At 44.1% G+C, this 840,718-nt stretch overlaps 2 protein-coding genes across 5 annotated transcripts; one reads left to right on the top strand and one right to left on the bottom strand.

Annotated features, from left to right (window-relative positions):
• Positions 1–25,869: 25,869 nt before the first annotated feature.
• Positions 25,870–49,541, bottom strand: LOC140476822 (transmembrane and ubiquitin-like domain-containing protein 1). 3 transcript variants are annotated; one of them, XM_072569617.1, is made up of 4 exons: positions 49,434–49,541; positions 47,742–47,816; positions 31,334–32,101; positions 25,870–26,321 (listed from the first exon to the last, which is right to left on the bottom strand). In XM_072569617.1, the coding sequence occupies exons 2-4, from the start codon at positions 47,750–47,752 to the stop codon at positions 25,970–25,972; spliced, it is 1,131 nt and encodes a 376-aa protein (XP_072425718.1). In that variant the 5' UTR covers positions 47,753–47,816; positions 49,434–49,541; the 3' UTR covers positions 25,870–25,969. The 3 variants fall into 3 exon arrangements, with proteins under 3 accessions (XP_072425718.1, XP_072425719.1, XP_072425720.1); XM_072569618.1 differs by lacking the exon at positions 47,742–47,816; XM_072569619.1 differs by lacking the exons at positions 47,742–47,816; positions 49,434–49,541 and adding an exon at positions 49,206–49,407.
• Positions 49,542–87,794: 38,253 nt separating this feature from the next.
• Positions 87,795–743,598, top strand: agap3 (ArfGAP with GTPase domain, ankyrin repeat and PH domain 3). Of its 2 annotated transcripts, none has more exons than XM_072569615.1 (16): positions 87,795–88,524; positions 434,036–434,094; positions 444,774–444,861; positions 451,854–451,939; positions 465,853–465,994; positions 470,498–470,632; positions 475,508–475,635; positions 476,528–476,680; positions 478,589–478,681; positions 553,957–554,061; positions 578,749–578,917; positions 700,940–701,094; positions 706,834–706,924; positions 712,627–712,849; positions 741,454–741,709; positions 742,684–743,592. In XM_072569615.1, the coding sequence occupies exons 1-16, from the start codon at positions 88,164–88,166 to the stop codon at positions 742,897–742,899; spliced, it is 2,460 nt and encodes an 819-aa protein (XP_072425716.1). In that variant the 5' UTR covers positions 87,795–88,163; the 3' UTR covers positions 742,900–743,592. The 2 variants fall into 2 exon arrangements, with proteins under 2 accessions (XP_072425716.1, XP_072425715.1); XM_072569614.1 differs by lacking the exon at positions 87,795–88,524 and adding an exon at positions 391,257–393,132 and having other exon boundaries at positions 742,684–743,598.
• The last annotated feature ends 97,120 nt before the right edge of the window (positions 743,599–840,718 follow it).

The following is an 840,718-nucleotide window of genomic DNA, read 5'->3' as shown; positions in this document are numbered from 1 at the left end:
TTCTAAGCGTAAAAAGACCCTCTTGGGAGTTATCTACAGGCCCCCAAACAGTAGTCTGGATGTCGGATGTAAATTGAATCAGGAGCTGAAATTGGCCTGTCGCAAAGATGTTACTACAGTTGTTATGGGGGATTTTAACATGCAGGTAGACTGGGAGAATCAGGATGGTATTGGACCTTAAGAAAGAGACTTTGTGGAGTGCCTCTGAGATGGATTCTTAGAACAGCTGGTGCTGGAGCCTACCAGGGAGAAGGCAATTCTGGATCTGGTTTTGTGCAACGAACCAGAACCAGGCACCTCGAAGTGAAGGAGCCATTGGGAAGTAGTGACCATAATACAATAAGCTTCAATCTGCAATTTGAGAGGGAGAGGGTACAATCAGAAGTGACAATATTTCTGTTGAATAAAGGGAACTATGGAGCTATGAGGGAAGAGCTGGCCAAAGTTCCTTAGCAGGGATGACAGTGGAGGAACAATGGCGGATATTTCTGTGTATAATGCAGAAGATGCAGGATCAGTTCATTTCAAAAAGGAAGAAAGATCCTAGGACGAGGCATAGGTGGCCGTGGCTGACGAGGGAAGTTAAGAAACATATAAAGTTAAAAGAGAAAAAGCACAACATAGCAAAGATAAGTGGGAAAATGGAGGACGAGGAAGCTTTTAAAGAACAACAGAGGATTATGAAGAAGGAAATATGCAGAGAAAAAATGAGGTACGAAGGTAAACTGGCCAAAAATATAAAGGAGGATAGGAAAAGCCTTTTTAGGTCTGTGAAAGGCAAAAAAATGGTTAAGACTAAAATTGGGCCCTTGAAGACAGAAACAGGGGAATATATTATGGGAAACAAAGAAATGGCAGAAGAATTAAATTGGTACTTCAGATCTGTGTTCACTGGGGAAGACACAAGCAATCTCCCTGAGGTAACAGTGGCTGAAGGACTTGAACTGAAGGGAATTTATATTTGCCAGGAATAGGTGTTGGAGAGACTGTTAGGTCTGAAGGTTGATAAGTCCCCGGGGCATGATGGTCTACATCCCAGGGTACTGAAGGAGGTGGCTTGAGAAATCATGGATGCGTTGGTGATTATTTTCCAGAGTTCGATAGATTCGGGGTCGGTTCCTGAGGATTGGAGGCTGGCTAATGTTGTGCCACTTTTTAAGAAGGGTGGGCAGGAGAAAGCAGGAAATTATAGACCAGTTAGTCTGACCTCAGTGGTGGGAAAGATGCTGGAGTCTATTATAAAGGATGAAATTATGACACATCTGGATAGTAGTAACAGGATAGGTCAGAGTCAGCATGGATGAAGGGGAAATCATGCTTGATTAATCTTCTGGAATTTTTTGAGGATGTAACTCTGAAGATGGACGAGGGAGATCCAGTAGATGTCGTGTACCTGGACTTTCAGAAAGCTTTTGATAAAGTCCCACATAGGAGGGTAGTCAGCAAAATTAGGGCGCATGGTATTGGGGGCAAAGTACTAACTTGGATTGAAAGTTGGTTGGCTGATATGAAATAAAGAGTAGTGATATACAGCTCCATTTCGGAATGGCAGGCAGTGACCAGTGGGGTACCACAGGGATCAGTGCTGGGACCACAGCTTTTTACAATATATGTTAATGATATAGAAGATGGTATTAGCAAATTTGCTGATGATACCAAGCTGGGTGGCAGGGTGAAATGTGAGGAGGATGTTAGGAGATTACAGGGTGACCTGGACAGGTTAGGTGAGTGGTCAGATGCAGTTTAATGTGGATAAATGTATGGTGATCCACTTTGGTGGCAAGAACAGGAAGGCAGATTACTACCTAAATGGAATCAATTTAGGTAAAGAGGCAGTACAAAGAGATCTGGGTGTTCTTGTACACCAGTCAATGAAGGTAAGCATGCAGATACAGCAGGTAGTGAGAAGGCTAATAGCATGTTGGCCTTCATAACAAGAGGGATTGAGTATAGAAGCAAAGAGGTCATTTCTCCCTCCAACTCTATTTTGATTTAGTCCCTACCCTCCCCTTCACTGTTTTGCTCACACAGCATTGCCCTGTGGTTTGAAGGGCAGTGCTTGTCACTGGCCACTCGGGCGTCTTTCCTATCTTCCTGGTGGTGGAAATTGAATAAAGATTCGTGCACTTTGTGTCTTTTCACTGTGTCTCACAAAAAAAAAGAGAAAAAAAAAAAGAAGAGAAAAAAAAAGAACAGTAGTGTCTGGGTGTCCTTGGAGAAGGAGCACGCGGTGTGCACCAACACCCTGGAGTTGTGACTGGCCACTTGAGTGTTTCCTTCCCTTCTGGAGAGATTGGACCATTTCTGTGACTGTGCGAGGACTCTCCCTGTTGCTGCTTGGAGCCTGCCTCCCTGCTGCTGCCTGGGACTTGCCTTGGGGCCCCTCCCCAGGACTTCCACAAAAAAAAATAGAAGCAAAGAGGTTCTTCTGCAGCTGTACAGGGCCCTGGTGAGACCACACCTGGAGTACTGTGTGCAGTTCTGGTCTCCAAATTTGAGGAAAGACATTCTGGCTATTGAGGGAGTGCAGTGTACGTTCACGAGGTCAATTCCTGGGATGGCAGGATTACCTTACGCTCAAAGACTGGGGCAACTGGGCTTGTCTACCCTTGAGTTTAGAAGTCTGAGAGGGGATCTGATTGAAACATATAAGATTATTAAAGGATTGGAGACTCTGGAGGCAGGAAACATGTTTCAGCTGATGGGTGAGTGCTGAACCAGAGGACACAGCTTAAAAATACGGGGTAGACCATTTAGGACAGAGATGAGGAGAAACTTCTTCACCCAGAGAGTGGTGGCTGTGTGGAATGCTCTGCCCCAGAGGGCAGTGGAGGCCCAGTCTTTGGATTCATTTAAGAAAGAGTTGGATAGAGCTCTCAAGGATAGTGGAATCAAGGGTTATGGAGATAAGGCAGGAACAGGATACTGATTAAGAATGATCAGCCATGATCATATTGAATGGTGGTGCAGGCTCGAAGGGCAGAATGGCCTACTCCTGCACCTATTGTCTATTGTCTTCTCTTGGCCGCCAACTCCCATCCTCAGTGCACACCCAGTGTGGCAGCCTCTTAGCCCGATGTGGTGATCTCTCAGTGGTCCAGCGTGGCACACTTTTGTCCTGGCATGGCCTCAGTATGGACTTCCAGTCTGAGGTGATTCTTCAAACTTTGGTCCCACTGTGGGTAAGCCCTTAAGAAAGACTGTAATGTTTGAACTTTCAGCTTCATTTCTCTGTTTCTCTACTTAAAACTAAGAAGGTCTGCAATGTGTAACTTTTACCCTTATTTTGTATGCTTTACACTGTACTATAACCACTTAAACAACCAACTTTTTACTTTGATTCTACCTTGTTCTTAAGATCCTGTACATAAGTACTTGTAGCTAAGATGGTGCCTTGTGTGGTGACATTATACACTTTTCACTGCACTGCTGTAGTTTTTGTACTTGAGTACATGTGACAATAAAGTCAAAATCAAATCAAACTTGTTGCATGGCACTGTGTCAAACACCTTCTGGTAATGCATGTATACCATATAAACAGCTTAACCCCTTCAATTCTTTGTGATGCCTTTTCAAACAAATTCCAGCAAGTTAGTTAAATTTGACTTCCCCTTTGAAATCAAGGCTGACTCTTCCTAATCAATCCACTTTTTTTCCGTGTGGTCACTGATTCTATCCTGATTAATTGTTTCTGGAAGCTTCCGAACTACTGAAGTTAAACTAACAGGTTTATAATTGCTGGGGTTATCCTTACAAGCTTTCTTGAACAAGGCCATAGTTTGCAATTCTCTAGTCTTCTGGCACCTCCCCAGAATCCAAGGTAGGCTGAAAGATTATGGCCAGTGCCCACAATTTCTATCCTCACTTCCTTCTAAATTCCTTGGATATACCCATTAAATGTGTAGAAGGGCTTATGCCTGAAACGTCGATTCTCCTGCTCCTTGGATGCTGCCTGACCTGCTGCGCTTTTCCAGCAACACATTTTTCAGCTCTGATCTCCAGCATCTGCAGTCCTCACTTTCTCCTATACCCATTAAATTTTGCTGAGAAATGTAAAAATTGAAAAGTGATAATCTTCTCATGGAGTTTATTGATTCAATCATTCAATGTGGATTGTTCACAATACTAGGGAGCATAATGTAATAACCAATGCATGATCAAGATTGTGGTTGTGGTTCGACATAGAGCAATGCCAAAGACATTTTGCAAACTGCAAAACTCAAGTGAGTTTTGGAAAATTAAAACCAATTCATCAATTATCTCATTAGCCACTTCTTTTAAGACCCTAGGCTGAAGCCCATCATCCTTGTCAGCTCACAGTTCCAACAATTTGTTTAATCCCATTTCTTTGATGATTATATTTTCCTGAGTTCCTCCCTTCCTTCAATTTCATGATTTATCACTTCTTCAGGGATATTACTTGCATCCTTTTTAATTAAGAGTCATGCTAAATATGTGTTCAATTCAACAGCCTTTTTCTTACTTTCCATTGTCAATTCTCCAGACTCATTTTCTAATGGGTCAATTTTTTCTTTAAACATTTGTTGAAACTCTTACTATTTATTTCAATAATTCTGGCAAGTTTTCTCTCATTCTCAAAATGTTTCCTCATTATTCTTTTGGTGACTCTGCTTTTTTTATATATATTTCATCCACTCTTCTGTCTTTGCAAAATGATTTACTTTTTCTTTGAGTTTGATACTATCTTTAACATTTCTAATTAACTGCAGATGGTAGGTCTGTCCCTTGCAAATTTTCTTGCTCATTGACATGTATTTCTCTATTCCATTGTTATAAATATCCTGGTGTGGCCCACATTTGACTCCAGACACACAGCAGTATGATTGACTCTTAACTGCCCTCTGAAATAATGTAGTAAACCAGCAAGTCTCTCATTCCACGAAAGAGTAAAGGTTCAAAAAGGGTGTAAAAATTAGTCAAATGTATGTCGATGTTGCGCCAACCTGCGAAATTCATCTGATGCCCGTTTGACCTACACCGTTCCATTATTATCCTATGTGTGTCCAATGCCCATTCAAATGCCCTTAACGTCTACTACTGTTGCAGGCAGGCTGTTCCATGCCCCTATTATTCTGAGTAAAGAAACTACCTCTGATATCTGTCCTAAATCTATCACCCCTCAATTTAAAGCTATGTCCCCTTGTGTTAGCTTTCACCATCCGAGGAAAAAGGCTCTCACTGTCCACCCTACCTAACCCTCTGATTATCTTAGACAGCTCGATTAAGTCACCTCTTAACCTTCTTCTCTCTAATGAAAACAGCCTCAGTTCCCTCAGCCTTTCCTCATAAGACCTTCCTTCCATACCTGGCAACATCCAAGTTAATCGAGCTGTCTAAGATAATCAGAGGGGACATAGCTTTAAATTGAGGGGTGAATTTCGCAGGTTGGCGTAACATCGAGGGCCAATGTGCATGTCCTGTACTATAACGTTCTATGTTCTATACACCTATCACCCCTCAATTTAAAGCTATGTCCCCCTATGTTAGCCTTCACCATCCGAGGAAATCCTCTTGTGGGTCAGTCAAGATCCACAACACACCATATGCCTTCTTAACAACCCTATCAACCTGAGTGGCAACTTTCAGGGATTTATGCACCTGGACACCGAGATCTCTCTCTTCATCTACACTGCCAAGAATTTTACCATTAGCACAGTACTCTGTATTCCTGTTATTTCTTTCAAAGAGGACTACCTCACACTTTTCCAAATTAAACTCCATTTGCCACTTCTCCGTCCAGCTCTGCATCTTATCTATGTCCCTCTTTAACCCACAACATCCGTCAGCACTACCCACAGCTCTGCCTACCTTAGTGTCATCTGCAAATTTACTAACCCATCCTTCTATGCCCACTACCAGATCATTTATAAAAATGACAAACAGCAGTGGCCCCAAAACAGATCCTTGTGGTACACCACTGGTAACTGAGCTCCAGAATGAACACTTCCAATCAACCACCACCCTCTGTCTTCTTTCAGCTAGCCAATTTCTGATCCAAACCGCTAAATCACATTCAATCCTGAAACTCCGTATTTTGTGCAATAGCCTTACTGAAGTCCATATACATCACACCAACTGCTTTACCCTCATCCACCTGTTTAGTCACCTCAAAGAACTCAGTAAGGTTAGTTAGTTAGGCATGACCTACCCTTCACAAAACAATGTTGACTATCTCTAATCAAATTATTCCTTTCCAGATGGTTATAAATCCTGTCTCTTATAAGCTTTTCCAACAGCTTACCCACAACCGAAGTAAGGCTCACTGACCTATAATTACAAGGGTTGTCCCAACTCTCCTCCTTAAACAAGGGAACAACATTTGCTATCCTCCAGACTTCTGGCACTATTCCTGTTGACAACGATGAGATTGAAGCCAAATGCTCTGCAATTTGCTCCCTTGCTTCCCAGAGAACATAGAACATTACAACACAGTACAGGCCCTTCGGCCCTCGATGTTGCGCCGCCCTGTCATACTAATCTGAAGGCCATCCTACCTACACTATTCCATGTACGTCCATATGCCTGTCCAATGACAACTTAAATGCACTTAAACTTGATTCGAAGATAAATCCCATCCAGCACTAGGGTCTTATCTATTTTCAGATCTTCCAAAATTGCTAACACCTCGTCTTGGTCAACCTCAATCCCATCTAATCTTGAAGCCTGTATCTCCATATTCTCACTAGCATTGCCCTTTTCCAATGTGAATACTGATGAAGTATTCAAGTATTCTTTCAATGCTTCCCCTATGTCCTCAGATTCCACACACAATTTCCACTACTATCTTTGATTGGCCCTAATCTTACTCTAGTCATTCTTTTATTCCTGATATACCTATAGAAGGCCTTAGGGTTTTCCTTGATCCTATCTGCCAACAACTTCTCATGTCCCTTCTGGCTCTTCTTAGACCTCTCTTTAGATCTTTTATGGCTAACTTATAACCCTCAAGCCCCCTAACTGAGCCTTCACGCCTCATCCTCACATAAGCCTTCCTCTCCTCTTGACAAGAGCTTCAACTTCTTTAGTAAATCCTGGCTCCCTGCCTGATAGGTATAAACTTACCAAGAACCCGCAGTAGCTGTTCCTTGAATAAGCTCCACATTTCAAGTGTATCGATCCTCTGCAATTTCTGTCCCCATCCTATGTATCCTATATCTTGCCTAATCGCATCATAATTGCCCTACTCCCAGTTATATCTCTTTCCCTGTGGTGTATATCTATCCCTGCCTATTGCTGCTGTAAACATAACAGGGCAGATATCGGGTAGTTTCTTTAGTCAGAGAGTAGTAAGGGCGTGAAAGGGCCTGCCTGCAACAGTAGTAGACTAGCCAACGTTAAGGGCATTTAAATGGGCATTGGACGTACATATGGATAATAATGGAACGATGTAGGTTAGATGGGCATTAGATTAATTTTGCAGGTCGGCACAACATCATGGGCCGAAAGGCTTGTACTGCACTGTAATGTTCTATGAAACGTCCTTTCCAGCTCCACTTTGTAAACTTCATTAAGGATCTTATACATGTCAGTTTTCACACTTCAAAACGCCAATGGAACCAAACTCAGCTTGTCTTATCCTCTTAAGACAACCTCTTCGTTCCAGATATAAATCTCATAAATCTTTTGCAACAACTCCAAAGTATTTACATTCTTCTTTAAATTTGAGATGAAGTGTCACCAATACTCTGTCCATCCTTCCTTTTATGTTCAATTCCTCGTGTAATGAGAATATAATTCCATTAATGTTCTTAATCACTTGCTGAACCTGCACTTAGTTATTTGTGACTCATGCAATAGAACACCTGCACCAGTCTACACCTTGGAATTCTAAAATTGTTCACTGTTTAAGTAATGCTATGCTTTATTCTACCTGCCAAGGTGAAATACTCCATGTTTTCCCACCATGTACTCGGTGGCACTAAGTGAGATGCTTATTGGGTGGAACCAGTGCAGATGGGATGAGTTGAATTACATCCTTCTGCCTACCATAGTTCTATACTTTTGTGAAATGACAAATAGTTTGGTGATTGCGGAATTTATCAACAACTTCTAGTGTTGTAATGTCAATGCTGACAGGTCTCAGTCTGGCAACATCTTTGATATTTTTCTTCTTGACATTTTGGTTAATCAAAACTTTCCAGGTATGAGGATGTCTGTGCATTTGCCATTGAAGAGGTTCCTTGGTGTGAAACGTTAGTGCAGGATCAGCTTTGATTAAGACTTGGCCTGGGTCTCAGTAAGCAAATTTAAACCCAGTCTGGTCAATCAGCGAACATGCTGGGCAGTTGATCTTAACTTGACCACAGAAAACTGAAAAATATGCTAAATTGTCCATATCACAAGGCAACTCCATTTGACCCCACTGAAGATCTTAATGGGTACTGATGTTGCTGTAATAACTAACTTTACCCATTCTGTTGTCAGACAGAGAAGGAGTTACATTGAACAGCTTTTATGACCAGTCAGTTTTCTCCAATAGCTTCAATAGATCATCTCTTCTCCCATAAGAAATTAGAACAGGAATAGGTCATTCAGCCCTTCGGGCCTACTCTGTCATTCAATACGATCATGACTGGTCTCATCTCGGCCTCAATTCCACTCACCTGCCTGCGCTCCATAACCCTTTGACCCATGACTAATTAAAAGTTTTGTCGATGTTTACTCAATTTCTTGGCATCTGCTACAATCTGGGGGAGTGAATTTCATAGGTTCACCACCCTTTGAGAGAAACAATTTTTCCTCATCTCTGATTTAAATCTACTATCCCTTATTCTAAACCTATGACCCCTCTTTGCCGCAATGAACAGTTATCTTGTTAAGTTTAGAAATCTCGTGAATTTCTCACTCAGGTAAATTGGGAACTTTTGATATTTGACTAAGTATTTTTCTCATTTGTGACAACTCTAGGTATAGTGGGGTTTGATTTCCAACGCAGTACCCCAATGGGTTGTGACCAAGTTTGAGGGTTAGTGGCTGAACTATTTTGAAACAAAGACAACTCAAGATTGAGCTTGGAGCTAGGATGTGACAAAAGGATAAAAGAAAACACAGCTTTTAACCTGTAAAAAGTAAAATGGCAATAATTTTGAAATTTAAAATTGGACAAACACACTGAATTTGAAACAGTTAAGCAAAGTAGTTTTGACAGGTGGTATTGAAAATGTGAAGTTCTCAGAGAGATCATTGGGAAAAAAATGGGTTATATTTACTTTTGACAAAAACCCTTTATATTTCTCATCTACGCTATTCACCTCTTGTGCACTCAGTTTTTATCTTTGGTTTGCTGAATGTAATTAAACCACCATTTCATTCATGGTATTTTTGAGTTACCTTTTCGGATTCATTCATAAGAACCCCAATAGGGGTTCAAACCAGCACCTTTGATACCTACACCAGGTTTTGAAGAACAGTCGAGTGTTTGTAGATTGTAAAGGACTATTACCTGAAATGACAGCAGGACTTCAACATATTCTTACAAATTATGGGTATGACAACCCAAGTTCCAGAAGCAATTATTTTAAGGACACATACGTGTCAGGTAGTGGATTTTTCTCATATTGGCTGTGGTCTACAAATTGAAATGCAATCTGACCAAATATATAAACTTTAACAGAACATAATCAGTATTTTGGTTATCAAACAATTGAAGTCAACAGCAGATCATCAGAAATAAGAGGAAGTTTTGGAGAGGTACCATCAGACTGTTCAAACTACACATAAAACCTGTTGTCATGAATACGCACAGGATTAGAAAAAAGGGTTAGATTTCTCATTATTTGCGACCAGAGGTTCCTGAAATGAATCTGTTGGATTTAGTTCATTTGAATTAATCTATGGCTATGAGATAACAGGTTTATCAAAATTGATTAGACTTTTTAAAGCAGAAAGATGAATCTTCAATGTTGGGTTGTGTGTCCATAGTTCCAGAGAGACTTGCAGGAGCATGTAAGGTAGCAAAGAGCATTTAAAACTTCACAAACAAAAATAAAAGAATTGGCAGACAAGTTGAACATTCCACACAGGAAGTGAACTAAGGGCAACTGCTTTGATCTCTTCAGATGTTGATTAGTCATTGCAAGCGAGCCTGCAGGTATAATAATCAGTAAGGAAAACACACGAGGATCTGACTAAAGGAATAAATATATTTTGTTACAGTCAGGAAGAAGTTGCCCTGGGAGTCCTCAACATTGGCTCTGGACCCCATGAAGTCTCATGGCTTCAGGTTAAACATAGGCAAATAAACCTACTTCTGATTACCATGGACCGTCCTCCCTCAGTTGATGAAATGGTACTTGTCCATGTTGGACAACACTTGGAGGAAGCACTGAGGGTCGTGAGAGCACAAAATGGACTCTGGGTGGGCGATTTCAATATCCACCATCAAGAATTGTTCAGAAGCAGCAGTACTACTAATCAAGCTGGTCTGGTCCTAAAGGACACAGCTACTAGACTGGGTCTGCGGCAGGCGGTGAGGGAACCAACAAGAGAGAAAATGATACTTGACCTCATCCTTACCAATCTGCTAGCTGCAGATGCATCTGTCCATGACAGTATCAGTAAGACTTGTGGAGACAAAGTCCCACCTTCACTTTGAGAATCCATCCATTATGTTGAATGGAATTATCACCGTGCTAAATGGGACAGACATCGAACAGATCTAACAACTCAAGACTGGGAATCAATGAGGCACTATGGGTCATCAACAACAGAGTTCTACTCCAACATATTCTGCAACTTCATGGCTTGGCATATCCCCCACTCAACCATTACCATCAAGCCAGGGGATCAGCCCTGGTTTAATGGACAGTGTAGGAGGGCAAGCCAGGAGCAGTACCAGGCATACCTGAAAAGAAAGGGTTAACCTGGTGAAGCTATCAAACAGGACTACTTGCTCACCAAATAGCATCAGCAGCAAGTGATACACAGACCTAAGTGATCTCAATCTGATCAATGGATTAGATTTGAACTTTGTAGTCCAGCCACATCCAGTTGTGAATGGTGATGGACAATTAAACAATTCACTCGAGGAGGAGGCTCCACAAATATCCCCATCCTCAATGATTGAAGAGCCCTGCACATCAGTGTAAAAGATAAGACTGAAGCTTTCACAGAAATCTTCAGTAATAAGTGCCAAGTAGATGATCCAATCAGCCATCTCCAGTGGTTCCCTAGCATTACAGATACTAGTCTTCAGTCAGTTTGCTCACTCCATGTGATATCAAGAAATGGTTGGAGGCACTAGATACTACAAAGGCTATGGGCCCTGAGAACATGAAATAGTACTAAAGACTTATGCTCCAGGACTTTCTGGTCACCTAGCTAAGTTGTTCCACTAAAGTTACAACATTGGCATCTACCTGGCAAGGAATAGAAAATTGCCCAGCTATGTCCTGTATGCAAAAAGCAGTACAAATCCAACCCAACCAGTTACTACCCCATCAGTCTACTCTTGATCACCAGGAAAATAATGGAAGGTATCATCAACAGTGCTATCAAACATCACCTGCTCAGCAATAACCTGCTCAGTGATGCCCAGTTTGGGATCCACCAAGTCCATACAGCTCCTGACCTCATTACAGCCTTGGTTCAAACACGGACAAGAGAGCTGAATTCCAGAGGTGAGGTAAGATTGACAGGCTGCATTTGACTGTGTGTTATCAAGGTACCCCAGCAAAACTGGGATCAGTGGATATCAGGCGGCAAACTATCCACTGGTTGGAGCCATACCTGGTACATAGGAAGGTGATTGTGTTTGTTGGAGGTCAGTCATCTCAGCTCTAGGACATCCCGGCAGGAGTTCCTCAGGGTGAAATCCTAGGCCCAATCATCTTAGCTGCTTCATCAATGATCTTCCCTCCAACAACAATATTCAGCACCACTTGCGACTCTGAAGATACTGAAATAGTCCATGTTTAAATGCAACAAGATCTGGAAAGTATCCAGTTTTGGGCTGACAAGTGGCAAGTGACATTTATGTTACCCAAATACCAGGCAAAGACCATCAATAATCGGAGACAATATTGTGCCCTTTGACATTCAATATTGCCAATGTTGCCAGCAGAGGTAGTAGAGGCAGGCACAATCATGTCATTTAAGATATATCTAGATAGATAGATGAATGGGCAGGGAGGAGATTGTAGAGTCTTTGGCTTTGAGCTATATGTTGTCATTGTCTACAAGAATAGTGCCAGAAGACTGGAGGAAAGCAGATGTTGTTCCTTGTTCAACCCTGGCAATTATAGACCAGTGAACTTCCTTCGGTTGTGAGTAAATTGTTGGAAAAGGTTATAAGAGATGGGATTCATAATCATCTAGAGAGGAATAAGTTGATTAGAGATAGTCAACATGGTTTTGTGAAAGATAGATCGTGTCTCACAAACCTTATTGAATTCTTTGAGATGGTGACCAAACAGGTGGATGAGGGTAAAGCAGTTGATGTGGTGTATATGGATTTCAGTAAAGCATTTGGTAATTTGCCATCCCTGCAGTAGGCTATTGCACAAAATATGGAGGCATGGGATTGAGGGTGATTTAGCAGTTCGGATCAGAAATTGACAAGACAGAGGGTGGTGCTTGATGGGAAATGTTTATCCAGGTGTTCAGTGATTAGCTATGTACTGCAACAATCTGTTTTGGGGCCATTGCTGTTTGTCATTTTAATAAATGACCTAGATGAGGGCGTAGAAAGATGGGTTAGTAAATTTGTGGATGACACTAAGGTCGGTGGAGTTGTGGATAGTGCTGAAAGATGTTGCAAGTTACAGAAGCACATAGATAAGCTGCAGAGCTGGGCTGAGAGGTAGCAAATGGAGTTTAATATGGAAAAGTGTGAGGTGATTCACTTTGGAAAGTGTAACAGGAATGCAGAGTACTGGGCTAATGGTAAGATTCTTGGCAGTTTCGATGAGCAGAGAGATCTCGGTGTCCATGTATAGAGCCCTGAAAGTTGCTACCCAGATTAATAGGGTTGTTAAGAAGGCATAGAGTGTGTTAGCTTTTATTGGTAGAGGGATTGGGTTTCGGAGCCACGAGGTCATGCTGCAGCTGTACAAAATTCTGGTGCAGCCGCACTTGAAGTATTGTGTACAGTTCTGGTCACTGCATTATAGGGAAGGATGTGGAAGCTTTGGAGAGGGTTCAGAGGACATTTACTAGGATGTCGCCTATTATGGAGAGAAGGTCTTATGAGGAAAGGCCAAGGGATTTGAGGCTGTTTTCGTTAGAGAGAAGTTTTAATGGTGACTTAATTGAGACATACAAGATAATCAGAGGGTTAAATGCGGAGGACAGTGAGAGCCTTTTTCCTCAGATGGTGATGGCTAGCATGAGGGGACTTAGCTTTAAATTGAGGGATGATATATATAGGACAGGTGTCAGAGGTAGTTTCTTTACCCAGAGTGTAATGGGGGCATGTAATGCACTGCCTGCAACAGTAGTAGTCTCGCCAACTTTAAGGGCATTTAAATGGTCATTAGATAGACATATGGATGAAAATGGAATAGTGTAGATTAGATAGACTTCAGATTGGTTCCACAGGTTTGTGCAACATCGAGGGCTAAAGGGCCTGTACTGCGCTGTAATGTTCTATGTTCTGTGTTAAACCTTGATTTTTGGGGTCAATATTCATTTACACCCTTGCTTAATTGGCTAGGAAGCATTTTATAACTTTCTGTAATATTTTAGAACAAGTTATTGTATGAGCCACCTCCCACTGTATGCTGTTACTCTCCACATCCCCACACTGATCCATCTCATCCCTCAGCACAGGAGATGATTTGTTCCATTGAGTCAATGTTGGCCCTTTCTCTAGAGCAATCCAGTAGGTCTCACTCTTCCATTTTATACCTGTTGACTTTCATTACAATCAAAGGTCTATCCAGTTTCCTTTTGCAGTCATTGATAATCATGGTCAGCTTCATAGTCACCCAATACCATCATTGTGTTATAAGGTTTTCCTCACATCGTCCTTGCAGCTCTTGTCTAAAGCCTTAAATCCAAGTTCTCTAGTCCATTAAATGTCAGCTACAGGCTATTATTTAAACTGCAGCTCTGAAAGCTAGATATTTATCCCTTTGGAAGATATGGGCATCCCTCCGAGAACTGAGTAAGTACACAATGAAGAGGCCATTCATGGTCTGATTCCAGAGCATGGAATAAGTTTGAATTGTGCACCCACAGGACCCAAACTCATTTAAATGTTTTAAGATTCACACCACAACCTTCCTCCAACTCCCACTTCCAGATCTCCCTGTCTTCAGGATACAAACCTGCCTGTTTCACTAGTGAGATAGAGTAGGGATTCTCTCTCCAAGAATCTACAGTCCAAGACTTATGAACCATCAAGTCGGAGTGATGGAGCTAGATGATGTCCTGTGCACTGAATAATAATATAATGAAATGTACTTGAGCTAATTTGGTAACATTTATAAAGAACTCTTCTGTAGTTGGAGTTGGCGCCATTAATTCCACCAAACCAAAAACTGGGAGGTTTGTTTTCACTAAATCCCAGTGACTGAATCACAGGAGTGAGGTTGAGATTCCATTTAGCATTAGAGAGTTCTGTCAATTCCAGTTCAAGTCTCAATCCTACATCCCTTTATACATTTGTTTTACTGACCCTCCAATCTAATGCCAGGTTCCTTGCTCCCAAGGTTGCTAGATTTTGATTTTTCATTAACAGAATGTGGATATCACCAGTTACACCAACATTTATCACCCATCCTCAGTTTCTCTTGAGAAGGTGGCGGTGAGCTACATTCTTGAATTGCTATACTGTATTCATGTCCTGTAGGCTGATCCACAGTGCCCTTAGAAAAGGAATTCCAGGATTTTGACCCAGTAACAGTGAAAAAAATAGCTATTTATTTCTATGTCAGTATGCTAAGTGGTTTGGACAGGATCTTGCAGAGGTGGTGTTCTCACATATCTGCTGCCATTGTTCTTCTAGATGGAAGTGGTCATGGGTTTGGAAGGTGCTGTCTATGGAGCCTTGATGCATTTCTACAGTACATCACATAGTTGGTACACAGTGCTGCTACCAAGAATCAGTTGTAGAGGGAGTGAATATTTATGGATGTGGTTTTCAGCTGATTTCTTGAACTGTTGCTGTCTATATGGTGAAAATAGACTCACGATACTGTTAAAGAGGTGTAGTTATTGAAACAAGGTCAGCCTTTTTCCCGATTGGAGCTGTAAATCTGGTCTGAACAGAGAGCCCTGGCTGACAGATATAAACAGGAGGGTCAGAGGTTCTGTTCACTCCGAGAGCTGGTTCTGAGGGAGCTGGATGAGTGTCAAGGAATTGCCACCTGTAAATAAAGGGTGGCCTGGTGATGGGATACCAGCATCTGTGGAGTTATTTCAGTGGTGATGAGAGTGAGATTAATGATGCAATCACACAAAAGCACCTACTAGCTGAAGTTCAGCATGACTTTAAACATGCACTACAACTGACTTTAACATTGGAAAGTGCAGCAAGTGGAGCATGAGAGTGGCAAGGTATTCTGATGGAAGAGGACACCCTCACCAGTCCAATTGAGCTTGGGGAACACTGAGTGATGGCAATTGCATAGCCTCACTCAGGACCTTTCCTGAACAGAGGGTCTCTAGGTCAGGCCACAACAAAACACCAAAACAAAGCCAAGATTTAGCCAAATGGTTAAAAGTTTCTTCAGGATCTGCACTGGCAAGCCATTGTAGTTGCTGCTGGTATGTGGACTCAAATCAGCAAGAGTTCCACTATGCCTGAACTGAGTAAGAGAACTTATAGCCTGGTATCCAGGAGAGTGCACACCCTGGATGGAAGATATAGAATGTAGGGAAATAGATGGTGACACCTCGCAAAATGTCCGTATTACAGAGGAAGAACTGATGGATGTTTTGAAACGCATAAATGTGGATAAATCCCCAGGACCTGATCAGGTGTACCCTAGAACTCTGTGGGAAGCTAGAGAAGTGATTGCTGGGCCTCTTGCTGAGATATTTGTATCATCCATAGTCACAGGTGAGGTGCCGGAAGACTGGAGGTTGGCAAACGTGGTGCCACTGTTTAAGAAGGGTGGTAAGGACAAGCCAGGGAACTATAGACCAGTGAGCCTGACATCTGTGGTGGGCAAGTTGTTGGAGGGAATCCAGAGGGACAGGATTAACATGTATTTGGAAACACAAGGATTGATTAGGGATAGTCAACATGGCTTTGTGCGTGGGAAATCATGTCTCACAAACTTGGTTGAGTTTGTAGTAGTAGTAACCAAGAGGATTGATGAAGGCGGAGCAGTAGATGTGATCTATATGGACTTCAGAAAGGCGTTCGACAAGGTTCCCCACGGGAGACTGGTTAGCAAGGTTAGATCTTAAGGAATACAGGTAGAACTAGCCATTTGGATACAGAACTGGCTCAAAGGTAGAAGACAGAGGGTGGTGGTGGAGGGTTGTTTCTCAGACTGGTGGCCTGTGACCAGTGGAGTGCCACAAGGATCGGTGCTGGGTCCACTACTTTTTGACATTTACATAAATGATTTGGATGTGAGCATAAGAGGTACAGTTAGTAAGTTTGCAGATGACACCAAAATTGGAGATGTAGTGGACAGCGAAGAGGATTACCTCAGATTACAACAGGATCTTGACCAGATGGGCCAATGGGCTGAGAAGTGGCAGATGGAGTTTAATCCAGATAAATGCGAGGTGCTGCATTTTGGGAAAGCAAATCTTAGCAGGACTTATACACTTAATGGTAAGGTCCTAGGGAGTATTGCTGAACAAAGAGACCTTGGAGTGCAAGTTCATAGCTCCTTGAAAGTGGAGTTGCAGATGGATAGGATAGTGAAGAAGGCATTTGGTATGCTTTCTTTTATTGGTCAGAGTACTGAGTACAGGAGCTGGGAGGTCATGTTGCGGCTGTACAGCACATTGGTTAGGTCACTGTTGGAATGTTGCGTGCAATTCTGTTCTCCTTCCTATCAGAAAGATGTGAAACTTCAAATAGTTCAGAAAAGATTTACAAGGATGTGGCCAGGGTTGGAGGATTTGAGCTATAAGCAAAGGCTGAACAGGCTGGGGCTGTTTTCCCTGGAGCGTCGGAGGCTGAGGTAATAGAGGTTTACAATATTATGAGGGGCGTGGATAGGATAAATAGACAAAGTCTTTTCCCTGGGGTCGGGGAGTCCAGAACTAGAGGGCATAGGTTTAGGGTGAGAGGGGAAAGATATTAAAGAGACCTAAGGGGCAACTTTTTCACACAGAGGGTAGTACGTGTATGGAATGAGCTGCCAGACGAAATGGTGGAGGCTGGTACAATTGCAACATTTAAAAGGCATTTGGATGGGTATATGAATAAGAAGGGTTTGGAGGGATATGGGCCAGGTGCTGGAAGGTGGGACTAGATTGGGTTGGGATAACTGGTCAGCATTGTCAGGTTGGACCAAAGGGTCTGTTTCCATGCTGTACATCTCTATGACTCTACATCTGGCATGGAACAGTTAAATTGCTTCGCAATGGGGGATTCAAAATGACGGTGATCTGCCTTGCTATGCTTTGCACCATAATCCAAGCAAAGTGATGCTTTCACCCTCCTCTTACTAGCCATTTATAAAAAAAAATTAAAATTGGCAGAATAAAGCCCCCAGAACCTTTAAATACTAATTTTAACATTTAGGGAAGAAAAAGAATTCAAAAGGAAAGGGATTGCAAGGATCATAATATCCATGGCACTCCCCTACATCAATGGACGCGCCCAAAGCTGCTGCGCCAACTCCAGGGATGGCGTCTTTGAACTTATCAGAGCAGCAGAACGTAATCTCGGAGGATCATTAAACTCCGAGAGAGGATTGAATTGGCGCTGGAGGAGTCCCGTACTAAACTAGAACTGATCTCTGCCATGCTACAAAAGCATGAGCAGGAGATCCAACGTCTTGATCAACATGTGGAGGAGGTCAAACAGAGAGCCGTGGTATCGGAGACCTTGGCGGGGTGTATCCAGGTGCTGGAAAGTCCAGAGCAAGTCAACACCTTGATAATCAAGGTCGAAGAAAGAACATGCGTACAGTTGGGTGGCCAGAATGAGAAGAAGGCGAGCAACTAGTCACCTTCCTGGAGCAATGTCTCCCACAGCTCCTGGGACTGGGAGTTGAGTTGGGCTGGGTGTGAGTATAGCAGGTCCACCAAGATCGCAGTGTGCAGGCCTGGATCAGATCAGCATCCCCGCCCGGTCCTAGCGCAACTCCATTGTTAAAATGAGAAACAAATGGTTAGGGAAGCCTCCAGAATGCTGAGGAAAGACTCACAGGCCCTAATGTACAAGGGGTAAAAAAAAAATCATGTTTTATCAAGATTTTTCTGGGGCTGTGATCCGAATGAGGAAATTCTATGATGAAGTAAAGAAGAGGCTGAGAGACTTGAACCTTTAATATTCTGTGAGGTACTGGGCAGTATTGCACTTCAGTCATGAAGGGTCCACTTATAACGTTAACTCAGCAGAGAAGGCAAAGGGTTTCCTAAAATAGACTGACTGGGTCAAATATTACAGACAACAGTGTATTCTTTGCTCTCTCGGCTGTTTATTTTATATGCCTGTCTTTGTTCTGATAATATGTGGGTTTTTTTTTCTTTCCCTTGTGATTTTTGCTAATTCCTGTTATTCCCTTAATTCTGTCTTGGCTTGGGGTGGTCATTTCTTTTGATAACAAGCGGGGTTGACATATCGGTGTGGGGGGTGGGAGTGGGTTGGATGCCCACTCTGAATTTCCATGTGATTAAGATATATGTTATCTTTGTATTTGTATTGTTTGGGTTTGGGGCACGGCTCTGGCCGGAAGGGGTCATGGTGGTATAAGCGAGCTGGGTGAGTGCCCCCTATGGGCAAGGGGAGAAGTCTCCAGCTATTTGTCTTTTGGTTAGTTTATGAGTAGTTTATTAGAATTCTTGTTTTGGTAGTGTCTGTAGTGTTAGCTTCTAGATTTTACAAATCCTGTTTTGTCTCCACTCGCTGCTGTATGAGTGGGCTACTTCCTCACAGGGTCCATGGGCCACCTTAGACGGTTATTGCTAGTTGTTCATTTAGATGGTGCATCTGGAACATAAAGAGGAGTCACTACCAGTCAAAAGAAAGAAAGTGCTCTCGAATCTCAGAAAGGAGAGGGTTGACTTTGCTTTGCTACAAGAAACACACTTGAATGATAAGGAACATTTAAAATTACAGCAGGGAGGGTTTGACAGGGTGTTCTTTTTGTCTTTTAAATCTAGAAGTAGAGGAGTGGCTATATTAATACAAAAGAACCTTCCATTCCAGGTAATAGATCAAATTAAGAATGAACATGGGTGGTTTGTTATCCTCAAAGCCTTAATATGTGGGGAGGAGTATGGCATCTTGAATGTTTACTGCCCCCTCGGCACACCCTCTTAAATTTTTAATTGATGCACTCTCTAGATTGATAGTTCTTGGGGTGCGCTGCATGATTAAAGAGGGAAACTTTAACTGTCTCATGGATCCCAAGGTGGATAGGATGCCAAGTGGTCTCTCGGGTATCTCCCTGCAACCCAAACAATTGGTGGACTTGTGTGGGGAGTTGGGGCTGGTGAATGTGTGGAGGTGTCTTCACCCTAAGGGTAGAACTTTTACTTTTTGCTCCAACTCGCACAAGTGTCACACAAGGACTAATATGTTCTTTTTCTCATCTATCTGTCTGGATTCGGTACTACCCTGTAGGATTGGGAATATAGCCATTTCGGACTATGCCGCAGTGTACTCGGAGATTAAGATCGGGGTAATAGAACAGATATGTTGTATTGGTACATGGATCAGTTTCTTTTGAAAATCAGCAAGTTTACTGAGTACTTTACAAGGGAATTTAAGACATTAACTCGGATACGGCCAGTAACCCATTGGTGCTGTGGGACACTATGAAGGCTTATTTAAGGGTTTAATTATTTCATACTCAGCGACAAGGAACAGACAGAGGAGAGAGCAGCACCATATACTTGAGGCCCGGCTAAAGGCAGCCGAGTTGGCATACTATAACAGACTGTCTGTGACTAAGTTATAGCGGATTACGGCTCTCTGGGCTGCTCTGAACTCCATATTCACCCAGCAGCAGAGGGAAGTCTCCTTCACGAAGCAAAGACTATTTGAGTATGATGATCTGGCCAGGAAGAAGAACGCCCTGCAATCTATTATGTTCTATAGAGAAGGTATTGGTATTTTTGCCCGTGAGTTGAAAAGGATCAACGCAATAATTAGAAAATTCTATGCAGAATTATACCAGTCGGAGAGTTGAGAGGATGGGTTGGCAAGGATGGAATTTTTTTTGAGAATCTGAATCTCCCAGGTATGATTGCAGAGCAGGCCTCTTTTTTGAATGCCCCTTGAACAGGACAAAAGGTACAAGAAGCGGTTAGGTAGCTCCAAAGTGGCAAAGCACCCGGTCCAGATGGTTTCCCGAGTGAGTTCGATGAGTTTATAAATAGGTTGGCTGAGCCAATGTTGGGCATGTATAACCATTCAGTCAGAATTGCCTTCTGCCCTCTCTCAAGGAAGCTGATATCTCTCTTATTCTTAAGAGAGGGAAAGATCCTGAGGATTGTACCTTGTACAGACCTATTTCACTGCTGAATGTAGACTTTAAAATCTTGTCTAAAATGCTAGCATTGCACTTGTAGAAGGTACTGCCCTTTATTGCAAAGGACGAGCAGACAGGTTTCATTAAGGGTTGCAGTTCTTCTCACAATATCAAGAGAGTGTTGAATATGGTGTAGGTGAAGCCAGCAGAGGTCACTCCCGGGTTTGGTGGTCTCCTTAGATGCAGAAAAGGAGTTTGACTAGATTGAGTAGCCGTATCTCTTTAATGCAAGGTTTGTGAAGGTTTGTAGCTCAGGTTGAGGTTTAGGGTGTAGGTTTGCTCGCTGAGCTGCAGGTTTGATATCCAGACGTTTCATTACCTGGCTAGGTAACATCATCAGTGGCAACCTCCAAGTGAAGCGAAGCTGTCGTCTCCTGCTCTCTATTTAAATGTTTGTACTGGATGGGGTTCCTGGGGTTTATGGTGATGTCATTTCCTGTATGTTTTCTGAGGGGTTGATAGATGGTATCTCGAACCCCTTCAGAAAATGAACAAGAAATGACATCACCACAAACCCCAGGAACCCCATCCAGGACAAACATTTAAATAGAAAGCAGGAGACAACAGCTTCACTTGGAGGTCGCCACTGATGATGTTACCTAACCAGGTAATGAAACGTCTGGATATCAAACCTACACCCTGTATGTCTTTAATGTCTTGGAACATTTTGGTCTTGGTGGGGCCTTCACCAGGTGGGTGACAGCATTGTATAGCAATGCCATGGCGGCAGTCCTTACAAATGGCATAAAATCAGATAACGTTAGGATTGGGAGAGGCAACTGACAAAGTAGCCCTCTTGTGTCGCTATTATTCATTTTAATGATTGAACGGCTGGCAGAGGCTATTCGGAAGGACTTTAAAATAGCTGCCCCAGAAGTGGGAAAAGGAGAGCACAAAATCACCCTCTATGCTGACGACGACAAAGTCAATGCCCTGGCTAATACAAAAGATTAATTTATTTGGTACTTCTTTGGGGTATAAAATTAATTTTATGAAATCAGAAGCTATGCCTGTGGGGGGCTGGTGGGAGTACCTGACGTGGAAGATGGAACACGATTTCCTTTGAGGTCGTCACAGACAGATTTCCTGTATTTGGGTATTTTCATGACCACTGCTTTTCACCAATTGTACAGAGCTAATTTTGTACAAGTGTTTGAGAAAATCAAACAAGACCTTCAGCTTTGGGAGAGGTTACCAATATCATGGCTAGGTCTAATAGCTCTGATTAAAATGAATGTTCTTCCTCGCCTACTATACCCCATGAGGATGCTCCCATTGTTACTGCCTAGACAAGTGCTGCAGAGGTTTAATGACTGGCTTGGATCTTTTATTTGGCGCCACAGGTGTTTTCTTATTAAATTTGCTAAGCTGCAACCTCCACAGAGAATGGGAGGGGTAGATCGCCCAGACTTTAAGCGATACCAAATAAGCTCCTTATTGTCTTATGCGAGTGATTGGACATGCAAGGATCCGAAGACAATGTGGCTCAACATTGAGGCTCCCAGGCAAACTGTCTCCTTAATTTGTTATTCATGGATAGGATGAAAGCTGTTGCTGAGCACTGTAAAAGATTGTTATAAACACAGTCAAAGCGTGGAGAATGATGCAGCAGAGTGCGGGTAATCTACATAAGACCTCCCCCGTTGGAACACCAGCATTCAGGCCAGGATCATTGGATTCTGACTTTAGAGTATGGGAGGTGAGGGGAGTTTCCTGTTTGGGAGACCTATTTGAGGGAGAGGTCTCAAAGTCTTTTGACTAGTTCAGTTATGCCCCTAGTATGTCATTTTCATGGCTCATTGGGAAGAAAATTCCAACTACCCAACCTATCCATACCTCTCACAACTTTCTATACTTCTATTAGGTTGCCCCTCAGTTTCCAACTGTCCAGTGAAAACAATCCAAACATTCCAATCCAGGCAACATCCTGATAAACCTCTTTTGCACCATCTCCAAAACCTCCACATCTTTCCTAATGTGTGGCAATCAGAACTGCACACAATATTCCAAACATAACTAATGTTTTATACAGATGCAACATGATTTGCCAATTTTTTACTCCATGTCCCAACTGATGAACACAAACCTTTGCTACCTGACTTGCAACTCAAGATCCCTGTCTGTCAATGCTCCTCAGGGCCCTGCCATTTACTACATACTTTGCTCTTGCATTTGATCTCCCAAAATGCATCACCTCACACTTGTCTGGATGAAACTCAATCTGCAATTTCTCTGCCCAACTTTCCAACTGATTTTGACAAATGCTCGAGATCACAGCGGGTCAGACAGCATCCATGGAAAGAGGGCAAGCTAACATTTCGAGTCTAAATAACTCTTCACCAGAGTTACTTTCTCTCTCCATGGATGGTACCTGACCCAATGTGAACTCAAGCATTTATCATGTTCAGTACAGATTACTGCATCTGCAGTTCCATCTGATCTTTATTGTTCTCTATCCTTCAATGAACTTCCTCACCATCTGCATCTCCACCAACTTAAGAGGTGCCAGCACTGATCCTTGCAGAACATCACTGGTCACAGACCACCAGTCAGAAAAACACACCCCCCCTACCCCCCCCCCCCCCCAAACTATCCTTTGTCTTCTCTGACAGAGCCACTTTTGTATCCAACTTACCAACTCACTATAGATCTCATCTATAGTGACTTAATCTTATGGAAAAGCCTACCAGAAGGTTTCAGTAAAGTCCACATAGTCAACATTCACTAGCCTATTCTCAACCATCCTCGTCACTTCCTCAAAAAACTCAAATTTGTGTGACAAGACCTACCCCACACTGCTGACTATCCCTAATGTAAGTCCATTCTTTTTCCAAGTGTGAGTAAATCCTGCCCCTAAGAATCCTCTCCAACAATTTCCCTACCACTGATGTAAGGCTCACCTGCCTAATTTTCTAGATTATCCCTGTTGCTCTTCTTCAACAAAGGAACTACATTGGCTACTCTCCATTCTTCTGGAACTTTGCCTGTAGCTAAAGAGGATACAAAGATCTATGTTACAACCCCAGCAATCTCCTTCCTTTCCCTCCCTCTGAATCCTGGGATTCCATTAGGCCCTGGGGACTTATCTACCTTAAGGTTTTTCAAGACACGCACCACCAACTCCTTAATGTCAATATGAGCTGAATGTCTCAGCCAAGAGAGCTCTAGAAAACTATTTCACCTCCTCCTGTCATCTCAATTTAAAGATCTGATAGAGGTTTAGAAAAATGCCAGAAGATATCCAAAGGAAACAATGAACAGCTGATGTCTTCTGGCACCCATTGTGCATGAAGCTAAATCACCTTCATATTGGGACCATGTTAAAGTGTCAAATAGGTACTATGTCTACAAGAGCAGGTCCAGAGGCTAGAAATCCTACAGTAATTCCCCAAACAATTCACTAGTCTGGAGCTTGATGAAACTGAAACAACATGCAAGCTTGACAGCTATGTTTCCTCACATTTTTCCTGTCACCTCACAGACCTTCCAAGACCTGAAGTCAACATGCCTGCACTTCAACTGGCACATTTAACTCTGAGCATTTGTGGGGTCACATCCAAAACAGCCCACCTGAGTGGTAAGACATCCACTCCCTCCAGCATCACTATGCACCATCTACAGGATGCACTGCAGAAATTCACCAAGACTCCTTAAGCAGCACTTTCCAAATCTATAATCTCTTCCACGTATAAAAACAAAGGCATCAAATACATGGGAACATCACAACTTGCAAGTTTCCGTCTACACCACACAGCAATGACTAGGAAATATATCACCATTCCATCACTTTCACTGAAGTCAAAATCCTGGAATTCCCTTCCTAAGAAACGTGGATCAACCTACAGCTCACGGACTGCAATAGTTTAAGAATGCAGCTCACCAGTACATTCAAGGGAACCAAGAAGGACAATAAATGCTGACCCATCCAGTGATGCCCACATGTCATGAATGAACTAAAAAATGGTTGACTGTTAACTGTCTTCTGAAATAGCAGAACAAGCTAGTCAGTTCATGGGCAAATTAGAAATGGAGGACAAATTCTGGCTTTGCTAGCAACATCCAATCATGTGAAAGAATAAAAAAATCTTGACCTTGTTGGGAAATGGACTGAAAATCTGCACTCAGAGAATGGGAATAATAGGCAGGTAATCCTAGCAGCAACATAATTCACGTGTTCCACAAGAATCTATCAGGGCCTCACTATATACAAGGTTTATTCACAACTTGACAATGGGGTGTAAAGCCAGGTTTCCAAGTTCACCGATGACACAAATACAGGTGGCAGCTTAAGCAACATAGATAAAAGAGCAAAACTCAAATACTATGGGATTGTGAATGGGAAAGTGGAGTTCATTTTTGCCCAAAAAGAGTAGAACAGAATATTTGTCCATGGTGAAAAAAACTGTAAATGGTGAAAGACACACTTGGGGACCAGGCAGATGTACAGATCAAAAAAAGTGAACAGCTGCAGAAATCAATAAACCTCATGGATGCTGACCCTTATATACATAGGGCAAGAATACAAGGGAGTAGAAGTCAAGCTTCAGCTGTGTGAAGTCCTGTTTAGACCTCAACCTGGAGCATTTTGTGCCAAACAGGCACGACACATTAGCAAGGATGTACTAGCCTTCACAAGAGGGCCATGTAGATTTACCAAATTTATACCTAAATTTAATTTACACTGATGTTACATGGGGTTAGTCCAATTTGAGTTGATATTTCCTGGCATTTACGTTACATATTTGATGGAAGGATGAAGATATCAAGAGGAACAAAGAATTTTCATTAGTTATGGAGTTTAGAACAAGGGAGGAAATTGAGAAACCACTGCCAGACACTCTGGTCCATTGGGAAATTAATTTGGGATTGACCTAAAGAGCTAGCAGGGCTATGATGGGCTTAAGGGCTTCACATTTGCTGTAAAACTTTATAGTTCCAAATGGTCAGTATGATGGAAAAGCCAAGTCCTCTAGCAACAAGTCCGTTTAATAAGGACAGGAGCTACTGCACAGTCTCCACTTCCTTTTGAATGGGTCTGCCTCCAGATGGCCTCCAGGATAAAAGTTCCACTGTTCGCTCTGTGAAAATGATGGGAGGGGGGAATATGGAAAATCCAGAAAATGCCTGGACTCCAGCCTCGAGCTACAAAGAGCTTTATGGATGAAAATAACATGGTCAATCATTGCGCTGTCAGAAAAAAGGTTAAATCACACTGCAATAATATAATCATCAGACCTTCTAAATCATTTTGAATTTAATAGATAAAAAGAAGAACTTGTCAGTCCCAAGTCTGGTGTCCCTGGTAACTGGTTCCAGGATTGGCTGTGGTCAGAATCTCACCGCCTGTAAGCTCCAAAGGCCACAAAGCTGAACAGAATGGTGATGCCAACAAGCGAGATGGTAGCAGGTGCAGTGAAAAACTGCCGGTAGTTGATCTGGTAATACCACAGCACCGAAAGCATGAGGAAGAAGATTGGCAACATAAGGCCCCCAATGTTGAGAGTGGTCTCAGTGTGCTCAGCTGCGTGACTCCCTGCAGGTGACTGAGGTGTGGCATTCTGCGAGATGTGGCAATGAATGACACAATTATTGACAATGTGAAGCGAGGAGAGCGTCCGTGTGTCGTCTCCAAGTAGCTGCCCCTGGTAGATCAGCCGGATCTGATGTTCCTGTTGAGGGAAGTGAATCCTGGTGGAAAGGTTTAAAGAGAGGGGAAACAAACAGATTAACAAGCAGCCAAAACGTAGAGGCTGGGAGACAGCACCAATACTCCTGACACAAACCACACAACTGCTTCAGCCACAGATTACATTTATGTAAGTACAAACACTTCAGTTGCTGCTCTCCTGAAGATTCTAACACGCACTAGCTTTTAACACCAGAACAGGACATCCTCGATAGCTTTCTTGCCTAATCACCATGCTCCAACTCTGAGCTGGGACATACTGTGCTGGCAACATGCATGATATCAACATTGATTCAAGTTTGTCTTCACTGGGGATTGAGAGGTGGTGGTGGTTTGGAGGATGGTGGCAGGGGCGGAGGGGAATACACAGACACCGCGCAAAGGAGACACAAACATGTGTCTCAGACTTCATGGGCTAACTTCTTTTCTAGGTTACATGGTTTTGTGGCATGCACACAAAAACCAGTTGTGTACAATGCGGAAACACTAAGCAGCATCTGACTGCGATACAATACAAAAAGCACAGAATATGTGGCACTCACCTGGAGTATCCCGCTCACCCTTGACCCACACCTGCTCTCACCCCCGACCCCTATTCACCCCTGATACGTGAGGGTACCAGCCCTCACCCCTTACTTACAGGAGCATCTGCACTCACTTCTGACCCGCCCACACTCTTGACCTGATCTGGCAGGACCCTCAACCTGCCCGACCTCCTGACCTGGCAGGGGTACCTACACTTACCCACAAACTATAAGGGGCACCTAGCCTATAAATGGCTGCAATAGAAATACCACAGACATAAACTGAGTTTACAGAATGACAATTATTATGGTGCAGAAGGAGGTTGTTCTGTTGAAACAGCATACAGCAGTTCAGGAACAGTGGAGGACTTTCAAAGTGAACAGCAAGAATATATGCCAGTGAAAAGGAAGACTGTAGGAAAAGGAGTAATCAGCCATGGATGACCAAGGAAATAAGGGAGGCTATCAAAGATAAGACATACAAAGTGGCAAGAGACAAGGGGAAACTAGAAGACTGACCTTTAAGGTTTTCCCAACAGAAAGCCAGAAAAAAGCTATAAAGAAAAGTAATATAGATTGAGAGTAAACTAGCTCAGAATATAAAGATAGCTGAAGTTTCTCCAAGTATACAAAATTAAAAAGAGTGGCGAAGGTCTCTTACATGATAAGAAGAGGAATTTAGTAATGGGAAATGAGAAAATAGCTGAAGCATTGAACAGGTATTTTGTGTCAGTCGTCACAATGGAGGACACGATCATGCCAGTAATTCACAAAGAGACGAAGATAAGTGAGGATCTAGAAACAATCATTATCGTGAAAGAGGTATTGTTGGGCAAGTTAATGGAGCTAAAGGCAGACAAGTCTCCTGGCCCTGATGGGATGCATCCCAGGGTCCTAAAATAGATGGCGGGAGAAACAGCAAATGTGCTTGTGTCAATTTTCCAATATTTGCTGGACTCTGGGGCAGTTTGAGCAGATTGGAAAACAGCAAATGTCACACAACTGTTTAAAAAGGATAGCAGACAAAAAAATGGGGAATTATAGGCTGGTTAGCTTAACTTCTGTAGTGGGGAAAATGGTTGAATTTATCATCAACAAAGAAATAGCAAGGCATCTCAATAGAAGTTGTCCCATTGGGCAGAACCAGCATGGGTTCACGAAAGGCAGGCCACGTTTAACTAATCTACAGGAATTCTATGAAGACATTATAAACACGGTGAACAACAGTGACCCAGCAGATGTGGTCTATCTGGATTTCCAAAAGGCGGCTGCGTAAAGATGCATGGCGTTACGGGCAATGTATTAGCATGGATAGAGGATTGGTTTTTCTGATTTGACGATTGGTGACTAGTGGTGTGAGTCAGGGATCAGTGTCGAGACCACAATTGTTTACAATTTACATAGATGATTTGAAGGTTGGATTGCAGGTGCAATATGTAATTAAGATGATAAATGCAATTTTGCCCTTCACTGCTAAAGGAATGAGTTTAAAAGCAGGGAGGTTATGCTGCAGCTGTATAGGGTGCTGGTGAGCCCAAACCTGCAGTACTGCATGCAGTTTTGGTCTCCTTAATTAAGAAAGGATGTATTGGCACCGGGGGCGGGGGGCGGGGGGAGGGGGGGGTGCAGAGGAGGTTCACTAGGTTGATTCTGGAGTTGAAAGGTTTGGTTTATGAGGACAGACTGAGTAAACAGGGATTGTATTCATTCAAATTTAGAAGAATGAGGGCGGAGCTTTAGAAACATACAAAATTACAAAGGGAATAGATAAGAAGGAAGGAGGTTTCCACTGGCAGGTGAAACTAAAACAAGAGGGTATACCTCTAACTTAGGGGGAGCAAACTTAGGTGGAACTTCTTCACCCAAAGGGTTGTGAATCTGCGGAATTCCTTGCCCAGTGAAGCAGTTGAGGCATCCTCATTGATTGTTTTTAAAGCAAAGATAATTTTTTTTGAACTGTAAAGGAATTCAAGGTTATGGTCGGAGAGCAGGTAAGTGGAGCAGAGGCCACGAAAACATCAGCCATGATCTTACTGAATGGCAGAGTGGACTCGAAGGGCCAAATGGGCTACTCCTGCTCCTGGTTCTTATTTTCATGACAGCAACCTCTAAATAGAGAAGTGCCACAGGGATCAGTGCTAGGCCCTCAATTATTTACAATATATAATAATGACTTAGAATAGAATAGAATCCCTACAGTGTGGAAACAGGACCTTCAGCCCAACAAGTCTACACCGTCCTTCCGAAGAGTAACCCGTCCTATTACTCCACATTTACCATGACTAATGCATCTAACCTACACATTCTTGAACACTATGGGCAATTTAGCTTGGCCAGTTCACCTAACATCTTGGACTGTGGGAGGAAACCGGAGCACCCAGAGGAAATCCACGCACACACAGGGAGACTGCACAAACTCCACACAGACAGTGGAGGCCCGAGGCTAGAATCGAACCCGGGTCCCTAGCGTTATGAGACAGCAGTGCTAACCATTGAGCCACCATCTTGCCTTGGATGAGGAAAGTGAATTTACTATCGCCAAGTTGTGGCTGACACAAAAATAGGTGGGAAGGCAAGTAGTGGGGATGACACTATGAATCTTAAAGGGAGCTGAGTATTATTTAAATGAGGAAAGACTCCAAAAAAGATACAGAATGGTGTTTCTGAGCCTTTGTGCCTAAATCACAAAAATCCAGGCTCATCAGTATTGTGGGAGATAAATGGAATGGCCTTTATTTCCAAGCGAATTAGGTATAAATATTTTGTATCAGTATATAGGTTTGCTAAAACTATACTGTCAGAAAGGTCACACACAGTTGGATGACTGTGAACAATTTTCATCCCCTAATCTAAGGGAAGGATCTGTACTCCGAGTTTAGAAGGATGACAGGGGATTTGATTGAAACTTAGAGAATACTAAGAGGTCTAGATAGAATGGTCATGGAAAAGATAGGACCTGAGGGCACAGCTTCATATTGAAGGGAGACCCTTTAAAACTAAGATAAGAAAGAATTTCTTCAGCAAGAGGGTGGTTAATCTGTGGAGCTCATTGTGGCTAAGGGCGGTGGAGGCCAAATCATTGCATTTCAGACAGAGACAGATAGGTTCTTGACTGGCAAGAGGATCAGGATTACGGGGAGAAGGCAGGAGAATGAGATTAAGAAACATATCAGCCAACATTGAATGGTACAGCAGATTTGATGAGCTGAATGTCTGATTCTGCTCCTATATCTTATGGTCTTTAGATATACTAGCTTTGGATACAGTGTAGAGAAGTACCTTATTCATTGACGTGGCCATTACTGGCTAGGCCTATTCTTAATGTCCAGAGGGCAGTTCAGAGTGAACCACATTGATGTGGATCTGGAGTCACAAGTAGGCCAGGAACAGGTAAGGAAGGACTAAAGGACATTAGTGAATCTGATGGGTTTTTCTGACAATCAACAGTGGTTTCATGGTCATCATTAGACTCTTAATTCCATAGTTTTATTGAATTCTAATATTACCATCTGCCGTGGTGGGACTTGAACCCAGATTCCCCAGACCATTCCGTGTATCTATGGATTAATCGTTCAACAAAATACTACCAAGACATTATCTCCGTAGTGAAGTTCAGAGTGGCTTTCTTATGAGGACAGGTTGAGTAGATTGTACCCACTGGAGTTGAAGTGAATGAGGAGACTTTATTGAAATATAGAAGACTTTTAGTGGGCCTGATACTGTAAATGCAGAAAGGCCATTTCCCCTTGTGGAAGAGTCTAAGATCAATGAGTATAATCAGAGATTAAGGGGTTATCCATTTAAGACAAAGATGAAGAATTTTTTTTTCTCTGGGAGTTCTGAATCTGAAATTCTTTACTGCAAAGGCTTGTAGAAGCTGGGTCATTAATTATATTTAAGGCTGAGAGAGACAGATTTTTAGTCAGAAGGGAATCAAGGATTATATGGTAAAAGCAGGAAAGTGGAGTTCAGGATTATCAGATCGAGTCATGATCTCATTGAATGGCAGAGCAGGCTCAATGGGCTGAATGGCCTACTTCTGCTCTTATGGTCACAATAGATACCGAAAGCAAGGGGGTGTGTGGAGGAAGAGAGACGGCATTCGAAAGCAATGTGCACCAAGAGAGGAACGGTGCAGAAATGATTTACAAGGATGTTGCCAGGATTGGAGAATTGGAGCTTAGGAAGAGGCTGAATAGACTGGTGCTGTTTTCCCTGAAACTTTGGAGGTGAGGGGTGACCTTATATAGGTTTATAACATCATTAGGGGCATGAATAGGGCCAAATGCTGGCAAATGGAACTAGACTAGGTTGGGATATCTGGTCAGCATGGACGAGCTGGACCAAAATGTCTGTTTCTGTGCTGTACATCGCTATGACACAATAAGAGACACATGATAATGAGTCATGCTATAAATTGCCTGCCTGATGGAATAACTCCATGAATTGATGCGTCACAGAATCGAAGCAGTGCTGAGTAGGGTTTTTACCTCTTTATCTCTCCAATTGTGTCTTCAGGTCTAACCCGAGCTATTCTCTCAGTGTCATTCAAAAACTTTAGCCTCAGCATTATGAAGCTGTCCTCAGTACAGTCACTGTCTGAGCTTTGGTCACCAATGTTTAGAGTTTCAAGTCCCTCCCCATCAACAGCAGAGGTCAGACGCTGACGTAACTGCGCAGTATCAAATGGTGAGGTGAACAATTCAGACACATCATCTGTATCCAGCCCCTCAGCTCCTTTTTCAGTGGGAGATGTTTCATGTTTGGCTAAAGTCTCTTCCTCCACCTCATTCCCTTTTGCTTTTTCCTGAGCCTCCACCTCCTCATAATGATTCGATCTCTCTTCCTCCTCGCTCCTTTTCTCACTCTCCTCTTCCTCTGCTTCCTCCTCCTCGCTCTGCTTCTTCCTCTCCACTTCCTCCTCCTCGCTCGGCTCTTCCTCCTCCTCTTCGCTCTGCTTGTACTCCTCAGCAATGCATTCAGACTCTGCTGCGTTGGATGTAGTTTCTCCTTGGTGTGGTAAGTGGTTGGGCGGAGAGGTGCAATGGGTCTGCTGCTCCTGTGGGACAGCTACAGGGGGATCCTCAGCTGGTTGTAGCTCCTGATCAGCTCGTTCCACAGTGCGAGTGGAAGCCCAGGCCAGGACTAACACCAACACCATGAGAAACAAGCTGAAAAGTATGGTCACCTCATCACCGACTCCTTCGATCACTGCCATGACACAGATTACCGCCTGCCAGAAACATTCAACTGGGAAACTGAAAAGCAAAAAGGAAGACCATGAGCTGCAATATACTCAAAGATGATTTCAGGAAACAATCTGAGTGAAAACAAAATGATTAGGAAACCTGGTGAATTAACATGAACATCATTCAGAAAGTATCTTTTTCATGTTCGCAGTAAATGACCATGGCTATCTGGATCAGCATTTACTGACCATTCTAAATTGATGAGAGTCATCCACATTGCTATGGGTCTAGAGTCACACACAGGCCAGACCAGGTAAGGACAGCAGTTTCTTTCCTTAAAAGGACATGACTAAACCTGATGAGTTTTTACTGACAATAGAGTGGTTTCATGGTCATCATGAGTCTCAATTCCAGATTTTTATTGAATTCTAATCCCATCACCTGCCATTGAGAGATTCGAACCCAGGTGTGGAGAATATTACAAGGGTCTGTGGGTTAATAGTCTAGGCCAGCAACTCCCTTTCTAGCACTGGTTATTCGAATCGAATTACTGACTGTGACAATAGATGCTCTGTCAAAGACAGCCAGCTCACATTTGAAAAGGGGAATTCAGATTAGGGTATATTGAATTTTTTTTGAGGTAACTTGAAACTTATAATCTTAAAAATTCCTTTATATCTGACATTTAAGAGAATACAAGACAACATGTGCAATCAACCCACGCAGTCGAACTGTTTTAGCTGTTACCCAGTGAATCTACAATGTATGGTACATGCTTCAAGGTCAATCTCTCCTCCTTGAGATGCAGGGCCCATAACTGACCCCTCATTCAAGATACAGTCTGACCCCACAGCTCAGTCTGATTGCAGCTTTGCTTCAGCCCTCACTTTTCAATTTACATAACCCCTAGCTTTATTGTTATTCTACATTTTACCTCTGCATCTCTGTAACACTCAAGACTTCCAGGGTTGCACCACTAAGAAATTTCTCTGCTCTTCTTTCAGTCAAAAACAGATGACCCTACATTACCCCACATGGAATTCCAGTTCGAGTTTTATTCTCTCCATGAATCTATCAATGTCCCTGTGCAACTTATTGCTGTGCACGAGTCACCTGACTTGATGGAAACAGATAGAAACTATTTCCTCTGTTGGGCAAGCCCAAACAAAAAATTAACTAAAAAACTGTGACAGGCCATTGAAGAGGGGATGTGAGGAATCATTTTGACACACAAAGGGGAATATGGATGTGTAGAGCTCTCTCTTTGTGTTGATACATGTGTCTGATAGATCTTTGTTGGGTAAGGGTTACAGTATGAAGTCCAATGAGTTAGACATAGATCAGCCATAATAGTGTTGATTGATGAACAGGCTCGAAAGTCAAGAGTGTGGTGTGGGAAAAGCACAGCCTGTCAGGTAGCATCTGAGGAGCAGGAGAACCGATGTTATGAGCATAAGCTCTTCATCAGGAATCATAGGGCTAAGTCACATTCTCCTGCTCCCTACCTCACCTAGACCCACATGTGACTCTATAATTCTTACAACTCCAAGTTTTGCCAAAGCAAGAAACGTAGAAGGGTCTGCAGAGTAGAACAAAGATGGAAAAGCTATTCAAAAATTAGAATGTGTAGGAAGACATCACTTGATAAATGTTAAAACAAAGGAAACACTTTTAGGAATCATGACACATTGGCCCTATTACAGCCTCTGAAACAGACGAGCAGTTACCAAGGGTTTCTTGTGATGCAATGGTAGCATCCCTACCTTTGAGCCAGGAGGCTCAGGTTCAATTCCCACTTGTTCCAGAAGTGTGTACTAACATCTCCGAACAGGTTGATTAGAATATACATTTTTTACAACCATATCAGGACAACCAGGGAAGGGCCTGCGTCACCAACTTAAGAACAAATAATGGTCAACATTTTAAAAAGATTACTGTATATTGATACCCAGCACATTAGGATAACAACAGTATACCACGTAGTACACTCTGGCTAATTGCCAGAGAGTTGTTGATGTTCTGCAGATATGGTTCACTGAATTCCCCAACAAAGTACTGTGCACCTGCCTGGCATAGGCCAGCATCCACACATCTTGTTGATGCTGAACTGAATACAATTGTATGCGTCATAACCGGAATCCTCTGCTCAACACCTCTCTCTGGAATCAGCTGATTGGGCCATGTTCGAACAGTCCGCAGGTACCTTGGACGACTACGCCACCACTATCACAGACTTTATCAGCAAGACTGCATACCGAGGAAGTCAATCCGGTATTCCCCAACAGGAAACCCTGGATGAAGCAGGACATACAGAACCTGCTAATAACCAGGGGTGAGGCCTTCAGATCAGGAGACTCACTCAAATTTTAGGAATCCAAGTATAACCTTCGCAGAGCCATTAAGACAGCCAAGGACCAATACTGATCCAGACTAGAGACCCAGACACCCAGCGACTATGCTAAGGACTGAATGACATCACAGGTTCTAAAAACAGACAGTGCAAGATAGCAGAAGATGACATATCCCTCCCACATTGTCTCAATGCCTTCTGTGCTCACTTTGAGCAGAATTTCTGTGGATACTAACACCTATTCTGACACGTCCTGACAAACCTATGCCAACAGTCACTGCATCAGAGGTCAGATCTGATTTCCTTTATGTGAATCCAAGGAAAGCGATGGGACCAGACTGAGTACCAGGCCGTGCACTCACAGCATGCGTAGATCAACTGGCAGAAGTCTTCTCGGACACCTTCAACCTCTCCCTGCAGCACCTGCCTGTTTCAAGAGGGCAAACATCATCCCTGTGTCTAAGAAGGCTCATGCAGCATGTCTCAATGACTACTGCCCAGTCGCCCTAACTTCAGTGGTCATGAAGTGCTTTGAAAGGCTGGTCATGGCATTAAACAACTCCAGTCTCCCCACTACTCTTGACCCACTGCAATTTGCCTATCGGACCAACAGATCCACGTCAGATGCCAGATCACTCCTCTGATATCTTGACACCAAGAACAGCTACGTAAGATTCCTACTCATTGACCACGGTTCAGCCTTCAACACTATTATCCCCTCGAGACTGATCACTAAACTTAGTGATCTCAGACTAAGCCCCACTCCCTGCAACTGGATCCTCAGTTTCCTGACCCACACGCCACAATCAGTGAAGATTGAGGACAATATTTCATCCTCACTAACACTCAACACTGGAGCCCCCCCCCCAGGGGTGTGTACTCACTGTATATACCCATGACTGTGTCACCAAATACCAGACTAATGCCATTTACAAGTTTGCTGATGACACCACCATAGTCAGTGGAATCTCAAGTGGCGGCGAAACAGACTACAGACGGGAGGTGGAAGACCTGGAAAAATGGTGCACTGAGAACAACCTAGCTCTCGATGCCAGCAAAACTAAGGAACTCATTACTGACTTTTGCTGGGATGTTACTCATGCCCCCCTACACATTAACAGCACAGAGGTGGAACTAGTGGAGATCATCAAGCTCCTGGGAGTGGTCATCCACAACAAACTTTCTTGGACTCTTCATGTGGACGCACTGGTTACAAAGGCCCAACGTCTCTTCTTCCTCAGGCAGCTGAAGAAATTTGGCATGACAGCAAATACCTTTACCAACTTTTATAGGTGCGTCATCGATAGCATTCTGTCTGGATGTATCACTACCTGGTATGGCAACTGTACCATTCAAGATCGGAGATGGTTACAGAGAGTGGTGAACTCGACCCAGACGATGACAAAGGCCAACCTCTCAACTATAGAATCTATCTACCAGGCCCGCTGTCAAAGAAAGGCCACCAGCATTCTCAAAGATCCATCACACCATGGCAATGTTTTTTTACAACCTCCACCGGGGAGAAGGTACAGAAGCTTGAACACACACACACACACAAGCAAGTTTCGTAACAGTTTCTACCCTACTGTTGTTAGGATACTGAATGGACTCTCAAACTCTTAGAATTTGCCTGTACCTGTGTTTTTGTTTTTGCTGTTTACCTATTATTTACTATCTATGCTACTTAACTATGTGATCTGCCTGTATTGGGATGTTAGGAGATTACAGGGTGACCTGGACAAGTTAGATGAGTGGGCAGATGCATGGCAGATGCAGTTTAATGTGGATAAATGTATGCTTATCCACTTTGGTGGCAAGGACAGGAAGGCAGATTACTACCTCAATGGAATCAATTTAGGTAAAGGGGTAGTACAAAGAGATCTGGGTGTTCTTGTACACCAGTCAATGAAGGCAAGCATGCAGGTACAGCAGGGAGTGAAGAAGGCTAATAGCATGCTGGCCTTCATAACAAGAGGGATTGAGTATAGAAGCAAAGAGGTGCTTCTGCAGCTGTACAGGGCCCTGGTGAGACCACACCTGGAGTACTGTGTGCAGTTCTGGTCTCCAAATTTGAGGAAAGACATTCTGGCTATTGAGGGAGTGCAGCGTAGGTTCACGAGGTCAATTCCTGGAACGGCAGGATTACCTTACACTGAAAGACTGAAGCGACTGGGCTTGTATACCCTTGAGTTTAGAAGACTGAGAGGGGATCTGATTGAGACATACAAGATTATGAAAGGATTGGACACTCTGACAGCAGGAAACATGTTTCCGCTGATGGGTGAGTGCCGAACCAGAGGACACAGCTTAAAAATACGGGGTAGACCATTTAGGACAGAGATGAGGAGAAACTTCTTCACCCAGAGAGTGGTGGCTGTGTGGAATGCTCTGCCCCAGAGGGCAGTGGAGGCCCAGTCTCTGGATTCATTTAAGAAAGAGTTGGATAGAGCCCTCAAAGATAGTGGAATCAAGGGTTATGGAGATAAGGCAGGAAGAGGATACTGATTAGGAATGATCAGCCATGATCATATTGAATGGCGGTGCAGGCTCGAAGGGCAGAATGGCCTACTCCTGCACCTATTGTCTATTGCTCGCAAGACAAAGCTTTTCACTGTGCCTCAGTATACGTGACAATAAATTCAATTCTCCTGGCTTCCTGTCCTCACAATATCACTCCCTCACACATCCAGCGACTTACCAAAAACCACCAGCTAGTTCAAACCATCTATGCTGCACCTCTCTCACTCACAATGACATGACCAACCCACCTTCTTCCCTGATTTCATCTCAGCACTCTTAAGGACCACACATCCTGAGCAAGCAGGACTCCTGCAAACACCCTCTGCATCAAGGAATGGGAGACACAGGAAGTCACTAACAACTTTCTTGTGAAAAACTCCATCAATTGAATGACTTTTTTTGAACAGCCACAGCGACAGGGTCAGGTCAAGCCAGGGCCCCTGTGCAGTCATCCTACTCTGCTGGGAGCTCAGTGCAAATCCAAAATGAATTTGTGGAGAGAGACAATCAATGCTCCACATTGCTAAAGAATGAGCCATCTACAGAGATGATAACTTGATTCCAATGATTTGCAATCACTAAATAATAAATTTGTCCCCTAGACCAGTGTGGAGAATTGAGACAGAATGCAGCAATGAGCTATGGCACTGTGTGCAAGCTTAGAGTGAATGAATCTCAGGACAGATAAGGTGCATGGAGGTTGTGAAGAAAATAAAGGAAATTGCAGGAACTCAATTGCACAAATGGCCGAGAACTCAGTAAATACTAGAGTGGAAAAGGCAGAAGTTTGCCCAGGTGTGTTCTGCACACAAAGTACAGCACAGTTCAACACGGCTGAAGGGAATTTTTTTTCTTTTGCTGGATGTGGGTATCACACTGGGTCAGCAATTATTGTCCATCACTAGTTGTCTTCAATAAGGTGGTGGTGAACTGATTCTTAAACCTCTGCTATCCTTAGGATGTACCAACACATACAATGCAGTTAGGCAGGAAGGAATGGTGATATTTCCATGTCATGATGATGACTGGCTAGGATGGGAACTCCCATGTATTTGCTGTCCTTGTCCTTCTGCAGGGTTTAAGCCACAAATTTGGAAGGTACTGTTAGAGGAACCTTGGTAAATTGCTTCAGTGTGAATGGTAAATATTGCTGTGACTGAACATCAGGGTGGAGGGAATGAATGAAGGTTATGATGCCAATCTTTGAGTATTGTTGGAGATACATATATCCGGGCAATGTGAAAGTATTCCAGCACCCTCCTGACCATGCCCTGTAGACTGGCTTTGAAAAGGTGAGTTGCTCACTGCAGGATTCCTAGCCTCTAGCCTGCTCTTGAAACCACAATAATTATGTGGATCATCCAGTTCAATTTCTGGTTAATGGAAATCCCCAGGATGTTCAGTGAAGATTCAGTGATGGTAAGACCACTAAATGCCAAAGGCAATGGTTAGAGTTGGTAATTTTGTTATGTAAGCATTTCTCGCCACTCGTCAGCCCAAGCTTGGATATCGTCCAGAACTGGCTGCACTTGGATATGAGTGGATAAAGAGTGGAGCTGGAAGAAACACAGCAGTCAAGCAGCACATTCTACTGACTGAGATATTGTTCCAAGGTGAAATGGAATGGAAACTGAATATTGAAGGAGATTTAACAAGGGCAGAATCCAAGAAGATAGAGAGGTGGCTCTCTTAGTTAATATTACGTCCAAGTTTACAAAACCAGTAAGAGAAGGGCTTTGGGTCGAGATGAGAAATTAAAAAGTCAAGTCAGTCGCGGGAGTGTGCATAGACATCCAAACAATAACCAAGCAGTAGGATGAAATATAAAGTCCTTAAAATATTTTAAGGACAGTTTCTTAAATCAGCACATTCTTGGATGACCCAGAGGTCAGGCTATTCTAGAACAGGCACTGCATAACAAAATAATATCAATCAATAAAGTCATACTGAAGTAGGGGGCCTGTATTTAAGGAGAGAAGACAAAGTTCAAAGGAGATGTGAGGAGCAAGTTTTTTTTTTGCAGAGAGCAGTAGGTGTGTGGAGTGTGCTGCGAGGGGCAGATACAATAGGAACATTTAAGGGACTTTTAGTTAAGCAGATGAATGTGAAGGATATGGACCAAGAGATTACTGCAGTGGAATTTGGCATCATGTTCAACACAACATTGGCAAAGATGGCTAGGTCAGAAAATAGGACAAAACATAAAAGGATGCAAAAAGTGATCAAAAGCAATGATGTAAAAATGACAGTATGTGAATAGGCTAGCTAGAAACATAAAATAATAAGGGTCTCCACACCTACTTAGAAAGGAGGAGTTAGCAATTGGTCCTATAGATCATGACTCTGGATGATTAATCCTAGAAAATAAGCAAATGGCAGGTGAACCGAGCAGACATTTTGCATCAGCCTTCACAGTGGAGGATACAAGTAACAGCCCAGAAACACAAGAACAAAGACTAACATTTATACTTCATGCTGATTGGTAGGTAAATGGAGTCACTGGTGCACAGGACCTTGTTCTTTGCAGATAGAATGCATTGAATCTGTATCAACAAAGCAGGTGACAGCCATTCTCTGGTTCATTCCAATACCATGATTAATCCGGGTCAAACTGTATGGTTCAAAACAAAGCCTGTCAATCAGCACTGACGGTGCTTTCTCCAAGGCAACATTGCTACAAATCCAAGAGTCCACTTGCTAATGAAACAGCCCTCTCCACTCAAAGTATGAATGTTGGCTTTTTCCTTAAAATGGTATTCTTGTGAATTGTCCTAATAAGTGCACGACAAAAAGCTTCACCAAAATGTATTTTAGGACTTGGGTTTTGGCAAAAATGGCTACATGACATAGTTGATGTGTACAGTTGAGTACAGTTCTCCAAAATTAAATATAATGAGATGTTTCTATCAGAATGAAAAACAGCAAATGTTATGCCTGAAATCAAGCATACAGGTCCAGCAGGCAGTGTGTTGGCCATCACTGTGAGAGAATTCAAGCACAGGAATGGGGATGCCTTGCTGCAATTGCACAGGGCTATGAAGGGAGTGCAAGAAGCATTTACCAAACTGATTACTGGAATGGTAGGAGTGACGAATGAACAGACACTGGATTAGTTATAAAGTCATAGAGTCATAGAAATGTACAGCTCGGAAACAGACCCTTCAGTCCAACTTGTCCATGCTGACCAGATATCCCAACCCAATCTAGTCCCACTTGCCAGCACTTGCCCATATTCCTCCAAACCGGTTCTATTCATATACCCATCCAGATGCCTTTTAAATGTTGCAATTGTATCAGCTTCCACCACTTCCTCTGGCAGCTCATTTCCCTCTGCGTGAAAAAGTTGCCCCTTAGGTCTCTTTTATATCTTTCCCCTCTCACCCTAAACCTATGCCCTCTAGTTCTGGACTCTCCCACCCCAGGGAAGAGACTTTGTCTGTTTATCCTATCCATGCCCCTCAATTTTATAAACCTCTATAACGTCACCCCTCAGCCTCTGATGCTCCAGGGAAAACAGCCCCAGTCTATTCAATCTCTCCCTACAGCACAAATCGTCCAACCCTGGCAACATTTTTACAAATCTTTTCTGAACCCTTTCAAGTTTCACAACATCCTTCCAATAGGAAGGAGAACAGAATTGCACACAATATTCCAAAAGTGGCCTAACCCATGTCCTGTACAGCCGCAACATGACCTCCCAACTCCTGTACTCAATCCTCTGACTGCTAAAGCAAAGCACACCGAATGTCTTCATTATCCTATCTACCTGCGACACTACTTTCAAGGAGCTATGAACCTGCACTCCAAGGTCCTTTTGTTCAGCAACACTCAATACGACCTTACTATTAAGTGTATAATTCCTGCTCTAATTTGCTTTCCCAAAATGCAGCATCTCACATAATCTAAATTAAACTCCATCTGCCACTTCTCAGCCATTGGCCCATTTGATCAAGATCCTGTGTAATCTGAGGTAACCTTCTTTGCTGACCACTACACCTCCAATTTTGGTGTCATCTGCAAACTTACTAACTGTACCTCTTATGCTCATATCCAAATCATTTATATAAGTGACGAAAAGTAGTGGACCCAGCACTGATCCTTGTGGCACTCCACTGGTCACAGGCCTCCAGTCTGAAAAACAACCCACCACCACCACCACCACCCTCTGTCTTCTACCTTCAAGCCAGTTCTATATCCAACCAGCTAGTTCTCCCTGCATTCCATGAGATCTAACCTTGCTAACCAGTCTCCCATGGGGAATCTTGTCGAACGCCTTACTGAAGTCCATATAGATCACATCTACTGCTCTACCCTCATCAATTCTCTTTGTTACTTCTTCAAAAAACTCAATCAAGTTTGTGAGACATGATTTCCCATGCACAAAGCCATGTTGACTATCCCTAATCAGTTCTTGCCTTTCCAAATACATGCACATCCTTCCCTCAAACAACTTGCCCACCACAGATGTCAGGCTCACTGGTCTGTAGTTCCCTGGCTTGTCCTTACCACCCTTCTTAAACAGTGACACCACGCTGGCCAGCACCTCACCTGTGACAATCAATGATACAAATACCTCCACAATGGGCCCAGCAATCATTTCCCCAGCTTCCCACAGAATTCTTGGGTACACTTGATCAGGTCCTAGGGATTTATCCACTTTTATGTTTCAAGACATCCAGCACTTCCTCCTCTGCAAAATGGACGTTTTTCAAGATGTCACCATCTATTTCCCTACATTGTATATCTTCCATGTCCTTTTCCACAGTAAATACTAATGCAAAATACTCGTTTAGTATCTCCCCCCATCTCCTGCAGCTCCACACAAAGGCTGCCTTGCTGATCTTTAAGGGACCCTATTCTCTCCCTAGATACCCTTTTGTCCTTGTATTTGCAAGAACCCTTTGCTTCTCCTTAACTATTTGCCAAAGCTATCCCATGTCCCCTTTTTGCTGTCCTGATTCCCTCTTAAGCATTCCCTACTGCCTTTCTACTCTAAGGATTCACTCGATCTATCTTGTCTATACCTGACATGTTTCTTTCTTTTTCTTAACCAAAACCTCAATTTCTGTGGTCATCTAACAGGAATATACTGTCTCTGGACTCTCGTTATCTCATTTCTGAAAGGCTTCCCATTTTCCAGCCATCCCTTTACCTGCTAACATCTGCCCCCCAATCAGCATTTGAAAATTCTTGCCTAATACTGTCAGAATTAGCCTTCCTCCAATTAAGAACTTCAACTTTTAGATCTAGTCTATCCTTTTAAATCTGATAGAATTATGGTTACTGGCCCCAACGTGCTCCCCCACTAACACCTCAGTCACCTGCCCTGCCTTATTTCCCAAAAGGAGATCAAGTTTTGCACCTTCTTCAGTAGGTACATCCACATACTGAATCATAAAATTATCTTGAGTACACTTAACAAATTCCTCTCCATTTAAACCCTTAACACTATGGCAGTCCCAGTCTATGTTTGGAAAGTTAAAATCCTACTATTCTTACAGATAACTGAGATCTCCTTACAAATTTGTTTCTCAATTTCCTACTGACTTATTAGGGTGTCTATAATACAATCCCAATAAGGTGATCATCTCTTTCTTATTTCTCAGTTCAACCCAAATAAATTATCTGGATGTATTTCCTGAAATATCCTCCCTCAGTACAGCAGTAATGCTGTCCCTTGTCAAAAACGTTACTCCCAGTCCTCTCTCGCCTCCCTTTCTGTCCTTCCTGTAACATTTATATCGTGAAACATTAAGCTGCCAGTCCTGTCCATCCCTGAGCCACATTTCTGTAATTGGTATGATATCCCAGTCCCATGTTCCTAACCATGCTCTGAGTTCACCTGCCTTCCCTGTTAAGCCTCTGGCATTGAAATAAATAATTTATTTGATCTCTTGGAACAATTGATCTCTTGGAACCTGACGTACCCCTTATTGCATTAAAGCCAGATTCGATACCAGAAACTTGGTGTTCATATTACATTTCCCTGAGAATATATCACACTCTACATTTTCCAAAACAGTATACTTGTTTGAAATGGAGATAGCCACAGAAGACTCCTGCCCTACCTGCCTACCTCTCTTACCTTTCCTGGAGTTAACCCATTTATGTGACTGTATCTGCAACTTTTCTCCCTTCCTATGACAGCTATCCATCACATCCCCTTGCTCTTGTAAATTCCTCATTGGCTCTAACTGTCTCCAGTCGTGAATTTAATAGAATGACCAGTAAGTTTGCATCTTACACAAAAATTGGTGGTGTGGTAAATAGTGAGGATTAAAGCCTTAGAATTCTACAGGATGATATTGATGGACTGAACAAAGTAGATGGAATTTAAACTAAAAAGTGAAAGATGTTGCATTTCAGAAGACTGACAAGGTAAAGTAGTACACATTGAATAGTAGACCATAGGAAGTACAGAGGTTCAGATGAACCTTGGTGTACGTGTCCATAAATGCTTGAAGGCAGCAGAATAGGTAAATAAGAAGATGAAGAAAGCATACGGGATGTATATCTTTGTTGATTAAGGCACTGAATGCAAGAGCAGGGAAGACGCTGTTCTTAACTCTGTCTGAAACTTTCTTCCTGAAAAGGTAATGGAGTGGTAGAGTCCTTGAATATTTTTAAAACAAAGCTGAAGCAGCAAGATTTTTAATGAGTCAGGGAATCCAGGTTAGGAGGAAAAGGCATTCTTAATAATAGATCACAGCATAAGTCCTATTGCAGTTCAGTAATAGCTTGAATTCACATAGAATAACAAAGTATTGATAAGTAGGAGATATGAGAATGATTGTCTTTCATTAAGATATAAGTGACCAGATCCATCTAAGATACTGAGAGAAGTCAGATGGAAATTGCAGAGATACCGGCTATAGTTTGAGTCCTTCTTGGATACAGTTGTGTTGCCAAATTTGGAAAATTCAACATGCTATAGCTTTATTCAAAAAAGCATGCAAAATTAAATCCAACAACTCCAGGTTAGTCAGTTTAACCTCTGTAATGAGAACACTTTTATAAATGATTGAGTATTGGAGTTGGGAAGTCACGTTGAGGTTGTACAAGTTATTGGTGAGGCTTCTTCTGGAATACTGTGTCCAGTTCTGGTCACCCAGTTATAGGAAGGCTGTTATCAAGCTGGAGAGGGTTGAGAAGCAATTTACCAGGATGATGTTGGGTACAGAAGATTTGAGTTATGAAGAAAGATCGAATAGGCTGAGACATATTTCACTACAGTGTAAGGAGGTTGAGAGGCAACCTGATACAGGTTTATAAAATAATGAGGATTAATGGTAGTTGTCTTCATCCGAGGATGGGGGATTTCTAGACTAAGGGGCACATCTTTAAAGTGAGAGGAGAAAGATTTTGAAAAGACACAAGGCAATGTTTTTTACACAGAGTGTGGTTCAGGTGCAGCCTGAGCTTCCACACCTGAAGTGGTGGATGTGGGTACAATTACAATCTTTAATTTGGATAGATACATGAATAGGCGAAAGCTGACACCGCACGAGTCCCAGCTATGCCTGCGTCTTCATTGGGTACGTGGAACAGTCCATCTTCCACAGCTACATTGGCACCATTCCCCACCTTTTCCTCCGCTTCATCGATGACTATATCAGTGCCACCTTGTGCTCCCACAAAGTGGTTAAATAGTTCATCAACTTCACCCCGACCTCAAGTTCACCTGGACCATCTCTGACACCTCCCTCCCCTTCCTGGACCTCTCCATCTCCATTTCCAGCGACCGACTCAACACAAACATCTATTTCAAACCTACAGCTACCTGGACTGCACCCCCTTCCACCCTGCCTCCTGTAAAAACATTATCCCTTATTCCCAATTCCTCTGCTGCAACTGCTCCCAGGAGGAGCAATTCCACCAGATGGCCTCCTTCTTCAAAGACCACAATTCCCTCCCCCCCCCCCCCTATTTCCACCACCTACAAACAGACCCCACCACCAGGGATAGATTTCCCTCCCCACTCTTATCTCGTTCCAGAGAGACTATCCCCCTCAGTGACTCCCTTGTTAGGTCCACACACCCCACCAACCCAGCCTCCACTCCAACGTTCCCCTGCCACTACGAGTGCAAACCTGCGCCCACATCTCTTCCCCTCTCTACCATCCCCTCCCCACCAAAAGCCCCGAAGGATCCTTACACATTCGACAGAGATTTTCCTGTGCTTCCACACATGGCATCTGCTGAGTCCGTTGCTCCTTGAAAGTGGAGTTGCAGATAGATAGGATAGTGAAGAAGGTGTTTGGTATACTTTGCTTTATTGGTCAGAGTACTGAGTACAGGAGTTGGGAGGTCATGTTGCGGCTGTACAGGACGTTGGTTAGGCCACTGTTGGAATATTGCATGCAATTCTAGTCTCCTTCCTATCGGAAAGATGTTATGAAACTTGAAAGGGTTCAAAAAAAGATTTACAAGGATGTTGCCAGGATTGGAGGATTTGAGCTATAGAGAGAGGCTGAACAGGCTGGGGCTGTTTTCCCTGGAGCGTCAGAAGCTGAGGGGTAACCTTATAGAGGTTTACAAAATTATGAGAGTCATGGATAGGGTAAATAGGCAAAGTCTTTTCCCTGGGGTTGAGGAGTCCAGAACTAGAGGGCATAGGTTTAGGGTGAGAGGGGAAAGATATAAAAGAGACCTAAGGGGCAACTTTTTCACAGAGGGTGGTACATGTATGGAATGAGCTGCCAGAGGAAGTGGTGGAGGCTGGTACAATTGCAACATTTAATAGAACATAGAACATAGAACAATACAGCACAGAACAGGCCCTTCGGCCCACGATGTTGTGCCGAACTTCTAACCTAGATTAAGCACCCATCCATGTACCTATCCAAATGCCGCTTAAAGGTCGCCAATGATTCTGACTCTACCACTCCCACGGGCAGCGCATTCCATGCCCCCACCACTCTCTGGGTAAAGAACCCACCCCTGACATCTCCCCTATACCTTCCACCCTTCACCTTAAATTTATGTCCCCTTGTAACACTCTGTTGTACCCGGGGAAAAAGTTTCTGACTGTCTACTCTATCTATTCCTCTGATCATCTTATAAACCTCTATCAAGTCACCCCTCATCCTTCGCCGTTCCAAGGAGAAAAGGCCGAGAACCCTCAACCTATCCTCGTACGACCTACTCTCCATTCCAGGCAACATCCTGGTAAATCTTCTCTGCACCCTCTCCAAAGCTTCCACATCTTTCCTAAAGTGAGGCGACCAGAACTGCACACAGTACTCCAACTGTGGCCTAACCAAAGTCCTGTACAGCTGCAACATCACTTCACGACTCTTGAATTCAATCCCTCTGCTAATGAACGATAATACTCCATAGGCCTTCTTACAAACTCTATCCACCTGAGTGGCAACCTTCAAAGATCTATGTACATAGACCCCAAGATCCCTCTGTTCCTCCACCTGACTAAGAACCCTACCATTAACCCTGTATTCCGCATTCTTATTTGTTCTTCCAAAATGGACAACCTCACACTTGGTAGGGTTGAACTCCATCTGCCACTCCTCAGCCCAGCTCTGCATCATATCTAAGTCCCTCTGCAGCCGACAACAGCCCTCCTCACTGTCCACAACTCCACCTATCTTCGTATCATCTGCAAATTTACTGACCCACCCTTCGACTCCCTCATCTAAGTCATTAATAAAAATGACAAACAGCAGAGGACCCAGAACTGATCCCTGCGGAACTCCACTTGTAACTGGGCTCCAGGCTGAATATTTACCATCTACCACCACTCTCTGCCTTCGACCGGTTAGCCAGTTTTCTATCCAATTGGCCAAATTTCCCTCTATCCCATGCCTCCTGACTTTCCGCATAAGCCTACCATGGGGAACCTTATCAAATGCCTTACTAAAATCCATGTACACTACATCCACTGCTCTACCCTCATCCACATGCTTGGTCACCTCCTCGAAGAATTCAATAAGACTTGTAAGGCAAGACCTACCCTTCACAAATCCGTGCTGGCTGTCCCTAATCAAGCAGTGTCTTTCCAGATACTCATAAATCCTATCCCTCAGTACCCTTTCCATTACTTTGCCTACCACAGAAGTAAGACTAACTGGCCTGTAATTCCCGGGGTTATCCCTATTCCCTTTTTTGAACAGGGGCACAACATTCGCTACTCTCCAGTCCCCTGGTACCACCCCCGTTGCCAGTGAAGACGAGTTAAGAGGCATTTGGATGGGTAAATGAATAGAAAGGGTTTGGTGGGATATGGGCCGGGTGCTGGCAGGTGGGACTAAATTGGGATATCTGGTCGGCATGGACGGGTTGGACCGAAGGGTCTGTTTCAATGCTGTACATCTCGATGACTCTATGGTCTCCTCTACACTGGGGAGACAGGACGCCAACATGTGGATTGTTTCAAATAACATCTCAGACACCCGCACTAAACAAGCCCACCACCCCGTGGCTGAACGCTGTAACTTCCCTTCCCACTCCGCTAAGGACATGCAAGTTCTAGGCCTCCTTCACCGCCAAACTCTAGCCACTCGATGCCTGGAGGAAGAATGCCTCATCTTCCACCTTGGGACCCTCCAACTATCCAGGACCTTTGTGGATTTCACCACTTTCCTCATTTCCCCTCCCCCGATCTTATCCCAGATCCAACCTTCCAACTCTGCATCGCTTTCTTGAGCTGTCCCTACCTGTCCGTCTACCTTCCCACCTATCCGCTCCATCCTCCTCTCCGATCTATTACCTTCACCACCACCTTCATCGACCTATCGCATTCCTAGGTATCTTTCCAGCCACACACACTTCCCAATTATCTTTCAGCCCCCTTGGGCCACCCCCCATACCTGATGAAGAACTTACGCTTGAAACATTGACTCTCCAGCTCCTCGAATGCTGCCTGACTGGTTTTGCTTTTCCAGCACCACGCTCTTTGACCTAGATACACAAATAGGAAAGGTTTGGTGCTATATGGACCAGGAGCAAGCAGGTGGGACTAGTTCAGTTTGAGATTATGATTGGAATGGACTGGATGGACCGAAGACACTACTGTATGATTCTATGATTTGGACAAGTAATTCAGATATTGCTGAAATCAGAGGAAAGCCAGCACAGATTTGTGAAAGATGAAGTTTGGTTAAATAACTTGATTGGGATTTTTGATTAGGCTAACAGAGAAATGGATGAGGTTAATGCATTTAATGTGGCATGACAAATTCCCAGAAGGCTTTTGATGAAATGCCACATAACACACTTGCCAGTAAAGTTTGGATCATGGAATTAGAGGCGTATTGGCAATATGACAATTGAATGATTTGGTAAAGTGAACACTAGATCTATATTGATGACAACTTGGGTGCACAGGGTACGGCCGAATTACTCAGAATTATGAACTGAAGAGGACAGTGATAGAATTTGGAATGACACACAGATTGGTGGAACTGGCAGATGACACTTCATATAGTTAAAAATAAAACATTTTGGTGGGAAGAGGAGAGACAATATACAGAGGATGGAACTGTAAAAAAAAAAGACACATTTGCAGAGGGACCTGGAGATATATGTACACAAGTAGGTTAAGGAGAAAGTGAGGACTGCAGATGCTGGAGATCAGAGCTGAAAATGCGTTGCTGGAAAAGAGCAGCAGGTCAGGCAGCATCCATGGAGCAGGAGAAGGGCTCATGCCCGAAACGTCGATTCTCCTGCTCCTTGGATGCTGCCTGACCTGCTGCGCTTTTCCAGCACAAGTAGTTTAACACAGGTTGAGAGAGCAGTTAATAAAGCATTGAGTATTCTGGCATTTATCAATAGGGGCAGAGAGTACAAGACAAAGGAGGTTATGATGAACTTGTTTAAAATCGAGGATCAGCCTCACCTTGAGCAGTGTTTGGGTAAGGGCTATTCAATTTGGAGAGGAGACATCTGTGTAATGATCTTCTCAAGCTTACAGAAAAGAATCATCTTGATGCTTTCTGTATTAAGTAGAAGCTGCAATGGTGAAGTACATAGAGATAGCAGTGTGTACCTCTACAAGATGCACCGCAGAAATTCACCAGACACTTATCCAACACGTTGCAAACCCACGACCACTTCTATCCAGAAGGACAAGGGCAGTAGACAAATGGCCCGTGCAAGTTCCCCTCCAAGCCACTCACCATCCTGACCTGGAAATATGTTGCCGGGTCAGAGTTCTGGAAATCCCTCGCTAATGACATTGTGGGGCCTACCTACAGCAGGGGCTGCAGCAGGAACAAGGCGGCAGCTCACCCCCATCTTCTCAAGGGGCAACTAGGTACGTCCCAGCAAAGATCATTGTGTAGCACCTACTTCACGGGAAGATCCCACACCGGTTTGGACAGTGGTATCTGGGAGAAGACCCCGAATAAAGGCGGCGCCACCACCCGCGGCTCCGGCCAGGGGAGGGCGGATGCTGAGACCTGCTCCAGGCCTCGCCCACAGGCACCCGGCCCCGCGGACCGACTGGGTTCCCGGGGGGAGATCTGGGCCCCAGGCAGAGCAGTCTCCCCGGTTCTCCCGGCAACAGGCCGTACTCACGGTACGGGGTGGCGGCTCCATACTTCTCCTGGGGCTCAGGCTCGGCGTCGACCACAGGCCGCGGAACGGTGTCCCACCATGACGTCAGCGCCACGGACTCCCAGACTCACGTGGTGGCTCTGACGTCAATACGCACACAGGGGCAGGACGCTGGAATACGCATGCGCACCGTCCGAGGATCGTATACCGAGCTGGTGGACAGAGTGGTAGTAGCTTTTCAACCTTCTGTTACATTCTTCATTGAGGCGGGAAACATCCACTATTCTGCCCGTGGGCAATGGAATATGCGCAGCCTCTGTTCTGCTGAAATGTAATGGCGGACGCTATTCCCAGCGTACACCGCGAAGGAGAAAGTCATCTATTGAACCAATGGGCGCCTTGGATTTCATTGGGAGCCTACATCGGCGCGAGGCCCTCTGGGAGGCAAAAGCCGCCATTCCCTGTCCCAGTGAAGAGGTAAATTCTCCATTCAATAGCAATTTTTCTCACCTAAGTGCGCCCAATATGCCTTACACCCAATCGGCGGTGGTCACTTCATAAAATTCTGTAAATATTTGCGACTGCGGGAGGGAATTTAAGATGGCAACGGCCCAGTAGGTCCGAGTTTGCTGAGCTCTGGATTAGTGGTACTGGAAGAGCACAGCAGTTCAGGCAGCATCCAAGTAGCTTCGAAATTGACGTTTCGGGCAAAAGCCCTTCATCAGGAATAAAGCTTTATGAAGGGCTTTTGCCCGAAACGTCAATTTCGAAGCTACTTGGATGCTGCCTGAACTGCTGTGCTCTTCCAGCACCACTAATCCAGAATCTGGTTTCCAGCATCTGCAGTCATTGTTTTTACCCCTTTGCTGAGCTCTGCCCAGGGCCCAGATGGAGTTTGTTTTCTTATATCTTACTTCGTGTTTTGTTAGTTTGTAGAGTAGATTAGTAGTTTGTTTCCTTTATTTATATTGATGTTGCTATTATATTGTAAAGTGGTCACACTACTTTTTATTAGTTTGGTAATTTTGTAAAAAAAACAAAAACTTTCTTTCTTTCCAATAAAATAAAAGTATTTATTTAAAAAATTTGTGATGCAAGTCCTTTGTCCATCTGCAGCCTCCTGCGAACACCAAAGAATCTTTCAGGTCAAGAGCGATCATAGTTTGGTAGAAAGGCTTGAAAAGCTAGATAGTCCTCATCAGACAGAACACAGTAAGTTCAGTTGGCTGGACGGCAATGCAGAGCGATGCCAATCGCATAGTTTCATTTCATACAATGGTTGAGGTTACAGTGAAGGACTCTCTTTCTCAATCTCTCGCCTCACCTGTGGCGTGGTGACCTGCAGGGTAAACCACCACCAGTCAACTCTCTCTCACTCTCTCTAATGTGAGATTAGCCTATGATCTGGTCGGACTAAAGTGATTTACCTTTTGCTTTTACAAATTCAGCAGTGAAGGGAAATAGAATGGTTTTATTTCAAAATGAGATGGAATTTTAAAAAAGGAAGTCTTGCAAAAACTACATAAGGCAGTGGTCAGATCATAGAATACAATGAACAGATTTGTCCCCTTGTCTAAAAATAAATATACTGGCATTAGAGACAGTCCAGAGAAGGTTCACCTGTTAGCGAGTTTTGAGAAGGTTTGTAGCTTAGGTTGAGGTTCTGGATGTAGGTTTACTCACTGAGCTGGAAGGTTTGTTTTCAGATGTTTCGTCACCATACTAGATAACATCTTCAGTGAGTTTCTGGACGAAGCGCTGCTCGTATTTCCTGCTTTCTATTTATATGTTTGGGTTTCTTTGGGTTGGTGTTGTCATTTGCTGTGGTAATGTCATTTCCTGTTCTTTTTCTCAGGGGTCCAAGTAAATGGGGTCCAAGTCAATGTGCTGATTGATAGAGTTCTGGTTGGAATGCCATACTTCTAGTAATTCTCTCTTTGGCTCGACCTAGGTTGGATGTGTTGTCCCAGTTGAAGTAGTGTCCTTCCTTATCTGTATGAAAGGATACTAGTGAGAGAGGGTCATGTCTTTTTGTAGCTAGTTGATGTTCATGTATTCTAGTGGCTAGTTTTCTGCCTGTTCATTACAGTTCTTGCACGGTATTTTGTAAATGGCATTAGTTTTGCTTGTCTGTATAGGGTCTTTCAAGTTCATAAGCTGCAGTTTTAGTGTTGATGGGTTTGTAGGCTACCATGATGCCATGGGGTCTGAGTAGTCTAGCAGTCATTTCTGAGATGCCTTTGATGTAGGGGAGAGTGGCTAGGATGTCTGGACACACTTTGTCTGCTTGTTTGGATTTTTTGCTGAGAAATTGGCGGACTGTGTTCATTGGGTACCCAAGGTTCACCTGGTTGGTGCCAGGTATCGAGGGATTGTTTGAAAAGTAGTGGTTGAGTGGGTTGGGCCTGTAATCATTGTCATTTTAAGGAATGAGGGGAAACCTTATTGAAACATATCAGATTCTAAGGGATTGACAATGTAGATGTACAAAGATTGTTTCCCTTTGTAGGAGAATCTAGGACGAGAGGGCATAATCTCAGAATAAGGGGTCACATATCTATGAGACAGAAGAGGAGGATTTTTTTCTCTCAAAGAGTAGTGAATCTATGGCATTCTTTACCACAAAGGGCTGGCTCATTGAGTTCTTCAAGGCTCAGTTTGAAAGATTTTCAATCAGTCAAGGCATTATGGGGATAACACAGAAAGGTGAAGTTGAGGATTGTCAGATCAGCCATGATCTCATTGAGTGGCAGAACAAACTCAATGAGCTAGATGACCTACTTTTGCTCCAAAATTTTACAGTCTTATAAATCTATGAAACATTTAAATGGAGTAAATAATTAAAGGGAACAGTTTCTAATGCCTGATTAGTGGAATTTGAGGACCTGGATTTAAGGCAACTTGCAAACGAACCAGTGGGGAGATGAGGAAATTGGTTGGATTGTTAGATTGATTGTGTATTTCCAATGGTTTTATAGACAATTATTCAAACGGAAGAAACACAGAGATAATATCAGAAGTGCATGGGTAAATTTCAAGAAAGGACAGTAAAATGTTTATTAGGTCTTATTAGTAATATTCTGTTGGTTGAAGCGGAGTAACATTCAGTTAAATTAGTGGCTTTGAGAACAAATGCTGTAAATTCATACCTGAAATTTCAGTGTAAAAGTCCACTTACTGACAATATGCAGTACACCTCCATTACTTGAATGAAACAATTGGGCAGCAGATCCATAAGACTGTAAGATGGAGGAGCAGAACCAAACCATTTGACCCATCCAATTTACATTCAATGAGATCATGGCTGAACTCCAATTTCCTCTCTGTTACCCGTAGTCCTTGATAACCTTACTCATTGAAAACTATCTACTTCAGCCTTGAATATATTTCATGGCAAGCATTAACAGCCTTCTGAACTAAAGATTCCCACAGATTTGCTACCCTCTGAGAGAAGAAATTCTTCTTCATCAATGTCTTAAACAGCTGACACATTATTCAGAGATTATGCTATCTCATCCTGAACTCTCTTACAAGGAGAAACACCCTTTCTGCATTTACGCTGTCAAGTCCCATAAGAATCTTGAATGATTCAGTAAGTCTGCCTCGCATTCTTCTGTATTCCAACAGGCCCAATCTACTCAACCTTTCTCTATGACATTCCCTCCATACTTAGTATCAGTCTAGTGAACCCTCTATGGACAATGTCCACAGTCAATGCATCTTTCCCTAGATAGGGGGTCCAAAATTGTTCACAGTATTGCAACTATGGTCTGACTAGTGCCTTGTTTAGCAAAAGCAACATGTTACTAATTTTATAGTCCTTTCCGGTTGAAATAAAGGCCAGTAATCTATTTGCCTTCCCTATTACCCACCGAACTTGGATGGTAGCCTTTTGTCATTCATACAGAAGAACTCCCAAATTTCTCTATTCTGTAGCTTTCTGTAAGATTTCCTCCTTTAAATATTTTTCAGCTCCATTATTCTTCCTGCCAAAGTTTCCCCACATTATCATATCTGCCAAGTTTTTGTCCATGATCTTAAGCTGTATATATTCCTCTGCAGACTCTCTGCATCATCCTCACCACGTGCCTTCCCACCTATTTTAATATCATTCTGAAACTTGGTGATAGTATGCTCACTTCCCCATCCAAGGCATTAATATATATTGTAAAAATATGTGGTCCCAGCACTGATCCCTGTGGTACTCCACTAGTTACAGGTTGCCATCATGAAAGTGCTGCCCTTATCCCAATTCTCTGTTTTCTATTAGTTAACAGATCCTCTATCCATGTTAATATACCACCTACAATAGAACAGGCTCTTCTTATAAAGGAGGTTCATGTGTGGTCCTTCAGGAAGGACATACTGGCAGTGAAACATGTCCAGTGGATATTCACTGGAAGATCTCTGGAATGGTAGGCCTAACATATGATCAGCTGAGGACCCTGGGATTGTATTCATTAGAGTTTAGAAGGTTCAGCGGAGATCCAGTGGAAACTTACAGGATATTATATGGCTTAGAAAAGGTGGATGCTGAGAAGTTGTTTCCATTAGGTGGGGAGACTAGGACCCATGGGCACAGCCTTAAAATTATAGGATGGCAAATTAGAACAGAAGTGAGGAGACATTTCTTCAGTCAGAGAGTGGTGCACCTGCGGAATTCATTGCCACGGAGTGCAGTGGAGGCTGGGACGTTAAATGTCTTCAAGGCAGAGATTGATAAATTCTTGATCTCGCAAGGAATTAAGGGTGACAGCAGAGTATGGGTAAGTGGAATTGAAATGCCCAACAGCCATGGTTAAATGGTGGAGTGGATTCGATGGGCCGAATGACCTTGCTTCCACTGCTATATCTTATGGTCTTATGGTATCTTATCAAACAGCATCTGAAATTCCACTGCTTCCTCTTTTTCAATCCTACTTGTTACTCCTCAAATAATTCAATAATTTTTCCGGCATGGTTTTACATCTTATTGGGAAAAATGTTAGTTAACTGGCTTAGAATTACTTGATTTTGTCTTCTTAATTTTTGAATAAAAGTGTTAGATTAAAAGTTTTCTAATGGTACATGACTTTTCCAGAATGTAAGAATTGTTAGATAATTATACTTCCTTTAATATCTTAGAATGCATCCATCTGGTCCAGGAGACTTATTGGTCTTTAGCCCAATTTATTTCCCTCGCACTTTTCTATACTGATAGTTGTGGTATTTATTTCCTCTCCTCTTTTGCCCTTTGATTATTTAATTATTTTGGAATATTATTTATGCCTTCTACTGTGAAGACTGATGCAAAATGTGTATTCAACTCCTCTGCCATTTCTTGGATCCCCATTATTATTTCCACAGCCTCATTCTCTGAGGGACTTATATTCACTTTGGCTTATCTCTTCCTTTTAATATATTTTTATATAAACGCTAGCCTCCCAGCCTGCCTGGTTGACCTGCAATTTTCTTACCGATGTAACAGGTCCACTGTGGATGCCATTTCCCTAGCCCTGCACTCGTCCTTGGAACATCTGGACAATAAGGACACCCATGAGGTCATGCTGCAGCTGTACAAAACTCTGGTGCAGCCGCACTTGGAATATTGCATGCAGTTCTGATCAGATTATAGGAAGGACGTGGAAGCTTTGGAAAGAGTTCAGAGGAGATTTACTAGGATGTTGCCTGGTATGGAGGGAAGGTCTTACAAAGTAAGGTTAAGAGACTTGAGGCTGTTTTCGTTCGAGAGAAAAAAGTTGAGAGGTGACTTAATTATGACATATAAGATAGTCAGAGGGTTAGATAGGTTGGACAGTGAGAGCCTTTTTCCTCAGATGGTGATGGCTAGAACAAGGGGGCCATAGCTTCTAATTGAGGGGTGATAGATTCAGGACAGATGTCAGAGGAGGTTTCTTTACTCATAGAGTAGTAGGGGCATAGAATACATTGCCTGCAACAGTTGTAGACTCGCCAATTTTACAGGCATTTAAATGGTCATTGCATAGGCGTATGGATGAGAATGGAATAGTGTAGGTTAGAGGGGCTTCAGGTTGGTTCCACAGGATGGTGCAACATCGAGGGCCGAAGGGCCTGTACAGTGCTGTAATGTTCTATGTTCTATATTCATGTCAAACTCCTGCCCATCAACTACAGCTCCACCTCCAACACATTTATCTTCTCCGGACTGATCTCAAAACTCCAAGACCCAGATCTTGGCTCTGCCCTCTGCAACTGGATCCTCAGCTTCCTGACCCATAGACTGCAATCTGGGAAGATAGACAACAGCACCTCCTCCACTATAATCCTCAACACTGGAGCCCCCCCAAGCATGTGTTATTAGCCCCCTACAGTACTCCCTGTACACCAATGACTGTGTAGCCAAATGAATGCTATCTACAAGTTTGCTGACAACACCACCATGGTAGAATGAATATTAAACAATAATGAGTCAGTAAACAGAAATAAATGGATTGGTGATTTTGTGTTACGATAACAACCACTCTCTTGACATCAGCAAAACTAAAGAACTGATCATTGACTTCAGAAAGAAAGAAGGAGAACCCCCCCCACCCATCTCCACAACAGAGTGGAGGTTGAGAGAGTTGAGAATGTCAAGTTCGTAGGAGTGACAATAACTGATTACCTGTCCTGGACTTCCCATGTAGATGTGACAGTCAATAAGGCACAATAACATCTCTTTATCCTCAGGAGCTCAGGAAATTCTGCATGTCCATAAGGACCCTCACCGAGTTTTACAGATGCACCATAGAAAGCATACTTTCCAGGTGCATAATGACGGTATGGCAATTGCTTTGCCCAGGACTGTAAGAAACTACAGAAGGTTGTGTGCACAGACCAGACCATGTGAAGCCAACTTCCCATCCATGAACTCTAATTATGGGTCTTGTTGCTGCAGAAAGGCTGCCAGCATCATCAAAGACCCATTCCACTCAGGTAGTGCTCTCCTCTAACCTCTTCTGTCAGGCAGAAAGTACAGAAGTTTGAACACGTGCACTAGCAGGTTCAAGAACAGCTTCTTCCCGGATGTTATTAGACTGATGAATTGACTGTCTAACTTCAAATAATGCTACTCTTATTACTGTTGTTCTTACCTCGCACAAGTCCTGTGTGTTGTAACCTGTATGCCTCACTCTGTTCAAGATTTTTTTTATCCTGTAATCTGTATATCCTTGCTTCCAATGGTGTGCCTGTATGCTCACAGACAAAGCTTTTCACTGTACTTAGGTACATGTGACAATAAATCAAACCAATCAATCAATATATTTAAACAAGCTCTTGCTGACTTTCTTGATATTAATTGCAAGTTTATCCTTAAAGTTTATCTTTCCCACTTAATTTTTGTTTTGGTCATCTTTTGTTGATTTTTAAAACCTTTCCAATCCTTTGGATTATCACTAACCTTTGCCACATTGTATGTTTTCTTCTTTCAGTCCGATGCTATTCTTAACTTTGCTGATTAACCATGTTTGGCTTATCCTCTTCCTAAAATCCTCCTCCCTAAGTGGGATGTATCTTTGCTGTGAGCCATGAACTATTTTCTGCCATTGATCCTCAACTGTATTTGCGACTAAGGTCCCCTGGGTGGGTATGATTGAAGTTCGAGTCCTCTGTGCGGTACTGGGATTTGAGTCCCCTGGGTAGGTAACTGAGGTTCAAGTCCTCTGCATAGTACTGGGGTTTGAGTCTCCTGGGTGGGTAATTGAGGCTTGAGTCCTCTATACGGTACTGGGGTTCGAGTCCCCCAAATTGGTAACTGAGGTTCAAGTCCTCTGCGCGGTACTGGGTTTCGAGTACCCTGGGTGGGTTAATTTGAGGTTCAAGCTCTCTGTACCTCTGCTGAGGTTCAAGCTCTCTGTGTTTAAGTGAGTTTCAGGCTCTCTGTGTTTAATTAGGGTTTGAGTTTATCGGTGTTTAATTGGGGTTCGGGTTTTCTATTTTTAAGTGGGATTTGAGTTATCTGTGTTTAAGTGGGATTCAAGCCCCTGTGACGAATAAAGTAAGAAAATGGTTTGTCATGGAAATTAAATTGACTTGACTCAACTATTAGCAAGAGCAAAGAAAAAGAACTTTATTATTTTTTTAACCTCTGCATGCAGAGGGACCAAAAGCTTGGCAAAAATGCCTTGTGTAAGGGCACTTGAACATAATTCAGATACTCTTCTTATACTCATTCTTATCACACTATCACGGACAAAAACTGGGAAGACTTGAGTTGTTACTTTTTTCATTCCCTTGTTGTGGACATACTATTCTTATGTTTTCCTTTAGCTTGAATGTTTACAAAGTTCAAACAAAGACAAGCTATCTCCTCGACTGCAAAGTGTTTGCATAGTTCAGCACAGCATTAAATTTAGAAAAGCATTTGAGATTTCACAGTAAATGTTAAATTTGTTAATGTTCCATTACATTTTCCCCCTTTTTATCATTTTATGACAACAAGGATAACAAAAAATAGAGCCAGATTTCAAACAAATTAGAGAGCCAGATAGCTAAAAATCAGCAATCTTAACAGCTGTCTGTGTTGTGAAGAGCATTTGAAATGGTCCCAGCCACCTCTTCACCTTCCAGTTTTTCCTCCTGAAGTCTTTCACTACTATACAGTCTCCAAGTTCTAGATCATGCAGCTTCCCTTCTGCTGGTTGGGGTAGTGTTGCTTTCACTTGATTCTGTATTTCAGACAAAAGTGTAGAGAGTTTCATACAGTAACACAACATCTCATCCTCACAGTGGCCTGTTATCTGTCTTACCTTAGATTTTGGGTCAATTCCTGTATTGGGCGGCCTATCAAACAAAATTTCAAACGGGCTAAGATTAGCTCTCCCTCTCCTCCTAGATCTCATATACATTAACACAATCGGAAGTGCCTTTGTCCATGTCACCCCTAGTTCCTCACAACACTTTGTCAATTTATTTTTTAAGGTAGCATTTTCTCTTTCCACTGTCCCACTGCTTGCTGGGTGGTGGACACAGTGTTGTCTCATGTTTATTCCTAAATAATCACGGATCTGCTGTAGGGCATTATTGACAAATGGTGTCCCATTGTGACTACTAAGTCTTTCAGGAATGCCCCTGTATCTATCAAAAAAGGTAACTGGTGTATCTTCCACATATAACATAGAGGTAGGCATTGACTTATACACATCATTATTGTACTGAACATATGGTCCATGCTCTGTAATCTCAGCGCTCAATATGGGGGTGGGATTTGTTTCAGTGTCCATAAGGTTAGTAAAAGAGATTAGCATAAGCGAGTCTTCGTTGCCAAGCATAAGGGAAAGAGGCTCACCTGTACCATGTGGGCTACTCACCTCCACCTCAGCCTTTCCCTGTCAGTCACCCTGCTGTCCAGCCTCCAGGGCCAATTGAGGCTGTCTGTGCGGGCACTGCCTCACCCAGTGGTCCATTGCTCTGCAAACAAAACACTCGCCAGATCTACCTCTGCCAGCGCCTCTTCCGCGACCTCTTCCTCTTCCTCTTCCTCTTTTCCCGCAGCACCTCCCTCCAACGGCTGGGTGACCATTTGCATCATAGTGAGCTGAGCTTTATGTGCTTGCTGTTCCATTTTTAGTTTCCACTTATCCTTCTCTTGGGTAAGCAATATTTTAGCATGTATCGCATGTTGTTCTATCAAACTCAGCTTTCCCGTGTCCCAGGTAATACATGTATCTTTTACCTTTTTCGCTATTTCATCCTTGAACATAATTCAGATACTCTTCTCATACCATTCTTATCACGCTATCACGGACAAAGACTGGGAAGACTAGAGTTGTTATTTTTTTCATTCCCTTGTTGTGGACATACTGTTCTTGATGAAGCTGTTCCTCAGGTGTGCTTCATACAGTGTGATTTCTGCCGCCACTATGTCATCGGGTGGTCTCAATCCACTATGGGTGTTATGGACTTCAGTGAGGTGCGTACGGTACTGGGACACTGTCTCACCTTCCCGTTGTTTACACATTGCTATTTTGGTCATGTCCATTCACACTGGGAATGTCTCCCTACAGGTGGTTGCCAGCGCTGCAACAAAAGCATTAAAGTCTCCGTTCTGCTCCACTTGCAGGTTGGCTACTCTGGCATGGATGTTTGCGGCTTGCCAGTTATACTAGACTTTGGTGACATCAGCACCCAGTTTTCATCCAGGAGACATCTCATCTCATGTGACGTGGGATGGAACTCGGTACAAACTTTGTCACTTAGAGTCATAGAGATGTACAGCACGGGAACAGGCCCTTCACTCCAACCCGTCCATGCCGACCAGATATCCCAACCCAATCTAGTCCCACCTGCCAGCACCCAGACCATATCCCTCCAAACCCTTCCTATTCATATACCCTCCCAAATGCCTCTTAAATGTTGCAGTTGTACCAGCCTCCACTACATCCTCTGGCAGCTCATTCCATACCCATACCGCCTTCTGTGTGAAAAAGTTGCCCCTTAGGTCTCTCTTATATCATTCCCCTCTCACCCTAAATCTTTGCCCTCTAGTTCTGGACTCCCTGACCCCAGGGAAAAGACTTTACCTATTTACGCTATCCATGCTCCTCACAATTTTGTAAACCTCTATAAGGTCACCTCTCAGTCTCCGATGCTCCAGGGAAAACAGCCCCAGCCTGTTCAGCCTCTCCCTATAGCTCAAATCCTCCAACCTTTTCACCAAACTTATTACCTCCAACCTCACGTGGGTCAGGCAACTGCCCATAGGTGCTTTCCAGCTCCTTCATGGACCACGGTCGGTGGACCAACACTGGATACCCTTCTGGACCTGCAACTTCAACCATTGGGGCTTGCAGCACTACCTGGTTAGACGATCGTATGCCAGTACACTCACCGTCTGACTCATCATCCATTGGGGGGTGATCATGAACAGGCCCTGGATGCCTTTCTGTCTTGGAATGGCTGTCCTCCTTCTGGGCTTCTTGCTTCAATTGGTTGCGGGTACGAAGTGCTATCGGTGATTCAGCAGACCCTGAGGCCGAGGCCGCTGACTTGGAACCTTCGCCAAGCGGATCTCGCAGGGGGGCTGTAGGTCTTAGAGGGCAGTCATCAAGGTCAGGATCTGAAACAGACTTAAGACACTATACAGCTTCGTTACGTTGTTTTCCACGTGGGTCTGCATGTGCGCTAGTGTTTGTATGTGTATTCGATCTATCCCTGACTTGAGATTTCCTTTCTCTGATAGCAGCCTCAGCCTTCCACATGTTATAAGCACTCCAATTCACAGGTTCTGTTTTTCCCTTCCGTTTCTCCTTCTCTGTCTCCTCCAATCTCAACCTCAATATTTCCAACTGCCTTTTATTAAAACTTCCTCCCTCCAGAAAACCACATTCCTCAATCCACAATTCTAACTGCTTTAGATACTCTGGACCATAATTATTTAGCATATACTGTATTTTTGGTTGGCCATTTCAAGTCCTCTGTGGATCCTCTTTTTGTTTGCTCTTGCCGGAGTCCATTTTTTAGCGTAACTTCAGCTCCCTCTCTCTCTCGTGGTACCGTTATCTTTTCCCTTTGACTTGCCTTTACCTCCGGAGGTCTCCTCTTGCATTGGGTGCGTCCGCCTCAATGCCTTGGTTTTCGTAAACCAAGAAACCACGTGCCTGGTACGTCATTGGCGAGTCCAACTCAGCCAGTGGTGGCTACAAGTCTAAAACCAGCCTTAAACTTGCTGTCTCATAAGCACTGTAGAGACGGCAATCCCTTCCTTGGGTTTTGCTGAAATACCACACGAGAGTTTACTGAACCCTTTTCCTGCTTTATTTATTCTCTTAGAATGTGTCTCCATGTAGAATTACTTAAGCCACGACTCTTTGCTCGACCCTATTCGATTTGAACCCCGGCGCTGGGGCGATCCACAGATTCCCAGTCCTCTCACACAAAAGGGGCCATTTCAGCGCTCGAGATGAAGTGAGAGACCTTCAAGGCGCTGGTGACTGCGCCTCCTGGGAATCTTCAGAATCCCATCCAGTCATGGGGTCCCGAGACGAGCTCCCAAGTTTGACTCAACTCAACTATTAGAAAGGGCAAAGAAAAAGAACTTTATTATTTTTTTAACCTCTGCATGCAGAGGGACCAATACACTTGGCAAAAATGCCTTGTGTAAGGGCACTTGAACATAATTCAGGTACTCTTCTTATACCATTCTTATCGCGTTATCACAGACAAAGACTGGGAAGACTTGAGTTGTTATTTTTTTCATTCCCTTGTTGTGGACATACTATTCGTATGTTTTCCCTTAGCTTGAATGTTTACAAAGTTCAAACAAAGACAAGCTATCTCCTTGACTGGAAAGTGTTTGCAAAATTCAGCACAGTATTAAATTTGAAAAGCATTTCAGATTTCACAGTAAATGTTAAATTTGTTAATTTTCCATTACAGGGTTAAAGTCTCCTATTGGCGAAATTTGAGGCTCTGTGAGTCTTGGCTCTGGGGGAAGAGAGTGGCTTGGACTGCAGCACCATGTGGTCCACTGTGAGGGCTTTATCTTTTATAAATGTAATTTCAGTGAGAGGATGCAAAACAAAATGAGAAATGCTGAAATTAATACAATGATTGAAAAAGGAAAGTTTCAATGTAAATTGTGCCATGCTGAGAGGTTTGATGTTTAAAAATGTTGCTTTGTTAAAATACTGGATCAAAAAATCCTTTTGAGCAACTGTTTTGCCTTGTTTGAATTAGGATCTCAATTCAATGTGTTTTGTGGGCTATGTAATGGGGCAGATTTTGTTTTTACATTGAAATTGTACAACATTATGTCCTTTTTAAAATTATCAAACTTGTAACCTTTAAAGCAAATTATTTGAGTGTGTTGAGTCCCTGATTAGTTTCAAATTCTACAATGCCTGAACAGTTGGGTCAGTGGTCATACTTTAGTCAGATGAGAGTATTGTATTGTAATATCTTTGCTGCTGTGTTTTTAATGCAGAGTGTTCACAAAAAGAAGAGTGCATTTTTAGTTTGATGTTTTAAGATTTTAGAGAACATTAGAACTTGAGGCTGAGCTCAGTTCTGTTAATTATTGTTAAGTCTTTATTGCCCCCCTCCATATTGCAATTTTAAGAATGTTGATCTGTACCAAAGTTTCCACTGTAATTATTTGGGGAGTTTCATTTGGAGAACATATTTTAAAATAATCAGCATTTATTTCCCACAAATATCTGAGATTTAAATCTGAACTGAAACTGCCTCTTCAATTGCTAAAGGAAACATTTTGTTGCTTTCTTACTGTTCCAGGTTTTGGAAATACTTTTCCTGACAGCTTTCACATTAGCAAGTATTGATTTGTTAAAGGAATGTCATTTTTGAATAACCTGAAAGAGGTACCTGAGGGTTTGATTTTAGGACCATTGATTGTTGTTTATAAATGACTGAATTGTTTAGGCAGCACAACTTAGAAGTTTATGGATTTAATAAAACTTGATAATGTTGTAAATAGTGAACAGAGTAACAGACTGCAAGAATTCAAAGAATGTTGAAACAGGCAGGCACAATTTAGAGTAGTTAAATGTGTGACTATCTTCATACCTTGGCAAGGCAGGAATGAGAGGGAAAATGCAAAGATACTTTCAGCAGCTAACATTATCTCGAGAGTTTATCCATTCACAGGTAATGCATGCCTTCGGACCCCCACCCACCCCTCCACAACATGACCCAATGGATTCAATCAGCTCCTCAGTCATGAACACGAAAAGTGAAGAAACTAACAACAGTGAAGAGAAGGTCTGTACGCTTTTTGTCAGTGGCCTTGCTATGAACATTAAGCTACATGAGCTTTACCTTGTCTTTCAATCATTTAAGGGATATGAAGGTTCACTGATTAAAATAACACCTCAGCAGCCAGTTGGCTTTGTTACATTTAACAGCAGAGCGGGAGCAGATGCAGCAAAGGATGCTGCGTTCACTGAGCCTGCAGCTGCTGTACTGCACTCTCAGATGCTCTGGTATCCTCTGTCTGAAGCATCTCCGAAAGGATGGAAGTCTCGTCAGTTTTGTGAAGTATTTAACTGCCCTTATCCAAGAAATCAGATTTTTCCGTGGAGCGATGCACAAGGACAGACTGAATTTTATTTCCAGGTTGGACTTTACTGAAGGAGATTTTGGAGAACTGGCTCATTTCCACTCAACTTGGAGGGGATGGAGTGGTCATGAAGGGGATGGAGTGGATTTAAGAACTTTACTGGTGATTTTTTTCCACATGGGAGAATTCTTCGAATTCTATTTAGTGTAACGGAATAATAATTTTTGTTGTACCAAAGATGGTAGCTGCTTTCCCTCTGGCAGGGAGTTCCAGGACTTTCACCAAATGCCACTGAAGGACTGGCACTGTATTTCTAAATATGGATGATGCATGGTTGAAGGGGCACTTTCTGTGGTGGTAGTCCCATGTAGTTGCAACCCTAGTCAATTTTGATGATAGAAGTCTCAGCCTGGAGGGTGCTGTTGGAGGTGCCTTAGTGAGTTGCCTCAGTGCATATTGTGAACTGAATACACTATTGGTGCTGTGTGCCGTGGTGAAGGGAATGAGTATTAAAGGTGTGCATGAAGTGCCAGTCAAGTGATTTGATTTGTCCTGGATGACGTAAAGCTTCTTGAGTTTTGTTAGAGTTTTGTCCAGGCAAGCGGGAAACATTCTCACAAGTTCCTGAGTTGTGTCTTGTAGATGGAAGATCAAAGAGAGAAAGGAGGTCAGTTACTTGCTGCAGGATTGCTAGCCTCTGACCTGCTCTTAACACCACAGTATTTATATGACTAGCCCAGATCAGTTTCTTGTAAGCTTTTGTATCTTCTGGCTGCCAGAAGAGGTTGGAAGCGATTATAACCAGGGTGGGAGGTGTCTTTGATGTTGCCTGTCTTTCCAAGACAGTGAGAGTGTAGATGGAGTCAAGAGATGGAGGATTGGCTTGCATGATGGACTAGCGAGTGTTCACAACTCTCCATAGTCTCTTACAGTTCTGGGCAGAGCAGTTGCCATACCAATTTGTGATGCATCCAGATAGAATACTTTGGGTCTATAAAAATTGATCAGCGTCCTTATGGACATGCTGAATTTCCTTACCCACCGAGGAAGTAGAAGCATTGTTGTGTCTTCTTGACTGTGGGTAGTGTTATGGACTAGGCCAGACCACTCAAAACATTCTTAAGTAGACAGCCCTAGACCTAACTTTGCAATTTGTTTTGGTAAGGGAACAGTGAAGATTACCCGGAGGAAGATAGCTAGGTTGGTTACTAGATTTTAAAACAGACAAAAAATGTGTTCACAAAATTACAAAATGAAACACAAAAAACAGAATAAAGAACCCCTGCAGAACTCAACCTATCCAGCTAGTCTTAATTATGCTGTTGCATATACACACAACAATCCCAATAAGCAAACTCCCTTTAAAGCTCAGTATAAATGGAACACATGCTTACAGGTTGAAGTTGAAGGGAAGACAAGAGACAGTTTCCACACAGCTCCCTGTTGAACTTCCCAGTTCAGACTGAACTAAAAACTGCTCAACTCAGCTCATCTAGAGAGCTGACCACTCCCCTCTCTTTAGACAGGTTACTTCTAAAGCATGACCACTTTGGCCTGAAGTCTCATCTGTTTATATATAAACCAAAGACCTCTCAAAATCCTTTCCATCTCTGTACCAAATCAGACTTATTGGAGTCTGGCCCGGTTTATTGCTCCTCTGAAAAAAATCAAAGACAGAGTCTCCTTGAGCCCAGGAACAGCTTTTAGAAAAAGGGACTAGCTTTGCGACAGTAGACCAGGACAGATTGTCACTCCAAGGAACTTGATGCTCTCGACCATCTCCACCTCAACTCGTGGAGTTAAGCAAGACTTAGGATGCATAGAATGGGGTCACAAAATACAGGGGTTGGGGACAATCAAAATGTGGAGCTGGTTTAAGAAACACATATTGCGTGTCCTTGATAGGTATGTCTCTGTCAGGAAGGGTGGAAATGATAAGGTAAGGGAACAGTGGTTTGCTACAGAAATTACTTCTCTTGTTAAGTGGAAGAAGGAAGCTTATATGACAATGAGACGAGATGGTTCAGATGAGGCGGTGGAGAGTTACAGATTAGCGAGGAAGGATTTACAGAGAGAGTTAAGAAGAGCAAAGAGAGGACATGAGCAGTCTTTAACAGGTAGAATAAAGGAGAACCCTAAAACTTTCTATAGGATGTATGAGGAATAAAAGAATGACTATAGTAGGAATATGGCCAGTCAAAGACAGAAGTGAAAAGTTGTGTGTGGACCCTAGCGATCAGAGAGGTGCTAAGTGAATCTTTTTCCTTGGTCTTAACTCAGGAAAAGGAGAAGAATGAGATACGAGGTACTAGACTAGAAAAGATCGAGTTTCGTAAGGAAGGGGTGTTATCAATGTGAGAAGGAGTGAAAGTAGACAAGTCCCCTGGGCCGGATGGGATTTATCCAAGGATTCTCTGGGAAGCTAAGGGAGAGGTGTTGGAGCCTTTGGCTTTGATCTTTGAGTCATCATTGTCAACAGGTTTAGTAAAAGAGGACTGGAGGATTGCAAATGTTGTGCCATTGTTCAAGAAGGGCAGTAGAGGTGACCCAGGTAATTGTAGACCAGTGAGTTTTACGTCTGTTGAAGGAAATGTTTTGGAAAGGATTATGAGAGATAGGATTTATAATCATCTAGCAAGCAACAATTTGATTGTAGATAGTCAACATGGTTTCATCAAGGGCAGGTCATGTCTCACAAACCTCATTGGATTTTCTGAGAAGGTGACCAAGCATGTGGATGAGGGGAGGGAAGTTAACGTGGTGTACATGGACTTCAGTAAAGCCTTTGATATGGTTCCACATGGTAGGCTGTTGGAGAAAATGCAGAGGCATGGGATTGAGGGTGATTAAGCAGTTTGGATTAGAACCTGGCTTTCTGAAAGAAGGCAATGAGTGGTGGTTGAATATTAATTCAGCCTGGAGTCCGGTTACTAATGGTGTGCCACAAGAATCTGTTTTGGGACCACTGCTATTTGTCATTTTTATAAATGACTTAGACACAGACATAGGTGGATGGGTTAGTAAGTTTGCAGATGACACTAAAGTTGGTGGAGTAGTGAACAGTATGGAAGAATGTTGCAAATTGCAGGGGGACTTGGATAAACTGTAGAACTGGGCTGAGAAGTAGCAAATGGAGTTCAATGCAGATAAATGTGAGGTGATTCACTTTGGGAAGAATAACAGGAAGGCAGAATATGGTCAATGGAAAGTTTCTTGGTAGTGTGGATGTGCAGAGGGATCTTGGAGTCCATGAAAGTTGCCACCCAGGTTGATAGTGCTGTTAAGAAGGCATACGGTATGTTAGGTTTTATTGGTAGAGGGATTGAGTTTCGGAGTCATAATGTCATGCTGCAACGATACAAAATGCTAGTGTGGCCACACTTGGAATATTGTGTCCAGTGCTGGTCACCCTACTATAGGAAAGGTACAGAGGCTTTGGAGAGGGTGCAAAGAAGGTTTACCAGGATGCTGCCTGGACTGGAGGGCTTGTCTTATGAGGAGAGATTGAATAAGCTCGGACATTCCTCTCTGGAGAGAAGGAGGAAGAGAGGTGACCTGGTCGAGGTGTACAAGGTAATAAGAGGCATGGATAGAGTCAATAGCCAGAGACTTTTCCCCAGGGCAGGATTGACTGGGACGAGGGGTCATAGTTTTAAGATATTAGGAGGAAAGTATAGAGGGGACATCAGAGGTAGAGAGTTGTGTTACGCAGAAATTTGTGAATGCATGGAATGTGTTGCCAGTGGTGGTGGTGGAAGCAGAGTCATTAGGGACATTCAAGCGCCTGCTGGACATGCACATGGACAGCAGTGAATCGAGGGGTGCGTAGGTAAGGTTATTTTATTTCACATTAGGATTAATCCTCGGCACAACATCGTAGGCTGAAGGGCCTGTTCCGTGCTGTACTGTTCTATGTTCTAAACAGAGGAGATAGTCAGCTCATTGTCAATCTTGCAGAAAGAAAAGAATTGAGGACATTTTTACAATTAACAGGATGATTTAATGTATTTTACAGCCAATGAAATAGTTTTATGGTGCAGTCTCTGTTGTTACACTGGCAAATACTACACCCAATTTACCACTTCAGTTAGTTCAACTGACAACCAGAGAGGTGCATTCCTCCAGTAGGTGGGCAGATATGTGAGTATGGGTGAAGGTGCACAGGGTGGAAGAAAATGACAGGGGGCGCAGGAGCAAAAAAGGCACAGGATAGAAGGATAGGATGAGGTGGACGTGGAGAGGTAGGGCTTTGTTCAGTTGCCAAAAAGAAGGAGGTGTAAAAGAAAGGTTAATGAGAGGCTTATGGGAGTGTGGTATTAGGGCAAGATTGTGGGCTAACATGTACATTCTAAATAAAATAATAAATAAAGTGGTGACCAGGGGAGGAAGCAATAAGCATCGAGTGACTACAGCACAGAACATTCAAACTGACCCCACTTACAAGACAATGAAACCAGCTCAGTCTAGTATTATTTAGGAGAATTGTCTTGTACTTTAAATCCTCAGGGTCTAATAATCTACATCCCAGAGTACTTATGGGAGTTGCTCCAAAATAGTGAATACGTTGGTGGTCATCTTTTAAGATTCTATAGATGCTAGAATGGCTCCTACAGTTTAGACAGTAGCTAATGTAACCCCTCTGTTTAAAATGGGAGGCAGATAGAAACACAGGAATTATAGATAAATCAGCCTGACGTTGATAGTGGGGTAAATGCTCGAGTTCATGATACAAAATTTAATTGCAGATCACTTGGAAAACAGTGACAGGATTGGAAAAAGATAATATGGATTAACAAAGAGAAAATCATGTTTGATAAATCTTCTGGAATTTTTCATGGATGTAACTCATGGAGTTGACCGGAGAAATGATTGATATGGACTTTCAGAAACCTTTGACAAAGTTCCACATAAAAGATTAATGTGTAAAATTGAAGTGCACGGGATTGGGATAGCGCATTAAGATGGATAGAAAACTATTTGGCAGTTAGGAAACAAATAGTACATATAAAGGGTCTTGTTCCAATTGACAGGCAGTGACTGAATTGAATTAAATTGAATTCATTGTCACGTGTACCAAGGCACATTGAAAAGCTTTGTCTTGCGAGCAATACAAGCAGATCACACAGTTAAGTAAATAATAGGTAAACAGCGGCAAAACAAGAACACAGGTACAGGCGAACGCTAAGACTTTGAGGTTCCATTCAGTATTCTAACAACAGTAGGGTAGAAACTATTGCGAAACTGGCCAGTGTGTGTGTGTTCAGGCTTCTGTACCTTCTCCCCGATGGTAGAGGTTGTAGAAAAACATCGCCAGGGTGGGATGGATCTTTGAGAATGCTGGCAGCCTTTCCTTGATAGTGGGCCTGGTTGATGGATTCTATGGATGGGAGGTTAGCCTTTGTGATTGTCCGGGCTGAGTTCACCACTCTCTGTAACAGTCTCTGATCTTGAATGGTACATACCATGTAATGAGGTAAAAACAATGACTGCAGATGCTGAAAATCAAATACTGGATTAGTGGTACTGGAAGAGCACAGCAGTTCAGGCAGCATCCAACGAGCAGCGAAATCAACGTTTCGGGCAAAAGCCCACCATGTAATGATACATCCAGTCAGAATGCTCTTGATGGCACACCTATAAAAGTTGACTGGTGGGGTATCGCAGATGACACAAAGCTGGGTAGGAGGATGAACTGTGTGGAGGATGCAGAGATACTTCAGTGTGATTTGGAAAAATTGAATGAGTGGGCAAATGCATGACAGATATTGTATAATTTGCATATTTGTGAGATTATTCACTTTGGCAGTAAAAAAAACAGGAAGGTAGACTATTATCTGATAGATTATGGGGGAGAAAAGGTATGCAATGAGACCTGGGTGTCCTCATACACCAGTCACCTGAAGATAAGCAAGCAGTGAAGAAGGCAAATGAAATGTTGGCCTTCACTGGCGAGAGATTTTGAATTAAGGAGTGGGAATACCTTTCTGAAATCATACAGGCCTTGGTGAGACTGCTGCTGGAATATTGTGTGCAGCTTTGGTCTTATCTTATAGAAGGAGTGCAGCAAAATTTGCCAGACTGATTCCTGGGATGATGGGACAGATGCATGAGGAGATGTTAACTCAGTTTGGATGATATTCTTTGGAGTTCAGAAGAATGAAGGGGGAATCTCTTAGAAGTCTGACAATTTCTAACAGGACTGGATAGAGTAAATGCAGGAATAATTCTGATGACCAGGGAGTGCACAACTAGGGGTCACAGTCAAAGGAAATGAGGTAAAGTATTTAAGATTGAGATGAAGAAAACTTTCTTCAACCAAAGACTGGTGAGCCTGTGTAGTTTGTCACCACTGAAAATGGTTGAGGCCAAAATATGCATGATTCCAAGAAGGAGCTGGATGTAAGCAGTCTTTGGATTGTGAATGGGTTCCATTCTTGAGTATGCTTGTAAGTCAATTTGTATGCAGAGCAGAACAAATTAAATAGTTGTCCATAAGCACACTGAAACATTTCATTGTGTGATCTTTAAAATTAATATTAATACACTCCTGTATGAAATTACATTTGTAAGTACAAACACTCATAAGACAGATATCTGTAAATCTGGGATCCCTTAATAGCATTCAGGACTAAAGAGATCAAAGGATATAGGGAGAAGCAAGAACAGTGTATTGAGTTAATTTATTAGCCATGATCATATGAATTGCATTACAAGCATAAAGGGCTGAATGGCCTACTCCTGCTCCTGGCCTATCCTCGCTGTTGACCCACACCTTTTGCCCAAAACATTGATTTCGAAGCTCCTTGGATGCTGCCTGAACTGCTGTGCTCTTGCAGCACCACTAATTCAGAATCTGGTTTCCAGCATCTGAAGTCATTGTTTTTAACACACCTTCAGCAGCCCTACTATCAGCTTCGCATAGCCCTGGTCACTGCCTATGCATTTCATAGAACATAGAACAATACAGCACAGAACAGGCCCTTCGGCCCACGATGTTGTGCCGAACTTCTATCCTAGATTAAGCACCCATCTATGTACCTATCCAAATGCCGCTTAAAGGTCGCCAATGATTCTGACTCTACCACTCCCACGGGCAGCGCATTCCATGCCCCCACCACTCTCTGGGTAAAGAACCCACCCCTGACATCTCCCCTATACCTTCCACCCTTCACCTTAAATTTATGTCCCCTTGTAACACTCTGTTGTACCCGGGGAAAAAGTTTCTGACTGTCTACTCTATCTATTCCTCTGATCATCTTATAAACCTCTATCAAGTCACCCCTCATCCTTCGCCGTTCCAACGAGAAAAGGCCGAGAACTCTCAACCTATCCTCGTACGACCTACTCTCCATTCCAGGCAACATCCTGGTAAATCTTCTCTGCACCCTCTCCAAAGCTTCCACATCTTTCCTAAAGTGAGGCGACCAGAACTGCACACAGTACTCCAAATGTGGCCTAACCAAAGTCCTGTACAGCTGCAACATCACTTCACGACTCTTGAATTCAATCCCTCTGCTAATGAACGATAATACTCCATAGGCCTTCTTACAAACTCTATCCACCTGAGTGGCAACCTTCAAAGATCTATGTACATAGACCCCAAGATCCCTCTGTTCCTCCACCTGACTAAGAACCCTACCATTAACCCTGTATTCCGCATTCTTATTTGTTCTTCCAAAATGGACAACCTCACACTTGGCAGGGTTGAACTCCATCTGCCACTCCTCAGCCCAGCTCTGCATCATATCTAAGTCCGTCTGCAGCCGACAACAGCCCTCCTCACTGTCCACGACTCCACCTATCTTTGTATCATCTGCAAATTTACTGACCCACCCTTCAACTCCCTCATCTAAGTCATTAATAAAAAATTACAAACAGCAGAGGACCCAGAACTGATCCCTGCGGAACTCCACTTGTAACTGGACTCCATGCTGAATATTTACCATCTACCACCACTCTCTGACTTCGACCGGTTAGCCAGTTTACTATCCAATTGGCCAAATTTCCCTCTATCCCATGCCTCCTGACTTTCTGCATAAGCCTACCATGGGGAACCTTATCAAATGCCTTACTAAAATCCATGTACACTACATCCACTGCTCTACCCTCATCCACATGCTTGGTCACCTCCTCGAAGAATTCAATAAGACTTGTAAGGCAAGACCTACCCTTCACAAATCCGTGCTGGCTGTCCCTAATCAAGCAGTGTCTTTCCAGATACTCGTAAATCCTATCCTTCAGTACCCTTTCCATTACTTTGCCTACCACAGAAGTAAGACTAACTGGCCTGTAATTCCCGGGGTTATCCCTATTCCCTTTTTTGAACAGGGGCACAACATTCGCTACTCTCCAGTCCCCTGGTACCACCCCAGTTGCCAGTGAAGACGAGAAGATCATTGCCAACGGTACTGCAATTTCCTCTCTTGCTTCCCACATAATCCTAGGATATATCCCGTCAGGCCCGGGGGACTTGTCTATCCTCAAGTTGTTCAAAATGTCCAACACATCTTCCTTCCTAACAGGTATCTCTTCTAGCTTATCAGTCCGTTTCATACTCTCCCCTTCAACAATACGGTCCCTCTCGTTCGTAAATACTGAAGAGAAGTACTTGTTCAAGACCTCTCCTATCTCTTCCGACTCAATACACGGTCTCCCACTACTGTCCTTGATCGGACCTACCCTCGTTCTCGTCATTCTCAGGTTTCTCACATACGCATAGAATGCCTTGGGGTTATCCTTGATCCTATCCGCCAGGGATTTTTCATGCCCTCTCTTAGCTCTCCTAATCCCTTTCTTCAGGTCCCTTCTGGCTATCCTGTATGCCTCCACTGCTCTGTCTGAACCTTGTTTCCTCAACCTTATGTAAGCCTCCTTCTTCCTCTTTACTAGACATTCAACCTCCCTCGTAAACCAAGGCTCCCTCACACGACCATTTCTTTCCTGCCTGATAGGTACATACATATCAAGGACACGTCGTATCTGCTCCTTGAAAAAGTTCCACATTTCCACCACATCCTTCCCTGACAGCCTATGCTCCCAACGTATGCTCCTCAAATCCTGTCTTACAGCATCGTAATTTCCCTTCCCCCAATTGTAAAAACTTCCTTGTTGTGCGCACCTATCTCTCTCCATAACTAAGGTGAAAGTCACAGAATTGTGGTCACCATCACCAAAATGTTCACCCACTAACAAGCCCACCACTTGTCCCGGTTCATTACCAAGTACCAAATCCAATATGGCCTCCCCTCTGGTTGGACACTCTACATACTGCGTTAGAAAAGCTTCCTGGACACACTGCACAAACACCGCCCCATCCAATCTACTTGATCTAAAGAGCTTCCAATCAATATTTGGGAAGTTGAAGTCGCCCATGACTACGACCCTGTGGCTTCTGCACCTTTCCAAAATCTGTTTCCCAATCTGTTTCTCCACATCTCTGCTGCTATTGGGGGGCCTATAATAAACACCCAACAAGGTGACTGCACCTTTCCTATTTCTGACTTCAGCCCATACTACCTCCAGAGGCAGATCCCCCTCAAACTTCCTTTCTGCAGCCGTTATACCATTTCTAATTAGCAATGCCACCCCCCCTCCTTTTTTACCACCCTCCCTAATCTTACTGAAACATCTGTAACCAGGAACCTCCAACAGCCATTCCTGTCCCTCATCTATCCATGTTTCCGTGATGGCCACAACATCGTAGTCCCAGGTACCGATCCACGCCTTAAGTTCACCCACCTTATTTCTGATACTCCTTGCATTGAAGTATACGCACTTGAGCCCATCTCTGTGTCCGCAAGTAGTCCCTGTCAGTGTTACCTTCTCCACAGCCTCCCTACAGTCTTGAACATCCTGACACACAGCTAGCTTACTTGCTGGACTACAAGTCCGGATCCCATCCCCCTGCCAAATTAGTTTAAACCCCCCTGAAGAGTGCTAGCAAACCTACCCCCCAGGATATTGGTGCCCTTCTGGTTCAGGTGCAACCCGTCCTGTTTATACAGGTCCCACCTTCCCTAGAATGCAGTCCAATTGTCCAAATATCTGAAGCCCTCCCTCCTACACCATCCTTGCAGCCACGTGTTCAACTGCACTCTCTCCCTATTCTTTGCCTCACTGTCACGTGGCACCGGCAACAACCCAGAGATGACGACTCTGTCTGTCCTAGCTTTTAGCTTCCAGCCTAACTCCTTGAGCTCTTGAATGACCTCCCCACCCCTCTTCCTACCTATGTCGTTGGTGCCAATGTGTACCACGACTTCTGGCTGCACACCCTCCCCCTTAAGGATTCTGAAGACACGGTCCGAGACGTCTCGGACCCTAGCACCCGGGAGGCAACAAACCATCCGAGAGTCTCGCCCATGTCCACAGAACCACCTGTCCGTCCCTCTAACTAGAGAGTCCCCTATAACTAGCGCTCTCCTCTTCTCCCCCTTTCCCTTCTGAATCTCAGAGCCACAGACCCCTTCACTGCAGCTTACACCTGCAAGGCTGCCCCCCCCAACAGTTTCCAAAGCTGCATACTTATTTTTTAGGGGAACGACCACAGGGGAACCCTGCACTGCCTGCTTCTTCCCCTTCCCCTTGATGAAGATACTGCACTGGCTGAGTCACTAATGCATATATTCAAAAGATGATGTCTGCCGTACTCCAAACTCTTCCCATTCCAGATCCACATCAACTAGTTCTCTTTTTAGTGTGTTTAGTAGAGTCCAGTGTCATTCTCACATGGCATATGATGCAGCAATATTCCCCTCTTGCCACAGCATAAAAGGTTTGTAATTGAGGGGGTCGTCTTGGCCAACATTGACCTTCTTTATAATTCATTGTTACTAACTTCTACATCAACTGGCAAATTATGATTCTTTTATCTTCCTTTCTAAGTTATCCCTTAATTGTATCTGTTTGTTGGTTGGACTTTGAGCGGAGGTTTATGATGAAAGAAGATTGCGATTAGATTGTAGAAATTATTTGTTAATTTGTTAATCATTAAGCTACTAATTTAAAAAGAAGTTGATCGTTGTTAATTGTTCATTTTAATCTGAGATAGAAAATCTTTTGATAAGCAAAGGTATTATGGACCAAAGTTAGATCATAAATCAGACAAACTTATATTCTTAAGTTGTTAATTTTGTTTAAAGTTATAAACTTGTTTCAAGATCTGTTATTTGTAAAGTCTTGCTAGAAACAACTGAACAATTTTGACAGTTTAATTTTACCCTTTTTCAATTCCAGTGACAATAACACTAATTTGGTTTGGCTTGCTGTCCCTGTATCATAACAAGCATGATGTGGAGTAGTCAGTGTTGGACTGGGGTGGTAAACGTTAAAAGTCACACAACACTAGGCTATAGTCCAACAGGTTTATTTGGAAACACTAGCTTTCAGAGCACTGTTCCTTCAGCAGGTAGTTGTGGAGCAGGACTACAGGACACAGAATTTATAGCAAAAGATTACAGTGTCATGCAACTGAAATACTATTGAACAAAACTAGCTTGTTGTTAAGTCTTTCATCTTTTAGGATGAGTTGCAGGTTTCAGTTCCCAGAACAAGCATGGGACAGGAGAAATCAGATACAATGGCACTGAGGTATTTGTCCATAGCGAGATTCACCCAGCAACAAATTGCTGATTTGTTTGTGCAATTGTGACCAATGTGGAATTTGGAAACCTTCAGCTTGATGTTAACCCTCACTAGGGACAGCAGAACTGAAAATCTTAAATCTGTAACAAAAGTTCAGAGATCTTACCTAATTATGCAATATTCCACAATGTACCCGATCTTTAGACTGGTTGCCAGAAAACACAGACCAGGCTGTGCTTAACAAGAATGACTATTCAATACAAATAATTAGATTCTAGCTATACGGAAACAAATATATACTATTGACCTATAACTCTACTAATTAAAGCTCGAACAAACAAATACAGAAATTGCTGGAGAAACGCAGTGGGTCTGACAGCATCTGTGGAGAGAAAATACAGTTAACAATTCAAATCTGCTATGATTCTTCAGAAAATTCTGAATAAGGGTCACTGGACTCAAAACGTTAACTTGGGAGCCAATTACCTAGCTATAGATTCATAGAGTCATACGTATGGAAACAGACTCTCTGTTCCAACTCATCCATGCTGATCAGATATTCCAATCTGACCTTGTCCTATTTGCCTGCATTTGGCCCATATTCCTCCCAACCCTTCCTATTCATGTGCCTATCCAGATGCCTGTTTAAATATTGTAATTGTACCTGCCTTCACCACTTCTTCTGGCAGCCCATTCCATATATGCACCACCCTGAAGTCCTTTTTAAATCTTTCCCCTCTCACCCTAGTTTTAGACTCAACAGACGGGGGAAAAGTCCTTGGCTATTCACATTATCTATGCCCCTCATGAATTAATAAACCTCCAAAAGGTCACCCCCTCAGCCTCTGACATTCCAGGAAAAAAGCCCCAGCCTATTCAGCCTCTCCCTATAACTCAAACCGTCCAGTCCTGTCAATATCCTTGTAAATCTTTTCTGCATCCTCTCATGTTTAAGAACATCCTTTCTGTAGAAGTTATTGTCAGATGGAAGGCCTTTGTCACTGGTAACTGATCATTAGTCCACAGACTAATCAGCTACTTGTTTTTGGCTGTAACCCCATTTTGGACACAACTCCTGGTACCAGCTCATCTGTAACTTCCTACATGTGTCGAACAATCATTCTGCCAGTTTGCTTTTAAAAATTACAAAAATCCTTGGCTGTAACACAATCCTTTTCCCATTTCAATCCACAAACAAAATTACAGAAAAATAAAAAATATGTAGTGTTTTCACTGACAACAGCTCTCTGATTGGGTCTTGAACATATGAACTGCTTGGGTGTTCACAAACAGAGGGGGAGAAGTCTTAGAACTGCTGGAAAAGCAGGTTCTGTGTCTCCACATCAATGCAGTAGTAGCACCAATGGAGTTGAACTGTTAATTCTTGTGTTTCTCTCCACAGATCCTGCTGAGTTTCTGTAGTACTTCCTGTTTTTTTTATGTGTAGCCCTTCTATATACCTCCACTTTTCGAGACTTAAAATGCTATTTTAGAGCATAGTTCATCATGAATTAAATATGACATGTACAACAAATTACACAGAAATTAAGTTAGTTCACCCTCATTCATCCTTTAAACAGGATTTATATAACATTTTGTCATCACTTAGAACACAGGAACAGGATTAGTCCATCAAGCTTGCCCTACATTCAATACATTCTGGATTAGTGGTGCTGGAAGAGCACAGCAGTTCAGGCAGCATCCAAGTAGCTTCGAAATCGACGTTTCGGGCAAAAGCCCTTCATCAGGAATCTTTTTACCTCCATTCAATACAGTCATGACTGATTGAACTGTTCAATCCCTTTCATCCTCCCCTTCCCCATAACCCTGTACCACACTGGGAACCAGAAATCCATCAATCTCTCAACACACACTTAAGCACACTCAAATACAAAGCTTTCACAGCCCTCTATGGTGGAGAATTCCAAAGGTTCACAATCCTCTGAGTAAAATTATTTATTCACATCTTGAACCAAAGCGGCATTTCCTTATTTGTAAATTGTTTCATCTGGTTCTAGGCTCCCCAAACAGGGAAAACATCTGACCTATATCTAACCTGTGTAACTCTTTAATCATATTTTCTAAGGAGTAAAAGAAAGGAAAATTCTCTTTTGTAAGTTTCAATAAAAGCATCTCTCATTCTTTGAAATTTTAGAGAATACAGACCCATTTTGCTCAATTTCTCTTCAAAGGATAGTCCTACCATCCTGGGAACAAGTCTGATGAATTGTGATGCACTCCCTCAATTGGCTGTATTTTCAGAGTTGTGACAATCTCAGACTTGTCCTTCTTTTAATGAAAAGGGAGAGCTGCGAATATCTGACAGGAGGTTCTGATCAAGGCTACTTCGGAAATGCATAGCCATATGTCCAATCTGACAGTACTTTTGCAGGATAGAACAATAAGGGAAGGCAAATCACTCTGCTTTTGCAGAGGTCAGCTGCTGTGTTCTGAAATTCAAAGATCTTGATTCACAGGCAGCCACTTTGACCACCAGTTTCAAACAGTAAACCTTTAAGTTAAGGGTGATATTAGGGTGCTAACAGGTTGCTGGGTAGGTAGGGTGGCATGATGCAAGGTGGTAAGAGGGCCAGGTAAGTGATGATGTGTGTCATCGTGTGTGAAATTGAATGGGTATTGGGTCTTGGGGATTCAGGTCCAGGAGCAGGGTTGTTGAGTCCGGTCTGGAGCACAGTGAGAGAGGTACCACTGAGGCCTGGGGGTTAGGTCCAGTGGGTGGGAAGGATTGGTTGGGTTTGGTGTGGTCTAGCCGGTGAGGGGGTTTGTGATGGGAGGGGTATCAGGTCATATCTGGAGGTGTGGTGGGCGGATGCCTGTCCAAGTCTGGTCCATTGTCCGGGGGCAGGGAGAGGCAGTGGCGAGGGTAGGGCCCAGTGGGAAGTCTGGACTCTGCTATAGTTGGGATTCTGCAGAGTTCCCATGTGCGCCACCCAAATCTGTGTCAATATCTCTCCAATGAGAACAGACCGTAACAACGTTCACTTCTTACTTTCCAGTTGAGATGCGGTTCTCCAAATGATTAGGCCATTTAGATTCTCAAGCCACTTAGACTATATTTTAGATGTAAAAACAATGACTGCAGATGCTGGAAACCAGATTCTGGATTAGTGGTGCTAGAAGAGCACAGCAGTTCAGGCAGCATCCAAGGAGCAGCAAAATTGACGTTTCGGGCAACAGCCCTTCATCAGGAATAAAGGCAGAGAGCCTGAAGCATGGAGAGATAAGCTAGAGGAGGGTGGGGGTGGGGAGAAAGTAGCTTGGAGTACAATAGGTGAGTGGGGGAGGGGATGAAGGTAATAGGTCAGGGAGGAGAGGATGGAGTGGATAGGTGGAAAAGGAGATAGGCAGGTAGGACAAGTCCGGACAAGTCATGGGGACAATGCTGAGTTGGAAGTTTGGAACTAGGGTGAGGTGGGGGTATCTGTTGCTCCCGATGCGGTCTCCTCTACATTGGGGAGACTGGGCACCTCCTAGCAGAGCGCTTTAGGGAACATCTCCGGGACACCTGCACCAATCAACCACACCGCCCTGTGGCCCAACATTTCAACTCCCCCTCCCACTCTGCCGAGGACATGGAGGTCCTGGGCCTCCTTCACCGCCGCTCCCTCACCACCAGACGCCTGGAGGAAGAACACCTCATCTTCTGCCTCGGACCACTTCAACCCCGGGGCATCAATGTGGACTTCACCAGTTTCCTCACTTCCCCTTCCCCCACCTCACCCTAGTTCCAAACTTCCAGCTCAGCACTGTCCCCATGACTTGTCCTACCTGCCTATCTCCTTTTCCACCTATCCACTCCACCCTCTCCTCCCTGACCTATCACCTTCATCCCCTCCCCCACTCACCTATTGTACTCTCTGCTACTTTCTCCCCACCCCCACCCTCATCTAGCTTCTCTCTCCACGCTTCAGGCTCTCTGCCTTTATTCCTGATGAAGGGCTTTTGCCCGAAACGTCGATTTTGCTGCTCCTTGGATGCTGCCTGAACTGCTGTGCTCTTCTAGCACCACTAATCCAGTATATATTTTAGATGTGTCTGCCACAATCTTCTGTGTCAGGACCATATCGTCTTTATTTCTGAGCTTATTAAAATTACAGACTTAAATGAGAAATAAATATTTTGAAACTCAGGAATTTGCAAGGCTAGCTATATGTTTTGAAAGTGCGGGATTTTATACTGAATGTGAAACCTATTTGTTTAGTTATGAGTTTTAGAGATGTACAGAGAAACTGAGCCGAGGAATGTTTAGACATGAAGCCGATTTGTGGAACTAAAGACCAGCTATCAATGATAAAGCTCCTCTGCCTGACAACAACCATGTAATTGGCTGTCAACAAGCTGAACAGTTTGGGCTTTTAGTAAGACAGAAGCTAGTCAGAGCAGATGAGAAACTAGCAGGTCTGCAGCAGCCAAAAATGCTCTCTGTCAGATCCTGGCTAAAGCCACGTAAACCTGAAGAAAACCAATTTTTCCTTTCCTTCAGTCGACACTGAAGGTTGTGACTTTAAATTGGATAAAGCCAGTCTTTTATAAGTGAACCAGCCATCCTGTTGAAAACCACTTAAAGCATTTGGAAAAAGGAAGATCGTGGTGAAACCTTTAGATTGACAAGAACCACCCAACAGATCCTGTGAACATAAACTAAGTAAGTTTTTTCCCCAGTGTTCTCTCCATCCTTGCATTTTATAGCTGGTTATGTCTGCCTCTCTGTGTGTACATATGGTGGAGCTTTTAGAGGTTCATTAGTTAATTTGTAGAGTTTACTTTGTTCACTTATTGGTATAATCTACAATAAATAGTAATTCTTGTTAAGCAAAGAAATCTGGTTTATGTTTTCTATAAACCTGGATCTGAAAACCAGCTTGTTTGGAGATTTTTGCATATTTCCTTTAAAATATTTCACTCTTGTGATGACTCCAGTAATAGCAGGGTTTGATCTTTAGTGGGCTGCCCCAGTGAACCCTGATATTGTACTGCAACACGCTGTGTTACTGCATTTGTTTTCTTCATTCTCAGGATGCAGCCAATGCCAGTATGCCTTGAGGTGTTTATGATCCTTTTAAAACTGTTACGGTCCTTGTAGTTTAATGGTATTATCGCTAGACTATTAATCCAGAGACCCAGATATTATTCGGCCGATCCCATTTCAAATCCCGTCATGGCAGATGGTGGAATTGGATTTTTTAAAAAACACAAAATCTGGAATTAAGAATCTACTGATGACAATGAAATCATTGTCGATTGTCAGAAAAACCCACCTCGTTCACTAATGTCCTTCAGGGGAGGAGATTTGCCATCCTCACCTGGTCTAGTCAACATGTGACTTCAAACTAACAGCAATGTGGTTGACTCAATTGCCCACCGAATTGGCTGAGCAAGCTATTCAGTTGTACCAATCACTACAAAGCCTCAAAGAAATTAAACCAGACAGATCACCTGGCATCAACCTAGGCACTGGAAAAGACAACAGCAGAAACAGCCCTGTCAACCCTGCAATGTCCCCTTAACTAACATCTGGGGGCCAGTGCCAAAAGTGGGAGACCTGTCTGACAGACTAATAAAACAACAGCAGATAGATTTTGGTTCCAGTTCTGTGAAGGTAACTTTAAAAAAACACAAGGAATAAAAGAAATAAAATAAATGCAAACAGTGAAGATCTGAAACAAAAGCAGAAATTTCTTGTAAAGAAAAGAAGAAATTCAGCAGAGCTAGTGTAGAAGGGAGGGCTTCAGATATATGGATCATTGGGATACCTTCTGGAGAAGGTGGGACCTGTACAAGAACAATGGATTGCATCTAAACTGGAGGGGCACCAATATCCTGGATGGGAGGTTTGCTAGAGCTCTTTGGGAAGGTTTAAACTGGATTGGTGGTGGGGGTGAGGAAACCAGAGCTACAGATCAGATGATGGAGTGGTAGTGACAGCCCGGTACAGTGTGGTAAAGCCCGGTACAGTGTGGTAAAGCCCGGTACAGTGTGCAGAGAGTCTGAGAGGAGTGATAGACAGTTGATAGGGCAAAGGTGCAGTCAGTGTGATGGGTTGAAGTGTGCCTATTTCAACGCAAAAGTATCAGGAATAATGGTGACAAACTTAAAGCATGGATCAGGACTTGGAAATATGATGATGTGGCCATTACGGAGACTTGGATATCACAGGGCAGGAATAGTTGTTGGATGTTCCAGGGTTTCGATGTTTTAAAAGGAATGGGAGGTAAAAGAGATGGGGTAGTGGCATTGTTAATCAGGGATAGTAGTACAGTTGCAGACAGGAAGTTGTCAAGGAGGGTTTGTCTGCGCAGTCAGTATGGGTGGAAGTCAAAAACAGGAAATGAGCAGTCACTTTATTGGGAGTTATGTAGATAGCCTGACTGGACGGGAAGCCACAGTGGATTTGGTACTTGGCAACGAACTTTGCCAGGTGTCCAATCTTTTGGGAGAGCATTTTAGGGAGTTGTGATCACTATCACTGGCCTTTACTATAGTCATGGAGAGGGATAGGAGCAGACGGAATGGGAAAATATTTAATTGGGGGAGGGGAAATTACAATGCTATTAGGCAGGAGCTGGGGTGCCTAAATTGGGAACAGATGTTTTCAGGGAAATGCACAACAGAAATATGGAGGTTGTTTAGGGAGCATTTGCTGATGGTGCTGGATAGTTTTGTCCCACTGAGGCAAGGGAGCGAAGGTAGGTTGAGAGAACCTTGGGTGACAAAGGATGAGGAACATTTAGGTGGAAGTGAGTGCTGCAGATGCTGGAGCATCAGAGTCTAGATTAGAGTGGTGCTGGAAAAGCACAGCAGGTCAGGCAGCATCCGAGGATCAGGAAAATCGATGTTTCGGGCAAAAGCCCTTCATCAGGAATGAGGCTGGGAGCCTCCAGGGTGGAGAGATAAATGGGAGGGGGGTGAGGCTGGGGGGAAGATAGCTGAGAGGGCAAAAGTTGGATGGAGGTGGGAGTAATGGTGATAGGTCGGAGAGGAGGGTGGAGCGGGTAGGTTGGAAGGAAGATTGACAGGTGCGACAAGTCAGAGGATGGTGCTGAGCTGAAAGGTTGGAACTGGGGTAAGGTGGGGGGGGAGGGGAAATGAGAAAACTGATGAAGTCCACATTGATACCCTGGGGTTGAAGGGTCCCGAGGCGGAAGTTGAGGCGTTCTTCCTCCAGGCGTCGGGTGGTGAGGGAATGGCAATGGAGGAGGCCCAGAACCTGTATGTCCTCGGCAGAGTGGAAGGGGGAGTTGAAATGTTCAGCCAGGGAAGTGGGGTTGATTGGTGCAGGTATCCTGGAGATGTTCTCTGAAGCGCTCTGCAAGTAGGCATCCAGTCTCCCCAATGTAGGTAACCAGTGGTGCTCCACAGGGATCTGTTCTGACACCTCTTCTCTTTTGTGACTTTTATAAATGACTTTGAGGAAGCGGAATGGTGGCTTAGTAAGTTTGCGATGACAGGAAGGTTGGTTGAGTGTTAGATAGTGTGGAGGGCTGTTGTAGGTTGCAACAGGACATTGACAGGATGCAGAACTGGGCTGACAAATGGCAGATGGAGTTCAACCTGGCAAAGTGTGAAGTGTTTCAATTTGGATGGTCAAATTTGAAAGCAGAATACAGGGTTAAAGACAAGATTACTGGCAGTGTGGAGGGACAGAAGAGATCTTGTTGTGGATCAGTACTTGGGGCTACGATGTTGTGGCCATAACGGAGACGTGAGTTTCACAGGGGCAGGGATGGCGGATAAAGAGGAGGGGGTGTAGCATTGCTAATCAGAGAGTGCATCACAGCTACAGAAACGAAGATTGTTGAGGAAGGTTTGTCTACTGAGTCAGTATGGGTGGAAGTTAGGAACAACCACCGAATTAGGGGTTTTCTACAGATCACCTAATAGCAGTAGAGAGGTTGAAGATCTCTAGGCGGGCAGATTCTGAAAAAATGCAAAAGTAGCAAGGTTGCTGTTATGGGTGATTTCAACTTTCCCAATGTCGACTGGAACCTCGTTAGTGTGGATGGTTTGGTTGGAGTTGTTTTTGTCAGGTGTGTTCAGGAGGGTTTCCTTACTCAGTAAGTAGACAGGCTGACGAGGGGAGAGGCCATTTTGGATTTGGTGCTCAGCAATGAGCCAGGATAGGTGTCCGATCTCGGGGTGGGAGAGCATTCCTGAAGAAGGGCTTATACCTGAAACATCGATTCTCCTGCTCCTCGGATGCTGCCTGGCCTGCTGTGTTTTTCCAGGATCACATTTTTCAACTCTGGTCTCCAGCATCTGCAGTCCTCACTTACTTCACCTTTAGCATTGCCTTGGAGAGTGAAAGGTGTAGTTACTGAGGGAAGATATTTAATTGGGGAAAAGGAAATTATGACGCTATCAGACAGGAGTTGGGAAGTACAGACTGGGAACAATTGTTCCACAGAAAGGACACAGCAGACATGTGGAGATTATTGAAGAAGCAGTTGTGTTGAGTGATGCACAAATTTGTTCCTCTGAGACAGGTAAGAAGGGGTAAAATTAAGGAACCTTGGATGACAAGAACAGAGGAGCTTCTCGTCAAAAGGAAGAAGGCAGTTTACGTAAAGTGGAGGAAAAGGATCTAGCACAGCTTTAAAGGATTACAGGCTTGCTAGAAAGGAGCTCAGAAATGGACTGAGTAGAGGCAGTAGGGGGCACGAGAAAAGCTTAGCAAGAAGGATTAGGGAGAACCCAAAGGCGTTTTACTCATATGTGAAGAATAAGAGAATAATCAGGGAGAAGGTAGAGCCGATCATGGATAGCAGAGGGAATGTGTGCGTGAAGTCTGAGCAGATAGGGGAAGCCCTAAATGAGTTTTTTGCTTCGATTTTCACCAAGGAAAGGGAACTTGTTGTAAATGAAAACTTAGAGGAGCTGGGATACAGTCTTGACCAGATCAAGATTGATGAAGATGATGTGATAGAAATTTTGGAAAACATTAAGATTTATAAGTCCCCAGGGCCAGACCAGATTTATTTTAGGCTGCTCCGGGAAGCAAGAAAGGAGGTTGCGAAGCTGCTGGAGAGGATATTTGCCTCCTCACTCTCCACAGGAGTCGTACCGGAGGATTGAAAGGAGGCGAATGTTGTTCCATTTTTCAAGAAGGGTAATAGAGAAATCCTTGGAAATTACAGACCAGCCAGTCTCACATCTGTGGTCAGCAAAGTTGTGGAAAGAATTCTAAGGGATAGGATTTATGACTATTTGGCAAAGCATAGCATGATTAAAGGCAGTTGGCATGGCTTTGTGAGGGGCAGGTCATGTCTCACAAATCTTATTGAGTTCTTTGAGGGGGTGTCAAGACAGGTCAATGACAGTCGTGCAGTGGATGTGGTGTATATGGACTTCAGCAAGGCAGTTGATCGGGTTCCCCATGGTAGGTTCATTCATAAAGTCAGGAAGTATGGGATACAGGTAGATCTGGCTATCTGGGTTCAGACTTGACTGGCTGACAGTGGTTGTAGATGGAAAGTATTCTGCCTGGAAGACAGTATTGATTGGGGTCCTGCAGAGCTCTGTTCTTGGGCCTCTGTTCTTTGTAGTTTTTATAAATGAGGAGGTTGAAGGGTGGGTTAGTAACTTTGCAGGTGACACTAAGGTTGGAGTTGTCATTGATAGTAAAGAGGTCTACTGCAGCCTGCGGCGTGACATAAACAGGATGCAGAGCTGGGCTGAGAAATGGCTGATGGAGTTCAACCTGGATAAATGCGAAGTGATGCATTTTGGAAGGTCAAACTTGAATACTGAATATTGGATTAAAGACAGGATTCTTGGCAGTGTGGAGGACTGGACATGGATCCCTCAAAGTTGCCACCCAAGTGGATAGGGTTGTTAAGAAAACATATGGTGTTTTGGCTTTCATTAACAGTGGATCAAGTTTAGGAGCCGTGAGGTTTTACCACAGCTCTGCAAGTCCCTGGTGAGACCACCCTTGTAACAGTGTGTCTAGTTCTGGTCGCCCTACCATAGGAAAGATACAGAGGCTTTGGAGAGGGTGCAAAGAAGGTTAACCAGGATGCTGCCTGGACTGGAGGACTTGCCTTATGAAGAAATGTTGAATAAGCTCAGACTTTTCTCTCTGAAGAGAAAGAAGAAGGGAGGAGATCTGATCGAGGTTTACAAAATAATGAGAAGAATAGATAGAATCAATAGCCAGAGACTTTTCCCCAAGGCAGGATTGACTGGTACGAGAAGTCATAATTTGAAGATATTAGAAGGAAAGTATAAAGGAGACATCAGAGGTAGGTTCTTTATGCAGAGTTGTGAACGCATAGAATGTGTTGCCATCTGAGGTAGTGGAAGCGAAGTCATTGGGGACATTTAAGTGACTGCTGGACGTGCACATGGATAGCAGTGAGTTGAGGGGTGCATAGATTAAGTTACTATATTTTACATTAGGATTAAGTCTGGGCACAACATTGTGGGCCTAAGGGCCTGTTCTGTGCTGTACCTTTCTATGTTCTATGTTCATAGATCCCTCAAGGTTAACACCCAAGTTAATAGAGTAGTTAAGAAGGCGTATGGTGTGTTGGCTTTTATGAGCCGGGATTGAGTTTAAGAGCTGTGCAGTTATGCTGCAGCTCGATAGAGCCCTGGTTAGACCACACTTGAAATAGTGTTCAGTGCTGGTCGGCTCATTATAGGAAGGATGTGGAAGCTTTAGAGAGGGTGCAGAAGAGATTCACTAGGATGCTGCCTGGGCTGAGGACTTATCTAATGAAATAAGTTTGAGGGAGCTAAGACTTTTCTCATTGAGCGAAGAAGGATGAGAGGTGACTTGATAGAGGTGTACAAGGTGATGAAAGGCATAGATACAGTGGATAGCTGGAGACTTTTTCCCATGACAGAAATAGCTATCATGAGGGGACATAATTTTAAGGTGATTGGAGGAAGGTTTAGGGGAGATGTCAGAGGTCGATTCTTTAAATAGAGTGGTGGGTGTGTGGAATGAACAGCCAGCAGTGGTAGTAGACAGGCAGCAGGCTGGAAGAACACAGCAAGCCAGACAGCATCAAGAGGTGCAGAAGTCGATGGTTTGGGTGTAACCCTTCTTCAGGGCTGGGGATTGGTTTGAGGAGAGCTGCAGGTAAAGGGGGAGGCGGAGGCAGGGTGATGTCCAAGAGCTCAGGCGACTGACTGTGTGGAGTTTGCACTTTCTCCCCGTGTCTGCGTGGGTTTCCTCCGGGTGCTCCGGTTTCCTCCCACAGTCCAAAGATGTGCAGGCCAGGTGAATTGGCCATGCTAAATTGCCCATAGTGTTAGGTAAGGGGTAAATGTAGATGTAGGGGTATGGGTGGGTTACGCTTCGGCGGGGCGGTGTGGACTTGTTGGGCCGAAGGGCCTGTTTCCACACTGTAAGTAATCTAATCTAATCTAATCTATTCTAAAAAGCTGGAACGCTGAGGAGGTCATGGCGTTGTGGGTAGTAGAGTCAGTACATTAGGGACTTTAAGCGACTCTGGGGTAGGGTTATACCAAAAATGTTGACTTCTCCACTTTCTGATGCTGCCTGGCTTGCTGTGTTCTTTCAGCCTCTTGACAATCTACTTTGAGTTTACAACACATAGCAAGCAGACCAGGGGCCACAAGTTTAGTTTGATTTCAATTCAGAAGAGCCAACTTTTAAGTTCAGGAGATCAATTTTCATCCCAGTAGAAATGTTTAAGTTTGTGAAGTCTTGAAGCTGTCAGTTTGTCCAGAACAGCGGTTCAGGTCAGCAGAACTGGAAAGAAGTTTACTGGCAGTATGGTGGCTCAGTGGTTAGCACTGCTGCTTCACAGCACCAGGGTCCCAGCTTCGATTCCAGTCTTGGGCGACTGTGCAAACTCCACGCAGACATTCTCCCCATGTCTGCATGGGTTTCCTCCCACATTACAAAGATGTACAGGTCAAGTGAAAAACCATGCTGAATTGTCCATAGTTGTTAGGTGCATTAGTCGGGGGGTGGTGTGGGTTACTCTTTGGAGGGTCGGTGTGGACTTGTTGGGTTGAAGGGCCTGTTTCCACACTGTAGGGAGTCTAATCTAATCTAAAATTAAAATCATTTCAGCAGTTCAAGGGAGAAAACTAGAAGTTCTTGCTCTCCTGGACATCTGACACCTAGTTGCTACACCTTGTTCTTGTTCTTGTCCTTGGCCTCCTAGTCATCTGACCATTCCTTCCACTGTGCAGTCCTCTTTTTTTCACTTTCCAAATCAATTGTGAATTAAACAGTCACATCTCCATCCTGTTTAGAACCAAGGAACTTAAGGTGTTAATGAGATGATGGAAGACATCTCTTCACTACGAACTGGAGTTAACAGCCGCAGAAAGCACAACCAGCCAGAGGACCAATGACCAGAGATCACCCCCAGTGTTGAGGTCCCCTTGTGAAGGGGTTGGGTGGGAACTGGGCCACACCGAAAGGGTGGGGTCAGGTGGGAAAGGTGGAAAACAGAAGCCCCAGGGCGGGGCAAAGACGAGGGGCGGGGCCTGAATGACGTGGAAGGTGGAGCCACAGCTATGGGCCTGGGGCCATCCATCAAAAGGGTGGGGCACAGGAGGTTGAGGACCAGTGGGCGGGGCCACTAATGGGAGGAGCAAGGCACTCGTTGTTGGGCGAGTCCACGCTCGTTATTGGGCAGGACAAAGGGGCGGGACGGGCAGGCACGCGGTGCCCTCCAAATGGGAGAGGGGGAAATGGGCGGTGCCCGTGGAAAGGGGCGGGGCCAGGCTCAGGCTCCCGGCGTCCTGACGCTTTGCGTGCTGGTGCGTGCGTGCGTGCGCGCGCTGCCGGTGGTGGAGCGAGTGTTGCTCGAGCTTTCCGTGTGGAGGATTTGATGCGAAAAAATAACTCGCGGAGAAAGCGGCTCTGAGGAAAATAATCATCAATAATCACCCGAGCCTGAGTGTGAGGGGAGAGGAACGATGGAGCAGGCGAGCAGTGGGCTCCGGCTACAGGCTGGCAGCGGCCTCCTGGGCACCCGGCTGTGAACTAACGGACTGTCCTTTTGTGATCGGAGCTGAGGAGGGTCCGGGCCGGCCCGAGCTCCGCTGACCCCCACCCCCTGACCCCTTGACCTCCGACCCTTTCCCCCGGCCTCCGATCCCTCTACCCCCTAACCCCCGAACCCTAGCCCCAGCCCCTAGCCATGAATTTCCAGTCTCAGCCCTCTCTCCACGCTGGCTCCCCGGGCTCTGGCTCCGGGGGTTCGGGTGGCTCGGTGTCCGTGTCGGTGTTGGGACCACCCGGTGGGGCTCTGGGTCTGGGCTGCGGCTCAGGCTCGGGCTCCATGCCGGTGCTGTCTCACTCCGGCTCCAACTCGGCCGCCTCCGCCACCTCCCCGGCCCAGGCTCAGCAGCTGGTGCTGTCCAACTCGGCGGCCATCCGAGCAGAGATCCAGCGCTTCGAAAGCGTCCATCCCAACATCTACGCCATTTACGATTTAATCGAAAGGATCGAGGACATGGGGCTGCAAAACCAGATCCGGGAGCATGTTATCAGCATCGAAGGTAGGAACGCGATTATTGCAAATGTCAGCTCGATAGTGCATTCATCGCTTTATCAACATCGATTTCAGTTTATCGATCGTTGTATTGATCACTGGGCTTATCAATACCAATTATAGTTTATCGATGATTGGAAACATCAGATACTGGTCACGGGCGCATCAACACCGATTGCGATCTGATTTCAAATCAATGCGACATTAGATATCTGCGCTGCTATGGTTTTGAATGGTATTGTCACCATGTGACATGTATAAATCTCGACTGTTGGGAATAAATCTACTTTTTGTTCATATTGTGCAGATTTTTTTTGAAAAAACCCTAATTGTTCTGTTAGCTGCATTGTTTACAATATTATTATTATTGTAAATTGACAAGTTGATCTTTTGAGGTTGGTTCAAACAAATGCTGAATATTAAAATAAAAGCCAGGTTATTCGAAAACTGTTTTTAATTATGTTGAATATTGCTGGTTAATGTTGGAGACATCTGGGAAATGAAAGCAATGGGGACACAGATTAATAGATTTGTTTGTTAGAGACTAGGTGGAAATCATTTCCACTTTGTTTGTAGGTAGTTTAGATTAAAGTGTATATTGAATAATTCTCTTGTCACTAAATTTTATTTTTTAAATCTCACATCTGCGATACTGTAACTTGCACACTGAAGAATAAAGAGCAGCTTCATTCAAGGATTTTGCTGATCAGTTGTGATGGTTTATTTTTGACAGGGTCACTACCATTATCAGCATTGAGCACCTTGTCATGCGATGCAAAAATGGCCATGATCAGAGCGTTTCTAATAAACCATATATACAGGTGTATTGTGTGTTTTTATGGGTTGGGGGTATTGTGTAACATTTGCTTGAAGGTAGGACTCTTGTATATAGGTTGACTGTCTTGCTTATAGTCATTTTAAGTATTAGATCTTGACAAGTCTTCATTATTGAAATGAAGTGGCGGTGGAGCACTTACTACACCTTTTAGCAGAAGATACTGACAATATTGAAGTGAATTAAGCATTAGATTTGGAGACAGAAACCAGGTTGATGACTTAAGAGAACAGTTATGAAATACTAGTTTTTGTATGTATGGGGGAATATCTTATTAATGGTTAATATTTGTTTAGCCCAAAAATATTCACTTTTGGGGAATGAAATGAGAGTGTCTCAGGTATGGTTTCAGTTCTATGTTTTGTCTTTTAAATTCTGATTTTTTATTATCCTATTTGCTGAATTTTTTTATTCATTCATGGAATAAGAAGGATAGTACCTTTTGCTGTTACAAATAAACAAATTAACCTTTCTTTCATTCTGCACCTAGATGGTGTATTGTTTTAAAGTTATAATTGTGACCGATTTAGGGGGGGTGTTTGATCTTGGGTGATCAGGGACTTGGGTTATTTGGGATGCAGGTTGTCGATCAATTTATCTTTTTTGTTGAAGAATCAAGCAATTTTGCTGCATTGGATTTGAAAGAAGGTGTGTTGAAATTGGCTGTAGGTTGTATATCTTGTCTTGTTACGGAGCATAGTTAGGACTGGACATGGTAGGAAAATCAAAGTAAAATGTGCAATAAGCTCACTGGTGCTGTGTGACACTGTCGCAATCTGAATGAAGACCTCATTGAACTCTCAGCTCTGTTGCATTATTAGTTACCCAGCTGTTCAAACACTGCACTGTGGTAGGCAGCACTGTGATTATATCAAACAATCTATTTAAATAGGACTCAGTTCTTTTGAACTGTATCTTGAAATGTATATGAACCTAACATTATTTCTAATGTGGCATTGTAACAGATCGTGTGGGTGTCCCAGTAATTCTGAACTTGCAGTGAACACATGGCAGTTCCTGGTCAAGTAAATGCATGCCATTTCTTAACATATCAATGGAGCCTCATTTTACACATTCCAGTAAATGTTATTGGTGGGGGGGGGGGGGGGGAGTGAGTTAATAAAGAACATTATTCATGTTATTGCCTTGGGTTACTGTTATTTGCCATTGCACCTTTATATGTTAACTTTGAAACCTGTCTCTCATCAGCGCATTGCTTGACATTTGTACTTGAGAGTAAGATTAAAGTTTCCTTGGTGGTTGTGGCATAATCATCTCATTCAGTAACGGGGCTCTCATCTGGGGATGGAATTGGCAGGGATTTCTTTCTTGTTTTTGAATTTCATCATCATTGATTTGTGGGTCAGTTTCTTGATCAAAGACTTGGAAATGACACAAGTTAACACAGCTGAACATGATGGAAATTAAAAATCTATGGAATATATGATGTGAAAAGGTTTCAAGATGACAGGGTTTGAATGGGCAGACAAGTGGCAGAAACCATTTCATTTGGCAAATTGAAAAATAAAAGGTTTTGGGAGAAAATTGATGTTTGAGTACAATGGAGAGACATGAAGTTAAGAAGAATATTGATACCTTGGCTGTAAACATGCAGTTCCTCAAAAATGGTGTCTTAGAAATAGCTTGTAGCATTTTGAATGTGATCAGTGGAGGCATGAAGTATGTAGGTATTTGTAGTGAAGTCAGCATATAGTATAAAAGACAGATCATACTTGACCAATCTAATTGAATACTTATGAGGTTGATAGGAGGAATATGGTGGTGGTTGTCTGTATGATTTTATGAAAACACTAATTAAACAAAACTGAGTCTCATGCTTTACCATGTGTGCCCATCTCTGTTTAGCTAATGATCAGCACTCGATGTTGAGCATCACATGGGGTAAGCACTAAAGGTGTCAAGGATGAAAAATGTACTATTGTTTAGGGGCTTCAATGACCATCACCAAGAGTGGCTCAGCAGCACCTGATTGAGTTGGTTGAATCAGGTACTGAGGAAGCCAACAATAGGGAAAAAACATACTTAATCTCATCCTTACAATCTACCTCCTGTGGATGCATCTGTCCATGACTATTGAATAGTCCTTCACACGGTGGCTCAGTGGTTAGCACTGCAGCCTCCCAGTGCTAGGAACCCAGGTTTGATTCCAGCCTTGGGCAACTGTCTGTGTAAAGTTTGCATATTCTCCCTGCATCTGCGTGGGTTTCCTCCGGGTGCTCCGGTTTCCTCCCTCAGTCCAAAGATGTGCAGGTCAGGTGAATTGGCCATACTAAATTGCCTATTGTGTTAGGTGCATTAGTCAGACGGAACTGGGTCTGGGTGGGTTACTCTTCAGAGGGTCGGTGTGGACTTGTTGGGCCAAAGAGCCTGTTTGCACACTGTAGGGAATCTAATCAAATTAGAGTCACAATTGTAATCACACAGAGGAGCCTTTTACAATATATTAATAACATGGAAGAAGGAAGCAAATTAACTCGAGCCAAATTTGTAGATAACACAAAAATGGGTGGAAAGGCAGGTTGGGAGAGGGACACAAACAATTTACATGGAAATTGATAGGTTCAGGAGTGGGTGAAAAGTCGACAAATAGAGCATAATGTAGGAAAATGTGAAGTTCATTTTGCATGAGAGAACAAAAGCACTGTGCTACTTAAATGGAGAAAAAAATGCAGAAAGTTGCAACAGAGGTTCTTGGGGTACTTGTGCACAAAACGCAGAAAGCTAGCACACAGGTGCAGTAATTAGGAAGACTCATGCAATGTTGGGCCTTATTTCAAGGGGCTTGCTATATAAGAGTAGGGAAATCTTACTGCATCTGTACAAGATGCTGATAAGATCACAGTGGAATACAGTGAGCAGATTTTGTCCTCTTATTTAAAGAGGGGTGCTACTGTATTTCACTGGAAGCAGTTCAGAGAAGGTTCACTAGGATGATCCCTGGAATGGAGGGATTGCATTGTGAGCAAAGGTTAAACAGGTTGGGATCCCACTCATTGGAACTTAGAATGAGAGGTGATCTCATTAAAATATAGTGTACTCTGAAGGGACTTGATGCGGTAAATGCTGAGAAGCTGTTTCCCTTTGTGGGAAAGTCTAAGACCAGAAGACATAGTCTTAGCGTAAAGGAGTACCAATTTAAGACTGAAATGAGGAGCAATCTCCTCTCTGAGGGTTATATCTCAAACTCCTTTCCACAGGGAACTATAGAGGCAGAGTCTTTTTATATATTTAAGGGTGATATGAATAGATTCTTGATCAGTAAGGAATCCAAAATTGTGGGGAAAGGGCAGCAAAGTGCATGCATGGAGTGTCAGATCAGTCTTGACCCTTTTGAATGTTTGAACAGGCTTTAAGGGCCAAATGGCATTCTACTCTTTATAATTTTTTTGGTTTTATGAGAACAGTCTCAATTACTTCATCAATCCTCAAAACTAAAGTTTCTTATTCCTGGAACTATAATAAATACATTCTGCCCCCACAACTGAACCCATTACTGGTCTAATAAGTATTTTATTCAAGTACAACGCCAACTCCTTGCTCTTGTTAATGCCCCTGTTAATAAAGCTGAGGATACCTTATTCTTCACGAAATTCTCTTTCCACATCTGCCACTTTCAGAGATCTGTGCACATACATACCTAGGTCCCTGTGATCCTGCATCCCCTTCAGGATTTTTTTCTCCTATTTTGTCTTTCAACATCACCTCACTGTTCTCTCTGCATTGAACCTCATCTGCCACCTATTTGCCCACTCCACCAACTTGTCAGTGTCCTTTTGGAGTTCCACAATGTCTTCAGTTTATAATTTTTCCAAGTTTCATGTCAACTGTAAACTTTAAAACTGTGCCCGACACAGCAAAATCCAGATATTTGATACATGTCATGAAAAGCAAGTGTCCCAGTACTGGCACCTCTAGCCTGAGAAATATATATTGACCATTACTTTCTGTTTCCTGTCACTCAGCTAATGTTGTACCCATGTTACTACTGTCATTTTTAATACCATCCTCAAGTCTGTTGTGTTGGTACTGTGTGAAAAGCCTTCTGGAAATTCATGCATATTACATCAAAAGCATTACCCTCAAGATTTTCTATTACATCTTCGAACACCATTGTCCTTTAGAAATCCTAATCAACCCACTTTATCCATGTGACAACTAATTCTAAGCAGAATAATTGTTTCAGAAGCTTCCCCCACTACTGAAGATAAGCTGACAGGTCTGCATTTGCTGGGATTATCCTTACAACCTTTCATGAACAAGACTGCAATGTTTACAGTTAAAAATCACACAACACTTTGTACACCCCAGTCCGACACCGGCATCTCCCAAACAATGTTTACAATTCTCTTAGCAGTTCCAGTCAATCCTGCCCAGCTTTGTTCTTGTTCTATTGAAGTCAGCTCTCTTGCTCTGGATTGTTGCATCTCTTTCTCCATCACCATCCTGAACTTTATACCGTGATCACTGTCTCCTGAACGTTCTTCCACTGAAACGTGATTCACTTGACCCACTTCATTTCCAAGAACAAGGTCCAACAATGCATCCTCCCTGTTGAACCGGATGTGTAGTGCAAGAGGAAACTCTCCCGAACACAGTCCAGGAACACTTTTCTTCTTGCTGCCCCTTACACTACCAGTATCCTAGGCTCAGTTTGAGTAACTGAAATCCCCCTTTATAACTACTCCATAATATCGACATTTCTCTTGTATCGGAGATAGTGATGTCTGCAGCTGCTGGAAAGTCAGTGTTGATAAAATGTGGAGCTAGAAAAAAACACAGCAGGGCGAGCAGGAGGGTTGATATTTTGGGCAGGCCTCATGAGTCCTGATGAAGGGTCCTGACCGAAACATCGACTCTCCTGTTCCTCTGCTGCTTGACTTGCTGTGCTTTTACAAACTCCATGTCTTGTCAACTCATTTATCTCATGTTTTTCATAGAAAATTCAAACAGTCCGCACAGTCCAGGCCCTTCGGCCTCCTTGTTATGCCGGCCTTTTATCCTCCTCTAAGATCTGAGCAGATTTGTTCCTCTATGTCCTTTCCACCAGTTGGTAGTCTATAGTTTACACCACGCAATATAATCACACCCTTCTAATTCCTTTGCTCTAATCAACTCAACTCTGTCCTTGAACCCTCCTGAGGTATCCTCTTTTTCCATCCCTGAAATGACTGTCTTAACCAATACTGCTACCTCTTTACCTTTCCTTTCTTTCTTGAATAACTACTCATACCCTGGAATATTTAACACCCAGTCATTCCTTTCCTTGCGCCGCATCTTTGTTATGGCTGCGATATGATATTTCCACATGGCAATGTGGAACTCCCCAACTTTGCTGGAAGGATGCTTCTGGTGGTGGGGGAGTCTAGAACCAGGGGTCATAGTTGAAGGGTAAGGACTAAACCTTTTAGGACTGAGGTTAGGAGAAATTCTTCCCAGAGAGTAGTGTGCCTGTGGAATTCACTACCACAGAAAGTGATTGAGGCCAAAATATTATTAGTTTTCAAGAAAGACCAATATACATAGCTTTTGTGGCTAAAGGAATCAAAAGGATATGGAAGGAGGACGGAATTAGGATACTGAACTCGCTGATCAGCCGTGATCATATTGAATGGAGGAGCAGACTTGATTTAGCTCTATATTGGGAAACCAGCTCTTGCTGGAATAACTCAGTAGGTTTGGCAGCATCTGTGGAGAGAAAGCAGAGTTAATGTTTCAGGTCCAGTGACCCTTCTCCAGAATTGATTGTGGCTTGGAAAGTGTTTATATATATATATGCTGAAGATGAAGTAGTGGGATTGGGGAGGAGTAAACGATAGGTGGAGATGGAAGAGAAAAATACTCGGGCAGACAAAGTAATGGTCAATGTGGGAGAATTGCCCATATTGTTCAGGGATGTATAGCCTAGGTGCATTTGGGGAAATGTTGAATAATAGGAGTAGGGAGATGGGTCTGGTTGGGATACTCTTTGGAGGGTTCGTCTGGACTTGTTGGGCCAAATGGCCAGTTTCCACACTGTAGGGATTCTGTGATTCAACAAACATGGTGGTGTGTTGGTGTGGCAATCAATAAGAACCTGAGAGTCATTTTTGTGGACAGAACATAGGTGTTCTGTAAAGGGGTCGCCAGTCAGCATTTCACCTCCCTGGCATAGAGCAGACGTAGAATCCTATTTTGGACTTCATTTTTTTCTCTCTTGCTTCAACTTCACTTATTATCTTGGCTTCTTTCTATGCTAGCTGTACTCCCAAGTACTTTGTGAAACCTGGTATTCTCCATTACCATTTGCTGTTGGTTCCAACATCCTATCAAGTTAGTTCAGTCCTTGCAAGACAAAGTCTCATCTTCACATTGAGGATACCCTCAGTAGTGTTGTGTGGAACTACTATAGTGTGCATCCCTAATTGCTCTTGAGTAGGTTGTCATGAGCTTTTTTTTTAAGGGTACTGGTGGGATAAAAAGCATATTGCTGAAAAGTATGTTTTGTCAAAGCATTTCATCTTGCACTCATCAGGATATTTTGCAAACATATAATTCTAAGGGAAAAATCAAGGAGAGTTGTTCTCTGAGCTGGAAGACATGATTTGAATCCAGGTGAAGGAAAGTAATTTATAGTGTGTATAGTTGACTTTGAAATCAACTATAAAGGAAAAAAAAACCCATGTAAGGCCATTTCAAGTTTGCTTTGCCATTGCATCTAAAGGTCTGCAAAAAACAAAACACAGAATTGCGGATGCTGGAAATCAGAAACAGAATCAGAAATTGCTGGAAAAACTCAGCAAGTCTGGCAGCATCTGTGGAGATAAAGCAGAGTTAGTGCTTCTGGTCCAATGGGCCTTGATGTGCTATCCACTCAGAAGAGAGAAATAAAACTTATACATCTGCCCTCTCAAACTTAGGAAAACATTGTTGCCTCCACTCTCATTTCTGAACAAGTAGTATTATCATGGGGTATGCTCTTCAACTTGTGCTTGTCTTAGTTTAAATACTTTTTCTGGCTGTTTTTCCTGAAATTCCATCCTCATGTCTTCTTCCCTTTCTCAATTCTCACACTTGGTTTCTTTCTTCTTCAACTCTCTCTCCCTTTGTCTCTAACCTGCTGTTGTAACCATTGTATTTATATGGTGAGTCCAGCTGAATTTCTGGTCAATGGTAACCTCAAGGATGTTGATGATGGGGAATTCAGTGATGGTAACACCATTGAATGTAAGTGGCCATTAGTTAGATTATCTCTTATTGGAAGTAGTCATTGCCTGGTATTTGTGTGGTGCAAATGTTACTTGCCACTTGTCAGGCCAAACCTGGATGTTGTCCAGATTTTGTTGCATTTTGAACATGAACTGCTTCAGTATCTGAGGATCCTTGAAAGGTGGTGAACATGCAGTCATTGATGAACATCTCACTTCTGACCTTAAGATGGTCCATCTTAAACAGAAAGTGATTGGTCCTAGGATGCTTACCTGAGGAGCCCCTGCAGAGATGTCCTAGTGCTGAGATGGCTGACCTCCAATAAACACAACCATCTTCTCATTCGCCAGATATGACTCCAACCAGCAGAGATACCCATTGACTCTTGTTTTGCATGAGCTGTTTGATGCCACGCTCGCTTGTATATGACCATGATGTCAAGGGCTGTCACTATTACTTCAGCTATGGAATTCATTGCTTTTGTTCATGTTTGAACCAAGACTATAATGAGGTCAGGAGTTGTGGCCCTGGTGGAACTGAAACTGGGCATCAGGGAGCGGGGTGTTGCTAAGCAGGTACCTGATAGCACTTTTGATGACACCCTCCATCACTTTTACGATAACCGAGAATAGAATGATGGTGCAGTAATTGGCTGAGTTGGATTTGTCCTACTTTTTGTGCGTCGGACATACCTGGGCAATTTTTCACATTGTCAGGTAGATTCCTAGTGTTGTAACTGTACTGGAACTGCTTGACTGGGGAATGGCAAGTGTTGAAGCACAGTACATTTGTTAGAATATTATCATTGAGGTATCCAATGCATCAAACCAATTCTGATTGCTCGTCCCAACTGCCCAGGGGGCAGTTAAGAGTCAACCATGTTGCTGTGGATCTGGAGTCACATGTAGACTAGACCTGGTAAGGGTGGAAGTTTTCTTCCCCAAAGAGTATTAATGAATCAGATGGGTTTTTCCAACAATTGGCAATAGATTCATGGTCATCGTTAGACTCTTAATTCCAGATTTCTTTTTAAATAATTTAAATTCCACTGTCTGCCATGGTGGGATTCGAACCTGGGTCTCAGGGTTAACAATCCAGCGATAATACTGCTAAGCCATTGTCTCCTCCCTTGTAATGATTGAGTCAGAGATATGCTGAGCTATGAGGTTGTTTTGGAGTACAGTTCTGCTGCTGTTGATGGCCCACAGCGCCTCATGTATGCCAGGTCTTGAGTTATTAGATCTGTTTGAAGTCTTTTCCAGTTAGCACAGTGATAGTGCCATGCAACACAATGGAGGGTAATCTTCGTGTGAAGGTGGGACTTCATCGCCACAGAGACTATGTGGTGGTCACTCTTACCAATACTGTCACAGACAGATGCATTTGCATGAGGCAGATTACTAAGGATGAGGTGAAGTTTAATTTTCCCTCTTGGTTCTCTCACTCCTTGCTAACAGACTTCTGATCAGACCAGTCAGGTGCTGCTGACTTGGTGGTGAGCATTGAAATCCCCTACCCAGAGTACATTTTTGTACTTGCCACCCAGGTGCTTCCTCTGCATGTTGTTCAGCATTGAATACTGGTGCAGCAACCAAGGGAGGACTTTATGAGGTAATCCGTGGGAGGTTTCCTTGCCCATGACTTCATGGGATCTGGTGTTAATGTTGAGGACTCTGAGGACAACTCCCTGCTGACTGTGTTTTCCTGTGCTGACTCTGTCCTGCTGATGCGACAGGACATATCCAGCGATGTGGATGGTGGTAGCTAGGAAATTGTTTGTCAGGTATGATTCTGAGAGTACGACAATGTCAGGCTCTAGCCCCCAGATGTCAGTGAGAAGGATTGTGTCTCCTTGTGCATGATTACAGAAAACTAATAGAAAGCATCCCTGATGTGAGGGGCTTTTGCCTGAAATGCCGATTCTCCTGCTTCTCGAATGCTGCCTGACCTGCTGTGCTTTTCCAACACCACGCTAATCTTGACTCTAATCTCCAGCATCTGCAGTGCCCCTTCTGCCCTGCCGAAGGTTAATAAGCAGGTTCAGCAAGAAATCAGGAGGGTAAACAAATTATAGCATTTGTTACTAAAGGAATGGAGCATAACATCATGGAAGTGTTGTTGCAACTTCACGTTGTTAGTGAGACAGCATGTGGAGTACTGTGTATAGTCTTGGTCTCCTCACTTGGGGAGGGCTGTAATTGCATTGGAGGCAGTTCAGAGAAAGTTCACTAGATCATTTCCAGAGATGAAAGGCTTGCTGTTTGAAAAGGGATTCGGCAGTTTAGGCCTATACTCTCTTGGGTTCAGAAGAATGAGAGGAGATCTAATTGAGGTGTATAAGATGTAAAGAGGTTTGACAAAGTTAACGTAGAATGGATGTTTCCTTTAGTGTGGCAATCTAGAATGAGAGCTCGTAGTTTTAGGCTAAGGGCAGATTTAAAAAACAGATGGGGGCAAGTTACTTCTATCTAAGGGGACCTTCATGAACCACCACATTCTGGGTAGTGATTCCACAGGATGTTGGGACATGGAGTGAATTTAAGGAAGAGAAAGACAGCTTTTTCAATAGTAATGAGATGAAGAGTTAAGGAGAGCAGGATGAAAAGTGCAGTTGAGCTGAGCCATCATTATTAATCATGAGTCATGATTAGCCTCTGTATGAAATGGCAGAGTGAGCTGGAGTGGTTGAATTGCCTATTGCCAAGACTAGGAACAGCAATGTTGTTTCTTTTTCTGTTAATTCAAGAAAGCTTGATTAAATTGGCTTCTTTTAAAATACAGTATCATTTAGATCTAGGAGGAGGAGGACCCTTTTAAAATTAACGTTATTGTGAGCAAATGAGCATTCAATTGGACGACTGTATTGAGAGTATTTGACAAGCAAGGTTTGTTGGCAAGATTAGATAATAAAGGAATATTGGCAAATTCCATTGACCGTCATAGAAATATCAGCTTTTGTTACTGTGGAAAGACTTAATTGATATACAGTCATGCTGTTCAGAATATTAAATACACCAGCAAATATTGAACAACCAAATCATTGAAGAATTATGCAACTGTGTTGTATATGTTGTTGATTTGATTATGATTATCCAAATCTGGGAGGAAGAGTTAAAATACTTGAATGAATTATTTAGTCAGTTTAAAAAAGCCAGTTTGGTTGTAAACTTGAGGTGAATTGAATTTGCCAAAGTAGAAGAAAGTTATTCAGGCCATTCTGCTGGGACAATGCCAAGTAGCACCCAGAGGAGAAAAAAGGGTCTATCTTTGATTTTTCCATTGCCTGAGACAGAATGACAAATTTTACAAGATGCAGGTAAGAGTGATTTCTGATATTAGCATTATAGCGGCTCCCTTGGCAAGTTGGTAAAGAAATGTTAGAACTTTGAATGGACAAAGGAGTGTCAGATTGCCTTTGACAGCTTGAGAGCTGTACTGACTGCTGCACTGGTTTTAGCAGCATCAACTTAGTCAAAGACATTTACAATGCCTATTGATGCCAGCAATGTCTGTGTTGCTGCAGGACTGACACAGCATGTTGAAATGTGTAACAAATGGCTGGTCAATTACTTTTCTCATAAGTTGAATTCTTGCCAGCAGAAATACTCAACCGTGAAAAAAAAGAGTATTTGAGCTTTTCCTTGATTTGTGCATAGGATGTGGGTGCTGCTGGGTGGGCCAGCATTTGTTGCCCGGAACAAAATGCATTTAAAGGTTTGTTGTGAGTTTAGAGTCACATGAAGGCCAGACCAGATAAGAACGATAGTTTCCTTCCCTAAGGGACATCAGCAAACTAGATGGGGTTCTCTAACAATTGACAATCGTTTCATGGTCACAATTAGACTCGTCTGGATTTTTAATGATTTCAAATTCGATCACCTGCCATGATGGAATTCAGACTTGGGTCTCTGGATTAAAAGTCAAGGGATAATGCCACTTGATTGTCATCTCCCTGAGGCTTAGTGTTGGCTCAACAACATTTTGAGTCTGCATATTCAGTAACTCTGTTATTCATATGACCACAATTGTCTAGATTCCGAGTGAAGTTTCATACCAAAAATCTGAGAATGTTTGTTTTGTCAATTTGAGAATCATTCACATAGCAGGAAGAGGCAATGCAATGGTAGATTCTTTATTAAGGGCAAATACAGAAGAATACAAATGTAATGATTAAAATGGACGACTTTTATTTTATTTTATTTTAGAATTTTAATTTTATGGACATGGTATATTTGATGTAAATATATTATCACTGGTAGAGGGAAATCTGTATAAGTTAAATAGGAAGAGAAGATGGGATTGGAATAGAGGTGCACAAAGTATAATGGCTAATTTTGTGCTGAATTTATATTATGCATTTTGGAACGTAGAACGTAGAACATAGAACATAGAACAATGCAGCGCAGAATAGGCCCTTTGGCCCTCGATGTTGCGCCGACCTGTGAACTATTCTCAGCTCGTCCCACCACACTATCCCAAAATCATCCATGTGCTTATCTAAGGATTGTTTAAATCTCCCTAATGTGGCTGAGTTGACTACATTAGCAGGTAGTGCATTCCACACCCTTGCCACTCTTTGCGTAAAGAACCTGCCTCTGACATCTGTCTTAAATCTGTCACCTCTCCATTTGTAGTTATGCCTCCTCGTACACGCTGACGTCATCATCCCTAGGAAAAAGTTTTTCACTGTCTGTTAGTTTCATTTTTGAATATTCTTGAAGGTGGTGTGGAAAAGGCTTGAATCTGTTGTTTGCCTGAACCTTCCTGAGGTTTTAAACCATAAAGCCCATGTTTGCAGTGTGAAAAAGGAACTATTTATCCATTCTGATCTCATTCAACCTATCCATGCCCCTCATGATTTTATAAACTCTGTGACCTTACAGACATTTATAAAATCATGGTGGGACATGGATAAGATATTTAGCCAGATTTCTTTTCTGGGGTACAGGAGTCCAAAATCAGAGGGCTTTGCTTTACGGTGAGAGGAGCAAGATTTAAAATGGACCTGAGGAGCAACGTTTTCACGGGGAGGGTTGTGCGTGTATGGAACAAGCTCTCAGAGAAGGTGGTGGAGGCCGGCACGTAGTGTACATGTACGCGAATAGGAAGAGTTTAGTGGGAAATGGGCCAAATGCTGGCAAGTGGAACTAGATCAGTTTAAATCCGGTTGGTGTGAATGAGTTGGACCGAAGAGCCTGTTTCCATGTTGTATAACTGAGACACTATGACTTGTTTGGTGGCCTTGTAGGTTACAGCACTGAAGGTGTAAATCCAGGTACCTTTTCAGTGAGTTGTGTTTCTGCCTCCTTCACTAAACCAGGGTAAGTTCCAAATGCCTGTCCTAAAAGTATTTTCTTTGTATTCTTTTAATTTTAATTTCACCTTAAGTCGGTGCCCCTTGGGAGTTGACCTCTCTGCTGGGGAAAACCTGCCTTGTCAGACTTTCTATTTAAGCCTCAATCATGGTTCCTATATTTCAGTCCCAAATATCTACAGCAAACAGCAGGGACTCAACACGGAGCTCATTGGATACTAATCCTTAGGACATCTGTTATTTCCTTCCTGACTTCCTTTAACAGCATGGAATAGAATACATCCAGTCTTGGTGATTTGTCCACCATCGAGGATATCTGTCCCTCCAGTACTACATCTTGCATTATTATTATTGCAATGTATCTTGGCAGTTTAGATACAAAAGAGGCAGAGAAAAAACTACACTATTGTTTTGCGACAGGAGTCCAATGAATTTCAGAGAAAGATAGGCTAACCCAGAAAACGAGTCACTTTTTCTGTGGTGGTTCCCCTGTTTTTCACTGATTTCTCGGAAGCAAATGGGACTTGAACATGGGTCTCCTGGTTCAGATACAGGAGTACTATTACTGCACCACAAGAGTCCTTACTGGAATTCCCTTCCTGAGGGCATTGCGAGTCTACCTACAGCATATTGACTGCAGTGGTCCAATAGGGCAGCTCACCGCTATCTTCCCAAGGGCAACTAGGGATGGGCAATAAATGCTAGCTAACTAAGGACACCCACATTGTTGAGTGAATAAAAGGAAGCAGTTTTTCTAGGTGAAAGACAGCCTTGATGCCAAGGGCATTGACTCTTGCCTCCACCTTTGGAATTCAACTCTAGTTTTTCATGTTTGAACGAAGGTTGTAATGAGGTCAGGAGCTCAGTGGCCATGGCAGTACCCAAACTGTGCATCAGTGAGCAGATTATTGAGCAGATTATTGCTAAGCAAGTAGCACTGATAGTGCTGTTGATGACACCTTCCATCAATTTACTGATGATTGAGAATTGACTGATCGGTTAGTATTTGGCCAGGTTGGATTTGCCTTGTTTTCTTGTGTACAGTAGACAATTTTTCAACTTGTTGGTTGGATCCGGTATTGTCCCTGTACAGGAACAGCTTGAATGGTTGAAGATTTATGTCTGTGATGCTGGATACATTGGGGACAAGCTGTGATGGATTATCGACTCAACAGTTTTGGCTGAAGGTGATTGCAAATACTTCAGTCTAGCCTTTTGCACCCCCAAATATGAGGAGGGTGGTGGTGGAGGGTTGTTTGTCAGACTGGAGGCCTGTGACCAGTGGAGTGCCACAAGGATCGGTGTTGGGCCCTCTAATATTTGTCATTTACATAAATGATTTGGATGTGAGCATAAGAAGTACAGTTAATATGTTTTCAGATGACACCAAAATTGGAGGTGTAGTGGACAGTGAAGAGGGTTACCTCAGATTACAACAGGACCTGGACCAGATGGGCCAATGGGCTGAGAAGTGGCAGATGGAGTTTAATTCAGATAAATGCGTGGTGCTGCATTTTGGGAAAGCAAATCTTATACACTTAATGGTAAGGTCCTAGGGAGTGTTGCTGAACAAAGAGACCTTGCATGCAGGTTCATAGGTCCTTGTAAGTGGAGTTGCAGGTAGATAGAATAGTGAAGAAGGCGTTTGGTATGCTTTCCTTTATTGGTCAGATTATTGAATACAGGAGTTGGGAGGTCATGTTGCGGCTGTACAGGACATTGGTTAGGCCACTGTTGGAATATTGTGTGCAATTCTGGTCTCCTTCCTATCAGAAAGATGTTGTGAAACTTGAAAGGGGTGACCTTTATAGAGGTTTACAAAATTATGAGGGGCATGGATAGGATAAATAGACCCTGGGGTCGGGGAGTCCAGAACTAGAGGGCATAGGTCTAGGGTGAGACGGGAAAGATATAAAAGAGACCTAAGGGGCAATGTTTTCACGCGAGGGTGGTACGTGTATGGAATGAGCTGCCAGAGGATGTGGTGGAGGCTGGTACAATTGCAACATTTAAGAGGCATTTGGATGGGTATATGAATAAGGGTTTGGAAGGATATGGGCTGGGTGCTGGCAGGTGGGACTAGATTGGGTTGGGATATCTGGTTGGTATGGACGGGTTGGACTGAAGGGCCTGTATCCATGCTGTACATCTCTATGACTCTATGATTGGGGATTTGTGGAGCATCCACCTCCTATTTGTCTAATTGTCCATCACCATTTATGACTGGCTGTGGCAGGACTGCAGAGCTTAGATCTGATCTTGGTTAAAGGATTGTTTAACTATTGCGTAAGTCTTTTGTTTAGCACTGGAGTTGTTCTGTGCTGTAGCTTTTTGTCTCACTTATGAGTATGTCTAGTGCTGCTCCTACCATGTGCTTCTGCACTCTTTATTGAACCACGGCTGATCTGGTCCTAGACTTCCGAAGCAGAGTTGTACTGGACTCTATTAATTCTGTTACCCTCTCTATAGATGTTGCCAGACCTGCTGAGTTTCCAGTGTTAGGTTCTTTTGTCAAGTTTGCACGTGAGATGTAATTCGCACACACCAACTTGTTCTAACAGTTAAAGTTGATTAAAGCTTGTACAAGCTAGCAGGCCTGTGAGGTTGAGTCAAAAGAGGCCTTGAACAAAGAATATACATCCCCTTTACACAGGTCGGTGAGCAATACTTAGAGATACTCTGACCACTCCCCCACAGTCGCATCCCACTCAAGACAACCCCCTCCCCCCCAGTCACTCTCAGTCACATGTTACCTCAGGTACTATGGCAGGATGAGATCATGCTCAAGAGATAATGCATATACTAATGCCTTAATCCTGGGGAATCGTTATGCAGACAATTTCCTGACTCATTGATTCCCCAAGACAATACAGATGCGAGGTGTCCTAGCTTCGGGGGATGGCTCGAAAGCATTTCTGAATGGAAGACCCTTCGGCCCAACAAGTCTACACCGACCCTCTGAAGAGTAACCGACCCAGACCCATTCCCCTACCCTATATGTACCCCTGATTAATGCATCTAAGACTTTGGGCAATTTAGCATGGCCAGTTCACCTGACCTGTACATCTTTGGATTGTGGCAGGAGACCGGAGTACCTGGAGGAAACCAGATATGGGGAGAATGTGCAAATTCCACACAAACACTCACCAGAGGTGGGAATTGAACCTGGATCCCTGGCACTGAGAGGCAGCAGTGCTAGCTACTGAGCCGTCATGCCAGCAGCTTTCTTCTCATACCCTTTGATCTCTTTAATCCTAAGAATTATATCTAACTCCTCATTAAAACATTCAGTATTTTGGCCTCAAAGGCTTATTGCAGCAGAGAATTCTCCAGGCTCACCACTCTGTTGTTCTTTATCATGTCAGTACACATGCCCCTCCCAATCACATATGCTTTCGTTTCACATCTCGTCTCTTATGTGGGGTCTTATTGAAAGTCTTCTGAGGGCCCAAGTAAACTGCATTCCTGGTTCCTCCTCAACAACTCTACCAGTTACATTCTTGAAAAATTCCAGCAAGATTTTCCAGCATGATTTCCCTTTTAGTTCATGCATGCTGACTCCGTCTGAACTTGTCGTTGCTTTCCAAGTGCTATTAAGTCTTTTATAATGGAATATAGCAGTAGGATTTTGTCTATTATCGATGTCAGGTTATCTGATCTGTAATTCTATGTTTTCTTTCAGTCTCCTTTTTAAACATGGTCGTCATTGACATAGGATAGTGAAGAAGGTGTTTGGTATGCTTTCCTTTATTGGTCAGAGTATTGAGTACAGGAGTTGGGAGGTCATGTTGTGGCTGTACAGGACATTGGTTCGGCCACTGTTGGAATATTACGTGCAATTCTGGTCTCCTTCCTATCGGAAAGATGTTGTGAAACTTGAAAGGGTTCAGAAAAGATTTATAAGGATGTTGCCAGGGTTGGAGGATTTGAGCTATAGGGAGAGGCTGAACAGGCTAGGGCTGTTTTCCCTGGAGCGTCAGAGGCTGGAGATTTACAAAGTTATGAGGGGCATGGATAGGATAAATAGACAAAGTCTTTTCCCTGGGAACTGGAGTCCAGAACTAAAGGGCATGAGTTTAGGGTGAGAGGGGAAAGATATAAAAGAGACCTAAGGGGCAATGTTTTCACGCAGAGGGTAGTACGTGTATGGAATGAGCTGCCAGAGGAAGTGGTGGAGGCTGGTACAATTGCAACATTTAAGAGGCATTTTAATGGGTATATGAATAGGAAGGGTTTGGAGGGATATGGGCCGGGTGCTGGTAGGTGGGATTAGATTGGGTTGGGATATCTGGTCGGCATGGACGGGTTGGACTGAAGGGTCTGTTTCCATGTTGTACATCTCTATGACTCTATGACTTGTACCGATACTGTCATAAATTAGACTGCGTGGGAAATTAAATGGGGTACAGGAGGTGAGGGAGAGAGGAGCCTCAAAAAGAGATGCAGGAAAGGCTTAGCTGTGTTCTGTAACAATTTTTGTTTTCTAGCTGGTTACTTCTGTTATAAAACATTATTTTGGGGCACCACTGCTTTAGTTGTGCACATCATATTTCTTTAATGGGATTGGCAGTCACTTACCCGAATAAACTGGCATATAGAGGTATTCAATTCATGCATATTGCAGCAATGTAGCAAAATGTGCCCACAGCCTGAAACCTTTGATAAATTATCTATGGCATGATAAGAGAAGGATGGGTGGCTGAGTAATTTATGCAAACATGTAAGCTTATATTTGCTGTTCCCAGCGCAACATAAATTTATTTTTAGGCAATTTTAGCTTCAGGTAAGTTCCATTGTTTTCTGAGCAGCAGCTGGAGCTGTGTGAAACATTCTGCATATGCATGGTGATTTTTCCTTCAGTTTTTCTTCAATTATGAACATTGTGGTTTGCCAGGATAATGGTTTTGTGGACCCTGGAGTGCCCTCGATCAACGTGAGCTGAAATAACACCTGTCAATTTGTTTTCTAACAATGTCTATTCCTTAGCATCACCACTGATTAGAAGAGGGTCATGTGACTGGATATTTTGCTTTTCAAAAAAAAACTCCCTCTTAATTCTCTCCTTCTGCTGCTGTTCACCCCTTCGTTCCCAAATTCTCTGAATACTCTGGCATAACCTGAGGGATCCTGCAGATTTAAAGATTTGCAAACACTAGCTATGTGGTATTATTACCAAGCCATTAGAAGCAACAAGGCACTGTGTGCAATTTACATTTTAACAAGGGAAACAAAGTGGTTCATTTAGCAAGTGTTTGTGGCTATTTTGGCTGACTCTACAATCTGTGGACCCAGTGTGAGGTGACAGAGTAAATATCAGATTCAGCTGTTGGTGGAATTATGTTATGGCCTCAGAAGAATGATCTTTCATTACTCCTTGTAATGTTTTACACAACTACTATTTTGCAGTTGTGTGTGTGCATGTCTGCTTGATTTGTTGAGTTTACATTGATTCTGATTTGATCATTGGCAATCCCTGAACCTTTGGAAGTTAGACTTTTTCAGAGAGAATTAATAGAATACCAGAAATTGGCAATTGAGCCAATGGCTTCCTTATTTGAAAGGGATTTAGATGACTGTTTCAAGAAGAATGTAAAAGAAGAATAATTTTTGTAGTGTCTTTCAGTACCTCAGGAAGTTCCAAAATGTTTTACAGCCAATAAAATACATTTGAATTGTATGATACTTGCCATTTGCGTGTAAGCTGCAGAAATCTGCCTCCTCCACCACCTCTGCTGCCTCCTCCACCTCCCCACTTTGCATCTATGAGCATATCAAAGATTTTGAACTAATTTCCTGCATTGGGCATAGATGAAATCTTATACAGAAAATCAGATTATTTAAGGTCATTTTTGCTGTTGTCTAATGTGTTAAGTTCCCACATATGAAATCCTGGCTGATTTTCCTCTGTTGTTTACAAATTCTCAGAATTGCAATAAGTGTTCTCCCACAAAGAGTTCACTGTTCAGCTTATTTAATAAGAAAAAAAGACACTTTCTAAGAGAGTAGCTGGGCCAGTGGTTACAGAATTCCACAGTTTAACATTCACAGTAGAAAGCACTGTTTCAAAAAAATCATTTGAACCAAATCAAATCCGATCCCTATGGTTCTCAAATATTCTATACAGGAGTGACCCACAGGTAGTTACAGCCACCTGGCTTTACCAGAACAACCATTGCACATTTCCTTTTCTTTAGACTATTTCAGTTTTTCTCCCTAAATCCTGCTATTTAACCTAATTCAAAAAGACACGATTAGCCTCTGTCTCTTTATTTGGCAGTTTTTTGTGGAATCCAGCTTTACCAGAGACATGCCTCATTTCATAGATTTCTAACATTACTTCTTCCATTTTAACAGAAACTGACCTCAACAATGTACATATTGAGTTTATTGTATATGTGATGTTTCCTCAGTGGAAAAGCAAAATCTGGCAGTAAATACATCAGCAAATATCCATTATCAACCAGGAGGTTCCACTCCATTGTAAGTGCAAATGATGTGAAACCAGGAATAAAGATAGAAATGAAATTACTAAGTATTAAACAAAAACTGTTTATTTTGTTACCTGAACCTAATTGCCCTTGAGAAGGTGGTGGTGAGCTGATGCCTTACATTTCTGCAGTACCACACTTGTCCTATTCTGCTATCCTGCCAAATCTGATTTTTAAAAAGAGTATATATCCTGAGGTAGTTTCCTCTACAGATGAGATGTCCCAGTGAACTGGGACATACTCGTAACTAGCTTCATCTGTTTTGCTGTCTGAGTTCTCAAGGCCAAGTTCTCAACTGGTAATTCTGATTTCTCATTGTATGGGTCTGTGTTGTCCCTTTCCTGGAATTCTGTAGGTTGGCCCACAAATCAAAACCCAATTCTTTTTCTTCTGAAATTTTTCCCATTGCTTTTAGTCATAGTTATACAGCATGGAAATAGACCCTTCTGTCCATCCAATCCATTCTGAATGTAATCCTAAACTAGACTAGTCCCACCTGCCTGCTCCTGGCCCACATCCCTCCAAACCTTTCCTATTCATGTATGTACCCAAATGTCTTTTAAATGTTGTAATTGTACCCACATCCACCACTTTCTCAGGAAGGTTCATTCCACACATGAACCACCCTCTGTGTAAAAAGTTTCCCTCTTATGTTTTTTTTAAATCTCTCTCCTCTCAACTTAAAAATGTGCCCCCTCATCTTGAAATCCCCCATCCTAGGGAAAAGACATTAACTCTATCTATACCTCTCATTATTTTATAAACTTCTATCAGATTGTCTCTCAATCTCCTGTGCTCCAGTCAAAAAGGTCCCAGGGTTTATTAGGAATTGCAGTTATAAAACTATTAAAGTAATAGCTGCAACACACCAACCCTGACCACAAATCCTTGCAGAAGAATTTAACTCTGATACCTAATCCAAAATGTGTAATCCAAAAGCAATTGACACTATGCACTGAATTTCCCGATCTCAAGCAAGACAATGTTGGAGCTGTCATAATTAGTCACAGTACTGGGGAGGTCCAGGATTTCTGCCTCTGACCATTATCTCGAGGCTTGTGACATGTTGAGTGGACATGATTAGGTTTGGCAGTTCCTTTGCTAATATTTTGTCAAATCCAGATGTTTTTGATGACCATATAAGATATATGGAGAATATAAAAGGGACAAGTATAGTTAATCAAAGATTCTACAGATCACATGTCCTCTGTTTCATTGTCACCTTTAATCCGATAGTTGCTGCACAAGCAAGTTGTATTTAATATTTCCTGTGATTATGTGCAACAACAAACACAACTTTGCAACTTGTGTACAAAAGTTGGTTTTAGCCACAGTGCTGATTATAATTGGTTCACTGACACTGTTTGAGGCCAGTGCAGTGAGGGATAGAAAAATATTATCTCTGAATATAGAAGGCATGTCCCTCCCAGAAAGGTTTGAAAATTATTGCTCCACTGCTGATAGTCTAGACCATAGAAGTGTGAGGAACTAGTGGAGTGTACGTACACGTTAGCCATGATCTAATAGATGGTGGAATATTATTGAGAATCTGATAAGCTGACTTTTGTTTGTATGGAAATGCTGCATGGTTCTAGTTGCTTAACATGTCTGTAAATTTATGACTTGCAGAACCGAGCATCTATGGTGTTAGTAGGTGAGAGTTGGCTTGGTATTAGCATGTTTGGTGGTGGGTGTTATGAACTAAGCCAGACCACTCAAAACATTCTTAAGCAGGTGGGTCAGATCATAATTTTGAATTTTGTTTTGGTAAGTGTACAGTGAAAATTACCCAGATTAAGTGAGCTAGGTTGACTACTAGACTTTAAAACATGTAAAAATTTATTCAGAAAATTATGGAATGAAACGCACAGAACAGAATAAAGATCTCCTACAGAACTCAACTTATCCAACGAGACTTAATTATGCTATTCCAAATATACACAGTAGTCCCAATAAGCAAACTCTTTTTAAAAACCAGTATAAATGGAATAAGTGCTTACAGGTTGAAGTTGAACGGCAGAAAGAAAGAAAGAGAGAGAGAAAGTGTTTCCACACAGCTCCCTGTTGATCTTCCAACCAGCTCAAGACAACTAAAACAGCTCAGCTGTCAGTTAGCTAGAGAGCTGACCATTCTCCTTTTTTTTTCCTACGGTCACTTCTAAAACATGGCCAGTTTAGCCTGAAGTCTCATCTGTTTATATATAAACCAAAGGCCCCTCAAAATCCTTTTCAACTCTGTATCAAACCAGACTGATCAGACCCTGGCACGGTTTATTGCCTGTCTGAAAAAAAATCAAGGACAGAGTCTCCTTGAGGCAAGGAACAGCTTTTGGAAAAGAAAGGGACTAGTTTTGTGACATGGATTGGGTTTGGACTCTGTACTGGTGTATGCAGTAGTTATTTGTTTTAGACTTTAACTTCCTTTTCAGTGACAACTCTCAAGATGGCAGCAGGATAAGATGCTTCAGGAAGAGCTCTGCTTGCCAGTTCCTTTTCCTTCCTTTTCTTTCTCCACTTTCGAGTATTTTTTAAAGTTGCTAATCTTATGAGAAACTGCATGTGTTGGTATGATCTGGACAATGGAACTATATTAATATGAAATTCTGAATACTGCAATGAGCAGTGTCATTAAATGTGTTGAACTCCTTGTGGCAAAAATCTTTTCCCAGAACAGTGCCTTTTAGTTCAAGTAATTTTTTTTTCTCTTCAGTTAATTTGCAAAACTTTTTATTAAGCAATCGAGGAGCTGTGATGCAGAAGTGATCTCTACCAATAAGTAGGATGTTCAGGTCCCCATAAAGATTTGTGATTTAGTGAAGAATGTGCTTGCATTTAAACAGCTTATTAGCACATTTCTCAAACATTCCAATATGCTTCAAATGCAAGAAAGTATCTGGTGGAGTAATGAATGTTTTTTGAGTAAATGTAGCAGCCAGTTATATGACTTTCCAGTTCTTGGTGATGAACAGTGGAATATTAGTTGAGACACTAGCAGCATTTCCTTCTCTTCCTTATGTGAAATGGAGTCTTGGAAAAGGTGCCTTGGTTTCAGTTACCCTGCTCTGAAAATTTTCACCAAGGTTGAGTGACCATTGCATTTAAAAAATATGAAACCACGCAGGTAGTATATTCCTAAGTTTGATCTATTTATTTCTTTGTGATCACTAGTTAGCTACATTTGGGACAGGGCATCTGAACTGGTGAATAAAATTTAGACAACCAAGGTATGTGGTTTTCCAGAAAAGTGTGTGTATTCTCAGTGTGGGAAGACAGGATTGGATTTAAATGGGATCCTCTTTGCAGTCTTGTGGTTTTGATTATCATTTGATCTTTATCTGTTGAGTATGTTGCTACTGTTTATGAAGGTGTAGGTGTGTACTGTACCTTTTGAGAGAGTGGAAGCTGGCACAGACCTAGAGAGGCACAGTGTGCTGAACAATTTAAAATGTAACATTTGGTGAAACAAATAGCTGAAGCTGCCTTGCCATGGTACAAAACAAATTCAAATTTGGCCTATCAATTTAAATTATGCCCCAGATAGCAAAATCCAATCAAATTTGAATTTTACTGTTTTGGATGACGTCAAACCAATAAAATGATCCGATGTTTTGGGGTATAAAATCAGACATTTTGAGCAGTTAGAGGGAGAGCAGCCAAGCAAGCACCAACATAAGGCCAGCCGGATAACTCTGTGAAAGGTACCTGTCCATAAGAAACTTGTGCAGCAGAAGACCGAAGCCAACCTAGAGAAATCTGTAGAGAAAGTTCGACATCTGAAGATGACAACTGGGTTTGAAAGTGATTTGCCATAAATTTAAGAGGACATTTATCAGACCAGTATTGTAGAGTGGAAAGTAAAAGATAGATTTAAGAGAAAAGAGTTGTAAATAGCTGTTGTTTTAATGTTCTGTAGTGAACTTAGAGTGAAAATTAATAATTTTATTCTTTAAATAGTGACCTCTGGGATAGTTCTTTGCCTCTCTGTGTGTCGGGTTTAAATTAGCAGAGGGATTTACCCCGTGTCGTAACACAAAATGTAACTGGGAAGAAATGATGGATGATTCATATTCAGACAGAGCATGAGCTTTTTCTTGGTTACTGGTCATCAGTAAAGACCTTCTGTTGAGTTTCATGTCAAACTGACTGAATATTTGGTGAATATGCTGCCTGCTTTTGTTTGTGGTTTTGCCCTTGCTGCCTGAATCTTGGGGTTGGAGGCCCTCTCTGTTGTTTATTAAACATAAGGATGTTGCGCATACAGTTTGAAACTAAGGAACAGCAAGTACTCTGATTCTTGCAGCCTTCTGAAAGCTTTCAGGGGAATATTTTCAGGAAACAGCTGTTGTGTTGGTGCTGTGTTGCAGTTATTGATTTAATTCCTTCTCATCAGAAGTTTCAAGCTGATGGCAGTCATCGCACACCACAATATCTGAAAAATTATTTTAAGGAAAGCATTGCTTCACAGTTTCAGACTTGTCACTGATGTGTATTCTCTTTTCGTATTAGTTGAACTGAAGATAGTGCTTTTCTGTGCAGTGTTATTCTAGGTGGTGCCGCTTGCACAAACGAACTTTGTCTCATTTACATTGTTGGACATCATAGAGTCATAGTCATAGAGATGTACAGCACGGAAACAGACCCTTTGGTCCAACTTGTCCATGCCAACTAGATATCCCTACCTAATCTAGTCCCATTTGCCAGCACTTGGCGCAGAACCCTCTAAACCCTTCCTATTCATATACTCATCCAAATGCCTTTTAAATGTTGCAAATGTACCAACCTCCACCACTTCCTCTGGCAGCTCATTCCATACGCGCATCACCCTGCAGATATGTCATGCTGCAGTTTTACAGGGCTTTTGTGAGATCACATCTAGAGTATTATGTTCAGTTTTGGTCTCCTTATCTGAGGAAGGATGTTTTGGTTACGGATGATGTGGAGAGAGTGTTTTCTAGATGGATTCCTGGGGTGGCAGAACTGACAAATTAAGACATTGGTTCTCTTGGTACTATATTCCCTAGAGTTTAGGAGAATAAAGGGTGATCTCATAGGAACCTCCAAATTGCAGAACTTGACAGAGTATACGCAGGAAGAATGTTCCTGATGGCAGGAGAGTGCAAACCAGGGGTTACAGCCTAAGGATACTGGGTGGGCATTTAGGACTGAAATGATAAGCAATTTCTTCACCCTGAGAGCCATGAGCCTATGAAATTCTTTGTCACTTCAGTTAAGGACACAACAGTGAATATTTTTAAGCAGGAGTTGGGAATAGTTCTTAGGACTGAACACATCAAAGGGTATGGGGTGAAAGTAGAAACAGGTTACTGAGTTGGATGATCAGACCATCTGAATGTGTAGTAGATTTGAAGGACTGTATGTTTTACTCTTCCTATTTTCTAATTCTGTGTTTTGAGAAGACTAATGAGATTGAGGGATGATCTTGTAGAGATTTACAAAATTCTGAGGGGCATAGATAAGGTGAATAGGAAAGATTGGGGAGATCAAAACTGGGCATAATTTTAAGGTGAGAGGAGAAGGATTTAAAGGGAGCTGAGGGACAACTTTTTTCACAGAGAGGCTGGTTCACACGTGGAATGAATTGCCAGAGGAAGTGATCGATGCAAGTACAGTTACAACATTTAAAAGACATTTGGGCAGGTACATGAAAAGCAAAGGTTTAGAGGGATATGGACCAAATGCAGGAAAATGGGAGACAAAAATAGAAGTTGCTGGAAAAGCTCAGCAGGTCTTACAGCATCTGTGGAGACAAATCAGAGTTAATATCAAGTAACCCTTCCTCAGAACAAATGGGATGAGTTTAGTTTGGGAAAGTAGGTGGGCATGAATGAGTTGGACTGAAGGGTTTGTTTCTATGCTGCTTGACTCTATGACTGTCTTTTTAATTCCACCTTTTTAATGTTTCAAATTTCACCATCTGCCATGGTGAAATTTGAACTTGTCCCCAGAACATTAGCCTAGGGTTTTCTATTACAATTCCAGTGATGTTACTGATGCTGTCATATCCCTTTATTTGTATAAGAATGCTGGAAGTTTATTGTTCTTTTTGTCCTGATGTGCTCTGTTTCCTTTTCTGATTTTTTTTTTCTTGGGATATAGACAACACTGACAAGGCATTAATTGTTCTATTGCCAGCAACCTTCTTCACGAGGAATATAGCAGATCCGGACAGGATAGCACCAGGCTTACTTAAAATAAGGCACTAACCAGGTGAAGTTACAATACAGAAATAGTAGAAAACAGTTGAAGCAGCATGCAACCAACAGATCAGATCAAATTGCTGCATTTCTCTATGTTCATGTGAATGCCAAGGATAATTCAACAACTTGAGAGGTAACTTTTTTACAGAGGATGGTACAGATATGGAATGAGCTGTCAGCAGAAGTGGATGATGAGGGTACATTAACAACATTTAAAAGGCATTTAAACAAATGCATGGATAGGAAAGGTTAAGAAGGATATGGGCCAAGTGCAGGGAAATGGGGTTTGTGTGGATGGACCAGTTTTGGCTAAATGGCCTGTCTCTGTTCTGTAAGACTCTGACTCAAATAGGAAAACAGGACATGAAGATACTTTGTCTGATTCTACTAGATTGACTCGAGAGGTGAGAGGTTTATGTTATGAAGAGAGATTGAGCAATTTAAGCCCATACTCTTTGGAATGTAAAAGAATGAGAGACAACCTAATTGAGACATCTAAGGTGCTAAAGGGCAAAGTAGACGTAGAAAAGATGTTGCCTCATTTGAGGCAATCGAGAACAAAAGGTCAAACTTTTAGGATAAGGGGCAGCAAATTTAAAACAGATGAGAAATTATTTCTCTCAAAGGGTCCTGAATTTGTGGAATTCATTACCTCAAAGTGCAGTAGATGCTGGGACATTGAGTAAATTTAAGGAGGATATAGACAGATTTTTAAATTTGTAATGGCCTTCAGCCAATTCAATTCACTTCACATGGAGTCATAGAGATGTACAGCATGGCAACAGACCCTTCAGTCCAACCTATCTATCCTGACCAGATATCCCAACCCAATCTCGTCCCACCTGCCAGTACCTGGCCCATATCCCTCCAAACCCTTCCTATTCATATACCTATCCATATGCCTTTTAAATGTTGCAGTTGTACCAGCCTCCACCACTTCCTGTGGCAGCTCATTCTATACCCGTACCACCCTCTGTGTGAAAAGGTTGGCCGGTAGATCTCTTTTATATCTTTCCCCTCTCACCCTAAACTTATGCCCTCTAGTTCTGGACTCCCTGACCCCAGGGAAAAGACTTTATGTATTTACCCTATCTATGCCCCTCAAAATTTTGTAAACCTCTATAAGCACGTGACATGAAGAAACATTTAGGCTCCTGGATACTGCAAAGGCTACGGACACTTTGCCCCTTCCCAAACCCAAACAGTTTGAGTATAGTTAGAACACTGGCATCTACTTGACAAAGTGGAAAACTGCACAAGTGTGTCCTGTACATAAAATGCAGGACATATCCAACTCAGCCAATTACTGTTCTATCAGTCTCTTTTCGATCATCAGTTAAGTGATGGAAGGTGGCATCAACAGTGCTATCAAGCAGCTCCTGCCCAGTGACGCCCAGTTTGGGTTCTGCCAGGGCCACTCCACTCCTGTCCTCATTGCATCTTAGTTCAGAAATGGACAAAAGAGCTGAACTCCAGAGGTGAGATGAGAGTGACAGTCCCTGACATCAAGATCACAATCGACTGAGTGTGGGATCAAGGACTCTAGCAAACCTGGAATCAGTGGGAATAAGGGCACAAACACTCTACTGGTTGGAGTTTTATCTGGCACATAGGAATATCGTTCTGGTTGTTGGAGGCCAGTCATCTCAGCTCCAAGACATCTCTGAAGGACTTCCTGAAATTAGTGTCCTTGGCCCAACCATCTTTTGCTGTTCCATCAATGGCCTTCCTTTCACCATAAGTTCAGAAGTGTGGATATTCGCAAATGATTGCAAGACATTCAGTACCATTAATGACTCCTCAAGTCCTGAAACAATCTATGAGAGACATTAGTTATCTTGTATTTAAACAAAGAGAGAAGCTGCTATCCTTACCTGGAGTGAATTGAATTGGCTGAAGACTGGTACCTGTGATGCTGGGGCTACTGGGAAATGCCAAGGTGCATCATCCGCTCAGCATTTCTGTTTGAGGATTGCTGAGAATGCTTCATCCTTCTCTTTTGCACTGTTTTGTTGGGTTCTTCCATCATTGAAGATGGGATATTTGTGGAGCCTCCTTCTTCAGTGAGTCTTTTAAAATTGTACACCACCATTTACACTGTTCCTTCACTGTTGCTGTGACTCCAGATCCACAGCAATGTGGTTGACTGACTCTTAACTGCACTCTGGGCAATTAGGATGGGCAATAAATGCTGCCTAGCCAGCAACAACCTCATCCCGTGAATAAATATTACAAAAAATCTGGTCAATATCCAGGTTTGGGCTGAAAAGTGACAAGGATCATTTATACCATACAAATTCCAGGCACAAAGAGACAATCTAATCACCTCTCTTTGACATTCAGTAGAGTTGCCATCACTGAATCCCCCACTAACAACATCCTGAGAGTTACCATTGACCAGAACCTCACCACATAACACAGTGGCTACACGAGCAGGTCAGAGGCTTGGAATACTGCAGCAAGTAACTCACCTTCTCAATCCCAGAATACAAAATGTATTCTGACGGGGAAATTCTATGCTATCACCAAGAATGACTTGGCAGTATCTGTACTGATCTAGTTGGTGAAATCCTAAAGGACATAGCTGCTAGATTGAATCTGTGGTGGGTAGTAAGGGAAACACATATTTATCCTCGTCCTTCTGTCTATAGTAAAGAGATTTATCCACAACATGATCAGTAGGAATGACTGTCTGACAGTACCTATGAAGGTAAAGTCCTGTTTTCCAGTTGAGGAAACCATGCATCCTGTTTTGTGACTAAATGTGTGCTAACTGGGATAGACTTGGAATAGATCTAGCTGCTCAAGACTGAACATACATGATTTGTAGGTGCCGGCGTTGGACTAGGATGGACAAAGTTAAAAATCTCACACACTAGGTTATACTCCAACAGGATTATTTGGAAGCACTAGCTTTCAGAGCGTTGCTCCTTCATCAGGTGGTTGTGGAGTATAAGATCTTAAGAAACGGAATTTATAGCAAAGTTTACAGTTTGATGCAACTGAAATTATATATTGAGAAATACTTGGATTGTTTGTTAAGTGTCTCCATTTTTAGAATGGCCACGTTGATATAGACTATAGGGAAATAGATGGTGACATCTTGCAAAATGTCCAGATTGCAGAGGAGGGACTGCTGGATGTCTTGGAATGGGTAAAGGTGGATAAATCCCCAGGACCTGATCGGGTGTACCCGAGAACTCTGTGGGAAGCTAGAGAAGTGATTGCTGGGCCTCTTGCTGAGATATTGTATCATCGATAGTCACAGGTGAGGTGCCGGAAGACTGGAGGTTGGCAAACGTGGTGCCACTGTTTAAGAAGGGTGGTAAGGACAAGCCAGGGAACTATAGACTAGTAAGCCTGACGTCGGTGGTGGGCAAGTTGTTGGAGGGAATCCTGAGGGACAGGATGTACATGTATTTGGAAAGGCAAGGACTGATTAGGGATAGTCAACATGGCTTTGTGCTTGGGAAATCATGTCTCACAAACTTGATTGAGTTTTTTGAAGAAGTAACCAAGAGGATTGATTTAGGGCAGAGAAGTAGATGTGATCTACATGGACTTCAGTAAGGCTTTTGACAAGGTTCCCCATGGGAGACTGATAAGCAAGGTTAGATCTCATGGAATACAGGGAGAACTAGCCATTTGGATACAGAACTGGCTCAAAGGTAGAAGACAGAGGGTGGTGGTGGTGGTGGAGGGTTGTTTTTCAGACTGGAGGCCTGTGACCAGTGGAGTGCCACAAGGATCGGTGCTGGGTCCTCTGCTTTTTGTCATTTACGTAAATGATTTGGATGCCAGCATAAGAGGTACCGTTAGTAAATTTGCAGATAACTCCAAAATTAGCCAGATGGGCCAATGGGCTGAGAAGTGGTAGATGGAGTTTAATTCAGATAAGTGCGAGGTGCTGCGTTTTGGGAAAGCAAATCTTAGCCGGACTTGTATGCTTAATGGTAAGGTCCTAGAGAGTGTTGCTGAACAAAGAGACCTTGGAGTGCAGGTTCATTGCTCCTTGAAAGTGGAGTTGCAGGTAGATAGGATAGTGAAGAAGGTGTTTGGTATGCTTTGCTTTATTGGTCAGAGTATTGAGTTCAGGAGTTGGGAGGTCATGTTGCGGCTGTACAGGGCATTGGTTAGGCTGCTATTGGAATATTGTGTGAAATTCTGGTCTCCTTCCTATCGGAAAGATGTTGTGGAACTTGAAAGGGTTCAGAAAAGATTTACAAGGATGTTGCCAGGGTTGGAGGATTTGAACTATATGGAGAGACTGGATAGGCTGGGTCTGATTTCCCTGGAGCGTTGGAGGCTGACGGGTGACCTTATAGAGGTTTTCAAAATTATGAGGGGCATGGGTAGGATAAATAGGCAAAGTCTTTTCCCTGGGGTCGGGGAGTCCAGAACTAGAGGACATAGGTTTAGGGTGAGGGGGGAAAGATATAAAAGAGACCTAAGGGGCAACGTTGTCACACAGAGGGTCGTATGTGTATGGAATGAGCTGTCAGAGGAAATGATGAAGGTTGGTACAATTGCAACATTTAAGAGGCATTTGGATGGGTATATGAATAGGAAGGGCTTGGAGGGATATGGGCCGGGTGCTGGCAGGTGGACTAGATTGGGTTGGGATATCTGGTCGGCATGGACAGGTTGAACCGAAGGGTCTGTTTCCATGCTGTACATGTCTATGACTGTATATTTAAATCCCAGAACTTTTTTTAAAAGTTACATTCTCAAGTGAACTTTAACAATAGATGCCCTGTGTGAGGCTGTCTGTGCCCCAATGTTCAGACTGATTCTATTTCTAAAAAAGGGATTTACAGAATGTTACATGGATTCATGCAGTTTTTGAGCAAATGAAATGTAATTCTGCAAGTCCAAACTTCCTCCCACCAACCTGTGTGTGTGTGTATTTGTGTGTGTGTGTGTGTATTTGTGTGTGTGTGTGTGTGTGTGTATTTGTGTGTGTGTGTGTGTGTGTGTATTTGTGTGTGTGTGTGTGTGTGTGTGTATTTGTGTGTGTGTGTGTGTGTATTTGTGTGTGTGTGTGTATTTGTGTGTGTGTGTGTGTGTGTGTGAGAGAGAGTGTGTGGGTAGTGCATTGGGATGATCTGTAGTGTGACATGAACCCAGGGTCCAAGTTGAGGCCATCCCAAGGGTACCAAACTTGGCTATTAGCCTCTGCTGAGCCATTTTATGTTGTTGCCTTTCCCAAAGTCCCCCTTGGAAGATGGTCACCCGAGGGTCCGAGGTCAAATGTCCCGGACCGCTGAAGTGTTTTCCGACTGGGATGGAACACTCCTGTCTATTGATTGTTGTGCAGTATCCATTCACCTGTTGCCGTAACCTCTACTTGGTCTCGCCAATGTACCATGACTCAGGGCATATGAGATAGACAGCATTGGCCAAGTCACATGCGTACCTGCTGTGTACATGGTGGGTGGTGTCCCCACGTGTAATGGTGACCATTACAAAAACAAAGTTCTTGGATTTACATATGAAAGAACTGAAACCAACATGGTCATTCTAAAAGATAAGACACTTAACAAACCATCCAGCTCTTTTTCAATATATAATTTCAGTTACATCACACTGTACACCTTTGCTGTAAATTCTGTGTCTTACGACCTTATACTCCACAACCACCTGATGAAGGAGTAGCACGCTGAAAACTAGTGCTTCCAAATAAACCTGTTGGACTATAATCTAGTGTTGTGTGATTTTTAACTTAGAACATATGAGATACAGTGGAACAGAGCAATGACATGTTGGCCATAATATCAAGAGGCTTTGAGTACTGAACCAGGAATGTCTTGCTGCAGTCATGCAGGTCTTTGAGAGCACATCTGGAGAATTGTATACAGATTTAGTGTACTTATCTGAGGAAGGGTGTCCTTGCTATGGAGAGAGTGCCAGAAATGTTAGCAGACTGATTCCTGGGATGGCATGACTGACTTATGAAAAGATATCAGTTAGGACTATATTTACTGGAGTTTAGAAGAATGAGGGGATCTCACAGAAACCAATGGAATTCCGTATGTAAATTTTCTCACGGAGCTGGAAGGGTCGTTTTTCAGACATTTCATTACCATACTAGGTAACAACAGTGAGCTTTCGGTGAAGCAATGGTGGTATTGCCTGTTTTTTATTTGTTTGGGTTGGTGATGTCATTTCCTGTTATTTTTCTCAGAAGGTGGTAAATGGGATCCAAGTCAATGTGTTTTGTTGATAGAGTTCCAGTTGGAGTGCCATGCTTCCAGGAATTCTCACGTGTCTCTCTGTTTGGCTTGTCCACGGATGGATGCGTTGTCTCAGTCAAAGTGATGTCCTTCCTCATCTTTTGTGGCTAGTTGATGTTCATGTATCATTGGCTAGTTTTCTGTCTATTTGTCCAATGTAGTGTTTGTTACAATTCTTGCAAGGTGTTTTGTAAATGACATTAGTTTTGCTTGTTGTCTGTATGGGGTCTTTCAAGTTCATGAGCTGCTGTTTTAATGTGTTGGTAGGTTTGGGGACTGCCATGATTGAGGTTGGAGTAGTCCGGCAGTCATTTCCGAGATGTCTTTGATGTAGGGGGAGAGTGGCTTGGGTTCCTGAATGTATTTTGTCTGCTTGTTTTGGTTTGTTACTGAGAAATTGGCGGACTGTGTTCGTTGGGTACCCGTTCTTTTTGAATACACTTTATAGGTGATTTTCCTGTGCTCTTCATAGTTCCTCTGTGCTGCAGTGTGTAGTGGCTCGTTGAAATAATGTTCTGATGTTGCTTCGTTTGTGGGTGTTGGGATGATTGTTTCTGTAGTTCAGTATTTGGACCATATGTGTTGTCTTCCTGTACATGCTGATTTGAAATTCCCCTTTGGTTGTTCGCTCTACTGCGACATCTAGGAATGGCAGTTAGTTGTTGTATTCCTCCTCTTCAGTGAATTTTTATGCCAGTAAAGGTGCTATTGATGATCTTGAAGGTTTCCTCTGATTTGTTTTGTTTAGTTCACTTGAACTTGAAAGACCCCATACAGACAACAAGCAAAACTAATGTCATTTACAAAATACCTTGCAAGAATTGTAACAAGGTATCGGACAAATAGGCAGAAAACTAGCCACCAGGATTCATGAACATCAACTAGCCACAAAAAGACATGACCTCTCTCACTAGTATCTTTACATACAGATGAGGAAGGACACCACTTTGACTGCGACAATATGTCCATCCTAGGACAAGCCAAATAGAGAGACACATGAGAATTCCTGGAAGCATGGCACTCCAAGCAGAACTCTATCAACAAACACATTGACTTGGATCCCATTTACCATCCCTGAGAAAAAGAACAGGAAATGACATTACCACAAGAAATGACATCACCAACCCAAGGAAACCTAAACACATAAATAAAAAGTTGGCCATACCACTAGTGCTTCACCAGAGGCTCACTGATGATATTACCTAGTATGGTGATGAAATATCTGAAAATGAACCTTCCAGCTCAACGAGCAAACATATCCAGAACCTCAACCTGAGCTACAAATCTTCTCAAATCTCACTACCAATAGATATTCCAGCAGGAAGGATGTTCCTAATGACTGAGGACTCCAAATCTAGGTGTCATGGTCTAAGGTTACATGATAGGCTATTTAGGATTGAGATAAGAAAACATTTCTTCCCCCAATGAGTGGTGAACCTGTGGGATTCTCTACCCCAGAAGTCAGTCTTCAAGGAGAGTTAGATATGGTTCTTATGGCTAAAGGGGTTACTGGCTATGGGGAGAAACTGGGAATTTTTGTAGTGGATGATCAGGCATGATTATATTGAATGGTAGAGCAGGTCTGAAGGGGTATATGTCTTCGTTCTGCTATATTCTGTTTCTGTGGTTTCTTCATCTTGCACCTTTCAATGCAAAATTGACCCCAGTTTTGCTAACTATTGCCACACAGCTACTAACAGCAAAATATTAGATTAATGAAAGAAGTGTACAGCACAGAATTATTAATAATTTTTCATCTAGTGGCTTTGCCAAGCAATCCAAAAGTATTCTTGTTACAGCCTCATTGGCTCTGTAGTTGGTGGGACTGATGGGATGGTGTGATACCACATCAGGCAATTAAGTAACCCAGTAAGAGTGGACACTTTTCCCACTTTATCTGTTTGCCTTTATTGAGATGGAGATAATCTCATTTTTAAATAAATGAACAAATATTGCAGTGTGTTTCTGCAGTTATTTATATCCTTGCTCACATGATCGATTTGTGACATACTTGTGGTGGATTGTCCATCTGGAAAAGAGAACTGAGGAAACTGAAAGGAGCTGTGAGTGAAAGGGTGTGGCTAAACAGACATTAGCTCATTCCATGGTGTAATCTAAAGCAAATCTGGTGTGTATAATCATAGCTATTATAAGTATTGAGTCTGAGAATACATTTCTGCTTTAAATTTAGTTAAGATCATCAGAAAATTTTGAGGATTGATAAAAGACTGAATGAGGGTTGCATGCACTACTGGCACAGTGACTAGTTGGTTACACTGCTGCCTCAGTGCCAGGGATTCCCGTTCAAACCTAGCCTTAAGTGACTCCATTTGTAGTTGGCATGCTCCCCGTGTCTTTGTGGATTTCTGCCTAATGATCTGGTTTCCTTGCACTGGCCAAAGCTGTGCAGGTTAGGTGAATTGGTCAGGGCGTAAATGACCATTAGTTTCCAGGGACGCGCAGGCTAAGTGGGTTGGTTATGGGAATTGGGAGGAGGTCTGGGCCAGGGTGTGTTGCTCCTCAGAGGGTCAGTGCAATCTTGGTGATTGGAATGGCCTCTTTCTGCACTGTAGGGATTCTTTGATTCAATGCACATTAAAGCATGATCATGTACATTGCCAGTAACTATATTGAAATTACTTTGGGGTACTGTGTAATTATCAAATGTATTTGTAATGCAGCTAAAACTTGGTTCTTCGAGATTGGCTAGGAGAAAGTGAGGACTGCAGATGCTGGAGGTCAGAGCTGAAAAATGTGTTGCTGGAAAAGCGCAAAGGTCAGGCAGCATCCAAGGAGCAGGAGAATCGATGTTTCGGACATAAGCCCTTCTTCAGGAATGCTCCTTGGATGCTGCCTGACCTGCTGCGCTTTTCCAGCAAGACATTTTTCAGTGATTCCTGAAGAAGGGCTTATGCCTGAAATGTCGATTCTCCTGCTCCTTGGATGCTGTCTGACCTGCTGCGCTTTTCCAGCAACACATTTTTCAGGTCTTCTAGATTGGCCACATTAATTATCTTGATCAGTGCTACATGCTGATACTGGAGGAGGTTATTTCCAAGTGTACTTGTCTTTACATTAATTGTTAACTGCTGTCATGAGTTGTGTTTTTTGTACCTGTTTAATTCCAGATGAAGAATCTGAGCTTTGATGTTCTGCAGATGCATATCTGAAGAGTAGAACTGAAAAATTAGAAGTTGAACAATGATTCCGAATGTAACTCTAATATATTGGCTGGTTGGCTGATTGGTTTATTTCTGTGAATCTGCCTCAGGGATTTGTTAATACATGCATGCTCACACTCTCACTACTGTGGATATTAGTATATTCTGACCAATGTTACCACATTATATTTTGTGTTTGAGATGATTTGATTTATTATTGTTGTGCGTACTGAAATATAGTGAAAAGTACTGTTTTGCGTGCTAACACCAGCTCTATCATACGTCACTGAAGTACATCAAGGTAGTAGAATAGAATGCAAAATATAGTACTACAACTACAGAGAAGGTGCAGAGAAAGATCAACCCGAACCTGTGAGAAGTCCATTTGTAAGACTGATAACAGTGAGGTTAAAAATGTGTTGCTGGAAAAGCGCAGCAGGCCAGGCAGCATCAAAGGAGAAGAAGAATCGATGTTTCGGGCATAAGCCCTTCTTCAGGAATCCTTTTCCTTTGATGCTGCCTGACCTGCTGCGCTTTTCCAGTAACACATTTTTAAGCTCTGATCCCCAGCATCTGCAGTCCTCACTTTCTTCTAGTTGATAACAGTGAGGAACAAGCTGTTTTTAAATCTGTTGGTACATGTTTGCAAATGTTTGTATCTTCTTTGCAGTGGAAAAGGGTAGAAGAAAGCATAACTGGGATTGGGGGCTTCTTTGATTATGTTGGCTACTTTCCCGAGGCAGCGAGAAGTGTAGATGGAATCAGTGGAAGGAAGGCTGTATTCACAATTCTGTAATTTCTTGTGCTCTTGAGTAGAGTAGATGCCATAGCAGACTGGTGCATCCGTATAGGATGCTCTCTGTGGTGCATCTGTAAAAATTGATAATAGTCATTGTGGACATACCTAATTTCTTTAGCTTTTTGAGAAAGTAGAGGCGTGGTGTGCTTTCATGACTGCAGTATTGATGTGGATGGACCAGGATAGGTCATTGGTGATGTTTACTCCCAGGAGCTTGAAGTTCACGACTGCCTCCACCTCAGCACCATTGGTACACACAGGGGTGTGTCCTCCACTCCACTTCCTGAAGTCAATGACCAGCTCCTTCATCTTGCTGACATTGAGGAGAGATTGTTATCTTTGCAGTAGGCCACTAAGCTGTCTATCTCCATCCTATACTCTGTCTTGTTCTTGTTTGAGGTTCGACCCACTCTGGTGGTATCACCAAATTTGTAAATGGAGTTACAGCTGAATTTGGCCACACAGTCATGAGTGTATAAGGTGTATAGTAAGGGGCTGAGTATGCAGCCTTCTAAGGTACCAGTGTTGATCATTATTGTGGAGGAGGTGTTTTCATCTATTCGTACTGATTGCGGCCTGCAGGTCAGGAAGTCAAGGATCCACTTGCAGAAGTGGGAGCAGAGTCCTAGGACTCAGTTTATTACAAGTACAGGACCAAAAAGTGACAGAGTCAGTCCTAATTTCAAAGCAGCTTGGCAGAATTTTATGATAACGTACATGTGGTTGCCTGTTCAGATGTCGTCTTCACCATCACCAAGAGTGGCTCAGCAGCACCTGATTGAGTTGGTTGAATCAGGTACTGAGGAAGCCAACAATAGGGAAAAAACATATTTAATCTCATCCTTACAATTACCTCCTGTGGATGCATCTGTCCATGTTCGCATTATATATTAATGATTTGGATGAGGGAACCGGGGGCATTCTAGCGAAGTTTGCCGATGATACGAAGTTAGGTGGACAGGCAGGTAGTACTGAGGAAGTGGGGAGGCTACAGAAGGATCTAGACAGGTTGGGAGAGTGGTCCAGGAAATGGCTGATGGAATTTAACGTGAGCAAGTGCGAGGTCTTGCACTTTGGCAAAAAGAATAAAAGCATGGACTACTTTCTAAATGGTGAGAAAATTAATAAAGCCAAAGCACAAAGGGATCTGGGAGTGCTAGTCGAGGATTCTATAAAGGTAAACATGCAGGTTGAGTCTGTGATTAAGAAAGCGAATGCAATGTTGTCTCTTATCTCAAGAGGGTTGGAATATAAAAGCAGAGATGTACTACTAAGACTTTATAAAGCTCTGGTTAGGCCCCATTTGGAGTACTGTGTCCAGTTTTGGTCCCCACACCTCAGGAAGGACATACTGGCACTGGAACGTGTCCAGCGGAGATTCACACGGATGATCCCTGGAATGACAGGTCTAGCATATGAGGAACGGCTGAGGATACTGGGATTGTATTCGTTGGAGTTTAGAAGATTAAGGGGAGACTTAATAGAGACGTACAAAATAATATATGGCTTGGAAAAGGTGGATGCTAGGAAATTGTTTCCGTTAGACGAGGAGACTAGGACCCGTGGACACAGCCTTAGAATTAGAGGGGGTCATTTCAGAACAGAAATGCGGAGACATTTCTTCAGCCAGAGAGTGGTGGGCCTGTGGAATTCATTGCCACGGAGTGCAGTGGAAGCCGGGACGCTAAATGTCTTCAAGGCCGAGATTGATAGATTCTTGTTGTCTAGAGGAATTAAGGGCTACAGGGAGAACGCTGGTAAGTGGAGCTGAAATGCGCATCAGCCATGATTGAATGGCGGAGTGGACTCGATGGGCCGAATGGCCTTACTTCCACTCCTATGTCTTATGGTCTTATGGACTATTGAATAATCCTTCACACGGTGGCTCAGTGGTTAGCACTGCAGCCTCTCAGTGCCAGGAACCCAGATTTGATTCCAGCCTTGGGCGACTGTCTGTGTAGAGATTGCATCTTCTCCCTGCATCTGCGTGGGTTTCCTCTGGGTGCTCTGGTTTCCTCCCTCAGTCCAAAGATGTGCAGGTCAGGTGAATTGGCCGTACTAAATTGCCCATAGTGTCAGGTGCATTAGTCAGACGGAACTGGGTCTGGGTGGGTTACTCTTCAGAGGGTCGGTGTGGACTTGCTGGGCCAAAGGGCCTGTTTCCACACTGTAGGTAATCTAATCAAAAAAATTGTTGGCTTTCATTTTTCCTCTATTCGTTTTACTTATAAAACATAGACAGACAGACTTTTTAAAAAATTATTTCCCCCACTCCCCTCCTGAACATTCTGACTCTGCTAAATCGCAAACTTGGAATCAATGTACTGATTCTTGGCTATTTGATTATGGGGTTAAAAGGGCGTGCCCTACAAATATAAATGTATCATTGGGGTCACTGGACAGTGATTGCAAACATGAGCCTTGGTTGATTTTCTTTTCCCAAAAGCAAAGTGCAGCATCTGCTTCCTTTTGTTCTTCTGATTGGTAGTGCTTTTGAGCCTGGAGAGCTTTGGTGAATTTCTGCAGAGTATCTTATAGATTGTACCCACTGCTGGTAGTTGATCATCGATGATGGAAGAAATTAATGCTTACTGATAGGTGCCAGTCAAGTAGGCTGCTTTGACCTAGGTCAGGCTTCTTGAGTGTTGATGTAGTTGCACCAATTCAGACCAATGGGGATTATTCCCTCACAGTCGAGAGTATAGTGCTGAAAAAACACAGCAGGTCAGGTAGCATCCGAGGAGCAGGAGAATCGACGTTTCGGACATAAGCTGTTCATCAGGATTCCTGATGAATGGCTTATGTCTGAAACGTTGATTCTTCTGCTCCTCGGGTGCTGTCTGACCTGCTGTGCTTTTCCAGCACTACACTCTCTACTCTGATCTCCAGCATCTGCAATGCTCACTTTCTCCTAATTTGTAGATGAATGGGTCTCGGTGGGTTGGTGTGGACTTGTTGAGCCAAAGGGCCTGTTTCCACACTGTCGGGATTCCATGATTCTATGATTCAGTTCCATCAGACTCCTGACTTGTTCCTTTATTGATGGTGCAGAGATTTTTGAGAGTCAGAAGGTAGGTTACTCATAGCATGATTCCTGGCCTCTGTCTCATTCATGTAGCCCCAGTACATATGGCTATTTCAGTTCAATTTTTGGATGATGGTAACAGTTCAGTCTGTCCATTATCATAAGAAACAGGAGTGCTGGAACCACTACTTAGCAGGTCAGGCAGTATCCACAGATAGAGAAGTTTTATGAACTGTCAGAACTCTTGCTTTCCCCTCTGCCCAGATACTGCTTGTTCTGAGTTTTTGCAGCACTTTGTTATTATTTCTGATTGCCAGCAGTTGCAGTATTTATCATTTGGATGGAATTTTCAGCAAGTGTTGTCTGTGAGAATGAAGATTCTTCAATAATGTATAACTTGGATTGGCATTTATTATTACTTTGTTTTATTTTACTGTCCATAGATTTTGGTAATTCCTCATCTGTTTTTCAAACCAGTAACTTTGTATCAGTTTCATGTGTTCTGTTTGTGTACCTAGTTGTGACATGATGTTAAGGTAAAAACAATGACTGCAGATGCTGAAAATCAAATACTGGATTAGTGGTGCTGGAAGAGCACAGCAGTTCAGGCAGCATCCAACGAGCAGCGAAATCAACGTTTCGGGCAAAAGCCCTTCATCAGCCCTTCCTGATGAAGGGCTTTTGCCCGAAACATTGATTTCGCTGCTCGTTGGATGCTGCCTGAACTGCTGTGCTCTTCCAGCACCACTAATCCAGTATGTGACATGATGTTGCCTGTGCACTGGCTCACCTCTAATATGTTCCTCTGACCTCTACTATGGCTTTGATTGGTGTTTGATTCAGAGCAATGCTCTGAAACTGTTTGGGCTGAGTAGTCAAAAGAATATATATTTATTGCACCAACACTTTTCTGCATATTACACCCTTTACAATCTTCCTGCCGTGCCTTTGTTTGAAATGGGTTTAACCCTGCAGTGTTATTCCCTGGAGAGCATCTGAAAGAATTCTTGATGCTTGCTTAAATTTGGCTGGTTATCATTCTTCCAAAGACTTAATGACACTGCCAGGAAATCTCTCTCATCAATACTCCTACTCCCATCAAATACTTAATGTTACTTGCTCATGTGCTGTGGTCTGTGTAAAGAGAGCAGTGTGTTCTCTGCACAACGTGACTGAGCATATTCAGAAGTGCTTAACATTTGGCAGAACCCAGGACTTTGGAATGCATTGGAGGAAGAGTTTACTGCAGCCTCACTGCTTTGCATTTCACTGTATGTGTGATCTCTGTTACCTTCCCCTGCTATCTTGCTCCATGTGGACTGACCCTCAAGGTACATTTCTTACTGGGATAGTGATGGTGTTTGAAAGAGGGAAAGTAAATGGCATTACTAAAATTAGTTGTCGTTTAAAATTTCATTCCATTCTGATACTGTCTGACTTGCACAATACTATCTTCTCAGCTCCTGGATTGTTGTGTTTTTTAAATTCTTTCACAGATTGTGGGTGTCACTGGCAGGGCCAGCATTCATTGCACATTTATTGCTGATGAGAAGATGGTCCAGTAAAAATGAGGGAATGGTGATATTGTTGCATGGCCAGGAGGGGTGTGGTGTTGCCATGTATTTGCTGCCTTTGCTCTTTTCGATCAAAGAGTTCAAGATTTGGAAGGTGTTGTTGAAGGTGTCTTGCTGAATTCATGCAGTGCATCATGTAAGTGGTATATGCTGCTGCTATCATATGCTGGTTGAAAGTAGTGGATGCGCTGCCAATCTAGCAGGTTGCTTTGTCCTGTTTGGTGTCAAACTGTCAAGGTCTTGCTGCATTTCAACATTGTCTACTTCAATATCTCCAGGGTCTTAGATGGTGCTGAATATTATCAGTGGACATCCCCACTTGGAAGTTTTTGTTGGAGGTAGAGCCATTGATGTGGAGCTGAGGATGGCTGGGTCTGGGACATGACCCAAAGGAACTCCTTAGCTGAAGTACTGAACAATTTAGTGAGCCAACTTCTCTGTGTATACGGTAAAGAACTCCGAAACAGTATAAAGTTTGGAGTTCGGGCAGATGGTAATGTCACAGGACTTGTGAACCAGAACCCCAGGCTAAGGTTCAGGGACACAGGTTTGAATATCACCACAAAATTTAAATGAAATAAAATTTGGAATTTAAAGTTAGTTTAATGGTGACGATGTAATCAGTTTTGATTGTCATAAACTGCAGATGATTGGCTTCCAATAAACATAACCATCTTTCTTTGTGCTAGGTATGCCATTGACCCTCAGATTTGCTTGTATTACTCCTTGATGCCATCTGGTCAAATGCTGTCTTGATGTCAAGGGCAGCCTCCCTCAATCCCCTGTTTTGCTTTATTCTTGTATTGGATGTGTCAAGGCCAGCATTTATTGCCCTTGAACTGATAGGCTTTCTGGCAAATTTAGTCAACCACATTGCTGTGGGTGGGGAGTCACATCTTTGCCAGATTGGGTAAGGATGACCGATATACTTCTGTCAAGGACATTTGTGAAATAAGTAGATTTTTATCACAATCTACAATGGTTATATAGTCACCATTAGACTATCTTGAAATTCCAAATTTTAATTTAAGTTTCATGGTGGCATTCTCTCAAAGCATTACCTGTGTTTCTAGGTTAATAGTGTAGTGGTAATACTAAATGGTCATTGCCTAACCTCACTAAGTTCTGCTCTTCTCTCCACTTTTGCTGGTATATACCCTATCTCAGATTCTCCCTTTTGCTATTCTGTCTGTTCTCCGCACTCTCACTTACTCAATACTTAATCCATTTATGGCTTTCCTCTTTAAAAACAGTTCACTGACAGCATGTACCTACTCTTTATAGTTCTGCGCTAGTTTTGAATTGTAGCCTTGTTCCAATTAAGAGCTCCCAGCCCACCTACTCTAATTAACACAGTTACTGTTCTGCAAATTGGGTACTTCTGGGACATGAAGAGGTGATACCTTCAGAACATCCTAAAAGTAATATCTGAATATGTCACAAAGTAATGACAAATGTAAGATTCAAGTTATCTTAATCTACAGAATGTGATTCTTAATTGAAAACTATGGTTGCAATAAATATTTCCTATTTAATATTTTAGGGCTTCTGCTTTGGGTGCTTCTGGATCAGTAAAACCTTTTGAAGAGTATGATTTTGAAAAAAATTTTAAAATTTCATAATGAGAAGACTTTATCCCAATTCATAAAAGAACACAAGTTTGAAGTGGTTCAGATTGTAATGAAATACTTTTAGTCCTGCAAATACAAGTAAAAGGTTAATATCTTTTTCAGCTAATGGATGACCACTCAGATACTGACATTAGATCCTTTTTGAAGAGATGGGATGGAAGAAAATTGATATTGTAGAGTATTCCTTCTGACTTTTCCCTTTTCTCGAAATTTTGACTGTTGTTTTTGTGGGTAGAAGTTAATTTCTTGTACATTGACATGCTCTGGGGCACATCATGCAAATCTTACTTTTATCCTTCTTGCCTTACAAGCACACGTTAATGCATCACAGTGGGTGGGATGGTGGCGAGGAGTACGCTGAAAAAAGACTTGGACTATTGCTTACACGGGCCAAGATCAGTTGTAAGACCTTAACTCTTCCTACTCTGGCCAAGATTTTCTGTGTCAATGCAGTTTTGAGAGTCTTTGCTTTGTTTGGCTAAGTTTTCTATTGTCTTCACTGACAGACCCAAAGAATATATTTTTGTGTCCAGCTACAAATATTTGCCTATGCCTAATATTATTGATAATGTTCTGGGGATGTTCTGGGGAGTCCAGAAGCAGGGTTCACAGTCCAGGAAGACCAAAAGAAACAGGAATAGGGGTGGGCTGTTCAGTGCCTTGAACCTGCTTCACCATTCAATAGAAACATGAATGAACTCCTATTTCTCCAATCCACTTTCCTGTGTTTTCCCTGTAACCCCTGATTTTCTTACTAACCATGAACCTATCTATTTCAGCCTTAAATATACTTGAGGACTCTGCCCCCACAGTTCTCTGTGGCAAGGAGTTCCAAAGACTCAACCCTTTGAGACAAGCAATTTCTCCTCATCTCAGTCTTAAATCGGCATCCCTTTATTCTGATACTATACCCTCTTGTCCTCGATTCTCTCATGGGGGAAAACATCTTTCTGTCAAGCCCCTTAAGAATCCTACATATTTCAATGATATCACCTCTCATTCTAATAAATTCCAATGAGTAGAGTCCCAACCTGCTTAGCCTTTGATCATAAGACAATCCCTCGATACCAGGATCATCCTCATGAGCCTTCTCTGAACTACCTGCAATGAAATGATATTTTTCCTTAAACAGGGTAACTAAAACTATTCACAATACCCCAGATGTAGTCTCACTGGCACCTTGTCCAGCTACATTAAGATTTCCCTACTCATACCCTAATCGCCTTAAAACAAGGACCATCGTTCCATCAGCTTTCCGAATTACCTGTTGCACCTGTATGCTCGCTATTTGTGTTTCATGCACAAGTACCCCTACAGGGGAGAGCCTTTCAGTCTGAGTACAGGAGAAATTTCATAATCCTGAGAATGATGAACATGTGAAATTCTCTGTCACAGAAAGTAGTTGAGGTCAAAGCAGTTAATATTTCAGAGATGGATATAGTCCTTAGGGTTCAAAGGGTATATTAGATGATCAGCTATCATTTATATTGAATGGTACTGCAGGCTTGAAAGGCCGAATGGCTTACTCCTGTTCCTGTTTTCCATGTTCCTGATGAATCATTGGAAATGAAACGTTAACTCTGCTCTTCTTTTCCCTACTGATGCTGAGTATTACCAACAATTTCTGTTCAGAACTCGAGCATTCAGTGTTTTGTTTTTTGTTATTATAGTGATGTAACCTATAAGAGAATGGTTGTTATAGTTAGAATACAAAAACTAGGAGTAGGCATTTAAGCCCATCAAGCCTGCTCCACCATTTGATATGATTATGGCTGATTTCATTTTGGCTTCAACTCCACTTTCCTGCCACAACTCTTCAACCCATTACTGACTTTAAAACCTGTGTGTCTCTGTGGTAATGAATTCCACAGATATATCTGAGAAACAATTATTATGGTTGGTGCTAAGATTGGATTTAAGAGAAAATGTGATGGTTTTTAAATTCGTTAAATATGGATGTCACTGGTAAGCATTTTACTGCTAACCCCCAACAGGTGTTGGTGAGGGAGTTCCAGGATTTTGACCCAGTGATAGCAAAAGAATGCTAATATATATCTAAGACAGAATAGTGAGTTCTTTGGAGGGGAATCTGTGGTGTTCCAATGTATCTGTGTGTCTTTCCTGATGGTAGTGGCAATGGATTTAGGAGGTGTTGTTAAAGATGCTGAGTTTCTGCAGTGCACCTTCTAGAGACTATAGAGACTATTTTTAAGGGAGTGAATGTTTAATATTTCTGGATGAAGATTGAGGATAAGAAACAAAATTGTTAAGGTTAACCAAAAAGCTGTGACTTGTAAATTGACAAACCTTTTCTCCTGATTCTTCTTTTTATACAAAGATCAGCTTCTTAATGAAATAATTGAGAATAGTCAAAGATCCATAACTTTAAAGGAAGATTGTGCAGATTCTCTCCACAAAGCTCTTTGCATTTCTACTGAAGGAGTTGGTTTGAATTTATGAACTAAATAGTATATATCTTTGGCTGCTGTAGTGTTTGACAGATGATTGGAAAAATGCACGGAGGAATTGTTAGTTCATATGCCAGGGTGATATTCTTCTGTTGGTAACTAAAAGACTTCAAGGATACATACTTCTATTGTATAGTTAGTAGTCGAATGTGATGAGGGAAGATGAATCACCTACATTAATCATGAGCAGCCCAGAGAAGGAAAAGAGTGCTGCACCGTATCTTGGAAGCCTGAAGTGCTATGGAGGCAATGTTAACTGAATGTGTGTAAAAGCTGATCTATCTGTCAGCAACAGCTAACGAGCAGTAATAGGAATTAAGATTTTTTTAGAAACAAGTATCTTTGCTAATTTTTTTTGCCTTTATTGTAAGGCTTGTTTTGTCAAAAAGCAACCAAAACAATTGCGGATGCTGGAAATCAGTAACAAAAACAGAAATTGCTGGAAAATCTCAGTAGGTCTGGCAACCGATGTGGAGAGAAATCAGAGTCAATGTTGCAGATCCAGTGACCCTTCAGAACTGTTGGCAGCTAGGAAAAAGTTATTTTTTATGCATAAAATAGAATGGAGGAACTGACTAAGGAGTGAGTGATGGTGGAGGTAGAGCCAATGGGAGCGAAGAGCAGTTGAATAGACTGAGGAATGGATAATGGACAGCTTACGAGAGTGAATGGCTGCTAATTGGGACTATTGGTGGCTGACAGTGGATAGCAAACCATGTGGTGACAAGGCTTGGTGTGTCGGGGTTGGGGTAAGGACATGGGAGCAGATGCCTCAAGTCCTAAAATTGTTCAAGTCAGTATTGAGTCCAGAAGGCTGTAAGTTTCCAAGCAGAAAATGAGGTGCTATTCTTCCTGCATGCGCTGGGCTTTGCTGGAGTACTGCAGCAAACCTGCAAAGGTTGTTGACCAGGGACCAAGGTGGTGTGTTGAGGTAGCCGGCAATTGGAAGCTCAGGGTCTTTTTGTTGACCGAATGTAGGTGTTCTGTGAAGTAGTCACACAGTCTATGCCTTGTCTCCCCAATGTAGAGGAGACCACATTGTGAGCAGCGAATGCAGTAGACTTGATTGAAGTGCAAGCAGAAGTGGGAACTGCAGATGCTGGAAATCAGAGTCTAGATTAGAGTGGTGCTGGAAAAGCACAGCAGATCATGCAGCATCCTGATCCTCGGATGCTGCCTGACCAGCTGTGCTTTTCCAGCACTCTAATCTAGATTGAAGTGCAGATAAAGCACTGTTTCACCTGGAAGGTGTGTGTAGGGCTCTTGGAAACTGTGGAGGGAGGAAATAAACTGGCAGTTGTTACACCTTCTGTGGTTACAAGGGAAGGTGCTGTAGAGCTGTGCGGGGTGTTAGAACAGAACATAGAACACCACAGCGCAGTACAGGCCCTTCGGCCCTCGATGTTGTGCCGCCCTGTCATACTAATCTGAAGCCCATCCCACCTACACTATTCCATGTACGTCCATATGCCTGTCCAATGACGACTTAAATGCACTTAAACTTGGCAAATTACTACCGTTGCAGGCAAAGCCTTCCATACCCTTACTACTCTGAGTAAAGAGGACTTGGCCCAGGAGTCCTGTGTTGGAGTGGACCAGGGTGCCCTGGAGGCAACGGTTCTTGTGGAAGCATGACAAGGGAGGGGTGTATGTGTTTGGTACTGGCATCACCTGGAGGTGGCAGAAATGACGGGTAATAATCCTCTGGATGTGGATGATGGTGGGATGGTAGGTGAGGGCATGGGTGACCCTACCGTTGTGTGGGAGGGAAGAGAGGGGTGAGGGTTGAAGTGTGGGTGATGGGTCAGACTCGGCAAAAGCCCTGTCAACTACGATGCTGAGCATTCCTTGTTTGTAGATATTTCAGGGGCCTCCAATTGAAGTTGGCATCATCAATACAGATGCATCAGAGACTGAGGAATTGGGAGAATTGAATAGAGTCCTTGCAGGAAGTAGGGTGTAAGGATGACTAGGCGAAAGTGAGGACTGCAGATGCTGGAGATTAGAGTCAAGAATATGGTGCTGAAAAAGCACAGCAGGTCGGGCAGCATCTGAGGAGCAGGAGAATCGATGTTTCAGGCAAAAAGCCCTTCATCAGAAAGGATGTCTAGTCAAGGTAACTGTGAAAGTTGATGGATTTGCAGTGCGTATTGGTAGCTAGCCTTGTTTTGTCCTGGTTATTGTTTCACTGGTTCACTAACTCCCTGACACTGAGAGGAACTCTCCATAATGAGAAAGGAGAGAACCTAAAGCTGGTTTGTTCCCTCTTTCTCACCTTGGCCCAGGAGTCCTGTGAATAATTTTAGGAAAACATGAGGACTGTAGATGCTGGAAATCAGAGTCGGAAAGTGCGGCGCTTGAAAAGCACAGCAAGTCAGGCAGCATCTGAGGAGCAGGAGAGTTGACGTTTCAGGCATAAGCCCTTCATCAGGAATATGGAGGGGTGGGAGAAGGGGGCTGAGAGATAAATAGGAAGGTGAGGGTGGGGATGAGGTGGCTAGGAAGGCAGTAGGTATCTGCAGGTGGAGTTGATTGTGATAGTTTGGTGGGGAGGGTGGAGTGGATAGGTGGGAAGGAAGATTGACAGGTGGGTGAAGTCAAGAGGGAGGTGCCGAGTTACAGGGTTGGATCTGGGATGAGGTGGGTGGAGGGGAGATTTGGAAACTAGTGAAGTTGATATTGATGCCATGTAGTTAAAAATTCACAAGGTGGAAGATGAGGCGTTTTTTCTCTAGTTGTTGGGTGGCTTGGATTTGGCGGTGGAGGAGGCCCAGGACTTGCATGTCCTTGGTGGTGTGGGAGGGGGAGTTGAAATGGTTGGCCATAGGGCGATGGGGTTGTTTGGTGCTTGTGTCCCAGGATGTTCCCTGAAATGTTCTGTGAGTTGGCATTCTGTCTCCCCGATGCAGAGGCGACCACATCGAGACTAATAGACACTGTAGATGAGATGTTTAGATGTGCAGGAAAATCTCTGCTGGATGTGAAATGATCCTTTTAGGACCTTGGACCTTGGATGGAGGTGAGGGGATAGGTTTTACACTTGTGGAGGGTGGATAAATTTCTTGGGGGAAAAAGTAAGGATTGTGCTGAAGAAACATAGGTATTGATTGTGCTATTTTAATAAAGATCTGTGCTTTGACTTTTGACCCTAACACGATAGCAGCAGGTTTTACTGGATTGTGGATTTTAGCTGTTTTTGCACTGTAATATATAAGCATTCTTCATTCATGATTGTAAGCAGGAAGAGTTGCAAATGTTTTGAAGGCAATGAGTGTCACAACCATGCTTGTTCCTGTTCTCACTAGAAGTGTACATGCACATACTTTGAATAGTGTAGATTACAGTGGTGGTGGCAAAGCACAGCAGGTTTGGCAGCCTCCGAGGAGCAGGGAAATTGACGTTTTGGGCAAAAGTCCTTCATCCAGATGAAGGGCTTTTGCCCGAAACGTCAATTTTCTAGCCCCTCAGATGCTGCCTGACCTGCTGTCCTTTTCCAGCACCACTCTAATCTAGACTCTGATCTCCAGTCGAGGTAAAAACAATGACTGCAGATGCTGGAAACCAGATTCTGGATTAGTGGTGCTGGAAGAGCACAGCAGTTCAGGCAGCATCCAAGTAGCTTCGAAATCGACGTTTTGGGCAAAAGCCCTTCATCAGGAATAAAGGCAGTGAGCCTGAAGCATGGAGAGATAAGCTAGAGGAGGGTGAGGGTGGGGAGAAAGTAGCATAGAGTACAATGGGTGAGTGGGGGAGGGGATGAAGGTGATAGGTCAAGGAGGAGAGGGTGGATTGGATAGGTGGAAAAGAAGATAGGCAGGTCGGACAAGTCATGGGGACAGTTACTGAGCTGGAAGTTTAGAACTAGGGTGAGGTAGGGGAAGGGGAAATGAGGAAACTGTTGAAGTCCACATTGATGCCCTGGGGTTGAAGTGTTCCGAGGCGGAAGATGAGGCGTTCTTCCTCCAGGCGTCTGGTGGTGAGGGAGCGGCGGTGAAGGAGGCCCAGGGCCTCCATGTCCTCGGCAAAGTGGGAGGGGGAGTTGAAATGTTGGGCCACAGGGCGGTTTGGTTGATTGGTGCGGGTGTCCCGGAGATGTTCCCTAAAGCGCTCTGCTAGGAGGTGTCCAGTCTCCCCAGTGTAGAGGAGACCGCATCGGGAGCAACGGATACAATAAATGATATTAGTGAATGTGCAAGTAAAACTTTGATGGATGTGGAAGGCTCCTTTAGGGCCTTGGATAAAGGTGAGGGAGGAGGTGTGGGCGCAGGTTCCTGCGGTGGTAGGAGAAAGTGCCAGGACGGGAGGGTGGGTTGTTTGAGGGCGTGGACCTGACCAGGTAGTCGCGGAGGGAACGGTCTTTGCGGAAGGTGGAAAGGGATGGGGAGGTAAATATATCCCTGGTAGTGGGATCTGTTTGGAGGTGGCAGTCCTGACTTTCGCATACTTCTAATACTGGTCACTTAGTGATCAGGACTGGAGCACATAAGTTTTTCCCTTCTAAACTTAGGAATATTGTTTGTGCATGAAGTATAAATAGAAATCAATATAATCTGTAATGGTGTGAACCACAGGAGAGAGTGTATTTGAAATGGATTGGAAGTTGTTTGAGCAGATGATTTAAAGGTTTGGTTGTCCAAGGAGCACGTTTGGCATAGAAGGATTGAACTGCAAGGATGCTTCAGGGATCGGTGAATGTAACACATAAATTAGTTGGAAATGGGGCCAAAGCAAAAATCATTTTTCTGGTCTATAATGCCAAACTGCATGGGGGCATAATTTTAAGGTGATTGGAGGAAGATTTGGGGGAGATGTCAGAGGTAGGTTCTTTGCACAGAGTGTGGTAGGAGCGTGGAATGCAGTGCCATCAGTGGTAGTAGAGTCAGATACATTTGAGACATTTAGGCGAATCTTGAATAGCCACATGAATGATAATAACATGAAGGGTATGTCTCTTAGTTTGATCTTAGAATAAGATAAAAGGTTGGCACAACACTGAGGCCGAAAGGCCTGTACTGGCTGTACTGTTCTATGTATTGTTGATAACAGAGAGCATGAGGAGCAAATTCTGAGGAGCCTGAATGGATTAAATGGTGGGCTAGCTCGTGGCAGATTTCAATTAATATGCCGAAATGCATAGTCATCAGATGGTAAAGAATGATCATCAGTGGTTAGAAATGCCAGCAGATATTATACTGCCTCAGGACAGAGATTTGTGGGAACTGATGGATAATTCACTGGAGAAGTGTGTGGCAGCAGTACAGAGAGCAAAACAGTATCTTAGGCTAACAAAATATAGTTAGAGCACAAGTGATTTTGGGTTTGTAATGGATACCCATTTGAACATAATTCTGGTCACAACTGAGGAAGACACCTGGATATCGGTGTGTTGCAGAACAGGGCAACTACACTGGTTGCATTGGGCAGCTTATTTGATGATCAGCGGTTGTATAAACTGAGAGTATTTGCACGAAAACATACATGGTTCAAGGTGATTATATTAGATCAGGGTGTAAACAAGATAATTGCAGATTATTTAAGAAGAGGACCTAGTCTTAAACTTCGAAGTGGAAGGATGAAAAGTCATTCCAAATCTAATTGCTTTATGCAGAGCATATTTCATGTGTGGAATTGGCAGTCTAGGCAGATCATGAAAGTTCGTTATCAGTTGGAGGAGGAGTTATACCAGTACCTGGAGAACAATTTGATGGAAGGAGGTGAGTCGTGGTTAGGATATAATGACGCTGTTTTGTATACTCCAAAATTCTTGTGCTGATAGTTGTCACTCAGAATCCAGTCACAGTCTGTGGGTTGCTAACAGTTATTGCAATGTGGCTTATTGAATAGCTGAATTTGAAATTTTGAAATGTTTAGAGGAGATTTGTTACATTTTTGTCCATGACAGCTTCTGCTGACTGCAGTAAAATTCAGACAATAAAAGATTTTCTTGCGGAGTTCTGGACTAATACCGACTGATTTGTTCTCCTGTTATTTACAGTTTTACCCAAGTGGTTACTTATGCTGTTTATTATGGAATTGTATTTTGACCCAATTCTCTTGACACATTTGAAGGAGATGGGATTAACAGCTGCAGACAATTTAAAATTAAATCCCCATCTACATTTCAGTTTATTTATCTTAATCTAGGGTGTAAAAAATATTTTATACTGTTCATTAATTAATTCTGGCACTTTTGTTTATTAAATCTGCCACTATACATTACAGAAATTGTTATTTTTAACATTTTGTTAAACAAGTTGATTTTTTTTAGTGGGAGAGGAGGAGCAAATAACTTGCCATCAGGATAGTACCTGAGAAATTGCTAATTTTTTTTGCTCCCAGTCTGTACTCTGCTGGGCGAGATCTCAGTATGGAGTATTATAGTGGCTTCTCTTGTCAAAATACTTTATCTCTGAGCTTTTGTTCCATCCTGACCTCCCTATTGCATTTGTTTTGATTTCTATTTTGGGACCATTTATCAGAGTTTTGGCAATTCACGTGTGCAAGTGGATATCATTCTTGTATGAAGCTACACAACAATGGTAGCACTTACAGCAGTGGTGACTGAATAAAATCAAAGGCAGAAACTTTGGCTTTAATCTGTTTCCTTGCAGTTATTGGTAGCATATCTTCTTCACAGAAGACTGCACTCCAGTCTTCTCGGTTCCATGTGTTTATCTCTTCACTTTTAAATAAGTGTTCTTTTCCTTGCTGTGAGTCCTGTGTGGAATGCTACATTGTTAGAATGCCTGGAACTGGCTTGGATTTTGTATAAATGTGAATGGGTATAATGCAGAAGGAGCCCATTAAGCTCGTTATGTCTGTGCTCTCTACTAGATCGGTTCATCTGGTACTACTCCCTCATCTATCCCGGCAGTGTGCATTTTTTGTTCAGGTGATTAGTCAATTCCTTTTTCAAGGCTATAATTAAATCTGCCTCCACAACAATCCCTTTGACATTCTCTTTATGCTTTGCAGGTCCTAACTGCTCACTACGTTAAAAACCATTTTCCTGTGTTCCTGATCGCCTTGTAGGTGTCCTTTGGTTGTTGACCTTTTTGTCAGTAGAAATAATTTATGTCTGTTCACCTGTGTTGACTGCTTATGATTTTGAACAGTTTTGTTTTAACCTTCTCAAAACAGAACAATCTCAGCTTCTCCAAGCTCTTCATGTAACTAAAATTTCTCATCTCAAAAATCTTACCTGCACCTTCCCTAAAGCTCTTACATCCTTCCAAAAATGTGGCCTGCAGAATTGGGGCGCATCACGAAATGAATCATATGTAAAGGTTCATCATAACTTCCTTGCTTTGATACTATTTATAAAACCCTGTCTTGTACATCCAAGTCAGTGTCATTAAAAAGTCAAGAAAACTGGCTGTATACTTAACCTTAGGGAAAATTGAGCTATTCCTCCTTCCAGACCAAAACATTTACCACAATTATATTTCTTGTCACTTAGCAAATTTGCACCAATCCTGAGTTTTCAATATTTGTTACAGTAGCTTTGACCTTCTAGCAATTTATTAACTACACTTTGGCAATCTATGTACACTACATTAACTGTGCTCACCTCATCAACCCTGTGTTACCTTATCAAAAATTTTAATGAATTTAGTTTAGCAGGATTTGTCTTTACCAAATCTAAGCTAGCATTCTTGAATTAATTCCTGCTTGTCAACATGACAGAACTTTTTTCCAGATTATGGTTGCTAAAACATTTTCAATGACTGGCATGTCTTTGTTGGATCAATGTGAGCCAGGAGTTTCACGGTTTAAAAGAACCAGTGGTGAGCTAGGGATCTTCACTTTAAAAGAGTTGAGGTTTCATTGTTGGAATTGCAAGTGGCGAGTCGTGGAATGTGTGGCTGCTGGAGTCTGGGGGCGGAGCTTTGCTGAAATCACGATTTCTAAAGTGGTTTGGTAAGTACTAATCTTATTCTACACTACTTTGTACAGTTTTGTACTATTTTAATACTGTTTTCTGCTTGAACAATCATCTGCTTTTAGTGCTCATAGTTTCTAAAGCCTTATTTTTGTTCTACAGTACATAAGGCTGTAGTTCAGAGATACAGGGTAGAAAGGCCCTAGAATTAATATTATTTGAGTTTAAAAGCAATATAAGCATTTAAATGAAAGGTATAAAAGACAAAAAGGGAACTTAAGGCCAAAGTGTACTCCTCCTGCTCTGTGTGGGAGGTTGGGCACAGATCCAGTTTTCAGGGTCAACATTTGTGCAGGAAATGTCATCAGCTGCAACTCCTGGAAGCCTGAGGTTTGGAGTTCAAGCTGTGGCTGTGGTCACTGTGGAACATCCATGAGGTTGAGAGATTGTGGATAGTGTGTACAGAGAGGTGGTTGCTCCACAGGCTAAGACTCCACATGGAGTGAAGGAATAGATGACCAACAGCATTGTGGGTCCACCTACCTATAGCACGTGGACTGCAGTGGCTCAAGAAAGCAGCTCACTCTACCTTCCCAAGAGCAATGAGGGATAGGCATTAAATGATGGCTCAGCTAGTGACTCCCATGTCTCACTTAAAAAAGAAAATCTCCCAGCTTTTGAGCTGTTCTAGATTCTAAGGCAAGAGATTAACTCTTAAATTCTCACCCATACCAGACCTCCACACTCCACTCTCTGCAGATTGCACTCTGATCCAATAAAGTTAAAGGCTAGGCTCAACTAATCCAATCACCCTGGATGTCAGGGAATAGATAGGCTTTAATAAAGAAAGAAAGTGGTACTAAAGGCTGAGGACAGCAGAAGTCCTTGAATATAGAATGTTTAAGGGGGAAACTAAAAAAGGAAATTAAGAGAGGAGAAAGGGGACATGTAAACATGGTAACAAGTGAACAAACATCCAAAGTTATTATACAAGTAAACGAAGGACAAAATAATAACCAAGGAAAGAGTTGAGTCCATTAAGGACCGCAATTATAATTTGTGCATGGAGCCAGAGGACGAATGTTGGATTTTAAATGAATATTTTATGCAGAGGTGTTCACGAATAAGGGGAATGATATGGGTGTAGAAATCAGGGAGAAGAAATGATGAAAGAATTTAGCATTGACAAAGAGAAGATTGAGTGGTCTGGCAAGCTTAAAAATAGATAAATGTCCAGGACCGGATGAAATGTTTGCTGGGCTGTTGAGTGAGGCAAGGTAGGAAATATCAGGGGCATGTCCAGTAACTATAAATTCCTCTGCAGCCACAGGACTGGAGGACAGCCAGGATGCAATCACTATTCAATAAGGGAGGAAGCGATAAACCAGAAAACTGTAGGCCAGTCAGTCTAAACTCAGTGGTGGGGAAATTATTGGAAGAAATTCTGAGGGAACAATTAATGTGCACTTGAAGGGGCAGAAGTTAATCAAGAATAATCAGCATGTTGTCATATCTGACCAACTTGATCTTTATTTTGAAGAGGTGACTGAGTGCTTAGATAAGGACAATGCATTTAACATAGTCTACTTGGACTTCAGCAAGATTTTTGATAATGTTCTGCATGGGAGACAGATTTTTGTAAAAATTCATTTTGTGGGATGTGGGCTTCGCTGGCTGGCCAGCATTTGTTGCCTGTTCCTAGCTGCCCCTTGAGAAGATGGTGGTGAGCTGCTGCCTTGAACTGCTGCAGTTCATGTGCTATAGGACGACCCACTAGGCCCTGAGGGAGGGAATTCTAGGATTTTACCCCAGTGACAGTGAGGAAATGGTGATATATTTCCAAGTCAGGATAGTGAGTGGCTTGGAGGTGAACTTGTAGTGGGTGGTGTTCCTATATATCTGCTGCTCTTGTCCTTCTAGATGGAAGTGGTCATGGGTTTGGAACATGCTGTCTGAGAAGTTTTGATGAATTTCTCCAATGTATTGATTCTTCAATGCACTGGATTGAAGTGTGCGTATTTCAGTGCGAGGAGCATCCGAAATAAAGTGGGTGAACTGACAGCATAGGTTGGTACCTGGGACTTCGATGTTGCGGCCATTACGGAGATATGGATAGAGCAGGGACAGGAATGGCTGTTGCAGGTTCCAGGATTCAGATGTTTCAGTAAGAACAGAGAAGATGATAAAAGAGAGGGAGGTGTGGCATTGTTGATCAGGGACAATATTACAGTTGTAGAAAGGATGTTTGGGGACTCGTTAACTGAGGTAGTATGGGCTGAGTTTAGAAACAGGAAAGGAGAAGTCACCATGCTGGGAGTTTTCTATAGGCCTCCGAATAGTCCCAGAGATGTAGAGGAAAGGATAACAAAGATGATTCTCGATAAGAGTGAGAGAGGCAGGGTAGGTGTCATGGGGGGACTTCAACTATCCAAATATTGACTGGGATCACTACAGTTCGAGCACTATAGATAAGTCAGTTTTTGTCCAGTGTGTGCAGTTTCCTTACATACAGATAAGCAAGGACACCACTTCGACTGGGACAACACATCCATCCTAGGACAAGCCAAACAGAGACATGCACGAGAATTCCTAGAAGCATGACATTCCAACCGGAACTCTATCAACAAACACATCGAGTTAGACCCCATCTACCATCCCCGAGAAAAGGAACAAGAAGTGACTTCACCACAGGAAATGACGACCTAGTACCCTCCCTAGTAGGGTAACTAAACGTCTGGAAATAAACCTTCAAACTCAGCGAGCAAACCTACATCCACTGGAACTCGCTGAAAAGGTGGTGGAAGTGGAAACCCTCATAACATTTGTAAAGGCAAATCAGGGCAGGACTTAAAGGTAAAGTCCTGGAGGGTGTTGCTGAACAAAGAGACCTTTGGAGTACAGGTTCTTAGTTCCTTGAAAGTGGATTCTCTGATAGATAGGACAGTGAATGCAGCGTTTGGTAGGCTTTCCTTTATTGGTCAGAACATTGAGCGTAGGAGTTGGGAGATCATGTTTTATGTGTACACTATATTGGTTAGGCTACTTTGGGAATATTGTGTGCAGTTCTGGTCTCCCTCCTATCTGAAGGATGTTGTGAAACTTGAAAGGGTTCAGAAAAGATTTACAAGGATGTTGCCAGGGTTGGAGGGTTGAAGCTATTGGAGAGATCTGGAGCATTGCAGGCTGAGGGCTTCCTCACAGACGTTTATAAAATTATGGGGGGCATGGATAGGGTAAATAGAAAGGACTTTTCCCTGGGTTGGGGGGGAGTCCAGAACTAGAGGGCATAAGTTTAGGGTGACAGGGGAAAGATTTAAAAGGGGCGTAAGGGGCAGCATTTTTTATGCAGAGAGTGGTGTATTTATGGAATGAGCCAGTGGAAGTGGTGGAGGCTAGTACAGTTACAACATTTAAAAGGCATCCTGGATGAGTAAATGAATTGGAAAGGTTAAGAGAGATATGGGCCAAGTGCTGGCAAATGGGATTGGATTAATTTAGGATCTCTGGTCAGCATGATGAATTGGACTGAAGGGTCTGTTTCCATGCTGTACATCTCTATGACTCTGACTCTGAAGTATTTGAATGTGCACTTGTGATTCCAAGGCATACAAGGCTATGAGCCAAGTACTGGAAAATGGCATTAGAATAGCTAGGTGATTTGTTTTTGACTGGCACAGTCTCAGTGGGCCGAAAAGCCGTTTTCCTGTGGACTTCCAGGACTTCCTAGGCATTTTTTTTCACTTCCTCTCAGAACTTCCTTTATATGTCGTGGTTTTCAATTATATTGTTAACTTTGCATTATTAAATGCATAATTTTTTTTACTGTTTCTTGCTTTCCATCTCATCATCACGTAGCACCCTCTGATCTTGGTTGCCATACTTTTCACCTTCTAGAAATGTAACTCCATTACCTCTAGCCATCTTCCCTATATTTGTTTTGTTACAGTTTTGCCTCTCAAACTTTGTTTCTAATTTAACAAAGACAAATCTCTCCTTGCCCCGTTGAAATTGATCCTCCTCTAATTCCACATTTTTACTCTGGATTGCTCCTTGTTCTTTTCCATAGCAAGCATAACTCTTGTAATAATTCCATACTGATCTTTGATTCACATGATGCATCTCATTTTCTGTGACCAAGTGCAGCAATCAAAAACCTTATGCCTTGTTATCTACTTCACTGAAATTGTCAACTCGCATATCAGAAGACACACATTGAGACTTTCTGATTCTGTGAGTGGTCTAATTGCACTGCATTGGATTTATAGCGTGCGGCCCTGGTGACATATGACCCAACCAGACAGCTGGCAGTAAGACACCTTCTATTGTGTAATAAGGTCAGATTAATGAATAACCTCATAATGAAAGCACATTTAGGAAGCAACAAACATAATATGTTTGAAATCTTAAATGAGAGAAGCGTGGATCCAAGTCTAGAAATTAAGCTTAAATAAGGCCAGTTATGAAGAAATGAAAGCAGAGTTGGTTCAACATAGAAATACAGAATATTTGAATGGGGTAAGCCAACTTAACCTTTTAAACCTTCTTGTCATTTAAAGTGATCATTACTGATCATCCTGCTCCAGCTTCCTCCCTTTAGTTCTAAAAACGATATCACCATTTTTACTGAGAATCTTCAATGTTGGTCTTACAGTTTCCAGTGACAGAATTCTGCAGGCTCAACACTCTCTGGGTGAAGAAATTACTCCTGATCTTTGTCCTAAAAAGCCTATCCTTAACTTTAATCTGCGACACTTGGTTCTGGACTCCATGCTCATCGCGACCATCCCGCCTGCACTTGTCTAATCTGTTAGAATTTTTAAAGATTGTCTGAGATCCCCCCCTATTCATTGTCAGTCTTTGGAACTCCTTGTTACAGGATCCTTGCATGTATTTAAGGCTGAGATGGATAAATTCTTGATCAGTAGGGGAATTGACGGTTCTGGGAAAAACGTAGGAAAGTGGAAGTGAGGAATCCAATCAACCATGATTCTCTTGAATGGTGAAGCAGATTTGAGGAGCCAAATGGCCTATTCCTGTCCCTCTTTCTTATGGTTTTCTCCATCTAAACTTTGGTGAATACAGTCCTAACCAAGTCACTATCCCCGCTTATGTCAATCCTGCCATCCTAGGGATCAATTTAGAGTCATAGAGATATACAGCATGGATACAGACCCGTCAGTCCAACCTGTCCAAGCCGACCAGATATCCCAACCCAATCTAGTCCTACCTGCCAGCATCCAGCCCATATCCCTCCAAATCCTTCCTATTTATATACCCATCCAAATGCATCTTAAATGTTGCAATTGTACCAGCCTCCTCCATATCCTCTGGCAGCTCATTCGATACATGTACCACCCTCTGCGTGAAAACGTTGCCCCTTACATCTCTTTTATATCTTTCTCCTCTCACCCTAAACCTATGCCCTCTAGTTCTGGACTCCGCGACTCCAGGGAAAAGACTTTGTCTGTTTATCCTATCCATGCCCCTCATAATTTTGTCAACCTCTATAAGGTCACCCCTCAGCCTCCGACGCTCCAGGGAAAACAGCCCCAGCCTGTTCAGCCTTTGCTTCTAGCTCAAATCCTCCAACCCTGGCAACATCCTTGTAAATCTTTTCTGAACCCTTTCAAATTTCACAACATCTTTCCGATAGGGAGGAGACCAGAATTGCACGCAATATTCCAACAGTGGCCCAACCGATGTCCTGTACAGCTGCAACATGACCTCCCAACTCCTGTATTCAATACTCTGACCAATAAAGGAAAGCATACCAAACGCTTTCTTCACTATTCTATCTACCTGCGACTCCACTTTCAAGGAGCTAAGAACCTGCATGCCAAGGTCTCTTTGTTCAGCAACACTCCCTAGGACCTTACCATTAAGTGTATAAGTCCTGCTAAGATTTGCCTTTCCAAAATGCAGCACCTTGCATTTATCTGAATTAAACTCCAACTGCCACCTCTCAGCCCATTGGCCCATCTGGTCCAGGTCCTGTTGTAATCTGAGGTAACCGTCTTCGCTGTCCACTACACCTCCAATTTTGGTGTCATCTGCAAACTTACTAACTGTACCTGTTATGCTCGCATCCAAATCATTTATGTAAATAACAAAAAGTAGAGGACCCAGCACTGATTCTTGTGGCACTCCACTGGTCACAGGCCTCCAGTCTGAAAAACAACCCTCCACCACAACCTTCTGTCTTCTACCTTTGAGCTAATTCTGTATCCAAATGGCTAGTTCTCCCTGTATTCTGTGAGATCTAACCTTGCTAACCAGTCTCCCATGGGGAACCTTGTCGAATGCCTTACTGAAGTCCATATAGATCACATCTACCGTTCTGCCCTCATCAATCCTCTTTGTTACTTCCTCAAAAAACTCAATCAAGTTTGTGAGACATGATTTCCCATGCACAAAGCCACGTTGACTATCCCTAATCAGTCCTTGCCTTTCCAAATACATGTACATCCTGTCCCTCAGGATTCCCTCCGGCAACTTGCCCACCATCGAGGTCAGGCTCACTGGTCTATAGTTCCCTGGCTTGTCCTTACCATCCTTCTTAAACAGTGGCACCACATTAGCCAACCTCCAGTCTTCTGGCACCTCACCTGTGAGTATTGGTGATACAAATATCTCAGCAAGAGGCCCAGCAATCACTTCTCTAGTTTCCCACAGAGTTCTTGGGTACACCTGATCAGGTCCTGGGAATTTATCCACCTTTACCCGTTTCAAGACATTTAGTTAACCTTTGCACTCCATCTAATAAGAGTAACATTCCTCAGATAAGGAGATCAAAACTACACACACTATTCCTTGCGTGGTCTCAAGAATGCTCTATATAATTCCAATTCATAGGTTCCTCAACATTTTGATTCATATAACTATCCCATATGCAATCCATTACTGATTTGGTTTGCCCAATCTACATACAGATTGAAGTTGACCATAATTTAAGCTTGTGTCTCTAATTCCCTATTCAATGCCTTCCCCCTATATTATAACTACATTTTGGGTGTCTGTATACAGACTCAACTATCATTTTCTGCCACAAGATGTTTCTAATCTTAACCCATAAGATTCTACTTCACCAGAGTTGATATCCTCCTCCTAAGTACATTAATTTCCTTTTTAATCAACAGTGCTCTTAAGGCTTAAGTGCGACCTCTAAAGGCTTGTCTTTTTAACATTCTGGGGCTCTGCTTGAATCTTCTGCCTGTTACCTTTCTTATTCCCATTCTGTCTTTTTGTTTTAGTCCTATTTCCCTATCATCCATTTCCCTGCCATTTTATTTTAAACCATCCCCAACTGCATTCGCAAATATATCCCCATGACATCAGATCCAGTACTGTTCATGTGCAACCTATTCAGTTTGTACTGGTACCATCTCCCCCAGAAGAGGTCACAATGTTCCAGAAATCTGAAAACAATAGTCAAGTATTCATCCAATATATCCTGCTATTCCGATAATAAAACAAATAAAACTGCTGATGCTTGATCTGAAACAATCAAAAAACAGAAATTCTTGGACAAATTCAATTGGTCTGGCAACATTTGTGAGTTAACATTTAAATGCCTTCCCCTATATTATAACTACATTTTGGGTGTCCTTCTTCAGAACAGTTAAGAGTTTTCTGCTATTTCTAGTCTGATTAGCACGTAGGTTTGTAGACTTCTATCAAGTCTCCCCTCAGCCTCCACCACTGCAGAGAAAACAACCTGAGTTTTTCTAGTCTCTCTTCTTATAGCTCATGCCCTCTAATCCTACAGCATCTTCTTCTGCACCCTCTCCAAAGTCTCCATATCCTTCCTATAATATGGCAACCAAAATTGAACAGAATATTCTAAGTGTGACCTAATTGAAGTCTTATAAAGCTGCAACATGACATCCTGACTCTTGTACTCAGTTCCCCAATCAAGAAAGGCAAGCATGTCATATGCTTTCTTTATCACCCTAACTGTTTGTGTGGCCATTTTCAGGGAGCTATGGACTTGAACCACAAGATCCCTCTATACATGTGTGCTGTTCAGGGTCCTGCCATTAACTTTTCCTTAACATTTGATGTCTCAAAATGCAGCACCTCACGCTTATCTGGATTAAACTACATCCTCCATTTCTCTCCCCATATCTGCAACTGTATCCTTTGATAATCTTTTATACTCTCCATTGCTCCACTGATCTTTGTGTCATCTGCAAAATTACTAACCCACCCATCTACGTTTTCATCCAAGTCATTTATACATATCACAAACAGTAGAGGTCCCAGAATGGATCCCTGTGGAACATCAGCTTGAAAAACCCCATTCTACCACTGCCCTCTGACTTCTATGGCAAGCCAATTCTAGATCCTATGCATGTCAAGCTTCTGGATGAGCTTACCATGAGGGCCTTGTTGAAAACCTTTTCATTACCAGAGTCATACCTAAGGGGACTGGAGGGAGGCAAGTGTAATTCCTCTCTTCAAGAAAGGAAATGGGGAAATCCCCGGCAATTACAGACCAGTCAGTCTCACATCTGTCATCTGCAAGATGTTAGAAAGGATTCTGTGGGATAGGATTTATGACCATCTGGAAGAGCATGGCTTGATTAAATGCAGTCAGCATGGCTTTTTGAGGAGCAGGTCATGCCTCACAAATCTTATCAAGTTCTTTGAGGATGTTACTAGACAAGTCGATGAGGATCGAGCGGTGGATGTGGTGTATATGGACTTCGGCAAGGCATTTGATAAGATTCCCCATGGTAGGCTCATTCAGAAGGTCAGGAGGAATGGAATACTTGGAAATTTAGCTGTCTGGATACAGATTTGGCTGGTCGACAGAAGACAGTGAGTAGTAGCGGAAGGAAAGTATTCTGCCTGGAAGTCAGTGGTGAGTGGTGTTCCACAGGGCTCTGTCCTTGGGCCACTACTCTTTGTGATTTTTATTAATGACTTGGATGAGGAGATTGAAGAATGGGTTAGCAAGTTTGCAGACGACACAAAGGTTGGAGGTGTCGTTGACAGTATAGAGGACTGTTATAGGCTGAAGCGTGACATTGACAGGATGCAGAGATCGGCTGAGAGGTGGCAGATGGAGTTCAACCTGGGTAAATGTGAAGTGATGCATTTTATAAGGTCGAACTTGAAAGTTGAGTACAGGATTAAAGACCGGATTCTTGGCAGTGTGGAGGAACAGTGGGATCTTGATGTGCAGGTACGTAGATCCCTTAAAATGGCCACCCAAGTGGACAGGGTTGTTAAGAAAGCATATGGTGTTTTGGCTTTCACTAACAGGGGGATTGAGTTTAAGAGCCGTGAGATCTTGTTGCAGCTCTATAAAACTTTGGTTAGACCGCACTTGGAATACTGTGTCCAGTTCTGGTCGCCCTATTATAGGAAAGCTGTGGAAGCTATGGAGAGGGTTCCGAGGAGGTTTACCAGGATGCTGCCTGGACTGGAGGGCTTATCTTACGAAGAGAGGTTGACTGAGCTCGGACTTTTTTCATTGGAAAAAAGAAGGAAGAGAGGGGACTTAATTGAGGTGTACAAGATAATGAAAGGCATAGATAAAGTTGATAGCCAGAGACTTTTTCCCAGGGCAGAAATTGTTAACACGAGGGGTATAGTTTTAAGCTGTTTGGCAGAAAGTATAGAGGGGATGTCAGAGGCGGGTTCTTACACAGAGAGTTGTGAGAGCATGGAATGCGTTGCCAGCAGCAGTTGTGGAAGCAAGGTCACTGGGGACATTTAAGAGACTGCTGGGCATGCATATGGTCACAGAAATTTGAGGGTGCGTACATTAGGTTTACCTTACATGAGCATCAATGGTCGGCACAACATCGTGGGCTGAAGGGCCTGTTATGTGCTGTACTGTTCTATGGTCCATGTTCTAAAATCCATGTAGACAACATCTGCTGCTCTACCCTCATCGATCACCTTCATCACCTCCTGAAAACTTTAATCATGTCAATTACACGTGGCCTAACTTGAACAAAGCCACGCTGACTGTCCCTAATCAGGCCATGCTTTTCCAAATGTGTGGAAATCCTCTCCTATAGCTTTCCAACCAACGATGTGAGACTCACTGGTCTGTAGTTTCCTGGATTATCCCTATATCCCTTCTTGAACAGAAGAACAACATAAGCTACTCGCTAGTCCTCTGGGACCTCTCCAGTGGCTAGCGAGGATGCAAACATCTTGGTCAAGGCCCCAGCAATCTTTTCTCTTACCCCTCTCAAAAACCTGGGTTAGATGCCATTGGACCCTAGGAACTTATTCACCTTAATGCTCTTCAAGAGACTCAACACCACTTTTTTTCTTGATCTTAAAATGCCCTAGCATGTTAGCACACTGCACACAAATCTCACTATCCTCCATATCCTTCTCTTGGGTAAATATGGGTGCAAAGTACTCATTTAGGATTTCACCCACATCAACTACCTCCAAGCACAAGTTCCCTCCTTTTATCCTTGAGTGGTCCTACTTTCTCCTTAGTTACCCTCTTGTTTTTAACCTATGTATAGAATGCCTTGGGGTTCTCTCTAACCCTACCAGCCAATGTCATTTCATGACCTCTTGTTGCTCTCCTAATTCCTGGCTTGAGTTCTTTCCTGCTTCTTTATATCCCTCATGTGCCCTGTCTGATTTTTAGCCTCCTAGACCTTACATCTGCCTATTTTTTCCCCCTTTTAACTGAATTCACAACTTTTAGGGGCCCCTTACCTTGCCATCCTTGTCCTTTCTCATTACTGGAACAAGGTCGAGCATGGCCCCTTCTGTAGTTGGACTATCCATATACTGTTTCAAGAAACCCTCTTGGATGCACCTAACAAATTCTATCCCATCTAAGCTGCATGCTGTAAGGGAGTCCCAGTCAATATTGGGGAAGTTAAATTCACCCACTGACAACTCTGCTGTAATTGCATCTTTCTATAATCTCCCCACATATTTGTTCCTCAATCTCTCGGTGGCTGATGGGGGGGCCGATGGTATAATCCTATCAAGATTGACTGCACCCATTTAATTTTTGAGCTCTCCCTATATTGCCTCAGTGGATGAGCCCTCCAGTATGTTCTTGCTGAGTGCAGCTGTGATATTTTCCCTGATTTGTAATGCAACTCCACTACCTCCTTTTACCTTCCTCTCTCTCGTCGAAAACAACAAAACCTTGGAAAGTTGAGTGGGGCTCCCTCTCCCTCTCCCTCTCCCTCTCCCTCTCCCTATCCCTCTCCATCGCACTCGCACTCGCACTCGCGCTCTCTCTCTCTCTCTCTCTAGCAAGTCTCTGTAATTGCCACAATGTCTTAGTCCCATGTACTGATCCAGGCTGTAAGCTCATCTGCCTGACCTATAATACTCCTTGCGTTGAAATAAACATTAATGCCATTTGCGTGTCTTTGCCTGTCCTTTTAATATGAATCACAAAAGGTTATATATGCAGGTACAGAAAATAGTTAGGATAGCTGATAGAATATTGTGGTGAGATTTGATTACAAAAGTAGGGAGGATATGCTTAATTTATACGGGGCATCGGTGAGACCACGTCAGGAGTACTGTGCACGATATTGGTCTCCTTATTTCAGGAAAAATGTTCGTGTTGGAGGCAGTTCAAAGAAAGTTTACTGGTCTCGTACTTGGATTGGCGACTTGACTTATGAAGAAAGGTTGAACAAGCTTGGCTTGATTTCACAGGCGTGTTGAAGTGTAAGAGAGAGCTTGATTGAAACATTAAGATTCTGAGCAGTATTGACAGGAAATGATGTTTCCACTTGTGAGAGATTCTGAATATAGAGCCACTGTTTAAAAATGGGTCACCTATTTAAGACAAATGATTTTTTTTTCTCAAAAATATTGAGTCTTTTGGAACATTCTCCCTTTTTAAAGGCAGTGGGAGCAAAGGCTTTGAACCTTTTTATAACTAATTCTTGATCAGTAGGTGGGAGGAATGATTTGGATATAAGACATAGGAACAGAAGTAGAACATTCAACTCATCAAGTCTGCTCTGCCATTGGAATAGTTGGGAATGCAGAATAATCATATCAACCATGATTTTATTGAATGGCAGCACAGGACTGAGGGTAGAGGATTGCTGATCCTAAAATGTATGTTCTATGACAGAAAGCAACCCTTTGTACATTAGCAGCTGTATTTCTGTAATATTTCCTTGTTCTTTAGTTCATCTGTTTTTTTTGAGGGGGTGGGAGAGATTATTAAAACAAGAAAGACTATCTTGCCACATCTGTTTTGTGTGTGTGGCCTTACTGGAGAGAATGCAAACTCTGATGTGCAAGAGTGACTGTCCAGAAAACAAATCCACTGATTTATTCCACTAATTTATTCCACTGATTCTCTTATGGGTTGCTAAATTGGGAAAGTAAAATTCTGATGGTAGCCTTTTACTGATCAAATTGTTTTATTTTGTCACCTAATGTAAGCTTCAGGCAAATGCTAGATTATGGCTGCTTTTGTTCTGCAGCGTGTGTCAGAAGCACTGAGAACAGTGCAGTGGGATACAACACATCTGCATTGGACCCATGAAGACTGATGCAGCATCACCTTTGTGCACGAACAAATTTTGAATATATAATCTGCTTTATTGCTGAGGTCTTTGGAGACTTGAGTTGCCACATGCTGTGCCCGCCCACCTCTTGCTTCTGTGTTTTACAGCTTCTCTCCACCTCCTGCCCTGAAAGCATCAGCAGGGTATGGTTCTTAAACACTAGCTGCTCTGTTCTGCTGTGAACTTGGACAAGTGTAAACTGGCTGGCATGGAAGATGTCACAGCTGAGCGTGATTGTATCCCTACCTCATGTTCAAATGTGCACTTTTTGATCTGGCTGTTGAATGTAGTCAGGGGAGAGGGTGTGCTGCCTAGTTTATTTTCACTCCTGAACCCAGGGAAATGGAGACCATTTTGTACATATTTGCTGTGTTCTGTGGCTGAGGTGTGCTATTTCAGCACTCGGTATTATGTTAACATCAGTATTTTAAATTTATGATGCCAGCTATCTTAATCCAGTTGCAAACTGATTTATACTTGACTGTTTAATAATGTAACATCTCTCAAGTATGAACATCAGAACAAATCTGGTCTTAATTCTTTTCAAGTACTACAGAAGGAAGATTTGTACATCTGGTTATAGCTGATCATGGTGTCATAGAATGGTGGTGGTATTTTGGATGTTTCTCACTGATATGTCAATGCCAAATACAAGTATTTCCTCATATGCAATGGTTTTAAATCTGTCATTGTTCTATATTTAAAATTTTAATAAAGGTTAAATTTCTAGACCTTGTATTATTGTGTCTTCATGATACCAGTTTCTTGCCCACCCCAGAGACTTCTAGGGTTACCTAGAAAGCTGGCCACAATTGATTGCAGCTATCTCCACTGCTTCTAAAATAAGCCTACAGGCCTATTTTCTGCACATTATGGGAATAATGCCTTTGTCGAGAGATTCCAGCATCTGTGTTTTTTTTGTCTCTTTGTAGAGAAATAGTCTGCCAATCTGTCATTGTTTCACACAATGCATTCTGCCTTTTAAAAGAAAAGTCATCAGGTTGCATTTATCTGACCTCTTATTCTGGGTGAATTGCTGCATGCTAATTGTTTTTAAGAAAGTCAATTTTTAAAATAGATTAAGATTTAATAGTTTTGGCGAAACAGGAATATTAACTGAATCTAGCAGTGAAACATTTTTATTTTCTTGAGAATTGAGAAATGTGAAAAGGATGTATTTATTCCCTTTAAGGCAAGAAGAGACAACTATGTAATTTTAGACCTTGAGATGCAAGTTGGTCTTAATAGGTGGCTACTTCTTTTTCCTGATGGTAGAGTTGGCCATTGAATTTGAATATGGGATTTTGGCTTGCGTGATCATCCTTGTCTGTGTCAAATTAACTGTATTGAATTCTGGTAATGGTGGAATTTGATCTTTTTTTATGTTTATGATGTCAGAGCTGTTGGGCTATGATCCACCATTGTAATTTGGAAGAATCGTGTTTCATTTGTAAACCAGACTCTGAATGACTGACTGGTTATTACCAGTGCCACAGTAAGAATGGATTCAAATTGATTGATAGATTCTTGTTGTCTCAAGGAATTAAGGCCTACAGGGAGAATGCGGGTAAGTGGAGTTGAAATGCCCATCAGCCATGATTGAATGGTGGAGTGGACTCAATGGGCTGAATGGCCTTACTTCCACTCCTATGTCTTATGGTCTTATGGTCAAATGCTCACCACATTCTGGAAAGATCCAAGGCCTTAGTTGTTTGAGGATGATCCTGAGCACCTCTCAGTGGCTGATGATATAAAACCTTGAGGTATGGGAGCAGAATTAGGCCATTTTGCCCATTGAGTACAGTTCTGGTCACCACACTACCAGAAGGATGTGGATGCTTTTGAGAGGGTACAGAAAAGATTTACCAGTATGTTGCCTGGTATGGGGGATTTTAGCTATGAAGAAAGGTTAGATAGACTGGCTTTATTTTCACTGGAACACAGGAGTTTAGGGGTGCCTTATAGAAGTTTATAAGATTGTGAATGGCATGGATAAGGTGGAAAGTATGAGACTTTTTCCCAGGGTGGAGGGGCTAATTACTAGTGGACAGAAGTTCAAGGTGCAATAGTGAAAATTTCAAAGAAATGTGCAAGGTAGGTCTTTGACACAGAGGGTGGGAGTGCCTGGAATGCACTGCCTGAGGAGGTGGTAGAAGCTGACAACAGCAGCATTCAAGAAGCACCTGGATGAATACATTAATAGGAAGGGAACAGATCGATACCGATCCTGGAAGTGAAGACTCTTTTAGTATGGAAGGGCAAAATGTGTCGGCACCAGCTTGGAGGGCAGAAGGACCTTTTCCTGTGCTATATTGTTCTTTATTCTTTGAGTTGCTCTGCCATTCAATAATAGCTGATACATTTCTCAATCTCAATCCCATTCTCCTCCTGTCTCCCCTTAAATATATTCAGTGACTTGGCCTGCACAACCCTCTGCGGCAATGAGTTCCACAGATTCACCACTCTCTGGCTGAAGAAATTCCTCCTTATTTCAGTTCTAAAGAGTTGTCCCCCACTCTGAGTCTGTGTCCTCGTGCTCCTAGTCTTTTCTTTGGATGGAAAAATTTTTGTCCATGTCCACGCTATGAAGGCCTCTCAGTATTCTATAAACTTCAATCAGGTCCTCCCTCATCTTCCTCAATTCTATTGAGGACAGACTCTGGGTCCTCAACTGCTCCTCATATAACAAGCTCTTCATAACCAGGTTCATTCTTGTAAAGTTGCTGTGGACCCCCTCAAACACCAGTGTGTTCTCCCTGACATATAGGGCCCAAAACTGCTCTTAATATTACAAATGTGGTCTGACCAGAGCCTTATACAGTCTCAACAGAACACTTCTGCTTTGTAATGCTGACATTACACTGATCTTCCGAACTGCCAATTGAGCCTGCTGTTAGCCTTCAGAGAATCCTGAACTAGGATTCCCAAGTCCCTTTGTGCTTTGGATTATGAAGTCTTTCTCCATTAGAAGATAGTCTATGCATCTATTCTTCCTAGCAAAGTGCATAAACTCACACTTAACCACATTGTATTCCACATTATTTGCCCACTCTTTAGCATGTCGAATCCTTCTACAGCCTCTGCAGTTCCTTGACACCAGCTGTCCCTTCACCCATCTTTATGCCATCTTAGCAATACTACCATCAGTTCCTTCGACCAAATCTTTAATATACAATTTGAATGGTTGTGGGTCCAACGTTGGTCCCTATAAAACTCTACTCGTCATCAGTTACCATCTTGAAAACTATTGCTTTTGCCTGCCAGTCAGTCAATCCCCTATCCATGCCAGTATCTTGTCCCTAACGCTTTGGGCTCTTCTCTTATTTCGCAGCCTCCTGTGCAATACTTTGTCCAAGACCTTCTGGAAATTCAATAAGATTACGTCAACTGTAACTTGCTTGTTACCTCAAAGACGTCTAACAGATTTTGACTCTTAAAATGTTATGAATGACGAAGACATGCTAACCAGCTAGAGTTTCCTGTCTTCTGCAGCTTTCCCTTTTTAAACAGGGGTGTTACATTAGGCATTTTCCAGTCCTCTGGGACTCTCCCTGACTCCAATATTCCTGAAATATCAACACCAATGCCTCTACAGTCTCCTCAGCTAACCCATCAGAGCCCTAGGGTGTAGTGAATCTGGTCTGGGTGATTTATCCACATTCCGACCTTTCAGCTTCCCCAGCAACTTCTCCTGAGTGCCACTGCACTCACCTCTGCCCCTAACTCTCCTGAAGTTCTGGTATTCTGCTGGTATCTGCCACTGTGAAAACTGATGCAAAATATCTATTCTGTTCCTCTGGCATTTCTTTGTTCCCCATTACTACTTCTCCAACCTCCTTTCCGGTGGTCCAATGTCCACTCCTGTGTCTTTCTTTTACGCTTTACTTATCTTTTTAAAAAAACTCTTACAATCTTCTTTCATATTACTAGCGAGCTTTCTCTCATATTTCGTCTTGTCCCCCACATTTCTTTTTCTGCTGGTTTTTAAAGGCTTCCCAATAATTTGGATTCCCACTAATCTTATCCATATTGTATGCTTTTACTTTTGCTTTTATGTTGTCTCTGGCGTACCTTGTCAGCCATGGTTGCCTTGTCTTCCCCTCAGTATGGTTCTTCTTCCTTGGGACGAATTTCTGCTGTGCCTCCCAAATTATATTCAGAAACTCCTGCCACTGCTGCTCTACTGTCTTCCCTGCTGGGCTGCTCTTCCAGTTAACTCTGGCCAGCTCCTCCCACATGTCTTTGTAGTTAGCTTTACTGTCTGAACAGACAGGTTACTTTTCTGCTGAGGATGGTAAATAATACAAAGTGTGATGGAGGAGAAGGATGGAAAATTGTGTAAAAAATTCCTGAAAAGCAGCAATGACAAAAGAAACGTCCTGTGTCCAAGCAATTGTTTACAAACAATGAAGGAAGATAGATAAATTTAAGCAAACAGAAAATCATTTATAATACACTCTACAAAGAATGAATGATGAAGTAAGCTACTAGGAAGAGTTTAACATTATGTAAAGTCTATAGAAAATGCAAGAACAAAGAAAAATTACAGCGCAAGAACAGGCCATTCAGCCCTCCAAGCCTGCACCAATCCAGATCCTCTGTCTAAACCTGTTGCCTATCTTCTAAGGATCTGCTCCCTGCCCATTCACGTGTCTGTCGAGATACATCTTAAATGATGCTATTCTGCCTGCCTCTACCGTCTCCGTTGGCACTTGTTCCAGGCATCCACTTCCCTCTGCGTAAAGAACTTCCCATGCATATCTTCCTTAAACTTTCCCCTTTCATGTTGAACTCATGACACCGGTAATTGAATCCCCCACTCTGGGGAAAAAGCTTCTTGCTATCTTCCCTGTCAATACTTCTCATGATTTTGTAGACTTCAATCAGGTCACCCTTCAACCTCTGTCTTTCTAATGAAAATATTCTTAATCCACTCAACCTGTCTTCATAGCTAGTGCCCTCCAGACCAGGCAACATCTGGTGAACCTCCTCTGTACCCTCTCCAAGGCATTCATGCCCTTTTGGTAATGTGGTGATCAGAACTGTATGCAGTATTGCAAATGTGACCGAACCAAAGTCTTATGCAACTGTAACATGACCTGCCAACTCTTAACCACTCCTATCGACCTGTATTGCCACCTTCAGTGTACAATGGACCTGAACAGCCAGATCACCCTGTACTTGAATTTTCTCCAGGGCTTTTCCATTTACCATATCGTTCGCTCTTGAATTGGACCTCTGCAATCTATCTATATTCTGCTGTATTCTCTGACAGTCTCCATCACTATCTGTTACTCCACCAATCTTAGTGTCATCTACAAACTTGCTAATCAGAGCACATATACCTTCCTTCAGATCATTTATGCATATCACAAACAACAGTGGTTCCAGCACGGATGCCTGTGCAACACCACTGGTCACAGGTCTCCATTTTGAGAAACTCCCTTCCACTACTTTTTTCTCGTGCTCGCTCTCTCTCTCTCTCTCTCTCTCTCTCTCTCTCTCTCTCTCTCTGTCTCTCTCTCTCTCTGTCTCTTTGTCTCTGTCTCTGTCTCTCTCTCTCGCGTGCTCTCTCTCTCGCGTGCTCTCTCTCTCGCGTGCTCTCTCTCGCTCTCTCGCGTGCTCTCTCTGTCTCTCTCTCGTGCTCTCTCTGTCTCTCTCTCTCTCTCTCGCGTGCGCTCGCTCTCTCACTCTCTTGCTCTCTCACTCTCTCCTGTTGCCCAGCCAGTTCTTTATCCACCTAAGCTAGTACACTCTGGACCCCATGCGACTTCACTTTCTCCATTAGCATACCATGGGGAACTTTATCAAATGCCATGTATATGACATCTACAGCCCTTCCCTCATCAATCAACATTGTCACTTCCTCAAAGACTTCTATTAAGTTGGTAAGATATGACCTATACATAAAACCTTGTTGCGTATCACTGATAAGCCCATTTTCTTCCACATGACAATAGATCCTATCCCTCCGGGACCTCACCCATGTTCAAGGATGCTGCAGAGATTTCTGTTAAGGCCCCAGCCATTTCTTCTTTCTTCCCCAGTCACCTGGGATAGATCCCATTCGGACCTGGTGACTTGTCCACCTTAATGTCTTTTAGAATACCCAACACTTCCTCTCTCCTTATGCCGACTTGACTGTAGTAATTAAACATCTATTCCTAACCTCAACATCTATCATGTCCCTCTCCTCCATGAATACTGATGCAAACTACTCGTTAAGGATCTCACCCTTTTTCTCTGACTCCACACCTAACTTTCCTCCTTTGCTCTTGAGTTGGCCAACCCCTTCTCTTGTTACCCTCTTGCTCCTTATATATGAATAAAAGGCTTTTATTCAGGATTTTCCTTAACCCTGTTTGCTAAAGATATTTCATGACCCCTTTTAGCTCTTAATTCATCGTTTCAAATTGGTCCTACATTCCCAATATTCTTCCAAATCTTCGTCTATCTTCAGTTGCCTAGTATGTTTCCTTTTTCCTTTTAGCTCGTGTCACAATTTCACCTGTCATCCATGGGTTCCCTAATCTTGCTATTTCTATTCCTCATTTTCACAGGGACTTGCCTGTCCTTCACTGTAATCAACCTCTCTTTAAAAGCCTCCCACATACCTTCAACCAGCTGCTCCCAATTTACGTTCACCAGTTCGGCCGAATTTTGGTATAGTTGGCCTTTCCCCAGTTTAGTGTTCTTCGTTTAGGACCGCTCTCGTCTTTGTCCATGAGTATTCTAAAACTCATGGAATTGTGATTACTATTCCCAAAGTAATCCCCTACAGAAATTTCAGCCTCCTGGCCATGCTCATTCCCCAACAGCAGATCCAGTATGGCCCCTTCCTGAGTTAGAGATTTACATATTGCTCTGGAAAACCCTCCTGGATGCTCCTTAGAAATTCTGCTCCATCTGAACCTCTAACACAAAGTGAATCCCAGTCAATGTTGGGAAAATTACAATCTCTTATCATCACCACTTTGTTGCTCCTAATTTGTACTTGTACCTCATGCTCACTGTTGGGAGGCCTGGAGTACAGCCCCAAGATTGTCACCTCACCCTTCCTATTTCTGACCTCTGCCCATATCACCTCACTGCTCGAGTCCTCCATAGTGCCCTCCTTCAGCACAGCTGTGATAGCCTCTCTGACCAGTAATACAACTCCTCCACCCCTTTTACCTCCCTCTCTAACCCACCTGAAGCATTGATATCCTGGGATATTTAGTTGTCAATCATGCCTTTCCCTCAACCAAGTCTCATTATTAGCAATAACATCATACTTAAAGGTACAAATCCAAGCCCTAAGATCATTTGCCTTACCTATTACACATCTTGCATGAAAACAAATACACCTCAGACTACATATCCCTTTGCATTCATCATCGTCTCCCTGCCTACTCTTCCCCCTTAGTCACGCTGACTTCATGATCTAGTTCTTTACAGGCTTTAGTTTCTACCTCCTTACTGTCCACTAACCAGCTCTTTTGGTTCCCAACCCCCTGCCACATTAGTTTAAACCCTCCCCAACAACGTTAGCAAAAGCACCCCCAAGGACGTTGGTTCCAGTCAGGCCCAGGAGTAGACCTCCCAATTTGTATTAGTCCCATCTCCCCCAGAACTAGTGGCAATGTCCCAAACACTTGAATGCCTCCTTTGTGCACCATCTCACAAACCACGCATTCATCTTGCCTATTGTTTCAGTTCTACTCTGACTAGCACGTAGCACTTGTAGCAATCCTGAGGTTACTAACTCTGAGCTCCTACTTTTTAACTTGTCTCCTAACTCCCTAAATTCTGCTTGTAGGACCTCGTCCTGTTTTTAACCTATAGCATTGGTGCCTATATGCACCACGACAACTGGCTGTTCACCCTCCCCTTGAGAATGTGCAGCCAATTGGAGACATCCATGACCCATGCACCTAGGAGGCAACATTCCCTTAGGGAGTCTCATTTTTGACTACAGAATGGCCTATCTGCGCCCATTACAATTGAATCCCCTATGACTATAGCCCTTCCACTCTGTTTCCTGCCCTTCCGTACAGCAGAGCCAGTCATGGTGCCATGAACCTGGCTATTGCTGCCTTCCCCTGGTGAGCCATCTACCCAACAGCGTCCAAAGCGGTACACCTGTTTTGGACGGAGATGACCGCAGGGAACACCTGGACTGCATTCCTGCTCTTTCTTTGCCATTTGGTCACCCATTCCATTTCTCCCTCAGCAATCCTAATCTGCGGTGTGACCAATTCACTAAAAGTGCTATCCATGACCACCTCAGCATCACGGATGCTCCAAAGTGAGTGCATCTGCAGCTCCAGAGCTGTCATGCGGTCTAACAAGAGCTGCAGCTGGACACACTTCCTCCATGTGAAGGAGCCAGGGACATCAGCCGCGTCCCAGAACTTCCATGTTGAGCAAGAGGAGCATAACACTGGTCTGAGATCTCCTGCTATTTTTAATCTTAAACTTAACTTAGTCCAAATTGGTGTAGACTTGTTGGGCCGAAGGGTGTGTTTCCACACTGTAGGGATTCTATGATTCTAAATACAATATCAAATAATAGATAAATGAGAAAGGAAAAAAAAACACTTTTTTAAACCAATTTTACAACCAAAAAAAAAGAAAAACCTTACCTACATCCACATTCTTTGTGTTGGTTAGAGGAGGTGGTAGGTGGAATACACTACATGTGTAGTGCCTTGGGTTTAGTCGTTGCCCAAATATATCGGTTCACTGACCTTCCCAGAGCACAGTTTGACAACTCCCACTCAGCTCCTCACTCCAGCTGCTGCTGCAGAAATGGTGACCACTGACTCTCGAGATAAGTCCTTTCAGAGGTAAATTTCCTGACAAAGCCCCCTGGCCTTTGCTCTCACTGCTCCCACTGCTGCTGAAAAAGCAACAGAAATTACTCCAGTGTAATGACAAAGCAGAGTCTCGATCCCTTGTAGGTAGAAATCATGAGAAATAAAAACAACTACTGTAATGTGCCGATAAAGGTACTCAATTCGAGGATTTAGTCACCTGAGAAGCTATTTGGAGAAAAGGGAAATAATACAAATTCGCTTCCCCCATTTCTGAACAAGTTGAATGGCTTGAAAACCAGCAGAGCTTTACAATGAATACTACATAGCTAAGGGCGCTGTAAAATTATGGATGAAATTTGTGCAGTTTTGACAGTCATTGCAGATGGACTGAGGTGGGGGTGAAGTGTCATGGAGGTTCCACTGGAACGGTAAGAAATCAACATGCCCCAAATAAAGCAAGGATGAAACGAAGCTGACAGTCTTTTAGGTTGAAAACTAATAGAAGACAATTAGAAAGAAACTTGAGGAAAGCAATCTCTTAATTAGGCTATACAATTTTAGATGGGCCAGACCCAATCATTTCTATTTTTGTGACTTTGAAGTAGATAAAGGAAATGAGTTGCATTTAGATTGTATTGTTTGCAATTTTAGGATGTTCCCACTATTTCAATTACCATGACATGTGCAATTTTTATAAAATCCATTTTGTTTAAGGATTCATGGACGCTCTTAAAAAGGTTTTGACATGTTCTCCTCACACGAGTGTGCTGTTCCCAACTCTGCTGTTTTGTGTTCAATGGCTTATGGAGAGCCAGCACAAACATGTGCCAAAGGGCTGCCACCTGCACTGCAATAATTCTGAGATTTCGTTATGAAATCATCAGAATTTACTTGTTGCTTATGGCATCTCTCCATCATTCTCCCCCCCCCCCCCCCCCCCCCCCCCCCCACCTCCTCCCTGTGTGTGTGTGTGTGTGTGTGTCTCTCTCACGCTGTCTCTGTTTCTGTCTCTCACTCATGCTTGCTCTCTTTCTTGTGTTCTCTCTCTCTCTCTTTTTCTCTCTCTCTAAATTCCCACTGAGGAGGATCAGACAGACCAAAATAGTGGGCAGGCAAGTGGTTTTTGATCCTGAGTGCTGAGAAAGTGAGAAGTGTAAGTTAACAGCTCTGCTGAGTAAGCTCTCTATGATGGTTTCCACCCACCTGTTCCCTGTAGGTGTTGCAAACTTTCACATTACTGAGCATTGTTCAGTTTGGATTGAGACAACGTATGCCAGCATTGACTCCTCACAGTTATACTGCTGTATGAGATTTCCTTTTTAGGCATGAGAGTTGCCTGTGTACTTTTTCATGTGCAGTGATGGATTGGACAAAATCCTGCTTCATCTCAAGTACCAGTTTTCATAACATGAGCATCGTGATTGGTTGTCTGCACTGTGAATTGCTTATAAAGGAATTAGACTTTCCTCCACTTAAATCAGGCCTTCATGTTCATGTGGAGAAATTAAAAAGCAACTGTAGTGGCTGCTTCTTGTCATGGCTTTGCTGATGCTGTGTGCTGCTGAGTCATACAAACTAGCAAGGGCCAAATCTCAATTTTAGTCTACACTGTGTGTATTCAATGCTTTTGAGTTGGGGAAAGTGAAAAATAACCTGTTTCTGTTCAATGATGCAACTCCCTGATAGGAACTTACCACTTGGCAAGAGGGGGATCAAGTTGGACTGAATGATATTCACATGAATAAGAATGTGAATGAGGTGCCAAAGAATGACTAGATTCCTGAGAACCACCGTCAATAAGCCTTCAACAGCAAAGAGCCAAAGAAGGAGAGGTTCAGTGTTTAATGTAACTGCTGGAAGTGCTGTGATGAATTGCTATGAATTTCTAGGTGAGATCTAGAGCACCGTAAGGAGACAGTATGAAACATTGGGCTGTCATCAAACAAAAAAGGATACTCAGTTGCTGCATTTGGGTGTGGTGATTATAAATAATTGCAAAAGGAGATTGGATAATCACATGAGGAAAATGAACCATATATGAAACATTCTATTCCCACCTGCTGCAAGACTTGTTTAATATCTATGTTGGGCCTGATAAGTGGCAAGTGAAATTCACACCATAAAAGCATTGAATGTTTCTGAACTTGTCCTGTGTCCTTCAGTGACTCAAGCTTGTCTGTCTTTACACACTCACTATGCCGATACCCTCTTTAGAATTGTACCCTTTATATTTTATCTTCATGTTCTGTTCCAAACGTTGCATTATCCTGACTTGTAACTATATTGTTTTATTCACTTGTGGGACTTGGACATGCTGGCTGGGCCAGCGTCGTACCAAGATTAGGTGGTGATGGGCTGTCTTCTTGAAATGCCTCTTTACTTACTGGTAAATCCTCAATGCCATTGGAGTTAGAATTCCAGGACTTTGACCCAGTGACACTAAAGGAACAGCAATTTATGTCCAGTCCAGGAGTGGCTTAGAGGAGAACTTGGAGGTGTTGATGTCCCCATGTACCTGCTGCCCTTGTTCTCATAGATGGTGGGGATCATGGGTTTGTAAGGTGATGCCAAGGACCTTGGTGAACATCTTGTAAATGGTATCTATTGCTTTTCCTGAGGTGGAGGGAGTAGTTGTTTGTGGATTTAGTGCCAGTCAAGTGGGCTTTGTCCGAGATGATGTCAAGCTTCCTGTGTGTTATTGGAGCTACACTCATCCAGGCATGTGGGAAAAGTCCATCATACCATCTGATTTCAGCCTTGTAGATGAGTGAGGCTATGTGAGATGTTCCTTTATTGTTGCTAGATTAAAATCCTGGAATTTCCACACTAATGTTGACCTTGCCAGTTATGCTCATGTCCACTTCACAAATAAAATTATGTACTGCGAGAGAGCACTGTGGTGGTGCCTTTGATCGACTGTCATATCTATAGAATGCACCCAGGCAAAACCCTGTTTAAATCTTATATTTCCATAATGGAATAGGAATACATAATTTCCACTGAATTTAGAGTATGCAAGCTGAAATCCCAACAGTTTTGCAGATAGGAATATTGCTGATGAAATGTGTTTTTATATATATGTGGGATATATATATATTTTATATATATATATATATATATATATATATTTTATATATATATTGTCTCAAAAGTGCTCTTAACAGATTAAAATTACGCTTTTGTACTGTTCTCTCTAAGCCTCAGTGTGTTTTTTCCCAAAACTATCCACTGGCTGAAATCTTCAGACATCTCATAGGCTTCTCCCAGATTTAGAATTATTTGTTCTTTGCAGCTGTTGGAAGGTATTTCACATCCATTTAATTTACAAATAGTTTGCACTATTGGAGATGCTGTGTTCTGGGTAAGTCCCGTCTGCCTACTCAGGTGGACAGAACAGTTCCCTGGTTGGAAGAATAGCTGTGAGTTTACTTGGAGTTCGGCTAACATGAGTAAAATGCTTATGTAGTCATTGATCTCATTGCTGTTAATTGGATCTATCTGCGGGCAGATTGTCTGTTACTGTTCTATAAATAGCCAAAAAAAACTGCAGATGCTGGAATCCAAAGTGGACAAACAGGAGACTGGAAGAATACAGCAAGCCAATAAGTATCAAGAGGTGGAGAAGTCAATATTTTGGGTATAATCCTTCTTGGGGACTGGATGTGGGGATGGGGGGAGGAGGTTGGGGTGGGGAGAGTAGCAGAATGGTGAGGTAGTGATAGGTGAGCATGGGTAGTGGTTATGACCTGGATGGTCGATGGGAGGGGCTGAATCCTGTGACTTAACATTGAGTTCTCGAATTTCGAATAACCTTCCCACCCATCCCCTGGCTCTCTTTCCAGTCCCGCCTCTTCCCTTTCATTTGTCTACTAACCCTTCCTGCCAGTTACCAACTGGGTCTCCTCTCTTTCCCACCCCCCCCCCCCCCCCCCCGCCCGCTACCACCACCACCCCCCAACCAGGTTATAACCATTACCTGTGCTTACCAATCACTACCTCACCATTCTGCTGTTTTCCCACCCCAAAACCCCTCCCCTTTATTAATACGTCCTGCTCCCCCCACATCCAGTCCTGAAGAAGGGTTATACCCAAAACATTAACTTCTCCATGTCCTGTTGCTACCTGGTTTGCTGTGATCTACAGACTGTGTCCACACTCCCAGATTAACTTTTTTGTATTTAGGGAAGTGAAGAATTGTGGTATATGTAGTATACTTGGATTTCCAAAGGCATTCAGTATGGTGCCTCGTGAAAGGTTAAAAGAGAAGATTGTAAAATTGTGTGTGATATCAATCTAGATGGAGGACTGGTGAACAGACAGGAAATAGGGTGTGGATAAATGGGGCATTTTCTATTTGGTGGGCTATGACAGTGATGGCAGATGGAGTATAATGTGGAGAAATGAGAGATTATTCACTTTGATCGTGGGATTAGAAACATTTTTTTAAAAAGGTGTGAAATTTGTAAACATTGATCAAAGTGCACTCCTGTAAAGAACACAGAGTTAGTATGTAGGTACAGCTGACAAATAGGAAGGCAAAATGTTGTGTTAACCTTTAATAGTAGGCATTGAGTAGAGGAACAAGGAAGTCTTGTTACAACCGAATTAAAATCTAAGTGCTGGAGAAACTCAGCGGGTCTGGCAGCATCCATGGAAAATGAAGCAGTTAACGTTTCAAGTTATCATGCTTCTTCAAACACTGTGCATTTAGATACTGTGTGGACCACTGATATCTTCAATCTCTCCCTCCTACAAGCCCAAGTCCCCACCTGCTTCAAAAAGACCATCATTCTGATACTTAAGAAAGCACATGCAACATGCCTTAATGACTACTGCCCAGTGGCTGTGACCTCCAGAATCATGAAGTATCATGAGAGAATGGTCATGGCAAACATCAACTCTAGCCTTCCAGCCTGCCTCAATCTCCTGCAATTTGCCTACCAACATAATAGATCCACAGCAGGGGCTATTTCTGGAGCCCTGCAGTCATCCCTGAAACATCTAGACAACCAGGTCACCCATGTGTCAGACTCCTGCTCATTGACTACAGCTCCCCCTTCAACACCATTATTCCTTCTAGACTGATCTCAAAACTCTGAGACCTTGGTCTTGTCTCTTCCCTCTGCATTGGTTCCTCAGCTTCCTGATCCATAGACTCCAATCAATGAAGTCAGACAACTGCACTTCCCCCATGAGAACCCTCAACACAGAAGCTCCCCCGCACCCTCCCAAAGCGTATGTTCTCAGCTCCCTACTGTACTCCTTGTACACCCACGACTGTGCAGTCAAGTCCCAAACGACCAGCATCTACAGGTTTGCTGATGACACCACCATGGTAGGACGGATGCCAAATAATGATGAGTCAGAATACAGAAAGGAGGTAGAGAGCTTGGTGTTATGGTGCAATAAAATCAATCTCTCTCAAAGCTGGCCAAAGTAAAGAAGTGGTAGAGTCAGAATCATTGGCGACCTTTAAGCGGCATTTGGATAGGTACATGGATGGGTGCTTAATCTAGGATAGAAGTTCGGCACAACATCGTGGGCCGAAGGGCCTGTTCTGTGCTGTATTGTTCTATGTTCTATGTTCTAAGTAATCATTAACTTCAGAAAGAAAGGATGAGAACACCACCCCCCCACTCCCTCCGATCTGCACCAACAGAGTGGACAGCCTGTTCTGGATGTCCCACGTGGATGTGATAGTCAAGAAGGCACAACAGCACCTCTTCCTCAGATGTCTCAGGGAATTTGGCATGTCCATAAGGACCCTCACCTGCTTGTGCAGATGCACCATAGAAAGCAGACTGTCCGGGGGCATAACAGGCCGGAATGGCATGTGCTTTGCCCAGGACTGTAAGAAGCTACAGAAGATTGTGTGCAAAGCCCAGAGCATCACAGAAGCCAACCTCCCATCCATGGACTCCATTTATTGCCCATCCCTAGTTGCCCTTAAGAAGGTGGTGGTGAGCTGCCTTCTTGAACCACTCAAGTCCACCCACAATTCCTTTAGGGAGGGAATTCCAGGATTTTGACCCAGTGACAGTGAAGTAATGATCATGTATTTCCAAGTCAGGATGGTGAGTGGCTTGTTCCCATATATCTAGCCCAGGGGTGGGGAACCTGCGGCCTTCTAGGCCGTTGTGTGTGGTCTTTTGAATAAATCCAAATTTTGCAGAACAAATCTTTTATTTTTTATTAATTTTTTTCGTCCTTCATTATTTTTATTTTAATCTTAAAATGAATGTATTTAAAATACCAGAGAGTAAAAGAAAATTCAGCGAAATAATCCCCACTTATTGCTGCGAATCTACATTCTCTTACTTAACCAAAATTAAGATGCCCTTAAGGTCACAAATGACGGATACTCATCTAGAGGATCAGCTAAAACTGCAGATTTTCAGGCTGCAACCAAATATTCAAATGCTTTCCGACAAAAAGCAGTCACAACAAAGTCATTAAAAGGTTAGTTAACTTTAGAATTAATATTTTTTTCTTTTTTTTAGTTAGTACATAGTTAGATTTTTACAAAATAATGTGAGTTTTGAAGAATATATAATTGAAGTTTCTTGGATGTGGCCTTATTAGATTACAACTAACATAATGTGGCCTTCCAACACGAAAAGATTCCCCACCTCTGATCTAGCCCTTGTCCTAGGTGGAAGTGGTTGTGGGTTTGGCAGGTGTTGTCTAGGGATATTTGGTGAATTTCTGCAGTGCATCTTGCAGATAGTACACACTGCTGCTACTGAGCGTCAGTGATGGAGGGAGTGCATGCTTGTGAATGTAGTGCCATTCAAGCAAGCTGCTTTGCCCTGGATGATGTGAAACATTGTGAGTATTGTTTGCACTGCACTCGTCCAGGCAAGTGGGAAGTATTCCATCACACTCTTGACTTGTCCCTTGCCAATGGTGAACAGGCTTTTGAAAGTCGGGAATTATTTGCTGCAGTATTCCTAGCCTCTGACCTGATCTTGTAGCTGTTGCATTTATATGGTGAGTCCAGTTGAATTTCTGATCAATGGTAACTCCCAGGATGTTGATAATGGGGTTTTGGTGATGGTAATACCATTAAATGTCAAGGGGCTGTGGTTAGGCTGTCTCTTATTGGTGATAGTCATAGCCTGGCATTTGTGTGGCACAAATGTTACTTGTCACTTGTCGACCCAAGCCTGAATATTGTCCAGATGTTGTTGCATTTAGGTATGGACTGCTTCAGTGTCTGAGGAGTTGCGAATGGTGCTCAACATTGTGCCATCATTGGCGACTATCCCCACTTTCGACCTTAAGATGGAGGGAAGGTCATTGACGAAGCAGCTGAAGATGTTTGGGCCTCGGACACTGCCCTGAGGATCTTTTGCAGAGATGTCCTGGAACTGAGATGACTGACCTCCATCAACCATGACCATTTACCAATGTGTCATGTATGTCTCCAACCACTGGAGAGTTTGCCCCATTGATTCCAGTTTGCTAGGGCTCCTTGATGCCACACTTGGATGAATGCAGCCTTAATATCAAAGGTTGTTGCTCTCACCTCACCTCTGGAATTCAGCTCTTTTGTCTATATATCATACTTGGGCAATTTTCCACATTTGTTGGAATTGTATTGGAACAGTTTGGCTAGGGGAGGGGGAAGTTCAGGAGGACAAGTCTTAGGTACTATTGCTGGAGTATTGTCAGTGTCCATAGTGCCATTGCAATATCCAGTATTCTAAATATTTCTTGATATCATGTGGAATAAATTGAATTGGCTGAAGACTGGTATCTGTCATGCTGGGGACCAATGGAGGAAGCTGATTGGATCATTCACTCGGCATTTCTAGCTGAATGTTGCTGCGAAAACTTCAGCCTTAACTTTCGCACTGATGTGTGGGCTCTTCCATCATTGAGGATAGGGATATTTAGACCATAAGACATAGGAGTGGAAGTAAGGCCATTCGGCCCATCGAGTCCACTCCGCCATTCAATCATGGCTGATGCGCATTTCAGCTCCACTTACCAGCGTTCTCCCTGTAGCCCTTAATTCCTCTAGACAACAAGAATCTATCAATCTCGGCCTTGAAGACATTTAGCGTCCCGGCTTCCACTGCACTCCGTGGCAATGAATTCCACAGGCCCACCACTCTCTGGCTGAAGAAATGTCTCCGCATTTCTGTTCTGAAATGGCCCCCTCTAATTCTAAGGCTGTGTCCACGGGTCCTAGTCTCCTCGTCTAACGGAAACAATTTCCTAGCATCCACCTTTTCCAAGCCATATATTATTTTGTACGTCTCTATTAAGTCTCCCCTTAATCTTCTAAACTCCAACGAATACAATCCCAGTATCCTCAGCCGTTCCTCATATGCTAGACCTGTCATTCCAGGGATCATCCGTGTGAATCTCCGCTGGACACGTTCCAGTGCCAGTATGTCCTTCCTGAGGTGTGGGGACCAAAACTGGACACAGTACTCCAAATGGGGCCTAACCAGAGCTTTATAAAGTCTTAGTAGTACATCTCTGCTTTTATATTCCAACCCTCTTGAGATAAGAGACAACATTGCATTGTGGAGCTGCCTCCTGCAGTGAGTTGCTACTGGATTGTAACTCTTTGGTTTCCTATGTTCAGTATTTTCTTTTTATATTAGACTACTGTTTATACTTTTGCTTTCCATATTTATGGAGCGAACTTTGTTCTTTGGAGGCAGTATATAAAAGGCTCACTAGATTCATCCCAGGGATGAGAGGGTTCTCCTGTGATGGGAGGTTGAGTGAGTCTATATCCTTTGGAGTTTAGAAAAGTGAGAGGTGGTCTCAATGAAAATGTGGGAAGAAATTAGTGGGAAAGCTTTGAGAAATCGAATAGGCTTTGCCATCACTGTGTTCTCCCACTGTCAATATCCTGGGCATCCCATTGACCAGAAACTGAACTGGACTAGCCATTTAAATATTATGGTTGCAGCAGGTCAGACTCTGGGAATTCTATGGTAACTCACCTCTTGACTACCCATTGTCTGCTCACCACAAGCCACAAATGAGAGTAATAGAACATGATCCATCTATCCTAAAATTGCTTTCAAAAATTCCAAAAAACTCAACCATCTTTTCTCCATTTCACTAAGTCAACGCTGATCATTTTTCCTTCTAATTTAAGTCAGATCCCTGCAATTTAACAATGTTTTGAAGTGAAGGGTGACAGAGTTCAAGCCAACCATTTTACACAGCACCTTGTAGTTGGTTTAAAAAAACTGCTACAGGATGAGAAGGCACACCAGACACCTTTGAATTTCTATGTTTGGTTTTATTTTTGGGCAATGAGGGAATGCAGGAACTACTGAAAGGGTTGGATGGACACTTGAGTCCTTTGCTCTTATCCACGTTCTTGAATGTGTCAGTGAACAATCCTGAAACGAATAATCCCTTATTTTTAGTTCTTGCTGTATATATTTCCACTGTCTTCCCTATTGTTTGTTCAGCATCTCCAATCAACCTCTTCAATACCAGATAAAAATGTGAATTTATCATCTGACAAACCTGTGTCCCTCATCAGCATGGCACAGCTTTGCAATCACTTGGTAGCTCGCAATTGGGAGATAATAATAGAGTTCCTTCCAGTACGAATCACACTTGCATTATGTATGCGTGGGTGTCTGAAAGTTGCTCTGCTGTGAATCGTGCAGGTGAATTTCACACATTATTAATTGCTTTGCTGATTGTTTCAATTCCTTTGGATCAGATTGGGTTAGCAACCATGGCAAATGTTAAACTTCAATAGCAACAACAATTTGTATTTAAATAGTGCCTTTAATGTAATTACATGTCCCAAGATTCTTTAACAGCACTATGTAACAAAATTTGAAAGAAAACCGCATTGGTGGTACAGTAATAGGTTTGCAGAATGAAAGTTTAGTTAGGGAGGTAAGGTTAGGAAGGACTTTATAGGAAGAGGGATGGTGTGGAGTTTAAAAAAAGTATTCTGCAGGTTAGGACCTTGACAGCAGAAGCCATAGTCACCAGTGGAGAGTCATTAGAACATAAATAGGTGTGGAAGTAGGCCATTCAGCCCGTTATGTCTGCTCTCTATTCAGTATGATCATGGCTTATCTGATAATCCTCCACTCCATTTTCCTGCCTTTGCCCCATAACTTTTGAATCCCTTACAGATTAAAATTCTGTCCATCTCAGCTTTGAATATACTTAATGGCTCAACCTTGTCAGCCTCCTGTGGTAGAAGTTTCCACAGATTCGCCACCCTCACACAAAACAAAACCATTCTCACCTCAGTTGTAAATATTGCTGTCTTTATTTTGAGATTATATCCTTTGGTTCCAGACTGTCTCGACAAGGAGAAACAATCTCTCCACATCTACCCTCTCATGCCACCTAAGATTCTTGTATATTTCAGTAAGGTTACTTCTCAATCTCTCAACTTCAATGAGTACTGACCCAACCTACTAAACCTTTCCTCAGTATAAAATCCCTGTAAAGCCAAGATCAGTCTAGGATTTCCTACAATGCCAGTATATTTTTCCTTTGATAAGAGTTTTTGAAGAAATAATAAAGAAGATTGAGGGCAGAGTGGTGGATGTGATCTATGTGACCTTCAGTGAGGTGGGAGAAAGTGAGGACTGCAGATGCTGGAGATCAGAGCTGAAAAATATGTTGCTGGAAAAGCGCAGCAGGTCAGGCAGCATCCAAGGAGCAGGAGAATTGATGTTTCTGGCATAAGCCCTTCTTCAGGAATGAGGAGGGCATGCCAAGCAGGCTAAGATAAAAGGTAGGGAGGAGGGACTTGGGGGAGGGGCATTGGGAATGCGATAGGTGGAAGGTGAGGGTAATCGGCCGGAGAGGGGGTGGGGGTGGAGAGGTCGGGAAGAAGATTGCACGTCAAGAAGGCGGTGTTGAGTCCGAGGGTTGGGACTGAGATAAGGTGGGGGGAGGGGAAATGAGAAAGCTGGAGAAATCTGCATTCACTCCTTGTGGTGGAAGGTTCCTAGGCGGAAAATGAGGTGCTCTTCCTCCAGGCGTCGTGTTGCCATGGTCTGGTGATGGAGGATGCCAAGGACCTGCATGTCCTTGGCAGAGTGGGAGGGGGAGTTAAAGTGTTCAGCCACGGGGCGGTTGGGTTGGTGTTCAACCAGGTTCCTCATGCTAGACTGGTTAGCAGTGTTAGATCACATGGAATACAGGGAGAAGTAGCTATTTGGATACAGAATAAGTTAGAAGGTAGTAGACAGAAGGTGGTGGTGGAGGGTTGCTTTTCAGACTGGAAGCCTGTGACCAGTGGCGCCACAATAATTTGTGCTGGGTCCACTACTTTTCATCGTTAATACAAACATTTTGGATGTGAACATGAGAGGTATAGTTAATAAATTTGCAGATGACACCAAAATTGGAGGTGTAGTGGCTACATTTCAAGAGCCCCAGTGAGTCAAACAGACAGGACGAGGGAGTTACACAGCTGTCACAGGGTCGGTGCTGAGGGAGCGCCGCACTGTCGGAGGGTCGGTGCTGAGGGAGCGCCGCACTATCAAAGGACAGTGAAGAAGGTTACCTGAGAATACAATGGTATCTTGATCAGATGGGCCAGTGGGCCGAGGAGTTTAATTGGGATAATTGTGAGGTGCTGCTTTTTGCAAAGGCAAATCAGAGTAGGACTTAGACACTTAATGGTAAGGTCCTGGGAAGTCTTGCTGGATAAAGAGACGTTGGAGTGCAGGTTCATAGTTCCTTGAAAGTGGAGTTGCAGGTTGATAGGATAGTGAAGGCAGCATTTGGTATGGTTTCCTTTATTGGTCAGAGCATTGAGTCTCGGAGTTGGGAGGTCATGTTGCAGCCATACAGGACATTGGTTCGGTCACTTTTGGAATATGGGGTGCAATTCTGATTTCCTGTTGGAAGGATGTTGTAAAACTTGAAATAATTCAGAAAAGATGTACAAGGATGTTGACCTCCATTTAAAGCAATGCCCCCTTGTGCTCGCTGTCACCATACTTTGAAAAAGGCTCTCCCTGTCCACCCTATCTAACCCTCTGATTATCTTATGTCTCAATTAAGTTACCTCTCAACCTTCTTCACTCTAACAAAATCAGCCTCAAGTCCCTCAGCCTTTCCTCATAAGAACTTCCCTCCATACCAGGCAACATTCTAGTAAATCTCCTCTGCAACCCTTCCAAAGCTTCCACATCCAATACTCCAAATGCGGCCGCACCAGTGTTTTGTACAGCCGTAACGTGATTTCATGGTTCCAAATCTCAATCCCTCTACCAGTAAAAGCCAATATACAGTATGCCTTCTAAACATAGATCCCTAGGTGGCAAAGTTCAAGGATCTATGTTCCTGGACATGGACATCTCTATGCTCATCTGCACTACAAAGAATCCTACCAATAGCCCAATATTCTGCATTTCTGTTACTCCTTCCAAACATAATCACCTCACACTTATTTTGCATTAAACTCCATTTGCCACATCCCAGCCCAGCTCTGCAGCTTATCTCTGTCCCTCTGTAACCTACAACATCCTTTGTCACTATCCACAACTCTACCGACTTGGTGTCATCCTCAAATTTACTAACCCATCCTTCTATGCCCTCATCTAGGTCATTTATATAAATGACAAACAGCAGTGGCCCCAACACCGACCCTTGCGGTACACCACTAGGAACTGAACTCCAGGATGAATATTTCCCATCAACCACCACCCTCTGTCATCTTTCAGCTAGCCAATGTCTGATCCAAACTGCTAAATCACCCTCAATCCATGCCTCCATATTTTGTGCAATAGTTTCCCGTGGGGAATCTAATCAAACGCCTTACTGAAATCCATGTACTAGTCAAAAGTGAGGACTGCAGATGCTGGAGATCAGAGTCGAGAGTGTGGTGCTGGAAAAGCACATCAGGTCAGGATTCCTGATGAAGGGCTTCTGCCTGAAACGTCGATTCTCCTGCTCCCAGATGCTGCCTGACCTGCTACGCTTTTCCAGCACCCCACACTTGACTAAAATCCATGTACACCACATCAAACTATTTGGTCACTTTCTCAAAGAACTCAGGTTTGTGACGCATGACCTACCCTTCACAAAACTATGTTGACTATCCCTAATCAACTTATTCCTTTCTAGGTGATTGTAAATCCTACATCCTAGGGCGGCATGGTGGCTCAGTGGTTAACACTGCCGCCTCACAGTGCCAGGGACCCGGGTTCAATTCCCACCTCGGGCAACTGTCTGTGTGGAGTTTGCACATTATCCCCATATCTGCGTGGGTTTCCTCTGGGTGCTCCGGTTTCCTCCCACGGTCCAAAAATATGCAGGTCAGGTGAGTTGGCCATGCTGAAAATCGCCTGTAGCGTTAGAGGGAATCTCTGGGTCGGTTGCTGTTTAGATAGTCCGTATGGACTTGTTGGGCCAAAGGGCCTGTTACACACTGTAGGGAATCTAATCTAATCTAATCTTATAACCCTTTCCAAGACTTTACCCACAACCGAAGTAAGGCTCGCAGGTCTGTAATTACTAGGGTTGTTTCTACTCCCCTTCTTGAACAAGGGAATAACATTTGCTATCCTCCAGTCATCTGGTACTATTCGTGAGTATATTGACAACATAAAGATCAAAGCCAAAGGCTCGGCAATCTCCTCCCTGGCTTCCCAGAGAATCCAAGGATAAATGTCATCCAGTACAGGGGATTTACCTATTTCTTTACACTTTTTCTAGAATTGCTAACACTTCTTCCTTGTCAATCTCAATCCCGTGTAGTCTATTAGCCTGTATCTCCGTATTCTCCTCAACCACATTGTCTTACAATCACATTGTGAGTACTGACAAAAGTATTCATTTAGCGCTTCCCCTATCTCCTCTGACTCCACGTTCAACTTTCCACTATTGTCCTTGATTGGCCCATATCTTACTTTAGTCATTCATTTATTCCTGATATAGTCATAGGAAGTCTTAGTTTTCCTTGATCCTATCTGCCAAAGACTTCTCATGTCCCCTCCTGGCTTTTCTTGGCTTTCTCTTCAGGTCTTGCCTGGTTGACTTGTATCTCTCAAGCGCCCTAACTGAGCCAGCACATCTCTTTGCAGGCAAAGCATTCCATACCAACGGTAGTAGATTCACCAACTTTAAGTACATTTAAGTCGTCATTGGATAAGCATATGGATGTACATGGAATATGTAGGTTAGATGGGCTTCAGATGGGTATGACAGGTTGGCGCAACATTGAGGGCCGAAGGGCCTGTGTTGCGCTGTAATGTTCTATATTCTCCTGTATTCTTTGACAGTCCCTTATGGTTTCTGCTACTCCACCAATCTTCGTGTCATCTGCAAACTTTCTGATCATACCAACAGTGCCCTCTTCCAGATCATTTATGTATATCACAAAATCTTGGCAGGGAGATTTTTTTAATTCTTCAATGATGCCCCTCAGTTTCACTCTCCTTCCCAAGGATCTACACCCTTGGCTGAACCTCAATCGATACAGGTCACACATGATCAACTTTTCCCCATTTGTTGTTGTTTGTTGTTTGTTGTTGTTATGTCACTATAGTCTTACCAGACCATAGGGACTGCTCTCTCATTAGAGAGAAGCAACTGGTGTTGATTTAACCAAGTGAAGAGGTTGAGGAGAGTTTTTCATGGTAACCTCCAATCAGTGATGGGAATTGAACCAATGCTGTTGGCATCACTCTGCTCTGCAAACCAACAATCCAGCCAACTGAGCTAAACCAATTCCCCTTTTAATTTTTAATCCTCTTTTTAATTCTTTTAATCATTTTCTTCGTCTCTCCATTTTATTCTCTTTGTTTAAGAAGGGAGGTACAGGAAACATGCCTGACAAATCTGTTAGAATTCTTGGAGGAGATGAGTTAGATAAAGGAGAGGTAATTGCAATACATTCCATAGATTAACCACCCTCTAGCTGAAGAAATTCATCCACATCTCAATTCTAGAGTGTCACCTTTCACTTTGACGCTGATGTATTTGGATTTCCAGAAGAAATTGACAAGATCCTCGCAGGAAACTCTTGTGTAAGATAAGAGCAGATGGTGTTAGGGACAAGGTACTAGCATGCATAGAGGATTGATGACTGGCAGAAGGAGAAAGTAGGGATAAAGGGTCTTTTTCAGGATGGCACTAGTGGAATTCCACAGGGGTCCATGTTCAGATTACAATTACTCATGTTACACATTAATGATCTGGACAAAGGAACTGAGGGTATTGTTGCTAAATTTGCAGACGACACAAAAGTAGGCGGAGGGACAGACAATGTTGAGGAAGCAGAGGGGGTTACTGATGGAGTTAGGCAGACTAGGAGAGTGAGCAGAGAATTGGCAAATGGAATACAATGTGGGAAAGTGTGAGGTGAAGCATTTTGGTCAGAAGAAGAAAGTTTATAGACTATTTATAGACTATTTTCTAAACTGGTAAAGGCTTTGAAAATCTGAAGCACAAAGTTACTTGAGAGTCCTCTTTCAGGATTCTCTTAAGGCTAACTTGCAGGCTAAATTGGTGATTAGCAAGACAAATGCAATGTTGGCATTCATTTCAAAAGGGCTAGAATACAAAAGCAGGGATGTGCTGCTGAGCCTGTATAAGGCTCAGGCCAGACTGTGTTTGGAATATTGTGAGCAATTTTGGACCTCACATTTAAGGAATAATGTATTGGAGTGGGTTCAGAGGAAATTTACAAGAATGAACCCGGGGATGAAGGGCTTCTCATATGAAGAGACGTTGATACTCTGGGTCTGGCTGAATGGAATTTAGAAGAATGAGGAAGATCTGATTGAAACTTACAGAATACTGAGAGGTCTTTGTAGAGTGGACATGGTAAACATGTTTCCGCCCGGAAGGAGATACTAGGACCCGAGCATGCGGCCTCAAAGTGAAAGGATGACACTTCAGAACTAAGATATGGATGAATGTCTTCAGCTAGAGGGTGGTTAATCTGTGGAATGTATTGTAACAGAAGGCCGTGGAGGTGAGTTATTGAGTATATTTAAGACAGGGATAGGTTCTTGATTGGGAAGAGGATCGAGGGTTACAGGGAGAGGTCAAGAAGTTGATTAACATGTCAGCCATAATCGAATGGTGAAGCAGATTTGATAGGTGCAGAATTAGGCCATTCAGCCTATATCTTATAGTCTTTTGGTATATCTGCAATTCTCTTTACAACCTCAAGATGAGTCGATGGTGGTTTCTTTATATCAGGAATTTAGTTAACTATACAGTCCTCAAGTTGTCATGATATACTGCACATAATATAACTTTGAAGACCAACTGTCATTGAACCCCACATTGCAACTTTGCACTAGGTTGTCACATCATTGGGATGTGCAGTACCACCTATTTAACAACTGAGTTTACTATAAAATTATCAATTGCTGGAGGTCTGCTCCCTCGAAAAATCTGTGTTCTTAGGAGTACTTTGATAAATATTTTAGAGCATGTGTAGCCACTGTTTACCCTAGATGGGCAGCATTGCCCTTTAGCCATTCATTCACAGGCTGGGAGTGACAGGAGCTGGAGGGGGCAATGATGCGGAATACGAGGTGTGCACCAGATCTGCTCAGTTAACTGAACTTTCTGCACTGATGGGCTTATTGCATCATTTTTATTGTTTGATTGTAATCACAGCAAGAAAGAAGAAAACACCTGCATGAGTAAATTATTTTTTGAAGTGTCGTCACAATTATGTAATGAGCAATTTTAGCAGTCAGTTGGTACACCATAGATAGCAGTGAAAGAATCAACCAGTTGATTTCTTTCATGCTAGTTGTTCTGAAATGAATACTAGCCAGGAAACTGGGAGAACTGCCCTGCTCTTTTTCTTTTTGACTTTGTGATATGGTTTTTGCTGGCTTGGCCAGCCTTTATTCTGTGATGGATGTAAGATATGTGATTTTATACATTTTAATATCATTTATTTTTGAGTTTACATTTGAGCAAGTGGCATGTGGACTTTGATTTGTCTCTCTGAAGGAGTTTAGTGATAACTTATATAAGTATTTCTGTAATGAGACTGATTTCTTTTAAAGCATAGTCTGAGAGAGGTATTTTTATGGAGGCTAATGGGAATTTGTTTACATTGGGAAAGACTTTACTTTTGCTTTCGTTTGAGGGAAGCATCTATCGTTAGAAAATCTTTTGCAAATCTTTGCTGAAACTGGGTGGGTGAAACAGGTGCTCTGAATGAAAGGAGATTGTTTAAATCTGTCAGGAAATAGATTATCTCTATGTAAAGCGTTTAAATTAAAAGTTTCAGACTAGAACAGTCTGGTTAAAAGTTATTTGAAGCTGAGAAAGTCAAAGCTTGGTGTTCTTGTAGAATATCTACAGTGGGCAGCATGGTGGCACAATGGTTAGCACTGCAGCCTCACAGCACCAGGGTCCCAGGTTCAATTCCAGCCTTGGGCATCTGTCTGTGTGGAGTTTGCACATTCTCCCCGTGTCTGCGTGGGTTTCCTCTGGGTGCTCCGGTTTCCTCCCACAGTCCAAAGATGTGCAAGTCAGGTGAATTGGCCATGCTAAATTGCTCGTAGTGTTAGGTGCAGTTAGTCAGAGGGAGATGGGTCTGGGTGGGTTTCTCTTCGGAGGGTCACCGTGGACATGTTGGGCTGAAGGGCCTGTTTCCACACTGTAGGGAATCTAATCTAATCTAAATAGAGGCCATTTGGCACATCAGGTCTGCACTGCCCTCTGAAGCACATCTCACCCTGTCCCTGTAACTCCATACTTAGTATAGTTAACCAACCTCACTTGCACACTGTAGGGCAATTTAGTACGACCAATCCACCTAACCTGCATATCTTCAGACTGTGGGAGGAACCTGGAGGAAACCCATGCAAATACTGAGAGAGTGTACAAACTCCACACAACTGGTCGGCCAAAGCTGGAATTGAACTGAGTAGCAGCAATTCTAACCACTGAGCTGCTGTGCTAAAGGTTGAAGACACAGACTATCAGATTCACAAAGCTGGGGGATTTCAATCTACAATTAAGTCAACTTGCCGGGTAACACCTTCAATGGGCCTCCAGCGAAGCACTGCTGCTGATACCTGCTTTCTGTTTATATGTTTGGGCTTCTTTGGGCTGGTGATGCCCTTTCCTGTGGTGATGTCATTTTTGTTATTTTTCTCAGATGGGGTCTAACTTGATGTGTTTGTTGACAGAGTTCCAGTTGGAATGCTGTGCTTCTAGGAATTGTCGTGAGTGTTTCTGTTTGGCTTGTCCTTGGATGTGTTGTCCCAATCGAAGTGGTGTTCTTCCTTATCTGTATGTAAGGAAACTAGTGAGAGAAGGTCATGTTGCTTTGTGGCTAGTTGAGGTTCATGTATCCTGGTGGCTAGTTTTCTGCCTATTTGTCCAATGTAGTGTTTGTTACAGTTGCATGGTATTTTGTAAATTACATTAATTTTGTTTGTTGTCTGTATAGGGTCTTTCAATTTCTTTAGCTGCTGTTTTAGTGTGTTGGTGGGTTTGTGTTCATTGGGTACCCTTTCTTTTTAAATACACGGTATAGATGAGTTTTCTCTGCAGCTTCTTTTGTGGATGTTGGGATGATTGTACAGAAGCAATCATCCTAACACCCACAAATGAAGGTGATTCAGAACATTATTTCAATGAGCCAACACACACTGCAGCACAGAGGAACTACGCAGAGCAGAGGAAAATCACCTATATCTTTATAGGCTTTGGAGAGGGTGCAAAGAAGGTTTACCAGGATGCTGGCTGGACTTGGAGGGCTTGCCATATGAAGAGAGGTTGAATAAACTCGGACTTTTCTCTTTGGAGAGAAGGAGGAAGAGAGGAGACCTGATCAAGGTGTACAAAATAATGAGTGGAATAGATAGAGTCAATAGCCAGAGACTTTTCCCCAGGGTAGGATTGACTGGCACGAGAAGTCATAGTTTGAAGATATTAGGAGGAAGCTATAAAGGAGACGTCAGAGGTAGGTTCTTTATGCAGAGAGTTGTGAATGCATGGAATGCGTTGCCAGCTGTGGTGGTGGAAGTAGAGTCATTGGGGACATTTAAGCGACTGCTGGACATGCACATGGATAGCAGTGAGTTGAGGGGTGCGTAGGTTAATTTACTATATTTTACATTAGGATTAAATCTCGGCACAACATCGTGGGCCAAAGGGCCTGTTCTGTGCTGTACTTTTCTATGTTCTGTGTTCTATGTTCTATACCGTGTATTCAAAAAGAATGGGTATCCATTGAACACAGTCTGCCGATTTCTCAGCAACAAACCTAAACAAGCAGACAAAACATGTTCGGAAACCCTAGCCACTCTCCCCTATATCAAAGACATCTCTGAAATGACTGCCCGACTATTCGGATCCCTTGGCCACGCACCTACCAACACACAAAAACAGCAGCTAATGAACTTAAAAGACCCTATACAGACCACAAGCAAAACTAATGTCATTTATAAAATACCGTGCAAGGACTTTAACAAACACTACATTGGACAACAGGCAGAAAAGTAGCCACCAGGATACATGAACACCAACTAGTCACAAAAAGACATGACCCTTTCTCACTAGTATCCTCACATACGGGTGAGGAAGGACACCACTTCGACTGGGACAACACATCCATCCTAGGACAAGCCAAACAAAGACACATATGAGAATTCCTGGAAGCATGGCATTCTAACCGGAACTCTATCAACAACCATATTGAGTTAGACCCCATCTACCACTCCCTGAGAAAAGGATCAGGAAGTGACTTCACCACAGAAAATGACATCACCAGCCCAAAGAAACCCAAACATATAAGTAGAAAGCAGGAATTTTCAGCATTGCTTTCCCTGAGGCCCACTGAAGATTTTACCTAGTAGGGTAACGAAACATCTGGAAATGAACCTTGCAGTTCAGTGAACAAACCTACATCCAAAACCTCAACCTGACCTACAAATCTTCTCAAACCTAGCTGGGGTTGGTTGGTGTGGATGTTCTCTGAAACAATCCAAAAGTTGGCGTCCTGCCTCCGTGACGTAGAGGAGACCACATCGGGTGCAACGGATACCGTAGATGACCTTTGTGGAAGTACAGGTAAATTTCTGTCGGATGTAGAATGATCCTTTCAGGCCTTGGATGGAGGTGAGGGGAGATTTTGTGAGCTCAGGTTTTGTACTTTCTGCGGTGGCAGGGGAAGATGCCAGGAGTGGGGTTAGGGCTATGGGGGTCATGGCTCTGACAAGGGATTCACGGAGGGAATACTGATAGGGGTGGAGAGGGAAATATATTCCTCATGGTGGGGTCTGTTTGTAGGTGGTGGAAGTGGCGGCGGATGATGCGATGTGTGCGGAGGTTGGTGGGATGGAAGGTGAGGATTGGGTGGGCGGGGGGTTCTGGCCTTGTTGTGTTGGGAGGGGTGGGGTTCAAGGGCAGACGTGTGGGAATTGGAGGAAAGGTGCTGGAGGTCATCGTCGACCATGCGGGAGGGGAAATTGCAGTCTTTAAAGGAGGAGGCCACCTGGGATTTTCTAGGGTGGAATTGGTTAACCTGGGAACAGAAACAGGGGAGGTGGAGGAATTGGGAATAAGGGATGATGTTTTTACAGGTGGCAGGGTGGGAGGATGAATAGTCCAGGTGGAGTCCCACTCCACCAAGGACATGCAGGTCCTGGACCACCTCCATCGCCAAACCTTAACCACCCAATGGCTGGAGGAAGAACGCCTCATCTTCAACCTTGGGACTCTGTAACCACACTGGATTTATGTGGATTTTGCAAGTTTCCTCATTTCCCATCCCCACATTATCCCAGTCCCAAACCTCCAATTCGGTACCACCCTCTTGACCAGTCCATTGTCTTTCCCATCTATCATTTCCACCCTCCTCTCCAACCTATCACCTTTTCCCCCACCATCTACCTATAGCATTCTCAGCGAACTAAACCCCGCCACCTCACTCAAAGTTATATTGGGAAGTGGCTAATAGGCTGGTAGACTCAAAAATGAGCTTGCAAGAGATTTTGGACAGGTCTAAGCATTTCTTTGCTGGAACCCTGGGGGAAATGAAAGGAGTGGCAATTAAACTTCAGTTGAAGTGGGAGGTTCACCCAAGTAGTCTGAGGTGTGTTCAGTAGTATATGTATGCCATCTGGTCTAAAATGGAGACGAATTAGCCTGGAAGCATTGGAATCGGTAACCATTAGTTGATGGGCCCCTCTAATTGTTGTGATTTGAAAAACAGATGGCGTGGTTAGGATTTATGGTGACTTTAAGGTCACAGTAAACCTCGACCTGTGTGTTGATAAATACCCTCGTGCATTCATTGAGGACCTGTTCAGTAGATTGACTGGGGGAAAGAAATACTCAGAAATGGATCTGTCGAAGGCTTACCTGCAGATGGGGATTGCAAAGGGGTGCCAGCTGCTGCTGATGACAGTGACACACAAAAGACTGTTCCACTGTAAGCGATTGCCTTTTGGCATCACATCAGCGCTGGCTGTATTCCAGAGGGACATGGTCCAAGTTTTAAGTGGATTGCCAGGAGTCCTATGCTGTCAGGATGATAGTTTAGTTACTTTATCTGTCGAATTTGCTCGCCCAAATTGCGGCAGATGCTGGGAGAGTGAGTAAAGTTAAGGAGGAGTTAGGCAGATTTTTAATTTGTAATGGGTTGAAGGATTATGGGGTGAAGACAGGAAAATGAAGGTGAGGAGCATATCAGCCATGATCAAATAGTTGAGCAGACTTGATAGGCCAAATGGCCGAATTCTTCTCAATTTCGAGATGCCGGTGTTGGACTGGGGTGTACTAGGTTAAAAATCTCACAACACCAGGTTATAGTCCAACAGTTTGGACCTGTTGGACTATAACCTGGTGTTGTGTGATTTTTAACCTAATTCTTCTCCTTTATCTTATGAACTTATGGATACTCCAAAGAGGAGCAAAGGTTGCAGGCATATGACCTATGAGGAAAGAAGAATAAATGCAAGCATTTTAAAGACTCCACAAAGTACCTGGGCCATGTAATTGATGGCGCGGAACTACTCAAGTTGCCCAGGAGAATGGAGGGTATCATGAAGGCCCCTAGACAGAGAATGTGTCTCAACTGAGATCATTCTTGGGACTTGTAAATTGCTATTCCAAGTTTGTGTCTGATTTGGCAAGCAGGCTTAACTTGGTTGCTGGTCAAAGGGTGTGTTACGACACGGGGTAAACTCCCCTGCTTAATTTAAAACCAGCAACACAGAAAAGATTTATCCCGTGCAGTAATCTGTAAAAAAGTCAAGTGGCCAAGAACTATTTAAAGTAAAAATCAACAACTTTATTTCTTAAAGTATAACCGAGAATAATTAACCAACCACTATTTACAATTTCTTCCTCTAACCTATCTTTTACCTTCCCTTCTATAATACTAGTCCGATAAAACTCTCAATTAAGATTTACAAAACAACACTTATCTCAAAGCCAGGCAGCTATAGGTTTTTGAGTTCAGATCTTCCTGTGTTGTCTTTTCTCCTAGTTAGGAATTTCTGCTTTGCAGATTATTGATCGAAAAGGTGCCTTTTTAGGAGAGCTATTTTTCAGGCAATCAGTTTACCTGCTAGGTTGTGGCAATCCTTATCTTAACTGTTCAATTTTCAGCGGTCTTATACTCCAGAGCATCGGATTGTGTCATTGGCTTTTAAGATTATCAATATACTCAATCCAATCTTGATTGGGGCTTGCTATGTTTCGGGTATAACGTAAACCGATTGGTCAAATTCAAATTTGTTTTTGTCTCCAAGCAACAAACACTGTCCTATCCCCCTAGTCCAGGAACTCCCCACATATGTTCGAGACACCACCCACGCTCTCCACCTCCTCCAAGACTTCCGTTTCCCTGGCCCCCAACGCCTTATCTTCACCCTGGATATCCAATCCCTCTACACCTCCATCCGCCATGACCAGGGCCTCCAAGCCCTCCATTTTTTCCTCTCTAGACGTACCCAACAGTACCCTTCCATTGACACACACATTCGTTTGGCCGAACTGGTCCTCACCCTTAACAATTTCTCCTTTGAATCTTCCCACTTCCTCCAGACCAAAGGGGTAGCCATGGGCACACGTATGGGCCCCAGCTATGCCTGTCTCTTTGTTGGCTACGTAGAGCAGTCGATCTTCCGTAATTACACCGGCACCACTCCCCACCTCTTCCTCCGCTACATTGATGACTGCATTGGCGCCACCTCGTGCTCCCACGAGGAGGTTGAGCAATTCATCAACTTCACCAACACATTCCACCCTGACCTTAAATTTACCTGGACCATCTCTCACACCTCCCTCCCCTTCCTGGACCTCTCCATCTCCATTAATGATGACCGACTTGACACTGACATTTTTTACAAACCCACCGACTCTCACAGCTACCTGGATTACACCTCTTTCCACCCTACCTCTTTGCAAAATGCCATCCTGTATTCCCAATTCCTCCGCCTCTGCCATATCTGCTCCCAGGCGGACCAATTCCACCACAGAACACACCAGATGGCCTCCTTCTTTCGAGACCGCAATTTCCCTTCCCATGTGGTTAAAGATGCCCTCCAACGCATCTCATCCACATCCCGCACCTCCGCCCTCAGACCCCACCCCTCTAACCGTAACAAGGACAGAACGCCCCTGGTGCTCACCTTCCACTCTACCAACCTTCGCATAAATCAAATCATCCGCCGATATTTCCGCCACCTCCAAACAGACCCCACCACCAGGGATATATTTCCCTCCCCACCCCTTTCCGCCTTCTGCAAAGACTGTTCCCTCCGTGGCTACCTGGTCAGGTCCACGACCCCTACAACCCACCCTCCCATCCTGGCACTTTCCCCTGCCACTGCAGGAACTGTAAAACCTGCGCCCACATCACCTCCCTGACCTCTATCCAAGGCCCTAAAGGAGCCTTCCACATCCATCAAAGTTTTACTTGCACATCCACTAATATCATTTATTGTATCCGTTGCTCCCGATGCGGTCTCCTCTACATTGGGGAGACTGGACGCCTCCTAGCAGAGCGCTTTAGGGAACATCTCCGGGACACCCGCACCAGTCAACCACACCACCCCGTGGCCCAACATTTCAACTCCCCCTCCCACTCTGCCGAGGACATGGAGGTCCTGGGCCTCCTTCACCGCTGCTCCCTCACCACCAGACGCCTGCAGGAAGAACGCCTCATCTTCCGCCTCGGAACACTTCAACCCCAGGGCATCAATGTGGACTTCACCAGTTTCCTCATTTCCCCTTCCCCCACCTCACCCTAGTTCCAAACTTCCAGCTCCGTACTGTCCCCATGACTTGCCCGAACTTGTCCTACCTGCCTATCTCCTTTTCCACCTATCCACTCCACCCTCTCCTCCCTGACCTATCACCTTCATCCCCTCCCCCACTCACCCATTGTACTCTCTGCTATTTTCTCCCCACCCCCACCCTCCTCTAGCTTATCTCTCCACGCTTCAGGCTCACTGCCTTTATTCCTGATGAAGGGCTTTTGCCCGAAACATCGATTTCGAAGCTCCTTGGATACTGCCTGAACTGCTGTGCTCTTCCAGCACCACTAATCCAGAACAAACTAATCAAGTTGTTCAACCAGTGTTACATTGTTACCTTTTTGAGTACACTTGGTGCTGTGTCCAATAGTTCTGTTGCTTTTAACTCTTAAAGATATACCCACATCTTCATAATAGGTGACAGTTGAAATGGACCCCGAAGGTTGAGGAGGCATACCAGGAGGTGAAGCAAACCCTAAAAATGTTTGAAGTTTTGACTTCTTTCAACGGAAGGTTGCCATTGCAGTTGACATATGATACCTCTCCTTATGGAATTGGAGTTGTACTGTCACACATCTTGTTGAATAGAGAGAAAAGGCCCAGTGTGTTCACATCAATGTAACTAACAAAGAGGGAGGAGAAGGATGCCCTCGGAGAAAGAAGGATTGAGCATCATGTTTGGTGTAAGAAGTTCACAGATTTTGTTTATGACAGGCATTTCGTTCTGCTGATGGGCTGCAGGCTACACATTAATGTCCATTTTTGGCCCTTTCAATCAATGGTGTCAGCATGCCTGCAGAGATGGGCAGTGGTTCTGTCAGCCGTGAAATCTGATACTGTCAGTTGGAGAAGTATGGTAATGCAGATGCTTTTTCAAGGTTACTGCTGCCAGGAAATAAAGCTGTTCTTGATTGGAGCCTGACATTGAAATACTTTTCCCAGGAAGACAAGGTACTGGTGTGGAACTCGACCTGGAATGAACTGGTCTTGAGCCTAGATGTGGACTTAGCTGTGAGAAGAAGACATTTCACAAAAACTGCCCTTATGTGTCCAGGAGGTGGGAATTGTCTGTATCTGACTGGTGTTTTAATGAGTTGAATGAGAGTTGTTATCCCTCCCCTGTTAAGAGGAAAGGTGCTGGAACAAGGGCACCCTGGCATGGTGTCCATTTAAAAAAATGTTGCCAGAAACTTGGTGGTCAAATGTGGACTTCTAAGTTGAGGAGAGAGAAGATTCATGCAAATCCTGTGCATTTGTCAAGAAGGCGCTGCTGCTGTTGTCCTTCCACCATTGGGACTGGGTTCACTTACTGTGGCAGGGGAGTCACATTGATTTTTGTGGGATCAGTAGAGGGATGAATGTTAACGAGTAGTTGTGGATACCCACTCCAAGTGACCTGAGGTGGTGGTCATTAAGTCGGTGTCAGTGGAAGCAGCAATAGACCGACATGATGAAATATTTGCCAGGTTCAGGAAACCCAAACAAGTGGTCAGTGATGATGGTCTACAGTTTATGGTGCAAGTGTTCAAGCAGTACCTTGAAAATCTTAGAGTCAGATGTATGAGAACAGCTCCATATAACCCTGTGACAAATGGCCAGGCGGAGAGATTTAAAGGCCTCACATGGGGAGTGACTCAATGGCAGTGACTCAAATTCTTCAGCATGTACAAGAACACACCACGTGTGACTACCCAGTGCCCGCCATATCCTTAATATTCAACTACCAGCTGAGAACCATGTTCGACATACTGTGGCTACAAGAGACCAGGGAGGTGGTAGAGCAAAATCAAGAAGGACAGATGATCAGAAGAGTGGGAACCACACAGTTGAGGGTATTCCAGAGAAAAGAGACTGTCTTGGCCTGGAATTATACATCGGGAGAAAAATGGATCCTAATGGTGGTGCTGGCTCAAACAGACGCATTATTATATGCGTTGTTGATGTGTAGTAACTAGTTGGTCTAAGTGTTTCTTCCAGACCAGTTTATCCTTTGAACGAAGTCACATGTCTGTGAGCCAGGGTGGGCAATACCCTGGGGGGAGATGACCGCTGCATCATAGAGACATACCCACAGAACATCAGGAGCTTCTGGAAACCTGGGAGACTACTAGAAAGGTTTCCTGAGACGATCTTCTGGGAATCACCGTATCCCAGAGAAACTGATCATATCAATGTAAAATACTGAAGGGTTGTTTTCCTTTTCTGTTTTTCTCTAAGTGTTCCTGATGAAGTGTGTAGACAAGAGAATATGGAAATAAAGGGGGAGGTTTATGTTGCTTTTTTAAAAGAGCAGGTCAGGTGATCTGAGTGGCAGGAGATTGTTGGGGCAGTCTAAGACTGGCTGTGGAGCTGAGAGGACACACAAAGTATTCCCTGTTCAAGTTTACCTTTTGTCTACCTCGTGTTTGTTCGATTTCTGGCTCTAGTGAACCCACAAACACAACAGAAGGGAATATGGTTTTGATCACTGCTACTGCACCGCAGGCTTTCGTTATTTTGTTTGTTTTGGGAGGCCTGGACAGCATGTGTATCCATGTCCATTTTGTTGGTTTATGCCTGTCTTGAAACACCTCTATTGCATTTCTTTATGCTTGGGACCTGTTCTTATTCTTTGTATCTCCCAGCAACTCCTGTCCTGTTGAAAATACATTATGTGGTCAGGGTCATTTTCAGATGGTATGAAGTTAAACACGGTGGATGCTCAAAGAGACTGGGGGGAGTTCAGATGTATCTTTGAATTACCGCGTATCTTTGATTGCTGAAGATAATCAAGGAGGTTAATAAAATACCAAATTTTATATCTAGAGGACTGCAGTATAAGGATGCAGATGTTCGGCTGCAGCTTGACAAAACCCTGAGTTGACCCCACTTGGATTATTGTGAGCAGATTTGGAAACCATGCCTTACAAAGAACATATTTGCCTCTGATGGTATATAATATGGTCGTATAACAGTACAACAAGAATGATACCTGGACTTCAAGGGTTAAGTTATGAGGTACGATTGCATAAATTGGGCATGATTTCTTTGGAGTTTAGAACATTAAAGAGCAGTCTGATGGAAATCTTCAAGATGTCAACAGGAAAACCGATTTCCACTGTTTAGAGATTCTAGAATGAGGGGGCATAGACTAAATATTAGGGTCTGACTATTCAGGAGAAATATTAGAAAGCACTTCCACAAATGGTCGTTGATGTGTGATCTATTGTTAGTTGTAAATCTGAGATAGATTCATCTTTGTTAAGCAAAGGTATTAAGGAATATTAAGGGCCAAAAGCATGTTTGTGGAGTGAGGCCGCAGATCAACCAATGTAATTAAATGGTAGAACAGACTTGAGGGACTGAATGGCTTACTCTTGTTCCTGTGTTCCTCTGATGTTTTGAGAGTGCAGACAACATGTGATAATGCTTTAGGTGTGAAGATAGTATGGAATGAGATTGAACCATTTAAAAAACTAAATTGAAGACTGGATTCACAGTACAGGTACCAGCAGCAGTAAAGATGGAGGTGCATTTGAATTAGTAAAGTCCCGCTTTGGTTTTTAAAATATGCCTGCAAGATTGCAGGATTGAGAAAGTTTTGAGTGTCTGGAAAATATGAACACCTGAGGATTCAGTGTGTGAGAGAGATGGGGTAGATTTGAAATTTGAATGAGAAGAAAATTGAAGCAATAATCATTGTGGTTAAATAGAAGGCAGGATGAAGTATCTTTCACTTCTTAACCCTCTAAGAACTACAGACCTGTTGAAAGAACAGAGGTCCAGGCTTGTGATTTCAGATATAACTTGGTGTTGTGTGACTTCTGACTGTGTCCACCCCAGTCCAACACCGGCACCTCTACACCAAGAACTACAGAGACTTGTGGACAAAAATAATATTGACATGATCATTCTCTGAGTCCATTGCCATGAGATGTTCTAGATATTTCCTTCAGTGCTGTTCCCAGAACAAAACATTTCAGATTTCATGTTGCAGACGTGCATTGTAGAGTTATTTAGTGCTTGAGGAGAGAAGGCGGAGTGAAGCGCGGGTTGCCAGGAAGGTAAGGGCTTAATTTATATTTGGGCAGTGGCTAAACCCGAGATACTACACGTGTAGTATCTCCCCCAGCTTCCCCCACCCCCAACTGGAAGAAAAAGACTCTAAGGTAAGGCTTTTATTTTTTCTTTATCTATCTTTTTCATTTATTTAAGTGCATTGTTTAGTTTTAGTTAGTTCATATAAAGCTAAGCTTACGATGGCAGGGGACCTCAGATCCGTGGCACGTGCCTCTTGCTTGATGTGGGAGCTTAGGAACGTGTCTGACATTCCTGACTCTTTCATTTGTAAGAAGTGTGTCCAGCTGCAGCTGTTGTTTGACCACATGATTGCTCTGGAGCTACGGATGGACTCACTGTGGATTATCCGCGATGCTGAGGAGGGAGTGGAAGCACGTTTAGTGAACTGGTCACACCGCAGGTTAGAGTTGCTGAGGGAGACAGTGAATGGGTGACCAAAAGACAGAAAAAGTGTAGGAAGGCTGTGCAGGTGTCCCCTGCGGCCATCTCCCTCCAAAGCAGGTATACCGTTTTGTATACTGTTGGGGGAGATGGCTCACCAGGGGAGGTCAGCAGTTGTCAAGATCATGACACCGTGGTGGGCACTGCTGTTCAGAAGGGCGGGAAAAAGACTCGTAGGTCCATAGTCATAAGGGATTCTATTGTGAGGGGAGTAGATAGGCGGTTCTGTGGCCGAAACTGGGACTCCCGGATGGTATGTTGCCTCCCAGGTGCTCGGGTCAGGGATGTCACTGATCAGATGCAGAGCATTCTAAAAGGGGAGGGTGAACATCCAGTTATCTTGGTGCATATAGGCACCAACGATATAAATAGAAAGCGAGATGAGGTCCTGAAAGGAGAATTCAGGGAGCTTGGAGAGAAGTTAAAGTGGAGGACCTCAAAGTTAGTGATCTCGGGATTACTACCAGTACCATATGCTAGCCAGCGTAGAAATGAAAAAATAGGCAGGATGAACACATGGCTTGAGAGATGGTGTAGAAGGGGGGGGGGGGGGGGGGTTCTGATTTGTTGGACATTGGGACCGGTTCTAGGAAAGGTGGGACTATTAGAAAATGGACGGTCTACATCTGAACATTTGAGTGGGAGCAGCGGCCGAGGAAAAGCGAACCCGGGAGACTACAGCTAAGGTAAGACAGTTTGTTTCAAAATTACTTACCTGTAGCGGGCAGCGGAAGTGAGGTTGGAGCGCATAGCTGGGCGGGAAGGTAAGTGATTAGTATTTGAGTGGGTGTGTTCTCGACCCCAGGTCCTACTCTCGTAGGGCCTCGCTCCCACCCTCCTCCTCTAACCTAACTTTAAAGTCCACAGGTTATTGACTCAGTGTTCTTGTTTTTGGAGACAAAGTGTACAGTCATGGCAGCGCAGGCGGTGGAATGTTCCTCCTGCAGGATGTTTGAGGTAGGGGTGACCACCGATACTCCTGCCGACTTCGTCTGCAGGAAATACAGTCAGATCCTGATCCTCACCGAACGAGTTAGGGAACTGGAACTGGAGCTGGATGAGCTGAGGATTATTCGAGAGGCTGAGAGGGTGATCGATAGAAGCTACAGGGACATAGTTACGCCGGAGAACAGAGGTAGCTGGGTAACAGTTAGAGGTGGGAAGGGGAAGAAGCAGGCAGTGCAGGGTTCCCCTGTGGTCGTTCCCCTAAAAAATAAGTACACAGCTTTGGAAACTGTTGGGGGGGACAGCCTTGCAGGTGTAAGCTGCAGTGAAGGGGTCTGTGGCTCTGAGACTCAGAAGGGAAAGGGGGAGAAGAGGAGAGCGCTAGTTATAGGGGACTCTCTAGTTAGAGGGACGGACAGGCGGTTCTGTGGACATGGGCGAGACTCTCGGATGGTTTGTTGCCTCCCGGGTGCTAGGGTCCGGGACGTCTCGGACCGTGTCTTCAGAATCCTTAAGGGGGAGGGTGTGCAGCCAGAAGTCGTGGTACACATTGGCACCAACGACATAGGTAGGAAGAGGGGTGGGGAGGTCATTCAAGAGCTCAAGGAGTTAGGCTGGAAGCTAAAAGCTAGGACAGACAGAGTCGTCATCTCTGGGTTGTTGCCGGTGCCACGTGACAGAGAGGCAAAGAATAGGGAGAGAGTGCAGTTGAACACGTGGCTGCAAGGATGGTGTAGGAGGGAGGGCTTCAGATATTTGGACAATTGGACTGCATTCTGGGGAAGGTGGGACCTGTATAAACAGGACGGGTTGCACCTGAACCAGAAGGGCACCAATATCCTGGGGGGTAGGTTTGCTAGCACTCTTCGGGGGGGTTTAAACTAATTTGGCAAGGGGATGGGATCCGGACTTGTAGTCCAGCAAGTAAGCTAGCTGTGTGTCAGGATGCCCAAGACTGTAGGGAGGCTGTGGAGAAGGTAGCACTGACAGGGACTACTTGCAGACACAGAGATGGGCTCAAGTGCGTATACTTCAATGCAAGGAGTATCAGAAATAAGGTGGGTGAACTTAAGGCGTGGATCGGTACCTGGGACTACGATGTTGTGGCCATCACGGAAACATGGATAGATGAGGGACAGGAATGGCTATTGGAGGTTCCTGGTTACAGATGTTTCAGTAAGATTAGGGAGGGTGGTAAAAAAGGAGGGGGGGTGGCATTGCTAATTAGAAATGGTATAACGGCTGCAGAAAGGAAGTTTGCGGGGGATCTGCCTCTGGAGGTAGTATGGGCTGAAGTCAGAAATAGGAAAGGTGCAGTCACCTTGTTGGGTGTTTATTATAGGCCCCCCAAGAGCAGCAGAGATGTGGAGAAACAGATGGGGAAACAGATTTTGGAAAGGTGCAGAAGCCACAGGGTCGTAGTCATGGGCGACTTCAACTTCCCAAATATTGATTGGAAGCTCTTTAGATCAAGTAGATTGGATGGGGCGGTGTTTGTGCAGTGTGTCCAGGAAGCTTTTCTAACGCAGTATGTAGAGTGTCCAACCAGAGGGGAGGCCATATTGGATTTGGTACTCGGTAATGAACCGGGACAAGTGGTGGGCTTGTTAGTGGGTGAACATTTTGGTGATGGTGACCACAATTCTGTGACTTTCACCTTGGTTATGGAGAGAGATAGGTGCGCACAACAAGGAAGATTTTACAATTGGGGGAAGGGAAATTACGATGCTGTAAGACAGGATTTGAGGAGCATACGTTGGGAGCATAGGCTGTCAGGGAAGGATGTGGTGGAAATGTGGAACTTTTTCAAGGAGCAGATACGACGTGTCCTTGATATGTATGTACCTATCAGGCAGGAAAGAAATGGTCGTGTGAGGGAGCCTTGGTTGACGAGGGAGGTTGAATGTCTAGTAAAGAGGAAGAAGGAGGCTTACATAAGGTTGAAGAAACAGGGTTCAGACAGAGCAGTGGAGGGATACAGGATAGCCAGAAGGGACCTGAAGAAAGGGATTAGGAGAGCTAAGAGAGGGCATGAAAAATCCTTGGCGGATAGGATCAAGGATAACCCCAAGGCATTCTATGCGTATGTGAGAAACCTGAGAATGACGAGAACGAGGGTAGGTCCGATCAAGGACAGTGGTGGGAGACTGTGTGTTGAGTCGGAAGAGATAGGAGAGGTCTTGAACAAGTACTTCTCTTCAGTATTTACGAACAAGAGGGACCATATTGTTGAAGAGGAGAGTGTGAAACGGACTGATAAGCTAGAAGAGATACTTGTTAGGAATGAAGATGTGTTGGACATTTTGAACAACTTGAGGATAGACAAGTCCCCCGGGCCTGACGGGATATATCCTAGGATTATGTGGGAAGCAAGAGAGGAAATTGCAGTACCGTTGGCAATGATCTTCTCGTCTTCACTGGCAACTGGGGTGGTACCAGGGGACTGGAGAGTAGCGAATGTTGTGCCCCTGTTCAAAAAAGGGAATAGGGATAACCCCGGGAATTACAGGCCAATTAGTCTTACTTCTGTGGTAGGCAAAGTAATGGAAAGGGTACTGAGGGATAGGATTTACGAGTATCTGGAAAGACACTGCTTGATTAGGGACAGCCAGCACGGATTTGTGAAGGGTAGGTCTTGCCTTACAAGTCTTATTGAATTCTTCGAGGAGGTGACCAAGCATGTGGATGAGGGTAGAGCAGTGGATGTAGTGTACATGGATTTTAGTAAGGCATTTGATAAGGTTCCCCATGGTAGGCTTATGCGGAAAGTCAGGAGGCATGGGATAGAGGGAAATTTGGCCAATTGGATAGAAAACTGGCCAACCGGTCGAAGGCAGAGAGTGGTGGTAGATGGTAAATATTCAGCCTGGAGCCCAGTTACAAGTGGAGTTCCGCAGGGTTCAGTTCTGGGTCCTCTGCTGTTTGTAATTTTTATTAATGACTTAGATGAGGGAGTCGAAGGGTGGGTCAGTAAATTTGCAGATGATACGAAGATAGGTGGAGTTGTGGACAGTGAGGAGGGCTGTTGTCGGCTGCAGAGGGACTTAGATATGATGCAGAGCTGGGCTGAGGAGTGGCAGATGGAGTTCAACCCTGCCAAGTGTGAGGTTGTCCACTTTGGAAGAACAAACAAGAATGCGGAATACAGGGTTAATGGTAGGGTTCTTAGTCAGGTGGAGGAACAGAGGGATCTTGGGGTCTATGTACATAGATCTTTGAAGGTTGCCACTCAGGTGGATAGAGTTTGTAAGAAGGCCTATGGAGTATTATCGTTCATTAGCAGAGGGATTGAATTCAAGAGTCGTGAAGTGATGTTGCAGCTGTCCAGGACTTTGGTTAGGCCACAGTTGGAGTACTGTGTGCAGTTCTGGTCGCCTCACTTTAGGAAAGATGTGGAAGCTTTGGAGAGGGTGCAGAGAAGATTTACCAGGATGTTGCCTGGAATGGAGAGTAGGTCGTACGAGGATAGGTTGAGAGTTCTCGGCCTTTTCTCGTTGGAACGGCGAAGGATGAGGGGTGACTTGATAGAGGTTTATAAGATGTTCAGAGGAATAGATAGAGTAGACAGTCAGAAACTTTTTCCCCGGGTACAACAGAGTGTTACAAGGGGACATAAATTTAAGGTGAAGGGTGGAAGGTATAGGGGAGATGTCAGGGGTGGGTTCTTTACCCAGAGAGTGGTGGGGGCATGGAATGCGCTGCCCGTGGGAGTGGTAGAGTCAGAATCATTGGCGACCTTTAAGCGGCATTTGGATAGGTACATGGATGGGTGCTTAATCTAGGTTAGAAGTTCGGCACAACATCGTGGGCCGAAGGGCCTGTTCTGTGCTGTATTGTTCTATGTTCTATGAACCAGACTGGAACCAATGTCCTTGGGGGAGTTTTTGCTACTGCTGTTGGGGAGGTTTTAAACTAACGTGGCAGGGGACTGGGAACCAGAGGAGAAAACAAGTAGGTAGTGAGGTGGAGACTGGAGACAGTAAGAATTATGACGATAATGTTAATAAAGGGATGAGTAGGCAGAGAGCAGATGAGCGCAAAAAATCTGGTGGCCTGAAACGCATCTACTTTAATGCAAGGAGTATAGTGTGTTAAGGCAGATGAACTTAGGGCTTGGATTGGTGCCTGGTAGTATGACATTATTGCCATCACAGAGACTTGGTTGAAGGAAGGGCATGATGATTGGCAACTGAATGTTCCAGGATATAGACATTTCAGACAGGACAGGGAGGGAAGTAAAAGAGGGGGTGGGGTTGCATTGCTGGTCAAGGATAATATCATGGCTCTGCGAAAGGAGCGCTCTAGGGAGGTTTTGGGTACTGAGGCATTATGGGTGGAGCTGAGAAATAAGAAGGGTGCAGTTACATTGTTGGGGCTGTATTACAGACCTCCCAACAGTGAGCTTGAGGTAGAAGAACAAATAGGTAAACAGATTATGGAAAGATGTAGTGGCGATGGGAGATTTTAATTTTCCCAACATTGTCTGGGATACACTTAACATCAGAGGTCTGGATGAGGTAGAATTTGTGAGAAGCGTCCAGGAGAGTTTTCTCGAGCAGTATGTCAATAGTCCGATGAGAGAAGGGGCCATATTGGATCTGGTATTGGGGAACAAGCCAGGATAGGTGGTAGAAGTTGCGGTGGGGGATTTCTTTGGGAACAGTGACCACAATTCTGTAAATTTTATAATTCTCTTAGATAAAGAAGAGAGTGGTCCTAAGGCAAGAGTACTAAACTGGGCCAAAGCCAATTACATCAAATTTAGGGAGGAGCTCGGAAATGTGGATTGGACACAGCTATTTGAAGGGAAGTCCACATGTGAGATGTGGGAGGCTTTCAAAGATAGTGCAGGATAGGCATGTCCTGTTGATGACCAAGGATAGGAAGGGCAAGATTCGTGAACCGTGGATGACAGGAGAAATTATACGACTAGCCAAGAGGAAAAGGGAAGCGTACATAAGGTCCAGGCAGCTAAGAACAGAACAGGTCCTGGAAGAATATCGGAAGAGAAGGACAAGTCTTAAACGAGGAATCAAGCGGGCTAAAAGGGGTCATGAAATAGCTTTAACGAGCAGAATTAAGGAGAATCCCAAAGCATTTTATCCTTCTATAAGGAGCAAGCGGGTAACTAGAGAAAGGATTGGTCCACTAAAGGATAATGAAGGAAGGCTGTGTATCGAACCTGACCGAATGGGTGAGATTCTGAATGATTACTTTGCATCAGCGTTCACTGAGGAGAGGAACATGATGAATGTTGAGATTAGAGATAGAAGTTTGATTAATCTGGATCATGTTCACATAATTAGGCAAGTTGTGTGGGTAGGCTAGAGGTTGTTAAGATGGACAAATCACCAGGACTGGACGGGATCTATCCCAGGTTGCTGAAGGAGGAAATAGCTGGAGCCCTGATAGATATCTTTGTGGCATCCTTAAATACAGGTGAGGTGCAGGAGGACTGGAAGGTTGCTCATGTTGTCCCCCTGTACAAGAAGGATATTAGGGATATTCTGGGTAACTACAGACCAGTGAACCTGACGTCGATGGTGGGGAAGTTGCTGAAGAGGGTACTGAGGGATAGGATCTATTTATATTTAGAAAAGAATGGGCTTATCAGTGATTGGCAACATGGTTTTGTGTGGACGAGATTGTGCCTTACCAACGTATAGAGTTCTTTTGAGGAAGTGACCAAGTTATTAGTTGAAGGAAGGGCTGTTGATGTCATATACATGAACTTTAGTAAGGTGTTTGATAAGGTTCCCCATTGTAGACTAATGGAGAAAGTGAGGTCACGTGGTGTGCAGGGTGTTCTAGCTAGCTGGATAAAGAACTGGTTGAGCAACAGGAGACAGAGTGGTAGTTGAAGGGAGTTTCTCAAAGTGGAGAAAAGTGACCAGTGGTGTTCCACAGGGGTCAGTATTGGGTCCACTGTTGTTTGTGATATACATAAATGATCGAGAAGAGGGCACTGTTGGTATGATCAGCAAGTTTGCAGATGACACGAAGATTGGTGGAGTAGCAGAAAGCATAAGGGACTGTCAGAATACAGGAGGATATAGATAGACTGGTGAGTTGGGTGGAAGAGTCACAAATGGCTTTCAATCCAGACAAATGTGAGGTGATGCATTTAGGCAAGACTAATTCTAGAGCGAATTAGACAATGAACGGAAGAGATTTGGGAAAAGTTGATGGGCAGAGAGATCTGGGAGTGCAGGTCCATTGTACCCTGAAGGTTACTGCCCAGGTGGATAGAGTGGTTCAGAAGGCATATAGTATGCTTGCCTTCATCGGACTGGGTATTGAGTATAAAAGCTGGCAAGTCATGTTAAAATTGTACAAGACATTGGTTCAGCTGCGTTTAGACTACTGTGTACAGTCTGGGCGCCACATTACCAAAAGGATGTGGATGCTTTGGAGTGGGTGCAGAGAAGGTTTATGAGGATGTTGTCTGGTATGGAAGGTTTTAGCTATGAAGAAAGGTTGAATAGGTTAGGTTTATTTTCATTAGAAAAAAGGAGATTGAGGGAGGACCTGATTGAGGTTTACAAAATCATGAAAAGTGTAGACAGGGTGGATAGAGACAAGCTTTTTCCCAGGGCGAAGGAGATAATGAGAGATCATACTTTCAAGGTGAGAGGTGGAAAGTTTTAGGGGGGTACACACGGCAAGTACTCCACACAGAGGGTGGTGGGTGTTTGGTCACGTTGCCAGCAGAGGTGTAGAGACAGGCGGGGCAGATTCATTTAAGATGCGTCTGGACAGATGCGTGAGTAAGTGGGGAGCGGAGGGATACAGGTGCTTAGGAATTGACCGACAGGTTTAGACATTACATTTTGATCGGCTCAGGCTTGGAGGGCCGAAGGGCCTGGTTCTAGGCTGTAAATTTTCTTTGTTCTTCTTTGTTCTTTATTGAGTTGTGTGTCAGTTAGAAGATTATTGTTAGTTTTTTTTTCTCTATTGTATTTGTCAAGTGTTTAATTTACTTGCAGCTGTTGTGTTGATGATGTTTGACCTTAAGAGCTATAGAGTTGAACCAATGCAGATTATTTCCTGTCCAGTCTCTAGCAGGAAAAGCTCAGCAATTTAGCACAGAAATGGCAATAAATGTGAGAAAGAAAAATTATGTTAAGGAAAGAAAGACTTGTGTTTTTCTTTTACACTTAAATTTCTGTCGCACCTTTCACAATCACAGGAAGTCCCAAAATGCCTGAAAGCTTGTTAAGTATGTTTGACTGTAATCAGTGTTCTTTTTTATTCATTGTGGGATACAATCATTAATGACTCAATTGTTCCAGTTGCCCTGGCGATGATTGTGGTGAGCAGCTTTCTAGAACTGCTGCAGTCCTTGGGGTGTAGAGAGATCCACAGTGCAATTAGGAAAGGAAATTTCAGATGTTGATCAAAAGGTGATGGTTATATTCTCTGTTACTAGGCAGTCATTACTGAGCACTGTATGGTTTGAATTTTACTTGCCACTATCTCTCAAGCCTGAATGTTGTCCAGGTATTGCTGCATTTGATCATGAAAGTGAGGACTGCAGATGCTGAGATCAGAGTTGAAAAGTGTGGCGCTGGAAAAGTACAGCAGGTCAGGCAGTATCCAAGAAGCAGGATAATCGACATTTTGGGCATAAGCCGTCCCTGATGAAGGGCATATGCTTGAAATGTCGATTCTTCTGCTTCTATGATGCTGCCTGACCTGCTGTGCTTTTCCAGTGCTAAACTTTTTCACTCTGCATTTGATGTTGGACTGCTTCAGTATCTGAGAAGCCATGAATGGTGCTGAACATCGTGCAGCCACCAGGGAACATCCCCACTTCTGACCTAATGAGGTAAGGAAGGTCCATTCATAAGGCTGCTGACATTGTTGAGCCTACCACTCTATCCTGAGGAAACTAAAACAGAAATTGCTGGAAAGGCTCAGCAGGTCTGGCATTTTCTGTGGAGCAAAACCAGAATTGATATTTCGGGTTCAGGGACCCTTCCTCAGAATGGGAAGGAAATCTTGCAGATGTGACCTGGAACAGGGATGATAAGACTTCAACAATCACAAATAACTTCCCTTGTGCTACTGGCAGCAGATTCACATTGAATCCAATTCTTCTAGGGCACCTTGAGTTCTCACTTAGAGTCATAGAGTTATACAACTGATCCTTTATCCCAACTTGACCATCTTGACCAGATATCCTAAATTAATCTCGTCCGTATACCTGCATTTGGCCTGTATCTCTGTAAACCTTTCTTTTCCATGTACCTGTCAAAATGTCATTTAATATGTTGTGATTGTACTGGCCTCTACCATTTCCTCTGGTTTATCTCTACCAGCCTCTGCATGAAAAAGTTGTCCCTCAAGTCCTTTTTAAATCTTTCCCTTCTCACCTTTAAATGTATGCTCTCTAGTTTTGGATTCCCCTATCCTGGGGAAAAGACTTTTGACTATTCACCTTATCGATGCCCCTCATTAATACTATAACCTTCTTTAAGTTCACCCCTCAGCCTCCTATGCTCGAGGGAAAAATCATTCAGCCTATCCACCCTTTCCTTATAACTCAAACCCTCTAGTTTTGATAAATCATTGTAAATCTAATGATCAAATGCTATTCTGATGTCAAGGGCAGTAAGTGTCACTTCTTTTTAGCTCTCTTCTCCATGTTTGGACCAAAGTTATAACAATGGCAGGAACCAAGTGCGGGAACTAAAATTAAGAATCTATGAGCATAGTATTATCACATAAATGTGGTGTCATAGCATATAAACGTAGATATGAATTAGGAGCAGACGAAGCCATTGGATCACTCAAGTCTGCTCCACCATTCACTAAGATCAACTTGTTACTCCACATTCCCATCTACCCCTGATAATCTTTCACGGCCAATCTCTGCTGCACTGTCTTTTAAGGAAAAGAATTCAAAATGCTCATGGCCCTCTTCGAAGTAAAATTACTCTTATCTCCGTCATGAGTGGATGAGTTGTGTCCCAAGCTGCTGAGAAAGATCAGGGTGGAAATCACAGAGAACCTAACCCTATTTTTTAATTCCCCTCTAGCCAGTGGAGAAGCCAGTGGTTCCCCTTTTCAAGAAGGGTGGTAGAGATAAACCAGAGAATCACAAACCATTGAGTGTAAAGTCAGTGATTGGGAAACTATTGGAGAAAATTCTGGGGAGAATGAATCTCAAATTAACAAGGCAAGATTTGATTGGGGTCTTCATTGCTTCAACAAAGAGAGGTCATGCTGAACAAATCTGATTGAATTTTTCAAGGAGGTGACCAAGTGTGTGGATGAAGGTAGTGCAGTCGATGTAGTTTGTATGAGTTTCAGCTAGATATTTGGAAGTCAGAATGGTGATTGACATTTAGGAGAACTTTCACGTGGTGGCGTTCCCATGTATCTGCTACCCATTTCCTTTTAGGTGGAAGTGGTCACGGATTTGGAAGGTGCTGTCTGAGAAACTTGGATGAATTTCTGTAGCATCTTGGCTATAGTCCATACTGCTACTGCTGAGCATCAGTGGTGGAGGGAGTGGATACTTGTGGATGTGGTGCCAATCGAGTGGGCTGTTTTGACCTGGGTGGTGTCAAGTTCCTTGAGTGTTGTTAGAGCTGCAAGAGGGCCAAATGGGGAGTATGCTATCACACTCCTGACTTGAGCCTTGTAGATATTGGACAGGCTTTGGGGAGTCAGGAGGTGTGACTTGCTGCTGTATTCCTAGTTTCTGACCTGATTTTGTAGCCACTGCGTTTACATGGCGAGTCCAGTTAAGTTTCTGGTCAATGATAACCCCTGGGATGTTAGTGGCAGACTCCGTGATGGTAACACTATTGAATGTGAAGGGATGGTGATTAGATCATCTCTTATTGGTGATGGTTATTGCCTGGCATTTGTGTGGTATAGTAGACTTGATGGACTGAATGACTTATTGTTGCTCCTTCATCTTATAGTCTTATGGAAATAGTCAATATATCTGACCAGATTCGTGCAGATATTGGTCGGCACGAATTGGTCTGCATGAAACTAACCTTTCAACAGAACTAGATTTGAGTTCTAAGAGGGCTCAAATAATTCTAGCAGAGGAGAAATAGGGTGGAAAATATCCATTTGGTGTGTCCCATATTGAATCTGTGGCTTGTTATTGTGCCTCGAAGAGTGGGGTGCTGAAAAAGCACAGTGGTCAGGTAGCATTGAATTTCAGATTAAAAGTTTATGCTCTCATCGACACTCATGCTCCTCAGATGCTGCTTGACCGAATTTGAATTTCACTGTTTGTTGATTTTCCCAGACATACTCTGATGTCCAGCGAATTCAAACAGCAAAGGCAGTAACTGTGCAGGTGGTGTTGGTTTCCTTTCTCTTTCTCCTGCACTGACCTCACCATGTGCTTCCTTTGTCTGTACCTCTCCCTTTCTAAAACTGCTGCTGTTTTTACTTTTTTTTTGCCAAAGTTCCAAAACAATGCAACAGCATATGAAACAGTAATTGCTGCTCCTGGAATTCGAGGAAATCACCTCCATCACCTAAAATACCTCAAAAAAGGAGCAGCCTGTTACAGCCAGAAATTTTTCCTGTCCTCCATCTTGGCTTACCCAGAATCCTCCTTGAAAGTGGAGTCGCAGGTAGATAGGATAGTGAAGAAGGCGTTTGGTATGCTTTCCTTTATTGGTCAGAGTATTGAATACAGGAGTTGGGACGTCATGTTGTGGCTGTACAGGACATTGGTTCGGCCACTGTTGGAATATTGCTTGCACTTCTGGTCTCCTTCCTATCGGAAAGATGTTGTGAAACTTGAAAGGGTTCAGAAAAGACTTACAAGGATGTTGCCAGGGCTGGAGGGTTTGAGCTATAGGGAGAGGCTGAACAGGCTGGGGCTGTTTTCCCTGGAGCGTTGGAGGCTGAGGGGTGACCTTATAGAGGTTTATAAAATTATGAGGGGCATGGATAGGATAAATCAGCAAAGTCTTTTCCCTGGGGTCGGGGAGTCCAGAACTAGAGGGCATAGTTTTAGGGTGAGAGGGGAAAAATATACAAGACCTAAGGGGCAACAAGGATGTTGCCAAGATTGGAGGGTGTGAGCGCGAGAGAGAAGCTGAATAGGCTGGGACTGTTTTCCCTGGAGCGTCGGAGGCTGAGGGGTGACCTAACATATGTTCATAAAACCATGAGCATAGATAGGGTAAATAGGCAAGGTTCCCTGGTTTGGGGGAGTCAAGAACTAGAGGGCATAGATTTACGGTGAGAGGATGGTACGTGTATGGAATGTGCTGCCAGAGAAAGTGGTGGAGGATGGTACAATTAATACATTTAAAGGGCTTTTGAATGGGCAAATGAATAGGAAGGGTTTGGAGGGATATGGGCTGGGTTGCAGGTGGGACTAGATTGGGTTGGGATATCTGGTCGGCATGGACAGGTTGGACTGAAGGGTCTGTATCCATGCTGTACATCTCTATGACTGTATGACCGGCTGTGCTTTTCCAGCACCACACTCTTAGACCCTGATCTCCAGCATTTGCAGTCCTCACTTTCTCCTTGTTATTGTGCATATCTAACATTTCTCTCGCACTGAACATTTTGATACACTGAACCATTGATCTTGGAGAGAGAAAAAAGGCTCATTGAGAGGCTGCAATTCCAGCCAGTAGATCATTCATATTCAAAGTAACCCCTGATGTTAGTTTTACATAAGAACTCTGAGAGCAGCAGCAGGCCATCTGGCCCTTTGAGCCTTTTTTTGTGATCTGGGCACTAGCTGAATATGCATCAGCCTAAGTAATAAAGTGTTGGGGGAAAAAGATCACTTTGGCCACTCTTTGTGTTAGGTACCTGGTGAGTTGTGTACAGCATGAATGTCTCCCTAACTTTCAGTCCTGTATTTGAACTTAGTGTTATCCAATTAGTTTCCTAATTGTTGTTTTCTGAAAGTTTTCTTTTGGTTTTTTTTGCATGTTTGTAATCATTAATGGACTTTTAAGTTATTAATGGCTATTTTACTTCTCTATTGGTATGTTTTCTCCATGTGCTTTCATCAAATAACCTTTGACGTCCAATGAGTTTGGCTTTTCCTATATGTTTTTTGGTTAGGCAAATGTAGTTTTTGTATGTTTCTGAACAATTTATGTTGTGGCTGTACGGGACTTTGGTTAGGCCACTTTTGGAATAATATGTTCAGTTCTGATCTCCCTCCTGTAGGAAGGATGTGTGAAACTTGAAAGGGTTCATAAAAGATTTACAAGGATGTTGCCAAGATTGGAGGGTGTGAGCGTGACAGAGAAGCTGAATAGCCTGGGACTGTTTTCCCTGGAGCGTCGGAGACTGAGGGGTGACCTAATGTATGTTCATAAAATCATGAGCATAGATAGGGTAAATAGGCAAGGTTCCCTGGTTTGGGGGAGTCCGGAACTAGAGGGCATAGATTTACGGTGAGAGGAGAAAAATTTAAAAGGGATCTTTCTTGCACTTTTTCACATGGAGTGTGGCGTGTGATTGGAATGAGCTGCTAGAGGAAGTGGTGGAGGCTGATACAATTGCAACATCTAAAAGGCATCACGGGTATGTGAATAGGAAGAGTTGAGAAGGATATGGGCCAAGTGCTGGCGAATGGGACTAGATTAGGTTGGAATATCTGGTTGGCACGGATGAGTTGGACCGAAGAGTCTGCTCCGTGCTGTACATTTCTATAGGTAAGCATAATCATTTAGTGGTCTTTGCTTACTGGTTACATTTTAGTTTCTTTCGGAGAGCCTTTTCTGTTGACTGAACAAATACAGGCACGTTGATTCCCCCACAGAGGGACCTTGCCTATCCAGGCAACCTCGATTATCCAAATGACATGGACGGGGAGTTTTTTTTTTGGATAGTTGAATGTTCGGATAACACAGTTTACCTAAGAATTGGTGCCTTGAGATATTGTTCGAATAATTGATGTTCACTTAATTGTGGTTGCCCTGTACATGGTTTCAGGACGTTAAGAGAATCAAGGGTTATGGGAATAGGGTAGGAAGTTTGAATTGAAGTAGATTATTAGCCATGTCATTGAATGATGGAGCACACTTGAGGGACTGTTTGACTGCCTCCTGAATGTATTTTGTATGTTTGTGTGTTGACATTAGAAAATCAAACTGAGCAGTAGATTTGATTGAATCCTGTTGTAAGATCACATATTAGCCCTAATTTTTAGGTAATTGTATTATAAATCACCATGTCCACATGTTTCATGGAAGCTGCCTATGAATGTTTGTCAGGTTATAATTACGCCCTGCGGATTGTGGAGGTGCTGCAGTGCCTCCATTTCTGGGGGTGTAATTGCAATGCGGTTAGCTTACATAGATAATTTCAGTTCTAAATGTGGAAGTGCAAATTTATAAGTGGCAAAAAGTGACGGGAAGTATGGATAGATTGAAACTGGGACATGTTTCTAATTGATCCCCTGTGACATTACAGTCAGGTTGAGAATTTGGTCTCTGTTTTATCTGCCTTTGTAATTTACTTGCTGCTGTTTCCCCCTCTGCTTTATTTTGCTCACTCGTTTGTTCGTTCGTTCTTGTTCTCTCTCTTTCTTCACTGCTGGTTGGTTTTCTGTGTTGTGATGTAGTCAGTGGAAAGAATTGTCCATTGCTGTTCCTGAGCAGTTTATTTAGTCAAAACCCTTGTACAATTTCCCTCCATCCACTCTGTTTCTATTACCTTTGTTTACCCAGTGTAACTGACAGAAAATGGTGTGTAAGACCATAAGAAGACATAGTAGCAGAGTGGACCTATCAGTCCATCAAGTCTGCTCCACTATTCAATGAGGTCATGACTGATCTGATAATCCTCAACTCCACTTTCCTGTCTTTTCTCCCTAACTCTTAATTCCCTTATCCTGGGGGATTTGTTCCTCCCAGCAGCACGAGCAAACCCTGCACAGGCATGTAGGTCCCATTCTGGTTCAGGTGCCGACTGTACCGGTACACTTGTACCGGTCCCACCCCCCTAGAAGTGGTCCCAATGATCCACAAATCTAAAATTCTTCTGCCTGTACCAACTCTTGAGCCATGCATTATATGCTGTATTTTTCTATTTCTGTACTCACTAGCACATGGCTTCAGGCGTAATCCAGAGATTACAACCTTTTGAGCTGCTGTATAGTCCGCTGCCTAGCTTCCGAAATTCTTCATGCAACACCTTGTCCCTCATTATAACCTATATGGTTGATATCGATGTGTATCGCAACCTTATACTTATCACCCTTTCACCTTCAGGAAGCCTTGCAACCACTCAGTCATATACCTGACCCTAGTACCAGTAGTTTTCCTATAACACCGCAGTTGCTTTACAGGGAAACCTCGCTTAATAGAAAATCACATAAAATAAGGGGGCCTATGGAAATAGTAGCGTTAGCGGCAGACCAGCAAAAAATATCACTCTCAATAACTCAAAAATCACCCAAAAGTCTGATGCAAAGTATAGCACAGCCTGAATGAAGGTATAAATCATATTTATCAATGAAACCAAGGTAAATTTAACACAGTACCTTTAAAAAATATTGTTAATGCAGGGACAGATGGTCATCATGGTGTGTAAGGTATTCCCTTATTCCTGTTAAGCGAGCTATATCACATATTCTTAGGCTCAACATGCTTTATAATATTTTGCTTCTCTTCCAGTGTTAGACCCTTCCTTTTGTGTTCACCACCAGCAATTTTATCACCATTGCGCTTCTTGCTAACATTCTTGTCACTATGCACTTCCCTTTTTTTTCAAAAAAAGGACAGTCTAGGAATAGTGCATCTTTCACAGGAAGTTGCTCAAAGTATCTCTTTTAGAAAGCTGCTATCTGTACAGTACCTCTCACAAAAGGAACTGTGTCAGTAGCTGACACCAGCACATGCTCAGAAGGGCACAAAGGCTGGCGCTGACATTGGTACACGTGTGGAATGGCGCAGAGACTTTGGCGCGGACATTGGCGCATGCACAGAATGAAATGTGTGAAACAATCGTTGCTGGAATTGTGCTATTGTGAACCGAGGTAAACCTTCTTTAAAATACCGTGCCTTAATTCCTCAGCGACGTTATAAGCAAATCACGCTGCCGGGAAGCACATTGTCCGAGAACTACTTGTACCAGGAAAGCATCACAATATCGTAGAGCCACGTCTGTGGCCACAGAAATACCAGTCTGTTCCCCTATCAGTATTGTTGCTGCTTTCTTCTTCCTCCCCTCCTGTTGAATCAGGTCTCTTGCGATGTCAGAAGCTTAGCTGTGTCCCCTGCACTCCCTTCAGAAACCAGCCCTCTCATCAGCTTCCAAAATGGAAAAATGATGTATGAGTGGGACCCCAGGGATTGTCTGATTGCCTTTGAGTGTCTCATGGATATATTTGTTTAGTTTGTTAACATGGTTAGTGATGGAGAAATATTCACACAAGGCTGCAAATTTTAATTAACAAGAAGGTAAAGTTTATTACACAAAAGAGAAATTCAAAAAACAAGTCAAGCTTTCTAAATATAGAGCAATAAATAAAACTCACAGCAAAGCAAAGTTTCAACCTGTTTCTCTCAACACTGTCCATTACAGGAGCTCAAGCCCAGAGAAAAACCCCTATCTCAGTTGTTTAAGTTTCTTCTTAAGTGACTCCTCACTGTTTCTTTGAGATGGACTGTGGTGACAATTTGTTGAATTTTAGTAAATCTGTCAACATTAACAGTTTTCAAATCTGAGTTTTGAAAGTGTCTAATTTCTAATAAACTGCAGATTTCATACCAACTTTTTTCTGGTTTGGAATCTCTACAAGGTAAACCCTTTTTCTGAGGTAACTGATTCCCTAAACTTCAAGGAGACAATCTTGCTTCTGAATAAACTCTGATGTTTTCTGAAGTGCATTACAAAATTTACTCAATCCTAGATTCTTCTGAGCTAATAATCGAGTTAGCTCTTTAATATTTAGCCTACTTGCCATAATTGCTAGGAGACAAACATATTTCCATTAGTACAGCAATGGCCTGCTGCAAAGAGATCAGTCACCTGTTTTCTGACAAATGTTGGAGTTAATCTCCATTCATGAAAGACACAGATTTTTTTTTAGAAATGAAGTCCTTCAAAGAGCCAACCAATACCCACCCTGCTGTTCTGAATAAGGGACACTGGCCGTGAAATGTTAACTTTGTTTTCTGTCCACAGGTGCTGCCAGACCTGCTGACTTTCTCCAGCAATTTCTGTTTTTGTTTCAGATTTTCAGCATCTGCAGTACTTTTATTTTATATTAACTAAAAATCATCTGCTTTTATTTTGATTTGACGGAATCACAGAATTGCTATGGCATAGGAAGACCTTATTCGGCCCATCATGGCTGCATCAGGTATGCTTTTTCAAGTACAAGTATCCTACTGGAAGAAAAAGCTGCCAATGTGATTACAGACCAGACCCAAGCACTGATCCTTGTGGTACCTACTAGTTACAGTCTATGAAGCTGTGAATGATCTAAAGTAAACAGTCTTGTGATGAAGATGCCCCTAGGCTACAGTAATCATAATGTGATGAGATTTACATTCTGTTTGAGGGACAGATGAGTAGGTTCAAAATTATAGAATTGCCACCTAGGTCGATAGGGTTGTTAAGAAGGCATATGGTGTGTTAACTTTTATTGGTAGAGGAATTGAGTTTTGGAGCCCAGAGGTCATGTTGCAGAAGTACAAAACTCTGGTGCTTCCACACTTGGAGTATTGCGTACAGCTCAGGTCACTGCATTACAGAAAGGATGTGGAAGCATTGGAAAGGGTTCAGAGGGGATTCACTAAGATGTTGCCTGGTATGGAGGGAAGGTCTTACGGGGAAAGGCTGAGGGACTTGAGGCTGTTTTGTTAGAGAGAGGAAGGTTGAGAGGTGACCTAATTAAGACGTATGAAATAATCAGAGGGTTACACAGGTTGGACAGTGAGAGCCTTTTTCCTCGGGTGGTGATGGCTAGCATGAGAGGACATAGCTTTAAGTTGAGTGGTGATAGATGTAGGACAGATGTCAGAGGTAGTTTCTTTACTCAAAGAGTAGTAAGGGAGTAGAACGGCCTACCTGCAACAGTAGTAGACTCGTCAACTTTCATGGCATTTCAATGGTCATTGGATAACTATATGGATGAAAATGGAATAATGTAGGATAGATAGGTTTTAGATTGGTTCCACAGGTCGACGTAACATCGAGGGCTGAAGGGTCTGTCTTACAGTGCAACGTTCTATGTACTTTAAGTATGTAAATCAGGACTTTTAAGGGCACGGAAGCATAGTTGGCTAAAGCAAATTGACATATTATTTTAAAAATAAATCAATGTAGTGACAGGCATTAAAGGTATGTTTCAAATATACAGAATAATACATTTTAACGATCAGAAATATTCTGAGGAATGGACTTATTGGTTGACTAGGAATATTACAGATAGTGTGAAATGAAAAGAAATGCTGTATCAGTGTGTAAGTGCAGGTGGTAGGTCAAACACTTGAACAGAATAAAAAAAGCAGCACAAAGGATGACCAAAAAATTCACAGAGAAAACAAATTAAAGTACATGAGGAAAGTAGTCAGAAATAAACAGAAGATAGCAGGAAGTAAATTGTTTGAAGAAAATAGTAACAAAGTGCGTGCTGTCCTATAGAAAGTGATAAGAATTAATAGTGGAAAATAAAGATGGATTAAACGTGGCTTTTTGATTTAGATTAGATTAGATTACTTACAGTGTGGAAACAGGCCCTTCGGCCCAACAAGTCCACACCGCCCCGCCGAAGCGTAACCCACCCATACCCCTACATCTACATTTACCCCTTACCTAACACTATGGGCAATTTAGCATGGCCAATTCACCTGGCCTGCACATCTTTGGACTGTGGGAGGAAACCGGAGCACCCGGAGGAAACCCACGCAGACACGGGGAGAACGTGCAAACTCCACACAGTCAGTCGCCTGAGGCGGGAATTGAACCCGGGTCTCAGGCGCTGTGAGGCAGCAGTGCTAACCACTGTGCCACCGTGCCGCTTTGCATTGGTGTTCATTATAGTGGATACAAATAATATCCTAGAAGCAGTGATAAATCAGAAAAAGGAAGGGAGGGAGGAACTCCAGAAGATCAGAATCACTAGATAAATGGTACTGAATAAATTAGAGCTCTGGGATGGACTATGTTATAAGGTTATAAAAGAAGTGGTTTGTGAGACTGTTGATGGTTCAGTTCTTTACTTTTCAAACCTTTCTTGATTTGGGGATGATTCCATTGGATTGGAACACAGTGAGTTTACAAAAAAGGGATTCATAAATCCAAAAAATACAGGTCCATTAACTTATTTGTCATAAGGAAAATAGTCAAATCTATTTTTTAAAGAAATGATAACATCGCACTTTGATAAGTCCAAGATAATCAGGCAGAGTCAAGATGGTTTTGTGAAATGGAGGTCATGTTTGAGTTCTTGAGGAAATAATGTGCAGTTGGCAAAGGGACCAGTGGGTGCACTGTCCTGGATTTCTAGAGACACTTACTAAGGTGCCAGATCAAAGGTTTTGCAAAAATAAGAGCTAATGATGCAGGAGTAACTTGGAAGAAGACAGGAGATTGGCTAGCTGACATGGAGTAGAAAGTTGGTAGAAATGGATCTCTTTCACTTTGGCAAGATGTAATGACTAAAGTGCCACAGAAATTGGTGCTGGGACCTCAACTGTTTATAATTTTTTTGCATTCAAGGCAGACATTTGTTCCCCATTCTGAGCTGCCCCTGAGCGAGTGACTCTCTAGGCCATTATTAGGGCAGTTAAGAGTCAACAAAAATTTTGAGAGTCTGCAGTCATATGTAGGCCAGACTACGTAAAGATGGGAGGCTTTTGTCCTCAAAGAACATTAGGTGAATCAAATGGGTTTTTACAACATTTGACAGTGATTATATGGGCCAGCTGTTCAACCTGGTAGCATAAACTGACAACTTATCATTAGACCAGTTTTTAATTGTACATTATATTGAATTCAAATTTTGCCAGTTGCCGTGATGGATTTGAGCCCAGAGTGTGTTAGCCTGGGTTACAATTCCAGTAGTGGCACTGCCTTTAGCTGCCTCAATCCAGATTCTGGAGTATGTTCTCTCCACATCACTGTTACCTTATTTTTCTCCCTTAAAATGTGGTCTTTGCCAAAGTTTTTTTCATCTGACCTGACCTAATGTCTCCTTGTGTGACTATGTCATACCTCATATTAATATAGGTAGAGAGGATACAGAATGGGTGAAGCGGTAATGGTTGAATACAAATTGGCAGTGGGAATCTGGAAAGTGTATGACTGTGACATTGAAACAGAGAAGGGACAGACTGCAAGGATGCAGCAATGAAAGAGGTACATATTTGGTTTTCTTTTAATCATAGATGAGAAAAGTGACAGAAATATAACAATCATATGCGGCATAGTTTTTGATGCAACATAATTTGCAGTACTATGGTTGAACTAATTTACTGAAAGATGCATGTAGCCTAGTTAGTGGTAGAATGGCAAATGATGAGCACAAGTATTATGCAACTCACTTTGGATGGATTAATCTAGAAAGACAGTGTTGCATGATTTTGAAATATGTAGCCGGGCATAAAGAAATTGTTCAACCTGGCAGCATAAGTTGATAAGGTACTTCACAAAGAATTAGAGTTACTAGTTATTATCCATGCAGAAATTGAACTTTTACAAATGAGTAATTAGGCTTAAGTTGGAGTGTTGTGGACAGTTCTGGTTACTACTGGTCAGGTGATGTCCAAGCTTTAGATAAAGCTCAGGGGAAGTTTACCAGGTTTTGCCAGAGAGAGGGATTTCACTTCTGAGGAGAGGATCTTCTAGGAGCAGAAGAGGGAGGAGAGGTGGCCTCATTAAGGCTTTCAAGATGAGACATTTTGCTCAATTGGATCAAGAAAAGATATTTTCTCAGATAACTGGGCCAATACTGAGGATAAGAGATTTAAAATTATTGCCAAAAGAGGGTAGATGAAGAAAAATCTACCCACTCAATTGTTGGGATCTGAATCACTTGATCTGAAAAGGTAGTGGAAACTGATCTCAGAAAAGAAATTGAATGCTAGTCAACACAGACATGATGGGCTGAATAACTGCTTTCTGTGTTGTAAGTTTCAGTACTTCTGTCCAATGATGTGGTTCATCCTTTTTTACGCAATGAACTGTTGTGATCTGGAATGTGTGTCTTGAAAGATGGCATGAAAACAGATTAAATGATAAGAATCGGAAGAACATTGGATAAGAACATCCAGATAAGATAAAAACATCAAAAAATTCACTTGTGGGAAAGGGTAGGGCTTTTGGATTAATTGGATAGTACCTGGTATTATTTTTGCAAATAATAAGCAGTTCCAGAAAGTTGGTAATTGACCAGAGTTTTTCCTTTGGTGACTTGAAGCGATACAAATAGCACCTGTTATCTGGACAATCACACTTCACTCGATGAAAGAGTGATTAGAACTCTGCGTAGAGACCAAGTAGGAGTGGGTCAAGGTGCTGCACTTAATAAAGGTCTCAGAAGCTTCAATAGGACAAAGTGTTCAATTCTGTTGCTATTTTGCTGTCCCTTGTATGGCGATAGGTTTATCATGATAGCAGCACTAAGACCAGTCGCAGTAACAGCTCCAGCTCTTCCAATTACAGGTTTAATCTCTCCTGCCCTTGATGCTCCTCCAATCGAAGATTTTGTCAAGGATGGAATGAAAGGCACTTTTGATTGAAGGACCTGGGAGCAGTGAGCATGGGAGAGACAGTGTGATTGGAGGACTGGTTTCTCGCAGATTTTGTCTCTCCCACATTCTGACATTTGTCACCCCCAACGTTTATTTTTCTTCAGCTTTTTGAGGCTCTTCAAAGGCAAGCTGTTGCCTGTTACCCCACGTATTTTGAACCCTACACTGCAGGACTACACCATCCCAGAATTGCAGAGCTGCAACAGCACAAGAAGGGGCTATTTGGCTCATCATGTCTGTGCCAACTCTTCAGGGTGGCATGGTGGTTCAGTGGTTACTATGCTGCCACATAGTACCAGTTACCCATGTTTGATTCCAGCCTTGAGCGACTGTCTGTGTGGAGCTTGCACGTTCTCCCCTGGTCTGCATGGGTTTCCACCCACAGTCCGATTCAGAGATGTGTAGGTTAGGTGAATTAGTCAGGAGTAAATATAGGATAATAGGGTAGGGGAGTGGCTATGGTTGGGTTATTGTTCAAAGAGTCGGTGTGGACTTGTTGGGCTGAAAGGCCTGTTTCCACACTGTAGGCATTCTGTGATTCAATGAGCATCTCATTTAATGTCATTTGCCTGCCTTGTCCCTATAACCCTGTACATTCTTCCTTCCAAATTGCTGCCAGGTTCCCTTTTGAACCTATCTCCAACAAACACAGGCACTGCACTTCAGACTCTAACCACTCATATCGTCAGAGAGATGTACAGCATGGAAACAGACTCTTTGGTTCAATTCGTCCATGCTGACCAGATATCCCAACCTAATCTAGTCCCATTTGCCAGCACCCGGCCCACATCCCTCCAATCCCTTCATATTTATATACCGTCCAGATGCCTTTTAAATTGTTCTAGCCTCCACCACTTCCTCTGGCAGCTCATTCCATAAACGCACCACCCTCTGCGTGAAGAAGTTGCTCCTTAGGTCACTTTTATATCTTTCCACTCTTACCCTAAACTTATGTCCTCCAGTTGTGGACTCCCCACCCCAGGGAAAAGACCTTGTCTATTTATCCTATCCATGCCCCTCATGATTATATAAACCTCTATAAGGTCACCCCTCAGCCTCTGACGCTCCAGGGAAAACAGCCCCAGTCTACTCAAAGTCTCCCTGTAGTTCAAATCCTCCAACCCTGGCAACATGTTTGTAAATCTTTTCTGAACCCTTTCAAGTTTCACAACATCCTTCAGATAGGAAGGAGACCAGAATTGCACGCAATATTCCCACCATGTGAAAATGTTATTCCTTGTTTATTTTTGCTTTTGTTAATTACTTTCAACTTTGAATTTCCATTCTCAGTACTTGAATGGGAACAGTTTCTCCCTATTTGCTCTGTTCAGATCCCTCATGATTTCAAATACTTGAATCAGATTTCCTCATGGTCTTGGCTCATGCTTGAAACGTCGATTCTCCTGCTCCTTGGATGCTGCCTGACCTTCTGCGCTTTTCCAGCAACACATTTTCGGCTCTGATCTCCAGCATCTGCCGTCCTCACTTTCTCCTTCCTCATGGTCTTTTCAAGGATACCAGTACCAGTTTCTTTAAATTATCTTCTGAGCTGAAATTCCTCTTCCCTGGAATAATTCACATTCACTTCTTCTTTGTACTCTCTGATGGCTTCACATCCTTCCTGAAGTGTGGCACCCAAGACTGGACAAAATCTGCAGCTGAGCATGAACCAGTTTTTAATACAAATGTAACATAATTTCCTTGCTGCTCTTGTACTCAATGCTTCCATTTTTGAAGATGAGGATACTGTATGCTTGTTTAACTGCATTCTCAGCCTCTTCTGTTTCCTTTAATGACATACTAATACAGAGCAGTGCAAGCTAGCTACCATCGAGATAAGAAGCTCAGGCAGGTTTTCAGAGTGATAGATGCTTTCGAACATCGGACGTATATATGGCATTCTTGAATTTACTTGCATGCCACTGTACTAATTATCACAGGTATCATCGACCTCCTGGCCATATTACACCAGTCATTCCTGAACCTAATAACTGCAGTTCCCACAGGTCAAACCAAAGCTTATAGTCACATTTACTCCATCCAAAAAGCTGTTTCAGATGGGCTCTTTGTCACAAATGAGGCAGGCTGTTACTTATAAACGTGCACGAAAGACTGGTTTCAGAGCTTCGACAAAAGGCAATATGATCAAATTAGAACATAGAACTTGGAACATTACAGTGCAGTACAGGCCCTTCGGCTCTTGATGTGCGCTGACCTGTGGAACCAATCTGAAGCCTATCTGGTACTAGTCCGTTTTCATCCATATGTTTATCTAATGGTCATTTAAATGCCCTTAAGGTTGGTGAGTCTACTACTGTTGCAGGCAGGGCGTTCCATCCCCTCCTACTGAGTAAAGAAAGTACCTTTGACAGCTGTCCAATACCTACCACCCCTCAATTTAAAGCTGTGCCCCCTTGTGTTAGCCCTCACCACCCGAGAAAAAAAGGCTCTTGCTGTCCACCCTATCTAACACTCTGATTATATTATACGTCTCAAATCAATCACCTCTCAACCGCCTCTCTAATGAAAACAGCCTCAAGTCCCTCGGCCTTTCTAAAACTTCCACATCCTTCCTGTAATGCAGTGACCGGAACTGTACGCAATACTTCAGTGTCGCTGCACCAGTTTTGTAGTTTTGCAACATGACCTCTGGGCTCCGAAACACAGTTCCTCTACCAATGCTAACACACCATATGCCCCCTTTCCAATGCTATGAACCTGGGTGGCAACTTTCAGGGATCTATTTACATGGACACCAAAATCTCTCTGCTCATCTACACTGCCAAGAATCTTACCATTAGCCCAGTACTCTTTATTCCTGTTGTTCCTTCCAAAATGAATCACCTCACACTTGTCCGCATTAAACTCCATTTGCCACCTCTCAGCCCAGCTCTGCAGCTTATCTATGTCCCTCTGTAACCCACAACATCCTTCGGCATTGTCTAAAGCTTCACCGACTTCAGTGTCATCTGCAAATTTACTAACCCATCCTTCTACGCCTCATCCAGGTCATTTATAAAAATGACAAACAGCAGTGGCCTCAAAACAGATTATTGCAGTACTCCACTAGGAACTGAACTCCAGGATGAACATTTCCCATCAACCACCACCCTCTGTCTTGTTTCAGCTAGCCATTGTCTGATCCAAACCCCATGCCTCAGTATTTTGTGCATTAGCCTACCATGGGGAACCTTATTAAATGCCTTACTGAAATCCATATACACCACATCAACTGCTTTACCTTCATTCACCTGTTTGGTCACCTTCCCAAAGAACGTAATAAGGTTTGTGTGGCACGACCTACCCTACACAGAACTGTGTTGACTATCCCTAATCAACTTCTTCCTTTCTAGATGATTATAAATCCTATATCTTATAATCTTTTCTAACACTTTACCTACAACCGAAGTAAGGGTCACTGGTCTATAATTACCAGGGTTGTCTCTACTCCTCCTCTTGAACAAGAGGACAACATTTGCTGTCCTCCAGTCTTCTGGCACTATTCCTGTCGACAATGACAACATAAATGTCAAGCCAAAGCTGCTGCAATCTCCTTCCTGGATTCCCAGAGAATCATAGGATAAATCTCATCTGGCACGGGGACTTACCTATTTTCACACTTTCCAGAATTGTTAACACTTCTTGTGAACCTCAATCCTGTCTAGTCTAGTTGCCTGTATCTTAGTATTCTCCTCGACAGCATTGTCTTTTTCCAGTGTGAATACCGATGAAAAATATTTATTTAGTTCTTCTCCTATGTTCTTGGATTCCACGCACAACTTCCCACTACTATCTTTGACTGGCCCTTATATTACTCTAGTCATTCTTTTATTCTTGATATACTGATACAAGCCTTTAGGGTTTTCCTTGATTCTATCTGCCAACGATTTCTCATGTCCCCTCCTCGCTCTTCTTAGCTCTCTCTTCAGCTGGCTAGCTTGTATTTCTCAAGCACCTGAGCTGAGCCTTCCACATCTCAGCCGAACATAAGCCGCCTCCTTCCTTTTGACAAGAGATTCAACTTGTTTAGTAAACCATGGCTCCCTTGTTCGGCAACTTCCTCCTTGCCTGACTGGTACATACTTATCAAGGATACGCAGTAGCTGTTCCTTGAATAAGCTCCACATTTCAATTGTGCCCATGCGCTGCAATTTCCTTCCTCATCTAATGATTTCTAAATCTTGCCTAATTGCATCATAATTGCCTTTCCCCCAGCTATAACTCTTGCCCTGCGGTATATACCTACCCCATTCCATTGCTAAAGTAAACATAACCGAATTGTGCTCACTATCACCAAAGTGTTCATGTACCTCCAAATCTAACACCTGGCTGGGTTCATTACCCAGGGCCAAATCCAACATGGCCTCGCCCCTTGTTGGTCTGTCTCCATACTGTGTAGGCAAACCATCCTGCACACATTGTACAAAAACCGACTCATCTGAAGTACTTGAAATATAGTATTTGAAGTCAATATTTAGAAAGTTAAAGTCCTCCATAACAACTGTCCTGTTACTCTTGCTTCTATCAAGAATCATCTTTGCTATCCTTTCCTCTACGTTTCTGGTACTATTTGGAGATTTATAGAAAACTCCCAACAGGTGACCTCTCCTTTCCTGTTTCTAATCTCAGCTCATACTACCACAGTAGACAAGTCCTCAAACGTCCTTTCTGCCACCATAAAACTGTCCTTGACTAACAGTGCCCCCCCCCCCCTTTTTTTTTACCATCTTCCCTGTTCTTATTGAAACATCTAAATTCGGAACCTGCAACAATCATTCCTGTTCTATCCATGTCTCTGAAGTGGTCCCAACATCAAAGTTCCAGCTACCAACCCATGCTGCAAGTTCACCCACCTTATTCTGGATGCTGCTAGCATAGAAGTAGACACACTTCAAACCACCTTCCTGCTTGTCGGTGCACTCTTGTGACCTTGAAACCATATTTCTGTCCCCACTACTCTCAACCTCCTTTATAATGGAATCACAATTTTGGTTCCCATACCCCTGCTGAATGAGTTTAAACCCACCAGAAGAGCATTAGCAAATATCCAGGATATTGGTACCCCTCTGGTTCAGGTGAAGACCATCCTGTTTGTCGAGGTCCAATGAGCCCCAATTATCCAGGTATCTGAGACCCTTCCTCTTGCACCATCCCTGTAATCATGTGTTAAACTCCTTTCTCTCTCTCTCTTCCTATTCTTCGCTTCGCTAGCACATAACATGGGCAACAAAGCAGCGATAACAGCTCTTTGTTCTACCTCCAAGATTCCAACTTAGCTCCCTGAATTTCTGCCTTAAATCACCATCTCTTTTTCTACCTATGTTGTTAGTGCCTATGTGCCCCACAGCTTTGAGCTCCTCCCTCTCTCCCTCAAGAATCTTGAAAACATGATCCAAGACATCACGAAACTTGGCACCTGGGAGGCAACACACCAACTGTGAATCTTTCTCATTCCCACAGAACCTCTTATCTGTCCCCCTAACTATGCTAATGACTGGTGCTCTGCTCCTGTCCCCCTTCACTCTGGGCCATAGGGACAGACTCTGCCAGAGACCTGTACCCCATGGCTTACCCCCTGGCAAGTGACCCCTCCCACAACAGTATACAAAACGGTATATCTGTTATTAAAGGGAACAGCCACAGGGGATTCCTATACTGTCTGCCAGTTCACTTTCCGTCCCCTGACTGTAACCCAACTACCTTTTTCTTGTTCCTGAAGTGTAACTACCTCCCTGTAAAGCCTCTCAATAACCCTCTCAGTCTCCCGAATGATCCGAAGTTCATCCAGCTGCGATTCCCTAATGTGGTTTTCAAGGAGCTGGAGTTGGGTGCACTTCCTGCAGTTGAAGTCAGCAGGGACATTCATGGTGACCCTTACTTCCCACATTCTGCAGGAGGAACACTCAACTGCCCTAACCTCCATTCCCCTTATTCTAAATTCCCAAAAAGACTATTCAGGTTCTTTGCCTTTATTCCTGATGAAGGGCTTTTGCCCGAAATGTCGATTTTACTGCTCCTCGGATGCTGCCTGAACTGCTGTGCTCTTCCAGCACCACTAATCCTGAATCTGGTTTCCAGCATCTGCAGTCATTGTTTTTACCACATAGAAAAAAGCTAGTTACCTTACCAATCCGGCACACAAACCTTTCTTTTGGTTCGAGAAGGAGGATGGGTTGGAGACACTACCTCAGTAGTGTTTCGGATAACACAACCGCCCAAGTATATTACTTCAGTTACTCAGCAGTCCCTTGTCTGCTCTGCTCAGTGTGCACTCCACCTGTTGATGAAGTAAGTTTTTAAAGCAGTGGTATACCTTCCTGGTGGCCCCTCTCCTTGCTGCTGCCAAGAAATGGAGGCCTGATGCTTGATGTAAGTCCCTTTCAAGTGGGAAACCTACCTCTTGGCAGCCCCCACTCTTCTGTCTGTCTCTCCTCGCTGCTCTCAAAGATTAGTGACCCTTTCAGTGTTAGTAAGGTTGAGGCAAGCATTCTGACACAGTATAGGTTTTGGTTATTATGATGCTATCTTTGAAAGTTTCTATTTCTGTTTAATTACTAGTAATTATGATCATTTTGTTGAAATCACCGTTAAATTGCCTGAATGTTTTATTCTCAGTATGACAGGGGTGGGAAAGATTTTGCTCAGTTTTCTCTTCCCCACCTTAGACATGGATCATTAATATATCTCAGGAAAAGCAAATATCCCAAGACTGACCCCTGGTGATCCCCAGTGCAAACCTACCTCCAGCCCGGAAAATAGCCCATTAATGATAATTCACTGTTTCCCAGCTCTTACTGACTTTTTAAATCCATGGCACAGCTGTTGCTGATATTCTGTGAGATCTGACTTGCCTCATTTTTGTTTTGTGGCACTGTAATGAATGTCTTTTTGAAGTCCATGTACACCACAGCAACAACATTGCCCTTATCAACCCACTCCATTTCCTTTTCAAACTTTGAGCCTAGCCCTCTCTTTGGAGGATAGTTGAGGCAGAAAACCTCACGACATTTAAAAGCTACTTGGATGAACACTTGAAATGTCATAACATTCAAGGCTCTGGGCCTAGTGCAGAAAAGTGAGACTAGGTTGTGGTATATTTTTGGCAGTACATACTTGATGGGCCAAAGAGCCTGTTCTGTATTACGTGATTCTATGATTCTTTGTTCTTGCCTTACTAGAGTAAGCTGTTTCCCAGTTGTTGTTCTTACTCTGGATTGTTCATTTTCTTTTCCAGTGTCATCATAAACCTTTATGCTACAAATATCACTGACCCCTAAATGTTCCTTCACTGACATTTCATCTACTTGTCCTATCTGAATCCCAAGAACCATGTCCAGCAGTGCCACTTTCCTAAATGGGCAGGCATAGAGGATTCATCTGAACACAATCTAAGAATGCTTGCTCTTCCATTTTTTTTAAATTACCAGTACCCAGTCTGCATTCAGATAATTAAAATTGTTGTCTATGCTTTGGAGATTTTGATCATTTTGTGTAATAAAAACACTTTCCCTGAATGTTCTTTTCAGTGAAGCAGACAAAGGAACACAGAATTGTCGCTCAACTTAATCTTATTAACAAAATATTCCTTATTGAAACACTGTTTTCCCAAATTCCCACAATATTTACTCTCTATCTAGCTCTATCGATCTGAGAAAGGATATTACCCCCAATGATCCATGTGTTTGAGCTGTTGGAATCATCATCTGCAACATAGGACTGTTTCTGTTCCATGAAGATAGGTCTTGCAGGTCAGAGCGGATGTCTGTCTTTTCTTTTACAGGTTGAGTCTTCACTGAGCCTTCATTGCATCTTCACTGAGCCTCATTGAAGGCGTAGTGTCCAATTGTCTTCTTATCCCCCTTTGGCCCTGACCTTCCAGAATATTCTGTGGCCTTTGGCCAATGGGGTCATGAGTTGGCTTCAAATCATCCAATGGTGTCGTGTCAACACCCTTCACTATTGCCATGCTGGGAGAGATAAAGTGCACATGCTCAGGCAGTCGGATGTCAGAATGTCTAATCACATTTTTCCAATAAGCAACGCTTAGGCAACTTGAAACTGGTTCCTCTTGAACCTTTGTAACCTGTTTGATCTTGGTTTCCACTGTTCTATTTAGCTGATAGCTGCTGTTCAATTTAGTTTGGTCAAATTTCTGTCAGGCCTGATTTCTTCAGCTGTAGCTAAATTTAGAATATTCAGTTTTGGGCCTGTGGTTGCTTGACTACAAAGTTCACAGTTATAACTACTTTGCAATAACCAGACAGCAGAGAATTGGAATAAATGGATCTTTTTCTGGTTGGCAAGATATAACTCATGGGTGATGCAAAGTTTGGTGCTCAGGCCTCAACTATTTACAATCTATATTAATGACTTAGCTGCAGAGTTAACAATTACTATAGCCACATTTGGAGATGATACTAAAATAAGTGGGAAAGTAAGTTTCAATAAAGAAACAAAAAATGTATAAATGGATATGGATCGGTTAGGTGAATGAGCCAAAATTTGTCAGATGGCGTTTATCATGAAAGGATGCAAAGTTTTCCATTTCAGCCAGAAGAATAGAAAGGCAACATATTATCTAAACAGAGAGAAACATCAGAGTGCTTTGGTACAGAGGGATCTGGGTGTCTGTTCAGGATCGCAGAAAAGGCAAATAGAATTCTGGCAGTTAATGCCAAAGGAATAAAAATAGGCAGTGTTGCTGTAACTGTATCAGCGAGACTGTACCTGGAGTATTATGTACAAGTTTGGTCCCTTTGAGAAAAGCGATAGCCTAGTGGTATTATAGCTGAGCTAGTAATCCAAAAATCCAGGTAATGTTCTAATGTGTCTAATGATCACCATGAAACCGTTGCCAATTATTGTCCTTACCTGCTCTGGTCCATTTTCTAGACACACAACAATATGGTGATTCTTAATTCTCACTCGCCTACAATGTCCATTTGCTGTGAATTAATTTTAAAAAAGGGCGATTTAGTTGAATTTGAGGCAATTTAGAAGAGATTTGCTAGATTGATTTTAGAGTTTTAAGGTGACAGGGGAAATATTTAGAAAGTACCTGAGAGGTAACTTTTTCATACAGAAGGTGGTGTGAGCTGGAAAAGGCACAACTGGTCAGGCGGTATCTGAGGAGCAAGAGAGTTTATGTTTCAGGCATAACCCTGGGGAGGGGGAAGAGGACTGAGGAATAACTAGGGGGAGGGAGGCTGGGGCTAGGGCTAGGGGAAAGGTAGGTGGAATGGTGACAATTGGGCAAAGGTGGGAGATGATTGTGATATGTTGGTGGGAAGTGCAGAGCTGATAAGCGGGAAGGAGGTTGGACAGGTCAGGTCAAGAGGGTGGAGCTGAGTCAGAGGGTTGATCTGTGATGAGGTGGTGTGGTGGTGATATTTGGAAATTGATGAATTCGATGTTGAGGCTGTATGGTTGCAGGTTTCCAAGGTGGAAGATGAGGTGTTCTTCCTTCCAGTTATGGGTGGCCTTGTGTAGGTGGCTGAGGAGACCCAGAATGGACATGACTTCTGGGAAGTTAAATAGATGGCCACAGGATGGTGGGGTTGGTTGGTGCGTACTGACCAGTTTGTCTCCCCACTCCACCTCATGCCTGATCCAACTCAGCTCTGCCCTCTTGACATACCTGTCCATCTTCCTTCTCACCTATCCACTTACACACTTCCCACTGACCTATCACAATCACTCCAACATTCACCCACCTATGGCCATCGCACCAACTCCCCCCGATCCCCACACCCCTCCCCCTGAAGAAGGGTTATGTCTGAAAAATGGCCCAACCATTTTCAGCTGCTTCATCCATGACCATATGTGACTCCTCATATTAAAGCAGACCCTATCAAAATACAACAAGAGTCCGAGCTTAGGCTGATATGTGGCAAGAAACACTCACTCCACATAAAAGTGTCAGGCAATGACTGTCTCTTTTTGGAGACAATCTAACCATCATCCCTTCTCGTTCAATCCCCCCATCATCAACATCCTGGCAGTTGTTACTAACCAGAGACTGAACTTGAATAGCTGTGTAGATACAGGATTTACTAGAGCAGGTTAAAGGCTAGGAATCCTGTTGTGTCAAACTTGCCTCCTGATCCCCGAAGCTTGTTCATCATCAACAAGGCACAAGTCAGGAGTGTGATGGACTACTCCCCGCTTGCCTGGATGAGCTCCAATAACACTCAAGCTTGACACCATCCAGAACAAAGAAGTCCGCTTGATTGGCATCTTATCCCCTCCCTCCATCACCGATGCTCAGTAACAACAGTGTGTAGCATCTACAAGATACGCTGCAGAAATTCGCCAAAGATCCTGAGACAGCACCTTCCCAACTCAGAACCACTTCCATTTAGAAGGTCAAGGGCGGCCAATACACGTGAATGCTGCCAATTTCAAATTCCTCTCCAAACTACCCACTGACCTGACTTGGAAATATATTGACATTCCTTCAGTGTTGTGGTTCAAAATCCTGGAATTCCCTACTTAACGGCATCTGCTGATAGCACGTGGAACTGCAGTGGTTCAAGTACGTAGCTCTTCACCACCTTCTTGAGGTTAACTAGGGATGGAATTAAATACTGACCAGTGACCCACGAGTGAACAAAAATAGAAATGTTAAAGGATTAAGAGCATGCACTAATTCCACGTTAAGTATTAAACTGACCTCTGGATCATAGGCCCCCTCAAATTCACCTCTCCAATTCCTAACAGCTCTTCCCTTCCACCCTCACTGACCAGAACCTGCAAGACCCAACACTGTTCCCCACATCCACAATTCTATGATCTGACCTGATCTTCCCATGCCCCCTCCAGACGGTGGTCTGACATATTTTCCCAGAATCCCTAGCATCAAACCTACCTCTTTTCCTTTGTTTTCTATTCTTGCTGAATACCTTGTATCCAGGAATAGTTAACACACTGTTCTGCCCTTGAGCCAGGACTTTGTTTTCATCACAACACTGTAAATGGTATTCTGTGCTTGTAAATTACTAATCTTTGTAAATTACTGTATTCACACACATGCACTATAACCTTGCTTTAGAATTTAATTTCTCCCTTATTTTAATCTGTGAGTGTACTGCTCTTTATTCTAGTGCAACAGTTTCTCTGTATTCTGTGAACCCTTCATGGTATTCTTCTCTGATGTTCTCTCCTGATTTCCACACCCTTCAAAATTTAGTTTCAACCATCTCAACCTGGTTGGTATGAATGAATTGGGCTGAAGTGTCTGTTTCCGTGCTGTATGACTCTATAACAGAGTGAGAGAAAAGTTTCACAGTCCCATTTTTGTTCAATTGCAGTCTTTCTGGTTTATACAAGTACTCTCTTTCCGAGGGCCAGTCTATTATCCCAAAAATTGAAAGTTCTCCCTAATGCATCATCTTTCCAGCCATGCATTCATCTGTCTTATCCTTCTGTTTCTGTATCCATTTGTATCTGGCACTAGGAATAATCTAGAGATTACTACGTCTGCTAATTTTCTATCTATCTCCCTCTCTTTTGACAGCAGGACCACATCTCCCTTCTGCCATATGTCAACCTGACCACCAGGAGTGGGTAGAATTTTCCATATCATGCAGGATGCGCAATATGCCTGACCTCCCAGATAGATCTAACTGGAATATGAGTGTCACTGTACCCATGCTCCACATGTTTTCTTTAAATTCATAAATGGGACATGGGCATCACCGGCTAGCTAGCATTTATTGCTTGCCCCTAGTTGCTCTTGAAAAGGTGGTGGTGAACTGCCTTCTTGAATCACTGTAGTCCATGTGCTATGGGGTGACCCACAATGCCATTAGGGAGGGAATTCCAAAAGTTTGACCCAGCGACAGTGAAGCAACCTGATATATTGCTTGGAAGGGAACTTCTAGGTGGCAGTGTTCCCATGTATCTGCTGCTCTTGACTTTCTAGATCGAAGAGGTTGTGGGTTTGGAAGGTGCTGACTGAGGATTTTCGGTGAATTTCTGCAGGGCATCTTGTGAATAGTTTATACTGCTATTACTGAGTACTACTTCGTACTGGAGGAAGTGGATGTTTGTTGATGTGGTGCCAATCAAATGGACTGCTTTGACCTGGATGATATCAAGTTTCTTGACTGGAGATGCACCCACCAATCTCATGGGAAGTATTCCATCACACTCCTAACTTGTGCCTTGTAGATGGTGGATAGACTGAGGAGTCAGGAGGTAAGTTACTTGCCACAATACTCTTAGCCTTGACCTGCTTTTGTGGCCATTGTATTTATGTGGCAAGTTGAGTTGCGTTTCAAGTCAGTAGTAGCCCCAGGGATGTTGATAATGGCAGTTTCAGTGATTGAATGTCAAAGAGCTGTGGTTAGCTTGTCTCATTTTTGAAAATGGCCTGGCTTTGTAGTGCGAATGTTACTTGCCTTATATCAGGAGAAAGTGAGGGTTGGAGATCAAAGTGTAATGCTGGAAAGGCGTAGCAAGTCACGCAGCATCCAAGGCGCAGGAGAGTTGACATTGCATTCCTGATGAACAGCTTATGCCCGAAATGTCGATTCTTGCTCCTCTGATGCTGCCTGCTGTGCTTTTCCAGTGCCACACTTTTTGACTCTTGCCCAAGCCTAGATATTGTCGAGATCTTGTTGCATTTGAACATGTACTGCATCAGTATCTGAGGAATCACGAATGGTACTGACCATTATGCAATCATTAGCAAACATCTCCACTTCCGACCTTATGATGGAGGGAAGGTCATTAATGAAGCAGCTGAAGATGGTTGGGCCTAGGACACAACCCTGAGGAACACATACGGAGATGTTTTGAAGCTGGGACATTTGACTTCCAACAACTGCAGCTAGTTTGCCCATTCTGAGACCTTTCCCCTCTTAGCGCTCGTTTGAACATCCTTGTCACTGATCTTGAGTCTCACACACACCTCCATCCCTAGTCTGACTACACTTGTTGCTTTCTTTAACCTCAAAGCCCCTGCTCCTGAGCCCCACACAGCTCCTCCTCTGGTTGGTCTGCTTCTAGCACCTCTCCACTCTCATTGCTCATTTTGTCTCTCCCCTACCTTATCCTTTGAATATTTTGAACTGCCCCCTTAAATGTCTGCTATGGTTTCCAACTATCTATTCCCTAGCATAGTATCCCAGTTCATTGCAGCTAGGTCAGCTTTCATGCTCACATACATAGCTGCTCTTATTTATGTTTAAAATGAACCTGAGACCCAATCTTGTTTTTGTTTGCTCTTGGTTCAAACAATCTGATTTAAATGCCTATTTCTGTGCCTATTGTCGTCTTTCGCAACTTGAAAAGATCAAAGTTATATTTGATTCATTTTTCTGCTGTTTAAATTCCAAATTTGAATGCAGAGACGCTATAATGAAGTTTTTTAAAAATCATTTTCAGTATGTGGGAAAACCATATTAGTGCCACCTTAATTATTTTGGTAATAGTACTTGTACTTCTGAGTTCGAAGGACCTGGGCTCAAGTCTTGGTCCAGAGCCTGGAGCAAATAATTTCAGCGAACAGTTCTGTGAAATTTGAGAAATATTCTTTGTCTAAGATGCTGTCTTTTACATACGGTATTAAATTGAGGCCTCCATTGTTCTCTCAGTGGATGTAAAAGATCCCTTGGCAATATTTGAAGAAGAGCAGAGTGGTTTTCTTGGTATCTTGGTTATATTTATCCTTCAACTAACTTTACTAAATAAAATAATTTTGTCGTTGTAGGTCGATAGGATAGTGAAGGAGTTTAGTATGCTTTCCCTGATTGGTCAGAGCATTGAGCACAGGAGTTGGGAGGTCATGTTGCAGCTGTTCAGGACATTGGTTAAGCTACTTTTGGAATATTGCATGCAATGCTGGTCTCCTTCCTATCAGAAGGCTATTGTGAAACTTGAAAGGGTTCAGAAAAGATTTGTAAGAATTTTGCCAGGGTTGGAGATTTGAGCTATAGGGAGAGGTTGAATAAGCTGGGGCTGTTTTCTCTGGAGCATCGGAGGCTGAGGGGTGACCTTATAGAGGTCTATAAAATCAGTAAGGGCATGGACAGAATAACCTCTTTTCCCTGGGTTGTGGGAGTCCAGAGCTATAGGGCATAAGTTTAGAGTGAGAGGGGAAAAATTTAAAGGGACCTAAGGGGCAACTTTTTTTTTAAGAGAGAAGGTAGTGTGTGTATAGAATGAACTGCCAGAGGAAGTGGTGGAAGCTGTTGCAATTACAACATCTAAAAGGCATCTGGATGGGTATATGAATAGGAAGGGTTTAGAGGGATGTGGGCCAAGTGCTGGCAAGTGGGACCAGATTCGGTTAGGATATCTGGTCAGCATGGACGAATTGGACCAAAGGGTCAGTTTCCATGCTGTACATCTGTGACTCTATGACACTATTTAACTCATTGCTATTTCTGGATCCTTGCTAAATGCATGTTGGCTGCTAGGTTACATTATCTTTCAACAATAATGTACTTCACAGACAAACATGAATTAGAAGCACTAGTTCTGCACTCGACACTTTTGAGCCTATTCTGCCACTCAATTCTCTGTGCCCTCCTATCCCTCTTAATTAATTTGGAATCCCCTACCCAACTCTTCCCTCTTCCACCTTCCCAAACACTCTTGTCCACTGGTTAACCTGGTAGCTGACACATTCTGCAGCTCCTGCAACTTCAACCCCTGGGTAACCTTGTCACCATTCCATCCTCCCAGTCTGTGAGAGTTTGATAATAATTCCATCGCCACTTCCTGTCGATTCATTAACCTATTTTTCAAAAAGCATTTTACTGGTTGTGAAGGATTTAGGGTCATCCTAAGGCTGTCAAATGCCAAATAAAACAATTGTCTACTGCCTTCTGTCACTCACACCTACCTCTGCCTCCCTCTCTTTTTTCTCCTTCCTACCCTTTGCAGAGTTGTTCAGAGATCTGCAGTGCTGTGGAGCTACAATCCATGAGTGAAGAAGCAGGCAGGGGAGCGATAGAATGGGCACAAACTCCAACTCCACTGGGTGAAAACACAGTGGTAGCAGAATGTCTCCGATTATAGCTGCCTGATTTTCCTGTTCTAATTAAGTTAGAATATAAAGAGAGTTGGGTGAATAATAGATGGCTGACCTACGACTATTCATTTTCTGATTAGTAGTAATTGGATTTAAATTTCAATTCTACTCAAGTCTTTTTTTTTGCCCCTTAGGGCATACTGCATCATTGGAGATGATGTACTCTAGTACCTGTTTAAAATTGGTATTTGGCTCATTTGAACTAATACAGTTTCTCCATTTCACTTCTATATTTTGATTTTATGCTTCATCAGCCAATCATTACAGTATTAAAATACTATATCCTTACACTGGTGATGCAACGATTAAACTGTAAGTCTGCCATACAGTATCAATTACTTATATGGTTGCTTAATTTTTCCTTATTTTTTCAAAAGAAGTAGGCATCTCTGGCAAGGCCTTATTGCTCCTTGATCTGAGTGGTTTGCTCAGGCCATTTTAGAAGGGAATTAAGATTCATAGTTCTGATTCACATGAACGGCAAATTTCGCTCAATAATACATATTAGTGTACTAAGTGTTTTTTTTTAATGAGAATTGGCAATAGTTGTTGTCATTGTTACTGAAACTACTTCCAGATTTATTAATTGAATTTAAATTCTGTTATGTGTCAGAAAGGATTCTGCGAGATAGGATCTATGACCGTCTGGAAGAGCGTGGCTTGATTAAATGCAGTCAGCATGGCTTTGTGAGGGGCAGGTCATGCCTCACAAACCTTTGAGTTCTTTGAGGATGTGACTAGAAAAGTTGGTGAGGGTCGAGCTGTGGATGTGGTGAATATGGACTTCAGAAAGGCATTTGATAAGGTTCCCCATGGTAGGCTCATTCAGAAGGTCAGGAGGAATGGGATACAGGGGAACATAGCTGCTTGGATACAGAATTGGCTGGCCAACAGAAGACAGCGAGTGGTAGTAGAAGGAAAATATTCTGCCTGAAAGTCAGTGGTGAGTGGTGTTCCACAGGGCTCTGTCCTTGGGCCTCTACTGTTTGTAATTTTTATTAATGACTTGGATGAGGGGATTGAAGGATGGGTCAGCAAGTTTGCAGACGACACAAAGGTTGGAGGTGTTGTCGACAGTATAGAGGGCTGTTGTAGGCTGCAGCGGGATATTGACAGGATGCAGAGATGGGCTGAGAGGTGGCAGATGGAGTTCAACCTGGATAAATGCGAGGTGATGAATTTTGGAAGGTCGAATTTGAAAGCTGAGTATAGGATTAAGGATAGGATTCTTGGCAGTGTGGAGGAACAGAGGGATCTTGGTGTGCAGGTTCATAGATCCCTTAAAATGGCCACCCAAGTGGACAGGGTTGTGAAGAAAGCGTATGGTGTTTTGGCTGTCTTTAACAGGGGGATTGAGTTTAAGAGTCGTGAGATCTTGTTGCAGCTCTATAAAACTTTGGTTAGACCGCACTTGGAATACTGCATCCAGTTCTGGTCACCCTATTATAGGAAAGATGTGGATGCTTTGGAGAGGGTTTAGAGGAGGTTTACCAGGATGCTGTCTGGACTGGAGGGCTTATCATATGAAAAGAGGTTGACTGAGCTCAGACTTTTTTCATTTGAGAAAAGGAGGAAGAGAGGGGATCTAATTGAGGTATACAAGATAATGAGAGGCATAGTCTCTGGCTAACGACTCTATCTATTTCCCAGGGCAGAAATGACTAACACGAGGGGTCATAGTTTTAAGCTGGTTGGAGGCAAGTATAGAGGGGATGTCAGAGGCGGGTTCTTTACACAGAGAGTTGTGAGAGCATGGAATGCGTTGCCAGCAGCAGTTGTGGAAGCAAGGTCATTGGGGACATTTAAGAGACTACTGGACATGCATATGGTCACAGAAATTTGAGGGTGCATACATGAGGATCAATGGTCGGCACAACATCGTGGGCTGAAGGGCCTGTTCTGTGCTGTACTGTTCTCTGTTCTATGTTCTACTACAGGCCAGTCAGTTTAACCTCTGTAATGGGGACCTTATTGGAAACAATTGAATTCATCTGTCTTGGTTAATCCCTGCCTGTCCAAATGCAATCAACATGATTTTGTTAAGGGGAAGTTATTTCTGACCAAATGAATTGAATTTTTCAAAGAGGTGTCTAGGTGTGTAGATGAAGGCAGTGCATTCAATGTAGTCTGTACTTTTAGTTTGGTTTTTGATAAGGTCCTGCAAGAGAGATTGAGAACAAAGTCAGTAGCCCATGCGATCCAAGAAAATTCTGGATCCAGAATTGGATGAGTGACAGGAAGCAGAGGGTGCTAATCGTGAGGTGTCTTTGTGACTGGAAGCCTGTGTGCAGTGGATTCTGCAAAGATCAGCGTTTCGGCCCTTGCTATTTGTTGTTTATATAAATGATTTAGTCTTGAATATAGGAAGATTGATCAGTTGGTGGATGAAATGAAATTGGTGGGGTGGTAAATAGGAGGATAGCCTGAGGCTGTAGGTGGATATCAATGGGCTGAAAAGTGGCAAATGAAACTCAATCGGTTAAGAGTGAGATGATGCGTTTGGGTAGAACATACAAGGCAAGGGGATACATGGTGAAACGTAGGACTCGGAAGCATGAAGATAATGGGGACCTTGGGTTGCATGTACACAAGTCTTGTAAGTTAGTGAAACAGATAGATAAAACGATTAAGGAAGCAGATAAGATACTTGCTTTTATCAGTTGTGGCATAGAGTTTAAGAACTGTATAAAGATTTGTTTAGACTGCAAATAGAGTTTTCCAGTTCTGCAATCTGCAGTATCAGAGGAATGTGATTGCACTGGAGAGGGTACACAGGAGATTTACCAGGATGGTGTCTGAGCTGGAAAGTTCTCGTTATGACAAATATTAGATTGGGGTGATTTTCCTTGGAACATAGGAAACTGAGGTGGGTCATGATTGAGCCGTATGAAATTATCAGGATTATAGACAGGATAAACAGAAAGAAACATTTCCTTTTGATGGAGGGGGTCAACAACCGAGGGCATAGATTCAAACCCAGAGGTAGGAGATTGAGAGGGTCTGTAAGGAAAATCTTTGTTACCCAGGAGATGGTAAGAATCTGGAACTCACTATCTGTAAGGGTGATCGAGGTGGAAACCTTATTAACATTTAATAAGTATTTAGATGCGCACTTATGATGCCAAGGCATACTAGGCTATGGATTAGAAATCATTAGGTGATCGTTTTTAAACAGTGTAGACTTGATGGGCCATCTGTGCTATAGATTTGAATATGACTCCAAATGGGCATCCATAGCTTGGACATTTATTGCTTATTTGTAATTGCCTTGGAGAAGGTAGTAGTATTTATACCCCTGAGTCTAGATTAGAGTGGTGCTGGAAAAACACAGCGGGTCAGGCAGCATCTGAGGAGCAGGAAAATTGACGTTTTGGGCAATTTATACCCCTACCTCTGTTCATCAGGAATAGAGGCAGAGTGGCAGAGGAGATGATCTGGGGGTTGCAGTGAGATAGAGACTCACTGAGATTCTTGTAGCGAGAGGAAGAAAACTTCTAGGCAGGCATCCTTGCAAGAGGATTCACAGTAGCGTTAAAATCAACTAGGTAACAGACCTGCTGAGTATCTCCAGTATTCTTCATGTTTGTTGCAGTTGGCACCTCATTTCACCATCTCCTATGAGAGTTGTCACCTCTGACAGTATAGCAGTCCCTCAATACTGTGTTGGGGTTTTAGCACAAATTTTAATGCTCTGGCCCAGGAAGGTGCACTGACCTGGGATCTTGTGCCTCAGAGATGAGGGTGATGCTTTTGAAATACTGTTCCTTCCAAAGCAATACAAGCCATTGTTTTAATCTGATGCAGTCTTCAAATTGTCTTGTTCGCTGGATGGATTTCTTTTTGTATCCATGACAAAATCAAAAAGTGGTTGAATGAGCTCTCATCATATTACACATTATTTTCTTTTGTCTCTTGTATTTCATATGATGTCATCTGAAACTGACCCACTGGATCTAAAACCAAGACTTCAAAAGACAAGATTGTGAATCATTCCAAAAAATAAATTGTCTGAATTAATTATGTTTTGTCTGCTTTCTGTTTGCTGATGTCATATTGAGTTGGATGCATATGTTGTACTTACCTGAATTTCATTTTGGTTTGAAGCAGTAAGTTCCACTGAGTATGGGGTGAATATTTTTAAACCACTGAAATTAAAGCAGATTTAAGTTGTTTGCCTTGTGTATGTTTTTTTGCCATTTGTTGAGAAGTACTTTGTCTTGAACACACACATCAGTGGTTGCCATCTTGAGGATAGCATAATTCATGATCCACAACGTTATTTCAGTGAATTTGCTTGTGTCCTTCAAACTTTTATTCTGGAAGCTTCCATGATGTAGTGCAATAATGTGCACATCTTCAACTTGCTGTACATGAATGTGGTGAAAATGTGGTCTTTTATTGTGCTAGAGGCCAACCTGCATTCTGGAATAGAGAAGTTTAATATCTTCAAACCAGTGCAACAGAAACAAGCATAAATGGCTTATAGTAAGTTTTGAGAGATTTATAGTTCAGTTTGAGGTTCTGGATGTAGGTTTGCTCACTGAACTGGAAGGTTCATTCTCAGACATTTTGTCACTCTACTAGGTAACATTTTCAGTGGGCCTCCGGACGAAACACTGCTGGTGTTTACTGCTATCTATTTATATGTTAGAAAGCAGGAAACACCAGTACTGTATTGATGGTGCCCTGGGGCTGTCTCTGCTGTTCTGTGCTGGTTATTCTTAAAAGCATTTCTTGTGGCTTGGAATGAACATATTGATTGGAATTACCATAAGTTGCGAGTGACATAGGGATGGTGGAAGAACGAAGGGTACTATAGGTCACTGTCACAACCTGCTGGGGTAGTGCATAGGGAATGAAGCCCCACTGTTCCTGAGATCAACACAAGTGTGAAAAGATTTAGTAAGACTACCCAAAGTGTTCAATTTACTGGACTGATGAACTCCGATTTAAAGAAAAATGCTCACCAGTTTTCTGTATTTAACAAGAACATTGTGTAGAGTGAGCATGTTGTCTTAGAATATAATAAAAATGAGAAGTAATATTATTGAAATGCACAAGACTCTTAAAGGACTTGACAGAATTGATATGTAAAGATTGTTTCCCCTTGTGGGAGAGTCTGGGATCAGAAGGCATAATCTCAGAATTAGGGATTACACATTTCAGACTGAGATGAGGAATTTATTCTCTGAAGTTAATTAATCTGTGGAATTCTTTACCACGGAGGCCTGATGTGATTGGGTCATTATTTATGCTCAAGACTAAGATAAAGTTTTAGTCAGGGAATCAAGAGTTATGAGTCTGCACTGACAAAAGAAAACATACGTTGAAATCTACACATATCCTACTTATTAATACTTGACATTTCAAGTGTTTATCCAAGTACTTTGTAATGTTTGTGAGGTTTCCTGCCTCAAATACCCACCTAGGTAGTGCATTTCAGATACCCACCACCTTCTGGGTGAAAAGAATTTCCTCAAATCCACTCTCAACCTCCTGCCTTGCATTTTAAAATTATGCCCCCTTGCATTGACCTTCAACTCAGGGGATAACTGCTTTCTATTCACCCTGTCCATGCCCCTTGTAATCTTATACACCTCTAGCAGATATCCCCTTAAACTTCTCTGCACTAAAGAGGAGAACCTGAGCTTATCCAACTTCTCATCAAGGCTCCATCCCAGGCAAAATCCTGGTGGAGAACTCAGCATGTCTGGTAGCATCTGTGGAGGAGAAGCAGAATTAATGTTTTTGAGTCCAGTGACCCTTCTTCAGAAATCAGAAACATTAATTAGACAGCAACACTACTGATTGAGTGGCTGGGTTCTAAAGGACATAGCTGCTAGACTGGGACTGCAACAGGTGGTGAGGGAACCAACAAGAGGGAAAAACATGCTAAACCTAATCCTTATCAGTCTGCTGGCTGCAGATATATCTGCCCATGACAGTATTGATAAGAGTAACCACTGCTAGTCTTTGTGGAGATGAGGTACAACCTTCAAGTTGAAAATGCTCTCCATTATGTTGTCAGGAGGTGTAAAAGCCAGCATTTCCGATGTAAACCTTCTTCAGGACTGGGTTTCAGTGAGAGGCGAGCTGCAGATAAAGGGGGAGGGGGTGGGGAGTAGTGACATAGGGATAGATGATCACAGGTAGAGGGTATGACCTGGTTTAGCGATGGGAGGAATAAATCCAGTTGGTAGTTGAAAGGAAGGATTGGTCAGAGGAATGGAAGGTAGAGGAGGGGCTGGAAAGAGAGTCGGGGGATGGGAAGGGAGATTATTTGAAATTGGAGAACTCAATGTTGAGTCCTTCAGGCTGTAGGCTACCCAGGCGGATGATGAGTTGTTGTTCCTCCAATTTGTCGCTTGGCAATGGAAGATGGTCATGTTGGAAAGGGAGTGGGAAGAGGAATTGAAATGAGAGGCCAGGTTGGCCCTGCAGGTCCGGCTGTGATGCTTGGTGAAACATGCCCTGAGTTTGTTTGGTCTCCCCAATATATAGCAGACCATGTAGGGGAGCACTGAATACAGTAAACTAGGTTGGAGGAGAGGCAGGTGAACACCTGTCTCACCTGGAAGGACCGTTTGGGGCCGGGATGGAGGTGAGGTGGGCGTGATGTGCTGACAGGTTTTGCATGTTTTTCAGTTGCAGGGGAAGGTACCTTGGGGTTCGAGGGGGTTGGTGGGGAGAGTGGCGTGAACCAAGGATTGGTGAAGGTAGCGGTCCTTGTAGAAGGCAGCGAGGGGTGGGGAGGGGAAGATGTTCTTGGTGATGGGGTCTAATTAGAGTTGGCGAAGGTGTTTAAGGATGATACATTATATTGGATGTGGAGACTGATGATGTGGCAAGTGAGGACAAGGGGGTTCTGACTTTATTGCGTTTGGAGGGGGAGGGTTTAGAGCAGGGACGGCTCCAGTAACTTTATTGGGAGTTTTCTGTAGGCCCCCCAATAGCAACAGAGATACTGAGGAGTAGATTGGGAAGCAGAATTTGGAAATGTGCAGAAGTAACAGGGTTGTTGTTATGGGTGATTGGAACCTACTAGTTCAAATAGTTTGGATGGAGCAGTTTTTGTCAGGTGAGTCCCAGGAGGGCTTTTGACCCAAATGTAGATAAGCTGAGTAGAGGGGTCTCGGTCTCACTCTCACAGCTTTAGAGGGTTATAAGGTGGCCAGGAAGGAACTGAAGAAGAGCTAGAAGGGGGCATAAAAAAAGCTTAACAGGTATGATTAAGGAAAACCCTAAGGCGTTCTACACTTGTGTGAGGAGCAAGAGGATGGCCAGAATGAGGGTAAGGCTGATCAGGGATAGTGGAGGGAATATGCACGTAGAGTCGGATGAAGTAGGGGAGGCCCTTAATAAATACTTTTCTTCAGTATTCACTACTGAGAGGGACATTGACGTTTCTGAGGGCGGTGTGAAACAGACAGATATCTAGAACAGATTGATGTTAGGAAGGAAGATATGCTGAAAAATGTGAGAAATGTAAGGATGGATAAATCTCCTGGGTAAGATGGGGTATACGCTAGGTTAATATGGAAAGCGAGGAAAGAGATTCTTGCACCTGTGGTGATGATCTTTGCGTCTTCACTGCCCACTGGAGTAGTACCAAATGACTCGAGGTTGGCAAATGTTACTCCCTTGTTCAAGAAAGGGAATAGGGATAATTCTGGGAACTACAGACCAGTTATGACATCAGTGATGGGCAAAGTATTGGAGAAGATTCTGATATACAGGATTTATGATTACTTGGAAAACTATAGTTTGATTAGAGATAGTCAGCATGGCTTTGTGAGGGGCAGGTCATGCTTCACAAACTTTATTGAATTGTTTAAGCATGTGACAAAACACATTGATGAATGTAGAGCAGTGGATGTGGTGTATATGGATTTTAGGAAGGCATTTGGTAAGGCCCCCCATGGTAGGCTCATTCAGAAAGTAAGGAGGCATAGGATACAGGGAAAGCTGGCAGTCTGGATACAGAATTGGCTGGCCCATTGAAGACAGAAGCTGGTGGTAGATAAAAAGTATTCAGCCTGCAGGTCGGTGACTAGTGGTGTTCTGCAGGGTTCGGTTCTGGGACCTCTACTCTTTGTGATGTTTATAAATGACTGAAGGAGTGAAAGTAGACAAGTCCCCTTGGCCCAATGGGATTTATCCGAAGAATCTCTGGCAAGCTAGGGAGGAGTTGGCGGAGCCTTTGGCTTTGATCTTTTGAGTCGTTGTGTCCACAGGTTTAGTACCAGGGACTGGAGGATTGCAAATGTTGTGCCGTTGTTCAAGAAGTGCAGTAGTAATGACCCAAGAAATTATAGATCAGTGAGTCTTACGTCTATTGTAGGAAAAGTTTGGAAAGGATTATAAGAGATAAGATTTATAGTCACCTAGCAAGCAAGTTTGATTTCAGATAGTCAACATGGTTTCGTCAAGAGCAGGTCATGTCTCACAAGCCTCAGAGTTTTTTTGAGAAGTTGACCAAGCATGTCGATGAGGGTGGGGCAGTTGACATGGTATACGTGAACTTCAGTAAAACCTTTGATAAGGTTCCACATGGTAGGCTGTTGGAGAAAATGCAGAGGCATGGAATTGAGGGCAGTTTGGATTAGAAATTGGCTTTCTGTAAGAAGGCAGTGAGTGGTGGTGGATATTCAGCCTGCAGTGCGGTTACTTGTGGTGTGCCACAAGGATCTGTTTTAGGACCACTGCTATTGGTCATTGCCTGCATCTAAGTCATTTATAACACAGGTGGATGGGTTAGTAAGTTTGCAGATGATACTAAAGTATGAGGAGTAGTGGATAATATGGAAGAATGTTACAGGGGGACTTGGATAAACTGCAGAATTGGACTGACAAGTGCCAACTGCAGCTAACTGTGTGGTGATGCACTTTGGGAAGAATAACAGGAAGGCAGAATACTGGGTCAATGGAAAGATTCTTGGTAGTGTGGATGTGCAGAGGGATCTTGGAGTCCATGTACATAGATCCCTGAAAGTTGCCACCCAGGTGGATAGTGCCACTGAGAAGGCATAAGGTTTGTTAGGTTTATTGGTAGAGGGATTGAGTTCCGGAGCCGTAATGTAATGCTGCAACCATACAAAATGCTAGTGCGGCCACAATTGGAATCTTGTGTACAGTTCTGGTCATCCTATTATTGGAAGGATGTGGAAGGAGATTTACCAGGATGTTGCCTGGTCTGGAGGGAAGGTCTTATGAGGAAAGGCTGAGAGACTTGGGTCTGTTCTCATTGGAAAGAAGAAGGCTAAGGGGGGATTTGATGGAGACTTACAAGGTGATCAGAGGATTAGATAGGGTAGACAGTGGAAATTTTTTCCCTAGGATGATGACGACGTCAGCTTGTATGACTGGGCATAACTACAAATTGAAGGGAAATAGCTTTAAGACAGATGTCAGAGGCAGGTTCTTTACTCAGAGTGGTAAGGGTGTGGAATGCCCTGCCTGCCCAGTGTAGTTAACTCAGCCACGTTAGGGAGATTGAAACAATCCTTGGATAAGCACATGGATGATGATGGGATAGTGTAGGGAGATGAGCTTAGATTAGTTCACAGGTCGGCGCAACATCGAGGGCTGCAGGGCTTGTTCTGCACTGTATTGTTCTACGTTCTATGACATGGATGAGGAAGTGGAAGGGTGGGTTAGTAAGTTTGCTGATAACACGAAGGTTGGTGGAGTTGTGGATAGTGTGTCGGGCTGTTGTAAGTTGCAACGAGACCTTGACAGGATGCAGAACTGACCTGATAAGTGGCAGATGGAATTCAATCTGGAAAAGCGTGAAGTTATTCACTTTGGAAGGTCCAAATTGAATGCAAAGTATGGGGTTAAAGGGAGGATTCTTGGCAGTGTGGAGGAATAGAGGGATCTTGGAATCCATGTCCATAGATCCCTGAAAGTTCCCACCTGAGTTGATAGGGTTGTAAAGAAGGCGTATGGTTTGAGGGCTTTCATTAGCAGGGGGATCAAGTTTAAGAGCCATGAGGTTATGCTGTAGTTCTATCGAGTCCTGGTTAGACTGCACTAAGAACCTTGTGTTCAGTTCTGGCCACCTCATTATAGGAAAGATGTAGAAGCTTTAAAGAGAGTGCAGAGGAGATTTACCAGGATGCTGCCTGGACTGGATGACATGTCTTATGAAGAGAGGTTGAGAAAGCTAGGGCTTTTCTCATTAGAGCAAAGAAAGATGAAAGGTGACTTGATAGAGGTGTTCAAGATGATAGGCATAGAGTGAATAGTCAGAGATTTTATCCTATGGCAGAAATGTCCATCACGCGGGGGCATAATTTTAAAATAACTGGAGGAAGGTTTACAGGAGATGTCAGAGGTCGGTTCTTTACAAAGTGAGTGGTGAGTGCGTGGAATGCCCTGCCAGCAATGGCAATGCAGTCAGATACATTGGGAACATTTAAGCAACTCTTGGGTAGACACATAAAAATTAGTACAATAAAGGGATGTAGATAAGTCTGATTTTAGAGTACGATGAAACACCAGCACAATATGACGGCCTGAAGGGCCTGTACTGTACTGTTCTATGTTGTATGACCATTCTTCGCCTCCTCTATTGCCACAACGAATCGAACAACAAATTGGTGGAGTAGCACCTCATCTTCCATCTGGGCAGCCGACAGCCCGGAGGACTCAACATTGAGTTCTCCAATTTCAAATAACCTTCCTTTCCCAGCCCTTCCCCATCACTTCCATTCCTCTGACCGATCCTTCCTTTCAGCTACCAACTGGATTCATTCCTCCATCAACCAACCAGATCGTACTCTCTCCCTGTGTTCACCTGTCCCTACCTCACGACCTGCTCCACTCCGCGCCCCCTTTATCTGCAGCTCCCCTTGCAGTCACCCCCAGTCCTAAAGAAGGGTTACATCTGAAACGTTGACTTCTCCACCTCCTGATGCTGCATGGCTTGCTGTGTTCTTCCAGCCTCCTGCTTGTCTATATTAACCACTTTTCCAACTTATCCTGCCATATTTATATTTCTTGCATATTCGTCTCCTTCTGTTTTGAACCCCTTTAGAATTGTCCTTTGTTTTGTATTGCTTTTCCTCATTCTTTCTGCAGAATTGCATTGTCTAGTATTTTTCTTCTTGTGCTTATTTATGTATAAGCACCAGCCTTCTGCAAATTTTGAATTTGCAGTGTAGGCCCAAGTCTTGGTCACTAACATAGGTCAGAACAAGCAGTGGTCTTGGAACTTCCCCTGGGAATCCCACTATACAGCTTCCACCAATCCAAAAAAGTTCACCACTCTGTTTCCTGACGGTCAATATTTTAATCATGCTTCCACTACTCCTTTCATTTCCAACTTCAACTTTGCTGATGAACCCAAATATTGCACATTGCCACATGCCTTTTCGAAGTATAGAAGCTAGGTGCAGGAGTAGGCCATTGAGCCCTTTGGACCTTTACCACCATTCAATATGGCTGATCATGCAATTTCAGTATCCCTACTCCTGCTTTCTTTCCATGTCCCTTGATCCCTTCAGCTGCATGGCCATGTCCAGCTCCCTCTTGAATGTATCTAACAAACTAGCCCTAATGGCTTTCTGTGGTAGAGAATTCCACATCATCCTCATCTCTGTCCTGAATTCTTGGACTGTGGCCTCCTCCATCAGACCATGGCAACACGACGGCTGGAGGAAGAGCGCCTCATCTTCCGCCTAGGAACCCTCCAACCACAAGGGATGAATGCAGATTTCTCCAGCATTCTCATTTCCCCTCCCCCCACCTTTTCTCAGTCATAACCCTCAGACTCAGCACCGAGTTCTTCACCTGCAGTCTTCTTCCTGACCTCTCCGCCCCCACCCCCTCTCTGGCCTATCACCCTCACTTTAACCTCCTTCCACCTATCGCATTCCCAATGCCCCTCCCCCAAGTCCCTCCTCCCTACCTTTTATCTTAGCCTGCTTGGCACACCCTCCTCATTCCTGAAGAAGGACTTATGCCTGAAATGTCGATTCTCCTGTTCCTTTGCTGCCTGACCTGCGCTTTTCCAGCAACACATTTTTAAGCTGTGACCCTAATTCTGGGCATCCCAACATCAGGAACATTCTTCCTGCATCTAGCTTGTCCAGTCCCATCAGGTTTTTATATATTTCTGTGAGACCCTCCACCATTCTTCTAAACTCCAATGAATGCAAGCCCAGTCGATCCAGACTTTCTTCGTATGTCAGTCCTGTCATCCCAGGAATCAGTTTGGTGAACCTTCGCTGGATTCCCTCAATAGTAACAATGTCCTTCCTCAGACTAGGAGAAAAAAATAACTGCACACAACGTGTGGCCTCACCATGGCCCTGTACAACTGCAGCAAGACATTCCTACTCCTATACTAAAATCCTCTTGCTATGAAGGTCACCAGGGTGGCATGGTGGTTCAGTGGTTAGAAATGCTTGCTCACTATTTTGGGTGACCCACGTGACACTCTGCATAGAGTTTGTATATTGTCCCAGTGTCAATATACAACTGGTTTCCTCCCACAGTCCAAAGGTGGATTGGCCATACTAAATTGCCCACAGTATTCAGGGATGTGTAGGCTACGTGGATTAGCCGTGGGCTAAAGGGATGGGATTTCTGTGTGGGATGTTGTTCGGAGGGTCAATGTGGACTTGATGGGCCGAATTGCCTGCTCGCACCTTGTAGGTATTCTATGATTCCATTAGCTTTCCTCATTGCCTGCTGTGTCTACACTCCAACCTTCAGCAACTGTTCAGCAACTCAGGTCTTGTTGCACTTCATCTTTTTTCTAAACTGCCACCATTCAGATAATAATCTTAGTTCCTTTTTTTGCCTCCAAAGTGGATAACCTTAATATTTATCCACATTATATAGCATATATTTTCCCACATACTCCAGATCGACAATATTTCCTTGATCAATCCTACCTTGTCAAAATCTTAAGTAAGTTAAACACGATTTGACTTCAACACATCTGTAGTGAATGTTTTCAGTAATCTGCACTTGTCTAAATTCAAGAGTGTTGCGCTTCTGGGACTTCATCCAAGTGGCTTTTCTTAATATTTGAATAGTAGTTTAAATGTTGGCGAGTATGTTTATTTGTTGGGGATGGAAAGATAAAGGATTGTTCTACAGCAGCCCGTGGCTGCGTGCACTTGATGTCCACATTCATACACTTTCAGAAATGAATTGTTTAATGTTATCAGGAGAAGGAGCCCTGGCTGTTACTCCCAATTCGAGGAATGTTGCAGCTAATTATAGCATCCCAACTGCTGCTTAGAAGGGAAGAAGGGAATTTGCTGACAGAATATTTACTTGCTTAGGATTTTCTTGTACTTCACTCTTCTCAGAATGTTTTGACCTTCACAAATTGGATGTTTCTGCTATATTGTTCAAACAAAGAATGGTTCATGGGCAAGTGGATACAGTCAAAAAATTGTTATAATGCTGAGTGCTCTTGAATGCACGCAACTCGTCCTGGTTGGAAAAAAAACAACCAAAAGTCTGTCATTGGACAAAACTACCCTGGATGCACACCTACGGATTGTGCCTAACATCCTTCATCACTGCTTGAATAAATCCACCTTGTAGATACAGCACACAATATGTTCCAATCACTCATTTAAAAAAAAACACCTTCTTCCATACTGCTTTGGTTTAAAGCAGTATCTTTATCCCATTTTCAAATCCAGTGTCTGAAAAATTGAAGTAATCTTTGCATATGTTTATAGTATTGTGGAGAGCCTCTATGAATACAAATCACCTTCCTATTATAGTAAGCCCTTGGTACTGGCGAAATCATGACTTGCGAATTCACCTATCTACACCAAAAAATACGTATTAACAAAAATCACTTATCTGCGACTTAAAACTTTTTTTTTTAAACAAGCTCTGCACTTGAGAATTTTATCATTTTCAGGGGTTCTCAGGAATGGAGCCCTCGCAGATACAAAGGAATGATTGGATCAGAACAAAAACAGAAATTGCTGGTGAAAATCAGGAGGTCTGACAACATCTTTGGGGAGAAAGCACAGTAATGTTGAGAGTCTGGTGACTATCAGAATTAGACCTTGACCTGGCTTGATTAATATTTGTTTTCCTTGATCTTTCTTCAATCAGTCCTGAAACAATATAGCACTTAGTGCTGTTTTGAAATAAATTGTGGACAGCCTATACAACAGTGTGGAATGAGGATGAGAGAAGCTATTACGTTTCTAAGCTGATAAAAAAACAAAACTGCTTATTCTTTGACATTTGGCATTACCAAGCTGTGTAATTAAATCGGAAGGAAGAATCTTAGCAGAACGGTACCACAAAGCATAGATTAGATTCCCTACAGTGTGGAAACAGGCCCTTCGGCCCAACCAGTCCACACCGCCCCTCTGAAGAGTAACCCACCCAGACCCACTTCCTTCTGACTAATGCAGCTAAACACTGTGGGCAATTTAGCATGGCCAATTCACCTGACCGGCACATCTTTGTGACTGTGTGGGAGGAAACTGGAGCACCTGGAGGAAACCCACGCAGACACAGGGAGAATGTGCAAACTCCACACTGACAGTCACCTGAAGCTGCAATTGAACCTGGGACCCTGGTGCTGTGAGGCAGTAGTGCTAGCCACTGTGCCACCCCACATTTAGCTCTGTACCCTTACTTGACTGACTGTCACTCAAGAGTGATAATGTTTCTTCACAAAAGAAACCAAATGTTTCCTAGTTAGATTTAATAAATACTCAATTAGGTTTGCATTTGTTTTCTTATGATGCAGAGCATTGTTCTCTACACTCCACTCCCAAACCTCTCCCTTATTCGCAGTGAAGATGTTAATTCATGTTAGAGCTGTATCTTGCCTAGTTGAGAAATTTTCGTGGACGAGGAATGAACAAGCATACTTGGCTACTCAGCCGTATGAGTGCTCGTTATGATAAAATTCGATAAGATCATGACTGAACAGATTTTAACCTCAACTCTTGTTTTTGACTGGTGCAAGAGATCTGCATTCTCTGTCCCTTCCTGAAATTGTCTATTCATAATTTCCTGCATGTAATTCCTTCCTCTCTCACATTTTTCCCACTCTTTCGTTCACCACAATTCCCAAATTTGAATTCTTGCCTGAATCCTCAATGATGGTGAGTCTGATTCGGAACATATTGCTAATGCATATGACATTATTCTTATCTAATGGCCACACACATCTCTTTTCCAGAAAGGATCAATGAGTATGTGTGACTGGGGCTCCAAGACAATTGTGCTGTCCATCTCTTGTCCTGATTCTTTGAAATAATCACAGACAAGAGATTGAATTTACGGTCTCTAAGTCTGCATGGCCCATTATTGGACAGAATGAATGATGCTTTTACTCAAGAGGTCACTGTGAGAAGTTATTGGCAAGATTGTCAGCCTATCGCAGTGGGGAACAATTCAAAGTAACAAGGGTGGTACAGCCTGAGGTACTCCATGTAATATTGCAGCCTTCAGTGGAAGGATCCACCTTGTGCCATTTCCTAGTGAGTACTACGAATTCAGCTCATCATGTGGTATGTTGCGACATTAGAGAGAGTGTTAAAGACTGATAAATTTCTTATCTTGGAGAAAGTGAGAACTGCAGATGCTGGGGATCAGAGTAAAAAGTGGGGTGTTGGTTAAGCACAGCAGGTCAGGCAGCATGCGAGCAGCAGGAGAATTGCCGTTTTGGGCAAGAGTCCTGATGTGAAGGGCTTTTGCCCAAAATGTCAAAATTTCTCCTCTTGCAGAGTCCAGAGGTGATGATAGGGCTGTCTCAAGTGAACTTCACAAAGTTTTGGAAACATGGATCTTTTTCATTCATAAAGGATTGCCTGACCAAAATGAGGTGCACCTCATTTTTAGGTTGATTCAATTATAATGCACGAATCTTAAAGAACGAGGAACAAAGAACATTACAGCATAGGTACAGGCACTTTGGCCTGCCAAGCCTGTGCTGATCCAGAACTACTATCTAAACCTGTCACCTTTTTTCTAAAGATCTGTATCCCTCTGCTCCCTGCCCGTTCATTTATCGGTCTAGATACATCTTAAATGACGCTATAGTTCCAGCCCCCTACCACCTCCACTGGTAGGACTGAACCGAGGCTATTGTGCTGAAGTGGAACACATTTGAACTGTGATTCCTTTTTCCATAACATTATAACTTGCATTTACCGAGCACCTTTTGATAGGATAGTGAAGAAGGCATTTGGGTATGCTTTCCTTTATTGGTCAGAGTATTGAGTATAGGAGTTGGGAGGTCATGTTGCGGCTGTACAGAACATTGATTAGGCCACTGTTGGAATATTGCGTGCAAATCTGGTCTGCAATTCTGTTGTGAAACTTGAAAGGGTTCAGAAAAGATTTACAAGGATGTTGCCAGGGTTGGAGGATTTGAGTTATAGGGAGAGGTTGAACAGGCTGGGGCTGTTTTCCCTGGAGCATCAGAGGCTGAGGAGTGACCTTTATAGAGGTTTGTAAAATCATGAGGGGCATGGATAGGATAAAGAGACAAGGTCTTTTCCCTGGGTGGGGGAGTCCAGAACCAGAGGGCATAGCTTTAAGGTGAGAGGGGAAAGATATACAAGAAACCTAAAAGGCAACCTTTTCATGCAGAGAGTGGTGCGTATATGGAACGAGCTGCCAGAGGAAGTGGTGGAGGTTGGTACAATTGCAACATTTAAGAGGCATCTGGATGGGTATATGAATAGGAAGGGTTTGGAGGGATATGGGCTGGATGCTGGCAGGTGGGCCTTGATTGGGTTGGGATATCTGGTTGGTATGGACGGGTTGGACCGAAGAGTCTGTTTCAGTGCTGTTACCTCTCTATGACTTATGACCTTTTAATGCAGTAAGATGTAGCGGGTGCTAGATCGAGTGTGATCAAGCATGTATTCACACTGAATTTCTCAATGTAGTTTTGGAATCAAAAGCTTGGTGAAACAGATTTATTTTAATTCTTTCTTCCTATGTGGGTATTGCTGGCAAAGCTAGCATTTGTTATCCATCCTAACTGGGTATGGATGTAGTGTGATGAAAAAGGCACTATTTATAGAGCATAGAAAAGTACAGCACAGAACAGGCCCTTTGGCCCATGATGTTGTGCTGAGGTTTAATCCTAATGTAAAATATAGTAACTTAACCTACGCACCCCTCGACTCACTGTTATCCATGTGCATATCCATTAATGTCCCCAGTGACTCTGCTTCCACCACCACAGCTGGCAATGTATTCCATGTATTCACAACTCTCTGCATAAAGGACCTACCTCTGACATCTCCTTTATAGCTTCCTCTTAATATCTTCAAACTATGACTCCTTGTACCAGTCAATCCTGCCCTGAGGAAAAGTCTCTGGCCATTGACTCTATCTATTCCTCTCATTATTTTGTACACCTCGATCAGGTCTCCTCTCTTCCTCCTTCTCTGGTAAACCTTCTTTGCACCCTCTCCAAAGCCTCTGTATCTTTCCTATAGTTGGGCGACCAGAACTGGACACAATATTCCAAGTGTGGTCTCTCCAGGAACTTGTAGAGCTGCAGCAAAACCTTGCAGCTGTTAAACACGATCCCCCTGTTAATGAAAGTCAAAACGCCATATGCTTTCTTAACAACCCTATCCACTTGGGTGACAACTTGGGATCGATGTACTTGCACACCCAGATCTCTCTGTTCCTCCACACTGCCCAGAATCCTGTCTTTAATCCTATATTCAGCATTTGAGTTTGACCTTCCAAAATGCATCACTTCGCATTTATCCAGGTTGAACTCCCATCTGCCATTTCTCAGCCCAGCTCTGCATCCTGTCTATGTCGCACTGCAGCCTGTCGTAGCTCTGTATACTATCGATGACACCTCCAACCTCCGTGTCATCTGCAAATTTACTAACCCACCCCTCAACCTCCTCATCCAAGTCATTTATAAAAACTACAAAGAGCAGAGGCCCAAGAACAGAGCCTTGCAGGACCCCACTCAACACTGACCTCAAGGCAGAATATTTTCCATCTTCAACCACTCTCTGCCTTCTGTCAGCCAGCCAATTCTGAATCCAGATAGCCAATTCTTCCTCTATCCCATACTTCCTGACTTTATATATGAGCCTACCATGGGGAACCTTATCAAATGCCTTGCTGAAGTCCGGATCCACCACATCTACTGCTCGACCATTGTCAACTTGTCTTGACACCTCCTCAAAGAACTAAATAAGATTTGTGAGGCATGACCTGCCCCTCCCAAAGCCATCCTGACTGCCTTTAGTCACACAATGCTTTGCCAAATAGTCATAGATCCTATCCCTCCGAATTCTTTCCAAAACTTGGCTGATCACAAATGTAAGACTGACTGGTCTGAAATTGCCAGGGATTTCCCTATTACCCTTGAAAAGCGAAACAACATTCGCCTCCTTCCAATCCTCCGGTACGACTCTTGTGGAGAGTGAGGAGGCAAATATCCTCTCCAGCGGCTTCGCAACCTCCTTTCTCGCTTCCCGGAGCAGCCTAGGATACATCTGGTCTGGCCCTGGAGACTTATCAGTCTTTAATGTTTTCCAAAATTTCTAGCACATCAACTTTATCAATCTTGATCTGGTCAAGACTGTATCTCAGCTCCTCTAAGTTTTCATTTACAACAGTTCCCTCTCCTTGGTGAAAACCGAAGCAAAAAACTCATTTAGGGCTTCCCCTATCTGCTCAGACTCCACACACAAGTTCCCTCTGCTATCCCTGATCGGCTCTACCTTCTCCCTGATCATTCTCTTATTCTTCACATATGAGTAAAACGCCTTTGGGTTCTCCCTAATCCTTCCTGCCAGGCCTTTCTCATGCCCCCTCTCCTCAGTCCATTTCTGAGCTCCTTTCTAGCAAGCCTGTAATCCTCTAAAGCTGTGCTAGATCTTTGCTTCCTCCACCTTACATAAGCTCCCTTCTTCCTTTTGACGAGAAGCTCCTCTGTTCTCGTCATCCAAAGTTCCTTAATCTTACCCCTTCTTACCTGTCTCAGAGGAACAAATTCCTGCATCACTCACAACACCTGCCTAAACAGTCTCCACATGTCTGCTGTGTCCTTTCTGAATAATTGCTCCCAGTCTGTATTTCCCAACTCCTGTCTGATAGCGTCATAATTTCCTTTTCCCCAATTAAATATCTTCCCTCGGTAACTGCTCCTTTCCCTTTCCAAAGCTATGCTAAATGTGAGGCAGTTGTGATCACTGTCCCCAAAGTGCTCTCCCACTGTGAGATCTGACACTTGTCCTGGCTAGTTGCAGAACACCAAATCCAGAATGGCCTCTCCCCTCGTTGGTCTGTCTACATACTGAGTAAGGAAACCCTCCTGAACACACCTGACAAAAAAAGGTTCCATCCAAACCATCTGCCCTAAGGAGGCTCCAGTCGATATTGGGAAAGTTGAAGTCAGCCATAACAACAACCCTGCTACATCTACATTTTTCCAAAATCTACCGACCTCAATCCCTCTACTGCTATTAGGTGGCCTGTAGAAAACCCCCAATGTGGTGGATGTTCCCTTAATATTCCTAACTCCCACCCATACTGACTCAGTAGACAAACCTTCCTCAACAACCTTCGTTTCTGTCGCCGTGATGCACTCTCTGATTAGCAATGTTGCACCCCCTCCTCTTATTCCACTCTTACTGTTCTTTTTAAACGTTCTAAACCCTGGAAAGTCAAGCAACCATTCCTGCCCCTGTGAAACTCCCGTCTCCGTTATGGCCACAACATCGTAGCCCCACATACTGATACTCTAAGTTCGTCACTCTTATTTTGGACACTCCTTGCATTAAAGCAGACACACTTTAACCAATCCCTTTGTTTCATCGCGTGAGAAACCTTCCTGATAGATTCAATGCATCCTGCTATTGCCCTGTCTGTAACTGACCCCCTCTCAGACATGTGGCTCTGATTCCCACCCTCCTGCCAAACTAGTTTAAATCCTCCCGAATCCAACGAGCAGATCTCCCACCCAGGACATTTGTGCCCCTCCAGTTCAGGTGCAACCCATCCTTCATGTACAGGTCCCACCTTCCCCAGAAGGTATCCCAATGGTCTCGGTATCTGAAGCCCTCCCTCCTGCACCAGCCTCGCAGCCACATGTTAAGCTGCATTCGCTGCCTGTTCCTCACCTCACTATCTTGTGGCACCGGTAGCAAACCTGAGATCACTACTGTACTCGTCCTGCTCTTCAGCTTCCAACCTAACTCTCTGTAGTCACTTTTCAGATCCTCAATCCCTTTCCTGGCTATATCATTGATGCCAATATGTACCACGATTTTTGTCTGCTCACCCTCCCCCTTCAGAATCTTGTAAACTGGATCGGCGACATCCCGGACCCTGGCACCGGGGAGGCAACAAACCTTCCGGGAGTCCCATTCCTGACCACAAAATTTCCTGTCAATTCGTCTAATTATAAGAGTCCCCTACCACAAGCGCTTTTCTATTTTCCTCTCTTCCCTTCTGAGCCACAGTGCCAGAGACCTGACAACTATGGCTTTCCCAAAACGGTATACTTATTGCTGAGGGGAACAGCCACCGGGGATCCCTGCTCTGACCGTCGGTTCCCTTTCTTCCCTCTGACAGTAACCCAGCTGTCCTTATCCTGTGTCCTGATAATGACCAGTGATCATGTTGATGGTGAGGCAGGCTTAATGGGTTGAATGGCTAACTCCTGTTCCTGTATTCTTGGTCTTCAATTCAGTCATTAGGCTGTGATCCTGTGTACTTGCTCAAGTAATTCATGTGGACATGAGACAATGTTCCCCCATTCCTCAATAATGGAACTTCTCTGGGATGATCAGAACTACCGATAACAACTCAGCACTTCAGCCATAGAATTCAAACAGAAAATGCTAGAAATAGTTAACAGGTCAGAAAACACCATTGGAGAGAACAGAATTAAATGTTTCGGGTGTGACCTTTTATCAGAACTGGGTAAAGCTTTCAATGTAACAAGTTTAAGCAGTGAAAATATATTGTATGAGTGGTCTTGGAAGTGGAATAAAAGCCACATTCTGTGATAAAGTGCAAAACAGATTTGAGTTTGATATGACTTCTTCAGTTGGAATGGAATAACTAGAGAAATAAATGATATGTCTAAGGGAGGTGTGAATGGCAGAATGATGAACAGCTGCTGCTAAAAGAAACAAATAATTGCTCAAACCAAAACAAAATAAACAGAATGGTACACAAAGGTTATAATCTGAAATTATCCAACTCTATGTTGGATACTGAAAGCTGCAAAGCACTTCCTTCAATGACAAGGTGCTCTTCCTTGAACTTGTGTTTAGTTGAATGAGAACATTGCAGGAGGTTGAAACTGGAGAGGTTTGTGTGAGAGTAAAGTGGAGAATTAAGATGTTTTGTGTTAACTGTTTTTCATCTCACTGCTGTTTGGGAGATTTTGCTGAGTGCAAAATGGCTTTGTTTTTGCCTGCTGCAGTGCAGAACTTTAATTTCAAAAGTAATTCTTTCTATATAAACTGCTTTAAGGCTCTGAGGTATGACCCCCGCTTATGATGGATTGTGAAGATTTCAAGACTATAAAATTGTTGTATTCTTGAGTATGGAGAGTTTTGCAGCAGTGTTGATTGAAATGTGCATTGGTGGATTACTCCATGATTGTATGTTTTTTATTTGTAGGATGAATCAGTGTACTGGTCTTGAAAGCTCTGTTGTCATGGTTTCAGTGTTAATCTGCAACAAGCAAAAAAGAAAATCATCAAATATCACATATTCGTAGGATTGGAAGTAGAAGATTAAGAAATAATGGATAAGCCTCATTCGCGTTTTTATTCAGTGAGGTTGCTTTCAGAATTTTAAAACTTTTTTTACAGAATTATTAATCCAGCTTTCTGTCTTCTTCCCCTGAAGAGACTGACCCTTACTGGCATGTTGTCCCTTAGGTAGTGGGTGCTCTCTGCCTGAGTGAATTCATGAGAAATAACACATCCAAGACTCACTGAGACTAATTCTCACGATCAGCAGGGTCTTGAAGAGTGGAATGTACTGTTTTCCATCTGTTGTCCTCTTCAAACCTCAAAGTGTTGTAACCTTTTCTAGCTGTTCAATACTTTGCTCACTTAGACTCCATTTTGCCAGAGGGGCGAGGAGAGAAGGAGGAGTGAAGTGAGGGCTGCTGGGAAGGTCAGGTATTAATTTATATTTGGGCAGTGGCTAAACGGTGGGTGGCACTGTGGCACAGTGGTTAGCACTGCTGCCTCACAGCGCCAGAGACCCGGGTTCAATTCCTGCCTCGAGCAACTGTCTGTGCACATTCTCCCCGTGTCTGCGTGGGTTTCCTCCGGGTGCTCCGGTTTCCTCCCACAGTCTAAAGATGTGCAGGTCAGGTGAATTGGCCGTGCTAAATTGACCATAGTGTTAGCTGAAGGGGTAAATGTAGGGGAATGAGTCTGGGTGGGTTGCTCTTCGGAGGGTTGGTATGGACTTGTTGGGCCGAAGGGCCTGTTTCCACACTAAGTAATCTAATCTAAACACATGTAGTATCTACCTCTCCCCAAACCTCCCCATCTCCCCTCCCCCCCGACTTACCCAAACTGGAAGAAAAGGACCCTGTAAGGTAAGGCTTTTATTTCTTGTCTATCTTTTTCATTTATTTAAGTGCATTGTTTAGTTTTAGTTAGTTCATATAAAGCTAAGCTTACGATGGCAGGGGACCTCAGACCCGTGGCATGTGCCTCTTGCTTGATGTGGGAGCTTAGGAACGTGTCTGACATTCCTGACTCTTTCATTTGTAAGAAGTGTGTCCAGCTGCAGCTGTTGTTTGACCACATGATTGCTCTGGAGCTGCGGATAGACTCACTGTGGATCATCCGCGATGCTGAGGAGGGAGTGGAAGCACGTTTAGTGAACTGGTCACACCGCAGGTTAGAGTTGCTGAGGGAGACAGTGAATGGGTGACCAAAAGACAGAAAAAGAGTAGGAAGGCTGTGCAGGTGTCCCCTGCGGCCATCTCCCTCCAAAGCAGGGACACCGTTTTGTATACTGTTGGGGGAGATGGCTCACCAGGGGGAGGTCAGCAGTTGTCAAGATCATGACACCGTGGTGGGCACTGCTGTTCAGAAGTGCGGGAAAAAGACTCGTAGGCCCATAGTCATAAGGGATTCTATTGTGAGGGGAGTAGATAGGCGGTTCTGTGGCTGAAAATGGGACTCCCGGATGGTATGTTGCCTCCCAGGTGCTCGGGTCAGGGATGTCACTGATCAGCTGCAGAGCATTCTAAAAGGGGAGGGTGAACATCCAGTTGTCTTGGTGCATATAGGCACCAAAGATATAAATAGAAAGCGAGATGAGGTCCTGAAAGGAGAATTCGGGGAGCTTGGAGAGAAGTTAAAGTGGAGGACCTCAAATTTAGTGATCTCAGGATTACTACCAGTGCCACGGTGCTAGCCAGTGTAGAAATGAAAGAATAGTCAGAGATGGTATAGGAGGGAGGGGTTCAGATTTATTGGACATTGGGACTGGTTCTGGGGAAGGTGGGACTATTAGAAAATGGACGGTCTATATCTGAGCCAGATCGGAACCAATGTCCTTGGGGGAGTTTTTGCTACTGCTGTTGGGGAGGTTTTAAACTAATGTGGCAGGGGACTGGGAACCAGAAGAGAAAACAAGTCGGCAGCGAGGTGGAGACTGGAGACTGTAAGAATTATGAAGATTGCACAAGTGAAAGGAAGAGTAGGCAGAGTGCAGATGAGTGCAAAAGAACTGGTAGCCTGAAATGCATCTACTTTAATGCAAGGAGTATAGTGTGTAAGGCAGATGAACTTAGGGCTTGGATTGGTGCCTGGTAGTATGACATTATTGCCATCACAGAGACTTGGTTGAAGGAAGGGCATGATGATTAGAAACCGAATGTTCCAGGATATAGACATTTCAGACAGGACAGGGAGGGAAGTAAAAGGGATGGTGGACTTGCCTTGCTGGTCAGGGACAATATCACGGCTGTGCTAAAGGAGGGCACTAGGGAGGTATTGGGTAGTGAGGCATTATGGGTGGAGCTGAGAAATAAGAAGGGTGCAGTTACATTGTTGGGGCTGTATTGCAGGCCTCCCACCAGTGAGGTGGATGAACAAATAGGTAAACAGATTATGAATAGATATAGAGGCAATAGGGTAGTGGTGATGGGAGATCTTAATTTTTCCAACATTGACTGGGATGCACTTAGCGTCAGAGGACTGGATGGATTGGAATTTTTACGAAGCGTCCAGGAGAGTTTTCTCGAGCAGTATGTCAATAGTCTGACGAGGGAAGGGGCCATATTGGACCTGATACTGGGGAGCGAGCCTGGACAAGTGGTAGAAGTTGCAGTAGGGGATTTCTTTGGGAAGAATGACCACAATTCTGTAAGTTTTATAATACTTGTAGATAAAGAAGAGAGTGGTCCTAAGGGAAGAGTGCTAAACTGGGCCAAGGCCAATTATATCAAAATTAGGCAGGAGCTAGGAATTGTGAATTTGACACAGCTATTTAAAGGGAAGTCTACATTTGAGATGTGGGAGGCTTTCAAAGATGGTGCAGGATAGGCATGTCCTGTTGAAGGCAAAGGATAGGAAGGGTAAGATTCATGAACCATGGATGACAGGAGAAATTGTATGACTAGCCAAGAGGAAAAGGGAAGCATACATAAGGTCTAGGCAGCTGAGAACAGAACGGGCCCTGGAGGAATATCGGAAGAATAGGACAAATCTGAAACAAGGAATCAAGCGGGCTAAAAGGGGTCATGAAGCTTTAGCGAGCAGAATGAAGGAAAATCCCAGAGCATTTTATTCTTCTATAAGAAGCAGGCAGATAACTGGAGAAAGGATTGGTCCACTAAAAGATAATGAAGGAAGGCTGTGTGGCAAACCTGATAGAATGGGTGAGATTCTGAATGATTACTTTGCATCAGTGTTCAATGAGGAGAGGAGCATGATGAATGTTGAGATTAGAGATAGAAGTTTGATTAGCCTGGATCACGTTGACATAAGTAGGGAAGATGTGTTGGGTAGGCTCGAGGTTATTAAGGTGGACACATCCCTAGGATTGGATGGAATCTATCTCAGGTTGCTGAGGGAGGAGATAGAGGAAATAGCTGGAGCCCTGACAGATATCTTTGTGGCATCCTTAAATACAGGTGAGGTGCTGGAGGACTGGAAGGTTGCTCATGTTGTCCTCCTGTACAAGAAGGGTAGTAGGGATATTCCGGGTAACTACAGACCAGTGATCCTGACGTCAGTGGTGGGGAAGTTGCTGGAGATGGTACTGAGGGACAGGATCTATTTATATTTGAAAAGGAATGAGCTTATTGGTGATGGGCAACATCGTTTTGTGTGGGCAAGATCATACCTTACCAACTTATTAGAATTCTTTGAAGAAGTGACCAAGTTGATAGATGAAGGAAGGGCTGTTAATGTCATATACCTGGACTTTCGTAAGGCGTTTGGTAAGGTTCCCCATGGTCGACTAATGGAGAATGTGAAGTCACACGGTGTGCAGGGTGTTCTAGCTAGGTGGATAAAGAACTGGTTGAGCAACAGGAGACAGAGAGTAGTAGTTGAAGGGAGTTTCTTGAAATGAAGGTGACCAGTGGTGTTCCACAGAGTCAGTGTTGGGGCCACTGTTGTTTGTGATATACATAAATGATCTAGAAGAGGGCACTGTTGGTATGATCAGCAAATTTGCAGATGATACAAAGATTGGTGGAGTGGCAGAAAGCACAAAGGACTGTCAGAGAATGCAGGAGGATATAGATAGACTGGAGAGTTTGGCGGAAAAATGGTAGATGGCTTTCAATCCAGACAAATGTGAGGTGATGCATTTAGGCAAGACTAATTCTAGAGCGAATTATACAATGAATGGAAGAACCTTGGGAAACGTTGATGGGCAGAGATATTTGGGAGTGCAGATCCATTGTACCCTGAAGGTTGCTGCCCAGATGGATAGAGTGGTCAAGGAGGCATATAGTATGCTTGTCTTCATTGGATGGGGTATTGAGTATAAGAGCTGACAAGTCATGTTAAAATTGTACAAGATGTTGGTTCGGCTGCATTTAGACTACTGTGTACAGTTCTGGGCGCCACATTACCAAAAGGATGTGGATGCTTTGGAGTGGGTGCAGAGAAGGTTTACGAGGATGTTGCCTGGTATGGAAGGTGCTAGCTATGAAGAGAGGTTGAGTAGGTTAGGTTTATTTTCACTAGAAAAAAGGAGATTGAGGGAGGACCTGATTGAGGTTTACAAAATCATGAAGGGTATAGACATGGTGAAGGATTCCATAACGAGAGGTCATGCTTTCAAAGTGAGAGGTGGAAAGTTTAAGGGGGTAAGTATTTGGAACGCATTGCCAGCAGAGGTGGTTGAGGCAGGCACGATAGATTCATTTAAGATGTGTCTGAACAGATGCATGAGTAGGTGGGGAGCAGAGGAATACAGACGTTTAGGAATTGACCGACAGGTTTAGACAGTACATTTGGATTGGCTCAGGCTTGGAGGGCTGAAGGGCCTGTTCCTCGGCTGTAAATTTTCTTTATTCTTTGTTCTTGTTCTAGATAAAGGTTTTACCAATGAAATTTCAGAAGTATGCCACAGGTATTCGTCTTACATCAACTAAATGTTTGCAGCAACCTTTGTGGGTAGGGTGGTGAATTTGGAGAGCAGCCTTAGACGATGTAAGGGGCACTTGTCAACAGAGCAGATCTGCTTGTGAATCATTCTTACATGGTTAGTATCAAATCTTGGCCTTGGTTTGTCAGAGAGGCTTTCCTGTTAGTACTCAAACATTGCAACATAACAGCTGATGCTCAACAATGAAATAGTTGCCAATCTGCTCAAGTGGGGAACTGTGCTAATGTATACTCCTGCTTAAGTGGAAGAAATTATGTTGTAGGATATCTGAGAACAAGAAGGAGGATGGTGTCCATGGTTTGTATTGTGCCATTGGAGAAATAAGTCTATCAATCTCTTATTAAATAAATCTATCACAACCTTCATCCAAGTCGGGTACATATGCATGATTTATAAGCTTCCTATTTTTCACACATGTTATGTTTCAGGTCAACTTTTCTCTTGCGAAATGTTAAAGGTGAAAAATGCAGTTCAGTGGTCAGTTAGTTCAGTTGGATGGGTTGTGATGCAAAGTGATACCAAAAATGTGGGTTCCATTCCCGCACTGACTAAGGTTACCATGAAGGACTCTCCTTCTCAACCTCTTCCTTCATGTGAGACATGGTGATGTTCACTAGTCACATTCTTGAATGAAGAAAAAAGCCCGATGGACTGATGGGAAGCTGTCAATGTACCAGGACTAAGAAGCATGATTGTCCAGCTGACCTTTTCCTGTCATCGTTTTCTATGTATTTATGCAGCAAGTAGGTATGGAATAGATGTGACCTGGCTCTAGATACCATCCTTCAATGCTGTGTTGTGAGAGAAGCTAAGGATAGCTGCTAAAAGGCAGCTGGTCAATTTCATCAAACTTCGAAACAACATTGAACCCTGGACCATTTGCACAGCTCTAGTCTTTTAAGTGAATCATCAAAGATTTATGCAACTGCCATTATAAGCTATGCACTGGCTGGAATAGGAGAAACTGCCTTAGTTCCTGCTGCTGATTACAGTCCTTCTTGAACCCGTAGTTGTGAGTGACTTCTTTCCATGGAATGAAAAGTGTGCGTACATTCCACGTCCTGACTCTAACAGGAAGAAACCCTTTTGGACAAAGCATCAGTGATCTGCAGATGTTCGGAAAGTCAGATTCAATAAGAGTTTAAACATTCACTTGAAATGGAATGGAGAAATAAATCTATCAATTTACTATCAATAAATCTGTCACACTGATCATAAACATCTGGTTGTTTGCATTATTTGTAAGCCTTGTATTTATTACACCTGGTATGTCACAGTTCAGCTGTCCTCTCACAAAATGTTAAAAGGAGAAAGGAAAGTATTCATTTTATTTCTGTCCTAGAACTTGAAATATATAAATGTCTACCAAAAGATAAACAAGTTAATACAAGTTAAAAGTCAAACCTAACTGGAAGAACAGATTACTGCGGATACTGGAATCTGTATTGAAAACAACAAATGCTGGAGATCACAGTGGGTCAGACAGCATCCATGGAGACAAAGTAAGCTAACTTTTGGAGTCCAGACGACGACTTCAGTGCTGAAGTGAAGCATGGAGGGGGCAGCATTTATGCTATAGGTTGGGCCTTGGGTGCTGACAGGCAAAAGATGTTGATTGTTCAGATGAAGTGATGGGAATGTGAGAATGGCAGAACAGTGGTGTGGCTTCTGCCATACTTGAAAGGACAGATAGTCTCACGAGGATTGGGGTTGGGCGTTGGGGTGAGGGGGGATGGGGTGGTGGTGGGCGGCGTGGTGGGGGGGAAGAGTGGGTAGGACGTGATGATAAGCTAGAAGAAATAGAAAATGGTTCTCAATTTAAAGGTGTTGAACTCAATATTAAAGTTCTACTTTAGTAGGAAAAGAATGTCCTGTGAGTTATTTGTATCATTGTCACTTCTTGGTCTCTGTAAAATTGTATAAGGAATGGTGCATGAGATCTGATTGTTTGCAAAGTATTATGGATATAGAATTGCAGATGCCTTTGATTTCTATTGACTGCAAGTTGATGGTTCCCATTTCTGGAAGTGTTTGGGGTTAAAATGTGTACTGATCTGTATTGATGCTGCATTGTTTTGAGACTATTGTTGGACTAAGACATGCTGAGCTTCCTGTCTGCGCTGTATAACATGAACCACAATTCCACTTGGTTTGTTTGCATCTCTGGTGGATCTTTACATTTCCATCTCTCTCTTATTTGGATAAAGCTAGAAACAAATGCTTGAGGGTTTTAAACAATGACTTATGAAAGGTTTCTGATTTATAATAATTGCAAGTTGATTAATATTGTTTGTAAAACACCTGCGACAGTCTAGAGATGATAACATACATCATGTTGCTGACTGATCAGGAGTGGGAGTTTTGATTTATTCTTTATAACCTCTAGATTTTATTGTATATATTTTCTTCTTCCAAACCTCAGAAATGCGCACAAATGCGCCAACAGTACTGCTCCAACCCAGATCAGTTGACCAAACCTAACATTGGTGAAAGTGACGACTGCGGATGCTGGAGGTTAAAATCGAGAGTGTAGTGCTGGAAAAGCACAGCAGGTCAGGCAGCATCCGAGGAACAGGAGAATCGAAGTTTTGGGCAAACCCTGAATTCTAATTCCTTTTGAAGGGCTTTTGCTCGAAATGTTGACTCTCCTGCTCCTTGGATGCTGTCTGACCTGTGCTTTTCCAGCACCACACTGTCAAACCTATGATCTAGATCAGTAGCAGAACAAGCTTGAGTGCTGTAAGACTTGCTCCTTCTGTTTTTCTATACTTATGTAAGATTTGAGAGGACTAGGAGGTAGACTTGAAACGGTCCAATCTGACTCTGTGCACAATTTTTAGAGGATTGCAGTGGTGGGAGGGTGTAGGGGAAGAGAAACCAGTCCCATGGCATATGTACAGGTAGGAGATACTGGTGATGGACTGAATATAGGGTTTGTAGCTCAGGTTACGGTTAAGCAGATTAGCAAGGTGACATGTCAAGGGTGTGTTTGTGCCAGATGGGTGATGGCTCTGAGTTCCTACTGGGGCAAGATACGATAGCTTCAACGTTGTCAAATTGCAAAAAGTTGCAACATATCCAAACTTAAGTTCACAGTAGTGACCTTAATTAGTGTGATAGGCAATGGGTATAGGATTGTTAAAACTGAGTGTCATCACCCCATTGAATACGCTGGATCCCTGTGAATGAATCCAGTCAACACCATCCTTCCGCTTGGCCCCCATAGTCGGACAGTTTTACTTACATCAATTGTCCTTCCAATTTTCTTTTGAAATCATTGATCGTTTCCAGTCACGCACGCGCAAGTGTAGAGAAAGGATGACTGACTTGACTGATGTGGCAGATCTTGTGAAAACTCGAGTTCAGTGGGAAAGATGTTTAGTGATTTGTCAAAACAGGACACCTTGATGAAAAGTGTTGCGAATAGCATATTATTTGACAAACAAGCTCATGGTCATGCATAGTACAAAACTGTCCAATAGCTGTTTTCCAGTATTATGATCTCAGCTCATGGTAATGTTGGCCAGGTGAGATTCCAGAATGAAACCTGGCTTATCAGACCACACAAAAACCGAAAGAACTGTAAATCAGAAACAAAAACAGAAGTTGCTGGAAAAGCTGAGTGGAACTGGCGGCATTTGTGAAGAGAAATCAGAGTTAAAGTTTCAGGTCTGGTAACCCTTCCCCAGTTCAGATGAAAGATGACCAGACCTAAAATGTTAACTCTGATTTCACTTGATAGACCACATGTTTAATTTTGGCAGTTGGCTACCAGATTGGTTAGTGAGTGAACATATTCACAGAAGTGTGTCAATGTTTTATTTACAGAAGAACACAAATTTATCATGCAAAAGAGAAATACTAGACAGAACTATATGTATCACAGAATATCACAGCAGCGCTAAAGGAGGGCATGATACAGGACTCGAGCAGTGAGGCAATATGGGCAGAGCGCAGAAACAGGAAGGGTGCAGTTACAATGTTCGGGCTGTACTACAGGCTTACGAACAGTGAGTGTGAGATAGAGGCACAAATATGTCAGCAGATTATGGAAAGATATAGGAACAACAAGGTGGTGGTGATAGGAGATTTTAATTTTCCCAACATTGACTGGGATCCACTTAGTGTTAGATGTCCAGATGGAGCAGAATTTGTAAGGAGCATCCAGGAGGGTTTTCTGGAGCAGCATGTAAATAGTCCAACTCAGGAAGGGGCCATATTGCACTTGGTGTTGGGGAATATCACAATTCCGTAAGTTTTAGAATACTCATAGACAAGGATGATAGTGGTCCTAAACGAAAAGTGCTAAATTGGGGGAAGGCCAACCATAGCAAATTTCGGCAGGAGCTGGGGAATGTGGATTGGGAGCAGCAGTTTGAAAGTAAATCTTCATTTGCTATATGGGAGGCTTTTAAAGCGAGATTGTTTGGATTGCAGAAGAGACATGTCCCTGTGAAAATGAAGGATAGAAATGGCAAGATTAAAGAACCATTGATGACAGGTGAAATTGTGAGACCACAGGGAAGCATTCATTAGGTCCAAGCAACTGAAGACAGACGAAGCTTTGGAAGAATATTGGGAATGTCGGACCAATCTGAAATGAGGAATTGTGGGCTAAAAGGGGTCATGAGACATCTTGAGCAAACCAGGCTAAGGAAAATCCCAAAGGCTTTCATTTATTTATAAGGAGCAAGAGGGTAACCAAAGAAAGGGTTGGCCCACTCAAGGACAAAGGAGTGAAATTATGCGTGGAGTCAGAGAGAATGGGTGAGATTTTTAACGAGTACTTTGCATCGGTATTCACTGAGGAGAGGAGCATGACGGATATTGAGGTTAAGGATAGATGTTTGATTACTCTAGGTCAAGTCAGCATAAGGATGGAGAAAATAATCTAAAAAGCATTAAGGTAGACAAGTCCCCAGGCCCTAAATGGATCTATCCCAGGTTAATGAGGAAAGGGAGAGAGGAAATAGCTGGGGCCTTAACAGATATCTTTGCATGATCCTTGAAAGTGGGTGAGGTCCCGGAGGACTGGATAATTGCTAATGTTGTCCCCTTGTTTAAGAAGGGTAGCAGGGATGATCCAGGTAATTATAGACCGGCGAGACTGACATCAGTGGTAGGGAAGCTGCTGGAGAAAATACTGAGTGATAGGATCTATTCCCATTTGGAAGAAAATGGGCTTATCAGTGACAAGCAACACTGTTTTCTGCAGGGAAGGTCATGTCTTACCAACTTAATAGAATTCTTTGAAGAAGTGACAAAGTTGCTTGATGAGGGAAGTGCTGTAGATGTCGTATATATGGATATCACGAAGGCATTTGATAAAGTTCTGCATGGTAGGCTGATGGAGAAAATGAAGTTGCATGGTGTACTAGCTCGATGAATAAAGAACTGGCTGGGTAACAGGAGACAGAGTAGTAGTGGAAGGGAATTTCTCAAAATGGAGACCTGTGACCAGTGGTGTTCCACAGGGATCTGTGCTGGGGCCACTGTTGTTCGTCATATATATAAGTGATCTGGAGGAAGTTATAGGTGGTCTGATTAGCAAGTTTGCAGATGACACTAAGATTGGTGGAGTAGCAGATAGTGAAGGGGACTGTCAGAGATTACAGTAGCATATAAATAGATTGGAAAGTTGAGCAGAGAAATGGCAGGTGGAGCTCAATCCAGGCAAATGTGAAATGATGCATTTTGGAAGATCCAATTCAAGAGCAAACTATGCAGTAAATGGAAATGTCCTGGGGGAAATTGTTGTACACGGTGATTTGGGTGTTCAGGTCTATTGTTCCCTGAAGGTGACAACGCAGGTCAGTAAAGTGGTCAAGAAGGCATATGGCATGCTTTCCTTGGACGGTGTATTGAGTACAAGAGTTGGCATGTCATATTACAGTTGTATAAGACTTTGGTTTGACCACAGGGTGTAGAGGAGGTTCACTAGGATGTTGCTGAGTATGGAGGACGCTGGTGGTGAAGAGAGGTTGTGTGGATTAGTATTGTTTTCATTAGAAAGACGGAAGTTGGGGGGATCATGATTGATGTTTACAAAATCATGAGTGGTATAAGCCAGGTTGGATAGCAAAAAGCTACCAGAATGGGAGTCTCAATTACTAGGGATCACAAGTTCAAAGTGAGAGAGGAAAAGTTTAGGGGAGATATGTGTTGGAAGTTCTTTACGCAGAGGGAGGTAGGTGCCTGTAACATGTTGCCAGTGGAGATGGTGGAGGCAGGAATAGTACTGTCATTTAAGATGTATCTAGAAAGATACATGAATGGCCAGAGAGCAGAGGGATACAGACCCTTAGAAAATAAGTGACCGGTTTAGATGCAGGATCTGGATCGGTGGAGGCTTGGTGGGCCAAAGGGCCTGTTCCTATCCTGTAATTTCCTTGTTCTTTTTTTTATATACATGACAGTTTCAACAAACACCTTGATGTAGACAGCAAACCAAATTTTCAACAATAAAAATAGAAAATGCCAGAGCAATCAGCAGGTCTGGTTGCATCTGTGGAGAGAGAAATAAAATTAATGTTTTGAGCCTGATATGACTCTTCTCTGGAACCCAAAGCAAAACCTTTCATAGAAGTGAAATGAATGTTACCTCTACTTTATCATCCGAATTCCCAAAATGATTTTAACATATATCTTTATCACAATGTGTATGGGCAATACTAGCTGAAAAAAGAGCTATAAGGCAGCAGTGGGCTTGATAGCTTCTGGCAATACTGTTTCAAAGCCTCCAAATTGACTGTATATGTCTGTGCTGTAGGTGATGAAACAACATCTGGATCACAGAGCTAATTGAGGTAATTGCTATAGGGATGGCCTATAGGGGTGGGTTGAAGTGTGTCTATTTTAACGCAAGAAGTGTCAGGAATAAAGGTGATGAACTTGGAGCATGGATCAATACTTGGAACTATGATGTGGTGGCCATTACGGAGACTTGGGTATCATGAGGACAGGAATGGTTGTTGGATGTTCTATGGTTTAGATATTTCAAGAGGAATAGGGGGAGGTAAAAGAGGTAGGGGAGTGGCATTGCTGATCAGGGATAGTATCACAGCCGCAGAAAGAGAGATTGTCGAGTAGGGTTTGTTGACACAATCAACATGGATAGAAGTCAGAAAAATGAAAGGAACTGTCACTTTATCGGGAGGCAGATTTTGGAAAGGTGCAGAAGTAACAGGGTTGTTGTCATGGGTGACTTTAACTTCTCCAGTTTCGATTGGAACCTACTTGTTTCAAATAGTTTGGATGGAGCAGTCTTTGTCAGTGTGTCCAGGAAGGATTTCTGACTCACTATGTAGATAGGCCAACTAGAGGGGAGGCCATATTGGATTTGGTACTTGGCAATAAACCAGGCCAAGTGTCAGATCTCTCAGGGAGATCATTTCGGTGATAGTAATTACAACGCCCTGGCCTTTACTATAGTCATGGGAAAGAATTGGACTAGATGGTGTGGGAAAGAATTTAATTGGAGGTGGGAGAATTAAAATGCGATTAGGCAGGAACTGTAGAGCATAAATTGGGAACAGATATTCTCAGGGAAATACATGACAGAAATGTGGAGCTTGTTTTGGGACACTTGCTGATAGTGCTGGATGGGTTTGTCCCACTGAGGCAAGGGAGCGGTGGTAGGGTGAAGGAACCTTGGATGACAAGAGGAGTTTAAGTTAGAGCCAATTAGTTTGCAATTTGTTTCTTTCTTGGCATTGACTAAAAACAATTTGATTACATTAGCCGAAATTGCCAGAAAAACTCAGTAGGGCTGGCAGCATCTGTGGAGAGAGAAGCAAAGTTGACATTTTGGGATCAAGACCTTTCTCAGTTATAATGATTATGCGAAAACTTTGTCTTCTTGTTAATGAAAAAATATGTGCCTATTCTTTAAATGTGAATTACGCATTTAGGTAAAATTGGGTAATTTAGTGTTTTAATCAAATTTGTGACAACTCCGGAAATAGTGGGAATTAATATCTAGTGTACCACTCCAGTGACGTGATGACAAAACAGTCTACAGGGTCAAATAGGAAGTAACTCTAAAAAGTAAGTTCCAAGTGCAGCATTGTCACTTGCTTCCTGTCCCAACAACAGCATGTCAATGAACAATTTTTGACTGTAAAGGCTCCATATTTACTTCCAACTTAAGATGATGCAGGAAAGAAATAGCAGGTGTATGAGAATACCACCCTTGAAGTTTCCTTCCAAGTTACACATTGTTGTGACTTGGGACTGTATCGCTGTTCTCTGTGTCATTGTTATGGTCGGTGTACTTCCATCAAATGAACTTCAGTGGTTCTGGAGCACAAGACTTCAGTACTGTTGACAACATGTTGTCAGAGCTGATGGTCTTTGTAATATCCAGTATCTCCAACTACTACTTACTGTTAAACAGAGTGAATCGAATTGGCTGAAGACTAGTATTTGAAATGCAGTTGGCCACTGGAGGAGGCCGAGATGATAATGATATCTGAAGATTGCAGCGAATTCCTCAGCCTTACCTTTTGCACTGATGTATTGGCCTCTTCCATCATTGAGGATGGGGATATTTGTAGAGCCTCCTCCTCTGGTGAGTTGTTTAGTTGTTCACCATTAATTCACAGCTAGATGTGGTAGTGATGCAGAGCTTAGACCTGATCCATTGGTTATGGAATCACTTTACTCTATCACTTGCTGTGTATGCTGTTTAGCATACAAATAGCCCTGTTTGGTAGATTCACCAGGTTGACGTGTCATTTTTATTTATGTCTAATGCTGCTCCTAGCATGGCTTCTTGCAGAATCCATTGAACCAGGGCTGATGATAACAATTCAGTGGGGGATATGCCAGGCCTTGAGATTATAGATTGTGTTGTTGATGGTCCATGTGCCTTACAGATGCTCAGTCCTGAGTTGCTAGATCTGTTCAAAGTCTCTCCTATTTAGCACAGTGATAGTTCCACACAACAATTGGAGGGTATTCTCCTTGTGAAGTGGGATGTCATCTCCACAAGGACTGTGCAATGGTCACTCTTACCAATACTGTCATGGACAGATGCATCTGCAGCTGGCAAATTAGTAAGTGCAAGCCAAGCATGGTTTAACCTTTTGTTGTTTCTCTCACTACCTGCGGCAAACCTAATCTAATAGCTATGTCTTTTAGTGCTGTTGCCAAGCCACTCTTGATGGAGGACATAGAAATCCCCCTCCCAAAATGCATTTTGCGCTTTTGCTACCCTCGATGCTTTCTCCAAGTATTCAACATGAAGGTGTACTGATTCATCGCCTGAGGGAAGACAGTACCTGGCAATCAGCAAGAGGTTTCCTTGCCCATGTTTAGCCTGAAACTGAGAGTTGATAGGGCCTGGGGTTGATGTTGAGACCTTCTTCCCAACTGATACCATTGTGCGACAACTTCTGCTTGGTCTGTCCTTCTGGTGATGGTGGTGTCTAGGACATTGTCAGATATGATTCTGTGAGTATGACTGTGTCAGATTGTTGCTTGGCTTAGTCTATGAGATGACTCTCCCAATTTTGGCACTAGCCTCCAGATATTATTAAGGAGGCATTTGCAAGGTCGACAGGGCTATTTGTGCCATTATCTTTTCTGGTGTCTTGATCAATGCCATATGGTTGCCCAGTTTCATTTCTTTTTGAGACGACTTAGTGATTGAGATAACTGTGTGACTTGCTATGTCATTTCAGAGAACAGCTGAGAGTCAACCACATAGCTATGGATCTGGAGTTACATGTACGCCAAACCTGGCGAGGATGATGGATTTTGTTTCCTGAAGGACATTTGTAATCTATTTCTAAATTGACAATCACCTGATGAAGGAGCGTCGTTCCAAAAGCTAATGTGCTTCAAATTAAACCTGTTGGACTATAACCTGGTGTTGTGTGATTTTTAACTTTGTACACCCCAGTCCAACACCGGCATCTCCAAATCATATTTCTAAACTCAGTATTCTACATGTACTGTTATACAGTTTAATGCAGCTTGGCTTGGGAATAATCGCATTATTTTTCTGGAAGATGCACTAATGATTGCAAGTAGTGTCTTGTGATCTCCTCTAAAATGCAAATACTTTGTGATGTAACGAAATTTGAATAAAACCAGAAGAGACAGTGAGAACCGATGGACAGTGTATATTAAAATCAAACTAAGTTTCTGGTGGACATCTAAATTTGTTGCAGTTTAAAGCTGAAAGTCTGCCTGGTGCTAAGTGTCACACTGCGCCATACACAACAGTAGCTCTGTAATTGAGGGTGGTATCTGTAAACTCATAAAAGCAAATTTTTTAAAAAAAATCACTCGATTGTCAGGTCAAAAATGCCCTTTTGCGAAGGTAGACTGTTGTCAGATGAACTGCTGACAAGTCAAAGAACCGTATGTGTTCATTGTGTCATTGTCTTCAATGGGGGAACAAAGAGGAAAGTGGATGGAGCCCATTAATAGATAAGTATCCAAATAAAAGATGATTGCAAGGACTCTTGTTAGGATTGTCATAGATAATGAAATGTATTTGTCTCAGTAAACAGCAACGAATATTACATACATGGATGTTAAAATGGAACTTCTGACGATCGTGATTGGTATGGCAGTACTTAGTGTGAGTGAGTTCCTGCAGAGTTCAGTGAAATTTAAAGAAGAGAATGTCCTGTGCTTAACACTGTTACTGCAGATGCGTTTCATTGGTTAGTTCAAGGCTCATGTTCATGGTTGTCAGTGTGGGAGTGTTTGGCAAGATGTTTGCAGCTGATGGGAGCTCTGCTAAAGAGCATGAACAGCAAGTGTAGTCTTTTGCACCCATATATGGTGAGAAATAATTCAAGTTCAAAATTGTTTCTGTTGGTTTAATGGAATGAATCCTATAGAATGAAGAGTTTGTTCAGTGAATATTCTGCTTGTGAGGATATGATAAAGGTAAAAATAAATAGTTGGCTTATTAAATTTATCCCATTCCAATGTGATCGCTCCCACCCCATCTTGACCAACTTTTCTCAATCTCCTGAGAGAGGGAACAATACAAGAAAAATCCTAGACCAATTTAGGCAGAAAGGACTGTAAGAAATCCCCCTGCCTGTTTATAAAGATCATTGGGGCTGGGGATGACTCCTATATATAGGATCCTTTTTCGTGATCTTTCTATATAGAGATAGAAGCAATGGAAATTTGAGAAATGAGGCTATTCACTTGTGTTACATCAGTCAGTGAGATCGTGGCTGACCTTCTATATCGGTCATTTTCCTACATTATCCTCGTATGTTGTTATGCCTTTAATATTGAGATGGCTATTGATCTATAACTTAAATGTACTCAGGGACTAAACTTGCAGAGTTTTGGGGCAGAACATTCCAAAGATCCATCTCCATGTTTTGAAAAAAAAATCTCTCATCTCAGTTCTCCTTATTCTGTCCTCGGTTCTAGATTCCCATCTGGGAAAAAAAACATCCATCCCTTATCTACCCTGTTGAATTTTGTAAGAATTTTATATGTTCAAAAACAGAAACCCTTATTCTTCTAAATGCTGCAGAATACAGCTGAATCGCCTTGATCTTTCCTCATGAGCTAAGGCTGAAGCAAAAATGCAACTATCTTTGCCTAGAAAAACCATATGAATGACATCTTGGTCTTTAGCCAAGGTTCCCAGTACCATAGATGTCCTGTTTTCTGTGAATTTGATTCACTCCACATGTGATATCAAGGAATGATTGGAGGCACTGGATATTGTTAGGGGTCTGGACCCTGACAACATTCTGGCAATAGTGCTGAAGACTTGGCTGTTACAACTGAGAAGAAAGGGAGGACTGCAGGTGCCGGAGATCAAATGTCAGGCAGCATCCGAGGACAAGGAGGATCAATGTTTCAAGCATGAGCCCTTTTTCAGGAAAGAGGCTTGTTAGCCAAGGAGGTAGAGAGATAAATGGGAGTGGGGTGGGTCTAGGGGCAAGGTAGCTGAGAGTGCGATAGGTAGATGAAGGTTGGGGTGATGGTGATAGGTTGGACAGGGTGGAGCGGATCGATGGGAAGGAAGATTGACAGTCAAGTGGGCAGTGCCAACTTGGAAGGTTGGATTTGGGATAAGGTGGGGGAAGGGGAAATGAGGAAATTGGTGAAATCCAGTGATCCTGTGTGGATGGAGGGTCCCAAAGTGGAAGATGAGGCGCTCTTCCTCCAGGTGTTGGGTGATTTGGGTTTGACGATGGAGGAGACCCAGGATCTGCATGCCCTTGGAGGAGTGGAAGGAGGGAGTTAGTGTTTGGCCACGGGGTGGTGCTTCGTGCATGTGTCCCAGTGATGTTCTCGGAGGTGTTCTGCAAGTAGGTTTCCCCTCCCCAAATTAGAGGAGACTACATTGGGAGCAATGGATACAGTAAATGGTGTGTGGAGTGTGTGTAAGTCTGATGGATGTGGAAGGCTCCTTTGGATGGAGGTGAGGGGGGAGGTGTGGGCGCAGATTTTGCAATTCTTGCGGTGGCAGGGGAAGGTGCCGGGTGGGGAGGGCAGGTTGATGGGCCGGGGGGTGGGTGGCTACGATTGGCATTATGACTAAGGTCAGAGGAGTGCACTGTCTTTTTTTTAGCTGTACTACATTATGGATCGCAACATTGTTTGGCAACATTGTGCAAATGTATTGGCACAATGGAATGGAGACAGGAATCAGACATGACAAAAATACATTTCTTTTTTTCTGTTTCAATATGAATTTAGAATACACAGGAAGAGTAGATTTTCAGATTGACTTTAATTAGTTTGGAAGATAAAATTCTCAATGCAATAAACTGCCAAGAAACAGTAATTGGTTTCTTGTATTGGAGTCATTCATCTGTATCCGTAAGGGTTCTGTTCCTAAGAACCCCTGGGAATGATGAAATGCAGGAGTGTGGAGTTTTTTTAACTGTAGGTTAAAAATAGGTTAAAATCACAGATATGCTATTTTTGCTCACAAATGTTGATTTTTGTTGTTAATTATTTTGTGTAGAAGAAACTCAGCAGGTCTGGCAGCATCTGTGGATGCCCACGTAATGTTTTGAGTCCAGTGAGTCTTCAGAGTTGAATGGGGCTGGAAGTGGAGTAGGTGGCAAAAGATATAGGAAGTGCTAATGCTGGTAAAGGAGAGATTGGGATGCAACATTGTTGCTAATGGTGGGTGTAAATAATAGAAAATAGGTCAGCTCGAAAGAGAGCAAATGCATGCGAACTGGAGGGGGGGGAAGAGAGGTGGTGATAAGCAAAATTGCATTGCTCTGAAATTATTGAACTCCGTGTTGAGTCCTGAAAACTGTAAAATGCCCAAACGTAAAATTGGGTGTCACTCCTCCATCTTGCATTGGAATTCACTGGGAGGTGTGTTCAGGCCTTAGCCAGTGCAGAGGGAGAAGGTGAATGGACAAATGCAGTTGCATAGGAAGATGCCATGTGGGAGTGAGAAAGGGTTAAGAGAGATGGGAGAGTGAAACAAGGCTTCATGAAAGGAACAATCCCTGTGGAATGTTGACAGTGGAGTGGAAATGAGAGAAAGGTGCATTTGTTGTAAGCATCATCTGGTAGTGGTGAAAATGCGAGAGGATAGTTCTTTGAATGCAGAGACTAATGGGTTGGAAGGTAAGGACAAGGGGAACTCATCAGATCTGATGAATATTCCATTATTTATTTAAAATTCATTCACGGGAACTAGGCATCATTGGCAAAGCCAGAATTTATTATCCATCGGGCAGTTGAGAGTCAGCAACAATGCTGTGGGCCCGGAGTTACCTATAGGCCAGACCAGGTAAGATAAACTTAACTATCAAATGCAGCCTCTTCTTTCTACTGAAATTAACTTACACATCATAGGCTGATAAACCTTTTCAAAACTTTTTTAGCAACTGAAGTTGAATGAACTTCCGATGCTCCTCTTTTGTCTGCAGCAGTTATGTGATAATCCAGTGAAGTTCTTAATAGCTCTGGTTTTCACTGTCTCCAGTGCATGAATAAACTTAACTTCGACCTGAGAATTAAATCTTGCGTTATTCTGGGTGGCAAATTGATATTGTTGCAGCATTCAGCTAGGAGACAGCAATTGCCTCGTATCTATTTTAAACGTGAGACCCCTTATTTTTAAATAGTTATCTTTAGTTTTAGTTCCAGAAGAGGAGCCATCCTTCCTGTATTCACCTTGTCAAGACCCCTGAATATTCCAAATGTTTCTGGCAACTTGCCTCTTGATTTTCTAAACTCCAGCATATACAAGCTTAGCCAGTGCAACCTATCCTTATAAGACAAATTGCCCATTCCAGGTATTAGTCTCCTAAGCCTTCTCTACTGCTTCCAATGTTTATATGCTTCCTGAAATAACGAAGCCAAAAGTGTATACACAATTCCAGAAGACACCTTACCAGTGTCCCATATGATGAAGCATAAGTTCCTATTCTTGCATTAAGTTCCCCTTGCAATAATTGATGGAGTTTATTAATTTTCCTAATTGCTTGTTTTAGCTAATGTTAAACGTTTGCAATCATGAACAGGACATCTAGAACCCTCTGCTTGTCACAGCTCTGCAATCTCTCAACATTGAGAAAATGTGCTTTTTTTTCATTCATCCTGTCAAAATAGTTCCACAATTTCCCACATTATATACTCTGTTTCCCAGATCTTTCCCTAGTCACTTAACCCATCTACATCACTCTGTAACCTCCTTACTTGCTCTTTACAACTTACTTTCTTGTGTGTCGTTGTGTAATCGGAAATTTAGCAATCACATCTTCATTTCCTTCATCCAAGTCGTTTATGTAAATTGTAAACAGTTGAGGCCTCAGCACCGATCCCTGTGGCACACCACTCAATATGTCTTGCCAATCTGAACGTGATTCATTAATGCTACTCTCTGTTTCCTATTCGCTAGCTAATCTTCTATCCATTCTCATACTTTATCTCCTACATCATGAACTTATGTTTTCCTCAGTAATATTGGATGTGCACTTTGTCAAATAACTTCTGGAAATTGAAGTGCAGTACACCGAACATTTCTCTTTATGCACAGCACATTGGGACCTGGGAGTTTGATAGCTTGTGGCTTCAATAATTTGCAACTGTTTATTTCGCCGGTGTTTATAATTTTCTTGAGCTCCTCCTTTCCTTCCATTCCCTGATTAACAGTTATTTCTGGGATATTACTGTATCCTCTAGTGAAACAAAACAACTTTACAATTAATTAGCTGTTTCCTTATTTTTCCATTATTAATTCCTCAGACTCAGTTTTTATGGAACCAGCACTGTTTATAAATTATCAACAGAAACTCTACCATCAGATTTTATATTTCTAGCCAGCTTTCTCTCATACTCTTAATTTTTCCCTCCGAAATATTTGTTAGTTGTTATTTGTTTTTGTTTTAATGATTCTGACCAATCTTTGACCTGTTATGCAGCTTTGAGCAATTTATACCTTCTCCAGCAACTTTCAAATCTTGGACCACTTCTATCTAGAAGGACAAAAGCAGCAGAAACATGGGAACACCACCACCTGCAAGTTCCTCTGCAAGCCAATCAAAATGTCTTGAAATGTTAGTGTAGAAGGAGGCCATTCAGCCTGTACTGGCTCTTAAATGAACACTATTATCTGGGGCCAATCTTCAGCCTTTCCCTCATATCTCGCATAGTACTTCTATTCAAGTAATCATCTAATGCCCTCTTGAAAACCTCATTTGAACCAGCCTCCAACAGACACTGCATTGGTATCCTTCCTGGAAAGTGGAACCCACAACTGTACATAATAGGTCCAACAAACCTCTTATACTAGTTCAACAATACCACCTTAACAAATGAACAAAAAACGTTCTGCCATGATCTAGGATTTATATTAATAGATATCTTTGTGTGTATTTCTTATGTACTTTTTGTTCTAATAAATGTTTATATTTAGACTCCAGGAATTCAAGTTATGGATTAACGTTTCAATAGTGAACATCACAGTTGCACCTGAGCAGCATGTACTGTAATAGAGAACCAGTCGAAAACTGATAGTCTTCGTGTAACAAAGAACTTTACAGCACAGGACAAAGTCCTTTCAACAACTGAGACGGCATCAAAATATGATGTCTTTCTAAACAAAAAATACTTTTGGATTTAGGCAGTCCATACCCCTCTATTCCCTGTCTTTTCATGTATCTGGAGGTAATTTTGCTCGCTGAGCTGGAAGGTTTGTTTTCAGGCGTTTTGTCACCATACTAGGTAATATCATCAGTGAGCCTCCAGTGAAGCACTGGTGTTATGACCTAGTTTTTTATTTATATGTTAAAGTTTCCTTGGGTTGATGATGCTGTTCTTCCTCTCAGAGGGTGGTAAATGGGGTCCAAGTTGATGTGTTTGTTGATAGAGTTCTGGTTGGAATCCCATGCTTCTAGGAAGCCATTTACCACCTTCTGAGAAAAAGAACAGGAAAGAACATCACCACAGGAAATTACATCACCAACCCAAGGAAACCGAAACACACAAATGGAAAATAAGTCATAACACCAGTGCTTCACCAGAGGCTCTCTGATGATGTTACCTAGTATGGTGATGAATGTCTGAAAACGAGTCTTCCAGCTGAGTGAGCAAACATCCCTCCAGAACCTCAACCTGAGCTACAAATCTTCTCCAAAGTCGCTATTCATGTATCTGTCAAGATGCCTCATAAATATTGCTATTGTATTGGCCTCTATCATCTCCTCTGTCAGTGCATTCCAGGCACCCTTGATTTAAAAAATTTTGCCTCTCACATCTTAGAATCACAGTGACGTACGGAAACAGACCCTTCGGTCCAACCCATCCATGCCGACCAGATATCCTAAATTAATCTAGTCCCATTTGTCACCACTTGGCCCATAACTGTCTAAAACATTTCTATTCGTATGCCTATCCAGGTGCCTTTTAAATGTTGTAGTTGTCCCATCCTCCACCACATTCTCTGGCAGCTCATTCCATACAAACCACCCTCTTCTTGAAACCTCCTCCCTTTTGCCTTAAACCTAGTAATTGTCATTTCTACCCTGGGACTATCCATTCTATTCATGCCTCTCATAGAACATAGAACATAGAACAATACAGCACAGAACAGGCCCTTCGGCCCACGATGTTGTGCCGAACTTCTAACCTAGATTAAGCACCCATCCATGTACCTATCCAAATGCCTCTTAAAGGTCACCAATTTTGTAAACGTCTGTTTCCCCCCACCTTCGACATTCAAGTGAAAACAAACCAATTTTGTCCAATCTCTCCTCATATCTAACACCCTCCAAACCAGACAACATCCTGGTAAATCTGTTCTGTGCCCTCTCCAAGGCCACCTCATCCTCTGCTCATGTAACAACCACGAATGTACACAATATTCCAAACGTGGCCAATTTCAAAGTGTGTGATTACTTAAACAAGCAGGAACTGACACCAATGTTTGTAACTGGGAAAATATTAAAGTAGAACATAGAACATTACGGTGCAGTACAGACCCTCGATGTTGCACCAACCTATGGAACTAATCTGAAGCTCATCTATCATAAACTAATCCATTTTCATCCAAATGTTTATCCAATGACCATTTAAATGCCCTTAAAGTTGGCATGTCTATTACTGTTGCAGGCATTGAATTCCATGCCCCTGTTACTCTGAGTAAAGAAACTACCTTTGACATCTGTCCTATATCTTTCACCCCTCAATTTAAAGCTATGTCCCCTCATGCTAGCCATCAACATTCAAGGAAAAAGGCTGTCACTCTCCACCCTATCTAATCTTCTGATTATCTTATATATCTCATTAAGTCACCACTCAACCTTCTCTCTAATGAAAACAGCCTCATGTCCCACAGCCTTTCCACCATACCAGACCTCCTAGTAAATCTCCTCTGAACCCTTACCAAAGCTTCCACATCCTTCCTATAATGTGGCGACCAGAACTGTAAACAATACTCCAAGTGTGGACACACCAGAGGTTTGTGCAGCTGCAGCATGACCTTTTGGCTCCAAAACTCAATCCCTCCACCAATAGGATAGACAGAGAAAGACATTTTCCTAGGATGAAGACGTCAGCTTGTACAAGTGGGCATAACTCCAAATTGAGGGGTGATAGATTTAAGACAGATAACTGCTTTACGCTCATCTACTTGGTCACCATCTCAAAGAACTCAATAAGGTTTGTGAGGTACGACCTACCCTTCACAAAACCATGTTGACTATCCCTAATCAACTTATTCCTCTTTGGATGATTATATATCCTATCTCTTATAACCTTTTCCAACACTACCCACAACCGAAGTAAGGGTCACTGGTCTATAATTACTGGGGTTGGCTCTACTCCCCTTCTTGAACACGAGGACAACATTGGCTATCCTCTGGTATTATGGCACTATTCCTGCAGACAACTGCGACATAAAGATCAAAGACGAAGGCTTGGCAATCTCCTCCCGGACTTCCCAGAGAGTCCGAGGATAAATCACATCCTGCCCAGGAGACATTTATTTTCCCACTTTCCAGAATTGCTAACACCTCTTTGTGAACCTCAATCCCATCTATTCTAGTGGCTAATATCTCAGTGTTCTCCTTGACAACATTGTGTTTTTCCATTGTGAATACTGACAAAAAAAAATTCATTTAGTGTTTCCTCTATCTCCTCTGACTCCACACACAACTTCTCACTAATACCCTTGATTGGTCCTCATCTTGCTTAAATGTCCCCACTGACTTTGCTTCCACCACATTTGCTGGCAACACATTCCATGCATTCACAACTCTGTGTAAAGAACCTACCTCTGATGTCTCCTTTTATACCTTCCTCCTAATATCTTCAAACTGTGACTTCTCGTATCAGTCAATCCTGCCCTGGGGAAAGGTCTCTGACTATTGATTCTATCTATTCCTCTCATTATTTTGTGCACCTTGATCAGATCTCCTCCCTTCCTCTTTCTCTTCAGAGAGAAAAGTCTGAGCTTATTAAACCTTTCTTCATAAGGCAAGCCCTCCAGTCCAGGCAGCACCTTGGTAAATCTTCTTTGCACTCTCTCCAAAGCCTCTGTATCTTTCCTATGGTAGGGCAACCAGAACTGGACACAATATTCCAAGTGTGGTCTCACCAGGGACTTGTAGAGCTGCAGCAAAATCTCACAGCTCTTAAACTCGATCCCCCTGTTAATGAAAGCCAAAACACCATATGCTTTCTTAACAACCCTGTCCACTTGGGTGACAACTTTGAGGGATCCATGTACTTGCACACCCAGACCCCTCTGTTCCTCCACACTGCCAAGCATCCTGTCTTTAATCCTATATTCAGCATTTGAGTTTGACCTTCCAAAATGCATCACTTCGCATTTATCCAGGTTGAACTCCATCTGCCATTTCTCAGCCCAGCTCTGCATCCTGTCTATGTCACGCTGCAGCCTGCAGTAGCCCTCTATACCATTGATGACACCTCCAACTTTAGTGTCACCTGCAAATTTACTCACCTATCCCTCAACCTCCTCATCTAAGTCACTAATAAAAACTCCAAAGAGCAGATGCCCAAGAACCCAATCAACACTGACCTCCAGGCAGAATACTTCCCATCTACAACCACTCTCTGCCTTCTGTCAGCCAGCCAATTCTGAATCCAGATAGTCAAATCTCCCTGTATCCCATACTTCCTGACCTTATGAATGAGCCTATCATGGGGAACCCTATCAAATGCCTTGCTGAAGTCCATATACACCACATCCATTGCTCGACCGTTGTCGACCTGTCTTGACACCTTCTTAAAGAACTCAATAAGATTTTTGAGACATGACCTGCCCCTCTCAGAGTAATGCTGACTGCCTTTAATCACGCTATGCTTTGCTAAATAGTCATAAATCCTATCCCTCAGAATTCTTTCCAAAGTTCTTCACCTGCAAACATTTGCCTTCAGTCAGCTTTTGAAAGTTCTGACTAACAATGCCACTCCTCACCTCCTCTTTTACCATCTTCTCTGTTCTTACTGAACCTCTAAATCCCAGAACCTGCAACAACCATTCCTGTCCCTGCTCTATCCATGTCTCCAAAATGGCCACAACATCGAAGTGCCAGGTACCAACCCATGCTGCAAGTTCACTCACCTTATTCCAATGTTCCTGGTGTTGAAGTAGACACACTTCAAACCACCTTTCTGCTTTCCAGTGAATCTTGCGATTGTGAAACCATATTTCTGACCTCACTACTCTCAACATCCTGGACACTGGAACTACAATTTAGGTTTCCATCCCTCTGCTGAATTAATTTAACCCATCCCAAATAGCATGAGCAAATCTTCCCTCCAGGATATTGGTACCCCTCTGGTTCACGTGTAGACCATCCAGTTTGTAGAGGTCCTACCTACACTAGAATGAGCCTCAATTATCCAGGTATCTGAATCATTCCCTCCTGTACCATCCCTGGAGCCACGTGTTCAACTCCTCCCTCTCCCTATTCCTCACCTCAATTGCACGTGGCAAGGGCAACAAACCAGAGATAACAACCCTGTTTGTTCTAGTACCAGGCTTCCACCCTAGCTTCCTAAGCTTCTGCCTTAAATCCCCATCCCTTTTCCTACCTATGTCGTTAGTACCTCTGTGGACAATGACTAATGCTGTGCTCATTTTCCCCCCTTTCTTTCTGAGCAACAGGGACAGACTCTGTGCCAGAAACCTGCTTCTCAGATGCTACCTGACCTGCTGTGGTTTTCCAGCAGCAATCTAATCTTGACACTGCTTCAAGATAATTGCTGGGCTTCCTCCTCTGTGCTGGTCTCTGCCCATGATGTTCCGGGGCTGCTTCCCTGCGCTGCTGTGGAGCTCTCAACTCATGTGCTGTATCAGGACCCACTACTCATGCTGTTTTTGGGCTCGCAGCCCAAGTGCTGTACCAGCACTCGCTGCTCCAGGGGCTTGCTGCCGACACCTGCCACTGTGCCAGTATTCACCTCCAATACTGAGGGGAGAGGAGGACAAAGAAGAGAAAAAAGAACAGGCAGAACAGAGGAGCTCTGAGAGGAAAGTCACACTCTGCTGCTCACCCCCTGATTCCCCAAAGCCTATCCACCATCCACAAGGAACACGTCATGAGTGAGATTGAGTACTCCCCACTTGATTGGATGAGTGCAGCTCCAACAACGCTCAAGAAGCTTTACACCACACCCACAAGCATCTACACCCTCCACCACTGATGCTCAGTAGCAGCAGTATGTACTATCTACAAAATGCACTGCAGAAATTCACCAAAGATCTACAGATAGCACCTTCCAAACCCACGACCACTTCCATCTAGAAGGACAAGGAAGCAGATCCAAGGGAACACCAACCCCCTGCAAGTTCCCCTCCAAGCCACTCCCCATCCTGACTCGGAAATACATTGCCATTCCTTCACTGTTGATGGGTCAAAATCCTGGAATTCTATCCCTAATAAGGGCATTATGGGTCAACCTACAGCAGATGGTCTGCCGTGGTTTGTGAAGGCAGTTTAACATCACCTTTTCAAGGGCAACTAAGGATAGGCAATAAGTAAATACACATGCCTCACGAGTGGCTATAGAGAAAAAGATTAGATTTTTTGTATAAGTAAAGAACATGAGATTAGGGAAAGTTCATTGAACTGGTTAGCAGACAGAAAACAAATATTAGTAGTCTTGTTCCCAAACAGCAGGCAGTGACTGATGGGGTACACAGGGATTAGTGCTAGGATCCCAACTATTCACAATATCTATTAACGATTTAGATAAGGAAACTGACTTATGTATCAAAATTAGCAGGTGACGCAAAACTGGGTGGGAGGATGAGCTGAGAGTAGGATGCAGAGATGCTTCAAAGTGATTTGAACAGGCTGAGTGAACGCACTAACTGAGGAATCCTGACTAGAAAACAACACAGGTTGTATGTTTGCCCGCTGACCTGGAAGGTTTGTTTTCAGACGTTTCATCACCATGCTAGATAACGTCATCAGTGAGCCTCTGGTGAAGTGCTGGTGTTCTGTCTCGCTTTCTAATTAGAACAAAAAAACAAAAAAAAATTACAGCCCAGGAACAGGCCCTTCAGCCCTCCAAGCCTGAGCTGACCCAAATCCACTGTCTAAACCTATCACCCAATTCCTAAGCATCTGTAGCCCTTTGCTCCCCACCTACTCGTGCATCTGTCCAGATGCACCTTAAATGAATCTACCATGCCTGCCTCTACAATCTCTTCTGGCAACGTGTTCCAGGCACCTTACCACCCTTTGTATAAAGTACTTGTCGTGTATGTCCCCCTTAAACTTTTCAGCTTTCACCTTCAGCATGTGACCTCTCATTATTGAATCCCTCACCCTGGGAAAAAGCATATCTCTATTTACCCTGTCTATACCCTTCATGATTTTGTAGACCTCAATCAGGAGCCCCCTCAATCTCCTTTTTTCTTATGAAAACATTCCTAACTGACTCAACCTCTCTTCATAGCTAGCACCTTCCATACTAAGCAACATCCTCGTAAACCTTCTCTGCACCCTCTCCAAAATGTCCATTTCCTTTTTGTAATGTGGCAACCAGAGCTGGACACGGTAGTCTAAATGTGGCTGAATCAAAGTCTTGTACAATTTTAACATGACTTGCCAGCTCTTATACTCAATACCCTGTCCGATGAAGGCAAGGATACAATATGCTTCTTGACCACTCTGTCCACCTGTGTAGCTACCTTCAGGGTACAATGGACCTGAACTCCCAGATTTCTCTGCTCATCAACTTTTCCCAAGGCTCTTCCATTAATTGTATAGTTTGCTCTCGAATGAGACTTCCCAAAATGCATCAGCTTACATTTGCCTAGATTGAACTCCATCTGCCACGTCTCCACCCAACTCTCCAGGCTACCTACATTCTCCTGTATTCTTTGACAGTCCCCAATGCTTTCTGCTACTCTACCAATCTTTGTGTCATCTGCAAACTTGCTGATCATACCAACAGTACCCTCTTTCAGCTCATTTATGTATATCACAAACAACAGTGGACCCGATACTGATCCCTGTGGAACACCACTGGTCACTTTTCTCCATTTCGAGAAACTCCCTTCAACAACTACTACTCTCTGTCTCCTGTTGCTCAACCAGTTCTTTATCCACCTAGCTAGAACACCCTGCACACCATGTGACTTCACTTTCTCCTTTAGTTTATTATGGGGAACCGTATCAAATATCTTGCTAAAGTCCATGTATATGACATCTACAGCCCTTCCTTCATCTATCAACTGACACACTCTGCTGTTTGTCAGGGTTGGGAAGGTCGGGATCCAGAGTGAATCATTGTCATAGAAGAGTTGACACAACTTAGCCACTTCCTCAAAGGTCTCTATTAGATTGGTAAGGCACGATCTCCCCTACACAAAACCATGTTGCCTATCACTGATAAACCCATTCTTTTCCAAGTATAAATAGATTGTATCGCTCATTACCTTCTCCAGCAACTTTCCCATCACTGATGTCAGGCTCTTTGGTCTGCAGTTACCTGGAATATCCCTACAACCCTTCTTGTACAGCGGGGCAACATGAGCAACCCTCGAGTCCTCCGGCATCTCACCTATGTTTAAGGATGCTGCAAATTTGTCTGTCAGGGCCCCAGCTATTTCCTCTCTCGCCTCCCTCAGCAACCTGGGATAATTCCCATCCCGTCCTGGAGATTTGTCCATCTTAATAACCTCTGGCCTACCCAACACATCTTGCGTCCATATGTCAACGTGATCCAGAGTAAGCAAACATCTATCTCTAATCTCAGCATTCATCACCTCCTGTTCCTCAGTGAACACTGATGCAAAACAATCATTGAGAATCTCACCCATTTTCTCAGGTTTGACATTCAACCTTCCTTTAGTGGACCAATCCTTTCTCTGGTTGCCCTCTTGCTTCTTATATAAGAATAAAAGGCCTTGGGATTCTCCTTAATTCTGCTCGCTAAAGTTATTTCCTGATCCCTTTTAGCCCGCTTGATTCCTCGTTTAAGATTGATCTTCCTTTCCCGATATTCCTCCAAGACCCATTCTCTTCTTAGCTGCCTGGACCTTATGTCCGCTTCAATTTTCCTCTTGGCTAGTTGCATGATTTCTCCTGTCATCCACAGTTCATGCATCTTGCCTTTCCTATCCCTTGTTTTCAAAAGAACATGCCTATCCTCACCACCTTCAACCTATCTTTGAAAGCCTCCCAAATATGAAATGTGGTTTTTCCTTCAAATAGCTGTCCAGTCCACATTTCCCAGCTCCTGCCTGGTTTTGATATAATTGGCTTCGGCCCAGTTTAGTACTCGTCCCTTAGGACCATCTCATCTTTATCTACGAGTATTCTAAAATGTACAGAACTGTGGTCACTGTCCCAAAGAAATCCCTCACCGCAACTTCTACCGCCTGGACTGGCTCATTCCCCAACACCAGGTCCAAAATGGTCCCTTCCGTCGTCGGGCTATTGACATACTGCTCGAGGAGGTAAAAACAATGACTGCAGATGCTGGAAACCAGATTCTGGATTCGTGGTGCTGGAAGAGCACAGCAGTTCAGGCAGCATCTAAGTAGCTTCGAAATCGACCTTTTGGGCAAAAGCACTTCAACAGGAATAAAGGCAGTGAGCCTGAAGCGTGGAGAGATAATCAAAATCTCCCCTCACCACCACCCTATTGCCTCTACATCTTTCCATAATCTGTTTATGTATTTGTTCTTCTACCTCACGCTCACTGTTGGGAGGGCTGTCATATAGCCCAACAATGTACCTGCACCCTTCTTATTTCTCAGCTCCACCCATAATGCCTCACTGCTCAAGCCCTCCACAGTGTCCTTATTTATGTGTCTTGGTTTGTTAAGGTGGGTGATACCATTTCCAGTTCTTTTTTCCTCAGAGGTTGGTAAATGGGGTCCAAATCGATGTGTTTATTGATAGAGGTCTGGTTTGATTGCCAGGCCTCTAGGAATTCCTGTGCGTGTCCCTGTTTAGCCTGTCTAAGCATGGATGTGTTGTCCCAGTCGAAGTAGTTTCCTTCTTCGTCTCTGCCAGGATACTAGTGATACTGGGTCAGGTCTTTTTGTGGCTAATTGATGTTCATTTTTCCTGGTGGATACTTTTCTGCCAGTCTGTCCTTGTTTGTTACAGTCCTTGCAGGGTATTTTGTAAATGACATTAATTTTGCTGGCTGTTGATATAGGGTCCCTTTAGGCTTATCACTAGTCGCTTCAGTATGTTGGTTGGTTTGTGAGTCACTCTGACACCTACAGACAAAGGATGCATTTCCATCATCCTAACAGAGCACACGATATTGAAAAGGCAAACACACTGCTAGCAGATACTGACACTTACCAACAGGTGTCCATAGACTCGACTCCACAGCTAGAAAACTATATCACAGCTTCATTGTAGAAGCTTCATAAATCATGTGAAGTTAACAAGACGGAGCTCTGAAAAATGGAACCTGATGGATCCAACACGTCTCATTTCTACGGACTACCTAAGGTACATATACCAGGGCCCCCCTCAGACCATAGTCTCACTCCCCTTGTGGACTCGCAAAGGAACTCCACCGAAAACTAAATTACCTGGTAGGAGACTCATGCTACTCCATCCACGCCACCAAAGAATTCGTGAATGTCATCAAAGACACCAAAATAGAAGAAGATGAAATAGTGGTCTCCTTTGACATAACAGCCCTGTTCACACCAATTAAAATCACCATGACCAAAGAAACACTAACTGCACTACTAGAAGAACCAAGAACACAAATACTAGGCAGTATCAACTTCATCAGCAAGGAGAACATGCTCAAGCTAGTAGACCTGTGCCTCATTACCCACTTCACCTTCAATGACAAAACCTATAAACAAATCAACGGAACACTCGTGGGATCACCAATATCAGGCTTCTCAGCAGAAGCAGTAACGCAGAGACTCGAACACACAGCACTCCCATGATCCAACCCAAACTTTGGGTCTGGTACATGGATGACATCTTGGTCATCACAAAATGGATTAGAGGAAACCTACATCATCAACAACATCCTTACTGGCATAAATTTCACAAAAGAGGAGAACAACAACAGACTCCCCTTCCTAGATGTTACAGTGGAATGAACAGGTGATGGAGAACTGCAGACCAGTGTCTCCAGGAAAGTAACACACACACACACACACACACACACCAGATACTTAATTACAGAAGCAATCCTCTTGACACCCACAAATGGAGCTGCATCAGAACATTATTTAAACTAGCTACAACACACTGCAGCACCCAGGAACTATGAACGGCAGAAGAAAAATACTTATACAGCATATTCAAGAACAAGGGGTACCCGATAAACACAGTCCGCTGATTCTTAGCGAACAAACTTAAACAAGTAGACACAATACGCCCAGAAACTCTAGCCATGCTACCATAAATCAAAGACATCTGGAGGATGACAACCAGGCTACTCCAACCCCTTGGCATCATGGTAGCCCACAAATCTGCCAACATGCTGCAACAGCTACTGATGAACCTAAAGACCCAATACCAACAACCAGCTAAACTAATGTCATTTAGAAAAAACCCTGCAAGGACTTTAACAAACACTTCATTGGACAGACAGGCAGAAATCTAACCACCAGGATACATAAACACCAACTAGCCACCAAGACACCTGACCCAGCATCACTAGTATCCTTACATAAGACGAAGAAAGACACCACTTTGACTGGGACAACACATCCATGCTTTTTGGACGGTTGGTGCAGACTCGATGGGCTGTATGGTCTCCTTCCGCACTGTAGGGATTCTATGATTCTATGCACAGTGTTTCCCATCCCCTTTGTGTGATTCCCACTCCTCCCTTCCTCCACAGCGATGTGATACTTTATGCATGTGCTCTTGATTGAGGTGACTGATTTGTCATATAATGTGTTATGATTCTATTTAAGAGAAGAAAAACAACCACTTTCCAAATAATTACGCTTAATTGGAAGGGTCAATAAATAAGACATCCACCTTCTTGCAGCTGCCCTTGTATATAAGTTGTCTTTTTCAGTCTTGTGGATTTAGTTACAGTCGTAATTGCATTTGGTTTGTGGAGTTAATTTGTTTGTATTGCCTGTAATCCTCAGTGACAATGTCATCATGCTTACTCAGTGATGTGCAGCTTCTCTCAGTGTCTTACACCTTGTTTATTTAAAGACAGCTATTTATTCTCAGTGTGTGACTTCAGTGTTAGAGGAAAACCTAGAGTGGAATACTGTCTTTGGGCAATAACATGATATGGGAAATCAGCACAGCAACACAACTGTTGTTCTACATTTTTGGTTTCACCTTTTGCTGCTATTTCAGACTGGCATCTAAACCTGTATGTTTAGAAAGCTTGAGGTAGAGCTCTGTAATTTCTGCTGTTACCTTTCTCTGTGAGATGTTGCTTTCCCAGATGCGGTTAGAGTCATAAAGATGTACAGCGTGGAAACTGTACATCTTTGGTCCAACTTGTCCATGCTAACCAGATATCCCAACTCAATCTAGTCCCACCTGCCAGCACCTGGCCCACGTCCCTCTAAACCCTTCCTGTTCATATACCCATCCAGATACCTTTTAAATGTTGCAATTGTACCAGCCTCCACCACTTCCTCTGGCAGCCCATTCCACACACGCACAATCCTCTGTGTGAAAACGTTGCCCCTTAGGTCTCTTTTATATCTTTCCCCTCTCACCCTAAACGTATGCCATCTATTTCTGGACTCCCCCACCCCAGGAAAAGACCTATTTATCCTATCCATGCCCCTCATGATTTTGTAAATCTCTATGAGGTCACCCCTCTACCTCTGACGCTTCATGGAAAACAGCCCAGCCTGTTCAGCCTCTCCCTATAGTTCGAATCCTCCAACCTTGGCAACATCCTTGTAAATCTTTTCTGAACCATTTCAAGTTTCACAACATCCTCCTGATATGAAGGAGACCAGAATTGCATACAGTATTCCAAAGGTTGCCTAACCAATGTCCAGTACATGACCGCAACATGACCTCCCAACTCCTGTACTCAATACTCTGGCCAAGGAAAGCATGCCAAATGCCGCCTTCACTGTCCTATCTACCTGTGACTCTACTTTCAAGGAGCTATGAACTTGCACTCCAAGATATCTTTGTTCAGCAACACTCCCTAGGATGTTACCATTAAGTGTATAAGTCCTGCTAAGATTTGCTTTCCCAAAATGCAACACCTCGCACTAAACTCCATCTACCATTCCTCAGCCCATTGGCCCATCTGATCAAGATCCTGTTGTAATCTGAGGTAACCTTCTTCGCTGTCCACTACACCTCCAATTTTGATGTCATCTGCAAACTTACTAACTGTACCTCTTATGCCCACATCCAAATCATTTAAATAAATGACAAAAAGTACTGATCCTTGTGGCACTCCACTGGTCACAGGCCTCCAGACAGAAAAAGAACCCTCCACCACCACCCTCTGTCTTCTACCTTATGAGGCAGTTCTCCCTGTATTCCATGAGATCTAACCTTGCTAACCAGTCTCCCATGGGGAACCTTGTCGAACGCCTTAGTGAAGTCCATAAATTAGAGGAAATCAACAACATCCTTACTGGCATAAATTTCACAAAAGAGGAGGAGAGCAACAACAGACTCTCCCTCCTAGATGTTACAGTGGAACGGACAGGTAATGGAGAACCGCAGACCAGTGTCTACAGGAAAGTAACACACACACATCAGATACTTTTTCAAAAAACTCAATCAGGTTTGAGAGACATGATTTCCCATGCACAAAGCCACAAAGTTATTTGGTTCCACAGTGTTGCATTTATACAGTGATATTATCAGAGTGGAAGAAACATGATAATTTCCAAATGTGCTGCACACGTTACAAGGACATGCTCAAAAACCTCATTTGTAACTCAGTCGAAATATGCTATGCTATGGGCATTTGGATTTTATTGAAGCTGATGCTTAATGATGTTACATTGCAACAATGTGAAGTAAGCATTTCAGAATATTGGTCGGGATCCTTATTCTTCAGATCAACTAATCGTTATTGTGGATCATAAGGAACTGACCAGCTAATTCATTTTCTCCAAGAGTTGGTAGAATCATGTCACGATCACAGCTCTCTCCCATTTCCCTGTTGAAATGTTCACTGTCAAATGCTAGTCTTGCAAAAGAAATCTGTCAGTGGGTTGAAATTGTAATTGTTTCAAATTTTCTTCCAGTCTGCTGAAGCATGTCAAATGTGTTGTGAAATCTTGGCTGGCTGTGCTTGTTCACATGTTTTCTTTTTCTGGAAACCAATGATAAGTGCACTTTAAAATAGTGCTACACTCAGGAAAATCTTGCATCTTACAAGAAACAAAGAAAATAGGTGCAGGATTAGGCCATTCTGCCCTTTGAGCCTGCTTCACCATTCAATATGATCATGGTTGATCATCTAACTGAGTACCCTGTTTCTGTTTTCTCCATATATCCTATGATCCCTTTAGTTTCAAGAATTAAATCTAACTCCTTGAAAACTTTCAAAAGCTTGGTCTCAACATTTTTGTGACGGAGAATTCCATAGGCTCATGCCTCTTTGCCTGAAGAAATTTCTCCTCATCTCAGTTCAAAATGGTTGAACTCATATCCTTAGACTGTGACCCCTGGGTTCTGGACTCCCTAGTCATTAGGAATATCTTTCCTGCATTTACCCGGTCTAGTCTTGTTAGAATTTTATAGGTTCTGTGAGAACCCCATATTCTTCCAGACTCCGTTGAATATAGCCATAACTGATCCAGTCTTTCTTCATACACCAATCCTGCCACTTCTGATTGATTGGTCCAATTCCAAACTCATTCCAGTTGACAATCCAGTGGAAAACTGTTGTTGAGCATATCAATCAACATCTGAAAGGGGAAGAGTGTTAATGTTGCTGACAAGTCATTTCATTAGTTGTGCTGTGTTTAATGTAACTCTAAAGTGTGATTTGTAGTGCAGCTGTATATGATTTTTTTTAAAAACCTAAGTAGTTTTGATTTTTAAAACCAAAATACTGCAGATGTGGGAGATGGGGTATAAAGGTAAAATGCGAGAAACACTCAGCAGATCCCACAGTGACTGTGGAGATGAGTTGATGATTCAGCTCTTTTTAGCAGCATGTGCAAGATGAATCAACATTTCCTATGCATAAACACTATGAAACCTAAAATCATTGTTTTTATTGTCCGGCACAATATTCCCTAGTCATTGATACTAGCTCCTCTCCAGAAATGAACTTTCACAACCTTTAATCTTATTTACTCCGAACTGAGCTTCTAATCTTACTATCACTGAGATTGCTTATTCCTCCATCCTCTGCTCAGTTTTGCTGAAGCTATCTTTTGTGCCTTTATTGGGCTTTGATGGTCAGAAGTGTAAGGGGAATGCCCCTTCGTTGACTATATGCGTGCAGACCTAGTAGCACCTCAGCTCAATACATTTTCACTACCAGCAGATAAAGCTTCACATGTGGGTGCACACCATGTGTTCCTTGTTCCTGAACATTGTGCAATCACCTCCACCTCTGACTTTACGATGGAGGGAAGATTATTGGACCTGAGACATTACGCTGAGGAACTTATACATACATAAATAATTTTCAGAATTTGGATTTTAACAAAGTGGTAAATGAAGTTGGTTACTTTTCTGAAGGTTGTAAAAGCTATCCAGGTCAGATAATTCTTCCAGAACAGTGACCTAATCTTGTACATTTTAGAGAGTGTTAATGGAAATTTGTTTTCACTGAAGTAGTTTACAGAAGGTGCAGAAATGTTGAAGGCCTTGAGCTTGTTTTTGATTCAGGTTAATTAAGGTTTGAAAAAAAGGGCGGCATGGTGGTACAGTGGTTAGCACTGCTGCCTCACAGCACCAGGATCCCAGGTTCGATTCCAACCTCGGGTGACTGTCTGTGTGGAGTTTGCACATTCTCCCTGTGTCTGCATGGGTTTCCTCCCACAATCCAAAGATGTTCAGGTTAGGTGAATTGGTCATGCTAAGTTGTCCATAGTCCGGGGTGAATATGGGGAATGGGTCTGGGTGGGTTGCTCTTCGGAGGGTGGGTGAGGATATGTTGGGCCAAAGGACCTGTTTCCATACTGTAGGGAATCTAATCTAATCTAATCTAATCTAATCAAATAGCTTAGAAAACCCAGAGATTGGAAGCTTTTAGAACTGGTCAGAAGGCACCTGACTGGGGTTTGTTCCTTGAATAGGGTATAGGACAGTTCAGGGAAGGTACCTTAGTGGAAAAGGTCAGTTGTGAAACTTCCAGACCAGGAATGTTTTGTTAGAAATCTGCAGCTTATTAAATGGTGAGAAAAGGTGAGTTCTCAATTTTGTGAGTAGTCATGTAAGAAGACATCACAGTTCACAGGAAAGAACTAAATTGCTTCAGAATTCACTAAAGAGAGGGACCTTGTTGATAGTGAGAACACCGTGGACCACATTAATAGGCTTGAACAGATTGATATTAAAAAAGTGGATGTGCTGGAAATTCTGGGAAGCATCAAGATAGACAAGTCCCCAGATATATCCAAGGTTACGGCAGGAAGCAAGGAATGAGATTGCTGCGCCTCTGGCGATGATCTTTGCACCCTCGCTCTCCATGAGAGTAGTAACAGATAATTGGAGGTAGGCAAATGTTAATCCTCTTTTCAAGAAAGGGCATAGGAAATCCCAGGGAATTACAGATCAGTCAGTCTTCCATCCGTCGTAAGCAAGGTTTCTGGGAAATATGATTTATGACTACTTGGAAAAACATAGTTTGATTAAAGATAGTCTGCATGGCTTTGTGAGTGTCAGGTCATGCCTCACAAGCCTTATTGAGTTCTTTGAGGATGTGACTAGACAAATTAACGATGGTCGAACTGTGGATGTGGTGTACATGGATTTCAGTAAGGCATTTGATAAGATTCCCCAGGGTGGGCTCATTCAGAAAGTAAGGAGGTATGGGATACAGGGACATTTGCCTATCTGGATATAGAATTGGCTGGCCGAAAGAAGACAGCGAGTGGTAGTGGATGTAAAGTATTCCGCTGGACGTCGGTGACCAGTGGTGTCCCATAGGGACCTGTTCTTGGGCTTCTGCTCTTTGTAGTTTTTATAATGACTTGGGTGAAGAAGTGGAAGGATGGGTTAGTAAGTTTGCCGATGACACAAAGGTTGGTGGTGTCGTAGACAATGTTGAGGGTTGTTGCAGGCTACAACAAGACATTGACCAGATGTAGAGCTGGGCTGAGAAGTGGCAGATGGAGTTCAACCTGGATAAATGCAAAGTGATTCATTTTGGAAGGTTGAATTTGAAGGCTGAACACAGGGTTAAAGACAGGATTCTTGGCAGTGTGGAAGAACAGTGGGACCTTGGGGTCCATGTATATCGATCCCTCAAAGTTGCCACTCAAGGCAATCGGATTGTTAAGAAGGCAGATGGTGTTTTAGTTTTCATTAACAGGGGGATTGAGATTAAGAGCTGCGAGGTTTTGCTGCAGCTCCATAAAATCCTGGTTAGACCACACTTGGAATATTGTGTCCAGTTCTGGTCACCTCATCATAGGAAAGATGTAGATGCTTTAGAGAGCACTCAGAGGAGATTTACCAGGATGCTGCCTGGATTGGAGGTCTTCAGAGAGTGTGGTGCTGGAAAAGCACAGCAAGGTAGACAGCATCTGAGAAGCAGAATGTTTCGGGCAAGAGCCCTGGATTAAGGGCTTGTCTTATGAAGAGAGGTTGAGTGAGCTCGGGCTGTACACACTGGAGAGAAGAAAGAAGAGAGGTGACTTGATAGAAGTGTATGAGGTAATGAGTGGATAGCCAGAGACCTTTCCTCAGAACAGAAGTGGCTGTCACAAGGTGCCATAATTTTAAGGTGATTGGAGGAAGATTTCGGGGCGATATCAGAGGTAGGTTCTTCTGCAGAGAGTGATGGGTGCGTGGATGCACTGCCAGTGGTGGGAGTAGAGTCAGAGACATTAGGGACATTTAAGCAACTGTTGGGCAAGCCCATGGACGGCAGTAAATTGAGGGGTGTGTAGGTTAGGTTGGCCTTAGATTAAGATAAATGCCTCGGCACAACATCATGGTTCGATAGGCCTGGACTGTGCTGTACTATTCTATGTTCTGTGAATCAGTTCTAGTCCTACTTGGGGCCCCTGTTCACCATTCTTTTCTTCGATATGTAAGAAAGCATATGGTGTTTTGGCTTTCATTAACAGCAGGAATCAAGTTTAGATTAGATTACTTACACTGTGGAAACAGGCCCTTCGGCCCAACAAGTCCACACTGCCCCGCTGAAGCGCAACCCACCAATACCCCTACATCTACCCCTTATCTGACACTACGGGCAATTTAGCATGGCCAATTCACCTGACCTGCAGGTCTTTGGACTGTGGGAGGAAACCGGAGCACCCGGAGGAAACCCACGCAGACACGGGGAGAATGTGCAAACTCCACACAGTCAGTCGCCTGAGGCGGGAATTGAACCCGGGTCTCTGGCGCTGTGAGGCAGCAGTGCTAACCACTGTGCCACCGTGCCGCCCATAAAGAGCTGCGAGGTTTTGCTGCAGCTCTACAAGACCCTGGTGAGACCACACTTGGAATACTGTGTCCAGTTCTGGTCACCTTATTATAGGAAAGATATTGAGGCTTTGGAGAGGGTGCAAAGAACGTTTACCAGGATGCTGCCTGGACTGGAGGGCTTGTCTTACAAAAAGAGATTGACTAAACTTGAACTTTTCTCTCTGGAGAGAAGGAGGAAGAGAGGTGACCTAATCGCGGTATACAAGGTAATGAGAGGCATGGATAGAGTCAATAGCCAGAGACTTTTCCCCAGGGAAGAATTGACTGACACGAGGGGTCGTAGTTTGAAGATATTAGGAGGAAGGTTTCGAGGAGATGTCAGAGGTAGATTCTTTACACAGAGAGTTGTAAATGCATGGAATGCATTGCTAGCTGTGGTGGTGGAAGCAGAGTTATTGGGGACATTTAAGTAACTGTTGGACATGCACATGGATAGCATTGAATTGAGGGGTGCATAGATTAGGTTATTTTATTTTAGATTAGGAATAATCCTCGGCACAACATCGGGGGCCGAAGGGCCGATCCTGTGCTGTACCTTTCTATGTTCTACATTCTATATGTATTTGGTGCTGCTTCCTGCACCCATCTGGAATTTGAAAAATTAATGAATTTTGCTTCAAATTCCCATCCTTCCTTCACCATCTCTGACTTTTCCCTTCTTTTATTTCATCATTTCTGTTTGAGGATAGGATGTCTTATCAATATCCATTACATTCCCCTGACTCTCACAGTTACTTATACCTCCTCACACCCTGGTTCCTGCAAGGATCCCACTTTCCCAGTTTCTCGGTTTGCTTCGCATCTGTTCTGATGATACCATCTTCCACCAGGGTGCCTCTGACATGACTCCCTTTCCCTTCAACCAGTGATTCCCCCCATTGTAGTTGACAAGGCCTTCAGCAGTATCTGACCCATCTCCCACATTCTGCCCTTGTCCCTTCCTCCCTTTCTAAGAACCACAGAAGGGTTCCCCCTGCCCTTACTTTGCACCCCACGAGCCTCTGCATTCAAAGGATCATCCTCCACCATTTTCACCACCTCCAGCGCCCTCTTCTCTGTCCAAAGCCCCAGACACATCTTCTTAAAGTAGTGTTTCACTTGGATTTCTTTCACTCTAGTCTACTGTATTTGCTGCACATAATGTAGTTTCCTTTACATTGGTGAGACCAAATGTAGATTTGGTGACAATTTTGTGGAACACCTGCTCTCTTTCTATGGGAATGACTCTGACTTCCCAGTTGCTTGCCATTTCAGTAAACCACCTTGCTAGAATTTATGCTAATATATCTAATCTGCACCTGCTGCAATGTTTCAACAAAACACAATGTAAGCTTGAGGTTGTAACAGGTTGAAAGCTTGAAGAACGGTACCTCATTTTCCACTTAGGAACTTAACAGCCTTGAGGTCTCAACATTGGATTTCATAACATTAGAAGCTGATCACTTTATGTCTGTTCTCCATTTATTTTTACATTCCCTCCTCAACCCCCTCCCCCACCAATGAGTCATCTTCATGTTTACTTTGCACCTAGTACAAAAGGCCAATGCTGTCCCTTTCACACCTTCATTTACAACCTTTTTGCATCTTTATTTTTCTTTATCCACAACATATGACCAATTGTGGCAGCAAGAAGCATAATTAGCACAAAATAAGCTGATTGTGGTTGTTGGAGGTCAATCATCTTGGTACAGTTATGTTTCCACCTGATGGTACTATCCAGAATGAAGTTGGCTTTTTAAAAACCTTTTTTTCATTTCGCATGATAGCCTGTCACTGAAAGATATCCACACAGGACTGCAAATTTATTTTAAACACATATAAGTTAATTGCCTAAAAACAGTAAAAAAAAATCAAAGCTAACTTAATAAGGAAAAGAGTTAGAAAAATCTTAAGACACCAATCAAAACAAAATTCCAAACTGTTCCCCCACTCTATCATTTTACAGTGAGTCAAAACAAGAGAAATTACTAACAAATACAGAGAACGCTGGAGAAAGTCAGCAGCCACTGTAGAGAGAAATAGAGTTATCATTTTCATTCTGTAATGACTCTTTAGAACTGAAAAGCGTTGGAAAATAGGATTGTTTGACACAGGCAGAGGAAGAGCAAAGGGGCAGGTGGTATAGAGACCCAGCACAAAAGACTCACTATAAAATGATAGATTGGGGGAACAGTTTGGAATTTTGTTTTGATTGGTGTCTTAAGATTTTTCTAACTCTTTTCCTTATTAAGTTAGCTTTGATTTTTTTTTCTGTTTTTAGGCAATTAACTTATATGTGTTTAAAATAAATTTGCAGTCCTGTGTGGATATCTTTCAGTGACAGGCTATCATGCGAAATGAAAAAAAGATTTTAAAAAAGTCAACTTCATTCCATATAGTACCATCAAGTGGAATCATAACTGTACCAAGATGATTGACCTCCAACAACCACAATCAGCTTATTTTGTGCTCATTATGCTTCTTACTGCCACAATTGGTCATATGTTGTCTGATGTCAAAGCTTCACTTTCACCTCACCTCTGGAATTCATTTCTTTGTCTGTGTTTGACCAAAAAGCTGTAATGAGATCAGGAGATGAGGAATCTTGGTGGAACCCAAATTGAGTAGCATTATGCAGGCTATTGGCAAACAGATGCAGCTTGATAGCACTGTTGATGATGTGACCAGTTACTTTTCTGAACATAGAAGTAGATTGATGGGCGGTATTTGATTGGCTTTGATTTGTCCTACTTTTTTTAATCTCAAGGACAACTGAAGCAACATTCCACATTGTTAGATAGATACTAAGTGTTGCAGCTGTACTGGAACAGTTTGGGGAGGGGCATGGCTAGTTCTGGAGCACAAATCTTCAGTCTGATTGCCGGAATGTTTCTCGGGGCCTGTAACCTTTGCAGTATCAAGTATCTTCAGCTGTTTCTTGATGCTACATGACATTAAAAAAAATGCTTATTTCTGTCAGTACTCTGGTAGTGCTGTGACAACAAGTATTTTCCTGGGTGATAGTGATCACCATTTTCCCAACACAGTGGACCCTTAACGATTGAATCTTTTAGATAATTTTCTGTCAGTTTGTAATACTTGTCACATGTTATCCACCTTCTGATTTAAAAAGTCATGGTGACAGAACACAACTGAGCATCTAATAAAAGTAAGATGCTTCTAGTAATGCTAAAGTAATGCTAGACATCTGAAATAGAAGCAAAGTAATTGAAATACTCAACAGAAATCAGTTCTGAAGAACAGTCATATTTAAATTGAAACATTAACTGTCGATTCTCTCTCTAGCCTTTGATCGTTTCATCTCTTGATCTTTTAAGTGGTGACATCAAACCTGGGTTACAGTAAAGCTTGCTTCAGATGACAGCATTTGAGATCTGCCTTTCTATTGCAAGCTTTGTATTTTGACTCAGCAATATATTTTCAGTATTTTGTGAATTCAGTGGCTGTCATTCAGTCTATATAGATCAAAGCGAAACTAAACCGACAGTGTTCTGAAAATGCTTCACAACCAGGACTTGATATTCTCACTTCTGTAAGACCTACATTGCTGATTTCTTTGAAAATTATCCATGAACTGGCTCTGTGGGCTGGCAGGTAATGAGCCTTTTGTGAAAATCCAAAAAAGGCAATGCTAATGACAGTTAGTCACATGTTTCACATGTTTGTGGAACTGAAAACTGATCTTTTGTTCTAAGAGTTTTCTCACTATTTTGCTGATTGTTGTCTGAAGGTATCGTTCCGAGATGTTCTCTCAAACTTTTCCTCCATTTTTATCTCTGGATTTTCCTCCTTTTTTTCATATTTTATCTTGTTTTTTTCCTCCATGTTTTCTCCTTTTTGTCTTCCTTCCCATCTCCCTTTCTCTTTTTTTTAATGTGTTCTCCATTTTTTCTTCCTTTTCCTCTTTTTTTTCCCCCTCCTTTTATTTTTCTATCTCTAGTTTTCCGACTTCCCCTTCTTGACTACAGTCACCACTCATGCTGCTGTCTTACCACTGATTTTGGTCGCTCGTCTGCTATCCTGCATCTGCCTCTGGTGCTCCTCAGCCAGTAGGATGTTTGGAATAATGGCGTAATTTTTTCATCTCTGCCTTGTTGCAGATTGTGAAGAGTCAGGCAAAGCAGATAAATTGGCAGATCAGTGGCTAGAGTTTGACTGTTTTATAACTTTCATAGCCTTAGACCCTAGTCTTTGTGTTGGCTTTTTACTGAAGCAAGTAGAAACAAATTCTACTCCCCTGAACTTGGCCATTCGGATGAAAGATTTGACAGTCTGAAATAATTGTCCAATATTCTTTTGAAATATTCAGTTATCTTCAGTCAGTCACTCTTGTAGTAAAGTATTTGAGGATGCAACAAACCGTCTTTAATTTCCCTGAACCTCTTGTCAAATATCTGTAAAATTGATTGATCCTTAGCATTATCCCTAACTGCAGAAAATAGGCTTTCCTCACTTACTCGGTGAAAACGCTTCAAAACTTTGAATACCTTGATGAAATCCTGTCTTCATCTCTACACCAAAAATCTTTAAGCTTTCTGTATGCATTACGGTAATATTTAAAACTATACCATGTGCTTTAATGGAAACATTGTGTCTAGCTTGGAAGGATTCATGTTGGAAGAGCACAGATAATCTATCTTGTTTTTAAATTTGTAAAGGATTGTGTGTGGAACTATTTTCTTCAAGGAAGGAAGAATGCAGTTATTGCCCCCTAACAGATTTACTTCACTTTCAATTATTGGGAATTAATGCTGTTGATTAGCAATAAAGCCAGATGTTGAAGAAAGCAAAGTGATTTTAACATCATCAAAGAGCTAGTTTGGATACCTATGTGTGAATTCACCTGGAAAATTTAAATCATTTAAAGAATTTTGCTTCAAATGACACATTTATTGCTCAGACATTTTCTTTTAATTTTCTAGCTCCTCCCTTGGGCAGGTTTGAGTTTTGCAGCTAAATGAATCCATTGACATTCTGCATAAGACACAAGTATCAGCAGCCTATTTGCAAATAACAGTAATTAGCAACAAACCCAACCCCATTCTAAGGTATAAGTGTGTCAGTTAAGAAGGGACCAACTGATCTGAAATGCACTGCCTGGAAGGATGTGGAAACATTCTCAATACTAGCTTTCAAAAGGGAATTGGGTAAATACTTGAAGGAGAAAAATGTGTAGGTGGATGGGGAGAGAGTGGAGAATGGATCTAATTGCATCGTTTTAACAAGGTAACACAGACCCCAGATACAATCTCTCTATACAATAATCCACATATAGTTTTAGGATTCTGTGTCCTATCACTTCTCATGCAGTTGTGTTGCCTTGACCATCACTTGTCCAAATCCAAAAATGATGACAACACTAGTTGAGAGTATCGATGCTGGATGGTTTATTGTCTTCATCCACACACCCATCAACTGCATCTAGACAAGCTATAACACCCATCCTGTTGTCTCAGTTAACATTATGTTTTCACTGAAAATCAAACCCAGGAACTTTTTGCCTGTTGAGTGCCTTTTGCCTAGGCATCCACAGCTTTCGTCGGGTTAATTTTACCATTGTTGCTGGTGACTGTGGCTTCAAAAACTTGCAGTTTTGGTTATTTTAATCAACCTGTTTGGGCAGGTTATGACATACATCAGGGCAGATGGGACTTAATCCTTAGTGTTCTGGTTAAAATATGAGAACACTATCACTAGAGCTCTGAACTCACATTTATGCAATGACAAAATGTAGAAAAATGCCCCATTATACTTCACAAACTAGCATAATAAAAAGTAAAATGGATAACTAGCCAAAGATGGAAATATTAGTTTAGATTTCCTACAGTATGGAAACAGCCCATTTGGCCCAATAAGTCCACAATGACACTCCGAAGAGTAACCCACCCAAACCCATTCTCATACCCTATATTTACACCTGAGTAATGCACCTAACACTTTGGGCAATTTAGCATGACCAGTTCACCTAACCTGTACATCTTTGAATTATGGATGGAAACTGGAGCACCTGGAAGAAACCTACGCAGACACGGGGGCAATGTGCAATCTCCACACAGGCAGCCGCCTGAGATGGGAATCGAACCCAGGTCCCTAGGGCTGTGAAGCAGTAGTGCTAACCATTGAGCCACCATACCACCCACCAGGCAGTGCAATGAAAAACCTGCTCAAAGAGAGAGGTTTAGAGACGGTCAACAACAACAATTTGCATTTATATACCTCCTTTAAATAAATTTAGTGAAGAAAGAAAGGGTGAAAAGAATCAGGAAGCGAATCTGAATTAACTTTTCGCTCTCCCTCCTATCTAAATGTACAAATTCATCATGAATTATCAAGATCAGAACTTGTAGAGAGAGAACTCATCCAAATCTCATTCTGTGACAAGTTCATGCTCGTATCTTTGACTGAAGATTTTCCAATTGAGCTATGTATAGATTGACTGAGATGTGCAGGATTTACTAATTTATTTTTTAAAATGTACTGTATTCTTATGTTCTTAAACAATTTGGTGAGCATCGTTTGGAACCATATTATACCAGGGAATTGCCGACAACCATAGGCTAATGGAAAATCTTCCAAACAAAGCTTCAGTCCAGGTTGGAAATCAAGTGGGATTCAAATCTCTGCATCATGGTCACAGTTGAGCTTCTCAGAATTTACAAGATATTCAGAATACGGAGGAGGTGCAGAAACTTTATTAGGTTTCCACATATTCAACCATTGGAAGGAGAGAGAGAGAGAGAGAGAGAGAGACTTGTAATTTGACTGCAACTCTGGAGCTTTTCTTTCTTTTGTCCATAGGTTTGTGAAACAAAAATCAAATCCAGGAGGCGTGCTAGGAAGCCATCAGTGCAGGATCTCCATTTTCTCTTTCAAAGCCAACGCATCCAACAATTATCTCATATATGGCTACCTCATCTCTCCCTGAAAGGGTTGTTTGGCTATTTTCTAATGTCCTTTAACATTCTGTAATCAGCAGGTGGATAGATCACAGCCTGCAGCAAAGTATCTGATGCTCTTGTTCTTCTAGGTAATAGAGGTCTCAGGTTTGGAAGTTTTATTGTTTTCTCAGGAGCCTTAGTGCACTGCATCTTGTCAATAGTACACTGCTGTCACTATGTATTGGTGGTGAATAGAGTAGATGTTCAAGGTGCTTTATCCTGGGTGGCATCAAGTTTCTTGAGTGTTGTTGGAGCTGCACCCATCCAGGTATGTGGAAGATATTCCATCACACTCCTGACTTGTGCCTTTACATGGTGATCAGGCTTTGGGGAGTTAGGAGCTAGGTTTCTAGTTTCAGGATTCTTTGTCTTTCACCCTGCTGTTGTAGCCACACTATTTATGTGCTGATCAAGTTCGGTTTCTATTCACAACTAATCTTGGAGGAACTGGTTTGGGTGAAGTTCACAACACAGAGTCAGATAAGTTAATTGTTGTTTTAAGTCTGTCCAAGAGAGGGGCTGTATTAGTGGATACAGTGGGTTCTTTCTTGATTATATGTTTTTGGAGATAAGTATCTTGATTAAACTTAAATTAATAGCTGTGGCTTATATTTTAACCTGGTGCAGTATTTTGTAGAGGAATAAGACGGTGTTATTTTCTGGGTCTGTAGATTGTGAAGGAGGAAAAATGGCCTTTGCAGTGATATGTACTTCTTGTCAGATGTGGGAGTTTAAAGAGAGTTTAAGGGTTACAGCGGATTATATCTGCCATAACTGCTGTTGGATGTGAATCTTATCAGATTGATGGATCGGTTGGACAGACAGAAGCGATGAGGAATTTGCAACAGCAACAGTATGTGATGGATGGCAGTTATAGGAAGGGGGCACAGTCTCAGAAACAGTCACATAGATGGGTTAACTCCAGGAAGGGTAAGAGAGGTAGGCACCTAGGGCAGGAGTCTTTTGTGGATATATCCATTTCAAAACAGGTATGCTGTTTTGGAACATGTAGGGGGTGATGAATTCTCAGGGGAATTTAGCACGAACAACCAAGTTTCAGGTATTGAGACTGGCTCTAATGCAACGAGGGGTACATCGGCTTCCAAGAGATCAATTGTGTTAGGGGATTCTATAGCCTGAGGTACAGACAGACGTTTCTGTGGCCAGCAGAGAAAAAGCAGAATGGTGTGTTGTTTCCCTGGTGCCAGGATCAAGGATGTCTCAGAGAGGGTGCAGAATGTTCTCATGGGGGAGAGGAGCCAGCAAGAAGTCATTGTCCACATTGGAACCAACGATATAGGAAGGGAAAAGGTTGAGATTCTGAAGGGAGATTTCAGAGAGTTAGGCAGAAATTTAAAAAGGAGGTTCTCAAGGGTAGTAATATCTGGATTACTCCCAGTGCTACGAGCTAGTGGGGGCAGGAATAGGAGGATAGAGCAGATGAATGCATGGCTGAGGAGCTGGTGTATGGGAGAAGGATTCACATTTTTTGGATCATTGGAATCTTTTTTGGGGTAGAAGTGACCTGTACAAGAAGGACGGATTGCACCTAAATTGGAAGGGGACTAATGTACTGGCAGGGAAATTTGCAAGAACTGCTTGGGAGGATTTAAACTAGTAAGGTGGGGGGGTGGGACCCAGGGAGATCGTGAGGAAAGAGATCGATCTGAGACGGGTACAGTTGAGAACAGAAGTGAGTCAAAACAGTCAGGGCAGGCAGGGACAAGGTAGGACTAATAAATTAAACTGCATTTATTTCAATGCAAGGGGCCTAACAGGGAAGGCAGATGAACTCAGGGCATGGTTTCGAACATGGGACTGGGATATCATAGCAATTACAGAAACATGGCTCAGGGATGGGCAGGACTGGCAGCTTAATATTCCAGGATACAAATGCTCCAGGAAGGCAAGAGAGGAGGGAGAGTGGCATTTTTGATGAGGGATAGCATTACAGCTGTGCTGAGGGAGGAAAATCCTGGAAATATATCCAGGGAAGTTATATGGGTGGAACTGAGAAATAAGAAAGGGATGATCACCTTATTGGGATTGTGTTATAGACCCCCTAATAGTCAGAGGGAAATTGAGAAACAAACATGTAAGGAGATCTCAGTTATCTGTAAGAATAATAGGGTAGTTATGGTCGGGGATTTTAACTTTCCAACCATCGACTGGGACTGCCATAGTGTTAAAGGTTTAGATGGAGAGGAATTTGTTAAGTGTGTACAAGACAATTTTCTGATTCAGTATGTGAATGTATCTACTCGAGAAGGTGCAAAACTTGACCTACTCTTGGGAAGTAAGGTAGGGTAGGTGACTGTGGTGTCAGTGGGGGAGCACTTTGGGACCAGAGACCATAATTCTATTCATTTTAAAATAGTGATGGAAAAGGATAGACCAGATTTAAAAGTTGAAGTTCAAAATTGGAGAAAGGCTAATTTTGATGGTATTAGGCAAGAACTTTTGAAAGCTGATTGGAGGCAGATGTTCGCAGGTAAAGGGACGGCTGGAAAATGGGAAGCCTTCAGAAATGAGAGAACAAGAATCCAGAGAAAGTATATTCCTGTCAGGCTGAAAGGGAAGGCTGGTAACTATAGGGAATGCTGGATGACTAAAGAAATTGAGGGTTTGGTTAAGAAAAAGAAGGAAGCATATGTCAGGTATAGACAGGATAGATCGAGTGAATCCTTAGAAGAGTATAAAGAAAGTAGGAGTATACTTAAGAGGGAAATCAGGAGGGCAAAACGGGGACATGAGATAGCTTTGGCAAATAGAATGAAGGAGAGTCCAAAGGGTTTTTACAAATATATTAAGGACAAAAGGGTAACTTGGGAGAGAATAGGGCCCCTCAAAATCAGCAAGGCAGCCTTTGTGTAGAGCCACAGAAAATGGGGGTGATACTAAATGAATATTTTGCATCAGTATTTACTGTGGTAAAGGATATGGAAGATATAGACTGTAGGGAAATAGATGGTGACATCTTGCAAAATGTCCAGATTACAGAGGAGTAAGTGCTGGATGTCTTGAAACGGTTAAAGGTGGATAAATCCCGAGGACCTGATCAGGTATACCCGAGAACTCTGTCGGAAGCTAGAGAAGTGATTGCTGGGCCTCTTGCTGAGATATTTGTATCATCGATGGTCACAGGTGAGGTGCCGGAAGACTGGAGGTTGGCTAACGTGGTGCCACTGTTTAAGAACGGTGGTAAAGACAAGCCAGGGAACTATAGATCAGTGAGCCTGACCTCAGTGGTGGGCAAGTTGTTGGAGGGAATCCTGAGGGACAGGCTGTACATGTATTTGGAAAGGCAAGGACTGATTAGGGATAGTCAACATGGCTTTGTGCACGGGAAATCATGTCTCTCAAACTTGATTGAGGTTTTTGAGGAAGTATCAAAGAAGATTGATGAGGGCACAGCAGTAGATGTGATCTATATAGACTTCAGTAAGGCGTTCAACAAGGTTCCCCATGGGAGACTGATTAGCAAGGTTAGATCTCATGGAATACAGGCAGAATTAGCCATTTGGATACAGAACTGGCTCAAAGGTAGAAGACAGAGGGTGGTGGTGGAGGGTTGTTTTTCAGACTGGAGGCCTGTGACCAGTGCAGTGCTACAAGGATCGGTGCTGGGTCCACTACTTTTTGTCATTTACATAAATGATTTGGATGTGAGCATAAGAGGTACAGTTAGTAAGTTTGCAGATGACACTAAAATTGGAGATGTAGTGGACAGTGAAGAGGGTTACCTCAGATTACAACAAGATCTGGACCAGATGGACCAATGGGCTGAGAAATGGCAGATGGAGTTTAATTCAGATAAATGCGAGGTGCTGCATTTTGGGAAAGCAAATCTTAGCAGGACTTATACACTTAATGGTAAGGTCCTAAGGATGTTGCTGAACAAAGAGACCTTGGAGTGCAGCTTCATAGCTCCTTGAAAGTGGAGTCGCAGGTGGATAGGATAGTGAAGAAGGCATTTGGTGTGTTTTTCTTTATTGGTCAGAGTATTGAGTACAGGAGTTGGGAGGTCATGTTGCAGCTGTACAAGACATTGGTTAGGCCACTGTTGGAATATTGCATGCAATTCTGGTCTCCTTCCTTTCGGAAAGATGTTGTGAAACTTGAAAGGTTCAGAAAAGATTTACAAGGATGTTGCCAGGGTTGGAGGATCTGAGCTACAGGGAGAGGCTGAACAGGCTGGGGCTGTTTTTCCTGGAGCGTCAGAGGCTGAGGGGTGACCTTATAGAGGTTTACAAAATTATGAGGGGCATGGATAGGATAAATAGACAAAGTCTTTTCCCTGGGGTGGGGGAGTCCAGAACTGGAGGGCATAGGTTTAGGGTGAGAGGGGAAAGATATCAAAAAGACCTTTTCACGCAGAGGTTGATACATGTACGGAATGAGCTGCCAGAGGATGTAGTGGAGGTTGGTACAATTGCAACATTTAAGAGGCATTTGGATGGGTATATGAATAGAAAAGGTTTTGGAGCGATATGGGCCAGGTGCTGGCAAGTGGGACTAGATTGGGTTGGGATATTTGGTTGGCATGCTTGGGTTGGACCGAAGGGTCTGTTTCCATGCTGTACGTCTCTATGACTCTATAATGCTGTTGATGGTGAGGGGACAATGGTTAGATTTTCTCTTGTTGGAGATGATTGTTGTCTGGGATTTGTGTGGCATGATGTTACTTGTCACTTCTCAGCCTCAACCTGTTGTCATCCCGTTCTTGCTTTGTAGAGACATGAACTGCTTCAGTTTGGGCAGTTGCAAATTATGTTGAACATTGTGAAATCATCAGCAAGCGTTGGCACTTTTGACTTTACAATGAAGAACAGATCGTTTAGGATTTGTGCAACTAAACCATGGAGTTAAGGAGGGTCCCTTCATTAGGTAGACAGCTGAGCATCCAGTGTTATTACTGTTATCATTGTGATTTGATCTATCATTGCTAGGTTACCAAAAAACTAACATTAAAGTCTCATTGTAGAGTGAAGCTGAAAGATGAAGACAGAGCCAGAAACATGCTGTACTTATTATCCATTGCCATCCTAACTGAAAGTGCTTTTCTTGATTTTATTTGGATAACTACCTGTGTCCACAAGATGTTGGGGCAGGATTAGGCCATTTGGCCTCTTGAGTCAGCTCTGCCATCCTCATCTCTGTTTCTCTGCATTTTCCCATATCTTTTTATTCCCTCCCTTACTGATTAAAAAGCTGAGTATCTCAGACTTGGACCCAGTCTTGACAGCTCTCTGCGATAAAGACTTCCACAGATTCAGTACCCTCAGAGAAGAAAGTCCTCTTCATCCCCGGAATCATTTTTTAAAAAAAGAATGAGGTCTGCAATGGAATTTCTTTATCTCATCATCTTTCATTTTAGCAGTTCGCTCGCTGTGCTTTCACTGTTTAATGTATATAGTTTTTAAAAATGTTCCATCGGGAAATGCAGAGAGGCATTGGCTGAAAGAGCTGCACTAAATATTTTGTCTTTGTACATCCACCTGCAATTTAGGAGGCCTATATATTTGAGTTGTCTAAAGATTGTTCACTTCTGCTCTCAGGTGACATCTTATAGCTATGAAATAGTGCAATAATGAAGAAAATCTTTTTAACTATCAAGTTGCATAAAATTATCTGTTTTATTAGTCACTGTGCTGTTTAACATTTAATAGATGGCAAATTAGGTTATGTAAAAGGCTTCAGTGTAGGAGACTCAGTTGCAGACAAATAAAAAGAGTCTCTTGTCCATGGTCAGTGAAAGGAACTTATGGGATAGAGTGAACGTTTCAAGAAACTTTTGAAGGGAGATTAAATTTAATTCTTATTTTCTTTCCTTGATTATGCTCCTGAAGCATTGTTTTAACACAGTTTCCCAGTTTCTCTTCTTGACCCATTCCACCCTCTGAACTGTTGACTCATATTTGGGGCTTAGTTGCACAGGTGGTTCTGCGGTTCTCACAGTTCTGTGGTTCCTCAATCATTTGCTGATTATTAATGTGTGAGCATGGACAATGAAAGTTGGCAGATTACTTACAAAGCTATGTTATTGAGCAAAACAAGTTGAGAAATGTATTGGCTTAGTGCCTGATAAATGCCACTCTTGCCAAAAACACCCACGTCCTGCAAATGAAGAAGAATTTGGAATGTTTCCTATGTTGTTTCAGGTGATGATGAAAACTATTGTTTGGGAAAAGAGTACCATTTTATGAGAAAAAATAATTTATCAAACTATTCAGGGAGGGGCAAAACAATTACCATGTTAAGTCAGCTGATCTTAGTTGGGACAGGGTTGGGGTGATGTTTTCATGCTGTAATTACCTTCAAAAACTCTGGGCTATTGTAAGCAAATGTTAGCTATTTTTCTTTCAAACCTACCTCCCATTTGGTGAACTCTGGTAGAAAGTCAGAGGTTGTTGGGTGAAGACAAGATTAGGAGTGGAGTTTAATGCCTCTCATGAACTGCGAACAATCATCATCCATGCTGATATGAAGAATCGCCAGTGGATGAGATATTGGGGCATTTCAAGCTTCAGATTAGCTGCTGAATTCTGAATTCTATGGCTAGTTTTTAGTGTGACCGTTTGTTACAAATAGTCTAGTCTAAATTTTATGGAAAGCATGTGAAACAATTGTATACCTGATTGGTGGAATTCAGCCTATTTAGGAATAGTAGAGTTAGTGTTTTGTACTTCTTGGCGTTAGTTGGAAGACTGCTTATGGTAATTACACAGCTGCAGGTGATTGTTCTGCTATTGTTGCTGCATATATTTGTCCTATAGTATTAGATAATTATTGTCACTGGGCAATTTTCACCCCAGAAAAACATTCCTTGTTACACCTCTTGAGGTCAGTTTTGGAATCCTTGCTAATTTTAATAGAATATTAAAATTCAAGCTAGAACACTCCATTCAGTAATTCTCGCTCTTCAACTTGAGTTGCCCATTCTCATTCTCTTGCCCTGTTCCCATGTTAACCTCTTATTGATGCTGTCATTCCAGGTTTGATATAGGAAAGCTCTACACATTTGTAGCAAGTGTCAAGAGTGCTGTGTCACTCTAGACCCACTATTCCAAAGATCACAGCATAAAATAATAATTTTCCCAGTTACCAAGATAAACATTAAATACCTTTATCGAAATGAGGTTTTAAGCAACAAAGGCTATCAACCATGTTTCTTAATAAACACAATTATTATCAAAACAAATTGTATTCAATGAAGATGCCACAATTGGGTAATAGACACTGCCAGTAACATAAGTATAAATACTTGGCTCTAAATTTTCTCAAAATACACACCAATCCATTTTAGGAAAGAAGAAAATAAAACCAACAGATTTCTCTGCAAAGTTTGGCTTTCTGAAAAAAATACTTAGACCAAGGGGTTATTCTTGAAGAAAAAAGGACTAAGCATAGAATGTTTTTGAGTCTGTTGCTCTGGTGTCATGACTCGTGTGGTCAAGTCAGTAATCACACTTGGTGAAGTCTTACAGATACAACTTGCTTGGAAAATGCAATATTAAGATGTTCCACCAAACACACTTTCAAAAAAACAAATAAGGTTTTATCCTGAACTCAGCAAGAGTTTTTCAAAAATGGGAGCAATCAGCTGGGCACCTTGTTCTCTTAGTAGGCTTTCCTCAAACTCGTTTTGTTCTAAACCAGGCTTTCTTCCAAATGAATCAGATAAAACAAGCACTTTTCTAAGCTAGTTCTGAAGAATGTCTACTGGACCCAAAATCTTAATTCTGCTTTCTCTCCATCGATGCTGCCAAATCTGCTGACATTTTCCAGCAATTTCAACTTTTGTTTAGAAAGTGGGAGTCTTTCAAAAGTAGTATCGTGAGAATACAGGGCCGGTATCTTCCTCCAAGAGTGAAGGGCAAGTCTAAGGAACCCTCAATGTTGAAGGAAAAGAAGAAAACATGTCAGGTACAACACATTAAAACAGGAGTCCTTTCAAAAGTATAGAGAGTATAGGAGGATGTTAAAAAAACATTAGGAGGGCAAAGGTAGGCCACAAAATATCCTTGGCAGATCGGATCAGGGCAAACCTTGAGGCTTTTTATAAATAGAGACTACAGGGATAAACTGTGCATGGAGATAATGGACATAGGTGAGGTCTTCACTGAATACTTCTCATCTGTATACACAAAGGAGAAAGAAATTATAGTTGGGGACTTCAGATGGAATGATGAGGTTCTTAGGGACATGTTAAGATTAGTAAGGGAGATGGATTAGATGTTTTAATGGTGCATAAAGATGCATAAATCCCCAGGACCTGATGAGATGTATTCTAGGCTGCTATAGCAGGCAAGGAGGGAGATTACTAGGGTCCTGACAGAGATATTTAATACTTTGATTGCCAGATGACTGGAGGATAGCTAGTGTGGTAAGTTTGTTCAAGAAGGGCAGCAGTCTAGGTAATCTGACTAGGTAAAAACAATAATTGCAGATGCTGGAAACCAAATTCTGGATTAGTGGTGCTGGAAGAGCACAGCAGTTCAGGTAGCATCCAACGAGCAGCGAAATCGACGTTTCGGGCAAAAGCCCTTCATCAGGAATAAAGGCAGTGAGCCTGAAGCGTGGAGAGATAAGCTAGAGGAGGGTGGGGGTGGGGAGAAAGTAGCATAGAGTACATTGGGTGAGTGGGGGAGGAGATGAAGGTGATAGGTCAGGGAGGGGAGGGGAGGGTGGAGATAGGTGGAAAAGGAGCTAGGCAGGTCGGACAAGTCCGGACAAGTCAAGGGGACAGTGCTGAGCTGGAAGTTTGAAACTAGGATGAGGTGGGGGAAAGGGAAATGAGGAAGCTGTTGAAGTCCACATTGATGCCCTGGGGTTGATGTGTTCCAAGGCGGAAGATGAGGCGTTCTGACTAGCCCATCTGACAGTTAGTCTGATGTCTGGTCAGAAAATTATTGGAACAGGATTAATCAACACTAGTTAGCGTGGATATGTTAGAAGGAGATCCTGTCTGTTTAATGGAGTTTTTTTGAAACGGTGACCAAATATATTGATGAGATTAGTGCAGTGATATGACTTGCATGGACTTCAGTAAGGCCTCTGACAAGATCCCACATGGAAGGCTTGTCCAAACAAGCTGATGTTGTCAAGGCAAGTTGGCAAACTGGATCTGAAATTGGCTTGCATATAGGAGGCAAGGGTGGAACGATGCTTCTGTGATTAGAAACCTGTGACAGCAATCACCACTGGGAACTTTGTTGTTTGTTACATATGATAATCACTTGGATGTGATGTAGAAGGTATAATTAATAAGTTTGCAGGTGACACAAACATTGGAGGTGACGTTAGTGCAGAGCATGGTCTCAGGCTACAGTCTGTGATTGATCAGTTGGTAATTTGGACAGAGCAATGGCAAATGGAATTTAATCCTGATGGGTGCGAGGTGATGCATTTTGGGAGATCTAATAAGGGAACAATTTACGTAGTGAATGGTAAGGAGTACTGAGGAACAAAGGCACCTTGGTTACACGTCCATAGATTCCTGAAGGTGTCAGCACAGGTTGACAGGGTGATAAAGAAGGCATAGGGCATGCTTGCCTTCATTGTTGGTTCATAGAGTATAGGAGTGAGAGAGTCTGACTTGATAAAACATTGGTTAGGCCACAGGTGGAATATTATGTGCAGTTCTGCTCAACATACTATTGGGAGGATTTCATTGGAGAGGGTGCAGAGGAGACTCACAAGGATATTGCCCGAGATGGAAAGTCTCCATTATAAGAGGATAGAGACTGTTTTTTCTTAGGGCACAGGAGGCTGAGGAAGGATCTGATTGAGGTATACAAAATTATGAGAGGCATTGACAGTGTAGAGCGTGAGAATCATTTCCGCATGATCTGTCTAAGACCTAGAGGGTATTGCTTTAAGGTGAGGAGCAAATGGTTTAGAGGAAGTCTGAGAAAAGCATTTTTCACCCAGAGGGTGGTAGATACACTGAATTTAAGAAACATCTGGATGAGCACTTAAAATACCAGAGCGTAGATGGCTATTGACCAAGTACAGGTAATTGGAATTAGTGTAGTTTGGTGTTTGTTGGTTGGCATTGACATGATAGGCCAAAGGGCCGGTTTCTATGCTGTATGACTCAGTTTGTGACATAAGACTTCCTTATGGTTATACTTGATATTGATAGAGGAAGTCTAGCAACTAGGATTTAGCCATTAACCCAGGCAGGAGCTCTACAGTAAATAGGCAGTTATCACAAAACATGTGACTTTTAGGAATTTCTTGTTAACAATACTGTTCACTGTCCTTTGATTGCCCTTTTTCTAAAAAGAAATCTTGGTATCCTTAACTTGTGAACCATGATCAAATATAAAGTTATTGTAACACTACTCCTGGAATATATTCCAAGCCCATAGCCTTTGCAGTATCCAGTCGGTGTTACTCGATATCAGTTGGAGTGAATGGAACTGGCTGAAGGCTGACCTGTGTGACGCTGGGGTCTGCAGGAGAATGCAGAGCTGGATCATCCAGTCAATATTTCTGACTGAGGATGTTTGACTATGCTTCAGCCTTGTTTTTTTTTTGTACTGATGTGTTTGGTTCCCCATTGTTGAGAAGGGGATATTCATGGTGCAGCCTCCTCCAGTGAAGTATTTAATTACCCAACACCATGGTAACTGAATGTGGCACAACTGCAGAAGCTAGATAACATCCACTGATTGTGCTTCGATTTTACTGTTGCATGCTGCTTCCACTGTTTGGGATGCATTTAGTGATGTTTTGCAGTTTCTCTTGGTTGACACCTAATTTTTGGGTGTGCCTGGTGCTGTTTCTGTCATGCTGTCTAGCATTTTTTGTTAAACCACGATTATTTCCTGGGTGATTGTAACAGTTATGAGTGTAAGGTACACTGGGTCATGAGATTACAGGTCGTGATTGATTACGGTTCTGCTGATGGTCCAGAGCTTGCCCAATTTTGAATTGCTGGATCAGTTCCTAAACTAACCTTTTCAGCATGGTGCTGGTTCCACACAGCTTGATGGAGGGTATCCTCAATTTGAGCTATGTGATTCCCTCTTGTTGGTTTTCTCACAGTCTGCTACCAACCTAGATTTGCAGCTATGTCCTTTAGGACTTGACCAGCTTAGCCAATAATCTAAGCCAGTCTTGATGGTGGATATTGAGATCCTGAACCCAGAATACATTCTCCACCCTTGGAACTTTTTATGTCCTCTAAATGGTGTTCAATTTGGTGAGAACTGATTCATCAGTTGAGACAGATGGTAATCAGTAGGTGTTTTTCTTCTCTCCTTTGAACTGATGCCATAAGACTTCATGGGTCCAGAGTCAAAATTGAGAACTCCCAGGACAAATCCCTCCTGATTGTAGATCACCATACCACTACCTCTCCTGGGTCTGTACTATTGCTAAGGCAGAATATACCCAAGGTTTTTTTGAGGATGTCTCAGGCATTATTTAAGATATGATTCAGTGAGTATGACTGCATTATGCTGTTGCATGAATTGTATGTAGAACAGCTCTCCTGTCAGCAAGGAGGGCTTTTTTTAAATTCCCACATGGAATGTGGGAGTTCCTGGCTGGCCAGCATTGATTTCCTCCTCTTAGTTATCCTTGAGAAGGTGGTGTGTTGCTGCCTTGAACAGCTGTAGGCAGACATACACTGCCCACATCCCAGGATTTTAGCCTCGTAACAGTGAAGGAATGACTATGCATTTGCAGGTCAGGATGTTAAGTGTCTTGGAGGGAAACGTGCGATGATGTTCCCGTGTCTGTGCTGCCCTTGTCCTTCGAGATGGAAATGGTCATGCTTTGGAAGGTAAATCTAAGGATCTTTGCAGTGTCAATAGGGCTGTGCGTGAGTCATTGTCATTTTCAGTGCTTTATTCAATGCCTGGTGCTGCATCTATTTACTTTTTTATGATTTGACAAAACTGAGTTGTTAGGTCATTTCAGATGGCAATTAAGAGTCAACCACATTGTTATGGATCTTGAGACATGTAGTCTAGAATAAAGTAGTGCTGGAAAAGCACAGCAGGTCAGGCAGCATTCAAGGAGCAGGAAAATCAACATTTCAGGCAAAAACCCTTTTTCAGGAATGAAGGCAGGGAGCCTCCGGGGTGGGGAGATAAATGGGAGGGGGATGGGGCTCGGGAGAAGGTAGCCAAGAGTACAGTAGGTGGATGGAGGCCATGAACATGTTGCTGAGCTGCAAGGTTGGAACTGGGGTAAGGTGGGGTGAGGGGAAATGAGGAAACTGGTGAAGTCCACATTGATGCCCTGGGGTTGAAAAGTTCCAAGGCGGAAGATGAGGCCTTTTTCCTCCAGGTGTCGGGTGGTGAGGGAGCGGCGGTGGAGGAGGCCCAGGACCTGCATGTCCTCGGCAGAGTGGGAGGGGGAGTTAAAATGTTGGGCCACAGGACGGTGGGGTTGATTGGTGTGGGTGTCCCAGAGATGTTCCCTGAAGCGCTCTTCGAGAAGGCATCCAGTCTCCCCAATGTAGAGGAGAGCGCATCAGGATCAACAGATACAGTAAATGACATTGGTGGATGTGCAGGTAAAACTTTGATGGATGTGGAAGGCTCCTTTGGGGCCTTGGATGGAGGTGAGGGGGGAGGTATGGGTGCAGGCTTTGCAATTCCTGCGGTGGCAGGGGAAAGTGCTAGGACGGGTCGGTGAGTGTTGGAGGGCGTGGACCTGACCAGGTAGTCACGGAGGGAACAGTCTTTGCGGAAAGTGGAAAGGGGTGGGGAGGGAAATATATCCCTGGTGGTGGGGTCCGTTTGGAGGTGATGGAAATGTCGGCGGATGATACAGTTTATGCGAAGGTTGGTAGGGTGGAAGGTGAGCACCAGGGGCGTTCTGTCTTGGTACGGTTGGAGGGATGGGGTTTGAGGGCGGAGGGGCGGGATGTAGACGAGATGCGTTGGAGGGCATCTTTAACCACGTGGGAAGGGAAATTGCGGTCTCTAAAGGAGGAGGCCATCTGGTGTGTTCTGTGGTGGAACTGGTCCCCCCCTTGAGCAGATATGGCGGAGGTGGAGGAATTGGGAATACGGGATAGCATTTTTGCAGGAGGTAGGGTGGGAGGTGGTGTAATCCAGGTAGCTGTGGGAGTCTGTGGGTTTGTAAAAATTGTCAGTGTCAAGTCTGTCGTCATTGATGGAGATGGAGAAGTCCAGGAAGGGCTGGGAGTTGTCAGAGATGGTCCAGGTGAATTTAAGGTTGGGGTGGAATGTGTTGGTGAAGTTAATGATCTGCTCAACCTCCTCATGGGAGCATGAGGTGGCTCCGATGCAGTAATTAATGTAGTAGAGGAAGAGGTGGGGAGTGGTGCCGGTGTAATTACGGAAGATGGACTATTCTACGTAGCCGACAAAGAGACAGGCATAGCTGGTGCCCATGGCTACCCCTTTGGTGTAGAGGAAGTGGGAGGATTCAAAGGAGAAATTGTTAAGGGTGAGGACTAGTTCAGCCAAACGAATGAGAGCGTCAGTGGAAGGGTACTGGTGGGGACGTTGGGAGAGGAAGAAACAGAGGGCTTGGAGGCCTTGGTCATGGCGGATGGAGGTGTAGAGGGATTGGATATCCATGGTGAAAATGAGACGTGGGGGCTGGGGAAACCAGGAAGTCTTGGAGGAGGTGGAGGGCGTGGATGGTGTCTCAAATGTATGTGGTGAGTTCATGGACTGGCGGGGGGAGATAGGACAGTATTGAGGCAGGTGGAGATGAGTTCGGTGGGGCAGGAGCAGGCTGAGACAATGGGTCGGCCAGGGTGGTCAGGCTTGTGGATCTTGGGAAGGAGATAGAATCGGGCAGTGCGGGGTTCCCGGACTATGAGATTGGAAGCTGTGGGTGGGAGATCTCCTGAGGTGATGAGGTTGTGTATGGTCTTGGAGATGGGGTCAAGCCGTATGAGGCTACCTAATGAAGAAAAACTTAGTCCTCATAATGATGACCATGAGAGTACTGGACTGTTGGTGAATCCCTATCTACTTCACTGTGTCTGTCGGAAACAAAATTTTCCATCCTTACAGTAGGACCTACTATGACTTCAGTACCACAAAATGGGTTTACCTTCTGAAGTAGCTGAGCAAGCCCACTCAGGAGGGTGGTTAGGGGTGGAACAATTGTTGGCCTTTCCAAGAATGCACACGCTCTGAATAAATAAAAGAAAATCTGGTGGTGAGTGAAGAGAATGCCTCGAATCTGCTGGACCAATAGTGAAGGGAAGCCATTTTGGAGCACAGAGACCTGGTCGTCGGATGGAAAGTTTACTTCTGAGGGTATTCATAAATAGGATATGAGGGTAGTTGAAAGGAGGGAATGGAGAGATTGAGTTTATGAGGACATTTAAAAAGGAAGAAGTGGCAATGTGATCAGAAAGAGAATATTCCAGTAGTTTTCCGAATGTGATGTTTGAAGATAGCTGCTTTGGATAGTAATAATATGTTTTTACTGTTGATTTGGTCAAATGTTTGAACTGAACCAAGGACTGGCTCACGGTACTGCACACAACTGAATTGAACAGGAGCTGCTTGCCTAATTTGGGCATGAGTTTAAGGGGACACTGGGCAAGACACAGTTGTCTGAATTGACGTCAGTTGGATTGCACGTACAGTGTTTTTCTATGACTTCAGTTGCGTTCCTCCATCTCTTCTGTCACGTCTGTGTCCATCAAGTGTTCATCTGTAATAACATATTCACTCATGAATATGCTGATACAAGGCAAGCTGGTTTAAAAGTAGCTGGGCTGAGCTGCTAACAGAATATATGGGTCAGAGTCTCAAATTATTACATTGGATTACATAGATATGTAGCACAGAAACAGAGCATTTGGCCCAACCAGTTCATGCTGCTGTTTATGCTCCACTTGAGCTTCCAACATATAAATCAAGAGACTTACTTGGCCATTCAGCCCCTCGAGCCTGCTCTGCCATTCAATTAGATCTTAGCTGGTCTAATTGCAACCACAAATCCTGATAACTGTCCACCTCCTTCTGCTATAAAAATATTCAAAAACTCTGCTTCCAGCACCTTTCAGAAAGGGAGCTCCAAAGACACTCAATCCTTAGAGAGAGAAACACGTCACCACATCTGTGTTTTAAATGAGCACTCCCTGATTTTTAAATAGTGACCCCAGTTCTAGGCTTTCCCATAAGAGGAAGCAACCTTTGTCAAGACCCTTCAGAATTTTATATCTTTCAATCAAGAAGCCTCTTGTTCTTCTAAATTCCAGAGAATAGAAGCTTTTCCTGATCAACCCATTCCAGGCATCAGTCTAGTAAACCTCCTTTGAACTGCTTCCAATGCAATAAGGGAGACCAAAAGTATGCACATTACTCCAGTGCTCTGTTATAACTGAATCATGACCTCCCTTATTTTTATATTTAATTCCCCTCGTGATAAATGATAACATTCTGTTAGCCTTCCTAATTACTTGCCATACATGCACACTAAATTTCTGTGATTCATGCTGTCGGACACCCAGATCTCTGCATATCAGAGAACTGCACACTCTCATTATTTGGATAATAGGCTTCTTTTTCATTCCTCCTGACAAAATGGAAATTTTATATTTTCCCACATTAAAATTCATTTGCTATATTTTTTGCCCACTCACTTAACTTTTTTAAAGAATTCATGTGTTCTCTTTGCAACTTACTTTCTGAGCTATCCTGTGACATCATGAAATTTGACCCTTCATCAAAAGTAATTTATATAAATTAGAAACTGCTGATGTCGCAACACTGATCCCTGTGGCACATCCCTTGCTACAGAATCAAGGAAGACTGCACCGGCTGATTAAATGAGCATTGTTATGAAGGGCTTTTGCCCGAAATGTCGATTTTCCTGCTCTTCGGATGCTGCCTGACCTGCTGTGCTTTTCCAGCACCACTCGAATGTAGACTCTGGTTTCCAGCATCTGCAGTCCTTGTTTTTACCTACATCAGTCAATTTGTGCCAATCTCTTGCTTTCTCCCCAAACCCTTGAACAAATAATCATCCAACATCCTCTTGAATGCCTTAATTGAACCTGGCTCCTCCACATTTCCAAGTAGTGCATTCCATACTGATGTAACTGGCCAAATGACTCATTTAAACACTGAGTTCAGCTATGTTCAGTGTCAGGAAAGTAAAGCAAGGCTGGACGGTCTTTAATACTAGGAATGCAATAGGTAAGATTGATGGGTTAATGGTGTGGATTGACACATAGAAGTATGATATTGTTGCCAACATGGCTGAGTGAAGGGCTGGACTGGCAACTCAACATTCGGGATATAGATCTTTAGGGTGTAAAAAGGGTGGTGTAGCACTATTAAGTAAGGGGCTAATTACTGCAATAAGGAGAGATAATATTTTTGAAAGATCCTCAAGCAAGGCTGTGTCTTGCTTGAGGAGGGGGTGGTGGTGGGATGCATTCAAAAATGAGCTGGGAGAGTGCAGGCCCAGCATGTTTCCTTTTGGGGGAAATGTAAGCAGCAATACGTTCAGAGAATCTTGCATATCCAGGACAATTCATGACTGGATGAGGAAGAGGAGAAGAAATTTTAGCAAGTCCAGATGGAACAATTCAGCTGTGGTCCTTGAGGAATACAAGAAATGTAGGAGGGACCTTGAGAAAGCAATTAGAAGAGCAAAAGGGGGGCATGAGAAAGGACATTGTGAACAGGATTAGGGAGAATCCTAACCTATTTTATAAATATTTTATAAATTACATTAAAGGGAAACAGTTAAGCAGGGAAAGAGTAGGGCCCATTAGGAACCAAGGGGGCAGCCTATGTGTGAAGCCGCAGGATATTGGAAGGATGTTAAATAAATACTTCTCTTCGATCTTCACGCAAAAGGAAGTGAACGTAGGTTCAGAATTCAGGAACAGGGACTGCGAGGAACTTGCACAGTTTGACATGGGAAATGGGGATATATAGGAGGCCCTGTTGAGCTTAAAAATGGACAGTTCCCCTGGCCTGGATGAATTATATTCCAGGCTGCTGCAGGAGGTGAGGCAGGGAATAGCAGGGACACTGACACAGTCCTTTGTGTAAAAGACCATAAGACATAGGAGTGGAAGTAAGGCCATTCAGCCCATCGAGTCCACTCCGCCATTCGATCATGGCTGATGGGCACTTCAACTCCACTTACCTGCATTCTCCCCGTAGCCCTTAATCCCCCGAGACGACAAGAATCTATCAATCTCTGCCTTGAAGACATTTAGCGTCCCGGCCTCTACTGCACTCTGCGGCAATGAATTCCATAGGCCCACCACTCTCTGGCTGAAGAAATGTCTCCGCATTTCTGTTCTGAATTTACCCCCTCTAATTCTAAGGCTGTGTCCACGGGTCCTAGTCTCCTCACCTAACGGAAACAATTTCCTAGCATCCACCCTTTCCAAGCCATGTTTTATCTTGTACGTCTCTTTTAAGACTCCCCTTAATCTTCTAAACTCCAATGAATACAAGCCCAGGATCCTCAGCCATTCCTCATGTTAGACCTACCATTCCAGGGATCATCCGTGTGAATTTCCGCTGGACACGTTCCAGTGCCAGTATGTCCTTCCTGAGGTGTGGGGACCAAAACTGGACACAGTACTCCAAATGGGGCCTAACCAGAGCTTTATAAAGTCTCAGTAGCACAACGGTGCTTTTATATTCCAACTCTCTTGAGATAAGTGACAACATTGCATTCACTTTCTTAATCACGGACTCAACCTGCATGTTTACCTTTAGAGAATCCTCAACTAGCACTCCCAGATCCCTTTGTACTTTGGCTTTACGAATTTTCTCACCATTTAGAAAGTAGTCTGTGCTTTTATTCTTTTTTCCAAAGCGCAAGACCTCGCATTTGTTCACGTTGAATTCCATCAGCCATTTCCTGGACCACTCTCCCAAACTATCTAGATCCTTCTGCAGCCTCCCCACTTCCTCAGTACTACCTGCCTGTCCACCTAACTTCATATCATCTGCAAACTTTGCTAGAATTTCCCCAGTCCCTTCATCCAGATCATTAATCTATAATGCGAACAGCTGTGGCCCCAACACTGAACCCTGCGGGACACCGCTCGTCACCGGCTGCCATTCTGAAAAAGAACCTTTTATCCCAACTCTCTGCCTTCTGTCAGACAGCCAATCCTCAATCCATCCCAGTAGCTCACCTCGAACACCATGGGCCCTCACCTTGCTCAGCAGCCTCCCGCGTGGCACCTTATCAAAGGCCTTTTGGAAGCCTAGATGGACCACGTCCTGGTTTACCTGGTCTAACCTACTTGTCACCTCTTCAAAGAATACCAACAGGTTTGTCAGGCATGACCTCCCCTTACTAAATCCATGTTGACTTGTTCTAATCAGACTCTGCTCTTCTAAGAATTTAGAAACCTCATCCTTAATGATGGATTCTAGAATTTTACCAACAACCGAGGTTAGGCTAATTGGCCTATAATTTTCCATCTTTTGTCTTGATCCTTTCTTGAACAATGGGGTTACAACAGCGATCTTCCAATCATCTGGGACTTTCCGTGACTCCAGTGACCCTTGAAAGATCTCAACCAATGCCTCCGCTATTTCCTCAGCCACCTCTCTCAGAACTCTAGGATGTATCCCATCGGGGCCAGGAGATTTATCAATTTTAAGACTTTTTAGCTTTTCTAGCACTATCTCTTTTGTAATGACAACCATACTCAACTCAGCCTCCTGACTCCCTTTAATTGTTGGGATATTACTCATGTCTTCCACTGTGAAAACCGACGCAAAGTACTTGTTAAAGTTCTCCTGCTATTTCCTTATCTCCCATCACTAGGCTTCCAGCATCAGTTTGAAGTGGCCCAATGTCTACTTTTGTCTGTCGTTTGTTTCTTATGTATTGAAAGAAACTTTTACTATCGTTTCTAATATTACTGGCTAGCCTACCTTCATATTTGATCCTCTCTTTTCTTATTACTCCCTTTGTTATCCTCTGTTTGTTTTTGTAGCCTTCCCAATCTTCTGATTTCCCACTGCTCTTGGCCACTTTTTCGGATCTCTCTTTTTCTTTAATACATTTCCTGACTTCCTTTGTCAGCCATGGCTGTCTAATCCCTCCCCGGATAATCTTTCTTTTCTTGGGGATGAACCTCTGTACAGTGTCCTCAATTCTACCCACAAACTCCTGCCATTTTTGCTCTACTGTCTTTCCCGCTTCCAGTCTATTTTTGTCAGTTCCTCTCTCATGCCCTCATAATTACCTTTATTTAACTGTAACACCATTACATCCGATTTTGCCTTCTCTCTTTCAAACTCCAGAGTGAACTCTACCATATTATGATTGCTGCTTCCTCGGATCTTTTATAAAGTCTGGTTCATTGCAAAGCACTAGATCCAGAATAGCCTGCTCCCTTGTGGGCTCCATGACAAGCTGTTCCAAAAAGCCATCCTGTAAGCATTCCATGAATTCCCTTTCTTTGGATCCACTGGCAACATTATTTACCCAGTCCACCTGCATATTGAAGTCTCCCATGATCACTGTGACCTTGCCTTTCTGACATGCCTTCTCTATTTCCCAGTACATGTTGCATCCCTGGTCCTGACCACTGTTAGGAGGTCTGCACAAAACTCCAATTATGGTTTTTTTGCCTTTGTGGTTCCTCAATTTCACCCACACAGACTCCACATCATCTGACGCTATGTCATTCAGTGCCATAGATTTAATATTGTTCTTAACTAACAAGGCAACCCCACCCCCTCTGCCGACCTCCCTGTCTTTTCGATAAGTTGAAAAGGACTGGAGAATAGCTAATGTGTTTCCACTTTTTAAGAGGGGTGGTAGAGATAAACAAGGAAATTACAGACCAGTGAATCTCAATTCAGTGATAGGGAAATTAATGGAGAAAACTCTGAAGAAGTGAACTAATATCGACTTGGAAAGGCAGAGGTTAGTTAGGGGTAGTGAGCATGGCTTTGTCAGAGAGAGGTCATGCAAACAAATTTGTTTGAACATTTTGAAAATGTGATCAAATGAATGGGCGAGGGAAGGTTCAGCTGATGTATTTTATATGGATTTTAGTGATGTTTTTGACAAGGTCCCACATGGGAATTGTGGCAAGATGGATCAGAAACTGGCTTGGTAAGAGGACACAAAGAGTAGTGGTAGAAGAGTGACTGGGGCCAGTGTTCAGCGGTGTACGACACGGATCTGTATTGGGACTCTTATTATTTATCATATACATAAATAGAATCATAGTGATGCACAGCACGGAAACAGACTCCTTGGTCCAACTCTTCCATGCCGACCAGATATTCCAACTAAGTCTAGTCCCAGCTGCCAGCGCCTGGCCCATATCCCTCCAAACCCTTCCTATTCATATACCCATCCAGATGCCTTTTGAAAGTTGCAATTGTACTAGCCTTCACCACTTCCTGTGGCAGCTCATTCCATACACGTACCACCCTCTGCATGAAAAAGTTGCCCCTTAGGTTTCTTTTATATCTTTCCCCTCTCACACTAAACCTATGGCCTCTAGTTCTGGACTGCCCCACCCCTGGGAAAAGACATTGTCTATTTATCCTATCCATGCGCCTCATGATTTTATAAACCACTATAAAGTCACCCCTCAGCCTCCGGCGCTCCAGGGAAAACAGCCCTAGCTTATCCAATCTCTCCCTATAGCTCAAATCCTCCAACCCTGGCAACATCCTTGTAAATCTTTTCTGATCCCTTTCAAGTTTCACAACATCCTTCTGATAGGAAGGAGATCAGAATGCACACAATATCCCAACAGTGGCCTAACCAATGTCCTGTGCAGCTGTAACATGACCCCCAACTCCTGTACTCAATACTCTGACCAATAAAGGAAAGCATACCAAACGCCTTCTTCACTATCCTATCTACCTGCGACTCCACTTTCAAGGAGCTATGAAGCTGTACTCCAAGGTCTCTTTGTGCAGCAACACTCCTTAGGACCTTACCATTAAGTGTATAAGTCCTGCTAAGATTTGCTTTCCCAAAATGCAGCACCTCACATTTATCTGAATTAAACTCCATCTGCCACTCCTCAGCCCATTGGCCCATCTGGTCCAGATCCTGTTGTAACCTGAGGTAACCCTCTTCACTGTCCACTACACCTCCAATTTTGGTGTCATCTGCAAACTTACTAACTCTACATAAAAACGTAAAGGGAATGTTGAGCAAATTTGCAAATGACACCAAGGTTGGTAGGGCAGTTGATAGTGGGGAAAACACGAGCAATCTCCCGCATGTAATAGTGGCTAAGGGCCTGAACTGAAGGGAATTTATATTAGGCAGGAAATGATGTTGGAGAGACTGTTAGGTCTGAAGGCTGATAAGTCCCCAGGATCTGATGGTCTGCATCCCAGGGTACTAAAGGAGATGGCTCTAGAAATCGTGGATGCATTGGTGATCATTTTCCAATGTTCTATAGATTCAGGATCAGTTCCTGCGGATTGGAGGGTGGCTAATGTTGTCCCACTTTTTAAGAAAGGATGGAGAGAAAAAACAGAATTATAGACCAGTTAGTCTGACCTCAGTGGTGGGAAAAATGCTGGAGTCAATTATAAAGGATGAAATTATGACACATCTGGATAGCAGTAACAGGATAGGTCAGAGTCAGCATGGATTTATGAAGGGGAAATCATGCTTGACTAATCTTCTGGAATGTTTTGAGGATGTAACTCTGAAGATGGACAAGAGAGATCCAGTGGATGTAGTGTACCTGGACTTTCAGAAAGCCTTTGCTAAAGTCCCACATAGGAGGTTAATGAGCAAAATTAGGGCACATGGTATCAAAGGCAAAATACTGACATGGATTGAAAATTGGTTGGCTGACAGGAAACAAAGAGTAGTGATAAACGGCTCCCTTTCAGAATGGCAGGTAGTGACCAGTGGGCTACCGCAGGGATCAGTGCTGGGACCGCAGCTTTTTACAATGTACATTAATGATATAGATGAAGGTATTAAAAGTAATATTAGCAAATTTGCTGATGATACAAAGCTGGGTGGCAGGGTGAAATGTGAGGAGGGCGTTAGGAGAATACAGGGTGACCTGGACAGGTTAGGTGAGTGGACAGATGCAGTTTAATGTGGAAAAATGTGTGGTTATCCACTTTGGTGGCAAGAACAGGAAGGCAAATTACTACCTGAATGGAGTCAAATTAGGTAAAGGGGCAGCACAACAAGATCTAGGTGTTCTTGTACATCAGTCAATGAAAGCAAGTATGCAGGTACAGCAGGCAGTGAAGAAAGCTAATACCATGCTGGCCTTCATAACAAAAGGAATTGAATATAGAAGCAAAGAGGTCCTTCTGTAGCTGTACAGGGCCCTGGTGAGACCGCACCTGGAATATTTTGCGCAGTTCTGGTCTCCAGATTTGAGGAAAGACATTCTGGCTATTGAGGGAGTGCAGTGTAGGTTCACGAGGTCATTACCCGGAATGGCGGGACTACCTTACGCTGAAAGATTGGAGCGACTGGGCTTGTATACGCTCGAGTTTAGAAGGCTGAGAGGGGATCTGATTGAGACGTATAAGATTATTAAAGCATTGGACACCCTGAAGGCAGGAAACCTGTTTCCGCTGATGGGTGAGTCCTGAACCAGAGGACACAGTTTAAAAATAAGGGGTAGGCCACTTAGAACAGAGTTGAGGAGAAACCTCTTCACCCAGAGAGTGGTGAGTGTGTGGAATGCTCTGCCCCGGAAGGCTGTGGAGGCCAAGTCTGTGGATACTTTCAAGAAAGAGTTGGATAGAGCTCTTAAGGATAGTGGAATCAAGGGTTATGGGGATAAAGCAGGAACAGGATACTGATTGAGGATGATCAGCCATGATCATATTGAATGGTGGTGCTGGCTCGAAGGGCAGAATGGCCTACTCTTGCACCTATTGGCTATTGTCTATTGAATTGAATTAGGTTTATGGTCAGGTATGCGTATGAATACAGGGAAATGTTTACAAGTCACCAGTTACGGCACCATCTTAAATATACAGATGCCTACAAACAGAATCTCAAATATCAAAAAGGAATATAAAGAAAACAAAGATATTAAAAGTTAAAAGTTGCAGTTCTTCTTATTAAAATGTGGGAAAACAAAGAAACACAATAAACAGTGCAACATCACAGTCCTTAAGCGCCTGACAATGGTATACTCGACTTCCATTGCTTTGGGCTTGCCCACCACATTGCCCTGGGCTTCCTGCTCCCGCTCTTCCCCCACCCCCAGGCTACCTGCTCCCGCTCTCCCCCACCCTTGGGCTTCTTGCTCCCACTCTCCTCCACCCCCGGGCTGCCCGCTCCCGCTCTCCCCCACCCTCGGGCGGCCCGCTCCCGCTCTCCCCCACCCTCGGGCGGCCTGCTCCCGCTCTCCCCCACCCTCGGGCTGCCTGCTCCCGCTCTCCCCGGCCTAGGGCTGCCCGCTCCCCTACCCCCAGGCTGCCTGCTCTTGCACTCCCCCACCCCCGGACTGCCTGCTACCGCTCTCCCCACCCCCAGGCTGCCTGCTCCCGCTCTCCCCCACCCTCGGGCGGCCTGCTCCCGCTCTCCCCCACCCTCGGGCTGCCTGCTACCGCTCTCCCCACCCCCAGGCTGCCTGCTCCCGCTCTCCCCCACCCTCGGGCGGCCTGCTCCCGCTCTCCCCCACCCTCGGGCGGCCTGCTCCCGCTCTCCCCCACCCTCGGGCTGCCTGCTCCCGCTCTCCCCCACCCTCGGGCTGCCTGCTCCCGCTCTCCCCCACCCTCGGGCGGCCTGCTCCCGCTCTCCCCCACCCTCGGGCTGCCTGCTCCCGCTCTCCCCGGCCTAGGGCTGCCCGCTCCCCTACCCCCAGGCTGCCTGCTCTTGCACTCCCCCACCCCCGGACTGCCTGCTACCGCTCTCCCCACCCCCAGGCTGCCTGCTCCCGCTCTCCCCACCCCCAGGCTGCCTGCTCCCGCTCTCCCCCACCCCCGGACTGCCTGCTCCCGCTCTCCCCCACCCTCGGGCTGCCTCCTTCTGCGATTACCACCAACTCCCCTTTCCACTCCACCAGGGGCATGCAAGTCCCGGGCGTCCTTCACTGCCAAACTCTAACCATCCGATGCCTGGAGGGAAACGTGCCTGATCTCCTGCCTTTGGACCTTCCAACCACATGGAATCAATGTGGATTACACCAGTTTCCTCATTTCCCCCTTCCCTGACCTTATCCCAGATCCAACCTTCTAATTCGGCACCGCCCTCCTGACCTTGTCTACCTATTCATCTTCTTTCCCACCTATCCACTCCACCCTTCTCTCCAACTCCATCTACATATCGCATCCTCAGCTACTGTCTCTCCCGGCCCCACCCCTTTCCTATTCATTTCTCAGCATCCTTGGGCCACCCCCTCATTCCTGAAGAACTTATGCTCGAAATGTTGATTCTCCTCAAATGCTGCCTGACCGGCTGTGCTTTTCCAGCACCACACTCTTCGACACTGATTTCCAGCATCTGCTATCCTCACTTTCTCCCTGGATGTTGTCTGTATGATTTTAAAATGTTTGAAAAAGTACCATAAAGAAAACTAGTTGGCAAAATTGACCATCAGTATCAGCTTAGATTTACAAAAAGCTGAAGAACAGAAAACAGGAAGTTGTAGTAAATTTATTATTTTTTAGATTAGAAGTGGTTTTCCCCAAAAGTGTAAGACCCTTTTATTGATAAATCTAAATGACTTGGATACTGGAATACAAAATAAAATTCCAAAATCTGCCAAAATTTGGTGGAATGGCTAAGGCTTATACGAACAAACTTCCAAAGGACATAGTCAAGTGGCAAATGCAGTTGAGCATCGATAAGTGAAAAGATGCTACACTTTGGCAGAAAGGACTTGGAGAAGGAATATTGTTTTAATGATGCAGTTATGCAGCGATGCAGGGACCTGAGAGTGCATAGATCTTTGAATGTGATTGGAGATATTGAGAGAGTGATTAGAGAGCATTTGGGATATTGGACTTTATAACTGGAGGATAAAAATAAACTACGATGTGAACTGGAAGTATCATACATAGAGGTATTGAGTTAAAAAAGGGCACAACAACCCTCCGAGACAACTGTGTTTTGCCCCCTTCTGACTTATCTAGCCCCTTTCATTTAACTTGCTACACTATTGGCAGACATATCTTCCAATGCTTAGGCCCTACAATCTTGAATTTCCTCCCTAAATCTCTGTGCCTTGCTTTTCACATTTAAGACAACCCTTAAAATCTACTCCTTTTGAGCCTGCTATTGATCATCTACCCAATATCTATGGTATTAAATTTTGTTTGGTAATGTTCGTGTAGTACAAATGTACAAACAAGGAACAAGTGTAGGCCACTTGGCCCTATGAACCTGCTCCACCATTCAATAGGATCTGATCTGATTTTATCCTTGACCTGGAATGACAGGACTGGTATATGAAGAAACTGGATTGACTAGGGCTACATTCGCTGGACTTTAGAAGAACAAAGGGGAAATTGCAGAGAAACTTGTGAAATTCTAACAGGACCAGACAATGTAAATGCAGGAAAGATGTTCCCAATGACCAGGGATCCAGAACCAGGGGTCACAGTTTAAGGATGTAGGATGGGCCATTTAGGATTGAGATGAGGAGGAGTGTCTTTACTCAGAGAGGGGTGAGCCTGTGGAATTCTTTGCCACAAAATGTTGTTGAGGGGAAAACATTGCAAGTATTTCGAAGGAATTAGATATAGTTCTAAGGGCTATAAGGATCAAGGGTAGGGGGAAAAAGTGGGAACAGGGGACTGAGTTGGATGATCAGCTGTAATCATATTGAATGGTGGAGCAGGCTTGGAGGGCCAAATGACCTCCTACTGCACCTATTTTCTGTGTTTTTATTTCTAACTTTCGTGACAGGACGCAGCCTTTTTGGGGGTATGAGCTGTTCCAATGCTGTCTTTTGCAGCTTATTGATGCTGTAGGAAATCAAAGTGGATGTAGCTTGTCTTGAGTCAGTACAGCTTTGCTGCCTATGTGGGCTGATCACTTTGTGGTTTGGCTTTTCTTTCACCCACAAGCTGTGGTTTCACACCTTCTACTTCCTTCTAAGTAAGTGTCTAAATCTTTGTGATACATTGGTTTTTATCTGCTTCTCCTCATGTCTGCTGATTTCTCATTGTGTAAAGTTCAACAAGTGTTGACAGTCCTTTTGTATCTCACTGAAAATCCTGCCTTAGTTATATTTGGGTTTATAAAGGGACAAAATTCTTATCACCCAATCTATATAACGCTGAGTTTAAAACAGGTAGAATACGCATCTACCAGTTGGGAAAATCCGGGGTTTATTAAGAGGCAGATTACAGCCCAGACTCTTGAATTGATTCTCTGTGATATTTTGTTTTATATTTAATATATTTTTCATGTAATGTATTGGGTGAAATTGTGCTGTAAATATTTTGCTACTTTTTGGCTTGGTATTTCTGAAACAGGCATGCATGACTAAATGAGTGTCATGGTTATCTTATCAATTCCTTGAACTGTATTGAATGTAATCAATATGATGAGAATGTTGAGTTTGATGGGAGTTCATTGGAGTTTAATGGGGAGACAATGGTCTAGAGGTATTAATGTTAGATTATTAATCCAGAAACTCAGCCAATGTTCTGAGACACTCAAGTTCAAATCCTGCCGTGACAGCTGGTGGAATTTGAATTCAACAAAAAAAATCTGGAATTAAGAATCTGTTGATGACCATGAAATCATAGTCGATTGTCAGAAAAACCCATCTGACTCACATAATACCCTTTAGGGAAGAACATTTGCTGTCTTCACCTGGTCTGGTCTACATGTGACACCCACAGCAGTATGATTAAGTCTCAGTGGCCCTCTGAAATGACCTCAAAAGTCACTCAGTTGTATCAATCGCTACAAAGTCCTGCGAAGGAAATGAAATTGGATGGGCTACCCGTTATCAACCTAGGCACAGGCAAAGATAATGGCAGAAACAGCCCTGTTGACTCTGCAATGTCCTCTTAACTAACATCTCTGGTCTACTGCCAAAAGTGGGAGAGCTGTCTGACAGACTAGTAAAACAACAGCTTGATATAATCAAACGCACGGAATCATTCTTTACAGGCAATGTCCCAAAAACCACCATCACTATCCCTGGATGGGTCCTGTCCCACGAGCAGGACAGACCCATCACTGGGTTAGAACTGGGGAAGGGTTACTCGACACAAATCATTAACTCTGATTTCCCTCCACAGATGCTGCCAAAGCTACTGAGCTTTTCCAGCAATTTTAATTTTTGTCTCTGATTTATAGTATCTGCAGTTCTTTCGCTTTTTATTAAGGGCAGCAGATACATGGAAACACCACTATCTGCAAGTTCCCCTCCAAGCCACTAACCATCCTGACTTGGAAATATATCCTTGTTCCTTCACTGGAATTCCCTTCCTAATGGCACTACGGGTTGACCAACAGCAGGTGGACTGCAGTAGTTCAAGAAGGCAGCACACCACCACCTTCTTGAGGGCATCTCAGGATGGGCAATAAATGCTAGCCAGCCAGTGATGCCCATATCTCCTGAGTGAATAAATAAAAACTTGTGATCACACATGTTACAACAAGGGGTAAACCCTCTTGCTTAGTTTAAACCAGCAACACAGAAAACATTTATCCTGTGCAGTAATCTGTGAAAATTTGAGAGGCCAAGATCTATTTAAAGTAAAAGTTAACAACTTTATTGAGAACATAGAGCATAGAAAGGTACAGCAAAGAACAGGCCCTTAGGCCCATGATGTTGTGCTAAGACTTAATCCTAATGTAAAATATAGTAACTTAACCTATGCACCCCCTCAACTCACTGCTATCCATGTGCATGTCCAGTGGTCGCTTAATTGTCCCCAATGACTTTGCTTCCACCACCATAACTGGCAACGCATTCCATGCATTCACAACTCTCTGCATAAACAACCTACCTCTGACATCTCCTTTATACCTTCCTCCTAATATCTTCAAACTATGACTCCTCGTACCAGTCAATCCTGCCCTGAGGAAAAATCTCTGGCTATTGACTCTATCTATTCCTCTCATTATTTGGTACACCTCAATCAGGTCTCCTCTCTTCCTCCTTCTCTGGTAAACCTTCTTTGCACCCTCTCCAAAGCCTCTGTATCTTTCCTATAGTAGGGTGACCAGAACTGGACACAATATTCCAAGTGTGGTCTCACCAGGGACTTGTAGAGCTGCAGCAAAACCTCGTGGCTCTTAAACTCGATCCCCTGTTAATGAAAGCCAAAACACCATATGCTTTCTTAACAACCCTATCCACTTGGGTGGCAACTTTGAGGGATCTATGTACTTGCACACCCAGATCCCTCTGTTCCTCCACACTGCCAAGAATCCTGTCTTTAATCCTATATTCAGCATTTGAGTTTGACCTTCCAAAATGCATCACTTCGCATTTATCCAGGTTGAACTCCATCTGCCATTTCTCAGCCCAGATCTGCATCCTGTCTGTGTCGCACTGCAGCCTGCAGTAGCCCTCTATACTATCGACGATACCTCCAACCTTAGTGTCATCTGTAAATTTACTAATCCACCCCTCAACCTCCTCATCCGAGTCATGTATATAAACTACAAAGAGCAGAGGCCCAAGATCAGAGCCCTGCAGGACCCCACTCAACACTGACCTCCAGGCAGAATACTTTCCATTTACAACCATTCTGTCAGCCAGCCAATTCTGAATCCAGATAACCAAATCTCCCTGTATCCCATACTTCCTTACTTCATGAACGAGCCTACCATGGGGAACCTTATCAAATGCCTTGCTGAAGTCCACATACACCACATCCACTGCTCGACCGTCGCCAACTTGTCTTGACACCTCCTCAAAGAACTCAATAAGATTTGTGAGGCATGATCTGCTCCTTACAAAGCCATGCTGACTGCCTTTAATCACACGATTTCTTAAAGTATAACAGAGAATAATTAACTAACAATTATTTACATCTCCTTCCTCAAACTTCTCTTTTACCTTCCTCTTCTACGATACTAGTCCGATAAAATCCCCGATTAAGATTTACTAAAATTCAACTTTTCAAAACCAACCAGATGCCGAATCCTCTCATTGTATCTTCCTCTGTTTTCTTTTCTTCTTCTTAGGGACTGATTGAGAAAGGTACCTTTGAGAGAACTTTTCTCTGGGTAGTCTGCAGATGCTGGTGGCTTGGCAGTTCTCCTCCCAACTGTTCAATTTTTCCCGGTCTTATACCCCCCCAAGTGTCGGATTGTGACTTTGGCTTTTAAGGTGGTCAATATACTAAATTCAAACTTGATTGGAGTTTGGTATTTTTTGGGGTATAATTGAAACTGATTGGCCTAATTTGAATCTGTTTTGTAATCTCCAGGCAATCAACTAATCGAGTTATTTGAATGTTATATTATATCTTGTTCATAACACTTCTCAGGTTTTTGTTTCTTTTATTTATTCTTTCATGGGAGGTGGACTTTGTTAGCTGGGCCAGCATTTATTGTGTATCCATAATTGCCTTGGCAAAGCTGGTAAACAGCTACCTTCTTGAACTCTTGCAGTTTCCAGGTTTCATTCTATTGACACTTCACTGTATTGCTTTCAATACATAGATATCCTTCTTTAGATAACTATATGATAGCTGCTGAATCAGGAGATATAAGCTGCTTGGCACAGGTGACTTATCTATCCGAAGTACAGCCAACCTTTTCAGTGCTACCTGCAGGACAAAACTGGGGAAGACATGAAAACAAAAAAAAAGAATGCCGTTGAATATCTGATCCCTCTTCTCCAAATTGTAATTGATGCTGGATAAGCTGTTGATATCCAATCTGAGATTGATAGGTTTTTGTTAACAAAGCATAAACAAAATCTGGGTTTAGTTGCAGATTACTCATGATTGAATTAAATAGTGGAGCAGGCTCAAGGTGCTAAAACTCCTCCTCTTCCTATGTATTAATACCGGAAAATACAGCTATGACATGAGTTAACTCCCTAATCAGTTCCTGCTTTTAGGTTTAAATCAGAGAATGAGTGTGGGGAATGGAAAAATGTTCAGAATTGTGGGGTGGGGGTTGTCTGTGACATGACACCAGAGGCTTGCGAGAAAGAAGTCCTTTGATTGTGTAGAAATTCCTGACACTTGCAGATGTTTATTTGCGTTGATGGAATTTTCAGAAGGTATGTTGTGTTTGACAGTTCAGTACTACATACTGAGGTCTGAAGGAAAATGCCTGTGACATTCATCATGTTTCCAAAGGCTCAGATCCCCTTTCAGGTTAACAAAGGCGGAACTTTCTTTTGTCTTGCTTGCCATTTAAATTCCCACCTCCTCCAATATTATAATACTTCTGGCAGCATAGCACCCTGCTTTAAACACCATATTCTAGTTATTGGAGGAGTATGATGCTTGGAGTCATTCCCTTGAGGGTCAGAGCACTTTTCATTGTAAAGAATTGCTGGAGGCTGCTTAAAGGCAAATGCTTACTTTGTTATGTTAATTACTGAAAAAAGATCTGTTCTACTGACCCCATCTCAAATAAATGGACTATGAGGCTTTGTTCCTTACAAAGTCTTTTGAGTATTTCCATTTCAAAGAATTATTGAATAATTAACCCTCTGTTAGCCTTTACATTTTACACCCATTTGGCTTCTTGTTCCCTTGCCATATCGCCTTCAGTTGTGATTCCTTTCTATTTCCCCGCCTCCTTTTTATATGAAGTGAACTTTGGAAACAACAGCACTCCTCACAGTTTTGTGTGAGGGATCCTAGTATAGTCTGATGAGACTAGGAAGCCCATAGCTCAGTTTAATTCTATAGAGACACTGTTTAAAACCCCACCACAGCAACTGATGATATTTACAGTTCAACCAACAAGTCTGGAGTTAGCCTCAGTAATCATTACTATGAAACTGTTGGATTGTTGTTGAATCCACATGGTTCACTTATATAGTTTAGGAAGGGAAACTTGTGATCCTTACCAGGAAAACCTATGTATGACTCTAGATCTACAGCAATATGGTTGACTCTGATCTACCTTCTGAAATGATCTAGCAAGCCACTCAGTTCCAGGGTAATTAGAGATAGACCACAAATGCTGGCCTTGCCAATGATGCCCACTTGAAAGAAAAAGGAAAACCAATACCCTTCATTCATCATTGGCATTCTTCTTTGGGGATTTTGGCAATGTAGTAAATCAAATCTCTTTGGAATGGCAGGAGTTTCCATAAGGTAGGATCAGAAGTAGGCCCATTCAGCCCATTGAGTTGGCTCTGCCATCCAGTGAGATCACAGCGGATCTGATAAGTCTCAACTCCACTTTCCTGCACTTTCTCCGTAACTCTTAATTCGTTTACTGATTAAAAATCTGTCTATGTCAGCCTTTAGTATACTTAATGATTAAGCCTCAGTAGCCCTTCGTAAAATATTCCATAGATTTACAACCATTTGAGAGAAGGAATTCCTCCTCATTTCTGTTTTAAATGTGTGAACTCTTATTCAGAAGTTATGCCCTCTTGTCCTAAACACTCATAAAAAGGGAAACAACCTTTCCAATTCTATCTTGTTAGGTTCTCTAAGAATCTTTTATGTCTTAATGAGGTCACCCCTCCTTTTTCTATATTCCAATAAATACAGACCCAATCTACTCAACCTCTTCTAATAAGACAGTTCCTCCTTACCTGGTATAGGTTTCTATGGACTGCCTTCAATGTCAGTATAATCTTTCTTTGATAAGGGGACCAAAGCTGCTCACAGTATTCCAGCTGTGATCTGACTAATATCTTGTACAATTTTCAAAAAATCTTACTTTTACGGTCTATTCTCTTTGAAATGAAGGTTAATGTTCCATTTGCCTTATCTCTCATTCCCCTCAGTCCTGTTGCTTTCTCTGTTTAAATACTATTCAGCTCTTGTATTTTTCCTGCCAAACAGCATGACCTCACATCACTCCACATTACATTCCATCTCCAAGTTTTTGCCCACTTGCTTAACCTGTCTGTTTCCCTCTACAGACTTGTTTGTGTCATCCTCACCATTTGTCTTCCCAACTATTTTGGTGTCATTTGAAAACTTGGCGATAGTACATTCACTTCTGTCATCCAAGTCATTAGTATATCCAGCTCCGATCCCTGTGGCACTCCATTTGTTACAGGTTGCCATCCTGAAAATTTCCTCCTCACCATTCCGAATCTCTGATTTCTATGAGTTAGCCAGTCCTCTGTCCATACTAATGTGCTAGTTTCAGAAGCATGGGCTGTTATCTTCCTAAGTAGCCTAATGTCTGGCACCTTATCAAATGCCTTCTGAAAATCTAAATATGTTACATCCACTGCTTCTGCTTGTTACCTCCTCAAAAAGGTTTAGTAGATTTGTCAGGCATGACTTCTCCTTCATGAAGCCACACTTGATCTTTGCTTGATCATATTATATATTTATAATTGATCTGCTCTTACAGTAATATAAAGAATGTAATATTTTCCCAAGTTATATGCTTTTTATCTCCTTCCTGTTTTAATTAAAGGTCTTATGCAATTTTCCAATCCTCTAGGACTTTACGTAATTAAGGATCCCTGGAGGATTACTAACAGTGCATCCAGTATCTCTGTAGCTGCTTCCTTTAATATGCTAGGACGCATACCAAACCGTCCAGGCGACTTATTGATCTGTAGCCCCATTCATTTCCTGAACACTTCTGTCGTAATAGTTATTGAATTTATTTCCTCTCCTCCTTGTAACCCTTGATTATTGACTGTTTTTGGGATGCTTTTTGTGTTTTTCCACTGTGAAGACTGATGCAAAGTACTTACTCAACTCCTCTGCTACTTCCTTGTTCCCTACGATTATTCCCTTATTGTTATTCCTTCATATGGTGTGACTTCTACTGGCTGAATGATTAAACTATAAGGGTTAGGTTCTTCCACAAGCTCCACACGTGAAGTGGTAAGCAGGTATCGGTGAAGATTATTGTTTTTGATGTTTGTTATAGCATCATAGAAATGTACAGTATGGAAACAGGCCCTTCGGTCCAACTCGTCCATGCCGACCAGATATCCTAAATTAATCCAGTCCTAATTGATAGCACTTGGCCCATATCCCTCTAAATCATCTTATTCATATACCCATCCAGATGCCTTTACATGCTGCAATTGTACCAGGCTCCACCACTTACTCTGGCAGCTCATTCTGTACCTGCACCACCCTCTGCGTGAAAACGTTGCCCCTTACGCCCCTTTTATATCTTTCCCCCTCACCCTAAACTATGCCCACTCGTTCTGGATTCCTCCACTCCAGGGAAAAGACCTTGTCTATTTACCATGTCCATGCCCCTCATGATTTTAAAAACCTCTGTAAGGTCTCCTGTGAACCTTAGATGCTCCAGGGAAAACAGCCCAAGCCTATTCAGCCTCTCCGTATAACACAAAACCTCCAACCCTGGCAACATCCTTTTAAATCTTAAACACAAAAGAACGTCATAGTGATTTGGTGGTGGGAAAGTAATTTGGTTATGTGTGATAGCACTGATGAATATCAAAAAAACCTGTTCACTGTGGTTCAGGTTCTGCTAGGGCCACTTAGTTCAAACTTGGTCTGAAGAGCTGAATTCCAGAGGTTTCTTTTTAAAACCTTTGATATCATGGCTGCATTAACCAATGTGGCATTTAGGAATACTGACAAAACTGCAGTCAGTGCAAATTGGGAAGGAATCTTTCTGCAGGTTGGATTCATACCTGGTGCATATTGGTGTGGCTGTTGGAGGTCAGTCACCTCAGTTCCAGGGCATCTCTGCTGGAGTTCTACAGGGTAGTATCTTTCTCCCAAAGATTTCAGCTGATTGATTTATGACCTTCCGTCCATCATAAGGTCAGAAGTGAGGGTGTTTGCTGATGATTACACAATGATCAACACCATTTGCTACTCCATAAAAGCTGAAGCAATCTATGACCAATGCAGCAAAACCTTGTCAAGTCTGAGATTTGGCTGATAAATGACAAGTGACATTCATGTCATATGAGCGCGAGGCAAGATAGAATCTAACCATACATCCATGAAATTCAATGATCATATTGAATGGTGGAGCTGGTTTGAAGGGCTGAATGGCCTACTCTTGTACCTATCTTATATTTCTGTATTTCTAAACTGAACTGGTGTTGCCACTTATACTGTGGCTACAAGAACAGGTTAGAGTCTAGAAATATTGCAGTGGGTGACTCACTTCCTGACTCCCCTAGGCCTTTCCACCATCTACAAGGCAAAAATCAGGAATGTTTGGAATACTTATTACTTGCCTGGATGAGTGCAGCCCCAAAAAAAGTCAAGAAACTTGTCACCATCCAGAATCAGCAGTCTGCCTGATTGGCATCGCAAACCTGAACATGCAAGCCCTCTGTCTCTGATGTTCGCTAGTAGCATTGTGTACATCTACAAGATGCAGTGCAGAAAGCCACCAAAGATTCTAAAACAGCATCTTCCAAACCCGTGACACTTTCATCTCGAAAGACAAATCAGCAGAAACTTGGGAACACCAAGTTACCTTCAAGGCCATTCACCACTGTGACTTGAAATATATCACCGTTCCTTCAGTTTCACAAATCCTGGAGCTCCTTCCTTAAATGCATTGTGGGTCCATCCTCAGGAAATTGACTGCAGTGGTTCAAGAAGACTTCTCACTGCCACCTTCTCAAGGGCAACTAAGGAAGAACAATAAATTCTGGCCTTGCCAGTGAAGCGCACACCCCATGAATGAACAAAAAAGTTCTCCTGATAGTTTCAGGAAAGTGATAGTGAACTGCCACCAGCTTTTGACCACCCTTATGAGCACTGGTTTACACTCAACAAAATCTGTACCCTCTCTGCTAGGACGTCACACATCCTTCATGGATGGAATTTCAAGGACAGCTCAACATGTAATCTCAGTCAGACTTGAGACCAACAAATGTTTTCCACATAATTCAAAGCTGTCCAAATTTCTTCACACGTTGTCGTGCCCTGGCTATCCACCTTCGTCTCTGAGTTGTAAGGTTGCAAGATGTAATGCAAACGCAGAATAAACTGGCTATGGCACCTGGGGATCAGGTATATGGCTGTTTATTGGAAATTTATTTCAGGTAATGTGCAGTTTAGCAACTGTGGAAAAAATTGTGAGTAGAAGGGGACAATTCTAACCAAATAGAGGGACTGAGTAGGTACAAAGACTTATTGGAGCGAAAGTTTATCTAAGCTGCAGATGCTGGAGATTAGAGTTGACTGTGTGGTGCTCGAAAAGCACAGCAGGTCAGGCAGCATCCGAGCAGCAGGAGAGTCGACGTTTCAGGAATGATTGAACAGCTTTTGCCCAAAACGTCGACTCTCCTGCCCCTCGGATGCTGCTTGACCTGCTGTGCTTTTCCAGTACCACACTCAACAAAGACTTATCTCTCAGTCCTTGATTAGGCAACTTGTAAAAGTGAAAAAAACTGTCAGTGCAGTCGTGCAGATGTGGGAACAATATAGAAGCAGATAAAACATGGGAACTCTCCACAGATACAGAGAAAAAGCGTGATAAAATTAGAAAATTTGAGAAATGACTGATCTGATCTTAAACTGCAAGATGCTGCCTAAACAGCGGGTCCCCACCGAGCACCAGCTGCTGGTGTTGTGCTCACTTGAAGTATTTCTGCTCCAGAAGTCAATCTCTCCCTCTTACCTTTCTTCCCCTCCTTAAGACATGAACATGTTCTGCACCTCATTCACCCCTCTGCAGCAAGTACGTTAAGTTACCGAAGTTACAGCAGGACTGCAGAGCTTAGATCTGATGCAGTTGATCATTCTGGTAGGTAAAAACAATGACTGCAGATGCTGGAAACCAAATACTGGATTAGTGGTGCTGGAAGAGCACAGCAGTTCAGGCGTTGGATGCTGCCTGAACTGCTGTGCTCTTCCAGCACCACTAATCCAGCAGTTGATCATTCTGTCTATCGCTTGTTGCTTATGGTGTTTGGCATGTAAGAATTGGTGTGCAAAGTGCCAAGCAGAAAAGGAACTACTCTTCTTCATGTTAACTTTGCACATTTTCTAACAAGAACAGATGATGAGAGAGTGGGAGGGCAGTTGAAGCAGCAGGGCATATTCAGACAAAAAAAAATCTGTGTGCACCTGGTGTTTGTTATGGAATAAATAGTGAGCCATGAATGCAGTATGTTAGTTTTGAAAAAAGTGCACTTGATTATATTTTGATGTGACACGGGCATTTGAAGCATTGGATATTGTAAATGAAGAAAAACTGCTTCTCCAGTGATTTTTCAAGTGGGATTGAGAGATTGATGGGGGTGGTGGGGGGAAGATGATGGGTTTTGTTGTAGGTGTGGAAGTGGTGAGCAATGATGAGGCAAAAATGGAAGGAAGTCATGGGATCCTTGAATGTTTCCAGCATAGAAAGAAGTTACTCAGCCTGTCGTGTCCACGCCAACTTCCTGCAAGAACAACTCAGCTAGCCCCACTTCCCCACCCTCTCCCTGTAGCTGCAGATTTACTTTCTCTTCAGATGTCTGTCCTAGTCCCTGTTAAGAGTCACAATTCAATCTGCCTCCACCAGACTTCCAGGCAATACATTCCAGAACCGAGCTACTGGCTTTTCAGGTGGATATAAAAGATTTCACTCATTTTGTAAAGAAGAGCAGGAAATTTCACCTCTGTGTCGTGGATTATATTTATTCCTCAATTGATTTTTACTCATTCATGGGGAACGGGCATTGCTGCATAGGTTAGCATTTATTGTTCATCATAATTCCCATTGAGAAGATGATGGTGATCTGCCGCCTTGAATTGCTGCAGACTTTAGGGAATCTTGGGTGGATTGGAGGGATTGAGAAGGGAAGAGATTGTACATTTGGGGAGAGGTGAGCATTGAGGTAATGCTATCAGAAGAGGAGGTCAACAACTTGTGCACAGATCTTGAGATATTTTTTGGTAGGGAATGGGTGACTGCTAGGCAATTCAGAGAAATAGGTCACAAGTCATGCTCAGTGAACTTCTTAAAAAGTCTGGTTGTCATAGAGATGTACAGCACGGAAACAGATCCTTCGGTCCAACGTGTCCATGCTGACCAGATATCCTAAACTAATCTAGTCCCATTGGCCCATGTCCATCTAAACCTTTCCTATTCATATACCCATCCAGATGCCTTTTAAATTTTATAATTGTACCAGCTTCCACCGCCTCTTCTGGCAGTTCATTCCATATATGTACCACCCTCTGCGTGGAAAAGTTGTCTAATCGGTACCTTTTCACTCTTTCTTCTCTTACCTTAAACCTATGCCCTCTAGTTTGGATTCCCCTACCCTGGGGGAAAGACCTTGACTATCCATGCCCTTCACGATTTTATAAATCTCTATCAGGTCATTCCCCAGCCTCCAATACTCCAGGGAGCATAGCCTCAGCAGATTCAGCCTCTCCCTGTAGTTCAAACTCTCCAACCCTAGCAACATCCTTGTAAATCTTTTCTGAACTCTTTCAAGTACAGGACATTGGTTAGGCCACTGTTGGAATATTGTGTGCAATTCTGGTCTCCTTCCTATTGAAAAGATGTTGTGAAACTTGAAAGGGTTCAGAAAAGATTTACAAGGATGTTGCCAGGGTTGGAGAATTTGAGCTATAGGGAGAGGTTGAGGCTGTTTTCCCTGGAACGTTGGAGGCTGAGGGGTGACCTTTATAGAGGTTTATAAAATCATGAGGGGCATGGGGGTTGGGGAATCCAGAATTAGAGGGCATAGGTTTAGGGTGAGAGGGGAAAGATATAAAAGGGACCTAAGGGGCAACTTTTTCACGCAGAGGGTGGTACGTGTATGGAATGAGATGCCAGATGATGTGGTGGAGACTGGTACAATTGCAACATTTAAGAGGCATTTGGATGGGTATATGAATAGAAAGGATTTGGAGGGATATGGGCCGGGTGCTGGCAGGTGGGACTAGATTGGGTTGGCATGAACAAGTTGGACTGAAGGGTCTGTTTCCATGCTGTAAATCTCTGACTCTATGACTCTCTGGCTGACTGAAAAAAAAGGAGTGTCAGGCAAGAGCTCCCTGATTGAACAAGATTAACAACCCTAATCAGGGAGCTTATATTCTATGAGATCCATTTGGCTGACCTTGTTGCAATCACTACAAGGTGCAATAAGAGCCAAGCCTGTGACACCACAGATGGTGCAGCTGTCCAAGAATGGAGGCAGAAGAGTGGAAGGGAAGAACTGATTTGGAATCAGACAGGCCATCTGCAGCCATCAGTATGACTCCAGAATGGTTATTTGCTTCCTTGCTGGGTGTCACAGATGGCTGCAGGACATTCTTCTGGATGAGGGCAAGCAACCAGAGGTCATGGTCCATATTGGGGCTAGTGATAACTGGAAATAGGGGGATGTGATTTTGCAATTGGAATTTGGGGAGCTGGATAGAGAATTAGCAAACAGGCCCTCCAAAATAATCATCTCTGGAATATCCCGAGTGTCATGTACAAATGACTAAAGAAATAGGAAGATGAGGCAGGTGAATGTGTGGCTGAAAAGGTGGTGGAACGGAGAGGGCATTAAATTTCTGAGAGACCGAGATTGGCTTTGGGAGAGTTGTATGAGTCAAAAAGGTTGGACTTGAACAGAGCTCGGAGAAAGTGAGGACTGCACATGCTAGAGATCAGAGTCAAAAAGTGTGTCGCTGGAAAAGTACAGCAGGTCAGACAGCATCTGAAGAGCCGGAGAATCGGTGTTTTGGGCATAAGCCCTTCATCAGGAATATCTTCACATTCCTAATAAAGGGCTTATGCCTGAAATGCCGATTCTCCTGCTCCTTAAACAGTGATGGGACAGAGTGGTTTGTGCCATTGGGAAGGATTTAAACTAACTCAGCAGGACTGTGGAAACCAGGAGAGAATATAAAAAGTAATACCAGGGTGCACAAAATGCTGTGAGAGGCAGGTAACACAAGAATAGAGAATAATAATTGAATAGGAAGAATCGGAGTAAGGGAGAATGGAGTGAAGTCTAAATCAACGTTACAGACCCTGTGTGTGAGAGCATGGAGTGTATTTCCTAATGCAATTCTTGTGACCTGGGTCAAGGAAGGGCAGCACTGGATGCTAAATATTCTTGGCAACAAGTGTTAAGAAGAGATAGGAAATGAAAAAGAGGAGGAAAGGTGCTGTTTTTGATTAAGCAGAGGATTGCAGTACTGGAGAAAGAGAATGTTTGAACAGGTTCAAGAACAGAATCAGTTTGACTGGAGCTAAGGAATGAGAAGAGTACAGTTGAATTGCTCTGTGGATAATACAGACCAACAGTTAGTGGGAAGGATGGAGAGGAATGAACTACAAGGAAATTACATCATAAAGTAATAAATAATAAATGGGAACTTTAAAAAATGAGCGTACAAACACAGTGGGCTGAATGGCCTCCTTTTACACTTGTCACTGAGAGAGGAGAACAATTATAATGGAAAAAAGTGGTGGTGGATTAAACAAAGTAAACAAATAGAGACATTCTGCAGATGTTGGAAATATTAAATCAAAACAGAAAATGTTCAAAGTGCTCTGTTCATCTTAATCCAAGAGTACTGGGTTGCAAACACTTTCAGAGGTTACAAATAAACCTTTGTGAGATAAATGCCTATGATTGTCCATCAGATGGAAACTGAGAACTATTAAAATGCAATATTTGTAAACAGGCATTGTTAGTACCCATTCACATGCTCCTGCATAAGGTATAATAGCAGATTTTTCACTTGTAAAATGAATTCTCAACTGATAAATCAGATTGCAGGATATCGCTCTTGTATGATTCTGTCTGTGCACTCTGGGAATTTGTATCATCTGGTTAAACATTGCACTGGAGATGAAAGAAAGTCTGTTCAGTCCTTTTACTTATTAAGTTGTGTAGGAAATATGGGTACTTCAATTCCTTGTGGAATGATTCATCTTTATTGGTTTGAGGATTATGCTTGGTTCCTTTAGCCCTGTGTGTGCCATTTAAAAATCAGATTTCACCTTGCATACGCTGATCTGACAGTATGACATTTGGTAATTGCGATGGGCATCCCACATAATCCATGATATACCTTTTGTTGTGATTAGGTACCTGGTGATCTGTATAACAGCAGATTGTCAGCTTAGTGAACACAGAACTATGGATATAGAAGAAACTGTAATGAAGAAGCATGGTTTATATCAGGTTGATTTTTTTTAAATCCCCAGTGATTTTTTTGCAGTTATTTACAAACCTGAACATTTAAAACTTAAGTTTGTGGTCTTGGAAAGATAAGTAATTGTGTATATTGTCCTTGAGCTGGGGGCACACTGGGCACATTGGCTTTGCAGGACGAGGGAGTGCACTGGACCAAATGAGGGGGCACACTGGCTGAATAGGAGGAGAGAACTACAGGCTGGACAGGACAAGGGGGCACCCGCTGGGCAAGATGAGTCACACAAGCTGGTTTGGGTGTGTGGGTGCAGTGGGCGGGATGACGGAACACACTGGCTGGTCAGGAGGGGAGGACAGAGGCTGGGGAGGAGGAAGGGCACTGGCTGGTCAGGAGGCGAGGACAGAAGCTGGGGAGGAGGGGAGGACAGAGGCTGGGAGGAGGCGTGGCACTGGCTGGGCAAGAGGGGAGGACAGAGGCTGGGGAGGAGGAAGGGCACTGGCTGGTCAGGAGGCGAGGACAGAAGCTGGGGAGGAGGGGAGGACAGAGGCTGGGAGGAGGCGTGGCACTGGCTGGGCAGGAGGGAAGGACAGAGGCTGGGGAGGAGGTAGGGCATTGGCTGGTCAGGAGGCGAGGACAGAGGCTGGGGAGGAGGGGAGGACAGAGGCTGTGAGGAGGCGTGGCACTGGCTGGGCAGGAGGGGAGGACAGAGGCTGGGGAAGAGGAGGGGCACTGGCTGGTCAGGAGGCGAGGACAGAAGCTGGGGAGGAGGGGAGGACAGAGGCTGGGGAGGAGGGGAGGACAGAGGCTGGGGAGGAGGGGCACTGGCTGAACAGGAGAGATGGGCAGAAGGGGTCACACTGGCTGGGCAGGAGAAGAACAGGGAAGAATAGTTTAATCAGGAATAATTCCTAAAGATAAACTAAATACACATTTTTAATACAACTGCTTTTGTGGAGCTTTGCCATCTCACTCCACTTAAGTGGTGTACTTAACTGGTTGGTTTGTGAATCCAAGTGACTAGTGATGCCACTGTGTAAGCATTCCCTACAATCTTTAAACAGTGAGTTGTGGCTGCTGAATTATTGAGAAACTGACTGCTGCCACTTTGAGAAGTGCAGCTGCTGAGTTTGATATTTAAAATGTGTTTTACGCCGATGACAGGGGCATGTTCGTGTCATTGATTACAGCCAGTGGTCAAATTTAAACATTTGGCTTTATGACATACCTGCTTGGATGCAAAACTCTGGGTCAGGCCATTACAAGTTGATCCCTTCAATAAAAGGAGTTGTCTCATGGTGTGTGAGCTGTAAAGCTGTCAGTATGGGTCTTCTTTTGTGATATGATGCAGTTCAAAGGCAACATCGCATCAACAGCATTGCTGCCAAGCGATGAGGAGAGGACCTCACTGTACAATAGTGGAAATTAGGGATGAGCAATCAATGCGAGTGTAGCTAACAACGCCCACTTCCTGTAAACTAATGATTAAAGAAAAACAGCTCAGTGACCTCTCTGCAGGAGTACTTCAGTGTAGTGTCCTAGGCCCAACCATCTTTGGCTGCTTCATCAATGATCTTCCTTCCATCCTAAGATGATTGCACAATGTTCAGCACCATTCGTGACTCCTTAAATGCTAAAGCAGTTCTTGTTCAAATGCAAAAAGATCTGCACAATATCCAGGTTTTGGCTGGCAAGTAGCAAGTAATATTCATGCCACAGAAGTGCCAGGCAATGACCATCCCCAACAAGAGAGAATCTGCCCATGTCTCCTTGACATTCAGTGGGATTACCATCACTGAATTCCCCCACCGTCTACATCCTGGGAGTTAAAAGTGACCAGAAACTGAACTGGGTAAAAACAATGACTGCAGATGCTGAAAACCAAATACTGGATTAGTGGTGCTGGAAGAGCACAGCAGTTCAGGTAGCATCCAGCGATTTCGCTGCTCGTTGGATGCTGCCTGAACTGCTGTGCTCTTCCAGCACCACTAATCCAGAAACTGAACTGGGTCAACCATACAAAATCAAATTAGCAGCTCAGAATTCTGTAGCAAGTAACTCACCTCTTGGCAGTGCCACTGTTTCTGCCCAAGGGGAGTCTGACAAAATGGTGCCAGCTCTCACACAGTCACCTCTCGTCTCCCTCACACCCAGCATCGTTTGGGGTCAAGAGCCACAGGATATCAGTAGGCATAATGGTGATGGCCAAGAATATGCAAAAACCATTGGAGTCAATTAGCCTCAGGCTCCAGATGGTTATGAAAAGTGGCAAATGTGTGGAGGGCTGCAAACAAACTTCAAAAATGATTAGTCAAGGCAAAGCCAAAGATGGTTATTGTTGCCTACAACTGTCTAATCTTGACGTCATCAAAAACATGCCAGAACAAATCAGTAAGAAATAAACTTGGCAGCAACTCAAACATTTTACAAATAAAGTTATTCTGTTTCAAAAAAAAAGTAACTCATCTCTTGTCTCCCAGAACCTGTCCACCATCTATAATACACAAATATGTGATGGAATATTTTCCGCTTCTTTGGATGAGTGCAGATCCAGCAACATTGAAGATATTTGACACCATTCTGGACAAAGCAACTCACTTGATTGGCATGCCAACTGGAATCTTTAACATTTGATGCAAAGTGGCAGGAGTGTGTACCATCTGCAAAATGCCTTGCAGTAATTGCCCATGATCTACTCAGTCAATAAAAACAAAAAAAAACTGCGGATGCTGTAAATCAGAAACAAAAACAGAAGTTGCTAGCAAAACTCAGCAGGTATGGCAGCATCTGTGGAGAGAAATCCGTTAACATTTTGGGTTAAGGGACCCAAGGAAGGGTCAGTATTGCCATCCTGACTTGGAAATATGTTCCTTCACTGTCACTGGGTCAAAATCCTGAAATACCCTCCTGAATGGCTTTGTGGTGGAATGCAACGATTCAAGAAGGCACCTCAACAGCCCTTCTCAAGGGCAACTGGGGACTGGCAATAAATGCTGGCCAGCCAGCAGCGCCCATATTCTAAGAATGAATTTTTAAAAAAATCCAGTCTCTGCACATATCTGAGACTTTTTATTCCAGGCAACATTCCAGCAAATCTCCTTTGCACCTTCTCCCATGCAGTCACATCCTTCTGATAGTGGGGCAATTAGAACTGCGCACACTATTCCATCTGTGGCCCAGTGAATATTTTCTAAAGTTGTCACAAGATTTCCTTCGCCCCTTATTCCTTGACTCAGCTAATGAAGACAAGCATCCCACATGCCTTCTTCACCACCCTGTCTACCTGTGCTGACACCTTCAGGGATCCATGGACGTATATGCTAAGATCCCTTTGTTCCTCAGTACTTCCTCAGGACCTCCCGTTCATTGTGTAAATTGTTACCTTATTAGACCTCCCAAAATGCATCATCTGCCACTTAATGAGGTTAAAATTCCATCTTCCAAACTCTTGCCATCTAGAAAAACCAGGGCATAATATGCAGGAGAATGCCACAATCTGCAAGATTCCCATAAAACCACATACCATCCTGACTTGAGAATGTATTGCCACTCCTGCATTGCCTTCAGGTTAAAATCCGGGAACCCTCTCCTTAAGAACACTGACTCTGCCTATACTAGTAAAAACAAGCCCTACCACCTGTCCAACCATTCCTCAGAAGACAGTTTCTTTGTTCAAGGTATCAATGTGATAAACCTTTAATGAACTGTCTCAAATGTATTCACATCCGTCCGTAAATAAAGAAAGCATAACTGCATTTAATATTTGAGATGTGTTCTCACCAATGCCCTGTATAACTGAAGCATAATATCTTTACTTTTATGATCAATTCCTTTCATAATAAAATATAGCATTCCATTATCCTCCTTGACTGTGCAGCAGATGGGGAGATGAGAGCCTAGGGGTATCATCATTGGACTGTTAAATATAGAGACCCAGGTAATGTTCTAGAGACCCAAGTTCAAATCCTGCCACAACAGGTGGTAGAATTTGTATTCGATAAAAAAATCTGGAATTAATGAATCCATTGTCAATCATTGGAAAACCCCCTTTGATTCACTGATGATGTTTAGATCAAGCTACTACCATCTTAACAGGTTTGTGCTACACCTGACTCCAGATCCACAGCAATGTGGTTGACTTTTACCCTCTGAGCAATAAATGCTGGCCGAGCCATTGACGCCCACATTCCATGAATGAATAAAAAGCACTAAACGCTGTATCTGCATGTATTTGGTAAGACAATGACTGATTAGGGATGGTCAACATAGCTTTGTGTGTGGGAAATCATGTCTCACTAACTTGATTGAGTTTTGAAGAAGTGATGAAGAGGATTGCTGAAGGCATAGCAGTGAAATCTAGTCTAAATGGATTTCATATAGGCGTTCGACAAGGTTCCTCACAGTAGACTGGTTAACAAGATTAGATCGCAGAGAGAGCCAGCCATTTGGATTCAAAATTGGCTGAAGCTCAGAGACAAATGGTGGTGGAGGGATGTTTTTCAGACTGGAGGCCTATGACCAGCTGTGTTCTGCAAGGGTCAGTGCTGGGTCCACTGCTTTTTGTCATCTATATAAATGGTTTAGATGTGAATAGAGGAGGAGTGGTTAGTAAATTTGCAGATGACAACAAAATTGATGGTGTAGTGGACAGTGAAAAACATTGTCTCAGAGTACAACAAGACCTTGATCAGATGAGCCGAAGGGCCGAAAGGTGGCCAGTGGAGTTTAATCTAGCTAAATGTCAGGTGCTACATTTAGGTACGGCAAATCAGGGCAGGACTTATACACTTAATAGTAAGGTCCTGGGGAGTGTTACTGAACAAAGGGAACCTGGAGTGCGGGTTCATAGCTCCTTGAAAGTTGAGTCGCAGGTAGATAGGATAGTGATGATGATGTTTGGTATGCTTGTCTTTATTGGTCAGTGCATTGAGTATAGGAGCTGGGAAATCATGTTGTGACTGTTCAGAACATTTGGAATACTGTGTTTAATTCTGGTCTCCCTGCTATACACAGGATGTTGTTAAACTTGAAAGGGTTCAGAAACGATTTACAAGGATGTTGCTAGGATTGGAGGGTTTGAGCGATAGGGAGACGCTAAATAGTTGGAGCTTTTTTTTTTAGATTAGATTAGATTACTTACAGTGTGGAAACAGGCCCTTCGGCCCAACAAGTCCACACCGCCCCGCCGAAGCGCAACCCAACCATACCCCTACATTTACCCCTTACCTAAAACTACGGGCAATTTAGCGTGGCCAATTCACCTGACCCTGCACATCTTTGGAGTGTGGGAGGAAACCGGAGCACCCGGAGGAAACCCACGCAGACACGGGGAGAACGTGCAAACTCCACACAGTCAGTCGCCTGAGGCGGGAATTGAACCCAGGTCTCTGGCGCTGTGAGGCAGCAGTGCTAACCACTGTGCCACCGTGCCGCTATTTTCTCAGGAGTGTCGGAGGCTGAGGGGTGACCTTATAGAAGTTTATAAAATCATGAAGGGCATGGATAGGCTGAATAGTCAAGATCTTTGCCCCAGAGTGGTAAAGTCCAAAATAGGAGGGTGTAAGGTGTGAGGAGAAAGATTTAAAAGGGACATAAGGGGGAACTTCTTCACACGGAGGGTGGTGGGCATATGGAATGAACTGCCAGGGTAAGTGGTGGAGGTGAATACAATTACAACATTTAAAAGGCATCTGGATGGGTATATGAGTAGGAAGGGTTGATGTGGATGGTTTGGACTGAAGGGTCTGTTTCTGTGCTGCACATCTATGACTCCTTTTGTTACTCTTGGAGGAAGCGATGGTGCAGTTGTATTGTCTCTGGACTGGTAATGCAAAAACAAATAGGTTCAAATCCTACCACGATAGATTGTAGAATTTCAATTCAGATTAAAGTCTTGAATTAACGGTACTATGCAGACATTCTTGACTGTTGTAAAAATCCCCCAAGTTCACTATTATTATTTCGAGAATAAAAACTGGCATGCTTATTTTGTTTGACTCCAAATCTATAGTATTACAATTTACTCTTAATTGCCCTCTGAAATTGCCTTGCAAGCCACTCAATTGTAAATCACTAGGTGGAAAGGCAAGTTGTAAGAGGATGCAAACAGTTTACAGAGAGATATGGTAGGTTATGTAAGTGGACAAAAGATGGCAAATTTCGTATCATGTGGGAAAATGTGAAGTTGTTTTTGGAAGAGAGAGCAAAAGAACAGTATTATTTAAATGGAGAAAAACCTATCGAAAGCTGCAACACAGAGAAACTTAGAATCATAGAATTTCACAGTACAGAATGGTGCCATTTGGCTCATTGTATATGTACTAGCTCTCAAAAAAACTACCCAGTGATACTTGACCACGAGACATAAGGAGCTAGCATGCAGGTGCAACAGAAATGGAATGTTAGCCCTTATTTCAAGGGGGCTGGAGTATAAGAGCAAGGAAGTCTTACTGTATCTATACAAGGTGCTGCTGAGACCATATCTGGAGTTCTGAGAGCAGTTTTAGTCCCATTATTGAAGAAAATATATCATTTCATTGGAGGCATTTCAGAGAAGGTTACACTAGGATGATCCATGTATGGAAAGATGGTTTTATGAGCAAAAGCTAAATAGATTGGGCTTGTACTCACTGGGATTTAGGAGAATGAGAGGTCATCTCATTGAAACATACAGGATTATTAAGAAGATTGGCAGGATAAATGCTGAGAAGATGTTTCCCCTCATGGGAGAGTTGAGGGCGAGAGGATACAGTCTCAGAATAAAGGGATGCCAGTTTAAGACTGATATTTGTTTTAGAATCCCTACAGTGTCGAAACAGACCCTTCACCATAAGTCCACACTGACTCTCCGAAGAGTAAACCACCTGGAGGCATTCCCTTACCCTATATTTACCTCTGACTAATACATGTAACCTAGACATCCCTGAACAATTTGGGCAATTTGGCACATCCAATTCACCTAATCTGCACATCTTTCAGATTGTGGGAGGAAACCAGAGCACCTGGAGGAAACCCACGGAGACAAGGGGAGAATATGTGAAATCCACACGGTCACCCGAGGCTGGAATCGAACCTGGGTTGCTGTCTGTGTGGGGCAGCAGTGTTGACCCCTGAGCCACCATGCTGCCACATGAGGAGGAAACTCTTCTATGAGTTGAGTGTTTGGAACTCCTTTCCAGGGAGGACTGTTGGGCCAGGGGCCTTGTGTATGTTTTAGGCTGAAATCAATAGGTTCTTGATCAGTAGGAGAATCTGATGTGAGGGAAAAAGGGGAGGAAAGTGGACGTGAGGAAAGTCAGATTAACCATGATTCTATTGAGCAGCTGAGTGGCCTACTCTTGTTCTTATTTTTTATGGTCTTCGTACCAACAGACCTTTGCCTCCCCTCAGTTGCTAATTTCATGTCTTTTGGCAGGTACAGGGTCCATGTATTAGGTACAAGTGGGCTGAATATGTTCAAGGTGACAGACTTTTGTAAATTACTTCAAGAATTTTATGATAGTGAATTTTCAGGTTAAAGAGCTGTCCGTACATTGGTTTCACAGAGGTTACCTAGTGAATGTGTGTGTGCCTGTATATGTGTATGCATGTACACACACCTTTTTTAAAGTTAAAAATCGCACAACACCAGGTTATAGTCCAACAGGTTTAATTGGAAGCACACTAGCTTTCGGAGTGCCACTCCTTCATCAGGTGATTGGGGAGGGCAGAATTTATAGCAAAAATTTACAGTGTGATATAACTGAAATTATACATTGTAAAATACCTTGATTGTCTGTTGAGTCTTTCATCTGTTCGAATACCATGATAGTTTCACTTCTTTCATGTGTAAATCACAAAACATTTTTTTTAAAACGTTGCATTCTCAGTTTAACTTAACAATTGATGTTAGCTAGGCAATATGTTGAAGGTGTTAGCCCCCTGTGTTTTCTATGCCATGATGTTTAGATTGATTCTAATCTAAAAAGTGAGATAATGGAGTTTTACATGAATTCATGCAGTTTTTGAGCAAAGTACAATGTAACTCTGCAAATACAAATTCACCCCACAAAATATATGTGTGCATGTGCATCTTTGTGTCTGTATGTGTGTGTGTTTCTGTCTGGGTTGGGGGTTGAGAGTGTGAGAGAGAGTGTGTATGTGTGTGTAGTGAGTGTAGAGTGTCTTAAGTCTGTGAGGGGGTGCGTGTGGGAGTGTGTGTGTGTGTCTGGGGTGGAGGGTTGTGAGTGTCTGTGTGTGCATGAGTGTAGAGGGGTCAAAGTCTCTGAGAGGATGCCTGTGTGAGTATGTGTGTCTGTAAGGGTGTGTGTGTCAGTGTACGTGTGTGTATAGGAGTGCGTGTGTGTGTGTGTAGTGCACCTGTACTGTGCCTTACAATTGTGTCCTCCACAATCACCTGATGAAGGAGCGGCGCTCCGAAAGCTAGTGCTTCCAATTAAACCTGTTGGATTATAACCTGGTGTTGTGTGATTTTAACTTGGTACACCCCAGTCTAACACCGGCATCTCCAAATCATGACACCTTTTTCATACACACTTCTTGGAATTTAATTGTGACAACTTCAGTGCAGGGCTGTTTGCCTTTTCACAATGTGGCATTTTAATTACTGCTATTGAGGTACTCATCAAGCTGAGAAGTTCTAGCATCCTTTGTTTTCTTGTAGTCGCAACAGTGGTTGAAACAGAGCCTTATTAATACATTCTTCCCAATTTATAATTGAGAGACACCTGTATTAGTGATACACTGTAGTAATAGAATGTATGGATGCTGTTGGTTGGAGTGTCCATATTTGAACAACAATATGCCAGAACTTAGGTTTGGACTGGGCTACAGGATACCAGTGTTGAATTCAAGTGAAGTTGCAATACTTTCTGGTAGGAGAGTAGTGTTCTGGGAACGTGAATTCAAATCCCACCCTGGCAGATGGTGAAAAATGAATTCAATAAAAATTTGGAAGTATTGGTGATCTAATGGTAACAATGTAACTAAATATACATCTGGTTCACTGATGACAAAGAATCCCTACTGTGTGGAAGGTACCAACCCAACCCATCCCTGTGATTCTGTAATTTCCACGGCTAATTTACCTAGCTTGCACATCCATGGACACTACAGGGCAATTTAGCATGGCCAACCCACCTAAGCTACACACCTTTGTGACTGTGGAAGGAAACCGAGACCTGGAGGCAAGACACGCAGGCACGAGGTGCAGGTGCTAACTCCAGACAGACAATTGCTGGAGGGTGGAATCGAACCCGGGTCCCTGGCACCGTGAGGCAGTAGTGCTAACCACTGAGCCACCATGCCACACCTTCTGATTGTCCTTCAGAAAGGAAATCTGTCTTCCTTAGCTTGTCTGCTCTTCATGTAACTCCAGATCCACCTCAATGTGGTTGCCTCTTGACTGTTCTATGAATTGGTTCAGCAAGGTATTTGTTCAGTGGTAGATTAGAACAGAGAACAGTACAGTACAGGCCCTTAGGCCCTCGATATTGTGCTGACCTTTTATCCTACTCTAGATTAGATTAGATTAGATTAGATTACTTACAGTGTGGAAACAGGCCCTTCGGCCCAACAAGTCCACACCGCCCCGCCGAAGCGCAACCCACCCATACCCCTACATCTACCCCTTACCTAACACTACGGACAATTTAGCATGGCCAATTCACCTGACCTGCACATCTTTGGTCTGTGGGAGGAAACCGGAGCACCCGGAGGAAACCCACGCAGACACGGGGAGAACGTGCAAACTCCACACAGACAGTCGCCTGAGGCGGGAATTGAACCCGGGTCTCTGGCGCTGTGAGGCAGCAGTGCTAACCACTGTGCCACCGTGCCGCCCACAATCTAAGATCAAACTAACCTATATACCCTTCATTTTACTACCACCCATGTGCCTACCACTTAAATGTCCCTAATGTTTTTCAGTTCACTACTACTGCTGGCAATGCATTCCATGCACTCACCACTCTTTGCGTAAAGAACCTATCTCTGACATCTCCCATAAACCTTCCGCCAATTGCCTTAAAACTATGCCCTCCCTCCCCCCGATAGCCATTTCCGCCCTGCGATAAAATCTCTGACTATCCACTCTGTCGATATCTCTCATCACCATGTGTACCTCTATCAGGTCACCTCTCACCTTTCTTTGCTCCAATGAGAAAAGCCCTAGCTCCCTCAATCTTTCTTCATATGATGTGCCTTCCAGTCCATGCAGCATCTTGGTAAATCTCCTCTGCACCCTCTGTAAAGCTTCCATATCCTTCCTATAATGAGGTGACCAGAATTGAGCACAATATTCTAAGTGTGGTCTAACCAGGGCTCTATAGAGCTGCAGCATAACCTCACGGCTCTTAAACTCAATCCCCCACTAATGAAATCCAACACACCATATGCCTTCTTGACAACCCTATCAACTTGGGTAGGTACTTTGAGGAACTATGGATGTGGACCCTAAGATCCCTCTGTTCCTCCACACTGCCAAGAAACCTGCATTCAAATTCGACCGAACAAAATGAATCATTTTGCAGTTTTCCAGGTTGAACTCCAATGGCCACTTCTCAGGCCAAGGTCTCGTTGCAACCTACAACAGCCTGACACACTATCTACCACTCCGCCAATCTTCGTATCATCAGCAAACTTACAAGCCCACCCTTCCACTTCCTCATCCAAGTCATTTATAAACATCGCAAAGAGGAGAGATCCCTGCAGAATACCACTGGTCACCGAGCTTCAGTTCCATCAACATACCACCCTTTGTCTTCTATGGGCTAGCCAGTTCTGTATCCAGACAGCCAAATTTCCCTGTATCCCATGCCTCCTTACTTTCTGAATCAACCTACCATGGGGAACTTTATCAAACGCCTTCCTAAAATCCATATTTTAGGGGAGAGTGGGGGTAAGTGGAATTGAAATGCCCATCACCCATGATTAAATGGCAGAGTGGACTCGATAGGCTGAATGGCCTTGCTTCCACTCCTATGTCTTATGGTCTTATATATACACCACATCCACTGCTCTACCTTCATCAATGTGTTTTGTCACATCCTCAAAGAATTCAATAAAGTTTGTGACTCATGACCTGGCCCTCACAAAGCCATGCTGACGATCTCTAATCAAGCTGTGCTTTTCCAAATAATCATAAATCCTGTCTCTCAGAATCCCCTCCAATAATTTGCCCACCGCCGACTAAGACTGACTGGTCTATAATTCCCAGGCTTGTCCCTATTCCTTTTCTTGAACAAGGGAATAAGATTTGCTACTCTCCAATCATCTGCTCAGTGGACTGTGGACAGTGAGAACAGAATAATCATTGCCGAAGGCGCAGCAATCTCTTCCCTCACTTCCCATAGACACCCTGGGTATATCCCATCTGGCCCAGGAGACTTACCCATCCTTATATTTTTCAAAATTTCCAGCACATCCTCCTCTTTAACATCAACCTGTTCAGGCACATCAGCCTGTTTCACACTGCCCTCACAAACGATAAGGCCCCTCTCAGTAGTGAATAGTGAAGCAAAGTATTCATTAAGGACGTCCCCACCTCCTCTGACTCCGGGCATAAGTTCCCTCCACTGTCCCTGAATAGCCTGACCCTCACTCTGGCCATCCTCTTGTTCCTCACTTTTTCATGCCCACTTCTAGCTCTCCTAAATCCATTCTTCAGTTCCTTCCTGGCTACCTTGTGACCCTTTAGAGCCCTGTCTGATCCTTGCTTCTTCAACCTTAAGTAAGCTTCCTTTTCGTGTTGACTAGATGTTCCAACTCCCTTGTCTCGCAATGTTCCTTCACCCTACCATCCCTTCCTTGCCTCAGTGAGACAAACCTGTCCAGCACTTGCAGCAAGTGCTCCCTAAACAAACTCCACATTTCTGTCGTGCAGTTCCCTGAGAATATCTCTTCCCAATTTATGCTCCACAATTCCTGTCTAATAGCAATATAATTCTCCCACTCCCAATTAAATATTTTCCTATACCCTCAGCTCCTATCCCTCTTCATAAGTATAGTAGAGGTCAGGAAGTTGAGGCCTCATTCCGACTGAAGGGCTTTTGCCCGAAATGTCGATTTTCCTGCTCCTCGGATGCTGCCTGCCCTGCTGTGCTTTTCCAGCACCACTCTAATCAAGACTCTGATTTCCTGCAACTGCAGTCCTCACATTTGCCTCGATTATTTGATCTGTTATAATTACCCAAGCTAGATCCCTCAGTTAGTCCCACCTACTCCTCTAACCTAACCTATCCAGCCCAATGAAAGCAACATTCTGGGGATGCTTGAAATCTGGAACAAACACTGAAAATACCAGAGAAACACAGCAGGTCTGGCAGCACATGTGGAGAGAGAAACAGTGATAACATTTTATGTCTGATACGACTCTTTTTCAGAACTGATCCCTCACCCTATTGTTTAGTTTAATGCACTCTTTGCTTCTTTAACTCATAATCTTCATGAGTTTTGTGGTTCATGAGACCAAGTTCAATCATGGTTCAGGTTGGACAGGTCTCATGTTCCCCAGCATTAGTGCCACGAGTGGGAACCCACTTCTCCTACACGCATCTTTGAGCAACACTGGTCCCATGGTACACTTGGAGGAACAGCAGTTATTTTTCTTGATAACCAGTATTTGAAAACAGATTTATGGAACATTTGCCCTTGTGTTGTTTATGTACAAGTTTGTTGTTATTTAGAACAATGATGGGCTTTGAGTAATTCCTTATGGAGTCATAGAGATGTACAGCATGGAAACAGACCCTTCGGCCCAACCCGTGCATGCCGGCCAGATATCCCAACCCAATCTAGTCCCACCTGCCAGCACCCGGCCCATATCCCTCCAAATCCTTTCTATTCATATACCCATCCAAATGCCTCTTAAATGTTGCAATTTTGTACCAGTCTCCACCACATCATCTGGCATCTCATTCCATACACGTACCACCCTCTGCGTGAAAAAGTTGCCACTTAGGTCTCTTTTATATCTTTCCCCTCTCACCCTAAACTCATGCCCTTTAGTTCTGGACTCCCTGACCCCAGGGAAAATACTTTGCCTATTTATCCTATCCACGCTCCTCATAATTTTGTAAACCTCTATAAGGTCACCCCTCAGCCTCTGACGCTCCAGGGAAAACAGCCCCAGCCTGTTCAGCCTCTCCCTGTAGCTCAGACCCTCCAACCCTGGCAACATCCTTGTAAATCTTTTCTGAACCCTTTCAAGTTTCACAACATCTTTCCGAAAGGAAGGAGACCAGAATTGCACACAATATTCCAACAGTGGCCTAACCAATGTCCTGTACAGCCGCAACATGACCTCCCAACTCCTGAACTCAATACTCTGACCAATAAAAGAAAGCATACCAAACGCCGCCTTCACTATCCTATCTACCTGCAACTCCACTTTCAAGGAGCTATGAAGCTGTACTCCAAGGTCTCTTTGTTCAGCAACACTCCTTAGGACCTTACCATTAAGTGTATAAGTCCTGCTAAGATTTGCTTTCCCAAAATGCAGCACCTCGCATTTATCTGAATTAAACTCCATTTGCCACTTCTCAGCCCATTGGGCCATCTGGTCAAGATGCTGTTGTAATCTGAGGTAACTTTCTTCGCTGTCCACTACACCTCCAATTTTGGTGTCATCTGCAAACTTACTAACTGTACCTCTTATGCTCGCATCCAAATCATTTATGTAAATGACAAAACGTAGAGGACCCAGCACTGATTCTTGTGGCACTCCACTGGTCGCAAGCCTCCAGTCTGAAAAACAACCCACCAACATCATCCCTCTGTCTTCTACCTTTGAGCCAGTTCTGTATCCAAATGGCTAGTTCTCCCTGTATTCCATGAGATCTAACCTTGCTAATTAGTCTCCCATGGGGAACCTTATCGAACGCCTTACTGAAGTCCATATAGATCACATCTACTGCTCTGCCCTCATCAATCTTTTTTGTTATTTCATCAAAAAACTCAATCAAGTTTGTGAGACATGATTTCCCACGCACGAAGCCATGTTGACTATCCCTAATCAGTCCTTGCCTTTCCAAATACATGTACATCCTGTCCCTCAGGATTCCCTCCAACAACTTGCCCACCACCGAGGTCAGGCTCACTGGTCTATAGTTCCCTGGCTTGTCCTTACCACGCTTCTTAAACAGTGGCACCACGTTAGCCAACCTCCAGTCTTCCAGCGCCTCACCTGTGACCATCGATGATACAAATATCTCAGCAAGAGGCCGAGCAATCACTTCTCTGGCTTCCCACAGAGTTCTCGGGTACACCTGATCAGGTCCAGGGGAATTATCCGCCTTTAACCGTTTCAAGACATCCAGCACTTCCTCCTCTGTAATCTGGACATTTTGCAAGATGTCACCATCTATTTCCCTACAGTCTATACCTTCCATATCCTTTTCTACAGTAAATACTGATGCAAAATATTCATTTAGTATGTCCCCCATTTTCTGTGGCTCTACACAAAGGCTGCCTTGCTGATTTTGAGGGGCCCTATTCTCTCCCTAGTTACCCTTTTGTCCTTAATATATTTGTAAAAGCCCTTTGGATTTTCCTTAATTCTATTTGCCAAAGCTATCTCATGTCCCCGTTTTGCCCTCCTGATTTCCCTCTTAAGTATACTCCTACTTTCTTTATACTCTTCTAAGGATTCACTCGATCTATCCTGTCTATACCTGACATATGCTTCCTTCTTTTTCTTAAGCAAACCCTCAATTTCTTTAGTCATCCAGCATTCCCTATAGTTACCAGCCTTCCCTTTCAGCCTGACAGGAATATACTTTCTCTGGATTCTTGTTCTCTCATTTCTGAAGGCTTCCCATTTTCCAGCCGTCCCTTTACCTGCGAACATCTGCCTCCAATCAGCTTTGAAAGTTCTTGCCTAACACTGTCAACTTATCTGAAGAATTGAGAGGAATCTGGACATGTGCTGGAGGAATTATCACAAACAGTGGTTGGGGCATTATCTTTGATATATAGACAGGTTTTTGGACTTGAAGAATTGTGAGTATAGGGGTAATGGTGGAAGATCAGAATTCTGATTCTGATTGTATTCACAAAAGAATGACAGAGCATGCTCAAGGGACCAATCTCTGCTCTTATTCCCAAAGCTCCTGCCTTCTTGAAGGGGGAAAATGTTTGGAGTTCCTGTTGTGATCACAATCCAGTGATCAACACGTATGTGTATGTGGTTAAGTATTGAGAAAAGTATTAGACATGCTGCATTCCCCTCCAAATAATGGCTACTGGAGAATCTCCTATCATTGTGTCCATTCATTATTCCTTTACTCTTGAATAAATTTGTTCACAAGTTCATGTCTGAGTCACTGTTGAATATACTTTTGTCCTGTTGACTCTGAATATCGAGTAAGATCATGTGAGGAGCCAGTTTTGACATTCCTAAATTTTTCAGAAATTTTGGCTTCTCACAGGAATTGCCTGAAATGGAGCAGTTGATGGAGTGGTCATAATTTTATTGAAGTATTAATCTAGAGATTCAGGCTAATGGGTTCAGAACCTACCATGGCAGTTAGCAACTCATCTGATTCACTAATGCACTTAAGGAAAGAAAATCTGAGATCCTTCCGCTCCCCCCTCCGCTTGCTGACCCAACCTGCAGCTCATCACAGGTCCAAGTCTCTCTCAAAACGTGTCCTAGTTTTTATTTGCACTGCGCTCTGTTTATAAAGATGTAATCTCATTGCGGTAGTAGATATTATACTGATCCTGTATGGTCTACCAAGATACAGTGGGTGCAATCCTAGCCTATTAATTTACTAAGTTAAATTCAATAAATCTGTTCATTTATCTTGTCATTGTTGTCTGGCTGCACTGATTCTTTTCTTGTGCTTCTTGACTGAGCTAGCAAACCAATTGTATTGAATAGAATTACTCTTCTAAGATATAGAAGTAATGTCACCAAAAGGACTGAATCAAAAAATTGACAATCATCACAGATAGTGTACAATAAGTAGAGTCTTAGTGCAGCCAGGTCCCAGGACTGGGAGGTTTATGAAGAATGAATATAATTGGTGACATTCCACATAGTGGCACATGAGCAAAGGAACCGTACATACTGACACATAAGGAGAAATACTGTACATAATGACACATAAGCAGAGACACTGTCTACACACAGGCAGAGACAGTGTGCACACTGATACACGGACAGGCATGCGGTAAACACATACAGGAACAGAGGCTGTACATGCTGAGACAGGAACAGATGCTATATACACTGAGACAGGAACAGACATGCTGTACACACTGAGACAGGAACAGATACTGTAATAAATAAGACAGGAGCAGACACCGTACAGGCTGAGACAGGATTAGAGACACGGTACACACTGAGCAAGGAGTAGTTACGCTGTATACACTGAGACAGGAACAGACACACTGTACATACTGAGACAGGAACAGACATGCTGTACACAGACAGGAACAGAAGTGCTGTCCACACTGAGATAGGAATGGACACTAATAAATGAGACAGGAGCAGATACACTGTACAGGCTGAGACAGGATTGGACATGCTGTACACACTGAGGCAGGATTAGACACGCTGTTCACACTGAGACAGGAACGGACACTGTTATACGTCTGTTGTACACAGACAGGAACAGAAGTGCTGTCCACACTGAGATAAGAACGAACACTATTACAAGGGGCATAGCTTTAAATTAAGGGGGGGTAGATATAGGACTGATGTTAGGGGTAGGTTCTTCACTCAGCGAGTCGTAAGTTCATGGAATGCCCTGCCAGTAGCAGTGGTGGACTCTCCCTCTTTATGGGTATTTAAGCGGGCATTGGATAGGTATATGGAGGATAGTGGGTTAGTGTAGGTTAGGTGGGCTTTGATCGGCGCAACATCGAGGGCCGAAGGGCCTGTACTGCGCTGTATTTTTCTATGTTCTATGTACTAATAAATGAGACAGGAGCAGACACACTGTACAGGCTGAGACAGGATTGGACATGCTGTACACACTGAGACAGGAATAGAAACGCTGTTCACACTGAGACAGGAACAGGCACATTAATAAATGAGACCGGAGCAGACACATTGTACATGCTGAGACATTATTAGACACATGGTACACACTGAGACAGGAACCGACGTGCTGTACACTCGACACTGTGACAGGAACTAACACATGTACACACTGAGACAAACAGACATGCTGTACACACTGACACAGTAACAGACACACTGTACACATTGAGACAGCAACAGACTCTGTACACACTGAGACAGGAACAGAGATGCTGTATACACAGAGAGGATTAGACACTCTGTACACACTTAGATAGGAACAGAGATGCTGTACATTCTGAGACAGGAACAGACATGCTGTACACACTAAGGCAGGAACAGACACGCTGAACACACTGAGGCAGGAGCAGACACACTGAGACTGGAACAGACATGCTGTACACACTGAGGTACGAGTAGTCAGATGAGATAATAATTTGTGATTACTCAAAATCTGAAAGAAATACAGAAATTTCTGCTGTTACAAATCTGGCATTTTTTCGAGGAATGTTGCACTTGTTCTGAGCCTTATTTTTAGTTTGCATATTCTATTTTTGAGCTGATGGCTTAATGGTAATAGCCCCTAAGTAGTCATCCAGAACTCCTGGCCTAATGCTCCCAGCGCGCAGGTTAAATTTCCACCATGGCAGATTGTGGAATTTGAATTAATTTAAAATGTGGAATTAAACGTAGCCAAATGGTAACTGAAAGATTGTTAGACGTAGGAGAAGTGAGAATGTGGAGTAATCAGATCAGCCATGGTCTTATTGAATGGGGTGCCTCATTCTTATATTTGTACGTATTGAATAAAGACTTGACCCTCCTGTTAGCTGATTCTCATAGTTCTTCATTCTGTGCAGACTACATTTCAGAGAAGATGCGCCTGTTTGCTGAGGCAGGATTCCATTTCCATCTGCAGACCTGAAGGAGTGGTGCAGTGATCTCTGGTCTCAGCTTCAATGTCACAGGAGAGTGGAATAGATACTCAGGGGTGTGGATCTTAGCTGATTGCCCAAAATATAGTTTATGTGAATTTGCTGAAATACAGCCAGTCACTTTGTGAGCTGGCCTGAGTGTTCTTCCATGTACTGAAGTTGATTCTAACTGTAAAAATGAATGCAACCTGCACTGTTGGTGGGCTTTCACAGATGCAGTTGTGTGTATGTTCATCAGGATTCTTCGGCTCAATGCTGCCTGCTTTGATCATTAGCTAAGTGCTCAGTGGGATGTGCCGTCACACTGCATGGCACCATTTCTATAAAAAGAAAAGTGCATTGGAGCATGTGGAGTCTGCATGACTGTTTAACACTCCAGGAAGGCAGAACTGTTGGAAGATGATGTTTTTGTGTCTGTGTGTTTTGCCTTGAGGGAAGAACATAATTTTCATTGGACACTGTCATAAATCTGTAATGTGTATAACTTACCTGTCTGTGATATGTGGGTGTGAGGGAGGCAGTCTTGACAAAGGCTCTGCATGGCCTTGTCAAATTGGATGTCTGTGCCTTTTCCTCTTCCTCTTGATAAAAATGACTGCTAATAAAAGTGAAAGGAAAATCACTGTGTTCTTTCTGCTTTTTGACATTTTATTTCCTTTTCCCTTTTACAGAAATTTTTGAGTTTTACTGTTCACTTCCATTGTTGGTCAGAGCTTGTTTGAGCTGGATGTATGGTCCCACAGCACAGAGCAAAGGGACTAGTGTTGGATGTGTCTGAAACTACAGGGGAATCAGAATAAGAGAGGATGGCATACAGGCTCCTGTGTATCAGAGGGTATGGAGTTCAATCAAAGCATTCATGAAGGTGTTAGATTTAAATAAAAATAACATACAATGTGATAAGAATGTAAGGACTAGGAGCAGGAGTAAACAGTTCAGCCTCTCTAGCCTCTCTGCCATTTAACACAATCATGGCTGATTTCATCTCCGCCTAAATATCACTTTCCTGCCTGTTCCTCAAAAGACAGGGGAGACGGAGGAAAAGAGGGGCAAATTGGCACGAGGTCATGATGCTTCTTTTGAAAGCCAGTGCAGTTACAATGGGCTAAATGGCCATCTTCTATGGTACAAACATTTTCTGATTCTCCTCTGTCCCAGCATCCTTTGGTATTCCACTCACTCTGATGCCACTCTCCTGCAATTGTCCATTCTAAGCGATTGATGGATTTACTGATACATACTACTGGCTCCTGAGTTTTTCAGCAATTTTCTGTTCCAGCTGCTGCATTTCTGTAGGAAATACCGGTGCTGTAGAAGATACACCTGGGGTACTGTGAGCAGTTTTGATCTTATTTAAGGAAAATTCAAAGAAGGTTTACTAGGATGATCCCTGCTATGAAAGGATTGTCTTATGAACAAAGGCTAAACAGGATGGGTCTCTACTCATTGGAAAATAGAAGAATGAGAGGTGATCTCATTGAAACATAGAATTCTTAACGGGCTTGACAGGTTAAATGCTGAGAGAATGTTTCTCCCTTGTGGGAGAGTCCAGGACCAGAGGGCATAATCTTAGAATTAAGGGATGCTAATTGAATACAGATGAGGAAGAATTTCCTTTATCAGTGGGTTGTCAACCTTTGCCACAAAGAACTGTGGAGGCAGAGTCCTTATGTGTATTTCGTTAGATTCTTGATCAGAAAGGGAATCTGGTGTTAAAGGGAAAAGACAGGAAGGTGGTTGTGAGAAATGTTGGATCAGTTGTGATTCTATTGAATGATGAAGCAGACTCAAGGGTCCGAATGGCATACTCCTGTTCCTGTTCTTGTGGTTTTATCGTCTAAGGGGGATGTGAGGGTTTTGGTGCTAAAAGCTCCCTCACTGCTCTCTGCACATCTTTCTGTCGGGCTGATTGTTGCATTTGATAAAAAGCAGTCACAGAGCAGGGAAAACTTTCTTGGAGATACAGGTACCTAATTGAATGCAGAGCAGAAAGGGCTCTTTGGGTGTTAATTGAGATCTCGTTGTTTGTTATTGAGCCATTCAGTGTCCACTGCTCCTTCTGCATTCTTATATCTCTGATTATGTGCTGCTTCAGCAAGTGTTTATTTATAGCTTCCACAGCTCGCTTGCTTTAGCACAAACCCCTATCCACAGAATGGGTTCAGGAAGCGGAGCTGAAGTCAAGGATCCATCATGACATAAACAGTAAAACAGACTCGAAGTTTCAAATGGCTGGCTCCTACTCCATTTCTTTCATTTATGTGCCAACCCAATTTTGTTTTTAGAAGTCTGGACTACTTATTTCCTACTGTACTTGCTTCATTGCCTATAGTCTGATTGGCAGGAAAGGCACATTGAGTTTCTGTCTCGCTGTCTTCACTGCTTATTTGGTTCGATGGACTTGTCTCTGGCTGCACTCTGTGATGAAATATTGCCTTCACTAGTTTTCAAAACAAGATGCTGCCAGTATGATGGACTCAGGTTCTCCTGCACTACCTGCTTGGTTTTCAAACTTTGCCTGGTAGTCATTCTCTCCTTCAGCCTTCTAATCTGTGGTGTGACCACCTCCCTACACTAGAACATTACAGTGCAGCCCTTTGGCCCTCAATGTTGTACCAACCTGTGGAACCAATCTGAAACCCATTGAACCTACACTATTCCATTCTCATCCATATGTCTATCCAATGACCATTTAAATGCCCTTAAAGTTGGCGAGTCTACTACTGTTACAGGCAGTGCGTTCCACACCCCTACTAATCTCAGAGTAAAGAAACTACCTCTGACATCTGTTCTATATCTATCACCCCTCAGTTTAAAGCTATGTCCTCTTGTGCTAGCCGTCACCATCTGAGGAAAAAGGCTCTCACTGTCCACCCTAACCCTCTGATTATCTTATATGTCTCAATTAAGTCACCTCTCAACTTTCTTCTCTCTAACGAAAACAGCTGCAAGTCCCTCAGCCATTCATCATAAGACCTTCCCTCCATACCAGACAACATTCTAGTAAATCTCCTCTGAACCCTTTCCAAAGCTTCCAGATCCTTCCTATAATGCATTAAACAGAACTGTACATAATATTCCAAATGTGGCCGCACAAGAGTTTTGTACATCTGCAGCATGATCTCATGGTTCGAAACTCAATCCCTATACCAATAAAAGCTAACACAGCATATGCCTTTTTTACAACCCTGTCAAACTGGGTGGCAACTTCCAAGGATCAATGTACCTGGACATCGTGATCTCTCTGCTCATCTATACTACCAAGAATCTTACATTAGCCCAGTACTCTGTATTCATGTTACTCCTTTCAAAGTGAATCACCTCACACTTTTCCGCATTAAATTCGATTTGCTACCTCTCAGCCCAACTCTGCAGCTTATCTGTGTTTCTTTGTACTGGATTAGTGGTGCTGGAAGAGCACAGCAGTTCAGGCAGCGTCCAACGAGCAGCGAAATCGACGTTTCGGGCAAAAGCCCTTCATCAGGAATCAACGTCGATTTCGCTGCTCGTAGGATGCTGCCTGAACTGCTGTGCTCTTCCAGCACCACTAATCCAGTATTTGGTTTTCAGCATCTGCAGTCATTGTTTTTACCTTGTGTTTCTTTGTAACCTACAACATCCTTTGTCGCTATCCTCATTCAGGTCATTTATAAAAATGACAAAAAAGTGGATCTAAAACAGATTCTTGTGGTACCCCACTAGTGACTGAACTCCAGAATAATATTTCCCATTAACCACCACCCTCTGTCTTCTTTTAGCCAGCCAGTTTCTGATCCAAATTGCTAAATCACCCTTAATCCCATGCCTGTTTATTTTGTGCAATAGCCTACCATGAGGAACCTTATCAAATGCTTTATTGAAATCCATATACACCACATCAACTGCTTTACCCTCATCTGCCTGTTTGGTCACCTTCTCAAATAACTCAGTCAGGTTTTTGAGACATGACCTACCCTTCACAAAACCATGTTAACTATCCCTAATCAAATTATTCCTTTGTAGATGATTATAAATCCTATCTCTTATAACCCTTTTCAACACTTTACCCACAACTGAAGTAAGGCTTGCTATAACTTGTCTCCACTCCCCTTCTTGAACAACGGATCTTCTGCCTCACGGATGCACAACAGTGACTCCAGTTGCTGCTGGAACTCAAGCTTGTGCAGCCGGTGACACTTCCTGCAGATGTATTTGTCTGACTCACATGGTATGTTCATGACTACATACATACCACACGATGTACACTCCATTTGGCACTGCTGACTTGTCATCCGGTTACTCTGAAAATTGTTACCCTTAGAATAAAGAGAAACTTATGATAAATTCTTATGAGTAACATTACTTGTATTAAGTTTCTTTTCCTTTTGTGTACTTTACAATTTTATTTTACCTTGCCTTCATTTACTTTTGCCTCCCTTTTGCTGGATACCTCACTGAAATCAAAGTAGTTGCTTCTATTTTGTAAACGATGCAGTTTTCTAGTTTTAAGATATTTAGACGCACTCCTTAGCAGCAGCTTCTCACCAACTGATAAACTTAGTTTTCCTATGATGTCATCCTTGGACTTCTTTCTTCACACTCAGTCCTAGATGTCTTCCTCAGGTCCAACTGCCTTTCGTCCCAGAAGATGTGTGAAGACCCTCTCTTTATCAGCAACCTTCAGGTATGGTCTCACTAAGGCCCTGCATAACTGTAGAAAGACGCCCCTATTTCTGAACTGCAGTCATCCTGCGATGAAGGCCAGTATACCATTGCCTTCTGACTGGCTTACTGCATTTGCTTATCTACTTTCATTGACTGGTGTAAAAGGACACTCAGAACCCTCTGCACATCCACATTTTTATCACTGTTTAAGTAATACTCTTTCTTTCTGTTTTTCACACTAAAGTGCGTAATCTCACAGTTAGCTACATTATATTACATGTACCGTATCATTGCCCATTCACACGAATCCTTGCAACTTCCTCCCAACTCACAAACCAACCTGGTTTTGTGTGCTGTCAGCAAACTTGGAAATGTTGCATTTGGTTTCCTCATCCAGGACAACAACATATATCTACATACTGTATAGTAAATAGCTGGCGTTCAAGCACTAGTCCTTGTGGTGCTCCACTAATCACTGTCTGCCACTTGGAAGAGACCCATTTATTCCCACTCTCTGAACGTAAGACAGTGGAGCAAAGTAGACCATTCACCCCATCGATTCTCTCTGCCATTCACTGAGATCAGGACTGATCTGATAATCTTCAACTCCACTTCCCTGCCTTTTCCCTACAACCCTTGATTTCCTTACTGATTAAAAGTTTGTCTGATTCAGCCTTGAATATACTTGGCATACGTGCTTCACCAGCCCAGTGGTAAAGAAATCCACACGTTCACTACCATCTGTCCTTGTGTACTGTTAGCAGAACCGGGCATTGTATCTCAGGAAGGATATAGTGACCTTGGAGGGAATACACAAGTGGGTGAGTTTGCAAGAATGATATCTGGGCCTCAGGAGTTATATGGAGAGATTATACAAATTAAGTGTGTTTTCTCTAGAATTTAGAAGATTAAGGGGTGATCTGGTCAAAGGCTTCTGTACATTAACAGGAAAAGACAAGGTAGCGAAAGATAAACTATTTCCACTGGTTGGAGGTTCTCGATCTAGAGGACACAGTCTGAGAATTTGAGCCAGACATTTCAGGAGAGATGTTAGGAAGCACTTCTACACACAAAAGGTGGTAGAGGGTTGGAACTGTTTTTTGCAATGGTAGTAGATGCTGGATCAGTTGTTAATTTTTAATCTGAGATTGATATAGTTTTGTTACACAAAGGTACGAAGGGATATGGACCAAAGGCAGGTTTATGGAATTAGGCCACAGATCAGCCATGGCCGAACAGGTTCCAAGGGCTGAATGGCCTTCTCCTGTTCCTTTGTTTCTGTAGAAACATGTCTTCAACTCTGTCTTAAATGGGCAACCTCCTACTCGGAGATTATGTCCCCTCGAAGAAATTTATAAAATCACCTTTAATTCTTCTAAATTCCAATGAGAATAAGACCAATCTACTCAATCTCTCCTGATAATAAAATCCTTTCATACCCAATATTAGCCAAGTGAACATTCACTGGACTGTCTGCAATACCAGTGTATCTTTCCTTAGATAAGGGACCCAAAACTGTCCATAGAATTCCAGCTGTACTCTAATGTCATGTATAGTTTTTCCAAACCCCTCTATTTTTATATCCATTTCCTTTGAAATGAAAGCCAACATTTCATTCATCTTCCCGATTGGGGCTAAACTTAGATCCCATCTTTTTGCAATTTATGCACAAGGATCCATAAGTATTTTAAGAACATAAAATTCGGAGCATCTATTTAACATGATCGTGGCTGATCTTATCTTGGCCTTAACTCCACTTTCCTGCCTGCTCTCCTTAACTCTTTAACCCATTACTAATTAAAAATCTGTCTGTCTACTCCTTAAATTTGCTTAATGTCCCAGCAACCACACCACTTTGGGATAGTGAATTCCATAGATTCATGACTCTTTAAGAGAAGCTATTTCTCAACTTAACGCCTTCCCATTTAAATAATACATAGCTCTTCAATTTTCCTTGGCAAAGTGCATAAATCAATTTTTTCTCACATTATGTTCTATCTGCTAAGTTTTTGCTCACTCACTCAACCTATCTTCTGTAGACTCATCTTCCCACCTATTTTTATGGCCTCACCAAACGTGGCAACAGTAAATTCAATCCATCATCCAAGTCGGTAATATATCATAAATAATCTCTATCCATGCTAATGTATTACCTCGCCCCCATCACAATGGCTTCTTATTAAGTAGCCTTATATGCCATCCTTATAGAGAGCCTTTTGGAAATACACATATATTACAGCTACTGATTCAACTATGTGAATTAGGAAACTAGTCCTGAATGAAGGGAATTGTGAACCAGGAATAGGGATTGTGATTGAGTGTGTGGAATGCGCAGGTGTGTGGAACAGTGTTACAGTCTTTAAGTATAGATGAGAAAGGTTGGCATTGCAGACTTGTTCAACGTCACTGAATTTCTTTTAGTTTACTTTTCTCACAGGATCTGGGTGGCATTTATCACCTATCTCTAACTACTTTTGACAAGTTGATGGTGAGCTATCTTCTTTAACCTCTGCATTCTATAATCTGAAGGTACAACTACTTTTAGAAAAGGAAGTTCAAGATTTTAACCCAGCAGTCAAGGAATGGTGATATGGATCCAAGTCTGAATAGTGTGTGCCTTGAAAGAGAACAAGTCGATGATGGTGTTCCCTTGCATCTGCTGCTCTATGTAGTAGAAATCTCAGGTTTAGGAGATGCTGTGGAAGGAGTCATGTGTGTTACTGCAATGCATCTCACTGGTGGTACACATTGCTGCTACCATGCGTCAGTTGGAAAGAGAGTGAAAACTGTGTCAATCAAGAAACTGCTTTGTCTGAGATGGTGTTGAGATCCTTGAGTATTGTGGAACTGCAACTATGCTGGCACGATGTGATGGGGAACAAAGAAATGGCAGAAGAATTGAACACACACTTTTGTTCTGTTTTCATAAAAAGGCCATAAATAGTTTCCTAGAACCAAGGGTCTAGTGAGAATGTGGAATTGAAGGAAATCAGTATTGCTAAGAAAGTGGTGTTAGGATTATAAATGGGGCCAAAGGCTGACAAATCATCAGGGTGTATTAATCAGAATACTAAAGAAATTGGTGCTGAAAATATTGAATGCATTGAAAATCATCTCCAAATTTCGATGGGACCTGGAGCAGTATCTGCGGATTGGAAGGTGGCAAATCTAACCCCATTATTTAAGGTAGAGAGAGAAAAATTCACAGCTACAGATCAGTTAACCTAACATCAGTCGTGGGGAAATGCCGGAGTACATGACAGATATAAAAAACATGGTCTTGTTATGACAAAGGTTAAACCCTCCTGCTTAATTAAAATCAGAAAAGATTTATCCTGTGCAGTAATCTGTGAAAATTCAAGAACCCAAGAACTATTTAAAGTGAAAATTAACAGCTCAATTTCTTAAGGTATAAAAGAGAATAATTAACTAACAACTATTTACAACTCCTTCCTCGAACCTATCTTTTACCTTCCCCTTCTACAATACGAGTCCGATTAAACCCCCCCCCCCCCCCCCCCGCACCAATTAAGATTTACCAAACATTCAAGTTTTTAAAGAACCAGCTAGATGTTGAATCTTCTCTTCCTCAGTCATCTTTTCTTCTTCTTAGGGATTTCTGCTTCACAGGTTATGAATTGATAAAGGTACTTTTAAGAGAGCTATTCTCTGGCCAGTGTGCAGATGCTGGTGACTTGGCCATTTTCCTCAGTCTTATACCCCAAAGTATCGAATTGTGTCATTGGCTTTTAAGATTGTTAATATACTAAATTCAAACTTGATTGGCGTTTGGTTTTTTTTTTGAGGTGTAATTGAAACTGATTGGCCTAATTCAAATCTGTTTTGTCATTTCCTGGCAACCAGGTACCCCAGCTACCGAACCACATATTACATTATATCTTGTTCAGAACACTTGGTGCTGTCAGGTAGTTCTGCGAGCATTTAACTCTCTTAAAGGTACATATCTTCATAACTCCTCCCCATTAAGAAAAAAATGAACTATCATAATGAAAAGATGGCTTCATTTTTTTCTTTTAATTTAAACACATTACTCTAACATACAGATAACTTTAATGTATGTTCACTATAACTACTTCCCATATACTTGTATCGTATATGTATAAACAATAAATAAATACAAATCTCATCTAAATGTGATAACACATCTGCAATTACATTCTTATGACCCCCACATGTCTAATTTTTACCTTAAAAGTCTCTAACATAAGACTCTGACAAAATAGTCTCATATTGTCTTTAAAGCCTTCGAAGAATGTAAGCGGATTGTGACCCATGTTCACAACTGTCTCCCGACACGTTGTTCGTGACATAGACATTAAAATGTTGGAGGGCCATTACCAAACTCTATAGTTCTTTTTTGATTGTGGAGTATTTCCTCTGGTGGATGTTGATTTTCTTTGAAAAATAACCAATCTCATCCTCATCTGCCTGTGGGAGTACAGCTCCAACTCCTATGTCACTAGCATTTGCATTGAACTCCATTTGCCACCTCTCAGACCAATTCTGCAGTTTATCCAAGTCCCCTTACAACCTGCAACACTCTTCCACACTGTCCACTACTCCACCGACTTTAGTGTCATCTGCATACTTACTAATCCATCCACCTTTGCCTGTGTCTAAGTCATTTATAAAAATGACAAACAGCAGTGGTCCCAAAACAAATCATTGTGGTACACCACTCGTAACCGGACTCCAGACTGAATATTTCCCATGAACTACCACTCGCTGCCTTACAGAAAGCCAGTTTCTAATCTAAACTGCTAAATCACCCTTAATCCCATGCCTTTGCATTTTCTCCAACAGCCTACCATGTGGAACCTTTGGGAAGAATAACAGGAAGGCAGAGTACTGGGTCAATGGAAAGATTCTTGGTAGTGTGGATGTGCAGAGGGATCTAGGAGTCCATGTGCATAGATCTCTGAAAATTGCCACCCAGGTGGATAGTGCTGTTAAGAAGGCATACGGTGTGTTAGGTTCCATCGGTAGAGGGATTGAGTTCCGGAACCGCAATATCATGCTACAACTATACAAAATGCTGGTGCGGCCACAATTGGAATATTGTGTACAGATCTGGTTGCCCCATTACAGGAAGGATGTGAAAGCATTGGCAAAGGTGCACAGGAGATTTACCAGGATGTTGCCTGATCTGGAGGGAAGGTCTTATGAGAAAAGGCTGAGAGACTTGGGTCTGTTCTCATTGGAAAGAAGAAGGCTAAGAGGGAAGTTTGATAGAGACATACAAGATGATCAGAGGATTAGATAGGGTAGACATTGAAAGACTTTTTCCTAGGATGATGACGTCAGCTTGTACAAGAGGGCATAACTACAAATTGAGAGGTGATAGATTTAAGACAGATGTCAGATGCAGGTTCTTTACTCAGAGTGGCAAGGGCGTGTAATGCCCTACCTGCTAATGTGGTCAACTCATCCACATTAGAGAAATTTAAGCACTGCTTAGATAAGCACATGGATGATTTTGGGATAGTGTAGGGGGACGAGCTGAGAATAGTTCACAGGTCGGCGCAACATTGAAGGCTGTAGGGCCTGTACTGCACTGTATTGTTCTATGTTCTAACTTTATCAAAGGCTTTACTGAAGTCCATGTACACCATGTCAACTGCCCTACTCATTCACATGCTTGGTCAGCTTCTCAATAAAATCAGTGAGGTTTGTGAGACATGACCTGCCCTCGACAAAGGAGAAAGTGAGGACTGCAGATGCTGGAGATCAGATTCAAGAGTTCCTGATGAAAGGCTTATGCCCAAAATGTCGATTCTCCTGCTCCTCGGATGTTGCCTAACCAGCTGTGCTTTTTTAGCACCACACTCTTGACACTGCCCTTGACAAAACTGTGTCGACTATCTGCAATCAAATTGTTGCTTGCTAGATTACTATAAATCCTATCTCATAATCCTTTCCAAAACTTTTCTGACAACAGATGTAAGGCTCATTGGTCTAAGCCAAAGGCTCCAACACCTCCTCCCTAGCTTCCCAGAGAATCATCGGGTAAGTCCCATCCGGCCCAAGGGTCTTGTCTACTTTCACTCCCTCTAGAATTAATAACACCTGTTCATAACTAACCTCGATCCTTTCTCGTCTAATATTTCGTACCTCATTCTTCTCCTCCACAATATTCTCCTTTTCCTGAGTGAAAACCGATGAGAAATGTTTGTTTAGCACCTCTCCGATCTCCACAGGGTTCACACACAACTTCCCACTTCTGTCTTTTGACTGGCCCTATTCCTTCCCTAGTCATTCTTTTATTCCTCACATACCTATAGAAAGCTTTAGGGTTCTCCTTTATTCTACCTGCTAAAGACTGCTCATGTCCTCTCTTTGCTCTTCTTAACTCTCTCTTTAAATTTTTCTGAGCTAATCCGTAACTCTCCATCGCCTCATCTGAGCCTTCTTGTCTCATCATCACATAAGCTTCCTTCTTCTGCTTAACAAGAGAGGAAATTTCTGTAGTAAACCACGATTCCCTTACCTTATCACTTCCTCCCTGCCCAACAGCGACACAGTTATCAAGGACACGCAATATCTGTTCCTTAAATCAGCTCCACATTTTGATTGTCCCCATCCCCTGCATTTTGCTACCTCATTCTCTGCATCATAATTTTGCCGAATCGCATTACAATTGCCCTTCCCCCATCGATAACTCTTGCCCTGTGGCATGTACCTACCCCTTTCCATCGTTAAACTACACATAATCGAATTATGATCACTTTCTCCAAAGTGCCCACCTACCACTAAATCAAACAGCTGGCCTGGTTCATTACCAAGCACCAGATCCAGTGTGGTCTCTCCTCTTGTCGGCCCTTTGACATACTATGTCAGGACCACCGATACTCCTGCCGACTTCGTCTGCAGGAAATGCAGTCAGATCCTGATCCTCACCGAACGAGTTAGGGAACTGGAACTGGAGCTGGATGAACTGAGGGTTATTCGAGAGGCTGAGAGGGTGATTGATAGAAGCTACAGGGACATAGTTACGCCGGAGAACAGAAGTAGCTGGGTAACAGTTAGAGGTGGGAAGGGGAAGAAGCAGGCAGTGCAGGGTTCCCCTGTGGTCGTTCCCCTAAAAAATAAGTACACAGCTTTGGAAACTGTTGGGGGGGACAGCCTTGCAGGTGTAAGCTGCAGTGAAGGGGTCTGTGGCTCTGAGACTCAGAAGGGAAAGGGGGAGAAGAGGAGAGCGCTAGTTATAGGGGACTCTCTAGTTAGAGGGACGGACAGGCGGTTCTGTGGACATGGGCGAGACTCTCGGATGGTTTGTTGCCTCCCTGGTGCTAGGGTCCGAGACGTCTCGGACCGTGTCTTCAGAATCCTTAAGGGGGAGGGTGTGCAGCCAGAAGTCGTGGTACACATTGGCACCAACGACATAGGTAGGAAGAGGGGTGGGGAGGACATTCAAGAGCTCAAGGAGTTAGGCTGGAAGCTAAAAGCTAGGACAGACAGAGTAGTCATCTCTGGGTTGTTGCCGGTGCCACATGACAGTGAGGCAAAGAATAGGGAGAGAGTGCAGTTGAACACGTGGCTGCAAGGATGGTGTAGGAGGGAGGGCTTCAGATATTTGGACAATTGGACTGCATTCTGGGGAAGGTGGGACCTGTATAAACAGGACGGGTTGCACCTGAACCAGAAGGGCACCAATATCCTGGGGGGTAGGTTTGCTAGCACTCTTCGGGGGGGTTTAAACTAATTTGGCAGGGGGATGGGATCCGGACTTGTAGTCCAGCAAGTAAGCTAGCTGTGTGTCAGGATGCCCAAGACTGTAGGGAGGCTGTGGAGAAGGTAGCACTGACAGGGACTACTTGCGGACACAGAGATGGGCTCAAGTGCGTATACTTCAATGCAAAGAGTATCAGAAATAAGGTGGGTGAACTTAAGGCGTGGATCGGTACCTGGGACTACGATGTTGTGGCCATCACGGAAACATGGATAGATGAGGGACAGGAATGGCTGTTGGAGGTTCCTGGTTACAGATGTTTCAGTAAGATTAGGGAGGGTGGTAAAAAAGGAGGGGGGGTGGCATTGCTAATTAGAAATGGTATAACGGCTGCAGAAAGGAAGTTTGCGGGGGATCTGCCTCTGGAGGTAGTATGGGCTGAAGTCAGAAATAGGAAAGGTGCAGTCACCTTGTTGGGTGTTTATTATAGGCCCCCCAATAGCAGCAGAGATGTGGAGAAACAGATTGGGAAACAGATTTTGGAAAGGTGCAGAAGCCACAGGGTCGTAGTCATGGGCGACTTCAACTTCCCAAATATTGATTGGAAGCTCTTTAGATCAAGTAGATTGGATGGGGCGGTGTTTGTGCAGTGTGTCCAGGAAGCTTTTCTAACGCAGTATGTAGAGTGTCCAACCAGAGGGGAGGCCATATTGGATTTGGTACTCGGTAATGAACCGGGACAAGTGGTGGGCTTGTTAGTGGGTGAACATTTTGGTGATGGTGACCACAATTCTGTGACTTTCACCTTGGTGATGGAAAGAGATAGGTGCGCACAACAAGGTAGATTTTACAATTGGGGGAAGGGAAATTACGATGCTGTAAGACAGGATTTGAGGAGCATACGTTGGGAGCATAGGCTGTCAGGGAAGGATGTGGTGGAAATGTGGAACTTTTTCAAGGAGCAGATATGACGTGTCCTTGATATGTATGTACCTATCAGGCAGGAAAGAAATGGTCGTGTGAGGGAGCCTTGGTTGACGAGGGAGGTTGAATGTCTAGTAAAGAGGAAGAAGGAGGCTTACATAAGGTTGAGGAAACAGGGTTCAGACAGAGCAGTGGAGGGATACAGGATAGCCAGAAGGGACCTGAAGAAAGGGATTAGGAAAGCTAAGAGAGGGCATGAAAAATCCTTGGCGGATAGGATCAAGGATAACCCCAAGGCATTTTATGCGTATGTGAGAAACCTGAGAATGACGAGAACGAGGGTAGGTCCGATCAAGGACAGTAGTGGGAGACTGTGTATTGAGTCGGAAGAGATAGGAGAGGTCTTGAACAAGTACTTCTCTTCAGTATTTACGAACGAGAGGGACCGAATTGTTGAAGAGGAGAGTGTGAAACGGACTGTTAAGCTAGAAGAGATACCTGTTAGGAAGGAAGATGTGTTGGACATTTTGAACAACTTGAGGATAGACAAGTCCCCCGGGCCTGACGGGATATATCCTAGGATTATGTGGGAAGCAAGAGAGGAAATTGCAGTACCGTTGGCAATGATCTTCTTGTCTTCACTGGCAACTGGGGTGGTACTAGGGGACTGGAGCGTGGCGAATGTTGTGCCCCTTTTCAAAAAAGGGAATAGGGATAACCCCGGGAATTACAGGCCAGTTAGTCTTACTTCTGTGGTAGGCAAAGTAATGGAAAGGGTACTGAGGGATAGGATTTACGAGTATCTGGAAAGACACTGCTTGATTAGGGACAGCCAGCACGGATTTGTGAAGGGTAGGTCTTGCCTTACAAGTCTTATTGAATTCTTCGAGGAGGTGACCAAGCATGTGGATGAGGGTAGAGCAGTGGATGTAGTGTACATGGATTTTAGTAAGGCATTTGATAAGGTTCCCCATGGTAGGCTTATGCGGAAAGTCAGGAGGCATGGGATAGAGGGAAATTTGGCCAATTGGATAGAAAACTGGCTAACCGGTCGAAGGCAGAGAGTGGTGGTAGATGGTAAATATTCAGCATGGAGTCCAGTTACAAGTGGAGTTCCGCAGGGATCAGTTCTGGGTCCTCTGCTGTTTGTAATTTTTATTAATGACTTAGATGAGGGAGTCGAAGGGTGGGTCAGTAAATTTGCAGATGATACGAAGATAGGTGGAGTTGTGGACAGTGAGGAGGGCTGTTGTCGGCTGCAGAGGGACTTAGATATGATGCAGAGCTGGGCTGAGGAGTGGCAGATGGAGTTCAACCCTGCCAAGTGTGAGGTTGTCCATTTTGGAAGGACAAATATGAATGCGGAATACAGGGTTAATGGTAGGGTTCTTAGTCAGGTGGAGGAACAGAGGGATCTTGGGGTCTATATACATAGATCTTTGAAGGTTGCCACTCAGGTGGATAGAGTTTGTAAGAAGGCCTATGGAGTATTATCGTTCATTAGCAGAGGGATTGAATTCAAGAGTCGTGAAGTGATGTTGCAGCTGTACAGGACTTTGGTTAGGTCACAGTTGGAGTACTGTGTGCAGTTCTGGTCGCCTCACTTTAGGAAAGATGTGGAAGCTTTGGAGAGTGTGCAGAGAAGATTTACCAGGATGTTGCCTGGAATGGAGAGTAGGTCGTACGAGGATAGGTTGAGAGTTCTCGGCCTTTTCTCGTTGGAACGGCGAAGGATGAGGGGTGACTTGATAGAGGTTTATAAGATGTTCAGAGGAATAGATAGAATAGACAGTCAGAAACTTTTTCCCCGGGTACAACAGAGTGTTACAAGGGGACATAAATTTAAGGTGAAGGGTGGAAGGTATAGGGGAGATGTCAGGGGTGGGTTCTTTACCCAGAGAGTAGTGGGGGCATGGAATGCGCTGCCCGTGGGAGTGGTAGAGTCAGAATCATTGGCGACCTTTAAGCGGCATTTGGATAGGTACATGGATGGGTGCTTAATCTAGGTTAGAAGTTCGGCACAACATCGTGGGCCGAAGGGCCTGTTCTGTGCTGTATTGTTCTATGTTCTATGTTTTATGTTCTATGAAACCCTCCTATACACATTGGACAAAAACTGATCCATCCGACGTACTAGAGTTATAGCATTTCCAGTCAATGTTGGGGAAGTTAAAGTCCCTCATAATGAGCACACTGTTCCTTTCACTCCTACCCAGAATTGCTTTGCAGATCCCCTCCTCCACATCCCTGGAACTCTGTGGGGGCCGATAAAAAGCTCCCTGCAGTGTGACCTCTCTTCTCCTGTTTCTAACCTCAGCCCATACTACCTCAGTAGACAGGTCGTTCTCAAAAGTTCTTTCAGCCACCGTTATACTGTCCTTGACTAACAAGGCCACCCCTCCCCCTCTTTTACTGCCTTCCCTGTTCTCAATGAAAGATCTAAACCCTGTAACCTGCAATGCCCATTCCTTACCCTGCTGTATCCATGTCTCTGAAATGGCCACAACAGAGATGTTCCAGGGACCTATCCATGCTGCAAGCTCACATACCTTATTTCAGATACTTCTGGCCTTGAAGTAAACACACTTCAAACCAGCTTGCTGTCTGCCAGCACATTCCCGTGACCATGAAATCCTGTCCATGCCCTGCCTACTCTCATCCTCCCGTGCACTGGAACTGCACCTCAGATTCCCATCCCCCTCCTGACCTAGTTTAAACCCATCAGAATAGCACCAGCAAATTTCCCACCCAGAAAATTAGTACCCCTTTGGTTCAAGTGTAGACCGTCCTGTTTGTAGAGGTTTCACCTTCCCCAGAATGGGCCCCAATTATTCATGTACCTGAAACCCTCCCTCCTCCACCATCCTTGCAGCCATGTGTTCAGCTGATACCTCTCCTTATTCCTTGCCTTGCTATCACGTGGCACGGGTAACAAACCAGAGATAACAACTCTTGGGTAATAGATCAGAAAAAGTACATATTTGCTGATCCCTTACTATCAGTGACTGTTTAGATCCTGTATCTCTCAAAGTTATAACTTCTTGTCCTTCTCTCCCTGTTCTTTCTGAGTAAACCTTACCCACTGAGGTGAATTCTTTTTACAGATCAGGTACTAACTCCATACTCAGCCCCTGCCTCGGCCGTGCACTCTCCTGTAGCTCCTCGGCTCTTCTTGGGGTCTCCTTTACTATCTTCACTAATGCCACTGGCTTAGTTTCTTTTACCACATCTTTTCCCACAGTGCCTTTCTTTAATGACCTGCACTGTGACTTTATGTATCCCACTTTCTGGCAGCAAAAATACCTTTTTCTAGTGCCCGTCAGAAACCACCGGCACTGTAATCTTCTGTCTCCCACTCCATGACAGTGAAAATACCTGAGGCTTTTCACCCTTTTGGGTTTCTTTAACATGTGTCAAATTCTTACCCAGTGCTAGGTGGAAGTGAATACTGCAGATGCTGGAGATTAGAGTCAAGATTAGAATGGTGCTAGAAAAGCACAGAAGGTCAGGCAGCATCCGAAGAGCAGGAAAATTGACATTTTGAGCAAAAGCCCTTCATCTTACCAGTGCTTTCTACTCTTGGTTTCATCGTGTAGGATCTCCCCTTCTCCCAACTTCTATCCCTCCCAGGATGGAATTTTGGCCAGAAGCTTGTCTAATGTATCCATGTACCAACATGTATTCATCTGCTAATTCTGCTGCCCTTCTTTCCTCCTGTGAATTCTTACGATCTCTGGAAGTGAGTTTTTAAACTCCTCCAGAACCATCTCTCTTAGAGTCTCAAAGGTCTTATCTATTTTTAAAGCACACACCCATTGATCAAAATGACTAAGTTTAATTCTTTCAAACTTAACATAAATCTGACCTGGTTCCTTCTTTGTGTTTCTGGTACCAACTCATAATCACTTAAAATAGCCTATTTAATGTCTTCATAATCTCCTGACCCCTCATCTGTTAGCGCGGCAAATTCCTCACTAGCTCTGCCTACCAGTTTAGTCTGAACGGACATTGTACATAAATTCTTGGACCACTCCATCTGCCTAGCGAAATTTTCAAGTGAAAGGAGGCTTCAACATATTTCTCATCAAAGTTTGGCAGAGTTTTGACATATTTGTATATATCACTACCTTCTCTTTTAATCTCCATCCTGTTAACTTTACTTTGCTAAGTCACAACTTCTCAAGTTCAAATTCTCTCTCTTTTTGCTCTGCTAAGAACATTTTCTCTCTCTCTCTGTTTTTCCCTCTCTCTTTTTCTTTCTTTCTCCCACTGTTTTTCTTCTAACTTCATTTTCCTCAATTGTAATTTAAGTTTTTCTTCCTCTACTGCACTTGTCTGTTTCTGTGATACACCTAAGAAACTAGCTTACAATTTCAGTTTTACTTTTGCCCTTGTTAAACCCAAGTCTAACTTATTTGCTAATTCTCAAAGTCTGGCCTTCTTCTTTCCTTTTAAACTTTCTTAGCAAATTTGAGAATCATCTTCAAATCCCAGAACCTACTTAGCAATTTTAAGAGCTATTTCTCTCACGTTTAATTTAATCAATCAATTAAACAAATTATCTCACCTAAATTTTATTTAAAGATCTAAATACTAACCTGCAAGTGTTTAAATCTGCTGGGATTTTTCATACTCCGAAATCTATTCAAATCTGTCTAAACCAGTTCAAATCACAAATCCAAGATCCAATCTTTTAAAATCGGAGACAAATGCCCCTAAACCATTCAAATCCCACTGACAAGCCCCAAGCTTTTACGACACATGGTAAACCCTCCTGCTTACTTTAAACCAACAACACAGAAGATTTATCCCGTGTAATAATCTGTGAAAATTTGAGAGCTCAAGAACTAATTAAAGTAAAATTTAACAACTTTATTTCTTAAGATATAACAGAGAATAATTAACTAACAACTATTTACAACTTCTTCCTCCAACCTATCTTTTACCTTCCTCTTCAACAATACTAGTCTGATAAAACCCCCAATTAAGATTTACCAAAAATTCAAGATTTAAAAAAATAAGCCACATGTTGAATCCTCTCTTCCTCGGTCTTCTTTTCTTCTTTGGGAATTCTGTTTCACAGGTTACTAATCAATAAAGGTACCTTTAAAAGAGCTATTCTCTGGGCAGTCTGCAGATGCTGGTGGCTTAGCAGTCCTCCTCCTGACTGTTCAATTTTGCCCGATCTTATACCCCCAAAACATCGGATTGTGTCATTGGCTTTTAAGATTGTCAATATGCTAAATAACAGTCTTATGTCGGCAATGTTACAACATAGGGGTAGCAAGCCAAACCAAGTCAGTGTCTCTATCATTGGATTTGCAACACAATGAAGTTAAAACATTCAATAACACTCCAAACTGTCCAGTTGTTCTAACCATCAATTTACAAATAACAGAACTTGGACACCAAATTTATAACTTAATAATAAATCGTTAATTTTTGTATAATAATGTAACTTTAGCAGAATACAGATAAACAACAAGTTAATCTAATTAACACCTGCAATGTAATGCCCAATCTTCTTTGATCACAACACCCATTCACATGGGGAAAGACAGATAGACATAATTAAGGAATAAACTAAAAAAAAAGGTGTAATTTTCCAGTTCAATGTACACTTTCCAATGATTGAAAGCAGGTCTTCATGATATCCTTGGACTGTGGGTGTGTTCACAGACAAGTAGACTGTGTATTTTGCTTGAGTTTCAAATTCATCGATGAATATCAACTGTTTCAGCAACTTCTAGCAACAAATATATCCTTATTTCTTAAAGTCTTGTATCGTTTTCTCAGCAGCTTCAAGAATTTGATAACTGAAGCAAAACTAGAAAGAGAGCAAAGCAAAGCAGCACCATCTCTGGAAGACTCCACAAATCAAACTTCCTACTGCCGAAACCCGCCAGAACCAGTTCTCTATCGAGTGTGTGTTGCAGGTAAGCACAGCAGGGTCTGGAGGCATCAGAGGAGCAGGAGAATCGACGTTTCGGGCCAGAGCCCCTCATCAGGAACCTTCCGACCTTGTAGTCCGGGAACCCTGCACTGCCCGATTCAGCCTTCCTGATGAAGGACTCTGGCCCGAAACGTTGATTCTCCTGCTCCTCGGATGCTGCCTGACCCTGTTGTGCTTTTCCAGCACCACACTCTCGACTCTGATCTCCAGCATCTGCAGACCTCATTCTCTCCTAGAACCAGTTCTCTCTTAACTGACCAACAACATCCAACCAGTTGCCAACCTGAGCATACCACAGCAACAGTTCAATACTGATTTATCTACAGTATCTTAAGCTCAGTAATTAAGTTATCTTTCCAGGCCAGTTTCCAGCAGTTTCTTTTTTTTTAAAAGAAGCCGCTGTTCAAAGTTCAATTTTTAAGTTCAACTCACAGTTCGAAACAAAAACAATGAGAAAAATAAAAGTAGTGATGGTCTGTACTGTAAGCTGTCAATTTGGAGTTGTAAATTGTACAGAGATTGAGTAACTGGGCATGAAGCAGAAATAATAACCTGTGTGGGCTCGAACTCCTGGTATTTGAACAGTATTGTTACAGGAGAGGGAGGGTTGAGGCTGAACCAGAGATGGTACTAAATTAATCAGTAAATCATATTAACTGTGCAGTATTAAACATAGGAAAAGATAGACTCTTCAGACATGAAGGGCAGTAAATAGGAAAGGACCAAACTGAAATTTACTGATTGAAGTCTAACTACAGGACAAGGTGACACACGTGTTAAAAAAAAGGGAGAGGTTTAGTAGTGAATAGATGGATGGAATGATCTCCATGTATGGGAGTGGAAGCAAAATTGAAGCACTTAGTCAAAAATTAATTAGATGCAGTGATTGGAGTTAGTTATTAATGGAGGTAACTTGTTTGAATGAGCCAAGTGGTCTCCCTCACACTTAATGATCTGCATAATCCTAGTTGAAATTTAAATACTTTCATACAGCTTTCCCCATATCTTGTCAAAAATCTCAATTGTGTCCAGGCCTCTGGTTTTCTGCCCTCATTTCTCCTTGTGTGGCAACGTTCTGGATTTTGTATTCTGTTGCTGCTGAGAAGCATCTTAAAATGTTTTTCAACACAAAATAAGGAACGCTGCTTTTGTCCTAACTATTGAGAGAATGTCTATCCCACACTGTACAGCATCCCTCAGTCATACAGGAATATCTGCTGCCCTCTCATGGCATGCTGCAGCCCAATATTCCAATTCCTCATTTTCCTTTGTCTCGGAAACCTTCCCCACCCTGTCAGGCATTAATCCCTTGCTTCAAAACTTCACTTGTATGAGTAATGCACATGCGAATCACAATGGAAGGTTCCAACAGCATACTTGATGGCTGACGTCAGATCCTAACTTTAATGTATTAGTATAAATATATATTAATAATAAATATAAAAGGATTTGCAGAGATGTGGGATGGGCCAGTTGCATCACTGTTTCACAGGACATATGCTTTGGACTGAATGTTCCCCTGTGGTGTATGATTCTGGGTTGAAGTACTACCTGCAGGTAGTGGTGTCCTGTAATGTAATTTGTTCATCGCCATGTGCAAACTCAACCCATATACTCCAACCATACACTCTCCCAAACGTACATAACACCCCAGTGCTATAGCCTGTTAACCATCAGCTCAAACATATTGGGCAGAGATGCAAGAAAAGGCCACATTGATTTATGTCTGATGGCCAGGTGGTCTATCAATCAAAAGGCAACATTGATAAGTCAGGAGACTGAAGAAGAGGAGGAATGAGGAATCAATGACAATGATCACACTGTGCCACACACACAATGCTTCAATGTCCTGTCAGCAAAGACAGAAATCTACTGCAAAGTCTATGCCAAATTCAAACACTGCATGGGTTGGCTATTTAGTGGAAGCATCATGTGATCTGAGCAGTTTGAGGTAGTGTTTTACTTATTTAAATCTTCTGGCAGGTTTTAACTAGGCAAGTAACTTTCACGGAGAATGACTCAAATCTGAAGCCAGTAATGTTAGAGCAGGACCTGGTGTCCTAGCTAAAACTTATATTTCAAACGATATTGTGTGAAGATGCTGTTTTTACAGACTTTCAGAAGTTATCTGAGAAAGGCATTCATTAGAGATTGGTATCCAAAGTCAAACTTCATGACATTAAAAGCAATTATTGATCTGGTTAAGATAGCAGCTGAGTGCTATGTGACAGAAGAATGAGCAGTGACTCCCGCAGAGAGGTCTGGGTCACCCAGTTCATGAATTGCAGAAGATTAGCTTGCTGTACAGCAAGTAATTAGGAAAGCTCATAGAATTCTATGTTAATTGCACGAGGAGTTGAATACAAGAATAGGGAGTTTATGCTACAGTTAAGAAGGGCACTGGTGAGACTGCACCTGGAGTACTATGGACAGTACTGGTCACTGTGCTCACAGAGGATGCTAATTTGCTGGAAGAGTTCAGAGAAAGATTGTTAGAGAAATATCTGAATGAGCTGATTTCCTTATGAGAAATGCTAGGCAGGCTAAAGAAGAGTCAAAGATGGCTTAATGTGAAACATGTAAGATCCTGAGGGGTCTTGACTGGGTGGATGATGAAAGGATGTTTCCTGTTGAGGGAGAATTGAGAACTTGGCTCATGGTTTAAAAATAAAGGATCGCCCTTTTCAGGCAGAAATGAGGAAACATGTTTTCTTTCCGAGGGTTGAGTATCTTTGGAATTCCATTCCTCAAAAGGCAGTGGATCATAGCTTCTTGATTACCAAATAGATGAAAGATTATTGGGGATATATAGCAATGTAGAGTTGAGATTAAAATCAGATGAACGATGATCTTATTGAATGGTCGAGCAAGCTGAAAGGGCCGAGTGGCCTTCACTGATTGCTCGTTCATATGATGCAAATTGGCAGCATGTGATGGGAGCCAATTCACAGGGATGTCAGTGAGGTTCTCTACTATTGACCATGCAATGATTTACATACTCGGACAGAAAACCACAAGGCTAAAGCAGTATGGATAGAAACAAAAAAAAATTACAAAGTGTCCTTCAATATTATGTGTATAAGTAAAGCTCTGCAAAGCGGATTTTGATTTTTGGGGAGGCATTGGTTTGATAGTGCTGTCATTGAATGGTTACTGCAGAGACCCAGACAATGCTATGGGGACCTGGACTACTCACCACAAGAGGTGGTGGAATTTGAATTTAAAAATTCTGAACTTAAAGAATTTCATCAATGACATTACAACTGAATTAAAAGCCCATGTCGCTAATTTATGTCGATTAGAGAAGGATCATTCGACTTGGAAACAAAAATAGGTAATTCAGACCATAAGTCTACTCCACCATGCAATGAGATCATTGCTGATCTGATAACCCTTAACTCCACTTTTCTGTCTTTCCCCATAACCTATGATTCCCTCACTGATTAAAAATCTATGTCAGTCTTGAATATACATAATGATGAAATCTTGACAGCTTCATGAGCCAAAATATTCCACAGATGCACTATCATGTGAAATAAGAAATTTCTCCCCATCTTTGCAGAGGGCTGTCGGGCTGGGTCTTTAAGAATATTCAAGACTGAGACAGATAGAGATACTGTATCCAAACGTCTCCACTTCCTTCACCACCAGTGCCCAGTAGCACTCCTGTGTAGTATCTACAAAACAAACTGCAGAAATTCACCAAGGTTTCGAAGACAGCATCTTTCAAACCCCAACCATTACTTCCATCGAGAAGGAAAGGGCAACAGATATATGGGAACTCCACCACTCCAAGTCACTTACCATCCAAACGTGGAAATATATCGCCGTTCCTTCAATGTTGTTGGGCCAGAATCCTGGAACTCCTTTCCTAATGGCATTGTGACTCTATCTACAGCATATAGTTTACATGGTTCAAAAAGGAAGCTCACCACCACCTTCTATAAGGCAAATGAGGAATGGTAATAAATGCAGTATTGTTTGTATGGAATGGAATAAGTAAATAGTGAGAAATTACGTTGGGTTTAGTGATGTAGAATCCATTTCATGGAATGCTTACAGGATGGCTTTTTGGAACAGCTTGTGATGGAGCCCACAAGGGAGCAGGCTATTCTGGACTTAGTACTCTGTAATGAGCCAGACTTTATAAAAGACCTTAAAGTAAGGAGGCAGTGATCATAATATGGTAGAGTTCAGTCTGCAATTGGAAAGAGAGAAGGCAAAATTGGATGTAATGTTGTTACAGTTAAATAAAAGGGCATGAGAGAGGAACTGATATGAATAGGAAGGCTTTGGAGTGATATGGGCCAGGTGCTGGCAGGTGGGACTAGATTGGGTTGGGATATTTGGTCGGCATGAACGAGTTGGACCGAAGGGTCTGTTTCTGTGCTGTACATCTCTATGACAAGAATCAACTGGAAGTAGAACCTAGCAGGGAAGACAATGGCAGGAGTTTCCGCATGTAATTGAAGATACAGTAGAGAGGTTCATCCCAAAGAAAAGAAAGATTATGCAGGGGAGAATTAGACAGCCATGGCTGACAAAGAAAGTCAGGAAATGTATCAAAGAAAAAGAGAGCCGATAAAGTTGCCAAGAGAACTGGGAAATCAGAAGATTGGGAAGACTACAAAAACAAAGGATAACAAAGAGAGAAATAAGGAAGGAGAGGATCAATTATGAAGGTAGGCCAGCCAGTAATTTTAGAAATGATAGTAAATTTTTTTTCAATACTTAAGAAACAAACAAGAGGCAAGAATAGACATTGGGCCGTTCCAAATTGATGCAAGAAAGCTAGTGCTAGAAGATAAGGAAATAGCTGAAGAACTTAGTAAATACTTTGTATCAGTCTTCACAGTGGAAGACATGAGTAATATCCCAACAATTAAGGAGAGTTGGGGGCAGAGTTGAGTATGGTAGCCATTACAAATGAGAAAGTGCTAGAAAAGCTAAAAGGTCTAAAAATTGATAAATCTTCTGGCCTCGATGGGCTACATCCTAGAGTTCTGAGGGAGGTGGCTGAGTAAATAGCGGAGTCGTTGGTTGTAATCTTTCAAAAGTCACTGGAGTCATGGAAAGTCCCAGATGATTGGAAAATCGCTGTTGTAACCCCCTTGTTCAAGAAAGGATCAAGACAAAAGATGGAAAATTATAGGCCAATTAGCCTAACCTTGGTTGAATGTAAAATTCTAGAATTCATCGTTAAGGATGAGATTTCTAAAGTTAAGGATTTAGTAAGAGGAGGTCGTGCCTGACAAACCTGTTAGAATTCTTTGAAGCAGTAATAAGTAGGTTAGACCAGGGAAACCCAGTGGATGTTATCTACCTAAACTTGCAAAAGGTTTTTGATAAGGTGCCTCACCTGCTAATTAAGGTGAGGGCCCATGATGTTCGAGGTGAGCTACTGGCATGGATTGAGGATTGGCTGTCTGACAGAGGCAGAGAGTTGGGATAAAAGGTTCTTCTTCGGAATAGCAGCTGGTGACAAGTAGTGACAAGTCCCGCAGCGTCCAGTGTTGGGGCCACAGCTGTTCACTTTATACATTAATGATCTGGATGAAGAGACTGGGGGCATTCTGGCAAAGTTTGCTGATAATAAGCAGGCAATACTGAGGAGGTGGAGAGGCTGCAGAAAAATTTAGATAGTTTCGGAGAGTGGTACTGGAAATGGCTGATGAAATTCAATGTGAGTACTTTGGAAAAAACAAATACAGGCATGGACTATTTTCTAAACAGTGAGGAAATTCACAAGGCCAAAGTACAAAGGGATCTGGGCGTGCTAGTCCAGGATTCTCTAAAGGTTGACCTCCAGGTTGACTCTGTGATTAAGAAAGCGAATGTAATGTTGTCATTTATGTCAAGAGGGTTGGAATATACAAGCAGCAATGAGCTTCTGAGACTTTATAAAGCTCTGGTTAGGCCCCATTTAGAATACTGTATCCAATTTTTGGCCCCATACCTCAGGAAGGACATACTGGCACTGGAGCGTGTCCAGTGAAGATTTGCACGGATGATCCCTGGTATGGTAGGCTGAACATATGATGAACGGCTGAGGATCCTGGGATTGTATTCATTAGAGTTTAGAAGGTTCAGCGGAGATCTAATAGAAACTTGCAAGATAATGCATGGCTTAGAAAGAAAGGACGCTGGCATACTGGGACCTGTGGGTGCAGCCTTAGGATTAGAGGGGGTCAATTTAGAATAGAAATGAGGAGGTATTTCTTCAGCCAGAGAGTGGTGGGCCTCTGGAACTCATTGCCATGGAGCGCAGTGGAGGCTGGGACATTAAATGTCTTCAAGGCAGAGATTAATAAATTCCTGATCTCGCAAGGAATTAGGGGCTATGGGGAGAGTGCGGGTAAGTGGAGTTGAAATGCCCATCAGCCACGATTGAATGGTGTAATGGACTCGATGGGCTGAATGGCCTTACTTCCACTCCTACGTCTTATTTGGGTGGAAATAAGAAATAACAAAGGGAAGAAGCCATTGGTAGGTTCAGTCTATAGGTCCCAAACAATAACTTTTCCATCGACAGAGAAAAGAATCAGGAAGCAATGAGGGCAGATAAAAAGAAGACATTATATAATCATGGGTGACTTTAATTTTCAAGTAGATTAGAAAAGTCAAGTTAGAAGAAATACCCACCAGAAAGAATTTGTAGAGTATGTTCAAGGCAGATCCTTGACTAATACATTGTGGATCAAACTAAGGATCAGGCTATTTTGGATCTGATGATGTGTAGTGAGGTAGATTTAATAAATGATCTCAGAGTAGAAAGACCCCTCGAGAAGTGGGACTGTAATATGGTAGAATTTAGCATTCGATTTGAGAGTAAGAAACTTAAATAAATGTTGAAGAAATTGAGTTGGTTGGGCAAGTACTTAGAACATAGAACAATACAGCGCAGAACAGGTCCTTTGCTCCTTGATTTTGCGCCGACCAGTGAACTAATCTAAGACATTCCCCTACACTACCCCATCATTATCCATGTGCGTATCCAGGGATTGTTTAAATCTCCCTAATGTGGCTGAGTTAACTACATTGGCAGGCAGGACACTCCACGCCCTTACAACTCTTGAGTAAAGAACCTGCCTCTGATATCTGTCTTAAATCTATCACCCGTCAATTTGCAGCTCTGCTCCCTCGTACAAGTTCACGTCATCATCCGAGGAAAAAGACTTTCACTGTTACCCTATCTAATCCTCTGATCATCTTGTATGTCTCTATCAGGTCCCCTCTTAGCCTTATTCTTTCCAATGAGAACAGACCCAAGTCTCTCAGCCTTTCCTCATAAGACCTTCCCTCCAGTCCAGGCAAATCTTGGTAAATCTCCTGTCTTCCACATCCTTCCTGAAATAGGACGACCAGAACTGTGCACAATATTCCAAGTGCGGCAGCGTTTTGTATAGTTGCAGCATCACATTATGGCTCCGGACCTCAATCCCTCTACCAATAAACCTAACACACCATATGCTTTCTTAACATTTACTTATCAACAACTACTTATTGTAGTTTAAGCAAATGAGACATGATGTTGTTGAAAAATATAATATTCTTAGGTTTCTTCAACGGGTTGAGAGTCAAAGAGTATGGTGCTGGAAAGGCACAGCTGGTCAGGCAGCATCCAAGGAGCAGAAGAATCCACATTTTGGCCATAAGCCCTTCATCGAGAATGAAGCTTGTAGTCCAAGGGGGCTGAGAGATAAATGGGAGTGGGGTGGGTTTGAGGTAAGGTATCTGGGAATGCGATAGGTAGATGAAGGGATGGCGAAAGTGATCGGTCGGAGAGGAGTGTGGTGCAGATAGGTGGGAAGGAAGATGGACAGGTAGGACCATTCAAGAGGGTGGTGCCGAGTTGGAAATTTGGGACTGGGATTAGGTGGGGGGGAGGGGAAATGGGGAAAGTGGTGAAATTGACATTGATCCCGTGTGGTTGGAGGGTCCCAAGGTGGAAGATGAGGCGTTTTTCCTCCAGGCATTGGGTGACTAGAGTTTGGCGATGGAGGAAGCCCAGGAACTGCATGTCCTTGGCGGATTGGAGAGAGAGTTTCATCTTCCTTCCCACCTATCTGCTCCACTCTCCTCTCTGATCTATCACTTTCACCTACCTATTACATTTCTAACTACCTTCGCCCCCCCCCCCCCCCCTCCCACTCGCTTTTCATTTATCTCTCAGCTCCTTTGGCCGATAAGCCTCAATCTTGATAGAACATTACAGTGCAGTACAGGCCCTTCGACCCTCGATGTTGCGCCAACCTGTCATACCAATCTGAAGCTCATCTAACCTACACTATTCCATGTACGTCCATATGCTTGTCCAATGACGACTTAAATGTACTTAAAGTTGGTGAAACTACTACCGTTGCAGGCAAAGCATTCCATACCCTTAATACTCTCTGAGCAAAGCAACTACCTCTGACATTTGTCCTATATCTATCACCCCTCAATTTAAAGCTATGCCCCCTCGTGTTTGCCGTCTCCATACTTGGAAAAAGGCCACCCTATCTAATCCTGATTATCTTATATGTCTCTACTAAGTCACCTCTCAACCTTCTTCTCTCTAACGAAAACAGCCTCAAGTCCCTCAGCCTTTCCTTGTAAGACCTTCCCTCTATACCAGGCAACATCCTAGTAAATCTCCTCTGCACCCTTTCCAAAGCTTCCACATCCTTCTTATAATGAGGTGACCAGAACTGTATACAATACACCAAATGTGGCCGTACCAGAGTTTTGTACAGCTGTAGCATAACCTCCTGGTTCCGGAACTCAAACCCTCTGTTAATAAAAGCTAAAACACTGTATGCCTTCTGAACAACCCTGTCAACATGGGTGGCAACTTTCAAGGATCTGTGTACCTGGACACCGAGATCTCTCTGCTCATCTACACTACCAAGGATCTTACCATTAGCCCAGTACTTTGCATTCCGGTTATTCCGACCAAAGTGAATCACCTCACACTTGTCCGCATTAAACTCCATTTGCCACCTCTCAGCCCAGCTCTGCAGCTTATCTATGTCTCTCTGTAACCTACAACATCCTTCGTCACTATCCACAACTCCACCGATCTTAGTGTCGTCTGCACATTTACTAACCCACCCTTCTACGCCCTCATCCAGGTCATTTATAAAAATGACGAACAGCAGTGAACCCAACACCGACCCTTGCTGGTAACTGGACTCCAGGATGAACATTTCCCATCAACCACCACTCTTCTTTCAACAAGCCAATTATTGATCCCAACTGCTATATCTCCCACAATCGCATTCCTCCGCATTTTTTACAATAGCCTACTGTGGGGAACCTTATCGAACGCCTTGCTGAAATTCATATACATCACATCAACCAGTTTACTCTCATCTACCTGTTTGGTCACCTTCTCAAAAAACTGAATAAGATTCGTGAGGCACGACCTACCCTTCACAAAACCATGCTGACTATCCCTAATCAAATTATTCTTTTCTAGATGATTATAAATCCTATCTCTTATAACCTTTTCCAACACTTTACCAACAACTGAAGTAAGGCTCACTGGTCTATAATTACCAGGGTTGTCTCTACTCCCCTTCTTGAACAGGGGAACCACATTTGCTATCCTCCAGTCTTCTGGCACTATTCCTGTAGACAATGACGATTTAAAGATCAATGCCAAAGGCTCGGCAATCTCCTCCCTGCCTTCCCAGAGGATCCTAGGATGAATCCCATCTGGCCCAGGGGACTTATCTATTTCACACTCTGCAAGATTTCTAATACCTCTTCCTTGTGAACCTCAATCCCACCTAGTCTAGTAGCCTGTATCTCAGTATTCTCCTCGACAACATTGTCATTTTCTAGAGTGAATACTGTTGAAAAATATTCATTAAGTGCTTCCCCTATCTCCTCTGACTCCACACACAACTTCCCTCTACTATCCTTGATTGGCCCTAATCTTACTCTCATCATTCTTTTATTCCTTAAATACCTATAGAAATCCTTAGGGTTTACCCTGATCTTATCCGCCAACAACTTCTCATGTCTCCTCCTGGCTCTTCTGAGCTCTCTCTTTAGGTCTTTCCTGGCTGCCTTGTAACCCTCAAGCCCCCTAACCGAGCCTTCACATCTCATCCAAACATAAGCCACCTTCTTCCTCTTGATCAGAGATTCCACTTCCTTCGTAAACCACGGCTCCCGCCCTCTACAGCTTCCTCCCTGCCTGACAGGTACATACTTATCTAGGACACTCAGGAGCTTTTCCATGAATAAGCTCCACATTTCTAATGTGCCCATCCCCTGCAGTTTCCTTCCCCATCCTATGCTTCCTAATTCTTGCCTGATCACATCGTAATTGTCTTTCGCCCAGCTGTAACTCTTGCCCAGTGGTATCCATCTATTCCTTTCTATCACTAAAGCAAATATAACAGAATGGTGATCGCTATCACCAAAGTGCTCACCTACTTCCAAATCTAACCCCTAGCCAGGCTCATTACCCAGTACCAAATCTAATGTGGTTTCGCCCCTTGTTGGCGTGTCTACATACTGTGTCAGTAAGCCCTCCTGCACACACTGGACAAAAACTGACCCATCTATAGTACTCGTACTATAGTGTTTCCAGTCCATATTTGGAAAGTTGAAGTCCCCCATGACAACAGCTACCCTGTCTCCCTCACTCCTATCAAGAATCATCTTTGCTATCCTTTCATCTACATCTCTGGAACTATTCGGAGGCCTATAGAAAACTCCCAACAGGGTAACCTCTCCCTTCCTGTTTCTAACTTCAGCCCATACTACCTCAGTTGACGAGTCCCCAAACATCCTTTCTGCAACTGTAACACTGTCCTTGACCAACAATGCTACACCTCCCCCTCTTTTACCATCTTCTCTGTTCTTACTGAAACATCTAAATCCTGGAACCTGCAACAACCATTCCTGTCCCTGCTCTAACCATGACTCCAAAATGGCCACAACATCGAAATCCCAGGTACCAACCCATGCTGCAAGTTCACCCACCTTATTCCGTATGCTCCTGGTGTTGAAGTAAACACACTTCAAACCAACGTCTTGCTTGCCGGTGCCATCTTGCATCCCTGAAACTTATTTTCGGACCTCCCTACCCTCAACCTTTTCTATACTCGAACTACAATTTTGGTTCCCATCCCCCCTGCTGGATTAGTTTAAACCCACCCCAATAACCATAGCAAATATCCCCCCCCACCCCCCCCCCCAGGATATTGGTACCCCTCTGGTTCAGATGAAGACCATTCTGCTTGTAGAGGTCCCACCTACCCCAGAAAGAGCCCCAATTATCCAAGAATCCAAAACCCTCCTTCCTGCACCATCCCTGTAGCCACGTGTTCAACTCCTCTCTCTCCCTATTCCTCACCTCACTAGCACGTGGCACGGGCAACATACCAGAGACAACAACTCTGTTCATCCTAGCTCTAAGCTTCCATCCTAGTTCCCTGAATTTCTGCCTTAAATCCCCATCTGTCTTCCTACCTATGTCGTTGGTGTCTATGTGGACCATGACTTGCAGCAGGGACACACTCTGTACCAGAGCCCTGTGCCCCACTGCTTTCCCCTGGTAAGTCGTTCCCCCAACAGTATCCAAAATGGTTTACTTATTGTTGAGGGGAATGGCCACAGGGGATCCCTGCACTGCCTGCCAGTTCCCTTTCCATCTCCTGACTATAACCCATCTGCCTTTTTCTTGTACCTGAGGAGTGACTACCTCCCTGTAACTCCTCTCAATAACCCCCTCTGCCTCCTGAATGATCCAAAGTTCATCCGGCTCTAGCTCCCGTTCCCTAAAGCAGTTTTCGAGGAGCTGGAGTTGGGTGCACTTCCTCCAGATGTAGTCAGCAGGGACACTAGTGGTGACCCTTACCTCCCACATTCTGTAGGAGGAACATTCAACTGCCCTCACCTCTATTCCCACGATTCTAAATTCCCAAAGAGACTGTTTAGAAAATAAGGAATAAAAAATAAACTCGTTACATTACCAATCTGGCGCACAGAACTTATTTTTGGTTAGAGGAGGGGGATGGGTGGGAGACACTACCCGAGTAGAGTCTGACTTCCCAGAAGTCCTTCGCTCCTCCCTCGCATCTCTCGGCAAGTGGAGGCCTGACTCCCGAGGATAGTCCCTTTTAATGGGGGAAAACACACCCTGTCCGGCAGCCCTCGCTTCACCACTCCTCCTCTCACTGCTCTGGCAAAATGGAGGCCCGACTCACGAGGTATGTCTCTTTTAATGCAGGAAAGCTCACCTTTCCCGGCAGCCCTCACTTCACCACTCCTTCTCTCCTCGCCGCTCTGGCAAAATGGATGGCTTATGCCCGGAATGTCAATTGTCCTGCTCCTTGGCTGCTGTCTAACCTGCTGTGCTTTTTGAGCACCACACCCTTCGAGTCTGATCTCCAGCATCTGCAGTCCTCAGTTTCTCCTCACCGGATTGCGAGGTTGTTTCCCACATAGGAGAGTCTAGGAGAAGTGGACATAATTTCAGACTAAGGGGGTGCCCATATAAAATGCATAAGGAAGAATTTTATTTCTCTCAGATTTGTGAATCTGTGGAAATCTTCACCTCAGAGGGCTTTAGGGCAGGGTGATTAAGCGTAATTAGGGCTGTGATAAGTTTTAATCAGTAAGAGAATTAGGAGTCTGGGCAAAAGGCATAGGACATTACCTTCGGACCTCGATGGTTGCACAGGTCGGTGCAACCATCTGAAGCCCATCTAACCTACACTATTCCACTATCATCCATATGTTTATCCAATTACCATTTAAATGCCCTTAAAGGTTGGTGAGCCTACTACTACTTAGGCAGGGCATTCCACTCTCTGACTACTCTCTGAGTAAAGAACCTACCCCTGACGTTTGTCCTGTATCTATCATCCCCCAGTTTAAAGCTATGTTCCCTTATGATCGCCATCATCATCTGAGGAAAAAGGCCCTCAGGATCCACCCTATCTAATCATCTGATCATCTTGTATGTCTCTATTAAGTCATCTCTCAACCTTCTTCTCTCTAACAAAAACAGCCTGAAATTCCTCAGCTTTTCCTCATAAGACCTTCCTTCCATACCAGGCAACATCTGGTAAATCTCCTCTGCACCCTTTCCAATGCTTTCGCATCCTATGAGAACTGTACGCAATACTCCAAGTGCAGGCGCACCAGAGTTTTGTCTAGTTGCAGCATGACCTGATGGCTCCGAAACTCGATCCCTCTACCAATAATAGCTAACACACCATACACCTTCTTCACAACCCTATCAACTTGGGTGGCAACTTTCAGGGCTCTATGTACATGGACACATATTTCTCTGCTCATCCACACTACCAAGAATCTTACCATTAGCCCAGTACTTCCAAAGTGAATCACCTCACACTTTTCCACATTCAACTCCATTTGCCACCTCTCAGCCTAGCTCTGCAGCTTATCTATATCCCTCTGTAACCTGCAACATCCTCCACACTGTCCATAACTCCACTGTCATCCACAAATTTACCAACCCATCCTTCTATGCCCGAATGTAGGTTATTTATGAAATTGAAAAACAGCAGTGGCCCCAAAACAGATCTTTGTGGCACACCACTGATAACTGAATTCCAGGAAGGATATTTCCCATCAACCAATACCCTCTGTCTTCTTTCAGCTAGCCAATTTCTAAATCACCCTCATCCCATGCCTCCATATTTTGTGCAGTAGCCTACCATGGGGAACCTTATCAAATGATTTTCTGAAATCTATGTACACCACATCACCGCTTTACCCTAATCCACCTGTTTGGTCACCTTCTCAAAGAACTCAATAAGGTTTGTGAGGCACGACTTACCCTTCACAAAACTGTGTTGATTGTCCCTAATCAAATTACTCTTTTCTGGATGATTTTAAATTCTACCTCTTATAACATTTTCTACCACCTTACCCACAACTGAAGTAAGGCTCACAGGTGTATAATTTCTAGGGTTGTCTCTACTCCCCTTCTTGAACAAGGGGACATTTGCTATCCTCCAGTCTTTTGGCACTATTCCTGTTGACAATGACGACATAAAGATCAAAGCCAAAGGTTCTGCAATCTCCTCCCTAGCTAGCCAGAGAATCCTAGGATAAATCCCATACAGCCTAAGGGATTTATCTATTTTCACACTTTCCAGAATTGCTGACATCTCCTTGCAGACGTCAATCCTGTCTAGTCTAGTAGTTTGTATCTCAGTATTCTCCTTGACAACATTGTATTTTTTCCTGCATGAATACTGACGAAAAATATTCATTTAGTGTCCTCCCTAAACCTTCAGATTCCACACACAACTTCCCACTACTGTCCTTGACTAGCCCTAATCTTACTGTAGTCATTCTTTTATTTCTGACATACGTATAGATAGTTTCAGGGTTTTCCTTGATCCTACCTGCCAAAGACTTCTCATGTTCCCTCCTGGCTCTTGTTAGCTCTCTGTTTGGGTCCTTCCTGGCTGACTTGTAACTCGCAAGCACCCTAATTGAGCCTTCACGTCTCATCATTACATAAGCCTCATTCTTCCTCTTGACAAGAGGTTCAACTTCTTTAATAAATCCCAGTTCCCTCTCTCAACCACTTGATCTGTGGTCTGACAGGTGCATACTTACCAAGGACACGCAGTAGTTGTTCCTTGAATAAGCTCCACACTTCAAGTGTGTCCATCCTCTGCAGTTTTCTTCCCCATCCTTTGCATCCTGAATCACATTATAATTGCCTTTCCCCCAGCTATAACTTTTGCCCTGTGGTTATATACTTATTCCTTTCCATCGATAAAGTAAACATAACCAAATTGTGGTCACTATCACCACAGTGCTCACCTACCTTCAAATCTAACACCTGGCCGGGTTCATTACCCAATCCAGTGTGGCCTCGCCCCTTGTTGGCCTGTCTACATACTGTATCAGGAAACCCTCCTGCCCACATTAGACAGAAACTGACCCATCTAAAGTACCTGAACTATGGCAATTCTGATCAATATTTGGAAAGTTAATGTCCCCTATAACAACTACCCTGTTACTTTCACTCCTATCCAGAATCATTGTTGCAATCCTTTCCTTTACATGTCTGGAACTATTCAGAGGCCTATTGAAAACACCCAACAGGGTGACCTCTCCTTTCCTGTTTCTAACCTCAGCCCATATTGCCTCAGTAGACGAGTTCTCATCAAAAGTCCTTGCTATCACTGTAATACTGTCCTTGACTGACAATGCCACTCCTCACCCTCTTTTACGACCTCTTACTGAAACAACTAAACTCCATAACTGCCATTCAACAGCCATTCCTGTCCCTATTCTATCCATGTCTCCGAAATGGCCACAACATCGAAGTCCCGGATACTAAGTTCACCCACCTTATTCTGGATGCTTCTGGCGTTGAAGTAGACACACTTCCTGCCTGCTGGTCTTGCAACCTTGAACCCTTATTTATGACCCCACTACTCTCAACCTCCTGTACACTGGAACTACAATTCAGTTTCCCATCCCCCGGTGAATTAGTTTAAACCCTCCTGAAGAGCATTAGCAAATTTCCCCCCAAGAACCCCTTTGGTTCAGTGGAGACCATTCTGTTTGTTGAGGTCCCACCTACCTCAGAATGAGCCCCAAATATCCAGGCAGGAAAGTGGAGTTAAAGATTATCAAATTAGCCATGTGTTGTTGAAAGGCAGAGCAGACTACAAGGCTCAAATCAGGAGTGGAATGAAATACTCCCCACTCGGCTGAATGGATGCAGCTCCAACTACGCTCAAAGACCCTGACACCACCCAGGACAAAGTAGCCCACTTGATTGGCACCACATCAAAAAACATCCACTCTCTCCACCACCAACACTTAGCAGTGTGTACTATCCACATTGCAGATGCACTGTAGAGGTTCACCAAAGTTCCTTAAAAACACTTTCTAAACCTATGACCACTTCCATCTAAAAGGACAAAGGCAGCAGATACACGAGAACACCGCCACCTTTAAGTTCCCCTCCAATCCGCTCACCAGTTTGACTGGGAAATGTATCACCATTCTGTCTTATGAAGCTAGGTTAAAATCTTGGAATTCTCTCCCTAACAGCAATGTGGGCCAACCTGCAACACGTGGTATGCAACAGTTCAAGAAGACAGCTTCACCACCACCTTCTCGAGGGCAACTAGAGATGGGTAATAAATGCTGGCCCAGCCAGGGAAGCCCATGTCCCACGAGTGATTTTATAAAAAAAAAAGTGGTCCTATGTGAGCAGAACAGGTTGTGAGCAGCAGTTTAACATGAACTGCTTTCTTTAAAGGCTGGAGGTCAGTCAGGGGATGATCAGAATGGTTCAGCATGGAGGTGACCAGTCTTGACTTAGCATTGCAGCAGCTGAAGTGAGCTGAGCAGGACCAGAGATAGAAAAATAGAAAGAAGTGTTCACTGATGATAATTTTCATCTCCCAGTAGCTGGCCATATGTATATATGAGGAGTCTGTCGCTCAAAAAGCAATGAAGGGTAGAGAGAGCACTTCACACACTGACTGACTGTTTCTCTCTCTACTGGCTCTCAGGATTTGATGCAGATTGTATCAGATGAACAGATAGTGTGTGATCTGTTCAATTTCCCATTATGTTCTTTGCTGCTAGATTAAAAATTTGAGAAGGCAATTGGAATTTTAATTCCAGGGCTGTGAAAGGGGATTTTTTGCTTTTGGTAACTGACCTGAAGCTGGGACTATGTGCTCAGTTTTTTTTGTAGAGTTTACTTTTTCCAACCCACTTGCCTTCAAAGGAGGTGATCCTATTACAGGTGATAGGCCTTTATTTACTCTCCTTTCTGAGGTTACTCAATTGTGGAGGGTATTGGATCTTTGTCTTAGCATGTACTGGGGTTTTCTTTTCAAAAGGAGCATTGTTGTGGAGTTCATAACATGGCTAATAAACGTGTATGAATTTTCAACCCAAAAGTCTTACAGCCTCAACCAGTCAAGCTCATTGTGTCTCCTTCAACCCCCATTTATCAGTGGCTGAAGTGATCTAGAAAGAAAACTTTATAATATTCACTACTCCTTTGCTGCCCAGGTTGACCGCTGCCTTAACTATGGAGCAGTTAACTGTCAAATGAAGCAGCCTTAGTCTCAGTGCTATACAGCTTCTGATCACCAGAGGGTGCTGGCTATCTAGGCTTGGCCACCACACAGTGAACGAGCATCAGAGATCAATGTGCGTAGCTGAAAGGGGTCTGGCTGGTGCACAGCACTTGCTGTAAATGGGTTTCTCAGGGATGAATGATGGCAAGATCAAGGTTGATTACATTTCACATTGAGCATGCTCTAAGCTTGTGACTGGTGACTGGCTGCCTTCTCCTTGCTCTCCATCAATGTTACTGGACTTCCTTGTGAATTATACATTGCTAACAATGTACAGGAGGAAGTCAGCATCTGACAGATACTCACTGATCTAATGTCTTTCTCCAGGGTTTAGTTGTCATGTTTCACATTCCAACATTTAGAATTAATTTCCATTTCCTAAAGAGCATCGGGTCTGTTACCAGGACCTGTCTGGGACAAAGACAAAACTCACTATTTGGGATTCCTAATAAGATCATCAAGTGGATACACTGGAATGGGAATGGCATCACAGAGTGGATAAACTGGAAATTTTGGAATTTTGTTGACTTCACTTTTGTTGATTTATTGAAGGAGCCACGTGTGTTCAGACATAAAATGCGGAAAGTGTGGAACCACTGGGAATGCAAAGCTACTGGAGTGTGGAAATGGCTGATCTTTGAATAGAAGAAAAATGCTGCAGGTGCTGGAAGGCTGAAACAAACGCAGAGAATGCTGGAGAAACTCAGTCTGATATGACTCTTCTTTAGAATTCAAGAAGAAAAGTGATATAAAAATTGAAATATTAACTGTTTCTTTCTCCACAGATACTGCTGGATCTGCTGAGTTTCTCCTGGAATTTTTAAATGTAGCATGATCGAAGTTCCAGATTGGATCAATTTGCTTGCATCATTGTACTGGAAGTAGTGAAGATAGGAGATACATTTTATATTAAACATGCCATGATCAAATCCCTCCTAGTCAATGAGGAATATTTGAAAATTATTTGCTGCTGTTTTGTAGGGAGCCCAGCAGCTGATTTATGTACAGCAAGATCACAAAAACAGTGAGATGGTAATGAAAGGACCAGTTTCTTTTGTTTTTGGTTGCATGATAAATATTGGGCATGCACCTGTAAGACTGGATTTCCTGCACTTCTGGAGTTCATTTTCCGTTCCCACTAGGCCCTATACGTATAATGTGTCTTTCAAAAGATAGCAACTCTGACAGTGCTGTCATTTATCATGCTGGAACATCAGCCATCAGTACTCTGACTGTGCTGAACCCCCTCCCCTGACTATCTGACCCCACCACATGGGTATCTGGAATCATTATCTTCCACCACCCCCCTTCCCCACCACCACCCCACACAGCATCAGTGACACAGGTATGTGAGATTGGCCAAACAGCAGCTCCCTCTCTTTGAGTGATCATACTGTAGTTAGTGACAGTGAGCTGGGCGTATTGATTGTGAAGTGGAAAGGGAGAAGCAGTGACTTCAGCAGAACAGTCACACATTCCCCACACTTCTATATTCTGCTCATTCTGTCACTGCCTCAGTCAGCATCAGTTTATCTTTGTCCTGACCCAGCTACATATGTCTGTAGAAATGCTTCTCAGGAGCATTTGAGCAGGCATGAGGAGTGTGAATTAGATCCACTCCACATTTTCCCTCTCTCCGTGCTGATAGTTATAGTACAAGGTACAGGCATGCAGGCTCGGTGTGAGAGAACATTTCTCAACTAATCCTGGCCAGGTCTGACACAGGGAGCAACTGACATGTCGCAGTTCTGATTGCAAGCCACAACAGGAGGTTAGCAGCCGGGGCTCCCATGCACTGAAAGAAGATAGATCAATTTTGTTCAGTGTTTGTCACAATAGTTGGGACGTTGCAGGTCCAAGAGAATAGGTGTTTCTATGCTGTGGAATTTTTACTTTGAGCCAGCGTGTGGGAGATTCCATCCAGCGGCATTCGTGTGGAGTTACTGCTCAGTCAAAACTTCCTCACACACCGTGTGGATTGTTATTTCTTGAAAGCTGGTTTAGCTCCAGCTTTTAAAGTGACTCAAGCAGAGTGGAATGTTTTCCTTTGGGTTGGGAGACAGCAACACCCAATGAGACTCCTGAGAGTTAAAAATGTTGGTGCAGTCTGACAGGCCACTGTTCTCACTGAACAGCAGCTTCCAGTGTAAGGCTGATTCTCTCTCAGGGGACCCGGGTGACAGAGAGTTTCAGAGCAGTTAACAAATCTACAGTGAATGAATCCGATGGCTTTGGTCTCCAAGCTCCTCCTGAGCCCAAGCTGAATTCAGACAGTATGGCAGCTGATGTAACTGGACACTGTGAGGGCACTGATAGAGAGCTGGTGATGGAGCACAACAAATTGGAGCACAAGAGGATATTGCAGGCAAAAACTGACTATGATGCAAACTCATGTCGCTGCTACCACTCACCCAATGAACAGGCTGCAGATACTCGAATTGCTGCCATGTCTGAACAGGTAAATATGACTGGTGCCTTGCAGGTTAAATTCAAGAGTTTGATAGAGGGCCGGGCGGGACGCCTCCGGAAGGAGACCAAGCCCAGTGACGTTGCTGATTTCTCCGGAAAACACTCAAGTGTGATGGTTGATTCCCTACTGGACTCCGTCAATGACAGACCAAGACGCCCCAGGAGTACTTGTGTCCCAGAAAACAAGGTTGGGTTATTCCCAGAACTGGAATCACAATCACTGGTGCCAATTGTGAAGAGGAGAGGGATTGATCCTGATCCATTGTGTAAAGGGGAGCATTCTCAGCACCACAATGAAGCAGCAGTAGGAACTGTACAGCCTCAAGCATGCATTCTCCGTCCTGGGAAGAAGGAACTACGTCGACCCCTTAGTATGAGTTTCCTTGAGGCAATCAGAACTCCCTCCCATGCTGAGGCTGAGGTACCAGACAGTGAAGTGGCTGAACGGACTGCCAGTGCCACCAGATCTGACGGCACAGGCTTTTTGCGAGCTGGCTATCGATGGTCCAGTCACCGATGGGTTAGCTCAGCTGGGAAGACAATGAGTACAAAAGACACAGCGAGTGATCACAAAACTCCAAACTCCAAAATATCCCTCAAATCACTAAAAAGAAGCCTGAGCTTTCGAATTAGGAGAGGAGAGAACAAAAAGGAGTGTGAGACTACCAGATGCAGGACACTGAGTGTTGGAGAATCCTTTCGTCAAAGACTGAAGTCACCTGTAAGTGGGAGCTCATCTTCCCCAGAGATATCAAACCAAAAGACGCCCACCTGGCATAAGCAAGATCAGCGTTACCAGGTGCATCTAACATCTCTTATAAACACCTCCTCAGCCCCAACAGTGAAGCCAGCATACTCACCAAACCAAAACACTGAAGCAAACAATTGGTGGAAGTTTCTGACTGCTCATTTTCGCAAAAAGGATTCACGTGTGAACAAAAACTCTTCAAAAAATGATAGATTGGGATCTGAGATGCAGAGGAATGGCTGGACTTCACCAAGCGAGGAACAGAATATGGCTTCGTGTGGGATACTTGAATCTTGCAACATCCATGATCCATTTATGGAGAGCTATCATCATCTGCCCAAAAGTGAAATGTCATCACCATCATCAGAAGGTAAATTGGGAGTGATGTGGCTGATCAGCAGCAACAACAAACATCAGGGTGATGCATATGTGATGCTTATCATTCAAGGCTGGTTCAGAGCTAATTTTTGTAAGTGAAAGTGGTCCATGTAATGAGGGTAAACGGATGTTATGGAATTCTGTTAACCAAACTGCTATGAACTGCGTGAAAGTGGGCTGTTTGTGGACTTACTAACTTAACCTGGTTCTCTCAGCCGCCCTGATTATGCATTGGACAACAATGCCATTAGCATGTATGAATTTAAGGAAGAATTATAGCATCTGCTCTGCTAGATATAAGCAATTCAGATTGTTGTTAGGAAATATCAGTTTGTAGCCAGGATTTCTGTGGAATGAATATGTGGAAAGGTTAGGGGTTAGTGCTCAGACCCCAGCTATTCACAATAAGATCAATAATTTAGATGAGGGAACTAAATGTAACATCTACAAGTTTGCAAATGACACCAAGCTGGGTGGGAGGGTGAACTTTGAGAAAGAGGGAGATATTTCAGTGTGATTTAGATAGGCTGAGTGAATGGGCAAATACATGACAGATAATGCATAATGTGGATCAATGTAAGGTTATCCACTTTGGTAGCAAAAACAGGAAGGCAGATTGTTATCTGAGTGGCAATAGTTTGAGAAAGGGGGAGGTGCAATGAGACCTAGGTGTTCTGATACACCATTTGCTGAAAGTGAGCATGCAGGTACAGCAGGGAGTGTGGAAGGTCAGTGACATCAGTGTGTACCACAACCACTTCACTTATCACTCACAGTCACTCAGTGACATCCCTGACCATGGCCCCAGAGAGGCATCGCACCATTTTGGAGTCACATCCCTGTAGAAATGCCTGTTTGCACTCATCACTATTGAGTCACCTAATCCCCTTGAACTCTTGCTCTTGCCCCCTCATACAGCTGGGTCACCTATAGTGCTGCACTCTGCAGTGGAACGTTCATTGTCATCCTTTTCCTACACAGAATTAGTTACTGAGGGGAATGTCCTTTGCACTTTCTGCTCTGTCTTGCCTCTTTTCTCAGCTGTGGTCACCCATTTCCCCTCAGTATACAAGGTGACAGCGTCAACAAATGCTGGATTAGTGGTGCTGGAAGAGCACAGCAGTTCAGGCAGCATCCAACGAGCAGCGAAATCGACGTTTCGGGCAAAAGCCCTTCATCAGTTCCTGCATCTGCAGTCATTGTTTTTACCACCAGCGTCAACAAATGTGCTACCCATATCGCACTCAGCCTCGCAGATGTATCTCTGTACCTTCAGCTGTGCTCAAGTTTCAAGACTTGGCACTCAAGCTGTTTGAACTGCTGGCACTTCTTGCACATGTGGACCTTGTATCAGTAACTAATGAGAACATTTAGTTAAAGGAGAAGTGAATAGATAAGGTAAAGTCACCATTGTCCTCTGAACCATAGAGCTGCTGTCTCATTTGAGAGAGAGATCACTGGTGGTGCTGACTCACCACGCCTCAGGCGAGGGAATAGGTCGAGAAGGAGAGCCCTTCATGGCAACCTTGCTTAGTGCAGGAATTGAAACCATACTCTTAATATCAAGGTTCCCCATGATAGGCTCATTCATAAAGTCAGGAAGTATGGGACACAGGGAGATTTGGCTGTCTGGATTCAGAATTTGGCTGGCTGACAGAAGGCAGAGAGTGGTTGTAGATGGAATGTATTCTGCCTGGAGGACAGTGTTGAGTGGGGTCCCGCAGGGCTCTGTTCTTGGGCCTCTTTGTAGTTTTTATAAATAACTTGGTTGAGGGGTGGGTTAGTAAATTTGCAGATGACACTAAGGTTGGAAGTGTTGTATAGAGAGCTGCTGCAGGCTGCAGCGCGACATAGACAGGATGCAGAGATGGGCTAAGAAATGGCAAATGAAATTCAACCTGGATAAATGTGAAGTGATGCATTTTGGAAGGTTGAACTCAAATGCTGAATATAGGATTAAAGACAGGATTCTTGGCATTTGGAGGAACAGAGGGATCTGGGTGTGCAAGTACATAGATCCCTCAAAGTTGTCACCCAAGTGGTTAGGGTTGTTAAGAAAGCATATGGTGTTTTGGCTTTCATTGGGGGATCGTGTTTAAGAGCCGCGAGGTTTTGCTGCAGTTCTACAAGTACCTGGAGAGACCACACTTGGAATATTGTGTCCAGTTCTGGTTGCCCTACTATAAGAAAGGTACAGAGGCTTTGGAGAGGGTGCAAAGAAGGTTTACCAGGATGCTGCCTGGACTGGAGGGCTTGCCTTATGAAGAAAGGTTGAATAAGCGCTATGTTTTCTCTCTGGAGAGAAGGAGGAAGAGAGGAGACCTGATCGAAGTGTACAAAATAATGAGAGGAATAGATAGAGTCAATGGCCAGAGACTTTTCCCCAGGGCAGGATTGACTGGTATGAGGAGTCATAGTTTGAAGATATTTGAAGGAAGGTATAAAGGATACGTCAGAGGTAGGTTCTTTACACAGAGAGTTGTGAACGCATGGAATGCGTTGCCAGCTGTGGTGGTGGACGCAGAGTCATTAGGGACATTTAAGCGACTGCTGGACATGCACATGGATAGCAGTGAGTTGAGGGGTGTGTAGGTTAAGTTACTATATTTTACATTAGGATTAAACCTCGGGCTGAGCTTTGCTGTACTTTTCTATGTTCCATATTCTATCCGTGTGCATCGTAAACCAGCCATCCAGCCAGCTGAGCTAACTGACCCAAGGATGGAAGTGTAGTATTATTAGATTAGATTCGATTTTATTATGTACAGTGTGGAAATAGGCCATTCGGCCCAACAAATCCACACCGACCTTCCGACTAATGCACCCAACACAATGGGCAGTTTAGCATGGCCAGTTCACCTAAACTGCACGTCTTTGGATTGTGGGAGGAAAACCGGAGCACCCGGAGGAATCCCATCCACCCACAGGAAGAATATGCAAACTCCACACAGTCACCCAGGGCAAGAATCGAACCCAGATCCCTGGCGCTGTGAAGCAGCAGTTCTAACCACGGAGCCACCGTGCTGCCCTTAATGTGAAAGAGCTGGAGGAATGAGTCAAATTGGCTGCTCATTCCAAGTGCTGACATAGACATAATGGACCTGTGGCCTCCTGTGCTCCACCATTCTATAATTCTAAGCTCGGCTTTACTGGATACATAGTTTCTACTCAATAGATCGAACAGCAACTCAGCTTCTATGAAACAGGATCAAAAGCGATGACACACAACTGATCCTGATCCTGAGCCAGTTGATTTTGTATGCATGCGCTCTGTATCTTGGAGTCTATTGGTTATGTTCATATGTGCTCATTGTAGGTGACTCACTGGGGAAAAGCTTGTATGTTTTTTACTGCCATGGTCGAGGGTATATTCTAAAAAAGAGTTAATTTGTTCCTGACTATGATACCAGACAGTACTAATAATTCTCATGTGTCCTGAGATTGCACTGAGGACAAACAAGCTATGCAGCAAAGGGTAAACAGAACGTTAATTGCAGTGGGGTTGGATCAGCTAGTGTTTTCTCTTTTGTTTTCGCAATTTGCACCAATTTTCACTGTGTTCTAAAGAGGAAAGAAGCAGTTGCTTCCCCAGTTGGAAATGTTTGGCCATGTTCAAATAGATCCTGGTATTGAAACGGATTTCTGAAAATAGAGCAGGGATTGTGTCATTGTGTGTATTATACAGTTGGAAACAGCAGAGAGCTGAAGTCAGGTGGAATATGTGTTGTGGATTGGACAAGAGCCATTGGTGCTGTCTCAGTGTTTTGACCATCTAAAGGAGTTAGATATGGGAGTTTGGGAGGATTTTGTACTTTCAGAACAACCGTGAGTTAGAGTGTTGGAAGGCTTGTAGATGTGTGCTTTGTCAATGGTAATTGTGTCTTGATGGAACATGCTGCTGGTGAGTGAAACATGAGCTGAAACTATTGTGCAAGAAGGACTATAAATGCTTTTAATCATATGGGGCAAATCGATCATTTGGGAAGTGTGATGACAGAAAGCAGAATTTACTTTTTTGTTTGAAGTATCCTTTGCCTATAAGTTAAAGTTTGAATTATCTTGATTCCTTTTCAGATTAGATTCTCTACAGTGTGGAAACAGGCCCTTTGGCCCCACACCGACCCTCCGAAAAGTAACCCACCCAGACTCATTTCCCTCTGACTAATGCACCTAACACTACGGGCAATTTAGCATGGCCAATCCACCTAACCTGCACATCTTTGGACTGTGGGAGGAAACCGTAGCACCTGGAGGAAACCCACGCAAACACGGGGAGAATGTGCAAACTCCACACAGACAGTCACCCAAAGCTGGAATTGAACCCAGGTCCCTGGCGCTGTGAGGCAGCAGTGCTGCCCCTAGTTTAGTTGGTTTATTAGAGTAAAAGTTTTAAGAGTGAAATTTTATGCAGTATGTTTCTTTCCATTGGTATACTTTCTGTTTAAAAAGTTATTCGTCTCTGTGGGGATTGTAATATTGTAGTCTATAATTGTTGTTGTCCCAGTATGCCTCTAGTAAGCGCTACTTATCATCCCTGCGCTTGCTCACCTGAAATGACTATCAAATAGTCACTTTTATATCCCGTTTATAAATGTATGTCTCTGTGTTTAAATCCCTCCAGATCTTAGTTTTCTCCATGCTTATAACGCTGCGCAACCTGATAACCACCCCATCCTCCCTCAGTTTTCATTCCTGTTCCTCCAACACTAGCTACTCATGCAGCCACATTTCCCCATTGTTGTGTGCATGAGGCTAGACAAGAAATTGTGGGGGACCTGGCAGATATGTTTGCATCATGGTTAACCACGGGCAAGGTCCCAGAAGACTGGAGGGTAGACAATATTGTGCGCTTATTCAAGAAGGGTTTCAAAGAAAGCATGGGAACTATAGACCCGTAAGCCTAACATTTATGCTAGTAAGTTACTTGAGAAGATTCTGAGGGATAAGGTGTACATGCATTTGGAAAGACAGGGTTTGATTAGGAGTAGTCTAATTAGGAGTGGCATTGTGAGTGTGAGATCATGTCTCACCTATTTGTTAGAGTTATTTGATGAAGTGAACATGAAGTTTGATGAGGGCAAGGGGGTCGACATAGTTTTTATGGATTTCAGTAAGGCCTTTGATAAGGTTCCACTTGGTAGGCTGTTCTGGAAGGTTAGATTGCATTGAATCCAGGGAGAGCTGGCAAACTAGATACAAAATTGGTTGATGATAGGAAGCAGAGGGTAATAGTGGAACAATGCTTGTCAGACTGGAAGCCTGTGACGAGTGGAGTTTTATATCCTCGTGGTGTTTAATATAGATAAATGTGGTGTTGCATTTTGTAATGTCAAATCAAGGTAGGAGTTTTATGGTGAATGGTCAGGCCTTGAGTGTAGTGGAACAGAGGCATTTTGGACTTCAGGTTCACATTTCTCTGAAAGATAGGCAGGGCAGTGAAGAAGGCTTTAGGCACACTAGCCTTCATCAGTCAGAGCATGGAGATAGAAGTTGGGAAGTTATGTCGCAGTTATACAGGACATTGGTGAGGCCTCATTTGGAGTATTGTGTTTGCTTTTGGTCACTTTGTTATAGGAAAGATGTTATTAAACTGGAAAGAGTGCAGAAGAAATTTACAAGGATGTTGCCTGGATTCAACGGTTTGAGGAGATTAGACAAGCTAGGACGTTTTCCTTAGAATGTTGGAAACTGAACGGGGACATTGTAGAGGTGTATAAAATCATGAGAGGCATGAAAAGAGTGAATGCACTCAGTCTTTTTCCCCAGGGTTGGGGAATCGAGGACTAGAGGGCATCAGTTTAAGGTTAGAGGGGAAAGAATAAAAGGGAACCTGAGGAGCAACATTTTTACACTGAGGGTAGCATAAATATGGAATGAGCTGCCAGCTGAAGTGGTTGAGGAGGGTACACTAACAACACTTAAAAGGCTTTCAGATAGAAAAGGATTAGAAGGATATGGGCCAAGTGCAGGGAAACGGGGTTAGTGTGGATGGACATTTTGGTCAGCATGGACCAGTTTGGGCCAAAGAGCCTGTCTCCGTGCTGTAGGACTCTATGACTAAGTAGGCTGATGCACTCTGTTGTGTGTGACTGTAAGCCCCTCTGTGTTTGTCAACTGTCGGGTGTGCATTTTCTTTTATATATTTATGGGACATGGACATTGCTTGCTGGGCAAGCATTTCTTGCCAGTCCTTGGTTGCCTTTGAGAAGCTGGTCATGAGCTGTCTCCTTGAACTGCTGCAGTCCATGAAGCTTGTATGTTTGCATGTCTATGTGAAGTTGCTTGAAACCTTGTAATTTTGTGTAGTCTGGGCTTGTATTTTTTAAAATTTGTGTCTATGTGTAACACCATCTCAAAAGTCTTTCATTCAGATCTGCGAAAGTATTTTTGTGATGTGGGAAGTGTAACTATAAAAAGCTTATGAGTGTTAAAGTTGGTGTTGGGTCCTGATATGTATCCTGATGAAGGTTCCCAGGGAGTGTTGAGTGGGTGAGAACCGTAAAGTGTTTTCTTCTGCCAGTCCTTAAACAGGAGCAAATGACCTTGTTGCTCCTGTGTTCCTCTGTGGAATGCAAAGAATGGCATTTAAAAAACTGGTCATAATCTAACAGACTGACTGCTCTCCAGTGTGACAACACAACCATTTCCATCTCAATCTCTGTTAAATTATTAACAGATTCTTCCGATAACCATTACACAGGTATCTCAATCAGAGAATGCCAGAGACATTGAGCAGGTCAGACAACATCTTTGGAGAGAAACACAAGACTTAACATGTTATCTTTGACCTTCCATCACATGCTCTGTGTTTTATTCTATTAACTGTTTTTCTTTGCCTTCTGAAGCTGCTTTTTACATCCTTTCACTTATTGCTTGAAGCCCCATTTCCCTGTGAAGTTTCCAGATGCAGTTATCAAGGTGGGCCTGTATATGTACCTGAGATTTAAACAAGTGGCCTTATTATGGCACTGATTGTGCTGAATTTGATCATTCCTGCTTGTTCTGGGGCTTCCCTCAACAATTCATTTCTTGCCCTGTTTAAATGTTGTTAACTTGCCAGCAGTGTTTCCCTTTCTCACAGCTCTAGTGGCTTCTCTTTCTCATTCCCTTGCCTTTTGACTTTATTCTGTCACCTGAAAGAAAGCACCTGTGACAATATCATGCCCCTCAGTACTGCCCCAATAACAGACCAGTAATCTCTCACTAGTGATCCTCCAACAATGCAACACACCTTTTGTACTGCCTCTCTGATGATGTGGCACTCTGTCACTCTTACCCACTCACTTAACCTGTCTGTATTCTGCTGTAGACTCTTTGTGTCATCCTCACCATTTGACTTCCTTGTTTTTGTGTCTTCCATAATTTTGGCAAATTGCATTAACTTCTATCATCCAAGTCATTGTAAATAATTGGTGGCCCCAGCGCTAATCCCTGTGGCACTTCACTAGTTATAGGTTGCCATCCTTGGTCACAAACCTCTGTCTTTTATTATTATTTAGTCAAATCTATATCCAAGCTAATATTCTACCCCCAACACCATGGACTCTCATCTTATTAAGTAGCCTTGTATTTTGTACATAGTAGAACTTTTGAAAATCCACCTATTTTACACCTATTGGCACACCATTATGGGCACGGTGGCACAGTGGTTACGGCACGGTGGCACAGTGGTTAGCACTGCTGCCTCACAGCGCCAGAGACCCGGGTTCAATTCCCGCCTCAGGCGACTCTCTGTGTGGAGTTTGCACATTCTCCCTGTGTCTGCGTGGGTTTCCTCCGGGTGCTCCGGTTTCCTCCCACAGTCCAAAGATGTGCAGGTCAGGTAAATTGGCCATGCTAAATTGCCCGTAGTGTTAGGTTAGGGGTAGATGTAGGGGTATGGGTGGGTTGTGCTTCGGCGGGGCGGTGTGGACTTGTTGGGCCGAAGGGCCTGTTTCCACACTGTAAGTAATCTAATCTAATGTAAGTAATCTAATCTAATCTATTCTGCTTGTTACCTTCATTAGGCCATGCTGACTCTTACTTGATCATATTATCTATTTCTAATTGCTTCGTTATGATGTCTGCTAATCAACCTATAGTTTTCTGTTTCTGTCTTGCTCACTTTTTGAATAAGAGTGTTTTATTTAAGTTTTCCAATCTGGGTCACGTCTAGAATCTTAAAAGATTATCACCAGGGCATTCACTATCTCTTTAGCTACTTGCTTTGAAATCCTTGTATGCATCCCTTTGGGTCCAGAGGACATAATGGTCTTTAGCCCCAGTTTCACTAGCACTTTTGTTTTGTGATAATTATTATATTTATTTCCTTATCCCTTTTATACCTTGATTAATTAGGTATTTTAAAATGTTTTTCATGTCCTGTACCATGAAGACTGGTTCAACTCCTCTGCCAATTCCTGATTTCCCATTATTATTTCACCAGCTCTATGTTCACTTTGGCCCATCTGTACTTTTTATATTTTCAAAAACACTGATACTGTCCAGTTTTATATAACATTCCCAATCCTCTGGCTCTCCACCAATCTTTGCCACATTGTATGCTTTTTCTTACAATTTGATCCAGCCTTTAGCTTTCTATGTTACCCATAGTTGGTTTATCCCTATCCTAGAATCCTTCTTCCTCAGAAGGGTACAGGTATATCTTTGCTGATTTAATTTTCCTAGTCTGCATGAAGTTTACCCACAATTAATGTACTGCCATAGTCTCTGTCCTACAGAGCAGCTACTGTTAGAGGGTTGTACTTATTACTTCCATTTGTATGGATTCCATATCATTTGATCCAAGATCATTTCTTGCCATCGTAATTATTCCATCTCATACTAACACAGCTATATAACAACACTTTCCTTCCTGCCTTTCCTTTCAAAGAAATCACATAGCCATGAATATTTAATATACAGCTTCGATCACCTTTTATCACTATGTCTCTGTAATGATGATGAGTTCATTGGGCTCTATTTGTATTGTTAATTCATTTATTTTTATTCAAATATTGTGCTCATTTTCAAAATAAACCATTAATTTTGCCTTCATTTCCTCCTTTGACTGTATTTGCTTCTACTTTCTTATGCTTGTACGCTCAGTCCTTCTTGCCCTACTTTGGATATCATTATCAAAAAAGCTGCCAGGTCTTCTTAGTTTGTACTGCTTCTCTGACAGGGCAGCACTCACTGAAAATTTAAGTCCGAATGGCTTCCTGGATTATGTGCTCGAGTTTCTAGAGGGAACTTGAATTCACAATCTTTTGATTCAGAGTTGAGAATCATTGAGCCCCAGCTGACACTAAATCACTAAATGTGCTGGAGCTATAATAATGGATGAGAATAGTTGCAGAGAGCTGATGCCACATTCACACATGAGGCTTGAAGGTATGAATGTAATAGCAAGTAACCCTATGTCAAATTTACATTGGCTACAGTTATCTAAACTGTTGTTATTTACCATTGTTGTCAGATTGTCTGAGCTTCAGTAATCTGTCAGAGTACCTTACTTGTGTAATGTTTCATCCTAATCTTTAGAAAATCTCCATCTGCTCTGCTGTCAAGTTTACTGAGGCTGGTGGATGTGATGTAAAGCAGTGTTTTAAAATGTTTAAACTGCTGAGAATAATTTTCATGGCACACCCTTCATAATGGTCATAGTCCTGGTCACAGGTTGGCAATTCAGAATTGAGATAGATCTGCAATCGGGAATGTTTGTTTATCAGTGGTATTCAGGATATGGTCTGAAGTCAGATATATAAAGTTAGGCCACAGATCAGTCATTACCTCATTGAATGGTGGAGCAGGATCAACTGACTGAATGGCCTATTCGTATTCCTACATTATTGCTGTGTAAGAAATTCCATTAGGATAGGCTGGGAATCCTAATTGAAGTGATTGGGTGATCATCAGCAAAGTGATGAAATCACAAGATCATAGAACTTTAAGGAATAAGAACAGGAGTCAGCCATTCTGTTGTTCAAACCTGATCCGACATTCCTCATGTCCACTTCTTGCCCTTTCTCTGTGATCTTTGATTCCTCTATAGATCAAGAATCTATCCATACAAGCCTTAAACATACACAAGGACTCTAGCCCCACAGCTCTGTGTGGCAATGAGTTCCAGAGACTCTCAACCCTCAGAGAGAAGAAATTCGACCTTATCTTAAACTGGTGCCTCTTTATCTGTGATTATGACCTCTCATCCTAGATTCTCCCATATGAGGAAACATTCTCTCAGCATTTACCTTGTCAAGTCCCGTAAGAATCCTGTATGTTTCAATGCGATCACCTCTCATTCTTTGAAACTCAAGTGAGCAGAGGCCCAACCTGTTTAGCTTTTGCTCAGAAGACAATACCTCCATAACAGTGATCAGATGAGTGAACCTTCTCTGAAATGCCTCCAATGAAATGATATATTTCCTTAAATAAGGAGACTAAACCTGCTCACAGTACTGTAGATGGGGTCTCAGCAGCACCTTGTATACTTGCTGTTAGACTTCCCTACTCTTAAACTCCAACCCCCTTGAAATAAGGCCAACATTCCGTTAGCCTTCCTGACTACCTGCTGCCCCTTGGTGCTAGCTTTCTGTGTTTTGTGCACAAGTTCCCCAAAGTCCCTTTCTGTTGCAGCTTTCTGCTGTTCTTCTCTATTTAAGTAATATTCTGGTCTTCTGTTCTCCCTTCCAAAATGAACGACTTTGCATTTCCCACATTAAACTCCATCTGCCAGCTTTTTGTCCACTTACATAACCTATCAATATTCCTCTGTAAGCTGTTTGTATCCATCTCACAGTCTATCTTTCTAGATATTTTTATGTCATCTGCAAATTTGACTACAGTACCTTCACTTCCTTCCTCCCATGTTATTAATATCTGCCTACATAGCTGCCTTTCTATCTCTCCCTGATTCTTTGGAGAGCTATAGAACGATTCCAGCAAAGTGATTCCCCCTGGTTGTGTTTTTAAGTTCCACGTATTTGGCCTTATTTGGAGAATCTGCAAAGATATCATCCTCCTTACACCAGTTATTGATTCCTTATCAACCATTTCCAACGAGAGAGAATTTAACCGTCATCCCTTGGCATCCAATTACGTCATTGCTGAATCCTACAGTGTCGACATCCCGGACATTACTGTTAACTAGAAACTGAAATGGATCGGCTGCATTAATACTTTGGTTACAGGCTTATTTCAGAGGCTGAGTATTCTGCATGCAATATCTCACCTCCTGTATTCCCAAAAACTGTCCATCATATACTAGGATTAAGTTAAGAGTATGATGGCATATTCTTCTCTTGCCTTGATGTGTGCAGTTTCAACAAAACTCAAAAAGCTCAACACCTGTCAGGCCAAAGCAATCTGCTTGATTCGTCCATTGCCCTCAACATTCAGTCCCCTCGCAACGCGGCAGCAGTTTGAAGCATCTCCAAGGTGAGTACAGTAACTCACCATGGCTTCTTTGACCGAAACTTCCAAATGCAGTTCAAACCGACAACCTGGTAGAACAAGGGCAGCTAATACATGGGAAAACATTACTTATTGTCTGAATGCTCGATGATGGCTGATCATGCAGCACCTTTAATTCAAAATTCCTATCCTTGTTTTTAATTTTCTTTACTCATTCTTTTTATTCATTCTTGGGACATGGGCAACTCTGGCTGGGCCAGGATTAAATAATAGTCTCTAATTGCCTTTGATAAGGTGGTGATGAACTTCCTTTTTGAGTCATTGGAGTCCGTGTGACGTAGTGGCTTTTCTCCTCCCTATCTTCATAATCTCTTCTGGCCCCTCAACTCTGAATTATTTTCACTTAAACCTCTCCATTTCTCATTTCCTTTTAGTTACTCCTTAAAACCTACCAGTCTGACCATATCTTTGATTACCTACCTTAATATCTCCTCATGTGATTCAAAATCAAATATTATTTTACCATGCCACTTAAGATCTTCTTTCATTCGGATGTGTGCGTTGCCCATCCCTAATTGCCCTGGAGAAGCTGGTGGTAAACAATCTTTTAGACTGCTGGAGTCTTTGGGCGGAGATACACCCCAAAGTGTTGCTAGACAGGGAGTTGTTCGCATTGACAAACTTGCATTTATAAAGCACCATGAATGTGATAGCATGCCTTGGAACTTTGTTATGCTTGACACACCCAAGTAATATAAATTATTTTTATTAAACAGCTCTGTAAGTGCAATAAATTTTGGCTTTGCATGTCACGTTCAAATCCCAAGAACAAATAATACAAGAAACGTCCATGAGCTCAGCCTTCGAGCTGTTAGACTCCCTATCGCTGTATCCTCCTTTGTCCTTATTTGCCAGTATTCATTGTTCTGCTTCTACTGCACTTTCTCTGCATTGTCAACTCTGTTGTTGCCAACTTGGCCCTGCATTCATAGAATGTAGAACATTACAACGCAATACAGGCCCTTCGGCCCTTGATGTTGTGTCGACCTGTGAAACCAATCTGAAGCCCATCTAACCTACACTATTCCATTACCATCCATATGTTTATCCAAAAGCCATCTAATTGCCCTTAAAGTTGAGTCTACTACTGTTGTAGGCTGAAACTCTTATCCTGCCTTGCTAGTTTTCAACAGATTTGAAGGCTCCATAAAAGTTGGCTCTTTGATGAAGTATTTAGCGACCTTTGCTGACTCTTTTCTTGAGCTGCTTGTTAAAGGTGTAGTCTTATCTCAGCGCTATCTGCTGCTCTGGGCTGTGCTGCCTTCTTTGTGTGACTTGTATTCAAAGAAAATGAATTTCCCTTGCCTGGGTCGATTTGTTGCTTAGATACTGGGTTGCTGGAACTTGCTGTGTTCTTAAATAAAGGCAGTAGTTCTTTAAGTGCATTTGTTTGGACAGGTTGTACCTCAGGGGGTGAAATCATTGTTGAGCTTACAGTGATTTTCATGCGCAATGCAGAGTTTGAAGCTGCTAATTCTTATTTTTCCCAGTGGCAACAGGGGCTTTGTTTTTCCAGCGAGATTTGATGACCCTCAGCGAAGAATTTAAGAATTTAAACTGTCCAGTTGGATCTGGACAAGGGACCCCAGTATTTGAAACAAAACTAAGTAAAAGTTAGCAGCTGAAAATTTAATTTGTTTTTAATGGAATTGAAGCTGCAAGAGCACAGTAATAAAGCAACTGTTATCTGTGGGAAGGCACAGAGTTGGAAATGTCAATTGGCTTTGTCAGAGGGAGGTCATGCCCAATAAGTTTGATAGAATTTCTGGAGTGACCAGGTGGGTAGCTGAGGGTAGTGCCGCTGATGTATTCATGTGGCTTTCAGCAAAGTCTTTGACAAGCTCTCACATTGAAGAGTGATAAAGAAGTTTAAAGCCCAAGGGATCCAGGGTAACTTGCTAAGTTGTGTCCAAACCTGGTGTGGTAGCAGGAGACAGAGGGTGGTGGTAGAAGACTGTTGTGTGACTGGAGCCCGGTGTGTAGTGGTGAACAACAGGATTCAGTGCTGGGTCCCTTATTGTTCGTGACATATACAAACGCTGTAGATGAGAATGTGAGACAGGGGTGGATGTTAAGTAAATTTACAGATAACACAATGAATATATGAATATAAATAGTGATATTTTTAAATTTGGAAACTGTGATCACCCATCGTCATGGTTGACATCTATATTTAGCATTATGCTTCGTAAGTTCACCCTGTTTTAAGAAGGATTTTGGAGTTTCATGTCCAATGCATCATGATCAATGGTAAAAACAAACTGTGTCCATAATATTCTGATCAGGCAACACCTGTGGAGGCAAAAGCAGAATGAAATACAGAATCAATGAAGAGTTATGGTGTAGAAGGAGGCCATTTGGCCTATAGTGCCTGAACAAGCTTGTTAAATGAGCATCAAGAGCTCGTGTCAATCTCCTGCTTTTTCCCTGTATCTTTGGACAATATTTTTATCTAAATAATCATCCATTGTCCTCTTGAATGTCTGAATGGAAGCTGCTTTCACCACATTTCCAGGAATGTCATATATCTGTCATCTTTCATCACAAAAGTCAACAAAGTGATAGATTTTAAGAAAGTGAAGGGGGGCACAGTAAGAAAAGAAGAAAATGGAAGATGCAATAGGGTGGAAGAGAGGAGAAATTGAGAAAGGAGTTGCATTTGCAAGGCCCAAAGGACTGGCAGTGGGACAAATAAAAATAGATGATGGGCCTAGGTGTGTATAGCAGAATGGAGAAAAGCTGTTTTCTGAAATCAAAAACTGAACAAACTAAGGTGAAGACCAAAACGCATGTAAAGAAAAATCAAAATAGGAGTACTGGTTACCATTTTTAATGACTGAACTCAATATGGAGTCTGGGAAAATACGAAGTGTTTATGGAAAGTTGAGATGCCATTCCACAAACTTGCTATTGACAATCACCTCTTCATGGACAGTTAGGGTTGGGTAATAAATGCTGGCCTAATCAGTAATAGTCATATCCCAAAGCAAAAAAAAAATTAAAAATGATCCCTAAATGTTATTTCAGGAAGAGATCTATTGAATTTGCAACTTACAAGTTTTTATCAACTCCTTCTGAAGGATTTGGATATTATATGAAATCAACATTAAAATGATTTTGTGAATCAAGATTGGATAAATTGTTTTCCTTTATAGGAATACGTGAACCTCAAGTTTTTTGTAACTTATATTCTACGTTCTAAACATGTTCCTCCAACTGCTGAACCTGAGCATTGTCAGCTCCTGCCCATTATTCCTGGGCTCCGTTAGTCCCAGTTTTGCAAACTGGACATATTGCTCAATCTTCTTTTTGAAACATGGAGAGAGCAACAGTACATTTTCAAGAAAATCAAATTTCTAATTAAAGATTAAGGAAGCAATAGAGCTGGAAACTACTATAATAAAACCCCTTTCATATTGGGAGGAAACAGACATCAACACTTACCCATTTGTCCAGTCTGTTCAGCTTCCATGAAATCAAAGAAAATACCATTGCAATGAATTGATGGAGTGCCTGCTAGTGTTAGTAAAGCTTTCTCTGTGCTGCCCTAAGCTTGTGATTGGACAGAAAGACTGTTTTCCACAAGAACTCATCGTCAGTGGAACATTGTAATCAGGAGCACACTGCTATGTTTCATGTGCTGTTGAATGCTAATCTATTTCCCTTTCTCTTAGTTTGTTCTTTAGAATTCAAAGTGGCCACACTGGTGCTTTTGTCATTTATTTAACAGCTTGATACATTTTCATTCTAGGATGTTTCTGTGAGAACTTTCCTGTTTGGACCCTGTACTCCATAGATACGTGTGTATGACCTGATATTTCTTTTTAAGGATTCAAGCTCCCTGTATTTAAAAAGAAAACTTCATATTAACTATTTTTACTTCCAATGTCATGTTATTCAGCTGACTGAAGGGTTCGATGCTACTGATACAGGTGGATTAATTGAGTCCAATCCAATTATATGCCATGGAAAGTTGGCGTTAGGAGGAGGATTGGAATGTTTCTTGGTATTAAGCTATGCTTTTTTTTTTGGCCCAGGAATTTATGATAGTTAAACATTAAATAAAGAAAGAAAGTGAAAGTCTAACATAGATTGCAGGGCCCCTTATCCCTTTTCTTTTCCCCAGTGTATTTCTGACACCAGAATAAAGAAATAATCCTAACTTTAATCTTAATCTTAATTGTAACTGTAACCTTAATCCCAACTCTAACCTTAATCTTAACCCTATCCCATCAGGTACATTGAGCCTGACCCATCAGATCAGTACACCAGCAATGATAAAGTACTGATAAAGACAGCAATGGTGCACAGCATACTCTCCTTCAGGATACTGAGAGAAACAACAGTGGTGTACACCATACTCCCCTCCGGGGTTCTGTCTTACCAACAGGCCCAGTATTGAGGCAGTAATCACCCAAAGACCATCTCTGTTGGGCAGAACATTTGTTTATGCGCTTTTACACATAAGCACATTTGTTTATGTGCTTGGACAGAACCTTCAGCGAGGTTATTACACCAACCATACCAGAAGAGAGTAGAAGGGAGAAGACGATGAGGAAGGCAGAGAGGAGACAAGTGCAAGAGACCCCAGTGGAAGTACCTGTCATGAACAGGTTGAATCTTTTGGAAACAGTAGAGACAGATGACTCTGCCAGTTTGTGAGGCGGTCAGGTCTGCCAATCAAAAGTTGGCGTGGAGGCAGAGCTGAGGAGTCAGACATCACATAGAGCCGTGGTAATAGGGGACTCCATAGTGAGAGGAACTAAACGGGGTTTCTGTGGCAACAGGCGGGATTTGAGGATGGTATGTTGCCTTCCTGGTGCCAGGATTAAGGACATCGCAGACAGAGTGCAGGAAATCCTCAAGGGCGAAGGTGAAGAGCCAGAGGTGGTGGTACATGTTGGCACAAATGATGTCGGGAAGAAGAGGAGGGACATTCTACAGTGGGACTTCGGTGAACTCGGAAGAAAGCTGAAAAGCAGGACATCCAGGGTGGTTATCTTCGGTTTGCTTCCAGTTCCTCGGGCTGGAGAGGCCAGAAACAGGGAGATAATGGACTTGAATGTGTGGCTGGGGAACTGGTGTAGGAAGCAAGGATTTAAATTCTTGGATCACTGGGGTATGTTTTGCGGTAAGGATAAATTATACAAGAGGGACGGGTTGCACCTTAATAGGTGGGGGACCAGCATTCTGGCAGGCAGGTTTGCCACTGCAACACAGCTGGGTTTAAACTAAATAGCGGGGGGAGGGGACAAACTGGAAGTTTAAGAAGGAAATTGAGGGGAAAGTTAGAACAAGAGAAGTCAAGAAAGACAACGGTATCAATGGAGCAGAAAACTCAGAAAGGTTGAGTGAAATAGGGATTGATAGGAAGGGTGAGGGCAGTAACGAATTAAAAATATTATATACGAATGCACGAAGCATTAGAAATAAGATGGATGAGCTTGAGGCTCATTTGGAAATTGGCAGTTACGATGTTGTGGGGATAACGGAGACGTGGCTTCAAGTGGACAGGGCCTGGGAAATGAATATTCAAGGCTATATGTGCTATCGTAAGGACAGACTGACGGGCAGAGGGGGTGGGGTGGCCCTGTTGGTAAGGAATGATCTTCAGTCCCTTGCGCGGGAGGACCTAGAATCAGGGGATGTAGAGTCAGTATGGATAGAGCTGAGAAATTCTAAGGGTAGAAAGACTCTAATGGGAGTTATCTACAGGCCCCCAACAGTAGTCTGGATTTAGGGTATAAGTTGAATAAGGAGCTGAAATTGGCCTGTCGCAAAGATATTACTACAGTTGTTATGGGGGATTTCAACATGCAGGTAGACTGGGAGAATCAGGATGGTACTGGACCTCAAGAAAGGGAGTTTGTGGAGTGCTTCCGAGATGGATTCTTAGGCTGGTGCTGGAGCATACCAGGGAGAAGGCAATTCTGGATCTGGTGTTGTGCAACGAATCGGATTTGATCAGGGACCTCGAAGTGAAGGAGCCATTATGAGGTAGTGACCACAATACAATAAGCTTCAATCTGCAATTTGAGAGGGAGAGGGTACAATCGGAAGTGACAATATTTCTGTTGAATAAAGGGAACTATGGAGCTATGAGGGAGGAGCTGGCTAAAGTTCAATGGTGCAATACCCTAGCAGGGATGGCAGTGGCAGGTATTTCTAGGTATAATGCAGAAGATGCAGGATCAGTTCATTCCAAAAAGGAAGAAAGATCCTAAGGGGAGGCAGGGGTGGCCGTGGCTGATGAGGGAAGTTAAGCACCACATAAAGACAAAAGGGAAAAAGTATAACATAGCAAAGATGAGTGGGAAATTGGAGGACTGGGAAGCTTTTAAAGAACAACAGAGGATAACTAAGAAGGAAATACGCAGAGAAAAAATGAGGTACGAAGGTTAACTGGCCAAAAATATAAAGGAGGATAGTAAAAGCTTTTTTAGGTCTGTGAAAGGGTAAAAAATGGTTAAGACTAAAATTTGCCCCTTGAAGACAGAAACGGGTGAATATATATTACGGGGAACAAAGAAATGGCAGAAGAATTGAATTGGTACTTTAGATCTGTGTTCACTGGGGAAGACACAAGCAATCTCCCTGAGGTAATAGTGGCTGAAGGACCTGAACTGAAGGGAATTTATATTTGCCAGGAATTGGTGTTGGAGAGAAGGTTGATAAGGTCTGAAGGCTGATAAGTCCCCAGGACCTGATGGTCTACATCCCAGGGTACTGAAGGAGGTAGCTCTAGAAATCGTAGATGCATTGGTGATCATTTTCCAATGTTCTATAGATTCGGGATCAGTTCCTGCGGATTGGAGGGTGGCTAATGTGGTCCCTCTTTTTGAGAAAGCAGGGAGTAAAAGACCAGTTAGTCTGACCACAGTGGTGGGAAAAATGATGGAGTCAATTATAAAGGATGAAATTACGACACATCTGGATAGCAGTAACAGGATAGGTCAGAGTCAGCATGGATTTATGAAGGGGAAATCATGCTTGACTAATCTTCTGGAATTTTTTGAGGATGTAACTCTGAAGATGGACAAGGGAGATCCAGTGGATGTCGTATACCTGCACTTTCAGAAAGCCTTTGATAAAGTCCCACATAGGAGGTTAGTGAGCAAAATTAGGGGCAAAATACTGACTTGGATTGAAAATTGGTTGGCTGACAGGAAACAAAGAGTAGTGATAAACGGCTCCCTTTTGGAATGGCAGGCATTGACCAGTGGGCTACCGCAGGGATCAGTGCTGGGGACCGCAGCTTTTTACAATATACATTTATGATATAGATGATGGTATTAAAAGTAATATTAGCAAATTTGCTGATGATACAAAGCTGGGTGGCAGGGTGAAATGTGAGGAGGATGTTAGGAGATTACAGGGTGACCTGGACAGGCTAGGTGAGTGGACAGATGCATGGCAGATGCAGTTTAGTGTGGATAAATGTGTGGTTATCCACTTTGGTGGCAAGAACAGGAAGGCAGATTATTACCTAAATGGAGTCAAGTTAGGTAAAGGGGCAGTACAACGAGATCTAGATGTTCTTGTACATCAGTCAATGAAAGCAAGTATGCAGGTACAGCAGGCAGTGAAGAAAGCTAATAGCATGCTGGCCTTCATAATGAGAGGAATTGAGTATAGAAGTAAAGAGATCCTTCTGCAGCTGTACAGGGCCCTGGTGAGTCCGCACCTGGAATATTGTGTGCAGTTTTGGTCTCCAAATTTGAGGAAAGACATTCTGGCTATTGAGGGAGTGCAGTGTAGGTTCACGAGGTCATTACCCGGAATGGCGGGACTATCTTATGTTGAAAGATTGGAGCGACTGGGCTTGTATACCCTTGAGTTTAGAAGGCTGAGAGGGGATCTGATTGAGATGTATAAGATTATTAAAAGATTGGACACTCTGGAGGCAGGAAGCATGTTTCCGTTGATGGGTGAGTCCCGAACCAGAGGACACAGTTTAAAAATAAGGGATAGGCCACTTAGAACAGAGTTGAGGAGAAACCTCTTCACCCAGAGAGTGGTGAGTGTGTGGAATGCTCTGTCCCAGAGGGCAGTGGAGGAAAAGTCTCTGGATACTTTCAAGAAAGAGTTGGATAGAGCCCTTAAGGATAGTGGAATCAAGGGTTATGGGGGTAAGGCAGGAACAGGATACTGATTGAGGATGATCAGCCATGATCATAATGAATGGTGGTGCTGGCTCAAAAGACAGGATGGCCTACTCCTGCACCTATCGTCTATTGTCTATTACCAGACTCTCGAAGCAGCTGTTTTACTCAAAACTCCAATTCTGACAGGAGAATCCTTCTCCCAGGAGGACAATAGAAACACTCTGGTGATTTGTCTCGCTGACTGCAGGTGAGAGCAAGGCAGATAATCCAGGAATCATAGATTACTGTCAAGTTCCAGCTTCCCCTATAGCCAATGTGGCAGCGAGTGTTACTCTTATTGCTCAAACAGGCTGTCTGAACTAGCGTCGGTGAAATTGGACAAATATTGCAAATGCAGTCCAGCATGAGCCAGAGTACTGAGAGATGAGGAGGATAATAATGAAATGTGTGTGGTAATGCAAGGGATTGCAATCACATGGCATATCTGCCACATTATCGTGTGTGAGAGATGCACAAATAGTGAGTGTACAATCACTACAATATCTGATAATAACTCTACAATAACTGATATAAATCAATACTTGGGAGAGACCAAGAATCCTCCCTAACCTTTCAGTATTCTATACAAGAACTTAAAATAAAATGGTATGATCCTCTTTAAAGGAAGAGCAAAGCAGGCAAGGAAGGGTGATGTGTGCTTTGCTGATCAGTTTAATGCTCCAGCAATTTGTTACATCAAATGCAACATTCCTGCTTTTGATCAGTTACAGTACAGAACATTTTATCTCATCAGGACAGGTATCTGTCACTAGCTCAGAAACAACGTCATTTGCAGAATCCACTTTGCTGAAACCATCTGTAAAAACCTGCATGTGAAGGTGTTAGCGAATGGTTTGAAGGCATTGTGAAGTGACTGGCAATCGAAAGAAAATGATACAGTGCAGTTCCTGGGATTCTAACTGAATATGAACAGTTTTTGCAAGACTTCACCTGTTGACATTCAGGAACATCGCCAGCAATGCAATGATGGATTTTATCTTTGTATACCTGTGTCATACCTGAAAATACATTTATTTGATTTAACATGTGTTGAGGAAATTCTCATGGAAACAAGTCTGTCACTTTACAACACTGTGGAGAAGTACTAGTTTGGACTGATCAGGGCAGTAGACAGGGAGGTACTTATCACTAGTATAATAATCTGAGACCTGAGATTGAATATCAACATGGCAGATGAAATTTGAATTCAACAAAATTGTGAATAATAATTCAGTTACCATGAGACAGTTGTTGATTGTCTTTAAACCCCATTCTGTTCAATATTGTCCTTCAAAGAAGGAAAGCTACTGTCGTTACCTGGTTTGGCCTATATGTGGCTTCAAACACACAGCAATGCAGTTGCTCTAAAATGGTCGAGAAAGTCATTCAGTTTTATCAAACAACTAAACTATCTCAAAAAAAGGAATGAAGTGGCACGGAGCTAGGAACCAGACATGATAATGGCAATCAAACTATATACCAGCCAACAACATTACCATCCCTGGGCATATCCCTTTAAAATTCAAGTTGGACTACATTCTAGAGAAAACAGACCTAATTTGTAAAATGTCTCCTCATTACTTAACCCAGGTATCATTCTGGAAAACCTACAGTGTATTCTCTCCAAAGCCAATATATTCTTCTTAATGTATGGTCTTCAAATTTGCTCATAATACTCTCAATTGGGGTCTAATCATGGTTTTCTATAACTGCATTCTTGTACCCCAGGCGCCTCAGTATTAAAGCTGGCTTTCCTTTAGCTTTCTTGGTTATTTTCTGCACCCATTTATGATATTTTAAAGATCTATGCACATGAACTCCTAAGTCTCTTTTTACGTCCACTGTATTTCACTTCATAGCTGCAGAACTTTACAAAGGCTCCTCAATAATACCTTCCAAACTCATGACCACTATCATCTAGAAGGAATAGGGTAGCAGATACAAGGGAAAACTACTACCTTCAACATTCCCTCCGATCCACTCATTCATATTGAAAATATGTTGCTGTTCCTCACTACAAATGGACCAAAATCCGAATACTCTCTTCCTGTGGTGTGGGGAAAGCACCTATACCAAATGTATCACAACAATTCATATAGGAAGCACACACACACCACCACTTTCTCAAGGGTAACTAGAAATGAGCAGTAAATGTTGGCCCAACCAGCAATATGCATCTCCCAGGAATTAAAAATGTTCTGTTCCCGTATATTACACTGAGGCATAGTACAGGTTGAGATAGGTCTATTCATCTCAGCTACCTTCTCCCCACCCCCACTCCCACCCTCCTATTTATCTCTCAGCTCCCCCACCCCCACCACTGCCTCCATATTCCTGACCAAAACGTCAACTCTCCTGCTCCTCGGATGCTGCCTGACCTGCTCTGCTTTTTCAGGACCACACTTTTCAATTCTGTTGCTCTGTAATGCAGAGTGCAGTACTGGCATGGATATGTCTATTGGAGTATAACACCAGGATGCTGTATCAGTGAGGCCAGGTCTGTCCCAATGTAACATTGGAATACAGTACTGTTGGGGATAGGCCTTTCCCTGTATAGTACTGGTGAAATAGGTTGTTTTTCTATAACTTTGGACTTTTACATGTATGAGAACAGGTGTGTTATTGCATAATGATGGGGTTCGGTACTGGTGAGGACAGGTCTCTTGTAACACTGCTATACAGTACTCATAGGAGGTGGTCTGAAGTGATATAACATTAGGGTACAGTACTGATACAGACAGATCTGTTAATGTAAAAGACTGCGGTGGAGACAGGTCTGTCTCTGTGGAAGACTGGGCTACAATGCTTTCAGGAATCTATCTTACATTGTATAATATAGGTACTTTGCTGGTACGTGTTCTTCACTCATAGGGTAATAGAAGTCTACAGCACAGAGAAAGACCCTTCAGCCCATCCACTCTGCAATGTCCAAAAACAACCACTTAATTATTCGAATCCCATTTTCCAGCACTTGGCCCAGAGCCTTTGCCATCACAAATATACATCTAATTACTACTTAAATGTTATGAGGGTTTCTGTCCCTACCACCCTTACAGTCACTGTTTAAAAACTGTGGTACAGAACTGATTGGGATATGTCAGGGTACATTGCGGGTACCTACATATCCGTACCTGTGGAATGCTGGAAAATGGTACTGGTAATCAGATTTGTCAGTATATAACTCTGCTGTACAGTGCAATATTATTGATAGGTCAGCTTTAGAGAAGCTTACTTTATCCATGTGCAGAACAAACACTGGCCACATAGAATCATTTCTTGTTTATCTTGCAGACTGCAGAAAGCTGTTAAGAAAGTGTGCTGCATGTTTGTCACTTTCTGCTGGAGATCTGTTGGTTGCTCTTAGTGCTTTTACTCAGAATGTGTGTATACTCAACTGTAATCACACATCAGGGAAGCTGCACTAACAAGTATTTTGCTAGCCAAGCCCCGGAGTTGATCCACAGATCTAATGAGTCAGTTTGCATAGAAGTAATTGGAGCAAGGATTTGCAGCACTCCTTAACTCATTGAAGGCATTGTTCTGGGAACCTTAGACTGAAACATATGTGTTTGAAAGTGGACTGAAGGTTTGATTAGTAAAACATCTTTTACCCTTAAAGATGATATTGTACTACTGTGGTATTCTGGTTGTGAGCTCTGGACAGTGTGAAATGTAAATCACACAGCCAGTGATTCAGTGACATTTGCTTATTTGCCAGTCACCAGTTTATCTTGTTTGTGCTTCATGCCTGGAGTTTTAGAAAGGGCTGTTCTCAAGACTAAAATAACATCAAACCAAGACAGGCAGCATCAATGGAGAAAAACAGGATTTACATTTCAGGTCAATGACCTCTCATTAGAACCTTGTCTGAGCAATATTGATGTACTTGGGTATAAATCCGACATCTAAACACCAAAGTTCGATGATATTGCAAGAAAGCGAGCTTGAGAATTACACCGAGACTCCAGTGCTGAACAGTAGTTTGTCTCCGTTTTATAACGTGCATGGTGTTGGAGTATAGGACTTCAGAATGAAGGCAGATCTTGCAGAAAAATATAAGGTACTAATAGGTCTAGACAAGGTAAATGCAGGAAAGATGTTCCCAATGACCAGGGAGTCCAGAACCAAGCAGCCACTGGGACTGAGATTTAGGACTGGCCATTTAGGACTGAGATGAGGAGACATTTATCCACCAGAGAATGATGAGCCTGTGGAATTCTCTGCTACAAGAAATTGAAGTCAAAATAGTTAATGTTTTCAAAAAGGACTTACGTATATTGAATTGAATTGAATTTATTGTCACATGTACTGAGGCACAATGAAAAGCTTTTTTCTTAGCGATAGTTCTTAGGATAAAAGGATCAAAGGGTATGTGGAGAGAGCAGAAACAGGGTGCTGAGTTATTGAGTAGTGGAACACGTTCAAAGGGCCAAATGGCCTAATCCTGCTCCTATTTTCTATGCTTCTATAGTTTCTAACCAATAGAGTCCGAAATGTGACTTCTCGGATTTTGAATGAATCAGGTTCACTGTGGGAAGACTATTACGTAGAACCCTGACAGACGGATGTTTGAAATTACTTTTAGAGGAGTCTGCTCACGACCATCTTCTCAGGGGCAATAAGAGTGACACCCAGATTCCACTAATGAGTATAAAAGGAAATTGATGCTTCCACATGCTGTGTCTCAACATCATTTTGGGGAGACAGTGTACATTTCCTACTCTCCTTTATATGGAAGATTGCTTCCTGACACACAGAGTCATAGAGATGTACAGCATGTTTAATTTTTAAAAATTGATCTGTGCATTGTCGTCTGGGCCAGCATTTATTGCCCATTCTTTATTGCCCTTAAACTGAGTAGCTTGCGAGGCTATTTCAGAGGGCAGTTAAGAGTCCAGACCAATTACCATTGGTCTGGGGTCACATGTCAACCAGACCAGGTAAGGACCTGAGATTTTCTCTCCTAAAGGGCATAAATGAACCTTTTTTTTTTAACAACAATTAATAATGGTTATTAGATGAGCTTTTTATTCCCAGAACATTAATGACTCAGGATGAATGTCAGGCAAGATGACGTTGTTTGAACCTGGGGAACCGAAGCTACGGATCAGAGGATGGGGCAGCTAGTGAACAGCCAGTTAGTGTGCAGAGACTCTGTGAGGGAGGATAGACAGTTGATAGGGCAAAGGTGCAGTCAGTGTGATGGGTCTAAGTGTGTCTATTTGATGCATGAAGTAAGAGTGATGAATTTGGAGCATGGATCAGTATTGGAACTATGAAGTTATGTCCATTATGGAGACTTGGATATCACAGAGGCAGGAATGGTTGTTGGACGTTCCAGAGTTTAGGTTACTAAAGGAATGGAGGGGAGGTATTGCTAATCAGGGATGGTACCACAGCTGCAGAAAGAGAGGTCGTCGAGGAGGGTTTGTCGACAGTGTCAGTATGGGGAGAAGTCAGAAGCAGGAAAGGAACAGTCACTTTATTGGGAGTTTTCTACTGGGATGACACAAAGGTTGGTGGAGTTGTGGGTAGTGTGAAGGGCTGTTGTAGGTTGCAATGGGACATTGACAGGATGCAGAACTGAGCTGATAAGTGGCAGATGAAGTTAAACCTGGATAAGTGTGAAGTGATCCATTTTGGAACATTGAATTTGAACACAGAATACAGGGTTAAAGGCAGGATTCTTGGCAGTGTGGAGGAATAGAGGGATCTTGGGGTCCATGTCCATAGATCCCTCAAAGTTGCCACTCAAGTTGATAGACTAGTTAAGAAAGCGTATGGTGTGTTGACTTTCATTAGTGGGGGATTGAGTTTAAGAGCTGCAAGGTTGTGCTGCAGCTCTGTGGAGCCCTGGTTAGACCACACTTGGAACATTGTGTTCAGTTCTGGTCACCTCATTATAGGAAGGATGTGGCAGCTTTAGAGAGAGTGCAGAGGAGATTTACCAAGATACTGCCTGAACTGGAGGGCATGTCTTATGAAGCTAAGGCTTTTCTCATTGGAGTGAAGAAGGATGAGAGGTGACTTGATAGAGGTGTACAAAATGATGAGAGACATAGATTGAGTGGATAGCCAGAAACTTTTTCCCAGGTTGGAAATAGCTGTCACAAAGGGGCATAATTTTAAGGTGATTGGAGGAAGGTTTAGGGGAGATGTCAGAGGTAGGTTCTTTACACAGAGAGTGGTGGGTGTGTGGAATGCACTGCCAGCAGTGGTAGAAGAGTCAGAGACATTAGGGACATTGAAGTGACTCTTGGATAGGCACATGGATGATAGTAAAATGAAGGGTATGGAGGTTAGTCTGATCTCAGAGTCGGATAAAAGGTCAGCACAACATCGAGGGCTGGAGGGCCTGTACTGCGCTACACTGTTCTATGTTGGATGAATTGTATTGACCAATTCTTGATGCCTTGACAATGGGGAATTGTGTAGTAGTGGGGTGGGGACGGGCTGAATTCTGCTTGAGCTGCTACAGGCTCTGAAGATGCCCCTGGAGTTTGTAGAGGTGATAGTGTGGACACTGTGCTCAATATGAGCTTCATTAAGTTACACGTGAATATTAAATGCCTCATGTCTCTGGTTTTGACGGTAGTTTGACAACAGGAAAATAGGATGTTCAGTACCATTTCTCGACAATGTCATGATATACTCACATTGTAGTCCCAGACTTGATTCATGTTTGCCTCTCCCCCTTTCCATAAAGACCGTTCCCTCTGCGACTACCTGGTCAGGTCCATGCACCCCAACAACCTACCCTCCCCTCCTGGCACCTTCCCCTGCCACTGCAGGAATTTCAAAACCTGCATTCTCACCTCTCCCTTCACCTCCATCCAAATCCCCAAATAAGCCTTCCACATCCATCAAGGTTTCACCTACACTTCCACACATGTCATTTACTACGTATGTTGCTCCTGATGCAGTCTCCTTTACATTGGGGAGACTGGACGCCTACTCGCAGAGCGCTTCAGGGAACATCTCTAAGACACCTACACCATGGCACAGTGGTTAGCACTGCTGCCTCACAGCGCCAGAGACCTGGGTTCAATTCCCACCTCAGGCGTCTGTCTGTGTGGAGTTTGCACATTCTCCCCGTGTCTGTGTGGGTTTCCTCCGGGTGCTCCGGTTTCCTCCCACAGTCCAAAGAGGTGCAGGTCAGGTGAATTGGCCAATCTAAATTGCCCGTAGTGTTAGGTAAGGGGTAAATGTAGGGGTATGGGTGGGTTGTGCTTCGGCGGGGCGGTGTGGACTTGTTGGGCCGAAGGGCCTGTTTCCACACTGTAAGTAATCTAATCTAATCTAATCTAATCAACCAACCCCAGCACCCCATGGCCGAACACTTCAACTCCCCCTCCCACTCTGCCGAGGACATGTCGGTCCTGGGCCTCTTCCATTGCCACTCCCTAACCACCTGACACCTGAAGGAAGAACGCCTCATCTTCCACCTTGGGACCGTCCAACCCAATGGAATCAATGCGGATTTCACCAATTTTCTCATTTCCCCTCCCCCACATTATCCCAGTTCCAACCTTCCAGCTCAACACTGCCCTCATGACCTGTCCTACCTGTCCAACTTCCTTCCCACCTATTCTGCCCTATCCTCCTCTCCAACCTAGCACTTTAACCCCTACTTTCATCCACCTATCGCATTCTCAGTTACCTTCACCCTAGCGCCACCCCCCTCCCATTTATCTCTCCAGCCCTGAGACTCCCAGCCTCATTCTTGATGAAGGGCTTTTGCCTGAAATGTCAATTTTCCTGCTCCCCCGATGCTACCTGACCTGCTGTGCTTTTCTAGCAACACACTCTCGACTGTCCCTAGATAGTCATAGCCAAACTGGAGAAAGTAAATAGAGACAGCTAAATGTTTTCAGTTGATGTATTCTGAGTAATTTTGTTATAAGTCTTGCATATTTCTTGAAGCAGCTCACAAATTAATCATTGATTGGATACAGTCTTCCATGTCTTCCGCACTCCAGATTTTACTGAGGACACAATCACTTCCAGAAATCACAGCAAACAACTTCAAGAGCACCTGAAGCAAACCACACCCATTGAATACCGAGCACTTCATAAAATATGCATTATCACCACACAGCAGTTCACTCCACAAGGGAGCACTGCCTCAGCCTGATCCACAGATCCTGATTCATGTTAATGGAAGGAATTTATTATGTCTCTACCACTCAGTTTCAGGCTCACCGATGTGGCCAGTTCTTGTATATTGCAGATTGCTTACTGGAGTCATTTGTGGTTGTCCTTTTATTCTGAGGGAGTCTTTTGGGATCGATGGATCACTTTTTCCCACTTGGTTTTGTGTATTCTGAGGTGATTATATACTCCGATCCTGGATCTGCAAACTCTTTCCAGATGGCCAGGGGTGGTTAAAGTAGGTGGGTGAGATGCTTGGATTTTCATACATTCCGTCAGCTTTTTGCGGCGTCTATCTGAGCCTTTCAGAGATGTTGAACAGGTTGCAGATGCTTTTCCAGTTTGGGTACAAGTTGGTGGGGTTATTGGATCTTTTCAGGGAGATTTTGAAGATGTTTTTGAAGTGTTTCCTCTGCTTTGCTGGTAATCACTTGCCGTGATGAAGTCTGTGCTAGAGAGCTTGTTTTGGAAGTCCTGTGTCAGGCGTGTGGATAATTGCCTAAAGAAGTGTATTGGCTCCAGTCAATGTACTATTGATGGGTAGGTTGGCGTGAGAGTAGATCCCATTATTGGAGCACCTATGCTACAAGCAAATTTGCAGGATTTAGCGGAAACATCACGAGTAATATTTCTCAAGGGGTTTAAGGTGTCAGCTGTACCTTGTCTCTGATGTATACAGGAGGGCTCATACAGTTGTTGCCCTGTGGAATATTAGGTTGGTGTTGGGCTAGCTGTGGGAAAATAATAATGACACCACCAATTGGTATTGGGATAACAGATTTCTTAGGTTGAGCAATTCCAGGTTTGTACAGTATCACAGGGCTGGAGTTGATGATATACCCTGAGCCACTCTGCTTCCAGTGAGAGAAGTCTGGTGTGAGAGTTATTTATATTTTAATATAATTTTTGAGTTATGATTTGACTTTGTGGCTTGTGGGTTTTCTTTTATATGTCTGAAGGAGTTTAGTGATTAAGTTGTAGGTATTTCCGCAGCTGTGGTGATTTCTTTTTAAAAAGATAAAGGTTTGAGAGAGAGTTTTTGAGGCTGATGGGAATTTGTTTACATTGAGAGAGATTTTCAAGTGAATAAGTTAATAAATTGTGTGCTAACTTCCAGTTGAGAAGGTTAGAGATTGAATTTTTTTGATTCAGAAATACATAAGGCTATTAAATAAAATAAGAGTCCATGATTAGATTAGATTAGATTAGATTACTTACAGTGTGGAAACAGGCCCTTCGGCCCAACAAGTCCACACCGCCCCGCCGAAGCGCAACCCACCCATACCCCTTACCTAACACTATGGGCAATTTAGCCTGGCCAATTCACCTAACCTGCACATCTTTGGACGGTGAGAGGAAACCGGAGCACCCGGAGGAAACCCACGCAGACACAGGGAGAATGTGCAAACTCCACGCAGTCAGTCGCCTGAGGCGGGAATTGAACCCAGGTCTCTGGTGCTGTGAGGCAGCAGTGCTAACCACTGTGCCACCGTGCCGCCCTTTGGATGATATTGGATGTAGTCAATTAGCATGGATAGAGGATTAGCTAACTAATAGAAAACAGATAGTTAGGATGAGGGGAGCATTTTCAGGATGGCAACGTGTAACGAAGTGGAATGCCAGAAGCATAAATGCTGGGACCACATATATGAATGATTTGGATGAGGAAAGTGAATATTCTGTAGCCAGGTTTATGATTGATACAAAAATAGGTGGGAAGACAAATGGTGGGGATGACACACAGAATCTGCATAGGGATGTAGACAGTGAGTGGGAAAAACCCTGACAGAAGGAACATCATGTGGGAAAATATAAGGTTACACACTTTAGCAGGAGGATTAGAGGAGATGAATATTATTTAAATGGAGAAAGATTTCAGAAATGTACAGAACAGAGGAATTTGAGAGTCTTTATCCGTTATGATGTTGCTGCTCTTTTAACAAGGTTAGGTTGTCCTTGGCATTTTTTCAGAGAGGTCGTAAAAGACACACACTCCAAAAAGTCTGAGTTTTAGGGCCAGTTTGATTATAGCTAACAGGTACTGCCTCAGGAAACAGGTTTTCGAATTTTAAAAACACTTGCACAATGAAAGGGGAGTGGCCAGTGTTCCCAGCTCAGCATTTCTTTGGTTTGATTTGGTTTTGGCAGTCTGGCTATTCCCTGAAAATAGTCAGGCAGTTTGAGGCTGCTGGTCCAAGAAACAACAAGATGAAAGAAGCAAGTCCACGCTGATCCCTCTCTGATTTTTCTCCTGTAAGACTCTGTGTTTGATTTTACCTTTTGTACCAAGGGGTGTTTATGGGGTTTGTTTCAAATATTGGGAACAGCATCATTAAGTTGGTATTATCTGTTCTGCTTTTGGCTCGGTTAGGTTAAGTTACTCTGTGTTCTGTTACCTTTTGGTTGTGTTTCATTTGGTAATCTTGTAAGTAAATTGTTTAAAACTAAGTGATTTGACCAGCTGCATCACTCCTCGAATATCTGTCTTACACTTGCTTAAAACAACAAGCAAAGTTAGGGTCTGGGCTACTTTCTTGAAATATTTTGGGGGCTCTGGCCTGGTCCATGAATCACAAAATTTAGCATCCAGGTTCAGTGTGTTGGCCTTTATTTCAAAGGGAATGGAGTATAAAGTTTGGAGGTTTTGCTAAAACTATACAAGGAACTAGTCAGACGACAGTTGGAATACTGTGCATAGTTTTAGTCCTCTTATCTAAGGTAAAATATACTGGCATTGGAGTCAGGTACAAGGTGTGGAGGGTCTGTCTCATGAGGATATTGAGTCGATTGAACCTGGCCTGTTTGGAGTTTGGAAGCGTGAGAAGTGGCGTTATTGAACATGGCCAATTCTTAGGGGACTAATGTGGAATGGTTGTTTTCCCTTGTGGGAAAGTCTAGGACCAGAGGGCATAATTTCAGAGTAAGAGGCCACATATTTAAAACAGATGAAGAGAAATTTCTTCTCAGAGGGTAGTGGACCTGTGGAATACTTTACCAGATAAAGCTGTCGAGGCAGGGTTTTTAAACTATCTTGAAGGCTGCAATTGACAGATTTTTAATCAGTAAGAAAATCGAGGGTTATGGGGCAAAGACAAGAAAGTGGAGTTGAGAATTATCAGATCAGCCACAATCTTGTTGAATGGCAGGGCCAGCTTTACGGATTGAATGGCCTACTTCTGCAGTTACATCTTATGATCTTCTAGTTAACTCATAATTTGGAAAAAGCTTTTCAGTTTGGCAGTTTTTGCAGAAGCCTTGGCTGAAGCTGGTTGTGTAAAATAGTTGCTGTTTACAAAAGGACATGATTTAGAACTGTTAAGGAATATGTTAGCTCTGTGTAAGCAATTCAGTTTGGAAGTGCTAGATGGGAGGTGTTTGGCCCTGAAGTTGAGAAAGTCTAGTTTGGTTTTGTGAAGGCTCAAGGTAGTGGTGATCAGATTCTCAATATCAGGGAATTGATGCCACGGCTATGTCGAACCCTGTGTAGGACAGAAAAGGGAATTCTTTCTCTGGTGTTGGAGTACTGTAAAGGCTGCTTTTGAGATTAATGGAACTATAGTTTACTGTGTGCTTCAAATCCTTATATCTATATTGTATACAAATAATTCATAAACTCAAACCTGTGAGGCAGCAGTGCTAACCACTGTGCCACCGTCTTTATTCTATTTTATCTTCATTACTTTGGGATAATAAATTTCTTTTTTAGTGTTGAAACCAAATCTGTGCTCATGTTTCACTGAGAACCTGCCAAGTTTAAACCAAGATATAATAAAAATATGATCTATCAAGTCAGATTTCAGTCTGGAATCTGACTTGTCCAGTGATAACAGCTGTTTTCCAAAATCTAGCATGAATATGATTTTGACATATTGCAGTCTCTGAATAATAGCAGAAGGACATGACTCATCTCATATTGAAATCTGTTGTTGGCATTTTTCTCATCTTTCTGGATTGTGTCCATGCTGTAGAAGCAGCTTTCCTTTGTACAACATTTCAGTTCAAAGCTGGTTGTGAAAAGTGAGTGTGGAGAGGGAACCAACACGAGGTGTACTCTGACAGCATCAGAGATGTTTAGAGTGATGTTAAAAGGATAGTTGAAGAAGGGTTTTGTTACAGGTGCTATCAGTATGCAGGAGAATAGGATAATGGTGGATTATAACAAGTGAATTCCTGTAGGAGGCTACGATGGTTGAAAGTGTGAGTGCACAGCTGGTAGTATGTACTTGTGCGTGTCAATATGCAAACAAAGGACAAGCATGGGCCACTCAGCACTTCGAATCTGCTCCAACATTCAATAAGATCATGGCTGATCTCATTTTAACGTCACTGTTTACTGGTGGAACTGCAGCAAGCCTGAGACAGAGATGTTGGTCAGGCAATGAAGTGATATAATGAAGACGCAGGCAACAGGAAGCATATCCCTGATAGTCTTTGATCACCTTGGTAATCAAGAATCTACCTTCTTCTGCCTTAAAAATGTTTCAAGACTCTGCAATCACTGCCTTTTGATGAAGGGAATTCCAAAGACTAAGAAAGAAAGTATGCTCAGCTCTGTCTTAATTGGCACCCCTTATCTTTAAACTGTGATTCCTGGTTCTAGATTCTCCCACACCAGAAAACATACTTTCCACATTCTGTGGTCAACCTTCTACTCCAAACCGCCAGAATCTCATACATTACAATCCTCCAGAGGATACAAGCCTAGCCTGTCGAGCCTCTCCTCATAAGGTCATCCACCCAATCCAGGTAGTAGTCTAGTAAACCTTCTCTGACCTGCTGCTATCCTTCTGTAAGTAATGATCAGTACAGTACACAGTAAAATATAAAAATAAACCTGAACTTCCAGTTATCTACAACTTTAATATATCACCTTGTTTTCTGACCAACACCTCTGTCTTGGGCTTGCTGCAGTGAAGCTCAGCAGGAGCTAGAAGAACAGCACATCATTTTAGACAATAGACAATAGACAATAGATGCAGGAGTAGGCCATTCTGCCCTTCGAGCCTGCACCGCCATTCAATATGATCATGGCTGATCATTCCTAATTAGTATCCTGTTCCAGCCTTATCTCCGTACCCCTTGACTCCACTATCTTTAAGAGCTCTATCCAATTCTTTCTTAAAAGAATCCAGAGACTGGGCCTCCACTGCCCTCTGGGGCAGAGCATTCCACACAGCCACCACTCTCTGGGTGAAGTAGTTTCTCCTCATCTCTGTCCTAAATGGTCTACCCCGTATTTTTAAGTTGTGTCCTCTGGTTCGGCACTCCCCCATCAACGGAAATATGTTCCCTCCTGCCAGAGTGTCCAATCCTTTCATAAGCCTATACGTTTCAATCAGATCCCCTCTCAGTCTTCTAAACTCAAGGGTATACAAGCCCAGTCGCTTCAGTCTTTCCGTGTAAGGCAATCCTGCCATTCCAGGAATTGACCTCGTGAACCTACGCTGCACTCCCTCAATAGCCAGAATGTCTTTCCTCAAATTTGGAGACCAGAACTGTACACAGTACTCCAGGTGTGGTCTCACCAGGGCCCTGTACAGCTGCAGAAGCACCTCTTTGCTTCTATACTCAATCCCTCTTGTTATGAAGGCCAGCATGCTATTAGCCTTCTTCACGACCTGCTGTACCTGCATGCTTGCCTTCATTGACTGGTGGACAAGAACACCCAGATCTCTCTGAACAGCCCCTTTACCTAATTTGATACCATTGAGGTAGTAATCTGCCTTCCTGTTCTTGCCACCAAAGTGGATAACCAGACATTTATCCACATTAAACTGCATCTGCCATGCATCTGCCCACTCACCTAACTTGTCCAGGTCACCCTGTAATCCCCTAACATCCTCATCACATTTTACCCTACCACCTAGCTTTGTGTCATCAGCAAATTTGCTAATGTTATTGCTGATACCATCTTCTATATCATTTACATATATTGTAAAAAGCTGCGGTCCCAGCACGGATCCCTGCGGTACCCCACTGGTCACTGCCTGCCATTTCGAAATGGAGCCGTTAATCACTACCCTTTGTTTCCTATTAGCCAACCAATTCTCTATCCAATCTAGTACTTTGCCCCCAATCCCGTGCGCCCTAATTTTACTCACTAACCTCTTGTGTGGGACTTTATCAAAAGCTTTCTGAAAGTCCAGGTACACTACATCCACTGGATCTCCCTCGTCCATCTTCCGAGTTACATCCTCAAAAAATTCAAGAAGATTAGTCAAGCATGATTTCCCCTTCATAAATCCATGCTGACTCTGTCCTATCCTGTTACTATTATCCAGATGTGCCGTAATTTCATCCTTTATAATAGACTCCAGCATCTTTCCCACCACTGAGGTCAGACTAACTGGTCTATAATTTCCTGCTTTCTCCCGCCCACCCTTCTTAAAAAGTGGCACAACATTAGCCGCCCTCCAATCCTCAGGAATCAACCCCGATTCTATTGAACTCTGGAAAATAATCACCAGCGCATCCACGATTTCCCGAGCCACCTCCTTCAGTACCCTGGGATGCAGGCCATCAGGTCCCGGAGACTTATCAACCTTCAGACCTAACAGTCTCTCCAACACCAAATCCTGGCAAATAGAAATTCCCTTAAGTTCAGGTCCTTCAGCCACTGTTACCTCAGGGAGATTGCTTGTGTCTTCCCCAGTGAACACTTTTCTGGTTTTCTGGTTGGAAACTTTTCTGGTTGGAAACCCTGCAGCTTTCAGATCTCAAAATCAAGTTCAGTAATTTTAGGGCCTGAGCACCTTCTCCCATGTCCTTACCACAGTCCCCACACAACAGACCCTGTCATCACATGGACTGCTTTCACCAAGCCAACCTATTTTTCAACCATTGATGGGCCCCATTAGCAGTTTTTAATACTCCCCACCTCACCATTATCCATTCCCACAGCACTTATCACTGAACTGTTAATCCAAACATCCCGTTCCTGATGAAGAGCTTATGCTCGAAACATCGACTCTCCTGCTCCTCGGATACTGCCTGACTGGCTGTGCTTTTCTAGCACCACATGTTTTGACTCTGATGTCCAGCATCTGCAGTCCTCACTTTCTCCAATTGTACTGGGGACCCAAGTTTGAATCCTGCCACGGCAGATGATGAAATTTGAATCCAATAAAAATCTGGAATTCACAGTCTGTTTCACGAATGTTCTTTCCCTGCTAATTAATCTTTTAATAATTCCTTGCTGTTTTTGATACTCTGGGTGCCATCTGTTTTTGCAAAATTATATGCCTTTCCTTGTAATACTATTTTTGATTTCTTTAGTAAACCACAGAGCAGTTTTTTTCCACACCACTCATCCCAACCTAATCTAGTCCCATTTGCCGGCACTTGACCCATGTCCCTCCAAACCCTTCCTATTCATATACCCATCCAGATGCCTTTTAAATGTTGCATTGTAACAGCCTCCACCACTTCCTCTGGCAGCTCTTTCCATAAACATACCACCCTCTGCGTGAAAAAGTTCCCCCTCAGGTCCCTTTTATATCTTACCCCTCTCACCTTAATCCTATGTCCTTTAGTTCTGGACTTCTTACCTCAGGGAAAAGACCTTGTCTATTTATCCTATCCACGCCCTTCATGATTTTGTAAACCTCTATAAGATCACCCTTCAGCCTCCAACGCTCCAGGAAAAACAGCCCCAGCCTATTCAACATCTCCCTACAGTTTAAATCCTCCAACCCTGGCAACATCATTGTAAATCTTTTCTGATTTCTTCCAAGTTTCACAACCTCCTTCCAATAGGAGGGAGAACAGAATTGCAAGCAATATTCCAAAGGTGGCCAGCCTATGTCCTGTACAGCCACAACATGACCTCCCAGCTCCTATACTCAATACTCTGACCAATAAAGGAAAGCACACCAAATCCTTCTTCACTATCCTATTTACCTGGGACTCTATTTTCAAGGAGCTATGAACCTGCACTCCAAGGTCTTTGTTCAGCAACACTCCATAGGACCTTACCATTAAGTGTGTAGTCTGCTCTGACTTGCTTTTCCAAAATGCAATACCTCACATTTATCCAAATTAAACTCCATTGGCCCCTCCTCAGCCCATTGGCCCATCTGATCCAGTTCCCATTGTAATCTGAGGTAACCTTCACTGTTCACTATACCTCCAATTTTGGTGTCATCTGCAAACTTACTAACTATACCTCTTATAGTCACATCCAAATCATGTATATAAAATGATGAAAAATAGTGGACCCAGCACTGATCCTTGTGGCACTCCACTGGTCACAGGCCTCCAGTCTGAAAAACAACCCACCACCATCATCCCTCTGTCTTCTCCCTTTGAGCCAGTTTTGTATCCAAATGGCTAGTTCTCCCTGTAATCCATGAGATCTAACCTTGCTAATCAGTCTCCCATGGGGAATCTTGTCGAACACCTTACTGAAGTCCATATAGATCACATCTACCGCTTTGCTGTCATCAATCCTCTTTGTTACTTCTTCCAAAAACTCAATCAGTTCCCTTATTGATCAAAAAAAAATCTTTGCCTTGATTATACTGAACAACCCAGCCTTAATTAGCCTGTGCAGTAAAGAATTCCATATTTTGACCCCTCTGCAATAATACCCTCTGGTCTTAGATCTCCCACGAGAAAAAAACAGTCTCTGCACATCCTTTTTAACAAGTCTCCCAAGAAGCTTGTATGTTTCAATAAGGTTGTCTCTCGTTCTTCTAAGCATGAAAGAGTACAAGTTCAATCTACTCAAACTTTCCTCTAAAGAAATTCTTTTTATACGTGGGATCAACCTAATTTGCCTACACTGCCAGTACATCTTTCCTTAGGTATGGGGCCCAAAGCTACGGTATTCTAGTGCCCTGAAGTGTTTTAGCAAGAGTTTGCTATTTTTATACTCTATTCCCTGGAAAATAAGGATGACATTCCATTTAAGTTGCTAGGACACTTAGCTCCCTTCTACCCCAGGAGAAAGTGAGGACTGCAAATGGTGGAGAACAGAGTCGAGAGTGTGGTGCTGGAAAAGCACAGCAGGTCAGGCAGCATCTTGTGTTTTTCCAGCACCACCCACCCTTCTACCCCAGTACTGGTGTCAGTCCCCCTGAACGAAAATCCCACACCAGTTTTCAGAACACACGTTTAATGCCTTGATTTTCTTTACCCTATGCCAGTTCATCCATGGCATAGGTAGCAACCCCAGATAATTACCTGGGATGTTCTGATTTTTAACTTCGTTCTTAACTATTCAGAATCTTTCAGCAGAACCTCCTTTCTAATTTTATCAATCTCGATGTACCAATGTCCTTTTTAAATTCATTCAAGGAATGAAGACATTGCAGGCTAGAGCAGCATTTGTTGCCCGTTCCAAAGGGCAGTTTAAGAATCAACCACATTGTTGTGGGTCTCAAGACACATGTAGATCAGACCTGAGAAGGATAGCAGTTTCCTTCCCTAAAGGATCTTAGTGAACTAGACGGGGTTTTTTTTTTGTTGAGTATAACTTCAGGAGAGTGGGGAACCTGTACTCCAGTGAGAGTCATGGATTCATGGTCATCATTAGATTCTTAATTTCAGATTTTTAAAATTGAATTCAAATTCCACCAGCTCCGCTCTCACTCCGAGGTCCTGTCTAGCTCCAAGAAGATGTCCTTAACCCTGATGCCAAGGAGGTAACAAACCCTTTAGGACTCTCACTCATGCCTGAAAAGAATAAAATGTCTATCCATGCTAACACCATTTCCCTGCACTTGACCAATATCCTTCTAATCATTCATCCTCTCTGCAGTCCTCACTCTTGTCCACAGCTTATCACTTTTGGACAATTGCACTTACAGAGGCTCCTCAACAGCTGCTCTTGAGGACTCTGTAATAACTCAGAAAACCTGACTGGAAAATAATATCGTTTACACCAAAGTAGAGCCACTACTCATTGTGTACATAGCCTAGTCCCAGCCTAGAACAGACAGTTCTGCAGACCAATCCCTTGGTCTGCTATTTTTTTCTTTCACACCCAGAAATGCTATCACAAACAACTCAGTGACTTTCCCATCCCCAATCTCACAATGCCTCTAAAAAACGATAACTGCCCCTGGTAAAATAGGCATGTAGCCAATGAGATATTTATAGGCAAAGCCCATTATGGGCAATGTAAACCATCAAAAGTGAAGGGGGGGGGGGTGGTTGTTGGGTGAGCTGGGAGAGGCTAAATCAAACTGGAGTTGGAGGGGGGAATAAAGCACTGCCCCCCACCCCCCAGTGTCCACCTCTCTCTAAAAGCACCTAGAGCATTGATGAACAGCACATGCTCCTTCCCCAAGAACACCCAAGTACAAATGTAACAATGCAAGAGGAGCAGACAGTCGGTGGGTCTGCTTTTAAAGAAGTTTAATCTATTTTCTAACCAACCCTGTTCAGAGATGTTACTACACCCTTCTTCAACAGGTGGGACTTGAACTCTGGCCTTCTGGCTCAAAGATAGAAATACTACCGCTGCATCACAGGAGGCCCTTTGGGTCTCATTATTTCCTTTTCTTTGAGTTTGCAGCAACCCAAAGAGCATCCCAGTGTAACGCCACATTTCCCATTGCTAACCCACCTAGCCTACACATCCTTGGGCCTATTTAGCGTGGCCAATCCACTTAATCTGCACATCTTTGGACTTAGGAAGGAAACCAGAACACATAGAGGAAACCCGCACAGACACGGGGAGAATGTGCAAATCCACACAGTCATCCAAGTCTGGAAACAAGCCTGGGTCCCTGGCACTGTGATGCAGCAGTGCCAACCACTGAGCCACCATACCACCCTTGAGGTCTGCTTTATAATTTAAAAAAAAGTTCGTGAGGAGATTAATTAGTGATCCTCCAGGGGCCTTGTAGTACTTTTTAAACCTATTTTTCTAATCAACCTGTTCAGAAATGTTGTTATAAACTCTTGAGTAGGTGGGTCTTGAACTCAAGCCTCCTGATCCACACTACCGCTGTGCCACAAGAGGGCTAAAGTGATGAGTTCTAGCTGAGTAGGCCATTGCTTGTTATCAAGGGAACTCAGTCAGCAAGCTCTATAGGGAGATTGTTTAGTCATTCCCAATGGGCCTTATGGGATTATCACAACCCCCATATCTGCCTCTCATACAGGCACACCTTCCTAATCATAATCACAGACCAAGTGTGAGTTACCTAATTTAAAACCTCCTGCAGAAAAGTGTCCAGGTAACTTTCCCCCTTCCAGGCTGCAACACTGTCTGCACAGTGGACTCCAGCTCCCAGTCCAGGCTCGAAGTTTCTCAAATTGCAAATATTTGCTACTTGTTTGTTCCCTGTGGAACACCTTAGTGTCCAGCAGCTGCAACAGATCACCTGACCTGCTATTTAACCTATTAACTAATGATGACAACATCCCTGCTCTTTACAATTGAAGAATCCCCACTCTTTACCCTTGATTTTTAAATGTACCAAAGTCAACATGATACCCAACGAGTACGATGTTAGAGAAAGAGAAAAAAATTTCTAGAGACCTGAACGCAAACTGAACGCCTTAGTTTTACCTAAGAGACAAGAAATACTCACCAATCCTACTGGCCAACCAGCCTTTTCATTTAGGCAAGCAACTTTCCAAAAGCTCTGTTTTTCCTTCATTCAACTCTAGCACTCTGTTGGAAGTCTCACAGAAGTGCTAGTTTGCAGTAAGTTGGCTACTTATACATGCACCCAACACAATGGGCTGCTCTGAATCAGTTAATGAGGATCAAGTTTAGATATTTTTAATCAACCCCCTCACAAATGTCATGGCATCTCTGGAGCATCTGATACTCGAACCCATTTCTTCAGGTCCAGAGATAGGAACATTACCACTGTGCTACAAGACTTCTATACTGAGCCAGTCTACATTGAGTTTTAATTGGACTGCTCCACCAATGGAACACTTTAAGATAAATCTGCACAAATCTCACAAGTACAGAATCAAATCTGCAGATTTCACCTCACTCCAGAGTGCAGAAAGGTTTACCAGAAAAGCTCCAGGGATGTGATTCTTCGGTCTTGAAGAAAGATTGGAGAAGCTGAGACATCTTTCCTTGGAGAGGAGAAGGCTCAGAAGAGATTTGATAGAAACTTTAGTCAGAGGGAGGAATTCTTCCCAATTGTAAAAGGATAACAATAACTAGAAGGAAGTGTCATAAAATTCTGCAAAAGAGGAAAAAATGCAAAGTGAGAAAAAACCTTTTAACTCGGAGTGGTTAGTTGATGGAATGCACTGTCTGGAAATGTGGTGGGGACAGGTTCAATTGAGGTATTCAAAAGGGCATTGGATGGTTATTTAATTGGAAACAATATGCAGGGTTATGAGGAAATGGTGATAAGCTGGCACCAAATCAAAATGCTCAGATAGCTGGTGGAGTCACAGTTAGCTGAATGGCCTCCTTCTGCATTGTAACACTTTGACTCTGTAATAGATAAGATACAGAGAATCTATTTCCTCAGGTGGAAGAAGTCCAGAACATGGGCAATTAAATTTTAAAGTTAGAGCCAAGACATTGAAAAGTGAAATAAAGAACCACTTCTTTAAAGGGTCATGGAAACCTTGAACTTGTCACCCAGAAAATATTCATGTTTGGCTCTGTTATCAGCTTTGAAAATGCAGATTTTTCTGGAGCATGCTAGCTTAAATGGGTTTAAGTTACAAATGGCAGGTAATTTATTTAAGTGGCGGATCAAGCTTTTCTGCTGAATGACTTCTCCTTTTCTTATGTTTTCCTGAATACAACTTGTGACACAGTGTGGTGGGGAATTACTAGTGAGTTGCAGCAGGCCCCTATATCTACATCATGATGAGATATACACAATGCAGTCTGTTAGACAGGACACAGCTCAGGAAGGCAGTGTTTGGCTGTATTGGGGCAGTTACTATTAAAGATGATGTATTTTCCAGTTAATGTTAATGGAACAATGTGCCACTTGAAATGACTAATTCTCCATGAGCAGCTGTGGCTGAGCTTGGCTCAGTGTCATTTGTGTCCTATTATTGTGACTACATTTCACAAGTAACTTTTTGGTGATAAAATGCATTGGACTGTCCTGATGCTGTGCAAGATGCTAACATTGAACTTGTTTTCTTTATTGTTTAGCTGTGGGCAGAACTTTTAACTAAAATGGCCTGTACTATTTGTTACAGATTCATTTGTGAATAGCCAGGAGTGGACGTTGAGCCGCTCTGTCCCAGAACTGAAAGTGGTAAGTGAACTCTTCTGTAATTAGTTTTGTTTTGTTTGAGTCAAAAATATTTGAACACCAAAGTCAGACCTGTACCTCCCGTTGAGCTCCATTTTAAATTTATTGCTGGCTGACTAAAACTTCTGGCCTTGCTGAACCCAATGGCTAACTTTAAGATAATAATTCTATCTTTTAAGTGCTGTTTAAGGCTAGGAGAAGGAGTGCTTTTCTGTGGTACTCAGAAGCTCAGTCAGGTAACATCTTATCTAGCTAACACCAATTGTTACAGTTAACCTGAGAATGTAACTTTTAAAAAAAATTTTGTGATTTACATATGAAAGAAGTTAAACTACCATGGTCATTCCATTAGATGAGAGACTTAACAAATAATCAAGCTCTTTTTCAATGTATAATTTCAGTTACATCACACTGTAAACATTTGCTATAAATTCTGTGTCTTACACTTGAGCCCTCCACAACCACCTGATGAACGAGCGGCGCCTCCAAAAGCTAGTGCTTCCGATTAAACCTTTTGGACTATAATCTAGTGTTGTGTGATTTTTAACTTTGTACACCCCAGTCCAACACCGGCATCTCCAAATCTGTCTCAACGATGAGATTATCTTGCTCCATCTGCTATGGTTTTCACAAGGGATGTAGTGAGATTCTTGCCCGGTAGTGGTGAGATGTAAATTGGTGCTTGTTATTGATTGTTAAATGCTGTGTTAACAGCCCACCTGCTTCATCAATATTCATACTCCTATCTTACCAAATGCACCCAACAAGCAGATGTCTGGAAAACCCAACAAGGAAATCCGAGGATGTGTTTGATGAATTCAGTTCGCTGCTTGCTCCAGACAACCTCGATGTTGGCTGTAGGTGAAGGCACAATCCTTGGGCATCAGCCTCACACACTCCTCCTCGAAGGACATTGGCAATTGCCATTTTCTAACCCATCATGACCATCCTGGCACATAACTGATAGAAGAGCAGTGTGCTCTGGAAACAGTCTGGCATCGCAGAACACACCAGCGATTCACATGGAAAGGCTGCAGCAGTGACAGTTTATGCACAGGGGTGGGGACCCAGGTCACAGGTTGAACAGACTGCATCTCAAGGCTACTCACTTACTGTCTTAGCATTCATTCACTTAACACCTACCTGCTTTGTCACAATATCCCTACCTTAACTTGCCATGTCCTGATGATAGGTTCTGACCTGGATCGTCAAGTCCCCTGCTCCTTTGATGCTGCTTGACCTGCTGTGCTTTTTCCAGCTCCACGCTTCCTCGACTCTGACTTCCCAGCATCTGCAGTCCTCACTATCTCCAAATAGCTTAGCCAAACAACTAGTCCTTAGCCTAAGAGACCCACATCTTTTGTACAGCAGTTTACTATGTTAGTCTCACATCTGCTCCATTGCCTAATAAAGTCCTAACTGATCCAATCTCTCTTCACACATCAGTCCTGCATACCAGGAATTAGTCTGCTCAACCTCTATTTCACTTCCTCCATTGCCAGAATGTCTTTGCTCAGACAAGGAGACCAAAATTGCACATGGTACCCCAGGTGTGGTCTCACCAAGGCCTGCATAATTTTAGCAAGACATCCCTGCTCCTGTACTCAAATCCTCTTGCTATGAAGGCCAACATACCGTTTGTGTTCTTCAACATCTCCTGCACCTGTAGGCTTATCATCAGCTGGTGTACAAGGACCTGTCCATTTCCCATTCACATAATAATCAGCTTGCCTGTTATTGCTACAAAGCCTCACGTTTATCAACATTATACTGCATCTGCCATATATTTGCTCACTCACTTGTTCAAATTATGCTGAAGCTACTCAGCGTCCTCCTCATAGCATACCCTCCCACTCAGCTTCGTGTCATCTGCAGATATAAAATGTGGTTTCCTCATCTACATCATTGTGACAATATATTGTGAATAGCTGGAGTCCCAGCACTGATCCCGACAGGACGCCATTGGTCTGCACTTGGAAAAAATGTGTTTATTTATGCTTTTTGTTTCCTGTCTGCCAATCTCATGCACCTTAATTTTGCACGCTAATCTCTTGTGTGGAACCTTATCAAAAGCCTTCTGAAAATCCAAGTAATCCACATTCAGTGGCTCCTGCTAATCCACTCTACTAGTTATATCCCCAAAGAAATTCTGGCAGATTTGACAAGCACAACTTTCCACTTGTAAATCAATGCTGACTCTGATCCTGTCACTCACTATCATCCAAGTGCTTTTATAAAGGACTCTTGTCATTTTCCCACTGCTGATATCAAGCTAACCAGTTTATAGTTCACTGATTTTTATCTTCCTTTTCTCCCTTCTTAAATACATTAGTTACTGTCCAATCCTTAGGAACTATTGCAGCAAACATAAGGGGTCACTTATTTAAGAGAGAGATGAGGAGGAATTTCTTCTCTGAGGGTAGTGAATCTGTAGATTTCTTACCTCAACAAAGAGTTGCTGAGGCTGGATAATTAAGTATATTTAAGGTTGATTTTTAATCAGTAAGGGAATCAAGGATTACGGGGAAAACGGAAAGTGGAATTGAAGATTATCAGATCAGCCATGATCTCATTGAAATGCAGAACAGATCTGATGGGCTGAATGGCCTACTTCTGCTCCTCCTTTTGATCTTGCAAATGCAGCCAGACAACGGCTTGACTCAATTTGCAGATGCTGGTTTTCGATAAGGAGGGCCATTGTGTCCTAATTCTGATCTGTCACTGCTACTCCTCCCTATTACTTTGTATGAAGTCCCTCATTGTTGAAACGATAAGGAGTCCTACTGTCTGTGCCTGAGCAGGTAGCCCAGGCACTCCTCTGAGTGCCAGCAGCCTGGAGCGTTTCTTCCATGACAGCTGTCTCAGTGCGGTGCTTACCAGAGTGCCCTCACTTTCCGTGATAATGTTTCCCACTGAATGACTCTTCTGAATCCTCTCCAGTTTAATAATATCCTTTCTATAACTGGGTGACCAGAACTGGTCACTGTATTCCAGAAGAGACTTCACCGATGCCCTGTACAGCCTCAACATGACTTCCCAACTCCTAAACTCAAAGGACCGAGCAATGAAGGCATGTGTGCCAAATGTCTTTTTAACCACCCTCTCTATATGTGACGGAATCTTCAAAGAATTATGTACCTGCACCCCGGGTCCCTCTTTTCTACAATACTACCCAAGGTTCTACCATTAATTGTATAAGTTCTACCCTTGTTTGTTGCACTAAAATGCAATACCTCGCATTTATCCAGATTGAACTCCACCTGCTATTTTACAGCCTATTGACTGATTTGATCAAGATCCCTTTGTAATCTTAGAAAACCTTCTTCACTGTCTACATTGTCACCAGTTTTGGTGTTATCCACAAACTTACTGACCATACCTTCCATATTCTCGTCCAAATCATTTTTGGTAACTTCCTCAAAAAAAAAGTCGAATTTGAGAGACAGGATTTTCCTCACAAAACGATGCTGACTATCCTTAATCAATTTTTGCCTGTCTAAATTTCCGTAAATCCTATTTTTTATAATCACCTCCAACAATTTACCCATAACCAAGGTCAGACTCTCAGGTTTATAGTTCCCCAATTTCTACTTACAGCCTTTTTTTAGCTACCCTCCAGTCATCAGGCACTTCACCTGTAGTTATAGACGATGCAAGTATTTCTGCCAGGGATCTCATACTTTCCACAATGTTCTGGGATACATTAGATCAGATCCTGGAGATTTATCCACCTTTGTACTCTAAGATATTCCAAACTTACTCTTCTGTAATGTGAGCTCTTATTTCTCTCTTTTTTCTAGACCACAGTGAGAACTGATACAAAATATTTATTTAGTATCTCTCCCATCTCTTGGGGTTCAACACAAAGGAGACCTCCTTGATCTTGAAGAGGCTTTATCCCTCTCTAAGTACCTCTTACTCTTAACCTATTTGTAGACTCTCTTTGGATTATCCTCAATCTTATCTGCCAGTGCTATCTCATATCCCCTCTTTGCATTCCTGGTTTCTCTCTTAGGAATGCCCTGACACTCTTTATATTGATTAAGAGATTCAATTGAACCAAGTTGTCTATATCTGAAATAAGATTCTCTTTTATTCTTGACTAGAACCTCAAAATGTTTATTCATGCATTGTTCCTCAATCTTACCAGTCTTACCCTTCACTCTAATAGGAACAAAATGCCTCTGAACTCTCATCGTTACACTCTTGAATGCACCTCACTTGTCAGACATCCTTTTACCTGCAAACAGTCCACTCCAATCAACATTTGAAAGTTCTTGTCTCAGACCATTAAAATTTGCTTTACTCCAATTAAAAACTTTACCTTTTATGGAAGGCTTACTCTTTTCCATAACCATTTCAAAACAAATAGAATTATGATCGCTAGAGCCAAAGTGTTCCCCCACTTTTACCTCAGTCACCTGCCCTGTCTTTTGCCCAAAAGGTCTAGTTTTGTCCCTTTGTAGTAGGAGCATCCACATATTGATAAAGAAAATTTTCTTGAACACATTTGAAAAATTCTTCACCATCCAAACCTTTAATACTATGATAGGCCCGGTCAATGTTTGGAAAATTAAAATCCTCCATTATTACAATCTTATTAATCCATTCCATTGGAAAATATAAATGCATTTGTGTGCCTGATCATTTCACTGGATCCTCAACTTCATTTAAGTGAAGTATTAGCCCTGGTCAGAGCAGCTGTTTGACATTGAAATAACTGCACAGAGGCAGGTATCCTGTCACCGAGTTACTCCTTAGTTCATTGTGCATGGTACATTGGCTACAGCCAGCTCAGAGTCAGTTCCTGAACTGAGGAGATTCTAAATTCTCTTTTTTTTTTTGTTTCATGAAATGGTACAAAATGCAAACAGTTAACAATAAAAAGAAAGCAAAAAGACTGCTCTTAACAGGGGGAAGGAGCAGGATGGCCAAACCCCAAACCCCACCATGCAATCAGGGAAATGAGGACGCACCTCAAATCCCACCGTAAGTCATCAAAAGGGAAACAGTAACAAACTCATACAAGACAGTTTAATCAAACAAACAATAAACCAGTGTTTAGAACACAGACACCCAGCAAACCACCTTCCGGCAGTGAACCCCTCACAGCGCTTCCCACTCTCTGTCAGCCCTGACACACCTTCCTGCTCTCGGGCCGCCCTGACACACCGTCTGGTTATCTTCTGTTTATGTTGGTCAGGCAGAGCTGCCTGATTGGCACTGGTTAACAATCCCAATGAAGGAATTCGTAGTCAACCAACCAACACTTGGTTCCAATCACGACAGACATTTACAATGTTCAGCAACCTCACTTACTCTGGGGCCCACTTGTGCCACAGAGATAGAGGCAGAAGTGAGGACTGCAGATGCTGGAAACCAGAGTTTGGATTAGAGTGGTGCTGGAAAAGCACAGCAGGTCAGGCAGCATCCGAGGAAAATCGAAGTTTCGGGCAAAAGCCCTTCATCAGGAATGGAGGGCTTTTCTGATGAAGGGCTTTTGCCCGAAATGTTGATTTTCCTGCTCCTCGGATGCAGCCTGACCTGCTGTGCTTGCCCCTCACAGAGATAGAGTCCCTACCCCTGGACTGAGGCGCCTCGGCTCAAGTCTGACCTGCTCTAGTGATGTGTAATGACATCTCTGAATAGAGGTAAAAACCAGATTCTGGATTAGTGGTGCTGGAAGAGCACAGCAGTTCAGGCAGCATTCAAGGAGCTTCGAAATCGACATTTCGGGCATAAGCCCTTCATCAGGAATGAGGAGGGTGTGCCAAGCAGGCCAAGATAAAAGGTAGGGAGGAGGGACTTGGGGGAGGGGCGTTGGGAACACGATAGGTGGAAGGAGGCCAAGGTGAGGGTGACAGAGCGGAGTGGGGATGGGGGCAGAGAGGTCGGGAAGAAGATTGCAGGCCAAGAAGGCGGTGCTGAGTCAGAGGGCCGGGACTGAGAAAAGGTGGGGTGAGGGGAAATGAGACAGCTGGAGAATTCCGCACCCATCCCCCCGCGGCCGGAGGGTTCCGAGACAGAAGATGAGGCGCTCCTCCTCCAGGCGCCATACCGCCACGGTCCGGCGATGGAGGAGACCAAGAACCCGCATGTCCCCGGTGGAGTGGGAGGGGGAGCCAGTATTCAGCCACGGGGCGGCTGTGCCAGTTGGTGTTTTCATCTTCTGTCTCGGAACCCTCCGGCCGCGGGGGATGGGTGCGGATTTCTCCAGCTTTCTCATTTCCCCTCCCCCCACCTTTTCTCAGTCCCGGCCTTCTTGGCCTGCAATCTTCTTCCCGACCTCTCTGCCCCCATCCCCACTCCGCTCTGTCACCCTCACCTTGGCCTCCTTCCACCTATCGTGTTCCCAACGCCCCTCCCCCAGGTCCCTCCTCCCTACCTTTTATCTTGGCCTGCTTGGCACACCCTCCTCATTCCTGAAGAAGGGCTTATGCCCGAAAGGTCGATTTCGAAGCTCCTTGGATGCTGCCTGAACTGCTGTGCTCTTCCAGCACCACTAATCCAACATCTCTGAATAGGTTGATTAAGAAAATTGGTTAAATATAAACAAACCTGACTCACTGGATTTCTCTGTTCACGCTTTCAAAGCCATTTTTCTTGACTTACTGAGACAAAAGAATGTGCTCACAGCATGATTCTTGCTGAGTGAATGAAAAATCATAGAATCATACAGTAAAGAAGGAGGCCATTTGACCCATCATATCTGTACTGACTCCCGCAAGAGTTAACCCAGCTCGTCCCACTATCCTGCCCTATTTCCATAGTCCTCTAAATTCATCACTTTCATATATCCAGCTCTCTCTTGAAACGTTCTATGGAATCTGCCTCCACCCCTCTGCCAGGCAGCACATTCCAAATCCTAACAACTCCACGAGTTTCTCCTCATCTCACTCCAAGCTCTCATGCTGACAGTCTTGAACTTGTGGCCCCCAGTTACTGACATACCAACTAGTGGAAACAGAATGTTTGTTTATCCTGTCAAAATTGTTCATAATTTTGAACACCTCAAGGTCACCTCTTAATCATCTTTGCTCCAAAGAGAATAAACCCAACTTATCTAATCTTCCCTTGTATCTAAAATCCCTCATTACTGGTACAATTTTAATAAATCTTGATTGCTCTCTCACCAGGCGTGTAACATCTTTCCTTAAATAAGGTGCCTGGAACTGAACACAATACTCCAAATGTTATCTGACCAATGGTTTGTGAAAGTGTAGCATCACTTTGTTATTTTTATATGCTATGCCTTGACTTATAAACCCAAGGAACCCAAGCCTTCTTAACTTCTGTTTTAACTTGCCTGGCAACCTTCACAGAATTATGCATGTGAATCCCAAAGTCCCAAAAAAGCTAACATATTTAGCTGCTCATATAACCATAGAATCCCCAGAGTGCAGAAACTTAAGAACGTTAGAAATAGGAGCAGGGTAGGCCATCTAGCTGGGCGAGTCTGTTCTGCCATTCAACAAGATCATGGGTGATCTTTTTCATTGACTCATGTCCACTTACCCGCCCACTCACCATAACCCTTAATTCCTTTACTGTTCAAAGATCTGTCTATCTTTGCCTTAAAAACATTCAATGAGGTAGCCTCAACTGCTTCACTGGGCAGGGAATTCCACAGATGCTCCACCCTTTGGGTGAAGGAAGTTTCTCCTCAACTCTGTCCTAAATCTGCCCCACCTTATTTTGAGGCCATGTCCCCTAAGTTCTATTTTCACCTGCCAGAAGCCATTTGGCCCATTGAGTCTGCGCCAACTCTCTGAAGAGCATCCCGCCCAGACCTGCACTATCTCTAGAAGGTTTCAATGTAAAAAAAAGAGTATATTTAACTTGCCACTTGAGTGCACGATGATCTCTAAACTACCCTCTTCCTCTTCATTATTTTATAAATTCATTCATAAGATTTGGGTGTCATTGTCTAGGCCAGCAGCTATTGCCCATCCCTAATTGCCCAGAGGGTAGTTAAGAGGCAAACACATTGCTGTGAGGTTGGAGTCATCTGTAGGCCAGACTGGGTGAGGACGGTGGATTTCCTTCTCTAAAGTACATTGGTGAAGAATGGTTTTTACAACAATCCACAGTAACTGCAAGATCGCCATTAGACCAACTCGCCAGTTTTATCCCAGATTTTTATTGAATTCAAGGTCACCATCTGTCATGGCAGTATCTAGAGAAAGAAAGCAGAGTTAACTTTTCATGTCCAGTGCTGCTTCTTACTTTGCTTTTTCTCCATAGATGCTGCCAGACCTGCTGAGTTTTTCCATTAATTTCTGATTTTTCTGATTTCCAGCATGCACAGTTTTTTTTGTTTTCTCACATCTGTTGTTGTGGATTTCCCAGGACATTAGCCTATCGGTTTGGTTTACTATGATGCTACTGCCTGCTCTTGTTCCAGCCCTGCCTCCCCTCCTCTGTTCCATCCTCCCTCTTACTCCAGAGCTGAGTCCTATCTGCTTGATAATGCTTATGTGAAGTACTTGAGGGCGTTTCAATGTGTCATAGGATGACAGGTTTTAGTGGTTGTCTTCGTTCCTGTGGGACTCTCCCTCCAATGTTGATGTTTTCTGTTGCATGTTAACAGAAATTTTGGGCAGTTTATCCGTAGAATGCTCTGTGGGTCAAACTGAAATGTGAAGAAAATACTATGAAGCGGTGTGAAGTTTCTGGGGTTTGGCTGGGAGACAGCAGCCCAGGTATCTATGACTTGATACCTTGTGATAGAGCTACGTGCCCTCTCACTAATTCGTGATTGGTTGTCAGGTACCATCAGGGGTTGTTTGCTCACTTAATTAAGGGGTGGATCTGCACTGCAAACCCTTTGTCTTGTTTGTGTTGATTTTAGGCTGTCCTATGTAATTAACAGTCTTTGCTGACAGAGCAAAGTGTACAACGACAATGTAAAAAACAGGCTTGATAACCCCAGTTCCCAGAACAGCAGAGTCAGCGTGTTTAAAAAAACACACTTGAGAAAGTCTCCAATTACATAATGCTCAGGCATCTCATATACAATGCATTACTGTCATTTTATTTAGTACAATCATTGCTGCTTTGTAGAATGAGGGGTCACACCCTGGACACTGCATCTGAGAGAGATACTTGGGGATTTTATCCCAGAGGGTTAGTGAGAGTATATGGTTTATCACTGTGTAGGGACAATAGTGATCTTTTTATATATTTCTTTTTATAATAGTACAGGAGTTGTGCATGTTGCTGCTGGCTAGACAAACATTTATTGTGTTATCTATTTTTTGAAACGGAGTGTGGTCCTTTGCCCAGTCATCCTCTGCTTGACTCAGAATTTCAGAATTATTACAGTGCAGGAGCAGGCTGTTTGACCCATTGTACTGCACTGGCTTCATTATCTAGTCCAGCTGTTATTATCTGTTGCCAATCTCAGGAACACTGAGGCCATTGTCCATCACTCACTGTGCAGACTGGGTGAAAGCCAGACTTGTTAATGGCTGCACTTTTAAGCTAGAGATACATATGTCCTGGAAATTTGTTCATGTGAGAATACAGAGTGGACTGATCGGCGTGTCTGCATGGGCCAAGTGTTTGTACAGAGTGCATGAGGTGTCTATATAAATGTGGTCCTGTGATATTAACTCACAGTGTTATTTTCCTGTGATTCAGGCATATTCCATGGAAAGAGGAGGCCAAGATTGATGTCAGGTGATGACAGAGATCTTTCAGTGAAATCTCTCATATAAATCCTGCACTTTCCTGTCTCTACAATAGCCGAACATTACAGATATATTTGCAGTGGGAACTGTCAGCTGAACACTATGGAATCAAGCTCCCCCTGTTGGCTTCTTGGGAAATAGCACTAGTTGACAACTGCTCCAGAAAAAAATGTTCACAATCAATACAGCCATTTGAAGTTTAGAGTCAAGAGTGTGGTGCTGGAAAAGCACAGTAGGTCAGGCAGCATCTGAGGAGCAGGAAAATCATTCCTGATGAAGGGCTTTTGCCCGAAACGTGATTTTCCTGGTCCTCAGATGCTAGCCTAACCTGCTGTGCCTTTCCAGCACCACACTCTCGACTCTGATCTCCAGCATCTGCAGTCCTCACTTTTGCCTATTTGAAGTTTAGACACCGTTGTGAATTAGCTAAACATGGCAGCCAATTCATGCATAGCAAATTGACAACAAAAAGCCATGTGGTAAGCAACTAAATAAGCTGTTTGCGCTGGCATGTTTGAGGAGATACATTGGCCATAATCTTGGACAAATTTTGTTTCTATTTGTTTATGGGATGTGACTGTTGCCCATCCCTAGTTGTCCCTTGAAGGTGGTGGGGAGCTACCTTCATGAACCACCGCAGTCTGTTTGGTATAGCAACACCCACAATGCTGTTAGTAGTGACTCTCTGATTGTGCAGCGCTCCCTCCATAGTGTACTCAGGCATCCACCTGAATGCTGTATTCAATCCCAGAGTGATATTGGAATGCAGACTTTCTGACTCAGCTGTGTCTTGATTGCCCTTTACTGCATCAATCTATGGATTAACTTAACTTCTGTAAACAACAACAATGCTTGCATTTACCAGCATTTCCCACAATCCAGGAAATGTATTTGAAGAGGACAGCTGACTGCTTCTTCCACTTTATCGCAAGTTAGCAGGATGTCACTGGGATTCTATCATAACTGAACTCAACATATTTTGTTTGCCAGGGAATCGTGGGGAATCTATCGAGTGGGAAGTCTGCCCTTGTTCACCGGTATTTGACTGGAACCTACGTGCAGGAGGAGTCCCCTGAAGGTATGTTGTCTCTCTTGTATTACCCAGACAAGCTATTGTTGGGTGCTGTATAAAAGGCTGTACCTGTGACTTTCTTTCTAGTTGCTGTGCATATGATAACGATATTGATTGGTTATAGTAAGACCTGGAACCTTAGCATTTAAGGTGGAGATAATGCTTCATCTTGTTACAACTGAAATTGGTGAGTTGTTCCTTTGTCTCTAGTCCTACTACTCCACTGATTGCAGCTATATTTAACTGGTTTACTGATTACCTCGAGAGACTTTGTGTCCATTAATGAAGGCAGTATTTGCTGACGTTCATCACAGAACATGTGCAGGAGAAGGGAAATCTGCTCAGTTATGCAGCCTTGATACTGAAAAGGATGGGGGCTACGAATCTGCAGGCCAACTTTGTACAGTCCTAAGGGAGTGTCACACTCTCAGGATCAGTGCTGAGGGAGCACTGTTGTGTCGAGGGACAGTACTGACTGAGTGGGCACTGTCAGAGTTTGATACTGAGTTTGCATTGCACTATTGCAAGGTCATTAAGGAGGCATGAAGATTGCCCATATACGACAAAGATTAGTTTAAAGCAAAGTCTCAGTCAGTATGTCAGGAATAAAAGAATGATTAGAGAAAGATTAGGGCCAATCAAGCATAGTAGTGGGAAGTTGTGCGTGGAGTCAGAGGGAGAATCGCTAAATGAATACTTTTCATCAGTATTCACACTAGAAAAAGACAATGTGGTCAAGGAGAATATTGAGATACAGACTACTAGACTAGAGGGGATTGAGGTGCATAAGGAGGAGGTGTTAGTATTTCTGGAAAGTGTAATAATAGTTAAGTCCCATGGACCGGATGGGATTTATCCTAGGATTCCCTGGGAAGCCAGGGAGGAGATTGCCGAGCATTTGGCTTTGATCGTTATGTCATCATTGTCTCCAGGAATAGTGCCAGAAAACAGCAAACATTGTACCCTGGTTCAAGAAGGGGAGTAGAGAAAACCTGGAAATTATAGACTTGTGAGCCTTACTTCGGTTGTGGGTAAAATGTTGGAAAAGATTATTATAAGAGATAGGATTTATAATCATCTAGAAAGGAATAATTTGATTAAGGATAATCAACACAATTTTGTGAAGGGTAGGTCGTGCCTCACAAACCTTATTGAGTTCTTTGAGAAGGTGACCAAACAGGTGGATGAGGGTAAAGCAGTTGATGTGATGTATATGGATTTCAGTAAAGCATTGATAAAGTTTCCCACGGTAGGCACAAAATACGGAGACATGGGATGGAGGGTGATTTAGCGATTTGGATTGGTGGTGGTTGATGGGAAAAATTCATCTTGGAGTTCAGTTACTAGTGGGGTATTGCAAGGATCTGTTTTGGGTCCACTGTTGTTTGTCATTTATATAAGTGACCTGGATGAGGGTGTAGAAGGATAGGTCAGTAAATTTGTGGATGTTACTAAGGTTGGTAAAGTTGTGGATAGTGACAAAGGATGCTGTAGTTTACAGAGGGGCATAGATAAGTTGCAGAACTGGGCTGAGAGGTGGCAAATGGAGTTTAATATGGAAAAGTGTGAGCTGATTTTCTTTGGAAGGAGTAACAGGAATGCAGAGCACTGGGCTAATGGTAAGATTCTTGGCAGCGTAGATGAACAGAGAGATCTCGGTATCCAGGTACATAAATCCTTGAAAGTTGTCACCCAGGATAATAGGGTTGTTAAGAAGGCATACAGTGTGTTACCTTTTATTGCTAGAGTGATTGAGATTCGATACCATGAGATCATGCTGCATCTGTACAAAAGTGTGACGTGGCCACATTTGGAGTATTGTGTACAGTTCTGTTCACCGCATTATAGGAAGGATGTGGAAGTTTTGGAAAAGGTTCAGCGGAGATTTACTAGGATATTGCCTGGTATGGAGGGCAGGTCTTACTGAGGGACATGAGGCTGTTTTCATTAGAGAGAAGAAGGTTAAGAGGAGACTTAATAGAGACATATATGATAATAAAGGCATATATGATAATAGAGGGTTAGATAGGTTGGACAGTGAGAGCCTTTTTCCTTGGATGGTGAAGGCTAGCATGAGGGGACATAGCTTTAAATTGAGGGGTTATAGATATAGAGGTGGTTTCTTTACTCAGAGTAGTAGGGGCGTAGAATGCAGTGCTTGCAACAGTAGTAGACTCGCCAACTTTAAGGGCATTTAAATGGTCATTGTTTAGGCATATGGGCGAGAATGAAATAGTTTAGGTTAGATAGGCTTCAGATTGGTTCCACAGTTTGGCGCAACATCAAGGACCGAAGGGCCTGTACTGCGCTGTCGTGTTCTATGTTCTAGGTTGTGAATCTTTGGAATTCTGTCCCCGCGGAATTAGTGGAAGCAGAGTCTATAAGTATCTTTATGACAGGAGTAGGTAGATTCTTCTTAGTGAGATAAGTGTTGTCAAGATGGGCAGGAATATGGATTTGAGGTTACAACCAGATTAACCATGATCTTAGAGTCATAGGTCATAGGGATGTACAGCATGGAAACAGACCCTTCGGTCCAACCCGTCCATGCTGACCAGTTATCCTAACCTGATCTAGTCCCACCTGCCAGCACCCGGCCCATATCTCTCCAAACCTTTCCTATTCATATACCCAACCAAATGCCTTTTAAATGTTGCAATTGTACCAGCCTCCACCACTTCCTCTGGCAGCTCATTCCATACACGTACCACCCTCTGCATGAAAAAGTTGCCCCTTAGGTCCCTTTTATATCTTTCCCCTCTCACCATAAACCTATGCCCTCCAGTTCTGGACACCCCGATGCCAGGGAAAAGACTTTGTCTATTTATCCTATCCATGTCCCTCAAAAATTTTGTAAACCTCTATAAGGTCACCCCTCAGCCTCTGAAGGTCCAGGGAAAAGAGCCCCAGCCTGTTCAGCCTCTCCCCATAGCTCAAATCCTCCAACCCTGGCAACATCCTTTTAATTCTTTTCTGAACCCTTTCAAGTTTCACAACATCTTTCCGATAGGAAGGAGACAAGAATTGCACACAATATTCCAACAGTGGCCTAACCAATGTACAGCTGCAACATGACCTCCAAACTCATGTACTCAATACTCTGACCAATAAAAGAAAGCATACCAAACGCCTTCTTCACTATCCTATCTACCTGTGACTCCACTTTCAAGGAGCTATGAGCCTGTACTCCAAGGTCTCTTTGTTCAGCAACATTCCCGAGGACCTTACCATTATGTGTATAATTCCTGCTAAGATTTGCTTTCCCAAAATGCAGCACATCACATTTATCTGAATTAAACTCCATCTGCCACTTCTCGGCCCACTGGATGGTTGAGCACATTTGAGGGGCTGAATGACACTGTCCTGCTCCATGTTTGTGTGTTCATATCTAGTGGAGCCTTCTCTAGATCTGGAGAATTCATGAACCATTTCTTTTCAGGACCTAGGATGAAGTCCATGAGGACCCAGGTATTTGTCAGCTCCAGCAATTTATTCAGTATTTCTTTTGGGATGACTGTAACTTTGATTTTCTGCCTCCCTCCATTTTCTGATTTATTTACTTCTGTGATGTTACTTATACCCTCTGTTCACTTGTTTCCATTATTAATTCCCCAGACTCACTCACATCCACTCACTTAACTCTTTATTTTAAATATCTGTCAAACTTTTACCATGTTTTTATTTTTCTAGCCATCTTCTCCCAATCCTTTAAATGTCCCTCCTTATTAACCTATTGCTCATTCTTTCTGTTTTGTATATTCTGTCCAGTCTGTTAACATGTTACCCATCTTTGTGCACTTATATGTTTTTTTAAACTTGATATACCTTAAATGTTTTAAATTAGTCATAGATGGTTGCTACTCATCATGGAATATTTCTTCCTCTTAGATGATGTCTATTCAGTTTATTCTGAAGTATCTCCTTAAATTCTGCCATTAACCTGTCCTTTACCTTATTTTGCCAATTCACTTTAGCCAGCTCTTCTTCCATGCTCTCACAGTTGACATGATTTAAATTTGAAGCTACATTCAGAAATTTACCTTGGGATCAAATGTACAAATTGCAAGATTCACGTTTAAATTCAGACTGTTTGCCAGAGAGGAATTTGTGTTGGTGGCATGTTTAGAATAAGCAGTCTGAGAATTGAATAGCAGTAATAGTACACTCATGAAAATTATTTTTATAGTCATTCATGGGGTGTATGTATAGCTGGCTATAGTATAATTATTGACCATCCCTGGATGTACTAATTGAGTGGTTTACTAGGTTATTTGAGAGGGCATTTAAGGATCAATAACATTGCTATGTGACTGAAGTCACATGTATGCCAGACTGGGTAAAAATGGCAGATTTCCTTAAAGGACATCAGTGACCCAGATTTTTTTAAATATAACCATAGCCAGTAGCTATATCACTGCCATTAGATTAACTTTTCATTCCAGATTAGAGTGAATTGAAATTTCACCATCTGTGACGTGGGACTTGAACCTGTGCCCCAGAACATTAACCTAGCGTTTTGGATTATGAGTCCAATAATTGCACCATTATACCACTGACTATAAGCTGTAAGAGCAGAAGCAGGTTAATCAGCCCATGCAATTCAGGGAGATTATTGGCAAATCTGATTATCCTCAACTCCACCTTCCTACCTTCCCCCCCCATCACTTTTGATTCCCTTACCGATTAAAAATCTGCCCATCTCAGCCTTGAATATACTTGATGACACCGCCTCCATAGTCTTCCACGTAAGGAATTACACAGATTCTCTACCCTCTGGAGGAAGGAAATCTTCCTCATCTTCTCTTATTCTGAGATTATTACTGTCTGGTCCAAGGCTCTCCCCAGAAAGGGAAGCAACATCTCGTGCATCTAAATTGTCAAGCCCCTGTCGAATCTTGCATGCTTCAACAAGGTTGCCTCTTGTTCTTCTAAACTCCGACAAGTACAGATCCAGCCTATTCAACCTCTCCACTTAAGACAGTACCTCCAGACCTGGGATCAACCTACTGAACCTTCTCCAGACTGCATCCATTGTCACCCGCTCGAATCTTTCCTTAACTAAGGGGGCCCAGTATTCCAGATGTGATCCAGCCGGTGCCTTGTGCAGTTTTAGCAAGACTTCCCTACTTTTATACTCAACTCCCTTAGTGGAATGTCTACAAGATGGTTTTTTGGGAGCAACTTGTGGTAGAGCTCACTGGGAACAAGCAATTCTGATTTAGTGATGTGTAATGAGGCAGATTTGATCAGGGAACTGAAGCTGCAGGAACCCATAGGGGGCAGTGACCACACATGATGGATTTTACCCTGCAGTTTGTGAGGGAGAAGATTCAAACGGATCTCATGATAATAACAATTCAGTAAAGGTAACTACAAATTCAAGAGGGGCGAGTCTTTACATGCCTCCAAACTTATAAGATGAAATGCCATTTCAAAAAGCTGTGATACAAAACAAAACACAACACTTATATCCATTCACTTTCCTCCCACTTTATACAACCTTGTATAATCTTAGCATTCCTTAAACCTTTCAGTTATTCCATCGTTTTATACTCAAGACAATGCATCCGCAATTACACTGTATTTTCTAGCAGAATAACCTTTATAATAAATTGAAGCAAAAATCCATCAGAATAGAATTGCATTAAACTTTTCAATGAATGCCAGTGCATTATAATGAGTGTAAAATAATGTTTCCTATTAACATGTCAAAGGTGGCTTCAAAGTGTTGAAGAGACAATAGTATTCTCAGAACTTCTTTGCCGACTGTACAGTACTTTCTCTGATACTGGTTTCGGAGGAAGTATTCCACTGGCTTCTCTACTCCTGATTTATCATCCTATAACAAGACTGCACCTATTCCCATCTTTAATATTAACCCCATTCTATCAGTCTGGAAAAATCAGGGGCAGCCAGCACTCCTGTATGTTTGTTACAGGATGATGACCTCTGTCTCAATTATATTTGTTTTCCAAGCTTTGCCAGCAGCCTTTGCTTTGAAGATTGTCTTATGACTAAACAGGCAACTCTGCCACCCGTAGGAAATTCTTTGCTGTTACCCATGCTATTTCCTAAATTCACTGCTGAACCTGTCACTTTCCTTTGCCTGTGTATGTACTAATACCATACCCAAAATATTATTGCCTCTGTATCAAAATTGAGCCCCAAAAATCTGTCACGTCTCACTGGGGTCATTTACTTCACTATACTGGGGAGTCATCACAGAAGTTAAATATTGTAATCAAACTATGTAAAATTTTGCAATATACCCATCATTCAGGAGTGTGTCAGGCTGTATAGAGCTATCCAAGAAGTATACCTGCATGTGCAGACTATTCCCAGGAGCATGTGCGCCTTGTGAGAGATGGTCTGTGAAGGCTATTTCTGTGAGCAGGTTGGTCTGTGCAGGGTATTCCCAGGAGTGGGTTGGTGGTGTACAGAATATTCTTGGACCTTGCATCTTTAAAAATTGGCCAGAGTCCTTGTGAACATGCTGAACTTCCATAGCCTCCTGAGAAAGTAGTGGCATTGTTGGTCTATGCAGAGTATTCCTGGGAGCATGTCGGTCTGTGCAGGATATTCCTGGGAGTGTGTCAGTCTGTGCAGAGTATTCCTGGAAGCATGTTGGTTTGTGCAAAGTATTCCCAGTTTTGAGTTCGTCTGTGTTAGGGTTTCCTGGGAGTGTGTTTGTCTGTGCAGAGTATTCCTGGGAGCATGTTGGTCTGTGTAGAGATTTTCCGAGAATGAGTCAATATTTGTAGAGTATTCCTTAAGAGTCTGCAGACTCTCAGCACTATGGCTGAGGGTCATCTAAGCATGAAACTCCATTCAAGAGCAGTTTGAGAGGGGCAACAAATGCTGGCTCATGCTAGCAGCGCGCACAACCCATGAAAGAATAAAAGTCCTGAAGTGGGACTTGAATTTCCAAACTTCTGACTGAGAGGAATGCATACAAGCCACTGAACCACAGCCTTGAGTCGTGTTTTTTTATATTACAGGTGGCCGTTTTAAGAAGGAGATTGTAGTTGATGGACAGAGCTATCTCCTGCTTATCCGGGATGAGGGAGGACCTCCGGAGGTGCAGGTAAGCAATGGCACTCCAGCCACTGAGCTCCACAACATGACTCAAGGTTTCCAGTCACAGCCAGCTGTACACTCACCAGCTTCTCCCAGACCATGTCAGCTCTCAGAGAGGTGAGCTGTTCAGCACTGGACCCTGGGTGTAAATGCTGCAAAATCATGTCCTTGAGCTCCCTGTTTTATGTTTCTTTGAAAAGAAGGCATCTGGTTTTGATAGAGCAGGAAACATTTCCTACTGATGATGGGCTCAGTCACGAGAACTTATAGTTTTCAAATCAATGGAGAAAGATTGAAAAGGCAGCTGAAGAGAAATCTTGCCACTTGGAGAGTTTCTGGGATCTGGAAACTGATCCCATCAACAAGTTTAAAAGAGAGTTGGACAAGGACTTGAGGATGATGAACTTGCAGTGTCATGGTCAAATTACAGGGTTAGAGGATTAACGAGCCTGCTCTTTCAAAGAGGAGCACAGGAGGCCGAATGTCCACATCAGTATTTTCTCTTGACAGTGCAGTACTCCTGTGTGAGTATGTTCTTACAGTGCAGCATCTCCTTGGCGCTCCTTTGGAGCACAGCCTCGATTCTGTGCATCGGATGTTGAGGTTAGTTTGCAGTTTTGGACTATTTAATCAGAGATGAGCATGTTGCCAATTGCACGACAACTGAGTCAAGATGTGTGGAGGATATGGAGGGCTGGCCTTTGGATTATCACCAGACTTGCCAGCAATTTACCCAAAGTTAAATGGCTCAATTGATAATTAATGAGCATTTTCAAGGATGGGGGATCATATGGGCAGGAAGTATAGTCATGGTAATGTCACTGGATAAGTAATCCAGAGTTGAGAGTGTGTTGCTGGAAAAGCACAGCAGGTCAGGCAGCATCCGAGGAGCAGGAGAATCGATGTTTCAGGCATAAGCCCTTCATCAGGAATGAAGCTTTTGGCCAGGACTGAGAGATAAATGGGAGGGGGCTGGAAGGAGAAGTTGTTGAGGGTGAGGACTGGCTCAGCCAGGCGGATGAGGGTGTCAGTGAAAGGGTTCTTGTTGAGATGGCTTAAGAGGAAGAACCATCAAACCACTATATCCCAAAGACCTCACCTCCATCACCAAACCATCATCCCCCAGAGACCTCACCTCTCATCACCAAACCATCATCCCCCAGAGACCTCACCTCCCATCACCAAACCATCATCCCCGAGACCTCACCTCCCATCACCAAACCATCATCCCCCAGAGACCTCACCTCCCATCACCAAACCATCATCCCCGAGACCTCACCTCCATCACCAAACCATCATCCCCGAGACCTCACCTCCCATCACCAAACCATCATCCCCCAGAGACCTCACCTCTCATCACCAAACCATCATCCCCCAGAGACCTCACCTCCCATCACCAAACCATCATCCCCGAGACCTCACCTCCCATCACCAAACCATCATCCCCGAGACCTCACCTCCATCACCAAACCATCATCCCCGAGACCTCACCTCCATCACCAAACCATCATCCCCCAGAGACCTCACCTCCCATCACCAAACCATCATCCCCCAGAGACCTCACCTCCCATCACCAAACCATCATCCCCCAGAGACCTCACCACCCATCACCAAACCATCATCCCCCAGAGACCTTACCTCCCATCACCAAACCATCATCCCCCAGAGACCTCACCTCCCATCACCAAACCATCATCCCCCAGAGACCTCACCTCACATCGACAAACCATCATCCCCCAGAGACCTTACCTCACATCGACAAACCATCATCTTGCAGAGACCTCACCTCCCATCACCAAACCATCATCCCCGAGACCTCACCTCCATCACCAAACCATCATCTTGCAGAGACCTCACCTCCCATCACAAAACCATCATCTCGCAGACCATCCACAACTTCATCACCTCAAATCCACCTGGCTGAACTGGTCCTCGCCCTCAACAACTTCTCCTTCCAATCTTCCCACTTCCTCCGAACCAAAGGGGCAGTCATGGGATCCAGCTATACCTGTCTGTTTGTCGGATATGTGGAACAGTCCATCTTCTGCAGCTACTCCGGTACCACCTCCCATCTGTTCCTCTGCTACATCAATGACTGTACCGGCCCGACCTCGTGTGCCCGCGAGGAGGTTGGGCAGTTCACAAACTTTACCAACACCTTCCACCCCCACCTCAAATTCACCTAGACCCATTTTGGACACCTCCCTCCCCTTCCTGGACCTCTCCACCACCTTCTCCAGTGACCGACTAACCACAGATATCTACTACAAGCCCACCAACTCCCACCGCTACCTGGATAACACTTCCTCCCAGCCTACCTCCTGTAAAAATGCTGTCTCTTATTCCCAATTCCTCCAACTCCACTGCATCTGTTCCCAGGATGACCAGTTCTACCTCAGAAAGTCCCAGATGGCCGCCTCCTTTCATTCCCTTCCCACGTTGTTGATTATGGTCTCCCCCACTTCACACAACACCGCCCTTGAACTCCATCCCTCCCAACCCTGCCCTGGTCTTCGCCTTCCACCCCAACAACTTCCACCACGTCCAAACAGATCCCACCAACAAAGATATATTTCCCTCCCTAACACTATCAGCGTTCCGGAGAGACCATTCTCTCTGTGACTCCCTCGCCAAGTCCACACCACCCTCACCCCACTCCTGGCACTGCAGGAAGTGCAAAACCTGTACCCACACCACTCCCCTCACCGCCGTCCAAGGCCCCAAGGGAATCCTTCCACATCTGTCAGAAATTTGCCTGTGGTCTCCTCCACATCAGGGAGACAGGACGCCTTCCTGCGGATTGTTTCAGAGACCATCTCTGGGACACCTGCACCCACCAATCCTACCGCCCCGTGGCTGAACACTTCAGCTCCCTCTCCCACTCCATCGAGGACATGCAGGTCCTGGGCCTCTTCCACCGCCAAACGTCGGTTCTTCTCCTCCTCGCATGCTGCCTGACCTGCTGTGCTTTCCCAGAAACACACTCTCGACTCTGATCTCCAGCATCTGCAGTCCTCACTTCCTCCTAAGGAATCCAAGATGCAGTTGATGCCCTGGGGACCTAGGCTCGAATCGCACCATCACGGTTGGTGAAATTTGAATTCAATTTTTTTTTAAAAATCTGGAATTAACCATTTTAATGATGACCATGTAACCATTGTCAATTGTTGTAAGGGAAGGAACTCTGCCGTCCTTATTTGGTCTGGCCTAAGTGTGACTCCAGGCCCACAACAATGTGGCTGACTCTGAGCTGCCCGCTGAAATGGTTTGACAAGGCATTCAGGTGTATCAAACTGCTACAAAGTTAGGCCACCTTTGGAATACTGCATGCAATTCTGGTCTCCTTCCTATGGTAAGGATGTTGTGAAACTTGAAAGGGTTCAGAAAAGATTTACAAGGATGTTGCCAGGGTTGGAGAATTTAAGCTATAGGGAGAGGTTGAACAAGCTGGGGCTGTTTTCCCTGGAGCATCAGAGGCTGAGGGGTGACCTTATAGAGGTTTATAAAATCATGAAGGACATTAATAGGGTAAATAGACAAGGTCTTTTCCCTAGGGTGGGGGAGTCAAAAATGAGAGGGCATAGGTTTAGTATGAGAGGGAAAAAGTATAAAAGAGACCTAAGAGGCAATCTTTAGAACATAGAATAATACAGTGCAGATCAGGCCCTTCGGCCCTCTATGTTGTGCTGACCTGTGAACTAATCTAAGCTCATCCCCTACAATATCCCATCATAGACATGTGCTCATCCAAGGATTGTTTAAATCTCTCTAATGTGGCTGAGTTAACTACATTGGCAGGCAGGGCATTCCACACCCTTACCACTCTCTGAGTAAAGAACCTGCCTCTGACATCTGTCTTATATCTATCACCCCTCAATTTGTAGTTATGCCCCCTCGTACAAGTTGACATCATCATCCTAGGAAAAAGACTTTCACTGTCTACCCTATCTAATCCTCTGACCACCTTGTATGTCTCTATCAAATCCCCTCTTAGCCTTCTTCTTTCCAATGAGAACAGACCCAAGTCTCTCAGCCTTTCCTCGTAAGACCTTCCCTCCAGACCAGGCGAATCTTGGTAAATCTCCTCTGCACCTTTTCCAATGCTTCCACATCCTTCCTGTAATAGGGCGACCAGAACTGTACACAATATTCCAAGTGTGGCTGCAGTGGCGTTTTGTATAGTTACAGCATGATACTGCAGTTCCGGAACACGATCCCTCTACCAATAAAACCTAACAAACCGTATGCCTTCTCACTGGCACTATCCACCTGGGTGGCAACTTTCAAGGATCTATGTACATGGACTCCAAGATCCCTCTGCACATCCAGACTACCAAGAATCTTTCCATTGACCCAGTATTCTGTCTTCCTGTTATTCTTCCCAAAGTGCATCACCTCACATTTAGCTGCATTGAGCTCCATTTGGCACTTGTCAGCCCAATTCTGCAGTTATCCAAGTCCCCCTGCAACCTGCAACATGCTTCCACACTGTCTACCACTCCACCGACTGTAGTGTCTTATGCAAATTTACTAATCCATGCACCTATGCCTGCATCTAAGTCGTTTATAAAAATGAAAAACAGCAATGATCCCAAAACAGATCCTTGTGGCACACCACTAGTAACCGGACTCAGATTTCTCCAGTTTCCTCATTTCCCCTCCCCCCACCTTGTCTCAATCCCAACCCTTGAACTCAGCACCGTCCTAACTTGCAATCTTCTTCCTGACCTCTCCGCCCCCACCCCCACTCCGGCCTATCACCCTCACCTTAACCTCCTTCCACCTATCGCATTTCCAATGCCCCTCCCCAAGTCCCTCCTCTCTACCTTTTATCTTAGCCTGCTTGGCACACTTTCCTCATTCCTGAAGAAGGGCTCATGCCCGAAACGTCGATTCTCCTGCTCCTTGGATGCTGCCTGACCTGCTGCGCTTTTCCAGCAACACATTTTCAGCTATTTTCCATCAATCACCACTCTTTGCCTTCTTACAGAAAGCCAATTTCTAATCTAAACTGCTAAATCACTCTCAATCCCATGCCTCTGCATTTTCTCCAACTGCCTACCATGAAGAACCTTATCAAAGGCTTTATTGAAGTCCATGTACACCACGTCAACTGTCCTACCCTCATCCACATGCTTGGTCACCTTCTCAAAAAAGCCAGTGAGGTTTGTGAGACATGACCTGCCCTTGACAAAACCATGTTGACTCTCTGCAATCAAATTGTTGCTTGCTAGATGATTATAAATCCTATATTTTATAATCCTTTCCAAAACCTTTCCTACAACAGACGTAAGGCTCACTGGTCAATAAGTGTCATTAGTGTCCCATCCAAGTACATCTACAGGAGGTGCACCCAACTCTGACTCCTCCAAGACCATGTTAGGGAACTGAAGCAGGAGCTGAATGAACTTCGGATCATTCGGGAGGCAGAGGCTGTGATAGATAAGAGTTACAGGGAAGCAGATACTCCTAGGCACGAAGCAAGTTGGGTTAATGTTTAAAGGGGAAAAAACAGTCAGTGGAGGGAGTCCCCTGCGGTCGTTCCCCTGAAAAAAAGTATACCGTTTTGGATACTGTTGGTGGGATGACTTACCAGGAATATGCAGTGGGGTACAGGTCTCCGGCACAGAGTCTGTCCCTGTTGCACAGAAGGGAAGGAGGGAAAGGAGAATGTTAGTCACTGGGGGTTGAAGGGCTGGATAGAAGGTTTTTTGGGAATGAACGAGACTCATGGTTGGTGTGTTGCCTCCCAGGTGCCATTCCTTTTCATGCAGAGGGTGGTGTGTGCATGGAATGAGCTGCCAGAGGATGTGGTGGAGGCTGGTACAATTACAACATTTAAAAGGCATCTGGATGGTATATGAATAAGAAGAGTTTGGAGAGATATGGGCCGGTTGCTGGCGAGTAGGACTAGATTAGGTTGGGAATATCTGGTCGGCACGGACAAGTTAGACCACAGGGTCTGTTTCCATTTTGTACATCTGTATGACTCTGACTCTAAAAGAAATGAAACTGGACAGATTAGCTGGAATCGACCTAGGCACTGGAAATAGCAACAGTAAACTCAGCCCTCTCAACCCCTGCAAAATCCTCCTTACTAACATCTGGAGGCTAATATCAAAACTAGGAGAGCTGTTGCACAAACTGGTCAAACAACAGTCTGGCATAATGATGCTCATGAAATCATACCTTACCAATAATGTCCCAGGCACCATCATCACCATCCCTAAATATGTCCTGTCTCACTCACAGGACAGACCCAGCACATGTTGAAGAGCAGTAGCTTCCAGTTAGGAGGGACTTGCCTTGGGAGTCCTAAACATTGTCTTTGAAACCCATGATGTCTCACTGCATCAGGTTAAACACCGACAAGGAAATTTCCTTTTGGTTATCGGGTACCACTGTGCCTCAGCTAGTAGACCCTTGTTTCTGTAGTATATCTGAGAAATTATTTGTGCCTTCTTCTGTGAAGGTGAGTGGATGAAGTTTAGTGCAGGAAAGGATAACGTTTTGGTTGGATAATTGAGAAGAAGCAAAGTCCTCTTTGCTCAGGTGCCTTTTGAGAATTATATCCTTAATTTTATTATCTGACAGTGCAGCACTCCATCCTAAATACATTCCATAGTATTTTTTAGATTCAGAAAACTGTTACAAAAGCATGTGGGGTCCTGGATTTTATAAATTGAGTCATAGAGTATAAAATCAAGGAAGTTGTAATAAACCTTTAACTGCAATTGGCTTGAGTGACAGGAGTTGGTGAGGCATAAACAAATGGATGTTTTTTAGGCTGAAGGAAGGTTTGTAGTGGAGTTCCCTCAGGGTCATTGTTGGGAACCTTACTTCTCCTACTGTAAATTTAATTATCTAGATCTTGGTATACACGGTATTATTTCAAAATTTGTGGATGATTCAAAATAAGGGCACATTGTAAACTGTGGGGAGGTTAGTATACAATTTCCAAAGGACATAGTCAAATTGGTGGAATAGGCAGACACATCCCATGAATGTATAAAAGATGACAACATAAAAATACAGGGTACAAATCTAAAGAAGGTGCTGAAGCAAAAGAACATGGCTGTATATTTGTTATTAAAGATAGCAGAACAGGGTTGAGAGTGCCGTTAATAAAGTAACAGGATCTTTGGCAGACAGTACAAGAATGAGGAGGCAATGTTGAACTTGTATAAGGCAGTAGTTTAGCTTCGGCTACAGAGTACTATGTCCAGTTCTGGATGCCACACTTTAGGAAGAATGTCAAAACATTGGAGAGAGTACAAAAAATGTTCATAAGCATGGTTCCAGGGATGGGAAAATTCGGTAATGATGATAAATTGACCATAAGAGGTAAGGGCAGAAGTAGGCCATTCAGCCCATTGAGCTTGCTCGGCCATTCAATAAAACCATGGCTGATCTGACAATCCTAAACTCCACTTTCCTGCCTTCTCTAAAACACCCTTGATGTCCTTAATGATTAAAAACATTGTCTATTTCAGCCTTAAATATACTTAACAACCCATCTTCTATAGCCCTCTGTAATGGAGAATCCCACTACCCAAGAGAGAAAAAAATTCCTACTCATCTAATTGTTAAGTAGACAATCCTTTATTCTGAGATTGTGACCTCTAGTCTGAGACTCGCCCCACAGGGAGAAATATTTCTCCACACCTGTTAAATCTCTAAAAATATTATATGTTTCAATAACGTCTCCTTCCATTTTTTTAAACTCCAACCAGTGCAAACCTAAGCTACTGAACTTTCTGAACAAAATCTCTCCATACCAAGATCAACCCAGTGAACCTTCTCCGACTGTCTCCAATGCCAATATATCTATCCTTATAAAAGGCGACCTAGACTGTTCATAGAATTCCAACTGTGTTCTGCCTGGTGCCTTGTAATGTTTTAGCAAGACCTCCTTACTTTTATACTCCATTCTCCTTTAAATAAAGACCACATTCCATTTGCCTTCGCTATTACCCTGCTGAACATGGATACTACCTTTTCGTGATGCATGCACAAAGACACCAAAGTCTCTCTGTACTGCAGTTTTCTGCCATCTTTCCCCATTTAAATAATAATCAGCTCCTCTGTTTTTCCTGCCAAAGTGCATAACTTTGCATTTTCCCAAATTATATTCCACCTGCCAAGCTTTTAACCTATTTACTTAACCCATCTCTATCACTCCGTTGACATTTTGTGTCATCCTCACCAGTTGCGTTCCCACCTATTTCTGTGACATAGAATCATAGAATCATAGAGATGTACAGCACTTAAACAGACCCTTCAGTCAACTCATCCATGTCGACCAGATATCCCAACCTAATCTAGTCCCACCTGCTAGCACCCAGCCCATATCCCTGCAAACGCTTCCTATTCATATACCCATCCAGATGCCTTTTAAATGTTGTAATTGTACCAGCCTCCACCACTTCCTCTGGCAGCTCATTCCATACACGCACCACCCTCTGTGTGAAAAAGTTCCTCCTTAGGTCTCTTTTATATCTTTCCCCTCTCACCCTAAATCTATACACTCTGGTTCTGGACTTCCCCCACCCTTGGGAAAAGCCTTTGTCTATTTATCCTATCCATGCCCCTCATGATTTAATAAATCTTTATAAGGTCACCCCTCAGCCTGTGATGCTCCAGGAAAACAGCCCCAGCCTATTCAACCTCTCCCTGTAGCTCAAATCCTCCAACGCTGACAACATCCTTGTAAACCTTTTCTGAACCCTTTCAAGGTTCACAACATCTTTCCTATAGGAAGGAGACTAGAATTGCACGCAATATTCCAAAAGTGGCCTACCCAACATCTTGTACAGCTGCAAAATGATCTTCCAGCTGCTATAGTCAATACTCTTACCAATAAAGGAAACTATAACCAAACACCTTCTTCACTATCCTATCTACCGGCAACTCCACTTTCAAGGAACTATGAACCTGCACTCCTAGGTCTCTTTGTTCAGCAACACTCCCTAGGACCTTACCATTAAGTGTATAAGTCCTGTTAAGATTTGCTTTCCCAAAGTGCAGCATCTTACATTTATCTGAAGTAAAGTCCATCTGCCACTCTTCAGACCATTGGCCCATTTGTCATTGCATACGAGGTTATAGAACACTCATTTACCTTATCCAGGTTATTAATATGTACCGTAAATAATTGTGGGCCCGGCACTGATCCTTGTGGAATACCACTAGCTACAGATTATCACCCTGAGAAACGTCCCCTTATCCCAATTCTCTATCTTCTATTACAAAGGAGCATTAGAATAAGGAGCGAGAGCAGGCAATTCAACCCTTCAAGTCTAGATTAGAGTGGTGCTGGAAAAGCACAGCAGGTCAGGCATCATCCGAGGAGGAGGAAAATCGACATTTCAGGGAAAAGCCCTTCATCAGGAATAGAGGCAGGGTGTCTGCAGAGTGGAGAGATAAATGTGAGGGGGGTGGGGAGAAAGTAGCATTGAGTACAATAGGTGAATTGGAGTGGGGATGGAGCTGACAGGTCAGAGAGGAGGATAGGTGGAAAGGAAGATAGGCAGGTAGGAACAGGTCATGGGGACGGTACTGAGCTGGAAAGTTGGAGCTGGGGTGAGGTGGGGGAAGGGGAAATGAGGAAACTGGTGAAATCCACATTGATGCCCTGGAGTTGAAGTGTTCCGAGGTGGAAGATGAGGCATTCTTCCTCCAGGCATCAGGTCGTGAGGGAGCGGCGGTGGAGGAGGCCCAGGACCTGCATGTCCTCGGCAGAGTGGGAGGGGGAGTTGAACTGTGAGGGTGCCAGGAAGGGAGGGTGGGTTGTTGGGGGGCGTGGACCTGATCAGGTAGTCACGGAGGGAATGGTCTTTGCGGAAAGGGGTGGGGAGGGAAATACATCCTTGGTGGTGGGGTCCATTTGGAGATGACGGAAATGTCTTCGGATGATTTGGTTTATGCGAAGGTTGGTAGAGTGGAAGGTGAGCACCAGGGGGGGTTCTGTCCTTGTTATGGTTGGAGGGGTGGGGTTTGAGGGCGGAGGTGCGGGATGTGGACAAGATGCGTTGGAGGGCATCTTTAACCACGTGAGAAGGGAAATTGCGGTCTCTAAAGAAGGAGGCCATCTGGTGTGTTCTGTGGTGGAACTGGTCCTCCTGGGAGCAGATACAGCGGAGGAATTGGGAATATGGGATGGCATTTTTGCAGGAGGTAGGATGGGAAGAGGTGTAATCCAGGTAGCTGTGGGAGTCGGTGGGTTTGTAAAAAAATGTCAGTGTCAAGTTGGTCGCCATTAATGGAGATGGAGAGGTCCAGGAAGGGGAGGGAGGTGTCAGAGATGGTCCAGGTGAATTTAAGGTCGGGGTGGAATGTGTTGGTGAAGTTGATGAATTGCTCAACCTCCTCGTGGGAGCACGAGGTGGCACCGATGCAGTAATCAATGTAGCGGAGGAAGAGGTGGGGAGTGTTGCTGGTGTAACTACGGAAGATGGACTGTTCTACGTAGCCAACAAAGAGACAGGCATAGCTGGGGCCCATACAGGTGCCCACGACTACCCCTTTGGTGTGGAGGCAGTGGAAGGATTCGAAGGAGAAATTGTTAAGGGTGAGGACCGGTGAGAGTGTCAGTGGAAAGGTACTGTTGGGTATGTCAGGAGAGGAAGAAACGGAGGGCTTGGAGGCCCTGGTCATGGCAGATGGAGGTGTAGAGGGATTAGATATCCATGGTGAAGATGAACCCTTCAAGCCTGCTCATGGCTGATCTTAAATTAATCTCAAACTCTACACTCCTGCATGCTCCACATAGCCCTTTATCCCATGCGTATTCATTTCTTGAATCTATTGATTGATTCTGCCTCCACTGCACTCTGGGGTAGTGAGTTCCACAGATTCACAACCCTCATCTCAGTTTTGAACCTCCTCTCACTCTATATCTATAAACTCTTGTTAGAGACTGTCCCATAAGGGAGGACATCTGTGCAATGTAGACCTTATCAATCCCCTTTAACATTTAATATACCTCAATCAGATCCCCCCCACTCCATTCTTCTGAACTCCTGCAAGTACAAGCTCAAGCTATTCAACTGCTCCTAAGACAACAGCCCTTTCACCCTCGGATCACCCTGGTGACCCTCCTCTGAACTGCCTGCAGTGCCACTACACCCTTCCTCATGTAAGGGGACCGAAGCTGGACACAATACTCCAAGTGTGATCTCACTGATGCCTTATATAATTGTAACAGTGCTTCTTTACTTCTATAATCAAGCTTTTTTGCAATAAATGCCAGGATTCTATTTGCTTTTCTTATATGTAATACTTGCATAACCACTTTCTGCAATTCATGCACAAGGACTCCCAGATCCCTCTGCATTGATGCACTTTGAATCTGCTTCCCATTTAAATAATAATTTGTTCTTTATTTTTCTGGCCAAAATGGACAACATTGCACTTACCCACATTCAACTCCATCTGCCAGATTCTGGCCCATTCTGCTCGCTCATCAACATCCCCCTGTAAACTCTTTATTGCCCGAAACGTTGATTTTCCTGCTCCTCGGATGCCGCCTGACCTGCTGTGCTTTTCCAGCACCACTCTGATCTAAACCCATTTCTTCATCACATCCTGCTTTTCCACCTATCTTCGTATCATCAAATGTTGATATGTTACAATCTGTCTTTACAGATTATTTATGTAGATTGTAATTAGTTGAAGTCTGAGAACAGAATCCTGTGGCCCCCCACTAGTTACAGTTTGAGCAGAGTAGGACCTATTTATCCTGACCTTCTACTTTCTATCAGTCAGCTAATCCTCTATCCAAGCCAATAGATTTTGGATTAAATTAGATTTCCTAGAGTGTGGAAACAGGCCCTTCGGCCCAACAAGTCCACACCGACCCTCCGAAGAGTAACCCACCTGGACCCATTTCCCTCTAACGAATGCGCCTAATACTATGGGCAGTTTAGCACGGCCAATCTACTTAACCTGCACATCTTTAGACTGTGGGAGGAAACCAGAGCACCCGGAGGAAACCCACGCAGACATGGGGACAATGTGCAAACTCCACACAGACAGTTGCCCAAGGCTATAATCGAACCCGGGTCCCTGATGCTGTGGGGCTGCAGTGCTAACCACTGAGCCACCGTGCCACCCAATACTTTACCCTTACACCCTGGGATCTAACCCTCTGGATCAGTCTTTTATGCGGCATCTCATCAAATGCCTTGTGGAAGTCGACATATACCACATCTACCGGATCCCCACTATCTACCTTGTTCGTTACATCCACAAAAAACACCAGCAAGTTTGTCAAGCACAATTTACTCTACATGAAATCAGGCTGATGCTGGTGATTTGGGTTTTGTTAAAAATACGGAGTAGGCCATTTAGGACAGAGATGAGGAGAAACTTCTTCACCCAGAGAGTGGTGGCTGTGTGGAATGCTCTGCCCCAGAGGGCAGTGGAGGCCCAGTCTCTGGATTCATTTAAGAAAGAGTTGGATAGAGCTCTCAAGAATAGTGGAATCAAGGGTTATGAAGATAAGGCAGGAACAGGATACTGATTAAGGATGATCAGCCATGATCATATTGAATGGTGGTGCTGGCTCGAAGGGCAGAATGGTCTACTCCTGCATCTATTGTCTATTGTTATCTCTTCCTTATGATTGACTCCAGCAACTTTCCCACTACAGAGGTCAAACTAACTGGTCTGTAGTTTTCCACCTTTTGCCTAGGTCCTTTTTTGAACAAGGGTATCACATTAGCACGTTGCCAATCCCCTGGTACTTTGCCACCATCCATGGAATTTTGGAATATGATAACTGATGCATTCACTATCTCTGCTGCCACTACCTTTACCACAGTAGGGTGCAGACCATCTGGCCCCGAAGACCTATCTAACTATAATCTCATGAGTTTACTGAATACCTTTTCCCTAGATATGGTAGTTTCACCAAGTTCCTCTGTGTTAACTGCAGTTTTTGGGAATAAATTATTATCTTTCAGTGTGAAAACAGAGAAAAAATATTGGTTTAGTGCCTCTGCCATTTCTGAGATTCCCATTGTTGCCCTGTCATTTTTGTCTTCTAAAAGGCCAATATTTGCTTTCACTGTTCTCTTCATTTTTATGTACTTTATACTTTTGGTACCAGCAATGATGTCTTCAGCTAGTTACCTTTCATAGTTCATCTTAGCTCTTTTGATTTTATTTTTAGTAGTCCTTTGCTGACATATAAAGTTCTTCCAATCCTCCAGAGTGCTGTTAACTTTTGCAGTGTGATATGCCTGAGGTTTTGCATCGTAGGATCATAGACTCCTGATAGTGTAGACCATTGAGTCCACACTGATCATCCTAAGAGTATCCCACCCAGACATCCCACTCCCAAACCAATCTCTGTAACCGTGCATTTCATATAGCTAATCCACCTAATCTGCACATTCCTGGACACTTACGGGTAATTTAACAAGACCAATCCACCTAACCTGTACAACTTTGAACTGTGGGAGAAAGCCCATGCAGACACAGGCAGAATATGCAAACTCCACACAAGACAGTCGCCCGAAGGTGGAATTGAACCCAGGTCTCTGGCGTTGTGAGGTAGCAGTGCTAACCACTTAGCCTTTATGTTATCCCTGACTTCCTTGTTAAGCTATGGATGTTTTCATTTCCTCTCAAGAATATACTTTAATTGAAAGGTATTTAGAATTTCTCTAAGCCTTTGCCACTGTCCTTCAGCAGTCATGCCCTCGAGTATTTTTGCCCTGTCCACACAGGCCAACTGCTTCCCAGGCCTATATAAGTTAGTTTGGTGAGTACCTGTGTTGAAGGATATGGAGAGAAAGTGGGAAGATGGGTGTGAAGGATGTGGGGAGAAGATAAGTTGCTTGTGCGATGAAGAGGAATGGTATCTTTCCATTTGGATCCATCCATTCATGCTCAGTTTGTTTGTGTTCCCTGCAGTTCGCAACTTGGGTGGATGCTGTGATCTTTGTCTTCAGTCTTGAGGACGAAATCAGCTTTCAAACAGTTTACAATTATTACATGCGACTCTCCAGTTACCGTAACACAGCCGAGATTCCAATGGTACTTGTGGGGACACAAGGTACGTGAATTGGGCATTGCTTCTGGTAATATCCCAGTTTGTGACTACAGCATGAGTAGAGAAAGAGAGAGAGCACAACTAAAATAAAGTGACATCAGCATAAAAGAAGGGGCAGACTGATGATTAAGTGGGGAGGTGAAAGTGTTCAATTTGTTTATTTCAATGTATTTAACAGTCTAATGAAAGAATGGTGTGGCAGGGCAGTACCATCCTATAGATTACAATAATGATAGGTGACTCGATAGTTTAAGGAACAGACAGATATTTTTGTAGTTGCAGATGTGAATCCAGAGCAGTTTGTTATCTTCCTGATGCTAGGGTTGAAGATTTCATTGAGCAGTTGCATAACTTTCCAGAGGGGCAGATAGTTGTGGCCCATAATGGTAGTAGCACTGTAGAAAGGAAGAAGATTGAGGTCCTACAGACAGTGATTAGTAAAGGGATCAAAGATGATGGGGAGTGAGAAACATACCGGGCATAACCGAATGCTGGAGCTGACTTGATAAGCCGAATAGCCTAATTCTGAACAATATCTTCTGGTCTTATGATCAGAAGCAATTAGTAAGCAAGTTCTCAAGGGTTTTAATGTCTGGATTTCTCTGAGGACCATGCATTCATAAATAAACAAGTAGGTTGAATGCATAGTCCAGGAGGGAAGGCTTTAAATTCCCTGGAAATTTGGACTGATTCTGGGAAACAAGGACAAGCTTCTAATGGGGCAGTTTTTAGTGCTGCTGGGGACGGTTTAAACTAACTTGATGGAAGTTTGTCAGCAAGATGTAGCAAGGAAGGAAGAAACAGGGCGCACAAAGAATTGGGAGGTCACAAAGAGTAAGATATCAGATAGCGTCAGAGAAAGAGGAAGTATAATAAGGTCTAAACTAGAAAAGGAAAATACTTTAGATACTGGAAATCTGAAATAGAAACTGAATTCTGGAAGTACTGTGTAGATTTGACCAGAAGTAACGCTAACACATTAACATCATGTTAATAGATTAACTCTGTTTTTCCTTCCACAGATGCTTCAAGATCTGTTGCATCTTTACAACACTATCTGTTTTTTTTATTAAACTGCTAATCTAGGTTTACAGCATAGTGTATAAATGCACAAGGTGTGACAATACCTTTAATGAGCTGCAGGCTAATGGGAAATAGCCACATGAGATTATGACAATGTGGTTATAACGGAGATCTAATCCAAAAATAGGGCAAGATTGGATGTTAAAAATTATTGGATTTAAGAAGGTCAAGAAAGATTAGGAAGGAAAGAAAGGAGGAGGGGTAGCAGTATGAATGGCCATGGCTAGTGGGGTACCACAGGGATCGGTGCTAGGACCCCAGCTATTCAGAATTTATATTAATGATTTAGATGAGTGAACTAAATGTAATACCTCTCAGTTTGAGAATGACAGAAAGCTGGGTGGAAGGGTAAGCTGTGAATAAGATGCAGAGAATATGCAGAGTGGTTTGGACAGGCTGAGCGAGTGGGCAAATGCATGTTTTCGGGAAGGAGGTAGATTTAGCTCTTGTGGCTAAAGAGATGCAGGGATATGACGTAAGGGCAGGATTGAAATATTGAGCTTCATGATCAGCCATGGATCATATTGAATGGTAAGGCAGACTCAAGGGGTCTGCACACAATATTCCAGGTATAGGCTCGCCATCCTGCTCTCATCTTCTACGTTGCTATGTTTCCATGTAATTAAGGAGCTACTTCTGTGATAGAAAAGATGTTGTGAGAGGTCAATGGCAGAATATTAGACCTAGGAAATAATAGAGGTGCCATTATACCATTGTGTTCTTTAGACTATCAATGGGTGAGAGAGACATAGAATAACAAACGTGCAAGGAAATTATCGAGAAGTATGAATATGCTTGAGTAGAATTAATGGTGAACTTGAATTATCAGCAAAGTACAATATTGTAAAGGGTAGAGAGGGAAAGATGCTCACATATGAAGTTGGGAAAATTTTCATGACGTTTCTGGCCAAAAGTGCATTGTTGGTTCAGTTGACTGCGATGGGCAAGTGCCAAGTAGGAGAATGTTTAGAGAATGAAGATAGTGAGAACTGCAGATGCTGGAAAGTCAGAGTCAATAAAATGTCGAGATGGAAAAATTGCAGCAGGTCAAGCGGAATCAGAGGAGCAGGAGAGTTGACGTTTCGGGCAGGAATCTTCATCAGGATAAAGGCTCCTGCCCGAAATGCTGACTCCTGCCCCTCTGATGCTGCTTGATCTGCTGTGCTTTTTCCAGTTCCATTGTTTTGAGAATAGTGATCATAGTGTCATAACATTTAAGCTAGATATGGAAATGAAGGAGCAGTATAAAGGTTCAGACTTAATTGGAGGTGGGCTATTTTTAGTGGAGTGAACCCACCTGCCTCAGGTAAATTACAATGAGCAACTGGCAGGCAATGCTGTAACTGAACACCAGGCTGCCCTATACAGGAGGTAGTTTGTATGCAAATGAGCCACTTTCTCACAAGGGGGGAAAAGTAGGGCAAACAAATCCTGGAGTTCTCTAGATAGTGAGAGGGAGTAACATGATGTCTAAAGGAGTGCCGATGTAAGGTGGATAGTACAACTAAGATTTAAGCTCAACAGAGAAATGAAAAGAAATGAGGAGGGAGAAGCACGTTTGACAAAAAAGTTGAAAATTACTGAATAAAAGGGTCAATGAAAGAATGGGTATAAAATTGTCTGAGAAACATAGAAGTGGTGAATGGTTATTTTTCACATGGTAGAATTTTTTATTGAAGCTCCTCAGGGATCAGCTTTAAGTATTTTTTTATTCACTTGTGGGATTTGGGCATCACTGACTGGCCAGCATTTATTGCCCATCCCTAGTAACCCTTGTGAAGGTAGTGGTGAGCTGCTTTCTTGAACTACTGCGGTCCACGTGCTGTAGAGAGACCCACAACACCCATAGGGTGGGAATTCTAGGATTTGACCAGTGACTGTGAAGGAACTAACTAACTCATAGAAGACTCACTGTTGGGATAAGGGGGATCTTTCAGAATGGTAACCTGTAACTAATGGAAAGCCACAGAGATTGGGACAGGGGACCACAATTACTTAACAAATATAGTTATGACTTGGATAAGGAAAGTGAATATATTGTAACCAAGTTTGAAATTGGCACAATAATAGCTGTGATAGCAAGTGGTGAGTATGAGAGAGAGAGACAGTCTGCAAAGGGAGGCAGTCAGATTAAGTGAGAAGGCAAAACAAAATGTCAATGTAGGTAGAGCATACTATGGGGGAATATGAGGTTTTGCACTTTGACAGGAAGAATAGAGAGGGAGTCCTCGTGTAAATCACAAAAAAACTGACATGCACGTCCAGTGGGTAATAGGGAAGGTAAATGAAATATTGGCTTCTATTTCAAAAGAAATGGAAAAGCAGGAAGTCTTGCTAAAACTATACAAGGCACTGGTCAGATCACACTTGGAATATTGTGAACAGTTTTCACTCCCTTATTTAAGGAAAGATTAGATGGCATTGGATGCATTCCGGAGAATGGTTAATTGCAAAGTCCTCTGCTTTAATGTGGACCTGGTTTACACTGTACAATTTCAGATCACAGAAACCTTGCAAGTATTGTGAAGGCTGAAGGGAATACTGATAGACTTCACAAAGCCACAGACAATTGATACCTACACATGGCAGATAAAATTTAATACAGGGAAGCGTGAACTGATAGATTTGAGCAAGATGAGTAAAGTAAGACAATTCAAAACAAAGAGGGTAGTTCTAAAGGTGGTGCAGGAGCTGAGGGAGCTGTGTACATATTGATGAGCATGGCACTGCTGGTTGAGAGATATGTCATTACAACACATAGGATTCTGGGCTTTATAACAGGGACAAAGTGGAAGAAGGAAAACTGTTCTGACAAACTTATAATAAATATTGGTTTAGCTCACCTGGAGTACCATGTCTAATTCTGGGCACCACACGTCAGGAACAATTTAGACAGAATCTGGAATAGATTCACAAGAATGGTGCCAGCAATGAAGAACTTCAGTTATGTAGATAGTTTGGAGAAGTTGGGAGAGTTCTACTTGGAGAAGGATGGTTATGAGGAAATTTGGTCTAGGTGTTCAAAATCATGAGGGGTCTGCACAAGAGTCAATAGGGAGAAACTGTCTCTGTTGGTGAAAGGATCGGGAATGAGAGGGCCCAGATTGAAGAATTGACAAAATAAACAATTAAATTGCAAGGCAAGTTTTATTTTGCAATGCATACTTGGAACCTGAAATGTATGCCTGATTATGTGTCATGGAGGCAGATTCAATTAAAAGGTAAATGGATCATTCTCTGAAAGAAGTAAAGTTACAGGGTGACTTGGAGAATGTGGGAGAATGGACTCATACAGTTACTCTTGCAAAGTGTTGGTGGGTCATGATGGGCCTAACGATGTAAACCATTCTGTGATTCTATGTTTGTCTTAATCTATTATTTTGTGACTGTTCATTAACCACCTGCAGTTGATTTATTCATTAGATGCTATCAGTGCAACGAACCCTCGGGTTATCGATGATGCTCGAGCACGGAAGCTGTCCAATGACTTGAAGCGATGCACGTACTACGAGACATGTGCTACCTATGGACTGAATGTAGAACGGGTCTTCCAGGATGGTAATGTCACGTTCTGATCTTGTACTTCCATTGCTGAGGTTCCATTTCAGGAAGCTGTGTCTGTAGGCAGGACTCCAGTCAGGAGACATTGCTCCTTTTTCTTCCTTCACTGTTTTTCTTAGATTTTTTTTTTGCTCTCAGAATTTATAATATAGGGACCCGAGGAGACTTTCCCTTGCCTCAAACCTTTAGGTATCCAGGTGAGTGCACATCCTGGAAAACTCACCTACACCTGCCTTGGAACAGTTGAATTAGCAACATCCAAATCAGAACAAACTTTGTGGGCATCCTTCTGGTCACCGCTGACAAAATCAGACTGTGGACACAAAAAGACCTGATCCTGGCAAACCTAAACCAGCTGGTGGTGAGCGGGGCAACAAAAGGGCAACACAATCAGAATTGAAATCTTTCTGGACCCAGCAAGACCAGATCACCATAGAGAATGGCATTTTATTATAGGAGCAAGAGTGATTGGCCTGAGCAAAGGTTTTGCTACATATGGCTGAATTCCACCAGGGTCATCAAGGAGTTTCCAAAATGAAGATGTTGGTGAGAAGTTATGTCTGTTGGCCAGGATCGGATGCAGACACATCTGCATTGGTGGGACAGTGCCCAGAGTGCCAACAAGGTCAAAAATTACCGTGGAAATGGCTGGCTAAAGCCTAGACTCGGTTACACATTGACTATGCAGGTCCTTTCATGGGCTTAATGTTCTTAGCCATTGTGGATGCCCATTGAAAATGGTTGAACGTGTATAGAGTTCATTCATCAAACATGGGACAATGTCAGAAAGGGTGTGCGCGTCTTTCGCAATACACGGACTCCTGGAAGTGTTGGTCACAGACAGTAGACCATCATTTACCAGCAGCAAATTCAAGTACTTCCAGAAGTCAAATGGCATTCGGCATATAAGGATAGCTCCATGCCATCCGTTGTCCAATGGCCTGGCAGAAAGACCAACCAAACTTTGAAGGCAGGCTGAAAGGAACCAAACTGCCCTGGTTTCTCTTTGATTATCGTACCTCATGCAACTACAGGGATAGCTCCGGCGGAGTTACTAATGGGGAAAAGACTCAGCGGCAGGTTAAATCTGATCTTCCCGGACCTAGGGAGGAGGGTGAAACAGCATCAGGGACACACGAGAAACAGTTTACTTCTGATGACAAAGTTTGGTGCCAAAACCATGGGAATGGCCCTGCATGGGTGAGAGGCATGGTTACTATGAGGTCGGGTCCCCAATGTACAAACTTTGGGTCGGTGAGATTGTCCTGAGCAAGCACATGGACCACATGAAAGCTGTAGACTCGCTAACGAGCAGGAGCAAAATGTACCTGATCCCTCAGAACAGCCGGAAAGTCTTTCGGAACCTGTGGATTTTCCCCTCTCTGGTGTCGAAGAAACTTCGGAGTCTGAGATGGACCTCTCAAATTTTGAATCTAATGTTGATCTTTCCTCACTCTATTCAATCAACCTATGATCTTTTGTTATGATCTGCCTGTACTGCATGTAAAACAAACTTTTTATTGTACCTAAGTACGTGTGACAATCATAAATTAAATAAATGTCACAGCCTTGACAGCTTTACTCCCGCCTGAAGAAGAGGATGAATTTTTTCCAAGATGCTCTGAGTGCAAGAGGCAGACTATGGTCTGGTACACATCGTCGGTATCCAAGGCTGAGTCAAAGGAACAGAACTGGTGTGAAAACACCCCAGGAGAGGCTACAAGAGAAATAACAGGCCTATATCCCAGATCTCACGAGGGAGGGATGTAGTGATTAAAGCAAGATCAGCCAGGTGGACCTCATAGAATATGATTAAAAATCATACAACGCCAAAATCATATAGTCCATATAACACTTGGCATTGTGTGATTTTAAACTATGTGCACCCCAGTCCAACACTGGCTCCTCCTCCTAACAGAATCTGAGTTCCCTGATAGGGACTGCTAACTTGGGTGAAACCTTTCCTCTAAACCTCATGTCTTTCACCATAAAAATGTGTCCCTTTTTATTTACCCTTCAGCTGAGGGGAACAACTGCTTTCTATTCACCTTGTCTATGCCTCTCATAACCTTATATATCTCTATCAGATTTCTGCTAAGACTTGTGTTCCTGAACTTGCCATTTCCCTAGCCAGTTTGTTCTAGTACAGTCACAACACTGGCATCTACCAATCACATGGCAAATTGCCCAGGTATATCGTGTACACAAAAAGCAGAAAAGATAACCCAGCCACTTACTGTCCCATCCATCTTGACTGTTAACTATCCATATTATTAATGATTTACTCAATTTGATAACGTCTCTAGCTTTTAATTTTTTTTCTGTTATGTGATGTGATCTTCTACAGTCTTGGCCTTTGACACTTTCTCTATGCCTTCCCCACACATTCTGGTTATTTTTGTTATTTAAACCCCGACTCTTCTCTGCACTCTTAATGTTTTTGTCACCTATCCTGCATTTAACTTTTCCTGAATCCTTGTCCAACTTTGCTCTGTTTCAGTTTAAAGATGTTTCTTTTGCTCTCATTGCTAGATTTCTCGGCTCACTGAAGACGACTTACTTTAACTGGTGCTTGTCTCTTGAAGGAACTCTCTCTTTCATTAGTATTGCTGCTATTGAAACCCCTTTCTTTCAGCTACAAATTTCTGCTTCTGTTTGCTCCAATTTCTGTTTTTGAACAACTTCGGTAACAATCCTGAGATTATTCATTCTCCGTTCTACCAGTGTCATTGGTTCTAATGTGGATGATGACAACAATTGGATCCTCCCTCTTCCACCCCAAGTTAGGGTCTCCAACCATAAGGAGATATCTCCAGGAGGAGGTGATAGCTAGTGGTATTATCGCTGGACTGTTAACCCACAGACCCAGATAATATTCTGGGGACTTTGGTTCAAAGCCCACCATGGCAGATGATTTGACTTCAATAAATATCCGGATGAATTGTCGAGAAAAACCCATATGGTTCACTAATGTCCTTGGGAAGTGAAATACCGTATTCCCAGTGACATCTTCCTACCCTACCTCCTGCAAAAATACCATTCTATATTCCCAATTCCTCTGCCTCCGCCGTATCTGCTCCCAGGAGGACCAGTTCCACCACAGAACACACCAGATGGCCTCCTTCTTTAGAGACCGCAATTTCCCTTCCCACGTGGTTAAAGATGCCCTCCAACGCATCTCATCCACATCCCGCCCCTCTACCTCTCAAACCCCAACCCTCCAATGGAACAAGGACAGAACCCCCCCTGGTGTTTTCCGCTTTCCACAAAGACCGTTCCCTCTGTGACTACCTGGTCAGATCCACGCCCCCCCAACAACCCACCCTCCCTCCCTGGCATCCTCCCCTGCCACCACAGGAGTTGAAAAACCTGCGCCCACACCTCCATCCAGGGCCCCAAAGGAGCCTTCCACATCCATCAAAGTTTTACCTGCGCATCCACCAATATCACTTATTATATCCGTTGCTCCCAATGCGGTCTCCTCTACATTGGGGAGACTGGACGCCTCCTCGCAGAGAGCTTTAGGGACCTATCATCTCCATCCCCACCCCCACTCATCCATTGTACTCTTTGTTATCTTCCCCACCCTCCTCTCTGACCTCCCATCTCATCCCCACCCCCATTCACCTATTGTACTCTATGCTACTTTCTCCCCACCCCCACCCCCTCTCATTTATCTCTCCACCCTGCAGGCCCCTGCCTCTATTCCTGATGATGGGCTTTTGCCCAAAATATCGATTTTCCTGCTCCTCAGATGCTGCCTGACCTGCTGTGCTTTTCCAGCACCACTCTAATCTAGACTCTGGTTTCCAGCATCTGAATACTTGTTTTTACCTTGCTGTCCTTACCTGGTCTGGCCTCCATGTGATTCCAGACCCACAGCTAAGTGGCTGACACTTAACTGCCCTCTGGGTGATTAGGGATATGCAATAAATGCTGCCTGGCCACCGATGACTTCATCTTGTGAATGAATTTTTAAAAAGTGGCACCAGGTATATAACACAATAGTTAGAATTCAAACTGTGTCTGGAGAAAACGGTATTTACCCCTTGAATTATGCTGTCTTCGATCATTTCCACATTCCTTTTCACTCCTCTGACTGAATATTGTCCTCTGACATAATGCCATGGTCATTTTGCCCATCAAATTTCTAAGCTTTGACCCAGTCTGCACGGAAATCTTAAGCCTATTGGATAAGGGCTAAAAGGTTGTTTCAGCACTACGTGCCTGATTTTCAGTTATTGTACCTGCTCTTTTCCCTTCTGTTGACAGAATGTTGTTCGCCATAGCTCTTTTAATAATGAATTGTTTTTAACCCATGTTATTGACAACGTTAAACTTCACTCATGGTTGTGTAGCTGCAGTACCACTGAGTTACCGGCAGATGGTGGTGTTATTCCAACTGAAGTCTCAGGTCTCACAGCCCTCTTTGCTGGTTGATTGAAGTATTGCAACTCGCAATAGGGTGTCAGCCTGTTGGCATTTGAGTGAGAACTTTGTTACTGCTACAGATCTAATGTCTGGTTTGTAGTATCTATCCACTCCTCCACAAAAAAAAGCAATTGGTTGGAATAAAACTGATCTCAACTGGGCTTGCAATTGAAATGGTCTCAGTACTGGTTGCTGGGGAGGGGTGAGTAGAACTTTTGAATCAATGGTGGTATTGCTACAGATGTAAATAGTTTGCCGACAGTTGAATTCTCTGCTCACTGACAGTTGCTTGTCTGAAGTACCTGGAAGTGTTGAAACTTTGCTGAACCAGAGTCAACATCTTTACAGGGAGAGGAAGCTAAATCTGTCTGTAGCAGATTTCTATAGAAACCCGATAAGCTCTGTGAGAAAGCCTAATGTCCCTGCTGTTCACTCATTTAGTGGCTCAGAAGATTGTGGCATTACGTAAGAAGCAGCAGTTATCGATTGGACCCTGCAAATCACTGCCAAACTCTCCGAGTCATTCCTCCGTTCCAACTGCCTCCATCCCATCTGTGCACATTAACCAGGTGAGGCTCTGCTGTCTGTGCTAGTCAGTCTATCAAAACTTGACAGGAAACAATGGTACAAGTAGTAATGCCACTGTTTGTCATCCAGAGGTGCAGGGGTGAGCATTAATATAAAAATTGGATGAACTAATTAAAAAATTCAATTAATCATAAAAAGATTGAAAGCCTTGTGCCTGTTATAATTATCTGATATTGTCATTAAACACTCTTTGATTCAGAAGGAAACCTGCAGTCATTACTCAGTCTGTGCTTCCAGAACCATAGCAATGTGTTTTGCTCATATCTGTTCTCTGAAATGGTCTACAAGCCAATCAGTTGTACCAAAAAGAGTACAGAAAAGAACTGTGGATGTAACCACAGCATGTGGGCTACAGCAGTTCAAGAAAGCAACTCACCACCTTCTCCAGAGAAACTAGAGGTGGGCCGTATCTGCTGGCTCAGCCAGCGATGCCCACCTGCCAGGAAAGATTAAGAATAGAATGTTGTTCCAGCTGTGTGGTGAGTGAGATGCCCAATGTATTGGTTGATGTTCCATGTAAATGTCTGTGCAACAACCAGTCTCTCCTAATATGTTGGTTGCTACAAACAAGAGACAGGTAAGGAACAAAACAGATGTAAGCACACACAAATGTAAAGACACACTGAACTGTCCTTTTGACTGGAGATAGTTAAATGAAGGAGTTAAGCATTTCATCTGTGGTCTTAGTTGGAGCTATTGCACAGCTAAGATTTAAATTTATAGACCCTTTCCGGATCTTGAAGTATTTTAGGAGTATAATTTAAAATTGTTGTTTTGGGGTGATGGTCTGTTTAATATATTCACTTAGACGGTGAGGCCTGTTTAGAGAGTGTTGTGCTTCTTCCTGGTTTTAATTTGTTGTGAATCCCACAGGCTGCTAATGGAGGGGTTTTCAGTGACTATTCTTCATCTGTGCCGTCCACACCCAGTATGAGCCAGAAGGAATTGCGAATTGAAACAATTGCTGCGTCCAGCACTCCCACCCCCATCCGCAAACAATCCAAGCGACGTTCCAACATTTTCACAGTGAGTGCACAACTGAGAATGTGATTGGCGCAGGCATCTCTTGTAATTGCACTGGTGTGTTTTTATGCAGCAAGTTTCTTAAAAAAGGTGAATGTTTATGAAACAACACTTTGCCTTTAATAAGATGCAATAACCAGCAGAAATCAAAGAGGGTTAACTTGCTTTTATTCGTATTGGTTTGGCTGAAATCAGGTGAACTGCCTACTGTCCAGATGGTGCCGAAGGATTCTAAACATCCACCCACAGCAGATCAACAATAACTTGCATTCATTCTGCTGTTTTATGTCCTGTGGCACCTCTTAACATAACAAATACAATTTGACTAAAGGTAATTGACTACAGATAAAAATTGACAATGAGTTAAAGAAAATGACTGGTGTGCAGCTAGAATTTTTGGCGATAGATGTAGGTTATAAGACAACTTTAAAGGAAGAGAGAGACAGACTGATGTTTAGAGAAAAGACAGAGCTTTAACTCGTATCATTTCTTCAGAAAGTGACTACAGTGCTAGCCTAAGCTTTGGCTTAGATCCATAGTAGAATTTGATTGGCATACATCAGTAAGCTTCCAATTTCATATTAATTTTTTTTATTGTACATTTCAGTAATCTGTGAATATTGTAACATTCAGGAACAGGCAGTTCCAAGTAGTTACTACATTTGACTTCCAAAGCATTAATTGCATTCAATACTGCTTGGGAACAAAGCACGTGTTGTGAAAGTTGTTGTGAGTTGAAAAGTACATGTGCAGAGAAGCTTGGGCGTCCCCATCAACAAGTTGCTGAAGCTAAAATGTCGGTGCAACAAGCTACTAGGAAGGCTAATGGAATGTTAGCCTTTCCTGCAAGAGAATTTGAGTACAGAAGTGGTGAAGGCTTGCTTTAACTGTATAGTTTGGTGCTTTGGTGATGGTAATGCTATTTAATGTCAGGGAGGTAGATTCTCACTTGTTGGAGATGGTCATTGTCTGCAAATTGTGTTGCACGAATGTTACTTATCACCTATCAGCCCAAACCTGAGTATTGTCCAGATCTTACTGTATTTGGAAATGGACTGCTTCAGCATCTGAGGAATTATGAATGGTGCTGAACATTGTGTGATCATCAGTGAACATTCCCACTTCTGACTTTATGATGGCGGGAAGCTCATTGATGAAGCAGCTGAAGATGGTTGGACCGAGGGCATTACCCTGAGGAACTCCTGCAGAAATGACCTGCAGCTGAAATGACTGACCTCCGACAACTATTTTCCACCCCCAACTTTCCCATTGATTCCAATTTTCCTTATGCTCCTTGATGCCAATCAGTTCAATGTGGCCTTGATGTTGAGGGCACTTTTTCTCATCTCACCTTTTTTACAGTTCATTCATTGGATGTGGGGTTCACTGACTAGACCAACATTTCTTAACCATCCCTAATTGCTCAGGAGAAGCAGACCTTCCCTCTGGAGTTCAGCTCTTACGTCTGTGTTTGAACCAAGACTGGAGTGAGGTCTGGAAAATCTCAATGAGCTTTTCAGTTGCACTGTTGATGACCCCATTCCAACATCTCTCACATAATCAATAGTAGGCTGATGAGTCATTACTTTATCAGGTTCTGTTTAACCAACTTTATGTTCACTGGACATACCTACGCTGTTTGTCAGGTAGATTTCAGAGTTGTGGAGACAGTCAGCTTTTGGCTGGAGACTCACAGTGCTGGGCCCTGAGGAGGAGCCCTGAGGTATGTATTTGGAGAGGAGTGAGTTTGTGAGTTGGGTGGGATGATGTGGTTAGGAAGGAACAAGGATCTGGTGTGAGGTGGCATGGGTTTCTTGACGGATGTTGGGGGAAGAATGAGCTCTTTAGGAGTTTGGGGAGGAAACTTTTTGCAATACAGTTTTTAAATTTGTTTTTCCTTCTTACTTTTAGTCTCGAAAGGGCAGTGACACCGATAAAGACAAGAAAAGCATAGATGGTAAACCAGACAATATTGGGAGTGGGCGAGCTATCCCCATCAAGCAGGTAAGTAGTGTTATACTACTTGGTCCATTCTCAGTGGAATCTGTTTCCATAATGTCAGAATATCCTGGGTCCCTCAGCAAGTGCTATGGGGCAGGGGCTAACCCCTCATAATCTATTGACATTGTCAGATCTCACTCAGTTTCAGTTAAGTGGCTGCTCCTGTTATAATCCTAGTTTTAAAAAAACTTTAGAAAACCTAAGCTACCAGAAAGGTTTTCAGATAATACACTAGATGTGATGGGTACCTGTAGCAGCATTGGTGCCGTACCATCCACTGCCTGCTCCATTGACAGGTATTAATACTTGTGTCCTGGACATAAAACCCTGCATCTGATCAGGTATCAGCTTTCTTAAACTCTTCAGAATGATGTTTAGCATTCTCTGTTTGTAAGAGGGTGGGAAATAATGCTATCACTGGCTTATTATGAGATGAAAGAACTGAATGAGATCAGACTTTGTGATTCATGAGCCCCAAGTGTACTTGTGTTGTTTTCTACCTGTAATCAGATGTTTCATTGTGGTGATCAGTTGAAGGCTGTCTGTTTATACCACAAGTTTCAGGCCTGTGCTTTATCCTTTGATCTGGGTATGCCACTTAGAAAATAGATCAAATGGGCAGGATAGTCACCCAACCCATGTGTCTCAGTGCCAGCTCTGTAACTTCCAGTATCCCGATGCTCTTCTCTCACTCTGCATCCTTTAATATCAGGCATGTGTGTACTGCTCCATGATAGTTCATTTGTAGTGTACCTTGTGTTTGTTACACTCGTTTGTAACATTTGGTGTGTGCGTTACAGACTTTGTCAGTGTCTTGTCTATGTGAAAGGCATACTTTAACCAGGCAGTACATTTTATATGTTTGCTTAGTTTCTGTACTATGTGTTTGAGGTTTATTAATACATGTGATATGTATTCATGTGTTTGATTATAATATGCATAGTTAAAGAGCCATTACTGCTCAGAACATGACCATTTGGCTCATGGAATCCATGTCAACTCCCAGTCTCATTCACACACTCTATCCCTGTCCCACAAAGTTATTACCAACAAGTGCCTGCCTAGTTTCTTTTGAAATCATCGATTGTCTCTAACTCCACCTCCTGTGTAGGCTATGAACTTCAGGTCATCACCACTGTCTGTGTAATAACATTCTTCCTTACATTCCCATTGCATCTCTTGCAAGCAGGTAGTTGTTTATTTGGTGAAGCTGTAGTTTAAACGCCTGCCAGGGAGGTATCAGTCCTGTGTTATATTCATGACTCAACAAGTAAACTTAATATAACTAGAAATAATTGTTGTGTAATATTTTGTAACTTGAAGATCTAAATAGTTAAACAAAATGTAATGGAGATGCCAGGACAGGTGATGTCTTGCAGCTGTGGCCCGTGGGAGCAGGTGAGCGTCAATGTGATCTCCAACATCCACTTCTGCAATACGTGTCTGCAGCTCAAGGAACTCTGGCTCAGAACTGATGAGCTAGAGCTGGAGCTTTGGTCAGTGCAATGCTTCAGGAGCAAAAAGAACTTATGAATTTGGAAGCAAGAATAGGCTATTTGGCCCACTCCTTCACCATTCAGTAAGGAGAATTTGGAATTATGTCCCCATTCCTTCAGTATCCTGGATTAAAATTCTGGACTTCCCTTCCCTAACAAAATTGTGCATGCACCCCTACACCAAATGGATTGCAGCAGTTCAAGAAGGAAGCTCACCACCTTCTCATTGGTAATTGGGGAAGGACTATAAACATTGGCCCAGCCAGCGATACCCACATCCCCTGAATGAATGATAAAAGGGATAACAGCAAGCATTTAAGGAAATATTTCATAACTCACAAAAAAGATATATTACATTGAGAAAGAAAGACTCTGAGAAGAATGCATCACCAATGGATAACTAAGCAAAGTTGGGGACAGTATTAAATTGCAAGTAAATACTACGAAGATTAGTGGTAAGCAGAAATTGGGAAAATTTTATGAGCTAGTGAATTATGCCTAAAAAGGATTAAGATTAGAAATTAACAAGAAACAAAAATTCAGTAAAAGCTTATACTATTTCATAAAAAGGAGAGTATCTAAAGTGAATGGCCCTTAGAGACTGAGGAATTAATACTAGAATAGAAAGATATGTCAGAGACTTTGAATAATTTCCTTTTCAAATAATCATCTCTACTTCCACCACCCTCGTGGGCATCGCCTTCCAGATCATTACCACTCACTGGAAAATAGTTATTGCTCACATTTCCCTTTGTATCTCTTGCCCAATATTTTATAACCATGCTATCAGCTAATGGGAAGAACTTTTCTTTTGTCTACCTTATCTGAACAAATGATCATTAATGTCCTCATTTCCTTTGTTCCAAGGAAAACAAAGCCTGCTCTCACTGCTTCTGTATGCATTGCGTTTATTTACAAAGTCCAAGACCCTTATGCTTTGTCAGTCACTCTCTCAGTATGTCCTTCCATCTTCAAAGTTCAATGCACCATGAATTTCCAGATTTCTCCACTCCTTGGAATTGTGCCATGAAGTATATATTGCTTCTTCCCCTCTCTTCTGCCACAATTGAATGCTTCATATTGGTCTATTTAACTCCATCTGCCCCTATCCTTTCTGCTAACTTGTTTATATCCATATCCATATCACGCTAACTGTTGCTAAGTCATTGAAATTTGGTATCGTATACAAGTTTAAATTTTAGTCAGTGTTCCAATATCCAAATTATTTACATAGAAACGCAGTAATCATAGATAACCATTGGCATAATTTGCTGCTTTCTCTCTTTAAGCTAGTCCACTTGATTATCAGGCATGTTCAAGGCTGAAGTAGACAGACTTTTCAATAGTGAAGGAATCAAGGGTGATGGAGACAAGACAGGAGAGTGGGATTGAGGATTATCAGAGGAGTTCTGAGGAAGGGTCAGTGGACCCGAAATGTTAACTCTGACTTCTGTCCACAGAAGCTGCCAGACCTGCTGAGATTTTGCACCAATTTCTGGTTTTGTTTGTGTTTGTTGAGGATTATTAAATCAACCATAATCTCATTGAATGGCAGTGCAGACTTGATGGGCTGAATGGCCTACTTCTGCTCCAATGTCTTTGGTCTAGTGTTCACCCTTAGCCAAAAGCTCCATGACAGACTCTTGGTTCATGGCTCTTGCTGACCCCATTCCTCAGCACCAGATCCAGAAGGGCTCTATTCTAATTTGGCTAAGAACATGTTTTATTTTTAATTTACTTGTTGGACGGGACCCTCACTGGCTGGGTCCAGCATTTATTGCACGTCCCTAGTTGCCCCCTGAGAAGGTGGTGGTGAACTGCAATCTTGAACGACTGCAATGCACATGTTGTAGGTAAGGAGGGAACTCCAGATCTTTGACCCAACTTACCAACTGACCTTGCTGAGCAAGAATGTTCCCTTAAACACATTCCAGAAATTTCTTTCCCTTCTTACTCTCACATTACTGTGAAGCTTGACATCATCCAGGATAAAGCAGCCCATTTGATTGGCACCACAATCTACAAACATCCACTCGCTCCACACCGATGCTCAGTAGCAACAGTGCGTATCATCTACAAGACGCACTGCACAAATTCACCAAAGATCCTCAGACAGCACCTTCTAAACCCACAACCACTTCCATCGAGAAGGACAAGGGCAACAGATACACAGGAACACCACCCCTGCATGTTCCCCTCCACACCCCGCACCATTCTGACTTGGAAATCTTTTGCCATTCCTTCATTGTCGCTGGGCCAAAATCTTTGAATTCCCTCCTGAAGGGCATTGTGGGTCTACCTGCAGCAAATGGACTGCTTTGGTTCAAGACAGCAGCTCACCATCACTGCTGAAGAATAGTTGAGAGTTACAAATTAGCCAGGAGGGGACATGAGAAGTGGTAGGATCAAGGAAAACCCTAAAGCTTGCTACAGGTATATCAGGAATAAAAGAATGACTAGAGAAAGATTAGAGCCAATCAAGGATAGTAGTGGGAAGTTGTGCGTGGAGTCTGAGGGGATGGGGGAAGCGCTAAATGAGTATTTTCTTGTCAGTATTCACATTGGAAATAGACAATGTTGTTGAGAAGAATGCTGAGATACAAGCTACTAGAATAGACAGGATTGACGTTTGCAAGGAGGAGGTGTTAGCAATTCTGGAAAGTGTAAAAATAGGTAAATCCCCTGGGCTGGATGGGATTTATCCTCGGATTCTCTGGGATGCCAGGAAGGAGATTGCAGAGCCTTAGGCTTTGGTCATTATGTCGTCGTTGTCTACATGAATTTTGTCAGAAGATTGGAGGATAGCAAATGTTGTTCCATTGTTCAAGAAGGGGAGTAGCGACAACCTACTTATAGACCAGTGACCCTTACTTCGGTTGTGGGTAAAATGTTGGGAAAGGTTATAAGAGATAGAATTTGTAATCATCTAGAAAGGAATAATTTGATTAAGGATAGTCAACACGGTTTTGTGAAGGGTAAGTCATGCCTCACAAACCTTGTTGAATTCTTTGAGAAGGTGACCAAACAGGTGGATGAGGGTAAAGCAGTTGATGTGGTGTATATAGATTTCAGTAAGGCATTGATAAGATTCCCAATGGTAGGCTATAACACAAACTACGGAGGCATGGGATTGAAGGTGATTCAGCAGTTTGGATCAGAAATTAGCTAGCTGAAAGAAGAAGGTAGCTGAAGGTGGTGGTTGATGGGAAATGTTCATCCTGGGGTTCAGTTACCAGTGGTGTACCGCAAGGGTCTATTTTGGGTCCACTGCTGTTTGTCATCTTTATAAATGAAATGGATGTGGGCATAGAAGGATAGGTTAGTAAATTTGCGGATGACAGTAAGGTTAGTGGAGTTGTGGATAATGCTGAAGGGTATTGTAGGTTTCAGAGGGACATAGATAAGCTGCAGAGCTGGGCTGAGAGATGGCAAATGGAGTTTAATGTGGAAAAGTGTGAGGTGATTCACTTTGGAAGGTGCAACAGGAATGCAGAGTGCTGGGCTATTAGTAAGATTCTTGGTGGTGCAGATGAGATCTCGGTGTCATGTACATAGATCCCTAAAAGTTGCCACCCAGGTTGATAGAGTTGTTAAGAAGGTGTATGGTGTGTTAGCTTTTATTAGTAGAGGGATTGAGTTTCAGAGCCATGAGATCACACTGTAGCTGTACAAAACTCTGGTGTGGCCACACTTGGAGTATTACATGCAGTTCTGGTCACCACATTATAGGAAGGATGTGGAAGCTTTGGAAAGGGTTCAGAGGTGATTTACTAGGATGTTGCCGGGTATGGAGGGAAGAACTTATGAGGAAAGGCTGAGGGACTTGAGGCTGTTTTCATTAGAGAAAAGAAGGTTGAGAGGTGACTTAATAGACAGGATAATCAGAGGGTTAGATAGGGTGGACAGTGAGAGCCTTTTTCCTCGGATGGTGATGGCTAGCATGAGGGGACATAGCTTTAAATTGAGGAGTGATAGATATAGGACAGATGTCAGAGGTAGGTTCTTTACTCCAAGAGTAGTAAGGCTGCGGAATGCACTGCCTGCCACAGTAGTAGACTTGTCAACATTAAGGGTGTTTAAATGGTCATTGGATAACTGTATGAATGAAAATGGAATAGTGTAGAATAGATGGGCTTCAGATTTGTTCCACAGGTCAGCACAACATCGAGGGTCAAAGAGCTGTAATGTTCTATGTTGTAATTCAAAATGTTCAATAAATGCTGACCCAGCTTACATTCCCCAAATGATTTTTAAATGCCTCAATATTGCAATTCTACAGTTCTTGCACATCTCCGTGACTTCCCTGCAGATTTATTCCTTTCTTTCTGTCTTTTGCTTTCTCTCTCTCTCTAACACACACACACACATTGGAGGGCTATAGAATGTGATCAGACCCTATATTGCTTCTTAATTCCAGTCAAATGAATTCTGCTGTTACTTCCTCAATAACATCTCTTTCCAACATTCTAATGTCCTCCCTGATCAGTTTTGCTGATGAGCAATCCCATGAACAATCCTCACTTTATTTTCCTTCTGTTTATCTTCGAACCACATTATACCCTTGCTTTCTCTGTGGGTGTGCTAAAAGTACATGTTGTCTATATATTGGTGTATTTATTGTGCCTTTGTAGTTTAACATGCATGATCACATTTAGAATCATGTATAGTGTTGCATGAGCATGTTATAAGCATGTATAAGTTTAAGTTTGTTTATAGATTGTAGTGTGTATATGGATGTGTTTAAAGCATGTACTGTGTATTATGAAGCTGTTATGATTAATATTGCAGTAGAATTGGAAATGATTAGCAGCGTGGGCTATTTATGGCCATGCGGTTCTCAGACCTGTTCCCTGTGGTATAAAACAAGAGTGACAGGAATTAGGAGAAGGCATTAGGTCCAATTGTGGGTTGAATGAATATGAGGTGTTCTCCTATAGGTATTAGGCAGCTTCAGAATTGCCTCCACATTTCCTTTCTGTGTAATTTATTTTGTATTTTCATTTAATTTGTTGGCAATGCAAGTTTTGATTTCTTTTCATGCGAGAGTGTGTTCAATATGCTGGCTTGTTGCAGCTGTTCCATTGCTGATCTGTTTGTACTTCTCCTGAGTGACCATATTTCAACCGATTTGCAGCATTTCTCTCACTTGATGGGAGGGGAAATGAAAGCTTTAAATCTTCTTGTCTGTCTGCGTATCAGCATCTTTCTACATTTGTAAATGTTTCTGTACTTCAAAATCCAAACACTCTTATCTCACCCAGTGAGCTGGGGTAGAGTCTCTGCACATTCTGATACTTCAGCCTGCACGCAATGCTTTCAATGTGTTTGTGTTGTTTCGTTCGCGGTCCGAGGTGTTTGCTGGAAGCAGTGTTCCCATCGTGTTGGTGGCAGAGCAAGACGTTAAAAGTTCATGCGGGGCATGCTGTTCTACACATCCTGAGAGTGAGCGTGGACAGCTACCATCGCCATCGCCATCACCTTCATCGCCATCGCTACCACCACCACCATCGAAGTCGTACAGAGATCTGAGCCTGTGTGTACCCTCACTGCGATCGGAGGCCCCGAGGTCAGGCCGATGCCCCCTATATGGACAAACGGAACAGAAGAGCTTGGATCACTTCACCTGTCTTGCCAGCTACTGCCAACTCTTCAGCTCATTTGTCCTCTCGCATTTCACACAAACGTTCTTGCTACAGTCTCCTCCCCAGATCTTGGGTCGGAACAGTTTCATTAATTGCTTCAGCTCCTGGCCCCAGGAAATGAAGTGAGGAGTTTTAATTTAGCTTCAAAGAGTTCAGCCCTTTCAGTAAAGCTTCTGAGCCCTGCCATCCAGAACAGAAGTATTTTTACCTAAGATCAGTACGCTCTGTAAAATGCTGGCACTACCAGTTACAAATAAGAGGCTCAATTGCTGACTTGGTTCTTGCTTCACTCCCTCTGCTGAAATCTCCCTCCTGTTGACCCCAGTGCACATTCTCTCTCACTATGTCGGTATTTCCCAACTTCAGGGTTTAGCTCCCACCCAGCTCAGTTTGCTCTTATTAAACACAGAAGAAAAGTTGCTCCGGCGCCTGTGTCATTCTCCCTTTTTCAGATGGGAGGTGAATTAGATTGAGTGAAAGTGACATTGTGTGAGTCAGGGTTAGTATCTTTTCTTGCAACCTCTCTTACTTGTCCAGAAAAAAAATGTTGAAAAAGACTAAATGATGAGCGTACTTTAGCTTTTAATGTGTGATTCTATTCAGCAACTATTGGTGGTTAAATGTTGGATTAAGTGTGTAGGATGGCCTTGCAGAATCACAGTCCAATCAGAATAAGTGTTACTTATTATGCAACTGTACAGAGTCATTCTTTATTCAGAGTAAGGTTTACTCAAGTAACTGTACAGACTCTCTGCTTATTGAGTGTGAGTTTCATTTAGAGAGTAACTATACAGAGTAAATTTTACTCATTGCAATTGTATAGGGTCACTATTCAGGATAATGATTACTCACAAACTGTCTAGGTCACTCTTTATCCAGGTAAGAATTACTGTATGATTGTGCAAAATCACTGTTTGTTCAGGCTAAGGGCTATTCACTATTATTTATGTTTATTTAGCAGCAAAATGGTTATATAAAAGAGCAATTATATTTGTGGAGTGCCTTTAATGTAGAAAACATTACCTCTGGATTTTGGCAGTTTGAGAAAGTAGCTCACCGCCACCTTCCCAATGCCAATAAGGAACAGGCAATAAATACTGGCCCAGCCAGCGACACTTATGACACACAAGTGAATAAAATAAAGTGAAATAAGAGTGGTTGGAGAGGTCTAAAAGGAAGAGCTGAAGGTCATGAGACAAAGAAGTTTGGGGATGGAATTCAGGAGCATGGGCTGAAACACTGAACATTATTTAAGTTAAAAATCAGACAACACCAGGTTATAGTCCAACAGGTTTATTTGGAAACACTAGCTTTCGGAGCGCTGCCCCTTTATGGGCGACGTGATGGCTCAGTGGTTAGCACTGCTGCCTCACAGCGCCAGGTTCGATTCCAGCCTTGGGCGACTGTCTGTCTGGAATTTGCACATTCTCCCCTCATGTCTGCGTGGGTTTCCTCTGGGTGCTCCGGTTTCCTCCCACAGTCCAAAGGTGTGCAGGTTATGTTAATTGGCCATGCTTAGTTACCCCATAGTGTTCAAGGATATGTAGGTTAGGGGCATTAGTCAGGGGAAATGTAGAGTAATGATGAAGGAGCAGCGCTCAGAAAGCTAGTGCTTCTAAATAAACCTGTTGGACTATAACCTGGTGTTGTGTGATTTTTAACTTTGTACACCCCAGTACTACACCAGCATCTCCAAATCAGAACATTATTTAAGATTTTCACAAAGATTTATAGCTCGGGTTGTGGCTGAGGTAGTTGGTTAACTTGCCTCGATACTGGGTTATCGTGCAGACATTTCATCACCATGCTGGGTAACATCAGTGCAATGTCCGTGAGGCACTGTTGTTCTGTCTGGCTTGGTTTTTATGTAGGTCCGGTGGCCTGTTTAGTTGAAAACCAGGCTTCCAAGAACTCCCTAGGACAGAGATGAGGAGAAACTTCTTCACCCAGAGAGTGGTGGCTGTGTGGAATGCTCTGCCCCAGAGGGCAGTGGAGGCCCAGTCTCTGGATTCATTTAAGAAAGAGTTGGATAGAGCTCTCAAGGATAGTGGAATCAAGGGTTATGGAGATAAGGAGGAACAGGATACTGACTGAGGATGATCAGCCATGATCATATTGAATGGTGGTGCAGGCTCGAAGGGCAGAATGGCCTACCCCTGCACCTATTGTCTATTGTCTGTAGTTGGCTTGTCCAAGAATGGTTACTTTTCATAGCCTAATTGTTGGACCTCTTGGTCTGTGTGTATGAAGATGAGAGAGAGTGGATCATGTTGTTTAGTTGCCAGTTGGTGTTCATCAATCAGATGGCTAGTTTTCTTCCTGTTTGCCTGATGTAGTGCCTATGGCAGTTGTTACAAGGGACTTTGTATACCACGTTGGCTCTGCGTGTTATGGGTATGGGGTTCTTTGTCCTAGTAAGTACTTGGCGTAGTTGGTTGGTATGCTACCATAATACCTAGTGGTCGTAGCAGCCTGCTAGTTAATTCTGATATATTCTTCACATAGGGTGAGGTGGTCAGTGTTGGTAGGTACAGTGTCTCCTTGGCATTGTCCATTGGACAGGCATCAGGTGACGAAGCTGATGGGGTATTTGTTGTTAGCGAAGACTTTGTGTAATTGTTCTTCATTTTCCTTGCTCAGTTCTGGTGTGTTGCAGTGTGACACTCACCCCAGCACCGAGCCCACATAAAAACCAAGCCAGCCAGAATAACATTGTACTGATGATGTTACCCAGCATGGTAATGAAATGTCTGCACGATAACCCAGTAGCTCGGCAAGCTAACCAGCTATCTCAGTTAACATTACAGTGTTGAGTGGAAAGCAAGGGAAGGAATGCACCAGGGGCCAAATTCCAGGAAACACAGAATTGTGTGAGGGAAGTAGGCTGGTTTATAGGTCAAGGAGAGGCTACATTGTGGGAGTAGTGAAGCTGTGAATATACTTAAATGCAATAATAAAGGAGTTAAAGTTGATGCATTGGAGCAACGAGAACATATGTGTTGGTCAGGGCTAGGTGGATGCATGAACAGAGCTTGATGTGAATGAGGATACACAAAGCAGTATTTTTTCATTTGTTGCAAACGAATTCAGGAGCAGCGATGTCTTGCTGCAATTGTACAGGGCCTTGGTGAGACCACACCCAGAGTTTTGTGTGCAGTTTTGGTCTCCTTATCTGAGGAAGAACATTCTGGCCATGGAGCAAATGTAATGAAGTCTTTCCAGACTGATTCCTGGGGCAGCAAGGCTGATGTTTGAAGAAAGACTGGATCAGTTAGGACTATCTTCACTAGAATTTTAAAGAATGAAGGAAAATCTAAAAGACACCAATAAAATTCCAATGGACTAGATAGGGGAATGTTCCCAATGACCAGGTAAGCTAGAACCAGGGGTCATAGTCTAAGGATGCAGGATAGATCATTTAGAACTGAGATGAGGAGAAAACTCTTCATGCAACAGTGGTAACCCTGTGGAATTCTCTGCCACAGGAAACTGTTGAGGCCAAAACATTGAAGACTTTAAAGAAAGATGTAGACACAGTTCTTGGACTAAAAGGATTAAAGGATATGGGGAGAAAATGGATAATGGGTATGAATTGGGTGATTAGCCATGATTATATTGAATGTTGGAGCAACTCAAAGGGCCAAACGTCCTACTCCAAATTCCTACTTTCTGTTTCTTCTATGTTTACAGGGATCTGGCTTTGCTGAGTAAGCCAGGATTTATTTTCCATCCCTAATTGCCCTGGGGAAGGTAACGATGAGTTGCCTTCTTGAACCTTCTTGAGTAGGTAGACCTACAGTGTTGTTAGGAAAGAAGTTCAAAGATTTTAACCCAGCGGCAGTGATATATTTCCAAGGCAGGATAGTGAGTGGCTTGGAGGGGAACTTGCTGGTGGCTGTGTTGTTATGTATCTGCTGCCCTTGTCTATCTCAATGGGATTGGAAGGTGCTGTCTAAAGAGTCTTGGTGAGTTACTGCAGTGCATCTTGTAGACGGTACACACAGCTACCATTGTGGTGAAAGGAGCGAGTGTTGAAGATGGCAGTCGCAAACCCAATCAAAAGAGATGCTTTGTCCTGGATGGTGTCAAACTTCCTGAGTGTTGTCGGAGTTGCACTCATCCAGGCAGGTAAGGAGTGTTCCATCACACTCCTGACTTGTGCCTTGTAGATGATGGACAGATTTTGGAGTCCGCAGTGTTCTTAGCCCTTGATCTGCTCTTGTAGCCACAGTTATTATCTGGTGAGTTCAGTTCAGTTTAGTTTCTGGTTCATTGTAAGCTGTAAATGTTGATATTGAACAGGCAATGGTTAGAATCTCTTTTGTTTGAGATGGTTATTGCCTGGATTGTTTGTTTCGCAAATGTAGCTTACCACATACCAGCTCAAATTATCTGTTTTAGATGAGCTGAAATTTGGAGCACTGTAGAGATCAGGATAGCCAGAAAAGTATAGGAAGCATCAAACTTGAGTTGATAAAAGTTTTCCGCAGTGAATGAGTTGTGGCAGGTTTGGAGATGAGTGAGTTTACATTGCTGGAAGTTGGGGAGCGTTGAAAACTCAGCTTCAGGTTAAACATTGAATGACAGGAAAGATGGAAACGATTTTGGGGATTGACTCTACAATTAAAGCAGGTCCACTGGGTTGCTTCCTGGCATGAAAGGTTGTGTTATGAGGAAAGTTTAAGCAAGTTGGGCTTATACTCATTGGAGTTTAGGTGAAAGAAAGCTGATCTTAATGAAAAATATAAGGTTGTGAGGGGCCAAATTGGGGTTGATCTGAGTGAATGTTTCTCTTCTGATATCTAAAACGACCTGGTTGTCCTTGTACATAAGTCACTGAAAACCTAGGTTTAGGTGCAGCAAGTAATGAGGTAGGCAAGCAGTATGTTGGCATTTATTTTAAGAAGGTTTGAGTACAGGAGTAAAGATGTCATGCTTCAAATCTGCAGATTCTTAGGGAGACTGCACTTGGAGCACTTTTGCAGTTTTGGGAAAGTATATTTTCTGTTGAGGGAGTGTGGCGAAGATTCACCAGGTGATCACTGGGGTGGTGGTCTGTCCTTTGAAGATACTGGGTCCATGTTTTCTCGAGTAAAGAAGAATGAAAGGAGCCACACTGAAATTTGAAAATGATGATAGGACGTGTTAGGGTAGATAGAATCTAAGTAATTCCCTTGGCTTACGGGGAGAGGGTCCAAATCAGAATCAAGCAATGTAAGAGGTTTTTCCTCACTCAGAGGTTTGTGAATGTTTGAAATTCTGTATCTAAGAGAGCTGTGGAAGCTCAGTCATTGAGTATGTTCAAGACTGAGTTTAATAGATTTCTCATTACTACAGGTCTCAAAGGATATGGTATCGCGTGGGAGAGTGAAGTAGATGTAGATATTCAGCCATGATCTAGAATGACAGGGCAGGCTCAAGCCGCTAAATGACTGAATGCTGCTTTGATATTGATTTGTTTATTGAGGAATCTAGAACTAAGAATGCAGAGTGAAAATAAGTGGTCTCCCATTTTAGAGAGTGAAGCAGAATTTCTTCCCACTGAAGGCCATTAATGTTTGGAATTTTCTTCCCTGGAGGTCAGTAGAGAATGGGAGTGCTGATCCTTTTGGTCAGCAAGGGACTCCAGTTATGGGGTAGGGGGCAAGCAGAAATGTGCCCGAGTCCAATTAGCCATGATATTATCAAATGGCAGTGCAGGCTCAATGTTCCAAACGGCCTACTCATAATTCTTGTGAAGTTATCATTCAAAGATGTTGGAAAGAAAAGGCATTTGAGGATAGTCTCCATGGACAAAGAGGTTAATGGTTGTGTTTTGGCAGAGAGGGGAGGTGGCTGAAAGAGAAGCTAAGAAGAGAGAGTCAATCGCAGGAAGAGAGGTTAGGTGCTGAGCAGTTAGTGAGGATAGTGTGAAAGGAGTAGGAAGCAGGTTTGTGAAGGGAGCTTGAAGAGAACTAGAAATAGCTTTAGAATGAGTTACATGCAGATACGAGCTAGAGGCAGGTACTAGCATTGGGTGAGATTTGATTTGGAATAATTTGGCATCGCAATGGATGACCTCCATCTTAATGGCAAAGTGTTCAATGAATGCCCCAAGTATAATTACGACACTGGAAAAATGGAAATTTGCCCAAGTTTATCCTGACAACTAAAAGCAAACAGATCTAAATCCATCCAATTATGTTCACGTAAGTCCACTGTCCATAATCAGTAAGTTGCTAGAAGGGGTCATTGATAGTTCTATTGAATGACAATAGCCTTTTCACTGATACATCCCAGTGTTTGTGTTCCACCAGTGCCATTCAGTTCCTGACCTCATTGGTGCTTTGATCCAAACATGGCCAAAAGAACTGATCTCAAGAGGTGAGGTAATGGAGTGCTCTATACATCAAGGCTGCTTTTGACTGAGTGTGGCATCAAGGAACCCTGCAAAACCTAGCCCTAGAAAGCTCTACAACCAGTTGGAGTCATACCTAACACATAGGAAGATGATTGTGCTTTCTGGAGGTCAGTAATCTCTGCTCCAGGACATATCTGTAGGAATTTCTCTGGATAGTGTCCTCAGCCTAACCATCTTCAGCTGCTTCATCATTGATCTTCCCTCCATCATTAGGTCGGAAGTGGGCATGCTCAGTGATGATTGCACAATGTTCAGCACCATTGGCAACTCTTCATTTCCATTTCCAACAGCTTGACCTGGAAAACATCCAGGTTTGGGCTGAAAAGTGGCAAGTAACATTAGTAGCACACAAGTTTTGGGCAATGACCCACATTAATGTTGTCAGATCCTTTACTTTCAACATGCTGGGGGTTACCATTGACCAGAAACTGAATTGGACCAGCCATATAATTACTATGACTACAAGAGCAGGTGAGAGGCTCAGAATACTGCCATGGGTAACTCACCTCATGACTCCTGAAATCCTGTTCACTATATCTACAAGACTCAAGTCAGGAATGTGATGGAATACTCCCCATTTGCCTGGATAGCTGCAGCCCCAACAGCACTCAAGAAGCTTTACATCATCCAGGACAAAGCTGCCACTTGATTGGCAGGATATCCACAAACATTTAGTCAGGCCAGATGCATAGGAACACTTACTGTAAGTTCCTGTCCAAGCCATTCACCATCCCAACTTGGAAGTATATTGCTGTTCCTTCAGTGGTAGTGGTTTGAGAAGGCAGCTCATCACCACCTTCTCAAGGGCAGTTAGGGGAGGGCAATAAATGCTGGCCCAACCAATCGTGCCCACACCCTATGAATAGCATTTTTTTTTTAAATGCTCTTAGTTAAGATTAACATACTACCCTCAGACCCACTCCTATCTCCCTCAATTGAATGTGAAATTCAGTCCGTCATATGATCACTGACACGTAGGGGCACCTTGACTAGGTCGTTCATCAATCTCAGGAGAAAGTGAGCACTGCAGATGCTGGAGATCAGAGTCAAAGAGTGTGGTGCTGGAAAAGCACAGCCAGTCAGGCAGCATCCGATGACCAGGAAAATTAGGATTTTCCTGATGAAGAGCTTATGCCCAAAACGTTGATTCTCCTGCTCCTTGAATGCTGCCTGACTGGTTGTGCCTTTCCAGCAACCACACACTCTTTGATATTCATCAATCCAATCTTCTTGCATAATACTGAATATGGTATTGCCCGCTCTCTGGTTGGTTCAAGAACGCACTGATCTAAGAAAGCATCGAAAACTGCTAAATCTCAAAAGAATACTGGTCAGACCTTAGTTGAGTGTTGTGTTTTCTTTCTTTTGAAAGGATGTCAAGAAGTTTGAGAAAATGTAAAGGAGATTTGTAAGATTGATCCCAGACATGAGGAATTCAGTTAAGTGTAGAGACTGGAGAAAGTGGAATTGCTTTCTTTCGATTAGGAAATATTAAACAATGATTTAGTATTGTTGGTCAAAATTCTGAAGGCTTTTAATGTAAATAAGGAGAAACTGTTTCCAGTGGTAGGATTGTCAGTAAGCAGTGGAAATAAATCTAAGTAACTGGTGACAGAGCCAAAGAAGAAATGAGGAATGTTTTACACATAAATTATGATTTGGACAGTGCTGGCTGAAAAGGACAGTGAGAGAAGATTCAAAAGTAACTTGCAAAAAGGATTGAATAAGTTGTTGACAAGATGATGATGTGAAAGTTGAGGTTGCGAAATCAGGGTGGAGCAGCTTTTCATTCTGTTTGTTCTGTCTTTTCCCTTTCCTAGTGCCATTCTCTCATTGTCCCTGTCACCCTCCTCACCCACTGTCCTCTGGAATATGATTTATCCTGTTCCTTTGCCAGCTTGATGTGCAATAAAATGCAATAACTGCACAATAATAGCAAATCCAGAATTGTCCTAATGTTGTCAATTGGAGTCTAAGATTGCAAGTGGAAACTATTGGGTGCTGGACCAGGCAGCCATGCCCCTTTCATGGTAATGTGGCACATTCTGAAAGGTCAGTGGGTGAACTGCTGAGAGGAACCATTCAGAAGCTGTGCTAAATAGTACAGGGAGAGACCTGAAGAATATCCTGTACACCCCTGTAGAAACTATTCTTTTTCACCCGTACTGAACAAATTTCACACCGTAATCAATCTTCCACTGATCCTTACAATTCTTGTAACCATGGCATCTTTGTCTTCAACAAAGCAATTCTTCTGCTAGAAGTGATCAGATAGTCTGGATGACGACTGGCTTCAATGGCTCTGGCTTGCTGCTCTCCATTCATCCTGTTTTTGTTGCATTCTTGCACCATTTTCAGTCAGTATGCTGTGTCATGATTTTTTTTGTTGAAAATGGGTCATGCCATTGAAAGCTGGAGGAGAGGTATTTTGTTAGTTAGGCAGAGTGTGTGATGCTTACTTTCCATTATCTGTACTGTCTGGTTCAGTTTCCATGTTCAAGGGTAACAGAATCTGAGTAAGTCCAACAGTAAATTTTACTGTCAGGCAGATAACAGGCTCCTGTTACCCAGCCCTTTGGGAGAATTCCTAGTCAGTTCTTTGTGTTTTTGGAAAATTGACTTCAATAAGTTATTACTTAAGTAGCCAAAGATGTAGAGTATGTATTTATTCATAGATATAGAAGCATAGTAAATTTAGGAATGGTGAGTCATAATCTGGAGAATGTTGTCGTGAGGATAGAGGGTGGTATACAATGTGTGTGGAGATGGATAAAAGATAGCAATCTAGAAATAATAAAGCAGTACATCAAAACGTATAGTTGAGAAAATGTTGAAGACTCACTTATATCTGGTCCAAAGCTGGACTGTCCACCAAAGGAATGGAAATTATAATTATAAAGGTAGAAAGTGGCCAAGAGCCAAAGAATAGCAAGGAATTAGTCCTTTGTGGGGAGAATAAATTTGATGAAGTCACTTGGACTGGGGAGATTGAGCATTGTGAAGAATATGATGGGGACATAAGTACAGGCGATACTTTGGATGGAAGTTATAGATGTATCAGGAGCAGTCTGGCTTGGAAAGAAGGAAAGGAAGGACTGAGCTGAGGTGGGGGCAGTAGGTTCATAGCACACTTTTGTGGGAATTACAGCCTGTGGAGTTGGAAAGGGACAATGGGGCTGGCAGCAGTATGGTTTAACAATAGAGAAGGAGCAGTGCTGTAGAAAAGAGTAGCTGGGTTGGGTTGGGATTTTATAATTGGCATGTAGTTTGGAGAATAGAGGTATTATTTATGATATTTTGCAATAAAGCGACAGGTTGAGGATATGGTCCCATCTAAAAAGTCAGGAAGCCAGTTTTGTTAATGAAAATGGCGAGTTTTCTTGTGGGTTATATAGTGGGATTTTGAAAGCTGTATAGCTGGCTGAACAAGTTCACATAGCTACTTACAGACTTGAAATTTGCCATGTCTGCTTCCTGATTTGTGCCGTGAGCTGTCTCAGCCATAGCAGAAATAGAAGCCTCAAATAAATTGAACATCCCATATGCAAAAAGTAAATACTCACCCTCATTCCAGTTACTGTCCTGTGATTACTGTATGGATTTCAGTTTAGGACAGGATTATAGAACCATATTGTCATATGATTCAACCCTTCCGCCCATTAAGTCTGCGTTGGTCAAAAACAAGCACCTAATTATTCAATTTTCCAGCACTTTGCTCATTGCCTCGTATGTCATGGCATCACAAGTGTATATCTAAATACTTGTTAAATTTTATGAGGGTTGCTGCCTCTATTGCCCTTACAGGCAGTGAGTTCCAGATTCCCACCACCCTCTGGGTGAAAATAATCATTTCTGGCATCCCTTCTAAATCTCCTGCCCCTTACTTTAAATCTAAACAAAGATCAAAGAACACCTAGATCCCTCTGTATATTGATGCTTGTAAGGGTTCTGCCATTTACTGTATACCTCCTTCCAAAAAAACATCATCTTGCATTTGTCCTGCTTAAACTTCATTTGCCATTTCTGCACCCAAGTCTCTAGCCTGACTATATCCTGTTGTATCCTCTGGCAATCCTCCACACTATCTGCAGCTCTCACAAATCTTTGTGTCATCTGCAAACTTACTAAACAGGCCACCTAAATTCTCTTCCAAATCATACAACCGGGGTCCCAGTACTGATCCCTGTGGAGCATCACTGGTCACAGAACTCCAGTCAGAAAAACATCCTTTCACCGATACCCTGTTTTCTATGACCAAGCCAGCTCTGTATCCATTTTACCAGCTCACCATGGATCTCATATGAATTCACTTATGACCTTGCAAAAGTTCATATAGACGACATCTACTACATTGCTTTCATCAGTTATCTTTGACACCTCCTCAAAACTTCAAGTTTGTGAGGCATGACTTCCCCTGCACATGCTGCCTATCGCTATTAAATCTATATTTTTCCAAAATGTGAGTAATCTTCTCCAACCTTCCAAAGATTTCTGTACCACTGATGTAAGGCTCATTGGCCTATAATTTCCCAGATTATCCCTGTTGCCCTTGTTAAACAAAGGAACAACATTGGTTATTCTCCAGTGCTCTGGGTCCTCTCCTGTGACTAAAGAGGATACAAAGGTTTTGTAGAAGTCCCAGCAATTTCCTCACCTGTCTCCCTCGGCATTCTGGGATACATCCCATCAAGTCCTGGGGATTCTTTACCTAAATGTTTTTCAAATTACCCAACGCCTCCTTTCTTTTGTATATTGACATGCCCTAGAATAGGGAAGATGATGGCCCAGTGGTATTATTGTTGGACTATTAATACAGCGACCCAGGTTCAAATCCCACCATGGCAGATGGCGGAATTTGAATTCAATAAAAATCTGGCATTTAAAGTCTAATGATGACCATTAATCCATTGTTAGAAAACCCCATCTGGGTCACTAATGTCCTCTAGCGAAGAAACTGCTATCCTTACCTGGTCTAGACTGCATGTATCTCCAGACCCATAACGATGTGGTTGCCTCTTAAACTGTCCTTTGGGCAATTAGAGATGGGCAATAAATGCTGGTCTGGCCAGCAACGCCTTCATCCCATAAAAATGAATTTAGTATTTTATTTTAGATATCACTCTACAGACTCAGCATTCATTATGCCTTTTCCTTTGTGAATGCCTATACAAAGTGTTTGTTAAGGACCTCATCACTTCATCTAACTAACACATAAATTGTCTCCTTTGTCTTTGAGTGAACTTACTCTTTCCCTAGCCACCCTCTTGCTTGTTGGTATTACTCTGTATCACAGCACAGTCGTTCAGGCAACTGAGCTGTAGCTAACCATGCTGGATGGTGGTTTGTGATGCAGAGTGATGCCTACAGCATGGATTCAGTTCCTGCTCCAGCTGAGGTTACCATGAAGGACTCTCCTTCTCAACCTGTTCTCTCATCAGAGACCTCAAGTTAAACCAGCACCTGTCATTTCTGTCAAGGGAGAGAGCAGGCCAACAGTCTGTAAGACTATGGCGAGTTACCTTTACTTGTAAAATCATTTATGATGTTCTTTTATTTTATCTGCCATTATCCTTTCATGTTGCTTTCTGCTCTCCTCACTTCCTTTTTATGTTTCCCCTTCCACATTCTGTACTCCTTTAGGGCTTCTGCTGTTTTGAGACCTTAGTATCTGACATAAGCTTTCCCCTTTCTCTTTGTCCAATTCTGCATATTCCTCAATATACAGGGTTCCCAAGATGTGTTGTCCCACCCTTTGTTTTCATTGGAACTTGTTGGAAATATAGTCCCTATTTCCTTCATGAATGCATCTGATGGTCTGAAACAGATTTACCTAAAAGTATCTGCTCCCATTCACTCTGGCCAGTGTTTGTTGTGATGCAATCCATTATTCCTGCCAACTCTAGATCGCAAGGACTGTTAATAAAACCTCTCCAGTTCAGCATCTGGGGATGCCTAGTGAACTCAGTGAAGAGTCCATGTCTTCAGGAGTAAGGGAGTGAACAAGTAGTTGTGTGTGAAGCAGATTTTAGTGGATTAGGTAAATTGAGGAGAGAGTAGAGATACTTTCCTATTCAATCTGTTCAGGGATGTTATTCTACACCTCTGGAGCATATGGAACTTGATCTAGGTCTTCTGGCTGAGGTGGGGACAATATCATTATGCCACAGGAACCTCACAGGGAATTAGATTTAGAAATTAATGAGCAGTAACAGGGAACAAATTAGGAAAGAGCTTGATTGGATCTGTATTCAGAGGTGTCGCTGTAATAGGATAATTTCAAATGAGGCTGCAAAGGAGGAAGGAACTGTTTAGAATAAGGCAGGATAAAATATGTGGATAATAACATAACGATAAATAAAACAATCAGAATGACTTGTGGAGGGAAGATTCAGTGGAAATAGATGTTTCTTAAACTTAGATTGGGATATTTTGGTGATAAAGCATTGGGTTTTCAGAAAAAAACCAAAATATGTAGACATGGAATAGAGAGAGAGAGAGACAGGAAGAGAAATGGACTAGCTATGTTAATTTGTATTTAGTGTGTGGTTGAAATAGATGTGAATGAGCTGAACTTACAATTAGATATTGTGACATTGAGCTGTCCAGTAGAAAGTCAGATTGGGTCTTGGGCTGCAGAGTAGTAGTTTGCTGAACACAGAGGGTAGGCTTGTTGTTGGAGGGAAGAAGAGGGAGGATCATATTGAGAAGAGATCAGTCGAACTGGTGCTGAGTAAGATATAAGAGATTAGTGCAGAGTAGAAGTGAGGCTTTGTGGAAGGGCATTGGTGACATACGTAAGCAAAGGCCATGTACAATAGAGTTTTGTATGGAGTAGTCATGTTTTCTTGTATATTAACGCAGAAGCCAATATTCCCAGGGCTGTAATAACACTTTGAAGCTTGAATTTCTCCATGTGATCTGAATATTTTGAATTTGACGCAAGATAGTGCATTGACAGTTTTCCAAAGGGCTCCATTTTGGTCACTCAGCTACATTTCTACAAAGTCTTGAATGCAAAACTCAAAGCACAGAAGCTGAATTCAAAGATTATTACAACTTTTATTATTGGAGCGTGGGGTAGCTGCCTGTTCTGTACCAGGAAACTGAGAGTTGAAAGATGAATCTTCAGGTCAGGTTCTTTGTTTGCCTTATTGTCCTCTTTTGCCTGGTACAATATACATTGCCATCCATCCATTTTTCTCTTCGATCATACCTTATCATCTTTCTCCCCCAGGAATTTACCATACTTTTTTCTTTTCCCGTTATTTTCTTGTAGGCTTCGTTGGCGATTTGGCGCCATTGCTGAGGCTTGTTGCTTGAGGATCTCCTCAGTTCTGCCGAGGCATCCTCAATCGTAGTTGAAAGTGCAGCGTTCAGCCAAACAGAACGCTACACTTGGCGGAAGGTATGATCGAATGAGTGATTGCTGCTCACCATAACACGTCTGCATTCTCTTGGTTAATGATCTGCAACATGGAGGTTGTTCAGCGTTTGGGAGGGAGGCAGAAAGTTGTTTCAGGGTGTGGGGAATAAGGTGGATCATTGAGATTGAATGTCAGAATAACGAAGCTTGGTGGTAATTAAAATGAACAGAGTGAGAGCGTATCATGCTGAGTTTAGCACAACTTCATTCTCTCTGTGCAGCTGGGATGAATGGCTTTCTTTTCTGTTCAAACCAACACGTGCCCCTACCTGTATGAACCATCCAAACTCTGCCACCAAAACAAACAGGACATTTGACTAAACTAATGCATCCTGCTGATTACTCTCCATGTAAAACAATAGTTCTAATTACATTCTATCCACTACAATCTATATCAACCCTTTTCAGTTCACTTCTCCAACTTCCTTACAAATGTTGATCTTACCTTTAAAGGGGGGAAGGTGGTGGTGTAGTAGTAATGTCACTGGACAAGTAGTCCCAGGCTAATGTTTGGGGCATGTGGGTACAAATCCCACCAAGATAGATGGTGAAATTCAATACAAATCTGGAATGAAAAACTAGTCTGATGGTAACCATGTAGCAAACATTGTTAATTGCTGTTAAAAACCAATCTGGTTCACTAATGCCCTTTAGGGAAGTACATCTGCTGTCCTTACCTGGTCTGATTTACGTGTGACTCCAGATACACATGTGGTTAACTCTTAAATTTTCAATAAAATGGCTCAACAAGTTACTCAATTCAGTGGCAATTCAGGATGGGCAGTAGAGATTGGACCACACAGCAATGTCCACATCCTGTTAATGAGTAATAGAAAATAGACCTAACCTTGCATTAAGCACTAACAATGGAGTGAGCTCCACAGTTTCACCTCTTTCTTGTATGAAGAAGTTTTTATTTTACAACTTCTATTCTGTATTGTTCAAAAGAAAATCAAAGGTTTTCTTCCATGCGTTCCTTCAGAAAAGGTAGTATTATAGTGTATCTCTGTTGAACATGTTCTAAAGCCTCTATAATCTTTCTCTTTACGTTTACCCAGGCAATGTCCTCTCTCTTTACTCCTGATCCCTCACTGTCTTTCCTCTTCACTCCTGTTCCTTCACAGCCCTCCATCTTCATTACTGTCCACTTACTGACCACCTAGGAGAAAGTGAGGACGGCAGATGCTAGAGATCAGAGCTGAAAATGTGTTGCTGGAAAAGCGCAGCAGGTCAGGCAGCATCCAAGGAGCAGGAGAATCGATGTTTCGGGCATGAGCCCTTCTTCAGGAATCACTGACTACCCTCCTAATTCCTGTCCACTCACTGACCTCCGTCTTCACTCCTGTCCACTCACTGACCTCCGTCTTCATCCCCACATACATTCGGGATACTATCCACGCCCTCCACCTCCTCCAAGACTATTGTTTCCCTGGCCCCCAATGCCTCATCTTCACCATGGACATCCAGTCCCTATTCAATCCATCTGCCATGACCAGGGCCTCCAAGCTCTCTCTCTCTTCCTCTCCCGGTGTCCCCACCAATACCCTTCCACTGACACTCTCATTTGTTTGGCTGAGCTGGTCCTCGCCCTCAATAATTTCTCCTTTAAATCCTCCCACCTCCTCCAAATGAACGGGAACCCACATTGGCCCCAGGTATGCCTCTGTCTTTGTATGTTAGGTGGAACAGTCCATCTTCTGCAGTTACACAGGCACCATTCCCCACCTTTTCCTCCCCTACATTGATGACTGTATATGTGCCACCTCATGCTGCCATGTTGAGGTTGAACAGTTCGTCAACTTCATCAACACATTCCACCTCTGGATCTTCTCTGACACCTCCCTCCCCTTCCTAGACCTCTCCATCTCCATCAACAGCAAATGACTCAACACTGACCATCTTCTACAAATCCACCGACTCCCACAGCTGCCTGGAGTACACCTCCTCCCACTCTGCCTCCTGCCAAAATGTTAGCCCTTATTCCCAATACCTCCACTTCTGCCGCATCCGCTCCCAGGAGGACCAGCTCCACCACAGAACTCACCAGATGGCCTTGATCTTCAAAGATCGCAATTTTCCCTTTGACGTGGTCGATGATGCTCTCCAGCACATCTCATCCACTTCCCGCACCTCCACTCTCAACCCCACCTCTCCAATCACAACAAGGACAGTATTCCTCTGGTCCTCACCTTCCACCCCACCAACCTCCATATACATCGCATCATCCTCTGCCATTTCTGTCGCCTAAAAATGGACCCCATCACCAGGGATATATTTCCCTCCCCATCCCTATCCGCTTTCTGTAAAGGCCATTCCCTCCGCATCTACCTCGTCAGGTCCACGCAGCTCAATAACCCACCCTCCTTTCCTGGCACCTTCTCCTGCCACTGCAGGAATTGCAAAACCCGTGCCCATACTTCCCCCCTCACCTCCGTCCAAATCCCCAGAGGAGCCTTCCACATCCATCAAAGTTTCACCTGCACTTCCACACACTGTATCCGTTGCTCCCGATGCGGCCTCCTCTACATTGGGGAGACTGGACGCCTACTTGCAGAGCCCTTCAGAGAACATCTCTAGGACACCCGCACCAACCAACCGCCCCATGGCAAAACACTTCAATTCCCCCTCCTTCTCTGCTGACGACATGCAGGTCCTGGGCCGCCTCCACTGCCGCTCCCCAACCACCTGACACCTGGAGGAACAATGCCTCATCTTCTGCCTCGGGATCCTCCAACCACACGGGATCAATGTGGATATTACCACTTTCCTCATTTCCCCTCCCCATACCCTATCTCAGTTCCAACTTTCCAAGTCGGTACCACCGTCATGACCTGTCCTACCCAGCCACCTATCCACTCCATCCTCCTTTCTGATCTATCACCATTACCCCCGCCTCCATCTACCTATTGCACTCTCAGCTACCTACCCCCCAGCCCCACCCCCTTCCATTTATCCTTCCACCCCCTCAGCTCACAAGCTTCATTTGATGAAGGGCGCTTGCCTGAAATGTTGATTCTCCATCTCCTTGGATGCTGCCTGGCCTGCTGTGTTTTTCCAGCACCACATTCTTGACTCTGATCTCCAGCTTCTGCAGTCCTCACTTTCTCCCTCTTCACTCCTGTCCACTCACTTACTATTGTCTTCATTTCTGTCCACTCACTGTCCTCCTTCTTTACTCCTATTTTAACTTTATCTTTCCTGTTTAGTCAAACCCCAGCCTTGCTACTGCCATTAATTTTCTGGAATCATTGTAATACCAAATAAACAGAGAATTTAATCCAACTATTTTTCTTCACTTCAGCCAAATTGCAAATAATTCCTCATTTTTCCCAATTTATTTATGACTAACTTAAACTTGTGACCTGAGACCATCACTGATTATTTTATTTTATTCCTCAGTAGTTCCTTTTGAATTGCTTTTATTTTTGTAAACACTTTCATTCTGTGGCTGTGGACCTCGTTGCCAAGGCTGATATTTATTGTCCATCCCAGTCGTCCTGATGACTCTTCGTTTGACATAATGTGTTGTTTGATCACTTGAGAGGGGAGTTAAGAATAATTGAGTAAAAGCAAAATACTGTAGACTGCAGAAAACTGCAATCAGTTTAGAAACTGCTGGAAAACTTCACAGATCATTCAGCACCTGTGCAGACAAATTGAGTTAACTTTTCAGCGCAATAACCTTTTATCTGATGAAAGGTAATCAAATTACTACTTTTACTCCACTCTATCGTTGTGTGGTGAGAAGTCAGATTCGATAAGGACGAAAGGTTTGCCTCCTTAAAACACTTCACTTGGCTTTTTCATAACAATTTGACAGCTTAATTGTCAATTTTACTGGTACTTTTTTTTATTTTCAAGATCTTCATACTGAATTTAATATTCATCTTCACAAACAAAAACAGAAGTTGCTGGAAAAATGCAGCAAATCTGACAGCATCTGTGGAGAGAAATCAAAGTTAATGTTTTGGGTCCGGTGACCCCCAGTCCTGAGGAGGGGTCATCAGTCCTGAAACATTAACTTTGATTTCTCTCTGAAAATACTGCCAGACCTGCTGAGCTCTTCCAGCAACTTCTGTTTTTGTTTCTGATTTACAGTGTTTGCAGTTCTTTTGGTTTTTATTTAATATTCATCTTACTGTGCAGTTCTCAAAACACTACTTGTACAATGCTTACACCAGAGTTTCTGTAGCAAAGATCTTGGTAGATTTAAGTCACATGCGATTTTGACCGGAACTGCAGATAGCTCCTTCCTGTTGTTACAACACCCCTGAACTTCACTGTACTTCGATTAAATCACCACTTCCAGATTTTTATCACAACACATTTTGTCTGGGACTTGTATGAACTTGTATCAATGGATGAACTGTACAATAATACAAACTCTTGACTATATACCACTCACTACTGTAAGCAACACTGAAACAAATCTATATGTGGTCCATTTTTGAACACAACACTGAAACTATCTGCTGCTGTACACAACACTGCAACCAGAGTGCATCCCACTCACTCCTATAAGCAACACTGAAACAAGTTGGTGTACTATCTACTCCTGTACACAACACTGCAGCTGGACTATATATTGTCCATTCATGTACACATGCTTCACCTAGACTTATGCAACCCTAAAACCACAGGGGAAAAAAAAGGTAGTTTATATACAGAGCACTGCGACAAGACTTTACTATGTGTTCCTATACACAACAGTACAACAGGACTATACACTACCCATTCATGTATACATCACTGTTGCCAATCTACATATTGTCCACTCCTGTTTATGATACTTCAACCAGACTGTAGATTACTGTTGTGATCCTAGCAATTTTGTTACTGGGAGAAAGTGAGGACAGCAGATGCTGGAGATCAGAGTCAAAAAGTGTGTTGCTGGAAAAGCACAGCCAGTCAGGCAGCATCTGAGGAGCAGGAGAGTCAATGTTTCAAGCGTAAGCCCTTCATCAGGAATGAGTTGTTATTATTGGACAAGCCAGGAATCTGGCTGGATAGATTATAATTTTATTTGTTTTTGTTTTAACAAAATGATTTTTCTCTGAAGCATGTACATCTTATTCTGGAGTTTTCACTTTAGCACCTAAACAAAAGTCCATTATAAATAAAGGAGCAAAGATAAAATAGAGTAATCTGAGGTACCTACTTCAAATACTAATTCAAAGATTTTATAGACACATGTAAAGTATAATCCCATTAATCCCAAATAATCCTTTATGAATTGAAAAGAAACAAACCAGCTTTTGTACAGTACCCAAACTCCTGTGGTGCAGTTCTCAAAACACTACTTGTACAATACTTACACCAGAGTTTCTGTAGCAAACATCTTGGTAGATTTAAGTCACATGCGATTTTGACCGGAACTGCAGATAGCTCCTTCCTGTTGTTACAACACCCCCTGAACTTCACTGTACTTCGATTAAATCACCACTTCCAGATTTTTATCACAACACATTTTGTCTGGGACTAGCATTAGAATGAGATTCTATTGTCATGTACTCAAATGTAGGAATACAAGAGTGCGGTGAAAAGTGTACAAAGTCGCCATTCTCCAGCGCACCTTAGTTACAAACTTGTATACAGAATAGGAATTTTAAAAATTCCATCAGAAATAAAAGAAACAAAACAAAAAGGAATGAAAAATGTCCAGATATTAAGGTCTTATCTCACCTTGATTAAGCCACAGCCTGGAGTCTCAGGAGGAACTGACATTGGTGCTGCTGACATTACCGCCTCTGCTCTTTTCCTTCTACTGCCATTGACTTTTCATTCCAAAGTAATCTAATTCTAATACCCTTCTCAGAAGCACTGACTATACAACCATCCTATTCCAAAGTCTTCACAGGAGTAGAACTAACCAAAAATCTTGTCCCTTAAATGTGGGCATTTCCCTTAACGTTTAAAAATAAACAGATTTCAGAACTCTGTAACAAATCTTTGAGGTCCCATTTGTAGTGATTGGGACACTGTTAGCCAGGTGGATCTCATAGAATATGAGTTCCCTGATTGGGGCTGTTAACCTGGTCCAGTTCGGGGTGCTGGCTGATAGATATATACAGGACTTGTTGGGTTTCTGCTCAGTCTAGGGCTTAGCTCTGAGTTAGTTGGGTTAGTGTTATGTAGTATGCACATGCAAGAAAAGGGGGTCTTGATGATGGGATACCAGCCCTTGTGGTGCTATCCCACTATTATTTACCACGCTGGGTTACAAATAATCTAAAAATAACAAAAGTCCTTTTATGCACAAGTTCCATTAACTCTACAGCCAGACTTCAAAAACTGTCTTTAAAACAAATTGCCATGGTTACAGAAGTACTTAAAAGTTAATTATTAACCTCAGACACAGAATAAAACAAAAATTCAAGTTTACAGCAACCACCATTAAGCATTATGCACGTGGATTCAAACATTACATCATACTACCCACTCCTGTGCACAACACTGTAACTAGACTTTTTTTCATTCACAAGCTGTTGGCATCATAGAGTCATAGAGATGTACAGCATGGAAACAGACCCTTTGGTCCAACCCGTCCATGCCGACCAGATATCCCAACCCTATCTAGTCCCACCTGCCAGCACCCGGCCCATATCCCTCCAAACCCTTCCTATTCATATACCCATCCAAATGCCTCTTAAATGTTGTCATTGTACCAGCCTCCACCACTTCCTCTGGCAGCTCATTCCATACACGTACCACCCTCTGCATGAAAAAGTTGCCCCTTAGGTCTCTTTTATATCTTTCCCCTCTCACCCTAAACCTATGCCGTCTCGTTCTGAACTCCCTGACCCCAGGGAAAAGACTTTGTCTATTTATCCTATCCATGCCCCTCTATAAGGTCACCCCTCAGCCTCCGACACTCCAGGGAAAACTGGCCCAGCCTGTTCAGCCTCTCCCTGTAGCTCAAATCCTCAAACCCTGGCAACATCCTTGTAAATCTTTGTAAAACTTGAACCCTTTCAAGTTTCACAACATCTTTCCGATAGGAAGGAGACCAGAATTGCACGCAATAGTCCAACAGTGGCCTAACCAATGTCCTGTACAGCCGCAACATGACCTCCCAACTCCTGTACTCAATACTCTGACCAATAAAAGAAAGCATACCAAATGCCTTCTTCACTATCACTATCACTATCTAGGACAGTGTTTATTACCTGCATCGAAGTGACCATAAGGCAGTTAAGAGTCAAACACATTGCTGTCGGTCTGGAGTCACATGTAAGCCAGACCAGGTAAGGATGGTAGATTTCTTGCTGTAAAGTGCATTAGTGAACCAGGTGGATTTTACCTGACAGCTCACTGTAGTTTTATGGTCATCATTAGACTCTTAATTTCAGATTTCTTTTACCATCTACCATGGTTACATTTGAACACGGGTCCCCAGAACATTGCCTGAGTCACTGGATTAATAATCTGGCGTTAATATTATTTGGCTATCACCTCCACTTTTATACATAGCACTGCAGCTGGAGTGTATACTTCCCCTTCCTGCAGATAAGATTGCAATTGCTGCTTGTACACAGCTTACATAAGCTTGGCTATAGGGATAAAGAACTGGGATATGGATCTCATTAGGCAGTTTCAAAGCATTAGCACAGACATAACAGACTGAATGGCCTCATTCTGTGCTTGTAATTATTTTGGTTTTAAAATCAATATCACTTGCCTGCTTTTTGCTTTCAAATACAAAATCAAGAGTTAATTTTCCTTTTTTAGACTCATCCATTACCACCTTTAATGAATCAGCGTCCCTCTACTTCTTGACTCTTATATAAATCATATTGTTGACATGTACTTCCTCTCGTTAATCTTACACAATTGACAAAATTGAATTTTCTTCCCACAATGAAGCTCTGCCCATCTTGCTGGAGAATTCCAATGAAGCTTTCACATGTTCCAAACTCAAATCATTTCAGTGCAATATCATTCATATCATGGTTTCAACCACAAATAAGTTCCCTGTTTGCTTTACTTTCTTCCTGCACCTGACTTTATCCCCCTTCATCCTACTGGTATAAGTCTCCACTGTTTCAAACTTCTTCAGGTTAGTGTTTTTGGAAAGGGGCCAAGGATGGGACAGGAAAAGGGGAACTACAGGCTGCTAGGAAATTGACTTGATAATGCCACATGCTTCCCTGTAATGTAGAGCTTGTGTTGGGATGTGTCCTTAAGTTATTTGTCTGGTGGAAACCCAGATTCCCACTGGGAGAATGAAGACTGTTATGGTGAGAAATTACCTCCTTCGAATGATGGCCAAAAGCACGTTTATTGTACAAGGCAATTTGAAAGGTAAGGCAGCACCAGAGCAGCTCACATAATCCAATGTGCTGTTTGAATGTGGAAGTGGATGTGTTCTGCTACACCATTCTGAGGAGGGAGTAAGTCAGTGCTCACTTTCTTAATACAGTACTAGGCAGGACTGCGATACTGGGGTAACAACATCTCTCCCATGGTGGAAGAATGGACCGCATTATCACTGTGTGTGGCAGCCTGCAAGCATATGTTCAGTCGTACACAAGGAAGGTTGGAGAGCATTTGGAAAGAATTTTGGGACATCTGAGACTCGAACATTTCATCTGACCAAATCCATAGCCGGCACCAATGGTGATGGACTCCTGTTGACCATCTTTGCTTTGCCAGAGAATAAATTGACTGACCTGAATCCATGGAGTGTTGCCTCTAACTATATATTAAGAGCAAACTGATTTAATGTACGCTGTATACATTGGATTGTCTTGCAGTGTGCTTGATATTTCGTCTGCATTGTCCACTGTACAAGAAGCTGTTCTCGGCTGATGCATTCTTCTGTATTATTCTTGTTGTAAAACCAATAAAACCATAAGTTATAAAACATTGTGCACAGTTATTGAAAAGAGTGTGTTATTGTAACTTTGCATTTAATATGTTTGGATTTTTTTTACCATGCTTTAAAATAGTTTAAACTTCAGTTTTTTGGAGATTGGCCAGCAGAAGGAGAAACTGTACTGGATTATAAGTGTCAGTTGCTTCAAATGAAATCATGAATCAGGCTAAATGCACATAGGTTTTGCTGCAGTTAGTAACTTGCAGCAGATTGAACCCCTTCACTTGGGACATGGTCCAGAGCCCTATTCCATATACCCACCCTTCACATGTGGGCTTTGGTACATAGCCTTGGAAACTGCTGAGGCTTCTAATGAACCAGAGAGAGATTGTAAGTTTCAACAATAAATGCATAAAGAAGCTGAAAACAAAATTGCTGGAAAAACTAAGCAGGTCTGGCAGCATCTGTGGAGAAAAAGCAGAGTTAATGTTTCTGGTCCAGAAACTCTCTTTCAGAGTTAACTCTGCTTTCTCTCCACAGATGTTGCCAGACCTGCTGAGTTTTTCAGCTATTTCTGTTGTGTTTCTGATTTGTTTCCTGATCCACCATTTGTAGTTTTTTTTTGGATGAGCATGAAGAAATTGCCTTTCTGAGAGTGTCCACCTCTAGCAGGATTGTGATGCATTGTGAAAGCCCTAACTTTTATATTAATTAGCCTGGTCCAGGGTTAGAAAAGAGGTACTGGTTCATTGGTCGTGCTCCAGTAGACCATGCTGCTAACATGGAACCCTTTCCACCAGACTAATGACTAATGAACCATTGAGGTGCCCAATCACATCACATTCAGAGCTTGCTGCTAAAGGCTTGAGGGCAATGAGAATGTTGCAGAGCCATTTGAAAATGTGTGAAGACTCTTAACAAATATTTATTGATGGAATGACCTTAATTAAATCTCATATATAATGTGCTGTAGAAATGATATTAACCAGTGAAGTTATTTCTAGGATACTGTGACTCCATGGATAAGTACAAGTCTTCTGTTTTAATGGAATGCTTTTTCCCCCCCAGTCGGTGTTTATTTCCCTCTTTTTCCTCACCTCAGCAGTTTAATTACTAGAGAATTAGTATTCATTAATTTTGTTGTAGACTCTTACAATTTAAAGAATGTTATGTCTGAAGTACTGTTGTTCAGTTTTCTATGAATACCAGCAGATGGAACTATTGTACTGTCAGCCACTTGCCTGTCTCACTGGTAAGTTGCACACTCGCAAACAGATTCCTGTTCTCACAAATTACAATTTATTGCGGTAAGTTTGATTTTGAATTAGCAGCTGGACAAAGTCTACACATCATGACTGGATGTGAAAATCATTTCACTGATTGTTTCTCCCTGAATGTCCAACCCATTTAACAGCACAGTACAGACACGACTTGAGAACCATTTATGATTGTGAAGAGAACACTGGAATGCAGTCTGCTCAGAGTGATGCAGTCTCTAAAGTCTAATCCTCCAATTACATGTTCACTCAAGATAATAGTTGAGGTTTACAAACAAAACAAACCTTGCATCCAGAGAGCATCTTTTACAACCTCAGGATATCTCAAAATGTTTTACAGCCAAGGAAACAATTTTAAGTATAGTCCGTGTTGCAATATTGAAAGTGTGACCAATTCTGCTCAGTGACATATCACAAATAGCAATGTAATAATGTTTAGTTTTGTTTTTTGCGTGTTGTTATAGAAAGGATGTTGTGAAACATGAAAGGGTTCAGAAAAAATTTACAAGGATGTTGCCAGGGTTGGAGGGTTTGAACTATAGGGAGAGACTGGATAGGCTGAGTCTGATTTCCCTGGAGTGTTGGAGGCTGAGGGGTGACCTTATAGAGGTTTATTAAATTATGAGGGGCATGGATAGGATAATTAGACAAGGTCTTTTCCCCAGGATGGGGGAGTTCAAAACTAGAGGGCATAGTTTTAAGATGAGAGGGGAAAGGTTTAAAAGGGACATAAGGAACAATTTTTTCATGCGGAGGCTGGTGCATGTATGAAATGAGCCGTCAGAGGAAGTGGTGGAGGCTGGTAAAATTACAACATTTAACAGAAGTCTTGATGGGTATATGAATAGGAAGTGTTTCGAGGGATATGAACCAAGTGCGACTAAATTAATTCAGGATATCTGGTTGGCATGGACGAGTTGGACTGAAGGGTCTGTTTCTGCGCTATATATCTCTGTGTTGATTGAGGTATAATTATTGGTCACAGGACACCAGGGCTAACTGCACTGTTCTTTTTTTGATTGGTTCTATAGACTCTTTGATGTTTAGCAGAGAGGGCAGACAGGAACCCAGTTGAATAACTTGTCTGAAAGATGTCATCTTCAGCAGTTCAGTTATTTAGTATTGCACTTACTGTTAGTCTGGATTATGGATTAATGTCTCTGAACTGGGACTTGAATCCACAACCCTTGTCATGTAGAGTCAAGAGTACCACTCATTAAGGTGGATTTGTACGGCTGAACAGGTATTCACTTCTGTGGATGTCTACACTTGTTTCTCCAAGAACAAACGTCAGCTTTACAACCCTGAGAGAGCTCTGCAGTTCCACATATCCCTGATTTCTTATATGTCACTGTTCGCAGCCATACTGTAGCATTCCTTTCCTAATGCCCTCTACCTCTTTCTCCTCCTCTAGACAAGCTGAAATCACCTCTTCAAATATCCCTTTATGAGACTCAGTCAAATTGTGTCCAGTAATTGCTCCTGTCAAGTGCCTTGCAACATTTTATTTTGTTAAATATGATTGCAAGTTGTTGTTCATTAATCTCCGGAAAGGCTGATGGGTGCTTGCTTGGATGCATTTGAATGTTAGTACTATCCTTTGCACCGAGGCAGTCTCTGGGATGTGGGTGCATTGATATCAACGTAGTCTTTCGTGTTACACTGTTTCTGCTTATTAGTTACCTTGGGACAATTAGCAAATATTAATGGGTTATTAATTTAACAAGCATGACTAGAATCACAGCTGTGCTTATGGTATATAATTTAGTGTATAAATAGAACAAATATTAGACAGTTTAATATGCCAAAGCCCGTAATTCTTCAATTGACAAAATGTAAGCACATGTTACAACTTGGAGTATTGTGCGTAGTTTTAGGCACTGTATCTCAGGAAGGATGTACTGGCCATGGAGCGTGTTCAGGGGAGGTTCACAAGAATGGTCCCATGAATGAAAAGCTTAACATATGACGAATGTTTAAGGACTCTGGGTCTATACTCAATGAAGTTTAGAAGGATGATGGGAGGATTTAATTGAAACTTACAGAATACTGAATGGCCTGGAAGAGTGGATGTTGGGATGATGTTTCATTCGTAGGAGAGACTAGGAGCCAAGGGCATAGCCTTAGGGTAAAGGGAAGACCTTTTAGAAAGGAAAGAAGGAGAAATGTCTTCAGCCAGAGAGTAGTGAATCAATGGAATTCACTGCTGCAGAAGGATGTGGAGGCTAGGTCATTAAGTATATTAAGACTGAGATTGTAAAGGGGATCAAGGGTTACAGGGAGAAAGGGGGAGGATGGGGATTAAATGGTGGAGCAGACTTGATGGGCTGAATGGCTTAATTTCTGCTCCTATGTCTTATGATCTTGTGTGACAAGGAGTGTATTTCCAAGCAAATTATGTTTTCAACACTTTTCACATCTCTTGCAATGTCCTATAGTGCTTCACATATAGGGAATTACTTGTGAAATGCAGACATTATATACAAAATCCCACAAATAGCAGTAAGATACTTCACTGTATCATCCCAGTTTGTTGTGAGTTAATGGATGAATCTCTGGTAGAATTCCCCACTTTTCTTGGAAGTGTTGTGGGATCTTTGATGTTCACTTGGATAGGAGACAGGATTTTGTGTTGTTGCATTGAAATAACAGCCCCGATTATAGATTAAACTAGTAGCAATTGAACCCCAGTTTTCTGACCCAGAATGCTACTAATGTATTTTCCTTTTCACTTTTAGGATGTGGGTGTTGCTGGCTGATCCAGCATTTATTGCCCTTCCCTATGAGAAGGTGAGGGTGAGCTATGTTTTGAACAGCTGCAGTCATGTGCTATAGGTTGACCCACAATGCAGTTATGGAGGGAAATTCAGGATTGTGGAAGAGTGAAAGTCATGGAAGAAGCTAAGACATAGGAGAAGAAGTAAGCCATTTTGCCCACTGAGGCTGCTCCACCATTCAGTGAGGTCATGGCTCTGTGACCTAACTCCATATGCCCATTTTGGAGATTAAACAGGTAGAAGATTAAACATTAAAACAAAATTTTGAAGGATTGGTAGAGCTGTTGATTTTAGTTTCAGAAAAGCATTTGTGAGAGAAATAGAATTACCATTCTAGATAAACTTGATTTTGTTTTTCTTTTTCTTTCTTGGAGTGAGAGTATCTCAGACAAGACCAGCATTTGTTGTCCATCCCTAATTGCCCTTGAACTGGGTGACTTGGCGATTGGTGTTAAATGTCAGCTAAATTTGGGTCTGGAATCGCATGAAGGCTTGAATGTTATCAGTAAACAGATCAACTTTTTTAGCAATTGATGCTACTTTCACTGAGACTAGGTTTCAATTCCAGATTTATTAATTGGACTTAAATTCCACCAACTGCTGTGATGAGATTCAAACCCATGCTCCTCCAGCATCAACCTGTGGCTGTGGATCACTTAGCCAGTGACATTACCACGACAACACTATCTCTACCTTGGGACAAAAAGAGTTAGGAACAGAACAGGTCAATGTAGTTAGGACCTGCACTGGATTATAGGAATGATGTGAAGGTGTTAGAAAGGATGTAGAAAAGACTCATGAAAATAGTTCCAGGATGAGGACCTAGATGTTGGGACTGTTCTCTTGAGAGAGGACTGAGTGGAGATATAATAGAGATATTCAAAACCTTGATGGATTTGGACAGGGCAGAAGGATGAAACTATTCTATTGTGGTTAAATCACCACAAGTTACCCTTAGTTAGGCTACATATTAAAAAAACCCGCAGACAGTCAAGTACTGAAACAGTGATTTAAACTTTATTGCAAGTAGCAATCAAAATAAGACTCTTTAAGTAAATAATTTAAGCCTCACAACCCAATTTATTTATAATCTAATTAATGGCGCAATCTGACCAGAATCTCACCCAAAAGTGTCTGTCTCTGGAAGTGTCCAGTATTCAATCCTTGTACAGTGCTATTCTTTGAATTTCTGGTGTTTGATTCTTATATAGATTTTCATCCTTTGGTCAAAGTGTGATATTATTGATGATTTTTTAAATAAGTCCTTTCATCCAAATTACTGCAAATCTGCAGCTTGCCTTCTTGTAAGACAGGTAATGTCTTTGTTCTTTATTACAATTGGCCTTAGCTGTCTATTCAAAGACACTGCTTTCCTGTAGTTAACTCCTTAAATGCTTCTGCAGGCCGTTTATGGCATAAAACGTACAGTTTATCATGCAGGTGTCAAAGCGGTTTTGTTTATCTAATCTTCACTCCCTCCTTTCCAAGACAGGGCAAGATGCTTTCAATTCCTGCGTAAGTTTGTCCTTGTCATTTAATAGTTTATTCCAGACAGAGTTATTACGGATTGCACCAGTTTATCTTCGTTGATTCATTCAATCAATCCATGAATAGTTGTTAAAGTTATGAAGTTTATCATATCACATCATTATATATATTGTAAGTAATTGTGGCCTCAGCACTGATCGCTGTGGTACTCCACTATTGACGGGTTGCCGTCCTGAAAATGCCCCCCTCATCCCAAACCCCTGTCTTCTGTTTCTTAGCCAATTCTCTATCCATGCTAATATATTATCCCCACCATCATGGTCTCTTATCTTATTATGTATCCTAATGTGTGGTCAAACACTTATAAAACACTTTCTGAAAATGCAACTACATTTTATACGCCACTTCCCCTTTATCTATTCTGCTTGTTTCCCCCTCATAGAATTCTAGTAAATTTGTCAGGGTATGATCATCTGTTCATGAAGCCATGCTGACTTAGCTTAATCATCCTTCATACTTGTAACTTCTCTACTATTACATCCTTTATGATAGACTCTGACATTTTCCTAACAACATGTTAAGCTAACTGGCTTTCAGCTACCTGTCTTTTGTCTCCTCTTACTAAATAAAGGTGTTACTTTGGCAGTTTTGCAAATCTCTGGGACTCTTTCAGAATCTAAAGATTTCTGAAAGATTATTACCAGGCATCCATGATCTCTGTAGCTACTTCATTTAATATACTGAGATGTAACCCATAGTTTCAGGGAACTTATTCATCTTTTGATCCATTTGTTTCCCTGACACTGTTTCTCTAATGATAGCTATTGTATATATTTCCCCTCTACCTTTTGCCCTTGAGTATTTAGTAATTTTGGGATGCTATTATTGCCTCCCACTTTGAAGACTGACACAAAGTAGTTATTGAACTCCTTTGCCGTTTCCTGGTTTTCCATGATTAAATCCCCAGCCTCTAAGGGTGCTCAAGAAGACATATGGCATGCTCTCCTTCATTGGACGGGGTTGGCAGGTCATGTTGCAAATGTATAAGACTTTGGTTTGGTCACATTTAGAATACTGCGTACAGTTCTGGTCACCACATTACCAAAAGGATGTGGATGCTTTGGAGAGGGTGCAGAGGAGGTTCACCAGGATGTTGCCTGGTATGAAGGGCACTAGCTATGAAGACAGGTTGAGTAGTTTAGGATTATTTTCATTTAAAAGACAGAGGTTGAGTGGGGACCTGATTGAGGTCTACAAAATCATGAGAGGTGTAGACAGGGTGGATAGCAAGAAGCTTTTTCCCAGTGTGGGGCACTCAATTACTAGGGGGCCACGAGTTTAAAGTGAGGAGGAAAATGTTTAAGGGAGATATGCGTGGAAGGTTCTTTACGCAGAGGATGGTGGGTGCCTGGAACGCGTTGCCAGCGGAGTTGGTAGATACAGGCATGATAGTGTCATTTAAGCTGTATCTAGACAGATTCATGAATGGGCAGGGAGCAGAGGGATACAGATCCTCAGAAAATAAGCGACAGGTTTAGATAGAGGATCTGGATTGGCGCAGGCTTTGATGGCCAAAGGGCCTGTTCCTGTGCTGTAAATTCCTTTGTTCTTTGTTGTTCTGTAAGGGGCCTATGTTCTCTTTGGCTCTTCTCTTTCCCTTTTATTTATTTAAAGGAGCTCTTTCTTCTGCCTTGATATTATCTGCAAGTTTACCCTCAAAGTATATTTTCTCCTATATTTTCCGTTGCTGTTTGTTGTTTTTTTGAAAAGTTCCCAATCCTCTGGCTTACCCCTTAACCTTTGCCACATTTTATGTTTTTCTTTGAATCTGATGTTATCCTTACACTCCCTGGTTAACCATGATTGGCTTATCCCCTTCTTAAATCCTCTTCCTTCACTAGAATATGTCTTTGGTGTGAGCTGTAAACTATTTTCTTAAACAGCTGCTGCTGATCCTCAACTGTTTTTGCTGCTGAACTCCTTTCCCAGTCCACTCCAGTTTCTTTGTTATGTACCTTATTTCTCCTTTCAAATGCCACGTCACCTTTTCCATTCCTTTGCATTGTTTATTTAACCCCATCCCAGTAGCCTATGGAATGCCATGCTGTTATAGTATTGTCACTGACTAGTAATTCACAGTGAAAACAAAGAGTTGCAGGTGCTGGAAATCTGGAACAAGAACAGAAATTGCCAGTGAAATTCAGCAAGTCTGAAAGCATCTGTAGAGAGAAAACAGAGTTAATGTTTTGAGTCCAGTGACCCTTCTACTGCTTTCTGCTGGGAGACCTGCTGAGTTTCTCCAAATATTTCTGTTTTTGTAGTGATCCAGAGATTCAGGTAATTTTCTGGGATCCTGGGCCGAATCCCACCACAGCAGATGATAGATTTTGATTTTTTTTAAAAAGATGAGAATGACAATCACGTGAACATGATTGATTGTCATCAAAAACAATTTGTTTCACTAATGTCCTTTTGGAAAGGAGATCTGTTGGTCACTGAGGAGAGTGATCATACTTAAGACCATAAGACATGGGAGCAGATGTTAGGCCATTCAGCACATTGAGCTGAAATTGTGTTGCTGGAAAAACACAGCAGGTCAGGCAGCATCCAAGGAGCAGGAGAATCGACATTTCGGGCATAAGCCCTTCTTTCCTGAAGAAGGGCTTATGCCTGAAATGTCGATTCTCCTGCTCCTTGGATGCTGCCTGAGCTGCTGCGCTTTTCCAGCAACACATTTTCAGCTCTGATCTCCATCATATGCAGTCCTCACTTTCACCATTCAGCACATTGAGTCTGCTCTGCCATTCACTCATGGTTGATAAGTTTCTCATCCCCATTCTCCTGCCTTCTCCCCGTAATGCTTGATCTCCTTAACAATCAAGAACTTATCTCAGTCTTAAATGCCCTCAATGACCCGGCTTTCACAGCCTTCTGTGGCAGTGAATTCCATAGATTCACCACTCTCTGGCTGAAGAAGTTTCTCCTCGGGTCCTAATCTCCCCTACCAATGGAAACATCATCCCAACATCCACTCTTCCAGGCCATTCAGTATTCTGTAAGTTTCAAATAGATCCTCCCATCATCTTCTAAACTCCATTGAGTATAGATCCAGAGTCCTCAAACATTCCTCATATGTTAAGCTTTTCATTCCTTGGACCATTCTCGTGAATCTCCTCTGAACACACTCCATGGCTAGTATATCCTTCCTGAGATATGGGGCCCAAAACGGCACACAATACTCCAAATATGGCCTGACCAGAGCCTTTTAGAGTCTGAGAAGTACATCATGTTTTTATATTCATATACTCTCAAAATAAATTCCATAATTGCATTTGCCTTCCTAACTACTGACTCAACCTGCAAGTTTACCTTGAAAGAATCCTAGATTCAAATTCCCAAGTTTCTTTGCACTTCAGGCTTTTGAATTTTCTTCCCATTTAGAAAATAGCTCATGCCTCTATTCAGCGTGATTCCACGTCATGGAAGCAAGGAGGATGGTGTTGAGGGTTGTTGGGGACCCAGCAGTATTGTTCACTTCCCGAACAGCCTGTGATGCCTGTAAGGAATTGATGCATTGTATGCTCCAGCCAGATAGAGCAGCACATGTTCTTTTTCTTTGGGTTGATGCAACTTTTTTTTTTGCTTCTCTTGGGGCTTAGCCAATCGGCAGAATTTTAATAGATTTCTGAATTTGAGACATGTGCCTCAATAATTGAAATTGGATGAAGTTTTCTGAAAGGTAAGTTCTTACCAGTGGGATCAACATATTCTGAATAGACAGCTGATGATCTTGTGAGGAATCAGTCCATTTCTCAGGCCTTTAACTGTGGACAATCTCTGTGCTGCATTTGTAACAATACCGCAGTTTAGAGATACTAGATGAGTAATCCTCTTGGCTTTGGACATGCAAAGGAATTTTGCAAATTTATTATACAAAAGAATGTAAGTAAAACACCAATAAATGCACACCTAGTTTTTCTGGAATCCACATAACAGGAGGAATTTGAAAGCAAAGGGGAACAGAGTTTCAGTGATGAGGAGAGACGGGACAGACTTGGGCTGTTTTCCTTAGAGCGAAGGAGATTTGAGAGGGCACATGGTTGAATTATATGGGGTGCAGATAGGACAGGAACTTGCCCTATGGTGGAGGGTTCAGTTACAGGGTGTGGAGTGGGCGGGCATAGATTTAAGGTAAGTGACAGATGATTTCGAGGAGATGTGAGGAAACCTTTTTCCACCAAGAGGGTAATGGAAATCTGGAACTCACAGCATATAAAGTTGGTAGAGGCAGAAATCTTCATAACATTTAAGAAGTATTTAGATGTGCATTTGCAGTGTTGATGCATACAAGGCTATGGGCCAAGTGCTGGGAAATGGGATTAGAATGGTTAGGTAGTTGTTGTTGACCAGCACAGCTTCAGTGGGCTGAAGGGCCTTTTTCTGTGCTGTCGATTTCTATGACCGTATGACCTTAACCTGGAGTAACTGAGTTCAGTTCTGGCCATCATGTCTCACGAAGGAACTACATAGCAGTACAGATTGACCGAAATAAGCCCAGGACTGAGAGGCTTAAGTTACAAAGACAGGTTGTATATCTGAGTGTCCATGCAATGTGGTTAGAGATTATTGGGAGGTGAGTGAAGATTATTGCGAGTGAGAGAGGAGGATAGGGATGGGGATCAGTGGGGTCAGGTAAGAAATGGTATTGGGGGGAGGATTCATGTGACATGGTGCTGAAAAAGGGTTACATCTGACTTCTCCACCTCCTGATGCTGCCTGGCTTGCTATATTCTTCCAGACCCCTGCTTGTCTACCTTGACATGTATCTGAAGAAACCTATGAGCTCAGCTTTGAAGTCAGAGGCAGTTGCAGAAGTGTTGCTTCGACTGAGGGGAAAGAGGCCAGATTGCAGCTTTCTAAAGGCCATTAAATTCACATTGGCTATCAGTGCCAAGGTTACATTTATTGCCATGAGAAGGTCACACACAGCTGTGTCTTGTTCAGCTATTTCAGAGAACATTTACAAGTCAACCAACTTGAGTTACGTACACACCTGGATCAAGTAAGGTGGGAAGTATCCCTGATGTCAGGGATGTTAGAACCTATGTTGTTGCTGCCAGTGTGTAGGTGGCGGAAGGTGACCCCTCTTCAGCACAGAGCAAGTGTCAGTATGGGCACAGATAGACAAATTGTTGGATGTCAGTCAATTTCCCAGCTCTGGTTTCAGGGAGCAAGGAAGCTGGCCCCTTTCTCCAGCCTAGCCTACATGTGACTCCAGACCCACCTAATGTAGTCGGCTCTCAATGAGCAGTATTTATGGCCTTATCATTGTCAGCATGTGCCACTTTCGATAGATTTTTGTGAGCTACTTCAATGCCTTGCTCATTCTAGTAGGAATTGTAATGTTCCTAAACAGGGTTTGTTCAGGTTGTGTCCCCAGTTGGTACCAGAAGGACTCCATTGCATTTCATTTGATGTATGAAATAGTTTTCAGGTTTTAACGTGTGAAAAGTAGTGACCAAGGGTTTTCGTCCCTTTGTCACTCTGTATCCTCTTTCTTTTGGGCATAACCGTGTCTTAATCAGTGAGATACATGAAAACAGGCAGATTTTTGCTTCTTTAAAACCCCTTCTTTAACAGAAAAGGTTAAAAGGTCACTCTTTTTCAGCTCAGTAAATGAGCAGTTTGTGCCTTGAGGATGGCAATAGTCATGCAGAAACCAAGGGATTAGTCTTGTGAAGTACCTCATGAATACATTCAGAATGCACAAGGCTCCACTGCAGGGGTCCAGCATCACACACATCAGGGTCAGGCCCAAAGCTCTTTAAATATTTAAATCTCATTGATCTAAACAAATTAAAGCCACCAATTCTGTCTAATTGAATTAGACTTCCTTGTTTTCCACGGCCAAGTGGAACTGAGAGACTGACTCACCAGGTATTACCACAACACACAAAGGATCAAAGTTTACATAACAGCTACTTTTTGCCAGTTTCATCCAATTAAGGGATGATTGTTTCACAACAACCCAATCAAATGAAGAAAATGCCAGGATCAAAGGTTGTCAATTAATATCATTACCCCCCTGTAGGTTGTATTACATCCCAAAGCTGATCATTTGCCCAACAAAGCCTTGGCTGTAATTGGAGAGCGATTCACATGTTTCTCTCTCGCTCTTTCTCCTTGCTTTTACAGATTTATTAATGTGATTATGTTCACTGCTCCTGCATTGTGTAAATCTCTAGCCTAACATATATAGAATCAGATAACAATACAACATATGTGTGTAGGGAGCAGAAGTAGACCACTTAGCCCCTTGAGCCTGCTTCATGATTCAATAAGACCTAGTTGATTGTGTTTTTAATTCCACATTCCCATCTACTCCAGATAACTCTTGACAATAGACAAAAGACAATAGATACAGGAGTAGGCCATTCTGCCCTTTGAGCCTGCACTACCATTCAATATGATCATGGTTGATCATCCTTGATCAGTATCCTGTTCCTGCCTTATCTCCATAACCCTTGATTCCACTATCCTTGAGGGCTCTATCCAACTTTTCTTAAACGAATCCAGAGACTGGGCTCCACTGCCCTCTGGGGCAGAGCATTCCACACAGCCACCACTCTCTGGGTGAAGAGGTTTCTCCTCATCTCTGTCCTAAATGGTCTACCCCGTATTTTTAAGCTGTGTCCTCTGGTTCGGCACTCACCCATCAGCGGAAACATGTTTCCTGCCTCCAGAATGTCCAATTCTTTAATAATCTTATATGTTTCAATCAGATCCCCTCTCAGTCTTCTAAACTCAAGGATATACAAGCCCAGTCGCTCCAGTCTTTCAGTGTAAAGTAATCCCGCCATTCCAGGAATTGACCTCGTGAACCTACGCTGCACTCCCTCAATAGCCAGAATGTCTTTCCTCAAATTTGGAGACCAGAACTGCACACAGTACTCCAGGTGTGGTTTCACCAGGGCCCTGTACAGCTGCAGAAGCACCTCTTTGCTTCTATACTCAACCCCTCTTGTTATGAAGGCCAGCATGCTACTAGCCTTCTTCACTACCTGCTGTACCTGCATGCTTACCTTCATTGACTGGTGTACAAGAACAACCAGATCTCTCTGTACTGCCCCTTTACCTAAATTGATTCCATTGAGGTAGTAATCTGCCTTCCTGTTCTTGCCACCAAAGTGGATAACCACACATTCATCCACATTAAACTGCATCTGTCATGCATCTGCCCACTCACCTAACCTGTCCAGGTCACCCTGTAATCTCCTAACATCCTCATCACATTTCACCCTGCCACCCAGCTTAGTATCATCAGCAAATTTGCTAATGTTATTACTAATACCATCTCCTATATCATTAACATATATTGTAAAAAGCTGAAGTCCCAGTACTGATCCCTGCGGTACTCCACTGGTCACTGCCTGCCATTCCGAAATGGAGCCGTTTATCACCACTCTTTGTTTCCTGTCAGCCAACCAACTTTCGATCCAAATTGGTACTTTGCCCCCAATACCATGCGCCCTAATTTTGCTCACTAACCTCCTATGTGGGACTTTATCAAAAGCTTTCTGAAAGTCCAGGTACACTACATCTACTGGATCTCCCTCGTCCATCTTCAGAGTTACATCCTCAAAAAATTCCAGAAGATTAATCAAGCATGATTTCCCCTTCATAAATCCATGCTGACTCTGACCTATCCTGTTACTACTATCCAGATGTGTCATAATTTCATCCTTTATAATAGACTCCAGCATCTTTCCCACCACTGAGGTCAGACTAACTGGGCTATAATTTCCTGCATTCTCTCTCCCACCTTTCTTAAAAAGTGGTATAACATTTCCTGCGGATTGGAGGGTGGCACTGATCCCGAATCTATCAAACTCTGGAAAATAATCACCAATGCATCCACGATTTCTCGAGACACCTCCTTCAGTACCCTGGGATGTAGACCATCAGGCCCCGGGGACTTATCAACCTTCAGACCTTATCAACCTTCTCTCCAACACCAATTCCTGGCAAATATAAATTCCCTTCAGCTCAGGTCCTTCAGCCACTGTTACCTCTGGGAGTTTGCTTGTGTCTTCCCCAGTGAACACAGATCTGAAGTACCAATTCAATTCTTCTGCCATTTCTTTGTTCCCCATAATATATTCCCCTGTTTCTGTCTTCAAGGACCCAATTTTAATCTTAACCATTTTTTTGCCTTTCACATACCTAAAAAAAACTTTTACTATCCTCCTTTATATTATTGGCCAGTTTACCTTCGTACCTCATTTTTTCTCTGCATATTTCCTTCTTCGTAATCCTCTGTTGTTCTTTAAAAGCTTCCCAATCCTCCATTTTCCCACTTAGCTTTGTTATGTTATACTTTTTCTCTTTTAACTTTATATGTTTCTTAGCTTCCCTTGTCAGCCACGGCCACCTATGCCTCCTCCTAGGATCTTTCTTCCTTTTTGGAATGAACTGATCCTGCAATGTCTGCATTATACACAGAAATATCCGCCATTGTTCCTCCACTGTCATCCCTGCTAAGGTATTGCACCATTGAACTTTGGCCAGCTCCTCCCTCATGGCTCCATAGTTCCCTTTATTCAGCTGAAAAATTGTCACTTCTGATTGTACCCTCTCCCTCTCAAATTGCAGATTGAAGCTTCCCAGATCTCTTTGTACTGCCCCTTTACCTAAATTGATTCCATTTAGGTAGTAATCTGCCTTCCTGTTCTTGCCGCCAAAGTGGATAACCATACATTTATCCACATTAAACTGCATCTGCCATGTATCTGACCACTCACCTAACCTGTCCAGGTCTTGATTCCCTTACCTAACAAGAATCTATCCATATCAGTCTTAAAAATATTCACTGACCCATCTTAATCACCTTCTGGGGCAGAGAGTCTCACAAAATCTCACAATCATCAGAGAGAAAAGAATTCTCATCTCTGTCCTGAAAGGCTCACTCTTAATTTTAAAACAATGCCTCCTAGTTTTGGACTGATTCACAAGAGGACACATCCTTTCCACATTCATTGTGTCAACATTCAAACCACTCCCCACCATCCCCCCCTCCCCCACCCCCCAACTTCCCGAATTTCATTGATTCCAGTTTTGCCAGGGCTCCTTCTCGTCATACTCAGTCAAAGACTAGGGAGAGTGGTAGATGCAGGTACAGTTGCAACATTTAGAAAAATACATTTGGACAGCTACATGAATAGGAAAGGTTTAGAAGGATATGGGCCAAATACAGACAAATGGGGCTAGTTTAGTTCAGGAAACTGACCTGGTTGTATGATTGTAATGAGATCAGGAGCTGGGTGGCCCTGGTGGAACCCAAACTGGGCATCACTGAGCAAGTTATTGCTGAGCAGGTGCTGCTTGATAGCACGGTTAATGACACGTTCCATTACTGATGTCAAGGGTGACAGATGGGGCAGTAATTGGCCAGTTTGGATTTGTCCTGTTTTTTATGTACAGGACATATCTGGACAATTTTCTGTGTTGGGAGGGTGCCAGTGTTGCAGCTATATTGGATAGGGAACAGAGGTTTTGGTACAGAGGTCAGGGCCCTTAGACTTTGCAGTATCCAGTGCCTCCAACCATTTCTTGATATCATGTGGACTGAATCAAATTAGCTGAAGACTGGTGTCTGTGATGCTGGGGACCAATGGAGGAGACTGAGATGACATGACACTTCTGGCTGAAAATTGCTGTGAATGCTTCTACCTTATCTTTTGCACTCATTATCTTTATTGAGGATCAGAAAATTTGTGATACCTCCTCTCCTCCCCGCCCCCCCACCCCCCCCCCCCCCCCCCCCCCACCCCAGTGAGTTAGTTAATTGTCATCCACCATTTACACTGGATGTGCAGGACTGCAGAGTTTAGATCTGATCCTTTGGTTGTCAGATTGCATAGCTCTGCCTATCATTTGCTGCTTAAGCTGTTTGGCACGCAAGTAGTCTTATCTTGAAGCTTCATTATTACCTTATTTTTAATTATGCCTGGTACTGATCCTGGCATGCCTCCTGCACTCTCCAGTGAACCGGGGTTGATTCATATACTTCCCAGTGTTGATTACCATCTGCAAGATCTCAAGGTGATAGTACCACAGGCTGTGGCTATGGGACTTCAATGTACAAGACTAATGGCTAAGTCGAACCACTATTGAACTGAATTGGTTGAGTCCTAAAGAACACTGCCTTCAATCCGTCACGGTGAACGAACATTTCAATCTCCTTTCAATCTCACCCCTCATCCCAATAACCCTATAAACCCCTGATAATCAGAAATTCATAATCAATCATAAACATTCTCTGGGATTTTAGATTTTTTAGATTTATTGTCATGTGTACGTAAGTACAGAGTATGGTGATAAGTGTATAATGTACACGTGGCTCCATTTTAGGTACCAAGATACTGAGGTTCAAAAAAAGTTTAGGCAAAATGTAGTAAGAGAAATGAGAATTAAAAAGATAACTATTACTTCATAAAATAGTAGAGAAATAAAGAAATAAGTTACAGTTTATATTAAAGTCTTTTGTAGTTTAAACTAGGAAAATAAAGGAATAAGTTACAAGTTGAACAGTTTTTGATGAGTCCTCTGCTTATCTCGCTCTCCGGGTAGACCTTGACTGTCTGTTCTCGATACAGCCACTGGAGGTACACTGCTGCTGGAGCTCCACATCTCCAATCTCTCCCGGTGCCTCAGGAACATGCCCAGGCAGAATCCGATTACATGCTGAGCTGAGACACCACCACAAGCCATCACAAGAGCTGCCTAGAGACCAGGCCGGGACTAAGCGAGAGCTGCCTAGAGACTAGGCTGGGACTAACCGAGAGCTGCCTAGAGACCAGGCCGGGACCAACCAAGAGCTGCTGAGAGACCAAGCCAGGACTAACCGAGAGTCACTGAGAGACCCGGCCGGGACTAATCAAGAGCCACTGAGAGACCAGGCAGGGACGTACCGAGAGATGCCGAGAGTCCAGGCCTGGACTCGCTGAGAGACCAGGCTAGAACTAATTGAGAGACGCCGAGAGTCCAGGCCGGGACTAACCAAGAGACTCCAAGAGCCCAGGCCGGGACTAACCGAGAGCCGTCAAGAGACCAGGCTGGGACTAACCGAGAGATGCCGGGAGACCAGGCTGGGACTAACCGAGCAATGCCGGGAGACCAGGCTGGGACTAACTGAGAGACCTGGCTGGGACTAACCGAGAGATGCCGGGAGACCAGGCTGGGACTAACCGAGAGACCTGGCTGGGACTAACCGAGAGATGCCGAGAGACTAGGCTGGGACTAACTGAGAGACGCCTAGAGACCAGGCCGGGACTAACCGAGAGACGAGGCTAGGACTAACCAAGAGCTGCCGAGAGACCGGGCCGGGACTAACCGAGAGACCAGGCCTGGACTAACTTAGAAACCAGGAGAAAGTGAGGACTGCAGATGCTGGAGATCAGAGCTGAAACTGTGTTGCTGGAAAAGTGCAGCAGGTCAAGCAGCATCCAAGGAGCAGGAGAATCGATGTTTCGGGCATGAGCCCTTCTTCAGGAATCTAGAAACCAGGCCGGGACTAACCTAGAGCTGCCGAGAGACCAGGCCGAGACTAACCGAGAGACCAGGCTGGAACTAACCGAGAGCAGCCGAGAGACTAGGTTGGGACTAACCGAGAGATGCCAAGAGAGACCAGGCCGGGACTAACTGAGAGACCCAGACGGGATTAACTGAGAGCTGCCGAGAGACCTGGCCGGGGCTAACTAAGAGCCACCGAGAGACCAGGCCAGGACTAACCGAGCGACACTATGAGCTGCCAAGAGACAAGGCCAGGACCCGTCATAAGCCGTTGGGAAACCAGGCCAAGAGACCAAACGAGAAAAGAGAAGAAAACAGAAGGAGCAGAGGAGCTCTGGTTGGAGCATCCTACTCCGTCGCCATTTTGACTGAGTGACTTGGGATAGAAAATTCAAGAGGTTCACAACCCTCTGAGTGAAATGGGCTCTTCTCGTTTTGGACCAAAGTGGGATTCTTTTTATTCCTAGTCCGAGACTCCCCAATAAGAGCAAACACCTTACCCTCATCTATCTGTCTATCCCTTTTAGTATTGTGTAAGTTCCAATGAGATCATCTCTCAATCTTCAAGACTGTAGAGAATACAGGCTCAGTTGCCCAATCTCTCTTCCTGGGACAATCCCACCATCCCAGGATAAATCTGGTGAACCTTTGTTGTACTCCCTCTGTAATAATAATATCTTCCTGAGATAAGGACTCGAATCCAGAGGTGGTCTAACCAAGCTCTTGTACAGTTGTAACAAGATTTCTCTATTACATTTAAATCCTCTTGGAATAAAAGTTAACATTCCTTAGGCTTCTCAATAACTTGCTGCACCTGCACGTAAGCCTTCTGTGACTTATCGACAAGGACACCTTTGTACGTTTTCTAACTACCTACAAATTTCGAAATACTCTGCACTGTAAGTTTCTCCTGCCAGAGTGGATAACTTCACATTTTCCCTTGTTACAGTCCATCTGGCAAGCTTTTGCCCATTCAATAAGCTGATCCAAATCCGTCTCAAGTTGCTTTGCGCCTTCCTCACAATACATTCCCACTCACTTCTGATTTATCTGCAAGTTTGAAAATATTACTTTTGGTCCCCACAGCCAAATCATTGATTTGTGTTGTGAACAGCTGAGGCCCATGTAGTGATCCTTAATGGTGCCCTCTGTTTTCTGTCTATTAGCCAATCACTAATCCATGCCTCCTATCCCATATGCTTTAGTCTTTCTAAATAAACTTCTATGGGAGATTTAGTTGGAAGTCTTCAAAAAATCTAAATATAGTACATCCATCAGCTGTCTTTTTATAAATTATTTTATTAACATTTTCCAAATTCAATTGGTCAAGAAGAGAGAAAGAATACCAGTGTATTATCATACAACTTAAATTGTTTCCCTGTAATACCCCAAATACCAGCATGCTCATTCATGAATAAAACAGAGAACATAGAGTCATAGAGATGTACAGCACGGAAACAGACCCTTCGGTCCAACCCGTCCATGCCGCCCAGATATCCCAACCCAATCTAGTCCCACCTGCCAGCACCTGGCCCATATCCCTCCAAACCCTTTCTATTCATATACCCATCCAAATGCCTCTTAAATGTTGCAATTGTACCAGCCTCCACCACATCCTCTGGCAGCTCATTCCAAACACGTACAACCCTCTGCGTGAAAAAGCTGGCCCTTAGGTCTCTTTTATATCTTTCCCCTCTCACCCTAAACCTATGCCCTCTAGTTCTGAACTCCCCGAACCCAAGGAAAAGACTTTGCCTATTTACCCTATCCATGCACCTCATAATTTTGTAAACCTCTACAAGGTCACCCCTCAGCTTCTGACACTCCAGGGAAAACAGCCCCAGCCTGTTCAGCCCCTCCCTGTAGCTCAAATCCTCCAACCCTGGCAACATCCTTGTAAATCTTTTCTGAACCCTTTCAAGTTTCACAACATCTTTCCAATAGGAAGGAGACCACAATTGCACACAATATTCCAACAGTGGCCTAACCAATGTCCTGTACAGCCGCAACATGACCTCCCAACTCCTGTACTGGGTAGTCCAAGATGGAGGACGGGAAAATATCTGGCTGTAACAGCTGCTCCTTTTTTTGAGGTATTTTAGGTGCTTGTAGAACAGTCGGATGTTTTTTCACTGCTATTGTGGTTGGAGAAGTATAGACAGGGCATATAAAATTCTGAAGATCAAAAGTCCAGATCGGAAGTGTGGATGGAATCTTGGATTGAGTCTACAGGACTTTTAAGGGGGAGGGTGAACAGCCAGAAGTCATGGTTCACATCAGTACCAATGACATAGTTCGGAAAAGGGATAAGGACCTGAAAAGTGAATATAAGGAGTTAGGTTGGAAGCTAAAAGGCAGGACGAGAAGAATACTAGTCTTAGGATTGCTACTGGTGCCACGGGCTAGTGAGGCTAGGAACAGACAGTGAGTGAAGCTCCTTGGATGCTGCCTGACCTTCTGCGCCTTTCCAGCAACACATTTTTCAGCTCATTATGCCACTATCTACCATATACTAAAAATAGTTAGGAGTAACAGAAAGAATAATGATGATTATGATAAACATTTAATACTGTTTTTGATTTCACTTTTCCAAAACCAAAATTTGCGCAAATCAAGTGTGCCAATGAATTTGCCACTCACAAGAGAGCTGAGGAACTATTACATGAGAATGTTGAATTGGCACCAACAGTAAGTCTGGCAGTTTTAATGTTAAAGTCTCAGGGTCATTGTGTACTGCCATTAACTTTGTAGATGATAAGCACAATATTTGTAAGTATCTACACTAATATTTTAAGATTGTTTGCATACGTTTAATAACTTGACTCATAATTGGTGGATGTAATTTTATAATGTAAGGACCAGGAGCAGAAGTGGGATATTTAACCACTCGCGCCTGCTCTGCTTTTCAATATGATCGTTGCAGGACTCAGCTCAGCCTCAATTCTACTTTCCTGCCTCCTCCCCAAAACCCTTCAACTCATTACTAGTTAAAAATTCCTGATGAAGGGCCTTTGCCTGAAACTTCGATTTTCCTGCTCTTTGGATGCTGTCTGACCTGCTATGCTTTTCCAGTACCACTCTAACCCTGACTCTGATCTCTAGCATTTGCAGTCCTCGCTTTCGCCTAATTAAAAATCTGTCTATCTCCTCCTTAAATTTACTCAATATCTCAGTACCCACCACGCACTGGTGTAGTGAATTCCATACATTCATGACCCTTTGAGGGAAGTATTTTTTCCTCATCTTTGTTTTAACTTTGTTACCTCTTATCCTAGAACTATGCCGTCTCATTCTAGATAACCAACGAGAGGAAACAATTACTCTGCATCTACTTTGTCAATCCCCTTTAGGATCTTATATACCTCAATTAGTGGAGTACTAAGCTGCCGTAATGGCCTGAAAGCTCAAGAGATGCTTATTTTGAGGCATAGGCATATCTGTCAAAGTAATTGATCAAGGGCAAAGCTTGAGACAGCAGACTTTGTCCCTGGTCAATTCATGGTTTTTTTACAGGTAGTATAGGGTAACTGTAAGGAAAACATATATATCTTGGGGCAGTATTATTCAGTCATTAAGACACATATTATGCTTAGAAAAGAATTTTCTGTGCATGTGGACTTTGTTGTCAAGATCAGCACATGTTGCTTATTCCTAATTTCTAGGACTTCTCAGAGGTTACTTATGAGAAAACCACATGGTTGTAGGTCTGGAGTCACATTTAGGCCAGAACAAAATTGGAAATGTATTTTTTCTTACAGCAAACCATGGTAATGCATGATGACCATTGCTGACACTCGCTTTCAGTTTTATATTTATCGATTTAATTTAATTTAATTTAATTTAAATTCCACCAGTGGCCATTTTGGATTTGAACCTGTGTTTCCAAAACAAATCTGAAAATGTGTTGCTGGAAGGGCGCGGCGGGTCGGGCAGCATCTAGGGGGCGGGAGAATCAATGTTTCGGGCATGAGCCCTTCTTCAGGCCCGAGGTGTCGATTCTCCTGCTCCTTGGATGCTGCCTGACCTGCTGTGCTTTTCCAGCAACACATTTTCAGCTCTGATCTCCAGCATCTGCAGTCCTCACTTTCTCTTCCAAAACAAATCCGCTTGATGTTTGCTCAATTTTTATTTTCACATCTCCTGTTTAAGATTGAGACTCTAGAGATGTTGGTAAAAAGTCAACAAAGATTATGCCTAAAATGTAGTTTTATAAACCCAACCTTGTAGCTACTAGATGTGTAAGCAAGGATTCTGCAGTAGTGCTTTTGCCTCTGAGTCAGAGGTTTGTGGGTTCAGGCCTGAATCCATGGACTTGAGCAGATAATTTATGTTGACACTACAATACTGAGGGAATGCTGCACTCCCAGCCGTTTTCATTTGGACTTTAATCGATTTCGAAGCTACTTGGATGCTGCCTGAACTGCTGTGCTCTTCCAGCACCACTATTCCTGAATCTAAACCGACCTGTCAGGTGGATGTAAAAGATGCCGTGGCAGCCTTTGATGAAGAGAACGGACAAGTTCTGCTGATTGAGCTTGCGCAGTCTTGATGAAATGAACCTTGATGGTCCTAACAATCTTACCTTATGCATTTCATATATTTCGATTCAGTTAGCTCTATTGCGACTTCATCTCTGTTTATTCCATTAAGTTTCTTCAAATGTGAAGCTGAAGATAAGTGATAGCTGTGATCCAGGCAGTTTCATGTTTCTTTGAATGCCTTTTCTTACATAACTGTAACATACTGAATTTGTAATCAGTGGTGAAGGGAAGCCATTCTTACTTACTGTTACAGCTGGTCATAGACTTTGAGTAGCCACTTGCTGTTGATCCAATGTGGCGTTGATTCTGAAAGGATGTATGACATGTTTTAAAAATTCCTTCATGGGATGTGGGTGTCACTTTCCTTTGCAGTAACCCAGCAAGACACTTTGGTGAGTTCACAGCCATCCTGGCCTGACTTTTATAAGAGATGTCTAGTTGTTAATGACTGAATAAGTTCAGTAAAGAGCCACATATAAGATTCTGTCTAACAGTCTAGCTGAATCTTTGTGAAGAATTTTATTTTGACCCATGCTTTTCTACCCAATTAGTTTAGTTTCACCTCCTGCATAACAACTCTCTCTGTTATCAAAATGGCAATGCTGTCAGCCCATAACAAAGATTGAGTTTTAAATGAACTCAATGAGTTTACAAAATCATGAAGGGTATAGACAGGGTGGTTAGAGACAAGCTTTTTCCCAGGGTGAAAGGTGGAAAGTTTAAGGGGGATACATGTGGCAAGTACTTCACACAGAGGGTAGTGGGCGTTTGGAACATGCTGCCAGCAGAGGTGGTGGAGGCAGGCACAGTAGATTCATTTAAGGTGCATCTGGACAGATGCATGAGTAGGTGGGGAGCAGAGGGATACAAATACTTAGGAATTGACCAACAGGTTTAGACAGTACATTTGGATCGGCTCAGGCTTGGAGGGCCGAAGGGCCTGTTCCTGGGCTGTACATTTTCTATGTTCTTCTTTGTTCAGGTTGTTTAGATTTTTTTTTAGATTAATTACAATGTGGAAACAGGCCCTTTGGTCCAACGAGTCCACACCAACCCTCCAGAGAGAAATCCACCCAGACCCATTCCCCTACATTTACCCCTTCACCTAACACTACGGGCAATTTAGCATGGCCAATTTACCTAACCTGCACATGTTGTGTTCTATATCCCACTGTACCTTTCATATGGCCAATGTATATGTGATGTAGCACAATACTTAAAGTTACCTGAGTCGTACCTGAGGACTGGAGAGAGGCAAATGTAATTCCTCTCTTCAAGAAAGGAAATAGGGAAATCCCCGGCAATTACAGACCAGTAAGTCTCACATCTGTCATCTGCAAGGTGTTAGAAAGGATTCTGAGGGATAGGATTTGTGACCATCTGGAAGAGCGTGGCTTGATTAAATGCAGTCAACACGGCTTTGAGAGGGGCAGGTCATGCCTCACAAACCTTATCGGGTTCATTGAGGATGTGACTAGAAAAGTTGATGAGGGTCGAGCTGTGGATGTGGTGTATATGGACTTCAGCAAGGCATTTGATAAGGTTCCCCATGGTAGGCTCATTCAGAAGGTCAGGAGGAATGGGATACAGGGGAACTTAGCTGCTTGGATACAGAATTGGCTGGCCAACAGAAGACAGCGAGTGGTAATAGAAGGAAAATATTCTACCTGGAAGCCTTTGGTGAGTGGTGTTCCACAGGGCTCTGTCCTTGGCCCTCTATTGTTTGTAATTTTTATTAATGACTTGGATGAGGGGATTGAAGGATGGGTCAGCAAGTTTTCAGACGACACAAAGGTTGGAGGTGTCGTTGACAGTTTAGAGGGCTGTTGTAGGCTGCAGCAGGATATTGACAGGATGCAGAGATGGGCTGAGAGGTGGCAGATGGAGTTCAACCTGGATAAATGCGAGGTGATGCATTTTGGAAGGTTGAATTTGAAAGCGGAGTACAGGATTAAGGATAGGATTCTTGGCATGGTGGAGGAACAGAGGAATCTTGGTGTGCAGGTACATAGATCCCTTAAAATGGCCACCCAAGTGGACAGGGTTGTTAAGAAAGCATATGGTGTATTGGCTTTCATTAACAGGGGGATTGAATTTAAGAGTCGTGAGATCTTGTTGCAGCTCTATAAAACTTTGGTTAGACCGCACTTGGAATACTGCATCCAGTTCTGGTCGCCTTATTATAGGAAAGATGTGGATGCTTTGGAGAGGGTTCAGAGGAGGTTTACCAGGATGCTGCCTGGACTGGAGGGCTTATCTTATGAAGAGAGGTTGACTGAGCTCGGACCTTTTTCATTGGAGAGAAGGAAGAGGAGAGGGGACCTAATTGAGGTATACAAGATAATGAGAGGCATAGTCTCTGGCTATCGACTCTATCTATTTCCCAGGGCAGAAATGACTAACACGAGAGATCATAGTTTTAAGCTGGTTGGAGGAAAGTATAGAGGGGATGTCAGAGGCGGGTTCTTTACACAGAGAGTTGTGAGAGCATGGAATGCGTTGCCAGCAGCAGTTGTGGAAGTGAGGTCATTGGGGACATTTAAGAGACTACTGGACATGCATATGGTCACAGAAATTTGAGGGTGCATACATGAGGATCAATGGTGGACACAACATTGTGGGCTGAAGGGCCTGTTCTGTGCTGTACTGTTCTATGTGTGGATCATTAGGATACCTTCTGGGGAAGATGGGACTTATACAAGGAAGACAGATTGCACCTGAACTGGAGGGGTACCAATGTTCTGGGCAGGAGGTTTGCTAGAGCACTTTGGGAGGATTCAAAACCAATTTGGCAGGGGGATGGGAACCAGATCTACAGATCAGAGGATGGGATAGCGAGTGAACTGCCAGATACAACATGCAGAGTGTCTGTGAGGAAGAATAGAACAGTTGATAAGGCAAAGTTGCAGTCAGTGTGAAGGGTTGAAGTGTGCCTATTTTAACGCACGAAGTATCAGGAGTAAGGGTGATGAACTTAGACCATTAATCAGTACATGGAGCTACAGTGTTGTGGCCATTAAGAAGACCTGGATAACACGGGGGCAGGAATGGTTGTTGAATATTCTGGAGTTTAGCTGTTTCAAGAGGAATAGGGAGGGAGGTAAAAGAGGTAGGGGAGTGGCATTGCAAATTAGGGATAGTACCACAGCCACAGAAATGGAGGTCGTTGAGTAGGGTTTGTCTACTGTGTCAGTGTGGGTGGAAGTCAGAAACAGGAAAGGAGCAGTCACCTTATTGGCAGTTTTCTATAGATCCCCCAATAGCAATAGAGACACGGAGAAGCAGATTGGGAGACAGATTTTGGAAAGGTGCAGAGGTAACAGGGTTGCTGTCATGGGTGACTTCAACTTCTCTAATGTTGATTGGAACTTCGGTATTGCAAGTAATTTGGATGGAGCAGATCTTGTCAGCTGTGTCCAAGATGGATTCCTGACTCAGTATGTAGATAGGCTGATGAGAGGGGAGGCCATATTGGTTTTGGTGCTTGACAACAAACCAGGTCAGGTGTCAGATCTCTTGGTGGCAGAGTATTTCGGTAACAGTGATCACAACTCCTTGACATTTACTATACTCATGGAGAGGGATAGGAGCAGATGGTATGGGAAAGGAATTTATTGGAGGTGGGGGAAATTACAATGCTATTAGGCAGGAACTGTAGAATATATATTCTCAGGGAAACGCATGACAGAACTGTGGAGGTTGTTTCGGGCTCATTTGCTGATAGTGTTGGATGGGTTTGTCCCACTGAGGCAAGGGAGCGATGGAACATCTAATCAAGAGGAAGAAGGAAACTTACTTATGGTTGAGGAAGCAAAGATCAGACAGGGCTCTAGAGGGTTACAAGGTAGCCAGGAAGGAACTGAAAAATGGATTTACAAAGAGCGAGAAGGAGACATGAGAAAACCTTGGTGGGTAGGATTAAGGAAAACCCCAAGGTGCTCTACGCTTATGTGAGGAACAAGAGGATGGCCAGAGTGAGGGTAGGGCCGATCAGGTATAATAGTGGGAACTTGTGCCTGGAGTCAGAGGAGGTAGGGGAGATCCTTAATGAATACTTTGCTTTAGTATTCACCAGTGAGAGAGACCCTGTCATTTGTGAGGACAGCCTGAAAAAGGCTGACGCGCTCAAAGTTGATGTTAAGAAGGAGGATGTGCTGGAAATTTTGTAAAACTTGAGGATAGAAACATGGGCCAGATGGGATATACCCAAGGGTACTACAGGAAACGAGGGAAGAGATTACTGCACCTTTGGCGATAATCGTTGTGTCCTCACTGTCCACTGGAGTAGTGCCAGATGATTGGAGGGTGGCAAATGTCATTCTTTTGTCCAAGAAAGGGAATAGGGACAATCCTGGGAATTACAGACCAGTCGGTCTTAAGTCAGTGATGGGCAAATTATTGAAGAGGATTCGGAGAGACGGGATTTATGATTAATTGGTACAGCACAGCTTGATTGGAGATAGTCAACATGGCTTTGTGAGGGACAGATCATGTCTCAAAAGCCTTATTTAATTCTTTGAGGATGTGAGATCTCCCCTAAACCTTCCTCCAATCACCTTAAAATTATGCCCCCATTTCCGCCCTGGGAAAAAGTCTCTAACTATCCACTCTCATCACCTTGTACATTTCTATCAAGTCACCTCTTATCCCTCTTCACTCTAATGAGAAAAGCCCTAGCTCCCTCAACCTTTCTTCATAAGACATGCCCTCCAGTCTAGGCAGCATCCTGGTAAATCTCATCTGCACCCTCTCTAGAGCTTTTGCACTCTTCCTATAATGAGGCAACCAGTACTGAACACAATATTCCAAGTGTGGTCTAACCAGGGCTTTATAGAGTTGCAGCATAACCTCATAGCTCTTAAACTCAGTTCCCCTCCGATGAAAGCCAACGCACCATATGCCTTCTTAACAACCCTATCAACTTGTGTGTCAACTTTAAAAGATCAAAGGACATGATCCACAAGATTCCTCTGTTCCTCTACACTGCCAAGATTCCTGTCTTTAACCCTGCATTCTACATTCAAGTTTGACCTTCCAAAATGAATCATTTCACATTTATCCAGGATGAACCTCTGACCCTCCTCTTCATATCTGTCAGCCAGGCCTCCCTGATTGCACCAAATTGACAGCCCCAATTCGGGACTACACAGAGTAAATGCTGGATGGGTGTTCCTGATGGTGGGGGAGTTCAGAGCCAAGGGTCAGAGTCTAAGGAGATGGAATAAACTATTTAAGACTGAGATGAGAAGATCTTTTTTCACCCAGAGAGTGGCGAGCCTGTGGAAGTGCCACCTCCCAAAGCAATTGAGACCAAATCATTGTAAGATTTCAAGAAGGAGTTGGATGTGGAACTTGAGGCTAAAGAGATCAAATTGAGTGGGGGAAAGCAAGAACAGGCTATTGTGTTCAATGATCAGGCAAATCATAATGAATGGAGTGGCAGGCCTGAAGGGCTGAATGGCATACTGCTGCTCCTGTTTTCTATATTTCCCCACCACAATGTTAAACTGACTGGTCTTTAATTGCTGGGCATATCATTACAAAATTTTTCGAGCAGTCCTCAAGCACCACCCAAAATCTAGGAGATATTGAGAGATTATTGCCTCTAACTCAGTATCCTTGGATGTATCTCATCCGGACCCAGGGCCATCTCCACTTTAAGTACCGATCATCTATCCAATAACGTTTTTTTCATCAATCTGAAACACTCCTTGTGATTGAGTTAGAACATAGAACAACACAGCGCAGAACAGGCCCTTTGGCCCTCGATGTTGCGTCGACCCATGAACTATTCTCTGCTCGTCCCCCTACACTATCCTATCTTCATCCATGTGCTTATACAGGGATTGTTTAAATGCCCCTAATGTGGCTGAGTTAACTACATTGGCAGGCAGGGCATTCCACACCCTTACCACTCTTTGAATAAAGAACCTGCCTCTGACATCTGTCTTAAATCTATCACCCCTCAATTTGTAGTTATGCCCTCTCGTACAAGCTGATGTCATCATCCTAAGAAAAAGGGTAAACAGTGAAAGTCTATCTAATCCTCTGACCATCTTGTATGTCGCTTATCAAATCCCCTCTTAGCCACCTTCTTTCCAATGAGAACAGACCCAAGTCTCTCAGCCTTTCCTCATAAGACCTTCCCTCCAGACCAGGCAACATCCTGGTAAATCATCTCTGCACCTTTTCCAATGCTTCCACATCCTCCTGAAATATGGGGACCAGAACTGTACACAATATTCCAAGTGCAGCCGCACTAGCGTTTTGTATAGTTGCAGCATAATATTGTGGCTCCAGAACTCAATCCCTCTACAAATGAAACCGAACACACCGTATGCCTTCTTAACAGCACTATCCACCTGGGTGGCAACTTTCAGGGATCTATGTACATGGACTCCAAGATCCCTCTGCACATCCACACTACCAAGACTCTTTCCATTGACCCAGTATTCTGCCTTCCTGTTATTCTTCCCAAAGTGCATCACCTCACATTTAGTTGCATTGAACTCCATTTGCCACCTCTTAGCCCAATTCTGCAGTTTATCCAAGTCCCCCTGCAACATTCTTCCATATTCTCCACTACTCCTCATACTTTAGTGTCATCTGCAAACTTACTAACCCATCCACCTGTGCCTGCGTCTAAGTCATTTATAAAAATGACAAACAGCAGTGGTCCCAAAACCGATCCTTGTGGCACACCACTAATAACCGGACTCTAGGCTGAATATTTTCCATCAACCACCACTCGCTGCCTTCTTTCAGAAAGCCAGTTTCTAATCCAAGCTGCTAAATCACCCTCAATTCCATGTGTCTGCATTTTCTCCAACAACCTACCATGTGGAACCTCATCAAAGGCTTTACTGAAGTCCATGTATACCACGTCAACTGCTCTACCTTCATCTACATGCTTGGTCACCTTCTCAAAAACTCAGAGGTTTGTGAGACACGACCTGCCCTTGACGAAACCATGTTGACTATCTGAAATCACATTGTTACTTGCTAGATGATTATAAATCTCATCTCTTATAATCCTTTCCAAAACTTTTCCTACAACAGAAGTAAAACCCACTGGTCTATAATTACCTGGATCATCTCTACTGCCCTTCTTGAACAAGGGCACAACATTTGCAATCCTCCAGTCCTCTGGTCCTAAACCTGTAGATAATGATGACTCAAATATCAAAGCCAAAGGCTCTGCTATCTCCTCTCTCGCTTCCCAGAGAATCCTCGGATACATTCCATCCGGCCCAGGGGACTTGTCTACTTTCACTCCCTCTAGAATTGATAATACCTGTTTGTAACTAACCTCATTCCTTTCTAGTCTAATATCTCGTACCTCATTCTTTTCCTGTACAATATTCTCCTTTTCCTGAGTGAAAACCAATGAGAAATGTTCATTTACCACCTCTCTGATCTCTACAGAGTCCACACTTAAGTTCTCACTTCTGTCTTTGACTGGCCCTATTCCTACCCTAGTCATCCTCTTAATCCTCACATACCTACAGAAAGCTTTAGGGTTCTCCTTTATTCTATTTACTAAAGACTGCTCATGTCTTCTCTTTGCTCTTCTTAACTCTCTCTTTAAATCCTTCCTAGCTGATCTGTAACTCTCCATCCCCTCATCTGTACCATCTTGCTTCATCAACACAAGCCTCCTTCTTCTGCTTAACAAGAGATGCAATTTCTGTAGTAAACCAAGGTTCCCTTACCTTATCACTTCCTCCCTGCCTGACAGGGATATACCTATCAAGGGCACGCAATATCTGTTCCTTAAACCAGCTCCACATTTCGATTGTCTGCATCCCCCGCATTTTGCTACCCCATTCTGTGCATTCTAATTCTTGCCTAATCGCATTGTAATTGCCCTTGCCCCATCGATAACTCCTGACCTGTGGCCTGTACCTATCCCTTTCCATCACTAAACTAAACGTAACTGAATTATGGGCACTCTCTCCAAAGTGCTCACCTACAACTAAATCAAACACCTGGCCTGGTTCATTACCAAGCACCAGATCCAGTGTGGCCTCCCCTCTTGTCAGCCCTTCGACATACTGTGTCAGGAAACCCTCCTGTACACATTGGACAAAAACTGATCCATCTGATGTACTAGAGTTACAGCATTTCCAGTCAATGTTCAGTAAGGCTTTCGACAAGGTTCCCCACGGGAGACTGATTAGCAAGGTTAGATCTCACGGAATACAGGGAGAACTAGCCATTTGGATACAGAACTGGCTCAATGTTAGAAGACAGAGGGTGGTGGTGGAGGGTTGTTTTTCAGACTGGAGGCCTGTGGCCAGTGGAGTGCCACAAGGATCGGTGCTGGGTCCACTACTTTTTGTCATTTACATAAATGATTTGGATGTGAGTATAAGAGGTACAGTTAGTAAGTTTGCAGATGACACCAAAATTGGAGATGTAGTGGACAGCAAAGAGGGTTACCTCAGTTTACAACAGGATCTTGACCAGATGGGCCAATAGGCTGAGAAGTGGCAAATGGAGTTTAATTCAGATAAATGCGAGGTGCTGCATTTTGGGAAAGCAAATCTCAGCAGGACTTATACACTTAATGGTAAGGTCCTAGGGAGTGTTGCTGAACAAAGAGAACTTGGAGTGCAGGTTCATAGCTCCTTGAAAGTGGAGTCGCAGGTAGATAGAATAGTGAAGTATTGAGTACAGGAGTTGGGAGGTCATGTTGCGGGTGTACAGGACATTGGTTAGGCCACTGTTGGAATATTGTGTGCAATTCTGGTCTCCTTCCTATAGGAAAGATGTTGTGAAACTTGAAAGGACTCAGAAAAGATTTACAAGGATGTTGCCAGGGTTGGAGGATCTGAGCTACAGGGAGAGGCTGAACAGGCTGGGGCTGTTTTCCCTGGAGCTTCGGAGGCTGAGGGGTGACCTTATAGAGGTTTACAAAACCATGAGGGGCATGGATAGGATAAACAGACAAAGTCTTTTCCCTGGGGTCGGGGAGTCCAGAACTAGAGGGCATAGGTTTAGGGTAAGAGGGGGAAGATATAAAAGAGACCTAAGGGGCAATGTTTTCACGCAGAGGGTGTATGGAATGAGCTGCCAGAGGAAGTGGTGGAGGCTGGTACAATTGCAACATTTGAAAGACATTTAGCTGGGTATATGAGTCGAAAGAGTTTGGAGGGATATGGGCTGGGTGCTGACAGGTGGGGATATCCGGTCGGCATGGACGGGTTGGACCGAAGGGTCTGTTTCCATGCTGTACATCTATATGACTCTATGTTGGGGAAGTTGAAGTCCCCCATACTGACCACCCTGTTCCTTTCACTCCTGTCCAGAATAATTTTGCCAATCCTCTGTTCCACCTCCCTGGAACTCTGTGGAGGCCTATAAAAAAACTCCAAGTAGTTTGACCCCGCCTCTCCTGTTTCTAACCTCAGCCCACACTACCTCCGTAGACGAGTCCTCATCAAAAGTTCTTTCAGACACTGTTTTATTATCCTTGACTAACAAGGCCACACCTCCCCCTCTTTTATCGACTTGCCTGTTCGTAATGAAGGATCTACACCCTAGAATCTGTAACATCCATTCCTCACCCTGCTCTATCCATGTCTCCGAAATGACCACAACATCGAAGTCCCAGATATCTATCCATGCTGCAGGCTCACCTACCTTATTTCCGATACTTCTGGCTTTGAAATAGACACAATTCAAACCAGCTTACTGTCTGCCAGCACATTCCTGTGAACCTGAAATCCTGTCCCTGTTCTCCCTACTCTCATTCCCCTCTGCACTGCAACTACACCTCAGGTTCCCATCCCTCTGCTGAGCTAGTTTAAACCCACCCGAATAGCACCAGAAAATTGCCACCCAGGATAATAGTACCCCTAGTTCAAGTGAAGACCGTCCTGTTTGTAGAGGTCCCACCTTCCCCAGAATGAGCCCCAATTATCCATGTACCTGAAACCCTCCCTCCTCCACCATCCTTGCAGCCACGTGTTCAGCTGATATCCCTCCCTATTCCTTGCCTTGCTAACATGTGGCACGGGTAACAAACCAGAGATAACAACTCTGTTTGTTCTAGTTCTCAGCTTCCACCCTAGCTCCCTGAAATTCTGCCTTACATCCCTATCCCTCTCTCTACCTCTGTCATTGGTATCTACATCGACCACGACTTGAGGCTGATCACCCTCTCCCTTCAGGACCCCAAAGATACGATCCGAGACCTCACGGACCCTTTCACCTGGGAGGTAACACACCAACCGCGAGTCTCATTCGCTTCCAACAAGCCTTCTATCTGAGCCTCTAACTATTGAGTCCCCAATGACTAACACTCTCCTCCTTTCCTTCCTTCCCTTATGTGCAACAGGGACCGACTCTATGCCAGAGACCTGGGCCCCACTGCATACCCCTGGTAAATCATCCCCCTCAATAGTATCCAAAACGGTGTACATGTTTTTCAGGGGAATGACACACGGGATCCCTCCACTGACTATTTTCTCCCCCTACAAACAGTCACCCAGCTTTCTTCATGCCTTGGAGTAACTACTTCCCTGTAACTCCTATCTATCACAGCCTCTGCCTCCCGAATGATCCAAAGTTCATCCAGCTCCCACTCCAGTTCCCTAATACGGTCTTGGAGGAACGACAGTTGGATGCACTTTCTGCAGATGTACTTGGATGGGACACTAATGGCGTCCCTCACCTCAAACATCATGCAGGAGGAACATTGCTCTCCCTGCACTGCCATCCCTGCTCGTCCCCTTATCATAAAATAAAAAAACAAGATACACTTACCTGATGTGTCCCTGGTCTTTAAGCTTGGAGGAGGCGGTTGGGTGAGACGCCCTACAAAGGGAGGGTCTCGGATTTAGAAAACACTGATTTATATAGCTGGACAGAAACAAAAAGAAGTCCCTCCTTTCCCAGAAACCTCTGCTCTCTGATTTCAAATATAAAAGCTCAAATCAGTGACTCACCGCTCCCACTAGGCCCCTGGTGCAAGCTCCTGCCCTTCGAGTTGCTGCTGCCACTGATATAGTTGCCTCCTTTATCAGCATGGCCTGGGTAGCATTTACTTCCTTCATAAAAACAGATGCAAAATATTCATTGAATACCTCAGCCATGACCTGCCTCCACGTGCAGTCCTCTTTTTGTGCCTAATCAGTCCACTTCTCTTTTTACCACTTTTGCTGTTTGTGTGCCTGTAGAAGACACTGGGATTCCAATTTATGTTAGCTGCTAGTTTACTTTCATAATCCGCCTTTCCTAATCTTACTGACTTTTTAATTCCACTTCAGAGCCTTCTGTATTCAGCTTGTTTCTCAGTTGTATTTTTGACCTTATCTTTAACATGATGCCAGTTAAAATATGGACAAGGGAGCCTCCTACCACTTCGCGACCAGCTTCCCCCACCTCCACTTCAGGTGATGTCTCAGTATCCTCCATGTTGAACATCACTGAGTGGCAAGACTGCAGAACATACTCTGAGTGGAAGACGTCTCACCAAGAGTGCCTTGGTTGCATCACTAGTGACTCAGCTGGTCAAGTCCAACAGGACATAGCTGTTAGACTAGGTCAGCGACAGGCGATGAAGGAACCAACAAGAAGGAAAAGCATGCTTGACCTTGACAATATTGTTTGGAGTGTCCAGTACCCTCCCAGATACTATCCCACCTTCACATTGAGGATACCTTCCATCAAGTTATGAAGCACTACTTCCATGCTAAAACAAATTGCTTTTGGACAGATCTAGCAGCTCTGAGATGCACTGTGGGCCATGAACAGCAACAGAATAGTATTCAACCACAATCCACAGCCTCTGATGGTAAAGTGGTAACATTAACTGAAATAGAAATCCAGAGATCCACGCCAAGGTTCTATAAACGTGGGCTTGAATTCCACCATGACAGATGGTGAAATTTGAATTCAACAGAAATAAAATATGGAATGAAAAGCTTGTTTAATGGTGATCTCTGTCAATGATTATAAAAGTCCTTCAGGGAAAAGACCTGGCTCACTGATCTCCTTCAGGGAAGGAAGTCCACTGTCCGCACCTAGTTTGGCCTGCACGGGACTCCAGACCTTCAGTAATGTGACAATTCAGGATCAGCTATAAATACTGGTCTAGCCAGTTATGCCCACATCCTGTGAAGGATCAAAACTCTACCATTTCCAGCTAGCTGGAAGATTAATGCTGGTTCAGTGAAGAGTACAGGAGGGCATACCAGGATCAGCACCAAGCATATGTAAAATGATGTTAAAAATCACACAACACCAGGTTTATTTGGAAGCACTAGCTTTCGGAGCGCTCCTCCTTCATCAGGTGGTTGTGGAGTATAAGATCATAAGACACAGAATTTACAGCAAAAGTTTATAGTGTGATGCAACTGAAATTATATATTGAAAAAATCTGGATTGTTTGTTAAGTCTGTCATCTTTTAGAATGACCATGTTGATTTCAGTTCTTCCATATGTAAATCCTAGAACTTTTTTAAAAAGTTACATTCTCAAGTGAACTTTAACAATAGGTGCCCTGTCGGCACAGATACTGCATTGAAGGTGTGAGGTGCCCTTTGTGAGACTGTCTGTGCCCCAACACCAGCTCCTCCAAATCATACATAAAATGAGTTGTTAACTTGGTGAAGCTACCAAACAAGAGGACTACTTGATGCTACCCAGCAAAAGCAGCATGCAATAGTCATGCTAAATGATCCTTCAAACAACAGATCAGACTTAAGCTCTGCAGTTTTACCACATCCAGGAAATGAATGTTAATCACCAATTAAACAACTTTGTGGCCTTTTGAGCCTGCTCCCACATTCAGTATGATCATGGTGATCCTCTATCTCAACACCATATTCCCACTTACTCTCCATACCACATAAAGGCCTTTAATATAAAAAAGCTTCGCAATTTTCTACTTGAATATACTCAATGACCTGGCCTCAACAGCCTTCTGTGGTAGCAAATTCCACAGGTTGACCATCATCTGAGTGAAGAGATATTTCCTCATCTCAGTCCTAAATGTCTTACCCCAGTCCTGAGCCTGTGACCCCTGGTTCTGGACTCCCCTCCCAGAGGAGACTTCCTCCCTTCATATCATCTGTGCAGCCTGGTTAGAATTGTTTACTTTTCAATCATTCTCAGTCTTCAAACTTTCAATGAATGCAGATCTTGAACCTGTCTCTCCCCATGGGACAGTCCTGCCATCCCAATTTCAGCCTAGTGAACTTCTACTGTACTCCCTCTGTGGCAAGTATATCTTGTCTTAGGTAGGGAGATCAAATCTGCAAACACTACTCCAGCTGTGGTCTCACCTAAGCTCTCTCTCACTGCAATCAAGCATCCCTACTCCTGAACTCAAATCCTCTTGCAATGAAGGCCAACATATGAATTGATTGCTGCACGTGCCTGTCTCCTTTCATTGACCTGATGTACAAGGCCACCCAGATCCATTTGTATATCCACACTTCCCAAAATATTTCCATTCAAATAATAATCTGCCTTTTTGTTTCTCACACCAAAGTATATAACTCCACATTTAGTCACATTGCATTACATCTGCTGCATGTTTGCCCATCACTAGGTGATTAAAACTTCCTTGCATCCTCCACACAACTTGTCAATCCCACCTCGTTTTGTGTCATCAATAAATTTGGGATTGGTACGTTTGCTTCCTCTGTCAAGTCATTTTAAATATCATGGATAACTGGAAACCAGACATTATTCTCCAAGGTACACTGCTATTCATCATTCACCGTGATTGAAAATGACCCATTTATTCCTACACCCTGTTTGCTGTCTGTTAATCAATTCTCGATCCATGCTAAGAGAATACCCTCTTCCCGTGTGCTTAAATTTTGCACACTAGCACCTTATCAAAAGCCTTCTGAAAATGGAAATACACTGCATCCTCTGTTTCTCCCTTATCTGTTCTGTGTCTGTGGCACAGTGGTTAGCACTGCTGCCTCACAGCGCCAGAGACCCGGGTTCAATTCCCGCCTCAGGCGACTCTCTGTGTGGAGTTTGCACATTCTCCCCGTGTCTGCGTGGGTTTCCTCCGGGTGCTCCGGTTTCCTCCCACACTCCAAAGATGTGCAGGTCAGGTGAATTGGCCATGCTAAATTGCCCGTAGTGTTAGGTTAGGGGTATGGGTGGGTTGCGCTTCGGTGGGGCAGTGTGGACTTGTTGGGCCGAAGGGCCTGTTTCCACACTGTAAGTAATCTAATCTAATCTAATTACATCCTCAAAAAGCTCCAGTAGATTATTAAGCATGATTTATCTTTCATAAACCTATGCTGACTTTAGTCAGATCACGTGAATGCTTTTCAAGTGTTCTGTTATCACATCTTTTAGAATAGTCTGTAGCAATTTCCCCTTGATTGATGAAGGCTAACAGCTCTTTCATTTTTCTGTTTATTTCTCTTCCCGTTTCTTGAACAAGAAGTTACATTGGCCACCTCCAATCAGTAGGAATTGCTTGAGAGTTAGTGGAATTTTGGAACATGACCACTTTCAATTCATCCAATAATTCTAAGACCACTTCCTTTACTATTACATGGCAGGGTTTCAGGCCCTGGGGTCTTGTTGATTTTCAAACCCATTAATTTTTCTTGCACCATTTTATTTTAAATTCTAACTGATTTTCTTCAATTCCTCCCTCTCTCTCAGCCTTTGGTTTCCTAAGCAGCCTTTGAGTAGTTATTTGGGCTTTCTTTTGTGAAGACAGAACCAAAATATATGTTTAATTCTTCTTCCATTTCTTTGTTCCCCATTATAACATTCCCTATTTCTGATTTAGTGGATCTACATTTGACTTACATGATGGGATGGGGAGATGCCGAGCATATTCAGCATTTTCAGCCAGATGATCCATCTTTGCCATCTCCTGAGTTCTCTACATATGCCAGTCTTCAAACCATTCTGCAGTTGGATACTGCAAAAGCAATGGACTCTGATAACATCCTATCTCAATATTGAAGATGTGCTCCAGAATTAGCTGGACCTGCAACCAAGTAGTTCCATGACAATATTGGTGTCTACTTTAATCAATGGTGTAGACAGGAAAGTGGATGTGATGCTATAATCAAAATAGCCATGACATTACTGAATGGTGGAGCAGACCCAAGGTGTTAGTGGCATAATCCTGCTCCTCCTTCTTATGTTCATCTTTCACTGTTTAGGTACTGAAGCAATCCATGTCCGAATGCACCAAGACCTGAAACATCATTCAGGTTTGTGCCACACAAGTGCCAGGCAATGACCATCTTCAATAAGAGAAAATCTACTTATTATCCCTTGATATTCAATGGTGTTACCATCAATGAGTCCCAAACTATCAATTTCCTCTGGTCAGGAGGTGCAAGGAGAGGGTGGGTGGGTCTGGTCAGGAATGTAGGGAGGGGGTGAGTGGATCTGGCTGGGAGGTACAGGATGAGGGTGGGTGGGTCTGGCCGGGAGATACAGGGAGTGGGTGGGTGAGTCTGGTTGGGAGGTGCAGGGAGAGGGTGGGTGGGTGGGTCTGGCCGGGAGGTGCAGGCAATAGGTGGGTGGGTCTGGTTGGGAGGTGCAGGGAGAGGGTGTGTGTGTCTGGTCGGGAGGTGCAGGGAGAGGGTGGGTGGGTGGGTCTGGTCGGGAGATGCCGGGAGAGGGTGGGTGGGTGGGTCTGGTCGGGAGGTGCAAGGAGAGGGTGGGTGGGTGGATCAGGAGCAGCAGGTGCAGGGAGAGAGTGGGTGGGTCAGGAGCAGGAGGTGCAGGGAGAGGGTGGGTGGGTCAGGAGCGGGAGGTGCAGGGAGAGGGTGGGTGGGTCAGGAGCGGGAGGTGCAGGGAGAGGGTGGGTCAGTCTGGTCAGGAATGTAGGGAGGGGGTGGGTGGGTCTGGTCGGGAGATGAGGGAAGAGAGTGTATATCCCAATCAGACCCACCCACCCTCTGCCTGCACATCCTGACCTGACCAGACCCACCATCTATGTCCAGATTGGAGTCACCTTCTTCCTGAAGCTTCAACCCAGGCTGATCCTTGCATTCATCTCTCAGCCCCTCTCCTGCCTGCTGACCCACACTCGCCATGAACCTCCTACTTCTGGAGTCTACCATCTACCGTTCTATAATCCGTCTGTCCCCAGACACTGCCACTTGCTGCTTCTCTTTCCTGAACACTTACTGTGTAACGGAGCTGGGGTAGCACTGAGGCTCTGGGGTTGTGACTGTACTGACAATCGGTTCATTAACCGTTCGAACATTACCATCAGCAACCATTCAACCACAAATTTGGAGCTCCGGCTTCCAGTCAGATCTGATATAGAAGCTTCCTTGGACCAGCATATAAGTCTCCAGGCCAGAGCTCTGGGATTGTAGAGCGCAGGTCCTGATGGTGCAGGAGAACTGGGACTATTATAACCATGTCCTCGCTGCAATCATAGAGATGTGCAGGACGGAAACAGACCCTTCGGTCAACTCCCCATCTAGTCCCATTGGCAGCACTTGGCCCCTATCCCTCTAAACTCTTCCTATTCAAAAAACTATCCAGATGTCTTTTAAATGTTGCAATTGTACCAGCCTCCACCACTTCCTCTGGCAGCTCATTCCATAGACGCACCAACCTCTGCCTGAAAAAGTTGCTCCTTAGGTCCCTTTTCTATCTTTCCCCTCTTGCTCTAAACCTATACCCTCTAGTTCTAGACTCCTCCACCCCAGGGAAAAGACTTTGTCCATTTACCCTATCCATGCGGCACGGTGGCACAGTGGTTAGCACTGCTGCCTCACAGCGCCAGAGACCTGGGTTCAATTCCTGCTTCTGGCAACTGTCTGTGTGGAGTCTGCATATTCTCCCCGTGACTGCGTGGGTTTCCTCCGGGTGCTCCGGTTTCCTTCCACAGTCCAAAGATGTGCAGGTTAGGTGAATTGGCCATGCTAAATTCCCTGTAGTGTTAGGTGGATTAGTCAGGAGTAAATATAGGAGGGTGGGTTTCTCTTCGGAGGGTCGGTGTGGACTTGGAGGGCCTCTTTCCTCACTGTAGTAACCTAATATTTAATATTACGTCCCTCATGATTTTATAAATCTCTATGACGTCACCCCTCAGCCTTTAACGCTTCAGGGAAAATAGTTCAGCACATTCAACTTCTCCCTATAGCTCAAATCCTCCAACCCTGGCAACATCCTTAAAAGTTTTTCTGAACCCTTTCAAGTTTCACAACACCCTTCCAATTGGAAGGAGTCCAGAATTCCATGCAATATTCCAAAAGTGGCCTAACCAATGTCCTGTACAGCCACAACATGACCTCTCAACTGCTATACTCAATGTTCTGACCAAAAAAGGAAAGCATACCAAACGCCTTCTTCACTATCCTATCTACCTAAGACTCTACTTTCAAGGAGCTATGAACCTGCACTCCAAGGTCACTTTGTTCAGCAACACTCCCCAGGACCTTACCTTTAAGTGTATAAGTCCTGCTAAGATTCGCTTTCCCAAAATGCAGCACCTCGCATATATCTAAATTAAACTCGCATCTGCCACTCCTCAGTCCATTGGCCCATCTGATCAAAAAGCCGTTGTAATCGGAGGTAACCTTCTTCACTGTCCACTACTCCTCCAATTTTGGTGTCAGCTGCAAACTTACTAACTATACCTCCTATGTTGATATCCAAATCATTTATATAAATGATGAAAAGTCATATCTTCAGGGTTCTCATATCACCTCAGCTCCCTCACTCACAGTGATTCTGAGTCCTGAAATATTGATCTTACTTCTGTAAGTCAATATATTCCCCCTCCCTGCCAGGTGGGAGGGTTGTAGAATTGAGAAGCTCAACTGTCCAGCTGATCTTAGTTTTTCCCTTTGCTTTTCATGTTGTGAAATGTAGTCTAAAGCCTTTGGCATCAAAGACAGAGAATGGTCCAAACGTCAGCTATCAGATCTCGCGATGGGAGAACACTTTGGTGACAGTGACCTTAACTGCCTCACATTTACCATAGCCATGGAGAGGAAAGGAGCAGTTGCTATTGAGTGCTCAGTGCTCAGTATTACTGAGTCTTTATAAAGCTCGGGTTAGGCCCCATTTAGAATACTGCATCCAGTTTTGGGCCCCACACCTCAGGAAGGTCATACTGGTACTGGAGCATGTCCAGCGGAGATTCACACGGATAATCCCTGGAATGGAAGGCCTAACATACGATGAACACCTGAGGATCTTGGGATTGTATTCATTAGAGTTCAGAAGGTTGATGGGAGATCTAATAGAAACTTAGAAGTTAATGCATGGCTTAGAAAGGGTGGAAGCTGGGAATTTGTTTCTGTCAGGCAGGGACACTAGGATACATGGGCACAGCCTTGGAATTAGAGAGTGTCAATTTGGAACAGAAATGAGGAAACATTTCTTCAGCCAGGGAATGGTAGGATTCTGGAATTCATTTCCACGGAGCGCAGTGGAGGCTGGAAAGTTAAACGTCTTCAAGGCAGAGATTGATAAATTCTTAATCTCGCAAGGAATTAAGGGCTATGCAGAGAGTGCAGGTAAGTGGTGTTGAAAGTGGACCCGATGGGCTGAATGGCCTTATTTCCACTCCTATGTGTTATGGTCTTATAGTTACCATGGGAAGACATTTAATTAGGTAAAAGAAAATTATGACGCTATCAGACAGGAGTTGGGAAGTACAGACTGGGAGCAGTTGTTCCACAGAAAGGGCACAGCAGACATGTGGAGACTATTTAAGGAGCAGTTGTTGCGAGTGATGCACAAATTAATTCCTCTGTGACAGGCAAGAAGAGGTAAGATTAAGGAGCCTTGGATGATGAGAACAGAGGAACTTCTCGCCAAAAGGAAGAAAGCAGCTTACATAAGGTGGAGAAAGCAAGGATCAAGCACAGCTTTAGAGGATTACAGACTTGCTAAGAAGGAGCTCAGAAATGGACTGAGGAGAGGGGGCATGAGAAAGGCCTGGCAGGAAGGATTAAGGAGAACCCAAAGGCGTTTTACTCATATGTGAAGAATAAGAGAATGATCAGGGAGAAGGTAGGTCCAATCAGGGATAGCGGAGGGAACTTGTGCATGGAGTCTGAGCAGATAGGGGAAGCCCTAAATGAGTTTTTTGCTTCGGTTTTCAATGAGAAAAGGGACCTTGTAGTGAATGAGAACTTTGAGGAGCTGGGAACATGCTTGACTAGATCAAGATTGAGGAAGTTGATATGCTGGAAATTTTGGCAAACATTAAGATTGATAAGTCCCCAGAGCCAGACCAGATTTATCCTAGTTTTCTCAGGGAAGCGAGAAAGGAGCTTGCTAAGCCGCTGGTGGTCAGCAAGGTTTTGGAAAGAATTCTGAGGGATAGGATGTATGACTATTTGGAAAAGCATAGCATGATTAAAGGCAGTCAGCATGGCTATGTGAATGGCAGGTCATGCCTCACAAAACTTATTGAGTTCTTTGAGGAGGTGACAAGACAGGTCGACGACGTCGAGCAGTGGATGTGGTGTATGTAGACTTCAGCAAGGGATTTGATAAGGTTCTTCATGGTAGGCTCATTCATAAAGTCAGGAGATATGGGATAGAGGGAGATTTTGCTATCTGCATTCAAAATTGGTTGGCTGACAGAAGACAGAGTGGTTGTAGATGGAAAGTATTCTGCCTGGAGTTCAGTGTTGAGTGGAGTCCCGCAGGACTCTGTTCTTGTGCCTCTGCTCTTTGTTGTTTTTATAAATGACTTGGATGAGGAGGTAAAGGGGTAGGTTAGTAAGTTTGCCGATGAGGTTGGAGGTGCCGTTGACAGTATTGCTGGCTGTTGCAGGCTGCAGCACGACACAGACAGGATGCAGAGCTGGGCTGAGAAATGGCCGATGGAGTTCAACCTGGATAAATGAGAAGTGATGCATTTTGGAAGGTCAAACTCAAATGCTGAATATAGGATTAAAGAAAAGATTCTTGGCATTATGGAGGAATAGAGGGATCTTGGTGTTCAAAGTTGCCAGCCAAGTGGATAGGGTTGTTAAGAAAGCATATGGTGTTTTGGCTTTCATTAACAGGGAGGTCGAGTTTAAGAGCCACGAAGTTTTGCTACAGCTCTATAAGTCCACACTTGGAATATTGTGTCCAGTTCTGGTCACCCTATTATAGGAAAGATGCACAGGCTTTGGAGAGGGTGCAAAGAAGGTTTACCAGGATGCTGCCTGGACTGGAGGGCTTATGAGGAGAGATTGACTGAGCTCGGACTTTTCTCTCTGGAGGAAGAGAGGTAACCTGATTGAGGTATACAAGATAATGAGAGGCATGGATAGAGTGGATAGCCAGAGACTTTGCCCCAGGGCAGAATTGACTGGGACAAGAGGTCATAGTTTTAAGATGTTAGGAAGAAGGTACAGAGAGGAGATGTCAGAGGTAGGTTCTTTATGCAGAGAGTTGTGAATGCATGGAATGCGTTGCCAGTGGTTGTGGTGGAAATAGAGTCATTAAGCAACTGCTGGACATGCACATGTACAGCAGTGAATTGAGGGCTGCGTAGGTTAGGTTATTTTAGTTTAGATTAGGATTAATCCTCGGCACAACATCGTGGGCCGAAGGGCCTGTTCTGTGCTGTACTTTTCTATGTTCTGTGATTCCAGTCTACAAAAGATCTATTCTTGATCATTCGTAAAGTACTGGAAGGTGGGATGAGCAGTACTGTCAATAACACCGGCTCAGCAAAAACCTGGAACCAGTTAGTGTTCCACCAAGGCCATTAAGCTCCTGGGCTAATTACAGCCTTGGTTCAAACATGGACAAAAGAGCTGAACTCCAGAGATGAAGTGAGAGTGACAACCCTTGACATCAAGACTGCATTCAACTGAATGTGGCATCAAAAAGCCCTGGCAAAACTGGAATCAGTGGGTATCAGGGGTAAACTCTCCACAGATTGGAGTCATACCTAGCACAAGGGACATGTTTGTGGTTGTTTCATTTTAGCTCCAGGACATCTCTGCAGAAGTTCCTCCAGCCAGGTGGACTAGTCCCAAACGTCTTCAGCTGCTTTATCAATAGCATGCCTCTATTATGCAACAATTCAAGCAGGCAGCTCAGTACTCCCCTCGTGAGAGAAACTAGGGATGGGCAAGATTATGCTGGCCCAGCTAACAACCCACACGTGCCATGAATGAAAACAGAAAAAGGATCATAAGTGGGAATGTTCGCTGATGATTGCACAATGTTCAGCACCTTTCATGAGTCCTCAGATATTGAAACAGACCATGTCCAAATGCAACAAGATCTGGATTTTATCTGGGTTTGGGCTGGAAAATAGCAAGTCATACAAGTGCAAGGCAGTTACCATGCCCAGTAAAGACAATCTGACCACCACACCTTGACATCTATTGGGGTTGCCATTGACCAGAAACTCAACTGGAGTCACCATATAAACACAATGGCTACACATGCAGGTCAGAGGCTAGGAATCCTGCAGTGAGTAACTCATCTCCTGACTCCCCAAAGCCTGTCCCACCATCTACAAGGCACAAGTCAGGAGTACGATGGAATACTCCACACTTACCCCGATGAACGTAGATCCAACAACTCTCAAGAAGCTTGACATCATCCAGGATAAAGCAGCCCACTCGATTGGCACCATATCCACAAGCATCCACTCCATCCATCTCCAATGCTCAGTAGCAGCAGTGTGTACCATCTACAAGATGCACTGCAGAAATTCGTCAAAGCTCCTCAGACAGCACCTTCCAAACCCATGATGACTTCCATCCAGAAGTACTATCAGTGACCATTGCCTTTGGAGTATCCGGTGCCTCCAACTGTTTCTTGATATCATGTGGACTGAATTGAATTGGCTGAAGACTGGTGTCTGTGATGCTGAGGACCAATGGAGGAGACCAAGGGAGATCATCTACTTGGCACCTCTGTGTGAAGATTTCTGTGACTGCTTCAGCCTTATCTTTTACACTGATGTGTTGTGTTCTTCCGTCATTAAAGGTAGGGATACTTATAGACTCTCCTTCTCCAGTGAGTTATTTAATTGTCCACCACTATTCATGACTGAAAGTGGCAAAACTGCAGAGATTAGATCTGGTTCATTGGTTGTGGGATCACTTAGCTCTGTCTATCACTTGTTGCTTATGCTGTTTGGCAAGCAAGTGATGCTGTTTGGTAACTTCACCAGGTTGATATCTCATTTTTCGGTATGCTCCTGGCATGCCATCCTACACTCTCCATTGAACCCGGGTTGATCCCCTGGCTTGATGGTAATGGTTGAGTGGGGGATATGCCAGGCCATGAAGTGACAGATTGTGCTGGACTACAATTCTGCTGCTGTTGATGGCCGACAGCGCTTCATGGATACCCAGTGTTGAGCTGCTAGATGTGTTGAAAGTCTGTCCCATTTGGCACGGTGATCATGCTACACAAAACGATGGATGTTACTCTCAATGTGAAGGCAGGTCTTCGTCTCCGCACAGGCTATGCTGTGGTCGCTCTGTCCTATATTGACATGGACAGAAGCATCTGCAGCTGGCAGATTGGTGAGGATAACATCAAGTATGTTTTTCTTTTGCCACCTGTCACAGACCCAGTCGAGCAGCGATTTGATTTGATTAGATTTATTTATTTATCATCACATGTATTTAGTTACAAAATACACTGAAAGGTGTTGTATAGCATTGCCAGTCTCAAGCGCCATCCTAAAACAATACTAAACCAAAACAAGATAAACCAAAACATAGACTATAAAGGCAGAAAAATAAAGAATAACAAAAATGTTATTACAGTCTATACAGTCCTCGATGATGACCCTTGTTGCTAGGCACATGTCCCCTTCACTGCATTGCTGCCACTCTTCAGTACCATGCCATCTCCATTGTGCCCTTGCCACTATGGTGGTGGTGATATTCGTGTATGGGATATTGTCTGTAAGATATGATTCTGAGAGTATGACTGTGTCAAACTGTTGATTGACTAATGTGTGAGGCAGCTCTCCCAATTTTGGCACTAGCCCCAGATGTAAATAAGGAGTACTTTGTAGGGTTGAGCTTGTCATTATCATTTCTGGAATCTCGGCCAGTGCCAGGTTATTTGCCCTGTTATATTCCTTTTTTGAGATTTTTCAGTGATTTAATAAAATAGAGTGTCTTGCTCGGCTATTTCAGAGAGCAGTTCAGAGTCCTTTTCATTCCTGGAAGTCTGGAGTTAGATGTTGCCAATGTGGCAGTATGGTGAGGATGGCAGACTTCCTTCCAAGAATCGATGGAAGTTCAGTAATTCACAATGGTTTCATAGTTTTGTAGTTTCAGCTATTTTTTTCATTTTAAATTTCACATCTGCCATGATGGGATTTGAGCTGTGTTGCCAGAGCATTACCTAAATCTCTGGGTTCCCTAGTGCAGCAACAATACCACTGACCCTTCACCTCCACCACATTTCTGTTTGTGTGATTCTGTTACACAAATTGGCTGGTGCACGTCCCTCCATGCCTGTAGCTTGATAAAGTGTTTTCATTAATTAGTAGTAGTAGTGAGCCATGGTGTTCATCTGCACTGTTATTGAGTTCCCCTGTCCCAAAGACTTTGTACTGCTATCATTGCTGGTATTGACTCACACTGTTCCTCTTGTCATAGATCACTGATAGTAGTTGACAATGCAGTTAAACTCTGTACAGATATCAGCGTTTGAAACATTAGACTGTTTTGATAGCTGCAAAACCCATTCCTCGCTGAATGAAAGAATAAACCTCAGCAAACGCTACCACAGCCTTGGGCAATGCTCTGCTGTAATCATGTGATTCATGTATCTGTCATGAAAATTCAGCCAAGCCCCGAAAGTCTGTTGGTGTACCCCTTTAGAATATGAAGTTTCCTCTTCCTGTTGGAAGATGTAGTTCTGACTTTGTGTTTTTGTACTTTAGGGGATTCTCTTGAAGAGGAGTGGGAAGTCACTGAACAAAGAATGGAAGAAGAAGTATGTGACACTTTGTGATAATGGTGTTTTGACCTACCATCCCAGTTTACATGTAAGTATTTGATTTCAGCTTATTAAATATGTGACCACATTCTTGAACTGACAATGAATGCTCTGCATAAAAGCACTTATTTTTGTTTGAATATAACTAATGGGGTCAGTAATGGGGAATCAGTGGATGTGGTTTACATGGACTTTCAGAAGGTTTTTGATAAAGACTTGCATAAGAGTTTGGCAACTACAATTAAAGCACATGAGATTTGGGGTCTTGCACTGATGTGGAGAGAGAGAAGTGGTTAGCAGACAGGAAACGAAGAGTAGGAATAAACAGGTCTTTTCCCAAATGACAGGAAGTGACTAATGAGGCACTACAGTGAACAATGCCTGACCCCAGCTGTTCACAATTTAAATGATTTGGATATGCAAAGTAAAAGTAATATCTCCAAGTTTGCAGAAGACGTGAAGCAGGGTGGGAGGGTGAGCTCTGAGGATGTAGCACACATTCACACTCTGTCTCTCTCTCTCATGCACACACACACAAAAAGTCTGTGGGGTAAATTTGCATTTGCGGAATTATAATTGCAGATGCATTCTATTTTTCTCAAAATGCGCACAATCTGCAGGCAGTCAATGTAATATTTTATAAATTCATACTTTGGAAATGGAGCCAGTCTAACCTCACACCTTTAGTGCATTGTCTGAGCTGAAATGTCACCTTTTTTTAATAAAACCTTAAGTTATCTCGTGAATGTGACTTAAAAGAAGTTCTGGGATTTACATATTAATGAACCGAAACCTGTAGCCCATTCTAAAAGAAGAAAGACTTAACAGCAATCTGGGTTTGTTCAATATATCATTTCAGTTGCCTGATACTGTAATCTTTTGCTATAAATTCTGTGTTGATTTTTTTTATTATTCATTTGTGGGCCTTGAGAGTCACTGGCTGGCCAGCATTGATAGTTCTTGAGAAGGTGGTGGTGAGCTGCCTTCTTGAATCGCTGCAGTCCATGTGCTGTTGGTTGACCCACAATGCCGATAGGGAGGGAATTCCAGGATTTTGACCCAACAGCTGTGAAGGAACTGCATTATATTTCCAACTTAGGGTGATGAGTGCCTTGGAGGGGAATTTGCAGTGTGTGGTGTTCCCAAGTACCTGCTGCCCCTGTCCTTCTAGGTGGAAGTGGTCCTGGGTTTGGAAGCTGCTGTCTAAAGACCTTTGTTGAATTGCTGCAGTGCATCTTGTAGATAATACACACTGCTGCTACTGAGCGCCGGTGGTGGAGAGATTGAATGTTTGTAGATGTGGTGCAATAAGCAGGTTGCTTTGTCCTGGATGGTGTCACACTTCTTGAGTGTTGCTGGAGCTGCCCCCATCCAGGCAAGTGGGGAGTATTCCATCACACTCCTGACTTGTACCTTGTAGATGGTGGACAGGCTTTGGGGTGTCAGGAGGTGAGTAACTCACCGCACTGTCCCTAATCTCTGACCTGCTCTTGTAGCCACTGTGTTAATGTGGTGAGTCCAGTTAAGTTTCTGGTCAATGATAACCCCATGGATGCTGGTAGTGGGGCATTCAGTGATGTTAATACTGTTGAATGTCAAGGGGCGGTGGTTAGAATGTCTTTTATTGGTGATGGTCATTGTCTGTCATTTGTGTGGTGCGAATGTTGCTTGCCATTTGTCAACCCAAGTCTGGATATTGTCCGGATCTTGTTGCATTTGAGCACGGATTGCTTCAGTGTCTAAGGAATCATGATTGTGCCGAACACTCTGCAATCATCGGCGAACATCTCCACTTCTGACTCTAGGATGGAGGAAAGGCCATTGATGAAGCAGCTAAAGATTGTTGGGCCTAGGACATGACCCTGAGGGTCTCCTGCAGAGATGTCGGGTAGTTGCCAGTGTTGTAACTGTACTGAAACAGCTTGACTAGGGGAGCAGCAAGTTCTGAAGCACACGTCTTCAGTACTATTGCGGGAACGTTATCAGGGCCTATTGCTTTTGCAGTATCCAGTGCCTCCAGCCATTCCTTGATATCACGTGGAGTGAATCGAATTGTTTGGAGACTGTATCTGTGATGCGGGGGATCACTGGAGGAGCCCGAGATGGATCATCCACTTGGCATTTCTGACTGAAGGTTACTGCAAATATTTCAGCCTTATCTTTTGCACTGATGTGCTGGGCTCCTCCATCATTGAGGATGGGGATATTTGTAGAGTCTTCTCCTCCATTGAGTTGTTGAATTATCCACCACCATTCATGACTGGATGTGGAAGGACTGTAGAGCTTAGATCTGATCCTTTGGTTGTGGGATCGTTTAGCTCTATCACTTGCTGTTTATGCCATTTGGCAAGTAGTCCTATTTGGTGTCTTCACTAGGTTGACACCTCATTTTTAGATCTGCCTGGTGCTGCTCTTGGCATGCCCTTCTGCACTCTCCATTGAACCAGGGTTGATCCCCTGACTTGATGGTAGTGGTTGAATGGGGGATATGCTGGGCCATGAGGTTACAGATTGTGCTGGTTCTGTTGATGGTCCACAGTGCATCGTGGACACCCAGTGTTTAGCTGCTAGATCGGTTCAAGGTCTGTCCCATTTAGCACAGTAATAGTGCCACACAACACGGTGGAGGTACTTCTCAATGTGAAGGCGAGACTTTGTCTCCACAAGGACAGTGAGGTGGTCACTTTTACCGATACTGTCATGGACACATGCTTCTGCAGCCGGAAGATTAGAAAGGATGAGGTCAAGAGTGTTTTTTCCACTTGTTGATACTTTTACCACCTGCTGCAGACCCAGTCGGACCGTTATATCCTTTAGGATCTGACCAGCTCGATCAGTAATGCTGCTGCCGAGCCACTCTTGGTGGTGAACATTGAAATCTCCCACCCAGAATCCATTTTGTGCTCTTCCCACCCCCTGTGCTTCATCCAAGTGTTGTTTAATATGGAGGATACTGATTCATCAGCCGAAGGAGGACGGTACGTGGTAACCAGTAAGAGGTTTCCTTGCTCATGTTTAACCTGAAACCATGAGACCTCATGGAGTCCGGAGTCAATGTGAAGGACTCCCAGGGAAACTCTCTCCCAGCTGTATCCCACTGTGCCACCACCTCTGCTGGGTCTGTCCTGCCGGTGGAACAGGACTTATCTTAGGATGGTAATGGTCGTGTCTGGCGTGTTATCTGTAAGGTATGATTCCATAAGAATGACTATGTTGGGCTGTTGCTTGACTAGTCTGTGAGACAGCTCTCCCAATTTCGGCTGTAGCCCCCAGATGTTTGTGAGGAGGACTTTGCACGGTTGTTTGTGCTTTTGCCATTGACTTTTTTCGGTTCCAAGGTCAATGCCAGGTGGTTCTTGCAGTTTCGTTTCTTTGTTGTGACTTTTTAGTGATCCTGTTCCATAGCTCCCTGATGAAGAAGCATGGCTACGAAAGCTAGTGCTTCCAGATAAATCTGTTGGATTATAACCTGGTGTTATGTGATTTTTAACTTTGGAAAAAGTGAGGACTGCAGATGCTGGAAATCAGAATCTAGATTAGAGTGGTGCTGGAAAAGCACAGCAGGTCAGGCAGCATCCGAGGAGCAGGAAAATCGACGTTTTGAGCAAAAGCCCTTCATTCCTGATGAAGGGCTTTTGCCCTAAACATCGATTTTCCTGCTGCTCGGATGCTGCCTCACCTGCTGTGCTTTTCCAGCACCACTCTAATCTAGTCTCTGATTGTTAACTTTGTCCATCTCAGTCCAACACCGGCTCCTCCATATCATAGCCATACCGAGGAACAGGAGTAGTTAGAAGAGACTTTGACACTGACTCTGATCTCCAGCATCTGCAGTCCTCACTTTCTCCACTGGAATAGGCTATTCAACCTCTTGAGCGTGTTACATCGTTCAATGAGATCATGGCTGATAATTGGCCTAACGGCATGTATCTGCCTTTTAATACCGTTGCTTAATGAAAGAATTATCTATCTCCAGGTGAAAACTAACAACTAATCCAGCATCAACAGCCCTTTGTGGAAGAGAGTTCCAAACCTCTTCCACCGTTTGTGTGTAAAAGTGTTTCCTAACATCACTCCTGAATGGTCTGGCCTTAACATTTAGACAATGTCCCTTAATTCTAGAATCTCTAATCAATGGGAAAAGTTTACTTTTATCTACCCTGTCATTTTCTGTTAATTATCTTGAAAACGTCAATCCAATCATCCCTTAACCTCCTTAATTCTAGAGAAAACAGTCCTTATATATGTGATCTTTCTTTGTAACTTAACTCCTGAAGACCAGGTATATTTCTTGTCAATCTAATTTTTGCTCCCTCCAAGGCCAGTATATCTTCCCAAAGGTGTGTTGCTCAGAACTGCTCACTGTTCTCCAATTAGCACCTAATCATGATTTTGTATTTTATATAGCTGCTGTATAACTTCTGTATCCCTATACTCCTGTCTTCTAGTTTTAAAATCCAGCATTTCATTGGTTTCCTTGATTATTTTCTGCACCTGTTGGTGGCATTTTGAATTGATTTGACTTGATTTGTTATTGTCATGTACCGAGATGCAGTGAAAAGTATTGTTTTGCCTGCTATCCAGGCAAATAATACCTTCCGTAAAAACATTAGGGGTAATAGAACAGAATGCAGAATATAGTGTTGCAGCTACAGAGAAAATGCAGGGAAAGATCAACTCTAACATATGAGAGGTTGTTTACAAGATTGATAACAGCAGGGAAGAAGCGGCTCTTGAATCTGTTGACATGTGTTTAAATGCTTCTGTATCTGCCTGATAGAAGAGGGTAGAAGAAAGTATAACTGGGGTGGGAGGCATGCAAAAAAGCACCTGGACTTCCAAGTCTCTTTGAACATCCACTGTGTTTAACTTCATACCATCTACAAAATACACTGATCTATGCTTTCAGTCCAAAATGATGGATAACCTCACACTGGCTTCCATTGAACTCCATCTGTCAGAGTTTTGCTCATTCATCTAGTCTAAGTCTCTTTGTAATTTTATACTATGTTTTTGGTGTCTACAATGTCGCCTAACTTTGTGACATCAACAAATTGGATATATGACTTTCTGTGCCATTATACAATCATTAACAAATAATGTCAATAATTGAGGCCCTAACACAGATCAGTGTGGGACAGCACTGGTCACATGCTGCCAGTTTGAGTACCTACCCATTATCCCTACTTTCTGTTGCCTATCACTCAAACAATTTCCCAGCCATGTCAACCCTGAAGTCTTTATAAACAGCATCCATAGACATTCCTCTGTCCATTTCCATAGCGACTCTTCAAAAGATTCTGTGATGTTAGTCAAGCATGACCTACCTGTCATGAATTCATGGTTCTCTTCCTGATTAAGTGAATCAATGTGTTCAGTTAGTACATCCTTAATTATAGACTCCAACAATTTCTCTGCCATAGATGTTTGGTTAACTGGTCTGTAATTCCCTGGTTTTCCTCTTCCACCCTTCTTAAAAAGCAGAGGGATATGTGCAATTTTCCAATCCATAGGGATGACTTTTGAATGTAGGGAACTCTGAAAGATTATAGTTAGGACGTTGACAATGTGCTCCCATACTTCCTTTAACATGGAAACTGTCTAAACCCTGGGAATTTATTACTCATTAATTCCAGTAATTTCCTCATTATTGATGTTTAACGTATGTTAATTTCATTCAGTCTTTGTCCCCGATCCATTATTAATTTACTTGCGACTTCTGGCAAGCTATTTTGCATTTCTACTGTAAATATTGAGGCAAGGTAATTATTCAGTATGTCTGCCTTTTCCCCATTGTTATTGACAGGATCCCCAATTTCAGTCTTTAGTAGGCCAACATTGCTCCTCAGCAACCACTTTTCCTTTATGTAACTATAACATGCCTTCTTACTGAATTTGATGTCCGTGGTATGTTTCCTTTCATAATCCCTTTTAGTAGCTCTTATAATCTCTTAGTGGTCCTTTTCCTGGTCTTTCTATCTTTCCCATTCAGCAGGATCTGTGTTGTTTTTGCAATTTTCTAAGCTGTTCCTGTTAGTTTTGTGATTTCTGCTGTCACTGACTACTTTTTTCATATCCCTTCTCAGGGGTATGAACATAGTGGCTACAAGTGCAGGTCAGAGACTAGGAATAATTCATTTCCTGACTCCCCAAAGCCTGTCCATCATCTAAGGCACAAGTCAAGAGTGTGATGGAATACTGCAGGGATGAGTGCATCCCCTATAACACTCAAGAAGCCTGACACCATCCAGGACAATGCAGCGTGCTTGATTGGCACCACATCTACAAACATTCACTCCCTCCACCACCGATGCTCAGTAGCTGCAGTGTGTATAATGTACAAGAGATTCTCAAAGACCCTTGGACAGCACCTTCCAAACTTATGACCACTTCCATCTCGAAGGACAAGGGCAGCAAATACATGGGAACACCATCCCCTGCAAGTTCCCCTCCAAGCCACTCACCATCCTGACTTGGAAATACATCACCATTCTGTCATTATTGCTGGGTCAATATCCTGGAAGTCCCCCCTTGAGAGCATTATGGGTTTACCTACATCACATGGGCTGCAGTGGTTCAAGAAGGCAACTCACCACTATACCCTCAATGGGCAATTAAGGATGGTGTCATAAATGGTGGACCAATCAGCAATACCCACATCCTAGGAATGAATATTTTAAGAAAAGGCCACAGATGGAGTGGTGTACACAGTTATCGTCACCAGGCTTTAAGAAGGTTGTTGCAGCTCTCAGTGGGGTATAGAGGGCATTTCACCAGAATTGATCCAGGGATAATTGAACTTAGTTACATGGTTCAGTTAAAAAAGCTGATGTTTTTTACTTTCGTACCAAGGAGATCTGGTCAAGATCTACAAGATTATGATCAGTCTTGAAAAAGTAGACAAAGGAAAGCTGTTCCTGTCAGCTGGTGGTAAATGATCTAGGGGTCACAGATTGAAGGTTTTGGACAGGACACGGGGTGGGGTGGAAGGGGATTGTGGGGGAAATTTGAGGACACAGTAGCACTGTGCTGCTGGCTGCCTATGAGGGTGAAGATGATCTATGATTTGACAGAGATTGAACAGGCTTAATGGCTACAAATATGTAGGGCTGCGGGAATTGAAGGAGAAATGAAACTGTCTTGACTGCTCCGTGTAAGGTTGACATGGACTTGATGGGCTGAAAGGCCTCCCACTGTGCAGTAACGACTTGATGATTCTGGGAGAGAGTTAATTATCCAAGATTATTGCTATACTTGGTGAAGTAGGACTCACAGCGAGAAAAATAATTGCATTAAAGTTTAAAATACAATTTACAAATCATTTATTAATTTCTGTCATAATGACCAGCTGACTGCACCTAACAATTGTACAAATGTGATGATTGTCTATTCGGCTTCACAGTAAAACTCTCGTTCTGAATTAGTAAGCTCTGGATTCAAGTCCAACACTAGGACCAGTGGAGAGTGTTCCCATTGATTCCAGTGTTGCGCAGGCCTCTTGATGCCACCGTTGGTCAAACGTAGCCGAGATGTCAAGGCTGTTAGTCTTACCTCCCCTCTGGAATTCAGCTCTCCTGCCAATGTTTGAACCAAGGCTGGAATGAGATCAGGAACTGAGTAGCACCGGCAAAACCCAAACTGGGTGTCACTGAGCAGGAGCGGGTGCTGCTTGATAGCACTGTCGATGATAGTTTCCATTACTTTACTGATGGTCAAGAGGAAATTGATGGGATAGTAATTGGCCAGATTGACCATTCAAAATATATGTTTTCAACAAGGAGATAGATTTTGCTAGTATGGCTAAAGGGATCAAGTGTATCGGGGAAACTGGGATTAGGTCATTGAGCTAGATCAGCCATGATTATATTGAATGGTGGATCAGGTTTGATGGGCTGAATGGCCTACTCCTGCTCCTAGCTTCTATGTCTGTGTGTTTGGATTAGTCCTGTTTTTTGTGCATAGAACCTAACTGGGCAATTTTCCACAATGTCGGGTAGATGGCAATATTATAGCTGGATGGATTACAGCTTGGTCAGGAATGTGACAAGTTCTGGAGAACAAAAGCCTTCTGGTACTTCATTTCACTTTCTGATGGCATCAGACATTCTTTGTGTCCTGTGTATTAAGTAAGTGTGATACTCTGCATATCAACTGCTGTCCAGGTCATTGTCACTGTGATGTGTGTCTGATCTCAACATCACTTGAGGGGGGTGGGGAGTGGTATCTCTGTCTCTTTGATCTCAGTCTCCCTTCAGTGCAAGTGTGTCTGAGCTCAGCATCACTCCCGGATGTGTGTGAGTGTGTGAGAGAGAGAGATCTCAGTGTCACTCTGGTGTGGAATAAAGAATCTACTGATGACAGTGAAACCATTATAGATTGTCAGAAAAACCCATCTGGCTCACAAATGTCTTTTATGTGACTCCAGACCCACAGCGATGTAGCTGACTCTCAGCTACCTTCTGAACTGGCCAAGCAAGCCACTCAGTTCTATCAATCAATACAAATTCTCAGCAAAGACATTAAATCAATGAACTGTCATATATAGAATTAGGGACATAGGTTTAAGGTGAGGGGGGAAGGTTTAAAGGAGATGTGTGAGGAAATTGTTTTAGATGCCTGGGATGTTTTAGAGGCATTTAGACAGACACATGAACAGTGTGATATGGACCAAATGCAGACAGATGGGATTAGTTTGGGTTGGTATCATGGTTGGCACAGGAATAGTGGGCTAAAGAGCCTGTCCCTGTGCTGTTCCACTGTACAGTGTGAACAACCTTTGAAGAGAGACTGGATCAGGTAGGACCATATGCACTGGAGTTTAGAAGATTGGGGTGGCGGGGGATGGTTTATTATGGACCTACAAATTTCTAGCAGTACTAGACAGGGAAAATATAAGAAGGATGGTCCCTATAACCAGGGAGACCAGGCCCAGGGGGTCACAGTCTAGGGATATAGGTTGGGCCTTTTAGGACTGAGTTGAGGAGAAATATCTTCACCCAGAGTGTGGGGAGCCTGTGGAATTCTCTGTCACAGAAAGTGGTTGTGCCCAAAATATTGAATGTTTTCAAGAAGGAGTTAGATACAGTTCCTAGGGCTGTGGGGATCGCAGGGTATGGGGGAGAAAGCAGGAACAGGGGAATGCGTTGGATGATCACCATCAGCATATCGACTGGCAGAGCAGGCTCAAAGGGCCGAATAGCCTACTCCTGCACCTATTTTCTTTACTTCCATGGGTCACTCTGTGTTTAACGTGGGTGAGCTCAGTGGCAGTCTGTTTTAAAAGTCTTGTTTAGATCCATGGACTCTGCAGTGTGCATTGCTATGTTGGTGCCAGCTGTTTGTATTCTTTGCTTCTTTGTCCAACAGAGCCCTCTTCTCTCCCAGTCATGTAACATGTAATTTGTAATCAGTCACTCCTTTCTTTACTCCTTTATTTATTTTGTCCTGCATTATCCAGGATGTCCAGTCTATAATCTTTGAATTGTCCATGTACTGCCCCTGGGTTGCTCTGAGTTCATCACTGTTCAGACCATGAGGCTGTTTTATTTTGAATCTCCTGGCTGGGTACTGAAGTTGGAGTACTTGCCTGTTCTAAGTGCTGTGTCTCCATATGACTGCATCATTTTCATGTATCTAAATGTGCTGTTGAGGTTATAAAAACAGCATTAAATCCTCATGGTCATTAGCAGTGGTTCTACAGAAATAGAAATTAATAGACAATAAATTATTATTTTATATTTTATTGCATGCATGATGAGCTTCCTAATACTTTTTGAATTACTTAAAACAAATGATTTATTGCAGTGTTCTGGCCACTCAAAGACAAGTCAGTGCTGAAAAATCCTTCAGATGAGGAATGCGATATTTTGTTGTGAAGTGTTGCACTTGAATGTTGATCCAGTAAACTGTTGCAGTAGCCAGTGCAGTGTGAGGACTCTGGTCAGAATTGCTTAGCAATCTTCTTCCTGATCACTGTCAAGTGATCCCTGGGTTAGAGAGAGAAGGTGGGGGGGGGGGGGGAAATCAGCCATGGTTCCTGTTCCTGATCACTGTCCGGTGATCCCCTTATTTTTGAGACAGAGAGAGATAGAGGGAAACCAGCTGTTGAACTCATACCATTCAAGGCTATGGACCTAGTCAGCAAAGCAAGACTAGGGTAATTTACTGTACGCTTAGTAGTTCAGATTCTATGGGCTGAAGGGCCTTTTCCATCCTATATGATTCTGCAGTTCATGTTTACTCAATCACACCTGTTATCCACCCTTTCTTACTAACTCCCTTGCTTGTTCCCTCTACATCTCACACCCACCCTGTCTTCTTTTCCAGGCCTCTTCCTCTCGCCCCGCCTTCCTCTCTCACTCACTCATGTTCTTTTCCAACCTCCCTCATCCATTCAGCCCCCTTCACCTGTCCATTCTCCTGCAGTCCCTTCCTCTCAGACACACCCACACCCCCCCACACACATATTCAGCCCCCACACCCATACACACAGACCTACACACGCATCCCACACACGTTGACCCACCAACACAATCACACCCATAGCCCCATACACTGACACCACTCAAGCACACCCCCCCCCAACTTTGTCTCTCTCATACACACACACACACACACACACACACACACAAGTAACAGCCCTTGACATCAAGGCAATATTTGACTGAGTGTGGCATCAGGGAATCCTAGCAAAAGAATCAATGGGTAACCATTGATCCATCAGTTATCTCAGCTCCAGGTCATTTCTACAGGAGTTCCTCAAGGTAGTGTCCTAGGCTCAACCATCTTCAACTACTTCATCCATCATAAGATCAGAAGTGTGGACGTTCACAGATGTTTGCACCATTCACGACCCTTCAGGTAGTGAAGGAGTCCACGTTCAAATGCAACAGGATCTGGATAATATCTAGGCTTGGGCTGACAAGTGGCAAGTAACATTAATGTCACACAAATGCCAGACAATGACCATCTCCATTAAGGTACAATCTAACCATTGTCCCTTGGCATTCAATGTATTACCATCACTGAATCCCTATCAACCTCCTTGGGGCTACCATTGTCCAGAAACTCAAACTGACGTGCTTTATAAACACAAAGGCTACAAAAGCAGATGAGAGGCAAGGAATCCTGAGGCAAGTAATTCACTTCCCGATTACTTAAAGCCTGTCCACCATCTACAAGACACAAGTCAGGAATGTGATGGAATCCTGCCCTCTTGGCTGGATGGGTCCAGCTCCAACAACACTCAAGAAACTTAACACCATCTAGGACAAAGCAGCCTACTTGATTGGCACTGCAACCACAGGCATCCACTTCCTCCACCACAGACTCTCAGTGGCAGCAGTGTGTACCATCTACAAGATACACCACAGGAATTCATCAAAGATCCTCAGACAGCTTCTTCCAAACCCACAACTACTTCCATCTGGAAGGACAAAGCAGATACAGGGGAACATCACACCCTGCAAGTTCCCCTCCACGTCAGGTCGGTGGCTCAGTGGTTAACGCTGCTGCCTCACAGAACCAGGGACATGGGTTCGATTCCAGCCTCTGGCGACTGTCTGTGTGGAATTTGCAAATTCTCCCCATGTTTGCGTGGGTTTCCTCTGGGGGCTCCGGTTTCTTCCCACAATCCAAACATGTGCAAGTTAGATGAATTGACCATGCTAAATTGCCAATAGTGTTCAGAGATGTGTGGGTTAGGTGCATTAGTCAGAGGTAAATGTAAAGTAATAGGGTAAGGGAATGGGTCTGGGTGGGTTACTCTTCAGAGGGTCGGTGTGGACTTGTTGGGCCAAAGAAGGGCCTGTTTCCATGCTGGAGGGATTCTGTGAAGTCACTCACTATCCTGACTTGGAAATGTATCCCCATTCTCTCACTGTCACTGGCTCAAAATTGTGGAACTCCTTCCCTGTGGGCATTATGGGTCAACATGGACTGCAGCAGTTCAGGAAGGTAGCTCACCACCACCTTCTCAAAGGCCAACTAGGGATGGGCAATAAATGCGAGGCCAAACAGTGATGCTTACATGTGGTGAGTGATTAGAAACATTCTCTCACCCACAAACCCACCCTGCCACACACACACCCAACCAAGTAACATTCACGTTACACCCTCAAAAATACCCTCAGCCACACGAAACAAACACACACCTATCTACCCACACACTTTCTTTTTTAACTTCAAAAAATATACTTTATTCATTCAATATTTTTATATACATACATAGTCACTAAAGCGGTTGTACATTAGCCTATGAAAAAACAAACAAACACTGGAGTTCGACTGTATCTAACAACCAAAGCAAAGGCATTTCTTGCTTGTACAAGACAATGTTTACAAATTTTTGAGGTACCGGTGAGGCCCGATAACTGAATGGACCCCCACTTAACTTCAGTAGAAAGATCTTAGACAGTGGTCTTTCCCCACTGGGTCTTGGCAGCAGTTGCCCCAAACTTTAGTGCGTCCCTCAGCACATAGTCCTGGACCTTGGAATGTGCCAGTCTGCAACACTCGATTGAGGTCAGCTCCTTGTTCTGGAAGACCAACAGGTCTCAGGCAGACCAAAGCGTTTCCATGCTGTACATCTCTATTACTCTATGAATTACAGGAAAACCAGAGCATTGGAACTCATTCAAAAGGGCAATAGTGAGAATGCAGGGGCAGCCTGTTTCTGTAAAAGGTGAAAAGAGTCACCAACAAGGCGAGAGAGCCCTGGATGCCAGGAGACGGAGAGGGTTAGATAATAAAACAAATGCATGAGAGGAGTATGGAAAGAGCAGAAAGTTACTTAAAAAGTAATTAGAAGAATGAAAAGAGAATATGAAAAAGCACAGGTGGGTAAGAGTAAGGAAAATGCAAAGATATTTTGTCAATAGATTAGAGGCTAGAGAATAACGAGAGAAAGAGACATTTCAGAAATATTTCGATGAGCGCTTGATTTGATTTTATTTGATTTATTGTCGTCACGTGTACCTAAGTACAGTGAACAGTACACGCAGATCTTAGTAAGCAAGGACACACAGAGCATAGGGTGCTTAGACAGAGTGAGGCGCACAGATTACACTGCACAGGAGGCACACAAAGCCAGATCAACATTAACACGATCAACATTTTTTGAAGTTACAGAGTCCATCAGTCCAGTAATGGCAGGGAAGAAGCTGTTCCTGAACCTGAAATAGCAACGTATGCAAGGCTATGGGCCACGTGTTAGAAAATCAGATTCAAATAGATGGGTGTTTGATGAGCAGTGCCAAAACTGGGCTGAAGGGCCTCTTTCTGTACAGGCCAAATTGTGCAATTCTAAAACACACACAGGCATACACACATGAGGACCCCCTCACATACACTTTCAAAAACACCCATCTGCATTCCCACATGCAGACTGTCACACACCCACACATGCTTAGACTCTGACTCTCTCTCTCAAACACAGACACACACACACACAGACAGGCTGACTCTCTCTTCTCACACAAGACTCTAATGTCACTGTAACTGTGACACTCTGTCTCTATCTCAGGCTGATATACTCTTTCTTGAAACTGCCACCATCCCACTTTTTTTGTAAATTTGCCTCCCTAACTTAGATTAGAGGAAGGGAATATCCCTGAAACGTGAGATTGCTGATGGTTCTAATCAAGTGTAGTTTTGAACAGAGGATTGTGTTTTTGGTGAGATTGTTGACGCGGGGCCACTGGAGGCTGAATTGCTCTCCGACAGCCGAGTAATTCACACGTTCACCTTCTGTTAATTCCTATCTGCAACATCAATTAAATTGTTTGTAGAAACTAATTGAATGTGGCTTAATCACACATCTTAATAGCTTTACACGGTTTGAACTTCCTGTTAATTCGAGTAATAAAATAAAATGAGTGCGCTGGCTGTGTAATTAGCGAGGTGGCTTGTGAAGAAATTAGAGCTTTATGGCTTGTAATAAAGAGAGTGCTGCCGCCTAATTCTGACGGACTCTTGCTGCAATCTGCTGATTCTGAATTTTTCCTTTTAATTTGCACTTGGCTGCCGAGTGTTAATTGTATTTTAAAGGGACAGGCATGCCTTTAGTTTCTCAGTCCCCACCAATGAATTTCCCTCCTCATGGCCCCTCCATTTAAAATGCCCTCCTGAAGTTGCAGCTACCAATCAGGTTTGTCTTTCTGTTCTCAGACCCATCCAGATGGCGCTCACCTTTCTCAAAACAAAAATTGCCAGAGTCAGGATCCTGTTCTCTGCCTCACCACCATGGGATGTGAAGGCACAATTCACACTAAAATCCCAGTGCAGTATTCAGGAAGCGCTGCAATGTTGGAGGGTCATTACTGAGGAAGTGCCGCACTGTCGGAGGGTCAGTGCTGAGGGAGTGCCGCACTGTCGGAGGGTCAGTGCTGAGGGAGTGCCGCACTGTCGGAGGGTCAGTGCTGAGGGAGTGCCGCACTGTCGGAGGGTCAGTGCTGAGGGAGTGCCGCACTGTCGGAGGGTCAGTGCTGAGGGAGTGCCGCACTGTCGGAGGGTCAGTGCTGAGGGAGTGCCGCACTGTCGGAGGGTCAGTGCTGAGGGAGTGCCGCACTGTCGGAGGTCAGTGCTGAAGGAGTGCCGCACTGCCGGAGGGTCAGTGCTGAGGGAGCGTCGTACTGTCGGAGGGTCAGTGCTGAGGGAGTGGGCACTGTCGGAGGGTCAGTGCTGAGGGAGTGCCGCATTGTCATAGAAATTATCAGGAGTAGACCATTTTCTACTTCAAGGCTACTCATCACTCACTATGATCCTATTCCCACTGGGGGAGGACAGTCCTGAGGGACTGCTCAGTGCTGATTAGTAGTTCTGGAGTTAAAGAGGGCTACAGCACAGAAAAAGGCCCTTCAGCCCATTGCATTTTGGCCAGTCAAAAACAACCACCTAACTATTCTAATCCCATTGCATTGTCTTGTATTCCTTGGCATCGCAAATGCACATCTAAATACTTCTTAAATGTTATGAGGGTTTCTATCTCAAAGCAGTGAGTTCCAGATTCCCACCATCCTCTGGTGGAAAAGTTCTCTCACATCCCTCACATCCTGGCACGGTGGAACAGTGGTTAGCACTGTTGCCTCACAGCGCCAGAGACCCAGGTTCAATTCTTGCCTCAGGTGACTCTCTGTGTGGAGTTTGCACATTCTTCCCGTGTCTGCGTGGGTTTCTTCCAGGTGCTCCAGTTTCCTCCCACAATCCAAAAATGTGCAGGTTAGGCGAATTGGTCATGCTAAATTGTCCATAGTGTTGGGTGAAGGCGTAAATGTAGGGGAATGGGTCTGGGTGGGTTGCGCTTCGACAGGTCGTAGTGGACTTTTTGGGCTGAAGGGCCTGTTTCCACGCTGTAAGTAATCTAATCTAATCATCCCCTCTGAACGTGCTGTCCCTTACCTTAAACCTATGCCTCCTGGCCATTGGTCCCTGCACAAAAGGGAAAGGTTTCTTCCTGTTTATGCCCCTTATCGTTTCTACATCTCAATCATGTCCACCTTAGTGTCTGCTCCTCTAAGGAAAACAGTCTGTCCAATCTCACTTCATAACTGAAACTTCCCAGCCCTGAGCAACATCCTGGGAAATTTTCTCTGCCCTCTTGCCAGTGACATCATATTCCTCTTTGAATGGATTCCAGAACAACACACAATGTTCTCACTGTGATATAACCAATATTTTATATAGTTCCAGCATCACCCCCCTGCCCTTGAACTCAGTGCCACAACTAGTAGAGGCAAATATACTATATGTCATTTTAACTATTTCATCTACTGTCATGCTACCTTACATGACTGATGGACATGCTCACAAGGTCCCCCTGATCCTTGGTGCTTCCCAGGGTCCGAACATTCATCATGTATTCCCTTGTCTTGTTTGCTCTGCCCAAGTGCATCATCTCTCACGTATCTAGATTGAAAGCCATTTGAGTGATCAGCCCATCTGATCAACCCATCTATATACTTCTGTAATGCTCCTCACTATTTAATATTTTGCCAATTTTTGTATCATCTGTGAAGTTACTGATCAACCTTCCTACACTGAAGTCTAACTTGGTAATCTAAACCAAAAGGGCCCTAACACTGATCCCTGCAGAATCCACTGGACACAGGCTTCCAGTCACAAAAACACCCTGCGACCATCACCCTCTGTTTCCTGCCACTCAGCCAATTCTAGATCCAATTAGCCAAATTTTCCTTGTCATCCTCTAATTACTGTTTAAATTATTGGAATCATTTCTAAATGATTGGGTAAACTGTCACTTAGAAAGGCATGGAATAATCAGGGACATTCAGCTTGGATTTGTTAATTGAAGATTGTGCCCGATTAACTTGATTGAATTTTTAGAGAAAGATTGATGAGAAGAGTATGATTGCTGTAATCTGCATGGATATCGACAAAATCCCAAATGGCAGATTTTTAAAATAACAGTATAAGCCCATGGGATGCAGGAGAATGTGGTGACCCAGACACAACATTGAATGATTGACAAGCATTTCTGCAAATGAGCAGCTGTTTCCACTGGATTCATTACAAAGTCCCCTACTTGCTGAACTCTATATTAATGTTTTGGTCACAATTATAAGGGAAATGAAAAAGACATTTATGGATGACACAAGACTGTTGGTCACAAGACTGATATCATGCAGGAAAGCTAGTAATTGATGGCTGCTCAGGTGAAGTGATTTGACTAATACTTGGCTATTGGACTATAATGTGGGATAATGTGAGGTTATGCATTTTGGGAGAATAGATAGAGGAGCTGAATATTACTTAAATAGCAAATGACTGCAGAAAATTATGAAACAGAGGGATTTGAGAGTTCTCATTGCCTGAATTTTGTGGTATTTTTGCTGAACTATTAATCCAGGGACAGAGGTAATGTTTTGGGCACCTAGGTTCAAATCCTGCCATGGTAGGTGGCGGAACTTGATATCAATAACAATCTGGAATTGAGAGTCATCATCGATTGTTGGAAAAACCCATCCGGTTCACTAATGTCCTCCAAGGAAGGAAACGGCTGTCCTGACCTGGGCTGGGCCTACATGTAACTCCAGACCCACAGCAATGTGGATACCTCTGAGCTGTCCTTTTGGCAATTAGGGAAGGGCAATAAATGCTGACCCCCCCCATATCCCAGAAATTAATTTGAAAAAAAAATCACAAAAAGTTAGCATCCATTTCAGTGGATAATAAGGAAGACAAATGGAACGTTGGCCTTTATTTCAAAGGGAATGGAGTATAAAAGTCAGGAGGTGTTCCTAAAAGTAGATGAGACACTCGTCTGATCAGCTGGAATACTGTGGATAGTTTTAGGCCCATTCTCTAATGAGGAGAGGTGGGTAGTTTTAGTTGCAGTTTGGAAGAATTAGAGGTGACCTTATTGAAACATACAAGAGTTTTTAGGGCACAAGGCATTGTAGATGTAGAAAGGTTATATTCTCTTAGAATCTAGGACTGGAAGGTATAATCGTGGACTAGGGGGTTGTACAGAGATCATAAGGCGATAAGAAATAGGAGCAGAGCTAGGGCATTGGGCCCAACCAGTCTGTCCTCCCATTCCATCATGGCTGATATGTTTCTCAACGCCATAACCCTTCATCCACTTACTCATCAAGAACTTATCTATCTCTGTTTTAAAAGACATTCAATAAATTGGCCTCCACAACCCTCTGTGGCAATGATTCACCAACCTCTAGCTGAAGAAATGCCTTCTCATCTCAGTTCTAAAGGGTCATCCCTTCACTCTGAGGCTGTGCTGTCGGATCCTAATCTGTCCTACTAGTTGAAACATCTTCTCTACATGCATTCTGTCCAGGCCTGTCCCTATTCTGTAAGTTTTAATACGGTTCTCTTTTCCATCAAGTACAGATTCAGAGTCCTCATTAGACAAGCCCTTCAACCCTGGGATCATTCTTGTAAACCACCTGTAAAACAGTCTGTCCAATCTCACTTCATAACTGAAACTTCCCAGCCCTGGGCAACATCCTGGAAAATTTTCTCAGCCCTCTCGCCAATGACATCACATCCCTCCTTTAATGGATTCCAGATCAACACACAGTGTTCTTACTGTGATATAACAAATCCCCCCTCCAATACCAGCTCATGCTTCCTTAGTTACAAGACCGAAAACTGCTCACAGTATTCTCAATACGGTCTGACCACAGCCTTATAAAGCATTAATGACATATTTCAGCTCTTTTATTCTAACCCTCTGGAAATGAATGCTAGCATTGTATTGACTTCCTAAAGGCCAACTGAACCTGCACACTAATCTGAAGAGTATCCTTAACTAGGACTTTCATGTCCTTTTTTTTACTTTAGACTTCATGTTATGTGGCACCATCACTGCTAAATGGGACAGACTTCGATCACATTTAGCAACTCAGGACTAGGCATCCATGAGGCACTGTGGGCTGTCAACAGCAGCAGAACTGTACTCCAGCACAATCTGTAACCTAATGGCCTTGTGTGTCCCCTACTCAACCATTACCATCAAGCCAGGGGATCAACTCCTAGAGAGTTCAGGAGGGCATGCCAGGAGCAGCACCAGGCATACCTGAAAATGAGGTATCAACCCTGGTGAAGCATCCAGCAGGACTACTTGCATGCCAAACAACACAAGTAACAAGTGACAGACGGAGCTAAGCGATCCCACAACCAATAGATCATATCTAAGCTCTGCAGTCCTTCCACATCCAGTTGAGAATGGTCATGGACGATGAAACAACTCACTGGAGGAGGATGCTCCACAAATAGCCCCATCCTCAATGATGGAAGAGCCCACACATCAGTGCAAAAGATAAGGCTGAAGCTTTTGCAGCAACCTTCAGCCTGAAGTGTTGAGTGGATGATCCATCTCAGCCTCCTGCAGTGGTCCCCAGCATCACAGACACCAGCCTTCAGCCAATTCGATTCACTCCACGTGATATCAAGGGTCATACCTGGCACGTGGGAAGATGGTCGTGGTGGTTGGAGGTCAGTCATCTCAGCTCCAGGGCACCTCTGCAGGAGTTCCTCAGGGTAGTGTCCTCAGCCAAACCATCTTCAACTCTATCATAAGGTTAGAAGTGGGGATATTCTCCGATGATTGATTATGCAATATTCAGCACTATTTGTGACTCCTCAGATACTGAAACAGTCTATGTTCAAATGCAACAAGATCTGGACAATATCCTTGGGCTGACAAGTAACAAGTAACATTCATGCCATACAAATGCCAGGCTATGACTATCACCAATAAGAGACAATCTAATTGCCTGCCCTTGGCATTCAGAGCCATAGAACATAAAACAGTACAGGCCCTTCGGCCCTTGATGTTGTGTCAACCTTTCAACCTACACTAAGATCAGACTAACCTACAGACCCTTCATTGAAGTCTCATCCATCTGCCTATCAAAGAGTTGCTGAAATCTCCCTAAGTATCAGACTCTACCACCACTGCTGGCAGTGCATTCCACGCACCCACCACTCTCTATGTAAAGAACCTAAACATCTCCCCTAAACCTTTCTCCAGCCACCTTAAAATTATGCCCCCTCATGATAGCTATTTCCACCCTGGGGAAAAGTCTCTGGCTATCCACTCCATCTACGCCCCTCATCAGCTTGTACACCTCTATAAAGTCATCTCTCATCCTTTTTCGCTCTAATGAGAAAAACCCAAGCTCCCTCAACCTTATTTCAAAAAACATCCCCTCCAGTCCATGCAGCATCCTGGTAAATCTCCTCTGCACCCTCTCTAAAGCTTCCCAATCCTTCCTATAATGAGACAACCAGAACTGAGCACGATATTCCAAGTGTGGTCTAACCAGGGCTCCATAGCATAACCTCGTGGCTCTTAAACTCAATCTCCAGCTCATAAAAGCCAACACACCATACACCCTCTTAACTACTCTATCAACTTGGGTGGCAACTTTGAGGGATCTAAGGACATGGACCGCAAGATCCGTCTTTCCCTCCACACTGCCAAGAATCCTCCCTTTAACCCTGTATTCTGCATTTTAATTCGACCTTACAAAATAAATCACTTCACACTTTGCCAGGTTGAACTCCATCTACCACTTCTCAGCCCAGCTCTGCATCCTGTCAATGTCCCATTGCAACCTACAGCAGCCCTCCACGCTATCCACCACTCCACCAACCTTTGTGTCATCAATAAACTTACTAAAGCACCTTTCCACTTTCTCATCCGAGTGATTTATAAAAATCACAAAGAGCAGAGGTCCCAGAACAGATCCCTGCAGAACACCACTAGTCACTGAGCTCCAGGCTGAATACTTTCTTCATCAATGTGTTTTGTCACATCCTCAAAGAATTCAATGAGGCTTCTGAGGCATGACCCGTCCCTCACAGAGCCATGCTGACTATCTCTAATCAAACTATGCTTTTCCAAGTAATCATAAATCCTGACTCTCAGAATCTTTTGCAATTATTTGCCCACCACAGATGTAAGACACACTGGTCTATAATTCCTAGGATTAACCCTATTCCCTTTCTTGAACAAGAGAATAACATTTGCCACCCTCCAATCATCTGGCACTACTCCAGTGGACAATGGGGACACAAAGATCATCACCAAAGGTGCAGTAATCTCTTCCCTCACTTCCTGTAGTGGTGTTGCCATCACCGAATCTCCCCCCTATCAACATCCTGGGAGTTATCGTGGACCAGAAATTCAACTGGACTCACCACATAAACACAGTGGCTACAAGAGCAGGTCAGAGGCTAGTGAGTAACTCCCCTTCTGACTCCTCAAAGTCTATCCACCATCTACAAGAACACAAGTCAGGAATGTCATGGAATACTGCCCATCTACCTGGATGAGTGCAGCTCCAACAGCACTGAAGAAGCTTAACATCGTCCAGGGCAAGGTAGCCCCCATTTGCTTGGCACTACATCCATAAGCATCCACTCCCTCCGCCACCGACGTCAGTAACAGCAGTTTGTGCTATCTACAAATGCACTGCAGAAATTTACCCAAAGTTCCTCAGACAGCACCTTCTAAACCCACAACCACTTCCATCTGGAAGGACAAGGGCATTTGATAAATGTAAGCATCACCACCTTCAAGTTCCCTTCCAAGCCCCTCACCACCCTGACTTGGAAATATATCACCGTTCCTTCACTGTCGCTGGGTCAGAATCCAGGAATTCCCTCCCTAAGGGCATTGTGGATCTACCTACAGCACACAGACTGCAGCAGTTCAAGAAGGAAGCTCGCCCCCACCTTCTCAAGGGGCAACAACGGATGGGCAGTAAAGGCTGGCCAGCCAGCAATGCCCACATCCCACAAAATAAATACATTTTTAAAAACCTTTTCCTGTTTAGAAGAGGCCTCTATTCTTTCTACAAAAGTGAATAACCTCACACTTTTCTCGACTGTATTCCATCTGCCACTTCTTTGCCCACTCTCTTATATTGTTCAAGTCCACCTGTAGTCTCCCCCTTCCTCAGCACTCCCTGTCCCTCCATCTGTCTTTGTGCCATCTGCAGACTTAGCAACAATGCCTTCAGTTCCTTTTTTGAGGTGAGTAGGAATTTCAGTGCTTCTGGCTATAGATTGTTGTAAATACTTTAGCGTTATCTTTTGTACTGATATGCTGGGATTTGTGGACCCTTCCCCTCCACTGAGTTGTCTTATTGTTCACTACCATTCATGACGGGATGTGGCAGGACTTCAGAGCTTCAGTCTGATCTGTTGGTTGTCGGATCACTGATCTTCTGTTGTAGATCCACTGGTTATAACACATTTTAATAGTCATAAGAAATTAGTGCAGCTCTAAGTTTCTGATTGGCTACATGGGTGATTTACTGGTGGTGGTTAATGTTAAAAGAAAAGTTCACAGTGATTTGGTGGTGGGAAGGCTGATCAGTCGTGTTTAAGAGCACTTCTGGATAACAAGAAAAGAAATTGATGTAGGAGTAGGCCAATCAGTCCATTGAACCTGTTCTACCATTCAACAGAATCCCTGCAGTGTGGAAAGACACCATTCAGCTGATCGAGTCTGCAACAACCCTCCAAAGAACATCTAATCCAGACCCTATCCCCATAACCCTGCATTTACCATGGTTAATGCACCCTAACCTGCACAACTTTGGACTGTGGGAGGAAACTGGAGCACCCGGAGGAAACCCACACAGACACGGGGAGAATGTGCAAACTCCACACAGTCACCTGAGGCTGGAATTGAACCCAGGTCCCTGGTGCTGTGCTAACCATTCAGCTACCCCAACAATGATTTGTAGCTGATTTGATGTTGTCCTTAACTTCACGTTCCTGTATGTCCCACATTAGGCATGATTCTGTTGTTGATCAAAGAAGATAATCAAACTCTTGCTGGACTCGATTCAATAAACCAGGCTCTGCTACTCACTGGGGGAAGAGAATATCAAACACTGGCAACTCATGGGAGATGTAATTGCTCCTGATTTCCATATTAAATGAATGCACTGATTCCAGTCCACACAGATTCCAGGCTGTGCTGATTCCAGACCACCCTGATTCCAGTCCATGTTGATTCCAGTCCTCCCTGATTCCAGACCACCCTGATTTCAAACTGTGCTGATTCCAGTCCATGCTGACTCCAAACCACCCTGGTTACAGTCCGCCCTGATTCCAGACAGTGCTGATTCTAGGTAAAAACAATGACCGTAGATGGAAACCAGATTCTGGATTAGTGGTGCTGGAAGAGCACAGCAGTTCAGGCAGCATCCGAGGAGCAGTTCTAGTCCGCCCTGATTTCAAATTGCGCTGAACCAGCCCACACTGATTCCAGACCGCCCTGATTCCAGTCCACGCTGTTCACAGACTGCCCTGATTCCGGTTCGCACTGATCCCAGTCTGTCTTGATTCTAGACCACGCTGATTCCAGTCTGTGCTGATTCCAGACTGCCCTGATTCCAGTTCACCCCGATACTAGTCAGTGCTGATTACAGACCACCCTGATTCCATACCATGCTGATTCCAGAACATGCTGATTCTAGTCTGCCCTGATTTCAAATTGCGCTGAACCAGCCCACACTGATTCCAGACCGCCCTGATTCCAGACCGCGTTGTTCACAGACCGCTGTGATTCCAGTTCGCACTGATCCCAGTCCGTCCTGATTCTAGACCAAGTTGATTCCAGACCACCCTGATTCCAGTCTGTGCTGATTCCAGACTGCCTAGATTTCAATCCATGCTGATTCTAAACTGTGTTGATTCCAGACCATGCTGATTCCAGTCCACCCTGATTCCAAACCGCGCTAGTTCCAGTCTGCCCTGATTCAAGAACAAGCTGATTCCGACCCACACTGATTACATTCCTCCCTGATTCCCAAACACCCTGTTTCCAGACCACGTTGATTCCAGTTCGTCCTGTTTCCAGACCTCCCTGATTCCAGACCTCCCTGATTCCAGTCTGCCCTGATTCCAGTCTGCTTTGATTCAAGTCCTCCCTGATTCCAGACCACCCTGATTCCAGATGACCCTGATACCAGATTGCCCAGATTACAGACTGTGCTGATTCCAGTCTGCGCTGATTACAGATTGCCCTGATTCCAATCCATCATGATTCCAGTCCACCCTGATTCCAGACTGCCCTGATTCCGGGCCATCCTGAGACCAGTCTGTCCTGATTCCAGACCATGCTGATTCCAGACCACCCTGACTCCAGTCAGTGCTGGTTCCAGTCCGCCCTGATTCCAGACCGCCCTGATTCCAGTCCACATTGATTCCATTCCATCCTGATTCAAGAGCCTGCTGTTTACAGACTACCCTGATTCAAGTCCTCCCTGATTCTGGACCGCACTAATTCCAATGTGTTTTAATTCCAGTCTGCCCTGAATCCAGTCCACACTGATTCCAGACCATGCTGATTCCAAATGACCCTGATACCAGACCACACTGATTCCTTCCTCACTGATTCCAGTCCACCCTGATTCCAGTTCGCCCTGATTCCAGTTCGCCCTGATTCCAGTTCGCCCTGATTCCAGTTTGCCCTGATCCCAATCTGCCCTGATCCCAATCCGCCCTGATTATAGTCCATGCTGATTCCAGTCCACCCTGATTATAGTCTGTGCTGATTTCAGACTGCCCTGATTATAGTCCGTGCTGATTCCAGTCTGCCCTGATTTTGGACACCCTGAGACCAGTCCATCTGATTCCAGACTGCGCTGATTCCAGTCCACCCTGATTCCAGTTCACCCTGAATCCAGATCATGCTGATTCCAGACCACCCTGATTCCAGTCCACCCTGATTCTGGACCGCACTGAATGTGGAATGCTTGAACGCTGGTACATGCTAGCATACTCTGATCTCCTTTAAGTATAGCATGAATAAATCTTGTTGAGTTGTAAGTGTTTGAAGTCTGGACATCTCAGCAGTTCCCAAAGCAGTTAATTCTGAGTGAGAGGCAGATGACATTGCAGCTTGTACCTGTGCATTCTCCAGAACCCTAAATTCTGAAAGCTATGGTCACGTTTCCTGTCTGTCTCTGGCCTAAATCTCCATTTTCTCCACGCACATAATATTACCACAACCTGTCTTATTTTCACAAACCATTTATAATTTTTGAAAATTTCAGTTAGTGAACCATAAATGGCTCCTTTTTTTTATTGAAGAGAAAGCTGTGCCACCTGGTTCTGTCTCCAGATGCCCAGTGCCAGTTTGTTGGTAAACCTCATGCCTGGTTATTTATGTTGCTACCTCATAGATAGACATCATTTCTAATGCTCTCTCTCTCTCTGTCTCTGCTGCCATTAGGATTACATGCAGAATGTTCATGGCAAAGAAATTGACCTCCTACGGACGACAGTTAAAGTGCCAGGCAAGAGGCCTCCTCGGGCAGCAGCGAGTAACGCTCCAAGTGCCAGTCCCAAAACCAATGGGCTCACCAAGGATAGGAGTAACCTGCAACTGGCTGCAAATCCGGGTAAGTAATGGTGCTTTTCTGACAGGAGCTTGTGGTGTGCCAGATTGTTTGGAAAATTTTCACACTCTGTGACTGCAGTGAAGTTTGAATCACTGCTTGGGCAACGTTGGCGTCAGTGTCAGACCATTGCTTATTCTTAATTGGTTCCAATGTATGATCGATGCTGGTCAGTGATTGATGTCACTGATCAATGTCAGTGTCTGGTCTGTGGTCAGTGTTGGAGCTGGTCGGTGTTGGAGCTGGTCGGTGTTGGAGCTGGTTGGTGATCAGTGTCAGTTCCAGTCGGCACCATTATTTGGTGTCAGTGATCTGTTTTGGTGCAATCTGTGATTTAGTCCCAGTTTGAATTTTGACTAGTGATAGACATATCTCGGCTGATGAAAGTAGATCAGTTCGTATGGCAAACAGAAACTGATGAATCTTTGATTGGAACGAAATGAAAGTGGTGATTTTTACAGTTTGAAAATTCAGCATCTTAAACAGATAATTGAGGTGGGCATAGATTAGTGTGGTGCTGGAAAAGCACAGCAGGTCAGGCAGCATCCGAGGAGCAGGGAAATCGACGTTTCGGGCGAAAGCCCTTTATCAGGGATAGAGACTCTATTCCTGATGAAGGGCTTTTGCCCAAAACATCGATTTTCCTGCTCCTCGGATGCTGCCTGACCTGCTGTGCTTTTCCAGCACCACACTAATCTAGACTCTGTTTTCCAGCATCTGCAGTCCGTGTTTTTACCTAATTGAGGTGGGGATGTCAATGATTGGGTGATGTGTAATAAAAGACATAGTATTATTCATTGGAAATTTGAGTTCTAAATTGGACAGAACCAGGTATAATATTAAGTTTGATTTATGTTTCCCAACTGTGGTTTAGGAAGTGGAGGGAATAGTTTGAGTTCTGCAGTTTCAGGTTGTTGGGGGGTTTGTTTACAAAGACTTTTAAACCCTTTAGGTGAATAGTTTAATGCTTTTGAAACAAGAGAACAAATTAGAAACCTAAATCTTCTGTTACATAGCCAAAAGGTGCCCTACAATACAGGGAGAGAGAAGTTAAAAAAAACCAAGAGCCATCCAGAAGAGCAAGTATTGTGCAAGTTTATTTCAAAGAGCGAGGGAGGCAGGACATGCAGAGTGAAAGAGTCCTGAAGCAGCAGTCATATAGTTTAGCAGTGTCTAATACAGTCAGACCAGAAGAAAACAAGTCCTGAGTGGCTTAATGGCACTCAGTAACAGTAAATCTCCAGAATTAGAAGTCTGTGGAAGAGGAATTTAAGGAACCCATGTAGGAAATAAGTGGGCTGTGTGAACTGTTGTGTTAAGTGACTTAGGAAGAGGTATTAACTGAACAAATCGCATTGAGTGAATGTAGAGGATTTCTGAACAGAAATCAATTCCAAGCATAATATTGAACAAGAAAACTGGCTTCAAAACTAGTATGGCAAAAGGCAGGAATGAGGAGTCTTTGTTGTCTGAAGGGGATTTTGTGTACTGACTGGTTGTGACACGCTGTAGGATTAGTGGGGCAGGCTGCAGGGCTACCAAGCTCCTCCTGTAACGCTGTTGTGCCGAAAACTGATTGTGCAAAGAGATTTTGTATTTCTCATGGGATGTAGGCTTCACTGGCTAGGCCAGCGCTTATTATCCATTCCTACACGCCCTCAAGAAAGTATTGGTAAATTATATTCTTGAACACTACAGTCCACGTGCTGTAGGTTAACACGCAATGCTGTTATGGAGGGAATTGCAGGGGTTGGTATTCCCATGTATCTGCTGTCCTTGTCCTTCTAGAGGGAAGTGATCGTGGGTTTGGAAGGTTTATTGAAAGGGCCTTGGTGTGTTACTGCTGTGCATCTTGTAGATGGTACACTTTGCTGCCCCTGTGTGTTGGTGGTGAATGGAATGTATATTGAAGATGGTTGATGGGTTGACTGCCAAAGGGATTGTTTTGTCCTGGATGGTGTCAAACGTCTTGAGAGTGTTGTACATATCCAAGTAAGTGGGGCATATTCCATCACACTCTTGCTTTGTGCCTTGTAGATGGTTGACAGTCATTCAGAGTCAGGAGATGAGTGACTCACTGCAATATATCTAGGTTCTGACCTGCTCTTTTAACCACAATAATTGCTAGGCTTTCCAAGTTCAGTTTCTCGTTAATGGCAACCCTTAGGATATTGATAGTGAGGGATTCAATGATGATAATGCCATTGAAAATCAAAAGCAATTAGATTCTGTTTTGTTTGAGGTAGTCATTGTCTTAGTACTTGTGAGATATGCATGTCATTGCCACACATAAGTCTGAGACAAAAAAAACCTGCAGATGCTAGAATCCAAGGTAGATAAGCAAGAGGGTGGAAGAGCACAGCAGACCAGGCAGCATCAGGAAGAGGAGGAGTTGACGTTTTGGATATAACCCTTCTTTAGGACTGGAGGTGAGGGTAGGGGAGCTGCAGGTATAGGAGGGGGTAATGGTTATAGGTGGGGAGAGGGACAGAGTAGTGAGGTAGTGACAGGTGAACACAGGTGGTGGGTACGACCTGGTTGGTTGATGGGAGGAATGAATCCGGTTGGTAGCTGGAAGGGTCAGTCTGACAGATGGAAGGGAGGAGGAGGGGCTGGAAAGGGAGTTGGGGAATGGGGTGGGAGGCTATTTGAAATTGGAGATCTCAATGTTGAGTCCTCCGGGCTATAGACTGTTCAGGCGGAAGAGAAGATGTTGTTCCCTGGATATTCTCCAGGTCTTGCTACATTTGGACATGGTCTGCTTCAGTACCAGGAGTCAGTCACAAATGCTGCTGAACATGTGTGAAATCACCAGTGAACATTCATCTTTGACCTTATGATAGAAGGAAGGTCATTGATGAAGCAGCTGAAGATGTTTGAGCCTAAGATACTACCCTGAGGAACTCCTGCAGAGGTGTTCTAGAGCTGAGTTGACTGACCATCAACAACAGCAGCCATCTTCCTATGTGTCAGGATGACTCCAACCAGTGGAGAGTTATCCCTCAATACCCATTGACTCTAGATTTGTTAGGGCCTCTTGATACCAAATGCAACCTTGATATCAAGGGCTGTTGCTCACACCAAGTGGTGAAAGATGTGTAAAATATTATCATTTTTGAAACTTGAATTGTTTAAAAAGAGAGGCATGTGGATATTACTCGATCTCTTTTCGTAAGGCAAGACTTCCATTATCTCCTTACTCTCGATGTCAAACTGTTCAAGAACCTCACAGACTCTCTCCTTGAATTCTGTACTTACATCCTAATTCTCCAAAGTAAAGATATGAACCACTGCGATTAACACCCGACCAGTGTCCTCATTATCAGTATGCACAGATTTCATCTTTTGTTCTACTATTTGCCTGGATGTCCTCTTCCCCTTGATATACTTATGAAATATCTTGGAATTCTCCCTAATTTTATGCACCAGTGCTTTGTCATGTCCCAGTTTGCTGTTCTAACTACTTTCTTAACTTGCCCCTGGACTTTGAGTCATAGCGTCATACAGCATGGAAACAGACCCTTTGGCCTAGCTCATCCATGTGAGCAGGTTTCCTAAGTGAACTAGTCCCATTTGCCTACATTTAGCCCATGCTCCTCCTAACCTTTCCTATCCATGTACCTGTCCAAATGTCATGTCCATCTGTAACATGACATCCCAACTCTTGCACACAGTGCCCTGACTGATGAATGCAAGTGTGCCAAACGCCTTCTTCACCATCCTATTATTTGTGACACCACTTTTAAGGAACTATGTACCTGCATCTCTAAGTCCCTGTCTGTTCAACAATACTCCCCAGGGCCCTACCATTAACGTGCCCTACAACTTGCATTTTATCTGAAATAAATATCAACTTCCATTCCTCAGGCCACTGGCCCAGTTGATCAAGATCCCATTGCACTCTTAGATAATGTTCTTCACTGTCCAACAAAACTGCCAATTTTGGTGTCATCTGCAACATTACTATACTATCATAGAGCTATAGAGGTTTACAGAATGGAAACAGGCCCTTCAGTCCAATGTGTTCATGCTGCCCAGTTTTCACAATTTAACTTCGTCCCATTTGCCTGCATCTCCCTCTATACCTATCCCAGCCATGTATCTGACCAATAGGCTCTTAAATGACAACATTGTACTCGCCTCCACCACTACCTCTGGCAGCCCATTCCAAACACTCACCACCTTCTGTGTTAAAAAAATTGCCTTTGTACACCCTTTTGTATCTCTCCCCTCTCACCTATGCCGTCCAGCTTTAGATTCCCTGACCATTGGGAGAAGCTATCAGCTATTTACCTTATCTATGCCTCTCATGATTTTATAGACCCCTATAAGGTCACTCCACAATATCCTACGCTGTACAGACCTACACTCCACTGGGACCTCTGTTGATTTGTTCCCATAGAATGGTGCAATCTTTGGCTAGGCCGTCATTTATTGCCCATCCACAGTTGTGAGTCAGCAGAGGTCTGGAATCACAGGTAGGCTAGACCAGGTAAGGAGGGCAGTTTCCTTCCCTTAAGGACATTAGTGAACCAGATGGAGCTTTCCTGACAATGGATTCATGGTCATTATTAGACTCTTAATTCAGATTGTTTTAAACGTGAATTTAAATTCCACCTTGTACCACTGTGGGATTCAAACCCAGGTCTTCAGAACGTTATTTGGGACCTTGGATTAACAGCCCAGCAATAATACCATTAGGCCATCGGCTCCCATTATTGCTAGGGACATAGGTTTCAAGTAAAAGTTTAAATGAGGTGCGAGAGACAAGTTGTTTACACAGAGAGTGATAAGTGTCCAGACTAGCACCCAGATGATGTGGTGGAGGTGGATACAATAGCAATGACCAAGAGGCATCTTGACAGGCACATAAATAGGGAGAGAACAGAGGGATATGGACCAAGTCAAGGCAAAAGAATTTTAAGTTAGAAAAGCATCATGTGTCAGAGCAGGCTGGGTGGGCCAAAGGGACTGTTCCTGTGATGGACTGTTTTTTGTTGATTGGTGGGTGTACTGTGACAGTGCGGTATATTAGGGTGGGTGTACTGTGACAGTGCGGTATATTAGGGTGGGTGTACTGTGACAGTGCGGTATATTACGGTGGGTGTACTGTGACAGTGCGGTATATTAGGGTGGGTGTACTGTGACAGTGTTGTATATTAGGGGTGAGTGTACTGTGACAGTGCGGTATATTAGGGTGGGTGTACTGTGACAGTGCGGTATATTAGGGTGGGTGTACTGTGACAGTGCGGTATATTAGGGTGGGTGTACTGTGACAGTGCGGTATATTAGGGTGGGTTTACTGTGACAGTGCGGTATATTAGGGTGGGTGTACTGTGACAGTGCGGTATATTACGGTGGGTGTACTGTGACAGTGCGGTATATTAGGGTGGGTGTACTGTGACAGTGTTGTATATTAGGGGTGAGTGTACTGTGACAGTGCGGTATATTAGGGGTGAGTGTACTGTGACAGTGCGGTATATTAGGGTGAGAGTACTGTGTCAGTGCGGCATATTAAGGTGGGTGTACTGTGACAGTGTGGCATATTGGAGTGAGTGTACCGTGACAGTGCGGTATATTAGGGTGAGTGTACCGTGACAGTGCGGTATATTAGGGTGGGTGTACTGTGACAGTGCGGAATATTAGGGTGGGTGTACTGTGACAGTGCGGTATATTAGGGGTGTGTGTACCATGACAGTGCGGTAAATTAGGGTTGGTGTGCCGTGACAGTGTCGTATAGTAGTGTGGTTGTACTGTGACAGTGCGGCATATTAGAGTGAGTGTACTGTGACAGTGTGGTATATTAGGGTGGGTGTACTGTGACAGTGCGGAATATTAGGGTGGGTGTACTGTGACAGTGCGGTATATTAGGGGTGTGTGTACCATGACAGTGCGGTAAATTAGGGTTGGTGTGCCGTGACAGTGTCGTATAGTAGTGTGGTTGTACTGTGACAGTGCGGCATATTAGAGTGAGTGTACTGTGACAGTGTGGTATATTAGGGTGGGTGTACTGTGACAGTGCGGAATATTAGGGTGGGTGTACTGTGACAGTGCGGTATATTAGGGTGAGTGTACTGTGACAGTGCGGTATATTAGGGTGGGTGTACTGTGACAGTGCGGTATATTAGGGTGGGTGTACTGTGTCAGTGCGGTATATTGGGGTAGGTGTTCTGTGACAGTGCGGTATTTTCGGGGTGGGTATAATGTGACAGTGCGGTTTATTAGGGGTGATTATACTGTGACAGTGCGGTATATTAGGGTGAGTGTACTGCGACAGTGCGGTATATTAGAGTGAGTGTACTGTGACAGTGCGGTATATTAGGGGTGATGTACTGTGACAGTCGTGTATATTAGGGGTGGGTGTACTGTGACAGTCCTGTATATTAGGGGTGGGTGTACTGTGACAGCGCGGTATATTAGGGTGGATGTACTGTGACAGTGCGGTATGTTAGGGGTGGGTGTACTGTGACAGTGCTGTATATTAGGGGTGGGTGTACTGTGACAGCGCGGTATATTAGGGGTGGGTGTACTGTGATAGTGCTGTATATTAGGGGTGGGTGTACTGTGACAGTGCTGTATATTAGGGGTGGGTGTACTGTGACAGTGAGGTATATTAGGGTGGGTGTACTGTGTCAGTGCGGTATATTGGGGTAGGTGTTCTGTGACAGTGCGGTATTTTCGGGGTGGGTATAATGTGACAGTGCGGTTTATTAGGGGTGATTGTACTGTGACAGTGCGGTATATTGGGGTGAGTATACTGGTTCAGTGCGGTATATTAGAGTGAGTGTACTGTGACAGTGCGGTATATTAGGGTGAGTGTACTTTGTCAGTGCGGTACATTAGGGTGGGTGTACTGTGACAGTGCGGTATACTAGGGTGAGTGTACTGTGACAGTGCAGTATATTAGAGTGAGTGTACTGTGACAGTGCGGTACATTAGGGTGGGTGTACTGTGACAGTGCGGTATATTAACATGGGTGTACTTTGACAGTGTGGCATATTAGAGTGAGTGAACCGTGAAAGTGCGGTATATTAGGGGTGAGTGTACCGTGACAGTGTGATATATTAGAGTGGGTGCACCATGACAGTGCGGTATATTAGGGGTGACTGTACTGTGACAGTGCGGTATACTAGGGTGGGTGTACTGTGACAGTGCAGTATATTAGGGTGAGTGTACTGTGTCAGTGCAGCATATTAAGGGTGAGTGTACTGTGACAGTGCGGAATATTAGGGGTGAGTGTGCTGTGACAGTGCGGTATATTAGGGTAGGTTTACTGTGACAGTGCAGCATATTAGGGTAGGTGTACTGTGACAATGCGGTATATTAGGGGTGTGTGTACCGTGACAGTGCGGTAAATTAGGGTTGGTGTGGCGTGACAGTGTCATATAGTAGTGTGGGTGTACTGTGACAGTGCAGTATATTAGGGTGGGTGTATTATGAAAGTGCGGTACATTAGAGTGAGTGTACTGTGACAGTGCGGTATATTAGGGTGGGTGTACTATGAAAGTGCGGTACATTAGAGCGAGTGTACTGTGACAGTGCGGTATATTAGGGTGGGTGTACTATGAAAGTGCGGTACATTAGAGTGAGTGTGCTGTGGCAGTGCGGTATATTAGAGTGGATGTACAGTTACAATGCGGTATATTGGGGGTGATTGTACTGTGACAGTACGGTATATTAGGGGTGGGTGTACTGCATAGTGCAGTATAGGAGGGGTGGGTGTACTGTGTCAGTGCGGTATATTAAGGTGGGTGTACTGTGACTGTGCGGTATATTAGGGGTGACTGTTCTGTGACAGTGCTGTATATTACGGTGGGTGTACTCTGACAGTGTGGTATATTAGGGGTGGGTGTACTGTGACAGTGCGGTATATTCGGGATGGGTGTACTGCGACAGTGTGGTATATTAGGGTGAGTGTACTGTGTCAGTGCGGTATATTAGAGTTAGTGTACTGTGACAGAGTGGTATATTAGGGTAAGTGTACTCTGTCAGTGCGGTATATTAGGGGTGGGTGTACTGTGACAGTCCGGTATATTAGAGTGGGTGTACTGTGACAGTGCGGTATATTAAGGTGGGTGTACTGTGACAGTGCGGTTAATTAGGGTGGTGTACTGTGACAGTGCGGTATATTAGGGGTGAGTGTACTGGTTCAGTGCGGTATATTTGAGTAAGTGTACTGTGACAGTACGGTATATTAGGGTGAGTGTACTTTGTCAGTGCGGCATATTAGGGTGGGTGTACTGTGATAGTGTGGTATATTATGGTGGGTGTACTGTGACAGTGCGGTATATTATGGTGGGTGTACTGTGACAGTGCGGTATATTGGGGTAGGTGTTCTGTGACAGTGCGGTATTTTCGGGGTGGGTATAATGTGACAGTGCGGTTTATTAGGGGTGATTATACTGTGACAGTGCGGTATATTAGGGTGAGTGTACTGCGACAGTGCGGTATATTAGAGTGAGTGTACTGTGACAGTGCGGTATATTAGGGGTGATGTACTGTGACAGTCGTGTATATTAGGGGTGGGTGTACTGTGACAGTCCTGTATATTAGGGGTGGGTGTACTGTGACAGCGCGGTATTTTAGGGTGGATGTACTGTGACAGTGCGGTATGTTAGGGGTGGGTGTACTGTGACAGTGCTGTATATTAGGGGTGGGTGTACTGTGACAGCGCGGTATATTAGGGGTGGGTGTACTGTGATAGTGCTGTATATTAGGGGTGGGTGTACTGTGACAGTGCTGTATATTAGGGGTGGGTGTACTGTGACAGTGAGGTATATTAGGGTGGGTGTACTGTGTCAGTGCGGTATATTGGGGTAGGTGTTCTGTGACAGTGCGGTATTTTCGGGGTGGGTATAATGTGACAGTGCGGTTTATTAGGGGTGATTGTACTGTGACAGTGCGGTATATTAGAGTGAGTGTACTGTGACAGTGTGGTATATTAGGGTGAGTGTACTTTGTCAGTGCGGTATATTAGGGTGAGTGTACTTTGTCAGTGCGGTACATTAGGGTGGGTGTACTGTGACAGTGCGGTATACTAGGGTGAGTGTACTGTGACAGTGCAGTATATTAGAGTGAGTGTACTGTGACAGTGCGGTACATTAGGGTGGGTGTACTGTGACAGTGCGGTATATTAACATGGGTGTACTTTGACAGTGTGGCATATTAGAGTGAGTGAACCGTGAAAGTGCGGTATATTAGGGGTGAGTGTACCGTGACAGTGTGATATATTAGAGTGGGTGCACCATGACAGTGCGGTATATTAGGGGTGACTGTACTGTGACAGTGCGGTATACTAGGGTGGGTGTACTGTGACAGTGCAGTATATTAGGGTGAGTGTACTGTGTCAGTGCAGCATATTAAGGGTGAGTGTACTGTGACAGTGCGGAATATTAGGGGTGAGTGTGCTGTGACAGTGCGGTATATTAGGGTAGGTTTACTGTGACAGTGCAGCATATTAGGGTAGGTGTACTGTGACAATGCGGTATATTAGGGGTGTGTGTACCGTGACAGTGCGGTAAATTAGGGTTGGTGTGGCGTGACAGTGTCATATAGTAGTGTGGGTGTACTGTGACACTGCGGTATATTAGGGTGGGTGTATTATGAAAGTGCGGTACATTAGAGTGAGTGTACTGTGACAGTGCGGTATATTAGGGTGGGTGTACTATGAAAGTGCGGTACATTAGAGTGAGTGTGCTGTGGCAGTGCGGTATATTAGGGTGGGTGTACTATGATAGTGCGGTACATTAGAGCGAGTGTACTGTGACAGTGCGGTATATTAGGGTGGGTGTACTGTGACAGTGCGGTATATTACGGTGGGTGTACTGTGACAGTGCGGTATATTAGGGTGGGTGTACTGTGACAGTGTTGTATATTAGGGGTGAGTGTACTGTGACAGTACGGTATATTAGGGGTGAGTGTACTGTGACAGTGCGGTATATTAGGGTGAGAGTACTGTGTCAGTGCGGCATATTAAGGTGGGTGTACTGTGACAGTGTGGCATATTGGAGTGAGTGTACCGTGACAGTGCGGTATATTAGGGTGAGTGTACCGTGACAGTGCGGTATATTAGGGTGGGTGTACTGTGACAGTGCGGAATATTAGGGTGGGTGTACTGTGACAGTGCGGTATATTAGGGGTGTGTGTACCATGACAGTGCGGTAAATTAGGGTTGGTGTGCCGTGACAGTGTCGTATAGTAGTGTGGTTGTACTGTGACAGTGCGGCATATTAGAGTGAGTGTACTGTGACAGTGTGGTATATTAGGGTGGGTGTACTGTGACAGTGCGGAATAATAGGGTGGGTGTACTGTGACAGTGCGGTATATTAGGGTGAGTGTACTGTGACAGTGCGGTATATTAGGGTGGGTGTACTGTGACAGTGCGGTATATTAGGGTGGGTGTACTGTGTCAGTGCGGTATATTGGGGTAGGTGTTCTGTGACAGTGCGGTATTTTCGGGGTGGGTATAATGTGACAGTGCGGTTTATTAGGGGTGATTATACTGTGACAGTGCGGTATATTAGGGTGAGTGTACTGCGACAGTGCGGTATATTAGAGTGAGTGTACTGTGACAGTGCGGTATATTAGGGGTGATGTACTGTGACAGTCGTGTATATTAGGGGTGGGTGTACTGTGACAGTCCTGTATATTAGGGGTGGGTGTACTGTGACAGCGCGGTATATTAGGGTGGATGTACTGTGACAGTGCGGTATGTTAGGGGTGGGTGTACTGTGACAGTGCTGTATATTAGGGGTGGGTGTACTGTGACAGCGCGGTATATTAGGGGTGGGTGTACTGTGATAGTGCTGTATATTAGGGGTGGGTGTACTGTGACAGTGCTGTATATTAGGGGTGGGTGTACTGTGACAGTGAGGTATATTAGGGTGGGTGTACTGTGTCAGTGCGGTATATTGGGGTAGGTGTTCTGTGACAGTGCGGTATTTTCGGGGTGGGTATAATGTGACAGTGCGGTTTATTAGGGGTGATTGTACTGTGACAGTGCGGTATATTGGGGTGAGTATACTGGTTCAGTGCGGTATATTAGAGTGAGTGTACTGTGACAGTGTGGTATATTAGGGTGAGTGTACTTTGTCAGTGCGGTATATTAGGGTGAGTGTACTTTGTCAGTGCGGTACATTAGAGTGAGTGTACTGTGACAGTGCGGTACATTAGGGTGGGTGTACTGTGACAGTGCGGTATATTAACATGGGTGTACTTTGACAGTGTGGCATATTAGAGTGAGTGAACCGTGAAAGTGCGGTATATTAGGGGTGAGTGTACCGTGACAGTGTGATATATTAGAGTGGGTGCACCATGACAGTGCGGTATATTAGGGGTGACTGTACTGTGACAGTGCGGTATACTAGGGTGGGTGTACTGTGACAGTGCAGTATATTAGGGTGAGTGTACTGTGTCAGTGCAGCATATTAAGGGTGAGTGTACTGTGACAGTGCGGAATATTAGGGGTGAGTGTGCTGTGACAGTGCGGTATATTAGGGTAGGTTTACTGTGACAGTGCAGCATATTAGGGTAGGTGTACTGTGACAATGCGGTATATTAGGGGTGTGTGTACCGTGACAGTGCGGTAAATTAGGGTTGGTGTGGCGTGACAGTGTCATATAGTAGTGTGGGTGTACTGTGACAGTGCGGTATATTAGGGTGGGTGTATTATGAAAGTGCGGTACATTAGAGTGAGTGTACTGTGACAGTGCGGTATATTAGGGTGGGTGTACTATGAAAGTGCGGTACATTAGAGTGAGTGTGCTGTGGCAGTGCGGTATATTAGGGTGGGTGTACTATGATAGTGCGGTACATTAGAGCGAGTGTACTGTGACAGTGCGGTATATTAGGGTGGGTGTACTATGAAAGTGCGGTACATTAGAGTGAGTGTGCTGTGGCAGTGCGGTATATTAGAGTGGATGTACAGTTACAATGCGGTATATTGGGGGTGATTGTACTGTGACAGTACGGTATATTAGGGGTGGGTGTACTGCATAGTGCAGTATAGGAGGGGTGGGTGTACTGTGTCAGTGCGGTATATTAAGGTGGGTGTACTGTGACTGTGCGGTATATTAGGGGTGACTGTTCTGTGACAGTGCTGTATATTACGGTGGGTGTACTCTGACAGTGTGGTATATTAGGGGTGGGTGTACTGTGACAGTGCGGTATATTCGGGATGGGTGTACTGCGACAGTGTGGTATATTAGGGTGAGTGTACTGTGTCAGTGCGGTATATTAGAGTTAGTGTACTGTGACAGAGTGGTATATTAGGGTGAGTGTACTGTGTCAGTGCGGTATATTAGGGGTGGGTGTACTGTGACAGTCCGGTATATTAGAGTGGGTGTACTGTGACAGTGCGGTATATTAGGGGTGAGTGTACTGGTTCAGTGCGGTATATTTGAGTGAGTGTACTGTGACAGTACGGTATATTAGGGTGAGTGTACTTTGTCAGTGCGGCATATTAGGGTGGGTGTACTGTGATAGTGTGGTATATTATGGTGGGTGTACTGTGACAGTGCGGTATATTAGGGTGGGTGTACTGTGACAGTGCGGTATACTAGGGTGAGTGTACTGTGACAGTGCTGTATATTAGAGTGAGTGTACTATGACAGTGCGGCATATTAGGGTGAGTGTACCGTGACAGTGCGGTATATTAGGGGTGACTGTACTGTGACAGTGCGGTATACTAGGGTGGGTGTACTGTGACAGTGCAGTATATTAGGGGTGAGTGTACCGTGACAGTGCGGTATATTTGGGTGGGTGTACTGTGACAATGCGGTATATTAGGGGTGATTGTACCGTGACAGTGCTGTATATTAGGGGTGGGTGTACTGTGACATTGCGGTATATTAGGGGTAGGTGTTCTGTGACAGTGCGGTATATTAGGGGTGGGTGTGATGTGACAGTGCGGTTTATTAGGGGTGGGTGTACTGTGTCAGTGCGACATATGAGTGGTGGGTGTACTGTGACAGTGCGGTACACTAGGGTGGGTATACTTTGACAGTCCAGTATATTAGGGGTGAGTGTACTGTAACAGTGCGGTATATTGGAGTGAGTGTACTGTGACAGTGCGGTATATTAGGGTGAGTGTACTGTGACAGTGAGGTATGTTAGGGTGGGTGTACCGTGACAGTACGGTATATTAGGGTGGGTGTAGTGTGACAGTGCGGTATATTAGGGGTGGATGTACAGTGACAGTGAGGTATATTATGGGTGGGTGGACTGTGACAGTGCAGTATATTAGGGTGGGTGTACTGTGACAATGCGGTATATGAGGGGTGATTGTACTGTGACAGTGCTGTATATTAGGGGTGGGTGTACTGTGACATTGCGGTATATTAGGGGTAGGTGTTCTGTGACATTGCGGTATATTAGGGATGGGTGTGATGTGACAGTGCGGTTTATTAGGGGTGGGTGTACTGTCTCAGTGCGCTATATTAAGGTGGGTGTACTGTGACAGTACGGTATATTAGGTGGGACTGTTCTGTGACAGTGCGGTACACTAGGGTGGGTATACTTTGACAGTGCAGTATATTAGGGGTGAGTGTACTGTAACAGTGCGCTATATTAGAGTGAGTGTACTGTGACAATGCGGTATATTAGGGTGAGTATACTGTGACAGTGAGGTATATTAGGGTGGGTGTACCGTGACAGTACGGTATATTAGGGTGGGTGTACCGTGACAGTACGGTATATTAGGGTGGGTGTACTGTGACAATGCGGTATATTACGGGTGATTTACTGTGACAGTGAGGTATATTAGGGTGGGTGAACTGTGACAGTGCTGTACATTCGGGTGAGTGTTCTGTGACAGTGCGGCCTATTAGGGTGGGTGTAGTGTGACAGTGCGGTATATTAGGGGTGGATGTACAGTGACAGTGAGGTATATTATGGGTGGGTGGACTGTGACAGTGCAGTATATTAGGGTGGGTGTACTGTGACATTGCAGCATATTAGAGTGAGTGTACCGTGACAGTGCGGTATGTTTGGGTGGGTGTACCGTGACAGTGTGGTTTATTAGGGATGGGTGTACTGTGACAGTGCGGTATATTAGAGTCATAGAGATGTACAACATGGAAACAGACCCTTCAGTCCAACCCGTCCATGCCGACCAGATATCCCAACCCAATCTAATCCCACCTACCAGCACCCGGCCCATATCCCTCCAAACCCTTCCTATTCATATACCCATTAAAATGCCTCTTAAATGTTGCAATTGTACCAGCCTCCACCACTTCCTCTGGCAGCTCATTCCATACACGTACTACCCTCTGCGTGAAAACATTGCCCCTTAGGTCTCTTTTATATCTGTCCCCTCTCACCCTAAACTCATGCCCTTTAGTTCTGGACTCCAGTTCCCAGGGAAAAGACTTTGTCTATTTATCCTATCCATGCCCCTCATAACTTTGTAAATCTCCAGCCTCTGACGCTCCAGGGAAAACAGCCCTAGCCTGTTCAGCCTCTCCCTATAGCTCAAATCCTCCAACCCTGGCAACATCCTTATAAATCTTTTCTGAACCCTTTCAAGTTTCACAACATCTTTCCGATAGGAAGGAGACCAGAATTGCACGTAATATTCCAACAGTGGCCGAACCAATGTCCTGTACAGCCACAACATGACCTCCCAACTCCTGTACTCAATACTCTGACCAATAAAGGAAAGCATACCAAACACCTTCTTCACTATCCTATGTCAATGACGACCATGTTTAAAAAGGAGACTGAAAGAAAACATAGAATTACAGATCAGATAACCTGACATCGATAATAGACAAAATCCTACTGCTATATTCCATTATAAAAGACTTAATAGCACTTGGAAAGCAACGACAAGTTCAGACGGAGTCAGCATGCATGAACTAAAAGGGAAATCATGCTGGAAAATCTTGCTGGAATTTTTCAAGAATGTAACTGGTAGAGTTGTTGAGGAGGAACCAGGAATGCAGTTTACTTGGGCCCTCAGAAGACTTTCAATAAGACCCCACATAAGAGACGAGATGTGAAACGAAAGCATATGTGATTGGGAGGGGCATGTGTACTGACATGATAAAGAACAACAGAGTGGTGAGCCTGGAGAATTCTCTGCTGCAATAAGCCTTTGAGGCCAAAATACTGAATGTTTTAATGAGGAGTTAGATATAATTCTTAGGATTAAAGAGATCAAAGGGTATGAGAAGAAAGCTGCTGGCATGACGGCTCAGTAGCTAGCACTGCTGCCTCTCAGTGCCAGGGATCCAGGTTCAATTCCCACCTCTGGTGAGTGTTTGTGTGGAATTTGCACATTCTCCCCATATCTGGTTTCCTCCAGGTACTCCGGTCTCCTGCCACAATCCAAAGATGTACAGGTCAGGTGAACTGGCCATGCTAAATTGCCCAAAGTCTTAGATGCATTAATCAGGGGTACATATAGGGTAGGGGAATGGGTCTGGGTCGGTTACTCTTCAGAGGGTCGGTGTAGACTTGTTGGGCCGAAGGGTCTTCCATTCAGAAATGCTTTCGAGCCATCCCCCGAAGCTAGGACACCTCGCATCTGTATTGTCTTGGGGAATCAATGAGTCAGGAAATTGTCTGCATAACGATTCCCCAGGATTAAGGCATTAGTATATGCATTATCTCTTGAGCATGATCTCATCCTGCCATAGTACCTGAGGTAACATGTGACTGAGAGTGACTGGGGGGGAGGGGGTTGTCTTGAGTGGGATGCGACTGTGGGGGAGTGGTCAGAGTATCTCTAAGTATTGCTCACCGACCTGTGTAAAGGGGATGTATATTCTTTGTTCAAGGCCTCTTTTGACTCAACCTCACAGGCCTGCTAGCTTGTACAAGCTTTAATCAACTTTAACTGTTAGAACAAGTTGGTGTGTGCGAATTACATCTCACGTGCAAACTTGACAAAAGAACCTAACACTGGAAACTCAGCAGGTCTGGCAACATCTATAGAGAGGGTAACAGAATTAATAGAGTCCAGTACAACTCTGCTTCGGAAGTCTAGGACCAGATCAGCCGTGGTTCAATAAAGAGTGCAGAAGCACATGGTAGGAGCAGCACTAGACATACTCATAAGTGAGACAAAAAGCTACAGCACAGAACAACTCCAGTGCTAAACAAAAGACTTACGCAATAGTTAAACAATCCTTTAACCAAGATCAGATCTAAGCTCTGCAGTCCTGCCACAGCCAGTCATAAATGGTGATGGACAATTAGACAAATAGGAGGTGGATGCTCCACAAATCCCCAATCATAGAGTCATAGAGATGTACAGCATGGATACAGGCCCTTCAGTCCAACCCGTCCATACCAACCAGATATCCCAACCCAATCTAGTCCCACCTGCCAGCACCCAGCCCATATCCTTCCAAACCCTTATTCATATACCCATCCAAATGCCTCTTAAATGTTGCAATTGTACCAGCCTCCACCACATCCTCTGGCAGCTCATTCCATACACGTACCACCCTCGCGTGAAAACATTGCCCCTTAGGTCTCTTTTATATCTTTCCCGTCTCACCCTAGACCTATGCCCTCTAGTTCTGGACTCCCCGACCCCAGGGTCTATTTATCCTATCCATGCCCCTCATAATTTTGTAAACCTCTATAAAGGTCACCCCTTTCAAGTTTCACAACATCTTTCCGATAGGAAGGAGACCAGAATTGCACACAATATTCCAACAGTGGCCTAACCAATGTCCTGTACAGCCGCAACATGACCTCCCAACTCCTGTATTCAATAATCTGACCAATAAAGGAAAGCATACCAAACGCCTTCTTCACTATTCTATCTACCTGCAACTCCACTTACAAGGACCTATGAACCTGCATGCAAGGTCTCTTTGTTCAGCAACACTCCCTAGGACCTTACCATTAAGTGTATAAGATTTGCTTTCCCAAAATGCAGCACCACGCATTTATCTGAATTAAACTCCATCTGCCACTTCTCAGCCCATTGGCCCATCTGGTCCAGGTCCTGTTGTAATCTGAGGTAACCCTCTTCACTGTCCACTACACCTCCAATTTTGGTGTCATCTGAAAACATATTAACTGTACTTCTTATGCTCACATCCAAATCATTTATGTAAATGACAAATATTAGAGGGCCCAACACCGATCCTTGTGGCACTCCACTGGTCACAGGCCTCCAGTCTGACAAACAACCCTCCACCACCACCCTCCTCATATTTGGGGGTGCAAAAGGCTAGACTGAAGTATTTGCAATCACCTTCAGCCAAAACTGTTGAGTCGATAATCCATCACAGCTTGTCCCCAATGTATCCAGCATCACAGACATAAATCTTCAACCATTCAAGCTGTTCCTGTACAGGGACAATACCGGATCCAACCAACAAGTTGAAAAATTGTCTACTGTACACAAGAAAACAAGGCAAATCCAACCTGGCCAAATACTAACCGATCAGTCAATTCTCAATCATCAGTAAATTGATGGAAGGTGTCATCAACAGCACTATCAGTGCTACTTGCTTAGCAATAATCTGCTCAATAATCTGCTCACTGATGCACAGTTTGGGTACTGCCATGGCCACTGAGCTCCTGACCTCATTACAACCTTCGTTCAAACATGAAAAACTAGAGTTGAATTCCAAAGGTGGAGGCAAGAGTCAATGCCCTTGGCATCAAGGCTGTCTTTCACCTAGAAAAACTGCTTCCTTTTATTCACTCAACAATGTGGGTGTCCTTAGTTAGCTAGCATTTATTGCCCATCCCTAGTTGCCCTTGGGAAGATAGCGGTGAGCTGCCTTATTGGACCACTGCAGTCAATATGCTGTAGGTAGACTCGCAATGCCCTCAGGAAGGGAATAGAGTGGGTGTACTTTGACAGTGCGTACATTAGGGTAGGTTTACTGTGACAGTGCGGCCTATTAGGGTGAGTGTACTGTGACATTGCGGCATATTAGAGTGAGTGTACCGTGACAGTGCGGTATGTTTGGGTGGGTGTACCGTGACAGTGCGGTATATTAGGGGTGGATGTACAGTGACAGTGCGGCATATTAGGGGTGGGTGTCCTGTGACAGTGCGGCATATTAGGGGTGGGTGTACTGTGACAGTGCGGTATATTAGGGTGGGTGTACTGTGACAGTGCTGTATATTAGGAATGGGAGTACCGTGACAGTGCGGTATGTTAGGGGTGTGTGTACCGTGACAGTGCGGTAAATTAGGGTTGGTGTACCGTGACGGTGTCGTATATTAGTGTGGGTGTACTGTGACAGTGCGGCATATTAGAGTGAGTGTACTGTGACAGTGCGGTATATTAGGGGTGAGTGTACTGTGACAGTGCGGTATATTCGGGTGGGTGTACTGTTGCAATGCGACATATCAGGGGTGGCTGTACTGTGACAGTGCTGTATATTAGGGGTGGGTGTACTGTGACAGTGCGGTATATTAGGGTGAGTGTACTGTGACGGTGCGCCATATTAGGGTGGGGGTGCTGTGACATTGCAGTATATTAGGGTGGGTGTACTGTGACAGTGTCGTGTATTAGGGTGGGTGTACTGTGACAGTGTGGTTTATTCGGGTGGGTGTACCGTGACAGTGCATTATATTCGGGTGGGTGTACTGTGACAGTGCGGTACATTAGAGTGGGTGTACTGTGACAGTGCGGCATATTAGGGTCGGGTTACTGTGACATTGCAGTATATTAGGGTGGGCGTACTGTGACAGTGCGCCATATTAGGGTGGGGGTGCTGTGCCATTGCAGTATATTAGGGTGGGTTTACTGTGACAGTGCGCCATATTAGGGGGGGTGTACTGTGACAGTGCGCCATATTAGGGGGGGTGTACTGTGACAGTGTGCTATATTAGGGGTGGGTGTACTGTGACTGCAGTATATTAGGGTGGGTGTACTGTGACAGTATGGTACATTAGGGGTAAGTGTTCTGTGACAGTGCGATATATTAGGGGTGGGTGCACTGTGACAGTGAGGCATATTAGTGTGAGTGTACTGTGACAGTGTGTCATATTAGGGTGGGTGTAGAGTGACAGTGCGGCATATTAGGGTGGGTGTAGAGTGACAGTGCGTCATATTAGGGTGGGTGTAGAGTGACAGTGCGGCATATTAGGGTGGGTGTACTGTGACAGTGTCGTGTATTAGGGTGGGTGTACTGTGACAGTGTGGTTTATTCGGGTGGGTGTACCGTGACAGTGCAGTATATTAGGGTGGGTGTACCGTGACAGTGCGGTATATTAGGGGTAGGTGTTCTATGACAGTGCGGTATATTAGGCTGGGTGTACTGTGACAGTGCGGTACATTAGGGTGGGTGTACTGTGACAGTGCGGTATATTAGGGGTGGGTGTACTGTAACAGTGTGGCATATTAGGGGTTGGTGTGCTGTGACTGTGCGGCAGATTACGGTAGGTGTACTGTGATAGTGCTGTATATTAGGGGTGGGTGTACTGTGACAGTGCGGTATATTAGGGGTAGGTGTTCTGTGACAGTGTGGTATATTAGGGTGGGTGTATTCTGACAGTGCGGTATATTAGGGGTGGGTGCACTGTGACAATCCGGTATATTAGGGGTTGGTGTTCTGTGACAGTGCGGTATATTAGGGTGGGTGTACTGTGACTGTGCGGTATATTAGGGGTGGGTGTATTGTGACTGTGCGGCAGATTAGGGTCAGTGTACTGTGACAGTGCTGTATATTAGGGGTGGGTGTATAAGACTGTGTGGTATATTAGGGTCAGTGTACTGTGACAGTGCTGTATATTAGGGGTGGGTGTAATGTGTCAGTGTGGTTTATTAGGGTGGGTGTACTTTGGCAGTGCAATATGTTAGGGTCAGTGTACTGTGACAGTCCGGTATATTAGGGTGGGTGTTCTGTGACAGTGTGGTTTATTAGGGATGGCTGTACCATGACAGTGTGGTATATTCGGGGTGGGTATACCGTGACAGTGCAGCACATTAGGGTTGGTGCACTGTGACAGTGTGGCATATGAGGGTAGACGCACTGTGACAGTGCGGTATACTAGGGTGGGTGAACCGTGACAGTGCGGTATATTAGGGGTGGGTGTACTGTGACAGTGCAGTATATTCGGGTAGGTGTACTGTGACAATGTGGCATATTAGGGTGGGTGTACGGTGACGGTGCAGTATATTGGGTCGGTGTACTGTGACAGTGCAGCATAATAGGGTGGGTGTACTGTGACATTGCAGTATATTGGGTCGGTGTACTGTGACGGTGCAGTATATTAAGGGTAGCTGTACTGTGACAGTGCGGTATTTTAGGGTGGATGTACTGTGATAGTGCAGTATATTAGGAGTGAGTGTACTGTGACAGTGCTGTATGTTAGGGTGGGTGTACTGTGCCAGTGTGGTATATTAGAGTGAGTGTACAGTGAGTATATTTGGGTCGGTGTACTGTGACGGTGTGGTATATTAGGGTGGGTGGACTGTGACAGTGCGGTATATTAAGGTGGGTGTACTGTGACATTGAGGTATATTAGGGTGGGTGTACTGTGACATTGCGGCATATTAGGGGTGGGTGTACTGTGACAGTGCGGCATATTAGGGGTGGGTGTTCTGTGACAGTGTGGTATATTAGGGGTGGGTGTTCTGTGACAGTGCAGTATATTAGGGTGGGTGTACTGTGGCAGTGCGGCATATTAGGGGTGGGTGTACTGTGACAGTGCAGTATATTAGGGTGGGTGTACTGTGGCAGTGCGGCATATTAGGGGTGGGTGTACTGTGACAATGCGGTTTATTAGGGTTGGTGTACCATGACAGTGCGGTATATTAGGGTGGGTAAACTTTGACAGTGCGGTATATTAGGGGTAGGTGTACTGTGACAGTGCGGCATATCAGAGTGAGTGTACTGTGACAGTGCGGAATATTAGGGGTGAGTGTACTGTGACAGTGCGGCATATTAGGGTAGGTGTACTGTGACAAAGCAGTTTATTAGGGTCGGTGTACCATGACAGTGCGGTATATTAGGGGTAGGTGTACTATGACAGTGCGGCATATTAGAGTGAGTGTCCTGTGACAGTGCGGAATATTAGGGCTGAGTGTACTGTGACAGTGCGGTATATTAGGGGTGAGTGTACAGTGAGTATATTAGGGTCGGTGTCCTGTGACAGTGCGGTACATTAGAGTGAGTGTACTGTGACAGTGCGGTACATTAGGGTGATGTGCTGTGACAGTGCAGTATATTCGGGTGGGTGTACTGTGACAATGCGGTCACATTAGGGTATGTGTACTATGACAGTGCTGCATATTAGTGTAAGTGTACTGCGACTGTGCGGTATGTTATGGTGGGTGTACTGTGATAGTGCGGTATATTAGGGTTGGTGTACCGTGTCAGTGCGGTATATTCTGGTGGGTGTACTGTGACAGTGCAGTATATTAGGGTGGGTGTACTGTGACAGTGCGTTATATTATGCTGGCTATATTGTGACAGTGCGGTATATTAGGGATGGGTGTACTGTGATAGTGCGGTATATTAAAGTGGGTGTACTGTCACAGTGCGGTATATTAGGGGTGGGTGTTCTGTAACAGTGCGGTATATTAGGGATGGGTGTACTGTCACAGTGCGGTATATTAGGGGTGGGTGTTCTGTAACAGTGCGGTATATTAGGCTGGCTGTATTGTGACCTTGTGGTATATTAGGGGTGGGTGAACGGTGACAGTGCGGCATGTTAGGGGTGGGTGTACTCTGACAGTGTGGCATATTAGGGTGGGTCTTTGTGACAGTGTGGTATATTAGGGGTGTGTGTACTGTGACAGTACAGTATATTGGGGTTGGTGTACTGTGACAGTGTTGTATATTAGGGTGGGTGTACTGTTACAGTGCGGTACATTAGGGTGGGTGTACTGTGACATTGCTCTATATTAGGGTGGGTGTACTGTGACAGTGTGGCATATTAGAGTGAATGTACAGTGAGTATATTAGGGTGGGTGTACTGTGACAGTGCGGCATATTAGAGTGAGTGTACAGTGAGTATATTAGGGTCGGTGTCCTGTGACAGTGCGGTACATTAGACTGAGTGTACTGTGACAGTGCGGTACATTAGGGTGATGTGCTGTGACAGTGCAGTATATTCAGGTGGGTGTACTGTGACAGTGCGGTATATTAGGGTTGGTGTACTGTGACAGTGCGGCATATTCGGGTAGATGTACTGTCACAGTGCGGCATATTAGGGGTGGGTGAACGGTGACAGTGCGGCATATTAGGGGTGGGTGTACTCTGACAGTGTGGCATATTAGGGTGGGTCTTCTGTGACAGTGTGGTATATTAGGGGTGTGTGTACTGTGACAGTGTGGTATATTGGGGGGGTGTACTGTGACAGTGCGGTATATTAGGGGTGGGTGTACTGTGACAGTGTGGTATATTGGGGGGGGTGTACTGTGACAGTGCAGTATATTGGGGGGGTGTACTGTGACAGTGCGGCATATTAGGGTGGGTGTACTTTGACAGTGCGGCATATTAGGGTGGGTGTACAGTGAGTATATTAGGGTCGGTGTACTGTGACAGTGCGGTACATTAGAGTGAGTGTACTGTGACAGTGCGGTATATTCGGGTGGGTGTACTGTGACAGTGCGGTACATTAGGGTATGTGTACCATGACAGTGCGGCATATTAGAGTGAGTGTACTGTGACAGTGCGGCATATTAGGGTGGGTGTACTGTGACAGTGTGGTATATTAGGGTGAGTGTACTGTGACAATGCGGTACATTAGGGTGTGCGTACTGTGACAGTGCGTTATATTAGGGGTGAGTGTACTGTGACAGTGCAATATATTAGGGGTGATTTACTGTGACAGTGTGGTACATTAGGGTAGGTATACTGTGACATTGCAGCATATTAGGGACGGGTGTACTGCAACTGTGCGGTATATTAGGGTGGGTATTCTGTGACGGTGCGGTACATTAGTGTGAGTGTACTTTGACAGTACGGTATAGTAGGGGTGGGTGTACTGTGACAGTGCGGTATATTGGCTTGAGTGTACTGTAACAGTGCAGTATATTACGGGTGAGCATACTGTAACAGTGCAGTATATTACATGTGTGCATACTGTAGCAGTACAATATATTTGGGTGAGCATACTGTAACCGCAGTATGTTACGGGTGTGCGTACTGTAACAATGCAGTATATCATGGGTGTGCGTACTGTGGCAGTACTGTATATTTGAGTGATTGTACTGTAACAGCGCAGTACACATTACAGGTGTGCATATTGTGGCAGTACAATACAGTAATATAACTGCAGTATATTACAGGTGTGTGTACTTTGGCAGTACAGTATATTTGGCTGAGCGTACTGTAACAGTGCAGTATATAATGGGTGTTTGTACTGTACCAGTGCAGTATATTACGGGTGTGTGTACTGTAGCAGCGTAATATATTGCGGGGTGTGTACTGTAGCAGTACAGTATATTTGGCTGAGCGTATTGTGACAGTGCAGTATATTATCGGTGTGCGTACTGTAGCAGTATAGTATATTTGAGTGAGTGTACTGTAACAGTGCAGTATATTACGGGTGTGTGTGTTGTGACAGTGCAGTATATTACAGGTGTGCGTACTGTAACAGTGCAGTATATTACGAGTGTGTGTACTGTAATAGTGCAGCATATTTGGGTGAGTGGACTGTAACAGTGTGGTATATTAGAGGTGTGTGTACTGTAACAGTGTATACTGGGTGAATGGACTGTAACAGTGTGGTATGTTACGGGTGTGCGTACTGTAACAGTACAGTATATTAGGGTGGGTGTACTGTAGCAGTACGGTATATTAGGGTGGGTGTACTGTAACAGTACGGTATATTAGAGGTATGTGCTGGATGGGTGTGACTCTCTCCTATCCTTTTCCAGTTTTGAGCAGGCGTTTTGTGGGTTTTGCAGTTCCTGCTTCTTTTACTCGCTTTAATTATCGGTTTATACCCAACATGTTTAGTGGAGCGATCATCCTGTATATTTCATGCCTTGGCAGCTCTGTCCTGATCCCAGTGGACTGTGCTGAAGTTAGAGGGGGACAGATTCAGACACGAATTCCTGGAAAGGTTAATTAGGCTGGAGGAAGAGAAGGAGATGAGAATGGTGCACAGGAGACTCTGTTTTCGAGTCAGCCCTCACAAACAATTAACCTTTCGAACAAATATAGTTTGTGTAGGAGAGGAGTGGGTGATCCATTGGAGAACTGTTTCTGGTAAATTTTTTTCCTAACCATTAATCCCTTATTTTTCCAGCATATTTAGATTCTTGAGTGTCCAGCTAATTAACCCTTTCTGTCCCTAGTCCATTGGCCCATCCGGCCTCAATAATTTGTTGCAAAGCCCATCGAAGTTTACTCTGTATTTTATTTGTAGTAGCTGTTTGCGCATCAGTTCCATAATTGGACTTCAAAACCTTACAATGTATGCCAGTTAGTGCAGCACACTAGAGTTATTTAGATAGTAAAGTATTAGAGCTTTGAAAACAGTGTCAGTGTAGTATATGAGTGATGTGTTTCAAGTAACTGCACATTACAATAGCAGCATGTGAATATTAGGTATATTATTTAGGATATTTGTACAGTACAGTATTGGATATTAGGGTCATGAGTACTGTTATAGATTCGTACAGTACACACGAGGCCCTTCAGCCCTTCAAGTCTGCACTGACACAACACTAGCAGTGCAGTATATTGCGGTGTTTATGCAGTAATAGTGCAGTATATTAAAGGTGTGCATGCAGTACAGGGGAGTGGCGTAGTGATATTTTCACTGGAGGAATAATCCAGGATCTTAGGCTATTATTGTGGGGAGTGGGTTTGAATCCCACCATGGCAGATTGTGAAATTTGAATCAATGAACATTTGTAATTAAAAGCTAATCTAATAATGACCGCTGTCTGTTATAAAATTTTATCTGGTTCACTAATGTACTTTAGGGAAGGAAATCTGCTGCCTTCGACAAGTCTGGCCTGTGTGTGACTGTAGATGCATAGCATTGTGGCTGACTCTTAAAATTAGACACAAGCAATAAATGCTGGCTTAGCAGCAATTTCAATATCTGAAGAACAAATAAAAACTGTAACAATAGACAATAGGTGCAGGAGTAGGCCATTTGGCCCTTCGAGCCAGCACCGCCATTCATTATGATCATGGCTGACCATCCACAATCAGTATCCTGTCCATGTTATGTTATTGGCATGTGTACACTAAAACTGCAGTCAGTGTACAGCAACAGTATGTGAGAGTTCTCTGTATAGTAAGTGTAGTATATTAACTGGTTTGTGTACTGTAACCATGCATTACTTTTGGGATGTGTTCAGATGAATTTTGGGGAACCAACAAGGCAAGGGAGTACACATTGAATGGTAAGACCCTCAGCAGTACAGAGGATCAGAGGGACCTTGGTGTGTATGTCCTGCAGGACAGACCGAGAAAATGTTTAAGAAGGCAGTTGGGATACTTGTCTTTAGTAGTCAAGGCACTGAATATAAGAGCAAGGAGATTGTGATGGAACTGTACAAAACTTTAGTTCGGCCTTAGCTGGACTACAGTGTGCAGTTCGGGTCTCCATGCTCTAGGAAGGATGTGATTGTACTGGAGGGGGTGCAGGGGCGATTCACCAGAATACTGCCTGGGCAGGAATGATTCAGCTATAAAGAGGGACTAATCTGGGCTTGCTTTCCTTTTAGCAAGGAAGGCTGAGGGGAACCTGATTGAGATGTACAAAGTTCAGAAGGGCATGAAAAATGTGTTACTGGAAGAGCGCAGCAGGTCAGGCAGCATCCAAGGAGCAGGAGAATCGACGTTTTGAGCATAAGCCCTTCTTCAGGAATGAGACAGTGTGTCCAGCAGGCTAAGATGAAAAGGTAGGGAGGAGGGACTTGCGGGAGGGGCGTTGGGAATGCAATAGGTGGAAGGAGGTTAAGGTGAGGGTGATAGGCCGGAGAGGGAGTGGGGGCAGAGAGGTCGGGAAAAAGATTGCAGGTCAAGAAGGTGGTGCTGAGTCCGAGGGATAATGTGGGGGGAGGGGAAATGAGGCAGCTGGAGAAATCTGCATTCATCCCTTACATCTGCATTCAGAAGGGCATGGTCTGGGTTGGTAGGGGGAAACTTCATCCTGTAGTAAAGGGGTCAATATCCAGAAGGCACAGTTTTAAGGGAAGGAGCCAGAGATTTAGAGCAGATTAAAGGACACAATTCTTTTTACCCATAGGGTGGGTATCTGAAACTCAGTGTCTGAAAAGGCAGTAGCAACAGAAGTAGTTGGATGAACACTTGAAATGTCAGAATCATAAGCCTATGGATCAAGTGCTGGAAAATGGGATTACAATAGATGTGGATATGATGGCCCTCTTTCCATGCTGTTAATATTCTACTCTTTAACTCTGTAGCAATGCATTATATTCCAGTTATGTGCACAGTGGAATATACAGTTGCATTGTGTTATGTTTTATACCTTCTAGAACATTAGGGTACAGGAAGTCCGTTATCTTAGATGTCTGTGCACATTAGCCATAAGCGATGTAAACAGTATTGGTAATGTATACTTGGGTTATTGGTCTAGTAACAATGTAGTATATTTGGGTGTATGCACAGTAACACAGTATGGAATATTAGGACTGTATATGGGGAAGTGTAACTCACTTTTGTTCTGTTTCAATTACTGACACATATGACTTGTCCTCTTCTTCCTACCTGAACAAGCAGGAACAAAATTTGCAATGAAAATATTCAGCTTTTTGGAGGATCCACTTCAGATGGATTCTGTTCTGGAGCAATTTCAGGTTCATTATTCATTTTGGTGCCAGAGAGCCAGTACTCGGACTGCTATGAAAGGAAGAAACATCCCATTTAACCACCGTCTTTTTGCTCACTGACCAGCATTAACTCCTGCATTGGCTGAATTTTAAAATTCTCATCCTTCAATGCTTCATCATTCTCTATCCTCTGAGATCTCTGCACTTCTGTAAATCAAGCCTCTTGTGTACTCCCCCAGTTTCCATCACCAAACGATTGGTGACCATGCCTGAACTTTGGTTTGCTTCCTTAAACCCTCCTGCCACTCCCTTCCCCTTTGTGATGTCCCTTAAAATTTACCTCTTAGATCAAACGTCTGCTAAGCTATCCTAATATTCCCTTACGTAGCTCAATGTTGAACTTTGTTTCATGATGCTCCTGTGAAGTGCCTTTATTATTTTGCTACATTCAAGGCACTATGTAAATGCAGGTGGTTGTTTTTGCATTCAGCTACAGATTCAGACACAATCTTATTGAACGACAGAATTTACCTGAGAGTGTGAATGGAAACTGAATGAATGACTGACTGTTCTGAGATGGGGTGAGTATCTGGATGGCTACCATGCCCCGTGGAGATCTGTGTTAGTGCAGTTGCCAACAGGACCTCTTTGTGCAATCTCTCTCCAGTTTGCAGCAAGTTGAAAATTAAATCTGGGTGTGAAAAGTAAGGCACTTGGACTCTGTTCCATATCTTGAGCTCCTGACTAGGTTTTGTTTGAGACTGTTGGGAATCTATTGCAGTTTGAACATTGGAAATGTGAGGGCCATTCAGTCACTGGCACAATGGGTCAATAATCACTGAAAACTCAAGGCCAGAGGTTAACTCCGAGCCATTGATTTTATATCATGTTGACTGTACAGATTAAAATCTCTTTTGATGTGAAAATTTTTGCTGACATTCAGTGTGACAGGCAGTGGCTTGTGCTGATAAGATGTGTGTTTGGACAAAAGGACCATGAGCTGGCAGGCAGTCACATTGCAGAGCTGACAGGATAAGCTATGATAGTTCTGTGCTATTTATATTTGAGAGCTGCCTCTTGTAGAAACTGTTCTAAAACTCTTGTCAATTCCAGTCTCTGACCTATTTTTACCAGAGTGTGATTAGCTATTAATGGGAGAGTAATTCATTTATTCACAGCTCAGCTCACATTCAACCAGCACCATCAGGAAATATGTTAGCTGCTCCATCCTCTCATTGTTACTTGTGAGATCTTGCTGTGCATAAAGTGGCTGCTGAGTTTGGCTGCAGTGACTTTAGAACAACTTGACAGTGTTTCAAGTGCTGTAGGACGTTTCTGATAAGATACTGCGATTGCATGTTAATTTTTCCTTGTTCTGTCTTTAATGAACATATCCAACCCAGTCCTCTGCAAAAGCTTATAACAGATGGGAGACACCATTCAGCTCATCTTAATTCATCAATCCAGGGTAACCAGAATAATCCCTTCCCCTTCCATTCCCCCTATAATTCTTGTTCCTAAATTGATACCCAGGTTTTTGCTATTTCTGCAAGTGTTGTTACCTCTCTGTGAACAAACTCCTAGATCAATATTTCTCTAGTTTGAAGCCATGTCCCCTTGCTCTGTTCCTTCTGATTAATTTAACAAAGTGTTCCCAATGAACCTTTGCTGTCGCATTTACTTTTTACTCTCCCTTCTTGAGATTAACTCCCTGACATATCATTTCCAGGTGAAAAGCCTAGTTCTCTCTAATCGCTCCCGTAAATTGGAACCTGAGACTGGAATCACTTTCATGACACTGCATCCAGCCCTTGGGTCTCAGTGACCATGCCTGGACCCAGTGCCAGTTGGGTTGAATATGCCCTTTATGTAAAGGCAAAATACTTTGGATGTTAGAAATCTAAAATAAACAGGAAGATACAGAAAATGCTGAAGAAACCAAACAGGTCGGGAAGCTGTAGGTGGTACACTGTGCTGCTACTGGGTACTTGCGCTGGAGGAAGTGGATGTGATCCCAGTTAAGTAGATTGCTTGGTAAGCTTTAATGTACAGTTAACTTTGGGTGTCTTGGGCTGAACTGGACTGGACACTCACAAAGAGTTGGGAATATGTAGAGAATGGACAAAGAGAAGTTCTCCTATTTCCTTTGATATAAGTAATATCTTAAATGTACAGATTCTGCTCATGCTTGGTGTTGGGCTAAACACGTTGTGTGTGCCACCATTCACTGCTCCAATGCTATTTTACAGGAAGATTGTTTATTGCTGTCTGGCTGTGTGTAAACCAACAGAGTAAGTGTCTTCTCATCTTCAGCAGTGAGAGCCCAATAGCACCACACCAAAGTATTCTCACAATGAGTTGTACACTCGTGCGCATGCACCCAACCCACTGCGCGCACATGTACAGGCACATGCAAACATACTGCCTGTCTGGAGAATAAACACCCTCCCCCTACCCCCCACCCCCTCCCGCATCAGTATTCATCAGATATAAAGTTTATTGTGTCAATGGGAAGCTGCGCTACTTCAGCAAATGGAGATGAGAGATCAGTTTGTCCCATTGTAGGCTGTGGACACACAGGCATATGGAGTTTAGCTCCAATTGTGACAGTTCCTGTGGTAAATCTCCAGGCAGTGGGGGGAATGCTGTTTTCATTCGCTGAAGGGGAGAGAGTTTGTGTGGTGTCATTGGGCTGTAACCCTACAAAGGTCGGTGTAGGGGAACAAATAACTGATTCATAGCTATTTAAAAGAGTGTTAAATGGTGCTCTGGCCTGGCACAGTCCACCCCAGCATGGCACAGGCCAACCTGGTACAGTCCAGCCCAGCATGGCACAGGCCAACCTGGTACAGTCCAGCCCAGCATGGCACAGGCCAGTTGGCCTTGCTCTGCTGCCTTTTAGCTTTTATTGGTAGGGGGATTGAGGTTATGCTGCAGCTGTACAAAACTCTGGTGCGGCCACATTTGGAGTATTACATACAGTTTTGGTCACCGCTTCATTGGAAGGACGTGGAAGCTTTGGAAAGGGTTCAGAGGAGATTTACTATGATGTTGCCGGTATAGAGGGAAAGTCTTAAGAGGAAAGGCTGAGGGACTTGAGGCTGTTTTAGAGAGAAGAAGGTTGAGAGGTAAATTAATTGAGATGTATAAGATAATCAGAGGGTTAGACAGGTTGGACAGTGAGAGCCTTTTTCCTCAGATGGTGATGTTTAGCATGAGGGGACTTAGCTTTAAACTGAGGGGTGATTGATATAGGACAGGTGTCAGAGAGGGTTTCTTTACTCAGAGTAGTAGGGGCATGGAACGCACTGCCTGCAACAGTAGTAGACTCACCAACCTAAAGGGCATTTAAATGGTCAGTAGATAGGCATGTGGACGGGAATGGAATTGTGTAGGTTAGATGGGCTTCAGATTGGTTCCACAGGTCGGCCCAACATCGAGGGCTAAAGGGCCTGTACTGCGCTGGAATATTCTATGTTCTGTGTTCTCAGCTTCAGTCAGCTGGATTGCAACAGCATCCAGCTGCAGGAATTGGCTGCTCTAAAAATGATGGTTAAGATCAGCAGGGTGGCAGAGGCAAGTGAAGTAGATGACCTGTGCAGATCAGTATTACACAGGGTAAAGATTCTTCACCAGAGCCTCGTGATGTGTTTTAAACAGGTTATGACTTGGTGTGGTAGAAAGCTCGCGAATTACATGGAAAAGGAGCAGTTGAAAGCATTAGTGGTAATGCCTCATTATCCCACTATGTATATAATGGTGTTAACACAACATGAGGTCTGCAGACTGATGCGCCTCATGAATTCCTGACAAAAACCTCTGGCCGCCTGATGCCAATTTGGGGGAAAGCTCCTTAACTAACAAAGTGGCTACATAGCTGAGCAGAAGGTTAATGGAGGTGTGGCAGCTGCAGATATGGACTGGACAGATGCAGTTGGAGTCAGAGAGAAGCTGAATCCTTATTTGAACTCAATAAAGTATATTGCAGAAATACTACATGTCACTGAGCTGAGTGTGAAATCAGTGAGGAAGCAGAAAAAGAAGTGATTCTTTTGGTTAAGACAGATTCTTGGAGCCTCTAAACTGCGGCACTATCCACATCACTGATGGGGGTGAATTTGGAAGGTCACGACAGGAATTAATCTGTGTTTTGCTGCATTGGACACCTTCAGAGACAGATCCAAATCATCTATTTGTTCCAATGAGGTCACCTTCAGACAGCCTCAAACAAGATTCAGGTTGTCCAAGGACAGACCTGAGCCATTCTGGTCAAATGTGGGAAAGGCATTGGACTGATACTCAATAGTAGTCAAATCACTCAGACAATGACTCTGGAGGCAGAAATTCTCATTGAATAATCTGGAATATAATGTTAGTCTCAACGATGGTGACCATGAAACTGTCATTGATTTTTGTAAAGACGCATCTAGTTCACTAATATCCTTTAGGAAAGAAAATCTACCACGCTTACCCTGTGCACATTTGACTCCATACCCACAGCAGTTTGGGTGATTCTCAACTGCTCTCTGAAATAGTCAAGGAAGCTATTCAATTGACAGTTGGGATGTTCAGCAAAGCCCAGATCCCCACAAATAAATAAGACAGAGGCTTTGGGTGGTCTGCACCTGAACCATTCTGGGACCAGTGTTCTACTAAGCTGCGTTTCCATAGCTACAGAGAAGCTTTTGAACTATTTAAAAGGCGCTGATCAGATTGGGAAAGTGTCTGTGGATGCGGTGCCAATCACAGGGGCTGCTTTGCCCTGGATGGTGTCAAGGTCCTTGAGTATTGTTGGAGCTACACCCAAATAGGTAGGTGGGTATTATTCCATCACCCTCCTGACTTGTGCCTGGTGGATGGCGGACGGGCTTTGGGGAGTCAGGAGATGAGTTACTCGTTGTAGTATTCCTAGCGTCTGACCTGCTATTGTAGCCACTGTGTTTATGTGGTGAGTCCAGTTCAGTTTCTGGTCAATGCTGACCTCATGCCAAAGGAGAGGTTATTAGGCATTCTGATAAAAATCTACTAATCTGAATGTCTCCTTAGATCCTGTCTGACATGCATATTCAGTTTTTAATAAGAACCTTTTATGGTAGGTGAGCAAAACCTTTTGTGCGAGGTTGGTTTTAAGAAGCGTCCTAAAGGAGAAGAATGAGAAATAGAGGTGAAAATATTTGGGGAAAGGATATCTGAAGTCTCAGCCACCGATAGTGGAACAATGGTAATTGGTGCAGTGTCTGGGTGCAGTTCACAGGAGCACAGATACCTGAGGGTTGGAGGAGATTCCAGTGATCAGGAGCTTAGCCATGGTGGGATTTGACGGAAATGATGAGACTTTTAAAAATCAGTGTGTATCTTGTGATGGTCAACGAGCACAGTGGGGGTGATGGAGCAAGTGTAGGCCCAAAACAGAGGTTTGGATGAACTTAGATTTCCAGAAGGGGGAGGTGGGAAGCAGCTAGTTGCATACTGCAGTATCATATATTCTCTATTGTGCCAATAGTATTATGCTTAGGCTGTGCAGAGAGAGAATAGTTCAGGGCAATCAATTCACTCCCTCCCTTCAGCTGATTAGCTGAATCGATACGCAATACGTGGAAACTGCCATTTTCCTGCCATGTGCTAAGAGGCTGTCCCAAGTGTGTGTTTAAAACCAAGAGACCATTAAGAGCTGCTAAATGCCATGTAGCAATCACTATTCCTTCAATATGAGCGAGAGTTATTTAAAACATAGAAGATATCAATCATTCTCATCTGAAAGGCAGAGTGATCCAGATGCAGAATCTCTGACGGATCTTACCTGTAGTAAACAGGTGTCTCTGTTTCCACATGCTTATTGCCCAGTGAGTATTCCCAGGACACCGAGATGCTCCTGTCTGTTTCAAATACATCACACTCACAGCATTAAACAAAATGAAGTCATGCCTGCTCATTCAGAAGTCTTTCCAGATAGTGTCAGCGATAACAAAATCACATCGCACCTTATAATGCAAAAAGGTCTCTGTCTGTACTACTTCTGTCTACAGTGTTAGTACGTCGGGTGAGTCTCTACCTTTATCTGTATATGTACACTGTGTGACACTGTTCTTTCAGCAAACTGTGTGACTGTAACCACAGTAGTCGGAGAGACTGTACTGTTGGCAATGTTAGTAACACTGTATCCTTAGGTTATGTTGCTGAGACTCAATCCCAGCAGCATGATAGAAACTGCATCCCTAGGCAATGTTTCAGATACTGTACCATGCAGAGGAGAGTGAGACTGTAACTACCTGACCACACCATCAGTACAGTGTGAGACTGTAACCCTGCCAGTAAATGTGTGAGATCGTAACCCTGTCATTACACTGTGAGACCATAACCCTGTCAGTACAGTGTGAGACTGTAGCCCTGTCAGTACAGTGTGAGACCGTATCCCTGTCAGTTCAGTGTGAGGCTATAAATCTTTCAGTACAGTGTGAGACTGTAACCTTGCTAGTACAGTGTGAGGCTGTAACCCTTTTAGTACAGTGTGGGACCGCAACCCTGTCAGTACAGTGTGAGACTGTGACCCTGTCAGTAAATGTGAGATCATAACCCTGTCAGTACAGTGTGAGACTGTAACCCTGTCAGTACAGTGTGAGGCCGTGACCCTGTCAGTACAGTGTGGGACCATAACCCTGTCAGTACAGTGTGAGACTGTAACCCTGTCAGTACAGTGTGGGACCATAACCCTGTCAGTACAGTGTGAGACCATAACCCTGTCAGTACGGTGTGAGACTGTAACCCTGCCGGTACGGTATGAGGCTGTAACCCTGTCGGTACAATGTGAGGTTGTAATCCTGTTAGTACAGGGTGAGGCTGTAACCCTGTCAGTACAGTGTGGGATCGTAACACTGTCAGTACAGTGTGAGATTACAACCCTGTCAGTACACTGTGAGACCATAACCCTGTCATTACAGTGTGGGATCGTAACCCTGTCAGTACAGTGTGAGACTGTAACCCTGTCATTACAGTGTGGGATCGTAACCCTGTCAGTACAGTGTGAGACTGTAACCCTGTCATTACAGTGTGGGATTGTAACCCTGTCATTACAGTGTGAGACAGTCACCCTGTCAGTACAGTGTGAGAGTGAAACCCTGTCAGTACAGTGTGAGACCGTATCCCTGTCAGTACAGTGTGAGACCATAACCCTTTCAGTACAGTGTGAGGCTATAAACCTGTCAGTACAGTGTGAGACTGTAACCTTGTTAGTACAGTGTGAGGCTGTAACCCTTTTAGTACAGTGTGTGACCCTGTCAGTAAATGTGAGATTATAACCCTGTCAGTACAGTGTGGGATCATAATCCTGTCAGTACAGTTTGAGACTGTAAACCTGTCAGTACAGTGTGGGATCGTATCCCTGTCAGTACTGTGTGAGGCTGTGACCCTGTCAGTAAATGTGGGATTATAACCCTGTCAGTACAGTGTGGGATCGTAACCCTGTTAGTACAGTGTGGGATTGTAACTCTGTCATTACAGTGTGAGACTGTAACCCTGTTAGTACAGTGTGGGATTGTAACTCTGTCAGTACAGTGTGAGGCTGTGACCCTGTCAGTAAATGTGAGATTATAACCCTGTCAGTACAGTGTGGGATCGTAACCCTGTCAGTACTGTGTGAGGCTGTGACCCTGCCAGTAAATGTGAGATTATAACCCTGTCAGTACAGTGTGGGATCGTAACCCTGTCAGTACTGTGTGAGGCTGTGACCCTGTCAGTAAATGTGAGATTATAACCCTGCCAGTGCAGTGTGGGATCGTAACTGTGTCAGTACAGTGTGAGACTGTAACCCTGTCAGTAAATGTGATATTATAACCCTGTCAATACATTTAGATTAGATTAGATTACTTACAGTGTGGAAACAGGCCCTTCAGCCCAACAAGACCACACCGCCCCACCGAAGCGCAACCCACCCATACCCCTACATTTACCCCTTACCTAACACTACGGGCAACTTACCATGGCCAATTCACCTGACCTGCACATCTTTGGACTGTGGGAGGAAACCGGAGCACCCGGCTGTGACCCTGTCAGTAAATGTGAGATTATAACCCTGTCAGTACAGTGTGAGACTGTAACCCTGTTAGTACAGTGTGAGACTGTAACCCTGTTAGTATAGTGTGAGACTGTAACTTTGTTAATACAGTGTGAGACTGTAACCCTATTAGTACAGTGTGAGGCTATAGTTTTGCTCTGCCCCCAGCCGTAGTGGAGTGTTGATTTAGATCAATCCCAGGCCTCCCTGCAGGTGGAATGTGAAACTGTAGTCCCCCCAGCCCCTGTCAATGTTGAAGCTGTGCTCCCTGGTGGTGTTTGTGAGAATGTCTTTTTGTTGATGTGTGTTTGACGATGCTTGTGTCACTGTGTGAGAGACTGTGCCTTCAGAGAGTGAGAAAGTGTACTTTTCTTATTGGCAGTATATGTAAGACTGGACTATTCCCACCACCACCACCCCGCACCCCCCCCCCCCCCCGCACCTGCCCTCACCAACTCCCTCTTCCCCCCCCAACCCCCACTCCCCTCCTCAAAAGACTCAGACTTAGCTTGGCTGAGTCTAAGACTGTTACAGCCCCAATTCTGCTGACAGGCTGAGAGTCTATAACTGCCTATCCCACCCCGATGTGTAATTACTCAGAATCTTCACCACTTCAGTGTTAAGCCTCCATTCTTCGGGGCATTTTTTGTGAAGTTTTGAGTGTTGAAATATGAAAGCTGATTTAAATTATTTTTCTGATAAATAGACTGGATGAATAATTTCTCAATAGCGTAATTTTTCATTGATTGGCCCTATGCGAAACCTTTCACGGTGGCACGATTCTGTGAAATAGCTTTCAAAAAATGCCAGCCTTTTAACGTCAAAATTATACCACTGTTGATTTTCAATTTGTTTTTTAATGTTGCTGCATTGAGTCATTGTGGCAAACCTTCGATGTATTTTTTGGTCTATTACATTAAAGAGATTTGGATACATTCTCATGTTCCTCCTCCAACCCACCACCCCCTGGCCCCCCCTTATCCCCCCCTCAACACACCCCCCCAATCTCAATGCTGCTTTTCTTCGAAGCGTCCCCTGGTGAGAAATGAAAGATTAATTTAGTCTGGTCTAACAGGCTAATTACCGATACTAATTAGAGCTAATTACTGGATAGACACTGTTATTACTCTGTACGATAGGAGAGAATTGCGTTTAATGAAATTAACACGGATGGCATGTTCAATCGACGCGCGACACATCACAGAAAATTTAAATCACAGCGCTTACAAATTTGAAAATGATGGATTTTAAATCATTTACTTCTTTTGTAATACTTCACTCTAGTCTGGTACTTACAGCAATAATGTGTGCTGAGGCCAAGCCTGCACATCCCCAGGGTGAAACTCCACATCCCCAGGGTGGAGCTGCACATCCCCAGGGTGAAACTCCACATCCCCAGGGTGGAGCTGCACATCCCCAGGGTGAAACTCCACATCCCCAGGGTGGAGCTGCACATCCCCAGGGTGAAACTCCACATCCCCAGGGTGGAGCTGCACATCCCCAGGGTGAAACTCCACACCCCCAGGGTGGAGCTGCACATCCCCAGGGTGGAGCTGCACACCCCCATGGTGAAACTCCACATCCCCAGGGTGGAGCTGCACATCCCCAGGGTGGAGCTGCACACCCCCACGGTGAAACTCCACATCCCCAGGGTGGAGCTGCACACCCCCACGGTGAAACTCCACACCCCCAGGGTGGAGCTGCACACCCCCACGGTGAAACTCCACACCCCCAGGGTGGAGCTCCACATCCCCAGGGTGGAGTTACACACCCCCAGGGTGGAGTTGCACATCCCCACGGTGAAACTCCACACCCCCAGGGTGGAGCTGCACACCCCCAGGGTGGAGTTGCACATCCCCACGGTGAAACTCCACACCCCCAGGGTGGAGCGCCACATCCTTAGGCCATGGGTAGAGATCCGTGTCCTCCCTGCACAGATACCCACTCCCCCCAGCTTGGAGTTGTACATCCCTAGGCTGATGTTTCACATCGCAAGGGGCAACAGTACTCCTCATCACTGAATGTTAGTGTACTGATCAATTGTATTAGTGTTCGGAATGATTTGTGATGGTGTACGGACCAGTTGTAAAACTGTGCGGTCCAGTCGTGGTGCTGTACAGACCAGTTGTGATGGTGTAGAGACCAGTCGTGGTGATTAGATTACTTACAGTGTGGAAACAGGCCCTTTGGCCCAACAAGTCCACACCAACCCTCTGAAAAGCAACCCACCCAGACCCATTCCCCTACATTTACCCCTTCACCTAACACTATGGGCAATTTAGCATGGCCAATTCACCTAACCTGCACATTTTTGGACTGTGGGAGGAAACTGGAGCACCCGGAGGAAACCCACGCAGACACGGGGAGAATGTGCAAACTCCATACCGTCAGTCGCCTGAGACAGGAATTGAACCTGAGTCTCTGGCGCTGTGAGGCAGCAGTGCTAACCACTGTGCCACCGAGCCGCCCATGTAATGGTGTACAGACCAGTTGTGATGGTGTAGGGACCAGTCGTGATGGTGTGTAGACAGGTTGTAGCAGAGTGTGGACACTCTTAATTGGGTAGGGACAGGTGATGGTAGAGGGACCAGTTATAGTTGTGGAGGGACCAGTTGTGGTGGTGAAGGGACTGGCTTTGCAGGACTTGCTGCACAAGGATGATTGGTCTCTGAAATTCGCATCATCTGTACAGTCTGATCATGTTTCTAAATCAAAATAATGATTGCCTCGAGTGTCTGTTAATTTTTTGAGGATGCTCTAAAAGAGGCTGTGTCGCAGTCTGAGATGCGAATTGCTGATGATGATTTTCAGATCCCTTAATTTCTAGCAAGATAATAGAAAATCAGGTGAGGTTTCCAATGGAATATTTTAAACTGATTTGGTGCAGACCGATTTGCTAAAATTATCCTAATGAGCTGCAGCCGAGGAGGGGATGAACTGTAGCTCAAGCAGATGCAGAACCATCATGTGGAGTGTGAGGGCTGAATTGACATCAGTGTCCAGGGGTGAAGATGTTTAAATAGGAGAGAGTATTGAAAGAGAAAGAGGGTCGGAAGAGAGAGAGGGAATGTGAACTGAGAAGAGGCTAAACTGAAGTTAAATAGTGATAAAAGACAGCACTGTGCATGGTGACTAATCAATGTCACAGCTTAATTGAAAAATATTATCGCCTGGAGGAAGCATCACCACAGGCCAATTTTACATTAATGGAAAAGAGAGTGCAGCAGAGTTAACCCCTCCGTGCCCAGACAGGGCAATGGGATCTGCTGAGGACTGTGCCAACAGCTAGAGTGAACAGAAATGGTCAGACACTGGCGATCATCCTGCAGTCTGCTAACTAGTTAACTTGCCATGCCTAACTTCCACAGCAAAGTCCCTTTTGTGTTTGGTTTATTGCTGCATACATTACTCCCAGTTCACAAATCAGTACGGTATCCATCAATTCCAAATTCACTTTTCTCCTTCCAAATTCATGTTATTGCTATTACTGAGACTTGGTTGAGGGAGGGGTGTGATTGGCAACTGAATATCCCAGAACATAGATACTTCAGGCAGGATAGAGAGGGAGGTAAAAGGGTTGGAGGAAGTGTATTACTGGTCAGAGAGGACATCCCAGCGGGGCTGAAAGAGGACACTATGGAGGACTCGAGCAGTGAGGCAATATGATTCTGGATTAGTGGTGCTGGAAGAGCACAGCAGTTCAGGCAGCATCCAAGTAGCTTCGAAATCGACGTATCGGACAAAAGCCCCGCAATATGAGCAGAGCTCAGAAATAGGAAGGGTGTGGTAACAATTTCCCAACATTGATTGAAATTCACTTGGTATTAGAGGTATAAATGGAGCAGAAATTGTAAGGAGCATCCAGGAGGGTTTTCTAGAGCAGTGTGTAAATAGTCCAACTCAGGAAGGGGCCAAACTGGATCTGCTGTTGGGGAATGAGCCCAGCCTGCTGGTTGAAGTTTCAGTTGGGGATTACTTTGGGAATAGTGATCACAATTTCGTAAGTTTGAGTACTCATGAACAAAGACAAGAATGGCCCTAAAGGAAGAGTGTTAAATTGGGGAAGACCAACTATACCAAAATGCGGCTGGAGCTGGGGAATGTGGATTGGGAGCAGCTGTTTGATGGTAAATCCACATTTAATATGTGGGAGGCTTTTAAAGAGAGGTTGATTAGAATGCAGGGCAGACATGTCCTTGTGAAAATGAGGGATAGAAATGGCAAGATTAGGGAACCATGGATGACAGGTGAAATTGTGAAACTAGGTAAGAGGTAAAAGGAAGCATACATAAGGTCTAGGCAACTGAAGTCAGACGAAGCTTTGGAAGAATATTGGGAATGTTGGACCAATCTGAAACGAGGAATTAAGAGGTCATGAAATATCTTCAGCAAACAGGGGTAAGGAAAATCCCAAAGCCTTTTATTCATATATAAAGAGCAAGAGGGCAACCAGAGAAAGGGTTGGCCCACTCAAGGACTAAGGAGAAAAGTTATGCTTGGAGTCAGAGAGAATGGGTGAGATTTTTAACAAGTACTTTGCATTCATATTCATCAAGGAGAGGGACATGACGGATATTGAGGTTAGGGATAGATGTTTGATTACTCTAGGTCAAGTCAGCAAAAGGAGGGAGGAAGTGTTGGGTATTCTGAAAAGGCATTGAGGTGGACAAGTCCCCAGGTCTGGATGGAATCTATCCCAGGTTACTGAGGGAAGTGAGAGAGGAAATAGTTAGGGCCTTAACAGATATCTTTGCAGCATTGTTGAACACAGCTAAAGTCCCGGAGGACTAGAGAATTGCTAATGTTGTCCCCTTGTTTAAGAAGGGTAGCAGGGATGATCCAGGTAATTATAGACCGGCGAGACTGACATCAGTGGTAGGGAAGCTGCTGGAGAAGATAGTGAGGGATAGGATCTATTCCCATTTGGAAGAAAATGGGCTTATCAGTGACAAGCAACACTGTTTTGAGCAGGGAAGGTCATGTCTTACCAAATGAATAGAATTCTTTGAGGAAATGACAAAGTTGCTTGATGAGGGAAGGACTGCAGATGTCATATACATGGACATCAGTAAGGTGTTTGATAATACTCCCCATGGTAGGCTGATGGAGAAAATGAAGTCGCATGGGGTCCAGGGTGTACTAGCTGGATGGATAGAGAACTGGCTGGGCAACAGGAGACAGAGTAGTAGTGGAAGGGAGTTTATCAAAATGGAGACCCGTGACCAGTGGTGTTCCACAGGGATCTGTAATGGCACCACTGTTGTTTGTGATGTACTTAAATGATCTGGAGGACGGTATAAGTGGTCTCATTAGCAATTATGCAGACGATATTAAGATTGGTAGAGTAGCAAATAGTGAAGGGAACTGTCGAAGAATGCAACAAAATATAGATAGATTGGAGAGTTGAGCAGAGAAATAGCAATGGAATTCAATTTGGCAAATGCAAAGGTCCAGTTCAAGGGCAAACTATACAGTAAATGGAAAATTATGTACAGAGAGATCTGAGTGTTCAGGTCCATTGTACCCTGAAGATGGCAATGCAGATTAATACAGTGGGACATGCTTTCTTTCATGGACAGGGTATTGAGTGCAAGAGTTGGCAGGTCATATTACAGTTATTTAAGACTTTTGTTTGGCCACATTTGGTATACTGCGTACAGTTCTGGTTGCCACATTGCCAATGGGATGTGGATGCTTTGGAGAGGGTGCAGAAGAGATTCAGCAGGATGTTGGCTAGTATGGAGGTCGCTAGATATGAAGAGAGGTTGAGTAAATTAGGATTATTTTCATTAGAAAGATGGAGGTTGAGGGGGGACCTGATTGAGGTCTACAAAACCATGAGAGGTATGGACAGGGTGAGTAGCAAGAATTTTGTTACCAGAGCAGGAGACTCAATTACTAGGTGTCACGAGTTCAAGGTGAGAGGGGAAAAGTTTAAGGGAGATATGCATGGAAGGTTCTTCACGCAGAGGGTTATGGTTGTCTTGCCAGCGGAGATGGTAGAGGCGGGTATAGTAGTGTCATTGAAGTTGTATCTAGATAGACACATGAATGGGCAGGGACCTGAGGGATACAGATCCTTAGAAAATAGGCGACAGGTTTAGATAGAGAATCTGGACCAGCGCAGGCTTGGAGGGCCGAAGGGCCTGTTCCTGTGCTATAATTTTCTTTGTTCACTTGCACCCTCACACCCAATTTCACCCACTTTCCAAAGCACAATGTACTGCATCCTACATATTCTGTAGAGTAGTTGTTATTCTGTGGCTCAGGGTGATTTCTAATATGCAGGCTTCTGCCTTGTAATGACTGTAGAATATTCATTATTAGTGGTCAGTGTTGACAGAGTGTGGGAATATCGGTGTCTCTGTGGTCAGTGTGGACAGAGTGTGGGAATATCAGTGTCTCTGTGGTCAGTGTGGACAGAGTGTGGGAATATCAGTGTCTCTGTGGTCAGTGTGGACAGAGACTGGGAATATCAGTGTTTCTCTGGTCAGTGTGGGAATATCAGTGTTTCTCTGGTCAGTGTGGACTGAGTGTGGGAATATCAGTGTCTGTTTCTGTGGTCAGTGTGGACAGAGTGTGGGAATATCAGTGTCTCTGTGGTCAGTGTGGACAGAGTGTGGGAATATCAGTGTTTCTGTGGTCAGTGTGGACTGAGTGTGAGAATATCAGTGTTTCTGTGGTCAGTGTGGACAGAGTGTGGGAATATCAGTGTTTCTGTGGTCAGTGTGGACTGAGTGTGACAATATCAGTGTCTCTGTGGTCAGTGTGGACAGAGTGTGGGAATATCAGTGTCTCTGTGGTCAGTGTGGGAATATCAGTGTCTCTGTGGTCAGTGTGGACAGAGAGTGGGAAAACCAGTGTTTCTCTGGTCAGTGTGGACAGTGTGGGAATATCAGTGTTTCTCTGGTCAGTGTGGACTGAGTGTGGGAATATCAGTGTCTGTCTCTGTGGTCAGTGTGGACAGAGTGTGGGAATATCAGTGTCTCTGTGGTCAGTGTGGACTGAGTGTGGGAATATCAGTGTCCCTGTGGTCAGTGTGGACAGAGTGTGGGAATATCAGTGTTTTTGTGGTCAGTGTGGACAGAGTGTGGGAATATCAGTGTCTCTGTGGTCAGTGTGGACAGAGAGTGGGAATACCAGTGTTTCTCTGGTCAGTGTGGACAGTGTGGGAATATCAGTGTTTCTGTGGTCAGTGTGGACAGAGTGTGGGAATATCAGTGTTTCTGTGGTCAGTGTGGACAGAGTGTGGGTATATCAGTGTCCCTGTGGTCAGTGTGGACAGAGTGTGGGAATATCAGTGTCCCTGTGGTCAGTGTGGACAGAGTGTGGGAATATCAGTGTTTCTGTGGTCAGTGTGGACAGAGTGTGGGAATATCAGTGTTTCTGTGGTCAGTGTGGACAGAGTGTGGGAATATCAGTGTTTCTGTGGTCAGTGTGGACAGAGTGTGGGAATATCAGTGCCTCTGTGGTCAGTGTGGACAGAGTGTGGGAATATCAGTGTTTCTGTGGTCAGTGTGGACTGAGTCTTGTATATCAGTGTTTCTGTGGTCAGTGTGGACTGAGTGTGGGAATATCAGTGTTTCTGTGGTCAGTGTGGACAGAGTGTGGGAATATCAGTGTCTCTGTGGTCAGTGTGGACAGAGTGTGGGAATATCAGTGTTTCTGTGGTCAGTGTGGACAGAGTGTGGGAATATCAGTGTTTCTGTGGTCAGTGTGGACAGAGTGTGGGAATGTCGGTGTCTCTGTGGTCAGTGTGGACAGAGTGTGGGAATATCAGTGTTTCTGTGGTCAGTGTGGACAGAGTGTGGGAATGTCGGTGTCTCTGTCGTCAGTGTGGACTGAGTGTGGGAATGTCAGTGTCTCTGTGGTCAGTGTGGACAGAGTGTGGGAATATCAGTGTCTCTGTGGTCAGTGTGGACAGAGTGTGGGAATATCAGTGTTTCTGTGGTCAGTGTGGACAGAGTGTGGGAATATCAGTGTTTCTGTGGTCAGTGTGGACAGAGTGTGGGAATGTCGGTGTCTCTGTCGTCAGTGTGGACTGAGTGTGGGAATGTCGGTGTCTCTGTGGTCAGTGTGGACAGAGTGTAGACGTCTTTTATTGTTCATACATTGATCCAGGGACAATCCCATTAGATTTGAAGTTAGCAAATCTGTCTTAAGGAAAATGTCTGTGCATAGCAGTGCCTTTGGATAATTTCAATGTAATTGGGCCGAGCCAGCGTGTTTATGTTAAAGGGAAATCATGTTTGACCGATCTTTCGGAATTCTTTGATGACATAATACATGCTGTAGATAAAGGGGACTGGTGAGTGTACTTAGATTTCCAGAGGCATTTGATAAGGTATCACAGCAAAGTTACTGTGGGAAGTAAAATGTCAGATTTTAGTGGGAAGCATAAGACCATAGATAGAAGATTAGCTGGCAACAAAAAAACAGAGAGTAGGTCTTCACTGCCTCGTCAGGTTGACGCGATGTAATGAGGGTGTGCCACAGAGATAGGTGCTGTGCTCTCAACTCTTCATCATTTGTATAAATGACTTGAATGGAAGGACGGAAGTTATGTTGGTGAAATTTTCTGATGACACAAAAATAGCTGGAAAGAAAAGGTTTGAAGAGGGCGCAAGGAACACTATTAAAAGTGAGTGGATTAAGTGAGTGGGCAAAGATGTGGAAAATTGAGTATAATGTGGGAAAATGTGAAACTGTCAATTTTGACAGAAAGGTATAAAAAAGAGGCATGTTATTCTCAACGGTGAGAGGTAGCAGAGTTCTGAGATGCCGAGAGAGCTGGGTGTCGTCGTACATGAATCGCAGTATGTTACTATGCAGGTAGAGCAAGTAATCAGTAAAGCTGATGGAACATCATCATTTATCAGAATGGGTATTGGACACAAAAGGGGAGATAATGCTTCCAATCTACAGGGCACTGGTGAAACTGCACCTGGAGTGCTGTGTACCTATTGGTCATCTTGTTTAAGGAAGGATGTCAGCGCATTGAAGGCAATTCAGAGAAGCTTTACCAGACTAATACTCTCTGGAATGGGCAGGTGAAAGGAGAGGTTGGACAGGCTGAGTTTGTATTCCCCAAAATCCTTAGAACATTAGAGGCCTTGTTTGAAATATATAAAATCCTGAGGGGTCTTCAAATGGGTGAAAGTGTAGAGAAAGTTTCCTATGATCGGAGGATCTAGAAGTAGGGGTCCCCGTTTAAAAATAAAAGGCCAGCCATTTAGATCAGAGATGAGGTGAATGTACTTCTCTCAAGTAGTCATGAGTCTTTAAAAATATTCCTGAAACGATAATGGAAGCAGAGTCCTTGAACCTCAGATAGATTTTCATTAAACAAGGGGATGAACCATTATTGGGAGTAGGAGAGAGTTTGCTATGATCTTATCAAATGGTGGAAAGTAAGCCTGAGGGGCTGAATAGCCTACTCCTGGCTCTTTCTTCACATGTTTGTCTCACTGTCAGCTTCCTTTTGATCTGCTGTCAGAGCAGGCTAGAAGATACGACTTTGTTTTGTTGTGAGTCCAGCAGCCGACTCCCATCTTGTGTGTGCATGTGAATCTGTGGAACAGTCTGCAAGTTACAGAAGATAAAACATAATCCATGTCTTTTGGTTCAGAATGAACACATTCAAGACCCATGTCAGCTGCCTCACCACAAGATTCAAATTGCCAGAATCAATCTGGATTTGAAAGTGGTACTGACCATGAACTTATTATCGGTTGTGGTAAATATCTATTAATGTCCTTCAGGGATGGAAACTGCCATCCTTACCTGGCCTAGCCTCCGTGGGACTCCAGACTCACAGCAATATGGTTTATTCTAGAATGCTGTGAAATGGCTATGCAGGCCCTTCACTACAAGGCCAGTTAGGCATGTACAACAAATACCACCCACACCAGTGGTACCTATATTAATGAAATAATTCATTTAAAAAAGTGACAGTGCAATACAACTGTCGGAGGGTCAGTGCTGAGGGAGTGCCACACTGTCGGAGGGTCAGGGCTGAGGGAGTGCCATACTGTCGGAGGGTCAGTGCTGAGGGAGTGCCATACTGTCGGAGGGTCAGTGCTGAGGAAGTGCCATACTGTCGGAGGGTCAGTGCTGAGGAAGTGCCGCACTGTCGGAAGTTCAGTGCTGAGGGAGTGCCGCACTATCGGAGGGTCAGTGCTGAGGGAGAGCCACGCTGTTGGAGGGTCAGTGCTGAGGAAGTGCCGCACTGTCGGAAGTTCAGTGCTGAGGGAGTGCCGCACTGTCGGAGGGTCAGTGCTGAGGGAGAGCCACGCTGTTGGAGGGTCAGTGCTGAGGAAGTGCCGCACTGTCGGGGGGTCAGTGCTGAGGGAGTGCCGCACTGTAGGAGGGTCAGCGCTGAGGAAGTGCCGCACTGTCGGAGGGTCAGTGCTGAGGGAGCCTCGCTTGAGCTAAGTGCCTGGTTGAGACATTTCAAAGGACACTTTAGAGTCATTTAGATTGCTTTGGGTCTGGAATCACATCTGTACTGTCCAGGTAAGGACAGCAGATTTCCTTCCTTAAAGGGCAGTAGTGAATCCAATTTTTAAAAATTGAATATAACTTCCAGAGAGGAGGGGGATCCCGTACTCCAATAAGAGTCAGCACCTTCAGTGGAACAGTGTTTGCACCTTAATGCTTTATTTTGTTGTTGTTTTGTCTGGGACACCTTTTCGGTATTATGTTGAGTCCCGCAGCTGACTTTGTTCCAAGCACAACCTGAGAAACTGCTTTAAAAAAATACAGGCAACCTCTAAACATCTTCTTCCATAAACCAAGAATCTCCCGAGGAAAGTTATTAACTTTTAAAAGCTTTGATAAGTGAGCAAAATGGAGTGGCAAATGTGTTATTCACTTAACGGGCTGGAAGAGAATGAGCAGCACCAGCAGGGTTAGGCTGCGTCTATTCATAGACACTCTGAGATATGACAGGCAGGGGCTGGAGCGAGATAATTGCTGTCCTGAGTGTATCTTGTTAATTAAGCTCTAATTAGAGAACGAGTCAGCGGTGTCATTTACAAGTGTTCCTCTAACTGCTTACATGGAAGCCGATGATATTTGGTTTAAACTGACTGAGCGGTGGAGCTCTGGGAGACGGGATGGGAAGGAGACGAAGCAGAACTGATAGGAACACGCAAGCTATCATTAAAATCTCTGCTTTTATTACTCGCTCGCATATGATTACCATCTGAAGAGCTATCACTGTCACCCTGAAGAAATGAGAGAGAGCGAGGGAGATGATTCTGAGTGTAACTCTTTGTGCTCTGCTCATGGCTGTATTTAGCCTGAGTCTGAGGAATACAGTGACACAACCATTTGACAATAGCAGTTTTTCAACTGAGTTTACTTTATTATAAAGTCATTCCTGCTAAATTTCTGGTTGAGCACAACCTGTGCCAAAGTTACACACTATTCACAATTCAAAAAATAAGCTGTTTCAAATTAATACTTAATCTCATTACCAGAGTCAGTCCTCAGTCTATCACCAGGAATAATCCTAAATCCATTGTAAGAACAGTCCCAAGTCCTTCAGCAGGAACACTCCCCAGTCCATCACCAGGACTAGTACCCTGTCCATTACCAGGAACAGTCCCCAGTCCATTGCTAATATCAGTTCCTGGTCTGTGCACTGTGTTATCAAGAGTGCTATAAAGCAGCATTTAATAAATACCAGCCAGCAAAGTCCATAGCCCCTAATGAATTGAAGAAAATAACTTGCTCAACAATAACCTGCTCACTGATGTTCAGTTTGGGTTCTGATCTAAATCTCATTACACCTTTGGACCAAACATAACCAATATTTATTGTCCATCCGATGTTGCACTTGAACAGGTGTTGGTGAGCTGCACACTCGAACTGCTGCAATCACTTTGGTGTTGTGACACCCACAATGGTGTGAGGGATGGCTTTCTAGGATTTTGACCCAGTGACAGTGAAGGAACAGCAATATATTGCCAAGTCAGGATGGTGAGTGATTTGGAGGGGAACCTGAAGGTGGTGCTGTTCCCATATGTCTGCTGCCCTTGTCCTTCTAGATGGAATTAGTTGTGGGTTTAGAAGGAACTTTTGAAGGGTCTTTGGTGAATTTCTGCAGAGCATCTTGTAGATAGTACACACTGTTGCCTCTGAGCAATGGTGGTGGAGAGAGTGAATGTTGTAGATGTGGTGGCAGTCCAGCTGGGGTTGCTTTGTCCTGGATGATGTCAAGCTTCAAGGGTGTTGTTGGAGCTACACCCATTCAAGGAAGTATTTCATCACACTCCTGACTTGTGCCTTGTCAATGGTGGATAGGCTTTGAGGAGTTAGGAGGTGAGTTATTTGCTGTGGTGTTCCTAGCCTCTGACCTGCTCTTGTAGCCAGTGTTTATGTGATGAGTCCAGTTCAGTTTTTGATCAATGTGAACTGCCAGGATATTGATAGTGGGGAATGCAGCAATGGTAAAATTATTGAATTTCAAAGGGCAATGGTTGGATTATCTCTTGTGGAGATGGTCATTGTCTTGCATTTGTGTGAGTATTACTTGCCACTTGCCAGCCCAAGCCTGGATATCGACCAGGTCTTGTTACAATTGGTCACCAATTGGTCTGATTACCATTGATTCCAATTTTGTTAGACCTATTAGATGCAACAACAAAAGCAGAAGTTGCTGGAAAAGCTCAGCAGGTCTGGCAGAATCTGTGAAGAGAAATCAGTTAATGTTTCAGGTCTAGTGACCCTTCCTCAGAATAAAGAAGGGCTTCTGAGGAAGGGTCACTCGACTCAAAACGTTACCTCTGATTTCTCTCCACAGATTCTGCCAGACCTGCTGAGCTTTTCCATCACTTTCTGTTTTTGTTTCTGATTTACAGCATCCACAGTTCTTTCAATTCTGTTGGACACCACATTTGGTTTAATCTGGCTCTGATCTCAAGAGGGGTAAGACTCACCCTACCGCTTTGTAGGTGGTTGAGATTTTGAGTTTGTAAAGTGCTGAAAAGGTGATGCATTGAGTTACGCAGTGCAGCTTGTAGACGATGTTTTTCTCTGTTCCCTCTATTCCTCCTTCCTGTTTGTTCACAGTGTAAGAATAATCATTTTCCAGTTCTATTTACTTTCAAAGAAGAATCATACCAGACTCGAAACATTCACTTTGTTTCTCTTTTCCCAGATTCTGTTAGATCTGCTGAGTTTCTCCAGCACTTTTGGTTTTTATTGTACATGGTGTTCACTGCCACCATTATTTGGCGATGGTGATGGGAATGAATATATTGGGTGGTGAAGGAAGAGGTGCATTGGTCTGCATGTTCTGAAAACTCCTCCCTAAACTGTTCTTAAATGGGGTTTACTATACTTCCAAGTGGAGATTGGTCACCTCTTGATCTTTCTACCGCATATGTTTAGCTTGTCCAGTTCTTGGTATAACATTAAAGCATATTTCCTTCAAGTTGAGGTGCTGTGCAATTATATCTTCTTGTTGCCTGTACATTCTGCCTTAATGTTGTCTGGCCCTCTATTAGAATGCATGTTGTCTTCCCTAATGCATTTTGGAAGCTTGAATTTTCCGGTGTGCTTTTGTTTCTGTTCCTGATCAGGTTCCGTATGGGGTACCTGCCACTTGATCGGTTTGGATGAAAAGACAGGAACAAGCCATTTGCTGGGATTTGCATTTCACAGGCCTCCCCCCAGCCTAACCACCTCTTGCCAGTCTCTTTGTATCTCTGTATTCATGTCTGCAACATTCAGTGTTACTGGAGCTAAGCTGGTCATGTCATGTCCTTTCCTTTGAGTAATTGTACAATACAACTTCAAACTGCTCACCTCAGCCCCAAACTGACTGACTGTTAGAGTACATTCCCATTAGAATCATTAATTATGAAAAACTGAAAAATGTAGACAAATTTTAACATGCAGAGAGTTTAACATGTGATTTTTTTGGAACTGGTTTATTGCTTCAAGATTCTTAGCCACTTTATTTATACAGTTTGTCCGATTAAGTTTCTGGTCAATGGTAACCACTAAGGATGTCAGTAGTGAGGCATTCAGTGATGCAGATGCATTGAATGTGAAGGAGTTAAGGTTATTGTGTCTCTTACTGGAGATGGTCCTTGCCTGGCACTTACATGTTCATTATCAGAAGTCCCAGGATTCACTTTGTACTGCATGGAAAGAAAGGGTTATTTGTACCCAGCAGCTTTCGCAATTTTAGGATGTCCCAAAATTCTCCATATCCAATATGGTACTTTGAACCTTTGTCACTCATGCAGTGTTAGAAACATGATGTCTGATTTATGCTGAGCAAGCTCTGAAATGCAACCGAAAATAGTGATTGGATGATCTGTATTTAAATATTGCTTGAGGGATAAGTATTGGCCACAGGAGTAGGAGAATTCCCCTGCTCTTCTTTGAATAGTGCCATGTGACCCTGTTTGTCCATCTGAGAGGGTCTTCTCCTCTGAGAAAAGGCATCCCTGACACTGCAGCACTCCTTCAGCTCTGGACTGGGAGTGTCAGTCTAGACTTTATGTTCATGGTACTGGAATGGGACTTGAATAAACTCCGTCACAACTGACAAGCACAAGTTCTTAATGCTGAAGTTTCTAACATAAAGTGGAATTATCTGAACCCTCATTCTGGTAGTGTGTGAAAGTATTTGATTAAAATTCTCTCACATAGTTCTGAAAAGGGGCAGCAGTCCTTTAATGGACTGTACAGGTCTGTCAATGAAAAGGCCAGCACTGACAAGATTATATAAATGTTTTGTGTCTTTCGCTGTCTTCTCTGCTGCTGTTTAGTCCAGTCAGCACCCTTCTGTAGGCCCCTGTCCAATTGACTAATCTTAGTGATTTTTATTGAGAAGTCACAGACTTGGTATTTTTCTTTTTCTCTCTCTCTTTCTTTACTCCACATTGTTTCCGATCAAGATCTTGGCGCAGTTCACTGAAATAAAATAATACATTTACCCCTGTGATTCCACTTTGGAGAAATTGGAAGATAAATGCTTTTCTGGGACATTCATCAACCTTTATTTCTGTTTCTGTGCGTGGCTGTAAAAAAGCACTTAAATGCACATCAGCAGAGTAACAGCCATTTCTCGGCATCTTGTGTCCCCTTGTAGTTCTCATTAGTGTGGCAGCTCCCCCTTCGTGCTCCCATGGGCTTTCGCAGTTTAAAGAGCGCTTTTGATGATCATTACTGGAGTCTGACTGTGCAGCCTACGATTTGCAGATGAGAAAGGCCTCATTTATAACTGTGAAAAACTATCAATTTCACAAAGGCTGATGCCAGGTCTTCATCATCGAGGCCATCAGCGCCCCACTGAAAGGGAATTAATCAGATTGTTAGCACTGCCGGAGGTACAAAGCAGGCGAGCGGGGACTCTCGCAGGATGGTAATGATGTCACTGAGCATTAATACATCACAACCCTTCCGTCCTGACAGATACAGAGGACACCTCGATCCAATATCAGATAGCACAACACTGCACTGAAACTTGCTCCGCGTTTGTTAACTATTGTGATATTTGTCACCCACTATTGGTTCAGGTGATCCTCAATACTGGATTACACCTGCTCCTCCTCCCTCCTCTCATCCTGCAACTATCTGCCGTCTTTTTCACATCCAAGTTTGTCATTATTTGTCTATGTTTCTTAATTGTCCTCTTTATATCCTTGATTTCTTACGTCACTTAGCACAGGTCTCCAAAATAAAAATTGCTTCCATTTGACCCATTATCATGGGATCATAGAATTCCTACTGTGTGGAAGAACGCCATTCAGCCCATTGAATCTGAGATGACCCTCAGAGAGCATTCCACCCAGAATCTAATTCCATAACCCTGCATTTACCATGGCTAATCCATCTAGCCGGCACATCCCGGGATCTTAAAGCATGGTCAATTCACCTCACCTGCACATCTTTGGACTGTGGGTAGAAACTGAAGCACCCAGAGGAAACCCATTCAGACACGGGGAGAATGAAGGAAAGCCACGCAGACACGGGGAGAACATGCAACTCCACACAGTCACCTAAGGCTGGAATTGAACCTGGGTCCGTGGTACTGTAAGACAGCAGTGCTAACCACTGAACAATCATGCCACCCTTATATATTTTCCCTTGTATATCTGATTAAATTAGCTTAATCAACTTAGGATAAATTCTAAATATGTATTAAAATTCCTGAAATAATATTCAAATACCTGAAGGAACCAACCATCCACCAATTAGTCAAAATAACTTTGACCATTTAGAACTTTAGCAATCTTTGTTTGACTATTTGAATGCACTTCTGGTGGTTTTCTGAAGTTGCCCGTCTGTAAACTTGGGCTAATTTAAAACACTGCTGATTGTGATTAACTCTGACTAAGTCCTAGTCCCCTATCACTCCTGTGTTCTCTGAGCTACAGCTGGCCCCACTCAAGCAATATTTTGGTTTTTTTGTTTCCAATTTATACGATGGCTTCACCCTTCCCTAGCTTGGTAAATTTCTCCAGTTTCAGCTCCCTGCAAGATATTTGCATCCACGGTGGCTCAGTGGTTAGCACTGCTGCCCCAGGGACCCGCATCCTATTCTACCCTCAGGCAACTTTCTTTGTGGAGTTTGCACATTCTCCCTGTGTGTGTAGGTTTTCTCCGGATACTCCGTTTCTTCCCTCTCTCCAAAGATGTGCAGGTTAGGTGGATTGGCCATGCTAAATTTCCCATAGTATCCAGGGATGTGTAGGTTATATGGATTAGCCATGGGAAATGGAAGGTTACAGGGATGCGGTGAGTTTAGATCAGATGCTCTCAGAGGATCGGTATGGTCTCGATGGACCAAATGGTCTACATCTGCCCTATAGGGATTCTATTCTGTGATATCATTCTATCCTCACTGACTTTAATCACTGTGCTATTGGGACCCATGCGTTTAGCTGTCGGAGCCCTAACTCTGGAACTATATCTCTAATCTTTTCAATTTCTGCATCTCTTTCTCCTCCATTAAGACTGTCCTTAACATCTGTGAGAACTATAGGTCAGCTGTCCAAATAGTTCCTAATGTATCGTGATATATTTTGTTAGCACATTTGCGAAGCTCCCTGAAACTATTATGGTGCTATAATAACGTACCTATTGCTTGCCATGTACTGAGAGTTTGAGAGTGTGTAATGCTTTGAGATACTTGATGGGATAAATAAATCTAGTTCTTTACACATAATTCTAGTTAGATTCCTGGAGGGATAAACATGCTTCATGTTCTAAAGATAAGTGGCTAGATTTCAATGGGAACTAACCCGGTTCCATCAAATCTCATTCATTCCCTGGTAGATTTATATAGGGTTTAACCCAAATAGATGGAGATACAGGGATTTTGATAGGATTTAACTGCAGTAGGTTTTTTACAAAATTCATTCCTATTGGATTCCTATAAAGGTAGCCCCATTAGATTTCCCTTAACTTCTGACAGGGACAAATTCTGGTTGATTCCAGTTGGGATAAATCCTGTTGAGTTCTTCTCTCCACTTTGTCCGTTCATCGTCAGTCTCTCCAGTTTTAATTCGAAACCTGATCCAATAGTCTGTGTTTGTCTAAATGATTGTCCATTTCAAAAAGCTACATGGTTAGTGCAAATTACTAGGACCAGTGGTGCCAGGCTTAATTAAAAATTCATGGGTAATGGAACAATTCAGCACTGTTTAAAATAGGTCCTGTTTTCAGTGAGTTTGCTTTGGGTCCTGAACACCTTGAAATATGTTGTATTAAATAACTGGGCCTTTGCAAAATCTTCACCCTCACCTGGCATCTTTGGGGAGATTGTTACCTTTTGCCCCTAGACATTAGTGATTGAGTGAAGCTCCTCCTTAATGCTGATCACTGCCTCTCTGATGATCTTCTAATTGGGCTGAGATTGTATTTCCCTGCATTTCTAACAGCCTCTTTGCTCAAAATCAGCATTAAATTAAGATTTTTAAGAGCTCCTTTTTTTGAGGTGATAAAATTGAATGTCAGCGTTTGATTTTGTTCCTGGTCTGTAATGAAATTTGACATTTAGTGTTCAGCACAGAATTTCAGAGCATCCTAGCTTGATTAGGGAGCTGTAATTGAGAGTAATTAGAGAAGGCTGCGATTGTTTCTAATTCTGCTATTAATTGTAACAGATGATGTGATTGAAGATAACTGTTGTATGTTGTTGCCAGGGGCTTGAGAGGAGTGAACTTTCCACTCTTTCCCAATCAGCAATGAACACTAGTGTTTTTATTTATTATTTTTCACACTGTTGGAATCGCTGGCTGGGCTCAGCATTTATTTCCTGTCTTTGAGAAGGTGGGGGTGAGCTGCCTTCTTGAAGGTCACTGCAGTCCATGTGCTGTGGGTTGGCCCACAATGCCCTTAGGGAGAGAATTCCAGGATTTTGAGCCAGTGACTCTGAAGGAACAGCGATATATTTCCAAGTCAGGGTGGTGAGTGGCTCGGAGGGGAACTTGCAGGTGGTGGTGTTCCCATGTATCTACTGTCCATGTACTTCTAGGTGGTAGATGGAAGTAGTCGTGGGTTTGGAAGGTGCTGTCTAAGGGAGTCTTGATAAATTTCTACAGTGCATCCTGTAGATATACACACTACAGCTATTGAACATTGGTGGTGGAGGGAATGTATACTTGTAATGTGGTGCCAGTCACAGGGGCTGATTTGTCCTGGAAGGTGTCAAGCTTCTTGTGTGTTGTTGGAGCTGCACCCATCCAGGCAAATGGGGAGTATTCCATTTGGGTTTGTGCCTTGGAGGTAGTGGACATGCTTTAGGGAGTCAGGAGATGAGACACTTTATGCAGGATTCCTAGCTTCTGACCTGCTCTTATAACCACTGTGTTTACATGGCTAGTCCAGTTACTAGTTAGTGGTATTCCTCAGGATGTTGATATTAGGGGATTCAGTGATAGTAATGTCAAGAATGATGGTTAGATTCTCTCTTGTTGGAAGTGGACATTTCCTGGCACTTGTGAGGCATGAAGGTGACTGAGCACTTGTCAGACCACACCTGAGCACTCCTCCATGTGGACATGAATTGCTTCAGTACCTATGATGTCAGTAATGGTGATGAATATTGTTTAATTATCAGTGAATTCATTACCCCTTGGTTTACCTGGAGACCAGATGGAGGAGAGTGAATAGGTTGGCAGGGGTAACATCGTGTGGGCAAGAGGACTGAAGGAGGAGTGGGTGTTGGGGGTCAGGAGAGAGAAATGTGATGATAAAGCAATGGAGGAACAGGATAGAATGGGTAAGATACTGGGTGAGAAATAGAATGAGAGGGAAACAGGATGAGGAAAAAGGAGGTACAGTTATCTGCATTCTAAACTTAAGGGAGAGAGATTCTGGCAGATGTATAATAACAGATAGCTTTTGGATCTCCTCTGTGGCAGCTTCAATTAGAAGAATTTAGAAGATAATTGTCAGTTTGTTTTAATGGTGTTGATTGAAGAAAATATGTTTACCAGGAACAGGCAGAGCGCCCATGTTCTGATTTGTTTTTGTCAACGCTCATTCAGCACTTACCTTCCAACAGTGCGACGCTTCCTCAGCACTGACCCCCTGACAGTGTGGCACTCCCTCAGCACTGACCCTCCGACAGTGCAGCGCTCCCTCAGTACTGACCATCCGATGGTGCGGCGCTCCCTCAGCACTGACCCTCTGACATTTCGGCGCTCCCTCAGCACTGACCCTCCGACAGTACGGTGCTCCCTCAGCACTGACCCTCCGACAGTACGGCATTCCCACAGCACTCACCCTCCGACAGTGCCCCCTCCCTCAGCACTGGCCCTCTGACAGTGCCCACCCCCTCAGCACTGGCTCTCCGATAGTGCGGTGTTCCCACAGCACTGGCCCTCCGACAGTGCGGCGCTCCCTCAGCACTGGCCCTCCGACAGTGCGGCGCTCCCTCAGCACTGGCCCTCCGACAGTGCGGCGCTCCCTCAGCACTGGCCCTCCGACAGTGCGGCGCTCCCTCAGCACTGGCCCTCCGACAGTGCGGCGCTCCCTCAGCACTGGCCCTCTGACAGTGCGGTGCTCCCTCAGCACTGGCCCTCCGACAGTGCGGCGCTCCCTCAGCACTCACCCTCCGACAGTGCGGTAGTTGCTCAAGAATGCATTGCAAGATTTCCTGATCTTCTGTCTATCTGACTGCTGTTAGCTGGGGACAGGATTGTATTTGATTAGGTGCTGATTCTGTCCCAGGATGGGATGCTTCCTTCAATGGGGAAGTTAGCCAAACTGAGCCAATAAAGGCAATCATATTTGAACCTGAGTTTTGCACTTTGATCATGTAGAGCTTCTTTGGGTTCAGGTGATGATGAGAGATACCATTTGTCCTGGAGACTGTGTATTCTGAGCAGTGTAACACTTTGGTTAGCTAGCCTGCACGAGTCATCAATTTCAATGCAAGTTAAAGTTTTGTGCTGTTCAGCACACTCCTAATGTTTCCCTTTGTCAATGAGGGGCTTCTCAGGCACACAGTAATTTAGTTTCTCCATACTCCCACGCTTAAACTTCACTTTGTTGATGGTTTTCAAGCTAGCTATTAGAGCTTGCAGTTTGCAGGGTAGCTATTAGATTCTCCCATTGGTGAGAAGCAGCTTCATCTGCGTATCCTTATTACCTGTTGTTTGTGTTAGTGTACAGTTTGTATTTTGTCCTTGTGCCCATCAAAGTTTAACCAACCTGCGCTAGGATTAAACTCCAGACACCATATAGATTACTATTCCCAGAGTGGATACTCCTCATTCCCAGAGCAGAGACTCCTCATTCCTGGAGAGGAGACTTATAGTCAGGTTGTGAGGGTGAAAGATCAATGCAGCATATGGGCTCCCATCATAGAGGAGCAATTCCCAATTTTTTTATCCAAATTTAGGAATTACTCAGTGGGGATTTTGCCTTCAGAATCTACAAAGCTTGTCCCTCACCTACAGGCTTGACAATGGGAATCTCTGTGGTTAGACCCTCGATCAAGACCAGGCGTCTAAAGTCTCCTGAGTTGTGACCAGAGAGTGAAGGAGCTTCTAAGTCTAGACTGGGGTATGTATGGAGTCCCTGGGTCTAGACTGGACTGTATCTGGAGTCTCTGGGTCTAGATGGGGGTGTATCTAGAGTCTCTGGCTCTAGCCTGGACGTATCTGGAGTCTCTGGGTCTAGGTTAGGATATATCTAGAGTCTCTGGATCGAGATTGGGTGTATCTAGAGTCTCTGGATCTAGACTGGGGCTTGTTTGTACTCTCTGGGTCTAGGCTGCATTGTGCCTGGGATCTCTAGTTCTAGACTGGGGCATGTCTGAATTGTCTGGGAGGAAGTCACCACGGTGTCTCAGGATCTATATGACTTCACCTGACTTTGTGTTTCTCTGCTTGACCACTGGTTAAATTTTCTGTCACAAAGCAAGGCATGTGCAAGGTTCATGTTAAGGCGGCTGTTTCTGGCAGTAATGTGGGAGCGGGTGTTACTTTCAGCTAATTTTCACACAACAGAACAACACACAGGTGTGTATAATGCAAGAATCCTTGTGTGCCTTTTCATTGCTGCCATTATAGGCGGACAGGGACCAATCAAACATATCATTCAGTGTATCAGACATCATCCACCCCCAGTCTACTCAACTTGTTTAAGATTCTGAGCAAGAATCTAACAGAATGTCTGCAAACAGAAACAGTACTAATGGGGACAGACATTTAGATCATTGAGAATCTGTGAATGACTGTTAACATGCTGCGATTATGGCAATGTAGTTATCCAGTATCTCTGAAGGAATGTGACTGGGATCTATGTGCTTGGGCTTATCCCAGTCAGCAGTCCATCCAAAGCCTTTAGGGAAATCAAGTCAGGATAGTGGCTCTGTGGTAGTGACTTGTCTCTGAGTATGTGAATGTACGATTTTAAAGGTCAGTACTGAACTAGGGTGAGTGCATGTCTTTGTTCAGCTCAAGATTTGAGATCAGTGAATTTTGATTTGTTGTCTCAAAGGAATATGGTTCTGCTGCTTATTTAATGCTAATTTATTTATTTATTTTTGTTCACCAGTGGGATGTGGGCATTGCTGGCTAGACCAGCACTTATTGCCAATCTCTAGTTTCCCTTGAGAAGGTGGGGGTGAGCTGCCTTCTTACAATGCTGCAGTCCACGTGCTGTAGGTAGACCCACAATGCCCTCGGTCAGAAGTGACACAACACCAGGCTATAATCCAACAGGTTTATTTGAAATCATAAACTTTTGGAGCGCTGCTCCTCTGTCAGTTGAAGTCACTTCACCTGGTGAAGGAGCAGTGCTCCGAAAGCTTGTGATTTCAAATAAACCTATTGGATTATAACCTGGCATTACGCAACTTCTGACTTTGTCTGCTCCAGTCCAAGACCAGCACCTCCACATCACAATGCCCTTAGGGAGGGAATTCCAGAATTTCGACCCAGTGACACTGAAGGGAAAACAACATATGGATGTAAGTTTGCTCGCTGAGCTGTAAGGTGCGTTTTCAGACATTTCATCACCATCCTTACTGGTATAAAATTCACAAAAGAGGAGGAAACCAACAACAAACTACCATCTCTACATGTCACAATAGAGCGAATAGTCAATGGGGGACTTCAAACCAGCATCTACAGGAAAACAACAAATACTGAACTACAGAAGCAATCATTCCAACACGCACAAACAAAGCTACATTGGAATATTACTTCAACAAGCCACCATACACTGCAGCACAGAGGAACTATGAAGAGCAGAGGAAAGTCACCTATACAGTATATTCAGAAAAAACGGGTACCCGTTGAACATAGTCTGCCGACTTCTCAGCAACAAACCCAAACAAGCAGACAAAACGTCCCCAAAAACCCTAGCTACTCTCCCCCCTACGTCAAAGACATCTCAGAAATGACTGTCAGACTACTGGCTTCAGCTGTGTAGAGGTCAGTGCGCCAAACTACCACTGCACCCCCTTTATCTGCTGGTTGATGGTGAGGTTGAGATTGGAGTAGAGGGAGTGGAGGGCTGCGCGTTGTGAGGGTGAGAGGTTGGAGTGGGGGAAGGGGATAGACAGTTTGGTATGGTTAAAGTCTCGCCGGCAGTTGGAAATGAAGAGGTCGAGGGCAGGTAATAGGCCAGCACGGGGTGTCCAGGTGGATGGAGTGTATTGGAGGCGAGTGAAGGGGTCCTCGGAAGGTGGGCGGGAGTCCTGATTGTAAAAGTAAGCTCAGAGGTGGAGCCGGTGGAAGAAGTGTCCTGGAGCTGAGATATCTGAACTTCAACAAACACAACCATAATCATCTTCCTATGTGCTAGCTTGTAACTGCAACCAGTGGAGAGTTTGCCCCCAATTCCCGTTGATTCCAGTTTTGCTGGGGCTTCTTGATGCCACATTTGGTCAAATGCAGTTTGATCCAAGGCTGTAATGAGGTAAGGAGCTGAGTGGCCATGGTGAAACCCAAACTGCATGTCACTGAGCAGGTTATTGCTGCCTCTCTGCATCAAAAGGCAGGGTAATTAAATTCAAGCTTTTAAGAGTTAGGTGGCAACGTGGGATTTGAAATAGAGCAGATCAGTCATGATTTTAATGAATGGAACAGTAGGCCTGAAGGCAGAATGGTTTACTTGTGCACTAACCCATATGTTAGTTTGTTTGCAACCTCTTCAGTCCTTCTCCATATATTTACTATCTGTAATGGGATGTGGACTACCATGAGCAAAGCCTAAATTTATTTCCCATCTCTTAACAACCCTTAAACTGAATGGTTTGCTTAGCCTTTTTTTTAAGAGGACAATAAAGACTCAACCATATTGCTTTGGACTGTGAATCACATGAAAGCCTGGACATCAGTGTAAAGATATTCCAGGCCATAGAAATTTCACATGTGATAGGATGGGGGTGGAATTAGAGAGGGGAGGGCATTGCATGATTGATAAAGGAGACCATCACTGGAGTGATGAGGGAGGAGGTCCTGGAAGAACTTTCTGAGGGACAGGATTTCCATGTATTTGGAAAGGCAAGGCCTAATTAGGAATAATCCGTATGACTTTATGCTTGGGAAATGGTGTCTCACTAACTTGATTGTGTTTTTTGAAGGAGTAGCAAAGAAGATGGACAAGGGCAGAGACGTGGATGTTGTCTATATGGATTTCAGTAAGGCGTTCAACAAGTTTCTACATGGTAGTATGGTTAACAAGGTTAGATCATATAGCACACAGGGAGAGCTAGCCATTTGGATGCAAAATTGGCTTGAAGGTAGTAGAAAGGGGGTAATGGTGGAAAGTTGTTTTTTGAATTGCATGTCTGTGAACAGACGTGTGCTGCAAGGATCAGTGCTGGGTCCACTGCTTTTTGTCATTTAACTTCATGATTTGGATGTGAAAATAGGAGGTATGGTCAATAAGTTTGCAGATGGTTCCAAAATTTGAGGGTATAGCAGACAGCAAAGGTTATCTCAGAATACAACAGGATTTTGATCAGATGGGCCAATGGGCTGAGAAGTGACAGAAGGAGTTTACTTTAGATAAATCTGAAGTGTTGCATTGTGGAAAGGCAAATCAGAGCATAACTTATACGCTTAATGATAAGGTCCTGGGATGTGTTGCCATACACCTGAGTGTGCAGGTTCAAAGTTTCTTGAAGGTGGAGTCACAGATTGACACGGTAATGAAGAAGGCATTTGGCACACTTGTCTTTATTGCTCAGTGCATTGAGTATAGGAGTTGGGATGTCATATTGCAGGGGCTGGTACAATTGCAACTTTTAAAAGGCATCTGGATTGGTACGTGAATAGGAAGGATCCAGAGGGATATGGACCAAACACTGGTAAATGGGACTACATTGACTTAGGATACCTGGCCGGCATGGACGAGTCGGACCAAAGTGTCTGTTTCCATGCTGTACAGCTCTATGACTCTAAATGAAGCCATCTGGTGAGATCTTAGAAATAAAGAGTGATTACTACAGGCCTCCCAGTCAGAGGGAACTGGAAGAGCAGATATGGCGACAAATCACAGAAAGGTGCAAGAAAAAGTGTTATAGTTGTGGAGGATTTCAACTTTGCTGACATTAACTGGGATCGCCTTAATGCAGGTAAATTGGATTAGTATAGTTTGATGTTTGTTGATCAGCATAGACATGGTGGGCTGAAGGGCCTGTTTCTATGTTGTACAAGTCATTGAGTAGAACAGAGTGATTTAGGGGTTCAGGTGCATAATTCTTTTAAATTTACATCACAGGTAGACAGGGTAGTTAAGAAGGCATTTAGCATGCTTGCCTTCATTGCTTAGACTTTGAGTATAGGAGTTGGGATGTCAAGTTGAGGTTGTAGAGGACATTGGTGAGACCTCTTCTGGAGTACTGTGTGCAGTTCTGGTTGCCCTGTTCTCAGTGGGATATTATTAATCTGCAGAGGATTCAGAAAATATTTACCAGGATGTTGCTAGGAGTGAAGAGTTTAAGTATAAAAATAGACTGGAAAGGCTGAGACTTCTTTCACTGGAGTGTAAGAGGTCGAGGGGTGACCTTACTGAGGTTTATAAAATCATGAGGGGCATAGATAAGGTGAATGACAAAGGTCTTTTTTCCTAGTGTGGGGGAGTTCAAAACTATATTTTTAAGGTGAGAGGAGAAAGATTTAAGAAGGACATTGGGGCAACCTTTTTACAGAGAGTGGGAAATTAATGTGTGGAGTGAATGGTGAGAAAAAGTGATGGATGCAGGTACAGTGACAAGGTTTAAAAGACATTCAGACAAGTTAATTATTAGGAACAGTTTGGAGGAGTATGGGTCTAATGCAGGCAAGTGGGACTAATTTAGTTTGGGAACATGGTTGGCATGGACTAGTCGGACCAAAGGATCTGTTTCCATAGTGAATTATTGTGTGGTAAATTGGACAGAGCAACGGTGGATGGAATAAGTGTGTGGTGATGCATTTTGGGAGATCTAATAAGGGAAGGACATATACAACGAATAATAGGTCCCTATAGAATGCTGAGGAACAAAGAACCTTGGTGTACATGTCCATAGATACCTGAAGGTGTCAGTGCAAGTAGGCAAGTGGGGAAGAAGGCATATGGCCTGCTGGGCTTCATTAACTGGGTTATAGAGTATTGGAGCGAGGAAGTCTCATTGCATACTTGATAAAACAATGGTTAGACCACAGATGGAATGCTGTGTGCACTTCTGGTCACCACATTATCAAAGTGGTGAATGCACTGGAGAGGGTGCAGAGGAGATTCACCAGGATGTTGCCTGGGATGAAGGAGAGACTGGATAGGCTGGGTTTGAGGAGGTTGAGGGGGGATCTGATTTAGGTATACAAGATTATGAGAGGTATAGACAGGGTAGATCGTGAGAATCTTGTCCCCATGGCAGATATGTCTAAGACCACAGCACACAAGTTAAAGGTGAGGAGGAAGTGGCTTAGAGGAGATCTGAGAATTTTTTTTTAGCCAGTTAGTAGTAGAAATGTTATCTGAGAGGCTGTTGGAGGACGGTACTATCAAAATTTAAGAAGCATCTGGATGAGCACTTAAAATGCTGAAGTCCATATAGACAATGTCAATCATTCTGCCTTCATCAAGCTTCTCTGTCACTTCTTCAAAAAATTCAATCAAGTTAATGAGACATGATTTCCCATGCAGAAAGCCATGTTGATTCTCCCTAGCTGGTCCTTGACTTTCCAAATGCACATAAATCCTGTTCCTCAGAATCTCTCCAATAACTTACCCACCACTAATGTCAGATTCACCAGTCTATAGTTCCATAGCTTTTCCTTACCACCCTTCTTAAATAAAGGCACATGTTATGGAAGTGATGGCCTGATGGTGTTATCACTGGACTATTAATCTAGAGATGCAGGTAATGTCCTTGGGACCCAGGTTTGAACACTACTATGGCAGATGGTGGAATTTGAATTCAATGGGGGAAAAAAATCAGGAATTAGGAGTCTAAGGATGACCATGAATTCATTGTGGATTGTTGGAAAAATCCATCTGATTCACTAATGTCTTTTAGGGAAGGAAACTACAATTCTTACTTATCTGGCCTATATGTGACTCCAGACCCAAAACAATGTGATTGACTGTTAAACTGCCCTTCAGACAATTAGGATGGGTAACAATTACGGCCTAGCCAGCGAGACCAGTGTCCCAAAAATGAATTAAAAAGAACAGTCAGCCAACCTCCAGTCTTTTGGCGCCTCACCCGTGGCTATCGATTGATACAAATATATCATTAAGGGGCCCAGAAATCTCTTCCTGAGATTCCCACAAAGATTTGGGGTGTACATGATCAGGTCCTGGGGATTTATCCATCTTTGTGCATTTTAAGACATCCAGCATCATCTCCTCTGTAACATGGACACTTTTCAAGATTTCCACTATTTATTTTCCAAGCGCTCGAGCCTCCATATCCTTCTCCAGAGTAAATACTTCTGAAATTAGTGAACCAGATTTTTTGAGGGTAATTAATTATAATTTCATGGTCGCTATCACGAAGGTAGCTTTATATTTCAAGTTAACAAATTGAATTTAAGTTCCACAGCCATTTGAATTTGTAAGCCCACATCTCCAAGGAACTCATCCAGACATATTACCAGTCCACAGACTTAAGAGCTTAAAAATGTGTTGCTGGAAAAGCGCAGCAGGTCAGGCAGCATCAAAGGAACAGGAGAATCGACATTTCGGGCATAAGCCCTTCCTCAGGAATGGGTAATAATTAGCCCCATTCCTGAGGAAAGGCTTATGCCCAAAACGTCGATTCTCCTGTTCCTTTGATGCTGCCTGACCTGCTGCGCTTTTCCAGCAACACATTTTTAAGCTCTGATCTCCAGCATCTGCAGTCCTCACCTTCTCCACAGACTTAAGAGACCTACAGCACAGAGTCAAGCCCTCTGGCCCAAACTGGTCCATGCTGACCAAAATGTCTACTCTAACCCCATTTCCCTGCACTTGGCCCATTTCCTTCTAATGCTTCCCTATCCATGTATTTGTCCGAATGCATTTTAAGTGTTGTTAATGTACCCTCCTCAACCACTTCAGCTGGCAGCTCATTCCATATGCGTACCATAAACTTTTTTATGCTTGTAAAAAGGTTGCCCCTCGGGTATCCTTTAATTCTTTCCCCTCTAACCTTAAACTGATGCCCTCTAGTCCTCTATTCCCCAACCCTGGGAAAAAGACTGAGCGCATTCTCCCTGTCCATGTCGCATGATCTTATACACTTCCATAAGGTCTCCCCTCAGTAAAGAAAAAAATCCAAGCTTGTCTAAAATCTCCCTTATAACTCAGATTATTGAGTCCTATCACCATCCTTGTAAATTTCTAATGCACTATTTCCAGTTTAAAAACATCCTTCATATAACAAGGTGACCAAAACTGAACAAAATACTCCCAAGTGCAGCCTCACCAACATCCTGTGTAAATGCAACGTAACTTTCCAACTTCTATACTCAGTACCCTGACTGATTAAGGCCGAAGTTAAAAATCACACAACACCAGATTATAGACAAAACAGGTTTAATTGGAAGCACTAGCTTTCGGAGCTCTGCTCCTTCACCAGGTGGTTGATGAGCACTGCTCCTTCATCACAACCACCTGATGAAGGAGCAGTGCTCTGAAAGCTAGTGCTTCCAATTAAACCTGTGGGACTATAACCTGGTGTTGTGTGATTTTTAACTTTGTCCACCCCAGTCCAACACCAGCATCTCAAATCATGATTAAGGCCAGTGTGCCAAAACCCTTCCTCACTGCCCTGTCTATCTGTGACTCCAGTTTCAGAGAACTGTGAACCTAAACTCCAAGGTCCCTCTTTTCCACTACACTCCTTAAGGCCTTAGCATTCACCATGAAACTCCTACCTTGATTTGCCTTTCCAAAATGCAAGACCTCACATTTATCTATGTTAATTTCCATTTGTCATTTCTTGGCCCATCACCATCTCCTGCAATATTTAAATTACTCTTTAAATAATATTCTGCTGTTCTGTTTTACCTGCAAATGTTGAAACCTCATTTTCCATTTTATTCTCTATCTGCCAATTTGTGGCCCCTTCACTTAACCTATCTGTATTATTTCACAAACTTTTGGTGCGCTCCACACAAGTTGCTCTCTCACTTACCTTTGTATCAAACTCTGTTTCCTTTATCCACTCTGCTTGCCATATCTTAAAAAAACTTGGATAACTTTGTTAGACATGATTTGCCTTCATGAAGTTATATTGATGTGCCTGATTGCACTCTGATTTTCTAAATGTCCTGTTACCACTACCTCATGAATGAATTCTGACATTTTTCCAATTGCAGCTATCAGGCTAATTGGTCTATGTTTACATTCTTTCTATCTTTCTCCTTCCTTGAATCAAGGTGTTCCATTTCCAGTTTTCAAATCCGCTTGAATCCTTTCAGAATTTCGGCACTTTTGGAAAATTACAATCAATGTTACTATCTCTGTTGCCATTTCCTTTAAAAATGAAAGTTTAGATCTTCAGGTGCAAGGGACTTGTCTGCCTTTACTCCCGTTTGGAGTTTTACCTCAAATTATTGTGATTATTTTAAGTTCCTCCCTCCCTCTTAACTATTGATTTTCTGCTGTTCTTAAAATGCTGTATGAGTCTACTGTGAAGACAGATGCAAAATACTTGTTCAAAGTGTCTGTCATTTTTTAAAAATTAATTGCCCAGTCTGATCAACTCAGAGCAATTAGTAAGACTTCATTTACTCTTTACCTTTTTCTGTGTGTTGGAAACTTTTTGTGGTTTTATATCTTTTTGCTCGTTTTCTATTATACTCCCATTTCTCTGTCTTTATATTCTTTACTTACCTTTTGGTTTCTGAAATCCCAATCATCTCACCTATCGCTGAATGTTGCAGCACCATGCAACTTTCCTTTCAATTTAATGCTACTTTAACTTCATAAATTAGCTAACAATGGTCTATATCTCTTTTTTCAATGTAATAAAACATTTTTGAGAAGTATGAAATACGTCCATAAATGCATGCCACTGTTTCTCCCATGTCTTACCTTTTAGTCGAGTTTCCCAGTCCACTGGAACCAACTTTGTCTTCATATCCTTTAATTTAAAATATTAGTATCATCCAGATTATTTTACCCTCACACTGAATGTAAATTCCTTTCCTGTTATGGTCACTAAAGCTGAGAGGATTCTTTACTCTGAGGTCACATATTAATCCAATGTTATACAGTGTATTGCCTATTACCAGATTTAAAATAGCTCTTCACAAGCCTTGGGTTCAAGAATGTATTGTTCTACAAAACTATCCAATATACATTCCATTAACCTGTTCGCGAAGCTTTTTTCTTATTAATTTAATTCATCTCATAGCTATCAGGCTTAAAATCATGGTGAATATTGCAGAATGTTTCTGAGCTTTTTTTAAAATTTACAAGCTGCCCACAATTAGGGGCTCGTAAACAACAACAACGGGTACAAACCACTATAAATGCCGGAGGAAACATCACAGAAGCACTTCACAGGAGGCTCCCAAGCACTGAGGATGTCACCTAGACAGGGGATGATACGTCTGCAACACAAATTCCCAGCTCGGCGAACAGAACCACAACAACGAGCACCCGAACTACAAATCTTCTCCCAAACTTTGATCATAAACAACTAACTCTGCCTCTTCATTTGTTTGGTTTAGTTTGACCTACTGGATACTGTCCTCAGCACTGATCCTCCAACAGTGCAGCGCTCTCTCAGTACTAACCATCCGACAGTGCGGCACTCCCTTAGTACTAACCGTCCTATAGTGCGGCACTGCCTTAGTACTGACCATCCAACAGTGTGGCACTCCCTCAGTACTGATCATTCGACAATGCGGCACTCCCTCAGTATTGATTCTCCGACAGTGCGGCGCTCCCTCAGTACTGACCCTCCAACAGTGCAGCACTCCCTCAATACTGACCCTCCAACAGTATGGCACTCCCTCAGTACTGACTCTCCGACAGTGCGGCACTCCCTCAGTATTGACCCTCCAACAGTATGGCACTCCCTCAGTACTGAACCTCCGACACTCCCTCAATACTGTCCTCAGAGTGTTGGCTGAAGTGTGGAGTAGCATTGCCAAATACTGCTGTTTTAAAATATTTCTAATTAGTAAGCGAATGTACAAGTCTCAATTAAGAGCTTCCCCCCCTTTATCCATTTCACTTCTAATGTCACTCAGCCCCAGGAAGGAGGGCTCTATCCCTTTAAGTGTTTGTAACTATGTAGCGAGCTGATTTGTAACTGGTGCATCCTGAGTACGGTATTGTTAAACAGGCTCATCCTGATCCCCGCATTCATTATCATCTGATTACATTAGTTTCACTGTTACTTCTGTGCATCGGCCTGTACACAGCAAAGTAATGGGAAATCGCAAAAACAATTTAAGCATCAATCAAGGCAGCCAGACAAGAAGTGATTTGCCACGATCATTTATTTCAAGGGCTGGAGAACGTTAATCCGCTGACAGAACTTTGGGGTGAAATCTGCCATCGCTGTGTCAATGTGCCGATTCAACTCATCGTGTTCAGCTGTTACCTTGGAGAGACTGACAGACTGGATAGGGAAGCAGTTAGTGGAGGATCCACATTTCTGCAGAATGGAGGTGCAGGAGAATTCATTGTTGGTGTAGAGTAGAGAACCAGAAAATATTGAAGCACTGCAGTTAAATATGTACAGGCGAGTTTAGAAGGTTTATGTGCTGAGCAACCTTCCTGACCTACACTCAGATTTTGACCATTGCAGTTTGCCTCAGTTCCTTAGACCAGCCAGAGATCAGGTCAAACACCAGCCATGGTTCCTGCTCACAATTGCTTTCCATTGGCCAGTTTGGGGGTATTGTGCATATGGGCTGTAGATAAGAATGGAATCAGGTTCATTCCTGTGCCTGGTTAAGGTGGGCACCAGTGGGTTAGGCAGTGGGCAGTGAATACTGCCATCGCATCCAACTGTTTCCCTTATTTCTGTGGTTGCATCCATAGAGAAGGACCATGTGATGTCCATCAGTGCAGTTGAGTTCTGGTGAGCAATGCAAGGGGCTGCAGGAATGATTTTTTGATTTAATTTTATATGTTCCTGTGTTTCCACTGACCTTTTAATTTGTTGTTAAAGTGCCCAGTAGGTGCCAACTAACCTGCATAACATTTACTTTTAAAGCTTATGTTTATTTTTCTTCCTCTGTCCACATATCCCAGAGTCTTGATGGGATTCCTCTCTCTTTCCCCACTCTGTGGAGTTCTCCTGGGATTCCTCTCCCTGTCCTACCCCCTGGGTTCTGCTGGGATTCTGCTCTCTTTCATATTCCCTGGAGATTTTCTGAAATTCTGCTGTTTGTCTACTCTCCCCAAGGTTCCTGTAGGATATCCAATTTGTTATTAATATAACAAGTGGTTACACAAGTGACTGGAGTTAATTGATTAATTATTGTGGGTGTATCTACAGCAGTGGTTCAAGAAGATAGCTCACCAGTACCTTTTCAGGGACAACTAGGAACGGGTCAATAAATACTCACCATCCAAGGATGCTCTCATCCCAGGAAAGATCAACGCAAAGTTAGTGGGTTCGACATCAAAGGGACACAATTGGGGTTGGTGTGTGGAAGGAGCTGTAAGACTGAATATTTAATAAAGTCTTATCACAAAGAAGATATCTTGTCTTCTCTTGACCCAAATGATTTGAAACAATTTGACATTAGTAGTAAAGGATGCTTGTCTAAAGATGGAGGTTGAAATCTTACAGTTCTTTTCTAGCAGAAGGTTATAGTTTGAGATAATTCTGAGAAGAATGGCTGAAACCAAGAGTGAAGTAGTGGGCTATGATTTTCCCACCAATGCTATATGAGGCTGAACCTTATGATCGATAGAGAAATGAAGGAGATACACAGACACAGGAAAAGGAAAAGGAAAAACAAAGCTTTGGAGTTGTCATGTCTGAAGCAGGATCAGGTATACAATTTTCTGAGGTCGAGACTCAAGAAATAACTCAAAAAGGCAGTTCATTACCACCTTCGCAAGGGCAAGTGTGGATTGGTAATAAACACTGACCCACATCCATAATTTAAAAATAGAGGTTCTAAGTCAAAATTAGGGAAAGGAAACGAGCTCATTTGAAACAGAGAGGAATGAGTGTTTTTTTCTCTCAGGATTGTGAATCTTTGGAATTCCCTTCCTCAAAAAGGTAGTGGATTCAGAATTTTTACTTTTTGTTTTAAGACAGAGGTAGATAAGGTCTTGATTCCCAAGGGGATGAAAGATCAACAGGGATATGCAGGAACATAAAGTTGAGGCTAATATCAGATCAGCCATGATCCTATTGAATGGTGGAGCAGGCTTGAAGGTGAGTAGTCTACTCTTGTTCCTTATTCATATATTCATGCATCCCATGATTGGATTAAAAAACAATAGGACACTAAGGAAAGTTTGGATAATCTATTAATATCTGCCAATAATAGTCAGGGTCCGGGTTTTGTCAATGTTGAAAATCAGCAGCTTACACTGCAAAAGAATATATAATGGGATTTAGCTGACTACGTTAAAGATTAGAAACTCCTTCTTGGAGATCCCAAATTAGACCCTTTATGTGAGTAAGGAGTTTCTGGCTATGGAGAGAGTGCAAGAAATGTTTACCAGGTTGATTTCTGGGATGGCAGGACTGATGTGAGAAGAGACTGGATCGATTAGGATTATATTCAGTGGAATTTAGAAGTATTTAGAATTAGAATTAGATTTATTGTCACATGTATTCACATGAGTTCAGTGAAAAGTTAACAAGTCGCCAGTTACAGTGCCATCGTAGATACAAAGATCCTAGGTACAAATTCTTGAGTACAAAGTCTGAGGAAGGAAAGATAGAAAATAAAGAAATAAAAAGCCAAGCATTACAGACCTTCAAAAAATCCAAAATCATAGTAATAAATTAGAAAAATATAGAGATAAAAAGTTCACAATAACAGTCCTTCCACAATAATATAATGGAAAACAAAGAATTTTTTTTTAAAAATTTACAACAAAGAGGAATGAAGGGCATCTTATAGAAACCTACAAAATTCTAACTGGACCATTCAGGGTAGACACAGTTAGGGTGCATTCCTCCTGGGTAATTGATATTGATTACACATTTACAGAATCTGTGCAAGTCGTGGAACATGATGAGGCATCATGCACTTCACATTTGCACAATTAGGAGGATCATAATGGAAAAGGTGATAGAGATACTGAACAAGGCTGTTTGCCCCAGAGAATAACAACCAAAAGCAACATATGTGTCAGAAGGTGCCTGTGAATGGGAGATTGGCACCATTGTAGGGAAACCAGGGCAAGCCACCAGGAGAGGAAATACTGGCTAAATGTGCAATATGTCAGGACACAAAAATTGTTGATTGTCAAAAAATAAGATCAAAATATGCAGCACTTGAAAACACAATACGAGTTCTAAAACTAGACCTTGGAAAGGATTGTGAATTTATGTAGAACATAGAACATTATAGTGCAGTACAGGTCCCTCAATGTTGGACCGACCTGTGGAACCAATCTGAAGCCCATCTAACCTACACTATTCCATTCTCATCCATATGCCTATCCAATGACCATTTAAATGCCTTTAAAGTTGGCAAGTCTGCTACTGTTGCAGACAGGACATTCCACGTCCTTACTACTCTCTGAGTAAAGAAACTACCTCTGACACCTGTCCTGTATCTATCATTCCTCAGTTTAAAGCTATGCCCTCTCGTGCTAGCCATCACCATCTAAGTAAAAAAGCTCTCACTCTATCTAAGTCTTTGATCGTCTTGTATGTCTCTATTAAATCACCTCTTAACCTTCTCTCTAATGAAAACAGCCTCACATCCCTCAGACTTTCCTCATAAGACCTTCCCTCCATACCAGGCAACATCCTGGTAAATCTCCTCTGCAACTTATTCAGGGCTTCCACATCCACTATAACGTGGCAGTGAGAACTGTACGCAATACTCCAAGTGCAAACACATCAGAGTTTTGTACAGCTGCAACATGGTCTCATGGCTCCGAAACTCAATCCCCTTACCAATAAAAGCTAACACACCATATGCCTTCTTAACAACCCTATCAACTTGGGTGGCAACTTTCAGGGATCTGTGCACATGGACACAGAGATCTCTCTGGTGTTGGATGCTGCCTGAACTGCTGTGCTCTTCCAGCACCACTAATCCAGTACAGAGATCTCTCTGCTCATCCACACTACCAAGAAGCTTTCCACTAGCCCACTTTATTGCTGTTACTCCTTCCAAAGTGAATTACCTCACACTTTTCCACATTAAACTCCATTTGTCACCTCTCAGCCCAGAACTGCAGCTTATCTATGCCCCTGTGTAACCTACAACATCCTTCCACACTATCCACAACTCCACCGACCTTAGTGTCATCCACAAATTTACTAACCCATCCTTCTATGCCCTCATCCAGGTCATTTATAAAAATGACAAATAGCAGTGTTCCCAAAATAAATCCTTGTGGTACACCACTAGTGACTAAACCCCAGGATGAACATTTCCCATCAACCACCACCCTCTGTCTTGTTTCAGCTAGCCAATTTCTGATCTAAACCACTAAATCACCTTTAATCCCATGCCTCTGAAAGGAACTTGTGAAAGGAATTCAAACATAGGAGGGAGATATCATGTAGCAGTAGTCCAAAACAAGAGAGGAGGATGGCCAGAGGTCATGGTTGACAGAAACAAGGACTATGGAAAATGCTGAGATTACAGGTAGAAGCCCTTACAATTGAGAAGTTTTAGTGGCTACAAACAAATTAGAAGACAAATTCGGAAAGGATGCTATACATTGCTGGAGTTGTACTGTGGGTTAAAGAGGAAATCAGTGCACTAGTGTGGAATGTTCCAATGATGTGGAATCCAAATGAGTCGAGCTGAGAAATGGCAACAGGCAAAAAAATAGTGGGGGTTGTATGTCGACCCCTAAACAGTCGAGCTGATACTAAGAATGACATTGAACAGAAAATTAGGGACGCATGAAGTAAAGGAGCATTTGTACTTATGGATGTCTTTCACCTGCATATAAGTTGGGCAAATCAAATTACTAACAGTAGTGTAGAGGAGGAATTGCTGGAGTGTATATGGAATGGTTTTCTGGACCAATATATTGAGGATCCAACGAAAGAACAGGCTATCCTAGGATGGGTTTTATATAATGTACCTGCTCATGCGAACGGTTGGGTGACAGCAATTCCTGAGTGAGACATAGCCAGAGTGAGTATTTGTTTCTTGGAATTTGGTGCAGAAGGAATGAGGTGCATTTTGTTTTTTGATTGTGGTTCATAGTTGGTAAGGACTTAATTCTATAGTAACCAGGGAATAAGGGCCATAGAGGAATTGATATTATTTGATAATCATCTTTTAAAATTTTAATTTAAGTAAGGTAAGTCATGACAGGAGAGTTCAAAGTCGTGTTGTTCTTTTCCTTCTCTATGTGGGAAACCGGAACTTTTCCAGTGCCCGGAACATACATGTTTGCAGGAAGTGTCTCCAGCTACAGCTCCTGGAAGCCTGGGTTTCAGAGCTGGAGCAATGACAGGGACACTGCAGAGCATTCACAAGGTGGACAGTATCATGAATAACATGTACAAAGAGGTTGTCACACTGCAGGTTAAGATTCCATAGGCAGGAAGGGAAGGGCTGAACCACAAGGCACAGCAAGAGGACCAGGCAGGCAGTACAGGAGTCTTCTGTGGCTATTCCCCTGCAAAACAGATGAATCACTTTGGATACTGTTGAAGGGAATGGCCTCTCGGGGAAAAGCAACAACAGCCAAACTCATTTGTACCATGAATTGAATGAATTTGTTGGCTGTGCTGCAAAGGGGAGGAATAAAACTGTGGGAATACAATAGTTTTAGGAGATTCAATGTAGTGGGAATAGACAGTTATTTCTGTGGCTCTATTCCTGATGAAGGGCTTTTGCCCGAAGCGTCGATTTTCCTGCTCCTTGGATGCTGCATGAACTGCTGTGCTTTTCCAGCACCACTCTAATCCAGAAAGTGTTTTCTGTGGCCACTAATGACCCTCCAGGTTGGTATGGTCCTCCCTAGTGCTCGTATCAAAGATACCCCAAAGTAGCTACTCGATATTCTGGAGGGGGAGACTGAACAGCCAGTGGTCCTGATACACATCAGTAGCAATAACATAAGTGACAAAAAGGGATGAGGTTCTAAAAGCAGAAAATAAGGAATTAGGAAGTAAGTTAAAAAGTAGGACCTTGAAAATAGTGATCTCAGGATTGCAACCGAACAGCTTCTTTCCCTCTGTTATCAGATGTATAAATGAGAGCTGATCATTCTCTGCACCTTCTCTATAGCTGTAACACTATATTCTGCATTTTATTATTTTACCTTGATGTACTTATGGAAGGTATGAGTTGTCTGGTTAGTATGTAAAACAATACTTTCCACTGTATCTTGTTACATTTGACAAAAAATAAATGATATCAATGTCAGGCACTAGTCCGAGTGGAAATTTTGGGATATTTCAGATGGATAGGTAGTTGAAAAGATGGTGTAAGCAGGGGGGTTTCTGATTCCTGGGACATTGGGACTAGTTCTGTGGAGATGGGGCCAGTACAACTTGGGTGGATTACACCTGGGTAGGACCAGAACTGATGTCCTAGGGGCAGTATTTGCTTGAGGGGGCTTTAAGCTAAATTGGCAGGAGGATGTGTACCTATGCAGGGGGATTAGAGGAAGGTGAATCAAGGACAACAACAAAAGACAGAAAGGGGAATAAGAAAGATAAGCAGAGAAATTGAGGGCCAGAATCAAGCAGGGACACCGTGAAAAATAATGGGAACAGACATGGTTGTTAACAATACACGGGAAAAACATCTGCAATAAAATGGATGAATTAAGAGGAGGTTAACACAATAGTGAGGAAGGATATTAACTTCAATGATGTGGAATCTGTATGTGTAGAGCTGAGAATCATCAAGAGGCATAAAACATTAATATATGTTGTATACCGACCCCCAAACTATAGGGGTGATATCGGGATGGCATTAACCAGGAAATTAGGTTGCTATAAAGGAATGTCTATAATTATGGGTGACTTTAATCTACACATGGATTGGGCAAATCAAATTAGTAAGAATACTAAAGAGATGGAATTCCTGGAATGTATAAGGAATGGTTTTCTGGACCAATACATGAGCCATCCTAGATTAGGTATTGTGTAATGAGAAAGGAAAGTTGATAATCTAGCTGTGTAAGGCCCCGTGGGGAGGAGTGACCCTAATATGGTAGAATTCCTCATTAAGAAGGAGAGAGATGTAGCTGATTCTGAGACTAGGATCTTGAATCTAAATGCAGGAAACTGCGATGGTATGAGGCGCAAGTTGGCTCTGATAGATTGGGGAACGTTCCGTAAAGAGATGACAGTGGAAAGGCAATGGTAAACATTTAAAAAGGGCATGAGTGAACTGCAACACTTGCTCATTCCTATGGAAAAGGTGACCAAACCATGGTTTACAAGGGAAATTAGAGATTAAACCTTGAGTAAACATTGTGGATTGCTAGTGTCACGAAAATGTTGGAAAGTATTTTCCAAAATGAAGTTGATTGAAGTAGTCATCAGCTGATACAGTTTCACAAAAAAAGGTGCTTGCTCCGAGACATTTTTGAAGCTCCCCTAGTGTCATGAGGATTGAAAAGAATTCCCTTCTGATTGTGTCGCTTTGTGATTAAACTTTTTTTGTGTGGAAAGAACAGTGAATAGAAAAGCAAAATCAGAAGTTGCTGGAAAAGCTCATAAGTATATTTAGTAAGTTTATAGATGACATCAAAATTGGAGGTGTAGTGGACAGCGAAGAAGGTTACCTCAGATTACAATAGGATCTGGACCAGATGGGCCAGTGGGCTGAGAAGTGGCAGATGGAGTTTAATTTAGATAAATGCAAGGTGCTGCATTTTGGGAAAGCAAATCTTAGCAGGACTAATACACGTAATGTCCTAGGGAGTGTTGCTGAACAAAGAGACCTTGGAGTGCAGGTTCATAGCTCCTTGAAAGTAGAGTCGCAGATAAATAGGATAGTGAAGGCGACGTTTGGTATGCTTTCCTTTATTGGTCAGAGTATTGAGTACAGGAGTTGGGAGGTCAAGTGGCTGTACAGGACATCCGTTATTCCAGATATTCCAACACTCTATATTGTGTGCAATTCTGGCCTCCTTCCTATCGGAAGGTTGTTGTGAAAATTGAAAGGGTTCAGAAAAGATTTTCAAGGATGTTGCCAGGGTTGGAGGATTTGAGCTATAGGGAGAGGCTGAACAGGCTGGGGCTGTTTCCCTGGAGCGTTGGAGATTGAGGGGTGAGCTCATAGCGGTTTATAAAATCATGAGGGGCATGGATAGGGTAAATAGACAAAGTTTTTTCCCTATGGTGGGGGAGTCCAGAACTAGAGTGCATAGGATTAGGGTGAGAGGGGAAAGATATAAAAGAGACCTAAGGGGCAACTTTTTCATGCAGAGGGTGGTACGTGTATGGAATGAGCTGCCAGAGCAAGTGGTGGAGGCTGGTACAATTGCAACATCTAAAAGGCATCTGGATGGGTATATGAATAGGAAGGGTTTGGAGAGATATGGGCCAGGTGCTGGCAGGTGGGACTAGATTGGATTGGAATATCTGGTCAGCATGGATGAGTTGAACCAAAGGGTCTGTTCCCATGATGTACGTCTCTATGACTTTTATGACTCTATGAGACTTGGAAGCATCTGTGAAGAGAAATCAAAATTAATGTTTTAGGCCCAGTGACCCTTCCTCAAAACTGATGGTAGCTAGGGAAATGTAAGTTTATTAGCAGAAGATAGGTGAATATAGAAGGTTGATGTGTAATTTGGAAGATGAAAAATATTTGTTAATAATCAGTTGCATTCTAAAGATATCAACATTCTGGGGGTTACCATAAACCAGAAACTGAGGTGGACTCACCTAATCAATACTGTGGCTATAAGAGTAGGTCAGAGGCTAGGAATCCTGCAACGAGAAACTCAATTCCAGATTCCCCAAAGTCTGAATCAGCGCTGCTCCAGCAGCCTTCGTCAATTGGAACCCCATCCACTTCCTTCACTATTGATGCATAGTGGCAACAGTCTGTATTGAATACAAGAGACACTGTGGTGACTCATGCAGGAGCACTTCAGGAGAACTAAAATTGACTTGACAGTCGAAGACAGACAGTGGTGATAGAAGATTATTTTCCAGATCTGTGACCAGTGATGTTCCACAAGGAACTATGCTGGGTCCACTGTTGTTTTTCATTTATATAAACGATTTGGATGAAGCATGAAGAACATAAGAAGCATGATTTGTAAGTTTGCAGTTGGCACCAAAAGTGGTGGTGTAGTGGACAGTGAAGAAGTTATCTCAGAGTACAATAGAATCTTGTTTGGCTTGACCAATGGGCTGAGGAGTGGCAGATGGAGTTTAACTTACAGAAATGCCAGATGTTGCATTTTGGTAAGACAAACAAGGGCAGAACTTAGTCCAAAGAATTTTGTCAAACAGAAGGACCTAGGGGTTTTGGTACATATTTTCTTGAAAATTGCATCATAGATAGAGTGGTGGAAATGGCTTTTGGTATGTTTGCCTTCATCAGTCAGAACATAGAGTATAGGAGTTGAGACATCACATTGCAGCTATACAGGACATTGACAGGCCAATTTTGGAGTAATCCAAGCAATTCTGGTCACCCTGCTATAGCAAGAGTGTTATTAAACTTGAAAGGATGCAGAAAAGATTTACAATGCTGTTATTGCGACTGGAGGGTTTGAATTATAGGGAAAGGCTAGACAGGCTGGAGCATACTTCCCTGGAGCTTATGAAGTTGAGGGGTGACCTTATAGAAGTTTATAAAATCATGGGAGGCATGGATAGGCTGAATAGCCAAAGTCCTTTCCCCAGGGTAGGGGAGTCCAAAACTAGAGGTTTAAGGTGAAAGGTTTAAATTGGACCTGAGGGGCAACTTTTTCACACAGAAATTGGCAAATATATGAAATGGAGGAATTGATAGAGGTAGATGTAGTTGCAGCATTTAAAAGATATTTGGACAGATACATGGATAGGAAAGAATCTGAGGGATATAGGCCAAACGCAGACAAATGGGACTAGTTTAGTTGGACTGTCCGGTATGACTCTACAAATCACCCACTTGATTTGGAACTTTGTCACCATGCCTTCACTGTTGCTGGGTCAAAACCACAGAACTTGGTTCCTAATAGTACAGTGGGTATCTCTAACAAGGCCACTACAATCTCCAAGCAATAAATGTAGGTGTAGCCAGTGATGCCCAGAACCCTTTAATAAATTAAATTTTATTCATGTATTTTTTAACATTTTCGCTTGTTTTTGTTTAAAAATTGCTTATATCCCTTCAGACGCTTCATTTAAAGACAATTTACTTTAGCAATTATTTAAGGTGGTGATTGGAGTTAATTGATTAATTAACTGAGTAGAATAAATGGGACTGGTGTGTGAGGGGAGCTGTAAGCCTCAGTAGACTGGGGCTCTTATGATCAATGGTGGTATATTTACCTCTGAATCAGGAAGCTCAGCTTTAAATCCCACCTACTCCAGAAATATGGAATAAAATCTCTGAGCAGGTTGATGAGGAAGTACATAAGATTGAGTAGTTAATAAACTGTCCACACAGGTCACTGACTGCTGGATTCAAGTTGATATTTCTGTTCCCACTCTCTGGACTTATGCTGAAAACTTGACTCCTCTCTTTTAGGGCTTTCTGGGATTTCACCCTCTTTCCCCATTCCCTAGGGGTTTCTTGGGATTCCTCTCTCTATCCATACTCATATGGTTCTGTGATTTGTCTCACTGTCACTTTCTGAATTCTGGGGTTTAGGTTCTATCTTTGTCCACATTAGACAGGGCTAAGTGATTGCTCTAATGGATCAGATCTAAGCTCTGCAGTTCTGCCACATTCAGTAGTGAACGTTAGTGGATATTTAAACAAATCACTGAAACAGAAGTTTCAATTCAATGACCTTTGCACAATGTTCAGCACTGTTCACAACAACTCAGATACTGAAGTTATTCACGTCCAAATGCAACAAGATCTGGACAATATCAAGCCTTGGGCTGAAAGGTGGCAAGTAACATTCGTGCCATACAAATATCAGGCAATGATCATCTCCAACAAGCAAGAATCTAAACATCAGCCCTTAACATTCAATGGCATTACTATTGCTGAATCCCCCACCATCAACATCTTATGGGTTACCATTGTCTGGAAGTGGAACTGAACTAGCCATGTAACTACTGTTGGTATGTTTGAGGCTGGCAATTCATTGAGGGTAACTCACCCTCTGACTCCCCACCTGCCTGGACAAGTGCAATGCCAACAACAGTCAGGAAGCTCGACACTATCCTAGAGTCATTGTCATAGAGATGTACAGCATGGAAACAGATCCTTCAGTCCAACTCGTCAATGCCGACTAGATATCCCAAACAAATCTGGTCCCACCTGCCAGCACCCGGCCCATATCCCTCCAAACCCTTCCTATTCATATACCCATCCAGATGCCTTTTAAATGTTGCAATTGTACCAGCCTCCACCATTTCCTCTGGCAGCTCATTCCCTATATGCATTACTCTCTGCATAAAAAAGTTGCCCCTTAGGTCTCGTTTATATCTTTCCCCTCTCACCCTAAACCTATGCCCTCTAGTTCTGGACTCCCCTACCCCAGGGATGAGATTTGTCTATTTACCCTATCCATGCCACTCATGATTTTATAAACCTCTATAAGGTTACCCCTCAGCCTCCGATGCTCCAGGGAAAACAGCCCCAGCCTGTTCAGCCTCTCCCTATAGCTCAAATCCTCCAACCCTGGCAACATCCTTGTAAATCTTTTCTGAACCCTTTCAAGTCTCACAACATCTTTCCGATAGGAAGGAAACCAGAACTGCACACAATATTCCAAAAGGGGAGCGGCCTAACCAATGTCCTGAACAGCCGCAACATGACATCCCAATTCCTATACTCAGTACTCTGACCAATAAAGGAAAGCATACCAACCGCCGCCTTCATTATCCTATCTACCCGTGACTCTACTTTCCAGGACAAAGCAGCCCATTTGATTGGCGTCACATGCACATACATCTAATTCCTGCCACCAATGATGCTCAGTAGCAGCAGTGTGTACTATCTACAAGATACGCTGCAGAAATTCAACAAAGATCCTAAGACAACACCTTCTAAACTCACGACTATTTCCCTTGAGAAGGACAAGGGCATCAAATACATGGAAACATCATATTTCCTGCAAGTTCCCCTCCAAGCCACTCACCATTCTGACTCGGACATTTATTGCCATTCCTTCAGTGTTGCGGGGTCAAAGTTGTGGAATTCTCTTTCTAAGGGCATTGTGGGTCTATCTAAATCCTAACAATCCTCGCATTTGAAGGAGGAGCTGACCTCCACCTTCTTCCTGGCAATTCATGGTGAGTAAGAAATGCTTATCAAGCCAGTGCTGCCCATATCCCATGGCTGAAAGAAAGGGTCCTTTCTAGGTTTTTATATTCCAGATGAGCAATCTCCCACTCTGTTTACTTGTCATTTTGTAGTACAGTTGTGGAGTCTTGCTAAAATAAGAACTATTTCTCTGAAGGTTTTTGTTTTGCACTTATAAGGACATTTCTCAAGAATACTAACTCACAGAGAAAATGCATCTGTTTTATTGCCCATCAGATATGGGAGTCGTGGAACATAGAACATAGAACAATACAGCGCAGTACAGGCCCTTCGGCCCTCGATGTTGCGCCGATCAAAGCCCACCTAACCTACACTAACCCACTATCCTCCATATACCTATCCAATGCCCGCTTAAATACCCATAAAGAGGGAGAGTCCACTACTGCTACTGGCAGGGCATTCCATGATCTTACGACTCGCTGAGTGAAGAACCTACCCCTAACATCAGTCCTATATCTACCCCCCCTTAATTTAAAGCTATGCCCCCTTGTGATAGCTGACTCCATACGTGGAAAAAGGTTCTCACTGTCAACCCTATCTAACCCCCTAATCATCTTGTACACCTCTATCAAATCACCCCTAAACCTTCTTTTCTCCAAAGAAAACAACCCCAAGTGCCTCAGCCTTTCCTCATACGATCTTCCTACCATACCAGGCAACATCCTGGTAAACTTCCTCTGCACCCGTTCCAGTGCCTCCACATCCTTCCTATAGTATGGCGACCAAAACTGCACACAATATTCCAGATGCGGCCGCACCAGAGTCTTATACAACTGCAGCATGACCTCAGGACTCCGGAACTCAATTCCTCTACCAATAAAAGCCAGTACGCCATATGCCTTCTTCACTGCACTATTTACCTGGGTGGCAACTTTCAGAGATCTGTGTACATGGACACCAAGATCCCTCTGCTCTTCCACACTACCAAGTAGTCTACCATTAGCCCAGTAATCCATCTTTTTATTACTCTTACCAAAGTGAATCACTTCACACTTAGCTACATTGAACTCCATTTGCCACCTTTCTGCCCAGCTCTGCAGCTTCTCTATATCCCGCTGTAACCTGCCATATCCTTCCTCACTGTCTACAACTCCTCCGACTTTCGTATCATCCGCAAACTTGCTCACCCAACCTTCTAACCCTTCCTCCAGGTCATTTATAAAAATGACAAACAGCAATGGTCCCAAAACAGATCCTTGTGGAACACCACTAGTGACAGCACTCCAAGATGAACCTTTGCCATCAACTACTACCCTCTGTCTTCTTCCAGAGAGCCAATTCCTAATCCAAACCTCCAACTCACCCTCAATGCCATATCTCTGTATTTTCTGCAGTAGCCTACCATGGGGGACCTTATCAAACGCCTTACTAAAATCCATATATACCACATCTACCGCTTTCCCCTCATCTACCTCCTTCGTCACCTTCTCAAAGAATTCAATAAGGTTTGTGAGGCACGACCTGCCCTTCACAAAACCATGCTGACTATCCTTGATCACATCATTCTTATCCAGATGTGCATAAATCCTATCCCTTACAATTCTCTCTAAGACTTTGCCCACAACAGAAGTGAGACTCACTGGCCTATAGTTACTAGGATTATCCCTACTCCCCTTCTTGAACAAGGGAACCACGTTTGCTAGCCTCCAGTCCTCTGGCACTACTCCTGTAGACAAAGAGGACACAAAAATCAAGGCCAATGGCTCTGCAATCTCCTCCCTTGCTTCCCAGAGAATCCTAGGATAAATGCAATCAGGCCCAGGGGACTTATCTATTTTCACCCTTGCCAGAATTTCCAACACCTCTTCTCTACATATCTCAAAGCCATCCATTCTACTTATTCATGCCTCAGTATTCATATCGACAACAATGTCCTGTTCCTGAGTGAATACTGACGAAAAGTATTCATTCAGCGCCTCCCCAATCTCTTCAGCCTCCACACGCAACTTCCCATTACTATCCTTGATTGGACCTATTCCTACCCTAGTCATTCTTTTATTCCTAACATACCTATAGAAAGCCTTAGGGTTTTCCCTAATCCTACCAACTAAGGACCTTTCATGTCCCCTCCTTGCTGCTCTTAGCTCTCTCTTCAGGTCCTTCCGGGCTACCTTATAACTCTCAATCGCCCCTATTGAACCTTCACGCCACATCTTTACAAAGGCCGCCCTCTTCCATTTAACAAGGGATTCCAACTCCTTATTAAACCACGGCTCCCTCACACGACCCTTTCCTCCCTGCCTGATAGGTACATACTTATCAAGGACACTCAATAGTTGCTCCTTGAACAAGTTCCACATATCAATTAGGCTCTTGCCTTGGAATCTACTTTTCCAATCCACACATCCTAAGTCATGCCTCAACGCATCATAATTTCCCTGCCCCCAGCTATAACTCTTGCCCTGTAGTACACACTTATCCCTCTCCATCACTAGACTAAAAATCACCGAATTGTGGTCACTGTCCCCAAAGTGCTCACCTACCTCTAGTTCTAATACCTGGCCTGGTTCGTTACCCAGAACCAAATCCAGAATGGCCTCACCTCTTGTTGGCTTATCTACATATTGTGTCAGGAAACTCTCCTGCACACATTGCACAAACACTGACCCATCTAACGAACTTGAGCTATAGCTTTCCCAATCAATATCAGGAAAGTTAAAGTCTCCCATAACAATCACCCTATTACTGTCACTCTTCTCCTGAATCATCTTCGCAATCCTTTCTTCAACGATTCTAGGACTATTCGGAGGCCTGTAAAAGACTCCTAACAGGGTGACCTCACTTCTCCTATTCCTAACCTCAACCCAAACTACCTCAGATGGCAAATCTTCATCCATCTTCCTTTCCACCGCTGTAATACTATCTTTGACAAGCAAAGCCACACACCCCCCTCTTTTACCCCCACCTCTGACCCTACTAAAACATTTAAACCCTGGAACCTGCAACAGCCAATCCTGTCCCTGATCTAGCCATGTCTCCGTAATAGCCACAACATCGAAGTCCCAGGTACCAACCCACGCTGCGAGTTCACCTACCTTATTTCGTATACTTCTGGCATTAAAGTATACACACTTCAAGCCACTCTTCTGTTTACAGGCACCCTCCTTTAAGATTGATGCCATATTCCTACCCTCCCTACACTCCAGGTCCTGCACCCTAAAGCTACAGTCTGGGTTCCCATGCCCCTGCAGAGTTAGTTTAAACCCCCCCCAAGAGCACTAGCAAACCTCCCCCCAAGGATACTGGTGCCCCTCAGGTTCAGGTGCAGACCATCCTGCGCGCTTTTAAAGGGGAAACAAACCTACCCAGGTAAGCTTACGCTCTACCTGCTTCCGGGTCTCGGCTGCCTCTCTGGTCGTCGTCACTTCCCCCTACTGCTCCCGCTCTTTCTGTGAAGAGAGAGTGAAAAAAAACCACCGCTGCCCGCTACCGGTAAGTACTTTTAAAACAAACAGTCTTACCTTAGCTGCTGCTCGCAATCAAAATTGAGAGTAATTGGCTAGGTCAGCATTTATTGCCCGTCCTTGATTGCTTGGTGGGCAGTTAAAAGTTAACTCCACTGACTATAGCATGATAGAATTTAGCATTCAGTTTGAGAATGAGAAATTTATTTTGTTAACAACTGTGTAAAACATAAGTAAATGTGATTACGTAGGGATGAAGGCAGAGTTGGCTGGAGTGGCCTGGGAAAGGTGTTTGAGAGAAATGATAGTTGAGGAACAATGGCCGACATTTAACAAATAGTGCACGACTCACAGCAAAGATATATCCAGTGAGGGAGAAGGATTTTAGGAAGAGAATCAATCAACCATGGTTAGCCAGGATAGTTAAAAATAATGTTAAATTAGAAGAAGGCACACATTGTGGCAAAAATTAGTGGCAAATGAGACGATCAGAAAAGCTTTAAAAGCCAACAAAAGGTGACCAAAATAAACTGCAAGGGTAAATGAACAGGTAATAGAAGAACGCATAAGAACTTCATAGATTTCCCTACAGTGTGGACGCAGGCTCTTCAGCCCATCAAATCCACACCGATCCCCCAAACAGCATCCTGCCCAGACCTACCCCCTACCCTATAACCTTGTATTTCTCATGGCTAACTCACCTAGCCTGGACACTGTAGGTAACTTAGCATGGCCAATCCACAATGGCACATCTTTGGAGTGTGGGAGGAAAACAGAGCACCTGGGGGAAACCTACACAGACACTGGGAGAATATTGCAAACCCCACACAGACAGTCACCTGACTGGAATTGAACCCAGATCCCTGGCACTGTGAGGCTGCAGTGCTAACCACTGAGCCACCTTACCGTAAACTTCTTTAAGTACAGTATATAATGAAGTCAAATCAAACATAGGCCCCTTGGAGAATGGGACTGTGGAATTAACAATGGAGAACTATGAAATGGCAGAGGAGTTGAATAAATACATTGCTTCAGTCTTCACGGTAAAGGACATTAATGTCATTCCAGAATATTCTAAATAATCAAGGGGTAAAAAGGGGAGGAAGTCAACACAATAGCTATCACCGGAGAACAATTACTAAGAAAACACATGGGAGCTAAAGGTCAAAGTCTCCCCCTCAGTATCTGCTGGATTACATGGTAGATATTAAAGGAAATAGCGACAGATGTAGTGGATGCACTGGTGGTAATCTTCCGAAAATCCTTACTGAAGGGGGATGATCTGGCCAGTCACATCAATACTGCCAACGCAAGTTTGGCAGAAATTTAGGTTCTCTGAAGGAAGTGACTCACTTCCTGAGCTCACCATTTTCATCTTCAAGAATGTGATGGAGTCTTCTCCATGTGCCCTGACGTAGCATTCATAGCAAAAGTCGACATGAGCATGCAGGATAAAGCAGTCATTGATCAGTGCTCCTGCCTCTGGACTCAGTATCCACTTCCTCCACTGCACCATCAATGCTTCCTAACTACAAGAAGCACTGTCACAAGTTGCTATGATTATTTAACTGTGCTTTCCTTCCTTGTGAAAACCTTGACACAAAATCAGCACATTGTGGAAGCGACCAGTAGCTCCACAATCCTTCCAAATCTCCCACCATCCTGATATATATCACAATATGTTATCATTGGGTTAAATTCCTGAAACGCCCTCCCTGAAAACACTTGGGAACATTGTCACCACCCTCAAACTGGGATTCTCCATTGACATTGATATTATCAGGAACAATTAGGGAAGTGCTGCCAATGCTTATTTAATTTCACCCTCATCCATTAGACATTATGAAGGGGCTTTTTCAGCTGGGATCTAGTGAACAGCTTATATGGTACACTTGGCTTCAGAAGGAACTGTGATGGTGACTAGTAAGGAGCCTCCCTTGGTTCATAATAGACCTGACTACCCTCACCCTCTTCCACTGTGAACCTTCACCTCACACCCAACCCCTCAACCCTTTACATGGTCCTGGCAGTGATTGGGTGAGGCTTACTTGCTCTTTCAGTTACATTATATTTGAGGAAGGAGGAGAGCAGCTTGCAATGTTCCTCATCCGAAAGGGCAAAACAGCTGGTTTGTCAGGGGTGGACAATGTACAAAAGTACAGAGCATAGTTAATATCAGGAACTGCATTTGGTGAAGGGTGCTCATACTTTTGCTAGACTTTAAGTAGTAGAGAAGCCCGAAAACAAATTCAGAAAAAAGTCTCTGCTTTGAGGGTGGGTTGGTAATCCTCACATTAATTATGTTGGCAATAAGGAGACCAGAAACAGAATATGGGTTTGATGACAAGCCAGTCATTGCACAGAATTCAAACTGTGTATGTAAATATCAGAGTCACTCATGGAGAATCATTTCAGCTCTTTTTTTGAAAGTTGGTAAGGAGTGAGAGCAAATTGCTATCAGTTTATCTCATTTAGCAGGTAATCACGGTCCGAGAACGCACTCTGAAATTGAATTTTAGCTGTTTTGAAGTGTCATAAATCAAAGGGCGCCTGTTGCGTGTTCCACAGGCAGCGTCTTGAAGGATAAGTGGCAGAAACAGACCTCTCCGCTCTAATCCGCTCACCATCTCTGACAGACCACGCAGAGATAATGAACTTCTCATGTGCTTAAGAATGATGCAGGATGCATGGAGATTTTACTGACAGCTCTTAATACCTTTCTCAGCAGCTCCGAGAATGATGGGCTTTGTCTTAGTTATTTCCTCCTCTTTAAACCCACAGCAGAATTGATGGCCAATGAAGATTCTGTTCTGGGGCGGTATTTATGATTAATATCAACTGCCAGTGTCTGTCTCGAAAAGCTTGGTGTAAATTTTCTGCATTTCAAATCGCGGTGAACTTGCATCTTTTGTATGTACATTGTTTGAAAGATCACTTGAGCGCTGGAACACAGCTGCAATCTGTTCAATTGACATCCTTGTTATGTGCTGAGTTTAACTGTGTACAGTACAGAGGAACGATGGGTGGCAGCTCAGACTCTTTGGCATTTCTCTCCCAAAGGGTGAAAGTGAACTTTTAAGTGTTATTTGGATGTTGAACTGGTTGAGGCAGTAGCTGACAAGATGTGCCCCTCAGCAAGCTCCTCAAATCAGTTCCTGGTCATGGTTGGTGGCCGATGTGTTCCAGTAGGTTCCTAGCTCTCTCCGAGTCTAAAAGCCATGGGTACAAACCCTCTGTCATTGGCAATTTCTCAGATAATACAACTGTCCATGCCCAGAGATGACCAGACTTGAAACACATTCATGATGCAGAAATTGTATGGTAACATACAACATTTGTGCTACACAAGTGCAGAATGCTGACTTGCTGTAAGAAGGAGGAATGGAACCATTAGCCTTTACATTCGGTGGCTTCACAAACTGATCACTGAACCTACCACCATCATCATCCTCCAAAGGAATTAGAACTGGATGAGTCATATTATCCAAAAGCAGGTCAGAGGCTAGGAATCCTGCATCAAGTAACTCACCTCCTGAATCCCAAAGCCTGTCCATTATCCCCAAGGCACAAGTCAGGAGTGTGATGGAATATACCCCTCCTACTTGGATGGGTGCAGCTCCAACAACATTTGAACTCAACACTTGAAGTACTGCAGGTGCGTAAATCAGAAACAAAAACATATTGGAAAAGCTCAGCAGTTCTGGCAGCATTTGTGGAGAGAAATCAGAGTTCACGTTTTGGGTAAAGTGATCAGAAGAGTTCTTCTAAAATGTTAACTCTGATTTCTCTCCACACATGCTGCTAGACCTGCTGAGCTTTTCCAGCAATTTCTATTTTTGAGTTTGCTTAAGGTCAACACCTTTGAAGTCAAATGATCCATCAGCCACCTTCAATATCCACTAGCACTACAGAGTGTACTATTCACGAAACACTTGGAACTACTCGTCAAGGCTCCTTCAACAGCACCTTCCAAGCCAACAGGCACAACCAACAAGAAGGGCGAGGGCAGTGGATACATGGAAACACCCCCCCCCCCTCACTGTTGCTGGATCAAAATCCTGGAATTCCATCCCTAAAGGCATTGTGGGTCCACCCACAACACATGGACTGCTGCAGTTGAAGAGGCAACATGCCCACACTTTGTCAACAGTAACTAAGAATGGGCAAAAAATACTGGAACAGCCGTCAGCACACATCCTGTGAACAAATGGAGAAACATTACAAAGCATTGGGCAGTGCAGGTTGATGGACCCAGTGGCACACTGCCAGAGGATCAGTACTGAGGGAGTGTCATACTGTCAGAAAATCAGTGCTGAGAGACTGCTGCACTATTGGAGGGGCCGTGCTATTGGAGTGTCTGCACTTGAGGGAGTGCCGCACTGTCGGAGGGTCAGTGCTGAGGGAGTGCCGCACTGTCGGAGGGTCAGTGCTGAGGGAGTGCCGCACTGTCAGAGGGTCAGTGCTGAGGGAGCGCCGCACTGTCGGAGGGTCAGTGCTGATGGAGTGCTGCACTGTTGGAGAGCCAGTACTGAGGGAGTGCCGCACTGTCGGAGGGTCAGTAGTGAGGGAGCGCCGCACTGTCGGAGGGTCAGTACTGAGAGAGTGCCGTACTGTCAGAGGATCAGTACCGAGGGAGTGCTGCACTGTCGGAGAGTCAGTACTGAGGGAGTGCCGCACTGTCGGAGGGTCAGTAGTGAGGGAGTACCTCACTGTCGGAGGGTCAGTAGTGAGGGAGTGCCGCACTGTCGGAGAGTCAGTGCTGAGGGAGTGCCGTACTGTCGGAGGGTCAGTACCGAGGGAGTGCTGCACTGTCGGAGGGTCAGTAGTGAGGGAGTACCTCACTGTTGGAGGGTCAGTACTGAGGGAGTGCCGCACTGTTGGAGGGTCAGTACTGAGGGAGTGCCGCACTGTCGGAGAGTCAGTGCTGAGGGAGTGCCGTACTGTCGGAGGGTCAGTACCGAGGGAGTGCTGCACTGTCGGAGGGTCGGTGCTGAGGGAGTGCTGCACTGTCGGAGAGTTAGTGCTGAGGGAGTACCTCACTGTTGGAGGGTCAGTGCTGAGGGAGTGCCGCACTGTCGGAGGGTCAGTGCTGAGGGAGTACCTCACTGTCGGAGGGTCAGTGCTGAGGGAGTACCTCACTGTCGGAGGGTCAGTGCTGAGGGAGTACCGCACTGTCGGAGGGTCAGTGCTGAAGGAGTGCCACACTATTGGTGGGTCAGTGCTGAGGGAGTACCGCACTGTCGGAGGGTCAGTGCTGAAGGAGTGCCACACTGTTGGTGGGTCAGTGCTGAGGGAGTACCGCACTGTCGGAGGGTCAGTGCTGAAGGAGTGCCACACTGTTGGTGGGTCAGTGCTGATGTCCAGGATGCTGAGTGCAACATCTATAAATGAACTAACATCACGAAAATTGGCTTGATTAGAATTTTCACATTACTCTAAATGGGATCTTGCTGTAAGAATCATGGCTGTTGCAATTGCAATATTACAGCACTCTACACTTTACAGATACTTCATTGCTGTGGAATGTTGGAGGTTGAACATGATGGAAGGTATCCTCAATATTAATAGAAAGCTACAGATGTACGTAAGAACTGGTCCATCGAGCCTCCTCCGCCATTCAATAAGATCATGGCTGATGTTTTCAAGGACTCAGCGCCACTTACCTACCCTCTCACCACAATTCCTTAACTATTCAAAAAGTTATCTATATTTGTTTTAAAAACGTTTACCGAAATAGCCTTAACTACTTCCCTGGGCAGGGAATTCTGTAGATTCACTACTCCCTGGGTGAAGAGGTTCCTTCTCAATTCAGTCCAAAATCTGCTTCCCGTAATTTTGAGCCTATGCCCTCTTGTCCTAGTTTCACCCACCAATGGAAACATTCTCTCCACTTCTATCCTATCCATTCCCTTAATAATTTTATATGTTTCTATATGATCCCCCTTATTCTTCTAAATTCCAATGACTATAATCCCCCACTACTCAGTCTCTTCTCATAAACCAACCCTCTCAACTCCAGAATCAACCCAGTGAACCTCCTCTGCACCCCCTCCAGTGCCAGGACATCCTTTCTCAAGTAAGGAGGCCAAAACTGCACACAGTACTCCAGGTGTGGCCTCACCAGCACCTTGTACAGCTACAGCATAACCTCCCTGCTTTTAAACTTAATCCGTATAGTGATGAAGGACAAAATTCCATTTGCCTTCATAATTACCTGTTGTACCTGCAGACCAACCTTCTGTGATTCATGCACAAGGACACCCAAATCTGTCTGCACAGCAGCAAATTTTTACCATTCAAGTAATAGTTCTATTAACTGTTATTCCTACCAAAATGGATGACTTCACATTTATTAACATTGTACTCCACCTGCTAGACCTTTGTCCACTCACTTAAACTATCTATGTTCCTTTGCATAGTTTCACAATCCTCTGCACACTTTGTTCCACCGCTCACCTTAGTGTCATCCACAAACTTTGGCACCCTACACTGGTCCTCAACTCCAAATCATGTATGCAAATTGTAAATAATTACATTCCCAACACTGACCCCTGAGGCACTCCATTCGTCGCTGATTGCCAACCAGAAAAGCACTCATTTATCCCCACCCTTTCTATCCTGTTAGTTAACCAATCCTTCATACATGGTAAAACACAGTGGAAGTTGAGAGTGTGTTGTTGGACAAGCACAGCAGGTCAGGCAGCATCTGAGTAGCAGGAGAGTTGATATTTAGGGCAAAAGCCCTTCATCAGGAATGAGGCAGGGATCCTCCGGGGTGGAGAGATAAATGGGAGGAAAGGTTGCTGAGAGTGGGGGTAATGGTGATGGGTTGGAGAGGAAGGTGGAGTGGATAGATGGGAAGGATGGTGGACAAGTAGGACAGGTCATGAGGGCTGTACTGAGCTGAAAGGTTGGAACTGGGGGTGGGGGGGGGGGGGGGGGGTGGGGGGGGGGGGGGATGAGGAAACTGGTAAAATTTTCATTGATGCCCTGGGGTTGGAGGGTCCCAAGACGGAAGATGAGGCGTTCTTCCTCCAGGCGTCGGGTAGTGAGGGAGCGGCAGTGGAGGAGGCCCAGGACCTGCATGTTCTCGGTGGAGTTGGAGGGGGAGTTGGTGGGGTTGGTTGGTGCGGGTGTCCCAGAGATGCTGTCTGAAGTGCTCTGCGAGTAGGCATCCTGTCTCCCCAATTAAAAGGAGACTGCATCGGAAGCAACAGATACAGTAAATGACATTGGTGGGTGTGCAGGGGATGCTCTGATGGATGTGGAAGGCTCCTTTGAGGCCTTGGACAGAGGGGTGGGGGGAGGTGTGGGCGCAGGTTTTGCAATTCCTGTGGTGGCAGGGGAAGGTGGTTTGTTGAGGGGTGTGGATCTGACAAGGGAGTCATGGAGAGAATGGTCTTTACGGAAAGCAAATAGGGGTGGGGAGGGAAATATGTCTTTGTTGGTGGAGTCCGTTTGTAGGTGGCAGAAATAGCAGAGGATAATGCAATATATAACGGAGGTTGGTGGGGTGGAAGGTGAGGACCGGGGGGGGTTCTGTCCTTGTTAGGTTGGAGGGGTGGGGTTCGAGGGCGGAGGTGCAGGAAGGGATGAGATGTGCTGGAGAGCATCACCAACCCCTAGGAGGGGAAATTGCGGTCTTTGAAGAAGGATGCCATTTGGTGTGTTCTGTGGGGGATCTGGTCCTCTTGGGAGCAGATGTGGCGGAGGTGGAGGAATTGGGAGTAAGGGATGGCATTTTTTTCAGGGTTGGAGGAGGTGTAATCCAGGTAGCTGTGGGAGTCGCTGGGTTTGGAGGAAATGTCAGTGTTGACTCGGACACCGTTGATGGAAATGCAGAGATCCAGGTTTGGGAGGGAGGTGTCAGAGATGGTCCAGGTGAACTTAAGGTTGGGATGGAATATGTTGGTGAAGTTGATGATCTGCTCAACCTCCTCGCAGGAGCACAATGTGGGGCTGCCGATGCAGTCATCAATGTAACGGAGGAAAAGGTAGGGAGTGAAGGCAGTGTAACTGCAGAAGATAGACTGTTCCATGTAACTGACAAAGAGACAGGCATAGCTGGGGCCCATGTGGGTGCCCATGGCTACCCCTTTCGTCTGGAGGAAGTGGGAGGATTTGAAGGAGAAATTATTGAGGGTGAGGACCAGTTCAGCCAAATGAATGACAGTGTCAGTGGAAGGGTATTGGTGGGGAGAGAAAGAAACGGAGGGCTTGAAGGCCCTGGTCATGGTAGATGGAAGTGTAAAGAACAAAGAAAATTTACAGCCCAGGAACAGGCACTTCGGCCCTCCAAGCCTAAAATGATTCAAATCCACTGTCTAAACCTCGTGTACAGGGACTGGATGTCCGTGGTGAAGGTGAGGCGGTGGGGGCCATGGAAATGAAAGTCTTGGAGAAGGTGGAGGATGTGGATGCTGCCCTGAACAGGGCAGAGGAGACATCGTGAAATCTATCAGTAATCTTTCAGGAATCGTTTGATTCTAGAAAACTCCCAGAAGATTGGAAAATTTTCAATGTAACACATTTATTTCAAAAGGAAAGGAGATTTTATAAAAACAGATAACTCCAGACCAATTAGTTTCATGTCTATTAACAAACATAGAGAATGCTGGAGAAACTCAGGCCTGGCAGCATCTGAGGAGAGAGAAACAGAGTTAGCAGTTCAAGTCCAGTGTGGGTCTTCTACAGAGCTGATTAGTTCTGAGAAAAAAGTCCCTGTTTCTCTCTACACAGGAGCTGCCAGACCAGCTGAGATTCTGCTGCATTCTTTGGATTTGTTTCAGATTTCCAGCTTCTGCAGTATTTTGCTTTTTATTAGACAGTTTAATGTCTGTTATTGGAAACAAGTTAGAGTCTATTAGGAAGGATGGGATAGCAGAGCATTTAGAAATGGATGATATGATCAAGATGAGTCAGCATGGTTCCAGGAAGGGGAAATCAGGCCTGACAAATTGGCTAGAACTCTTTGAGATGCAGCAAGCAGGATAGATCAAGGAAAGCAGTCAATTTTCAGGATAGAAAGCTGAGTGCCATTGGGATCAGTGCTGGCCTCACAAATACTTACAAAAAATATTAATATCTTGAATGAGGAAAGTGAATGTACTGAATTCAAGTTTGTGGATAACACAAAAATAGATAGGAACACACGTGGTGAAGATGATATCAGTCTATGGGGGATATACACAGGTTCAGTGAGGAACAAAACCTTGGCGGATGGTATATAATGTGGAAAAATGTGAGGTTATGTATTTTGACAGGAATAACAGAGGAGCTGAATATTACTTAAATGAGAAAAGACTGCAAAAAAGCTACAGAACAGACAGATTTGGGAGTCCTCGAAGAAGTTAATTGGGTAATAGGGCAAGCGACTGGAATGTTGGCCTTTATTTCAAAAGGAATGGAGTATTAAAGTAGGAAGGTTTGCGAAAACTGTGAAAGGCACGAATCAGAACAAAGCTGGAATACTGTGAATAGTTTTGGTCCTGTTGTCTAAAGAAAGACATAATGACATTGGCAGCAGTCCAGACAAAGTTCACTAGACAGGTGCCAAGATTGTACGGACTGTTTGATGAGGACAGGTTGAGTAGTTTGGACCTGCATCTGTTAGAATATAAAAGAATGAGAGGTAAGTTTATTGAAACATACAAGATTCTGGGAGGACTTGACAGAAGAGAGTTGGAAAGATTGTTTCCCCTTGTTGGAGAGTCTCAGACCAGAGGGCATAATCTCAGCATAAGGGTCACACACATAAAATGAAGATGAAGAGGAATTTCTTCTCCCAGAAGGGAGTGAATCTGTGGAATTCTTTGCCACAAAGTGTTATTGAGGATAGGTCATTAAGGATATTCAAGGGTGAGAAAGACAGATTTTTAATCAGTTAGGAAATCAAAGGTCATAGTGGAGTGACAGGAAAGTGGAGCTGAAGATTATCTGATTTGCCCTGATCTCATTGGATGGCAGAACAAACTTGATGGGCCGAATGGGCTACTTCTGCTTCTGTTTCTTATTGGTGCCATGGAAATGAAAAGTTTCTTTGGTTGTTCATAGAATTTGGTTTGTTTTAGCCATGACTCAATGAAATGCTGGATCCTTTGAGATATTTCTGATTGAAACTGGACACCGTTAGAGTGGTTTACACAAACACGAGCTATAACAGCCGAAGATTGTTATATAAAGGTAGAATTGAGGTTGGGGAATACTGAGATTTTGACCTACTTGGACACAGAGTGGATTGAGGAGAATGACTCTCACTGCAGTGAAGATGTAGAGCTGAGGAAAAGGATGGATGCACTGCTAGTGAAAGAGATTCTTCGTCTATAAAACCAAAATATCGCAGTTGCAGCAAATCTGAACTGAAGATCAAACCTGCTGGGAACACACAATATCCCTGGCAGTGTATGTGAAGTGAGAAAAGGAATTAATATTTCAAGTCTGTGCACTTCCTACTTTGTTTCTTTAGCCTATTAAAATAAGACCACAAGAGTGAAAGGTATCTCTGTGAATGTCTTTCAAAGGGATATGTTTTGCTTAACTGTGGCTTGCACTGTAGCTGTCCTTTCTGCCAACGGTGACCTTTGTGAATGGACTGTTACAAACTCCAGCCTGTGTAGCCAGGCATCTCTCTCTGAGTTTCCCTTCATCTCATTAAATGCCGCTGCACACGATAAATGTTTTGACAAATTGTGTTTAAACTGTGTTTGTAATTAGACCCTGCTCCTGTGAGTAGCTGGAGAGATTTCTCTTCCTGCAGGGCAAGTTTTTTTTTAAAACAAATGGCAGCTGTGAAATGGAAATGGCACTACCTCAACGACGGATATTTCCGGAATCGTTTTGTATCTTCTGTCATTCTCCTCTTTCATCTGTAGTAGAATGGATCAGCTGAAATTTCCTATCCAGAGGTGAACGGATTTTTGTACTCGACAGTATCGAAGCTGAAGAAATCAGACTGAGATACAGAGCGCCATTCTCAAAATCAATCAGTAAGGAGTCTGGAGGGGTCAAATGGTGGAATAATCTTGAGGGGCTGAATGGTGGAACAGACTCTAGGGGCTGAATGGTGGAACAAGGGTTCACGAGCCTAGGATGTGTGGTAGGCCATTTCAGACAGAGTTGAGGAGAAACATAGAACATTACAGCACAGTATAGTCCCTTTGGCCCTTGATGTTGCACCACCCTGTGAAACCAATCTGAAACTAATCTATCCTACACTATTTCATTTTCATCCATATGTTTATCCAATGACCATTTAAATGCCCTTAAAGTTGGCAAGTCTACTACAGTTGCAGGCAGGGTGTTTCATGCTCCGACTACTGTCTGATTAAAGAAACTACCTCTGACATCTGTCTTATATCTATCACCCTTCAATTTAAAGCTGTGTCCCCCCATGCTAGCCATCACCATCCGAGGAAAATGGCTCTTGCTGTTCACGCTATCTAATCCTCTGATTGTCTTATAAGTCTCAATTAAGTCACCTCTCAACCTTCTTCTCTCCAATGAAAACAGCCTCAAGTCCATCAGCCTTTCCTCATAAGACCTTCCCTCCAAACCAAGCAACAACCTGGTAAATCTCCTCTGCGCCCTTTCCAAAGCTTCCACATCCTTCCTATAATGCGGTGGTCAGACTTGTACGCAATACTCCAAATACGCATCAGAGTTTTGTATACCTGCAGCATGACCTCATGACTCTGAAACTAAATCCCTTTACTAATAAAAGCTAACACACCATATGCCTTCTTAACAACCCTTTCAACCTGGGCAGTAACTTTCAGGGATTTATGTACAAGGACACTGAGATCTTTCTGCTCATCTACACCACCAAAAATCTTACCATTAGCCCAGTACTCTTTACTCCTGTTGCTCCTTCCAAAGTGAATCACCTCACACTTTTCCACATTAAACTCCATTTGCCACCTCTCAGCCTAGCTCTGCAGCTTATCTATGTCCCTCTGTAATCTGCAACATCCTTCAGTACTATCCACAACTCCACCAATCTTAGTGTCATTTGCAAATTTATGAACCCACCTTTCTACACCCTCATCCAGGTCGCTTATAAAAATGACAAACAGCAGTGATCCCAAAACGAATCCTTGTGTTACACCACTAGTAACTGAACTCCAGGATGAACATTTCCCATCAACCACCACCCTGTGTCTTCTTTCAGGTAGCCAATGTCTGATCCAAACAGCTAGATCACCCTCAATCCCATGCCTCCGTATTTTGTGCAATAGCCTACCATGTGGAACCTTATCAAATGCCTTACTGAAATCCATATACACCACATCAACTGCTTTAACCTCATCCACCTGTTTGGTCACCTTCTCGAAGAACTCAATAAGATTTGTGAGGCACGACCTACCTTTCAGAATACCATGTTGACTATCCCTAATCAACTTATTCCTCTCAAGATGATGATAAATCCTATATCTTATAACCTTTTCCAACACCTTACCCAGAACCGAAGTAAGGCTCACTGGTCTACAATTACCAGGGTTGTCTCTACTCCCCTTCTAGAATAAGGGGACAACATTTGATATCCTCCAGTCTTCTGGCACTATTCCTGTCGACAATGACGACATAAAGATCGAAGCCAAAGGCTCTGCAATCTTCTCCCTGACTTCCCAAAGAATCCAAGGATAAGTCCCATCCGGCACAGGGATTTATCTATTTTTACACTTTCCAGAATTGCTTAACACCTCCACCTTGTGAACCTCAATTCCCTCTAGTCTACTAGCTTGTATCTCAGTATTCTCATATAGAGCTTCCCCTATCTCCTCAGACTCCAAGCACAACTTCCCACTACTATCTTTGATTGGTCCTAATCTTTCTCTAGTCATTCTTTTATTCCTGATATCCCTATAGAAAGCTTTAGGGTTTTCCTTGATCCTATCCTCCAACAACTTCTCATGTCCCCTCCTGGCTCTTCTTAATTCTCCCTTTAGGTCTTTCTGGCTAACTTGTAATTCTCAAGCGCCCTAACTGAGCCTTTATGTCTCAACCTAACATAAGTCTTCTTTTTCTCTTGACAAGTGACTAAACTTCCCTCGCAGTAGCAGTTCCTTGAATAGGCTCCACATTTCAATTGTGCATGTCCCCTGCTGTTTCCTTCCCCATCCTATACATCCTAAATCTTGTTGAATCGCATCATAATAGCCTTTCCCACAGCAATACTTCTTGCCCTGCGAGATATACCTATCCCTTTCCATCACTAAAGTAAACATTGCCACATTGTGGTCATTATCACTAAAGTGCTCATCTACCTCCAAATCTAATACCTGGCCAGGCTCATTGCCCAATATCAAATCCAATGTGGCCTTGCCCCTTGTTGCCCTGTCTACATTCTGTGTCAGGAAACCATCCTACACACATTGGACAAAAACTGACCTGTCTAAAGTACTCAAACTATCGTATTTTAAGTCAATATTTGGAAAGTTAGAGTCCCCCATAACAACTGCCCTGTTACTCTTGCTTCTATCCAGAATCATCATTGCTATCCTTCCCTCTACATCTCTGGAACTATTTGGAGGCCTATAGAAAATTCCCAACAGGGTAACCTCTCCTTTCCTGTTTCTAACCTCAGCCCATACTACCTCAGTAGACGAGTCCTCATCAAACATCCTTTCTGCCACCATAATACTGTCCTTGACTAACAATGCCACACCTCCCATTCTTTTACCATCCCCTCTGTTCTTACTGAAACATCTAAACCCCATAACCTGCAACAACCATTCCTGTCTCTGCTCTATCCATGTCTCCGAAATGGCCACAACATTGAAGCCCCAGGTACCAACCCGTGCTGCAACTCACCTTATTCCAGATGGTCCTGGCATTGAAGTAGACACACTTCAAATCACCTTCCTGCATCTTTGTGCTGCAGGGGTAAGTAGTGAACTTGTGGAATTCTCTATGTGAGAAGGCTGTGGAGACCAAGTCACTGAATATACTTAAGAAAATGTAGATTTCTGGAAACTAAAGGTGTTGAGAGGTTTAGGGAGAGAACAGGAGTATGACATTGTGGTAATGGATCAGCTATGTTCATATTGAATGGTTGAGCTGAGTGGCCTATTACTGTTTCTTTTATGAATCATAGAATCCCTACAGTGTGGAAACAGGCCATTCAGCCCAACAGTCCACACTGACCCTCCAAAGAGCATCCCACCTGCACCCATCCCCCTACCCTATCACTTTAGGCCTGCACTTCCCATGGCCAATGTACTTAACTTACACATCCTCTAACACTATGAGCAATTTAGGGTCTGGATTAGAGTGGTGCTGGAAAAGCACAGCAGGTCAGGCAGCATCCAAGGAGCAGGAAAATCGATGTCTCGTGCAAAAGCCCTTCATCAGGGATAGAGGCAGGATGTAGAGATAAATGAGAGGGGGGTGGAGGTGGGGAGAAAGTAGCATAAGAGTTCAATAGGTGAATGGGGGTGGGGATGGAGGTGATAGGTCAGAGAGGAGGGTGGGGGAAGGGAGCAAAGAGTACCAACCAAAAGAGAAAATGCTGAAAAAAATCTCAACAGGTCTGGTAGCACCTGTAAGGAGAGAAAAGAGCTGACGTTTCGAGTCTAACTGACCCTTTGTCAAAGCTGAGTACAATGGGTGAATGGGGGTGGGGATGAAGGTGATAGGTCAGAGAGGAGGGTGGAGTGGAAAGGAAGATAGGCCGGTAGGACAGGTCATGGGGACGGTGCTGAGCTGGAAGGTTGGAGCTGTGGTAAGGTGGGGGGGGAGGGGAAATGATGAAACTGGTGAAGTCCACATTGATGCCACGCTCCCCAACAACCCACCCTTCCGTCCTGACACCTTCCCCGCCACCGCAGAAATTGCAAAACCTGCACCCACACCTCCTCCCTCACCTCCATCCAAGGCTCCAAAGGAGCCTTCCACATCCATCAAAGTTTTACCTGCACATCCACATCCATAAATATCATTTATTGTATCCGTTGCTCCCGATGCGGTCTCCTCTACGTTGGGGAGACTGGACGCCTCCTAGCAGAGCGCTTTAGGGAACATCTCCGGGACACCCGCACCAATCAACCACACCACCCAGTGGCCCAACATTTCAACTCCCCCTCCCACTCTGCCGAGGACATGGAGGTCCTAAACCTCCTTCACCGTCACTCCCTCACCACCAGACGCCTCATCTTCCGCCTCGGAACACTTCAACCCCATAGCATCAATATGGACTTTACCAGTTTCCTCATTTACCCTCAACCCCCCCCCCCCCCACCTCACCCCAGTTCCAGCCTTCCAGCTCAGCACAGTTCCCATGACCTGTCCTACCTGCCTATCTCCCTTCCCACCTATCCACTCCACCCTCCTCTCTGACCTATCGCCTCCATCCCCACCCCCATTCACCTATTGTACTCTATGCTACTTTCTCCCCACCCCCAATCCCCTCTCATTTATCTCTCCACCCTGGAGGCTCCCTGCTTCTATTCCTGATGAAGGGCTTTTGCCCGAAATGTCGATTTTCCTGCTCCTTGGATGCTGCCTGACTTGCTGCGCTTTTCCAGCACCACTCTAATCTAGACTCTGGTTTCCAGCATCTGCAGTCCTCGTTTTTACCACTATGGGCAATTTAGCATGGCCAATTCACCTGACCTGCACATCTTTGGACTGTGGAGGAAACCGGAGCACCCGGAGGAAACCCACGCAGACACAGGGAGAATGTGCAAACTCCACACACAGTCACCCAAAGTTGGAATTGAATCCGGGTCCCAAGTGCTGTGAGGCAACAGTGCTAACTACTGAGCCACCATGCTGCCCCTTTTCTAAGTTTCCATTTTCTAACTCCCACTTGCTATCAGCATTTAGCTTTACAAAGTGCCCGAAGGGGATGAGGAGGTAATGTAATGAACAAAAGGTGTAGCTTGACCTGGGGATGGACTGTCTGTTAAAGATTCCTAATTAGACAGCATGTGACAGGTTAAAGTGGGGAAGAAGGGAAAAGATGGCATTGCAGTCACTGCAAAAGATCCATCTCTTTGCAATAATCTAGTTCTGTGATAAAGGAATAAAAGAAACAATGTATATTCAATATCATTTATAATGGAGTAAGTGTGTTTATTCAGTCATCTCAAGATTGGCGTCGATATAAGTAATGAGTATATCCAGTTGGATTATTGAGATTCGCTGCCTCATGTTACAGCAGTTGCTGGCTTCAATTCTGGAGAATGAAGCGGGTAACAGGAATTCTTATGCAGAGCCCAGTGGTGCTGTGACAACATCTACTTTCTGGTCCTTTGCTCTATTGTGACACAGTCCTTCACTGAATAGCTGACTGAAACTCCTTTGTTGTTGCATGGTCTGTCTAGACTCTTGGCTGTCATGATCCAACAAGATAGTACCCACCACAGGTTTCTCTTGTCCAGTCAAGGCCAGGGTTAGAAGGGCATTGATGTGTGTCAGCCTCAGGTTGTCAGGATGCAGAAGGTCTGTTTGTGTTCCCACTCCTTCAGTCACATCTTCAGGGGAAATAGTTTGCAAAGGTTTTATTTCCAGAGTTCAAGTCCAGCCTCGGGTGACTGTCTGTGTGGAGTTTGTACATTCTCCCAGGGTCTGCGTATGTTTTCTCCGGGGGTGCTTTGGTTTCCTCCCACAGTCCAAAACTGTGCAGGTTAGGTGAATTGGACATGCTAAATTGCCCATAATGTTCAGAGATGTATCGTGTTAGGTGCATGAGTCAGGGGTAAATGTAGGGGAATGTGTCTGGGGGATACTGTTCGGAGGTCGGTGTAAACTTGTTGGGCCACACAGTAGGAATTCTATTTCTAACTATAGTCTTCCAATCTCACCGAGTCAGCAATTGTTGCTTTCAACTGGAAAATGATGTGGTCAGTTCGATACTTAAGAAAGGTAAGGCAGGGAAAGGAGGGAATTCTGGAGCAGTTAGTTTAAGTCTGTTGTCAGGAACTTGCAGAAGTTCATCCTTAAGGACTGAACATCTTCAAAATGTTCAGCTGATCCGAGAGACCCACATGGATTTGCAAAGGGTAGGTCATGCCTGATGATTGTGTTTGGATTGTTTGAAACTCTGACTGAAGTAGTGGACAGAGGAGTGTCTCTGGATGTTGTTTTTATCAACTTCCAGAAGGGAACTTGTACAGTTTGTCATAAGTGACTGTACACTAAAGTTGAGTCCAATGGAATTGAAGACAAATGATTGACCTGCTTCAGAGATTGGTTGAGCAAAGGGAGTCATCAGGGAGTGGGGAGAATACACAGAGATCCCCCTCCATGTGACAAGGGGAAACTGCCATGGATCTGTGTTGATGCTTCAACCATCCATCACATGTATCAATGTCTTTGATGTGTTGGCTGATGCCTTGAAGATAGGCAACATTGAAGAGTTGTTAAAAAAAAAACAGAAATTGCTGGAAAAGCTCAGCAGGTCTGGCTTCATGTGGTTTTTATTGTATTAATATAGATGGAAGTGTCAAATTAAAGAATATTGCACACAGAGAATCAGTGAAGCAATGCCAGATGGATTTCAGTGTAAATAAATATATATCCGTCCACTTTGGACTGAAAAAGAATCGAACAAAGTATTATATAAATGGGGAAAAGCTGAAAATCTTAGCTGCACAAAGTCCCAATTAGACCACTATGAGCAGCCTGGGCTCTTCATCTTCACAAGGTGATATTGGCCTTGGAGGGAGTGCAATTTAGATTCACCAGAATGACACCAGGACTCAAAGGGTTGAGCTACAAGTAGATATTGCATACACTAGGATTGCATTGCCAGCAACTTAGAAAGTAAGGAATGATTTGCTCATGTTCAGGATAGTAAAGGCAAGAGGCAACAGAGGGAAACTGTTTCTGCCTGTTGGAAAGTCCAGGATGAATCTCCAAATTAGAATCAAACATTTCAGGAGCGAAATGTAAGGTGTTTTGGACTTTCTCTTCTGAAATGATTGAAGTGAATTCAGTTTTTAATTTAAATTTGAAATTCATAGCCTTTTGTTAACAAAGGTATTAAGGAGTATGGGGTAAAGCAAGTGTGTGGAATGAAGTTGCAGGCTGGCTATGTTCAAATTAAATGATAGAACAAGGGGCTGAAAGGCCACTTTTTGTTCCAATCATGATGGGTCCAAAATGACTGGTATATTCACCACAGGACTGGACAGTGACTGTGTGAGGCATTCAGAGGTGTTTCAGAAAGTCCTGAGCAGAATGTTGCTGAGAGGTCTGAGGGCTGACAACCCTCCATGATGTGACCTAGCCAGTGAGGAAGGGTAGTTAACTGAGGGTGGCCTGTTTGAGGGCAGAGTGCTGATCATAGTGTGTAGGAATAGACAATCTGTGGACAACAGGTCTTTAAAGACAACAAGGAGTTGTTTTGATATCAAGTCTTCATGAAGTGACCAAGTCGAAAGTTCAAGGAACATCAGGGACTTGTTTGATCTTTTGGGAATTGGATACCTTTCAGAAAGCTAGTACAAGCACAAGCTACAGAATGGCAGCTTCCAGGGCTGCACAATTCAGTGATTCTACCTGACTTCACTTTTCATTAATAATGGATGAGGAATAATTAAAATCAAATGCTCTGATATCCCCTCAAGCCAGAACTTTGCAGAATTTAACCCTGGATTTGGTTATTGTGAACTGTCGCAATCAGATAACAGAATGCTGTCACTCTCTGCTGCACACAAATCTCACTGAAAGCATTTATAAACTTGTGACAAAGCGATAGTAGAATGTTGGGTGAGTTTAGACATATCTGACTTGAAGAGAGCCCCTGATTAACCTCGACAGTGATGCTGCTTGTTTAATAGGACCCTACATAAATTGAACATTCATTGAACACTCCAAGCTACGAACACTAAACTTACCCCGTAAACTGCTCGCATTCTCATTCTCCTGCTCTTGTGTTTCTGGCACTATCCTTCAGGCCTGTATCTCCATAATGGTTGAGGTCTGATTGCACTAATACAGGTTACGAATATTGGGTTTAATGATCTGCAAAATGAGGAGGCTGTACACTGACATTTACGGATGGCATCTGTTTTGTTTGCGCTTGCTGTACCTCCACAATTTGCAGCTCCTTCTCAATCCACGTACACCTTTCTGTAATGATCTCATATACTCGCAGCCTCACAACAGAGTTTATAAATAACCACCAATCTTTCCCATTCATGATTTATCTGCCCCATTTGCAGGAGGATCTAGAGTCTCTGAGTACTCTCTGTTCCCTTGTTCATTGACAATGCTGCTCTCTCAGTCCCAGTATTGCTGAATGGCCTGAAACTGCCTATTTAATAGAAGGTTATTGCTAGCATGACACAGTCTGTACTCGGGCGATGTGTAAAGTTATCCTTCACAGCAGCCATGTGTTTGAGACTCTGAGACCTGTCCGTTGTGTACATGCGATGAACAGATCTCACTTTGTTACATTGGAGTGTGTTGCAGCTTGTGATGGATTCTGCACCAGTACAGCAGTGACACCATCTGGCACACAGAAAAGAGCACAAGCAATTCGGAGCTGTCCCAATACAAACCCATTCAAAAACCAATCTCCCAGGATGGCTTAAACTCAATGACTAATTTACTTTCAATCCTCACAGTCAACCCCCTACCTTTTCCCCACGTGTCCCATTGCCCCACCTTCTCCCTGTGTCTCTCACTCTCCCACCCTTTCTCATTTCCCTAACTCCTCCACCCTCTTCATGTCTCTCACTCTCCCACCCTCTCCCCATGTTTCTCACTCCCCCACCCTCCCCATGTCTCTCATTCTTTCACCCTGTCCCCATGTCCCTCCCACCTCACCCTCTCCCCATGTCCCTCACTCCCCCACCCTCACCCGATGTCTCTCACTTTCCCATCTCTTCCCCATGTCCCTCACTTCCCCAATGTCCCTCACTGCCATCCCACCCACTCTTCACATTTTACACTCCCCGTCCTTCTTTCCCATGTCCGTCATTCCCAAATCTTCCACCCATGTCCTTCACACTTAATTTCCACTGTCTATCCATTTATTCAAATATCCTTCACATACCTCATCCCACTGAATATTGCAGAGCTGTGTTGTTACAATTTATTCCGAACCTGGATTAGACACAGAATAAAAATGTTATCTTGTTCATCAGTATTTCATATTTGCATCCCCAAGTGTTTGTTCTGAGGAACACGTGGCTTCAATCATTTACCCCTCTCTGGTTTGAGTTGACTGCAGCAGGAGCATAATGTCCAGCAAGTGTCTGAATTGATTTAAAACAATGACTAAAAGTAGCTATGTGTACAAAAATATGCAAATTGACAAGATTCTTCTGAAAATATTAAAGAAAGTAGCTCCTAAGATGGTGGAAACACTGACAGTAATCTTCTAGGAGTCATTATATTCTTGAAAAGTCCCAGAAGATTGGGAAACTGCCAATGGAACACCTTTATTTGGAGAGAGAAGGAGGTAAAGCTAGGGAGCTGTAAGCCAGTTTGTTTAACATTTGTCGTTGGGACAATGGTAGAGTCTGTTAATGGTAGAGTCATGTTGTAGGTGGGCGGCATGGTGGCACAGTGGTTAGCACTGCTGCTTCGTAGTGCCAGAGACCTGGGTTCAATTCCCACCTCAGGCAACTGTCTGTGTGGAGCTTGCACATTCTCCCCGTGTCTGCGTGTTTCCGGGTGCTCCAGTTTCCTCCCACAGTCCAAAAATGTGCAGGTTAGGTGAATTGGCCATGCTAAATTGCCCATAGTGTTAGGTGAAGGGGTAAATGTAGAGGAATGGGTCTGGGTGGGTTGCTTTTCGAAGGGTCAGTGTGGACTTGTTGGCCAAAGGGCCTGTTTCCACACCGTAAGTAATCTAATCTATTAGAAATGCATAGTATGATCAAGCAGAGATCAAGCATGGCTTCATGAAAGGGAAATCACGCCTGACAAATTTATGAGAACTCTTTGAGGATAGACAAAGGGGAAGCAATGGATGTAAAAAGTTTATATTTCCAAAAGGCTTTTGATCAGGTATCACACATCAGGTTACTCAACAAGATAAGAGCCAATGGTGTTGAGGGTAGTATCTCGGCCTGGATAGGAGATTGACAAACTCATAGAAAACAGAGAGTTAGAATATGAGGGTGTATTTTCAGGATGGCAGTGGTATACAGCAGGATTCAGTGCTGGGGCCACTGTTTTATTATATATATATATATGTTAATGACTTGGATGAGGAACTTGCATACATTTGTGCGTCTGTACTGAGGAATCTCTGCAGTCAGGGTCATAACTAACAGAGTACTGCCTTGTTGGAGTGTCAGTGCTGAGAGATGGCCAGTACTGAGGGAGTGCTGCACTCTTGGAGGGTCAGTGCTGAGGGAGTGCTGCACTCTGGGGGGGAGGGGTCAGTGCTGAGGGAGTGCCACACTGTTGGAGGGTCAATGCTGAGGGAGGTCTGCACTGAATATAGGTTTGCTTGCTTAGCTGGAAAGTTTGTTTTCAGACATTTGGTCACCATACTAGGTAACATCTTCAAAGCGCCTCCGGATAAAGTACTGGTGCTATAGCCCACTTTCTATTTATATGTTTGGGTTTCCTTGGGTTGGTGATGCCATTTCCTGTGATGACATCATTCCCTATGGTGATGTTATTTCCGGTTCTTTTCCTCAAGGGGTGGTAAATGGGATCCAAGTCAATGTGTTTGTTGGTAGAGTTCCAGTTGGAATGCCGTGCTTCTAGGAATTCTCGTGCATGTCTCTGATTGGCTTGTTCTAGGTTGGATGTATTGTTCCAGTTGAAGTGGCGTCCTTCCTCATCCGTATGTGAGGATACTAGTGAGAGTAGGTCTGCACTGTCGGAGGGTCAGCGCTGAGGGAGTTACGTACTGTCGGAGGGTCAGCGCTGAGGGAGTTACGTACTGTCGGAGGGTCAGCGCTGAGGGAGTTACGTACTGTCGGAGGGTCAGTGCTGAGGGAGTTACGTACTGTCGGAGGGTCAGTGCTGAGGCAGTGCCGCACTGTCGGAGGGTCAGTGCTGAGGGAGCACTGCACAGTCGGAGGATCAGTACTGAGGGAAAGCTGCACCATTGGAGGGTCAGCGCTGAGGGAGTGCCGCACTGTCAGACGATCAGCGCTGTGGGAATGCTGCACTGTCGGAGGATCAGTGCTGAGGGAGTGCTGCGCTGTCGGAGGGTCAGTGCTGAGGGAGCGCTGAACTATCAGAAGGTCAGTAGTTGGGGGAATTTCACACTGTCAGAGGGTCAGTGCTGAGGGAGTGCTGCACTGTCAGAGGTTTCAGCCCTGAGGGAGCACTGCACTGTCAGAGGGTCAGCGCTGAGGGAGTGCTGCGCTGTCGGAGGGACAGTGCTGAGGGAATGCTGCGCTGTTGGAGGGTCAGTGCTGAGGGAGTGCTGCACTATCAGAAGATCAGTCATGAGGGAGTATCGCACTGTCGGAGGGTCAGCAGTGAGGGAGTGCATCACTGTGTGAGTTACCTTCTTTCAGCTGAGAATTAAACCGAAGCCCAGTCCCACATGATCTTATTGAATGGGACAGCAGATCCATTGGCTGAGTGGCCTTCATTTTCACCATTGGCTCTGTTAGGTCCACGTAAAATGTTCAATTTGATTGTTTTGAACAAGTCCTGGGAAGTGTTCTCACTGCCTTTTTCAATATTTATCCCAGCCAGTATCACCAAAACAGATTATCTGTTCAGAATCAAATTGTTGTTTGTAATTGCGTGCTGTTTTGTATATATCGTCATATTACAACAACGGCTACACTACATGAAATTATTTAAGAGGTCCTCTGGTTGTGAAAGTTGTGTGACATCATTTTCTAGCTCTGGGTGAGAGATGGATCTTTGTATATTAGGGCCATGAATTGGTCAGGGGCAGTTTGCACACATGCTTGTCTGCTTTCTTGTGATCTGGATGGGGTTACTAAGTACCAAATTGTGAAGGCAGCAACATCAGAGCCAAAGCATTGCCCATTCCCACACTGTGCTGTTCATACGCACAAACAGTGTATGAAGGGTCAGCACCAATCAGACCGATACTCACCTACTAAACTACAAGCATACTTTTTAATGTTTTTTCAAAAGCTGTCTGTTAATTAATAGAAAATCGTACTTGCCCTTTTACTGCAGTGGCGTTGGATTTAAATTGCATCTCCTCATCCATGCAAGTACACTGCCTTTCTTAATTTATGTCTAATTTGAAAGCACTTGTTGCAGGCATAGTGTTTGAGATGGGATCACTGGGTTAACATGCATTACAAGCTGCAGGTTCTACTGATACGTGTCCTCTGCGGCTCTCCAATGGTCTTAGGCTTTTAAAAACCTATTAAATAATAATGACACAAGGTGTTGGATTCATGTTTTCCTCTTGCTGCCCCCTAATTACTCAGGCACTGATTGGAATTGATGATTTTGTATTTGTTCTCTCTCTTCAGGGACCTAGTCGTCCCCTTGCTCAGCGTATGTGTAGAGTTACACTAACTCCAAAAGAGCAACTATGTGGAGTTCCAGCATTCATCCCAAAGAGAATGGGAAGTGATCAGAGAAAGTAATTGATCCAACAACTGAATGCTGAGCTAAAAAATCAAACCAGAACAGAGTAAATCTCGAACAATATGACTCACCAGCAATTGAAACATCAATCCAAATCCATTACAGCTGCCCTGTCCATGATAGTAGTGAGCTCCCAATGTGCAGTCAGTGTTTATTCAGCAAGGTATGGGTCACTTACTGTGCAACTGTACAGAGTCAGTGTTTACTCGGCAGGGTAAGGGTCACTTGCTGTGCAACTGTACAGAGTCAGTGTTTATTTAGCAGGGTAAGGGTCACTCACTGTGTAACCGTACAGAGTCAGTGTTTATTCAGCAGGGTATGGGTCACTTACTGTGCAACTGTACAGAGTCAGTGTTTATTCAGCAGGGTAAGGGTCATTCACTGTGTAACCGTACAGAGTCAGTGTTTATTCAGCAGGGTAAGGGTCACTCACTGTGTAACTGTACAGAGTCAGTGTTTATTCAGCAGGGTAAGGGTCACTCACTGTGTAACTGTACAGAGTCAGTGTTTATTCAGCAGGGTATGGGTCACTTGCTATGTAACTGTACAGAGTCAGTGTTTATTCAGCAGGGTAAGGGTCACTCACTGTGTAACCGTACAGAGTCGGTGTTTATTCAGCAGGGTAAGGGTCACTCACTGTGTAACTGTACAGAGTCAGTGTTTATTCAGCAGGATAAGGGTCACTCACTGTATAATCATACAGAGTCGGTGTTTATTCAGCAGGGTAAGGGCCACTCGCTGTGTAACTGTACAGAGTCAGTGTTTATTCAGCAGGGTAAGGGTCACTCACTGTGTAACTGTACAGAGTCAGTGTTTATTCAGCAGGGTATGGGTCACTTGCTATGTAACTGTACAGAGTCAGTGTTTATTCAGCAGGGTAAGGGTCACTCACTGTGTAACCGTACAGAGTCGGTGTTTATTCAGCAGGGTAAGGGTCACTCACTGTGTAACTGTACAGAGTCAGTGTTTATTCAGCAGGATAAGGGTCACTCACTGTATAATCATACAGAGTCGGTGTTTATTCAGCAGGGTAAGGGCCACTCGCTGTGTAACTGTACAGAGTCAGTGTTTATTCAGCAGGGTAAGGGCCACTCGCTGTGTAACCGTACAGAGTCAGTGTTTATTCAGCAGGATAAGGGTCACTCACTGTGTAACTGTACAGAGTCAGTGTGTGTTCTGGGTAAGGGGTATTTACTGTGTAACTGTACAGATTCAGTGTTTATTCAGAATCAGTGTTGCCCACTGTGTATCTTTTTGTAATGCAGATTAACTCTTGACTTAGTTAGAAAATATGATTGCAAGGCTGATTAGGTTTTACGTTTTCCCATCCCATAATGCAGTTAGTAAAGAAACATGCATTTATATAGTACCTGCAACGTGATGAAATCTAGCAAAGGGGTCAACAGGAGTCAGCCAACAAAGATTGACACCGAGCCAAATGAGAAATTAGGGCGCATGATCCAAACTTCTTTCAAAGAGTTTGATGTAAGGAAGGTTGTGATGTTGAGATGTAGAGAGATGTATATAAGCTGTTCCATAGTTCTAGATTCTCGTGGCTGAAGGCGTAAACAGGCAAGGAGGAAATAGCTACATTTGTGGATGGTGAATATACTAGAAGTGGAGGAGCGCAAAGATCACAGAGGATTGTGATTACAAAGATAGTAAGTTTCATCAGATCTGGAAGAGGTGCCAATAATTAGAATATCTGTAGTGGCTGGAGGAGATGGCAGAAATAGGTTGGGGTGTGGGGTCTGAAGGGGGTTACTAAGTTAGGGAGTGGTGTGTGACCTGGAGGAGGTTACAGAGATAGGGAAGGATGGAAGGGCTGAAAGAAGTTAAAGAGAGAGGGAGGTTCATAGGGACTGAAGGTGATGACAGATAGGAAGAAGTGTATCGGTTGGAGAGATTTAGAAACTGATAAAAACTTTAACATAGGAGCAGCAATAAGCCACTTGATTCCTTGAACTTGCTCCACCATTCAATACGATCATGGCTGATCATCAAGCTCAATATCCTTATCCAAACTTGCTCCCATATCACTTGGTCTCTTTAGCCTCAAGAGCTATATCTACCTTCTTCTTGAAAACACTCCATGTTTTGGCCTTTCATTAGTAGTGAATTCCACAGGCTCAGTCCTAAAAGGTTTACCCCTTATTCTTAAACTATGACCCCTGGTTTTGAACTCCACTGCCACCTCCCATCAGGAATATCCTTCCTGGATCTACTCTGTCTAGTTCTGAATGTGATAGTTTCAGTAAGATCCCCCTCTAGTGTAGTTTGACCACAGGCTGTCTGTGAGCTCAGGGCTGATGGGTGAACAAGGCTTGGTATGAGTTACGATGCTGGTAGGATTGTGCAGAAATGAGCAGGAGCTGAGGTGGGAGGACAGCTGGAGTAAGTGGGGGATGATCATTTTTACAAAGAATAAAGGCAGCAAATGAGCTGAGGCAAAGATGATGATGGATAATTTTTAAGGAAATTGTTTGGGAGATAAAAAGCAATGGTGAATGGTTGTTTTTTTTGAGTTGAAGGAGGGCTCTGTACATTTATATTCCTCTCCCTGAATCCAATATTATTGACATAAACCTTGATGTGATGCTGATGTGCTACATTTCACTCAAGGAACCCATGTGGTAATGTGCACTTTTATCTGGATGTTGTAGTTTTGAGCTATGGAGGCTGATTGTTTAAGCTCTAACATTCTTTACACCAATTGGCTAACCAGGAATCTGGTCTGCTGGCAGTGCCTGCCTGGAGATTTGAAGATAGATACTGGCTATGCTATGAATCCACTTTCCTTGTTCAGGAATTCCTTATGGGGGAGCCTGAATCTAGAGCTTTTGGCTCAGAGGTACAAACCCTACCCATTTTGCTCAGACCTTAATGTACAAGCACCATTTCAAAATTTGTGAATGATATGGATCTTGAAAGTATTGTGAGCCATAAGCCTATTGTTGAATGGGTGCCAAGTGGGTGATGCATTTTAATGCAGGGAATTGTGAAGGGCTTCATTTTGGTGGGTAGAATATGGAGACACAATATAAAATTAAGGGTTCAATTCTCATAAGGCATGTGTAGAGATAATATGCTTGGAGAAAGTGAGGACTGCAGATGATAGAGATGAGAGTCGACAGTGTGCTGTTGGAAAAGCACAGCAGGTCAGGCAGCATCCGAGGAGCAGGAGAATCGACGTTTCGGGCATAAGCCCTTCGTCAGGAGTGAGGCTTCGTCAGGGGTGGGGGAAGATAAATGGGAAGGCGGGGTGGGGGAGGGGGAAGATAAATGGGAAGGGGGGATGGGGTTGGGAGGAAGGTAGCTGAGAAAGTGATAGGTGGATAAAGGTGAGGGAGAAGGTGATAGGTCAATGGAGGAGTGATGGACGGTCTGAAGGGCAGTGCCAAGTTGGAAGCTTGCGACTGGGATAATGTTGGGGGGGGGAGGGAGGAATGGGGGATGAGGAAGCTGTTGAAATCCACATTAATCCTGTGTGGTTGCAGGGTCCCAAGGTGGAATATACGGCATTCCTCCTCCAGGCATCAGATAGTAACGGTTTGGTGATGGAGGCGGCCCAGGACCTGCATTTCCTTGACGGAATAGGAGGGGGAGTTGAAGTGTTCAGCCACGGGGTGGTGGGGTTGGTGGGTGCAGGTGTCCCAGAGATGTTATCTGAAATGATCCACTGGAAGGCGTCCTGTCTCCCTGATGTGGAGGAGACCACACCGGGTGCAACAGATGCAGTAGGTAACATTGGTAGAGGTACAGGCAAATTTCTGACAGATGTGGAAGGATCCCTTGGGGCCTTGGACGGCGGTGAGGGGAGTGGTGTGGGTACAGGTTTTGCACTTCCTGCAGTGGCAGGGAAAGGTGCCAGGAGTGGGGTGAGGGCTGGTGGATGGTGTGGACCTGACGAGGGAGTTAGATTAAATTAGATTAGATTAGAGTGTGGAAACAGGCCCTTCGGCCCAACAAGTCCACACCGACCCACCGAAGCGCAACCCACCCATACCCCTACGTTTACCCCTTACCTAACACTATGGGCAATTTAGCATGGCCAATTCACCTGACCTGCACATCTTTGGACTGTGGGAGGAAACCGGAGCACCCAGAGGAAACCCACGCAGACACGGAGTGAACGTGCAAACTCCACACAGTCAGTCGCCTGAGGTAGGAATTGAACCCGGGTCTCCGGCGCTGTGAGGCAGCAGTGCTAACCACTGTGCCACCGTGCCGCCCATTGCAGAGGGAATGGTCTCTCCGTAACGTTGATAAGGGTAGGTAGGGAAATATATCTCTGCTTTTGGAGGTGGTGGATGTCGCACAGGATGATGTGATAAATGTGGAGATTGATGGGATGGAAGGTGAGGACCAGGGGGTTCTGTCCTTGTTGCATTGGGAGGGGTGGGGTTCGAGGGCAGTGGTGCGTGAAGTGGAGGAGATGTGCTGGAGGGCATCGTCAACCACGTGGGAAGGGAAGTTGCGATCATGGAAGAAGGAGGCCACCTGGGACTTTCTGAGGTGGAATTGGTCATCCTGGAAACAGATGTGGCAGAGGCGGAGGAATTGGGAATAAGGGGTGGCTTTTTTACAGGTAGGGTGGTAGGAGGTGTGTCTAGGTAGTTGTGGGAGTCGGTGGGCTTGTATTAGATGTCTGTGGTTAGTCGGTCAACAGAGACACTGATGGACAGGTCCAGAAAGGGGAGGGAGGTGGCCGAGGTAGTCCAGGTGAATTTGAGGTCGGGGTGGAAGGTGTTGGTAAAGTTGATGAACTGTTCAACCTCCCACGGGAGCACGAGGCAGCACCAATACAGGCATCAATGTAGCAGAGGAAAAGGTGGGGAATGGTGCCGCTATAACTGTGGATGATGGACTGTTCCACGTATCCGACAAACAGATGGGCGTAGCTGGGTCCCATGCGGGTGCCCGTGGTGACCCCTTTGGTTTGAAGGAAGTGAGAGGATTGGAAGGAGAAATTGTTAAGAGTGAGGACCAGTTCTGGCAGGCGGATTAGGGTATTGGTGGAAGGGTACTGGTTGGGACGGCATGAGAAGAAGAAACAGAGGGCTTGGGGGCCTTCGTTGTGGCGGATCGATGTGTACAGAGATTATGCATATGGGTAGAAGGCATCAAAGGTGGTAGGACCAGATAATGGAGTAGCAGTGTCTGCAGTCACCCTCAACTACAGAAACTGGCTCATCCAGAAACACTCATACACAGTGGCTGCTGAAATAACAGCACAGAGGCTGATACCTGTCACCGAGTTACCCATTATTCATTAGTGCACAGTACACTGGCTGTGGCCAGCCATCTCAGGGTCAGTCCTCAACTGAGGAGATCCTAATATCCTAGTTATATTGGTCAGCCAAGGCATTTCTGATTAACCCAGGCTGACCATCCCAATCAAGAACCTCATATTCAATGACGTCTACCTGGTTCCAATCACGACAACTGCACTGCGTGTGCAATAGATAAGGAGGACTTGGGATGGTGGGGTGAAGATGGAGGAGGGAGCTTCTTTCTCACTGCCCCCAGTCCCTGTCCTCATGGTGTCATGTGAAGTATCCCAACACACTTCTGACGTGCACCTTGTAGATGGTGGATAGGCTTTGGGAAATGACGAAGTGAGTTATTGCCAAAAGCAGGTCAATGTCTTGGAGCATTGTGGCAAGTAACTCACTGCCTTACCTCTCGAAGCCTATGTCTTACCAATTCTCCTCCAACATCACCTTCCAAACAAGTGAACTCTTGCTCCTAGGGAATGAAGGGTAGCAGTTACATGGGAATACCATCCTCTGCAAATGGATTACATTCCAGGGAGCCCCTATCCCAACAGCACTTTGGTTGTCACTGTAGCAGTTCCAGAAAGGCAGCTTACTTCCATCTTCTCCAGGGCGATTAGAGATGGGCAGTAAAGGCAGGCCTCACCAGCAATGCTTGTATCATATGAATGTATTTTTAAAAAACTCATTGATTTGAGGAGTTAGGGGACCTCCTGTTCTACCCATGGACTGGACTCGAAACATCTGCCTACCTACCCGGTCAGTGATTCTTTGGCTGTGATTTCAAAGTTAAATGTTTTAGTGTCCCAATCTTTGAATGGGGATTGAGCCCATAACTAATCTAATCCTCTTGTGTAATATAGAATACTTCCAGAGCTGTCTACCTTTGGACAAAGCCTTATTCCAATGCCCTGTCTCTTTATTTGCGTGGTTGTTAAGTATTGCACTTTGAGGAAGAGTTCTCCCTGATCTTATCACATGACTGATTTTGGGAGCTTGCTGTGTACAAATTGGCTGCTATACTTTTGACAACACAATGATGGCTGTACTTCAGAATGTAATTCATTGGCTGTCAAGTCCTTTAGGGTATCATGATGGGAAATGGATAAATGCAAATCTTTTCTTTGTTGGCCAGTACCTCAACTTGGTGTTGGATTAAACCTGCTCGCAGAGCATGATTTGCAAAGATGCACAGCACGCAAAGCTGCAGGTGTAGAGTAATAGCCCAAATTGTGCTGACGTCAGTCCCAGTGCAACACAAACAGAGTCTGATGCTAATAAGAAGTGCAGAAATGTAATGACAAAAGCTTCCTGCTGTGTTGTTATGTATTGGCAAGTTCCGGAAACCAATTGAGTTCTCGGACTGGTTTATCTAGCGTGAGATGAGAGATTTCCATCCTCTTAGCACGTCCATTAGGAACAATGGAGCTGGTGATGTCCCTTTCTTTCTCATTATTATCAGGTATTCTAATGAGCACTCTGATTATTGAACTCTGCAATAGTGACTGGTTTAGGAAAATAAATGAGTTCCACTGACTGCTGGACTAAAAAATTGCAACCATTTCAATATCAGCACCAAATCCAGCTGTTCTTAAAGAGACTGTACAGCTATTTAGTTTATTCTCTTCCTTTAAGGTGCTTCTTTAAAGCAACTTCTTTGGTGACCTGTCCTCAGTTGTTGTTAGATGGCAAAGTGAGTGGCTTCACTGATTACCACGAGGTTGGTGAGAAAATTTCCCGACAATTTGCAGTGGTCTTAGTGAAGCATCAGTCAGTAAATATAAGCAAAAAATGCTGGAAAAACTACACGAGTCAGCCAACATCAAACAGGGATAACTAATGTTTCATGTTTAATGTCCCTGACTTTTCTTCAGATTGACTGGATACAGCTTGTCCAGAACTATATCACTTACTCAAGCTTGTCACAATTCTTAAATTACCAGCCTGTCACACCTCTAACCCTGTTATTTGACCATGACACTGTAAGTTCATCATCCTCAAGTCCTTGTCCAACTCTCTTTTAAATTTGTTGATGGGCTCAGTTTCCAGATCCCAGAAACTTTCCAAGTGGCAAGATTTCTCTTCAGCTGCCCTTTCAATCTTTCTCCATTGATTTGAAAACTATAACTTCTAGTTAAAAGCAAATTACTGCGAATGCTGGAATCTGAAACCAAAAAAGAAAATGCTGGAAAATCTCAGCAGGTCTGGCAGCATCTGTAAGGAGAGAAAAGAGCTAACGTTTTGAGTCTAACTGACCATTTATCAAAGCCCACAGCCTTGACAAAGGATCAGTTAGACTTGAAATGTCAGCTCTTTTCTCTCCTTACAGATGCTGCCAGACCTGCTGAGATTTTCCAGCATTTTTTCTTTTGGTATTTCTTCTAGTTACTGAGCCCATCATCAGTAGGAAATGTTTCCTGCTCTATCAAAACCAGATGCCTTCTTTTCAAAGAAACATAAAACAGGGAGCTCAAGGACATGATTTTGCAGCATTTACACCCAGGGTCCAGTGCTGAACAGCTCACCTCTCTGAGAGCTGACATGGTCTGGGAGAAGCTGGTGAGTGTACAGCTGGCTGTGACTGGAAACCTTGAGTCATGTTGTGGAGCTCAGTGGCTGGAGTGCCATTGCTTACCTGCACCTCCGGAGGTCCTCCCTCATCCCGGATAAGCAGGAGATAGCTCTGTCCATCAACTACAATCTCCTTCTTAAAACGGCCACCACGAGGGGACTCCACAGTATATTCACAACACACACAACATATAAGCACTATTTAAAGATTTAAGAAGTTGTTCTGTGTTCATTTTTGGAACAGTAAGTGCACATTAGATTACTTGTCCACCAGGTTTTCCTAGTCAGAGGCAATTCTCTAACTGCTTCGATGAGTGCAGCCCCAACAACCACACCCACAACCATCCACTCCCTCCACCCCCGATGCTCAGTAGCAGCAGTGTATACTATCTACATGATACACTCCAGAAATTCACCAAAGATCCTCAAACAGCACCTTCCAAACCCACAAACACTTCCATCTAGAAGAACAAGTGCAGCAGATACATGGAAACACTATCCCCTGCAAGTTCCAATCCAAACTACACTCCATCCTGACTTGGAAATACATCGCCGTTCCTTCCATGTCACTGGATCAAAATCCTGGAATTCCCTCCCTAAGGGCATTGTGGGTCCACCTATAGCACATGGACTGCAGCGGTTCAAGAGGCATCTCACTACTACCTTCTCAAGGGACAACTAGGGACAGGCAATAAATGCTGGACCATGAAGCAACACCCACATCCTATGAATGAGCTGGTATCCTCAACATTCCCTGCTGTTTTTGTACCTACCTGCCATCTAAGACAAGGCCTTATCCCATCCGAATCTCTAGGAAATTCCCACCCCCAGGAGATCTCATCTCTCTCTTTCTCTCCCCATGATTACCCTCATTCTGGAAAGCAGGTCAGGCAGCATCCGAGAGGTAGGAGAATCGACATTTTGGGAAAAAGCCCTTCAGGATTCCTGATGAAGGGCTTTTGCCCGAAACGTCGATTTTCCTGTTTCTTGGATGCTGCTTGACCTGTTGTGCTTTTCCAGCATCACACTCTCGACTCTAATCTCCAGCATCTGCAGTGCTCACTTTCACCTCATTCTGGAAAGACCTACTGCACAAAAATAAAAACAGAAGACCGACTTCACCACTAGATTCCTGAAGTTCCCCCGGCTTCAGGATCACCCACACCCTTTCAGGATCCCAATTTGTCTAAGGGTTTTCAATCCATTCCAGGATCCCTGGGATTACCCATGAAGATTCTTTCTCTCAATATTCAAAATAATCTCAGACCCAGGAACGACCACTCCCTTTCTGGAGCCCTGGGATATTCCAGGCACTGAATGAGGGGTCGATGGAGTTATCAGTTTGAGTTGCTGAGCTGTGTGTTGCTACAGATAATTTTTTTGCTGTTTGTCTTGTGTGGAGACAATTGGCCAACAGCTTACACAGCTCAGGGAATGAGGCATTATGCTAATGAGCATTGTATTTGCATAACCCTAATTAGGTAATTACTAATCCGTTTGCTATGAGATCAAGTATGTGTGGAGATGTGTATTGTTCTCATTCGCTATTCACTGGCTGCCTTCACTAATCAGACTCAGGGACCCAGTTCCTTCTATCAGTGAACAGTCATTTTTTAGGAGGGGTTAGGGATTTGAAAGCAGAGTGAGTGGTCCAGTGAGGTATGCATTCTTACTGTGCTTGAAACTGACCTTTTAATTCAAGGTCCCCAGACTGAGTGAAACAACCTTTTACTGTCTCTGTTCCACCTCCTTCCTGGTGTCCTGCTGATAGGTTCACATCTACATTTGCACAAACACATACCTCCTCTGCAATTTGTCCAACTCAACTTGATTTTGATTTATTGGTGTAAGCTTTATTGTCATGTGTACTCAAATACAGAATACAAGAGTACAGTGAAAAGTAGTGTCACCACACATAGCACCATATTAGGTACGAAGGTACCTCGGTACAAAACTTAGGTACAAATCGTCACAAAGAGAAACAAAGTTAAAAATAAAGCTTTTTCGTTGTTCTCAGTATAAGTAGAAAAATAAAGAGGTAAAGTTAAAAGTTAACATTACAGTCCTTCCTGGTATTAAATGGAATAAAGGAAAAAGTTCATCAGTTTTTCTTAACTTAGGCAAATTAGACATAATGCCACACCCATTCTGTGAATGAGTGAAAAGAAATGTTGAAGAACAACAATCCTACTTTAAGTAATGGTTGGATGATGTGCAAGAGCTTAGGAGTTTGGAGATTCAGATTTATTACAAACAATTTCATGAATAATTGGAGACTGCCAAGGGGTCATAGAGTTTATGAGTGGACATGTGACGGTGGATCTATATAAGATGTCAGTAAATCACAGTTGGAGAGTGTGCTCCAGTTTTGGGTTTCACGCTGTTGGAAGGAAATTGATACATTCAAGGTGGAGCAGGAGAGGTTGACGAGGATCATGCCTAGTATGAGCGAATACAGCTGGAAAGAAAACCACAAAATGTTGGAGCAGAGCAGGTGATGACAGGGTGATTTGTTGGAGATGTTAAAAGTTATGAAGAATGGATTAGAGTCACTAATGTCCTGGAGGGAACAAAATTTGCCATCCTTAGCCAGTTTGGCCTACATGTGACTCTAGACTCACAGCAAAGGGGTTGATGCTTAACTGCCTTTTGGGGAATTAGGAATAGGTGGTAAATGCTGGAGATGTCCACATCCCACAAATAAATAAAAAACAGACTGTTACCAGTGAGATAGGAACTTGAGGATTTGGAGAGAAGTTTAAACATCAGAGATTCAGGACCAAGAGCAGGAGATTCTTTTCCCAGACAATTGTGAAGCTGTGGAATTCTCTCCCAAGGCAATGACTGAACAGAGATCATGTCAACATTGACCAACAGGTGTCATCAGAGGGTAAAGACATTTGGATGTAAGGCAGGTACATAGGATGATATGCAAGCAACATAAGGTTGGACATGAGTAAAGATGCTAGTTCTTGCTCCTGACCACTAACTAGCTGCTAAATTGTTCGTTTGTATATAGAATGGTTACAGGATAAATCATCGAATCCCTACAGTACAGGAAGAAGCCATTCGACCCATCAGGTCTATTCCAACCCACCAAAAAGCATCCCATCCCCTCCCTATTCTCTTAAGCCCGCATAGGGCTTTTACCACCTAGTCTGCATTACATAGAACAATTTATTTTTAGCATGACCAATCCACCCAACCTGTTCATATTGGACTGTGGGGGGGAACCAGAGCACCCGGTGAAAACCCATGCAGAAACAGAGAGAATATGCCAACTGCACACAAGCAGCTGCCTGAGTCTGGAATCAAACTTGGGTCCCTGGTGCTGAGGGCAGCAGTGCTAACCACTAAGCCATTGGAGCACCCACAGATGTGTCCATTTGGCCTGTTGTATCTGTGTTGGCCTTTTGAAGGAGTAATTCCCTTTTAAATTTTTCAGTTGACCCTGAACCCACTGTGCTGAGTCTACTTTTGTTTGTCATTGATATAAATGATTTAGATGAGAATTTAGAAGGCATGGTTAGTAAGTTTGAGGTTCACACCCAATTTGATGGTATACCGGACAGTGAAAAAGTGTCAGATTGCAAAGAGATCTCAATTGGGTCAATGGGCTGAGGAGTGGCAAATGGAGTTTAGAATATAGAACATTACTGCACAGTACAGGCCCTTCGGCCCTCGATGTTGCAACGACCTGTGGAACCAATCTGAAGCCTATCTATCCAACACTGTTCCATTTTCATCCAACTGTCTATCCAATGACTGTTTAAATGCCTTTAAAGTTGGTGAGTGCACTACTGTTGCAGGAAGTGTGTTCCACACCCCATCACCCCTCAGTTTAAAGCTATGTTCCTCGTGCTAGCCGTCACCATCCGAGGAAAAAGGCTCTCACTGTCCACCCTATCTAATCCCCTGATCATCTTATATATCTCAATTAAGTCACCTCTTCTCTCTAACGAAAACAGCTTCAAGTCCCTCAGCCTTTCCTCATAAGACCACCCCACCCTAATACCAGTAAATTTCCTCTGAACCCTTTCCAAAACTTTAATTTGGCTAAATGCAAGATATTGCATTTTGGTAAAACACACCAGGGCAGCACTTATACAATTAATGGTAGGACTCCAGGCAGTGTTGTACAGTAGGAGAAAGTGAGGACTGCAGATGCTGGAGATCAGAGCTGAAAAATGTGTTGCTGGAAAAGCACAGCAGGTCAGGCAGCATCCAAGGAGCAGGAGAATCGACGTTTCAGGTATTCCTGAAGAAGGGCTTATGCCCGAAACGTCAATTCTCCTGCTCCTTAGATGCTGCCTGACCTGCTGCGCTTTTCCAGCAACACATTTTTCAGTGTTGTACAGTAGAGAGACCGAGAGGTTCAGGTACATAATTCTTTGAAATTTCCATCACAGGGAAATGGAGTGGTTAAAAAGGTATTTAGCACACCTGCCTTCATTGCTCAGACTTTTGAGTTTGGGGGTTGGACATCAAGTTGTGGTTGTACAGGATGTTGGTGAGGTCCCTTCTGGAGTACTCTATGCAGTTCTGGTCACTCTGCTATAGGATGGACATTATTAAATTGAAGAGTGTTCAGAAAAGATTTATCAGGATGTTGCTGGGAATGGCGGATTTGAGTTCTAAAAGTAAGCTGGATAGGCTGGGGCATTCTTTTCTTGAGTGTAGGAGGTTGAGGGATGACCTTATGGACCATAAAGTCAAAGTACAAAGGGATCTGGGAGTGTTAGTCCAGGATTCTCCAAAAGTTGACTCGCAGGTTGAGTCTGTTGTTAAGAAAGCAAATGTAATGTTGTCATTTATCTCAAGAGGGTTGGAATGTAAAAGCAGTGATGTGCTACTGAGACCTTATAAAGCTCTAGTTTGGCCCCACCGAGAATTCTGTGTCCAATTCAAACCTCAGGAAGGACATACTGGCACTGGAACATATCCAGGGAGATTCACATGTATGATCCCTGGAATGGTAGGCTTAACATACGATGAACGGCTGAGATTCCTGGGATTATATTCATTAGCATGAAGAAGGTTGAGGGGAGATCTAATAGAAACTTACAAGATAATGCATGGCTTGGAAAGGGTGGACGCTGGGAATTTGTTTCCATTAGGGCACAGCCTTACAATTAAAGGGTGTCAATTTAGAACAGAAATGAGGAGACATTTCTTCAGCCAGGGAGTGATGGCTTGTAGAATTCATTGCCACGGAGCGCAGCGGAGGCCAGAAAGTTGAATGTCTTCAAGGCATTTGTCGACTTTTTGCCCAGTTACTTAATCTATTAATACCTCTCTAGAACCTGTTTATATTCCTCTTAAAACTTGCCTTTCCACTTATTTTAATGTCAGCTGCAAATTTGGCTACAGTACAATCACTTCCTTCCCCTGAGTTGGTAATATATATTGCAAACAGTTGTGATCCCAGCACTGATTCCTGCGGAATCCCAGTGGTAATGGGTTGCCATTATCATAGGCCCTTATGACTTGATGTTTTGTGAGGTACCTTGTCAAACACCTTCAGAAAGTTCAAATACTACACATCTACTGGTTCCCCTCTATTCTCTCTGGTTGAGACTTCCTTGAAAAACTCTAATAAAACTCCTACGTCATATCAGGAGAAGTAAACTATAGTGAAATTTATCTTTTTTTTAGATTAGATTACTTACAGTGTGGAAACAGGCCCTTCAGCCCAACAAGTCCACACTGCCCCGCCGAAGCGTAACCCACCCATATCCCTACATCTACCCCTTACCTAACACTACGGGCAATTTAGCATGACCAATTCACCTGACCTGCACATCTTTGGACTGTGGGAGAAAACCCACGCAGACACGGGGAGAATGTGCAAACTCCACACAGTCAGTCGCCTGAGGCGGGAATTGAACCCGGGTCTCTGGCGCTGTGAGGCAGCAGTGCTAATCACTTTAATATTAGAAATATCCTTCACTTGTTAATGCTTGAATTATATTGGTTTTAATTGGTTTGTTACAGGAAAAGATATATAAAGTGAAATCATTGACTTTGAGAGGATTGTTTTCTGCTCAAACTGCTTTCAGTCTCAATGGAATTGTAACAAAAATAAATCTGAGCATTTCAGAGGGATGGGACAGTGAGTATGCACACCATCACAAACAGTCCCACAATGTGAAGAGGGGAAATAGTCACAGTGCGAATGGAAACTGAACACTTCCTATTCTGTAGGCTGAGCATGTGGTTGAGAAGAAGAAAGAAGATTAGAAGATTCCAACTGTTTGATCTGTGACTAAATGCATGGAAAATTTCAAGTACAAAACTGACAAGGCTAGACCCAGATGGGCCGGGGTTTGGGTTGAATTAGAGATTGGTTAGGATCCTGTCTTGGATAAAATGTGAAGTAAAATGTCTTCACCGAAACACCTCCAAGACATTGACTAACTTGTTAGAATGAATACATAATCGCTGAAGTGGAGTAAAGCTTCTTCTATGCTGTCCCCCAACAAACACTCCCAGGACAGAGACATCAGTAGATTAGATATAGAGTAAAGCTAACTCTACATTGTCCCCACCAAACACTCCCAGGACAGAGACATCAGTAGATTAGATATAGAGTAAAGCTAACTCTACATTGTCCCCATCAAACACTCCCAGGACAGGGACAGCACAGGGGTGGATACAGAGTAAAGCTAACTCTACACTGAACCCCCATTAAACATTCCCAGGACAGGGACAGCACGGGGTTAGGTACAGAGTAAAGCTAACTCTACACTGTCCCCTATCAAACACTCCCAGGACAGGGACAGCATGGGGTTAGGTACAGAGTAAAGCTAACTCTACACTGTCCCCTATCAAACACTCCCAGGACAGGGACAGCATGGGGTTAGGTACAGAGTAAAGCTAACTCTACACTGTCCCCTATCAAACACTCCCAGGACAGGGACAGCATGGGGTTAGGTACAGAGTAAAGCTAACTCTACACTGTCCCCCCATCAAACACTCCCAGGACAGGGACAGCATGGGGTTAGATACAGAGTAAAGCTAACTCTACACTGTCCCCTATCAAACACTCCCAGGACAGGGACAGCATGGGGTTAGGTACAGAGTAAAGCTAACTCTACACTGTCCCCCTATCAAACACTCCCAGGACAGGGACAGCATGGGGTTAGGTACAGAGTAAAGCTCCCTCTACACTGTCCCCCATCAAACACTCCCAGGACAGGGACAGCATGGGGTTAGGTACAGAGTAAAGCTAACTCTACACTGTCCCCTATCAAACACTCCCAGGACAGGGACAGCATGGGGTTAGGTACAGAGTAAAGCCAACTCTACACTGTCCCCATCAAACACTCCCAGGACAGGGACAGCACGGGGTTAGATACAGAGTAAAGCTAACTCTACACTGTCCCCTATCAAACACTCCCAGGACAGGGACAGCATGGGGTTAGGTACAGAGTAAAGCTAACTCTACACTGTCCCCATCAAACACTCCCAGGACAGGGACAGCACGGGGTTAGATACAGAGTAAAGCTAACTCTACACTGTCCCCCCATCAAACACTCCCAGGACAGGGACAGCACGGGGTTAGATACAGAGTAAAGCTAACTCTACACTGTCCCCTATCAAACACTCCCAGGACAGGGACAGCACGGGGTTAGATACAGAGTAAAGCTAACTCTACACTGTCCCCTATCAAACACTCCCAGGACAGGGACAGCATGGGGTTAGGTACAGAGTAAAGCTAACTCTACACTGTCCCCCCATCAAACACTCCCAGGACAGGGACAGCACGGGGTTAGATACAGAGTAAAGCTAACTCTACACTGTCCCCTATCAAACACTCCCAGGACAGGGACAGCATGGGGTTAGGTACAGAGTAAAGCTAACTCTACACTGTCCCCTATCAAACACTCACAGGACTTAATGGTAAGGTCCTAGGGAGTGTTGCTGAACAAAGAGACCTTGGAGTGCAGGTTCATAGCTCCTTGTAAGTGGAGTTGCAGTTAGATAGGGTAGTGAAGAAGGTGTTTGGTATGCTTTCCTTTATTGGTCAGAGTATTGAGTACAAAAGTTGGGAGGTCATGTTGCGGCTGTACAAGGACATTGGTTAGGCCACTGTTGGAATATTGCGTGCAATTCTGGTCTCCTTCCTATCGGAAAGATGTTGTGAAACTTGAAAGAGTTCAGAAAAGATTTACAAGGATGTTGCCAGGATTGGAGGATCTGAGCTATAGGGAGAGGCTGAACAGGCTGGGGCTGTTTTCCCTGGAGCATCGCAGGCTGAGGGGTGACCTTAGAGGTTTACAAAATTATGAGGGGCATGGATAGGGTAAATAGACAAAGTCTTTTCCCGGAGTCGGGGAGTCCAGAATTAGAGGGCATAGGGTGAGAGGGGAAAGATATAAAAGAGACCTAAGGGGCAACATTTTCACGCAGAGGGTGGTACGTGGATGGAATGAGCTGCCAGAGGATGTGGTGGAGGCTGGTACAATTGCAACATTTAAGAGGCATTTGGATGGGTATATGAATAGGAAGGGTTTGGAGGGATATGGGCCAGGTGCTGGCAGGTGGGACTAGATAGGGTTAGGATATCTGGTCGGCATGGACTGGTTGGACCGAAGGGTCTGTTTCCATGCTGTACATCTCTCTAACTCTATGACAGGGACAGCACGGGGTTAGATACAGAGTAAAGCTAACTCCACACTGTCCCCCATCAAACGCTCCCAGGACAGGGACAGCATGGAGTTAGATAGATGTTTGCTGGGGTGGTAACTAGAAGTGGAGTATAATTGAATTGCTGTGAGTGGGTGTTGCATGTGGGTGGGGTTCAATGCATCTGGGTAGTGTGTGTTGATGAAGTGTTGCTTTCTAAGGCTGGGGGATGTGAGTGGGTATGAGGTTCTGGGTGGGTGTAGGGTTTGGGGTTTTGGATGTCCTGGTGAGTGCTGCTATGTGTTAATGAGGAATGAGTGGGTTTTTTGGGGGGAGGTGAGTATTCAATGCTGTGAATTCTGCTGTGTCGTTAATTCTGTTCCTGACTGTCTCACTCTCTGTTTTACAGATGGTGAGGAATCTTATGAGTTTGTGATTGTGTCGTTGACTGGGCAAACGTGGCATTTTGAAGCCTCGAACTCTGAGGAGAGGGAATCATGGGTGCTGGCAGTTGAGAGTCAGATCTTTGCCAGTCTACAGTCATGTGAAAGCAGCAAAAACAAGGTATCACCTTTCTGTTTCATCTCTCCACCATTGGGTGCTGGGACTTAAGGTAGCTCAGAAAGTGTCCTCAAACACTCAGTCTGAGTAAGTACAGTAAACACCATCCCTGTTTTCAGATTTGTAAACTGGTTGCTATTCTGAATAATCTCAGAATTCTAGCCAGCCTGACTGAGTGGCTCATATTACAGTGTAAATGTCACAGTATAAGCATCACATCCTCTCCAGCATTGAAGCTTACCCGGTTAGTGCTCACTGTTCTGCAATGAGATTCCTAGTTGGTGACAACTCTCTCTTTCTGATATCTAACAATACTGAGCGCGTGGAGCAAATTGTATTCTGAGCTCTGGCAGCTGCTGCCTCCTGTCTGTCAGACAGCAGCCTGGGCCTGGCCCAGGTACAGTGTGTTAGCAGGTAGTATTATTACAGGTGACAGGCCACTGATGTACAGAGGTCTGTGACAGGCAGCGATAAAGAATTTAATTAGAATATTCCTTTAAATATGCAGCTATGGATGATGTGAAAAGAAAGAACAAGTGGCTGGAGCCAGCACTGCCTGTGCTCAAATGCCAGCAACAAAGAGTAAATACCAAGGACAGTAGGAGCAAGAAGAAGGATCGATTTTACCCAAAAAGGAGAACAGATGATGGAATACATTAGCTGCGAAGAACAGTGTAGTCCAGAGGAGACAACTCCTGAAGAGGGAAGGCATTGAATGGGATGGAGGGAGTCTGGAATAAGGGATTGTGGGGAGAGGGTGTAGTGAGGGATATGGGGAGAGGGTGGAGTGAGGGATGTGGGGAGAAGGTGGAGTGAGGGATGTGGGGAGAAGGTGGAGTGAGGGATGTGGGGATAGGGTGTAGTGAGGGATGTGGGGAGAGGGTGGAGTGAGGGATGTGGGGAGAGGGTGGAGTGAGGGATGTGGGGAGAGGGTGGAGTGAGGGATGTGGGGAGAGGGTGAAGTGAGGGATGTGAGGAGAGAGTGGAGTGAGGGATGTGAGGAGAGAGTAGAGTGAAGGATGTGGGGAGAGGGTGGAGTGAGGGATATGGGGAGAGGGTGAAGTGAGGGATGTGGAGAGAGGGTGGAGTTAAGGATGTGGAGTGAAGTATGTAGGATATTGGCCTTTAGCCTCCACTAGGGAAACTAATGTGGTTAAAGACCAATCAGTAGCATCGAAGATATGAAAGGAAGTAACTACAAAGATAGTGGAAACATTGGAAATAATCATTAATCATCCTTAGATTCCGGAAACATCCCAGAGGATTGGAAAACTGCCAATTTAGCACCGTTATTTAAAAAAGAAAGGAAACAAAAAACAGAGAACGAAGAAAATTACAGATTAGGCACAGGCCCTTCAGCCCTCCAAGCCTGCGCTGATCCAGATCCTCTATCTAAACCCATCGCCTATTTTCTGAGGATCTGTATCCCTCTGCTCCCTGCCCATTCATGTGTCTGTCGATATAGATCTTAAATGAGACTATCATACCCACCCCTAACACCTCCGCTGGAAACACGCTCCAGGCACCCACCACCCTCTGCATAAAGAACTTTCTACACATATCTCCCTTTAACCTTTCCCCACTCATCTTGAACTTGTGACCCCTAGTAATTAAGTTCCCCACTCTGGGGAAAAAGCTTCTTGCTATCCACATTGTCTACACCTCTCATGGTTTTGTAGACCTCAATCAGGTCCCCCCTCAACCTCTGTCTTTTCAATGAAAATAATCCTAATCTACTCAACCTCTCTCATAGCTAACACCCTCCATACCAGGCAACATCAGATTCCCTATGAAGGGCTTTTGCCCGAAACGTTGATTTTCCTGCTCCTCGGATGCTGCCTGACCTGCTGAGCTTTTCCAGCACCATTCTAATCTTAACTGTAATCTCCAGCATCTGCAGTACCCACTTCCACCGAACATCCTGGTGAACCTCCTCTGCACCCTCTTCAAATCATCCACATCCTTTTGATAATGAGGCGACCAGAACTATATGCAATATTCTAAATGCGGCCAAACCAAAGTTTTATACAACTGTAACATGACCTGCCCACTCTTGTACTCAACACCCCGTCCGATGAAGGGCAGCATGCTGTATGCCTTCTTGAACACTCTACTGACCTGTGTTGCCACTTTCAGGATACAATGGACCTGAACACCCAGATCACTGTGTACATAAATTTTCCCCAGGACTTTTCCATTTACCATATATTTCGCTCTTAAATTGGATCTTCCAAAATGCATCACCTCGCATTTGCCTGGATTGAACTCCATCTGCCATTTCGTCAACACTCCAATCTATCTATCTTCTGCTGCATTCTCTGACAGTCCCCTTCACTATCTGCTACTCCACCAATCTTAGTGTCATCTGCAAACTTGCTAATCAGATCGCCTACACCTTCTTCCAAATCATTTATGTCTATCACAAACAACAGTGGCCCCAGTGCAGATGCCTGTGGAACACCACTGGTCACAGGTCTCCATTTTGAGAAACGCACTTCCACGACTACTCTCTGTCTGTTGCTGCCAAGCCAGTTCTCTATCCATCTAGCTCATACATCCTGGACCCCATGCGACCTCACCTTCTCCAACAGCCTACCATGGGGAACCTTATCAAATGCCTTACTGATGTCCATGTATATGACATCTATAGCTCTTCCCTCATCAATCAACTTTGTGACTTCCTCAAAGAATTTTATTAAATTGGTCAGACATGACCTTCCCTGCTCAAAACTATGTTGCGTTTCACTGATAAGCCCATTTTCTTCCAAATGGGGATAAATCCTATCCCTCAGTATCTTCTCCAGCAGCTTCCCTACCACTGATGTCAGTCTCGCCGGTCTATAATTACCTGGATCATCCCTGCTACCCTTCTTAAACAAGGGGACAACATTAGCAATTCTCCAGTCCTCCGGGTCCTCACCCATGTTCAAGGATACTGCAAAGATATCTGTTAAGGCCCCAGCTATTTCCTCTCTCCTCAGTAACCTGGGATAGATCCCATCCAGACCTGGGGACTTGTCCACCTTAATGCCTTTTAGAATGCCCAACACTTTCTCCCTCCTTCTGCTGACTTGATGTAGAGTAATCAAACATCATTCCTAACCTCAACATCCATCATGTCCCTCTTCTCAGTGAATACCAATGCAAAGTACTCACTAAGAATCGAACCCTTTCTCTCTGGCTCCATGTATAACTTTCCTTCTTTGTCCTTGAGTGGGCCAACCCTTTCTCTAGTTACCCTCTTGCTCCTTATATATGAATAAAAGGCTTTGGGATTTTCCTTACCCCTGTTTGCTGAAGATATTTCATGACCCCTTTTATCCCTCTTAATTCCTCGATTCAGATTGGTCCTACTTTCCCGATATTCTTCCAAAGCTTTGTCTGTTTTCTGTCACCTAGACCTTATGTATACTTCCTTTTTCCTCTTAGCTAGTCTCACAATTTCACCTGTCATCCAGGGTTCCCTAATCTTGCCATTTCTATCCCTCATTTTCACAAGGACATGTCTGCCCTGCATTCTAATCAATCTCTCTTTAAAAGCCTCCTACATATTAAATGTGGATTTACCATCAAACAGCTGCTCCCAATCCATATTCCCCAGCTCCAGCCGCATTTTGGTATAGTTGGTCTTCCCCAATTTAACACTCTTCCTTTAGGGCCATTCTTGTCTTTGTTCATGAGTACTCAAACTTACGAAATTGTGATCACTATTCCCAAAGTAATCCCCGACTGAAACTTCAACCAGCAGGCTGGGCTCATTCCCCAACAGCAGATCCAGTTTGGCCCCTTCCTGAGTTGGACTATTTACATACTGCTTTAGAAAACCCTCCTGGATGCTCCTTACAATTTCTGCTCCATCTGGACCTCTAACACGATGTGAATCCCAGTCAATGTTGGGAAAATTAAAATCTCCTATCACCACCACCCTATTGCTCCTGCAACTTTCTATAATCTGTTTCCATATTTGTACTTGTACCTCATGCTTGCTGTTGGGAGGCCTGGAGTACAGCCCCAAGATTGTCACCTCACCCTTCCTATTTCTGACCTCTGCCCATATCACCTCACTGCTCGAGTCCTCCATAGTGCCCTCCTTCAGCACAGCTGTGATAGCCTCTCTGACCAGTAATACAACTCCTCCACCCCTTGTACCTACCTCTCTATCCCGCCTGGAGCATCGATATCCTGGGATATTTAATTGCCTATCATGCTCTTCCCTCAACCAAGTCTCAGTCATAGCAATAACATCATACTCCCAGGTACTAATCCAAGCCCTAAGATCATTTGCCTTACCTATTACACATCTTGCATGAAAACAAATACACCTCAGACTACCTATTCCTTTGCATTCATCATCGTCTCCCTGCCTACTCTTCCCCCTTAGTCACGCTGACTTCATGATCTAGTTCCTTACAGGCTTTAATTACTGCCTCCTTACTGTCCACTAACTGCCTCATTTGGTTCCTATCCCCCTGCCACATTAGTTTAAACCCTCCCCAACAGCGTTACCAAAAGCACCCCAAGGACATTGGTTTCGTAGACCATCCAATTTGTATTAGTCCTACCTCCCCCAGAACTGTCGCAATGTCCCAAACATTTGAATGCCTCCTTTGTGCCACCATCTCACAAACCACGCATTCATCCTGCCTATTGTTTCAGTTCTACTCTGACTAGCACGTGGCACTTGTAGCAATCCTGAGGTTACTAACTCTGAGCTCCTACTTTTTAACTTGTCTCCTAACTCCCTAAATTCTGCTTGTAGGACCTCATCTTGTTTTTAACCTATATCATTGGTGCCTATATGCACCACGACAACTGGCTGTTCACCCTCCCCTTGAGAATGTTCTGCAGCTGATTGGAGACATCCCTGACCCATGCACCTGGAGGCAAATTCCATTCTTGAGTCTCATTTTTGACCACAGGACCACGTATCTACACCCATTACAATTGAATCCCCTATGACTATAGCCCTTCCACTCTGTTTCCTGCCCTTCTGTACAGCAGAGCCAGTCATGGTGCCATGAACCTGGCTATTGCTGCCTTCCCCTGGTGAGCCATACTACACGTGTACTGTCTCGGCCCAGCCACTACCCAAATATATGAGTTCAGTCACCTTCCCAGAGCGCAGTTTGTCTACTCCCACTCAGCTCCTCACTCACCCTGCTCCCACTGCTGCTGCAAAACTGGAGCAGAAATCTCTTAGTTAGGTGAATGTCTGTTATTGGGAAAGTGTTAGAGTCTGTTGTAAAGGATGTAATAGCAGAGCATTTAGAAATACATATTGCAATAGTCCAGCAGAGTCAGCATAGCTTCAGGAAGGGGAAATCAGGCCTGACAATTTTATTAGAATTCTGTGAAGGTGGAAGCAGGATGGATAAAGGGGAACAAGTTGATGTAATTTGTCTGGATTTCCAGAAGGTGTACGGTAAGGTGTCATACATGAGGCTACTTAATAAGAGAAGAGCCCATGGTGTTGGGACTGGTCTTATGGTATATTGGTAGAGGATTGGGTAACTAATAGAAGACTAATAATTGGGATCGCAGTCTTTAACTAGTGGAGTGCCACAGGGATTGGTTCTGGGGTCATAATTATTTACAGTTATGAAAGTGAGTTGAGTGAAGGATATTTGGAGAAATTGGTGCTTATATCCGTAAAAGCAATGGGCCTTTGGACTAAATATTTCTGCTTGCGAATGAAGACTGCTACCATCTGAAAAATCATGTTTCTTCTCCATTTTGGTTTAGTCTCGATTGGGAAGCCAGAGTGACGCCATTGCTATCCAGTCGATTAGGAACATGCGAGGGAACGGATTCTGTGTTGACTGTGACACACCAAGTGAGTATTTGCAGAAAGGTACCAAGTCAATGCACAGGACTGTAACAAGTCTGACAACATTGCACTGTAATGGGTTCCACAGCACAGGGCTGTAATGGGTCTCTCAGCACAGGGCTGTAATGAGTCCCACAGCACAGAGCTGTAATGGGTCCCACAGCACAGGGCTGTAATGAGTCCCACAGCACAGAGCTGTAATGGGTCTCACAGCACAGGGCTGTAATGAGTCCCACAGCACAGGGCTGTAATGGGTCCCACAGCACAGGGCTGTAATGAGTCCCACAGCACAGAGCTGTGATGGGTCCCACAGCACAGGGCTGTAATGGGTCCCACAGCACAGGGCTGTAATGAGTCCCACAGCACAGGGCTGTAATGGATCCCACATTACAGGGCTGTAATGAGTCCCACAGCACAGGGCTGTAATGAGTCCCACAGCACAGGGCTGTAATGAGTCCCACAGCACAGGGCTGTAATGGGTCCCACAGCACAGGGCTGTAATGGGTCCCACAGCACAGGGCTGTAATGGGTCCCACAGCACAGGGCTGTAATGAGTCCCACAGTACAGAGCTGTAATGGGTTCCACAGCACAGGGCTGTAATGAGTCCCACAGTACAGAACTGTAATGAGTTCCACAGCACAGGGCTGTAATGTGTCCCACAGCACAGAGCTGTAATGAGTCCCACAGCACAGAGCTGTAATGGGTCCCACAGCACAGGGCTGTACTGGGTTCCACAGCACAGAGCTGTAATGAATCCACAGCATAGGATGAGATTGAGTCCCACATTACAGGATGGTGCTGGGTAGAAGCATATGAATGTAGATCTGGAATAGGTCACTTAGCTCATCAAGTCTGTTCACCATTCAGTACAATCATGGATGATCTGCACATTCCCACCTATTCCTGATAATCTTTCACTACCTTGCTTAGCAAGAATCTAGATGTTCTCATCAAAGGAAATATCCTTTCCATATCCATTGTGTAAAGACTCTGCAGGATTTTATATGTTTCAATCAAGTTGCCTCTTACTCTTTTAAACTCCAGTCAATACAAGGCCAGCCCAACCAACTTCTCCACAGAAGGCAACCTGCTCATTCCAGCTATTAGGCTCCGTAAGACTTCCAAAGCAGTTACATCTTTCCCTAACCATCAATACTGTGCACATTACTCCAGCCTGATCAATACTCTGTCTAACAGAACCATAGCCTCCCTACGTTTTGTATTCAATTCCCCTTCAATAAACAAGAACATTGTAATAGCTTTCCTAATTACTTGCTGTACCCGTTTTCAAGCCTTCTGTAATTCATGCACATGGACACTCAAATCTCTCAGCATCTCAGAGCTCTTTAATTTGTCACCGTTTGGATAATACGCTTTTTATTATTCTTCCTTGCATGATGAACAATTCCACATTCCCTACATTGTATTCCATTTGCAACATCTAAACCCACTCACTTAACATATCTATATCTTTTAGGAGCTGAAAATGTGTTGCTGGAAAAGCGCAGCAGGTCAGGCAGCATCCAAGGAGCAGGAGAATCGACATTTCGGGCATCAGCCCTTCATCAGGAATTCCTGAAGAAGGGCAGATGCCCGAAACGTCGATTCTCCCGCTCCTTGGATGCTGCCTGACCTGCTGCGCTTTTCCAGCAACACATTTTCAGCTCTGATCTCCAGCATCTGCAGTCCTCATTTTCTCCTCGTATATCTTTTAGGAGCCTTTTTATTTCATCTTCACAAGCTAAACACCAATCCATCCCTTGGAACTTTTGTTACCCATTGAAAGTATTTATTCTGTAAATTCTGAAATATCCCTTTAAGAGTCTGTCACTGCATCACTTATTAATCTGTCCTTTATTTAATTTGCCAATTCATTTTAGCCAGTTCTGCTTTCAACTGCTCATAATTGCCGATATTTAAATTTTATAAAACAGGCCTTACACCCACTCCTCTTCCCCCAAACTGAATACAAAATTCAAATGTATTGTGGTCACTGTGACTAGGGACACCTTCACTATGAATGCATTGGACAATATCAGGTCTAGTATAAGGTCTTCTCTGGTTGGCTCCAGAACATACTGCTTTAAAAAGCGACTCTGAAAACGTTCTGTGAATGCCCCATTTTGTCTCCCTTTACCCATCTGACTTTCCAGTCTGTGCAGATTTAAATCTCCCATGATTATCAGTGTGCACAGGACCATGGTGAGGGAAAGCATGCAGGACTGCAGCAAGACTGTCATGCAAGACTCTGGTGAGATCCTAACTGAGGGTCCGATGCGATGATGGAGGGATCAGTCACTTGTTTTCAAGTGTTATTGGGGCGGGTTGTTCACACATAAATGGGTGTCTGGCAAATGGGAGGCTTCCAAAAGCAAGATAAAGAGAGTTCAGGGACAGCAAGTTCCTGTTAGTGAGAAGGGTAAGGCTGGCAGGAGGAGGGAATGCTGAATGACTAGAGATATTGAGGCCTTGGTCAAAAAAAGGAGCCGTTTGTCAGGTATAGGCAGCTGGGATCAAGTGATCCCATCACAACTAGAGGGGGTGTAGGAGTCCACTTTAGAGGGGAAATCAGGAAGGCAAAAAGGGGACATGAGATAGCTTTGGCAGATAAGGTTAAGGAGAATCCAAAGAGATTCTACAAGTATATTAATGGCCAGCACTGCTGCCTCACAGCGCCAGGGACCGAGGTTCAGTTCCAGCCTTGGGTGACTGTCTGTGCAGAGTTTACACATTCTCTCCGTGTTTGCAGGGTCTCCTTTGGGTGTTCTTGTTTCCTCCTACAGTCCAAAAATTGCAGGTTCGGTGGATTGAACATGAGAAATGCATGGTTACAGGGATAGGGTAACAGGGCGGGTCTGTGTGGGATACTCTTTTGAGGTCAGTGTAGACTCGATGGGCTGAATAGCCTAGTTCCACATTAGATAGATTCTATGATTCTATTGACAGGTGAGCCTGACATCAGTGGTGGGTACATTGTTGAAGGGGATTCTGAGAGACAGGATCTCCATGTAATTGCAAAGACTGATTAAGGATAGTCAGCATGGCTTTGTGCATTGGAAATTGTGTCTTACTAAATTGAGTTTTTTGAAGTCGTGAGCAAGAAGATCGATGATCTGGAGGGCTAGGAAAAAAAGTTTGTTTAGTGAATGAATCCTTCTGAGGATGCAGAACAGCAAAGGTCCTTTGCAGGTCTGGGAGAGTGTTGTCCTGAGCTGGGGCAGGGCTGACTGCAGGGAGTGGAGGTGGTGGCGCATGGTTTGAAGCGTGGAGCAGAGGATCCGGAGGGGCTAGGAAATAAACGTTTGTTCAGTGTATGAATCCTTCTGAGGGTGATTCCTGAAGAAGGGCTTATGCCCGGAACGTCGATTCTCCTGCTCCTCGGATGCTGCCTGGCCTGCTGTGTTTTTCCAGAACTACATTTTTCAACAACAGCAAGAAGATGGATGAAGGCAGAGGGGTAGGCCTTGTCTACAAGGATTTTAACAAGGCCTTTGACAAGGTTCCACATGGTGGACTGGTTAGTACAGTTAGATCACATGGGATCCAGCAATAGTTAGCCAATTGGATATAAAATTGGCTTGACAGTAAGAAACAGAGGGTGGTGGTAGAGGATTGTTGTTCAAACTGATGGCCTGTGACCAGCGATGAGTCACAAGGATCGATACTGGGTCCACAGTTGTTTGTCATTTATATAAATGATTTGGATGAGAATATAGGAGGCATGGTTAGTAAGTTTGTGGGTGACACCTAACTTGATGAAAAAGTGGACAGTGAAGTAAGTTCTCTGAGAGTACAACGGGATCTTGATCAATTGAGCCAGTGGGCCAAGGTGTGGCAGATAGAGTTTAATTTAGATAAATGTGAGGTGTTGCATTTTGGCTTGACAAACCATGGCAGAACCTACACTGTTAACTGTAGAGCCCTGGGGAGTGTTGTCAAATAGAGAGATCTAGGGTGCAACTACATTACTTCTTCCAAAGTTGTGTCACAGGTAAACAGGGTGAGGAAAAAGGCATTTGGCATGCTTGCTTTCATCATGAGGGGTGAGGACATCATGTTACAGCTATACAAGACATTCAGAGTTTCATGTATGTTTTTGGTTGCTTTGCTACATGAAGGATGTTATTTAACTGAAAAGGGTGCAAAAAGGATTTCAAGACTGGAAGGATTGAAGTATAAGGAGATGCTGAAGAGGCTGGGATTATTTTCTCTTAGAGTGTAGGAGGCTGAGGGGTGACCTTATAGAGATTTATAAAATTATAAAAGACATAGACAAGGTGAATAGCCAAGGTCTTTTTCCAAGTGTAGGGGTATCCAAAACTCAAGATCATAGGTTTAAAACGAGAGGGGAAATATTTTAAAGGGACCTGAGGGGCAACATTTTCACACAAAGCATAGTGCGTTTATGGAACGAGTTGCCAGAGGAAGAGGTAGAGGTGGTACAATTGCAGCATTTAAAAGACGTTTGGACAAGTATGTGGACAGGAAAGGTTTGGAGGGATACGGGTCAAATGCAAGCAAATGGGACTAGTTCAGTTGAGGAAACTTGGTTGGCATGGACGGGTTGAGCCAAAGCAGCTAAATGTGAGGTGATGCACTTTGGGAAGAATAACAGGAAGGCAGAGTACTGGGTCAATGGAAAGATTCTTGGTAGTGTGGATGTGCAGAGGGATCTAGCAGTCCATGTGCATAGATCCCTGAAAGTTGCCACCCAGGTGGATAGTGCTGTTAAGAAGGCATACGGTGTGTTAGGTTTCATTGGTAGTGGGATTGAGTTCGGGACCGCAGTATCATGCTGTAACTATACAAAACGCTGGTGCGGCCACACTTAGAATCTTGTGTACAGTTCTGGTCGCCCCATTATAAGAAGGACGTGGAAGCATTGGAAAAGGTGCAGAGGAGATTTACCAAGATGTTGCCTGGTCTGGAGGGAAGGTCTTATGAGGAAAGACTGAGAGACTTGGGGCTGTTCTCATTGGAAAGAAGAAGGCTAAGGGGGGATTTGATAAGAGACATACAAGATGATCAGAGGATTAGATAGGGTAGACAGTGAAAGACTTTTTCCTAGGATGAATATGTCAGCATGTATGAGTGGGCATAACTACAAATTGAGGGGTGATAGATTTAAGACAGATGTCAGAGGCAGGTTCTTTACTCAAAGAGTGGTAAGGGTGTGAAATGCCCTACCTGCTGATGTAGTTAACTCATCCACATTAGAGAGATTGAAACAATCCTTGGATAAGCTCATGGATGATTTTGGGATAGTGTAGGGGGGTGAGCTGAGAATAGTTCACAGGTCGGCGCAACATCGAGGGCCGAAGGGCCTGTTCTGTGCTGTATTGTTCTATGTTCTAAAGGGTCTGTTCCCATACTGTAAACCTCAGTGACTCTACGCCTCTACTACTCTCAGACTGACTAAGTTCTGAACCCCTAAGCTTAATGTCATGTTGCAGTCCTGTGTTGTGCATCTATCTGTGGTCCTTCTTGACCTAGAATGTTTTCTCTGAATAGAGGAATTATAACTCCCCTCAGGCCCAATCCCCTCTTCCCCTCAACCCCTGGCTGCTGCCAGGCTGAGAGTCCTCAGGGTCTTAGTTTGATGAGGTTTTCCATGCCTCGGCAGTGATTCAGGCTTGCTGCTACCCTTTGCTTTCTTTCACTAATTCTACATGCCAGTGATAAATTAATGTGTCCACACTTGTTGCAGATCCTGACTGGGCAAGTTTGAACCTTGGAGCCCTCATCTGTATAGAGTGCTCCGGAATCCACCGGAACCTGGGTACACACTTGTCACGGGTTCGCTCCCTCGATCTGGATGACTGGCCTGTTGAACTCATCATGGTGATGACTGGAATCGGGAATGCCATGGCCAACAGTGTATGGGAAGACTCGACACAGGGCCTGACTAAACCCAGCCAGGACAGCAGCAGGTACAGAACAAGAACCATGCAGCAAAGATGGGTAAAGGAGCCAAGCAGCATGGCGCATTCGGGGGGCCATGCAAGAGGGTGGTTAGAGGCAGAATCCCTCATAACATTGCAGTAGTATTTAGATGTACGCTTGTGATGCCAAGACACACAAGGCTATGGACTAAGTGCTAAAAACTGGGATTAGAATAGATGGTTGTTTTTGACTGGCGTGGATGTGATGGGCTGAAGGGCCTTCTTCTGTGCTGCAGGCCTCTATGACTCTATAGTGCACATGGGAGTCATGCAGCAGGGTTGCAGGAGACAGAGGGTGGGTAGGAGGCTGTTTGTGTGATTGGTGCCCAGCGTGCAGTGGCGTACCACAGGGTTCAGTGCTGGGTCCCTTATTGTTTGTGATATATACAAAGATGTAGGTGAGAATGTTGAGGGGTGGATGATACAGTTGGCAGTGTTGATAGTCAGGAGGACAGTGTTGGGTTACAGGAGGATATAAGCAGATTGGTCAGGTGGGCAGATCAATGGCTGATGGAATTTAACCCTGATATATGTGAGGGCATGCACTTTGGGAGAAGGAACAAGACAAGGGAGCACTCAATGAATGGCAGGACACTAGGAAGCTCACTGGAACAGAGCTGACAGTGACAGAGCAGGTTAATAGGATGGTAAGAAGGCATAGGGGACACTTGCCTGTATCGGTCATGGCAGAGATTATAAGAGCAAAGAGAGTTAGAGCTGTACAGACCTTTGGTGAGGCCACAGCTGGAGGATTGTGTGCAGCTCTGGTGCAGCACTATAGGGAGGATGTGATTGCACTGGAACATGTGCACAGGAGATTCACCAGGATGCTGCCAGGATAGAGCAGTCTAGCGATGTAGAGACACTGGATTAACTCGGCTTGTTTTCTTCAGAACAGAGAAGGTTGAAGAGAACCTGATGGGTATATGATTATGAGGGCCATGCATAGGTGAATAAAAAGCAGCTGTTCCCCTTATTTGAAGGATCAGTAACAAGGGGGTATAACTTTAAGGTGAAACATTTCAAAGAGGTTTGAGGAAATGTCTTTTTCACCCAGAGGGTGGCAGGGAGCTGGAATGCACTGCATGAGAGGACAGCTGAGGCAGGAAACCTCACAACCTTGAAAGGGATACTTGGATAAACACTTGAAATATCATAACAGCCAAGGCTATGGATCTAGTGCTGGAAGGTGATACTGATGTACATTTAGTGTAGCTTTAATAGGTAGAAGAGCCTCTTCTGTCCTGTATGATTCTATGGGAACCATGCAGCAGGGGTACCCATGGGAACCATGCAGCAGGGGTACCCATGGGAACCATGCAGCAGGGGTACCCATGGGAACCATGCAGCAGGGGTACCCATGGGAACCATGCAGCAGGGGTACCCATGGGAACCATGCAGCAGAGGGCACCCATGGGGACCGTGCAGCAAAGAGCACCTATGGGGACCGTGCAGTAGGGGTATCCATGGGAACCATGCAGCAGAGAACACCCATGGGGACCGTGCAGCAGAGGGCACCCATGGGAACTGTGCAGCAGGGGCACCCACGGGAGCCAAGCTGTAGGGGCACCCATGGGGACCGTGGAGTAGAGGCATCCATGGGAACCATGCAGCAGGGGCACCCACAGGATTCATGCAGCAGGGGCACTCGCGGGAGCCATGCAACAGGGGCGCCCATGGGAACCATGCAGCAGAGGGCACCCATAGGAACCATGCAGCAGAGAAAACCCATGGGGACCGTGCAGCAGAGGGCACCCATGGGAACCGTGCAGCAGAGGGCACCCATAGGAACCATGCAGCAGAGAACACCCATGGGGACCGTGCAGCTGGGCACCCATGGGGGCCGTGCAACAAGGGCACCCACGGGAGCCGTGCAGCACGGGGCACCCACGGGAGCCGTGCAGCACGGGGCACCCACGGGAGCCATGCAGCACAGGGCACCCACGGGAACCATGCAGCAGGGGCACCCATGGGAACCACGCAGTTGGGGCACCCACAGGAGCCATGCAGCAGGGGCACCTACAGGAGTCGTGCAGCAGGGGGCACCCAGGGGAGCCATGCAGCAGGGGCACCCATGGGAGCCATGCAACAGTTCTGGTCTGAGATTGATAACCTGTGGATGGTGAATTCAAATCCCACTGTGTCAAATAGTAAATGTGGTTGTTTATGACACCAGGAAGAATCCCCATGAAAGCTGCCACATTGTAGTAAAAGCCCACCTGTGTCGATGATTTCATTCTGGTAAGGGAACCTGCTGCTCCTTCCAGTCTGCACCTTCAATGATCCTTTCTCACTTCGAGATAGTTTTCAAGTGATAGGATGTTAAGGAGCAAGCTATGGAATGGGCTATTTCAGATCTAGTCTTATGTGATGAATAATTGCTAATTAATTACCTTGTTATACAAGAACCTTTAGAAAAGTGAGACCACAACCTGATAGCACTTTCTGTTAAGTTTGAAAATGATGTTTAATCAGAAACTGAGGTTTCTGATTTCAGAACTAAAATGTAGTTTACCATGAAAAGACATTTCTTTCATGCACAAAAACCCAGCAATGTTAGCATTCCGATTGTGGCTAACAAAAGAAATTACGGGTCATATTAAATGAAAAGAAGAGATGTATAAATTTTAGCTAAAAGTAGTTGGGACTTTAGAATTCTACAAGGAAGACCAAGATAAACGTTAAGAAAGAGAAAAGGTAAAAACCCACTTGTAAGAGTAAACTAGCAAGAAACAGAAGAACAGACTGTAAAGGCTTCTATGAGTGTGTAAAAAGGAAATAAATAGCAAAAATGCATTTGATTTGAATTGACACATGTACCGAGGCACAGTGAAAAGTTTTGTTTTGCATGCAACACAGGCAAATCATTCAGTACAAAGATCATAGGGTGATAGAACAGAGCGATGAATACAATAGTTGAGAGTGTGTTGCTGGAAAAGCACAATATATCAGGAATGATGAAGGGCTCCTGCCTAAAATATCGATTCTCCTGCTCCTCGGATGTTGCCTGACCTGCTGTGTTTTTCCAGCAACACACTCTTGATTCTGATCTCCAGCATCTGCAGTCCCCACTGTCTCCTCCCCGATGAATACAATATCATGGCTGAAGAGAAGGTGCACAGAGCAAGATCAGCATTAAAGTTAAAATTTGAGAGATCCTGTCAGAAATCAAATAGCAGCAGTGAAGAAGTTCTTCTTGAACCTGTTGGTACGTGTGTTTAAGCTTTTGTATCTTCTGCCCAATGGAAGAGGTTGGAAGAGAGTATAACTTGGGGAAGGGGTCTTTGATGATGTTGGCTGACTCCCCGAGGCAGCGGGAAGTGTAGGTGGAATCAATGGATGAAAGGTTTGTTGCATAACTGGGATATGTTCACCACTGTCTCTAGTATGAGTCCATTAGAAGTTCAGACAGGACAGTTTATAATGTGGACTATGCAGAAGTAGCAGAGAAACTAACCAAGTACAAGATACAAATACTAAGAATCTCTCAGAGATTACGGGGAATCTAGGGCCAAATACAAATGAGGAATCTCAAGGTATTAATATCAGTTATAATGTGGCACTAGAGAAGTGAATGGGACTTAAAATGAATAAATCCCCTGAACTTGAGAATCTACATCCTAGAGGTATCGGTAGAGACAGTAAATAAGTTGGTGATTACAGAGGATCCTCGATTATCCAGCATTCGACTAACGGAACTTTGGATCATCCAAACAAGATCACAGGGTCCTCCATTCATGGCTAACTACGTCATCCGGCATCGACTATCCAGCATTTGATTAACCGAGCGAAATACTTCCCGTGCCCTTCAGATAATCGAGATTCCTTTGTATCTTCTAAATGTCGATGGAAAGGTCCCAGTAGATCAGAAGATATAGCCTCACTATTTAAGAAAGAAGTGAGAGAACAAACCAAAAACCGCAGACCTGTTCGCCGAGCATCAGACATAGGGAAAAGGATGCAATAACAGTGCACTTTGAAAGTGTTGGTAGGATTGAGCAGAGTTGACATGGATTTAGGAAAGGGAAATCATGTTTGACAAATCTTTTAGAGATTTTTGAGAATGTAATGAGGAGAATAGATAAGGGGGAACTCGTGGATGTGGCATATTTATATTTTCAGAAGATTTTCTTTAAAATGCCACAAAAAAAGGTTGGTAAATAAAATTTTGTGTACGCAGGATTAGGCAGAATTTACTGTTATGGTTTGACAACTGGTTAATGGACAGAAAACAGAGAGCAGGAATAAATGGGTGATTCTCAATTTGGCAGGTTGTGATTAGTGGGTTATCACAAGGATCAGCACTTAGACCCCAGGTGTTCACAATCTATATCAGTGATTCGAAAATGGGGATTAAATGTAACATTTCTCCCAAGTTTGAAAATGGTGTAAAACAAGATGGAAGTGAGATTTGTGAGGATGCAAGGACGCTTCACAGGGATTTGGAGAGGCCCAGTCAGAGGGCAAGAATTCAACAGATGGAATACAGTGTAGAGAAATGAAAGGTTACTCACTTTGATAAGTTAAACAAAAATACAAAATATCTCTTAAATGGTGAGAGGCTATGGAATATTGTGTTCAAAGGGAATGGGTGTCCTTGTTCATGGGTCACTGAAATTAACATACAAGTGCAGCAATGGTTATCACGTAACCGTTGTGAATTCACTCACTAATCCTTTAGGGATGGAAATCTGCCATTCTTACCCATTCTGGCCACATGTAACTCTAGACCTTCACCAATATTCTGTCCTCTGAAATGGTCGAGCAAATCACTCAATTGAAGGGAAATTAGACAATAGACAGTAGGTGCTGGAGTAGACCATTCTGCCCTTCGAGCCTGCACCACCATTCAATATGATCATGGCTGGTCATCCTCAGTCAGTATCCTGTTCCTGCCTTATCTCCATAACCCTTGATTTCACTATCCTTGAGAGCTCTATCCAACTCTTTCTTAAATGAATCCAGAGACTAGGCCTCCACTGCCCTCTGGGGCAGAGCATTCCACACAGCCACCACTCTCTGGGTGAAGAAGTTTCTCCTCATCTCTGTCCTAAATGACCTACCCCTTATTTTTAAGCTGTGTCCTCTGGTTCAGCACTCACCCATCAGCGGAAACATGTTTCCTGCCTCCAGAGTGTCCAATCCTTTAATAATCTTATACGTCTCAATCGGATCCCCTTTCAGTCTTCTAAACTCAAGGGTATACAAGCCCAGTTGCTCCAATCTTTCAACATAAGAGAGTCCCGCCATTCCAGGAATTGACCTCGTGAACCTACGCTGCACTCCCTCAATAGCCAGAATGGGCAATAAATGTTGTTCCTCTCAATGTGAAGCCAGGACTTCAAGGACTTAGTGGTCGTCACTCTTACCAATATTGTCATGACAGATGTATCTGCCTGGACAGTATCGAGACTTGGGCTGCCAAATGGCAAGTAACATTCACACCACATAAATGTCAGGTCATGACAATCTCCAATAAGAGATCATCTAAACACCACCCCTTGATGTTCAATGGTGTTATCATAACTGAATCTCCCACTATCAACATCCTGACCATTGACCAAAAACTGAACCAGCCTCGCCACATAAACACAAGTAACTTCAAGAGCAGGTCAGAGGCTAGAAAGACCGCAGCAAGTAACTCACTTTCTGACTGCACGAAGCCTGTCCACCATCTACACGGCACAAGTCAGGAGGGTGATGGAACACTCCTCAATCGTCTAGATGGATACAGTTCCACGAACACACAAGAACTTGACACCATCCAGAGCAAAGCAGACCACTTGATTGGCACCACATCCACAAGCATCCCCTCCCTCCAACACCGACACTCAGTAGCAGCAGTATGTACTATCTACAAGGTGCACTGCAGCAATTCACCAAAGATCTTCAGCCAGCACCTTCCAAATCCACAACCACTTCCATCTAGAAGGACAAGAGCAGCCGATATATGGGAACATCAGTCCCTCCACCTTCCAAATCCACAACCACTTCCATCTAGAAGGACAAGGGCAGCCGATATATGGGAACATCAGTCCCTCCAAGCCCCTCGCCATCCTGATGAGGACATATATTGCAGTTCCTTCACTGTCACTGGGTCAGAATCCTGGAATTCCCTCCATAAGGACATTGTGGATCTACCTATAGCACATGGACTGCGGCAGTTCAAGAAGGCACCTCATCCCCACCTTCTCAAGGGGCAACTAGGGAGGAGCAGTAAATGCTGACCCAACCAGTGATGACCACCACAAATGAATTTTAAAAAGGCAGATGTAGGAAGGATATTTCCTACGGCATGTGGGGTCTAGAACAAGGGGGCATAGTCTCAGAGTAAGAGGCAGACCATTTAGGACTGAGGAGGAAGAGGAAATTTGTCCCTTACAAGTCGGCGGGGAGGGGGGGCTTGAATCTTCACAATTCTGTACCCCAAAGGGCTGTGGAAGGTTGTATATAAATGCAAAGCTTTTGTTAATACTCATCTTTTTAAATACAACTCAATCAGTGTGGAGCTCAGGGAGAGGATTTTTGCTGCTCAGTGGAAGGGGTTTCTGCTGTGACTAACATAAACCCAGAGAAGCAGCAGAAACAAGGACAACGATGGGAACAGCAGACCACACATATAGGTTTCACTACCTCTTCAATGTAGGCAGGGCAATTAATGACAGCCTTGCCAGTGATGCCTAGAATCTGATAACAAGGGTAAAAATGTATGATTAACCCTCTCCCAGTGAACTGGAGGTCCTCTGTAGTGATGAGAGTAAACTATCAACAGTCCCTGGGCAGTTGAGGAGGGCTGTTCACCTTTTCTCCTCATTGTTTCATTTCAGTTTCAGTAACTGCCAGCCTAAGAGGGTGATCCTATTAATCTTGTCTGTAAGTAATCAATAGAGATAATTCTTTGAATGAAGATGCCTTGGGGACTTGACACAGTCGTGTTACCATTGCATTCTTGCAGATTTCTGCTTTGGGCTAGGTTAGCTGCTGCAGGCCTGGCCCAGTGTTGGTTGTCTTTCTGACAAAGAGTCCCTTGGCATTGCTGTGCAGTTACTATCAGTTTCAATGGATAAGGAGGACCATCAACAGTTTGCTTCTGGCCTACAATTCCCTCAGATTCAACGATGGTCATTTTAAAAGATAAAGTATTTTCATATCCATATCCATTACCTGACCACCTATTCCCCATTTCCCACGACTTCATCCTGACCCCATATCTTTCATCCCACCCACACAGTCATAGAGTCATAGAGATGTACAGCATGGAAACAGACCCTTCGGTCCAACCCGTCCATGCCAACCAGATATCCCAACCCAATCTAGTTCCACCTGCCAGCACCCAGCCCATATCCCTCCAAACCCTTCCTATTCATATACCCATCCACAGTCCTCATGCTCTTGTAAAAACAGAGAGTGACCACCGCACACTCACTGAATTAGGGAGCAACCCTTGAACACTCACCAAAAAGGAGATCTATCCTCACACACTTACTGAATCAGAGAGCTATCCTTGCACACTCAGTGAATTGTAGAGCAATCCTTGCACACTCACTGAATCAGGAAGTGACCTTTGTACAATTGTGGAATTGAAGAGCAATCCTTGCATTCCCACTGAATTGGAGAGTGAACCTCTCAGACTCACTGATTGGGGGAGTGAGCCTTGAAGACCATCTTTGCACACTCACTGACAGCAATCCTTACATACTTGCAGAAGAATAATTCTTGCAAACTTGCTAAATTGGAGAGCGAGCCTTGTACACTCACTGCATTGGAGAGCATTCTTGTCTCAATCAGTCAGGGAGTTCCTTGCACATTCAGTGAATAATTAATGCCCCCACCTGTGAAGCAAGCACACTGGCACATACACTTTCTGTCACATACACCCATACATTCTGTCTTTCATAGACGCGTGCACTCTCACACGTGCACACACTCCCCCTCTCTCTCTCTGTCTCTCTCTCTCTCTCATACACACACACACATGCACAAATCCACCTACTCGATGGTCTGGCTACTAGTGGGAACAAGCGCTACTCTTTTCCTGAGTAGATTGAGTTCGGAGTATGTGTGGTCAGGCTGATTATACATTTATTCATGTAATTTTTTGACAGATGAGGTTGGTGTCATGAGCTTGAGTTGCTGGTTCGATCTAATGCCACACAAGTAATTAACGAGACAATTACAGTGTTAACTCTGACCGCGGGCCGTGCTCTGGGACCCTGTGTTACAGACTCTCAGATCTGTCATTGTAATAGTTTAGATGGAGCTCACTTGATGCTGGGGGATACACAGACCTTAATGGAGCCACACACTTCGCACGTTAAATGCTGCAGAGAAATTCCAGTTGTCAGTGGCTGTCATTTTTAAAAAAAAATAGATAGTTTTCTCATCTCTATTCTATATTTCACCACTCAATCTAGAATCTGGGTTTCGAGTCTCTCTTAGCCTAGATCATTCAGTGTAACAAGACTAACAGCCAGAAAGTAGGAAGAAACCTTGAAGATTTTTGTATTTGTTCCCAGTTGTATATTGTTCTGTGAATGTAAATCATTATCTGGGCTGAAATGCCACAGAATTAGTATATTTCCTGATGACCCTCAACCCTGATGTCAGCCTGGGATATTCAGTGAATAATGTACAATCTCTGCTCAGCCAGCTCCCTGCCAATTAACACTGCTAGCCCGGGATATTCAATACGCTGTATATAAATCTGACAACCAAAACCTTTTCTCCTTCAGTGTGAAAACCAATGTGGCAATTTTTAATGTCCGAAATCAAACGCATACTTGGTCAATGGCATTACTGCGTTCCCTTTTCAGTTTTGAGCTTTACCAGAAACTTGTTGCTGCTCAGGCTCTGTTGGGACGAGGATGGTACGTGTGTACAAACCTTACAACATTCCAGTGACAAACCCACCAGTCCGTTTCACACTCAGTCAACACAGATCCTCAGATTTCAGTTCCACTGATGAATCAATAATAGCAGGAGACAGAGTCACATAGTCACCTACAAAGACTTTCCAAACCCACGACCACTTCCTTCCAGAAGGTAAAGGGCAGCATGGGAACACCATCCCCTGGAAGTTCCCCTCCAAGCGACTTACCATCCTGACTTGGAAATATGTTGCTGTTCCTTCACTATCACTGGGTCAAAATCCTGAACTCACTCCCTAACAGCATTAGCAAGGCCTGTAGTGGTTTTAGAAGGCAGCGCACCTTCTCCAGGACAGTTAGAGATATACATTAAATTCTGGCCCAGCCAGAGGTGCCCACACCCCATGAACAAATAAATAAGGGATAAAAAGACCCTTGGGTTATAGAAAAGTCACAGAGAAATCAGCCAGGGTTCCTGCTACTGCTCACGTTCTAGTGATCTCTTGGTTAGATAGAGAGAGGAGGGGAATGTCAGCCAGGATTCCAGCTCCCAATCATTGTCCAATGATTCCTAGTTTTGAGAGAGGGGTTATAAGCCAGGATTCCTGCTCCCAATCACTGTCCAGTGATTGTCTGCTCAGTCTACAGGCCTGTGAACACTCACTTTCTGAGCTTGTTCAATGCATGGCCTCTTGTCTCTGACATTGTCAGAGTCCTCGTGTCTTTAAAGGGTGAGTGTCTTCAGGGAGCAGGAGGCTAAGAATTGAGAGAGCAATTGGCAGAGATGATTCAGTGGCCAGAGGGTTAATTGATGTTGAGTAAATTAGAATTGTTGGTATAATTTTGCTACAGAGTCTAATGGATATGGAAGTAGAATCCCTTTAATTATCAGAGAGGTATTACTGTATTCCCCTGACAGCCTTAATTAACTGCAGGGAATGTTGTCGGTTAGTATTGGAGCGAGAGTATCTGTCTGCCTTACTACATTACTCTTGGCCTCCTCATTAATCTCTTCACCTCTGCTCTCCTATCCCTGGCCTGATATTGCTCACCATCTCTCATCCTTTGCAGCTGTCCTGTCAGGCGGTTCTGCACACTCCAACCCCTTGGGCGAGACAGTAAATAGTTCTGATCAGCACCTTATACTTGGTTTCAGAACTGATTTTCTGACCTGTCCCCTCGCGGGTGTGTCTCATAATGAGTACTGGATCGTTAACCCTCTATTGCCAAAGATGCCTGGATACTGAGAGCTCAAAACAGCCTCTCGGCAACATGAATACACTGCATATAGGAACAGAACGGGGGAGACTGGGTCCCCACCGTAGATGAGATACTGAGGTGCAGGAGAGACCGTGGCCCCACGGTGCAGGAGAGACCGAGGCTCCACGGTGCAGGAGAGACCGAGGCTCCACGGTGCAGGAGAGACCGAGGCTCCACGGTGCAGGAGAGACCGAGGCCCCATGGTGCAGGAGAGACCGAGGCTCCACGGTGCAGGAGAGACCGAGGCCCCACGGTGCAGGAGAGACCGAAGCCTCACGGTGCAGGAGAGACCGAGTCCCCACGGTGCAGGAGAGACCGAGTCCCCACGGTGCAGGAGAGACCGAGTCCCCACGGTGCAGGAGATACCGAGTCCCCACGGTGCTGGAGAGACCGAGGCCCCGCGGTGCAGGAGAGACCGAGGCCCCGCGGTGCAGGAGAGACCGTGGCCCCGCGGTGCAGGAGAGACCGAGGCCCCACGGTGCAGGAGAGACCGAGGCCCCGCGGTGCAGGAGAGACCGAGGCCCCGCGGTGCAGGAGAGACCGAGGCCCCGCGGTGCAGGAGAGACCGAGGCCCCGCGGTGCAGGAGAGACCGAGGCCCCGCGGTGCAGGAGAGACCGAGGCTCCACGGTGCAGGAGAGACCGAGGCCCCACGGTGCAGGAGAGACCGAAGCCCCACGGTGCAGGAGAGAGCGAGTCCCCACGGTGCAGGAGAGAGCGAGTCCCCACGGTGCAGGAGAGACCGAGGCTCCACGGTGCAGGAGAGACCGAGGCTCCACGGTGCAGGAGAGACCGAGGCCCCACGGTGCAGGAGAGACCGAGGCCCCACGGTGCAGGAGAGACCGAAGCCCCACGGTGCAGGAGAGACCGGGACCTCACGGTGCAGCAGAACACGGCTTAGATGAGGAGAATGTGTGAGCTGTCCAGATTTGAGAACAGTGAGGAGGTAGTTGGTTTGGGATGGGTCTATATAAAACCGGATGAAGAAGTGAGAAGCCTTTAGAGTAATCGAGGAAGAGGAGTGAGTGAGATGTCTATCAGCTTTGCTCAGATTCTGTCCGGAATCAGGGATACAGGTGAGTAGATCCCATTCTGATTAATCCTGATGTTGGACAATGAGACAGCTACCCCCAGAGCCTCTCGATACTGCTTATTAACACCAGGGTTATGGGGTCAGGTTAAATGACAAGCTGAAAGCTGGATTGACAGAAAGATTCTTGTCAGTATTGGGATGCACCTTGTCTGAGTCAGTTCCCAGCTGACCCTCCAGCAATCAGTCAGCTATTCTTCTCTGAACGCTGACAGTTCCATTTCCCTAATTTCACCTTTTTTCTGATTATAGACAATTGATGTTTGGTTAACTTTCAGCTGACTGTTTTCCCAACCTTCGCGTGCTGACCCTACTTTAATTAGACTATTTCCTTCTCTCAGGCAGATTTCTTCTGCAATCTGCCTTTTTCATTTTGTTTCTTTGCATCTCACCTTGTTAATTTAATTACTCAGCCCTTTGCCTGATCTCCTTGCATAACTAATGACTTCGCTGTCTCTTACACATTCAGAGACCTGTTATTCCTCTGGAGTCCTGGGGAATAGATCTGGATTTAAATTTTTATCATTCTTTTCTATATTTTCCAGTTTTATTACCTGAAGAACTTTCCCCATCTCTGCTGAAGGCACCAATGTTCACTGGGTGCTGCACTGGGCTCTCTCACTGGGGTACAGTCCCACAGAACTGTCCTTCACTTGTGCACGGATAGTATCGAGATTCTCGAGGGTTGTTAAGGGTGCTCTCATCCAGGCAGCTGGAGAGTATTCCATCACATCTTCTGACTGTGCATATTAGATGGGTTTTGAGCAGTTAGAGAGTGAATTACTTGCCACTAAACATCCAGCTTCTGACCTGCTCTGTTAAACACTGTGTTAAAAAACCCCTCCAGTTCACTTTCTAGTCAATGGTCATCTCTGAGATGTACATAGTAGAGAATTCAATAGGGTGATGATGAGAATCTTGCTGGACATGATCAACAGGTATACCTCGACATGAGATGTGAATCTAGTCAAGTTACCAAACAGGATTGCTTACGTTCCAAGCAGCATAAGGAGCAAGTGATTGACAGAGCTCAGCGATGCCACAGTAAATGGATCAGATCTAGGTTCTGCCTCATCCAATTGTAAATGGTGCTGAACAAGTAAAACAACTCGTTGAAGGAGGAGATTCCACAAATATCCTCAACCTCAGTGATGGAGGAGAATAATGTCTCAGTGTAAAGGTTACAGCTGAAGCATTCACAGCAATCTTCAGCATCTTGACCTCCAAAAGTCCCCAGCATTACAGATGCCAGTCTTCAACAAATTTGGTTCCCTTCATGTGCTATTAAAAAATACAGTTTGATGTACTGGATATTGCAAAAGCTATTGACCCTGACAATATTCCAACAATAGTACTGAATACCTGTGCTCCAGAATCAGCTGTTGCCCTAGCCAGGCTGTTGCAGTACAGCTAGGAGAAAGTGAGGACTGCAGATGCTGGAGACCAGAGTTGAAAAATGTGGTGCTGGGTAAACACAGCAGGCCAGGCAGCATCCGAGGAGCAGGAAAGTCGACATTTCGGGCATAAGCCCTTCTTCAGGAAGGTTGTTTCAGTACAGCTACAATTCTGGCATCTACCCAACAATGTGGAAAATTGCCCAGGTGTGTCCTGCCCACTGAGGGAAATTAGTTACTTTCCATATGCTCTTTCCCACCTCCCTTCCCCACAGTATCCCTGAACTCATACCCAATCAGGTCCTCAGGGTAGTCATCTTCAATATCTTATAAATGACCTTCTCTCCATTATAAGATCAGAAATGGCGATATTCATCGATGCTCGTACAACATTCAGCACCATTCGCAACTCCTCCGATACTGAAGCAGTAGGAATCTAAATACAGCCTGGACACTATCCAATTTGGGCTCATGAATGGATAGTTGCATTCACGCCACACAAGTGCCAAGCAATGACCATCTCCAATAAGAGTGGGCATACCGTCATAACTTGATGTTCAATGGCATCACCATCAGTGAATCACCCACTGTTAACATCCTGGGAGATACCATTGACCAGAAATTGAATTGGACCAGGCTTATAAAGAACAGTGGCTGCAAGAGCAGTTCAGAGGCTAGGAATACTGCAGCGAGTAACTCACATCATGACTCCCCAAAGCCTGTCCATCATCTACAAGGCAGGAGTGTGATGGAATACTCCCCTTTGGCCTGGATGGGTGCAGCTCCAACTGCATTCAAAAAACTTGACTCCATCCAAGGCCAAAGCAGCTTGAAGTCCAACCCCTTCGCTGAGAATCAAGAATGCTTTGCTGGGGCAGTATTTGGCTGGATTGTATTCATCCTGCATCTTGTGGACAGGACAGAGCTGGGCAATCTTTCTGGAGTTGGAGCTCCTGGAAATGCTTCACAAGAGAATTAGAAGGGTCTGTGATTGTGTGCCTTTGATTCTATTTGTGTCTGAATATATCACATCGAATCCAACTGCAGGCCCGCACACATAATGCACACTTGCGCACACCCACCCACACCCACACCCACCACAGTCACACATTTAACCACTGCACTCCTAAATACACAGAACTGCCAGCGTACAAACTCAAGCACATGTGCACTGAACAAGATCCTCCCATTGGTTCACATAGACCCATACCACTGTTGGCAGGTAAGATACTGTACAGAGAGACAAACTGAAAATATAATTGCACAACTTTTCAGCAATCAGGAAAAAGAATATTTGAAAAGTGGTCATTCCAGCCACTTAGCAACCTTTGAAGGCTGTGGGCTCTTGCTCTGCAAGTTTATAGTATGCTGTGCATTTCCCTATATTCTGGGAAGGATGACCCCCTGCCAAGGAGGAGAGCTTTTGTTTGGGTTCTTTACTCTGTAAGGGTCTGCTAACGTGTCCGCTGGGGCTGTAAAGTTGTAAGACAGAACTCGGATTTAGCCGTGACTGTGCAAAGTCCCTTTTGTTGTTAACAAGACCAGGCAGTTTGCCCCTCGCTGTGACCATTCAGCTCAGAGCACTCTGGGGGAGGAAGCTGCTCATTTCAGGCCCTATTGTACTGATCATTTCCACCACTTCCCCTTGCTCCTCGGTAATTAGTCGCTGGTCAGTTCTTGGTTTTCAGGTGATTGAAATGTAGAGATGGTGTCAGGCTTCAATCTTGGGGAAGGAGACCACTGTGTGGTGGGCGGGGTTTGCTGTGAATGTGAGGAGCTGGGAGTAGGGACTGTCAGCATGAATGGAAACCTTTCCCATTCTGAATTAACCCTTTGGTAAGTGGAGCAGTATCCTGCTGCTAATCAGAGGACAGGACAAAAATTTGTGGAATTGGGTTTGTATAATTCTGGAATAAATCATTTGGAAGCTATTGGATATCAACGGTACAGATGTTTGTTTGGAGATGTATTTTATAACAGAGAGTCAGTACTTGGGGTGTTAAGGCTGGAAATTCTCTCAACCCCTCCATTGACTCTAATTTGCAACACACTTTATCCAACAGAAATCCTATTCCTGAGACACTGACTCTATTCCTCTCTCTGACCATGTCTGTTTCTGGACAAGATTTTTTGTACCTTCAGCTTCCAGTCTGCCATAAACTAGGCGTCCAAGTCTAGATCATGTCTCTCACTGGGAGATTGCCTTTTTTCACCCCAGTAACATCACACCCTCAGCTCATCTGCTGCTGAAGCCCTCACTCACACCTTTCCCACATTCCATTCATCGAAAAGTCTGTTGTCAATATTCTATACAGTGATGGAGAGAGTGAAATATGTATTTTTTTTAGTGTCTATTTGTAAAGTGTGTATGTGTGTTACTAGCTGTGTGGAGTTTGCACATTCTCCCTGTGTCTGTGTGGGTTTCCTCCGGGTGCTCCGGTTTCCTCCCACAGTCCAAAGATGTGCAGGTCAGGTGAATTGGCCATGCTAAATTGCCCGTAGTGTTAGGTAAGGGTTAGATGTAGGGGTATGGGTGGGTTGCGCTTCGGCAGGTCGGTGTGGACTTGTTGGGCTGAAGGGCCTGTTTCCACGCTGTAATCTAATCTAATCTAATCTAATCTAGTCTGTGTGTGTAACTGAGTGTGTATTTGGGTGAGTGTAACTGAGTGCCTACTTGTGTGTGTGTCCTTCTGAGTGTGTATTTGGGTGTTTTGGTGTTTATAAGTGTGTGTTTGTATGATAATGAATGTGAAGTTTTGTATGTATTTGTGGGTTTCTGTGAGAATGAGTGTAGTTGTGCGTATGTTTCTGAGTGTGTGTGCAGTAATGGTTTGTTTATAACCATAGATGCATATTGGGACTCCTTTTACTTGGGAATCCTTACAGTTTCACAGGCATGTGCTATCCCATCCATCAGACCTGATAAATTGATAGTCTAATTAAGTGCAAACTTTACTCAAACTGAGAGGAATCTTCTGTTATTGTTCAGTCCGCTTAGCAACGGTGAGTTGCTGACTCTGTCATCACTGAATGTAAGGGTCTTACTCAGTGTTGGCAGTTGGCCAGCCTTTGGGCTGTGAGCAGTGAGTCCCTGCTGGCTTCTGGTAATGTACACTCACACAGTCTCATTCCAATTCTATTCACATTAAAAGGCTCACAGCAAAGAGGGCGACAGAGGTAAGTGATTTGTGTTTCCCTATTAAAATGTGTTAGGAACTAATTAATCAGTAGTTACGGCACTTCCCAAATCCCAGCCTTTGGAATGTCTCCAGTCGGCTAACTGAAGCTTGATATTAATTCTAATTATAGGGTCCCTATTACTGAGAGTTGCTCAGTCCATACAGACTGAACACTTAAAGGAACAGGATTCATATTACTGCATATACAGATTGAACACTTGAATCGGAAAGATTCCCATCACTAAGTGAGGGCACAGGCTGAACATTTAAAGGGACAGGGTACCTAATACTGAGGTAAAAACAATGACTGCAGATGCTGGAAACCAGATTCTGGATTAGTGGTGCTGGAAGAGCACAGCAGTTCAGGCAGCATCCAAATAGCTTCGAAATCGACGTTTCGGGCAAAAGAAGGGCTTTTGCCCGAAACGTCGATTTCGAAGCTATTTGGATGCTGCCTGAACTGCTGTGCTCTTCCAGCACCACTAATCCAGTACCTAATACTGAGTGAGTGTGCGGCCTGAACGCTTAAAGGGACAGTTACAGAATGATAGGACACTGGGAAACTGAGAGGAACAGAGGGATCCTCTGCATCTTTAAAAGCGCGTAATGGTGTAAGAATTAAGAGCAGGCATAAGCCGATCAGTTCCTTGAGCTTGCTCCACCATCCAACATCTGACTGATTACATTATGGTCTTTCCTCCACTTTTCTGTCTGTCTCCAGAAGCCTTGACTCCCTTATTAATCACATCTCTGTCCAACTCAGCCTTGAATATACTTCGTGGCTCAGCCAGAAGAACTTCTTCCTCATCTCATTGCAAATGGGAGACTCTTACTCTGCAATCATATCCCCTCATTTAGGATTCCCCATGAAAGAAATATTACTAAGCGAGTAATATTACTTTGACAGGCTGCCCTGTCAAAGGTGCAAGGTTCCTGACACAGATAGTACAGAGGGACTTACATGATGGATGGAGAAGGTAGGTCGCTACCAACTTTTGGAACACCTTGAGATGGGTCATAAACACTGAGCTGACCAGCACCACCACATTGCCCACAACAGATAATATAGACCTCACAACCCGCTTTCTCATTTAGGCATACAACTTATTTTTTACGTGTGTCCAGAATGCAAATATCTAAAAGTATTGCTGGAAGGCACAGATTTAAAGTAATCAGTACAAGAAGCAAATGTGACAGGGGAAATAACGTTTCCATGCAGTGAGGTGGTCACGGTCTGGAATTCTGTGCTTGAGAGTGTGGTGGAAGCAGTTTCAACTAAAGCTTTTGAAAGAGAATTAACCAATTATTTGAAAGGGTGGAAAGTGTAGTGTTAGGGGGAGAAGGCTCTGAGTGAATTGCTCATTTGAAGAGCTGAATGAACGCTTTCTACACTTCTGTGATCCTCTGTGATTCTGTGAAGCTGCAGTTTAAAAATGGCATCAGAGGCATGGAAGCTGAAAAGCCTCAGCAGTGGTGAGCAGGCCCCCTCACGCACCACGACACTCCGGTGCTTGAGAAACAACGGCTTTCCCTGATAGTTAACACCTAACAAAGTGCAAGATCACATGCCGACATTTGCCACTGGCTATGGCAGAGTGAGGCGTCATGAGTCTCACTCAACACCACACTTAAACTGCAAATTCAGCCCAACAGAGTAGGAGGAAGAGGCTTGAGATCCCTCAGTTTCAGGAACTCAGAAAAAGGTGAGAAAAACAGGCATCAAAGACAGTAATCTCTGGATGACTCCCAGTGCTGCTTGTTTGGTGAGTACAGAAACAGGAGGGTACTGTTGATTAAGGGAGGTCTGGTGCAGGAAGGACAGCTTCATATTCCCAGGGCATTCGGACCAGTTTCAGGACAGAAGGCTTGAGCCTGAGCAGCACTGGGTGTAATGCCTTCGCAGGGAGTGCTGTTGGGGGGAATAAGGTTAAACTCGGCCACAGAAGGTTAGTCAAATACAGCCAAGGGAAGAGAGATGAGGTGCATTGAAAACCAGGCAAGATAATCAGAAACCGAGTAAAGAGCAGGATTTCAATGGGAGAAAAAGTGAAGAAGTCTAACTCGGTCAGGAAATTTCTGTATCCACATGACAGACGTTGCAAAAAAATGAGGATAGCCAGCTGTAGGTATCAGTTTGCAGGTAGGATTCTGTTATAATGGCTTTAACAGAGACATGGTTAAAAAATGGGCAGGAATAGGAGTGAAAGATTCTTCACTGCCTTGTGTTCAGGAGCACAGCAAAGGATTAAAGTGAAAGGTGGAAAGAGTGACAATGTTTTACAGAGGACAGTTCTGAAGGGCTCAGTGAGTGAATCTGTTGGCTGAATTTGAACAGGAAAGGAGTTGTCACATTGCTGGTGTTTACTATAGACCTTCTCGTTAGTGAGAATGGGATTGAGGAACAATTCTACTGGCAAATTATGGAAAAACAAAGGAAAAATAATGGTCAGAAACCTCAATTACATTCATCTGATTTTATTCCTTCAGGGTGTCACTGGCTGTGCTAACATTTATTCCCCAACCCGAACTGCCCTTGAGCTCAGTGACCCGCTTAGCTATTTCAGGGGACAGCTCAGAGTCACTTGAGTCACATGTAGGCCAAAACAGGTAAAGATTGCTCTAAAGGCCATTGATGAACCAGATGGGTTTTTAAGAACAAATCGATGAAAATTTCATGGCCATCATCTAGGTGAGCTTTCAGTTCCACATTTATTTTTTGAATTGAAATGTCATCAGCTGCTGTGATGAGATTTGAATCCATGTCTCCAGAGCACGAACCTGAGCTTCTTGGTTTCTAGTTCAGTGACATCACCAACACACTACAGTCTCTCCAATAGAGATAGGGAGAAAACTCTATTCAAGAAAGCAGACAAAGAAGTAAGGAAGGCGAAGAACTTTTAAAAATTCATTTATGGGATGTAGGCATCACTGGCTGAGCCTCCCTATTTGCTGCCCTCTTGAACTGCTGCAGTCTACCTGCTGTAGGGGTTGACCACATGACTTTAGGGAGGGAATTCCAGGACTTTGTCCCAGAAATGATGGCATATTCCCAAATGAGGATGGTGACTGGCTTGGACGGGAACCTTGGTGGTGGTGTTCCCATGTATCTACTGCCTTGTCATTCTAGTTGGAAGTGATTGTGGGCTTGGAAGGTGCTGTCTGGGGATCTTTGGTGAAGTTTGGCAGTGAATTTTGTACGCACTGCGACTGAGCATCGGTGTTGGAAGGAGTGGATGTTTGTGGATACGGTGCCAATCAAGTGTCCTGGATGGTGTCAAGCTTCTTGAGTGTTGTTGGGGCTGCACCCATCCAGGCAAGTGGGGAGTATTCCATTACACTCCGGGCTTGGGTCTTGTAGATGGTGGGTAGGCTTTGGGAGTCAGGTCGTGAATTACTCACCTCAGACCTGTTCTTGTAGCCATTACGTTTATATGGCTAGTCCAGTTCAGTTTCTCGTCGATGGTATCCCCCAATGATGTTGATAGTGGGTGATTCAGTGATGGTAACATCATTGGATATCAAGACACAGTGGTTAGATTCTCTCTTATTGGTGATGGTCATAGTCTGGCATTTGTGTGACTCGAATATTAATTACCACTTGTCAGCCTAAGTCTGGATATTGTCCAGATCTTGTTGCATTTGAACATTAGATTACTTACAGTGCGGAAACAGGCCCTTCGGCCCAACATGTCCACACCAACCCACCGCAGCACAACCCACCCAGATCCCCTCCCCTACATTTACCACTTCACCTAACACTACGGCCAATTCACCTAACCTGCACATAAGACCATAAGACATAGGAGTGGAAGTAAGGCCATTCGGCCCATCGAGTCCACTCCGCCATTCAATCATGGCTGATGGGCATTTCAACTCCACTTACCCGCATTCTCCCCGTAGCCCTTAATTCCTCGAGACAACAAGAATCTATCAATCTCGGCCTTGAAGACATTTAGCGTCCCGGCTTCCACTGCACTCTGCGGCAATGAATTCCACAGGCCGACCACTCTCTGGCTGAAGAAATGTCTCCGCATTTCTGTTCTGAATTGACCCCCTCTAATTTTAAGACTGTGTCCACGGGTCCTAGTCTCCTCACCTAACGGAAACAATTTCCTAGCGTCCACCCTTTCCAAGCCATGTATTATCTTGTACGTCTCATTAAGTCTCCCCTTAATCTTCTAAACTCCAATGAATACAATCCCAGGATCCTCAGCCGTTCCTCATATGTTAGACATCTTTGGACTGTGGGAGGAAACCGGAGCACTCGGAGGAAACCCACACAGACACGGGGAGAATGTGCAAACTCCACACAGAGAGTCACCTGAGGCGGGAAACGAACTCGGGTCTCTGGCGCTGTGAGGCAGCAGTGCTAACCACTGTGCCACCGTGCCCTAACCACTGTGCCACCGTGCCCTAACCACTGTGTCACCGTGCCCTAACCACTGTGTCACCGTGCCCTAACCACTGTGCCACCGTGCCCTAACCACTGTGCCACCATGTCACCGTGGACTGCTTCAGGATCTGAGGAGTTGTGATTGATAGTGAACATTGTGCAATCTTTGATGAACATCCCCACTTCTGACCTTATGATGGAGGGAAGGTCATTGATGAAGCAGCTGAAGATGGTTGGCCCAACGACAACTACTGCAGGAACTCCTGCAGAGATGTCCTGGAGCTGAGATGACTGACCTCCAACAGCCGCAACCATCTTCCAATGTGCCAGGTATGACTCTGACCAGCGGAGAGTTTGCTCCCAATACCCATTGATTCCAGGAGCAAGTGAGGACTGCAGATGCCGGAGATCAGAGTTGAGAGTGTGGTGCTGGAAAAGCACAGCAGGTCAGGCAGCATCCGAGGAGCAGGAGAATCAACGTTTTGGGTATAAGCCTTTCCTGATGAAGGGTTTATGCCCAAAATGTCGATTCACCTGCTCCTCGGATGCTGCCTGACCTGCTGTGCTTTTCCAGCACCACAGTCTTGACCCATTGATTCCCATTTTGCCAGGGCTCCTTGATGCCACACTTGGTCAAATGCAACCTTGATGTCAAGGGCTGTCACTCTCTCCTGCCCTCTGGAATCTTTTGTCCATGTTTGACCCAAGGCTGTAATGAGGTCAGGAGCTGGGTGTCACTGAGCAGATTATCGCTGAGCAGGTGCTGCTTGATAGCATTGTTGATAGTACCTTCCATCACTTTACTGATAATTGAGAGTAGACTGATGGGGGTGATAAATGGCTCGGTTAGATTTGTCCTGCCGGACATACCTGGGCAATTTTCCACATTGTTGGGTAGATGTCAGTGTTGTAATTGTACTGGATCAGCTTGGCTAAGGAGGGGCACATTCAGGAGCAGAAGTCTTGTTAGGGCCATGGCCCATATCTTGTGCCTCCAATTGTTTCTTGATACCATGTGGAGTGAATTGAATTGACTGAAAACTGGTATCTTTAATGTTAGGGTCCACTGCAGGAGGCTGAGATGGATCATCCACTTGACACTTCTGGCTGAAGATTGCTGCGAAAGATTCACCTTACCTTTTGCACTGATGTGCTGGGCTTTTCCACCATTAAGGAGGGGGGTATTTGTAGAGCCTCCCCCTCCAGAGAATTGTTTGATTGTCCACCAGCATTCATGACTGGGTTGTGGCAGGACTGCAGGTTTAAATTTGATCTGTTGGTTGTGGGATCACTTAGCTCTTTCTTAAGTTTTAGGCGTGCAAGTAGTCCTTGTGTGATCGCTTCACCAGGTTGACACCTCATTTTTAAAAGCTTTTCTTAGGTATACATCTAAAATGTGTACAGAGGAACTTCCTGTATGTTTGAGCATAAGGAAAATAGGAGCAGCTTGAGACCATTCAGTTCATCAAGCCTACTCCACCAGCCAGTACAATCCTGGTTAATACTTGGCATTAATTCCGTCTTCCTAGCTTCTCCCCATTTGCCTTGATTCCCTGAGAGGCCCAGACTCTGTCTCAGCCTTGAATACACTCAATGGTCACCACTCTGCAATGGAGGCTTCAAAGACTGGCAATCTTCTGACAGAAGAAACTTAACTTTTGGGACAGAGATGAGGTTAGAAGTATCCTGTTTAGACTGTGCTCCTGTGGCCTCGATTCCTCAGGCAGGGGAAACAATCTCTGTTTCCCCTATCCAACTCAAAAGGACAGGGTGAATATAGCACACATCACTGGCTTGTATTCCTGTGTGAAATCTGTGACCACCTGGACCGAGGATAAAGATTTGCTTAAATTCTATCTGTGGATGTGGAGTGCCTTGTACTGTTGCAGTCGGTGTTCAAATGATTTATCAAAAATCGTGTTACAGATAAACAACTAGTTTATTATGTATAGACAGTTTGAAATTAATCCTGATCTGTGAAATGCTGTTGAAATGCATGCTTTGTTTCTTCACTATCCTCATTTCACAGCCTTGATTCTCCCCCCCACCCCACCTATAAGCCAGACTATTATTTAAATGGAGAGTGAGACTACAAAAAAGTGTAGCACAGAGGAATCTGGGTGTTCTTGAGCAAATATGAAGGTGCAGCAAGTGAGTAAGAAGACAAGTGGAACTCATGGGGAAATCTCAAACTCGGGGACATAGTTATAGAATAAAGGGACATTGATTCCCGCCTCAGGCAACTGACGGTGTGGAGTTTGCACGTTCTCCCCGTGTCTGTGTGGGTTTCCTCCGGGTGCTCCAGTTTCCTCCCACAGTCGAAAAATGTGCAGGTTAGGTGAATTGGCAGTGAAATCAGAGTTAATTTTTTGGGTTCAGTGATCCATCCTCAGAACAGAATTAATAAATAAATGATGCACATAACGAGGAACTACTTTACCTTTGTCTTCACTATGGAGGATACTGAAACATCCCAGTAATAGCTGTAAATCAGGAGGTGAAAGGAAAAGAGCAATCAGACACAGAATGCTAGAGAAATTCAGCAGGTCTTGTGGAGAGAGACACAGTAAGCATTTCAAGTCCAATGTAACCGTGATTGGACTCAAGACTTTGATTCTGCTTCTGTCTCCACTGATATTGTCAGATCTGCTGGGTTTGTCCAGTACTTTCTATGTTTATTTCAGATTTCCATCAGTTGCAGTGTTTTTGCATTTATTTGAAGGACGACAGAAACGTGGTGAAATTATAATCACCAGGGAAGCAATACCGAGCAAACTGATGGAGCTGCAGGTTGGTAAGTTTCCAAGTCCCAGTGGATTTCATCCTAATGTCTCAAAAGAGGTGACTCATGAGATAATAGATGCATTAGTGTTAATTTCCCAAAATGTGTTAAATTCTGGAAAAGAATTCTTTCAAGAAAGATGAGGGGTAGAAAATCAGGAACTGTGGGCCATTTGCCTTGGAACAACACAGGCTAATCAGGAAAGTCAGTACCATTTGGTGAACGGGAAATATAGATTCACCAGTTTATTGGAATTGTTCAAAGGAGTAACGTTTGCAGGTGTCGTGGCGAGCCCATAGATGGATTTCAAGAAGTGAAATTTGACAAGGAGCCACAGAAAAGATTATTGTGCAAATGAGGAGCTGTATTGGGGGTAACTTAAGAACGCAGCTGGAAGATTATCTGGCTGGCAGGAAAACTGAGTTTGCATAAATGGGTCTTTTTCTGATTGGCAGCAGATGACAAGTGGACTCCTTGATCAATATGATTCTCCCCACCACCCGCTTCTGCTTCCGTGATCTTTCCACTCTCAGTGCTCCTTTAAACTTCGCTGATCCTCTCCTCCCGAGTCACACAGAGCTCTGCCCCTGATCTGGCTGTTTTTGTTTCAGTTCCCCTATTCCTCAAATACGTGATTCACAAGGCATGAGTATGCAAGTACAGTAAGGTAGTCAGAAGGCTAATGGAATATCTTCCTTTATTCCAAGAGGAACTGAACATAAAAGTAAGGATGTTATACTTCACTTATACAGGGAATCAGTGAGACCACATTTCAAATACTGTTGTGTGTTCATAGTTTGTGAGAAGATTTGTAGCTCGGGTGCTCGTTGTTGTGGTTCTGTTCGCCGAGCTGGGAATGTGTGTTGCAGACGTTTCGTCCCCTGTCTACGTGACATCCTCAGTGCTGGGGAACCTCCTGTGAAGCGCTTCTGTGATCTTTACTCCAGCATTTGTAGTGGTTTGAATCTACCGCTTCCCGTTGTGTGTATTTTTAGTCTCATTTGAAGAAGGATATAAATATGGTTCAGGAGAGGTTTTTTGATTGATACCTGCAAAAAGGTTCGGTGAGCTCAGTTGGCTGCATAGCTGGTTTGTGATGCAGAGTGACAACAACAGTGAGAGTGCAATTAAGGTCCCACCTTCTCAACCTCTCCCCTCAACTGAGGCATAGTGACCCTCCAGTTAAACCACCACCACTCATCTGTCTTTAACGAGAGAGCAACCCTTTGGTCTCCTGGGACTATGGCAACTTCCCCTTTTACCAGGAATTGTGGGTTGTCTCATGAGGAAAAGTTGGAAAACTGGGCTTGTTTCCACTGGCGTTTAGAAAAATGAGGGGTGACTTGATTGAAATGTACGTGATCCTGAATGGTCCTGTCAAGCTGAACTTTATCTTGTCCATCAGGAAACTCTGGTGGGTCAGTCTTAAACTCGAGGGCACTGGTAAAATTTGGAAGCACCTTCTTATGACAAAGATGAGGAGAAAGGTTTTCCTCTGAGGGTTGTGCAACTTTGGATCTCTCTGCTGTAGAAGGTGAAGGAGGTGTTTTTGAGGTCGATGTAGATTGGGTCTTGTTATGCAGGTGAATTAAATGCTGTCAGAGGTAGGTAGGAATGTGAATTTTGGAACACAACAGATCAACCATGATCTTATTGAATGGCAGAGCAAGCTTGAGGGGCTGAATGGCATCCCTGTGCTCCTAATTCTTTGCATGTTTGTACGTCAATAAGCTACACAATTCCACGGGTCTCTTCCCCTTTTACAGAAACACAGTGCCTTGCTTTCTGTACACACATGGCTTGTGGACAAGAGAGGCAGGACAAGATTTATTCTCATCCAAGATTACCATGAGGACATGAAGAGTCAGTGAAAAGGGTGGGCCTGGAGGTCTGTGGCTCAGTCTGGGTCAGACAGCAAGGTCCTCTTCTCTGAATGGCACCAGTGACCCCCCACCCCGGGTTGGTTTTTATGACAAATACAGCATCTTTTACGGTGACTTTTCCTTGGGCCAGGCCCTAAATGACCCAAATGATTCAATTCCAGATCTGAATGCCTGGTCAGTTTCAAACCCAAGATCCCTGGGTTTCCAGCCCAGGACCAGCACCAGCACCATGCTGTGTTCTGCCTCAATGGGGGAGTCCTTCATCAGGAACTTATGGTGGATATCACGGATCTATCATTGTGTGCCCTGAAGGGGTTAATTATATAATGACGTTGATAAGCAGAAAGGTGGTCTCGGAGGGGCTGGCACTTGAAAGCTGTGCGTTGTTAGTCTGTATCAGACTGAGGGTGCTGTCAGTCACTCATTCAGACAACAGTACAACAGCCTGGCGTCTGTAAGCCCTTATCAGTTCGTGCAGACAGTTCAGAGGTCAGCTGTGTTCTGAGCATGCTTCAAGAAGATGGTTCTACCTTGGTATTGATTCCATGTGTTATCCAGATACCAGTGATAACAGTGAGGAAGCGAGAGGCATTTCTGTTCTGTGAAAAGTGACTTGGACAGTGCAACTGCATTATTCAGACCAATCGATTCCACGCTCCCTCGGGCGGTTTAAATCGTGGCTGAACAGCGGGAGCTATTGTTAACGGTACTTCAAACACAGAATTGGAAGCTGCTGATAAAATGTACTCATCGTTGTTTTGTTAACGTGATTGCTCAGATCACAGAGCTCTACTCAGTTCATATCACTGACCTTTACAAACTGCCTGAAGATTAACTCTTCACTCCTTTACACTCTCTCACTCTCCCAAACACTGAGACCAAAGAGGAGACCAGTCATACATTTAAAGTCACAAAACTCAGGTAATGGACCAAGTAGAGGATGCAGAAATAGTACCTTGCAGAGCCGAGGGTACCCAAAGACATTATCAAAAACTAAAACTCCCAGGACACGGACAGCATGAGGTTAGATACAGAACAAGGGAAGGTATGGTGGCACAGTGGTTAGCACTGCTTCCTCACAGCACCAGGGACCCGGATTCAATTTCAGCCCTGGTTAACTGTCTGTGTGGAGTTTGCACATTCTCCCCATGTCTGCGTGCGTTTCCGCCCACAATCTGAAGGTGTGCAGGTTAGGTGGATTCTCCATGGTAAATTGCCCATAGTGTGCAGGGATATTTAGGTGGATTAGTCATAGGAAATGTAGGGTTACAGGGATAGAGTGGGCTGGATGGTATGCTGTTTGGAGAGTTGGAGTGGACTCAATGGACCGAATGGCCTGGTCCCATACGAGGGATTCTATGCTTCTAATAAAGTTCCTTCAGCTTTGCTGTGGAAGAGGATATAGAAGATATAGAAAGTAGCAAAATGGATGGTGACATCTTGCAAAATATCCAGATTACAGAGAAGGAAGTGCTGGATGCCTTGAAATGCATAAAGGTGAATAAATCCCCAGGACCTGATCAGGTATACCCTAGAACTCTGTGGGAAGCTAGAGAAGTGATTGCTGGGCCTCTTGCTGAGATATTTATATCATGAATAGTCACAGGTGAGGTGCCGGAAGACTGGAGGTTGGCAAACGTGGTGCCACTGTTTAAGAAGGGTGGTAAGGACAAGCCAGGGAACTATAGACCAGTGAGCCTGACCTCGGTGGTGGGCAAGTTGTTGGAGGGAATCCTGAGGGACAGGATGTACATGTATTTGGAAAGGCAAGGACTGATTAGGGATAGTCAACATGGCTTTGTGCATGGGAAATTGTGTCTCACAAACTTGATTGAGTTTTTTGAAGAAGTAACAAAGAGGATTGATGAGGGCAGAGCGGTAGATGTGATCTATATGGACTTCAGTAAGGCGTTCGACAAGGTTCCCCATGGGAGACTGGTTAACAAGGATAGATCTCATGGAATACAGGGAGAACTAGCCATTTGGATACAGAATGGCTCAAAGGTAGAAGACAGACGGTGGTGGTGGAGGGTTGTTTTTCAGACTGGAGGCCTGTGACCAGTGGAGTGCCACAAGGATCGGTGCTGGGTCCTCTACTTTTTGTCATTTACATAAATGATTTGGATGCGAGCACAAGAGGTACAGTTAGTAAGTTTGCAGATGACACCAAAATTGGAGATGTAGTGGACAGCGAAGAGGGTTACCTCAGATTACAACGGGATCTTGTTCAGATGGGCCAATGGGCTGAGAAGTGGCAGATGGAGTTTAATTCAGATAAATGCGAGGTGCTGCATTTTGGGAAAGCAAATCTTAGCAGGACTTATACACTTAATGGTAAGGTCCTAGACAGTGTTGCTGAACAAAGAGACCTTGGAGTGCAGGTTCATAGCTCCTTGAAAGTGGAGATGCAGGTAGATAGGATAGTGAAGAAGGTGTTTGGTATGCTTTCCTTTATTGGTCAGAGTATTGAGTACAGGAGTTGGGAGGTCATGTTGTGGCTGTACAGGACATTGGTTAGGCCACTGTTGGAATATTGCATGCAATTCTGATCTTCCTATCGAAAAGATGTTGTGAAACTTGAAAGGGTTCAGAAAAGATTTACAAGGATGTTGCCAGAGTTGGAGGATTTGAGCTATAGGGAGAGGCTGAACAGGCTGGGGCTGTTTTCCCTGGAGCGTCGGAGGCTGAGGGGTGACCTTATAGAGGTTTATAAAATAATGAGGGACATGGATAGGATAAATAGGCAAAGTCTTTTCCCTGGGGTCAGGGAGTCCAGAACTAGAGGGCACAGGTTTACGGTGAGAGGGGAAAAATATAAAAAGGACCTAAAGGGCAACTTTTTCACGCAGAGGGTGGTACGGGTATAGAATGTGCTGCCAGAGAAAGTGGTGGAGGGTGGTACAATTGCAACATTTAAGAGGCATTTGGATGGGTATATGAATAAGAAGGGTTTGGAGGGATATGGTCCGGGTGCTGGCAGGTGGGACTAGATTGGGTTGGGATATCTGGTCGGCATGGACAGGTTGGACCGAAGGGTCTGTATCCATGCTGTACATCTCTATGACTCTAATACTACCAGATTTGTTTTTACACAGATTAATTAATTGTTCTGGGATGTCTTAGGCTAATTGAAGTTGTTTTAACCTACGTCATTGAAGATTTTATTTTCATGGATTTATTTTACATTTCTTCACCTGCATCTAAATATTTTTATATTCTTGTAGTTCCCCATCACCAATATTATCTTTGTGAATCTGCTGTGTAAAGAGCTTTGATATTTCTTCTGTGGCCTAACTGCAATCTGTGGCTGTGTTTCTTAAGTGAGAAACACCGATGTCATAGAACCACAGAATCCCTACAGTGTATAAAAAAGCCATTCAGCCCATTGAGTCTGCACCAACCCTCCAGAGAGCATCCTACCCTGACCCAGCCCCCAACCTTATCCCCGTAACCCCAGATTTCCCATGGCCACTCCGCCTAACCTACACATCCTGGGACACTACAGACAATTTAGCATGGCCAATCCACCGAACCTGCACATCTTTGGATCGTGGGAGGAAACCGGCGCACCCGGTGGAAACCCACACAGACATGGGGGAGAATGTGTACACAGACAGACGCCCAAGGATGAAATCGGACCCTGGTCCCTGGCGCTGTGAGGCAACAGTGCATATTTGTGTTGAGAGGTGGTTAGCCTAGGAGCATGGAGTGATGTCTTGTGTCTAACTCATTGGTCCTTCTTGCAGGGAGGAGAAGGAGCACTGGATCAGAGCCAAGTACGAACAGAAACTACTCCTGGCACCCTTGCCACAATCGGACATCCCCCTGGGACAGCAGCTGCTCCGAGCTGTGGTGGAGGATGATCTCCGGCTGGTCGTCCTGCTCCTTGCTCACGGAACCAAGGAAGAAGTGAATGAGACCTATGGAGATGGAGATGGCCGGACTGCATTGCACCTGTCCTGTGCCATGGCCAATGTTGTTATAACTCAGCTTCTTATATGGGTAAGAATCACATCAGTGAATGTACAAGTGTAATGTTATACCCAGGCTGCAGCTCCAGTCTCTAACAGTCTCATGTCATCACCCACACAGGCAGCTCCTCAGAGGGAGGTGGTAACTTGGTGAAATGTCACTGGATTAGGAACCCAGTACCTCAGGCTGATATTCTAGAGTCATGGGTTTGAATCCAATTGTGACTTTAAATCCAAATTTAAATTCTGTAAAAATCTGGAATGAAAAGCTGTTCTAATTGTTACTGTGTAACCATTGGCAATTCTTGTAAAAACCTATTGGTTCACTAATGGCTTTGAGGGAAGGAATCTCATCCTCACGCAGTCCGGCCGAGATGTGACTCTGCCCTCTGAAATGGCTGAGTAAGCCACTCAATTGTTTAAGACAAATAGAGGGAAAGGTCCTGTGAGTGTCCCTATCAAAGTACACCACAAGGATTGCAGTGATTCAAGAAAGCAGCTCGCCACTTTCTCCAGGACAATGAGGCAACAGCAGTAAATGCTGGCCGGGGCAATGACACCCAGATCCCAAGAACACATTCAAAAGGAAACAATAAAAGTGTGTTTTTTTTTTATTGGAATGAAGCATAAACGCTCTTTCTTTGTAGCTCTTGCATTTATAAAACAGAAAACTCCCCCGCAGCCTTCTGCTTTGAATCATTTTTCCTTACCCCCTCTCTTCATATCGATATTTCACAGTCCCTCTCAGTCTCTCTACCCTCACCGTTCTCCTCCTCTCTCCCTTGATCTCCATTGCTGTCTCATTCTTTCTCTAATTCCAACTATGTCTTATTTTCTCTCTCTCTCCTTCTCATTCCATTTGTCTTCCTCCTCCGTGATGTCACTGACACCAACCATTGCTCCCTGTCCTGATTGATGCTGCTTCTCCCTGATGCTTGGTCTGATAGTTGACCCTCTCAGAGGCTGATTTCACTAAGCGATTGCTGTTTGCTGGTGTTGTTACAGTACGGAGTCGATGTGAAGAGTCGGGATGCTCGTGGACTGACACCAATGGCATACGCTCGGCGAGCAGGAAGTCAGGAGTGTATCGAGATTCTGACACAGTATGGATGTCCCAGTGACAACTTCATTCCCATCCCAACCCCAAATCTATCACGCAGGAACACCAACGTTAATAACAACTCGCAGTCAGAGCTGAATCGAAGTGCCAGCATCATCTAATCTCCCGACATTCAGAGGACACAGCTCCCAGCCATTCTTGTTTATGTGTTCTCTCTCCCCCGGCACCCTCCCTGTCTCAAACAGCAGACTGACGGACCTTCTCCTCACTGACCATTGCTGCTCCATGAATGACCCAGTGTTGCAGAGTGTTTCTTTCTTAATTATGATGTGGTCTGGTGCACAATGCTCAAACCTGCAATCCTGATGCTCAAGTCTAGGTGACTAGGGTAAAAGAGACACTGAGCCTGATCCTGGATGGACACAGACTACAGGGCAGGACACAGCACCCAGCAGTGTCAAAGGCAGAATCATGTTGTTACTGCAAAAGCAAATACCAAGGAGCATCATTCAGTTTACTCAAACCAAGCACACCACACTGAGTGGTGCAGGCATCCTAGAGGGCAGAGCAAAGTGTATGAAAGTGTGTGTTACACACTGCAGGCAGTCCCTGGGTTGTGAATGGGTTCTGTTCTCAACTCTGTTCATGAATCGATTTGCACCAAAGTCAGAACACAATACAATACAATACAAGGACCTTTAAAATTAATATCAATACATCCCTGTGTGGGATCGCATCTTTAAGTACAAGTGCTCGTAAGTCAGACATTGGTAAATTGGAGACAACCTGTGGTGCGCTTGTGTGTGTGAGAGAGAGTGTTTGTGTGTGCGTGGGCGTGGCTGTGTACGTGTGTGTATGTGTGTGTATTTGTGTGTGTGTGTGTGTGTGTGTGAACACTAATCATGAATGTCCTTTTATACACTAATGATGACTGTCTGCTGTATTTGTACAATGATTGTGAGAGATTGTGTCATACACTAATGATGACTGTCTGCTGTATTTGTACAATGATTGTGAGAGATTGTGTCATACACTAATGATGACTGTCTGCTGTATTTGTACAATGATTGTGAGAGATTGTGTCATACACTAATTATGAATGTCCTGTGTATTTGTTACACAGAGTGTGGGAGTGTGTTATACGCTAATGGTGAATGTCCTATGTATAATAGTGGTGTGAAATATGGATGCTTGTTTGATTTTGCCAGTTCGCCGTGTCCCATGCATTCCACTTGTCTTTCACTGTATTTTCTCTCCAGTACAGGTCTGTGCTAGGCTGCAATCCTTATGTTATTGATTGTCACTGACAATGGGAACTCTGCTCTCCTTGTTCCTACTTGCTTTTGAATCCAGAATGACAAGGTTATGGTGAATGGAGCAACTTCAGTTCCCTCTGGAGAGTGGGTGAACAATACATGGAGTCTCTTCTTCACTGGAGGAAAGTTTGGAATCAAGCTGCCCTGAAATCATCAGGATTTTAATTAATAGAACAGGAACTGGATACTGTTTGAAATGGGATATCATAGACAGGCATCATGTCTACAGGGTTTGGGGTGTGTCCAGGAGAAGCGGTCAGTGTGGCCAGAGCGTGAATTGTGTCCTGGAGGAATGGTCAGTGTGTTCAGAGCTTGAACTATGTCCTGGAAGAATGGTCAGTGTGGTCAGAGCGTGAATTGTGTCCTGGAGGAATAGTCAGTGTGGTCAGAGCTTGAATTGTGTCCTGGAGGAGTGGTCAGTGTGACCAGAACCTGAATTATGTCCTGGAAGAGTGGTCAGTGTGACCAGAACCTGAATTGTGTCCTGGAAGAGTGGTCAGTATGGCCAGAACCTGAATTATGTCCTGGAAGAGTGGTCAGTATGGCCAGAACCTGAATTATGTCCTGGAAGAGTGGTCAGTGTGACCAGAACCTGAATTGTGTCCTGGAAGAGTGGTCAGTGTGGCCAGAACCTGAATTATGTCCTGGAAGAGTGGTCAGTGTGACCAGGACCTGAATTGTGTCCTGGAAGAGTGGTCAGTGTGACCAGGACCTGAATTGTGTCCTGGAAGAGTGGTCAGTATGACCAGAACCTGAATTATGTCCTGGAAGAGTGGTCAGTGTGGCCAGAACCTGAATTATGTCCTGGAAGAGTGGTCAGTGTGACCAGAACCTGAATTATGTCCTGGAAGAGTGGTCAGTGTGGCCAGAACCTGAATTGTGTCCTGGAAGAGTGGTCAGTGTGACCAGGACCTGAATTATGTCCTGGAAGAGTGGTCAGTATGGCCAGAACCTGAATTATGTCCTGGAAGAGTGGTCAGTATGGCCAGAACCTGAATTGTGTCCTGGAAGAGTGGTCAGTCTGGCCAGAACCTGAATTGTGTCCTGGAAGAGTAGTCAGTATGGCCAGAACCTGAGTTGTGTCCTGGAAGAGTAGTCAGTATGGCCAGAACCTGAGTTGTGTCCTGGAGGAATGGTCAGTGTGGTTTAAGTCTGAGGCCTGTCCTGGAGGAGCGGTCAGTGTGGTTTAAGTCTGAGGCCTGTCCTGGAGGAATGGTCAGTGTGGTTTAAGTCTGAGGCCTGTCCTGGAGGAATGGTCAGTGTGGTTTAAGTCTGAGGCCTGTCCTGGAGGAGCGGTCAGTGTGGTTTAAGTCTGAGGCCTGTCCTGGAGGAGCGGTCAGTGTGGTTTAAGTCTGAGGCCTGTCCTGGAGGAGCGGTCAGTGTGGTTTAAGTCTGAGGCCTGTCCTGGAGGAGCGGTCAGTGTGGTTTAAGTCTGAGGCCTGTCCTGGAGGAGCGGTCAGTGTGGTTTAAGTCTGAGGCCTGTCCTGGAGGAGCGGTCAGTGTGGTTTAAGTCTGAGGCCTGTCCTGGAGGAGCGGTCAGTGTGGTTTAAGTCTGAGGCCTGTCCTGGAGGAGCGGTCAGTGTGGTTTAAGTCTGAGGCCTGTCCTGGAGGAGCGGTCAGTGTGGTTTAAGTCTGAGGCCTGTCCTGGAGGAGCGGTCAGTGTGGTTTAAGTCTGAGGCCTGTCCTGGAGGAGCGGTCAGTGTGGTTTAAGTCTGAGGCCTGTCCTGGAGGAGCGGTCAGTGTGGTTTAAGTCTGAGGCCTGTCCTGGAGGAGCGGTCAGTGTGGTTTAAGTCTGAGGCCTGTCCTGGAGGAGCGGTCAGTGTGGTTTAAGTCTGAGGCCTGTCCTGGAGGAGCGGTCAGTGTGGTTTAAGTCTGAGGCCTGTCCTGGAGGAGCGGTCAGTGTGGTTTAAGTCTGAGGCCTGTCCTGGAGGAGCGGTCAGTGTGGTTTAAGTCTGAGGCCTGTCCTGGAGGAGCGGTCAGTGTGGTTTAAGTCTGAGGCCTGTCCTGGAGGAGCGGTCAGTGTGGTTTAAGTCTGAGGCTTGTCCTGGAGGAGCGGTCAGTGTGGTTTAAGTCTGAGGCCTGTCCTGGAGGAGCGGTCAGTGTGGTTTAAGTCTGAGGCCTGTCCTGGAGGAGCGGTCAGTGTGGTTTAAGTCTGAGGCCTGTCCTGGAGGAGCGGTCAGTGTGGTTTAAGTCTGAGGCCTGTCCTGGAGGAGCGGTCAGTGTGGTTTAAGTCTGAGGCCTGTCCTGGAGGAGCGGTCAGTGTGGTTTAAGTCTGAGGCCTGTCCTGGAGGAGCGGTCAGTGTGGTTTAAGTCTGAGGCCTGTCCTGGAGGAGCGGTCAGTGTGGTTTAAGTCTGAGGCCTGTCCTGGAGGAGCGGTCAGTGTGGTTTAAGTCTGAGGCCTGTCCTGGAGGAGCGGTCAGTGTGGTTTAAGTCTGAGGCCTGTCCTGGAGGAGCGGTCAGTGTGGTTTAAGTCTGAGGCCTGTCCTGGAGGAGCGGTCAGTGTAATACAGTTATTGACTCTGTCCAATGGTGTACACTGTGGAATGATAATGAGAGCTCATGATGGAGTTCCAAATTTGAAACCACCTGCCCTCCCTCCTTCTCCCATTGGTGAATCTTCAATCTCTGGGTCAGAAGGGATCTGTGAGGTGTCATAACCTCTGACGTGAGAAGAGTCTCAGTCAGTACACTTGGGTGAACTGCACTCTACACTGACAGTTTCATTCATCCTGGAGTCACTGCTGATCTGGAACACACACAGCCCACATGCGGTGTGTACACTGTGTACATGTCTGGACATGGATTCTGTGCTTGAAACTCTGTGTCATTGCAGATCAGTAGGCTGCTACGCCACCAGAAGGATGAGGAGACATTGGAGAGGGCACAGAACAGGTTTACCAGATTGTTGCCTGGTTTGGAGAGTATTAACTATGAAGAGAGATTGGACAAACTTGGTTTGTTTTCACTTGAATGTCGAAGGATGAGAGGCAACATGATAGAAGTTTACAAAATGATGAGAGGTGTGGATAGAATGGACAGTCGGAGTCTTTTTCCCAGGGTAGAAATGTCAATTACTGGGGGACAGAGGTTTAAGATAAGAGGAGGAAAGTTTAAAAAAGGCATGAGAGGCAACTATTTTACACAGAGGGCTGTTAGTGCCTGGACATAGTTGCCAGCGGAGGTGCTGGAGTCTGGGACACAAACCGTGTTTAAGAGGCATCTTGATGGATATGTGAATAGGCAGGAAACAGAGGGCTACGGACCACATAGATACAAAAGGCTTTTAGTTTAGAAAGCCACCATGTGTTGGCACAGTCTTGATGGGCCAAAGGGCCTGTTCCTGTGCTATACTGTTCTTTGACAGTGTAAGTGTGTGAGTGGCACTGTGAGTGTGACTGTGTGTCTGTCTGTCTGTCTGTTAGTCTGTGTCGGTGTTTTCATGAATGAACAATGAAGTGTTAGAATGAGATTCATTGAGGAGTTATGCGAATGACTCAATAATTTCAATCAGGATAGTACACTCAAGCTTTCCTTCACTCACTCTGTTTCCTCTTCGGAATGACATGTCCCTCAGTGGGGTCTGGTCAGCAGCGTCACTGCTGTTAACAGCCACTGACACCAAACTGGGCCAGATTGTAAGTGACAAATTGACTTCAATGTTGCACTCGGATTAAACATCCAAACAGCTGGGTGGGTGTGCTGGCCACGGCTGTGGGGTTTATTTGAGTCCAGCTAATGCCTATCACTGTTTCTTGCTAAATCAAAGCTGCTCTTTTATTCACTGCAACATGAACAGATTTCCCAGGAGAGTTAGCACTCTCTGGGTATGTGTACAGACAATGGTATCTGTGTACATACAGGCATATACAGGCAAGTACAGCATACTATATGATTCCATTGTGTGACTGATATTATTGTAATAGATATGGGCATTTTATTATGAGTGCGGACAACATACAGCATATGAGTATGTGCATCGAGAGGGCTGGTTTTGTAGGTATGGGCAGCCTATGGGCAATGTTATTGTTACAGGTGTGGGAACAGTATGGGCAGTGTTATTGGTGCAGGGCTGAGCAGCCCTGAATCTGTCTGGAAAAATGATTCTAGCTGTAGCTGTCTGAAAATGTTTCCTGTCCAATTACTAGTCCAGTGCTGTGGTGGAACCGTGCACAAAATAGGTCCCAGCTTATCCCACATCACCCTCTCTCCCACCTTCACGAACATATTGTATTCATTTGCAAAGAATCATTTTCATCAATTGAAATGTTTCTTTATCATGTCATGTTGGGGCTGGTTTCCCTCCCTAAACCTTCCAGGTGAGATCCGCAGTCATTACAGCATAGAATTTCCATCTGTCCTGCCGATTCTATCCTGGGGAAAAGACTCAGTCGGTGGACTTTGGATGGGAGAAGTGTCTGACGTTTGCAGCAAAGGAAGAGCTTCTGAGCTGAACCAACAGTTTCCCATGTGGTCTACGCCTTCTCCATCACAAACCCAGCTACACTTCCCCTTCCATAGGGAACATCCTGGACGTTTCACTCCAAGTCAATGATCGGGAATCGTGCTTTAATTTCCTTCTGTCTGAAACATTTGCTGTTAACAATCGTGGAAATGAAATTGTTCCTAAATGGTGTCCATGGATTTTTATTAACCCTTTCATCATCTTATTTCAAAGCAGCATAATCTACTGCAGTCATTAGGTACAGTGAAACACTAAAACCACTTACAATTTAGAAGTTAGGTCCGTATTACCATGTTTATACACCCTTCACCATAAAGGTACTTGTGTATAATATGTATATTCTAAATATTTATAATGCTGGCTGTAAATATTATTTGGATGTTACTCTGTGTTCAGTTTTTCTCTGTGTGCTTGGACAGTGTTGACAGATCCATACCCAGCTTAATAAAAAATAGCAGCTGTGCTCAGTTCCTGGGGAGAACCCACTGTCTCAGTCTCTGGCTCTCATTTTCTCACTCTCTGTCACACACAGTTTCTCAAGCTCGCCAATCTCTCTGCATTTGTCACCATTTGTCTCTATCACTTACTGTCTGTATCTGTTGTTATCATTGTCTGTGTCATACACTCTGTCTTCCCATCTCTTACTGTCTAATTTTCTTTGTCTCTATCTTATTATCTGTTTTGATCTCTCTATCTCAATCTTTTACTTTCTGTTCATATCTTTTACTGTCTTTCTTTCTATCTCTCACTCCTTCTCTCTGTCTCTTACAAGGAAAATGATGACCTAATGATATTATTGCTGGACCGTTAATCCAGAAACCCTGTAATATTTAGGGATCTGAGTTCAAATCCCATCTGAATTCAAACTTCTGGAATTTGAATTCAAGAAAAGTCGAATGATCATCCTGAAGCCAATGTTCACTGAGAAGGTAATTGCTATCCATACCTGGTCTGGCCTAATCTACATTTGACTCTTCACTGCACTCTGAAATAGCCCGGCTCATTTATAAAAATCGTTAGAAATTCTCAAAAAGAAAATGAAACTGGGCAGAGGCAATGGAAACAACAACAACAAAACCAGCCCTGTCAACCCTGTAAAGTCCTTCTTATGAACATGAAGGGGGAAGTGTACCTAGAATTGGGAGAGCTATCTCATAGACTAGTCAAGCAACAGCCTGACATAGACACAGAACAGATCCTGCAGAGGTAGCGGAACAATGGTATTCAGTCAGGAGGGAGTTGCCCTGGGAGTCCTCAACGTTGACTCCGGACCCCATGAATTCTCATGGCTTCAGGTTAAACATGGGCAAGGAAACCTCCTGCTGATTACCATGTACCATCCTCCCTCAGCTGATGAATCGGTTCTCCTCCGTGTTGACCAACACTCGGAGGAAGCACTAAAGGTGGAAAGGGCACAAATTGTCCTCTGGGTGGAGATTTCACTGTCCATCACCAAGAGTGGCTTGACAGCAGTCCTACTGATCGAGCTGGTCAGGTCCTAAAGGACATAGCTGCTGGACTGGGTCTGTGGCAGGTGGTGAGGGAACCAACAAGAGGGAAACACTTCATCCTTACCAATCTGCCAGCTGAGGGTGGAATTGTTCACGACAGTATCAGTCAGAGTGACCACCGCACAGTCCTTATGGAGACAAAGTCCCGCCTTCACATTCAGAATACCCTCCATTGTGTTATATGGCACTATCACCATGCTAAATGGGACATCCCTCTCCCTTTCCATCTGTGCCAATCACACAATGTATCTCCCTCACTCCACATCTCCCATTGTCTGTCTCTTTCTCTCACGCTTTGTATCTCTGTTTTGTACTACTCTTCATATGATTCTATCTGTCCACACGTCTTACTGCCTCCTCGGACTCTTTTTCTCATCTCACATTCTCTGTCTCCCTCGCTGTTATTCTGTCAGTCTATCTCTCAGTTTCCAGTTCTTACACTCCCCTCTTTGTTGCTAGACAGAGGTTTCCCAGCTTGGGGTGAGGGTCTTGGTGTAGGCAGGAGAGTGCAATCATAGTGGGGGGCTGGGTCAGGACATGTTCTGAAGGTACATATTGAATTAGGATATTTAAAGCTCCAATTAGGGGTAATTTAGCAAGACTACCAGCAGAGAGACTGCTGTGTGGTAAAGCTACCAGAACCATCAAGCAGTCACTCTGTGCCAGTTTGGAGGTAAGATTATCAGAGCTAGCAACCCTGTGTTGACTTCTTATTTTTTATAAATTAATTTCAATTGGTTTAGCATTGTGCTTCAGTATATCAGGAGTGTGATGGAGCATTCCCACTTTCCTGGATGTGTGCCTCTTAAGGAGCTCTGCACAATTGAGGATAGAACAGCCCACTTGACTGGTACCCATCCACCATCTTCAACATTAATCTTTCTACCACTGACACTCAATAGCAGCAGTGTGTACCATCTACAAGATGCACTGCAGAAATTCGCCAAGTCTCCAAGAGTTTTTTGTGGAAGTGACAACAAGCAGAACCAATAAAGTGGAATAAGCAAAGGTAATATGTTTAGGTTTCCAAAAAGCATTTGGCTCCTTAACAAGGTAACGTCCCATGGTGTTGGAGGTAGTAGATTAGCTTGGATACAGGGTTGGCTAATAAGAGATTTGGGATGAAGGGGCACTTTCAGGATGGCAACCTTAACTATTGGAGTGCCTCAGGGATCAGTGCTGGGGCCACAATTATTTACAATATACATTAATGCCTTAGATGAAGAAAGTGGATGTTCTGTGGCCAAGTTTGACGATGAAAGTAAAAATCATCAGGAAGGCAGGTGTTTTCAGGATGACAAAGAATGACATGTCAAGCTGAAGAGGCTGCAGCTACTTGTGGGTGTACCTGGGCCGTCTAGATGTGAATGCTCCTGGGTTCACCCATACAAATTTCAGAAGACCAATGGACCCCACTGTGAGTAGGCTGCCTCCACTTCAGCTGCAGACCTTGGCACGGCACTGCACTGAGATGTAGTGGGAGGGAATTAAAGAAGCTTTTGTGAGGACATGAGGTTATATAGGTTACACTTTGTTATAAATATGTTCTTACATTTGTTAACCTGTATTTACTTGTTGGCAGAAGTCCAGCCACAACTACGACATTGAAGATACAGGGTCCAACCATCCTTAGCACCATGAAAGATTTAATGGTCCAAGGTGTGATGTGAACAATTCTTACAGACGATCAGGAACTTGGAAGGTCATTGTTCCTTTAGCAATACAGGTTAATCTTTCCAGACTGTAAGCCACTACCTCTGCCTCTCTACCATCAGTGGGATTGATGCTGTATGTCATGGTCAAGAGAGCCAGGATTTTCAGAAGGAATTTCTGCTCAGGGGAGTGAATCTGTAGAATACTGTTGAGAGCAGTCGAGGCTGGGTCATTCAGTATGTTCAAGGTTCAGATAGACAGATTCTTTATCAGTACGAGGAGTCAAGGATTATGGGGGAAAGACAGGAAAAGTGGATGTGAGGACAATAGGCTTATTTCTGCTCTTTCTGTCTCTGGGACAGTCACCTACAGTCTGACTAACTTCTGGATTTTTCTGATTCTCTGATCTCCTGCTGTGAGGTAGCACATTTTTTTTTCTATTTTTTGTTTCCTAATGCACTGAAGTACCATTCCCATCTCTTCAACTCATTAAAAATGAATGTAAAGAGACAAGTCTCTGAAGCTGTGGGTGGAATCTTCTAGGGACCTGAATGCCATGGGCTATGGGGAGAGATTTATAGGAATCATGTGAGAATTGTCCAGCAAAGTCTTTCTTGGGAATAACTTGTTGCATTTTCCAACAGAGTTCCAGATATTGAGATGAGATTATCATTAGTGAGCGACAAGATACCTTTTAAAGGATTTATTGCTCATTATCTTTCTCATTAACACAGAGTCTCACCTCATTCATTTGCAGCTCCCGGTCGGACCACAAAATAGATAGAAAGTTGATGACTAGCATTCTCGACATGGAAGACTGAGTGGGTACTTGGTGACTCTAGCTCACCACTTATTCCTCCAGACCTCTATCATACACACGGGCAGCTCAAAGCACCAGCCACGCCCACCCCACACTCAGGGACACCAGCCTCCAGTGAGAGTAGTGTGTGCAGTTTTGGCACCTTAATTACGGAGGGATATACTCACATTGGAAGCTGTTCAGAGATGGGTTAATTCTGGGATGAGGGGATTAGTCTTGTGAGGGAACAAGATGGGCCTGTGCTCTTTGGGAATTTAGTAGAACTGCTAAGAAGATGGTGCCCATTGCAAATGAATATCGAATTGAGAGAGAGTTTAAAAATAGATCTTCAAGTAAGATGGAACTGAGGAGGAATTTCTTCTGTCAGGGAATTGTTAGCCTGAGAGTGGAGTGGAGGCTGGACTTGGCATATCCCCAAGGCTGAATTCAACAGAAGGGAGAGAACAGTGATTGGTGATGCACAGAAAGGTGAGATTAAAGCTAGAATCAGATCAACTATTAAGATATTGAATGACAGGATAGGCTCAAGAGGCCGAATGGCTTGTTTCAGATCATCCTCCTTTGACATTTATCCACTCTGTAGGGCAGTTCAGTGAAAGTACTGTCACCTTCTTCTATGGAATGTGGACGTCACTGACAATGCCTGCTCTACTGCTCACCCCTCATGAACCCAAACGGTTTGTGATTACTTTTATATTCAGTTTTAGGGAGAGAAGAATGAGTCTGAGACTTTTAAAAAATTTATAGAAGGACATGAAAGCAGAACTGGCTGAAGTGAATTGCGAATGAGGTTGAAGGAGCTGTCAATAAACATGCAGTCACAAACATTTAAGTGGAATGTTTTTGAAGATATGGGTGAAATACATTCAAATACAAAAGAAAAGAATCCAAGGCTGGACTATCCATAGTTAACTCGAAATGCTAACGGTCATACCAAACTTGAAAGAAAAAGCAAAACATTGTGCAAATTTCCTTTTGACACAAGGATAGGTAGGAAAATAAGTTGTGAAGGTGACATAAGGAGGTTAAAAAAGTCAAAGTCTCACGACACCAGGTTACAGTCCATAGGTTTATTTGAAGTCACAAGCTTTCGTCATTTCACCTGATGAAGCGACAGTGTCGTGTGAATTCTAACTTTGTCCACTCCAGCCCAACGTTGGCCCCTCCACATCATAAAAAAAAATTGATAGAACAAGTGAATTAGCAAAGATATGGCAAATGGAGACTGTGGGAAAATGTATAATTGTCCGTTGTGGCAGGAAGAATTAAAAAAACAGAAATCAAAATGGGGAGAGGTTGCACATCTCAGAGATGCAGAGGAATCTGGGTGGCCTAATGCATGAATTATGTAGAACATAGAACATGACAGTGCGATACAGGGCCTTCAGCCCTCAATGTTGCACCAACCTGTGAAATTAATCTGATGCCCATCTAACCCGCACCATTCCATTATTATGTATGTATGTCCAATGCCCATTTAAATGCCCTTAAAGTTGGTGAGTCTACTACTGTTGCAGGCAGTGTGTTCCATGCCCCTACTACTCTCTGAGTAAAGAAACCACCCCTGATATTTGTCCTAAATCGATCACCCCTCAATTTAAAGCTATTTCTGAGGGGCAGGTCATGTCTCACAAACCTTATCGGGTTCATTGAGGATGTGACTAGAAAAGTTGATGAGGGTCGAGCTGTGGATGTGGTGTATATGGACTTCAGCAAGGCATTTGATAAGCTTCCCCATGGTAGACTCATTCAGAAGGTCAGGAGGAATGGGATACAGAGGAACTTAGCTGTCTGGATACAGAATTGGCTGGCCAACAGAAGACAGTGAGTGGTAATAGAAGAAAAATGTTCTCACTTACTCAGATGACAAGCAACATGAGTTCGACTGGAACAACACTACTATTATAGGACAAGCCAAACAGAACAGCCAGGGAATTCCTAGAGGCATGGCATTCATCCACAGATTCAGTCAATAAGCACATTGACCTGGACCCAATATACCGGCCACTGCAGTGGACAGCTGGAACTGACAACTGGAAGCAGCAGGTACAAATCACTATAAATGCCGGAGGAAACATCACAGAAGCGCTTCACAGGAAGCTCCCAAGCACTGAGGATGTCACCTAGACAGGGGACGAAACATCTGCAACACAAATTCCCAGCTCGACGAACAGAACCACAACAAGGAAAATATTCTGCCTGGAAGTCAGTGGTGAGTGGTGTTCCACAGGGCTCTGTCCTTGGGCATCTATTGTTTGTAATTTTTATTAATGACTTGGATGAGGGGATTGAAGGATGGGTCAGCAAGTTTGCAGACGACACAAAGGTTGGAGGTGTCGACAGTATAGAGGGCTGTTGTAGGCTGCAGCAGGATATTGACAGGATGCAGAGATGGGCTGAGAGGTGGCAGATGGAGTTCAACCTGGATAAATGCGAGGTGATGCATTTTGGAAGGTCGAATTTGAAAGCTGAGTACAGGATTAAGGATAGGATTCTTGGCAGTGTGGAGGAACAGAGGAATCTTGGTGTGCAGGTACATAGATCCCTTAAAATGGCCACCCAAGTGGACAGGGTTGTTAAGAAAGCATATGGTGTTTTGGCTGTCATTAGCAGGAGGACTGAGTTTAAGAGGCGTGAGATCTTGTTGCAGCTCTATAAAATTTTGGTTAGACCACACTTGGAATACTGCGTCCAGTTCTGGTCGCCCTATTATAGGAAAGATGTGGATGCTTTGGAGAGGGTTCAGAGGAGGTTTACCAGGATGCTGCCTGGACTGGAGGGCTTATCATATGAAGAGAGGTTGACCCAGCTCGGACTTTTTTCATTGGAGAAAAGGAGGAGGAGAGGGGACCTAATTGAGGTATACAAGATAATGAAAGGCATAGATAGAGTCGATAGCCAGAGACTATTTCCCAGGGCAGAAGTGGCTAACACAAGGGGTCATAGTTTTAAGCTGGTTGGAGGAAAGTATAGAGGGGATGTCAGAGGCAGGTTCTTTACACAGAGAGTTGTGAGAGCATGGAATGCGTTGCCAGCAGCAGTTGTGGAAGCAAGGTCATTGGGGACATTTAAGAGACTACTGGACATGCATATGGTCACAGAAAGTTGAGGGTGCATACATGAGGATCAGTGGTTGGCACAACATCGTGGGCTGAAGGACCTGTTCTGTGCTGTACTGTTCTATGTTCTATGTCCCCTCGTGTTAGCCTTCACCATCCTATCTAACCCTCTGATTATCTGATGCTTCTCAACCTCCTTCTCTCCAATGAAAACAGCCTCAGTACCCTCAGCCTTTCCTCGTAAGACCTTCCTTCCTTCCTTACTTACCCAGCAACATCTTAGTAAATCTCCTCTGAACCCTTTCCAAAGCTTCCACATCCTTCCTATAATGTGGTGACCAGAACTGCATGCAGTACTCCAGGTGCAGCCTTACCAGTGCCCTGTACGGCTGAAGCATGACCTCGTGGCTCCGAAACTCAATCCCCCTCCCAATAAACGCCAACACACCATATGCCTCTTAACAACCCTATCAACATGGGTCGCAACTTTCAGGGATTTATGCACATGGACACAGAGCGCTCTCTGTTCATCTCCACTAGAATTTTACTATTAGCCCAGTACTCTGCATTCCTGTTATTTCTTCCAAAGTGAACTACCTCACACTTTTACACATTAAACTCCATTTGCCACTTCTCCGCCCAGCTCTGCATCTTATCTATGTCCCTCTGTAACCCACGACATCCTTCTGCACTATCCACAGCTCTGCCTACCTGAGTGTCATTCGCAAATTTACGAACCCATCCTTCTATGCCCACATCCAGATTATTTATAAAAATGATAAACAGCAGTGGCCGTAAAACAGATTCTTGCGGCACACCACTGTAACTGAGCTCCAGGATGAACATTTCCCATCAACCGCCACCCTGTCTTCTTTCAACTGACCAATTTCTGATCCAAACCGCTAAATCGCCCTCGATCCCATGCCTCTGTATTTTGTGCAGTAGCCTACCATGAGAAACTTTATCAAATGCCTTACTGAAGTCCATATACACCATATCAACTGCTTTACCTTCATTCACCTGTTTTGTCACCTTCTCGAAGAACTCAATAAGGTTTGTGAGGCATGACCTACTCTTCACAAAACCAGGTTGCCAATTTCTAATCAAATTATTCCTTTGCAAATGATTATAAATCCTATCTCTTAGAACCTCTTCCAACACCTTACCCACAACCGAAGTAAGGCTCACTGGCCTATAATTACCAGGGTTGCCCCGACTCCCCTTATTGAGCAAGGGAAAAACATTAGCTATCCTCCAGTCTTCTGGCACTACTCCAGTCAATAATGATGACATAAATGTCAAAACCAAAGGCTCTGCAATCTCCTCCCTGGCTTCCCAGAGAATTTGAGGATAAATCCTATTTGGCCCAGGGGCCTTATCTATTTTCAGATCTTCCAAAATTGCTAAAACTTCCTCTTTACTAACTTCAATCCCATCTAATCTAGTAGCCTGTATCTCTGTGTCCTCACTAACATTGCCCTTTTCCAATGTGAATACTGACAAAAAGTATTCATTAAGTGCTTCTCCTATGTCCTCGGATTCCACACACAACTTCCTACCACTATCTTTGATTGGCCCTAATCTTACTCTAGTCATTCTTTTATTCCTGATATCCCTATAGAAGGCCTTAGGGTTTTCCTTGATCCTATCCACCAACAATTTCTCTTGTCCCCTTCTGGCTCTTCTTCACCCTCTCTTTAGATCTTTTCTGGCTAACTTATAACTCTCAAGCTCCCTAACTGAGCCTTCACCCCTCACCCTCACATGAGCCTTCTTCTTCCTCTTGACAAGAGCTTCAACTTCTTTAGTAAACCCTGGCTCCCTCCCTCGACAATTACCTCCCTGCCTGATAGGTAGATACTTACCAAGGACCCGCGGTAGCTGTTCCTTGAATAAGCTCCACATTCAAGTGCGTCCATCCTCTGCAGTTTCCTTCCCCATCCTATGCATGTTAAATCTTGCCTAATTGCATCATAATTGCCATCCCCCCAGTTATACCTCTTTCCCTGCAGTATATACCTATCCCTGCCCATTGCTATTGTAAACATAATTGAATTGTGGTCACTATCGCCATAGTGTTCACCTACCTCCAAATCTAACACCTGGCCGGGCTCATTCCCCAGGACCAAATCCAATATGACCATCGCCCCTTGTTGGCCAGTCTACATACTGTGTCAGGAAACCCTCCTGCACACATTGAACAAAAACCAACCCATCTAGACTATTTCAACTATTGTATTCCCAGTCCATATTGGGGAAGTTAAAGTTCCCTATAACAACTACCCTCTTGCTCCTATTGAGAATTATCTTTGTTATCCTTTCCTCTGCATCCCTGGAATAATTCGGAAGCCTGTAGAAAACTCCCAACAAGGTGACCTCTCCTTTCCTGTTTCTAACTTCAGCCCAAACTACCTCAGTGGATGAGTCCTCACATGTTATCTCAGCTGCTGTAATACTACCCCCCCCATTTAACAATGCCACCCCCCCCCCCCCCCCCCCCATTTTACCATATTCTCTGTTCTTGCTGAAACATCTAAATCCTGGAATCTGCAACAACCATTCCTGTCCCTCCTCTAGCCATGTCTCTGAAATGGCCACAACATTGAAATCCCAGGTACCGACACATGTTACAAGTTCACCCACCTTATTCCGGATGCTCCTGGCATTGAAGTACACACTTCAACCCAACAGCCTGATTGCCAGTGGCCTCTTGCGACCTTGTAAACCTATCCCTGACCTCACTACCTTCGACCTCCTGTACATTGGAACTGCAATTCAGGTTCACATCCCCCAGCTGTATTAGTTTAAACTCCCCTCCCCCTCCCCACAAAGAGAATTAGCAAATGTCCCCCCAGGATATTGGTACCCCTCTGGTTCAGGTGAAGACCATCCTGTCTGTAGAGGTCCCACCTATCCCAGAAAGAGCTCCAATTATCCAAGAATCCAAAACCCTCCCTCCTGTACCATCCCTGCAGCCACGTGTTCAGCTTCACTCTCTCCCTGTTCCTCACCTCGTTAGCACATGGTACGGGCAACACACCGGAGATAACAACTCTGTTTGTCCTAGCTCTGAGCTTCCACCCTAGCTCCCTGAATTTCTGCCTTAGATCCCCACCTTTCTTCCTACCTCTGTAGTTGGTGTCTATGTAGGCCACAACTTGGGGCTGCTCCCCCTCCCCCTTAAGGACCCTAAAAACATGATCAGAGGTACCATGGACCCTGGCACTTGGGAGACAACACACCAATCGTGAGTCTCTCTCATTCCCACAGGATCTCCTATCTGTCCCCCTAACTATGGAATCCCCAATGACTAATGCTCTGTTTTTCTTCCACCTTCCCTTCTGAGCAACAGGTACAGACTGTGTCAGAGACCTGTGCCCCATTGCTTATCCCTGGTAAGTCATCCCCCCACCCCCCCCCCCCCCCCCCCAACAGTATCCAAAACGGTATACATGTTGTTGAGGGATCCACCACAGGAGATCCCTGCACTGGCTGCTGGTTCCCTTTCCCACCCCTGACGGTAACTGATCTACCTTCTTCATGTGTGGCTATGGAGTAACTACCTCCCTGTAACTCCTCTCAATAACCCCCTCCACCTCCTGAATGATCTGAAGTTCATCCAGCTCCAGCTCCAGCTCCAGTTCCCTAACATGGTTCTTGAGGAGCTGGAGATGGGTGCACCTCTCACAGATTAAGTCAGCAAGGACACTAGAGGTGACCTTTACCTCCCACATACTGCAGGAGGAACATTCACCTGCCAACTACAGAAGGTTAGATTGCAGGTATGGCATGAAGTTAAGAAAGCAACGTTATTGTTCATCACAATGGAAATTGAATACAAAAATAGGGAGGTTAAGCTTCACTTCTCCAGGGCATTGGTGAGACTGCATCTGGAGTACTGTGTAGGTATTGGTCACCTTGTTTAAGGAGGGATATCAGCGCATTGAAAGCAATTCAGAGAAGCTTTACCAGACAAGTAACAGATGGATTATCTTATGAGGAAAGGATGGACAGGCTCAGCTTGAATCTGACAAAGTTTAGAAGAATAAAAGGCGACTTGATTTGAAACATAAAATCTCAACAATATTGACAGAAGTTACTTGGAAAAGTTCACTGATTCCCCAGTCCCACTACAGAAAGTGATAAATTAATTGACATGGAAAGTCCCTGATTTATCTGTTGAATAGAATCAGGTTAACAGAAAACAATGACCAGGATCTTGTACTTTATTATAAATAAATAAATTCTAATAACAAGCAAGCAGGCTGTCAACAGTCAACATACAACTCCAATTTTAAAAGCTCTAACCCCCGTTAAAAACTCTACAAACACATACAGTCAGATGGAGCCAAGCATTTGTTTTATGGTAGACAGAGAAAAAAAGCTTGGAAGCACAGTTCAATGGCACCAGTTCACAGGATTCGCTGAGATGATTCTACTGTTTTTTCAGAACCTTGTGTTCTTTTATCTATTTTCTCAAGCTTCCTTTATTTCTTCACAGAGTGATTGATACACTAACAACAAAGTCTCGTAGTTACTGCTTAAGAGCAGTGGGAATAATTGGCTTTCTTCACGCTTTGAGTATTTTCCCTGTGGAGAGGGAGACACACATTTCCTGCCCTTCCAGAAGATCAAAGGTTTCTCCCTGTATCGTTCATACTCAGAAACTGTTCTGCTATTATCCAGGAACCAATCAGCGATTTATCATCAGGCTGATGACCTTTGACATCCATGAATGGCCATAACTGCACAAACCAATCAGCTTCTAATCACTGGCTCAATTTCCCTCTGCACGACTCCTTGGTATTGTGCCATCTACAAATAGCCCCCCCTACTGCTGGAACAATACAGCAGTGCAAACACCACACACAATGAGTTTCAGGAGCGTGTTTTTAAAAGTACAGCAATTCCTTCCACAATCTTCGGTTTTAAATCAGTCCTTTTTTTTATTTCAGTCTGCAGTTAAAAATAAAGAAAATAAAATGTTATGAATTTTACAAGGGGATAGATGTGGAGAGGACCTTTCCTCTTGTGGAGAATCTAGAATTAGGAATCACTTTTTAAAAATAACAGGGTGCCCATTAAAAACACAGGTGAGCTGACTTTTGTTTTCTTTCAGAGAGTTGAGAGTCTTTTGAACTCTCTGAAAATGTGCTAGAAACGGAATCTTTGAATATTTTTAAGGCAGGTAGATTGTTATTAAGCAGAGGGGAATGAATGGTTATTCAGGGTAGATTGGAATGTAGGTTTGTGGTTACAATCAGATCAGCCACAATTCTGGCTTGAGGGGCTGAATGGCCTACAGCAGCTCCTGATTTGTATGTTTATATGAAAGGTGCATTTTAGTTTTCATGTGTACATTTTTGTCATCTATCTCTGCCTCACCTTCACTTTTCTCAAACTCCAACATTTCCCCTTCATAAATCCATGCTGACTCTGACCTATCCTGTTACTGCTATCCAGATGTGTCGTAATTTCATCCTTTATAATTGACTCCATCATTTTTCCCACCACTAGACTAACTGGTCTATAATTTTCTGCTTTCTCTCTCGTTTCTTTCTTAAAAAGTGGTACAACATTAGCCACCCTCCAATCCGCAGGAACTGATCCTGAATCTATCGAACTCTGGAAAATAATCACCAATGCATCCACGATTTCCCGAGCCACCTCCTTCAGTACCCTGGGATGTAGACCATCAGGCCCCGGGGACTTATCAACCTTCAGACCTAACAGTCTCTCCAACACCAATTCCTGGCAAATATAAATTCCCTTCAGTTCAGGTCCTTCAGCCACTGTTACCTCAGGGAGATTGCTTGTGTCTTCCCCAGTGAACACAAATCTGAAGTATCAATTCAACTCTTCTGCCATTTCTTTGTTCCCCATAATATATTCCCCTGTTTCTGTCTTCAAGGACCCAATTTTAATCTTAACCATTTTTTACCCTTTCACAGACCTAAAAAAGCTTTTACTATCCTTCTTTGGTCAGTTTACCTTCGTACCTCATTTTTTCTCTGCGTATTTCCTTCTTAGTTATCCTCTGTTGTTCTTTAAAAGCTTCCCAGTCCTGCGTTTTCCCACTTATCTTTGCGATGTTATACTTGTTCTCTTTTGACTTTATATGTTTCTTAACTTCCCTCGTCAGCCACGGCCACCTATGCCTCGTCCTAGGATCTTTCTTCCTTTTTGGAATGAACTGATCCTGCATCTTCTGCATTATACCCAGAAATATCCGCCATTGTTCCTCCACTGTCATCCCCGCTAAGGTATTGCACCATTGAACTTTGGCCAGCTCCTCCCTCATAGCTCCATAGTTTCCTTTATTTAACAGAAATATTGTCACTTCTGATTGTACCCACTCCCTCTCAAATTGCAGATTGAAGCTTATTGTATTATGGTCACTACTTCCCAATGGCTCCTTCACTTCGAGGTCCCTGACCAATTCTGGTTCGTTACACAAAACCAGATCCAGAATTGCCTTCTCCCTGGTCGGCTCCAGCACCAGCTGTTCTAAGAATCCATCTCGGAGGCACTCCACAAAGTCTCTTTCTTGAGGTCCAATACCATCCTGATTCTCCCAGTCTACCTGCATGTTAAAATCCCCCATAACAACTGTAGTAACATCTTTGCAACAGGCCAATTTCAGCTCCTGATTTAACTTACATCCGACATCCAGACTACTGTTTGGGGGCCTGTAGATGACTCCCAAGAGGGTCTTTCTACCCTTAGAATTTCTCAGCTCTATCCACACTGACTCTACATCCCCTTATTCTAGGTCCTCCCGCGCAAGGGACTGAATATCATCCTTACCAACAGGGCCACCCCACCCCCTCTGCCCGTCAGTCTGTCCTTACGATACGAATCAGGAGCAGGTGTTGGCCCTATCGCCACTTGAGACTATGATCAGAGCTGATCTGATTTTAACCTCAATTCTCCATTCCTGTGTATCCCCATTGCTTTGGTCATCAAAATCCCACAAACTGCCTCTCCTTACAAATATTCAAGGCTCTTGTGGCTGTCACCTTTTGAGGAAGAGAGTTCCAAAGACCCACAACTGTGAAAGTTCTCATTTTTAACTGGGCATCCTGCAGGTTTAAACTGTGACCCTTGGTTCAGATTCTCCCCCAAGATGCAACATCTCCTCTGCATCCACCCAGACAAGTCCCCTCAGCATTTTGTAAGTTTCAATCAAGTTGCTTCTGGAACTTGTAAATCCAGAGGATACAGGGCAAACATGTCCATCCATTCCTCACCTGCCAATCCACCCATTCTAGATACTTAAGAATTCTACTCATTGACTATAGTTCACCCTTCAACACTAAAATCCCCTTGAGACTGATTACTAAATTTAGTGATCTCTGATTAAGCCCCACTCTCTGCAATTGGATCCTCAGTTTTCTGACTCACAGGCCACAATTAGTGAAGATTATGGACAATATTTCATCCTCACTAACACTCAACACTGGAGCCCACCCCCCCACCCCCCCCCCCCCCCCCCTTCCCCCAGGGGTGCGTACTCAGCCCCCTAATGTACTCACTGTATATACCCATGACTGCGTCGCCAAATACCAGACTAATGCCATTTACAAGTTCGGTTGAATCTCAGATGGTGATGAAACAGACTATAGACGGGAGGTGAAGACCTGGGAAAATGATGCACTAAGAACAACCTAGCTCTCAATGCCAGCAAAACCAAGGAACTCATTATTGACTTTCGGCAGGATGTTACTCATGCCCCCCCTTACACATTAACAGCACGGAGATGGAATGAGTGGAGATTGTCAAGCTTCTGGGAGTTTGGATTGGTGGTGCTGGAAGAGCACAGCAATTCAGGCAGCATCCGAGGAGCAGCAAAATCAACGTTTCAAGCAAAAGCTCTTCATCAGGAATAAAGCTTTTTGTTTTTGCTGCTGTCTACCTATTAATTACTATCTATGCTATTTAACTCTGTGATCTGTCTGTATTGCTCACAAGACAAAACTTTTCACTGTGCCTCGATACACGTGGCAATAAATTCAATTAAATTCAATTAGTTTCGTAAACCTTCGCTACTTCAATGTATTTATTGAAAACTGAAAGAACTGCAGAAATCAGAAACAAAAACAGAAATTGCTGGAAAAGGTCAGCAGGTCTGGCAGCATCTGTGGAGAGAAATCCAAGTTAACATTTTGGGTCCTGTGCCCCTTTTCTCAAACCTCTCACCACTTCGATAATCTTTGATAATATTCTTCAATAATATTCTTTGATAATATTCTTTGATAATATTCTACCTATTCTTTCTGTCAAAATGGATAATTTCACATTTTCCTACATTATATTTCAATGGCATTATTGTTGTTGTCTCCCCAAATCTATTGATATCATTTCCAGCCTCTGTATGTCCATTTCACAATTTATTTTAACTGTATGTCATCAGAAAAGTCAGCTACCATGCTCTCAGTCCCTTCAACCGAGTCAATTATATAAATTGTCGAGGCCCTAACCAGAAAATAATCCACTTATGCATTATCTCTGTTTATTTTGCCAATCCTCTGTCCATGCCAATATGTTAACCCCTACACCATGAGCTTTTGTTTTTTGCAATAACTTTGACGTGGTTCCTTATCTGTACCTGTCATAATTTAGTTCAAGAAGCATTTCTGATCTCCTCCACTTGCGTTCTAGCTCTGGCTCACATACCTTGATAAGGCCTGTATATGCCTACCATGTATACCTCTGCTAAATCCATGCACCCCCATAAAAACTACACACCAGTCATATATCTCTCTGGACAGTCTGCAGGGGATGGGCACATTAGAAATGTGGAGCTTATTCATGGAAAAGCTCCTGAGTGTCCTAGATAAGTATGTACCTGTCAGGCAGGGAGGAAGCTGTAGAGGGCGGGAGCCGTGGTTTACGAAGGAAGTGGAATCTCTGATCAAGAGGAAGAAGGTGGCTTATGTTTGGATGAGATGTGAAGGCTCAGTTAGGGCGCTTGAGGGTTACAAGGCAGCCAGGAAAGACCTAAAGAGAGAGCTCAGAAGAGCCAGGAGGAGACATAAGAAGTTGTTGGCGGATAAGATCAGGGTAAACCCTAAGGATTTCTATAGGTATTTAAGGAATAAAAGAATGATGAGAGTAAGATTAGGGCCAATCAAGGATAGTAGAGGGAAGTTGTGTGTGGAGTCAGAGGAGATAGGGGAAGCACTTAATGAATATTTTTCAACAGTATTCACTCTAGAAAATGACAATGTTGTCGAGGAGAATACTGAGATACAGGCTACTAGACTGGGTGGGATTGAGGTTCACAAGGAAGAGATATTAGAAATCCTGCAGAGTGTGAAATATATAAGTCCCCTGGGCTAGATGGGATTTATCCTAGGATCCTCTGGGAAACCAGGGAGGAGATTGCTGAGCCTTTGGCATTGATCCTTAAATCATCATTGTCTACAGGAATAGTGCCAGAAGACTGGAGGATAGCAAATGTGGTTCCCCTGTTCAAGAAGGGGAGTAGAGACAACCCTGGTAATTATCAATCAGTGAGCCTTACTTCAGTTGTTGGTAAAGTGTTGGAAAAGGTTATAAGAGATAGGATTTATAATCATCTAGAAAAGAATAATTTGATTAGGGATAGTCAGTGTGGTTTTGTGAAGGGTAGATCATGCCTCACAAACCTTATTGAATTCTTTGAGAAGGTGACCAAACAGGTAGATGAGAGTAAACCGGTTGATGTGGTGTATATGGATTTCAGCAAGGCGTTCGATAAGGTTCCCCACAGTAGGCTATTGTACAAATGCGAAAGAATGGGATTGTGGGAGATATAGCAGTTTGGATCAGACATTGGCTTGCTGAAAGAAGACAGAGGGTGGTGGTTGATGGGAAATGTTCATCCTGGAGTCCAGTTACCAGCAAGGGTCGGTGTTGGGTTCACTGCTGTTCGTTTATAAATGACCTGGATGAAGGCGTAGAAGGGTGAGAAGTAAATTTACAGACGACATTAAGGTTGGTGGAGTTGTGGATAATGATGAACGATGTTGTAGGTTACAGAGAGACATAGATAAGCTGCAGAGCTGGGCTGAAAGGTGGTAAATGGAGTTTAATGCGGACAAGTGTGAGGTGATTCACTTTGGTCGGAGTAACCAGAATGCAAAGTACTGGGCTAATGGTAGATCCTTGGTAGTGTAGATGAGCAGAGAGATCTCGGTGTCCAGGTATACAGATCCTTGAAAGTTGCCACCCAGGTTGACAGGGTTGTTAAGAAGGCATACAGTGTTTTAGCTTTTATTAATAGAGGGATTGAGTTCCGGAACCATGAGATTATGCTCCAGCTGTACAAAACTCTGGTACGGCCACATTATAAGAAGGATGTGGAAGCTTTGGAAAGGGTGCAGAGGAGATTTAGGATGTTGCCTGGTATGGAGGGAGTGTCTTAAGAGGAAAGGCTGAGGGACTTGAGGCTGTTTTCTTTAGAGAGAAGAAGGTTGAGAGGTGACTTAATAGAGACATATAAGATAATCAGAGGGTTCGACAGGGTGGGCAGGGAGAGCCTTTTCCAAGTATGGGAACGGCAAACACAAGGGGGGCATAGCTTTAAATTGAGGGATGATAGATATAGGACAAATGTCAGAGGTAGTTTCTTTACTCAGAGAGTATTAAGGGTATGGAATGCTTTGCATGCAACGGTAGTAGATTCACCAACTTTAAGCACATTTAAGTCGTCATTGGACAAGCATATGGACGTACATGGAATAGTGTAGGTTAGATGGGCTTCAGATTGGTATGACTGATCGGCGCAACATCGAGGGCCGAAGGGCCTGTACTGCGCTGTAATGTTCTATGTTCTACATTCTCTATGTAGTCTTTAAGCTCCTATTAGACTTTGTGGCACAGTGGTTATGTCCATATCTCTAAGCCAAGAGAACTAGATTCAAGTCCCATCTGCTCCAGAGATATGTAATAATATCACTAAACAGGGTGATTAGAAGATTTCTGTATGTTTCTACTATATATACCTTTATATTTCCATATGTACCACTATCAAATCTAAAACTCACATATTTGAAAGCTGAAAAGCTCGTAATTGAGTTGTATTTATGAAATATTCACATTGATGTAATCCATCAGGTGAGGTGCACCTTACAGCAGTGATCATACACAGTCTGTGACACCACACAGACATCCAGAGCTCTATATGAATCTCAATAGCACATCCAATCAAACACTTGAGACAATCTGACTGAGCTGAAAGGTATGTCACTGAGATGGAACTGCGAGTGAGAGCTGGTGATTTCCTGATCTTCAACGTTACTGCTTCGGGCCGTCTCACACGTTCACTTTCTGTGTGTACCTGGTAGAGGTGTGCAATTAGGTAATTGTTTCCCAGCCTGGCAGAATGAGCAATGAGTAAGGCTGTGTCGGGATGTAGGAGCTCTGTGTGTTCACTTTGGTGCTGTGATAAGTTGTTCTGTTGTTAGCATCCATTGCTGTTAATTACACAGCCAGTACCAAATATAATTAAGTACTTGGGAAGTGTCTGCTGGTTCCTTTGATACATATTGTTGTAGCAGTGCACCATATCCAAGTCGGAGCTATTTAATATACTCCTGTCAACTCTCTTGTTGCTTTGGTAAATGAATTCTGTTAAAGGCAATGAGGGGTTGCTTCGCTAGTTCGAACACTTGTAATTGTGTTTTCCAGTTTCTGTGCATGTTTGCAAGACCAGCCTATCCCTCTGTGCAGACATGCTGCAGCAAAGATTCCAACCAAACCCATGTGAAATATTTAAGGAAAAATATATTTTTATAATGCTGCATCTTCACCAACCACAAGATTCACCTGCCGCCATTCAGACCATCATTTCAGGCTTGGCTCCTGTGCACAGCATCCCAAACTAATCCCATTGCCCCACTCTCCCCACAGCCCTGTATCAATCCCCAAACTAATCCCATTGCCCCACTCTCCCCACAGCCCTGTATCAATCCCCAAACTAATCCCATTGCCCCACTCTCCCCACAGCCCTGTATCAATCCCAAATTAATCCCACTGCCCCTGCTCTTTCCCTATTGCCCTGTATCAATCCCCAACCTAATTCCATTGCCCCACTCTCTCCATAGCCCTGTATCAATCTCAAACTAATTCCTTTGCCCTGTGCTCTCTCCCCATAGCCCTGTATCAATCCCAAAATAATCCCACTGCCCCACTCTCTCCCACAGCCCTCTATCAGTCCCCAGAACAATCCCACTCTCTTCTCATCTCTCTCTCTCTCTCTCTCTCTCTCTCTCAGTCCCAAACATGTGCAATACAGAGTGAACAATGTGATCAAGAGAGCTCTGGTCGGACAGGAGAACTTTGATATATTTCATTTCTGTGTCATGTTTACAAGGTGAACCAATAGCTAGGGTCCTAAGACCATAAGACCATAAAACATAGGAGTGGAAGTAAGGCCATTCGGCCCATCGAGTCCACTCCGCCATTCAATCATGGCTGATGGGCACTTCAACTCCACTTACCCGCATTCTCCCCGTAGCCCTTAATCCCCCGAGACAACAAGAATCTATCAATCTCGGCCTTGAAGACATTTAGCGTCCCAGCCTCCACTGCACTCTGCGGCAATGAATTCCACAGGCCCACCACTCTCTGGCTGAAGAAATTTCTCTGCATTTCTGTTCTGAATTGACCCCCTCTAATTCTAAGGCTGTGTCCACGGGTCCTAGTCTCCTTGCCTAACGGAAACAATTTCCTAGCATCCACCCTTTCCAAGCCATGTATTATCTTGTAAGTTTCTATTAGATCTCCCCTTAACCTTCTAAACTCCAATGAGTACAATCCCAGGATCCTCAGCCGTTCCTCATATGTTAGACCTACCATTCCAGGGATCATCCGTGTGAATCTCCGCTGCACACGCTCCAGTGCCAGTATGTCCTTCCTGAGGTGTGGGGACCAAAACTGGACACAGTACTCCAAATGGGGCCTAACCAGAGCTTTATAAAGTCTCAGTAGCACAACAGTGCTTTTATATTCCAACCCTCTTGAGATAAGAGACAACATTGCATTCGCTTTCTTAATCACAGACTCAACCTGCATGTTTACCTTTAGAGAATCCTCAACTAGCACTCCCAGATCCCTTTGTACTTTGGCTTTACAAATTTTCTCACCATTTAGAAAGTAATCCATGCTTGTATTCTTTTTTCCAAAGTGCAAGACCTCGCATTTGTTCACGTTGAATTCGATCAGCCATTTCCTGGACCACTCTCCCAACCTGTCTAGATCCTTCTGCAGCCTCCCCACTTCCTCAGTACTACCTGCCTGTCCACTTAACTTCGTATCATCGGCAAACTTCGCTAGAATGCCCCCGGTTCCCTCATCCAAATCATTAATATATAACGTGAACAGCTCCGGTCCCAACACTGAACCCTGCGGGACACCGCTCATCACCGGCTGCCATTCCAAAAAAGAACCTTTTACCCCAACTCTCTGCCTTCTGTCAGACAGTCAATCCTCAATCTATCCCAGTAGCTCACCTTGAACACCATGAGCCCTCACCTTGCTCACAGCCTCCCGTGTGGCACCTTATCAAAGGCCTTTTGGAAGTCTAGATAGACCACATCCACTGTGTTTCCCTGGTCTAACCTACTTGTTACCTCTTCAAAGAATTTCAACAGGTTTGTCAGGCATGACCTCCCCTTACTAAATCCATGTTGACTTGTTCTAATCCGACTCTGCTCTTCCAAGAATTTAGAAACCTCATCCTTAATGATGGATTCTAGAATTTTACCAACAACCGAGGTTAGGCTAATTGGCCTATAATTTTCCATCTTTTGTCTTGATCCTTTCTTGAACAAGGGGGTTACAACAGCGATCTTCCAATCATCCGGGACTTTCCCTGACTCCAGTGACTTTTGAAAGATCTCAACCAACGCCTTCGCTATTTCCTCAGCCACCTCCCTCAGAACTCTAGGATGTATCCCATTGGGGCCAGGAGATTTATCAATTTTAAGACCTTTTAGCTTTTCTAGCACTTTCTATTTGAAAGGTTTGCTGATCGATTAGACTCACAATGTATGGAGCTACACTCAAACTATAGACTATCACACTCAGTCTTCAAAAGTATCTAGTCTCCCTTCAGCCACTGTAAAGTCATACAGCACAGAAAAGGCTCTTCGGCCCATTGAGTCAGCACCAACATAACTCCCACCAAAGGCACGGAGAGGGTCGTAGAGTTGGACAGTCCAGGAGAGGCACCCAGGAGAGGCAAAGTATCAAACAATTTGCACAACAGGGAGAAAGTGAGGACTGCAGGTGCTGGAGATCAGAGTCGAGAGTGTGGCACTGGAAAAGCACAGCAGGTCAGGCAGCATCTGAGAGGCAGGAGAATTGATGTTTCAGGCAAAAGCCCTTCATCAGGAATGAGTCTGGTGTGCCGGGGGATGAGAGATAAATGGGAGGAGGGTGGGGCTGGGGAGAAGGTAGCTGGGAATGTGATCGGTAGATGAAGGGGGGGTGAAAGTGATGGGTCGGAGAGGAGGTTGGATCGGATCGATGGGAAGGAAGATGGACAGGGTGGTGCCAAGTTGGAGGCTTGGGACTGGGATAAAGTGGGAGAGGAGAAATGGGGAAACTGGTGAAATCCACATTGATCCTGTGTGGTTGGAAGGTCCCAATACTAAAGATGAGGTGTTCTTCCTCCAGGCTTCAGGTGGTAACTGTTTGGTGGTGGAGGAGGTCCAGGACCTGCATGTCCTTGGCAGAGTGGGAGGGGGAGTTGAAGTGTTCAGTCACGGGGCGGTGGGGTTGGTAGGTGTGGGTGTCCTGGAAATGTTCTCTGAAACGATCGCAAGTTGGTATCCCCAATGTAGAGGAGACCACATCGGGTGCAACCAATACCATAAATGAAATGTGTGGGAATACAGGTAAATTTCTGTCGGATGTGGAAGGCTCCTTTGGGGCCTTGGATGGAGGAGAGGGGGGGAGGTGTGGGCACAGGATTTTCACTTCCTGCGGTGGCAGGGGAAGGTGTGTGGAGGGGAGGGTGGGTTGTTAGGGGTCGTGGATCTGACAGTGGAGTCACAGAGGGAATGTTCTCTCCGAAACACAGATAGGAGTAGGGAGGGAAATATATCCCTGCTGGTGGGGTCTGTTTGTAAGTGGTGGAGGATAATGTGTTGTATACAGAGGTTAGTGGGTAGTAGGTGAGGACCAGGGGGGTTCTGTCCTTGTTGCTTTGGGAGGGGTGGGGTTCAAGGGCAAAGGTGCAGTAATTGAAGGAGATATGCTGGAGGGCATCGTCAACCACGTGGGAAGGGAAATTGTGGTCTTTGTAAAAGAACACCATCTGGGATTTTCTGAGGTGGAATTGATCATCCTGGGAACCAGTGCAGTGGAGGCAGAGGATTTGGGAATAAGGGATGGTGTTTTTACAGGAGGTAGGCTGAGAGGAGGTGTTATCCAGGTGTAGCTGTGGGAGTTGGTGGGTTTGTAGTAAATGTCAGTGTTGAGTCGGTTGCCTGAGATGAAGATGGAGAGGTCCAGGAAGGGGATGGAGGTGTCTGATATGGCCCAGGTGAACTTGAGGTCAGGGTGGAAGGTGTTTGTGAAGTTGATGAACTGTTCGACCTCTTCATGGGAGCACGAGGTGGCGCCGATACAGTCATCGGTGTGGCGGAGGACAAGATGAGGAATGGTGCTGGTGTAACTCTGGAAGATGGACTGTTCCACATATCTGACAAAGAGACAGGCCTAGCTGGGTCCCATGTGGGTTGTTTGGAGGAAGTGGGAGGATTGGAAAGAGATACTGTTGAGGGTGAGGACCAGTTCAGCTGGGCGGATGAGGGTGTTAGTGGAAGGGGACTGGTTGGGATGGCGTGAGAGGAAAAAACGGAGATCCTGAAGACCTTTTTCATGGTGATCGATGTGTACAGGAACTGGATGTCTATGGTGAAGATAAGGCATTGGGGGTCCATGTACAACAGGTTGAACAAGCATATTCCTTCAGCTTATAATGTACGCAACTGGTTCTTGTATAACCTGTGACCGAACATTTCATGCTGGACGTGATTCTGTGACTAGGCTGATCTTACTGAACAGTTCATAGTGTGCTAATATCGACAGGAATAAGCCTCCCAATGTAGCTCATTCAGGCTGGTTAGAATTGTTATAAACTCTTACGTAGGGATCTGTTCTCTACAAACTGAAGAAAGGAGCTCACACTTTGTGGTTCCTTTGAATTCCTGGAGAAACTGGGAGCCTGTTGTTATATGTTGCTTTTTCCACAGCAATTTCTTCAGCACTCAGAGGCACAGCCAAATGACAATCTTTTTTTTCTCCTGTAAGAGTTATTATGATGATTGAAATCTTGGATTTCTTGCTTTTGTCCTGGTAATTGTGAAGAAAAAGCTTCAGTTCCACATTTCTCTTTCCAGGGATATTCACATTTTTGACAGAAACAAGTGACTGTGGTTTTATTCACTCTCAGGATGTGGGAGATGCTGAGTCAGGACAGAGTGGGATTCAGTAAATATTAAACTGCAGTTATATGTTGTGCCTGAGGGAATGTCGCAGTAATGATTAAAGCCACTGAACAAGCAGTGACAAAAGAAGTTTGTAGATCAGGGACGGAGGGAGAGTGTAGATGAGGGATGGAGGGAGAGCGTAGGCCAGAGACGGAGGGAGAGTGTAGGTCAGGGATGGAGGGAGTGTGAGGTCAGGGACAGAGAGAGAGTGGTAGAAGGACAAGGGCAATAGATACATGGCAACACTACCCCTGCAGGTTCCCCTCCAAGCCCCTCGCCATCTTGACTTGGAAATATATCACCGTTCCTTCACTGTAACTGGGTCAGAATCCTGGAATTCCCTCCATAAGGACATTGTGGGTCTACCCACAGCACATGGAAGGCAGCTCACCCCCACCTTCTCAAGGGGGAACTAGGGGTGGGGCAGTAAATACTGGGCCAGCCAGTGAAACCCACATCCCAGGAATGTAGTTTCTTTTGTTGGAGATAGCCTCTCCCTGGCACCTCTGTGATTGAGGAGAAAGTGAGGACTACAGATGCTGGAGGTCAGAATCAAAGATTGTGGTGCTGGAAAAACACAGCAGGTCAGGCAGTATCCGAAGAGCAGGAGAGTTGACATTTTGGGCATAAGCTCTTCACCAGGATTCCTGATGATTCCCGATGAAGGGTCTATGCCTGAAACGTTGATTCTCCTGCTCCTCGGATGCTGCCTGACCCGCTGCACTTTTCCAGCACCACACTCTTTGGCTCTGACCCCTGTGGTTGATTTTACTTGATGCTCATAAGCCTCAGTCTGACTATTGTGCAGGTCTTGTTGCATTTGGATATGAGTGGACAAATAGATGATAAAGCTAATAGAAAAGTTATCATTTATCACAAGAGGAATTTAATACAAAAAGCACTTACACAGAGCACTGCTAAGATTGCATCTGCACTAACATGCACATTATTAGTCTCTGTATTTAAGGAATGATTTAGATATGTTGGAGGCAGTTCAGAGAAGGCTTACCAGACTGACAGAGAGAAACCAGCGTTAACGTTCCTCAGACTGGAAAGGGTCACTTGACGCTGGAGTGTTAACTCTGATGTCTCTCCACGAAAGGATAGAAGTGGGTACTGCAGATGCTGGAGATTAGAGTTTAGATCAGAGTGGTGCTGGAAAAGCACAGCAGGTCAGACAGCATCCAAGAAGCAGGAAAAATCGATGTTCATCAGGAAGGGTTTTTCAGCACCATTCTAACCTTGTCTCTCCACAAATGCTGCCAGACCTGATGAACTTTTCCAGCAGTTTCTGGTTTTGTTTCAGATTTCCAGCATCGACAGTTCTTTTGGTTTTTATTTACCAGACTAATGCCTGGAATGGGGCGGGCTGTCTGACGAGGAGAGGTTGGACAGGCTGGGTGGGTATCTGCTGGAGTTTAGGAGAGTGAGAATCATTTTGACTGGAATAGTTGCGGGGCCTTGACTGGGTGAAGGTGGAGGAGATGGTTCCTCACACTGGTGAGTCAAGAACGAGTCGTCATTGTTTTAAAATCAGGGGCCACCCATTTGGCAGAAGTTTCTCTCACAGGGAGTCGGTGATTGGAACATTGGAATGTGCTGGAAGCAGAGTGTTTGGCTGAGGTAGATAGATATCTGGGGTGAAAGGTTACCAATGGTAGGTGGGAGCATGGATTTGAAATTAAAATCTATTCATAAAACAGTTTAACTCATTCATTATTTTGTTCTTTTTTATTGGACTGATTATTAAGATTCAACAGCCATGATCTTATTGAGTAGCAGAGTAGGTCCAGAGGGACAAAATGGCTGACTTCTGTCGTGATTCCTTGTTTCTATGTTCTGACCCTCCAATTCCATGAGGCTGCACATTTTTTATCAGTTTTATTTATGTATATCTTATAAAACACTTAAAAATAGCAAAAGGTTTGACCAACTTGAAGTTTAGAGTCCTGTGCCCTCTCTGTTCTTTCTGTCTTTATCCATCCTGTTACATGTTTTATGCACTTTCTCTCTCTCTCTTTCTAAAAGCCTTTCTTTATTGCAATGTTACTCTGCACTGTTCAGTTCACCCTTTCTTATCTCCTTCTGTCTCTCTCTCTCCAACTGTCTTACCATATTTTCCTTTGTCTTTCCTTCTCCCACTCTCTCCCATTCCATCTCTTTCTTTTCCTCTACACATTATTTCTCACTTCCTATCTGTATATCTCTGTCATTCATTCCTGTCAGTTTTGCTCCCAATCTTCTCTCTCTCTCTCTCTCTCTCTCTCTCTCTCTCTCTCTCTCCCTCTATCAGGCTCCCTCTGTCTCTTACTCTCCCATCTCTCTATCAGCCTCGTTCTGTCTATCTCTCTGTTTCTTTTTCTCTGTCGCTCTTTGTTCTGTGGGTCTCTCTGAGAATGTGTCTGCCTCTCTTTAGCCTTCTGCTCTCCACCACCATCCATCTCTCTCTCTCTCTCTCTCTCTGTTCTCTTTCTTTCCCTCTTACTGTTTCTTTGTTTTTTTTCTGTTTCTTTTTGTTTTTATATCTATCTCTGACTGTCTTTTTTTCCCTTTGTCTCTCTCTCTGTATATCTCTATCTGTCTCCCTCTGTGTCTCTATCTCTGTTTATCTCTCTCTGTCTATCTCCCTCTGTTGCTCTCTGTCTCTGCCTATCTCCCTCTCTCTCTCTCTGTATATCTCTCTCTGTCTCCCTCTGTGTCTCTATCTCTGCTTATCTCTGTCTGTCTCCCTCTGTCGCTCTCTGTCTCTGCTTATCTCCCTCTGTCTCTCTCTCTCTCTCTCTGTATATCTCTGTCTGTATATCTCTCTCTGTCTCTCTCTCTCTGTATATCTTTGTCTCTCTCTTTCTGTGTCTCTCTATCTCTGTTTATCTCTCTCTGTCTCCTTCTGTCTCTTTTTCTCTCTGTCTCTCTCTCTCTCTCTGTCTCCCTCTGTCTCTCTCTCTGTCTGTATTTGTCTGCCTCCCTCTGTATTTCTCTCTCTCTCTCTCTAAATATATCTCTGTCTATATTCCTCTATCTTTCTCTTTCTCTCCATCTGTCTCTCTCTCTCTCTCTCCCTGTATATCTCTGTCTGTCTCCCTCTGTCTTTCTCTCTCTCTGTTTATCTCTCTCTGTCTTTGAACTGGGTAGTTATCATTTGCCTAAACGATCTCTGCTTCCATCAGAATTAATCAGAGGCTGCTCTCAGAGACACGTATACAAGTTAGTGTTAATTTGCCTGTGAATGCATTAAAGCTAATGAAACCTGAGTGGTGGGGAATCCTCTGGGGGCCCATTAATCACCCACCTCGACAGGCAGCCTTGATTACAAGTGGCAAGAAATTCATTAGAGTGGAGTCAGTGACAACTTTTATCTATCTGCTAGATCTGAGTCATTAGGCAGCCAAATTAAAGCTATGATGGTGATGATGAAACTCATCGGTTGTTTATCTTGTGTGGTTTAATCCATGTGACTGTACATCATCGGACGGAGCTGGTATGGCAGGACATAGACAGAGCCCTCTCCCCGTGATGGCCATCACCATCACCTGGTGAAAGGACGTGACCTATTTCCCTCTACATTGTCTCCCCACTGTGCCCCCCACTCCCACCTACCCACCAGGGCAGTCTCATTGTCCCCCACCCGTGCTCTCTTAAACTTTCTGCTATTGCTGATACTCTCTCTCTCTGCCTCTCTCTCTCTCTCTCTCTCTGCTTCTCTCTGTCTCTCTCTCTCTCTGTCCCTCTCTGCCCCCCCCTCTCTCTCTCTCTCTCTCTCTGTCCCTCTCTTTCTCTCTGCCTCTCTCTGCCTCTCTCTCTCTCTCTCTGTCCCTCTCTCTTTCTCTCTGCCTCTCTCTCTCTCTGTCCCTCTCTGCCTCTCTCTCTCTCTGCCTCTCTGCTTCTCTCTGTCTCTCTCTCTCTGTCTCTCTCCCTGTCTCTCTCTGCCTCTGTCTCCCTCTCTGTCTCTCTCTCTCTCTCTTTCTGTCTCTCCCTCTCTGTCTCTCTCTCTCTCTCTCTCTTTCTGTCTCTCTCTCTCTGTCCCTCTCTCTTTCTCTCTGCCTCTCTCTCTCTCCCCCCCCCCAGAATGTGCTTGTCTTTCTGACCTTGATTCTCTCTCTTTTTTTTATCTCACTTTACTCTTGAGCCAATACCCAACATCACCGTTAAGCATTTAATACTGAGATAACTTTCTAAAACAAAAAGAAACCTTGAAGCTCATAATTTCACAGAATCAATTGAACAAAGCCATGGATTAGTTTGACCACTTGCTGTCCTAGATTTTAGAATCCCAGGCCAGTGAGGGATAAACTGTACACAGCAAGGACAGTCACTGATTGAGTAACAGCCAAAAAGGCCCAGCCTCTTGACTCTTTCTGGAGAATAATACCTGTCCTGTTCTGAGCGTTCCACTGAGCCTTTCTTGCATCTTGAAGAAAGGAAATGTGAGCAGTACTCAGCTCCAAGTTTAAAGTGACTCCTTGTTTTTTTCAGGTTTAGTCTAACGGAAATGAACTAAGGGGATACGATGGCCTAATTGACTGTTAATCCAAAGGCCCAGGTCATGAGCTGGGGACCCAGATTAAATCCTGCCATGGCAGATAGTAACATTTGCATTCAATAAAATTCTGGAATTAATAATCTAATGATAACCCTGAATCCATTGTCAACTGTCAGAAAAACCCATCTGGGTCAGTAATGTCCTTTAAGGAAGGAAACTGCCATCCTTATCTGGTCTGACCTACATGTGACTCCAGACCCACAGCAATGTGGGTGACTCAACCACCTTCTGGATAGTTAGGGATGGGCAATAAATGCTGTCTTCACCAGTGATGTCATCCTCCTGTAAATGCATTTTTAAAAAACCCAGTCTTATGTCTGCATTAATTTGATCTTGTTAAGTTGCTCGTTTTAATCATTTGTGAATATGTGTCCCATTATGATCCTTAATGAGATTGTGTTATTGTATGGTTAGAATGCCTATAGATTGGAAACAAGCCATTTAACCCTCTGAACAGGATCCCACCTAGACTCACCCCACACCCCCCCACCCTATCCCTGAAACCCTTCATTTTGCATAGCTAACCCACCTAGCCTGCACATCCCTGAATACTGTGGGCAATTTAACATTGCCAATCCACCCTGACCTGCATATCTTTGGACTGTGGGAGGAAACCCATTCAGACATGGGAAGAATGTGCAAACTCCACACAGACATTGCCCTGAAGGTGAAACTGAACCTAGGTCTCTGGTGCTGTGAAGCAGCTTAGAAAGCAGTGATTTTTCAAAACCAGAATTATAATCAAACATCCGGATTTAACATGGAGTAAATATTAATACTAGATAACGTGGTCAAACATCAGGCAGAGCATGTCAAATAGAAAATGCAATTAAGATCCCATGGATCCCATGGTGTTCTCTGTGTTTCCCACATATCAATGTCACTGAGTCACCAAATTTCATCAAACCTGTCGCTTTTACGTGTGATTCCAACTCTAGTTTCACTGACCTAGCTTTAGACCTCCCTCACTGACACCCTGAGTGACTGTCCTTTCCTTGCATTGTGTTCCAAGGGATTCATGAGTATGCACTCATAAACCTGTTCATGGGCACAGTTCCAGCTTTTCCACAGACAGCTAACTTCACCCAACTGGCACAGCCCTTGTGTTTCTCAGAGCGTGAATATTTCTCAGCTGTTTCTCGGCTTCCTCCACTCCACCTAGTGGCTGGACTAAGTTATTAGTAGCTTACAGGTTCTTCCAGTGGTCCACATCTCCAGACTGTTTCCAGTTTGTTTCACAAGCTCTGACCCTCAGTGGCTCCGAATGGATCCTACCATTTCCCAGAAACCTAATTTCCCAGTGTCTGTTGCAGCAACAGCTTTTTTCCTGATACTGTATCACCTCCCTGCAGCTGACCCAGGACTCAATAGCCTGTCTCCTGAGTTTTGCTTTTTGTTTAGTGCAGGGCCTGTGTTCTCTCAACACATGCTCCTCAACTGCACATGTCCACACCGGATGGTCAGGCCCTTGGAATGATGAAGAAATGAGACTGACAACATGCTGCTTCTCTGCTGGTGCATCCGAACCCGGATCCTACTGGGAAATGGGGTCCTCGCCCAAAACTGACAGCAGCTCAATGTGGGTTTTGTAGCTTCCGCCTCTTTAAGGAAAAGAAATCAACATTGGGCTGAAGGTTTCCACATGATGGTTCTGAGGACACAGCAGGTTCTTAATATTATAAACCTCGATCAGATAGCTCCTTACCAACTCTACTCAACACCTTTATATTTCTACACAATTGTATGAATCGTGAAAACTAAATTATAGAAGCTTCACGTGTACAAAAACAAGTTTATCTAATAATGGGATTATCAGGAATTGATCATCGTATCATTGACGTAACTCAGCACCAATGATCTCTCTGCAAAGACGGTTTCAAATCATCCCACAGTCAACTTGTTGCTCTTTCCAACTTTTCATGTCATTCCGATTTTATTTTCCAATTGGAACACTGTAAATTCTTACTTTGAATCACATCAAGAAGATTTCTTTGTGTGCCAATTACTCAGTTATTTTCCCATCAAAATCCCCTTTGCATGCTTCGGGAATGTTATTGGAATGATTTTCATGTTGAAATGAAAATGCGTCATATTTCTGCCAGATACATTCTCTGGACACATTAAGATCTTTCACCTTTTTTCCTGACCCCATTCTGAACATGCATTATTTTACTTTTCACCAGGTGCTTTATTCTGGATTTTTAATCTCCTTTCTAACACTTTCACCTCCCATGCATTCATTAACAATATATTTCCAACCATCTCGGGTTGTCAAAACATCTTGCGCGTACTGTCAATTATCTGGATTCCTGCTTTTGTCAGGAATCCTGTTGTTGGGAGCAGGAGGAAGCCATTGAGCTCCTCATACCTGCTCCACCTTTCAAGTAGATCGTGACTGCCCTAAACTCCATGTTCCTGCCTGCTCCAAAAAAAATGATTCATCCAGAATCTATCCCTGTATTAAAAAGATTCAAAACTCTGCTCCCATCATCTTTTCAGGTGTTCAGAGAGTTCCAAACACAACAAACTTTCAAGAGAAATAAAGTCTCACCTCTGTCTTAAATGATTAACCCTTCCTGTCAGACAGTGACCCCTTGTTGTAGATTCTCCCGAAAGCAGAACCATCCTCCCCATCCCTCCCCATCCCACCGGGATGTATGTCTCAGTAAAGTCACCTCTTGTTTCCTCAGCTCCAGTGGGTACACGCCCAATCTGCCCAACGTTTCCTTGTCAGACAACCCAACCTTCCCTGGCTTTAGTCTGGGAAATGTTCTCTGAACTATCTCCACAGTATTGACATCATTCCTTACAGACAAAGACCAATATCCACATAGTTCTCCAGATGTGGTCTCACCAAAGCTCTGAATAACATCCCGACATTTTCTATTCCATTTCCTTCACAATAAATGATATTCTATGAGCTTTCCTGATTACTTGCTGTACCTGCAGACTAACCTTCTGCGATTAATGCACAAAGGCACCCAGATCCCTCCATATCTTGGAGCTCTGCAACCTCTCCTCATTGAGATAACCTGCTTCTTTTCCTGCCAAAATGAACAATTTCCCACTTTCCCACATTTATACAGTGAGTCTGGAGGAGTGTTTTGGTATTCTAGACCCATTGTTCCACAGATCACAGTATAAAATAAGGATAATGCTCTTAGTTACAAAGGTGAACAATTAAATACTTTCATCTATATGAGGCTTTTAAAAAGCACAATCTATCAACCAGATTTCTTAATAAATATAATTATAGGTTTATTATTAACACAAAACGTATTCAATAAAGATGCAGTAATTGGGTAATGGACACAGTCAGTAACATACCTATTTCATTAAATTTTCCCAAATCTCTCACACACACACACACTCACACACACACACACACACACACACACACACACACACACACACACACACATACTCACTCTAAGAGAGGAAAGAAAAGATTATTTGCAGAGATTACTTTTCTGAAAAACGTATTATTCTTGTAGAATGTTCCAGAATCTGCTGCTCTGAGTTTTTGATGCACACGGTCAAGTATGTATCATGAACTGTAATCTGTGAAGTTTTACAGATACAGCTCAGGGAATACAATATTGTGGTGTTTCTTCAATTTCTCTTTCAGAAGACCAAATCGGGTTCACCTTGAATGAATATAAATGGCTTTCTTTTCTAGAATCAGTGGAATCAGCTGGGCAGCTTGTTAATAGCAAGCTTTCCTCCAACTGAACCAGCTCTCCAAGCTAAAAGAGTTCAGTAGACTTATTTAATTGATACTCCTGAGATCCCCATCAGTAGAACCACATCAATACACTGGAGCATTCTCACCATCAGAAGCAGCAGAAGCCAATCTACCTTTCTCAGGTAGTGATGACATTAAATGATCAAAGTGAGAGTGTGGATCAGTCAGAAGGTGGACCCGATAGTTATCAAATTGAGCCACCTTCAGTCTGGTCACCTAACCCTGAACTGTTACTGAGGTTCGACACCATTCTTTTGTATGTGGAGACAAAAGGACAAGGAGAGTTAATACTCAGTGAATTTGAAGGAGTCTGTAAGGATGAACCAGAACACAATTCAGCCACATCAAACACACATTAACCCCAAGAGTCAGGCCCAGGTAAAAGCAGAAATCCAACATGTCTTCGAAAATGATCTGATTGAAGCCAATTGAAGCAGCTGGAGTTCTCTGTAGAGTTTGTATCTAACTCAGTTCTGGCTGAGGCTTTTTTAGGATGGATGGGCTTTATCACCAATTTGTCCCAGGTCTCAGCATGGCAGCTCCTGCACTGATCAGAATGGAGTAGTCAGGAAGTGCAAAGCGTCTTTTGAGAAGACGAAAGCTACATTTATCAATGAACCAATGTTGGTTGGATTAAATTCAATAGACAATAGGTGCAGGTGTAGGCCATTCTGCCCTTCGAGCCTGCACCACCATTCAATATGATCATGGCTGATCACCCTTAATCAGTATCCTGTTCCTGCCTTATCTCCCTAATCCTTGATTCCACTATCCTTGAGAGCTCTATCCAACTCTTTCTTAAATGAATCCAGAGACTGGGCCTCCACTGCCCTCTGGGGCAGAGCATTCCACACAGCCACCACTCTCTAGGTGAAGTAGTTTCTCCTCATCTCTGTTCTAAATGGTCTACCCCGTATTTTTAAGCTGTGTCCTCTGGTTTGGCACTCACCCATCAGCGGAAACATGTTTCCTGCCTCCAGAGTGTCCAATCCTTTAATAATCTTATATGTCTCAATCAGATCCCCTCTCAGTCTTCTAAACTCAAGGGTATACAAGCCCAGTCGCTTCAGTCTTTCAGTGTAAGGTAATCCCGCCATTCCAGGAATTGACCTCGTGAACCTACACTGCACTCCCTCAATAGCCAGACTGTCTTTCCTCAAATTTGGCGACCAGAACTGCACACAGTACTCCAGGTGTGGTCTAACCAGGGCCCTGTACAGCTGCAGAAGAACCTCTTTGCTTCTATACTCAATTCCTCTTGTTATGAAGGCCAGCATGCTATTAGCCTTCTTCACTACCTGCTGTACCTGCATGCTTACCTTCATTGACTGGTGTACAAGAACACCCAGATCTCTCTGTACTGCCCCTTTACCTAAATTGATTCCATTGAGGTAGGAATCTGCCTTCCTGTTCTTGCCACCAAAGTGGATAACCATACATTTATCCACATTAAACTGCATCTGCAATGCATCTGACCACTCACCTAACCTGTCCAGGTCACCCTGTAATCTCCTAACATCCTCATCACATTTCACCCTGCCACCCAGCTTAGTATCATCAGCAAATTTGCTAATGTTATTGCTAATACCATCTTCAATATCATTAACATATATTGTAAAAAGCTGTGGTCCCAGTACTGATCCCTGCGGTACTCCACTGGTCACTGCCTGCTATTCCGAAATGGAGCCGTTTATCACTACTCTTTGTTTCCTATCAGCCAACCAACTTTCAATCCAAGTTATTACTTTGCCCCCAATACCATGCGCCCTAATTTTGCTCACTAACCTCCTGGCTGTTCTCTGTTTGGCTTGTCCTAAAATGGTAGTGTTGTCCCAGTCGAATTCATGTTGCTTGTCGTCTGCGTGTGTGCCTACTAAGGATAGCTGGTCGTGTCGTTTTGTGGCTAGTTGATGTTCATGGATGCGGATCGTTAGCTGTCTTCCTGTTTGTCCTATGTAGTGTTTTGTGCAGTCCTTGCATGGGATTTTGTACACTACATTGGTTTTGCTCATGCTGGGTATCGGGTCCTTCGTTCTGGTGAGTTGTTGTCTGAGAGTGGCTGTTGGTTTGTGTGCTGTTATGAGTCCTAGTGGTCGCAGTAGTCTGGCTGTCAGTTCTGAAATGCTCTTGATGTATGGTAGTGTGGCTAGTCCTTTGGGTTGTGATATGTCCTCATTCCATTGTCTGTTGATGAAATTGTGGGGGTATCCGTTTTTGGCGAATACATTGTATAGGTGTTCTTCTTCCTCTTTTTGCAGTTCTGGTGTACTGCAGTGTGTTGTGGCTCTTTTGAATAGTGTCTTGATGCAACTTCGTTTGTGTGTGTAGGGGTGGTTGCTTTCGTAGTTCAGGACTTGGTCTGTGTGTGTGTCTTTCCTGTAAACCTTTGTGGTGAATTCTCCGTTCGGTGTTCTCTGTACCATCACGTCTAGGAATGGGAGTTGGTTGTCCTTTTCTTCCTGTCTAGTGAATCGGATTCCTGTGAGTGTGGCGTTGATGATCCGGTGTGTGTTCTCTATTTCTGTGTTTTTAATGATTATAAAGGTGTCATCCACATATCTGACCCAGAGTTTGGGTTGAATTTGTGGTAAGACTGTTTGTTCTAATCTTTGCATTACCACTTCTGCTATGAGTCCAGAGATGGGTGAGCCCATGGGTGTTCCGTTAATTTGTTCATATATTTGGGTGTTGAATGTGAAGTGTGTTGTGAGGCACAGGTCCAGTAGTTTGAGTATGCCGTCTTTGTTGATAGGTTCACCGTCCTGTTGTCTGTTCTGTATGTCCAGCAGGTTGGCTATTGTTTCTCTGGCTAGGGTTTTGTCGATTAGAGGTGAACAGTGCTGTTACATCAAATGAGACCATGGTTTCTTCCTTGTCTATGTGTATATTTCTGATGCTGTCCAAGAATTCCTGTGTTGTTTGTATAGAGTATCTGGATCCGCTGATCAGGTGTTTCAGTTTCTGCTGTAGTTCTTTGGCCAGTTTGTGTGATGGTGTCCCTGGTAGTGATACTATGGGTCTGACTGGGATGTCTAGAGGCATGACACTCATCCACAGATTCAATCAATAAGCACATCGACCTGGACCCAATATACCGACCACTGCAGCGGACAGCTGGGACTGACAACCGGAAGCAGCAGATTCAAACCACTACAAATGGCGGAGGAAAGATCACAGAAGCACTTCACAGGAGGCTCCCAAACACTGAGGATGTCACCTAGACAGGGGACGAAACGTCTGCAACACAAATTCCCAGCTCGGCGAACAGAACCACAACAACGAGCACCCGAGCTACAAATCTTCTCACAAACTTTGAACTTTATCAAAAGCTTTCTGAAAGTCCAGGTACACGACATCTACTGGATCTCCCTCGTCTATCTTCAGAGTTACATCCTCAAAATTCACTAGAGCCTTCAGGAGATGATAATGATTTGGGAGTGGGTGCGGTAAGTCTGACATCGGTGGTGGGTAAGTCATTGGAGGGTATTCTGAGAAATAGGATATACATGCATTTGGAAAGGCAAGGACTGATTAGGGATAGTCAGCAAGGTTTTGTGCGTGGAAAGTTATGTGTAACCAACTTGATTGAGTTTTTTGAGGATGTAACCCAAAAGGTTGATGAGAGCAGAGCAGTAGATGTTGTCTATACAGTTTAGTGAAGCTTTTGACAAGATTCCTCATGGTAGACTGATTCGTAAAGTTAGATCACATGGGATTCAGGCTGAGATAGCCAATTGGATAGCTTGATGCTAGGTGACAGAGTGTGGTGGTGTAAGGTTGTTTTTCAGACTGGAGGTCTGTGACCACCTGTGATCCACAGAGATCAGTGATGGGTCCACTGACATTTGTCATTTGTATAAACAATGTGGATGAGAATTTAGAAGGCATTTTTGATAAGTTTGCGAATGACACAAAAGTTGATGATGTGGTGGACAATGAAGGTTATCGAAGAGTACAAGGGGATTGTGAACAAATAGATCATTGAGCTGAGGAATGGGCAGATGGGGTTTAATTTGGATAAGTGCATGGTATTACATTTTGGCTAAGTGAACGAGGGTGGGATTTATACAATTAATGGTAGGATCCTGGGTAGTGTTTTGAACAGAGAGAACTGGGAGTTCAGATACATAATTCTTTGAACTGTGTATCACAGGTAGGCAGGGTGGTTTAAAAGGTGTTTAGCACACTTGCCTTCATTGCTCAGACCTTTGAGTGTAGGTGTTGGGACATCGTGTTGTGGTTGTACAGGATATTGGTGAGGTCTCTTTTGGAGTATTGTGTGCAGTTCTGGTCACCCTGCTATAGGAAGGATATTAAATTGGAGAGGATTCAGAAAAGGTTCACCAGGATATTACCAGGATGGAGAACTTGAGTTACAGGAAGAGGCTGGGTAGACTGGAACCTCTTTCACTGGAGCATAGGACATTGAGAGGTGACCTTATAGAGGTTCATAAAAGCATGAGGAGCACAGATCAGGTAAATAGCAAAGGTCTTTTCCTCGAGTAGGGAATTTCAAAACTAGGGGGCATATTTTTAAGGTGAAACAAGAAGATTTCAAAGGCACCTGAGGGGCAAAATTTTCACACAGAGGATGGTGCATATATGGAATGACCTGCCAAAGGAAGTGGGAATTGGAGGTACAGTAATAATATTTACAAGACATTTGGACAGGGACATGAATAGAAAAGGCTGAGAGGATATGGGCCAAATGTAGTGAACTTAGTCAGCATGGACAAGTTGGACCAAAGGGTCTGTTTCCGTGTCGGATGACTCTGACTCTCTAACTCGATAAGAAGATGATTGGGATACATAGAAGCTGGAGGTACCTTTCTAGAAAAGAAATGACAACAAAGCAGATTACAGGAGAAAAAGGATTGGTACAGACGTTGAAGCATTCTGAAGTACGTGTCCATCATGACTGCAAGAAACATTAGTATTTACTAATTATAAACACCTAGACTTTGTGGAAAATATATATTTAAAGATTGCTGGATTATTTTAGTGGAGTTTTCTATCACAGCTCTATCTTTTAAAGATCGTTTTTCTGTGCAAGTGAATATTATAATTACCTGTGCTTTCTCAAGAGTGCAAGATTATTTCAGTTGTATAAGTACTGAGAAGAGATTAGAGTTAATTGTGTAGATTATATAAAAATAGCAAATGAGAATGAGGACATGAATGTGTCTTAATTGTTAAAAAAAACTTTGTGTTCTCCTCACTTCACAATGAAATGTATTTCAAACTGCTATTTCATTTTCCCAAAATACTTCAATTTATTAGTAGGTGGCATGGTGGCTCAGTGGTTAGCACTGCTGCCTCACAGCGCCAGGGATCCTAGCCTCGGGCAACTATCTGTGTGGAGTTTACACGTTCTCCCAGTGACTATGTGGGTTTCCTCCTGAGGTCTAAAGATATGCTGGTTATATGAATTGGTCATATTAAATTTCCCATAGTGTTCAGGGATGGGTAGGCTAGGTGTATCAGTCAGGGGAAATATAGACTAAGGGAATGGGTCTGGGTGGGTTACTCTTCAGAGGGTCAGTATGGACTTGTTGAACCGAAGGGCCTGTTTCTGTACTGAAGGGATCCTATGATTATTTCTTGAAAGATTTAAGTTTTGAAGGATTGTGGAAAATTGAACTTATTTCAGGTTGTATGGATGTACCTGGGTGGTTTCTTTACAGTTGGTCAAGAAACGAGTACATTGAATTTTTTAACAAGGCTTCCTTGAAAGACTTCCACTGGGTGAAGATTCTGGAACTCTGGAAGAATTAGAGCCAGGCCATTGAGGAGAGATGTTGGAAAGTACTTCAACATACAAAGAGCAGTGGGGTTTGGAAATCTCTTCCTCAGATGGAGTCAATGCTAATTTAATTGTTAAATTTAAATCTGAAATAGACTATTTTCATTAAGCAAAGATACCAATGGATATGGGCCTAAGGCAGGCACATGGAGTTAGGCCACAGATGAGCCATGACCTTATTGAATGTTGGAGCAGGCTGAAGGGGCTGAATGGCCTCCTTCTGTTCCTATGTTCCTTTGTAAATCACATGGCTGTTGTAGACTCTGCAGGGGCTGTGTTGAACAGTGAGATTGTTTAGAGAATTTCTTGTTTTATCTCGTTCAGTTGGTGAAAGGTTTGCTATGAACAAGCTGTTATGCTGATCTTTCCCATTCTGAAAAGAAAATCTTCTTCATCTGTTCAGGGTGAAAACTATTTATTATTTTGAAAGAGTGATTGAAGGAACATCTCAAGGTTGTATTTCCTCATCAATTTATGTCTGCAAGACTTCAGAGATTAGTGCTAGATTAGTGACTTGACCACACTAACCAGAACATCAGAGCAACAGACTCTGGAACACTCCACAATTTATCCTTTTGCCTTCAAGAATAATCCATTGGCCAAAATGTTTTTTTTTGCAGAGAGCCAATCACTGCAGAGAAATCATTTTACTCCCTCTTTTCCAGAAGACCATATGTATTTGTATGTTATGGGAATATTTAGATGGCAGGGCAGGTAGAGAGACCTGTTAACAGAACATACAGTAGCCTAGGGAGATAGAGTACAGGAATAGAGAGATGAAATGGTGAACTTGTATAAGATACTTGTTAGACCTCAGCTGGAAGTCTAGATACACAACATCAAAAGTGTTATCTTCATCAACCCCCCTATGACTTCTTCAAAATCTCCACAAGTCCATGCTGGCCTTTCAGAATCAACCCACATTCATTTGTCTAATGATTATTAATTTTATTCAATTCAATAGCGTGATGATGCTCTCCTTTAACATGGTTATGTTATCCTTGTTTTCTTTCAGAGGGGTCATAAATGCAGAGTTGGTGAGAGGTCTGGCTTAGATGGGGTTTAGGCAATTTGATTATAGCTAATAGATACTGCCGAAAAGTGTGGACAAATGACATTTCGACATTCCTGATGAAGGGCTTTTGCCTAAAACATCAACTCCCCTGTTCCTCGAATGCTGCCTGAATTTTCAACTCTGGGTCTTCAGCATCTGCAGTCCTTACTTTCTCGTAGTCACTGATAAAGACAAGTGTCCTGTTTATTACCTTAATTAGCCTGTCCTGTCACCTTCAAGAATCTGTGGACAAATGTCCCAAGATCCCTCTGTTCCTCTGAGCTTCCTAATGTCCTGCCTTTCATTGAGTACTCCCTTGTGTTTTTCCTTCTTCCAAACTGCATCCCCTTATGTTTATCAGGGTTAAATTCTATCTGTCACTGATCTGCCCGTCTGCTTTAAGCAGATGTAAGGTGGGATAGTCCAGGAGGGATACAGCTGGTCAAACCACTTAGTTTTAAACAAACCAGAATTTATTTTCAAGATTACCAAATGAAACACAAACAAAAGAGAATGGAATATAGAATAATCCATCCAAAAACCCAACAAATTATACCAGCGTAATGATACTGTTCCAAATTCCTGCAATAATCCCCACAAACACCCCTTGGCAAAAAAAGTAAAATTAAACACAGGTTCTTACAGGAGAAAGAGAGATGGCAGAGGGATTCAGCATGGGACAGTTCCTTCCATGGAGCTGTTTCTGCAAACAACAGTGGCTCCAGCACAGATCCCTGTGGAACACCACTGGTCACGGGTCTCCATTTTGATAAACTCCCTTCCACTACTACTCTGTCTCCTGTTGCCCAGCCAGTTCTCTATCCATCCAGCTAGTACACCCTGGACCCCATGCGACTTCATTTTCTCCATCAGCCTACCATGGGGAGTATTATCAAACACCTTACTGATGTCCATGTATATGACATCTGCAGTCCTTCCTCATCAAGCAACTTTCTTACTTCCTTAAAGAATTCTATTAAGTTGGTAAGACATGACCTTCCCTGCTCAAAACAGTGTTGCTTGTCACTGATAAGCCCATTTTCTTCCAAATGGGAATAGATCCTATCCCTCAGTATCTTCTCCAGCAGCTTCCCTACCACTGATGTCAGTCTCGCCGGTCTATAATTACCTGGATCATCCCTGCTACCCTTCTTAAACAAGGGGACAACATTAGCAATTCTCCAGTCCTCCGGGATCTCTCCCTCAATGTATCCATTATTCCTGGAGTCATTTCCATAAGTATTTGAAATGTAGATTATCACGTTGTGGATATTCATAGGCCTTCTATCTTATGAATTTCTCCAACCCCATTTCTGTGCTGATCCCGATTTCCTTCAGTTCCTCCCTCTCAGAAAATCCATCATTTCTCTGACATTATTTATGTCTTTTTTTGTGAAGGCAGAGTAAAGTCCTGATTTAATTTGTCTGCTGTCTCTTTGTAACCAGTTATAAATTTCCCCATTTCTGACCAATCTACATACCTCTTGAAACTTTTACAGTCAGTTATCATGTTGTCTGCAAATCTATCCTGCTAGTGACCTCAAGTTCACCTGGACTATCTCGGACGACTCCCTCCCCTTACTGGACTCTCCATCTCAATTTCCAGCAACTGACTCAACATGAACATTTTCTACAAACCCACCGACTCCCACAGCTACCTGGACTAAACCTCCTCCCACCATCCCTCCTGTCAAAAATGCTGTCCCTTACCTCCAATTCCTCTACCTCCACTGCATCTGCTCCCAGGAGGACCAGTTCCACCTTAGAACATCCAAGATGGCCTCCTTCTTCAAAGACCGAAATTTCTCCTCCAACATGGTCAACAATGCCCTCCAGCACAGCTCCTCCAATTCCTGCACCTCGGCCCTTGAACCCCACCCCTCTGATTATAACAAGGACAGAAACCCCCAGTCCTCACCTTCCACCGTACCAACTTCCAGATACATCACATCATCTTCCATCACTTCCACCACCTACAAACAGACCCCACCACCAGGGATATATTTCCTTTCCCAACCCTAGCTGCATTCCTGAGAGAACATTCCTTCCACAACTCCATTGTTAGGTCTATGCCCCCAACCAACACACCCTGTACTCCTGGCACCTTCCCTAGCCACTGCAAGAGATGCAAAACCTGCGCCCACACCTCCCCCCCTCACCTCCATCCAAGGCCCCAAAGAATCCTTCCACATTTACAGAGATTTACCTGTACTTCCACAGGTATCTGCTATGTTTGTTGCTCTTGATGTGGTCTCCTCTACATTGGGGAGACAGTACGCCAACTTGTGGACTGTTTCAGAGAACACTTCTGGGACACACACTCCAAGCAGCCCCACTGCCCTGTGGCTGCCAACTTCAACACCCCTTCCCATTCCACCAAGGACATGCAAATTCTGGGCTTCCTCTACCATCAAACTCTAGCCACCTGACGCTTGGAGGAAGAATGCCTAAACTTCGACCTTGGGACCCTCCAACCACACGGGATCAACGTGGCTTTTACCAGTTTCCTTATTTCCCCTCCCCCGACTTTATCCCAGATCCAACCTTCCGACTCAGCACTGCCCTCTTCACCTGTTCTACTGTCCATTTTCCTTCCCACCTATCTGCCCCACCTTCCTCTCGACCAATCACCTTCACCCACATCTTCATCCACCTATCGCATCCTCAGCTAGCTTCCCTCCAGCCCCACCCCACCCCCCATTTATCTCTCAGCCCCTTGGCCACCCCGTCACTCCTGATGAAGGGCTTATGCTCAATACGTTGACTCTCCTGCTCCTCGGATGCTGCCTGACCTGGTGTGCTTTTCTAGCGCCACACTCTTTGTCTCTGAACTCCAGCATCTGCTGTACTCATTTTCTCCTACCTTATTCTTTTAGTCTAGTTTTGATTTCTTAATTAACCCCTTGTTCCTCCTTTGCTAAATTCTAAACTGTTCTCAATCCTCATTGCATATTACATATTACAGAGGAGGAAGTACTGGATGCCTTGAAACGGGTAAAGGTGGATAAATCCCCAGAACCTGATCAGGTGTACCCGAGAACTCTGTGGGAAGCTAGAGAAGTGATTGCTGGGCCTCTTGCTGAGATATTTATATCATTGATAGTCACAGGTGAGGTATCGGAAGACTGGAGATTGGCAAACGTGGTGCCACTGTTTAAGAAGGGTGGTAAGGACAAGCCAGGGAACTATAGACCAGTGAGTCTGATGTTGATCGTGGGCATCTTGTTGGAGGGAATCCTGAGGGACAGGATGTACATGTATTTGGAAAGGCAAGGACTGATTAGGGATAGTCAACATGGCTTTGTGCGTGGGAAATCATGTCTCACAAACTTGATTGAGTTTTTTGAGGAAGTAACAAAGAGGATTGATGAGGGCAGAGTGGTAGATGTGATCTATATGGACTTCTGTAAGGCATTCGACAAGGTTCCTCATGGGAGATTGGTTAGCAAGGTTAGATCTCACAGAATACAGGGAGAACTAGCCATTTGGATACAGAACTGGCTCAAAGGTAGAAGACAGAGGGTGGTGGTGGAGGGTTGTTTTTCAGACTGGAGGTCTGTGACCAGTGGAGTGCCACAAGGATCAGTGCTGGGTCCTTTACTTTTCATCATTTACATAAATGATTTGGATGTGAGCATGGGAGGTACAGTTAGTAAGTTTGCAGATGACACCAAAATCAGAGGTGTAGTGGACAGCAAAGAGGGTTACCTCAGATTACAATGGGATCTTGTTCAGATGGGCCAATGGGCTGAGAAGTGGCAGATGGAGTTTATTTCAGATAAATGCGATGTGCTGCATTTTGGGAAAGCAAATCTTAGTGGGACTTATACACTTAATGGTAAGGTCCTAGGGAGTGTTGCTGAACACAGAGACCTTGGAGTGCAGGTTCATAACTCCTTGAAAGTGGAGTCGCAGGTAGATAGGATAGTGAAGAAGGCGTTTGGTATGCTTTCCTTTATTGGTCAGAGTATTGAGTACAGGAGTTGGGAGGTCATGTTGTGGCTATACAGGACATTGGTTAGACCACTGTTGGAATATTGCATGCAATTCTGGTCTCCTTCCTTTCGGAAAGATGTTGTGAAACTTGAAAGGTTAAGAAAAGATTTTCAAGGATGTTGCCAGGGTTGGAGGATCTGAGCTACAGGGAAAGGCTGAACAGGCTGGGGCTGTTTTCCCTGGACTGTCGGAGGCTGAGGGGAGACCTTATAGAGGTTTACAAAATTATGAGGGGCATGGATAGGATAAACAGACAAAGGCTTTTCCCTGGGATCGGGGAGTCCAGAACTAGAGGGCATAGGTCTAGGGTGAGACGGGAAAGATATAAAAGAGACCTAAGGGGCAACCTTTTCATGCAGAGGGTGGTACGTGTATGGAATGAGCTGCCAGAGGAAGTGGTGGAGGCTGGTACAATTGCAACATTTAAGAGGCATTTGGATGGGTATATGAATAGGAAGGGTTTGGAGGGATATGGGCCGGGTGCTGGCAGGTGGGACTAGATTGGGTTGGGATATCTGGTCGGCATGGACTGGTTGGACCGAAGGGTCTGTTTCCATGCTGTACATCTCTATGACTCTATGATTCTATGACTCAGGTCTATTGTTTTTCTCTTGCCAATTTGTACACCTGTTTTTCGCATCTGATACTATCTCTAACTTCCTTCATAAGCCATGGTTTAGCTTCTGGTTTCTTTGCACTCCTTACACCAGACAGGAATAAATAATTTGTGCAGTTCACCCATTTCCCTTTGAATGTTTGCCATTTCCTTCCAACTGACATTCCTTTCAGTCATATTTCCCATTCCATCATAACCAACTCACATCTCATACCATCACAGTTTCTCTGTTTAAGATTCAGGACCTTGTCTCACAACCAATTACCTCACTCTCCATCTTGATGAAGAACCCTTATATTATAAGAGGCGAAGAACTCGGAGCAGGAGTAGACAATCTGACCCCTCGAGCCTATTCCGCCATTCAATAAGATCATGGCTGATCTTTTCATGGACCCAGCTTCACTTACCTGCCCTCTCACTGTAACCCTTAATTCCTTTACTATTTAAAAGTCTATCTTTGCCTTAAAATCATTCAATGAGGAAGCCTCATCTGCTTCCCTGGGCAGGGAATTCCATAGATTCACAATCCTTTGGGTGAAGAAGTTCCTCCTCTACTCAGTCCTAAATCTGCTCCTCCTTATTTTGAAGATATGTCTCTGAGTTCTAGTTTCACCCACCACTGCAAACGGCCTCCCTGCTTCTATCTTATCTATTCCCTTTATAATTTTATCTGTTTCTATAAGATCCACCCTCATTCTTCTAAATTCCAGTGAGTACAATCCCAGTCTCCTCAATCTCTCCTCATAAGGCAACGTTCTCATTCCAGAATCAATCTAGTGAACCTCCCCTGCACCCCCTCAGTGCCAGTGTATCCTTTACCATAACTGTACTCTGGGTGTGGGCCTACCTTCCTGCAGCATAACCTCCCAGCTTTTAAACTCCATCCCTCTAGCAATGAAGGACAATATTCTATTTGCCTTTTTCATTACCTGCTGCACCTGCACACCAACTTTTTTGTGATTCAAGCACAAGAACACCCAGGTCCCTCTGCACAGCAGCATGCTGCAATTTTTCACCATTTCAATAATAGCCCACTTTGCTGTTATTCTGACCAAATGGATGACCTCGTGCTTACCAACATTGTACTCCATCTGCCACACCCTAGCCCACCCACTTAACCTATCTATATCCCTCTGCAGACTTTGTGACCTCTGCACAATTTTGCTCTACCACTCATTTTAGTGTCATCCGCAAACTTTGACACAGTACAATTGGTCTCCAAATCAAAATCCTCTATGTAGATTGAAGACACTCGTAATCCCAACATCAATCCCTGAGGCACACTGATCTCTCATCAGAAAAGCACCCACTTATTCCCACTATCTGTTTTCTGTTAGCTAACCAATCATCTATCCATGCTAATACATTACCCATAATGCTGTGCACCTCTGTCTGATGCAGCAGTGTGGTTGCTCATCCCCAAAGGGTTGCTCACATCTAGATTACCAATTATTCCTTTCTCATGACACAATACCCAGTGTATGAATATCTGTTCCTCAATGTGTACCCTCTATGGTATTCCTCCTCTATGGTATTGTGACGAATTTGATTCACCCATTCTTAAAGCAGATTAAAGTCACCCATAATTACTGATGCTCCTTTACTGCATGTATCATCACCACCACAAGTTTGGTCTATATACCACCCTACTGATGTTTTTGCCATTGGTATTTCTCAATTCTATCTCCACAAATTCTACATTGTCTGAGTGAATATCTTGCCTTAATAACAAAAATTGCTGAAGAAACTCAACAAGTCTGACAGCGTCTGTGGGAATAAAGCATGATTAATGTTTAGAGTCTGGTGACTCTACATCAGAAATAGACTCAAAATGTTAACTCTGCTTTATTCCCACAAATCCTGCCAGACCTGCTGAGTTTATGCAACAATTTCTGGTTTTGTTTCAGATCGCCATCATCCACATCTTTGTTTTATTTTTTCTCAATATTGTATTTATTTCCAGCAATATAACTCCTCCACATTTTCCATTGTGTCAGACCTTCCTAAATACTGAATACTTCTGGACATTCAGTTCCCATCCCTGGTCACCCTGCAGCCACTTCTCCATAATTCCAAATATATCACAGCTGGTACATGTGTTTGAATGATTAATTCGTCCACCTTATTTTGAATGCTCCACGGATTCAGGCACAAAGGCTGAAGACATTGTATTTTTAACAATTTTGTCTGTTCCCATTATTTTTCACCATGTCCCTGTTTGATGCTGGCCCTCAATTTCTCTGCTTATCACTTATCTTATTTCCCTTTCTTGTCCATGATCTGCCTTCCTCTGATTCCTCGCATAGTTTTGCATCCCTCTGCCAATTTAGTTTAAAGCCTCCTCAAGCACTCCTTCTCTGAAAGCATCAGCCCGAGTTCTGTCAAGAGGGACTGTATCCAGCTGGTCCTGGTCCTCCCTCTCCCAGGACCAACTCCAAAGTCCCAGCAATCTGAAACCCACCCCCTCACACTAGCTCTTCAGCTCTCTATTCAAATGATACGTCTTGCTACTTCTCTTCTGTTGTGGATGTGATGCCAATCACAGCGGCTGTGTTGTCCTGGATGGTGTGAAGCTTCTCGAGTGTTGTTGGAGTTGCACCATCCAAGCAAATGGGGAGTATTCCACCACACTCCTGACTTGTGCCTTGGAGATGGTTGACAGGCCTTGGGGAGTCCGGAGGTGAGTTACTCACCACAGTATTCCTTGCCTCTGACCTGCTCTTGTACTCACTGTGCTTATATGGCTAGTCCTGGGATGGGACCAGTCACCGCCGCCGATTCGCCACTGCCCTTTCACCGCCGAGGACACTTAGCCATCGCCCATTGGCCACAGAGGACGATTCGCCACTGCAAGTGTTTGTAACCCATTTTTATATATAAACCAATAAAATGATATTTATTTTACCTCTTTTGTTATCAATATGTACTATGTTGTTGTATAAATAAAAGGGACTGTGAAGTATGAAAGAACAGGCAGGAGGGAAGACGATCAGTACATGTATATATTTCCGGTGGTGAATAGTGTCCAGAGATCAAACGACCCCAGTGGAGAAACACTGGTGGCAAACCAGCCGTGGTGAATCGTCACCAATCCGGCTAGTCCAGCTCAGTTTCTGGTCAATGGTAACCCCCAGGATGTCGATAGTGGAGGTTTCAGTGATGGTAACACCATTCCAGAAGTCACACTATATTCCAAAGGTTTCGTTCAAGTAGCCCTGGTATTTCATGACTTCTGACTTTGTCTACCTAGTCCAACTGGCACCTCCACATCTTGGTAACACCATTGAACGTTTAAGGGCAATGATTAGAACATAGACTATTCCAGTGCAGTACAGGCCCTTCGGCCCTCGATGTTGTACCAACCTGTGGAACCAATCTGAAGCCCATCTATCCTACACTATTCCATTATTGTCCATATGCCTATCCAATGACCATTTAAATGCCCTTAATACCGGCAAGTCCAATACTGTTACAAGCTGTGCGCTCCACGCCTCTACAACTCTCTGAGTAAAGAAGCTACCTCTGACATCTGTCCTATATCCATCACCCCTTAATTTATCGCTATGTCTCCTTGTGCTAGACATCACCATCCAAGGAAAAAGGCTCTCACTGTCCAACCTGTCTAACCCTCTGATTATCTTATATGTCTCAATTAAGTCACCTCTCAACCTTCTTCTCTCTAACGAAAACAGTCTCACATCCCTCAGCCTTTCCTCGTAAGACCTTCCCTCCATACCAAGCAATATTCTAGTAAATCTCCGCTGAACCCTTTCCAAAACTTCCACGCCCTTCCTATAATGCGGTGACCAGAACTGTACACAATTCTCTAAGAGTGGCCACACCAGAGTTTTGTACAGATGCAACCCAATCCCTCTACTAATAAAAGCTGACACACCATACACCTTCTTAACGATCTAATCTACCTGGGTGGTCGATTTCAGGGATCTATGTACATGGACACCGAGATCTCTCTGAGATTCACTTTTATTGAATCATTGCCTGGCATTTGTGTGGTGTGAGTGTTACTTGCCAATTGCATCTGAAGCCTGGATATTGTCCAGATTTTGTTGCATTTGAACACGAACTGCTTCAGTATCTGAGGAGTCACGAATGGTGCTGAACATTGTGCAATCATTAGCGAACATCCCCAACACTACCCTGAGGAACTCTTACAAAAATGTCCTGGAGCTGAAATAACTGACCTCTAACAACTAAGACTAAGACCATCTACCAATCTGTTAGGTATAACTCCAACCAGTGGAGAGTTTTTCCCCGATACTCATTGATTCCGGTTTTGCCAGGACTCCTTGATGCCACACTTTTGTCCATGTTGACCCTAGCAGAACCCAAACTGGGCATCACTGAGCAGGGTATTGCTGAGCAGGAGCTGCTTGATAGCAATGTTGATGAGACCTTCCATCACTTTCCTGGTGATGGCGAATACAGTGAATTCTGGTGAATGTGTCCCAATGAAAACATTTTGACTGTGGGTTCTCACCTTGCCATCTGTATTTTCCTGGGGCTGAAATGGAGGAGACCTTGAGGCATTCCCAAATCTCCATTCCTTACCCAGGCTGCTTATCTTCCTTTGATTCTCACGACTGTTATCTTTCTTTGGTTTATGAGTGTGACAGAGAAAGCATATCGTGTTATCGAGTCACAAAGGTCACCGGGGTTAACAGCATGGAAACAGGCTTTCCACACCAACGTACCCAAGCCACCCAGTTCTCATAGAACATCGAACATAGACATAGACATAGAACAGTACAGCACAATACAGACCCTTCGGCCCTCGATGTTGTGCCAGCCTTTTATCCTACTCTAAGATTAAACTAACCTACGTACCCTGTGTTTTACGATCATCCATACACCTGTCTAAAAGTCGCTTAAATGTCCCTAATGTCTCTGACTCTACTACCACTGCTGGAGGTGCACTCCACACACCCACCACTCTCTGTGTAAAGAACCAACCTCTGACATCTCCCCTAAATCTTCCTCCAATCACCTTAAAATTATGACCCCTCATGATAGACATTTCTGCCTTGGGGAAAAAGTCTCTGGCTATCCACTCAATCTATGCCTCTCACCACCTTGTACACCTCTATCAAATCACCTCAAATGAGAAAAGCCCTAGCTCTCTCAACCTTTCTTCATACACGACATCCCCTCCAGTCCAGGCAGCATCCTGGTAAATCTCCTCTGCACCCTCTCTAAAGCTTCCTATAATGAGGTGACCAGAACTGAACACAATATTCTAAGTGTGGTCTAACCAGGGCTGTATACAGCTGCAGCATAACCTCACAGCTCTTAACTCAATCCCCCTGCACATGAAAACCAACACACCATACGTCTTCTTAACAACCCTATCACCTTAGGTGGCAACTTTGAGGGATCTATGGATGTGGACCTCAAGATGCCTCTATTCCTCCACACTGCCAAGAATCCTGCCTTTAAACTTGTATTCTGCATTCAAATTCAACCTTAGAAAATGAATCACTTCACATTTTTCCAGGTTGATCTCTATCTGCCACTTCTCAGCCCAGCTCTGTATCCTGTCAATATCCCGTTGCAACCTACAACAGCCCTCCACACTATCCACAACTCCACCAACCTTCGTGTCATCAGGAAACTTACTAACCCACCCTTCTATTTCTTCATCCAAGTCATTTATAAACATCACAAAGAGCAGTGGTCCCACAGCAGATCCCTGTGGAACACCACTGGTCACCGAGCTCCAAGCTGAATGCTCTCCATCTACTACCACACTCTGTCTTCTATGTGCCAGCCATTTCTGTATCCAGACAGGTTTCCCTGTATCCCATGCGTCCTTAGTTTCTGAATGAGCCTACGATGGGGAACCTTATCAAATGTCTTACTAAAATCCATATACACTAAGTCCACTGCTCTACCTTCATCAATGTGTTTTGTCACGTCATCGAAGAATTCAATAAGGTTTGTGAAGCATGACCTGCCCCTCACAAAGCCATGCTGACGATCTCTAATCAAAGTATTCCCTTTCTTGAATTTGGGAATAACATTTGCCACCCTTCAAACATCTGGTACTATTCCAGTGGACAGTGAGGATGCAGAGATCATCACCAAAGGCGCAGCAATCTCTTCCCTCACTTCCTGTAGTAACCTTGGGGATATTCCGTCTGGCCCAGGGGATATATCTCTCTTTAAGTTTTTCAAAACTTTCAGCACATCCTCCTCCTTAACATCAACCTGTTTGAGCATATCAGCCTGTTTCACACTGTCCTCACAAACGACAAGGTCCCTCTCACTAGTGAATATTAAAGGAAGGTAGTCATTAAGGACCGCCCCTACCTCCTCTGACTCCAGGCGCAAGTTCCCTCCACTATCCCTGATCAGCCCTACCCTCACTCTGGCCATCCCCTTGTTCCTCATGTAAGTGTAGAGCACCTTGGGGTTTTCCTTAATCCTATCTGCTAAAGCTTTTTCATGCCCCCTTCTAGCTTTTTGTAAATCCATTCTTCAGTTCTTTCCTGGCTACCTAATAACCCTCTAGACGCCTATTTGATCCTTTCCCTGTCAACCTTAAGTAAGCTTCCTTCTTCCTCTTGACTAGATATGCTACATCCCTTGTCACCCATCCCCTTAATCTACCATCCCTTCCTTGCCTCAGTGAGACAAGCCTATCCAGAACTCGCAACAAGTGCTCCAGAAACAACTTCCACAGTTCTGTTGTGCACTTTCCTGAGAATATCTGTTGCCAATTTAGGTGCACCAATTCCTGCCTAATAGCATTGTAATTCCCCCTCCCGCAATTAAATACTTTCCTATACCTTCTGTTCCTATCCCTCCCTATGACTATAGTAAAGGTCAGAGAGTTGTGATCTCTATCACTGAAATGCTCTCCCACCAAGAGAGCCGAACCTGGCATAGTTCTTCGCCAAGCACCAAGTCCAAAATGGCCTCCCCTCTAGTTGGCCTATCTACATATTGAGTCAGGAATCCTTCCTGGACACACTAACAAAAACTGTTCCATCCAAACTATTTGAATTAAGAAGATTCCAACAATATTAGGGAAATTAAAGTCACCCATGACAACAACCCTGTTACTTCTGTACCTTTCCAAAATCTTCCTCCCAATCTGTTACTCCATGTCTCTGTTGTTTTTTTTTGGGGGGGTGTGCTGAGAAAACTCCCAATAAAGTGACTGTTCCTTTCATGTTTCTGACTTCTCCCCATACTGACTTTGTCGACAAACCCTCCTCGACGGCCTCTCTTTCTGCAGCTGTGATACTATCCCTGATTAACAATACCACTCCTTCACCTCTTTTACCTCCCCCTCTATTCCTTTTGCAACATCTAAACCCTGGAACATCTAACAACCATTTCTGCCTCTGTGATATCCAAGTCTCCATAATGGCCACAACATTATGGAGTTCCAAGTACTGATCCATGCTCTAAGTTCATCACCCTTAATTCTGATACTTCTTGTGTTAAAATAGACACACTTCAACCCATCACCCAGACTGCACCTTTGCCCAACTTTGCCCATCTTTGCTCTATCAACAGTCTATCCCTCCTCACAGACTCTCTGCACACTGTATCTGGTTGTCCACCAGCTGCTCCATCCTCAGATCCATAGCTCTGGTTCCTATCCCCCTACCAAAGTAGTTTAAACCTTCCCAAAGAGCTCTCACAAACCTCCCATCCAGGATATTGGTGCCCCTCCAGTTCAGTTGCAACCCATCCTTCTTGTACAGTTCTTTCATAATTTAAACTAGTCTCATTTTTCTGTGTTTGGTCCATATCCCCGCATAGCTTTCCCACACATGTATCTGTTTAAATGTTTCATAAATGACAAAATTACATTTGCTTCCACCACGAGCTCTGGCAGCCATTCTAGGCACTCACCACCCTTCTATATCTTTCAACACCAGGTTATAGTCCAACAGGTTTAATTGGAAGCACACTAGCTTTCGGAGCGTCGCTCCTTCCTCAGGTGATTGATGAAGGAGCGTCACTCCGAAAGCTAGTGCTTCCAATTAAACCTGTGGGACTATAACCTGGTGTTGTGTGATTTTTAACTTTGTCCACCCCAGTCCAACACCGGCATCTCTGAATCATGACTTCTATATCTCTTCTCTCTCACCTTAAACCTATGTTCTTTAGTTTTAGATTCCAGTACCATGTGGAAAAGCTGTGGGCTATCTACTTTATCTATGTGCCTCAAGATTTTATAGACCTCTCGTACACTCCAGTGAAAAAGACTCCAGCCTTTTTTTATAACCCAAACCTTCCAATTCAGGTAGCATTCTTGTAAATCTTTTGATCCAACTCCCAACTGTTGGTCATTATTGCCGTCTGTCTTGCAGTTTCAACTTCTGAGGTTTGGAATACTGGATGCACTGAGTATTAAAATTCTTCTGAGGGAATCATTTTTCTAATAATATATTTCGCATTTATTCATAATGTATCCACTTGTCAAAATTACTTTGCTTTAACCTATTCTGTAGATTTGCCTTGGCTATTTCCCTAAATTTGAACACTTTTATCTGTGTGCTTCAAGAATTTATTCACATACACACAGAATAACCTACCTTACTGCTCCATAATCCGCAAAACCTCTTCTGACAGTGTTGTACCAATCTCGTGTGTGCTACCTGTCAGCCTGCTCTAAATGGCCATTGTCTAGATTTTCTTTGGCCACTTTATTTGTTTTGGTGCTTTACCAAATGAACCCCACCCCCGCCAACCTTCTGTAGAGGCTGTACTTCCTTATTAGACTTTAGGGTTTCCCCAACAGAACCTTCATCTGCATCTTTTCAGGAACTTCTCGACCAGATTTCTTGTTTGAGTTCTCTCTCTTTATTCTTTTCTCTCAATTCCAGCCTCCCGAGTGCTCTCTCTTTCTCTATCTTTCACAAATTCAAATCCCTTAATTTGTAATTACAGAACTATTTGCTTTTCTTTCTCTGCAGTTTGAAATCCTACTTGTCTCTACTTCATTTCTTGTTTTCATATTGAGATTGCTTTCACCATAATAACCACAACTGACAACTCACTGTTTGGAATACCTGGCCTCTCTTGTATTTCCACCAATCCCAAATCAGTGCTTTAATTATCTCTGCCTTTTTAGTTTTTTGCAGAAAATGTCATATTTAACCCTGTCTTCAATTCTATTAACTTGGCCTAAATTAGTTCTTGTAAATCAGTCTTCTCCACCTTTAAGACAGTTTTCATTATTTTTGATCTCTTTCTTTTACAATATGTGAAATCCAATATCTGTTTATTTATTCTTCCCTAATTACTAGTACGGAAGAGCTTCAGTTATCCTGTATTCGATTATCCGGCATTCAATTAACTGAATGAAATACTCCCTGCGCGTGCCCTTTGGATGATTGAGGTTCCTCTCTAGTTTAGTCCCACATTACTCACCGAAACGTCCCAGCCTAGCTGCCAAACATTGATACAGCCCTGACGATGAGAGGAGTTTGCTGAAAATCCAGTCCCACTTCTCCACAAGTCAAACCAAAAGAGTAAGACTGTTATCCAGAACAAACCAGACTTTCACCAGTTCTCTTCAATCATCTCAAAAATAACTTTTGTTAGAACGACACCAATGCTTTAAACACAGTATTAAACTGGTTCTCAACTGACTCAAGTAAACTTAGACATTTTTTTGTAGGTGCAGACTCAATGGGCTGAAGGGCCTCTTCTGAAGTGTATAATTCTCCGATCTTATTCTCTTGCCCTTTATCTCCAGCACACACATTCATCCACAGACAGTCTTCGACAGCACAGCACAGCAGGATACATGTACACGAAGAAATTAGTGAGAACCCTGTTGATGACAAGTCTAAACTGAAAGGGTAGAATGAGGTGACATTTTTGAGTTCCTGTTCTGATGATATCACTGTGCTGTTGGGTGCAGTGTGCTGGGTAACAGGTCATTCAGACAGAAGTCTGGAGAAGAGAAGGAGCAGAGGGGACCTAACTGAGGTACACAAGATAATGAGAGTCGATAGCCAGAGACTATTTCCCAGGGCAGAAATGGCTAACACGAGGGGTCATAGTTTTAAGCTGTTTGGCAGAAAATATAGAGGGGATGTCAGAGGCAGGTTCTTTACACAGAGAGTTGTGAGAGCATGGAATGCGTTGCCAGCAGCAGTTGTGGAAGGAAGGTCATTGGGGACATTTAAGAGACTGCTGGGCATGCATATGGTCACAGAAATTTGAGGGTGCATACATGAGAATCAATGTTCGGCACATCATTGTGGGCTGAAGGGCCTGTTCTGTGCTGTACTGTTCTATGCTCTATGTTCTAAGTCTGACAATTGAGTTACTCTTTGGTTTTCAGAGGTTATGAGGAGATCAAAGATATTGATAAACTGACATAAAAAGCTCACGTGGTTAGCTTTATAACCCACTAATTGTCCAAACCCTCCACTTTTTCCAGTTCTCATAAAACAGAAACACACACGTTCCAAACACCATACTTTATTCTCTCTGTACCATTTTCTTCACCTCATTGTCATGTTCTCCCTATTCTCCTGCTCACTCCCTGTGCTTCTCCTCTCTCCCCAGCCTTCTCCTGTCTCCCTAAAACTCCTTCTCTCTTCTCGTTCCCCTTTTCTCTCTCTATTATCCTGCTTTCTCTCCACATGTTACTACTCTCTCCCCCCATTCTCCTGCTCTGCTGTCCTGTGCTTCCACTCTCTGTGTTGCTGTGAGGGTTTGACAGAACTTGTCCTGAGAGATGTTCATATTGAGATTTCACCAGGGCAGGACCAGGGTGTGTATGGAAGTGTGGGCAGGGTGGTTGTACACTTGGTGCAGTGGTTGGAGAGGGTTTAAGCTACTGTGGCAGGGGCAGGGACCAAAGGAGTAGAGCAGTAGGTGCAGACATCAAAGGAGAAACCAAGGCAAGGCTGTTCCTGATGAAGGGCTTTTGCCCGAAACATCGACTCTCCTGCTCCTCGGATGCTGCCCGACCTGCTGTGCTTTTCCAGCACCACTCTAATCTAGACTCTGGTTTCCAGCATCTGCAGTCCTTGTTTTTACCTAACACAACCAAGAACAGGCAGGGAAACACTACTGAACAGAGGAGGGCAGGTGGTCTCAAATGCATGTAAGAAGTATAAGAGGCAAGGGAGATGAACTCAGAACTTTGGATAGAACTTGGAACTACGCCATTATTGTAATTATAGAGACTTAGCTGAAAGAGGGACAGGACTGGCAGCTGAATGTCTTAAGAATTCAGTGTTTCAGGTGTGATAGAAAGGGATGTAAAAGGATTGGGGTGCTGCATTACTGATAAAGAAGTATCTCATAGCTGTACCGAGGGAGGAATACATCAGAGGCACTATGGGGATAACTCAGGAATAGGAAAGGGGAAACTACAATGTTGGGGTATGCTACAGGCCTCCCAACAGCCAGCAGAGGGTGAGAGGAGAGAGTATTTTCGAAAGCTGTAAAACCAGCAGGCTTGTTGTGGTGGGTGATTGTAACTTCCCCTTTATGAACTGGGACTCCCTTCATGCTTGGGGCTTGGATGGGGCAGTATTTGTAAGGCCCATCCAGGAAGCTTTCTTGACACAGTATGTAAACTGTCCAATCAGGGAAGTGGTTATACTGGACCTGGTTTTGGGAATGTGAGCCCTGCCAAGTGAATGAAGTTTGAGTGGAGGAGCATTTTGAGAGTAATGACTATAATACTGTACCTTTTAAGATAACAGCAGTCCTCGGGGAAAGGTCTTAAATTGGAGGAAATTGAGCGACAAAAATATTTGGCAGGAACTGGAGATGTTGATTGGAGGTAGCTGTTTGAGGATAAATCCACATTGAGCATGTGGGAGTATTTCAGATGGCAGTTGATAAGAGTTCAGAGCAGCACATGGCTGCATGAATGAAGGTTGGATATGGCACAGTATATGATCCTTGTGTAATCAGGGATGTTATGATCTTGGTCAGAAAAAAAAGGGAAGGTCTAGGAGGATGGGAATTTTCAAAGCCTTTGAAATATATCAGGAACATAGGAAAGAACTTAACCGAGGAATTGGAAGGGTTAAATGGGGTCATGACCAATTGTTACCAAACAGGATTAAGGAGAATCCCAAGCCTTTTATACAAATACAAAAAGCAAGAGGGTAGCCAGGGAAAGGGTTGGCCCATTCAAGGACAATGGAGGGAATCTGTGCGTGGAGCCAGATCAGGGAGATGAGGTTCCAAATGAATACTTCGTGTTCCTCTTCACCAAAGAGAAGGGATTGGTGGGAGGATGATCTCAGGGAGGGGAGGGTCGAGTTTCTAAGCCAAGTTGTTAATAAAAATGAAGAGGTGGTGTGCTTCTTTAAAAAAGTATTAAGATAGATAAGTCCCTGGGTCCTGATGGGATCTATCCCAGAATATTGAGGGAGGCAAGAGCACAAATTGCTGGATCACTGACAGACATCTTTGCATCCTCTCTGGCCACAGGGGAAGTCCCAGGGGATTGGAGAATAGCCAATGTTGTCCCATTGTTTAAGAAGGGTAGCAGGGATAATCCAGGAAGTTACAGGCCTGTAAGTCTCATGTCGGTGCTAGGGAAATTACTGGGAAAAGATTCTCAGGGATAAGATCTATAAGCATTTAGAAGTGAATGGGCTGATTAGCGATAGACAGCATGGGGGGCTTTTTGTGGGGGAGGCCGTTAATGAACTTGATTGGGTTTTTTCAGGAGGTGATGAAGGTGATTGATGAGGGAAAAGCAGTTGATGTTGTCGACATGGACTTCAGTAAAGCCTTTGAGAAGGTCCCTCATGGCAGACTGATCCAAAAGGTGAAGTCACATGGTATCAGGGTGTGATGGCAAAAGGGATACAGAACTGGCTTAGTCACAGGAGACAGAGGGGAGTGGGGGAAGGATGCTTTTCCGAATGGAGGGCTGTGACTAGTGATGTTCCACAGGGATCAGTGCTGGGAACATCTGCTGTTCATGATCTACATGGACGGTTTGGAGGAAAACGTAGCTGGTCGAATTAGTAAGGTTGCGAATAATACAAAGATTGAGGGAGTTGCAGATAGTGAGGAGGATTATCAGAGGATACAGCAGGATATAGATCATTTGGAGACATGGGCAGAGAAATGGCGGATGGAGTTTAATCCGGACAAATGTGAGGATTTGACAGAATTTGTCCTGGGAAATGTTCATGTTGAGATATTCACCTGGGCAGGACTGGGGTGAGGTGGTGGTACTTGGGACTTGGTAGTGTGGTTGGGGAGGGCTTAAACTAGTGTGAGGTGATGCATTTTAGAAGGTCAGGTGCAGGTGGAAATTATACAGTGAACGGCAGAACCCTCAGGAATATTGATATGGAGAGGGATCTGGGTGTGAAGGTTCACAGATTACTGAAGGGGGCAGTGCAGGTAGATTAGGGAGTTAAAAAGTCTGCCTTCATTAGAAAGGGCACTGAGTATAAGGATAGACAAGTTATGCAGCAGAGTATAAAACTTTAGTGAGACCACACTTGGAATATTGCGGACACCACATTTCCAGAAGGATGTGGATTCTTTGGAGAGGGGACAGAAAAGGTTTACCAGGATGTTGCCTGGTCTGGGGGATTTGAGCTATGAAGAAAGATTAGATAGGCTAGGTTTGTTTTCACTGGAACGCAGGACACTGAGGAGTGACCTGATAGACATTTATAAGATTGTGAATGGCATGGATAGGGTGGGAAGCTCCCAGGGTGGAGGGTCAATTACTGGGGGACACAGAGACAAGGTGTGGGGTGGGGGCATGTTTAAAAGAGATGTGTGAGGTGGGTTTTCACACAGAGGGTGGTGAGTGCCTGGAATGCGCTGCCAGAGGAGGGGGTGGAAGCAGGCACTAGAGCAGCGTTCGAGAAACATTCATGTGTCCATTCAGGAATGGACACATGAATAGGAAGGGAATAGAGGGATCTGGATCCTGTAAGTTGATATCAGTTTTAGTATGGAAGGGCAAAATGTGTTGGTTCAGGCTTGAAGGGTTGGAGGGCCTGTTCTTGTGCTGGATTGTTCTTTGATCTGTGAAATCTTTAGCTTTGTATCAGCACTTGCTGGGAATACATATTTCTGCTTCAGGACTAGATGGAAGATTTGGAAAATATATGACAGTTTAGATAACTTCTGGGTTACACAGAGTTTTATCACAGAGTGAGGACAACAATGTGTGTGCTGTTTATAGAAAAATCAAATAATTTTGGAGAAATTAGCTTAGGAAAACCTTCAAAGACATACCTTTATTCCCTTAATTACAGGAAAACCTGGCTTTGTAAAGACTAAGGAGCCTCTGTACAAATAGTTGCCTGGGAATACTTTCTGGACTTCATGTACTTTTACTTCAGTACTTATTAAGTTGCTGTAACCTTACTGCAAGGCCTCTTCCAAGGATGCCCACCTTGAAGATGTCTTCCTCCTCCCTTTGAAAAGATCTTAGTGGGTCGCTCTCCCACTGCAAGCCCCCTTCACCCTGAAGCCCACATCTACCTATCACCATCCCAGCTGCCTTTCCCCCAGTCCCACGGCCCCTATTTATTTCTGAGCTCCCTTCCCCCTCCCCCGTCCTGATGAAGGGTCCTGACCCAAAATGTCAACTTTCCCACCCCCCTCCGATGCTGCCTGACCTCCTGTGTCTTTCCAGCTTCACATTTTATCAACTCATTATATATCACACTGTCTCTCAATGTTTTTTGTTCCAAAGTGTATCATCTCACTTTTATCTGCACTGAACAGCCTGGTGAACCTGTCTGGTGAACCTGTCTGGTGAACCTGTCTGGCGAACCTGTCTTGTATCACTCAATTGCTGTAATATTTTTCCTGAGATAAGGAAACTAAACGTGCCGTACTCCTGTTGCGGTCTAACCAACTGAAACAAGGTGGCCCTGCTCCTGTTCTTCCAATAACCTTACAATAAAGACTCACATTCCATTAACCTTCCTGATAACGTGCTGTATCTGCAGGTTAGCCTTCAGTGATTTACCAACAAGAACACCATGGTCCCTCTGTACAGCTACACTTTCCAACCTCTCACCATTTCAGAAATACTCTGCCCATCTGTGTCTCCCACCAGAGTGAACAACCTCACATTTTTCCACATTTCATTCCATCTTTCACGTATTCCTGTCTGAATTCTCCTGAAGTTGCTTTACATCTCCCCCATAAACACACACTCCCACTTAAACTCCCACACCTTTGGAAATATTCCATATGGCCCCCACCTCTCAATCATTGATCTTGATTGGGAACAGCTGGGGTCCATGTTCTGATAGTTGAGGTACCCGACTATCACAGTCTGTCAACGTGAGAACCACACAGTTCTTCATCCTCTCTGTCGGCCAATCATTAATCCCTGCCTCTCTGTCGGCCAATCATTAATCCCTGCCTCTCTGTCAGCCAATAATTAATCCCTGCCTCTCTGTCGGCCAATCATTAATCCCTGCCTCTCTGTCGGCCAATCATTAATCCCTGCCTCTCTGTCGGCCAATCATTAATCCCTGCCTCTCTGTCGGCCAATCATTAATCCCTGCCAGTACATTATCTCCTATCCCTTTAAGGTACTTTAATCTTGTAAACCAGCCTCCTGTGGGGGTTTTATTGGGTGGGTGTCTGGAAATCTAAGTACACCACATCCATCAGATTTTCTTTATTCATTTTGTGAAAACTCCAACAATTCATCAAGCACAATTTCCCGATCACAAAGCCATGCTGTCTATCCCCAGTCAGACCATGATTAAACAGGTCTGGATATATCCCTGATTCTAATAGTTTCCCTCCTGGTCATGATTTGGAGATGCCGGTGTTGGACTGGGGTGGACAAAGTTAAAAATCAGGTTATAATCCAACTTGTTTATTTGGAACCACTAACTTTCGGAGCATCGCTCCTTCATCAGGTGATTGTGGAGAATAAGATTGTAAGACTCAGAATTTATAACAAAAGTTTACAGTGTGATGTAACTGAAATAATATATTGAAAAGACCTAGATTGTTTGTTAAGTCTCTCATCTTTTAGAATGAACATGTTGGTTTTAATTCTTTCATATAATAAATCCCAGCACTTTCTTCAAATTACATTCTCCAGTGAACTTTAACAATAGGTGCCCTGTCGGCCCATTGAAGGTGTGAGGTGCCCTGTGTGAGGGTGTCTGTGCCCCAATGTTCAGACTGATTCTAATCTAAAAAAGGGATTTACAGAATCTTACATGGAGTCATGTCGTTTTTGAGCAAAATGAAATGTAATTCTGCAAGTACAAATTCACCCCACAAACTTTGTGTGTGTGTGTGCATGTAAATGTGTGTGTGTGTGTATGTGTATGTGTGTGAGTGTAAAGGGGTATAGGTCTGTGGAAGGGTGTGTGTGTGAGTGTGGGAGTGTATGATTAGATTAGATTAGATTACTTACAGTGTGGAAACAGGCCCTTCGGCCCAACAAGTCCACACCGCCCCGCCGAAGCGCAACCCACCCATTCCCCTACATTTACCCCTTACCTAACACTACGGGCAATTTAGTATGGCCAATTCACCTGACCTGCACATCTTTGGACAGTGGGAGGAAACCGGAGCACCCAGAGGAAACCCGGAGCACCACACAGACACTGGGAGAACGTGCAAACTCCACACAGACAGTCGCCTGAGGTAGGAACTGAACCCGGGTCTCTGGCGCTGAGGCAGCAGTGCTAACCACTGTGACACCGTGCCGCCCAGTATGTGTGAGCGTATGAGAGAAAGCGTGTGTGTGTGTGTAGGAGTGTCTGTGTATACGTGTGTGTGTGTGTGTGTGTGTGTGTGTGTGTGTGTAGGAGTGTCTGTGTATACGTGTGTGAGTGTGTATGTGTGTGTTGTGCAATGGTGGTCACCTGTAATGTGACATGAACCCAAGGTCCCGGTTGAGGCCCTCCCGATGGGTACCGAACTTAGCTATCAGCGTCTGCTCGGCCACTTTCCTCTGCTGCCTGTCCCGAAGTCCACCTTGGAGGATGGTCACCCGAAGGTCCGAGACTGAATGTCCTGGCCCACTGAAGTGTTCCCCAACTGGGAGGGAACCCTCCTGTCTGTTGATTGTTGTGCTGTGCCCATTCATCCGTTGTCGTAGCATTTGCTCGGTTTCCCCAATGTACCATGCCTCCAGGCATCCTTGCCTCAACGTATAAGATAGACAATGTTGGCTGAGTCACATGAGTAACTGCCCCCTATATGGTGGGGGGTGTCCCCACGCGTAATGGTGGTATCTGTGTCCACACTCTGACACATCTTGCAGCGCCTATCGTGACAGGGTTGTATGGAGTTGTCCTGAGAGCCGGGCAGTTTGCTATGAACAATGATCTGTTTGAGGTTTGGTGGTTGTTTAAAGATGAAAAGTGAAGGTTTCTTAGGCCCGTTTTATGTTTTGCCAATTGGCATTAATATTCCATTCTCCATTTTCATTTCAGAATCTTGATGTTCCTTTACTTTACTCCATAAACCTCCCAATCCTCAGGTTACTACTACTGGTCAGACCACATTTGGAGTCAGGATTAGAGTGGTGCTGGAAAAGCACAGCAGGTCAGGCAGCATCTGAGGAGCTGGAGAATCGACGTTTCAACAGGAAGGCTTTTGCCCTAAATGTCGATTTTCCTGCTCCTCGGATGCTGCCTGACCTGCTGTGCTTTTCCAGCACCACTCTAATCCTGACTCTAATCTCCAGCACTTTCACCTAGACCACATTTGGAGTCTTGTGCACAGTTTTGGGCCCCATATCTTGGGAAGGATGTACTGGCCATGGAGCGTGTTCAGTGGAGGTTCACAAGAATGGTCCCAGGAATGAAAAGCTTAACATATGACGAAAGTTTGAGGATTCTGGGTCTGTACTTGATGGAGTTTAGAAGGATGTGGGGGGGTGGGGGTGGGGGGGGGCGGGAGTGGTGGGAATCTAATTAAAGCTTACAGAATACTGAATGGCCTGGAGAGTAGATGTTGGGAAAATGTTGCCACTGGTAGAAAAGACTAGCACCCAAGGGTGCAGCCTCAGAGTAAAGGGAAGACCTTTTAGAACAGAGGTAAGGAGAAACTTCTTCGGCCAGAGAGTGGGGAATCTCTGAAGTTCATTGCCACAGAAGGCTGTGAAGGCCAGGTCATTCAGTATATTTAAGACTGAGATAGATAGGTTCTTGATCGTTAAGGGGATCAAGCGTTACGGGTAGAAAGTGGGAGAATGGAGTTGAAAAACATCAGCCATGATTGAACGGCAGAGCAGACTCAATGGGCTGAATGGCCTGATTTCTGCTCCGATATCTTATGGTCTATTTTCTGAAATGTTTTAAGGGCTTTTTCCATCATCTATAATTCTGAATTTAATTTGTTAGGTACAATTGACTGACCTTTTTTGAGTTTTTATATCTTGGAGGAAGGAAGTGGGTGGCACGGTGGCACGGTGGTTAGCACTGCTGCCTCACAGCGCCAGAGACCCGGGGTTCAATTCCCGCCTCAGGCGACTGACTGTGTGGAGTTTGCACATTCTCCCCGTGTCTGCGTGGGTTTCCTCCGGGTGCTCCGGTTTCCTCCCACAGACCAAAGATGTGCAGGTCAGGTGAATTGGCCATGCTAAATTGCCCGTAGTGTTAGGTAAGGGGTAAATGTAGGAGTATGGGTGGGTTGCGCTTCGGCGGGGCGGTGTGGACTTGTTGGGCCGAAGGGCCTGTTTCCACACTGTAATGTAATCTAATCTAATGTATAGTTGCTGTAAATAATGTAACAGTTCTGTAAAACTCTTCATTGTTTATAGAAGTTTATAAAACCATGAGGGTCATGGATAGGGTAATTAGACAAAGTCTTCTCCCTGGGGTGGGAGTATCCAAAGCTAGATGGCATTGGTTTAATGTGAGAGGGGAATGATTTAAAGTGGATTTAAAAGGGGCATTTCTTTCACACAGAGGGTGGTACGTGTATGGAATGAGCTGCCAGAGGAAGTGGTGGAGGCTGGTACAATTACAACATTTAAAAGGCACCTAGCTGGGTGTATGAATAGGAAGGGTTCAGAGGGATATGAGCCAAGTGCTGGCAAATGGGACAAGGTTTATATTGGATATCTGGTTGGCATGGATGGGTTGGATTGAAGGGTCTGTTTCCGTGCTGTCCAACTCCAAATCTCTATGACTCTATGTGTAGCCAGGCCTTTTAATGTATTTTCGCAATCCATCTCAGCTCAGTTGTGCCCTAAGGCCTTTTACAAATTTAACACCCTTGTTTCAGAATGAACCTCAGCTGCCACTAATCCAGCCATTCCACCAACTTGTCAATGTCCTTATGGAGTTCCACACGGTCCTCCTCACAGCTTACAGTTCCTCAATCGTTTAGTGTCATCTGTAACCTTGGAATGTGTCTCCTGCACAGAAAGATCCAATTCATTGTTATATATCAGGAAGAGGAGGGGTACTGATACTGACCCCTGGGGAATTCCATGACAAACTCCTCCAACATAAAAATATCCATCAACACTTTGAACAGCAGGAGATGTTCAAAAAGGAAGTGGGGAGAGTACAAGCCCTAACATTGGGTTAGTAAAATTGTGGATGACACTAAAGTCGGGAGAGCTGTGGATAGTGCTGAAGGATGTTGTAGGTTCAGAAAAACATAGATAAGCTGCAGAGCTGGGCTTACAGGTGGCAAATAGAGTTTAATGCGGAAAAGTGTGAGGTGATTCATTTTGGAAGGAGTAACAGGAATGCAGAATATTGGGTTAATGGTAAGATTCTTGATAGTGAAGATGAGCAGAGAGATCTTGGTGTCCAGGTACATACATCCTTGAACGTTACCGCCCAGGTTAATAGGTTGTTAAGAAGGTATACAGTGTGTTGGCGTTTATTGGTAGAGGGATTGAGATTCAGAACCATGAGGTCATGCTGCAGCTGTACAAAACTCTGGTGCAGCCACATTTGGAGTATTGTGTACAGTTCTGGTCACTGCATTATAGGGAAGGATGTGGAAGCTTTGGAGAGGGTTCAGAGGACATTTACTAGGATGTCGCCTATTATGGAGAAAAGGTCTTATGAGGAAAGGCTGAGAGACCTGATGCTGTTGCCATGAGAGAGAAGAAGGTTGAGAGGCAACTTAATAGAGAATACAAGATAATCAGAGGGTTAGATAGGGTGGACAGGGAGAACCTTTTTCCTTGGATGGTGATGGCTATCACAAGGGACATAGATTTACATTGAGGGGTGATAGATATAGGACAGATGTCAGAGGTAGTTTCTTTACTCAGAGCATTGTAGGGGCATGTAACACACTGCCTGCAACAGTAGTAGACTTGCCAACTTTAAGGGCATTTAAATGGTCATTGGATAGACATATGGACGAGAATGGAATGGTGTAGGTTAGATGGGCTTCAGATTGGTTCCACAGGTTGGTACAACATCGAGGGCTGAAGGGCCTGTGCTGCACTGGAATGGTCTATGTTCTATATGGTCTAACATGTTCTCTTTGGGGCGAAATGTTGGAGCAGCAAGCCCAAAGATCCTCGAATGTCTAGGATTACTTGGGACTGGATAACAAGGAAAAGAGAGGTGTAATACAGGTACAAATCCATAGAGGCCCGAGTGAAGTATAGAAGGTGCAGGAGAGATAGCAATACACAACTAAGGGCATGAGAAAACACCGGTGGGAAAGCTGAGGGAGAATTCCAAGATTTTCTACAAGGACATTAAGGGGAAGACAATAACCAGGGAAAGAGTAGGTTTCATTAAAGACCAAGGAGGAAATCTTGCTTGGATCCAGAACACATTGGTTGGGTGTTAAACAAGTGCTTCACATTTGGAGAAGGTAGATGTAGGTACAGAATTTGGGAAGATGGACTGCAAGGTGCTTCAGAAGAGAGATTTTGGGAGTGAGGAGGTTTGGAGATTTTGGCTGCTATAAAAGTGGTCAGATTTCCATTCATGGGAGTTGTATCCCTGGTTGCCATGGGAGATGAGGGAGGCAATCACAGGGGCTCTGATCCAAATGTTTAATTCCTCTCTGGCCACAGGGAAGATGCCAAAGGGCTGGAGAACAGCTAATGTTTCCTGTCCACTGTTCAAGAAGAGTAGCATAGAGAGATGGGGGAATTACTGACCAGTGAGTCTCACATCACTGGGAGGAAAACACATGGTGACAATTCGGAAGGAGGGAATTAATCTCCATTTAGAGAGGTATGGTTTTTGTCTGTAGGAGATCAAGCCGAACAAATCTGGTTGAGGTTGTGACTAAGTGTGTAGGTGAGGGTGGAGCAGTTGATGTAGTTTGTATGGATTTCAACACGGGCTTAAAGAAAGGTCCCAGCTGGGAGACCGATCACAAAGTAAAAGATCAAGGAACCTTGGGAGCTGGCGAGGTGAATCCAAAATGGGATGAGTGGTGGGGGGCAGGGCTTATACTCGAAGCATTGATTCTCCTGCTCCTCAGATACTGCCTGACCTGCTGTGCTTTTCCAGCACCACACTTTTTGACTTACTTTTATCAGTCAGGTACAGATAATAAGAGCAGGGGTGTGATGATGGAGCTGTAGGGAGCTTGGTGAGGCCTCAGCTGGAGCACTGTGTGTGCAGTCCTGCGTCCCCACGTGATAGGAAGGATGTGATTACCCAGGACGGGGTGTGAAGGAGATTCATAGAATCATAGGAACATATGGAACCTCAAATCTGAACCAACAAAAAAAAGACACTATTTAGCGACACGAGCTGCAGGATGTTGCCTGGGATGGAGAGATTCAGTGATGAGGAGAGCTGAGGAAAAACTCAGGATGTTTTGCTTGGAGCAGAGAGAGTTGAGGGGGGAGCCCGATTGAGGTGTGTAAGGTTATGAGGGGCAGGGACAGGCTGAATAGAAACCAACTGTTCTCGTCAGTTGAAAGGTCAATAACAAGGGGGACACTTTTAAGCTGAAAGGCAGGAGGTTTAGAGGGGATTTGTGGAAACTTTTGTTGACCTAGATGGTGGTGGTGGGGGGGGGGGGGGGGGGGGGGGAGGGGGGGGGGGGGGGGGCGGGGGGAATGCAGGAGGTGGTCTGGACTGCACTGTCTGGGAGAATAGCTGAAGCAGGAAACTTCACAACCTTGAAAAAATACTTGGAATGTCATGGCATTCAAGGGGCCCATGCTGGAGAATGGGACTAGTGTCGATTTGGCGTATCTTTGGTGGTAGACTTGATGGATGAGGGTCCTCCTCTGTACTGTGTGATTCTGTGATTGTGTGATATGCAGGAACGTGGGGGGAAGTTACAATCAGATCAGCCGTGATCATATTGAGTGCGGGGCTGTTTGGCCCCCTCTTGTTCTTTGTATGTTCATAATGAGGTGATCTGATTGAAACTGAAAGGGAGAGGCAGATCAGATGTTGATGTTGACCCTGGTCTAGAACGGGGGACAGAATCTAAAAATGAGGGACATGTGACTTCGGTCCGAGATGAGGAGAAATATTTTACTCAGAGAATTGTGAATTTCTACCCTTGAGGAAGCTCAGTAATGGATGGAGATTTTAAGGTAGTGATTGATAGATTTCTGTACTCCCTCCTGCCTTCCACACCCCATCCCCCCAGCTTCCAAAGTGGGGTAGAATGGGGTTAGTTTTCCAGCTGTTGCTCAAACTCTGATGCACACAGCTCAAACCTGTGACACTTCCTACAAATGGATTCGTCCGAGTGAGGGAAGAGGCCACAATTCAGGTGTTCTGCTTGGTGGAGCACTCTGCCACATCTTGTGTTGAAGTTGTTTTATTAATTTTAACATTAGTTACTTTTACTCACCTTAACTTACTTTAAACTTATTTAACTAATTAGAAAATGGAGAACAGTAGAAACTGGAAGTTAGTTGAGAAGGGAATTCTGTTCCTCGGTCATTGCAGCCAAAGTTTCTGATTGTAACAGCCTTGGCAACACGTGTCTCCCATTCATGGCCATTCACCTCTCACTGAGGCCTGTCTGACCCTGCAGCCTTTTCCTTTCCTATTGCCTCCCTTTAATCTGCTAACAACAAGGAATGACTTTCATTCATAGGCTTTATCAATATTTACAGCACAGAAGAGACCACTTGGCCCATTGTGTCTGTGCTGGTCAGCAAAGATCTGACTACACTTACCTTTTCCAGCTTTTGTCTATAGCCCTGGAGGCTATGGCAATGCAGATGAATATCTAAATAGTCTTTAAATGTGACAAAAATTTCTGTCTCAACCACTTTCAGACTGATTTCCAGACTCACACGACCGTCTGAGTGAAAAACAATTACCCTCAATTCTCTCTTTACCCTTCTACATCCTCCCTGGAAGCTTTGCCTCTGGTTATTGCCCACTCTGCTATTGAAAAAGGTAATTTCCCAATCCACCCTTTCAATGCCGTACAGTCTCACACAGCTCCATCCGATCCCTCTCAATCTACACTGCTCCAAGGAAAACAAGCTGGCCAATCTGATTGTTCCTTGTAGCACAAACACTCCACCCTCAGCAACATTCCATTGAATCTTATCTGCATCCTGTTCAATGCTATCCTTCCTAGAATGTGGATTCCATTACTCCAACTGTGCCCTAACCATTGATTAATACTGTTCCAGCATTACTGCCCTACTCTTAAACCCAATGCCTTGGCTAATAAAGGCCAGGATACCAAGTGCCTTCTTAATCCGTCTGTCCTGATACCTTTAGGGACCGATGTACCTTCCAGGGTCCGACTGTTTATCATATATTGGCATGCCTTGTTTGTCCTGCACAACTTCACCAGCTCACACTTATCTGAATAGAATTCCATTTGGTGCAGTGTTTTGATTTGATTTGACTTATTGTTGTCACATGTACCTATGTACAGTGAAAGGTTTTGTTCTGTGAGCAGTTCAGGCAGATCATAACATTCCAGGGCATACGGATCATAGGGTGCTCAGAGCGAGGAATACAATGTTACCACTGCACAGGATGTGCACAAACGCAAGGATCAACATTTGATCTGAAATGAGAGAGACCCATTGAGCAATTGAATAACAGCAGGGAGAAAGCTGTTCTTCAACCTGTCGGTATGAGTACTTAAGCTCCTGTATCTTCTTCCCCACGGCAGATGTTAGAATAAAGTATTACTGACAGATCTCTGATGGTGATGTTGGCTGCTTCTCTGTGACAATGAGAAGTCTAAATGGACTCCCTGGATGGAAGGTTGGTTTGTAGGATGGACTGGCTGTGTTCACAGCCTTCTTAAGTTTCTTATGGTCCTGGGCAGAGCAGTTGCTGAACCAAGCAGTGATGAACCCAGATAGAATGCTTTCTACAGTCCATCTGTAAAGGTTGGTGAGGACATGCCGAATTTCCTAAGGCTCCTGAGGAAGTAGAGGTGGTGTTGTTGTGCCTTCTTGACCATCACATCCACGTAGGAGGACCAGGACAGATTATCGGTTATCATCACTCCGAGGAACTTGATGATCTCGGCCCAGTCCACCTCAGCTCCATTCTTGGAGATAGGGGCATGAGCTCCCCCTTTCTTCCTGAGGTCAATGATCACTTCTTTAGTTTTTGCTGACGTTTAGGGAGAGATTGTTACCATTACACCACAACACCTAGCATTCTATCTCCTTCTTGTATTCTGACTCATCATTGTCTGATATCCAGCCTACAACGGTGGGGTCATCAGCAAACCAGGAGATGGCATTCGGATGAAATTTGGCCACAGTGGTGCAGTCACAGGGAGTACAGTAGGGGGCTGTGTACACATCCCTGTGGGTGTTGAGGGTTATCGTGGAGGAGGTGCTGTTGTCCTACTTCACTGATTGCGGTCAGTGGGTCAGGAAGCTGAGGATTCAGTTGCAGAGCTGGGAGCTAGGTCTCGGAGTTTGGAGATCACCTTTGGCTGTGTTTTTAGTTGCACTTCAGTCCCATGCTCCTGATGTTTGGGGGCCTGGTGCAGAGGGGTGTAGGCAGAGTGGAGGATCTTCTCATGGGCCTGACCTTGTTGAAGGTGGAGCTGTAATTAGTAAGTAGAAACCTGACGTGGGACAATGAAAGGTCCTGTATTTATATCCTCCTGTAATTACACCACACCTTAGGAAGGATATACTGGTCTTGGAGGGAGTACAGAGTAGGTTTACAAGAATGATACCTAGACTTTATGGGTTAAGTTATAGGGAGAGATTATACAGGTTAATTTTCTCTTGAATTTAGAAGATTAAAGAATGATCAGACTGAACTATTCACGATATTAACAGAAGATGACAGGGTAGATAAATATAAACTATTTCCACTCGTTGGGGCTTCTAGAACTGAGGGAACAGTCTGAGAATGAAGGCCAGAGCATTCAGGAGCGATGGTAGGAAGCACTTCAACAGACAAAGGGTGGGAAAGGTTGGGAACTCTCTTCCACAAAGAGCAGTGGATGATGGGTCAGTTGTTCAGTTTAAATCTCAGAGGGATCAATTTTTGTTCAGCAAATGCATTAAGGGATATGGGGCAAAGTCGTGATCTCATTGAATGGTGGAACTGGTTTTTGGGGAGGGAGGGGGGTTGGAGATTGGCCTATTCCTGATCCTACCTTCCTATGTTATTTTCTTCTATACCCAGAAATGCTGTCACACACGACTGAATGACCTTCTCATCACCAAGATCACCATGACTTTTTGTTGTTTGTTTTTTTTAATGTACTAACCCCCTCCCCCTCCCCCTCCATTAAAATCCCCGCGTAGATGATTAGATATATAAAAGCAAAGCTCATACTGGGCAATCACAGCATCAAAGGTGAGGGGTAAGTACAGATGAGGGAAGGGCAAAATCAAAATGGATATATCCTCTGCTGTGTCCCCCTCCCTCTAAAAGCATCAAGAGCATTGGTGGACAACACATTTCCTGTCAAGAGTTTGGTGCTAGAAAAGCACAGCAGGTCAGGCAGCATCCGAGGAGCAGGAGGATCAACGTTTCGGGCAAATGCCCTTCATCAGAATGAGGCTGGGAGCCTCTGGGGTGGAGAGATAAATGGGAGGAGGGTGGGGCTGGGGGGTCAGGTAGCTGAGAGTGCAATAGGTGGATGGAGGTGGGGTAATGGTGATAGGTCAGAGGGGAGGGAGGAATGGATAGGTGGGAAGGAAGATGGTCAAGTAGGACAGATCATGAGGGCAGTGCTGAGCTGGAAGTTTGGAACTGGGATAAGGTGGGGGGAGGGAAAAGAGGAAACTGGTGAAATCCCATATTGATGCCTTGGGGTTGAAGTGTTCCAAGGCAGAAGATGAGACATTCTTCCTCCAGGCGTCGGGTGGTGAGGGAGTGGCAATGGAGGAGGCCGAGGGCCTGCATGTACTCGACAGAGGGAGGGGGAGTTAAAATGTTCAGCCATGGGGCGATGGGGTTGATTGGTGCAGGTGTCCTAGAGATGTTCCCTAAAGCGCTCTGCAAGTAGGCATCCAGTCTCCCCAATGTAGAGGAGACCGCATCGGGAGCAACAGACATAGTAAATGACATGTGTGGAAGTGTAGGTGAAACCTTGATGGGAGGCTCCTGTGGGGCTTTGGACAGAGGTGAGTGGGGGGGGAGGTGTGGATGCAGGTTTTGCAATTCCTGCGGTGGCAGGGGAAGGTGCCAGGAGGGGAGGGTGGGGGCATGGACCTGATGAGGTAATCGCAGAGGGAATGGTCTTTATGGAAAGTGGGTCGGGCTGCGGTGGGAAATATATCTCTGGTGGTGGGGTCTGTTTGTAGGTGGTGGAAATGGCAGAGGATGATGTGGTGTATCCGGAGATTGGTGGGGTGGAAGGTGAGGACTGGGGAGTTCTGTCCTTGTTGGGTTGGAGGGGTGGGGTTCGAGGATGGAGGTGTGGAAAGTGGATGAGATATGTTGGAGGGCATCATCAACCATGTGGGAAGGGAAATTGTGGTGTTTAAAGAAGGAGGCCATTTGGTGTGTTCTGTGGTGGAACTGGTCCTCCTGGGAGCAGATACGACGGAGGCGGAGGAATTGGGAATATGGGATAGTATTTTTACAGGAGGCAGGATTGGAGGAGGTATAGTCCAAATAGCTTTGGGTGTCGTTGGGTAAAACCTCACTTTCCCCTATCACGTTTCCTCTCCAGTGAAACCCAGAGGATGGGGCAGGCAGTTAGCAATGTTGGCCTCATCCACTGCCCACTCCCTGGACCTCTTTATATCCAAGGAGAAAGTGAGGACTGCAGATGCTGGAGATCAGAGCTGAAAATGTGTTGCTGGAAAAGCGCAGCAGGTCAGGCAGCATCCAAGGAGCAGGAGAATCGACGTTTCAGGCATCAGCCCTTCTTCAGGAATCAGCCCTTCCTGAAGAAGGGCTGATGCCCGAAATATCGATTCTCCTGCTCCTTGGATGCTGCCTGACCTGCTGCGCTTTTCCAGCAACACATTTTCAACTCTGTTTATATCCAGCCTGGCCGTGCCCATGGGATGGTCCTCTGATCTGCCCACACCCCTCTGCACCATGTGTCCAAAGATCAGGAGCATGCGGCTGAATTGCAACTCAAAACACGGCCAAAGGGTTTTCACATAACGTCAACCCAAGTTTCAAACAAGGGGGCATATTTTTAAGATGAGAAGACAAAGATTTAAAAGGGAGCTGAGGGAGAACTTTTTCACATAGAGGGTGGTTTGTATTTGGAATAAACTGCCAGAGGGAGTCGTAGTTGCAGGTACAGTTACAACATTAAAAAAACACATTGGGACAGGTACATGGATAGGAAAGGTTTAGAGGGATATGGGCCGAAAACAGGCAAATGGGTTAATTTAGTTTGGTAAACTCGGTCAGCATCAGACTGAAGGACCTGTTTCTGTACTGTATGACTCTATATATCTGCTTTGTTAAAACATTTAACCTTTTGTTTCCTAATCAATCTGCTCAGGGATGCTATTATATACCTCTGAAGCAGGTGGGACTTCAACTCATACTACCCAGACCAGGGGTAGGGACACTACTGCTATACCATAAGAGGGCTCAGGTGATGAGTTCTAGCTGAGTAGGCCATTGCTTGTTACCAAGGGAACTCAGTCAGCAAGCTCCATAGGGAGATTGTTTAGTCATTCCCAATGGGCGTGGTAGGGGTTATTCTGTGTGACACCTTACCAAGAGCATTGCCTTCATCTACAGTCATACAGTCATAGAGACGTACAGCACAGGAACAGACCCTTCGGTCCAACCTGTCCACACCGACCAGATATCCCAACCCAATCTAGTCCCACCTGCCAGCACCCGGCCCATATCCCGCCAAACCCTTCCTATTCATATACCCATCCAAATGCCTCTTAAATGTTGCAATTGTACCAGCCTCCATCACATCCTCAGGCAGCTCATTCCAAACACGTACCACCCTCTGTGTGAAAAAGTTGCCCCTTAGGGCTCTTTTATATCTTTCCCCTCTCACCCTAAACCTATGCCCTCTAGTTCTGGACTCCCTGATCCCAGGGAAAAGACTTTGCCTATTTACCCTATCCATGCCCCTCATAATTTTATAAACCTCTATAAGATCCTGGTCACTTCTTTGAAAAACATAATTAAGTTGGACGGATATGACCTCCCCTTAACAAAACCATGCTGACTGTTCGTGATTAGTCCCTGTCGCTCCAAGTGCAGATTGATTCTGTCATTCAGAATTGCTTCCAATAGTTTCCCCACCACCAGACTGACCTGCCTATAGTTTCCTGGTTTATCCCTTCCTCTATTCTTCAATAACAGTACCTGATTGGCTGTTTACCACCCCTTTGGCACCTCTCCTGTGGTCAGAGAGGAATCAACATTTTTTGCAGGTTTCAATGTTAATATTTTGGGGTTGTCCTCCCTGGCTCCAGTAGACAGTGAGAGAGTCTCCTGGTGAGTGCAAGGGTTAAGTCAGTATCCTCTCCACTTGATGCTGTGCTCCTGAGTCAGTGCAGTCCCTCCCTCCCTCCTGCCTTCTCTCTGCTGTGGGTGATTGATTGGAAAGTTCATTACAAACCGCCAGTAAATGGCCATTTAATGTGGGCCATCACTGAACAGCCAGCAACCATTTACCCTCAACAAGATAAATTGTTTTTTTTTCTCTCTCAGACTCATTAAATGCTCAACAAGAGAGGAATAAAATGAGAGTGAGTGGGAAATGGATCAAAGCGACAGTGTGGATATCAAGACAAGCTCTGAGCAGCTGACAGTCTGGCCCATGTAGAGTTACTGAGAGACTGGGCCTGATCTGAGCTCTCTCCATCCCAGCCATACTTATCTTCTTCTCCAATTAAATATTGAGTGACACCCACTGGGTGTCCTTCACCCTTTACTGTCTTCACTCCCAGCCAGGGAACTAAGATTAGTCATTCATTTCATGATCATTTATTGCTTATTCAGTCTGAGGTTTAACCAATCATTATCTCAGTCCTGTTCATATACAGTATGTTAGAGAGAGTTGCACTGGTAATTGACACGTTATAGCACACTGCTCCCCTCTCAGATCAGTCTCTCTCTATCCACCTGCTCCATCCAAATACTTCAACAAAGTGAGAGAATGTTAAATAACGCAGAGCTGGAACAGTAATGTACAGGTCAGACATCTGCTGGGACTGTAGACTGGGCAGGGTCAGACCCTCAGGCACTGGGTCCAGTTCTGTATGTGCTGACCAAATTGAAAAGCTTGAACCCCATGGTGAGAATCTGGAGTGGGTGATGTCTGGGTTTTGTGACGTGGAAACAAGGCGTTTAATTGGAGAAAGGACTATGAGGTTCTTCAGAGAATGGTTGGAATTACACCTGAAACCTTAGGAGAAAGTGAGGACTGCAGATGCTGGAAGTCCGAGTCAAAATGTGGGGTGCTGGAAAAGCACAGCCAGTCAGGCAGCATCCAAGGGGCAGGAGGATCGGCATTTCGAGCATAAGATTTTCATCAGGAATTGGGTGAAACATTGACTCTCCTGCTCCTCGGATACTGCCTGTGCTTTTCCAGCACCACACTATTAAACCTGAAATCTTACTTGAAGCAGACAATGAGAAATACGCCAGGTTTTAGGGTTGATGGTGACCTTGGGATTAAGAAATTCTTCTGCAGTCTCCAAGGCTGGTGACAGAACCATCTCCCCCAGGAAACACTGTTCAAAACTAATTGGATTTTGGAATGACTGAGGGACCATGCAGAGTAGATGGACTGAATGGCCTGTCTCCAGTTTGGCGATGAGCTTCACAGTACCCTGTGATCTCTCACACTGCATCTTGTGAAGATACTGGTGCTGTCACTGTGTGATATTGAACCCCACAGTGTAATGAAGGGGAGAACTGTCCTTCACATTGACCCCCCCCCCCCTCCCCCCACCCTGTCCTCATCCTGCCCCTGCCCCTGCCTCTTCAGTTGTTGTTACAGTATCCAGACCGAGCCTGTGGAGTTCCCAGGTTCAGAAAATACGCCACATTTCAGGCTGAACCCACCTGCTGTGGGTATGCTGTGTCTGTCTGAATCGGGAAGGAGGGGTAGGGTGACCTTGGGGATGAACTATCCCTAATATCTCGGAGCAGACAGACAGGAAACCATCCCTCAAACAGTCACAGTGGAGTAACTGACCATTGTCTCCCACTCAAACAGCTCCTCAACCTGTAAATATTCATCTTTATTTTCAGCTTCCTTGAAACCCTACAACCCTCCCTACATCCGTCACCTCCTCCAGCCCCTACGCTCTCTCCCTACCTCGGTAACACCCCCCAGCCCCTACACCCCCTCCCTATCTCTATCACCTCCTCCAGCTCCCACACCCCCTCCCTATCTCTATCACCTCCTCCAGCCCCTACACCCCCTCCCTTTCCCTGTCGCCCCCTCCAGCCCATACACCCCCTCTCTGTCACCCCCTCCAGCCCCTACACCCCCTCTCTGTCACCCCCTCCAGCCCCTACACCCCCTCTCTGTGATCCCCTCTCTGTCACCTCCTCCAGTCTCTACAGCCCTACATCCCTCTGATCTCTTTTTATTCGAATGAAGCTCTGACATTGTGTCCCATTGTACAGAACTCTCTCCCTCAAACTCTCTCTACTTCTTGTTTAGGAGTTTCCTTAAAACCCAAGTCCCTAAACATTGAGCTCTTGGCCACTGAACTCAGTATCTCCCCCGTGGCCAGGGGTCAGATTGAGTTTATTAATGTGAAAATGACTTTGGGCTGTGCTATTAATTATTTTATTAATTATAGATGTGGAAACTTGTTGTAGGTCAGGAAACAGTAATCTCTAATTGAGTGACCCATACACTTGACACTATTCCAATTAGTCATCCCAAATATGATCTTTGGAGAGGCTATTTCACCTTCTGCAGTATCCACCCAACATGAGAGCCTTCAGCCATAGGGAGTCCATGAGGTCCCAATCAGAGGGAAATATGCCTCATCATTTCATTGGTCAGTTCAGGACCATTTACCTGCCATTGGCCAATTTTCAGAATCCTACAAGAGTCAAACTTCCATTTAAAAATGTCAGTGGGTGATCCTCTCCCTCGAGAAACTGCTGCTTCTCTATTTAACTGTTTTATAAACTGTGTACTGTTCAATAAAACAGAAAAATCTGTCAGTGGATTCCACCCCCTCCCACCTCAATCCTCCAGGGTCCCCCACCTCAATCCTCCAGGGTTCCCCACCCCAATCCTCCAGGGTTCCCCACCTCAATCCTCCAGGGTCCCCCACCCAATCCTCCAGGGTTCCCCACCCCAATCCTCCAGGGTTCCCCACCTCAATCCTCCAGGGTCCCCCACCTCAATCCTCCAGGGTCCCCCACCCAATCCTCCAGGGTTCCCCACCTCAATCCTCCAGGGTTCCTCACCCAATCCTCCAGGGTTCCCCACCCAATCCTCCAGGGTTCCCCACCTCAATCCTCCAGGGTTCCCCACCTCAATCCTCCAGGGTCCCCCACCCAATCCTCCAGGGTCCTCCACCCAATCCTCCAGGGTTCCCCACCTCAATCCTCCAGGGTTCCCCACCTCAATCCTCCAGGGTCCCCCACCCAATCCTCCAGGGTCCCCCATCCAATCCTCCAGGGTCCCCCATCCAATCCTCCAGGAATCAACATTCTTTCAATGCAATGTAGAATAAAGAAAAGGAAGAGAGGAAAGATAATGTGCACTGACAGAGCGCAGCTACACAGGAATATAGTCATCCCCACAAGTCTATGATCAGGAATACAGGGTATGATATTGAGTGCAGGTACACAGTAACGTACACAGGTCCATGGTAAAGAAAGCAAGTATTTTGTAAGGAACATGAACGGTGGTACACAGTAAGGACAGGAAATTCCATAAGGTATAAGATCAGAAAAGGTCATTCATCCTCCTGAGTCTGCTTCGTCGTTCAATAAGATGGTGACTGATCTGGAAACCCTGAAGTCCACTTCCTGCCTTTTACAAATGCCTTGATCCCTTTACTGATTAAAAACCTCTCTATCTCAGCATTCAATAACGTAACCTCAACACTTGTCTGCAGTAAAGAATTCCACAGATTCACTACCCTATTAGATTAGAAAGTTCCTCTTCATTTCTGTCTTAAATGTGTGATCCATTATTGAGAGAGGATGCTCTCTGGTCCTTGACCCTCCCACACACGGAAACAACCTTTCCACATCTACCCTGCCAAGTTGTGGAAGAACCTTGTCTGCAGCTCTATTATGGAGGAGAAAGTGAAGGCTGCAGATGCTGGAGATTGGAGTCAAGAGGGTGTTGCTGGAAAAGCACAGCAGGTCAGGCAGCATCCGAGGAGCTGGAGAATCGATGGTTCGAGCAAAAGCCCTTCATCAGGAACGAGGCTTGTGGGCCAAGGGGGCTGAGCGATAAATGGGACAGGGGGTGGGGTGGGGGGAAGGTAGCTGAGAAAGCGATAGATGGCTAAAGATGAGGGAAAAGGTGATAGGTCACAGGGGTACACGGTCAGGAGCAGGGGTACACAGTCAGGAACAGGGTTACACGGTCAGGAGCAGGGGTACACGGTCAGGAGCGGGGGTACAGGGTCAGGAACAGGGGTACACGGTCAGGAGCACGGGTACACGGTCAGGAGCAGGGGTACACAGTCAGGAGCAGGGGTACACGGTCAGGAGCGGGGGTACAGGGTCAGGAGCAGGGGTACACAGTCAGGAGCAGGGGTACACGGTCAGGAGCGGGGGTACAGGGTCAGGAGTAGGGGTACACGGTCAGGAGCAGGGGTACACGGTCAGGAGCAGGGGTACACGGTCAGGAGCGGGGGTACAGGGTCAGGAACAGGGGTACACGGTCAGGAGCAGGGGTACACGGTCAGGAACAGGGGTACACAGTCAGGAGCAGGGGTACACGGTCAGGAGCACGGGTACACGGTCAGGAGCAGGGGTACACAGTCAGGAACAGGGGTACACAGTCAGGAGTAGGGGTACACGGTCAGGAACAGGGGTACACGGTCAGGAGCAGGGGTACACGGTCAGGAACAGGGGTACACGGTCAGGAACAGGGGTACACGGTCAGGAACAGGGGTACACAGTCAGGAGCAGGGGTACACGGTCAGGAGCAGGGGTACACGGTCAGGAGCAGGGGTACAGGGTCAGGAGTAGGGGTACACAGTCAGGAGCAGGGGTACAGGGTCAGGAGCAGGGGTACACGGTCAGGAGCAGGGGTACACAGTCAGGAACAGGGGTACACGGTCAGGAGCAGGGGTACACGGTCAGGAGTAGGGGTACACGGTCAGGAGCAGGGGTACACAGTCAGGAGCAGGGGTACACGGTCAGGAGCAGGGGTACACAGTCAGGAGCAGGGGTACACGGTCAGGAACAGGGGTACACAGTCAGGAGCAGGGGTACACAGTCAGGAGCAGGGGTACACGGTCAGGAGCAGGGGTACACGGTCAGGAGCAGGGGTACACGGTCAGGAACAGGGGTACACAGTCAGGAGCAGGGGTACACAGTCAGGAGCAGGGGTACACGGTCAGGAGCAGGGGTACAGGGTCAGGAGCAGGGGTACAGGGTCAGGAGCAGGGGTACACGGTCAGGAGCAGTGGTACACGGTCAGGAACAGGGGTACATGGTCAGGAACAGGGGTACACGGTCAGGAGCAGTGGTACACAGTCAGGAACAGGGGTACATGGTCAGGAGCAGGGGTACACGGTCAGGAACAGGGGTACACAGTCAGGAACAGGGGTACACAGTCAGGAGCAGGGGTACAGGGTCAGGAGCAGGGGTACACGGTCAGGAGCAGGGGTACACGGTCAGGAACAGGGGTACACGGTCAGGAGCAGGGGTACACGGTCAGGAGTAGGGGTACACGGTCAGGAACAGGGGTACACAGTCAGGAGCAGGGGTACACGGTCAGGAGTAGGGGTACACAGTCAGGAACAGGGGTACACGGTCAGGAGTAGGGGTACACGGTCAGGAACAGGGGTACACGGTCAGGAACAGGGGTACACGGTCAGGAGTAGGGGTACACGGTCAGGAACAGGGGTACACGGTCAGGAGCAGGGGTACACGGTCAGGAGCAGGGGTACACGGTCAGGAGTAGGGGTACACAGTCAGGAACAGGGGTACACGGTCAGGAGCAGGGGTACACAGTCAGGAACAGGGGTACACGGTCAGGAGCAGGGGTACACAGTCAGGAGCAGGGGTACACAGTCAGGAACAGGGGTACACAGTCAGGAGCAGGGGTACACGGTCAGGAGCAGGGGTACACGGTCAGGAGTAGGGGTACAGGGTCAGGAGCAGGGGTACACAGTCAGGAACAGGGGTACACGGTCAGGAGCAGGGGTACACAGTCAGGAGTAGGGGTACACAGTCAGGAACAGGGGGACACAGTCAGGAGCAGGGGTACACAGTCAGGAACAGGGGTACACAGTCAGGAGCAGGGGTACACGGTCAGGAACAGGGGTACACAGTCAGGAACAGGGGTACACGGTCAGGAACAGGGGTACACAGTCAGGAGCAGGGGTACACAGTCAGGAGTAGGGGTACACGGTCAGGAGCAGGGGTACAGGGTCAGGAGCAGGGGTACAGGGTCAGGAGCAGGGGTACAGGGTCAGGAGTAGGGGTACACGGTCAGGAGCAGGGGTACACAGTCAGGAGCAGTGGTACACAGTCAGGAGTAGGGGTACACAGTCAGGAGCAGGGGTACACGGTCAGGAACAGGGGTACACGGTCAGGAGCAGGGGTACACGGTCAGGAGCAGGGGTACAGGGTCAGGAGCAGGGGTACACAGTCAGGAACAGGGGTACACGGTCAGGAGCAGGGGTACACGGTCAGGAGTAGGGGTACACGGTCAGGAGTAGGGGTACACAGTCAGGAGCAGGGGTACACGGTCAGGAACAGGGGTACACGGTCAGGAGTAGGGGTACAGGGTCAGGAGTAGGGGTACACGGTCAGGAGCAGGGGTACACAGTCAGGAGCAGGGGTACACAGTCAGGAGCAGGGGTACACGGTCAGGAGCAGGGGTACAGGGTCAGGAGCAGGGGTACAGGGTCAGGAGCAGGGGTACACGGTCAGGAGCAGTGGTACACGGTCAGGAACAGGGGTACATGGTCAGGAACAGGGGTACACGGTCAGGAGCAGTGGTACACAGTCAGGAACAGGGGTACATGGTCAGGAGCAGGGGTACACGGTCAGGAACAGGGGTACACAGTCAGGAACAGGGGTACACAGTCAGGAGCAGGGGTACAGGGTCAGGAGCAGGGGTACACGGTCAGGAGCAGGGGTACACGGTCAGGAACAGGGGTACACGGTCAGGAGCAGGGGTACACGGTCAGGAGTAGGGGTACACGGTCAGGAACAGGGGTACACAGTCAGGAGCAGGGGTACACGGTCAGGAGTAGGGGTACACAGTCAGGAACAGGGGTACACGGTCAGGAGTAGGGGTACACGGTCAGGAACAGGGGTACACGGTCAGGAACAGGGGTACACGGTCAGGAGTAGGGGTACACGGTCAGGAACAGGGGTACACGGTCAGGAGCAGGGGTACACGGTCAGGAGCAGGGGTACACGGTCAGGAGTAGGGGTACACAGTCAGGAACAGGGGTACACGGTCAGGAGCAGGGGTACACAGTCAGGAACAGGGGTACACGGTCAGGAGCAGGGGTACACAGTCAGGAGCAGGGGTACACAGTCAGGAACAGGGGTACACAGTCAGGAGCAGGGGTACACGGTCAGGAGCAGGGGTACACGGTCAGGAGTAGGGGTACAGGGTCAGGAGCAGGGGTACACAGTCAGGAACAGGGGTACACGGTCAGGAGCAGGGGTACACAGTCAGGAGTAGGGGTACACAGTCAGGAACAGGGGGACACAGTCAGGAGCAGGGGTACACAGTCAGGAACAGGGGTACACAGTCAGGAGCAGGGGTACACGGTCAGGAACAGGGGTACACAGTCAGGAACAGGGGTACACGGTCAGGAACAGGGGTACACAGTCAGGAGCAGGGGTACACAGTCAGGAGTAGGGGTACACGGTCAGGAGCAGGGGTACAGGGTCAGGAGCAGGGGTACAGGGTCAGGAGCAGGGGTACAGGGTCAGGAGTAGGGGTACACGGTCAGGAGCAGGGGTACACAGTCAGGAGCAGTGGTACACAGTCAGGAGTAGGGGTACACAGTCAGGAGCAGGGGTACACGGTCAGGAACAGGGGTACACGGTCAGGAGCAGGGGTACACGGTCAGGAGCAGGGGTACAGGGTCAGGAGCAGGGGTACACAGTCAGGAACAGGGGTACACAGTCAGGAGCAGTGGTACACAGTCAGGAGTAGGGGTACACGGTCAGGAGTAGGGGTACACAGTCAGGAGCAGGGGTACACGGTCAGGAACAGGGGTACACGGTCAGGAGTAGGGGTACAGGGTCAGGAGTAGGGGTACACGGTCAGGAGCAGGGGTACACAGTCAGGAGCAGTGGTACACAGTCAGGAGTAGGGGTACACGGTCAGGAGTAGGGGTACACAGTCAGGAGCAGGGGTACACGGTCAGGAACAGGGGTACACGGTCAGGAGTAGGGGTACACAGTCAGGAGCAGGGGTACACAGTCAGGAGCAGGGGTACACGGTCAGGAGCAGGGGTACAGGGTCAGGAGCAGGGGTACACAGTCAGGAGCAGGGGTACACGGTCAGGAGCAGGGGTACACGGTCAGGAGCAGTGGTACACAGTCAGGAGCAGGGGTACACAGTCAGGAGCAGGGGTACACAGTCAGGAGCACGGGTACACGGTCAGGAGCAGGGGTACACAGTCAGGAGCAGGGGTACACGGTCAGGAGTAGGGGTACACGGTCAGGAGCAGTGGTACACAGTCAGGAGCAGGGGTACACAGTCAGGAACAGGGGTACACGGTCAGGAGCAGGGGTACACAGTCAGGAGCACGGGTACACGGTCAGGAGCAGGGGTACACAGTCAGGAGCAGGGGTACACGGTCAGGAGCAGGGGTACACGGTCAGGAGCAGTGGTACACAGTCAGGAGCAGGGGTACACAGTCAGGAACAGGGGTACACGGTCAGGAGCAGGGGTACACAGTCAGGAGCACGGGTACACGGTCAGGAGCAGGGGTACACAGTCAGGAGCAGGGGTACACGGTCAGGAGTAGGGGTACACAGTCAGGAGCAGGGGTACACAGTCAGGAACAGGGGTACACGGTCAGGAGTAGGGGTACACAGTCAGGAACAGGGGTACACGGTCAGGAGCAGTGGTACACGGTCAGGAGCAGGGGTACACAGTCAGGAACAGGGGTACACGGTCAGGAGCAGGGGCACACGGTCAGGAGCAGGGGTACACGGTCAGGAGCAGGGGTACACGGTCAGGAACAGGGGTACACGGTCAGGAGCAGGGGTACACGGTCAGGAACAGGGGTACACAGTCAGGAGCAGGGGTACACAGTCAGGAGCAGGGGTACACAGTCAGGAACAGGGGTACACGGTCAGGAGCAGGGGTACACGGTCAGGAGTAGGGGTACACAGTCAGGAGCAGGGGTACACGGTCAGGAGTAGGGGTACACAGTCAGGAGTAGGGGTACACGGTCAGGAGCAGGGGTACACAGTCAGGAGCAGGGGTACACGGTCAGGAGCAGGGGTACACGGTCAGGAGTAGGGGTACACAGTCAGGAGCAGGGGTACACGGTCAGGAACAGGGGTACACGGTCAGGAGCAGAGGTACACAGTCAGGAGTAGGGGTACACGGTCAGGAGCAGGGGTACACAGTCAGGAGCAGGGGTACACGGTCAGGAGTAGGGGTACACAGTCAGGAACAGGGGTACACAGTCAGGAACAGGGGTACACGGTCAGGAGCAGGGGTACACGGTCAGGAGTAGGGGTACACAGTCAGGAGCAGGGGTACACGGTCAGGAGTAGGGGTACACGGTCAGGAGTAGGGGTACACAGTCAGGAGCAGGGGTACACGGTCAGGAGTAGGGGTACACAGTCAGGAGCAGGGGTACACAGTCAGGAGCAGGGGTACACGGTCAGGAGTAGGGGTACACAGTCAGGAGTAGGGGTACACGGTCAGGAGCAGGGGTACACGGTCAGGAACAGGGGTACACAGTCAGGAGCAGGGGTACACAGTCAGGAGTAGGGGTACACGGTCAGGAGTAGGGGTACACAGTCAGGAGCAGGGGTACACGGTCAGGAACAGGGGTACACGGTCAGGAACAGGGGTACACGGTCAGGAGCACAGGTACACAGTCAGGAGCAGGGGTACACAGTCAGGAGTAGGGGTACACAGTCAGGAGCAGGGGTACACAGTCAGGAGTAGGGGTACACGGTCAGGAGTAGGGGTACACAGTCAGGAGCAGGGGTACACGGTCAGGAACAGGGGTACACAGTCAGGAACAGGGGTACACGGTCAGGAGCAGGGGTACACGGTCAGGAGCAGGGGTACACGGTCAGGAGCAGGGGTACACAGTCAGGAACAGGGGTACACAGTCAGGAGCAGGGGTACACGGTCAGGAGTAGGGGTACACAGTCAGGAGTAGGGGTACACGGTCAGGAGTAGGGGTACACAGTCAGGAGCAGGGGTACACGGTCAGGAGTAGGGGTACACGGTCAGGAGTAGGGGTACACAGTCAGGAGCAGGGGTACACGGTCAGGAACAGGGGTACACGGTCAGGAGCAGGGGTACACAGTCAGGAACAGGGGTACACGGTCAGGAACAGGGGTACACAGTCAGGAACAGGGGTACACAGTCAGGAGTAGGGGTACACGGTCAGGAGCAGGGGTACACGGTCAGGAGCAGGGGTACACAGTCAGGAACAGGGGTACACGGTCAGGAGCAGGGGTACACAGTCAGGAACAGGGGTACACGGTCAGGAACAGGGGTACACAGTCAGGAACAGGGGTACACAGTCAGGAGTAGGGGTACACGGTCAGGAGCAGGGGTACACGGTCAGGAGCAGGGGTACACAGTCAGGAACAGGGGTACACGGTCAGGAGCAGGGGTACACGGTCAGGAGCAGGGGTACACAGTCAGGAGCAGGGGTACACAGTCAGGAGTAGGGGGACACAGTCAGGAGCAGGGGTACATGGTCAGGAACAGGGGTACACAGTCAGGAGCAGGGGTACACAGTCAGGAGCAGGGGTACACAGTCAGGAGTAGGGGTACACGGTCAGGAGCAGGGGTACACAGTCAGGAACAGGGGTACACGGTCAGGAGCAGGGGTACACAGTCAGGAGCAGGGGTACACAGTCAGGAGCAGGGGTACACAGTCAGGAGTAGGGGTACAGGGTCAGGAACAGGGGTACACAGTCAGGAACAGGGGTACACAGTCAGGAGCAGGGGTACACGGTCAGGAGCAGGGGTACACGGTCAGGAGCAGGGGTACACGGTCAGGAGCAGGGGTACACAGTCAGGAGCAGGGGTACACAGTCAGGAGCAGGGGTACATGGTCAGGAGCAGGGGTACACGGTCAGGAGCAGGGGTACACAGTCAGGAGCAGGGGTACACAGTCAGGAGCAGGGGTACACGGTCAGGAGCAGGGGTACACGGTCAGGAGCAGGGGTACACGGTCAGGAGCACGGGTACACAGTCAGGAGCAGGGGTACACGGTCAGGAGCAGGGGTACACGGTCAGGAGCAGGGGTACACGGTCAGGAGCACGGGTACACAGTCAGGAGCAGGGGTACACGGTCAGGAGCAGGGGTACACAGTCAGGAGCAGGGGTACACGGTCAGGAGCAGGGGTACACGGTCAGGAGCAGGGGTACACGGTCAGGAACAGGGGTACACAGTCAGGAGCAGGGGTATATGGTCAGGAGCAGGGGTACACAGTCAGGAGCACGGGTACACGGTCAGGAACACGGGTACACGGTCAGGAGCAGGGGTACACGGTCAGGAGCAGGGGTACACAGTCAGGAGCAGGGGTACACGGTCAGGAGCAGGGGTACACGGTCAGGAGCAGGGGTACACAGTCAGGAGCTGGGGTACACAGTCAGGAGTAGGGGTACATGGTCAGGAGCAGGGGTACACGGTCAGGAACAGGGGTACACAGTCAGGAGCAGGGGTACATGGTCAGGAGCAGGGGTACACGGTCAGGAGCAGGGGTACACAGTCAGGAACAGGGGTACACGGTCAGGAGCAGGGGTACACAGTCAGGAGCAGGGGTACACAGTCAGGAGCTGGGGTACACGGTCAGGAACAGGGGTACACGGTCAGGAACAGGGGTACACAGTCAGGAGCAGGGGTACACAGTCAGGAGTAGGGGTACACAGTCAGGAACAGGGGTACACAGTCAGGAGCAGGGGTACACGGTCAGGAGTAGGGGTACACAGTCAGGAACAGGGGTACACAGTCAGGAGTAGGGGTACACACTCAGGAGCAGGGGTACACGGTCAGGAACAGGGGTACACAGTCAGGAGTAGGGGTACACGGTCAGGAGCAGGGGTACACAGTCAGGAGCTGGGGTACACGGTCAGGAACAGGGGTACACGGTCAGGAACAGGGGTACACAGTCAGGAGCACGGGTACACAGTCAGGAGTAGGGGTACACGGTCAGGAACAGGGGTACACGGTCAGGAACAGGGGTACACAGTCAGGAGCAGGGGTACACGGTCAGGAGCAGGGGTACACGGTCAGGAGCAGGGGTACACGGTCAGGAACAGGGGTACACAGTCAGGAACAGGGGTACACGGTCAGGAACAGGGGTACACGGTCAGGAACAGGGGTACACAGTCAGGAACAGGGGTACACGGTCAGGAGCAGGGGTACACAGTCAGGAGCACGGGTACACAGTCAGGAGCACGGGTACACAGTCAGGAGTAGGGGTACACGGTCAGGAGCAGGGGTACACGGTCAGGAGCAGGGGTACACGGTCAGGAGCAGGGGTACACGGTCAGGAACAGGGGTACACAGTCAGGAGTAGGGGTACACACTCAGGAGCAGGGGTACACGGTCAGGAACAGGGGTACATGGTCAGGAGTAGGGGTACACAGTCAGGAGTAGGGGTACACGGTCAGGAGCAGGGGTACACAGTCAGGAGCAGGGGTACACGGTCAGGAGCAGGGGTACACGGTCAGGAGCAGGGGTACACGGTCAGGAACAGGGGTACACGGTCAGGAGCACGGGTACACGGTCAGGAGCAGGGGTACACGGTCAGGAACAGGGGTACACGGTCAGGAGCAGAGGTACACAGTCAGGAGCAGGGGTACACAGTCAGGAGTAGGGGTACACAGTCAGGAGCAGGGGTACACGGTCAGGAGCAGGGGTACACAGTCAGGAACAGGGGTACACAGTCAGGAACAGGGGAACACGGTCAGGAGCAGGGGTACACGGTCAGGAGCAGAGGTACACAGTCAGGAGTAGGGGTACACAGTCAGGAGTAGGGGTACACGGTCAGGAACAGGGGTACACGGTCAGGAGCACGGGTACACGGTCAGGAGCAGGGGTACACGGTCAGGAACAGGGGTACACGGTCAGGAGCAGAGGTACACGGTCAGGAGCAGGGGTACACACTCAGGAGCAGGGGTACACAGTCAGGAGCAGGGGTACACAGTCAGGAGCAGGGGTACACAGTCAGGAGTAGGGGTACACACTCAGGAGCAGGGGTACACGGTCAGGAGCAGGGGTACACAGTCAGGAGCAGGGGTACACGGTCAGGAGCAGGGGTACACAGTCAGGAGCAGGGGTACACAGTCAGGAGCAGGGGTACACGGTCAGGAGCAGGGGTACACAGTCAGGAACAGGGGTACACGGTCAGGAGTAGGGGTACACACTCAGGAGCAGGGGTACACAGTCAGGAGCAGGGGTACACAGTCAGGAGTAGGGGTACACACTCAGGAGCAGGGGTACACGGTCAGGAACAGGGGTACACGGTCAGGAGCAGGGGTACACGGTCAGGAGCAGGGGGACACAGTCAGGAACAGGGGTACACGGTCAGGAGCAGAGGTACACAGTCAGGAGCAGGGGTACACAGTCAGGAGTAGGGGTACACACTCAGGAGCAGGGGTACACAGTCAGGAGCAGGGGTACACGGTCAGGAACAGGGGTACACGGTCAGGAACAGGGGTACACAGTCAGGAACAGGGGTACACGGTCAGGAGCAGGGGTACACGGTCAGGAGTAGGGGTACACAGTCAGGAGCAGAGGTACACAGTCAGGAGCAGAGGTACACAGTCAGGAGCAGGGGTACACGGTCAGGAGCAGAGGTACACAGTCAGGAGCAGGGGTACACGGTCAGGAGCAGGGGTACACGGTCAGGAGCAGGGGTACACAGTCAGGAACAGAGGTACACAGTCAGGAGCAGAGGTACACGGTCAGGAGCAGAGGTACACAGTCAGGAGCAGGGGTACACAGTCAGGAGCAGAGGTACACAGTCAGGAGCAGGGGTACACGGTCAGGAGCAGGGGTACACAGTCAGGAGCAGGGGTACACAGTCAGGAGCAGGGGTACACGGTCAGGAGCAGAGGTACACAGTCAGGAGCAGGGGTACACGGTCAGGAACAGGGGTACACGGTCAGGAACAGGGGTACACAGTCAGGAACAGGGGTACACGGTCAGGAACAGGGGTACACGGTCAGGAACAGGGGTACACGGTCAGGAGCAGGGGTACACGGTCAGGAGCAGGGGTACACAGTCAGGAACAGGGGTACACGGTCAGGAGTAGGGGTACACAGTCAGGAGCAGGGGTACACAGTCAGGAGCAGGGGTACACGGTCAGGAACAGGGGTACACGGTCAGGAGCAGGGGTACACAGTCAGGAGCAGGGGTACACAGTCAGGAGCAGGGGTACACGGTCAGGAGCAGGGGTACACAGTCAGGAACAGGGGTACACAGTCAGGAACAGGGGTACACGGTCAGGAGCAGGGGTACACGGTCAGGAGCAGGGGTACACAGTCAGGAACAGGGGTACACGGTCAGGAGTAGGGGTACACAGTCAGGAGCAGGGGTACACAGTCAGGAGCAGGGGTACACGGTCAGGAACAGGGGTACACAGTCAGGAACAGGGGTACACGGTCAGGAACAGGGGTACACGGTCAGGAGCAGGGGTACATGGTCAGGAGTAGGGGTACACAGTCAGGAGCAGGGGTACACAGTCAGGAGCAGGGGTACACGGTCAGGAGCAGGGGTACACAGTCAGGAGCAGGGGTACACAGTCAGGAACAGGGGTACACGGTCAGGAGCAGGGGTACACAGTCAGGAGCAGGGGTACACAGTCAGGAACAGGGGTACACGGTCAGGAACAGGGGTACACAGTCAGGAGCGGGGGTACACAGTCAGGAGCAGGGGTACACAGTCAGGAACAGGGGTACACAGTCAGGAGCAGGGGTACACGGTCAGGAGCAGGGGTACACGGTCAGGAGCAGGGGTACACAGTCAGGAGCAGGGGTACACAGTCAGTAGCAGGGGTACACAGTCAGGAACAGGGGTACACAGTCAGGAGCAGGGGTACACAGTCAGGAACAGGGGTACACGGTCAGGAGCAGGGGTACATGGTCAGGAGCAGGGGTACACGGTCAGGAACAGGGGTACACGGTCAGGAGCAGGGGTACACAGTCAGGAACAGGGGTACACAGTCAGGAGCGGGGGTACACGGTCAGGAACAGGGGTACACGGTCAGGAACAGGGGTACACGGTCAGGAACAGGGGTACACGGTCAGGAACAGGGGTACACAGTCAGGAGTAGGGGTACACGGTCAGGAGCAGGGGTACACAGTCAGGAGCAGGGGTACACAGTCAGGAACAGGGGTACACAGTCAGGAGCGGGGGTACACAGTCAGGAGCGGGTGTACACGGTCAGGAGCAGGGGTACACAGTCAGGAACAGGGGTACACAGTCAGGAGCAGGGGTACACGGTCAGGAGTAGGGGTATACGGTCAGGAGCAGGGGTACACAGTCAGGAGCAGGGGTACACAGTCAGGAACAGGGGTACACAGTCAGGAGCGGGGGTACACGGTCAGGAACAGGGGTACACAGTCAGGAACAGGGGTACACAGTCAGGAGCAGGGGTACACGGTCAGGAGCAGGGGTACACAGTCAGGAGCGGGGGTACACAGTCAGGAGCGGGTGTACACGGTCAGGAGCAGGGGTACACAGTCAGGAGCGGGTGTACACAGTCAGGAACAGGGGTACACAGTCAGGAACAGGGGTACACGGTCAGGAGCAGGGGTACACAGTCAGGAGCAGGGGTACACGGTCAGGAGTAGGGGTACACAGTCAGGAGCAGGGGTACACAGTCAGGAACAGGGGTACACAGTCAGGAGCAGGGGTACATGGTCAGGAGCAGGGGTACACGGTCAGGAGTAGGGGTACACAGTCAGGAACAGGGGTACACGGTCAGGAGCAGGGGTACACAGTCAGGAGCAGGGGTACACAGTCAGGAGCAGGGGTACACGGTCAGGAGTAGGGGTACACGGTCAGGAACAGGGGTACACAGTCAGGAGCAGGGGTACACGGTCAGGAGCAGGGGTACACGGTCAGGAGCAGGGGTACACAGTCAGGAGCAGGGGTACACGGTCAGGAGCAGGGGTACACGGTCAGGAGCAGGGGTACACGGTCAGGAACAGGGGTACACAGTCAGGAGCAGGGGTACAGGGTCAGGAGCAGGGGTACACGGTCAGGAGCAGGGGTACACGGTCAGGAACAGGGGTACACAGTCAGGAGCAGGGGTACACGGTCAGGAACAGGGGTACACAGTCAGGAGCAGGGGTACACGGTCAGGAACAGGGGTACACAGTCAGGAGCAGGGGTACAGGGTCAGGAGCAGGGGTACACGGTCAGGAGCAGGGGTACAGGGTCAGGAGCAGGGGTACACAGTCAGGAGCAGGGGTACACAGTCAGGAACAGGGGTACACAGTCAGGAACAGGGGTACACAGTCAGGAGTAGGGGAACACGGTCAGGAACAGGGGTACACAGTCAGGAACAGGGGTACACAGCCAGGAACAGGGGTACACGGTCAGGAGCAGGGATACACGGTCAGGAACAGGGGTACACAGTCAGGAGTAGGGGTACACAGTCAGGAGCAGGGGTACAGGGTCAGGAACAGGGGTACACAGTCAGGAGCAGGGGTACACGGTCAGGAACAGGGGTACACGGTCAGGAGCAGGGGTACACGGTCAGGAACAGGGGTACACGGTCAGGAGCAGGGGTACACGGTCAGGAGCAGGGGTACACAGTCAGGAGCAGGGGTACACAGTCAGGAACAGGGGTACACAGTCAGGAACAGGGGTACACAGTCAGGAGTAGGGGAACACGGTCAGGAACAGGGGTACACAGTCAGGAACAGGGGTACACAGCCAGGAACAGGGGTACACGGTCAGGAGCAGGGATACACGGTCAGGAACAGGGGTACACAGTCAGGAGTAGGGGTACACAGTCAGGAGCAGGGATACACAGTCAGGAGCAGGGATACACGGTCAGGAACAGGGGTACACGGTCAGGAGCAGGGGGACACAGTCAGGAGCACGGGTACACGGTCAGGAGCAGGGGTACACAGTCAGGAGCACGGGTACACAGTCAGGAGCACGGGTACACGGTCAGGAACAGGGGTACACGGTCAGGAACAGGGGGACACAGTCAGGAGCAGGGATACACAGTCAGGAGCACGGGTACACGGTCAGGAACAGGGGTACACGGTCAGGAGCAGGGATACACAGTCAGGAACAGGGGTACACGGTCAGGAACAGGGGTACACAGTCAGGAGCAGGGGTACACAGTCAGGAGTAGGGGAACACGGTCAGGAGCAGGGGTACACGGTCAGGAGTAGGGGTACACGGTCAGGAGCAGGGGTACACGGTCAGGAGCAGGGGTACACGGTCAGGAGCAGGGGTACACAGTCAGGAGCAGGGGTACACAGTCAGGAGCAGGGGTACACGGTCAGGAGCAGGGGTACACAGTCAGGAGCAGGGGTACACAGTCAGGAGCAGGGGTACACAGTCAGGAGCAGGGGTACACAGTCAGGAGCAGGGGTACACGGTCAGGAGCAGGGGTACACAGTCAGGAGCAGGGGTACACAGTCAGGAACAGGGGTACACAGTCAGGAGCACGGGTACACAGTCAGGAGCAGGGGTACACGGTCAGGAGCAGGGGTACACAGTCAGGAGCAGGGGTACACAGTCAGGAACAGGGGTACACAGTCAGGAGCACGGGTACACGGTCAGGAGCAGGGGTACACAGTCAGGAGCAGGGGTACACAGTCAGGAGCAGGGGTACACGGTCAGGAGCAGGGGTACACAGTCAGGAGCAGGGGTACACGGTCAGGAACAGGGGTACACAGTCAGGAGCAGGGGTACACAGTCAGGAACAGGGGTACACAGTCAGGAGCAGGGGTACACGGTCAGGAACAGGGGTACACAGTCAGGAGCAGGGGTACACGGTCAGGAACAGGGGTACACGGTCAGGAGCAGGGGTACACGGTCAGGAACAGGGGTACACGGTCAGGAGCAGGGGTACACGGTCAGGAGCAGGGGTACACAGTCAGGAGCAGGGGTACACGGTCAGGAGCACGGGTACACAGTCAGGAGCAGGGGTACACGGTCAGGAGCAGGGGTACACAGTCAGGAGCAGGGGTACACAGTCAGGAGTAGGGGTACACGGTCAGGAGCACGGGTACACAGTCAGGAGCACGGGTACACGGTCAGGAACAGGGGTACACAGTCAGGAGCAGGGGTACACGGTCAGGAACAGGGGTACACGGTCAGGAGCAGGGGTACACAGTCAGGAGCAGGGGTACACAGTCAGGAGCAGGGGTACACGGTCAGGAGCGGGTGTACACAGTCAGGAGCAGGGGTACACAGTCAGGAGTAGGGGTACACAGTCAGGAGCAGGGGTACACAGTCAGGAGCAGGGGTACACAGTCAGGAGCAGGGGTACACAGTCAGGAGCAGGGGTACACAGTCAGGAGTAGGGGTACACAGTCAGGAGCAGGGGTACACAGTCAGGAGTAGGGGTACACGGTCAGGAACAGGGGTACACGGTCAGGAACAGGGGTACACGGTCAGGAGCAGGGATACACGGTCAGGAGCAGGGGTACACAGTCAGGAGTAGGGGTACACAGTCAGGAGCAGGGGTACACAGTCAGGAGTAGGGGTACACGGTCAGGAACAGGGGTACACAGTCAGGAGCGGGTGTACACAGTCAAGAGCAGGGGTACACAGTCAGGAGCAGGGGTACACGGTCAGGAGCAGGGGTACACAGTCAGGAGCAGGGGTACACAGTCAGGAGCAGGGGTACACGGTCAGGAGTAGGGGTACACGGTCAGGAGCAGGGGTACATGGTCAGGAGCAGGGGTACACGGTCAGGAACAGGGGTACACAGTCAGGAGCAGTGGTACACAGTCAGGAGCAGGGGTACACGGTCAGGAACAGGGGTACACGGTCAGGAACAGGGGTACACGGTCAGGAGCAGGGGTACACGGTCAGGAGCAGGGGTACACAGTCAGGAGCAGGGGTACACGGTCAGGAACAGGGGTACACGGTCAGGAACAGGGGTACACGGTCAGGAGCAGGGGTACACAGTCAGGAGCAGGGGTACACAGTCAGGAGCACGGGTACACGGTCAGGAGCAGGGGTACACAGTCAGGAGCAGGGGTACACAGTCAGGAGCAGGGGTACACAGTCAGGAGCAGGGGTACACAGTCAGGAGCACGGGTACACGGTCAGGAGCAGGGGTACACAGTCAGGAGCAGGGGTACACGGTCAGGAGCAGGGGTACACAGTCAGGAGCAGTGGTACACAGTCAGGAGCAGGGGTACACAGTCAGGAACAGGGGTACACGGTCAGGAGCAGGGGTACACAGTCAGGAGTAGGGGTACACGGTCAGGAGCAGGGGTACACATTCAGGAACAGGGGTACACGGTCAGGAGCAGGGGTACACGGTCAGGAGCAGGGGTACACGGTCAGGAGCAGGGGTACACGGTCAGGAACAGGGGTACACAGTCAGGAGTAGGGGTACACAGTCAGGAACAGGGGTACACGGTCAGGAGTAGGGGTACACAGTCAGGAGCAGGGGTACACAGTCAGGAGCAGGGGTACACAGTCAGGAGCAGGGGTACACGGTCAGGAGCAGGGGTACATGGTCAGGAGCAGGGGTACACGGTCAGGAGCAGGGTTACACAGTCAGGAACAGGGGTACACAGTCAGGAGTAGGGGTACACAGTCAGGAACAGGGGTACACGGTCAGGAGTAGGGGTACACAGTCAGGAGCAGGGGTACACGGTCAGGAGCAGGGGTACACGGTCAGGAGCAGGGGTACATGGTCAGGAACAGGGGTACACAGTCAGGAGCAGGGGTACACAGTCAGGAACAGGGGTACACGGTCAGGAGCAGGGGGACACAGTCAGGAGCAGGGGTACACAGTCAGGAACAGGGGTACACAGTCAGGAGTAGGGGTACACAGTCAGGAACAGGGGTACACGGTCAGGAGTAGGGGTACACAGTCAGGAGCAGGGGTACACGGTCAGGAACAGGGGTACACAGTCAGGAGTAGGGGTACACAGTCAGGAACAGGGGTACACGGTCAGGAGTAGGGGTACACAGTCAGGAGCAGGGGTACACGGTCAGGAACAGGGGTACACGGTCAGGAGCAGGGGTACACGGTCAGGAGTAGGGGTACACGGTCAGGAACAGGGGTACACAGT

Source organism: Chiloscyllium punctatum, chromosome 5 (genome assembly GCF_047496795.1).
Source record: "Chiloscyllium punctatum isolate Juve2018m chromosome 5, sChiPun1.3, whole genome shotgun sequence".
Taxonomy (NCBI): domain Eukaryota; kingdom Metazoa; phylum Chordata; class Chondrichthyes; order Orectolobiformes; family Hemiscylliidae; genus Chiloscyllium; species Chiloscyllium punctatum.
This window is presented reverse-complemented; position numbering and strand designations above follow the sequence as displayed.

Coding starts and splice junctions, on each gene's coding strand:
- LOC140476822 (XM_072569617.1), bottom strand. Junction 26,322..31,333: donor ACAATTGGAGAGATAAAGAG/GTAAAAACCCTA, acceptor CCTTTCCACCAG/GATTCACTTCCCTCAACAGG.
- agap3 (XM_072569614.1), top strand. CDS start 391,821: ATGGCAGCTGATGTAACTGGACACTGTGAGGGCACTGATAGAGAGCTG. Junction 476,681..478,588: donor GACGTTCCAACATTTTCACA/GTGAGTGCACAA, acceptor TCTTACTTTTAG/TCTCGAAAGGGCAGTGACAC. Junction 712,850..741,453: donor CCCAGCCAGGACAGCAGCAG/GTACAGAACAAG, acceptor TCCTTCTTGCAG/GGAGGAGAAGGAGCACTGGA.